Consider the following 1,033,248-nt stretch of genomic DNA (forward strand, 5'->3'; position numbering starts at 1 on the left):
TTTATCTTGGTTTTTAGTCTTGTAAATTTGTACTTTTCTAAGAATTTGTGCATTTCTTCTTGTTGGATGTAGTAGTCTCTTATGATCCTCTGTATTTCAGAGATGTCTGTTGTAACTTCTCATTTTTGTTTCTAATTTTCTTGATTTGAGTCCTCTTTTTTTTCTAGATAAGTCTGGCTAAGGGTTTATCAATTTTGTGGATCTTTTCAAAGAAACAGCTTTTAGTCTCATTGATCTTTTCTATGGTTTTCTTCATTTCTATTTCATTAATTTTTGCTTTGATCTTCATGAATTCTTTCCTTCTGCTAACTTTAGGTCTTGACTGTTCTCTCTCTGGCTGCTTTAGATGTAAAGTTAGGTTGTTTATTTGAGCTTTTTCTTGTTTCCTGAGGTAGTCTTCTTAGAACTGCACTTGCTCCATCGCAAAGGTTTCTGAGTGTCTTATCTTCTTGTCATTTGCTTCTAGGTATTTTTTAAATTTCTTCTTTGATTTCGTCAGTGATCCATTGGTTGTTTAGTAGCATGTTGTTTAGTCTCCACGTGTTTGTGTTTTTTGCAGTTTTTTTTTTATTGTTTTTGATTTCCAGTCATATGGTGGTGTGGTCACAAAAGATGCTTGATATGATTTCAGTTTTCTTAAAGATACTGAGGGTTGATGGTGGCCTAGAATGTGATCAATCCTAGAGAATGTTCCGTGTGCACTTGAGCAGAATGTGTATTCTGCTGCTTTTGGATGGTATGTCCTATAAATATCCATCTGGCCTAATGCTGCATTTAGGGCCTATGTTTCCTTGTTGATTTTCCGTCTCTATGATCTGTCCATTGCTGTAAGTGGGGTGTTAGTAAAGTCCCCTGCTTTTATTGTGTTATTGTCAATTTCTCCCTTTAAGGGTGTTAGGAGTTGCCTTATATATTGTGGTGATCCTATGTTGGGTGCATATATATTTACAATTGTTATATCTTCTTCTTGGATTGAGCCTTTGATCATCATGTAATGTCCTTCCTTGTCTCTTAAAATATTCTTTATTTTAAGGTCTATTTTGTCTGATATGAGTATTGCTACTCCAGCTTTCTTTACATTCCCATTTGCATGGGATATTTTCTTCCATCCTCTTACTTTCAGTTTGTATGTGTCCCTAGAAGTGAAGTGGGTCTCTTGAACGCAGCTTATGTATGGGTCTTGTTTTTGTATCCATTCAGCCAGTCTCTGTCTTTTGGTTGGGGCATTTAGTCCATTTACATTTAAGGTAATTTTGGGTATGTCTGTTGTTATTGCCATTTTATTAACTGTTTTGGATTTGTTTCTGTTGCTCTTTTTTTTTCCCTTCTTCTTGTGTTCTCTGGTCTTGGGGTTTGGTGACTATCTTTAGTGTTGTATTTGAGTTAATTTTTCCTATTTGTTGTGTATCAACTGCAGATTTTTTGTTTGCAGTTGCCCTGAAGTTTTGATAAAGAAGTCTATATATATACCAGATTGTTTTAATTTCTTGGTCTCTTAATTTGTAAGTGCATCTCTCAGGTCCTTCATTTGTATTCTCCTCATGATTTCTGATTTTGGTAGCATAATTGTGCATGGATGACTTCCTACCTTTACTATATATGTGCCTTTACTGGTCAGCCTTGTCATTTGTGGTATTTTTGTTTCTAGTTGTGGCCTTTGCTGTTCTGCCTTGAGAAATTCCTTTAGTATTTGTTGTAAAGCTTATTTAGTGTTGCTGAATTCTCTTAGTTTTTGCTTATCTGTAAAGCTTTTGATTTCTCCTTCAAATCTGAATGCGAGCCTTGTTGGCTAAAGTAATCTTGGTTGGAGGTTTTTTCCTTTCATATATTTAAGTATACAGTTTCACTCCCTTCTGTCCTGCAGAGTTTCTGCTGAAAAATCTGCAGATAACCTTATCAGGGTTCCCTTCTATGTTATTTGTTTCTTTTTCCTAGATGCTTTCAATATTTTCTCTTTGTCATTAATTTTGGTCGTTTGATTAATATGTGTCTTTAGGTGTTCCTCCTTGGGTTTATTTTATATGGTGCTCTTTGTGCTTCCTGGATTTGAATGAGTGATTCCTTTCCCATGTTAGGGAAGTTTTTGGCTATTATTTCTTTGAATATTTTTTATGTCCCTCTCTCTCTCTCTCTTCTTGCACCCTTATAATACGGATGTTGGTGCATTTAACATTGTCCCAGAATTCCCTGAGACTGTCTTCATTTCTTTTCAATCTTTTTTCTCTTTTCTGTTCCACATCAGTGATTTCCACTAGTCTGTCCTCCACCTCACTTTTTTGTTCTTCTGCCTCCTGTATTCTACACTTGGTTGCTTCTAATGAATTTTTTTATTTCAGTTGTTGTATTTTACATCTCTGCTTGCTTAAGTTTTAAATCTTGTGTTTCTTTGCTCAATGTTTGGTATAAATTATCAATATTTGCCTCCAGTTTATTTCCAGTGTCTTGCATCATCTTTAGCATCATCAGTCTAAAGCCTTTTTCCTGGAGGCTGATAATCTCCAGATCACTTAGTTGTTTTTCTGGGTTTTTTTCTTGCTCCTTTATCTCAGTTATACTTCTCTGCCTTTTCATTTTTGTAGGTTTTTGGTATGGTCTCCTTTTATCCAGACAATAGAGTTGGAGCCTATCTACTTCTGATGTCTGCTCCCTTTGTGGCTGAAGTTGGTATGGGGGTTTGCTGTAGTCTTCCTGATGGGATGGACTGGTGTTTTCCCACTGGTAGCTGGGGTTGATTCCTCTCCCTCTGGTGGGTGGGGCTTTGTCTCTTGGTTATATTAGAGATGGCTGTGTGCGTGGGGACATCTTTAGGCAGCCTGTTTCCTGATGGGTGGGGCTGTGAACCCACCTGGACTATTGTTTGGCCTGGGGCTTCTCAGCCTGATGAGTTGGGCCATATTTTCCCAAAATGGCCACCTCAGGAGAAACTCGAACTGATGAATATTCCCAAAAGCCTTGCTTCCAATGTCTGTCCCCCACAATAAGCCACAAATACGCCCCTGTTTTCCCAGGAGATCCTCTGTAAACTGCAGTCAGGTCTGACTTAGATTCCTATGGAGCCTTTGCTTTGCCCTTGGACCCAGTGCACATGAAAGCCTATGTGCGCCTTTCAAGTTGAGGTCTCTGTTTCCCCCAGTCCCCTGGAGCTCCTGCATACAAGCCCCAATGGCCTTCAATGCCAAATGTTCCTGGGGCTCTTTTTCCAAGTGCCAGATCCCCAGGTGTGATGACTTGACATGGGGCTGAGAACTCTCACTCCTGTAGGTAAGTCTCTGTGGTAGTTACTTTCCAGTCTGTGGGGCTTCCCACCTGGGAGATATGGGTTGCTTATATCATGTAATCACCTCTCCTACCTCTTGATGTGGCCTCCGCTTTGACTTCTGGAGTAGGATATCTTTTTGAAAGTTTCTAGTCCATTTGGCTGAAGGTTGTTCAGCATTTGGTTGTAATTTTGTGTTTTTACGAGAGAAGTTGAGCTCAAGTCCTTCTATTCTGCCATCTTAATCTTGTCTTGCCATGTTATAATTTTTAAATTTAGCTCTGCAGCCAGGAAGGCTGGCATCTCACAGGGCAATGCCAGCAGGCAGCCATCGAATGCTGGGGCTTCGTGTGGTAGCCAAATTCACTATTAATTAGTCAGATGGTGATTAAATCCAGTGGATAAATGTCTTACAAGGATGTTGTAATCCTTTCTTTCTTACTTTCCTTGACAATAGAAAAGAACATTTTATAAGGTGTATATAATTTCACCCTAAAATTATAAATGTATAATCTTTATAAACGTACAGTTTTGTTTGTTTTGTTTTGTTTTGTTTTTTGGTTTGTTTATTTGTGTTTTTACAGCTGCACATGCTGCATATGGAAGTTTCCAGGCTCGGGGTCGAATCAGAGCTGCATCTGCTAGCCTACACCACAGCAACAGCAACATGGGATCCAGGCTATATCTGCAGTGAGAGAGGCCAGGGATTGAATACACATCCTGATGGATACACATCCTAGTCAGGTTCATAACCTGCTGAGCCATAAGGAGAACTCCCAATGTAGAGTATTTTATTCCAAATTTTTTTTGGAGTGAGACACTTGAAATTATAAGAAGAAACATTAAATAACATTCAATAACCACGAACTTGAATATCTACTTTTCAACTCTATATTTTAGGGGAAAAGTTCAAGCTTTGAAGGCGTGGCTTAATGTCTTATATTCATCAACACTGACTGAGATCCAAAAATAAATAACATGACTAATAAAGAAAAAAGTTTCCATTTGCTTTTTGGGCACATTTTTTTTTGTTATTTGCTAAATATGTAACAGCACAAAAATGACATTGGAAATGTCCTTTTGAAAATCTTCTCAAACTTGAAAAATTAAGACAATATCATTTTAAATTTAGATTTGTGTGAAGGATTTGAATAGATACTTCTTCACAGATGACAAACACATTAAAAGATGCTCAATTTTATTAGTCATTAGGGAATACAAATGAAAACCACTATGAAATATCATTTTACCACCACTATATTTGCTGTAATAAAATAGATAATAACAAGTGTTGACAAGGATAAGGTGAAATTTGAACATTCATACATTGGTGGTGGGAAGGAAAAATGGGGCAGTCCCTTTGGGAAACATTTTGGCAGTTTCTCTGAATATTATACAAGAACCCTGTCCAGAGAGTTACCGACAGAGGGAACACAGAATGTTTTGTGGATTAAGGTATTTATGATCCTCAACCTAGATCTTCTGACAGGCTAACAAGTGGGGACTTAATAGCCACATTTAACAATACTTCAGTCTTCGTTTTCTCCCTCCTTTCTTATATGAGCACCGGTTTTAGTTAATATTTTAGGGGTCAGACAGGAGTATGATTGGATGACTGTGCTGTGGTCCCTGTTTGTCTCCTGTATTTGGAACATTCTCAGGCCAAGACAATTGTGTATTCTGAGCAACAAAAGGATATACAGTGACATAGATTGTCTATTTGTCTTTTTAGATTCACTTTCTACTCTATTCTCCTTCCTGGAAAGTACACTTGTACTGACCATCTCACTAGGTTCTCTTGACCTCTTCCAGTTGGATGTGGCCAATAAAGAATGTCCAGCAGATGATCAGAGGGAGGGAAGACCGACACACTGGGAATTGAGGGCATTAGCTCTTTCCCTACGGAGTTCTTTAAACAGACATCGTCACACTACTAACTTTTTAAGCTCTCTTTAGTAAAACTGCCTCAATTTATCCTAAATATGCTATCTTAATCCTGCTGAGGCTTTGACTTATACATTAACTATGATATATTTTTGTTTATATGAGCCTCATTCTAAGATTATATACTTATGTGAGTCATAGTACCTCTAACATGATATTCAAAATGAAACTAACTAGAGGAATATTTTTGGCCAAGGAAAGTAATCTGAATCTTGAAAGTTTTATAATTAATTGCTAGCATGGAAAAAAACAAAACAAAACAAAAAACAAAGAGTACGATCTGACCTGGTAAGTTCGGCTTTGACAGAATGTAATGTCATTCCAGTGACAAACAAGTTGTTTTCAGAAGACTGTATGGTAACTCATATGCTATTCTACTGATGGACAAGAACCTGATTGAATTCTCCCCTATATTTGCATTTTTTTCTGCTCATATTCAGGTAAAAATCATGTATTCACTTAATATGTCTTAACTATATTTAGCTTGGTATGTGATTATTTATAAAACTAACAATTCTATTTATAAATTTAGCAACTCAAATATAAAACTAGGTACCAATTCAAATATTCAAAAAATTTAATTATAATGATGTTTCCTTCTGATTAAATGTATCATTGTTACTACTTTGTCCCCAGAGTACAGCACAGTGCATGACCTACTATTCATGAATTACAAAAAAAACTGTCTATATTTATTGAATGAATGAAACCTAGTTTTTAAAAAACTACCAAAAATATTCCATAAGGAATCCAAGAGTTCGTATTACAATCGTATGCAAAAATCTAAGCTGAATTCAAAGTAATGGGAAAATGAATTTAATGTGAAATGGCTGACAATTCTTGAATTTCTTTTATGTATTCTTTCAAAGATATAAAACAGAAAAAAAGTTAGCATTGTTTTTAACAACAAAAATACTGACTATATTCTAGTCAACTGTATTAATTAAAATGATAAACGATCCAGATATTAAAATTAATAATCAAAATTTATAGACTGGAGAATGAATGAACTGCTTCTGTTTTGCTCCCCTTAGTCTAATAAGTTTTATGTCTTGGTATCATAAAGAAACAAAAATCAAATCTCCAATCCCTGTGCTTCAAAAAGCTTCATTCAAATAAAGGAGATAATAACCATCCTTCCCAGTTTCCTCAGGACAGTCTGACTTTATACCTGTATTTCTGGATTAATTAATAAAATCCCCATTTCATTCTCAAAGGTGGCCTAAGTCAAAATAAATCATATGGTCACCTTAGGGACGATGGATATGAATCAATAACTAAAATATTAAGTGTAAATGATTAGTATTAAGAAATAAGATCAACGGACTTCCCATCATGGCGCAGGGGAAACAAATCCGACTAGGAACCATGAGGTTGCGGGTTTGATCCCTGGCCTTGCTCAGTGGGTTAAGGATCTGATGTTGCCATGAGCTGTGGTGTAGGTCACAGATGCATCTTGGATCCCACCTTGCTGTGGCTGTGACGTAGGCTGGCAGCTACTGCTCTGATTAGACCCCTAGCCTGGGAACCTCCATATGCCACAGGAGCAGCCCTCAAAAGACAAAAAAAAAAAAAAAGACAAAAGAAATAAGATACATACAAAGCAGGCACCATTAGAATTGAAAATTGGGTGAATTCAGTTCTCCCTAGTGACCAGGGAAGGCTTCAAAGCAGAGGTGGCAGTTATAGCAGATTTAAAGAGGAATATTTCAGAGAACTAAAATGCAGGGCAGGCATTTTATTCAAAATGTATATATATTTAATGTAAATATTGTTCACAATAGAGTTTGAAGGTAGATTAAAGTTTGAACTTAGCTTTTTTTTTTCCCCATAACAAATCTGTGTTTTTTACTGACCCTGCACCTACTGTCCAGTAGGAGAAATTATACATTTTAGTTCCATTCATTTTTAACCCTTTCCCATTAAGATTATTTAATCAAGAGAAAATAAAACAAAATGCTTAGTCTCTCATCCAGAAGAGTATTTACTGTGAAGTATTTGCAATGTTTTAACATGGTTGATTTTCTACAGGTATTTTAAGAGTAGTGCTATATTTAATTCTAGTTAGTTAAAGACTGCTGTGTTTTCCATTCCAACAATACTTCCATTATACTTTTCCTTATCTTGAGTGAAAGAGGAGTGGCTGCTGGTCTTTGGGGGTTCCAGTGAAAGAAAGAGAATTTGACCCAGGACTATGCTGAGTTTGGGTTAAGTGTCATTTATCTTTGAAGGCCACCCTTACTGCCAGGCAGAGTTCTGTTATTCTAGCTATCTCATGTAGCAGTGGTTTCCCAGAACGACTCCTGCTGTAGTCTACTGTGCTAACTCTACTTCATGACATGAGGATGCAGGGAAAGAGGATTCAACATCATCTGAACATGCTTTATGGCATCACAGACCAAAGCATGTAGGTAGTGATGGAGAAAAAAAGTCTAAAATATATGAAATGTACAGAGCCAGAAACTAATCTGTAAGAAATTCTTCCACTTATCAAATTGTAAAATTCTCCAGGAAGCGTATGTTTCTCAGCCCGTCTCATGCTCTAGCTCTCTGTTTCCATTTCTGTCTCGTTCCCTGTATTATTTCTCTCACTCCATCCTTGCACCCATCTCTCTGTGTCTGACTTTTTGTCTTTGTCTCTGTCTCTCTCTCAATATGAATGATGGGCATTGCTTGACAGAATCCAGTTTTGTAGGACACAGACCTGTAGCAATATTACCAGAAGTTAGGTCTGAAATCTGGGGCAACATTCATAATCTATTTCCTTTCAGTTTGGTTAAAGCATGATGGTATTTCCATGACAGACAGTTTAATCTCAGCACACTCTGAGACTCCCTACGTGGGTGGTTTACTTGCCTAAGTGACCTCGAGACCTCTCTTGGAAACTCGGAAGCCAGTACCATGACTATCTTCTAAGTTCCACCTCAATTTACGCAAGAACCTTGAGGAGTCAAATCCTACCATTACTGCCTAACTGTGTCATATGACCACTTACTCTGGGGACCCCAAGATTGACTCAGGAGAAGATAACACCTGATAGTTTTTATTCCATAATCCAAAAATGGGCTGGGATATTCTCTCTCTCATTTCTTTGATTCTTCCTTCTATGTCAAAGAACAGAAAAGAAAAAACAGCAGAGGAATTTCACTAATTTCATTTTCTTCTCTCTCCCTGCTTCCACACTCCCATGGGACAGAGAAGGACTGGTTTATCCCATCGTCTATATTCTAATCTGTTCTACTAAGAACAGAAAGCCTTAGAGCCTGGCTGTCACAGGAGGAAGGACATACTCTCTTTGATGTGACTGTCCTTTAATACTACTCCGCAACATATTAAATGGGAACTAAACCAGTTTGGTAATTTTTTTCTCCACAGAGCCTGTTCTTCATGTTTAATGTCTTGCTAAAGAGACCAGGGTCCTATCCTTTCCTTCTCAGGAGCTATTCAACTCCCTGGATGCTTCTGGAGCTAAGAGGTGGGTGACACAAACATGATTTACAAGGGAAATTAAAACGCTCTGGCTCATCATTTGCAAAATATTAATCATTGTGTGCAAGCGTGTGTCTTTCAGGAGCTGTTCTTTTTCCCTGATCTTGTCCATAACCCTTCTTTTCAGAATGGAATACTGAAAAATGATGAAAACTAACCATGAGTCTCCTTAAAAGTGTAGAAAATACATATTTTTAACTTAAAAAAGAAAAGTTCTGCCCTACCCATTATTGGCACCCTTGAAACTATGACTTTTATTTTCCTCAGACAAAAGAACTTTCAAGACCAAAGTTCAAAAAGCAATACCTACATAAGAGTACTGAAACTTTCATGCACATGAATAAAAATAACAGAAGGTCACATTTTTATCATCACTCTGTCCTAACTTACAGTCCAACTGTCAAATCACAGTTCTGTTTTATTTTAAATACATGTTTAACAAAAATAAAATAAATTTATTGGTTATATTGCCAAATGATAACACAGAGTCCACATTTATTGCACAGAAAATTCTGTGCCTTCCCTTCCCTATTTACATTCATGATTATTAATTACATTTTTTAAATGTATGTATGTATGTATGTATTTTGCTTTTTAGGGCCACACCCATGGCACATGGAGGCTAGGGGTCAAATCAGAGCTACAACTGCTGGCCTACACCACAGCCACAGCAACGCAGGATCCGAGCTGCATGTGCAACCTACAACACAGCTCACAGCTACACAGGATCTTTAACCCACTGAACGAGTCCAGGGATTGAACCCGCAACCACATGGTTCATGGTTGGATTCATTTCCACTGGACCATGATGGGAACTCCTATAAATTACATTTCTATGATGACGCTTTATTTACTGTAAGTATTTATGACCTTGGGTAATAAGTGCATTAACTAGTGACATGTTATGTAGCATCTAGTATGGTTAAAAACTAATCATGATCTATCATGGCAAATATTTCTTCACGACTGGGACAACAACACTTAGTCAAAACCATAGTGAACTGACAGTATTTTCAGTTATAGTTATAATTCAATTTCAAGGTGTTCAATATAATTTTTTTTCCCTAGGGGAAAGAAAAGCAATTGATTTTCAATTGAAATTCTACTTGAGGCTTGGTGAAAAAATCCTTTGGTCAGCACATCGAAAGGAATAAAAAATAAAAAGGAAAAGGCAAAACTCATGAATGAGGATGAACTTATTCAGGAGGACATAGTTAGCTATTTTATTTTCTTTAAGTCAAGTTCTTTATCATGGCTAGAGATTAATGTATAACATCTGATTACACACTGTAACTATAGCAGGATAAGTTTGAGGAGAAGGGGCAGCTGGCATCTTGCGTTCTTCTTAAATAATTTACTGTCCAATGATAGACACTTGGTATATATTTAATAAATGAGAAATGGAATTCATGTAAGTGGAGGACTATATGTAACTCATATAATTTCTATGGCAGAGAAAGCCTAAAACCAATTTCTGAAACCAACGTATTATAAGAAATATCCTAAAATAAGACTCATGATGGACAGTTTTGCGAACTTTAAGATAAATATGAAGACATTATCCATTCACGAAGTAGTTATAGAGTACCAATACTATGCTAAGGCACAGTTCTAGGTGGTTAGAATATGATAGCAAGTGAGAGATGTAAAGATGTCTGAACCATGCTTTAAACGGTTCTGCCTACAAAACACGATATTACTATGCAAATTTAGTTTAAGGGCCAATAATTAGGGGCCTTCACCTGCTGTAATCAAGAATCATTGTCTTGGGTGGTCAGTCTCCATTGTTTTAGAGAATCAACTTGTTAGTGGTGGCTGCAATAATGGTTTCAGATATCAATATGTTGAAAAACTAGTGGCTTTACAGTTGGTGTTCTGGACTTCAGAAGTGGATTTATTTTAGTGAAAAGAGAGGCCCTTGGCTATTACGATGACTACTAAATTTGGGCATTGGTGGAGAACCTAAAAATATTCAATCAATATCCATTGGTTAAAATGTTTTAGAATCACTCCCTTCTTTGGCACAATAGAGCAAAAAAAATCTAGCAAATCGTGTATCTTGTATCCTACAGTCAGCCTCAAGTAGGGTGATGGTTTGCTTCCTGGAGATGACCATAAAAGTATGACAGAGCATTGTTTTATCTGCTCTTTGTGCAAAGTGTGGTTGGAATCCCTAAAAGACAGAGAGCTGGGAGAAGAAAATGAAGGTTGAGGAGGAGGACCAGGCTACCTCAGACCTCTTTGTCAACTTCTATAATATATAAATATCAAAATAAAAGAATAAAAACTTAACAACTGTCCATGACCACAAAATAACAACTTAACAACTGTCCATGACCACAACTGTCCAAGACAACAAAAATATTCTACCCTATGGAGCTTATATTCTGGTAAGAGAAATTAACAATACACAAATAAATATACCAAAACAGAGCAAGACCCAGTGAGACTTTCCCAGGGCAGACCTCCTTCCCCCAGTGTTCTCAGCCTACCTTTTGTCTGTAGAGAAACTTTACACAAAGGGCAAATTTAATCGGAGAAGTGAGGAAATACAGAAACAAAAGGAATTCAGTCAAACAGGATAAAATAATAATAGTCATTAAGCAAAATCAAGGACCTTTAGCTAATCATCAAGGGCTATGGATAATATTCTGATCTATATCCTCTGGGCTGTTTTGTTGATACTGAAACCTCCACCAAGTGGAAGAAGTTAACTATGTGATGACCAAACTGTAGCCATGACATATGCTGCCACAATTCTGAGACCTGGCCTCAAAGAAATGGGAACAAACAGACTCCTGGAACTGAAGATTAACTGTACTTATAATCAAGATGCCACTAATCTGACCACCACAGGAATAATTCAAGATGATTGTCAGAGTCCACTGTGCTATTCTGCAGGTAGCCTCTCCCTCTCTATACACCTCTGAAACTCCTTTTAAAAGCTCTTGCCCCCTGATAGAGGGCACTGGCCTTTGGACATGAGTCTGCCTTCTTCACAGGTTGCCAGCGTCCTGAGTAAAGCAACTTTTCCTTTCTTCCAACACTTGTCTCTTGAGTTTGGCTTTCGATCAGCAAACAGCCAGTCCTGAGTTTGCTAACAATAGTAAATATTAAGCTACTTTATTGATTATTCACACGCCTTTGAGTATATGATAGTTAAGCCAAGATCTGACTGCGATGGATTAAAATGAAGATTGGAAAAAAAAACCACCTGACAGATTTTTTTCAGCTCTCATCAGGATTTTGGAGCTCTTCTTCTTAACATGTACATAAAGAAGATGGTTGGAACTAAGTATCTGCTAACCATATAAAATCAGTGGGCAGGAGAAAATACTTCTTGATTCTAAAGAATGGTTTGAATATCTAGATACATCATGTGGGGAGAGACAGTGCCTATTTTGTGCTTTATGATAAATAAACTGAGAATCAAATACAAAATATCTCACATCTTTTTCAACTCTAAAATTTAAGTAATTTTAATTTTTTTGACTTTATTTTATTTTTGGGGGGTATTTATTTATTACTCAATGAACTTATCATATCTGTAGTTGTATAATGATCCATCACAATCCAATTTCACAGGATTTTCATCCCACAACCCCAGCATATCCCCCCACCCCTCCAAACTGTCTCCTCCATAGGCCATACGTTTTTCAAAGTCTGTGAGTCAGCATCTGTTCCGCAAAGTTCAGTCTGTCCTTTTTTCAGATTCCACATGTCGGTGAAAGCATTTGATGTTGGTGTCTCATTGTATGGCTGACTTCACTTAGCATGATAATTTCTAGGTCCATCCATATAGGCTTTGATATAAATGAAATTTAAGACATGTGTTTTTTAATAAGAGCTTCGTTGCGATATAATTCACATAACTTACAATTCATGCATTTATAGTTGTACAACTAAATCATTTTTAGTTCAACCATCACCACAATTTTTATCTATGGCCCAAAGACACCTTGTACCTATTAATAGGCTCTTGCTACTTTCCCCCAGACTGTGCCCCTTCCAGTCCGAGGCAATGTTAAGTTTCTATCTCTTTGGATTTGCATACTCTGAATATATGAGAGATGGAATCATACCTATGTGATGTTTGTGACTGGTTTCTTAGACTTAGCATAATGCTTTCAAGGTTCACTCAGGTTATAGCATTTTATAACCTGAATTTTTTCACTCATTGCCGTAAATGCTCACTGTGGAGATATACCACATTTATTTATCCATTCATCAGCTGATATACAGTTTACATGTTTTCATACTTGCCTGCTATAAATCAAATGCTGTCATGAGCATTTATGTTCATGTTTTTGTGTAGACTTATGTTTTATTTTTTTCCTGGGCATGTATCTAGGAGTGGAATTACTGGGTTGTATGCTAACTCTATGTTTATCCTTTTGAAGGACTACAGGCTGTAAGTTGATGTAGCATTTTACATTCGATACATTGTGTATGAGTAGTGTTTTCCACAGGGTAAACATTTAAGGAAAAGCTTTTCAAATTCAAAAGGTAATCTTAGGGATAGAATAGCAGTTCATAACTTGGCAAGTTTGTACTTGGTAACCTCAAACCCTCATGATATTGTGACACTCTGAATGGCTTTTATTGTGAAACTCTTATTTTATTGTGACACTCTGAGCAGTTTTATCACCTATTGTAACCACTAAGTAGCATGCTTTTATTTTGCCTCTCATTCTTTTAGGCTCTTATTTCATTATCTGCTACTTACTGGAAGTTGTGAGCATTTCTCAGGTGTAGCAGGCTGAACAATGAATCCAAAAGATAACTAAGTATTAATCCCTAGGAACTTTGTAATATTGTGGAGCAGAATGGACTTCCCAGATGTGATTAAATTATGATTTTGAGATGGAGAAGTTATCCTAGGTTGTCCAAGTGAGTTCTAAATGAAACCCCAAATTGGGAGGCAAAGGGAGATTTGAGGCAGAAGAAAGCAACATCACATTTCTTTTGGTGTTGCCTGGACGCCATAAACCAGGGGTGAAAATCCCCTATTAGGTGGCCCCTTTATTCAACCCATTTAAGAAGCCCGGTGATAAAGAGGCTTTTGCAATTCTGAAAGCTTTCCTGGGAGCATCATCCTCAGGCCTGCCACTTGTGTGCAAATTTGTTTCTACTTTTGGGAAAGAAGCCTTGCCATGACAACTCCCAGGCAAATAAGTAATGGAGCTCAGTTTATGAAATCTAGGCTCCAAATTCAGGTTAGCTACTGGGGAGAGGCAAAGCACCCTGCACGAGCATACCAGAATCAAAGCAGGGAAAGAACAGACGAAATAATATCCTGAATTTTATGGACGAAGTTTCCTCAGAAATATGCAGACCAGTTCATATAATTTGATTCCCTCAAACACCATTTGGATAATTTTTCTTAAGTACAACATTCTAGTGCCCCATCCTACAGGGGCTTTGATGCACTGTCACATTTAATCTTGGCCAAAATACCTTGGGATAGATAGTTCTTAACTCCACTTTGCGTTTGAAGAAACCAAGGTTAAGATGAATTGGCCAACTCCGAAGAAGACACAGATAAAGGAGAGACTCAGTTTTTAAATCTGTGTCTACCTAATCTTCCAACAGCAGATGATGTGCCAATGTGTTTTTAATCATTTTCCAGATGTTAAATATGCAGGTTGCTTCTAATATCTTGCTATTAAAAGTCATGTCGCAATGAATATATGTGTACATTACTCTTTGTCAAGATTTTTACTGCATCTAGGTGGAATAACAGGAAGGAACACACTAGGTCAAAGGGTATGTAATATTTTTTACAGATTATTTATTTATTTCTGACTGTACGCATGGCATGTGGAAGTACCCAGGCCAGAGACTAGAGCTACGCTATAGCAGTGACCCAAACCGCTACAGCGACAATGCCAGAACCTGAACCCCCTGCGCAAAAGAGCATTCCTCGAGACTATTTTCTCAGAAAAGCTGTCCTGGGCCTTACTCTTAGCAGGTCAGAGTGCTTATTTTGTACACTTCCACCCACAGTATTGTTCTTCATTCTTTGTAAATTTGATAGGTAATATAAAACATAAGTAATTCATGACAAGGATGAAAATTTTTGTATGTTTATTAGCCATTCGTCGTTGGTCTGTGAATTCTCTACTTATATCTATTTTATATGTATATACATATATATAATTCCCTGTGATATACAGTAAATCCTTGTTGCTTATCTCTTTTAAGTATAGTCGCTGTGTCAACTCCCATACTCCTAATTTGCCCCCCCCTTCTCTTCCTTTGGTAAACATAAGTGTGCTTTCTGTGTCGACTAGTCTATTTCTTTTTAAAATAAATTTTATACCATTTTGAAAAGTTACACTCCATTCACCATCATCACAGATCACTGGCTGTATCCCCATGGTGAACACTGCATCCTTGAATCCTATTTTACACCCCAAGTCTGTTTATTGATCGATTCACTTGGATTTTTCCTAGACTCCACATATAAATGACACCATAAACTTTGTCTCTAACTTCTTTCACTAAACATTCTCTAGGTCCCTCTGTATTGCTGCAAATAGGCATATCTTTTAAAAACCTGGCATATTACTGGTATTATAAAATACCATTTTATACTAGTGATTTGTGATAAACATCTCTTTGGCTCTTACATGTTATACCATTCCCCTTAACTGTTCCTTTTAATTTTGTTTATGGCAGTATTGTTGTTTTAATAGGTAATTATATCTACTAATAGCATATTAAAATTTTTCCTTTATGATTTATTTCATGATTTTGTACGTAGAAACCTTTTATTACATCTCTCCCCCAGATCACACACACAGATGTTTCTGCTATATTTCCATCTTATTCCTTTGCAGTTGTATATATATTTCACATACAATTCTTCAAACTGCTTGGCATTATCATGTTACATGCTGTGAGATTAGAATATGAGTCTTTCTCGAATAGCTAAAAATTTGCATCAATGCCATGTATTGATTTATTCTTGGTAGTTCTTATTAAAGTTTTTAATTAAGCCTGTACTAAAGACAATTTCCTGTACTTTTCTTTTTGCATTTGTTGGTACTATCTTTGTAAATTTTTGCATCATGTTAGTTTTCCTTTCTTATTGACTAGGAGGCTTGTGATTCTATAAAGCTAAGTAAGAACTAAAATCACAGGGTTGATAAGTGATGTGGCCTAGCCTGGATTTTTTGTTTGTTGGTTTGTTTCACGGCTGCACTCACAGCATACGGAAGTTCCTGGGCCAGGGATTGAATCTGATCTATGCACAGCTGTGGCATCACTGGATGCTTTAACCCATTGTGCCAGGCCAGGAATCAAACCCACCCACACCTCAGCCCCAGCTGGATTCTTAACCCTCTGTGCCATAGCGGGAACTCCCAAGCCTGGCTGTGAATGCAAAATGTTAAGCTCTAAATGCCATATAGCTATCATCACAGGGATAGCTGTCTCCCATTTCATTTTTCCTCCTTTTTTCCTTCTTATTTCAGACAGCATCTGTTTTTCTTATATTTAGTGATATCACATAATAAATGCAACCTAGCATTTTCTTATATTTCTTGTGCTACTACATTTCAAGAATCGACTTTCTGCTACACTTTTAAGGCAACTCCCCGTCATGCCTTGCAGGGGTCTTTTCATCAGCCTAAGGCCACTTTCTCAATGGGCCTCAACACTTTCTCTAGTTTCCTTTTTCTTGAATAATAAGCACAATATCTTAGTAGTTTGCTGTTCAGCACAGATAAGATGTGCATTTTTCCCTAGGAATCTCCAGGTCCACCTGGATGCTGCTAGAACATTCCTCTCAGATTTTCGGCTTGAGCACAGTTCAATGAACAAATTTCCCATCTGGCAGGCTTTAGCCAGTGTGGTTCTGCAAGATTAAGGAATTATCTTGTCCTCCTCACTTTGCCTATTCTTCCGACTCCGAAAGATGAGATTCCCCTCCCACCCCCCAGATATTTTGAAATAAAGGGTAGTTTTTTTTGCCAGTCTCAGAGTAACTCCCCCAACGTGCAGTGCTGTTCAAATCCCAGGACCGACATGCCAGTCTGAGGTTTGAAAATTTTCTTACTTGGCCAAGCTACGTCATGGCTGCTTAGGCTCCAGTGCAAATGCTTACAGAGAGGGCTGGCAGTGACCAGAAACTGAAGGATGCAGGTTCAGAGTTTTGGTGCAGAACTTGTAGTTCCAAGGGCACCATCCAGATCATTGTACCTGAATCTCAAACGCATGACGTCTCTGTGTGGTGGCCTTTGTTTCACTCACCAACATATAGCTCAGTTCTGAGTATCTGCAAAATCTGCCCCATCTGCTGTAGCAGAGGAAATACCTCCCAGAATGGGGCAAATTAGAATCAGTATTCTCTCCTCTAGGGCCATGGAGACGTGGACATCAGTGATTTCATGGGTAATTTGGGGCAAAAGCAGAGGAGGTAGATGAGTCATCCACTGAGAAGTGCTGGTCGCCAACATAAGACAAAAAGCCATACTTGTGTGAATTCTAATATTACACAAAATACGAAGATTTACCAACTTGTGACACCTCCTTTCAACCCATATCCCTGAGAGCTGTTCTTGCAGTTCATGACTTCAGGAAAGTTCCGGCTGTTTCTTCCCCATGCTTTGTACTTTCTCCTATCGCTTCCTCTTCGTGAAACCCTGCGCAGTGAAGTCATCGTGAAACACATAATAAGTGGTTGTAAGGTGACGCTGATGGGTTTCCTTCTTGCCACTTTGCTCCATTGTTTCCATCCACGCCTACTTAGTTGCTATGCTTTTCGTCACGAAAATCAAGCTACAAGTTACACTGGCTCTGGAAACATCTGGATCATTTTCCATTCCTTTTTCTGCTTCACTTGTCTTTAAGAGGTGCACAGAGGGAAGTCCTCTTCCTGTTCTCTTGGGTCAACAGTTTTTGGTTCTAGAGGATCTCTATTTGTTTCTTCCTCCTTACTCAGTTATCATTTTGTACTTACTTGAAACAATTTTTTTTTTTTTTAATTTATAAGGCAAATTGTTAGGGGTAGTTTCAGTGGCTCGCCCAAAGCTATATACCTGATAAATCGGTGGGAGAGCCTCGAGGGAATGTAAGGCTGTTAATCTTAAGGATTTACAGTTTAAAATTCTTTCTAATATACTCATTACCTCATTGGAGATTATTATTCATATTGTAGGTAATAATTACAAACTAATATGAAATACAGCTTTGATGAAATATTGTATAATACAAATCCTTCATAAGGCTAATAAAATACTGCCTTGATCATATTCAACTTTGTAACATTTGATTAAAGGGAGTAAATGAGCAGATAAATATTAAGTAGTTAGCAGAGGGTCTGGCACATGATGAGTACTCAATAAGTTGTTGCTATCATTATTTATTAAGTGGCTAATAGATGCCAAGTGAACTATTCGTTCTATAGCTAAGGAAGCCTTTAAAGCAAATTATTTAATTATCTGGATTTCTTTTTAGGTTATGGTATTTTCCTTGGGCTTATGATATCTATCCACTATCATTTCCATATAATTTACATCTAAGTGTATCATTAAATGATTCAGAATTTAACTCAGAGAGTGGTATGCATTCTTCATGTCTTGAAGTTCCTAAAGGAACCGAAAGGTGTTATGTTGGAGTGAACCAGCCAGGTCCAGAATTGTGTTTGCTGGAATAAAACGTACGCTCCTAAGTTTAGTTATGACTATTTGTCATAGCTTCTGTTTGAAAAAAAAAAAGTTAAAAACCTTCAGAAAAATGTTATGCTCTAATATTTGTTATATAATGAATGTATAAAATGAAACCCTGTAATCGAAAGGAAGCAATTCCAATGTAATAATAGGGTTTCCGTTAGCATCAGATACACAATAAGGCCCTAGTTGGGTAAGGGTAGCTTCTAAGTCCCCTAGTGTTTAAAATAAAAGAGTATAATGATTCATGTTATAAAAACACAAAGACATTTTTTTATTAAGGATGCCTAACAATTTCTCGGTGGGAAACGGTATCAGGCTGTATTGCCATTAGCAACCTCCGGAGAAAATGACCATCACAGCCAATACTTTCTATTCACAGAAGTTGTATTTATGATTATGATGAGAATTCCAAGCCGCGATCCTTCTCTTTCTGCAGTGTTCACAAGCAAGATGTTTTTATCCACTGTCTGCTGCTTACAGGATGGCAGCAAAAGCTCACCCTTTCGACTGTCTGAAGTTAGCCCTCTGTTGTTCCCTTCTGCCGGCTGTGTCACACTGACCCCATCCTTCCTCTGGTCTGTGTGGATGATTTAGAAACAAGGAGAAATGGAACATATGTGTATTGCTTGCCATCAGTCAGGGCTTTCTGCCTATTCATTATCCTCTTTTGCTCCAACAGAAAATAAACCCCACATCAGCCGTGATACTGGATACGAAGTGAGATAAATCAGAGCAGCATAACATGTAGGATGTGACATCCCTTGGGGGGAAGCAGAGCCCCAGTTTTCTCTGAGATGGAGTGGCTGAACCTGCCAGGAACACACATCCTTTGGCATTGTTTGGTTGCCTGCGCCGAGAAATGCAGATGAAGAAGCTTGATTACCTTCTTCGGAAAGAGGCGCACCTCCCCCGAGTACTGGAGCTTGCCTGGAGTCAATCAGTCTCTTTTCAGTATTCCACCTTTCCACTTTTTGCTCCACCCTGTGTCCCACTCTAAAGAAATTCTCAGGTATCTGTAGCTCATTACCACTAAGGTGTTGATCGGAGGGGTAATTTAAGAGAAGGGTTTTCAGACTAGATGTGTGTATGTGCCAAGAGGTAAAAGAGACAATTGGAAGCTCCAGAACAAACATACTATATTTAGTTGGGCATGCAGTCAGTTGCATGTTAAAGAAACGTGCCTAAATACTTAACTAAATAAAAAAATAGTCTAGCTGTGCTATCCAATAGAGGGGCTCCTAGCCACATGTGGCTCTTTAAATTTTAAAATTCATCACATTAAAAATTCATTCTTGAGCCTCCCTCGCTGCATTTCAGATGTTCTATAACTCCATGAGGATAGAGGCTACTGTACTGGGCAGAACAAAACGCTCTAGAAATTTCCATTGGGCAGAGTTCCCATCATGGCACAGAGGAAACAAATCCGACTAGGAACCAATCTGACTAGGAACCATGAGGTTGCAGGTTCAATCCCTGGCCTTGCTCAGTGGGTTAAGGATCCAGCATTACCGTGAGCTATAGGTTGCAGACGTGGCTCAGATTTGGCGTTGCTGTGGCTCTGGCATAGGCCGGCGGCTACAGCTCTGATTAGACCCCTAGCCTGGGAACCTCCATATGCCGTGGGTATGGCTCTAAAAAGAGAAAAGACAAAAAAAAAAAAATAGGAAAGAAAGAAATTTCCATTGGACAGCAATGGAAAAGTGGGCATTCCCAGCGCTACTGACACTCTAGCTTCTCCTAGAGTCTTACTAGGTTATTTGTTGTGATTACTCATCCACTGAGACCACAGTTCAAAGACACTGTTCCCCCCTCCAGGTCTCATATCAATGATCCAGGCAGGAAAAAGGGAAAGACTAAGAGTCAAAAAGCTGATTACAGCTGATTCTCTTCCTACTTTTTATTCCAAAAAAAAAAAAAATAATAGCTTTTCCAGAATCCCCAACTACTAGACTCTTTATAGCACCTGCAACTGAAATGGGCCACATGGCCTCTCCTGAATGGGAGCAAGTAGTGAATATTTCCAATGGATACATGGCTACTACAAACAGAATCAGAGTTTTCTGTAAGGCAGAAGGAAAGAATCAAAATTAGGCAGCATCAGAGTCTCATGGGATGCCTCTTTTACGGCATCAACTACATTCAATTTTAAGCAATTTTAACATTTCCTTTAAATTGTTGATAAGCAAAGTCTGGATATTAAAGTGCACAGTAAAAGAAGCACATGGATACAATGTATTGTACAGTAGAATGTAAAAATATCATGACTGTTCAGATAGAGCATACAAAGAAATCTTCTCTCACAACCACTTTAATATATACCTTCACATTCTTTGGGGGTCTTTATACTTCTGCTATTCTGCTATTAAGGGAATTTTAATTAATAATATATAATATACATGTAGTGCTTCCTTTACTAGTAGATTGTCCTTTTCATCAGAAGCTGTAAAAACTGATAAATCTTCAGTGTGTCAAGAAATAAGAAGCTCTTCACCATGGGGAAAGTTGGAAAGATTTTGGTTGTTGGAGATCGTGTGGGGACCAAAGCTTTCTGCAGTCTCTCAGATAAGCTTCAATGACAATTAAGCATGCTTGTGATATTAATCATCTCCCTTAAGAGGTCCTTTAAACTTTATATCTTAAAATTAGAAATTAGGTTTTGAATTTCCAAACGACATGATGATGGAGAGAAAGCATCAAGTTACTTCTTCTGCCATTCAATGATTACTCTCAGGATGTAAATATTCATTTACAAGTGAGTGAGTTTTGAAAGTCCTGTAGTATATATTTTCTAGGGCACCATTTGTGGGTGTGTGTTGGGGGAGTGACACTATTCCGTTCTTTCAAAATAAGTGGTCTTATTTATTTTTTTATTTTTTGGCCACCATGGTGGCATGCGGAAGTTCCTGGGCCAGGATTCAAAACCAAGCCACAGCAGTGACAACAGCGGATCCTTAACTCACAGAGCAACTGGAGAACTCCTAAAATAAGTGATTTTAGGAATGCCTTTTCTTTCTTTAGTCCAGTCAAATTAACTTTTAAAAAAATGAAGTACAATTTTATGAACATTGTAGGTCTTCCAGGATTTGAGCCCAATCTGCTTCCTTGAACTTGATCTTAGGGCACCTTGTGTTTTTGCTAAGCTTCTATTTTGAACAAACCTGACAACTCACATGTCCTGAACTGTGTGTTTCCTCTCAGAGTCTTAATAATGCTGCTCCCTTCACCAGCACAGTCACAGGTTTAATGTAAGACGTGGGTGGCCCCACCAAAGGCAGGTCTTAAGTAAAGAAGCACTATGATTGATTTTGTAGAATAAGTGACCAGCAGGGGGTCAATTACTCATAATTTTCCTGAACCCCCCCCAGCCCACTTTCTAATATTTTCAATTAAAAATGAGATTTTTAAGCATCCTCATTTATTGATGCCTTCATTCTAAAGGTTGCATATTAGTCAAATATTAAGGACAGAAATAGTCTTTCAGTTTGTCTTGTGGGTATATGTTTTCAAATTGAATGTAATGATATAAAATATTTTCTATTTAATATCCGTTAAGTTGCAGCATCTGTTTCCACTGTGGTGCAGTGGGTTAAGAACTGCAGCAGCTCGAGTGGCTGCAAAGGCCAAGATTCGATCCCCCGCCCAGTGTATAAAATTAAAGGATCTGGCGTTGCTGCAGCTGTGGCATAGTCTTTGCTGTGGCTCGGATTCGATTCCTGGCCTGGAACATCTATATGCCATGGGTGCAGTCATAAAATTTAAAAAAATATAATTAAAAAAAAATGTACAGCACCTTACTCTGTAACTTGGACAAACTTGTATATACTGTACCTGGCACTCTTCTAGGAAAAGAAAAGAAGGAAACAATTAAAGGTGGGGGGGGGGGTGGGACTTTGCTCTCTCCCTTATAAGAACTTGCGATTTCAAATGGATACTAGAGCATAGAAAACCACAGCCAAGGGGAACAAGCGAAAAAGCTGAAGCATGCACGTCTTGAACATAGGAACACCAAAGAGTACACAAATCATAACTGTGTTGCTCAAATACTAAAATAAGTACCCCTATGTAAGGACCGCTTATATAGACACAGAAGAGAGACCCTCAGGTCCCCCTCCAGTGCTGGCGCACAGAAAACCACTTTCTTGACTTTGAAGTCAAACACCAAAGACTGTTTCAGCTGCTTTTTTGTTTCTTTGTTTGTTTGTTTTTTGTTTGTTTTGTTTTTGCGTTTTACAGGAGAGGAATCATACAGGGTATGTTCCTGTTGGTCTGTATTTTTTGTTTAGTGTAATACATCTGAGCTTTATCCATGTTGTGTAGAGCAGTGATTCTTTGTCCCTTGCTGTACAACACCCCGTTTTAAGAGTGTAGCACTACTCACTTCATCTCCTGCTGATGGTTATTGCGATTGTTTCCAGTTCAGGGTTATTATGAAGAGTGCTGCTATGAATAGGTAGCATTCTGTCCTAGTAATACTACATGTTTTTGTTCACATTTCTACTGTGTGTTGTATGTACCTGGGGGTGGAATGAAGAGATGATTACTGTTTGCTTTGTTAGGAACTAAAAGCAATTTTCCAAGGAGATTGTACCAATTTATATCCAGTTGCAGTATATGAATTAAAACTCTTCCTCATCCTCACTGCCAGCTACGTTTTAAGGCCTTCTCTGGGTGTAGATTGGTTTTCACTTTAATTTTCCTTGATGATTGAGACGATGATTTTCCCTTCATATACCTAAAGGCCATTTAGATTTCATCTTTTGTGAAGAGATTGATCAAGTCATTTGTCTATCTTTTTTAACTTTTTAAATTCTTTTGTCTTTTTTGCCTTTTCTAGGGCTGCTCTTGTGGCATATGGAGGTTCTCAGGCTAGGGGTCTAATCAGAGCTGTAGCTGCCAAGCCTGTGCCAGAGCCACAGCAATTCGGGATCTGAGCCGCGTCTGCAACCTACACCACAGCTCATGGCAACGCCAGATCCTTAACCCACTGAGCAAGGCCAGGGATCGAACCTGCAACCTCATGCTTCCTAGTCGCATTTGTTAACCACTGCGCCACAACGGGAACTGCTCTATCTTTTTTTGAAAGGATCATCTATCTTTTTCTTATTGGATTGTTTTAATTTGAAATATTCTGAATGAAAGTTTTCTTTGGACCTAAGTATTACAAATATCATTTCTCTGAAGCTTGACGATACGTAGTCTTTTGAGAAACAAGTTTTAATAAAAATGTTATTGCACTGAAGAGACAGTTACCATACAGAACTTAATAAAAATTTTTATCGGACCTTTTCTGACTCATTCATCAGTATTCCCCCCCCCCCTTTTTTTGATGGTCTGTTTAACCAACTTCTGCCTATAAGTTCCTATAAATCCATTCTATAAGTTCCTTTTACTCTTTTGTTCAATCCTTAAATATCTTTCATTTTTCAGATATCTATTTTACTTGCAAATAAAAACACATTAGTGACAGGCAAGTATTAAATATTTTAACCCCCCCAAAGCTTTATAAGGAACATGGTTGCTTGCTGAGCTGGGTGATAAGAATGGGGAAATTTGCAAGACTCAGAAGCTGAGAGATAAGTGACTTTGGCTGAAGAAGAACTGTGAAGTAAGGAGACCCTGAGGAAAGAGTCCAAAGGTTGAAAAGCTGGAGCCCTGGAGGATAGAAAGGCCAGGGAGGAAAGACAGAGCTAGCTAGAGGAGGACAATGGAAAAAAGCTGCTTAGAAAGATGTTTTCTGAAATTCTGCTATGAGGTTGCAATAAATCATTTTCTGTAAAAATTTACATTGCAAGTTGTTGCATTCTAAAATTATATCTACTTTGGGGGAGGGGGTGCAAAGAAAAGTTCTTACTCAGGATGGGCACAAATAAATGAGATGCTGATCATGGGAACCCCATCACACCTGGGTTACCTGCTGTTCAAACTTAATATCTGCACAGTGTAAATATGATATTTTTGGATGCACTTTCAATTAACAACAAGGAAATGATTTATAGCCCTACAGAAATGTCTTTATTACAACAAATCAAATTATATCATACTTCCAATCCGCTATGGTTCTCTAAAATGCAGACACATGAGAATTATACTAAGGAAAGCCCAAGTATATTTGATTTGGGCTTACTTCTGAAAAATCAGCCTCTTTTTTTCTACATCATATTCATAGCTTTAGCTAAATTACATCTGCAGTATAGATGGTCACTTGCCATTTTGTATTTACCAAGTAGGTATTGTCTTATTTGACAAATTTTAGCCATGTCCCTGCTTTTTTCTCTTAGTTACATAATTCAAGAGGAATTGTAGTTTTACTGTGAGCATCAAAAAGAATATTGAGAGGAATGAACATCAGTGATAATTGCCTATTTTTGACATTTATTTTTGGAAAAAATGAATGCTGCAGCTTTAGAGGGTACTATCAGTACTGTGGTTAAAAACCACCTTTTACGATGGCGTACCACTAATCTTTTCCCTTCCACTTGATTCTCTAATGTTTTCTCTTCTACAGAATTAGAAATTGATAAAATTCACTGAACTACTCTCCTTGACTGATCGCTCTTGCCCTCCTTCCCACAAAAGAAAGATTTTCACCTAAAATTCCTATCAAAAGAATTTCAAGACATCTACAATTTTGTGTGCACGTAAAATTCTTGTAACATGTACATTCACAGACACCTTCTGTACTGCTAAAATTATTCTTGCTGAAAACTGATCTAATGAGGATAGGCACCATTGCCCTGGCAGGTGAAAAAGGGAGATGATTTCTACAGAGAACCTGAGTGTCAAAACTAGAGTCTTGATGGAATGCTTTGTGTAGTAGACTTTCAACAGATATTTTCAAAGTCATGGACTTTCAATGTTGCTAATTCCAACATTACATCTGTTATAAAATGACAGATAATTCATTTTGCGTGATATTTTCTACCAAGAAAAAAATTAATTTTTGTCTTTGTCTGGTTGTCAAGGGCTGATTAGGTAGCAGAGAAACTGAATAGTACAAGATTTCTTTTTTAAATTAAGAAATTCATGTCTACAAACTTCCAGGATGAGAAAGATTTCTACTCTGCTGCCAGTGGGATGAAGAGATTTTTTTTTTTCTAATGCAGTGCACATGAAATCAGGCAAAACATTCAAAAGACACAAAGGAAGTATTTGTTGAAGTGCCTCCTTTGTAGAGCATAACCCTAGACTCAGGAAAAGTCCTGTATCTGTAGAAACTGCCTTTCACATGTCTATGAGCATGACCTTCAAAAACTCCTAGTGGAACCTCTTAGAAAAGTTGCTCTGCATGCGTTTCAGCACTCAAGGAAGGTGCCTTAAAGGTTCTTTTACTTCTTTCATTCGTCTGGAGGGACCATTAGTGGCAGGTGCCAATTATCTGGGTGTTTTTTTTCTCCTCAATTACCTTATGAACTTGTGTCTAAATAAGGCAGGCATATTACTAGTTCTGTACTTTTTTCTGAATCAGGGAAATATGTCACACTAGAGCCATGTGCAGTGTCCCCAGGGCTGCATGTTTTCCCAGCCATCTGTTTCATGGTTCTTCAGTTTGTTTCTTCTACCTGGTTCTAATAGTCAAGTAAACAGAGAAAGTACCAGCAATCTCAGTCACTTTTCTTTTATCCACCATGTATCACTGTGTTGATAATTTTGTTTTTGTGAGGCAAAATATCATTAAAAACAAACACAAATTACTAGGAGGTAGTATGTTGGGTGTGAAGATAGAGGGTTTTGGAGCCAAGAGTCTTCAGTTTGAATATGGCTTTGTCATTTACTCAGGAGCGTGGACTTAATCAAGTCACACATCTTCTTTGACTTAGATTCCCTAATAGAAGATGGTGATAACAATAGCTAACAAGGGGTGAGGTTTCATTAGAGATACGAGATATGCAACATTTTTTCAAGATAGCAAGCATGATTTAATTGATAGAAGTCAAAAGTAAAATTCAAAGTCTCTGTTCTTAAGCAGTTTGGAATACAGTTGGAGATACATCACACACAGACCCACAGAGACACACACACACATGCACACGTGGCACAATCAGTATTACAATACAGTATATAATTTTGCCAAATGATTGATTAGGTTGAAAGTTACCAGGGAGTTTTAGAAGCCCAAGTAAAAGATTCTGTGACATTCATAAGCTAGTGACCTTTTCTGAGCTAAAACCACCACAGTGAGATTCATTGTCTTAGGCAGGTTCTCTGACAGCAGCTGCCCCAAGACACCAGAAGTGGCTATGGAAAGTTAGAAAGCTATGGCAAAATTTTAACAATGTGTTAAAGGCTGGAATTTTACAGACAGATAATTCTGTTTACATTAGAATTAAAAAGCATTTAAGCACTGAGGGGAGCAAGCAGCACAAGTAGGTAATTTGCTCACCAAATGCTAAACAGAGATAAGCCTAATTTTCTTCCATAGATAGATTGGTAGCATCATTGATTTGAAATGAATTAAATTACACTGAGCTACTTATTAATCCAGAGAAAACCAACTGGGGCTATGAATAAGTATCTTTCCAAAATTTTTCCCTAGCAACTTCACACCCTGGTGCTAGTGTTGAGTTTAATAAAACAGGGCCAAAGAAGATGTGGCAGTTGAACCATGACGCTTAGCTGCTGAGCTGAGGGAGGCCACACAGGGCTTTACTGAGACCGTTTCACAAGGATATGTAATATCCTCAGAGTGCACCTCAGGATTTGATCTCCTCAAAATCTTTAGTCCTCCCTTCACTCTTGACCGCCTACCTACAAATGCAGAAAAGATACACATTCTAGTGCCGAACAGAGCAATAATAATAATTGCATTATTCTCCATTTGCTGGGTACTTTACAGTTGTCAAAGTAAATCAAATATATTTTCAATATTTTTATTTTTTTAGGGCTGCACTTGCAGCATATGGAAGTTCCTAGGCTAGGGGTCGAATCAGAGCAGCAGCTGCCAGCCGGCACCACAGCAATGGCAGTACTGGATCTGAGCTGCGTCTGTGACCTTTCCCACAGCTCACAGCAATGCCGGGTCCTTACCCACTGAACAAGGCCAGGGATTAAACCTGCATCCTCATGGATACGAGTCATGTTTTTAACCCACTGAGCCACAGGAGGAACTCCCCCAGTCATTTTTATTGGTAGTCTCTCCCAAATTTCTAAAGATATTTTAAAGAATATATTTTATTTTTTCAAAAGTTGCATAATATCTACATATTATTGGAGGATTTTTGTGAATTAAAGTTTAAAAAATATTTAAAATATCCCTGTTTTCAAATCACCTTAGAAATATTAGATGAATAGAAATACAATGTTTAGTCAGAATAATTATGTCTCTTGGTAGGAAAGGAAATTGAAGTGTGAAGAATCTAGATTTTATTAAAGAAACCAAAATGAAGTGTTTGCCATAGGGCCATGAAGATTCTAGACAACAGAGAAAACAGTAACATTTTCCCCCTGTATCTCTATCCAGCTTCTGGAATGCGTCAGTATAGCATTAAGTCTTTAGAGAAAGAGATTAGAGTTTCCAGGACTCTAAACTCAGACACTGAGAATAACAAGTATTTTCTGAGTACACAGTGTGCTCAAGGACAAATGCCCAAGTCAAAAAACATATCTTGCTCATCACCAACTCTAATAAAGATGATCTGTGCAAGTCTCAACGTATCTACCAGCATCCCTGAAAAGGAAATGAATATTTTTAAGAAGTATTTCCATAAGTGAATGATTCAGCTCTTCAACTACAGGAAATCAGTGAAAAAGCATAATAAGCCAAAACCAAGCCAAATAGAGAGCTTTTCACTCAGTGGTGTGTGTGTGTGTGTGTAAGGGAAAGAAAAGCAGCTAGTATAGATAAAAAGTTCAGGTCAAAAAAAGTAGGAAATGATATTTTCAAATACTGAAAACCATTAGTGTATTTCAAAGCAATGATTCTGAGGTTTCAGTTAACACTATATTTTCTAAGAGTTTAAATATCCTATTTGGGGAGGTTGCAGAAATATAGACTTAATCATGTCTCTTTGGTCTATTAAAATATGTTCTAAATATAAATTCAATTGACATTGTATATGAGACTATGTCCAGGGATACTTTAATATGACAATATGATGATGATAATGTGTAAAGTATTATTAAAATGAGAAGTCTATGCATTGCCCATGTTTTTCACATGCTAGGCAAGGTCAAAACAGAAGCTGGAGGTTTTCAAATATATCTTGACATACTTAATGGGAGCATTAAGAGTTAGATTTATTAAAAAATGACAAATTTTTGGACCAAAAAAACTGGATATGACACCACCACAACAAGCATAATTCAGGTCTCTCTTGAGAAAACCAAGAAATATCAACATTTTGGTTAGACTGTTAATTGCCTATTTGGTTTAGCAGTGTGATGCCCAAAGTTGATCTTAGCCAGAGAATATTTGTGGAATGAGTAGGAATTAATGAAATACAGATTACAGATGAATGTATCAAGGAGACTGGGTATAAATGGGTAGAGAGCTAGAATAGTAATTGGTAGAGCAGATGGATTCTAGGAGGGATTTAAAAGATGGATGAGACTTGAGCAGGTTTATATGTTTGCAATAATAAAGAGTCAAAAGAAACCAAGAGATTGATAACCAAAAAAAAAAAAAAAGAGAGAGAGAGAGAGAAGATCAATAGAACAAGCATGGAGAGCACTCTAGAGCACAGGCATGTAACTGAAACCAATTTAATTAAATTTGAACATTTTATAATAAGTTCACTTGTACTGATCTGAGGCAAAACTAAAGTGAATGGAAAAAAAAACAGAAATAATAGAAAATATTACTTTTATTAAAAAGGGATAAAATGAAAAGTAATGAAGACAAGACTTCAGTAGTTTGAAATGACTTTCCTTATAAAATACATTAAGTAAATGTGAAAATATTAAGGAGGTTGATCATGACAGTAATGAGTTTTAAGTTTTATGAAATGCTTTGATAATTAGGTCAGAATTTTCAAGTGGAAATTGAGTGATTATGCATAGAGATGCAAAATGTTCCTGGAACTTATAACAAGGATGTGATTAAAGTGCTCAGATAAATATAATTCTGGATCAAAATAATAACTCTTCATTTATCATCCTGAATCTCAATAAAATTTGGTTCCAAATGTTTTTATTGAAACTAAAATTCTGTATAATACTTTTTACAGTTTCCAGGTAAGAACTTCTGAAACTCTTCTAGGATTGAAAAGAATTTTTAAAGAGTTGAAAACTAGTGTGATAGGATTAAGATGGCAGAATAGAAGGACTGGAGATCAATTTTCCCCATAAAAACAACAAAATTACAACCAATGCTGAACAACTTTCAACCAAATGGACTGGAAACTTTCAACAAGATATCCTACTCCAGAAGTCAAAGAGGAGGTCACATCAAGATGGTAGGAGGGGTGATTACACAATATAAGCAACCCCATACCTGCCAAGTGCACAGCCCACAGACATGAAAGTAAGTGTATCACAGAGAATCATCTACAGGAGTGAGAATTCTGATCTCCACACCAGGTCCCCACACCTGGGGATCTGGCATTGGGAAAAAGACTTCAGTAGTTTGGAGCATCTGGCATTGGAGGCCAGTGGGGCCTGTGTGCAGGAACTCCACAGGGCTGGGGGAAACAGAGACAACATTCTTGAAAGGCACACAAAGTCTTTCATGTGAACTGGGTCCCAGGGCAAAGCAGAGTCTCCACAGGAATCTCCTGGGAAAACTGGGTGATTTTGGCTTCTTGTGGAGGAAGGACATTGGAGGCAAAGGTCTTGGGAATATTCATTGGTGTGTGTTCCACAAGAGGTGGCCATTTTGGGAAAATATGGCCCCTTGCATCAGAGATGAGACCCCTGGGCAAAACAATTATCCAGGTGGGATCACAGTCCCATCCATCAGGAAACAGGCTGCCTAAAGATGTCCCCACGCACACAGCCATCTCTAATATAACCAAGAGACAAAGCCCCACCCACCAGAGGGAGAGGAATCAACCCCAGCTACCAGTGGGAAAACACCAGTCCATCCCATCAGGAAGACTACAGCAACCCCCCCCACACCAACATCAGCCACAAGGGGAGCAGACATCAGAAGTAGAAAGGCTCCAACTCTAACTGTCTGCAAAAAGGAGACCATACCAAAAACCTACAAAAATGAAAAGGCAGAGAAGTATAACTCAGATAAGGGAGCAAGAAAAAACAACTAAGTGATCTGGAGATTATCAGCCTCCAGGAAAAAGACTTTAGATTGATGATGCTAAAGATGATGCAAGACACTGGAAATAAACTGGAGGCAAAGATTGATCATTTATAGCAAACACTGAGCAAAGAAATACAAGATTTAAAACTTAAGCAAGCAAAGATGTAAAATACAACAACTGAAATAAAAAAATTCATTAGCAGTAACCAACAGGAGAATACAGGAGGCAGAAGAACGAAAAAGTGAGGTAGAGAACAGACTAGTGGAAATCACTGATGTGGAACAGAAAAGAGAAAAAGGATTGGAAAGAAATGAAGACAGTCCCAGGGAATTGTGGGACAACCTTAAAGGCACCAATATCCATATAATAGGGGTGCCAGAAGGAGAAGAGAGAGAAAGGGACAGAAAAAAATATTTGAAGAGATGATAGCCAAAACCTTCCCTAACATGGGAAAGGAACCACTCACTCAAATCCAGGAAGCACAAAGAGTACTATATAAAATAAACCCAAGAAGGATCACCCCAAGACACACATTAATCAAACTGACAAAAATTAAATACAAAGAGAAAATATTGAAAGCATCTAGAGAAAAGAAACAAATAACATACAAAGGAACCCCAATAAGGTTATCTGCAGAATGTTAAGCAGAAACTCTGCAGGCCAGAAGGGAGTGATATGATTTACTTAACGTGATGAAAGGAAAAAAACCTCCAACCAAGATTACTTTACCTAGCAAAGGTCTCATTCAGATTTGAAGGAGAAATCAAAAGCTTTACAGATAAGGATAAGCTAAGAGAATTCAGCAACACTGAATTAAAACCAGCTTTATAATACTAAAGGAATTTCTCAAGGCAGAAAAGAAAAGGCCACAACTAGAAACAAAAAGACCACAAATGACAAGGCTAACCACCAAGGCATATATACAGTAAAGGTAGGAAGTCATCCACGTACCATTACGCCACCAAAATCAGAAATCATGAGAAGACATTTGAGATGCACTTACAATTAAGAGACCAAGAAATTAAAACAATCTGGTATATATAATACACTCCTATATCAAAGCTACTACCTTTTCAGGGTAACTGCAAGCCACAAATATATAATAGATACATACATGAACAAGAAAAATCAACTCAAATACAACCCTAAAGATAGTCATCAAACCCCAAGAGGAGAGAACACGAGAAGAAGGAAAGAAAAAGAGCAACAGAAACAAATCCAAAACAGTTAATAAAATGGCAATAACAACAGACATACCCAAAATTACCTTAAATGTAAATGGACTAAATGCCCCAACCAAAAGACAGAGACTGGCTGAATGGATACAAAAACAAGACCCATACATATGCTGCATTCAAGAGACCCACTTCACTTCTAGGGACACATACAAACTGAAAGTAAGAGGATGGAAGAAAATATCCCATGCAAATGGGAATGTAAAGAAAGCTGGAGTAGCAATACTCATATCAGACAAAATAGACCTTAAAATAAAGAATATTTTAAGAGACAAGGAAGGACATTACATGATGATCAAAGGCTCAATCCAAGAAGAAGATATAACAATTGTAAATATATATGCACCCAACATAGGATCACCACAATATATAAGGCAACTCCTAACACCCTTAAAAGGAGAAATTGACAAGAACACAATAAAAGCAGGGGACTTTACTAACACCCCACTTACAGCAATGGACAGATCATAGAGACGGAAAATCAACAAGGAAACATAGGCCCTAAATGCAGCATTAGGCCAGATGGATATTTATAGGACATACCATCCAAAAGCAGCAGAATACACATTCTGCTCAAGTGCACACGGAACATTCTCTAGGATTGATCACATTCTAGGCCACCATCAACCCTCAGTATCTTTAAGAAAACTGAAATCATATCAAGCATCTTTTGTGACCACACCACCATATGACTGGAAATCAAAAACAATAAAAAAAAACTGCAAAAAACACAAACACGTGGAGACTAAACAACATGCTACTAAACAACCAATGGATCACTGAAGAAATCAAAGAGAAAATTTTAAAATACCTAGAAAGAAATGAAAACAAATAAACAACACTCTAAAACCTATGAGATGTAGCAAAAGCAGTTCTAAGAGGGAAGTTAAAAACTGAGTTTAAGCTCATCAATTAATTTGCTAAAGTCACAGGACAAAAATTAATGCAAAGAAACCAACTGCATTTCTATATACTAACAATGAAAATATTGGCAAGAGAAATGAGGGAAACAATCTCATTTTCCATCACATCAAAAATAATAAAATACTTAGGAATAAACCTACCTAAAGAGACAAAAGACCTGTCCTCTGAAAAGTATAAGATGTTGGAGAAAGAAATCAAATGTGACACAAACAGATGGAAAGGCATACCATGCTCTTGGATTGGAAGAGTCAATATTTTTGATAATTTTTGATGAATGACTATATTACCCAAGGCAATCTATAGATTCAATGCAATCCCTATCAAATTACCAAGAACATTTTTCACAGAATAAGAGAAAAATATCTTAAAGTTTGTTTGGAAGCACAGAAGACCCAGAACGGCCAAAGACATCCTAAGAAAGAAAAATGGAACTAGAGGAATCAGGCTCCCTGGCTTCAGACTATAGTACAAAATAACAGTCATCAAAACCATATGGTACTGGCACAAAAACAGAAACATATCAGTGGAACAGCATAGAAAGCCCAGAATTAAACCCACGTACCTACAGTCAACTAATCTATGACAAAGGAGACAAGAAAATACAATGGAGAAAAGACAGCCCCTTCAACAAGTGGTGCTGGGAAACCTGGACAGCCACATGGAAAAGAATGAAATTAGAACACTTCCTAACACCATACACAAAAATAAACTCAAAATGGATTAAAGACCTAGATGTAAGACAAGACACTATAAAACTCTTAGAGTAAAACATAGGCCAAACACTCTCCAACATAAACCACAACATCTCAGATCTACCTCCTAGAACAATGATGATAAAAACAAAAATAAACAAATGGGACTTAAACTTAAAAGTTTCTGCACAGCAAAGGAAACCCTAAACAAAATGAAAAGACAACATACAGAATGGGAAAAAATATTTGCAAATGAAGGGACTGACAAGGGATTAATCTCCAAAATTCATAAACACCTCCTACCTCTCAATATCAAAAAAATAAACAACCCCATCAAAAAATGGGCAGAAGATCTAAGCAGACAATTCTCCAAAGAAGACATACAGATGGACAAAAAAACACATGAAAAAATGTTCAACATCACTTATTAGAGAAATGTCAATCAAAACCACTATGAGGTACCACCTTACACTGGCCAGAATGGCCATCATTAAAAAGTCTACAAACAACAATTGCTGGAGAGGATGTGGAGAAAAGGGACCCCTGGGAATGTAAATTGGTGCAACTGTTGTGGAAAACAGTATGGAGATCCTCAGAAAACTAAAAATAGAATGATCATTTGATCCAGCAACCCCACTCCTGGGTATCTACTCAGAGAAAACCATGACTTGAAAAGATACATGTACCCCCGTGTTCATTGCAGTGCTATATAATAGCCAAGACATGGAAACAACCTAAATGTCCATCGACAGAGGAGTGGATAAAGAAAATGTGGTACATATACACAATGGAATATCACTCAGCCATTAAAACGAAAGAAATAATGTCATTTGCAGCAACATAGATGGACCTAGAAATTATCATGCTAAGTGAAGTAAGTCAGATGGTGAGACACCAACATCAAATGCTATCACTTACATGTGGAATCTAAAAAAGGACACAATGAACTTCTTTGCAGAACAGATACGGACTCACAGACTTTGAAAAACTAATGGTTTCCAAATGAGACAGGTTGGGGTGTGGGGGAATGCGCTGTGGGTTTGGGATGGAAATGCTATAAAACTGGGTTGTGATGATCATTGTATAACTGTAAATGTAATAAAATCCATGGAGTAATAAAAAAAAAAGAAAACTAGTGAAACAGCTGCTCTAAGATATAATTAAAGAATTCATCCGTTTAAAAACTTTGGTTCAATTCAGACATTATTTCACTGTTCACATAACAATGTAACTTGATAAAGGTTTAGGTTATTGCCCACTGTGGCTGCGTCATTCCATCCTTTCATTATTTATGCTCCTCCTGGAAAGAAATCAATATCTGTTGATGTGCTATAGCTGATAAAAATAACTTTTCTTCATTATTAAGGTACCTGATAAAGTGACTCTAGTAAAAATCTAATAAGAAACCCATTATATTGTATTACAAGAATGTGCCCTTCTCATTGGGTAACAATACAAACACCAGTCTTTTTTTTTTTTTTTCATATTTTACTGCTGCAAGTGAAAGTGAATGAGATAACAATTTTCTACAAAGACACAGCCATCCTACCCTCTGCAGCATTTTAACAATACTATAATAACTAATTATATATTTTATTACCATTACCATTTATTTTATCCAATGGCTTCAAATTTTTTAATGAAATAGTTTTCACATACCATTAGAAGGCATCAGCGTAATTTAACTGATTTTTATTTTAATTTGTGAAAAACTTATAATGTGAGTTACAAACTAATATTTTTCTCATGCAGTGAAAGAATGTACTTGAAAGACACCATCTCTGCATACACTTAAAAAAAAAGATGGATTTCAAAGTTAAACATGTCTTTTAATAGAAATTATAACAAATTTTTAATGTGTAACTTCAGTTTAATTAGCGAAACAATTCTATGATAAGGCAGAATAATGTAAACTGAAGAAATGTAAGTTTTGTGACAGGATCATTTTTGTTATGATGATTATCCATATGTGAGTGCTCTTTGTAAACTGCGCAGCCATATACAAAAATCTTATTAGTATATTCCTATTCTGGTAACTAGATTGAGTCTTTTTTTATGAAAACTTATGCTATCAAGAGAGTAAACATTCAGGATGGGCTTTATGACTCTGGGAAATTTTATTTCCACTTGCCATAAAGCTTGATAGTTATATACCCATGCACACTGGCCCCAAACCCTTTTGAAGTAGCATATTCTACATATTCATTATTTAATCAATAAATTATTAACTAATTTGATATTTTATTATAGACTAGGTACGACATAAAGTATAAATTGTAGCTTATCATTTCTTACGTCAAGTAAATTTTAATGTTTTGAAATCCTAATTAGAAGATGATTCTTGCAGTGACCTGGCACAAAGTCAAATTTTTCTTGTATTACTGAAACAAGCATCATTTTGTCCTTCACTGTAGAGTTTAGCCACACTATGTAATGGTAAAGAGGAAAAAATAACTTGAAAGATAATTCAGTATGGCAGGTGGGGTGAAGTAATTAGTGATTCCACCTATACCGTATTAAGGGAGATGTCCTCTTTCAGGTGAATTTGGGAGTGAGTAATGCGGGGAAATTAATTTATGTCGAGGAGGGCATTTTTCCCAAAGTGAGGATGAGGAATGAAGGCTGGTTGTGAATAAGAAGTAACTGGGAATGATGATGATGTCCAAAGGACTTGTCAGCATGAACTCCTAGCCTACTGCAACGCTTCAGGCCATGCAGGGTCATGCTCAGCTTCCCAGAGGTCATCTAGGTCCCTTGAGCCCATGAAGAGCAATTGGTATTAGAGAGCAGGAGCCACTCTCAGGAGGGTGGAAATTAGAAGTATCAGGCAGAATGTCACCAGTTATGTGGACAGAGGTTCAAGGGTGGACTCCAACTCTATGAATGGAATTGGAGAGATGCAGGGAATCCTCAGACTGTGCAAATACGACAGGAGCAGGGGGAAGATGCAGCGCAGAGGGCCTCGAGGTACTTGGGAATGTCTTCTAAAGTGTCGCTCCAAAGCACGTCTTGAGGTTGATTCCAGTACCACACTGCTGACTTCCGCATATTTCAATGGAATAAGTAAAATATAATGGAGGCATCAGTGACTGTAGCTGAACCATGAAAAATTTTCAATAACTTAAAAACACTAGACGTTATATGAAGAACAGCCTCTGCCCAGACTCTGTGTATGTGTATTAAAAACATATCAGAAAACAAAATACATACACATATAATCATATAAAGTGAGTTATACAAAATAATCAACAGGATAATTAGTTGAAATGTTGGTTCAGAATGGAAATTAAGTTCAAAATTTCTGAATCTCTAGTACATAATAATAAAAGTCAAAAACCTATGGGTGGACTTCTGCTTTTGGCCACGATGAAGTGACAGAGTCTCTATTTACTCTACCGCCTAAAAACAGTAACCAAAAAAAAAAAAAAACAGACAAAAATCTAAATCAAAGGTGGCCAAAACACTGGATATAAAGCAAGGAAGGAGACTGATCCCTAAGAGACATGACAAAAATGAAGTGAGCCTTTCCCAAGCATTTTGCCTGGAGAGAGCTATAATGATGTGTGGCACAGGAAGAGGAGGTAGAGGCTGCCATACTCCCTGAACTAAGGAGTTGGAGCTGAAGTCTGGAAAAACCAATACAAAAGGAATTCTGCAAATCAAAACACCTGAAAAGAGAGAGATGCCCAGAGATCTATAGTGGATTCTCCTCTGGTGTGGAAGAGAATACTGATCAGTGCATGACTGAAAACTATCCAAGGCCTGGCAAAGAACTGCCCAAAGGATGGGGACGCTGTTTATAACCATCAGATGAAACACGGGAATGCTAAAGTAATAGATTAGCGAATTTTTTTACATAATAGCTGAGATTGCTCTATGTCAAAAAAGTCAAAAGACAAACAATAACAGATTTTAAAAATGTATGCAATATGTGGAACAAATAAAGACCAGTTTCCGCAATATGCAAAACAACTCATAATCAGTTAAAGAATAATAGCACAGTGGAAAATGAAAAACACTGCAAAGTTGCAGAGCATGTGTAAGGGTGATTATTGCGGGGTCATTTATAGTTAAAAATTTTTTCTTCTATATTCTATCCAGGAAAATGTGATTATATATATTTTGGTACATTCTCAAAATGAAATATTAGAAAGAACAAGGGAATTCTCTATACCCTGATATGAACAAGAAAATAGAACAAATTGTTATGGAAATAAAACAAAATTACAGGATATTAATAAACAATCTTGTAATACAAAAATAAAATGGAAAAAACCTATGAAATGAAAACTCAATAATGATATAAGAAAATCACATACCAAAGACGGACAAATGTATGAATATGAATATATTAATAATAATACTCTCAGATTTCTAAAAATGCCAACAGTTGATAAACAGCAGTGTTCCCATCTGCTGTGTAAAACAGAAATTATCAGTTGGCATGAACATAACTGGATTTAACATTTTTGTTAATGAATGTTGAAGGTATTTTTTTAAAAAACAGAAATTCCACTTGTAGATACTTATTGTATTTCTCTAAATGTGGAATACTATATGTATAAAGATAGTCATTGTTTACAATAGGCAAAATCAGAAAACAACTTAACAAGCATGTATCAATTGTATAAATAAAGACTTTAAAATACAAGTAATATTCTGAAAGATTTTAAAAGAATGTGGTATAATGTTCTGGATACTGTTAATTTGCCCTTCCAGGTCCTAAAAAGAAGTTCTAGCCTATCCATCTCTGTTTTTGGTAATATTTGAGGACTGGGAAGATGAGGTGTCATCCTGTTCCTTACTAGTCGTTGCAATTACTGACTTCAGGATTCAGTACTATTTTGTGGTTTTCCTTCACCTTAACCATAACTTTATGAGGATTCCCTTTATTAATCTCTGCTAGAATTATTCTATGTAGCCGGCTAGAACCCTAGGCAATATATATCATTTGGTATAAAAAGAGCGAGCTGCCAAATTCTAAGTTGAGTATTGGAGGCAGTGAATCATGCAGTTTGAACTTCCAGATAGCCTAGTCTAAGCATGAGTCCCAGCTATACTATTGACAAAAATGGCTATGAGGAAACTGCTTAATTTCTTTAAGCCTTAATTCCTCATCTCTAAATAAACAGATATCATTTGCTCCATTGGGCTAGCATGAGAATTAAATGAGAGGACGAATGTAATATTCCAACCAAAAAGTCTTGGGTTACTAGTAATAAAAAGAAACAAGTATTTATTGCCCACCACAGTATGACATTCTAGGAACTCTATATGAACCATTTTAGACTTTTCAATAGCTCTATCAAATGGAGACTATTATAAGTTGATATGGATATATTTATATTTTATGTAGTGTCCAAAACATGAAAAAATGTTATATAGATATTTGTATCATTGTCATTGTAATCCCAATTTCCTAAATTTAAAAATGAGTGAGCGGAGAGTTTAAATATTGAATGCTGGTTTATCTAGCAAGGAATTTACCTTGGATTTGAATTTAGAAATTGTAGCTTTAGAACACAACCTTTATTTAATATGCACTTACTAGGTGAATCATATTGATGATTATTTATTCTGTCATGTAAGTGAATATTTGTATGTTCAAAGATTATGTCAAACAATATGCATGGAGCCATCATTTAAGAGATGGGGAATTTCCATTGTGGTTCGGTGGTAAAGAACCCAGCTTGTATCCATGAGGACACAGGTTGGTCCCTGGCCTTGTTCAGTGGGTCAGGGATCCTGCGTTGCCGTGAGCTGTGGTGTAGGTACAGATGCAGCTTGGATCTGGCATTGCTGTGGCTGTGGTGTAGGCTGACAGCTGCAGCTCTGATTCAGTCCCTCAACTGTGAACTTCCGTATGCCACACGGAAAAAAAAAATTTTTTTAAATACAGTTATATGAATTCAAAGTAAATTATATATCCATATTAATTATGTGTATATCTGCATTCTGTGTACCTCTATACATATGAATATAAGTAACTATAAATGTGTACATATATATCACATTAAGATATAAAGAATATTAATTTATGTACAACAAAAATAAGCATGTGCATTGGATTATTTTTGAATGTGGTTTCTAATATAAGGGAAATAATTTTATCTTTTGGCTAATGAGAAATAGTCAAAAATTTAAAACTTGTTCCACTGAATAAAATCACTAAATAAGCATTATGTGTTAATAATATATAGTTGTAATATTTTAAAGAAAATAGTGTTATTGATATAAAAAAAGAATATCTCTAGCTATGTGAGAGGTGATTTTGCTTTTGTGCTATCACCAACCTTATATGATGATAATTTTTAACTACAGAATTCTATTTCACATATTAAATGAAAGCCTATACTTTGATCATTTCTGTTTTTATTTAGAAGCTTCTGATATTATTTAATATCAGTTGATCTTTTTAAACCCTATCTCTTACTGTATTTACCTAATGAATAGAGGCAGTTTTGAAATACTGAAATATGCCTCAAATGATGGACATAACACAAATTAATAGAACCTCTGACTAATACAGAACTTCTAATGTAACCATGGTTTCATCATTGAACATTTCTATTGTTAGCTCCCTATTCTAGTGAAGAAAGGCAAAACAGCAGGACTTTTTGATATCAGGATAATTTGAATGTAAAAAGACAGAACAGAATACAAATGGAAGATAGCTGAGCTTTATGTGAGTATGGATTTAAATACATGTCTTAATTTCCAAAGGTAATATGGATTCCTATGTTAAAGCATAGGAATGCCTCTAATTTAAACTATGATTTACTGTGAAGAATGAAGTGCATGATGAAACATTAGGGCAAAGTGTCAGTGCTGATGCTTAAATGTTGTGATTACAGTTGCTATTTGAAGGCAGAGATCATTTTGCTTGAATTCCTTGCTGGTAGATTTATTATCCTAACAATACAGTCCCTAAAACATGGTATAAAGCAGATATCTGCAGTCAATAGATTTGTGATTTATATTTGTTATAGATAATGTAATTATTAAGTTTCTTGGCATAAAGAAAATAAAGAGAGCAAACCAGTGGGGAAAATGTTGAAGATGCAAATTAGCAGATTACGCTATTAATTCACTCAGTGGTAGGGAATTTCCAGACATACACCAGGTTGATATGTTAATTGGAAGAGAGCAAGTGTTACAAAAAAGGTGTAAAATAAGAAATATTTGGCTCATTTGGTAAATAATATGGAACAATACTATGTGATAGTGAAGTTAAATTACACATCATTTATATTGATAAATAGATCTGTGGCATAATTGATTAACTTAATATTATAATGGGAAGTTTAAATTTAAAAGCTCTCAGAGCAAAATCTTCAAAGATAATAAATTAACTTTCCTTTGACCTGTCAACCAAGTACTGATGGACATACTGAAAAAGATACTTCTCTTTTGATAATTTTGCCCTTATCCTCATCAAATTATATTCAAATAAACAAAACCCTCCCATCTCATCTTTTTAAACACTATGTCAGAGTTCCAATTAGGTTCTGGCAGATTTTTAAAAACACATGTACATTCTTTGAACTGAGATATTACGATGATCTAATGACCGAGTCAGTTAAACAACTTCTTGAAAAATATCTCAGCATGACATTCTAAAATTTCCATGACATTTTGAGTTACTACAGAATTTCCATATCCATTTTTTATTGTCTACTATTGGAAAACATCTCCTAACTAATCAGGGATGCAGATTATTCAAGAGCAAATATTATTTTTAGTTCTAGCTTTGATTTTAAAGCATTGTACAAAATGAAAAAAAGTAAGAATACTTATGGCCTGATTACCTTATAGTACAGGTTTTATTATTAGTTGTTTTAGCATTACTATCAAATATTGGTTTTCTTTTTAGTTCACCATGGGATCATGAGATGTATCTTACGTCCTGATAGGCATAGAATTGGTCTTACAATGGAAACTATGTATTTTTTCTTAAGTTTATTACATGTGAATAAACTATCTGTACGATGAAGGAGTTAGAAAATTACCAAAGTCGAGACCCACCCACTATATCTATCCTTGACCATTTTATATAATTATACCTGAAGTTCTTTGAATAAATGCAGTATAGTTAGTTTTATTGTATTCTATATATATGAAATATACATATGTGTGTGTATATATACATATGTGAGCATATATACACACAAATATATTACATATAAATATTACCTAGATAAATTTTTTCAATCTATGATACAAAGATAAGGAATTTATTGTATTCTGTGTCTTGTGCATTTTTAAAGTTTTAAGGTGACTTTACTCTTATTTTCCAGGATCTAAATGAAAGTGTAGTAGTAGCAGCACTTTGTTTAAAGGTGTCATATAATATGACTACATTTTAATGTGTTTTCCTTTTACAGTAATTAAATTGTGAATACATGGCCAGAATAGCTCCTGACGTGAAAAATCTGCACCACAAGTGATGTCATTTAAGAATTGATTTATCTTAGAAAACTGACAGTGTAATGAATATAACATCATTAACCTTGAAACTAAGACCTATAATTAGCCAGAGTTGAAAGGAACAAAGGTCGTTATCTGAAGGTTAGCCTCAATATCTTGATCTAATTTCTAAAAGACAAACTACTCCATCTAACACCCACTGTCTAAGTGACCACAAAATAATCATTGCAAATTAGTCTAAACTAAATCTCCTTGTCCATCTGTGGAGTTCCTTTGTCTGATAATAGGTAAAAGACCAAAGAAGAGGATATTGGGTTACTCTTATTGATGTCCAGATGGTACCTGCCCCAGAAACATATATGCAGCCTGCTAAACTAGTGGTGGTGCATTAATCTTAGCCAGATTGGCCAGTCAGTTTAGTCTTTTCCGAAATGTGTCCTTCCTTCATCAAGTACAGGTTTTTCTAAAGTTTTCCAAGAAGATGACATCATTCCAACTCTGGAGTCTTGAATAGTTTTCCCACTTGAGTAAGTTAAACATATCTTGAGGTTACAAATAAGCCATTAATCCAGACTTTTAGGCAGAAATGCAGCATTCGGTTTACACGGTATATACATTATTCCGTAAAAGACAAGAAACTTTTCCAGTATGTAATGTGAGTTTGCAGGATAATAGAAAGCAAGATTTAAATTTAAATGCCTAATATAAGTGTGCATATAGGAAGTAATATCTCATTAATGTAAATAGTAGAGATACAGAAGGACAGAAACATATTGTGTTTAAACAGCACTTGCCTCCATATTGAGACAGTGGGTATAAAACAATTCCTGGAAATATTAACTGATAAATGAAAGATACCATCCTTTAGTTGTAGGCTCATTTTACAATGATATGACAGTATCTATTTTATTAATCATAGCTCCAGTTATTTGGCCAAATTCAAATGTGCATAATGCCTTATGGACAGTTTGAATTTACATTTACAGTACATTCATATGGAATATTATAATTTACTCATTAAAATTGGATCTTCTGAAGTAAGTATGTAATGCCTTTCCTAAAATGAACCAAAACACATTTAAATTCTTCAATGTAATGTTTATGGCAATAAACATAATAGGAAATAAGATATTCTTAAACACTGACTGACAGAAATATTGCGTTTATTCCTGCAGTAAAATAGAGAAATTAAATTACATTTTCCCACATTAGAAAAATAAACTCCCAGTTTTAATCGCAATATAATTTTAATATTCAGTTTGTGACAACATGAATCCAAATATTTAAATTATCTTTGAGCACTTAAGAGATCGTTCCTATAATATGCCTTCTGTTTGGAAATTTCGTAACATTTACCATAAAAAGTAGTATCTCTGAGGTACTTTTAATAGTCCACATTTTATTTAAAATTTTGAAAAATAGTTTCTTCTAAGGAAATTCAAAATCCCAATATTGGAGATGAAAATATTCTCTCGTAATTGTTATCTTTGATGATATCAGAGATTAGTCCAAGACTATTACCATACTCCATCAAATAAATGACGCCTTAAGTAGGATGAATATACAGTTATGAAATGTTAGTCAAGTGAAAAATTTATTTTTGCATATTTCAGTTTAAAATTTTTTAAATCATTTTTTTTCCTTTTCTTGAGTATGTTCAGTTTGTAAGCCACTTTATCCATTACTGGAGTACTATATAAGCACATACAATTATTGCCTTTTTAAAGCAAAAACAAAACAAAACAAAAAACCTTAGAATAATTTAGGTATATATTGCTTGCTTTTTTAAAATTGAAGTATAGTTGATTTATAATGTTATGTTAATTCCAGATTTATAGTACAGTGATTCACTTTTATACATATATGTGTGTGTGTATATGTATAATTTGCAGATTCTTTTCCATTATAGATTATAGATTATTACAAGAATTGAATGTAGTTCCCTCTAGTATACAATAGGTCCTTATTTTTACCTATTTTTATATATAGTAGTGTGTATCTGTTAATCCCAAACTCCTAATTTATCCTTCCCCTGCCCTTTCCCCTTGGTAACTATACATTTGTTTTCTATTGTAGTGAGTCTATTTCTGTTCTGAAAATGTTTCTTAGTATCATTTTCCTAGATTTCGCATATAAGTGATATCATATATTAGCCTATTCTGACTTACTTGATTTAGGATGGTAATCTCTAGGTCCATCTATGTTGTACAAATGGCATTATTTCATTCTTTATGGCTGAATAATATTCCATTCTTTATATGTATGATATCTTCATCCATTCCTTGGTAAATGGACATTTAGATTGCTTCGATATCTTGAGTATTGTAAATAGGGCCACTATTAACATTGGCACGTGTATCTTTTCAACTTAGATTTTTTTTTTGTCATTTCTGGATATACACCATGAGTGAGATTGCTGGATCATAAGATAACTCTATTTCTAGTTTTTTAAGGAAACTCTATACTGTTCTCCATATTGACCGCACAAATTTACATTTCCACTAACAGTGTAGAAGGGTTCCCTTTTCTCTACACCCTCTTTAGCATTTAGTGTTTGTAGACTTTTTGATGATGGCCATTCTGGATGGTGTAAGGTGGTACCTCATAGTAATTTTGATTTAAATTTCCCTAATAATTAGTTATGTTGAGGATATTTTCATGTAACTATTAGCCACATGTATGTTTTCTTTGTAGAAATATCTCTTTAGGTCTTCCGTCCATTTTTGATTTGGTTGTTTTCATTTTTAGGTATTGAGCTGTGTGAGCTGTTTTTGCATTTTGGAAATTAAGCCCTTGTCAATCTCATCATTTACAAATATTTTTTTCCCATTCTGTAGGTTGTCTTTTCATTTTGTTCATAGTTCTAAGTTTAATTATGCTTCATTTGCTTATTTTTGCTTTTATTTCCTTTATTCTATGAGATGGTTTTAAAATATTGCTGTGATTTATGTCAAAAAGTATTCTGTCTGTTTTCCTCTAAGAGTTTTACAGTATCTAGTTTTACACTTAGGTCTTTAATCCATTTTGACTTTATTTTTGTATATGTGGTTGGGGAATGTTTAATTTCATTCTTTTACAGGTAGCTGTCCATTTATCCTAGCATTACTTATTGGAGACTGTCTTTTCTCCATTGTATCTTCTCATCTTCTTTGTCATGGATTAATTGGTCAAAAGTATGTGGTTTTATTTCTGGGTTTTCTGTCCTGTTCCAGCTATCTGCTTATTGGTTTTATGCTAATACCATACTGTTTCGATTACTGTAGTTTCGTGGTATAGCCTTAAATCAAGGAGCATGATTCCTCTAGCTATATTCTTCTTTCTCAAGATTGTTTTGACTATTTGAGGCCTTTTGTATTTCCATGTAAATTTTAAAATTATTTGTTCTAGTTCTGTAATAAATGCTGTTGGTAATTTGATAGGGTTTACATTGAATCTGTAGATTACCTTGGATACTACAGTAATTTTAATCACATTGATTCTTTAAATCCATAACACACAGTATATCTTTCCATCTGTATGTTTATTTTTCATCGTCAATTTCTTTCATCAGTGTCTTGTAGTTTTTGGAGTACATATCTTTTGCATTCTTAGGTAAGTTTATTCCTGGGTATTTTACTTTTTTGAAGTGATATTAAGTGGAATTGTTTCCTTAGTTTCTCTTTCTGGTATTTCATTATGAGTATATAGAAATGCCATAGATCTCTATATATTAATTTTGTATTCTGCAACTTTACCAAAATCATTGATGAGCTCTAATAGTCTTCTAGTGCCATCTTTAGAATTTTCTATGTGCAGCATCATGTCATCTGCAGACAGTGACTATTTTACTTCCTTTTTTTCTAATTTGCATTCCATTTACTTCATTTTCTTCTGTGACTACTGTGGCTAGGGTTTCCAAAACTATGTTGAGTATAAGTAGTGAGACTGGGCATCCTTGTCTTGTTCCTGATCTTAGCAGGAATTCTTTCAGCTTTTCACTGTTGAGTATGACGTTTGCTGTGTGTTTGCCGTATATGACCTTTATTATGTTGATGGAGGTTCCCTCTATGCCCACTGTCTGGAGAGTTTTTATCATAAATGGCTATTGAACTTTATCAAATTTTTTTATCTATCAAGATGATCACATGTTTTTTATTCAATTTGTTAACATGGTATATCATATCGGTTGCTTTGCAGATATGAAAAATCCTTTCATCCCTGCGATAAATCCTATTTGATCATAAGATATGATGCTTTTAATGTATTGTTGGATTCAATTTTCTAGTGTTTTGTTGAGGATTTTTGCATCTATGTTCTTCAGTGATATCGGCTTATAATTTTCTATTTTGTGCTATCTTTGGTTTTGGTATCAGGGTGATGGTGTCTTCATAGAATGAGCTCAGAAGTATTCCTTCTTCTACAATTTTTGAGAATAGTTTCAGAAGGGCAGATGTTAACTCTTCTCTAAATGTTTTATAGAAGTCACCTATGGAGCCAGCTATTGCTTGCTTTTGGTAAGTTGTTCATCTGAATTTAACAATTATTGTGGTAATTGTTCATATATCGTATTCATTGTTGAATCTACTCTGGTACAATAATTATTTGTTGGCTTAATTAATAATCTGCTTTAAACATGGGTATATTAGCTATAGGTCTAAAACATATATAACCATAAAATAATTATATTAATATTTTACCATGTATATGTATGTATGTACATATACATATTTAGTTCTTTAACAAACATTTAGTTTCCATCTATCACTATATAGTTGACCTCCTATATTCCTATCTCCTTACTCTCTTCCCCATTCTCCTTCCCCTTTGGTAGCCACTAATGTGTTATCCATACCTGTGTGGGGTTTTTTGGTTTTATTATTTTTTGTATTCCATATGTGAGTTAAATTATATTGCTTAGTCTTTCTCCATCTGACTTATTTCACTTAGCATAACACCCTCAAGGTCTATTCATGTCGGCACAAGGTTGCACTCCTTTTTTATACCTGAGTAGTATTCTATTGCACATGTGTGTGTGTGCGTGTGTGTGTGTGTGTAAAACACAGCTGCTTTATCCATTCATCCATTTGTGGGTACTTAGGTTGTTTCCATATCTTAGCTATTGCTGAGAGGTATGTCAGAGAATTAATATTATCTGAGGAAAGTATTTCTAGTGCCACCTTATAGGTTATATTAGCTTCATACTATGTGGTTTACAAAAACTTTAAACCACAAACAGGGTAATTTCAATGCATTTCTCCCCAAAAGTGAACATTCAAAGGATTTTCACACTTATTTTAATAATCTAACCTAATCAAGTGCTCATATTCCAATAAAAAGGCAATGATGATAACTATATTAAAAAGCATTATATAAATTCATTAATAAACTAAATGGTATGTTGATGGCTTAAATGTTAACATACATTCTATAAAATTTAGTTATGTATTTTCTAAGCATGTTTATCAAGACCATACCTGACTTTATCTGCTTATGTGAATTTGCTCTACAGTGTGTGACCTCTAATTTTTATGTCAGCTGTAAATATTAGGTTTTGCCTGATTTCTCAGGTCTGGAATTACTGATGCTAATAATAGCTGGCATTTATTTAGCCCTGTATATAAATGATCTCCTTTCTCCTGTGTCGTAGATAGCATTTTATCCCAATTTTATACATAATGAAATGGGAAATACAAAAAAAAATGTTTAAATAATCTGCCTAAGGACAGCTGGCATATACAAGGTTTTGAAACAAGGCAGTCTGCTTTGATGATGCTTTTAGTAGTATATTTTATTTCCTTACTTAGTTCAGATGTCCTCCCGTGCTCTTTCAACCTCTCATGGTCTAAAATTCTGCTTCTATGTCTGAGTAAAGCCCACATACTGCTAGGCATTGTACTTGTCCCTCTCTGACTACTGGATTGTGATCTATTATGTGTGGATGTGATGATTCAGTTGCTCTGCCTGCTGAAATATCTGTCTATAATTTATTATTACACCTCAGTGGTATATCTTCCTGCCTTTTTATTTTTGTCTCAAGATTCTCTTTATATCCTGACTTTGTCCTACACTTGCTGAACTCCTTCAAGATTATTATTATTATTATTATTATTATTTTATTTTTATTTTTTTTTGTCTTTTTGCTATTTCTTGGGCCACTCCCGCGGCATATGGAGGTTCCCAGGCCAGGAGTCAAATGGGAGCCGTAGCCACCGGCCTACGCCAGGGCCACAGCAACGCGGGATCCGAGCCGCGTCTGCAACCTACACCACAGCTCACGGCAACGCCGGATCGTCAACCCACTGAGCAAGGGCAGGGATCGAACCTGCAACCTCATGGTTCCTAGTCGGATTCATTAACCACTGCGCCACGATGGGAACTCCTCCTTCAAGATTATTAAAGCTCAGTAAAATGACTTCTATAGTAAATGTGACGTGGGATGTGAGTCACAAGGGTAAAAACACAACAAATCTTAGTACATGTTAGATACAGCATGACAATTTGGAATTAATTAAATGGAAATTCCAAGATTATGAACCTTAGTTACTACGATGATGGATGTGTCACACAGAACACAGGGACACTGAAAGGAGTTAGGGCTAAAAAAGAAAAGAAAGAAATTTGGTTTTGGCTACATTAATTTTGAAGTAAAGGCAAAACATATGAAGACTAACTTAATATCACCATGCCCACGTGTTTATTTGATCACTTTACCTGATGGCATGATTATTTTTTTTTACTTTTAAAATATCTCATCATGAGATATAGTAGGGTTTCAGTAAGTTGCATTTACATGTACATAAAAGGTTTTCCGGAACTTAACTGTAACTTCAATTGTAATTATTAGACAAAGGCAGAGATTGATATCTAATTTTGCCAGTTTCAAGGCCAATGCATTTCCAATTGAATGTGCTACATTCAATTGATAATAAATTTTAAAATATACCAAATGCTCTAAGGCAGAATCTGCTTTACAGATACATTCAATTAATCTTAAAAACTTTCAGTATTAAATTTGAAAATATTCTTAATTTTCATTTGTGACCTTAATAACTTTAAAGTGAAATTAAAAATCAGTCTAAAAGTTGCTGTCCAACTATGCCTACTTTAATTGCAAATAATTATTTTTGTCTTTTTGGGGGGTCTGCACCTGCGGCATATGGAATTTCCCAGGCTGGAGGTCAAATTGGAGCTGCAGCTGCCGGCCTACGCCACAGCCACAGCCACAGAGGATCCAAGCTGCATCTGTAAACTACACCACAGCTCACAGCAACGTCAGATCCTTAACCCACTGAGCGAGGCCTGGGATCGAACCTGTGTCCTCGTGGATACTAATTGGGTTCATTTCTGCTGAGCCACAATGGGAACTCCTAATTGCAAATAATTTTAAGGAGTTTTAATGAGTATCTTATTACATAATTCTATTTTATAAAAAAACAGAGGCTTGAAGTAAACGATTAGGAGATTTATTTCTGATAGTTTGCTCAGGCAAATTTAGAAAGTCATTGCTTACAATATTTAAAATATGTAATGAGTTAATGCATTTATATTCAGAAGACTATTTTTCTCTTTATTTCCTTTCACTTCTTTTTTGTCTCTTTTTTTGAGTTATTTATTAGAACACTGAAACTCAATTCAACAGAAATTACTTTAAAGGAAAATTATATTCTTTGCTCTACCTTTAAAACCAATTGCCCTTAGGTTCTGAAGAGGTTTAGAAATCACTAATACAATGTTGTGCTTTTGTCAAATTTTCCAGTATCATTCCAAATTATTTTCTTGTCAGATGTAAAAGGTGGACACATCTTAATTGTCATAAAAGCCACACTTGATAATAAACACATGCAATGAGGAAATATAGAACAGTTCTATCGAGAGGTGCATTTTGTACGTAAGCTTCTCCACAACTTAGCAGGAACAAATAGAGAAGTGAAATGTACTTTTAACTGAAATGTGGTTTATTTGCGCTATTATACCAGTTGCACTTGAGCAATATAGTGATTTAGTATGTAGTATACGCCACATGACGTGGTAAAATATTGGCCATACTCCTGTGCTTCCTGTGCCTCCTTGCCTTTTATTTCTCTTATACACGGTGGTATCTGCTAACCCCCACCCCTAACCTGCCCCTTCCCCACTTCGCCCTCTCCACCGTGAACCACGGACTTGTGCTCGGTGTCTCTGAGTCTGTTTCTGTTTTGTTATTTTTGTTTATTTTTTGCACCCCACATATAAATGAAAACATACAACATTTGGCTTTCTCTGTCTGCATTATTTCACCAAGCATAATACCCTCCAGGCCCATCTGTGTTACTGCAAATGGCAAAAGTTCATTCTTTTATTTTTGGTTGAGTAGTATTTCACTGTATGTATGTATACTGCTGCTTCTTTATCCTTTCATCTCTTGATGGACACTTTGGTTGCTCTGCTTCCATATCTTGGTTACTATAAATAATGCTGTAATGAGCACTGGGATTCACATGCCTTTTTGAATTAGCGTTTTGGCTTTTTTCAGATACACACCTATGAGAAGAATTGCTGGATTATCTAGTAGTTCTATTTTTAATTTTTTGAGGAATATTTAGACTGTTTTCTAGAGTGGCTGCATCAATTTACAGTCCCACCAACAGTGCACTAGTGTTCCCTTTTCTCCACATTCTCACCAGCACTTGTTATTTGTTGTATATTGAATGACAGCCATTCAGACAGATGTCTCATTGTGGGTTTGCTATGCGTTTCCCTGGTGATTAGTGATGCTGACCATCTTTCCATGTGCCTATTGGCCATCTATGTAGACTCTTTGGGAAAATGCCAATATAGATCTTTTGCATTTTCAAAGTAAGATAGGTGTGACATGAATTAAAACTTTTTCTTGCAGTTCCTGTGGTGGCGCAGTGGTTCACGAATCTGACTAGGAACCATGAGGTAGCGGGTTCGATCCCTGGCTTTGCTCAGTGGGTTAAGGATCCAGCATTGTCGTGAGCTGTGGTGTAGGTCACAGATGCGGCTCGGATCCCACATTGCTGTGGCTGTGGTGTACGCTGGCAGCTATAGCTCCAAATGGACCCCCAGCCTGGGAACCTCCATATGTCTCGGGTGCAGCCCTAGAAAAGGCAAAAAAAAAAAAAAGACCAAAAAAAAAGTTTTTCTCTCTTTCTCTCTCTATACCCACACACACAAACATCCACTCTATGGGTCCGTGGTTTGAAAAACACCGTGTGATAACTGATATTTCTAACTAGTGTCCCATAATCCTGATGCAGTGTCTGATGAAAGAAAGATCTCTAATAAATATGTTGGAACGAACAAACGAACGAATGGATACTAGAGTGTAAACCCCATGAACACAGGTGTTGTTTTGTTTACTCACTGCTACATTCTATTTTCTGGCATATCATAGATGCTTAATAAAGTATATATAGGATGAAAGAAAATAAATTTATAAATAAAAATTAATAAAAGCAGGGAACAATTATCTGAGCAAAACAAATACATTTACAGCTTCTTGGATTAACACTGCCTCCCCGAGCCCTATGTTCTCAACTTCCAACCAGGTATCACCTTGGGTTTCTAATTTAACTTCTGGTTCTTCCTCTCCATGTTGTTTATTTACATACAAAATTCACACAATGCTGCTTTTGCTATTTCTCCAAACGGCCTCCGCTCGGGTCATCACTGAAATTTTAGAGTCACCTACTCGAGCAGTTTAATAATGTCATGCTTGAGAGTCTGGATGCCTTCCGGAGGCAGGCTGTCTCTCCGTCACATGATCCTGCTCATCGTCCCAGTTAACCCTTTCTCTGCTTCTCGCACGCCCCAAATAAATGATGTATATTGGTTCAAGCCATCTCTTGTACTTTTTCCTCCTAATGTAATTCATAAAGAACATTTAAAGCCAAATTAATATTTACGTAATCTGAGATATTACTGGTTTGATCTGCGTAAAATTTCACTGGCTTATAATTTTACTTATAATTTTTTATAAATTTTATAATTTGTTCACGCTGACATCCATTGTGATTTTTTTCTTATTTCTCCCTTAGGGGCCCATGGAGTGAGGACTCAGTTTTCTTTTTGCATAATTTGTATTAAGTAATCTAATTAAGCAAGTACAAATATTAAGTAAGGATTAGGTAACATTATTCAATAACATTTGTTCTGTGAAAAATAAAATTCTTGATGCAATCCTTCCCTTTCATGGCTCCAATAGAAAGGAAAAGGGGAAAACACTTGAAAATGGCAACAACAGCCAAAGAATAGTGGGACGTGAAAATATCAGTTTTTTTTTTGTCTTTTGTCTTTTCAGGGCTGCACCACGGCACATGGAGGTTCCCAGGCTAGGGGTCTAATTGGAGCTACAGCTGCTGGCCTACTCCAGAGCCACAGCAATGCCAGATCCAAGCCACATCTGTGACCTACACCACAGCTCATGGCAATGCCGGATCCTTAACCCACTGAGCGAGGCCAAGGATCGAACCCGCAACCTCATGGTTCCTAGTTGGATTTGCTTTTGCTGCGCCACAACAGACACTCAAAAGTATGGTTTTTCAGATGTGCGGTTGTTTTTGGCCAAAACCATGACAGGCGGAAGTTCTTGGTCCAGTGATTGTACCTGTACCACAGCAGGGACAATGCCAACTCCTTAACCACTAGGCAACCAGGAAACTCTCTGAAGAGTATTTTTATATACTAGTCTGGCTGAAGGAATAGCAACTTTTCGCATCTGTGGCAGAGGGCAAAAAGTCATAACAAATTGTGATGATTTTTCACATTTCTGTTAGGTCGTGGCATGGCGACCTCTGCTCACGGTCCATGAACAGAGAAGAATTAACATGACCATGTCTGTGTCAATACGGCAGCTACCTATACTTCTTCCAGAAAGGGCAGTAAAACGAGCATGGCAACAAACAAATTCAGACCCGTTCAACTGTAAAGATTATGCCAATAATGTGTAAGCCTAGTGAGTATTTAATATATACAGTACATAAAACTCTGATTACTAATAGTTTGATCTCTGATTGCCTTAAGTCTCTCATACTATAAATATTCATCTCAATGAAACACACTTATACAAATACATACAAGTCTTGTGTACCATTTTAGGGGGATTCTGGAACTTTCTAAGGCCCACCTAATGACCACCTAGAGCTCTACTGACTCCCAAGAGAAGAACTCTCATATCTTTTCAGCTTGCTTCCATCTCTTTTACACCATTAACTGCCACATTTCTTGAACAACCATTATTTCAACTGGTAATCTTAAGCCATTGGGATTTGTTTTCTGCCATTTTTACTTCAGTGAAAATTCTCTTGCAAAAGTCACCAGTCACCCCTTCCTGCAATGCTTGGTCTCTTTGCCTGGAATGCATAACAATACCTCCCAATTTCCTTGCCTTTTGTCTGCCTATTTCTTATTAGAATTATTTCCTAAATATGTGTTCCATTGAGGTTCTGTGGCTCTACCTTCATCCTGACTAATTCCATGCTCTTTTCATCGTCAATATTGTTCACTTCCATCATTTCAAATGTCAGTAATGGTTTCTAAATTTTTATCACTGGTCCAGATTTCTAATTTGATAGATTAGCATTTCCACTTCCTTTCAAACATCTCTAACTGGACAGCTCACAGTCAGATAACAAAATTCAATATTCTGTTTTAACTGCCTATTTAATATCTAATCGAAGGATGGTTCAATCTTCCCATCTTACCTACATTTTGTCCTTACCTCCCATTTTTTATCCTATCCCTTCTTTAGAATATGTTCTTTTATTGATTTAAAACTTTCCTAATGATCATTATACAACTACAGATGTGATAAATTCATTTGAGTAATAAAAAAAGGAAAAAAAAACTTTCCTCGTCTTCCTATTCCCCGTAATACATCTTCAGCTCTTTAATAATATCTACATGTCCTCTCACATATAGTGCCAGCTTAGATTTTCTTTCTCTTCCTTCAGTGTAAGTCTCTTTTATATCTACATAGTAACCAAATCGGCACCTTCTCCTGTTTCTTATGCACAGTATAAAACATTTGCTTCAAGTTACTCCCTTTGCTGTTACATTTTCACAGCACTCATCCACAGGTTCATTTAGTAAAAACCTTCCCATCTGCAGTTCTGATTATCCGTAAGAGAATTAGACGATTCTTTTCTGTGCTCCCGTATCACCTGTAATGTATCTCTTGTCACATCGTGTAAGTCCTGATTTCCTACACAGCTAGTTCCTAGATGATGCCTGTACATCTAAAATTATGAACAAAAACATTATTTACAAATATATAATAATGGCAAAAATAACTTTTAATACCCAAAAACTTATAACACCCAAACTCTAAAGTTAACTGGGAAAGTAAATGAAAATAAAGCACCAATGTATATATGTTGCAACAGATATTTACTAACCATGGTAAAATGATTACTAAAATAAAGTGAATTATACAATATGCCAATATGAATAATTTCAAGATTACTCAAAGTATCCTAATGAGACTTTGTCATCTGCTTGCTAGGAATCCAGGTTTTGCTTTCCTTATACAAATCCAAACCAGACCCAGTTATAGTTCAGCATTGTTTGATGATGGTTGTCTGCCACAACGTACATTTGTGTGAGATGATTTTGGATTCTGTGGCTCAATGGGATTTCAGAGAAGGTAGTAGGCTTGCATTCAGTTAATTTCGTGTTTTTTGTTGTTGTTGCAGGGTTTTGGTTTTTTGTTTGTTTGTTTTTGTTTGTTTTTTTGGGGGCGGTTGTCTTTGTTATGATCACAATTCAAGGAGATATAACTGGAAAAACCTGGGGGTTATGAAGAACCCAGAATTTGCCTTCCCACTTCTCAAGATAAAAAGTGTTACGTGGGACATCACCTTGACGCAAAGGTAGTCTCCAAGTGCATTACCAGCAAGGTTATTTCAGAGGTCATGGAATAGAAAAATTCACAAAACAAGTGAAAATATTCAAATCGCTCATGTTATCAAATCTACTAAAAACACACAGATGCAAGGGGAAAGATGCAAGACAGACTAACCCACACAGGATAAGGCGCAGTGGGGAAGGATCACACTGCATCATCCTGGGATGAGCAATATTTAAATGTGCTGTTCCTCTCTTGCCGCATCAACCTTCCTCACTAGTGTTAGGCTTACAAAGCCCAGAGCTGAAGCTCGAGCTGGGGGTAAAAAGACGGAAGGCGCTCTGGGTAGACGATACACACTTGTTCTACTAGAGAGAGGCAGGGAAAAATACACCTGGCCAGTAGCTCTAGCTCTCCAATTAGCCTAATGAACGGCTATGGATTTTAATTGTGTTACTCGGGCAGAGGACACATAGGGTCACAACCAAAGCCACTAATGGGTGGCTAAATAAAGACTTCATAAATGACGTTTTCACATTATCTTGTGCATTCCTCAATACTTACAGGCTCACGTATATTTTTCTTATAAATATCTGCATATTATATGTTATAATGCCTTAATGTTTCATGAATATTAAGTATCTCTGATCTTTCCATCCCCTTCTGTCTATGTTTAACATACATAAACTCTGCTTTCTTAGGCTCGGCAATTTCCATGAAATCTGCCCGTGTCTAACAAATATTTTATTTACCAGCCACTGATCCATTCCTAAAATATTTTAAGTGTAAAACATTTGTCTATGCTTTGCAAATTGCAAATTGAACAGCATCAGAAATAATATTTTTAATAGCAACTGTGCATTTCACAAAGGTAGTTGGCATGATAGTCTTCCTACCATGTGACTTTTATGCTTTTCCCATTGAGAGGGGCAGGGGAGGGTCTATGTTTCTTGTCCATGAAACCAAGTGGGCTTGTGACTGTTCCCCATAACAGAGTTATGTTGGATCTGACACTACATACATTCAAAGCTAGGTCATAAAAAGTGAAGGAGCTTCTGCCTTGTTCACTATCTCTTTTGACTTTGGCTGTGATGCCTGATCACACTTAGGCTACCATGCTGTGAGGAAGCCCACACCATTCTATTTAGCAGTGTCACAAAGAGGAGCCACATAAGATGAGAGAGAGAGAGAGAGGGGTGGCGGAGGGGAATCCCCCATGTCAACCCAGTCGCTTTAGCTGCCTCCACCTCCCCTTTCCCAGGTCTAGTCACTGTCCACTACAACCACATGAGGAATTCCCAGTCAGAACTACCTCAGTGAGCCCTTCCCAAATTCCTGATCAAGTGATATCACAACAAATAAGAAGATAATTGTCCTTTGAAGTTATTAAGTGTTGGGATGACTTTTCACTCAGTAGTAGATATCAGAACACACGTCATTTCCCCACCTGGTCTTAAACTCTCTTCCAAATCTCACCCCTCCATATTCATGAGATATGAATTTGCGTCCACCCCATTTAACCCTGAGCAGAAGATGAGACTCAACTGCAGAAGACATGCTATATAATTGTCATCGTGAAGAGAGTGTTCCAGATGACTTCAACTTTATAGGACTTATTATTAAATTGTTCTCATTTAGTATTGAAGACACTGTCTTCTATTCAGTCTTTCTAAAAGGTACATTTATAGTCTTCATTGCTGTGTATCTTTAAACTATAATCAAAAATAAAGATTACCCACATCAGTTGTTTTCATGTTTAGTTTACTATCTGTGATGGCTTACATATGACTTTAGATGGTGAACACTGAGGAAAATTCATTTTCACGTTGATAATTATTTTTTTTTCCCCAATGATTTCTCTTCCAAAGAACAGCGGTGATCACTGATCTCAACTTCATCCATTTGATTTGTGTTGCCAATTGACTCAAAAAAATGTTGGATTAGCACCATTGATACCAATGATCAAAGTCACCAGATAATCCTAAATAAGTTTGAGTCAAGTTCTGGAAGATTTTATATTTAGAGGAGAAGTCAAAATATAGACATAAAAAATCAAGGCGTACCTGCCTAGTTTCCTCTGGTACTTGAGGCAGTATTGAAATTAAAATGTCTGTTAGAACGACAAACATTTGCCTTGTTTTGCATCAAAATTATATTTGCGCTTAAAAGACAAGTGTAAATATACTTGCTGCCAGTTACTAAATCTTGGGTATTGTCATGGCCCACACTTAATGACTCATTTTCTTTGGTGCCTGATCATAGCATATTTTATCTTGACATACAGAAATATTCTGAGTTTAAGGAGAAGTGCTTTTTTAGTATTGTGACTATCATTATACTACTAATACACCCTACAATATTCAGAATATCTAAAAAGGTGGAAGACTGGGCACCTCGGTGCAAACAAGAGTAGAGCTGTTTATGACATGCTCCTCTTAAAAGAGCCTATAGACAAAGAAGATCCTATTTGAAATTAAATGTATAAAAGAAGGATTAGTGTGTGTGGCTGTGATACCCTATGCCTCTACGGATTAAATGTTTTCGCTGATGTGAGGCACTCAGACTAATCAAGGAGGTGGCTTCCCCTCCGACTGAACCTAGCTGGCAATTGCGGAGATAAGCGTATTTCATCTTAGTCATTGATCCTTGACTATCAAAAAAAGCATTAGAAGATAACCTCAGCATAATTATTGGTTTTATATTCATTTGGGAGATGTTTTATCTTGACTGCTAAATACTTGTTGTTCTCCCTGTTCTATATTTATATTGTTCTCAAATTTCTTCCAACTTATTTAACGTGTGTTCTCACGTGGGGCTCCTGACCTAAGAGTATTCTACTGCCCGGGAATGTACCAGAAATGCAAATTCTCCGGCCATACCGCAGATCTACTGACTCTGAAACTCTGGGGATGGGGCCCAGAAATCTGTGGTGTAGCCCTCTAGAGATTCTCTGGCGTGCTAAACTTGGGGTCCACTAAACTGTAAGAAGTGGTGTAGGGGGTGAATTGGTTGACCCAATGCCTTCTGCGAAATTCCTTCCTAAAAACGCCTCTCGGTTTTGATGGGAAGCATTACTCACCCTCTTCGCAGTGGTGTTAAGGGTGAGGACATGAGAACACAGGGTTCCAAGCTGGGGATGACCATGAACATGACTTCTTCTTGCTAAAATATTCTTTCCGTTGGGACCTCTGCTGCCATCCACTATCAAAGGGTTCCTCTCTGCAATGTCACCTCTTAGGTAGCCTTTAATTCTGTTTCATCCACTGCACGTGGACAGGACATTTAGAATAAATACTTTTCTTTGCTATGTGGATAAGAGTCAGGCAAATCAAGACTTTTCTTAGAAATTCTAACAACATTTGAAGCTGTACTTGGCAAGTTCATCAAGGTTTAGTAAGGAAAGGATTCATGTGTAAAGAGATAATATTAACCGTTTTTTTAAATATGAAGGTTTCTGAGGTACAAAGAATGTTCTATCTCTTCGGGGGAATTCCAGAGAGTGAACGTTATAAGCACAAATATCTGATTAGTATGATAAGGCTACTCCTAAATTACAACTGAAAATGGACTGAGCTCCCGCAGGACTTGAGTTTTCCCGTGGTTAAGAGGATTTAAGCCAACATCAAATGGTAGGGTGATTGGGTGGTCTAGATCCTTTCCGTTAAAAGTATGGTTTCCTCTGGAGTTGTTACACGTGCAGAATCTCAGGGTCCTCCCAGTCTGGGTGAATCAGAGTCTACAAATGAACAAGATCCAAGAGTGATCTGTAGGCACACTATGTTTGAGAAATAATGCTCCAGATGACACCTAAGGAATCTTTATATTGCTAATATTTCATTCTTACAGGATTAGGTTGTGCTGCAGAATTTGAATAACAGTCTACAAGAGAAGGGGGAGGTAAATACAGGAGCTTGGCTTCACACTCTATTGTGAGGTCATCAACTGAATTAAATGCTCCCTCCCCAAAGGAAATAGTCTCTTTCTTGAGCACTGTATGTAATGTGAGGGAGCTCCTATCTGAATGCTATTTCTGTGGTTAGCTTTGGACTCCTTGCTTTACACAAAAGTAAAACACATCTTCTGGATTTATTGCACTGCATCACCAGGGTATTTGCACCAACTTTCAAATTATAGCCAAAGTTGAACCCTTCTCCTAATTTCCTCCTGCATGCCCTCTCATTTTCTCTAAAACTAGGCTGTCTTAATTTCTCTCAGTGAAACCTTTCCTTTTTGCTTAGAGTAAGAACCAGTTTTGTCTTCAGCCTTCTCCTGATGGGTCTACACGAATGGCCAGCAGAGGCAGAAGGAAGAATTTGCAAAGGGATGTGTAGGTATGGGGGAACTGGAGAAGATCAAGGGACCAGAGTTTGCTCAAAGCAGAAATTTACTCTGGCAGAGAGTATTTAACAAATAATTCTCATCGACAATGCAGTGAATGGAAAAGAACTGGAGAGGTAATGAGAAGTGACAGATGCTGCCACACCCTAGGTGGACTCAGGTCTCTCTAATCACGACTACCATGTTCTGGTCCTGGGCAAAGGAAGCCGCTTTAAGAAATGACAAGCACAGAGGCCAGAGAGCCAGAAGATACCCAAGCCTGTTCCAACACACGCCTTTCTGTAGAGACCATTGTGCGTCGGAAGCTCAGGCAAGGAAGAGTTTACCCCCTTCCCACACCTGCCCATCTCCAGCCCTTGCCTTCCCCGGGGGCACGGGGACCAGCTCGAGCCTCAGCAGCCCGGGAGCGGCTTTGGGGGAGTCGTGTGTATCAGCCAGCGCGTGTGCGTGAGGAGGAGAGCAAAGACGTGATTACTTCAGAATTTATTTAAGGGCCGGTGGAAACCACTGCAGCAGCTTCCAGGGGAAGCCCTTGTTTCAGAGGAAGAGGAGGTGGCGGCTGCCAAGGAGGAGGAGGGGGGAGAGACGGAGGAGGAGGAGCAAGCAGCGGCAGCGGCGAGAGGCAAGTGAGGAGATAAGATGCTATAGCACAGGCACCAGCGCCGAGCAGGTTGGTTCTCCCAGCCAACTGATGCCAGCGAATGGGGCTTACAGAGAGGCTAAGAGGGGAAACTGGGTGTGGAGGGCTGACTGCTTGCCGTTTTGGAGATGAAGCACCTCTTTTAAGTAAAAGGAGACCCCCTATCCTGGAAGTAGTCAGGGAGCCAGAAGGGGACCTGTCCTGTGTCTGGCATCCCCGGGGACCGCTTCCCTTTAGCTCTCCAACTCCCGGCGGTAGCCGTCAACTCCAGAGGGGCTCCGGGTGGCGGTCTGGGTGGAGAAATTCCCTTCCAGATACTTCGCATATATTTTCCCAAAGCTTACATTTGAGGGGCCCCGCTCCGGGTGGCCTGGACGCAGAGGGAGAGCAGCGCCGATTGGTTAAGTTTCTACGAGTCAAACCCAGTTCCTACTTCCCGGCTCCCAGCATCGGGTGTCCAGCTGCACGCGGGCGCCGTTGCTGCTCCGGCAATCGGGCGCTGCTGCTTTAAGAGCCGCCTCCCCCCCTCCTCCTTTTGACAATGGTCTGAACCAGGCTCTGCTTCCCAAAGCAAAATTTGTAATATGCCATTTTTCCGATGGACGCTTCTCCTTTTGGCTGCTGATGGAGCCGCGGGAAGATGCCGAGTTGCTGCCACGCCACCCAGCAGGGGCACGTTCCGGGAGGACGCCGGGGCACGCGGGTGTCTAAGCTGCCTTTCTCCTCCCGTTGCTAGGGAAATGGTCCAGGAGCGCTGGGGGTGAGCCTCCCCTCTCGTCAAGCCGGAGACTGCGGTTGTCATTGATCCATTGAAGAAGCAGACCCCGAAATTACAGACATTAGGTACAGAAACAGCGTTTGAGTTACATGGTTTCCGATGGGCTTTATTTTTAACCCCCCCTCCCCCGCCCCGGCCCCACCCCGCCCCCAGGGAAGATGAGATGCAAATTCCCTCCCTGTCAATTACGGTTCCATACCTTTTGCTTTCTACCCCCATCCGCTCCCCTCTCCTCTGTCTCTACCTTCTCTCTCCTTGGCTTTCTCCTGTTGGGCAGGATGAATTATTTTGGTGTGGAAATTATGAAGTCAACTTCTTGAGGGTGGTGGTGGGGGTGTGGCTGAGAGAGAACTGTCCAGCCCTGTGGGGTGAGGTGGCTCTTCCGCCATAAAGGCACTGGGGTAAAGAAAGTGCAAAATGCTTCCCTTGGAGATGATGATAATATGTCCTGAAGACCAGGGCCTTCAAAGAGTTAAATAGGAGGAGGAATATTCATGTAATGTAATCAGACAATGGCTAGGATTTCTCTCACCAAATGACTCCTTGTGGGTTAAGTGAGGTGGAAATAGGTCAGTTCTTAAGACTAAATCTTTGTAGAAGAAACTAACTACAGATAATACATCTTTTCTTTAGCAGGATCTAAATTCTAATGATCTGTTTGAATAAAGTGATTCACTGACCAAAAAAAAAAAAAAAAAAGCCTTATATAGCTCTGTCATATCTGGACAGGTTCTGTTTGAACAGCACGTATTGCTAAGAAACACACTGGATCTTGACAGCCTTAGGGTAATGACTCCAAGTGGGCATTCAAAACTTTTATTTTGAAATCTGAGAGATTTAGAAGACGGTCAAGGTTATGTGCTAAGAATAAGGGAGTTGGTTCTCCCTTATTCTTCCAACTGGGTTTATTTTTTTTTTTTTCTTTTCCCAATAAAATAAACAAGGTCTCTAACTAGACCTTAAAACCTTCAGTAATTTAATGAACAGGCCATCAAAATCTAGAGGAGTGTAACGTAATTCGTATGTCAGTTGACTTTGGGGAAGGGATGACGGAAGGCAAATTATCAAAGCAAACTGTGAGCATGTCCTTTCTGATTTTTCAGGAATTATTTGATGCAATGCAGTTTTTAATATCGAAAGTGAGTCTAAAAGTTAAAAGTGGTATATGAGGATGAAGTAGACTAGAGGTTGAAGGACCATAGCCTTCTGTACTGTGTAAGTTCCTTTAGAGGTATGTCATCCATTCTCTAAGAGGGTGGTTAACTCTCACACTGCATACAGATAGATATTTCGTTGATTTTAACACCCAACATGTACGTTTGAAATAAGTTATACATATTTTAAGGAATATACAACTATTTTGTAATTTGTATTAGACGGAATCTCAGTTCTATTGCAAGAAACTAAGCTAGCTCATGAAAGTGGCCTTATTTTTTGTGGACAAATTTTCCCATTCTAATTACGGTGAGAAGACTTTAGATTTACTCATTTGAGTTGACTGTCAGGAAAAGAAGCATGTATTCATCTTATTTCCTAAGTAACTTTTGCATAGTTTGATTTCTTCTTTTCAATTGGATTTCAAACGTTTAGAGCACCCACTGGAATTAAGCCTTTAGGCATGGAAGCAGAATGAATTACAAAAGTAAAATATTCTTTCAGCAAATCTGAATGTTGGTCGTTTCCTAATAAAGGTAAATAATGAATTTGTAATAGCCCTTTATAATTTTACTATGTATTCTCAGCCAGGTATCCTATTAGATGGAGCCTTACAGTTAGCCTGTTTGAAGAAAAAAAAAAATGCTTGCATTATTATTCCTACTTTACAGAAGAGAACACTGAAGTTTGGAGGCATGAAGTTTGGAGACTTGTTCTGGTTCACATGCCTCAGGAGTAGAACTGAATCAAATTCTTTTGAGTGTAGATTTAATAGACTTTGTAAATCCCATAGCTGCTTCTCATCACAGCATCTTTCAGCTCAGTCAAAGACTAGCTCTTATACTGACCTAAGAGCCTAAAGTTTGCGAATGTCTAACGTCCCACGGTGGCAATAAACATTTTTTAGAATAAGGGTAGTATATTTAGAAGAAAACTGTAGCTGAGGTAATCACTGAAGCTATGTTTTTCCTTGTCATTTAAAGTTATAAGTAATTCAGAGCAGAAATGGGCCAATAGCTTTCTTTCAGGAAGGATATGATTTCAAATACAGTTTTAAAATGTTTAACCTCAAATTCAAACCTTGCAAGTATTTTGGCTCAGATTGTTACTCTGCTACCATTTCCTCTCCCAGTATTTTGTTTTAACCTTAAATGTCAAAATGAAACACATTGGCTCCTAATAATGATTTCTCAGAATGACATAGCTGTTCAGTGTGTGGATTTCATGCATGGCATGTGAACTAATTGCTTGAAATATTCAAATGTGTTGGAACTTTTTTGTTGTTGTTTTCCAATTTCTTTTTAATTAATGTAAAGAAAATTTGTACCAGTTAGAAAAGAGTTTCCTTTTTTTTTTCTATCTGAGTTTGAATAAATTCAATAATTTTATCTGAGAAGAACACAAAAGTATATTTTTGTACATTAAGTGGTTAAAATTAGCAAATACAAGAGTGAGTGAGTGAGTGTGTGTGAGTGTGTGTGTGTGTGTGTGTGTGTGGTATGTGTAAATACAGCCTGTAAACATGGTATGCTATTTATTTTAGGGTGAATAAGACATTGAACAAGTCTTGCCTTCAGGTAGCCCAGTGTTGTGAATGATGAGCAATAACTCAAAGCATCATCTTGAATTGTCCTAAAATTTACCTCGTCTTAATTTTTTTGTAGAGCCCATCAGTAACAAAGTAACTTTCCTTTATCTTTTTAAAAGTTTCTCCTAGTTTTCAGTGGGTCCTGCCAAATCATTCACAGATAATTGAATTTCTTTAATACCCCGATTTATATGAAGAATAACATAAAAAGTAATTAACTATTGAACTGTTAAGTCTTGACATTTTATTTGAAAATATCACCAGAAATAGTTTTCCCAAGGACAGGAACATGTAGGCAGAAAAATGAATTGACCTTGCATTATAAAACCATAGAATGCTCCAGGATGAACAGCCAAACCAGCCTTTCTCCACATCAGACTTCTGACAAACCAAGCCCTCTAATTAATAGCTTCTGGCCTTAGTACAACTGAAACTGAGATGGATTTGATTTTTTTTTTTAATCATAAGATAGAAAAGAGAAAATGAGATAATTTCTGATTTTTAAAATGCCACACAATAGGTCAATGTTATATCTTAATGTCTGTTGTCTATTTTAAATAATAAACCATTAAAATATTCTGAACAGTTCATTTATTTTATGACTGGCTGATTCTGATTAGCAGCTAGCATGTGAAGTTTCTACATTAGCTAATGTAATTTATGGCATCTGTTTTGTGGAATATTTGAAAGAGTGTTAGTCTGTATTGTTTGGATGGAAACCAGACAAAGCAGCTCACAGGAAACAAAGGAATATTAAGTGTAATTAGTAGTATAATAACCTAAATAAATTTATGCATCTCAGTCTATTTCATAAAGCATATGTCTAATTCAGTCAGATCATTTATCTACTCCATGTGGACTACTGCAGGAATTCAGGAAGAGACTATATACGAGGATTGAAAGTTGTAAAGTCAAGAGGCTTTAAATTAGTATGAAAAAATTTGTTGGTAAAATAGAAAAGAGATGATTACTGTACATAATGAATACTCTATTATTTATGGATTTTCTAAATGAAAGAATGAACATTAATTCATTCAGTTATTTAAGTAATACAGCATCACTCACTTCCTACCTGTTAAATGCCAGACATTGTGCTTACTGCTAACCAAATAACAACGAATATGGTTAAGATGGCAGTATTAGCTATAAGAGATTTGCAAACTTGCAGGGAAAGAAAGGTGATCAATCAATAAGCGTGGAACATGTTACTATATCAATTGAATTAGGTAGATCATGACAAAAAGCTTTTGAAAAGTAGGTGAATTCAAACTCTATTTTGTAGGTCAGTAGAAGTCTAGATTGCAATGAAAAAAGAAAGCATGTTAGTTGAAGGAAGTCAGTGAATCATATTTTATAGAGGTCCCAATTTTTAGTGTATTTGGAGTTGGGACAGTGGGTAGTGGAGAAAATAACTGGGCTGATGAGGTGCAAGGGTCTGGTGAACGGAGGGTCATGACTGGAAGGCATTTCTTGACGGAGACTTCCCTCCCCTTGACTTTCTTTCAGCAATGATGTGTGAAGTGATGCCAACGATTAACGAGGACACCCCCATGAGCCAGAGGGGGTCCCAGAGCAGCGGCTCGGACTCGGACTCCCACTTTGAGCAGCTGATGGTGAACATGCTCGATGAACGGGATCGTCTTCTAGACACCCTTCGGGAGACGCAAGAAAGCCTCTCCCTCGCCCAGCAAAGGCTGCAGGATGTCATCTACGACAGAGACTCCCTGCAGAGGCAGCTCAATGCCGCCTTGCCACAGGTATGCCTCCTGGGAGCTTCTGTCCTCCTTTTTGCAACTGAAAATGGGATGACTTAAATAAGCTTTGCTTTATTGCCCTTCTAATCATGGCTTTTTGCTCTGAGCATGTATTATATTCATATTTTGGGAAGAAAACTTCAAGAAGAGAGAATTAGTTCACTTGAAAACAAAATTGTGCCACTCTGCCAGTGGGGGACGGGAAGCAGGACTTCCTATCTTGTCTTTCTCTTGAAAATTTTATCTGCTTTTTGGCGGAGGTAGAAAATCACCTGTTGATGGGTTTTGAATCATCAGAACCTGGGACTCGATAGTGTTCTCTTTCTTACTTTTTAAACACTATTATGACATGTGAAGATGTGTATTTTACATTTGCAGTTTTGTGGTCATTGGAAATGATAGTACTTTGGAAGTTCGCTGTCCAATATTTTTTGTCTTTCTTTAAAAATCCTTAACACTTGCTCAAATTCTCAAACTCTCAAACTTATAGATGTATCACCCTCTCTCCGGAAAAAAAAAAAAAAGTTTCTACCAGTTTCTTTAAAAAAATATTTTGGAAGTCAGAAAACAGGCAAAAGTTCAGCTTTATTCTCACAAATGTTAGATAAATTGTATATACCCAAACTTAAAAATTTTTAATTTTATATAGTATTTAATTTTTTTATTTTTATATGTACCGTGTAATAACATGTTATATGTATTATGTATATATTATTTATATAGTAATGTTACTATAAAAATAACAATGTTATTTTTAATCGTTTTTTAAAACATAGAAGAAAAAACACTTAAGGGTCTTTAGCTAATTTATATACAAACTTAATAATGAGAGTCAATTATCTTATTTAAGAATATATTATTGTCTTTATTTTAGCCATATAAAAAAGCATGGACTGTGAATGAGATTTTTAATAATCACCCCCCCAGTAAACTATATTTTTCTTTTAAATGCAAATTTGATTGGCCCTCTACTTAAAATTCAATACAGCAAATGTTGAAGATTTGACTCCTCCTCCTGAAATTATGTCTTGTAGGATATGTCTTTTCATAAATATCGAAAATTATATCATCAAATTGATAGACTTCTAAACCCAGCCGTACGCTTAACTTGTAGTATAATGTAGAGATCTTTATGGCTCTCAGAATGGGAAGGATTACCTGGAATGCCTTGTCACATTCCCATTAGGCAGTTCCAGACCCTATGTGGGTAACTCCGGTCGCTGTTCTCTTCATTTTCAGTCTGTTTTGTGTCAAGATGCAGTAATATTTCCAATGACCCTAACTCGGTGCCCTGATTCGTTTAATCACCCCAAATGTGTGGATTCATTTCAAAAGATTACTATCATATCAAGCTAGACATCTCGTTCTCTGCAATTGTTCTTTATTAGGTGATTTCTAGAATGATTAAAGTCATGCTTACCGTCCTCTAGGATGACTTGAGTTGGTTAATGCTGTTTTTACAGTGTAGTCTTAGGACCAGTCACTCTATTGATTATCTTTGGTGATGAGCAGCGAATGGGGCAGGCATTTCTCTTTCCGGACAGAATGTTACATTAAGAAACCGAGGATTGTATTACATTTGGCGGCAAGTTCAACATACTTTTATTATGCATCAGAAGAGCAGTCAACTGAAGCTTATAACTGATTTTCATAAATGCTGTGTTTTCCCAACTTTCTCCACACTCTTCTTGGAAGTTGACTCTTTGGTCTTAAGTGTAGGACTATACATGTATACTTCCTATAGTTATTTTCTTATCTAAGAATGATTTTAATTTTTTCTGTACCTGTAAAAAAAAATGGATGACTATTCTATAAGGACGTTGTCAAAATAATACACTAGAACAAGATATTTGGTAGAAAAATGAGAAAACTGGAAATGTTTTCATATATAACTATAATGTGTAGATAAATCTCTTCTTACAAGTACAGGAAGAAAAATATTTTAAATCTAACATTAAGGAATTTTGAAAATCTAGATTATAATACCATCAAAATTTAAAAATTTTGAATTTTAATTGCACTGGTGCACAATCTCTTATCCAACCTCTTGTGTTTTAAAGTTCAGAGTTACCCCCAATTTTCTGTATGTATACAATGTATCCTATGGAACACTCCTCTAGACAGATTCTGGGCAGCACCCTGGAATTATATACTTTCATATATCTGAGAATAATTCTATGAATATTCCTACTACATAGAAACTTATAAAGACTATAAACAGCCTTATGTTAGTTCAGGTCTGAGTACAGATCTGATTTTTGTGCCAATCAGATTTGTAACAAACTTACAAATTCAAGTGTCAGTTTTCAAAGTGTTTGAGTTTGGGAATTAGAGATTAGACACTATGAGCCTCTACATTTAGATGGATGTAGTTCCAATCTCTTTTATAAACACTTTGACACATTTTTCAATATATATTTGTATTTCAGTATTGGAAATATTTAATGACCCTGGCAATTGACACGTCCATAAAGATAGTGATGGTTCAGCAGTAATGAACCTGACTAGTATACATGAAGATGCAGGTTCAATCCCTGGCCAGCTCAGTGGGTTAAGGATCTGGCATTGTAGTGAGCTGAGGTGGAGGTTCTATGGCGTATCTGTGAATATGCTGTTTCTGTGGTGTAGGCTGGCAGCTGCGGCTCTGCTTCAACCCCTAGCCTGGGGACTTCGTATGCCACCCGTGCAGCCCTAAAATGAAAAAGTAAATAAATAAATAAATAAAATAAAAGCAAGAATAACTTAATCTATAACTTCAGGTCTATAAATTTTATGCAAGTAATATAGGAATGAATATTCTTCTTTAATTGGCATCTTTGAATCATTTAGAATATTTTGTGAGCAATGTACCTACACTATTTGGTGGAATCATGTTTGACATTTACCTGGAAGGAGAGAATGACTACCATAAATGTGGGTTTTGAGACAGAAATAACACATGTAAAATTGAAAACTGCTACAATAACACAAGAATGAAATTTGTTTTAGCAAACATGGGATAGGATTCAAAACAGAGTCAGACTTTCTGACATACCATTTGATTAGTATGTAAGATTTTTTTAGTTGTTGATGATTTAGTGCTTTGCTTCAGTGACTTTCTCAGCTATCATGTTTATGAACAAATACGGCAGGGATTTTAAGTTTTAACCGTGAAAAGTATTTTGTAGCCGTATCGTCTACTTTCCTATTACATGGTCAAGTGTCGCTATTAGTAATGAGTCCCGATAATTGCACATCATTTCATAGCTCTAGGCTGGATGTGTCTAAGCTGCACACTCAGTGTTCTACGTTTCTAAAGTCTAAGTCCATGTTCCTGTTCCACAGAGCCTCAGCGTCCTAAACTCAGGCATCCCCTGCTTCCTACTCCCTGCCCAAAGCTCCCTAACTCCTTAACCAGAGACCCTAGAGTCCTCATGGCTGTTGCTTCCTTCCTCATCTCTCAGTTCAGTCACTTTGTGCCATACTGTTGTAATCTCTTAAATGATTTTCACATATCTCTCTTATTTTCTGTTCTTTGGCACCTGGCTCTCAATTTCCTTTTTGCTCTATGTCCTAACATTTCCATTTTTATAAACGTATCACATTGTGTGCTTGAATAATAGTGTCCTGCTTGCAGTTGCCTGGCAAAACTGTCATGCATTACGTTGAGTCATTCCTGGGAAGTAAATTGACTTCTCCGAAACTCTATTTCCTTAATTGGAAGGAGGGCATGATAACTACCCTAGGAGTGACTGAAAGAAGGAAGGAGTATGGGCTTCAGAAATCCGGAACTTTATAAAATGTCGGCTCATCTTTTTCATGAACAGAGAGTAGCATAAGTCACTTTTATTCTAGAGGCATTCTACCTGGGTATCTTTTTGGCTTGCTACTGGCTTAATAACCTTGGTCAAAGTAGTTAGTTCAAATAATGATAGAACCTGCCTCATAGGATCATTTTGAGAAATAAAGGAGCTAGAACATGTCAAATGATCAACTCCCGGATAGTACATGCGCAGTAAGTGTTTAATGCAACTACTGATGATGTTATCTTACCATGGATATCATCATTATCCTTAGCCAACCTCAACTGCACAATTTTACTGGGCAGTAATGAACACTAACACAAATTGAAAGCACTAAAAATCCTTACTCTCTACAATCTTCATCAAATTTTGGAATTCCTTTGATTGATCTTTAGAAAAAAAATTTTTAACTACACTCTCTTAAAAGGTTTTCCCAAATTCTCCACTTCCTCAATGGCCAGTCTCACATGTCCTTTGATTATTAGAATAATATCCTTCCCGTTGTGCTGAGAAGGTAACATCTGGATTGAGCTTCTTCCTTTTCAATGAAACCTAGTGCCACTACACCACACACACAACCAGGGTTTTATCCCTTGCTCTTGTCAAAGCGAAAGATGCTGCCTCTTTTGCTATCTCTTATTCTAGTTATTCTTTTCTTAGTGTTTTTCTTTCTTCCCATTATTTTCCCCCAGTCTCATGAAATGGTATTCACCTGTAGCCTTTACTGCCTCTTATTTACATCCCTCTGTTCGTCTTTATATGTCTTTTCTTTTTTAACCTTAAAGTTGGGCTTCTATCATCACTATTCTCCTGTGGATACATGTTTTGAAAATCTAGTGATTCTCTTTCATTCTTCACACTCTTGGGCATCTCTGTGTCAAGATATGATATTAGCTATTTTATCTTGAAGTTCCCATCTCCTTAATTCTCCATAACCAATCCCTCCAATACTCATTCTCTCCCCAGATATCCCCATATACTTATTTAATATGTACTTATCTTTATTTACTCCTATTCTCCAATCCTAAGCATTGCATTTCTTATCTAAGACTAGTACTTCCCTCCAGATCCTTGATCCCTCCCCCATCCTGTTCGTCTTCCTCCTTTGACTATTTGTTTTTCTGTCTCTTGTATCTTCAGTTACTCTCTCTTTCTCCCTCTCAACCGGCTTTTTGGTAACATATTCAAATTTATTCCTTAAAAGTGACAGCAATGATAGCATGTACTGTACCAACAAAAGAGTCGCTTTTGTTGCATTTCCACTTACCTACCAATTTTTTATCATTTCTTTTCCCTTATTTCCCAACTTGTCTGTTTGTACTGTCTCAATTTCTTCATCTTCTATTCACTTTTTGAGCAACTGCAATTGGGCTCTTCCTTTAACACCTTGTTAAAAGTTACATCACAAGTAATCAACTGATGAATGCAGTAGGTCTGTTTTACTAAAACTGACTGTAAAATTTGACACTAACTCCAGTCTCAAAGAAACCTTCCGAAAAAAAAACAAAACATTTTACTCTTAAATTTTATGACCACGCTGTCTTCATTTCTACATATTTTTGACTTTTTTCTCCCATTTTTTTTCCTGTGAGTGATTCATCTAGCCACATTTTAAAAATAATAAATATGAAATGAATGATATTCATAGCTAATATTTATGAACGTTATGGTTTCTGGGAATAAGAATATAATGCCTGTAATCCACTGAATATTATACTTATGTGTAAGTTGTTTGGAACTAGTGTTTCTAATTATTTCTTTGCCTTTTATCCTCTACTGCGATGAGCTATCCATTTTGCTGGAATAGGCCAGTCCCTCTTGCATTCTAGGTCTCAACTCTTCCAAGACAAAACGCTTTCCCTCTTTTCCCAGATCAGCAATGTTTCCGTCTCTAATGTATCATAACCAGCAGCATTAAACGCTCTTATATTTCTCCCAATGAAAAACGGCATTAACAACCTTGCCCTACCAAGCTCCCATCCCATTTCTCTCTCTGTTTGCAGCCAAAGTTTAAAAATGTTTTTCCTGCACTTACTCTAAAGTCTCTCCTCTCATTTCTCTTGAAGCCACAACTACTCAGGCATGCACCACATCAGCTTCATCTAAGCTGCTCTTGCGAACATGATCAAAAGCCTCCGTGTTGCTAAACGCCATGGTCCATTCTCAGTCTCCATTCCTGTTCATCGTTAGATACAGGCATCTTTCCTTTCCTGTACCTTTTTCACTTGTCTCTAGGACAGCTCACTTGCCAGGTTTGCCTCCTACCTCCTGACTTATTAATACTTGATTACTCCAGGGCTCCATACCTGTGTCTTTTCTCTTTCTATCACTACTGACTCCGCCACTAATGATCTCCATGTTCTGGCTTTAAGGACCATCTAAATGTTGATGACACTGGAATTTGCATTTCTAATCTAGACCTTTCATCTGACCTTCAGAATCATATTGTCAAATGCAGAAATTTAACATGTCAAAACTGAGCTCAAGATCTTCATTTACCTTCCTGCATCTCAATTAATAGCAGTGTCAATCTTATGCTGGCTTAGGAGGAAAACCTCGGTGTCTTACTTCTTTCACATTCTGTGTGCAGTTTAGCAGTTAAGCCTCTCAGTACTATCTTCAAAGTCTATCTATAATCACCTCTGCAAGTGCATCTTAAGAGTAAGAATTACCATCTTTTCCAAGGAGATCAGGATTTTCCTAACTGGCTGACTGGCTTGCGTTCTTGTACCTTATTAGTCTATTACAAAAAGAACAGCAAGAGAGATCCTGATTATGAAAGAAATGGTAAGCCAGATTTTGTTTCACATTTGCTCACATCTCTGATATGGCTTCTCCACCTCAAAGTAAAAGCCCAGATCTTTAAACTGACTCAGAGGCCTAACGTCTGCCCCCTCCACTCTCTCTCTGATACCTCCTGATATCTTGATTTCCTGCTATTTTCCAGCTCACTCACTCTATTCCTGATGTTCTCCTGTTCAACATGGCAGACATTCAACTGCCTTGGGGACGTTGCCTTAGCTATTCCCGAGGTCTGGGAACGCTGTCCCCCATAACACCACGTGGCTTGTGCTCTCATTTCGGGCATACTCAGATATCACCTTCCCAGGAAGGCCCTGCCTGAGCACCTTATTTAAAATGATAATAGGCCTCCTTAATACTCCCAGTCCTTCTTTTCCGCTTTTACTCCAGAGCCCTTATAACCAACCATCCAATACCCTGCATATTTTATTTCTTTGTCTTGTTTATTATCTCCTTCTCTTTCTGCTAAATTCCATTCTATGAAGCCAGGCAATTCTTTTTTAATGGTTCACAGCTGTGTTTTCTGCCTACAACAGTATCTGGCATTGAGTTCTTCAAAAATACTAAATAATAAAATAAAGTCAAAAATTATTCCTTTGCTTTCTTTCTGTCTTTTTTTTTTGTCTTTTTGCCTTTTCTAGACCTGCTCCCACAGCATACTGAGGCTCCCAGGCTAGGGGTCAGGTCAGAGCTGCAGCTGCCGGCCTACACCACAGCCAGAGCCATGCGGAATCTGAGCCATGTCTGTGACCTTCACCACAGCTCAGGGCAATGCTGGATCCTTAACCCATTGAGCAAGGCCAGGGATTGAACCCTCAACCTCTTGGTTCCTAGTCAGATTCATGACGGGCACTCCCCCAAAATTATTTCTTTGCATTCTGAACACATTCTCTATATACTGTGCTTATTTGGCAGGTCATATATAGTCATAAACGTATTAGACAGCAAATACTTTTTTGTTTTTTTTTCTGCACCCGCAGCATATGGAAGTTCCTGGGCCAGGGATTGAAACTGAGCTGCCGCTGCAACAGGCTGTGGCAATGCCAGATTTTTAATCCCACTGTGCTGGGCCAGGGATCGAACCCATGCCTCAGCGGTGACCTGAACAGCTGCAGAGACAATGCCAGATGCTTAACCTGCTGTATCACAGTGGGAACTCTGACAACAAATACCTTGATAAGAGGACTAATACAATTTGTAAAGCGTTATGGCTAAAGTTTTTAATAATATTAAAATCATAGTATGTACATGTGGCTGGTATACCTTAAAGCCCCTTCCAGAATGAAGGGTTTAATATCCAGGAGTGGTGGCATTTTGAATATTTTCAAAATGAGAGCACTGAAGATCAGAATGTAAATGACTCGCTTTGAAAATATGCAAAAGGGACATTAATCCAAGGTCTTTTGACTTCAGGTTCCATTTATTTTCGCATTTTTCATGTTCTTTTACTAAAGAGTTCATTTCCGAAATTAAGCCAGCTTTCATAGAAGAGATGGTATAAACGCTTTCGCGGTGTTAGACTGTTCCTGTCACTATCTGCTGTCCATACCCGACTTTCATTTTATGGAAAATCAAAGGCAAAGCAGAAGCTTTAGGCTAGTTTTTATTTTTGAAGCACTTTGTTTGTTTCTTTGTTTCTTTTTGCTCTCTCTCATTCTCTCAAAAAGGATATGAAGAAAGAAAGAGTCCCAGAGTTCCCATTGTGGCTCAGTGGGTTGCAAACCCGAATAGTATCCATTGATGATGTGGGTTCAATCCCTGGTGCCACTTAGTGGGTTAAGGATCGCAGTGTTGCCATGAGCTATGGTGTAGGTTGCAGATGCGGCTCAGATCCCATGTGGCTGTGGCTGTGGTTTAGGCCGGCAGCTGCTGCTCCAATTGGACCCCTAGCCTGGGAATTTCCATATGGCACAGGTGTGACCCCTAAAAAAATTTTTTTTTTTAATTTTAAAAAGCCCAATATTCTCAAGATCAATTTCTAACCTCGATTTTCTGCTAAATTTATAGTCTACTTTGGTATAATTAATATTAGCATGAACAAGATTCATTTGTTTTTGTTAATTTCTGAAGAGGTCATCTGGAGTCAATAGATGCAGTAAAGAAAAGAAACAAAGAAATTCACTATTTACTTTTCCTGGATATTTCCTTTTAGAACCTTATGGCTCACAGCTAAGCAGCAACCATAAAAACATTCTAGTTTGAGAGAAGAGATAAGTTTAGAACTACAGTTGTGGAATTCTTTTAAAACATTACTATCACACCCTTGCTAATTATATCATGCATCTTCGTATTGATCTCTGCAATTTAATTACTTTACAAAAATAGTAGCTCTGTATTAGCTTATGTTGCATGGCCCTTAGCAAGCTTTTAGTATTTCCTTGTCTGAGGATTTAACAGTCATAAAGATTATGTGATTTAATCTTAATGAAGATTAGCAGGCCAAAGGTACGTAGGACTTGAATTTTAAATTATTCTTTGCATTGTAATCCAAGTTTTATTTGTGGTTCTAATGATTTTTTTTTTTACACAAAAGTCTACTAATTTCCCCCAAACATGACAGAAGTTATTGAGTGAGGTTCTGAATGATAGCTATTTCTTTCTTGGTCCTTGAATTAGGATACATTTCTCCCCTTGCCAAATTTTAAAATCTTTTTTGCCTCTCATAAAGTGAGGTCTCTTACATTGGAACTTGGAAGGGGTGCTACAGAAACAAAGTAAATCTCTCTCTCTTGGCCTTTATCCCCTCCTCCCATCAAAAGATCTCAGGTTGCTTTCAAAAGCAGGTATATGAATTGAAAGTTATTCATAGTGTATTTGGCAAAAAAGAACATCTGCTTTGAAGTGTGCCTTTGCTTGCAAGTCCCTGTTAATTGTGATGGTAGGGGAAATTGTTCAAAAATGGATAGTAGAAATTGACATGACATTGCTTTACAGTAAACTAATTTCTCTAGATTACATTTACCTAAGATTCTTTTTATGTCCACTTTTAGGGTAATCTGCTTTATTTAAGATATGTAATATTTTGGCTCAAAATTTTATCTATTCCTCTAAGAGTTTAGAAAGTACACATGTTCTGGGGACTTAGAGCAGATTTTTAATTGACTACATTAAAAAAAATACTGGTTATTAATTTGAAAGCTTTTCATTATGATCTTATCTAATGATCAATGAATTCTGAGTTAATAGCGAGGTTATTTTCTATGTTAATTTTGTATATGGGAAACATTATTTAATAATTCTTATTAAAAATGTCATTTAAAATGTTTTATCGTCTGATATACTGTCATCAGAATGTGGTCCTATGAAATATATTCAATCTCTACAAAATACTCCATTTTTACACTGCAGTTTACATTGCTAGAGTTAAAAGAAACTTTTTCATTACTATGTTTTTAGTAGAAAGGGTCTGACCCCTCAACTCACGTTCTTTAAGTAACATTGTTAAGTAAATTTAACTTTGCTTCTAACAATGTAACTTCATTTTACAGTTCCAAGTCTACAGTTCTGTGTTAGTATAATCACAAGTTTTAATGAGTCCATTATGATTATAGATTTCTGATTTCTGTTTACAATTCTATTATTTTTTTGCATATGTTTTGAGTCTGTTATTAGTTTCATTCAGCTGTATCACTGTTATCTCTTCAGAGCCAGATCAACCTTATGTCAACACGAGGTGTCCTAGACAGGCATTTTCTCATAAATTCTACTGTCTCTGATCTTAGGAGTATGATACAGAAGATTTCTTTTTGTTAGTGTTTGCACTGTGTACCTTTTCCTATCCTTTTGCTTTCAGTGTGTCTGTGTCTGTATATGTACCACTCATGAATAGTAAATAGTTTCTGGATTTTATTTTTATGCAGTCTCTAAGTCTTTCTCTTAATTATTTGGTCTCTTTATATGTACTGTAACTTCTTGTGTATTTGTAGTTAATCTACTATCTTACTAAGGGATTTTTATTTTCTCTGTATGTTTTGCATTCCTGTTATTAATATTTCATATCTCTTTTTGCATTGATTGAATATGTTTTTAGTAAGTTTTCCCCCTCTATTAGTCTGGCAGTTTTATACTCTTTTGCTACCCTCTTACAGTTAATCTACAAATTTGCAATGTCCATCTTTGCATACTGAAGTGTAACGTTAACATGTACTTTTCCTGCCTTATATTTCCACATGTATGATGTGAAGATAATATTTTGTAGTTGTCTACAAGCAATATTCCTTTGGATTTATTTGTACAATTACCACTTGTGTTACTTTTCTGGATCTCAAATCTCTCTTTTGAGGTCATTTCTATTCCACCTGATGAAGAGCCTTCAATATTTCCTTTAGCGTAGATCTAAAGATAAGTAATTTCTCAGCTTAGGACTTTCTGAAAATGAGTTTATTTCACCTCTCTTCCTAAGGGATGTTTCCACTTGATATGGAATTTTAGGTTAGTGGTATTTTCTTTTGGCACGCTTAAACTATCCTTTTATTGTGAACTTCATTGTGGCTATTGCAAAGGTAGTCAGCAATTTAATTGGTGTCTCTTGGAGGGTCAGTTTTACCTTTTCATTCCTCCTTTTTGGCTGCTCCAAAGAATTTTCTTGAGAAGTTTTACTGTGATGTGCTTCAAATGTATTTCTTTTTATTTTTCCTGTTTTGTGTTCATGGGATTATCAACATTATAACAATGCCTTTCATTACTTTGGGAAAATTTTTATTCACTACAAAAATATTGCTACTGTCACATTTGGTTTTCTTTTCATTCTGGAATTCTACTTCTCCTATGCTTATTCTCAACACTTTATATTATATGGCTCATATACCCTTTCTGCATTTTCAATGCCTTTATCTCTTTATGATTCATTAGAAATCTTATTTATGCCTCCTTTTGATTCACTGTTTTTCTCTGCTGTATCTAGTTTGTTGTTCAGCTCATTTACTTGGCTCTTTGTAGTATTTATTGTTCTTTCCAATTCTACAATTTCCCTTTGTTTTGTTTTTTAATTTCTGATTTCCTTTTAAAACTTACAGTCTTGTTTATCACCTCAACACTGGAAGCAGAGTTAGCTTATATTTTGACAATGTCAGTATCTGCAACTTCTAGGTCTATTTCTGCTGTTTTCTATTTCTGTTATCGTTCATGCTCACTGTCCTATCATCTCATGTACGTGGTTATTTTTGACTATGTGTCAATCATTTTAGTTGTAAAATTGTCAATGGAAGTTGTTTTAGTCCTAGGATTATATTATCTTGCTCTAAATGGTCACCTCCATGCAAATAATTTCAAGGAAGATCCATCATCCAGGGGTTATTCCTTCTGGAGTACAGTCCTTCAGAGTCTCAACTTGGGTTCACCAGGGCCACTCCATTTTGTCAGGAATTGACTCCAATCCCTGTCCCTCTAGTCCCATGAAGCTGTCAAATGTGCTGAGCCAGACCCTCGAAAATTAGGGAAAAAGCAAATCGAAAAGCCTAAGACCTGAATTTCCCCTGATCCCAAACTCAATTTTTATTTTTATTTTTTGCTTTTTGCTTTATTTTAGGGCTGCACCTGCAACATATGGAGGTTCTCAGGCTATGGGTTGAATTAGAGCTGCAGCTGCTCGCCTATACCACAGCCACAGCCACGCCAGATCTTCAACCCACTGAGCAAGGCCAGGGATCAAACCTGCATCCTCATGGATACCAGCTGGGTTCATAACCCACTGAGCCATAATGAGAACTCCTCAATTCATTACTGTCTTTCTTGTTGCATTAGGTCATAAGTGATATAATTTTTTTTTTTTAAATTATGGCACATTTGTAGTTTTTCTTATCATAAAAGCTGATCCAGTTTGCACTCTTCCATTACTGGAAGCAGAAGTCTATGAGATTTAATGAGCTCAATAAATGCAATTAATTGAAAAGATAGCTTATAGCAACTTTCTTAAAATAAACATTCCTAGTTATATGAAAAAATAAGCAATGATCTTTCTTGATTCATTTTCTGATGTACCCCTCACCTGTTACATATTCCTACTAGGATTCTGGATGTCAGTAACTGTTCCAACAGTGTTGAAAAATAATCTTTTTTTCAGCATTTCCTCCTTCAAATATGTCCTTATCACAGCTGCAAAATCAACTATTTAAAATGCAAATATGACTATGCTATTCCCTTTCGAAATGCACACATGTCCACAAAAAAGAAAGAAAAAATGAACAAAATTCTAAAACTACTAGAATCAATAAACTAGTTTGACAAGGTCACTCAGAAAGATGTATATACAAACCGTGATTATGTTTCTATATAGTATCAAAAAGCAATAAAAAGTAAACAATTATATCCACAATACCATCAACAGTAATAAAATAATTGAGAATATGTTTACCAAGATACATGGATTTTTATCTGTTGAAACTGAAAAAGTGTACTGAAAATTTATAAAATGTTGCTAAGAAAAATTAAAGAGGATCTAAACAGATGGAGAGACATTCCACGTCCATGTTTTGGAAGACTCAAAATTAAGATAACACATACACACAAATGGATTTTGTGCTAAAAGTGCTGTCATCTAGATCGCTTAAGGATAAACATCCTCAAGATGAAGTGTAGACATAAGGATAGAACAATGGGAGACAAGTGATAGTACAAAACAAACTCTTATATTTATGATCAGTTGACTTTTAACAAATATACCAAGACATTTTAATAGGGAAAATATATCTTTCCAACAAAAGATTGAGATAATTGAATAGTCCCATAAAATAGTAATTTGCATCCTGACCTCATGCCATACACAACAATTAACTCAAAATGGCCCAGAGACTTAAATGTAAGAACAAAATAGTACACATTTTAGAAGTTGAAAAATAGGAGAAAATCTTTGAGACCTTGAATTAGGCAAAGATACACAGTACTAAAAATATAATCCATAAAAATTGACAAATTGGACTTCATCAAAACATTCATATGTATACTTTATAAGGCACCATTAAGAAAATGAAAAGGAAAAGACAAATAGGAGAAAATATTCCCAAATAAATTTTCTGTGTTCAGAGCATAATAAGAACTCTTGTAGTTCAATACGAATATCACTAAAATATTTCTACATGGAGAGTGCCCATTGTGGCTCAGCAGTTATGAACCTGGCTAGTATCAATGAGGATGCAAGTTCGATCCCTGGCCTTGCTCAGTGGGTTAAGGATCCCATGTTTCCAAGATCTGTGGTGTAGGTCACAGATGTGGCTCGGATCCTGCATGGCTGTGGCTGTGGTGTGGGCTGGCAGATGCAGCTCCAATTCGACTCCTAGCCTGGGAACCTCTATATGTCACAGGTGCAGCCCTAAAAAGCTATGTGTATATACGTATACAGAAGGTGATATCAACGACATGGCCTAACAATAGTCCCTGACCCTAAAAACAACAATCTGGCATCCATTCATGGGTTATAGTGCCTTTGTGGAAGCTGTGGGATCCAGCACCATACGCCAAGAGACCTGGGGGGAGTCTCACCCACTGTGCATGGGCAAAAAGGCATGTAGATCCTGGTTCCCACTGTGGGCCTGGCAGTCGCCCACAAACTGTCTCCAGCCCCTCTTCTCTGTGGTCCAGGTGCCCCTGGAGAACACTGTCGTAGACAATCACCAACAATAGAGACAGCCTCTGTGGAAGTCCAGTTTTTCAGTGGCCAAGTTGCAGCATTAACAAAATTGGTACAGTCACTATGGAAAAGAGTATGACAGGTCCTCAAAAAAGTAAAAATAGAGCTACCATATATATAATCCAATAATCCACTTCTGGGTATATATCCAAAGGAGATAAAATAAGGATCTTAGATATCCTTGCTCTCATGTTCACTGCAGCATTATTTACAATAGCCAAGACATAGAAATAACCTAAGTGTCTGTAAGCAGATGAATGGATAAAGAAGATGTGACAGGAATTCCCCGGTGGCTCAGCAGGTTAAGGATCTGGCATCGTTACTGCTGTGGTTTGGGTTGCTGTTGTGGTACAGATTCAATCTCTGGTCTGGGAACTTCTGCATGCTGTGGGTGCAGCCAAAAAAAAAAAAAAAAAGATGAGATACGTAGATATAGATATCTATATCTCTATCTTTCTATTTGTCTATCTATCTAAAAGAATATTATCAATTATGAAAAATGAGGAAATCCTGTCATTTGCAACAATGTGGATGGACCTTGAGGGCATTATGGTAAGTGAAATAAGATAGAGAAAGACAAGTAAGTGTGATATCACTTATACGTGGAATATAAAAAAGCTGAAATCATAGAAACAGATTGTAGAATGGTAGTTTCCAGGGACTAGGTGGGATGGGAAGGTAGGATGTATGTGGAGGGAGAATGGGGAGATACTGGTCAAATGGTATGAACTTCAAGTTACAAGACAAATAATTTCCAGGGATCTAACGTACAAGATGGTGACTGTAGTTTATAGTACTGTACGACATATCTGAAAATTGCTGAGAGAATAGAACGTATGTAAACGTTCTCAGCACAAGGACGAAATGGTAATTATTTTAGATGACGAGGTATTAACTAATCCTACCAAGGTAATCACTTTGAGATGTTTAAGTGTATCAAGTCATCATGCTGTATACCTTAAACCTATGCAATGTTATGTTCATTATATCTCGGTAAATTTTGAAAAAATTAGCATGTTAGAACATGAAAAAAGTGAGCAATTTGAATAGATGCTTCACCAGTGTTGATAATTGGATATTAATAAGAACATGTAAATATACTCAATACCTTTAATCATTAAGAATTCCAAACTGAAACCAGAATGAGATTACACTTCACACCTGTGAGACTATTATAATAAAAAAGATAGCCAATACTAAATGTCAGCGGTGTTGTAGAGAACCTAGAACTCCCATCAATTGCCAAAGGGCATCTTACATGGTACGACTGCTGTCTAAAACATTTTTTGAAGCTTCCTAAAAAAGCTCAACATAAATTCCACTCTTAGAAATTTACCCAAGAGAAATGAAAACATATGTTCACATATAGCCTGTTTACAAATGTTCATAACAGCAATATTCATAAGAGTCAAAGAAGGAAGTAGCAAAAGTGTCCCTCAACTGGCAAATATATGAACAAAATATTATATATCCATGTCATGAAATGCTATTCAGCAATACTAATAACACGCTACTGATCCTACAGCATACATGAAACTAAGAAGCATCACACTAAGGGAAACCAGCCAGTCACGAATGATCACCTAGAGTATGATTCCATGTACGTCATCTAGAAAAGGCCAAGTTATAGATATTAATGGTTTCCTAGGATGGATGGGAAAACATGATGTGGCTGCAAGTGAGCACTAGGGGATCTTACTGGGGTAACAGAAATATTCCAAAATTGTGTTGTGGTCGTGATCATGTAATTCCATCCGGTTTATTCAAATCATGGCACTGTACCCTTGAAGCGGATGAATTCCACGGTGTTTAAATTACTTCTCCATGAAGAGGTCAGAAAAATGCCTTTCCGTGGCACTCGGTCGTGGAGGGGAGTTTTCACAAACTTGGCGGGAAAATAAGAATCACAGGGCTTGCTGACAACGCCATCACCGCCTCTAGATACTCCAATTTCATATTTTTAATAATCACCTCAGATAATCCGATAATTACATTCGGAAAACACTAACCTGGAAAATAAATGATTGATCTTACTGTACCTCAAAATCTACTCTCAAGACTGCCTCTCAGAGTATTTCACTGCCTGCCTCATAACTTAAAATACTGGTCTGAACTTATCAATGCTGTCTTGCTCAGTGTTATTTCTTGTGTTTTTTTTCCCTTCCAAATGCAACATAATCTCTGAGAATATAGAGATTTTACCTTATATCTCCGTATCTTCCCAAACTACTAGCACAGTGCTGAGCTTGGTTTTACCTGTGGTTAACAATTGTTAGATGTTTGAAGAGGTTCACCTGGGCTTCAAGAGACTCAAACTGGGAGGGTCTACCATTTTCACCACAGATGTATCCTCAGATTTGAGTGCTGTATGCACCCTCAAGCAAACGAACAAACACAACACTGGTAACATGAGGTCATGATTTTTCTAGGGCAAGTCTTGATCTTGATTTTACATACTATCAGAAGACACCAAATCCCTACTCAAAATGTTATAATAAAATGTGTATGTTATAAAAAGGCAGGTGACTAGTATTAAGGGAACACAAAGGATGGAGGTTTATTTTACTTTGCTTATTTCTTTGCTTTACTCTGCGGTGTATGTAAGAAATACAAATTATTTGTAATTAAATTAGTTGATCCTGTTTTTCTTTGAAAAAAAAATCACCTATTTCTTTATTTAGCAAAATTAGGAGAGTAATTATATCATTTTTCTCACAGCCTATGAAAAGGAAGGATTGAATGTCCATTCTTATTCTTTTCTCACACTCCACTTCCCCATTTGTGTTAACATAAATTCATACTTATTATTTGAAACTTTTATGCAATACTTTACTCCAACACATGTTGTCCATACTTGCATGCAGAGTTGTGCAATTTTGTGTTCAGCAGCTATTTAAATGCCACTAGGTTTAATATACTTGAATGTTTGCATCGTTTCTGTATATGTCATTGATCAATTTTATATTTTTAACCTTTTATTTCATCTTTTGGCCAGATAGAATGTAACCATAAGTAAACTTTCCAGGAAAGGTATTTGAGTGGTGGACTATTTTCCAAATTCTTACATATACAGTAGTCTATTGACTGGTTATATGATCAAATTCCATGTTATTTTTACTTATATTCCTCATGTCAGGTTGTGACATAGTCTCTGTAATTAACTTTCACTTTTCACCATATTTTCTAAAATATTCTAGAATTTGCTCTTCATGCATTCCTGCACCCTAACTCCTCAGAGTAGTGACTAGAATGAGAAACAGAAATGATAGCTCCCGTTGGAGAGCTTGTGATTCCAACCCAGTTCTAAGGACTTTACATGTGTAACAATCAATGTGAACCACTCTTCTGTGGACTATAGGTACTATTATTATTCCTTTTCCCAAGTGAGGAAACTGACATGAAAGAGAATTAATAAAACTTCCTCAGGTTGCAAAGGTAGTTTATGGCAGAGTTCCAATTCTATCTAAGAATGTCTCATTTCTGAACTCACACTGACCATCTGTCTACCTTGGTATGCTCATATACTGATGTACGACTTTTGGTAGTATTTCAAACTTATGTATCTTTTAGTTAACCGACATGTCTTAAAAGGAAAGATAAAGGTGTTTTGTTTTGTTTTGTTTCTCTAAGATACTAGCAAAATAAAGCCTTTTTGTGACGCTTCAAACAGCAGGCTCTACAGAGTCTAGACCTTGATATACAAAGGAAACACACTGCCTGTGAAATCTGAAGTTTAGATTTCAAGTTATACCAACATATCCAACCTCTCTGTGCTGCAGATTCTCCATATGAAGAGTTAATGAGATTCACGTCCATAGCCAAGAAAAATCAGCAAAAAGGACTGAGCTTTCATATTTAAGTATTTCACGCTGTCACATAGAGAAACACAGACATACTGAAAAGTTCTAGTTCCAGTCTTAGTTCTCCCAGACAGACCAGAGATTGTGTTCTTTTAACTGCAGGGTTCAAATAACAGGAGAATGAAAGAGAAGACAGCATTTTTGGGGGGCTGCCAGCCTTGGGCCATCAAGTATCCAGAGCAGGACTTCTGAAGGCAAAGACTGAATTTCAACTCAGTTTTGTATCAGTGGTGGCAGTGACATTAGACAGCGGAAGTGGTAGCAGTTGCAGTCAGAGTTGGCAGTACCAGGATGTCAGATGCTACAGAGATTGTTGACTCTTTTAGGGTTGTTAAAGAGTACCGTATGAGTGTGTAACAATTTCACTGTTTTTTTTTTTTTCCCCACATCCTCAGGATGCAGAAGTTTCTGTACTAGGGATTGACCCTAAGACACAGCTCTAACTAGAACCATAGCACTGACAATGCCAGATCCTTCATCCACTGAGCCACCAGAGAACCCCATTGTGCTTTTTTTTTCTTTAATTTTTTAGTTGATGGTGTCTGTTTTTTATCTTAATTGTTTATAAGTGTAATTAATGATTGTTTTACATGGAATCTTCTCAGAAGCAAAGCCTTATTTAATTCAACTTTGGGTATTCCCAACCATACATTCTCTATCATATTATAACCTTCCTACACATTTCTGATGAATCAGGGTGGGCAGAAGCCAGTTGTAGTGAATTTCAGAGAAAATGAATTGAGTAGAATTAGAGATTTCAAGTACAAAGGTATGTTTCAAGAAATTTTGCTATAAATAGGAAGAGAACAAGAGGTGGTAGCTGATGGGTAAAGGAGAATCAAGAGAAATAAATGTTTTTTCTTCCAGATAGAAAAACAGGATGTTTTTATATTGTTGATATGGATGGGAATGACCTCTATAAATTTGTGATGTATGAAGGGTCGAGGTGGGGGGTTCCTGGAGTTCCATCTTTTGAGGAGGTTGAGAAGGAAGGTAGTGGTAAAGGGAGAATACATAATTTATTTCCTGTGATAGTAAATGAGATACTCAAGCATGCCAGCAGAGGCGCTAGTAGGCGGGCAGACATGGCCAGAGTGTCTGTGAAAGTTCTCTGCTGGTTGCTTCGATTTTCTTAGTGCAATAAGGAGCAAGAGCATCAGTTGAGACTAAATATGGGGGACATGTTTGGGATAGAAGAAAAGATGTGAAATAGCTTTCTAAGAATGTGAAGGAAAAATGAATTAGGATGTCGGGTATACTGCTAAAAAGATTAAGAATTCTCTTAAGGTTTGTTCTAGTACACATTATTTGCCCGTGATTGATTTGTTTTTCACTTTGTGCATTTATGCATTCTCCTCTCCCTTTTTTGATTACTCAAATGATTATCTTTTTTGACCTTACTGTTACTTAGCTTATCAGCTCTGTAGTATTTATGCTTTTTTGTCATCACTTTATTATTTTTTACCACTTTCTTATCTCTTCTGTAAGCTTATCAACTTGCCCTTTTTCTAACTTACTAAGTTAGTGTTTAATTCACTTATTTACAGTTTTTCTTCTTCAGTAATATGGATATTAAGGATTTTTTTTTTTAGAATTTTAGTTTCTTATCAATAGGTCTGATATGTAGTGCTTAAAATATTCTGCGGTTTTAAAAAAATAAATAATTGAATAGTTTTGAACTTTTCAGATGAAGAGATTTTTTGGTTTATGTTCTAATTTCATTATTTCAATTTTTAATACATTTTGATTAGAAAATGTGGTCTCTACCAGGGCCAACTTTCAAATTATTTTTTGATATTTTAATGGGCTAAAATTTGTGAACTTTTTAAGGCAATTCGAGAAAAATTTTATTGTGTTTTGGGGTTTTTTTGTTTGTTTTGTTTTTTGCTTTTTAGGGCCACACCTGTGGCGTACAGAAGTTGCCAGCCTAGAGGTCAAAACAGGGCTGCAGCTGCTGGCCGTGGTCACAGCAACATCAGATCTGAGCTGCATCTGAGAACTACACCATAGCTCTTGGCAATGTCGGATCCTTAGCCCACTGAGTGAGGTGGGGGACTGAACTTGAATCCTCATGGATACTTGTTGGGTTACCACTGAGCTGCAATGGGAACTCTTGTTTTAAATATAGAATTTAATGCATATATCATAAGACTTTTCTTATGCAGTTTTTGAAAATTGGTATTTAATTTTGTTACAGTTTTCTCATATAAACTGAGAAAAAGATGACTTCAGTATATAGGAAAGTAAATATCATTTCATCATTTCTTATAACTATAGAGCTTTCAAGTTATCTGCCAGGTATAACACAATGTCATTTTGAAACACAGTAAGCACACTTAACCATCACTATTAATAATGTCAAACAGTCTTTTAAAAGAAGATATTCTATAAATTTTAGTGTTTTTTTAAGATTATTCTAATTTAAACAGTTGTGGCCACATCAAAAGATAATAGAAGCTCTCTCATACGAAACAGTGATAGATATCTTTGTTCCTAATTTATAGATAGCTCAATTATTTAAAATAAGCAAAGTAATATTAGTTTGAAATTCTCTCAAATGTGCTTCAATCTTAGACATTTGAGTTAATGATTTGGGTAAAATTAACCAAAAATAACATTTATAATTTATCTCATTGAGAAATGTCTCAATTTTTATCCTCTAATTTGTACTTTCAGATATAAAGCACGTTAAGTGGGGGGAATTATCCCATTGTAATATGCAGAATTTTCTCAATGAGCTTGCTTTACAGACAGAAATTTTAGATATTTTTATATTTCATGATTTGCATTACAATTGATTTTTTGTAAGAACTTAATGCACTCAACTGGAAGCTTTGCAGTGTGTATAGCGAATTTTATTCTATTAAGTGATGACATGATTATTTTTATGAAGAAGAGTAATTATTTCCTTGGACACTTGGAGACTATTTTAGAATTAAAATACCAGGGACATTATAGGTGACTGTATTAATAAATAAGCTTGAATTTTATTTCATCAATTCTCAAAGTACCCCAATATAGATAGTTTTCTACTGAGTGATACCCTTTGGTCGTTGTTTTCATGAAATTTTGAAAAAACAAATGACTAACTTTATTAGTATTATTTTAAGTTTATATATTTAAAAAAATTGCAGGTATGCTAAATATCACTTCAATTAATCATCACCATAAACTGAGACCGCTTGTGCTACCTTGGCTTGTATTTTCGGTAGACTGACAATCCACGCCCTTCTTAAGTGTTGAGACTAGTCAGTATTTTGAGGTATTAATTATAGATTTTTAAGAGTTGCATGGAGTTAGTGGAGCAGTGAAACATGAGGCAGCAAAGGAGAGGCACAGCATATTCATAATCTTTATATTCCTGAACGTGTTTACCTGTACACTTTAAGTTGTACATATATGCAACTAAATTTTTAATTGAGGCTAGGTACCGATGATAGAAGGTTATATCCTCAGGTTAGATTCGTTGTTTGGTGTTATATAATGCCAATGGATGTGTGATTCATGTATTTCAGAAACCTGACAAGTTAAAGAGGTAACTAGTATCATTTACGCTTGGCATAAAGCACCTTGTGAACTATCAGAAGAGAAATTTGGAAATAAATTATGTCATGGCAAAGCAGCAAGACCAGTTTAGATAAGTATCAAGTGGGCAGGTTTTAAATCTTCCTTAGGCAAAGTGAAATGAGGTGGTCTATAAAATCAATATCAAGACCTAAATTTTTAATAATAAAAACTTCCTCTGTAGAACAAGAGATTGCCTGAGGTGGAGTACTGATTTGTCTTTGGGAAGTCAGGAAGAAGAAAATAAAATAACTATGCCTCTAGGGATTTTGCTCTGGCAAGCTGACGTTTCATAAAGGGAGTGAAATAGGTGCTCTTTCTGTAATGTTAGACAATCCTTTGTGGATAAATGACGAATTAAAAAAAAAATTGAAGGAAACTGTACGGAAGCACTGTTACCTTATATCTTAAAATATATCAGAAAATGTAACCACAGGTCTGGCAAGTTTAGATTTGGGAATTAGATATATGTTATGTGCTCATTATGAGAATTCTCATAAATATATGACTTGATGGGCAGTGAATATTGTGTAGACAAAAATCTGTATCAGAAGTGGGCTGATATACATGAAATCAAGTTCTCGTTGATTTTCGTATAGTGTATTCTAATATACTTGCAAAGTTCATGATTTTGGGGTCAGATTGAAATTTGCTGGAAAGTGAGAGAGAGGGAGAGAGGGGAGATGTGTCCTATCGTAGAACTGTCTGGGTTATACATATTCTACATAGTGCATCATCCATCTGCATTAAAAACATCATTTTAGAGATAACTTTTTCTATAGGATTTTTCTCTTAAAAAAATGTTTTTTCCCTTCTTGACAGTAGGAACGATTATAAGTCGCAGGTCTTAACTAGTGACCTACATCCATTACTGCAGAAACATTTTTGTTTTACTACATAGTGTTTTAAATACTAAAAAGAGCTACTATGTATTAAGTTCTTATAATGTATCAGACACTCTATTATCTCACTGAGATCCTTACAAAACCTCTATGAAGCTGCTCTTATTATTGTTTTTCCGGATGAGCTGTATAGAGAGTGACCGTCATGTCCATGGAAAAACAACAGGAAATGGTGAAACCAAGGCAGAAGCTCAAGCAGTTGAATCTTAGAGCTCTTTGTTTTTATCTACCAACTATGGATTCATTTCTAAGCTTCAGATTAGGGAGATTTCATATAAAATCTGAAATTCTAGTTTCTCCTAAAACTTGGGTAATCTGGTGACTAGCATTTGCTTTTCTTCATGGAACCAGTAAGTGTGAGATGAGCATCAACTGGCCCTTTAGACACTTTCGGCAGGGCTCTCGCAATTGCTTCCACTCACAGGAGCTGAGACCCTGAATGGTAACAGCGGTCATATTCTCCTCTTTGTTTTGATTATCAGGATATTGAAAATGAGATTTGTGGCTAATAATTTTTTTCCTCTGGTATTGAGGTTTAACCTTCAGAGTTCACTAATTTTGTGTATTAATTTTTAGGCATGTCACTGTCTTTGTGAGATGCTTTATTTGACTATTGTGCTAAAATCTCATCTGTAATTATGTAAAGACCTTGGATTTTAAGAGGTTTTGGTATAAAGAATAGATTGGCATTGAAAAGTATTAGATCTTCTATAGTTCTACTGTGCTATCTTTCAGGATATGAAGTTTATGTAGCTAAAAAAAAAAACATCATACCAGTGCCATATCATCAGAGTATAAAGAAAGGGGTAGAATTGTTTTTAGAAAAGACCTATAATAAAATAATATTTTCTAATGGTAAGATTGGGTAGAGTATGCTTTGTGAGACTCTCAATTCTTTTGAAATTATGTCTCAATAGCAGCTACCTAACTGTTGAGGGCAATCTTAGAGATCAAATTGCCACTAAATGTGTGTGTGTGCGTGTGCGCACACACTTATTATTAGGAATGAAGTCAACGTGTGGTAACAATGAAAATTCTACAGGATTCACTCTGTCAGGTATAGAAGACATAGTAATCACAAGTTCTGCAAAATTCCAGCTAAAAACTGCATTAAAGAATATAAAAAAGGCTTAGAACACATGCAAAACAAAATATATAGTTTTAGGGGCCAACAAGATTGGTCAGGGGAATTTTTCTAGGAATATCTCTAGGATCAATGTGAAAAAATATCCAAACTTGGCCTCATCTACACCTGCTTCCCCATTTCACTCTCTTCTTTGCTGAAGAGCTAATATAATTTCTAGTAGCTGCGGCTAGGCAGTAAAAACTGTCAATTTTTTTTCTTGCTAGGGTATCACAGTTTATTTGTTATTCATCTGCCTGTCTGTCACACTTTCCAGCTTAAGATTTATGGTACATTCTATGTGCCAAGTCTAATTGATTTAGAATTACTTCCACACAAAAATATTTCATTTTTCTCTGAACATATAATATTTTACCATTTTCATGAGCTTTCACTGGCCAAATATTTTTGCTCATGAGTATCAGCAGTTGATTCTGCCTAACTATAGCCAAACAAGAATTCATTAGAGGCATGCAAGGCAGAGTCTCAGGAGGGAAACCCAACAATTAGGTCTCAGAAAGAACAGGGACTAAGGAAAATTCAGAAACTTGAGCAGGAACAAAACAATGAGGGGTCAATGAGGGGTCTGCATATGAGTTGTATCACCTTCAATTCTTTTTCACTGTGTATGGCACTCTGTTCAAATTTCACATACCCTGATAACAGAACTGAAGCAGCACAAGTTGTCACAAGCTCCTATCTTGGCTCCAAGGGGTCAAGTCTAAGTGATGGAGAGACGTAGTATTCCAAAATAGGTTGAAATCTTATTAACAGAAAAAGGGAATAAATGCTGTGCTGGGAAGCCATAGATGACCCTTCTGCTGGAGTCTTAAATTTTGTGCATTTTAGTTCCATTTATATATAGGCAGCTCTTAGCCATGCAAGAATGAAGTCTGGATATGCATCTGACATGCAGATCCAAATGTACTTAGTGTCAGTAATTTCATCTAATTTCCCCCCCCCAAAAAGGCATTTTATAATCACTTAGAGCTTTTTCCAGAACCATTTCTTTTCCTAATTAAAGCATCCTGTTGAGAGCAACTGTCTTCACAGAAGAGAGCAACAATTAGGGATTTGATTCTACTTGAAATTTAAGGCGTGGGCATATGTAGGCCAAGATTTCCCAACAATTATATCACAGGTTAGTTCACAGAATCAGACTTGACTTCTTAAAGAATGCCAGACTCTATTTAAATTCCATTAAATTTTTTGAAGCTTGCTAGCTTTAAATACATCTAGGATGGTTACAATTGGTTAGTAAAACGAAATCACTATTTAACTGTAAGGAAATAAAATAAATGCTCCTTCACACTCAACTATTCTATATATTTAAAATAAGAACATTTATGTTATTTTATTTTATTTTTTACTTTCTGCCTTTACTAGCCCCCCCCCCCCCCCCCCGCCCCCGGCATATGGAGGTTCCCAGGCTAGGGGTCTAATCAGAGCTGTAGCTGCCGACCTACGCCACAGCCACAGAAATGTCTGCCACCTACAGCACAGCTCACAACAATGCTGGATCCTTAACCCACTGAGCGAGGCCAGGGATTGAACCTGCAACCTCATGGTTCCTAGTTGGATTTGTTAACCTCTGAGCCATGACAGGAACTCCCTAAAACAAGAACATTTAAATAAGTTAAGCTAAGAATGTCATGATGTTATTTAACAGAATATTTTACAAGTCAGTAGAAATATACACTATTTTGAAATGACTTTGTCTCCCCAAGATATTAAAATATATATAAATGTAGGAAAGCATGAGTTTTTATTTAATGCTCCTTTTAAGATCTATGGCTGAATGGTGTTTTAAATGTTGATTTAATTACACTTAGATAAGAGGTAAGTAAAAACTGTAACTCCTCCAAATGCATCAATTTGACTTAAATTTCTCTTTGATATCTCAACATGTTTTATAAAAAGGAAGTAGGAGAGGTGTGACACAGAGATGAAAATTAGGCTTCTATTTCCAGCCCAGCTCCTCAGTAAGGGGTAATCACACACTGAGAAGGAAGTTGTTAATGGGTCCATAATCAGGAATCGCTACTAGAATCTGAAATTTGTATATGGGAGAATCGACACAGGAGTAAGATATGGGCTGTTCAAAGTAAAGCCAGAAACTTAAGAAACAGTGTTTCAAGAAAACAAACAAGGTCGGCTTTGCTTTGGGGCATTTAAAGTATTTTGATTTAATAGAGGCATTGGATATAGTTACTCCACCTTAAACCAAAACAACATCAGAAGGCTGAGCCACCAGTAAACATTTCTCTGAAGGACAATACTAATAGGGAACAGAATGTTTCTCTCAAACGAATAGAAGCAACAGGATATCATTAGTGTTGCAGGGGATACATGTGCAGTGTTATTTTCAAATTGCTTTATAACTACTTGCTGATTATCTTTCAAGGATGGTCTGCTGTTCTTCACTCATCAACTCGAACATTAAAAAAAAAAAAATAATAAAACCTTTGCATTGGACCTGGTGGAACTGACAATTTATGGAACTAAAGTCATCCTAGCAGTAGCTAACGGTTGCATGTAAGGAAAACATGGCTTACTGCTCGGAACCATGCTCACTAATTCTCTTTCCCAAGTGATGAAATTATAGCTACAATAAATGCCAAGCTAATGTCAGACTGTGAGCATGCATCTCTGTACATCAGTCAGTTGCTCTCACCCTATCACAGTTTTGCCATTGCTGGGATGACATTAAGATTCAGGACTTAAACAAATGGAACCTAATATATAAAAATTGTTCAAACATTTATAGTAGCATTTCTTTCAAATGCATTAAAGGGGAAGTTTTCATATATTTTAGAACTCTACCCTTGTCTTTTTAGCTTCTTTGAGATTTTTCCACTGTAGAAATTCTCTAAAATTTAAGAGTTAGACCAGATGGCTTCTGAGAGCCCTTCTGGCTCTAAAAGTAGGAGGCAGATATCTCGTGGATCTTGGTGTGCAAGTTCTGTGCAAGAACACAACCCCCCTCCATGATCTACAAGGCTCTATATGATCTGTCACCACTTGTTCCTCTCCAGTCTCAGCCCCTATCTCTCTACCCTTCCGTAACCATTTCCGCCACGTCCACCTTCTCACTCTAAGACTAGCCCTATCTCATTTTAAAGTCTTTCTTCTCTCAGATGACGGCATGGCCATGACTCTTTGCATCCTCGTATCTCCTCACACTGCACGTTGTCATCGAGGCCTCCCTTGACCATCCGACCTAAAAGCAGTCTTTTACCCATGTTACTCTCTGTCCTCCTCCGCCCACACAGCCACGCGCGACTGGACATATTAAATGCTTATGTGTTTTGTGTTTGCTTCCCCCCTGTAAAGCATCATGTTACTTCCCTGGTTACTGGATCCCGCTAGTAACCTCCCCCAGCTGCTCCTGTCTTCCAGTCCTTAGAGCACTGCCCTCAGGAGCTGTCCCTCCAGTGGGCCATACCCACTCTAAGACAGGCATACCTTCCCTCGAGATATAGCCATTTGTGTGCATTCCTATTTCAAATTTTCTCCATGGAATCAATTTGAAACCAGTCTTCGGCCAAGACTACATTCTTGCTTAATTTTTTTTTTTTGTCTTTGCTATTTCTTGGGCCGCTCCCGCGGCATATGGAGATTCCTGGGCTAGGGGTCGAATCGGAGCTGTAGCCACCAGCCTACGCCAGAGCCACAGCAACGTGGGATCCGAGCCGCGTCTGCAACCTACACCACAGCTCACGGCAACGCCGGATCCTTAACCCACTGAGCAAGGGCAGGGACCGAACCTGCAACCTCATGGTTCCTAGTCGGATTCGTTAACCACTGCGCCACGACGGGAACTCCTCTTGCTTAATCTTTACCTTCCTACCAAATTTTTCTTCCTCCATTCCCCTCTTCTTTAGGCTCTCCTTCTAAAGAACTTGCCTCAAGACACCACTCTGGAATGTAAGCTCCCCCTGAGGTCACACAGTTTGTTTCCTTTATTCACTGCCACATTCTCAGCATCCAGCCTGACAATCAGTGTAAGTGCTTAAGAGATTCTGAATGATTTTCTTGGTCTTGAAGATCCTAATTATTTGACACAGAGCAACCCCTAGGTGACTTGAGCACTCACTCTGCGTGGAGTCAAGACAAGCAAACAAATAAATAACAAACAACAATGAAAATGTCCATGTAGCATCTTGCAAGCATCTTAAAATTTAATTAAAAAGTTTTATTAACATAAATCTTTACTATTATTATAAATCAATATTAGATTTTCTGAAGTTCTATGATGATTCAGGCCCAACTATGACTTGTTAGTCAAATCCATCCCTGTTTTGTCCACAAGATAAAAGTATTTTTTACACTTTTAAATGGTTCAAAAAAATCAAAGGAAGAATACTGTTTTGTGATACATGGAAACCCATATGTAATTCAAATTTCAGTGGCCATAAATAAAGTTGCACCAAAATACAACCAGGATCATTTATTTATTTATAGTCTATTTCTACTTTCGTGATATAAAGCCAAAGTTTTTAGTAATTGCAACAGAGGCTACATGGCCTACAAAGCCTAAAATTTTACTATCTGGCTCACTGCAGGAAAAGTCTGCTGATCTTTTTCTTCTTCAGACCTAGACTCTCATAATGCCCCACTATTTTGGAGTCTTCTAAGCATCACTTTGGATCATGAAATGTCTTTAGTCCAAGAAGACGTGTGACATACTTTGTCGTATCATCCTTATATGACTTGTTTAATTTAAGACAACATTCCTTCCTAGCAGGAACTTCATTCTTTTCCTGGTTACCAGCCGCTATTTGTTTAGCTAGTATTCTTTCCTAGTTATACAAAGCTTTCACGATTCTGAGTACATTTGCTGTCTTACCCAGGAAAACATCCCCAGCACAAAGTCTTCCTAGCAGAAACAAGAAAAAATAGAACATAAGAAACACACAGACTCCCACTTGTGGCAGTTTCCTTCTAAGAAGCCTTTATTATTTGTCAGGCACATGTCCCAGAGTCCTTCATTCCAAATAAAACTAATTTCATCTGCATCTCCTCTAGCTTGTATTGCTTAGATGAGAGGTCTTTTTTTTTTTTTCTTTCTATAAATAGTATAGAGAAAAGAGAAATTGTGTGTGTGTGTATGTGTGTGCGTGGGGGGGGTGTTCAGGCTTTCTAACTAAGCTGTAGTTTATTATCTAATTGAAAAACTGTCAGAAATAGAATTGAGAAATAGAATCTCAAACACTAACAATGGATATACTTAATATTAAAAATAAATGTTTTGGCAGTCTTAGCAACTGCTTTATGATTTAACTATCTCAAGTAGTTAAACCATAGCTCGAATAAATTGAAAAGGATGAGCTGATTTTCTTTGGCCACAAAACCTGAATTCAGTGAAGTGTTTTGCTGGTCCATTTCTTTACCAGTATAGGGAATGTCTGTTGAAAAATAAAAGCACAATGTAAGAGCAGTGAGTTTCAGTTGGTACAGGGACCAACTGACTAGCTGTTACTTGGGCTAGTCTCTCAGGTAACCATGAGAAACTGCTCTGAGGAGGTGAGAGAGAAGCCAGTATATATATGATTTTTTTTCAGGGGGGGGTGCTGGGAAATACATGTAGTCAAGCATAAAAATGATTACTGCTAATCATAAAGAACAGATGTCTCAAGTTAATGATTTTAGTGCTTCTTCATGTATGCGAAGATGCAAGAATCTGGGGTCATTGAAATTCTCCCTTCCGTAAGCATCTTAACCATCTAGGAGGCTCCACACCCCAAAGCGCAGAGTGATTCTTGTCTCTTCCATCCTGAATTCCCCGCAGAGCTCACTGTCTGTGTGTCACAACAGTGGGTTATGCCTTACACCTGTATAGAAGGGGATGATGAGTGATACTCTGTTGTTTATAAAAAATCAGGTAGTAGAGTGGATGTCAGTGGTAGAGCCTGATTATATAGCCGGTAATCATATTCAAGAAGAAAATATTTTATACATTTAGATTAAATTGTAATATTTACCAAACTTTTTATTCTAGATGACATATAGATAAACTCAAAGGTACAAGTGAACCATCAGCCATTATTAATAATTAAGGCCATGGTAAGCAACACTAAAACAGAATGTTTTTGGAAATACTATATCAATGTTAAATCAATGTTGACTCAATAAAGCTTTATTAAAGAAAATCTGTGAAAGATGTTTACTGTGGTTCTACCTAAAGTTTTAACTGAACTGTGAGGTGAGTTAAAATTTAAAACTTGTGATTCCATACAAATTTAAGATTTTTTTTTTCTATTTCTGTGGAAAACACCTTTGGAATTTTGATAGAGATTGCACTGAATCTGCAGATCACTTTAGCAAGTGTGAGCATTTTAACAGTACTCATTCTTCTGATGCACGGGCACAAGCTATTTTTCTATTTCTTTGTCTTTTCTTCTTTATTTCATCAATGTTTAACAGTTTTTAGTGTAGAGCTCTTTCCCCATCCTGGTTAAATTTGCCCTTAAGTATTTTATTGTTATCAATGCTACTGTAAGTAGGATTATTTATTTTCAGATCCTTGTTAGTATATAGAAATGCAGTGATTTCTGTATGTTGATTTTTGTATACTGAGACTTAACTGAATTTATTTAAAATGTTCAAATATTTTTTATTGTCTTTAGGGTTTTCCATATACAAACTTCCAGTTATAAGATGATGAGTAAGTTCTGGGGATTTAATGTACAGAACAGTGACTATAGTTACTAATACTGTTTTGTAAACTTAAAGTTGGCTAAGAGAGTAGATCTTAATGGTCTCACCAAACAACAATAACAAAAAGTCACTATGGGAGGTGATATAATCTAACCTCATTGTGTTAATCATTTCACAATATATATAATTATCAATTATCACATTGTACACCTTAGGCTTACACAATGCTATTTGTTAATTATATCTCAATAAAGCTGGAAAAATGTTTTATATATCAAAGTCAGTCATATATATTGAGCTATAATTATGTCGATGATAATATGCTCAATTTTGTTTTAAATTATTTTTATAAAGACATTATTGACATGTAACTTTGTATTCATTTCAGGTCTACAACAAAATGATTCGATATTTGCATATTACATTGAGAAATGATCACCACAAAAAGTCTAGTTAACACCCATCACTACATATAGTTATAATTTTTTTCTTTTGATGAGAACTTTAAGATCTACTCTCTTAGAAACTTTCAAATGTAAAATACAGTATTTTTAACTAATTTGCCATGTTGAACAATATATGGCCATGACATTTATTTTATAACTGTAAGTCTGTACTCTTCAAATTATTTTTAAATGGTAAAATATACACGAGAAAATGAGATTGAGTGTATAAGCCATTAGCTTTTATTAAACTCATGTGAACTACATACTTTTGCCAGTAGTTGTTCATTTGTTTTATATAATGTAGATTTCTTTGCCTAAATTTTGCAGTCGAGTTTGCAAAACATTATATTTAAATTACAAATGTGTTTTCATTATTCACCCTAGCATCGAAGTTTATGTTCAAAAAATCTGAGAGCAAATGATACATCCCACTCATTAATATTAGGGCCCTCACCTTAATGTTATTTAAAAAAAATGCTGAGAAAAAGAACACACTTGATCATTACCTAATCTGCCCATTACCAACAGTTTTTTTTTTCACCTGAGCATTTAATATGAAATCCTCTGAGAAAATGTGTACTTATTTATTTTCCCCTATTTTTTAAAAATTTAAGTGTTCTTTATTTAGAACTTAAGGCACAAACATGAATTTAACACCATGTATCAGATTCAACTATTAGCATGTAGCTATTAACATGGAATAAATTCAGCTTTAATATAATTAAATTCTGTTAATATTAGTAAAAGGGGGAATAGAGGACTGAAGATAAATGAGCAGAGAAAGTATTCCCATGATTAGAGCTCTATGTAAAACCATGTTATTTCTATGGTCTGGTGTGTATTTTAGGAAAATATTCACTTATAGGTACCAGGGTTCTGTGTCATTTGTAATACGAGGGCCAAGGGGCACTTCCATTTCTTCGACAACTTGACTTCCTCTTGCCTGCCAGATTAATAAGAAAAAGAATGACTCAGGGAAATTTGTAAACAGACTTTGCTTTTCATTAACATCCATTGTCCATTTTAAGATATTTATAATAAGTTCTTGAGCAGTACCTGTTGGGAATGATAAGTCTAAGCATGTGCTCCTGGCCCAGTTCCACCCAGGAGTTAATAAATGTATTCTTGTTCATTGCCTTTATTTTCTTAAAATAATATCAACTTTATGTTCTTCTTAGTTCATTGGTAAAGCCAAAAGCTCTTCTCTTAGTCAAGTACCCTATTTCCATGAATTCTACGGTGTATCTTTTATGAAAGTGTAGTTGCAAAACTTAGTATTATCCTAGAATCTTGTCTGAAGACTATTTAGATGTTCTAGTCTTTCCAGATTTTATATTCTAATTCATTTTCTTGATTCAAACCATCTAATTTCTCTTTCATATCCCCCAGCCTCTAGTTGTCAACAGAAAACAAAGTTGGTCCTCTGTTTTCTACTTTCACATGGACTCTTAGGGTGAGCTCATCCAGTCTCATGGCATTAAGTACAATTCAGAATGTGCAAACTCCCAAATTTCATCTTCGGCTAATAACACTTCCTCAAGGAGGACTCACAACTGCAACTGGTTACTCAATAGCTTCAATTTGACACTGCACAGGAATCTCAAATTTAACATATCTATACTTTGACATCGAATTCCCACCACGAACCACCCCAAAATTTGCTCACCCAATTGCCTTCAGCATCTTTGTAGTCGATTCCATTCCTTTAGTTGCTTAGGCCAAACCTCCAAAGTCATAGTTTTCTTTCTCTCATATACACATGAAACCCAGCACTAAAGAGATAGAAATGTGTGCATGACCGTATATATGCATGTACATACACACACACACACTCTTTTCCATGTCATCTGTTCCTCTGCCTCTTTGGCCATACCTCTGTCCTTTCCTCCAATCACAGGATGCTCTAGTCTTCAGAACTCTTCCTGGTGTGGTCTTCTCCCAGCAATGTACACAGAGTGCTTCTTCTTGTTTTTTTTTTTATTATCACTCAACACGGCGTACTTCTTTACTTCATTCCGGTCTTTAATTAAATGTCAGCTTATCGTTGAGGCCTATCCTCATCCTCTTATGTAAAATGACTCATCCCGTATCTGAATTTTCCATTCACAGCACTTACTGCTAACAGAAAAATTATTTACCACAAATCACTGTTTAATCTGGAATACAAGCTTCATAAGAGCAAGGCTTTTGTTTTATTCTCTGCTATTTTCCCAGCAGCTAAAATAGTAACAAATATACATAGTAAGGTCCTAATCTCCAAAATATACAAATGGCTCCTACAACTCAACAGAAGTAACAAGCGACCCAATCGAAAAATGGGCAGTAGACTTAAATTTCTCCAAAGATGACATTCGGTTAGCCAGTAGGCCCATGAAAAAATGCTCAGCATCACTATTTATTAGAGAGAAGGAAATCAAAACTACAATCCAGTACCACCTCACACCAGTCAGAATGGCCATCATTAAGACAACAAATAACAGTGCTGGAGTGGTGTGGAGAAAAGGGAATCCTCCTACATTGTTGGTAGGAATATAAATTGGTACAACCAGTATGGCAAAGAGTATGAAGATACCTCAGAAGACTAAATATAGAACTACCATATGATCCAGCGATCCCACTCCTGGACATATATCCAGACAAAACATTCATGCAAAAAGATCCATCCACCCCTGTGTTCATCACGGCCCTGTTCACAATAGCCAAGACATGGAAACAACTTAAATGTCTATTGACAGATGAATGTATTAAGAAGATGTGGTGTATGTGTACAATGGAATACTACTCAGCCATAAAAAAGACAAAATAATGCCATTTGCAGCAACATGGATGCAAACAGAGATACTCATACTAAGTGAAGTAAGTCAGAAAGAGAAAGAAACATACCACATGATATAACTTATATACAGAATCTAAAGTATGACACAGGAGTTCCTATTGTGTCAGCAGGTTGAGAAACCTACTAGTTTCCATTAGGATGGGGGTTCAATCCCTGACCTCGGTCAGTGGGTTAAGGATCCGGCTTTGCTCCAAGTTGCAGCATAGGTCGCAGACACAGCTTGGATCTGATGTTGCTGTGGCTATGGTGTAGGCTGGCACCTTCAGCTCTGATTGGACCCCTTGCCTGGAAACTTACATATGCTGCTGGTGTGACCCTAAAATATGACACAAGTAATCCTATCTGTAAAACATACATAGTAAGTATTCCATAAATTTTCATGACCAAATGCATTAGGCTGACCTGGGAGTTAAATTAGACAGCAGGAAACTTCATGGCAATGCCATGGGAAATATGTTATAGACGAATTACACTGGCAAGCCCATTATACACCCCTAACGCATTAGGATTTTCAGAACCTGTTAGCAGTAATTGAAATCGGGGAGAGGGGGGGAATGTAACTGTAGAAATTGGCCCTGCTGAATCAGGAAAATGTTGTCTATTTTATTTTAACCTTGTCATAACTTCAGATTATGGAAGCTGGAGCAAAGCTTAAGCTATATGATGCAAGAGAGAATACACTTCCTGAGAGGGGCTACACAGGCAGTTTGCCTGACTTTGTGCTTAGCTCTGCTACTCCTAGCCGTGTGACTTTAGGCAAACATCTTAATTTTCTGGTAGGTCAATTTTCTTGCCTGTCAAATAGGAATACAAATAGTACTACCTCATAAATTTGTTATGAAGATTAAATGAATATACTTAAATCTCTCAGTATACAGTCCGTCCTCACAACAGCTTGGTTATTATTATTTATGATATTTTCTAGTAAATCTGCACTGAAATATTAAAAGGAACCATAGAAATGCTAATCGTGGCCATGTATCCCTTGGGTAGAAATCTGTCTTATTTTTAATTTCTGTTTTGTACAAAAAGAGCAAGAAAATGAAAAAAGTTAATCAAGAGAATGAAAAATTTAGTATTTCAGGCTTCCAGAAATAGGCTTTAGCCCTTGCCTTGAGAAATAATGAGTTTATGATAAAAGCAAACTTTACTTACTCAGTGGGATGCTAGCCATACGATCATGTCTCTTGGAGATGTGGTTGAAAATAACAGAACATTTAAGGAAGTCTCAGGCGCTGGCAGGGTGGGAGCCTCATTATCCCAGTTAAAGACAGCACAATTGGAAGTATAACCCAGTATTTTTGTGTGTGCGGTTGATGTCCTACTAAAAAAAAATCCCTCTATGTTATTGTTAGAGCCAGAGAATAGGGGCTGAGTCACCCAGTAAACCACTTGTTAAATCACGATGTTTCAAACTGTAGCTACCTTTAGCATATAGTAGGCTGTTCATTAGTCATAACTAAAAACATTGCATGGTACTGAAATGCAACCTAGAGACAGGTAATCTCTATAACTGATACTTATTACTAAACTCTTACGCTAAGTATCTAACTCTGTTTAGAAGTTTAGGCAGCACCTTTTAAGGCGAATCCTTAGAACCCAAATTAAAGTCAGCGGGGAAAGACACCCTTGTAATTACAGATTTTAACATACGGTGTTCCTATTCTGGCTCAGCTGCTCAGAACCTGACATAGTATCTAGAGAATGCAGGCTATGCAGGATCAATCCCTCGCCTTGCTCGGTGGGTTAAGGATCTGGCATTGCTGCAATATACAGAGTAGGTTGTAGATGTGGCTTGTGGCTGTGGCTGTGGCGTAGACCAGAACAGTGGACTCCCAGCCCAGGGAACTTCAGGCCTCAGGCATGGCCGTAAAAAGAAAAAAAAAAAAAGATTTTAGCATTTTTAGCATTTTTGTCCTATTCAGGAACAGTATTATTTGTGGGGTTCTCCTCGAGATCAATAGAAAATATTAAACACTTTGTATCAAACTTTTGTAATGGCTCCTTGTTATAAGCCTCAGTATCTCCAAACCTGCAAAGTGATTTCTCTGATATTACTTGTAGATTTTTGTTGAATATTATAGATGAAAGTGAGAGAAGTATATAGTATATACATATTTGATATATTTTATAATGTATGTATACTGGGTGTATGTGTAATTTTCATAGTCTTCAGATAAAGTGGGACCTTTTAAAACTTGATACTAAAAATTAAAATCCTGAAGGAACATCTGATTTGACTATAAAACAGCTAGAGGTAAACATACAAAAAAGATAAAATACATATAAAATTGGAAAAAAATGAAACTGAGTTATTTGACTACATATATTAAAAACTCTTAACATGTGAATAGAACTCAGAAATTATTGAAAACGACTTTCCAAGGTTCCAAAGGCCGTGAACAATTAAGTCAGAAAAATTGGATAGCCTTCCTCTTAATTGGCAAGTATTGATAGTTTCCATATTTCCAAGACTACAGAGAAATAGTCCCTTTTACACAATGCCGATGTGAACAGAAGCTTGTAAAATAATTTTGGAAGATAGTATAGTAATATGCATCAAATTTTAAATGTGTTTCTTTTTTTTTTTCTTCCGCTTTTTAGGGCCACACCCATGGCATATGGAAATTCCCAGGCTAGGGGTCAAATGGGAGCTACAGCTACCAGGCTATGCCACAGCCACAGCAATGTGGGATCCGAGCCACATCTGCAACCTACACCACAGCTCATGGCAACACCAGATCCTTAACCCACTGAGCGAGGCCAGGGATCGAACCCACATCCTCATGAATCCTACTCAGATTTGTTAACCACTGAGCCATGAAGGGAACTCCAAATATATGTTTTACTTAGCAATTTAACTTAGAAGTTATCTGGGGGAAATAATCAGGCAAGTGTTCAAATATCTATCTATGAGGATATGAATCAAAATATTGTTTATAATAGTGGAAAAAATAGTAGGAACTTAAGTATCCAACAATAGGGGATTTGATAATAAAGTCTAGTATATTCAAATGGTGAAACACCCTATAATCATTAAAACATGTGCCACAGAGATACTGCTTATGGACTTTAAAAGCTGTTATAATAAGATTTTCACAGAAAAAAAAAAAAACTGGCTACCAAGTATCATGAGCAATATGACAATAAGTACATATTATATATTTATAAATATATATGAGTCTGTGGGGGGCGTGTGTTATGAGTACATAGGTATACCGTCACTGTGTTAATCAGTTTGTTAGGGAGGTTTTATGAGCCAAACAGTGTTTCTGCTCTCATGTGGTGAATGTTGTACAGAGGAAACTCCAACAGCCAAGTGTGCACAGCAATTTACTAGATTCAAATTCGATGGCTGTTCTCAAGGCAAGGAAGGAATAATTCAAAGAAAGGAAATGATAAGCCCTTAAAACGGGAATTCTGGAAAGATGCCTTTGAGGCAGTAATGTTTGAACTGAGACCTCAATAAAAAGGAGCTGGTTAGGAGAGGACTGAGGAGCAGTGCTTCCTAGGATAGCCTTCTAGGAAGAGGTAACAGCAAGGCCTGTTCTCAGATCAGGATAGGCTTGCAGGGCTGGAGCAGGAGGCAGGCCTGTGTGATGGGAGTACCTGCCTAGCAAGAAGCGTGAGAGACAAAGTCTGAGATGCTGGTAGTCAGAGGGCCCTGGTGGGTCATGAGTATTTAAAAGAAAAAGTGTATTTTAATCTTGGTGCAATGTATAAGTTTTTGATAGTTACAAACATAATGCAAAAAATTATTTTTAAAATAAAATTACCTTGCCTTGGAAAATAAAAATCCACATAGAATCTTCAGCATTGCCTTCCTAAAACAACAGTGTTTCACCTTCCCTAACAGTTTAATTTAACAGGGATTCAAGTTCACTGAATCAGAGCTAATTGTAAAGCTTTCGAAGTTAGCAGAAATCTTCCATGAAGGGCCAGAGATTATGTTTATTAGTATTTCTGGCCTGATTTGTTATTAGGTAAAAGATGCTATTACAGTGTAATCTCATGCATTTTAATGGTTGTGTTATTCCCAATCATGCGGAGAAGGCTGTACACTGAGTCTCTTATATTAGCAGAGATTCGCTAAACACAGTAGACAGTAAGGCACTTCACAGAAATTAGTGCATCTGTGTAATTAGTTTAATGTTATTCAATGTCACTATCGCTTCATGTTAACTCAGCTAAATAAACATGAGTTGTAATTTCTGTACAAGTAATAATTTTATCAAAATAACCTCAGAAAACTTTTTATATGATGAGGTTTATTGACTTACAAGTAATTTCTAAATGGCTTTTCCAGTCATTGGTAGATGGGTCTCTAAATCTCTAGTTTTGACCAATAAATATTAAACATTTTAGGCTATTTTCGATTTGATTCTAATTTATGTTGACATCCTCTATACTTTTATATGTCTCAAAATTAAAAACATTATCTCAATAAATATAATTACTATACATTTCTACCCAATTTTTACTTTTATTTGGTCTTTAGCTTTAGCACATACAAAATGCTATTAAAAATCAAGATTAAAAGGAAGTGTATTACATATGCATCAGAAAAGTATTTTTTAATTTTATTTTTATTAAAGTATAGCTGATTTACAGTTTCGTGTCAATTTCTGCTATATAGCGTAGTGACCCATTCATTCATATATATATTCATATATATATACATTCTTTTCCTCATACTATTCTTCCATCATATTCTATCCCAAGAGACTGGATATGGTTTCCTGTGCTATACAGGAAGACCTCACTGCTTACCTATTCTAAATGTTTGTATCTACCGAATCCAGTGTCCCTGTCCACCCACGTCTTCCTCCTGCCCCTTTGGCAACCATAAATACTTCTCAGACATAAAAAAGAAGAAAATAATGCCACTTGTTGCAACAGTGGGTGCAACTAGAGAGTCTCATACTAAGTGAAGACAGAAAGAGAACAAGAAATACCATATGATATCACTCATATGTGGAATCTGAAACATGGCACCAAAGAACCTAGCTATAAAACAGAAACAGAAAAGTATTTTTATATGTTAATTTTCTCAGGTTGTGGAAATAACAAAAGGAACACAATAAATAGCCTCATTTAAAAAATAAAGGTGGTTGTGCAATTCTCCACTGAAGCAGCAGAATACTGCAGAAGTGTTCAGGTTTAATTAAAATTATAAGATACAGCTTCTCCATGAAGCCACATGTATAAGAGAATTCTTCCCTGTTATAGAATGCTAAACTTTTATGGCTTTCATTTAAAGCACATAAATTTTAGAGAGGATTTTATGGGCTCACTGTTGAATAATTTGTAATCTTCTAAATTGGTGGTGTCCATTCCTAGAGGGTAGTTATTAACTTTTTTATAAACCTTTTGGAACAGCAATCTTTAATAGAAATAGCTGCACATGTAGTTTAAAATTTTCTAGAAGTCACTTTAAAACAGGAAAAATAAATACGGGCATACCTCATTTTATTGCACAGCATTTTTTTGTGCTTTGCAGATACTGTTTTTTATAAATTGAAGGTTTGTGGTAACCCTGCCTGGAGCAAGTCTACTGATGCCATTTTTCCAGCGGCATTTACTCACTTTGTGACCTTGTGTCACATTTTGGTAATTCTCAGTATTTCAAACTTTTTCATTATAATTACGTTTGTTTGCAGTTCTGTGATCAGTGATCTTTGATATTTACCATTGCAAAAAGGACTAAGGCTGCCTGAGGTCTCCAATGATGGTTAGTGTTTTTTAGCAACAAAGTATTTTTAAATTAAGGTATGCACTTTTTTAGATACAATGCTATCCTATACTTAATAGACTACAGTTTAGTGTAAATGTAACTTTTACATGTGCTCAGAAACCAAAATACTTGCTTTACTGTGATATTTGCTTGATTGCAGTGGTCTGGAACCAAACCAGCAATATTTCCACAGTATGCCTGTAGGCAAAATAATATTGATAATGTGTTTTGTTTAAAATATTAACTTTGCAACATGAGGTAAGAGCCATGTTTCTAGTGCTCTGAGGCCACCTGCGGCTTGAGGCTCCACATTGGGCTTTGAAGCTTTAGAATATGCATTGATCTATGTTTTAAAAGAATTCCTGTAGACTATGGTTTCTCCAAAAGGTAAACTAAATTTCATTTTTAAAAAAATGGTGAACACAGTGGAAAGAAGTTAAATGACTGATTAGATGGTTTTTAATCAGGGCAGAATACCCAGCTGTACCACCTTATTTGGTCTGGATTTTTGCATTATCTTTACGTAGGATGTTTTGGCACTGGGTAGACAAAGTCTTGTTTGCTGCAAGAATCTACTGTATTAATTCACTGAGACAGCTTTGCATTCCATCCTCTACAGATACCCCATTTTCTCTCAGGCCTATGACTCTGAACAAATCATTCTGTCTATCTAGAATAAGCTTTGCTCATTTTACGGGTAGGCAAAACTCTACTTCTCCTCAAGCTCTGGCTCAAATGACACACCCTGTGTATATCCACCTCAGACTCCAACAAGCAAATTAGTTGACTCCTCAATAGTGGGGCTTCCATAGCATCTTTGCATATATGTCTTTTCTACCTGTTGAATTGTGTATTGATTTGCATCTATATGCAAGATGCTTCCATAGCATCTTTGCATATATGTCTTTTCTACCTGTTGAATTGTGTATTGATTTGCCATCTATATGATTATTTTACTTCCCTCTCCCTGCACTGGCCTAGGGACGCACTGTGAGTAGGGACTTTACATTATTCTTTTTTGCCAGTCTGACATCAGCCAGAAGGTAGTTACAAGGTAGGTTACTAATAAATGTTTATATATTTTGCTGCCCTGAAGTATTATACACTTTGATTGCTTTAGATAACTTATAAGAAATATACAGAATTACAGTTATTCACGGATAGTAAAAATTCCCAAAGCACATGAACTGTGCGTGTACACACACATATGTAATATGATTCTGAAACTTTAGTGAGACCTGCTATTGTTATTTATTTGATCTCATCTCATAGGCTCTCACTTTTTGGAGGGCTGTGGCTATTCAGAGAAACCCATTCTTTATCATTAATTTTCATTAAATATTTTACAGCTGTTTTTTATTAAATCATGAAATCATTTTATATATCCATTTCATGTTGTTTGTGTATTTAAACATTAGCTGTTTTATATTATAAACCATTTTAACAGTAACAGTGATCTTTATTTTTATTCAACTTTCCCATAACACCATGCAAAAGTAGCATAACATAGGTACTGGGTTCAATAAAAACTTGTTGATGAACTCAAAATATTTCTGCGTAACACTTGTGTGTAATATTTAATGGTTACTAAATAGCAAGAAATATTTTATATTGTATAGCTTATAATAAACCCTACTTATTTAAGCGCACCTCGAATGCCTATTTCATACTTGAATTCATTCATTCAGGATATTGACTGCTACAAGTCCAGCAAAGGCGCAGAATACTGAGCACGCATTAATGAATATAAGGAATAAGATCCTGCCCTTTTGTTTTTACAGCGTAATAAGAAATACAGATAGAAAGTAAATAAGCAACCCATACATAGGAAATATTCTTAATTCAATGAGGCTCAAATGGATGAGAAAGAGAGAATAACAAGGAGAATCCACATAGATGAGGTGGATAGAGCCTCCAGTAGGGGATATTTAAACTGGGATTTGATGATTAATAAAGAATTGCTGCATGGAGATTGGGGAAAAAAGAGCCTTCCCGGAGAATGAACAATGTAAGACAGAGCGTGGCGCATGCTGGGATTTAAGAGACGGCCACTGTAGCTAGAACCCAGTGGCGTGAAATGAAGGTGGATGAGTAGTCAAAGCACAGGATGAGGCTGAGATTTGCAGGCCATAATAGGATTTGAGTTTACTTAAAATACTTGTGAATAATGAAGGACGTCATTTAAATGTACAGGTGAGGGAGTTCCCGTTGTGGCGCAGTGGTTAACGAATCCGACTAGGAACCATGAGGTCGCGGGTTCGGTCCCTGCCCTTGCTCAGTGGGTTAAGGATCCGGCGTTGCCGTGAGCTGTGGTGTAGGTTGCAGACGCGGCTCGGATCCAGCGTTGCTGTGGCTCTGGCGTAGGCCAGTGGCTACAGCTCTGATTGGACCCCTAGCCTGGGAACCTCCATATGCCGCGGGAGCGGCCCAAAGAAATAGCAAAAAGACAAATAAATAAATAAATAAATGTACAGGTGAATCTGCACCAGCATGTGGAGGAGGGCAAGGGGCAAGTGGAATAAGAATATGGGGCACATTTTAGGAGTTCCTTGGATAGGAGATGGTGTTTTGTGCCAGAGCTGTAGCAGTGGTGATGAAGAGAAGAGAAGACATATTTGGAGTGGCTTGGAGAAACGGTTTAGCATGGGAGGACGAAGGAAGGGTGAGAATCAAGAAAGAGCAACAGTTTTCCTGTGTTGCAGTTTATGGGTGTTATTTTTTTTTTAATTTAGGATGGGCAGGACTAAAAGAGAAACACAATTTGAAATAAGGCTCTAAAAACAATTTTTAAACTTAATTTTGAAGCGTCTGTTAGATGCCCAATAAAATATAGGATAAACATATTGTTACAAAAATCTGGAGCTTAGAGGAAAATGAGGGGGAGTACATATGTGAAATTCACTGACACATGTAGATAGTGTTTAAAAGTTATGGAACTGGATGAAAACTCCTGGAGAAAAAGTGTAAAGAAAGAGGGGGTCTCCAAACTGAACCCTGTGTCTGAGCTCAGGCTGCCATAGTATATACAATAGACTGGGTGACTTATTTCTTATAGTTCTGGAGTCTGGGAAGCCCAAGATCAAGGTGCCAGTAGATTTGGTTCTTGTCAAGGGCCCTTTCCCTGGCTTGCAGGCATTCCCCTCTTTTCTCTGTGTTCTCAAATCAAGGAGATAGAGCTTTGGTGTTCCTCCTTGTCCAAGGGCACTAATCCCATCATAAGAACTTCACCCTCCTGCCCTCATCTAAATCTAATACCATCGCTATAGGAATGAAGGTTCAACAAGTGAATTTTGAGGAGACACCAACTGTCTGATTATAACAACTGGCATCCTTTTGTTTGAAGAGGATACACCAGAGAAGTAGAATTAAAACTGAGACGTTATTGGAACCTTCCCTCCACAAGAACTTTTCTGGGGTTTTCTAGACACGTTTAATCAAAACACACAAATCCTTAGTGTGAGCTATAAATCTCAGTACTTTGAAAAAGCATGTAAACAGCTCTAGGAAATGCTCATGACAAACAGAAAAATGGACTTAAATCATTTGGTGACGTCAACAAGACTGATTTCCCTGGAGGGGTGGTATTTGAAAGCCAGACTGGAATGGACTGAGCAATACTTACAGTGGAGGGAACTAGTGGAGACAGTGTTATAAGTTTGGCTGTCTGGATCGAGAGAGAAACAGAGCCAGGGGAAGAAAACGGACTGAGGAAAGACACCTTTCGGCTAGGACAGGCCACAGCACGTTTGTGTATGGAAGGGGTGTGTATGCAGAACCGCATCAGCTTGGTTTGCATGTGGTACCAGATACGACTAATCATGGTGCCATGCGCAGTGGGGGTGGGTCTCAGAAAGAGAAGCTATAGCCGAGGATGCTTGCCAGCTGCCCTATTTTTCTTGTTCCTACCCAGCAACCAGCTGCTAGGAGCAAGTGATAGGAAATCCCAGCTTAGAGCTCATGTTTTCTCTCACTTTCTCCAGTTACCAGTCTGCTGTTCTTTCTCTTTCCTTTCCTTACTTGCCCAGCTCTTGTAAATCTAAACTTTCGGCCACTTTTGGATTTTTTTACCTTCCCATAATATATACGGCTTACTCTTAACGAGGTTAACTGAAACCAGGAAAAGAGTTCAGTTCAGGGTTTATCAGAACAGGTAAGTGGTGACGTGAGGCACAAGTAATGAGCCTCTATTTAGGTAACTTTAATGGACAACCCCTCCACTATTTTACAACACCCTGAATGAGAAATGGTAGATTAGGCAGTGATTGATACTTATTTATTGAGTGCTGACTATATTTTATATGCTGTTGTAACTGCTTTATGTGAAGTGTGTCATTTAACTTTGACCGTAACCCATTTAGTCTTCTATTATTTTCATCCTCGTTTTATAGATAAAGACGTTAAGTGACTTAATTAAGATCATGCATGGCAGAAGGCTTGGAGCCAGGACTTCACTCAGGCAGTCTGACACAAAGCCTAGGCTCTAGTCATTGAATTCTGCTGCCTGAGGCACCAGAAAATGGTATGGATGGATGTTTGAGCAGCGTTCTAGTATCAGGTGGTTCCTCAAGAGATTGTGCCCTCTAAATGCATGGATCAGTTTGAACCAAACTGCAAAAGGAGGGAACCATGGCTCTTTCTCACACTTACAAGCAGTAGTAAGAGCAGCAGCTACTGCAGCCACACTTCGTAAGAGCTGACCTTTGCTGAAGAGTGACAAAGCGCCAGGCACTGTCCCAACCCCCTCCCTTAGGGCATTTTCATTTAATCTTCCCCACAAAGCTGAGCAGGTGCCCCACGATGGTCTTCTCTCACAGATGAGGGGAATGAGATTCACAGGGGCTGAGCCATTTGCAGCTTAGCTGCTAAGTGCAGGATGAGATGATGATACTCCGAAAGTCTAAGCTGTCAATCTCAACATCTTAGATACTTTTACTTGTTCAGATTCCTTCTTGAGGTTAGCCATTTCTCCACAGTCTGTCTGTTTTATCATCTAAACTATTTTATCTCAAGTTGGAAGCAATTTAAGTGATATTTTATCAACTTTTAAAGTATATAAAACATAGGAAGCCCATACTTTGGGCATTCTCAGTGAAGTTTATTCCATTCGAAATGCTCCCTTTTAACTCAAGTTTTATATTCAACTTATCTAATTGGATTTTATGTTTGTTTGTTTTCTTCCCTGTTGCCTTTATTGTTACTTGTCCTCTGAAATATTTCTATAAGTTTTAGTCACCTCTTTACTTTTTATATCATGTTTAATACTGTGTGCATTTGATATATAACGTCAAACATAATGAACAATGCCAAATGTGGAACGAGTAATCCTTTATACAGTATATAAAATTGTTTTGAAACACACTTATTTTAGAACCATATGCTTTGTAATGTGGGAAAAAAAAAAACTTTGGACAGAAAAATTTCAGGTTTCTCATTTTATTCTTATGAAGAATACAAATCTTACTCAAGAATAAACTCATCATTTTTTTCACAACCTATGAAAAATTTTATATTTGGCAGAAGAAAACATCTTTTAAAAGCCTAAGAACATATTAGAGACGTGCAAATCAAAACTACAATGATGTATCCCCTCACACCAGTCAGAAGGGCCATCAAAAAGTCCACAAACAACAAATGCTAGAGGCGGCATGGAGAAAAGGGAACCCTCCCACACTGTTGGTGGGAATGTGAGCTGCTGCAACCACTATGGAGAACAATATGGAAGTTCCTTGAAAAACTAAATATAGAACTACTGTATGATCCAGCAACCCCACTCCTTGGCATATATTCAAAGAAAACCATAACTCGAAAAGATGCATATACCCCAATGTTCATTGTGGCACTGTTTACAACTGCCAGGGCACGGAGGCAACCTAAACGTCCATTAACAGAGGAATGGATAAAGAAGATGTGGTGTATATGTACAATGAAATATTACTCAGCCATAAAAAAGAACAGAATAATGCCATTTGCAGCAACATGGATGGACCGAGAAACTATTATACTAAGTGAAGCCAGACAAATACAAATATCATGTGAGATCACTAAACTGTAGAATCTCATAAACAGGATACAAAAGAACTTACAAAACAAAAACAGACTCAAATACTTCAAAACGAAACTTACAGTCACCAAAGGGGAAACGTGGGGGTAGGGGAAGCATAAATTAGCAGGTTGGGATTAACATATACACACAACTATATATAAAATAGGGAAGTAACAGGACTTACTTAGAGCACAGGGGCATCTACTCAATACTGTGTGTACTACTCTATATGGGAAAAGAATCTGAAAAGGAATGGATATATCTATGTGTGTGTGTGTGTGTGTATAACTGATCTACTTGTCTGTACAAATGAACATAACAGAACTTTGTAAATCAGCTATACTCCAATATAACTTAAAATATTAAAGTACAGAATCATAAAGAATTTTTTGAGATTAGCTTTTTACACTCGGCATGATTCTCTTGAGATTCGTCATTTTCTTTCAATTGCTGAGTGGTATTCCTTGGTATGGATGTACCACGGTTTATTTAATGGTCCACCCTTTGAGGGATATGTGAGAAGTTTTCCAATTTTTGACTGGTCCTAATAAAGCCGCTATGAACATTCACGAAATAAAAAATAAGAAGCCTAAAAACAGGGATTGTAACTTTTAAAAAAATTTGAAAGTAGTAGACAGTAGAATTTGCCTTTGAACTGTAATTTTTGAAACCATTTTCACTTACATATCCTAGGATCTCTGTTGTTACAATTATATAGGCTTACCTTTGCCTTTGTGTGTGTGTGTCTTTTTAGGGCCACACCTGCAGCACATGGAGGTTCCTAGGCTAGGGGTGGAGTGGGAGCTGTAGCTGCTGGCCTATACCACAGCTCACAGCAACACCAGATCCTTAACCCACTGAGCAAGGCCAGAGATCGAACTTGCATTCTCATGGATGCCAGCCAGATTCCTTTCCACTGAGCCATTATAGGAACTCCTATCTTTGCTTTTCACATGAGCTAACTGTGGTCCTCAGAAGCTGGCTTCAGAGTCATAAGATTTTACGTAGCAAGCCCAGAATTAGCTAGATGGCAAAGACAGAAAATCCATTTTTTTTTTTGTCACTGTGGTCATCACTCAGGAACTTCACTGGCACCACTGAACAACCCCACGGACACAGGAGGTGTCCCCAAAGAGAGTGCAAAGGATCCTACCCTCCCAAGACACAATGCCAGTCCCACAGACAACCAAAAGAAAGACCCACCAGTTCAGACACTTCCTCCGAGGGCGCTGCCATCAGTGGGGCCCTAGCAGCAAATGGAGTGCCACCCACATTTCTGTCCAGCTGTATTTTTGCAACCCCCCACCCCCTCCACCCTCGCCTGACTGCTGCCAAGCCAAGATTATAGCACACAAACCAAGACCGTCAAGAAGGAAAGAGCTGTCTCTGGGAAAGAATCAACAACAAATAGATATCCAAAAGCAAGTTCACAAGTCAGATCAAAGCTCTAATCCTTACAAGTGGTTTTTTGCCCGCTCATCTGAGTTTGGGGAAAAGGGACAGCCTGAAATGGCACGTTCCTCTCTCCACCAGGCCCCACAGGTGGAAATCTGAAAGCGGACTTTGATAAGAATTCTTACCTTTTGCCGTCTTCTGCCCGGTTTCCTCCGGGTTTGGCAGGCTCTGGAAGGAGGAGGGTGTCCCAGCAGGTCTCATCACGGTCACGAGAAACTCAGGAAGAGAAGGAAAAATCGTTTTCCCTCTACTCTTGCGCGAATGCTTGGCCGAGACCCCCTTGCCTCGAGGGCGGGCGCCTCGCAAATGGATAAGCTTGGCCAGGGTCGAACTTCTCAGCTGTGGCCACTGTCTTCTAGATTCTTTTGAGTGAGGTTAACCTGTTTTTCAGCCTCAGCACAAAATTTTATTCACCTGATGCCTCACGCCAGCCACGCCTAGCTTCAGTCAGGACCAGCCCCACTCGGAACCGGTCCTGTTTCTAACTCGCCCGCGCTCGGGCCCCACACCCGGTCCCACTTCTACCAGAAGACCCAGTCTGACCCTCAACTCAGTCCTTGAGTCGGTCGTGTGTCAAAGTTGGACCCGGTCTGACTTTGGCAGGTTTCCAGCCTGCGTCTGGAAAAAGACACGTTCCCGTCTGTCTGCAAAAGCTCCCAAGGCCAAAGCCACGGAGAACCCCAGAGGGAAGACGCAGCATCTCTGGAGGCGGTGAGAGGCGGTGGCTCAGGCTCCGCAGGTACCATAGCTGCTGTTCTGTGCTCCTGGGGCTGTCGGGGTCCCCTTCCCTTCCCCCTTCCCGCACTGAGAGCTGTTAAAAGATAAACTGAGGCATATTGTCAAATTTGAGTTTTTATGAGCAAAAGTCAATTAGAATAGCAAATCGAGTCCAGTCCAGCAAATAGAAAGAGCTCCGAGGAGCTATTCAAGATGACTTTTATAGGCAGAAGGCACAAGGAAAATCAACTTGGAGACAAAGCACGTTGGTTACAGCAAAGTTACTTTCCTTTAAGGGCTGGCAAGGTCTATTAGGCGGATGACTGAACTAACGCTGATCTGGCCGCTCCAGACCAGGTTAAGACCTCTTCTGGGAAAGCCGCCACTGTAAGTTAACTTTCGGGCTTAGCATAAGCAACTCTCTTTTGGGCTTCTTGTCTTGTTTAAAACAGTGTGTTTTTTTCCTACGGAAGTATGAAATGAAATAATAAAACTTGAAAAAATCAGAAAAGTACATCTTACTGTCTTATGCAGCCAAGAAAAGGCTGCTTAGGGTGAAAACAAGACCTTTACCGCTATACACGCCCCAGCCTGACCCTATGTGCCAGGTGCTGTGGGTTAGCAGACGCTACAGGGCTGATTTCACAGCCCGGGGCGTGCCCGCCATGCCTCACATTATTATGTTCCTTTTTCCTCCCTGGCGACTCCTTATCCACAGCCTCATGCAGCCTATAAACATGCTCAGATCTGGCCCGTCCTAAAAACCAATCCTCCTGTGCTAGAAATGCAGATTTTCATGCCCAGGCCCTCTGAATCAGAAACTTTTGGGTAAGATGTGGGAATCTGACTTTTAATCAGCTTTGCATTTTATGTGTGCTGAAGTTTGAGACTGACCAATGAGGTAAAATTAGCAGGCCTGTGTGATTGATGAGATGGGGTCAGAGAAAGGAGTCAGCCAGGGTTTCCTCAAAGTTTGATCTGGGTGATGACGAATGGTATGGCTGATTGAAATGTGACCATTGAGAATATGAAGACTTCAGTTCGGATACATTGTATTTGAGATTTCTCGGTGACTGGGAGTGCCGGGACAGGTATTGATATAGGAATCATCAGTATCTATTATGGCTGGTGGTTATGGCTCTATGAATGAAGGAGAATTGTCCAGGGGAAAAATCACAGAGAAGGAACACAGGTGGGTCAGGGATTGGATCCTATGGAATACCTGCTTTAGTGGAGCTCAGATGAAGAGGCATCTGTGAAGCCATCTGAGGAGGAGTGGTCATGAGGGGAGGCGTGGAACTAGAAGAAAGTCCAATATTTTTATGGAAGACACGTTTCATGGATTCATACTTTGAGGAGTGAAGTTTCACCCAGGTTATAGTAGTGTTGACATCTGACAAGAATTTTATGTAGCATTATATTGAGATTATTATACCATTGACAAAATAAGATTCAGTGGCATTGTGGAAGCAGAAAAAGGTTTAGGATCCTAAGATATGGAGAAAGAAAAATGTACACCAGGAGGTGGACTGAAAAAAGAGGGGACAGGGAGACAACTAGGGAATGACTCAGGGCTAAAAAGTGTATATTCAGAGACAATGGTTCATATTGCTTAATGCCTCAAGACTGAGAATCAGCATGGTGACGAAACAAAAGCAAACTTTTATGTTTATAAAACCATTTAGTATCCAAAAATTTGTTTTTCTCTTTCTGACTTCAGTCAGTATGAGAGTCTCTAGTTCCATCCATGTTGCTGCAAACGGCATTATTTTCTTCTTTTTTATGGCTGAGTAGTATTCCATTGTGTATATATACCACATCTTCTTAATCCATTCATCTGTTAATGGACAAATTAAAAATCATTTAAAAAAGGAATATAATAAAGTAAAAACTTCTATCTCAAAAAAAATGGTCCTTTCATTTTGATTGTACTTAACTAAACTACATTTAACTCTTGATTATTAATCAAGGAAGAGAGTTTTAGGGTGTATTGCACAATTTTTAATTTACGTATTCTTGACCAAAGCTTATATTAATATGAATGAACTAATTTAACCGCCATACAATTTTTGTTACATACAATATTCATGATAAATATTGAAAAACTTTAAATCAAAAATAAAATATCTATAAATGTCATCTTCACCCAATTTTAAAATCCTAAAAATTTTAAAATCATTTTATATAGTATTATATTTATTCAAGAAAATAGATAACAGAGTAGGGTCTGCTCATCCCTTTCACATTTTTAAACTGCTATTGAAACAAATCAGATTCAAGTCAGTAGTTAGTTCCATTTTATCTTTGAGAATAAATTTGCCCATTAAAAAGGTTTATACGCTGTATACCACCTTTAATGATAATGATATAATCTTGTAATTTCTTGAAGCCTACAATGTTTTACTTGTGTGGTTTTGATTTTGCATATCCTTTGATAGTAGAATATCTGATCCAAAGGCTTTTCTGAGTTAGAAGAAATAACGCAGCTTCTCAAAGCCACTCAAGGACAGCAAATACCTTAGGTCTACCAATATTTATAAGGAAGTCTTCTGTACTAAATGTATCTGATTACAAGATATAGCGATTGTCATGGAGCATGCCAAAGATAACTTATATTCAGTCTACTCAAAGCCACTACTTTATTTATTTTGTTGTCTTTTGTCTTTTAGGGCTGCACCCACAGCATATGGAGCTTCCCAGACTAGGGGTCTAACCGAAGCTCCAGCTGCTGGCCTCCACCACAGCCCCAGCAATGCCAGATCCTAGCTGCGTCTGCAGCCTACACCCCAGCTCATGGCAACTGTGGGTCCTTAACCCACTGAGTGAGGCCAGGGAGCCAACCTGCAACCTCATGGTTCCCAGTCGGATTTGCCACCACGGGAACGCCCAAAGCCACTACTTTAAAGAAGAAAAGGCATGAATCTGTTTTTAGTAACAGGGTGTGTGTTAAGTGTGTGCATAGAGATAAATATGAAAGGACTAGGTAGATTTAGATTAATAACACCTCTAAACCACACATTCCACACACCACCCCTCCACAGGCACAGGAAATGGGAGAAGTTATTCAAATAATTTGCAGCAAAGGTTTTGCCTTAAATTATAAAGAAAATCTTTTTTTATCAGAGTCCCATATCTTCATATTCCTTCTTCTGACTTTTTATCCACAACAGTCCTACTTAAATCTGTTTTCTTAAAAACAAATATTTTCAACCCTCAGCCTGCTAAATAAGAATTCCTTAGCGTAGGACAAGGAATCTTTATTTTTGTCATCCTTATGTTTCTCTCCTAGAGTAGTGATATCCTTCCTAACATTCATGTAAATCTATTTTATGTGGCTTATTTTATTTATTTAAAGCCATTTTATTTAGTTATTTGTTTATTTAGTTTTTTCAGGGCTGCACCCTCAGCATATGGATGTTCCCAGGTTAGGGGTCGAATCAGAGCTGTAGCCGGCTTACACCACAGCCACAGCAAGACCGGATTCAAGCCGCATCTGTGATCAATACCACAGCTCGCGGCAACGCCAGATCCTTACCTCACTGAGCGAGGTCAGGGATTGAACTTGCATCCTCATGGATACTAGTCAGATTCACTTCTGCTGAGCCATGACAGGAACTCCTTACATGGCTTATGTTAAAATATCCCTCATCAAATTTATCTGAATAGGATTATTCTTAATCACATTGGCTATAGCATTCTGCATTGCAGAGTCCAATCACCTTATATAAATCTGTTAAAAAAATTAATATCAGATACTTCCTTGATTGATCACTCTAGACTTTAATATCAGATACTTCCTTGATTGATTACTCTAGACTGTAATATCAGATACTTCCTTGATTGATTACTCTAGACTGATCTGAACTGAAATAGTATATTCATCCAGTCACTTAATCGTATTTGTTGAGTGCCCATCATATGCAGTCATTGATCCAGGTACTGGAATTCAGGGCTGAATAAAACAGAGTCTTGGCCTTGAGGAAACATGCAGATAGTGAAGGGAGAGGCAACGTGAGAACATTTGCAACATTTTGGAAATTTTTATTGATTGATTTTCATTTTATTAAAGACAACCATGTTCTTTGGCAGTTTCTAGGTTAATCTTATTACTAAAAATGTAAATTGCCCTCTTCTGAATAACGTAAACCCAATTCCAATAATGTGATGTCATTATGTATCGATTTTTCGGCTAAAGTGGCCTAGGAAAGTTCATAATTATAAACATAGCTTACTTAATTTCACTGTTTTTCCTTTCCCTTTCTTTCCCAAACTAATTGAATATATCTCCCTAAGTCTGAGCTGAGAGTTGTTGCAAAGGAAGAGAATTGTAACTAGAATAAATAATGAAATTTCATAAATTAGTTTTAAATAATTTATCACATAGCATAGCAGTTAGTGAATCAGAATAGCCTTAAGGTCTTAAGAATTATTTACTGAGAAATAATAACTTGCCAGTAAGACTGCCCAATTGAGAGGGAGGGGAAAAGACATCTTCCTTTTCATGTTTAATTAGTTACACAATTAAAATGTTCATTAAATAAAATTTAGAAATTCTGAGGAGAATCTACATTTTCTGTGTAAGCCTGCTACTCCTCTTATTAGTTGGTGTCTGCCTATGATTTATTTCCACGACAGAAAGTGATTCTCGGTCATAATAAACCCAGATCTAAGGTGGCAATCATTACTTTCACATCCAATAAAACCTTGCTTCCTGAGAGAAAAAAAAACCAAGGTCAAAAGATAGAACTCTGTTGCCTTTTAAGTGGGTGATGTTTAGGAATACAAGAGCATCTTTTAATCTAGTGGAGAAAAATATAGCATGAGATCAATAGGTCAGCACTAACGCATTTTAATAGGTTAACTTTTTTATTGGGTATTTAAAAAAAAAATACCTGTCTAAAGATCTTTAATTTCCTTTTCTGAGAGAAGAATTCATGGTAGGGCCTGAGAATTCCTTGATCAATAGTGGATTCTGAAGAAATGAAAATACATAATGCATATTGTAAACAAAAAGTTTTGCTGAAGCCGTTATATACAAGACTTCAAGAGACCCTACTTAAGTATAGGTCCCAGTTAAACCTGCAAAAATATTCAGATATTTTTTCACCTTGGTTTATGTCTCTGCTTAGTAAGAGAAGACTCATTGCTTCATGGTTTTATAAGTCAAATATACAAGGTTTAAATGTGCAAATATGCATTTTGAAAGTCTTTCCTTACTCTTCAGTCAGTGACAATGTCTCCTCATGAAGTTATGCTGCCATATTCTTTGTGATTAGATGATGAGAGCGGAGAGGCTAGAGGCCACATACCTGGGGGAGAATTGAAAAGCCAGCTTCTTCCCCTCCCCAACCAATAAATAATTTGAAATAAAATGAAACACATCAAAACAATACTGCAGTGACTGCTATTGTTGCTGCTATTGCTGCTTATGGCTACTATCACCTAACTCTTTATTTGCACTCACTATGTGTAGTCATTTATTCACCCACAATCATATGAGACAGGTACTATTATTGAATAAGTTTCATATGTGAGACCCTAAAATATAGAAATGTTAAGTAACTGACCTAAGTTTACATATCTAATCAGTGGCAAAGTCAAGATTCAAACCTAGGCATCCTCTAAATAAGCTATACGGCCCCATGTATTAATGCTAACATGAAACTACATGACAAAAACCCGCAATATGTTGAAATTGTATTAGCGTCTTTGATGATTTTCTGCTTGCCAAATTCTGGATTTTTTTTTTCCTCATTTTGGGGGGATATACTTGTTCAGAAGATTATATAACAACACTGGGAATTAGGAATGAGGTCAGGGAGATGCCTGAGGAAATTACAGTTGAGAAATATAAAATGTGAAACCATTTAGAAGCAGCAGAAATCAATTGATGTGTAATGGTGATCATCTGAGCAGAAAGATAGGTTTTTCTAAGGAAACCTTATTTTTATTTTTTGGAGTGTGTGTGTGTGTGTGTGTGTGCATTTGTGTGGGCAGAGTGAGGCTGGACCATTCGTAAATGCTCCTTTAGGAGGGATTCTTTACATGGAGTTTTAAGACTATCATATACTTTCTAGTGCCTCCTCAAAAATATGCTTTCAAATTGCTCTATATATTACTAAAGCACTAGATAGAAATAAATCGAATACGTATGTTCATAGTTTTATTGTGTGGTCAGACATTGAATGAGGAGTATTTTTAATCTATGTTGTAAAATATCTCAGGTCAAAAATAAAGTATGAGTCATCTTCTATGATGGTCTATTCAGCAGCTAAAAATCACCGTGCTTTTTAAACATTATTTTGTATCAGTATGACCGAGTCATTCATACATAATTGAAAAGAAATTGCTTTTTTCTTTACAGGATTCCATATCAGAACTGATAGTTACATGGCTTGGAGGTATTAAAACTCAACCTAGTAGTCATCTTGAAAATAAAGTTTTTCTTAGAAATTTAAGAATTCTTAAATTTTTAGAAATGGCCAAGATAACAGAAAGGCGTGCAGCGGACATATTGTGAATTTTGCATACTTTTTATGATCATACTGGTAATTGTTAACAATGCAGACAGTCGGTTGATCACTCGGTGTTTTTTCCCCCGCAGTCCTTTGCTTTAAAATATATAATTAGAATTGTGCAAATACATAAAAACCAGGATAAGGAAAATGCTTAATTTCCTTTATGGATTCATTGGTCTAAATATTAAATTCTGTGCAGTATTTTTATTTTATAATGAACCCTTACATGGCATATATTACTGGAAGAGTATGAATGTTTAGTTGCTGTATTAGTCCTCTCTTACTGTTTAGTGGCTGTATTAATTATCTCTTCCTGTGTAAAAAATTTCACTTTTGTAAAACTCAAAACCAACTGACTTAGAACAATAGCGCTGATTGTCTTACAGTCTCTGTGGGTAGGGACTTGCGGAGGTTTAACTGGGTCCTAAGATTCAAGGTCTCTCACAGGTTGCAGTCAGCATGTCAGCCAGGGCTTTAGTCACCTCAGTCTCAAGCAGGGGAGGAGTGGCTTGTCAGTTCACTCTAGTGAGCTCACAAGCTTTAATCCTGGCTGATTGTCGGCATGAGACATTAGTTTCTTGGCACATGGACTTCCCCACAGGGGTATTTGTAATATGGCAGCTTCCCCAGAGTACTGGGGGGGGGGGCAATTTTTGCCAACAGTTCTCAGAAGTGACATCCCATTACTTTTACCACATTTTCACTAACTCCAGCTCAGACTTAAAGGGAGAATATGACCACAAAGTCATGAAATTGAGGAGATGGGATCATAGCCATTTTAGAGTATTCCTGCCAGTCTTAATATTGCAAAATCAGTAAAATGCATCTTTTTTTCTCTTTCCCTTTTTGATGATTTTCTTCTTTATGGAATTCTCTCCCTGCGTGTTACAACTCTGGTCTGAAAGGATTCATCTTCTTCCCATGACTGATTAAATTTTGCTGTGAGCTATTATCAATAATAGGTACTGGTTGAAGTAATCTTATCTGATATGCAAGGCATTTGGCTAATGCATTGTGGACAATGAAAGAGTGAGTAAACTTAATATACTTCTTCCCATTGAGTTTGAAGATTGGGTAGAATCTGTGGAAGTGATTCACTTAGTGTCAGTGACTAATTCCAATAATGTGTTACCTTTTAATGATGCCTTGGGTTTCAATGCCTTAGAAGAGAAGAATAATGTATAATAGGGGAATATCAGGTACTGGCACCTGAAATGGGTTAGTTTTTGGCAGAGGCTTTACGGAGGCCTTGCTTCTACCATATAGGCAACTGTCTACTCTGAGCCTCCTTCCATGGCTTTGGAGGTTTTTTAAATCAATATATTTATTGAGAACACATGGAACAGAGAGGGGTAGCTATATCTCTGCTAGGGAAGTTAGAATTTATATGGAAAGAAAACAAATGGAATGATGATATGAGGTGATGTATTTCATATATATGAAAATATATATAATGAAAATACAGAGATGGAATTTTTTTAAATTATGTTTGACATTTTTATTTTAGAGCATAAAAACAAGCAAACAAGTTCCTGGCTTGACTGATCAAAAGAGAGTTGTTTGTTTTGAAATTGAGGTATCGTTATACATCCTGTGATGTAGGCCAAGCCTACTCCAATCCTGCATTTTTGATATTCCTTGTGGTAGGTTGAATAATAGTCCTCTAAAAGTGTCCATGTCTTTATTCCTGGAACTTGCAAATATATCACCTAACATGGTAAATGGGACTTTGTAGAGATGTCTGAAGAACTTGAGATGGGTGATTGTTCTGAGTTACTGGGGTGGGTCCAGTGTTCTTGTAAGGATTCTTCTAGGAAGGAGGCAAGAGGGTTAGAGTCGGAAACAAAAAGGACATGTGAAAGTGGAACCAGAAATTAGAGTGATGCTCTTTGAAGATGGAGTGGAACCGTGAATGAAGGAATGTAGGTGGCCTCTAGAAGCTGGAAAAGGCGAGGAAACAGATTGTCTGGGCTCCAAAACTGTAAGATAATCTGTGTAGTGTTAGGTCACTAAATTTGTAGTAATGTATTAAAGTAGCAATAGGAAATTAATACACTCCTTGTGTTAGGATTCCACTCATCCACCCCCAGTCTAGTTTGTTTAACCCTATCAGGTAGTCCTCTTGGATCAACTACATTTCAGGATGCATTCCTTCCTGTGTAGCCCACATCTGGTCCTCAGAAGTGTGTGTGTGTGTATGTTGGAGTTAGAAAGTGAGAAACAGGGACAGGCTTTGGTGCCCATGTCTGAAAATACTAAGCATCCTAAAAACAAAGATACTGTGCTATACACAAAAAGACAACAAATGTTGACTATGTAGAGAAACTGGAACCCTTGTGCACTGATGGTGGGAATGCAAAATGGTGCAGCCTGTGTGAACAACAGTATAGAGAGTCTTCAAAAATTAAAAATAGAAGTACCATATGATCCAGAAATCCCACCTCTGAGTATTTATCTACAAGAATTTAAATCAGGATCTCAAAAAGATTTTTTTTTTTCCTTTTTTGGCCACCCAATAGCATATGGAGTTTCCAGGCTGGGAATTAGTCCTGAGCTGCAGTTGCATCCAATGCCACATCAGCGGCAATGCTGAATCCTTAACTCACTCTGCCAGGCTGGGGATTGAATCTGCACCCCAGGGCCATGGAGACACTATCAATCCCATTGCACCACAGCAGGAACCACTCAAAAAGATTCTTCATTGCAACACTATTCACAGCAGCTCAGATGTGGAAAAGATCTAAATGGAGGATTGGATAAAAAAATATGGTATGTATATGCATACATACATACACAGATGCATATACACACTATGATACAGTTTTAGTAAAAAGGAAATCCTGCCAAAAGCAACAACATGGATGAACCTTGAGTTTATTGTGCTAAGAAAAATAATCCAGTCACAGGACACATTCTGTCTGATTCCACTTAGATGAAGTGTCTAAAAGAGTCAAAGTTATAGAAGCAGAGAGTAGTAGTTTCCAGGGGCTGCGGACAGAGGGAAATGAGTAGCTAACCAACAGGAATAAAGTGTCAGTTATGCCCAATGAGTAAGTTCTAGAAACTTGCTGTACAATACTGCATCTACATTTAATAGCACTGGGTTGTGCACTTGAAATTTTAAGAGGCTTGATCCCACATTAAATGTGCTTATCTATCTATCAATATGTATATGTATATTTTCCTACACAACATGTCATTAATGCACCAATAAGAGAAGATGCTTTTCAATTCTGGCAGAACATTCTTTTACAGTACTTTAGCAAGACCTGGTACAGTTCCCTGCTTGAGGATGTGGGCATGCTTGTCGTCATGGCATTGTTCTTGGCCTTTGGGCAGAGCTAAAATTGAGTAGGATTCCAATGTTAATATTGGGTTTTATATATAGCTATTGCATTATGTATTCAGGATGCACAGTCTAGTTTGGGGGATGCTGGAGGCAAAGGAATAAAGACTAATCTACCATGAAAAAGTAACTGCAGGCAGTTCTTACTTTGCATGCTACTGCGTTAACTGAAACCAGTGCATATCAGAACCAGGGGAGCTGTGCCCTTGCTTTACACAGCAACTGAATTTCCACAGAGCCAAGTAAGACCAGGTTATGTTTCTTATATCCACCAGATTTGGTTAAATTATGTCGTACAAAGTGAGGGCTGTCTGCATTTTCTGTCTGGGTGGCTTCATTTTAGAGAAACTGTCAAATTTCTTGGCTCTGATCTCAAGAAACTTGTATTTCTCTGAACATAGCATTTCTGCCTGGATGTGTGGCTCAGTGGAATACTCCCATTTGCACCTGGGAGGAATAATAAATAAGGAAAAATATGTTCCAGAATCATTAAAGGAGAGATCTTAATATAAAATATTCCATTTTTATTATTATACACACACACACACATATATATATATACATTTTGATTTACTATATCATAAATCAAAGCATATTATTAAACTTCAACTTAATTTTGGTGGTTGTTTTTTCAGAACTTGTTCAGATGAGTTAGAAGAAAACAAGACTCTAGAACACATGCTGCCTATAGAACATTCTGTCATTGACTCTAAATATCTAGGTTGTAAGACTCTCACAGTTACACTATAAACTCAGTTGGTTTAGTTGCATAATAGCAGTGCGTTTTATGCTCTGATTTCAGTCAGTTTTATTTCCTTTACTTAATAGTATTTTGAGACTGTGATAGTGATATTGCAAACAGTGATTCATATCAGAATCCTGGTAATATCTTTTGGAATGGAGCTGCCTGGAAGAAAAACAGAGAAATTATATGTCCTCTCGCTATTTCTGGTTGCCATTACATTCATCGTTCTTTCTTTCAAAAACAGAAATAGGAACAGATTTTAAAATTTTCTTGTTAAGATTAGAACTTGATAAAATTTTTCTTAAAAGAAAATAGCAATGTTGTGGGAAGTTGTCTGCACATCCCCTAGATTCAAATTAGACTCTTCCTGAAAATTTTGCCTATCTGGTTTTAGATAACACTACTAATGGCTATTTTATCTCGCTCACATCTCTCTACCTGATTCCTATTATTTCCAAAATTAAGGAGTTATCATAAAATATTTAATATTTAGCTGAAAATCTCATGCCAGACTTCTCTGAAAGTGTGAACTTAATGAATTTGAAATATTCCATCTTGTTTTTTGCCAATTTCCTCTGATTACCTTAAAAATATATTAATTGGCCCAGTACATGAGAGATAAGTTAGGGATTTATTAGAAATATCTATTTTATATGCATGTGTATTTTTAAATAAACCACTTGCCTGCTTGTTTTCAGTTCACAAACAATTCTTCTCTGCAGTTATTTAGAAATCAAAGTGGTACATGGCTTTAAGGTACTCTAGTCAGTGGATTTGCAGGTAATAGTTGGAAAAGACCAATTTTTTGAAAATTATTTCCCCTAAAAAAACCACCTCAGGATAATCTCCAATTTTTTTTAACCCAAAAAGTTTTAGGCTATTATTTACTGAGTTAAAGATAAAACCAATTTTTGAAAAGGGTAGGGTATTGTATTTTTTCCAGGTTACTTACTTGTGTTTTGTGTCAGGGAAAGGTCAGGCATCATAAGATTAGAGGTTTAATTATAAATTAAGATCACAGTCATTGAGTCTCTGACTCTCAACAAATAAAGGCTGATAAATTCTACAAAGTATGTGTTATCTAAGGTCATAACATTGATATCCTCTTTTAAATGTTGGATCCTTCCCCTCAAGTGCTATAGTACACTGCAGACATTCGTAAAGCCGCACACTGCAGTACGTAAATACCTGATGCCAGATAACACAGCACTGAAAGAGGAATACATTGTGAATACATTCATGAATTTTATCCCCCGATAATTCTTACTCTGCAGCGACTTGCCCCAGTACATAAAATTTAGTAAGAGATATAGTTAGGAATTTATTAGAAATGTCTGTTGATTGATATTTAAAGATTGATCACACTTAAGTAGTGAGAATACAAGTAATGTATTTAAAAAATGAAGTTGGTGAAAGTTTATGACAACCCAAGCCATGGAAACTCATGGATATTATAGGGATGATTGAGGAGGTAAAATATAAAACTTAGGATCTCTTGCCTTTCAGGAAAAATACCTTCTTGAAATTTAATGGAGATTCATACCTAAAATTAATATATATCTGGGTCTTATCTACATGTATGCTAATGCTTATCTGTTTTAATGTATATCATTATATAATCTATGTCCATAGTCTATCTTTATTTTATACAGGCATATCTATTACTCTGTGAATAATGATAGTTACTTTTAACTGATAGTTTACCATAGGTTATCAATATAACTTTTAATGAACTATTATAATTAATAGTCCAATGTCCTTCTAACATAGGTAGTAAGCCATAGATTGACTTATTTTACATGAGGCATATAAAGCAAGTTGCCCAAGGTCATGCAGCTAATAAGCAGTGAGAAGCTAGGCTTGACCTGTTTTCTTGATCACTAAGATATTTCTCTTGTACATGTGTTATATTTTGTAGACTTAAGGTAAAATTAAAGGACTACTGGCTATTCCTCAGCTAGGGTCTCTTGGTTGGTACCTCTGCTGTGTGAACAAAAATATCTGATCATAATTCTTGCCAGAGATTGCAATTCTACAGTAAACTCAAAGATAATCAGCTTCCCAATGGCTGGTATACACTAATATATATATATATATATATATATATATATATACATACATATATATCCAGAATGAAAGTTCTTCAGTGTAGAATGAGGCATATTTCAAAGTGGTCCCCAAATACTACTGTCAGTCAATCAGCTTGTCCTCTCCTTACAAAAGTTCCTGGGAGGCTAAGTTCAACATAAATATATCAAATCCTTTTCACATGTATTGGTCATGCTTTGTGATAATGACTGAAGATGCAGAGATAGCCACGTGCTTCAGTGAGCTCGTTCAGCACTCACATGAGTAAAATGACAATTATAAAATGGTGTGGTAGAGTTGGGAGTTACGTGCAAGTTGCTGCGGAAGTAACAGTAGAACCATTACTCCGAGAAGTCTCCTGAGAGGAGGTGATGCCTGGGCTGGGTCTCAAAGGGAAAGACTAATTCAGAGGAGGCAGAAGTGGCTTTCTAGGCAGAAGGATCTGTGGTGCAGAAGTGCAAAAACAGAACAAAGACTAAAAGCTTGACACAAAAGGGGAGTGCAGTGTTCATTATAATAGAAGTTGAAGGGTTTTTTTGAGCAAGGGGTGAAAATTGAAGTAAGGTAGTCCAGAACTATGTAATGGAAGATGTTTGATATGTTTTTCCTTCTAAGAAGAATGAGACTTTCTTAGGAATTTTGAGTACAGGAGTAACATATGCATGTTTGCATTTGAACTCATTCTAAGGTAGTGGTTCTTAAGCGTCAGCCTGCATCAGACTCATACGGAAGGCTTGTTAAACACAGTGTTTCTGATTCATCAGGACTGGAATAAAGCCCAAGAAAATGCATTTCTAAGTTCTTGGATGACACTCATACTACTGGTCTCCAGGTTACATTTTGAGAACCACTTCTCTGGATAAGAGATTGTATGAAGGTAACAGTAGGAAAAACCACTTACGAAAGACGCTATTTTGGAGAAAGCCGGGAATAGGTGAAAATAAAATGAGACTTTGACCTAAGATGGTAAGTGCAGTAGATAGACATTGAAAGGAGGTAGGAGATGGAGCGAAGCCAGTTATTTAGAAGGAAAAATTGATTGGCTTGGTATTTGAATACCAGAGTGGGGGAAGACTGGGGCCTCCAGAAGTCTCGACTGGGTGATGGCCTGTTTACCAGAATTACCAACAGAGATAAATACTGGGGGAAGAAATTGGATGGAGGCCCTTGGCCAGAGTAATGGCAGAGGAGGAAAGGAGAGGATGTGGGATTTGGCCATACTGAGTTTAAGATGACAAGAAACCGTCAATGTGCGAAAGCTGGCAAAGAGGAGCTGAGTCTGAGTCAGGCTTCAGCAAGAGCTTCCCTTTATCACCTCAGCCACATGGAAGGGACTAGACAAGAAAACAGCCCAAAAACCATCATAGAAGAGAGTGCTTCAAAGAGGGCACTCCACAGAAAAGGCAGAACTTTCTGTCTTCTTGCTACTTTCTTCAGAAAACCCTTTCTAAGCACCACGGACACCATTGTTTTTGATACTTATTAGATTTCCTTTCTAGGTTTGCATTTGAGGAGGATACTTTGAAATCAGAAATATACAGCAAAAATCTTTAGAAGTTTACCTTTTTGCTAAATCTAGTGGCATTAATTTTTATTTACGTTGGTCAGAGAAGGATATTCTTTTTTCCATCAGAGCATATCCACTCACTTTAGAAAAACTCTGCTTGTAGTTGTATTCATTCCTTCTGCAGATATTGACTAAGTATGCTTTCTCCCAAGTCACTACGTGGCGTGCCAGGATGTCCTCCACTTTTCTCTTCCATACCTCCACTTGCTTAAGAAATCACAGTTGTTAAAAACCATTGCCTCTGAAGTTAGCCTGTCTAGATTTGAATACTTACTAGTTATGTAACTTTTGTCACGTCATTTGAACCCTTGAAGATTCAGTTTCATCATCTTAAAAATGGTGAAAATAATAACAGCTGAAAGACCTGGGATGATTTCTCATAAGACAATGGAGCCCTTAGCATGGCATCTGGTACAGTAAATGCTCAATAAATGCTCATTATTAGGTCTTAGGGCCTATTCAGTATTCATTCAAAAACAAAATACAGTTCTTACAACATGCAATACTCAGATTTATTGTCATCGTATAAAATTTACTCCTACACCTCCTATATGTTGTAAATTTAGCACCTTATTTCTCTGAATTCTTTCTCATGCTCTTCTTTGAATTGGCCTACTTTTATACTGAAAGATCCTTGACACCCGAGAGCATGTCGTAGCCTCTGGATTCCATACACCAGATTCACTGTGGTACCCTGTGCTTATTTTGTGTGCAGTATACATTTGTGGACTACACTGTCTTTGTCATTTAACGCCTTACTAATCTCTTGACTCTTTGAAAGCTGAGACATTGCCTTATTTCTCATCATGTTCTCTGTGCCCAGCACAGTGCCTCCGTCATAGCAGATGTTCAGTCATTCTCATTGGAAGGAATTAAATGTGTGGCTCAAGGAAAATTCAGAGTTGGCTCAAAGTGAAAGTGTAGATGTTTTTCTTTTTAAAAACAAATTTAAAGAATTTTTATATTGTGAGCCACACGGGAAGTCCATAAATTTAAATAATTTTTAAAGGGCTTTTTTGGATTCCAAAAGAAAGACAATTTAGAGAATTGCTTGTATGTTTCTTGCTTCATCTCTGCCTCCCAGGAAATTTACCCTGTACAGTTGCCAAGGAAACACTAACAGCTTAAGTCTGGTAAAGGAGAAAGATGCCTCATTAATAAACTCAGCTTCATTATTTTGATGCTTGCCTCAAGCAGCTGGTATTCAGTGATGAAGGATTGTTTCCATTAAGCATTAAGTAAAAAAAAAACTGAATGATTTTTTTAAAAGAAATTTTGCTTTCTGACTGTTAGTCCCAGTGCAAGGTACCTGCACGCTATGAGATGTTATGTAAAAATAAACATGATTGATTTTTAGTTTCATGTATTTGAACTGTTTATTAATGCTCAGAATATATGTTAGATATAAGTTTTCAAGCACTGATTTATCTTCTGCTCAATGATTCGGGTACCAAGTCTTTAATTTGAAGTATTGGCAGTTTTCCATCAGAAGATAAATTTAATGTATTGTTTGTTGTCTATTAAATTATTGTATATATTTTCCTTCTTATGAACTAGAAATCCTGGGATATATGTAAATGTGTTGCTTCAAGATAGGATAACATACTGTTGAGTGGATTTTTAAAGCAGGATATCTCATTAGTGATTTATAATGGAAAAAATGTACACGGTGCTTGGGGTTCTAACACCTGGGATTTCAAAGCTTCTTTCGAGCACTTACCAGCTGTGTGATCTTAGGCAAGTCATTCATTAATTGGTTCATTCAGGCATTCTAAGAAAGTTTAGTGTGCAAACACTCTTGCCTTGAGCCATTCTTTCAAAGTGATGTATCGGTACAACAATGAGCAATACTTGAGTTATATCCTATGAGCCTTAGCATTTATATGAATACAATAATATTGCCTACTTTACTCATTCGTTCAGTCATTCATTCAAAAAGTACCCATTGTGCTCTCACCTTGTGGCAAACTGTTCTAGAGGCTGATGAGGGGTGTTCACCCCTTATTGGATCTTGACGACTCTGTTCTTTTACCTTCTTCCTTTGGGCGTGGGGTGGTTGTGACGTCTCACTGCTGCTAGTAACCATGCTTCATCATTCTCCTCAACCCATTAAACCAACAATACCTCTGTAAAATATCCTCCGATTCAATGCTCTTTTATGTTGTTTTTGAGTTTAGCTTTTGTTTCCTGGATGGAACCTTCATTGATTTAGAGAGTTAGTTATATCTGGCTTGTTTTTGGAACAGTAATGGAATCAGTATGGCTGGGTGACATGAGAGAAAAGGATAATGGCAAATGGCCAGAACAGTGAGACGGCCAAAGCCAGATCATCACGTGGCATTGCAAGGCCTGGGAACAAGTTTGCATTTTATTCTAACATTAATGGTAAACCATCGAGGGGTTTGGGTCAGTGGAGTAATCTGATCTAACCTGCATTATAAATGGGTAGTTCTGCCTGCTGTGTGAGGAGTATATGGAAGAGGGGGGGACAAGGACAGATGCAGGGACAACCTAAGAAGATAAGTCTTTAGTCCAAGGAAGAATATTGTTCGTGTGATCCAAGCATTTAGGTGGGTAGTAATGAAGGTGGTAAGAAAGAGTCCCATTCAAGCCATAGTGTAAAGATAGAGTTGGAAGGATTCGAGGATGAAGTGGATCTGAGTAACTGGGTAAATCGTGATGTCAGAATGGACCGTACTGTGATAGACACCCAATGTGGGGGAGGGGGTGAGGTGAAAATCAAGTTTAACTTTGCATTATTAAGTTTGGGAGGCTATAAAACATCCGCGTGGAGATTAGAATAGGCACTGTGAATCTCAGAGGATAAGAGGGCTTCACTAGCATACCTGGTACTTAAAACCATGGTACTAAATAAAATCATAAAGAAGGTGAACCTCAATGGAATCTAAGAGAGAAAAATATTTTAAGAAGGATGGAGTGGCTAAATGTGTCAAACTGTGTCAAATGTGCCTTAGAGACCAAAAAAAGGATGCGGGAACATTGGCAATTGATTCCGCCAATTGGACGTCGTTGGCAACCTTAACGAGAGTGGGTAGCAGTGATGGAGTGGGGACAAAAGTCTGCATCAAGAAAGAATTGAACCTGAGGGACATTTGGGAAGAATTTCTCTACAAAAGGGATGAGGGAAACTCTTAATTTTGATATTTGAAATGTTTGGATTTTTTCTATAAACATAAACAACCTCATCATATGCTTTTAAAGACCTTGAAACATTTTAAATGTAATCATTCAATAAAAATGGTTGATTTTTGCTATTTTATATTGATTTCACTGAACTTATATATTTTTGATAAATTGTTTACCACATGAAAATGCACCACATATTGAAATATAATCACTTTACTCCAAAGAATTTCTTTTTTTGTATTGAAGTATAGTTGATTTACACAACGCAGAGTACTAACCACTATGCAATCATGGTGCACTGTCTGTGCTTCTGTGTAGATACTAGCAGCCCTTATAAAGGAGGCTATGTATTGCTGACAGTAAGCATCAAGCCATCCCTGGGCAGCAGCATGGGGGCAGGGACCAGTTTGGCTTGCCACACTTGTATAGATTTGGTTAGGAAGGAGACAATAAGTCCAAATGGACTGAAAGAGCACCTTATAAATACAGCTTCAACAATGTCACCATGTTGTCAGCTTTCCACATCCCCAGAACAGCCATATCTAGGGTGAGACAAGTAGAGTGCTTAGGGCTATGGAGGTACCTCAGAAAACTAAATATAGAACTACCATATGACCCAGCAATCTCACTCTTGGGCTTATATCTAGCCAAAACTTTCCTAAAAAATATATGCACAAATATGTTCATTGCAGTACTATTCACAATAGCCAAGACATGGAAGCAACCTAAATGTCCAACGAAAGATGAATGGATTGAGAAGATGTGGTATATGTACACAATGGAATACTACTCAGCCATAAAAAGGAACAAAATAATGCCATTTGCAGCAACATGGATAGAACTAGAGACTCTCATACTAAATTAAGTCAGAAAGAGAAAGACACATGCCGTATGATAACACTTATATCTGAAATCTAATGTATGGCACAAATAAACGTTTTTACAGAAAAGAAACTCATGGATTTGAAGAACAGACTTGTGGTTGCCAAGGGGGAGGGGAGGGAGGGAGATGGACTGGGAATCTGGGGCAAATAGATGCAAACTGTTGGATTTGGAGTGGATAAGCAATGGATCCTGCCGTAGAGCACTGGGAACTGTATCTAATCACTTGTTATGGAGCATGACGGAGGATAATGTGAGAAAAAGAATGTTTGTATGTGTGACTGGGTCACTTTGCTATAGAGTAGAAAGTTGACAGAGCACTGTAAACCAACTATAATGGAAAAAATAAAAATAATTTTAAAAAAAAGAAAAAAAAATGCTTAGGGCACATAAGGAGTCACTCACTTTTAGGATTATACAAGTGCCAGCCTTGCTTTTGTAGGTGTGTAAGAATGAGGTGCCTAGGGCATAAAATTTGAGGAGGCCCTGGCTCTCGGGATCCTGCAAAAGCAAGATGAGCACTTGTATGACCTTCAAAATGAATGCCTACTTAAATTTTGTACCTTAGTTACATCTCTTGTCTTAGTTTCATTCTGGCCCTGGTCCCTGGTCCCTGGTCCCACAGGACAACACTGAATTGGATGAGCCAGATGATAGACAAGGTGGACCTTCCATACTGCACCTTAGCATTTTTATAGCCTGCAGATGGATCTGGGGGTGAGGGGAGAAATGAAGTAGAAAATTTCACTGATGCCGGGGGGGGGGGGGGGAGAAAGAGGAAACAACTGTGCAGAAACTCTGCATAAGACTTGTTTACTTTGTCATGTTCCTGGGAGGCTCACAGGACATTGTGCCAAGACCTGGGCCAGCCCAAGGTTTAGCCTTGCTCTCATGGCCCATGTGGATATGTGCCAGGTCACCAGGATGCCGGGGTGAAGCTGTTCCCCTACAATTAGTATTAAAAACACAGGTTTGGAGTCATACAAATACATTTTTGAAGCCCACTTGCTAATTAATAGCTCCATGATATTAGGTGAGTTATATAAACCTTTTTACATGTCAAGTGAGAAAAGAAATAACTTATGAGGCACTTATGAGACTGTTTATACTATGTATAAAGCATTTAAAGAATGCCTGCATGTAGCAAATATTCAGTAAGTACTAATTATTTTATTAACTATTGTCCAAATACGTTGTACAGCATAGTTGAAAGAATTCCCTAACCTAGTTAAAAAATCAAAGTTCATTTTGAACAAATAATAATATAATAGTAAGTTTAAAAACTTCATAGAAAATCAATGTTCTTACTTTCTAGTGCCTCCCCTCTTTGGTTATCTACATAAAAAGGTATTTAAAGAGCAAGAGAGACATATTTGTCAAATATTTCAGTTATAATTTGTGGATAAAATATTCAAAAACCATTAAAAATTGACTCACTTTTAACTATTTTCAGTTTCTCAAGGGATTTATTTGTTTCACCTATTAATTTTACCACATAAATACATTCGTGCATACCTATGCTCATTCACACCTGAAAATTTTACTTTTGCAACAAGTGATAGATAATCCATGTTTGACTTGGGTGTCGGCCCAAGTAGGACACTCTCAACTTACACTCAAAATAGAACATAAGCTCAGAAGTTTTTTTTTTTTTTTTTTAATTAAAAGCATAAACTGAATAAAGTAACATATCTGTATTTTCTTTAGAGCCGTATGTTGATAATTTGCTTTAATTCAGCACGTTAAAGAGAATAAACAGCAATGTTGGAGTTCCCATCATGGCGCAGCAGAAATGAATCCGACTAGGAACCATGAGGTTGCGGGTTTGATCCCTGGCCTCGCTCAGTGGGTTAAGGATCTGGTATTGCTGTGAGCTGTGGTGTGGTTTGCAAATGTGGCTCGGATCCCACGTTGCTGTGGCTGTGGTGTAGACCAGCAGCTGTAGCTCTGATTAGACCCCTAGTCTGGGAACCTCCATATGCTGCGAGTGTGGCCCTAAAAGGAAAATAAATAAATAAACGAATAAATAAATAGCAATGTCTTTTCCATTCATCTTCCAAAGTCTACTGTTGCTGTGTTTTTCTCAAGAGCATGACTCTCAGGAAAAGCTTAAAATTTTAGAAATTTAAGTATTGGGCCAACTTTTCTACCATGGCAAGAAATTGTCATGGTAGAACTTTCTACAAAGTGATAAAATGTGTCACCTAGATTGCTAAAATGTTTTTATCTAAATTAATTTCTCCATTATCTCTCTGAAAATGCCATCAGAAAGTCTATCGTTAATATAACATATATGCCTTTCTATGTATAATGGAAAGTACAACCCAAAATACAATTAACACATTTTTTTTTTCGTTTAAAACGTATTTGGAAGAAAGCTTTCATATGACTAGAACTTTGTTTTTTTTTGTCAGATAATAACAGAAGTATTATCAAATAGTGCAATGAGCAGTGTGTTTTATTTTCTGTTAATCTAATACTTTAGCCATTTTACTACAAAATCTTGTTAATTTATACTGTGACATTCTAAAATAATTTTTTAAACTAGGAAGTTCCTGTTGTGGCTCAGTGGGAATAGTATCCCGATTAGTATCCATGAGGATGTGGGCTCTATCCTTGACTTCACTCAGTGGTTTAAGGATCAGCATTGCAGTGAGCTGTGGTGTGGGTTGCAGATGTGGCTTGGATCTGGCATTGCTGTGGCTGTGGTGTAGGCCATCAGCTGCAGCTCCAATTCGACCCCTAGCCTGGGAACCTCCGCATGCCACAGATGCAGCCCTAAAAAGCAAAAAATAAATAATTTAAAAAATATATTTTATCTTTGGATTGAAAAAGAATGTTAATTTTGTTTGCCAATTTATATAAATATTTCATGCTTAATTTTATTATATACAGACACAATTTATATAGATAACTTAGTAGAAATGTTAAAGAACATGTAAGATCAAATAATTTAGGTAATTGGATTTTTTATAGCATGCATGATATTGAAATAAAGAATTTCAATGGGATGGAGAGGGAGTGCCTTTTAAAAATAGACTTAAAATGGCAGATGTATTAATTAGGGCCTGTTCGTGTTTGAAAGCCAGAAACTTAAATTTGTAGGCAGGGAGAACATCTAATTTCAAACATTGCTCAAATGATAGTACCAAGATCTTAAAATCTACCATTATATATTACAGAAGCTCTCTTGCCTTAGCTCTTTCGCAGGCTCCCACGACACTGAAGCAATTTTTATGAGCCTCTTTGGAACTAGAATGGGGGAGAGAAGAACCTCCTCAAAGAGATGCTGGATAAGGAAAAATATTATTTATAACATGTGCATTACAGAGAAGAACACGTAGTAATTTCCTTGGCAAGCTTTCCTTGTGGCTACCTTATCATTTATGACCTTAATAAAAACGCATGTAGAAATTCATCACCATTGAGTTCCTGTCCAAAGTCACCTCCTTCAGATGGAAACTTTCAGGACACCATCCCCTCTCTCTTCCTGGCCCTGCCTTTAATATTCCCTTTGCTTATTTCAGCTCCATATTTATTGTTAAGATATCCATTCTGAGACATCAGTGAGATAATGGTGTAATTAAATTTCAAGTGGATTTGTAGCATGTCTTCTTAATGCTATCCAGGTGTTGGCTGATTCTCTGATCATAGGTGTTGAACTTTCTTTTCCTTCTGTCTTTCACCTTTCGTACTGTAATTGTATTTTCCCAGGTTCCTCAACCCCATCCTTTCAACTAGATGCAAACAGATAAGTGACCGGGGTCACAAGAAGGAAACTTTGTAGCAGAAAGTGTAACTTTTCAGTTCAGCCCCAGACTCCTATTCAGCTCCCCATGAGCTGACAGTTTTGGTTTTTCTTTTTTCATTTATGGGGAGTAGGAGGATGGTTTAAAAATTAAAACAGCTGTAAGCATTAAAATCCTGAGAGATTTTACTTAAAAAATTTGAAATTCTAGCTACTTCTGACCAAGTCCTATGAATTAGTGTCCTGGAAACAGAGTGCAATTCCTGGAACCTTATCAGTACAGCTGATAAGGCTGAGTGGCAGCAGTCCCTAAAATAGGGCACTTGCTCTCTAGTTTATCACAGTCTCACCTGTTTCTCCATTCATGATTCCTTTGTCAATTGTGATCCTTACTCAGGCATGGTCTACTGTGGTTACTTATTCAAGATTAGAAATCAGTTCTTGTACAAGCATAGCTCATCTAACCATATCTGTTTATTTGTTCATTTTCTGTGTATAGTAATAGAGTGAACGATAGATAATTAGAATTTTTGTAGGTTAAGCATCTTCAGTGGGTTCAATATGCTTGCAAATAATACGCTAAATTGGCGTTTCATCATTTTTTCTTTTTTTCTGCTCTGCTCTTACTGTAGATCTTTAGAGAACAAAACATCTACTTTCCTACCTGAAGCCATTTTCTTTGCAGATTTCAAGAATAATTAGTCTGTTTGTTTGTTGTTTCTATTGAAAGATGGTACAGAGTTGGAGAAAATATCTAGACTGATACAGCTGCATAACATTACAGTGTGCAAGACTGTCTGAAATCCCAACCAAACCAAACCAATGTAGCTGAGTGCCCTAACTTTCTGGCTAAAGAAAATATTACTCTGTGGGACTGGGAAATGCTCCATGCTGTTGCGTAGCATTTTACAATCAACACCTCTCCCCTTTTCAGGATATCGAATCCCTAACAGGAGGGCTGGCTGGTTCTAAGGGGGCTGATCCACCGGTAAGTTAGATTCTTCATTAAATTTAACTATTGACGAATTGAATGATGCACATACCAGATCATCAGATACTTGTATACAGTTTGTCCATACAGGTAACTTTTTGGAATAGTTTCTTTCAAAACTTTATAGCTGTGTCAGTAACTAATACAAAAATGTGACCTTGCTTTGAGGTGTCATTTGGTATGTTAAAAAGTTTTCATCACTCAAAAACTTCATGTCCATATATTACCTCTAAAAATGAGGAAAGCTTAATTAGAGTGTGTAAACACTTTATGTCCTCCTAATGGGCTGTACCAAAGGTTAAAACTTCTTGGAACATGAGAGTTTACAGGTTCAAATGTGTGTGATTGTGATTGCAATGTACTTTCTAGTTATGGAGGAAAAAAATATTTTATCAGCCCATTTTTTTCACAGTGTTCAGTCTTGATATTGCTGTGCCTTTCTTACTTTAGCCAGGAAGAGTCTAGAAAGTTAGAGAAAATCCTCAAAAGGCTTAAAGGCTTGTCGTTCTTAGGCAGTAGCAAGAGATTGGTAGCGTAGTATTGACCATCATAGTCCTTGCTGTGACGTGATTTCAGAAAACGTGCAATAAACTAACATTCCCACGATTTCCCGCTTGAGGCACAAACGTGAGTTCATGGTGTATATAGAAAGTAATAAGATTCAGTTTATCTCAATGAATAATCACTGCATACATTTTTATCGTTGTTTGCTTTTCACTCTGTGTAGTTTAATGTAGCACACACAGAATCGTATGTTATCAGTTTTTGGCTATACTTTATTGAGGCATTTTGCTAAAGTAAATAATTATATTTTTGGTGTTTTTTTAACACTTCGGACAGCACTGATGTGTTAAAAAGATAACTTTCAATTGTAGCTCTTTTCTGTGTCCCTTGATGCATCTAATGATGTCTACTTTTCATCAAATTGTGCCTAAAGCAGGCTAAACAACATATTTTAGTCCTTTCCTTTTATTTTTATTGTCTGAATTTGTGCAAGAAAAAAAAAAGGATCATCTTCAGGTAACTGCTTATATTTATACCCTGAACCTGCTACACTGGAGCATAAACCAAGATGAAAGGTCAGTCCAGCAAGTATATTGCGACGGGATTTATTGCAGCCCTGTATATATAATTAGTGTAGATGACTGCTGATGTATTGTAATCTCACCCTTGCACCATGTTTGTGCACGGCATTCAACTTTCACTAAAGCAACAAATCCGTTTCCTTTAAAATACCCCTCACTCTTCACTATTCCCAGAAAAATTCTATGGTAAGAAATAAGTTTTAGGAGGACTTGCCCCTCGTTCAAAACAAAACTAAATGCCTCTCTTCTGCATGTGGTGATAATACTCTTAACCTGCTATTTACATGTTAAAATAAATTAGTTTATCGTATCCTCTCAAGAAGGCAAGTTTCTAAACATGGAAGATTGAATCAGCCTAAAGCCTACTTATTGAAAGAAGCCAATTTAATAAGGAGAAAAGGGTTACAGAAAGGAAAGATGGTATCCTGAAGGAAAACTTAATCAAATTCATTCCCAACAGTTAAAAATGAAGTATGTATGTCTGTATTTTTATACTGTGCATATGTATTTTTTCTTCAGACACACTTTACAATTTTGTGAAACTAGAGATTCTCTTTCGGCCATCCCCTTCCATGATGAGGGGTGTTTTATAGTGCTGCCTACATTTTCTGAAATTCAGTGATTGTGCTTATTTTTATAACTTCTTGTAGAGTAGAAAACATTACACAAATGTCAGAGTACACAAGAGCTTAAACAATGTTAACAGTACATAAATTTAGTGTCTACCATTGTTAAGGAGTATCATGAGCATATTACCAGAAACTCTGTAATAAAATCATTTTTAAATCCTCTATAAAGCTTACATAAAGTAGTCTAAGCATAAAGATGAAATGGTAATAGTACCTAGAGTTGCTTCAGTCATTTAAGAATAAGACTTTAAACTATTGTTTTTGTTTCCGAATTAGAAAACTGAATTATATGTAACCTAAGACCATTTGAAGTTTTGTATTGCTCTTCCTTTCCTTAAAAAAAAAGGACTATATAATAGATTATCTTAATACTATTACTTGTTATCCATTTCTAAAGTTATGCCTTTTGTATAACTGTTCACAGTGTATTACTAAACCCATTTTATGATGAAATTTTCATTGGTGAGAAATTCAATGTCCTATAATTTTTGCTCATTGAACAGTATATAAAGTAGTGAAAGAATGGTCTCTCAAGGAGTTCCTGTCGTGGCTCAGTGGTTAACAAATCTGACTAGGAACCATGAAGTTGTAGGTTCGATCCCTGGCTTTGCTAAGTGAATTGAGGATCCGGCGTTGCTGTGAGCTGTGGTGTAGGTTGCAGACACGGCTGGGATCCCGTGTTGCTGTGGCTGTGGTGTAGGCTGGCAGCTACAGCTCCGATTAGACCCCTAGCCTGGGAACCTCCATATGCCTCAGGTGTGGCCCTAAAAAGACAAAAAAAAAAAAAGTCTCTCAAAAGGATGTGTAGCCATGGGGTAATTTCTTTACTATATATTTAACTATAAATGGATTATTTAAATTTTGAAATTTTTTCTGTGGGTACACATAAATATTATTTCTGAAGCATTAGAAAAAAGTAAATTTTGCATTTTTTCAAACAGCCAGCATTTATAAAATGTTGTGTAGGATTTGCAAATGCCATTACAAATAAATTTATATATCTGGTAAGGGTAAATTTGAGTAACTCTGAGAATATAGTTTTCATTTTTTAACAATAAATATTAAGTAGGTTTTTTTTTTTTGAAAATTCAAGTAGTTTCAGCTTTAATGCTAATGGTGAAAGAGAGAGTCATTTTTTTTTTTCAGGGGCAATTCAAGAAGCTTTAAGGTAGCTTTCCTCTGAAAAGAATTTTGAAAAGGATGTTTTTAAATCCATAAACGAGAAATCAGTTGCTGCTGCAAATGGAAGTTGTGGATTTTTCTAAAACAGTAGTTGTCTTAGAAATAAACTCTTCTATCATTGAGAAAATATTGCCTGTTATTTTAAAATTGTCTTTGAGGAGTTCCTGTCGTGGCGCAGTGGAAATGAATCTGACTAGGAACCTTGAGGTTATGGGTTCGATCTCTGGCCTCGATCAGCGGGTTAAGGATGATCCACTGTTGGCTCTGAGCTGTGGTGTAGGTCACAGAGCGGCTCGGATCTGGCATTGCTATGGCTGTGGTGTAGGCTAGCAGCCACAGCTCCGATTAGACCCCTAGCCTGGGAACCTCCATATGCCGCCAGTGTGGCCCCCCAAAAAAGCCAACAAATAAACACATAAATTAAATTGTCTTTGAAAAATTGAACCAAAGATATTCTACACTCTGCATATATTTTTATCACAAAAATTGGATCACAGATTATCCTCTACTGCAAAAACATGGCACATATTTCCATATAAAAATACATAGGTAAAATCTAAAGAGCACAAAGTCCTTAAGTTGAATAGTCCTTTTTTAAATATACCATTTTGCTGTAGTATTTAAAAATTTAAATATATTAACATTATTAAAACATGAAAAACTCGTGAAGCGTAAGGTGTCAGGAGTGTCCCACATTATCAAATCGTTAGGCCCCCAGGCCAACCTTCAAGGAGAGCAGGGCGTAAAGCCTTCCTAAGAAGGGTAAGGGCTGCATAACTCAGCTGCTGATAGCCAAGTAGATTTGAATCCTGAGAAGTAAGCACAAAGTATGAACAATGGCACTGCTCTAGCAGCTGAAGCGGGTGTCTGGAGGGCTGGCATGTGTAGACCCATGTGGAACCAGGCGTGTGACAGATCACTGGCCTGTCTTGTGCCTCTGAGCTTTGCTTCCCACGCTGCTTTGCACTTTAGTTGCTCTGTGTCCTCTTTTCAAATGCTAATGGTTCTCTTAATTTCTGGAGTGTGGTGAGTACGTGAATATCCATCTAATCCATATCCTTGGGCCTCATGTGCACGATGTTCTGAACATTCTCCACCTCTATTAATTTTTTCCCCACCGAGGAGCCAGAATTGTACATTCCATATTTTCGTACTTTCTGTTCTCATTTTCACGGTCTTGCTGATGGTTCCTAGCAATCTGAGTAAACACGCCACAGAATTTGAAACCAATTCAATTTCCTGAGGGTGCCGTTTAGACCAGATTATACATTTCTCAAATTGTAAATAGCATTAAAATTTTAAAGTCTCCAAAACTGACTTGAATTTGATTAATCGGAAAATGCCCACTCAGTCGCTCGTTCCAAAAGACTAAGGGAACAAGAAATGTGGTTCTAAATTGTGATCTAATTTAATCTTTCAACCTGAGCCTTGTATCACTACAGTACTTACTTTTATTCTATTTGTTTAGTCAGAATTCATTGTGTATTTGAGTGTACGCTATGTGCTGTACTTTGATTAGGTGTTGGAAATAGAGTGACAAACAATTCACAGCTTCTTATTTAAGAATCTTACAATATAGTGGAGAAGGCAGGTTGGTAAAAACTAATTAAAATACAATGTAAGCATTAGATGGGATGAAAGGAAGAGGATTTATAATCCATTCAATGGGAATGAAAGGGGGCTGGCGAATCAAGGAAGGGAAATTCAAGAAAATCTTTTTTAGTTAGAGGATGGGTTGACGTCTACCAACTTGGAAAGGTGGGGCATGGTATCTTGAATGAGGAAATACTACATGCTTAAGTTAAAAAAATTAGGAAATAACTTAGAGTGGCTAGAGTATGAGGTAAGCTGGAGAATGGGAGGCAGTGGTGAGATAAAAGGTAAAAGTTGAGCCAGGGCAAAAAATGAGAAATTTCATGAGAAAAAATCATCCTCTATACTAAAGACCCTAAGAACCTTTAAAGTCTTTAAACAGGAGAGTCACTTAATCAACTCTGTCCTTTAGAAATATTTCCCTGGTTCTGCTGGAGAGTGATTTTGAGAAAGGGCTAAACAGGCAAACCTGTGAAAAGGCTCTTGCAGTCACCTAAAGGGAGAGATGATGAAAATGATAATGGCACCTTTGTTTGTTTGTTTGTTTGACCCACTGCATTATAAAACTAATTGAGGCAATATCTCAGGAGAAAGCAAACATTTTATTTTGTTTAAAACACTGAATTTTTAGTATAAGCCTATCAATTGACAGTGAGAATGTCAAGAAGAATGAACTGATTCATGAACTATTAAAGACTTAGTAAATACGTGAGACTAGGTGGTTGTTTAGAGAAAGGAGAATGAAACTTCATTAAAACGTCAGTACTGACTTTTGAACTCTCCTAATTTGGCACTTGAGTGTATAAGAGTACCATACATGGAGACAAGAATTCCATGAGTTAAGAGTGTTTCTGGAGGGGGAATAATGAGTTTGGTTTTGGACACCTTAAATTGAGGTGACACATATGGGAATCCATGAATGACTTTGGAATTTAAAGTCAGATATCATTTATAACCATTGATTTGAACATGTGGAATAGTTAATTCACTGTATTGGAGTTGATGATGTCCAAAAAAAATGGATGCTGAATGGGAAGATAGGTTTCAGAATAAAGCCCTGATGAAGAAAAGCATTTAAATAATGGTCAGAGGAGGAGTTCCCCTCGTGGCTCGGTGGTTAACGAATCCCGACTAGGAACCATGAGGTTGCAGGATCGATCCCTGGCCTCGCTCAGTGGGTTAAGGATCCTGCGTTGCCGTGGGCTGTGGTGTAGGTTGCAGGCGTGGCTCGGATCCCGCGTTGCTGTGGCTCTGGCGGACCCCTAGCCTGGGAACCTCCATATGCCGAGGGAGCAGCCCTAACAGTGGCAAAAAAAACAAACAAACAAACAAAAAAATAAATAAATAATGGTCAGAGAAAAAAAAAGGTAAGAGAAAGGGTATTTCTCAAAAAAGATAAAACCTAGATGGGTACAAGGAAAGAATACCAGGAAAGTGTGCCATCATGAAAGCCAAGGTCAAGAGAGGGTGGTGGAAAGGGTTATTAGCAATTTCATGATGTGGTGAGTTCAAGAACAGGGCAGCCATTGAATTTTAGCTATAAAAAGATAAAAGGCTAAGTAAGAGTAACTTTATTTATTTATTTTTTTGTCTTTTTGATATTTCTTGGGCCGCTCCCGCGGCATATGGAGGTTCTCAGGCTAGGGGTCGAATCGGAGCTGTAGCCACCGGCCTACGCCAGAGCCACAGCAACGCGGGATCCGAGCCGCGTCTGCAACCTACACCACAGCTCACGGCAACGCCGGATCGTTAACCCACTGAGCAAGGGCAGGGACCGAACCCGCAACCTCATGGTTCCTAGTCGGATTCATTAACCACTGCGCCACGACGGGAACTCCAAGAGTAACTTTAGTGTAGTAATTCTGATAGAATCAGGTTTCCAACAGACTAAAAAAATAAATGGAAGAGAAGAACTGGATTCAATGGCTAAAGAAACAATTTGAGAGTTTAATTATGAAGGAAATGAAAAGAAATCATAGCCAATATAAGGGATACAATTGGGAGGCTGGTTTTTTTTTTTTTTTTTTGCGTTTTTCCTATTATAGTTGATTTACAATGTTGTGCCAATCTGCTATACAAACTGCCCTAGTGTGTGTGTGTATGTGTATATATATATATATACACATACATATTTTTTTTCTTTCTTAAAATACTATTTTCCATCATGGTCTATCCCAGGAGATTGAATATAGTTCCCTATGCTATATGTAGGACCTCATTGTCTATCCATTCTATCCATTCTAAATGTAATAGTTTGCATCTTTTAACCCAAAACTCCCAGTCCATCTCTCTCCCTCCTCCCTCCTCCTTGGCAACCACAAGTCTGTGCTCCAATGGAGAGACAGTTATTTTAAGGAGAGACAATTTGAGTGTGTTGAAACATGTGGAAAGCACGTAGAGAGGGAGAAGAATCTCCTGAAGAAAGAGGAGTTGATTAATAGGTCATGGGTGAAGCAGAAAAGGATGGACTCCAAGCCATGTCATACAGAAAGAACAACGTCCTTCAGACGTGAAATGAGGGTAGAAAATAAGAATGGAAACTGATGCAAACAGTTTTGTCCGTGGGGATTTGTGAAGTTGAGGGAGTTTTCATTTAATGGCTTTTCTACTTTGCCCACAAAGTGGAAAAAAAAAAAAAAGCTGACTGGTAGGAGATTAAGGGTTAAGGTATTTCAGGAACATAGAGAAGATTTATCTGGCTATTATGGATGTCAGAGAGCTGTGTACAATGTAGATGGATTAGAGGAAATTGTTGGGGTCCACTCGTCATAGGCAATGATTTTTGATGGTTATAAATAACTCGAAAGTTTGTTTTATTTGCTTCCAATAGGGTTCTGTAGCTGAGGGGTGTGTGTATGTGGCGGGGGGATGCTTACAGCCATTTTGATTTCAGATTGTTTTCAGACAATTCCTATGGAACGCCAGTGGGGCAATATTACTTAGACTATTCGCGAGAATGTCAAAAGGTCTAAGCTGAGTAAGAATTGTGGTGAATATAGGAAGGAGTTGATAAAGCAGAGGATTCAGGAGTCTCAATACATTCGAAGAACAGGTGCAGTGGGTGTAGGAAGAGGGATACAAAATTGTGGTGAGGGAGTAGGATGCTTGATTTAAGCATTTTAGGACCAAAACATTTCCAGGCGCTGATCAGATCCAGGCTGTGGTCATGGAGGTGGGTTAAGGACAGAAGGAGTGAAGCTCACTGGACCTGACAACATCAAGGAACTGAGCGGCCAGTTGGATGGATGGTTTATGTGGACCCTGCAACCTTTCTACTGTATTTACTCCCGTCATACTCCTAACTTGTTTTACAGCTTAAGTGTCATCCAGACAGTGATAGCCGAATAATTTACATCTCTTGATTAAATCACTCCCCTGAACTTCAGACGGGTGTATCCAACTAAATATTGGACGTATCTACTTATATATCCAACAGGAATTTAAAGCATTACCAAGTTAAACACTGAGTTTCTGGTCTTCTTTTTCACTCTCCACAAATCTGCAGTTTTCCCCCATTAGTTAATGGCAATTTCATGCTACTGTTTCCAAAAGTCAAAACCTTGGAGTCCTCCTGTAGGTTCTGTCTCCATAATTTATTCATAATCTAATGCTTTTTCACCACTCATACAAAATTACTACCCTGGTCAGAGCCACCATCCCTTCTCATGTGCCCTTTCTCAGTTAACCGAGCAGGGTAAATTTCTTAAAATGTAAGTCAAATCCTGTCACATCAAGGCTTGAATCATTGCTGGTTTCCCATCAGAATAAAATCCCTGAAGCCCATGGAGTGATTTCTAAGACCCTTCATGACTTCTCTCTTATAGTGCCTCTCACTGTAACTCATCTCATGCTTTTCTTTCCATTGTTCAATCAATTTTCATTGTACTAGCAATTAGTTACCCCTCTCCCCAGGCAAGCTGTTGCTATTGTTACTGCTGCTTACCATACTGTCTCCACAGATAACACAAAAGCTTTGCCTCACCTTCTTTAGATCTCTGTTCAAATGCTACTTTATTGGAGAGGAACAGTATTCTTTCCCCTGCCCTTATGTGTTAATTGTTTGTTTTCTTCTCGAATATAAAGTCCGTATAGTTAGAGGCTTTGTCTCTTTTGTTCATGATTATATTCCAAAAGTCAAGAATGAGTTCCTCAATATATATTTGCTGAATGAATGAATAAGAGCAAATACTCTCAAGCACATGACTTATATGGTCATATCCGTGTGCTTAAAGTAACACTGCATGGAGAAAGAGATTGTGGCTGTTGTAGTAATTCTGGAATGAGATTACCTGGGTGTATTTCATTGTGTGTAATGGTAGCAAGAATTAAGAGAGCAGAGAATAAAAACCTTACAAAGGCAGTATTAATAGAACCTTATGGTGCAAAAAGAAGTAAGACGAAAGGATAATTTCAAGTATTGGCCACTGAGAAAAATAACAGCAATGCAAAATCATAAGGATGTATTTGGATATTGAGTATCATTTATCTTGTTTGATATCACTTGAGTGTAATCCCTTTGAAAGCAGAAATTTCTGTCTGGTTTATAGTTATATTCCAATGAACAAAGGAATGAAGAAGAATTTAATAGGTCTTCAGATGGAATGAATGTGAACCAGATATTGAAAAATTTAGTAAATAAGGGAGTAAAATAGGTGAAGTGGAACTTACCTGTTGACTTAAAATTTTACGGATAGCCTCAAAACATAGTGCCATTATTGATAAGCATTTCCATGTTCTCGGGAGACACGCTAGACCTACCACCACAGATTTATTAATCAGTAACTACTGTAGTATCAGTACCACTGTGACTTAGCACCTTTAGCCTAAGAGAAGGTCCGAAAGGACTCATTAGCAGAATTTCAGCTGGTAGGAAGTGGTACAGGGTTTTTACTCATGAAGAAAAGAAGGGTGTGCTTTCTCCTAAGCCAAATGAAGGTGGACGCAAAGCAGTGACTCCTAGAAGGCAGTGTTATTTCCATGTTTGGATATTTATTCAGCAGCTACATCTGTAGGCAGTTCTATGAAATATGTGTAAGGCAAAGGGGGAAAGAAATTTGTGTATACCCCTTAGAGTTTGGAGATGTACATAACTGAATTAGGTGTTTACTTCCAATATGCCAGTGTGGATAGGCAATAGGGAAAAAAGTGTAAATAACTTCATTTTCATTAATTATTAATATTTTAACTAGTCAGAATAGGTACTTAAAATGTTGGTGCCATGAATATGTAGCCAAAATAATGAAAAAGAGTTCATATGCAGGGATTTTATCATAAGATAAATGAAATGCATAGCATATATAATACCAAAAGATTTCCATGTTAGGTCATTTTCTATATTACTGATTAGGAATATTTAAGCATCTATATTTTAGCATAAGTTACTTAGCACATTCAAATATGATTTCCCATATTCAAAAATTTAAATCATGTTAAATTTGAAAGTCAGCAAAAAGATATGAATTATGCACTAACAACTTAAAGTTAGGTTAGAATAACACTGAATGTGGAAGCATTTTTAAGATCTCTCAGCATATTATTTCACTGATGAGTGATGTGGTAGGAAACATTTTAGAAATGATTTCTTTTTCCAGTATAGGTGAAGGTATTTGGGAAGCTAAGAGGAATAAAATAATTCCTTGTTAGAAATAAGAATCTTGTTACTTACTGGTAATCTTTAAACAATCTATCAGAATAAAGGTACTTTAAAATTTGTTTTGGAAAAGTAATATGTTAATGAAAAAAGGACATAATAAGTAAAATAAATTAGAAACTTGCATTATTGCAAAGATACATTGTTTTTGTTAAAAATAAAACATTGAATATATATATTACTATATACTCATTTGTCTGCTCATATAAAGTTTAATATGAATTATTTTAATTTACCTTTCTTTGCTTCTCAAATCCCTATTATAATTCTGTCCAAAATAGTAATATAATTTTAATTACATACATTATACATACTTGTATTTTGTTCTTTTCCATTTCTATGTATTTTTCTTATACATAAATTTATTTGTATATGTGTATATATTTATACATAGCGTATATAAGCACATTTAAGTATATGTAAAATATGTAATATATATACATACATACTTTTATATATTTATTTTATATATTTTACGTATATTTCATCATACAAAAAACAACACAGATTTGTTTAGCTTCTTAACTAAAAAAGAGGCTCGTTTCTAATTAGACTGTTCTTATCCAACATAATAAATGGAACTATTTTTATTCTTGATCAAAGATGCTTAAAATTTAGGATGTTTATCTGAAAAGACAGATGGATGAATACAGCTTTATACATGTAATTGCTCATTAAAATGTAAAAAATATAAAGTAAGAAAAGTTTATTTGGCAAACATTTATAAGGCCTATTGTGTATGCAGTACTATTCTGGGCACTTTAGAAAAAAAGAAAGATAGCATCTCGGTGCTGTAGTTTTTTCATTGGTTACAATTTTTCCTTTCAAAAACATGATTGATTAATATAAAAATGGTATGTAGATAAATAATTACTTTTGTGCTGTGTGGAAATAATCATGGTAAATGTGTTTGGTGGGATTTTATTTTATCTTTTTTGGAAGACTTGTTTTGAGTGGTGAATGTTGAACCAGATCTTGCAGATCTGACTTGCATTGAGTTAAAACCTTTATTTTGGATGGAAGGAATTAAGGGTCTGTCTTTGCCTTGTATCCAAAAGTAGTTCAATTCTGTAGACTTTAGCAACTCATAAAGCTGGCTGCTGCAACTTATTTATAGTACACCAGTTTCAATGAAAGTTTCAGTTTAATTGCCGAAGTTACTTAGAATAAAAAATTAAACTTAGTCCTGGGGTATATATATTTTTTAAGGTATATATGGGTTGCCTTTTTCTAGGAAGCCCCAGATACCTCCGTGTACAGTTGAATAGCTTCCTACCTGTTCGGCCTCAATGAGATTAGGCTACATCTTCCCCTTCAGAAAAGGGTCATCATTCCCTGGTTGACCCTGTAAGAGGGAGGGTCGATGGGCATTCCTGCATAGCCTGAGGCAATGGGACTTGCCAGAGATTCAAGGCTGCAGCTGATGCTGCTTTTCCAGGGATCCCGGTGGTGATGCTGTACTTCCTTTGGCAGAATGAGAAAGGAGCTCATTTTCTGATGATTTGCTCCTGTTTAGCACTGGTTCTCCTCAAAGCTTGGCTGGTTAAGAAAGTGCTAACTTCTGTGGCTCTCCTTTTACCTCATTGGGCTTCCAGAGGAGGCAGCATTAAGACTCAATTGTCCTCTAGCCCTTACTAGGAACTTGTGTCTCTGTGTGAAGGAACACTTATCTGGAAGGAGAACACCTTTCTCTAGCTACCCCTCACTAGACTTGACTGTCTTTTCCAAATGCATACCCGGGGAGACAGGAGCAAAATGTAAATGCTGGAATTATATGCATTTTCTTCACTTAATGTTAATTACAACCACTACAGGCATTTAAAAAAAAAAAAAGAACCTGATCATATATTCATAATAAATTTGAGATTATGTACAATTCTTACTTTCAATTACAATCTATGTTCTTTAAAGAATATCATATAATAAAGATGTTATAATAGGCTATTATTTTTCAAACCATATTTGAAGCTATTCAAGTATATTTATAAAATTGTAAGTATTAAAAGCAGAAGAATGATAATATTAAAAATTTAGTACTTGGCCAAAAAATGTTCATCAGATTCCAGGAAATTAACTAAAATTTTACATTATAACCAATATCATTATTCTAACTTAAATAAATGCATGTAAGTAATTACATTAAATATAAGTGGAAAAAATAGTCAATTTGAAATAAGGATTATCCGAATGAGCTTTTTAAAACTATATATAGTTTATGAAAGAAATATAAAATATGGAAATGAAAATTGAAACCAAAATGATAGAAAAGATATACCATATAATCCTAGGTAGAAAAAAGAAACATATGTAGCTATATTACTATCAGAAAGTGTAGTCTTTCAGAAAAAATACCAAATATAAGAAGAGAAACACTTGAACATAAGAAGTGGTGTGTCAGGAAGGTAGAAATTTTAAATTCTATGCACCTAATAATAGACATTTAAAATGCAGAAAACAAAATTTAACAGAAATAAAAGGAGAATAAAAATGCCCTGGTTATGGTGGAACATTTTAATACTCCTTTAAATAGCTGACTGAACAAGAAGATAAAATCTGTAAAGATAATGATAATTTGAGCAATGTGATAAATAAACTTGTCCTAGTCTTGCATTTTATTTCCCCAAGTTGACCTAATGTGGGTCATAAGGAAGACTCAGCAAATTTCAAAAAATTGAAATTATATGGAAAACATTCTCTTAGAACAGCAGAATTCAGCTAGAAATTAATACAAAAAATAAAATAAGAAAAATAAATAGAAAGTACTGGAGTTTTTGGACAATATGCCATATATCTCTAATAAACTCAAAGGTCAGATAATTCAAAATAAAAATAAGAAAAATGTTAGATTCAGTTATATTGGAATATTACATATTGAAACATATGGGTGGTAGTTAAAGCCCCAGTGAGAAATTTATGGTATTTATTAGAAAATATATATTGGAAAAATAGAGGCTAAAAATCAGTTATCTAAGCATTGTCTCACAAATCTAGGAAATAAAAGAGCAAATTAAAAAATAGAAAAAAGGCAAAAATGAAGCTAGTAGCAAAAATTAATAAAGTAGAATTTAATGCAGATTATAAAGAAAGCTAAAAGTTGGTTTTAAAAAATTTAACTGCTAATTCTCTGGTGGATTGGCAAAATAAAAAATAATGAGAATATTTTGAACACAATGTATGCTGATAAATTTAAAACGATAGATGGAATGAGAAAATTCCTAGGAAAACACATCTTAATCCTATTAACACAAGAAATAAAAAGTGCAAATACTACTTTACATGAAATAAGTGGAATCTTCAATTAAAAATCTCACAAAGAAAAATCCTGGACCAGACGGCTTCACCAGTGAATTCTACAGTCATTTAAGGAAGGAATTATATCAACTAACACTTAGTTCTAAAAGACAATTAAAAAGAAACACTTCTCAGGTTGGTTGATGAGGTATATTCTGAGGTATATTCGTTTTCTATACTGTGTAGCAAATTACCACAATCCGTGGGGCTTAAAGCAATTCATTTATTATCTCAGTTTCTGTGGGTCAGGAGTCTGAGAATAGCTTACATGAGTCCTCTGGTCTGCATTTTACCTGGCTGTAGTCAGGGTGTGGGCTAGGCAGCATTTGGATCTGGAGCTTGGGGGTCCTCTGCCAAGATCACGTGGTTATTGGCACACATGTCTGTTTACACATGTGTGTGTGTGTGCCTGTGTGTGTGTGTGTGTATGTGTGTACACATATACAAGTCATCCCTAGTGGTGGTTATGACCTCTCACTACCTTTGCCATACTCTATTTAGTTAGAAGCAAATCTCAGGCCCTGCCTTTGCTCAAGGGACGGGTTTCTAGAAGTGATGGCCGTTGAGGCCACTCTTGGGTCTGTCTGCCACATGAGGCAAAAAAATCTTGAAGCAAAGCCTGAAATATTAACCTAAAATCCTAGCTAATTAAATGAAGCAGTGCATAAGGATATGACATCAGGACCTAGGTGGGATCCAGAAATACAAGGTGGTTTTATTTTTTATTTTTTGGGGGTGAAGGAGGAAAAAAAAAGCTTTATTGCTTTGCCAGGCAAAGGAGGGTCACAACAGGGTAATAATGCCCTAAAGACTGTGCCCCTCCAAGACCATTTTAACGTTCACAATTCCATGAATGTAATTTTCCATGTTAATTTAATAGAGAAAAAAATTACTATCATCATCCACATAGATACAAACTAAATGTAGATTTAAAATTCAGCATTTTTATAATAATTATATATCATATAATGATGACATAATTTAATGTCATATAATGATTTAATATCATTGTATATTACTGATATAATGATTACCTACAATGGTAAAATTTCAAAATTCTAGGATAGAAGTAAACTTTCTTATTAATGTCAATGTCATTATTTTATTCAAATTTTTATTGAGCAACTAATATTTGCCCAGAGCTCAACTGTTTTCCCTGTTCACACACACTCATGACAATGTCTTCCTTGAAAATACTGCCCAGAGAAGAATACATCACTGTGCAGCGATGGTACTTATCAAAGTACTTACACATCAAAAGTACACACAAAGTACTCTATATTCATCATAATGTATAGCTGGATTTACTTCTACTTAGTAATAAATATTTTCCCCCAACCCTTCTATCTTTATTTTCTTCCTTTTTATTTAACCATAGTAGATCTTTCAGATTTTTCTATATTTAATAGCTGGAGATGTGTCTAACTTTCAAAATTCATTTAATGTAATTACTCCCTTTTAATGGCTAGAGCACACAGACTTACTTCTTGGCCAACAATACTAAATTAATGAAATAAAAGTCTTAAACGAAATGTGACTTTCACCTCAGTTTGATTTTTTTTAAAGTATAAAGAAGATAGATTATAAAAGTAACTTGCATAACATATACTTCCTAGACAATTTGAAACATGGAAATTTTGCAAACATAGATGTATTTATATGTAAAGTTGTTATGGAAAAATTATTAAAAAATTAGCATTACTCTCATATAGAAAGATAACCAGCACCAAAATAAAGATTTTAAAAGTGATATTTTTTGTTTTACCACTCTGTGCAGAACTTTAATTCTACAAACAAATCACTGAAATACATACATTGTAAATGATAATTAACTAGAGGTTTGTATTAGTATTCTTTTAAAATATTGATAAATGTTTGGAATTACGTTTTCTTTATTTTATGTTTATTAATTTTGAGACAATGTCTCGCAGCCTAAAAAATTTCTGGTGTAAAATAGACTTTACCTGGTGTTGTTTTTAGAGGATATAGCTAGTATTAAGCTAACGAGTACAGTTGATACCTTGGATCATATGGTGAGTCTACCTGCCTTCCTGCCTTCTTTCTTTCCCTCTTTAAAATTTTTGCTTAAGGATCTATTTCTTCTGAAGCAATAATCAACTGTCTCCATTGGATTATATGGCAGTCAGTCTTGATTGGCTTATCTAAACCAAATGATGTTGGTTGGCTTAGCAAACGCAGGAAGAATACTGTGTCCTAGCCCTTAAGAAATGTGATTCAAGGAGTTCCCATTGCGGCTCAATGGTAATGAACCCAACTAGTATCCATGAGGATCCAGGTTTGATCCCTGGCCTTTCTTAATGGGTTAAGGATCGGCATTACCATGAGTTGTGGCGTAGGTCACAGATGTGGCTCGGAGGCTGGCAGCTGCAACTCACATTCGAGCCCTAGCCTGGGAACTTCCATATGCTGCAGATGTGGCCCTATAAAGTAAAAAAAAGAAAAAAGGAAAAGGAAAGGAAAGAAATGTAATTCTAAAGTCTTCCCGGCATTAACTTAAGTTCACATCTCTAATACTATCCAAACAATTTTAAATATTTATTTGGACATAAAGGAATTCCATTTTCAAGATAATTATAGTAAGAAAGATTGCTATAGATGCTCAAAATGAAGTTTCATTTACATTAATATTGAAGATGTGCCAAGAATTCAAATGTATTGCCAAAGTGTAACTATAAAATGCAGGTTTTGCTAAAGCGTATGAAGATTTTATTTAGAGATCACATCAGCCAGAGTTGCCATAGCTCCCCATCTAACTGTCTTACTATTTGCTGTCAAGGTTGGATTTGGTAGGAATGACTGGGAAGGCCACTTTCTTTTACGATACAGTTGCCTTTGGCGAGTTGGTTTTCATCAAAACCAAAAAAAAAAAAAGTTCTCTTTTGCTGATTCATCATCATTCCATAATCCTTACCCTCCAATTAACAGACTGAAAGTTTTATACTTAGATTTTTTTGAACTTTAGATTTTTTTTCTCAACAGCGCATATAATACAAAGCATTGTTGCCATAATTTTCCCTTTTCCTTTTCGTTGTTCTCTCATTTTGTCATTAACACCCAGTTAGATTCACAGGTGTTTCTGTTCCTTTTCTTCTTCACCTGTGCTCTTCATTCATCTGGTAACTGTGTCATTCCTCTCCATTCCTTAAATACTCCAGTTGTTTGTTACTAGCTTCCTTTGGGTACATGCCATGATGAAGTTAAATTAAGAAATACTCCCCCCAGAAAAGAGAACTATTCCATGCTCTTAACTGAGCCAACAGAGCATGTGCACATACACACAGAGATGCATTTTACTATATTTATGTTTAGTATACATTTATGTTTAGTATGTATATGTGTATACATACATGTAATTTATATGCTACATTTAAATACACCATTGAAATTATACATGTTTGTCTGATGTTGTGAAAGAAACAACAGGGAGTTATTATTAAGAATGGAATAACAGGTCAAGGAAGTTCCCTCCTAGGAAGTGACTTTAAAAAGATGAATTACCTGGAGTAGATAATGGGTGATTTGGGAAGGTGTAATAACATGAGGAGTGTAGGGGGTTAAAAAGTATTCCCCCAAAATTCATGTTTACGCAGAACCTTGGAATGGGACCTTATCTGAAAGTGCGGTCTTTACAGACGTAATTAGTTTAGGGTCTTGAGATGAAATCATCCCGGATTGAGGTTAGGCTCTAAGTTCAATGGCTAGTGCCCTAATAAGGAGAGGAGAGGACACAGAATGTCATGGAAAAATGGAGCCAGGTATTGGAATCATGCGCCTTTGCACCAAAGAGTGCCAAGGACTGCTCGCAAGCACCAGAAGTCGGGAGAAAGGCAGGGAGTACAGCATCCCTCAGGGTTTCCAGAAAGAACAAAACCTGCCCAACAGCTTGATTTCAGACTTCTGGCACCCAAAACTATGCATGAATACGTTTGTGTTGTTTTAAGCTACCAAGTTTCTGGTAACTTATGATAGCACCGTAGAAAATGAAGGTAGGGATTAAAGGTGACTGAATTTGTTAAGCTAAAGGCAAAGCACATTTGCTTGGAGTATTTGATTGGAGTTAAGAGGCAATAGCCAGTTCATGTTGGCTCTTACAAGAGTTTGGATTTTATCTCAAGCACTATAGAAAATCATAGGGTTTATGTGAGAAAGTTACATAAGATGAATGTGTTGAAATAATATGCTGGATGCTCTTAACAAATGAGTGCAATAAGATAAGAATTGAAGCGAGAAGAACCTGGCAAGGGGGGGCTCCCACAGATGGCAAGAGGTGGGAAATGGTGGCGGTTTGGTGTAGAGTCACGGCAACAGAGAAGTAAAGCAGGTGGAGATGTCATTTGAAATTAGAATGGATGATATACTGATGGGTTGAAAGTACATATTGAAGAAAAATTTAAAAATGTCTTCGTAAAGTTTGAGCTGAGCTGCTGGGTAGATGTGCATGAAATTTATCAAAACAGAGAACACGGGAAGGGAAAAATTAGGAGGAGTTCCCATTGTGTCTCAGCAGGTTAAGAACCCAAATAGCATCCATGAAGATGCGGGTTCAATTCCTGGTCTGGCTCAGTGGGCTGGGGATCACGGCACCGTGGCAGGGTGCAGCGTATGTCTCAGATAACGGCTCTGATGGGTGTTGCTGTAGCTGTGGGGTAGGCTGGCAGCTGCTGCTCAGATTCAACCCCTAGCCTGGGAACTTCCATGTGCCACATATAAGGCCCTAAAAAGAAAAAAAAAAAAATAGGAGGAGTGAGTAAAGAGAATGTTATTTAGCTTGACATGTGCATTTTTTTTACATGGACTGTGATTTAAATTTCAGGAATCTGGAATGTAAATATTATGTAAAGTCGTGGGAATAGTTAAGATCCTCTAGTGAGAGATCGTAGAAAGAGAGAAGTCCAAGCCAATTAGGGGAAAATATGCATCATAGGACATTAAATAAGAAGCTTCCCACATTGTATGAATGTGATGTTTTAGAAAGAAACAGACCTAAGTGGGGGAACCAGCCTCTATTGCCCCATGGACATGGAAATAACAGATTTATTTGTGTACAAACAAGGGGTTCCCGGGTCAAATGAGTCAGAGTTCAAGATGTTTGCCTATCGTCTTGAGAAATTTTCCTCAGCGATGCATTCAGAGTAAGTCTGTGGCCTTTCTGAGTCTCGATTCCCTTATTTGTGAGGTAAATGTATGCAGCCGTACAGTAAGTAAGGTCAGTTCCAGTTCTACAGTTCTGTGGATGTGGAAATGGACTGGCTCGGAAAGATGAACTGACGAAATGATGATGAAAGCTGAAAGATGGTTGTATATGTTTACTTTACGAATAAGGGAATCAAGAGGCAGAAAGGCAGATAACCTGCCCATGGTCGTATTTTGTTGGTGGCAGAAGTGGAGTTAAGTTCACTTGTCTTCTGTTGGCTATTCAGAACTGCAGCTGGAAACTTCTCTTTGGAATTAATCACAAGGAGATTCTACTTTCCAAAGGCAATAATAGACTCTAGTTTCATTGAGGGGATGAACAAAATGACAATATTTATTAACGATTGTGATTATAAGAGATGGAAAAGTCTTGATAAATGACCCTAGGTTTTAATACCAATTTTATCACTTTAATAAAGTGCTTTAATTTTAGACAAGCTACATGTTCTCACAGACTATCAGTTTTCTCATCTGCAAAATTAAATGTGTACTTCACTGTTATGTGAGGATTTGTGATAATCCTCTGGTAGCTATAATTAAGATGCTGAGCTTCTTATAGCCTTCAGACAAATACAATTGAAATAACACAATTTTGAATCATTGCCTTGGAATCTGGCCTTGAGAGGAAGGATCAAGTAGAGGGAAGTGAGAGAAACTAATAAGAAATGGCAGAAAAGATGGGAGCATTTTAAGTTCCTGTCATGTACACACAATATTGATATATTGACCAACTATTTACTCAGGCATTTTTGAAAAAAAAAAGTTTTAAATTTTCCCTGAGATATAAGAAATAAGTCATATTAGGAAGGAATAAATCTTTTCAACTTTCAATCTTAATAAACTACTTTTTTCCATCCCCCTTGTTTTCTACCTGTTTTGTTGTTCTCCTGTCTCTCTTAGCTCCTTTAACCTTTAATGGCAGAGACATTTAACCTTTGGATATTTTTTTTTTTCCTACAACAAACTCTTCCTTTCCTTTGACTCCCCTTTTCTCTGCTTTCAAATACCACCACCCTCCCCCATGCTTAAAACCTTTCTTTTTTTCCCCTGTATCCTTGGCATGTGGAAGTTCCTGGGCCCAGAGGTTGCACCCGTGCCACAGTCGTGACCCAAGCCAGTACAATGACAGTGCTGGATACTTAACCCACTGAGCCACACAGAAACTTGTAGAACCCTTTTTAAAGGCTATAGTATCTTTTCTAGGTTGGTTCTATAGTGTTTCCATACAACCATAGAATCTAGTGCTTTATATCTCCTGCTACCATTTCTCAGCTCCAGTTCTTTCCTTCATTCTTCATGCAATTATTTCCACTCCCCAAGCATAACAGAATATTTGGAAATTATATATGGAGTTGTGATAATTGAATCCAATGACATAATTTCACTCTCCATTTCCCTTGCTCTCTCTGTTGCATTTGATTCTGCTCTGTCCTTGCCTCAAAAGAGTCCTTTCTCCCATTGTATCCAAGTGAGCATGCCCTAAAATTCAGTCCTTGGCCATATGTTTCTCTCTACATACATTTTTACAATGGTCAAGAACTACCATAGCTTCCACTAGGTGCAACTAAATAAAAAACCTCTGGTTCCAGACCTCAAGTCACTTTTGATCTCCAACCTTCCACTTGAAGTTAAAGAAAAACACTTACTTAAGGAATATTGCAGACAGATCTTAATGTATGCCTTGTACTTCCCCTTATCAGTCATTCCTGATTACAAAATCTAGTCGTTTTCTCTGTAGATGGTCATACTGTGTGAAAATAGACTTTATCTAGTTTTGTCTTCACAAAAAAATGTTGAAAGGAAACAGTAAGGCCAGCCATTCTTTTCTTGTTCCTGTTGTTTAGGGGGAGTCAGATTCACAGTTCTATTAGTTCTGTTCCTCCAGCCTCGGTGTTAAGCTGGCTTTGGGCGTCAAGCCTCAGGACTGAGTGCTCTCGCCACTTTCCTGCCCCTTCCCAAGTGGGTCTAGAGTTTTCCAAAAACCTTCATGGCACCTGACTTCTGTCTTGAATCACTGTTTCTGCAGGTTAGTTGCTTGCCCTTCCACCATGGCAACAGACCTCTTTTTTACATCATTGCAAAGTCCCGGAATTAGGGAGGTTCCTTCCTCCTCTACAGGTGGCAGATTTTTTTTTCTTTCTACTGGACATGATGATTAGAGGAGGTGGATTTCTGTTCTACTCCCGGAGGCAGCTGACCTTGTCCCAGGAACAAGGAGTGAGAGGATTTTCCGTACCCTCCCTACTGGCAGCCAACATTTGCCTGGGACTTACGGCAAGATTTCTTTCCTCTCTCTTGCAGACAGATGACTTTTCTTCACAAAGCAGGACAAGATGTTAGGTGCTAGAAGGGCTCTTGCCCTTTCCTCACTGGCAAACATCTTTTTCTCTGTTTATGCTCTCCAGAAGCGGCAGCTAAGCCCGTAATATAAAAGGGCTGGTGGTGGAGCTGATGCAGCCTACCCTTGGACGTGGGGCTCCCAGGAATTCTGATCTCTCACGACAGGCCCCCTGAGGCCTTTAAAACCTGTCACAATGTGAATTTATTTCTGCTCACCTACTTTTCTGATTGCTTTCACTTACCTCCCATATTCTGCTGATAATTAAACAGTTTGAGTATCCTGTCTTTCCTCACAGGAGCTTGTCAACTTTGGGAATTTGGTTCATCTGGGTGCCTTGCATCCTCCTCTTTCTGACTGTTGAAGAAAAAGCATATGATTTTTTAAAAGAAATGACTCATTGTTAGCATGGGAGCAGTGTCCTCTTAACCCTTTCTATTACCCCAAGTGGAAGTAGAATTTCTCACCCAATTAGTTTTTATTCACTATTGCGATCTGTTGTTCTTCTTTTGGTTGGTTACTAAATAAACCCTGGCTTGTACTGATGAGTGACGTGAACAAATAATATAAAAATTTTAACGCTGTCATGGGCCTTAGGAAGGTGACACGTAACACTCTGAGAGGTTTGAGAGAACTTAGGGCGCTGAAGAAATAGCAGATACAGACTTTGTACCTCATACTCAGGAAATGAAATTTTTGAAAGAAATGGTGGATAAAATCACTCTCATTATTAAACTTCTTCATTTTAGTTCTTCCCTCCTTTATTTTTCTACCTACTTCTTTCTCCCTGTCTGTTTGCTTTCCTCTCTCTTTTCCCAATAGCTGGATTCTATCTAATTCATAAAATATGTGTTTAATATGTGGCTCTTTTGTACTTAGCTTAATAATAGAGATATTCTAGGTCGTGTTTCCGTGCCATATTCTAGCTTCCCTCCGTTTCCAGAGAAGAACTTGAGCACCAGATAAACGTACATTCTTACTATAGTTCCCTCCTTGATTTTGCTTATGAGTAGAATGCATTTTCCAATTCATAACTTAACTCTTAATTTTTGAAACCTCTAATTTTCGGTAGTTAAACTGCTGTAAGCACTTATTTGTACACTTAACATTTTTAAAGTGCAAATCTGACTTTAATCCAATAAATGATCAATAAAAACAAGTCTGAGTTACAAATACATTTTCACGGCTCATCTGAGCATTTACAATATGCTGAAGCTTGTGTCATGTCTTTGAGCACTCTGCAAATATAGAACAAAACTGCTTTCTGTTGCAATTTTAAAATAAAGAGCACCACCTTGTGGGAATATATGCTTATTTGAAGTGCAAGTCAGGAATATTGAAAGAATAATAAATTTTTTTAAAATACAGTGCTTATAATTTGCACTACACTAAATCATTAGCATGGGAATAAAACATCATCCTTTTTCCTAAGGAAAATTAAAAGATCGAAAGGTAAAATTAGAAAAATTTTATTATGCAATCCTACATCAATTTTTTTGTATGTAATGAATCAGTAAAAATCATCTGTACAATTATAATCGCTAATGATTCCTTTGATATGAACAACTTTTAGAACTAATTTTTATCATAAGATAATAAATAGTATTATAGAGAACTATTAAGATGACCTCACTCTCAGAAGTTACTTTAAAAATCAGGAGCTGAAATGGAGGGCGTGAGGTTAGTGTGTCCGCAACTTCTGGATAACCAGTGGAAGGCGGGGTATAGTCATGAAAACATCCTTCCTGTTTGCCTGACTGGTCTTTGGTTAATTCCCAGACTTTAGATACAACAATACTGCATTGACCTGTACTGGGGTATAAATTATTTAACAAAAGTGAATTTTGTTATCATAGTAAAGCAATGCGTAACATACAATGCACGATTGTCTACCTAAAATCATTTTTCCAGAATCATTCTATGGTACATTATCTTTACTTTTTTACAGCAGATAAATAATGCATTTAGTATTTTATGAAACTTAACTCGAAAACATTTGCATTGTTACGGATTACATTATTGCTGTTTCTTTAAAGTTCCCACATTTGACATTTATTTCATTGCTACTTACTTTCAGAGGTTGAAGTCAAAGTTTGGTGACATTCCTCTTAGAATGGGCATTCCAGAGCTGGAAAGTAGCCCTCCTTCCAAATATGAAAAGAACACAGGTTTCATCATCTTGCAAAATCAAATACTACTCGTGCCTTGGGATTCTAAGTTACCTTACTACTTTTCGATATATTACTCGTCTCTGTTGAAATTGCAGAAGAATAAAATCCATTCTGGCTTTTTGGAATGGTTTATTGTTTAAACACAGGATTTTATTAAGCCGGGTTTTCCCCACCCTGTTCTAACATATTTGAATTGGGCAGTTGTTTTTAATGAGTTTAAGCAAACTGGCTTTCATTCTTCCAGTTTGTTAGAATCTTTATGCATCATGATTCTGTTCTTTGCGCCTCTTTCTGTAAGTGATAAACATAATTTGTAAATGTACCTTTTTGTCTTCATATACAACAGCAAATTATAAAGTATCAGTTACCACAACTTGAGTCTTCTGATAACCTGTATTCAAGTGAGTCCCAATATAGTTATTCATTCTGATAAGGAGCCATCTCACCATCACATCTTCCAGCCTGAATGCCCTTATCTTTTTTCTAAGAGCCTCAACTCAGATAATCAGACCCTCCAGCTTACTGGGCGGTAGATATATATATATATATTTAGGGCCACACCCTCAGCATTTGGAACTTCACAGACTAGGGGTTGAATTGGAGCTGCCGTTGCCAGCCTATGCCATGGTCACAACAAGGCAGGATCTGAGCTGCATCCGAGACCTACACTACAGCTCACAGTAATGCCAGATCTTTTAACCCATTGAACAGGGCCAGGGATCAAACCCACATCCTCATGGATCCTATTCAGGTTCATTACCACTGAACCAGAATGGAAACTCCTGGCAATATTTACTCTCTATTCTTATATCCGATTGTAATTTAAATGTTTTACATGTAGCTATTTTCATTCATAATTATGTATAATAAAAATATGACTCCAAAGAACTAGTAATCACAGATTTATTGGACTTTGCTTCATTTCAGACATCATCATACGGAGTAATTCATAGTAGCTTTAGATTAGGAGTCTGTGAAGATACTTTAGTGGTTCAAAGTTCTTTGATGTTCTTCTTTCAGCTTTTAGCCTGATGTCTTTTCTATGCTATATTTATTAGAAACCCATCCTTCAAAGAGAGGACATGTGACAATAGATTATTTAAATACATTTCAAATCATAATTCCTTTATTTAGCTAATGCGAATAGCATGTTGAATGATAGTATATTGTATTTTTATAATGTCATTTTAAAGAATTTGATAGGTACATTGTAATAATCAAATGAATAAGTGAATATAAAGCAGTATAGGCACATAAAAGGACCTAAACATGTTTGCATTTTTTGTTAGCATTTTCCTTATCAGATCCTTAGGAAAGTTTTGTAGCAAATGGAAGGATGAGAGGGTTATAGTATTGAACAGATGTAAAAACTAAGGCCGGAAAGATAAAATAATCTATATGAATTCTACATAATTCTACAGCTAATCTATTTTTCTACCTGCTTTTTGCTATATCTCTATAACTCTTAGTTATATAAGCAAGTTTCATGTTAGTCTTATAATAAGATTTGCAATTATATGTATATGTGTATATATATATGCATATATATATTTATATAAATTATTTCCAATATTTGAAATAACAAGTATAGGCTAATTGCAATAATGTCCTATCAGAAGGTAAAATATATCAATGAATTTAATCAATAAGACATTATTACAAGAAAATGTTATGAAAATGTGAAATACATTGTGCAAGTATTAAAAGGGGAGGGTGGTAAGTAGGCCAGTTTGACTAGAACAGAGTTTTCATAAAGGAATAAGCTTACATTTAATGCATAACAAAACATCTGACATTTAATGGTTTAAAACATCAACTATTTAGCCCATGATTTTAGGGGGTGGCAATTTGTGGTGAGCTGTATAGGGCAGTTCTGCTGATGTGGTCTCTGCTCAAGTGAGCTGGGATAGGTTATTCACGTGACTGTGGTTTGGTGTCAGGTCAAGGGATCTGGCTGGTTTTAGGTGGTGCACTTGGAAAGGCGTATCTTGCACGGTCTCATCATTCAACATGCTGGGCCATGTGTGTTCAGTAGGCAGACGTGACAGAGGTCTCATGATGGACAGCAAGCATGAGAAGCCTCGTGAGACTTTGATTCAGAACTCATCAGCCTCATTTCTGGAGCATTCTGTGGTCCTCAGTAATTACATTCCAGCCCTGGACCAAATCCCAATGGGTGATTGTATATGTGTGTCCAGGGGTGGGGGTGGGGGACATTCTGCGAATTTAACTCAGTTATGACACTGTCTACCCAGAGGTACTATCAGATTTCACAAGTTGAGGGCTCAGCCCCATAAGATTTCCTCCATACCTGGAGTTCCCTTTGTGGCTCAGCAGTAATGAACCTGACTAGAATCCATGAGAATGTGGGTTCAGTCCCTGGCCTTGCTCGGTGGGTTAAGGATCCAGTGTTGCCATGAGCTGTGGTGTAGGCTGCAGATAAGACTCAGATCTGGTGTTGCTGTGGCTGTGGTGTGGGCTGGCAGCTATAGCTCCAGTTTGACCTGTAGACTGGGAACTTCCACATACTGCAGGTGTGGCCCTAAAAAGAGACCAAAAAAAAAAAAAAAAGACCTGCTCCACATGACACACACATATACACCCCCCCACTCACACACATATACACACATACACATTCAGACACTAGTCGTTTGTAAGCCCAAGCCGTTGTTACCTGTGCTTCTGACCAATCGCTGCATATTGGAGGTCCCAACAAGCCCCTCTTTGAGTTTGGTTAATTTGTGAGAGTGGCTCAGCAAACCCATTTACTCACTAGATGACCATTTATCGTAAAGAGCTCTGACTCAGGAACAACCACACAGAGGAGATGCATAGAACGAGGCAAGGAAAGAAGGGTGCAGAGACTCCATGCCCTCTGCGGGTTCACCATTCTTCTTGAGTCTCCACGTGTCTACCAGCTGGGAAGCTCTCCAAACTGTGTCATCTGGGCTTTCCATAGAGGCTTTACTACATAGTCCTGATTGATTAACTCATTGCTATTGGTGACCAGACTCTATCTCCAGCCTCTCACAAAATCCCTGATGTCAGTGATGAAATTGAAAGTTCAAAACCTCTAATTACCTGGTTGCATCCACTGGCAACTAGCCCTGTTTCTTAGGAGCTATCCAAAAGCCTTCTTGTTAACATAACAAAAGACACATTTATTGTTCTCCTACTTAGGGAATGACAAGGGTTTTGGGAGCTGTGATCTAGGAGCACACAAAGACCAAATGTATAGGAGAAAGATATTTTGGCCGTATGAATGACCAAATGCATAAATATATTTCGCAGTATTGAACTACATACTGTGAGGCAATAATCAGTGGGACCTGTAATCAGAGAAATAGTTGAAGAAGAGTGAAAAGTCAAGTTAAATCATTTGACCTAAGGGACTTAGTTAATGAAAAGCAGCCTAGTTTACGTGGTTAATGATTTACAGTAAAGTTGACCTGGATTAAAAATCCATTCAATTTTATCTCCAGTTCCCTTCCCTAAAAACTGACCTTAGGACTTCCTGTCCCAGCACAGTGGAAATGAATCCAGTTAGGAACCATGAGGTTAAGGGTTCAATCCTTGGCTTCGCTCAGTGGGCTGCGGTGTAGGTCGCAGACCCAGCTCGTATCCTGCATTGCTGGGGCTGCAGTGTAGGCTGGCAGCTGTAGCTCTCATTGGACCCCTAGCCTGGGAATCTCCACTTGCCGCAAGTGCAGCCCTAAAAAGCAAAAATGAAAAAAAAAAACAACAACAACAAAACTGACCTTAGACATGCTGTTTATTTTCTGTGAGTTCTCATTTGTTTATTTGCAAAATACTGGAAGTGATAATAGCTACCTCATTAGGTGATTGGTTGTATTAAATGAAATTATGCAAGTAAAATGCATAACCTGATATAGTTATATCAAGCTATGTGCTTGATACAGTAAAGGCTTGGAAATGTCATCAGTATGTTATTTGTAGAATTGATATTTTCTTAGTAGTATTATGAATAGTATCCTGGTTACAGCAAAAATATATACAAAACATAAAATTCATTTGCAAGTAAGTCTGTTTTGGACAAAGTTTGATTGCACTGCCAGTGGAAATAGTTACTGGGGCACTGAAAACTTGAAACCAGAATTTTAGATAGAAATCATGATAGAAATGCCCAGATAGAGATGACAGTTGAAACCTGGGGAATGAAGGAAATTTGAGCAAAAATCTGTACAAGAAAAAGAGCAGCAGCCAAAACTAAATATAGAGGAATTTAGAAGTTTAGATTATGATTACTTCAGCAAGTTTGAGCAAATACGTAGGATACGATGGTATTTCTCATTGTCGTTTGCTTTTCTGGCACTTTGCTCATCATGCTGCTTATCAGTGGCATCGTCACCACCTGCTAGAAGTCTATTCCTCTGTAAAGACTTATTTCATACATCCCTAGCTTTCTATGCTTAATGATCTCAGCCTGAAGCATAGTGGAGATGAATAATAATAACCCCCCCAAATAGTTTAATTTAATAAAAGAGATGACCCAAGGTTCATAATATAAATAAGATTCCAAAATTTTATGATAATCTTTCATATTGCATAAACATTACATTGAAACATTTCTAAGCTGCATATTTATACACATAATCATGTTCATATTTGAAGATTATCAATCACAGCTGAGCTTCTCCTCAAAACTCAGATATTTAAAAAAAAATGAGGAGTTCCCTTGCGACCCAGTGGATTAAGGATCTGGTGTGGTCACTGCCATGACACAGGTTTGATACTTGGCCTGAGAACTTCTACTTGCTCCAGCCGCAGCCAAAAAATAATCAGACAAACAAGTAGTTATTCCTGGTAGCTGAGTGTAAAATTAGCACTATCAGGTACTATGGTAATAACTAATTGTGGCTGGTACTGGAAACCATGGAATCATCTGGTTCCTGCAAAAACAATCTCATATTCATTTCATTAATGGCTCAGCACAGGGCAGAACCATTGTCTAGATTATGAACAATTTTATGTATTATAATCTTAGTGTGACTCTGTTTTTATTGAAGTACAGTTGATTTACAACATTGTGTTACTTTCTGGTGTACACCAACGTGATGCAGATATAGATATATGTGTATATTTGTTTCCGATTCTTTTCCATTATAGCTTATTACAAGTGTGAACTCTTTAGTGAAATACTATGTCATTTTCAGTCCTATTTAATAGATGTTTACTGAGCATATATTCAGTGAAAGATATTCTTGCTGATCAATTAAGAACACATTTATCACTTTGAAACATACTTAAACTTTCTTAGTCTAAATTCAAAAATACTTTCCAGCACTTGTAAAATCTGTTGTGACTGCATAATGTGTTTTATTGCTGACTTTAGGAAAACTAAGTTTTTTGACTGAATGCACATTCTTGGTAGGTGTGGTTCAGGGGAAATTGTGTGTTTGAGTCATGCTTGATGTGGGAGGGGATGTAGGTGGCTGTATTTTATTTTTCTAGGCTGTAGGCAGTATGTTGATACGTTGGGGATATTTCAAGACTCAGGAGTGAACATTTTATTGTAGTTTTTATTTTGTTTTGTCAGAGATGTGCTGAATGCTGGTTTTTGTGCAGGTGGTATTTGGAAATTTGATCCAGAGAAACATGTTTTAGGAGAAAAAAAATGGGAAAAAATTGATACCAGTCAAACCTACTCCTACACGACTCATCTGGTAGTTGTTATTTCTTTTGTAGTTTTATTTTGTTTCCTCATGAGACAGATTCTGAGTGATGAACAAGATTGTTGGCTTTCCTGTTTTATGCACTAAGGGCTGTGACAATTCCCTTGCTAACATGTCCTTCCTTCAAAGGAGAGAAAAGCCACAGGAAACGGGAGAAGAAATATGGGAAGGAGGCTCCAAAGTATATTGAAGTGGGCAAGAAAATGTAAGACAAAAAAAAGAAAAACTGGAATTGCGATTTTCACCTTACCGTATTAAGGATGAAGTTTTAAGAAATCCTTGCACAGAGACTCCAGATAAATAAAACGATTAGCATCCTGCCTAGACAATATCTGGATGAAATCAGTTAGACAAACATTGCTCCAGGATCCATCCCCAGCTCGCTACTTAGCTCTCTCCATAAAATCATCCAAACTTTTGACTCTAAGTATAGCTATAAAAATTATCTATCACTATAAACATAAATTTATCTCTTCACATATGCTATGTATTACTAATTAAACTTACTTATGTTTTTCCTGAGTTCAAGATCCACTTTATAACTTGGATGTCACATAAAGAGCTTAAGTACAAATCCAGTATTTTCCTCATTTTTTTCTCCTGTATTTTATATTTCAGTAAATGGTTCTACTACCAAGTCACATGCTCCAGTTCAACACTTGAATATCATTATTGAATCTTTCTCTTTCCTGAGCTACTCTTTCGTCGCCAGCTTCGGTAAATGTAATCTCCAATTTGCATCAATTAAATCTTCAACCCAAGCATTCCCTTTTCTTTTCGCTGTTAGACCCCCCTGGTCCCAATCACTGCTGTCTCTCAGTTGGACCCTGTAACAGCCTCCTCGTTAGATTGCTTAAACACAGCTCAGACCTCAAATTATTCCCTAACTTCTATGCTAAGTGGCCCTGTGACATGTGAGTGTGATGACAGTATCGCTGCAGTGGAACAGGAGAGGAATGGAGTTGGAGCACAGGAGGTGATAGTCAGTTTCCTAAAGCTGGGCTTTAGAAGATCATGTGGTTACCAGATCAAGCATTACCACGTGATCATGGGTTTTGGAGACAAACTCATGGAGGTGAGGAGACTGAAGCACCTAAAAAAGTAGGTTGTGGAATGAGTTTCTTGCCATTTTTCAAGACATTAAGAATGGCAATAGGAATAGGAAGAGAACCTAGACTTACGCCACTACCTGGAAGTAATGAGGCAGCAACCACTTCACTCACTGGAGTAGTCAAAGGAGGCTTGCTAAAACACAATTTAAATAGGATACAGGATTTGTAAAATAACACCCCGAATGTTCAGGTTTCAATAGGAAATTACTAGCATGTCAAGAACCAGAGAGCTCAAACCCAATGGAAAATGACAGTCAACAGACAGCAATCCTGAGATGGTACAACTGACAAAATTAGCTGTAAAGATTTTAAAGCAACCATCATTAAATGGTTCATTTGGGAGTTCCTGTTGTGCCTAAGTGGGTTAAGCACCCAAGGCTGTCTCTATGAGGATGCAGGTTTGATCCTGGCCTCTCTCACTGGGTTAAGGATTCAGCATTGCCACAAGCCGTGGTGTGGATTAAAGATGCGGTTTGGATTCAGTACTGCCATGGCTGTAGCAGAAGCCTGCAGCTGCAGCTCTGATTTGACCCCAAGCCCAGGAACTTCCATATGCCACAGATGCAGGTGTAGAAAGGAAAATGTATATTTTTAAGTATATTATATATAATACTTCAATGAACAACAGTAAACATGCTTGAAGCAAAAAAAAGTCACAGAGTTCCTGTCATGGCTCAGTGGTTAACAAGCCCTACTCGTATCCATGAGGATGTGGGTTCAATCCCTGGCCTCACTCAGTGGGTTAAGGATCTGGCGTTGCTGTGAGCTGTGGATGTAAGTGGCAGACACAGCTCGGATCCTGTGTTGCTGTGTCTGTGGCATAGACCACCAGCCACAGCTCCAATTCGAACGCTAGCTTGGGAACCTCCATATGCCGTGGGTCCTAAAAAGACAAAAGACGGAAGACAAAATAAAATCTCAGCAAAGAAGTAGAAATATAAAGTGTCAGCAAAGTAATGGAAAATATAAATGGAACCAAATGGAAATGTTAGAGCTCAAATGCACAGTAACAAAGATTTAAAAAATGGCTGGACTTAACAGCAGAATGGAGAAGGCAGAGCAAAGAATCACTGAATCTGGAGATTAAAAAAAAAAGTAGATATCGCCTAATCTGAAATTAAAAAAAGATTAAATAAACTGAAAAACAAAATAAATATTTTCCTACACCTATGGAACTGAAACCAAATCTCTATCATTCATGTCAAAGCAGTCCAAAAAAAGGAAGTAGAAAGAGGGTGGGTTGAAAAATCTAAGAAATGATAGCTGAAATTTCTCATTTCCATTCTATCCAATTTTCTGAAAACACAAAGAAAAAATGTCTTGAAAGCCATCAGAGAAATGACATATCTACAGGAGAAAACCAATTGAAATGACAGTGGAATTTCATTGAAAACCTTAGATGTTGGAAGAAAGTGGTGTAGAAAAAAAAAAAGAGCTGTCAATACAAAATCTTATGTCCAGTGAAAACATCCCTTAAAAATGCAGAGACATTCTCAGATGAGAGCAAAGTAGGAGAATCTGACACCCGGAGACCTACTCTGAAAGAATGTCTGAGCAGAAAGGAAATGATAAAGAAGGAAACTCAGAACATTAGGAAGGAAGAAAAAAACATGGAAAGGGCATAAATATAGACTTTCCTTCTCCTCTTGAGCTTTCATATTTGTGGTTGACGGTTGATATACAGCTTATTACATTGTCTCATGTTCTCAAAACTAATTATGATGACAGGTAATGTCTATGAAAACTGTGTTACGTTCCTTAAAGGAAAAAAATTCCACTTTTCTCCACAAGGGGGCAATGCGAGATCCTCTGGGGGAAGGAACTTGTTTCAACCATGGAGAATTAATGTGTAAGACCTAAAAATGACTCAATTTCAGAAAGTTATTAACAGCCTTCCCTGCTCTGGGGAACAGCAAAGTTACCACTGGACTGGACTGCTTCATCAGGTCACATGAAGAACAGCTATATGGCCTTTGCTCCAAAGAATACAAAATGAAAAGCTTAAACATGTTTTCCTTTCATGAAGTAAGCTTACAGAAATCATTCTGATTATGAAAAATGGGATTAGATAGTTGCAGCAGGGACATTTGAAGGAAAGAATTATCCACAATTTTAAACTCTTAGCTGTAAAATTCATATGGCAAGCATCAAAAGGATGCCAGCCTTCAAGCCAACAATTTATGTAGGGCAGCTCGTGAGAACAGAACTCACTGTTGAAAAGATTACAGACATTTCTAGAAGGGAAAGGAGCTCCAATTTTTATTTGCATTCATACTTGGTGTAGCAGGGCACAAAGACTGCTTTTCTGGGTGGTGGGGAGGAGCAGGGAGGAAGTAACATGTTACTTATATTCCAAGCCATTTCAAAGCGAAGTCCAGCTAAGACAGAGAGGACTTATAAATAGACTTTTTACTTCCAAGCTTTGCCAAAGAGTTCAGCAGAGTTTTAAGTACCTGGTTCTCACATGTGGGGCATATATTTTCCTGCGATCATAATAAAAATAGAAACAATCCCTCTGCTACCCTCCCCAGCACACAATCCAGCAAAACAAAAATAAAATTATCTTAGCATCCTAATAAGGGGTTATGGCTAAATTTCCTATCTTGTTTAATAGTTTCCATTTACTTACATTATCTTTTTGTATTTATACAGTGTTCATATGTATAAATATATGATCTTTAGTTTATTAAGATTTCTCTCCTTTAATTATAAAAAACCTCCTGCCTGGAATCCTCTATTTCTATGCCTATGTCATCCTTATCTCTGTTGGAGAGCTTCTTTTTAGCTTTCAAGAATCAATTTAAAACTTACCTCCTTGGGGAACTCTCTGTAGGTATTTTCTTGCTGTCCTGCAGATAAAAAAAAGACAAAACAAAGAAAAAGGAAAAAAGGCCACCCTAACCTAACCAAAACTACAGCACTAGTTCTCTTAGCTGAATTCCTAGGCCACTTTGTATCACTTTCTATCAGAACTATTTGCATAGCTGCTTCTCCACAAGGTTGTCAGAAACGGAGAGGTGGCAGCAAGAAGAAATGTATCACCAAGTCTCCTTTACCTAACCCAGTCCCTAGCACATAACTCCAGTATCGGGTTTAGTAAATATTTTCTATATTGTCTGTTAATCCATACTTCCAAGAGTTGTATTTTGGTCAGAAGTCTGCTTTAGCACTATGTGAAAACACATGTAAAAAAGACCACTCTAAGAATGCTATTCATGTATGTGAATAAGGACAGTGTCGCATCGGTGGCAATAATGTGCTTATCACACTGTGGAGCGTGGAGTAAGTTACATAATGACACTTGTGCTTTTTAGGGCCACGTGTGTGGCACTTGGACTGTCCCAGGCTAGGAGTCAAATTGGAGCAGCAGCTGCTGGCCTACACTATAGACACAGCAATAAGGGACCTGAGCCGTATCTGTGACCCGCACCACAGCTCACAGCAGACCCGCAACCCACTGAGCAAGGACAAGGATTGAACCCACATCCTCGTGGGTACTAGTCAGGTTCATTCGTGCTGAGCCACAATGGGAACTCCTGAAATACATTTCTAAGAGGAAAAATATATACGTATTTTAAACTAGCTACTGTTTGTACGTTTTAATGGTTCACACATTGGAAACATATGGACTAAATGAACATAGTGTGTCCCTGATAATGGACAGAACTCTTGTTCACTCAATATGTGTTTGACTCATCCTGAGTTACATTCTCAGTATTTATAGTTAACTAACATGTACTCAGTGGTTATCCTGTACCTGTAATATGCCCAGTCACTGAGTCACTGTGTCATGTCACTAAGTTATGTAACTCATCTTGATTCCTACCACTTTTCTTTACATGGGAAGAGGCTTGTTCAGAAATCAGAGCAGGTCAGAGCCAGAACTGGAGAGCAGGTCTGTCGGGGTGAAGTCTTTGCCGTGGAACACAATTTTACACTGAATGTTGAGGAACCGTCGTGATGTAGTTTTGGAATGAAAGTGTTTACAGAAGCATCAACAGAATAGTAGACATTGTGGTTATGATACTGTAACTTGGCTGAGATTACGTCTCTTCCAAATTAAAATGCAACTATTCATGATGTAGCTCTCCTATATTTATCACCAGAAAAAAAATGTTGACAAGGAATGAAAAACTTAATTTCGAATTTTGCCTTTTGCTTCTGTATTTTTGTGTAACAATTTTATGATTTCGTACAAGACTGCCATTTGTTTTCCCATCATTTTACCATCAGACCTCTGGGTCAGGTGACATTAGCCAAAGTAACTACACTAGGAAAGAATCATTTTCACAAGACCATTCATTCAGTAAAAATGGTATTGTAAATATAAGATCTAGAATTTATCCTGACCCTTAAGTCAGCATGTTTTTTTTTCACGAGATGACACTGACAAATTCAATTATATAATCTAAATTTTATATTCAATGCAAAAACTAAAAGTTTGCAAGTATTGCCAGTGGCATTGAAATCAACATCTAATCATATGAATCGGGTTTAAAATTTTTTACAGCCTTTACATAGCAATGTTTATATCAGAATGTCATAGAGCCTGGCAGCGTGATTTTTTCACAAGAAAGCATGGTGCAATCATGAGGACAATATTAATTTTTCCATGTCGTATGTCTGAAATCGCTGTAGTTTTAGCTACAGTAGGAGTTTGTTTTTTCTCTGATGGCTAAAATATAAGGATTAGTTTTTGAGGTTTTATGATTTTGCCTTCAGCTGGTGGAGATGGCGTCTTAGAAAAGAATAGAGACGATTGGTCAGAGGGTTGTCAGGTCTAGAACCCTGGGCTTCCAAAAGCAATTTGATGATGCCAGAGCCTAAATAATAATAGCAATATTTAAATACGATAATAGAATATTCTTGCCCTTTCTTGGGGCTTCCCTGTACCTGAGAATCTGCCATTGAACCCTCAGGTGGTCTCTATGTCTTGGCTGTTGCAAATACGCTCAGTGAACACTGGGGATGCAGATAATCTTTTTGAGATAGTGCCTTCATTTCTGTCAGATAGATACCCAGAAGTAGAATTGCTGAATTGTATGCTCTTTTTTTAAATTTATTTTTAAGGAATTTCCATGCTTTTCACCATAGTGATGCCCCCAATTTCCATTCCCACCAGCAGCTCACAAGGCTTCCCTTTTCTCCACTTTCTCACCAATAATTGTTTCTTGTCTTCTTAGTAGCAGTCATACTAACAGGTGTGAGTTGATGTCTTGTGGTGATTTTGTCTTGCATTTCCCTGATGATTAGTGATGGGAGGTACCTTTTCACATACCTGTTGGCCATTTGAATATATCCTTTGAAAACATGTCTATTCAAGTCATTTGTCCACTTTTTAAATTAGGTTGTTTGGATTTTTTTGCTATTAAGTTGTAAGAGTTTCTTATATGTGTTGGATATTAACCTATTATCAGATAGGTCACTTGCAAATATGTTTCCCATTCCATAGGTCGCCTCTTCATTTTGTTAGCTGTTTCACTTGCTGTATAGAAGCTTTCAGTTTGATGTTGTCCCACTTGCTTATTTTTGTTTTTGATGCTTGTCTCACTGTATGTCTCAGGGGAAAGTGAAGCCATGAGCCCTTAGAAGCCACAAAAATATTGGCCTTTTAGACTCTTGTGTGGTTGGACAATGGCTGCGTTATCTGAAACTGACAAGTCTGATGTATCCAAGCAGGATTGGAATTGAGAGGTATAGATCAAAAAAGCATCTGCTTTGGGGAATTGCATTTGTTTCTTCCTACTGCTGCAATAATTCCTGCAAAATTAATAGGTGAAAATAACACAAATTTATTGTCTTTTCTAGACGTCAGAAGTCTGAAACTGATTTTACTGAGCTAAAATCAAGGTATTAACCAGACCATTCTTTCTAGAGGCTCTGAGAACCTCTTCCTGATCTTTTCCAGCTTCTAGAACCCATGTACGTTCCTTGGCTCATGGTCTCTTCCTTCACCTCCAAGCCAGCAATGTATCATGTTCAAACCACTTTCTCACCCTTGCACGCTGCCTCCCTCTTTGAAGGACTGTGATGACTACATGTGGGGCTACTGAGTGATCCAGGATGAGCCTTCCATCTAAAGATTCCTAGGTTAATTGCACTCGTGAAGTCATTTTGCCATGAAAAGCAACATAATCACAAATTTCAGAGATTAGGATGTGACATCATTGGGGAGCCATTATTCTGCTTCCCACAAGACTTCTTGGTGGCTGACCAGAAGCAGCAATATTTATTTCCTGGGAGTGACGGTGAGCTAGATCCTAGTGGAGTTAGCTGGAGCCCAGTAGAAGCTTTAATGTCAGTGGCACTCAGTGTTTTGTGACGTCGGTGTTTTCATTTGATGGGAGTTGGGTTGGAAGTTTAATGTCTCCTGTGGTTCCTGTTACTCTCAAGCCTCTGGTCATTCTTTGGGTTTTCCCGGCCAGATGCTTTGTTTTTATTTGTTTGGTTTGTTGGTTTTTATGGTGGTTCTACAAGCTATCAAGTACCATTTCCATACATTTCTTTTCTGCTTAAGATAATTAGAACCCTGACTGTATGGGAGAAAAGACAGAGTGAAGACCACACAGGGGGGCTAGAAGAGGTTTTAAGATACAAGGTCCAAGCAAACCCTCCACCCCCCAAAACAAACAAACAAAAAAATAATTAGAAGAATTTCCAGCTGTTAAAAAGGCTACTCATTGACTTATTGAATGAATGCATTATTTAGAGTTTTTAAATTGAAGTATGGTTGATTTACAATACTATATTAGTTTCAGATATAAATCGTAGTGATTCACTGTTTTTATAGATGATACTTCACTTAAAGCTATTACAAAATAATGGCTATATTTCTCTGCGGCATACAATATATCCTTGTTGCTTATTTATTTTATGAGTAAGAGTTTGTATTTCTTAATCCCCTACCCCTATCTTGCCCCTTCTTCCCAACCTCTCCCCCCACTGGTAACCACTAGTTTATTCTCTATATCTGTGAATCTGTCTCTTTTTGGTTATATTCACTATTTTGTTGCATTTTTTAGATTCCACATATAAGTGATAGCATAGTGGCTATGCTATCACTAAGCATAATACTTATTTCACCAAGTATAATACTCTCTAGGTTTATCCAAGCTGTTGTAAAAGTCAGCTAAAATCCAATTAAGAAAAAGAAAAAAAAAAAAAAAAAGAGCCTCCATCAGCCTGAGTCCCTGAGTGGACTCCTGAGAAGAACCCTCTGCTGACACATTCTTGGACATGTAACATTGCTAAGAAATAAACTCTGTATGAAACCTTTCAAAGGGGGGGGGCAGAATTTCACTCTTTTAATTGCTGCATAATATTCTATTGTGCACACACACACACACACACACACGCACCTTCTTATCCATTTATCTGCTGATGGGTTAGGTTGCTTCTGTATCTGTTTTGATATTTAACAGTGTGAGATATTTATATATTTTGGATATTAACCCATTATGGTCATATTATCTGCCAATCTTTTCTCCCATTCAGTAGAATATCTTTTTGTATTGTTGTGGTTTTCTTTGCTATGCAAAAGTTTTAAATTTATATTAGGTCCTATTTGTTTATTTTTGCTTTTATTTCTTTTGCTTTAACAGACAGATCCAAAAAAAATATTGCAAAATTTACATCAAAGATTATTCTGCCTATGTTCTCTTCTAGGTTTTTTTAATGTACTAGAGATGAATCAGTTTTTTTACTCTTAAAGGGTTTTCCTCTAAAAAAAATTTTTTTAGTGATACATAGGTTTTTACGTTGCTGTCTAAATCATGCTGTCAAAGCTCATTCAATGAATACAAATTATATTGATGTAATTGATAAATTGTCAGATCACATATTTGTATTTACATATACCTCTCTTGAGATCTATGATGTGTAAACATTTACAAAGCTTATATGATCTGATTTATGTCCATTTCTTATTGTGATGTTACTCACTGAGGTGGTTTTGCCTTTCTTCTTGGCACATGTCCCTTCTGAAAGAGGTAGAAAGTTCAACTAATTGAGTTTACGCAGGGGAGCCTGCTTGGCCTCTCTCTGCCTGTGGTCCCTTCCCTCCATTCTGTTGGCCCTGGGCCATGCCTTGCTACTGTAGCATCGAAAACAACAGGAGACTGTAAACATTACATGTCTTTGAATCTCTTTGCTCTGAAAAGAACTATCTCTGAAGCCTGAAAATGTGATCAGGAGGCAACCACTTCAAAAAGTGAAAAATCAACATATATTTTGACATATTTTGACTTGCATTCTAGAAATCAAGTGGAATGAGTGAAAAACAAGAACAGAGCTGTGGCTTGCTAGTTAGTTCTTGGTGATGGGATGTAGATGCTTCTAAAATAGATGCAAGTCAAGATCACAGGGTTCAGACTTCTCACTTGACAAATGAGGAAACAGGCTGAGAAAGCTTAAATCATTAGTTCAGGATCATAAACTTTTAACAGCTTGAGTGCCTGATTCTATTGGTATTATTTCTTAAGCCGTCTTTTGAGAAAAAAAGTGCTTTACTAAGGGTGTTAGATAAACAAGAAGAAATTCATTGCTAATACCAATATTAGTATTTTTCTAATACTATCTGGATATTAGTATTACATTCTAAAATTTCTCTTTATCCTAAAAATTATATTAAAGGTACCACTAAAACTTCATTTTATGAAGTTAAACCATTATATTAGTTTTATGGGTCAATGAATGTTCATGTCTTAAAAGTAATAAATAACCACAACAAGGCTTCATTTACTCACTGATTATATCTCTTGAATAATTTAATTGAAACCAATACTGAATTTTTCAGAAATCAAGGTTTTGCTTATAATTCAAATTGAATAATATCAATGGGCATTTCATCATTAAATATTAGAAAGCGAATTTTCAGATATTACTAAAACTTCAAAGCATTTACTGGCGAGCACAAAACAAAACATGCAATAGTTTCCTTTTGTTATTGGTAACATCAGATATGGCCACAAGAGGGCAATCTATGAAAATAATTGAAATTCAAGGAATGCCTCCATAGCATTTATATGGATGTTGTCAGTTATCTTTGATCATGAATTTAGATCATTATCAGAATGTATCAAAGGGGACCATTTTAACTACTATGGTATTTGTTGTTTTTCAAACTTCGAAATGAAGACAAAGTATATACCTTCCTTTAGGTTGTGGTGTTAGCAGCTATTCGATGGATGCAACCCATATGCGACGCCAGAGTAAGATCACATCCTTCTGGTCATGACGTATTGGAAAGAACAGTTGTAATGAACAGTCAGTCTGTCCTAGGAGGGTGACAATCTTTGAATGATCAAAATGACTTTGATATTTAAAGACCATCATGGATTTCAGTGACCTTTGCCTAATCACCGCTGATGTATATAATTTCCTGCTTTCAAGCATGTCATGTAAGACATAAGGCAAATTAAGATTTATAGATTAAGATCTATTTTGATAGTTAAAATCCGATTGATGATTAGTTTTGTCTGTAGCCCTGTGACTCGAGGTAAGGTAACATAAAATGATTACTTTTTATAGGATCAAAGAAGAAAATGTGCTTAGAGGACAAAGAATGGTTGGTATACTGAGTACTTCAAAAATCTCTGCCCATGCTCACCTCCCACTCTATCAAGCTGCCAAATAACATGCACCATCCAAAATGTACGTTTGCTTTTTTTCTCAGGGAAATAATGCAATAGAGTTTTCCAATTGAATTTCTGGAAGCAGGTGTCCTGTGTGATAGCATCACCTTAATTCCTGCCAAGAACATAATGTTCAGCACACAGTTCTCATTTTATTAATTTCATTATTGCTTGCAGTACTCTGCCCATTCTGCCAGACATACTGCAGGGTGACTCAGACAGCTCAAGAGAGAATTTCTATTTATATCCAACATTTGTGTCTATTTGATTACATGCCTTAGGTTTTAAGATTATACAGTATTTGTATTTAATAAGGGTGTAATAATCATCTCAATTAAATGTTTTATGAAATTATATTTTTGATGATCCCTCATATCATGTAACATAGCCTTAAATTTGAGATTTTATAAGTTGAAATAGGTTACATTAGTAGAAAACATCCCTCTGAGGTGCAATGGAAAAAGCATGAAAATAGCTTCTTTTTCAATTTACAGAGAACTTTTCAAGATGCTTTAAAGTCCTGTTTGACCTAGGATAAATCCTCTCCACTGTCTTTAATGTTTCTGTAATAGGCAGGATGTATAAATTACATTTACAAACTTGCTGTAGATGATACCGGCAGAAGTTGGTAAACTTAGAAAAGGAATAACAAAAACTAGCTTTAAGTATTCTGCTATGGGAACTGGATATTTCTGGCAATTAAGCTGGGCCCTATGTTTGGGTTTTTTAATGAAATCTGAGCATAATTGCTATTGAGAATTGGTCTTCCTTCTTTCTGTGATATGTGCATCATAGTTCTGTCACAAACATCTAAGACAGAGCATAAAGGAATTTGGGGGAAGTAAAAATAGTCCAAGCTAGGTGTTTGTGTTTGTGTGTGTTTTGTTTTTGTTTTGTTGTTTTGCTCTTGTGCAAGCTCCTACTGACAATCACTAAATTATCAGAGTACTAGAAATCAACAAGTCTCCCAGCCTAATATAAAGAAGAAAAGAGAGAGAGAGGGTGTTAAAGGAGGAAAAACAGAGTGAAAGCAAAGGCGAGGAAAGTTCGCCCCTATTGCAAATGGAGAAATGTGGGCTCTGTGTCTGAGAGGCATGAGAACATTAACGGAGAGAAAGAAGTCACTTCTCTACACATATGCTCTTACTCACCTGCAACCTATCCCGAACCCTGACCTACACAAGTGCTGTTAGCTCTTGTGGTCTGCACACCCACTTGGCAAAGGTGATAAGGCTGCCTCTCAGGTAGTACGGTAATGTCCGTCAGCTTTGGCTGAATTTCAAAAGCTCTTTTGGGCTTTTTGTTCAGGCTCTTCTTCTTCTTTCTTTTTTTCTTTTCTTTTTTTCTTTAACTGAGAGATTTTTGCTAAGTCTGACCGAGGAACCAAAGAAGATCACGTCGTGACATTACTGTATTGATGACACGAGCCACACAGCTTTCAACTCTTTCCATCATACAGTTTTCATGCCTTCTTGGCATGCCATCTATAGAGAGTTGAAATTTCAATAGTGAATCAGGGCTGTGTATCTGAGGGTATGCATGATTTTTCCTGCTAAATTTCTTGTTTCAGGACATAAATAAAGGCTTTGGTTTCCTCATCCGTAGCTCTTTCCGTGCTTAGGACAGGTCCATGCAAGTTGGACATATTACACACAACCTTGGTGTATCACAGCTATAGAGATTGATAAGGTTCAGTTCCAACCATACCCTAGTTAAAATGTGTAACTACACGGCAGTGGCATGTCCCATGTGGTCATACGTTTTTATTTAAATGGCCATGGTTTTAGCCGGGTTTCTCTCTGGGACAGGTAACTCTTTGCAAGACAGTGGTGAGCATGGAGTAAATTCACGTGACCCTTAAGAGAGTAAAAAAGATTAACTTATTCCAGCAACATCATAGCATCATTACCTCTATGCTTTAGCAGACTCAGTTAATGTCATTCTACATGAAATTTGCCTAGTTATTCACATTTTAACTAAGTGATACTGAAACATTTGTAATAACATCGTTCATTGCAGGATGACTTAACCTTCACTTTTACAAGTTGATATCATATTTAACACATGAAAAGATTGTTAAATATCTATAACATGTGTTACTGCTATCAAAATAGACGTTACTAGTTACTAGTAGAAGTAGTAATTACTTCTATGAAAATTTTGCAGAAGGCTAAAACCAGTAAAGGATATGTCATTGTCTTAATTCTTGTTGCTGTGTCTATAGTAGAATTTGAGGTGCAAATCTTTAACATATCTCATAATCACCCTTATCATGATTAGATATCATATTAAAATTGTGACCTGGGACAATAACTAAGCAAATATACAGATTTTCGGATTGGCCTTCTTCTGAACTTAATAAATTAGTAATTAAGAAATGAGGTATAGGAGTTCCCTGACGGCTCACTGGGTTAAGGATCTGGCATCATCCTCACTGCTGTAGCTCAGGTTATTGCTGTGGCATGAGTCTGATCCCTGCCCTGGGAACTTCAGAATACCATAGGCAAAATGAATAGGGTATAAAGTAATGATCATATGTCTAAACTATACTGTTTGGATTTATAATTTGGCGTACGATTGTCAGAAGAATGTGTTTTGACCTTTAGTGCTTATAGACATGAAGATCCATTTTCCAACCTCCCTGCCTCTTCCGTTGCACCTGCTCCTTCCTGTTCACGGCTTCACACGGAATCTTTTCCTTTGATGAGAAGAAGATCTATTAATCACAATAATCATGGTACACAATAATATGACAGGTGACTCACTGTAAAACGTTCCTGACATAATGTTCTGATTAAGAAAATAGTGAATGTTGTTTTTTGTTGTATGTCTGTATTTATTTATTTTGTTTGTTTTTATGCAGCTATATGAGTAGTGCCCAAAATTTAGATGATTTGTTTACAGGGACTAAAAGAGTACTAAGTAAAATTTGCCTTTTCTAACCCCGATATCACAGTCTTACTTTCATCGCATCTTAGGTGGAAAATGATGTGGTTAACACTTCTCTATTCAAAATAGACTCCAGATTCAAAAACATGGTATCTTTAGCTAGCACGTAATTTCATTTCCACAAAAAATTTCTTAGTGTCCTGATTTATCTAACTTGAATTATACTTAAGCATTCTCGTTTAAGGTTTTTTAACTAACATGTAGCATAACATCACAGGCTATTTAGTCTGATATTCACGGTTCTTCATAACAATATAAAAATTAGAAATCTGTATAATTAATCATTCAATAAATATTGTTTTCAACATCTAAGCATAGAAAATGCAGTGATGAATAAGGATCTTTACTCTCATGAAGCTTATAGTTCCAATTTAAAGATGAAGATAAAAAAATACAGATTTGTATGTCATAGTTTATGATTCAACAGTCCACATATTAGTACTAAAATTTGATAAGCCATTATGCATATTGTTTAAGAGAACTGACAGGGAGTTAAGAGAGATGAATATACAAGTAAGTCTAATGGAAGAAATACAGTGAGTATTTCTAGTAAAAAGTTTAAACAGAATTGTGTGGAAGTATATGAAAGGGACAAATATGCTGTTATGGCAGGAGGTTTGTGTATAAGAATGAATAATTATTATATGAACACTTATATTTTATATCAAATGAATAAATATAATGTAGTAATTGCACAAGGGCTGATTGCAGCTGTGATAAACTGATAAACTTCATTAAACTGTGTGTGTATGTATGTATATATATATACACACAGACACACAGGTCCTACTCATTTCTCTTTTGTATCACTTGCAAGCTGAATTTTAGCTACATTGTAGTTCTTTTTGCTTGTATCCTCTTTGGCTTTGTTTGGCTTTAACTGTGGCCTACTTTTAATCTGAGTGGAAAAACCTTATGCCACCTAAGCATGAAGACTTTCCTCCTTCCCTCATCACCGCTGATGATGATTGGATAAGGTTAAAATTAGAAAAATCAGTTCCTTTACCCCTGTGCTTTGTTTCGATGGCCCAACATTTCTATGTTCACCAAAAACGTAGTGTATTATTTATAAATTGAGAATAACTGATTTTTTTTTTCTAAGGAGTGAACGTATGTTTCAGGGCCTCCTCCCTTTGCACGTCTCCAGTTCTACTACGCAAAGCAGTTTGTTTCAGGTGTACATCTGACGGAGTGCCAGGGAATGGGGTTGTCCCTTTGGTTTGTGTCTGTTAACTTGTCTTCATTTATTCAATAACTCAGTTCAACTCAATTTCATTGAGATGTTCCCTTATGTGAGGCAGTGTCCTAAGCCTTAGGGTTATAGCAGTAGCAAAACAAAATTTCCTCCCAGTTTATAATTCAGTAGGAGGAGAAAATGAGTTAATTTCATTCTTGGTCAGGTTTTTTTGGTATCAAATACATGTAAGGAAAGTCCAGATACATAGCTCGGTCATCAGGACATTTATTCTTTTTTCAAATGTCTGGTTGTAGGAACTGTGCCCACACACCCACAGGGGACATGTGTGGATATACTACATATACAGTCTGAAAACAGGTTGTGGTGAGAGTCTCATACTGATATCTTATACAGTTATTCTGATATCTTTGGCAGATCATTTCACTGCTCGCATTTGTAAACTAGGGATCTTTCAACCTTAGACAAAAAAAAAAAAAAAAAAAGTCCCAGTTTTATATAGTAGATGGATGAAGTTAATGCTGTGTAGTTTTAGGTCATAAAGTTGCCTAACTTCTTCACCATTCTAATGAGCATTTATAAATACCAGTTTGTATTTCTCATGACCCTCCTTTTTATCCACGCTTTTAAATGAGTTCATGCCTTTTTGAACATCTCAATTTTCAGGGTTTTTGAATACCTCTTGAAAGTCTCACATCTCTAAATAACTTGGAAAATTCCTCTTGAGGGACTCCACACGATTCCTTTCCTATTCACACTTCCACTTAGTGCTGGCAGGAAGGCTAATCTCCCATTTGATTAAAATAGATGATATTGGATGCAATTGCAGGTTCATTATCAAGCGTGCTCTTCATTGCAACCTCTGTCTTTCCCAAGCCAGTTGTGGAAGAACGTATTCAAGGTCTTGTTTTTCTTCTGTTTGTAAAAACTTTTACATGTATTTTTTTACCCCCTTATGGTGGAGCGAATATATTCCTGAAATGGATAAACCTCACATGCTTATTCACATCACGTTAATTTTTGTCTGGTCCATAAATTTTCTCTCTTCAAATTATAATTTATTGAACATTGCTGCTACAAGATCCTGGTTATCCCAATATGTTTTCTGTAGTTCTGGAGGTTTTGCAACTGAGAGGTCGTGATTCTGGGGCGGGGGGGGGGACAAAGCATTGACCGACCTGAGCTCAATCTATTCTATCTGACTCATGTTCCTCAGACTTTCCATGACTGCTTCAAATGTAATTATTTTCATCTCTGACCTGCTCTCCTTTTATTTTTGAAGTTTCTGCTGGTATGTTTAAGCCATGCTTACCGTGGTTCTAGGACTATGGCAAGATACCTCAAGGGCATCTAACAAGGACGCTTAACAGGCAGGTCTCTGATTCTGTTACCTCTGCCTCAAAGAACTCCCATTTTTATATATCTTATATCGTGGGCTTAAGCATATAATTTTATTTAATATATATTCTTCTGTTTAACAAAAAGTTTAAATTACCAGTTCCTGGGTTATATCAGTATTTTATGCAATTTCTATTGTACTCCTTAGCACTGATCTTTAGCCCTCTAGAAGAGCATTACTGATGTTGAGCCCTGTATCAAATTGCAAGCACATATTGTTTATTCTTATATTTCCATCCTGACCTTCAATTAAAGTCAGACTAAGATAATAATCATGTGATACTTTGTCACTTCATTGGTCACCGAGGTGGATTCAGGTGACCTGGTGGGCCAGGAAAAGGCCACTTCCTTTTTGAATCCACCTGGATTGTTGTCCAATTTATCAGCTTGGACCAAAGGGCTGCCTGTTCTAGATAGGAGGCTCTTGCTTCAGGCAGGAGCCTAGGAGTGGGCTCCTCCAGGTGAAACATCAATTTTAGTGCCATGTTTGCTAGAACCTCTTTTTAGCTTCTTTTGCTGGTCTTCCCTCATTTCACGGGATTCTGTAATATTGAGATGCTGAACGATTCGCTTGAACTCTCCTCTTTTGTCCATGCATTTACTCCCTAAAGGCCGTACACTGAAGGCTTCCAAAATATAGTTCTTGCCAGAACTCTCCTTTGAAATCCAAGTTCATATGTCCAACTTACTACTTGAAAACTCTGTGTAAATGTCTACTAGGTAATCCAAAACTCAAGGTGTTGGAAACGTGACTCTCTATCTTCCTTCCAAAACTGATCCCACCAATAGTCTTCCCATTTCAGTTTATGCCACCTCTGTCCTTCCATTTGTATAGGTAAAGTCCTTTGAGTTTTGCTTGCCCTCCTATTTCCTGCACATCCAAATCTACCTTCAAAATATTTTTAGAGTCCAACTAGGTCTCCCCAACTTACCCCCTACCACCTTGCTCTGAGCCACCATCAGCTTTCACCTGCTCAGGCTCCTAGCTCGTTTCCTTGTTCCACTCTAACCCCCCTCCCCATGCTTTGTACTCAACTTACCGTTTCTGAAGGGTAACTTAACTCCAAAGAAGCAGTGTGGTGATGTTCACAAGCAAAGTTTGTGTTTTAATTTTTACAAGTGTGTATATAATATTTATAGAGAGAGTTCTTAATAGTTAAAGATGCCTTTTAAAATATAATTATATCCATCTTTTTATTTTTTAATTAAAAAATTTTTATTGGAGTATAGTTGACTTAAAATGTTGTGTTTGTTTCAGGTGCACAGCAAAGAAATCCATTACACATATACATATTTCCACTCCTTTTCAGATTCTTTTCCCATATGGGTTCTTGCACAGTATTGAGTAGATGTCCCTGTGATACCCAGTAGGTCCTCGTTACTTATCTATTTTATCTATAGTATAGTTAATCCCAACATTCTCATTTATGGCTTCCCCCAACATTTCCCCATTGGTGACCTTAAGTTTGGTTTTGAAATCTTTGCGTCTGTTTCTGTTTTGTAAATTCTATTGTGTCATTTCTATTAGATTCACCAAATTAGTGATTTCTTATGATATCCCTCATCTGAATTGTTGTATCGCTAGGCCTTAGGACAAAGGTTAGAATGTCATAAGCATCCGATTAACAATTGTTGAATTAATGAATGGGAGATCTCCTTTAGAGAAGTTTAGTGGGTGATTGTTACCATGGGCGTAAAAGGCAGAATTTTTAAATATAAACTGTTTCCCCAATTATTGAGAAATAATGTACTGTTGATTAATTTTCAGTTTTCTTGGCGCTACTTTTTACATTTAATAAGCATTAGCGGAAACCTATTATTACCTGAATTCATTTATTTAATAAATATTTATTGCAATGTTATGGTGAAACAAAAAATGCTTTAAGTCATAAAATGAATAAATATATAATGCAGTGAATAAAATAAAGCTGATTAAGGGGATAGAGAACAGCAGTGTGGGAACAGGAGCATACTTTTTACACTCTCTTCAGATGAGAACTTCTGGAAGTGTTGACATTTGGGCAAATACTTAAATATCTGATGAAGGGAAGCATGTGAATATTGGGTGGGCTGTGGGAGAGCCAGGGAAATGGAACAGCAGTTGCAAATAGGGGAGAACATGATAAATATGGGATTTAAAATCCCAACCAACTAACCCCTTGTTCTGGTTCCTGCCCCCTCCCCCCTGCTCCTCTTCTTTCTCGTGCACGTATCCCCTATTGACACACACTATCATTTATTTATTATGTTGGTGGTTTCTGAACTTCTTCCCACCAGAAGAGTGACAGGGAAAGGTATTTGTCTATTGTGTTCACAGTGTACCCTAAAGGCCTAGAATAGCATCTACTCAATGTATCTTCACTGGGTCAATTGATATTCTATTCTGGGGCCTGCAAGGCATCCGAGTGGCCAGTGGAGAGTATGTAGAGGTGTAGTGGTGTGAAGTGTACAGAGAAGGCCAGGATCAAATACTCTATGGCTTAGTTGGTGTGGAAAGGACTTTGGATTTTCTCTGAAATGTGATAGCAAAGTGTTAAAGAGTTGAGAGTAGAGGATTGACGGGCCTGATCTACCTATTTAGAGATCTTTTAGGCTGCTTTATAAACACAGTTTGCATTTTCTAGGACTTCCCATTGGGGGGACAGGTACACCAATATGCTGATAGCTCACCTATTGCAGACCTAAGTAAAGGCTACAAGTAACGAACAGACTAGTGGTGTGAAAGCAAAAAAAAGATTCTAGGATGGTAAGACTTCATAGCAGATGGGGCATCAGAGATGGATCTTGAATTTGAGTAAAAAGAGAATGCTGAGCAACAGAAAATAATTAAAGAGATAAAGGAAAAAATCTGTTGGTGGAAAAAAATTTAGAAAGTAGATTTTGATTCTCAGTGACTAACAGTGTAATGGTAAAACGGTAAGTGCTTTACATATATTATCTTACTTAATTTTCACAGCGCCATCAAGGAGTTAAAACCTGTTTTAGTCACCACTTCTCAGAAGGAGAAAACTAAGGCTCTGAGAAGCTAAGTCAATGTTTTATTGACCAGAAAAGAAGCATGGGGATTTGCACTTGGGTCTGTTGACAGAACCCATGTACTGAGTTGATTATTTAATGATAATTTAGTAATAATTCAAAGAAATATACAATATCTTGTCTCTAATCAATTCGGTAAAATTAACGTTTTCTGCATGATTGGGACTACCACTGTATGTAGTGCCATCCAAGGTGTTGCAGTCGTGTCACCGATTATGTGCCCTTTTGATATCACAGCAAGGCATTTATCATAAGAATCTCCGCTTCTGATATGAAATGTTAATATTTATGTTCCTTTCATTTATTTATGTGTGCCGAATGCCAAGTACAAGGCAGATAAATTCAAGATAGTAACTCAGGCCCACAATTTATCATGATGTCATGAAGTCTTAATTCTGTGTCCGCGTGGCCTGCTAATCAACAGGGCGAAAAACTGGGACGCAGTCGTTGAGGTGTCCACCTGCATTTCCAATTAAGAGGCTGTAATTCAAGAAATTTTTAAATATTCGCCATCCGAATGTTCACAATGAAATTTTGCTGAGGTCATTCCCTAAGTGCTATTTAACTTTTCATTCCTTATTTAGCTGTTGGTCTAAAGAATGTACTAATTAACCCAAAACTGGTACGATGACCTGGATTTAAGAGAGGATCAAGACAAAAAGTGGAATTTAATTTGGACAAGATGAAAAGATAAAGCTTCTCAGAGAGGAAATATTAGCCAGTAAGTTTTGAGGAACGTGGTACACTAGATCAGTGTTTCTCAGCCTTATTCATGTAATGGCCCAAGGAGAAATTCCCGGTATTTCTGCATCACACAAATGTGGGCAGAGGATGCTCAAGCCTAGAACTGAGAACCTCAGGAGCTCTGGAAGTCTCAGGCTTTGAGGAGTTACCCTGAAGCTGAGAGACTAGGGTTGCAGCACACTAGTTGAGAAGCTTTGCTCTAGTTGGTTAGGAGTGATTCATGGTATGACGAAGAAAAGCAGGACATTTTTATCTCTTTTTTATTTAGCTTGACTATAAAATAAAAGAATTGCACAATGTCAGTCAGCCCTTAATCTTCTTTGCACATTGAAAACAACAGGAGGAGACCAAGAAAAATACTAATTTGGCATCCTTAAACTAACTAAACTAAGATCACTAGAATTGAAGCCTAAACATTGCTACTTTAAAATCACATTAGAGAAGTTTATTGTTGGAAGATTCTGCTGTGCTGGATGATTACCAGGGTCTTTTGTGTCTCTAACCAGCTGAGGTTTTAAACAATGTTTGGAGATAGTCTGTAGCGACCTAAGTTTGGAGAGGGCAGTGAATATGTGCATGCTTCAAAGGGACAATCAAGGATAATGCATAGAAGTGACAGTCCCAGGAAAGAGACTGCCAGCCGTTGCCAATGATACTTAAGAAGATGCCCTTGTAGACTTGAAATTTCCAGGAAGCTTCTCTTTTTCTTTGTGACAAAATCAAGTGAAAGTACCAGATTCCGACTTTGAGATGAGAGAAAAAGTTAAGCAATGGTGTAAATACATGTAAGAGTATAAAGAAAGGGATTTCACTCTAAAACTTTTGTTAATCTGTGGAGAGTGAGTGAGCAAGCCCTGGGAAGAAGACTTAAGCAAACTGGAGGAAAGTGGATGGTGCCTCTGTGAGAGGAGGAAGTGGGAGATGGTGAGGGCAGCAGGGAACACTGTCCAGTCTGAGGATGACAAGCCTGCAGGTGCATTGGTGTGGAGTGCTCCACCAGCACATGTGCCCTCAGGTGATAGCAGAGAAGATGGGCCGTGGGATTAAAACAATTCTTTACTAAGTGGATCAAATAAAATCATATTAGGAAAATAGGATGAAGACGTAAGCAAGAGAATGGAAGACATAATAAATGGTGGATTCTTGGTTAGATATGGAGAGAGTGGAATTAGGAATTGGCTGAGAAATTAGGAGAAGACTGGGTCAGATGGTGTGTATTTTCATTCATGTCCAAGAAAAAGTATGGTAGAAATATAATACCAGGACAATGAGAGAATAAAGAGCGACTGTTCTGGAAAATACATTTCCCCCTACTCCATGTGGCAGGGACTCCATTAAAGTTCTCACCTAACTTGTACTCTTCCAAGAAGAAATGTTTTCCTGGGTAAGCCAGTCTAAGAGAATGAACTGGGATACCTGGCTTATTTTTTTCATTCCTCCTTTTCTCGGTCTGTGGAACTGCCTGCCTCTAGAGAGCATGCATTGCAAACTGATTTTTGCAATGCTGTAGACTTTGTAGCTGCTCTCAACCCACTCAGCTGTAACCAAAGCCTTCATTTTAGGAGGTAAAAACAACTCATTTACTCACATATCTAAGCTGTGTTCTTTAATATGGATATGTTTTAATATTCTCTCTCTCTCTCTCCTCCGTGGTTAATTCATACCATTCTCTTACTTCTCCAACATTCAAAACACCCTTCCCCAACCTACCCTCAGCTGATGGCCTTGCTTCTTATGTTCCCAAGGACTCGCACAAACTCCTACTCTCAGAGTTACCAGCATAGCAATTCACATGCTCTGCCCTCCACCTGTTATCAGAGTCTCCTTCCTCTCTAAAGCCACTCTCTTTTTGCATAGATTCTGTCCTCTCCTATCGACTCAAGGAAATTGCTCCGTAAATTTGCTTCTTCCCTTTCTACATCATCAATTTTTCACCTTGTACTAGAGCCTTTCCCTCAGCACGTGTTCTTGTTTTTCTCTCCTCTCTTTGCCAGCCACTGTCCCATTCCTTTAATTCCCTTTGTAGCAATACTCCTTCAATTGTGTAAGTAGTTCCCAATATTTCTCCTCTCATTTTATCTTAAAATTACTTTAATCAGCTTTTTTCCCCAACATTCCACTGAAGCCAAACTCCACATTGTTAAATCCAATCTCTTATTCCTGATGCAGTAATTCCGGTGCAGAGTATCTGAGAACATACATGGAACGTGGACAGTAAGTACAGAAGGCAGATTTTTCCAGAGTGGAAGCACTCTGTTTGGTCACAAATGGTTAAGAATTTTACCCATTTGTAAGGAAAAGTGAAAGTTAATGTGAAAACTGTACTGTATATAGTAGAGCATGTAGAGCATATCCAAGTTCAAGTTCAACATAGAGTACTGCGTACAGAGTTCTCATTCTGTAGGCTGGACCCACTACTTCTCAACCAACTCATTTTACATGTATAAAGTTAGAGCTCTGAAACCTTTCCACATATTATAATAAAAACCTGGAGTTCCAGTCATGGCTCAGTGGTTAACGAATCCGACTAGGAACCATGAGGTTGCGGGTTCGATCCCTGGCCTCACTAATTGGGTTAAGAATTTAGCATTGCTGTGAGCTGTGGCATAGATTGCAGATGTGGCTCGGATCCCTCATTGCTGTGGCTCTGGTATAGGCCGGCGGCTACAGCACCAATGTGACCCCTAGCCTGGGAACCTCCATGTGCCGCAGGCGTGGCCCTAGAAAAGGCAAAAAGGCAAAAAACAAACAAAAAAACAAACAAACAAAATGGAGTTATGTGGACATCTGGTACCCGGAGGTGCAGATGAGGAAATAACATCCTGTCATAAAACTTGAATGAATGTGATTTCTGTAAAAGCAGACTGATGACATGTATTTCAGAACATGAAATAAATGTAACATAATACAAGGAAACTATTGACTTGGAGAATTAAGAGTTCTGATCAGCTAACATTTCGTTCTGCTAAAGGGCTAAACAGAACAAACCCAAACCCAATCCTGAATATCCTACAATTAATGTCTGTAATTTAAGCATTAAATAGTAATAATTCATCTGCTGTCATCATAATCCATGTATTTGTGAAAAAATGTAGTTCAAGCAAAGAGAAAACCAAAGTGAAAGAAAAAATATGAAGAGAAAACACCATTTAAAATTTTCTTTTTTGAAGACATTATATACATAGGTATGTACATGTATGTATATACTTTTGTATTCATACACATATGTATATGAATATATATGTCATATAATTCACATAATACATGCATATACATACAGATATATACAGATACATATAAACATTTAAAGTAATGTAAAAAATACAGTCTGTTATGATTAAGATATAGGTTTTTGTTTTGTTATGAATGGAAGCTTGTACATTTCAGTTTCAACATGCTTGATTTTTCTTTTGGTCTACATGGTCAGAAATCTTGAGAGATACCAAGGATTGTCTCGATTTATTTGGGACACCCTCAATGAACAGTTAATTAGCTAAAAAGTATTTTGAACTTGGCAAAAAAGAGTTTGTTTTTTTAGATTGAAATATTTTCGTGCAAGATCTCATTGGTAGATATGATGACACCTGTTGGATTGGACCTCTCCTTGGCTTACTACAAAATTCAGAGTGCTTCACCTCAATTCACCTGTCCCTCATTTCCATTCTAACTTTAATGAGTGTCTGACACATCATCTCTTTTTACTAAAGATTGTTTGAATAAACGAGTGAGTGAATGAATGAATGAACAAACCTTACAAACTTGTGCGCAGCCACCTATGAGTGTCAGAACCTAGGGAACTCAGAAAAAGTCTGTGAAAGTAACGTTAGAGTTTTGACTGTCTGTACATGGTCATCTTGGCTGATCCTGAAGAACTCACGATATAAAGATGAGGATACAGATATAGATAGAGGTGCATAAATGTGAATATATATTTGGATAGATAGGTGATTGATAGGTATAAGATGGATAGAGATAGGTTAGATAGATAGCTGGCAATATATACTTATCTATTTTTCATGTGTCATCCATATGGATTCACTAGGATGCATTTCCCATCTGGACTGTAAATTTCACTCCATCTGGCACGACTTCTAACTGAATGCTTGGCTGGAAAACTCTTTATTATCTTATTATCTTATAATGCTATGATGTAAATTGTATTGATATCTCTTCCTTCCCCTTTCCTCCTCCTCATTTTGCTTTCTCTCTCCTTTTCTTCATCCAGTATGGCATTTCCCCCCTAAGCATTTATTGGAAACTTAACAGTAAATGAACAGTCTTCTTCAGTATAGTCCTTTAATTTCCCAAATTCCTATTCTAGCAAAATTTTGAGCTTATTATCAATACCCATAAATGAATGAAAGAAAAGCTATATTGAATTGCTTGTCTTGAAAGAGATTTTTACCAGTTATTTGTTGAAAAAATTACATTGAAGGGATATAAAAATGTTTGTGCTTAATCTTCCTAAGAGGATATGAAATAGTAGCTCTAAAGCATTTTTTAACTTTTTATAAAACCAAACTAATAATATACATTTTAGAAGGCTTACTAGTAATTATTTCCAGAGGCAGAATGGTGCATTATTTGACTTCTGGAATCTTCTCTGTAAGTCTACTAAAGACAAGTGTCTTTAGTAGAAAGACACAGAATGGTGCATTATTTGACTTCTGGAATCTTCTCTGTAAGTCTACTAAAGACAAGTGTCTGGCTTCAGGACTTATTTTACCCATGTTTTTAAAAAAGTGTAACTTAGTTATCCTTTTACGTTTTCAATTTTTTTCTGTAAAAATCAGGTGATTGAGATAGCTGGCATTAAACCTTCTAGAGTTATTATGGTTAATTTACTTCTTTTGGTAAAAGATACATCTTGCGAGATTTGGCGGCGTGGTCTGTGTGTAGCAGTTCAAGTCGACATATTATTTGCCCATCATGTGATAAACATTGGCTGGAAACCCGTGATAGCTACCATCAGCATATTAAATTTGGCTTTACGTAGTACTATTGAACTTTTTTTTCTTTTAATACCTTAAATAGCCTTATTATAAATCAAAAACAATCAAAATAAGCCTCAGATTTCTTGACAAGCCATAATAATCCTTGGAAAGCTATTTGGAAAACTACGTTTCATATGAGACTATGACTCTACGTTTCATATATTTCTAAATGATTAGTATGTTCTAATTTTACTTAATTTCATAGGAATAGGGTGTTGACTAAATTAAGTCTACTAATTTCTAATTTTACTTAATTTCATAGGAATAGGGTGTTGACTAAATTAAGTCTACTAATTTCACTTGAGCAAATGTTTATACATTGAAAAAAAATGCACCTCAGGCAGTTCTCTGTCAGACTCTGAAATGTTTTCTGCCATATTTTCCTGACTGTTCTATTTCTTCACCTCTTTGCTCCCATGGATCCTTCTCTTTGGAAAGTCTTTAACCTCCTACTTTGGCAAGGGTCACGCTGATATATCCCTTGAATTAGGTCTTTTTCAGATGAACTAACTTAGTCTCCTTTAGGTTAAATCAGTCATCAGTGTGTATTAAGCTACATTTCAGTCGTCTCGTTAGTTAACTACCCTTAACTAGTTGATGTTTCTCCCACCAAATTTAAAATTTCTTGAGGACAGATTGTCTCTTTTATAATTATGCCTCTAACACCTGAAAACAGTACCAGGCCTCTATAAGCTAAATGGACAAGGCAGCAATTTCCAGACCTGGGTACCACCTTCAACATGCTACCAGGTAGAGAGAGAAAGCTGAGCTGTCTCCAAATAGACCCTTAAAACAATGAAATAGTGTCATTATCATAAATGGCCTACATAGAAAAAAAGAGTTTGGGGAAGTATGTATACTTTGGCAACTTCAGGAAAGTTTAGACTAAAAAATGACTTAAAATGATTATGTATTAATACTGTTTCTACTTCCTCCTTCTTTCAACATTAATTCATATTTCTTTCCTCCCCTTTCCACAAAAGAAATATGAAAAAGAAAGAACATGTATTCTTACTGCCTAAAAAGCTCCAGATTTCCCAGCTTATATAGTTTGCTGTGTGAGCCAAAATCAGTAAACACGTGAGATTATGCCAGGACTATGTGATTTTATATAAGAAATATTGGATTTATTGGCTCCTCTACAATAATAGTAAGAAATCTAGTGAGTCATTTAGTCTAAATAATATCAGAAGCAGTTTACAAATAAGCATAAAATACGTGGAAGTTATACCTGCACCATAATTAATTTATTTGGCAAATTTTTCCCTTTAAATCCTGTGTTCCCAAGAAGGTTCATGTTTTTGGGGGACCTTTTTTTCCAATCACAACTCCCAGGGAGCATGAGTTACATGGCCCTATCAACCACAAGAGGAAGTATTTATCTTCAAGGGGGAACAGCTAAAAATGTATATATGCATCAGTAATTACCATAGTTACTATGTATATATAGTTATTTTATTTGAGAACCAATGGGATGAATCCCATGTGGGCTAAGACCTCAGAAAGGGTTTTATCAGATTAATTTGAAAAATGAAGTAATATGGCTACCTAATAATGGAAAGGGAGTGTATGATTTTTCAAGTAAACCTGCAGTGATAATTAGAGCTATAATTAAGGAGGATAATTATCTTACAAATGATACGTGCATCATACAAGTAAAAAACATTTTTAAAAAATAGCAATTTGTGCTCAAAAAAAGAGAGGATGGAATCACAGTAAAGAGAAACAGGATCCAACCTGAAGGATCTCCCAGTGGCCAATGCTTGGACAATGTAAGCATCAAATAAATGGACTCGTTTCATAACCCAAAGTATAAAATAAATATATCTGAGTCCATACCGATATAAATAATCGATTGAAAAAATAATCAGAGATTTTTTTATAGAAGAATTCCATGTAATATATGTAGATACCCCCTCCAAGAGGTAAAGCTTAATCTCCCCCCATCACTTCTTTGAGAGTGCTAGACTTAGTAACTAACTTCCAAAAGATAGAGTATGGGAAGGGAAAAGATAGGAACTTCACAACTGAAAGGCCCGACAAATACTACTTTAACCAAATGAAGGTTAACAAAACTGGGAATATGTGGACACCATGTAGACCCAATATGATGTGATGAGGTCACTTTGCTAGTATGATGTGATGAGAAAGGCACTTCACCTCTGTGGTACTCCCCAACACCCATCACTTTCATCTAATCTTGAGGAAAACATCAGACAAAATAATACAAATATAAAATTGAGAGGTACCCCTGCAGGATATTTGACCAGAAATTCTTGATTGTCTTCTAAAAACTAGAGACTCTCAAGATGATGAAAACCAAGGAAAAGCTGAGAAGCTGTCACAGACCAGAGACACCTAGGAAGATGGAGAAACTAAACACATGTGGTAGCCTGGATGGGCACCTAGAGCAGAAAAGGAACATTACTGAAAAAACTGCTGAAATCCAGGCAAAGTCTAACTTGTAGGTAATAGTAATGTAACATATCCACTTCTTAGATTTAACAAAGGTATCCTAATAATGCAAGAAGTTAACAATGCGAGAAATTGGCCGAGAGAAATATGGGAACTCTTTGTGCTCTTTTCTCTAAATCTAAAATTATCCCCCAATTAAATTAAACAGTGTATCTCCTATCTTATTTAGCTGGTTACTAAGTATATAATTACCTACTTACATAATTTACTAGAGTATAGGAATCCCCTCTAAGGAATTGCAAATCTTTTTTTTTTCTACTCCCTTCCCATTGATATTAGAAATCTAAATCATAAGTAGAAAGTCAAAAGTAAAAATGAACAATAATTTAAGTCTCCAGAGCTCATCACTATCATGTTACTTGTGTAGTATTCGGGCTCCAAGCAAGTGATTCCTGGTTCTTGATTGTGGATGACTATGTCATCTTAGACATATTCGCAAGACACCACTTTAGATTCATTCTAGTCTGAGCCCTTCTGCAGTCTCTGCCTTTTGAACTGTGTGTAAATGGAACACTTATTTTTACCTCTAAAAAGTGTAAAGTCATCTGAATATAATCTTTTATACAGACTAAATAATTTTTGTTAAAAGGCATAGAAAAATGTACATGCTTTGCAACACAGCCTAAATATTTGTAATGAATATTTTTAGATACTGAGTCTAAAATTTTCATGTATCTAAAATGTATTTTATAAATTTTTTTCTATACAGGAGATAAAGTTATAATTATTTAAGGCAGATGTATGGTACGCTTGAAAGCACCGATCGTGAAACAATATTCTTGAGTTAAGGTGGGGGAAAGAAGAAAATAATGATTACATCCAATATATTCCATATATTCCATACATTATTTAAGAGTGCAGAAAAGTAAAAATTTTCAATTCATTCTATTTGATAATATGCCTAGTATATAGCATTACTGAATGATATGGCTTCCCCCTGAATATCCTAGCCAGCCATAATATGATTTGAACAATGCATTAAAAAAGGAACTGTTTGCTTAACAAAAAAGGGCTTTGAAAAAATGTTCACTCTGAAAAGACAGGAAGTAACAAAGAGATTTAGCAACATGCAGAAATAACAGTGACGGAACAGTAAATTGTTACTAAATACAGCTTTAAACAGCAGAGGAAGCAGCTTCAGGTTGGACAGAAGAGGTCCTCTGAATTACACTGTGCATGCTTCCCTGAAATGAAACTGTATGTTATTGGTTAACCAGGATATTTAGCATAATCACTCTGCTAGACTCTGGTGGAGGGAGGTGATTATCACTGAGAACAGATGGGCAGGTCCACAGCACTGCCAGATTCTGCTCAAGCTCCATTTATTGTTGGTTCTTGCTTTTTTCCCTTTGGTGTTTTAATTTTTTTAAAAAACATTGTACGTGTTAAAGAACTAGCTGCGGAAAAGGTCAAGAGCTGACGACCTTTCCGCTTAGATTTCAAACGTAGGAGAAAGATTCAACATGCTATCACTGTGTATCTAAGAAGGATGGGGCAGATTTCATTTTACCCTCTAGACTTCCTCAGTGCATGCACGGATTTGTCTGTACGCTAAGCTCTCTGCTCTGCATCTGTAGCTCCTTGTGGATTATATTGTCTCTCTGATCAGAAATGATTTTTTCGGATATGAACACCGTTTCTGGCTCCCCTAAAGTGCATCCTCCTAATGGGACCCGGTTTTACACTTTTCAAGTAAGTGTGCTTTAAATGGCTTCACTACCTAGGAAGTTAATATATAGTCAAACTTTTAATAAAGAGGAAAATAAGGCAGGAAAAACTGCACAGTGTGAAAGTATTAAAGCGAATGTAAGATATAGACAATGTACATGTTAGTTTAATCTGGTTTTTTTAATGTGAAAAATTAGGATTCTCTGTGAATTCAAGCAAAATAGTAGTAAACCCTTCATTTTCACAAGGATTTTTAGAGTATCTTTTGAGGGTTTATGAGAGATTGTCCTGACAGTGTTATTTATGTATATAATATAAATATAGTGAAAATTAGAGAGTTGCTTCCCTCATATATCATGGAAAGAGTAGAATTAAAAGACATTTTATGCAACTTTGCAAACTATGTTCCCTGAGCTTAAAAAAATGTTTTGTGTTTCATATGCGTAGCTTAACATGAGCCTGCTATTTAATTTTCTTATATGTGCAATATACAAGCAATCAATAATATAGGCACTTAAGTACCATGCTTAGTATGCTTTTCAATTTGTGGTAAAGCAGAAACTCATTAAGATGGAAGATTTTCTGTGTTATCAGAAAGTCAAAATGATTTACAATATAAATGTAAATGTGAGTTACAAAGCTGTTAGCTACTAAATGTATTTCAATTGCCTGTGAATAAATCAGTCATCAATCTAGAAAATGGTTAAGTCTAAAGTAAATCATACTCTACCTCATTTTTATCCTCAGATTGCATTTTTCAGTACTAAGATTTACTTTGATTTACTTTGTAGTGCAGGCATCTCATCACTAGATTAAAAGTGAAAACGACCCTCTTTCCTTTGTGTATTTTACATTACGGGAATCTAAACAGGCTAGCATTTAATTACTTTAACTGTATAGTTGTAATAGACTGAAAAGATAAATGTAAAGATCTAGATAGATTAGTGGAGGAGAGACAGTCTGAATTCTTTTAAAAGAGGGCTCTGAATAAATGCACATCTGACTTATTAAAGGCTCTTGCCTTTGCACACTATGGCGAGAGATATAATTACTCTCTCTCTCCTTCTTATACTTCTATTTTTAATCCTGTCGCCTCTTCTGCTTTACACTGATGTCTCCTGATAGTGCAAGTCTGTGCTGTTACCAAATATATTTGCTTTCCAGTGGCGATCTGCTTATTGTGGCAGTGATTCAAAATGCAACTGCCCTGGGGCTATTCTACAGAATTATTACTTTTTTTTCTTCTCAGTACACTGAGTTATAAACACGCTTTACAATATCCTGTAGCTGCCTCTTAGGGGCAGCTTTTGACATTGGGTATTCTGCTTCAGTCTCTTAAAGTGTAAGGGTCAGTAAATTCCATATGCTCAGTCATAGCACAGGCTTTTCACAATTCTTTCTGTGGATCTTGCTGACACATTTCTTGGCAGGTGACTTTCTTTGAAAACACACTGGAATGATTTTCAACCACTCATTTTATTGTTGATGTTAGAACAATTGCTGCAAACATGCTAGGATTTTAGATAAAATAGAAATCTTGGCAAATATGAACCCTATTATCCTATGTTTTCAATCTCACAAAAATAGTTGATCCTGAAATTTATGCTATAACAGGCAATGTGTGTTTAACTTTTTGTTGCTATTTTTGTATTTGCTTTTGGTGGAAGAAAAGAAATAAAGAAGGATGGCTTTGAAAGCATGAAAGCAAAGGTTTATAAAAGTCAACTCTTTGCTTTTATTTTCAAAGGACTGAATTAAACATGATTATTTTTGTTATGTTTTTGTATATATGTATTTGTATATATATACATATATATATAAACATTAACTTATTTCAAGGCAGTGTACTTTCTTCGGTTAAAATACTGTCATGAGAACTGAGATGCTATAAATGTAACAGGCCATTTGTTTAAAAATGTATCTTGTGGAAATGATTAGTTAAATTTTCAAAAGTGGTTCTCATTATGGGATGGCATAAATGCATTTCTGAAATGATTCTGCATCAAGGAATTGAGATTTTAATGCTTACTCCCTTAAAATTATTCTGGCACAAGAGTTAACATATGCAAAAACATTTAAGATAGCTTAGCATGAGCTATACTGGGTTTCAGTTCCATTTTCTCCTCAAATGTTCAAACTCTCTTGTCATTTTGGCTGAAATTGTACAATACCAAATTTTAAACATATTTGACCTGAAGAGTTCAAAGGTAAAAAGATAAATAAGAAGCTGAAGGATATTTTGATTACATGCCTTTCTTTTCATTGCATTTTAATTTAGCCAAATACATTTACAATTCTACACACACTTGCAAATACAACTTTGTATAGACTAACACTTAGTGTAAATTAATTTCCTTAGGAGTGAGGTATCACGTCTATGTACTATGAATACACTGATGTCTGCATTTTTCTATTCAAAGTTTCCTGGACCCTGCATGATGCCAACACCCAATTTACACTATATATTTAGTGACTAACTTATCATCAAGAATCATGTTCTAGAGTATAGTTGCTTGGAATGATTTTTGATTAAACTAAAATTAATTATAATATACATATGCATTACAATTATCAATTTATAGGGCACAAACGTGTACAAATGGGAAACTTACTTTAAAACAAAATGAAATTATATATTATATATGGGATATATATATATACACACACAAATATATATCTTGTATATGAATGCACCAAATTCTTTTAATTTTATACCATAAATATAATGTCTGAACATTATTTCACATTTGGTTCTATTTTATAAATAAAACTACGTAATATGCTGTACTAAATCTCTGGCTTAGCTAACCGTGGCTTGGTGTGTTCATCCACACACAAGTGTTGATGACCAGCGTGTTACCCCTCATTTCCTAGGGATTCAGTATCTTCACCTAGTGGTTTTCAAACTGTCTGAAGAATCCTAAGGTTTCATGGGAGCTTGTCTGTAATGTCTAGAGGCAGGAGGGAAGAGGAATACACTCTTTTAAGCTTCTTAATGTTTCCTTAGTCTGCATCTCTCTCTTTCAGTCTTTGGAGCTCTGTGCAAGTTTTCATGAACAGCAATAACAAATAATGTGCTACTATCAAAAACAAAGCAAAAGTTGGTTGCAAACCACTTCCTCAAACCAAAGGAATCTCTTGCTGGTGGGAGCAGTTTTGATCTGTTGAGCCCAAAGAGCAATTTCTGCTTAGAATACGTCTCTTTGCCATTTAATCTTAGCATTAATAAAATTAACTGCCAAGAATATGTGTAAAAGTCTTTGACTCTATGGCCTCCTGGGACCCACTGGTAACAAGAGAAGGATACTTTGCCACAAAGTAAGATACATATCAATCTGCTATGTCCATGTTTAAAATACTTTATGTATTCCTTGTCCTTAAAAGATAATTTTTTTTCCCTTAGCTTGTCATAAAAAAGCTCCTTCTGGTCTGGAGTTCATGCAACATACTGCTTTGCCTACTTTCCAGAAATTTTTCTGTGTGCTTCTGTTGTCTTTGCCTTATCACTGAACCTGCCCATTGGAAAATTATTTTTTACTTAACAACTTATCTCAAATGCCACTGCCCCCACGAAGCCTTCACTCATTCACCTGATTCATGCATGTTGTGTTAAGTCCATTTCCTTAGATCATTTGCCTGTTGATATCACTACTGAAGCACTTACTACCTTTGTTTTAATCACAGAGAATATTTTATTAATCTGTGTTCCTAGAATATGGATACTGCCAGTATCTCTGTATAATAAACTGGGAGCACATATTTTTATATGAAAATTCAACACAGCAAACTACAAGTTATTTTTGTTTTAGTATACAAGCAGTTGGTGAGAAACATATATTATCAGAGAAATATCTAGAGATATATAAAGGTAAATGTATACCACAGTTAGATTCTTCAAAATAGTTAACAGTTACCTGAGTGATTCAGAAAAGCTTTCATTTTATTATTTTTAAAATAGATTTCTGTTACAGCTAGACAAAATATTTTTGAGATATTTTTCTTTATACCTCTTTAATATTCCTTATTAATTGAGTGTTTTCACATTTTATCAAGAGAACATTAAAATTGATTAATATATCAATTTTCATTTAGTGGCTACTATTACTTGAAATATATGGAAGACTAATAAGCAAGTTGGAAATCTCACTTGCATGAAGAATTTAACTCATAAGACATTACTGATAATTAAGATGGGACACCATATCTTTGTGATCATATGATGTTTCACGGAAAAAAAAAGCAGGTTTTTATATTCTATTATTTTGGTATTACCTGGGAATCTATCATTATTTTTCTATTATTTGGAGCGTATTATAACTTCTTACTATTGATATATTTAAATGCACTAGAAATATTTATCACAATGCTTGATGTATATTATATATTTAAGAAAGAAAGAAAGAGAAAGAAAGAAAGGAAGAAAGCAAAGTAGCCTGAAAGAGGTAAGACAGACAGACACCTTGGCTCCAGGGTTGCATAGTAATAGAGGCAGACTCCCCAAGCTCAGTGAGAGAACTGAGGCTTTTCTCTGCAGCCCAATTGTATACAGGCCTGATCATGAATTATGAGCAGGAGAGGTAACACAAGAGGTGTTTCAAGCAGCGAACTGGTGAGTTTAAAGGTACTTACTGGTGTGGAAGAAAGGCAGCGTTTGATGCAATTGGAACATAAGCTGGAGTTGGGAAATGGCTAAAAGTCATTGTACAGCATCCAGAAAACAAAGAGAGGTTTGAATGTCAAGTCCAGATCCTCAGGAACTTGAACTTTGGATTCAAGGATTTTGACAGAGGAGTGACAGGTGTTGATCAGCTGTTTAGTTCAAATACTGGATTGTGTTTAGCTGGTTGATAGGAAAGTGAGAATTATTCCTTAGCTTTATAAAAAAAAAATCTAGTTGAATTTTCATGATTTCCCTGCTTTGCAGATGGAAGTAACTGGTTCTTAAAAAATATACTCAAATAGGTGCTAGTAATGCCTTGTGTACATTATGTAGTTTCTATCTTAATCCAGGACTGTGGAAACCCAAATTCCATACTCTTTCCCCTTATATTCTCCTGCCTAAAATATTGATGTTTAAATACAGCAGCAAAAGTGTTCCAAACTATATAATTTCTAATCCTCTTGATCTATTAATCCACAACTTTGTAGAAATAAAACATGGTACTACCTTCTCAGTGGGTTTTTTTAACTTGAGGCTCTCATTTTGTTACATCTCCTCATTTTATCCAATAAGGACACAGTTTTTTAAAATTTTTTATTTTTTGTTATTTCCCCAATACATTATTTTTTTCCTACTGTACAGCATGGTGACCCATGATACACGTATAGATTCTTTTTTCTCACAGTATCATGCTCCATCATAGTTCCCAGTGCTACATAGCAGGATCTCATTGCCAATCCATTCCAAAGGCAATAGTCTGCTGGTGGTTGCCAAGGGGGAGGAGGATGGAGTGGGATGGACTGGGATCTTGGGTTTAACAGATGAGGACACAGTTTTATAGAAATCAAATTGCCAATCAATTTATATCCCAGAAATGCACTGAAAGACAAAAAGGGAAATTGAGGGGAAAACGAATCTTCTCTAAACATACTATTTCTTAATCACTCCAGTGAGATCAACCACAGAAACCAGTGAATAACCTGGGCTTCCCATTGGAAGTCACAACTTCCATCTGTAGAGGGTTCCACTTGCTAGAAGTTGACTAGCCTCTAGATTCTGTGAGGATAGGCACTGTTTCCTTTTTTTTTTTTTTTTTTTCCGTGTTAGATCACTAGCCCCAAGCAGACTGTCCAGAACACAGCCTACATTAGTCAACAGGGGTTGAATTAAATTACAGACTGGAAAGGAGAGTGTATCCTGATCTAGAATGACCTCTGCATAGGAATACACACATGGTTGTAAGATTCTCAGGATGGGGTCCACAAATACATTTTGCTTTTACTTAGCTAAAATAGCTTTATATTTCAGGTGTTGCCTGGAGGGGAAGGAAGTTGAGAAATTAATTAGGATGCTCTTGCGATAAAGCATTTCATGCCCAGGGCACAGTGCCTGGTGGTTAGTAAGAGCTCAGTGGGCAGCAGTCCTAACAGCCCAGCACCAAAGGTGGGGTCTAGAACATACTGGTGGTGGTAAGGATGCGAGCTAAGAGACGTTAAGGACAAGGGAAGGGTCATTACGAGACAGATTTAAAAAATTCATTACCTTACTGAATGGAAGAGATGAGAGAGGAAAATGCAAGCTTACCTCCAAAGTTTCTAATGAGGAAGAAAGAAATATTGAGGAGGAGAAGCTTTGAAAAACAATATATTGAGTTTAGTTTGGACAGATTGAATAGACAGTTGGAAAGAAGGGTTTGGCTCTCAAGAGAGAGCTCTGCCTGAATAGTAGATATAAACGTGGGAAGCATCTGTAGGTAGGGAAAACTATGGAAGTAGATGAAATGACCTTGGCAAAAAAATGAGGAGAATGGGGGAGGGGTGGGACTGGGCATGAAATGCTTGGACACATTGCCTTACCCAGAATTGTTACCATTTGGGCTGTGTGTGTGTGTGCGCGCTTGGTTTATTTTACAAACACATTTTGGAAGCTTTTTCCTAATCCCCTTCTGGGAATATCACCTCTGAACCTAGTTCAGTTTAGACGCTCCTGCCTCTTTGTGTGTGTCTTTGCTTTACTTTCCAAAGTGTAAGTGCACTCTGGAAACTAATTTTTTTCTTTTAACCCCTTCCTTGAATATAACCCCTGAACTTTGGTTCAAGTGAAATCCTCCTGTCTTTGCACGTTCACAAAGTAATTAACATAAGTCTATCATACTATTTATTATACCATATTTAGATTTTTACCTATCCCTCTTCACCACTAGTTTGTGAACTCCCAAAAAGCATTAAGATTTATTTTACTTAGCTATTCACATTTGTTTGTGGACACCCAGCCTAATGCTTGTCATTTCGGTGGTGTCTGTGTTTTTTGAGTGAATTAATTCATGCATAAATTGAAGATGACCTAAAACTGATTCTCTTACACGAATTTGTGAAATCATTTGACACCTTGCTGAGTATCCCGAGTATGCCAGACTTCAACACCAGATTTCTGTGCTCAGAAGTCCTAGAGTTGCCTCCTGAAAAATTATCCAAAAGTCGTCATAGCACATGCTTTGGTTTTCTGGAAATGCTTTGATGTAAATGTTCATATAGGTATTACTTTTACAATTTGTGTAATTCCAATGCAATCTAATTCCAAATATATTTTTAAATCAAGTTCAACATTAACTTTTCCACTATTGGATTTCTTGTTTCCATTTTCAAAATATTTTACAAATAATAAGAACTATTCTCAAAAAATAAAATTGCAAAAAAAAAAAAAAAAATAGGAGTTCCCGTCGTGGCACAGTGGTTAATGAATCCGACTGGGAACCATGAGGTTGCGGGTTCGGTCCCTGCCCTTGCTCAGTGAGTTAACGATCCGGCGTTGCCCTGAGCTGTGGTGTAGGTCGCAGACGCGGCTCGGATCCAGCGTTGCTGTGGCTCTGGTGTAGGCCGGTGGCTACAGCTCCGATTCGACCCCTAGCCTGGGAACCTCCATATGCCGCGGGAGCGGCCCAAAGAAATAGCGAAAAGACTAAATAAATAAATAAAAATAAAATAAAATTGCATTATAGTTTAGAGCATGCACTATTGAATTAAACACATGTTTCAAAACAGGTTTCCGCCATTTACTAGAGTCTGACTGTAAGTGTGTGAAATTATTTCTCTTTTCGCTGTCCTTGTTGGTTGGAAAACAGTAGAGCATGTCAGGAGGATACCATGAATGCTAAATGGATTATTTATTGAATCATATATAAAGTATTTACTTCCAGTAAAGATGGCACTCCAGGAGTTCCTGTTGTGCCTCAGTGGTAACAACCCGACCAGTATGCATGAGGATGTGGGTTTGATCCCTGGCCTCATTCAATGGGTTAAGGATCCAGCGTTGCCATGAGCTGTGGTGTAGGTCACAGGTGTGGCTCAGATCCCATGGTGCTGTGGCTGTGGCATAAGGCTCCAGTGCAGCTCAGATTTGACCCCTAGCCTGTAAACTTTCATATGCCACACTGGCATCCCTTAAAAAAAAAAAAAAAAAGGGAAAAAGAAAAAAAAAGATGTCACGTCATCAAGATTAGCAAGTGTTGTTTTAATGATTAATGTGCCTTTTGGAAATATTATAATTATTCCACAAATGATTTATTTCTTTTTTTAAATATAGAAAAAAATTAATGCTAAGAAAGCATATTCACCACTTTACTTTAAATGTTTTGTATATAAGTTAAGGGATCTTATTAAAATGTATTTAATTAACTTTTTAAGATCTTTTTATACAGAATATTTTTGTGATTATAGATGTTTTCGGAGCATGGATTTAAGTACGCTTTAGAAAATATACTTGGATTCCTGTTATAAATACATTTTTAAATAATGATTTTTATTTTTTCCATTATAGATGATTTACAGTGTTCTGTCAATTTTATACTGTATAGCAAGGTGACCCAGTCACTCATACATGTATACATTCTATTTTCTCACATTATTTATCATGCTCCATCATAAGTGAGTGACTAAATATTTTAAAATTATATTTTGTAAATTCATTTTGAATATCTTTATAATGACTTTTATTATCATCTCAAGTTTTACACAGATACAGATGCAAATTTAAAATCACCAGTTTGAGAAACTGGCTAACTTAGTACATAATTAGAAATATTTACAAATTAAAAGAGAACGGTTCTCTTTATATGCTTGGTGCTTCATACAAAATGTAAAGATTTAGAGTAATTATTAAATTTATTTAGAGTCAATAAGATTTCATTCCATTGTTGGCAACAGAACTGTCAAAAAAATTACTGAGCATCTCAAAAATAGTTAGGCATTTTAACAATGCTAAGGAGTATATAACATTTTTAAAAAATACTAAAAAGTTATACTTTGCTATATCACAAAGCAGAAGTTGGCAAAGTTCCATGGAAAACTGAGCAATATCACCAGGAAGAAATGAATATAATCTAGTTCTTACAGCTTAACTATTCTTATATTTGATTATGTTAGTGAAAAATTACAGAAGATACACAAAAACGGCATACTTATTAGTTGTTTCCTATTGAATAAAACCAGTGCAGAAGTGACAGTTGTGAACTACAATGTCATGCTACACTGTTATATAGCACATGGTTTCCTGCTTTTATTTTTTATTTTTTTGGCTTTTGTCCTTTTAGGGCCACACCCGCAGCATATGGAGGCTCCCAGGCTAGGGGTCCAATCAGAGCTGTGGCTGCTGGCCTATAAGATGCTAAAAAGGAAACATTCTTTGAAATACTAAAAGAAAGAAAATATTATGAATGACATATTATAAATTATGTTTGAAAAATTATACTTTATCATTGCTAAACTATATTATATGTTGTAGTATCATTTTTTTAGATGTTAAAATATTTAATGCACAAAGAACCAAATGTTCTACAGTAATATAAGGCAGTTCAAATATTTGCATACACATTTCTTTCATTCAGGGAACAGTATTAAATAAGATGTTTTTGATGTGGTCTATATTTTCAAGGAGCAATTGTTGCAATATATGGTAAGTCAAATAAATATTGGAATAGAGAATCATGCAAAATAAAGTGATATGCTAAAAGAATCACTTCCCAGTGTGTCACTGAGAAAGAGTTTTAAGAACATTACTTGAAAAGATAGGAATTTCAAAATGAATATAACACAGAAATGAAAGTGAAAAAGACTTTTTTCCACCAGTATATACCAGCCACATTCTATGACTGGCCATGGGGCCATGATCTGTGGCGCCATCCTAGACAGAGTTCTGCCACTGCCAACTTTGCTCAGAGAGTCAGTGTCCTGTATCTTCTTGTAATTCCAAAACATAACTCCAGGCCCCTCTTCAGTCGTGTTTTCCCTGTGCCCATGTTGTGTCATATGCAGGTGTAGACACACTCACTCAGTACAGCCTCCTGATGTGGTCACCGTGAAGAGGAGGTGCTGCTTCTAAGAGTCGTTCGTGAACAGACTCGTTCCTGACCTGGCGTGGTACTTGGAAAACAGCCCTGAGTGATTTGTTTTACTAAATCTTAAACATTCAATATTTACTCTTTTTAAAAGCAAAAGACTCTTTTGCCTAACAAGAAGCCATGTGTTTCCTTTGACGCCAGACATATTTCTTGCTAGAGGGCAGAGAAATCTAGAGAAATCAAGAAGGGTGAGGCTAAAGGAAGAGCTGCAAAATTGACCTTGGAATGAGGAGTGCTTTATCTTCTAAGAAAAACAAGATAGCGGGAAGATGGATCAAGAGATGGAAAGATGGCTGAGTCAAGCAATAATAGATAATCAAGTAGGAATGGGACTTAAGTGAGAATTGGAAGCAGACTTTTAGATTAGACTTAATAAGTGAGCTTCTGTGTTAATCTCCCCAAGTGGAAATTGGAATGAGAATAAATATTGGCAAATGTGGCAAAAAATCAAAAAAGCAAGCAATCAGGGTGCTATCACGATTAAGGTTGGACTGTCTGAACTTGGGTTCATCTTCAGTGCTAACGAACATAGTAAGTTTTTCTTCTTTTTGTGGCCACTCCTACGGCATGTGGAAGTTCCTGGGCCAAGAGCTGAATCACAGTTGCAGCTGCTGACCTACTCCACAACCACAGAAGCACTGAATCTGAGATGCATCTGTGACCTATGCTTCAACTTATGGCAATGCTGGATCCTTGGCCCACCAAGCAAGGCCAGGGATCTAACCTGCATCCTTAAGGATGCTATGTTGGTTCTTAACCCACTGAGCCAAAACAGGAACTACAGGATGTAATATTTTTGACTGAAATTACATTTTGCTTTTTTAAAAGGGAAATAAAGAGAAACTCACTGAAAAATTAAGCTTTGCTCAGTGCTTCTATATGGTATTATAAACATAAATTCCAAAAAAGTGGATTTTACGCTTGGCACATAGGAAGCTCTCAAAAAGTATGTGTAGAATGAATAGATTTTCTTTGATAATATAGATAAAATATTATTTTACCTCATGAAATATGATAACTGAAAGTTAATATCATTTGCACTGTTAGTTAATTAGCAAGACTATTTTTGTATTTGCCTATATGTAATACTAAAAATTAAATGGCAAGGTAAAACATTTATTTAGGGAAATATAAGCAAATAGAACATTGTAAGTAATGATAAGGGTACAGTCATTACTTGTTATAAGCTAAATGAAATGTAGGAGAATTTGTGCCTTTGTCAGGCGAGGTCAACATACGATCATACATATAGAATGTTATAGGATAGTTTATCTGGATAATTGTCCATACTTTTTTTTTAAAGTATGGCTGATATATAACGCTTCTTCAATTTCTGTTGTATAGCAAAGTGACCCAGTCATACATAGTTCCCTGTGCTGTACAGCAGGACACCATTGCCCATCCACGCCAAATATAATAATTTGCATCAACCAACCCCACACTCCCCATGCATCCCACTCCCACCCCCCTACCCCCTGACAACCACAAGTATACTCTCCATGGCCATGATCTGTCTCTGTTTTATAAATAGGATCGCTTTTGCCATCTTTTAGATTCCACATATAAGTGACATCATATATTTGTGTTTCTCTTTCTGACTTACTTCACTTGTATGAGAATCTCTAGTTGCATCCATGTTGCTGAAAATGGCATGATTTTGTCCTTTTATGGCTGAGTAGTATTCCATTGTATATACGTACCACATCTTAATACATTCCTTTGTCACAGGACATTTAAGTTTTTTCCATGTCTGGGCGATTGTGAATAGGGCTGTAATGAACAGAGGGGTGCAGGTATCTTTTTGAATGAATGTTTTGTCCAGATATATGCTTAGGAGTGGGATAGCTGGGTTATATGCTGGTTACGTAATTTTGTTTTCTGAGGTACCACTATTCTGTTTGCTATCGTGGTTGTAGCAATTTATATTCCCACCAACAGCATAGGAGGGTTCCCTTTTCCCCACACCCTCTCCAGCATTTGTTATTTGTTGACTTGTTAATGATGGCTATTATAACCAGTGTGAGCTGGTACCTGATTGTAGGTTTGATTGCATTTATCTAATCATTAGTGATGGTTAGCATTTTTTCATGTGCCTGTTGGCCATCCCTCTGTCTTACTTTTCACATGACGTCAATATAATTTCATTTAATATAGCCTGTTAGGGTACCACATTTTCAAAAAAAATATAGAGATAAATCTTTAATATGGATTGCTGCCAACATAATTTATTAAATGAAAAGTAGATCTTCTGAAGAAAAAACATGGAGAAAAATCATGGACATTTGTAGCCCAGGAAAAAGAATGTGAAAGAAAGACAATCTCTCCCACTCAAAAGAAATGTTCTTTTGATTTGAATACACTTGAGTCTTTTTCAGTTGTATACAGAAAATGAGCCTCTGGGTATTGCTGTGATAAAACACTGAGGTGGGTCGTTATTAAAGACATCTCAATGGAATCTTTATGTTGGGAAATTTCACGAGGAGGCAGAGTATACAGTGCAAGGTGCAGGTGAGATTTGAGTTTCATGTCTATAAATTGAAATGTGCATGTGCAAAGATTACCGAACTTCATTCACTGAGGTTCTATTTCTTCATTTTTGAGTAATGAGAATAATAAATACATTTCTCAGGGTTGATATGAGAAAATACACTTGAAGGCATTTTATACATTTAAAAACACAATTCAGTTAAGGCTCTTTTATAAGCAACAGAAACTGATCACAGATAGGTTAGTGAGAAGAAAAAATATATTTGATATGGGAAACACTGGAGGAAAACCAAACTAATCATGATCTTATAGACTCTAGTAGTCAACTCTATGCCTGGTTTTATTCTATGCTTTGGATAATTAATGAGCAAATAAATCATAGAGTTAGTATTCTGATGAGACAAAACAGGTAATAAATGAAACAAATAGGATAATATTTATTAGTGAGAAAGTAAAACATGAAGCTTGTATTCTCATTGATTGAAACAGATAATAAAGTAAGTAGGACAATGTGTAGTATGTTAGGTGGCAGTAAGTGCTAAGGAGAGATACAGAGCATAGAAAGTGGACAGGGAGTATTGGAGTGTGCGGTTTGTAAATTGCGGGTGGTGAAGGCTTTATGAAGAGGGCCTGGGAGGCCTCTGAACAGCTTGGATCTCTGTACTAGAATGAATTGAAGGGTAGTCTCTTCATGGTGTTCTCACCAGGTAGGTTAACTCTGCCCATATTTCTCTATTTAAGATTTAAATTCAAGAGAGAGAAAGTCTGGTTGGTCCAACCTGAACCTCATCTAATCATAAATGTGCCATCATCTACTTGCTTCTACCTGGATTGCTCAACCCTTGTCCCAACACTTTCCCACTTGCTGTAATGAGGTACAGTACAGACAGACCATGGTGCAAAAACATATTTTAGCCTTCCTTTTAGACAAGAAAGTATTTATTACATCTCTGTAGCCTTTGCTGCCACTGGTATTTCCACTTCCCATATTCTACTTGATTGCCACAAATTCTCATTCATTCTTCAACCCCAGTGCAATATGTAACTTTCATGACGGTATCATAATTCCACCCTCCTTGTTGCTTTTCCATAAAACGTTGTGCTTACCTCTGTCATAATAACTAACACTGACACCATTTAAGTAGGCATGTCTTTTCCCCATAATACTATGAGTTCCTTAAGGACAAATATATATTTGTGAGGTGAGTGAATTATGAGTGCTCGATAAATGTCTGAATATATAAAGGATACATGTAATTATCCCCAAAGTCACAGGTGCCTTTTATACTGAGCTTTATGTTGAGACTGTGTCAACTAAACTTGACATTGTGACTGCAAAATATGAAGTATCCAACAGAAGATGGTTGATTAACCCAGCCATCTTGCCTCTGTGTGTGTGTGTGTGTGCACGCACAAGTGAGTTATTGTTTTGTTTACTTGGTGGAAAGAAGATACAATTAACAATTTTTGTATAAATGTTGAAAGAAAAAATTTAAAACATTCCTAAACTTTAAATAAATACATCCAATCTTATTTAAGGTCCACTAAGTGATACCAGGATATACGGATTTCACTTGAATTCCATATAAGACTGAGATGTTGTATTTCCATCTGTTTGATGTTCTGTATCCTGTGTACAAATCAGCATCAATTTCCTTTCAATATCTAATATTTTCCTAAAATCATCAGTATTGAATATTAAATTCTCATTAAGCTATGGTGACATGATATAGCAGTTAGACAAACCTGAGTATTCATTATTCTCTGCCACCTACTGGACAGGTGACATAAGATAACTTCAGTTTTTCATCTGTAAATGGATAGATAGGAATATAGCCTTCAAGGAATTGTCATTAAGGTCTAGAGAGGTGTTTACCGAGGGGCTTAACAGCACAAATGCAAAACAGAAATACCTAAAGCATACATTTTACGGAGGTTATTTTTAAAATATTTGAACAGAATACTTTGTTTTTCAAGACGATAATTACTTTCAATTATAAAATAATTAAATTAACTATCAATGCAAATTCTCTCTGGGAATTGAAGTCGGGCTTTCAGATTTTATGTTATTGACTATAGTTCATTTTATCCTTCCTCTCTTGTGCATCAGAATAAAAGAGCCTTAGAACTGTTACATGGGTGGTCAGACTTTTTACATAATTATCCGGAAATAATTCGGGATAATTATGTAAAGCTACCATATACCACCCCAGAGATGAAACAGAAAATCCGGTGAGGATAATCATGGAATCTTCATTTTAAAGTAGAATTCCAGGTGATGCCCATGCAGGAATGTCACACATTGTGAAACAGTGGGCAGGAGATGGAGTTGTTTTGTTTTGTTTTGTTTTAGCACAAAAAAAGGTGCTTTGTATTTGAAGGATAAATGGTGGCTAGAAGGTTAAATATCCAACAGGCTTTTTTCTGTTTATAAATAATTATTCTGTTTTAGAAAGACATGATTTTGATTTGTTCTTATTAAAGCATTTAGTTATTTCTTTCATAGGCCAATTTTTAACTCCACTTGATATATGAAATGCAAGGTTTCCAAACCATTTGCTTGCATTACAATAAGCTAATTAAATCAAGAACCAGCCCTCAGGAATGACGACCTTTCGCTTGTCTCTCCTTTAGGGCGTGTTTGTCATGGAATTTCCAAATTCAGACTTAATGTATTGCTGTGTCAAGAATGATCCTCATCCATTGTTAATTAATGACTTATCTGTCACCCAGAAACTGTGTAAAATGAAATAAAACATGTGAATTATCTACTGTAGTGAATGCGACCAGTTCTCTTTTAAAAATTTTGATTTTTTAGTTAGAGTTTGATTAAAGTAATAAGTGTTCATTAGAAAAATGGCATTTTGTGGCTACAATTCCTGCATTGCACAAGTCTGGAACATCAAGAATAATCCCTCTTGTGTGTTTGATCATTAAATTTGTGCCTTCAGCTAAATTTCAATAATAAGGCCTATGGAGTGTCACTTAGCTTTCATAAAATACCTGCCCTTATGTCAAGCTATATTTACAAGTTCAAAATAATAAGTTCATAGGAAAACTACCATGTTAATACAGTCATGAAAAAAGCACTAGTTTTTGAAGTATTGTAAGTTCACAAATAGCTTGTCTCAAGATTTTTTTTTAATTTAGCTTGAACGAGAAGATAGCAGTCTTGTTCTGTATTTCAAAAGAAGCATCAGAGTTATATTTTACTATTACAGAAAAAATGCTTTAGAAATTCCTGAATTATTAGTGTTGATTAGTGTTTCTCTGTCCTGCACTTTGCGCTGTGTTTAGGGAGAGCCAACAGCCATTGTGCAGACATTTTAACGTCCAGCAGGATCTTCCCAGAACAGACAGAATTTTGTGAGACATCATGGCATAGGTGAAGGGGTGTATGTGATTGAAGGCCATGTCTATTTGCCAAGACTGTGCACAAGAAAGGAGCTTTTCAGGCAGAGGGTGTCCAAGTCCAAAGGGAAAATGTGGAAGGAAAATGAGCAACCCCTTATAGGATTTTTTAAGTGGAGTATTTTGCTGTAATTTACAGTTTTCTTCTAAGCAGAGGAATGTTATTTTTAGTAATCTGGATAGTTGCAATAATTACTTTTATTTATTTATTTATTTATTTATTTATTTTTGTCTTTTAGGACCGTACCTGTGGCATATGGAGGTTCCCAGGCTAGGGGCCAAATCAGAGTTAAAGCTGCTAGTCTACACCACAGCCACAGCAACATCAGATCTGAGCTGCATCTGCGACCTACACCACAGCTCAAGGCAACCGTTAAGGCCAGATCCTTAACTCATGGAGCCAGGCCAGGGATTGAACCCACATTCTCATGGCTGCTAGCTGGGTTTGTTAACTGCTGAGCTACAATGAGAACTCCTACAATAATTATTTTACAAAATATAAGATATACTGATGTTTATCTTCCATGACTCAAGTAAATGGGCAGGGATATTTTCAGCATATGTATATATCAGAGGAAAGCATAAGCAATTAAGTTGAGTCTGTAAAAATTATGTTCCCAGAGAAATATTTCCTAAGATTTGAGGTTTTATTATCTGAGCATTTTCAAGATTTTTTGGTTTATCTCAAGTTGTTCTTATAAAATGTATATATATTCTAATGATACTTTTTCATTTTTAAAAATTTTATTGAAGTATAGCTGATTTACAATGTTGTGTTAATTTATGTTCTACAGCAAAATAATTCAGTTATACTTGCACACATACCCATTTTTGTATATTCTAATGATATTTATGTGATATGTATGTAATCTTGATAGGAGAGATTTATTTACTTGTGTGTCTGTGATAAATCATGGGTAAACCTACTATCATAAGAGTACACCTGCTATCATTAACAAACAAAATAAAAATTCATCATGTTCCAGGCTCAATAATAATAGTAATAGAAAGAAGCTAGACCTTATCTAAGGGGTTAGCATAGGCTGCTATATTAGAAAAGATTAGTTAGTATTCAGTTGCATTGTATACATAAAGTTCTCAAAATAGCATTGACTGCGACAAGAGAGAAGTTCTTTTCTCTCCTACATAAAAGAATACTGTGCACAAGTGGTCCATGTCCAGCTGCACTGGAGGCTGGTGCAGTCATGTGGATTGTGCTTCTGCTTGGAATTCCCTTCAGTCTTCCCCTCATCCAACCATTTGGTTAACATTTATTCTTCCTTCAAACCTCAGATCTAAAGCCATTTTCTCAGGCAAGCAATGGTAGATACTTTTAGTTGCTTCCAATTATCTGCTATTTTCTTCTTCTCTATTGAAATTATCTCAGTTGTTAATTAAGCACATTTGATAAGGCTACACCATCTTCCCGCACAGCTAGGCATGGCTATATGACTAAGCTCTTATCCACTAAGTAACAGGACTGGTTGTGTAATACTTCTAGGAAGCTCTTTCAAAGAGATGGAAGACATCATACCCCATTTTACTCCTTCAAAGTTGGAATGCAAAGCCGATGGTTGGTGCTTAAGCAGCCATCTTTGATAATGAGGTAGAAGTGCATGCTCAGTTTGGCAGAAACAAAAGAGAAGGATTATGGACATCTGCCAAATTGGAACTTCCATAAATAGCCTTGGACTACATACATCTATCAGCCTTTTGGATGAGACGGCAGTGAATTTCTCTCTTGTTTCTGTCACTTTTATTTTGTGATTTTCATATGCAACTGAACCTCATCCTAGCTAATATAACAGCTATGGCTGACCCACTAGTAAAGTGCTTCAGTTTTATAGGTTTATAGCACCATACTCTTTTCTCTCATCCTAGTTATCTCAGTATATAATTATACATTTATCTATATTGTGGAGTTTTTTGTCCTATTTTGTTTTCTGTTTGCTTTTTTTTTAGTGGAAACTCCAGATAGCAGGGCATATGTATATTCTTGCTCACTTTTACTCACTTTTATGCAGTTTTATAGCACAGCCTATCATGGTCCAGACCACAGAGTCAATATTTCATAAATATCTCTTCTGTAAGTAATGATTACAAGGTCATATGTATGAACTGAAATTTATAAGCTTAAACTTTGTTTCTTATAAAGTACTGAGGCCCATATTTGTACTAGTTGTCCAGCAGTAGCAGTGGATTTGTAAGTGTCTGCTTTGTCATAATTCTGAGCTGGTGAAAGGAGTGGTGTGAGAAATACTCTCTGTTTTGGTGGGATGATGAAATTCACTGTCCTCATCACTCTGTGATGAAATTCAGAGTTTCCAGATTTCTTAATTACATTTATCTTTCAATAACTATTTCTAGTGTGGAAATGTAAATATAGAAAAGTAATTATTAAGTGTATGTTAACAAATCTACAGTAAAATAGAAATTTAAAAGCTCTTAAGGTGATTTTAAAACCCATTCTCTAACAAATATTAGAGGATATACTTCTAAGGTAATTATTCTTCACCCTCCTACATACTTTGAAAAAATTTAAATATATATATATATTTTGTTTCATTGTAGCATATTCTGCTAGTTTTCAGAATAATAAAAAAAAAACCCAGATTTTTCTTTTGGTTTATTTAGCATTCAAATTAGTTTTTATACAATGCCATGAAAATAGGAGAAAATATCAAAATAATTTGGGTTGCGTGTCATCTAACCTCAGGTAGCACAAAGCAAACAGTTAAACTGGTAAATGTAAGGGCAGTGTGAGGCACAAAAGGCTCAGTTAAATTAGGATTTTGTTTCCGTAAATGGACAGTAATGCAAGTCTTCTTAGGAGACTGGAGGGTTTTTTCCAAGAAAAACAGAAAGTCTATAGGGGCACCGTGTAGTTTTAGTCTGAGATATAGTCTATTTTTCTTTTAAAACTTAGTTGCTATTAAATAGAACCTTATATTGTCTAGATTCTCCATTAATTCCCTGATTAAAACAAAAATATATTAACAAGCAATACATCAACAGATGGGAAGGAGTGGCGTGCAACCTTCTGGCTGCACAGAAGTAGATGATAAAAGAGGAAATGTGAAAGTTATTTTTCCTGGGTGTCTACAGAAAATTGATACGCAGCCCATGATAACTATTTTCATATTACAATATTAGAAAATGTAACATTAAATGTGCAATTGAATACCATCTGTCTAGTTGCAAGCCAAAATCATTATCACAGACCAGACATATTAAGAAAAGCTCTAATGAGAGGGTGAAAGTCAGAGGTACACCTCCTACTGAGGCTGTTTCCAGCCCAGAACTGTGTACAGATTGGATTTATTTTTTCTTTCAGTTGAGATACTGGTGTGCTTTTAAGTTATAAAGAAATATTGATTGCTCTAGGACCTTGGAGTCAACTACAGCGCTTTTAATAGCAAAAGATATTTCAAAAATAATGTAATGTATTTGAGGGATATGGTTAATTGCTATTGCTAGAATAGCAGTTTTGAAGCTTCTAGCACCAGTGATTGAAACCATGCTGCTTTCTTTCTGTCTTTCGTAAGAGGTTTATAAATTCTTAGCTGAAAAAGTAAATAAAGATTTGTGAGTGTGGTTGCCCAACCAGATGAATGATCTGAAATCATAGGCTGAGAATAGGATGTGAGGATTCAATTTATCAGAAAGAATCTGGAGACAGAGACAGTTTATCAAACCTAGGTATTGACTCTACTGTTTCCCCTTGGAGGATGCTAAAGCCAAGTGTGGGTCAAGAATCAGAAGAAAGGATGTGTAAACATCTTTAAATGGATACACGTGATAGTTGGCACCCCAGATTTATGATATAAGCTCTAAGTATAAAACTCTGCTATGTTGTTATCAGAAAGAAATTGACCATTTTCTCACTACTACAGAGACTGTGATAGCAGCTGCGCACATACCCTTTAGGGTGCCATTAGACAAGAAAAAGAGAGGCCAAGATATGCTACCGCTTTGACTGGTACCCATTCTTTTCTTAAGGCCTGTGACCAAGAGCATTTATTTAATTGGGAACTAGCACCTATATACATCTGTTCTATTTCTCCCCGCGAATGTGAAACACAACCTGATAATCTGAAGATTCTCATATCTGACATTTGGAACGTGACATTTAAACTTATTATTAATTAAAATTAACATATCAAACAAATCACACTTCTTATTACCTTCTTATGATATATCAGCCAAGCTATACTAGTTCCTATTATATATTGTATAACCACTTTTGAATTTATGTTATGAATTTTTATTAATTTTCCTTAAGAATTTTCTTTACCAGATAGGTTAATTACTCACCCTTATAATTAAGCAACAAAAAAAGACCTTTCTATAAGATGAACTTTATCAAGCACTGACTTTTTTACATGACTATACTTAGAATTCTAAGAAAATCCTTACTTTATTGTTTTATGTATTAACAAACAATAAAACTGACTTTTTTTTACACAGTTCTGTGAATTTTAACACATATATAGATTTATGTAGCAGCTGCCACTGTTCAGACATGGAACTGTACCATCACCACAGAAAGTTCCCTCCTGCTGTGATTATGTCATCATACTCTTCCCTGTCTCTATCCCCAGGCAATTTGATCTATTCTCCATCATTATAGTTTTACCTTTATCTTTCAGTGTTGTCATATAAGTGGAATCATACATAATTTAACCCGCTTTCACTCAACCTAATACCTTTAGAGACAATAACCCAAGTTGTTGTATTTATTAATAACTTGATGCTTTTAAAATCTTCTTGTATACAGATTCTGGTGGTAATTTTTGTTCCAAAATTCATATATCTTTTCCTTGTAAATATGCCATGGACCAAGTTGTAATTTTAATATATCTGACTAGAAACAGCAAGCCTTAAAACACAAGGTCAAGAAAATTTTATTTGATCTCTGTTCACAATAATTGGAAAAAGACAAGATTTTATTTTAAAACTTTGCTAGAGGCCTTATCATAAAGGAACTTTAAAATTACATATTTAAAAATATTCTGTTTTACATTTCAACCATTTTTTTATCCCCAAGTATTAGAATAGACACATATACTTTGAGTGTATTTAATGGGAAGAGTTGTATTTTAGTAAATGTAGATTATATTAATGATGAATTATTTTTTTATTTTGAAATAGCTGACAATGATCAATTTGGGGGAATGGCCAAAACAAAACAAAAAACAAAATGAAAAAACAAACAAACAAAAACCCTGTAAAGCAGTGCTCCCCCATCGTATGTTTGCTCCCCAAAGGGACCTATAATGTTTGTATACATTTTGGAGGGTTTTGGGGGGGCGGCAGGAAGGACAATACTCTTAGCACCTATTGGGTATAAACTGGAATATTATCAAAAATTCTACAATGTGCAGGACCGTCCTTCACAATGAGTAATTATCCAAAGTGTCATCAGTGCCAAGGTTCAGAAACCTCGAAGGTGGTGTGGTAGTCAAAAAGTGTTAGCAGTTAATTTTCATCAACAGTTTCTGATTCATATACAAAGATTATAGTATTTATTATCATTATGCCAATCTCACAGCATCCAAGTTTTGCCACTTATATTTCAACATTTTATTATGAGAAATTTCAAAATGCAGTGAAATTGAAAGAATTGAATTGAAAGGTTTGAATCACTATACTTCGATTCACAACTGTTAATATTTGGCAATATTTGGTTATATTCTGGCTGTTTTTTATTTTTTCGGAACAGTATCAAGGAAAGTTTCATGTATACATCATTGCAGTTCAGATGAACTCCCAAGAATGAAACATTCTCTTCTATACCTACAGTCACATCACATGTAAGAATATTAACAATAATATCCCAGTACCTATCATCTAATACACAGTCCATGTTCAGATTTTCCCAGTCGCTGAAGATACATTTTATGGCTTTGTTTTTCTTTTGAATAAGAATCAAATCCAAGAGCACTCATGGCACTTGTTTTTCGTCTCATTAGTCTCTTTTATTCTAGAATAGTTACCCAACATGTTCAGCACCCAGGGATCCATGATCCTTGACTATTATATTTTTCTTTGGGAGATGCAAAACAGAAGGTTTATCCCTCTACTCATTAGCTAGGATACTACTGTAAAGAAGAATTTTCTCTTAATAGCTGTGGATGTGCTACAATTAAATCTAAGGTAATAGAACTACCTAAATTACCAAGAGTGTAAAGAATTTATGCTATAGAAAGTTTCTTATTTTGTTTGGATGATGCATAGAGATTTTATAGGAGAAATTTCTCACATGTAAAATAGCACAAGAGTGATTTCAGACACAGTACAATCAATACAATAGGTAGTTGCACTATTGTAATTGATAACAATGAATTGTCTCACAAATCTGTGCCTACATGGTTTATCATTAGGGTTTGTACCTGAGCATGTTTCACAATCTAATATTATTTCTCTTACCCACTGGGTCTCTACCATACCTGGGATTTCTTCATGGCTGTTAACTAATGACTTGTCTTTAAATCAGCTATCACCATTTCTGTTACTACAGTATTTCATCATCCTATGTTCTTTATTCAGGCCTATGAAGATATCAAATGTGGAAATATATCTTTCATAATAATCTGTAAGTTATAACAGTAAATACAGATTTGCCCCCCCCCTCCAAAAAATAAAGGGGAAGAAAAAAATGGTTCCATTTTACCTCTCCTGACTGAAAATCATATAAATCAATTTCTTGATATCAAAATCTTTTCTAAGGTACATTTTCCTCCTTCTTTAAATGAATACTAATATCATTCAACACTTTCTAAAGTGGGTCAGGAGTATTTTATTATTAATTGTTATTAATGTTTCAGGTGAACCGCATTATAATTAGATATCTGTGTACACTGCAGAGTGATCACCACTACAAGTCTAGTTACCATCCATCACCATACGTTGACCCCCTTCACTCATTTTGCCCATCCTCCAAGCTCCCTCTCCACTAATAACCATTAATCTGATCTCCTTATCTTTGTGCTTTTTTTGTATTTTGTGTGTGTGTGTGTGTGTGGCTATTCCATCCACAAGTGAGTGAAATCGTATGGTATTTGTTTTTCACTTAGCATAACACTGTCAAGGTCCATTTATGTTGTCACAGATGGTGGCAGATTTCACTCTTTTTTCTGGTTGGGTAGTATTCCATTGTGTGTGTGAGTGTGTGTGTATCACATCTTCCTTACCCTTTCATCCATCAACAAACACTTAGATTGTATCCATCTCTTGGTTATTGTAAATAATGCTGCAATGAACATAAGAGTGCATATATCTTTTCAAAATAGTGTTTTTGTCTTCTTTGGATGAATACCCATGGGTGAAATAGCTTGGTTATCATGATTATATCTTTAATTTTTTGAGCAATGACGATACTCTTTACCATATTGGGCACCTTAATTTATATTTCCGCCAACAGTGTAGAAGTGTTGCTCCTTCTCCATATCTTCTCCAACATTTGTTATTTTTTGTCTTTTTGATAGGAGCCATTCTAATGTATGCGAAGTGATATCACTGTGGTTTTGTTTTGCATATCCCTAATCATTAGTGATGTTGAACATCTTTTCATGTGCAGGTTGGCCATCAGTATGTCTTCTTTGGAAAAGTCCATTCAGATACTCTTCTCATTTTTTAATCAGATTGTTTTATTGTTGTTGAGTTGTATAGTTTTTTTATACATTTTGGATATTAATACCTATTGGATATATGATTTATAAATATCTTTTCCATTCAGTAAGTTTCCATTTTGTTTTGATGATAGTTTTATTTTATGTGCAGAAGATTTTTAGTTTGATGTCATCCCATGTATTTACTTTTGAATGTGTTTTCCTTGAGGGTCAGGTCCACTAAAACGTCAAGTCCAATGTCAATGAGGGTCCTGTATGTTTTCTTGTAAGAAGCTTAAGTTTTGGGATTACAAGTTTATGGATTTACATTCAGATCTTAAATACATATTTGTGTGTGTGTGTGTGTGTGTGGTCTAGTGTCATTCTTTTGCATGTAGCTGTCCAATTTTTCCAACACCATTTATTGAAAAGACTAGCCTTTCTTCATTGTAGCCATTGTATATTCTTTGCTTCTTTGTCATAGATTAACTGTCCATATACTATATGAATTTATTTTGGGGGCTTCAGTTCTGCTCCACTGACCTGTGAGGGTTTTTGTGCCAGTACCATATTGTTCCGCCTTCTATAGCTTTATACTGCAGTTCGAAATCAGGGAGTGTGATACCTCCAACTTTGGTCTTCTTTTTCAGGATTGCTTTGGCTACTTGAGAGCTTTCGTGTTCTCAAATTCAAGTTTTAGAATTATTTTTTCTCATTCTGTGAGCTATGACACTGGAATTTTTATAGGGATTGCATTGAATCTGTAGATTGCTTGGATTTTAACACTATTCCTTCAATCCATGAGCAAGGAATATCTTTCCTTTACCTGTATTTTCTTCAGTTTCTTATATCAATGTCTTATAGATTCCAATGTTCAGGCCTTTCAGCTCCTTGGTTAAATGTATTCCTAGGTACTTTATTATTCTTTTTTATTTAATTACAAGTGGGATTTTTTTCTTAATTTTTGTTCATGGTAGTTTGTCATTAAACTATATAGATGCCACCAAAGGTCTTTAGAATCCAAGATATAAGCACCATTATATCTCATTAGTGATTTTTAATGCTTACCGGGCACAATTCCAGGTTGTATGATGTATTTAGATTGTACTCAGGAAAACAAAGAGCCCAAGATGAATTCAAAATACAAAAGTAACTACATTTATTTCTCTATTCATTTAATGTTTGAGCATATGCTATGTGGCGTCATTGTTCTGGAGCAAACAAATTGTATCCCCAACATAGTTACTGTCATTGACGGTATAAATAAAGCGACTGTTTTGGTGGAGCTTACACTGTATGGAAAGGAGATTGAAAATAATACATAAGCAAATACACATTTAGTATGTCATATGATGATAAGCGACATGGGGGAAACCAAGCAGAACAAGTTCAGGGGCAGAGTAAAGGAGGCATAGTGAAGGTGTGGTGGCTCTTTTATAAAAGGATCCAAGAGGAGCTTGTTGAGATTGTGATTTTTGAGCAGAGAAGTGAAGGAGTTGAGTGTGTGAGCTAAGCAGGTCGTATGCTGTGGGGTGGGAGGAATGGAAGGGTTTGGAGGAAGGAGAGCGCTCTAAACAGAAGGAGCGGCAAATATAAATCTGAAGTGGAAGATAGCTTGAGGTGTCCTAGGAAAGTAAGGGAATCAATGTGGCTGGAGCCAGAATGATCAGCCATGATCAGACAGAGCTTCGTATTTGGCATCTTCTGAGCGATACCCTAAAACGACGTCTCTCTTTAGTTTCCCCAGCTAGCAAGGTTCATAAGCCAGTATTGAATTTACCGATTCATCTCATGAACAGAATTAGGGAATATTTTACCTGGAAGACCAGTACTACATCTGAAACCAGAGTGAACACATTAGATTTCTCTTCTATTAAGTCCTTACTACTTAAAATGTGTCAAGACATATTGTTTCTTGTCATCTTGGACAGAAGTGGTCTATGCCTAGAAAAGGAAAGAGAAACATTCCAGTATTCTTTAAATATTTTTGGAATCAGTGAATTAAGATTATTAAATAGATATAGTTATCATAACATTATCAAGTACAGGGAACCAGGTTATTTTATTTTACCATTGTGTAGAGTATACACTACATGCTCTGTCCTAAGCATTTTACTCACATTTTTACTAGTTTAACTTTATAATAATTCAGCATAGTAGGTAGTGCTATTATCCCATTTCCAGATGAATGAACTTGTTCAAGTTCACGCAACTAGTAAGTGACAGAGCTGGGATCTCAACGCAAGCAATCTGCTTCAGAGTCTCTGAACTAGTGTACTTGAGCTCCTCTAAATACTCTGTGCTTCCGTGTTGCTGTTAGAAAGATAAAACAGGGAGAAGGAGAGGTGGTAGTATATATGAAATTTGTTCTTCTAAAATTCTGCTTTTATGTCTCTACTAAGTTACGAGAACTTTCTTCCCTTTATTTTTCTCTACCCCCAATGGCCACTTCACTGCTCAGAATAAAGTTCAGAGGTGTTGATAGCAGTGACTGATCATTACATGGAACTTTGGATCTGAGATGATATGGGAAAATATAGTTCTTTTCCCGAGGAATTTTCGACCCTAGCATCATCCTCGACATAGTCAAATTCTAACTAGGTTCTGCAGTTGCAGATATTGTGACTGGTTTGTGTAATCAGAGCATAGTAGCAAAGTGGCAAAAAAATCCTCAATGTGAAAATGTGTTAGTTCTCTGTGAAATACAAAACATATTTTAGAAGAAATTTTTTATTATAGGATGCAATTTAATTAGGCCATGTCAATTAAAAACAAACAAAACCCTATGAATCTAGATTTGTAGACCGGTCAAAAACAGCAGGACAAATTTATCTTCAGTGAGTTTCAAATTGGCTTTCTATGATGGAATATCTTCTTACAGACATTGTGGAACTATTTTTATCATCTGTATTATAGTTTAATATATTGCAATTAACATATAAAATTGCAACCTTAAGTTATAGCAATAGATACAGACTTTTTTAAATGAATGGGACAAAATTCCTTCCCCCTTTAACATATGAATGTTAATGAATGCATCAGTTTTTTAAAATAAAACAAGATGGCATAAAAGATACACAACAGATTATTTTAAGTGAGTCATGCATTCTGTATTTCCTGTCAAAAATAGCAGTGTCCCTTATTGCTCATAATTCAACTCCCATCACCCCGCCTAAACACATTTCACGATTTGACAACAGAGCAGTTGTCTTCCTCTAAATTTAAGTTGGCGAGAGTGAAGGGGAAAAGAATACCAAGCAGCTTTAGTACGAACTTTGTAGAGAATCAGGGGGGCCTATGAGTTTTGAAAGTCTTATTTTAAAATTTTATCAACATTTAGAGAAAGTATACAAACTAATATTAAATGCAATTGTAATGTTAAAATAGAGCATCCCTTGTTCCACTTTTACTGGGTTTAGTCACAACAGTCTCATTCTTTGATAGGTTATTTTTGACTCCTGATGTTAACCATGCAGTAAGTTACCATATATTTGAGAAACAAAAAGTAGTAGCTATGGGCATAGGTTAGAAACAAAGAGGAGTTCCCCTTGTGGTGCAGTGGTTCACGAATCCGACTAGGAACCATGAGGTTGCGGGTTCGGTCCCTGCCCTTGCTCAGTGGGTTGACGACTCGGCGTTGCCGTGAGCTGTGGCCCTGGCGTAGGCTGGTGGCTACGGGTCCGATTCGACCCCTAGCCTGGGAATCTCCATATGCCGCAGGGGCGGCCCAAGAAATAGCAAAAAGACAAAAAAAAAAAAAGAAACAAAGAGAAGGGGAAAGAGAAAGAATATTTGCTTTGCTAAATTTTGAGATAAGTGGGGATTAACTGACTCTTGTGATTTAGAGACTTGGAGAAAGAGCTGGTAGATGTGGCTCATTCCCTCAGGATTATTTTGCAGTAGGGGATGCAATTTAAACTGCAACTTTAGGAGTTCCTGTCGTGGCTCAGTGGTAACAAACCCAACTAGTATCCATGAGGACACAAGGTTTGACCCCTGGTCTTGCTCAGGAGGTTAAGTATCTGGCGTTGCCGTGAGCTATCGTTTAGGTTGCAGTCATTTCTTATACCCCTAGCCTGGGAACTTCCATAAGCCGTGTGTGTGGGCCTAAAAAGACAAAGATAATAAATAATAAGTAAATAAATAAACTATAACTTTAAACTTGCAGTTGCAGATAGATTTGACTTCACACACCTTCACAATTTATTTCCAACTCTGTAATCTCGAGTAGTTGACTTAACCACTTCTAAGCTCTTTAAAAAAATCAATAAGAGGAACGCTAGTGTTCATTTTATAGGTTTCGCATATTAAATAGAATGTATAGTTTTTGCACAATTCATTTTTTCATTAGGGCAGGCAGAAACTATTGATTGATGTTATTATTTAATTACTCCATGATTCCACAGTGACAATATTCTGAACTTTTTTAATAGTCTAATTTTATGTTCATTCTTTTAGGTTAAATTAAAAATATAGGGCACAATGTTCCATGTACAGTGTGATCCTGTTGTTATTAGTGTTTTTGAGTGAATGTACGTTTAAAAAGCTGTAAATATATCTTGAAAGATATTACTACCAGTTTTTTCTTTCCAGAACAATACAATTTTCAGTGATTTTACATATTTCAAAATATTAACGGGTTTTTTTTGTCAGAGTTGCAAGATTTTAAGTTATTTTTTTGTTTTTGCTTATTTGTAGATTCAAATTATTTTAGAATAAATGTACTTTATTGTTTTGCTGGGAGAGATAGAAGTTACATACAATGCTTATCTTAAAATACCATTTTAATTTTTTCCCTTGTACAACGGAACTGATGTATAAGGTATAAAGTTCTTCCAAATAATGAAAAGCCTTCTAGGTATTTGTCATATATTTTATTTGTTAAAGATAAAAGATTATAACAACTCTATTATCACACCAGTGCATACTTTTGGTCTAAACAGAATTACTCTGAGCTTCTTTATTATTTGTCTCTGACCTGGATAAAACTGAAGAACTGAAGCATACAAAGATGCTATGATTTATACAAATCATGATACCATATAGGTAAATTTTCAGCAATATTACTGAAAAAGTATGATTCAAGATAAATGCTTGCTGATGAGTAAATTCCATTGCTTTGTTTTCAGCAATTCTATTGGAAAATCATTAGGAAGAAAAGTAGAAAAATAGCTAATTTAGGTTTATTTTTAAAAAGTTTTTCTTTTTTTTTTTTTGTCTTTTTGCTATTTCTTTGGGCCGCTCCCGTGGCATATGGAGGTTCCCGGGCCAGGGGTCGAATTGGAGCTGTAGCCACCGGCCTACGCCACAGCCACAGCAACACGGGATCCGAGCCGCGTCCGCAACCTACACCACAGCTCACGGCAATGCCGGATCGTCAACCCACTGAGCAAGGGCAGGGACCGAACCCGCAACATCAAGGTTCCTAGTCGGATGCGTTAACCACTGCGCCACGATGGGAACTCCCTAAAAAAGTTTTTCTGTTTTAACCACATATACATACTTTATTATTTTCAATAAATAATAATTCTGTATCCTTAACAAAGAGTAATGCTTTGAAAAAAGATAAACGGATTTAATTTCTCCATCAAGCCACAGTTTCATTTGTAGCTTCTAACTCCTGACTCTGCATAATGATGTAGAGACTGGAGGAAACCCTGACCCTCTATATCAAGAAAGGAAATACAGGGTAGACAGGACAGGAGTAAAGATGGAGTAAGCAAAAGAGAAGCAAATAAGGCAGAGGGATGATTGGAGCATAATGGACCTCTCGTTAGGTACTCTAAGCTCAGATTCCCTCAGCAAGGGGCAGAAAGGAATTTGGTTTCCTTGGCATGCCTATTTCCCCTGTAGGATGTATCTACCTATACATTCCCAGATCAGATCTCCTTGGAAGGACACACCGGAAGGAGCTGATTTGAGAATAGGTGGGCTTGCGATTGGGGTAGCCATGGGAAAAAGCAGCTTAACCCAGCGGTAAAGGTGAGTGTGAGGGTGGGGAGATGGACCACGCATCCAAGGAAGATCAATGGCTCTTGGGCCTTAGGTAAGGATAAGGTGGCTGGCAGTGGCGACGTGCTCCCAGACTACTGACTGACAAGGAACAGAGGAGGTACAGATGGCATGTGTTGAATCCCCGTGACTGTTGTCCTTTTTTTGTGAGGTTGTAGAAGCTTCACCAACTAGAACTGTCATCTCAAAGACTAGAAAAACAGTTCACTCTGGACCTGCAAACTAGTGCCAGTCATATACTGCCACAACAAAGATGGAGACAACCATTTACATGCTACGGAAGATTCCGTGAAATGAGTACATACCCAGGTGAATGCCTTGTGAGAATCCCTGATCATTTCTGAAGCAGCGCCTGTGCTTCTCGTGGTGTGAGCACCTTGTGATGCTGAATGCAACCCCTGTGTTTAAAGACACTTCTCATCCTTTAAAACATACACGTTGTATTTTTCATGCAACAGAGCCCTGCAGCAGGAGGGGTCATCCATCTGGCGCTCTTCCCCAGAGGGAGTGATGCGTCCTAACTTGGGAGGAAAACTGCCTGGAGTGGACTTAGTGCCGTGTAGTATGTTGATCTCCAGTGGGATGCCTCCCTAAGGGATTGTCTAGAGTGGTTTTGAATAAACTAGTTTCTGTCTTTTGAGCTGACTTTAAAACCTAACCCTCTCCACAGAAAAGATGCAGTTTCCCTGTAAACGTGTACATGTGACAGGTTTGAGGATGCTGTATTCAGGTGAGCCTTTGGTAACTGCTATTTTCAAACGAAAATGAGTAGTTGTATGTTTGCCCTAAAATAAAGTGATCAGATGACAGGTAAAGGAGATATTTGTTGCTTCATCTATTTTTTGAGGCAAAACTTGGAATTTTTTATGTGAAAGACATTTTTAGGAATCCAGTTTTCTCATTCTTATTTCTCAAGGCAACGCAGCCTCAGCTATGTTTAGTAACATCCATTTGAACATTCCTGGGAGTTTAATACTGTGTTTAGAATTAGTCTATCATTTGATAATTGGAGTAGATGAAGGGGCAGGAAAACATACGTAATACTTCTTAAAATATTTTTCTTTAGATTGTTATAAATACTTTCAGAAAGAGGTATGTGTATTTCACTTTGTAGACTTACTATTGGATTCAGTTTTTCCTGTTTGCAGAAAGATCATTTGGAATGGAGCATCCTGGGTCTAACTTAATGATGCCCCTATAAATCTGTGTGATTTGGAGCAAGCATCTTCCAGAGAGTCAGTTCCTTCTTTATAAAACAATAGGTTTGGACTAAATGGTTTTTAAGACCCTTTCAGCTTTAAAAGACAATATTTTGTTAATTTTTTTTTCAGTTGAAATACACTACCTCTCTGGTACCATTTGAGTAATGATTAATTTCCTAAGCATTCAATGGAGATGAATGTTTTCTGTTTACAATGTTAAACAAAACTGATATCAGTCAAAATAATTGTTTTCCATACGTAAGTCTGTTTTACAAAATGAATGAGTAATTTTTATGTCACTCACATGGACCTCTTTAGAAGCCATTTTTATTTCCTTTTAAAGATATTTCTAAAGAGTGATTTCTGTTGCTTTTATATACTTGAAAGTGATTTGTATTATTTTTTAAATGACCCCTCTTCTATGATACCATGTGAAATGTAAATATCTCTGTTACATTTTATAATAGTTATTTGCATGTGTTTTTGCCTTCAAAAATTCAAGGACCACATCTTACCGAGGTTTATTCTTTAGCATCTACATTGACGTCTGCCAAATGATAATGGTTTGATATCTGTTAGTGAACAAATTAATGAATAGTGACTGAAGAATGTATCATTATAGAAGCCAAGAGTGGAGACAGTTTTAAAGAAAGGAGCAATAAATTGTGTCAAACAGATTATTAGAAGGGGACAAAAAGAATCATTTGATTCAGTTCATTAGAAAGGAAGCCAGATTGCAGTGAACAAATTAAACCAAATGGAAGCGTCAAGTTAGACCTCTTAAGAAGCATAGTTATGAAAAGGAGACATCTAAGAGAGTAGAGTAGAGGTTGTAAATATATTAAAGACATTGTTTTAACATCTTTAAATATATCAGTGGTATATAACATTCGAAGGCCATGCCGAAGGATCCAGTAGAGATGCTGGGAGAGGAAGATCCCAGGGATAAGTGGTGGAATGACACAGGAGGTAAAAGAAGATCAAAGTAATGTCATAGGCAAATTGATATCTTTGGAATGGAATGGTTGACTGCGTTCTTTGTAAAACATACTTCAAAAAGAGCATGAATACATGTATAGAAAAGCGAGCAAGATAAGGAGATGCACTCCTAAATAAGACAGACTCAAAATGGAAACCCTGGTTCCTCTGTGTAGACAGTGTTCACTATTCCTTGTGATGAATAGTGACTTGGAAGAATATTCCTATTTGCCTGATACTCTGAAGGAATACTCATGTTACCATATTGGAATCCTCCAGAGTTAGTGGTTATCGTACGGTCTACATAAACTCTCTTATAAAATGATCGCACACTTCGAAAGATTCCTCGGTGAACTTTTTCAGGTATTACCTTGGTCCTAACTACACAAGAGTTTTCGATGTTTTTCCTAATGGTATTGTCTCTGTAATTATCTGTAGAATGAAAACAACTTCTCAATGAGCAATAAAACAGTGCATTACATTCTCTGAGTTATTTTCATTTTCTATGCTGGCTTAGTTATAATTTTAAGTCCAGAGAATATCTGCAATTAACTGTCGGTTTAGATTAAGTTTATTCTTCTTACTAACTTCCTACACTTAGGTTCATTCAGTTTTTGCTTCTTCTACTGGGCTTTCACAATTTTCTCCTCCTGTCTCCACCTTATATTTAAGCAATGCTTGGCAACAGATAACTGCTGTTAAACCAGGTCAGAAAAACATGTAGAACCATCTTCTCTATGAGATGAGAAAACTTTAGAATTAAAGACGGTCTGTCAGTATTAACTTACTAAATGATTTTTGTCTTTGTCGATAATCTGTTTCCTGTCACTAGAAAAATAGGTGAACGCAGAATAACTGTTAAGTTAAAAGGAAGTCTGGCCAGAATTCACTGGGCGTAAAGGGCTGTCACTGGACACTGAATATCACTGTCTTCATTTGGTGGGAAGGAACTGGCTCTGTTCATGTTGCTGTCTGTCACATGTCTCAGGGTAAAAACCTCAGACAGAAGAATCCAAAGGTTGAACTGGTGTTCTGCTCCTCAGGGGTCAGGGTAAGCATTTGGCCTTCGGCAGTGAAATGCGGGTCTTTCCTGCCATCAAGACACACCCATTCATCTCTCTACTATTCACTCCCCCAGGTTAGCTACAGTTGGGCCCTCCGTATCCCCAGGTTGTGCAAGTGCAGATCCAAATTTTTTTTTTTTTGTCTTTTTGCTATTTCTTGGGCCGCTCTCGCGGCATATGGAGGTTCCCAGGCTAGGAGTCGAATCAGAGCTGTAGCCACCGGCCTACGCCAGAGCCACAGCAACGCGGGATCCGAGCCGCGTCCGCAACCTACACCACAGCTCCTGGCAACGCCGGATCGTTAACCCACTGAGCAAGGGCAGGGACCGAACCCGCAACCTCATGGTTCCTAGTCGGATTCGTTAACCACTGCGCCACGACGGAAACACCCAGATCCAAATATTTTGGACAGGGAAGCTGCAGAGAGTGAAGGGTGACTGTGCTGTGTCATTTTATATAGGGAGCTTGAGCCTTACCAGATTTGTGTGTCCATTTGTGGTCCTGGAACTAATCTCTTGCAGGTACCAAAGGATTGTGTTTAGTTCCAGTGATGTGACCACCTTATGTAAACGGTCAATGAGATATTTCTAGGGAATTGTAAGAGAAATGAGGAAAAAAAAGGAAGTTTTGTACTTGTACACACAAAGTTTGGGAGCAATATGAAGTCCCATCTCTTCTTCCTAGGGGACCTAAAGAGGGAAAGCAGAATTTCAAAACGTGGAAAAGAAAAGGAAAGGAAGTTTAAAGAGAGGAGTGCAGGTAAAGAGGGTGATTCTGTTGATATTCAAGTACTGTCTTTTCTTGATTCCTGACACTCAGTTCTTTTTCTATCCCTGAATTTTATGAGATACCCATTATCCTTATAATAATGCATCTTTCTTACTTTCATTTGAATTATTTATCTGTTAACTATGGTTGCTATAAATGCATTCTTTATTTGTAGGTCAATTAAAATGTGATAAAACATGGTGAGATTTGATGTGGATGAGACCATCAAATAATTGTTAGTTTGATGTTTATAAATTTTAAAAATTATAAACTAAGTTCTATATAAATAATGCCATGTATGTTAAGTTTAATATAAAAATCCTATTTGAAAAAAGGACAGGAGTTCCTGTCGTGGCTCAGTGGTTAACAAATCTGACTAGGAATCATGAGGTTGCAGGTTCGATCCCTGGCCTTGCTCAGTAGGTTAAGGATCCGGCGTGGCCGTGAGCTGTGCTGTAGGTTGCAGATGTGGCTTGGATCCCGCGTTGCTGTGGCTACAGTGTAGGCCGGTGGCTACAGCTCCGATTCCACCCCTGGCCTGGGAACCTCTATATGCCGTGGGAGCGGCCCTAGAAATGGCAAAAAGAAAAAAAAAAAAAAGACAGAAAACAAAGAAATTATACTGTTGCAAAAGCCTAATTTTTTTGCTTAGAGACTGAATTAGTAATTTGGATGTTTTAACTTACAAACAATAGCTTATTTCCATTTCACAAAATTACCAGCTTACATGAGTGCATTTCTTTTGAAAATACTTTTAGCTTAATGCATCTGTATTCACAGTACAGAGGATCCATAATTCTTCTAGGATTTAAGTAGTAAGGTTTTCTGAGTAGCACATTAAAATTTCTAATTTACCTTGGCACTGTAGCATTCACTGCATTTTAGGAGTATCTTCTTGAAAAGATTTTCAAAGCATTTGTCACAACTTATAAGTATTTACTTAAGAAAAGTTACTGATAATAGAGTTTTAAGTGGGATTTTTTTGATATTAAAATATGTCCATGTTTTTTATATCTTTTTGGTTATAGATATGTAACAACTAGTTTTTGAAAAAGATGCTGAATTATCTTCATAACTCCTAAATTATTATCACAACTTTTTTATTAAATTATTATCACAACTTTTTTATCAAAGTCATCATTTTTTAATTTATATATGTGATTGGAAGAAGAATATCTATTTTTTACATTGTTTTTCTTTGTGCTATACTGTATGCCCAAATTTATTCACTTTTAATCATCAAAAAGTAACCACCTGGAACTTTATTTCTATCACATCGGTGACTTCACGCTGAGCAAAACGAATGCCTCTTCCCAACTCTACAGGTTGCTTCTCTCTCCCCCCGTCTCTCAGGTCCCTCTTACATCCTTCCACCTCCCTGAACTCCACCTCTTCCTCTCGCCTCCCTCATGAATCATCCCTGATGATCTGCCCACCCTCACCCTCCTTTCCCTGAACTCCATGTGTAATCTTCTCATATCTACCTCAAGAGAGTTGAAGCAAACATGAAAGTAGATGGCATCTGAGCAAAGACTGATATATGTTAGGTGCTCAATACATTCGAACTCGCTTTCAGATCAAGTATATAAGACAGAAGTACATATGTATCTAGAGACAGACATTTTGACCTGACATCAACCAAACCATGCACCAAAGGGGTGATGTTTCGTAGTAAATACTTTTTTGGAAAAGACAGTAGAGAAGTTTGTAAAGGGATGGCTTTTCCCTAGAAAACAAAAGTTAATGGCTTGTATTTCATTAGAACTCTGTGTTGTGAATGGGACAAAGTGGTTTGTGAAACTTTCTCAATAAATGATCCAGAGAATATAGCAGTTATTCACCAGGAGAAGACAAACCTTTTATCCACATAGGTTTCAGAACTCCTGGAGTGGCCTGTAGCAGTGTCTGTACACACTGCGGTTTTCTCCTGAACCACACTCCTGAAGCCACGTCTTTCCTACAGATGTCCTCATACTATGGGAAAACCCCCTATCCGGGTTTTAATTAAGTAGGAGTTTAGTTGTACATTTGTAAAGCATAATTAGAAATCAGCAACTGGTTTTTCATTTTAACGTCAAATCTCATTTATTATAATTTGTGCAGCATGTCTTTTGCATGAAAGGTGGTTTGCTCATGTTTTTCCTTCCTGATCAGGACTCTCAATGGATTAAATTTATCAACTGTTTTCAGATAGATATATTTTTGTCACACTTTCTAAATTTAAACCTCTATAGTCTCCCAGAAATCATTCCTATAATGATGGAATCTGAGGTACCTGTACTAGAGCTAAAACTTAACTTCGTCTCTGTGATTGCAAACATGGCCTCTTTCTCCTGTCTTATGGTTTCTCTTGCTTACAGATATGTTTGTATGATGTTGAACACTAGTAAGTGCAAATTGTTGGCACATTTAAGATAAAATATTTAGAACTATAAATTTAAGAGCTGAAAAAGTCTTCAATCAGAGTCTAGTTCTCTCTGACAACTAGTAGGCTCTTACTAGACATTTTTGGATATTTATTAAATGTCAGTTTAGTTTTTATTTGAAACATAAATAAGACACCCTGACAAATCTACTTCTTTTAATAATACATATGATTCTTCACTAATATTTTATAAAGAATCAAATTGTGAGGTCATGTCAATATTTATAACTAATGTTATGAATATATATTACTTTTCACATGTAATTTTATATCCAAAGCTAAAGGATTTTCTTTTTTTCTCTTTCTCTCTTTCATACATATTTGCACAGAGTTATCTTTTTTAAATAGATACCAGTATTTTGGACAATATTTTAAACACTTTACCCACTCTATCTCTATTTCTGTACTATTTCAACCATATTTTACATTTTCTTGCGTTTCAGCCTCTGGTGCCTGTATTCCTCAGGAGCACAGATATAGCCCAATAAATGTCATTTAAAAAAGACAAAGACAAGAAAGAAGGCACACAGGTCTTCTGCCTCTGTTAGCATGAAGCATCATAAGGTATTATATTTGGTTGGAGGAGGCTACATAGGTCAGCCTGCAAATTAGCATTTGAAGTTTTTATTCAAGCTTAAATGAGTCTACTGAGATAGGATGTTAATTAATTTGAGCAGATGTGTGTCAGCATCACTCTGGGGAAATGAATCAGCCAGAAGACTGCAGCAGAACGTAACATCATGAGAGAAAAAAATAAAATGAAAAAACATTTAATAAACATTTTTCCTTTGTAATTTTAAAGAAGTTTATAATATCCCTCTTAAATAGGATACTATTTTCTTTTGCTATTTCTGTGAATTTTTTGATACTCATTTTTAAGTCTAGAATTACTAAACCCTAAGGCAAAGGGTCTCTTAATGGCATTTTGGTTATATTTCATATACTTGTAAAATTTCTTTAACTTCAAGTCATAACTTTGGTCATCCAACAGGAAAACACTAATTTAACTTTGGGATAAAAGTTGTTTTCCTTTCAAATGAATAAAACTGTGGATATCCATAACATATTACAGCATGAAATCACAATCTTGAATCATTTTTTCTTGCCTTTTAATTGTATTACTACCTAAAACACACACGCAAATGTACATACACATACTGCTGTCACCACACTCCTTGTATAAAAGGAAAAAAAAAAGGTCCTTTAACATTTTTTTTGAAATATAGCCAGCTGTTATTATGTGAGTTTTGTAACAGAGTATCCTAGAGCCATTCTCCACTCCTTCAGAGAAATGAAGGATGACATTTTTTCTCCCTGTGATTTAAAATTGTTTCAATTGTTCCATGAAGTATAGCATTTTTTAAAAGGTTCAAAGTTTCTTAATTTTCAGGGCTATTACCTCTGGAATGAATTTAAGAAAAGGGATTAAGCTAGCCAAATAGCCCCAAATTGTAATTCAAAAATGTGGGGAAGCAAGGTCTGTGCTTTTTCTAGTGCAGAAGGCCGAAATTGCAGCCTTTTAAATACCCAACACACTCATCTAGAAATGGCACTAATTACTCCATTGTGTGAAATAGAATGGAAGCACGCGTATGTTCATAGCAGGCGCGGCAGTGTCTGTTTCCCCAGGTAAATCCAGCCAGAGTGTAAGTTGGCCGGTGATAACCCCATATGTCACGAGCTGTGCAGCTGTGCCCTCATTGCCATGGCACAATTCTAAATATTTAGCACAGAGCTAGCAACATCTTCAAGTATATTGTAAAAGGTCTCCAGAGATACCTGAGGAGTCCTCCTAAACAAATTCTTTGAGCTACTGCTCACTTAATTGGCTGACTCTCCAGGACTCTGATATGCACTGATCTACAGTTGTAAGTGATCACACTCAGATGGGCTTGTCTCCACTATGACCAATATGCCAGGGCCATCTGTGTTCCATAAGGGGCATGGGAATACTCCCTCTGGGTTGTTCCGGCATTGGCGATTTATATGTTTTTCTATTTATCTGGACTTCTGATTATTCTTGGTGAGATTATCTCCAATTACAAGTTATTAGAAAATATATTTGGATTATGGTAAAAACATACAGATCATATTAACTATGTATCAGTCCTTCGTTTGTTCTAAATACTGGTTTAAGTCCAACTCCACAAATTGAGATGTGTAGACAACATTTGGAAAACGACAGATAATGTCTCCATTTATTTCAATTCAGTTGTGAGAAGAATCAGGCCTGATACAAGAGTATTTCTTACTTATAAGGCTGAGTGAATCATCTGTATCTCCTTTGAGAAATTAGCCACACAATTTTGGGATCCCAAGAAGCTATACTTGATAAACCTGGTAAAATATCATCTTTTTAGGTGATTTTGTAGAAATGGTATATATTTAGAATAACAGGATAATGACTCAGAAACTTTAAAAATACTATTATTATTCCTACTATAATGACAGATTTTGGATAAGACTACCTAGTTCCAGGGAAAACCCTGTGATTGTGCTGTCCCAAGGCTCTGATTCAAGAAGTTCTTCAGCTTACCAAAATGTATACAGTTCTCCTCAGTGAGAGTAAATTAGCTTCTACAACTTTTTTCCTCCATTCTACAGTATATGTCTATGACATATATATACATATGAAAACTCACATATTATGTTTCTACACTTACAACATTATGTTCTGTTTCCAGAATGCAATAAAAATGGATTTGTATTAAAATATTGTTTATTTGCACTCTGTATCAGATAGCATCAAAGTCTGGTCACTTGTGATGGAACATGATGGAGCATAATGTAAGAAAAAGAATGTATATCATGCGTGTGTATATCTATGTGTGTATATATATATATATATATGACAGTCCCTTTGCTGTGCAGCAGAAATTGACAGAACAATGTAAATAAACTATAATAGAAAAACAAAAACCTAAAAAAATAAAACATGCAACATGATTTTACTGCAATACCAATATTTGCAAATCTAGATACATTTAGATGTCAGATAATTAAATAACTATATTTTCTTGCTCCAGTAAAGATCATTTATTGTGTTATTCAAAAATCAAAGTGTTGTGGTGTTATACGTCTACAATATCAACACATGAATTATAAACACACTAAAGCAACAAATTATTCAATTAAGGGTGAGCTAAGTTAATGGCTGTTATAAAATTTGACCTAAGTACAATCCCTATTTCTATCTTTCAGATTTTAGAAATTAAAGTCAGAAAATTTCTATGGCTAATAAAATAGAAAAGCAAAATGTACATGATATTTTGTTTTTATTAGTTATGTAAAATTCTAAGAAATATACATGAAGCATTTGAACGTAATTTTAAACAGTATCATTAAGATATTTCATCTCTGATAAAGTAAAAAACAATGCTATATTTCACACCCGATCATATTCTAGGTAGGACCAAATAAGTCAAATTAGGAAGCAGTTATGGTACCATTGTAAAATTATGATCCAGGGCCACTGACTCCTAGCATAGTTCTTATAACTGGAAACCCATTATTCTTTGAAGAGCTTGTTGATCTCTTTGTCCATAATAATTCATCTGGCTCTTGAGAAACATAAGATGTTTATCAAATCTCAGTATATGAGACTGGGTGCATTTATAAATTATTCATATAAATATTCATATAAATGAGACCATGGCTTTTCTATAGACACCTTTCCTGAGCCTGTGATAAAATTTGAGACATAATTTATGGCCAGGAACTTTGTAAGTGCATTTTTAGCATAAGTATTCTCTTAAACCATTCATATTTTAAGTAAATTATCCATTTAGTGAATTAAATGCTATTTAATTTGAGAAGGCTCAGTCATGATCTGAAATTATTTAACTCTGAGTAATGGCCTAGATTTTCTGTATTTTCAGGAATTAGCTTAAATAATAGAGAAAGGAAATTACTATAGCTATTCATCTATGCAAAACTAACTTTAATGATAGCTGGTAGAAATCGCTGAAATGATGCTGCTTCCCAGAATAATTGATGTCCTTTGTGATAAAATCTCTGCATAAGAAAGCATTGACTATAGCAATTATATAAGTTTTTAAAATTGATCAATTTTAAAGATCCTTCTCTACTCTAGTATGCTGAAAAGAAAATATGCAAGAATTCTAACTAGAATGAGTTTGATACTGTATACCTTTAGCAGAAAAGATTTTAAATATGCTTTTAAAGTTTGGGGATTTGGGGATGTTGCTATAAATATTTTGTCATTTTTCAATTTTACTTTGTTGTGTGATATTTATTTATTTATTTTGCCTTTTAGGGCCGCACCCACACATATGGAGTTTCCCAGGCTAGGGGTCCAATTGCAACTACAACTGCTGGCCTACAGCACAGCAACTGTCAGATCTGAGCCGCATCTGCAACCTATACCACAGCTCACAGCAAAGCGGGATCCTTAACCCACTGAGCGAGGTCAGGGATCAAACCCACAACCTTGGGTTCCTAGTCGGTTTTGTTTCTGCTGTGCCACAATGGGAACTCCAGGGATTTGGGGATTTTGAAAGTCTATCCTGAGTGAAAAGAAAAAAAAAAAAAAAAGCGCTGATACAGGAATATCCTGAGGAATGAAAGCAGGCCTAGTAGCTCCACTCATGGAGCTTTCTTTCAGTCCATTTGGCAGATAGTAATCACTGATAACTCATACATAGCTGTAGATCAAAGAATGTACAGTTCCATAAGAAAGCACGTAAGAATGTCTCTCCCTTGGATTTGGAGAGGGAACCTAATTGTATTCCTTTTGACCTCAAATCTAGTATCTCATAATTTTCTAGCAGTCTCTGTCATCACAATTTAGTGGTAAGCTGAGTTGATCGACACAGTGATTCAAATCTAAATGTGACTAGACATGGGGACGTTATCAATCAGAAGAACCCAGGTTGCAAGAATACTTGGCAGGATTTACATGGGAATGGTCAGATAATCTTAACTTCGTTTTGTGAAGAAAACTTAGGTGTGTGTGTGTAAGTTTTAGAATCAAAGAGACCTGATAAACCCCTTCTCATTTAATACCTTCTTTGTATTGGAAAGAGTAGGAACCATCAAGATAATTTAGGCCATTTATATAAATATAAAAAATTTTCAGCAGTTTAAGAAATTGAGATCCGCTAGTTCAAAATTTATTGAATACAAAAATTAGATAAGCGTTCTTGCTAATAAATAAAAAGTCCAAATATGCAAGAATCGCAAGATGTACACCTAAGGTACACCTTGCATTTTAGCTTCTCTTAGATCTATCATGAATTCCAGTAATAAGGACCCCAACAGTGGGTGATTCCCAGGTTTCATGCTGTAGGTGGAATTTCTCTCTTAAATGGATTGATAAGGTTTTTGCTTGATGTCTTACCAGCCACAAAAGGTAGTATGGGGGTAAGTTGAATCAAAACAACCTAACAAACATGCGTCAAACACTGGCTCAAATTTCCCCACTTCTGTTTGATGACAAACCCCACTTCACCACCTACTTAATCTCACCTTAAGTAACAAGCTTTCACTCGCAGAATAGCCTATTAAGTCCAGTCAGCACCTTTTGAATTTAATTGGTGAAAAACAGTTCAGAATTTTGCGTCTTTAAAAACCCATGGAAAATTATAAGAAATATTCTGTAAATAATCACAAATCCAAAGTCAATTAAATTTGGCAAGGAGCTGGATTACAATGTTAGAATGTCAGTAAACCCATCCTGTTATTCATAATATGATGAGTTATTCATTTGATATCCCTAGATTCTTGTTGATTCATTGGAATGATTTTGGTAAAATAACTGTCACACAATGAATTATCAATGAATAATGATTGGACTATCTCACCACAAAGTTTGTGGTCTAATCATTGTTTTCATCGTGGTGAGTAAGCAGTGATAACTAGAGAGCATAAACATGTAATGTGCATCGTTTGGCAATGCAGTTGGCATGCTACTGAGGAGCCCAGAGTCCCGTGATGCCCCATATCATGGCTGGTCATAGACCAATGGTGCCAGAATCACCAGGGTTCTTTCTGAACATAAACATTTCTTAGTTCTATGCCAATAACTTCTTTTTCAGTTTGTTTACGGTTAAACCCTGGGGCTCTCTGTTTCTAAAAACTCTTCAAGTATCCTGACGGGCAGCAAGGTTCAGGATCTGCTGGATTTGACTGGGTCCTCTTGTATTTTATTGAGAACAGCATGAAACATCCAGAAGAAGTGTAACTATAGTGTGTACAACTCGGAGCCTCAAGCTCAGACATGGGCTGAGATTCTGGATATATTTTTTCTCATTTTACAATTAAAGAGATATTATTTATTTTGAAAAATAGCTCATTATCAAGTTACTGATTTGCTGATGTGTGCTCTTTGTTCTTGTCCTTTATGAAATTAATTGTAATGTTTTATATTTTGTTGAAGTATCAGTGAAGAGGTCAAATAACAGAAACCCATGACTGTAGAACTATTTTCTCCTAATGAAAGTCTGTTACTCTTTGAAAAATGTACCTGTTAAGATTTATAGATTATCAGCTCAAAGAATCTCAGATTAATGAGGTATAATCCCTTTGGAGAAAAACAGGAAAAGAATTAATGCTTGTGTTATTCCTTAGCTATAGTTATGATACTTAATAAGATTTCATTTAACTAATAACACGTCATTAATAATTTTATACACATTATTGTCATTATAAATACTGTATTATATACCATATGCTTCAGATTGGAATTATAGTACCTTTAGTTTGAATTCATGGAAATAGATTTTAAATTAACATTACCTCATATGCATTTCTCAGAACAGATCCAGAATATTAGAATGGGTATTAATATGTATGGGTGTGTATATCTACTGCTGCTGAACAAAAACTCCAAAACATACTGGCTTGAAACAACAATTTATCACTATTTTTCGTTATCTGGGAGGTGACTGGATGATTCTCCCTTGTAGTCTCTCACGGAGTTACAGTTGGAAAGCAGTTGGGGCTGGAGTCTGTGAAGTCTCACCTAGGCTGAAGGTGAGAGATGCTTTTTCCTCTCCTGTCTAGCAGCTCAGTGCTCCTCTGCATCCTCCCTCTCAGCACTGCCAGAACGTCTTGCATGAAGTCTAAGTTCAGGGCCACAAGAAGCAGGAGGCCGAACTTGTCAGGTCCCTTAAGGGCTGCTTGGGGCTGGCACACTCTCACTGCCACAGTGCTATGGGTCAGAGAATTCACAGGCCCTTTCCAGATTCAAGGGGGTAGAGAAACGAAACCCCATTCACCTTTTGATACTGGGAGGTGACGACCCTGCAGAAGAGCATTCAGGAACAGGATACACCCTATAATATGCGAAGCGTTTACTTGATCAGAGGGTTATCGTCCCCGCCCCTTTCCCCAGTGTGGAGTTTCATGTGTGTACATATTAAACTGTTCACTCTTCCATCTGTAATTTTTGAGATACTGACTAATCTTATTGAGCAACTTACTGTTTAATTATTTTAAAGTTCAATACTAATTTTAGTTACATAGTATTGTTTATATTATTATAGTAATGATAAAAACAGGTGTTTGGGTTCTTTAAAATAAATTTGGCTCTACGGGAATTATTTCTTATAATTTTTGTCCTCAGCATGTTCATCCAGACCTCACAGTGTGGTCATATAGAAAAGGGCATGCGGGATAAGAGGAGGATTAAATTAAATCATCAAGTTATTTTTATTTTAAAAATGGTTTCAAGTCCATGATTCTCTTCTCTGTGGAAAGATTCATTTGTGCCACAGGTTAGATTCCAGATGGAAAAAAGAATATACACAGGTATGTGTAACTGGGGTCACCATGCCGTGCAGTAGAAAATTGACAGAACACTGCAAATCAGCTATAATGGAAAAAAATAAAAATCATTATATAATTAAAAAAAATAGTTTCAGAGTATGATCTTATTCTTCCTGAGGAAGGTTTTGGGGAGATAAAACTGAGACGAATTAAGGATGTGGCAAAAAATACATGAGTACACTTATTTGCAAAGTTATTTATGTATACAATTAAGAAAATTATTTGTAAACTAAGAATTTCATAAAGTAAATAAGAATTTACGCGAGAAGTAAATTTTTACAATACCAAAATAAGTAACTATAAAAACATAACCCTTCAAAAATCAATTACTTTTTTTTGACAGTGTCTTCCTCTGAATATTACCATATTATAATGTAATGAAGTTTACTAAATTTAGCAATGCAGCACCTGATATTTATATTTTAGGAATTTAATTTTGGATATGGATAAATCCAGCATTTTGTCTCTTCATTCAGTTATCCCCACAAGCTTTTATTGACCATCTGCTAAATGCTAAATCTTGTTGTTTTGGCCTTGATATGTTGACATCAAATTCTGAGTGTATATTTCTAGTTTGGTCATATTCTCCTCACTGTAATCTGTGCTCACCCTAATCATGCAAACTAATTTCCTTCACCGTGTTCTTTGTCCTTCTTCTCGCCAAGTTCAGTGAAGATTTTCCACTGATTTCAATGCATCATTTATCTCTGTGGATAAGTCCTGCTTTCTTGAATTCTCTCATTGGTGTTCTGAGACATCTCAATTTTCTGGCGCTATCCAATTCCTTCTCAAACTGTTTCCTAGCTAAGGCTCTTCCTTTCTTTAGCCATTACATGTTGATTTTATTCAGAGTTCACTTTTTGTCCACTGATCTTTTCATTTACATGTTCTTTCTTCATGTTTTTATCCACACATTTTCCTTCACTCCCTCTTATGTACTAACGGCATAGCAAAGTCATCTGTATTTCTGACTTATAGTTGTACTAAAAAAATCTGATGTGCATATCAAGATTAGCTCAACTCAAATGCCGAGTTAAAAACCACCATTCAATAGTACTCTTCCTCTGCTCTGAGGAGCAACCTCACCCAGCATCCTCAGAGTCCGCTGACACCAGGTTCTGAACAGGAAGCTTGTTTCTGTCCAAATCCTCTTAAGCGCAGTTACTTCCGCTATCTGCTTTACTTAGATCCTCAGGGTATATCACTTTAATCCCCTACTTTCTGGTGGATTGTATCCCATCCCTTGGCACATACCCCATCAAAAATATCCCATTACTCCTTTTCCAAACGAACTACTTCCATGATTTTACAAATGATCTTCCCTGGGTCTGAAATGCCTTAATATCCAAAATGCCTAGCAAATTGTTATCCACCCCTGAAGAGTTAGCTCAGAGCAGGAGTTTCCTGTGTGTGAATCTTCCCTTAGGCCATGAGCTGTAATCTCTGGATTTCCCTGCTTCTTAACCACCCCCATACATCTATCTCTATTATAGCACTTTGTGCATTGTAGGTAAGCTATTTCACTTGTCTATCTTCCTGCATTTTGAAAGGGCAAAAAATTGTCACTTAGTCTTTATCTCCTGGGTCTAGTGCTAATTAATTGGCCTAGTTACTTGAGATGAAAGATTAGAAATGTTTTTTTATAAGTATTTGTTTTACCAAGAAGTTCACAAACTTGTCTCAGAAAGAAAACTGTCTTTGCATCAGAATGTATCTTAACAGCTCAGATTTTTATTAAGATAAAATGGTCAGAGGCTGCTTTGGGATAGATAGAAACAAGTAAATTGCTTTTTATAATTAGTTATTTGGGATCTGTGGGTGTGGAGAAAATAATAGAGACCCCAACAGGAAAATGGTCGACTGGACAGCAACAAATTCACAGTGATGTGGGGGAGTAGTGACTAAATACCATTTCAGAATAAAACTGCCTATATTCAGGTTACTATTACTTATTCTGCTGTTACTATGCATTGCAGTTATTTATTCTGAGATTTCTCTTGTTTATTATCTATTAAACATGCAAATGCATAATGCAAATGATGTATTGAGACTACTTAGGGAAAAAGGTTATATTCAAGAATTCCGTGAGGCAAAACATTTGAAGTGAAGAGGTTATGTGAGAAGGAACAATCCTGTGTTTTTAGAAACATCAAGGGGAACACGCTGAACTTCCCATAGAGCATGGTATGGTGAGAATCGTCAATATTACTGAAATCTCAGAACGAAAAAGACCTCCCTTGACATCTGGGTCATGTTTTTAAAGAAGGTAACATGCCTGTCAATTTCTCTAGTGTTTAGTGTATATCATTAAAGATCTTAAAAGTAGATTTTTTTTTCTTAGAAAACATAAATTCTTCACTTGTCAATTCAAATGCTACCTCCGATTATGAATGGTAGTGACTGGAATCTCTCCAATAAAGCTTACTCAGCACATCACTAAAGGAGAGAAGGTTCTAGGAGGATAGAGGCAAAGCTAGAACTGGTAAATGAAAGCAGTAATAAATGTATGTGGCAATGTTCTTTCCAGAGAGGCATGTGTTTTGAAAGGATGCATTTGGGTTGGGACAGATGGAAGAGTATGATTCACTACTTAATGTGGAGGCAAGCTATGGTTCACAGACATTGATTTCTGCTCTTTATTTATCTTGTGGGAAACTAAGCTTCCTTATACTTTTGCTAATAAAAAGCTTACCAACTAAAGCTTAGGAATGACACAAGTATTTTCTTTGCAAATGTAATATTATAGCTCTATAATGAACACATGCAAGTCTTTGTGTAAAAATCATAGTTATCTATTTTAACATTAGTTTAATGACTGCCCTTATAATTCCTAACTGAGGCTACAGGAGTCATGAATTAATATTGTCATTGTTTGAAGGAAAATAAATACTCTAATTCTCATTTTTTTAATGTAATAATAGTCCTTAGCCAGAAGAACAGAACTGGCTGTTCTGTGTATTTCCTTGTCAGATTTTCCCCAGGTACTTGTTGCCATTCCTAAAATTAGAGAACTGTTATTATTCCTATTTTCCTTATTAAAATATTAGTCACATAGAATTTTAATAGTTTGTAAAAGAACATTATAGCAAGCCATGGTGGAATATAGCTCCAATGTGTAATTCTCTCTGATCTTTCCCTAATTCTGTTACCTCTTCAATTAAATACATAGCTGATCCATTTACAAGTTAATCAATAAGTTAACAGTTACCAAAAAGTGAAGAGTATAAAATTTTGCTTTAGGCTGAGGCTCAGAAATAGACTTTTGGCACCTGGATTTGATACATTCAAAACATATGATCGATCAGTATATTTTTGGTAAAAAACAAAATGCAATTGAAACTTATTCAATATGTTAGGTTTATAGTTAATTTAAAGTGAACATAATTCCATAAAGTGAGCACAGTCCCCATAAAAGATAAATGCACTTTGTCATGGACAAATAATTTTATTGCCAACACCAAAATCTAGGTACTGGAAGATATTTTTTTCTTTTCCCTTCCAGCACACCCACCCCCAGCATCTGCCACACTTCTCACTGCCAGGCTTAGGGCATGATTAGGAATCAAGGAGTCACAACCTGCTAACTCTTTCCATCCTGCAGAAGAAAACAATCACAGGAGCAGAATCTCCTGGACCAGTGTTGTTCAAACTTTCTAGACCCTACAACCCTGACGTGTATAAATCCAGTGCTTTCCAATGTGATGCTCTATTTTACTTTCTAAGGTGAAATTCATACAAAATATAATTCATCTAAATATTTTTAATGTCAGTATAAATTCTAACTGAAATATGGAAGAAATATAAAAGAAAGTAATGCATCATAAATGGCCTGTATTTAAATATGTAAATGTCTGAGCATGTCTAGATATGACAACTATGTTAGATGCCTTTCCTTATATACAGGATTTCTGTGAGTGTGACTAATGAGGTAAATTATACTGAGTCATTGGTAGTTAGACTTTTCAATGTTTTCAAATAAAATAGGGTCTAGTCAGCATTCCCTTTGCTACTGGGTGTCATTACTTCTAGGTCCTCTCAACTGAAAGAGCAATTACATATGTGCATATTTATCTATCCACAAAGATATATATCAAGATACCTATTTAGACCAAAGATGATGGGTAGATGGGTAGATACATCTGTAGTAGTTTCCTATGGCTCCATAAAAAATTACCACAGACTGAAGGGCACTAAAAAACAGAAATGTATTCTCTCAAATTCTGGAAGCTAGAAGCCCAAAATCGAAACACAATCCAAAATTGAGGCAGAGCCTCACTTTGTTCCATGGTTCTAGATAATTCCCTTCTTGCCTCTTCAAGCTTTTGGTTGGTCTAGGCATTCGTTGGTCACCCATTGGTTTGGGTCATATCACTCCAATTTCTGTTTCTGTATTCTCATTGCCTCCTCTTGTCTCAAACCTTCCTCTGCTGTCTCTTGCATGTCTAATACGTGTGATTGTAGTTAGGGCCACAGGATGAACTAGAATAAGCACCTCTCAAGCTCCTATTAATCACTTCTTTTGCAAAATAAGGTACTATTCACAGGCTCTAGTAAATAGGACAGACACATCTTTTTAAAGCTCATGAATTATCCCACTACAATATTGATCTATATCTCTCTTATGCTAAGCATGAATTCATACTGGTGTCTCCAACCCTGATGCAAATTATTCTGGTCTTATTTCTTGCTTCTCTATAGCCTCTCACTCCAAGAGAGAGACCTGGTTGTCACCGTCAGACATTCATTTACTTAATTGTTCAGTACCATTATATATCTATAGCAGTTTCAAAATCATTAAGTTGTAGCCTGGAGCAAGTCAACTCAAGAAAAGGTGTCTTTATCCCAGAAGTCCAATCACATATATCCTGAGTATTCAAGACAGTATTAGTCTTTTTGTTTACTGATCATTTTAAAGACATAGTCAATCTGATTAATACTGAAAATGGGAACATTTTTGTTGAGCAATAACATTTTTTTCAAAAGTCCTTTTTTTTTTAACTCCCTATGAAAGAAAATCAAGCCTTTTTCAGATTGTCACAGATACCGTCAAGATCACATGGGAAACCACAAAACCAAATTTATTGTGTTGTGTATTTCTTCTTGGAGTTTATGATTCTTCCTTTGGCACTGGAGTCCCTGCCACAAAAGACAACTCCTTTCAAGGGAACTTCTTATAGAAATGTTAATTTTTACATAAAATTATGTTGCATTAGTGTGGACAGCTGTTGAGGAGGGGCTCAGGGACAGGACTGTCAGATTTGACGGTGCCATGGACAATTTCCTACAGCTGAATTCATTTGAATAGTACTCATTAAAAAAAATGCTTGCCAATGAACTGATTGTAATGCAAGAAGAAAAAAAAAAGTGGAAATGACCTGATTTCTCTGTAACAGAATGTAGAAACTGTTTTGTTCTTATAATAGAAGACTATTTAACAATGAAAACAAATGAACTACAACTATATGTATCTAGACTGATAAATTTCAAAAACTTAATGTTAGGTAAAAAAGTTAAGTTACTTATGCAAATTTTAAACCCAGAATGATACTATATGTTGTTTTTGAATACCTACATATGTGTATAATATGCAAGAATCCTTATGAGAATAACATACTCCAACGTCAGGATACTGTGTATCCTTGGAGAAGGAGATAAAGGAGGACTAGTGAGGAGGTACAGGCTTTAATTGTATCTGGGACATGTAAATTTTTTTTTCCAAATGGGAGATCTAAAATTGATATGGAAATATGAGACATCTCGAAAACCTTGATTGGTTCAGGCCATCTGTCCTATTATTTCTCTACTTTTCTGTGTGTTATTCTCATTGAAATGCACCAAAATATCTTAGAATTCTAAAATGTTATATTTGTTTAATACAAGTATTTGTTGCAGTATAAAATTTTTGTTTTGAATACTCTGTTTTGAACAATAATAACACAAAGGAATGCAGAGATATATGCATTATGACCTTAAAAATATTTTTAAAGCCCTAATTAAAGAGCTCTACTTATTTAATAGTATGGTTGATAAAAATCCCCATTTCAAAGTTTCTTTCTTTAACAAGAAATAATTTCTTCCATCTATTTTAATAGCAACTTAATCTTCACTTAGTTCTTATTTGACAAAGCATTATTTCATACCCATCTCATCCTTCAAGGTGAGTTTGCAGGGAAGGTTTTCTAGTTGTATACATATTTATTGCTGAACGTGGAGAGGTCACTTTCCCCAAAGTGGTTATTGAGCTAATATCAAACAGTTCTTTCCATTTCTAATTGCTAACTCTCATAATAAATCTCTCTTCCTTCTTTAAATATTAAAAAGAACATCAAAGTATCTGTCAGGTGTTTGTGTTTTATTCTCATGCTGTTTGTTATATTGTTTCGTTGTGTGTTTTGGGAAGGCAGGAGAAGTAGTTGATGAGGAATATAGAATCTGCTTAAGGCTGGGAATTTATGCAAACTTCTACTAGCTTGCTCTTCCTCTCTCTGTCTCCACTCTCTCCCTGACTGTGGGAACTCTTTTGGGTAAGCAAGCTTCTCTTTTCGAATGCTAATTATTCCTGGTTGAGTAAAACTCTGGTTAAGTTTTAGCGGCTTACAGCAGATTTCATAGAAAGACACTGAAGTTGGTGAAATCAACTTGGGAAAATAAAACTTGCTCCAAGCAATCAAACCGAAAAGAAATGGAACTTGAGAAAGTAAGGAATATGAAAGCAAGTAAAAGCATTCATCTAAGAGCAGCATCTTGGAGCAGTAGAGTGTAAGTAACTATTTAGTACTGTATTTGGTGAACTGTTGAGTTCTTCACAGAGGCTCAATGATAGTTTTTCAGCCTATAAGGAATCAATGTGGCTTTGTCCATTTTTATCCCAAATCTGGCTGTCCCTTTATAGAGTTGTCTTAAACCTAAGCATGAGTGAGAATCATCTAAAAGAGTTATTAAAATACACATTGCTAGGCAGCTCCTGAAGTTACTGATTGCTTATGGCATGAGTAGAGTCACAGAATTGCATTTCTAGCAAATTCTCTTGTGATGCCATCAATGCTCATTGAGGGAAAACCACACTAAGTTTTTCTCTTCATTGATTCTTCCTTCTCAATCTCCTTTCCTGGCATGGCCCCTTCTCCACACCTCCTGATACTTAAATACTAAAGAGCCCAGTTCCAGGTCACATGGTGATCTCATCAGGTGTGATCCTATCTCATGGCTCTAAATGCCATTTGTAAGCCAAGTGTTCTCAAATATGTATTTCTCTCCTGCACTTCAGACACGTATATCAAAAGGCATACCTAAGCTCTTCACTTCTATTTCTAATAGGCATCTCATGCTTGACATGGCCAAAAACAGAACTTGTGAACTTTGCCTCCAAACTGCGCCCCTGGAGACTTCCCCATCTTAGGTGATGATTATGCAATTCTAATATATTACTGTAGAAAACTTTAAATCATTCTTAATTTCTTTCTTTTACACAATGCAGTTCATCCAGAAATCTGATTTTCTGTATCTTTCATTCCCCCCCCTCCCTGTTTGAGAGAGCATCTCTCATCTGGATTATGCCAGTAAATCTTCTAACTATACACTCCACACCTGCCTCTGCTCTTGTCCTGCTACAATCTATTCTATTTTTAAAAATGATTTTTATATTTTTTTCCATTATAGTTGGTTTACAGTGTTCTATTAAGTTTTTTGTTTTGTTTTGTTTTGTTGTCGTTTCAGGGCCACACCCACAGCATATGGAGGTTCCCAGGCTAGGTGTCCAGTTGGATCTGCAGCTGCCGGCCTACACCACAACCCCTGCCATGCCAGATCCGGGTCACATCTGCCGACCTACACCACAGCTCACAGCAATGCCAGATCCTTAACCCACTGAGCAAGGCCAGGGATCGAACCCTCAACCTCACAGTGTTGAGGATTTGTGTCCACTGCACCAGGACGGGAACTGCAGTGTTCTATTAATTTTCTTCTGTACAGCAAAGTGACCCAGTCACACATACATATATACATTATTTTTCTCACGTTATCCTCCATCATGGTCCATCCCAAGTGACTAGATATAGTTCCCAGTGCTATACAGCAGGATCTCATTGCTTATCCTTCCAAAGGCAATAGTTTGCATCTATTAACCCCAGATTCCCTATCTATCCCTCTTTCTGCCCCTCCCCCTTGGCAAGCTCAAGTCTTTCTCCAAGTTCATGAGTTTCTTTTCTGTGGAAATGTTCATTTGTGCTGTTATATTCCAGATATAAGTGATATCATATGGTATTGGTCTTTCTCTTTCTGACTTATTTCACTCAGTATGAGAGTCTATAGTTCTATTCATGTTGCTGCAAATGGCATTATTTTGTTCTTTTTTATGGCTAAGCAGTATTGCATTGTGTATATATACCACATCTTCTTAATCCATTCTCCAAAGAAGATATGCAGATGGCTAATAAGCACATGAAGAAAAAAGCCCATTATCAATAATTATTAGAGAAATGCAAATCAAAATGTATATGAGGTACCACCTCACACCAGTCAGAATGGCCATCATTAACAAGTCAACAGATAACAAATGCTGGAGAGCATGTGGAGAAAAGGGAACCCTCCTGCATTGTTGGTGGGAATGTAAATTGGTACAACGATTCTGGAGAACAGTATGGAGGTACCTGAGAAAACTAAATAGCACAACAACCTTGTGGCCCAGCATTCCCACTCTTGGGCACATGTCTGGACACAACTTTCCTTGAAAAAGATACTAGCCAAATGGAAACAACCTAAATGCCCATCGACAGATGAATACAATCTATTCTTAACATGGAAGTCAGAGGGATGTTAAAACTGCCAGTTGTCACAATTTTTGCATTCTAAACTTTACAAAACCTCCCTATTTCACTCCAGATAAAACTCAAAATCTTGAGAAACTTGTAAAACCAAACTTATCCTTGACTTCACCTCAGACTATCTTCTGCTTCGCTTACTCCACTCTGGCAAAACGGGCCTCCATCCTCTTCATGAAAACGGCGGGACTTTATACCTTAGGACATTTTCATGTGCTGTTTGCTATGCTTTGCATTTGCAGGTGCTGTTTCCTGTAATTTTCTAGAATGTTTTTTATGCCTGAAATGCACATGCTTACGTCCTTCAAATCTTCATTCAAATTACATCTTCTTAATGAGACCTCCTGGGATTTCCCAACTTAAAATTGAAACCCTTTCCCCTCCCTCATCCTCAGCATTTCCAATCGCACTGTACTTCCTGTTATTTTTTCCCAAAGCACCTATCCGCTTTTCTCTTGTTATGTAAAATAAACATTTAATAAATTTTAAAACTTATCTCTATCTCCACCATAACATAAACCCCATAATGTTTTGTACATGGATATAGCCAAACATTTAGAATATTTCCTGGCACTGAATATATTTAATGAAGGAATTAAATAGTCATTAAAATCCACAACTTCATCTTCTTTGTTTGCCTTGTTATTGTCATGATAATAGCAACATTTCCTGTGACCATGCAATGTTTTGCTATATTTTTTCCTTATTTTTTCCTTAATATTCAAAACAAACCTTTGTGGTAAATACTATTATGCTTATTCTACAAATGAGGAAACAGGCTCCTTGGGCTATAGGAAGTTTCCAACACTAGCAGCTAGTGGGGATGAAAACAATTGACTCAGTAAAAACCTGATCCAAGAGTTCGAACCTTCGTCACACGCTGTGATGCCTGCTATACACTCCTTGGCACTTATGCTTATCATCATATTATGAATATGGATGATGCAAGTCTAAGTTTCAGATGTGGATCCACTCTCAGCATGCTGTCCAAAATCAGATTTTTAATCCTACAAGACTGTGGGGGAGGTGTTGATCTAGGGATGATTTAGTAAGGAAATGTCACATCTTGAGATCCTTCATAGCCAGTCAGCCAGCTCTCTTTCTCCTCAGAGCTCCAGTCATTTGTTCAGAGTGAGTATCTGCACAGGCCACGCACTGTGTCGGAACCTGGAATCACTGGTGAAACAAAGATCTCACTATCGAAGAAGAAGGGATTCTAAAATAGTTTGTGGTCTGTGCGCTAGAAGGTACGTTGACAGTAGAATAAATTGTCTATCAAGACCATCTGCATTTTCCAGGTGGTATAGGCACATATCTCAGACATTGAAGTTATAGGAGTAAATTATCTACAAAATGTTAGCAGGAGAGAGTCTAACTACTGGGTCCTGCTCGGGCAAAGGCACAGGTTGAGAAAGAGCGAGTGTATTCTTGCGTGTCTTCAGTGGTAGGTGCACTTGGTACTTTTCTCTCTTCTCCCTTACCTCCTTTACTTCCTTTTCTCTCTCTTTTTTTCTTAAAAGTTAGGGAGTTAAAGATTTGGAGACAGTGTCTGGATGGGCAATGGGGAGGATGTGTGAAAAAAAAATTGGATGTGTAAGTCAAATGTGTAGATGCTGAATTTCCTCTATTACAGAATTGTCCCAGCAGAGATTTTTTAAAAACCTTAATGCATATCAGATAATCACCTCTGTTGCTGTTTTGTCTGTGACCGTTTAAGACTAAACCCTTTGTTTCATCTATAAAATACATATGTGTTTATTTGAGTGCTTTACTGGGAGCTACTTACTTTTAATTCTTTCTCCTTCTACTTTCCACTTACGTTTTTTGGCTATATTGTACAAACAGTATGTTCTTGATAAATTAATATTTGCTGATCTAAAAACCATAAATTTGCCAGGCACTGGCGGGGAACCATTCATGGCTTTTTAAAAATGTTTCTGTGTTTTATTTAATCTAATAAAGTTATTGGGGGAAACATAAGAAGTCTTTAGCTGGTAGCTAAAAAAAAAAGGTTGCTAGTACTTTTTAGTATAGTACTCAAATAGTTTAGAATATACAATTAATACTATTTATAGAGCATAATAAGAGTCTTAGATCAAAGTTATAAAGTGTATGGAATATTAAATGTCCGTGAGTATGTAAGTGTAAAATTTGGAAATTATACTAAGCCAGTTAGGATTGCTGCGTTGATAGTTCAGAACGGATAATACTTTTATCTTATTTCATGTTTATCTTCAGCTAATCTGATATGGAATTAAATAATAGCTGTCAACTTTGTTGCGATTCTTGATGAATTTTAAGTGCTTGGATAATTAATTCCTATAGAGGATTCTACACATCCTGAGATGCTGACTATATTTCTAGTTCTCATATTTTCACTGAAGACTTAGCTTTGGTGATGTGTGCAAATGAATTTAAGGAGCAAATTTGAAAATCTGCCTTTGCTCATTTTTTTATGACTTGCCTAAGTTAGTGAAGTGACTAAAAGCACTCTTTGCTAATGCTTTTTTCCTAGTTGTTACCTTGTATTTTATTTCTTTTCTACATAAAGTATAGATTTGTTCTGGGCTACAACAAAGGCCACATGAGTGAATTTTTCAAGTTGGAAGTCTTATAATAGAACTTAAATTTTTTGTACAATTCCTAAATATAAAAGTCCTATAAATGCCCTTATTTCCTAACAATGGATGTCTTTTGTTCTTGAGCCTTTATTTCCTCATGTGTAGAAATGGGTGATAGTATCATAGAAAAAGAACAAAGTGAATAACTTGTACATAATTATTCAGTGCTAATGACTGTAGACCTGGCCTTTGCCTATTGTCAAAAGGTCCCCAAATCTGGAATGCTCTTATCTTTAGCCCAGGCCTCTTGACATCCACCAGCATTCCCAGAACTTCTAGATGTCCACTGATTTCCATTGCCTTGAAGATTTCAATTACACAGCACCTATTTTAGGCTGGCGTGTGCCAGATGTGCTGTTCTTGCTGTCATATTTATTCATGTAGACAATTTCTCCTGTCATTACCTTGTTGTATCATGGTGACCATAGCACCTGGTAAAACTGAGGCTTCTCTGAGGGCCTTGTGGCTTGCCAAGACTACGCAAGGAGAAGCAGGAAATTTCCCTAAGATGGTCAGTTTCTCTGGCCAACCTGAATTGATTCATGCCACTTAGATCTGTTGGTATTTATATGCTCTTTCTCCTAACATCATGGCCTATCATCTCAGCTCTGGTTTTTGACAGATATAAACTCTCTTTGGTGGTTCCTAGAAAACGCTGTGCTCTCCCTTGTGAAAGTCTACTGTGAATTTCTTAGTTAAGTTTCAAACTCAAAGTTCACTTACGAATTTTTAGTCCTTGGGGTCCCCGCGTGGATTTCTCTTAAATAATTCTAAAATAATGAAAAGTAACAAGGAAGCAATTTAATTTCCCAGAAGGGAAATACATTGAAAATATTTCAAAAGTTTGGCCTCCTTAATTGTATTCCTTCTTTTATTTGATAAAAAAAATCCAGCAAGTAAGTTATGATTGAAAGATAAATAGGATATGATTCAAGGTCACGAGGAAATAAGACAGGACAATTGAATAGGACAGTGACCTGAAAGAAGACGTGAATTTCAGAACCATTATAACTGAGGAGGATCGTTGTTATAACATTGATAATTTATAATTTTTGTTTCACACATAGTACACATTTATAGGACTCTTCTAATTCAGTGCATTTTTTCATGTAATTTCATTGCCATTCAACCTTTACAAGTTTTGATAATTCATAAGTAGTAGAAAATCACTGTGGAAAGTACAACTGAATATAATATACATGCACTTATATGCTATAGATTTTGAAGTCTTCCTAGTTGCACTTTTGGGTTTGTTTGTTTTTTAATAACCTGAGCATAAAGAATAGTATTGGCGATATACACCATTTAAGGAATATGTGTATAAATTTTATAGACCTAGAATCATAAATGATCTTTGGAGAAATATCCTTTTATATTAAACTGTTGCTGAATTTTTTATAACAGTGCCATACTGAATACCTATAGGCATAAGCACTTTGAACATTTAACCAGTGTCCTTTTCATCATACTTATACACTGTACTTTATTCATCTCTTTCGGCCAAGTAGTTGGTGACATTGAATATGAAACTGAGCCCTATTTTGTTCAGAAGGCTAAGTGCCCCTTCACAGAATTTCATATCAATGTTATGATACAAAGTTGGAATGTCAGCTAAATTTTGGCTAATAACCAGGTACATGAGAAGCATACTATTAATAGAAAACTCTTAAAGGATATTTGATAAATGGAGACAGTGCCTTGGTTGAGATAAAGGGGCTTTTGCTTATATCAGGAAAAAGCTGCTTTGTTTAATATGTTGAGAGAGGGGGAGATGCATATAGAAAACTTAAAAGCATTCCAGGGTATGACACTAAAGAGTAGGTGGTTATGTAGGGATGGGGGGAAAACAAACAACAGGCATAATTCATGCTTTGATAATTTCATCATAATATCAGGAACATGCTAATATGCATAGCTAAAATTCTGAAAATGGAATAAACAGTATCTGAAGGAGGTGTGCTTCAGTTAACTAGATACTCATGAAATTAGGATTTTGTTTGTATATAGAATAAAAGAAAATTCTAACTTCATAGTATCTCATGTGCTTGATTATTGATTTATTGCATTTCTCTCTGAGTGCTCCTTTGGTTGCATGCACCTGATACATGTGAACTAAATCAAGAATAGGAGTGTGATTTGTAAAATTTAAAGGATATCACGAAATCCAAAGGTGGGTGTGAAAGGATTGCCTGGCTTTATGAGAACTGGCAGCTCATAAAGAGAACTGGGAGCTGAGCTGCATGAACAGTCTCTTAGGGACTGCATGATTATTATCTCACTTTCTGTTTTTATGTCTGTTCTATCCTCCTTTTTCTTCAAATTGGCTTAGTCATCAGTTTGCACAGCCTGAAAATATCCAAGCCAGAAGCTCAGGGTACATAACCTTCCATTTGTAAAGTCTACAGCTCACTAGTAACAATCTCTAAATCTCTAATTTGATTGGATTAACTCACGTGTTAAAGCCAGACCACCAAAGTTATAAGTTTCTATCCAGCAAATGTCATGGCTGCTTTTATTTCAGAAGATTATTTTTATCCAACTGTGGCCAAAGGTTGTGGTTGGGAGCCAAGAGTGAATTAAAGATAATGCCAACCTTTTAGGAAACTGAGCAACATAGTTCCCAGGGTATGTGTCCCTTACGTTTATTGTCTTAATTAACGCATATTTATTTAATTCTCAGTTAATTCCAGAAGTGATATGGTAAACCTAGGAGCTGATCTCTGAGTTTCTTTCTATTTTTCAGATTCTGTTTTTCTCTTTATTTCTTTTTTTTAAATGATTTTTATTTTTCCATTATAGTTGGTTTACAGTGTTCTGTCAGTTTTCTACTGTACAGCAAAGTAAACCAGTCACACACACACAAACACGCACACACGCATGCATGCATGCATATATATACACATTCTTTTTCTCACCTTATCCTCCATCATGTTCCATCACAAGTGACTATAGTTCCCTGTGCTATACAGCAGGATCTCATTGCCTATCCACTCCAGATGCAATAGTTTGCATCTACTAATCCCAAATTCCCAATCCATCCCACTCCCCTCCTCCACCTTGGCAACCACAAGTCTATTCTCCATGTCTATGCATTTCTTTTCTGTGGAAAGGTTCATTTGTACCATATATTACATTCCAGATATAAGTGATATCATGTGATATTGGTCTTTCTCTTTCTGACTCACTTCAATTTGTGTGAGAGTCTCTAGTTCCATCCATGTTGCTGCAAATGGCATTATTTTATTCTTTTTTATGGCTGAGTAGTATTCCATTGTGTATATATACATCTTCTGTTCATCTGTCAATGGGCATTGAGATTGTTTCCATGTCTTGGCTCTTGTGAATAGTGCTGCTGTGAACATGCAGGTGCATGTATCTTTTTCAAGCAAAGTTTTGTTAGGATATATGCCCAAGAGTGGGATTGCTGGTCATATGATAGTTATAGATTTAATTTTCTGAGGTACCTCGATACTGTTTTCCATACTGGTTGTACCAATTTATATTCACACCAACAATGTAGGAGGGTTCCCTTTTCTCCACACCCCCTCCAGCATTTGTTATTTGTGGACTTATGAATGATGGCCATTCTGACTGGTGTGAGGTGGTACCTCATAGCAGTTTTGATTTGCAGTTTTCTAATAATTATTGATATTGAGCGTTTTTTCATGTGCTAATTGGCCATCTGTATATATTCTTTGGAAAAATGTCTGTCCAGGTCTTCTGTCCATTTTTTGATTGTTTTTTTGTTTGTTTGTTTTTTGCTGTTGAATTGTATAAGTTTTTGTATAGACAGAGATTAAGCCCTCGTCATTTGCATCATTTGAAACTATTTTCTCCCATTCTGCAGGGTGACTTTTTGGTTTTTTTTTTTTTTTAAGGTTTCCTTTGCTGTGCAAAAGCTTGTCAGTTAGGTCTATTGGTTTATTTTTGCCTTTATTTCTGTTTTCTTGGAGGACTGATCTAAGAAAACATTTGTAAGGTTGATGTCAGAGAATGTTTTGCTTATATTCACTCTACTCTTCTAGGAGTTCGATGGTGTCTTATCTTACTTTTTTTTTTTTTTTGCTTTTTAGGGCCACACCCAAAACATATGGAGGTTCCTAGGCTAGGGGTCCAATCAGAGCTATAGCTGCCACCCCACATCAGAGCCACAGCAACATTAGATCCAAACCACATCTGCAAACTACACCACAGCTCATGGCCACAATGGATCCTTAACCCACTGAGCAACACCAGGGATTGAACCTGAAACCTCATGGTTCCTAATCAGATTTGTTTCTGCTGCACCATATGGGAACTCTTTAGTTCCCATATAGTCTTTAAGCTATTTTGAGTTTATTTTTCTGCGTAGTACAAGACTGTGTTCCAGTTTCATTGATTTACATGTGACTTTCAAGTTTTCCCAGTACCAATTGCTGAAAAGACTGTCTTTTTCCCATTTTATATTTTTGCCTCCTTTGTCAAAGATTAATTGACCGTAGGTGTCTAGGTTTATTTCTTGGTTCTCTGTTCTTTCCCATTGGTCTGTATGTCTGTTTTGGTACCAGTACCACAATGTGTTGTTGACTGTAGCTTTGTAACATTGCCTCAAGGCTGGGAGAGTTATGTCTCCTGCTTGGTTTTTCTTCCTCAGGATTGCATTGGCAATTCTGGGTCTTTTATGGTTCCATATAAATTTTCGGATTGGTTTCTCTAGTTCTGTGAAAAACGTCATGGGTAATTTGATAGGGATTGCATTAAATCTATAGATTACTTCAGGTAGTATGGCCATTTTTACAATGTTAATTTTTCTAACTCAGGAGCATGGAATATCTTTCCATTTCTTTGAATCCACTTTAATTTCCTTGATTAATGTTTTATGGTTATCAGCATAGATGTCTTTCACCTCCTTGGTCAGGTTTATTCCTAGGTATTTAATTTTTGTGGTGTGATTTTAAAAGCTGTCTCAAATCGACAATTTAATCACCACCTAAATGAATTAGAAAAAGTAGAACAAATGAAACCTATAGCCAGCAGAAGGAAGGAAATCATAAAGATCAGAGAGAAAATCAAAAAAATAGAGATTTAAAAAACAGTAGAAAAAAATCAATAAACCAAGAGCTCATTCTTTGAAAACGTAAACAAAATTGACAAACTTCTGGCCAGACTCACCAAGAAGAGGAGAGAAAAAACCCAAATAAACAAAATAGGATTTGAAAAAGGGGAAATCTCAATGGATACTGCAGAAATACAAAAAAATAAATAAATAAAATAAAATAAAATAAGAAAATACTATGAACAATTATATGCCAACAAATTTGACAACCTAGAAAAAATGGACAACTTTCTAGAGACTTATAGCCTGTCAAAAATGAATCAAGAATAAATAGATCAACTGAACAGACCAATCACTAGAAATGAAATTGAATGTATAATAAAAACATTCCGTACAATCAAAAGTCCAGGACCAGATGGCTTCACAGGCAAGTTCTACCAAACATGCAAAGAGGAACTTACACCCATACATTCCCAAAGACATTCTATGAAGCCACCATCACCCTAATATCAAAACCAAAGATACTACCAAAAAAAGAAAATTATAGGCCAGTATCTTTGATGAATATAGATGCAGAAATTCTCAATAAAATTTTAGCCAACCAAATCCAACAACATATAAAAAAGATCGTACACCATGACCAGGTGGGATTCATCCCAGGTTCACAGGATGGGTCAATATATGCAAATCAGTCAACGTCATACACCACATTAACAAAAGAAAAGTCAAACACTACGTGATCATCTCAACAGATGCAGAAAAAGCATTTATTAAAGTCCAACATCCATTTATGATGGAAACTCTTACTAAAGTGGGTATAGAGGGAACATACCTTAACATAATAAAAGCCGTTTATGCACACCCACAGCCAATATAATACTCAGTGGAGAAAAGCTGAAAGCCTTCCTGCTAAAATCTGCAACAGGACAAAGATACCCACTCTCACCACTTTTATTCAATATAGTATTGGAAGTCCTATCCACAGTAATGAGGCAAACAAAAGAAATAAAAGGTATACACATTGGAAGAGAAGAGTTAAAACTGTCACTGTATGCAGATGATATGATACTATATATGGAAAACCCTTAAGACTCTATACAAAAACTACATGAACTGATCAATGAATTCAGCAAAGTAGCAGGATATGAGATTAACATTCAGAAATCGGTTGCATCTCTGTTTTTCTCATTCTTTCCTTACCAATTTTGTTATTATTGTAGACCTTAAATTCACCCCCTTGCCTCTAGTCTTCCTACGTGGTACTTTCTTGTGTCATTCTTCTTTAAAAAAAATCTTCGAAACCTCCCAAGTACCCTTGGGAGGAAATCTTTCCTTCCATGTCCTCCAAGTTCTGTGGGAATGACCTTCTTCCTTTCTATCTCATATCTTGCCATATCCTCACATGCTAATATGCCAATATCTGATCACTTGCTGTTTGCCAGTTATTGTTATCCTCTTCCTTACCATTTGTGCTTTTTTAAAAACATTTTTCTGCAGTTTGACCCAAACTAATCCATTCGTAGCTTAAGAATTCAATGTTCCATCCAAACCTTAACTCATCCTGAAAGTCTCTGCTCCTTTGATATTGTGTTTTGTTTCCCTTTTCTGTGATTTTATGTATACTCTATTTAAAAAATCATTGTATTTCTTCTCTAGTGGTGTTAACTATCTATCTCTTGTTTTACTAAGGTTTTCTGAAGGTCAGAGGAATTATCTTTTATCCTTGAATGTGTAGCGCTTTGTTGAATCCCAGGCACATTGTAGCTAATTACTCAAAAGACATTTAAAAAAATTTTTTTTAATTTTATTTGAACATAGTTGATTGATAAAGCCATGTTAATTTCAGGCATACAGCAGAGTATGTCACCTATACATACCCGTATATCCATTCCTTTTCAGATTCTTTTCCAATATAGATTATTACACAGGATTGAGTAAATTTCCCTGTGCTATACAATATTGTTACCTATCTATTTCATATATGATACAGTGTATATATCAGTCCCAACCCCCCTAATTTATCCTCCCTCCCCCTGACATTTTCCCTTTGATAAACATAAATTTGGTTCTGAAATCTTTGAATCAGTTTCTGTTTTGTAAATTCTATTGTTATCATTTCTATTAGAATCTACATAGTCATGATTTCATATGATATTTGTCTTTGGCTTACTTCACTTCAAGCATTTTTTAATGAATAAATACTATATACTCTTCATGCCAATTTCATTTGCTGGCCTGGCTTAAATTTCCTAAATAAAAGAAAACTGAAAAATTTCCCTTGAGAAAGGTGAGTGATATAGTAGGAAAATAATTCAAGCTATTTCTTTGAAATTAAGTTTTTATTATATCTTTGATGAAAGTATTATAACTTTTTATGCCTTAGATTTTTCACCCATAAAATGAAGAACAAGGAATAAATTACCTCTAATGAGTCCTCAATTTATTAGAGTATTAGTATTATAGAAGAATATTGACTTTTTAGTGTTTAGTACTAATGTCAGTTTTTTATTTTTATCACAAACATTGCTGTGGTAAATCAAAAATATGTAGTGATACTTAGACTCTAGGCTTGTTATGAAACTGATATAAATGAATTTGAAGATTCAGACAAAACAACCAGTTAGACAGTCACAAGTCGCAAATGTATTTCTGCTGCCCTGATTTCCACAGACTTGTATATTCAGCTGCATACTTCACATCTCCACTGGAATGTCTAATAGCTGTCTCAGACATCCTCAAAAGGGTGTTTTCCACACTCAAAATTTATTTCTCTCTAGCCTTCTTAATCTCAATAAGTAAATCACCATCTCCAGATTCTCTCAAAACTCTAGGTTTCACTCTTGATCTCTCCCTTTTCCTTATATCCCCCAATTCTCAGTGGAAATCAGCAAATTCTCTCAATTTATATGTCGTACATGCAAATATCCTGATTTCCTTCCAGTATAACACCCTGCCAACTCTTACTGAAATATAACAATAGCCTTTTCACTGGCCCCCATGCTTCCATTTTTGTCACCCCATCATAGCAGACAGAATGATCTTTTAAAATACATATCAGATCCATATCTTCTATACTTAAACCCTCTAAGGGCTTCCAATGTACTTGGGAAAAAAATTTTCCTTCAAATCTTCACTCTGGCCTTCATAACCTTACCCTACTATGCTCTCACTTGCCTGGAGTGCTGTAACACCAAATCTTTGACTCAAGTCTCAAGTATCAGCTCCTTAGGAATTAATATTCAGTGGTTTAAAGTTATAAGTCCTAAACTTTATCTCATTTATAAGCCTTAAATCATATTTCTACTCATAATTCTAGCGAATTTTAGCATTTACCTTTACAAGGTTTTGTTAAATTTGTATGCTGTCATTTATAAACTTAACATACCTTTTATATCTTGGTATCCATTCATACAGTTAAAAACTTGATTTCCCTTTAATGGTTTAAATTGATAAAGATTTTAAATTGCTTAAATTACACTTTAACAAATATTTATTCAAATTTAAATTTCCTTAATATTTCATGTTGCAAACTTAGTAAGATTGTTATTCACAGTAACAATTCTAAGTAACTGACCCAGAGCAAGAAGTAGGCTTGGTCACTATTGTACCTAAGACAATCTTGATACGTGGATTTTTATTTTTATTTTATTTTTTTATTTTATTTTCCCACTGTACAGCAAGGGGATCAAGTTATCCTTACATGTATACATTTTTTCCCCACCATTTGTTCTGTTGCAATATGAGTATCTAGACATAGTTCTCAATGCTACTCAGCAGGATCTCCTTGTAAATCTATTCTAAATTGTATCTGATAACCCCAAGCTCCCGATCCCTCCCACTCCCTCCCTCTCCCATCGGGCAGCCTCAAGTCTATTTTCCAAGTCCATGATTTTCTTTTCTGTGGAGATGTTCATTTGTGCTGGATATTAGATTCCAGTTATAAGTAATATCATATTGTATTTGTCTTGATACATGGATTTTTAAAATGATTTTGATTTTTTACATTATAGTTGGTGTGCAGTGTTCTGTCAATTTTCTACTGTACAGCAAAGTAAACGAGTCACACGTACATGTATACATTGTTTTTCTCACGTTATCCTCCATCATGCTCCATCGCAAGTGACTAGATACAGTTCCAGTGCTATACAGCTGCATCTCATTGCTTATTCATTCCAAAGGCAGTAATTTGCATCTATTAACCCCAGATTCCCTGTCTATCCCCTCCCCCTCTCCCATGGCAAGCACAAGTCTTTCTCCAAGTCCATGAGTTTCTTTTCTGTAGAAAAGTTCATTTGTGCTGTATATTATATACCAGATATAAGTGATATCACATGGTATTGGTCTTTCTCTTTCTGACTTATTTCACTCAGTATGAGTCTCTAGTTCCATCCTTGTTGCTACAAATGGCATTATTTTGTTCTTTTTTACGGCTAAGTAGTATTCCATGGTGTATATATACCACATCTTCTTAATCTATTTCTCTGTCAATGGACATTTAGATTGTTTCCATACCTTGGCTATTGTGAATAGCAGTCTCCTAAGGCAACAGACATAAAAGCAAAAATAAACCAATGAGATGTAATCAAACTGCACAGCAAAGGAAACCATAAAAAACCCAAAAGACAACCTACAGAATGGAAGAAAATAGTTTCAAATGTTGCAACTGACAAGGGCTTAATCTCTAAAATATGCAAACAATTTATGCAATTCAACAGCAAAAAACCAACAATCCAATTGCAAAATGGGCGCAAGACCTGAATAGACATTTTTGCAAAGACATACAGATGGCCAACAATCACATGAAAAAATGCCCAATATCAATAATTATTAGAGAAATGCAACTCAAAACTGCTGTGAGGTACCACCTCATACCAGTCAGAATGGCCATTATTGACAAGTCCACAAATAACAAATGCTGGAGAGCATGGGGAGAAAAGGAAACTCTCCTTTGGGAATGTAAATTGGTGGGGATGTAAGCTGGTAAAAGCACTATGGAAAACCAGTATTGAGGTACCTCAGAAAACTAAATATGGAACTACCATATGACCCAACAATCCCACTCCTAGGCATATATCCTGACAGAACTTGCCTTGAAAATGATACATGCACCTGTATGTTCATTGATACATAGATTTTTAACTCTGTCTTCCTTCCTCTCTTATCTCCATTTATATATCTATAATTGAAATAAATATAAAGCTTATATTCTCTCTGGAAGTTATTCCTTCATGGTGGACTATTGGATTCAGCTTTAGTTGTCTCATTTGACCTCCCATTTTTTTTCTCTCCCTTTTCCTGCTATTTTGTTTTGTTTTGCTTTGTTTTTATGGCATCACTCATGATTTTACAATAGTGCAATATAAAATAAAATGTTAATATTAGTACATCGAAAATAGGAAAACAATGATGAGAAAATCAAGATATTGCTTCATCATTTGTTGGACACGAAGATGAAATACTAGCGTTAGGTTCAGAAGTCTTCTTTGATTCACTAGAGAAATCTAAGATGACTTCCTTTTTACATTTTGTTCTTAAGTCTTCAATATAGAGAAATGTTTATTTCTTAGTGAACTCCATTAATATAGAAGTAATTCTCATTTTGGCTGCCAGTTTTTATTCCTCTGACATATTGACTCTGTTAATCAATGACTTCCTAGCTTTTGGATGAGTTATTTTCTGTGTTGAGAAGAAAATAGTTTCACTAATGAGGTATAAATGAAGATGTTTAATTTCTTGCATTTTCTCTTTAACAGTGGAACTCTTGCTGCAGTGTGTTAATTTTAGAAAAATAATCCAAATTAGAATATTATATATTTTACTGATTTTGAAAATTATCAAAATTCTTTCTTTTCATAGCTGTTATTATAAAATGCATTTTTGTATTCATTGGTTTATGTATAAGTATAGCATGCGCAATGACTGTTCCATGTGTAAAATATAATTTTCTATTCATGCTGCCGATTTTGTTGTGTGGGTGAGCACTTCAGTCATATGATTCTGAGAAAAATAAAACTTGGCTTTAGCACATCTTCTCTGCTGCTGACTCCAGAGAAAATTATTCTGACGTTGCTATGGAAATACTTTTAAAGATGCTTTTTATAGGCTCTATTGCTGGTGTAATATTTCTGTTTATTTACTTATTTACAAATGTATGAACTTAAATTATATTTTGTGGGCATAGACAGTTATAAGTCACTACTGCTGAGATCTGAATACCTAAGCACCGAGTAATTTGAATGGAATGTAGATCCCCTCTCCTTGTCAAGAACTCATTTTATTTCCCCTCATACCTGGAAGTTATATTTCTCTACTTCCACTTATAAATCAGCTCTATTCAAAACAAGTTCTATCTCTAGAGTATATGATGTATGGATTTTTTTTAGTAGAAAGATAATTCATTATGTAGTTCCATTTTGAAAAGTGAAGTCCTGTGCCTTTTATCTACTCTTTTGTTGAATTTGAATTCCTGTTAGCTGTGTCATTTTCTGAGTTCTTGATCTTTTTCAATCCACCTGTATTCTTTAAGACTGTACTCTGAGATCCTCTATATACTGATGGTGGCTGCCTTAATTTTTGCTAACTTAATCAACAGCCTTCTCTCATTCATTCAGCAAAAATTGCTAGTGGTCTGGCATAAATCTAAGAATCAGGATACTGAAGTGAAAAAAAAAGACTCTCCCTTGTAGAGCCTACATTCTAGTGCATTCTCGTGGGAGTAACTAGTGATGATGATGATAGATAAATGAAATATACAGCATATCAAATGATCCTGAAGCACTGAAGAGAAAAGTAAAGCAGGGGACACCGGAGTTATTAGCAAAGGCTAATCTGAGAGTGCTACATTGGGACAAAAACTCTACGGAGGTGAGGAAGAAGTCGTGCAGAGATTTGAGGGAGTGAGTGTGTGTGTGTGGGGGGGAGGAATTACTGTGCACCTTGTCAAAGTAGGTTTTAGTCAGGGGGAGTCGAGAGAGAATAGGTCAATACCACTAACTTTTTAAAAGACAGCTTTTTAAAGGAATTTTATTAAATGAAATCAGAAAATGGGATGATAGTAAATAGGAAATGGAGAAATTAATAATTCTTTTTTAGGGTAGTTGAAACTGTAGCATGTTTGTGTGCTGATGGGAAGGGTCTCATGAAAAGAGAAAAGTGATGATGTATCAGAGGTCAAATTCTGATTTCTTGGTCTGTTTTCATGTCTTGTTTATGAAGTACTGACAGCTTTTAAAATTAGATGCTTACTAGTTCACTTCATACAGTCAAATAAAATGCTAGGGTTCAAAAAATTAGATCAAGATACAAATATTTTGATTATTTAATTGGCATGGATTTTCCAAAATTAATCATTCTTGACATCACTGTTTTACAGAATTAAAATTTTTCTATTATGTCACAACCTTGGTTCTGATTAATGGCTAATTTAAATTCCTATGGGGAGAAATTTTTATTTTAACTGTTAGGTCATACTCCCACCTAGACACCTTAGTTTGGTTCTGTTATGGGAGTTCCAAAGTGAGGATAACTATATCAATTAAAACATATGTAATATCATATGTAGACTAAAGCTACATAGAATCATTTGGATATGAGGAGCTAGAAATAAATATTACTAAAAAATCAACCATGTTCAGTATTTTAAAATATCTAATATTTGTTACTTATAGCTTTGTAGCTTAACATTAAGCTAAAATGCATTATTTTCTGTTTATCAAATGGGGAATGTGTTTACAACATATCAAAATAATCAATTCAGTTATCTGGTATTCCATAAATAGCTAGTTGAATGACTAATTGTTTACTTTATATCAAGTCCTAGTAATGCCTTAAGAATACAGCTTTAGTAACTCTATCAGTTTTACACATTGTATTTATGGTAAAGGAAAAAAACTCTTAGTTTTAAAATCCAATTAGTTTTAAACCAAGAGGAGATTTGATAATAATTCAGAATTGAAAAATAAGCTAAGATTTGGCACTAGGTGATAGGCTTCCCGTTATGGCACAGCAAACATGAATCCAACTAGTATCTGTGACGATGTGGGTTCAATCCCTGGCCTTGTTCAGTAGGTCAGGGATCCTGAGTTGTTGGTGAGCTGTGGTGTAGGCCACAGATGTGGCTTGGATCTGGCATTGCTGTGGCTATACCGGCAGCTATAGCTCTGATTTGACCCCTAGCCTGGGAAATTACATATGCTGCAGGTGAGGCCCCAGAAGGAAAAAAAAAAAAAAAAGGTTCAGCACTAGATGTTATAGCACTTCAACAGTGTCATCAAGAATGCAGTTTCTTCTGTTTCTCTGCTCTGCCCCCTAGAAATGACACCTCAGTCTCCAAATAGGCAAAACTCACAGTCACGAATAGCTTCCATTAGCAACCAGAACACCATGCATCCTTATTCATGTCTAGTAGAAGACAGAACACTTTCTGTTTCCAGGATTGCAAATAAGAGATTCACAAAGGGTGCATTCCTAGCACAGTGTCTGATGGAATGGCAAATTAATAAAAATGTTGATTATTTCAAGTCAGAAAGGAACTCTGAATTTAGGAGATTAATTAGCTTTTCCCAGACTACCTGGGATATGTGTAAGAAGGGTAAATAACAGTTCTAAAATCTGGATATTTAGAAAGGAGAAAATGAGTCAACAATGTCTATACTGAGATCTAGATTTTATTAGAATTTCTTAATTTTAAAAATTTACCACTTTTATTAATGACTATATTTACTAGTTTAGTGGAGAAAGTTCTATTGTGTAAGTATATTATTCATTTCATAAATAAGATATTTACTGATTTATTAAATTTTACAGATGAGAGGTGCTTCCTGCCTTCAAGGAACTCAAAGTCCCAGCAGGAAGAAAGATGTCAATGAGATGCAGTTATGCATTTTAATTGCTGTAACCAAGTTAGTACACAGCACTAGGAAAATTTATCCGAAAAATCTGTATTCGTTTTCTAGTGCTGAATAATATATTACTATAGTCATAGCACCTTAAAACTGGATATGGATAGAGCACCACTAGGGCCATGGTTTAGCAGTATTTGTGGGTCACTGTGAGTTGAGCAAGGCAAGAGGTTTGGGTGGACAAATTAAGACTAAGGTCTTGCTTAATCTGAATTTATGAGTCAGCATAGCTTAGGAAGGCAAGAGTTTTCAACTCTTCCTAATGTTTGTGGGAGATTTTCATGTTTCAGTATCCTTCAGGTTATAGAGGTAAACTCTAGCTTCTTGGACACCACCAAGTATAGACACCACCCCCAGACTTGAAGGAAAGGCCAAGAAAGAATACCTTGTAAATGGAACGTAGCCAAGACAAATGGCATTTGCAGGAGGCACACAGATGAGAAAAAAGGATGAAATTTTACGAATTGCAGTAGTTCAAATGTTCAAATGACAAGAATGTGTAAAGCAGTGAACACAAGTATCCATGAATATGGGTAATAAGATATGAATGGTAAAGAATATTTATTTATGTTGAAGTAAATTTGAAAACCAAAGCAAAACTGGAAGCTAGGTTTTGGAATATGTCAACCACATGAAGACTAAAATTTCTCGCATCATTTTGAATATAGAAGGTGGTCAGTTCTAAGAAGGTATGATTTCTATATGGAATAAAGAGCTTGTTACTAGCTAGAAAAAATACCAACAACTTTGTGCTTGTTATATATGTAGTATGGGAAACTGGGAGAGACTGGTTAATGCAAAACTGGTTTCCTTTCCTCCAAGGCACTTGGCTACAGTGTATGTCTCTTCTTCCCTTGCTCTTAAGAGCAGCCATCTGACAGATTTATGGCCAATGAATTCGTGGCCACAAAAGCAACCACTAGTTTCTGACCTATAGCTTTCCATTTACTCCTCTGACAAGTGGGTGTTGATCCCCCAAGCAAATTAGAAGCAAGATGTTCAGGATTATCCCAGACTTCAGGCAATATTACAAAGCCATAGTCATCAAGACAGTGTGGTACTGGTACCAAAACAGACAGACCAATGGAACCGAATAGAGAACCCAGAAATAAACCGAGACACCTGTGGTCAATTAATCTTTGAAAAAGGAGGCAAGAATATAAAATGGGAAAAAGACAGTCTTTTCAGTAAGTATTGCTGGGAAAACTGGACAGCTGCATGAAAATCAATGAAACTAGAACACACCCTCACACCATGCACAAAAATAAACTCAAAATGGCTTAAAAACTTAAATATAAGACAAGACACCATCAAACTCCTGGAAGAGAACATAGGCAAAATATTCTCTGACATCCACCTTACAAATGTTTTCTCAGGTCAGTCTCCCAAAGCAACAGAAATAAAAGCAAAAATAGACCAATGGGACATAATCAAACTGACAAGATTTGCACAGCAAAAGAAACCGAAAACAAAACAAAACAAAAAAAAACAGCTTACAGAATGGGATAAAATAGTTTCAAATGATGCAACTGACAGGGGCCTAATCTCTAAAATATACAAACAACTTAACTCAACAGCAAAAAAGCCAACAACCCAAATGGGCAAAGGACCTGAAGAGACAAATCCCAAGGAAGATACACAGATGGCCAACAAACACTTGAAACAATGCTCAGTATCCCTGATTATTAGAGAAATGCAAATTAAAACAACCACGAGATACCACCTCACACCAGTCAGAATGGCCATCATTAAAAAGTCCACAAATAACAAGTGCTGGAGGGGTTGTGGAGAAAAGGGAACCCTCTTGCACTGTTGGTGGGAGTGTAAGCTAGTACAACCACTATGGAGAACAGTATGGAGGTATCTTAGAGATCTATACATAGAACTACTATATGACCAACAATCCCATTCTTGGGCATATATCCAGACAAAACTCTCCTTAAAAAAGACATATGCACCTGCACATTCATTGGAGAACTATTCGCAATAGCCAAGACATGGAATCAGCCCAAATGTCCACTGATAGATGATTGGACTGGGGAGATGTGGTATATATACACAATGGAATACTACTCAGCCATGAAAAAGAACAAAATAATGCCATTTGCAGCAACATGGATGGAACTAGAGACTCTCATACTGAGAAAGAAATACCATATGATATCACTTATATCTGTAATATATGGCACAAAAGAAAATCATGGACTTGGAAAATAGACTTGTGGCTGACAAGGGGGAGGGCGAGGGAGTGGGAGGGACTGGGATGTATTAGCAATGGAATCCTACTGTATAGCACTGGGAACTCTGTCTTGTCACTTACGATGGAACACTTAATGAGAGAAAAAAGAAGGTATACATGTAACTGGAGCAAAGTTCCCAGCCCACTAATCAAAAAAACCTTCTATTGAGATATAAAAGTTCCTCCATTATAGAAGCTAATTTTACTGTAATTAATACAGAATATTGTCCCTATGAGTAAGGGCATAGGAGAGTGACACATCCTAAATAAATCTTCGTTTCAGTCAAAGCAGGCAGATGGAAAAGCATTCTGTGAAGAATTAAGGTAAATGAGAGAGTCATTTATCATGGAGAAGGGCTTCTGAGGAAAAAATTGAAAGGTGGGAAGCAAAGTAGAATGAAATGAAAAAGTGATATAATTTTTGCAATAATACGTAGGATGGACTATAATACTGAACTAGTAGGAGCCTGGAAGCAGAAAGCTTGTGTGATTTCCTACAAGGAAAAATTTCTATTGTGTACGTAGAGAGATGTAGACTGATTGATTCAAATTTTTATACATGAAGTATTCTGTATAAGAACTTTTAAAACATTTTTCAGAAGCTAATTCAGATAGGAATAATAGTCTATTTTAATGTATCCTATCTTCTGAACATAAAGGCACATATTTATATCAGGTTTTGCCTATATTTTATTGCAAGTGTAGAATCCGCACTTGAGTCAATGTATATTCATAAAAAAGAAGGTATATGTTTGAGAATTACTTTTTATTTTTTGCGGAGGTGTAGGATGTAAAAGCAAAGGAAAAATATAACCTGCAACAGATTATTTTGAAGAAATTAAATAGCTAACTTCTTGGAGTTCCTGTTGTGGCTCAGTTGTTAACGAATCAGACTATCATCCATGAGGACGCAGGTTTGATCCCTGGCCTTGCTCAGGTGGTTAAGGATCTAGTATTGCCATGAGCTGTGGTGTAGGTTGCAGATGTTGCTCAGATCCTGCATTGCTGTGGCTGTGGTGTAGGCCTGCAGCTACAGCTCTGATTTGACTCCTAGCCTGGAAACCTCCATGTGTTGCAAGTGAAGGCCTAAAAAGCAAAAAAAGCAAAAAAAAAAAAAAAAAAAACAGCTAATTTCAAATGTCTTGAATAATGAGTGTTTGCAGACCAGTTCACATCTATTACATAGTCAAATCTACAGAGTTAATGTTTTCAAAGTCATTATGGATCAAATATATGTATAGGAAGTATTGCAAAAGTCAGTTCCTGTTCTTACCATTACATAGCAACCTATGGTATAAACTTTACAATACAAAATCAAGCCATCGTGGATGTAACTTAACCTCTTCATCAGATAAAAAAGATTGATTTGTACATAAAAATGTGCAATAGTTTTAACAAAAGTCTGTTAACATTTCAAAATACCTATATTTGAGTGCCCTATCTCTACTCAAAATTATATGTCAGTTCAGAAAATAGACATATTGAGCTCTTACTGATATATAAACTGCTCTTGTTATTGTGGATAATACGTAGCAGAAGTTTGTAAAATATTGTCTCTTTTCCAAAGAATTCATGATTAGTAAAGATTATAATAAATCTTCATCCACTCAGTAAGATGATTAATATGTCAAATTACCACTCGCCAGAGTTACCACATTAAGGAGTATTTACTAAGGACTGTTATCTAGGGTATGCAGCAGGCTCAAAACTCACTTTGATCTTTTGTTAGTGATCATCAGACCGTACTTTCTTTCTCATGACTCCTTAAGTTTGTGTCAAGAATATGTTGTTTTCTGTGAATGCTAATCATTTAATTGTACTCCAGGAATCCTTCCATGAATATTTAGTACCACTCTTTTAAATACGCAACATGGTTTTTGGATTTATGTTATGCTCTAACATTAGATATAAAATAAGACAGCATATAATAAAGTTTCTACTATATCTTTTATCTTTGTAATTTGACAATCCCCATCTTTTCTCCTTCCTAAAGGGCACTGTAATGTCTTCCCATTGTGCTTACAATAGAATGCAGACTCCCTCACTGGGCTACCAATTGCTGCAAGATATGAACCCTGCACACCTACTCTCTCTCTTCCTTTCACACACTTACTATCCTGCATTCGCTTCCTGACACACTGGATCTTAGAATATACTATGCTTTTTCCACCAGAAAAGTTGTGTAGATGCTCTCAGGAAAGCATCCTTACCCCTCCTTTCCAGCTATTCTCTTGACTGTCTGCTTCTTATCCTTCAGATCTCAACACTGTACCTGTTTTTTTTAATTTGTTATTCTGGCAAACATGTCAAAGTACGTAATAGATGACCTAAAAATATTTGTTGACAGAAGGAAAGAAAGGAGGCAAAAAGGAAAAAGGGAAAAAGTAGCAATTATCTTTTGTACTGTTTATTGTGTACTGTGAGAGATTATAAATACATAAATCCATATAATTCATTTTAAAAAATACATCGTAAATAGTATTACGATAAGCTCTAACAGCATTTTGTGTGAGATGCTTCTACAGCTAAAGATTGTGCAGGTTTTAGGAGCATGTAATTACATAGGACTTGAAACATTTCTTTAAATAGACTATTTCATGCAATTTGACATACTGTAGATCTCTGGGTGGTTCATTATAGTAATGAAAGCAACGTCAGTGTAAGCAATCAAGTTACATGCAACTGTACAGATACAGGCTCTCCTACTGCATGCTTATGTAATGTGGGTCTCTCTATAATTAGCTAATCAGTTTAAATACTTTTTACTAATTTAATTTTCTTCTCCATTTCCTATTAATAGACTGTCATGGTTGACTTACCTGATGTAATTAATAGCTTGGGAACTACATTATGACTGTTGAAAGGCATCATTAAAATGAGCCTTTAAATATTTTCAAGCTATTTAATTTCCTTTATTAAAGACAAATTGAAGAGAGTAGAATCAGCTTGAAGAGAATAAAAGTTTCAGTACAACATTAATATAACCTTTAGTTATTTTAATTGACCAATTTAAGAATTTATTCAATTAGGTATCTCATAACTGTATCTTAGGCAATAAATCTTAGGCAATTATATTGCTTCCTTAAGTGAAGTAATTTTATAAGGGAAATTAAAAAAGAAAAATTTCAAATATTTGTATTCAAATTTCATGATGTATAGTAAAAAGAACAGGATAGTTTTGTATTTTTTGTGCATCATTAACTTTACAAAATGAACTTTTGCCGAATGGGGGTGTTTGAGGGAATAGTTAGATATACAGAAGATTATATATAGAAATGCATTTAGAATTAAGATTATGGTAGTTGGGGTATAGCTGTTGATACCAGCAGGATATTGCATGATCTTAAAAATGAGTGGCTAAGATATGACAGGATCAAATCACTGAAAAAGAGAAGGTCAAGATTCTTTTGCATGAATAGTGAATAATCAAGAATTCCGGCTGGAAAAACAAAGTGATTTTGAACCAGATGTTAAAATATTTAACGTATGATGGAAAATGTACATTACATCTTCAAATTACCACAACAAAGAAAGGTAGCAGGCATTATAGCCTGATTTTGTGTTTCAAAAGTGAAAGTTTTCAGAAAGGCAATAGTCTGAAAGTAGCAATAAAGAGTAGGAACTATACTAGAAATTTCACCGGGCACCTAAGGTACTTACATAATGAACCAGCATTGCTAGTTTATCTGCTGGTGTGGTAGGTTGGAGCTCCACACCATCCCACCCCCCTTCTAGCAGGCTGATGAACGCAGAACATGGAAAGCTACACTATTCATTTTCAAGGTTCTCTGCAACCAGAGCTCCTGATGAATTACTTGTATAATTCAGGTTCAGTAAATCCCATGACATCTCAGGAAACTCGCTTTCTGTGGTTTGTGCTCTACCTGCTGAAAACACAACAGAGGGGTATGTAGTGCTTCTGTGGCAGGGTTAGCAGAGGTCTTGGCATCTTGTTGGCTGCTCGGAGGAGGCTGAGAGGCAGGGCACGTGGCACAGATCTCACCGGTGCAGGCTATAGCAGGTGTGCTGGAGCTGCCATTGCTGTGGTTTTCCTGAAGGTGGACTATTTCCTGAATGTTGCCTCTAAGAGAATCCTCTCTAATTGAAAAATTTCTAATAATTAGAAAGAGCTACAAAGAATTCCATGTGGTAGTGGTCCAGAGAGGAATTAAGGAAAAATGAATGATTTTATTTAGCTTCTCTTCTGATCATGAAGCCTACCCTTTGGCTCTGTAGAATATGAGTAACTATTTTAGCATGCTTTCCTCTGAGTTTGATAGAATTTCATATCTAGCATTATAAATATCTTTAGTCACCTGTGTACATTACTAAGTGATTTGACAAGTGATCAGCATATTTCAGATACATCAGATACATCTCTTTTCTTAATTAACCTTCCAAACAGTTAAAACAAGAATGGACACATTTATATCAAACTATAATAGATGCATTGCTTAGCTGAGGCGTCTTTAGCAAAATATTACAAACTGGGTGGCTTAAACAAGAGAAACTTACTATCTTACAATTCTGGATATTCAAAGTCTGAAGTCAAGCTATTGGCACGTTTGATTCCTTCTGAGGGATGGAGGGGAGAATCTAATCCAGGCTTCATCCACTGCCTCTGGGATTCTCTGGCTTTAGATGGTGTTCTTGGATCTCCACACTGTTAGCCCTTTGTAAGCGTCTGTCTCTCTACCCAAATTTCCCCTTATTAAAAGGACACAGTCCTTTTGGGTTAGGACCCAACCAAGTGACCTTATCTTAGTGTAATCATCATCTGCAAAGATGTTACTTTCAAATAAAGTCACGTTCATGGGTACTGAGGGTTAGAACTTTAACATATGAGGGAACACCATTCAACTCAGGACAAAAACCAAATTAAAACATGTCTGGTAACTGAATGGTAAGGATAGAGGAGTTGATAAAGAGGCAAGAGATTTTTATATCATATCTAATTCACTAATTTAATCTCAGTAAGATTATTATTAGGATACGTCTTCATTTTGCTAATGACTAGGCTGTTTCTGGATATTTGTATTTGGCCAAGTTTAAACACACATAAAAATAGTATTTGAACTCTATAAGTTTCTAAAACTAATCTATTTGTAACAAATTCATTACACTCTTCTACTCTTCTACACTAATTTCCCAAAATGGAAAACTACATAAGAATTATAAATCTAGAAATCAACCTTTCCTTGATTTTCACAGCTTGCACGGGAAAATAGAATATTGTAAGAACTAGTTCCAATATGAGGAATAGAAAATTTTGTGTGCTGGACATTTAAGTTCCTTCCAGGTACATGATGCAGTGGGGGAAACTTTAGTAAGAGTTTGGTGGAAGGTAATGAAAACTGCAGGGAAGGAGAGAGGAATAAGATCCCAGAGATGTATTTGGAACAGAATTTATGAGTCTTGATGATTTATTGGATAGGTAGCAATGAGAAAAAAAGGCATTTAGAATGACTCCTAGATTTCAGATTTGAAAAAAAGGAGGTCAGTCCTAAAAGGTTCCACATGTATATAGAAATGTATTCAAAAAGAGAAGATACAGAGAAGGTCGGTTTTGAAAACATTGAGTGTGGGGTGACTTTGAAACATTCAGATGATTTTAACTAAATTCAAATATGAGAGTCTGAGCCAATGAGAGAAGCCAAGGATAGTCTTTAGAGGCCTGGACGGAACACCAGGATAAATATTGAACAGCAGCCAATTCTAAATATGAGTCAGAAATTAGAGAAATAGATGATGAAGTGGGAATAATTATGGCCAATATTTAGAATTTTTCGTTATTTACATTTTTAGTAATTTAATTGCATAAGCATATTACATCGATCAATATAAATAATACGCACTTGGATTTGTGTATTATTTGCATCAATTAGAGTGTGTTTATATACATGGTAGTTAATCCTCAAGATTTCTGAGAAACAGCAGGTTTGGTCCCACAAGTCATGTTCCTGTTTCGCTACCCTTTGCCGGTGGCCCAGTACACCAAGCTGGTAGGAAGGGGGGGTGTAACCTTACTGGAGATTACATTACTGTCGAGTTAGCATTGTCTGCTGTTTTTCACGTGCCCAATACTGCTCGTTACAAACAAAGTGTGACTTTAATTATCAGTCCATTTTGTATAGTCATTTAAAAATACTTAAAAAGCAAACAAGTATTATAAAATTCATGGAGATATCAGTAATAGAAATGTGTTATACTTTCTCTCTCGTTAAATTCCTTTTAGTTTTCATGTATATGCTCTCACAGATTAAAGTTAATAGCAGGAAAGAACAATGAAGGAATGCCAAAAAAAATGCATAAGAAGAAAAACACTGGGGAGCCACAAGTGATTCTTTTTTATAATAAAAGCATAAGTGACAGTTTAAATGGTAAAATGCCATAGAATAACAAGTGAGTTAATTTATATCTACAATCTGTTTTCAAGGGAAGGACACTCGATTACAGAAAGGAAAAGGCTAAACCGTGCAGGATAGTTTAGTATATTTATTATAAGAAATAGAAATCAAATTTATTATTATGTAAAGGTTATTATTTTGAATTTCCAACTTTGTCGATAATGTAGCATTTAGTTGTATCAGAATACCATGGCCCCTCCTTAAAGTTTTCTTTTTCCTGATTTCACTATCTTCATATGGTGTTTACTTATATGGAAATAAGTCGAGAGAATACATCCCTCCAAAAAGATTCTAACTTTGTGTGGATGCTCATTTAGAAAATTAACTGTTAAAATAAGGTATCCTCACTTACAATTATTTCGTTTCCTCAGATGATTGCAAAAGAGAAGTTAGAGGCATTTGTCATTAAGCCATTCAGTATGTGAATACTATCATAGGATGTAAAAGTCAACGCCTTTATTTTGCTTGTTGCATATTACTTAAATTAGTCTGCTCCCAGGGTTAACGTACTATAAATGATAGCATCAGTAAGACGGTACATATGGGCAGGGCTTACAGGAAAGAAGACACTTTCCGAGGAGGTCTGCTTATTGCATTGACTCTGTGTCCTGAGGATGTGTGGAAGGCTTCAGAGAAGGAGTCTGGGCTGGGGTGGAAAAGGGCAGGAGCAATTAATAAATAAAATTTTTACTGAGAGTCTTCTAGGAGTTCTAGCAAAACACTTAAAAAGATTTTCCAACCTTCACTACAATTCCAGTTCAATCGGCTCATGTAGTACTGACTCAGGTGTCTTCAAGAAATAATCATATAAATAAGTGAGAAAATGAAACACAAATCCTTGTGTATCACTTTTGTTTTAATTGTTTCACTCATTTGTTTTTTAGAGCAGCGGAGTTTATTGTGGCAGTGAGGGGAAAAATCATGTGTAAGATAGGCTGCTAATTTATTGCTATTTAAATGTCACGGATTAGAAGTAAATCTAGATTCATTCGATAAATTGCTATTGGTGAACTGATCTTGAGAGGTCATCTACCTATCTGCTTGGTTATTCTACATTGTGTGTTATTTATCTATTTCAAATGATGTAATTTTTAAAAAAATACATAGAATAATTTTTAAAATAAAAATAACTGTTAATTACCTAGTTTAATAATTACAAGGACTATGTAATAATGTCGATACTAAAAAAATCAGGATTAAGGGTATATGGGAACTATGTCTTTATTACTCTTTGAAGAGAAAATAAAACTGTTTTTGTTCAGAGATGACATAATAGTCTCTAGAAAATCCAAAAGAATCATCCAAACAAACAAACAAACCCAGAAAACTCTTAAAACTAATAAGTAAGGTGATAGGCTACAAAGCTGACAATGTGAAATTAAAAACACAATACCATTCACATTAGCACCCCCACCAATGAAGTGTTTAGGTGTTACTCACAATATATGTCTAATATACATATGAGGAAAAGTACAAAAGTGAATGAAATCAAATACCTAAATCAAGGGGAAAATACATCACTGATGGAAAGAAACCTTCTCTAAATCTAAGTATTTTATAATAAACAGCTATGAAAGTAAACATTTTTGAAAAAAGCTAGAATTACAAAAGAAAATTCAATAAAAACTAAAACATACGCATAATCTATTTCTTTTCATGACTGTGTAGTACTCCATTCCTGTGGATGTGCAGTGATGTGTGTAATCATACACTAACTAAAGGGTGTAAGTTGTTTCTGTTTTTTTGCTGGCACAAAATGTGGTGCAGTGAACATACATTTATTTACCTTTTAAGTAATTTTAACGGTATACAGTAGGATAAATTCTTAGATGCGGAATTAAGTCAGAGTACCTGCACCTTCAATTTTGATAAATATTACCAAGTTGCTTTTCAAAGAAATATGTGACTTTACATGTCCCTAATTGAATGTGAGATTCCTCTGCCTAAATCACCTTTTAAATAGCATCCGTGACATTTATGATCTTATGTATGACAACTGTGATACTATGAGGAAATACTGGTTTCCTTTCACAAGTAGAAAAATGTATTTCTAGTCACTTAGGATTTTTTTAATGTTTATTGCCCTATTGTATAACTTAGTAAACTTTTTTCTGCCTTTTACTTAGTTTTACAAAACAAATTTTCTTTAGTTTTTAAAAATACAGTGCATTCATTTTAAAAACTTACTTGCAAATTTTCATTGTTTTGAGTTAATCTTATGAAGACTTTATTTTTCATAGATAGACTCACTGTTTGCCAATAACTATAAAATAGATCTGATGTAGCCATTTAAATATTAACAGTATTCATATACCTCAACAAAAAATGAACCAGAGTATTGACTTTTTGGGTTCTGTAATTTACTTTTTCTGAGTCTTCTCTTTGACGACGTTAAGGAGTTAAGTTGCATATACTCTCAGATATCATTTTCTGTTTTGTTAGAAAGAAAATATTAAGGCCTTCCCATTAGCTGTTAGATTATGTTAGGAAGGGAGTCTTAGTGATATTTGAAATGAGATAAACACCTTTATCACACATAAAGTTATGTTTATGCTAGTGAGGATAAAAAGATGATCAAAGCCTGTTTCAGGAAAGTACTGTATTTAAGCAATGAGATCCTGCTGTATAGCGCTGGGAACTATATGTAGTCACTTACGATGGAACACGATAATGTGAGAAAAAAGAATGTATACATGTATGTGAAACTGGGTCACTTTGCTATACAGTAGAAAATTGACAGAACACTGTATACCAGCTATCATGGAAAAAATAAAAATCATTATAAAAAGAAAAATAGGCATGCTCATGAGATGCCTTTGAACATAAAGTGGTTCGTTTCTAATTTGCATTGTACCTGAGTAAGCTAGGGCCACCTTACATGTGCTTTTATGTTTAATTGACCTCTTTAGTAAACCTGCCTTAAATAATAAAAATCTTCTCTGAAAAATTAAGGCCTCAATAAAATGATTTCCTAAGCTCTGCCACTGTGTCCATAGTAAGCCAACTGAAAACACAGTGATAGGCAATTTACTCCTCCCGTAATTATGTATTGAGCCTCTGTCTTGGCCTAAGCTTTGTGCTGGGCCCTGGAAAAGATGAGTAGATGCAGGACTTGACCTTGATCATGTGCCAGTCTAGGGGGAAGTCCGTCAAGGAAAGCTGCTGTGGCATCAGAGGCCGCTGAGTCCCTTGTGGAAGACTTTTCCCAGGCCCAGCCGGAAGATGGAGGTGACAATTGTGGTAAACTTTGAAGGACAATTAGAAGTTAGATCAAAAGAAAGTTGTATTCCAAGCTGAGGTACAGCATTGCTAAATCCACAAAGTAGAGAATGCAGGGAGTTTAAGTAATGTGGTTTGGTTAAAGGCACATACTCCTGGGAGATGAGGCAGGAGAGGTGAGCTGTGCCAAGCCATCTGCTGTCTCTTGTGTCAGCATGAGGAGTTAAGGTTTTCTGGGGAAGTGTTGCAGGACTGTTAGTGAGGGAAGATAAGGCAGCATCTACCAAGTATTAGACACACTGTTAGCTAACATGCTGACATTGATGGACACTACAGAAAGTAGAACTAAAAGCAGGAAGACAACAAAATATCACATTGTGCATCTCAATAGGTCCTAAGGGATTCAGTTTATAGTCAGCCCTTCATACTCCTAGGTTCTGCTTCTGAGGATTCAACTAAGGGCAGATCAAAACTCTTTGCAAAAAACAGCCCAGAAAGTTCCAAAAAGCAAAACTTGAATTTGCCATAGGCTGGCAGTGAGTTACATAGCATTTACATCATGTTTACAAGGACTTACATAGTATTTACATTTTATTAGGTATTATAAATGATCTAGTATGCTGTACAATATACAGGAGAATGTGCCTAGGTTGTATGCAAATAATATTCCATTTTATATAAAAGACCTCAGATTTTGGTGTATATGGGGGTCGTGGAATCAGTCCCTCTTAGATACCAAGGGAAAACTGTTCTACCATCATTGTAGCTTTTATTGCTTTAGTGCTACAAGTTTATATGTTAAATGCTTTCCATGCCCTTTGTCATTTAAGCTGCAAAAGAATCCTATGAATTATAACTAGGCTATTACCTTTCTTTTTCCGTGGACAAATAAAACAGTCCACTGCTTAATTTTGCAATGCTAAAAGAGAATGCAAGTGACCCTTCTTTTGAATAGAGACTGCTTGTGTTGAAGTGCTTGGTCTATCAAGATCATCAGCTCAGGCGTCTTTAAAGGACTCCTCACCAGGTATCCAACTATAAATATTCATTTGTTAACTTTAATTTTCGCATTGAGCATTAATTTTGTTCCTGATATTGAATCAGGTGCTGGAGACATGAACATGAACAATAGAATGTTTTTGCTCAAGACCCTGCAGTATAGAGAGAGCTTTATGAAACTTGCCGTGTATTTTCATGAATTTGAAATCACGTTTTTTGCTGACACACATACACATTCTTGTCCCGTGCTTTATAAAACAATATTATTTAGTAATGTTTTTCTTACTATTTAAATTTGAATGATTATAAATTATATTTTAGTCTAGTTTTATAGATATCATTGTATATAAATTTTGATCTGCATTTCTGGTTATTTATTTCCTTATGATGATCTTCTAAAGGATGTGTTATTTTTTTCACAAATAACTTTGCAAAAGGTTATACCAGTTAGCACTCCCCCCAGCAAATCCTTCAATTGCAGAGGTTTGTTTTTTTTTCTAAAATGCTTTTTCAAATGTAAATGTTATCTCTTGGCATATTGCTTAGAAAGTGTTCAAAGATGGGTCGCAAGGCTGAAGCAAAATTTTTCAGAATCCTCTTTGTATGTCAAGGAGTTTTCAGCTTTCACTGTTTTGCTTGAAAAAATTTCAGAATTTTCTACTGCTAACAATGTCTACTTTCAGAAAATCTGTCGTTCAGCTTTTCGTTTACCCAGTAGATTGTTGTGGATTTAACAACTACACATCTATCTCACTTCCATTTGAAGATTATGGAAGAGGTGAAGATAGAAAACAAGGAAAAATAAAAGACAGCTAATAGGATATTTTAATAGGTACATGAACCTCCCTAGCTGAGGCTCAGTTAGCTTTGTGCTAGGCGGATATGTGTGCAGACTCGGATTTCTTTTTATTCTTTCTAGTCATGAATATTTTGTTTGCAGTAGCAATTTGTTTGAAGACTTTTCTTTTATGATGACGATGCAAAATTAGGACATCATAAAAATGATTAAAAAAAAACAGAAATAGTTATGAGTAAAGACTTTGGGTTATATCCTGTGTTTAAATCCTTGCTCTGCCACAAATATTTGTGGCTTTCTGTACCTCTTTCATTTTTGCTAAAATTGGTATAATCATGAAATTTATTTTATGGTGGTGTTTTAAGAATTAAACACATTAAAATCTGTAAAGAGCTTGGAAGAGTATCTTGAACTCAGTAGGTGATTAATGAATGTTAGATAGAGGATTATATATTTTTTCTTTTAAAATTCTGTGTTCAGTAATCAACAATTTTATTGTTGCTATGCTAATACATGAAAGTTGCACAAGTATCAAATTCCAACTTGAAAACAAATGTGAATTCATATATGAAAATTGGAAAAATTAACATGTGGATAAGTTCAAGCTTCAAATTACCTGGAGCTCAGTGCATATTTCTGAATGAAATTATTATATATATAATGCAAACACATACATACATATGCATCTACCTTACATATTTGTATATCTATTAAGGAAATATATATATAAATATAATAACTGCTTGAAAAAATATTCAATTCTTGGAGATTCATTTGAGGTTTGGAATGTGTGTGAAGATAATTTGGAATCTGCCAAGTGAAGAAGCCAAAATATAAGGCACTGGCAATTAGACGGTTGGATAGTCAGATTGCTCTTTATCTGTGGAATATATGCCTTTCTTTTTTCCTCTTCTCATCTTCTTTAACATCTAACAGATAGAATATAATGGTTCTGAGCTTTTAAAAATGTTCACATTACTTCTGATGAAGAAAGACAAGGTTAAGTTCTCACAGAAACGATCTTGAGTCCTTTGTTGTCAAGGAAAATGGAGAATATTTTCTTTAAAGGTGGTGTCTGGCTTCCTCTTTTGTTCAAGCTGTTTTCAGAACTCTGACCTGTCCTGGATCCACAGAAGCCACTTTTGATTATGGGAGTGAGTAGAGGTGACCTGGAGCTTTGAGCTTTGGGCAGAGAGAAACCAAAGACTGAATTTCACACATGAAGATTTTACACAGTTTCAAGTTTAAAGAGAACGTCAGGAATCAAGAGCTAAAATGGAAATGAAGGGTCCACAAATGGGGTTGGGCAGAGTGAGTAGGTTCAGAAAGCAAGGTCTGCAAGTCTTCCCGGAAGCAAGAAGACATGGGTCAGGGCGCTATCAAGGACACAGAGATCCTTGGGGCAGGGATGACTGTAATTAAAACTTACTCATTTCAGCTTTATACCTGGGGCTGATCCCTGATGCATGCTCTTTAACCAAAGGTAGGAGAAGAGGTTGATGGAATAGGCACCCTTGGCAATATAATTTGAAGATCTTCTCTCATCAACAGGAGGACTAGTGTTGAAAACCTTCTTTCCCTTACCATTTTCCAATTCCTGTGTAATGTCTGAAGTCTGTGGACCACTGTGCAGGGACATGCCCCACATTTCTACCATCATCAAAACACTTCACTGGGAAATAATGGGCTGATAGATTTACTTTTGTTTGGACCCCAATGAAGTGGTCTTATTTCCATTCTTTAAAATGCCTTATTTATTTATTTATTTTGCATAATCATGGATGAAAAAGAGTGGTTTAGATGAGAGCCCCACCTGTCCTGTTAAATATTTTTGTAGATAAATTTTTATTGGAACTCAGTGAACACCCATTCATTTACGACTCACCTATGCTACTTTTGTGTTGCAACGATAGAGTTGAGTAGTGGGAAAGACATTATATGGTCTGCATATCCGAAAATATTTTCTATCCAGCCCTTTACTATCCAACTGATACTACAGACCAATGAAGGTAATATACAGTAGTTCTTCCTGGTTATATAATATTTTAATAATATGTCACATCTTCCACAAAAGACATTGATCAACTTAGTTTCAAGATGAACAGCACAGTATAGGAATAGAAAACCTTATATATGTGTTTAATTGAATTCATTAAAATATAGTCTCCTTAACGTATTTCAATAGTATCTGGTTTGGAGTAAAGGGTGAGTGCTAATCTGTGTGCTCAACAGACTGACATTCTAACAGAGAAAATATACGTAAACATAATGCTATGTAGCAATGTTGAAGTAGTCATATACAAAGTGTTATCTGAACATAAACTATTTCTGCTGAGGGTGAATTGGGGAAAGTTCTGTCAGAATAGGTGTTTGACCTGGCCTTTAAAACAAAATTGAAAATTCGATAGACAGACCTGACAGAAAAAAGTATTCTAAGAGAGGGGCATCCGTGAGCAAAGAATAAAAATTATAAAAATGTATGGGATCTGTCAGGCTTTGGGGGGCTGCTAAGAGCTGCAGATTGGGTGACTTATAAACACAAGACATTTATTTGTCATCGTTTTGGAGACCCAGAAATCCAAGACCAAGAACCAGCAGAGTCAGGGTCTGGTAATGAGCGCCATAGTCTGCTTCCTGGTGTAGAGAGGATTGTCTTCCCTCAGGGTCCTTACGTGATGGAAGGGGCGAGGTGGCACTTCTTTTATAAAAGTACTAATCCAACACACAAGGGCTTCACCCTCATGACCTGATCATCTTCCAAAGACCCCACCTCCAAACACCATCACATTAGAGATGCTTTCAACTTGAGAATTTGGGGGGAACACAAACATGCGGTGCTTATCAGGGTCTCTGATAAAATGAAGTACAGGAAATATAAGCCCAGTTTAATGGAGCATATAACCTCCAGTTTCCTCAATCTGGTTCCTTACACCTGCAGAGAATTCTCACGACATTAGCAACTGCTGAAAGACTGAGTGGTACCCCATCCTTACTCTTCATCCTCAAAGTCAAGGTGGCTGTATTCTGTGTTCTGGGCCTTAGTGAGTTCTGCTCTGGTCCTCTTTTGATCTCATGTATCCTGACAGAACAAATGAACTTCAAGCCAAGAGGATATACTCAACTGGATTCTCTATCACCACTTTTTAGGTCATCTCTCTGCACCAGGAACCCTGAAATGTCCTAGCGCAATAACCCGAGCCAGCTCCCAAAGCCTGAATGGACCTCTCCCTTTGCCTACAGACCTCATCTCTGGCAGGTGCTCCTGAAGGACCATTGAACCAAAGGGAGCCTGCTTATAGTGGAAGAGCATGAACCCATGTGCACACATGTGTTTGAGTCCATTCATTGTGTTGGACAGAGCTGGTGTTGTTGGAAAAGAAAGGGATGGCGCTGAGCCTCCATTTGCACTCTTGTCATAAGCCATGCAGATGTTATGGGCAAGCCTGTATCCAGATGCCAGAAAAAAAGTAGTTACTGCTGACCGTCACTATAACTCTGGATACAGATCAGGCGTGCCTGCCATCACTGTAGTTCTAGATACAGATCAGACCCATTAGCTTAGCAAGCAAGAGCTCAACGAAAAAACCAAATAGACTATCATGGGGAAAACACCTGCCTGGAGGGAATAGAAAGCCAGATCCTGGTATTTTGATTAATTAATTAAGTCTTTACAAATTTGCCTCATAATAGCTACTCTCATTACTCTCACATATTCAGATGCACCTTCTTTAAAGCACTTAGTCTCTCTCTTCTCTTTCCTTTCCATAGTGAGCCTGCTTCTGCTTATGAGAAAGATCCTATCTTTACTAAGACTTTTAAATACTTGGAAAATACCTAATTTACATGCAATTAGTTTATGATTAAATGATTTATTATGAAACTTCAGACAAACCTCTCACAATAAATAATAGTCATCTGCCTCCAGAATATCACTATCTTTAATCACCTTACTTTAAATATAATATTATTTTGCTCAAATTGCCTTCTTTGTATCTTTTTCTTAAACTACAATCCAAAAGATTTCCGTTTTAGTGAGTTTTAAACCAAGCATTACTTAGCAGTCTGTCTCAGTTTTCGATACATTATAGATTCTGCTTAAAATAACTTTTTTTGTGTGTTTATACATAAGAATTTGCAGGACTATTTAGACTTTGAGGCCAGTTTGAAAAATGTAGTAAATAGGGGGAAATGAACAGTCTATTCAACTTACCAGGGACTTAGGGAAATCAAATTCTGTACAAAGATTGTAGATTTCAGTTCATGTTTTACCAAAAAGTTCTAAAAAACTGCATGAATAACAAAAAAAACCCTGTATGCAACTTTTTTGTTTTATTTTTTCAATTAGTGAAGGTTATTCTTTTTGCAAAACAGCAAGAGTGAATACACCTACATGTCTAGACTTGGCTAGCTAGTGTTGTACCAGAAAATTCGATGAGAGGCAAGTTATGGGAAATTGTATGGTATGCTGAATCACAAGATTGTTGATCTTTATCATGTGGACAATGGGAATTTGTTGGGCTTCTTAAAAAAAAGTATGATAAACATACCTGAGTTCCAGGTTTTTGGTTTTGGTTTTTGTATTTTAATTCTGAAGGGTTGTCTGGAATATAAAGAATCTAGAAAGGAAACCAGTTAGAAGGCTCTTACTGTAGACCTTGCCAGAAGAATGGATCTGGACCAGACCAGGGCTGTGGCAGTGGGAGGGAAAGAATAAGAGAAAGGGAATCATTAGAAAGTGGTTATGGAAGATATGAATGTTTAGTCTGGGGAACCAAAACCACATGCAGGGTTTCAAAATAACTGAAGAGTTCTTGTCTAGTCTCAAAGTGAAATTAAATGTTCTCTCTCCTTCTTTGTCTCTCTGTCTCTGTCTCGCTCCCTTTATTTCCTCTTTTAAAATTTCTGTAGGCAGATGGCTTTTGATGGAGGCTGTACTTTCTCCTAGAGGAGATGTTCCAAGCAAAGGGAAAAGTATAAGCTGTATTAGGTAACGGATGGTGGCCTAGTTTTACTAGATCTTAGATGTTATATAGATAAATGATGAAAAATACATTTATATTAATTGGAATTCAGATTCTCTAAGGCTGAGGCTAAGAAAGATTGAAAGGTTTGCTTATAATGAGAGAAAGTCATTTGATCTGTTTTCTTAAAATGATAAATTAGTCCAAGGCATGGCTTCTGTGAAAATACGGTATTCTACTGGGAAAGCAAAGTGCCCCAAAAACGCACATACGTTTTTCCAAGAGAAAAGTTTCCTTGTTATGTATCTTCCTCTTGATGCCAGGTCTCAGGTCTTCTCCTCTTCAAAGCCACACTAATGTCTCTAGCTCTGGGCATCCCTGGCTTTCTGTTTCTTAGTCTTTGATCTACCTTAGCAACGAATTAACAACGGGAGTGTGAGAAGCACTAAATATACCTAAGAGCCAATCTTCATCATATTACTTGGAAATAACATTTCCTTTAACATATATTTTTAAAAATTTCATTGAGAATAAAAATAGTAATGACTCGTGTGATGATTTAGAAAAAAGAAGACCATATATTAGCTCCTATAAACTGGCTAGGATTATTTAGTAATAATAATCCATGCCTCACACATTTGTAAAATCTGATAATGGCATGTCCATTTATTTTCTCTGTAATTTGATAAATATGTTTTGAGAATCTGTTCTGTGTCAGGTGTTTCTCTAGACTCCCTAATATCACAGTGCTCAAGATAGAGAAATGTGGAGTTCCTGTTGTGGCGCAATGGAAAGGAATCCAACTAGGAACCATGAGGTTACGGGTTTGATCCCTGGCCTTGCTCAGTGGGTTAATGATCCGATGTGGCTGTGAGCTGTGGTGTAGATCACAGACACGGCTCAGATCTGGCATTGCTGTGGTTGTGGTGTAGGTCTCAGAGGCAGCTCGGATCTGCTGTTGCTGTGGCTGTGGTGGAGGCCGGCGGCTGTAGCTCCGATTCGAACCCAAGCCTGGGAACCTTCATGTGCCACAGGTGCAGCCCTAAAAAGACAAAAAAAAATGTGCCTGTATCATGGAGCTTATGTATTGTTCGGGAGGTTACACAACAGATAACAATTTCAGCAACTGTGTAGTGTCTCAGATAGTAGTGAATATTCCGGCTGGAAGGAAAGCAAAGGAAGTTTGCAGGTTTATGCACAGTGGTAGAGGATGCCTTGATGGCACGAGGGAGACCCTCTCTGGGAAAAGGCAAAAAGGGACTAGCAAGTGCAAAGTCCATGAAGTGAAAGTGCTGCTGACATGTTTGAGCAAAAAGCACAGTTCTGCTGTAGGAGAATGGACCAGGGAAAGAACTAATCAGTGACAAAATTTGCGGAGAGGCATGCAGGTAGTGTAGGGCGCTGTGGGCAATAGTGGTGAGTCTGGCTGTTACTGTGAGTGAGGGAAGAGGCCTGGAGGATTGCGAGCAGGGGGTGGTGGTGCTTCTCCGACTTTGGTGTGAAGAGGATCTCCCGGCTACTGTGTTGAAAGTAGACTGAAGTAGGGCAGCTACTATTATTGGCAATGGTTTTGACCTCTTCGCTGAAGCAGCTTTATCAGAATTAAGCTGATTATGAGGAGCAGAAGTCAGGAGGACAGGAGTTAAGTCCACGGGCACATCGAAATAGCAGTTGAGAAATCAGGCTCCAATTAACAGATAAAATTCAGAAAAGCCCACAGTTCAAAGATATGGGTCATATAGCAGGTTGGGATTTGAACATCATTAGCACAAGTGAATGAATGACCATGTGACACCTTAAGTGCTTTTTTGTATAAATAGCATCTTAAATACTATTTCATATATTATCCAAATAAGACAAAAATGGGATTGTGTTCATTTAAGCTATATTTTAACAAATAATTTACTGTATTTTTTTAAAATAGAAATTGAACAGCTTCTATTCTTTATCAGTGGAGACACGTTATTAGATTGAAAGACGTTGGATGCTGTTTGCCAAAATAGTGTTGTGTGTGGATTGTGGATTGTGCTCAGTGATCTGGAAGCTTTCCAATCAGAAATGGCTAAACTTTTGTGTAAAATGTGTAGATGAATTCAAAATAAATAAAAGCTTATGGAAGTTATTTAATTCAATGAAACTTATGGAATTCTCATTTGTTCCAGACACTTTACTACAAGCAGGTTTGGGGCAGGGGTGTTATTGGGGTGCATAGGATAGAGGGTGTATACTGCAGTGGTTATGAGGTCAGGCTTTGGGCTGAAGAGACTAGAATTCCAGCACTGGGACTTGGGAGTTTAGTGAAACTGAGTAAGAAGCAGTCTTTCTGAACCTCCGTTTCCGCAAGCGTAAGTGGTGGTGGCAATATCTGCTGTGTATTTTAGGGCTGATGGAAGATGAAATAATTATGTAAACTAGTAGTATCGAGCATATAAAAATGACTCAGTTAATGGTGCTGCTTGCTCTCTTGGTGCATGTTGTCTGAGTTTGAGTGTTTACAGGTTACAACAGCAAACGCAACGTTTCACAATATTACGTGTTATTATAAAATAGATTGCTGTAGAACGTAGAGGGCTTAATGTTATTGCAAGAAATAAAGTACCAAGGGTATCTGGGGGCATTGAGAAAATGTCATACAGGTAGGTGAGGGAGCCATTAAGCAAAATTTTGAAGAATGCATTCACGTTTCCAGGTGGAGGTCATCATTCATTCATTCATTGTCAGTCATTAGTATGCATTTATTGTGAGGGTGCTATATGCAGGAACTGTGCTAGAACTGCAAGTGCAAACCTTTATAAGAATAACTTTTGCCATCCTTTTCCACTATGGTGAGAAAGAACAATATGTAAAAATCAATTGTTAAACTCTGTGACTCTGTGTTCCCTCAAGCTGCCTTTAAGTTTTACCCCCTCAGAGTGGAGTGGAAAGAAGGTAAAAGTTGATTCTGTTTGCTATAATGAGAAAAGGCAAATGAAAAGAACATCCTACCGGTATCCATTGTAGGTGACTTACAGACTCACTTAACCCTTACAACCACCCTCTGGATTACATATGTGTCCTCATGTTGCAGATGAACCTGAGGTTCAAGGATGTTAACTGTCCTGTCCAGGTCACTAAACTTGCAAAAGGAAGAACTAGGGCATGAACGCGACCACAGCAAACTTCAGGGGGAGACGGGACGCGCGTGTTGCTGGAAGAAAAGAGGACCTGGAATAATTGTGAGCATCTCTAGTGAAAATCATAGGCGGCCCCTGCTTTGAGGGCACTGGTCAGAGTTGTGTTGGTTGAAATAAGGCAGAGCAGGAGGATCAGGGCCGTACGTAGACAGGTTCCTGGTAAGGGCTGGAAGTAGCAACGCACGATGTTGGACGAGCAGTGTTCTGGAGAGATGATCAGTAGACATGGGGAAACATTAGGGACCCAGACACAGAATCTCACAAGAAATGAAAAGTTTCCAGGAAGTGCTTGCACTGCCCATTAGGTCATTAGCTGGACTTCTCATTCTTGGTAGGGAGGCCGAAGGTCTTGGGCAAGAAGACATTTATTCTGTGAATTCAAGATCTTTACTGATGAATGATGTTAATGGCAGGAGGAAAGGTCAGAGTCTGTCTATTCAGTTTCTCATTTTGCAGCATTCCTGCAAGGAGTTCTTAGGTAGAGTTGAGTGTGACCCAGAGAGCCGTCAGAAACAGAGGCTACTATTAAAGTACATGTTCGTACTTCAGGATTCTGTGATCTATCATGATGTGTTTGTATTAGAATAGAAGTAGTCATGTGAAAGGGGAGACACTAAACTCTTTACAGGAGATGAAGAACTTCCTAGGACCTCTGACAGGGTCCTATCTACATGTGACCAAGTAGAACTTAATAGGAATTTTGTGAAGCCCTGGATGCTATTTTTCACATCATCTCTGCCTCTCAAAAGACATCAGAGCCACAGACATAGCCATTCCCAGTGATCTCAGCGTGATTATCAGGGCACTCTCCACCAGGAGAATGGCATCAGGATTGTATTTGATTCATGACATCATGAAGATGTATCTCTTTTAACCAAGGCCTCAGAGAGCCTGCAAGACTGAATATCCCCAGGTGAGAAAGGGAAAGACCTTTGATTTTTACCTCTCACTGCCTTTGAAGAATTTTTTTTTTCTTTTTAGGGCTGCACTTGTGGCATACGGAAGTTCCCAGGCTAGAGGTCAAATCATAGCTACAGCTGCCATTCTACACAGCCATAGCAATGCAGGATCCACACCTTTTCTGCAACCTACACTGCAGCTCACAGTCATGCTGGATGCCTGACCCACTGAGCGAGGCCAGGGATTGAACCTGAATCCTCTTGAACACTAGTCAGATTCATTTCCACTGAGCCACAATGAGAACTCAAGAATTTTTTAAAATCCCGCTGAACTCCACTGTCCTTATCTGTAAAATAGCGAAAATAATATTCACCTCAGGTTTTTTTCAGATTTAAATGGAATCTGATGGAAAGTGCTAGAGCATGGTACACACACGATGACTCCATCTCCCCTTCTTCCCCTTTCCCTGTTCCTCAGCAATGTAATTTTTATTAGCTGAGCTACTGTCTCTAAAATGAGAGTTAACTCAGGGAAATGTGTGGACTTCTGTAGGGTATTGCTTTTGACTGTGCCTCTCTGGTCTGATGTAGATTAAAAGAGAGGAGAGAGAGAATGAAAGTTAATAGCCCTGTTTTTTGATCTATCAGCAATTTTTAGTTGGAACAACAGCAAAAAGTAACAGTCATGGACTCCCGTTCATTGTTACAGTTGTTGACCATAAAAGTTGGAGAGCAGATGTGAATGGCTTGCCCTTGGGAGAGGCATTGCAGAGGCATTGTACAGAGACAGGATATGTGTGCTGGGAGGGGAGAATATTCCACGAATTCACTGCAGGGCTGGGAGGGCTGCAAAGATGAACATGGTAGAAGTACTGGAGTCCTTGCAGCACCCTCCCTGGCAACGTAGAGTGTTGGCTTATGGGCAGCAGGCCAACAATGCCAGCAGATAAAGAATATCATAGTATTTTTTTCTTCTATTGCTTGGTGCACGATGCTTTTCTTTTTCAAAGGGAAACATGCAATTTCCAAAAAAAGGTTTTATTGAAGTATAGTTAATCTACAATGTTGTGATAGTTTCTGCTATAAACAAAATTATTATTATGTTATGCATATACACATATCCAGTCTTTTTCAAATTATTTTCTCATATAGATTGTCATAGGATATTGAGTAGAGTTCCTTGTGCTGTATATGCATCAGGTCCCAGTTGGCCGACCATTCCATGTACCACAGTGTACATATGCCACATTGTCAACACATGCATGTTTAAATCCTATAATTGTATGCCCTGAGAGGATGGAATAATAAGGACGCATCACCTCAGTATTTTTTTTAAAGCATAATCTCCGTGGAATCATGAGAAAAATATCAGATAAACCCAAACTGAGGGTCATTCTACTAGTGTATGGCCAGTGCTTTTCAAAAACATCAAGATCATTGAAGACCTGGAAAGAGAGACTGTCACAGATTAGAGGAGGCTAAGAAAACCTAAGGACTGAATACAACATGGTATCTTGGATCTGATCCTGGGACAGAATATTAACTATAAAAAACTCGGAAATCTGAATTGTTTAGTTAGTTTTGTACCAATGTTAATTTCCTAGCTTTGTTAAATATTCCATAGTTATGTGAGATATTAACAGTACGTGAAGTTGGGCAAAGGATATATGGGGACTCTGTACTATCTTTATAGCTCTTTTGTAAATTCAAATTTATTTCAAACTACATTTACAAAAAAAAAAAAATCCTCTATGGTACATACTACAGTGTGCTTTCTTTAGCTAAGCCAGCTTTATGTAAAGTTGTAAGGAAAGCTTCTTTGTTTATATTATCAGTATTTGGAACACCGTGCCCTCCTTCTTGAAAGCAATTTTATTGAAGAGCCTAGGAAAGGAAAAATTATGGAAAAAGGAAATCGAGCACTTCCCATGAAATGTGAAGGATACTTGAGCACTAGAATATGAGGTCATGTGTAAGAGGTTCAGTGAAGTTCCTGCCTGTGAGTTACGGGGATTTATTTAGACCCCAGACCATCATGACCCCCATGAAGGTACAGAGGAGACCCCTTTATAATATATCCCTATTGTGAATCTTCTCATATGCCAAAAAGATATAGGGACCCTTGTGTTCTAATAAAAAGAAAATTAATATAAAGAAGATTACTTTATAAGTAGTCTTGGAAAGAAAAGATGTCAAGTCATCTGTCTCATCTAAGAATTCAGAGGCATTCATTTTTTTTAAATCCTTAATTTTCAATATTGTTGATCCAAAAACAATCATGAAATGACCTAAAAACATGGCCTTGTACAATGGCTTTTGTTTTCATTTTTATTAACCACAGAGAACAATCTCTAAGGGGATTACTTCTGTGGTCACAACTGTCATTCGTGAATACAGCATTTGGTTGTCTCTAGGGAAGTGGGAGTGCTGCCAAATAGCTCATATGCATGAGGAACCAAGCCTGGGTTAGTATATATATCTTGACCTTTATGATTTGGGACTATTCATTATGACATATTTTTTTGTTACTGATTACTACATTTTTAAAAACAAACATACTTTCCAGGAAGATGGTGCTTCAATACAGATAAAGCCATTTTAAAATCTATTAAGTCAGCTCTCTTTGCTCTGAAGCATGTTTTAGTCTAGAAGAAGAGCAAGCTGTGGTACATTGCATAACATACCACCTTCTCAGGTTTATTTTTATGCCTCAAAGCTGTCTCCTCTTCTATTGTACTAAACCATCCTTCTAGTCTTACTCATTTAAACATAACATCATCAACATCCCACGACACACATATACTCGGCATGCTCCTTCTGTTTCATTTCTGGATATTGAATTATCCCGTATGGGCAGGGTCGAATGTTAGAAACAGCAAACTCTGATCATGTGTATTAAAGCGGACAAAGTGTGTACAGCAAAATTTATTGTGATCAGTTTTCCCATTCGCCTAAATTTATGATTATTTTTCACGTTTGTTTCATCTGTTTCTTTCTCTGACTTTTCAATTGAAAAACTAGAAAGTAGGTGACAGATAACATGGTGCCTCACCCTGGAAGACTTAGCACGTCTTTCTCCTGTTATAACTGCAATGCTGTTATCACACCAAAGGAATTTCATGTGATTCAATGGTTTATCAAACAAGTAATCCATATTCAGTTGTTTCCACTTCTCCCCCAAATATTCTTCTTTTTAATTCAGCCCAGAATTGAATCGAGGACCACACGTTGATCCAGGAACTCCCTTTCCATGGTTCTCCCTTTCCTAAAATTGATTTGCCTATTGGAGAATCAAGCCACTTCTCCTTTCTCACATACCGTTTCACAGATGTCTGTTTCCCTCTACATGTAAGACAGAAAGACGAAATGGAAGGAGTCAAAAAAGAAGGGCAGGGCGGAAGGGAGGGAGGGAAGGAGAGGAGGAGGGAGGGGAAAGGTGAGAAAGGCAATGCATCACTTTCATCCATCCCAAATTTCCCATGGTACTTTGCTCTATGTTCTAAAAACTCCTAGCATATTAAACAATAAGACAGAATATGCATTGGCATTTGTGAACTCTTCCTTAATTAAGCTATGATATTCCTTCCTTTTTTATTATGCTATGCATTGCAAATAAAATTTACTCCCTGAATTTTATACCTAAACATTGTATTATATGTATACTGCTTTTCTTTGAATAGTAATTTGAATAATAATAATTAGCAATTTCACTAAAAATAATCTAATAATTTTGACTAACAATTTATGAGAACTCAAATTTGGAGGAAGATTTAAAACTTGGAGCCTTTATGATGATATGTATTTTTAATGAATTTATTTAAATATATTTATTGCAGAAAATTATGTTCAGTGATCAATAGGTGACTTTAAGCTTAAAAATATATTCCATGTGGTGAAACATAATGGAAATACAATTTAGGAGAAAGAAAAATGCAGTACTTTTGTCTTAGGGAAGAATTTGTGCTTTGTGTTGTGTAGTGGATAACGGGGACATAAAATTGCAAAGGTGTTGTGATTCAGTTTGATACATTTACAAGAATGATGTAACAATTTTATTTTAATAATCCAAACTTTGCACTATATCAAAAACTGCACACTTTGTTTCCAGTTTAACATAGAGTAACAGATTTTATATGTCATTCTAAAGATGTCTAAATGTCTTGTAGGGGATAATTGAACAAATACATTTGAAGACTTGTGTCCTAAACGACAATTTCACACCTTTGCTTTCTCTCAGATTTGCAACACCACCTTCCCCAGTCTCATTCTCAGTTGTTGACTGCTTCTTACTCTGAGAAAAGAGAAGTTCCCATCACCACATCTCCACACCTGCTCGCATCTCATGCCCTGCTGTTACTGTGGAAAAGCCTGCCCTGTTCTTGGCAAAGGCTCATCCCTTCCTCTGCTCCCTCTTGCCTACTTAGAGTTTCTACAATCCCCCTTTCTCTCCTCTCCTCTCCTCTCTGTTTTTCCTTCAATGTTCACAATTCTGTTATTTGCAGTATTAACTACAATATTTTTACAGGACTCTTTATTCCACTTGTGGTTTTAATCACAACCCTCCCCCCATTTCTCTCATTTCCTTTACAGCAAAATGACTCCGAAATTTGTGAATACTCATCATCTCCAGTTTTTTCTCCTTCTCTCAGACTCTTGCCCTCATCTCTCCAGGGACACTGATAATATTAGGGACCTCAGCGATCTATGGGTGACCAAATCCAGAGATTAAATTTTAGACTTTAGGGGTTTTTGGTAGAATTGAGTTTTCTGTCCTTGCAGTATCTTCCAGCCTTCCAATAATAACATTTCTGGTTTTCTCTCCTCCCTCCCAGACTACTTTCTCAGTTTCTTTTACTAGCTTCCTTCTCATCTCCCCAACATCCAAACTTTGAGGAGTGCACCACTCTCAGGCTTTGAACCTCTTCACTTTTTCTTCATTCTATCTCATACCTTTGGTAATCCTTGTCTGAACTGTAGGTTTAAGAATCATTTTATAAGTAATAACATCCATATTAATGTCTCCGACTTGGACTCTGCTCAACCTTAGACTTAAAAAAAAAAAAAATCTTAGTTTTCTAAATGGTGTCTCAATTTAACATGTCAAAAATTCCCGTTGTGGCTCAGTGGTAACAAACCCAGCTAGTATCCTTGAGGACTCAGGTTCAAGTACTCAGGTTTGATCCCTGGCCCCACTCACTGGGTTAAGGATCCGGCATTGCCATGAGCCATGGTGTAGATTTGTGCCTGTGGCCTAAACCAGCAGCTGCAGCTCTGATTCAGTCTCTAGCCTGGGAACTTCTATATGCTGAGGGTGTGGCCCTAAAACAAAAAGAAAAATGTAATTCCTAACATCCTACCCCTTGTACCAAGCTTGCTCTTCTTACAATTTTCAAGAACTCTATTTGGTTTTCCAGGTGCTTTGGCCAAAATTCTCTAAATCATCAGTAACCATCGTTCCTCTTTATCTCACACCAATTTTTATGTTGATATAAATTTTCAACATGTCCCTTACCTTTATCTTCAAAGTATATTCTTTAGACACTGGCTCCTTCAGTCCAGTCCAGGTCACCATTGCCTCTCTCCAGATTCTTGCAGTAGCCCTCTGGTCAGTCTCTCTGCTTCCTCTCTTGATGCTCTTCAGTCTGTCTCTCAATTAGCTACCCATCACCATCTAGTATTCTCTATATTTGCCTGTTCATCCTCTTTATTCTCTGTCTCCCAGCCCCCACCAAAGGATTGCATTAATACAGAAATTAGATCATGTTCTGCCCTGCTCAAAGTCTTCCAACTGCTTCCCCAAAGCCAAGCCCTCACAATGGCCAATAAAGTCCTACATACGTGCGTCCCAAGTTACCTCTGGGACCTGGTCTCCTTCTCGTCTTTGTTCACTCTGCTCAGAATACTTTATGCTTACCCTTCTGGCATACCAGAAACACTACATCCACCCCTTAGATACACACATGTCTTCCTCCCTCATGATCTCTGGCCTTTGATCAATGTCAAACTCTCCCCGAAGGCCTTCTGCCCTCCTTATTCGGACTGCAACCCCGTATCTCCCTGTTTTGTTTTACTCCTTAGCACCCATCACCATCTAGTATTCTCTGTACTTGCCTATTCATCCTCTTTATTATCTGTCTCCCAGCCCCGAGCACCATCCCCACAAGGATATAAGCTCCCGAAAGGCAAGGATTTTTGTCTGCTTTGATAGAATACAGTCTGCTACTGTATTTCCATCTCTGACGAGCGCCGGATCCTCTACTTGAAAGCATGCATGAATGGATGTGACAAATTTTTTTTAAATAATGATAAATTAGAGGTTTTTCTGGATTTTTACTTTGCAACTATCATAGCAACCATAAATATGATAGTACTTACATGATACTTCTTTCCTAAAACAATTTGTAAAGTTTTAAATTGTCTGCATAGTCAGGGATGCAAAACTCTTTCTGCTTGGATCTGGGTAAGTATGAAGTGAAATAAATGATCGTTCAAGTCTGAGACAGTTGGAGAAATGATCATTGAAGTGTTAGAACTTGATCTACACCTTAAAGGACAAAGGATTTTGAAATGTAGAAGAGTGAATGAGAGAATGATACAAGCCAGAGAAACGATTTGAAACTGAACAGGCGGGAATGTATGCAAACATGATTTTTTTTCCCTTGAGGCATAGCATTTCTTTCAAAGGAGTGGTAGGAATTATGGTAGAGGCCTGTAGGTAGAGGCTTCACATGGTAATCTTGAATAAAGTGCTAAGTATTTTTTTTATTTATTTTTTATTGTTATTCCCCCCAACACTTTTTTTCCCCCACTGTACAGCATGGGACCCAGTTACACATACATGTATACATAATTTTTTCTCCCATTGTCATGCTACGTTGTAAGTATCTAGACATAGTTCTCAGGCCTGCACAGCAGGATCTCATTGCTAGTCCATTCTGAAAGCAATAGTTTGCATCTGTTCATCTTCTAGGCATGGGGTATTTATCAAATATTGGGGTAACAAATATTGATAGGAGAATGGGGGAGTGAAAATGGCCAAACAAGGTGTTGGGATGAGTGGCATTCTAGCTGTCAGACAAATTAAACATAAGAAAGATTGGAGAGAGGACAAGATGGCGGAGGAGTAGGGGGACACGCTCGCCCTCTCCCACAAACACAGCAAAAAAAGCACATCTACAGAATAAATGACTCGCACCGAACAGCAACCAATCACTGGCAGAAGAACCTAAACTCCAATAACGGCAAGAAGTTCATGACATTACGGGGCAGAACGGGAGAAAAGAGGAGAGTGAGAGAAGGTGAATCCGAGCGGGACGGGCGCTCCCGAAAGGGAACTGCAGAGGAGAAAGGGATCCCGCACCCTGGGGGTGATCAAACGAACCGGAGGAAAGATCAAACGAACCGGAGGAATCTCCAGATGCAGAGAAGAGTGTAGCAGTAAGCTGGACTACGGAAAAGCCGATCAAGAACCGAACAGACGATCTGAACTACGGACACAGTTACCAAAAATTGAGACGCCTGGGTGGGGGCTGGGCACCGAGACCTCGCCTCCGAAGGTTAGTCCCCGAGAAAGGGATGGGGGACGAGAAAGGGACGGGGGACGCCTGGATGGGGGCTGGGCACCGAGACCTTGGCTCCAGAGGTTAGACTCCAAGAACGGGCTGGAGGCGGGGCAGAGTGGAAACTGGTTGGGAGGTCTAGAAACCATTTGACGGGGCAGAGACTGCCTGGGAGACTAGAAAACAAAGCTGTCACAGAGGAAGGGAACAATACTCTAGGGGCGGGGAAGTGGAAAGCCGCATCAGAGGGAACCTGGGAGAAGAGCCTGGTCTGCGCCCGTGCTGGGGAGGGGAGAGAAGAAGGGGTGGGTCCCCATAGAATACCCCCCACGCCACAGCAAGCTTACAGGCCCGCTAGCCAGCTGAAAGCGGTGCTTCCCAGTGCATCCCCTCCCCCCGCCCCCACCACCCCCTACGCTCTTGCCGAACCTGGGGCTGCCTGCCATCCAGGAGGGCTGGCCTCAACAATTGCCTGAAGCCTACCACCGCAGGGGCTGTCCCTGAACAGGCCTGCTTGCCCTTTGGAGGGGCTACACTTCCGCAGAGGAGCACCAAACACCATCAGCCCCCGAGAAAAGGCCCGCAGCCCAGAAAAGCTAGAACAAGCCTAGCCAGGCCGTGAATAGATCTGCCTAATTCTCAGACGGTTTTTCTGAGTTGGGCTGCCCCGGGGAGGAGCCTCTTCGGTTTCCAACGGCCCTACTACCCGCCCAAGCCCCCGGGGGGGCCCTAGTGGATCAGCTGCATAGGACTGCCAGCTCCAGGCAGGACCCCTGCGGCCCAGAAAAGCTGCAACAAGCCTGGCCAAGCCGGGAAAAGATCTCAGACGGTCTTTCTGAGTCGGGCTGCCCTGGGGAGGAGCCTCTCGGGTTTCCAGTGGCCCTGCTACCCGCCCAAGCCCCTAGGGGGTGCCCCACTCCCACAGAATAGCTGCTCACCACCACCAGCCCCCTAGAAGAGCCCCTGCAGCCCAGAAAAGCTGCAACAAGCTTGGCCAGACTGTGAAAAGATCTGCCTACATTCTCAGGCCAGCCTTCTGAGTTGGGCTGCCCTAGGGAAGAGCCTCTTAGGTTCTCAGTGACCCAGATAGCTGCTCCAGCCCCCAGGGGGTGCTGCACTCCTGAGGAACAGCTGCCCAACACCGCCAACCCCCTGCAAGAACCCCACAGCCTAAAAACACCAGAGCAAGCTCTGCATGACCAAGTGAAATCTGCTACCATCGTCGTGTGGACCTCCCAGTCCTGTCTGCCCTCAGGAAGTCCTCCTTTGCTTCAAAGAAACACTGTTAGTCCCATCAACACTCCAGAAAAGCCACACTGCCTCAAAAAAGATTGACCAACAATGCCAGCCCTCAGGAAATATTCCACGGCAGTGACAAGGCAAACACTGCCTGGTCACAGAGAGTACAACTCCCTCAGGAGAAAGAAAACAACAAGCAAGATGAAGAAGCTGAGAAACCACCCCCAGTCAAACCAACAGGAGAACTCACCTAAAACAGTCAACAATGAAACAGATCTCTGCAGTCTGACAGACCTGGAGTTCAAAAGAGAAATAGTGAAAATACTGAAGGAATTAAGAGAAGATATGAACAGTAATGCAGATACCCTCAGAAAGGAACTAGAAAATATAAGGAGGAGCCAAGAAAAACTAGAACATTCATTTGCAGAGATGCAAACTGAACTAAGGGCAGTAAAAACCAGAATGAATAATGCAGAAGAACCAATCAGTGATATGGAAGATAGAATAACGGAAATCACTCAATCCGGTCAACAGACAGAAAACCGAATCAAAAAACTGGAAAGCAATATAAGAGACCTATGGGATAATATAAAGCAGGCCAATCTATGCACAAAAGGAATTCCAGAAGGAGTAGAAAAAAATAAGGGGATGGAAAATATATTTGAAGAAATTATCTCTGGAAACTTCCCAAATCTAAAGGATACTGGGTTCAAAATACAAGAAGCACAGAGGGACCCAAACAAACTGAACCCAAATAGACCCACAGCAAGACACATCATAATAAAAATGGCAAAAGTTAGTGATAAAGAGAGGATCCTAAAGGCAGCAAGAGAAAAACAGAATGTTACCTACAAGGGAACCCCCATAAGAATATCAGCTGCTTTCTCTACAAAAACACTACAGGCCAGGAGGGAATGGCAAGAGATATTTAAAGTGCTAAAAGGAAAAAATATGCAACCTAGAATACTCTATCCAGCAAGAATATCATTTAAAATAGAAGAGGAAATAAAAATTTTTTCCAACAAACGAAAACTTAAAGAATACTGCAACACAAAACCCAGGTTAAAGGAAATACTGAAAGGGCTTCTCTAAACCAAAAAGAAAGGAAGGAAAGGGAAGAAAAAAAGAAAAGAAAAAAAAAAAAGAAGAGGAGGAAGAACTAGGACTGAGGAAACCGCAATCAGAGAGCAGTCACTCAAATAAGCCAGCATACAGATTTAATCATGAACAGGCCTCAAACAAAATAAAATTAAAAAGAAAAAAATAAAAAAGAGTCATCAAAACATAAAACGTGGGCAAGGGATGTTAGGAAGTAAATAACCCTTTTTGTTTGTATGTTTCTCTTCTTAATTTTAATACAGTAATGAAGTGTTTGAACTTACAGGACCATCAGGCTAAAACACACAATTATGGGAAGGGGTTAGCATACTTAAAAAACAGGGCAACCACAAGCCAAAACCAAATATTGCATTTGCAAAAAATGAAAAAAAAATACACTCAAGCAGATAATAACAGGAGACCATCCAACCAAAAAAATAAATAAATAAATAAAGGAAGAATGGAGAACCATAGAATCAACTGGAACACGAGGTTCAAATGGCAATAAATAATCATCTATCAATTATCACCTTAAATGTCAATGGACTGAACGCCCCAATCAAAAGACGCTGAGTGGATAAAAAGGCAAAAACCTTCAATATGCTGCCTACAAGAAACTCACCTTAGGACAAAAGATACATATAGATTGAAAGTGAAAGGGTGGGGAAAAATATTTCACGCCAATAGACATGACAGAAAAGCAGGAGTCACAACGCTCATATCAGACAAAATAGACTTTAAAACAAAAGACATAAAGACAAAGAAGGACACTACTTAATGATTAAGGGGTCCATCCAAGGAGAGGATGTTACTATCGTCAACATATATGCCCCAAATACAGGAGCACCCAGATACATACAACAAATATTAACAGACATAAAGGGAGATATTGATGAGAATACAATCATCGTAGGAGACCTTAATACCCCCCTCACATCAATGGACAGATCCTCTAGACAGAAAACCAATAAAGCAACAGAGATCCTAAAGGAAACAATAGAAAAGTTAGACTTCATTGATATCTTCAGGACCCTACATCCAAAAAAAGCAGAATACACATTCTTCTCAAATGCTCATGGAACATTCTCAAGAACCGACCACATATTGGGACACAAAGCTAATCTCAATAAATTTAGGAGCATAGAAATTATCTCAAGTATCTTCGCTGACCACAATGCCATGAAATTAGAAATCAACCATGGGAAAAGGAAAGAGAAAAAACCTACTACATGGAGACTAAACAACATGCTACTAAAAAACCAATGGGTCAAGGAGGAAATCAAGAAGGAAATTAAAAACTACCTTGAAACAAATGATAATGAAGACACAACCGCTCAAAATCTATGGGATGCTGCAAAAGCAGTGCTCAGAGGGAAATTTATAGCAATACAGGCCTTTCTCAAAAAAGAAGAAAGATCCCAAATGGACAACTTAACCCTCCACCTAAATGAATTAGAAAAAGAAGAACAAAAAAGTCCTAAAGTCAGCAGAAGGAAGGAAATTATAAAGATCAAAGAAGAAATCAATAAAATAGAGACTCAAAAAACAATAGAGAGAATTAATAAAACCAAGAGCTGGTTCTTTGAAAAGGTGAACAAAATTGACAAACCCCTGGCCAGACTCACTAAAAAGAGGAGAGAAAGAACCCAAATAACCAAAATTATAAATGAAAAAGGAGAAATCACAACGGATACAGCAGAAATACAAAAAACCATAAGAGAATACTATGAACAACTATACAGCAACAAGTTTGACAATCTGGAAGAAATGGACAATTTTCTAGAATCTTACAGCCTGCCAAAACTGAATCAAGTAGAAACAGACCAACTGAACAGACTGATCACTAGAAATGAAATTGAAGAGGTCATAAAATCACTCCCTACAAATAAAAGTCCAGGACCAGATGGCTTCACAGGTGAATTTTATCAAACATATAAAGAGGAATTGGTGCCCATCCTCCTTAAACTCTTTCAAAAGGTTGAAGAAGAAGGAATACTCCCAAAGACATTCTATGATGCCACCATCACCCTCATTCCAAAACCAGACAGAGATACCACCAAAAAAGAAAACTAAAAGACAACTTACAAAATGGGAGAAAATAGTTTCAAATGATGCAACTGACAAGGGTTTAATCTCTAGAATATATAAACAACTTACACAACCCAACAGCAAAAAAGCCAATCAATCAATGGAAAAATGGGCAAAGAAGACATACAGATGGCCAACAAACACATGAAAAAATGCTCAACATCGCTGGTTATTAGAGAAATGCAAATCAAAACTACCATGAGATATCACCTCACACCAGTCAGAATGGCCATCATTAATAAATCCACAAATAACAAGTGCTGGAGGGGGTGTGGAGAAAAGGGAACCCTCCTACCCTATTGGTGGGAATGTAAACTGGTACAGCCACTATGGAGAACAGTTTGGAGATACCTTAGAAATCTATACATAGAACTTCCATATGACCCCGCAATCCCACTCTTGGACATCTATCCGGACAAAACTCTTCTTAAAAGAGACACGTGCACCCGCATGTTCATTGCAGCACTATTCACAATAGCCAAGACATGGAAACAACCCAAATGTCCATCTACAGAGGATTGGATTCGGAAGAGGTGGTATATATACACAACGGAATACTACTCAGCCATAAAAAAGAACGAAATAATGCCATTTGCAGCAACATGGATGGAGCTAGAGAATCTCATCCTGAGTGAAATGAGTCAGAAAGACAAAGACAAATACCATATGATATCACTCATAACTGGAATCTAATATCCAGCACAAATGAACATCTCCTCAGAAAAGAAAATCATGGACTTGGAGAAGAGACTTGTGGCTGCCCGACGGGAGGGGGAGGGAGTGGGAGGGATCGGGAGTTTGGGCTTATCAGACACAACTTAGAATCGATTTACAAGGAGATCCTGCTGAATAGCATTGAGAACTTTGTCTAGTTACTCATGTTGCAACAGAACAAAGGGTGGGGAAAAAATGTAATTGTAATGTATACATGTAAGGATAACCTGACCCCCTTGCTGTACAGTGGGAAAATAAAAAAAAAAAGAAAGATTGAAGGCAGAGAACCCAGATTGGTAACTATCTTAGTAGAGTGAGGATGAAGGAAAAAAAATGCTGAGTTCAGAGAAACTAATCAAAGACAACTTTCCTGAAGCATAATAGAATACGGAACAATAGTAACTGGTAAGAAGGTGTTACAGAAACGTAACTCGGAGTGGTTAATAGGGAGCTGTCTCTCAGAAGATGACATTGAAGGGAGGAGAGTCTCCCAGGCCTAAAGAAAAGCAAAGGTAAAGTCCATTCTTCAGGCAAGAGTTTGATGTAACAGAGGAATGAGTAAAAGTAGCATTATGCTCAAGTGGGCAATGGCCGAAGATAAGGCCAGAAACTGTCAAAGGCCCCGAAGAAGTGAAGTCTGACGGTGGCTTACAGTTGACAAGTTAGGCTCTGTCCTTTCCTGGAAAGGTTCTTAGTATGGGAGGGTGTTAAACGTGAGTAAAATCAATGGAACACGTTTAAGCAAATGTCTAAGGGCCAAAAGCAGCAGCATAAAATGAGACAAAGCAAGAAACAGCTGATGAGACGGAAGGAAAATTCACAGCAGAAAAGTATAGGGGAGTTCTGTGACAAGGAACCTAAGGGTGTGGAAGTCTGCCTGAAGAAATTGTTGTTGCTTTTTCCCTGCACAGAGCTATTTAACATTTACTTCTATCTGAATGTAAGTCTGACACTTAGAATTCCTATAGGATCTAAATATACAAACTTGAGCAAATCTCCAGTTGCACTTAGTACTCTTAACTTTTGTATTTTCTTAAACATAGACATCTAATTTAGAAGAAATAGTACGTTGGTTATTGAGAAACATTAGTAATGCTGAAACGGTGATAGAGCCATGGAAAAGAATGATACTGATCATCTGGATGCATTTCACTCTATAAAGCAATTATGAGCTACCATTGAGGCAGGTGCTTATGTCTATGCTGAGTTTCTAATGCTTGCATTTGCAGTTTTCAGTGGGCTGCACTTCTGGAAATATCCTACTAGCAATATGTCTTGGAAAGAATATTTCTTAACAAAAGAAACAAAAAAAATCAAAATTTTGTAAGGGGTGACCTTATAGCTCCTAAAATTCCCTGGATAGACCCATCTGTGAATCTGCAGATATTATAAATTTGAGTTGTATCTTTCCAAAATAATCAATTAGTTTAATTCAATATGAAGTTATTAAGCATCTACCATGTATTCAACACTTGTAAGGTATTTGTTCATAATATCAAGATGAGTGTTAGGTCTTAAAATGAGGACAATCTTATAATGGGTAACCTCGACATGTGTACAAAAGAAAGACTAATAACCAAGAAAGGCTAAAGAATAATAACCAAGAACAAGTGATGTAATAAGATAGATTAGATAGATAGATAGATAGATAGATAGATAAGAGAGAAAGATAAGGACCATTTATTTTTAACTAGGGGACTATCTGGCCTTTTCTATAGTAGTAGAAGACAAAATGGATCTTGAAAGATGGGTAGTGTATCCATAAGAAATTATGCATAAATAAAATCCATATTTGATTAACGAAAAGGAGGCAAAGATGTACAGTCTTGAGAAAAGACAGTCTCTTCAGTAAGTGGTCCTAGGAAAACTGGACAGCTACATGTAAAACAATGATGCTAGAATACTCCCTCACACCATAACAAAAATCAAATCAAAATAGATTAAAAACTTGAATATAAGACCTGAAACCATAAAAATAGTAAGAGAACATAGGCAGAACACTCTATGACATAAGGTATGGCAGTATTGTTTTGGGTCTGTCTCCTAAAGAAAAAGAAGTTATAGCAAAAATAAACAAATGGGGAGTTCCTGTTGTGGCTCAGCCGGTTAAGAACCTGACATAGTGTCCATGAGAATTCGGATTCAATCCCTGGCCTCGCTCAATGGGTTCAAGATTCTGCTTCGCTACAAGCTATGGTGTAGGTAGCAGATGCAGCTCAGATCCAGTGTTGCTGAGGACTTCCATATGCCTTAGGTGCAGCCATACAAAAAAATAAATAACATAAGTAGAACTAATTAAACTTAAAAGCTTTTACACAGTAGAGAAAATTATGGATAAAACAAAAAGATAACCCGCTGAATGACAGAGAACATTTGCAAAACCCAATAAGGGATTAATATCCAAATTTTATAAATAGTTTATAAAACATATTAAAAAAACCTGATTTTTAAAAATAAAGACCTAAATAGATATTTTTCCAAAGAAAACATATGTATGGCCAATAGACACATGAAAAAACACTCAGCATCGCTACTTATTAGAAAAATGCAAAGAACCAATATGAGGCATCACCTAACTCCTATCAAAATGACTATCATCAAAAAATCACAGATAACAAGTGTTGGTGAAAATGTGGAGAAAAGGAAATGATTGTACACTGCTGATGGAATTGCAATTTAGCACAGCCACTATTGGAAAACATTTTGGAGTTTATGCAGAAAACTAAAACTAGAACTACCGTATAATCCAGAAAATCCACTGATGGGTATAAATCTGAAGAAAACAAAAATAGTAATTTAAAAAAATGCGCATATCCCACTGTTCATAGCAGCACTATTTACAGTTGCCAAGATAAGGAAGCAACCTCAGTGTGCATAAACAGATGAATGGATAAAGAAAATATGGTGTGTATCTATACAATGGAATGTTACTCAGCCGTAAAAAGGAATGAAACATTTACAACAACGTGGACGGACGTATTACAACAACGTGGACGGAGTATTATGCTTAGTAAAATAAGTCAGAAAAGAGAGACAAATATACCGTGTGATCACTTATATGTGGAATACCACACAAAATACAACAAACTAAAGAATATAACAAAAAAGAAACAAATCTACAGATAATAGAGAACAGAAAAATGGTTACTAGTAGGGAATGGGAAGGGGAGAGATAAGGGTATCGGATGAGGCGATGCAAACTGCTATGTATAAAAATAGCCAACAAGGATATATTATACACCACAAAGAAAAATAGCCATTATTTTGTAACAACGTTAAATAGAGTATAATCAATAAAAATATTGAGTTATTATCTTGGACACCTGAAACTAATATAATATTGTAAAACAACTATACCTCAATTAAAAATTTAACAAGTACAAGACAGTAGCAGTGGAGAAAGAGAGGATGGATAGATACATGAGATATAAAAAATGCAGATTGACAAAATGTAAAAATAAGTTGAATGTTATAACAGACAGAAATCTTTGTTATTTGTCTCTGTCTCGTGTGTGTGTGTGTGTGTGTGTGTGTGTGTGTGTGTGTCTGCACGCACACTCATGGTAACTTCAGTCAAATCCCCAGTTGTTAAGGAGCAGGGGGCTATAGCACATGATCTTTAAGAACCAAACCTGCAAAACGACACGTGCTCCCTGTGTTCACTGCAGCATTATGTACACCAGTCAAGATATGGAAACAACCTAAGTGTCCACTGACGAATGATGGATAAAGAAAATGTAGTTTACAAATACCTTGGGCTCTTATTCAGCCATGAGAGGGAAGAAAACCTTGCCATTTGTAACAATACAGATGAAACTTGAAAGGGCTCTTCCTCACGATGGAGGATAATATGAGAAAAAGAATGTATGTGTATGAATGACTCACTCTGCTGTGCAGCAGAAATGGAAACAAGACTGTAAATCAACTACACTCTAATTAAAACAATTAAAAATAACAAAGAAAGAAAGTGCTCTTTACTATGCTAGGTAAAATGAGTCAGACAAAGGCAAATGCTGTATGATCTCACTTATAAATGGAATCTTTAAAAAAAAAAAAGAACTGTCAGATACAGAGAACAGGTTGGTGGTTGCCAGAGAGCCAGGTGAAAGAGGTAAAGGGATAAAAAAGCACACACCTCCAGTTTTATCAAAGAACTAAGTCATGGAGCTGTAATGTACAGCATGGTGATAATAGGTAACCATCCTGTATTGCGTTTTTGAAAGTTGCTGAGACAGTAGACGAGGCTTACTGTGGTGATGATTTCACAGTATATACAAATATTACATCATTGTTTAGTACACCTAAAACTAATATATGTTAATTATACCTTAATTGAAAAACAAACCATCCCGAAATGTCAGAATGGCAGGTGATGAATTAATAGTGCTGGCAGGAGGAAACAGATGACAAAGTAGTACATTTTACTCATTTTGCTAGTAAAATTGGAGTTAGATTCTGGCTTCAACAGGGCCATACTCTCTGTATGTGACAAATGTTTAACATTTGTCTGCTCTTTTTCTCCAAATGCAAATATTTTAAAAAACATAGAAAAATAACAGGAAAAGACAATGAAAGATAAACCATTGAAATGCTCTAATTTATTTTGTATGGTATTGTTATACAAAACAGAACTTTTTATTATTTTTAATAGTTATTTCCCCAATACAATATTTTTCTACTGTACAGCATGGTGACCCAGTTACACATACATGTACACATTCTATTTTTGCACATTATCATGCTCCATCATAAGTGACTAGACGTGGTTCCCAGTGCCACACAGCAGGATCTCATTGCTAATCCATTCCAAAAGCAATAGTTTGTTATCTATTTACCCCAAGCTCCCCAACCACCCCACTTCCTCCCCCCCTCAGCAACCACAAGTCTATTCTCCAAGTCTATAATTTTCTTTTCTGTGGAAAGGTTCACTTGTGCCTTAGATTCCAGATATGTTATATTATATGGTATTTGTCTTTCTCTTTCTGACTTACTTCACTCAATATAAGGGTCTCTATTTCCATCCATGTTGCTGCAAATGGCATTATTTTGTTCTTTTTCATGGCCAAGTAGTATTCCATTGTGTATATATACCACATCTTCCTAATCCAATCATCTGTCAATGGACATTTGGGTTGTTTCCATATCTTGGCTATTGTGAATAGAGCTGCAATAAACATGCAGGTGCATGTGTCTTTTTTAAGGAAAGTTTTGTCCGGATAGATGCCCAAGAGTGGGATTGCTGGGTCATATGGTAGTTCTATGTATAGATTTCTAAGGTATTTCCATACTGATCTCCATAGTGGTTGTACCAGCTTAACATTCCGACCAGCAGTGCAGGAGGGTTCCCTTTTCTCCACACCCCCTCCAGCATTTGTTATTTGTGGACTTGTTAATGATGGCCATTCTGACTGGTGTGAGGTGGTATCTCATGGTTGTTTTGAATTGCATTTCTCTAATAACCAGCGATGTTGAGCATTGTTTCAAGTGTTTGTTGGCCATCTGTACATCTTCCTTGGGAAATGTCTATTCAAGTCCTTTGCCCATTTTTCAGTTGGGTTGTTGGCTTTTTTGCTGTTGAGTTGTATAAGTTGCTTGTATATTCTAGAGATTAAGCCCTTGTCATTTGCGTCATTTGAAACTATTTTCTCCCATTCTGTAAGTCGTCTTTTTGTTTATGAAGGTTCCCAGGTTAAGGGTCTAATCAGAGCTGTAGCCGCTGGCCTATGCCAGAGCCACAACAAGGCCAGATCCGAGCCGCATCTGCGACCTACATATACCACAGCTCACGGCAACGCCGGATACTTAACCCACTGAGCAAGGTCAGGAATTGAACCTGCAACCTTATGATTCATAGTCGAATTCATTAACCACTGTGCCATGATGGGAGCTCCAAAACAGAACTTTTAAGTGCTGGAATTCTCAGCAATGATTAATGTATTCTCAAAGTATTTAACAATGTTGCATGTATTTTAAATCACTAATTTACATGTGAAAATGAATAAAAATATATTTATTTACTTATTTATTGATTTTGCTTTTTAGGACTGCACCCACAGCATATTGAAGTTCCTAGGCTTGGGGTCAAATTGGAGCTACAGCCTATGCCACAGCCACAGCAGTAAGGGATCTGAGCAAAAATTTTAATTAAAATGCAAATGTTAAAGAATTATAGAGCTCATTCCTCTCACACATATTCCAAATTTTTTGTATAATATATTTTTTATCTTTATTGTCTATGACCATTTATATTAATTGCTATTTCTGTTTAGTTACATCCAGATCCTTTGAACGTCAGTCTGGCTGCCAAACAGCTGTCGTTATTATGATATGAGGCCCAAATACCGCTGTTTTTTCTCTCTCTAAAAAAAATAACTGGACTTGACTCTCATAGAATTGTAAGGGGAGACCTGAGAGCAAGGATGTGAAATATCAGCCATGGAAGCTGATAATTAATGTGACAATGCCAATCCCTCTTGATAAGTGGAGCCTGGGGTATACAGCTTATCCCTAGAATCACCTGTGACACAAGCTCCCTATTCTTAAAGATATAATCTATGAGTTTGTTCCAATACTGCTGCTACTACTACTACTAATGTTAATACTCAGTAGGTACTTATACTTGCTAAGCCCTTTGCATGAAAAACTTAGTAAAGTCTCACAGAAACCTAAAGAGGCCATATGATTGGTTCTCTGATTTATCCTATTTTACAGATAAATAATGTGAGATATGAACAGGTAAGGTAAATTTCCCTAGGATACTCAGCTGCTAAAGGATACAGTTGGGATTCTAATAGAAGCAGTTACCTCCAATGTTAAAGTGGACATTTTAACCACTTCCCTAATTTACCTTCTCCCTCATGTAAATAGAGCAACAGCAGACTCACCCCCAGCAGACTTTCTAGATCAGCCCAGACACTGCCGGTCGAGCATTAGAGATGCTTCAAGCTTAACACACTGTGCTGTGCATGTGCACATATTTTTCATCCGAAGGGAATCTCCCTAAGGTCAGCAATCACATTATGTGTTACAGAATACCAATATCCACTGAGTAAAGGAATTGAAATACACAATTTTTAAAAGAAATCTAGCCCCAGGGTTTTACATGATTCATTATTTGACCATAAGGACATGAAGTTGACTGGCATACGTTTTCAAGTTTATTTAAAAAGAAAAATTAATATTTAGCTAAAAGATGACATATTTCTCTCATAGTGTCACTGGCATTTTCTCATCCAAAAGACCAGAATTGACAACTATGTAAAAATAATACATTTTGAAAGATTAAAAATGGCATCCACTATTGTGATGACGATTGTTTGCCAAGAGTGAGTATGAGTGCACGTCTTCCAAAGATGTATGGTCTCCTGTAGTTACTCAAAAGAGCTGTGTGAATTAAGCACAGCGTACTTATATTAGTTTTGATGTAAGTCGTTTGCTGATTTAAGGATGAAGCAACCAAGTTTGAAAATATTTGCGTACATTTATTGAATATAGTTATCATTAGGAATCTGCAATTTGAAATACTGCTATGTGTTTATAATAGATAAAATAGTTCTGAAGTAGTTTGTGCCTGAAAAATGCGTTGGCAGTATCGTTTCTAGAAATACTGTGGTTGTATATCCTTTCTCTGAGCTTGTGTCCTGAAGTTCTCTACTTTGTACTGTGCAATAGATCGTGTTACACCATTCGTGTAGTCATGAATGAGAGTGGCAGTGCAGTACAGGGCTTAAAAATAGGACCTTGACACCAGGTGACTGGCTTCAAGTCCTGATCTTTTCATTCAAAACATTAAGACATATATGACGTTGGGAGAACGACTCAAATTCTCTGGGCCTCCATATTCCCTCATGTAAAATGAGATACTCATAGTAGCAACATCACATGGTTATGATGAATATTAAATAAGTCAACACATAGAAAGTGTCTAGAACAGTGCTTGAAACATAGTGAAAATTATCGCTGGGTGTTATTATTATTTATCCTATGAATTGTACTGTGTGTAAAAACTAATTTCTGACCCTGAAAATGTATGATAATGTAACAGAGATTATGAACAATGCACTAACTGAAATGTGAGGTGTAGAGAAGACATGTTCCTTCAGAATGTTCATTTTTATTCAGTATAATCTTTGTATTGAAAGGTAACTATTTTCCCCAGGAAACCATGATATTGAAAGATAACTAATTCATTGTTGTTTCAATTTGCATAGTTATAAGGGATACAATTTGAATTAGTTTAATATATTTACTACTTTCTGAAAACAAAATGTGTGGTCATATTGAAACCCTTTGGTGGATGTCACAGCTCTAATCTATTACAATTTTGCACAAGCAAACCAGTACTCAAAAACATTTGTGACCCACTGAAAAAGTGATATTTTAAATAGAATTTTCAACTACTAGGTAGTTATTAAAACTTATTCCCTTAAAACAAGTTTAGCACAAAAATTATCAATGCATTTTAATAGAATATATTTAATAGAGAAAAATATTAAATCCTGCCTAAATGGAGATTTAAACCTGCAAAGATTAAATATGGTCATATGCTTTTTTTATTACTCAATGAATTTTATTACATATATAGATGTACAATGATCATCACAACCAAGTCTTAAAGCATTTCCATCCCAAATCCCCAGCGCACCCCCCACTCCCCACCCTGTCTCATTTAGAAACCATAAGTTTTTCAAAGTCTGAGAGTCAGTATTTGTTCGGCAAAGATGTTTATTGTGTCAGTTTTTTAGATTCCACATGTCAGTGAAAGCACTTGATGTTGGTGTCTCATTGTCTGACTTCACTTGGCATGGTAATTTCTGTGTCCACCCATGTTGCTGCAAATGCCGTTATTTCTTTCCTTTTAATGGCTGAGTAATATTCCATTGTGTATATGTACCACATCTTCTTGATCCACTCCTCTGTCAAAGGACATTTAGGTTGTTTCCATGTCTTAGCTATTGTATATGGTGCTGCAATGAACATTGGAATACATGTGTTTTTTGAGTCATGGTTTTCTCTGGATAGATGCCCAGGAGTGGAGTTGCTGGATCAAATGCTAATTCTATTTTTAGTTTTTTGAAGAATCTCCATACTGTTTTCCACAGTGGTTGCACCAGTGTACATTCCCACCAACAGTGTAATAGGGTTCTCTTTTTTCCACACCCTCTCCAGCACTTATTGTTTGTAGACTTTTTGATGATGGCTGTTCTGGCTGGTGTAAGGTGGTACCTCCTAGTGGTTTTAATTTGCATTTCTCTAATGATGAGTGATGTTGAACATCTTTTCATGTGTTTTTTGGCCATCTGTATGTCTTCTTTGGAGAATTGTCTGTTTAGATCTTCTGCCCATTTTTTGATGTGATTTGTTTTTTTTGGTATTGAGTTGCAGAAGGTGTTTATAAATTTTGGAGATTAATACCTTGTCAGTCGCATTATTTGCAAGTATTTTCTTCCATTCTGTGAGTTGTCTTTTCATTTTGTTTAGAGTTTCCTTTGCTGTGCAAAAAACTTTGAAGTTTAATTAAGTCCCATTTGTTTATTTTTGTTTTTATTGTCATTACTCTAGGAGGTGGATCTGAGAAGATGTTACTGTGGTTTATGTCAAAGAGTGTTTGGCCTATGTTGTCCTCTAAGAGTTTTATAGTATCTGGCCTTATATTTAGGTATTTAATCCATTTTGAGTTTATTTTTGTGTATGGTGTTAGAGAGTGTTCTAGTTTCATTCTTTTACATGTGGCTGTTCAATTTTCCCAGCACCATTTCTTGAAAGAACTAAATATGGTCATATGCTTTTCCTGCTAAAATAAGGTCCTGGTCTACTATGAAACGTGTATTCCCAATTCTAACATTTTTTTCAATGTACCATAGGAATATTGCTATTATTTTAATATATAGTCCACAAAACATTAATACTTTTGAAAGCCTTCCTTGGCCCCCATACTCACCATCAACCCTACTCCTCTGGAGTGTTCCTTATAGGACTTTGCATATTTTTGATCATAAGGTCCTGTACCACTGTATGAAACTCTCTGCTTTGGTTTCCCCACCATATACCCAGCGTCGATGTGGTTGAAACTATGTCTCATGCACAGGTGTCTAGCAGAGAACTGGGCTTAAAACAGTGTGAACTTATTTTTTTAATTTATGCAGTAAACCTACCTCAAGAGCTCTTGACTTTTACCCTGGTGGCATGGCATGTTGGCCCATGTATTTGGTCTTACGTAGGGTAGTGAAATGAAAGGAAAATTATGAGAATGTAATGGATTATTAATAAGGAAATGACCTTTGCCCAGGCAATCTGACATTTAGTTTTTTTTTCAGCATCCTTTAAGAATATCAAGGGAGGGGGAGGAAGGGGGATGGACTGGGAGTCTGGGGTTAATAGATGCAACCTATTGCATTTGGTGTGGATAAGCAATGAGATCTTTGTGCACAGCACAGGGAGCTGTATTTAGTTATTTATGATAGAACATGATGGAGGATAATGGTGAGAAAAAGAATGTGTATATCTGTGTGACTGGGTTTCTTTGCTGTACAGTAGACATCGATGGAACGCTGTAAATCAACTACAATGGAAAAAATAAAAATCACTAAAAAATATATTATGCAGATGATGCAGTAAGGCATTTTAAAAGTAATTCCTACCCCAAAGACCTTTCAAGTTTCTGCACAAAGACAAGAACTAGTTTATTTTTATATGTTCACTAAACCAAAAAAGGAGGGGTGTGATTCTGTCAAGTACTTTAAAATTATTATATTTATAATATTACAAATTCCCAAGTGTGCAACAAGGTATTTAATTAAACTTGAAATCTATATCCTATAGGATTAAAAATATTAGATTTCAAGAATGTTAAATATTGGATTTCAAAAATGACGTCTATGAAAGTCATTTTCCATTTTGATTTTTAAATACTTTTTATAACTTTCCCTCATAGCATTGAACTGAAGTATAGCTGATTTACAATATTGCATTAATTTCTGCTGTACACACACACATACACTCTTTTTTATATTCTTTTCCATTGCAGTTTATCATAGGACATTGAATATAGTCTCTATGCTGTACAGTAGGACCTTATTTTTTATTCCCCTTATAGTTTTCATAAAGGCTTTGTTAAGATACAATTTATAAACCATAAAATTCAATTTTAACATGTACACCTCAGTGATTTTTTAGCATATTCACAGAGTCATGCAACCATCACCCCATCTAATTTTAGAACATGTTTATCATACCTGCAAGAAAAAAAAAATTCTTATACCAGTTAGCAATCACTCTCCATTCCCCCTCTCCTCCAAGCTCCTGGCAGCTACCACACCGCTTTTCTTGGTCTATGGATTTGTGTATTCTGGGCATTCATAACTGGAATCACACAAACTGTGGTCTTTTGAAGCCGACTTCTTTCAATGCGCACATTTTCAAGATTCATCCATGTCACTGTATGTATTGGTATACTTCATTTCCTTTTAATGCTGAAAGATAATCCACTGTATGGCTCAGCCATCCAAAGGAAAAAACTTTTGTATCCTTTCCTTAACCGATGGGCATTTGGTTTCCATTTTTTGGCTATTAGGAACAACACTGCTGTGAGCAATCACATACAAGTTTTTGTGTAGAGGTGCATTTTCATTTCTCTTGGGCACGTAACTGGAAATGGAATTTCTGGGTTATGTGGTGACTCTGTGTTTAACATTTTGAGGCAGTGACAAACTGTCTTCCGAAGTGACTGCACCATTTTGCAATCCCACTAGCAATGATGAATGTTCTACGTAACTTTTTATGATGCACAGTTAGGTCGCAGAAATATTGTCTCCACTTTTTAGAATAAATTTCAATTTTTATCACAATATAATATATATCGTAGTATATCTGGAACATATCTGTCACCTCCTTCAATTATAAGCATAACTTTTAGAGCTGAAACTTATTTCATCCATCCTTGTGATGCCAAACAATTCAGATGTGTGACAATCACTGTAAAATTGTTGAGTGAATAAATGGTGACGTGAATTTACAATTTAATAAAAAATGTTTTTCTGACTTCCTTTTAATCATTCTGCCTGTGAAATAATACTTCCAAGTGACGGTCTTTCAAATAACTGAAAGTTGCCTCTTCTCTTAATTCTGAGATTTTTTGTTCTTTTTCAGATCAAAATATTTTAACCAGAAGTATTTTCACTGATGAAATGAAAATGTTTTAGTTGACTGAGTTATTTAAAATATAGTTCATATTTTATGTGATATAAAACTAGATTCCTTGTGGTTTTCTTTTATGAACTCATTAATTTTTTATGTCACATTCAATCATGTGTCTCACAAACTAGCTAAGTGGCAGAGAAAAGAAAAAATTCCAAAGGATAATTCCCTGATGTCTTGAATCATGTTACATGTTAATTCAATATAGAAAATCAACATATATGAATATTTTATATATGTTCTACTTCCACTCTCTTCCAGTGTGGCTAATATGAAAGTCTGAAAGACTGTCACAGTACAGAAGTCTTAATGAAATGCAGCACATAGGCTGTTGAAAAATCAGTACAGTGTTTTCTGAAGACTTGAGCATCCTGATGCCATTTGCTGACCTCAGGAACTAAAAACTTGGTGTTTAATGTCAATGGGGTAAGCTGGGAGCAGGGAGCGCATAAGGCCTTAAAAATACAGGGAGAAAGGAAATAACTAAAATCACTTAAAAATCCAGAACCACTGAAGAAGAGCTACCCCTTCAGAGAGGGCTTGCCTAGAAGAAATCTACCATCAGCAAAAAGAGATCAGAATATCCATGTAAACATGAGTTAACATTTAGGGGGAAAAATGATTATCACACTGCTGCCCTGAAAAGGATGGGAGTTCAAATTTTTATTAATTACAAGACCATGCTTTATAGTGCCTAGCAGAAGGAAAAAAGAAAAATTCTCTCTGAAGGAAGTTCTTTCAGCCAGACCTCACAGAACTCCCACAGCTTAAGATAGCCAAACATGAGTTTGCAATCATTATTTTGTTTTTTTTTTAATTTTTTACTATAGTTGATTTACAATGTTCTGTCAATTCCTGCTGTACAGCAAAGTGACCCAGTCATATATATACACACGTTATCCTTCTCATATCAAGTGATGACTATATTAAATCATAAGAACTAAGTTGGGACTTGTGCTAGAAATAGAAGAAAGAATAAGTAGAAAATTCTGTTCTCAAGGATATCAAATATTAGATTTATATGTAAGCCATGTGGGTTTAAAGTGTTTAAAAGAATAGCACTTTTAAAAGAAAGACTCTGGTGTGGCATGTTTTAAATTCATACTTCAACAGCTTTATTAGGAACAATGTTTTAGTTGTGCTTTTTTCTTAAAAATGCTAATCCGTTTGCATTAACCTTTTCTTTACTAAATGTGAACAGTTTAACATTGGGTTTATTTAACAAATATAATCTCCGTGACAGGCCTAGAGTGAGGAGCTGGCAATATAATAGAGGCAAGAAAGTCTTAGCTCTGGCCCTCACAGAATTTACCATCTAGATGTAGAGATACTTATATTGGATAAGAATGAAAGCTTCTAGTCTTCTGTCTTACTGGGATCTGAAGATTTACTACCCTTGATTAACAAAAATCAAAGGAAGAGTGACATGAGTAATTTAAAATTAGAGATAACTCACCTAAAATATCATTAATTTAAAGGAACATTTTATTTTAATATTTTATGTATCCCTGTGTTCTAAACAATTCATTTTTCAACATCTGTCAAGATTCTTCAACTAGTCAGGGTCCTCCTTTTGTCTGTACCAGTGACTTCAACGTTCAAATGATTCTAACACTGATTTTTTTTTTCAATGCAATACGGCAAAATTAGAAAATCCATTGCTAACTAGAAGACCAAACCTTTAATGCATGAAAAGCCGAGATTTAGAAAAGCTAATTTGATTTTTACTTGTGAAGTTTAGATACAGGGTTTTTAAAGAACACGATTAAACAAAAGTAATTTATTTCAGGAATTCCTGTTGTGGCTTAGTGGTAACAAACCCAACTAGTATCCATGACAATGCAGGGTCAATCCCTGGCCTTGCCTAGTGGGTTAGGGATCTGGCATTGCCATGAGCTGTGATGTAGGTCGCAGACTCAACTCAGATCTGGAATTGCTGTGGCTGTGGCACAGGCTGGCAGCTGCAGCTCCAATTTGACCTCTAGCCTGGGAACTTCCATATACCATGGGTGTGGCCCTAAGAAGGAAAAAAAAAATCATTTCAGAGTAGTTTTTACACAGTGAGACTGGGTGCTAGTAGGTATTTAAAAGTGTAGGGCTGTTAAAAGAAAAAGGAAAAGCTTAGTGTGAAAGAAGTGTTAAAATATTTTATTCCCTGAACAATGACCTCTTTTTACTTTTTCCTGTATAAAATTATTGCTCAAAAAATATGTTCTTCCTCTTGATGTGTATTTTTCAACAAACTGTTTCAATACTGAAAGATAAAATTGGGAAGAAAGAACGTTTGAATATATACTTTGACTCTTAACTATTTTCCATTTTCCCAAACAACACTAGCTTCAGTAAGGAGTGCAGTGGACTCTCGGTCAAATAAAGTGGCTTTCCTGTGTTGGTTTCTCTGCATAATATGAACAAGAGTCAGTCATTATAATGCAATTTATGCATGTAACTAAAGATAATAACCTAAGTCATGGTTCTGAATTTCGAAAAACTTTCTACGGAAGTTTATAACTTGGACTATTTGCCATGTCTTGTTTTTTGAAGAAGGCTGTGAAAGAAATGTACAGTTTCAGAACAGGATGCCAAATAGGGTTCATGTCAGGTGCCAGGTTGTGTTACTAAGCGGTTGCTGCTTAAAGTATAGCACTGAGGAATTAATGAGGCTGCTCCAAGAACAAAGTGATTACTTTATGTTGTCTCAAACAAGAGTGCCAAGACACATGTGACTTACATGATGAAGCTGTAGAAACACAGTATAAGATAGTAAAAATCAAGGTATCAGGTACCTGGTTATATACCTGGTTTACTCTCTGTATGTAATTTTTGCCCATGTATGTTAATGGAGCAATTCAGTATTGAGAATAGTTGTTTTATAAATGAATAAATATCTATACTATAGAGGGAAATCAAGAGTTTTTCCTAACTTTGGCTAAGTCTTTTTTTTAATGGACCGATTTTTATATTTTATTTTAAAATGCATGTCAGGTATAAATTATATCAAGAATATTAGGATAGCAATCTGCATTTGTTTTTTTTAATTATTGAATTTTATTACATTTATAGGTGTACAACAATCATCACAACCAAATTTTATAGCATTTCCATCGCAAACCCTCAGTGCATCCCCCCACCCCCCAACCTGTCTCAATTGGAAACCATGTCTTTCAAAGTCTGTGAGTCCGTATCTGTTCTGCATGGAAGTTCATTGTGTCCTTTTTTAAGATTCCACATGTAAGTGATAGCATTTGATGTTGATGTCTCATTGTCTCACTGACTTCACTTAGCATGATAATTTCTGGGTCCATCCATGTTGCTGCAAATGCTGTTAGTTCTTTCCTTTTAATGGCTGAGTAATATTTCATTGTGTTTTCAGACATTTTATGAGCAGCTGAAAAGATTAAGAATATGTGTGAGGAGTGATTTTCCAGATATTCTCTTCCTTAAAAAATTATCTTAAAAAGTGCTTCCCAAAAAAGTCGTCTTCTGAGATTGTTCCTGATTCTACTGACCAGAAAGAGTCTCAGATGTTAGGGGAAGTTTCTTGGAAAGAGAAGGGAAAATGGAATATTACTTATATGAAGTGGTGTTTTAACATCTTTTGTTGCTAGAGAGGGGCTATCAAGACTGTCATAACAGTGGGAATGGAAAAATTTATAATGGCAACAATAAATGAATGCTATTGAAGTAAAAAAAAAAAAAAACTGGGTGTCGACAAGAAGACTAATGGTCATAAAAGGAGTAGGTCAGGGTGTTATTACCCTGACAAATTTAATAAGGCCCAGAATCCTACCCTTACCTTGGCAAATCCAGAATTTCGGTGTTTTCAATGTCACTGGGTGGTTGCTAAACTCATAAGAAGGAAGATAAAAATCAAAGGTGTCATTCGCCTGCTTAAATCCTTTCCTTGGCTCCCACTGCCTTTTATCAAAGATCAAAATAATTAACAGTGCACACTCCACTGAATCCACACCGAACTGCCTTTTAAAAACAGCTTTATTGGTACATCACTCACAAACCATTTAATGCACCCATTTAAAACACACTTCATTGGCTTCTCAGTAGATGCACAGAACTATGCGTCCATCACTACAACCAACTTTAGAGCATTTTATCATCCCCAAAGAAATCCTGCGCTCCTTAGCCCCCACTTCCTCCAACCTCTCCACCTTCCCTAGCACTAGCAACTACTACTTTCTGTTTCTATATATTTGTCTCTTATGGACAGTTGATGCGAATGGAATTATACAAGGCATGGTCCTTTGGACTGGCTTCTTTAAATTACCATAACATCTTCAAGCTTTATCCATGGTATAGCAAATATCAGAACTTTGTTTCTTTTATTTTGTATAAAATTCCTTTTTGTGTATATACTGGATTTTTTCATCCATTCTTCAATTGTTGGACATTTGTATTATTTCCCTTTTTAGCTGTAAGAATAACGCTGCTATGAACATTCATGTTCAAGTTTCTTTGTGGACATGTGTTCCATATTCTTGGATATATTCCTAGTAGTGGAATTGCTGGGTCGTATGATAACTCTGGGTTACTGTTTGAGACACAGCCAGACTTTTTCAGGACAGTTGTGCCACTAGATTTCCATCAGTAGTGTATGAAGTTGCTCCACATCCTGCTAACACTTACAATGTATCTTTTCGATTGTAGCCATCCTAGTGAATGTGAAGTGGTGTCTCGTGGTTTTGACTTGCATTTCTCTGATGTTGGACATCTTTTCTTTTACTTATTGGCTAGGTACACATCTTTGGAAAACTGTCTATTCAGAATCTTCGCTTATTTCATAATTGAGTTATTTGTCTTTTTATTATTGAGCTGTAATAATTCATATATTCTAGAACTAAGCACTTATAATAAGATACATGATTTTCATAAATGTTTTCTCATTCTATTGGTTGCCTTTTCACCTTCTGGATGATTTTATTTGAAGTGCAAAATTTATTAGTTCTCTTAGTGTATGAGTCGGCTTGGGATGCCATAACAAAATCCCGTAGACTTGCTGGCTTAAACGTTTCTTTCCTCTGAGTTCTGGAAGTTGAAAATCTGAGTTCGGGGTGCCAGCATGGTCATGTCCTCTTCCTCCCTCACATTACTCCTTCTGGCTTTTCCTCAGAGCAGAGGGAGAGAAAGCTCTGCCGTCTCTTTTGTTTTCTTATAAAGGGCAGTAATGACAATGCCATGCCCTCATCTAAATTTAATTATCTTCCCAAAGTCCCCATCTCCAAAATCCATCACAGTGGGGGTCAGGGCTATAACAAAAATTTGGGTGGACACAGTTCTGGCCACAGCAGAGGGTGTCCAGTGTATCTATTTTGTCTTGTGTTCCGTGAGCTTTTCTTGTCATATCCAAGAACCCAATGCCTGATTCAAGATTATGGATTTATCCCCATGGCTTTTTCTAAGAGCCTTCTAATTTTAAGGTATTTTGGCTTTCTTGGACTTTAGGAAGTTGTTCATGCTGTTCCTTTCCTCTGGAAATGTTTTAACTTAATGACTATTTTGCCTGGCTAACTCCCACTCATTTTTCACACGTTGTCTTAGATGCCCCCTCCGTATACACACCCTCTTCAAGGGTCAGAGGAGCTATGCCTGTACATGCTGAATACCTGGGTTACAGCTCCATTATAGCCTTTCCCACATTGTATCGAAATGGCTTCAGTTACCCTTGTTTACTGTATCCTTTCCACCATTGTCCACATTGTAATACCTGAAAAAAATTACAGGAACTCTTACATACTAGACATTGGATAATGTTTTATGGAGTCAATAAGGGAATTACCAAAATGTCAGTTTATTAATTTAAAGTGAAAAACAGAATGGTCAAGTAGCCTGGCATTCGAACTAAGCTGACAAGGGCAACTCTCTTCACTGCAGGAAACCACACAGAAAATTCAATTATTCTAAGAATGTTTGGGAGATAATTAAGAACATCATTGACCATTTAATGGTCCTGTGTCATGCCAGTGTATTCTGACAACTCCAGAACATACATATCTTTGCCTCCCCCCTTCTCTGGATGACTCTACTCCTCGAGCCTTGACTCCTTTTAGAGAGAGTACTTAGAAGAGCCCTGCCAGCTTTTTTTTTTTCCCTAGCTTTTTTTCCTCTGTTATTCAGTGCCACCATTGCTCCTCCTCACTGACAATTTCTGCTTTAATTATATATTAATACAACATAATAGGATGCAATGTGTTATTCTCTGAACACTGTTCCTCTTCTAAATACTGCACACAGAAAAACTCACCAAGCCTGGACAGTGTGTTTCAATACACTTTATAACTTCTATAGCATCCACTATAGCATTTGAACTCAGTGAACAGCAAACAATGTCATAGCCTGAATATTTAGGGTTATATAATTAAAACTCTGTTGAATGCTAGAAAGACATGATTTATCTTTGTTTTATTTAGAGTTAGAGCTTTGTTGGGCTATGTTGGGAGATTTAAATATTCAGCTTGAATGCTATTTTGTGTGCCTGGGAGTGTTTGCCACAGCAGGTGTTACCTAACCAGATGCTAAAGCCTTTTAAATTAATACGCGGCATCTTGTCAAACATGCCTCCTGCTTTACACTGTCAGAGCTGTTGAAAATTGGCTTTTCCTGCCAACAGGGTTTTCGGTTGGCAATGACTCAACCCTGACATGCTTTAGCTACAGTGCTTACTGGGCCAGGTGATTTTACTAATGTATTTAGACTGTTGAGTTTTAATAAATTTCCAAATTTTTCAAGCACCAAATAAGCCTGTATCTTTTGGACATGGGTAGAGATAAAAAGATTCTTTCTGTGTCAAGATCAAGGACACATCATTAATGGGTTATAGAACTAGAAGGCTTGATTCCCCTCGTAGGACTCCCCTCTGGTGGCCTTCCTCTCTTTTTCCACATATCTGATACACTAAGACCAGGCCTAAGGGCTTTTGCTGTTTGGCTAAAAGTACACAGGGAGCTGGAGGAGATTAAATGGAAAGGACACTTAAGGTGTAACTTCAGCCTTGGTTCTAGGCCATTTTGTTTGTCTTATTACCGTAATAGCAGGCGGAGGGCAGGGCCTGGGAATTGAGAAGCTACTCACACTTAGTCTCAGCAGCCAGTGGGCAAGGGCCTTCCTTCCACATGGTCCATTCTAATCACCTGGATGGAGAAATCAATAAAAGACTTTAGACTGTAACCTGGGTTCCTGGCCAGACTTCTTAGAGGTGGCTGGGCTCCTCTCAAACGCATCTCATAGCCGCCAACACAAGGATTCACTGAAAGCGCCTCAAAAATATTTTATCCTGTCATTTCATTTCAGATGCTAGACAACATCTTGAGAGCTGTGTGAGCCTGAGGGTAGTGGTAACAGATGCAGTCAGAGATGTGTGGAGGGAATAATAGTCGAGAAGGTCAGAGGGTGTGTTCTAGGGAACTTGAAACAGTGTATCACGCCCAGAAAATGTCCTCATAGTTTCTGTCTTTATAGACATTACCATGATGGCTTATTTTAATAAAGGAACATAGAGTGTTATTTGATGTGTTTTAGGTAAAAATAACCCAATTATCTGATCAGCAAGACTTTACTAAGTGCAGAGGCACAAAGAGATGCCACAGGCCCTTTTCTCATAAACATGTGCTGCATTTACTCTATTACATTCCTTCCGATGATTCTTTATCGTTCCAGTCTGCTAGTGATACAGTGGGACGCTCTCCTTTATTGCTACTCAAGAGCCATCCTGCTGTCCCTGATTTATTATTGGAAGGAATATTAGGGGCTTCCCAAAAAGGAGGAGATGGATAATTAGCAATGAGCGTAGCAATGAACTATATGTAGCTCAAAAATTACTGAGTGAATATCATTTATGGACATGTATTATAACTAGTACTTAGGCTAGTCACATTTTTACTAATGTCTGAGTATTTTGATTTTTTTATTCTAAAACTTTGCTCTTTTAGAGCAGTTTTAAAACCACAGAGAAATTTAGAAGAAGGTACACAGGTTTTCCATAGAGCCCCTGCAGCCCACACATGCATTGTCTCCTCCATTAAGAATATAGCCCCCATCCGATGGCACAGTTGCTGCAGTTGGTGAGCCTACATGGACACGTTATCACTTAGAAGTCCAGAGAAGACTTAGAAGTTTACATTACAGTTTACTCTTGATATTGTACATTCTATGGGAATGGTGGAGAATGTGTATAATGACATGTATCTGTCATTATAAATCTTAACAGACCATTTTACTGCCCTAAAAATACTCTGTACTTTGTTCATCCCAGTGTCCCCTCCAACTAAACCCCTGGCGAGAACTGACAGTAAAAACTACTGTCTCCATACTGTTTAACTTTTTCAGAATGTCATATAGCTGGAATCATACAGTATATAATCATGCAGTATATAACTTTTTCAGATGTCTTTTTACAGCTTGATAACTCACTTTTTTTATCACTGAGTAATATTCCATTGTATGGTTGTACCACAGTTTATTCTTTTATCTACTGAGGGATGTTATGGTTCTAGCCAAGTCTTGGCAATTGTGAATGAAGGTGCTTTGAACATCTATGTTCAGTGATTTCTGTGGATACAACTTTTCAGTTCCTTTGGGTGAATACCAAGGAACCTGATTATAATTAACCTGGATAATATGAAGTCATGATCTAATTTTTACCCACACTAATCCAAAAAGAAGGCATTGCCACCTACATTTCCCAGATAGACAACTGAGGCTTAAAAAGTTCACTGCCATTGGCCTAGATATTAAGGTATCTCTGTTTCTCTCTAAAACTGGTATTATTTGCTCCAAGCCATTAATGATTCCCATGTAAGCAGAGTATAGGGCCATCCTATCCATTAAGCATATTTGAAAGTACTGCTTAGACCTCACAATACTTTTACTCACACATGAAAATGTTTCAATTACTTTTATAATTAAAATAAAAATGAATATAATTCAGCCTGGATTAATCTTTCTATCAGCACAGCCATAAAATACATATTATTTTTAATGAACAAAGAGGCCCTCAAAGGCAAGATAACTTAGGGCCTACAGAAGTCATAATGCAGTGATATCAGAGTAATCAGTTTGGGAGTTCCGACAAGTTAAGTGCCTCTAAATATGTTCCCTACCCATCTATGATAGTCTCACCTGCTCTCCAGAATTCAACAATAAAGCTGAATCATGTCCAAGAGCTGCTGTTAAAGAGCACCTGATGCCTGGGGCAGCTCTATACCCACATTGACAAATTGACGTAGGATAAGATATAAGACAGGCACATTTCAGTGGGAGTATAGAGGCAAGGCGTGATGGGAACACAGCTTGATGGTCAGATAGCCTCAGGCTGCCTAACAGCACCTATGCTTGTGTCAACAAAGATCTACTCTTCAGATGATGTCAGTTACCTTGACTGGAAAATTTCTGAAAACAAAGTTACCCATTACCTCTGTTCACCTCTACTGTGAAATGTCACTTGTAGCACATTTGGTTTTAAATAGACTTGCGTCTCTTAGGCCACCATTAATGCATTAATAAAATATTCTACTATATAATTTCAGCAAAAAGACAAAACCATTCTCATATGGGAATAAGGAAATGTAAAAATTCAAGGGGACACAAAATATTGTTTGCATGGAGTTGGAATCTCATTTTCTTTTAAATTGGGCAGCCACATTCAACAATTTCTGTGGAGACTCTAAAAGTCCAGTTGTGCCTGTCGAATTGTATTAGTTATGCAGGCGACTCTACCTTCGAGCTGTCTAGCCCAGGGCTGACTATGAGGCAGGGCTGTTTCACACAGTAATTTTAGATGACAGCTTTTCCTGAGCTCCTGCAAGTCTAGGAGGCAGTTATAAGACCAGAGGTCATTAACACTGCATTTGATTACATAATAAAATAAAATAGGAAAAAAAATATATGTAGGGAGGGAACGATAGGGTATTGATTTCTATGAAACAAAAATTTTTTGTTTCCAAATTAAGTTTATAAAGACTCTGGTGAATTTACAACTAATATTCTGACATACGTACAGATATAAAATTTAAAGAATAGAATATATTAAGCCTTTTAGCTGCTTTGTTTATATCTGTCCAATGTAATACTTCTGTTAATTAATTCTAGAAAGTATGTCCTATGAGGTAGGGAAGGAGATGCATATCTTTATACATGTAAATTTATGACCAGTTACATCCAAATAAAGATAAATTTAAAATCCAAAGCTTTCTACCAAGTATGACAAATGCAAGAATTATTGCTAGAAGAATTTTTAATTTTCAATTTTCAAAAGAGGAGACACCAAAATATAGTAAATGGAGAGCACAGCCCAAGGAAGTCATTATAAAAACACGTTGAAGTAGTTAATTTTGTCTAATTTAAATGCTAGATGGTCAAGTCAGCATGCTTGCATGCCATATGCTTTCCTCAGAGCTATTTTGAATTGCACAAATGTTAGATGGTTGGAGAATAAACTTAAAAGATGCTTTTTCGTGGTTGGTGAGGGTGTTAGTGGTGCTTAGGAAAGCTGAGTTCCAGCTCTTCCTTTATTTTTTCCCTTCTCTTTTTGACTATTTGCACTCATGATTCCTCAGCCAGTGCTTACTCAGATACATGGTTACGGAAATAAGGCCATTGTCAGCTCATTAATTAAGTGGCCCACAGAATGCAGGTTTAACCGAAAAATAAAGACTGTTAAAATTGTAATGATGATGAATGGATTGTCATAGATTACTCTGGAGACTGCTGCCTGGTGTCAGTGACTTGAACTAAAAGGTTGACTTCCCCTCCTGTCATTCAGCATCTCCTGACCTGCTTTAATGAGGTGAGGATTCATCTATTAAGTCAAAGCCTTTCAAACATTGAGTCAATGGAGAAAATACATCATTTTTCTTCATGTTAACCTCCTCAAATAAGCATACCATTCTGAAATCAGGCAAGGAAGTGAGCCGTCTCTCCCAGTCCTTCTTTGTTTAGCATTAAATAGCAAGAAATGCATTTAAAGGTGAACATGTGTAAAAATAGAACGTTCTGTGTCTGTGTGAAGATGGGAAGGCTGGTAGGCTGTGGTGATTTGCAAAGTGGAAAGAGGCATGAGGAGAAGACAAGAGGAAGGATGGCCTGAGGAAACACTGCATCTATACCCTCCTCACCTGAGCAGGTTTTCTCGATAGACTGTCAGGAGGCACAGGAACTGAGTCAGTCTGAACTTTGCCCATGTATCTCTCACTTGGAGAATACACCCAGAGACCAAAACAAGAGACGTTTCTTTGCACAAAACCAGTTAAGAATAATCCAGTAACCTAAGGACTATTATTTGAATATTAAAAGGTCACACACTTGAATTACTCAAGTTTGCCATTATCCCACCCGCAAGCATACATGAGTGAAATCACTGTTAAGATGCAAAGGCGGGTTACCCATGTCTTGGGACCTGATAGGCCTGATGTTGTTGGTACCAGCACTGATCTGTTGTATACTAACTACCAAGGGCCTTGCTAGAGTCACGTAAGCTCTTTAATCGAAGTTTTCTTACTTGGTGGTAATAAGGTTATCATCATGAATAAATTATATATCAAATGGAAAGGCCATAAACATGACACTAACCTACAAAAAGTACTCAAGAAGTGACAGTTTAAGAAGAAGATAAGGTGAGCAGGAGAAGAGAGGTGACACCAAGAACTTAGTGTGAAAAACTGACAATAGAGAAACCTTAAATTTTATGCAATTTATGCGACTTGTAACTTGGGCACAGAAATTAAATGAATGGGTTGGTTTGTAAGAAATGATTCAATTTTTTAAAGACACTAATAGGAAGAAATTTATTTTGTTCTTTTTTTTTTTCTTCTTTTTTTGTCTTTTTGTCTTTTCTTGGGCCGCACCTGTGGTATATGGAGGTTCCCAGGCTAGGGGTCCAATCGGAGCACTGGCCTACACCACAGCCACAGCAATGCAGGATCCAAGCTGCACCTGCAACCTACACCACAGCTTATGGCAACACTGGATCCCCAACCCACTAGGCAAGGCCAGGAACCTGCAACCTCATGGTTCCTAGTCGGATTCATTAACCACTGAGCCATGATGGGAACTCCTGCTCTCTTTAAAGGAACAAAAACATTCTATATCATGAGTTGAATTAGTTGAGGGGGATTTATTAGTTAGAAATGATTCAATCTATGTAAAAGTACTTTGAGAAGTTAATGCCTAAATGTATATAAACATGTTGAGGTTAGGGACTTTAAGTTGCTTCTCTTTCACTGTCATCTCCCTGGGATGTAAAGAGTGCTCACATGAACAGGTGAGGGGTGTGTGTCTGTGTGTGTCTGTGTGTGATGTACATGAGTATATGCTAAGAAAGAACAGGATACTCCCCTGTCTGAAGGTATTTCTATGGCACTGTGTGTCCTGACCGCTGTTTAAAATTCCAAGAAAAAAATACAGAGTGGGGAAAGTCATTTTGGTTCTTGTGGAAAGTAAGAATTTTGGCGACTGTGTTTGGGGAACAAAATGGTCTGAAAAGTTGTCGAATACCATGTGTGGTTGTCTGCTGATCTAGTAATTCTGTCTCGGTGATTCAAAGCAGACTCAGCTCTTACAGACTCCTTTGAGTTCAGACATGGGGAAGCATGAATGAAGGTTTTCTCTAACATTAAATTTTCAGCTTCTGATAATATTCTGTGTTAAACATTATGTTCTGTTTCTCACATTTTTCATTAAAAAATACATTTTTGAAGTCTTTCCATACTGCGATATGAAGATCTAGCCAGTTTAGTCTTCCTTTTACACAATAGTCCATCACATGCATGTACTTTATTTAATTCATCCATTTTCCTGGAGAGGGAAATCTAAGTTGTTTCCAATTCTTGGCCATAAAACCAGCTTTCACCAGAGTTTCTTACATTCTGACATCTGTAGTATATTTCCAAGAGCAAAATATATACCATGCATCATTTTACAAATCCATTTGGTTACAATTATTTTTTTTCTGAGAGACTTGTAGAAATACTGTTCTACAGAATGTAGTTTGAAAAACTCTCGATTAGAGAAGTAACATATGGATCAAATTTGCATTTTTACTTTGAGAATGAATAAGACCAAAGTAATATGTCCAATAAACCAATGGTAAAGCTGAATCCATGAATTATGAGAAATAATAGTATTACTTCAAATACATACAACAAAATATAGCAGGCAGTAGTGCCATTGATATGTAGAATACAATATAATGTAATTTAAGATATAGGCAAAAACAGCAGCTCCAAAGCAAAAAAATTCTAGACCTGTTACGTATTGAGCAAATTATAGTCATTCACTGAGAAAAAAGAAATAGCTCTAATTATACCCTTTTAAAATTGTTTTTGGTACTAAAATCAAAGTTTAGGGAGAATGAGCCATTTACTTAGAGTTACAACAAGGATTCATTGAGTATCTATAATTTGTTAGAAACTCTGCTGATTCTTGAGGACATAAAAATAAACAAGGTAACACTGTCTTAAAGGATCTTGCTGTTTATTTGGAGGAGATGAGTACATGATTCAGTTATTATGAGACAAATGACATAAGTGCATTGATCTTGAACAAGGTATTATAGATCATTAACAAGGCAAGCTGGTCCTTTGAAAATAAGTAAGAGAGCTTAGGGAAGAGTACTCCTGGTATAGGAAATAGTGTGTTAAAGAAATAGAAAATAGGAGAGATGAGAAAATGGAAAGGCAGAGTTAGAAACAGGAAGAAGCAATCTATGGTTAGATGACAAGATAGCCTACTAAGAGGTGTTAGAAAGTAAAAGTTACCTGTAAGTCAGCAGTGCCTCTAAGCAGATAAACTAGTGTTACTTTGTGAGTAGCAGTTTGGTGATGAGTTTTGAGTGCTTATTAGTGATGAAGACCCCTGATGTGCCTCAAATGTAAATTCTGAAAAATCTACAAGGTGAAGTACAACAACACTTAAATTTGGAGTCTTTTTAAAAAGTAGGAAGCTCTGACAGTTTTGTGAGCTGGGGGAAAATATAATTTTTCAAAGATGGAGAAAGGACAAATTAGAAGGGGGACAACTGTGGTCAGGAAAGGAAAAAAAAACTGTTATCGTCATCCAGCATGAAACATTGTTTGGCTTCAAACCCCAGCTATACCAATTGTCTAACTTGGGGGTATTTCTTAACTTCTCTAGGCTTCAGTGAGGATTTCTTTTTAAGATTTTGTATTCATAGATCAGTTTTAAGTTCATAGCAAAATATCAGGGGAAGGTACAGAGATTTCCCATATACCCTCTGCCTCCTCATGTGCATAATCTCCACTATTATCTACATGCCCCTTCAGAGTGGTAGGTCTGCTAAAAGTGATGAGCATACACTGATACAATGTTGTCATGAAAAGTCCACAGTTGACATTATGGTTCACTCTGGGTGGTGTTGGACAAATGGTTAATTATGTGTATCTGTCACTATAATAGCACATACAGCATTTTCACTGCCCTAAAAATCCTGTTTTCTGTCTGTTCATCTCTTCCACCCTTCCAACATGCCTGGCAACCACAATTCATCTTATTGCTGTCCTGATAATTTTTATTTTTCAAGTGTGATAATCATTGTACAACTATAAATGTAATGAATTCATTGAGTTAAAAAAAAGAATATCTTATGGTTGGAATCATTCAATATGTACAGTTGATCTTATTGGCTTCTTTCACTTAGTCATATGCATTTAAGTTCTCTCCATGATTTTTAAAAAATTATTTAGTGAATTTTACTACATTTATAGGTGTACAACAATCATCACAACCAAATTTTACAGCATTTCCATCCCAAACCCTTAGTGCATCCCCACCCCACCCCCAACCTGTCTCATTTGGAAACCATATGTTTTTCAAATTCTGTGAGTCAGTATCTGTTCTGCACAAAAGTTCATTGTGTCCTTTTTTTTAGATTCCACGTGTAAGTAATAGCATTTGATGTTGGTGTCTCATTGTCTGACTGACTTCTCTTAGCATGGTAATTTCTAGGTCCATCCATGTTGCTAAAAATGCTGTTATTCCTTTCCCTTTAATGGCCGAGTAATATTCCATTGTGTATATGGACCACATCTTCTTGATCCACTCCTCTGTCGATAGACATTTGGGTGGTTTGCATGTCTTGGCTATTGTATAAAGTGCCACAATGAACATCGGAGTACATGTGTCTTTGTGAGTCATGGATTTCTCTGGATAGATGCCCAGGAGTGGGACTACTGGATCAAATGGGAGTTCTATTTTTAGTTTTCTAAGGAATCTCCATATGTTTTTCCACAGTGGTTGCACCAATTTACAATCTCACCAACAGTGTAATAGGGTTCCTTTTTCTCCACACCCTCTCCAGCACTTATTGTTTGTAGACTTTTTTATGATGGCCATTCTGGCTGGTGTAGGGTGGTGTCTCATAGTGGTTTTGATTTGCATTTCTCTAATGATGAGTGATGTTGAACATCTTTTCATGTGTTTTTTGGCCATCTGTATGTCTTCTTTGGAGAATCGTCTATTTAGATCTTCTGCCCATTTTTTGATGTGGTTGTTTGTTCTTTCGGTACTGAGGTGTTTATAAATTTTGGAGATTAATCCCTTGTCAGTCGATTCATTTGCTGTTATTTTCTTCCATTCTGTGGGTTGTCTTTTCATTTTATCTAGGGTTTCCTTTGCTGTGCAAAAACTTTTAAGATTAATTAAGTCCCATTTGTTTATTTTTGTTTTTATTGTCATTACTCTAAGAGGTGGATCTGGGAAGATGTTGCTGTTGTTTATGTCAGAGAGTGTTTGGCCTGTGTTTTCCTCTAAGAGTTTTATAGTATCTGGCCTTATATTTAGGTATTTAATCCATTTTGAGTTTATTTTTGTGTATGGTGTTCGGGAGTGTTCTAGTTTCATTCTTTTACATGTGGCTGTCCAGTTTTCCCAGTACTGCTCATTGAAGGGGCTGTCTTTTCTCCATTGTATATCCTTGCCTCCTTTGTCATAGATTAGTTGACGGTAGGTACATGGATTTAATTCTGGGCTTTCTATCCTGTTCCACTGATCTGTATTCCTGTCTTTGTGCCAGTACCATACAGTTTTGACGACTGAAGTCAGGGATCCTGATTCCTCTAGCTCCGTTTTTCCTTTTTAAGCTTGTCTTTGGCTGTTCTGGGTCTTTCATGCTTCCAAACAAACTTTCAAATATTTTGTTCGAGTTGTGTGAAAAGTGTCCTTGGTAATTTGATAGGGATTGCACTGAATCTGTAGGTTGCCTTGGGTAGTATAGTCAAACACGTGGAGACTAAACAACATGCTGCTAAACAACCAATGGATCTCTGAAGAAATCAAAGAGGAAATTAAAAAATACCTAGAAACTAATGACAACAAAAATATGACACTCCAAAACCTATGGGCTGTAGCAAAAGCAGTCCTAAGGGAAAAGTTAAAAGCAATACAAGCTTACCTCAGGAAACAAGAAAAAGCTCAAATCAACAACCTAACTTTACATCTAAAGCAGCTAGAAAGAGAAGAACAGACAATACTAAGGTTAGCAGAAAGAAAGAAAGAAATAAAGATCAGAGCAGAAATCAATGAAATAGAAACGAAGAAAACCATAGAAAAGATCAATGAAATGAAAAGCTGGTTCTTTGAAAAGATCAACAAAATTGATAAACCCTTAGCCAGACTTATCAAGAAAATAAGATAGAGGACTCAATAAAATTAGAAATGAAAAAGGAGAAGTAACAATGGACAGCCCAGAAATACAAAGGATCATAAGAGACTGCTACATGCAACTATATGCCAATAAAACAGAAAACCTAGAAGAAATGGAAAAAGTCTTAGAAAAGTACAATCTTCCAAGACTAAACCAAGGTGAAATAGAAAAGACAAATGGACCAATCACAAGTATTGAAATTGAAACTGTAATTAAAAAACTTCCAACAAACAAAAGTCCAGGACCAGATGGCTTCACAGGTGAATTCTATCAAACATTTAGAGAAGAGCTAACACCTATCCTTCTGAAACTATTCCAGAAAATTGCAGAGGAAAGGACACTCCCAACCTCATTCTGAGGCCACCATCACCCTGATACCAAAACCAGACAAAGATACCACAAATAAAAGAAAATTACAGGCCAGTTTCACTGATGAACATTGATGCAAAAATCCTCAACAAAATACTAGCAAAATGAATCCAATAGTACATTAAAAGGACTGTACATCATGATCCAGTGGGATTTATCCCAGGGATGCAGGGATTCTTCAATATCCACAAATCCATCAGTGTGATACACCACATTAACCAACTGAAGAATCAAAACCATATGATCCTCTCAGTAGATGCAGAAACAGCCTTTGACAAAATCCAACACCCATTTCTGATAAAAACCCTTCAGAAAGTGCGCATAGAGGGAACCTACTTCAACATAGTAAAGACCATATATGACAAACTCAGAGCTAACATCATTCTCAATGGTGAAAAGCTGAAAGAATTCCCTCTGAGAACAGGAACAAGACAAGGATGCCTGCTCTCACCACTACCATTCAACATAGTTTTGGAAGTCCTAGCCACAGCAATCAGAGAAGCAAAAGAAATAGCAGGAATCTAAATTGGAAAGGAAGAAGTAAAGTTATCACTATTTGCAGATGACATGATTCTATACCTAGAGAATCCTAAAGACTCTACAAGAAAATGGTTAGAGCTCATCCATGAATTCGGCAAAGTTGCAGGATACAAAATTAATGCAGAGAAATCAACGGCATTTCTATATACTAACAATGAAAGCTCCGAAAGAGAAATTTCCGTTTACCATTGCATCAAAAAGAATAAAATGCTTATAAATAAACCTACCTAAAGAGACAAAAGAGTTGTGCTCTGAAAACTATAAGACAGGAGTTCCCGTCGTGGCGCAGTGGTTAACGAATCCGACTAGGAACCATGAGGTTGCGGGTTCGGTCCCTGCCCTTGCTCAGTGGGTTAAGGATCCGGCGTCGCCGTGAGCTGTGGTGTAGGTTGCAGACGCGGCTCGGATCCCGCGTTGCTGTGGCTCTGGCGTAGGCCGGTGGCTACAGCTCCGATTCGACCCCTAGCCTGGGAACCTCCATATGCTGCGGGAGCGGCCCAAAGAAATAGCAAAAAGACAAAAAAAAAAAAAGAAAAAAAAAAAGAAAACTCTAAGACAATGGTGAAAGAAATCAAAGATGACACAAACAGATGGAAAGACATACCATGCTCTTGCATTGGAAGAGTCAATATTATCAAAATGACTGTACTACCCAAGGCCATCTACAGATTCTCCATGATTTATTCCTGGCATGATAGCTTGTTGCTTTTTAGCACTAGATGATATTCCCTTGTCTGCATATGCTGCAGCTTACTTATTCCTTACTTATTCCTCATAGATTTTTCTCAGTGCCCTCATAGATTTACATTTTTTATTTGCTAAGCATAAAAGGATATTTCGCTATCATAGAGAGTTTTGGTGATAAATACACAGCGGAAAGCCTAAAAACAAAATTCATTCATCATTTTACCACCTGAAGATACGTAATGTTAAAATTCTAAAATTTTTCTTTCTGATCTTTTTTCTGTCTATACATAGCAAGCTGAATCTGTAGAAAGACAAATCAGAGATATGTTTTGTTTAAAAATGGTATGATGTGAAATATATATATATTTGATTTATACTTTGTCTTACAATATTCCTGAGTATGGGATTACTTTTAAATACCCATATGTCAATAATATACAATGCAGAATCTTTGTTACTTTCTTTTCTCCTTCAAACCTATATAGTTTATATGAAGAAAAATTTCATTTTTTTTTTACAGAAGTGTTTATTGTCTTCTAGTTGTTGCTTATTTCCATTCTCCATTTACATAATATACCCAGAGAATATCAACATTTAAACAGGCGGCGATCAGAGGAGAAAACATTTATCTCTAATGCCAGCCAAACATAACAGCGAACTCTTTGATCTTGTTTCTAAACTCCAAGTCTACTGTGAGGTCTTTGAAGTACCCACTTGGTTTGAAGCCACACGGAGCAAGTTAGCAAAATGACTGGTTTGAAGCAAACAAAAATGTAAACCCTAAACCTTTCCCAGCTTTGCATAATCATCACATTCATTTACTTCTTGCTAAATTTGCCTTTGTGAGGATTAGGTTAACCAAACCTGTCCTCCCATTTTTGTTTTTCTTTTTGATCTTCCGACAGTGCTTTCTCAGCCCGGTACCAAGTTTTCCTAACTACTTACATATTTGACAAACAGTTTCATTCCTGAGACTCACTCTGAAGAAATTCATGATGCTACAGATCTCTTTACTATTTTTCAAAATAATTTTAAAATATATGTTTGTGGAGTTCCTTTCGTGGCACAGCGGAAACAAGTCTGACTAGCATCCATCAGGACTCACTCAGCGGGTTAAGGATCCAGTGTTGCCATGAGCTGTGGTGTAAATTGCAGACACGGCTCAGATCTGATGTTGCTGTGCTGTGGTGTAGACCGGCAGCTACAGCTCCGATTCGACCCCTAGCCCGGGTACCTCCATATGCCGTGGGTGTGGCCCTAAAAAGCAAATATATACATACATACATATATATATATATAGAGAGAGAGGAGAGAGAGCAAGAGAGAGAGAGAGAGTAAATTAGAGTAACAGAATAGCTGAATTAAGTGTCTTGTCCATCTTTTTATGCAACTTTTACTGTGTCTAAACAGTGCCTATTGGTAAAAATACCTACATTATATAATCTCTGATCCCTTTGGAGGAAGAAGCTATTTAAGATTATTCCAAAGCACTCTTTGTCACATGGAAAAAGGACTACTTCGGAACACATTACCCATATTCATTTACTGAACAGAAATACTAATTTGAACACCCCCAATGTCTTAGACACTATGAGTATAGGAGTGAGGTCAGATAAAGTCCAGATCACATGGAATTTACATTTCAGAAGGAAAACCTGAGCAATGTATAAGTTAATAAGAGAATCTTAGATAATGCCAACAAGTCCTAGATACAGTTATTGTTTTGCAAGATACAGGTGCATTCTTTCTTCATTCTATTAAACAAGTAAACTTCTTAATCTCTGAATAGCATATTTAAGGATATTTTTTAGTTACTGTTCGTGGCGTTTTTTTCCTTAGGATCTGGAATACTCAATCTAAACACTGCTATGTAAAAATGAAAGCATAAGATCTTTGGAGTTCACAAAATTAGCCAAATTTAAATTATTCTGTATTATCAATATGTTATCATACTGAGTTTGGTATAATATATAATGTATCTGATACATCTTGAAATATATTTTATACACCTATCTAGGCAGCATATTATAATAACCTGTATATATTAAGCATCATGGACTAGCATTTTCTGATCAATTGAAGCAAGTTAATTTAATAAAAGCAATGCATATGTAAATAAAAACAGTATATAGTCAACTAAGCCTTTTTCCATTGTTTACACTCAAAGGTTGATACTTTGAATTTTTTCTTCCTGATGGAATACCTTTTTTATGTCTGGAATATGTCTTGAAATATTTTTATTCCCCTTTCAGGAATTTGCTGCACTGACAAAAGAGTTAAATGCCTGCAGGGAACAACTTCTAGAAAAGGAAGAAGAAATTTCTGAACTTAAAGCTGAAAGAAACAACACAAGAGTAAGTATAAAACCACCTCTGCTTGGAATTAATTCCATATATAGCTTGGTGCCTTATCTCCATTATACTCAAAATATAATCCTTGAAAACCTCAAGGAAGACTTTAAGCAGACACCAACTCATACTCTTGTTACTTAAAGTAATGGAGAATATACTACAAAATTCAAAACAGGAAGACAGGAAACCTAAATTACAGTCTCAGCCACTAAATCACTGTGTTGCCTTACAAAAATGTTAGTCTTCCTTCTGGCTTTTGCTTTACTTGACTTTAAAAAGATGAGCTACATTTCAATACTGAGTTTCAAACTACTGCCATTGGAGTAGGTGGGCAATATTTTGGAGTCAGGGGCTTTGAGAAGGGAGCATGAGTTTTGACGATGGGGCTGTGAGTTCAGATCCTGACATTCATCCTCACCTCATCCTAGAAAAATAATTGTTTGTTTAAAGTGTTAAAAACTTAAAACCACTGGAATGGGGCTCTCCTAATTAAAGGGGACATATGTTTTCTATTTTAGAAAATCACCAAGGAGACTTTCAATTTAATATTCTGATTTCATGAACCTGATGGAATTTACAATGTTTTGCTCTTGGAGACCCATGCATTTTTTTGTTCAGTCTCATGGCATGCCATACAACAATAAAGTTTAAAATTTTTCAAAGATGCTTTATTTTATAGCTCAGAGGAAGAGTCACTCAATTTCATAAGATATATAACTTGTCCTATTGCCTATAAATGAGAGAAGTTTCTCTATTGAAAGAATATAGAGGAACAACCACTTTGGTATGTCTGTAGTTCAACTTCAGTAGAAATTAGGTAAAATATTTTAAGTGTTAGAGTTCTGGCAGGTTAATGCTGAGAAAATAAGGTACAGTTAATGGTGTATTCATTTTATGCTTGATCTTACAGACTGATATAAAAATGACAGCTTCACAAACAGTGAGCTTGTGCCTCTAATGAGAGATACCATTCCATGAATAATAGTTATATGTTCAAACTCAATTTTTATTTTTCAGGGTCTTATTTTATGGTAAAGCGAAGTCACACAGTACACACATAAGGAATTGGTTTTCATTGAAACACTGATGAGCCAGTCACCTAGACTGCCTCAAGCAGGACATAACAAGAACAATTAGATCATGTTATCAGGTGTCAGATTAATTTTTTCTGTTTCCTTCTCTCTTTATATATTTTTCTACCTTGATTTTTAAATTATACTTTTTCCATACAAATTTAATGTTTATTTCTTCCAAGAGACTGATTCTATCCTAACTATATCACTAATTTTTTTTATTTTAATGTTTTAAACTACATTCTCTGTTACAACTCAATACCACCAAATGTAAAGTAGGAACAGGAAGCTGAAAATAGAGGGAAACTCAAACTCTAAAGTAGACTCCCTACCAGTCTTCACATTTTAAATGCACCATAAACAATTTTATTAGCTGCGTATCTATTTCTCCTTTATACAGCCCTTTAATTCTTTCTAGAGCCCTATGAGGGAGGTGTTATAATCATCTGCATTTTACAGATAAGGCAACCGAGCTCCAAAAAGCGTAGATTATTTACCAGAAGTCAGAGTTAAGAAATAGCAGGAAGAGATTTGAAAGCTGAGGACCCCAAGCCCCAGAGCCTCTGCCCTTAGCCATGAGGCCAACAGCACAATTACTCAAGTTAGATCCATGAAGAAACTCAAAGTTTTATTACAGTTAAGGGAAAATATTGCCTACCAGACCCTGTGGTGTGGAGTGTGTTATTCCTTCTTGACTATAACTAATTTCAGAGACTGGGGCATTTATTGACAGCCTCCACACAATTTTTATCACATTATATCCTATGAAGCCCGGAAGACCCGTGGCTACTGCATCTGCAAAGGAGTTTTGGGTAATAAAGCAAGCAAAGCATGCTGTACTTGTAATATACATTCAGCAGTCAAAGTGAGAAAAGTACAAACATTAAGCTCTTTTAGGTTAATAGGAATTGAAGCCATTGATTTGAATCATAATTACTTGAAAACATGAATAAAGCTGGGAAGCATTTTTCAATCTTTCTTAAAGCAATGATGAGGATTTTTGTCATTGATTGCATCAAGGAAAATAGATTTATGAAGCCTTCCTTGTGCAAAATATTGATTATACAACAACAACTGTGTAAGTTACAAAACCACCCCCACCCCACAAAAAATATCTAGGCTGGAAACCAGACAAACTTGTCTCTTCCCCCATAATACTCTCTTAGATGTTGCTAAAGAGAACAGCTTTTTTTTAAAAAAAAAAAAATAGATTTATGCAATAGTTTCTCCTTCTACACACTTAGCATTTCTTATTGCTATTGCACCCACTTATTGGTCATGGAGAGAGAGCTAGAAGTTCCTTCTCACACCAAAGAAAATTTGATTGGTGTTAGATTGTAGGAAAGTTTAATAGAATGAGTGTCTCAATTTACAAGGTTCTGACAAACTCACGACTCTTTACACATTGAATAATTAACATATGCTCATGAATTGAAATAAATAAGAAATAGAAACTATAGTCCACGAAGAGAACTCATGAGTGGGTAGTTACTTGTGTTAATTTTGAGTGCCATCAGAAACAATAGATCGTAAAGGTGTTTGAGTAAATATATCTACTGTCAAATAGAAAAGAGAATTTTCAGAGGGAGATAAGTGAAGTTGCTGTAGTGTGTCAAGCAATGATAATGACAATCATGTAGTAACTTACATTAATTAGACGTAACATGTCTTTCTAAATGTTTTACAGGTGTAATGCCAATTGTCCTTACAGCAGTCTCATTGTCCCCATTTAACTGATGAGAAAACTAACATAGTAACTTCCCCTCAGCCACATGATTTATGGGTGACACACCCAAGGAATTCACTCCGAGGCGTAATCACAGGCTATGTGTTTTAACATATTCCTATGTCACTCACAAGTCGTACGTGGTATAAAGGCTTAGGTAAGAGAAGAGTTTGTTTTCTCTTATTTAGATAAGAGGAGAGTTTGTTCAATTTCTTATAATTCAGTGCCAGTCTATGCAGTAATCTTACAGCAGTTATGTGGAAAATAATGACTATGTATTCATTCTTATGTCCCAGGTAAAAGTTGTGGACATTTATCACTTTGTCACTACAGCTAAACCTGATCTTCACCCCCTCCCCCAAAAAAAGTGGGGAAAAATCAGCATAGTCCCCAGAGTTGCTCTTAAATCCAATTACCGCTAGTAATTACATTGAGGACACTCAAATAAAATCATGCTATTTTATTCATGATTATGCAAAAAATAAAAATTTAAAAAATTGTAGGTATTTACAGAAATATTCAAACAAGCTTTATTGTTTAATGTTTCTGCACTAAGGCAAACATAGAAAAAATTATGAAAGAAAATGTTATTCCTAAAACTTCTGACTATACCTAAGCAAGTTATATTTATAGAAAATAGCATACTCGCCATTCTTTCAACATACTCAAATTGATTACTGAAACGTGTTTTGGCAGAATTATCTGAATTAATAAAAAGGTAAAAAAACCTAGAAATATTAGTATAGTTATCATTTCCTAATATCAGGGTAGAAAAGTTTTGTTGTTGTGTGGTATCGACTTTTTTGTGCCTGAAGATCTCCAAGGATGGTTTATGTCGTTAGCAGTGTTTTAGATGCAACTATTGCATGGCTTTGAAAAAGAAGTTAGGGTTTTAAGAGCTAGTCTGAAAGTCAGTTATGAATAACAACACCGTAATTTCATCTCACGGGTCATAAATTTTAAAAAGAGTTAATTATCTTCAGTTCAGAGACTAATTTGAAACACTCCTTACTATATCCTTACTTCTGTCTTGAGCCAAAGGAATTATGCTAAATAAATGTTCAGACATAGACACCTGACATTGCTAAAGAAAACCTTCCCATTCTTGACAAACCTCCAATAACAATATCCCTCCAAACTTACTTCCTCAGTGAGTAGAAAGTGCAATGCAGTTGAGAAAAGGAAGACCTTAATAGCTGAAAGCAGGCCAAATAACAATATCCCTCCAAACTTACTTCCTCAGTGAGTAGAAAGTGCAATGCAGTTGAGAAAAGGAAGACCTTAATAGCTGAAAGCAGGCCAAGATATTTGTGTGCACGTATGGGTTCATGTGTACATATATATGAAAGAGCTACACTAGGATATGATGGATTACAAAAGTGAATAAGGACATATGCCCTCTCAACAGCTATTTACATACAGCTCTCTAAGATGCACATGATACACACAGGGGATCGAAGCAGTATTTGAGAGTGAAGACTGTTGAGTGGATTGATCATGAAAGCAGTCAGCTTGAAGGTTTTCATTTTAAGATGTTAGTATTATGCGACCACATTACAGCATCCAAATTAGTTTACAGGATAGAATGCAATTCTCCTTGAATGCCTTGTGATTGAAAATAATTGCGTACAAGGTTATGCTGAATTTATATCCAATAGAAAGATGTGTATTTTAGAAATTTAGTTTAAAATTTCTAATTAGGCAATATATGTATATGCATATATGCTATGATATATGTGTGTGTGCATATATGTATGTATGTATGTGTAGATTGTGGTCATTTAAAGTGAATTCCAACATAGATTAAAGGTTATTCAGTCCTTGCAATCCTTTGAATATACCAAAGAAAGTACCTTCTGCAAGATTTATTAAACATTAGCCTAAAGTTTGGCTTCCAGCAAAGATGTACAAATTAGTTAATTATTAGTGACATCTTAGATAAGTTCTTCTTCATTTTCATTTGAAGCTTGAAATTCATAGGTACATGTTAGATTAGAACATTTTAGCATTCTCCAAGAAAGATAATTTACATTCACTATTACTTCAATTCAAAAAGTAAGTAGTAAGCATATATTGTATGGAATATTTTCCTAGGCATTGAGGAATATTCAGAGTAAGTTAAAATTTTAAGTCCTTAATGAGTCTGCTTTAAATAAATAAAAACAACCGATTGTGTCGTTATACGTTTGAGAGTTCTTAATTGCACAAAACAGTACAGTTTGCAGTTTTAATCAAGAAGGCATTAATTGGAGTTCCCGTCGTGGTGTAGTGGTTAATGAATCTGACTAGGAACCATGAGGTTGCAGGTTCAATCCCTGGCCTTGCTCAGTGGGTTAAGGATCCGGTGTTGTCGTGAGCTGTGGTGTGGGTTGCAGACACGGATCAGATCCCTTGTTGCTGTGGCTCTGGTGTAGGCCAGTGGCTACAGCTCTGATTAGACCCCTAGCCTGGGAATCTCCATATGCCTCAGAACCGGCCCTAAAAAAGGCAAAAAGAGAAAGAAAAAAAAAAGAAGGCATTAATTAAGACATATGAGAAATTTCTAAACTGAATTTCCAGGCACAACTTCTAGCACTACATTTCCTAGTCCCAGAAACGTGCAGCCTCTGCTAAGACCTGTGCCATCAAAGTGGATGCCCCATACCTAGAACGTTTGCACATCAGGCTCCCCTCAGAATCTTTCCTGGACAGGGTGCTCTGGTTGGCTAACTCTTAAATCTCATGTCTGCCACCTAGTGGTAAACATGCATGAGAAATGTTTCTTGGATTCTGCATCTGGAAGGAGGCATTCAGGATGTAAGGACCTACCAGTCATGGAAGGTGTACTCAAAAGATTTGGGGCGGCCTGAAATGGCAGTCTGAACTACCGCCCAGATTCGATCATACATTTTTTGTATTAAAACTCTAAACAGGAACAATACCGCTATGTATCTACCCAACAATACAAACAGAGTTCTCATACAAAAGTAAAATCACATTTTCTCAAAAAAGAAGGTTCATAATCTCTAGTTACTGCGTCCAGCTACATATATAGAGTTCTTCAGTGTGGATGGTCTTGTTCTCATTAAATCTCAATTGTGTCTTCATATTCTGTAATGTCTGGGCTACTTCAAATGTTCATCAGAATCAACATACCCAAATAAAACATAGTAACAGGGTAAAGCTATAACAAGAAAATGGGGAAATAGTTTAATATGTACTGTGTATTGATAAAATAAAATAGAAAGATTCATTTACCTCCACCTTGTCACAAAGTCCTACTGGCAATTGTAAATTCCAATTATAAACCTTGATTCCTGGACCTCAGTATACAGACCCATTTATATTCTGAGAGAAACCGAACCGTGCTTCCGTTACTCACCCTGAGTGTATACTCATTCCAGGTGATAGTACCCAACATGGAAATGTTCAATCTCTCAACTTGAGTTAAAACAGATTCCTCTTTGGATTACTTTACAGTTCTATAGGATCACCTGCTTCTGAATTATGTGATAACACGGTGAAACCATGGCTGGAAGTGTCACTCCATTGCATTATTCCTTTTACTTAAGATGAGTGTTTTGGGCAAGAAGCAATATTTTGTATGATAAAAAGACTAAGCAAAAATCTAATAAGATGATATTGCTAGTAGAAGCATAACCATTAGTGAAGGCAAATCCATATCCTGTAAATGTGTTTATTACAGTAAAAAAAAAAAAAAAAAAAGCACCTGCCTCCTCCTTGATGGAAGGAATTTCATGTACTATGCTTGCTTCAAGATGAATAGTTGGTTTCAGGTGTACTGTGTCGTGTCAGGGGTTCAAGGTTGATGGCTGCACTAACTTGGCCATTTGGCCGTGGTGGTAATCATATCAGCCTTAATAATGAAAAGTCCATTTTGTTAGGTCAATAAATAATTCCTATCCTTGAAAGCATGGTCACTAATTCATGCCTACTGAGCAAATATTATGGTGGCCAAAGAAATACCCCAGTATCCAAAAAATGAATCATTTTTCCACCAGATTATTGAAAGCCTTCACACCAGTGGGTACCAAAGATTTAGTCCTAGTTTAGAGTTAATATCCAAGAAATGTTGGTACTCTCTTTTACTTAGCTATTACCATGGTCAATGGTTGCAGGTCCCTTTGGGGAAGATTTTCTGGTTATCTATTGCTTCATAACAAACCACCATAAAATGTAAGGTCACAAACATTAGACAGTTCTATGGGTCAGGAACTCAAAAACTGCACAGTGGTGACAGCCTTTCTCTGCTGAATAAGGTTTGGGCTCTCAGCTGGGATGACTTGATAGCTAGTGACGATTATGCCAGAAAGTGATTTCTTTTTACCAGAAAAAGCAAAAAGCACTGACATACAGTGTTTGCCAATTTCCGTGGTGTAAATATCCCCAGTGTAGTTGATGTCAAGCTACCAACATAATGTTACTGAATGCGGAATTAGGAAAAAGTGCACAGTGGTGAATCATTATTTAGTATTTCTACCATTCATGTACATTTGAAGTAAGTGACCCCACAGGCATAGATAATAGTAAAATATAGTAAAATAATTAGGAAGTGATACATTTTGACTGTTTACTATATTTTTAAAATATTTTAAAATATTTTACCATCAGCTCACAAGATTTCTGAAAATTAATAATTCTTTCCACAAGATGGTACGGGCCAGCTTTAGCATATCATTTCCAGGTAGCGATTCAGATATCTAGAGTCCGAAAGGTCTACGTGTGAGGTGACTTCTTTACTCTCATGTCTGGCACCTGGGCTGGAGTGGCAGAAGGACAGGTGGGTTCAGTTGGGTCTTTGTATCTGAGAACTTCCATGTGACATCTATGGCATAGACGTCTCAGACGAGTGAGTTTTTATGTGTTGGCCCGGGGATCCGAGAGCAAGTGTTTCAGCCAACTAAACGGAGAGTGTGTTGTCTTTTTGGACTGACTCAAAAGTCACAAATTGTTACTTCCAACCTACTATGCTGGTCAAAACACTCACAGGCCCACCCAGATTCAAGAAGAGGGAACAGAGACACCCCACCACCCCCCGCCACCCAAACACACACACTCCTCAATAGAAGAACTACCAAAGAAACTGGACTTTTAAAAAAATCACCACAGTTGGAATATAATAAAGAGTTATGTTTGTGTGGTTTGCTTGTAAAGAATATTTAACCTCCCCTAAATTTAAAGAAAATTCTTACTGTAAAATGACTCTGGGTGTGAGATTTGGAGAAGGCCAAGACACTGTGTCAGGTGAGACAAGTCAGGATTCAGTCCTCTAGATACAGAACTAATACTTTACTATTATTATTATTTTATCAATACAACCTGGTCCTCACTGCCTGTCAGGGACTCTGTGATCAGTTGCCATCACCAAAGATCCCAGTGGATCCAACCATTCTGCCTGGTAGTAACCACGCTCACTTTATCCAAGGTGACTATGTATTTTACTTAGTCTCTGCCACTGAGTAAGTCTGTCATCTGCAGGGGAATCAAAGAGTCCATTTTAGGACCAGCATTTCTAGTGTTTTATCTCATGTTTATAAGGATTTACTCTTGCAGAGATTTCATAGGTCCTGGGTTCTCTTCCTACTAATGTATTTCTCAGTGGCTGGATGAAATTAGTGTCACTCTCATCTCAATGGAAATAGTTAAGTGGTAGGCAGAACTCTCCATTTTTAACTCCATAAAAGTTCAGTTACTTTCTTCTACCTTATACCCAAGTAATTTTTGGATTCTCATCTTCACTGATTCTAATGTGGCCACCTCTGAGTTTCTATTATAGTTATATTATAATAGAAATATAACATCTATTCTATTATAGTTATATTAGTTATAGTTATAATAGTTTATGTATATATTTAAAAACTATAAATAAAAATAAACTATATAATGATATATATTTATATACTTATGCTATATATAAAGATAATTACATATATATTTATATATTATTATAGTGTTATTAGAGTTACCCAATGGAGCAAACAGTTATAGCCACTCCTAGTTGGTCGATAACTAAGTTTTTCCAGATCCTCTAATAAAAATAGTTTTATTGAAGTATAGTTGACTCACAAGGTTGTGATAATTTCTGCCGTACAACTGACTTAATCATACATATACACACATCTCTTTTCTTTCAGATTCTTTTCCAATGTGGATGACCACAGAATATTGGGTGCAGTTCCCTGGGCCACACAGCAGGTCCCTGTTGGCCAGTCATTCCATACACCTCAGTGTGCACGTGCCAGTCCCAAACCCCCAGTCTGTCCCTCCCTGCCACCTGTCCCCTTCTGTGATGATAGGTTTTTCAAAGTCTGTGAGTCTGTTTCACTTCTGCAAATTAGTTCATTTGTATCCTTTTTTAGATTCCACATATAAGTGATATTGTATCTACTATTTTAATGAAGTCAAAAATTTTGGTTTTCCCTTCTTGTTCCAGGAATATTATGGTAGCACGTATTTCTACACATATTCCCAGATTTCAGAGATTACAGATTTGCAAAATTATATATATCTTTTGATTTGGAAGGCTTTTTTCCTCTTAGTTTAAACTTTGTAATTTATCCCTTCATATTCTAGGTAGAAATCTAGAGGCAAGTAGTGATGTTTGGATGGTATATGATGAGCAAAGTCTTTGGTTTGCGAGATAACTTTTAAATGCAATCATTCTATGGCCACCAAGACAAATAAGGTGAAGCTTATCAGTGAAGCAGGGAGACTCATTGGGATTTGGTGGATTAGGGTTAATCACACTCATCTGAATCATTCTAGATGTCCTTTTTTCTAGTTCTTAGAGTACCTATTTATTTTCAGAATAGTGCCAAGATTTCCAAATATGACACCTGCTAAGGCTTTGCTTACCTTTACCATTTTCTGTTATGCCTTTGGGCCTCAATTATGAACAGTCACAGCAACTCTTGGGTTCTCTGATCCTTGACCTAAATTTTAAACCTTACCGTTGTCATATTCTTTCTTTAAACTCTTCAATGCAGTTCAAAGCATCCATCTCACCTCCTTGTCCTTAGATTCTTGCTGCCCTTCAAGATGGTCTACTGTGCCTATGACTCAGTTCATCAAAGTCTTACTTTCAGAAGCACCCCATTTCAGGAGAGCTTAGGTGGTCATTTAAGTACCTCATCTTCATGAATCATGTAAGACAGTGCTCCTTCTTTTGATAGTAATCTAATTATTACTTTGTCAGATCTGTCTGGCTCAGATATACCAGATTCCCATTTGTCTGAGGAGTTGTTACTTAAAGACATAGTTGTTATAAACTGCTATTTTAATCGGGGTTCATTTATTCATTCAACAAAAATTTATGAGAATCTACTATGCACCAATCTTCAAGGCACTGAAAAATACAGCAGTGGACAAAATAGGGGAAAAAAATAAAAACACACTTTTCCTTCTAGGAGTTACTAGGTGGATCAGCAGCTTAAGGATCCTGTGTCATCACTGCTGTTGTGTGGCTTCTATCCCTGGCCCAGGAATTTCCACATAGTGTAGCCACAGCCAAAAAGATTTAAAAAAAAAAAAAAATACAAAAGCAAGCAAACAAAAGTACTTCTTTCCCCATGAGCCTTACAGTCTTTGTGGGGGGGGGGGGATTGTAAACAAGATGAAGATATTAAGAGTGAATTACCTATGGAGAAATGCAAGGAGGAAAACCAAACTGGAATGGAGACCTTTAGTGCAGGAGGTGATGAGGGAAAGCCATGTTGAAAGTTGAGATTTGAGGAATGTCATGAAAGAGATGGTCATGCAAGTATCTGAAAGAGAATGTTTAAGGCAGAAAAGTGCAGAGTACAAAAATCCTCACGTGAGAACATGGGTGTCTGATAATGTTTAAACAAACAAACAAACAAACTGCAAGGAAACTAAATCAGCTAGACTTGGAGTAAGCAAGAGGAAGAGGCGATGAGTTTGGAGAATTTAGGTCTCTTTGGTACTTTTAAGGACTTCGGCTTTCTTTTATTTGAGCCAGAGGATGAGACCTTGATGATTTGAGCAGAGGTATGAATGGCCCAGCTTAGTGTTTTGAGAATTGCCTGATGGAAAGCAGGGGAACCAATTAAGAAGCCATTGTAATGATTTGTGGGAAATAATGGGTGTTGGTCCCCGGTGGTAGCAGTAGATGTAGTGGCACGTGGTCAGATTCTGGAAGTTGTAGGAATGTGGGAAGGATTGATTTTAAAGACTAAAGATTTCAAGATACCTAGGAAGAATGTGAGGGCATGAGTATGATTAGAAGCAATAATAAATTCCTATGAGAAGGAAATTGAAGATGCAAGTATTTTTAGGGTTTGAGCATCTAAAGTAAATGATTCAAATTGTAATGATTTGAGTTATATGATAAAAGTTTAAATTATAGAAGGGTTGCATTTATTGATAACAGTAGAGCCTATAGTAAATCGTGTAATCGAGTAATCGTGAGTTATGAAAATAAATTAGAAATTGTGACCATTGGAGTACACAAGTCTATATATTTAGACACCGGTATGCTGGAGAAATAATCTAAATGAGAGATAAAAATCACCAAGGATTATGCTTGGGGTATCACTGGAAAATTGACATCAGTCTGGTTGCTGATACATTCAGGGATGTCAGGACACGGCAGATGACTAGTACAAGGAAGGGGAAGGGTAACAGTTGGTGTCATCTGTTGCACTGAGTGTTACAGCATTCTTAGTTGCAGATAATGGAATTCAGTCTCTTGCTAGCTTAAGCAGAGTTATTTTTAAGAGATATTAAGAAATTCTTACCCAAAAACAGTCTATAGCCTAACCTTTCAGGACAAAATTTTAGAACTCCATTGCGGTAAGAAGATTGTTTCTCATTTTTTGTATAAAATCACAATTCCTTTGCTACTTTCCACTGAACAAAGTAGATGCCTTCACCAACCACTTTTGGTGGCTTAGAACTTATTTATACCGCTCATTTCTTGCATGTGTGTAATTAAGAGAAGCTCTGTGGCACCAAACACTGCGAATTGTAGTTTTTTTATAATCTATATTGAGAAGGTGGGATTCACATTGTGAGAAAATGCCAAATATAAAGAATGTGATTGAAAGATTTAGGGAATCTCTAATAACAGATGCTTTATAGCTTTAATATAATTATCACATTATATCTCTTTCCTAGAGAGTGCAAATTATATCTTATAAGATTTTGTGTGCTACCCAGTGCCATGCAAAATTAGATGCTCAAATAGTTATTAAATTACTTAGAGATCGGAGTTTCTGTTGTGGCGCAGTCGTTAACAAATCGACTAGGAACCATGAGGTTGCGGGTTTGATCCCTGGCCTCGCTCAGTGGGTTAAGGATCTGGTGTTGCTGTGAGCTGTGGTGTAGGTTGCAGATGTGGCTCAGATCCCACGTTGCTGTGGCTCTGGCGTAGGACAGTGGCTATAGCTCCGATTAGACCCCTAGCCTGAGAACCTCCATATGCTGTGGGAAGGGGTCCTAGAAGAGGCAAAAAGCCAAAAAAAAAAAAAAGTACTTAGAGATCAAGATACCTCTAATTTACAGTTAAGGAAACCAGTTTTCATTGTATTATAAGTCTTGTTTCTCTGTAAGTGTATCATCTACATAAAACATACATACATACATATATGAAGGAATGTATGTATGTATACATATAAAACCATGTTGATTAGTTTAAGCTTTTAGGAAATAATGCCAGTTAACCATGTCTGCAGATTTAGCTCTGATATAGGCTAAAACGTACAGTGGAAAATTTCCTTCATTTGTTATCTTTTCTATTCATTCAACAAATAGTTTTACATATGTAGAATCTACATATATTTACATATGTAGATGCCAGGAACTGCGCCAACACCCAAGATAGAAAGAAGATAAAGATAGATATGGTGCCTATCTTCACATTTCCTCATATTTCAATGAGGAAATAGAATAACATTTAGTAAAAATATTTTTAAGAAATTGCACATCATAATATGAAAATGAACCAAGAGAATGAAATGGAGGATTATGAGGACTTAGATGAGAGCGACCTACTCTACATAGAGTAGTGAGCAAATGCTTTATTGAGAGGGAGATATTTAAACTGAGACCAAAGAACCAGAAAGAGCCGCCCAACTAAGCAGCCAAAGGACCGTATTCAAGGCAGAGGCTAGAGAATGTCCAAAGGCTTAATATGCTAAAAAACTGAAACTATGCTGGTGTGGTTAAAGCAGAGTTGGCCTGAGAAGCTGAACCTACGTTGGTGTGGTTAATAGCAGATAATGTTGGAGAAAGAGTCAAACTCTATAACCTATGTCAAATAGCTTAAATTTAACCAATGCGCACACAATATCTATAGAACTCAGGAGAGCAGAATGCTGTAAATATAATCAGAAATTAGTAAGTAAAAGAAAAGCTCTTTGAAAATGTGAATTGTATTATCTTCATATTGTAGATTAATATTATTTTGATCCTTAAATATGACGCCTATTGACTGATCTATATTCCTTTAGGAGCTCAGATATATGTGGAGTTGTCGTGTTTAAAAAGCACGGCAAAGACTTCTGACACTTTGAACCATAATTAGTGATGAAAGAATATAGAAAAATTAACTTAGGCGCTAAGAAAGGCGATATTAATATGACACTGAAATTAACAGTAGCACTGTGAACACCAAATTTTTTCATTACAGTACACGCTTTAGAAAAGATTTTGGAAGAAAGAAAACTTTTTTTTTTTTTAACTTTTCCTACTTCAGCATCTTATATCTGCTTTTTCCTGTTTTGTTTCAATAACTTCTGCTTATTTTGCCTAGGCACTATTTTTTAGCCTATGTTTTTCACTAACCTTCTGAAAATCTCTTATATAAAACGTACTAGCCATGTATTATTCTTAGTAAAATTTCAATAACTGATAAGTTTTTAAATTTTTCTTTTCATATATATTTTCTTTTAGTTGCAGAACTGCTTTATAAAATAAAACAAAGAGGAAGATCCAATTCACTTTTTAAAAACATTTGAAAGCAAAATTTATCTGAGAAAAATCAGAGCACAGAGTCTGGAACAGAATAAAACTGTTCACTAGACTTTCCCCTAATCTCTGTCATGGCACCAGAGGCAACTCTGGGTGAATGTAGGTTCCAGAGTAGACAGTTTAAAAATTATGTTGGAGTTCCCATGGTGGCGCAGCGGAAATAAATCCGACTAGGAACCATGAGGTTGCAGGTTCGATCCCTGGCCTCACTCAGTGGGTTGGGGATCCAGCGTTGCCGTGAACTGTGGTGTAGGTCACAGACACAGCTGAGATCTGGCATTGCTGTGGCTGTGGTGTAGGCTGGCAGCTACGACTCCAATTAGACCCCTAGCCTGGGAACATCGATATGCCGTGGGTGCAGCCCTAAAAAGACAAAAGACAAAAAAAATTATGTCGTTTAAACCTCTTTTCCCAAAATGACTATTGCTAGTCACAGGTTCTATGCTGCACTTGGTTGCCTATACTTTTATATCTTCTAAGAATTTAATTGGGAATAAAATTGCTAGTGTTACCAGTACTATAATTATTAGTGGGGCATGTGATTATCACTGCAACCACATTTAAAGCAGCATAATGATTATGCTCATGTCCTTCCATTAAAAACAGTTAAATGATCAGATATAAATGAAATTAATTTTGACATTCAATTCTATTCCCTTAACAAAATCATCATGCTTTGTGTGAAGTTCTTCAATAGTTATCTTCTTGGATCCTACATATTATGGTGTGTTCTAGTTCTCCTCAATTTAAAATGAAATTATTAAATCTAAAAGAATGCATATGATTTACATTATATTTTAAATTAAATAAACTGTTCTATCAGAGAAATGCAGTTTACTTCTAATATATTTTATATACCCTAGTTTGTGAACTCAGGTTTGTACTTCACTGATGCTACATATATAATCTGAGGTTATCATTAGTTATTATGTAAACTTGTAATCAACAAAAAATAGAAGTCATCTGCATGTATTAGTCACTTGCATCCATAAAATAATGACATTTTCTGTTAAACCCAACAGCTGTTACTGGAGCATTTGGAGTGCCTTGTGTCACGCCATGAAAGGTCACTAAGAATGACGGTGGTGAAACGACAAGCCCAGTCCCCCTCGGGAGTGTCCAGCGAAGTTGAGGTTCTCAAGGCACTGAAATCTTTATTTGAGCACCACAAGGCCTTGGATGAAAAGGTATAGTATTGGGAAAGGCTTGTTACATCTTCATGTGTTCACTGCTCTTCAATAAAGCAGAAATTTTTTTTAAAAATCCGGAAAGGGACTAGTATTGACAAAAGACTTCAAGCTTAGCTGTGCTTTTGTCATCCGTAAGTTCTTTCTCTTCATCCATGACTCAACTGACTGCTGAAGTCAGTCAGTTCAGAGGACTATTTTAAGTTACCAGAAAAATCATTAAAAAATACAGCTGGATTATTGCATTTTCATGTATGTTGGTAATATGCATAACCATTGTCTTTTGTTTTAATACCACTGAATCTGTGGCTTCTCAAGACTTCTGTTATGGCACATTATATATATGGCCCTAACCTAGGTGGCCATTTGAAATTTAATATTGTCGTTTAGCCTTTCTCTCTTTCTCCTCCTCTGTCTCATCCTCTCACTGTGCCACAGTTTTCCTCTTCCCTACCTCTCTGAAGCACATGGCTATAGATGCCACCATAATAGACTACCAACTGACAATAAAACGTATCTTTAAGTGTAAATAAGTGTGTTTAACCTTTAGAGATTTATATTAGAATCATACAATTTTATTTTGGGGGTTTCTAATATCAGTTCTGAACACCCATGTTTAAGTCTATGCACGTAACAGTATAAGGTTTAGTAGAAAAATCTGGTTTAGGTCTTTTTAAAAGAAACTGTAATTTTCTCTTAGCTGTTACTCAAATAAGTGCCATGGACATAAATAAGCTAATATGATGATAATATTCCTTGGAGATTAGTAAGGCTTATGACATGATTTCAATTTTGTGACATTTCAAAGAATGAGTTTTTTAAAATTAATAAGGCTTTAGGATTTTGTAGAGTGAGAATTGGGACACTTTATTGTAAAGTATCTGACAAGTTCTGAGCATTTATAACCCACTAAGGATTATTACTCAGTTATATATAGGTTTTGAGCATGAAGACACTTTTGCTCTCTTTAGTATTTGTACACATATGTCTTTTATCGCCAGTTTTTCAGATGTTCTTAGGGAATGGGATTATGTGGAGTGTGTGCCTAAGGATAGCTGTAATTCTGTCTTCTAGATTATTAAGAAATTGTGTCTTATTTTTTATTTTAATATGAGAAGCAACAAGTTTATGAGCACTTTTCTTTTTTTAATGGCTGTACCCACAGCATGAAGAAGTTCCTGGCCCAGGGACTGAATCGAGCCACAGCTGTGACCTACACCACAGCCACAGCAATGCTGGAACTTTTAGCCCACAGCACCAGACCAGGGACTGAATCCTCTGCAGTGACCTGAGCACTGCAGTCAGATTCTTCTTCACAGCAGGAACTCCAGTTTATGAATAATTGTAAATAAAACAGAAATAGGTATTGAATAAAAATTCCCAGGGAGTTCCCATCGTGATTCAGCAGTTGACAAACCTGACTAGTATCAGTGAGGATGCAGGTTCAATCCCTGGCCTCGCTCAGTGGGTTAAGGATCCAGCATTGCTGTGAACTATGGTGTAGGTCACAGACAGCACTCGGGTCCTGTGTTCCTGTGGTTGTGGTATAGGCTGGTGGCTACAGCTCCAGTTGGACCCCTAGCCTGGGAACCTCCATATGCCATGGATGTGGCCCTCAAAAGACAAAAAGACAATAACAACAACCAATAATTCCCAATGAATATATCAGTTAATATCAAATATCACATAACTTAATATATTTAATGTTTATTTTCCTGTTATGTTCCATTTCTTATCACCATAGTGCATTATTAAGAGTTTACAAGACTACATGTATAGAATATATATTATGTGTCAGACTCCTCAGGAGATATTTGGCACATAAAGATAAATTAGACATCCTCCTTAACAAATGAATAGTTTATAGTTAGTGTTGGAGTACATAGGTCAATAGCAGGCAGTCTTAAGAAGAGACATATACAATGATGGGAGTTCCTGTCGTGGCACAGTGGTTAACGAATCCAACTAGGAACCTTGAGGTTGTGGGTTCAATCCCTGCCCTTTCAGTGGGTTAACAATCCAGTGTTGCCTTGAGCTGTGGTGTAGGTTGCAGATGTGGCTCAGATCCTACGTTGCTGTGGCTCTGGCATAGGCCGGTAGCTACAGCTCCAATTAGACCCCAAGCCTGGGAACCTCCATATGCTGCAGGAGCGGCCCAAGATATGGCAAAAAGACAAAAAAAAAAAAGGCATATACAATGAGACATGGAATCACAGAAAAAGTTGTTTTTTTTGCTTAAAGAAGTGATTTGAAAGTCAAGAATGTCTTCTCAGAGTGGGTGATACTTCATCCGGGTATAAAAACGTGTAAGGATTTTTTTAAGTGGAGAAATAAATATGTTCTAAGCAGGATAATGAATATTTGAACTAACCCAGAGCTATGAAAATAGTATGGCATGTTCAGAGACAATTCATTAGTTTCGAATAACTTGAATGAGGGACTTGAGAATGGGTGATTTGGGATGTTCTCCAGATGCATTCCCACATCACTTAAGTGAGGGTTGCTTTTATTAAAAAAAAAAAAAAAAAAAAAGAAGAAGGCAATAAAGAACATTCAGGACAAGTAACCTGATGATATGAGTATATTTAAGAAGAAAATGGTTGTAGCACAATTTAGAATCTAAAAGTAATTTACTATTTAGATGTTCAGTGAGCTTAGCAATACTAAATGAAATATTTCATATTGTGACTCTAGGAACTGTAATGGGGCTTAGTAACACACCAGAAGTGCCCTGTACATTGGTGAGTTCAGGGGCAACTGAACTGATTATCTACTGAGTAATACTGAAGGAAAACTATTATGAACTTGGGCTCTGGAATTAGACAGATCCAGACAAGTACATTAATTTCTCTGTTTCCTCTTCTTTTGAATGAGGAGAATAGTAATACCTACCTTATAAAGTTGTCTGATGTGCAAAGCTCCTAGCCAGTCCTTACCATATGGCAAATGCTTAGTAAAAATTAATGAATGTTATTATTAGTATCAATAAATTTTAGCACTTGACAAAAATTTCAAAACTAAAGCTGTTGGTATCACTCGTGATCCACATGCTTATTTAAATTAGCATTTCATTCAGTTATTGAGGAGTTAATTTGTGTCTAAGCACTTCATAAACAAGTCCCTTAACTAAGAATAGCTCACAGCTTCTTGTAGAGATCAGGAGAGTGAGGAGACAGACATATAAACAAGTAATTACAATATTCTACTTTAAGTACCATGAGTATTATGTTAAAACATATATGGAAAATCAGAAGAAGATGGAATTAATCATATTGAGAATAAGAAACTACCAACCTTACCCCAGAAGGTTTAGAACACATGAGGAGCTAAATAAAATGCAAAAGACCGAGCATAGCTGGGAACAATTACAATGACCAGCAGTCTTCATTATGGATGTCGTTACTTACATAGCTACTGAATAAGGTGGAATTTACACAATTAGCTAAGACTAGCAATTATTTTTGACATGCTTCTCCCTTATGTTTATCAATTCTGTGAGCTGGAGGAGATGAGAAGTATACATGTGTTTTGCAATCATTTAGATATCACTGAGTATTTTTTTAAAAGATGTATTGTATATGCATGGGAAATGTAACCAAAAACTTTGTTATAGATATGTACACTTCACATATATTTCTGTGATCTAATGTCACCACACCAAAATTGGATTGGAATGTGTCATCTTAGATTGCTTCATGATATTTTCTGTCACAGGATTGACAAATGCAAAATAAAACCCCACAAATCATTAATTTTAATTTGAAATGTATACATCTTCCACCAAAGTCCCTCTTTATCCTGCAACATATTTGGCATTCTTAGGGACTTCTTTTGATCCTTGTAACATTATTTGTTGGGGGAAAAAAACTTGTCTTTATTTTTTCATGCCACTATGAAGAGAATAAATGTAACAGATGAAATTAGAAATCAAAAATTTTACATGTACCTAAATATACTTGTGGAGTTATATCACTATAAATAAGCAATCAGTATATCTTAGCTTAAAGACTATGTGGACAGCAGATTAATTGAATGTAATTAAATAGTAAAAAATTTGAAAAATAATGTCTAGAGCTAAAGCTATCAACTCTGTACTTATATTTAAGGGAAAATTAAAACTATAATTTTTATGGCATATTAATCATGTCTAGACAGCTTTAAAGAACACCAAATTCAACAATAACAAAAAAATTAGGGTGTTAGGGCATTCTGCTGGTGCTATGCTCAGAGTAGAGCAAAACTCTACAAGTCTGATCAGAAATATTACTTTTTTCCTACCAATGGAATTCCACCTATGTCAACAAGGTAAAATGTTAGGATATTTTAATAGTCTAGTAAGGTTACTCCTTTGGATCCTCTCTTTTTTTCCTTATCGAGTTTAGCAGAGATTAATGCAAGGTGAAGCAAATATGTTTCGTTCATCTAAGTCCTAACCAAGAATTAAATACAAAGAGAATACTTCATTCTCATATAAATGTGAATAAGACATTTGCATCATAAATGAATTGATGTTTGTAGCCTCAGTTTTTATATTTATAACATGAAATCAAAATATACTCCAGAATTGTTTTTCTTTTCTTATGAAGAGTGTTTCAGGTTCATTACTTTGTGCATAAAACAATTTCAAGTTGTAAATGCTATTGTAAATTTATTGAGGGATAATTTTTCATATTGTTTGAAAAGCATGCTAGTAAAAACTTGAAGGATTAATTTAACAAGAATGTACACTCATGTTAAATACATAACAGTTTGAAACAGTTTCTGTGATTTTCAGTTTGGCAAAGAAAGGAAGACATTTAGCCTACAATACAGCCTAGTTTTAACTATTCTGTACATTGCTCGAATGACTCTTTCAGAAACATTCCAGTATATCAGTATGTCTTTTAAATATACCTTAACCTCTTCACTGCAGTAGGAATGTGATCTGATTAGAGTTGTGTATACTGAGATTGATTTCTCTTTAGATTGTTTAATATTGCTTTTCTCATCAACTATCATTCTAAGATTTTTGTCAGAAGACCCATATTTTATAGCTGGCCTTATAGGAAGTGGGCGTAAAACTTTACAATCATTCCTGTTAAATATTAAGCATATCTACTGAGATCTTTGTTGATACCTGCATTCCATATATCAGCAATCTTCCTCATTTTCGTGCCTTTGGGATGTTCGCTCTGTTTGCATCTGTCCAAGCACTCATAAAAAAGTATTCCTCAAGTCACACCAGCAAGGATTTCCTCCTAAGCAGTTCTTGTTCAGCTATTAATCAGCATTAATTTATGCATTTTTAATGAACAATTGGATTTTTGTCTAACAGCGCTGGTACCTGGCAGTCTATCTGGGGTACTTAAATATCAAGAAGAATCGTGTGTGATTATCTTTGAGATCAAATGTCATGTATGTAAATTATGAAAATTATGTCATTAATTTTCAGGGAATTTGAGCAGAACTAAATACAAGTAAATTAAAACTCTACTCCGGAGTTTATTTTTTCTTATTCAAGATGCATTTCAGGAGTCAAGTGCACCGGCTCACCTAAATATATTTTTTACCATTATGCTGTACTAAAGTAATTGAAATTTTTAAAAATTTCTAATTAAAGATTGATTCATAGGACACTACTTTGTCCTAGAAAATAATGTCATAACTTCAACTTTAAAATTATTATGGATCTAGGTTTTTAGCTATTTTGTGTAAACTCATATTCCCAGTTAAATTTTACTAAAAAACAAGAAGTCCATTAATTAAAATATACCATTAATGAATTAATACAAGTTCACGCTAACAATTTATATGATTATATATTAAAATGCATATGATAAAAATATTCCCATGCAAATCCATATTAATTCATAAATAAAACACACCATGAATTCCATCTTAAATTGAAGCTATAAATTTTGTGATTTTTTGAGAAAAGTTCAACTGCTGTAGTCTATTATTTTAATTTACCCCAATTTTTTTCTCTGAGCTTTTCTACTTTTGACAGGTTTAATATGAAGCATATCTATAAATCTGAACATATAACTAAGACAATTTTAGAGGTTCTAAGAAAGGAAGGATCAAAGTAACACTTCTCTCATTTTGGTTTGTGCATGAAACGTTTGGCAATCATGAACTAAATGTGCAGTCTTTGGCTCTATAAAATATAGCGGTTTAACCTTTGGTATCTAGAAAGGACTTGGGAATTCGGGAGTGATTATATACTTTCCGATCCCTCAGTTACAGTGTAGACCTCTAGCTAATACATTGGTGCGCAAGGGACAACATTTTTCAGATTCTAAGAATCCTTTGCTTTGAGACAAATCATTTTTGAAATGAGGCATTAATGATCAAAGGAAAACTTATTATTTTAAAGAATTAGAACATTTTTGCCTATCTTTTATGCTTAAGCAGTAAGTATTTTTCAGATGAATTCCTAAGACATTTTTGAACTTTGCCTCCACTTACTCTAAATCAGAATTCAGAACAAGAAGGATTGAGAATCAGCCCCACTGGAACCTCTGCATTAAAAACCTAGAAGGATTTGCTTATGAGAAAATCCCCGATACATTCATACTGTGAGGTGACAATGTAGTCATAGCATTCCTACCCACTTAAGTCTGTAGATACTTTCGTAATTTGCCAAATGCAACTGTCTCTGATTATGTTAATGGATTCAGCACAGTTTAATATGTATGGGATGTACATTACTGCACGTATTTTGGTTTTTCTTCTAGGTAAGGGAGCGACTGAGGGTTTCTTTAGAAAGAGTCTCTGCCCTGGAAGAAGAACTAGCTGCTGCTAATCAGGAGGTAACACACCAAACTTTCTCCTCTTTTGAGGTGCAATCTCGCTAACATTATATCCCTTGTGTTTCATGTCACTTTTATTAAAACTGTCACCAAAAATAACCTACATTCTGTCTATACCACTGAACAAGGCCTATGGAAACCAGTTGCCAGAGTCCTGTTTTCTGACTTCTGGTGATGCAGATCTGTCACTAAGAGATAAAAGGGAAATTATCAAGAGCTAGTGAGATGAGAGCTAGTGAGATGGGGATTTAGAGAGACTGAAGTCAGAATGCCAGTCCTTTGGAGGAGTGAAACACCACTCCAAAACTGGAAACTGTATCAGATATCTGTTCAATTTAGAAAATGTCACAAATGAAGCGTCATGCCCATGTTTAGTGGCAGCATTGAATCCACTTTTTGCTCTTATTCATGACTCTCAGACAGCATTTTATAATCATCAAAAAAGATTTAAAGAATTGTTTCTTCTTTAGAAGCTTTGCTAAGGTTTTATTTATCTACAAATGAACTTGGGTCATTAGACAAGATATAGATAATAGACAGATAGGTACTTACATACATACATACATGTCAAATAATGTGTGTAGGCCACTAAAATAGCCCCATCTCTCTCTGTCTCTCTCTCTCCCCCACTCTCTGACAATTATTTACAGGGTTACCTTTTTTTGCAGAAGTTTATTCCAGGAATGTAAATACAGATATTATTAGTGGAGGATGTACTGAAACTACTTGGCAAAATTTTCCTACTTTTAAATAATTAAGGATGTGGGAGGCTAATTTCAGTATTTATAGGTCTTAAGGAATTCTTAACAAAATCATATTCACATTTACATTTTACACACAAGCAAATAGACATTTTCAACCCTGCTAAAAGTCTTAATCTTCAAAATAAGTTAGGCCAATGGAATGAATTTATATAGGCTTTTATTTATTCCAGGTTTAACAACTTAAGCTTCAGAAACCATGGACTTTTAAATAGAGGAATGATGAGTTCCATGTGAATTAAAGGCTAGCAGTGGTAAAAATATAAATGGTGGCATAGCAGTTTTTAAAAAAAGGGGGAGAGGGAGTTCCTTTCGTGGCTCAGTGGTTAACGAACCTGACTAGCATCCATGAGGACACAGGTTTGATCCTTGGCCTTGCTTAGTGGGTTAAGGATCTGGCATTGCTCTGAGCTGTGACGTAGGCTGCTGACCTGCCTCGGATCCTGCGTTATGTGGCTGTGGTGTAGGCCAGCGGCTACAACTCCAATTTGACCCCTAGCTTGGGAACCTCCATATGCCGCAGGCGCGACCCTCAAACCAAAAAAAAGAAAAAAAAAGAAAGAAAGCCCTTTGGTAGCCAGTAGCCAGGTCAGTTTAGCAAACTGGATGGTTTAAATTCAGAAAGGGAGAACTCAAAAAACAAATTAAAAAAGGAAATAAGGAATCAAGACATCTCAGTCATCGTAGAAGAAAAGAAGAGATAACGGGTAATGACAAAAAGGACTCAGTCCTTTTTTGAAAGAGAATATTTAAATTACACAGTAGATGTACTTATTCCTGGAGTTTTCAGGAAGAAAACTTTCAACACTTACTCATTTTATGTTTTATGACAGTTAATTTTGATTTTCATGTATGTTCACATTTATTTTGGGGGCCTCCTTCAAAAACACTTTATTCGTAGGGTAAATAATCAAAAGGTTTGGTGACCGCTGGTATGAAAACCTTGTTTAATACACAGTTTCTGTTGGTCAAGAACAAAGGTGTCGGTGAGACTCATTGGCTGAAGTGTTGAAATAAAAATATTCCATAAATTCTAGTGAGGCTCTGAAAATTGGCTCCAGAAATGGCAACCAAATACTTTAATTACATGTAAAATGGGAAAAAAAGCTTGAGAAGAAAAGTGAAGATGTTTGACTGTAGTCTTTAATATAGTTTAGCCCCCAAATACTCTTGTAGTCTCTTGTAATCAGTATGACATGTTTGATTGCTTGTATAAATAGTAAATAAAATTTAAATCATTAACATGACTACAACTACTGCAGCCTTCCTGATGCTTTTGACATCATGACATAAGAGAAAAGTGATTGTATATTAGCTTTACTTTATTGCTGTTGATTATAATTAACTTCCATGTGGCTTAATCTGAATTCCTATTGATAAAGACAAAATACAGCAAAAAATTTAAGACAAAATTACCTTAGTTTTCTAATCAGAAATTATTTCTATATAATCAGTAATATTTTTAAAGAGAGTACAGAGGCAACTTTTACTTCATAATGAAATATATATTTCAAAATGAATACTGAAAAAAAGTTCAGAAGAGACTGCAATTTGAGTTCTTGAGTCTGTGTAATAATAGCAATTGTTATAAGAAATCTCTGTAAGGCATCATGTATTGGTGATAATACATAATTTAGAAACCTGACAAAATAAGTTTAGAAAACTTCATAGTATTGGCAGCTTTAGAAAGGGGAACCAAAGTGTAGATATTAGAAGAAGTAAATAAAGAAAATGTTTTAGATAACAAGTTTTTAGAGAAAAAAAAAATGAGAACTATTTAAGAGCATATTCTTAAGGAACCCCCCCAAAAAATATAGAGAGAGAGACACAGACAAAACAATCAGGTCCAGAACAAAAGTCCTGCCTATAGGTACATGAAAATGGGGTTGGGGAAATAACATTTCATGCTTCAGATTTTAAATTAAAATTAAAATATATTTATAAGTATCCCTTATAATTCAAATCTGTTTCCTGAAGTCATATAGTGAGCTTGGAGAGTGAGAATACCGCATTATCAGAATCTGTTAAATTCTTGAATTTCCAGTGGTGATATGACAGTTCAAGAGAGCAAGAAATCTATTGAAACATTTTTCTGAATTATTTCAGTTCTGAAACTCAGAAAGGAATAATCAGAAAGCAGGGGTTCAGACTGCAAGTAATACCTTGATGTATTCATATGTACATACAGATTTACACACACACGCACACACGCATATATAGAGTGAAAAGACCCAACAGAGTTAATTCTATCACCATTGTATTATTTGATAGCGTTTATTCTATCATCTGTGTCGTGTTTTCTTTTTGTCTCCCTCTTTTTCTCTCTCTCCCTCTCCCCTCGTTCTAGTCTCAGAGAAAGTTTTAGAGTTTTCACTCTTTAACACTTTTCTTTTTAAAATCTTTCTCCTGGAGACTTTGTCCATATCTCATCATCCAAAGGTTCAACCATGACTTCTGTGAAAAAGAAACTACAGCTGTAGCTCAAGGTTCATGCTCTTTTCTGAGCGTCACAAAAGATTTTAAACCTTGGTTCGGCACGTCCACAGGGCTTTGCCAATGACCATATAGACTGTTCTCTGCCACGGGTGTCCAGCAGGGGTTAATCGAGGACTAAATTTCAGCTTAGGGTTTGATAATGAAGACGGGGACCACCTATCGGGACGATTTGTCTAGTTTGCACAAAGGCACCGTGTGTGTTGACGGGCTTGGATTGCCGCCTCGTTTTCCCGAGTGTCCACTTAGGTTCTCTATAGTACATTCGTGCACTGAAATAAGCAGTCTTGTTAAAAAGAATATAAGATAACTCTCTCTTCTGAAAATGGTCTAAGATATTGTACTGTACAAAAAGGAAGTTGCATAGAATGCTCCTAGTTTTGCACAAATATAATTAATAATAATACATTATTATGGGACTAGGAAAAAAATTTTAGATGTAAATAACAAACTGTTTTTATTAGTTTTCTTTGGTGTTTACAAGTATATGTATTCTATATTTCTATAGTGTTTGATTTTTAATGCATTTTAATGCATCTTATAAAGAAATCAAAGATATTTTAGAATCAGATGACATTTTTCATATTAGATTATTCTATTGGTAAATTAATAATAACAATAGCTCATATTTACTGAGTGCTTTAAATCTCTAGGCTAAATACACATGTATAAGCAGAATAATGCTGGAAGCTAGGTAATACTATTATTTCAGAAGTGAGCCCAGAGAGGTTATTTCTCCTAATGAATGTACCGCTATTCTTTCCTACTTGAAACTATGGTTATCTTTTAACTCGGCTTAACCCTATGCATTCATGTGGTTCCAACCTATACATTTAGCTATGTCCATAGGCTACCCTACATCCGTTTACTCTCATCTTTTTCTACATACTATAATACCACTGTAGTTCTGATCTTCATTATTCTCAACTGGGATATTATGGTAGGCTTCAGCTGTATAATTCTTCAAGGTTACCTGCTAAGCAAAGCTCCAATCCTACAGATTATTTTCATGATATTTTCTGATATGTATATTATATACTATATTAATATACTACTAACATTATGATATAATTTATATATATTAATAATATAATGGTGTCTATTGTCATCTACTATTGAGTGGTCCTAATGTAAAAAAAAACCTTTAACTCCCATTACCACTACTGCTCTGAGTAGTCATTCTAAGGTCTTATTAAATTAAAGTATTCATTGTTTTTGAAAGCAGCCAGCATTTCTCCTGACTCTAAACCTTGCTTATGCTAATGTCTCTCTTGGAATGCTTCCACACCCATTAAACGTCATACTTCCCCATTTAAATTCAAGTTCATACATCACCTTTTTAATGAAATCGTTTATGGTTTCTTGCCAATAGTCACTGCTTCTTAGTTTAAGTTGCTTAATCTCATTGCTTCAGCATTTATGTTGACTGTTCAACAAGTATTAGAATTAATTATATACCTGTGTAAGCCTAGGTAGTAGATTCCTGAGAAAGTGGGCTATGTCTTGTTCATTTGTATTGATTTCACTCAGTACAGTGTTAGGAAACTTGTGATCAATACATAGTTGTCAGGTTGTATCATGTAGCGTTCACTCTACCCAGTGTTTTCACATTGTTGGCTATTCCCTTAATAGATAGTTTGAAAAACTTAGGCATGCTCAATAAACAGCAATACATATGTATTAAATTAAGAGGTTTGTTCTTTCAAAATATAATTATTGAGCAACTACTACGTGCAGAACATTATGTGAGTCTCTGAGAGGAAGAAGTAGGAAAAAATAAAAGAGAAATGACATATAATGCAAATGTTTATATAATTTGCCCTCCAGTGACAGAGACAAACATATAAACGTGTAAGTCGTATGTAATTTAATACAAAACTAAATAAATATAAACTAGAGACCTAAACAAAGCGTGAAAGAGCTGAGAGGAGAAGGGTGTCCATTCTGAACCAAAGGATCAGAGAAGGGTTTCAGCGTTGAAGAAAAACTACGATTTGGCTTCCAAACTGTGGAGAAACATTTCAGGCTGAGCAAACGGTATGGTTAGGAAAACCCGAAATTGCCTGTTTTGAGAATAATGAATGAGGTCGTGTTGGTAAAAATCAGGGTGTGAAAAGAGGTGGAAGAGGAGGGTAGAGAGGTTGACAGGACTCAGATGCCAAAGCACCCTGAATGTCATGCTCAGAATTTGGAATTTACACTTTCTGAAATGAGAACACACTGAAGGTATGGTTTTATGTTACTTTTGTTTTATAGTGTTTTGCTTTTTGTTCTGGTAAAGTGAAAACCACGGAAATGATGTTCTTTTTTTTTTTTTTTTTTTGTAAACTGTATGGTTAGGGTGAAATAGAGATGGAAAGCTGACAATCTGATATAGCTAACTGACACAACAACCTGATAGGTGATTTTGGTCATGATACATCAATTCAACCAAGAGTTATTGAGCATTTTCTCTTTGCCAGTCATTGTGTTAAGTACTAGATGTGAAAATACCGATTAACTCGAATATTAATAAAGCAACGATTCTTCTCACAAGTCTGTTACGGGAGATAGACATAGCAAAAGGTAACTATAGGAGGAGTTATTATTTAATGGATCATGAGTTTCAGTTTAGGAAGATGAAAACTTCCTGAAGGTCAGTGGTGGTGATGGTTGCGTAACCACGTGAAGGTACTCATTGCCACTTAACTGTACACTTTAAAATGGTGAAAATGGTAAAGTTTGTTATATCCATTTTACCACAATAAAAATGTAATTATAATACAAGAAGACAAAAGTGAAAATGAAAGTACAATCTTTAGTAGTGTCACAGCAGAGTAATCAGTCACACGGACATGACTGAGGAAAAGCAGGTGGTGTGACACAAAGCTTCCTGGAGAAATCCTGCCCTAACAGCACGGATGACGATGGACCTTGAAGGCATCATGCCAAGTGATGCCTTCAAGGTCCATTAGACGGAGAAAGACAAATGCTGCCAGATCTCATTTACACACAGAATCTAAAAATGTCTGTACACGGCAACAGAGTAGATTTTGGTGGTATCCAGAGCCGGGGGATTGGAGAACATGGGAGATGACGGTCAAAGGATGTAACCTCTCCGTTATAAAATGAGTAAGACTAGGGGATCCGATGTACAGTGTGGAGACTATAGTCAAACTGCATGATGTTCTTTTCTTTCTTTCTTTTTTTTTTTTTTTTTGCGCCTTTTCTTGGGCCATTTCCCACAGCACATGGAGGTTCCCAGGCTAGGGGCGGAATCGGAGCTGTAGCCGCCAGCCTACACCACAGCCACAGCAACGCGGGATCCGAGCCGCGTCTGCAACCTACACCACAGCTCAGGGCAACGCAGGACCCTTAACCCACTGAGCAAGGGCAGGGATCGAACCCGCAACCTCGTGGTTCCTCGTCGGATTCATTAACCACTGCGCCACGACGGGAACTCCAACACTATATGGTATTCTTGAAATTTACTGAGGGAGCAGGTCACAAATGTTCGCATCTCACACACACACACACACACACACACACACACACAAATGGTGACTATGGGAGGGAGGAGATAATGTTAGCCAACCGTATTGTGGTAATCATTTCATGATATATACATATATGTAATATTCACACTGGATACCTTAAACTTACATGTTATTTGCCAGTTATATCTGATTAAACCTGGAAAAAGTTTTAAGTCTTCCTGGAGAAAAAAATTACCGAGAATTTGAGGGGTGATTACAGAGAGCTTATCAGATGAATTTGGAGGAAGAAAAGGGAAGCAGGCAGAAGCAGAGATTAGAATAAGTCTGCAGAGAAAGAGCTGAGTTAGGGATGGCCAGAGCCTGGGCTTCGTCCTGTACACAATTGAGTCAGCAGAGCTTTGAAAAGGGAAAGATATAATCAGTGTTTTAATTTTGCAGACCAGTGTACAAAAGTTAAAGGTAAAAAAAAATGTATCACTGTGTTTGTAGTTCAGACTTGTAAAAATAACTACTGTTTCTTGAAAGAAACGAGACAAGTGTTGAAAACTACAGAACTATGTAGAACTGAGGTATTACTCAGCCTGGCATTTCTTATATTCTTTTAGTGATGGCAAACATAAATATAAATGACAGACTCAAAACAATATTATAAATAAATATATATACATAATGCAAATTTGCTGTCATTTTATGCCTCTTTGAATAACACTGCAAGGACAGATTGTATTATTAACATTGAATACATTTTCCAGGCCGTTTGTCCAGAAAAGTGAGTTCAGATTGTTTGGAGAGAGAAAATACAATCAAGTCTTTATTTCTTGCAGAGTACATTTGTGACTGCTTAAAATTGGAAGGCTGAAAAAAAAAGTACAATAAAAGGAAGTGCAAAAAGAAATAGATTACATTTTAATAATGTGTTCTCCTTTAGCTGAAGCCTGTATACTTTTAAAATAATTTAATTAAACCGAATGAATGGATTATTCAGTAACTACAGTAAAAATTCAATCCACAGACTAATTTTCAGTGAATATACAGGTGTGCTTATTTTTAAATCTTTTCTACATGATTGTATTATATATAAAAAGAACTGGCACATTTAGTTATAGACAGAACTATATTTTTTATGTTGCTTTCATTCTACTTTTTTTTTTATTCCATCCACTGAATTTATCAGCTTTCAATTGGAATTTTCTTAAGGAAAATCTAAAACTGGCCTTATTCCTGAAGTCCAGTTTCCTAAGGAAAATGAAAGAACTTTATGGGCAAACTAGGTATCATTCACATTCAGGAGAAAATTGGATCAGGATGATGAGTGGAGCTAGAGGCAGCAGATGCACATTTGCAAGGTTTATAGGGCAATGGAACATGGCCATTGACTTAAATACATTATGCATTTAAGTATCTTTATAATCCTTTGAGTTAAGAACCAGCACCCTGTTGAATCCATGGAAATGATTGGAATGTGGAAAGGTAAATAAACATAGGAACCTACACCTGAAAAATCAAATCAAGAGGCTGGGAAGGAGCAAGGAGAGATGCGATGTGAGACTCGAGTGACTCAAAAAATGTGAGACAGTAAAATTCGTTTGGAAAGTTCAGCAGTGCAGGAGAGAGGAGGGTAATAGCTAAGTAAGTAGGCGATGTTGAGAATCAGCTTACAGAAAATGCTTACAGGCAATGCAAAGAAAGAAGAAACAAAGGAGAAGCGGTTATTGTTTTTTAGATAAATTTTATTGGAATATAACTGACTTAGAAAGTCATGTTAGTTTTAGGTGTACAGCAAAGTAAATCAATTATATATATATACTATATATAATAAATATATATATTTTTTTCTTTTCGAGATTCCTTTCCATTATAAGGTATTACACAGTATTGAGTAGATTATCCTGTGCTATACAGTACTTCCTTGTTACCTGTCTTTTTTATATACAGTAGTATGTGTATTCCACACACTGATTTATCCCTCCCACCCCACGTTTCCCCTTTGGTAACCATAAATTTGGTTTCAAAGTCTTTGAGTTTGTTTCTGTTTTGTAAATTCTTTTGTATCATTTTTTGTTATATTCCACGTATTCTCATATATTTGTCTTCTCTGTCTGACTTATTTCACTTAGAATGATAATTTCTAGCTCCATCCATGTTGCTGCAAATGGTACTATTTTGTTATTTTTTATGGCTGACTAGTATTCCACTGTACATATGTAACACATCTTCTTTATCCAGTCGTCTGTTGATGTACAGTAAGGTTTCTTCCAGGTCTTGGCTGTTGTAACTGGTGCTGTGATGTTCATTGGGGTGCATGTTTCTTTTTGAATCATGGTTTTCTCTGAATAGATGCCCAGGAGTGGAATTGCTGGATCTTATGGCAGTTGTATATTTAGTGTTTTAATGTACCTGCATACTGTTTTCCATAGTGGTTATACTAGCTTACATTCCCACCAACAGTGCAGGAGGGTTCCCTTGGAGAAAGAATCCTTTCTATTGATGGCAACACAGAAGTGGATAAGCGTGGTTTGATGATCAACCAAACTTCAATAGGAAGAGAAGTTCCTCCTCTGAGAAATGCAGGGAGGAGAACAGAATGTGTAGAGATGAATGCAGATTTTGAGTTGGAGAGAAAAGAAGACATAGGAATTTTATCAGAGAGTCTTCCCAAGGAAACAAGGGTTATCTGAGAAGGGAGGTAGAAACTGAGTTACTTTTTATGAGTTTAAGGAGACTGAGCATATGATAACGTAGAGTATGGCAAAGAGCCAATAAGACTAAGTAGGGACATTTTATTGTGGGATGGTAAACCCAGAGGAAGTTCTCATCAGTTTATCCTGGCAAATTAAATAAAGCTAGTCTCCACAGTACTTATGAACTAAAACAACATGGATTCGCCGAGGTATTTCCTCTCTAAATCTATGAAGTTGTGTTATTCATCATAATTTGAAAGGAAGAGATATAAATACGAAACTAAAGTTGTTTCAGATGACTTTGGTCCAGAGGTAAAATGTTTCCCTAAAACCTGACAGGAGTAAAAATCAGGAAGCTTTTGAAATCCATGAGCAACTTGGTTATATTTAAATAGTTAGAAAGAAATTTAATATTAAAAATGATCCAGAAAAAACATGTGGAAGGTGGAAAAGTTGTTGAGCCTACTTATTAGAAAAATTTGCCTTGGGGGAACTTATAACAATACTTATGTAAATTTATAGGATCACTTATTTGAAGAATTAACGAAATGACCAAGTAATTTTTCTCTTCAAATTAAAAACTGCCATATCTGTGAGTGGAAAACTCCAGATGCAGAAAAAGACAGCACAGAAAAAGTTCTTGAATTAAATTATTTCACAATCCTAAAACTGATAATTACTTGTCTTGGTAGATTCCTTGTCAGTAATTCAGTATTTGGTCCTTTTAACTCTGTCTCTTTCCTAGTTCTGAGATAAAAGCAGATGTAATATGTCTCTCACTGCCTTTATAAAAATAATTAATCTTACAACGTCTTTCCAATTTCCTATGTTTATGTATAGCATATACCTAATTCAACTGATCAGTTTATTTGCATAACTAGTAAATCCATGAAACTATTTTCGCTATTAGTACATTTTATGACTGACTTTGAATTACCATTCTAACATAAAGTCAAATATAAGCTTTGTGTTTTATTAGCATTTGAATCAAGTCACTATGGCTAAATTTACCAGAAAATAGTATTGTTAACATGACAAGTGTTTACATAAGATAATGCATCCTTGCACCTCCAAATCTGTATCCCCTGAAGACAATGAAAAATTCTGACATGATGTTTTTAGCTTGCTTGCAAACTGTTACAAGTTTCCAATAAAGCTGCATCTTGGAAACCTGTTCTTCCTGTTGGAATTACACCGTTTTCAGCTAGAAAATTGTGGCGTTCTTAATTGATTTTATTTAATGGAAGAGTTTATTTGTAGTTGAAGAATGTGCTCTTTTGCTTTATATTGATAAACTCAACGTTTCAACATTGTCAAAGCCACAGTTATTCACAAAGGCCTACGATTCCTTATTGTGCCTCTCAATGTTCTTTTATGATACTGCATTATGAAGTTAAGTGTAGAAAATGTAAATTACCCAAGTAATTATCATCAATAGGAAATGGCATCTTTGGTTCTGATAATTGTACTGTTCCAGTAAAGAAATAATCATTCTCAAATAGAAAGAAATCAAGATGTCTACATTATGTTAAAATCCAACAATAAGAAAGCTAAAGAAATTGCTATTTGCTACCTCCGCTGTTTTTAGTATTTCCGAGACCTGCGTGAAACAACTGTATACAATATAGTTTAAAATTTTCTCCTGTGGTGTATGAAACATTTGAAGTCTGCTTGCAGATTTTTTCAGACTCTCTTTCCTGTTTTGGTTACAATCTTTTCTTTGACAAAAGTATGAGATTTATTTTTTTTGTTATAGCAAACTTGGTTGTTTTATCTTTGCACACGGCAACTATGAACTGTTTTATCTCTTTCTGTTCATAGCAAATCATGCTTGGTATTAATACTTTGATCATAAACATCATAAATTGACTCATAATTTATCCATGTGTTTACGAGAGTGTTCTTATTAATTTTAAAGCTAAAAATTTGAGAAAGATTGCTTATCTTTTAAAAAATGAAAGCGGAAAACTGAAATTTAGTGAGAGTTAAGTACAAAGGAAAAAATAAAAAAAAGATGTTCAATTCAAGCCAAAGGATTTCAGTTGAGTTGATTTTATCACTTACTGATTTGATAACCCCGGGCAATTTATTTAACCTCTTTACACCTCAGCTTTATCATCTGTGAAATGGAATATTAATAAATTTTGGACAGGCCTGTCTTTCAAAGTCATTATACTTAAAAAAATACTATATAAGGAAGCATTTGCAAACTGAAAGAACTGAAGTTGTAGTGCTATGATTATATTCAAAAGGCGAATATCAGCTACTTCTTTGTTAAGTGGATGAAGACTCTCTTTGTTGACAATTTGAACTTGGTGATAAAACAAAGTAACAGTAATTTATTTTACACTCAGAACAAAAATCTCCCTTTATCAGATAGACAAACACCTTGTTTATTCATAGGATGATTCTATAGCATGACATGCATCTTATTATTTATTTATTTATTTATTTATTTATTTTTGCTTAATAAGGCCGCACCTGCAGCACATGGAGATTCCCAGGCTAGGGGTCCAATTGGAGCTGTAGCTGCCAGCCTACGCCACAGCAACGCAGGATCCGAGCCGCGTCTGCAACCATCACCACAGCTCCTGCTGGATCCTTAACCCACTGAGCAAGGCCAGGAATTGAACCCGCAACCTCATGGTTCCTAGTCGGATTTGTTAACCACTGAGCCATGATGGGAACTCCATGACATGCATTTTATAACAGACTTTGCAATTCACTCATTTATGCAGTTTATAAAAATAATAGCATCTATAATTTAGAGGGACGTTATTGTGTGCCTGGCACTATGCTAAGCATTATGCATACAGTCCAACACACACACAACGTTTCAGTCAGTCATCACAATTAACCTGTGAGAATAGTGTAATTATTACTAGCATTTTGCAAATGAGGAACCTGAGGCCTTAAGAACTCAGTGAACTGTTTTGCATGTTCTTACTAGTTGGCAGAAATCCAAAGCCGAGATATCAGACTCCAATTTTGATTATTTAACAGTAGCCACAAGGCGGCCTGGCCTTTCTTTTAATAACAGAATTTCTTTATGTACAAAAACTATTTCTAACTCAACAGTTTACCTTTTACCTGTCATATGAATTCATCATGACATCTTTATATTTGTTATATTTCTATGATTTACTGCAAGGATCACAACTTCATTGTATTAACAGAAATAAAACAGGCATTAATTACTGACATGCATCAAATCAATTTGTTAAATTAGCCTGTCTTTGAAGTGCCAAATACTGGATTGAAATTGAACATTTAACTCTATAGAAAAGATACATGAAAATATCTAGGTGCCATTTGCAGCTGTTTGGATAAAATTGATTACTGGATTTTAAATCGTGTATCTAAATGTTTTCCCTTGATGCAGATTTTGTATCCATGACTCCGCCTAAAGTCCCAAAGTCAATAGCATGCAAACATTGTATTGGTCCCTATGTTTTCAGTGTAGGGAATGGGAGACCTCAAGTTTTACTAAAAAAAGACCAGAGAATTTCTGCATCACTCCTCTATTTCTCATTTCATTTTGGCAGGGAAGAAAAATGGATCTCAAATGTTGAGGAATTTGGAAGTTCCAAATAGGTGAACTGTGGGGATATTATAAGGAAGTGTATGGACCAAAAGGATGCACAAATTGCTTTAATGTTGTGTGTGTGTGTGTGTGTGTGTGTGTGTGATTACTAATTTGGCTGCTCATGAATTTACTTTTTAAAAATTTGGTAGCAGAAAAATCACAAAATTATCAGCTGTTATTTAGCATATACTATTGATTTGTCCTAGTCTTTTGGGGGGCTGCTATAACAAAATACTATAGATTGGGTGGCTCAAAAAACCAACATTTATCTCTCATAGTTCTGGAGGTTGGGTAGTCAAAGATCAAGGAACTGGCAAATTTAGTGTCTGATGAGAACTTTCTTCTTGGTTCATGGATGGTGTCTTCTCCTTGTATCTTCACATGGCAGAATGAGTGAGAGAAACCTTTGGTCTCTCTTTTATAAGGGCGCCAAATCCCACTAATGTGGACTCCACCCTCATGACCTAGTCATCTCCCAGAGGCCTCACCTCCTACAACCATCACGTTGTGGGTTAGAATTCAAGCGAGGAATTCGGGGAGATGTGAACGCTCACTCCATAACACCATTGCCAGCGTTTAGTCAAACTGCAAAGTCCAGGGACGTAGTCCTTCACAAGACTGGCATTGCTTCTGACACCAACTCCACGTTTGTGGGCTTCCCACATTCTCATTCTCTACTTTTTCTTCTCTCTCTCTGTTTTTGGTTGTTGTTGTTTTGTTTTTGTTTCTATTTTGCTTTTTAGGGCTGCACCTGAGGCAGATGGATCCAGGCTAGGGGACGAATCAGAGCTGCAGCTGCCAGCTACATCACAGCCACAGCAATGCCAGATCTGAGCCGCATTTGCGACCTACACCACAGCTCGTGACAACACTGATCCTTAACCCACCGAGCAGGGCCAGGGATTGAACCCACATCCTCATGGACACTAGTCAGGTTTGTAACCCACTGAGCCACAACAGGAATTCCCCATTCTCATTTCACTGATTCCCTAGAAACACTCACAGAAGTCACTGAAAGCTATTAAATTTAGAGTTACGGCTGATGACAGGGAAGCGATACAGATCAAAATTAGCCAAGGCAAGAACCACATAGGGCAGAGGCCTTGAGTTCCAAATGCTAAACTTCCATTGTCATCAGGATGTATTTCTCACCTTCCCAGAACTGATGTGTGATATTTCTCCTCTGGGAAGCTCACTCAAGCTTTGGGAATTTTTATACAATTTTATTACATAAGCATAATTGATTGACTGATTGTCCAGGTGGTTGATCTCTGCCTCCAGGTTGAGACACATCCCGAATCAGATGGTTGGTCTTTCTGGCATAACCAGTCCCCAGTTTAAGACTGTTAAGCATGATCAGCCCCCTCCCAAGATCCAGGGTAGTCAGACCTCATCCGAAACAAACTTTCCCATCAGGTATGACACCGATTACCTCCTAAAAGCCTAAGGCAAATGGCTGATCTCTCTTCAGGCCAAGACAAATTCTTTCCTGAATAGCTACAGCTCATCTTAACTATTCTAACTGAAGTTTTTTTGTTTTTAATAAACCCTTACTGTTGATAATATCTCCTCATTTAATAACATGTTGATAATGTCAGTACATTATTTTCCACTCAGAAAATAATGTATTTGGAAGTTAAGAAAGAAAAAAACCCTTTAAGTGGCATCAGGATATGTTTTGAGGAAGTTTCATAAAATCAGATAACAAGTGTGAGAGCAAGAGTGAGAGAGCAAGTGAGAATGAGAGAATGAGAAAAAGAGAGAAGAGCATGAGAGTGGAAAAAAAAGGAGAAAACAGAGTTTTCTAAAAAAGAGAAAGTTGCAATCCAGATAGATTATGGTGTCAGAAGTATTTGGGGGGGCACCTACTGTTTCGAGGCAGTGAGCTGGGCCAGGCACTGGGTAGAGACTGAGAGGCTTCCAAATGCTAAACTTCCATTGTTTTCAGGAGGCATTACCCTCCTAGAATTGATTGTGACAATTCTCCAGCCTGTGAACCTCATTCATTCTTTGAGAGTTTTTCCTGAGCTTTTCACATACCTGCAGGCAGCCTCAGTCATTTACCACTCTTCGCCTTCAGGATTATGAAACCCTGCAGTGTGAGATACTTGCTCTTATTAACAGTGAGAATTTATGGAGATCCTGCTACTGCCCTTGTAAGGCAGGAAGTAAGTCACTATTTTAAAGATAGAGAAAACATGGTTTTAAGCCTAACGTAACTTACGTGAAATACACAGCTAGTAAATAATTGAGCAGCTGCTCTCTTGCTGAGTCTGTTCATGTATATATATCCATCGTTCTAAAACCTCTTCTTAGGGTCTTGGTTGTTTCCCACCGGTTATACTCCCAGAGGCATATGCTATTTTCTTCCCAAGGTTTTGAATGGATTTCTATCCTCACCGACATTTCTGCTATTATCGAAAGCAAAAGGACTGAGAAAGGAAAATAAGTTAGCATTTCCATATTAGGAAAAGTCCACTGATGTCCTCTTTAAAGAATTATTCTTTCTGATACACAGAAGCCTCTCACAGAGAGGAGAAGTAGAGACGTGGTCCAGCACAGGGCACTGGTTCTCAGCCCTGGCTGTACATCAGCATCGCCTGTAGAGCATTTGAAATCTACAGACGTATCTGGAAATTCTGATTCATGGTTAGCATGAGGCCTGGCTATTTGCACTTTAAAAATTTATATATTTTGATTGATTTGAGTCAATAGTTGAGAACTAGAGTGTGGCTATAGTAGAGAAAAATCATGGGCTTTGAAGCAGACAGGCATAAGTTTGACTCTTTAATCTGCTATTTATAAACTACATGACTTTTACAGACACTCTTTTTTTATAGAAAAGAAAACTAAGGCACAAAGAAGGTAAATAACTTGTCTAAGTTCCCCTTGTCGGAAAGGGGTAGAGCCAGAATTCTTCGTAATTTATGCTCTTAATTAGTACTCTTTTTAATCTGCTGGGCAGCTACAAAGCAATGTTTTGGGACTTGAGGACATACCACTGACCAAAAGTAACTCCCTGACCTCAAAGAGTTCGTGTTAAATTTGTGAATTTAAAAATAATTCCGGAAGTTTCCATTGTGGCTCAGTGGATGCTGGTTTGATCCCTGACCTTGTTCACTGTGTTAGGGATCTGGCATTGCTGTAAGCTATTATGTAGGTCGCAGACACAGCTTAGATCCTGCGTGGCTGTGGCTGTGGCTGTGGCCGACCGCTGCAGCTCCGATTCAACCTCTAGCCTGGGAACTTCCATGTGCTGCAGGGAGTGCCCTAAAAAGCAAATACATAAATAACTATTAAAAATAAAAAATAATTTTAGGTGGTGAAAAAAATTCTACAAAACATGGTACACAGAGGTAGGGATGAAAAGCATTTCAAATAAAAGCCCCACATATTTTTAGGTTTTTTCCTGTGTTCTCTTTTTCTTACTTTTGTAATATTAACCAGTGTCATCCAGTACATTCCTACTTAGACATGAAGACAACAACAAAGAGTACGTAAATACCACTTCATGAAGTCATTGCATTTCAGGGCTAATTTATCCTACATTTCTGTTGGTGTAAATGAAATTAGGAATAATATGTGAAAGTGAATAGAGAGCATGGATCGAAATATCATGGAGTTACAATTCTGACTCTGCATCCATTTGAAGAGTTTTTAAATAAAGAGACAGGCATCAGCCGCTCCTCCAGGGCTTAGCAGACTTTTCTTTAAAGAGCCACTAGTAAATATTTTAGGCTTTATGGGCTAGAAATTCTTTATCACAACTGCTCTACCGTTATAGAGCAAAAGCAGTCAGACAATATAAACAAGCTTTGTCCTGTTCCAGTGGAAATGTGTTTATGGACTCTAGACATTGAATTTCTTCTAATTTTTATGTACCACAAATATCATCCATCTTTTGAGGTTTTTTTTTTTTCCACCATTTAAGAATGTGAAAACCATTTTTGGTTCTCAGGCTAGACAAAAATAGGCATCATGGAGGCTATCATTGGTGACCCCTGGGCTGCATCGTCACTTCCAGATCATGTCCTATAGGTTTACCCTGTCATAAGCCTTCAGCAGCTTTTTACTTGGCTGCTGCCTCTACCTGCAACAGAACAATAAAAAAGGAAAAACAAAAAACAAAAAACAAAAGACTCTGTGCTTGAAGATTTCACATGCATCCGTCCTCAAAGTAAAGCATATAGAACAGTTACTTTGAAGACTATATGAAAATACAGATTCATTAAAATGGAATCTGCATTTTTAAGAAGCATCGTGGATGAGGCATCATGAACCACTGATTAAGACCTTGATCTAAATAGAAGAGAAATACAGGACCGAGACCCCATAAACTTCAGATTACCACACAATAGAAAGAAAGAGACAGAAAATATACAATGTTCTATGAAAAGTGCATCGTAAGGGGCCGTTGGAAGTGAGTGTGGTCAAGAGGAAAGAATGTGGCAAGTGCAAAACCCTTATCCTATGTAGACTATTCAGTTGGGTGCTGGGAATATATTCTTCCCTGGCTGATGGGGGCGCAAGAAGGGTGAGAAAAAGAGTAAGACTCCAAATAGGAGCTGTTATCTCCACCCCAGGGAATTTAGTTTCCCCCTAAGTGGTTCTGCCCTTTGCTAGTTCTGTGACTACAGGCAGTTTCCCCCTGACCCCTTTGCTCAGTTACCTCCGCTCTAGTGGAACTTACCTCATCGGTTTGTGGTGAGGTTTAAATGAGTTAATTCCTGCAGAGTGCTTAAACCTGTGCTTGGCACAAAGAACCTTCCAGTAAATAGTATTGTCACTGATGTTGGCGTTGGTCCTTTAGCCATTTTACTGTTCGGCTCCTTTGGAAGATGACTGACCTGGGATCTGGAGAGATGCGGCTTGTGTCCCACAGGGGACTGATGAGGAAGCAATTTACTGAAGCTGGGAAGAGGTTTATCATTCATTCTCTGTAACTTCATTTTCTTCAGCTAAAAATGTGTCAAGACCACATAAGATCTGGTCCCTTCCCATTCTGGCATTTTATAAACATCACATAAAAATAAAATTGGGATGTGTGCAAACGAATGTAACGCAAGATTATTGCCATTAGAACCCAAGCAAACTGATTATTTTAAAAGGAATTGTTCAGAATAATGGGTTTCGTATGCTGCTTTTGTGATTTCCAAGGAAGAAACTAAGTGGATAAATCCTTTTTATTGCCCACACTTGCTTTTTTATATGCAAGAATGACTAATAGACATTGCTTCTGCCTTCCATATTTTCTCAGGCACTTTTGAAATGCTTTTCTTTTCCTTAAGACTCTTTTCTGTAGCATAACAGAGCTAAAAGGAATTGTTCCAAGATACAGCCTATAATTTTGTTACTTCTGTCTTAATAGGAGGCAAAAAAAAAAAAAACCAAAACCTCAACTATGTACTTACAGTCCTGCTTGACTGAGGAAGTCACATCTCATGGTGCTGATGGATAGAATAATCCATCTCGAAAGAGATTAATTTTTTTCGTATGCTTGTTGGCCATTTTGATTTCTTAAGGTATTATTGAGGTATAATTGATATACAAAAAAATGCACTTATTAAAAGTGTACATTTTGGTGAGTTTGGACATATGCGTGTGCTCATCATGTTATCACCACAATCGAAGTAATAGCCTACCTCCAAAAATGTCCTTGTATTCTTTTATTGGTTTGTTACTGTTTTTATTTTTGTTTTGTCTTAAGAACACTTAGATGAGATCTATTATCCGCTGAGAAATTATTAAAGAGAACAACTTAGCTGATACAAGTCAACTTTTTAAACGCTTCATGACGTGGACAGTGTCTTTTGAGAGAACTGCAAAATGGGGTGGAAGGCAGGGAGGTTTTATAAGATAAAGAATGAAGAAAAGGAAAAGAAAAAGAGAAAATATCTAATTGGCTGGAGCCACATTGTTCACCGTGTTTGAGGTGACAAGGCTCAGAGTTGGCTTGGTGTTTGGAGTTGGCTGACTGGACGTACTGCTTTTCTGGTCAAGCAGAGCATTTATAGGGACACAGAAGTTCCTTAAGTTCTGGTTTGCTGATATGGCTCCATCTTGGGTCTAGAAAGTTATTTCTTTCCCGAAGGTTAGGTTCTTGTTGCAGAAGAAATTCAGAAACGAGATGGAAATTGAGAAAGAAAAGTGAGGATTTATTTAAGTGAAAAATATATACCCCTTAAAGACAGGTGGGCAGAGAGGCAAGCAGCTGCCCAGCGTTTCTCTGGAACCCCCGTTTTAAGGGGCATCCAATTGCGTGGGTGTATATCCACTGGAAAGGTGGGATTTGAGGGTTGCCTTCCTTAATTTTCATTCCATCTCTACCTTCCCAAAGGGAGAAGGAATTTTTTTGTCCTAATTTAACGTTGATTGGAAGGGTTATGACATCAGTGCATGGTGGGTACTTCTTATCTGCATAGCTAATTTTATTATAATTTTATTATATGATGGCATAATGAGCAACATGTTACATTCTGACACTGGAGATTTGTGCCCTTTTCCTCCTTTCTTTATCAACCCAAAATATGTGGCTTCCTGACAGTCTGGAAGTTCCTGCTTTTCTTTGTACCCTGCTGTTTGCATGATGCATGGTTTTCTGCCACCTGGCCCCATGCACCCCTTCTCTGCTCACACCTAACTGTCTGCCTGCCGTAACAATTTCAACACCTCCTAACATATTTTAAAGTGCATAATTCATATCGTTAACTGCAGGCACTGTGTCGCATAGCAAATTTCTAAAATTTATTCATCTCACATAACAAGCTTTATATCCACCAGGCAACAATTCCCCAGTCTCCCCTTCCCCAACCCCCAGAATGTAGCTGATACCGTGTTTGATCACGGAAACTAAGCAGGGTCCAAGACTGGTGAGTATGCAGATCACAAAGATGAATTTTAATGTGGTATTTTAAAAGATTCAAATATTTGTTGATCTAAATATAACATGTTTGGATTACTAAAACAGAATGTTCATTCTAAAACATCCCAAATTTCCTAAGAGCAGATGGGCAACACTTGAATAAACACACGACAGAGATGTGATTAATTTTATGTAGACTCACCTTTATTAATTTAATAATCAGTATTTGCTTGATGAATTTTAATGCTACTTAGTATATATAAAGTACCTAAAGAAGAAACATTTTTCATGTCCTAGCATAATTCATAAAAAATAAATATTGAGACTTTTGAAGATAGAGGCTCATAGTCACAGAGCGTACTTGCTACTCTGTAAACTGACCATGTATGGACCCATTGGACAGGCTGCTGTGACCCTCTTCTCAACATAATGTGGTCTCTTCGTTTTGCCTTGCTTTTTAATTTATTTGGAGAAGGAGGGGTAAGTGCTGCATTCAGTGGTCCCTCTGCCTTGAGCTGAAGCCCAAGCCAAATTGGCCTATTTTGATGCTTCTGACTTTGGAGAGTAAGTGGCAGTGATTGTGGGGGTCGGGAAGAAGGAAGCCTTTCTTCTATGCAAGAAATACTTCATCACAATCAATACCTTTAGTGAGCCCCTTGGCTCCTCTCATTGTGAGATAAGTGTTAAAAGATGAAATGAGGCATGTTAAACATTTTAAGAGTTTATTTGAAAATAAAATCCACTCAAAATGAGCGATGCCAAGCCCTAAGTGCTCAGGAGTATAGGAACCAGGAGAAGGCCTTAGACACAGCACAGACATTAAGCAAAGAACTTATTTGATTGGCAGTAGCATAAAACCTGGTTATCTGTCTGTGATTGATTGTCCATGGCATTTTGGATTCGTAACCTTGAGCCATCACAGGCTTAGCTTTTGGCTTGCCTCTGAGGTCGCCATGGCATTAGAGCCACCTTAATCTAATGGCCTTCTGTTTTAGTTAAACAGACACCTCGTTTGTTTTTTAAAAATAGGATTCTGCTGGCTTCTTCGGGGAGGGAGAAGTTATTAGGAATGGCGTCTTCCTGGGTGGTGGAGATTATGATGTATTTTTTCCATGACATTTAAAACCTTTAACTGATTTGCTGCCACCATCCTCAGCACTCAACACTGAGTCATTACAGTTGTTTTACACCTGCTGGTGTGGCACTGCTCAGTATTATTTGTTTACCTCAGTGAATATTTTCTATCTCATTTATTTACTTGCGTGTTTATATTTTCAACTGAGGCTTGCTTTCTTGCAGTGACAGATAAAATTTGTTCAGTATTTCCTTTAACTGATACTTTTGGAAACCTCTTTAGGACTTTGTTTTTGCTTTTGCTCACTGGACTAATTCTACTTTGTCACACTGACAGCGTCCTTAGTGATTTTTATTACTGTTCCTTCATCTTCTGCTATTCTTGGCTTCTAATCTACGACAATAGCAGTACTGTGCCATAACAATATCCGCTAATTCTGTCCCATTTAATGTGTTTTGTATTTTCTAAAGTCATTTATATGCTTCTAAGGAAAATGCCAGGTGTATTTGATTTTATTGTCATTTAAATATTAAAGAACTATTTGAATAGTGGAAATATATGAAAATAAGGAGTAACCAAGTAGCGAAAGAGGTAATGATTGAAATACCAATTAGATCAACAGAATAGAGATAGTTTGGTAAAATTGTTATTTGTATTAGAATTACTTATCAATAACTTTATTAAAAATATAGCTGTTGTTGAAATTATTATTGTTGAATCCTGTAGTTAATGTCGGAACCATAACCATCCACTGTAAAAATCAGTCTGTTTAAGCAAACATTTGAAATTTTCTTACTCCTGCTACCATCATCCTAAAACTAAAAATCGTATGAGTTCCCACTGTGGTGCAGCAGAAACGAATCAGGCTAGTTTCCACGAGGATGCAGGTTCAATCCCTGTCCTTGCTCAGTGGGTTAACGATCTGGCGTTGCCGTGAGCTGTGGTGTAGGTCGCACACACAATTCAGATCCTGTGTGGCTGTGGTGTAGGCCGGCAGCTATAGCTCCGGTTCGACCCCTAGCCTGGGAAAGTCCATATGCCGTAGGTGCAGCCCTGAAAGAAAAAAAGACCAACAAAAACAAAAAACCCTTTAATATTATTTACATATCATTTTTTTATTCCACTAAGACATTTTTTTTCTACTGTACAGCATGGTAACCCAGTTTCACATACATGTATGCATTCTTTTTTCTCACATTATCACGCGCCATCATAAGTGACTAGACATAGCGCCCAGTGTTACACAGCAGGATCTCATTGCTCATCCATTCCAAAGGCAATAGTCTGCATCTATTTTTTCACCACTAAAAACTAAACAAATTTAGAGACCTTGTCAAATAAGATATTTTTATGTTTTCAGGTATAGGCAAAATCAGTTCAAATGTAAAATTTGGAAATAGCCAAAATTCATGTACTGTTCACATATCATTTTAACCAAGTGTCCCCAGAAACAACTGGTGATGTTCATTTAAATTTTATCACCCAATCAATTCATCTAATGGGAACTGGGAAGGCTGGTCAGCCCAAGCATAGGAAGTTAAAAATAAACATTATTGACTGAATCAAGATAGCAAAGTTGTAAAAATTGTGAACAACCATCAAGTGAACCTGTACTTCTCACCCTCAAGCTATTTGTTCATTCATTAGGATAAATAGATTCATTCATTAAACCATTAATTAAATAACTATTTTTTGAACTTGATAAGAGCTGAATCCTCAAAATGCAAACCTCTGATTCCCATCTCATGACATTTGATCAGTCTTGCAATCAGCTCAACTTCACAAGTTTTCAAAATCTATCCATTCTCACTGAAAAAAAATGTTGAAGAAGGAATGTTACATGTGAGCTGATCGAACTGCATTACACCACATGAAGTTGCTTTACACTTGTTTTAATATGCTTCACTGACGCTTATAAATCTTACATCCAAAAGCCAGAGCTGAAAAGTGAAATTGCTGTTGGCCTAGTGTCCTTAGTTCTATTTAAATAAGTGTCTCAATCTTTTGGGTTCCTGAATTAATATATAATAACACAGATCCAAACTATTGTGCCTGGAGAGTTGCTTAAGTGTAAATTGTAAACCCCTACTAGTTGCTTGTCTTTGTTTCTTCATGTTGCAACCTCAGTGTAATCTAAGTATGGAATTCAGCTAAATTAGAATAAGTATCCGTGTAGAAGCAAATTATGTGTTAGCGTAGTGAGACTTCTGTAAGTCGCACTCTTGGAATTGTTAATTGAGTTTGGGGTAAAAATAGATGAAAAGAATCTTTGTTAATTAGATGTGGGCACTGTCTGGAAGGGGTTGTTAAATAGGTAGAGGCAAATATGAATTTAAAAACATCAGAGGGAAGAACTCTGGAGAATTAGTATGAGGAGAGTACACATGATTTATTTTGAAAAGTAGCTGGGGAAATTTTCAAGGTAAATTGAAATGCCTAGGCCACAAAAGAGTTATAAATAAAAATGATAAATAATGTAAACACCATGATTTTTATTCCTAAAAATAATTGAAGACATCTTCTGTGTTTAGATTGTTTTGCCAAATCAGGCCGGGTAAATTCCCCTGCCATCAGCCTACAGAAAGTCCTGACCTAGATAAACAGTTCGATTTTGCAGTGAATCATTTCATTAATTTTCAAAAGGCACTACAGCATAGTGCTTAAAAACCATGCATTTTGAAGGTATCAGACTTGGACTGGAAACCTGTTTCTGTCTTATCTTTTTCTATATGACCTCAAGTATATTGATTATCCCCTTTATGCTAGTTTCCTCGTTTGTAAAATAAAAATAATATACCCCATTTATAAGATTACTGGGAAGATTAAATGAGATAATGTGTGTAAATTTCTTCACATGTATGTGGCATATAGTTGGTGTTCAGTGTATAGCAGCTAATACTATTGATAGCAGTTCTTAATGGGAAATTTAACTCCTAAACTCTTATTTCTTATTTGTCTTCCTTCTTTTGGTAACTTCATGGAAACATCCTGTACATTAACATTTCTGAAATGACGCAGGATTTCCCATCGTGGCACAGTGGTTAACGAATCCGACTAGGAACCATGAGGTTGCAGGTTCAATCCCTGGCCTTTCTCAGTGGGTTGGGGACCTGGTGTTGCCTGAGCTGTGGTGTGTGTTGAAGACACGGCTCGGACCCCATGTTGCAGTGGCTGTGGTGTAGGCCTGCAGCTACAGCTCTGATTGGACCCTCGGCCTGGGAACCTCCATGTGCCATGGGTGCGGCCCTAGAAAAGACCAAAAGATGATGAAAAGCAAAGAAGGTGAAAATTAAATTAATATACATTGCTTTTATGTTTCCATCTTAAGAATTGTATCGGCAAAAATAAATTTCTAGATACCCTTGCAATTCCACTTTCCATCTGACGTCTAAGTCTATAGCACATAAACACAGTGTACACTTTGGTTTACCAGAATCACGTCACCTAGACTGTGGCATACTTGTGAAATTGTGCCACCTGGGCTGTAATACACTTGTAAGTATTTTTTAATATTTTAAGACACAATGAGACTGCCGAATGCGTTCTATTTACACAGTATCTCTTGGAGATTTTCACCCACCTGCCCTCCCATGATCCTCCTCCTAGCCTTCTTCCCAGTTGCCTGTGCCTCCTACTTCATCTGCCTCTCACACTGAGAGCTGCGAATATCCTACAAGCCTATGTCAGTACTTCTTGTTCTTTTTCCTTATTTCACCCGTGGGCTCTTCCATGCCCAAGGCTCCTTTTAGCCTGGAATCATGGAGTATGAATGTTGGGGAGGACTTCCAGTTCATGCGGTCGTTCATGTGGATAACTAATTTTCTTCTCCGTGCACACTCAAGTACTCTTCCATCCATTTTTTTCAACACTCCCTATAGGTCTTTTCCCTCATACAGTCTGCTGTCCTTCAGCACTCCGTAAACACTCCTGCTACTTGTCAGTGAGTGTACGAAGAACTGGGGATAAGTAATCATATGTAGTTTCTGGCTTCAAGACACTGTCAAAATGGTCAGTCAGAGCACTAACAGCCAGTTGTCCTAAGAGTGGTACTTTGCATGGCCTACGTTATTGGCGAATGCTAAGGATTATGTAACTTCCATCACTGGGAGAGGAATGGTCCCGGATACATCCCAGAGTGAGTGGCATGTAAGTGAAAACCTAAAAGGTGGCTGAGAAGCCATCGCGAAAGAGGAAGGGTGTGTAGGGAGAACTCTAGTCCATCTTCCGGGATCATCCTTTACTCTCACCCTATTATCACACTCAAAACACGTCCAACAAAAGACGTGTGGAGATTTTTCCCCTACCAAGCAATCCACTGCAACGCCAGCAGGGTGTCCCATGGTTTAATTCTGAATTCTGACACCATCCACCTGGCGAGAGCATCAGATCCTACACTTGAAGGGTTCAGTTCCACAGAACCAGTCCTACCCTACTGCAGGTGCCCATGGCAAGTACAAGTTTTCGTCTGTGCTTCTGATTGAATGGGTATCAATCAGACACTCTTACTACCCCTTCTCTGCGTTTGATTCATTTCTTAGAGCAGCTCATAGAACTCAGGAAAACATGTACCTACATTTATCAGTTTATTAAAGGGTATGATAAAGGATACAGGTGAACAACCAGATGAAAAGATGCCTAGAATAAAGTCTGGAAGGGTCTTGAGCTCAGGACCTTCTGTTTCTGTGGAGCTGGGATGTATTAACCTCCTGGTATGTGGATACATTCATTAACCTAGAAGCTCCCCAACCCCTGTACTTTTGAGAATTTTGTAAAGGTTTTATTACATAAGCATGATTAATCGTTAACTTCATTTCTAGCCCCAGTACTCTCTCTGGAGAATGGTGGATGGGGGGAGCAAAAATTCCAAGTTTGTTATCATGGCTTGCTCCTTCTAGTAAGGAGCTGCAGTCCAGGAGTCCACCCAGAGCCCTGCATTAGAACAAAAGATACTATGAGTGCTCTTATCACTTAGGAATTCACAATGATTTTAGGATCTTTCTTCCAGAAACTGGGGGCATAGAGAAATACATATTTTTTCAATTATCTCATAAAGAGCATCCCAAATGAATATAAAAACTCACAGCCAAGATGGCATTTTGGGTGCATGTGACTGCAACTCCTTCAGTAAGCTGGAACATGAAGTGTGAATAAGACAATAAGGTTGATCTTCATTATTGTCATTACACAATAAGTGTGTAATGTATGTCATGTTTGACTAAGTACTTTATAGTACAAACAAAAAAAAAAATAGGTGTACTCATCCCTCATTTGATAAGAGAAGAACACGAACTTGAGTTCAAGAAACATGGACAACATCATAAAACCAGTAACACTTAAATGGACCAGGACTCATACTTGCCTTTTGAGACTTTTTGAGAATGCTATGCTTCTGGGAATCACTTCCCAAATATACTGTTGTCTACAGTTACTTGTCTCAGAGTCTGTTCTCAAGAAATCTTGAACTTGGGAAGAAATGGTAGTATAGATGAAACTATGATATAAAAAAAGTAAATGTATGTAATGTGCTAAGCATAGTTTTTGGCACATTGTAAGAGCTCTCACTAAATGATTATTACCCTGTGTTGTTGTCTTACTGCCTTTTTCTGTGTTTACTTCCTTTACTAAAATGTAAGCTCCTTGAAAGAAGGACTTTATCTGCATTTTCCAGTAGTGTCTCATACTTAGAACAGCTAACAGTGAATATTTAGTGAATAAATGGATTCATACACTTTAAACACTTGAGAAAGCCCCAAATGTGGGAATATAGAGAGATGAAATAGATTCTATTATTTCTTCCTAAATTGCTTTTCTCTTAAGAATCATGTTTCTGGCACTTCTCTGATATCTGGAGTCCCCAAAGCATCAACTTTCATTGATGTTTTAGCTGTCTTTTGAAGAAGACATCTTACATTATATGAATAACTCACTGAAAGATTTTTATTAATCTCAAATTTTGTTTTCAATAATGATGAATCCTCTGCCTGGAAAGTTTTTCTCCCAGAAACTGCTTTTTTCCCCTCTTATCTTCAGGTCTGTACTCAGAAATCACCTAATTCCTCATTAAATTGCACCTCATAGCATCTTTCCCTTGCTTTAATTATCCCTTTGCAATTATCACCATTAAAAATGTACTCCATTTATTTCTGCTGATAGTTTCTCTCCCCGACAAAATGAAAGTTCCATAGTTTCTCTTCCTCAACAAGAATGAATTAAAGAATTTCTGCCTTTTCCTCCTGTTATATTTTCTAGTACCTAAAATATCCTCAGTGAAATAGGAATGAATATGTATAAACTGAATAAATCTCTCCAGACCTCCAAGGGAAACTCTTGTTCAAAGGAAAGATGATAGAAGAATGTCTCTTGGTAGACGTGTTAGGATCCCTGAAATAGTCTGGTAGAAAAAAGGAATGGAGGCTGGGGAATTTTTCTAACTGGAAGACTGGCCACCAAGACCACCAGTCGCTGTGTGAGGTCAGAGCTTGTCAGAGATTGATAAGAACCGGAAACAACCTGAAAGAGGCAACGGTTCACATAACGAACTTGGTAAACTGCCTTGGAAGTGTAATGGGTTTGGGAGTGCCTAGGAGCCCTGAGTCAGGCTGTTAGAAGTTTAGCGAGCTCTCAGGAAACCCCAAGGGTCAAGGCAAAGCAGTAAACCAGAGAGCAGGGGTCACGCAGACGCCAGGGTTTTAGCCGAAGTTCTTTAGCTGTTTAAATCACCTGGCGTTCTTTCATCTTCTTCCGGATGTCTTTTGCCATTGAAATATTAAACATGAAGAGCTCATGCTCTTCTCTCTACCTGAAAAGATGTCTGGTCCCCCTCATGAATTCTGCATCATTTTCCAAATCCCCCCTTAGATGTTACCTGTATTGTGTTGCTTTCCAAGTTCCCTGAGATATTTGCAAAGCCACTTGGTGCCAAGTGACAGAAAACCAATCCAAACAAGTCGAGCACAAAAAGGAAATTTGGGGCTTATTTTAGCAAAATACCAAGGATAGAGTTGATTTACGGATGGCTAAAATCAGGAGCAGGAGTGATTCACCAGACTCCAGCTTTTCAACCCGCTTTTTCCATTCAAGGAACTGGTAGCACCAGCACCCTAACCACATCCCACCAGCTTACCTGCCACAGTGGAAGAATCTTCCCCCGTGCCTCTGCTGGACACATCTCTCGAGGAATGCTCTGATTGACCTGGCTTGGATCAGTTGCCCCCCTCCCCCCATTTGCCACCAGCTCCAGACACCCGACTGACGTTGTCTCTAGGATGACAGTAGAAAAGGAAAATTCTCCAGTGTAAATGTAAGATGTCATCAAAAGGAATATGAATAAACACGGGGCACTTAAAAAACAAAGATCAACAAACACTTGACAAACCGTGGTTGATCAGTTAAAATGATTGTGGAAAATTTCCCCTGATCAGAGGTCCAGTGGACTGATGTGTGTGAGCATGCGTGTAAAATTCTGCCTGCCAGTGAAGCTCTCTAGTGAAGAGACAATGAATTCAGAGCGAGAGGGTCGCAGTACTTGGAAAGGAAGTGCTTCCCACACCCCCGTACCCACCCACCATCCATTTCCCCTGACTTAATAGAGCCCAAGTGCAAAGTTGCCTGAGACAATGTCACAGATAAAATGTATAAAGATAAGGACTTTTATTTGATGTCTTACTTCCATTAAATTCTCTTTATCTCAGTTTAATCATTTATAAAATGTGGGCCATAAGACCTAATTTGCAAACTACAATAGTTTAACACAGTGTTTGGCCTGTAGTGGGTTTCCAGTGCTTTCCTGCAGTTATATAACAACTAGATAAGCAGCAGCGATTCCCAGCAGTGATTCCTCCTACCAGCCGGGGCATCCCTTTTGTAACAGGTCACATTGTCTAACAGTGAGAGATCTAGTCCTACTTTGATTTTCTCAACAAGTCGCTTGAGCCCTGCTTTCGACAGCCTTCTCTGTCAGCCCGGAGGATATTTTAAGGCTAGCAGCCACTTTTCCTTCCACTTGCTGTTTGCAAGCTACTTCTCAAGCTACTTATTGCATTCACTTCTCAGGCTGGCTGGGAGAATTTCCTCCACAGGTCTGTGCTGCCTTCACTCCAGATGTCTTTGTGACCTTCCTGTCCCTTTGAACCCGCTGCAGGGAGGGCCCAACCCCCCAAGCTGCATTCCCAGGAGAGAACCTCTCACTTTCCCCTGTGCGAAAGGAAGAATCAAGCTTATTAACACTTACAATTAAATCAGATGTGGAAGCTTTGCTTTCATAACTACCCAGGCTAATTTGTTATTGGGCAAAAATAGAACAGAATAAAATCATATTAGGATGATAGGAAGTATACGCATCAATTCTCCTGTTTTGATTTTTTTTTTTTCTGAAAGAATGTATTTTACATGTTAGTGGTTGAAAATGTGTCTTTCTGGGAATTAATTGTCATACATATATATTGCGAAAAACTTGGAGTCTAGTTTTTTAACATAGTGGCCCAACCATATTTGCATAAGGTGTTTTCCATATGAATTTGGTGTTTTGACTTTTTTTATTAAGGTCATCAATTCATCCTTTCACTGAATCATTCATTAAACCTTTATAGATAGCCTGCTTTATTTTGGGCACTAGGGTGTTTTCAATATTTATGTGAATTCCTAAACAAATGGTAGTTATTCTGTAAACTGAGAGTTAAATTTGATGTTTAAATATTTTTTAAAATGGTCTGTCTGTACTTCTAAGGTAAATTAAATGATGGAAGAAAATGCAGAGAATTTTTAAATTTATTTTTACCTTTGTCTTAACATATTTGTTAAGTCATGGGTATTTTCTTAGTGGAATGTCAGCATATAAAAGTTGAATTTTTAAAAATTCATAATAAAATTTTATAATGTATTGATAATAATATAATAGTATTGCTTTATGCAAGAGACAAGATGTTAAGAATGTAATATAAAAATGATATATCCAGGGATGATATGAGAGGGGTGTCTCTGAAGATTCTCCAGCACTCTAAATCTTTATCTTTCGTTATTTTTGAATGAATTAGGTTTATATTATCTTTGTTTTTCCACATCCGTTTATTATTTAATGCAACATTTATGGTGAATCCTTGCCCATAATAATGTGAGGTGCTTCCCATGAAAATGATGTTTTCAATAAGGTAGTCCTTTGAAAATGATTTTCCCATGAGATATCATTAGGATTTCTGCTCACTAAAGAAACAAGGACAGTGAGTAAGTAAGTAAAGGAATCACATATTAGATTTTAATGCATAAGATACACACTAAAATAAAAACAGATACATTGTAAGAAGTGCAATGGCAGGGTACCTTCTCCCTGAGGACTGCATTTCTCACCTGCGTGTTGAAAGCTGAGATGGTCCTATCTGCAGTCTGAGCTTCAGGCAGGAAGATAAGCAAGATCCTCAATTCTGGGTGAGAAACAGCCAGGTCCGCCTGTGGGACCGAAGGAGGCCATGTGGCAGAAGGGATCATGCAGGGTGTTATAGACCTTGTTAAGAAGTTTAAAATTCTGCTAAATAAGCTGAGAAAACAGACAGGTCCTTTAGAAAGGTAAGGAGTGACGGGATATCACTTAAGCTTAAAAGATGAATCTGGATGTTGTGTGGGTGATAGATTGCAGCTGGGCGAGAATGGGAGTAACCAAAACAAGGATTTGGTGACTTGGGTACTACAAGGGAGAAGAGCATTTACCTAATGATGTGCCCTTAAGAAATGATAAGTTATCAGCATATGCAAACGGCGGTATGTGGACTGACTGCACAGCACAGGGAACTCTGCCCCCTAGTCTGTGATAATCTGTGCGGGAAAAGAACCTGAAACAGAATGGATGTGTGTCCATGAGCAACCGCATCACTTTGTTGTGGAGCAGAAATGACCACAACACTGTAAATCAGCTACACCTCAATAAAACTTAAAAAAATAAAAAAAGACGTGATAAGTTAGAGAGTCAACTGCTGGAGGTCATATCAAAAGATCACCTTTTCTCATGAGTATGGCCTTGATAACTGGACAGCAGTGGCAGGCAGCAGGACAAATACCCAGTTCCTTGATGTCTTTTGTTTATTTGATAATTATTTGTCTATGTGACATATTGCTCTTATAATTTCAACATACAAATTTTATATGATTCGATATTTCTTGTGTACTAAAAACTATGGACATTGAACCTATATTGACACATTATCCGAGTTGATAATGTAAGAAAGCTTGCCAAGAAACAAGAAACTTATCGATATTAATATAAAGTATTTTTAAAATATTTATAAATAGCAAATATATTTATTTGTTCATTTTGCCTTTTTGTTTTTTTAGGGCTGCACCTGCGGCATGTGGAGTTTCCAGGCCCTGCGGGTCCAGTTGGAGCTATTGCTGCTGGCCTATGCCAGAGCCACAACAAAGGCAGATCCAAGCCGCATCTGCAGTCTACACCGCAGCTCATGGCAACGCTGGATCCTTAACCCACTGAGCAAGGCCAAGGAGAGAACCCACAACCTTCTGGTTCCTAGTCGAATTTGTTTCCGCTGCGCCAAGACGGGGATGCCCTCTTTTTTTTTTTTTTTTTTTTTGCAAATATATTTTAAAACACCATTTTAAAATGCCAGACTGGTGTTTTTGACTCTGTATATTATTAGCTTATTTAAACTACAACTATCTGAGAATTTCTTGGTTCAAATTATCATGTCTATAAAATTGAGCTAAATATTTGCAGGAATTAATTGCCTTCTGAGAATTTTTCAACTATATTTGGACTAGAAATGCTAAGATTATGGCTGTTGAAATAATGACAGTGAGACCAGTTTAGTTCGAAGTGCTCATGATGGCACAAAATTAAGTCCAGTTTACACATTGGCTTGTTTTAAAATTGCAGAGGTGCTGTCTCTTAGGGAAAATTAATGCTCATGATTAGCCTTCAGTCTTCAATCTTTTCATTTATGTTTCTTTTATACTTTAAGAATTCAGACTAATGAAAATTTTACTACATTTCATAAATTGAAAAGTCATTCTGAATTAATAACACATGAATCATGCCATTGATTTAGATACATTTCAAACTAGACAGATACATTTTCTACCAGGAAGATATTTTTAAGTACATTTCACATTGCTCTAAATACTATTCAAAATGCTAACCTAAATTTTTAAATTATTTTTCAAATAATGAGTAAAATTTAATGTTTATTTGCTGATTATTTGTCTGTATTCATTAGTTTGTAGCCACATTCAAGTAAACTATTTTTATACTTCACGCACTATTTTAGATTTTAAAGACACAGTGCTTTTATTTTGCAGATTGTTGCCTTGCGTGAACAAAATGTTCATATACAAAGAAAAATGGCATCAAGTGAGGGATCCACAGAGTCGGAGCATCTTGAAGGGATGGAGCCTGGCCAGAAAGTCCATGAAAAGGTACGCCACATACAACTTGCCCTTACAGAGAAATGTTTTATTCACTCTATCGTGTGACAGGAGTGTGAACTATGAAATTCATCGAATAAACTCCCTTCATTATGTTTTGATTTGTTGGTTAAAAGTACATTATAATTCCCCTTATCATTAATTGTTCCTAATTTGATTCTCTTGGAAATGATACATGTGGGGTTTATGCACATGTATATGTGTGTGAATTTCTCATTGCTTGCTGTTAACGTGAGTCTCTTAAAATAATTTAAGTATATATCTGATTGAACTGATATATAACTAATATATAACTGAATATATATATTAGCATGTTAATAATGTATATCCAGAACTGCTTACAGTACAACAACAATAATATTGATTTATAATCGATGTTATGTCCAACAGGTGACTAATCTGTAGCCAGTCACTCCAAAAATATTTTGATAATCTCTTATTTGATGTAGTATTTTCCATGTGTTGGAGAAGACCCTCGCGGTATTCCTGTTCGTGAGGAATTACATAAAATCGTGGGACTTTTACTGTCTTTTGGAAGGAATTGATTTTCCATTTGGGTAGGGTTAGACCCAGGTCAAGGGCATTAACAGTCTGTCTGGCACTTTTCTGTGCTGAACCGCTTGTTCCCAACACAAGAGACAGAAGGTCATTCGCTGGTAGATGTGGAATCAGATTAAGATTACAAAGGCATTTGCACATCACGTGCATGGGGTCTAGACAGTGACCTGGATATTCGGTCTTAGTATGTTATATCTTGGGATGATTGAGCTTCGTAATGATCAAGACTTCATAAATCAGAGGGCTAAACTGGTGTCATTGTGAATATCAACAGCTTTCAAAACAGAGAGATTAAGAAGCAAGAGACAGGACCACAAAACAAATAGCACTAGACTTCTTACCAGAAAATAAATTGAGCCCCCCTCATTTATCCAGCTGAAACAAATGGAGGGGCTTCTTATGTTTCCTTCCTTGAATGTAGAAGCAAAAGAAGCCCAGCAAACCAGACTCATTTCCTGAGATGGTCCTCAGTTGTGGTGGTGAGAAGCAGACAGCTCTTGTTACAGGCTTTATTATTTTAGCCTTGACCCATGTATTTTATAGAAATCTTAAAGTAGGTATTAAAAATAAACTATGTGGCATTCCCATTGTGGTGCAGCAGAAACGAATCCAACTAGTGACCATGAGGTTGCAGATAACCTGGCCTCACGCAGTGGGTTACGGATCCAGCGTTGCTATGAGCCAGGGGGTAGGCCGGCAGCTGTAGCTCCAATTCGACCTCTAGCCTGGGAATCTCCAAATGCCACGGGTGCAGCCCTAAAAAAGCAAAAACAAAACAAAATGTACAGTCTGACATGAGCTGTATTTAAAATTTGAATAAAATCTAATTCCCTTTTCTTCAGATAAGTAAGCTGACACTGGCTCAGTAAATAAACCACCAAGCTCTTTAGAATAAGCTCTGCACACAATACTCAGTTTAGGAAACCAACTTGTGATTTTTCTATTACTGTTTCATTTTAACTATGTCATCAGTAATACCTTTCCTCAAAGAATTACAGAATCGCACTGGTTTGAGTATGGCTTTATGGTCATCTAGTCTTTTTCTTAGAAGTCTTCAAAATATAATGATATATTTTATTTATCACATTATTCTAATACAGACTGAAATTAAAGAGAGATGCTTTTCAAAGGCGAAAAGAACTTAATGTCTTGTCTCTCCTCTAACAGGCTATTTGGTGCATCCTAGTGCTCCTGGGGGTTGGGGAGTACTCATGGATTTTTTTCAAATATTTTTTCTTTAAGATATAAGCCCTAAATATTCAGGCATTGTAAAATACAAGACAATTGCTGTCAGATTAACTTTCAGAAACTGGTTACAGAATTAGAATGAAGACCTGTAATTGATGTTTATTTCTACTGGACTATGGAGGGTTCCAAGTAATTGAGACCTAAAATACTTGTCTTTAACTTTCTTTGCCTTTCAATTCTGCGTGAAGGCATTTTAGCTAGTGTAGAAGAGAAATTCTGTGTCATTGCTAACGCACTCTTTTTTTTTTTGTCTTTTTGCCACTTCTTGGGCTGCTCCCACGACATATGGAGGTTCCCAGGCTAGGGGTCGAATCGGAGCTGTAGCCGCCAGCCTACACCAGAGCCACAGCAACGCGGGATCAGAGCCGCGTCTGCAACCTACACCCCAGCTCAGGGCAATGCCGGATCATTAACCCACTGAGCAAGGCCAGGGACCGAACCCGCAACCTCATGGTTCCTAGTCGGATTCATTAACCACTGCGCCACGATGGGAACTCCCCTCACTCTTTTTTATTTTTGTTTGGATGAAACTAAAGACTTTTACATGTAATTATCAATGCTATTAGTATTGCTTAAAATATCAGGCCCCTGTCCTGCAATGTAATCCTAAAATATATGTCATATATTTTTTTAATTTTACAAACAAGTAAATTGTGCTTTAATTCCTATTATTCCTGATATAATTCAAGAATGTACTTTAAAAGTTTTGAATCACTTCTCTTTGCCTGACATTTCTTTTGTTTCCAGCTTCACTGCGATATAATTGACATAAGATGATGTAAGTTTTAGGTATGCAGTGTGATGTCTTGGTATACTGATCGTGTAAGCTTAAGGTATGCAACGTGATGATATATATAATACATATATGATATATATGCATATGTTATAAAATGATTACTCTGATAAAAATAGTTAAGGCATTCATCACAGTGTGTTGAGGGCTGGTAAAAATGTTTAAGATTTACTCTCTTCGCAACTTTCGAGTATGCAACATTAACTATAGTCGCAATGCTATACAGCAGATCCCCAGAATTTACTCATCTTCCGCCTGCTGACATTTTTGATAAAAGATGAGTTAGTATCCTGATTGTTATTTTTATCACACTTATGTATATACTACTAAATTATGCACATGAGCATTCTGAAGCATCGTTCCAAAATTACCCCCTCTACGCTGATGATTTAACGCATATCAATACCATTGCATAACAAGTCTATAGGATTGCAATTTAAATCCCAACACTTAGTTTTTTATTACAAACTATTGAAAAGATGCATTCAAACAAAGTAAAAGAGAACAGGATTTGGGGAAGCGTCTATGCAATGAAAGTTAGCAGGGTAAGAGAACGGTGGTATTCGTGTATAAATTGCAAAGTGGTTGTTGGGGAAAAAAAACCCAAAACCATTGTTAAACACTATGGAACCGTCGGAAAGTGACTTGTGCATCCCAGTCACGAGGGTTACCCTTTGTTTAGGGCAGGAACGTTGCTTAAATTACATAGTCAGGGTGGGTTATTAGCCAACAGGAGCTGTTTAATGTCAGCGGCATGAAAACTCTGTGGACAAATAGTCGATAAAAATAGTCTCACACAGCACACTCTGAAACGGGCCTATTACTCATAGGAAAGTTGTGTAATTATTACCAACATTTTAAAAACAAAAATGTGAAGAAAAAATACACTTAACCAAAACAGGTTTGATTCGGTGTGCCGTAGAGTTCATTGGTAGTTCTAGAAGAACATAAAAATTCACAGGATGATAAAAATCTTCAGAACTCTACATTGTCCCTCATTAGAAATTCAGATCTAGGATCAATAACTTTCTTCCCATAGCTTCCTAGAGGGGAGTTAACTTGCGAAAATAAATTTCATAAACATTGCGGCTCTCGTGCAAGAGATGATAACACTTCTGACTCACATATGCTGGACTTCCAACTAGTTTTTCTAGCTGCACATCTTTGCTAAGTGATATGAATAAGTAGAATGCGAAACAGTGGTCGAGGTTCAGAATCAGAAGACATAGTTCCTGCAACAAATGTGCCAAGAAACTGGAGTGAAAATAATCTGCCCAATTGAATATTGCAAAACATGCTGAATAAAGTGGTGTCAGAAATGATACTAGATTTTTTTTTGTTTGGTTCTTTTGGGTTTTTGTTTGTTTGTTTGTTTGTTTGTTTTTTGTCTTTTCTAGGGCTGTACTGTGGCATATGGAGGTTCCCAGCTTAGGGACCTACACCACTGCTCACAGCAACACCGAATCCTTAGCCCACTGAACAAGACCCACAACCTCAAGGTTCCTAGACGGATTCGTTAACCACTGTGCCACAACGGGAACTCCTGATACTAGAGTTTAAAGAAAAGTTTCCTTAATTGTGGTAGGAGCTGTCAGAGAGGCAGTATGGATTAGTGACTGTTTGAAGTCAGTGGAGATGGATTCAAATCCCATCTCTACCAATTACTAGCTGTGTGTCCTTATGCTGTAAACTCCCTGAGCAACATTTATAGATAAATAGTCACGCCTAACTTAAGAGTTTCATTGAAAAGCATAAAAACAATGACTCTGAATGACAAAATTCTTGACACATGGATTGCAAGCAATAAATAATATGGTTAAAACATTTGCTAATACTGCGTTTTCACCACCATTCATTTTTTCAAAAAACGTTTGATGGTGACATTGTCGAAACTGGTACTCTTCTAGGTGGCTGGGATGCTAATGAGTAAGGCAGGCGAAGAGGACACAGGCACTGAGCACAGACACGTAAATGGGAGTGAACCTGGTCCAGGGGCCAGTGAAAGGTGGGTGGGGGGAACATTAAGTTGACAGCTCAGCGGGTTGGCGTCCAGCATTGTCACTGCTGTGGCTCTGGTTACTGCGGTGGCGCAGGTTTGATTCCTGGCCCAGAAACTTCCACATGCCATAGGGCATGGTCAAAAAAAAAAAAAAAAATGTGTATAATTAGACATGGCCCTGAAGGGCTATTCAGGAGGTGGGGTTGGAAGTCAATGGAAAAGCTGAAGGAGTTTATGAAATGAAGGAGAGACTGCACAAGGGGTGGGAGAGAGCTTTGGGGCACGTTCTTGGTAACTGAGCCTCGCTGTCAAGAGAGAGAACCAGGAGAGAGTCGCTGAGGGCAGTGAGCAGTGGCCACATCGTGTAAGTTCTTGTTGGCTGTGGCAGGGAAACTTCCGCGAGCAATGGAAAAAACACAAGTGCTTTAAACATGGAAGCATCTTTTTTATTTAGGGCCACACCTGCTCGGAAGTTGCTGGGCTAGGGTTTGTTTTGGAGCTGCAGCTGCCAGCTCACGGCAGCTCAGGGCAATGCCAGATCCTTTAACCCACTGAGCAAGGCCAGGGATTGAACCCACGTTCTCACAGATACTAGTCAGTTTCTTAACCTGATGAGCCACAACAGGAACTCCTAAACATAGAAGCATCTTGATTAGATACTTTTAAAACAGCATTTGCAGTACGATTTTATGTCCATTTTTCACATTAGACTTCTGCAGCAGGTGGAGATACTGCCTTTTCTTAATGTTATGGTTAATGAAACCGAGGCTTAGTGAGAAGAAGTGTCCAGAGTGGGAGCCATGGAACCCTGGTCTTCTCACCTCCTTTCTGCTCTCACATTCCCTCAAGCCAGGATGTTTTTTCTGGGTGTTATTATTGATTTTTTAAAAAGTCATTCTAACCTATTCTTTTTTTTTTTGGTCTTTCATAACTATGCATATTTGTTTTCTAGAGTAGATTATTTTATTTAAGATTGTGCTCTTTTTTTTTTGTCTTTTTGTCTTTTTGACTTTTTGCCTTTTTGCCATTTCTGGGGCCGCTCCTGCAGCATATGGAGGTTCCCAGGCTAGGGGTGAAATCGGAGCTGTTGCCACCAGCCCACACCACAGCCACAGCAACGTGGATCCGAGTTGTGTCTGCGACCTACACCACAACTCGCGGCAACGCCGGATCCTTAACCCACTGAGCAAGGCCAGGGATCAAACCCGCAACCTCATGGTTCCTAGTTGGATTCGTTAACCACTGATCCTAAGATTATGCTCTTTAAAAGATTCTTTAATTTTTTCTCACAAAGTCTGCCAGTTTTTTTGTTTGTTTGTTTAACTCTGAACAGATGGTCAAAGACAATGGCATTTTAAAAATTCGACTACCAAGCGTATGACTTTTAAACCGGGGTGAGAGGGGCCCACAGTTTCGCAGGTCTTCCTCTGGCCCTCTGTGCTTCTCCCTGCTGAATAAAGAGTCAGTGTGCCCAGGGGAACTTCACAGTGAGCCACACCACCCCTCTTGACCACCTGCCAAGTTCCTGGAAGCCCAGACTTACTGACTGCACAGAGCTTAGCCTCCAGGGCCTTTATGAGCTTCTTTCTAGGAGCAACGTCTATGGCCTGCCCACACTCCAGCCCCCCATTTCTGGATCTAAGTGGAAGCCAAGGGACACCTGTTTTCTGGGTCACATGTCGTGTGAAAGTGCTGGCATAGGTGTCCACCTGTATACAGGTCAAACAGACCAGTATTCAGGAAGGAACTGAGGCTTGGAAGAGGAGGAGAACAGGTTACAGGCGAGAGCCCCATCTAGGTAATAAGGTGTGATGCGGAACTTCAAGGGATCTGAGAATTGTTCATCAGCATCTGGTCTAAAAGCCAGCGTGAGGGCGTCATTTCAAGGAAGATAGCAGGATATGTTTTTATTTGACCGTTTGTTAGCTGATTTATAAGTGTGACTTATTTGGATTTAGGGTACTTAGGTCTCTTTGTCTTTTGCCTTGGGCTTCACAAACAGTAAGGACCCACCTGTATGCCACCCACTGTAAGAAATTACTCTTTAGGACTTCCCGTCATGGCGCAGAGGCTAACGAATCCGACTAGGAACCATGAGGATGCGGGTTCGATCCCTGGTCTTGCTCAGTGGATTAAGGATCTAGCATTGCCATGAGCTGTGGTGTAGGTCGCAGACGCGGCTTGGGTCCAGCATTGCTGTGGCTCTGGCACAGGCTGGCAACTACGGCTCTGATTGGACCCCTAGCCTGGGACCCTCCATGTGCCTTGGGAGCGGCCCCAGAAATGGCAGAAAGAAAGAAAGAAAGAAAGAAAGAAAGAAGGAAGGAAGGAAGGAAGGAAGGAAGGAAGGAAGGAAGGAAGGAAGGAAGGAAGGAAGGAAGGAAGGAAGGAAAGAAAGAAAGAAAGAAAGAAAGAAAGAAAGAAAGAAAGAAATTACCGTTTAGTTTCAACATTTTTCTATGCATGTATATGTACATATATATGTATACATCTGTGTGCCTGTTTGTGTGGAAAACCAAAACTGAAATCTTACAAAACAATGGCTACACTTTACTGTATGCAGTACATTTTGATATTTTTCACTCCTCAAGGATGGAGGAATTACTGTAGGTCTTCCCAGAGCTAAGGGTAAAGTGAGTGGCTGATCTTTCCAAAGACCACGTGAGAAATGCTTCCTTGGCACCTCATGGGAGGTCCTTTCCAAACTGGTCAGCCTCTTCTCTTATTGCAAGCTTCTTTGCTTGTCACCCCACTTTTAACTTGGGTACTCTGAAAGAACAAACCGATGCTTCCCTTTTCTCAAGTGTCGCCCTTATTATTCTCTCCTCTTCGAATTAGACATCAATTTGTGACTGTTCTTTAAATTAAAATGCACCATAATAATCAGGCAACAGTAATATATAAATGTGCAAGCTGAATAAACATAACAGTGTAAATACATTTTTGTTTTTACTTTTTCGTTTCTTCAATTCCTGCTGGAAAGGCAGAAAGATGATGGCCAAAACACGTAACACAACATGAAGAATTGATGGCAAAAATAATTCTCAGATAAGAAAATCTAATTATTAAGTGTCCATTGGTTGCATTCTGTGCATGAAGGACATTGAGATGAAGTGTTATAAAAAATGAAATATGAGTTGTGCTTTTACCAAAATTAAGGCTTTGTGGATTTTTATCAATACAACAGTATGTTTTAGACTGAACTGCCAATGACAAAAATGGGCACTTAGGAAAAGTTACCATAGTTACGTGAGCAGTATGATTATCATGGATGAAAAAACATCTTGATTCCCTCATGCTGCTGTTCTGTATTAAGAAATGTGATGATATGCAGATTGTGCATAATCTCACATCAACCTGTTGGAGGTACATTGACTTATTTGCCTTATGAATACATCGCATGTCTATTTAACATTGTCTGTAAAACATCATTTATCACAAACAGCACTCTTTTAAAGAACTCTACTATGTTCTAGCCGAAAGCCTCCATCTATAGGGATGTGTCCAGTTATTAACTATATTTTGCCCATCTTTATATCCCTTCTTCACTCCATGGCACCTACACCCAGCAATTGTTCACCCAAACATTCAGGCTTTATTCATTGTGGCTTATTTCATGCATTATCCATTAAGCCCCAATTTCTTCTCTGTATGAAATATAATTATCATTTGAATTTACTTACATCTCAGTAGTCCTACCAGAATATTTTCTGTGTCTTGACCTCATATAGAGCGATCTAACTCCTCATAATAACGTGATGATACAGTATACACTTCTCTTCTATTCATTGATTCAGTTTTAAAGCGATGAACCCAAACAGGAGGGTGAAGTTTATGAATTCGCCATCTTGGGTTGGCACGTCTCGCAGGAAAGAGAAGATCCAAGTATAGCCCTCAATATATGAGGCTGGAGTGGCCCAAGGTCTACTGTTGGCTAGAAGAGGGCCCAGAAGAGGCAAGGTTAGACCGTTTCATGATTCATCCATAGGTACATGGAGTTAGCCTTTATCAGTTTTATAGGAATGAGCCGGAGAAGATTATGACCAAAAGGCATCTTCTATATATATATATATATTAGCAAAAATAAGAAATAAAATTATTCTAATGTTATATGGGAACTTAAGTTCAAAACAAGTCTCTCTCTGAATGTGATGACTGGATAATTTTAATGGATGGACATGAAAGTGGAAATGACTCCTCTATCTTTAATAACAGATGTAGTATCACTTATATCATTAGCCCAGATCTGAGGGAAGCAGAATAAACACATCTTTGCTGACATAGGATAGTTTCGTACTTTAAAAGGCTGACTGATTCACAAGAGTTTGACAAAGTTTGTTTATCTCTGACCTATTGTCATACTTTGAATGTCTGTTTTGTACTAAGGATTCTGCTTTCTTATAGGGATATGGAGAACAAGTCATTTTTCTCCCCCTATTGTTTTGTCTGATCTTTAAGCCAATCCAGGAGAATTTTTAAGTCTATCATTCAGATGTTCTGCAAATGAGCTAATTTTGTTTTTCACTTTGGTAGAGTTTGTCCATCTTAGCATTTCTCATAAAGCACTAGTTCCTCAGAAATTTAGCAGGTGTTTGACAGAACCTACTGCCCCCCCAAAATAGATTTTCCAGGAAAATAATATTATGCTTTACAATTTTGAACTGTCCCATTTACTGTATTATTTATTAAAATGTATTAAAATCCTCAAGGGTAAACATAGCATGCGGTTTCCAAAAATGATATGACCAGAAATCCCCTTTATCTGCAGGGGAATTGCCTATGCCAGGATGAGTATTCTGAAGAATATCCCTTAATGCTGGCTCCAGCCTTTTAAAGGTAGGCAGATTGTTCTTCAAAGCTGTCCATAAACCTCATCAGTCAAAGGGCTACACACCAAGAAGAATAAGATGAATAACTTATTTAAATCCCTTGACTGTTTCCCAAAGTACTCTTACCTAGTTGTTTTATTTAATCCCCATAATAACCCGGCGAGGTTTGTAGAGCAAAGGTCACTGGCTCAAAGTCATCTAGCTTGTGAGCAGGAGGAGCCAAGATAAATAGCATAACACGCATACAAATATTAAAAATGAACAGGGGTGAAAAATAGCATGTGAACTACCTGATTTCATGGATTTCAAAATATAAGAGTATTTGCTGTCTACAATCATGAAAGACCTAATTAGACTGAGCATCAGTCTTTTAACAATTCAAAAATAAACCTTGGACCAAGCAAACTTTCTTACCCCTGCGTTGATGTCTCGGCAGTCATCTAGCCAAATCCTTCTCCGGCAATTCTTGCCGTCCTTTCCTTTGTCATCAGTTTTATTTGTTCTTCTACCCCTTTCCTATAATATACAGAGTTCTTCTGATTTAAAGTAAATTCTCTTTTGGTCCTACTTTTCCTTCAGTTACTGCTCTATTTTCTACTCCCCTTTGCAGGACAGCTCTTCAAAAAAGTCATCTCATGCCTCTCCCCAGTTGCTTTCTTTGTAGACCTCTTCCAGTAAGGTCTGGGCTCCACCACTCTGCAGAAACCTCGGCTGTTACCAGCGTCACTAAGTCTCCATTGTTTAATACAGGGGCCAGTTCTCAGCCTTTCCTGAGTTGAGGTCATGTTGTTCCCTCTTCCCTCCTTGATTCACCTTTTCGTTTTGCTCTCATTACAGGCAGTAGCACTGGGTTTGCTCTGGGCTGACCAGTGGCTCAGTCTTAGCCTCCTTTCTTGGATTATACTCTTCTGCCTAACGACTTTTTGAAAGCATCAAGATATTTATGTCCAATGAGATTGTTTTATCCTGAGAGGTACATTAAATTTGTTCCCATCCAGTGGAACTTCCGGTGTACTTTCTAAGACTTCTTTGAATTCTAGCAAGTTTACATTCTCATGGTTAGACCTTGCTCTATTATTTACTTATTTATATTTATTTACATATGTATTTATTCATTTATTATTTGTCATTTGTTCAAGTATAGTTGATTTACAATATTATATATTAGTTTTAGGTATACAACATAGTGATTCTGTATTTTCATAGAAGATACTCTCTTTAGAGTTATTATAAAATATTGGCTATATTCTGTTTTCATCCTGATGGCTTAATGTCACAGTGACCAAGGGCTCAGTCCTTCATTTTTTCTCTCAGTGATTTCAAACAAACTCATAACTTTAAATACTATCCATAAGCTAATGACGCACAAATTTTAACTTCTAGCTCAGAGCTTACAGCCAAGCTCGTATATCTACATGCCTACTGAACGTCTATCTCCATTTGTTTATCCAAAAGACATTAAACCTGAAAATGTCAAAAACCTTACCTCCGGATGTCCCTCTCCCAAACTCTCTGCACTATTCTCCATCTCAGTTGATAGAAATCTCATCTTTCCAGATGCTCAATCTAAAGAATTTGGAGTTATCTGCAAGTTCTCCCCACGTCTCATAACTCACATCAAACTGTAAATAAATTCTATTTGCTCCACCTTCAAAATATATCCAGAATCTGACAATTTCCCACCACCTCAGCTAAGCACTCTGGCCTAACCCACTGTCACCTCCCACTGAGATTAGTGTAATCATTGTCTAACAGTCGCTCTTCTTCTCTCACGGGGCCCTCATTGTCTCTTTTTAACCTGACATGAATCGGAGTGATGTGTTAAAACATAAACCTGAACATGTCAATCATGTGCTCAAAACTTTGCATCCATTTCCCATTTCCACAAGGCTGTGCAGGATTTGGCTTTCCGTATCTCCTGACTCCATCTCCACCTGCATCCTAGCCACACTGGCCTCCAATTGACTTCTGACTTGCTCTTCCCTCTGCCTGGAATGCTATTCTTCCAGATATCTGCATGGCTTCCTCCCTCACTTCCAGCATGTCCTTGTTCAAATGGCATTGACATATTCTGACATAAAGTATCATTCATTTATTTATAATATCTGCAATTTATTGTCTATCACCCTAGCTAAGAATAAACTCCATGAGGGTTAGCATCTCTGTTTTATTCCTAATGAGGCTTAGGTGCCTAAAACAGCTCCAGGCATGTGGTAGGCTTTTAATATGTTAAATAAATAAACAAATAAATACCGCATTGTTTTAACTATTATAACTTTAAATCTCGGTTCTTAGAGCTGAATTATAATTTCAGCTTTTGAAATCCCACTTTAAAACCCTATTGATATTTTCATTGGAATTACTTAAGCAAATTAATTAATTTAGTGAGAATAGTCCCCTGTATGATACGGTGTCTTGCCATCTGTAATGTGGTTTGAGTCTCCACTTATTTATGTACTGTTTTATGTCCTTCAATAAAATTGTTTAATTTTTCACATAGAGATCTTACAGACTGCTAGATTTATTTCTAGGCACTTACATTTTTGTTGCTATTAAGATTATTTCCTTTTCATCTTTTCTAGTACATTAATAATGGCACATAAAGGTATAACTGATTTTTAAGTACCAGTATGGCATCCAGCAAACTTGCTAACTTATGGGTAGTTCCAAGAGTTCTTGAACTTTTCTAAATATTTAAACAAATAAGGAGTTTTGTTCTCTTATCTTCTCCTCCTCCTCAATTTTAGTTTCTTTCTTTTATAGTCAATACAGTGCTGAAAAGCAAAGGTCAGAATGGCATTTTTGAATTTATAGTCTTCACAGTATCACTTCTGAAAATAGGGGGCCCCTCAAAATCAAATGCCATCCATGCATCGTAATAATAACCCACCGACATGAAGCCTAAATGAAACCATTCCGCCAATCACTGGCCTGGTGTTGAAGTTCCACCAACAGTAGTGTCATTCCCTAACAGAGTGGTTCTTCAGAGAGGTTTCTCCAAGTTATTCCAGATTATGGGTTAGTTTCACACTTAAATTCCCAAATGCATCAAGGTGATTGATCCAAAAATGTTTTTCCTGACTCCACACACCAGGCTAGAACTACTGCTGACACTGGCTGGCAGATTCAGGTTTCAGTTCATACCCTTACTTCCCTCTGGGTAAGTTCTCCTTATGAATTTTTTCTGAAACCATCAATCATCTTTGTCTGTAGGAGAATAATTTTGAACTTCACAATTAAATGGAGAGCAATTGAATGTCTCATACGTCCTCTCCCTCCTGAGGTTTCATGGTTCTTATGCAACAACCCCCACCCATGATTTTACATCAAGACACAGTGGAAGAGATAATTTTCCAAGGCTCCATTAAATATTCTTCCTCTGGGACAGGGATAGATCCTTTTCTTTTATTTACATATCTAAAAGAATAGCTTAGTGTTCTTCCGGCTGGAAAGATCCTCTTCAGTGTTGCTTCTTTATTCCATAGCTGAAGAAAGAAACACTTGAAGACCTTCAACTGAAAACAAAAATAATAAACAAAACAAACAAAACCCCTTATACAAACTTCATCTCCTTATATCTTCTAACTACGCAGATCATTTAAGAATTTTACAGATGAATGTTTTGCCACATTAATAATTCAGTCTTTATTTCATGTCGTAATATGGGAAATGGCTACTTTTTACATTTCTGAGTCTTCTTAACATGTCAGTGGAAACACGGACTAGAAATGTCTCATGTTTCATTTAGATTTAAGACACCATAAAATGAAGTCTTTTTCTTTGAAGTCACATACATCAGATATAGTGAATGAATTGTATTCTAGTTTAAACATTATGAGAACATTGGAACTTCAGAGTAACAGAGATTCCTCAGATGAAAAGATTCTTATTTTTTTTAATATACTTGATATAAAATGTGCCAATTTCTGCTGTACAACAAAGTGACTCAGTCTTTCAATCTGAGTTTCTATTTTTATGTTATTTTCCATCATGATCTATCTCAGGAGATTGGATATAGTTCCCTGCGCTATGCAGCAGGCCCTGTTGTTTATCCATGCTAAATGTAATAGTTGGTATCTACTACCGGTAAATTTCCAATCCATCCCACTCCTTCCTCTCTCCCCCTTGGCAACCACAAGTCTGTTCTCTGTGGAAGTGAGCCTGTTTCTCTTTTATTTATAGGTTCATTGTGCCATATGTTAGATTCCACATGTAAGCTTTATCATAGGGTATTTGTCTTTCTCTTTCTGACTTACTTCCCTTAGTATGAGAGTCTCTAGTTCCATCCATGTTGCTGCAAAATGGCATTATTTCATTCTCTTTATGGCTGAGTAGTATTCTATTGTATATATGTACCACGTTGTCTTAATCCATTCATCTGCCAATGGACATTTGCATCGTTTCCATGTCTTTCCTCTCATGAATAGTGCTGCATTGAACATAGGGGTGCATGTATCTTTTTGAATGAAAGTTTTGGCCAGATATATGCCCCGGACTGGGACTGCTGAATTATAGGGTAGTTCTATGTTTAGTTTTCTGAGGTACCTCCATTCTGTTTTCCATAGTGGTTGTACCAGTTGCCATTCCTACCAACAGCGTGGGAGGGTTCCCTTTTCTCCACACCCTCGCCAGTATCTGCAGACCTATTAAAGTTGGCCATTCTGACTTGTACGAGGTGGTACCTGATGGTAGTTTTGATTTTTATTTCTCTAATAATTAGTGATGCTGAGCATCTTTCCATGTGTCTGCTGACCATCCACATGTCTTCTTGAGAGAAATGTTTATTTAGGTCTTCTGCCTATTTTTCAGTTGAGTTGGTTTTTGTTGTTGTTGTTGTTGATTTGTGTGAGTTATCTGTATGATTTGGAGACTAAGCCCTTGTCAGCTGCATCCTTTGCAAATATTTTCTCCCATTCTGAAAGCTGTCATTTTACTTTGTTTACAGCATCTTTTGCTGTGTGAAATTTCCAAGTTCAATTAGGTCCTATTTATTTGTTTTTGTTTTTATTTCTATTTCATTGGGAGACTGATACAATGAAACATTTGTACAATTTATGTCAGAGAATATTTTGCCTGTGTTCTTTTTAGGAGCTTTATGGTGTCATGTTTAAGCCTTTAATCCATTTTGAGTTTATTTTTGTACATGGTTTGGGAATGTGTTCTCATTTGATTGATTTCCATGCAATTTTCCAATTTCTACATTTCTTTAGCATTTCATTTCTCTTTATCTCACAGAATGAAATACATTTTATGACTCCTCTTTTATAGATATTTCCCAGTACTCCGAAGAATTCTTAGTGCTGGACACTTATGTTAATGGTTCCAAATCTTAGTATAACTTCTATGACCAGATAGTAATTGATTCATCTCTAACTGCAATATTTCATAGAACTATTTTCAAAAATGGAATGGAACTGCTCATTGTTTACTCCTTGTATGATGATTAATTTTAAATATATCTGTGCCTCTAATATCTGAATTTAACTAATAGTAAGGTGAATTCCTAATTTCTACTATTTGGCATCTTTTTGCATTTTCTCTAGAAAGATTACTAAACCATGAGAAGTAAAATGTGTAAAAGGAAAAAGATCTTTCTGAAATTCTTTAGAAGAAAATCAAGGTCTTACAGTTTAGTCTTGAATAATGAGATCAGGGAGGTGTCAAAATATACAAGTCGAGTTTAGAAATATATTCACCATAAAGTTTAAATTATCAACTGCTAGTGACTATAATTAACAGTATTATATTGTGTATTTGAAAGTTGCTAAGAAAGGACATTTCAAATGTTCTCACTACAAAATGAAAATGATAGCCAGATGAGAGATGAGGTGATGGATTGTTAACTAGTCTTATTGTGGTAATCATTTCACCATATATATGAAATATATATATCATCATGTTATATACCTTGAACTTACACAATGTTATGTCATTTATATCTCAGCAAATATAGGGAAAAGTTATCAGCTGCCAAGTATGATAGCTCCTGGGGAAAAAGAAAAAGTACAACTAAATATTCATTCCACAAGGGCAGCATCCACCTAACTCTGAAAACTTTTAATTAGCATAGTTCCTAAATACTCTTGAACTGCTTGTCAAGAAATAATCTACCCAAGGAGAAATCAATTAATAAGTTATCTTAATATGGCAATGTAAATGCCTCTGTTCTGTACACACAGGAGGCACTATTTACCACTTAGGAGAAATGTAAAAAATTATTCATATTATTGTTTAATAAACTGCTATTCTTTGGCAGGAGAGCAGTATATGGCCACAGATGTATGCCCAATAAAAGTAATAACCATTCAAGGATTGTAAAAAAAAGAATGAAAATGGTCACACTAGTAATTTAAGTCTACTGCTGATTTTTTTTATTTTGTTTTGTTTTGTTTTACTGTTTAGAATCATCAGATTCTCATCAATCGTTTTTTTCATTTTTTTAAAGTTGTATTGAAGTATTGTCGATTTAAAATGGTGTGATAATTTCTGCTGTACAACAAAGTGATTCACTTATACGTATGCAACATCCATTCTCTTTCAGATTCTTTTCCCACACAGATTTTCACAGAATATTGAATAGAGTTCTCAGTGCTATATAGCAGGTCCCCAGTGGCCAATCATTCCGTATACCTCGGTGTGCATATGCCAATTCCAAACCCTCAGTCCATCCCTCCCCCCACACCTGTCCCCTTTGCTAACTATAAGTTTTTCAAAGTTTGCGAGTCTGTTTCTATACTGCAAATAAGTTCATTTGCATCTTTTTTTAGATTGCACATATGAATGATATTATATGATGTATGTTTTTCATGGTCTGACTAACTGTAGTATGATAATTTCTAGGTCCATCCATTTGCTACAAATATCATTATGTCATTCTTTTCATGGCTGAGTAATATTCCATTGTATACAGGTACCACATATTCTTTATCCTTCGCTCTGTATTGGACATTTAGGCTGCTTCCATGTCTTGGCTAATGTAAATAGTGCTGCATTGAACACTGACGTGCATGTGTCTTTTAGAATTTTTTCTTTCTGGAGTTGGATGCCCAGGAGTGACATTGCCGGCTCGTATGGTAGCCCCATTTTCCATAGTGTTTACACCAATTTACATTCCCACTAACAGTGAAGGAGCATTCCCTTTTTTCTGCATCCTCTCCAGTATTTTTTTATTTGTTGACTTGTTAATGATGGCCATTCTGACTGGTATAAAGTGGTACCTCATTGTAGTTGTGATTTGCATTTCTCTAATAATTAGTGAAGTTGAGCATTTTTTTCATGTGCCAACTGGCCATCTGTATGTCTTCTTTGGAAAAATGTGTATTTAGTCCTTCTTCCCATTTTTTTATTGTGTTTGTTTTTTTTTATATTGAGCTATTGTACCACTGTTTTTTTAAACAATACAGTATTCTTTAATATATGCTAAACTAGAAGAAGAATAAAAATATTAATGGTTAGTTCATTTTGCCAAAGATTATCAAATATAAACAGAGCTATGTTTCCATTCTTTTACCTGGTAAAATATGGAAGAGCACGTCTAAATTCCTGGCTTCATTTCATGAGAAGTCCCTGTGATTATGACGTGGTGAGTCTTCTGGGACCTCATTCAGTCCATTTGTTCTTACATGCAGGCTATATATTGTGACCATGTTATTCATTTTAATGTGCACTTATAACAATGGTTTCTTAAGTTCACTTTAAATTTTTCTACTGTAAAGATAATTCATCTACATAGTGCTTTTCCAACAGGAGGAAAAAAAGACATTTCTCTTTCATATTTGCTTTTCTCAAAAATATTTTTTCATAAACTTTATGCAATGACAGCTAAATATATTGTCTTTATATTTTGTTTCTTCTTGAATCCTTACTACTTTTCCTAAAATCCATCTCATCTATTAACAGAAATATTTATTCACTCACCCACAAATATATCTTAGTGGAAGATGCTGTTCTAGTCACTAGAGACATAAGAGTAATCAAAATATTTATTTAGTCACCAAAGGTCTATTGCACCACATGCCACACATCTTTCTAGGTACTTGTGATACACCAAAGAGTAAACATATAAAGGTTCTTTACCTCCTGAAGCTTACACCCTAACAAGTTGGGAGAGGTTAGCAGACGGTAAACAAGAAATACAAATAAGTAAATTATCTAGTATGTTAGAAGATGATAAATTCTATTGGAGAGAAGAAAAGTTGGAGAAACATGGAGGGATTGGGAGTCCTGCGGAGATGTAGGGGTGGGGACAGTGTGCACTTTTAAATAGGTGGTCAGAATTGGCATCATTGAAACTGTTGAGGTTTTTGGTCATCTTCGAGGAGCAGTGAGTTTGCCAGTGTGGCTGAAGCAAGAGAGCAATTGGGAGAATAGCATGCGAGAGTTCAGAGAGGTGAGCACTTGGGGAGAAGGGGAGGGAGTAGGGAAGGGAAAAGAGTGTAGGAGTCAGTGGTATCGCGCTCGTAAGATTTCACTTTTGTGCTGAGTAGAATGAAAAAACCCTTGCAATGTTTTGAGCAGAGGAATGACTTGATCTGGCTATCATGTAATAAGATCACCATAGAGCACTCTGGATGTTTCAAGAGTGAAGATAAGAGGACAAGATTAGAAAGAAAGAGCCCAGTTAAAAAGTTGTTACAGTAATTCTGGTGAGAATAGATAAAGCAGACACGGGCTGGTGTTGAGCAGGAAGTCCCCCAGCTACCAATCCCAGGTGAGGATTTGCCTGGAGGATTATAAAGAGCACAACAACTACTGTCAACCACCAGAAGTTGGAGCCCAGAGATCTTGGCCTACTGCATCTTCTGGGGGTTCAGAGTCAGCAAAGAGGACTGACAACACAAGGGACTCCTTGATACACAGGAGGCTGTATACATGGGTAAGATTCAGATACATCAAAACCATAGGGCAGCATGATGTTCTAATAGACTCCCGCTGCTCTGTTCATAGAATATTCCTCTGATTCCTATCTACCCAGAAGAAAAGTCCAAGTTCAACAATAATCTCAAGAACCCACATCATCTGCCCATCTATTTCCACTCCCATCCTCTTGGTATAGTTCATTCCATTAGAACCACACTAGGTCCCCTTGAAAACCCTTAACCAACTGTATCTCCCAATCTTTGATCTTTCTGACTAGAACAACACTTTACTCACAGAAAGGAGAAGAGAGGCAGCAGCATCAGCTTCTGTAGCATGTTCAAGTCTCTCATTGGCAGAAAATTGGTCCTTCCTGATATCTGAGGCAGGATAATGAACTACATGCACCCCTTTCATGCTGCAGGGGAAGCCCCATTCCCTTCCCGTGAGGGGAAGATATACTGATGTTGCTGGCCAAGTGACATATGGCACATGCAATACAAGGAAGTTCACTGCATACCTAAAACAGGAGAACATTTCTCCTAATAAGGAAGAAGAATTGGGGGCTAAGTTACACCTTGACACCAGCTTCCAGGTAGGGAAATATTCCAGACTCTGGGCATTGGCTAGGCAATCCTGGAGAGGGTCGGTGATTTGCATGAAGACCACTCTCCAACAGGAGACAACCGTAGAGGGAATGAAAATGGGTCATATTTAGACCTGTTACAAAGGTAAGGCAAACTCATTTTTCTAATAGACTTAATAGGAAATGGGAGAAAACAAGAGGGCTTGATGATGACACCAAAGTTTTCAACCCATAGAAGCACATGGAATGATGGAGTTGTCAACCAACTGAGCTGGTGAAGGTTGAAGGTGAAACAGAGTTGGGGTGGGACCCAGGAATTTTTTTTGAACAATAATGAGTTTAGGTGGAATGTCTATTTGATGTTCAAGTTGGAAAATTGAATAGTAGTTGAATATACAAGAATATACAGGTTAGGACTTAAGCCTGGGATAGAGAGAAAGTTTTAGGAATATATATTTTAGTGGGTGAGATAGACAACAAACATATATTACATAGTAGAAGTAAAAGACCGTTCTGCTAAAGTGACATTTGAAGGGATCCTTAAAGAGACATTCTTAGTCATGTTTGATGCTGCTCCCTCTTTGTCCATAGGTGATCTCTTCCCGGGTTATGATTTTTCACTGTAGACATCCATGCTTTGACTGCTACTGACCGCAGACTCATGGAGCAGCCTACAAGACATTTGACAAATTACCTCAAACTTTGATCCCAAAACCCAATTCTTGAGTTTACCCCCACCCTAATCTCAAATCTGTTTCTCCTGAAGATTCCTACATTTCAATAAATAGCAACACCATTCTTCAAATTAAAGTCCAAAATTCCTGAAGTCATCCTTGAATCCATGCTTTTGGTCACATATCACATCTAATTCATTGAAAGAATATGACCAGTTCTCACAACCTTGACTGCTGACACCCTGGTCCAAGCCAGCATTATCATCCACTAGGTTATTAACAAGGCTCTACAATTAGTTTCTTTGATTTCATTCTTTCACCCCTACAAGTCTGGTTTCTCACTGAAAATGTAAGGTCATGAGACTTCTCTGCTTAGCACTTTCATAAGGTCCCCATGTCACTCAGAGTAGGAGCTGAAGTCCTACCAGGATCTTAAAACTCATAAGTTCCCCATGTCACTCAGAGTAAGAGCCGAAGTCCTACCAGGATCTTAAAACTCATAAGGTCCCCATGTCACTCAGAGTAAGAGTTGAAGTCCTACCATGATCTTAAAACTCATAAGGTCCCCATGCCACTCAGAGTAAGAGCCGAAGTCCTACCATGATCTTAAAACTCACATCATCTCAAGAACCATATCATCCTCCCATCTTCTTGCTGTAGCCCACTCACGTCTAACTACAAGGATCCCTTTAAAAATCCTATACTCAGTTGGGCCTCCCAGCCTTTGATTCTTCTGTTCCCTCTGTCAGATAAAAGCATAATTTATGCTCTCATTCTGGGTGTTGGCTCAGTGTTTTCTTTGGATAATTAATTCCCTCAATGCTCGACCCAGATACTACATGTGACATATCATACTGAACAATTTTTCGTTGTCTATCTGAAATTTAAATTTAAGTGGGCATCCTCTATCCATCTGGCACCTCCGTGGGGAAATGGGAAGGAAAAAATGGGTGTGGGGCTGGCAAGTAAAAATTGTCCACTGCGAGTGGTTAAAGACGTTACAAAGACCCCCAGGATCCTGAGAGGAACAATTTCCCACTGAATGCTTAGGTGACCTCCCTGTTCAGAAACCTTTGATGACTCTCTGCCATTCTGTTTAGTACACAAAGTTCATTCTGTTTCACATGAAGTGCTAAGGATATCTTAATGTATGCCGGCCCTCCCTTGCATGTTTCATATCCTGCCATCTCCCCACTGCACATGTCTTTTGCTCTGAACACCGGGTGACTCATAGTTCCCCTGCAGAGACTGCCTCCTGCCCTGGCTCATATTGTTTCCCCTTTCTGAATAACTATCCCCTCCCTTATTTCACTTGAAGTATAATTACTTTTCTCTAAAGACTCAACCCAAAGAGTATCACAAAAGATAGCTTCTTTCTGCTCACATAACACAAATATATAGGCAGAACATAATTCCGTGATGATGTTTCATTGCAGTGCTTAATAATTGCTTATTTCTGTGTCACTTCTCTGCTTGATAGAAATTTCCTTAATGTCAGGAATATATCATCATATTTAAAAAATCCTAAAAACTAATACCTCCCATTTGGCACAGAGTAGTGCTCAATAAATAATTATTAACTGAATCAAAAGATATATTTAAAATGTTTAACATCTGACCCTTTATTGCATTTCAAAGTGTATATTCTACAGTTTAAAAAAAATCAAATACTTTATGTAATTGTGTTGAGAAATAATTCCTCGGTACAACACCAAAAGCACATGAAGGAAAAAATTGATAAATTGGACATCATTGAAGTTATTTTTTTATTTTTTTTTTGTCTTTGTCTTTTTCTTAGGGCCACACCCATGGCATATGGAGGTTCCCAGGCTAGGAGTCTAATTGGCGCCGTAGCTGCCAGTCTACACCACAGCCACAGCAACGCCAGATCTGACCTACACCACAGCTTACAGCAGCGCAGGATCCTCAACCCACTGACCGAAGCCAGGGATTGAACCCGCAACCTCATGGTTCCTAGGCAGATTCGTTTCTACTGCACCATGATGGGAACTCCAGGACATCATTAAAGTTAAAAAACTTGCATTTCAAACAGCAACATCCAAAAGGTAAAAGGGAACATTGATAGACCGGAAAGAACTCTTTGCCGGTTATACATGTAATAAAGGAACTGTATCCTATGTATATAATGAATTCTTATAACTCAACAGTAGACAATGTGGTAGTAAACAGGCATGTACTTTGAATGGACATTTCCCTAAAGGAAGTGCACAGAAGGCCAATAAGCACATGAAAAACACTCCATATCAGTTGTCATTAAGAATCACAGATGAAATTCGCAAGGAGATATCATTCATACCAATAAGAATAACTGTAATGAAAGGACAGTAGCAAGTTTTGGTGAGGATGGGGACATTGGAACTCTGACGATGGCTGGTGAGTATGTAAAATGCCGCAACCACTTTGGGAAATATTTCTTCAAAATTTTAAACACGGAATTATCATATGATCCAGCAGTTCTGCTTCTGGGAATCTACTCATAAGAATTGAAAACATATTGTCCAAACACTTGTACATAAACGTTCATAGACATATTATGTATAGTAGTCAAAAGGTGGAAACAATTGAATTTCTATTTCCTGATGAATATATAAATTACATATAAAATATTCACATGATAAAAGCACTATTCAGCAACAAAAGATATGAAGTACGAATAACATGCTACAGCATAAATGACACTCAAAAACATTATGTGCAGTGAATAAAAGACTATTCTGTGATTCCATTTATATGACAGGTACGTACTAAGCAAATCTATATTGAAATAAGTATTCGTGGTTGCCTAGGGCTGGGGGTGGGTGTCTGCTGTTAGTGACCATTAATGAGCATGAGGTTTTTATTAGGATGATGAGAATTTTCTCAAATTAGATTATGTTCATAGTTGCACAACTCTTCAGTGTACTAAGTAAACACCATAGACAATTATACTTTAAATGGGTGAACTTTATCATATGTAAATTAGGCCTTGATAAAGCTATTTAAAATAAGCATTGAGTTTTCCTGTAATTTACTCATTTACCATTCAGGTTGAAGTGCCAAAATTTATTTTAAAGGTAGACCAAGGAAATAATTATTTGAAACAAAAGTTATATATTCTTTTTTAAAGATAAAAATCACAGGTCTAACATGACCTTTACACTTCAAAATTATGAAAACATACATTAAGCTCTTCACAAAATATATTTAAGATGATTTGAACAGATGTTGTACTGAACAAATATTTGTGGAATTTACATGTGTGTGTACAAGCATATTTGTGTCTACTGTTGCATGTGTACTTCAGAAAAATATTTTGAGAGAGTTCAGAAATTTTCCATGACTAGCCCTATATTCAAAAATATGCAGAAAGACTATCTATTACTTGAAGAGGTTAACTTCTTGAAAGTGTTTTATTTTAGTTGTTTGATTACTGTTGATATTTATTTAAATTTCTCTTACCTTGAGCCCATTAAAAATTATGCCATTTTTAGAGAAGATTTTAATGGACTTCAGGTGCACAAAATTGGAATAATCACTTTTCCAATTAGAAAATTAACATCATTCAGTTGTACTGAACAAACATTTGTAGAATTTATGTGTGTGTACAAGCATGTGTGTGTGTACTGTTGTATGTATATTCATATATCTACACACACACACTGATTTCTTGGAACTTGGCAATACCGTCCAGCATATGCTATTTTATTCGGTTGATTTATACGTTTGGATTAAATGTAATATAGTAAAGGGAAGATGAACTGAACTAAAAATTCAAAGTTCTTCAGTTTATTTCAAATCTACCTTGTATAATTACCTATGTCTCAGTTTCTCCATTTCTTAAGCATTCAGTGTTTTTTATTGTTTGGTTTTCTTTGTAGAGCTACACCTATGGCATATAAAAGCGCCCAGGCGAGGGGTCTGATTGGAGCTGCCAGCCTATGCCTCAGACATAGAAGTGGGGCACCCAAGCTGTGTCTGTGACCTACACCACAGCTCACGGCAACTCCAGATCCTTAACCCACTGAGTGAGGCCAGGGTTCAAACCCGCATCCTCATGGATACCAGACCAGTTTGTCACCGCTGAGTCACAACAGGAACTCCCAGAACTCAAATCTTAAATGTAATTTTCTAACTACTTAAAATATTTTTCAAAGCAAAACTTTATTTTCTGATAGTTTTTGTAGTTTCTAAAAAATTGCCAGTTTTTCAGTTGACTAGAGGAAATTCTCAATGTGAGAATGTCAAAGTTCTATTAAAGCTTAAGCCGCCTCTTTGCTCGTAAGTGGTGCACCGAGTTAAAGATACTTGCTATTATTACAGAAACCCTGTTAAATCATACCTCAGTTATCCCAAATCCAGGTGTAAGTGACGGGCAGTTGGCTCTATAAACCATTTCTCCATAAACCATTTCTTAGCTGCTGCCTAGTGAGTATAAACTGGCTTTTTTCAGTTCCGTTTACAGAGACTTTGTCCCATATACAGATGACCAGCAGTATTTTTGAGTTTTGTGTCCGTAAAACTGTCTAAAATGCTGTTCTTTTTTATTAGCACCACAATAATAACCCTTTGCATGGTGTGTGGTATTGCACGCCCCAGGGGAAGGCCATCACTTTGGAAAAGCAGTTCTATTTCTCTAAGAGGCATGTTCTCAGCTCTGATCCCTCAGCAAGCAGCAGTCTCAGCAGTCGGGAGAATCAAGGCTCAAGGACAGTCTGGGAGACCAGTCTCTGGATCCTCGCCAGCATTCCTACGTGTTTGTCATATCTCTTCCCCGATTTACTAGATAATTAGAAGTTTTGGCACCCGCAATACGAAAGTTCAGTAGGATCCTAAAAGTATTTGGTCTGCAGAGCCAACTCGTGTCTTAAGATACTATCTGAAGGCCAACTCAATCTTTCTCTGCCCTTTTAATTTTGATTTGCCTACCTGTTCCTCTCTGTATCAGGCAGCTAGACTTACCACCACTTCCTGCCATTTGTTTGCTTTCCCATTCTCTCTCTTTTACCTTCCTCACTGTTTTCATGATGCTTTCTCTTCTCCCCCTTTTCTCCTGTAGTCAGCTTTGTCAATATGACATTTGCATGTCTAAAAATTGTGAGTTATGCAAAACTGAAAATTACAGAACCCAGCGCTTATGGGGGAAAGGGATTTGCAGCTGAACCCTGAAAGCTTTATCAGTGATTTTAAAAAGAGATAGAAAACTTTTAATCAAAATGGTAGCACAGTTTTACACATGCCCAATGTTTATGAATTGCATAAATGCTATGATAAATTTAACTCTTTACCTTGAAAATGACCTGAAGTTTGCCTATGCATGTGGGTGTCAGAAGGTTAGAGCTGTGAGTTGTGAAGTGGTGGAAGGAGGGGTATCTGAAATCAGACAGAAGAGTGTAACACCTGAATGGATGGGTTGACTCAAAGCACTCAAGGAAGGGTGAGGTTGGGGTTAGATGTTTGAGGAATGAGCATAGGTGCATTTTGTATATTCCTACACTGCTCTTTTCAGCGAGGTCTGGTTTTGGTCGTCAGCTAGTGATTCTCAGGAATAAAACTCTACATAAGAAAATACAAAAGTTTTGTCTGGTTTAAGTTGTTTCTTAATGTATCTATCATGCTAGAACAAATTCACATTTTCTAAACAAGCACTCTAGCAGAATTGGCTGTATGTTTTTTTTAACCTTTCCTTTATATTTTCCTACATCCACTTAACTATGAACTTTTTCTCTTAACACTTATTTCTCACCAGTTCCTGCACTTTTGCCGCAAAAGTTCTTCAATGCATCTAAGCTATAGGACATCCTACTAAAACTTTGGTTTCTAGGCAACGCCATCAAAAAAAAGGAAACATCATTCTCAAAGTATTTAAACTTTTGTAGCCTCCTTCCTGTGGATTCTGTGCAGTTGTGACTTTTATGTTGATAAGAATATAGAAACCAAGACTTTTCTATGCTCTCCCTTGTTCCAGCTAGGTCAGATCCACAGCAGGAATAACCTTCTTTAAAAGAAAAATGTTGTATAAGTTCTTTGACCGTCTTTGAAAATAAAACTCAAAGGATCTTGAATAAAAATTGAAAATGTTACATAATTTCTCTGTCCTCACTTATTATTTTACCTATGCTATGCTATATAGATATTATTTATTAACTTTATATATAATTTCTAAAAATAGCTGCCACTTATTGAATATTTAAATACACAAATATTTTATGCTAAGCTGTGTATAATATATATATAATATCTTCCAATCCAAATGTATCTATTAGCCTATTGAAAATTACTGATCTTGGGAGCTCCCGTCGTGGTGCACCGGAAATGAATCCAACTAGGAACCATGAGGTTGCAGGTTCAATCCCTGGCCTCGCTCGGTGGGTTAAGGATATGGTGTTGTCCTGAGCTGTGGTGTAAGTTGTAGACGAGGCTCAGATCTGGCGTTGCTATGGCTATGGCTATGGCTGGCAGCTACAGCTCCAATTAGACCCCTAGTCTAGGAACCTCCATATGCCACGAGTGCAGCCCTTAAAAAAAAAAAAAAAAGGAGAAAAGACAAAGAGAAAATCACTGATATTCCTTTATATTTTCATGTCAATTAAGAGTTTTCTCAGAAACTTGGTTTTCCTCCCAAGCTAGCTCTCTTTCAGTCCCTATCTCTCAATGTGTATCTTCCTCAATCTCGTTTCTTTAAGTTCGTACATTTTAAATTAAAGATGAAGAAAATTCTAAGTGCCATTGCTTTTTCTCTTCTGCAGCGTTTGTCCAATGGTTCTATAGACTCAACTGATGACACAAGTCAAATAGTTGAACTACAAGAACTGCTTGAAAAACAAAACTATGAAATGGCCCAAATGAAAGAACGTTTAGCAGCTCTTTCTTCCCGGGTGGGAGAGGTGGAACAGGAAGCAGAGACAGCAAGAAAGGATCTCATTAAAACAGAAGAAATGAACACCAAATATCAAAGGGACATTAGGGAGGTAAGTGATTCATAACACTTTCAGGCTTTGCTTCCTGAGTGCTACCTCTGAGATGCTTTTTCCGTTAATTTCCCCTGATGGCATATATTCTTTACATTATCTCAGAAGACTGTAATTTGGGAGGCATTATATTAGTTATAAAACTTTTTCACTAAGGCAAAAATAGTTTACTTCGTCAGCTTTTACATATGTATGAAAAGAAAATCAACGTTCCATGTCTCAGATATAATAAAAACCACAGTTTTTAATGAATTTTTAAATGTTTTTAAGCTGTTAATTTTACATAACCCTAGATTCGGGTATGAATAATGAATCACTAAACTTAGCATATGGGAATACCCAAAGATCTTACTTTAAATTTTTCCCTCTTATTTTAGTTGTGTCTATGCATGTTAAAATGTATGTGTGGAAGTGGGGACCTTTCTTTCTCTATATATTCAGTCCTTGCTAAACTTAAAAATCACTTTATCTATTTGAAAAAGAGAGTTCTTTAAACCACAAAAGTTACAAGATTTTTTTTTTTAACCTGCTGACTCATCTTATCAGCTACGATGAACGGTTTGGAATCTTTTCACTTTATAAATCATTCTAGGTTAATTTAAAAGAAAATTATCTATATTTATGAAATTTTTCTTTTGTGAATTTTTTGTCTTTGCTATTTTATATCTTCTTTTAAATCATATTTTTTCATCTCTCGTATGTAATTAAACTATCTGGTCTTGGAATTAACCCTCTGCATCCACTTCTTTCCTTCCCATTCTCCTTTGAGTCCATGCTGTCGTGCTTCTGCCTCCACGGTTCCCTTCAGACTGTTCTCAACCAAATCATTATCGACCTCCGTGTTGCTGAAGCCAGGAGTCACTTGGGTCCTTTGAAATATTTGATCTAATTCCCACTCCCTGGAATGCCTCTTCCCTGGGCCGGTAGCACAGTACACGCTGCCTGGCTTTCCTCCGTTTTTGCTTGCTACCCCCATGTCAGGCTTGTTTACTGGCTCTGCCTCTTTTCTCCAACCACGGAAGACCTTCCCTCCTCAATCTGCCTTACCTCCGCTGGTAAATTCATGCTTTTCCATGGCTCTAAATGCTACCTGTGACCTTATGATTTCCAATTTATATCTCCCGCTTATTCTTCTCTCCTTATTTCCAAATGCCTGCATCTAAATCTCAAAAATAACACCCTCAAGACTCTTTTCCTCAGAGTCCCCCAAGAAGCCAGACTCCCTCGCAGTCTTCCATGCCCCAGGTGATGACAACTCCTTTATCCGTGCTGAGACCAAAAACCTCAGAACTGTCCCTGGTACCGCTCTTTCACTCGCGCACTGCATTCGATTCAGCCACCAAACCCAACTTGAAAATACATTTGTCGTGTGACATCTTCTCACAGCCCTCCCTGCTCTTCCTTATTCCACGCAACCGTCATGTCCCATTGGGTGACTGTAACAGTCTGTACTCAACACAGCAGCCTGACTCAACTGTTACAATGTAAGTCAGCTCAAGTCACTTTCTCAAAGCTCTTGGATGGCTACCTACCCTGTTTGCAGTACAGCATGAGTACTTGCAGGGATCTACAAACATGTGCAACCCCCACTACCACCCTCTGACCTCTTGAACTCATGTACTACGCTTTAATTTTAGCTCTCACTATTCAGTTATTGCGGCCTCTTACACAAGCCATGCTTATTCTCTTGCAGTTTCCTTTCCTTCTGCCTTTTGCTCAAACGTTATCTTCACAGTATTCCCTAATCATGGTATTTACACATATGCCTTGTCCTTCTTTTTCCATTCTTTTTTTAATCTCACAGCAATGACTGCCACCTGACACAAGGTGTACTTTACTGATTTACTTTTTGTCATATACTTCCCTCTTCACTGTACCAGGATATTTTGTTTTGTCTTCTTTTGTTCATTGCTCTATTTAAATCACCTACGCAACTATTGAGCATAAAATAGGCACTCAAAAACTCTTCGTTGAAAGAACAGATATTTGTGGGTATTTGATGAAAACCTCCAAAGGCATGGAGGAAATCAGAATATGTACCCACACAGTAGTACCCTCTATCTCTGAGGAAAATAGGTGTCCACAAAGAGTGTAGAAGTGGCCACTCTGCTACCACATGGATAATGAAAGTGCTGTGTACACCAATCTCAGCAGTAATAGTTCACAGATACGCCTCATATTTCACTCCTCTCACAACCCGAACTCAGAGAATTTTGAAAGTAGATTGAGTTTAATCTCTCTTCTATATCACTATTAAGGTATGTGAGGATTCTTGGCTACTAAACTCTCAGGGCCATTTCTTGAGCTTTGACTGATTTTGTATTTCTTCATCCTCTTAGTTCAGAGATTTCGCTGTGTCTCCAGCTCCCCTTTTCCTATTGCCGATTTAAAAATAACCCTTTGATGCTAATAGTCTTCAGATGTAGGTGACAAAAAGCTAAGTCAGATGGAAAATATCAATTATCTGATGCCAGTGGTTCTTTTGTTAGGAGTTCCTTCTATTAGGTAAGGTGCTCTGCTTTCCCAAGGAGTCCTTTTAAAACATAACTATTCTTATCAGTGCTACAATTTCTATGTAGTGTTATTTTAGAAGTGTTTACTGAGAAAGGAATAATTTTCATCATTCACCTTTGAAGGGAGGTTGCACATAGAAATACTTTCAGAGCCAGGAAGGCAGTATAAATGTGTGAAATGCCAGGTGCACCAGTAGGAAGTGATAGGATTAATGAGACCTGGAGAAAGAGCCCACACTCTGCCCGCCTTCCTAGATACATTGTGTGTGTGTGTGTGTGTGTGTGTGTTAAGGACACTGTGAAGGCCAAATAAAATATTTCCTAAAAGATTCAGGACATAGGGCACAGGACATTGATTTGATGCTTGAACTGTCTTGAGGACCAATCGTGGAAACTATTATAGGTTCATTACATTTAGTTTCCCTTATTTCTGCTGTTCTGTAGGAAAGGTACTTGTAATTATCCCATTTTTCTCAGGTAAAGTGATTTGTCTAAGGTCTATACACTACCATCCTTAACATACCACTTCCCCCACCCCTGGCACCAGGAAGAATACAGGATCACCCCAGCTTCAAAATCTATGCTTCTTCCACCATGAGGAGCTTCCAAAATTAACAAGATGCAATAATGTATTCATTGGTAGCAACTATCATTTTTTAAAATGCAGCCATACTGTAAACCAGGTATAATGGAAAAAAATAAAAATCATTATATATAAAAAAAACTGTCCTTGGACTGAAAAATATATAAAACAGAAGAAGTCAAAATTTAGCATAAACAGCTAAATAACAGCTTTTGTTATTGGCTAAAATCTATAGATGCATATGTAATGTTGAGAAAAAAAAGTCTGAGTAATTTTTGCCACATTGATGTATTATTGTATTTCATACATTTGAACATTAATATTAATATTATTAACCAAGCTTTAGTCTTTAATTCGGCATTAAAATTCAGCAGGATTAAGGTAATCAAAGCAGGTGACAAAATCTCCTTCCAGGTAGAGATGCCACAGAGTATCAGTTCCCTAGGGCTGCCGTATCAAATTACTGCAAACTGGGTGGCTTAAAACAAGAGTATTTTATTCTGTCTTAGTTCTGGAGGCTCTAAATCAGAAATCAAGTTGTCAGCAGGGCCACGTTCCCTGTGAAGCCTCTGGTGAAGGATTCCACGTTGCCTCTTGCAGCTTCTGGTCGTTGCCAGCAGTCCCTGGTGGTCTTGGCTTGTGGCCGAGTGAGGACAATCTCTGTCTCTCTCTTCACATTGCATTTTTCTCTGCATCTCTCCCACATCTTCTTCTTCTGTCACTGAAATTAAGGCCCATCCTATCCTGCATTATCTCATCTGTGAAACCGTATTTACAGGGAAAGTTGCATTCCTAAGTCCTAGGTGAAGTGCAGGTTTTTCAGGGTCACACAGTTCATCCCATCACATAAAGACAGGGAAGTGTCGGTCCATGAAGCTACTTGTTTTCAAGGCTTGGTTACTCAAATTTTATATTGAAGATGGGAGGAAACATGCACAAGTATTTAAGCCAAGAAGCAGGTTGGGAATAAGTAAGCAGGAAAAAAGACTGTTAGCAAGGTGGTAGATTAGGCCATTATGTGAGAATTAGGGTGAAGGCCTTTTTGAGGATCAGCCTAAGTTTCTTTGCAGAGTGGTGTCATTCCCTAGTCAAGTCACGCAAGGCAAGGGCAGGCAGAGAATAAGGTCAACATGAAGAGTTTCAAAGTAGAATATAACTTTAATTAATCTTAGTTTTTATATACACATAATTTTTCAAAATCAAATAACATCAAGAGAGCACAAATCTAAACACATATGTGCACAACACACACACACATACCCAAAGCCATCACCCACCTCCCATCTCATTTCCCTGAGAGTCTCAATTTCAACCGTTTTAGCCATTGCTTCCTGTATTTTCTCTCTTATTTAAACTTAATCTATGTCTTACTATTACATTTTATGAGGACTTTATCTTTCTTATTTTTCTTGCACCTATCTTTCCACTATAATTATTCCCAAATTACATTCAGTGTTATTGTTATTATTCTAGATAGTTTCCACAAATAATCCAAATAGTGGCTCTCAGTGGTAGTATTTCCTTTTGTACAGCTTTCTGTTTTTCCGGGATTGTGTTACTTACCTGATAAATTAATTTGCTTACTTATTTTTGAATCTATGGTAAATCTTCCCACCTACTCCAACAGTTGGATAACATTTCTGAACTTCAGTTCAGGGTAATGGTCAGGCGCATGGATTATCATTCTTATTTTCATTTACTTTGAATCATCTCTTCTTCCTCTACCCTCCGCCTCTGACCTTAGCAAAATTTTATTAGCCTGTTTCATTTTTCCAGCTGTTGTTAGGGAATTTACCTCTACTAACACCTTGAAAATCTAGGAGGACAAGTGAACAAGACCCCTAAAGTAGAAAAAGCTTAAAATGGAGAATACGCATGATGACTAAAATTTGAGAAAAGATAAAATACCTGTTCTAAACTGAAAGATAGGATGTAATAATTTGTGGGCATGCGGTGAAATTTCCAGATGATTGTAAGGGAAGACCAGGAAGCTGAAGGATTCTCCATTTAAAGGCTTCCATTTTATTTGGAAAATTGGAAGAGAATTTATCTGCCCTGTGGGTGTGACAGGATTGGCTCAGAATGGAGAATAACAAAGAGACTCCTTAGGAACAAGTGGTCAAAGAAACCTGGGTAGTAATAGATGGCAGGCACCACCATCTCCTCAGTTTCAGGCTTCGTATGCAAAGGAGCAGCCCACACTGTCAGGAAGCCACACCAGGCTCAAGATGCTCACCTCTGCATCTGAGTTTTCCCAACCTTAAAAAAGTAGGTTGACTGCCTGCTAATAATTTCCCATATATGCTGTTAGGAAGTTAAAACTCATCTCCAAGTTGTCTATCAATTATATGGTTTAAAATTTTTGCTTAATATGTTATTAATGCCATTGTTTTACTCCATTTGCACCAGTAGTTGATTTTCCCTTAGAGATTTGTGTTCATTGAGCTTTCTCAATTCTTTTTAAATTGGAATAGAAAGAAAGCTAGACAGACAGCCAGATAGACAGACATATAGCTAGATATAAAACAAGGGAAAGGATTGCATTCCAAAGTAAATTGGTGAATTTATTTATGAGCAGGTTTCAGTTTTTTTTCATTTTTACTTTTTTTTTAATTTTTATATAAATTTTGTTGGTGTATAGGTGACTTACAATGTGTTAGTTTCAGGTATACAGCAAAGTGAGTCTGCCATACACATACATACATACATACATATCCATTCTTTTTCAAATTTTTTGCCGCATATAGAGTATCACAGATTATTGAATAGATTTTCCCGAGCTATATCATAGATGCTTGTTACTGATCAGCTTTGTATATGACAGTGTGAATATGCCTTTCTCTTTTAACCATTGAGTTGCTCCTACTTATCCATGAAGGTAAGGATACTGATGATATGCGTTGTCCTTATTTGCAGATTGCTTCAAAATTTGGACCTACGGCCACCATTTTATCAATTTTATGGTTTACAACTCTACCCGTAATTGTATTTATCTCTACTGTGTAAGGAGCTAATTTATCTGCCATTTATTTTCTAATACCAGTTCTACCTCAAGCATTTTTAAAAGGCACTCCATTGTATTCTCAGAGAAAGAAAGCTTTTGCCTAATCCAAAATGTAGAAGAATTCTGACAGATAAGTTGAGAAAAAAAACTCACATGAAATCTTGCATCCTTTCCATGAAAAGAAAAGAATGGATATTTACCTCAAGAAAGCAATAGTTTTGTTTTGTTTCATTTTGTTTTGTTTGTCCAAACCTACCAGATGCAGGAGTTCAGGGGCCAGGGACCAAGCTGTCTATCCGTCTATCTGTCTGTCTGTCTTTCTATTCCACACCACATCAGGGACCCAAGCCACAGCAGTGACAACTCCGGATCCTTAACCCGCTGAGCCACCAGGGAACTCCAGCAATAGCTTTTTATATCTTACTATTTCCTTTAAATAACAAGCCAATACATAAACTATCTGAGAATTTGATTTTTTTTTATTTTAATTGTAGGCCATGGCGCAGAAGGAAGATATGGAAGAAAGAATTACGACCCTTGAGAAGCGTTACCTCAGTGCTCAGAGAGAATCTACCTCCATACATGACATGAATGACAAACTAGAAAATGAGTTAGCAAATAAAGAGGCCATCCTACGGCAGGTTCAGTATCTTCATCTTGGTTTTGTTCTGGTCCACGTCTGTTCTCACCATTCTCACAGAACATTAAATAAATAAAATATGGTATTTTTTGGCAATCTACCATTCTCTAAAATTTAGAATTGATCTAACTAAACAGATGTGATTTCCAGCATGCAATCTAGAAATCTGTCTTGAGAACAATAAAAATAATGACTAATATTACTTTGGATCTAGACATGAACCAGAAACTGTGCCCAACAGTTTACATATACCACTTAAATCCAACAACCGCCTGTGAAGTAAGTACAGTTATCTACGGAGGGAACTAAGGCCCAGAGACATGAGCACTTTCCCAGTCACACATTAATAATAGCCAGAGTCAGTAATGGCAGCCCTCGGTCTGTTCAGCTCTAGAGAAGGAGTTGGGCAAAGTATGGCCTGTGTGCCAAAACTATGGCTCTGCTTTATAAATAAAGTTTTATTGAAACATAGCCATACCCATTCATTAAATCATTGTCTGTGACTTCCATTTGTGTTGCCACAGTAGAACTGCATAGTTGGTGCTTTGTGATACACAAAGCCTAACATATTTACTATCTGGCCCTCTGCATAAAAAGTTTGCCAACTTCATCTCTAGAGCCTGCACTCTCAACCCTCATGCGACAGCCCTTCTCCCACTCCAGCCAATAGTCTATTTTCAATATATTGCTATTATGATTCATCTGGTCTTAGTACTAAGTTGTATTCCATTTGTCCAAGTTAATGCTCAGTATTATCTTTTTGCAGCCTTCAGTAGAAGGTTTTCTTTTTTTAATGTGCTGAATTTTATTAAGGAATATGGATAACTCATATATTAAAATATGAGCAGAGTCATCTGTTTGCACAGTAGGTGTGGTAGTAATAGTTGATTTTAAATCTAGAATAATGGCTAAAGCCCATAGCTCCTACTGATTGGTGTTTGCTATCCTGTAACAATTCGAGTGTCTCTTTCCATCCCTCTTTCAGATGGAAGAGAAGAACAGACAGTTACAAGAGCGTCTTGAGCTGGCTGAACAAAAGTTGCAGCAGACCATGAGAAAAGCTGAGACTTTACCTGAAGTAGAGGCTGAACTGGCTCAGAGAATTGCAGCCCTGACAAAGGTATTGCAATAAAACAATTGGTCAACCCAGATATACTTATAGAAATGACTAGAAATTAAAATGAATATATAGATTTCCTTAGCTTTATGAAAATTAAGTTTATTTTATCTCTATTATATTGGTCTGTTATTTAGATGAATTTTTTATATTGCACATGTTTATGTTGAAATGAATGATTGATATATGAATTGACGGTCCCTTTAAATATTTAAATATTAACAAAAACAAACAAAATTTCATTTCCTTTTAGTTAATTTTCCATGATGATATTTGCACATAAGAATAATCACCAAATATAAACACATAATGATGATATTTAATATATATGAGACATAATAATTTAGTAAGCTTAATATAAATTGTTCTGTATTAAAAATATAGGAAATATCATAAGCAGTTGAGTTAGTTATTACTATAATCTGAAAAAATTGTTTATAAATTGGAAGTTAGATTTGTAGAAGTCTAAAGTCTAAAGCCATTAAATTGTCAGAAAGTGGTTTTAATAGTTGCAATTTCTTCTTAACCAATTAAAAGCAATAATAATCTGAAGACTGTTTAAAATTATCTGCTATGTTATGGCCATTAGCTTCTGAAATTCTGTGCATGTTTTAGAACTTTGCAACCATTATGTTAAAAATGACTTTTCTTACCTTTTACAGTCAAATAGAAATGGCATTGCTTCAAAATGTATATCATGTCACTAGAATAAAAGTTCAGATATTGTCACTAAAAGCATGTTTGACTTTCAATGTCAGTGCAAATATGTACAAACATTTTAGATATTCACAAGTCATTACTATGTGCTGCTTTCCATGCCACTGCAGGAAGATATTGGGTACTGCAAGTTATAAATTCTAGCACTAGAAATTATCCAGAATAATCGATGCAGCAAAAGAAAAGTAGGTACACATAAGAGTTTTTTGAAAAAAGTAAATAAAAAGGAAAGGTAAGCCGATGCCTGTTGGTTAAAATAGGGTAATCAGGTAGTGAAAAAACGAACATTTGAGAAAGTAGAAAATATTGGAATTGGAGTTCCCACTGTGGCACAGTGGGTTAAGAATCCAACTTCAGTAGCTTGAGTTGTTGCAGAGGTATGGGTTAGACTTCAGCATAACTCAGCAGGTTAAAGGATCCAACGTTCCTGCAGCTGAGGGGTAGGTCACTGCTGTGGCTCAGATTCAACCCCTGGCCCAAGAACTTCCATGTGCTGCAGGTACAGCCATTAAAAAAAAGAAAGAAAGAAATAGAAAAAGAAAAGGTGATTAGATAATTGGTTGTCTGTAGAGTATTGGAGTAGCTAGTCTGATTAGGGTAATATTACATACACAGATCATCCCATAAACCACTCTGGCAATTTCAGGAATGTGTGACTTCTAACATAAATATTATCTTACTTGATTTGAGAAATATTATTGAAATTATATTAAAAGTAGAAGTGTTTTGCTCACTAACACATTTGAAATTACTGTCATATGGGGTAAGACATTTACACTGAAGCTTTTCATCTGAGGAAAATAAAGAACTTTTATAAAGAGTAATCTCATTGAATTGAACTATTTTAGTGGGAGTTAAGTGGCTAAATAATAAAAGTAACTTTTGCAATATTCTGGGATGAAATAATTACCAGTATTGTCATGAGTAAAATACAAGAAAGTTTGAATCTCTCCCTCAAAAACACAAAATTTAGAAAAAAAACTGCCCCAAAGTAACTTCTGATGGATTGAGAATAAAAACATAATTTAAAATATAATACTTAACTCTGAGTCTTTAAAGTAAACATTCCTAAGACTCCTTAATTTAGAATGTAAAACAAACAAACAAAACATAAAATAGATATTTCATGTTTTTGCTCTCCATTTTCTTCTTTTGTCGTCTTATTTTGGTGTATATATTCACTTATGCACCCAAAATAATTTCTTCAATATACTCCTAATTGCTAAAATTTCACTCCATCTAGAGCCTTTTGATTTCCTCACTTTTCGCTATTTTTTCCCTCTTAATAAAAATGTTTAAAATGCTAGAATTCACTCTCTTGTCCTTTTGACTGCTTCCTCTCCTGACTGGCCATGTATGAGCAACATTATTTCAGATATACAGTTTTTAGAGTATTGCTGTCTTTAATTTGTTATACACACTCCTCTGATCCTGAGATTTTGTTTTCAGTGTACTCCCTCTGCTGATAACATTTTTATAACACTTGGAGATCAGTCTTTGATTTGCTCTCCCAAATTTTATGGCTAAAATGATTTTTGACCATTTTTTTCTCTTTTTAAGACCTTTAGGGACTGTCTCTAGAACCTACTTTAGTTATTTACTGTTTCAATTTCAACTTGTTTTCAATATCTCACTATTATTAATCATCATAGTCTTTTTCTATTTCTTAATATTTTTGACTAACTAGTTTATGATTTATGCTCAGTTTAAACCTAGATTCCCCTCTCCTGTATTTTGAATGGTATCGTTAACAACCCATCATCTATTTTATTTAAGCTGTATGTATTTTTCCTACTTTTATTATCTGCTATTTTTTGGCCCTCTTTTCTTTAATTTTAATTCCTTTTTCATGTTCAAATATATTTGCATCTTTTCAAAGACATTTCTGCCTATAATTTCTTCTAAAACTTTAGCTCATTTGCAAATTGCCTTGTCACATTAAAGAGTGTTCAACCAAGATAAGCCTTATGTTCCATCAAGGAGTTAAAAAAATAGCTGATTGTTCTTGTAAGTCTCCTGTATTTATAACAATTGCTTAAACTGCACACTTCATAAAGTTGAGATGAACATAAATCAATAGTGGTTGCAAATTGAACCCCATGTTTGTTTAGAGATGATGTCTGAATTTATTGTTAGGCTGCTAAGATTGGTCTATTTTTCTACCAGGAGTGAGTGAGTGAGTGTATGTGTGGGTGTGTGTGTGTGTAGACAGGTAGCTAAAGCTCACTTGAGGCTTTTAGAAAGGCAGAACTATTAAATAATGACTAGGGATAAAACTAAAACTTTGGCTTGATGATTGTATACACAATTAACTAAAAAAGTGTTGGGCTCCCAATGTTATGATTTATGATGTTTACTTCTTTAATTAAAATGCATATTCCATCAACAAGGACATAATTCATCTTGAATTCCATAAGGTATTTCATTCATTTTTAGTACCAGTAAAAAGTATCAAACAAGTTAGTGATTTAAACATAAAAATTTTTGTTAAATCACTGAAGAGAATTTTCACAATGTTTAGTGTGTTGCCAATAGTTAAAATAGAAACAGCCAGAAGTTTTAAAGTCTTTTGAAAGATCTACTGACTTTACTTGAACGTTTGAAAAAAAGTTCTGGAAATGCCTTGACTACCTGGAGTCTGTCACCTGATTAGTTTTCATAACATTAACTCTTGTTAAAATGTACTTTTAATAAATTACAAATACATTTTATAAATTTAAAATATAAAATTTCAGCAATATTTTGACCCATTTCCTGAATTATTAATTGAATCCTAAGTTTTAAATAATAACATAAAATGATTGTGTGGCATTTTGGAGACGATGGTAGCATTCTGTGTTGCTTCTGCTTAGAAATTTGGGGAGGGAAATTGGTTATTTGCTATTTCTTCATTATTTTCCCAATTTATGAAATAAGTTTTTCAGAAAGAAAATCTTACAAACTGTAAATGTTGAGTTATAATTTGCATAAGCATACCAATTAAGTGTTAAATGTTTATGTCATAAATTAAAGAATTTGTTGCATAAAACAGTGCATATGCACATGAACCAATACATGAATAGGTTACTATTTCTTTTCAGATACTGCATGACATATTTTTATATAGTCCTATTTTGCATAAAGTAAGTTTCGCTATTTTAGAATAAACTTATAAGATGTCATAGAATACTCTCTGGAGTTAAATGTAGTTATTCTGACATAGGGTACTTTGGCTGTTCTAATTGTTTCCCTTGTAATTATGATTAAAAATGTTGATGTAACTTTACATGTGATCTGTGCATAACATACTAATACAATTCAGCTATCAGCAATGTCACATGTGTTGAACACTCTGCATCTGTGGTAACCTGACATTCACCTCCAAGACATGTAACTAACCTTGGCACTGGACAAACATTAGCTCACAAGGGCACTGGGCTGCCTATTCACTGTAGGGCACTATTTTGTTTCCATAGCAACAAATTAATGCAGAAACTGTTTTGGACTGGTCCCTAGTGTCCTTCAGGAGAATTCACAAATGCATTGTTTTGTCCTCACAGATTACTTGTCACTTGGATAATCTGAGGACTGTTAAGCATTTTCATTTAAAGTTCCAAATTAAGGCTCTGTCTAAGAAGAGACGCTGAGGTTCTGAACTTATAGCCTGAGTGTCTGTTCAGAGACCAGAAGTCATTTTGTAAGTTTGCCACTGTTGCTGAGGAAACTCAATCCTGCTTGAATTGGAGAATACTCATAGTAATTAACCCCATGGCTTAGTGTTTTCTCTGATTTCTACATTTTGTTCCAAATTTATTCACTTGAGTTGTTACCTTAGCCTAGTCCTCAACATTGAGATACATTGTTTCCATTATTTTTAAGTAAGTTGTTAAACAAACAGAATCCAAAACTTTTAACCGTCTATCAGAGACATATTCTAGTGTTTGGTTTCCCATAATCCCAATTATTACATGACTCTCTCAGAGTTGCTTTAATTCATTCTGTAGTAGTCCTTCATTGCCAGCCATCACTAACCTTCCATACCTTAGGTTGGTAGCTTTTTATTTGAGCATATCATTGTTTTCACTTACAACCATCAACTGCATCATGTTCACCAGATATCAGTATAGTTCTCTCCATATAAAATTCTGTCTATTAAAGTATTAAATTTGCTGTCACACTTTTCTTTTAAGCATTCTGTGCTATGTTCTGTTCAGTGTCAGTGTCTTTAGTTCTGATTTTTCAATTTTGTCCCTCTCCTTTTCCTTGACTTGTTAGTCTGATCCAACCTCTTCTACCTCATCTGATGATTATCAATATGTTATGGAAGCTAAACTACAAGAAATGATCTCCATACGTAGGAAGGTAGTCCTACTGGACTTTACTTTCTATTGCTAAATAGAATTCATCTAAGTTTTTCTTTTTGTTTCTAAAAATTATGTTACTTTTATTTATTGATAATCGACCATCTGTGCAGTTCAGTGCTTCAGGAGCTTAAGATTGGACAATGGCAGGTTTGTGTTCAAACCATGCACAGTCTGCATGTTACATTTGGCTGATTTCATTGCTCATAAATAACTCCAATGTTTTGCTGATGCTTGGATGTAACAGGCCTTTGTAGCTGACACATTTCAAGCAATGCTGTTCAGCTGCCTGTTTAAAGAAAATTTATTTTTTGAAAAATACATTTGCAGTTGGTAGTAGCTTGCTTTACATTTTATTTCAATTTATTTGGAGGAAAAGTGTTAACCACATATTACATGTCAGGTGCCTTCTTCGTATTTCTTAACAGGCTGAAGAAAGACATGGAAATATTGAAGAGCGTATGAGACATCTAGAAGGTCAACTTGAAGAGAAAAATCAAGAACTTCAGAGAGTATGTGTATTTACATGAACCGTCCCTCTCAAGCATCAATGTACAGAGTTATATTCTGCATATAAGGAATTCATGTCTTTCTTGATGAGTGGTTATATTTTAAATCATATAGACATGCCATGTGCGCTTCAAAAAGAGTTTCTGCCAATTTAGTAAAAACAGATATACAATTAAGTCTAATTTTTAAAGCTATAAAAATGTAAAACCAAACCCAAATATTTTTAAAGTCATATTTATGTTAAATTTATTTATTCATTTTTTAATGCAAGGCTAGGCAAAGAGAGAAAATGAATGAGGAGCACAACAAGAGATTATCTGATACTGTGGACAGACTTCTGACTGAGTCCAATGAACGCTTACAGCTACACCTGAAGGAACGAATGGCTGCTCTAGAAGAGAAGGTAAAATGACTAAAAGGCAGAAAAACACAATTAGCTGTGTTCTTAGGATCATGTTTGTTTTATACTCTGCTGCCCTCACAGTTTAGGTCAGGCGACTTTACTTTCCTTAATTAAAAAAAAAGCCTGACATATTCTTAAAAGTGAACACATACTGTCTGTAAAATATGTAAAATCAATTTTTAAGTGAAAAAAAAGTTACATGGCATACAGATCTTGCTTATTAGCATGATTATAGAAGACAAATGTGTTGCATGTGATGCACTTTTATGATGAAAATATTTCATTTCTCTCTTCTATGCAAGAAGAAGAATAAGTTTAAAAAAATAGTGTTTTGAGGTATGTGGGGAAGCTTTCTTTGAACCATTCAAATGTTTCAAGTAACTGAATCTACTTCTAGTCTAAAAGCCAAAATGTGCGTTTATATCACCAGCAGAATTAGTGTCAATCCCGACACAGAGTTTATAAATGCAGTAACTTTCAGATGCATTGATACCAAAATAGCGCTTCTGTATAATCTGAAGTTTCATTCACAGTTATACATTTCTCATTGATCATTGGCGGCTGCCAGACCAGCTAGAGTTATATGAGCGGGTTGCCAATTCCAGATTACCAAAAAAAAAAAAAAAAAAAGTCAGAGAGAGAGAGAGGAACTAAAACCCAGGTGGATAAAACCCAGGTGGACAAATCTTTTTGGAAATTTAGATTGAGTGCCAATCACTACTTAAGCTAGATATTTCCCCCTGCTCCATATAATAAACCAAAATAGGAAAAATATTTCCATGAAGTGTTAAAGTAGTTTGTTTAATTTACACATTAAGAAGTCATAAGGCATTCCCTCTTCCAATTCAACTCCAGATGCATGCCAACTATCACACTCTTAGTTTAATTTTATTCTAAAAGTTTGAAAAGAATGAATTATTTAAAATCATACTTCGTAGTACTATGAGAAAAGTATAAAGCTTTTACAAAAGTAAGGATTTTAAAAAATATCTATGATGCAAATTATTTCCATATCATGACAGGTAACATTAGTTTTTTTAAACAGCAAAAATTTTATTTTTATTTGTCTAATAATTTAACATTAGAAATTGTTAATTCTCTATTTGAAATGGAAGTCCAGAAATTAAACTTAAAAATATGATTTTATAATGTCATCTGATAGCTTTGAATAATATTTTGCTTTTTACTTGCTTTTTCTCATTTAAAAAGTAACCTAATTATTTCAAATTTTAAAAACATTGGAAAGAGGGAGTTTCCTAACATGATGCAGTGGGTTAAGGATCCACTGTTGCCGCACCTGTGCTGTAGGTTGCACCTGTGCCTGAGATTAGATCCCTGACCCAGGAACTTCCATATGCTGCAAGCACAGCCAAAAAATAATTTTTTTAAAAAAATTTAAAAAGGGACTAAGAAGAGGCATACTGCGTAGCTTAAAAGTTCATGTTTATTTTATTTGTCAGTCCAAGTGTTACATTTACATTATGTATTTCTCAAATGTTACAGTATCTTGTTTAAAAATTCCATCGAAATTTGGTTTCCATGGAAAACCGAAAAATAAGTGCACCAAGGAAGGAATCAAAAAAAATTTTTGAGTGATAAAAAATTAATCTACACATTTAATAATTTTCTATGTAATTTCTTAATTATGTATTTTTTTCTTCAGAATGTTCTAATTCAAGAATCAGAAACATTCAGAAAGAATCTGGAAGAATCTTTACATGATAAGGTATACGGAGGCTTACATTTTTCCACGTTTCTATTTCACACTGATGAATGTTTTGTTGTAAAATAAACATAATATACAATTTTAGGATGCTATCTTTTAAAGTATCTTTAACTTTCATATTATACATGCAGAAAAATGAACATATATACGGAGAGCTTGATAAATTTTTACAAACCAAACACACAAAATCAACATCCCGGAAGCCCCATTTTGTTAGCATATAATCACTGTTATCCTAAAGGATAACCACTATCTTGATTTTTAACAAAAAAAGAATGGTTTTGACTTCTTTTGTGCTTTATATAAATGGGATAAAAATGTATTTGCTGATCTGTGTCTATTTTGAGATTTTATATTATTTTAGCCAAAATGTATTAAATACCTATTGTGTATGATAATTGGGCTAAGTTAGGAGTTCCCTTATGACACAGCAGGTTAAGAATCCAGTGTTGTCACTGCAGCAGCTCAAATCTCTGCTGTGGCACAGGTTTGATCCCTAGCCCAGGAGCTTCCACATGCCATGGGCATGGCAAAAAAAAAAAAAAAAAAAGTTCTAAGTTATATATTTGCAAACATGATCTTAGTTTTAAAGTATCTGAAAGTCTAGTTGAGGAAAGAAAACACAAAACAATGAGTTGTTGAGTAGCAGATGCCAAGTGTCACATGAATGAAACAGATGGTTAAGAACTACAGGTAGAAGAGCTCACCATACATCGCAGCTGTCAAGAGGCTTCAGAAGGATTTAAGGAAAGGTAGGTGGTGCTGCAAGCCTTTCAGATGCAGTGCATGTGCCCTGATTGCAGGTGCTTAGTGTGGAGATGGGGTGCATAGTAAGTTTGATATCTTAAATGATAATGGGCATAAAGATAAGTAGGAACAATAAATGGAATCATTTATTCTTATTGGAGGATTTGTGAAAGACTAGACAGATAAAGGCCAGATGATGGATGCTAATGATGTTCCCCTTCCTTAGCGTGTAAAATTCCTGTTAGCAATTTTGTCTTATTTCCTTTTGTTCAGCATAGGTTACTAAGATACATAAAATCACTAACTTAAGAAGTGACTTAGAAATGTGTATTGAACGAAGATGGCAGGAATGGAAATAGAGGAGGGAGGGGAGGAAGGGAGAGAGGGAGGAAGGAAGGGAGGAAAGAAAAGAAGGAGGGAAGGGAGATCTAGCAACAGTATGGCATATGGAAGGTATTGGAAAAGATGAGAGAATAAAGTAGAAACAATTGGAGTTTTATCCTTATTGAATGCTACATATTATGATGTTCATTTAAAAAGCCTATTTAGGCCCACAGTCAGGAGGTACACACCCTTACCCCTAAAAGATAGATTAGAGCCATACGGCATGGTGCCTAGAAGATAGCATCCAGTTCTTTCTGAAGTAGTCCAGAAAGTCTACACAAAGATGACATTTCATCAGGCTCTTAAAGGCACATACAATCTTAACAAGTAGCGAAGGGTAGGGAAGAAGATGAAACCCATGCAGTAGCACAGAAAAAAAAACTAACATGGTTGATTTGCTGAATCACCAGAAGTTTTCTCTGACTGGTATGTATTTAAAGAACTAGTATGTGGCCAGATGGTGAATTTTGGACTTGATCCTGCTGTGGAATGTTATGTTATTCAAAGTTCTGTGTGCTTCTGGCAAGATCCCCAGAACCCACTCCCCAACCACCTACCTAAGCCTTGTAGCTCCAGCCATCTGCCTAAGCAACCAGCAGACCATGTCATTCCATGCCTTGCATCAACGTTCATGTCAGCCCCCAGAGAAAGCAAATATCAGGTCATACCTCATTTCTGAATATCATTCCATACAGATGAGCACATTTCCTAACCTAATCACATAGAGCTCCTGTAACTCCTCAAATTTCCACATCATTGTCTGTAACGCACAGTCCATTATTAGCAAGATCCTCGGTATAAGCAAGCTCTTCTTTCCATGCTTTTCTTCATTAGCTTGATCTCTAAAACTTAAAGTTCCTAGGATGATCCTGAGATTTCTTCCCTATGTTCAGTCCCCGGTAATCTCATGGATTTAAATACCATCTATAAATTGAGCACTTGCAAATTTAAATCCCCTACTGGGTCCTCTTCCCTAAGGGGGTTCATGTATTCAAGAGGCAACTCAATATCTGTGTGGACACATGATCACCTCAAATTTAACAAGTCAATCCCCCCAGACCCCTAAACACTACCAATACCTAACTTAATCCCTCCCACTAGCAGTCCTGCCAGTAAATCGGAACTTTCTCTTAGTTCCTCAGGTTAAAAACCTTGGAGTTACTCATGAACCCTTTGTTTATCTCATACCCCAGTCCCAGTCCCACAGCAACTGCCAGTCTCTTTCCAGTGCCGTTGTTATCAAAGCCATAATTCTCTTGCCTATATTTTTGGGAGAACATAATAATTGTATCTTTTCCCAATGCCTCCCAATCCTATTCATCAATCCATTTCACAACCTTTAGGATGATCAGGTCTGATCACGTCTCTGATGAAAAATTCCCAAGTATTTCCTATCTCCCTCATAACAAAAGCCAAAGAATTTAAAATGGTTTACATGGATTTCAGGCATACAATGACCAAACCCTGTAAGCATGATTTTCTAAATCCAGTCCCTTTTGTCTTTCTCCTTAACCTTTCCAATCTAGCCACAACAGCCTCCTTGCCCTCTCCCTCTCCAAATATAGTTTCACTAAGAGGCATTTGTCCCCGCCCTTCTTTCTACTTGATATTCCTTTTCTTAAGGTACTTTTTAACTCCCTCCCTTTCTCTACCTCTTTGCTCAAATATCACCTTGTTGGAGAACTCTTACATTACTCTGTGTGCTCCTTCTTAACAACACATGGTGGACCCAAATTTTTATTAGCTTTTCTACTAGATTGTGAATTATACGAGGGCAGGAAATTTGATAGTTCAATACTATACCTTGGGACCTAGCACACAAGAGGTGCTCAATGTACATTTGTGGAAATAATGAATAAATGAATTAATAAACACAATAAGAAAATAGAAAATGTAAGCAAAGATTTTATTTGATCACGGATGGCTTTTGAAAATGATACATCTAGCAGAAGAATGTGTGGGGAGGAGACTGAGGGAGCAATGCCTTTGTAGAAGCTGGTAAAATAATTCAGGAAAAGGGTAAAATGTGTGTATTGTAGGATGGTGGTAAAAGAATTTAAAAAGCAGATAAGAGAAACATTGCAAAGGTCACACTAACAAAAAGTTGTGGCGAGAAAAAAATATGCGTCCAGTAAAATGTCCAGTATTGGCCATTGGGAAAAATAACAGCAATAGAAAATCCAGAAAGATACTTTAAAACAGTTATCATATCATAAAATTTATGATCACAAAAACAAAATTAAGTGCTCGAATGAGCATTTATTAAGGGCTATGTGATCATCGTCATAAATCTGCAGACTGATAATGCCAATCTGAGAAAATTACTAGATGCATAAATTATTGTGTCAATATCAAGCTAATAACTTTAATTCATATCAGGGGATGATTTTTCCTCATCCCTTTAATCCCCTCGTCCTTCTCTTTCACTCATGGTTCCTTCAGCCCTTGTAGGTTGGTAGAAACCCTTCACTTATTGTGGCAATAATGTCTTGTCTTTACTTTTCAAGTTGCTTGACTTTCTCCTCTGACTTTGAAGTGGTGTGTCTGTGGGCATTCATGGCCTTCGTTCTCATACGCTCAGAAGAGTTTAGGATTAGTGAGTGTTGGGAGAGGTAGATACATTGTTGCTGATTTCTCGTCACATTTTCATTACAAAGGGGAAATCGGGCCTTTTTTACTGGCATGTCTAACAGTGTTTAATAAAAATATACTATTAATCAGTTTTCATTTTTAAAAAATTCATTCATCTTGGTGGTTTGTTTCATCATGATTGAGTGTGGTACTATTGGCATATGCATATCATCTGAGTAATTCTTCTTTGATTTTTAGGAAAGATTAGCAGATGAAATTGAGAAACTGAGATCTGAACTTGACCAGCTGAAAATGAGAACTGGCTCTTTAATCGAACCCACAATATCAAGGTAATACTACATTAAAAGCTGATCTGTAGTTCACCAAAAATCAGCGTGAATTTCCTTATGGTTTCATGCCTCTCAAAAATCATAAAAAGGCATTTCCTGCTGCTCAGCAGACTCTGCACTATTTTGACTCCTTGTTGATTTACAGCTTCTCTGCACAAAATATCTCTCTAATTTGGTAATTCTTCAAATATGCAATAAAATATAAAGTAATACCTTTTGTAGTCTGCATTTAATTACATAGCTAGAAATATATAAGAAGAGTCTTAAATGAAAAAAAATGGAACTGTATATACAGAAATTACATCTCTTTCCAAGAAGAGGCATCATTTTCTCCACATGCAGAAATGTCTTCAAGGTTTAGCGTCACTGAAGAAATATCATTGGTTATGATCACCTAGTATCTATTTTGTCAAAGTAATCACAGTGAAGAGTAAAGGAGAAGTTACATGTTAAAAAAAAAATTCCAGTAGGGGTTCCTATCGTGGCTCAGTGGTTAATGAATCAGACTGGGAACCATGAGGTTGCCAGTTTCATCCCTGGCCTCGCTCTGTGGGTTAAGGATCCGGCGTTGCTGTGAGCTGTGGTGTAGGTTGCAGATCCTGCTTGGATCCCGCGTTGCTGTGGCTCTGGTGTAGGCCGGCGGCTAGAGTTCTGATTCGACCCTTAGCCTGGGAACCTCCACATGCCACCGGTGTGGCCCTAGAAAAGACAAAAAGACAAAAAAAAAAAAAAAGAAAAAAGAAAAAAATCAAGTAAATTTATTTGTACTCATCTGCTATTACTTAATACCCCATCTGAAGAGAAAAAAAGCAATTAGCTGCTCGTTTACTCTCCCGATAGACAGATCAAACTCGATAATTCACATATAATTTTCTTTATGCTTAGGGCCTTCTATTTAAGTTGATAAGTAACCATAGAAGGATCTACTCATTATAGCATTTATTTATTAGACAACGCAATATCAGCTATTTGAAACAGACTGTTCTTATATAAAAAAGTTCATTTTTCTTGGTCTTATGCTTATCCTAAGGATGTTAGCTCCACAAGGGCTGGAATATTTACCTGTTTTCAGTAATGTAATCTCAGTACTTAAAAAAGAAATCTGCAATACAATTTTTTTTTCTACTGTACAGCATGATAACCCAATTACACATACATGTACACATTCTGAAAAATAACAATAATAAACTGACTAGGTTATCTCTCCAAAAAAAAAGGAAATCTTAAATATAAAGTACTCTCAATAGATATTCTTGAATAAATGTATATCTATTAAAGTGTTTATTCAGGTGAGCAATCCAAATTAAAAAAAAAATCCTAGAAGAGCTTATATTCTAGTCAATGTAAGTATTAATAAAAACAAAACAGTATTTTGAATTCAATTTAGTATAAGAAACACAATTCTGCAGGTATAAATACACCCAATGAACTTTTAAATATACAGGTCCTTAATTTTGAAAACAATGTTTATTTTCTAAACATTGTATTATGATTTATACGTCATAAATCTGAACTGAAACTGTTGATTCAGTGACATACACAGTGATGGTAATGATGGTGGGGTAAAGGAGAAAGGAAAAAGCAGTAAAAAACCAACAGATTATTTATAAAACTGGCATTATCCACTTAATAAATTAAATATATTTTAATGGGACCAAATGGCCGCTTCATTGTCTTTTTGACCTTCATTTTGAGAAATACAGAGTTATAAAGATGTTGTCTAAAATTTCATCACTAGGGAGTTCCCATTGTGGTGCAGTGGTTAACGAATCCAACTAGGAACCATGAGGTTGTGAGTTCGATCCCTGGCCTTGCTCAGTGGGTTAAGGATCCGGCGTTGCCCTGAGCTGTGGTGTAGGTTGCAGACGCGGCTCAGATCCCGTGTTGCTGTGGCTGTGGTGTAGGCCAGTGACTACAGCTCTGATTCGACCCTTAGCCTGGGAACCTCCACATGCCACAGAAGCGGTCCAAGAAAACGGCAAAAAGATAAAATTGAAATGAAATGAAATGAAATGAAATGAAATGAAATAAAATAAAATTTCATCACTGGAGTTCCCTGGTGGCTCAGCAGGTTAAGGATTTGGTGGTGCCACTGCTATGGCTTGGGTGGCTGCTGTGGCTCAGGGTTGATCCCTGGCCCTGGAGCTTTCACGTCCCTTGGGCATGGACAAACAAAAATAAAATCGTATCACTGTAGTGAGTTACCGTGGCCTAACAATATGACATTTCTCCCCAGTGAAGGATTATCAGGGCAGCTTGTGATCTGCATGTAGAACGGTTATTCTTTGATACAAAAGATTGTAGCCAAAGCAACACTAGACTAAAAATAAGAAAACTGACGTTCCTAGGTCTTTTTTTGGTAAGTAGGAAATCCCATCACACACATCAAGTATTATAGGAATTATTAAGATAGATAATTTACATAAGTTACAGGATAACTGAATATTTATCAAGTAGCAGTTATTTCTTGAACATTCATATTTCTCAATACGCACAAATGAAAAAGAAACAATAAAAAACAATGTGCATGAAAACTTCATCTTCTAGCGTTTGATCTTATAGGTGGCAAGGCAGGAAGCGATGAGATAAAGTGAGTGAATGCCAGTAACGAATATCCTCCACCAACATCTCATCTGAGAGGAAAGTAAAATGAGGTGCATGGTGGCAGAAGGCCTGATTGGCTCAGCTCTGGGGAAAGGCAGGATCTGGATACTTGGAAAGAACAGTGGAGGATATCCCAGAAAGCGAAAGAGTGAATAACAGGTTTTCTCTAAACTTATACTTGATTTATCTATGGAAGTTCCTTTGTGATATCATATGCAAGAGTGACAGAAAATTCAGGAGGAGAAACTACATGGTTCTTTGTTTAAAGGAACCATTGACTGTATTGTACCTTAGGTCTGCAAGTACCTTTCAAAATAATGTACAGAGGAATAGTTTTTAAATCGAAATATATGGAAACAGTGCCTCTGACAGATCACAGAGCTGAATAAAAGGAGAGAGGTGAGGAGTAACTGCTTTAGAAGGCGCATGGGCGTTCCCATCGTGGCACAGCGGGAGCGAATCCAACTAGGAACCATGAGGTTGGAGGTTCAATCCCTGGCCTCGCTCAGTGGATTAGGAATCCAGAGTTGCCCTGAGCTGTGGTGTAGGTCACAGACGTCGCTCAGATCTGGCATTGCTGTGGCTGTGGTGTAGGCCGGCAGCTGCAGCTCCAATTTGACCCCTAGCCTGGGATCCTCCATATGCCACAGGTGCGGCCCTGAAAAGACAAAAAAAAAAATTAAAAAGAAGGAGCATAAGCAATGAGATCTTCCACAGTTGGTGCTGGTTCAGGTCTTTTGTTTTTTTCAAAACCAATTAGTACTTTCTACTTTGAGACACCGTGACATTGGTGCTACAGTGGTGACAGTAGGGAAGAATACGTGTTCCAGGTGGAAAATGCGGGAATACGAATTTGAGAACGTTTATAACTGAGAGAATACCAGGAGCTGGAACAGTATATGATGATGGGACTTTTGAGCTGAGACTTTAAGAATGTTAATCACACAAATGTATGAAGAGACTATTTAAGGCAGAAAGAAGAGCATGTTCAAAGGCTCAAAGCAGAAGAAATAGGAGTTTGAAGAAAATGAAAGACATTTAGCACAGCTAGACAATGACAGAAGGCAGAGAGTAACTAGAAGTGAAACTAGGAAGTGGGAGGGGCCCAGGTGGAGGACTTTGTAAGGACAGTGAAGAGTTTTGAGCAGTGTTGGTGGGACCAGAGCTGTGTTTTGTTTTCATGTTTTTATGAGTGACCTGGAGTCGAGAGACACAACAGAAAACAGTACTCCTAGGATGATGAGTTACAATTTTAGAAATTCAACCCTGATGCCCACAGAGACATTACCCTAAGCAGCCATGACCTAAAGTAGAATGTTCTGGAATGTTCTGAAATAAACAGCTCAGACTGTATTATAAGCAAATGTATTCATTCATTGTCTTACCGGATATTTATCAAGTCCTTTTTACTTGCTAGGAATACCTCCTTGAGCATACAGTGGGACTAAAATCTGACCTTTGTCTTCTCAAAGCTCATACTCTCCACTATAAATAAAGACTGAGAGGTGTGCCATTTAATGAGTATGGCCCTGTTGGTTAGTTTTTAATATATGACTAATTCATAATAAAGCCATTTTACTTGATTAAGTCTCAGGTTCATTGCTATAAAAACAATAGCTTTCACCTGTTAGGGCGATAATTCCTTAGTTCGTTTGCTTTGATGATCAGTTTGGCAAAACACCAAGCAGGGGTCGGTGTCCCCTACTTTTTCAAAACCCCAAACTTCACCTAACCTTTTATGATCTTGCCAAATATTTGGGGATGTGTGTCTCTGTTCACAAAGATAACTACAGGTGAGAGCAGGAACCCCAAGTTCAAGAGAAAACACAGCTTTAAGCACATTTCCTACTGGTGATGGATCAACCCATAGGACAGGATGCTGCAGCTGATGTTATCATCATTATTACAGCAGTAAACTGAATGTGCTATAAAGCTAGATATAAATAATGTTCCTAGAGAAACCTTTACTTCTCTTGGATTATAATGTACTTAATCATCACGTTTATTGAAAACCAGGCTGATGATATTTTTCCAGTTGGAATTTTCAACTGTTTTGTCTCAGAGTAGATTTCAGAATTAAACATGCTTATCAAAAGATTTTTTTTTCTACCTTTTTGGAACAATGTCTTATCAACAGCTGAAAAACTCTTCTGGTGATGTATCTTATTTAAAAAAAATAAGATTATTAACCTTGGGTCAATCTAATTTTAAGCATTTTGTTGATTTCCTAAACTGAAAAATAGAGTGTTGGAAAATAGATAATTCTGGGACCCAAGAAGTCTACACTTTTTTATTTTGGGTTAATGAGGAATATTTAAAACAAATGCAGTGATAAATAGCATGGTTTGGGATCTCCACTAGATAGCTTAAACTAAATGGAGCTGTCGGAATGTAAGTCAATGGATTTTGGTTGCCAATCTTAACATGTTTCATTCATTGGACTACTGCATTTGAAAATTATAAATAATGAACAGAAAGGCTTTTATGTTCTAAAAAGAGAAAATGAACTTGACCTTTGGAATGAAACCAGTACTGGAATTTCTGATAGAAGCCTCTGAAGAAACCTCTAAGAGTCCTAACTCTTCGTCAGTTTTCTTCCTTGAAGTTTTTTCTTTTGCTCTTGAGGGTTTGGGTTTTATTCTTAGTTAAGCAGTGGATAGTGATTTGCCAGTGAATTTAATTTTTGAGATTGAGCATATTTCACACTTTCCTTTTTTCCAGAACTCATCTAGACACCTCCACTGAGCTTCGGTATTCTGTTGGGTCCCTAGTGGACAGCCAGTCTGATTACAGAACAACGAAAGTGATAAGAAGACCAAGGAGAGGCCGCATGGGAGTGAGGAGAGACGAGCCAAAGGTTACATTTTTTTTTTTTCCCCAAAGGTTAAACTTTTGATTTCAGGTCTTTGATGGTTTTAAGTAACACACTCTTCCAGTTTGTTTAGTATTTTAATACTGAGAGAATTTGTTTTTATTAGGTGTGATATATGACATTTTAAAAATTATAACTAACATAAAACCTCTGCTATGTTCCAAAAGTTTAACTACACATGTCTCAAGTATTTACCTACCTAACATTATAAATTGAATATTACTTTTTAAAAATTTATTTATTTATTTATTACTTTTTAGGGCTGCACCTGTGGCATATGGAGGTTCCCAGCCTAGGGTCGAATTGGAGCTGTAGCTGCTGGCCTACACCACAGCCACAGCAACACAGATCCAAGCCGTGTCTGCGACCTACACCACAGCTCACCGCAATGCCAGATCCTTTACCCACTGAGGGAGGCCGGGAATCCAACCTGCAACCTCATGGTTCCTAGTCCTATTTGTTTCCACTGCGCCATGACGGCAACTCCTGAATATTACTTTTTGTACTAATCTCAGATATGAAAATATTGAAGCTCAGAAATATTGTGTTCAACATTATATTACCAGCAAAGTTGTGGAGTCAAAACTTGAGCCTGTATTTGTGTGATTTCAAATTCCACGCTTTTATCAATTACACCATACCATATTGTTACATAAATGGACTTTTGGTTTGCCTGGATGTATAAGCAATAGCATTCATATTTTTAATTGAAGTTATTTACATATTTTAATAATAATTAGCACTTTAACAACACTTTGAGGGTATGTACATAGATTATTGAAAGTATTTATAGAGAACTGTTCATGATAAACTGTAGTGCATTCCCAGCCTCTCATCTAGCCAATAACTTAAAATCGTATGCTGCGTATGTTAAGAATACAGGTTTTTGTTTGTTTGTTTTTATGGCTGCGCCAGCAGCACATAGAAGTTCCCAGGCCAGGAACTGAATCTGAGCTGCAGCTTCAGCAATGCCGGATCTTTTAACACACCGCACTGACTGGGGATTGGACCTGTACCTTCACAAGCAACCCAAGCTGCTGCAGTCTGATTCTTAAACCACCGTGCCACAGCAGGAACTCCTACGGTTATATTTTATGGAGAAGCTATATAGTCCCTTTGTGCCCTAAGTACAGGTTGTTTTCCTCAAGCTCTCATTTATGTATCCAAAATATGACCTACTTGTCCTGATTAGCACATAGGCTCTTGACATCCTTTGATTTTTAGTTGGCACCTATGTGTCGTGTATGTTAACCCCTTGTCGTAGGCACTTGATATCTCTTGAATGGATAAATAAACAAGTGAACAAATGAAGAGTAAATTAAGTCCATCTCAACTCTGTTCTCATTTTTATGGGACAAATAAATTAGTGCTTCTTGGAACCAAAACAATTTGTAACACAGTTACTTACTCAGTTCCTCAAATCTTAAGTCAATACTCAGGTCAATATCATGTGGTCCCCCCAAAGGTCATTTTACTTTATCACAAAAATGAAAATCAATTTTTTTTAAAGCAGAAAACTCTAGGACCTCTCTTTCGACTATCTCCTACCTTCAGGTCATAGCTTGTAAAGTACCAGTCTATTGGTTACTCAAGACTTTCATTCTTATGGAGGATTTATTATATCACTTTTAAAAAGCCATGTAAATTAGTATGCCTTGGGCTTGAAAAAAAAAATCATTGAGGCATTTAAGGGACCAAATTAGTGGAGATGAAATGAAATCACTTTGCAATATTTTTATTAATACTTTGTTAAAATATTGGGGAGAAAATTCTTGTGTAATTTATTGCATGATAATATTTGTACTCTCAGCCTATAATAAATAGGTAAAACTAACTCATATAAGAGATGGAAATGCTTAAGTACAAGTGAACAGAGATTGTCATATTGGAAACAAGTAAAAATGTTGCAAGCAGAGATGCTTTAAACTACTTGCTACCTTGAATTTGGGTTGAACTCAAAAATCATGCCAAAGTTTGTCATCTTTATTCCTATTAAAATATTTATATTTGTGCTGAAAATTAGTACCTGCCATTACTTAAGTATCAAGGAAGTATTTTATTGAAATGATAAACTAAGATTTTATTAACTGGTTCTGTTCTGGCAAAGTATGCTATAAAATCATATGTGCTTTTAGCTCTTATTTTCAGAATAGTGCTTTGAAAATGAGCAATATGATAAATACTGTAATTGTTCATTTACCATCCAGGTGAAATCTCTTGGGGATCATGAGTGGAATAGAACTCAACAAATTGGAGTGCTAAGCAGCCATCCTTTTGAAAGTGACACAGAAATGTCTGACATTGATGATGACGACAGAGAAACGATTTTTAGCTCAATGGATCTTCTTTCTCCAAGTGGTCATTCTGATGCCCAGACTCTAGCCATGATGCTTCAGGAACAGTTGGATGCCATCAACAAAGAAATCAGGTGAGTCCATTATTCTGCAGCACTGTAAATCAACTATATTTTAATAAAAAATAAAAGATTTCTAAAAATTAATATAAAAAGGAATATATATGCATGAGTAGCTCACTCTGAGAAAATGGTAAAAAACATGAATCAACTATACTGTCAAAAAAAATTTTTTTAATTATTTATGACACTCTCAAGAGATTAGAAGACCTAGATTCTCAAAGGGTGATCATTAGATCAGAAGCATTGGCATCACCAATAAAGTCAGAATCTCAGACTTTACCTTGCACCTGCTGAATCAGAATGTGCATTTCCTCAGATTACCAGGATAAAATTAGGACACGTTTTGTAAGAAGCATACATGAAAAACATATAGATTAATGATACTGCAGCAATATAAAATAATGGGGTAAAGATAAAATCTCTGATGAACTTTAAAACACTTTTCAACAAAAATTTACTATTTAAAAGATATCTGTGGTAATAAAGTACATTTTTTTTGTCTTTTTAGGGTCATACCCACAGCATATGGAGGTTCCCAGGCTAGGGGTGGTATCGGAGCTCTAGCTGCTGGCCTATACCACAGCCAGAGTAATGCAGGATCCGAGCCACGCCTGCAACCTACACCATACCTCTCGGCAATGCCAGATCCTTTAACCCACTGAGCGAGGCCAGGAATTGAACCTGTGTCCTCATGAATACTAGTCAGATTCGTTTCCACCACACCATGACAGGAACTCCGAGGTACAGTCTTAAGGTACATCTAACACTGCAATAAAATAATAAATAGTATGCAGAGTAATGTGCAGCCAGCTCCTTAAAAGTATTTAGACCTCAGAGTGAAATTAACTCTGACTGAATTATTTCATTGTAGATATAAAAAAAATGTACTATCATCACACAGTGGCTAATAGATATTATCCAAGAGTAGCTGACGTTATGGAGTTGAAACTGTACAAGTTAACGTTTCACGCATTGAGCAATGGTGTCGCTATGTCACTGATGGTTTTACTTGGGACGTAATATATACTTTCCTGAATCCCAGTGGAATTCATAGTCCTTTTCTATCATTAACTTCCATAATCCCAGTGAAAAACCCACTGTGTCAAGTAAGTTTACTTTCTTTCAAACTTCAAGAAACCATTTTCTTTTTAAAGGCTGCACTTAATAGCATATGGAGGTTCCCAGGCGAGGGGTCGCATCAGAGCTGTAGCTGCTGGCCTACACCACCGCCACAACATGGGATCCAAGCCATGTCGGCAACCTACACGACAACTCATGGCAATCCCAGATCCTTAACCCACTGAGCGAGGCCAGGGATTGAACCCGCGTCCTCATGGATACTAGTTAGGTTCGTAATATGCTGAGCCACAACAGGAACTCCAAGAAACAATTCTTAACTGACCTTTTAAAAAATGATGAATTTTTTTTTTTAATTTTAACTCTTCTTTTATTGTTTCTCTGGCTTTTGCTGAAACTGTTGGCCTCCTAATATGATTCAGATTACCTAGTTCCCTGCTATCACCATGTGGTTTCTCATTTGGATGACAGTCTTAGTTTCTGTCTGGTTTCTTTGACATCGGTGGTTTCTCCATCTAATCCAAACTACCCCTGCAGTCAGTGCAGTGCAGACTTCTCAAAACCCAAGTGTGCTTGTGTAACTGCCCTTTTTCAAAGACTTCAATTGCCCTTAAGACAAAGAGCAAAATCCTTCCTATGGTCTACAGAGCCCCACCTGCCTCAACATTGTCGTCTCTCTCACACGACTTGAGTCCCATGCGACTGGCTTCAAGTCCTTCAAATATTCCAGACTCTTTCCTTTCTTCTGGAACATTCTCCATAGCCCACACATTCTGCTCTAACGCCCGCTTTACTCTCACTCACCATGAACAGCTCCACCGTAACTTCTTTTGTCCTTAGTTCATTTTGCTGTACTTCGGCCCTTCAGTTCTTGCGCTTCACGAGGTTGTGAGGGCACGAAATCTATCAGGTTTTGCTTACAGTTTTATTTCCAGATCCTAACACTTTGCTTGATAAATTGAAAGGGCTTTATACATATTTGACTGCTATAAATAGGAAAAATAGTATCAAACAATTTGAAACTAAGTAACACTTTTTTTTTTTGTCTTTTCAGGGCCACACCCATGGCATATGGAAGTTCCCAAGCTAGGGGTCAAATCAGAGCTGCAGCTGCCAGCTTGCACCACAGCCACAGCAATGCCAGATCTGAGTGACGTCTGTGACCTACACCACAGCTCCTGGCAACACCAGATCCTTAACCTACTGAACGAGGCCAGGGATCGAACCTACGTCTTCAAGGACACTGGTCAGATTCATTTCTGCTGAGCCATGGAGGGATCTCATAAATAACACTTTATAAGCTGTGCAGCTAATGCTTAAACTCATTAAATACATTTTAAATCAAGTTTGTGTTTTGTTTTCACCGAAAATATATGCACACCCTCAATAACAACCTCACTCTCTCCAGGGGCTCTCGGTTTTATTATATTAGAGTGGCAATTCCTGGTCACAATCTTGGCCTAGACTAGTTACCTAAATAATAGGTTCAAACTAATGCTCTTCAGTGTTTTTTCCCTATCCCTTGTACAGTATTCGTATGTTATTAAAAAATACATGAAATTCAACTACATAGTAACACTCCAAACAAACAAACAAACAAAAAAATAGGCACCTTGTTAAAAAAAGCTATGGTGATCTGCCAACACCAACTGGAATTTATCTCTGGCCAAGATTTTTTTCCATGAATTAATTTGTCCATTAAAGAAAATAATCTCTTCACTGTCTTCTTCAATGTTCGCTCATCTTAAAGGAGAGATCAAATTACTTCAAACTCATTTGCCACTGCAGTGTTTATTTATGTGGTCATCCGTGGTTAGCTACCATTTACCCTGCCCTATGTTTGTAGTCTTATTTATCCTTTCATCCTTCTGTATGATTCCTAAGGAAATTTCTCCTCAACCCAGTGGAACATTCTGAAAGAAATGTATTTTGATGTTATTTACTTTGCTTTCCATACATAGGTCAAGATGCTAAAGATCAATGAATTAGTTATTTTTCCAAATACAATGAACATCTAGGGAGCATTGGATTTTTGTTCGATTAAACTTCAGTCTATTTCTTACCTAACTAGTTCCACTAGGTTTGACTCTCACTGTAGTTAATAGAATACCTAGAGCTAATGACTACAGGGGTTTTTTTGTTCAGCAGAACCGTATTTCCTCTCACCAGATGGTTCTTCTGAAGGAGTCCTTTACCACCAATCATTTTAAAGTACAAACTTCCTTTTCCATTGAGATGCATTTAAAATATTAATGATGTTGTACTACATTCCTTGATTAAACCTCCCTTTGGGATTCTGATCTTTTAGGTGAAATTAAAATGGCCCATGAAAATAAACTTCAAAGTAACAGAATTCGTGTACTGCGTAGGTGTAAAAAATTATCAGTGAGAGTAAATGTACCTTCGTGCATTTTAATGACTTTATTTTTTATAGCAGATTAAGATTGATAACAAAATTGAGGAAAAAGTGCAGGATTTCCCATATACACCCTGGCCCTGAACATGCATAGCCTCCCCCATTATGAACTCCTTAACCCCATTATGAACTCCTTAACCGGAGTTGTGCATTTGTTACAACTGATGAACTTAAATTGACACTATGTATCACCCAAATCTATGGTTTACCTTAAGGTTCACTCTTGGTATTGAACATTCTATGTGTTAAGAAAATGTATGGCGATGTATAGCCGTCATTATGATATCATACAGAGTATTTTCACTGCTGTCAACATTCTCTGTGCTCTGCCTATTCATCCTTCTCCCCTTCCCAACCCCTGGCAATCACTGATCTTTTTACTGTCTCCGTAGTTGCCTTTTCCGGAGAGTCGTATAGTTGGAATCATGCAATATGTAGCCTCCTGTGGTTGACTTATTTCATTTGGTTGTATGAATTTCTTATCCCTCCATGTCTTTTCATGGCTTGATAATTCACTTCTCTTTGGCATTGAATATTATTCCACTGTATAAATGCACCAGTGTATTTATCTTTTAAACTACTGAAGGATATCTTAGTTGTTTCCAAGTTTGGGCAATTATGGATAAAGTTGCTCTAAGTATGTGTGTGCAGGTTTTTGTGTGGACATGGACTTTCAAGTCCTTTGGGTGAATATTAAGGAACACAATTACTGGATCATATGATTTATTTTATATAGTATTTGTTGTTCTTCCTGGATTTGAATGAGTGATTCCTTTTCCATGTTAGGGAATTTTTTGGCTGTTATCTCTTCAATTATTTTCTCCAGCCCTTTCTCTCTCACTTCTCCTTCTGGCTCCCCTATGATGTGACTGTTGGAGTGTTTAAAGTTGTCCCAGAGTTCTCTTACACGGTCCTCATTTCCTTTCATTCTTTGTGCTTTATTCTGTTCTGCGCCAGTCACGTCCACCAGTCTGTCTCCTGCCTCACTTATTCATTCATTCTAGTGAATTTTTTATTTCAGTTATAGTATTTTGCGTCTCTCCTTATTTAATCTTTAAGTTTTCTATTCCATCAATGTTTCTTGTAATTTATTGATCTCTGCCTCCAGTTTGTTTTGTTTTTTCTTTTCTTTTCTTTTTTTTTTTTTTTTTTTGGTCTTTTTGCCAGTTCTTGGGCCACTCCCACGGCATATGGAGGTTCCAAGGCTAGGGGTCTAATTAGAGCTATAGCTCCCAGCCTACGCCAGAGCCACAGCAACATGGGATCCAAGCCGTGTCTGTGACCTACACCACAGCTCACAGCAACACCAGATCCTTAACCCACTGAGAAAGGGCAGGGATCGAACCCGCAACCTCATGATTCCTAGTGGGATTCATTAACCACTGTGCCACGACGGGAACTCCTTGTTTTGTTCTTTCTTTTCTGAGATCTTGGATTATCTTTACTGTCATTACTCTAAAGTCTTTTTCATGCAGGTTGCTTATCTCCAGTTCACTTAGCTGTTTTTCTGGGGTTTTGTCTTGCTCCTTCATTGGGCTCATATTTCTCTGTCTTTTCATTTTGTATGGCTTTTTGTGTAGTCCCCTTTTTAAAGGCTATAGGATTATAGCCTCTCCTGCTTCTGGTGTCTGCCCCCCTGTAACTGAAATGAATACAGGGGCTTGTGGCAGGTTTCCTGATGGGAGGGGCTGGTGGGACCGGTGCCTGCTCACTGGTAGGTGGAGCTGAGTCTTGTCCCTCTGGTGGATGGGGCTTTGTCTTTGGGTGTGAATAGAGACCCCCTGTGTGCCTGGGAGGAATTAAGGCAGCCTGTATACTGATGGGTGGGGCTGTGTCCCTTTGCTCTTCAGGAGACCTCCAAGACCCACAGGCAGACCTGACCCAGATTCTCCCAGAGTTCACTCATTGCCCTGGGACCCAGTGCACATGAAGCCCTATGTGCACCCTTCCAGAGTGGAGTCTCTGTTTCCCCAAGTCCTGTGGAGCTCCTGCACTGAAGCCCTACTGGCCTTCAATGCCAGATGTTTCAGGGGCTCCTCCTCCCAATGCCAGACTCCCCAGGCAGGGGAACCTGATGTAGGGTTTCTAATTCTCATTCCTGAGAGAGAATCTCTGTGATATAGTTATTTTCTAGTCACTGGGTCATCCACTGGTCAGGTATATTATTGCTTATATCACAGAAAGCACCCCTCCTGCCATCTCACTGTGGCTTCTTCTTTGTCTTTCAGTGTAGGATATCTTGTTGGTACCTCCCAGTCTATTTTGGAGATGGTTTTTCAGTAGCTAGTTGTAAGTTTGCTGTTCTCATGAGAGGAGCTGTGCTCGAGCCCTTCTCCGCCACAGTCTTGTCTCTTCCCCAGGCTGAAACACTTATAATCGTGTATGTTTAATTTGGTAAGAAACCAACAAGCTTTTCCAAAATAAATATGTTAAAAAAACTTTGCGGTGATCATAGCCTTAAAGTTAAGGGTTATATCATAGGAAATCCCAATAAGCCATTGGTAGTTAAGAAAAGATATCTCAAGAGAGGTGGTTTTTAACCCACACTTTTCAAACAAACTATGGTCACACAGTTTTATTATAGCAATATCCAAAATATTTATAGATTCAACTTAAATTCTTGAAGTAATCCAGTTAAAGCTCTTTATTCTTTGTGTTTTTAGAATAAATAATTTATGCATACTCTTGAAATGTCTCCCTACTTAAATAAAAATAGTGATAGTTCTTTGTCTTCTCAGAAGCATTTATCGCAATAATAATTAAACCAGTTTTAAACTATCTATAGATAGATAGCCTGATGCTTATTTAAAGTTAATCTGGTTCAATTGGTATTAATGTTAAAAAATACTCAGGATTTTATTTGAATGAGTGGTTGTTATGAATGGCCATTTATTGAGGATTCTACCCGTTACACTTTTCCCTTGTGTAGAAGGTAAGATTCAATGCCTTTATTGAGATTTGAGTTTCTAAAAGTCTCATTTATTGCTTCCTGAGTTAAAATTAAGATTAGGATTCATGACAGAAATCAATTAGACAGTCAAGCTTTTAAAAGAGCTTTAACAGGTTGTAGTAGAAAAAGGGGGTTACATTCAAAGTAGGGAGGAATTATGTGTATATATACACACACATATATATATCATTTGAAAAGAGGATCTTGTAACTTTTGGCCAGGAAGTCTCTGGAATTTACTGAAAGTTAATATTGCCTAGAGAAAAAAAATGAATATGTTATATTTGATATAAAATGTACACAAAGTATTCAATGAATTTCAGATAACATTATAACAACAGAAAATGCATCAAAATTAAATTTCAGGCTAATTCAGGAGGAAAAGGAATCTACAGAGTTACGTGCTGAAGAAATTGAGAACAGAGTGGCTAGCGTGAGTCTGGAAGGCCTGAATTTGGCAAGGGTCCACCCGGGCACCTCCATCACTGCTTCAGTTACAGCGTCTTCACTGGCCAGCTCGTCTCCCCCAAGTGGACACTCAACGCCAAAGCTCACCCCTCGAAGTCCTGCCAGGGAAATGGATCGGATGGGAGTCATGACACTGGTATGATTTGTCCAGAGAACCTTTGCCCCCGTTAGGATTAATGATGCATTAGCTGAAATATTGGAGTTGAGTCTAAAGGCTTTCTGTGTGTCTTATTCTTTTTCTTTGTTTCCCAACAATGCTACGTGGTAGGTACAAAAATGAATCTTATTATGAAATGAGGAAATGTAGCCTATGTCAGTGTAACTATCCCCAAATCACATAATAAGTAAATAAAAGAGCAGAAATCTAAATATCACATCAGAAATCTGAATGACTTAAACCATTAAATACATTTTTTATTGATATCTTGATGAAGTCAATTGAGACCGGGTGTTTTTTTTAATATAATAAATTATTAAAAATATTTATTATGGAGTTCCCGTCGTGGCGCAGTGGTTAACGAATCCGACTAGGAACCATGAGGTTGCGGGTTCGATCCCTGCCCTTGCTCAGTGGGTTAACGATCTGGCGTTGCCGTGAGCTGTGGTGTAGGTTGCAGACGCGGCTCGGATCTTGCGTTGCTGTGGCTCTGGTGTAGGCCGGCGGCTATAGCTCCGATTCGACCCCTAGCCTGGGAACCTCCATATGCCGCTGGAGCGGCCCAAGAAATGGCAAAAAGACCAAAAAAAAAAAAAATTTATTATAATTGCTTCAGTATACCAATGTCAAATATTATAATTTTATAATAAACAAAATATGGTTTTTAAAGAAAAGTTATCAATACTAGCTCAGTAGAGAGCAGAGGTACCTGAAATGTTGAGAATATGAGACAATTGTCCATGTTCAACACAGCGAGTAAAAAGGAGTTGAATTTTCTTCAAATTTGCTAACTCAAAAGCATGTACTATTCTTTTTTTTCTGTGGTTACCTGGGAATATGTTGAAATAACATCAATAATGAAGATTTAAATACTCTGAACTGTTTATGGAGGTTAAAAATGCTATATTTTTGCCATGAATATTAAAAATATACTATTAAAACAAAAAAACTTCCAATTAAAAATAAAAGTTTGGGGATGGAGATTAATTAAAATGCAAATAGGTCAAATAATATTTTATATTTTGCCAAATCTAGCACAAATATAACAAATAGAGGAGAAATTAATGACACTGCAGAATAATATCAAGTGTATGTAGGATTTCTGAGCAGAAGGCTGTGACACTTCTGTAAAGTGTCATGACCTGCGTCTTCGTGTGTGTGTAATATTTGAACAAAAAAGTTTAACTCATTTTCTAAATGGCATCTTTAAATAAATATATTGCAATAATGTGTATTTTGGCTAAAAAACTGTAAAATTTATTTTCATTAGAATTAATTTATGAGAGTTCCCATCGTGGCGCAGTGGTTAACGAATCTGACTAGGAACCATGAGGTTGCAGGTTCGATCCTTGGCCTTGCTCAGTGGGTTAAGGATCCAGCGTTGTCATGAGCTGTGGTGTAAGTCTCAGATGCAGCTCAGATCCTGCGTTGCTGTGGCTGTGGTGTAGGCCGGCAGCTACAGCTCCGATTAGACCCCTAGCCTGGGAATCTCCATATGCCACGGGAGTGGCCCTAGAAAAGGCACAAAGACCAAAAAAAAAAAAAAAAAATTTATGTAAATGCACACATTTGTACATATAAATTTATAAGGAAGGTATTTTTCTGCTTGGGGTTAGTTTATCTCATATATACCTGTGTATGTGTGTATATATATGGGTGTGTGTGTATATATATATATATCTTTTAATTTTATCTTTATAAAATTTCTGTTATGTATATCAGTATAGATATGTTTTTCTTTATTTTTGCAATTGAGAAGTGAAACAGAAAACTATTTATATGGTATTATGCTCTACAGTTTTTGGTAGTTTGGGATGAGGCATCTGTTAGGATGCTGGGAAGGTTGAGATCACACAGCAACAGTATACGTCTCCCCAAAGGAGGCCCAAGACCCTGCATAGATGAGACGAAAGGGAGTGTTTCTGACTCTATACATGTGCATTGGAGCTTCATTTATGCATAATCTTCTTTACCCCCACCTGTATTTCATGGGATGATGTAGTCCCATATTTATTTCTGACTAGCTCACTCCTCATGTGCTTGGTATTCCCTAAGGCCCACTGTCTCATCTCTCACGCATGAACACATGACCCCATCGTGAAGTCCTGCCCCCCACACACACCACCTAGGAAATTTCCTCTCTAAAATAACTCCCTGGATGGGTATTTTTAAATGGTAAAAAGACATTTATCTGTAAAAGAACGGAATGAAAACAACAAAGAAAGATAGTTAAATTATAGACACTGTTTAAACCTGTAACACAGACAAATGATGATCATTAATTAGTTCTCTTTTATGTTGTTTTTATTATTGCCACTCACAGCCAAGTGATCTAAGGAAACATCGGAGAAAGGTACTGTACGTTGCTTTTATATGATTACTAGTTGAATATTGCTGTTTTTTCTATGAAAGCTTTAAAATTATATTTCTTCTAACTGAAACATTTTATTAACATAAAAATAAATATTGAAAGTATTTAAGTGTCTTTGAATTGTTTAAATATGATCATAAGAGCAAATAACTCAAAATAAAATTATGGTTTATAGGGTAATGACTAGACTGTGGGGACTAAAATGTCTGATTTTCCACAGAATTTTTAGACCTCTGATGGTAGAATTAAATAGTTTACTGTCAGTACTAGAACAGTGTTGCTTGTTTTCAAATGTAGGTTTTAGCATTTTTCAGATGTGTGAGACCAACCAATCAAGAAACAGTCGCCAATAAACAAAGCTTGTTGCTCACACTTCCCCAGAGCAGGAGGCATGCCATGCTCTGCCCAGCCAAGGGGAAATACTAGGTCAGGGCAGGAATTTTTATTGTGGTTTTCATTGGAAAGGAAAGACAGGGTAAGTAGGCCTAGGATTGGCTAGTTTGAATAATTTCACTGGGTCTAAGTTATCTCTTGTTGTCTGATATCTGGCCTGGGATGGTAAAGGCAGAGTATAAGAGCCAGATGGAAAAGATGACTTGAGGTACAGTCTAGGCTGGTTGGTTTGCATACGGAAGACACTCCAGGAAAGTAGTTTGTGTCTCTAGGAATTAGCTAGCCCTGTAAGGAGCATTCTCTCCTGGGTCCGCATGGCCCCAGATGTTAATGCATCAAAAATACAAAAATGCAATTAATATACTACTTTCCTGTTTGGAATGAAGTCAAGAGAATATATATTGGATATTGGAGAATATATATTGGACTCTAGTTCTGATTGACAAAATGACATCTTTTTAGGTAATTGAGAATAATAGCAGAGCTCAGACTCGACGAGATATCAATGGGAAAGGTTTCAAAGATTCAATCTACTCTCCAGTGTAGTAATATGTTTTTCAGCATCTTCAAGATGTGGTAGTCAGCCTATGGAACCAGATACTTCTGGAACCACAGAATTTTTTTTTTTTTTGTCTTTTTGCCATTTCTAGGGCCTCTCCCTTGGCATATGGAGGTTCCCAGGCTAGGGGTCGAATTGGAGCTGTAGCTGCCAGCCTATGCCACAGCCACAGCAACGCAGGATCCGAGTGGTGTCTGTAACCTACACCACAGCTCCTGGCAATGCCAGATCCTTAACCCACTGAGCAAGGCCAGGGATCAAACCTTCAACCTCATGGTTCCTCGTCGGATTCGTTAACTACTGAGCCGTGACAAGAACTCCGGGAGAACTTTTTTTTTTTTAACTAAGGGAGTCCTTGTTATACTTATATGGCCTAGATTGATTGAATTTGCTTATTTTCCATCATCTGTCTTCTTTTGCATCTTCTCCCTGGCACTACAAGTTAGTTCTCACCTGTCATATTTACCATGCATAATGTTGTTATTTTCTTTGACTTCCTCCATGACTTAAAAGGGTTATACTGGAAATATAGAAAGAAATCTGAGTAGGTAGTGTAAAAAAATTCAGTGAATAGAAGAAAAAAAAATTATAGAGGACGATCCTGTGCCGAAATATAGCCTCAGGAAAGTCAGGGAGTAAAGAGAGGTCTGGTGAGAAAGGTAGGTCATGGTAAGAAGATCACAAACTAAAATGTATTGAGTTATGTGCATGATTTAATTTGCACTTCAAAGAGCATGCCAAGTACTATCACTTGCATTTTATTGACAAGGACATTTAATCTTAGAGCAGGTAAGTAATTAGCACATATCATTCACCAAATAAGAGAAATCAGGAATGAAATCTGTCTCTGAATATGACTCCTTTCTTTTCCTCTTTGTTTACATCATGTGAGCTCTAAATATTATTCAGACTGCGTGTTGTCTTTAAGAGCTGATATTTTGAAAATTGACCTAGTTTGACTGGCCATGTGGAGAGAGGAAGGCATTTTATTAGAGAGTGTCTCAGGAAAAAAAAAAAAAATCTGGACACAGGAAGTAATCAGGCTCAGCAGAAGCAATTGTGGGAAACAATCATGGTCATATCATGCAAATGTGAAAAAGTAAGTACAAATTAGGAGGAGTTTGAAAACCTGCTTTCTGAGTTCAGATGAGATGTGAGTTTAAAAAGACCTTTCCGCAGTGCGGACATCATGCTGAAAGCAGCTCTTGAAAGAGTCTTCTGGTGGCTCTGTGCTAGTTGAAATGGAAAGAGGAAATCCTATTAAGATGACTACCTAACCTGTTAAAAAGTAGTCTAAACTCAAATGACAAGATCCCAGACAAGCAAATTCATTAATTTCCTCCAATACATGCAGTCTTTATCATACATAAATGCTTTTTATGCATAATGGCTTAATGTAGAAATAAGCAAGACATTGTATAGACATAAGATAGAAACATAGCTTTAATTTTTTTTTTGCTATAGCCATGTTGAGAACTTATTTCATCGGATCTTCTAGAATCGTATATCTTTTAGCTACACGTTCCACAGTCTCTCTCTCTTCTTCTTCCTCTCTCTCTCTCTCTCTCTCTCTCCCCTCACTCTCTCTTCTTGATCTCAGAGAGACTGCAGTGAGTGATGGCTTGAAGTGACATTTTAATTCTCTGCTCAGGAATTGAACCTGGGTGGCCTGGATGAAAACCAGGAATCCAAGCCACTAGACTAGCTAAAGGCTAGAAGCAGAATTACCCTGATTCTGCCCCCCTGTTGAAAGCAAGAATGTTTCCAGGAGGCAAAGACTGCAAAGAGTTTATTGTTAGCATCACAGTACAGCATATGGGCGAGCGCACGGAGAAGTGGTTTATTTATGTAAGTCAGAAACAAAGAAGTAATACACACCCTAAAGAGGGGTGGGGTGCAGGTGTCCCCCTGAGTAAGGAGTGCACCAGAGTGGTGATTTAAATCTGCATAGGACAGTTCTTCCGGGCCTTTGTTTGCTTTGGGCCAATTATTGTATTTCTCTCACATGACTGGACATAGGACCCTCCCCAATATTCATGCACATCTTTTGGTCAAGATGGATTCCAGAGCAGAGGGTTTGGGGGTGGTATCAGGACTTATTACTGTCTGGCACCCCCTCACTTTCTGACCCCTAGGAGTCTTACTGAACATGTGTCATTGGAGAAATCTCCTTGACCCCCGGAGTGATTGAAGTGGCCGTCTTCTCTTTCTCTTCCAGCAGAGCTTAGCTCCTGCCATTAAATTTCTTCTTGAAGTGTCAGAGAGGAAGGAGGCCCAGTGTATTCAGCCTAAAGGTCTCAGCTGTTAGGCTCATCTACCTCCTACCTCATTCTCTCTCTCTCTCTCACTGTCCATTGTTTTAAAGGACAGTGGTGCTGTGAGAAAATGCATTCTTGTTTTTAAAAATATCTTTATTGTACAATTAAGTTGATTGATTAAAAGCCTTATTTTCATGCGGTTCTATATGTCCTTGTCTGACAAAATTTATGGTATCCTGGATTGTTCTGCACCCTGAACTAAACACTTTGAAGGAATTCCTTTCACCTTTTTATATTCTGTATGCCTTTGTCAATTTTCCCATGAGAGGTCGTGAAATGAAATAATTTGAAAGACTTCTGTTCTTATCTTTTATTATTCCCACTCTAAAAAGAAAGTTTTTTTCTTATAAACCGCAGCTTTTTAAAACATCCTGGAACACGTTTAATTAGCCTGATTTAAAACACTATCTCATAAAGTTATATTTTGCCAACTTCTCACTTTAAAAATCTCCCACTTAGAAGATGCCCGTGTTGTGATAACCTGACTATGCATATTTTAGTGAATTAGCTCAAATATAAGTTAAACAACTTTTTATAAAGTGCTTTTTTTTGATGTGTTCAAATGGATCTCAAGATAGCATTTCAGTAGTCCCTGAATATTGATCTATGGTGTTGACTCTTAAATGCTTTTTCTTCAGTGAACCTGTGTGTGTTATATATGTGTTCGTGCTGTGCGTGTTTTAACAGGAGTGTCCTAACTTTTAAATAGTTATGAAATTCACACTCTTTAATAATGTGAACTTATGTATGTAGGAGCTATGTGCCCCAAGTTTCTTGTTTTGTTTTTATATTAAAATTACTCAACTAGCCTTGCTTTGATGATTCTCTGCTTTCCTCAGTTTCAGCTGAAATTTAAAAAGAGTTCATCTGATGTTATTGTTTTTGCTTCTAGATTGCAGTGGTAGAAGAAGATGGTCGGGAGGATAAAGCAACAATTAAATGTGAAACTTCTCCTCCCCCTACCCCTAGAGCCATCAGGATGACTCACACCCTCCCTTCTTCGTACCACAATGACGCCCGGAGGTATGACCTTGCACATTGTGCAGTCTCTTTCCACAAACACTCTTCTTCCTTTGGTGTTATCAAACTCCTGAAAAAGGTCTATAAAACCTTTGATTTGAGCTATAGGTCTCCTGCTCCCTCTACACAGTGTCACTTGTGAAAAAGCCAAATTTTCATTCTGAGATCAAATTTTTACTTTTAAAATTAACTGTATATTTAAGATCTTGTTACTGACCAATACTTATGAGAATAACTTCTATTTTTAGTGGATAGTTCCTGTTAAAATGGACTCAGGCTACAAGGACTTATCAGGAATAATTACAAACAATTAAATGGATTCTAAGACAGGATTATAAAAATATCCTTCTCATGGAAGGATAATTAAGGTCTGAAAAGTCCATGACTGCACCCCACTACCTTTCACAGACAGGCATGGAAATCTCCCTTTGGGAGCTGCTGCTGCCAGCTATAACAGCTCCTCCTTAGAAAAGAAATAAACACGTTTGCTGAAATATTAGAAGAAAAGTTTACGTGGGAAATTATCCCATTTGTCATAGTAACTCTTCATACCGTCCTTTCCATCCACTAAAAATTTAAAGCAGATCTCTATAGTAATTTATGTCATAAATAAATCAAAGCATGCAATTTGTCTTTTTTTTTTTTTTCCTACGGCCGCACCAGCGGCATATGGAAGTTTCCAGGCTAGGGGTCTAGTGGGAACTGTAGCTGCCTACCTCGGCCAGAGCCACAGCAACACAGGATCCAAGCCACTTCTACAACCTACACCACAGCTCATGGCAACGCCGGATCCTTATCCCACTGAGCAAGGCAAGAGATGGAACCTACAACCTCATGGTTCCTAGTTGCATTTGTTAACCACTAAGCCACAACAGGAACCCCACAATTTAAGTCTTAAATGTATGTTGTTTAACTGTCATCAATTACAGCATCTCTGAGGACATAACTTATGTAACTGAATGTAATAACTTAATGATTAATACTTTATTTAAGTAAGAAGTTTCCAAATAGAATGTTTTACTATAAACGTTTTTGAAAACCGAGCTTCCTGTGCCAGCAGACATTTTTTTCTTTCTGTTTTGTTTATTTTTGATTTCTAATTAAATGTTAGGAAAAAAACGTGAAAAAAAAGTTACTCCAGCTTTAAAATATATACTTCATTCTCAAAAAAAATAAAAGAGTGAATTATATTGTAACATATGAAAAGTAGTAGTTTTTGGAGTTTAGAGAATGTGAACTCAGATTCATTAGGATAACTAAATAAAATTAAATAATTCATCATGATATAGTCAAATTTAAGAGCTGTAAAAATAATAATAATTGAATGTATTCTATTAATACAATGTCAAATACATTGACCAGGAGCAGAACCAAGATCAACTGCTTGGGAATCCTTTCAGCTTATCATGAACCTAAAATAATACCTGAGAACTGTAAGAAAAAATATATAGCAATCGCTAGGGTATATGATTGTTACTTCAAAAACCTTACTGAGGTGATTTAAAATGCAGTGAATTAGACTGTAAAACTGAGAGAGAGAGAGAAATGACTAGAGGAAAATCCAGTAAAACCATGGGCTAGAATAAGAGCATAACTTTATTAGTTAAATTTAAATTTCTTGTCACAAGTCATTATGTTTAAAATTTAAAAAACAAACTCTGCAAGAAATGAATAGGTAAAGGGCCAAGGGCTGAATTATAGAAGGTCTTTTAGTATGCACTTAATAATCCAACCTAGGGAGTTCCCCCTGTGGCTCAGCAGTAACAAACCTGACTAGTATCCATGAGGATGCAGGATCCATCCTGGGCCCTGATCAGCGGGTTAAGGATTTGGCATTTTCGTGGGCTGTGGTGTGGGGCACAGATGCAGCTCAGATCCTGAGTTGCTGTGGCTGTGGCATAGGCCGGCAGCTGCAGCTCCAATTCAACCCCTAGCCTGGGAACTTCCATATGCTTTGGGTGCAGCCCTAAAAAGACCAAAAAAAAAATGATAATAATAATAATCCAATCTTTGTTCATTGATTAGGTTGATAGTGTCTGAAAAATAAGGAAAAAATTATTGGAAAAGAATAAAATTTTCTAGAGAAAATTTGGAGGCCCATGTCCCTAAGGCTGAGGAAAGAAACATGGGAAGAAAAAGAGAAAATAACATTCAAAGTCTACTCATTCCTCCTTTTGTACTTTCATCAAGAAATTAAGTATTGCGCGCCTTCTAAATGGGGCATTAAAGCAAGCAGTTTGCCCTCTTTTGTGTTTTGCAGCAGTTTATCTGCCTCCCTAGAGCCCGAAAGCCTTGGGCTTGGCAGTGCCAACAGCAGTCAAGATTCCCTTCACAAAGCCCCCAAGAAGAAAGGAATCAAGTCTTCAATAGGACGTTTGTTTGGTAAAAAAGAAAAAGCTCGACTCGGGCAGCTCCGTAAGTATGCATGTGTTTCCTGTTCCACTGCCATGTCTTTTCCTCACTTCTGAGTATCTGTCTATCTTTCATGTTATTTCTCATCGTTTTATTTTTCCCTGCCTGACAAACTTTCTATTCATCAGCTTTGTAAATCCAATTTGGCTGAAGAGTGTTTGAGCCCTTTTGATTTCTGCAAGAACAATAGCTAGGATTTATGTAATATGAACACTGGGATAGACACAAGGACCTCTTCCCCCCCACCCCCACCCTTTCTCCTACTTTTCAGTTTAGAGCTGGAGTTAAATTGCAGGGAAAAGGACGTAGCTCCTACCTCTAACGGTAAGTGATGAACAAAATGATACACATTTCTTAGCACTACTTTTGGATTCTCAAATAAAGAAATTCACAAGTAGCACCCCCATCCCCAGACTTAGTTTACTGCCCTGACACCACAAGAATTTCTGAGAATAATATCCATATTTGTAGATTTATAACTAGAGTATTATTCAAAAATATCTTTCCCAACTTCCGCATTGTGAAGCCCACACAAAACATCAGAAGTCACAGGAAACCGATGTTTAGAACACGTGGGCAGCCCGTCGTGTGATCAAGTGTTAATCAGCGAGAGAATTAAATCCTCTTCGATTTCCCATTCCCAGGAGAGGAACCCCTTAGTGTTACTGCATAAGGACAGAAGAGAGAAGGTGATTATTTGGGTGATACAAGATGTACATGCCGAGATTTTTTTTTAAATTTGTTTTATTTGGAGTTCCCATTGTGGCTCAGTGGGTGAAGGACCCACCATTGTCTTTGTGAGGATGTAGGTTCGAGCCCTGGCCTCGCTCAGTGAGTGAGGTATCTGGGATTGCCACAAGCTGTGATGTAGGTCACAGATGTAGCTCAGATACTGCATTGCCACAGAGCTGCAGCTCTGATTCCACCCCAAGCCTGGGGACATCCATATGCTGCAGGTGCAGCCTTAAAAAGGAAAAAGAAAAGATGTACATGCCAAGACATTGTTTTAAAATTTGTTTTATTTCATAACTATTCATAGTCATCATCAGGGTATTCAGGATATACTTTAAAGTCTAGAAAAATATAGAGCCTTCTAGAAACAGAGCCTTTTATCCATTCTCAGTGACTGTGTGTCTCTATGTCAGAACAGACGAGAAGGAAATCAATTATAATTACATTCTTATCAATCCATCCAGGTCAGAAAATAGCAATAGTTCTTCAAGACTACACTCTGGAAGATTTATGAGCTTTGAGAACCTTTGTTTTATTCCAAAGAACAGCAGAAGTAGAGTATAACCAGTGCCAAGGTTGGAAGCACAGCCAGGTCTCCGGTGCTTCCTAATGAGGAAGACAAGGACAAAACGGTATACCTCAGGTGCTGTAAAGAAGCTGTATTGAGGGTGAATCAAAGCCCCAGGAGACACCAAGAATAAAAGTCTTTATTGGAAACAGTACTTGAGGAGTTCCCATGGTGGCTCAGCGGTGATGAAGCAAACTAGTATGCATGAGGATGCAGGTTCTATCCCTGGCCCTGCCCAGTGGGTTAGGGATCTGGCATTGTCTTGAGCTGTGGTGTAGGTCACAGATGTTGCTGTGTCTGTGGTGGAGGCCAGCAGCTGCAGCTCCGATTGGACTCCTATCCTGGGAACTTCCATACACCGTGGGTGCGGCCCTAAAAAAAAAAAAAGAGCAAAAAAAATTTAAAAAAGAAGTAACACTTGAGAAAATAAGAAGAAGATACAGGCAAACGTAGGCTCTGGGAATTGTATTTTTACCAGAATACACAGTACAAGGTACCACGGATACTTTGGCTGCGGGACATAAACTTAGGTCTGCTTTTGCCCTGAAACGTGTACATTAAGGTCGTGAAGGGAAGACCCTGAAAACTTATCCAACCCAGGGGCTTCCACGTAGGAGTCACTCATCGGAAGGAATGAGGGAAACATCTAGCATGGGGATGACTTGAGTATCTTGATCTGGAAAATTAGACGTAGAAGCAATGCCAGCGTTCTTTCTTCTGTCAGTGAAAAGAGAAGAGAAGGCGGGAAACGATGGCGTAGAAAGTAACGCGGTCGAAGGATGACACTGTCCAAGAACCACGTGCGAAACTTGGGACCATGTCCTAAGGTTTAAAACTTATCGCTCATACAAGCAAAGCAAAGATAATCTGCGGATAGCTATGCTAGATGCCTTCGAATGAAATGAGGTGTGAAGGAGGAAAACTTTCTAAATAAAACTATGAAAACGTTCCCTCGAATCTATCAGGAATAACAAACAGCCAGGGAGGAATTCTTAGTTATTCATAGGAAAGAATATTTCTAAACAGGGTATTATTTGCCTTATATAACGATCTGAAAAGCTGGGGTAATAAAGTGAACTTCAGATATGACAGATCAGTCAATGTGACTGCACAGATAACCCATAATCATGGAAAATCAAACTCAGTATAGATAGAATCTATTTTTACAAATGTGTTACTAGCAGAGTCAGTATAAATGTGGAAACCCCAAAACTCAAAGGAAGCAACACAGTGAAAAGCATTTGAATAAAGCTAAAAATACTTTAAAGGGAAAGTATTTTAAAAGATAAAACATATATGTGAGCCTCCTTGAAGGTCACAATTGAATCCAGGGAGAGTTTCCTGGCAGAGGAAATATTCCTTCTAGCAGATTTGGGGATCTGGTTTTAGTTTCTTTTTCTTTTTCCTTTAAATTTTCTTTTACTTTCTTTCTATATTAGCCCCAATGTGAAAAGATGCCAAAACAAGTTTAATAATCTAGTTGGAGAGCAGAGAGATAGAGGGCCCATAAATACTCCCAGTTATTTCCTGGAGTATAGGACAGAGTCAGGATGTATTAAGGTCCCTTAAAGACTTAGCAGCCCAGGAGTTCCCATCACAGTTCAGAGGTTAAGGAACTCAACTAGCATCCATGAGGACATGGATTCCATCCCTGGCCTCGCTCAGTGGGTTAAGGATCCAGTGTTGCCCTGAGCTGCGGTGTAGGTCGCAGACGTGGCTTGGATCCCAAGTTGCTGTGGCTCTGGTGTAGATTGGCGGCTACAGCTCCGACTTGACCCCTAGCCTGGGAACCTCCATATGGCGTGGGTGCGGCCCTAGAAAGACACCAAAAAAAAAAAAAAAAGACTTAGCAGCCCAGTGGCCACAACTTTTCTTCCCTGATTTATGCATCAAGATGCATCTCTGATATCTCCACTCATGTTTAAATGTGCTCATACCTAATCTCTATTTTTAAAGTCATTCCTTAATCCTGCCGTCTTCCCCAGATATTGACTTATCTTTTCCCTACCTTATAATCCAAGCTTAAGCAAGTCGTCCACAACTGCTATTTTTACTTCCTCATCTGTCAATGACTTTATAACCTTCTATATCCTGACTTCCACACATAAGATTCTAGAAGCAAGTTTAGTCTTAAGATGGAAGATAGGTTAGGACATCAAAGGCTGGATTATTATTAAAGCAATTTGAGGATGGTAACACACTCAATTATATTTATGATGATTGTAAACTTAAGCAGTATATCTGAACTAAATGACCTATTCCTCAAAGCAGGTTTTTTTTTTTTTTTTTGGTCTTTTTTGCCTTTTCTAGGGCCGTACCCACAGCATATGGAGGTTCTCAGGCTAGGGGTCTAATCGGAGCGGTAGCCACCAGCCTACGCCACAGCCACAGCAATGCCAGATCCTTAACCCACTATTCAAGGCCAGGGATCAAACCTGAAACCTCAGCGTTCCTAGTCAGATTCATTAACCACTGAGCTATGACGGGAACTCCAAAAACAGATTTTTTTTAAATGTTGGTAGATATACAATAAGATCTTACTGTACGGCACAGTAAGATCCAGTCTCCTGAGATGGACCATGTTGGAAAATAATGTTTTAAAAAAAATGTACAGGAGCTCCCATTGTGGCTCAGTGGAAGCAAATCCAACTAGGATCCATAAGGATGCAAGTTCAATCTCTGACCTTGCTCAGTGGGTTAAGGATCTCGTGTTGCCATGATCTGTGGTGTAGATCGCACACTCAGCTCTGATCTGGTGTTGCTGTGGCTATGGCTGTGGCATAGGCCAGCAGCTGTAGCTCTAATTCAACTCCTAGCCCAAGAATCTCCATAAGCCGTGTTGCAGCCCTAAAAAGACAATCAATCAATCAATCAATAAAAAGAATGTATATATATGTATGACTGAGTCATTTGCTATATAGCAGAAATTGGCACAACATTGTAATACAGCAGAAATTGGCACAACATTGTAAATCAACTACTCTTTAATTTTTAAAAATTAAAAAAAAGATTTTGGTACCAAAGCCGTGTCTGTAACAAATGTAGATATAAGTGAATCGCATGGACAAGTAAGAACAATCCAAAAAGCCACCAACCAAAATAAACTGATAATTGGAAAAACTGCCCAGACCCAAACAGGAATTAAAAGTTCTTATTTTTATTATTTTATTTAGTAATTTTAAAATTTTAAAAAAAAGGAATAAAATGATGGTTTATCTTATGTGAACAAAATATACAAATAAGTGGAACTATTCCAAAACTTTCAATTCGACCCTATCTGCAAAACACTATCCAGACAAGAGGCATTAACAAGAGGACACTGAAGCTTCAGAGAGCTGATATTTTGAGGGACAGGGGCAGGGAACTCTGATAATCCAGATCATTTCTTTGATCCTACTTTGAGTGAATAGCATGTGTTGAACCACGATGAAGTCCAGAGTTCCAACTGTGGACTTTAGAAAAATGGTGTTGGCATCCGAGAACATTCAGCTTTGTAACAGGGACAGTACATTAAACACAGACAACCTTTCACTTAAAACAAGAACTTCAGTATGTTTCTGGCCCATAAAAGTTTTACCTGATACATCGTCTGTTGTGTCACGACAACTAGGAACAGGGATTCTGAACCCCAAGATCCATACTTAGGCATCAGTAAGTGGAATTCTGACTGGTTTGACTTCTAGTTTTATCTGAAGGCATCAACCTGTTTTGAAACAAAGCAAATTGTGTTTAAAATAGCCGTGTCAAATGAAGCTTGTTTGTTTCTTCTAGAAAGTTACTCAGAAACAGAACAGGAAAGGCATTTGGGCGAGCTGTGACCCTTGACAGTCCTGAAGACAAGATGTCAAAATGAGGCCTGGGTGGTGAAAAAATTAGGTAGAATTTGCAGCTGGTTGAATGATCCTCTTTTAATAACGATGATGAAGGGAGTGATGCCACCTCAGATCAAGGTTTTTGATGGCATGATTAGGACTCATTCTGTTCTTGATCAACTCATTGGCCAACCACTTGGACATGAACCAAGCACAATAGCACAATGATCTGATTTATGGATCGTTGATAAGAATAAAAATCACAAACAAACAAACAAACAAACAAACGACAGTCTTCTTCCTTAAAGACTACTTCAAAAGTCTGAGATATGGAAGATCCAAAATATCCCACTTGAAGATTATAACTCTCGGAAGCATTTTTTTACAAGAAAAATCTACAAGTTTCACATAACTCTAAAATCAGTATATTAGTCAATGAATTTAGGCCACATTAATAGACAAACAATATTGAGATGAAAGAAGACGTTTCCATTCTGTTCCACTACAGTAAAACAGCAGCCAACGGGTGGTATCCATTTCTGGTCACTGTGCTCTCAGAGACATATTATAAACTTGGAGGGAGTTTGGAGGGGAGGATTAAGCTGATGGGGAGGCTTGAAATTACGTGAGGATTAGGTAAATAGATGGGTGTGTCTGTTCTCCTTATCGACCTGTCTAGGCAGCTGATTATGAATATTTGAAAGGCTGTTATGTGGCGGACACATTGGCCTTTTCATTGTTGAGTGAGGATACGAAACTTAAACCCAAGCATTAAAGTCGTAGAAAGATTAACTTCATCTTATTGTAAGAAAGAACACTAGGGAGTCAGAATTATACACACAAGCTTTATTGTAAAGTAATGAGTTCTTATCACTGGAGACTGTCAAGCAGAAGCGAGGTAAATTCTAGGAAGAACTGCTGTGGAAGGGATCCAGGCATCGGAAGGGAGCTGGACTGGCTGATCTAATAATGCCGAATCTATGCAGCTCTAACATTTAAGCCTTGCAGCCAGCAACACTTCCTTCTACAAAATATATACCTTGAGTTATTTACTATGAAAATGGGGTTTTATTTTTAAAATTACAGACTTTCAGAGTTGAAAATATCTAAAGATTACATAACGACCCACATTCTATACTATACAGAAATTGAGATGATTTTAATCATCGAGGCAAAGCAGCTGCCTGGTACAAGAGTTTGCAGTGGTTCCCAGCTCTCCCTTCCTGGTCTCCTGCTCCAGACAATGTCCTCCTCCTTGAGCTTCTAGTCCTGTGGGACGTATTTGGGAATGTGATGAAATTAAAATCATTATTTATTTCAGAAGGTGTATAACTTCTTGGCATTCCCTCTGTGGCTCAGCAGGTTAAGAACCTAATTCGTATCCGTGAGGATGCGTGTTCGATCCCTGGCCTTGCTCAGGATCTGGCATTGCCACGAACTGCAGTGCAGGTCACAGATGTGGACTAGATCCAGTGGTGCTGAAGCCCTGATTCGACCACTAGTCTGGAAACTTCTATATGCTACAGGTGTGGCCCTAAAAAAAAAAGAAGAAGAAGAAAGAAAAAGAAAAAAAAATCTGTATATAAATTCTTGAGAATATTACACACAAATGCATAAAAAAGTAAAGAAGGCAATAGTAAAAAAGACATCACATAATGCATTACATATTGTCTTTTAAAATATATAGACATGTTAGTAAAGAGTTCGGATAATTTTTTTCTCTCTGGATATGTTTGATTCTACTGGAACATCTAAGTGCAGTTTTCCTACAAAATTGGAAAGGCGTAAAGCTTGAGTTCAAAATAGGACTTGTTTCTGAACAAAGGGTACTGAAGCCCCCGAAGAGAACAGACTCCAAGGGAAACATGATGGAAAAGGACCTGGGTCTTCTTTATAGTTAGTTAGGAAGTGGGTATAGACAGGGGTCAGGAGTGTGAAACCAAATTATCAGACAAAAGGCATGATGAAACTTGAGGGTCAAGTTACCTAGCTGTGGAGAGACTGGAAGTGCAGAGATTAGGAGGCAGCAGTTTGAAGCAGAAGAAACACACAAATGAAATGATCCAGGTTCCAGGGACAGGTATCCAAGCAGAAGCAAGAATGAGGAGTAAGAGCAATCAAGTATCATGTCTGGAGGCAGTTTACCTGTTCAGGAAAATGGTAATAGTGTGTAAAGAGGTAGTGATGTTAAAACTTTCACTGCTTCCGAGGGAGTCATCTGCTCCATCTGACTTTTAACACATTTACTACCTGGGAAACACCAGCTCTCCCGTGTCTTCAGAAAGCCCTAAGAATAATTACTGTAAAGGCAAAAGCATAGGACACATGTAATCACCCTAGCAGATGTTAACAGTGAATGGTAACGTAAAGAAAAGAGGCATTGCAAAGGGGAGACAAAAATCCAACACAAAGAGATTTTTAAGAATGGAGAGTTGATCAAAATGCAGCAAAAGACATATCAATTATACAGGCAGAAAATATATGCAAAACCAGAAAATAAAATGTGTAAGTTATACATGTCGTTTCCCTAATCACAGATGCTACTATATATGCATGTATATCTTGCAAGTTTCCGTTAAAGGTATACGAAAGGAATGCATTTCAAAAAGATTGTTTTGCTTGCTAAATTGCAGTTCTCTTTCCTTTACGGTCCTCTATCCGATTATATTATAATGGTCTAAAATACCTGATCTCCTATAATCAGCGTAATGAAGAAAATGATTTCACGATGACAGAAGTAGCATCCACACTGCACCGACATTATGTAGGAAGCACCTTTCTACACATAAAATTTGGGTGGCTATGCTGGCCTTTACCCCCAAATTCAGATTGTTGCTAGATGTTAGGAAATTAGCAAATGCAGTAGAAATTCCCAGCGTATCAGTCAGAGATGAGTCATGGCTCTGGACAGAGGAAGGGTCTTCTTTTGAAGAAAGCAGTGTTTGGCAGCAGTTACGAATATGCATCTGTTACGTACCGTTTATGAGCCCGGCACAGTGCCTCGACACACCCCCCAGAGAACCAACAGAGTAGTAGACATGAACATTTAAATGATACTTTATAAATCCAAGTGTGTTTAAAATCAAAATGAGTGGTGTGCATTCATACCATAGAGAGGTCAGGTAGAAGAAAGGTGAAATCACTCAGCAGCAGCAGATTGTAGTCTTAATCTTTCTGGAATTAAAGTTCCTTTTTTTAATGCAATAGCAGGAAACTCTGGGGGACAGATGGAGAGAGAGAGACTTTGCAATGTGGGTCTTGGCCAGAAATCCCTACAGACTTGTACCTCAAGGGCCACCATGATATAAATTACCCTGAATGGAATCTAAGGCCCAGGTAATATAGAGATATTTGCCTTCACAATCCAAATGAAGAGATATCTCCAACCAGTACTGTCTCCAGTACAGAACCACTAGTACATAGCACTGTCCATCAGAAATACAATGCAAGTCACAAATATGAGTTACCTATAAAATTTTTAATTTTCTAGTAGCCATATTAAGATAAGTAAAAAGAGACAGTTGAGATTAATTTTAATAATGCATTTTATTTAAACCAATATAGAAAATACTCAAACATATAATCAATATAAAATTTGTAATGAGATATCTTATTTCTTTTTTGCACTAAGTTTGAAATATCTTGTGCATGTTTTATACTCGGAGCACTTAATTTTCACTAGCCACATTTTCAGTGCTCAGTAGCCACATGTGACTGGTGAATAAAACATTGGTAAAGATGAGTAGATATTCCTAAAGTCCACACAGCCATAGGAGCCCACTGATGCCTGGGGAAAAAGATGAAGTAGACTTTCGCTAGACTTAGAGCATTACCCATAGAGTCAAAGAGTGTGTAAGCTGGTTTGGCTGAGGTCACCCTTACCAGGTCAGGTAGTTGGAAAGATCAAGCTGGGATTTATGAGGCAACTGGATCAATTCTATAAAGAATGTTCTTCTCATCTAGAAATATTTTATTTGGGCTTTAAAAATGCACATAAGTAGGAGTTCCCATTGTGGCTCAGTGGGTTAAGAACCCAACATAGTCTCCATGAGGATATGGGTTCAATCCCTAGCCTTACTCAGTGGATTAAGGGTCCAGAGTTGCTGCAAGCTGTGGTGTAGGATGGCAGCTCCTGCTCTGATTTGACCCCTAGCCCAGGAACCTCCATATGCCATAGGGCCAGCTGTAAAAAGAAAAAAAATGCGCATAATAAGACTTCTGCTCCTGCTTAAGGATATAGTTCTACATACACTGCTCAAAAATAATTTGCCTTCCATGGCCTTAAGTGCCATTTTCTATTGATATTTTCAAACAGGATATGGCCAAAATTTTTTTTTTTTTGTCTTTTTAGGGCAGTCCCATGGCATATGGAGGTTCCCAGACTAGGGGTCAAATCGGAACTGTAGCCTCCAGCCTGCACCACAGCCAAAGCAACACAGGATCCAAGCTACGTCTGCGACCTACACCACAGCTCATGGCAACACCAGATCCTTAATCCACTGAGCGAGGCCAGGGATTGAACCCGCGTGCTCATGGATGCTAGTCAGATTCATTTCTGCTGAGCCACGACAGGAACTCCCACAATTCTTTATTAAATACTTTTCAAAGTGTATTAGATTCTTTTTTTTTTTTTTTGTCTTTTGTCTTTTTGCTCTTTCTTTGGGCCACTCCTGCAGCATATGGAGGTTCCCAGGCTAGGGGTCTAATCGGAGCTGTAGCCACCAGCCTATGCCAGAGCCACAGCAACGCAGGATCCGAGCCGCGTCTGCAACCTACACCACAGCTCATGGCAACGCCAGATCGTTAACCCACTGAGCAAGGGCAGGGACCGAACCCGCAACCTCATGGTTCCTAGTCGGATTCGTTAACCACTGAGCTACAACGGGAACTCCAAAAGTGTATTAGATTCTGAAGTAAACAAGAGTATATCTAAGTTCCTGATTCTTTTATTTATGAGAGGAGAAGTCTAATATTATTTTTTCTGAGTCTACTGTTGACTCACAAAATTCTTCTAGAGCTTTCTTTGTTTCCTTTCCAGAGCTTTCAGTTTTTTAAAATGTTCTCTAATTAAAATGTTGGGTTCCTGGGGAAAAAAATGAGTCATAATTTATACGTTCTTGGCTCTGAAGAATAAAATGCCTGATTCATTCAACCACGTGGTGGTTGAAAATGTCTCATTGTTTATGAAATGGGTCTACTTAATCCATCTCCATGTCCCCATCTGGACTGATCAAGAATTTTGTAACTTTTAAGTGAATCATTATTCATTTCCATTTATATTTCAAGAGAAAAATTTTATTGTTAATTTCAGATGGTGACTAATAATTCATGGATGTACAGTAGGGCAAGTATACCAATGAGAGAAATAAAATGAAAATATATACTCACTGTGCGTAATTGAAACATCCTACATTTAAAAATCTTCCCCAAGAGAACTTCAGTCAGCCAGTGGATGACTTTCCTAATATCGACAATGAAAATCATTCACAATAAAAAGTTCTTTAAGTATTAATTGCATATGTATATAATTGAATATAATAAATTTCAGTCCTCAAACTGTGAATCCCTGAATAAGATCTAGACAGCAGTCAATATATTTGCAAACAAGAGGCCTTTCCTATAATTATCCAGTTAAGTAACAGTTACTAGACTGTGAGATTAACTCATATATGTCAGTACTCCAGAATTAATAGTATTTAGTATTTAAATTATTTGCTAAAATAAATTATGAAAAACAATTACAACAAAATCATCTTTAAGAGTACTTATTTACTGACATATTGCTGAATGTTTTTGTGTTGTCTCTTTAAGAGTTAGTATTAGCTTAAATCTTTCTATTTAATCTTGGGCTTAAATGGAATTTAAATCTCTTCCAGTAAAAATATACATATTTTTATATACCTCATATACCTTAACTCACTTAAAAATAGTGAGCAATTTTCATTTAGTTTGACTCCATGTTTTTCACACTGCAAAGGGAAAATAGAGCCCAGAAACGAAGTTCCCATTTTTCAATTACAACATATAAGTTATAAAACAATGATATATTAGAAATACTGAATGAAATAACTGCCTTTTAAAAATTATTTGATGCCCAGCATACTTTGCTTCTTTCTCTTTTTATCCCAAGATTATATATATTGCATATATCTCAAGGTCAATAAAACTGAACATTAAATCAAATAATTTGTGACCTACTAGGTAAAAACAATTCTTTCCAGGGTCTTTTGAAGAAAGATTTAGAATTTTTTCCCGATATTATTATAGAAATTACAAAATAAAACAAAGTCTGCCAGAGCATAAGAAAGTCTAGAAGTCAGATTTGTAGTAAGGGACATAGGAGTCAGCCAGGTGAGCAGAAAGAGTTACAGATCAGGATACAAAAAGTTTTTGTAACTCAGCAGATGCTTCTCCATTCTCTCCACTTGGAGTTGAAGACCTATATCCATGAAAAAATTGTGAATGCTTCAAGTGTTGAGAAAACTCACACCTGCCTTCATTTTTCATGAGAAAAGTAGAAAAATAGACCTCAAGGCTTGCAGACTACATATTCTGGCGTTTGTAATATAACGTGCTGGCCACGTGTAATATGTTGCTACGAGGTGCAGGTGAATGGTAACCAATAGGTAACTTTTTTCCCCCCATTTTCCCAGTGTATGTTTATATGTCCTTGTCATTCATTGTATGTACATTCTGTTGGAAATGCAAAGACAGTCCAAAAAAGAAAAAAAAAAGATACTAAACAGATGCTCAAAAAACTTTTAAGAATTTAATTTCAAAACTGTCACCAGGTATCCAACCTAATTTGAATAGTTACTTCTTCACAGGAGGCTTTATGGAGACGGAAGCTGCAGCTCAGGAGTCCTTGGGGTTAGGCAAACTTGGAACTCAAGCTGAGAAGGATAGAAGACTGAAGAAAAAGTAGGTTTGGAGATTTTTTCCTTCTTTTTCTTTTACTTACTTTTTATCATTGCGGGGAATTAAAAAGAGAATGATTGGTGAGTTCCCTGGTGGCTCAGTAGGTCAAGGATCCATTGTTGCCATTGCTATGGCTCAGGTCACTGCAGTGGCTTGGGTTCCATCCCTGACCCAGGATCTTCCACATGCTAGCAGTGTGGTCCAAAAAAAGAGAGAGAGAGAGAGAGGGAGAGAGAATAATTGGAAACAAAACAATAGACAGAAGCTAATATTGTCCTGGTGTTCCCTAAAACTTCAGTGTTTCAGTTTCATGGTTATAATTTTATTAAAATAAAAACTCTTTGGTCTATAGTAGAAATAAACAGTTTTTTTCTAAGAGATCAAAGTATGTCTTTCAAAACTCATGTGTATTTAGAATATTTAAATGCAGGCTTACAGCTAATGTACTATTCCATTTGATGTTAAATTCAGTATTAATTTGGTATAATGAAATGAGAGATCATACCATCCAACTTCATGTTTTCTCTCACAACAATTAAAGGACCTTCCCTTAAAATGGAGTATTTAAAAAGGAGAGTGTTTCTCTGACTGGTGGAATATACACTTATTTTAGACGCACAGCAGATTGTTTTGCATCTGTCAGGAAACTGATAGTGTATTTTTTCATTCACATGTAATATGGAACATTTAAATGACTTGCGAAACTGGCAGTTTGGGAAAGCTGTAGAAAGCAAGTCCATAAATAACATATTTTTTTAAAGTCAGAGTAACATTTTCAGTGATGAAATAGCACCTTTAGGCTGTGTTCTTTAAAAGACAAAGAATTTCTCCTGATTCCAGAACCTGTTGGTGGGTTACTTCTCACCCTCCCTCTCAAGTCTTTCTTGCAGGGTTCATAGTTTTCCTATTTACCTTCCTTCCTATGCAACAGTGTTCATGGCTATAGTTATCATTACTGCGACAAACATGTGCATGTGATCATGAGTCAGGCTAATTAATTTACCTCATATTTTGCCTTCTCACGTGCTGTGCAGGTATTTACTAATAATGAAGAAATATGTACTTACAAGTTAAGAAGCGTTCACTAGTCTAATTGTGTCATTAATGTTCTACTTACTAAAGCTAGATTTATATCCAAATTTAGTAGACATGCTGTGCAGAAAAAAGAAGTGACCTTGGGAGCATTATTTCTTGAATACAATTAAATGCTCACATTCCATATTAATAAATATTTTCTCTTTCATTACTGATCACTCAAAAATATATTTAAATATTATCACCATCTGTCTCGGAAGATGTTTATCGATGTTTTATATTTTACAGTTATTTATTAAGAAAAAATCTTCTAAAGATATCCTTTGATATTAAAATTTATTTGAAGTCTAAAGAACTTTCACTTTATTTGAAATTACTTTAAATCTAAAGGAATAAGATTAATCAAAACTCAGCCTGGCTAATGTACTTAGTTTATTTCTCTTAAAAGCTAATTTTCATTTTTTCCAAAATGAAATATTTACAAATAATGACAATCTGACCAGTTTTCATATTTCTTATAAGGTAATATTGAGACAATGCCTCACATAGTTCCTTTTAAACAGCTACTAAATATCCTTTTTAACAGCTACTAAAGTTAAAAATTCCAATTATACAATGATTTAACATAATCATATATTTAGAATTAATGTTTAGCAATTGTTATGTTTATACACTGTTGGATTGATTTGATATTAATCTTATTAAGTATTAATTATATTTCTTATATCCTAAGTATCCCCATAGTCAGAAAGTGATTTGAGTTCTGGACTCAGTTTGAAGATCTTACTATGTTTGACTTTATTGTTTTATTTTGCAGTATGTTTTGACAAAATATAATTTTTAAACATCGTAAATAGAATACTTGTTTTGAATATTAAGAACATATATCTATAAGAATAAAGGCTAACATTTCTTAGCACAACTATTTCCTATAAAGTAATAGGATTTGGGTTAAAATGGATCCAACAAGGCAAGATATTGTTAATTAATGATGTACAGGCCTAAGTGTATCTCATATTACTGACTGTCTTACACCAAAGCTCTATGAGCATAAACATGCAACCTATATTTATAAGATATATATATAAGTAAGTGCTAACACTTATTTAGAACTTCCATAGTACCATGGCTTGCTTTCTGGGTTATCAGAGAATGAAGTGTCCCCATGTAATGGATTTTATATAAGCGAGACAAATTATTTTTAAATGACGTAGTTTCAAAATTTATTTCTATCAAAGTTATTACCTACGATTAAACATTGGCCACATGTTCTCAAATTTTCTAAAGTATTTAAAATTCTATTTAAGCGATTCCAATTTTCTTTTTTAAAAGATAGTACCTCCTCTTTAGCATGCTTCAAGTAATCATACTCTCTTCTGTTTACACTTCGTGTTTACTGGTCTGCTTTTAAGATGGAGAAAAATTCAAGTAAATTCCATTGAAAAATATATAAAAATGGAACAAACTATTTCAAAATGTTGAACCCTATGGATTTTTCATGCATAGATAGTCTCAATGATTTGGTTTCCTATTAATTGTTTTTCTATATGCTATCCTTTGACCAAGCAGAATGATGTGTCCAGGACATACTACCTAGACCAATGATGACTGTCCCCAAAGTTCCTATCAGAGATTCATTCATCTCTGTGGGAACAGCAGAACCGGAGAGAAATCTTGTTTTAAACTAGGACACTATTTTACTAGGATACCAGGTATCTACCATTGACAATCTGTGGATGTAAATTTAATTAGGAGAAATCTTCTTTAAATAAGTTACTTATGACACATTTTAAAAAGCCATATGGGGAAGACACTTTCAGAGAGCAGCATTCAAGACATTCCAAATTCTTGCAAAGTTCAAAAATTTGCAGCTTTGGCAGCACCAAACAAAGGTCTAATTTGAGGTACATTTACCACCCAGCTAATTAAACATGCACAGATTAGAACATCTTACTAGAACTGTGTTCCTACTTTGTTCTGCTTTTACTTTGCTGTCTGGTGCAGACATTTGTTTTTCTTATATTTCTGGCTGCTGTCTTGTGATAAGAAGTAGAAAATCATCACTATCAGATCTGCTAAAGCAACCACTGTTCTAAAAATTCTTGAGTATTATCTGCTGGAGTTGTGTGTTATCATGCAGGTGCAATTCTTTCCTCAGAATGACACCTGATTTTAAGGCCTAAAGTCAATCTGCTGTTCTGCCTACCTCGTTTTTTCTACAACTTATCTTGGCTGTACTTTCCCTTAAACTTCAATTCTATAAATTTCTTCAGCAGGCTTATATAGAGTATGATTAATGCCTACAATAATTGTGTCAAACTGAAACATCTTGTAATTCTTTGAATACTTCGCATGAATTTGTCTGGCCTTCCCCTTTAAAATTTGACTAGTTTTTCTTAGCCTATGGCATAGTTCTCCTAATCTCCTATCTCCTAAGGATAGAATCACTTATTTGTCTCAATATATGTCTCTGTGTTAAAATTGTGATTCTCCAGAGTTTTCTCAATGTGTCTGAAATCTTTTCCATCATACTTTGTTTGATTTCATTGGAAGGCAAATATCTTTTTTGTTTTAAACAAACTGAACATCTTTCCCATTTCTGAGGCATGACCTGAAAACTTTGCCACTTCATTTTTATACCTGTCATCCTGATCTTCAAGAACTGTTTCCTTTCTTAGCTCTCCAAAAAATGTTTTAGGCTAAAACCTAAAGCTACTTGCTCAGGATGGCCAATTAAAGTCATCCACCCAACTCCAAAAACTAACTGCACAGCAGAATAGAAGCTACTGCAGTGTCAAAATCTTGTATCATCCAACCTACCAAAAACCTCAATTTCTGAATGTTCTTTAATTGCGCTACTTTCCAAAGTTCACTTAGAATCTAGAAGACCCAGTAAATAGAAATTCTGTTCTTTGCCAAAAGTTTAGAATTTATTTGCTGATAGACCAAAGAGTCAGACAATAAGAGATGAAAATTTCAGCTTTATTACTGATAAAACTGTTAGGACATGGGAGTTCCTATTGTGGCACAGCAGAAATGAATCCAACTAGGAACCATGAGGTTGTGGGTTCGATCCGTGGTCTTGCTTAGTGGGTTAAGGATCCAGCGCTGCCCTGAGCTGTGGTGTAGCTTGCAGACGTGGCTTGGATCTGGTGTTGCTGTGACTGTGGTGTAGGCCAGACCCCTAGCCTGGGAAACTCCATATGTCGTGGATGTGGCCCTGAAAAAAAAAAAAAAGAAAAGAAAAAAAACCCTGTTAGCACGTGATTTAAGTATATGGAAAAAGGGGGGATCCTAAAATGGAACCCTCAAATTAAATAAAGTTACCTGACACAGAAGAGCTGAATAGTCACAGATTCCCAAGATATACAAGTATAAGCCCTGCCTCTCCTTAAAAATATCATCTGCAATATTTTGATTCCATAAATATGTTACTCTAGCATGAAGAACTATGAACTCACAAAGAAGGAATGGAAATTTTATGTCATTAGAATCTTTGCCTAAAAGAGAACTTTACAAATATCAGAGTGTTTATAGTAATATCTCTCTAGATTTCATAACTTTTTTTCTCCTGGAATATATTTCGGAGCCAGTTTCCCATTTCACCATATCTAGAAATGTGTTGATAAAGTTTATGACTAACTTCCTAAATCCTCAGAAATCTGTAAATATATTGTATACCTAAAATTAATTGAAAATTTTAAAACTGTTGTTTTAAGATAGTTTTCCCTCAAAACTTTAAGATACTAATCTCCTGGCTTCCAGTTATATTTGATGTCAATTGATTGTCATTCTTTTGTGTATTACATGTAGGATTTCTTTTTCCTCTCTCTCTCTCTCTCTCTGTCTCCCTCCCTGAAAGTTTAAGAGTTTCCCTTTCTCTTGGAAATTCAGAAATGTCATAAGTACATTTATATTCAAATGACTTTTTTTTTTTTTTGGTACCATACCCTGTGGCATATGGAAGATCTCAGCCCAGGGATCAAATCTGAGTCACAGCTGTGACCTACACCACAGCTGTGGCAGTGCAGGATCCTTAACCCACTGCACGAGGCTGGGGATCAAACTGTACCTCCATAGCGACCTGAGCCACTGCAGTCAGGTACTTAACCTACTGCACCACAAGGAGAACTCCTATCAAGTCTTTAGATTGAAAGTATAAAGTGGAAGAATGAAACATAAAAAATCATTTGCGGAACTCCCGTTGTGGCTCAGCAGGTTAAGAACCTTACATTGTCTCCGTGAAGATAAGGATTCAATCCCTGGCTTCACTCAGTAGGTTAAGGATCTGACATTGCCACAAGCTTCCGCATAGGTTGCAGATGAGGCTCGGATCCAGTGTTGCCTTAGCAGTGGCGTAGGTATCAGCTGCAACTCTGATTCAATCCCAGGCCTGGGAATTCCATATGCCACAGGTGCAGCCATAAAAAGGAAAAAGGAAAGAGTCACTTGGGAGTTTCTGCTGTGGCACAGTGGATTAAGGATCCTGCATTTGCCACAGCTATGGCATAGGTCCCAGATGCAGCTGGGATTCGACCCTTGGCCTGGAAACGTCCATATGCTGTCAGGGCAGCCAGAAAGAAAGAAAGAAAGAGAAAGAAAGAGAGGTGAGAGAAAGAAGGAAAAGACAGGAAGGAAGGAGAGAAAAGAAGAGAAAGAAAGAAAAAGAAAAAGAATAAAGAAGAAAGAAAAAGATAAAGAAAAAGAGAAAGAAAGAAAAAGAAAGAAAGAAAGAAGAAAAAAGAAAATAACAGAAGAAGAAAATGAAAGAAAATAAGAAAGAAAGCAAGAAAGAAAGAACAAAGAAAAACGGAATGAAGAAGGATGGAGAGGAAGAGAAAGAAAGAAAAAAGAAAGAAAGAAAGAAAGAAAGAAAGAAAGAAGAAAGAAGAGAAAGAAAAGAAGAAAGAAAGAAGAAAAGACAGAAAAAGAAAAAAGGAAAGAAGAAAAAAGAGGAGAAAGAAAGAGAGAGAGGAAAGAAAGAAGAGAGAAAGAAAAGAAAGAAGAAAAGAGAGAGAAAAGAAAGAAAGAAAGAGAGTCAAACTTTATTGACCTAAAATATTTTTATCTCTAAACTTAATTTTGATTCTAAGAAGCTTATTTTTACGGAGACTTATGAGAATACAGTTGCCAATTTCAGTAGTAATACACTTCTCATGACAGTTCTTGATAGACAGTGAACATGTTCAAAGTTGACAGAATACCCATGAATGTTACTTAGCTCCAGAAATATAAATCCTGAAATATTTGCATCCATTTTTATCTGCTAATGTTTTCCTCCTATAGTTAACACTGTGTAATTTTTTTATTAAAATATATATGTGAGTTGAAGTCTTCTGCATCTTGAGACTAAACTGAAAGATACCATATGAATATTAATATTCTGACTAATTTATCATTTCCAATCTTTAGTTGTAATATAGGTAATATATTATTATATGTTGGATTTGCTGTGTTCTACTGAATGGATATCACTGCTAAATGAATATGGATTTCATATGTGAAATCAATTTTTCACCATCATTAAAATGAAATTAGCATTCCAACTCAGCTCTCAGCAGCATCCTCCAGAGTAGCAGTTTTATCCTTGGAGCATAACAGTCACAGTTAATCACTACCAATGAATCTTTATGTTAGAACTTCAAAGACATAAAAGCTAGCTCTATAGATTTAGTTAATTTATTTCCATTGCAATCCTAAGGGTCTCCTTCAGAGCATCAACTTTAATGTGTTTTGAGACTTGGCACTTTTAATCTTTGGCATTTGAAAGTTTCAGAGTTTGCATGTCTCTAAGCCAAATAAATGTCACTGAAAATATTCATAATTAAAAGTATTACAGAAATTTCACAACATTCTTTCATTTCGTAAATATTTATTGTCTCTGTGCCAAGTTAAGCTTATAACGAGTTGTATTCCAGAGGTTAATTTTAAGACATGTATTAGAAGCATTGAATACATTTTCCCATCTAAATAATGTCATATGTATGGAAGGTAAATATCTTTGCTTCCGCCACACACACACACAAAAAAAATATTTTTAAGCATGTTACAGGAACTACATTTGACTGGACAAAGCAAGAAAGGGGGATTTACTGGTAGATAGAAAATCTCAGAAATAGCAGAGCCAGAGCAATTCTAAAATCTCCAACTAAAACAGATTATGTAATGTTTCTGTAGAGTGTTGTCAAGAACTTATATTTTCTATTTGACGTTTTAAAATTCCAAGGTGAAAGAATCTGATTGGTCTAATGTGGAAGAGATATTTGTACTTGGATCAGTTCTAGTCCAGGGTTCCTTTAGCACAGACATGGTTAGAGAGGAACCCTCCTGGGCCACCAACTCCAAAAGATCTAATAAAGTAGACTATTTCAGACCCGAAACCCAGGGCTCTCAATATTTATCTGGTAAAATATGTTTCACTTTCCCACTTGGAACTCCAGAAGTTTGTCTTTTCTGCCTGCGCTAGGACTGTCATTGCCTTCCCATTTGACCATAGATAGGCCTGCCAAGACGCAGGCAGAGACAACTCTAAGAATGCCTTGAACCTAAAAAGTAAGAATATCCAAAGGCCAAAGGCCAAAATCCTTTGAAATTTGTTGGGAAAAAATGAAATCTAACGAAAACCAAAGTACTCCATATATACAGGAATGGAAAGAGCATGGAGCCTGCGGTACAATGCTAATAGAGTACAGAGTAGAACCAGAAGCCTTGTATGGGCTCAGTATTTCCTGCCCATGAAAAATGAAAAGAATAAAATAAGGATTAGTAATAGTAAACGAAAACTCAAAGTAGTTACATGTACTGGAAAAATGACCTCCTTTTCGAAATAAACCCATATTATTAGTCATTATAAGAAAATCCTGGATGAATGGAAGATGCAAGTGATAATTTTTCAGTCACTTACTCAGTGCCTATTACGTCCCAAGAATTGTGTTAGAAACTACTGCTATTTGACCTCTACAGCTCCATTCTTCAAAGAGCCTGTAGAGAGACGGTAACAAAAGCAAATTATTTCATTTAAGTGTTTCACTGACGATGATCCTTCCTCTAAGTCTCTGGCCTTCGAGCACAATGAGAAAAGTGTCATGAGCCTAAAGCCACCTAATATTCTTGTTTAAAGGATATTCTTCAAGCCAAAGATGGTCACCTTACCATTAGTCCCCCTTTTAAGTGTAAAACATCTATTAGATTATTTTTGAACAATAAGAAAGGGGACTATTGATCACCAAGAGTAAATGGAGTTCCTTAAGAATAAGCTGTGTCCTTGAACTTATCAAACATTTTCTAGACAGGTAGATGAGGAAAAATGCTATAGAAATACCATACATTGAGTTTAGAGAGGTATTTCAATTACTTTCTAAATGAACGTGAGATTAGAATTACACTAACATGGAAATATAACTGATGGGGCCGTTGTAATCAAAGGAGCCGAGCAAGCAACTTGACGACGGGTGAAATGGAAGCACTTTTTGTATTTGATTTAAATCAGGATATCAGATTTGTAAAGGCATGAAGCTAGAAGACATAGTTAAGTTTTAGATAAAGGATTTTAAGGAAGACCTTACAAAGAGAAGCAAATCTTACAAGATGAAATTTAATAGTTGTTTATATAAACCTGCATCCAACTTCATAATCGTACATATTGATTACTTGTGTATAAAGAGATGCGTAAAGTTTGACTGAAGCTCCTCAGAAAAAAAAGTTCCTGCAAAAAAAAGACAAGTTAGCAATGCCTGTTAAACATCATTGATTTTCAGTATCCAAAAAGCAACTGATAAGGCCAAAATTCTATTCACTGACCAGATCCTAGCTGGATATTGTGTTCTTTCTAAGAAATACGCTTGAAGCAGATGTACGCAAAGCAGCATATTTGCAGAGGAAGATACCAAACTGTACCTTTCTTTGGAAATAATCGGGAATGTGTGGAGTGTGGAAGACAAAGATTCAGGAAAAAAAAAAAAAAAAAAGGCAATAAGATGTCTTCTTTATGGCTATACAGTAAGATCTTGGGCCAAAAGTGAGAGGTTGTTACAGGTAAATTTGCCTGAGTCTAGGCGAGAACTGCTAACAGTCACATATCTGGAAAGAAAGAATTGACCCCTTGAGAGCGTGGCTCCCCATGACTAAGTCCAACACAGACCTGCCGAACACGTGTATGTGCAAGATTATCATAGGAGGGATTCAAATTCCAGTTGAGAGAGTGGATTACATACTCCTTAAATTATCCCTGCCCAGGAGTCTGTGACTCTCTGCGTAATTCAGGGAACCGAATTCAGAGAACTGGACTCAGAACCTCTGCTTTTTTAAACATTTGCAGTGTCTGGCATAGTGTACATACACAAAACAAATGTTCTGAAGAATTGAAGAGAAACTGAGTGGACAAAGAACTCTAGTGTGAAGAAAAAGACCCGGGAGTATTGAAGAGGACCTAGGCCAGTGACTTCCCCCTGAAGACAAACCAGATACCTGGGCTTCATCTTCGCCCCTCTTCTGCCTTGTCCTTACTTTTCCACTCTGCACCTCTGTACGCAATCATTGTCACCTAACCCTAACCCGAACCAGTCTGGACACGAGCTTTTATAAATCTCTCAACTGTGCTGATTTTCTTCCTTTATTTCTGAAGCCATTATTCTAAAATAATCTCTGTACTTTGTCTTGCCTTCTTTACTCCGTTCTTCACAGGTCAGCTGAAGAGATCCATCGAAATCATATCTCTAAACTTGCCTAAAATCTCCCAATCATTCCCTGCCATCCCTAGAATAAGGTCGAAATGCCTCTATATAGCCCCCAAATCCCTATATGATCTGGTCTCTCTTTATCTCACCAACTTAATCTCTCTCTACTTCCCATCTTGCACGTTATGTTCTTAACATACTTAATATCGGTTTCTGGTTTATGATTTCTTTTTTTTTTTGGTCTTTTTGCCATTTCTTGGGCTACTCCCGCAGCATATGGAGGTTCCCAGGCTAGGGGTCCAACCGGAGCTGTAGCCACCAGCCAACGCCAGGGCCACAGCAACGCGGGATCCGAGCCGCGTCTGCAACCTACACCACAGCTCACGGCAACGCCGGATCCTTAACCCACTGAGCAAGGGCAGGGACCGAACCCGCAACCTCATGGTTCCTAGTCGGATTTGTTAACCACTGCGCCACGAAGGGAACTCCTGGTTTATGATTTCTACCTCCTTTTGTGCATAAATCCCGATCCATTTTCCTCCTTATCGTTTGAGTGATAATGATAAGAGCGACCTGCTTTGTATGTAATGTACATTTAATAATCACAATGAGGCGTTGCAGTATGCTCTGCACTGTTCTACACATTTTACTTATATTTTCACTTTTAATTTTCGCAAAGCCTCTGAAGTAGAAACTATTTCCTTCTACTCATGAAGAAACTTAGCTTTCCAAGTAGTGTGCTATGCAGAAGTGCAAATCTCCTGAGCCTCATCTTCTCTGAATTATTTAGGATCTCAGGATAAGGCCACAATTTAGAAAGTATATAGTCCAGTGTTTCGGCTGGACCTTGAGAACCCTATCTCATTTTAAAGAGTCTACATAGGGAGTCCAAAAGAATCTTTCATTTTCCTTATATCCTGAAAAAAGGTAGCATTTTTTTTCCACAGAGAATACTTACTTTCATCCCATCCTTCAAAATGAGCAAAAAATATATTCAAATCGAACACCTTTTTTTTTTTAAAGAATGGGAAGGGGAGGTAATTTCAAAGCAGTGTAGCTGTTTTATAAAGTTGCTTTTTTCTGATATAATTAGCCACACATAATGTCCCAAAGTTGATGTAAGAAAGAATAGAAACGACAACTAATCAATAAGCTGTGTAAGAAACTTAAGTGCGTGCTTGAATCAATCTAACATTATTTGTCCCAGGAAAACGTTCAAAGTTAGAATCTAACAGCAGGGATAATTAAGTTCCTTTATTAAAAGAAAGTCACTAATTAAGATACATTTATACGTAATGATGACTGACCTCTTAATCTGGAAAGTATTCTCCGCATTTATTTCCGCAAATATAGGATCTCATGTGAGCTCTGTGTGATATTTGTACAAGGTTTTTGAAGATGTGCTTTTTTCCCATAGTTACTTAAAATTAGCCTTTCAGGAAGCATGCTTCTCTACCTCGTTTTTACATTTCTAGGGGCAATGAATGTCTATATCCTATTGCCAGGGTTTGTAAAAAAAAAAATTCCATATCAGAAGACTTTTTAATTCAAGCATATATGTGTATATATGTTACATTTTATGTACATATATACAAACATACAATTAAATGTCTTTAAAGATTCTACATAATTGAAATTTTAATTTGGGTCTGAACTGTGATACATTTGCTAAGCAAATGAATAAGAGAATTCTTGGAAGAATAAAGATTTCTTAACCTCTTTTAAAGTCTTCAATACTTTAGCAATTTGAATTCAATATTAACTTTAAAGAAACATTACCTCTGAAAAAGTGGATAATGAACCATACTTGAAACTTCTGAACCATTTTCCTTCATTTGTAAGAATCACTAGATGTGTGCTTGGCTATTTTTATCTGTAGTGCCTCATCTGCCTTTATAGATAAAGCAGTTTCTACCATCACCCCTGAGTGCTTTTATATCCGCATAGATCAACCATTCACAACTTAACCTCCTGGCTTCATTCCTTCCAGTGTCCTTCTCCCTCCACGTCGGACACCTGTCATATTGTATATATCTTGTCATCGCCTTAAATCATTCCTATTAAAGAAGTCCTAATTTGGGCATATCTTTCCTTCCTATCTCCTCCTTTTGGCTGGCTTTATCAACTTCTACTGTCCTCTTTTTTAAAACTTCTATCCTTTCCCAGGGCATCAGCCTCCTCCTGTCCTCTTCTTTCTTGGATTCTGTGTCCATAATTTCAGCACACTCAAAAAATACCATCTCTTCTCTTTCATTTGGTCACATCCACATCATAACTCCAGCTACCAGTGAATTTTCTTTCTCCACGTCTACATTTGGGCCCCTCTGTGCTGCTGGGGAAAGCTAACATAGAGGAATTTGGACCAGCTTCATTTGGAAACTCAACACTGCCAAGTAACCCCCCAATTTTTCTCTCACCAAACTTCTTTCTACTCTGCAGCTTTTGCCAGAGCCCTCCACTGTCCTCAGACCTGCATCTTCTGCGGATGCGTCCACATTCTACTTTAGAGGGAGAAAAAAAAAGACTATATGAGTCCTCTGAATTATTTGCTTCCAAATTCACACTAACATTTGCCCCCACCCTGCTTTGTTACAAAAAACTAGGTTAATCTCTTTTTACCCAAGACTGTCTCTGCCCATTTTCCCAGTCATGTTGTGCCAATTTCCCACGTGTACTTAGAGCTTCAAATTCTGCTCTCTTCTCTCTTGTGGCCAGCAGCATTTAAACATTCTCAAGTTTCACCTATTAAAAGAAATCCTTTCTTCATTCCACTTTTCTGCTTCAGTTACTACCCATTCACTCCTCAAGCTGATGTTAATAATTGATTTTAAAAATTTCTGAGTCATCAACTTGAACCTTAAGAGGCAACTGTATTCTACCTATGAAGTTTGCCTAGTAAAGTGTTTCTCATATGAAGTTTCACATTCAGAGATGACTAGTTTATAAACAGGAGAAGGCCCATTCATTTAGTAGGAGATCTAGAAGGTTAGTGATTCTTAAGCATTTAAGAATCCTCTTTTGGAATGTAAGACATATGTTAGTTGATAATGTCTCCGTGTGTCTGGATGTATGCCGATGTTCCCAAGGAAAATATTGGGCCACTAATTGGATTGATCTTATTCATTAGAGGGCAACTTAAAACCAGTTTTTTTCTATGTTAATGAAAAATTGTTGCTTGCCTATTATTTACAGTGAGCTTTAACTGAAGAACATTAACTCTTGACAAAATCTCTCTTTATATTATCATAACCTTGACAATCTAGAGTAGAAAGAAAAGAAGATGTTATGTATTCCTGTAAATAACTGCATGCAGAAAAGAATATCAATTCTTATAAGAAGAAAAATCAGATGCTTTATCCAGACCAAAAAAAATCTCCAAATATAAATCACCTATGATGTGAACGTATAATATATTATCACAAAATCTCTTAGAGTCACTTAGGACCATAGCTTTTGGTTCTTTGTAGAATATACTTTTCGAAAGTTATGTGCTAAAATATTCTAAAGTTAAATAGCTGCCCAATATTCCTCTTAGATTAAGTGATATGAAGGAGAAGAAAGTTCCCAAAAACTATGAAAAGTCAGATAATGTATACACATTGATAGATATATTAGAACTCTAAGTAATACCTTTTGAATGATACCTTTATATTTGTGTTTGCTGTTTATTTTCATAATTTCTCTTGTTTTAAGTTTCCTATTTTAAAAATGATAAATATGTGAGAAACATTAATATTCCACTGTGTACAGATTTAATCCACTTGTTTTACTGGAGAGCAATTCCTAGGTAGCTGATAGGCTGAGGAAGATTATTTTGTCCAATAACTGGCCCCAAATTCTTCCGGAAATTTTCATGAAGAGCTCAGGAATTGCCCTTTTTCATAACTCATCAAAGGGTTCACAGGTATGTCCACAGGAAAGCCATTTTAACCACCTAGAATTTATCTCTTTTGGATTCTAATTGTCTTTCTGTTTCATGTATGATGTAAGAAATCTGCCTTAAATTTCTTAGGATACTGTGATGCCGACTTGCATGGACAATTATGTTTTTGTTTATTTGAAAATTTAAAGAGCTTGCCACAGCTGTTCTGTAGCTAAGGTCAAAGAACATGCATTTCTTCAAAATGCCCGTTTAATAAAAGAATACACAGTTTCTCTGAATGAATGCGTTTGGAGGAGGCACGTGCAGGGTGTTCCATTGCACGTCCAGCTTTTCTTTATAATGATTGTGTAATAAAAAAGGGAACTCTCTAACTTGCCTAATTTCTTTTTTGTTATACTGAATATAGTTTATGAGCTGTAGTGAGAATTTTATTTTTCTAAGAATTGGTCTATTATGCTTGTAAGGAATATTTTAAATAATATTCTCATGGATTTTTTTTTGAATTATTTAAATTCCACATTTTCCCAGTGCCTCTACTCTATCCAGGGAACAAGTGGGCGCCTTCAAACACAACATTTAAATCGATGTTTCTGTGATGATTTCCAGTAACATTCGTGAACCATTCTAGTTCATTTTCTCCCTCAGAGCAACATTTGTAAACATCCGTCCAAATAAACAAATGTTTTTATTGAAAGACACCCTGTTGGTACAAGCTCAGCATTTATCTTGCCAATTCCGATAGAGGAGGGAGAATTAGTGTGTCAAGGGGAGAAGATAGAATTTGTTATACCTCTCATGATGTGATTACTGGCATGGAATTATGATTGTTACAGCACTTGTTAGAATAATAAAATTATGGATGTGGAATGTGCAAATTTTGCCTGAAATTAAGTTCAGGAAATTGAACACCAAAACCGGCTAGTGATTTTTTTTTTTTTTCCTTTTTAGGGCCACGCAGTGGCATATGGAGCTTCCCAGGCTAGAGGTCAAATCAGAGCTACAGCTGCCAGCCTACACCACAGCCACAGCAATGCCAGATCCAAGCCACGTCTGTGACCTACACCACAGCTCATGCCAAGCCAGATTCTTAACCCACTGAGCGAGGCTGGGGATCAAACCCGCAACCTCATGGTTTCTAGTCAGATTCATTTCTGCTGCGCCACAACGGGAACTCCCCTGCTCGTAATTTTGACCAAACCATATATGTGAATTAGAATCCAGATATTTTGACCCTCGAACCAGTGCTTTCTTCAAGTTGCTGCCTCTCCAGGAGTCAGCTATATTTTTCTTGAGCTCTAACAGTAAGCTTATAAATCCGTGTGAGAATCTGAGCACCGCTTATTTGAGGTCCTGCTTCTATTTGTAAATTAACCCAAGTGGCCTGAGGTAAGGAATGTTTTTAACAAGCTGCCTGACTTCCTCCTGGGATATACTAGAGGCTGGGAAAACACAGTCATGCGTGTTTCAGAGTGGCTCATTTTCAAGAGACAGACTTACTGGTCAACTGTTAGAACTGCCCTCAGACTTGATGCTTTTGGACGCAGTGAGTATGTGTGTCGTGGTGAAATTTAAAAAAAAAAAAAAAGACACCATGTCTTCCTCGTATCTGAGCTTCCGCACATCTGAAATGACGCTCGTGTTTTGGTCCATGGCTTTCTCTGGATGGAAATGTATATCCATTAACGTTTGTGTGCTTTTTTTTTTCCATCCATCCTTCTCCATCTCATGAAAAGCACGTCAGGGTAAGTTGACTCACAGTGGCTGCTGAACGTGTTTATTTTCAGCACCATCCTCTTTTCTTTTATCTTTAGTATGTTTCTTTTCGGTTGTAACACAAGCTGCACTGCCTCTGACCTAAAATGAAAATGGTGAAGTGTATTTATTTCCTTACCATAAAAGGAATCATTGGTTCAGAGAACTGTTCATATTCAAATTAATCACGTTGGCTTTTCAGGCGTTTCCGTGCTGTTCAATTTCAACCCTTATCAAAAGGCCATCCAGATGTCATTCCCCTGGGTTCCCCAGGGACTCTCTGGGTGTGAGTGTGCCACTCAGTGAGGCTTAATAGCTTGCGGGTCCCTGAGTTACTTTTGACGGTGCCGCCTGGCTGCGACTGCCTGTGTATTTCCTAGTGCTCTGTGGCCTCCACCATCGTTACAGTTAAGAGACAAACTTATTCGTCAATTACTAGAACTGCACTTAGACGAAGAGGGCTAAAAGCTAGGTCTTTCCCAGTAGAATTGCTACTCTTAGGTACCCAAGTAATCCTTGATATTGCCTGAACCCTGTGGTTTTATGTGTTCTTGTCATTGTTTCCTGTATTACTAGTTAATTTTTAAGGCTTTAAAAAGATACATTACTCAGATTACTGTTTCAAGTTTCAAATCCTGCTTTTCGAACGGAACTTAGAATATGTTATTTATTTCTAAATCCAATGTGGCTTCAAAATACAATGAGGTATGCATAATATTATGAAATATTACCTTGATGTAAATGCTTGCATTGGTAACATGGTGAGTTATACAGCACTTTAGGTGGGGAGAGGTACTGATTTTACATTTAAAGCAAAACATTTTGAGAGGTAAATGAAGTGACTCCAATGAGATGCATGATTCAGGAAGCTATGGAGAGGGTCACCAATTTTCTATATGGATATTTTATATACTAACACAAGGTCATGTGCTTTGTTCATTAGTATGGTTTTTATTTTTTTATATTTTATAATGTAACTTTAAGTTATAATTATTTAACTACTACTCGTTATTTAGCAATGCAATATTTACTTCAGTTGGGATAATTTATGATACTAAGGAAAGTTCTAGTAAGGGTTATTGAAAATGCAAAGCGAGCTGTGGTTGGAATACTTTGCAACTCTGCTGACGAAATACAAGTTGGAAGATCTTAACTTTTTAAAAATAACCAATATTGAGACATTGGATTTTTAAGGCATTATTTTCATGTCATCATGTAATATTGGCCTCCTGCTTTCTAACAGTTTTTCAGTTTCATGAGGAAAATAATGCCAAGAAATAAAACTTCATGCCCCTATCCCTTTTGAATGAAATACTGAAAAATAATCATTTCATAATGCATCAGTATTTATAAACTTTAAGAAACTGATATAATTACCTTAATTCTAAAATTCACTTTCTCGTCTTGCACATGCTCCTGGAATTTAAACATCTTAAAACCTCAAAATCTTAATGGCAAAAAAAGGAAGCTTAGGAGGTTAAAATGTCAGGAGAATTAGTACAAACATAGTAAAGATATGGGAAGATTTGGTGGCACGAATATTGGATTAGGAATCAGCAGACACAGCATTTAAGCCCAACTTTCCTAGGAGTTTGCCGCATATCGTTGCATGACAGGCTTCTATTCTCTGTCCTTTGTCATCTTAATACTCACAAGAGTATGCGAAAATACAGCATGAGAGGCACAGAAACTGTAAACTTTCTCAAACCTGAGTTAAAGAGGGCTTAATATTACATGAAGCCCTTAAAGCAATCTAGTCTAAATGACATCCAAATAAACCTGAAAAATTACCATTGTTCCTCCATTAAGTCCCCACTTTACTATCAGGTGGGGACTGGGAGGAATAGATCACCGTGTCCTGCAAAAGTGAAGTTGTTTATTGGGAAGTTATACGAGCCCCTCTAGTTTTCAGTAATGGCATGACTAATTGTATTGTGTTGCTCCATCACATTTGTGTGTGCATGTGTATGTTTACACCTTTTTAATGGCTTTGAAGCGGATTAAATTCTAAATAAAGTGAGGAGTGAAATTACGTAAATGCCAATTCAAATTCACAAATAAATTAAATTGCTTTCCTGAGTCTGTGCATTCCATTTCAAGTAGCTTGTGGGGGGCGGGGGGGGGGGGGAGGTTTCAACATGAACCACCTTTGGGTTTATATAATCAAATAATTTCAATTCTAAGCAACCTAGAGTATGTTCTGATAATCTAAGTAAAACACTACTTAAATGCTCAGTGGACATTTATATGCACTGCATGTGAAAATGTGCCATAACAAGATACATAGACACACACAACCAAACACACACACTTGCAGACTCACAGTATGCTATGCTTTCAAAATCCAGTTGATTTTGTTAATGTCAGATTTGAAACTCTTAATTTTATGGAGCTAAAGGAGCTAAATATGTATATTAGGTAATCAATGTCTGAAGCAGTTGATTGGGACTTGTAATATATTTCTGTTTTGAATAATTATGTGAATTAAGATATACATTTTCAGCTTACAGATGTTTAAAAAAATTGATGTGGCACTATATTTTGTTCACATTTGCTGACCAGAATTTCAGTTTCTTGAATATGCAATTTTGATTTTCATAGAATTGATCAACAGATAGGGACTTCCAAATGATGGCACTATAGCCCATTGTCTGGTTGAAATTTGAGGAAATCATGTACTTTTTACCCTCCTGACATTGATGTTTATTGCTACCAGATACACTTTACAATTAATAATAGCGTGAAATCTAGTAAATTTGCCATTAGTATTATGTAGGGAATATTTATTCTTAGAGCTATATCGTTCAAAAGTAGATTCAGTTGTCAAATTATTTTGACATATTTCACTCTTGGTTCTTACAGAGCCGTATATTTATTTCTTCTGGTTATGTCAGTAAGTACTTGTATGTCATGGTACATAAATTAGCCCTAAGTATACATTTTTCCACCAGAGCATTTCTTTCTTTTCTTTTCTTTTCTTTTTTTTTTTCTTTTTGTCTTTTTGCCATTTCTTGGGCCACTCCCGTGGCATATGGAGGTTCCCAGACTAGGGGTCGAATGGGAGCTGTAGCCACCGGCCTACACCAGAGCCACAGCAATGCAGGATCTGAGCCACGTCTGCAACCTATACCACAGCTCACGGCAATGCCAGATCCTTAACCCACTGAGCAAGACCAGGGTTCGAACCCGCCACCTCATGGTTCCTAATCGGATTCATTAACCACTGAGCCACAGTGGGAACTCCCGAGAATCAATTGAACTGAAGCAAATTACAACCAATTCAGTTTTTCCATCCTGATTATATAAATGGGGCTAACCCCCTTCCTCTGTTCAAGATGCAGAACCTCTGTTAAGTAGGGAATAGCAAGACAAGAACACTCATACCTCCTTTTTTTCCTCTTAAAAACTCATAGCTCCTTTTTTTCAACAAGACCTCTTGTTGAAGTCTGAAATGTGTGATTAGTGAGAGGGTAGAGACTCTATCAGCCAGGAAGTCAAGTACCTGTATGCCATAATATAAATGACCAACAAGAAGAGAAATAAAGGTGAGAGACTATCCATGCATTTACTTCTCACAAAGATGTGATTACTACTCTTCTCCTTTTACAGTTAGGAAAAGTTCAAAGAGGTTAACTATAGGATCATTAAAGGGAAGTATGGGGCTTAAGAGAGCTGACTCTGTGACTAGGTTCTTGGAGCTCAAATTCTGGCTCTGCACTCACTGACTCTGTGCTCCAAGTGGCCCCTTTGTTCCCCAGTGTCCTCATCTGCAAATATGTATCAAAATGTATCTTATGGGGTTGTTGTGAAGATTAAATGAATCATACATATAAAGCCTTAAGGATACTGTGTCACCCATAGCAAGTGACGAATTCTTGCCACCTATTATTATCTGGGATCCAGACCTTAATTTGCCTATAGAAACGTTGATCTTTCAAGCCATGATATTATAATCTCAGAAGAATATGAAGTAGCTCAGATGTATAAGAGAGCACATTAGATAAAGTTCTACTGTAATACTCGCTGCATTCGAGTGTAATAATTGTTTAATTATATTTAAATACAATTTTAAATTTTAAATGGTAAATATAGTTAGTCCTATAACTAGAGTATACAGTAGTTATATATTTGCATGAAGAGAAAATTAGTTCTGCCTGTGAAATTTCTTGGCGTCTTAATAGGAAGGTTAAAGCATGACCTGTGTCAGAAAGATAAGTGTGTGTTTACCACAATTACGATGCAAGAAGAATGATCCAGGCAGAATAAAAAGCCATATACCAAGTAGTGGAGGGTAGAATAGAATGAGGTATTTGGAAAATGCCAAGTATTTCAGTCCTGATTGAGCAGAAGAAGCTTGGAGATAGCCAGGGGCCAGATCACCTAAGGTCTTTTTAGTTATCAAAGTTGATGTTTGTTTTCAGGGTAAGGCGGAGATTTTTAAGCAGGCAGCTCTTACAAAAACATCACTTGTGATGGAACAAGATGGAAGATAATACATGAAAAAAATGTGTGTGTGTGTGTGTGTATAATATATATGATCTGTGTCACTTTGTTGTATCGCAGAAATTGACAGGACAGTGGAAATCAGCTATAATTGTGTGTGTGTGTGTTTAGAAAGATCTTTCTGTAAGTTGGAACAAGAATGGGAGGTGAAGAATACCAAAGGAGAGGCAGACTCTGGGAGATCACTGCCATAATTTACAAACGAAGGTTTGAGGAAAAGCTTTGGTGATAGTTGAACAATTTACAAAATATTTTGTTAAAGAGGGCACTTTTATCCCTTTCTGTAGCCAATCTGTGAAACTGCTAAAAACAAAACTCTTGCTTCTTTTTAAGATGCAATAAGTATTTGGATCTTAACAAAAACATAGACTACTTAAAAGTTGCCCTTGGATCAAGGATCCTGGATGGTTGTCAACGCTGAGAGTTTCATGGGTTACAAGATAGCAGTCTTTCAATATTCTTGGCTAGATAATGCAAAGAAAAATGCGTGGTGCAGTAGAAGAGCAAACTCTCATCTCCAGGACTTTGAAGTCTTGGGTGGAAGATGAGGCCCATTCATTTGGTGTTCCTCAGACGTTTTTATGAGTGATGCTGACACTATGATTTTCCAGAATTTGAATAATAAGTCACTGTGGACTGGGATAATCACAAAATGAAAGGAAGTGTTATGATTTAAGCAAACAGAAAAATTTCGATAGGAAGAAGAGAAAGAACTTACCAACTCTGGAAAATGATCCTTTCAAAGGTGAATTCCTTAGGTTCACATTATTTGCCAAAGTTAGTCTTCAGTTCTAGTTAGAAGTAAGGGAAAATGGTTAGAAAGGATAATCACAACTAATCTGAGATTAGTCTTTGTAATCCGGGTTGAGAAGTATGCTTTAAGCAGTCGAGGAAACACTGGAGTGTTTTCAGAGGACAGTGCAATGATAAATAGCTCACGTTTATTGGTTGTCGCCTTTGTACACGTCATTGTTATAGTCACATTTCTTACCCAACTCTTAAACCAATCCTCTGAGGTAGGTACCATTATCGACTTCATATTACAGACGAGGAAACTAAGGCACAAAAAAATAAAGTGGCTTGTCTGTGGGTGCACAGCTAAGAAGGGAGGGCACCAGGAATCCAGCTCAAGCATTCCGACCTCAGAGCCCAGTGTATTACCTGCTCTGCAGGTTTTGGTTTTGGTTTTTGTTTTCTTGGAAGTGTATTACAAGGGTAAGAAAGTTGGACAGTGGGTTCAATTAAAAGACTGAGGAAGAAGAATGGTGGTGGTGAACATAGAAAGTAAAAGAAGATAAAATAGGAAATATGAGTGGGAAATTGACAGGCATTAAAAGCAAAGTGACTGAAATAACCATCCTGAGTGACAGAGGAAATGGTACCATATGGTATTTAAACAGTCAAATCACAAACGTGCAGTTCCAGAATAGCGTCCTAGGCTAAGTGGTCTGAGAATAACGTCTCTTTTTATTGCCAGCAGTGAATCATCCACATTGGGGGAAATATGGAAAAGGAGACTTTATAACCCCAATTGTTTGTGAATTTTTGAGTTACGAATGAATTTCATTTCCCAGAGTTTTACATCTTATTGAATTTTTAACTCACAAGTTGTTCTCCCAAACTATAAAGGCACCAGCATAGGAACTTTGTATACCCTGAGACAAAGCAGTCATTAATTGGACTTTTTATAGACCACCTGTGTGTCAGATTTTTGTCCTTATAATAAAAAATAAAGCTGACCAAATCTCTGACTCAATAAAATGTTAAATGTATTCTAGCGAAAATTGCTTAGGACTAAGAGGCTTATAAAAATAAGCAGTAAATATTGCCCCTGGGTCCAGATTAGGATGGCTTCAGAGAAGACTTATTTTTGTTGTTTCTTGAAAATCAACATAAAATGAATGGGATGACGAGGCAGGAAGCCATGTGGATGTTGTTAATGTCTGTCTATAGGTTAGAAGTGTGAACATACTCCATCGATGAGGTCAAACTGAAATAGTTGAAGAAAGACGTAAAACCTGAAAGTGAGGAGCCAGACCTATCCATCCAGATTGAATCTTTTAAGCAAAGTCAGACTTGCTTAAATTAGTTTAGATTGGGACTTAGAAACTATAAGCCTGGCATACGCTCTTGATTTATTTATATTTTTTACGTACGCTCCATCTTTTATCTATAAGTTCTTGGGTCTGGACATTACTAGGGTTCCACATTTTGTCCCTGTCTTCAGACCAGGCACAATAAACGCCAGCTGCCCTCCGCACATGTCTCTTTGAACTTAGAAATTACTCATATCTGAGTGTTCCTGTGTGTTGGGCTTTCTTAATGTGTCACGTTACATGGGGAGTAACCCAGTGACACCCCTATCAAGGGAGCCTAAAGCCTTTGGGGAAATCTCATGGCATTCCTTCCTGCAGACAGGAATGTGTTTGCTGAAAATATTCAATGACATGAACGTTTTTTTTTTTCCTCTGATTCAATACAACCTTCCCTTGCCATTAGTATTTTTCTTTCTCCCTCTCTCTCTCTCTCTCTCTTTTTCTTTCTTTTTTTTTTTTTTTTTGAGTTTCCACAGAGGTAATGATAATCCTGTAGCTGAAACTTCTTCAAGAAGGAAGTGCAACTGAGGTCCTCTAAAAGCTGGTCTAAACCTTGAAATCAAAACAGGTGCCCATAACTACAGAAATGTGTGAATGATTTTAACCATAAGGATGGTGAAGGAAGGAAGGAAGGGAGGGAGGGAGGAAGGAAGGAAAGAAAGAGAGAGAAGAAAGAAGAAAGAAAAGAAAGAAAGAAAGAAAAAGAAAGAAAGAAAGAAAGAAAGAAAGAAAGAAAGAAAGAAAGAAAGAAAGAAAGAAAGAAAGAAAGAAAGAAAGAAAGAAAGAAAAGAAAGAAATATTTCTTCAGGTCTGAATAGAAAAACAGTAATTTAAGACTAAAGTTTGTACTGGGGAGAGTGATCACAGGATTTCTCTGTCACTTAAGCTTTGAAAAGTTTGAATCTAGGGTACAGAGAGAATGCATAAATTTCCACACATGCACTGGACAAACAGGTAACACCAGTATATCCAAAACACCTGTTTGTGCCAAATCAGTATTTTATTTAGTATTTCCTAAATGGTTCAGGTCACTGTATCTCTGACAGTGACTTCAAACTATCTGATGAGAACAAGTATGCTTCCGTACAATCAGTGCTTTGCTTACTGTTAATAGTCTGTTAGGAAGTCATCGTGTATTAAACTTAGGGACTTTCAGCAACCATTGCATTACACCTATTGCTCTGTTTTACTAACACTGTCTCTCTCCCAAGCCAGTATGTCAGATATATGTCTCATAAATTGTGTGATGCAGCTTTTTTAGTAATCAAGAAGAATTAAGTGTAATATTGCTTTGAATATTTCAGGACATTTGATACCGCCCTGGGGTTAAGGAGAAGTGGGTCTGGCGTTAACATCATATGGCACGCAGGTGTAGCGTAAAATCCAGCCATTACTCCTAATCTGGCCTGTTTTTTCACCATTTCAAGCCTATCAACTCAAAGCCTTGCCAGCTGAGGACCGAGAGGGTGCAATCCACTGGTCTTGAGCTGTCTTGTCTTACTGTCTTTGCATACTCTCTCTCGAATGATTGTGCTCTGAATGTTTGTGATTTAAACATAACAAAGAAAGCAAAAACAAAACATTTCCAGGGGCCAAATTGTCCAGTGATTTCCCAAACCATTGCATGATAAATTTCTGTTCTGAAAAGGAATAGAACTATTTGAGCACACTAGATCACCTCTCGACCAGATTCCCCCCAGGAATCCCAAACCAGATCAGACTCTTGGCATCATCTGGAATGGGGGCTCTTCTGACAAAGCGACTTTTTAAAAAAGACTAAAAAATGCATTATAGGATGTATTCACTGAAATAGGAAGCAGCTAAAAAAGACTAAAAAATGCATTATAGGATGTATTCACTGAAATAGGAAGCAGCTAAAAAACACTAAAAAATACATTATAGGATGTACTTCCTGAAATAAGCAGCAGCTAAATGTACATGTTCCACTTTCATGACTATTTACTGAGCACCTACCTCTTCCACGCCTGATCTCGTTCTGGATGCTCCAAATGCACCTCTGAACAGAGTATGTGTGTAAAACAGTGGTCCTCCCCAGGCTTACTTCCCATTGTGAGATGACAGACTGAGGAATAAATGACACCATGTGTTAGAAGATAAGGGCCATTGAAGAAATAAGGCAAGGAGTGGGAATAAGGATTGTCTGCCTGGGGAGAAGGGAAAGAGCCCGTCAGAGAGAAGATGGCATTTGAGTAAATATTTAAGATAGGTGTCGGGGTAAGGCATGTGAAGATAGAGAGGACAAGCATTCAAATAGGAGGAACAGCAGATGCAAAGTTTTATGACAGAAAAGGCCTGGGCTGTTTCCAGGTAACAGCAAGGAAACTAGTGTTGCTGGTTGAGATGGGAGTTGAGTCAGAGAGGTGAGGAGGTAGGGTGGATCCCAACAGCTGCTTTAGTTTTTATTTTCAGGGGGACAGGGATTAGTTGGAAATTTATGAGCAGAAAAGTTTTATTACCTGACTTAAGTTTTAACAGGATCACTCCAGCTTATATGGCACATTTTTTTTTTAATTTGGAAACTAATCAGAATTTTCACAATTAAAATATTTCAACAACAGCTTCTGTACAACTCATGTAATTCACTTGTAAAAATTTTAAGTGCTTCCTAGGTGTTAATGCATCTTGACCTGCCTTTCTGCCAAATGTAGCAAAAACCCCTTGTCCTTGTGTATTTGTTTCTTCCCCTGTAATGCTGTTCACCTGTCACCTGCGGAACCCTCCTTTCCCTACCGGATATAAAGTTAGAACTCTGAATGATGCTGCTCCTTTGGCTCTGTGGGGGCCAGCTCTACATTTTCTTGCACATATTCTGTGTTCAGCCCTGCTTCTACCCCTGCACCCTTAGTGTGTATCCTGCTTGGAATGTCATCCTTGTCTCCTTCCCACCAGCCTTTCAAGCCCCGTTGCTACAAAGGCTTCACTGATGTTTCCATTGCACTGCCCCTTTCAAAAGCCTCACACTCAGAATCTGCATCATTGTGTTTTAGTATCTATTTGCGCATTGTACGATGTTTTTAGACAGTCCCATATGTTTGCTTTTCCTAACCAGAGATCTCCTAGAAAATTGGGTGCATGTCTATATTTTCACAGGTCTCGGCTCATAATAGGTGCTCAATAAGTGCCTGATACGTGGTTGTTTAACCCTTCAGTCCACGTCTGTCAAGATATCTGTCACAATGAGAGTAGGCTATATGAATCTGGTTTTCAGTGAAAGAATGTCATTGGGAAGCCTGAGGGAATGGGTGAGAGTAGAGCAAGCCAGATGAGGGAGCCTCCTCTAGTTTTCAATTCAGATTCCAGTGTCACTGTTCACTTTTCCGGGTGCTTAATAGCTTACATGTGGAATTTACAAATGCTTCCTTACTATCCCGTTAAGTGAAACAGCAGTTGATTTTTGTGTCTCTTTAGCTGCTATAACTTTAAGTTTTATTTTGCCTCCCTGTTTCTTTTTCACACTGCATTTTTTTGGTAGCCATTGCAAATACTGACTTTTGTGTTAAAAGACATTTTTATTATATGTTTCACTGTAATAATGCATCACAGTAAGAAATTAATTGAGTAGAAGATAAATGCTTCATTTTGAAGTTCATGTATAATGTTAATTATGGATTCCTAAGCATTAATATAGATAGATAGATAGATAGAATGTGTGTAAGATCAGTGCATCTGAGAGACAGAATATACTTTCCAGTATGTTCCTAACCAGATATATATCAATTTGAGTTTCAAAGAAAACACATACTTGTTATTTCAATAATGAATGATCTGAAATGGGTTTTGTAAATGGATGTCCAAGGTCAAAGGACAAGGACTAAAGACGGATTTGTCCAGGCTCTTTATTTACGTCTTCCTTTTATCAGATGTTCTGCTTTCATTAAAGCCAGTCATGACTATAAATGAAAATGTGTACATCACCTGAATGGGGCTAAAATGACCAGCTTGATCTTCTGCTTCTATATACAGGCATTTTATCTGCTATTGAAATAACAAGGGAAAGCAGGCAAGGCAGATGGAAGAAACCTCATTTAGATCCTATAATACGTGCTTGAATATGCATATGTGGGCTATTCTCTTGTTTAAGGGATGCGGCATTTGCTGATAATAAAATTCAGTTTCTTAGTCCATTAGCATTTAATGTTTGAATTTTAGTGAGTAAGTGTTGGGGAAAATTATTTTTAGATGTCAGTGTTTCATTTCTAATGAAAATCAGTGAATGACTTGCATGTATTATTCAAAGGAAGAAGGAATTCTGTTATTTTGTGTTAACTCATAGAAAAGCTTATAAAGGATTATTGGGTTTTTAAAAAACATTGTTATTGAAAGTAATTACAGCCATCTTTTCCTGTATTACCTGACGAGTAATCTTTGCTATATACTTCAGGCATGAACTTCTAGAAGAAGCTCGGAGAAAGGGGTTACCTTTCGCCCAGTGGGATGGGCCCACTGTGGTCGCATGGCTAGAGGTAAGAGAGTGAAACCAGAAGGCTCTTAACACACTAACTGCTAACTTGATAGTATTTTTAGAGACAGGTGAAGACAGGTTCCTGACATTCTGGTTTTCCAATAGTCTGGAACAGCTCATGTAAGGATTATTTAGGGGCCCATGGGCGTGTTGTAATTTCACTCTGATGCTTTCATGTGATTGTGGTAGAAGGAAACAGGCAATAGGATAAAAGGAACTTTCAGTCAATTCCATCCTCTTCATGTCTAGAGTAAATCAGAAGAGACAATTTTTGAGTGACACTCCCACTGTTGCCAGAAAGCATCTGTCCCAGCCCATCAGTCCAGGGACCTTCCTTATCAGCAGGTTAACAGAGAAGAGCCATCTCCATGTGTTTAATATGTCTGTGTTATTTAAGAGGCCACGGCCATCTAATTGTAAGAGAACAAGTCCTCTTCTCGTGGGATAATTCCTGACCTTAAACCTCTAAAGACCAGGGGCCAGTTAGAGTTAGACATTTGGGGTCACGCAGGAGACTGAATCCCTTGCTCCCTTCTGTGTTTAGACAGAATGTTTTCATGACACAAGAACTGTATTCAGCATTTGCTGTACAACACAAGGGTCTGGAAAAGGGAAATAGTCCCTGAGCAGCGCAGAGGGCAGCAGGAGCAGACCGGGAGAGTGAAAGGAAAGACAGAGCTGACCACAAAGGCTCCTTCACACCACTTATCAGTAGTTTTCACTGCCCCTTCCACTCAGTTCTCTAACGCGGACTGTTGGCAGCTGCTGGAATACGCCGACGTCAAGGCAAAGAACAGGGCAGTCGTGCTCCGTATCCACGAGCGCCCCATTCGTGGATGCCCCAGCCACATTCGGTCTGAGAAGAGACGGAATCTGAGGCTGAGGAGCTTGCTGATACGGAGGCCAACTGTAAGGGCCTTGCGCATCGGCAGCTTTGGGCATCAGGGCATTATGGAACCGATGCCCCAAAGATACCAAGGCGCTGACTTATGGACTTTTCTAATTACCTGGCAGAGGCACTTAGACCCTATTGTTTTAAAAGGTTTAAGATTATAAAATCATCCATCTTCATTGTCAATCATATCTCATCCAGAGTTGATGAATTAATCAAAGAGGAAAAATCAAAACCCATTTAAGTTTAAAAAAAAATAGTCTTCTACAGATAAATATATAAATATGGTTTGATTGTTTTCTTGGACTGAGTGAAAGAAACCCCTGTCTTGCTTTATGTATTTTCTCATATCAGTCAGGGAATGTTTAGCTTATTAGTGATCAGAGCTGCTGCTTCCAAATAGGTCTTTAAAATTACTATATTTTAAAAATCAATTATAAGTCAAAATGCTTAAGAAAACCCACCTCAAAGTAGAGAGCAGTTCTTTGTCCAGTTTGACCCTAATAAAATGAGCTGCAGCTTGACAGAGAAGGTCGCTACTCTTTTGGCAAGTGATGAACAAATCCCTAATGTAACAATACAGATTTACTGTCATTAAGGTGCTAGAAAATGACAGGCAGTGGAGTTCATGCTGATTAAAACTATCCTGAGCGCACAGAAATTGCTCATCATGTGCTCCCTAAAGTGACTCGAATTAGAAGATGGAATAAACCAGACGAATGAGCTGGGTGACCCAGTGAATGAGGGCTCCTCGCTCTCACCTCCTCGCCTGCACCGCCCACGAAGGCGGCTATGTGGAAATGTCTGATGCTTCACATGCCATTTATCAACCCCAAAGTCTTTTAAAAAGTCTTATCGCAATGTAATGGCGACAAGAATTTGGGGACCATTAACCCATGGGGAAATCCAAATATCTGAGCAGAGAGGAAGGGGGAACAGGTGAAACTCATGAGGAGCCAGTGAAGGTATGTCGAGATGTTTCGTGTCTGTGAGCAACTTGAGTTTATAACCTGTGAAGCCAAGTCCCATCTGCTGTCATATCGAGTCCTGTCTGTCCGCAAGGTCACTTCCTCGTGCCTGACCTATGGAAGACACCACATGCAGTCATTCACTCCGCCTACCCTCTCTCCTTTCTCTTAGTCACAGACCAGGCCCCATCGATTAAAAGGTGTGACTTTTGGTTTGCTTCCTCTGCATAGCCAAGCGGCTTTTAAATGTGGCAGAATTTTTTAAATGACAAAAAAACTTGGGAGTTCCTGCTGTGGCACAGTGGATTAAGAATATGACTGCAGGGGCTCAGGTTGCTGTGGGGGCACGTGTTTGATCCCTGGCCTGGCACAGTGTTCAAGACTCCGGCTTTGCTGCAGCTGCAGCTCCAGTTGGATCCCTGGCCCAGGAACTTTCATACGCCATGAGTGTGGCCATTAAAAAAAAAAAAAAAAAAAAATTCGGTGTTAGCTATCTATTACCAATCTTGATTTTCCTCATGGTTTCTGTGGGTCAGGAATCCAGACATGGCTTAGCTCCTCCCTCTGTGCAGAGTCTCCCATGACTCTTCAAACAAGGCGTCAGCCAGGGAAGCAGTCAACCCCAGGCTTGACTTGGGGAAAATCCACTTTCAGGCTGACTCAGTTGCTTCCTAGATGTGGTCCAGAGACATCTGTTCCCTTCCACGTGGGCATCTCACAGGACGACTCCCACCATGCTGCTGGCTTTCCCCACAGCAAGAGCTCAGAGGAGACAGACGGGAAGCAGACTAGCAGGAAGGGAGCCCCTGTCTTTCTGTGACCTACTCTGGACAGTCATACCCCATCCCTTTGACCAAAGTCTTTCCATTAAAATAAGCCGCTGGGTCCAGCCCAAGCCCAGAGGAAGAGGCTGAAACAAGGGCAGGAATATCAGGAAGTGAGGTCCTTGGGAGCCACCTTCCAGGCAGCCTAGAGCCATAGAAATAGAGATGCTGAGTCCTTTTCCGTTTTTACAAATGAGGAAGCGGAGGCTGAGGTTGAAGTGCTTGTGTGACTCACCAGCGACAGTGAGGGAGTTAGAGCCCAGGCCTTGTGATCCGCGGTCCAAAGCTCTTGGCCCTGCGTGCTGCGGATTACAGTTCTTCTTTCTCTTACTCTCACTTTTCATGCTCTCTTTCCTTTTGTTCAGTCTGCTCATATCAATACATGACATAACCAAAAGACATAAAAATCGGTAGTTTGGACATTTCAAGACCAAGATTTAAACTGCTCACTCGCATGTGCCCTGCTTCTTACTCATAGCTAATGATAGGGCAGGTCGGGGGGAAAGGAAAGAATATTCCTCACTTTCGTGTTTGTGATTGAGGTGCTACAACCCGGTGCGTGTGAGTTGGCATTCACCCACTGCTCCAGATGTGTGGCGGGCTTTATCTTATGCTCATTGCACTGCTAATTCAATGGTCTTTCCAGAGCCTCACAGCAACGTTGAAAAATCAGAATCCCTAGTTGCTAATGCATTATTCACTTTGTTACTCTCTTTAGCTAACATTTTCCAGACATGTTAGTCTCTCCCATTAGCCCATCATTTCATTCTTCAAAAAGCATTTTCCTATTTGATACCTAATTGAGCTCATGCACCTCTCACATAGTACAGGTAGGTAGATTGGAAGTGGGGATTCGCCACGCTACAGCCTCTGCTCAAAATCGCAAAGTCTTTCTGCGACAGAATTTCTGTCTGCCCTCAGAAGTCCAAAGGAGAGCTACACATGGAAGTCCTTCACTAAGCAGATATTGATTGAGGCTTTACCAGGGTAAATCTCTTCTTCTTACCCTTAAACTCAAGAAAGGATTTGGTGTGGGACAGCTGTGATTTTAATCCCTAATCATATAAACTAGTTGTTAAATTGCAGACCCTGAAGACTGAGTGTCCAATCTTCATTCCCACTACTGCCTAACGGATATTTGTAAATAAATGATTTAATGTCACTGTGCATCAGGCTCCTCTGGGGGAGAGAGTCATAGCATCACTTACGTGGGGTCGTGGTGAATAAATGAGTCCATGCAAGGGAGGTACTGGGAGTCGTGGCTCGTAGGGAAGAGACACCGCATCATTTCATTCTCCAAAAAGTATTTTCCTGTTTGTCAACTCTTAGCGCCATCTGCCTATGTCTTTTTCCCCCCTTCCTCAGCTCTGGCTGGGGATGCCTGCTTGGTATGTGGCAGCCTGCCGAGCCAACGTGAAGAGCGGTGCCATTATGTCTGCTTTATCAGATACCGAGATCCAGAGAGAGATCGGCATCAGCAATCCCCTGCATCGCCTAAAGCTCCGGCTCGCCATCCAGGAGATGGTCTCCCTCACCAGCCCTTCCGCGCCTCCGACCTCCCGAACTGTGAGTCTGTGCGTCCTGCCTCTCCCAGTGCTGCGCGGACCGCCCCGTCTCCGAGGCCGCAGAGCAGACCTGCGGCGGCACGCGCTTCAGTGTCAGCATCAGTCCTTCTGAGGAGACCTGGCTTGCTCGTCCTTAACCTTGCTGCTCCCTTCAATAGATGTGCAGTTGAGGAGCTGTCCTATCAGACTTGAAGGCAGCAGCAAAGACAGACGTGCGAGCTCGCCTTTAGACTAAAGTTGAGATTTTTTCTTTCAAGCCACGGGACCATGAGTTTTCTTTTCAGGATATTTTTTTTCTTTTTAACACAGTCCAGTAGCTCAGCTGAGCTGCGGGCGTTAGTGTTTTCTGAAGATGGAATGCTAAACTCGCCACTTCTTAAGCAGTTTTTGTAATTATGCAAGTTCCCCAATTTTTAATGTTTGATAAATAGCAAGTTGCAATATTTTCCTTCAAAACCTGTTTGTTTCATATGTACACCCCTATTCCTCTCATAATTTTGTCCCTATCTTAATATTAGGAAAGAAAAAATGTCTAAAAAAGGCAAGCTAGATGACAAATTTAGACACTGAGAAAAACTCCCAAATAATATTCGTTCTTTCTTCAGTCCTTTCCAAAATGATATCTTTTTATAATTATATATAATTATATACATAATTATATCTTTTATCTTTGCTGATACAGATATGGTTTCTGATATTAACTGGACTTTTCTGGTCTCATGTCTTATACAAAATAATAAAATGTGGAAGGAGGCAAATTTGAATAGGGGGTAGAAGATAGAAAAGTGAGTGATATTACTTTACTGTAGTTTTCAGGCACAAAACAAAGGTGAATTTTTAATATATAGTCTTAAACATAGACCATAAATTAGAAGATTTGCTTCATTTTTATCACATATATCCTTGTATTCTTTCACAATTTACCAGATTCTAATGCTAGATATGCAAGTTCAAATTTCTTGTATATTTCCATTTTAACTTCTTTCTAAGTAACATGTAAGGGACAAAAATTTAACAAATTCTTATGTATAACTTGTTGTGTAACATTTTTAAATGAATATAAATGTTGTATATGATAGCCGAATAATTCTCGAAGCTGAGAAATAATTCAGAATACATTTAAAATAAAAACTGAGCAGGTCATTAAAATAGTTACTAGAAATTGAATTCAGATCTGATGATGAGTTTCAGGAACAGCTTCCAACTGAGAGAGAAGTATGATGGCTGGTTTATATCAACACTCTCCTCCCAAGAGCAAACTTGAACAAAAATAATTAAAATTCCTAATCTTTGAAAAGTAAGAGGAATAGAAGTCCCAACTCAAGATGAAAAATTGAATACAGTTTATCATTTCTATTTAGCATCCTAACCTATTTCTTAATGGAAAATAGAACAATTAAGCACTATTTTTCTGAAACTACCGAAAGCAACTAAAGGAACTTACATCCCAGACTATTAAAGGGAAAAGAGTGCACTCAGTTGTTCAACAGTCAGATGTGAAGAGAGCTTTCAAGACGCTGCCTGATCTCATCTCAGTTCACCTCCGAGGCTTTATTTCCTCCAGGCAGGATCCCAGCCGTTCAGAACGACTTTCAGTTTCCTAAACTTCTGTGATGTCGGCTGTGTGAGCTTTTTCGATTACCTCTCCCCCTGCCGGGAACGTTCTTTCCACTCCAAGATGACCATCCTGCTTCATCTAGTGATTCCTGAATGTCCTTCCTCTAAAAAGTTCACTAAAGCCCCACAGTCTGGGTTTGCTTCCTTTCCTGAGAGATCCCTCTGCATATTTTTAAAAGCTACTTTATAGTTTTCTATTCTTGATTCATCCCGCACCAGGCCAAGCACGTACAGGATCAGGTCTTCCCTGTCCCTAGGCCTTCGCTGGGTGCACAGCAAGTTGTAGATAACTAGTAAACACGCATCCTTAAGCGATGGTTGTACAGATTGCTCTGTACCCACCATGACAGAGGACATGAAGGATGTACAGCCCTGACCTCAGGGCAGCCCCTCTAAGAAAAGGAAGACAAGGTCACCAGTAGGTTGAGTAGAAGGTGACATAGGTTAACTCCTCAGTGTGAGATAGGAGCAGAGGGCTGCGGAATCCCAAAGAAGGAAGGAGAAACCACTCTGGCTGAATAAGGCTTCAAAGAGGAATTAGCATTTGAAAGACAGGTAATATATTGTTAATTAATTATTAAAATGATTAATATTTTCACTAGTAACTTTTGATAGCGACTTTTCCATTCTATCTTTTTTGGTATGTTATAAAGATGAATTCTTTTCACATATTATTTTATACTTTCCTTTTAAATTTTAATAATATAGCATGAACGTTTTCCTCATTTATTAAGTATGCAATTCTAGTATCATTTTTACCTCCTTAATAGAAATACCATAATGTATTTAATCAAGTCCTTAATATTGGAGAGTTTGCATATTTAACAATTTTCATCATATTTACAACAGCATAGTGGATATACACGTAGTTATACTGTTGCATTAACTGAGATTACTTCCATAGAAATATCTATATATAGGGCAATTGTAATTTATTACCTTTTTTTTTTTTTTTTAAATCTGGCCGCACCACGGCATATGGAGGTTCCCAGGCTAGGGGTTGAATTGGAGCTGTAACTGCTGGCCTACACCACAGCCACAGCAACTCAGGATCCAAGCCGTGTCTGAGACCTACACCACAGCTCACGGCAATGCTGGATCCTTAACTCACTGAGCGAGGGCAGGGATCCAACCCACATCCTCATAGATGCTGGTCAGGTTGGTTAACCACTGAGCCACGACAGGAACTCCTGTATTCTTATTATTTTAACCCTTAATTGCCAAATTGTATTGTATAGTCTTTTTTTCCTCCCTTTGTCAATGTTAATATAATGCTTATGTTTACATTTTTTAAATTACTGGTAAAAAGTTTTTCATGTGCATATTTATTTTAGCATTTAAATGAAATACCTTTTCCATTTTTCTATAGGATTATAGGAATATGCAACTTCTTACTAATGTGTAAAAGCTCTTTATTCACAGAAGACATATGCCCTTTGCCAAATACTCATGCAAGTTACATAAGAGATAAGTTGTCTCTGTTTGCTTTAAAAATACTCTACTGAGTGCTTTTTGTTTCTTTTACTCCATGTACATGGAAGTATTTCCTTATTTCCAATATATTTAAAATATGATTTGCTTTGCAAAAAAATGCATATGAAATTTCTAGTAATTAATACACCGTGTAAGGTGAAGACGAAAACATTTTTAAGTCATCACCTAAAATTATATATTGGGATTCACACTTTTTTTTTAAACACGTGGCTGCACCTATGGTGCATGGAAGTTTCCTGCTCAGGGATCGAACCAGAGCCACTGCAGAGACACCACCAAGTAGTTATGATGTGAGCCACAGGGCAAGTCCAAGATTCACACTTTGAAAATACAAGTGGAGTTTTGTTTTTTAAGAAATGTTATCTTGTCTCCTAGAACCCTGCAAATAGTTCCGATCATAGAAGATTTTCTCTATGTGTAGGTTTGGGTTTGGGTTTGGTGTCCTAGGCCAGGTGTGTCTGGTTCATTCATTCAAGTTTTAAAAAGAAAAAAGAAAAAAAAAAAAAGCTTGAAACCTTTTTTGAAAAAAATAAATAACTGAAGCCTTAGCAGAACTCTGTTTGATTCTGCCCCCTTTTCATCCTGTCTAGATGAAATGGGTTGGACCAGGGAAAAAGCTGGAGTTTACCTTTATGTTTCTTTGGGCCTATAGCCCTAATCTTCCAGGCTACTGTTACTGCAGAAGGCCTCTTGCATAATAGCACAGAGATGGGAATTTCAGGGAATTGAAATATTGGGTTAAAGAGGCATGTCATAAAAATAAATATATTCTTTAAATACTTAGAGGAAAATATGTAAGTGTTTTAGATGAAATAACCACAACTTGGAATTCCTGTCGTGGCGCAGTGGTTAACGAATCCGACTAGGAACCATGAGGTCGCGGGTTCGGTCCCTGCCCTTGCTCAGTGGGTTAAGGATCCTGCGTTGCCGTGAGCTGGGGGTGTAGGTTGCAGACGCGGCTCGGATCCCGCGTTGCTGTGGCTCTGGCGTAGGCCGGTGGCTACAGCTCCGATTCGACCCCTAGCCTGGGAACCTCCATATGCCGCAGGAGCAGCCCAAGAAATAGCAAAAAGACAAAAAAAAAAAAAAAAGAAATACTACATCATCATTTTCAATTATCAGTATGTGTTCTAGTAGGAGTATGGTGTTCTTGCCTATTTAACAGATATATAATCTAAAATTTAGAGAGGTTTAGGAAATGCCCCTGAGGAGTTGCAAGAAGTGGCGCTACTGGAACTCAAGCCTCTGGGTTATAATTTGGTAGATTTCCAGATAATTGAAATTTTAGACATCATCTGCTAGGCTCAGGTGATACTAGCCACAAAACCCATGAGCACTGATTTGCACTCTCCAGCTCAAATACTGAGGGTTGCAGCATGCACTGCCAAAGGCAGTGAGTAAATGACTTTCAGTGACTCTCAGAGAACCACAGCTAAATCACATGATACTTGCCCTTTATGCTTTTCCAGTCTACTTTTTGAACTCTGTATTCTTGGACCCAAGGCATCAGTGTCCTCTGTCCTTTTGTTGCTCAAAGTCTCCCACTGAGCTAGTCTCCGTGATGTGCTCTTTGCTGAAACACTCATGCTCTAAAGCACCCCTTTTGACTTACTCAGATGAAAGTTCCATCCTTTAAACTGAAAGTGGAAGGCAAGAAATCTGAATATTGACTTATTACACATGGGCTTCTTTATGAAATAAACTTACTAAATCAAACCTCAACTCAGGCCTAATTGATTGGTTGGTGTAGAAGTTATTTTATGGGCTACTTTACTAGGCTCTAGAGCCAGCGTGCTCCTCATAAGTAAAACTGCAAAGCAAAAGAGAACAATTTCCAACATCAGAAAGTTTGCCAACTGTACTTTAGACGATTGCCCTGAAAATATACTCATGTGGAATGTAAAGATACAGAGAAAAACACAGCTTCCAGCCTCCTGCCCACCCCCGAATATCATGATGGATGGGCAAACAGAGACTTTAAAATAACCTGTGTAAGAGGGGATGCATGTATGGTTCCCCTCTTAGCTAATACCGGTCAAGTTTCCCAGGGAAGTTCATTATTTGGATTCACAATCAAGATCGAATCCACAGAAATCATTGTAAAATAAGTGGCTTAAATGAATTTCCTCTCGGGTAGCTGTCACTGAAGCTCACTTTCAACAAACAGTACAGCGTCTCAGGCAAAACAGGGTTGTCACTGGGTGTAAAGGGACTGTGACAGATGAGCATGAAGTTCTTTTTAGCATAGTACCCTCCTCACCAAGTCAGTGAAGGTGACTGCTGCCAAATAATTTAATGATTCATATATTCATATGCAACCTTCTATTTATAATGAGCCCCATTTCCAGAATCTAGGAATAGAAGGCAGGAGATTCTAATGACATGGATGGCTGCTGTATCCTAAATATATTTTACAGGTGTGCACAGTTTTGTCTTATCTATACTCAGATTTCCAAAATGGCAGGAGCGGGTGAACCCTTTGAGGTTTTCATGCCTCTACAGTTTATTTATAATCATGACTATTCCCTGCTCAATTCCCTTTTGTTTCTCCACTATATACCTAAGTAATTCTCTTATACATGAGATTTACCTTATATCAAATCATACTCATCAGTTTACATGTGGTTATCTTCCTATTAAATCACATCATGTACAATAGAATAGAAGTCAGTGTGTACTGCGCATTGGTCGCAAAGGCCGGATAGAATTAGAGTGGTGACTTATGTTAGGGCATCCGCTTTGCTCCTTCCAAATCTCTTAAAACTAGACCCCTTATAAAATAAGTATCAAGACATAAATAGGATATAAATTCCACCATAACGACACAATTGATGTACGTGGACCACATTGCAGTGTGTATCAAGATTTCCCAAGACACGGGGGAATTTTATGGGAAGCGGTTCCAAGTGGTCTCAGTGCTACTAAGTGGACCTTGGTTTAGAAATTGCGTGTGACTCCATGTGTAAAGCAAATAGCTTGGGTCATTTTATTTAGAAAGCAAACAGTAACAGAGTAGTGCCTGCTAGAGGGAAAATGTCCCTTTACCTTGTATTCTTCTCTGTAACGGTGTAGGTGCTGCTGAAAAATTAGGAAACCTAGATTTTGTGATTTCTGACAATATTTAGTGGAAAATATATTTTATTAAATCAAAAATAACATTTCCCTCCTTTTTTCTCTATAAAAATAGAGGAGAACAACATACTTAGTGAACTGTTCAGGGAAGAGATCATTTGGGAAGGGCTGATACTGGCCTCCAGACAGGTTATGAGAGCTTTTAGCTTCATACTGAAGACCAGTTTTCTCTTTCTAAGGACATGGAAGCATCAAAACTTTGTAAATGAAATAGTGGCAATAACACAACAAGATCCATGTGCCTTTGTTTACTGAAGAAAAAATAAATACTCTTCTGTAGACCAAATTTATTCATTTCTCCATGATTACAAAAAGTTGGATCCAATAGCCACACACCTTTGAAATGCAAATTTTGATTAAGCCTTTTTCCTGATTAATATTACAAAGTATCATTTTAAATCTATCCCACATGAGCTTCACAGCATGCCTTTTCCTTTTTTTTTTTTTGGTCTTATTGCCTTTTCTAGGGCCGCACCCGCAGTACACAGAGGTTTCCAGGCTAGGGGTCCAGTCAGAGCTGTAGCTGCGGGCCTACACCAGAGCCACAGCAATGCGGGATCTGAGTCCTGTCCAGACCTACACTACAGCGCACGGCAACGCTGGATCCTTAACCCACTGAGGGAGGCCGGGGATGGCTCAAGGCCGGGGAGGGATCGAACCCCACAACCTCATGGTTCCTAGTCGGATTCGTTAACCACTGAGCCACGACGGGAACGCCTATTTTTGGCCTCTTTCAATTTAACCTCTTTACGTAGATAAAGAAAGGGAGCTCTGAGAAACCAGCAATGCTGTCTCTTGTGCGTGCTGTAGAGCAAGAGCTCTAGCCTGTTCCGTGGTACCATTCGCTTACCGTGCTGCTGCCTTTCTTCTTTACCTCTGCTTCCCTTCCGTGGACCCACGGCTTCCCCTCGGCCTCCTCACTAGCCTTCCGGCAACGTTTGGGTGACCCATGAAGAAATGGAGAATCTTGCAGCTCCAGCAAAAACGGTTAGTTTTTATGACTTTGTTGAACATGAAGAAAAGTTATTTTGCTGCTATTTGGACGGAAAAGCAATTTTGTTTGTGATAGAGCAGAGTAATGGAGTATGTTGACCCTGCGATTGGCAATGATAACTAACACTTTTCATCACGGTTTTATTTCACTCCACTTAGACATTTTTAAATGAGGCAATACCAGGTTGTCATATGTGGTTAAGGTAAGAGTAATATGCAAACAATAGCCAAGAATTTAATAACATTTATTGATCCATTTGCAACACTGGAAATTTTTGATAACACGTATCACTTAACATTGAGGATATTCACAAGTAATGCATGTTTCCAAAGCCAATTGAACTTGTTTCTCATACTTGACCATCTCAGATACAGAGCTTCCTCCCCATACCCCAAGGCAAAGTGTTCTGTTTATATTTTATTCAAAGCCCAGGCTTAAAGAAATTCACGGTGACTCTGTAATTGTCAGCTTTTAAAAATGATATATTAAAAAATATAATATTACACTCATATTTATAGTCATTTCTCATTTAAAGTAGCAAATATAATATTACATTTATATTTATAGTCATTTCTCATTTAAAGTAGCAAAGTTGGGCATGCCATGTATTTTATTCTTAGCAACTTTTTAATTTAATATCCTTTCAATTTTGTCCCTGTTTGAAAGATTATCTAGTTTATGATGAATAAAAATGCCAGTGTCATGTACTGATTACATTTCTAGTTAGTTTGTTGTGCTCTGTCTTTTCTTGTTTAGTTTTGTTGTTAGAAGGATGCAGTTACTTTGTCCACTCCATTAATTTATGTTATGTAAGATTTCTCCACCATAGGTATATATACCCACTGGCATATTGTCTATGTGTATGAGTATCATCAGAAATTTTTACTGTAACATCACATTTGGAAAATTTCACACTTTTAAGACTTAAAAAAGGTTTAGAGTGACCAGGTCAAGTGTATCATGAAAATTCCATGAGTCATATGTGTGTTTTCAGTTACAATCAGTCAGAGACTGTGTGGGTGTCCTCCTAGTCATCCTTGAATTGCTAAAACGTAGACCTGAAGTGTCCCTGAATTGCTCCAGTGTAGATCTGAATAAGGATCCATATACTTATTTGCCTATGTCTTACTTAACGTTTTTAATCACAATTTTACTTCTACTAGTAAAAACTGACTGACCGTATTCGTTTGAGATTAATTTATATTTATCTGCTTTATTAATCATTTCCTGCTGCTAACACAGAAAGAATCTGAGGAAGGAAGCTGGGCCCAGGTAGGAATTTCTTATGCTTTAAACCAATATCATGTTGTAGGCTATGGGGATATAAAGCAAGAAGATAGTATGTCATAATATTATAAATCTTCGCTTAGGTTAAGATTAGGCTAATTGTATGTTTGACTTTATTATGTTTAATACAGTGTAGGTCTTTTAAAATCACCATGTTTTGCAAAGATAATTATCATTTCATATCTGGCCTCTTCTGAAAGGAAAATTTCCTTTCTCTTTTAAAAGGATGAACTGTAACTTAAATTTCTTGGAAATCACCCCTGAATATAGTTAATCAGGAGTCATTTATGTTGGATGTAAGTAGGAGGTCAGGGGAGATTTTAAAAAAAGACTTATTTGAAATCACATATGTTCTAAAGTATAATGGAGAGTGTGTGAGAAATGAAGTTGGAGGGACATGAGTTAGGCTGCAACTTCAGTTCCATAGCCACTCCCATTTATTGAGATGGCATTATGAGCCGAGCATTTGTACCCTGAACACACATGTATGTTTGCAAGGAAGCTGCTCCTTTTTCAACATTTTTACATGTTGTATAACTAAAAGAATTAACGGGTTCAAGGTAATATGATTCAAACTTTATAGGAAAATTTTTGACAGTTATTACTAGGACTTACACCTAAACATTTAATAAATTAAATGTGGTTTTTATGTTGGTAAGGATTTCATTTTTTTTTGAGAACGTACAAAACATGAGGTTGCATGAGATTTTTACGTTGGTAAGGATTTCATTTTTTTGAGAACGTACAAAACAAGGGAAACACCTAGGTTTTCATTAGAAATATATTAGTTATAATTGTGAAATTTTTGGCTAAGGAGCTAGATAGAAAACATTGTCAAATTAAGAGAGAGTGATATTCCTTTTAAAAAATTGCTTTAGAGGTGATGATGGATTTTGGGTTTTCCTTTTGGTTTGTATGAACCGTGTTTGGTAAGATCAGTTCATATGATTATATTAAAGAATTAGATTATATCTTATTTTTTGATTATGCCCTGCTTCAAGTACAGAGCATATTCTGATTGATTCCTAAAAAAGAACGCTTACATCGACTTTTATGGAATACTGGCTGCATGTGTCCCTACAAAAATTGCCCACAGAAAGCTTCAGCATTCTGCCTCTCTAGCCTCGTGGCTCCTTTCTCTATTCGCTTACTGCGGTTTCTTTGTTCATATCAAGATTTGCCATCACATCATAGCAACGGCACTAGGAGCACCAAAGAGAAGGAACTGATGGAGTACTGGCTGACAGATAAAAATAAAACAAATTAAATGAGTTTCTCCATACAAAGGAAGGATCTTGAAGCTCAGTATTTGTATTTTACCATTCACTTTAACTTTATGATGAAAAGTGCATAGTTGAACACCATGCAGTTCCTTTTGAGAAAACAAAGTGAAAACAATTCTCTTTAGGCCAGTACTTGACACACGTGAAGAGCTCCATTTTGCACCAAAGTACACCAAATAGGCAGAGGCAAGATAGTGTTGCCACTTTGTTTCAATACATGGTAGCAATTAAACATGGGTTGCAATGGTAGACAATATCCTCCAATTACCATCTCATTTTATTGGCTAAGAAACTTGACTGCTATAAAACAATTCTAGTGTCCTGTCTTTCTGCAGACCCTGGCGTATGGAGATATGAACCACGAGTGGATTGGAAACGAATGGCTTCCCAGCCTGGGGTTACCCCAGTACAGGAGTTATTTTATGGAATGCTTGGTAGATGCAAGAATGTTAGATCACCTCACAAAAAAAGATCTCCGCGTCCATTTAAAAATGGTGGATAGTTTCCATCGGTAGGTTCTTCCAAAGCGTGATTAAAGTGACGCGATAAATAACGTATGTATTACTAGAACATAAAGAGTTATTTAAGAAATACAGAATACATGCTCTTTGAAACATCTGTGTACATCTACCTGGCAAAATATTTGTATGCAGCAAATTGCCGGAGCGGTCTTATGTAGAGCTGGATGCATGTTCTAGGCCCAAAGTTCATGGAACTCTTTAGGACAAATTTCTCATACAGCATAAATCATTTTCCCCCCACACACACATCTTTAGGAAATTTCATGTTTATGATTTGTATTTCTGTGTTTTGTATTAGAAAATTATTTATTAAGAATAAAATTAATTTCAACTCTATAGGTAGATGTGATTATAAATTATATAGTTTAGGGATATACTATAACAAATTTTGAGAAGGGATTCTTCTCTGAATAACATTCTTTTTTTGTATAAACCTTTTACTGATTTTGCTTATTTGTACACTAGTTTTCAGGAAAAAAAATACTGCATGGTCTATGAGACAGTAGGAAAAACAGATAATTAAAAAGCAAATAAAAATTCTTTTTTCAAATTATTTACTTGGGGGTAAAAAAAGACTTGTTATAACACCATGTCATAAATGTTATGTTGTAGCCTGATATCTTTGTAGCTTATATGCAGAATTGACAGTTGGAGTATAATTATTTCACATATAGTTAGTTACGATAATAAAGTAATAAATATAAATATAGACAAATTTGGCTTAGCAAACTATTTGCACACATCCCGGCCAACATTTAATTAGGGGCTGAAATGAAAATAGTATAAAAATCATGACAAAGTTAAGATAAAGAGACAATAATTGAGAGTTTTCAGTCAAATTTATCAAAATGTTTTGAACCTTAATACAGTTGTTGGCTCTGCTGGTTTAAATTTAGTAGAGATACATACAAAAAATCATTTTTAGAAACCATTAAAATGCTGAATAGAGAATCCATGAGTTAAAAGCAGTTCAAGTGAAAAATATGTGTGTTATAGTTGAAACAAACATCTCAGTTCTGGTTAATGGCTTGACAGGGCATATTTAGATTGTGTTTATTGGCAGGCACAATAAACATCCCACCATATGGTGAGATGACAATAAGAAACGACTAAATTTATGGACATTAACTTGTTATTGATGAAGTTAGAAAGTCTGGGGAAAGGAAGGAATTAAAGGTAGCGTGGATAAGGGAAGACTTGAGGTAAGTTTTCTTATGTTTTAATATCATGTGATAGAAGAAGAATATTTACTCTCTTGAACATGTACTTTTTCTATAGGTTTAGAGAAAAGGCTGAGGGTTTTATGTTCAGTACACAAAGCGATTTTGTATTGCTCTTAATTGCTCTGTGGCACACACATGGTGAGGTAGTGAATCCCCTGTTACTGACCATTTAGGCCCTCGAATTTGGTGTGGTTGCAGTAGATTTTTCAATGCTAAAATTAAAAAAGAAAATGCATTATAGTTCTTTTACAACGTTCTGTCAATTTCTGCTGTACCTCAAAGTGACATTATCCTCCGTCAGGCTCCATCCCAAGTGACTAGATAGAGTTCCCAGGGCTACACAGCAGGATCTCATTGCTGGTCCACTCCAAAGGTAATAGTTGGCATCTACGAACTCCAAACACCCCGTCCCTTCCCCTCCCTCCCCCTCGACAACTACAAGTCTGCTCTCCAAGTCCATGAGTTGCTTTCTTTTCTGTAGATAGGTTCATATGTGCTGCATATTAGAGTCCGGATAGAAGTGATTTGAATACTAAAATTTTGGTAACACTTGTGCCTATGTTTCTTCATCACTATAAGAAGCACAACCTTTCACTGCTTTTTCAGTATAGGACAGACGGTTAAGCCAGTGACCAAGTGTTCTTTTAAAAACAAAAATGTTACTCACCTGGCAGAGTTCTTGTTTGTTCTGGGAAATACACAGCCTTCATCTTTATAGAATGCTTAGCTCTGACGTGAAGCAGGTAATACTTTACTGCATACTATACATTCCATTGTCTTCACAGCCCAGTGTTCCCTCTGACCAGACATTGCTCAAACAAAATAGATCCTCTTTGTAGCACAATTTTACCTTACTTACAAAAACTCGACAGAAATTAAGCAAGAGCCAGTGGTCTAGACGCAACCTGGCTCGTCTGTGATGGTGAGGCCACAGAACTATCTGGTGTGCCACTGAATTAGTTTGCTCAGGCTAGCGTAAAAAATCTCACGGATGGCTTAAACCACAGAAATTTATTTTCTCGCAGATTGGCAATCTAGAAAACAGAGGTTACAGGGCCGTGTTTTTGGTTTCTGCTCCTTGGCTTGCAGACGGCTGCCTGCTCACCGTGTCCGCACGTTCTTTCCTGTGTGTGCCCTTCCCAGGTTTCCCTGCGCGTCCAAATTTCCTCTTCTTAGAAGGACACCAGTCCTACTGGATGAAGGCCTACCCTGATGACCTTATTTTAACCTAATGACCTCTTTTAAGACCCAATCTCCAATTAAAGTCACATTCTGGAAGACTGAGGGCGGAGGGCTGCGACGTAAAAATGGTCGGGAACACAATTCATCCAGTAACATCAATTAATGTGAATTTCACTGCATTTTCCTTTGTCTCTGAAATGTCTGGGCTCTGCATTGTTCTTACTAAAATACAGAGCTGGAGTTCCGTGGCAGGCAGTCGGAGGTTAAGGATTCAGTGTTGTCACTGCTGTGGCACAGGTTCTATCTCTGGCCTGGGAACTTCTGTGTGCTGTGGGCATGGAAAAAAAATAAATTGATTAATGAAATAAAATGCAGGGCTTAGAAATGCAGGCAGCACTTAAGAATAGCCTGAGCAGTGTGTATGTCTAAATTTGACTGTAATTCTAAGCGTTAATGATATCTATAAAAATCAATACTCTTTAATTCTTGAGGCTTAGCGATTATATATAAATGACGTGGCATACTAAGCCTAGTATTCCGCATCTTTTATATATTTATATCACTAAGTCGTCTTCTTTCTTCTCTCTGAACATCTCTGGTTGCTTTTCCCCCACACTTTCCATGTCCTTATTTTGACATTTATTTGAACAGCACTGCTTCCTTAACTGATTTCCCTGCCCCCAGAATTATCTCTTTTCCCCCACCTCCTGTTTTGCTACCCGATTACACCTTCTTAAACCAAAACCTCTTATTGCTATTTTTTTCTCCTGTGAAAACCAGCCCATCCATAACTTTCTGTCACGTTGACGTGTTCCACGCGTCCTCTGAAGGCAAAGGTTTCTGAAGGGGACCCCGTTTTCCTTGTGAAATCATCTTCCCCCGTACTTCCCAGCCTGGGTTTTCAACTCTGGACCGCGCAGCGCACCATCACCACACAGCTGACGTTGCCTCAGCAATCCGAAGTTCATGTGCTTCACACCCTTTAATAACCCGTCCTCTGTCTTGTCCCTTACGGGTCAGTCAATTTCCTGCCCTTCCACAGTATCCTCTCAACACGGAGTTTCAGTGTCTGCTGACCTACTGCTCCCTTCACGTCACTTGGAATCACATAGAGTTGGCGGCTCTTCATTTTGGTATTTGGTTCTATGTGTTATTACTTAACGGATTCATGTTTTTATATTATTTTTTCTCTTCAGCTTAAAAGGAGAGTATCTGTTTCTTATAAATTCCTTCTTGTCTCCATAAGAGTGATTCTTTCAATTCTTTTCAAATGAGCAAAATGTTCATTTATTTTCAATAATGTTGAAATCGCCTAATGTGAAACAAAGGTATATGGATGGACCAGCATAATCCAGGATTATTTTTAAGACTGTGGTTTTCTTATTTAAAAAAAAAAAAACAAAAAAACTTTTTACTCTTTAGAAACACTCTGTGCTTAAAATAATTTTATTTCCTTCCCATTCTAAAGTATTTAACTACAAATGTAATTTACTAACCTGTTGCCCACAGCAGTAGTGCATAGTGTTGACTGTGCTTAATCATCTACCGAGTAAACGCAATGTGGTCTCTTCTTTTTTAAATAAAAAACAGAACAAGTTTACAGTATGGAATCATGTGCTTAAAAAGGCTGAATTATGACAGAAAAGAACTAGAAAGAAGACGAGAAGCAAGCCAACATGAAATAAAAGGTAAATTTCTTCATATCAAATGCCTTTTTATTTCTGGGGTTTTAAGGTTTCACTTTTATGAACCTACAATTCTGATGTGTCACAGTTGTCATTAAATAACATAAGTATTCAGCTAGAAGAGTATTGTAATTATTATTTTTTTTTGTCTTTTGTCTTTTTTGTTGTTGTTGTTGTTGCTATTTCTTGGGCTGCTCCCGTGGCATATGGAGGTTCCCAGGCTAGGGGTCCGATCGGAGCTGTAGCCACCAGCCTACGCCAGAGCCACAGCAACGCGGGATCCGAGCCGCGTCTGCAACCTACACCACAGCTCACGGCAACGCGGGATCGTTAACCCACTGAGCAAGGGCAGGGACCGAACCCGCAACCTCATGGTTCCTAGTCAGATTCGTGAACCACTGCGCCATGACGGGAACTCCTGTAATTATTTTTTTGTATAACTTTTCTGATTAAAATTCAGAAAAGGACAGTATCACTTTATGAGATGGATATCCCATTTGGGGAATATTCCTGGTTTTCTGAATTGAGATTTATTCCTCTGAACCTATTAATTATACATTCTGTTGCTTCTAAAGATGTCTCCATGTAGATATTTTTTGGTCAAACTTGAATAGAACATTCTCATTATGATTCAGAGAAATATGGTATATAATTTATTTATAGCAGTTCGTTTTGATTTATTCCATTTGAATTTTATTCTGGTGCCTAGAAATTTTATTTTTATAATGTAGTTATTGAAATTAAATAGGGATCTTTGTGCAGAAGTTACTCAGGGATTTTTTTCCTATATAAGTGAGACTAGTCAATTAATAAATTCAGCTAGGAATGATTTTAGACACACTACTAACTGCTGCAACTATTGTCTGATTCGAATTATAGGAAAAGACATTCCCTCTTTTCTAATAACAGGTTTATTAGGAAGTACTTCACTTAACAATTAACCCTTTAAACGTTGAAGGGTACATGAGTATACAAGGGAAAGAACTGTTTGGAAATAACATGCTAGATCCTCTACTTTTTAGAGACCACTTCTTAGAGACCAAGTACTTTCTAGAGACGAACATTTTCATTCTGCTGTTGCTGAAGGAAATTTTAATGGTTCAGTATAAAATATAAGTATCTACAGGACTTTTTTGGTAAAAAAATCACAAGTCCTTTTATGTCCATTTATACTTTTTAAAGGAAAAAAGTCTCAAATTTTTTGAAAAAAATTCTGGGTACCAGAAAAAATTACTCGTTATAAGTTATATTTCTGTTTACCATTACCTAGGAGTTGATACATGGAAGCATTTTATCAAATTCAATTAGTATTTGTACATTAATTATTCAAAGTACAGCATGGCTCTCTTTTCCTTTTTACTGCCTTTAGGGCTTTCTTTAGATAAGAAGTATAGAGCATATTACATTTTACTCTTCCTTCCCATATTAAAGTTGAACATTGCTTTATTCTTTACATCATATGTTTTAGACTTCCGTAATGTTCCTTTGCGATAAACAATGTCAGAAATTTTACCTTCGGCAGTTCTTGGACAGCCCATTAGTTACAGGGGAATGGGTCTGAATGCCCGTGAAGGGATTGATGACAAATATTTTTCTGTATGTGGCTCATGGGGGAGGACGCAGACGGACAGTGGACTTCTGATGACACTTCATCTGAGTCATTGCTTGGGAACAAGAACGTGTTTTTCCATCATCAAAACTGAGTTGTTAGATTTTGGAGAGTTGTTTACAGAACACTGCTGTCCAGCTGCAGTGAAATTTTCGAATGACTTTGCCAAAGAAAGGGCCCAAAAGGAAGTCTGTGCTTGAGCTGAGATAAGATGTTTCAGCACACAAATGATTTTTATCCATGGGTTACCCTTTATGGGTTTTCCTTTTGAGTTCGTTTTTCCAACTAGATTGTATTATGCTTGGTCTCACTACATGGAATGCTTCCTATATAGACAGATGAAACAGAGAGGAACCACCCATTTGGCACCACATCAGGTATCGTATCATTATGTCACAATTGCTAGTTAGAGCAGAGCTCTGAGAAAAACGGCAGTGATTCACCACGGTGATACACAGACAAATCCAAGTGTTACAGAGCTGTGAGTGAGCATCTCATAAGCAGCCTGTTTCCTATAACTGATCTGATGACATTTACAGGAATAACTCTTAACTGTGACGAGGGGTCTCTGTTATTACCTGAAGTGTTCATTAACCTTGACCTTAATAAACAGCTTTCTGAAGTGAGGAGACCATGTGAGTATCAAGAATCTACAAGCACTTAACTTGCTGCTAGGAAACAGTCAACACGGATCTCCAGCCATTTGCTGTTTAGGTCAAGAGGAACCTTACAAAGCTTTAATGGCAGAGCATACATTTTGCTTGGAAATAGAGAAAGGGATCTTGTTTATAAAGTGATCAAACACTATTGTTCTGAAGACTAAAATTTGGGATTAGTATCTTATTCACCTTCATCCTGTAAATAAATTATATTTGTTATTTCATAAATAACTACAGGTATGGCAATGGAATATGTGATAGAAATAGATTTACGAAATATGGTGACTACAGAATAATGGCATAGACTATACAAATATATACCCAGCTCTAGAAAAGAACTGCACCTCCTATTTACAGATTCATTCAGCTAAGAAAAATTGGCATTTTTGTTGAACTACCATTCCATTAGTTTTTTAAAAATATTACATTTAGTAAAAGTAATTGGAAAACTGTCACTGTCAGCCATACATACCTGCCCCACTTTTGAAGTTCACGTGCGGTATATAACCAGTCCTCAGAACTAATCAGTTGCTATCAATAGCAGCTGCTTATCCTAACCAAGATGTGACACCAACCAACTTACATCATGTTTTCTGAGGTCTAACACCCCAGTGGAACAAGCTCATGAAAACTCAGAGGGAAACATATTTTAGGACTGACCCAGGGAGACCCATTGAATATACATGTAATTTAAAATTTCCGTAGATAGTAAAGATTATTACCAAAGTCGTTATTCTCTGTCTTCATCTTCTCATGGTGCTCTCCCTGTGCACATAACTTATTTCCAAATTTCCCAGTTTAAGAAGAAAACCACTCAGGCAGAATTAGGACTTGTCCTAATAACCTCATTTTAACTCGAGAGCTTCTGTAGAAACCGTAAGTCCAATTAAGGTTACTTTCTGAAGTACCAGGGATTAGGACTTCAACATATGAATTGGAGGGTTGGGGGGAGGGCAATTCAAGTCATAACAACATAAGATTACCATAATGGCTATAAACGAGCAAATAAAAACACCGAACAAATGAAAAATACGAAATTGTTGGTGAAAATGCAGATTTCCCTGCATATGCTACTGGGGGTTTTAAATGGTGAAAATGGAATTTATTTAGCAATATCTACTAACATTAAATGAATTATACAACATGACTTACCAGTTCTATTCCTTGCTATTTACTCAACAGCAGTATATATAGCAAAATACACAAGTAAGAATGTTCAAAGCAGCACTATTCTTAGTAACTCACAATGGAACTGACCCAAATTTCCAGCAGCAGAAGAATAGATAAATTGTGGCATCATCAGACAATGGAATACTAAATAGCACTGAAAATAAACAAGCTACTGCCATTTGCCATAGCATGGATAAGCCCTATAAAGAGTGAAAGATATAAACACCAAAGTATATATTGTATGAATTCATTTATAAAAAGCTTAAAAATCAAGCAGAACTGGAGTTTCCATCGTGCTACAGTGGAAAGGAATCCAACTAGGAACCATGAGGTTGCGGGTTCAATCCCTGGCCTCGCTCAGTGGGTTAAGGATCCGGCGTTGGCGTGAGCTGTGGTGTACACTGCAGACGCGGCTCGGATCTGGCACTGCTGTAGCTGTGGGCAGGCTGGCAGCTGCAGCTCCAACTCGATGCTAGCCTGGAACCTCCATATGCCATGGGTGCGGACCTAAAAAGCAAAAAAAAAAAAAAAGCAGAACTAATCTGTGGTGGGACTGTTCAGAATATTGGTTACTAGTGGGGTTAGGAGAGTGACTGAAAAAGGATGTGAGGGGACTTGGTGGTGCTGAGATATCACTCTATTGCTTTACACACAAGAAAACCTACAGTGGTTACAAATTAATGCAGTAGGGAAAATTAGGAATGCTTTTGAAAATTATATACATACTCTGCTCCCCCCCAAACGCACACACCCAATGAAATACTCAAGATTTTTGCATATAATTTAACTGGGGGAAATAAACAATTAAGTTGAAGACTATTTCCCACAGCATTTTTTATACTTTTTCTGGAAAAGGTATAAATGTCATTCTGAGAGAAAAATAACAAGAAAGCTTACTTTTCCTGTACTAGTGAATTATGAGTTTCACTTTCCTTTCTATAGAATTAGAAAAAAGTTTTTTTTTTTCCCCTCACTTCCTAAGTTCCTTAAAATTCTTTCTTTTCAATGGAACATTTTAGTCCTTCTGGCTATTTTGCTGGTGTTTATGTAGTAATCTGTTGACTCATAATGGGAAGAAATGGGGAAAAAAGATAAAATATATTTTTGATTTGTTTTGGTCTAAAAAAATGTGTTTACAGTATTTTTCTCTAAAGGTTTTAGTTTCAGAAAATAAAATTCCAAGTGCTTTTGTACCTCCATAAAATGCTGCTTTTCAGCCTAATAGGGTAAAGCACCTTATAACTTGAGCATTGTTGAGTTTTGAATTAGTATGTGATTGAGAAATAATGGCTTGAAAAGATATCAGGGTAAGTATCAAACTGTAGCGTGTCATCTGTCTTAATGTTCTGTTCTCTGACTTATTGCTTCGGATGAAAAAAGTTTCTTCGAGTCTGTAAGCAATATTTAGGTAGTAGTTTTAAAACCATGTTCCTTGCTCATCTTGCTCTCTTAACTGAAGAACTGTGTATGGACACAAGAGGAAATGTCCCCACCTGGTGGTAACAACACTGAACTTCAGGCAGACTCCTAGAGTTCTAGAATGAAAACAAGAAACGCTTTGACTCATCATGTTCCAGGTGATGGAAATGTTCTCTTTTCAGGGATAATAAACAATCTTAAAATGACAACATTTTCCTGGGTTAAAAGTAGAAAAGGTTAGTTATTAGAACAGTAATCACACGTGACACAAGGGGCCAGGTGCCTTAGGAAGTGGATAAGGAAGTCAGCATCTATCTGGTCAGACACCTCTGGCTGCTTCCAGCCAGTAGTAGTGTTTATTATGCCCAATAACCACAGCCTAGAATGACGTGACTCTTTTCCTAGATGTGCTGGTGTGGAGCAACGATCGAGTTATCCGCTGGACACAAGCAATTGGACTTCGAGAGTACGCAAACAACATCCTCGAAAGTGGTGTGCATGGCTCTCTCATAGCCCTGGATGAAAACTTTGACTACAGCAGCCTCGCTTTATTGCTACAGATTCCAACGCAGAATACCCAGGCAAGCCTCTTTGTGTCGTAGTTGTGTCATGTCCTAGTTTATGTAAGGACAAAGTAAACTTTTAGGAAAAAAAAAAAAAGTTGGCTGTGTATTCATGATACCTAATGGGAGTTAGCTCAACCTTTGAAATATGTCACTGGGGCTTTAATTTTAAGCTACTGGATTTATAGCCAAAGCAACATCATAAAGTTAAGCAGGAAGAGATTTAGAAGTTAGGTGGTCCAACCTTCCACCTGAATGCCAGACACTGTCCCTGCCAGATGGCTTTTAGTCTCTGCCTCTCTCAGGGGCAGTCATTTCTATTTACATGTTTGAATTATACAGACACAGTTTGGGGAATGCCATGGATTCCCCAGGCTGGATAATTATCTGAATCACTGAAGTTCCCTAAAATTTTGAAATAAAACCTGCAACCTACATCCCAGGACTAAGAAGGTAGATATTCAGTTAATAAGAAATAGGGCACAGGAATCCTAATTCTCTAATGTTTCCCCAAATGATAATCATTGGCCAAGTTTGAGAACTGCTTGCAGAGACTTGATATAAACGCGAGTCCAGCTTTACTTTTATACATTGTAAAGTTTATATAAACCATTTAATTAAAATGAAGTTCTTGGCCTCAGATATTTATGTAAGGCTATCTCTCTAGGGTACACAGACAGAGAAAACTGCCCTGCTTTGTATCTATAGCTAAAATTTACAATGGCTTAGAGATGCGGGAAACTAAACATATAAGACCCCTCTAAACGAAACAAGGTATGGGAATGTTTTCTCAGGGAAATATACTCTCTGTGATTTTTTCAATGAGATGTAATTTGATGTCAACAGGCAAGGCAGATTCTTGAAAGGGAATACAATAACCTCCTGGCTCTGGGGACTGAACGGAGACTGGATGAAGTAAGTCCTTATCTGTCATTCCACAGGGATCCCAGTCCTGGTAAAACGGCTTGCAAGGAATAGTGCACAAACATTAATCAGATGCTTGCTCTATGGATAAGATCTAGAATGTTCCCCAGCATTGTTCTCAACTATTTATTACTTGTTTGATTTGGGAAAGTTTATGAATTCATAAATATTACCATATCCGCGGTTATAAACACTAAGACGTAATTTAAAATCAGACTTTTTCATGAGCTGTGACAGCAAAATGTTAAGCAACATTTTTTTTTAATTATAGGCCATGATAACAGTAGTCCTGACAAATGTAGCTCTTTAATAAGGAATGTGCTTATTTCTTACATATCAGTATATCTTCACAGGAAATTGTAATATATTAAAATGAAGAGAAAACTTGCTTTCAGTGAATGTGAAGGTTTTCATTATTTTAGATATCGATATGAGTTTTCCTTAAAAACATATTAATAACATTTTAGCAGCCACAGGATTTGAAAGCTATAGTGAGCGTTAAGAATATCTAAACATAATAGATGCATGTTTAAATGATTCAGAACATAGTAAACATGTAAGTAGCCTCCTGAGATGAAGCAATACAAGGGACAGTGATACACAGCGTGGATTTGCATAGTCCTTCTGAGATATTCGAGGGTCTTCTGGAAGAAATGGGACGAAAACCTGAATACGAAATGAAAATACAGAGATGCATAGTTTTGTGTTGCAAAATGCAGGTGTTTCCTGGCTATAAAGAAAAACTGATTAACATAGTTTTGTGAGTGACTCCGGCAAATGGTAAAATGATTCGGTCCTAAAAATCCTAAAATAATTCCACATTCAAATGGGGAGGACAGGTGATCTTGGTTTTCTGAAAGCCAAGCTGTCCTTTGTGGAGAGGGTGGTAGACAGATAAGCTGTACAGTCTGGACCTCAGGTAACTGCCTATAAATTCAAACTCCTCTCCAATCAGGATAATGATTAACATTTTCAAATATATTGATAATAAGGATTCTAAAAGAACACTGGATAAGTGCAATAACATAAATGATGTTATTTTTCCCAGACTGACCTTGCATGTTACCTAATTAAATACCGTATTTGTAACAATGATAATTCAGGCTGAGTATCTATCTATATACTATATGCCAGAATGAAGTCACCTGAGCTAGTAGGGTCCACCACACACACACACACACACACACACACACACACACACACACACGCATGCACGCTGTAACTTCAGAGAGCACACAGTCCTTCCCTAGATGAGAAACTTAGTGATATAAGGAGATAAGACCTAGGTAACATTATTATCTTCCTTAGATTAGATAAAAAGAACAATGTCAGTGAAATGCTACATTACACAGTGTTGCTCACCCATTCAGAGGAAATAACTGTCTGTGTGCAGGTATTTTATGCACAGAGAGAAAAGAGCTTGTGTCATGAAGACAGAATCAGCAACCAGAACTACACTGTAAACCAGCAACAAGTTACATGATGCTTTTAGGGGCATCTCATGAGCACATGTATTTACTAAAAGGAAGATGTCCAGGCTACAGTGGCTTCTTCAACAAATTACATGTTAATTCTGTATCAGCTGAAATCTAACAAATGACAGATTTAGTTTCTCACATAGAAAATAAATTATAATATCTCAAATGAGCCAGGCTGTATCAAATATAGATTTCCCATAAGATGTATCTTTTGTATATCTACATAAAGGTGAAAATCATGAAACAGTTATTCAAGTATGTGGATCAAACAGAATTTACCCAACACTAAGTCAACGAAGTGTCTCATCTCACTCATACCATAAAACCTTTCGGCATAAAGTGCAACACAGTATATCCAGTGTTCTTTTTGGAAAAACTTGGTGGTTTTATTTTAGATTTTCAAAGATTTTACTTTGATTTTAGACTTTCAAAGATTTTACTTTTTATATATGTCTTAGATTCGAAATCATATGAATTTTTAATAGAAGTATTTCCATTTCACATCTCCTGCATTCTCCTTTTGGAATCAACAGAACTCTCAACATAAAGCATACTATTCCATATGTATACTTTACAGACAGTATAAATAATCAGAGTTACGTATTTCTAAGCACACAGTTTTAAGCACCTGGCCTAGTTTACCTGCTTTCATTACATCAAATTATAACTCTGTACTGGCAGAGTGATGACAAGAATTTCAGGCGTGGGTCCACCTGGAGAAGGCAGTTTCCTCCGCGAGAAGTACACGGAATCAGCATGATGCCTGGGTCCTCAGAAACATTACCGGCTGGATTTAGGTTAACCACAACATCTGGGCAGTCGAGGAAAATGACAACGGATGGTACAGTAGTTTTGCATTTCTGCTTCTAAAGTCGAAAGCTTGTTTAGCCAATGCTATCATTCTCTGATCTTGCACAGCTTTCTGGAAGCGGTTCTTTCCTTGAGTTGGTTTGCTCTGCTTGAAGTTTACTTTGCTTTCATCAGACCATGCTCTTTTGTAAAACGCTAATGCATGAACTCATGGCACTTTACTCACGTTTTTAAAATAGTTGACAATATCCTAAAAAGGCCAATTTGGGCTAATGTCCACATCTAGGAAGAAAACCAAACATCTGCATGATTTGTGTTTCTTTACTCTTCGATTTGTCAAGTACACGAATTTTTTAGAGGTTGGATTTGGACCAAAGGTCCTTAGTAAATGGAAAATAACTCCACTGTCACCTACATGTTTGACTCTTACAAGTTTTAGATTTCATCGTAGAAACTCAGACTCATCAGATAAATGTTCACCTCTGACCAAGGCAGAAGGCCTTAAATAAACAAGCACAACTGTGAGAAGAGAGCTAAACAAACACAAAAAACAACAGTCATTTCCCCATTAGTATTTCCTTCTGTGGACATTAGACTTGTGTTGTACACTTCACAAAGGAAAACAGACACTGTGGAGGAGAGACAACTTTGGAATGGTGGTCACAAAGTTATGTCTGTCTGGTAGGCCTTCGACAAAAAGTCCCTCTGTCTCTATTGAGACAGTCATCTAGAATCTTCATTTCTTTTCAAGATGGCAGCTGTCAGGACCCTTAAAATTAGTTCCAACATCAAGCATGATCTTTGATGTACCTACATTTCCTCTAACTTGTGACTCTTATGGAACACACTCGCAACATTCATGAGGAATTTAACATGATTCAAAGGAGTGTAGAAACGTTTCCATGTTGGAGGGGGAAAAAAAAAATCCATCACACTGATGTTTCTAAGAGCAATCTTTGCCTCAAAAACAGGAGCACCCAGGGGAGCTGTTCTTGTTGCAGACTCATCTAAGGAGGAATACACGACTTGAAAGCTCCGTTGAATCACACCGGAGTAAACTTTCATTAGTTACTTGACCTAGAGAAAAGGAATGTGAGTGGCTTCGATCGGAGAGAAAGAAGGTCTATTCGTAGGCTCAGACCCCTTTATGCAGGGGAAAGAAATCTTTCTCATCTGAGATTTTGCATATTCAATCATCACAATCCCTCTAAAGCCCTTTTCTCCATTTGCAGTTGCTTCATCAAGACTGCAGAGGTTAGACAGCTCCTCTGTTCGCACATACTCATGTTGACAAGCCACTCAAAGGAGGCAGCACTGACTTGCTGTGAGTAGTCTTCCTTGGCTGACAAAAATCAAACCGCCAAAAAAAGAGAAAAAAAAAAAGGAACCTCCATAGGCTAGTCCAACTACATGATACGCTCTGGTACGGCCTGGCAGTACAGCAGTGAGAGAACCCCTGTGACGTTCTAGAGGGTGGAAAGGAATCTTTCCTTGTAACTCGCAACCCAGGATTTCCTATCACCGTCTGTCTGCTATGGTTTAAGGCCCATATGTGGACGGCCTGTCACTAACAACATGTCAATGGGTGGTTACACACTGGCTTCCACTTTGCAGTAGCATTTTATATTCCTGCACATAGCATTTTATTGATGAGAGTTTGGCGCTTACAGAATAATATACTTTTAAGTGAGTATTTTATATAGAGGAAGCTGAACTAGGCAAATAATATTCGAGGAGGTACACAGAAGCAAATGGTGACAGAGACAGGAAAATGATTTGGATGTGACTTGCCATTAAAAAGAAAAGTATAACTGAAACAAATCTGAACTTTGGGTATGTTGTTTTTCATCAATGTGATTTATAGTTGTTGGAAACAAATAGGAATTTTAAGTATCTGAGGCTTACAGCATAGGAACAGAGTGAAATTACTTCTAAGACTGGCAGACAACACTAACAGAAGACCTCGCTATATGATCATAAGATAGAAGGCATTTTTATGTAGAGAAGTCCTAGTTGATGGAATCTATTTCCAGATGCATATGAAAATGGAGTTTTACTGAAAAATAGTCTCAGTAAAACTGCTTTCCTCTATTATAAATGTCAAGAACTCATAAATTTTTTAACCTAGAACTCTCCCATTGGTAAATATTCTACCATTTATGATGAATTCGTATTTTGGAAAAACGTTTTTTAGGGCAGTATTTGGAATCAAATCTGTGTGCAGGGACGGGGAGAGGCACAGCTCATCTTGTGCTGTTTATTCATTGCCTTGAACTAAAAGCTCCACGCAATTTACTGATGGTCTTTGGGGCCTCATATAGGAGCTGATACGCTGCCTTATTTGGGTCACTATTTGAAGCTGCTACTGATAAAACAAAAAGCTTTCAGATAAGAGACTTAATTTCAGAATGTAAAACCCTAACATTAAAATTTTAATTACAGTATACAACTTGGCATCTCATTAGGCATGTTCTAAAGTATGTAATAATTTGGCTAAATAAGAGGCTTTCCAAAATACTGTCTGTAATGGCTTCAACACATAACATGATAATTTCCCAGGAACTGAATACTTCACTAATTCACAAATGACTATTTAATATATTGAGTAATGCTTGCTTCTTAGCTCTTGACTGATGGGTAGAACTCCACTTTAACTCTTTGCAATCTGTATTTTGTGCACGGCATTCTAGTTAATATTTCCTAGTTCTTAACCATTAAATGGGACAAAGGTATTTATTTCCAGTAAGTTAATCTGGGACAACCCATTTCTATTCTGAGGATTCACTGGCACTTTTGTTATTAAAATAATCCAGAACAGATTATTATTTCTCTTGCGTTAGGATAGTAACTGCGATCTTTTTCTAAGTATATTATGACCAGACAGAATCAGTGCTGCTACATCCCTGACCAGATTCTTTACGTTAATGAGTATCATTTTGTTTTTGTCAAAATTGAACAAAAGTGCATCTCTTGAAGAGCTCTAAAAAAAATGAGTTAGAAAACAAACCTATTCCATGAGAGTAGATCAACTCAACTCAACTGATTAATGCGCATGCAGTCCTTTTTTCAAAAGGACTGCTCACATTTTCTGTGAATACCTTTGTTTGCATCCCTGCCACCCTTTCCACAAAGGTGAGCCAGTCTTATCTCTGAAGCTTGCCTGCACAAAATGAGAGCGGAGCAGCTCTCACATACAGCTGTCGGTTAGACTGGAAATACGATGCTACTCATTAGCTGTTAGGAGAGACATTAAGCAGGATGCATGAAGGTGCACCGAGAGCAGCAGAGGGAGATTTTTCCAGTCTGGGACTTTTCAGTAAACTAATGCTCTGCGTTAACTATTTTAGATGTCGTCTTTTCAGTCTACTCTACCTAAAGTGCACTACCATCCAAGAAGACAAGCAGTGAAAACCTTTGTCAAGACTCAAGTCTACAGGAATAACCACAACTAACGGTTTAGTAAGCCGACAATGTGATTTGGGGTGGGGTGGGGGGAGTGGATATTAAGTTTGATGAGTTTACTACAATTGTAAGAAAATGCTTCAGTCATTTGAATAATAAGCATCATCCACATCATAAATTCTGTACAACAGATGCTTTTATGAAATGGAGCCACTTGTTTTTTCATGTTTTACTGTAATATACTAGGCATTTATGTATTACTGTGTATGTATTTCTTTTTAAATGTGTAAGTCTTATGTAAATGGATATAAATATGATTTTTTAAAAAAATAAAATATATGGTTCATGGAGTCCTGAGTGCAAACACTTGACAATTCCAAGTACTGTTTGTATTTTACCATGCCACCATTTTTACAGTTTTTGAATTGTAACAGTCAAATGGATATGTTTCCTGGAAGCATGCTTCATGCTTCCATGTGTTTCTCCTTCAAGTCTGTCGATCCTTAAAGCTGAAAACCTGCCTCTGATCATGTAAAAAGGGATGATTTAACCTGGAACTGGAGCCAAAAACAGACCTGTAAAGGCAATCAGGGATGTCCTATAACTTTAGAAATAGCACTGTGATGGCTCGATCTCCTTTTCAAGACAAAACAAAGCCAAACTGTTTACAAGAGTCAAAAGCAATTCTTTAAAAAAAAATTTATAAAGAAAAAAGCATTCTCTTCTCTTATTATTACCTATGGGCCAAGGGAAAAAGAAAAAAAAAAAAAAAAAAAACTTCTTTACTGAGCACCCCATGTTCATCCAAATACCTTGAACCGCCCGCCAGCGCTGTTCAGCGCACGTCAACCACGGCAGAGCCTGAGGTCATTTCCACTGGAAAAAAACACAAAACCCCAGAAACCCTTCCCTTTGATCAACATAACAGGGCATTAGCCAGACTCATGTCTAATCTTGTATGCTTTTAGCCGAGTGGGCCTTGCTGCGACTTCCCTGAAGTCAGTCTTATCAGAGGAAATAAATGAAAGACAGAAAGATAAACAAACATACATAGTGTATAAAAGTATAGAAGAGTGATCTCTTCCCTGTGGCTTTACTTGGTGGTGTGACTGGTGTTTCTTCTTTGTTTATATGGGAGATTTCAAAGTACAATCTGTTAACAATACCATTTATCGAACTGCTGATTTCCTGCTGCTTGATCTTATTAAGCGCAAGACCTGTCATGAGTAATTTACTTTTTGTATTTAATTTGCTATGTTTGCACGTACATTCCATTTGTTTTGATGTCCATTTTCGTTTAACAGATTCAGTCAACAGGTAATGGTTACAGAAACCCTCTCCATTGTCAATAAAAAAAAAAAAATACTTCCAGGTCTCTGTTTAAGCTTTGTTTTCTAGTCACGTTGAGTTTAAACTTTCACTTCAACTCTAAGGAAAATCATTCTTAGTGATGCTCAAGCTGTTACTCATCGTCAAAGGTGAGTCTGCCACAAGAGGGAGCACGAAACTTGCTTATGAGTGTGATTTTGTTTTCTAGAAAAAAAAACGTCGCCTGACTAGGAACAGCGGGGAAGAGCTTTTTAAGTAAGTCCACCTGAATGTGGGGATCTTGCCTTACAGAAATAAAATAGAGCACAGAAGTATCATACTAATATAACCTAGATTTATATCTACCATTCATGATTTAAACAGTTTTTCTCTTTAGAGATAACCTATTAAGAGAGTTTAATCATTTATAGTGGACTCTCATCTATAGGGAATTAAAATATCCAGTTATTTGTCTCAAAAACCATAAAATATTCTTCAACGTATCAGTTCATTCCTGCCAGATTCTAAAACCCATTTAATGGATTAAGCTTCGAACCTTGGTTTTCTTCCCTCTGACCATCTACTATGAATTTTCACATTTTTAATAAAGCCTCTACACATATCATTTTCTATAGATAAAACAGCTTTTAAATGTAAATATCTCACCCGTACGTATTTAATACACTTTCACAAGCAAAATAACTCATTGGCAAACACTGCTACAGATTTTAAAACAAGATATTTACATTTTAATTTTTCAAGAATTTATTTTAGTGACATTTTTAGTAACATTGTTATTTTTGAAGACATTTAATTCAAAATGTACTACTGAGTACTTTACTACTGAGTGAAAATACTTAATGGTTAAGTATTAATAGAAAATTTGTTTTTCCTTCAAAAATTTAAGCCGTCTGGTAACTTGACTGTATCTCTATTGCCCCATATTTAGACAGTACTTTGTCTGACCGTGCAAAGGAGATTAATTTCCTCAACCAGATAAAAGAAAACGTCCCTTCCACAGTCTTACGCACTGTTTTCCAATCCCACACAACAGGAAAATAACTCAAGCCGGCTTGCCAAAGTGTCCCTTCAGATTTGATTACCAGGAAAAATGTGCAAGAGACTCAAAGACGTCACCTTTTCACAATTCTTGGATCTGCCTGAGTTTATACCTAACAAACCATGATACACATTCAGCTAAAGAATTTGCCATTTCAAATTAACTGAATTTTATACAAAAAAATAAGGTAACATATTTTAATGCTAAAACACAGAAAAGAGGTATGATTTGTTAAGATTGCAGTTGTGGTAATGGATACAATGTACCTAAGAGAAGAGACAGTTTAAGGAACCCGAGAGCTTCAGATTATACGTTGACTGTCTCACGGGTTTAACTTGGGCTACTACAATAATTAACAGGAACCATGAAGGGGATATAGTTTTCAGATCTAACAATCTAAAAGCCACCTTTAGCAAATAACCATTCACTCTGAGGAGCCATACATTTTACAGTCTCAAGTCCAACCAAAAAAACTAACGTTTTCAGAATGTCTTTATACAAGTTGTAAGCAATCTTAGGAAAAAACAGTAGGCTCTTTTATCTATCTCTCGGATATATTTCATATTCAGATTAGTATGATAAGACAATTGCTTTTAAAAATGACGTTCCCAATGGACTGAAAGATTGAAGGATAATTTGAAAATTATCAAAGACTCAAATGGATATGGTATATTTTGGGGTTTCAATGTAGTCTTTGATAATTGATCTCATGTGGAACCCTAAGCAAACCAGATATTTAATTTTCTATCTCTATCTACTCTCTGGCTAATTGGCATATTATCCTAAGCTTAATAACAGAGACTCATCGTCAGTTATTTTTTTTAAATGCTCAACAGTTTACCTAAGTTGAAATAGAAAGATGTGCTTTGGACGTGATATTTTTGGGGGTTTTTTTTTTGTCTTCTTAGGGCCGCACTCACAGCACATGGAGGTTCCCAGGCTAGGGGTGAATTAGAACTACAGTCACCAGCCTACACCACAGCCACAGCAATGCCAGATCCGAGCCGCGTCTGCAACCTACGCCACAGCTCGAGGCAACACCATATCCTCAACCGACTGAGCAAGGCCAGGGATGGAACCCGCATCCTCATGGGTACCAGTCGGGTTTGTTAACCACTGAGCCATGACGGGAACTCCTTTACTTTACTTTCTTTTTCTTTTTGGATGTGAGTTTTTTAGTGAGTTAGTTATTTAAAAATGAGAGACCTCACATAACATATGGATTTGGCGTTTCTCTTAAAACTCCTCCTGGTTGTGAACATAATGTAAAAAATGTTTACATTTCTTCCTAAGCGCTTTCCCTGCCAGTTTACCCATTGCTACATCATTTCCTTTTCTCCAAAAGAAGCTGAATCACTCAGAAGTACACAGACAACTAAGAACCCGATAGGAGGAGGGGCTCCAAAGAGCCTTCATCTCCATGACGAAGAAAGAGGATGAACCCGCCTCTGGGTCTCTTTCCCTTGACTGAGCACCAGGCACTATACCCGCTACCCAGCCCTCCCCTCAGGAAGGGGACTGATAACCAGACGGATTCTCCTACCAAGAAAAGCATGTCCAGATGATAACCTAAAACTCTGTATCACAGCTCTTTCATTTAAAATAACCAAGCATGTGGGCATCTCAAGAATATTAGAAAATACTCAGAATTTCTACAAGAAAGGGGTAACTATTTTCTGATGTCAACTTGGGTTTTAGGTTTGGGGTCAAAGCTGCAGAGCCCTCCTTTAAGGAAGTGGCTTGATATTAGTGTCACTTTCAGTCAAAGTGGTTTTGTTTTTTCTTTTTTAGTGGGTACCAGTTTGAAAAATCATGCCTTAGATATATTTTTCTTAAATTGAAGTGCTGGCAAACCCATAATGAGATACCCTAGCAGCAACGGGTAAGAGTGCTAATTGGGCTGATGAAGCAGAAGGCACAGGTCTCTACGATTCACATTTCAGTCTGCATGTCAATTATCTCTGGGAAAGAATTCCAAAACTTGGCTCCAATTAGAAACGGGATTCAAAAAAAGGAGAAACAAAAGGTCACAATGCCTGTTTCAGCACTTCTTCTATGTGCCCAAAAATGCTGGGGTCTTCGATCGTAGGGGTCACCTGGAAAGAAAATTTGAGTTAGACCAAAGCTCTCCCTTGAAACGCTTCCACCCGACATACACTGAACAGTTCTGTGCCACCCGGTATTTCCCATTCTCTTGTATTCACATGGAAACATTCAAAAATAAGAAGCTTTGAACTTAATATTTTAAAATGTAGCCAATAGTAAAATAAACAGTTCCATTAGGAAAACCATGGGTCCCCGCTGGTACTTTCTCCTATGGGCCTTTCAATGAGTCTCTATAAAGAAAAAAAAAAAAATTCTTTTTTTTCTTTCAGCCATACAACCACACTACAGCTGCATCACTGTTTATTAGCTCTTGATGACTAAAAATATGAATACCTATGTATATTTAATGTGCACAAAAATTTAAAAATGCGTATGCTTGAATCAGCCTCTATTTGCAAAAATAATTTTCACAACAGGAAAAATGACAAGCATATAAATCAATCATGACTTGTAAAATATCTATAGCCAGACTCAACTGTTTGCTTTCTCACTCACTAAGAGTCAGGTCTAACTTCAGGGAAAGAAAAATTTCCCTTAATTTAACAAGATGGAGTTTCCGTAAGTTTGTTTGAATTTTAACTTGCATATCCACTCACAGTAGAATACTTCTCCATACTGGTTCTTATAATCAAAGCACATGGTCTTAATTAATCGGTGTCTCTGCAAAATCCTCATTCCTACAGAGAGAACGGCTATGCAAGTCTCCCTTATCATTACAAAAAGGGACTATTAGGTGTTTTTTAGGGATGTCCTTCATGCCTGAGAACCCTTTAAAAAGCTCTGTGGAGGCCACAGAAATGGAGGCAAATATTTGAGGACGGAGCCCTCAGCATCCTGGATGACGTACCTTGTACGGCTTGCCGTTGACGAGGGCGGACAGGGCGGCGCGGGGAATTTTGCCAGATCGGGTTTTGGGTAACTGTTGAACAAACACAGCTTTCCGAAAAGCAGCCACGGGGCCAATGCTCTGTCTGACGTGTTGCACAATTTCTTCTAAAACTTGTCCCTCCGTTATGTTTATGTCTGGGGAGAAAGTTCAGGTGGTGAGCTCGGAGGGCACCTCCATCACGCGTGGCCCAAACAGTCGGGGGGACAAAGATCGGCTCACCTTTTCTCAACACGCAGAGGGCTAGTGGCACATGGCCTTTCAGAGGATCCTCCTTGCCCACGACAGCACAGTCCGCCACGGTGCCATGGGAAAGGAGAGACTGCAATTTTAAAAGAGCATTCCTTGAGAATATCCATACACACACACAAGATACGTGCACTTTCAACGGGGAACCAAAGCGCACGTCAGAAAACTCGGAAACCCACTGCCGCCTCTGTGCCAGTTACTGCCAAGTCGCCGTGCACACCACCGGACCCGAGGGGAATGGTCAGAAGCCCCCTGGTAGTCACTGGCTCGAGGCTGACAGTAATTAAGACAAATTGCTGAGCTTACCTGGAAAGTAAGGCAATTATTTCGTCATCTCAATGGTTTATTAATGAAGCCAGGGAAACTGCCGTGGAGACCACTTGGGAACAAACGGCAACAGGCCTCAGAAACAGATGGCCTCAGGGTGACTTGGCTTCAGTGCTGGCTGCCATAAAGACACCTTCCAGAGAACTCAAGGCAGCCCCATCCATAAACAGTGATTTTATTTCTGCCTCTGTCACTGAGCAATAAACAGCACACCTCTTTTTTTGCTTTTTTGTTTTCTTTTTGAGTGACTACCCATCCACAGAGGATTTTCCAAAACTTGGAGAAGCAGCTAGACGTAGAGTGAAGACCTGACATCAGACAATCACCACTGTTGAGAAACTATTTTCATACTGTTCACTCTAAGCTCTAAATGCCTCAAAGGGAGAAACAGATATGGAATCACAAGAACCCACAGAATGGAGTGACCCCATGAAATACGGAAGCTTAGGGTTAAAATTTTTGTTTTTTGTCCTGTGATGGGACTTTTAACAATGGTGAGGGAGTTCCTGCTGTGGCTTAGCTGGCTAAGAACCTGACTAGTTTCCACGATGATGTGGGTTCAATCCCCGGCCTCTCTCAGTGGGTTAAGCATCCAGTGTTGCCGCAAGCTGCAGCTCACGTCAAAGATGCGGCTCGGATCTGGCGTGGCTGTGGCTGTGGCTGTGGCTGTGGTGTAGACCAGCAGCTGTAGTTCTGATTTGACTCCTAGCCTGGGAACTTCCACATGCCACAGGTGCAGCCACCCAAAAAGGTCCAAAGTCCTTTTCTGAGCGATTAATATATATTTTGGTGACTCCAAACCCCGATGGCTGGAGAAGAGAGTGAACGCACGTCACCAGCAGCTCGTCTGCCAATCCTCCTTCTTTCTCCTCCCATTCACTAATCCAGCAAACATTTCCTAAATACCTCTGATTTTCCAACCTCCGGTGTGACACTAGGCTGCATGGCGAGCAAAGACAGGCTGACTCTTGTCTTGTGGTGCTTATAGCCGGGGAGGGGAGGAGGGCATTAATAAATAACCATGAATGATTATTCTAAATACCTCAATATAACAGTGGTAGAGGCTCTGGGGAAATAACTTGGGTTTTTAACGCAAGAGCAAAAGCCATCAACTTGGCAGAAGAACGTGATTCTCAGGGCAGCCTTCCCGCACGAACTGACAACGCACTCGGGTCTAAAGGGTCTGGAGACAGGGGTGAGGCACGGAGGAGGGGCGCAGGCCCCTTGGCAAGACCGGGGCCTGTAGTGTTCACATTTAAATGAGAGCAGCAGAGAGCCAGAGAGCCAAGGGTGCGAGAGGACATGAAGCGGCAGAGGTGGAGAAGGACTCTCTATGCCAAGGTGGCACTGGGAAGCTCATAAAGCCCTTTCGAGAGGAAAGGAGGGGAGGCAAGAGTAGAACGGATGTTTTTAGAGTAGTTTTAGAGTCACAGAAAAACTGAGCAGCAAGGAAGGGGTTCCCACGTATCTCTCTCCCCCACTTACACACAGCCTCCCCCAAACGAGAATTCCTCGCCTTAGAGGTACAGTCATGACAACGATGGCCGCTGGGACACATCATTACCACCCCATCATCCATAGGTGGCATGACACGTCCCTCTCGGTGTTGCATACTCTCTGGGTTTCATGCCACGTGTCCATGAAGACAGAATTTCACAGAATAGTTGCACTGCCCTAAAAATCCCCCGTGCTCTGCCTATTCACCCCTGCCCTCCTGGGAACTTCTGGCAACCACTGCGGTTTTCTACTATCCCCAAAGTCCTCTGCTGCTAATCTAGCCGGAGTCACACAGTCTGTGGTCTTCACAGATGGCCTCTCTCACTTCAGAATGGATGCGAAACACACAGACGGACTTCGGCTTCACGGTGAAGAATAAACAGAGGATCAACGCGGGTGAGTGTCACGGTTTATGCAAGGAAACCGCCGCCGAGGCTGCCCACGGGGCACTGAGGTCACGGTCGCGGGTACAAAAAGATCACAGTGTTTATTTAGAGACACACTAAGGAAAACTGGTTAAGCTGGATATGAAGCAAGAAGTCAGAGGGGTTCCATGTGACTCTGTGGTTTTTGGCTTGAGCAGCTGGTTGGATGGCGGTGTCATTTTCTAAGCCAGAGACCGAGAGTGAGGGCGAGGCTTGCAAGGAACGAGCCTGTATTGCGTCTTGGAGATACTCCAGGGACGTCTCTCTCAGACAACCATCCAGGTAGAGGCAACTGGATGTGAGAAGAGCCTTAATCTGGAGATCGGAATGCCATTAATGTAGAGAGAGTAATGGACCTATAGCACGGATGAAATTATTTGAGGAGAAAGTTGTAAAAAGAAAAGATCAAAGTCAAAGAACGACCACATCCAATGACGATATAAGAAAAGAAACGCTAACAGACTCAACTGAAAAGGCACAGTCCTCAGAGAGGGAGGAGAAAAACCAACAAAATCAGGGACCTGCTACCAAAAAGCCCGAACTTTCCACCACAGATGAAAAACTTATTTATTTTTTTTAGATGAAGCCAAGCTGAAAATGAGCTTTCTTTTCTCTGACCTCCTAGAAGACTCAGTGACCTGCCAGAACATTGGGGTCAAACCCAGTGTCCTACCCCCCAATGCCCCTAACTCAGCATCGCCCCTAATTCTCTAGTCAGCATCAGCCGCAAAGCAGTCATTTAAAGCTGCCCTCTGTGCAGCTTTTGACTCCTACCGCGCTAGGTATAGTGCATGTCCAATAAATGGATGCATCTGGTCCTGTATGAGCCACTGGCTTCATTGCCGAAAAGAGGTGTCCACGCCCTCTTTGCTGTAGTTGGGCCTGACTCAAAACCTTCTGCGAAACGCACCCTAAGCAGACCATAAACCACCACCTTCCCTCCCTGCTTCAGTGTCAGCTCTCGGTATGGAGTCCACCGCTCTCCCCTTTGTTAAGGTCTTCTTTACGTTTCAGCCCATGTGTGGAGGATGGAGACACACTTTCTTGCCAGAGCTGGGCTTCTGGCAGGGAGGGCCGTCTGTCCATCACAAGCCCACGGCAGAGAACCTGGTCTGCGGCAGGGAGGTCACAGACTCGGTCAGTCCAATCTTTTAATCCCAACTCAGTCTCCCCTTAGAGTAGAGAAAAAAGCACGTGTACACAGCTAACCAGAGGATTAACGGTCAAAGCCCACTCACTAAAGTGTTGTTCACTCGTGCTGTGAGCCGCTATACCTCAGTTTTTAAACTGCCAAGGTAGGCGTTCAATATTTATATATCAGAATTCTGTGTGACCTAACCAATGTGACCATAATTTTAACTAACGAAACTGAACATCAGAACTTCTGGTGTGCCGTTCTTTCACCTTGCTATTTCAATTTCACCATGTTTGCATCTTGAGCCTTAGTGTTTTTAGAATTTGGTGGGAAAATGCTGGCTGGTTTTCCCTAAGGGCAGAGAGGATTTTAAAATCACAAGTAAAATACACAACACAATTCCTTATGATGTCAAAGTTTCAGGAGTTCCCGTCGTGGAGCAGCGGTTAACAAATCCGACTAGGAACCATGAGATTGCGGGTTCGATCCCTGGCCTCGCACAGTGGGTTAAGGATCCGGCGTTGCCGTGAGCTGTGGTGTAGGTCACAGATGCGGCTCGGATCCCGTGTTGCTGTGGCTCTGGTGTAGGCCAGGGGCTACAGCTCCAATTTGACCCCTAGCCTGGGAACCTCCATGTGCTACAGGCGCAGCTAGAAAAGACAAAAAAAAAATCAAAGTTTCCCATTTTTTGCCAACTGAAAATAAATTCTTAAAAAACTTTGAGACACATCAGTTTTCAGAATGTGCCATCTGTAAATTAGGTTCATTATTATAGTGGATAAAACATTATATTAATCTATCAGTGTTAAAAAGATGCCATAAAGGAAGGGAGGCAGTTTTCCATGTTGGCTCCACAACCAATATTTGCATGCCAAGTAATGATTTCAACAACGGAATCGTTGAAAGGAAAGCATCAAAATATGTCTTGGCAACATAAGAGGGGCAGAAGCCAAGTGAATGTCCTACGAGGGGGAAAAAAAAATCAAAAGCCACATTCGTATGTCCCCTCCATATGCCATCCATGAAGCATCTGTGGCTAACTGCCATTCAAGCACCCCAAAAAGTGATACCACATAAGACGTAACTGCGTCACCAGAAGTGAGCATATAAACTTTAGGGAAACAGGCCTGGCAAATATCTGTCATTCATTGTTGCTGCTATTTTTGTGCAAACTGTGGTACATTTAAAAGGTTTCATGGTTTGCGTGGGCTAAATTACACAGGTTTCTTAGTTACATTTTAAGTATTTTAGTTTTAGAAAAATTAGTACAGGGAGTTCCCATCGTGGCCCAGTGGAAACGAATCCAACTAGGAACCATGACATTGCGGGCTCAAGCCCTGGCCTTGCTCAGTGGGTGAAGGATCTGGCGCGGCTGTGGCTGTGGTGTAGGCCGACGGCTACAGCTCTGATGTGACCCCTAGCCTGGGACCCTCCATATGCTGTGGGTGCAGCCCTAAAAAGCAAAAAAAAAAAAAAAAAAAGTATAAATCAAGCCCCCTCGTTAAGATGCAAGGAACTACACTCGCAATGGAAAGAGGAGGAATAGTGTTTTATTTCCTCTGACGTTGGCGTCATCTAGGCAACTGTCAGATCACACATCTTCATTACTATTCATATCAGGGCCCAGAAAAATCTTGAGCAATTTTACAACCATTTAAATCCAGTAGTCGTTTAATGCTGGGTAGAAATGAAATTGCATGGCGACTTTGTGGAATGTGCACTTTATGGAAAAATATCCCATCTTGAAGAAATCATTCCTAAAATAGTCAACTTGGAAAACAAACAGTGACGCTTTGGTCAAAGGAGGCTTCGAAAGGGCAAATTGTGCATGAACACTGCCCTAGGCTTTAAACCCAGTATTTTAACACCAGATCTCCAAGTTCCCAAGGATACCAGGAGGATCACTGAACAAACTAAACCTTAAGCTACAAGTGAAAGAATGAAATCAGGAGCCCAATTTGTTCCCTGGAGATCTTTGTGAGAAAATATCTGCCAACCACAGTCAAAGAGAACTAAGCAAAGGCTCACATGGACGCCAAGGAATTTTGGCTCAAGACCAAAAGTCGCCGATGTGGGACACGATTTTCTTAAGAATATCTTGACCTTCCACCAAAGTTTTGCAAGTAGCCTAACCAGATGCTAGGCTTTCAAATATTAATCGACTGTTCAAAAAGGTTTGCTTGTTCCTTAGTATTTACAGAACACCTCATGATGTATGTTGGAATCCGCAAGGATAAGGTCCTCTTGAATTTATAAAAGCGATTCTAGGATTCTGTTTTCTTAGGTCAAGAACAGAAAAGAACAGAGTTTCCTGAACTGTTTTTGATGTAGTAATTTTAATAGAATTTCTGCTTGATTTCGTCTTATGTGAGGTAATAACTGTCAAATCTTACTTTGGGAAATTGCATATGCCCAGATATTTTCACCATTTATAAAAGCAACAGTCTATTTCCGTTTTCTACAAATAAAAACTCTATGGATCAAGGCCCTCAGGTCCTACTTCAGAAAGTCAGAGGGGAATCCAGCACTCATTATTAAGAACCCTGGGAATCTGAGGTTAACAGATGCCAACTATTGCCTTTGGAATGGATAAGCAATGGCATCCCGCTGGACAGCACTGGGAACCAGGTCTAGTCACTTGGGATGGAAGAAGATGGGGGGTAATGTGAGAAAAAGAATGTACATGTGTGTGTGTGACTGGGTCACTTTGCTGAACAGGAGAAAATTGACAGAACACTGTCAACCAGCTATAAAGGACAAAATGAAAATCATTAAAAAAAAAAAAAAAGAATCCTGGAAAAGCATTTAACGACAAAATGAGGTCTGGTCACTTGAGTAAAAGTTAGTCATATCGTCAATATAAACATTTCATGTACATATGAATTACCCATTTGTGAAGCCATTTGTTAGGAGTTAGGAAAGAGCCAGTAAAAATGTTGGCTCACAACCCTCTAGTATATTCCAAAATAGCAAACACAAACTTGATATGAATTAAGATATTCATTTTCTTATTAGACATAATCGTACAATCAAAAGTTAATTATTTAATTTATATAAAGGGAGACATTCATTTCAAGAAGGCTTGAAGGCTGAGACAAAATTCCTATTAGATGCCAGGAATTCTGGCCCATTTTTTTCAGTGTTGACATTTTAACTGCCCATCTCCTGCCTGCCTCAGTCTGCTGCTACACAGAGGGAGAGGGATGTCAGTGGGACCACAGCCAAGGACCACGAACCTCTGACCAGGCTGTCACCTTTACTTCTAAAAACAAGAGAGAGCCCTAAGAATTCTGACTGGTAGTGAGAGCTGTGCATATGTAACCTCTGCATTTTGATTAGCTGAGTCTGCCAGAAATGCAGCGGAATATTGGACGTAATCTCCTACAAGCAAGAAATTAGAAGTGTATGCACTCGGAACCATCTTTTGTCAACACACCAAAACTCACGAAGCATCAATTTCAATTTCGGGTTCTCGCAAAATTCACAGTCAGTTAAAAACAATATTATAAAAGCATGTGACAGTCACATGTTCCAAAACATTTTATTTATAAAATCCTTTCCTTTTACTCAAACAATATCATCCTGACTGTCACTAAGAAAAAAAAAAAAAAAAAAGCCTACATGACAAAAAATGTTAAGTCATTAAGTTAGGGCTGACGATAAGGACAACCTTTAGAGAAAGTGACCATTTTTAATTAGAAAAAAGGGAACTAAACCAAGATTCTGCATACTGCAATCCCACTGCATTGTCAATCATGCTACCTAAAGCATTTTCTTTCATTTAAACTGCAGTTTGCCTCATTCCGTTTGAAAACGATTTGGGGTTTGGTTCTGGAGAAGAGGGAATATATACATTCCACCTCATCACTTGCATTAATTGCAAAGAAAATTCCAGCTCAAATGCACACCAGACACTGTCAGCACTTGAGAGGCAAGCTGATGGCAAGTCCCCTGGTTTTTGGTGGTTTGCTTGTTTGGAGGTTTTCGGCTTTTGTTGTTGTTATATCGTTTGTTGTCGGTTTCTTTTGCCTCCTCTATATTCTGGCCTGGGTGTTAGAGCAGTCCACAATGTGGGAGCGGCAATAAAAGAAGAGAGAAAAAGCCTCAAGAAATGCCTACTGCTTCTACTAAGGTCCAAGAAAAGGAGCAGGGGTGCTGATGAACACAATCATTTTGATGTAATCCTCCCTCCCTCCAGATGAGCCCCAACAAAGAAGCTGCGCCCCCTTTTCTGCTGAACTGGAGTGACCTTCCCGACTGTCCACACCGCACACCAGGTGAAGGCCAGCTCAAGAGCTGTGTCCTCTCCCTTCTCCACCATCTCCGTGCAGCAGGGTCCTGGGGATGGCGCCCTGGAGCTACCCGACATCTAGAGAACATGGAAGGATTCGCTGCCACTTGCCCTCCCCATCAGCAGCCATCCAGTCCCTGCTGACGACTTGCTCTGCCCTCTACCAGGCAAACACTAGCAAAGCGACAGAGTCCCATCCTCTCTGCAGAGACACTACGCAGGTAGACCTTGCAGGAATGGACCCCAGCAGGAGTAGGGAAGGCTAAAGCCCTATTTTATACCAAGAAGAGCAGTAAGGGGGAGCCCCTGGAATCAAAAAGTGAAGGGTAGATGGTGGGGAAGGAGCTGGAGAAAGCGATTTATTTATTTATTTATTTTTTCTACGGCCGCATCCATGGCATATGGAGGTTCCCAGGCTAAGGGTCTAATTGGAGCTATAGCTGCCGGCCTACAGCTCACGGCAACGCCAGATCCTTAACCCACTGAGCGAGCCAGGGATCGAACCCACAACCTCATGGTTCCTAGTCAGATTCGTTTCTGCTGCGCCACAATGGGAACTCCTGAAAGCAATACTTTGAACCTGAGTATGAAGTTCTGAGCCTACCCCGCAAGTTGTGCATCCATGAATCCAAACAGAATCAGCACAGCACAGATTTCGAGCACTTAACCTGAGTTTCAGATGGGCCTCTGGCAAAGAAACAAGTGAGATGCCCCAGAAAAGCACTGTAAAGGCTTTGAAGGTGAAACTGACGTTGGAACGTAGTCCACACAAAACTGGTAAGGATGGGCCATCATCCAAAAGTCGACAAACAATCAGTGCTGGAGAGGGTGTGGAGAAAAAGGAACCCTAGTACACTGAGGGTGGGATTGTAAATTGGTGCAACCCCTGTGGAAAGCAGTATGGAGATTCCTCAGAAAACTAAACATAGAACTACCATTTGATCCAGCAATCCCACTCCTGAGCATCTACCCAGAGAAAACCAGGACTCCCAAAGACACATGTACTCCAATGTTCACTGCAGCACTATTTTCAATAGCCAAGACATGGAAACAACCTAAATGTCCATCGACAGAGGAGTGGATCAAAAAGATGTGGTGTATATATATATATATATATATATATACACACAATGGAATATTACTCAGCCATTAAAAAGAATGAAATATCGCCATTTTTTGCAACATGGATGGACCTAGAAACTATCATGCTAAGTGAAGTCAGCCATACAATGAGACACCAACATCAAATGCTTTCACTGACATGTGGAATCTGAAAAAAGGACAGACTGAACTTTGCTGACTCACAGACAGTGAAAAACTTACGGTCTCCAGAGGAGACAGTGCTTGGGCTGTGGGATGGAAATCCTGTGAAATCAGATTGTTATGATCATTATACAACCACAGATGTGATAAATTCATTTGAGTAATAAAAAAAAATTTTTAAAAAAAACTGCTAAGGATTTGTGATCTGATCTTAACTGGGCTGACCACCTGCTAAAACAAACAATCATAAGAACATAACCCCAGATGATTTTAAAAGGATCCAGAATCTGCTAACGTAACAGTTAAAATATCCAGGAGAAAATGTAAGACTACTGGACATAAAAACAATCAGGAAAACCTAAATACCTCTTAAGAAAAAAGCTAATCAGCAGATGCCAAATCCGAGATGATCCAAATATTACAACTATCAGACAAAGATTTTAATGCAGCTATTACATCTGCAGGGGAATAAAACTTTTCTCATTGCTCCTGTAGAAACCCTAGCCTCCTGACACTCTTCAAACACCGTGAGAATTTGATCTATAGCAGCTATTTGTTTAGTTAATTGCTCTGATAGGAGAGGATTATAAAAAGGTCTAATTTCCCTGAGAGGTCAAATGAGTACAACCTAAACCAGACGCCTAGAATAAACTCTCCAGGTTTTGAGGAGACTGGCTCACTGTCTCCCTAGGTATGTACACGTCAGAAACGACGAAGCCTTAGAACCTGGAAACATTTCTAGGTTGTCCAAGTTGAGACACACAGGACTATCTGCCTCCTGGAGAGATGTAATGTACACATCAAAGAGCTGGAGTTTGGATTCAGGCCATTATGTTCCCAAGGAGACCTGTTTCGGAGGGGTGCAAGATAGCTGCCCCCTTCCTCCTTACAAGCAGAGAAAAAGAATTTTCCCTCTCTCTCCTCTACGGCATGTCTGTCGACTCCTGTAGGAAAATTTCCAGCATCATCAGTCACTACCGACTAGCAGACTACAAGCACAATGAGGTACCATTACGCATCTCTCAGAGTGGTTTAAATAAAGAACTACGACACAGCCGAGTGCTGATGAGGATGAGAACAGCAACCTTCAGACACTGCTGGTGGGAATGCAAAATGGCACAGCCACTCTAGAAAACAGTTTGGCAGTTTTTTATAAATGGAGATGTATATTGGCCATGGAACCAGGCAAACTCACTATACGTATTTATTCTAGAGAAATGAAAACTATTCTTTTGCACAACACCCTGTACTTGAATGCATATAACAGCATTAGATGCAACTGCCTCAAACTAGAAGCAACCCCAATATCCTTGCATGGGTGAAAGAAGCATACATGGCTTAGTACATTCGCACCATGAACTGTTGCACAGCAATATAAAAGTATGAATTATTGATACATACGACAACTTGAATGGACTGCAAATGCATTTTCCTAAATGAAATAACTCACTCTCTAGAAGTTCCATACTGTATTATTCCTTTTCTACGACATTCTAGAGGAGACAAAACCATAGAAACAGAAAAAAAATTAATGCTTCCCAGGGGTTAGGGATGGGAGAGTCAGAATAAAAAGGGGACATTATGAAGAAATGTTTTGGCGATGCTGACATTTTTCTGCATCCTATCTGTTGGTGATGGTTACAAGAATCTACACGACAAGTAAAAATCTCATCGTATTATACAATAAAAATCGATTTTAGTCTGTTTTAAGGTAAACAACCGAAAACATTTTAAACACTCTTCTGGGGACTTGGTGTAACTTCTATTGGCAGAAAAGTCTCAGGACTTAAGAGTACAATGAAGTGTTTCCATCTCACACCAAGTAAAGACTATACGCAAAAAGGAGCAAATCAAGAAGCTGGGAGCAATTATGTAGCAAGGATCAAGAAGCAAATGTATGCAGACTCTCCCAAAAATTACAAGGAGATGGAAATACTCGAAACGCCACACCTCCACGCAGGCACGAATGGGAGAATGTGAGGAACAGGGAACAGGACAACCCACACGAGGGAAAGTGAGGTGACAAAGACACCAGAGGAACCCACCAAGCCTAGGCTTCAGGAAGGATCCAGTCATTTTCCAGGTGGGATGACTTAACCGCAATATCAACTTTAGCTCCGATCCATCCCTAAACACTACCTTGAATAAAAGACCAGTATTCAGCCATACCTCTTCAATGGCACCTGCAGAAATCCTGTGACCCGCAACATTTATCACGTCGTCAACACGAGACATAACATACACATAGCCTTCTTCATCCATGTAACCAGCATCCATGGTGTCATAGTACCCCTGAAAACCAGAATAAACAACGTCTGACTAGCATGCGGCATTAGGTGACGTAATCAGTTTTAAGTTTGGTAAAACATAAAATGTGACACGAATAGATTTACTGTATGATTTGATTTTTTTCCCATAACCAGCCTATAGAATTAAACTACTTCTGATTTTGAAGGCTTTACTAGAATCTCTGCTCCCCTAACACCAGAATAAATTAAAAGGTGGATGTATATGTTCAAGCTAAGTTGTGTTTGAACTTAGAGTTGTAAAGTTTATGAACCCAATTTCTTCTTTTTAATGCAGAAGTAAAAGTTCAGTATTTCCAATATACTTTGATAGATTTCTTCTTTAATTGTGTTAATATTTAAAAGCTTTAAAGCTCTGAGTAACACAAAATAGACCACTAGTTTGTTAATGTGGATTTGGACTGGACTTGAACTTCCGTGAAATATAAATAGTAAGTATAATATTTAATTTTTAATCATCTCAGAGTAGCAGCATATTGTCATTGACCCAGATGTCACAAGAGAATGAAGAATCAAGCATAACAGAGTTCCTGTTGTGGCCTGGCAGGTTAGAACCCAACTAGTACCCACAAGGACACAGGTTCAATCCCTGGCCTTACTCAGTGGGTTAAGGATCTGGCAATGCCAAAAGCTGTGGTCACAGATGTGGCTCAGATATGGCGTTGCTGTGTCTGTAGGGTAGGCTGGCAGCTGCGGCTCCGATTCATCCCCTAGCCCAGGAACTCCCATATGCTGCAGGTGCAGCCTTAAAAAGAGAGCGAGAAGAAAAAGAAGCACTACTTCCCCTCATTCTCCTAAGTTACATTAATACCTATATCATGACCATGGGCTTCAGGGCAAATTCAAGGGAGTCACTATTTGTATTTCTTCATCTCCCCCTAAGACTCCCTATGCTCATCTATTAAATGGGGTAATGCCTACATAAAAGGCAGTGAGAAGCTTCAACGAGATGGAGCATGTGAAAAAGGGCAGACCCTAGCACATCATAAGCCCTCAAGAACTGGCAGCTCTTATGGCAATTACTGTCAGAGAGACCACCTAAGCTTGAGAACAAGGGTCTGGAGCCCATCTCTAGGAGTCCACACGTCAGCTCTGTTATTTCCAAGCTCTGCGCAGGTTACTCAACCCTTCTGTGCTGTAATGAAGCCTTCGGATGAGAGGCCTGAGGTCGGGGTAACGAGACAGAGTAAAGAGTCACGACATTCAGTTTCATCACAAACTGTGGCTTATGAGGCTTTGAAGGAGGGGCAGGGGTGGCCGTGCTGGACACCACACGCACATCCTGTTTGCGCCAGCAGGTTGTAATTCACCCTATCAGTACTGTCTGGATTTGACAGTGGCCCGCAGACAGATTCAGCTGATTGGAAGTTTCCCTGCCACAGTCCTTGGGGGTGTGTTTAACCTCGGTTACCAAGGCCATTGCACCCTGAGATCTCTTTCTACAAGAAGCTATTTTAATTCTTGTCATTTGTCCAGTTGGTTAGGTTAGCTGTCCTTCACTCACAAATAAGAAAGACAGAATGCTAAACACTCAGGCTCCCTTTTTTCAACACATTCCTTTTTACCTAGTGCATAATGGGGACCAGGCCTCTCTCTCAGGGAAAGAAAGAGAGGTAGAAAGCCAGCAGAAAGATGATGGCGGGACCCCGATAACGTGCTGTTACAAACACAAACCACATGACCGTGGCTTGGAGGAACAGGTAAGTGACCAAACAGAACACAGGAAGATGCCCTTTGTCACCCAGAGCCCTGGAGGCTGGACGCCGACCACACTGCCTCTCTCCTGTATAGGTAACTTAAAATGGGACTTTAAAATCAAGAGCTCGGGAGTTCCCGTCTTGGCTCAACGGTAATGAGCCCAACTAGGATCCATGAGGACACGGGTTCGATCCCTGGCCTCGTTCAGTAGATTGAGGATCCGGCGTTGCCATGAGCTGTGGTGTAGGTCACAGACATGGCTGGGATCTGGCGTTGCTGTGGCGGTGGGGTAGGCCAGAGGCTACAGCTCCAACTGGACCCCTAGCCTGCGAAGCTCCATAATGCCGCAAGTGCAGCCCTAAAAAAAATTAAATTAAAAAAATTTTTAAATAAATAATAAATACAGAGAACACTTAGGAAAGAAAGACAAAAACAGATAAAGGGATTTAAAAAGTACAAAGACAAAAACAGATAAAGGGATTTAAAAAGTACAGCCGAGGAGGTGAAGAGGTTCCAACGACAGTGTCCAGCCCTCATCAGCATCCTCCATATGCGAAGGGGAAGCCAATGCAAGAAATCACATAAAAAGCCTCCCAAAGTTTTAACTTAACAAAACCTTTCCTGATGTGACAGGTTATTCAACTTCTCTCAGCAAAGCTGAGAAATGTGGGCCTTCTTATCTCTGAGATCTGGAAACTGCTCCAGATAACCTTTAAAAGTTGCTTTGTGATGTATGATTCTAAGAGCAAGCTGTTCAGTTTCATAGGCAAGAACTGCAGAGGAGTGCATAAGATGATTTTTCAAAAAAATACCACGAAGTGCTTACAGGAAATTTTTCAAAGTATAAATGCTTGAATGCTTCCTGATTCTTCCAGAGTCCTGAAAACGCTCCAGGTGGTAATGGCAACCTTATATAAAAACAGAACAGTGAGAATCATGATGAAAGTATCAATAAAGACAGATTGATTAGAGCTAATAACTTTCCACCACTATAGATAATTACAGTTCAAAGCACACATTGAGTTGTAACCCCTGAATCTGCTGGACAGCTCATGTCTAATGAAGCTGAGTGGCCGACCATGACACAGCCAATCACAGAGGGATGACTTAGTTTCTGGGTAGGGCACAAAAGACACCCAAATTTGGCATTCCAATTTGGCAGCAATTATTGTTTTGGTAAGAAGCAAGACATGTGCAAAAAGGAACCAAAAATGCATCCCTGAATTACTTTTTAAGGGAAATATCCTTTCATCGTCGGCAAATATATTCATTTTCATCGGAAGGATCAAGGGACCCACTGCCAGCTTTGCCAGTCTGTGTCATGTTCCAGTTAACCATCGCATGCACAGTCTAATGAACGAGGCTCCCATTCTGGCGAGTCCCTCACTGTGCCTTCTGTTCTTCGTTTTCATGATCATCCAGACCATGTGACTTCTCCCCATGAACACGTGATGAGACACGAGCGTATTAAAGAGAAGGTAACGTGTATCTCTTTTTAGCAATGCATTTCCTCTTGCATGTCCTTCTTTCCTCTCTACTATGAAACAGGGGGTACATACATGACAAAGGCTTAGTCATTACCCACCTCTCTCTCTCCGCAGGAAGTTCCACATGACAAAAACAACCACTCAATGTATGTTCTGGACACAGAAACTTTTTAGGTGCTTTATCATTTGGAAATTTAGCTATTGTAAAACTTAAGAATTTTCAGGAGTTTCCACTGGGGCCCAGATGGTTAAGGACCCAGATTGTCTCTGTGAGGATGTGGATTCAATCCCTGGCTTTGCTCAGTGGGTTAAGGATACAGCATGGCCACAAGCTGTGGCATAAGGTGCAGATGCAGTTTGGATCCAGCGTTGCTGTGGCTGTGGTGTAGGCCTGCAACTGCAACTCCAATTCAACCCCGAGCCTGGGAACTTCCAGGTGCGGCCGTAAAAAGAAAAAAAAGAATTTTTTTTCCAAAACGCTACCTTCCCATACTCACAAAAAAAAAAAAAAAGCGAGGTGAAGTAATGACTTCGCAGTGCTGCTGTGAGAAAATGGAAAATGCAGTAGACATGGCTACTGCCAACATGAGGCAGCATCACACATCTTCCATCCAAGGATTAGACTCTGAGGCACAGAAGAGTATTCTCACATTCTGTCCGCAGAAAATGCTGTTCCCAGTGGGATCAGCCACCCAGCTGGGGTTGCCTGTTTCCACAACATCTAGCCTGCCCATAGGTCCTCCTTTGCTGGACTGACTTTTTGCAATATTTTAAGATAGAAGAGTAAGGCTACATCACCATTTGTGGACCTTGTGTAATGACCTAAGTGCATGGAAACTGAAAGAAAGAAAAAAAAGACCAGAGATGCTGCTACACTGTTGTTCCCGCTGTTGTTACTGTTACTATTCATCACTAAACCTAAGCAAGGCTGAAGCAGATATTCCATCACACTGTTTTGGTTTTTTTATTTTTGTTTTTTTTATTTTGTCTTTTCTGTCCTTTTAGGGCTGCACCCACGGCATATGGAGGTTCCCAGGCTAGGGGTTGAATCAGAGCTGTGGCCACCAGCCTACACCACAGCCACAGCCACGCCAGGTCTGTGCTGAGTCTGCGACCTACACCACAGCTCACGGCAGCACCGGATCCTTAACCCACTGAGGGAGGCCAGGCATCGAACCCGGCTTTTGTGTTATTTTAAACCAACTTTTCTGCGTTAAAGTTTTGAAATGATCATGAATATAATTTCACCTTATCCGTTTGTTTTGTTAATATTTTAAAAGCAGGTATAAAAATCATTATTAAACATTGAAATCTGACAGGAATACGGCAACCACTAAAAATCATTTATTTAGCAGCATTTTCAGGATGCTGAGGATAAACAAGCAAGGAGAACACAAAGAAGAAATGACACATCGAAAGCCTCCAAGGGCCAGAAGAGAAAGTACTAATGAGTGAAACCAACTGGACTTAAAATCTACACTAGAACAATAAGCCCGACAGAGATGCATTGTGCGTGCATGTTATATAAGAAAGAAATTTCGGTTGTTCCCAAGAAATATATCAGAACATATAGCCTTTCTGTCCTTCACAACTACATGAACAGACACTTGGACATATAAAAATCTCTGTCTACAATAAGAAAAGAAAAAGGTGGGAGTTCCCGTCGTGGCACAGTGGTTAACAAATCCCACTAGGAACCATGAGGTTGCGGGTTCGGTCCCTGCCCTTGCTCAGTGGGCACGGCATTGCCGTGAGCTGTGGTGTAGGTTGCAGACGCGGCTCGGATCCCGCGTTGCTGTGGCTCTGGCGTGGGCCGGTGGCTACAGCTCCGATTCAACCCCTGGCCTGGGAACCCCCATATGCCGAGGGAGCAGCCCAAGAAATGGCGACGACAACAACAACAACAACAACAACAACAAAAGACAAAAGACAAAAAAAAAAAAAAGAAAAGAAAAAGGTAACTGGCAATTACCATTCAGGCTGTGTTGGGGACAACAGAGAGTAGAGGGGTCTGAGGTCAAGCTGAATGTACACATCAGGTCAAATGGGAGCCGCTGTCTATGTCTACCCGATGTACAGGTACACAGAAATGCTGACCCAAAGCCTTAAACACACAGCACTGCCCATACAAGGCACTATGCATACAGACGGGCATATGGGTAGAGAAGGGTCTCTCGCATTTCAGCTACCTCCAATCTAAGACTCTAGGTCACCAGCAACCAGACACTGCTTCTTCCCAGTACATGGAGACGCCTGAGCATCTGCAATAATCATCCAAATGCATCAGAACTCGGTGTTTAAGAATGTGGGCTGAGTCTCCTGGTGGCCCACAAGGTACCCAATGTGTACAATTCAATGTGTGCACATGGGGTCCGGCCTTTAGCATCTTCTGGTAAGAGGGATACTGGAGAGAAATGGAAATCTTACACTTCCCAGAAGCTGGTTAAATCTGCAGTCTCCACTCTTAAAGGATAATCTGTGTTTTCTCTTACTTCCTGAAAAGCATATGGTACTAGCCATTAGTAATACATAGAGTATATTCTCATAATTAATTAAAGCCTAGAAGATTACAAGTATAAGTAGCTATCCTCCAGAAAGAAATAAGCTTTAAGGATACCGGTTTTCTCAGTGGTTGCATCAAACTTTATATACCTGCATACATTTTCTAAAGAACAGGACGAGTACAGATTTTTATACCATCTTTCATCCCTGTGAGAAAAGTCTACATAAGTTTGGATATACCTAGAGCTCTCTGGAATTACGAATAGCATAGCAAGAGTATGATCCAGGGAGAAATAAAGAATAGGAAAGAAAAATCCAAGGCCAAACACCAGTATTACAGAGGAGCCAAAGAAAAAAAAAGCCCATGAACAAAAATAAGAAGACAATCAGAGCTTTAAGAGAACTAGGAGAAAGCAGAAGCCTCCATGGAAGAGTTTTAATGCTGACTGAGTATCCAGCAAGGTCGAGTGAAGTAAGGGCACGTTGTGTTTGAAACTGGATGCAACAGAGAGCATGGAACTTCGTGATTAAGATGTTGTGAGAATCCCCAGTATCGCCACTGCTGCAGAGCGGAGCCTCTACCTGACGGCAGTGATCAAGGAGTAAGCAGGAAAGGAGGGGACGGCAGGAAGGTTAGACCATTCTTTTCAAAAGTCTGTGGGTGACTAGAAGGAGAGGTGGAAGCTGGGGTTTCATGCAGAGAGGCAGGCTGATTTAAGACGGGGAAGACTGGAGCAGAAGTAGCCAGTGGAGACAGAATCAAGATTTGACAGAGAAGAAAACACCAGAAGAATGATTTGCTTGTTTTATTTATATATTCACGCATGCATGTATACATTAACTCATATATTTATCTTCCTCATTCCATCGGTATTGGTTGGGCATGGTGTGCCTCAGTTACTGTAGTGAAAGACGTAAGCTACTGTGTGAAATGCATGGAGATTCTGGCTTATGTGCACTACAAGAAATGCAGTATTTTTAGGAGCTCCCTTGGGGTGCAGCAGGTTAACAATCTGGGTTGTCGCTGGAGTGGCTCAGGTGGCTGCTATGGTGCTGGCTAGATCTCTGGCCTGGGAAGGTCCACATGTGGCCGGCACAGCCGAAAAAATAAATAAATAAGCTTGTTTTTTGGGTTTTTTTTTCTTTTTAGGGCCGTACCCGCAGCACATGGAAGTTTCCAGGCTAGGAGCTGAATCGGAGCTACAGCTGCCAGCCTACACCACATCCACAGCAACACAGGATCTGAGCCGCATCTGCGACCTACACTACAGCTCACGGCAACTGCGGATCCTAAACCCACTGAGCGAGGCCAGGGATTGAACTCGCATCCTCATGGATACGAGTTGGGTTCATTAACCGCTGAGCCACAAAGGGAACTCCAAAACTTGCTATTTTAAAAAAATATAGATAAGGAGAAAGGCATAACAAATGGTGTTTATTTCATCAAATTAATGACATATTGTCAAAATGCAAACATTTAAGATGTTTGTCAGACAAGTTTTACGGCAGGTAGTTAAACCCTTTACTGCCGGGAACGCTTGGAAGGGATGTTTTTATTACCAGCCAAGGTATAATGGACCTGCTGCAAATGGCATCCTTGTCTGGTTCCACCTTTTTTGAGGTGCCTCCAGAAAACTACTTCATTATCCCCAAGTCTAACTGAGGAACAGGATGGAACGCAAGATACAAAAGTGCAATTACAATTCGTAGGATAAAATAAGAGAGTGCGATCTGTTCTTCACTAATAAAGTCTAGTATCTAAAATTCAGCCGTCCTTTGAATACTGAAAAGGGACGCTCCATAAGAAACCTTGGAACATGCAATGTAATGGTCTGAAAAGCAGATGAGAAGACAGGGTTCCAGAACTGGAAGAAGCTGTGAATTCGTGAGTGTGTATAAAGTGTGTGAGAAGAGAAGCAATCATCTCCATCTCCAGCCAGAAGGTAGGTGTGCAGGAGCAAGAGCAGGACTTTTTTTTTTTTTTTTTTTTGACAGTATTCCAAATGAACATTTTTCTTGTTGCGCTCCTAATGATTATTCTCTATTAAATGAAGGTGTTCGTTCTGGAACAGTAACTGCACTGGGCCTCTTTTTCTGAAGTTATAGAAAAAGAATACCTTTTTTGCAGTTGCAATAATATAAAAATTGATTGGACTGGCAGAAGGAAGGACATTTGCTAAAAATACTAAAAGATGCACTGGCTAACGTTTATCCTCATCCTTCATATACACAAGATCAAATGTTACCACCCGAGATTCCGTCCCCAAGTCTTCCCAAAGTGAGAAGGGGAGTTTTGTTACCATCCATCCGCCTCTGAATGAGGAGTTCCTCAGAGAATATGCTTTTCGAAGGAACATTCTTCAGGGGGAAGAGGCATACCTGAGGCAGCAGGTGGGTGTGTGGTGGGGGGGGGGGGGGCGTTGAGGGAGAAGCATCATAGCGCTGAGAAATCCCTAAACAACTCATGAAGGAAGAGAATGCCCAGCACTGTTGAGGGTAAACACTCCTGACCAGTCTGGAACAGTAAGACCCCTAGACACCTCCAGTCCCGGATACAGGACAGTCTGTATTCACTGCTCCATCAAGAATCCTCACAGGAAACACAAATATATTGAAGGCCTAAGTCCTGTTCCCCAGGGAATTCTGAGGTCAGATCCCAACTTTGCACTCCCAGTACTTCCTATGAGGTCTTTAGGCTTTATTTGAGACTTCCACATGAAGCCGTGTTTAATCTCCTCAGAAGAAACTGATTAGGCCATAATTTCTTTCTCTCTGGGCAGACAAAAGACTGGGTAAGAAATGTGAGTTCTAGCTGTGGCACTTCTAACAAGGTTAAGATTCCCATGTCGAAAGGTTCATTTGTGCCGTATCTTAGATTCCAGATATAAGTGCTATCATATGGTATTTGTCTTTCTCTTTCTGACTTACATCGCTCAGTGTAAGAGTCTCTAATAGAGAAGTTCCCATCGCAGCGCAGTGGTTAACGAATACGACTGGGAACCATGGGGTTGCGAGTTCGATCCCTGGCCTTGCTCAGTGGGTGGAGGAGCCGGCGTTGCTGTGAGCTGTGGTGTAGGTTGCAGACGTGGCTCGGATCCTGAGTTGCTGTGGCTCTGGCGTAGGCCGGTGGCTACAGATCCAATTCAACCCCTAGCCTGGGAACCTCCATATGCCACGGGAGCGGCCCTAGAAAAAGGCAAAAAGCCAAAAAGCCAAAAAAAAAAAAAAAAGAGAGGGAGTCTCTAATAGATACAAACTATTGCCTTTGGAATGGATTAGCAATGAGATCCTGCGTGTAGCACTAAGAACTACGTCTAGTCACTTATGATGGAGCCTGATCATGTGCGAAAATAGAATGTGTGTGTGTGTGCGTGACTGGGTCACCATGCTGGACAGTGGAAAAAAAATGCATTGGGGAAATAAGTATTAAAAATAATTATAACAATAAATAATAGTTGGAAGAAGAAAAAGGAAAAAAAAAAAGATTCCCATGTTGAAAATGAGATCGTATCTGTCCCACTGCCTACGTCACAGTGCTGGTGGGACATCAACAGAGAACATACTGAAATCTGTACGAGGGATTCAGAAAGAAATGGGATTGCAATTATACGACATCCTCGGCTTATTCAAAGAATACACTGGTGGAGGAAGGCGGTTCTGCTCCTCACCCAAGATGGCACAATGAGGGACTAAATCATTCCTGCAAAACTATGAAGATGGGAACAAACATGCTTAAGGACCAAGTGTTCAATTTCTGATTGAAGAGCCAGAGACCTATGGCTTTAATAGCAGGGAGTCCTGTGGTGTAGTTGCAGTTAAACTTTTCTCTTATGCCTGGCACAGAGTTGCCTCAAAATTACTGACTCATCATTTTATTTCTACAGGCTGCAGCTCCGGATGACACAATTACCTTCCTAAATTCACGATCATTTTGTATTCAGAGTAATTCAAACACCATAACTTGCCCGCAACATTAACTGCCTGGAGTAAGTTTCAAAATCAAAAGAATTTTCTACTGCCATGCAGGCAGGTAGTTTCTCTTCTACCAGAAAGATACATCCTTTGAAAGCAAGAAATCTATGTGAACTGCAGGATTCATGTTTCTTACATCCTAGAGTCTATAGGAGCTGAAGAATCACCAAAATGTCTACTTTCTAGTTATGGGACCTCCAGAAGAGCAAAGCGGGGGTTTCTAGAAAGCCTTACTAAAGGAGTGAAAAGAGCCAAAGTGACTCAAGATGTTCTTTTCAAAACCACCACACATCACTGCTTCTGATCTGGCGCTGAGTCATCTTAATATGATACAATGAATCATTATACGCAGTATCTTGACAAAAATGATTATAGCTTCAGGTTTTAAAGAAACTGTCAGAGAAAGAGCGTTTTCAATGTTATTTACACTATTCCTAAGAAATTTTATAGTGACAGAAGAAGCTATAGCTGTATTTATAAAAAGCAAACAAATTTGGGATTAAAACCATGAGACAAAATTTTTTATTGACTGACTTTAAGGTAGCCTGAGCCCTGTGCATTTCAATAGCACATGCAGATTTTCCCCTCCTCTTTCTAAGCGCTGCAAGTATAGTAAGTGCGAACATAAACAGAATTAGGGAATATTGTTCTTTCAAGGAATAGTCCACTTAATTATTGTATGCGTCATGAAGAAAGGCATGAGTATGAATAATCTAAGAGCATGGACATGTACCTCTTTGGCTGGTGGTCTCTCCCAGCAGTAACTTTTGATGTCATCTTAGTTTTTAGCCACTCGTGGGCCAAGCGAGTCTTGGTATTGGTGGCCTCATCTCATATCCTTGCAAAGACAATAAATGACTACAGCAATAGGGAGGTCCCATGGTAGCACAGCGGTAACGAACCCAACCAGCATCCATGAAGATTTGACCCCTGGCCTTGCTGAGTGGGTTAAGGATACGGCCTGGATCTGGTGCGGCTGTGGCTGCGGCACAGGCCGGCAGCGACAGCTCTGCTTCTACAGCTTCAGGTCATAGTCTTGGAACTTTTATATGCTGTGGGTACAGTCTTCAAATGAATAAATACATAAATGAATAAAGATAAACTACAGCAGTATACCACACAAACTAGAACTTTTTCCAAAAAAGAAAAGGTTGTAATATCCTTTTGAAATCATATAGCAAGGAGCCACACCTATAGTTTACCAGGGGTTCTTATTTCTCAGCAACCATTATACATATTTAGGCATCATGGGAATTAAGAAAATACAACCTAAAAATTGTTTGCAAATAAAGTGAAAAGTGTACGGAGATTAAATGGACAATGAAGTTATGATGATGTTAAATTTTACAAATATTCCATTAAATATACATATATTTTTATTATAAGTTTCTCAAAATTTGGGATCAATATGTTTCTTAAATTTTGGAATCTAGAATATGTTATAAACCCTGGACACCCCATATAATCCCTAATCAACAGCTTTTCCAGGCCACCAAGTAGTTCTAGGGTCCAGGGAGCTGGTCTCTGGAAAGAACCTTGTTTTTTTTCAGATCACAGACTCTCTTTAGAACACAGTCCACGGAAAAAAAAAAAATGATTTTTTTCCTCGAAATTGCACACTTTTGTTTGGCCATGCTTTTACTGTTAAGGAAGTGTGCTTTTCCCTTTCCATTCATTCAATTAAATATATATTTATTATGTGCTCTTAAAAAGCATTCGTCAGCCATTTTCCATTCTGGATGAATGAGGTGTCCCCTCAAAGCACACACACACAAGAGCTATAGACTAACACAAACAAGTCTTCTTGACAGATACTGAATAAAAAAATATCCTGTGCATACTGCAAGCCGCTACTGGGAGGCATACAAAATTTTCAGGTCAATAAGTTAGAGTGCAATGGCCACTGGACATGAGAGTTTCAAAAGAAAATCCTTGCTCTCACAGGTAAAAACAAGTTCCTAAAATAAGGTTTCGATACTGTTCCATTTTTAAAAAATTGAAAAATTAAAAAATAAAATGAGAGAGATCTTGCTGGTAATTCTTTTCATGATTATTTCCACTTTACCTTTTGAATATAATTTTGTATATATATATAATGCTTTCAAATACCTAGTCTTACTCTTGACTTAAGGGAAGAATTAATGTCCACTGCACATCGTAATATATTTTATCATCAAATAATTTATAATGAAATCTCATCATCCCAGACCTGCACAATAAAATCCTCTCTTTAGGAACAGAGAGCGAAGAGAATCATTCTGAACTGGTGAGAATCTAACCCACAGAATACTCGAAGGCAATAGTTGTGTTACTTTCAAGTACGTGAAGTAACACTAATAGCTGTAAAAAAAATTATAGTTTATGTGCTTTATTATTTTTGCATGGATGTAGGATGAAGCCACCAATAATCAGAGTGACAGGATGGATGAGGGGTTGAAAACTGTGCTGGCATCAAATGCCACCTCTGGGATCTTGCAAACCTTGCTTTATGAAAGAGATGACTCACTTAGAGTTAGGGTTTACATAAAAAAGGAAGCTGTTAGAAGGCTGCTCTCACAAACCATGTGCTTCCCTAGCTAAACATCCACCCACAATCTTGTTCAGATTAATTCTTCAGCAACCACTCCCTTGTCCCCAGCACTTCCCACCTCGCAAGTTAAGATTTTACTCTGCTCTATGATAATACGGATTCAGATTCAGAAAAATATGGATACAAATGGTATAGTCAACATGAATTTTTCCATTTGCCACCACGACGTCTTACAATTTGAATTTAAAAATAAAGTATGTTTGCTGATGACAATAAGAATCTGGGAAGAACTCTGTCATTAAGTGCATCTCCTCTATCAGATTGTTGTAAGGTACCTCTACCTGAAGAAAAGAACTTCTTAAAAAATTACTATTCCTCATTTCATTTTCACAGAACTTAACATCTTTCATTAACCAGAAAAAAATCTTATCTCAACCTGAGAATGACCAGTAATAAGAATTATTTTAAATAAATGGGAAACTAAAACTTTTAATGACCGCATGCAATGCTCTTTATTCGTAACGGCTTTTTCTGGACAATCCTACCACTTAAAACATATCAGTAAAGATACCAACATCAGGCTCATCAGCGGCACTAAAACTACCTATGTCAATTACTAAAAGGTCACATACTGTGTATCTCCAACGTAACTTCCATTTCAGCTTCTACTAGCTTAATAATTTTAACGTATTAATTTAATCAAAGTAAATTTGAATATTTGACCTCAAATTTCAGCATCTGATAGTACTTTCTTTATCGAATGAACAATGATGAAAACTGTTAGCAAAGAATTGAGGTCGTTGGTAAGTCGGGGATAATATATTACACTGCTCTTTGACCCAGTAATTATACTTTTAGAAATTTACTCAGTATCATTGTAGTTATCAGAAAAGACAACAGAAAAGGATGTTCGATACAGCATTATTTATAATTATAAATATTCAAAAAAGACTAAGAGGCTTAGAAAGGGAATAAACATTTTTTAAAAGGCAGAGTAAAATTTAAAATGTTCATGAGACAAGGTTAAGGAAAAAAGGAATACATGAAAATAAACCAAATTGTTTCAACAATCTAAAATGCTTGTCAAGTGGAAAGTCATATATATTACAAAATTAACACTGTACTGCTGAAGGTAGGAGTACAGAAACTTTATTTCTTTATATTTTTTGTACTGAAGTTAATTTTATCATCCATGCATTATTTGTATAATCAGAATTTTTTTTTAAAGGTGCAAGATTTATCTTTTTAAAAAATCATATCTAAATGGACTCCATTTTAAGGGGATGCAGCATTAAAATTACAAGAGCTAGTACTGAGTGTTCTCAATACACAAGCCTCTCCTGCAACCTCCTCACTAGTAATATCGTTGCAGCCACTCTATGTTTTTTAATATCATATACCAATACTTGTTTTCTTAAGTAGTAGCATTGCAAATTTTGCTTACTTTACCACGATATTTCCTAAACACCGCGCCTTCAGTTTTTGCATGTTGTCATCCAAAATCATAACTGCAAAGTAAAATATACATAAATAAATAAATACATTTTAAATGCATAATCTTAAGGCTTAAATGTTTCCCTATTTTCTATATTCAGCACCCCCCCCCAAAACTCCAGCTTAAAAGGGCATCCTTTAATTCCTGTGTCCATAAACATACATTAATAAGCTAAAATATCTCACAGAAAATAGATGACATTCTTTTGATTTCTGATGAGATGTTGAATTTTCTGTCAGAACCTCCCTTACATATGGGTTTCCATTATTGCTCAGCAGTAACGAACCCAACCAGTACATTGAGGATGTGGGTTCAAACCCTGACCCAGCTCAGTGGGTTGAGGATCTGGTGCTGTAGCGAGCTCTGGTGTAGGTCGTAGAAGGGTTCAGATGACCGCTGTAGCGATGGCACAGGCCAGCCACTGCAGCTCCGATTCGACCCGTAGCCTGGAAACCTCTTATGCTGCAGGTGCAGCCCCTCGCCAAAAAAAAAAAAAAAAACAGAACCTCCCTTAAATAAAGACACAATATTTCAAACATGCTGGTAATTTTAAAATCGACGTTTATATCTATTCAAATATACCCTTCCATTCTGCGAAATATTTAAAAAATATGTTCAGCTTTTCAAAAATGAAAGAAAACAAAATTTTAAAATATACCAAAAATACTTCAAGCAATAAAAAATGAAGTAAAATCTCTTTTTCTGATACAAGGCTTAATATGCACTTATTAGCCTTAAAGCTCAACATAACCTTCCCAAATGCTACCCCAATGTCTTCTGTGCTACACTGCGAGAATCCTGAAAGAATTTAGGAGACCAAAGTCTGTATTCACATGCAGTGACCTGTAGAACAAACCAGAAAAGAGGATATAGCATCAGGTTTTAAGCTTTACTCTATTCTTTATGGGGCTTCATCTATCCAGGTTATTCCACTGAAAGAAGCTTTGAGAAAAGAAGAGCAATAGCCCTAGAAAAAAAAATTAATCACTCCCATCTTTGTGTTTCCAGAGCATTTTGTTTTAAAATTCTATTCTGACAATTATTAACAGTGCAGATATCTGTCTCCCATTGGACTGTGAGTTCATTAAGGTTGGAGGCCATGATAATTCATCGTTTTTTCCCCCAAATCCCAGGACAGTGGCTAATTTACCATGTGCCTCCGAACACGTTCTAGTCTTATTACCCCTTCAATTTCCCTATCGGAAAAGTGGAAATAATTCCCTTCTCATCGTGTTGTACAATAATTACTTGAAAAAAAAAAAAAAAGTACAGTGACAACCTTGCATGAGGTACTCAGTGAATAATGTGAAATTGTCACATTACGCCGAAGGCTTTCCACACAAAAATAGTCTTCTTTCCTTGCCCTAAAGGATATGGCTTTTTTATTATAATGTTAAATGTCACATTATACTTCTGAATCTCTGAATAGCCACAAAACAAATAACAATCATGAGTCATAAAGTCATTATTTCCTTGGTTATAAATACTTTGGTTCCAGGGTTTAAGCTGTGCCGTCTGTAAGCCAACGGCTTTCTGACACTGAGAAACGTCTGTACTGAAATTCCACGAGGCTTCAAAGCTTTAACTCTTTCTTACAACTGGTATAAAAATGATCCTGAAATACTTAAAGGGAAATGCATTTACCATCTCCCACCGTCATCAGCCCCTAAAAATGGCTCCGCACAAAAGCAATTGTTCCGACAAAAGGAGGAGAGATGACAGAACAACGGTTCAAAGGGAGGATTTCACCAAAGCTGGGTTCACCCTTCCACACCTAGAGAAGTCACTGACTTCACAGAACATCTATTTTTGCCCTTAAACAAAGTGTCTTTTTCCAAATCTGTCTGGTAGGCTAAACTAAACGAGCCTTAACCAGCCACTGTCCTAGAAGGAATATAATATTCTCATGTTAGAGAAACAAAACATAAATCTCTCATTTTTGATTTTCTGTTACATGCAAATGTGAACTATAGGCGGGAATCACATTCTCTCCTCCAATGCTGGCTTTTCAGCTAAACGGTGGGACCTCCCGCATGTAACGTAACTTCTGTTCCTCATTTTCCTCGTCTGTAAAATGAATGTGTGTGTCTAAATAAAGCCAGTCCCTCCAGCTTCTCTGAACTATTTCTCACGCTACTAGCTAAGACTTAGTTCAGTCTTTCTACAAGCAGGCACTGAGTTAATGCCTCATTGTGTTCCATCACAACACAGCAACCCTGGCAAGCATACAGAATTCTTCCTCCTATTTAGAAATAAGGAACGAGAAAGTTCAACTTGTATAAAAACATAGAGCTTACTTACACTAGTCCCCCTGCAGAAGATTTAACAACTAGGGAGTGAAATCCAGGGGAAATTATTGAACTATTATAATTACTAGCAATCACGTGAAAACAAATATGGACAAGATATTGTATTTCACTGCTACATCCTGCCACCATGGGTGAAATTATTTTTCTCTTGAGAGTCCTTACTCTCAATATTCATTTTGTAGCCAACGAGATTCAAAAGCTTTATCATCACTCCTAAATCAAAAGATAGCATATATAATGGGGAGGAAAAAAAAAAACCAGCTTTTGTAACAGAAATGAACCATATAAAACCCAATGGTCTTCACTGCCATGCATCTGTGCTACCTCAGGAAAGTTATTTCGTCTTTCTGCACACCAACCAACGCATCTCTTGAAGAAGAAGGGTATCTCCAATTAAATAGACTTCAGCACGGATTGAAATACTGTGTGCAAACTACGTGTCATCAAGTCTGAATTCCATCCGTGCTAACCTCACACCCACATACGTAGCCTGTCTTCCACTGTGACAGTCATTTAGGCCACGTCCTTGGACGCCTACACTCTTCCATCTGAACAGACTGGCTTAGAGCAAACGGTATCACAAAAAAGGGATACATCTGAATACAAGGTATTCACTCAATCGAATATTTATTCAACACCTAGCATGTTTCAAGCAAGATGATTCACACGAAACACAGGAAAAAACACCAAATTTACTAACACGACACATTTCAAGGAATCGGGGTCATTTCTCACCGTTGTATCCTGGAACACTTTTTCCTGCTTGCCCTGGAGGAGGCGTTTTAGAGTTACCTAATCCAATGCAGGATGCTGTAATTGGGGATCCAGTCTCTGGAGAAATAAATATGATTCATCATTTCATGTTTCAACTCGAGATCATGACCTTTCTTCGGGGCCTGCACTGCCCCCTGCCCTCCACAGAATTTCACCGCACAAGGAACAGACAAACAGTGCAAATGTGCTATTCAAAAAGAAACAATTTCAGTAATTTAGATGATACTGCCATGTTTAAAACTTAAGGACACAAATTTAGAATAATACACGTAGTAATATTCTTTTTTTTTTTGTCTTTTTCTTTTTTGTTGTTGTTGTTGTTGTTGCTATTTCTTGGGCCGCTCCCGCGGCATATGGAGGTTCCCAGGCTAGGGGTCGAATCGGAGCTGTAGCCACCGGCCTACGCCAGAGCCACAGCAACGCGGGATCCGAGCCGCGTCTGCAACCTACACCACAGCTCACAGCAACGCCGGATCCTTAACCCACTGAGCAAGGGCAGGGACCGAACCCGCAACCTCATGGTTCCTAGTCGGATTCGTGAACCACTGCGCCACGACGGGAACTCCAGTAATGGTTCTTTTAAAGAAAAGAAAGGCCTCTCTCATGTTCTCAGTTGTAGATCAGCAGGCCTGAAGAGTGGAGAATTATGTGACTGAGAATTTTACAAGCCACGTTCAAGTTAAAAACTCTCTAGGAAAGATGCTTTCTTTTAACTCACCTCATGTTACTTGGTCAGGGTAAAGAACAAAGACAGGCAAGCTATTTGTTATTTACGGCTTCCTCTCTGGAACAGGTAACACAAATTTTTTTAAAATATATGAACAGTATCATACTCTTATGTTTTAAGAACTACATTTGCCTAGAGACTTTGCATCTACCACTGAATTTCTGAATACTTTATCAAATTGCTCTTAATCTGTTGCTCCTGGATTTCTGAAGGCCCAAAACCTAGAAGAAAGCTACTTAGGCTATGCTGATTATTTCCTCAAGACCAGAGACTTAACCACAATTAGCCTGCATCGATTAACAAAAACGTTAAATATGTCTTCTCTGTCTCAAGTCATAAAAGTCAGATAACCATAAATTATGTAAGTGATGCATTTTTTGGTAAAAAAAAATACATTTGTTATTACTGGCAAATACAAGTTTGGAGGTACCAGAATTTTTTTTTTTTTTTTTTTTAGCTGCACCTGCAGCATATGGAAGTTCCCGTGCCAGGGACAGAATCAGAGCTGCAGCTAAGATCTACACCATAGCAACGCCAAATCCTTAACCCACTGATCTGGGCTGGGGATCAAACCTGTGCCACCATGGACACAATGCAGGATCCTTAACCTACCTGCCACAGTGGGAACTCCAACAGAAGATTTTAAATATGAGATCTGTATCTGTGGAGCGGCAGGATAGGAAGGTACTGATAGAAAACTGTTTCAGAACCACTGGCTTAATATTACGTACATAAAGGTACACCGCCACACTCAAGGAATTAATTGCCAGGCCAATCAGATCCAAAGTCATCGAAAATATTCAAAACATCTATCTTTCTAAGGACTCAGAATATATTTCTTCCACTCTGGTCTCCACCATAACTTATCACATATTTATATCACTTCAGAATGATGGGAAGGATTTATGACTGTTCTCTACATTCCAGAGCAGTTCCGCTTATTATTCACACGTCATGGATGGTGGCTCAGCTGGCATCCATGACAGAAGCGGGGCTCCTAGACATTAAAACAACAGTTCCTAAGTCCCAGTCCATTGCTTAAGGTCCTAAGCCAGATGGTCACCTCTGAGGCGCAGCAGCAAGTCATCCGAACAGATGACGCTCCTGTTTAACAAAGAACGATCAGATATTTTCCTACCACGACAGAAAAGGTAGAAGTTCATTCACGACATGGCATTCTATCAGCCACGAGCTTTCTCCCTGCAGCGCCATCAAAGCCTAGGAAGAAACCCACAGGTTTGGGAATTTCACGGCATTTTTCCCTTTGCTTTTTGGAAAATGTCTAAGTCCTTCCTCATCTCAGCTACCCTTCAAAACCGGCAGGAGAGACAAGAGCAGTGATGATGACAGGAAATAACCCTGGAGAGTGAGGTGCCTGAAAGAAGATCTCAGACGGAATAAGCTGACAATACCGGAAGCTGCCAGGACACACCAGGGAGGGCGTTTTCCCCTTCAGGATGCTGCTGTCCCCCCTCCCGCCCTGGGGAGAAGCAGCTGCTGAAGTCAATCTGCTATTTTTAACATCTATCTTGTCAAGATTCATTGACCAGAAGGGACACTCTCATCTGAAGTTCAAACCCTCCGCATTTCTTAACACAAAAGGCCTCTCAACAATGCGGCATCTGATGGTTCTAGAATCTACGAGTGTACTTTCCGGTGGCTCTAGTACCTTTCAATGGTTCTCGCATCTGCTGCTTAAAAGAAAAACAGCAAAAAACCCACCACCACAAAACTCGAACTTCACCTTGCTTCATCTTGCCTCCGTACGGAGTCTTCTTTTTAATTTTTTTGTTGAAATATAGTTGATTCACGATGTTCTGTTCGTTTCACATGTACAGCAGAGTGATTCAGTTGTACTTATTTTTTATGTTCTCTTCCATTAGATACTGAGCATAGTTTCCTATGCTATCTAGTAGGTTCTTGTTGGTTGTCCATTTTACGTAGAGTTGGGTGTAGGGTTTAATCCCAGACCCATGGTTTGCCACACCCACCTTTGGTAACCGTAAGTTTGTTTTCTGTGTCTGTGAGCTTATTCGTGTTTTGCTAAAAAAAAAAAGTTCATCTGTATCATGTTTTTAGAATGCACACATAAGTGCTATCGTGTGATGTCTTTCTCTGTCTGGCTTACTTCACTCAGCATGACAATCTCTAGGTTCATCCATGTTCTTGCAGACGGTATTATCTCATTCTTTTTATGGCTGAGTAATATTCCATTGTATACGGATGCTTATAAAAGATGTTGGCACCCCTGTTCTTATTATACGACTGGGAGGAGGGGAAGTAAGAATGGCACCCGGTCTCAAATGAAGACACAAGAAAGCGAAGCGCTGTCATTACACATTGCCTAAATGACACGTACCTGCTTCCTGAGATTCTTAAGTACCTTTGCATAGTGATTACCTATTTATAATCTTCCAGCCTTCAGCTCTTTTGTTATAGTTTATAACTGTAAGACAGCTCTGGACAGCATATTCGTCTATACGATTATCTTGACTGAATTTTAAGGGCAGTGAAAAGGATGGTCCATTCCGTTAGCGTCGAGAATAAACGTTTATACTTTGACCATTAGTAATGTGAGCATCTTGTTGACTTGACTTTGATATTCATTTGGGGGATTAAAAAAGAACTGATGGTAGCAACATGCTAAGGACACAGTCAGAAAAAAACTAATTCCTCAGACTCCATAGTAAGTAGCCGCAGTTAGGACAAAAGTGGAATGAGAGAGACTGTAGCAGTTTCTCTCTTTCTACCTCTGACCATCCTGAGACCCGAGAACAGATCCGCCTGTGCTGAATGCACACAGACGCGTATTCAGATGTTTACACACACACACACACACACACACACAAACACGGCCACCTTGGCTCTCCAGTGGGTCCATGTGCCCAACAGGCTTCTGGTTAGAGAAAGCCCCCAGGAATGCCGCAGTGCTTAATCATACTCCAAAGGACTCCAGAGCCCCATTTCAAAGATGTTCTAAAAATATTCACTTCACACTGCCCAGGCTATAATTAACTGGCTAGCAGTCATCTCAGCAGACAGGAAATCCAGATGTCACGTTCTGGCTGGGAAATAACTGCAATGAATAAACCAGAACGTTTTCTTTGAAGAAGAGAACTGGACATCTCATTTGGAGAAATCGTGACAAAGACGTCCTACCTTAGAAAGACATTGCTCAGCACTTCACCAGAAAAATTTCCTTAGATAAGAGAGAACCAGGTAGAAGACGGAAAGAAATTGGAGGCTGTGAAGAATGTTACCCTGGTATGTTTATATTCCCACTGCATTATAAGATAGTACAGACACTTAACTATTTTTTTACTAACTTATTGCATTAGTGAGAAACGCATGAGCAACCTAATGAATTTTCCTTAAAATTTCTAACTTTAAAGGAAGAAAAGGAAAGCGATTATGCCTGTTTTTTTTTTTTTTTCAAATGTGAATTATGCCATGTACCATGTGCTAAGTGCTTTTCATTTATACTACTGCATTTAATCCAACGATAAGCCAATAGGGAAAAAAATAAATATTATTTTTGGGGGTGAAAAATACTGAGGCCTAACATAGAGAATTTAAACCATCACCCCTGGTGTGCATAATTCCTTCAGAGGAGAAGAATGGTGTAGACAAGGGTGCCACCCATGAGGTTATCATGTAGAATACAGTGGATCCGAAGGAAATAAAACGCACCCAGACTGCATCCCTTGTGACCTGGGACAAGCCCAGTCTCTCATACTTGCAAGTGGAAGCAACAGTGATACATATCACTTATGAGCAAATATTTGTTGAGCAGCTATTATGTGCTAGATGCTGTCATGAGAACTAGGGCTAAAGCAATAAATGAAAGCAATAATTCCTGCCCTCACAGATCTCACATTTTAACTGGGAAAACAACATACAAAAGTACAACAGCATGCTCAAGAGTAACAACCACTCAGAAAATAAAGAAAAGAGAGAGGAAATGAGATGTAATGAGAAAGGGTTGCAATGCAAAGTTATGTGGCCATAAAAATCCTCCCTGAGAAGAGCCCTTTGAGTAACTATCGGAAAGAAGGGAGGACGTGTGCCGCATACATATCCAGGAATGAAGAAGCTAGGAGAAAGTGACCGCACATGCAAAGGTCCTGAGGTAGGTTTATTCCTGGAGTATCTGAGGAACAGTGAGGCGGCCAATGTGACTGAAGCAGAACAAATAAGAAAAGTATTCATAGGAGATGAGGTTGGAGAGGCAGTGAGGAGACGGAACACGTCAGGCTACTTCAAAGCCCTCGGAAGACCTTCAGTTTTTAGCTCGAGGGATGTTGCAAACTAGTGAGGGCTTCTGAACAAAGAGGTTAATGAATCACAATGCAAAGGGAATTTACTTAGATTTTTAAGCATCGGAGTTTCCACTGTGGCTCAGTGATAATGAACACGACTAGTAACCATGAGGACTCAGGTTTGATCCCTGGCCCAACTCGGTGGACTAAGAATCTGGTTGCCATGAGCTGTGGTGTAGGCTGCAGACATGGCTCAGATCCTGTATTGCTGAGGCTGTGGCGGAGGCCAGCGGCTACAGCTGTGATTGGACCCCAGCCTGGGAACTTCCATGTGCCATGGGCGTGGCCCCCAAAAAAAGACAAAAAAAATGTAAGCACCATTCAGGTTCCATGATCAGGTTTATTTTATTTGGGATTTTGAGAGACACGTGGGAGAAAATGACGGCCAGGCAGACCCTATTTTAGAATGGGTGCTTAACAATAGGGTCCTGTGGCTTCCTGGACATCAGGAGCCAATTCACCTGAGAATTCACCAGCCTGACAGACAGACTGGAGCCTGGTGTTGATTATATTACTGAATAAAAGTCTGCATGTGGTAGATGGGAGACAGACTGTCCATGCAAACAAAAGGCAATCATTTTGTCATGTAAGTGACAATGTGCCTATAAATCGATACAGTATTTCTGAAAGGCGATTCGGCAGTTCTTATAAAAAAGCCTTAAAGATGGCAATTCTTATGAAAACTCTTAAAGGTTGTGTATAAACTTTAATTGTTGTTGCAGTTGAAGGGATATATACAAGGAGATATCTGTGAAAGCTCACAAATATTATGCATCAAAGATGTTTATCACAGTATTGTTTACATTACAGTTTAAAAGGATGTCCAAAAAACAGGAATGATTCCATATTAAGGAGTAAAGAAAAGCCATGCAAACACCACAGAAGGGAGTTCCCGCTGGGGCACAGTGGAAACAAATCCAATGAGTATCCATGAGAATGCAGGTTCAATCCCTGGCCTCGCACAGTGGGTCAGGGGCTGGGTGTTGCCATGAGCTGTGGTACAGGTTACAGACATGGCTCAGATATCACATTGCTGTGACTGTGGCGTGGGCCAGCAGCTACAGCTCCGATTCGACTCCTAGCCTGGGAGCTTCCATGTGCTGCCAGTGAGACCCTAAAAAGCCAAAAGAAACAAACTAATGAAAAAAAGCAAATCAACACCACAGAAAAATGTCCAGTGCTAGGAAATATTTCTCACAAAATACTGTTTAGATAAAAGTAAAACAAAATGCACAGTGGGATTAAATTTTTAATTAATAATAAGCATTGGGCAAAAATACATCTTGGGAAGATACGTATCAAACCATTTCTGAATGGTGAGCAAAGGGAATATTACAATGAAGAGTTCAAAGGCTACATCCACACCCTTGAAAGCCCTCCAAGGTGGTGGATTAAAGGTGGTGCCAGCTGTCTGATACTCCTTCAACTAACAGGTGGGTTCTGTGTCCACTCTACTTGAATTTGGGTTGCCTTCTTATTAGCACTCCATGAATTTATTACACGTATAGTTGTACAGGGATCGTCACAATCCAAGCTTATAGGATTTGCCTTTTGATGCCTGTGAGTTACAGCAAAGAGTGGAAGTGACGCCTTGTCAGTGTCCAGGCAGAGGCCTTAAGAAACCCTGAGCACTGTCTCAGGAACCGACGAACGTCCACGTAAGATGGTCCACCCCTCCGAGCCCCCCAAGCTAGAAACACCACCGGCAACGGCATCCAGACAAGAGTCCTGGCCGAGTCCCGCCTTGTCGCCAGACCCAGGCACGAGCCTGAAACCATCGTGGATCCTTCAGGCCAACTGCTTCGCCACACATCACTGCCTGAGTTGTCTCGGTCAGCAGGACTCAGAGCATAAGATCCCTGGCAGGTGATCTCTGTTCACGACTGTAAAATCATGAGATGTGGTTGTTTTAAGCCACTGGGTTTTGGAATGTTGTTCTTCACAGCCAGAGACAGATACTCAAAGCACTTACCACGGGACCAGACACAGTCCACTCGCTGACATTTCTCTCAGGAAAGGTCCACTGAGTGGTACATATATCCTTACGTAATTTTAGGCTCTGGTTCCCATTATTAAGGTCAGGGTTCTTAAAACGGAGGAAGCAAATGACACAGTGCAATCCCAGAATGAACCAGGGAGCAAGAGACACAGGGGACTCGAGACAGGGGAAAACAACGTTACTGCTTTAATTCTGTTAACAATCTTTTCTTAATTCCAAGAAGGATATTCAAAGGTCAGCCTTTCAGTAAATATTTACTGAATGCATGACTTTTGGGAAAAGGGGAAGTGTTCAGTATGAAAAGATACACTCAACAGAAAAGGCAGCATATGCAAAGGTGAGAAATTAGACCGCCAAGGGACTGAATGCTGTTTATTTAGCAGAGCAAAGCTTGGAAGGGGTGGCTGGCCTAAGAGCAGTAATAAGGACCAAAATGAGAGCGGTTAGCAGAGACCGATCATGAAGTGTCTTCCATGCCATATTAAGTAATCTGAATATGATGCGGGGAATGTCAGGGGACTCGGGGTTGTGGCAGAGGCAACTGTTCAGAACTGTGTTTTATAAAAACCTCTTGAGTTGCAAAATGGAGCCCTAACCTGCGGATCCCAGCCCAGGGAAAGAAATCCGTTCAGTGCAGGGGACCTGATGCTGCACATGAGACCAAGTTGGAGTTATACTCCGAATCAAAAGGGTTTGCTAACTGTTTGGACGTGGGGACAGGGCAAGAGGGAGAAATCCAGGACAACCCCCAGGGCTTTGACTCACAGATGAAAGACACACAGAAAGAAGAGGATTTGTGAGGAAGGGTTACAAGGAAGAACAGGATGGCAGGTTCGGTTCCATAAATAAGAGCTCTTACTGGGTCTGGAAATCTGCCAGCGTGCTCCCACTGTGGTTCTAGAAACACTGCATTTAAGCGATAGGCATTTAGAAGTTGGTGGCCCATGCAGAGAGCTAAAGTCCTGGAAAGAAATCAATTCAGTGGCCCAGCCATATTAATCACAGCCTCATGATGGGCACAGAAGCAATTTGTAAAGAAACCATTCTCTACGTCCCTAAATCTATGCTGTGAGCTATAAATAACTTGAATGGTGGTAGCGGAAAGAAAGCAGAAACAGTGAGATGTACGCCAGTGAAAGAAAATCAATTTAATCTCGGCGTTCACGGGATGGTACGATTACAGTTTAAAATACTTCATTCAAAGCAGCCGAACTTTTGGTACTAGAAGCAGACGAGGAATTCGAGCTGTGGGACTGGTCTTACCCTATTCTCCTACCAGCACACTGCTTCTAACCTTGGAGAAATTCATCAATAACCTGCAGTGGAATTAGATAAGAAACGCTGAATTAATAAAGGCACAACATGTGTGAAGAAAAGGGCTCTGATCGACACAGAAGAGTGAGAGGACTGGTTCCAATCTTAACGAGCTAGTTGACTCGGAGAAATTGAATTCTCTTGTGATCACTATTTCCAGTTATAAATTGAGCTCTTAGGTTCTAAGTTCTCTTGACTGTGGACTATCTACAGACCAGGATGCTAAAGATGACCTCTATATTCAAGAAGGGTTATTCGTGGAGAGGAGTGGAACGGGAAGGAAAGGAAAAGCATTTATTGAGTGCTACCATAGGCCAGGAATTTGCTGTATTGTCCATGCACGTTTCACTTCCTTGCAAGCTTTCTACAAGCCTCTGAGAAATGCACGTGCACTAGACTAAGGATGTGCCAGTAGCCACAACATAGCCAAACCAGGATTTAAACAGTCTTATTGGGTTTCGGCGTCATTTTTTTACTACCCGCATTGCTTTTTCAAGGAGAATAGTCAACCGTTGTTTTCCAGTCTGAACTGACAGCAAAAGAGGAATTGGGAACCACTATTTTATGGGGTCAATGGGCGGACAGTGCAGAGAATTACATACAACAGGGGAAAATCAAATTTCCAGACAATAAGGTTTGTCAAGGGAGGGTCTAGGAACTCTCTTTTTTTTTTTCTTGTAATGATCTACAAAAACATGGCATATTTTCACCTTTCTAGAGTGAATTAAATATGATTCTTGTCAAGGGCAGGAGAATTAGAATGGATGATATTTCAAAGACCAAATCTACTTTATATTATGAATCAATTTCTTAGTATTTAGTCTCTTATCGAAATATTACCACTAATATAATAATGAGCAAAATATAGATTCTAAAAAGCAATTATACACATCTGAACTACTTCCCGTACAGTAATCATATTTGGAAAAAACAAAACACCTTGGTGTTCTTCCCACATGCTAATGCTGCAAAGATGAAAATGTCTGATTCAATGCCGGCTGCTTGACTTGGGGTATTCACTTTCAGATGGGTTAACAATTTGTTAACACTCATTCATTTCAAAAAGAGAAAGCCTTATCAAGCCCGGCTAACATTTGACAACAGATTATTCCTTCCACAAACCAAATTCATGAAATTTACCTTTAAGCTCCTGCTCCTCAAATTTTCAATAAAAACTACCCACTTTAAACTGATGAAGACTTGCTCTCAATGAGAAAGAAGTGCTTCTGTTGCCAGGCAACAAAGACGCCATCAAGACTTCCTTTCCTCTCTCACCCACGAATGCCATCCGCATCACAAGAGGAACCCTGCGGAGATGACACCGAGTCCAGGTAACTCTTTTTCCCAATCACAACCTCTCGCCAAACTGTCCAACATTTCTTTCCCATGAATTATAAAAAGAGAAGAATTTACTTCTGACCTTTCTGTTGGGAAGAACAAAAAAGCCTCTGACAGCAGGGATTCATTCATATGACTAAAGACTCTGCATTCTACTATTGGAATTAAAGCAGCATAGAGTATACATATCCTGAGAATCCAGTTCCTGGAGCAATGGCACTGCCACTGCTGGTTCAGTCCAACCCAGGCCTCTGAGTTCCACTGGTGTATTCTGAAGTCAAGTTCAACCCTTGTCTTTGAAAATGCAGGCCTGTACTTTCACCAAATTCTACCAGCACAGCCCAAACGTGATGGGCTCAGGAAATATTAAGTAAAACCCAGGAATCAGAGAATGACAGACAGTCAAAACATAAAAGCTAGGAAGACAGCATCTGTTCCTCCACAGAAATACTCTACTACAAGATCTGAAACCAAAGGACTGTCTACGAGCGGCTACTGGCACCCAAACCACAGAGAACAGTTTTTTAGTCACTAAAGACAGTCCTCAAGATAAAGTCACCGAGGAGATCCTTTCCTCACTTTGTCGTCGGCCTTTATCCCTGAACCCTAGGAAGCCGTTTTGCAGGAAAACATGCAGGATTTGGCATGGGGCATAAAAGCTAGGTATGTTTAAGCTGGAAGAGCGAAGCCCATCTAGCACACAGTGGTACCATAGTTCAAAAAAAAAAAAGGAGAAATAACAAAAGTCATAAAACCCCCTAGTGAGGGATTCCAGGGATGAAGAAATTCCCTGTAAGAGACTAAATTCAGAACTACAGACTGGCAGACTGGAGCCCCTCTGCAATAAGTCAGCTCAGATGCCTGAAAGCAGAATGCATGTAAACGCAAAGGGAACCAAGGAAGAGACGATCAAGAAAAAAAAAAAAAAAAAGTGGCTTAAACTTTGACGCTGTAACTATCAGGTTTCAAACCCTGGTTAAGTGTGTCACAACTGGTCTACGTAGGAGGAATGAGACAGTACTGGATTTGCGACTGTATCATTTCCCATAAACAACTCTGGGTAGGAAAACTGTTATTAAACTACAATGAACTATTCCATTTTAGGGGTTTGATTCTTGTAAATAAAATGGATTGTGGCCTTTAAAAAATCCTAGGCGATGAGTTACCTTGTGGTGCAGTGGGTTAAGGATCTGGCATTGTCACTGCACCGACTCAGTCACTGCTGTGGCAAGGGTTCTATTCCTGGTCCAGGAGCTTCCCCATGCCGTCGGGGTGGCCAAAACAACCAACCACCACAGAATTCTAGGCTAACAGATCTTCTCCAGATACACCTAAAGATAAGGACTGCATGTGGTCAGCCTAAGCAATTTTTGCGGCTAAAAACTCTTGTCCCAGTTGTATATCCTCAGGAAGTACATCCTGCCAAACAGGGCAAAAATAAGGATTATCAGGTCAAGTAGCCTTGACACATTTTAATAATATGGTATTAGGGCTGTGTGCCTTCAGAGTCAATGATTTTGATTTAAGAACCAGCATGATTGAAGTTTACTGGAGCCTGTGGGTCCACTTTAATAAATCCAGAATTATCAGATTCCCCCTCAAAGGAGGAGGATTTAGGCTATATATAGAATACAGCTACTTCAGAACTGAAAATTGCAATTAAAACTGCAGCAGTTCAATCAAGCAGGGAGAGGAATGCTGTGCTTACTCCTAGATATAAGAACTCAGCAAAGATGGCTCAAGGCAGATAAAGTAAGATCAATAACTTCAAGTGCCACCAATGTCTCAAACCATCAGGAGGCTACCATTTTCTCATTGAAATTCCTCCTTTAGGGATTTGGAAAGTCTATGAAGAATTTCACTCCTCCGTTAAAGTTATGGAAACCAAACACACAACAAAATCACCCAAGGCCACTGAAGCCGGTGGTCAGTACCTCATTTCCATTACTTATCACTCCTGGGGCAACATTTGAAACATTTCAAGAGAAGCTCTGCATCTGCGGATAGGAACCACACAGATTTATTCTGCCAGGAGGTGGAAAGAATCATGCATCCTTTTGATCAAAACCCTTCCTCAAGCTGTCCCTTATGAAAACTACAGTGGAGTTTGAGCCCCCTGACTTTGCTGTCATTATCTTTATTTAACTGACAGACAGCACGTAAAAGAGTAAGGTGTTTATACTTAGAATTAAATGACATTACGAAGCAGGATGCCAAGCTTTTCTGTTATAATCATTTCTAAACCAATACCACTGCTTATAGTAAACAGGAGAGAGAGGAAGAGGGAAGGGCAAAGAAAGGAGAGGAAGGGAAAAGCAAAGTGGAAACTTCCAAAGGAAGAAGGTCTGCTATTTTACTGTACTTAGTTTCCCAATTTTATTTTATTTTTTTTTTGTACTAGGTAATTCACTCATAAGGAAAACATATTAAATCAGAAAAGTAAAATGCTTACGAAGGACACCATGACAGTTCTTTCTTTGCGCCGTCTGCTTTCTAGAAAAGCTCATCTTCGTGCGGAAAACGGTCTCTAACAGCCCAGTGTTTCATCTGGTGACTGCACAACGGAGGACAATGAACTCTTCTGGCGTGTTTTGCGCATGATCATGTCCTAAGGGGAAACTTACCGTTCCCGTGGTTTCCCCTTTTGAAATTATGATTATATTATAGCACCTCTGTTTCTCAAAATTCAGTCAGTAATCCAGACATTTTCAATCATCCTATGGAGAAGTTACAGTGAGGATAAAGCATCTTGGTAAACGACAATTCATCTATTACCCAGCATCAGGCATCAAAGAGATACAACGCTCCTAAACTAAACTTAGCCAGACCCATTTCCTTCATGAGTGACTCAATGTTTATATTACTCCAATCGAAAACAAGGGTTTCATGCTTCAGGGGTGCTGATGATTCTTTAGCAAAACGCCCCTAACAAGGAGTTGATCTGTTCTTGCATTTCCCACAGATTAGTTCTTAATTTAGAGTATCAGGTACTATTGAAGTCGCACATCGAAGAGTGTTAAATATTAATGCATTAAGAGAGGACGTCAGTCAGGAGAAATCTGCTGCTGCCAATACACATTTCACTTGGGTAACCAAAGACCAAGGTAATACAAATGGATGGACTGCAGAGCACCTTCTCATAACCTAAGCCACGGGAACTAATCACTCTCCACATACATTTAGGTCACTTCGCGTCTCCCTTACTAATTCCAACTTACACATCACAGTTTCTTACCAGCTCATGTGTGCACCTACGCTTCCGTAAGCAGGGAGCAAATTCGTAAATCATGCACTGCGCAGAAGGCTCATAAAAATGTGTGACTGTATAAAATGGTATCAATTTCTAAATCAATATGTAAGAGTGACTCTGCAGAAAACCTGAAATTCTAAATAAAGGAAAATATTCATGTGGGCAAAGACGAACTTTCCCTCAAAAGTTTTCAGGTTTTTACGGACAGAGCTCTCGGGGAAGCACACCACCATCGATTTGATTCGAAAAAATAGTAAGGAATACACAAACATGCTTGAAGAGCAAAGTTTTCTTACTTTTTCTGAAAGTTAATAACATCCATAAGGTACTTGCCTTTTTTCCCATTATAAAGGGGAACCGTTGGAAATATTAAATGTCATTGTAAACGTTTATGTTTATATTTATAGACATCTTATAAATAATCATTTTGTGATCATTTACAACATACAACTTTGAAAATAGTGAACTGATCTCCTCCCTGCAAATGAACAAAGACTCTAAATTTTCTGTTAGTAGTAGAGAGATTTATACCACCGAGGATGAATTTCTTTCATAAAGCACAAAACCACAAGCATATCTAGCTAGTGAGCTACCTACCTACCTACCCATATAACATAGATATCATATCTACATATACACACACAGACACATATATGTGTGTATGTGTATATATGTATACATATATACACACACACACAGGTATTTCTGTACTTTAGTTGGGCTCCATATCAAATGCTATATAATTAAATGTGGGGCAACAATCAGTCGCTATTAATAGAAATCCACTGTGTCTTCCACAGTAACGAGCATCCATTCAAAGGCGATTACGGGGACAGCATACTGACATCATGAGGCTGTTAATTCCCCCTGAACAACCCATTACAGGACAACTGCAAATTCGCATGGAACTAAGTACTCACCAGAGACCTCAAATGCTTGTTTCGCAGGCTTCGGTGAGCTTTTCTGTAAGCCTGGATGCATTAACTACGTACATGTGCACAGGTTATTATGTGCAAAGATATCGATGAGAAGAACTAAAAGAATCATCATTTTATGTGTTAACGTATTGCTTTCCTTCAACAAGCTTTCGCAGTCACCCTTAGGGGAATGGGGAGGGAACAAGACTTCGGGAGCCTTTGTGTAAGGCCATGGCTCTGTTAGAAACAACCTTCCATTTTGACCAGCAAAGGAAACCCAGCTTGGAAAACCATCTAGAAGGCGATGAGGCATTTTCCTCTTTATGCTCGAGAAAATAACTGTTAGAACTTTCCTGAAGAACGGGGGGAGGGGTGCATCAATTCTATAATTCGTGACTTGTTTTTATGTATTTTACATACGGCATTGCTCTTTCTCCAAATTCAGGCTTACCTTTTTAATTTATCAAATAGTCACAAACCCGAATGGAGCTAAGAAATTTCTCCCTTAGCAAATCAGAGAGCACAAACTCTCTTACTGATTCTCATCTTGTTTTAGGCATATGTATTCTGTTCTGATGATTCATTTTTTATTTCACGTGAGAAAGAATACAGAAAACAGGTTTTTCGCAAAAGAGAAATATCCACAAAGACAAGAAGTATAATTTATCAGAAAGAATCAAAGAGTGCTAAATGAGGAAACACTGAACTTCAGTTTTAGTCACTCATTTGATCTCCTAGAGCTAATCATTTTTAAAATCAAACCTAATTTTGGCTAGGAAACTTTATTAACTGTTTTCAGCCAAATTGGACACCCTGCCTCAACTGAAATTCTGAAAACACTAATATTCATGTATTAATCTAATTAGCTGAACTAAGTAGGATTATTGAACTGAAATATGTACATAGAAAGGCTACAAGACTATCCTAACTCCAGCAGGCCAACGGGAAAAGCTGAGACGATCACCATGAGACTCGGGGACGAGGAAACTGCGTTCCAGACGGACTGCTCACCTTCACGAGTGAGCATCATCCGACACAGCAGCACAAAGGCTGGTTTTAAATTTGTACCAAAGTGTTATTCTATGCACTGAACGTGGCAAGTTGTTTCCTAAGGATCATTTAGTGGAAGAAAAAACAGAAGGATTAAGTAGAAAAATACATCATGTATATAAGTATTTGGGGGGAAAAATACATTTCTGTGTTGCGTGTTAGAAGACATTTGATTTTTATTGAACATAGAAGGGAGCCAGAGAACTACAGGAAATCCTACCAGAGAAACAGTCCTGGAAACACACACACACACCCCCTCTTGGAGCAGTGTGTGGGGTGTTCAGGAAGACCCCCGCGAGGGCGGAGGTCAGGGGAGGACAGCGTCAAGCAGGGCAGATACAGTGTGGCTGCTGCAGCCCAAAGGCAACGGGAGAGCGAAAGGTGGGATGAGGCCAACAGATACTTCCAGGAAGATCTGAGACTCAGTAACTCGCTGGATGAACGAAACAAAGAAGAGGGGCAGCAAAAGAAGTCTCCAGGGCTTGAGAGCCAGGGACAAGAGAATGGTAGCATTGATGTCATTTAAGAAGAATTTTTTTTTTTTGGTCTTTTTGTCTTTTCTAGGGCCGTGCCTATGGCACATGGAGGTTCCCAGGCTAGGAGTCTAATCAGAGCTATAGCCACTGGCCTACGCCACAGCCACAGCCAGGCGGGATCCAAGCTGCATCTGTGACCTACACCACAGCTCACAGCAACACCGGATCCGTAACCCACTGAGCAAGGCCAGGGATCGAACCTGCAACCTCATGGTTCCCAGTCAGATTCATTAACTCCAAGAAGACTCTTTAACAGAAGGATATCAAAGAATTGGCTATTTCCATTGAAACCAGAACCACCTGCGTTCTGAGTTTGTGCCTGCTGGTCCTAATTCAGGATTTCCTCCAATCCCTGCAGTGTTTCTGAGCATTTCTGCATAGTTACGTGCATGTTCGTAAAATGCTCACCAGTTTGCCACCAGTGGTCTAGGACAGGGACTCGGAAGACCTTTTTGGACCACTCCAGGGTCTCCACGTCACATCGTTCTCCGGCCACAAATAATGTTTTGAACCTGAAGATTAGAGGGAGAGTGAATTCAAGTTATCCCTTGAACATCCATTAAAATAATTTCATCCACCATCCTTCCAACAGTGTGCATCTAACCACATTAGCGCCCAGAGGAAACCCGTCGTATTACCAGCATATCACAGGGCAGGATGGCTGGAGGCATTATTTGTTTTGACCCAAACATAACTAAATGCATATCACAGCATTAGAGAGAAACGTGTCACAAGTATAATTCTCAGCTATAGCTTCTCAGTTTTGAGAAGAGCAAATGAGTTCATCTTTGTAATATACCTGTCATACTCATCTAATAATCAAACATTTAAAAAGCCTTTTTCCTCCTTGACATTATCTCTGCTAATTTTAGCTCCAGATTTGATTGCTGTATTCTGCTTAAGTCTATACACAAAAATACACTCTCAAGTATTAGCTAAGGCAATAAATATGCTTACAAGTATGATTCATTTACTCCTTCTCCTGAGTTACTCTGGTAAAGATTACTCCGATTTCAACAAGTCTTTCCCCTATTCCAAGGCCATACAAAGGAAAGATGGGTGATTAAGAAAAGGAAAGGTCACTGTGGGCTTCCAGGTAAAAAAGGCTCCTATCAAAAGGAAGACACAAGGAGTTCCCATTGTGGCTCAGTGGGTTCAGAACCCAGTGCTGTCTCTGTAAGGATGCAGGTTCGGTCCCTGGCCTCGCTCTGTGGGTTAAGGATCCGGCGTGGCTGCAAGCTGTGGTGTAGGTCGCAGGTGTGGCCTCAGTGTGAGCCCTAACCCGAGAACTTCCATATGCCACAGGTGTGGCCGGGGGTGAGGGGGTGGAGCAGGGAGAAGGAGGCATCAGGCACCCTTAACAAGAAATGAAGACTCTTTGGCAGGGAGCACCCACCATCCCACAGAATAGGAAGGATGAAATAGACAAAAGAGAAGTGGGATGACACTCCTGGTGGTTCATCAAGAGAACGTCCAGTTTCCTTCCATTCTCAAGGCCCGCGTGGCCTCGCTGTCCAAACAAAGAATGTGTGTATGAAGAATCCATCATCATCACAACAAAACCAACCAAGACCTGCCTACCCGTCCGAAACAAGGCAACAAACACAGCCACCGAAGATCTCTTAGCATTCCCTGAACTGACTTCATGACGATGTCTCGAAGATTCAAATATTCTCACTCTAGCTTGCATCTCCTGTCTCTGCTATAAACATGCATGTCATTCTGCCACTGTCTGTGTCTCGCCCATTTCCCACAGTGGACTGTGTGCTCCTTAGAGTCATTCATTTTTAAGACCTCAATACCAACCAAAATACCTGGGGTTCTTAGCTACACATTAAACAGACTACACGTCTATCTGCAATTCAACATAAAATTTATGTTATCAAATGTGTATTCATCTATAACTTGCTTGAAATTAAAATCTGGATGATCAATTATCACCTCATTGAACAGAAACATCATAGCAGGATGAAATAAATATTAACAGATTAAGTTATTAAAAGTAGGTTAAAGTGTAACAAAGATTAGTGCAAACGTCTAAAGTTTAAAATGAGGTTGATACATCTAAAGTTTTAGATACTATGTAAAAATGAGACAAAATAAAAATATTAACTCCATATAGTTGATAATCCTATGACTAAAAAAATATGAACTTTTTTAATTTTAGTGAAGTAAAATTGATTTACAATGTGGTATTAATTTCTGCTATACAGCCAAGTGACTGAATTATATATATATAATATATATTTCCAGAATGCTCTGTCACAGGATATTGCATATAGTTCCCTGTGCTATTCAGTAGGTCCTGTTGTTTATACATCTTATAATAATTGTTTGCATTTGCTAATCCCAACCTCCCAATCTTTCCCTCCCCCCATTCCCTCCCTGTCAACCACCATCTATAAAAATATGAACATATTTTAATTGGATCTTATTTAAACAATTAGCTTCTAGATATTTTTAAGCTTCCTTGATTAAGAATATCATGCATTTCTAGGGTAACTAATGATGCCATCCGGGGAGGCAGGCCTGGGCCTGCTCACGAGGGGCTTGTGGAGTTTTCTAAGGAATCTGGATTTCATCATGAAGGCAGTGAGAAGTGAAGAAAAGCCAATTGAAGATATTTTTAAGCAGGACAGCAGCACAGTGAGACTTCTGCTTCAGGGAAGAGGCCCTGGCAGAAGTGGGGAGGATGGAAGGAAGGGGGGCAGAAGCCAGGGCGCCCGGCTTTGTGAGGCTGTTGCCATCATGGAGAAGTAGTGAGACCCAAACCCACACAGCCCCAGAAAAAAACGTGGACGTGCAGATGGGGGGCTATCCAGGAGGTCTGAGCAACAGGACTTATGACCACCTGACAATTCCCATGTCCTTGAAAAGTCTTTTAGAAATATGTTGTATGTCACTGGAAGAAGAAAGCTCAAACTCTCAAATACCTAATCATAAAGAAAAGTCAAAATCAAGAAAACATGCTTAGGAAGAAAACACTGGTACCTGTGACAAACTGCAGAGGCAGAAAAGGGAGTTCCTGTCATGGCACGGTGGAAACGAATCCAACTAGGAACCATGAGGCTGCGGGTTCGACCCATGGCCTCGCTCAGCAGGTCAAGGATCTGATGTTGCCATGAGCTGTGGTGTAGGTTGCAGACATGGCTCAAATCTGGCATTGCTGTGGCTCCTGCACAGGCCGGTAGCTACAGCTCCAATTCAGCCCCTCGTCTGTGAACCTCCATATGCTGCGGGTGTGGCCCTAAAAAGACAAAACAAAACAAAAAAAAAAACAAAAAAAAGAAGCAGGAAAGACTAAATAAAAATGTTCATCACTCATTGTTTCTGCTCTGCCTCAAATGATACTTAACAGACACTTTTAATAGTCCGTAATTGATACATGGTTCACAATTTAAATTAACTTTAAAATATTGTATTGCTGTTATCTAAAATATCATATTGTCACAGGTACTTTGAAGAAAATAAACAATACAAATATGCATATGTACATTTTTGTTGTATTTTTGCCATGTATGACTTCAAGGGGCCCCAAACATGGTTTTCTTACGGATCAACAGAGGAGCTATTCTTTGCATTCACTGGAGGTGTAATCATTTTCTAGAGCATATTGTAAATTTCTACCTCCTTTCACTATGACAGTACACATATGATAGAATTTATTGGTCCCCAATATTTTTAAGAGCAGAAGTAAATTTCCAGTAGCCTGCTGTCTAAAGAAAATATTGTGCACTCATGTCATTTGTATTAAAATGTATAAAACCATAGGTTTGGCTAATTCCAACAGTACAGGCAAAGAGCAAGCAAAAGGAAGTGTTTTATAAATATCAGAGGCTACTTTCCCATCCTCTGTCAAGCCAGAGATTACGTCAAAGAGCTCTAGATGGTGCAAATAGTCTTTAGTTTATATATGAAACTGAAGATCTAGAATTTCAAAAGAATTAACATATGATGTAAAATATTGTTAATTAAAAAGTGCACACAATAGAAAAAAATTTTTCTACAATCAAGGGACAACTAATAACTTGATACTACCAGCAATTCTAAAATTTTAATTTTTTGTCTTTTTTCTTCCAGCTATGTAAACTTCAATCAATTTAATTAAATGATTACAACCATGCATTAGGATTGATTTCTTATTTGAAGATATATTTCATCATATCTTTCAACTTTGTATTTATTATTATGGTTCCGAATGACAATCTACTGCCTTTTTTCTTACATTTTAATTACCAATCTTCATAATGGTACAAATAAGCAAAACAGAATGCCCAATAGCCAATAAATAGTAAAAGCAGTATCTGCTCTCTCTCCAAGTCAGAAAAATCTCTTCCTTTTCCATTAAAATCACTTTATAATTTACCAAAAGCAGAGAAAAATTTTGAGCTCATTGGTGATTTAGAAAAACATCCAGTAGTACAGATGATTCCTTTTCCTTAAATACACTAGAAGCTATCAATTTTTGTATTAAAATTCCTAAAACTTACCCCAAATTATTATTTTTATCAATTGCAGACTTCAAAATATATGACATTAATGAATATAAACATATTATAAACAAAGATAAAATACAGGAATAAGACATGGCTAATGACACAATTTAAAATCTTTTAATAAATATTTAATCAAATATTATTTAACTCCTAATTCCTCATGAAAAATAAAACCATGCTATTGTAATTTTGTTTTTATAACCAAATGATTACTACAAAAATCTTAGTATGAATCCATAATTGAAAGATAAATTATAAGATAATTTAAAAAGAAACTCATGCCTAAGGGCAAGACTTTGTATTCCTATGTTTAAAGGACATTTAGTCCTTAAGGCTTGCAAAAAAAGGAATAGAAACATTCTGGATTTCTCCTTGACCTTGCCATTGTTTTATTAATAATACAAATAGAGAAATGCCCTCTATTAAAAATTCAAAAATAAATTTTTGTTTAAAAATACTTTCATTAAGGTGAAAATCAGCCATTTTTTCATAGTAATTTGGGCTCTCTGGAGAATAAATTTACCCATATTAATTACATATGTCTTGTATCGGCACTGTACGATATGGCGGCTACTAGCCATCTGTGGTTATTTAAAATTTAAATCAGTGAGAACTTTAAAAAGTTAAAAATGTCAATTTCTTCATATTACTAACTCTCTGTCAGGAGTTCAGTACTGCTAAGTGGCTACTGCCTACTACATTTTAGAGACCAATTTCATTGGATAGTGCTGCCCAAGATTATTATAGACTAATTCAGTACATGGGAGATATTCTGACGATGGCTAACACATGGAAAGATGAATCTACTTCCAAGTGTATAATGCTGAAAGGGCAAGCAAAATGGCAAGATGCAATATTCAGAGTAGAAAAGAAGGAGGGAGAGATTAATAGGAATGAGACCTACATATCTTTCCTCCATTTTTTATAAAATTGAGTAAAATTCAAGACTGAAATGAAGTTGAAGATAAAGCAAAAGGGGAAAGAGAAAAATGACTGTGTCATTAAATGAACTGTATTCCAAAATACACAGGAAGCTTTACAGTAATGGATAAAAAGCCAAAGATAGATTATGGTGAAGGGTCTTCAGGTAATAAAGTAGGGGCAGAAGAAAACTAAAATGAACATTTCTTCCAAGGTCCATATATCTACCAAACAAGGCAAAATTACTCTTCAGTTGTGCCAACAGAAGCTAAATAAAAATAGATTATTTCAGTGATGCCTCATCAACTTCCAGTTCACATGACAGAACATTATTATTCTTTGCCATCAATGCTTCTGTAGTTATCTCTAAACTTCCTTTATTCTATTTTCTCTACTGCTCTCCACTATAAAATTCCAATTACGTTTTCTCTCTTTCTTTTTTTTTTGGTTGTACCTGTAACACTGTGAAAGTTCAGGGGATCGAACCCACACCACAGCAATGACTCAAGCCACAGCAGTGACAAAGCTGATCCTTAACCTGCTGCATCACAAGGGAACTCCCATCAAATAACCTTCGGAAAAAATTCTCCACTATTTTCCTACTTTTATTGCATTAATTTTGGCTGCGTTTAAACACAATCTCTGATGATCATTATTATAGTAACAAACTATACAAACTCAACAACATATTTCATCAATTTTTGCTACTGATTTTTTTGGATCCCATACCATCCTTCTCTGTGAACTTTTCCTGTCAAGAAAGTGTCTGGATTTTATGTTCCCTTTGCTTTGTCCATATGCAGGTTTTTCTGTTTTGCTCTCACATTTCAATAAAAAACTTTCATTTGCCAATTCACCCAAAGAACTCTGAAGACCTTTACTGCCGTCTAGTATATCTATTGGCATCACTACGGATTTTCCTCTTTGGTGCTCTGTTGATTCCTTCTGGTAGGTTTTTTCTATTATTATTATTTCACTTAATCTATAGCCTCAATTCATGTTCTGCAATTTTCAAATGATGTATCCAAAGAGAATTTACTGATATTTAACCTGCTTAGTACCTGGATGGCACTTTCCCTATGGGATCCACATCTTTCTTCAATTTAGTAATGTATTATATCTATTGATTCTTATACTGTCATTTCTCAGGCAATTCTTCCATTTTCTTCTTCTGAAACTCTTACCAGATACACTTATAGTTTCCTATACTTTCCTCCAAGTCTCTTAATTGTTCTTTCATATTTTTTACTTTGTCTCTGTTTTCCATTCTGGGTAATTTCCTCAATAATATCCTATAATTTTTAAGAGTCTTTGATTGAGCCCATCTACTTGTTTTATTTACTGATTAAATTTACATTATCGATTGCACTTTATTTTTTCATACCCACCATATGTTTAATATTACATAAATTTTTTACGTAATTAAAATAATGTTATGTTATCCTTAACATACTTATTTTCACGTTTGATTTGACCATATTACAAAAATAATCTCAACTGGAATGAATCCACGTTCTGTTGATTTTATTAGCATTAGAATTCTTCATGCGTTTGGAATTTTGTTTCTCCTGCTCTTTTCAAAATAGAAATTCCTTGGTTTTATTTTATCTCTCTCTCTCCCTCTCCTATGACCTTCTTCTCAGTCCAATACGTTTGTGGGTGACGTAACTAGCCTCTAGAAGTCCCATGCCATAATAATGGTTCAGAATTATTAATCCACAGTGATACTCAGGATATCATAGATCTTATTCCAGGATGACAGATGGGCAGTTGCTTCCGTCTCTGGTTGCTCTGCTGTTCTTTGTCTCATTCAGATCCCCAACCAAAGCTTGCTATGAGTCATAGTCCCAGAAAACAAGTGACAGCCAATATTATCAGTCTCCTTTCTGAGGAGGGAGTAACATCCCAGGCCCATCTTCAATAACTGAGTAAGCTCTGACTCCATGGTCTAAGCAGGGCAACACTGAGTCCCAATTACTCTGCCAGTGCCTGACTGTAGAACTAGTGAGCCTCTGGCTTCAGCCACATCACCACTTTGCAAATCTAATCCATTTCCAGTCCAGAGAAATGTTCCTTTTTCAGCTCAGCTCTGATGCTCTGTTTTTTCTTTGTTGTATTACTCTCATTGCTATGAAACTAAAAAAGAAAGGCTAGCATGAAAAAAATTCCCCACTGGGGAGTTCCTGTTGGGGCTCAGCAGTAACGAACCCAACTAGGGTCCATAATGATGCAGGTTTGATCCTCGGCTTTGCTCAGGGGGCTACGGATCCAGCACTGCCATGAGTTGTGGTGTAGGTGGCAGATACAGCTCAGATCCTGAGTTGCTATGGCTGTGGTGTAGGCCGGCAGCTGCAGCTCTGATTCGACCCTTAGCCTAGGACCTTCCCTACGCAGTGGGTGCGGCCCTAAAGAAGCAGGAAAACAACAACAAAAAAGCTGTGCAAAAGAATGACCTACAGTATGGGGCAGGGAAATCTACTCAATACTGTAGAATGACCTATATGGGTAAAGAATCTAAAAAGAAATTAATATGTGTGTGTATATATATAGAGAGAACTGATTCATGTTTCTGTACACATGAAACTAACACAACACTATAAGTCAACTACACTCCAATAAAATTTTTTTAAAAAAGAATGAGACACTTTGCTATCTTGAATGGAAATTCCAGAATGGATTTTTTTTTCTAATTTTATTAAAATTGAACTAGAAGATCATGGGAAAATAAACCACTATGATGTGATGAAAAAGAGCAGTGAATTAGAAAGAAGATGATAAGAGCTAAGACTTAGTTTATGTTAAGAACAGTTCCAAGCGCTTTACATGGATTATGTAACTTTTATTTTCATTATACTTTTAGGGTGTTATTGTTCTTACAGTAGGAAGGAAGGAAAGAAAAGAAAAGAAAGAAAAGGAAAAAAAAGAAATAAAAAGAAAGAGGAGGAGGGGAGAGGAAAGGAAAAAGAAAAGAATGGAGAGATATAGAACTTTCCCAAGGTCACACAGCCAGGAAGCGGTAGATCTGAACCCAGGGAGGCTAACTCCAGAATCAGGATCTAAACTACCCTGTAACACTGCCTCATCTCCGTTTTGCCCCATCATAGCTTTGCGATCCTGCAAAGGTTATTGCACTTCTCAGTGGCAAAATTTTGTCTACTGTAAAATGAAATGATTACACTAGACGATTTCCAATCCATTTTTCCAAACTCTACTTACCTGATAAAATGAACTTATAGTTCTGGTTAGTTCCCTATTTCAGAGTAGCCTCATGAATTTTGGGGACATCTTAAACACATTTACTTTAAAACAATCTCTAAAGAGCTGTGTAACGCATTTCAAAATTAAAACTTCACCACTGAAAATATTCTATGAAAGGAGACAGAAGCAAACTGCAAGTCAGTCATGAACAATTATTTTATCTGGTGAATGTTCCTTAGTAAGTTAGTGTGAAACGTCTTGAATGTGAACGTAAACGAAGTATATTCACAGGGGAAGCCTTGGGTTCTGGTTTTTATTCTCTCTCTAATCCAAACTAGCCTTTTTTTTTTTTTGGTCTTTTGTCCTTTTTAGGGCCTCACCCTTGGCATGTGGATGTTCCAGGCCAGGGGTCTAATCGGAGCTGTAGCCACCGGCCGATGCCACAGCCCCAGCAACGCCAGATCCAAGCCGAGTCTGTGACCTACACCACAGCTCACGGCAACACCGGATCCTTAACCCACTGAGCGAGGCCAGGGATCAAACCTGCAACCTCATGGTTCCTAGTCCGATTCGCCTCCGCTGCGCCACCACAGGAACTCCCAAACCAGCTTTTTCTGAGCCTCAGTTTCCTAATGAGTTACTTGGATTTTTGAGTTTCCTTCTGTTTCTAACATCTTTTTAGTCCACACGTAAGAATCTATTAAAGTAGATCAGTAAAGGTATTACCTGTACAGACTAAAAATAAAGGAAAAGCAGAGTTCCCACCCTAGTGCAGCAGAAACAAAGCCGACTAGGAACCCTGAGGTTACAGGTTCAATTTCTGACCTCGCTCAGCGGGTTAAGGATCTGGTGTTGCCATGAGCTGTGGCGCAGGTCGCAGACGTGGCTTGGGTCCTGCACTGCTGTGGCTGTGGCGTAGGCTGGCAGCTGTAGCTCCGACTGGACCCTTGGCCTGGGAACCTCCATATGCTGTGGGTGAGGCCCTAAAGCAGAAGTTGCCTTTACCCCATGGATGATTTAAAAAACCCCTGGGTCAAGTTATTTTTCTAATTTACTTATCACAGGAAGAGTATGTCTGTGATATTAAGAGCATAGGCTCTAGTCAGACTGCCTGAGTTAATTTCTTCCTAAAGAGTTACTTAAACTCTCTGGCCTTAACTTTATCCATCTGTAAAAAGAGAATAATCACAATTCCTACTTACTGTAATGACTAAATGAGATAACAAACTTTAACTGCTTATGCCTGGCATATAGCTGGTGATCAGCCAGTATTTGCATTTATTAATAGCAGTCATTTGAATAACTGAGGTTGTTTTTAGAGCCTGCATTCCTAAATATCTATTTAAAACACAAGTTCACATCATCAGGAATAACTTACAATGTCTAAAGTCAGAGGGGCACCATCAGGGGAACTTACTGCAATTTCTCTTACCCTAAGATCTCATACTCCATGCCCATACCTATTCGTTTGAAACAGGGATAATTTAATAAGCTTTCATCCGCTATTGTTTCATCCTTCATACTTCAGGCTAATTAGAAACAGCTCTGCCTTTACCGTAAGGATAACATCTAAATCTCACGTACAAACAAACTGGAAAAGACGATGTAGCAAACAAGAGGTCTTAGCTTGCTGGTCACACAGCTCCAGGCCCTGTCATCAGAATGTGTTCTCAGCAAAGAGACACTGCGAGGGAGAATGCTAACCACGGTGTCTTCAAAACCCCGGGAACTGTCTGAAGATACGGAGACTACACGTAGCCTCAGATGTTTTACTCAAAGCTATGTTTCTATCCTTTCACCTGCGATGGATAAAACTCAATTGAAATGTTAAATAAAGGATCAAGGAGAGGGTGAATAGAAATACAATAGGAGACGCATTTTATCAACACGTTGTATGTTCATTTTATGAACATTTCATGGAAATCCAGATTTTTTTTTTCCACAAAACAAACGGAGGAAAAAGAAACAAACAAAACCAGCGACCATGTCCAAACTGAAAGCTTCTTGCTTGTATCTGCAATTGCTGTGTAGTATCTATTTTAACTCCTTCTTTGGACCACAGCAGCATAAAATTCCTAAGTTCTGGCATTTAATTTAAAAAATTCAAACTGACAATTCAAACCCACTTGTGACTTGAAAAAAACTATAAAATTCGGAGTTCCCGTCGTGGCGCAGTGGTTAACGAATCCGACTAGGAACCATGAGGTTGCAGGTACGATCCCTGCCCTTGCTCAGTGGGTTAAGGATCTGGTGTTGCCATGAGCTGTGGCGTAGGTTGCAGACATGGCTCGGATCCCACGTTGCTGTGGCTCTGGTGTAGGCCGGTGGCTACAGCTCCGATTAGACCCCTAGCCTGGGAACCTCCATATGTCTCGGGAGCGGCCCTAGAAAAGGCAAAAAGACAAAAACAAAAAAAGACTATAAAATTCTTTTAGTTTATGATAACAGAGACCTACCTCAAAGAGATTCAATACGAACTGATGCTGGAAACTGCCTTGAAGACACAAATTGCTATAATTATCTCTGAATATAGATCATCAGTAAACTAAAATGAATGGCAATAAACTAGCACAAAAGTATCTAAACTATTCAGTGCAAAAATTACAAAACAACAGAAAAATAATTTCCTTCACCCTTTCAACAAAGGTAGTTTGGCCTCTCATTTCCATATTTTACCTTTACATATGAAATCAAATAATGTTTTCTCTCTGTTTAGACCATTAGCCTATTTTCAAAGGACATGCTATTACAGGTATGTATAATACATGTAATTTACATATTCTTGTACAGACATGCACACATACCCATTTTAAGTCACAGTTAGCATTTTACTTTAAGAAAAATAGAAGCAGAGTGGTTTTTTGTTTGTTTGGGAGTTTTTTTTAGGCCCACACCCATGGCATCTAGGGGTGCAATCAGAGCTGCAGCTGCCGGCCTACACCACAGCCACAGCAATGTGGGATCCAAGCCACATCCATGACCTACACTGCAGCTCGCAGCAGTGTCAGATCCTTCACCCACTGAGCAAGGCCAGGGATCGAACACACATCCTCATGGATCCCAGTCGGGTTCCTAACCCGCTGAGCCACGACGGGAATTCTGAGCAGGGTAGTTTAAAAAAGAGAACTGTTTTGAGAAAAATCTAAATGGAAATAAACAGGATATGGTATTTAAAAATATTCACAGTATAGTTAAATTTCCAACTATTGCAAAGATACGTTTACAACATCTTTTTTTTTTTTTGTCTTTTGTCTTTTTAAGGCCGTACCCACGGCATATGGAGGTTCCCAGGCTAGGGGTCTAATCAGAGCTACAGCTGCTGGGCTACACCACAGCCACAGCAACACCAGATCCAAGCTGCGTCTGTGACCTACACCACAGCTCATGGCAACACCGGATCCTTAACCCACCGAGCGAGACCAGGGATCGAACCTGCAACCTCATGGTTCCTAGTCGGATTTGTTTCCGCTATGCCACGAGGGGAACTCCTACCACACTAATTCTTAACATTTACAACTTTGGTTCTTTCCATAGAGGTATAACAGTGCCAAAAATACACACATAATCTGCAGTTATTCACTCTGATTGCAGGTTTTACTGTCATGTGCCCCATGCATCCCGAGTTCACCTTGTCAAAGAGTACTGCTTCCCCAAGGCGGCCCCGGGGTCCTGTTGACGGATTGCTCTAATTGCGGTCGGCGCTGTAAACAAGGCAGCCACTCCGTGCTCTGCGAGCACTCGGAAATAAGCACCAGCATCCGGTGTCCCCACAGGCTTCCCCTACGATGAGAGTCATTTACAATGTCACTGGCTAAAAGGTCTCATATTTCATCGACAGGTCAATACTTACTCATTTAACTCAGCAATGTTAACAAAATAAGGTTCCCGACGTATCTTAGTTTTAAAATACTCCCATCATAATAAAACAAACTGAACGCCTAGGCATCAGAGAGGCCGTTTGCTCCAATATTGCATCCTCAAAGCTTTTCAAATTGCAGCTTTTCCTTTCCTACGATTTGAGAGATAAAGGACTGGAAATACACACACACACACACACACACACACACACACACACAAAGTAATAATGTAAAAGAGTCTACTATTTCCCAGGAAATTAAATACAGCATTTTGTATGGCAGACTAAATGAGAAATGTGGTTACTATGGATTTCTAACATTAAACTTTTTTTTCATGGTCACTATTAAAAGTGACAAAGCAATTCACAAAATATACAAGAAGACAGAAAATCTGGAATCACAATGATTTCTCTTTTCAATTAAAGTCTCACACCAAGAAAAGCGACTTCTAGGAATAAAAAAAAAAAAAAAAGTAAGAACTCTCAAAATACAGGTTTTACACAGCCTTAAAATGACATTCAATGGACAATCCATTCATAAATCCTAACAATTTTTACAGACTATACAATTCAAAAGGATACAAAGCATTTTAAACTGATGTTTCTGCAAAATGGAAAATGAGCACAGCATAAATAAATCACTAATTCTGCAAAAAATATGACATGTCCCATAAAATTTATGTTGGCCAGCATATCCCCTCATTCCTCTCATCACTGGTACTTCTTTCTTTGCTCTCAAGTTCGGTGTCTGAAATGTTCCTATATGTTACTATATATGAAAATACATATTTCACAGTCAAACCATTTTGGAAGGGGTTGGGGTAACAGGTTTCTTATTTTAAGCCATTTCTTGAAGACTAGAAAGTGTTAAGAGTATACCAGGAATTTCCAAGAGATTATGATGTACTTAATATTTCTTAAATTTCTCTGCCCACATTTCCCATCTGAGCATCCTACAGACCTTATATTCCCATGGAAAACACACTTGGGGAAAACTGAGCTGTGGGCGAGAAGGGGAGGGAAGGGAAGGGAGGGGAAAAGAGAAAGGAACAAAAGAGGGAGAGAGGCGGGAAGAGGAGGGAGGGAGGAAGGAAGGAAAGAATTTGCTGGTAGCAAACTTAAGAGCTCTGCCAAACGGAGAATAATAAAGGAGTGGGTGACCATATGAGGAAGACCACAGTTTAATCATTTCAATTCAGTATCCACTTCTTTTTTTTATTGTTATTTCCCCAATACATTTTTTATTATTTCCCCGATACAATTTTTTTTCCTACTGTACAGCATAGTGACCCAGTTACACATACATGTATACATTCTTTTTTCTCTCCTTATCATGCTCCATCGTAAGCATCTAGACATAGTTCTCAGTGCTTAACAGCAGGATCTCATTGCTAATCCATTCCAAAGGCAATAGTTTGCATCCATTAACCCCAAGCTCCCCATCCCTCCCACTCCCTCCCCCTCCCCCTAGGCAACCACAAGTCTATTCTCCAAGTCCATGATTTTCTTTTCTGGGGAAAGGTTCATTTGTGCCATATATTAGATTCCAGATATAAATGATATCATATAGTTTTTGTCTTTCTCTTTCTTTCTTCGCTCAGTATGAGAGTCTCTAGGTCCCATCCATGTTGTTGCAAATGGCATCATTTTTTTCTTTTTTCTGGCTGAGTAGTATTCCATTGTGTATATATAACACATCTTCCTAATCCGATCATTTGTCAATAGACATTTGGGTTGTTTCCATGTCTTGGCTATTGTGAATAGAGCTGCAATGAACATACGGATGCATGTGTCTTTTTTAAGGAAAGTTTTCATACATTCTATGATGCCACCATCACCCTAATTCCAAAACCAGACAAAGATACCACCACCAAAAAAGAAAACTATTGGCCAGTATCTTTGATGAATATAGAAGCAAAAATTCTCAACAAAGTTTTAGCCGACCAAATCCAGCAACATATAAAAAAAATCAAATACCACGACCAGGTGGGATTCATCCCAGGTTCACAAGGATGATTCGACATATGCAAATCAATCAACATCATACACCACATTAACAAAAGAAAAGTCAAAAGCCACCTGATCATCTCAATAGATGCAGAGAAAGCATTTGACAAAGTCCAACATCCATTAATGATCAAAACTCTTACTAAAGTGGGTATAGAGGGAACATACCATTTGCGACAAACCCACAGCAAATATAATATTCAATGGAGAAAAGCTGAAAGCCTTCCCACTAAAATCTGGAACAAGACAAGGATGTCCACTCTCACCACTGTTATTCAACATATACTGGAAGTCCTAGCCACGGCAATCAGACAAACAAAAGAAATAAAAGACATCCAAATAGGAAGAGAAGAGGTAAAACTGTCACTACATGCAGATGACATGATACTATATATAGAAAACCCTAAGGACTCAACCCAAAAACTACTTGAACTGATCAACAAATTTAGCAAAGTAGCAGGATATAAGATTAACATTCAGTATAATTTCTGTATACTAACAATGAAATATTAGAAAAAAGAATATAAAAATACAATACCCTTTAAAATTGCAACCCAAAAAGTCAAGTACCTGGTTATACACCTGACCAAGGAGCTGAAAGACTTACATGCTGAGAACTATAAAACAATCAAATAACACATGACCAAGGAGGTGAAAGACTTATATGCTGAGAACTATAAAACAATCAGATAAAGATGATGTAAAGAAATAGAAAGATATTCCATGCTCCTGATTTGAAAAAATTAATATTGTAAAAATGGCCATACTACCCAAAGCAATCTACAGATTCAACGCAATCCCTATCAAATTACCCATGACATTTTTCACAGAATTAGAACAAACAATCCAAAAATTTATATGAAACCACAAAAGACCCAGAGTTGCCAAGGCAATCTTGAGGAACAAAAACCAAGCAGGAGGCATAACTCTCCCAGACTTCAGGCAATATTACAAAGCTACAGTTATCAAGACAGTGTGGTACTGGTACCAAAACAGACAGACAGACCAATGGAACAGAATAGAGAACCCAGAAATAAACCCAGATACCTATGGTCAATTAATCTGTGACAAAGGAGGCAAGAACATAAAATGGGGAAAAGACAGTCTTTTCAGCAAGAATTGCTGGGAAACCTGGGCAGCTACATGCAAATCAATGAAACTAGAACACACCCTCACACCATGCATGAAAATACACTCAAAATGGCTTAACGACTTAAATATAAAACAAGACACCATCAAACACCTGGAAGAGAATATAAGCAAAACACTCTCTGACATCCACCTTACAAATGTTTTCTCAGGTCAGTCTCCCAAAGCAACAGAAATAAAGGTGAAAATAAACCAATGGGACCTAATCAAACTGACAAGCTTCTGCACAGCAAAGGAAACCAAAAAGAAAACAGAAAGACAACTTACAGAATGGGAGAAAATAGTTTCAAATGATGCAACCAACAAGGGCTTAATCTCTAGAATATACAAGCAACTTACACAATTCAACGGCAAAAAAGCCAACAACACAAAGGAAAAATGGGCAAAGGACCCGAATAGACATTTCTCCAAGGAAGATATACAGATGGCCAACGAGGACATGAAAAATGCTCAACATCCCTGATTATCAGAGAAATGCAAATCAAAACTACCATAAGATAACCACCTCACACCAGTCAGACTGGCCATCATTAATAAGTCCACAAATAACAAGTGCTGGAGGGGTTGTGGAGAAAAGGGAACCCTCCAGCACTGTTGGTGGGAATGCGAGCTGGTAGAGCCACTATGGAGAACAGTATGGAGGTACCTTAGAAAACCATACATAGAACTGCCATATGACCCAGCAACCCCACTCTTGGACATATATATACAGACAAAACTTTCCTTAGAAAAGTATCCATTTCTAATTGAATCTTTGCTGGGGCATTCATTTTTACATTATGTTTTCACAGTGGCCCTTAACATTCTTTAATATAATTATTTTTTAACTACCTCCTTATCTTATTTCTTCTCTCGCTCTTTTAAAACAAACAAACAAACAAAAAACATATTTATGCTAACTAGAAATTCACTTTTATTATCACAACTATCCCAACAGATTGGGATAGATTTCAGCTTATTTCATTACCATCTCATACAGGTCAACACACTGACCTAATACAAAAGCTGCAGATGCAGAGTCTGGCACTCATGTGTATGATCTGACTCACACATTTTGAAGCCTTGAGCACATCAGCACCAACTTTATTATTTCTAGCCAAGAGAGGTAAACATTTGACTTTGACTTCTTCAATCTGTCTTAGGCACCTTGCAAACTAGACTGTGACTTTGGAAACTTGATCTCACTCCACAAAAATGATTTCTCACCGACCTTATGGAACTGACTTGCTCTGTCTATGCTGCCATTTTTTCACCAGCTAAATAAGAATAAATCACTTTTCCAATATCTCTTTAATAGGCTAAAAGCACTGAGATAATATTTTAAAGTGGCCTGACCTTCACGGAAGAAAGAGGTCTTATAGCCAGTTGGAACTGAATTCCACTACAATGCCAGTGTCGTGGGACAGTGGTAATACACTCACTAAAGAGTGACATTAGCGTCATAATGAAAATGCCATCTCATCATGACTACCTACACAGAGGACACAATTTGATATATTTTACAGCGCCTTCAAATTAACGACAGTTAATGATAACAACAAAAGCTTCTTAGAAATATTAGTTAAAAACCATACCATGCTTTTATAGAGAATATAAAACTATAACTACCGTTGCAGTAGGAACAACACGAAATATATTTCCTCCAATACTACATTAAGCATAAAAAATCAGATACCATGTGGTTAAATCAGGATACCCGTGGAAGTGCTGCATAAAAACTCACAGTGTTTTCTGTAAGTTGGCTGAACTGAGAAAGGTTCCGTTACTGTGCATTTTATTGTTCAGTCCCCAGAAGATCATTTGAAGCAATGAATGGTACTTTCCAACGTTAGGATTACTTCAATATTAAGATATTTTACAAGTCTTTTTGTTTTTTATCATTTTTATTGAAGCATAGTTGATTTATAACGTCGTGGTAGTTTCAGGTGTAGAGAGCACTGACTCTGTTTTACATTCTTTTCCTTGGAGTTCCCGTCGTGGCGCAGTGGTTAACGAATCCGACTAGGAACCACGAGGTTGCGGGTTCGATCCCTGCCCTTGCTCAGTGGGTTAAGGATCCAGCGTTGCCGTGAGCTGGGGTGTAGGTCACAGACGCAGCTCGGATCCTGTGTTGCTGTGGCTCTGGTGTAGGCTGGCAGCTACAGCTCCGTTAGATCCCTAGCCTGGGAACCTCCATATGGCCCAAGAAATGGCAAAAAGACAAAAAATAAATAAATAAATACATTCTTTTCCTTTATAGGCTATTACAAAATATTGAGTATGGTTCCCTGTGCTATACAGTAGGTCGTTTTTGGTCATCTGTTTTATACATAGGAGTTTATATATGTATCTTCAACTTTTTATTTTCTTAAAACTTCTATTTGATCTTAAATCTTAATTAAAATGTTATTAGCAAAGAAATATCACCCCCCAAAAAGCCTAATAATAATTAATACAAACATTAGGTTCCGAATGATATAAATACTTCAGCAAATAATACAGTAGAGTAAGATCTTTAATCAGAAACCACTGTTAGCACAGAATCACAATCCATTAGATAGTGTTAATATATTCACTAATTTAATAAATATTTATTGGACATCTACTACAGGCTACACGTTGCTCTAGATTCTGACAACAGTTTTTTTTGAACAAGCCATGCCATGTCCTGCTCTAAGGAAGCTTATAGTCAAGTAATTACGGAGGTGTGTACAGTAACATTACTAAAAATGACATAGCAGATGCAATAAGCTATTTTGTGTCTAATAAAGGGAAAGACTATAATAAGAAACATAGAACGCCTGTCCGCAGCACCCATCACCACCAGTGGCTTCAGAAAACTGAAGCGAAGCTGGTTAGCCTCTTTCATTAAGCAGTCTAAATGAAAATGACTCAATGGCTTATTGATTTGACTGAACCTTCTTCTCTCCTGCCCTTCTGCATATCACTGGCTCATGGGCACACGGAGACCTGCAGGCACACACAGGCAATACACCTCCTTTAAAAATGCTGTTTAAAAGTAACCAGTAACACAGAGTGAGCTGAGCTGCTGGGTAAAAGATGACAATGACGCCAGGACTTGCACGTTTAGTAGGGGGCAGTAACTCCAAACCTATTCAATTTTAAAATAGGAAGATTCTAATATTATAGGGTTTTTAACAAACAACAGACACACCCAAAGCAGTAATCCAGCTACAAGATAACAATCACTTGAAATCTCTTTAAAACTCAATCCATGTCTTTACCATTTGTTTTGATTCCCTTTCTCTAAACTAAAGAGATTTGGTTGGTTGCTGCCTAGAAAACAAAGGCAGAAAGCAATCTTTAAATAGCAAAGCAGAGGTTATGACCTTTCAGCTATTATAAATCATGAATTTTTAACATGAGAGATACACAAACTATCGACAGCTAATATTTAGACTGCGGTCAGTGATGGTACAAAGCACAGAGAACATTACAGCTCTCTTTTGCTGTTTTTACCAAATACCATAAAAACAACGTGCACTTCTAACTGGGTACCACTCAATGCTTCAATGCATTACTATTAGTGGACTACAAATGTTAAACTCAGTTAGAACACTAGGTCATGTCTCAATTTCTCACTCAATTTCCACTGAGATAGTCTTCAACACAGAAAGCAAGGAAACGCAGCAACTTAAAGATACACTTAACTTTTAGAGTTAAATCGTTGAGAAAAAAAGACTGGCTTCATTATGAACCCTGTGATTTTAGTTTATTCAAGGCTTAGGGTCAAGGGCATCCGTCATTTTTCTAATTGTGACCTAAAATTTTGAGTCAACTGGAATTTTTGCTTCTTTTTGTGGCAGGATTCAGAATACATTTAGCCTCTTTTTGAACACTACTTCTGAGAGTGTCACCAAAGCGGGTTTCTACTGCAGTTCTAAGGTGAAGGCAACAAAATCCCTTAGAGACTCGTCCTGAATCTCATTTCAGCAGACAGGTGCAGTGTCGGCTTATTTACTTTGGAAGAGTGATGACACTGGCATTAGAGCATGTGCTGAGCTCCCACTAAATGCCAGGCGCCTGTATCAAGGGATGCAACATCTGAACTTGAGACTTGTTAAAATATAAGCAACTCTCCAGGGTGTAGCATTTGGTGGAAAAAGCAAAATGTAGAAGCGTGTGCATACCCTTTGTACAATGCTGTTTGTATAGGAAAAAAGACACTGCTTATGCATGAATAAGTCATTGTACCCAAGAGACTGATTGCTTTCAAGTGAAAGAAATTGGACAGCTGGGAACAGGGGACAGTGAAATTTGCACTTTTTACCCTTTGGTGAGTTTTGAAATAGGCACTGAGTGCCTAACTGCTTTTTACAAAGGGGCTTTTTCTTCCCTAATGTTCTTCTCTTGATAACTTACATTATCTGGTGTCAATTTTGAAAACAGTACTGCTGGCTTAAAGTCCGATGGAATAACTGCCCTATTAAGAACCTCAGCCCTGGTCTTACGGGTCTCGCCATCATCCTGCTTTCCTTCATCTCGTCCCTATCACCACCTAATTGTACTCTCAACCAGTGACTGTCAAACCTAAATGTTCACTAGGATTTCTTGGAACGCTTTAGAAAGTACCAATGCCAATGCCTGGCCTCCACTCCCCGAGGGTCTGATCTAACCAGCCTCATGGCGGGGCTGGGCATTGCTATGTTTCACATGTCCCCAGAGTAACTCTGACCCACAGCCAATGTCTAGACCTTAGAGAGTAAGCAGTACTCAGAATGAAGCTATTTTCTAATATCCACCTGCCTGGTTACCCTGGTGGAAAAGCCTAGAATTTAACACTAAACTCTGCGGCTTTTTTCTATATGTTTTAAATAAATGAGGCACTCCAAGTTCTGGTAAAAAGAATATACTGATTACCAAAAGCTGATTACAGGAGCCCATTTACTGAGAAAACAACTAGGAAGAAATGCCTCATTGCTCCAGATTCTTTATGCCTTGATCTATACACTAGTCTCCAGACTGGAGATATCTATCTACCTATCTATCTATACATACACACCTTGATTTGTAAGAACTAGCACCTTGAGTACAACTGCCTTCTCTCCAAAGATGGAAGAATTAGCCCCAGCCCAGCAGCCCTTTCTCTGCAGACCAGAGGCCTCTGAAAATTAAGTTTTAGTTTGAATTTTTTTCTCTGGGAGTTCTGGCTGCGGCACAGTGGGTAACGAGTCTGACTGCAGTGGCTTGGGTCACTGCAGAGGCATGGGTTCAAGCCCCAGCTGGGCGCAGTTGGTTAAAAGGATCCAGCGTTGTCACAGCTGCATTTTGGATTCAGTCCCTGGCCCAGGAATTGCCATTTGCCACAGGAGCAGCCATTAAAAACAAAACAAAAAAAAATGTTTAAGAAATTTTACTGTGATTGTATCCCTGCTTAAAAGGATTTTATCTTTGTCTTTTACATTACCAGTTACTGACTGCCGGGCTTTCAGGGCAGGGCTTCATAAATATTCCAAATTTTTAAATGTGTGTATGTCTATTTTCCTAGGAAGGGAAGTCAATTGTTTTTATCAGATGCGGAAGTCCCTTTCATAACCAGAAGGTTTCTACATATATACCTGGGTTTCCAGGTAAAATCTCTTCACAGAGTTCCTGTTTTCTCTGCGAAAGAACTTGAATGGAACGAGAGGGCAGGTGGACAGGTCCCATCCTAACATCTCATTTTCTCCTCCACGGGCTTAAGTCTCCCCGAAAGTGGCTGCCTTTTCACCCACTTCGACCCAAGGGCTACAAAGAGTTTCAAAAACCAAACTTGGTGGCCGGAGATCCCCAACCAACCTGGCTTCTTTCCTCTTCTATTATAAGAATTTGCCCTTCTTCTAAGTCCGAACCCGTCACGCACCAGCAATCTCACAGGGCTCAAATGGAGGCTTTCCACACACTTGTCGTTTTGACAATCCCTCTTTGCTCCCTCCTGCGGTAGATGCCACAGAGCTGCGATTCCCTCGGGCTTGAGTCCCTTCCTCTCTTCAGCTCAGAAAGACAGGCCCTGGCCTCCGGCCTGAAAAGGGAAGCCTTCTCCCGGGTTATAGTAAGGTGTGTCTGTTCATCTCTAACTCCATCGAGACCTGTGCCTTCTGTGCAGGTGTTCAGCTACGTGATGAGTAAGTGCAACGTAGGGACTGCACGTGGAAACACTGTATTACATCCTTGAAATGCGCTGAAGGAGTACGACTTAAACATTCCCACGGAAAAAAGGTTAATATGGGAGGTGACGCACGTGCTCATTAACATGGGAGGCAGCCCTTCGTAATGTACATACGTATCAAGTGAGGTACACTTCAAACATCAATTTTTTTCGTCAATTACACCTCAACAGAGTTGAAAAAAACTTAAAAACAGACCGATCACGTTTGGTTTGGTTCTTCCCCTGCCTCCTCCCAGCTCTGAGAGCCGACCCTATTGGGACCTGGGATGATCCGAGCCCAGTGAACAAACCATTGCTTGCAACGAGGTCATAGAAGTGCCAGAAAGATGCTTCCCTCCAAAGGTATTCCTGCCAAGTAGATGAAGCAGAGCACTGGAACTGGTAATTCTGCAGACCCAGGGCTGAGCCAATGAGGGGCTCTAACGTATTTACCATTCTCAGCAGCCAGAAAGAGGGTAGTTGATAACTGCCATTATTTCAGTTGTCCTAGCTGAAGACATCAAAGTTTCTAAGCTTCAAACCTGACTTCCCGATATTATACCTTAAAACTCAACATTACCCAAACTAAAAGTACGGTTTCCTCCCCCACAATAGCTCTTCCACCTACTGTAGTAACGCAGTTGATAACTGCCATTATTTCAGTTGTCCTAGCTGAAGACATCAAATTTTCAACTTTCTTTTTGTAACCTCCTCTGTCATACAAAATCCACCTGACACCTTACATCCTGCCTTCTCCTTAATGTTCGGATCACTGATACCCTGGTTCTAGCCATTTAGTTTGTGAGAACCTCAACAGTTTCTCAACTGTTTGTGTCAAAATTATGAGGAGAGAACACTGCCTTTGGAGCCAGAACACCTTGTTTCAAATCCTTGCTCCATCACTTGTGTGCCACTGGGAAAGTTATTCAATGACACTATGTTTCTACAGCTGTAAATAAGGATACAAAATATTTACCCCACGGGTTTATGGAGAGAATTAATTACAACCTTACACATAAACAGCTTAAGAGAGTTCCTATCACTCAACACTCAATTCATGGTAGCTTTTATTATTACTTGTACTGTCTGATCCACAAAGCTTTTACCGTCTACTCTGGTCCTAAACTTCCCTTAAGGGACTGGTAGACAGTTTTGAGCCAGAGTGGAATCCAAACTCTGTCATTTACAAGCTATGTGACCTAAGGCAACTTAATTTCTTTGATCCTCATTTAGTTTCATTATCAGAAAACTGGTGCGAGAATTTAATGCAGAGTATTCACAACTCAATGTGGCTTCCGGAACTTTTTTCGTATCTTCTACACATTATAAGAAATGTCTTGGGTAGGGCCTTCCACTTGTTTGCCTCCTGTCCTTTACATCAATCTTAATTCTCTGACTACATTGTTACTGTTTTCAGTTCAAGGAGTGCATCTGATACTTTCTCGGTTTCCCTATCAACCCTAAGCAAGATGCCGAGCTCACCAGAAGCACTGATAAATACTGGCGACGGAGCCATGGCAGTAGCTGCACTTGCTTGCTCTAAAGTAAAACACAGGCACACACAGAGAAAAATAAACTCTGAAATTAAAATCTGTGAACAACTAGTCATGTGATAAACCTAAAAGATGCTGGCATCAGCTTTACAATCTTTTCCAACTGAGAAGATAAAATTCTACAGCCTGAATCAGAATAATAACTGAGTCATCATTTTTCTCATTCCATACATACACAAAGGTACACTGCTGTTATACTAGGTTTAGAAAAAGGAAATAACTTGCCATCTTATGAGGAAAAAGAGAACTAAGTCTCTGATCTGTGCCTACGGGGTGTATTGGTTAGCACCATTGCAGCTACTAGTCTTAAAAGAAGTCACATACTCTGCTTGAAAGAAGCAAAGCTCTGTCCCTGCAAAGGGGATAATCAATAAAGAAAACGGGTGAACATGGGTGAACGTGCAAATTTCTTGCAAAGAGAAGAAAACTCTACGTATGCAAGTAAGTGATAATTCCATTGTCAAAAAGAGGCCCAGGAGGGGCGAAGAATTCAGAACATCCGTGGGTGGAAAACACATTACAGGAGGTCTTCGTGGAGACAACAGAGCCAGGGCTGCAAAGAGATGACACGGGCACTGAGGAAACCCTGGGGATGATTCGCCGGGAGTATTCAGGGCAAAACCAATGAGAGTAGTTCAAGGAGGCTCAGCTTCTCAGTCTCAAACCCGAGACTTTCACACCGGAAAATGGCTTAACGTTTTGCTGCACATATGTAGAGTGACAGCAATGTCTCATATTTGACACAGATCTATAATGTATAGCCCATCATTTTATATATATTATACATACATATATGCATAATATTTCTTTGAAGCCTTCACACTAATTTCACATACATTACCTTACTTGACTTTTACACAAATAAAGGAGAGCATGAGCTCATTTCCCCACGAATCATGCTGCAGAGAAAGAACAACAGGGGTATCTAAACCTTTCCTCTTATGAATTCAGGAAAAGAGCATGCAGTAAGAGATCATCAAGCTGAAGACTCCGAAGTCTTCAAAGACACCCATGCATTTAAAAGCTAGTCATGCTAAAGCCCATCAAAACACAGAAGCTGAGGGGTTATAAGTGTTTGGATGATGATGAGCCACCGAATGTGCTACATTATTTGCAGATGAAAGACTTTAAGGCCACCTAGTTGCACTCACAGGTTCTACTCTGAAAGGACATGTCCTTGGGGGGAGAGACCACTGGCTTATTTTCCACACGGGCTGCTCCTTCTTCAAAGGTGGGGGAGCAGCCTCCACACATCCCTGCGTGCTGCTGCCTCGGCCTGGTGCTTAGAAGAGAATTAATGGGCTCCAAAGGGAGCCACCTCTCGTGTTCTGATGACTGCTTCAGAGTTGTGAGGACAAACCGATTTTGAAAGAAGACGTGCAGAGTATCTGGAACCTCAAGCATTACAATAACTGGATTGCATGAGAATGAATGGTTGCTGTTTATACTGTAAAACTTTATCCTAGGAAAGAATAAATTCATAGTTTTGAATGCTAACAGTAGCTTATAATATCCAGCACTTATTTTACTGTTATACCACGGCAACCATCCTAAGGGCTTTTAATGGATTAACCAATTTAATGCCATGTAAGCAAAGGACATCAATAGTGATATTTATAGATGAGAAAACTGAAGCCGAGAACAGTTAAGCAACTTGTCTGACTCCGAACAATACATGGAAGTTTCAGGAATCACACCATAGGAGTCTTAACTGCTACTCTTCCTCTCAAACACAAATTTTTTCACTATTTTAGAATAAAACCTTTCTTTGGTAAGTGCATTTGGAAGGTCAGGATTCCACTGCACTATGCAAATAAAATGTGTACACAAGATACACATTTGTACATGAGCACTCACGCCAAGGAAAGAAGAAAGGCCCAGGGAGGATTTGCTTGCCCTTCAGACGAAAAGTTGGGTTGGGCTGTTTAAAAAATGGGGCAAACAGCAAACAGAAGAAAGAGACCAGAAAACATATGAGTACAACCACCAGTTATACACACACACACACACACACACACACAGACACACACCCCTCCCCCCCATCTGCCTGCGTACATGTGCCAGGCTGCTAAAATCATTTATACACTAAAGTTCCTATATTAAAGTCTTTGGCAAAACTACTTTATCAAATATATCCCTGTCCACAGCCTGTTGAGAATGGGTCTGTTTTAATCAGCACACCATTAAGAAAATAAATTTCTCAAAGGCACTATTTGCTTTCTTCCTCTCAAAAATAAGGACTAAATTATTCAAAACTGGTTTGCATATTTTAATGGGTCAGTCTGATTTGGTTTCCAGAATTGCATACATTAAATATGTCCTGGTCGATGAACAAAAATGCACTGCCTATGAAAAAATGCAGTGTATCCCTTAAGTTGTTCATGAAGTAATCTGGGAAGAAAGAAAATTAGAATTACTTTTTCCTCTCTTAGGGAAACTTTTTTTACTTGTAAATAAACGGTTTTTCCTGGTATCTTCATTCAGGCATTATTTAACAAATACCTGTTGAGCAACAAGTCTGTGTCAAGAATGAGGCCATGAGCTGAGACTTGATGGTGAGCAAACACTAACATGATTCCTGCCCTCTCAGCGTTTAGAGCAGAGAGGGGCCAAGAAACCAAAGGAACCTGTAAACTAATGGAAAATGGCAACAGTGACACAAGCCACCTTGGGAAGGAAAAACCCAAGGTGCTTTGGAAAGACTTCAAAGAGTTGACCTTGACAGATCAAGCAGGACTTTCCTGAGCACTTGTCTGTGCTCTCAAGAAGAGGAATATGATTCAGACACCTCAGAGGCAAATTTCTGGAGCACACGTGGGCAGAGACTAACTTTGGAACAACAGGAACATGCTGTACCTGAGAAAGAAAGACACAGGTACAGGTAATGATTAAGACAGAGTCAACCGGCAACACTTTCTCATGTTGAAAAGCCACGTACAACCAAGACTAACAATGTGCTTTCGGCATTTGAAAAAAGAGCCATCGTCAAAAGCTGTTATTGTGAAAAGATGATGACAGCAGCTGACTGGTGAGGGAGGAGAGCCGAGTAAGTTCTAGGTTAGAAAACGGAGGGACCAGGTGCAGGCAAACCTCAAAGACAGAGAGTGTAGCAACTGCCAAGGGATAAGGGAATCAAGAGCGTTTACAGGGTTTTGTTTTGTTTTGTTGGTTGTTGTTTATTTTAGTGAGAGAAACAAGAAAGTGTTAACAATTTGGTAATTATCAGGAAGTTACAACTAAAGCAGACAACCAGGATTTGCAGGTTTTTATCCTGCAGACAGAGGCTCTCTGTCCTCTAAGGCGGAAAATGAAACCTTATTTAAATACTCATTATAGGAGTTCCCACTGTGGCTCAGTGGAAAGGAATCTGACTAGTATCCACGAGGATGCAGGTTTGATCCCTGGCCTCGCTCAGTGGGTTAAGGCTCTGGGGTTGCCGTGAGCCGTGGTGTAGGTCGCAGACAAGGCCCAGATCCCACGTTGCTGTGGCTGTGGCTGTAGGCCAGCAGCTACAGCTCTGATTCAGTCCCTAGCCTGGGAACTTCCATATGCCTCAGGTGCAGCCTTAAAAATTAAAAAATAAAATAAATAAAATATACATATATATATATATATGAAACATGATAAGCAGGTAACACTTACGTACCTCAAAGTTAAACTGAATATCCAGCTTAGTTATAACCATTTTCAAGGTCTTTTTTTTTTTCCCCCAACCGGTGTAATTAAGATGTGTCTTAAATCCCAGAATATAACTTTTTTATCTTGGCTGAGAAAAAAGGGATTCACTCATAAGATATCATGAGCCATTTGCATTCAGTAAAAAGAGAAATGTTTAAGGAACTGGTGATTGCCCTCTAGAAAATCTGCGTACACGATGCACTACAAACTCCTAATCCTTCAGAACATCGGTTTTTGTTCAAATGTGTCATTAAGGAAAAGTATCATCACAGACACCAATTCACTGTCTACTTCATGAAACAGCTTTGAAATGTTATAATTCATTGGGAATGAAAATAAAACTGATCAACTAAACTGTATATGATTTTATTTCTCTTTAGAAAAGGTAATCCTATGAGAAGTATACGAATGATTTGCTAAATAATTCTGTTCACTATGTAAAGAATGTACTTTTGAATAATTCAACAGGAGATTTTAGTTTCCTAAATAAAAAAATTCTAACAACACTAAAATAAAATAATACTGTATGGTAACTTGGTAAGTCAACTAAAATTGGGACACAAGAAGGACAATTATTTTGTGGAGGTTAATACAGATTTTTTCACTTGCTGACCTCGTGGTCAGGACTCTTTCATACTTTAGTTTTAATTAATCAATCAAGCAAGCAAGTTTTTCCCCTGCATTGTGCATGTTCAGATTGTCAACTAATCCTCTTAGAAAAGGTTCGTTTACATAAAAAGCATTTACCTACTTTCTGGAAGGCACTGTGCTGGGCCCTGAGGGTACGGAAATAATAAACATGCCCCGGCTTCAGAGTTTACAGCATCACAGCCCTGTGCTGACAACATCGAAGAGCTCTAGATGGTGTAATGAAAGTAAAAAGAACTTCGATCAGCTGGGGAAGGCGAAGAAAATACTAGGAGACAAAATTTAAGTTGATCCCTTAAGAAAAAAAAAAAAAAACCCACTTTGCTACACGATCAGAACAACAATGGAATTTGAGTAGAGGACACAACTGAAGCAGCAGCAGCTCTCTTCATGTAAGCACCCATCCGACTGGAGTGTTTGTTGGGTAGGAAGCTGAAGCAGAGGCCAGGAGGAAGAGACAAGACTTTAGAGGCAGGAAAAGGGCCGGTGACTCCGGGTCATTTGTATCGTGGAAATGAGTCTGAATTACGTTCTTTGAGAGAAGTTCTTTAAAGCCTTCTTGTGTTCCTTTTTAATTAAAACTTGGTATGACCTAACTGTAGATTCACAGGGAAGTGTAAGAAATGAGACAGATGATCCAGGAATCATAAGCAGAATGAGAAAAGTAGGCTAAGAACAAGACGCTACTAATCCCCACTGTTGAGAACCAAAAAGAAAGGGACCAAGAAAGGAAGAAGGAAGACAAGCTGCCAGGGAGGGAGGAGAACAGAAGCCGCCCACGGGCACTGGGGAGGGCTGAGCGCGGCCCGTCGCTGTGCTGAGGCTGGTTTTTGAGGCACTCCCACTTTCCTGGGCACGATTTCAGGACCGTGGGCTCAGCTCCCCGCCGGACACACGCTCGGGAAGCAGTGGAGCCACAGAGAGGGGAACCGAGCACAGCCCGAGACGGTGAGGAACGGTCCCCGCGATGCTTTCACCTCCTCCGTCTGCAAAGACAGGTGGCAGGAAGCAGACAAGGAAGGACAGAGGGGAAGGCAGGCCAGGCAAGAGACACCGCTGAACAAGAGCCGGAGGACAGGGAAGGCCAGAGCAGCATTTTCTTCAAGGAACCCTCAGCAGGGCGGATGCCACTGAGAGAGACACGAGAATCCAACTGAAGGAGGCCCTCTGACGCTGGCACTTCCGCCGTCCCTGCTGGCCTCCACACAGCAGCTGTACGAAGCGATGTGCAGAGAAACTGGCCTTCGGTGGAACGAAGAGCAATGGGAAGAATATAGCGATCAGACAGTGTGGGGAGGGCATTCTTCTTTGCAAGGAGTTTAGTGGAGAAGAAAATACAGACGGCATAGCTAGGAATGTGCAAAAGTCTGGAAGGTTCCGTTCTGTGAGTAGAGAGACTTGAGAATGCTTACAACCCGGACGAGCGAAACCAGAGTACAACAGTTAAAAGGCGAAAAACCAAAATCTTCCGCACACTGAATGTGCATCAGGTATTCATGTTGTTCTTGAGCACCTCATCCCGAGATAAAGGAAAACAACGGAGCCACTTTCACGGTGTTAAAATCATCTTTGCTTTGTGGTCTTTTTTAGGGCGGCACCCGCGGCATATGCACGTTCCCAAGCCAGGGGTCCAATCAGAGCTGTAGCTGCCGGCCTACACCACAGCTAGAGCAACTCGGGATCGGAGCCGCGCCTGTGACCCACACAGAGCTCACAGCAACACCAGAGCCTCAACCCACTGAGCGAGGCCAGGCATCAAACCTGGGTCCTCATGGATGCTGGTCAGATTCACTTCCACTGAGCCACCATGGGAACAACTAAAATCATCTTTTAAATCAACTTAAGAAATAATAAAAGGCCAAAGGGATATACATAAAACTTATATACACTTCAGTTCTAAAGGCAGATGGATACTCATCAGTGTATTAGCACCTGGGGCTTTGTCACATTATGTCAGCAACATCACAACTCAGTATAGGAATTCAGCGCTGAGGCTTATTTTGTTTACCTCAAGGGGAATTTTTTTTTCCCTACAGCTGCACCCATGGCACATGGAAATTCTTGGGCCAGGGACTGAATCTGAGTGGAAGCTGCAACCTACATCACAGCTGAGGCAACACCAGATCCTTCAACCTACTGTGCCAGGGCAGGGATCAACCCAGCATCTCTGTAGCGAGCTGCGTCACTGCAATCGGATTCTTAACCCACTGCATGACAGCAGGAACTCAGGGAATTATTATTTTAATAAAAACATTTATTCTATTGCAAAGACTTTGATATGAAACAAACCTGTCAAGATTATTTTATGTTCTAATTATTACAAACACCACAATGCATGTTAAGTCTACAAAGGACAAAGGCATAGTGTAAAAAAAAAAAAATGTGGAGTACTGCATGATGGTTTAATACTTGTTCCAAAAACTACCTTATCATCTCTGAGTATGCAGGGACAGAAAACCAGCCTGCTAAAAATGAAGGGACACTAATGTCTTTAAATGGTGACTGGAACTAGGAAACTTCCACAAAGATTCAAAAATAGTCCCTGTTTTCAGAATCACTGAGTTGCAGATATTTAAGACGGTAAAGAATTGTGAAATTATATACTAGCCACACTCCACATATAAAATTCCTGTCTTCAGAATCCTTGCTTGATATCAAGAAGACTTTACGTGAAAGAGCCTTACATTTGAGAAGCTGTCTATTCTTTTTTTTAACTTTATTTTTTTTTTACTATTTTTTTATTGTTATTTCACCAACACAATTTTTGTTTCCACTGTACAGCATGGGGACCCAGTTACACATACATATATACATTTTTTTTCTCACATTATCCTCCATCATGCTCCATCATAAATGAGTAGATACAGTTCCCAGTGCTACACAGCAGGATCTCATTGCTCATCCATTCCAAAGGCAATAGTCTGCATCCATTAACCCCAAGCTCCCCGTCCACCCCACCTCTCGCCCTCCCCCCAGGGAAGCTGCCTATTCTACTAATGGACAGTTAAATTTTCCCTGATTACTCCCAAAATATAAGTCTCTGGATTCCGCATTATTACACTACTCCCTTTATATGTGGCAACTCCGTAAATATCAAAAGATATTTATCAAAATATATTTCGCACACTAAATACATTATTTAGACTAACCATGCACAATGCCTTCATCTCTTTGTGTGACATTTTCATCCTCCTCCCTTTCATCCAGATTCTTTCTAATAAACTAATGTTTTTTGTCCTCCTTATTAAACTGAACAAAAATTTCCAAATGTGAAAAAATAAAATGAGATCATACTATTTCATATGGTGAGTAATTTTTTAAGGTAATCCTACTAACCATTCATGTTTGAACTATGGACAATAATAATGCACAGGGATTCAACCACATAAACTGCAACCACCTCAAGTGCCCTTTACTTCATTTCTGCAGTTATTTTTAACATAAATGTAAGACGGTAAAGATTTACATAGTTTCTCAACTTGTATTGTCTTGCCCCAAAAGTCCAAGATTATTTTGTGTGATTTAACAAACTACTGTCGTGTTGTCCCCCTCAAAGTCTGATGTCCTATAAATCTGAAAGGTATGTGTTTTAAATATTCTTCCAAGGCATTTGCTAAAATTAAACAGAATAGGCATAAGAGCAGAATTTTCTAATACATACACCCAAAATATTATTGCTGGGCAACATTAATCCATGCAACAGAATCTTAAGGGAGTTATTTATTCAGCTATGAATCTCATCACTCTGATTCTCTCTTTTTATAGATATAACAATTATCAGAAACTACCAAAAATACCTAAAAATCAAGAAACCATATATTTGAAATCCATTAATCCTGTAAGAACACAAACGGATGATTCTCTGTTGTTGGTCTTATCATGACTGTTTTCTAAGATTCTAAATCAGTTTCAGTCCAATAACATTTTCTGGAAAGGGACAGACATCAAGCTTATTAGTGGGTACTGTGAGAATATAATGTGATGGCTCTGTTCAATATAATTCAAATAGTTGTTTATTTTTTCTCTCTCTTCTCTTATGAAATCGTATTTTTAATCAGAAGAACATATTAAAATGTCCCCTGCCCTCATCCAAATTTTTCTGATCCTACTTAAGAAGGCTTTTCAAAAACTTTCGGTAAAATAAATATTATGTATATGTGGTATTAATTTTATTACCTCATATAAAACCGTTGTGTTCCCATGTATAAGAGGTCCATAACAGATATAGGAATGTCCGACAACCCAGCCTAAGTCAGAAGCTGCCCACCACACCTAGAGGATGAAAAAACATAATAAAACGCATAATCCTAATCAGAGAGCTGTCAGGTAATGTGAATGGAAGACCATGCTTACCTCTCCAGGTTTGAGCCCATAGATAGAAGACATTGTCCAGTTCAGCATCACAGCATATCCCCCAGTGGGCCGCACCACACCCTAAAGGGGGAAAAGGTGAAGTCACTATCAATACACAACGTGTTGGAAGATTCTCTGTTGAGAGTTCCCACTGAGGCTCAGCGGGTTATAAATCCGAATAGGATCCATGAGTAGGCAGGTTTGACCCCTGGGCTCGCTCAGTGGGTTGGGGATACAGCCCTGCCGTGCCTGTGGCGTAGGCCGGCAGCTGTAGCTCCAATTAGACCTCTAGCCTGGGAACCTCCACAAGCCATGAGTGCAGCCCTAAAGAGACCAAAAAAAAAAAAGACATTCTCTTGTTTTCATACTATCCGCTTAAGAAAAGTTCCTATTTAGAGTATTTCATATTGTATAAGCTATAATTTTATCTGAAGCATTATTTCTTTGGATCCTCCAGTAATAATTTGTCCATATCACTCTATTTATAGGACCGACCTTCTAAAGAAAGACCTTCTAAAGAAAACTTGATTTCAGAGACGCACATGCAAGAGACAATCCTTCCAGTGGTAACATAAATTATCAACATCACATTTTGCCAGAACATCTATCAACATTACATATATTTCTAGAACAAAATGAAAACTCTCAAAATTAAGTGCACAGAAAGATCAAAGGTAGCTGTGTGCCTAAGATACAGACTACCATAAGGATGCTTACTCCTTAATATTATTAAATAATCACAGGATTCTTAAGGAAACCAGTCATATTTTAACTGGATTCTAATCACGATACTCCCCTGGGGGGGGGGGGGTCATGCTACCCCAGTATCAGAGCTGAGCAATTCCTGTCTACAGCCGTACCACCCTGACTGCACCCGATCTTGTCTCAGCACCTCTTTCGTGATGAACCCTGGAACTCTGAAGAACCAGTCGTGAGGAGGTGGATTTAAGGCTGCCAGAGTTCCTTTACACTGCATTTGGGGCACAAGCAGGGATTGCTATACCACTGCACACAGCTTCCGGGAATCAGTTTCTAGCAGCTACCCTTGCCAGGGAACACACGCAATGCTAACACAAGACTAGTATTTGAAACTGAGCGTAAGAGTCATCGTAAAAAAGAACTGATGGTAAATGTAATAATTAATTTAATTCACTGCTTCACTATAAAAATCAATCACCATTGGCTCAAAAAGACAATGATATGAATATTCAGAGGTAGACCGTGAATGCTTGCTAGGAAATATGTTACATTTCACTCAGGTATTTTCAAGCATCTCTTAGTAGAGCAACTATAATTGCTCTGCGAAGAAAATAATTATTTTACCTAAAAGGGCACACGTGGTCCTAATTAATGAATGTGCAACTAGTTGCACCCCTTGGGCACACGTCCGCGACTGTAACACACATATATGAACCAGGAGAATGAAAAAGACACTGACTTTCTCTTTGTCCCTAAAATTGCTGCTCCCCTCAGGTAACACTAATAAAACATAGACATCAAGCTGCGAAATACATTTTATCTACCAGCAGCAACACCTGGTCTCCTGGCAAACATCACACACACATCCTGGCATTTCATAGCTAATTTCTAGGCTGTGTGACATGGTTAGCGTGCAGCTGGCTCTTTTGATCACCTTGGGAGTATTAAAAATCCTAAGCCCCTGCCAGGAAATCTCACACAGGCATCCTCCCTTGTAAACGGAGCAGCTCTTTATCCGGTATACGCTATACTGTCTCCCGCGTATTTTGCTAATTCATTTGTCCTATTGAGAAGGTATTTTCCTGTAGTTCAATACCCTGATGAACTTGCTATTAATCAACTGGCTCTTTTCTAAAAAATTCTTATTCAATTGCTAGAGGATAAAATGTCGTTTTTTTTTTTTTTAAATAGACAATACACTCCGTATACTACGGTAGACTGTGGTAATGCTATCCATGGTTTCACTTGATATTTTAGAATTTCTCTCCACCTGCCTGTCCCTGCATTTAGAGCTCATTGTTATCAATAATTCTAAATATCATCAGGACTGGGTAAACTTTTAGATTAAATGGTACAGAGGGTAAAATTAATCAAGTGGAAGTGAAAAAAAAATGAATAAAAGGCCAAGGAGAACATAACTGGGTAGAAATTCACTTGTGAAACGTAGAAGATAATTTAAAGGCCAGGGTATCAAATTCCTGTTTACTTCTCACGTGTTGCTTTGTTTGTAAAATGGAGAATACTTAAATCCATCTGACTCCCCCCCAAAATTATTAGCCTTAAAAATGAGATCATGAATGAAAAGGGGTTTAAAATTATACAGGCTAAAACTCAACATCTTATTAACAAAATTACGTCCTTAATTCTAGCAATTATGTTTTATCTTCCTTGTGCTAATATCACACAAAAGACAAAAAGTCAAATTTATTACAGGTTCTTGTCAAATAGTCTCACTAAAAACAACCAAAATGGAACTAAAAGAAACACAAAAGCCATGTCTGTTTTTCACTGACCTTTGATATCTACTTACTTTTATGTTTTTAAGAATGAGTATAAAAATCTTTCTCAGCCATCATTTTTCTATTAATCTAGACTTGATATGAATTGGGTCTTGCCTCCAAAATATTCAGATGACAGTTTTCAGTTTTCTAGATATTTGGTCATGAAGTAGAAAAAACTGCTTAATTTCATAACCTCCATGCAGATCTTTTACAAGAAGTTCAAGAGTAAAAAAAATGTAAAAATTAGTTTTAAAAAGTTTCTTTATTATATTATTAATATATGGCTAAAATTATGATGATAAAGCATTTTTGAACTTATTTATAATCATATATTCCAGAAATGCAAAAGATAAATCCTATTCGGCCTCTGAAAACACATAAACCATGCTTGGAAAAAAAAAAGATCAATATGTTCCAGGTCTAGAAAATTAATCAGAAAGAAATGGTTTTTTAAGGTGTATGTGAAAGATTATGAGGTAAAAATACTTATTGAACATCAGTGCTTATCCCTAAAACGCAAGCATCTGCATTTTACTCTTGAACCTGTTACTTTATGTCCTTAAATCCTATATACCTTAAAAGTAGAGACATTAGATGACCTAATATATTTCCAGAGAAGTCCTCTAACCTGGCAGTATGCTCTTCCGGTTTTTTGTAGGAGCAGCCATAATACTTACAAGTCTTCTAGAGAAACTGAAAGACATCCAGGTGGGAATCGTACTCAGTGCCCCAAACAAAGACATGAAAGCAAAACATTGTCTCGGAAATAAGAAAGAAAATGTGATGGACACGCTGCAAAGTGTGGCTGTGATGACTGCTGTACATCTATAAATGTAGTAAAATTCATTAAGTAATAAAAAAACCACTTTTAGTGTATATGGATATTTAAAACATTCAATCCATACAAGTGAAACGAAAGGCTAATTATTCATCACCCAGGAATGGAAGGCTAGTTTTCGCAGATGGTTCTTTATGATTTCCAGTTTAATGAGCTGCCTCTGAAGACAAGGAAAGCCACGGAATATTATAAATGGAGCCATTCGTGTAAAACAGCAAACATGCCAGTGTGAAGTCGATAGTTTGGCTGCCAAACTTTAAGAAAAACACAGTTGGAAAAGCACGAGGTATAGGAAAAGGGGAAGAAGACTGAGGTGTGTGGCAAGATCAAATGTTTGGGAGTCTTATCTGAAATTTTTAAAATCGATCTATTAAAAGTCAGAACGGCAAATCTCCAAATACACAGGTGAGTTTTAGCCTGTATAATTTTAAACCCCTTTTCATTCATGATCTCATTTTTAAGGCTAATAATTTTGGGGGGGAGTCAGATGGATTTTAAGATCTATTAAAAGTCAGAACGGCAAATCTCCAAATACACAGGTGAGAAAGTCAAGATAGAGTCGCTGACAAAACATACTTCCTGAGTTGAGCCCCTCAATCACCCAACTCTGTAATGAAGACGTATGTAAACATGCCTATTAACATACATAAAATCTATATTAACACATAACGTAAATATAAACGTGCACGTGTCTGTGTACATGTGGACACACACGCCTGTGCTTTGTGTGTATCTGCCTTTCTACTTACTTTGAGTCTGACAAACTAAGAAAAAGCATAACAGGAAGAAAGGGGAAATAAAGTGTTTATCTAAAGAGAAGAAACCCATCACCAAACGACAAGTGGGAGCCAGTGGGTTGAAGATATAAGGCATATGGGTCTTCTTACTTAAACGTCCAACACATCAGTAACGTTCTTGCTCTCAGAGGACGTCCCCTCTTCCCAGGATAAACCTCCACCCCTTTTCTGGACCTGGTTGACCCACTGTGTCACCAAGTGCTGAGCAACACTGTGCACGTGCCTCCTCTTCAGGACGCTGCCCAAGGCGTGTCTGCACCTCGCCCCTCACGCAGCCCCAGGCCCCGCAAACCTCCTCTGAGCACCAACAATACCCACGGCTGCTGCGTCGCCTCCACCACCCTGCATGCCCTCAGAATGCCTTTGGGTCCTAGGCATGGAATAGGCATTTCATACATTTGTTGATTGATTAAATAAGTAAACATGTGAGTGAATAAGCCCATGTATGAAAACAGTAAATTTTTAAAATATTCCTCTTGGAGTTCCTGTGGTGGCGCGGTGGTTAACGAATCTGACTGGGAACCATGAGGTTGCGGGTTCGATCCCTGGCCTTGCTCAGTGGGTTAGGGATTCGGCCTTGCCGTGAGCTGTGGTGTAGGTCACAGACGCGGCTCGGATCCCGCGTTGCTGTGGCTCTAGTGTAGGCCGGTGGCTACAGCTCCCATTAGACCCCTAGCCTGGGAACCTCCATATGCCACGGGAGCGGCCCTAGAAAAGGCAAAAAGACAAAAAATAAAATAAAATAAAATATTCCTCTTTGTTCAAGAGAAACCCTTGAAATGCAGAAGTGACTGTATCATATTAGTAGGAATGGAATGAGTCCATTTCGGGTATTTCATCAAACATAGAATCTCTTGCTGCAGGCTTTCCATTGACTCCGAAGCTGCCTCTCTGTAGGATACTTGAGCTGAAGTATAATTTTTTATTGATCTGAACAACTGTGGGATAAGGGGCAAAGGTGCAGCAAGGTCAGCATTTTAATAGCAAGAATTGTGGCAGAGATTAAAAAAAAAAGTCCTCAGATTTTTGTTTTGTTTTTTTTCACTTCCTGTAATTTTTTCTAGGGTATGGAATATGAATAAGTCACCTGACATGTAGGAATAAAAGTTCATGTAAGTTACATAAACTCGCATGAAGACAAAAGGCCTGTATCTACCACCTCTTGTCATGCCTTCCTTTCCAACTCTTTGCTTTGGGTTTTTTTTTTTTTTTTTTCCCCGTGAATGATAGCAAATTGGAAGAAGATAAATAGGACCAACACTCCATCTCCCACACCCAAAAGAGCACCCTATCCAGATGAGGGATTCTTCTATTGTGTAGGTCACTGAACTTCTTGAAAACAAGCACCCAAACCAAACAGGGTATGAGCCCACAAGACAGAAATATATGCAAAGCAGCTCAGACGTGGTGGCTGGAATATTTGCAGCAGTGAACAGATTAACCTGTCATATAGAAATCTGACAAATCCAGAGCTGGCAGATGCAAAGATGCAAATATGCCCTAAATACATCTCCAAATTCCAACCAGAGAACAGACTACACTGTGTGTCTTATATGTACCTTTGGGAAATAAGCATTTTTAACCACAATATCTGCATAAGTTCACAATATTATTTTTCCTCCTGAAGATCAGAGATCAAGAAAACAAACTATATGATGACAAGAAATTTGTATTTAAATGCTTCGTAAATGCACGTGGGCTCATCTGTCTTGTACTTCTACTCTGGGATTCCCAGAGTTAAAATTTGAACCATATTAATCCTGATTATACTGACCAAAAATGACATGAGAATATCATGAATAAAGAGGCATCTGGGAGCTAACGGGAAAAGGAGGAGGTTATTTAACAAATATTCTGAGGCTCCACCGTGACGCAATTGTAAGGTTAGTGCCACCGTGGATTCAGAGACATATGAAATATATTCTAAGACCTCAGAGAACATGCAATGTAGTGAAGAGAAGTAAGTAAAAAATAACAAACATAAAGGTAGAACAAAATGAGGGACATAAAGATTTGCTGGCAATGTGTAATTTCAGTGCAATTAAAGTTCTAAAGTCCACTGGAGGACTAAGGGAGATATTGCTGAAAGACCTTGAGAAATGACTACTTGTCATGCCGTTTGGCACATCTGCCTTTGCAAAATGTACTTGCTCCCATGATTTAAACACGGTATCTACACGTGATGACCTTCGTGCCCCAAGATCTACCTCAACACTCAGATGTACTCTTGAATCCAGATTTTCACTTCCACCTACTGGCCGGGCATCCCCATGTTAAGGCCCCAAAGGCACATCACACTCACTAGGTCCAAAAACGCCCCCTTTTCCCAGCTCCAAGCCATTCTCCTGTGTTTCTGGTTCAGTATCTATTCGTAACCACTCTCCTATGTTCTCAGGTTCAAAATCTGGACTTCTCCTCTGCCTTGCTCCCATCCTTGAACCAAATCTGAGTGCTCCCTAATAAGTCAGCTGTCCTAAGTCCTAAATGAAACGCAGCTTGAAAACTAATCTCCTTGCATCCACTGTGTATAGCTGCCTACCTTCCCAATTTTGCAAGGGTTACTGTCCTTCATATGTTGCTCTCTTTCTTAAGAAGCATTCATGTTTTCCATGCCTTACATACCAAATATATCCTAAATTTCATGGCTCAATTTTAAGCAACTGGCCCTTGCCTATATATCTGGCCATTTCTTTATTTGCAGCAAATGCACTAGCCATCCTAGAACCGTCCTTACACACTCCTGCTTTCCTGCAGTTGACCCAATCTGCCCAGAATGCCTTCTTTCCCAAAATGTCACTCTGTGAAGTTCTGGTCATCCTTCACATGTCACCCTGTCAAGAGCTTTCCCCGCTATCACCCTGAGAAAACAGCCCTCGCACTCTTTCCATCACCTTGACCTTGCTTCACTTTTCTTCCTCATACATTTCATATTACAGGGCTCTTTAGTGGTTTGGCGCCTGTGTCCAGCCATAGAATATAAAACTTCTAAAAAGGAAGCCAAACACATATTTGGCTGCTCAGTAATATTTGTTGAATTACTGGAATTTCATCCTTCAGACATCATTCAATCTTATCTTTTCAGGAGAAGAGAAGTCGCATTGACCTTTTTAGGCAAGGATCCCAGTCTACCTTGCCCTACCTGTGTTCACATATATTTCAACTTTACTTCACTGAAGGGACTGCAGTTGATTCATATTTTTAATCTCTTTGAACACCTCATGAACACTTAGAAATACATACTGAATTAAGCTCAGTCGATTGTGAATAGAACTCTTGGAACAAGTAAAGCCTTCTCCAATCTACAGAAACAGCTCATCTTCAGGATGGTCTCTTAGAAGGAAAATGAGGATGACTGAAATGTCGAATGATCTTCGATTTGGGCATCTAGGAATCTTGAAAAGAACGTCTGGACCCAGAGAAAACCTGGAATAGCTAAGACGTTTCCTTATTTGGAACCACCCCTTTTTATATTAAATGTTCTGGATATTACTTTCATTTTGTCTCTACCACACTGGCTGAATCAGTTTTGAGTTGATGATGCTTTCTTCCTCTGCCCTCTCAAATGCATCTCCGTCGAGGCCACAGTGAATTTGAGAGTGATTTAAAGTTACAAAGGTTTTTATAAAATCCTTTTGGGCTTTTAAGGATCTAAAGCGATTTTTTTTTTTTTTTTTAGTTTGGTTAGGTTATACTATGTTTTCAGGGTCAGTGGTTTGCTCTCATATTGATACTTTTATATTGGATTATAACTTGCTGAGTCCCCCTTTATTTTACCAAAACATTCCACTGGACTCTATGTGGCTGATGCATAATGCACAACTGCAAAAAATGGAAGGTAAGGATTGCATCCAGAAGGTCACCTGGACTGCTTAAACAAATATTAGAATCCTAAGTAGAAGAAATACTTATTTTTCAGATGACCAGAGTTGTTAAAAAAAAAATCATGGGGCTTTGATTCTACAATGACACAAATAACTTCATGTATAGGCATTAATTTATTTATGCACGCAACAAAAATGTGAGTACCAACTACATACAAGACACAGTGGTAGACCAAAATGTAATAAAACATGGTCTATGGACTCAGTGTGAATATAATCCCCCACCACATGTTTTCTTTTTCATAAGCAGGTGAATTTCATATGAAACATTTTAATTTTCCTCTGTAAAAATCTAAACTAATAGAATCACAACTATAAAAATAGTGGTTATGTTTCAGAATTCTGACGCTACAAAGATCTAAGAATGATAGAGAGCAATGCTCTATAGGAGTCTAGTGACTGTGAAAGTCCCTTTGCTCACTAACCTTCCATCATTTATAAAATATTGAACTCCTTAATAAAGATGGATAGGAAGAGGATATCATAAGCCTTTATGAAGTTATACAGAGAAACACTAGTGTTTGAACATACCAGGCAAATGGTATGTTTCTGGTACCTGACCCATTCAGGAGTACTGACTTTTAACTCTGCTTTGTGAAAATACCTTTCATGGTAAGAAGACTTAAAAATCTTGAGCGTCTTCAGTGCTTCAAATCAAATGGGTCAATACTCTGGATAAACTGCCTGTTGTTCGAACTGTCTAGGCCACTTCTCACACTTGCATTGATAACAATGAACTGAATTCCCCTAAATCAGAAATCAGTTTCACATGGTATGAAAGTTATACCTCAATTCAAAAAATGAAAATATTTCATTTAAAATACATTTCATAAAATGTTATTAAACCAACTCCTATTCACTCAAATATATATGAATTTTAAAGGCTCACTAAAGTAATTGAATACTGCTGATATCTGTGAAGATTTTGAAAGAAACAGGAGCAAAGTGTTTCACATTAAATATAATGATCTTTTCTACATTTAGACACAACATTTCTTAAGATACGAACGACCTAAGTTTAAAACTCAAGGTAAGGTCTGCAAATATTTCCAGTCAGTAATCAAATATTCTTGGGGCAAAAAAAAATCTGCCAATACGATTATCCCTAAAAGAGTGCATACCTTTGGCAACCCTGTCGTTCCAGATGTGTACAGAATATACAGTGGATGTTCAGAAAGAACAGGAACACAATCTTGAGACTGTGCTTTTGCCATCTCTTCATCCCAATCAAGGTCACGCCCTGAAGCCAAGGGAACCGGCTCCTACAGAGCAAAAATACAGGAATATGCAATGAACATAAGCCAGAAAAACACTGGAGAGCAGCTACATCTGTATTAGTTGGAGCATGTGACTGAAATCTAGGCCTATGTATCACTAAACATCAGACTTAGAACTCAGTATCTCAAAGTCCTAAGTTGAAACTTCATAAAAAAAAAAAAAAATCCAAAGTTTGACACTGGCTTCAACTGAACTTACAAAAGAAAACATTTTATTCATATCCAGGGTGAGCCTTAAGAGATTCAATGTGGAGTTCCCTGGTGGCTCAGCAGGTTAAGGACCTGGTGGTGTCACTGCTGCAGCTCTGGTTACTATGGTGGCACTGGTTCAATCCCTGGCCCAGGAACTTCTACATGCCATGGGCATGGCCAAAAAAAAATTTTTTTTTAATTAAAAAAAAAAAAATTCAATGTGATGCAGGCATGTTTTCATCGATAGTCAGAGCTTAACTAACAGACGTTTTTGTTTCTGTAAATGTATGTTCACTATTAACCTGATAAGCCACTATTTTTGATCATCCAATGTACTTTGGAACAACTGTCATCACAATGAAATCTCAACTAACTCATTAAAATTTCTCTTTATACAAGGGCCATTTAGGAGCCATACTGTGGCCATTTTTTCCAAATGAGAGACTATTAAATCAGTTTCAGGGGTGAAGCAGTAATGTACTTTTGCTTTTTTCAAGAACAAAACCAGTTTTGAAATTAATAAGCAAATGCGACATACATAAAAAGCTACTCGTTTTCCTCCACCTATGTCATTGACTAATATGGGAGAAATGTTTGCTCACTTCCTGTTCCTTAAAAGGCAGTCTTGGGGGGAGCACCAGGGGTGACTGATGGACCTGCCCCTGCTGGTGATGCAGTCACTGCTTGCGTGAGGCTTAGGCATGGCAGCCAGGTTTTTATCTGCTCTGGCAAAAATGCAATCCTGCTTAATGAGATGCAACACTGAGCCTCATAATTTGTGTCTCTATAAACCCAAAGCAAAGCCAATCCACTGGGCTTAATTACCTCCTCAACAGCAGGTTGAGGACAAGAGATAGCATTTAAAATAAAGATAAGTCAGGACAGAGGGAAGGGTTTCAAGCAAAACCAAGAGGGACAGAAGGGCAGCTAGACATGGGAGGGGAAAACGGAGCATGGATCTCCTCCTATTAAGAAGAGAAAGAAGGTTCTTTGCTTGGAAAGATCTGAATAGGAAACATTCGTATCCATACCCAGTGGGCGTATAAAGGAAAAGAAAATAACATACAGCTTGTTGGTGAAAAGTCTTAAACTGAGTTCAAATCTTGGCTCCCCCGCTCATTAGCTGTGTCTTTGGGCTGTGACCTGGCCAGGACTCAGTTTATCTGTAAGGTGGACCCATAACAGCAACTTCATTGGTTCACAAGACTGTCTCAGTTAAATGAGGAGGACGTGAACGGACTTAACACTGGGCCCAGCGTAAGTTCTTGATAAATTCTCTGTGCATTCTTCTGTGCGTGAACAGCACACACATGCTCGCATAAAAGCTCGTGTGTCTGTGCGTTCCTACCCTTCCTCTAATCATCCCTTACGGAAGCCTTCCTGATTGCTGACTTTGAAGTCCCTGATTGGACTGCAACAAACCTTTTTTAAAAATATGCTAGAGGTCATCTGAAAGAAACTTAAAATTCTTCTTCAAGACAGTAAAAACATTAAAATCATTGAGTGCTGCAGCTCATGACCCACAGACCACTGCAACTCTACACAGGGATTTAATGGCAATTGCTGGGTGGCAATCAAAATGACACAGCTTTAATGCTCTCTGCTCTTATACCTTGTCATTTAAACATCTTCAACGGCCAACCTCTCAAGAGCTCCACAAAATGATACACGATTCTTTGCACACTCGCAATTTTCCCTCTGCAAAAAACTCGTCTGCTAGAAACCCAAGTTGGTCCCACTATAAATAACGGCATGGATGTAAAAATCAGGTGCGCAATCGGGCACATTTACCAGAAAAGCATCATACGATAGAGTCAGTGATAGAGAACATCGCTTGCTCTTCATTCATGGATCACGGAATAATTTACCTGTTTAGAACATTCCTATTTTGTTTTCCTGAACATAGTATTTATTTCCTAGAATTTTTAAAAGACATTTTACATGCAAATGCGCCACATCTTGCCATGAGGCTGGGCAGCTGAGAGAGAAGGGATACAGTCAGAGTGTGGGCATTCAGGTCATGACCTGACACTAGCGAGACAGCTGCTTTATCTCTCTTTTTACTGGATTCCTCTTCCTTAAAATGGGAGTAATGCCTCACTCATAAAATCATTAGGAAGACTTCGAAAATCACCCATGAATAAGGTGTCTTAAAAATCACACCGACATGCTTTTTAGGACAGCTCACCCTTGAACAATAGGGGTTTGAAGGGCAAGAGTTCATTTATACACAGATTTTTTTCAATAAATGTACTGGAAACATTTTTGGAGATTTGTGGCAATTTGAAAAACTCAAAAATGAACCACACTGCCTAGAAATATCAAAAAAATTAGAATAAGTTATGTTATGAATGCACACATGTAGATACCAGTGTATCTTTACATAGACATAAGGTGAATGATAATGAATATTAAATTAATAATGCGTTAGTTAATGGCTAGTGTTAGTAAAACACAGAACCTCTGCAGTGTTTGCATCGTGTGAGGCAATACTGATGGAAGGACTGATAGATGATTCATCTTGTAAACAGATGCCGTAGACTTACGAGATGAATAAATACGGTTCAGTCCTGTAAACGTATTTTCTCCTCCTCATGATTTTAATAACATTTTCTTTTTTCTAGCTTACTTCACTGTAGGAATACAATCTATAATACACCGACCACACAAAACATGTGATAATCGGCTGGTTATGTTATGGATAAGGCTTCCAGTCAACAACAGGCCATCGGTTAAGTTTATGGGGGAATAAAAAGTTTTAAGATGTCTGACTTCCCAGGTGGCAAGTGTCCCTAACCCCTGCATTTGGTCAACTGTATTATTATTATTACATAAATTAATAAAGGACACAATAGATTTTACACTGAATCCAATGTATAATCCAACTCATTATACGTTGAATCCACTGAATCCAATTCATGAATATTACAGATAGTTCTATGTTTCAATCTTTTGTTTCAAGTTATTTTTTGTAAAGATAGAAAATATTCCTTTGCCAAAAATAGCGACATTCAGGAAGTATATTTAATAGTTGATAAATCAAGTGTTCCTGCCAAATAGTCAGCAAGAGTCACCCTTACCACATCAGCATAAGCAAGACCCAAACTCAGTATTCAGATTACCATATTTGGACGATTATAAATGAGAACTTTGTCTGGCTTGTGTTGTCCTATTCTCATCGCTTCTTCTAGAAGTGGCATGTATTCTACCTTCCTTCCAGGTTCAATGCCAAATGACGCTGTAACAACCAACTTGGGCTACAATGAAAAATAAGTAAGTAAATCATTGAGAAATCTTAATCATCCTAATTAATCACACTACGTCAGGTGCAGGCCGCCAATGTGACATATCTAAAGAAATGTTTGAGGGAGTTCCCATCATGGAGCAGTGGAAACGAATCCGACTAGGAACCATGAGGTTGCAGGTTTGACCCCTGGCCTCACTCAGTGGGTTAAGGATCTGGTGTTGCCCTGAGCTGTGGTGTAGGTCACAGACATGGCTGGGACCTGGCATTGCTGTGGCTGTGGCAAAGGCTGGCAGCTGTAGCTCTGATTGGACCCCTAGCCTGGAAACCTCCATATGCCACGGGTGTAGCCCTTAAAAAAAAAAAAAAAAAAAGTTTGAATGATCTGTTCTCTACTGAATAATTGGCCTAAAAACCAAAAAACTATTTTTGGGTGGTGCGGGGCACACCTGTGGCACATGAAAGTTCCCAGGCTAGGAGTCGAATTGGAGCTACAGATGCCAGCCACAGCCACGCAGGATCCCCAACCCACTGAGCAAGACCAGGAATCAAACCCCCATCCCCATGAATACTAGTCAGATTTGTTTCCACTACACCACAATGGGACCTCCGAAAAAACTAGTTTTAAATGTTATAGACCTCGCAACTTCCTCACAAATCTCACTTACCTGTTTGGAATTACACAATGATATTTTTGGATAATAAATGAGCTGTTTAAAAATTACTTTCCAAAGAATTTCATTAAGCCGGTAGATGTGCATTTGCCAGGAACCAGTGAAAAGGAAGCCTAGGGCCCCCTCACTTGCAGAGGCCTGAGTAACATCTAGTGTTGCTGAAGCTGTAGCATCTTTTAGGGGGTAAGACCCAGCCTGGTTGCTATCAGGAAGGATTTCCAAGGCTTTCCATGTAAGCATCTCTGCTTAAAGGTCTAAAGACCTCAGAAGGAAGAGACCTGAATCTCTAATAACAACAAGTCTATGATTCTTCTCTTGTTCTAAATGCCTGCTCATTTCCACCAAATGTGTATTTGCAATTTTGTCACATTTTTCTTAAAAGGGCCTGCAGAACACTTAAGTTTCAGGCCTCCGAGAGGCTGAACCTGCCCCTTTTGTTAAGACACACCTGGCACTCTTCTTTACCTAACAACTTGCTAGTCATTCTTCAAGATATGCGCAGGTGCTGTATTCAAAAGACTCCTTGGTAGATCCTGGGCAGGCCTCAGATGCCCAACTAGAGTCAAAGTGTTCCTTCATCCCCTTCACTGCACAGAAAGCTCTCCAGGGCTAAATCTGGACCCAGGACCTCCCTGTCTCCATTGGCTGGTACAGCGCTTGCCATACCATAAGCTCTCAATAAACATTTGTGGCACTGAAGTAGAACTCTCATTAATTTGCAAAACAAGCATGTCTTTACTCTTTTAAGCACACTGTTTCTTCATGGAGAAATCCAAAGCAAAGGAGACAGATAGTAAATTATTCAGGAGACAGATAATCAATCCAAGATAGTGCGTCTGTGCCTGAGCTTTGGTTTCTGATTACAACATGTCTCATCGGGGAAGGCTTATATTATGCCAAATATATGCATATATAGCACTTTCTGCTTTTTAATATCATTTAACATTCATGGAGCTGAGGCTCAGTGCAGCTGCATAGCATGCCCAGGTTACGAGTGGAGGAAACAGAAGGAGGGCCAGTTCTGAATGATTTCAGACCCTGTCTCTTTCCACTGTATCAAGCTGCCTTCTAAAAAGAGAAAAAAAAAAAAAAAGAAAAGGAAAGAATTGAAAAAGTAAGTCTTGGAATCTTTTTATTACATTTTTAAAGGTCAGACATTTGAATATAATTCACATTTTAACACCTGTAATACTTACAACAATAACTCTAGATAACATTCCCCAAGATTAGAATTCTGCATCAATGAAAGTTACACATCAAATTAAAAACACACATTGAATACATCAAAAGTTGAATAATTTAATAAAGTCAAAACTAGACTCTTCCTCGAGAAAATAACCCCTTTCACATTTCTATTAACAACCTTCTATTGAAGGTTTCATTCCACCTCAACTGATTTGTTAGAATACATTTTTCCCAGTTTCATCTGTTAAAATAAAACCTTTCCTTCACCTATTTAGTTGAAAATCATGACATCAAAATCATCCATTTTCAACTATTACTTCTGTCCAAATATCTCAACTATATACCTCAATCTCCATCTTCTCACCTTCAATTTGACCTGCTCAATGGTTCTGCCCAGAAGGATGTACATTTATTGTCGAAATCCTTAGCAAGGCGTGGCATGTCTGTGTATCTGCAGACACATGTGCCTGTGGCTGTGTGTGTGATGAGTGAAAACTCCAATGGTACAGCATTAGATTTCTAAATTCTTCATATAAATGTATATATGTTTATAACTTTCTCCACACTGCAGAAAATATTTTTTAAACGAAACAATACATACCATACCTTTGCCCAAACAGAGTTGATGTCTGTAGCTAAAAAACTGACATCTACAGCTTTCTCAGAGAAGTCCCCAACCACCCACTGATGTACAGATCAGTGGCTGATATTTCCCCCGAGATTTCCCTTCATAAGCACCAACACAACATGTTTTTCAAAAGAGAGAAAGAGAGAGAAAAGAAAAAAAAAGAAAAAAGAATCCAGCCAGTTGGTGCACAAAGCAGCTTCCTTGTTCTAATAACTGATCTATTACCAGATGACGTCAGATATGCAAGACCTCACTCTACACCTGGCACTCAGGGGACGCTCGGTGTCTATCAGTTCCCTTCCTTGTGAAGAATATCTCATCCTGGGCTTGTACAGCTCTAAAGGTCAATCCTCTATATGCCAGGCCCTGTGTTAAGTGTCATTTATTAACCAGTTCCAAGGACAAGACCAGACATAGAGTGGAAGCTTAATAAATATATGTTGAATGAATACATGGTTATTCATGTATTATTTTTCCTAAATGTCTTTATACACACAAAGCTAACTTGAAAGGCATGCACCTTGTATGTCATGTGCCTCACAGCATCTAGGAAGATGTCTTTCACATATAGGACAAACTCAAAAAAATAAAATTTTGGTTAACAGAGTATGCCAAACACAAAGTCACCTTTAACCCCTTCAACAGCAGGATCTCCTAAGTACAGACCACTCTTGGATACACATGGCTGTACTTTACGCAGCTGCTACTTACGCCTTCAAACAGAGCGCTTTCTTACCTTTGCATGATCAATGCGGCTGCTTAGTTCTTTGGACGCGAATCCCCCAAATATGAGGCTGTGGATGGCGCCTATCCTGGCACACGCCAGCATGGTGTACATTGCCTGAGGGATCATGGGCATGTAGATGACCACAGTGTCCCCCTTGCTGACACCATGCTTGACCAGAACGCCAGCCAGCCTGGAGACCTAGAAAGAGATCACAGATCCGCTCAGTGTCTCCTGTGTGAGTTCACTGGACTTCTACGCAGGGCCAGAAGATGGTCAGCCCCTTGGCAGTAAATTAAAAGAGTCTGAGTGACAGATATTGGACAATGACGATAAGAGGTCAGATGGTGACAGCAACGACAGACATCCGTCCTATAACAACTGCTTACAAACCAACTTGCTTTTATGCCGTGTGAACTTCATGGCTTACATGTGCTGAATTAATCACTCAATGACACATGTACTGGGCAACCACCATGCGCCATTGTGTTTAGAGTTGGGAATACAACATCCAAACACAAAGATACAGCGAGTTCCTACTGTGGCTCAGTGGGAACAACCCAACTAGTGTCCATGAGGCTGGGGGAGTTCAATCCCGGGCCTCGCTCAGTCGGTTAAGGATCTTGGTGTTGCCATGAGCTGCCATGTAGGCTGCAAATGTGGCTCAGATAGGGCACGGCTGTAGCTGTGGCTGTGGCCAGCAGCTGCAATGCTGATTCAACCCCTAGCCTGGGAATTTCCAGATGCCACAGGTGTGGCCCTAAAAAAAGCAAAACCTGTACACACACACACACACACACACATACACACACACAACACAGGCTTTGATGCTAAAGGGAGAATCTATCAAGTGAGCAGAAAAATAAAACAATTGCAAATTTAGATATATATGCTGGGTTAACTGTTGGAGGAAAAAGTATGGATTAAGAAGGAAAGCATATCATTATGTGATCCTAAGTTAACGAAGACAGATTCTATTACTATTTCTATTTTTAAGATAAGGTAAATGAGACATACTAAATAGCTAAACTGAGGTCACTGAGCTAGCAAATGGCGCAACCAGGATCCATCGCAGGCCTTTTGCCTCATAGTCTTCGCCATTCCACTGCTTTAAACCAATTACCTTTGCTTTATCATTGTTTTCAATACGAATTATCCATACAAAGTGACTGCCCACTATACGGAGAGCATGCACATCAACTTTTTACTTTTAACGTGTTCTGGGGACCAAACATACAAATGTCTCTTTCCTTTTCACATGTATTTTTTGTAATTTCTAGTAACCAAAAAATAGGTCATAAGCCTATACATTATGTAATCTGTTGCAAGAAACCTTTCTGTGGGCAATTACAGCAGCGTGGGAAATATGCCCAGACCTACAGAAGAAATTTAACATTCAGAGTGCCACTCGTGGCATTATCACTGCTAAGGCTTGGGTTGGCGCCCTGGTCTGGGAACTTTTGCATGCTGCAGGCCTGGCCAAAAAAAAAAAAAAAAAAAAAAGAGAGAGAGAAAGAAGTTCAATATTCTTTCATTTAAAAATATATAAAGGGTTTCTATACATCACACACAGTTTTCTGAGACATCAGTAAACAAAACAAGACAAAAATCTCTATTCTCCACGTACTTATAGTTTAGCAGAGAATAGGTTACAAACATAATACGCAAATTATGTATTACAGTGAAATGTATTCACTGCTATTTGATGAGGAGTAGAGCAAAACAGAGGGGATTGGGAGGGCAAGGGACATAATTCTCAATGAGACGAGCAAGCTGGACCTCACGAAGAAAGGGAGACTTTAGGAATGACAAGTGCGACGTCGAAACTAAGCGAGTATCTGCGAGTTACTATTTCAGGCAGAAAGAACACCAGCCTGGTGGCATAAGGGCGATCACGTGTGACGTGACTGAGGAACAGAACAGAGACCAGGGAAGCAGAAACAGAAAGAACAAGTGAGAAAGTGGCCGTGGATCAGGTCGGACAGCTAAAGGGCCTGGAGGAAGCCAGCGGGCAAATGGGCGGGGCATGGCCGGCCTCCGAAAGGGATGATGAACGGAGGAGGCCTGAGAGAAGGAACGAGGCCACACCGCTATTTGTGGCTCCTTTCATTCCCCTCGGCCTCTCCCACTTTGTGAACAAGTTCAAAGGAGTCTGAATCCTGGCCCTTCTTCCTTTTTCTCTCTATTCACGTCCTCTGTGCAGATGCAGAAAGATGCGGTCAAGGTTAAGGGCTCTGGGGAAAGACAGAAAGTAACAAACAACCTCCTCTGTGTTTTATCCTGCCCTAAATTGCCAGGCCTGATTTAGTGGTACCTTTTTAAGAACCCCAAGTTGCCCAGCAGAAAGCTACAAGAAAAATAAATCAACGCAACATAAATCATCAACTTAAATTCTACACAGAGCTCAAGAACCAAGACAAACACTGAAGGTCACATATCCAAACATCTCCGTGTGTGTAATCCCTGCAGAAAGTGGCCACGCTCTGTGATCACATTACCAGGTGTCCCATTTAAGACACAGCACTGGGAGAGACCAGTGAGAAGAGTCTGTCCTATTTACAGCTACAGTCTTGGCATCTTACATAGTGGGCAATGAAAAGAATCTTCCACCAAGACTCAATCTAGCAAGGATGCAGCCACTTGATAATGCAGAATGACTTCACAATGCTGCTAGAAGACATCCAAATTGTTTTGTCCTCTGAAAGAAACGAAATCAATAAATTCAAGATGTTTTTTGAAAGAAAGAGCTCACAAGGGCTCAAAGTGGCCCCAAGATGGGGCCACACCTGTGTCATATGGAAGTTCCCAGGCCAGGGGTAGACTTGGAACTGCAGCTGCTGGCCTGCGCCATAGGCACAGCAACACCAGATCCGAACCGCAAATGCAACCTACACTGCAGCTTGAGGCCATGCTAGATCCTTAACCTTAACCCACTGAGCCAGGCCGGGGATCGAACCTGAATCCTCACAGAGAAGTTGGACCCTTAACCTACTGATCCACAAAGGGAACTCCCCCTAAGATGCATTTAAGTTGGGGTGCTACTGCTCCTTAATTTAAAAATGAGTCCGCATACTAAAATTAGAAGGTTTCAGATTTCCAGGTTCTCTTGAAAAACTGGAAGGTCTGGGAACACTAGGGCTGTGTTCTTGAATGACAGCAATCAATTGAACCTGATGATAAGCTGCTGAGTTTGCCATGAATTGGCCATTCCTTAGGGCTATTATAGAGCTTGCATTTTTCTTTCCTTTCTGTGTTTAAAATACCTTCTTCTACATCCTGTTTATTTTGTCAAGTGCTCATACCATTGTTCCATTATCACAGAGATGTGATATATGCCAATAATTGATTTTTTTCCTCCCACGGACTTCCATTTGTATTATCTGCCCGGCTCCTATAGGCATCTGAGCTGTTACCCACTAAGACAATTTTCTTTTCAAATTAGGCTGCACTATGTCTACATCACCACTAGATGGTGCCCATTTGGCCTTGTTAATCGGTTAGTACAGTTACTCCTCAATGTTTCAACATGCTAATCACAACCAGAGCTGTTCTGAAGACAAAAGTTTCACCTAATCAACCGGGAAAATACTTTTCAGTACTTTGGGGGTTAAATGTTACCCCAGTAAAAATTTCCATGGTAACTTTTGAAGTAAAAATACATAATATGAGAAATATATATGAATGGGAAAATGGGAATATATGTTTCGGGTAAGACTCTTAATAAATATGCTTATGAAAAACACAACATTAGCTCATAGCAAAAAATGGACATTGATTTCATGTGAAAATATTTGAGAATGTTTCATTAAAAATATTCCTCGTTAATATTAAATCTAGAGTTGGTTAATATGGAAACCCCAGAACAGAATACTCAATAGTCTTACCTCAGATGCAAAAATAATCATTTTGAAAATAAGTGTAAGCAACAGTGAGCAATCAGAGGAAAGATCTAGAAATTCCAGTCACCTAAGCGTTCATCATTACTCCAAGTTCTACGGATCCAATGAAAAGGACGATTTGATTATTGCTACATCAGGGTTCACCCTGTTTTCACTGGGTTTCAGATGGAAATTTATCAAAGGGAAGGAGGATGGATCCTATTTTACTCAATTGCATTCTTATCCTATCATCGCTGTGTGAGTGTAGATGTGTAATTTCTATTATCATCCAAAGGAAAAATATTTTCACATGACATTTTGTAAAACCTAGTGTTTTTCAACTGAAGAAAAAGTTAAATCACCCAATCCATATTCACCTTTGTGCCTTTTTGAGATTATCTTAACTATAGTTTATGTAACTGTGTTAACTTGTCAATGATGTAATGGTTTTCTGACTGGCACCCACCACTAAAACCGGTTTTCGTTTTGATTTCAAGGGCAATATACACCCCATACAATTAAGGTCAGTCGGTGCTACTCCACCCATACGAGGATAACCGAGCCAGGAAGGAGGCCTGAAGACACAAAACAAACGCATGTATTCATTTCCATACCAAGGGGTTTGCTTCTTCCAACCTGATACATGAATTAATCATTATTTTAGTACTAATTTCAAGTTAACTTTAATATCTAAGTATCCTCCATGGATTCAATTTATACAGTATCTGCTATGTGTCCATTCTGCAGCTGCAAAAATGAGGACGATATAGGCTTCAAGGAGATTCAGGGTCCAAGAAATCATAACATACAAAGGACATGATAAAAGAAGAAAATACAACAACAGATATATATATATATAAAATGTAAAATGGTATATACTATGTTTGTTTTATATGTATATATACATATATATAAAACACACCTTATATAACTGCTATATAAACCAAATATAGCATATACAAAGAAAAACTTTAAATTTTAGAATTGTAAAATAAAAATGTACAAGCATAAATAATTTTAAAATTTTAAATAAAATATGTACTCATTTGGGAAAAATCTTCAAAAACAGTCTGGGGAGTTCCCGTCATGGCGCAGTGGTTAACGAATCCGACTAGGAACCATGAGGTTGCGGGTTCGGTCCCTGCCCTTGCTCAGTGGGTTAAGGATCCGGCGTTGCCGTGAGCTGTGGTGTAGGTTGCAGATGCGGCTCGGATCCCGCGTGGCTGTGGCTCTGGCGTAGGCCGGTGGCTACAGCTCCGATTCGACCCCTAGCCTGGGAACCTCCATATGCCGCGGGAGCGGCCCAAGAAATGGCAAAAAAGGCAAGGGAAAAAGAAAAAAAAAAAAAAAAGGCAGTCTGTGAGTAGAATTTCATGACCAAAAGCCGGCAACACAAAATATACACATGCGTCAAAATGGATCAAACACTGTCTTCTGTGGAGTTCGTCAGCTCTTGCTTCCCAAATCGCCAGTATGTCCATCTCAAGACTATCACGTTGCATGACAAAGACAGCGCCGGTGCCCAAATCAGAGTGAAAAGGTAACATCAGAGGCAACCTCAGGGCCGTATGAAAGGAGACTGTATCAAAGAGAAGGTAAGAGAAAGCATGTTTTTAAGCTGCAATTACGTTACCGTGCAAACCCTGGTCAAAGCAGTCACAGAAAATTTAATTTAAAAACCAACTGTATCTGAGGAAAGAGTTGACTAAAACTGCGGATGAATGACTAGTCTTTAGAATATACAGAATTCCCCATAGAATAAGATAATTACCTGAAATATCTGCACTTTATTTTCAAACATGTAAGTTAATCACACACACATCACACACACAAATGGTTTGGGGTTTTCTGAACTTTTTTTTCACTTATATATACATAGAGAGTCACCAAATAATAAAAATTTATCTCTAAGAAATTGTTTATTCTTTTGGCCATGTGCCAACTATGCATCCAGGTAAATAAACACCTATGAAAAGAATCAGCTATACTAAAATTGCTTAAGATCTGAAATAATACTAAAACCATGTTTTTGAAAGGAAATCTCTTAGGAATGCAAATATGTTCATCTAATGCAAACAACTTCTAGAAATGTAACGTTTTTGGCCAGATATGCTGCCTGTGGCATACAGACTGAACCCATGCCATAGCAGTAACCTGAGCCACAGTAGTGACGATTCCAGATCCTTAAGTGCTGGGCCACCAGAGAGCGCTCTAGAAACGTAACTTTTTTTTTTTTTTTTTAAGGGCAGGCCATATGAAAGTTCCCAAGCTAGAAGCTGAATTGGAGCTGCAGCTGCTAGCCTCTGCCACAGTGATAGCAACACCGGATCAGAGCCACATCTGCGAACCAAACCACAGCTTATAGCAACGCCAGATTCTTCACCCACTGGGCTATGCCAGGGATCAAATCCATAGTGTCCATGCTGGGTTCTTAACCCACTGAGCCACAGTGGGAACTCCAAAATGTAACTTTGTTAAGACAGTGACTATTTATTGGATAACACATTGAGATAATTCTCATTTAAATATGATGCTGTAAGCCCATTCAACTGTGAGAGAAATCTTCCAATAGCAGGGAGTGGGGATGAAGCTATCAAAAGAAGAGAAATCTTTCCGCCAAAGACAAAAGTGTTCCATTCATATTCAAAAGTACAATGTATTATTACTATCTAAAACAAAGAAGAATATATATTCCATACTTTAAAATGGAATTCTGTTAAGAGTTATCTGACAGTGGGCTAGCGCTAACTCATTCACTAACACATTTCTTCTCAATCATTTTCTCCAAATGAAGGAGTAAATGTCACTTAGAATAATCATTTTTCTCATTCCCATTCTCTTCACAACTGGGTTTCAATCAATATTTGGTCATTTTAAGACTACGTATTTACAAGCGAAATGAAATGAGAATTGTTTAATCCGTTTAGTTCAGGCTCAAAATAACCACAGCCTCAATGATCCGCTGCTTTTGAGACCAACGTGATTTTCAGCCTATACTTCACAGAAAATCAGTTCAAACCTACACTGCTCCGTGCATATGTGCCCAGAGCCTTGATAAGGAATCTGTTCTTCCATTTCTTTAATACCCACATACTGTGATTTACAAGTAGATCATCAGAATTTACCACATCTTGAATGCCTTGTTCATTGTAAAATAGTGCTTCTATTTAACAGTCAGGCCTCTGCCGCCAGAAAACAATCCTTCACCAAGGAGAAGCGCAAGGCCTAAAAGAAGAGAAAACGGAACTGATGCCTACCTACCTTTTTACTCACGAAGTGACTAGAGTGTGTGTAAGGAAAAGGAGAGAAAAGAATAATAAATGACTGCTTCCACTTTTCACCCTCTCTTAACGTCTTTCCACTGCAGCTGTTCATGAGCAAGCAATAATGAGTTCCTCCTGCTTTTACTCATTCGACAGTTTCTGCCAGAGGTCCTAAACCTCATGGCATTTGTCTGAGAAAGCAGAGGCCTGAAGCAAGTTTATTACATTTTTAAAAATATAACCCACTAAGATAAAACAAAACAGAAATTTACCAGAGAAGCCCCTTTTCACAATTTTGCATTGATATATCTTGATACAGAATTTTTTTTAATCCACATACTGTGGCGAATATACACATTTTTCCAAATTTATGTTCGAAAAGGTAGAGAATTTACCATGCTCTATGCTCTACTAATGAACATTCGATTCAATACAAATGTATGTCGGTCAGCTAGATCTGGCTGTTTTCTTTCAATGAACATAAAGGCCACAACAGTAAGTACGGCCCCTCATACTTGTTTATGTAGTAATCAGCATGCAAAATGTGAAACAAAGTTACCACTTTAAAACCATTATGTGGATGCTATAAACACCACACTAAAGGACTCATGGAGAACATTTTTTTAAGCTTTAGGAATCACATGCTGCCACACTCAAAGGACCCGGGGACAGAGCCCTCAAATAAATCATAAGCACTCTGCAGTCATTCAGTTTTAGCTCAACACCACTCAATATATAAAATTAGTATTGTCGATTTAAGCTCGATTGACTTTGTAGACTTGTTTTTATCCTGTAAAGAGAGAATATTAAAACCTAGCTTTACCTGCACAATAAAGATACTTTTAAGTCAATACAAAGAGTATGTAAGAATACTTTTTCTTTACGAAGTGTTTGTATGTCTCACAATTTTGAGAAGAATAAAAATGGTTTCTTTGGGTTTTTTCTCATAGAGAAAGACAAATACGAAAGAAGCAGAAGACATCAGCAGGAACCTTGCATCACTTAGACCAATTCTGCACTGATTACTTCATCAAAGCTTAAATTAAACAAACACTCCCAGCGTTTTTACGGACAGTGCATAAACCACGACGACGCCTCCGGGTACACCAACCACACTTCCCAGAACTCGCCTGTGTTGCCGTTAACGTTTATGGTTGTGTGGGTCCATGCATCCTAAAAGTCAATCAATATATACAAATGGCTCACAGCGGAGTTGCTAAATACGCCAGGAGTGGCACAAGGACACGAGATCATTGTCACAGGTGGGTCTGTTCCCAACAGCATCAACATCCTCAACAACAAAAGCCATACCTACCTTTAAAAAAACGAAAAAGTCACAAATATAACGCATACACTAGGAACTAAGAAACAAAGCAATGCAGATCATCACATGTGCCATGAAGACATCATAAATATCCATAAGCAGATCAAAGTTCTCATAAAAACCACACATTCAGCTTTGTAATGGAAACAAAATCATCTTCAATCAAGTACAGCACGAAAAAAGGAACAATTTCCCCAAGATCTCCAATCTTCACAACAATTCTACTGAACGCAACATGCATTGATTTATTAAAATTTACTTTATTTAACCAGTACAAATGGCACAAAAAGGGAGCATAAAACTCTCAAACACATTAAGCTAATGTTAACGGCATCACTTCCCTGGTCTAACTTACGGATTCCAAGAAGTTTTATATGAACACTATCTCATTTCGTAAACGTGAAATATGATTCTACCCTCATATCTTTATTTGCATCACTTAAGCCAATCAATACCTTCAATTTATGTTAATTAGCTTTTCCTCTACTTGCTATGAAAATTATGTCAGGTCAAATACTCTCAGGGTTTCACACATTTATTATTAAAGGTCAGAAACTGAAAGTTGATTATGTACTCAGCTGTCCTCAAGTTCCTGACTACACAGCAGGTGCAGCTGCTGGTCAACAGACAAAAGAATAATGGTTACCAATTCTTTTTCGACTCTGTCCCTCCTTTAACAACTGTTTGCCTACCTCCTTTATTCTTCAGCCATCTTTCGATTTGGTTTCCCATTTAATTCATCTTGGCCTAACTTAGGCATCAAAGACCAGTCAGTTTTGTCTTCAGAGTGCCTACCTTCATCGTTAACTGCGTCAGGTCCAGCTCTGAATCCTGCCATACACCAGGGACACCTACGGGGAGGCCACCTGTGTTGTCTGAGGCATATATTTCTTTCTTTCATGACCCAAATGATGCATTACTTCCACAGTAAAGGGATGCATTATTTGTCTTCCTGAGCAATAATTATTATTATTAATTATAATTGCATAGTAATCACTAACTGTAATATAATTACAGTACTTATATAATTCCTGAACTATTATTATTATTATTTGTCTCCCTGAGCAATTATTTTCTATCAAATAAAATGTCAATTATTTATTGACATTAATAGGTCACAATTACGTACATAATAAAATCTGCTATCTATTTTGCCCCTGAAATGAAAAAGCATTTGTGGTAGAAGCTCCTAATTGCCCATAAAAATCCATCCCGTTACACTACATTTTCCAGGCTTCCTTGCAACGGATCACCAAACAGGATCTACAGGAAAGTCATGGATGACATTCTCAGTTCAGGCTTAAATCCCAGCACGTCTGATCCCCTGCATCCTCTTCCGCCGTCCTAAGAGCCGGGACACACGCGCCTTTGCCTGAGCCTCAACAACACAGACGAAGGTACAACAAAACGTCATCGGGATCATGCCACACTGAACTTCCTCTTTTTTTTTTTAATGGTCCCACCTGCAGTGTAAGGAAGTTCCGGAGCCAGGAACTAAATCTAAGCTGCTGCAGGGAGCTCCGCTAAAGCAACATGGGACCCTTTAACCCACCCTGTCGGATTGGGACTTAGCCGTGACCAGAGCCACGGCTGTGGGAGTCTTAACCCATGGCGCCACAGTGGGAACTCCTGAACCTTCTCATCTTTGGATAGTCAATGCATTTTTTAATTTTTAAGTCACTGTATCACTTGGTACATTTGTTTTAGCAGCTTATCCTTCAACCTCAAATTTAAAAATTTTTGTTTAGTATTGTATCAATTAGTAGGCAAAGTTTTAATGATGGTAATTATTTAAGTAGATTTTTACGGAACACACTTTAAGGAAAACCAAAGCACCTCCTCTAACAAACAGTCTTGTTTTCCGACGATCCTGCTGGAAAATTATACAGAAACCTTCCCTTGGTGCATTACACAAAAACACCTCAAGGCATAGATAAGAGGCTGTTCCATAATAGGCTGAATTAGACCTTTTTCAAACCCAGTAGGTGCAGCCATAAGGCCAAGATAACACACACATGTGGAACGGCTTCCAGGATCCCAGGCCGCAAACCACATCCTATGTTTTGACTGCCCACATTTACACACAGGCTGCTGTTTTTTAAGGGGATTTAAGCTAAGTGGTGCCCATTCATTTCTCCCCAGGATCACTTGTCATCTCCTGGTTTCCTTCCAATCTTGCCCACTATGTTCTCTTCTTCTTCAGAGATGCCCAAGTGACTCCTTTAATAATACGGAGCTTCCCAGCATCCTTAGAACAGTCTCCACTGTGGCCTGCAAGGTCCTACATGACGGGACCCCCACTCTCCCAAGCTCAGCTCCTACCACTCTCCTCTCATCACCAGCCTTCTGGCTCTCCAAGTCTATTCTCGTTCCAAGCCTCTGCCTGATATAATTTTTTTTTTGTCTTTTTGTCTTTTCTAGGGCTGCACCTGCGCGCAGCATATGGAAGTTCCCAGGCTAGGGGTCGAATCGGAGCTGTAGCCACCGGCCTACACCACAGCCACAGCAACACGGGATCCAAGCCACATCTGTGACCTACACCACAGCTCACGGCAACGCCAGATCCTTAACCCACTGAGCAAGGGCAGGGACCGAACCCGCAACCTCATGGTTCCTAGTCGGATTCGTTAACCACTGGGCCACGACGGGAACTCCTGTCTTATACAATTTCCATCCTAATGTTCACATAAAGGGTTTCTCCCATTCTGAGCCTCTATCACTGGGTCATCTCCTCGGGGATAAGTAATCATCCCTAATAAATCCATATAAAAGCGCAGCTCAAATCACACTCCAGCCTTATGGGATTCTTATCATACATTGTGTTATCTTTTCACTTACATCGTATTATCTTTTTTTTTGTTGGTAACATAGCTCTTCAATTAGAATGCAATTTTCCTGTGGACAAAGACTACTTCCTTCCCTGCTATAATCCATGGGGTCCACAGTAGTGCCAAGTATATACTAGGTACTCTAAAGGGATGAATTGAAAAAATTTGGCTTTGGCATCATTCCAGCCCAAGAAAATAAATTCAAAGTAGTTCATCTATTGCTTTTATTGAGCTAACTTTCCAACGAATCAGAGTTTAACTACCCTGAAGCCAGAACAAATCATCTAATAAAAACCTATTTATGAAGGATAAAGACAAATTCATTAAGCAAATGTAAGAATAAAAACTACTACAGACCAGACTTCCAAAATGGCCAAGTAAGGTAAATGTTTTAAGTAGAGCTTTGGATGCAGAAAGCATAAACTTTCACCATCAGGTGATGTGTTGAAGAAGATTTTCACCCTATTAAAAAAATTTAAATTTCCCAAGGTAAAAGAAAATTGTGATGTGGAAAAGACAAGTGAAATATTTGCAAATAATTACCTCTTGGAAAAGGATTAAATTTTTCTTCACTTTTTTTGTCTTTTTAGGGCAGTGGCACCGGCACTGCTGACCTATGCCACAGCCACAGCAATGCCAGATCTGAGCCACATCCATGACCCATGGCCACAGCTCACAGCAACACCGGCTCCTTAACCCACTGAACAAGGCCAAGGATTGAACGCACATCCTCATGGATACGAGTCGGGTTCTTAACCCACTGAGACACAACAGAAACTCTGAGTTTTTCTTTACATTTTAATGAAAGGGTTATCGAATGTCCGATTCATGAACTCATTCCGTGTGTAACATGGGCTTATGCTCTGAGGCCTGTACTAGGCACTGGATGGGTAAAATAAGTAAATACAATATTACCTCCGTCGGCAAGCAGCTTTTACTCTAGTCAGGAGGCACATTACTAAGTAAGCAGGTACATCAAGAAGGTAGGTACAACGCCAAGTGATGTAAAGAGCAAAAATGAACCAGCACTTGAAGAAAAGTACAAGCAACGTGGTCTGGGCCTCAAAAGATGGTGAGATCACTTCTGCCGTAACAGGACGTGAAAAGAAGTGAGTTTATCCTTCAAGACCGGGATCTCGACTTCAGAAGCACCACGACCTCTTTCGAACTTGGCTGAGAAAATTCAAAGGGGCTGCCCGTATTGTGGCTATTTGGGGTTGACAGAAACATTATCTTTAGACATTTTTAGTTTTGAGTGCATGGCTCTAGACAGGGAGAAAAAAAGCCAGGAAATACCAAAATGTTATTTTCTCCTATAATTTACTCCTTCCTATCTTATCTATTAAAGGAGTGTAATACTTATCTTCTTGATAGGGAGTGTGCATAGACTCTAACTTAAATTTCATTAAGTGGAAAAGTTACTCAAAGTTCCATTTACAATTCTGATGAAAATTTAGGTCAGTCGTCACGACATAATCACCTTCAATTTCAAATGAAACACAAGTGCGTCTGCGAAACCACGTTACACAACCTTGCATCTGACAACTTACCTCATATAAATAACGAGGCTCGTGGGGAAATCCGATGAAGCCAGACCACAAAAAAATCAATGTACCTAGAGCCTTTTAACATCCATAAAGATATTCACACGGCATCATCGTCAGTAAATCCTTTACAGCCTTAACACTGGGACTCATACTTCCTGCTTTAAGATAGTCCACTGTAAGGCACTGGCTTCCAAATTTCCTCCCTTGGCCAGTCAAGACTAGCAGAGTGTAGACTCTGCCATTATTTTTAACACAGGGGACAACGTCCGCATCTTTAGATTCTCAACTACTTAGTCATAAACATTGCACCCAAGGACCTTCATCCTTTTTTTCTTAAAGTTTTCAGTTATTGATAAGGTATTTCCTTCAAGTGTGAGAAACTTGCTAAAATGGTTAACAATCCTGCAGAAAAACAAATAAGCAAAAGATCTGCATGGGCATTTCAGAAAAGGTGAACGACAGTGGAGAGGAGCGCCACTGCAGCGGCACCTGGGGATAGAGAAATTAAAGCCACAATGACCATCGCTGCACATTCACCTGGAAACAATCAAATTAAAAAGACTTCATGCTGTCAGTGCCAAGTGTTGGCAACCGGCCTTCTCCTACACCACCAGAGGGAATATAAGTTGATGCAACCTCTGCAAAACTGTTTGGCCCTTTCTACAAAAGCCAAGCATGTGCCTGTTCCCTCCATCACTCCCCTCATTCCAAAGTATGTCCCTGAAACAAATGTACACATAGTGTCATCACATTTTGTGTACAAACACATTCATAGCAGCGGTACGTGTTAACAGCCCCCAAATAGTCATTATCCACGCGCTCAAACGACAACCTCCTGCAATGAAAAGAATCTCATAAACAAAAAGTTAAATGAAAAAACCCAAACACAAATGAGTACACTGCATGATTCAGCTTATACAAAGTTCAAAAAAGCATGTACATTTCCTCACAGACGGTGCTTCTACGTCTATGTAATAATCGCACCGCGTGCTGAGAGAGAAATGACTCAAGGGAGGCAAAGTAACTGCTTCTGGAGGCTGGGAATAGTCTGTCTCCTGATCTGGTGACATGGGTGTGTTCTGCTAGTGAAAATCTAACCAGTTTATACTTACGACCCATGCACTAATCTGAATGTATATTACATTTAAATCTAAGTTTAAAAACCTTTATGCTAGGAGAATATATGAACCATTGTAAATTCAATTTCATACTAACCTCATTCACTGATGTACCAAGCAAGGAAAAGGTAATTTACCTTACAGAGATATACTTCTCGGTGGCACAGACTGTAATACAACGGATGCCTTTACTGCTTATGTAGGAAGTTTAGGGAAAGAAAACTAATGATATGCACGTTGCATATTTTCTCCTCAACAAAGCAACTTCTCACAGGGCTGAATTTCAGCATGTTCTGGCTTTGACGTTTTAGGCTTTTGCTTAGGGAAATGTGGATGCTGTGCCCGACAAAGAAATAGCAGATTATCTTACCCTGACATACTGCTGAGAAGATGGAATTCCTGTCTTGAAGAGAGTTCCCTAAAGGGCGGAGGTTGCAAGGAGGATGTCTCACGGAACACAGCCCTTGATTTCAGAGTAATTTTCTCCTCTAAATCATTCCACCTTCATAATTACAGCCAGGGCCTTAATAATATTTCAAAAACTACCTTTAGTCAAGATAACAGACACTTTCAGTTTGAATTAAGTCAGGAAAATTCAGTACACACTGGGTTCCATCAATTTTCCGTATATACATATATTCATGAATATTTTTCAAATGCCCTTTAGGGGTCACATTTGGTGAATAAATACATAACAATCCATAATTGTTTGAATATCAAAAAAAAGGAAACTTACTACCCACAGAGGTAAATCTAAAATGAAATGAGATACAGAGCAAATAAACTTGAAGTAGAAATTTCTAAAAATGATAAATACTATATACGATACATACATACACATACACGCATTAACGCACACACTCCTTTATTTCACTGAGGTTTGCTATAACTACTAATTTGAAAAGAGCTATGAGAAAGAAACAGGACGACTGCAGAGCTCAGCTGCTAGTGCAGGCAATTCCGAGAAACATTCACCTTCCACCACCAAGTCAAAGGTAAATACGCTGCATTTCGTTCATGGATACTAAGAAGTTGGAATTTACTTGTAAAGAAGATCAATTTCCACCACTGATGAGATTCAAAGATAAAAGGTTCCTGCCACAAAGGAAAGGAGCGTCCCTTAGAAATTCTCTTTCACCCGCCCCTTCCCTGTTCAACAAGTGTTTCCTCTGTGACAGACACTATTCTGCGAACAAAAAAAATGCCTTCCCTCACGGAGCTGACGTTCTAGAAGAGTAAACACCACCAGAGCGACAGATCAACAAAACAGAAAGAACAGTACTGGAGTTCCTTTTGTGGCAAAGCAGAAACGAATCCCACTAGCATCCCTGAGGATGCAGGTTTGATCCCTGGCCTCGCTCAGTGGGTTGGGGATCCGGCACTGCCGTGAGCTGCGGGGTGGGTCACACATGCAGCTCAGATCCTGCGTTGCTGTGGCCACCGTGGCGAGGACCAGCAGCTGTAGCTCCAATGCACCCCTAGCCTGGGACCTCCATATGCCACAGGTGCAACCCTAAAAAGCAGCAAAACAAAACAAAAACCAACAAACAAACCAAAAAAACACCAGTACTGAGTAGTAGTAAGTGGCTAAATTTTAGGAAGAAAGCAGGAAGGGAAAGGAGGAAGTGGCATGCCTGGGAGCAGTGGCGTTTAACGTGGCCAAGGAAGATCTCACTGAGACAATACTATCCGGGTACCACGAACCACAAGATACCCGCAAGAAAAACTCCCAAGCAGAAGGGAGGCAAGTACGAAGGCTCGAAGATGGGAGCAGAGCAGGAAGGAGAGTTGACTGCAGGAGGCAGCGTGGGCTGGGGTGCAGGTCACAGGAGCCAGATCACAGAGAACCACAGCTCGCAGGGGAGCACTGGCTTTTGTTCTTTTCCTTCTACTGATTAAGTACAAACCCACCGCACTGCGGCACGGAGTCCTCCAAGTCGCCTGACCGGAACCTCATCTCCCTACCCCCTGAGGCTGCATTTTCTGCCAAAGCAACTGGGATGCTCTCTTCCCAGGACCTTTGCATGTGCCACTCCTTCCGTCTCCAGGACCAGCCTTCTCCTACCCTTTCTCTTATCGCTTTTGGTCGTTTGGGCTACCTTGAGATGCTGACTCTGCTCAAAGCCTTCCTGTGCCCTGTCAACCCCTGGCTGAGTTGGGTGCCTTCCCGTGTGTTTCCAGAAACACAACACTACCCACATAACCTTTGTTATGTTTACATGGTTTTCTAGCTCCTTAAAAATAGGCAGCACATCCATTTGCCTGTGTGCCTTGCTCCTAACAGGGTTTGACACACAAAATGTGTTGCAACATGATGGATCTTGAACCAGGGCCGCATCTCTCTACAAAAAAAAGTTGTTTTCATGATCAGCTCTCCATAAAAGATGACCGTTTGGGAAAAACTCCACTTCTAAATCATTCTGTAAAATCTTCAGCTCCTCCATGTCACTGCCACACTCCAGCCTCACATTTGTTGGCTCACTAATTAAGAAATGCTAACGCACGTTTCTACCGGGGCAGAAACTCCCCGTAGAAAGAAGACAGGGGAGATTAAAACAAGTCAAGTACAAAGACACTTCTTTTTGTTTGTTCTCGATGGCATTGCCCATTAAATCTTTCTTCTGTCTTCTCTACTTAATAAAGCAAAAGCCACAGGGAACCCGGAGCAGGTAATCAAAGTGAAGCCGAAAGCCTCTCTCTTTCCTAACACTCCTTCCTTTAGTACTTTAGAGAAGAAAGGTCTGGGGAATCCGAAGCTGTCAGCAGGTGAGAGAAACAGGCCTTTTAAGTACTTTGATGTCAGGCTAAACTGGAACCAATGAAGCAGTGCAAACCTCAAAAGGGTCTAAGAGTCTAGACTCCATATTAGAAAACCAAGATGAGTTAGCGGAATGGCTTCTCAGGAAAACGTGTGGTAGACTCGTACCATACACACTTGCTGATGAAAAATACACAGAGAGAAGAGCAACCACCATTATTTGACTCTTCCTACTTTACGCTTCTCAAGTGTTTTCTGACTCTGATGTATCCAATTCAATATGCCGATAATGATGTTTTTATAACACATACTAATCAGTATACCAGTGAAGACTAAACAGGATCTTAATATTACCCTGTCTTAATTATTAATGAAGTGAAACTACGGCAATACCTGCCTAAATCATACCATTAGGTTTTGAACATAGGCTAAACGTTATCTAAAAGTTGAAAATGCAAACCTAACATAAAACACACGGAGTATAACATGTTTTCAGGAAGTTTGTTCTCTCTTATAATAAAAGATGGCCTCAGATGCATACCGCGGTCATTTGGTCACAGAGGGCCTTTCTTCCCGAGCCCAGCGTGAGCTCTTTCTCGGTGTAATTCATCCTGAAAACACACAGCGCCCACTTAAGGACCAGTTCTAGGCGCCCAACAATGGATGTGAAGCATTACCTTCTCTGGCTCTCTATGGGCTGCCGGGCACTTGAACTCCCTTCTAACTCGATGGGAATTCCTCTAGCATGAGTCCTAGAGAAACTGGGCCCCATGCCGACGATGAAATCAGAATACAGTAAGAAGACATTTCCACCCAACTGCCCACTGCTGAAGGCATGCAGCCTAAATGTGGTCAACCAGAGGTTCCGACTTGCTCCATCTAGAAGTCAGATCGGCAAGTCTAGTTACTAGACAGGTTGTGAGTTCGTAACTCTTCACGGCTGCCCCTTCTCCCTCGGAGGGTGCCACTTTTCTGGGCCTGGTTCTTAAGTCTTCCCTCTTCCTAAATTCCTCTTATGTTCAAATCAGTGGAAGGCAGAATTTGTTGCTGCTGCCAGGCTAATACCCAGCCTTTGCAAAATCACCTTGTTTTCTCTCTTGATTGCCTGCAGCAACTCAGGACTGGGGCCGTCATAGTTTTGTCTCCACTGTCTTTCTTGTAATCTCTTAGAAGGCTAAACAGGAATACTGCTTATGCAAAAGGATGTCATTTTAGAGAACCAGGGAGAGTTGACAGAATGCTCTAAAATTGAATGAAAATGCTAAAGGAGTTTTTTGAAAAGCAAAATACGAGAACGTGATCTACAAAGTCTCCATTTAAAAAGCAAAGGCTTCCAAACCCCAGCATCATAAGCTCTACTCAACCAGTGGTCTTCAACTAGCAGTGAAATACCACATTTCAGCCATCATCACACCTTAGGCAGCGATGCCTCGGATGGTAAAGACTGAACGTTGCTGAATATCCTACAGTGTACACGACAGCACCTACAGCAAAAAACTGCCTGGCCTAGAATGTCCAACAGTGTCAAGGCTGAGAAACCCTGCCTCCCCTTAATCTCCCTTCAAATCATATAAATGAATGAATGTCCATCCTCAGAGCCATAGATTAACTCTCCCACAGTCCATAATAAACCAAATACTTTTATAATTACCTAGGAAATCTCATTTCCAGCCTAAGAAGAAAAGAAAAAAATCTCATAACTCATCCATCAATATTATAATTCACCTGAGAACCACCCAGATGGGAAAAAACCTTAAAAAAGCAAATAAGGGAAAGGAAGCAGCCTGTGCCAAGAGCTTTAAAGGGTCCGGACTGCTTAAGGCAGTGACAGGATGCTCCAGGGTGAAAAGGAGTTGTATTTGTGGCGAAGAACAAGGAAGGATGCTCTGATCTGATTCCGAAGTGTCTTACACATCCCAGGAATCCAGACGTTGCCCCCTGAATACCAGTTATTGTTAAAGAAAAGATTTCTTTTCAGTAGGGTAGAGATACATGCAGTTTCTTAGGAAGAAATCCCTCGTGTCACTTTAGGTGATGACCTGACAGGAACAGAGCCTGGTCATGGGGGCATTAGGAGATGGCTTCAGTGCTACCAGAGCCGAGGAACGTGGCTGCACAGAGGTGGTGGCAACATGGATGGAAAACAAAGGCCAGAGCGAACATATGTGTGTTGGTGGAAAGTGTCAATGTCTCCCTCGACGATGAGAATGTTCCAGCAGCGTCCAATACACAGTTGAGGGATCCAAACACCTGAAATGCGTTCACACACCTCTGTGCATCTCTAGCGTACACCCAAAGCACAGGAACACGTCCAAGACTAAGAGAACTGAGGTGAGGCAATGAGACTGCACGCTACTTAAATAATTCCTTCACCATCTCCAAGTCACGCACAGAAAGCGGAGGCCGTTACCTGCTCCAGGACTTCTTTATAGGTAATGGTGGCTTTGGTGTCTGTGACGGGACTGTCGTAAATGATGGCGACCTTGTCTCCCTTCCCACCTTCGATATGACGGTCGATGGCATTGTAGCACATGTTCAGCATCCCTTCCACAAACCTGAAAACGAAGCGGAAAGGCGAAGTGAAGGACTCTTTCCCAGAGACACACGGCGACTCAACTACCGTCTGCGATACGAGTTCGGCAGAGCTTCCCTGAAAAGCGTGGTCCCGTCCATGTTATGTGGGGACACACAGGAGGGTACGGGACTGATATTTTTATTTTAATACGTGTGCATTTATTTTCACGTGTACTGGAAGAAAAGAGAACTCGCACTTCAGGTGACCATTTGGTGGATTTTTTGCTTAGGATGAAACTAGAGTATGTAACACCAAAATAATCTCCTTCGCAGGGATGAAATGAACTGCATACAAGTACAGCACAGAGGCATTACGCTGAGATAGCAAATGGTAGATGCATGACTGAAGTTTGGGTACCAGCTGTAAAAAGACAGGCCTGCCGGAAAAATCTCTTCTTCTTTGAAAGGTGTGTGTGTGTGTGTGTGTGTGTGTGTGTGTGTGTTTCAATTAAATGTGATGCCTTCAATATTACGAATAAGTTGAAATACTTCATAATTTGAATAAAGAATCAACATGCACATAAAATACTTTAAACTTTTTTTAAACTTTTCAATTCAGTACTCATCTCTTAATTCTAGAGTACATTCCTTTGACAATAAAGATATCAAGTAGATAGATGGAGATACCTTTTAAACAAATACAGCTTGTTTTCCTGAAAGGAAAGCTTTGAATTTTGCCACTCTTTAAAGAAGGAGGGCAAGATCCGCCTTACCTCTTTATCTTAGACGGAATGAAAGTTCGAACTCCCAATACAAACGTACCACCACCACCAGAGGAGGTGGACATGGTCGGGCCACCTCGTGCCAGCCAGACAAGAGGAGAAGTCTGGGGTCCCCACCCTCTGCTGACTGCTGAGGATGACACTGGGGGACATGGAGTTTTCTGTGGCATCTGACTTAACTAGAGTGGCTACTGTCCAAAGATGTCCCATTTCGGCAGGCTGCCCCTTCCCTCCACTTTTTCTCTTTTTTTTTTTTTTTTTGAGAGTAAGGGTGTCCAAAGAGAAGTTTTTGTTAGGATTCTTTTTTCTGCACGTATTGGTGTTTATCACTTGCCAGCTTCTTTGGCACTCAGTCTAGGATACATAGGGCAAGAAAGAAAACTCAAGGGACTCAGTGCCATGTCAGTTTTCATATTCCAAAGTTCCTAGCTGATTGCTTTCTTCTCTCTTCCTTTCTAATTCTTCTTACGTGTATTTTAAACATAATGTCTTAGGTTTGGGGCTGTCCTTAGCAGGAAGAATAAGGAAAGAGCATTTTATCCATCTAGTCCTGAAACCAGAAGTTTCTAAGTAGCATTTCTTGATCCCTTATTCTAGATCAATATTTCATGTGTATGACCTCGTCGAATCAGCAACTCTGGGAACCCTTGTGCACTGTTGCCAAGAATATAAATCACCACGGTCACTTTGGAAAATAGTACGCAAGGCCCTCAAAAGATTAAAAACAGAGCTACCACAAATCCAGCAATTCCACTTCTAAGAGTTTAAAGAAAATAAAAACACTAAGTCGAAAAGATACATGCGGGGGAAGGGATCAAGAGGGCAGAGGAGTAAGAAGTGATGCCTACCTTCTCCCACAAACACAATAAAAAAAAAAATCTCTACGCAGAACATTTTGCACAGAATATCTACTGAACGCTGGCAGAAGACCTGAAACCTCCAAGAAGGGCAGAAAACCCTCCCCATAACTGAGTAGAACAAAAGGGGGAAGAAAAGAGAGAGAGAGAGGGAGAAAGAGAAAGAATCAGGATGGGACCAGAACTCCTGACAGGGAGCTGTGAAAGAAGAAAGGAACCCACACCCTGCGAAGCCAGCCAAGAAGATCAGGCGAGATGGAGGGACCTCAAAGTCTCGGAGAAAAGCTCAGCAGCTGCACTGAGGAGGGCAAAGCAGAGAGAGAGCCACACAGACCACTGGTACCACCACCCCTGACCCCGCAGCCTGAGATGCATGGGTGGGAGCTGGGAACTGAGATTCAGGCTCCAGGGGGGCAGTTCTGGGGAGAGGACTGGGGTTGGCTGGGTGGAGGGGTTAGGAAGTGGAACAGCAAAAGGATAAACATGAAGATGTTAAAAAAAGGACATCTAAATCATCAAAAGTGGGTAAGAGAAGCAAAAAATGTAAACCGTTTTTTCTAGAATGTGTTTGAGCCTATACGATCATCAGGCTAAAGCAAGCAAATATAGGAAGGGATTAACATACTTGAAAAACAGGGAAACCGCAAATCGAAACCAAACAATGCATGTACAAGAAGTAAAAAGAGGACACCTGCATAAAATAAAAGGATATCAGCCACCTGAAAAGAACAAAGAAACAAAGGAGAAACAGAATCAGCTGGAAAACCAGGTTTAGGCAATAAATACATATTTATCAATAATTACTTTAAATGTCAATGGACTGAATGCCAGAATCAAAAGAAATAGAGTGGCAGTCTGGATCAAAAAAAAAAAAACAAAAAAAAAACAAAAAAACAAACAAAGAAACAAAAAAAGCATACAATGTGCTGTCTAGAGAAGACTCACCTTGGGGCAAAGGACACATATAAATTGAAAGTGAGGGGATGGAAAAAGATATTTCATGCCAGTGGACAAGACAGGAAAGCGGGTGTTGAGACACTCATACAGACAAAGCACACTTTAAAACAAAGGCTTATTCTCCACACCCCCTCCAGCATTTGCTATCTGTGGACTTATGAATGATGGCCATTCTGACTGGTGTGAGGTGGTATCTCATAGTAGTTTTGACTTGCATTTCTCTAATAATCAGGGATGTTGAGCATTTTTTCATGTGCTTGTTGGCCATCTGTATGCCTTCCTTGGAGAAATGTCTATTCAGCTTTTTGCCCATTTTTCAGTTGGATTGATGGCTTTTCGCTGTTGAGTTGTATAAGCTGTTTGTACATTTTAGAGATTAAGCCCTTGTCAGTTGCATAGTTTGAAACTATTTTCTCTCATTATGTACGTTGTCTTTTTGTGTTGTTTTTGTTTTGTTTTGTTTTTATGGAGTGTTGGTGGGAATGTAAATTGGCACAAGCATATGGAAAACAGTATGGAGGTACCTCAGAAAACTAAATATAGAACTACCTTATGACCGAGCAATCCCACATCTGGGCATATATCCAGACAAAACTTTCCTTGAAAAAGACACATTGCAGCACTATTCACAATAGCCAAGACAAAGAAACAACCTAAATGTCCATCGACAGATGAATGGATTAGGAAGATGTGGTATATAGACACACTGGAATACTACTCCGCCTTAAAAAAAATGTCATTTGCAGCAACATGGATGGAACTAGAGACTCTCATACTAAGTGAAGTAAGTCAGAAAGAGAAAGACAGGGAATTCCCACCATGGCACAGTGGTTAACGAATCCGACTAGGAACCATGAGGTGGCGGGTTCGATCCCTGGCCTTGCTCAGTGGATTAACGATCCGGCATTGCTGTGAGCTGTGGTGTAGGTTGCAGACGCGGCTCGGATCCTGCATTGCTGTGACTCTGGTGTAGGCCGGTGGCTACAGCTCTGATTTGACCCCTGGCCTGGGAACCTCCATATGCCACGGGAGTGGCCCAAGAAATGCCAAAAAGGCAAAAAAAAAAAAGAAAGAAAGAAAGACAAATAGCATATATCACTTTTATGTGGACTCTAATATATGACACAAATAAACCTTTCCATATAAAAGAAACTCATGGACTTGGAGAATGGACTTACAGTTTCCAAGAGGGAGGTAGTAGGATCACTGGGGATCTGGAGTAAACAGATGCAAACTATTGCATTTGGAGTAGATAAGCAATGAGATCCTGCTGTACATCACTGGCAGCTATATGTAGTCACTTGTGATGGAGCATGATGAAGGATAATGTGAGAAAAAGAATGTGTATATATATATACATATAAATATATATACACACATATATATATACACATATACTGACCACATATATGTGCGTGTGTATGTGTGTGTGAGAAAGAGAGAGAGAGACTTTGCTGTATAGTAGAAAATTGACAGAATACTATAAACCAACTATAATGGAAAAAATAATCATTAAAAAAAATAAAAGGCCATAAATAAGGACAAAAGATACTACTTAATAATAAAATGATCAATTCAAGAAGGGATATTACACTCATCAATATATATGCCCCTAATATAGGAGCACCCAAATACATACAACAAATACTAACAGACATAAAAGGAGAAATTGATGGGAACACAGTAATAGCAGGAGACTTAACACCCCACACATCAATGGACAGATATTCTAGACAGAAAATCAATAAGCCAACAGAGATCCTAAATGAAACAATAGAAAAATTAGACTTAATTGATATTTTTGGGACATTAAGTACCCAAAAAAACAGAATATACATTTTTTTCAAGTGCACATGGAACATTCTCAAGGACTGGCCACATCCTGGGGCATAAAACTAACCTCAACAAATTTAAGAGTATAGAAATCATTTCAAGTATCTTATCTGACCACAATGGCATGAAACTAGAAATTAACAGCAGGAAAAGAAATGAGAAACATCCGACTACATGTATACTAAACAACATGCTACTAAAAAACCAATGGGTCAATGAGGAAATCAAAAGGGAAATTTAAAAATACTTTGAGACATATGATAATGAAAACACAACCATTCAAAAATTTATGGGATGCCAGCCACAAAAGCACTTCTTAGAGGAAAGTTCACTGAGATATAGGCCTTCTTCAGAAAAGAAGGAAAACCTCGAATCGAAAACTTAACCTAGCACCTTAAAGAATTATAAAAAGAACAAACAAAACCTAAGTTCAGCAGGAGGAAGGAAATCATAAAGATCAGAGAAGAAATCAATAAAAGTAGAGATTCAAAAAACAATAGAAAAACATCGATAAAACGAAGATCTGGTTCTTTGAAAGGGTAAACAAAATGGACAAATCTCTGGCCAGACTCACCACGAAGAAGAGAGAAAGAACTCAAATGAAATATGAAAGGAAAAAGGAGACATCTCAACAGATACTGCAGAAACACAAAGAGAATACTATGAACAATTATACGCCAACAAATTTGACAACCTAGAAGAAATGGACAACTTTCTAGAGACTTAAAGCCCACCAAAACTGAATCAAGAAGAAATAGATCAAATGAATGGACCAATCACTATAAATGAAACTGAATATGTAATAAAAACACTTACTACATACAAACAAAAGCCCAGGACCAGATGGCTTCACAGGCAAATTCTACCAAATATACAAAGAAGAACTTATACCCATTCTTCCTAAACTTCTCCAAAAGGCTGAAGAATAAGGAATAATTCCAAAGATAATCTATGAAGCAATCATCACCCTAATATCAAAACCAGACAAAGATACTATGAAAAAGGAATATTACAGGCCAATATCTCTGATGAATATAGACACAAAAACTCTCAACAAAATTTTAGCACATAAAAAAGATCATACACCATGACCAAGTGGTGTATGATCATACACCATCCCAAGTTCACAAGATTGGTTCAATGTATGCAAAAAAATCAACATCATACACCACATTAACAAAAAAAAAGTCTAAAACCACATGATCATCTCAATTAACGCAGAAAAAGCATTTGACAAAATGCAACATCCTCTCATGATAAAAACTCTTACCAAAGCAGACATAGAGGGAACACACCATAACATCATAAAAGTCATTTTGACAAACCCACATCCAATATAATACTCAACAGAGAAAAGCTGAAAGCCTTCCTGCTAAAATGTGGAGCAAGAAAGGGATGCACACTCTCACCACCTTTATCCAACATAGTATTGGAAGCCCTAGCCACAGCATTCAGACGAATAAAAGAAATAAAATGTAAAACCCACTCTATGCCAATGACATGACACTATATATAGAAAATCCTAAGGACTCCACACAAAAATGACTCAAACTGATCAATGAATTCAGCAAAGTAGCAGTATACAAGATTAACATTCAGAAATCAGTTGCATTTCTATATACTGACAATGAAATATTAGAAAAGGAATACAAAAATACAATATTAAAATCACCCCCCCCAAAAAAAAAACCTAGGAATTAAGCTGACTAAGGAGAAAACAGACTTATATACTGAGAACTATAAAACATTAATCAAGGAAATTAAAGATGATTCAAAGAAATGGAAAGATACTCCATGTTCCTGGACTGGAAGAATTAATATCATTAAAATGGCCATACTACCTAAAGTAATCTACAGATTCAATGCAATCCCTGTCAAATCACCCGTGACATTTTTCACAGAATGAAAATAAACCATCCAAAAATTGATAGTTGTCAAAGCAATCCTGAGGGAAAAAAAAAAAAAAAAAAAAAAAGCAGGAGGCATAACTCTCCCAGACTTCAGACAATATTACAAAGCTACAGTAATCAAGACAGTGTGGTGCTGGTACAAAAACAGGCATACAAACAAAAGGAACAGAATAGAGAACCCAGAAATAAACTCAGACACCTACAGTCTATTAATCTTCAACAATTTAGGCAAAAATATAAAATGGGAAAAAGAAAGTCTCTTTAGCAAGTGGTGCTGGGAAAACTGGACAGCTGCATGTAAATCAATTAAACTAGAACACACTCTCATACCATGTAGAAAAATAAACTCAAAAGGGCTTAAAGATTTAAAATAAGACAAGATACCATCTAACTCCTAGAAGAGACCATAGGCAAAACATTCTCTGACATCAATCATGCAAACGTTTTCTTAGGTCAATCTCCCAAGGCAATAGAAATAAAAACAGAAATTAACCAATGGGACCTAGTCAAACTTAAAAGCTTTTCCACAGCAAAGGAATCCATTAAAAAAAAAAAAAAAGACAACTTATACAATGGGAGAAAATAGTTTCAAAGGACACAAATGACAGGGCCTAATCTCCAAAACATACAGACAACTTACATAACTCAACAGCAAGAAAGCCAATAACCCAATTGAAAAATGGGCAGAAGACCTGAATTAGACATTTCTCCAAAGAAGATACACAGATGGCCAATGGGCACATGAAAAAAAATGCTCAATATCACTAATTATTTGAGAAATGCAAATCAAAATTACAATGAATTACCACCTCACACCAGTCAGAATGGCCATCATTCATAAGTCCACAAATAACAAATGCTGGAGAGGGTGTGCAGCAAAGGGAACCCTCCTTCACTGTTGTTGGTAATGTAAATTGGTACAACCATTATGGAAAACAGTATGGAGATGCCTCTGAAAACTAAAAACAGAACTACCACATGATCCAGCAATCCCACTCTTGGGCATATATCCAGACAAAATTTTCACTGAAAAAAATACATGAACCCCTATGTTCACTGATGCACTATTCACAATAGCCAAGACATGGAAACAACCTAAATGTCCATCGAGAGATGAATGGATTAAGAAGATGTGGTATATAGACACAATGGACTACTACTGAGCCATGAAAAAAAAAAAAAAAAAAACAAAATAATGGCATTTGCAGCAACACAGATAGAACCAGAGACTCTCAAACAAAGTGAAGTAAGTCAGAAAGAGAAAGACAAATACCATATGGTGTCACTTATAACTGGAATCTCATACTTGGCACAAAGGAACCCATCTACAGAAAAGAAACAAACTCATGGACTTGGAGAACAGCCTCATAACCGGTTGCCAAGGGGGAGGGAGTGGGATGGACTGGGAATTTGGGGTTAGTAGTTGCAAACTATTGCATTTGGAGCAGACAAGCAATGAGAGCCCGCTGTATAGCACAAGGAACTATACCTACTCACTTGTGATGGAACATGATGGAGGATATTGTGAGAAAAACAATGTATATGTATGTATAACTGGGTCACTTTGCTGTACAGCAGAAATTGACAGAATACTGTAAATCAACTATAATAGAAAAATTGTTTTTAAATGATACATGCACTCCGATGTTCACTGAAGCATTATTTACAATAGCCAGAATGTGGAAGCAACCTAAATGTCCATCAGTAGATGAGTGGATAAAGGAGATACACATACACACACACACACACACACACACACACACACACACACAAATATTAGTCAACAATAAAAAAGAATGAGATGAAATTGTGCCATTTGGGACAATATGGATGGACCTACAGGGTATCATGCTAAGTAACATACGTCAGACAGAGTCAAACAAATACCATATATTCTTACTTCTATGTGGAATCTGGAAAAAAACAAACAAAGAAAACAAAACAGAAACAAGATATACAGACAGAGAGAACAAATTGGTAGTTTGCCAGAGGGCAGGGGACTGGGGGATTAAGCGAAATTATGAGATAAAGAGAGAAAATCTTCTAGTAATAAAATAAATGAGTCACGGAGATGTGGTTTACAGCATAAGGATGTAACACAGTCATTAACACTGTAGCAATTTTGTTCGGTGCCAATTACTAGACTTATGATGATCCTTTCCTAAGGGATTTGATTGTGGGATCACTATGCTCTGTACCTAAAAATAACACAGTATTTCACATCAACACTTCAATTCTAACAAAAACCCTAGCTATGAAAGAGGTACGAGTGTAAGTCCCATCTTACAGATGAAGATACTCATCTGATACGAACATGCTCCAGCCAGCCTCTCCTAGGACCAATCCCGTGAACACCTAAGAGCGCCACCTCTACAGGCAATCAAAAGAACTCTAGATCTTTTTTCAACTGTGTGCAAATTTGCAGTGGTTTACTCTTTAAATGACTAGCACCTGGCATTTTCTTAAGATGCCCTTCAAGACATTTAAAGAATTTTAAGGGTACTCTTTGGGACTGGCAGGAAGGAAATTCAGAAGCAAAGGCCCGCAAGCAATTTGAAGCAAGAACTGCAGTAGGAAGCAACACGCTGGCATGGCTCCAGAGATGGTTCCAGGTAATGAATATCCTGCTATAAATTGGCTAAACTTCAGGACTGTTTTACTGTGGATGCCTGGACCAAGTGACCTGCACAGGGCCTCCCAGCTCGAAGATTTGATTATTCTACTTTGACAAGATTCTTATTGCATTTTAATCAAATCATTTCAGTAAAGGTCAATTGAATGCCTTGCTGTCTCTTCACTGCCCCGTCTAAATTTATGAACAGGTTTTAAATGGTTTGTCTTCCCAATTAAAATAACTAATGATCACTGTAGAAAACTGAGAAAATATGCCTTGTAGTATTTTTTCTATATGGAAATATTTTGCCTCTAAAGTTAAGAGTACATTATGAAATGTACTTTCAGTCCAAGGACCTGAAAATTTTTCAAAAAACACAATGATGACATAATATTACATTCAATGGCGATTCAATAATAGCTTGCACAGAACTCTTTAAGCGTAAAGTTATCCTACATTGTTGCAAATTGTTTTTCACAATATTGTCATTATCTCAAATGACCCTGGGATGATGTCTCTTGTGGAGAAATATCAGTCACATTTACGAGCAAGATTCCTAAAATCAAATGCACGCGCACACACGCATGCGCACGCACACACACACACCCCTCACATCGAATAATCAAATTGCTTTCTGGAAATACTGAATCAATTTACCATCAGCATTACGTGAAAGTCCATTTATCACATTCCTCTAAACACAGATGTTTTCATTCTTCTTCAATTTTGGAGTTGAAAAATAGTATTAATTTTGGCTTATTTGATTGCTAGTATTAAAAAAGATGTCTTACCAATTTTTATAAATTCTTTATATAGGACATTGACTTTAAGTCTGACAACATTACAAATTATTTTCTCAGTTTATTCACTAATTTTAATTCATGATGCTTCCTGATATAGAGATATTTTAAATTTGTACACGGTCAAAATAAACTTAACACTTTCCTTTGCAATTTTTTTCTCTAAGATAATTCCTACTATTCTCTTCTGAATTTGCTTTTATGTTGATGCCTTAAATGTACCAATAATTTATTCACATGTATGTCTATAATCTGTATGTAATACCTGTAATATATATTACAAACATGTATGATATGATATGTGTGTGTGTGTGTGTGTGTATGGTGATGTGGCAGTACAATCATATGTATTATCAGTAGTCAACATTCCAGGATTCCAAGTACCATTTTCTAACTCATCTTTACTTTCCTTATTTATCTGTGATGCTCTATTCTTCCCATATGTATTAGTATTGTGTGTGTGTGTTGGATGTGTATATACGGATATAGACATTTATCAGCATCTTTGTCAGGGCTATATAGCTTCCAGATACAACTACAGGAATGTTCTGCCAGTAGCATCTTTGATCAGCTCTCTTTTTAAATTCAGTCTGCTTTTAGTTCTGTTAAGGAAAGAAAGAAAAACCTTTATATTCTTTATTCCACTGTATCAGTGCCCCCAATTCCTTCTGCAGAAAATTGCAAGCAACCTGAATGTACCCAATAGCATACCTGAATAACAGAACAAAATATAAAACAGAAATAACAATAAAAAACAATATGGAACCATGAGAAAGGGTGCTACCACCAGATCAGAACAGTGTAAAAAACTTTTTACTATATAAAACAGACAGGAGCAGGGTATCTCCTAAATCCAGAAATCATGAGAAACATGGTAGATCCAAGGGTACTGATACTGAAAATTTCTGTGACATTTTATATACTGTTACGTTAAAAGAAAATAAAGATGTAGAAAAATTTATAGAACCACACCACAAAATACTGTACACTCATGAGGAACCTATAAACTCTAAGCAGAAAATACAAAGGTTCACTAAAAACCTCTCTCAGTAGAACTCTGACATAACCCCCAGATCAGAGCAAAGTATGAATAAAGAATAGGCCATGGGTGTTTAAATGCATAATTAAAACAAGCAAACACACACACACACACACACACACACACACACTCACAAAAACTTTTAGCTGCCTAGAGTCTAACTTTCTGAAAGAAGTAGAAGTTCTGCATGAGTAATCATCCTAAAGATTTAAGAGCTGCGGAATAGGAACAAGGCTTTATAAAACGGCCAGGGGGCCTAGAAACACGACAAACGATTGCCCCATGGAAAGCCCCTCTTCTCCTTTAAACAACCCCAGGAAGGAGTCAAAATCTGCACTCACTGACAAGAGAACAAGGATCCTTGCTTGGATTCTGAAATGGACTCCGCCAGTCCAAGTCTGTGTGTGTATATATGCATGTGTGTGTTTTATATTAAATAGAAGACAAAATAAAGCTGAGGTGTGGGGAGGGTACATTCTCAACATAATAACATAAATAACAAGAGGAAAGTTGTATTTGCAACATCAAACACATTTAAAGTGTTCCTACAAGTCAATAAGAAAAAATTAAAAATCCACTAGGCAAAGAATTTCAGCACACTATCCAGAGAAGAAAAGCTGAGAACGGCCAATGAGAAAAAAAAATGTCAGCCTTAACTAACATCAGGAAAATGAACATTAAAACAACGAGATGCCATTTTTCCTACAATGGATTGGTATGAATATGTAACACACGGTGGCAGTGAGAGTAAAGAGAAACTGGCAGTCTCACATAACGCAGGAGAGCAAATCCATAAAATGTACTCTTTTTAACTTAGCCAAAGCAAGCTGCTTATGTGTTTCTCTCTGTGATGTATAAAAGTACAAGAAGGAGTTCAGAAAACAGACAAGACGATATCGTAGTGGTAAACTCTGGGGAAGATAAATGTTCTGGGTTAAGAAAAACATTGAGAGACAGAATGGAAAAGGGAGAGTCTACATTTTCATATGGTGACTATTTCCATTTTTATATGGTAAACATTTCCATGAGCATGTATTTATACACTGATGGATGATTTAAGTTTTACCGGTCTAGATGGCTTGGCTCATGATCTGAATCAATCATCAACTCCATGATCAGTCTAACTACTACTAATGAAAAATAATTTAATAAAAACATCTTTTTGGCGTTCCTGTTGTGCCTCAGTGGTTAACGAACCCGACTAGCATCCGTGAGGCTGCGGGTTCGATCCCTGGCCTTGCTCAGTGGGTCAAGGATCTGGCATTGCCATGAGCCGTGGTTACAGGTCGCAGAGGCAGCTCAGATCCCGCATTGCTGTGGCTCTGGGGTAGGCAGGCGATTACAGCTCCTATTCGACGCCTAAAGTAGGAACCTCCATATGCCTCTGGTGTAGCCCTAAAAGACAAAAAAAAAAAAGCTCCACATCTTTTTGAATAGCCTTCTGGTAAAAAGAAGCACTTCTTACACTTATGCTAACACCTAAACTTGTTTTTTTTTTTTAATTTTGTACATTTTAGTGAAGTATAGTTAATTTACGAGGTTGTGCTCACTTCTGCTGTACAATACAGGGACCCAGCCAAACACACACATGTCCCATCTCTCTCAGATTCTTTTCCCATGCAGATGATTACAGAATACTGAGTTAATGCAGTTATTTTTTAAGAAATAACTGAGTATTTAAGTTTTAAGAATCTAAAATCTGTGCCATAAAAATGTTGTTCTTTTTACATCTCTAACAGGAAGCAACCTCAAGCAACTGAACCGTCAACAATAAATAGCTGTACTAGAACCTTCAAATCACATGGAGAGATGGGCTCTCACTTCGCACCACCATCCCTGCTGTCCACGGGGGTTCTGGCTGTCCTCATTCCAGGCACTTGTAAGACAGCACGTCCACAGTGTTGGAAACGAAGGTCACGCTGGCTCGGGTGGTCAGTGTCCGAAAGTGAGACACGTGGACAAGGAGAAATCTCGACAAGGCGCCTTTCCGCAGAAGGGCGCGGGGCCTCCGAAAAGCGTGCACGTCCAACAAAGGACCCTCCCCTGTTTATCCCTCACGCAGGTGCCGGACTGATGGACCTGTCCCCTTCCCATGGCTCGGGTCTGGGCGCACACTCTTCCCGGTTGGCTCATGGAAACAAACTGCTGCCGGGAAAAGCAGGAAAGAGGAAGGGGGTCGCAGGGGCGTTTCAGCTGAAAGCGGAGCCAAGTGGAGTCACCAAGCTCTCCTTCCATAGAAGAGAGATGATGTTACTTTCCACGATACCCACCTGAAATGAGGCAGGGCCTGGTCTCTGCTGTGGCCCATGACAGGGCCACAGAAGTGATACAAGCTGCCTTCAAGAGCACATGCACCTCCACAACCTCCTCTCCCTGCCACAAGGACACTGCAAATGGCACCTGCGCTATCAGCCAATATCCTTGAGTGGGGATGGATGACATGGAACAAATCTGGGCAACCCAAGATAAATCTGCAGAATGAGTGAGATACACCTTGCTATTTTAAAATTAAAACGGGGATGGGGACTTCCCGCCATGGCTCAGTGGAAATGAATCTGACTAGTATCCATGAGGATGCAGGTTCGATCCCTAGCTTCACTCAGTGGGTTAAGGATCTTGCATTGCTGTGAGCAGTGTATAGGTCGCAGACATAGCTCAGATCTGACGTGGCTATGGCTGTGGCATAGGCCAGAGGCTACAGCTCCGATTCTACCCCTAGCCTAGGAACCTTTATAGGTCAGGAATGCGGCCCTAAAGAGATCAAAAAAAAAAAAAATTAAAACAGGGAGATTTGGGGGTCGTTTATTCCTGCAGTACAACTTAATCTATCCTCATACAAAAGACTTAAGATACATAAATTTCCACAAATTCAAACCAACAAAAATTATCGCATTTCGCAATTTAAGAGGCAAGTGGGTGCATTCCAGGGCAATGGAAATTGGAGCAATCTCAGCGAGGGTAATTCTACAGTCACTGCAGGAATGTCAGATGCCTTGAAAAAGAGTCAGATGAGCCAGCAGCAGTGTCTGAGCTCACAGAAGCCAGGGTAAGAGTCTTCAAAAGGGGCTCGGAAAAGAAGAAAGGTCTTGAAATTCCTTCTAGATTTCTTTTTTTTTTTTCTTGATTTCTTTTTGTCTTTTCTAGGGCCACTCCTGCATCATATTCCATATTCCCAGGCTAGGGGTCTAATAGCTGTAGCCAATGACCTTCGCCACAGCCGCAGCCACACCAGATCCGAGCTGCATCGTGACCTACACCACAGCTCACAGCAATGCCGGATCCTTAACCCACTGAGCAAGGACAGGGACTGAACCTGAGTCCTCATGGATACTGGTCAGATTTGCTGCTGCTGAGCCAGGATGGGAACTCCTTTACTGGGTCTTATTGAAGCAAATCCTAGACATTACATCACTGCACCCATAAATACTTCGGTATATATCTCAGGAAAAAGAAAACTCCTTAAAAACAGTATTATAGTACAATTATTATACCTAAAAATTCACAATCGTTATTGTGGATCTTTATAAAAGATCCCAGGCCTTCTGCTTGCTTTCTTTTTAGGGCTGCACCTGCAGCATATGGAGGTTCCCAGGCTAGGGGTCGAATCAGAGCTACAGCTGCAACACCAAATCCTTAAGCCACTGAGCGAGGCAAGGGATCGAACCCGCAACCTCATGGTTCCTAGTCAGATTGGTTAACCACTGAGCCGCAACTGGAACTCCTCCTTCTAGATTTCTTAAACATAATTTTCTATTTTCCTTTGCCTTTTCCTCATCAACTCCTGCTAGCTTAGAGTTAGCATAACACCTTGGACTCAGCTGTTTAGAAAAAAACCTGCCTTGAGTTGTATTTTTTGTTCTTCACGTTAACTTGTCCTGGACAAGAGGAAAGACTCTTGTCCAGGACAAGGACAGAGGAAAGACTCCTCTGTCTTTCCTAACATCTGATTCTAGCCTGTCCTCTTTGGGCGTTTGACTTTCTTCATCAAATCAGGCAAAATGAAGTGTGTACTTGGCCCACATGTTGGGCTAAGTCAATGAATCTGGGTAGATGTATAAAAAGATTGTTTAAGGGAGTTCCTGTCGTGGCGCAGTGGTTAACGAATCCGACTAGGAGCCATGGGGTTGTGGGTTGGATCCCTGGCCTTGCTCAGTGGGTTAAGGATCCGGGGTTGCCATGAGCTGTGGTGTAGGTTGCAGACGCGGCTCGGATCCCGAGTTGCTGTGGCTCTGGCGTAGGCCGGTGGCTACAGCTCCGATTCGACCCCTAGCCTGGGAACCTCCATATGCCCCAGGAGCAGCTCAAGAAAAGGCAAAAAGACCAAAAAAAAAAAAAATTTTTTAAGAAGTAGGGAGCCTGACAAGCCCCAGGGTCTTGACCTCTGGATGCCAGAAAAAAAAAAAGCAGTGGCCAATGTTCACAGGATTCTTCTGTTCCCACCACCACAGACTTCCCCTTGCTTGAGAGCTAAATCTTCTCTTTTAAGGAAGCATTTATTAAAGTCAATTAAAAAAAAAAAAAAAAAAGCCTTGTTTCAGAGGGGAAAACTGATAGCATGTACTCTGTGAATTTGATTATTGAAAGGTGAATGGGTAAAGTGTAAAATGCTCCTCTCAATTCCACCACTGTCTCCTAGGCCAAGAATAAAATTTATTTAATGTATTTCCAACAGTGTGGCCTATGAAACTTTCACCAACTGCCATATTTCAATGTACATGAAATAACTGTTGAAAGCTTCCTCCAGCACAACCACACTTAGTGGTCATGATGTTGAAAGCCTCTCTGTCTGCTCACCGAACTCTGAATATCTGCAGTATTAAATAACTGGAAAGTCTAACTTGCAATTTACCTTCTGATATGAGTTTACTTCCTTGCATCAGCCAACTTCCTTTTCACTTTATATATATATTTTTTTAATTTTATGGCAGAACCTGTGGCATATGGAAGTTGCCAGGCCAGGGACTTAACCTGAACTACAGTTGAGTCACCACCAGATCCTTTCACCCACTGCCCCCTCTGCAGCAACCCGATCTGCTACAGTCAGCTATGTAACCCACTGCACCACTGCGGCAACTCCATAACTTCCTTCCTCGATGACCTCCCATGTGGGTCTTTGATGCATCACAATTTCAGGAGGAAAAAAAAAAAAACAAACCAAAACTCCAAGCTCTTTTTCAGAAGTTAAATAAACCGCAAGCCAACATACTAAAAATAATTCAAATATGATGACTACATTTGATTATTTGTATACTAACACACTAAATCCGTAAACTAAGAGAGGGATGAACATACAATGTTTATAAGAAATAATTCGTTATTTTATATGCAGAACCTGGCAGATGACAACTCCCACTATTAAGTGCCATTAATACTTTTTAACACTTTTCCAGTCAACACACTTAACGAAGGATACTTTGTTGCTGATTGGACCTGAGACGAGAAGGGAAAGGAGGAAAGGGGAACTGGGTCCATGGTTTCCACCGTGCAGAGCGCTGTGAATCGGGAGTAACTACAGTAAGATGCAAAATGTGCCTGATTTCCCAACAGAAGCACAAACTAAGGATGATGAAAGCACAGCAGAAAAGAGATTAGCTACAGATATGTGGTAAGGAGCCCGTGGACACTGAAGGGTATGTTGACAGGCCTGGGCTTTCAAGTCGAAAAACCAGAGTTCAAATCTCAGACGTGTTGCTGCTAGCCACATGACTGCAGACAAAGGAACACATTCTAGACCATTCTCCCTCATCTACAAAACCAAGAAAATAAAATAAAAACCACCCACGGAACACGTACTCTGTACCAAGACAGCACTGCGTGCATTTGATACAAATTAATTCATGTAATTCTCATAACAACTCTACGTGTATGCTAATTCCACCCTCATTTTACAGAGCAGGCAGCTCAAGTACAGAGAGGTGAGGAGGCCTAGCTGCGGTCCCCACTGGGCCGTGCCAAGCTGGGACCGGATGTCCGGCAGCCGGGCTCTGAATCGCGTGGACACTTCCCTGTAGATGCGTGAATGGGAAAGAACTCTACCCTGCAAGAGCACAGCTGTATAGACATTTCACTGACGCCTTCGATAAGCCCATCAGGTGACTGATGACTAGCACTCTATACATTTACAAAAGAGGACCTGGCTTAGATGAATTACCAAGGCACATGTTTGTGGCACCGGGGACAACAAGCAAGAGCAGGACCCAAGGAGAGGGTAACTGATAGGGATCTTTTGCAAGAATAACATAGTGTGGTGACAAAGATGGAAAGGAGGGAAGGACCTGAGAAATACACAAGAATGAAAAAGAAAAATTTTAGGGTAAAGACAGGAAGAGAATGAAAGAAGGGTCTAACAAAGAAACGAGGGCGCTAGAAGGATCCGCAAACCAGTGGCACGAGCCACGGCGGGCGTGAATCTGTGTAGATCAGGCGGCACTGAAAGGCAGCCACGCTCAATGAGTTATGCATTCTCTGTGGCTGCATTTGCTCGACAACAGCAGAATTGAGGGGTTGCAACAACACGTATTTGGCCTGCAAAGCCAAACACTGTTCCCAATTTGCCCCCCCCCTGCAGAAAACCTCTGCCAAGCCTTGTTCAGAGAAGCCCCGGGCAGTAGACACGTCTGAGGATGGAAATGTTCTCTTACCCCCTGCTCAGCAGCGTCGCCACGGGGCACAGGCGGCTGGCTAAACTTGAGCTCTACCTAAACTTCATAGAAAGCAAATGAAATTGAGTTCCTCAATCGTACCAGCCACCTTTCGAATGCTCAATGGCCATACTGGCTCATGTAGATTAAATGTTGCTTCATTATAATTACATGAACTTTAAACAACCACACAGGGCTCCTGGCTACCATACTGGACAGCACCGTCATGGGGAATTTCAAAGAGGTAGCGGTGGTTCCCAGAGTCAAATATTAAAGAGAGAAGAAACAAGGCAAGGGCCTCAGATCTATCCATACAATTAAGCAACAAACAGGCACGGATGATCTTTGGGAGAAGACGCTGAGCAGCGATGAGGCAAGAGGCCCCCTTTGGTTGGACACAGGAGGGCAAGGAAGAGGCGGACTTGGGGCATCGACAACATGGCCAAGAAGCCAGGATGGACAGCGAAGGGGAAGTTCTGGCTTCTCTTCAATTGTGTAAATCTTTCAACTGCATTTTATCGAAAGAGAAAGGTGAGAAGTGAAGGCAGCTGTGGGGAGAGGGGTGGAAAACCAATGGAAATACTGTCTGTTTTTTCATGGCTCTGGCACGTGGGAAAGTACAAGGCAGGGCAAAAGTTCACGCTCTGCTTTGGAAGCGCCAGTGCATCGGTGCTGCTGAAAGAAGAGCTGTGGGATTGGGGTGGGAGCCTCCCAAGAGCCAAGGCAAGAAAGACCCGTGCAAGCCTTCCCTTAAAAGCCTTGAATGCCTGTTAAGGAAGCAGAGTCCGTTAAACAGGGGGACGCGTGGTTCAGAAAGGGATTTCAGGTCACACTTGAGAGCCCAAGTAGAAGACAGAATCAGTCAGGATTCACGGACGAGCCGAGAAGTCACAAGCAATCAAGAAACCGTGGAGGAGGCGCAGACACAAATCAAAGGAGACACAGGTAGGAGGAAGGGGGGCGTCAAAGAAAACAGATGTTTTGATCATCTCTGGGGGTCAAGTTTCTGTTCTCTTTAAGGACGACCTGAAACAAGAAAGAAAAGTCAACACCTCTGAAGGAAGAAGGGGAGGAGCCATCTGTCAATTACCACTAAGGAGCCAGGTTCGGAGGCTGGTAAATCGTTTAATCCACACCCTAGCCCTGAAGGAAGACAATATTCTTCCCCAGTTACTGATGAAAAAAAGGAAGCTTAGACAGGTCAAGTGTCTTCCCAGATCCATCAAACCAACATGCGACAGGCTGGAGCCCAGTGCTTTCCTCAGCCAAAGAAAATACAGTGAATTTCCCAATGTCCGTGTCTGTGTGCCAGTGGGCAATTCTTGCACCCTCACTAGAAACCACTTCCTGTGGGCAGAGACCATGTGCTGCCTCATTAATGGCACAGAGCAAATCCTCAACAACTATTATTTTTTTTAAAATGCTGCAAGCGTGAATGAATGTGAACGGAGGTAGTATTCTTCCGACACATAACACAAATAAGTCAGAGTCTCATGATGTCAACACTCAGCAAAAACAACGACTGGCTCAAAAGACGACTGCTGCCCACAAACAGAGGTCGGAAGCATTTTTAAGGGGACATCACACTGCTTTATTCACAATCTGCCCTTCTACCTCAATTACAGGTACGTGGCCTTGGGCAGTATCAACTCACTGTTCCAGGAAACCCTCCGAATTGGGTAATTGCCTACTTGGGGCAGCATAGTAACCTTATGTTAATTTAACCACAAGGGATATTGTTTTTGTAACAGTAGTTGCAAAACACAGCTCTCTAGAGGGCAATTTTTTAACAGAGACACCTAACACGAGCAGAGAGAAGTTCTTTAACCCTCCTAGGAGTTTATGCACGGGTACATATGCCCAGCTTTCGGCACAGACTGTCCCACAGCAGCAAGAAAGGACATAAAAGGATCATCTGCACCCCTGCCAGATCATCTCGGATTAAAACCGAGTGAATTGCCAGGAGCGAGAAATGCAGCCAACAGGAAACAGAATAAAAAGAAGAGGCTTTCAGGAAATCCATACCTGTTACCTGAACTGGATCCACTGTCAATGGAGAGAAAGGCATAGACAGTGAGAGCCTAAAGACCCTCAGGTGGTGAGTCAGGCCTGACAGCTAAATTCAAAGCAGAAGCTGAGGACACTGTGTCATCTTGCTTTGTTTTCTTTCTATTCTGGAGGAAATGCAGGGAAAAGAACTGAAACCAAAGGAAATAGGAGTCTGCTTCCTATCAAGAGGAAGAGATCAAATTATACTTGATCAAAATTCAAGGTCAAATGTAAAAGAGGAGATCAAAACATTTAAATTTCAAAGCATGTACTTATTACAATTGAAATACGCCCCAAGATCCTTGAAAAGTGTGTTCTAAAGGCAAGTAAACTGCATCAGTCCACTCTCTTCCAGAGAGCTACTCAGGACACTCTCAGGAGACAAACAGCCGATCACAAGGAGCCAAACGGCCAATCTAGAGCAGGTTCTAGAAAACCAGACCTACAGCCCAGGATGCCCATGGGGACCCTAAGCAGCTAAGTCTGAAACCTTAGAACGATCCAAAGAATCAGGAAGGGGCAGAAGAGGTGGCATCCTCTCCGAGCCAACCAGTATTTGTTGGCGGGCAAAGAAGATGTCTCAGCATTTAATTCTGATGACAGCAGTGACGACGTCATGAAAAAGGAACAAAAGGGAACGGGGGAGAGAGAGAAGGAGAAGGAAGGGCAGCACCAGCACCAGGCAGGACAGGAGCAAGCCAATTTGTCGACATGGTGTTGCTTCGCTCTGGCTAAGGAGACACCGGAAGAAAAGGGGGGACAAAGAGGTAAGGGTTGGAACCAACGTGCTCTAAACCTGGGGACTTTGTGACTGCATGATTTTCTGCATTCACATTACAGCGTCATCGTAACGCCCCATTTCTTTAAGTCAGTAACTCGGGCCTTCAGTGCAGGCTGACACACTGCGACGTCCTGAAGAAAGCATCCTCTGCAATGGAGGAGCCCGGAACGCAGGCTCCACGTTCATCAACTCATTCTGCGCAACACGCGGCTCGTGTCCACGGAGCGATGGGCTGAGCAAGCCCTTATCAGAGAGGAGGACTGCCTTCAGTCATTTCAGAATGTGCAGAAAGAACTCTGTCTTCCCACTGAGCCTTACAAATGGTTCTGAGATTGTTTCTACAAAGACTGTGTAACTGGGGGAGGGACACAGGGAGCATCAATTATCTCACTGTTTAAAATGATCTGAAGCCAATGGGACACAGCGTTAAGATTTTACACAGCCCAGTGTTCAGTGTCCACTAAATTATTACCTTGATTTAGTCTCTAAATATTTCCTAAGGAACAAAGCTGTGGGGCCTTATTCACAACATTTATTAATATTTTTGGAGAAAAAAAATGGACAATATACTAATTCCTCTTTGATCCAGAAAACTTCTAAGAATTCATCAGCGAGAAGGAGGAAAGAGAGAGAAAGAGGGAGGGAGAAAGGGAGAGAAAGAAGAGATGGACAATCAGACACAGAGAAAGAAATCTTTGTAATGCCATATCCAAAGAAGCAAGCCTTCTATAAATAAAAACCACCTAGGTATCAACCTGAAGGGACCGTGAAACAAACCACTTTACATGCATCCAATAATCTGAGATTCACCCAATATGTTTAAACATTCTGCACACATCAAAAATCATGGAATAGGAGTTCCCGTCGTGGCCCAACGGGAACGAACCCAACTAGGATCCAAGAGGATGCGGATCCGATCCTCAGTGGCTAAAGGATCCAGCAATGCCATCAGCTGGGGTGTAGTCCGCAGACGTGGCTCGGACCCCATGTTGCTGTGGCTGTGGCCTAGGCCGGCAGCTACAGCTCCAAGTCAACCCCTAGCCTGGGAATCTCCACATGCCGCGGATGCAGCCCTAAAAAGACACACACACAAAAAAAATTATCGTGGAATAGAGAAACTTATTCTCAGTGGGAAAATGAGCTATCAAACCATATGGACTGTATAATTCCATTTTTCTATAAGAACAAGAGAGACCTAGAGAGTCAAACGGACTTACAGACACGGATTACAGATTTCTAAAAGGCAAAACACATATGAACGTGTTCAAGAACTAGTGAATCTGAATAAGGTTTATAGTCTACTTAACTGCACTGTGACAATGTCAATTGTGGTTTTGATAATTTATCACAGTCATGTAAGAATTTACTCTATACCAAGATATATACTGAGAGTTATTTAGATATTGAACTATAATTGACATTCCACGTATTTTGGCTTTCCTAGTTTAATTATTACAATACTACTGCTTCTTTGTGGGGGAAAAGGAGGCACAAACCTAAATTTCAACCACAATTACTTCTGAATAAGAAGTATCAATGACAAGAAATCAAAACCTAGGTCTCAAACCTAAGTCTTGTGATCATAAAAACTCTGCTCTTTTTTTTTTATTTATTATTATTTTTTTTCTTTTTAGGGCCACACCCGCAGCATTTGGAAGTTCTCAGTCTAGGGATCAAATTGAAGCTATAGCTGCCGGCCTACACCACAGCCACAGCAATGCAGGATCCAAGCTCTGCTTGTGACCTACACCACAGCTCACAACAATGCTGGATCCTTAACCCACTGAGCAAGACCAGGGATCGAACCCACATCCTCATGGATCCTAGTCAGGTTCATTAACCACTGAGCCAAGAAAGGAACTCCAACCTGTGCTCTTTTAATTAAAATACACTGTATCTCCTTCAATTTCCCACCTCCGTTCTCAACAAAAGAGCCTCACACACAGAGAGAAACTAAAGCCAACTAAACTAACCAGATACCACTGAGCATAAGTTAAAACATTAAAAAAAGTAGACAAAATTTTTAGTCTTTTTTCCCCTAGTCTTATCCTAAAAATAATCTTAAGAACAATGTCAAAAACTACAGCTTTGCTCTATCCTCGCCAACTCCCACACTCTCTCCATATCACATCCTAGGAAAAAACTTTCCATTAACGTTTCAGTAATTTGAAACTTGAATACAGTGAAGCCGACTCACTTGTCCAAAGAGTTCACTATCTAGCTGGTGCTAACCGAGCCCACTATTCCTCTTTAATCTCTTTTTTGTAACTTGCCTTTTCCTAACCTTCCCATGTGTAAGCACCTCAAGAAGAAAATGAGACACTACTCAAAGGGATAAAATTAAAATTGGTTGATTCTTTCATCTATTAAAGGATTCATTCATTAGAAAATGAACACTGTTAACCAAAATGGGAGCCTGTAGGTTCTAGTTACAACTCAACAGTCAAAAGTAATGCAGAGGCGAGTTGACTATAAAATAAAGCCACTTTTTAATCCATATTTTCAGAAAACAGTACCTAGGCAGTCCGTATCACTCATGATTACTCTCCTTTTGTTACACAGGAAAAGGAAAGCTATCTTATGAGAAGCAACAACACTTTTTTCCTTGGATGCACGAAACCATACCTCAAAGTTACACTCTACCTGGACTCTCATTTAGCACCTGGAATAGAGCCTGGTATGCAGGAGACATTCAATAAGCATTTGATGAATGAACCAGAGAGAGAAGGAAAGAATGAATGAAGGAACAAATAAGTTAGGAATGAATAACTTCTAGAGCCCTCCCCCCCAAAAAAAATCCACTTTTATAAACAGAACAGGTCAATAAACACTTGTGTGTGTATATATGTGTATGTACATATATATGTGTCCCTGATTTTAACAGTGAAATAATGAGGTTAAACTAGGATTAACTGGAGAGGAAATGACACAATGAGAAGCTGATACACTCTGAGGTCTAACAGATCTGGTTTTTCATCCCAGATCTGCCACCTGCATGCTAAGTGAACATGAGCAGGTTACTTGACTCTCCCTAAAATCTTCTTTAAGAATGTATGCTCTTGAGAAGTGAAGAAAACTATGGTAAGGAGGATTACGGGTGCTATTCTTCCTGTAAAAATGTATTTTGAAATCTGTAACACTTTTTACACACACTCACTAACACACTCACCTATGTGCATGCACAAGACACTCACACAAAGATAGGTCGAGTAAAATCGTCTTTTAGGATTTCAGAGATTTGGATTTGAGTAGTAGTATTTCTACCATATACAATCTTTGGGATAATAAAAATTAATCTTTTTATAAATTAATTAAACTAAGGAAAGCAAAATTTTCATCAAATTGGATCTACCAAGCCTGTAACAACAGATTACATTTCAAACAGCTCTTGAAATATTGAGGTAAAATGAGATGTCTGAAGTAGACATATATAGAAGATCTTGAGCAGTCAGATTCAACATTTTAAAATAATAATAAAATCAGTTTTGCATTTTTCTGAAATTCAAGCTTTTAACACATTAAGGCCAGCTTTTACTTCCAATCATGTAAATATTAACATTTTTATCATTTCTGCCAATACCATCAAAGTGTCCTAGAAAAATAATACTTTAGATTATCTCAGAGCTATTAATTTTCTTTTTAAAAATGTTTACATTTATGTATACTTGATATGTAATATATTAATTTCAATGTACAACATAATGATTTGATATTTGAATACACTGAAAAATGATAGCCACGACAGGTCAAGCACCATCTGCCACCATACATAGTTGCAATTTTTTTTTATTTTCTTGTGATAAGGACTTTTAAAATTTACTCTTAGCAGCTTTCAGCTATGTAATAGAGCATGAATAACTCTAGCCACCGTGCTGAGCATGACTCCCCAAGGGCTTATTTTTCTCATAACTGGAAGTTTGTACCTTTTGATCCCCTAAACTTATTTCACCTCCCCCCGATCCCTCCCCTCTGGAATCCACCAATCTGTTGTCTACATCTATAAGCTTTGCATTTTGTTTTGTTTTGTTGTTTGCTTTGATTTTTAGTATTCACATATAAGTGAGATCATTGTCTTTCATTCCTTTTAACCAGTGAGTTTCCTTTGGTACATAAAACTCACTTACCCAGTTAACATATTTTCTAAAACAATGACTAAAAAATGATAATCTAATAACATGATATTGATATAACACTCAAATCTGAAATTCTTAGAACCTCACATATGCAGAGACAACTTTTCCAGTTCATACGCCCATGACTGGGTCTGTCCCACAAGTATTTCCCTCCTTGCAGTATGAAGGCTTTGGCTTCAGGACCACCTAAGGCATTGGAAGGATTCAAAGAATACATACAATCTTAGCACAGGGTCTGATGCAGGTTAAGTGTTGCCTAAGAGTGACTACTGCTGTATCACCGCGGTTGTTATTCTGTATCACTACTGAGAGGCAATGCATCAGTTTTAAAGAAAGTAATAGCTCAGTCATGAGCTAGAGAATAACCGCATTGGAGCTTCTTTCTCCATCTATTATAGACTCTCCAAATACTATGGTGGCTTACCCACTAAACACCCAAGGAACCATCTAACATTTTTAGATCATTTGTTCCCAAAAGTTTGGCAACACCCATGGAATAACACAGGTAAATGAAATGAGAGCGCCCACAACTCAGGGTCCTTATACTGAATTTCAAAAGTAAATTATTTATATCAGAACTAAGCTAGATGCAATAGGATTCCTAAGAAACTCATCTCTGCACTTAACATATGCCATTTATCGAGGTCTTTCCCCCCTGCACAGGGATCAAGATGAAAAGCAATGAAAGCAAAACAGCAAAGAATACTATACATGAATACATTTTAATAGTCGTCAAAATTGGGAGTTCCTGTCGTGGCGCAGCGGTTAACGAATCCGACTAGGAACCATGAGGTTGAGGGTTCGATCCCTGGCCTTGCTCAGTGGGTCAAGGATCCGGCGTTGCTGAGAGCTGTGGTGTAGGTTGTGGATGCAGCTCGAATCCCGAGTTGCTGTGGCTCTGGTGTAGGCCGGCGGCTACAGCTCCGATTAGACCCCTAGCCTGGGAACCTCCATATGCCGAGGGAGCAGCTCAAGACAAGGCAAAATGATAAAAAAAAAAAAAGAATGGTCAAAGTTGGAGTTCCCATTTTGGCTCAGCAGTTTAAGAACCCGACTAGTATCCATGAGGATGCACGTTCGATTCTTGGTCTGGCTCAGTGGGTTCAGGATCCAATGTTGCTGCAAGCTGCAGCATAGGTCGCAGATGTGGCTTAGAGCCTACATTGCTGTGGCTGTAGCACAGGCCAGCAGCTGCAGCTCTGATTTGATCCCTGGCCTGGGAATTTCCATATACCACAGGTGCAGCCCTAAAAAGAAAAATTAAAGCAATTAAAATAATCAAAATCTACAACGTCCATAATTATAAACATACAAGTCCTAGTATTTTCTTTTACTGAGAGGTTGGAGGAAATGAAAATTTTCAAATATTCCTAACTAGATGAATTAGGCTATTTATCACCACGTTCTCATAAAAATACTATTATAAGTAATGAATAACGTGGCCATTGTAGATTTTCCTGAAGTCAGAAAACCAACAGAGCATTTTAAAGGAAGGTGTTAATATTGCTTTCTACTGTCCATGAAACACTTAAGTAGGTAACACTTAATATAAGGCCCCTCTTACCCTACATTTGGGACTGTTGTACACATTCTAAATATTTTATACATAAAAACAATATATTTTTTCAAAGAGCATCAGTCTACTACTCCAGATCTGATATGTACATTTTCCAAATATTCTAAGATACAGATCCATATTTTAAAAATTACTTTTAGTGGATTTCAGTGGAAAAGGGCTAAGAAGAGAAATTAAAATTAAGACAATTAATATAGAAACAAGATAATGTAGTATACACTTAGCCTATTCAGACTGCCTGGGTTCAAACTAGAGGTCTGCTACTCCCTAATTTTATATGTTTAGACAAGTTTTTCTTTTCTTTTCTTTTTTTTATCTTTTTTGGACTGCACCCACAGCATATGGAGGTTCCCAGGCTAGGGGTCAAATCGGAGCTGTAGATGCTGGCCTGCACCACAGCCACAGCAACATGGAAGCTGCATGTGCAACCTACACCACAGCTCATGGCAATGCTGCATCCTTAACCCCCAGAGCAAGGCCAGGGATTGAACCAGCGTCCTCAGGGATGCGAGTCGGGTTCGTTAACCACCGAGCCACTCTCTGAATCTCCATTTCCACACCTGCTAAATGAGAATACTAGTTGACCCTACCTCACAGGTTGTTACTATTAAATAAATACTAAATAAACTCAAGCACTTAGTTTCGTACCTGGTTCATAGCCTGGATGCTACAGAACTTGGCTGTTTGCGCCACATGGTAGACACTGTTGACAGGCACCAGCGCAGTCAACCACTCAACAGTCCTGTGAGTAGTTACAGTATTTTACCATCAATAGAGACAGCTTGGATTACATTCACCAACAACGGCAAACTCTCAACACCGTGCAAAAAATAACATTTCCCACTCATGCAACTTTGCTGGGGCATCAAGGGGGCTCCCCCAAGGACTGTGCAGCAACCCAGGCCGCACGTGCCTCCCACATGGCTCCGACAGATGAGAGAGGAGTAAAGATTGAAGCACCAGCAACAACAAATCGTTTCCTCTGGATGGTGAAACCAGATCCTCCTGTGTGCTCTGAAGCAGAGCTGTTGCATAATCATTCCCATCAGTCGCCCTTTGACAATTATGTGGAACACGGAACTGTTCAAAGAGTGCAATTTAAATGTTAACCCAAAAATCATTTTGTTTTCTCTCCTAATAATGATCCGCAACACTTCTTCCCCTCCCCACCAAAAGAGAGTATCACACAAATTCCCGTTCGTCGTACCAGCAAACTTCTTTAGGCCTTGATTAAGCAGGGAGAGTTGAGAGGAAGGCAGTGTCAGGGCATTTGTGGTTTAGAAAAGCACTTAACTCTCAACTGAGAATCAATGAAACTCTATGAAAATTTAAAAAAAGAAAAAGTGTGGGGAGAAAGCAAAGTGGGATTTGTGCAAAAGCAGACTTTTCTAAACTCCATGCTGTTGCTTACGGTTATTTTAGCAAAGAGTCAATAATAATGATTTTATGTCCCTCTGGCTACTACATTTTTTTGCAGTTTATTGTACTAATTCTTTTTGCACAAGCACCTCTATTGATCATGTCTACATCAGATACTGAGCATTCTTTTTTCTTGGTCTTCTCCAATTTCTTTTCCTTAACTGATATATCTACTTAGGAGAGACATCTTAAAATATATATATATACTTGGGAAATCTTATTCCAACATCAAAACCTAAGGAGAAGGTATTCCTATTGTCCAGAGTTATGTCAAGTCAAAGACCTAGAATTTATTTTTTTTTCCATTTTTTAAAGCTTTATTGAAATACAGTTTTATAATATTGTGCCATTTTTTGCTGTACAGCAAAGTGACCAAGTCATACATATATATATATATACATATGTTACCTTTCTTATCTTTTTTTTTTTTTTTTGCTTTTTGCTTTTCAGGGCTGCACCTGCAGCATATGGAAGTTCACACCCTAGGGGCTGAATCAGAGCTACAGCTGCCGGCCTACACCACAGCGACAGGAACACGCGATCTGAGCCACGTCTGCGACCTACACCACAGCTCACAGCAACATCGGATCCTCGACCCACGGAGCCAGGACAGGGATCGAACCCGAATTCTCATGGATGCTAGTTGGATTCGTTTCTGCTGCACCACAGCAGGAACCCCTCCTGTATTATCTTCTATCATGGAAAAAGACTAGACTTCGGATACCTTCCTCCCACTTCAGGGCAGCTCATCTTTTAGATCAGTAAAATGTACTACTTACCTAAAAGCCATAAATCAAAATCTACCCTTCTCTGACATTTTAAAAATCTTTTTTCACCTTTTCTAAAATTTCAACTGGACTCATCAAACTCGAAATTCTTAAAACTTCAACTGTCCTAGACACCCAAAGAATCCTATGCCATGTTCCTTACCTCACTTGGTCGTAATTACAGCAAAAGCAAATATCACTAATACCTTTTATAACAGGTTCTCTAACCCCATGGTTAAAGGTTAAATAAAGATTTGAGTGCTACATGTACATGTGTGTCCTAAAACTATAATTTAAAGAGGTTATGACATTTATATATATGATCACAAACATTCATTAGCCTCCCTCTTGCAAATGTCCTTTCACAACGGAAAGCAATGACCTCCCTTGTGGAGGTGCTGCTTGAAAGTGGGAATTCTTGAAAAAAGAAGAAAATGAAAAAGCAGCAAATAACTGCAACCACTAGATTCTTTCTCTCAACTAACAGTGTAGGGCCTGGACAACGGCAAAGCAAGCTGCCTTCCTGGAGGTGCTAAGAATTTGGACTTTCCCCCCCACTCCCTAGTTGAGTGGTCACAGCTGATTGAATTTCCATCGTTTATTGACTGGGCCCTTTGTCAGGCAATCCATCCTCGCTTGTGTAATCACAGCATTCCCGGAGTTCAACTCTCTTCTGTCCTGATGGTTCAGCAGCACGACAGACTGAGAAAATGAGATACAGCACAGCACCAAGCCACTGACCTTGAGAATATCCAATAAGGACCATCTTTTAAAATGGGTCTCTCTTGACAAGGTTATCTGAGAGAAGAGACTGCTAACAGGCCATTGTGCATGCTGACCATGTACCTTCTTAAAACACGTTTTGCATTTATAAAAAAAAATGACAATTTAAATGTGAAACATACAGCACTGCGTAAAATACGAGGAATAAATTCATTTCATTGAGAGTTTGCCAAAACAGGACAAATGTTTCACCTTTAGATAACACAGTCACCTTCCAACCAGATTAAATATGACTTTATTAATATCTGATAATTCTGAAGGAAATTTCACAGAATCCAGACAGAAAGAAGCGGGAAAAGAAAAAGAAAGGACTGAATTTACCCAACAGTTTAATGTAGCTGATCCATCCGTTGCCAAAGAATCAACATTCAGTGGAGGCATGAAATTACTTTTTGGTTACGTAAAATCCACATTAGTTCCCTTATCTGTTTTCCTTTAAAAGAACGTCAACCTCACAGAAAAGCTGCACATACAAGGACTTGTCTTCCCTTCTAAACCCCTGACATGATGTCTGCAACCTCAGAATAAGGTACCACATGAACAAGTACTAGTTATCTTTTTTTCCAGCTATCTGGTCTCCCTGCCAAACTCACAATCGCATGCTTTGCAGTACACAACGCAACAAAAAAGATCTACTGAGCAGCTTTGCATTCCACCTTCTACCCGTTCCCGCTTCGTTTCTTCCATTAACTTCTGGTATCTAAAGAAAAGAAAAGATAAGCAACCACACAAAGTTCAGCTTGTTAAAAAAGAAGAGGAATCAGAAGGAGGAGGAGGCCTGTTGATGGGAAATAGGTTTCGCCACCAGCAAAAGTCCCTTCATTTCCATTCCACAGGTTTTTTTCACTTCGGCCTCATGGTTCCCAGTCGGATTGTTAACCACTGCGCCACGACGGGAACTCCCTTTCTGTGTATTTTAACAATCATTTTTTCCCTTCCATTTGTCTCCAAAGTTCAGTCCTTGGTGTTAGGTCCCCCCTGCCCCCTCCCTCTATCTTCGCCCTTCCCCGCCTCAATATTGCTCTCTCCACTCAACCTTCACCCAGCTCTAGCTTTCACCTCGTTACAAATTTCAGCCAAATCTGTATGTCTCCATCAAGCCCTTGCTTGCCCAGTTTTCAACCCATTTGACTTAAGCTCATAATTCCTCCCCTTGGATATTTGAGTCAAATTCTCATGGTTACCCTAACTTCTTTCCTTCCCTGGACCCCACTGTCAGGCTGTCACTGTGACTCATTTAGCCCAGACTGCAGCTACTGGGTTCCAGCCAAGTGCTGTCATGTGAAAATGCGGACCTACTGCTGACAGAGAGTCTCCCTCTTTTAAGAGAAGCCCCCAAAACTGTATTGTTAAAGGACATTTGTTTTAGATGAAATCTTCCAATGTTGAAAACACTGACAACTACTTTAAAGAAATAAACAAACAAACAAACAAACAAAAAAAAAAAAACCCAGCACCCACGTCAAGCAAAACCTCTCTGCAGACCTAAGAGTCAGGTTATGTCTTGTAGCCTAAAAGTGATGACATATGCCTTAGCTTGCCATGCTCAGCCATCTAAAATCACCCTGAAACTACCTTCTGATTTCAAGGAGCACTAACTCCAAAAAACCACCCCAAGCCCACGGGTCTCCCATTCTCTCCTACAAGCTTACTTGGTTCCTTCTCATCTCTCTGCCTCTGTCATGCTTGTTCTCCACACGAACGTGTTTTGCTTCCTCTCTCAATCTTACTTTAAGATTGAGTTCAAATGCTGCCACTTCTCTGAAAACTTCCTGGACCGTATGAGCTTATGGGAATACCTCGTCCCTATTTCAGAGACATTAATACCTAGTACTGTGGGTCAGGCACTGTCCTAGACACTGCGCATGCTCCGGAGCCCTCTCACTATAATCCTAAGAAATTGACACCAACGTTATCCCCAATTTACCAGTGAGGGTACTGAAACCTGTCCAAGGTAAGAGGCAGAGGCTGTTTCTTGTTTCAGTGCAGAAGAGAAAATTCAAGTTCTGATCATCCATTGTGTGACATGTGTTTTGTGCCAGAAAAACGTAATTTAAATCCCACATGACTCACCAGACCCTTCACGATACGGCCCTCTCTATTCCCTGACCACAGCAGCCTAGCCACACTAGCCTCTTTCTTTTTTTTTTTTTTTATAATTTTTTTTTATTTTCCCACTGTACAGCAAGGGGGTCAGGTTATCCTTACATGTATACATTACAATTACATTTTTTCCCCCACCCTTTCTTCTGTTGCAACATGAGTATCTAGACAAAGTTCTCAATGCTATTCAGCAGGATCTCCTTGTAAATCTATTCTAAGTTGTGTCTTTCTTTCTAGAATTTACTGAGCTACTTCATACATGGCCTTTGCACGTGCTGTTTTCTTTGTTTGGAGTGTTCCTCCCTGCTTCTGACTTCTAATTCCCACTCATTGTGATCTCAATTAAACCATTATTTTCTTTTTCTTTTCTTTTTTTTTTTTTTGGCTTTTTGCCTTTTCTAGGGCTGCTCCCACGGGCATATGGAGGTTCCCAGGCTAGGGGTCGAAACGGAGCTGTAGCCGCGCCTACACCACAGCCACAGCAACACGGGACTGGAGCCATGTGTGCAACATTCACCACAGCTTACGGCAACACCCGATCCTTAACCCACTGAGCCACGATGGGAACTGCAAACCATTATTTTTTTAAGACTCCTACACGATCCTTCCAAAAACAATTATGTTAAATCCCCCATTAACCACTGTATTTCATAGCATCCACTGCAACTCAAAATAAACAGTTTTAGAGGACTTTATTTAATGTATACCTCTGCTACTGCTGCGTAGTGAGTTTCTTTACTATATCTTTCATCATTTTCTGTGTACTGCATCCTCAGTGAGTGAGTGATTTGTCTCTAGCACTTTATGAGGCATTTTAAGACTTGGAGAGATGGAGCCACCTTTATCTGCACGTCAAAGCTAGTAAGAAACTGAGATCTTGCATGTTAAAAACCCTACACAACTTTTACTACAGAGATGTTAACCCAACCAAAATCATTTTCTAGTATTCTCATTAGTCTGAGACTTTCTTTTTTAGCTTAGATTCACTACTAATACATACTAAATTCTAAATCATATAGTATATGAGAATCTGATGACTGAATGCTGTTTAAATAAAAAGAAACTAAAATAGGATTACAATAGTTCCAGAGAAAAACTGATGACCCAGTGAACTGCCTAATTCTTGAGAGTGGCAGCTGGATTTCAATTTCAGGATAGGCAGCAGAATGTCTAATTCCCTGGGAGAAAATAAGCAAAACATCCATTCCGTTGGTCTAGGATTAGAGGAATGTCTAGGAGTTCCAACTGCTTCACCTTAGATTGCAGTTTTCCACTGAAGTCTCCATAACAAACTTTATTTCCTCCAAAGCCAGGTGTCAGGAAGGGGAATTAACCAATAGACTATGAGGCATGGTAGTTCTTCACATTCCTAAAGCACCTGCATGTCATTTGGTTTTTAAAGGTTGCGGTGATTGCAGCGCCACAAAGGCACTTTACAGCCCTATTCGGTGCAATGGAAAGTCTCTTCAGTATGACACCCTTAAAGATTTCTATTCCATGCTCATGTTACTGCACCTGTAACCTGCTGTTGGGGAGTTTATGCCATTATGCAAGCTAAGAAGCATTACTATTTAAGTGCTGGGCTTTTCATAGCCCTGTGGACCCAGAGGGGCGTTTAATGAAAAATAAAGAGATGAGCTTAGAGCAGGGAAGGAGAACTCCTGTTGCCTCTGAGGAGCCAAAGAACATCAGAGACCTCGAGCACGTGTTTGTCACCTCCACTTAGGAGGAAACAATCAGCTGTCGAACCAGAGGGCAGCTTCAAAAGTAAGCCAAGCACCTTCACGTGGAACTGTGCCTGTAAACACTTAGGATCGCCCAAAGTCATACATAATTAAAAACCATCAAATCCATTTATCCTGTTATCTATCACGTTTTAAACTCATAGGTCTGTTCTGCCCTAGAATCTAGGGCTATAAAGATAAAAAAAAAAAAAAAAAAAAAAAAAGAAAAGAAAAGAAAGGCCTCCCCCATGAGTTCACCTTTGTAGGAGAAAAAAATGTTCACCAATGAGGAGTACCTGCAAAGCGGATTCAAATGGAAATCTGGTATTGACTGACATTTCAGATGAGATGTAAGGCCTCCCACCTCTACTTGCCTCTCCAACTCTGCCAACTCAACTTCTTCCGAAGATTGAATCGCACTGCCAAAATAAACAGAAACTCAAGGACTTATCTCTTATTCACATTGATCTTTTTGGCCGCAATAAAACAGGTACGGCCACAGGATTCCCAGAGTACAAAGAAGAAGAATTCAGAGTCGGCGCTGTCAGCTGTCAGTGATCTACAATGTATTAAATTTTTAAAATACGTACAAGGGTCCTTTGGCAAAAATCCTCACGGAAAACAACGTTTTTTGGCACAATTTTAGAACATTTAGGCAAGCAACTAAAAATTAAGAAAGAATAACTTAGAAAATCTCCAGGTCTTAACTGTCCGTTTTGATGGACGCCTTGGCTTCCACATTCTCTGCAATTCCTTGAGCCCTTACCGATTTCAACTAATCCTCTAGAAACCTGTCCTTTCCTTTTCATTGCCACTGCCACTGCCACAGGTCCGACCCTCCCTGGTTTCTACTTGGAACATCCCAGTGACTTTTTTTTGCTTTTTAGGGCTGCATCGCAGCATATGGAGGTTCCCGGGCTAAGGCGGGTCCAATCGGAGCTGCGGCCGGCTGACGCCAGAGCCACAGCAACATCAGATCTGAGCGGTGTCTGCAGCCTACACCACAGCTCACAGCAACCTGGGATCCTTCACCCACTGAGCCAGGCCAGGGATGGAACCCGCAACCTCATGGTTCCTAGTGGGATTCATTTCCACTGCACCACCATGGCAACTTCCCCAGTGACTTCTTGAGTTCTCTGCACACAGTTTTATGGGAAGGATAGTACCATACTTTACGACAGATACGTGGGCACATAATTTGGAGAACACATTCGTAGACAAGACAATAATGTGTTTTTTGATCTGAGAAACACTAGGCAGATTTCCTCCATGAAACTAGAAGAGCTATTCTTGCTCTAACCTGTACAGGGTCTGTATCATTTGAGACGGTGGTCTTAATCCTTCACCAAGTTAACTGACTTACTAGTTCCACATTTATTTATGAGAAAACTGAAGTACAGAGAGGTTAAGTAACCCGCCTATGAACACACAGCTAGTACCTCCAAGAGTCAAACCTCGAACCCAGAATTCTGGCACCAGAGATCATTCTCTGAACCATTAAGAGTCTCCCCACGTAGGAACTATGTAGTATTCTCTGGTGCATATCCAGTGTCTGGCTCCCCGCCACACAGGTAAGAGAGGATCAGTTAAACAGTACTGAAAAAACTGAACGGGATGGGGAAATGTGCTTGGGTTCTGAAGGTAAAACCATGTAAACAGCTCCAACCACTCAGGAGAAGACAAGACAAGGTGGTGACACAGGACAGGCTCTGGTGGCGACGCTCTTCTCCAAGTTCCCTGTTCCCAACACTTGTTGAATGCAAGCCTGACCGTGTCATTCCCCCAGCTGGGAACTTGGAAACGGTTCTGGGAAAGCCCATGTGCTCTTCTGAAAACTTGTACAGGAAACACTGTTCCCTAATGGCTGGCATTTGAGAGTTACCAAACTCTTAGGGGCTAGGCACGCCACCCAAAGGGCAGCCACAACTCCTGAGTTCTAGCCTGAGTGACCCAACCTTAACATACTGGCAAATATGGCATGTATTCTACAATGTATCTCCGTTTGCGGTAATACAGAAAGAATGTTTTTAACGACTTATGATTGCAATTCTAGAATTAAAAAAAAAAAGTTATTCTGACCACCTGCCTCCATGTGCATTCCTTCTGGGTGCCCCACACTGCAGCTTCATATATGGGACAGGGCTATGGATCTAACCTGTCCCACAGTGATTCACAAACCACATCGACAGTCAAATTTCAACCTGAGTTCCACCTCCTGGACTTCAATAATTCGGACCTTGTCGACTTTGAGAAAACATGCATCCTTCCAAACCCGACTTAGGGGCGAGCTTAGTGAAGTCTCTGCTCAACTCTCTTCCTTCCCAACACGCCCCTAAAGTATCAGTCTGCTTGCGGTTGTTTACGTGGCCGCCTCCCCCCCCCCCCCTCGCGAGGCTGTGCTGTCCCGGTAACCGGCTCTCCGGCTCTGGCTTTAGGCCACTTCACAGCGCAGAGCCCAGCGGGGCAGGTAGATCGAGGGTCTACAGGAAGCTGGGCTCCCAACACGTAACCGCGTCCCTCAAGACAAGGCAAGAAAGCTGACTATGGAATTGAAATGAAACCCAAATTAAAAGTTCTCAACACATCTCCGGTCTTTCGTTCCCCAAAGAACTCCAGGTTCACGCGCAGGGGACGCCGAGCCTGGGCGCCCAAAAGAAACAGCGGCGGAGGCGGAGGAACCACTCACCAACTGGTGGAAGACGAATGTCTGTTCTCCAGCGTTTTGGTCCACGGCTTGTACCAGCTAATCTGCTCCGCGGCTTTGCCCCAGAACCTCTCGGGGTCGGCCACCGAGGCCGCGAAGTGGCGCTTGTACTCGCCGCAGCTCGAGGACAGCACCCGGCAGCCCCGGCCCGCGAGAGCTCCCCGCGGGCCGGGGGCCACGAACGCTCTGCGGGCCAGGCCGGCTCCCCGAGCTGGAGAGGACGCGGGCAGGGGCCCCCCGAGTCCCCCGGCGCTGGTGACTTTGCGACACTGCAGCCACGACGGCTTCATCGTCGCTGCCGCCGGCGTCCCCCTGCTTGCAGGCTGCGCTGCCCGCGGTCCCGAGCGCCCTCCTGGGGCGACCCCTGGGGCGCTCGCGACGCTCCGGGGCCCGAGGGGAGCGAGCGGGAAGCGGGGGCAAATTCCGAGGTGTCCCCGGAGCCCGGGAGTTTGAAAGTCACCCTAGAGTCGCCGGGAAAAACCGACCTGGAGCGACGGGGGAAGAGGCCACAGGCTGCCGCGGGCGGGGCGGGGCGGGCGGGGGGTCCCGACGTCCCGGGGGCGGGGCCTGGGGCGGGGCGGGCGGGGGTCCCGACGCCCCGGGGGCGGGGGCGGGGGCGGGCGGGGGTCCCGACGCCCCGGGAGCGGGGCCGGGGGCGGGGCGGGCGGGGGTCCCGACGTCCCGGGGGCGGGGCCGGGGGCGGGGCGCCGAGCGCGGCGCCGCGGGAAACCCAGCCTCCTGCGGCGCCCACGCCGCCCCGCAGCGGGGAACAAACGCCTTCCAATCGAAAGACCGTCTCCCGGGTACCCCTAAAGGTGAGGCCGGCGGACCCACCTCACTCTCAGTTTTACAACAAACAAGTTTCGTGCAGTGCCTCCGGCGGGATCTTTGGAGCGCGAGCGGGTGCCCGCGGCCCGGCCTCTGGCCTGCCGCCGGGAACCACCGAGCTGGGCGCCGCGGCCCGGGCCCCTGCAGTGTCACCTTTTATTTATTATTTTTTACACAATGCTCCATTTAAAAAAACGAGTGGTTCCAGGGCAGGGACTGCTCCAGGATTTCCTGACAGCTGAGAGAGGAGGAGGCGTGAAGGGAGGTTGCCCAACGTTATAGTGAAGAGCCGGGTGGGAGTGATTGAGAAGTCGCAGGGGGGAGGGAACCCGGTGGGGATGCGAATGCACCTGCGGACTAGACCCCCCACAGGCTCCAGGCAGAAAGCTGAAGACTTGTTGCTTTTCCCTCCCTTCCCATTTGCCTCTTTGGAGTTTTTTTGGCTGTTTTTTGATGGGGGTGGGGGGTGGGGAATGAAGCCAAAAGCAAGAGCAAAGTCAAGATGAAATGAATCACAAGAGAAAAAAAGGAACCTGAGGAAAATTAAAAGAGATACTGAGTTTAATTACTGTCGCGGTTTAATCTTCTTCAAACTCCTTCACTGGTTTTTTTACCCCCGTGAGATTCCGATAGGATCTCGTTTGCCTTCTGTTACGCCAAACACACTCTTTTTTTGTGTGATAGTATTTGCACCTGTAAATAAATATGTGCTTTCGAAACTCCGAAGTGAGAAATAATGAACGAGCAGATCCTAGGAAGAGTGTAAACCTGAGAAGCTGTAAACAGATTGTTTTCTGCAGGAAAGAATAATGTGGAGATAAAGGTTAAACAGAACAGAGATAAATCTATTGCAAAACAGAGACTGTTTCTTCAAATAACCACGCCAGCTATTGTCTTTCAACTAAGAAACAAGGCCCTAGAGGCTTCCGTAACACCTGCAGCCTACTCTCTTCCAAAGGCTTCCTGGCAAGTGATTTTCATTAGCAAAAGGCCCTTGTCCCTATTTAAATGCAGAGAAAATTACCAAGGGCAGTAATGGCCTAGCCCCCTCCTTTCCTCTGCCCAGGTGTGTACTGCTACTGCCAGGAGGACTAGATCCTCTGACCCCCCCAAACCATCCGCTATTGTGTTACAGTGAAGTCCATCGGAGTCATCCGCTTAGCAAATAGGTGAGCCCCTGCATTGTGTAAAGGCTGATTTGTGGTGGGGGGAGTGGCTGGGGGAACCGAAAGAAGCTAGCAGATCACTACGGGCTCCTACTGGGTCTCTCTACACGGTGCTGGCACTTTGAAATATGTTAGGTCCGGTGTTTCGCCAGAGGAGTACTAAGAAGCAGCTGCGATCCCCATGTTTTCCACGTTGAGGCAGTGGGATGGCGCTCCTGGCACACCTGTAAGCCACCGGGCACAGGCTTCTCCCCCTGGAAAGTTCTGCCACTTCGCCAGAGCAGACTGTTGAAGTATGATCCTTTTATCTCTGTGTCCCAAAGTAAGTAAGGTGGGGAATCTAAGTCCATGGTTCTCAGACTAGGCTGATCATCTCCCTATTTAAAAGAAGAAAGATTTTAGACTTCAGATAAAATATGACAAAGCGAAATACCCACACCCATTCCTCTTCTTCTGTAAACCTCAGTGAAAAAGTTCAGTGGTGCTGGTGGTGCCGGTAAAACCCTAGGAAACAAAGACAATAGGAGAGGACAAGAAACCAAGTGAGGGAATGGAAAGAAGATGAATTCGTGGTATATGACTTAAGGGGTAGAGGGGGAAGCTGAGTGTCACTACTGTTGCAGGAGAAAATGGATGTCGTCTTGGGGAAGCTGAAGGATTTGAAGAGCCCATGTTGTGCTGAAGGTTCAGGATGAAGATGAAGGCCTTAAAAAGAAAAGGACTAATTAAATGATTGTGTGAAATGAAGGTCGACAACCCTCCCTCCCCAGCACCCATGGCTGAAACCATTTTCTCTGGGTCAACAAAACACTGTCTTATTTTCAGGAATTTTACAAAACGGATTGTGAGCATAGGTTCTTCCTTTTCAAGCCAAGGGAAGAGAATGAGTGAAGGCCAGTCCAGAGGGGAGTGTGCAGGTAGAACAGGCGTGGGCTGTAAGACTAGAAACTTCTGCTGGAACCAGAGCAGGAGCTGCAAAGTAGTGTCCCACGCAGGCCTGGACTTGAGGGTAGACCTCAAAGCCTGTTGACTAGTTCCTACACGTATGAAAAGCTTGAAAGCATTAGTCTCAGTTTGAATCCTAGTATTGTCCCTGTATTAGGTGGGAAAACTAGGAAAATGTACTCCTTTCCTTGCATTTTAATTTCGGTATCTTTAGTTTGAGGCTGATCATCCTCACCTCACAGGATCGTTCAAAGATTTAAATATGTGCAAATTGCACAGCAAACCAAGGTGATTTAAAGCCTATGAGCAAACAGCCAGTCCAAAAAAAATCAACCCCCCAAACCTCCAGCTTCATTCACATCCTTAAAATGTTATAGTCAGAAATTTTTGAAATTATTTTCATTGAAACATGCATGTACATTCTGTACTGCTTTAAAAAATAAAATTATGTTTTTAACTGATGTGGGGACAGGATACTCAATTTTTTCAGTATTCAAACCTCCAAAATTCCTGCTTTTTATAATACATGCAGTATTTATTCCATAATATGTCTACAAATGATGCATTTAATATGCTATTCAAGGTGACTCTTTAAACACCTTAAGCAATGAGTAATTGATCAAATTGTCCCGGAGAACCTTTCTAGAAAATAGAAAAAGCATAATGATAAAGAAAGATGCAGGAAAAGAATATAGAGAATGAAAAAGTGTGGAAGACTGCTCAGAAAAGAGTGAGGGGAAGGGAGAATATTGGTACCATAACACTTAATGCCTAAGAAAAAAATGCTGAAAATTAGGAGGAAAACAAAGAGAAAAAAGATACAGGAATCATACAACTTGATTTTTTCCCACTTTACAATTGTTGCCTAAGATCAGTCATTCTTAGTACAGGCGGAACTTTTTAGCAGAGAGAATAAAAATGATTAAAGAGTATATGATTTAAAAACAAGGGTAGACCACCCCGGCAATATATTCTGCCGGCCACATAATTCATATTTTCACATACATTTGTTAAGAGTCAAATGTCTAACTTTGTCATATTTTTACTTATGACAAAAGCAAAAATGTTCTCATGTATCGAATTTCCTGGATATTAGAAAAACTGCAAGTATATGTGGAAGTAGTTGCAAAAATTATTTTATCTCTGCAGCATGTAGATGCTGAGCTGAAATTGGAGCCTACAGAAATGTGCAGAGTTATTCTGATTTAGCAAAGAGTTTCTGGAAAATATGCTGATTTTCATGGCTTAGTAAATATTTTTTTAAAACTTCTAAAGTGATATAGCTCATAGTAATGTAATTATGAACTCCTGTTTTGAAAACGTTCTTCTTTTTGCCCACATAGTAATTGCAATAAAAGCAAGGAGAAAAAGCGAGATGGAAGAATTGTTTTAAAACAAGTAACCCACCAGTGGATGAGAAGACACTACAACTTCAGTTAATTCTAGCAACCAAATATAAGGTATGGGATTCATCTACCAGCGTTATTTTTATTTCTTAAAAAAAAAAATCCTAAAATTTCAGTCAGTAAGAGTTAATTTAAAATGTTATTGCTTTTATTTGAGAAAAATCTAGGCAAATATTTCCAATGATTTTTTTTTCAAGTTGTGGGTTTTTTGGTTTTGTGGCTCTTGTTCCTTTTCCTCAGTATAATAATATACATTTGGGGAGTTCCCTTCGTGGCTCAGCGTGGCTCAGTGGTTAATTAACCTGACTAGGATCCATAAGGATGCGAGTTCTGTCCCTGCCCTTTCTCAGTGGGTTAAGGATCGGGCGTTGCCCTGAGCTGTGGTTTAGGCTGCCCACTTGGCTTGGATCCTGCGTCACTGCCAGCACCTGTAGCTCCTGTTTGACCCCTATCCTGGGAACTACCATATGCCGCGGGTGCTGCCCTAAAATAGCAAATATATATAAATACATATATAGTTGAGGGGGGAAATCCAATAAAAATGGATATTTTAATCAGATCACCAAAACCCTTGAGCGAGCATTTTAATTCTTCTTCACAGATAATTTCTAAGATAGTATTGTTTCTCTTCTATATTCCTAAGCCAAAAGTACTGGTTGTTATTCAATTTTTTCTAATAATAGTTTAAATATATAAGAAATGATCCCATCAGGAAATGAATATGAAAAAGAAAAGAAATATCCCTTATAATTAAAATTTTCACAAAGTGACGTTTTTAGAGGTAGATGGAAAAGCCATAGTGGAGGACCAAAACGTGGAATGGAAAACCTCTAGATTTAAGGCAGGAATAGTCATTGTACCATGCAAATCAGTTGTATCACTCTCTTGCCTAAATTCTGTCAATGGCTTCCCACAAGCTACAGTGAAAAGGCCAAAGCTCTTAGCACAGTCCCGTCATTTTCACTGGGGAGCTATTCTGCTGCCCTAGAAGGCATTCGGGAATTAGTAATGTCTGAGAGTTTATTGCTATCTAATACATTATTTATTCCCTAACTCAGCAGCTTAAAACAACATGTTTATTACCTCGTATGAGCCTTTGTGGATCAGGAATCAGGATGTTCTGGGTAGTTCTGGCTCTGAGGAAGTGGTCGCCAGTTGGACTCTTGGTCAGAACTCTGATCGTCTCAATGGGCAGGGCAGTCTGGTTCATGTGCAGTCACAGGAGGCTTCATTTCCTGGGGCTGTTTAGAGGATACGGCAGCTGGCTTTTCCCTGAGCAAGATGAGTGGGTGAGTGACGTGTGTGTGTGTGTGTGTGTGTGTGTGTGTGAAGCCAAGACATACTCCATAATCTTTTATAACCTAATCTCCTCTTGCAAGGACAACCTATCACTTCCACCTCATGCTACTGAGCATAGACAGTGGTGAGCATAGGAAGAACTTGGATGATCGGAGACCATCCTGGAGACTGGCTAGCTGCCGAAAGTAAAAACACTCGTGCTTTGTCATAATGACTAGAGATTCCCATTAACATGGACAAAAACCAAGGGTATTAAAATCTTGTTCAAGAAGGAATCCATCAGGAAGCTGCCAGCAGTGCTGCCAAATAGCTCTCCTGCGCTATGGTCTCTGCAGACACACTCCTGGCTCCATTACACGTGGCTTCTTAAAGTTCCCTGTAAAATCCTCCACCTTCGAAGTCCACAAATCTTCCTTCTTTTTTTTTTTTTTTTTTTTTTGTCTTTTTGTCTTTTGTCTGTTGTTGTTGTTGCTATTTCTTGGGCCGCTCCCGCGGCACATGGAGGTTCCCAGGCTAGGGGTCGAATCGGAGCTGTAGCCACCGGCCTACGCCAGAGCCACAGCAACGCGGGATCCGAGCCGCGTCTGCAACCTACACCCCAGCTCACGGCAACGCCGGATCGTTAACCCACTGAGCAAGGGCAGGGACCGAACCCGCAACCTCATGGTTCCTAGTCGGGTTCGTGAACCACTGCGCCAGGACGAGAACTCCAAATCTTCCTTCTGACTTCAGTGCCTCTTCACCTTAGCAACCTTTCCAACTCCCTTTTTGGGAGTTAGTACAAATTCCTTCATCTGCTGGATGCATTCCCTGTTACATTAAGCCAATGAGCCCTTGCTTTTCTCGGCCCTATTTTCATTCTTGTGATGGCACTCATGACACTGCTGTTATTACCTCTAACAACCCTTCTCCCCCAGAAGACTGTGAGCCCCTGCAGGAATATGTTTTATAATCTTAACCTCAGGGTCCCCAAACCTTACACAGCTCCCGCACATAGGAAACACTTCTTAATACAAGTTAGTTGAATGACTGAGCAAATGCATGGTGTGTTGTCTGTGTTTGCGTACGTGTGTGTGCAAGGATGGTGCCAGTTAAGAGAGAACTGCAGAATGCAAAAGCTTGAGAACCACTGATCTGCTCTGTTCCCACCCAGACTCTGTGCCACTTGTTTCCTACTAAAGTGTAAATTCGCCTTCACATCGCACAACTGCTTTTTAAATTAACATTTTATATCTCCCCCAAAAGGATAATTGAAAGTTATATTTGTAGAGAGCATGTCTGTACGTTGTAGAGGGCACTACCTGATTATTACTTGTATTTTTCAGAAAATACCCATGTTAAAGTGTTTTAAGATCCTATATCTAAATCAAGAAAGAATAATCCTGCTTCAGTGCCTTGAATGATGTTCAACTGTTGAGCTCAAAGAGTTAACACAAATTCCAAAAGTGCTGTGTTACAGCCAATGGCATTTAGTAAGTTGAATCTGTAGTAATAGGATAAAAAGTTACTATCTAAAAGAGTTATTACAGGCACCAAATGGGCTCCATTATGGAGAGGAGTCATCTGAGCAAGGAAGATTGAAGCTTGCATCTGTAAGAGCTGATGCAATTTCCAAAGGCATTAACCTAAGGAGCAGTTTATTAATTGAGCACCTAGGCTATTTAGGAATAATGTAGTGCCCCCCTAGGGATTGGAGTTTTGCTGCTGCTGTTAAATTCCACAATTGTCCATTTTTGTCAGTTTCTATTTAGGAAAGATTCAGCCTGCCCGTCGTGACTGTGCCCTGCCTAACTGAAAGCTGAACCTTTCAGTTGCTGGGTGACTTCCTGGATCTGCACCTGCTCCAGAACTCCTCTGATACTGCCTAGGGATGGGAGTAGTTCAGTACACGCTCATTCATTCAAGTAGCCTGTTTAGCAAAAAGCCGTGGAATATCACCCGTATGCCAGGCATATATGGATACGGAGGCCAAGAAGACAGACATTTTTTGCTAGATTGTGTGGTGTTTACATTCTGGTGGGCAGGTGTGAAAAATAATAACCAACACACCATAATGCAACAAATATTATTTGAGATAAGGATGTGGGATATGATTTTATATATATACATATATATAAAACAAAGTAGAGGGCCAGGGAGTGAATTGCCTTAGGAGGTGTTATTTAAATGAAGACCTGACCTACAGGAGGGAATTGCCAGTGTAAATACTTAGGGAAGACAACTTTAGATGGAGGGACAGAAGGAAAGTCCCTGCAAGGTCTCTGTGACTAGAACAAGCTTGGCATACGTGGGAGTTAGAAAGTTAGCATATGATGTGGGAACCTGTTAAAAGGTTGAGAGGTGCTGTATAAAAGATCACAGGACCTTATAGGCCATAGAAAGGAATTTAGATGTGGACTCTAAATGCAGTTGAGAGCTATTGCATGGATTTCAAAATTCGAACGTGTCTCTGATGTTTTGGGGGTTTGAGCCTCCTCTTCTGCTCCTTACCATGGCCATTGGCCCCTGAATCTGACATGGACAATAAAAGGCCTTCACAGAGGTGGCCTAGAGTTTGCTAATGGCAGATGGGCTTTTATCCATGATGTTTATATTTTACTGAACTTCAGTATTGACTCTCACCTTGACTCACGTTCAGGAAGCCCTCTCTCCTAGACTCTACATTCCAGTTTTACCTCTTGCATCAACAGACACTTAATTCTTCAGTCATTCCCATCCTTGGCTAATTCCCTTGTCAGATCTATATCAGAGAGCTATGAAGAAATTTCACCCCTCTCCCCTTCCAAAAAAAAAAAAACCCCCAAATTTCCACATCTCAAACCCCATTCTGGACTTCATATGACACAAGAAAAGTTGAGTGAATTAGTAATTAGTACACCCCCCTAAAAGAATATATAATTTTAACATTGCTGAATAATCCCAAATACCTGTATCAACTCACTGTCATAACTGATAACCATTTCCCAAACTGCAGTATGCTCAATGCCTATTCTAGACCCAAGACATCCCGTCTGTTTAGCAAAAGTCTTATCCTATGAACCTTAGAAAAATGATCAATCATTTTAGATGCATCCCTTACCCTTTTCCTCACAAAACATCCTCCTCACACTATCAAGACTGTGTTTTTTCCGTGTAAGTTCTCTGTGACAGGAAAACATTAGAAACAAGTAAGAGTCCCCTTGTACAAACAAGTGCAGAAGAGGCAGAAGCTCAATTAAGTAGATGCCTCCTTTATAATTTATCATTTGTTTTCCTGGGGTCAGATGCTTTAGGAACTGAACTAAGTCTTTCCTTTTGTCTTTGAGCAGCCCTGTTTTGACTGACACTTAGACTACAATCAATATTTGAATTAAAGTTTTAGCTTAAGAAACATACAGCCTTAAGTTGACAGAATATTGTAAATCAACTATAATAAAAAAATTAAAAAATAAATAACACACATGAGCATTCATTTTCAGGGTTAGATAACCAATAGTAGGAAAGCGACAGACTTTTGTCCAGATACTTCTTTGTTCCTTGCCACGTGTGCAGTGCCCATTGATTGTGACAATACCGCATGTAGCAGTACTTAGGAGACTCTATACAGAGTTCCCACTGTGGCTCAGTGGGTCAAGGATGCAACGTATTCTCCATGAGGATGCAATTCGATCCCTAGCCTCCTTCAGTGGGTTAAGAATCCTGCATTGCACCGGTCACAGATGCAGCTGAGATCTGGTGTTGCCATGGCTGTGGCATAGGCCAGCAGCTGCAGCTCTGATTCAACCCTTAGCCCGAGAATGTCCATATGCCACAGGTGCGCCGTGAAAAGGAAAAAAAAAAAAAAAAAAAAAAAGAAAAGAAATTTGAGCTTAACAGTGTAAATGCATGTGTGGTAATTAAAAAGACAAAAATATTATAATTAAGACGTAATTAATACATGTAACAAAATTATATATATATATTTTTTTTTTTTTTTTGGTCTTTTTGCCATTTCTTGGGCCGCTCCCAAGGCATATGGAGGTTTCCAGGCTAGGGGTTGAATTGGAGCTGTAGCCACCGGCCTACACCACAGCCACAGCAACGCGGGATCCGAGCCACATCTGCAACCTACACTATAGCTCACGGCAACGCCAGATCCTTAACCCACTGAACGGAGGCCAGGGATCGAACCCGCAACCTCATGGTTCCTAATCAGATTCGTTAACCATTGCGCCACGACAGGAACTCCTATAACAAAATTCTTAAAGTATTATGAAAGCCGAAAAAAGTATGTAGAGAAAAAGGAAGATTTTTATTGTAAAAACTGAATTAAATGTCTCTTAGGGACTTCGTTATGTTGTAGCTAACTGAATGGTAGTCAGATTTTTTGGTGTGATTGTTATGCTAACCCCAAGGTTGACTTGTTTCTCCACAGATGCTATTAGAAAGTAACTTTAAGTGAGTTATTTTAATATACATTTAAAAGTAAAGAATCCTATGAATGTGTAACTGAACGGCTGCAATTTTGGTTTTGGTAATTTGGTCAAGATTTTGTGCAAGATCTACATCTAAGAGGCTTGGAATTTGTAGGCAATATTGTTCTCTATCTCAAAAATAACACGTAATCGGCTTAAGTTAGAAAGATCAGGAGTTCCCGTCGTGGCGCAGCGGTTAACGAATCCGACTAGGAACCATGAGGTTGCGGGTTCGGTCCCTGCCCTTGCTCAGTGGGTTAACGATCCAGCGTTGCCGTGAGCTGGGGTGTAGGTTGCAGACGCGGCTCGGATCCTGCGTTGCTGTGGCTCTGGCAAAGGCCAGTGGCTACAGCTCCGATTCGACCCCTAGCCTGGGAACCTCCATATGCTGCGGGAGCGGCCCAAGAAATAGCAACAACAACAACAACAAAAGACAAAAAGACAAAAAAAAAAAAAAAAAAAGAAAGATCACAACCCTAAGCTTGCAAAGCAAAGAACATAACCCACTTGACGTTTCTCTTTGGAGAAGTGGAACATAGGTTGAAAACATTTAAAAAATAACAGCAATACCACTGTCATGCAGTCAGAACAGATTTATTAAGAACAAAAGAGACTGTTTTAAATCTACGTTAAACGTATCGGTAGCCTCCGCTCTTAATAAGAAAAAAGAATCGCGTGGCCTTTTAACCACTAACGTTGAAGAGGGAAATGAACCAAATTTGAGGACACATTTTGAAAATACGTCACATCAAAACACTTGTGGAAACACTGTAATGAACATCTGTAGCTAAGATTTATTCAAAAAGAGAGGCAAGTGGAGGACTTGGAAACATTTAAAAACTGTGTGATTTTTGCTCCACTCGCTGGAACAACCTTTGAGACACAGGCCAAACAAGTTGTATATCCCAGTTCAACCGAAGCAAAGGAGTACATATAACCAGCAAGGCCCAGGGATGAACTGTTAGAACAGAGAGGTTAGGAGTTCAGGCTCCAAAAGCAGGTCGTCCTTGATGTTCGCCCTTGCTCTGTCTCTTACTAATTGTGTGATTTGAGGCAATTCTCTTATTCTCAGACTCAGTTTCCCAATGTTTAAAATGGGAGTGATGTGGGGGCGCTTAAGCGAGATGATGCATGTGAAGCACTTGGTGCGGAGCTTAGTTCGCAGTTAGTGCGAAAACGGCGGGTTATTTCCTTTCATTCATCCACATTGTGTTATTACATGCCAGGCATTTCGTTGGCTAGTTTGGAATCTAACAGGAGCAAGATTCTTGTTGCCATGAGATTTATCGTTTTGCAGGGAGAGAAAATTAAATAATCAAAAGAAAGTGCCGTGGGAATATGGGCACATGATCATTCTGGAAGAAAGTGGGGGAAAGAGGTAAACCGGAGAAATCTGCTTAAAGGAGATGCTTCTCTCTCTCTCTCTCTCTCTCTTTTAACACTTGCACCTGCAGCATATGAAAGTTCCTGGGCTAGGGGTTGAATCTGAGCTGCTGCTGCCCACCTACACCACAGCCACATCCATGCACCTGCGGCTGAAACCACAGCTTGTGGCAAATGCTGGGTCCTTAACTCAGTGAGGCCAGGGATGGAGCCCGCATCCTCATGGATACTTGCTGGGTTCTTAATGCACTGAGACACAATGGGAATTCTAGGAGATGACTTTTTAAGTGTAGAAATGCAGGGATAGGCAGGGGATGAGGAAAAAGTCCAAAAATGTTCTAGACCGAAGACAAAGCTCATGAAAATGGCCATAATTCTTTTTTTGGAGATTCAGATAGACCTGCTTTTCTCACCTTCCTCTCTGGCCGTTTTCTTGTGCCGGGACCTCTGTCTGGAACAGTCTCGAACCTCCTTGCTCTCTCCCGGCCCCGTCCCACCTCAGCCACACACTGTGGTTACTAATGGTCACATGGAGACATGCCGGGACTTGTAAGGTCTTCTTAGTGCCTTTTCAGCCACATAAAATCACAGGGAATTTATCTTCATGGTTACAGGAATTTGGAGCTTTTTAAATGCCTGTGCATGAGCATAAGTGTGTGTGTGTGTGTGTGTGTGTGTGTGTGTGTGAGAGAGAGAGAGAGAGAGAGAGAGAGAGAGAGAGAGAGAGAGAGAGAGACAGAGGGAGGGAGGGACAGTGTTGTTTCCCGGAGGGTTACAGACCCCTTGACACTTTTCTAGGACAGCATTAACTTGCCTTGAGCATCTTCCTGGATCTTACTGGTGCTGAGATGACAGACCCATACATGGAATAGCCCAGAAGCTTCAAGGATTAAGTTTCAAACTGCCCCCATGGTCAGTGTGAAAATAGTATCTTCTGTGGTCCTGGATTATCTGATAGGCAGTTTACAAAGGAAAACTGTCTCCGGCAGAGGGTAGATGTTACCCTGTGCAGAATATACCGTGCACAATGTCTAGTGATGGCAGTGATGGCAAAAGCAGCACGACTGCACCCTGCGAAAACTCACAGAGGCCTTTATGCCAACTTGTGACTCAAGAAATGGACCGTTTGGCTCAGAGACAGGAGAGTAATTTGGGAAATCATTTGATTTGCCTATCGCAGTCCAAATACACTCCGGGTTCTTCAACCGAACTTACAAAACCCTCCCTGACCTCCCCTCTCTCTGCCTCCTCTTCCTCGTCTCTTTCCACAACTCTACGTTGCTCCCCGGACTTTGGGTTTCCTTGCGACTGGTTCTTGCCCTCCTCCGTTAATAGAGCATTGCATTTTGCTAGACCAGGCTTGCTTTCTTTCTGGGATGATTCTTCCTCAGCCCTAAGGAATTACCTCTTCCAGGAAGCCTTTTCCAAGTATAGCAGGTGCCTTTGCTTCCACGTCATAGTTCTCATCACACTCCGCTCTCTGCCACCGTCACTTCTACTTGAGGAAGTAAGGGTCTGGCTTCCCTTGGTAGCCATGTGACCTAGCATGGGACTGTTACATCGTAGGCCTTTGAGAAATGTTTTGGAAGCCGTATTTGATTTGCCAGTTCACTTACTAAGTGAGTGGATAAGGCAAAACACATACACACGAAGAAAAAAGTCAAAATGACAAAAACACCTCAAGAGGAGCTCCTGTTGCGCCTCAGGGGAGTGAGAACCCAGCTAGTACTCATGAGGATGCGGGTTCCATCCCTGACCTCCCTCCGTAGGTTAAGGACCCAGCGAGCTGCGGCATAGGTTGCAGATGCAACTCGAACCTGGCGTTGCTGAGTCTGTTGCATAGGCCAGCAGCTGCAGCTCTGACCTAGCCTGAGAACTCCCGTATGCTGCAGGTGTGGCCCTAAAAAGAGAATAAAGCAGGATAGGATAGGATAGGATAAGATAGGATAGGATAGGAAAAGACAGGAAATAAAATGCAATACTTAACACCTCAGGAGCATGGATAAAATGAAAAAGGAATAGTGGGTCACTGCTTCAGTGTTTAAGCCATAGATTTACAGAATCTACCTCTCATTATTATTATTACCTTATTTAAATCTTACAAAACCTGGCTAAATTGACAGAATTATTCCTGTTTTATAGGCAAGGAGTTCAAACCTCAGGAAAATTCATGTCTTGCTGAAGACTAAACTAGTACTATGTAGAAGAGTTGGGATTAGATTCAAATAAGCGATTTTAAGATTTGAGTTGGAGAGTAAAGTGTAAATACAAAAATAGTTTTAAAGAATTGTAGAAAAAAATGGATTACTGGGTAGATGCACTTGTATTATATTTACAGTGAAACAAATACGTTCACTTTTGATATCCGTATAAAACGTGAGGTTCCACAGTTTTGTGGGCATAATGTAATAACTGCATTTGTTTCAAGCTTGAAAATATGTGGGGAAAAGTGCTGTAGCCGAACTAGGATTTGAATCTTGGGTAAAGCAGACGCTTTTCTGCTTGAGTCATGTGATCGTGATTTTTTTCGTTTTAGGAAAGCGGAGTGTCGGCAAATCAGCTCCAGACATCCTAGGCCTTCTGATAAACAAATAGCATTTTTGACGAGCAGCATTTGCCCAGTTTTTCTCCAAGTAAGCATATTATAAGGAGTGGAAATTTTTAGAAGTCTAAATCTCAACTATCTTTAATCAGTTAAAGTAAATTACAGGTGACAGCTTTCAAGCTGAGTAACTAGAATATGGAGAGAATAATAAACTCGAAGTTCTTGATATGAATATTTTGAATATACAAAGCAATGAGCCAGGCTTTAGCATCTAGTAAATAGTAGAATCAAAGGCCGAAGACTATTTATAAGTCAAACACCTCTAAAGACCATTGTCAAAGTTTGGGCGATGTTCCTTTCTTGTTAGATTTTGTCATCCATCATAAGATTTATACCTTATCCTTAAAACTGGTAATTTATTTGCAAGATATCCTATGAGATTTTAGTTTTATGATTGTTAATTTTCTTTATTAACCTTGAGATTTTGATTCTTGTTTACTTGGGTGTTACGGAAAATTGTACTTAATCTTTGTGGACTTTCCTTAGGAAATTAAATTTTAAATCATTCATATTTAATCTGCTGACAATTACTTAATTGATCTCATTATAACTGTTGCAACTTCTTTACAATAGAATTAAATCAATATCTATACAGGACTGTTCAGAATCTCACAGAATTAGAAATCAATGAATTAATATCAATTATGATATAATAATAATAAATAAACAATATAATAATATATAATAAATATAATACAATAATAATTATGGTATAATAATAAAAGTAGCATGTGAATGTAACAGAAACATCTGTAAAAAATGATGTCATTACCATATCAGCAAGAATCTATAAATTTACCCCAAATCTTCTCAATTTCTGTAGAGGGTTGGCAGAGCCCAGCCAGTTGGGACCAATACTTATGTTCTCTGTCTTCTTTTTTTGTCTTTTTTTTTTTTTAGGGCAGCACTTGTGGCACATGGAGGTTCCCAGGCTAGGGGTCTAATCTGAGCTGTAGCCACCGGTCTACACCAGAACCACAGCAACGCGGGATCCGAGCCGCATCCGCAACCTACACCACAGCTCACGGCAACACCGGATCCTTAACCCACTGAGCAAGGCCAGGGATCGAACCCACATCCTCATGGATGCTGGTCGGGTTCTTTAACCATTGAGCCACGTCAGGAACTCCTTTTTCTTTGTTTTGTTTTGTTTTGGTTTTGTTTGTTTGTTTGTTTGTTTGTTTGTTTTTTGAATGTTGTACACTCTCTGAGCTGGGCCTCAAACCCTTGGATGAGATATTCCAGATACTTTTTCCTACCTCTGCTGTCTGGCTGCGAAAAATTCCGTGGAAGACTCCCAGACCTTAGAGAATGGTAGAGCTACCATACGGAGCCTGTGTACCTGATAACTGGCAAAGGACAGAGTCTACCACTTCCTCGCGTAGATGCGATATGAGTAGCAATAACCTCTCTTGCATTCAGCCGTTGGGGTTTCGGGATATAGTCCGTTACAGGAGACAGTCTGGCCTGGATGGTAGAAAGGGTGTGAGGAAAACCCCCGACTTGTCTCAGGCTTTCCTCTCAACGTCTTCAAGCCTGCTGTATAGTAAATCATCATTGAAAAAAAAAAAGTCTGGGAGCTCCTGTCGTGGCTCAGTGGTTAACGAGTCCGACTAGGAACCATGAGGTTGTGGGTTCGATCCCTGGCCTTGCTCAGTGGGTTAGGGACCCAGCGTTTCCGTGAGCTGTGGTGTAGGTCGCAGACACAGCTGGATCCCGCCTTGCTGTGCCTGTGGTGTAGGCCGGCAGCTTCAGCTCTGATTGGACCCCTAGCCTGGGAGCCTCCATATGCTGTGGGTGTGGCCCTAAAAAAAAAAAAAATTATCATTAATTGTGTACCAGTGGGTACAAACACAAATTTACATAGAACATACAATGCAGCTGCATGGTGATTAAAATCCATCAGATGGTCTAATACATGTATATACATGCATGCAAATCTGCCCATCTGTTTGGTTGTTGAAGAGTCTGGACTTGGTTCTGTACCAATAGAGTTTTCATTTTCTCTGAATCACTGCCTTTGCAATACTCTTTGGAGCAGTTTTTGAACCTAGGTACGCAAACCACTGTAAGACCAAGACTTTAAGAGGAGCAGTGGAGCAAGGATGTGTTCTTTCCTGCAACTGATCTAGCTGGTGAATCTGCAGAAAAGACTTCAAAGCAGGCTCCTCCCTTCCACCTTCTTCCCCCTGTCTCTTTTCTACTGCACACATCTCAAAAATCTCCCCAGACCTCAAAGAAAGTGACTTCCAAATATGGGGGTGAGAAAAGAAATCAGCGTCCGTGGGTAACCAAGGAAATATAAACCACCTCAGGACGTGTGTCTTTCTCTGTTTTATAGATACTCCTCTTAAAAGTGGAAAATGGCACGGAAATGGGTTGGCATTGATGACTAACTGTTGTTGGCAGACATCACCTCTCACAGCTTTTCGCCTTGTCAAAGGATGCCTCGATTCCGAGGGAGTTCTGTAAGAGCAAAGCAAACGACCTATAGGTAAGAAAGATTGACTATGGAAAATAGCTTTTATTCATGTGTTGAAATATGAGCCCTTCTTTTCAGCTGTTCTCAAGACTCATCCTTGGGACACCTCATTAGCTAAAAAGAAAAGCTTTGAATAGTTGAAGCAGGATAGGGTAATGAAGTAGATCTTTTTAATGTAATTGGAATATTCTATGAGATTACCAAAGTTTTCAAGATACACTGGGTAAAACTCAGGGGTAAAATTTTTATGCTTTCTTTCAGATTTGGTATGTATTATTCAACAAAGTAGTTAAGACCTATTCTATCAAGTCCTATTTTGAAGTGTTTAATTATTTAATCATCTACTTATTTTATGAACTGACTGTATTTTCTACCTTTTATGAACAAAAAATAACAGCATACGCTAGCCAGACTGCTTGGTTTTGGCAATAGATAAGTTTTTCTTTACTTAGATGTAAGAAAAATTTGATCATTGGAGCTAGTAAAATTATTAGAGTTTGATACATGTATGTACACACATTTAATAAGGAAATACTTCTGGATAAATAAATGATTTATGATCTGAGCTGTATGTTACATTATATTATTAAAAAATAAGTAATGAGAAATAGCACATGGATTTATCATTTTGTTTTATAAATTATAAAATATATGAATTAATCTTTTGGGGGGGCACACGTGTGGCATATGGAGGTTCCCAGGCTAGGGGTCGAATCTGAGCTGCAGCTGCCGGCCTACACCACAGCCACAGCAACGCAGGATCCACGCTGTGTCTGCAACCTACACCACAGCTCACAGGAACAGCAGATCCTTAACCCACTGAGCGAGGCTATGGATTGAACCTACATCCTCATGGATACTAGTTGGATTCATTACAGCTGAGCCACAGTGGCAACTCCTAATCTTGTCTTAAGAGGATGCTGTTTTACATATTCTGTTTTTCTCACTGTTTTTTAATAATACTTTTCAAAATGAGTATTAACATGCTTGAGTAGAAAAATGAAGTTAGACCATTCTTGTCAGAAAATATTTTTTATGATGGCTTTTCAGTTTAACCATGAGAACTGACTTTACCAATTAAATTGTGTGGTGATTAAATTTAGCTAAATCTGCCCCTCCAAAGTTTTTATAAAGTCTGCAGGCACATGGCAAGATAAAAAACATATTATCAAAAATATGATATTGGTAACCAAGTCTTGAAATTGAGAATATTTTTATTTCCCAAACCTTTCGGAGTATATTGAGAAGTTTTAAATTTAGTAGGTAAGAGAACAGACTAGAGCAAGATGACCTGAATTCACATCCTGATAACAGCACTTTTTATCCGAGAGCTATTAGGCAGCAACTTGCCCTCTCTGTGCTTCAGCGTTCATCTTGAAAATGGGGTATCAATAGCAGGCCTAGTCAAAAGGCTGGGATGAAGATTGGAAGGTTAACACTTGGGTTAAACTGTATGAAATTTCTGTGTTCAACCACGTTTGACCTATAAAGATAGCAATTTCCTATGGTTCCTGATATAGTTAGGAATATAATTAGTATTCCCAACATGCTTCCCAGAAATGAAGAAATTAAAGGATTTTGACCACAAAGTAGCAAACCCTTTCGCAAGTCAGTGACTTTCAAATTCTTTGCTTTTGACATGATTGAAAGAGGGTCTAATTAATCTATGAACAAATATGTTATTAATCATTTTTGATGCTAGATTTCTGTTATTTTTTACTTATAAAAAGAATTCAAATAATTGAGTGCTACTTTTATCAAATACTACTATCATTCCTATCAAAAATTTATGAAAGCATAGTTTTGACCCATACAAATATAAAAATTAAAACTAGCAATAGAATTGATTTGGAACTCATTGCTTCCTAAGGAAAAGAAATGTAAGAAAGAGTCTAACACTAAGAAATATTAAGATATATTCATCTCTGTATACAGTAACATTTTAAAGTAATTTCATGTCATTAAAAACTCATTTCTAATGAATTATTATATACTTGTAATAAAAGTTTACTTGTAGTTATTGTGTTTTGATGAATTGCAGATCATATTAAAACAACTGGGTCCAGAAAAAATTTATGGTAAATCTATGTTATAGGAAATTCATAATAAAAAATAGGATATTTTTAATAAATTGCGTTGAATTTATGTCCATAATCCAGTTTTCTTACCTCTGAACACACAGGCATAAATCAGTGAGTTTGCTGCACGAGAGGACCTTCATCTGGGACGTCAGACACCCCTGTCGACTTCCAGTTTCTGGAGGTGGCATTTCTTGAGGCCCTCCCTCGTGGACTGGTAAGCGCCACTTCTTCACTCTTAAGGGAGGGAAGTGAAAACCCAGGGTTTCCTCCCTGTGTCAATAATCCACAACTTGAACACGTGCCGACGTTTCTGATTTCCTGGGATTCTGCTTAAGTGGCCTTGGGGTTAGGATACTCTAGGACAGTGATCAGAATGAGACCCCACTCTCAGGGAGCTCCCAGCCTCAGTTATTTTCAGCATTCTTTATAGTGCAGAGACTCCGTGCTCCTTTTCTCCCAGCCTTGGATTTTCATTGTTGAACTTAAGACATCGTAAGAAAATGGCTGCTCGGCACACATACACAGACTGAAGCACACACTTTAAAAACTATCGTGAAATGATTATAAAACCCACAAAAGACATCCTCAGATCCAGGGGGCTGCTGACCCCCAATTCAGGCTCTGTAATCAGTATGCTTTCCAACTTTTAGACAAGTGCCGTCTAAATCCAAGATCGCCTGTGAACTGGAGATTACATCAGTCTGCGCAGAAGACGCCTGTAACACTGTTCATAAAACAAATTCACTGAGATGAAATGGGAAATTTTTGAATTTAAGAAAATCAAAGTAGATATGGCCATTTATAAATTATCTGCCATTTTATTTAGAAATTTTAGGGCAAATCATGATGAAAATTAAGTTTATTTCAATCAGCTTTGTAGGTTACAATTCAGAACAACTTTAAGTACTTTAATATCAATCAATTCTTTGAAATTTTATTACAGAATAAACTTGCCAAAACTGAAAGGGAAGAAAAAGAATATATATAGAAATATAATTGTCCCAATTAAGTTATATTCTTATAGGGAATTCAACAATATGGATGGAAAGACTATTGCCTCAGTATCCGGATATTTTCCAAAAATAATTATCTAACAACATTGCTTTTTTTTTTTCTTTCTGCTTGTTTTTGGTCACATTCTCCAATTTATCACTGACCTAATTAACATCACTACAGGTCTGATAATAGACTTCAGGTATATGAAAACAAATGAGTTTTAGCAATACATTGAAGTCCTCCATAATGCAGATGTAACAGAGTATCAGTGTATTCAGCCCAGGAGGGATTCTTAAGAATGAAAACCTAGAGAACAGTTTAGGAATACATAAAGAAACCTAGAGAACTCCCAAGGGAATGCTCACTAATCTTGCAGTTTTCAGTTTATACCACATTAACCTCTCCGGGTGCCATGATGTAAAACTGATTCTGGTCCTACACATGGAAAGACAGCAAATTCTGGAGTTGATGTGTGACTTTTCCTCCATATCTAGACCAATAACTAAATATAGAAACCATCCAAGGCAAGGCATCTATTTCTTAATTAGTTCTACATGTCATGTTCTCAATGATAACACCATCTGACTTTTTCAGCGGTCAATCTTTAGGTAAATTCAACATCGGTTAACAAATCTGAGAACCTGGTAGTAAACAGAGAAATGTCTGCTCCAATTACATACCCGGTAGTCTAAGAGCTATACATCTTGTCTACTGGCTGGACCCTTGAGTCAACATTAGATATGACGAATGCACATTCTTAACACTTGGGTATCTTACTTCTCCAAAGCAAATTAGAAAGAGAACTGAAAGCTTCATCTGAGAACTTGTGCATTCATTCCACAATTTTTTTTTAAACTTCCCATGTACTCAGCACTACACTGATAAGTTAAATTGTTTTCTCATAACTGAATAACAGTAAGAGAAGAAGTAGAAAAGCAACCATAATAAAGCCACGCATGAAACTGACAGTCATAAAAATGATGCTGAAGTGTTCAAAGAAGGGTTGAATAATGCTTGATACTTTATGTTAAGGAAAGCAAGCAGGTAAGTGTGTTTATTTTAGTAAAAGGTTTTTCATTTTAATAGGATTGTAACTTGAAATACATGCTATTATTATTAAAGGTTATTCTTGATACTTAAATATTCTTATCTGAAATTCATTTATGGACTATAATTCATAACAGCAGCAGGTGTATGACAATAATAACAGGCAGTGCCTTACTGTCTCTTTAGAAACTTTTAGAATGTATTCTTATAAAATTAGTCATCTCCAAAGGCCAGTGTAGCAATTCAATAGAGTCGAGATTAATTATGATTACATTATGTCTCAGAAAATGGACACTGTGAAATAAGGCACAGCTAGGTTCCCTGGAGAGACCACAGTGGTTATTTTCAATTGGCGATTTCTATTAGATAGAGAAATAGCACAGAGAAGCTTTGAAAATTTAATAGTCTCTGTCCTCCCTAGAGGACTGAAAGGGTAGATTGAAATGAAATGTTATGACGGATTTCAAAATAGAGTATCGTGAATTATGTACACAAATGAGTATTAGTGGTCATTCAGAAAAACAATCAAGCATTGCTCATGTTAAACCTACTGTTTAGAATAGCATGGGTTCATAAGTTCAAGCGCTTCATAAAATACTGCTGTGGATGAGGAAACATCTGAATCAGAATTGAAAATACATACCTCAGGTCTACAGCGTTGTATATTTTTCAATCTGAGTTGCATACGCATTCGTCTATTTTGTGATCATATGAAATTACAGGTTCCCAAAATACACATGCTCACCTCCCATCAAATTATTAATAGCCCAGTGAAATTCACTTTGGCTAAAAACCAAAACTGGCCATCTCCTGTCTGATCTTTTTGTTCTTTCTTCGCTGTATAATAATATATCCATCGTTGTAACCTAACCACACACGACAGTACGAATCATTAACAAAAGCAGCTATGCATGAGCATCCATGTATTTTGAAATGTAATGCTGACAATTGCTTGTGAGCAAATGTGTCATATTGTACTGGCCCCTTACTGATTTCCAGGCTTTTCCCAGAAATGGCAGTTTTGACTTAATAATCCTACATTGTCGCTGTTGTGTTTCTATAAAAGCATTCTCTTAACTGTTCTTAGCACTCTATTATATGTAATTCAAGTTATAAGCACAAATGAAACCAAAATAGAAATTATACTGGATGTTTGATTCATCCATTTGTAAAGCAATTGAATAAAATCAAACCTGCCATCTGTTCTATATATTCAAAACCCATGTGTTTGTAACATGGCCCTTTGTGGCCTTTTGATAGCTGTGATTTCCAGAGGAAATATATTAAGATAAAATTTTTAACTTTACTTCTCAAAATATTTTGGGTCCTCAGCAATTGTATGAATTTACATTTCTTGATCTGTGTCAGTTTTTCTTTCCACTCCTTATTTTGTCTTATGAATCATAGAGGTGTAAGGAAAATAGCTTTTAGCTTACTTTCTTGAATGCTGAAAAGAAGTTAAAGAAAAATCTGTTTTTCTGGGCACTATCACCAAAATCTAAAAAGAATGAGTTTTTAGGTCTATTACAATTAGGGAAAATAGAGCTTTTTTTAGCATTAACGTTGTGTAAAATCACCAGATGGCATCTCCTAGTCCCTGTGGAAGATTTCTGTTCTCTTGGTAGACAAAACATTTAAAAGAACAAAAAAAATTTTTTTCCATACCAAAAAGGAAGTGTTTTCAAGTACTCACTGCTTATTTTTGTACTGTACTTCTTTCACTTAGTCTCTTGCTTCCCTTCTTTGCTGATTTAAAAAAATATTTATCGCCTATGTAAATTGTAAGGCTTACAGGCAAGAAAATCTCTCGAATCAACCACTGACATTCTTTTCTTGGTATCTTTCTCCGAGGACATCGAGTCCAGGGTGAATGTCAAGTGTCTTACTAAAGCTCATAATATGCTAACGGTATTTCTGATACAAAGCTGAGCTTGGCTACAAGAGGCAGGGCCCAAAAAGCCAAATGAACTGGGCAGTGTCTAAACCGAGCTCTCTGATCATTCTCCTTTCCCTCTGAGGACCTCAAGCTGTGGTTTACACACAGTTTTCTTGTGGGATGTGCTGTGACATAGCAAGTGGAATTTAACATATCGCTTGCCTTGGGGCTTTGTTGACTCTCCTAAATGGAGGAGCAGCAGGACATAAAGAAAGAATTTTGGAAAAGCAAACCATCTAGGGCTGTTTTCCAAGCCCTCTTCTGAAGAAAAATACTGTTATGGTCAAATATATTGTAGCACTAACTGATTAAACCAAGATAATCGGTTCTGTTTGTCTTCTTATTCGAGAGGGCTCAGGACGCCTCTTCTTCTAATGTGTGGTCAATATCTCAAAAGGAAATATGGGTAAAAGCAGTATAAACAATTATTCCCCCCCCCCCGCGTGTATTTTATTGATTTCTTATCAAGATTTCTCGTCTAACAAATATACTTTGGGAAAAGCCGGCCAGGAGGAAGGTAATATTAATGTGATAAGGGAGCAAAGTCAATGTAAAAATTTCAGCAGTGCTATTAATGATGCCATTTTTGTGTGAAGTTTGATGTTAATGAATGAACAAATTTGGAATATTTTTCTCTTCCAACTTCTGTTGGAGTAAAGATTTCCCCTGTACCCTGAAAGTAGTGTGTTCCTTTGAACACTTTGGTAAGCAGAAATGGAGTAGAGAAGCAATTATTGTAGGGCACCCAAAATAAATTGAGAAAAAGCACAGATGCTCACAGATGCAAGTCAAAGCTACGGGGACTTGATGCTAAGATGCTGAGTGTAGTTGCCCAGGAAAGAGCTTGGAGGGGCCCTCTCGCTGCTGAGGGGTGCGCGCTGCCTCTGTAAATGGCTCCCTGCAAAACAAATGCCAAATACTGTTGTTGCTTTCTGCCTTTTCCTCCTAAAAGGAAACATCCTCTTAAGATTTCTTTCAGTTAACAAAATAGGTACAAATATAAGGCCTTTTGTAAAAGCACAGTGGTATAAAGAACTTTAAAAAACCCAGGGAGGGGCTCCCCATGTGGCTCAGCATTAACAAACTGGACTAGTATCCAGGGGGATGCGGGTTCGATCCCTGGCCTCACTCAGTGGGTCAAGGATCTGGCCTTGCGCTGAGCTGTGGTGTAGGTTACAGAGGCAGCTCGGATCCTGCGTTGCTGTGGCTGTTGTGTAGGCCGGCGGCTACAGCTCCAGTTAGACCCCTAGCCTGGGAACCTCCGTAAGCCCTGGGTGGGGTGGCCTTAAAAAGACCAAAAAGAAAGAAAGAAAAAAAGATATGGAAACAAAAAAGTGAAAAATACAGTTGAAGTCACCTGGCTTCCTCTTCCCCAATCTTAATCAGATCTATCTCTTTCCAGAAATAACTGTTAGCCTAAATTTGGAATTTATTATTACCATGCATATTTTAAAGTTATTATTACATAAGAAAGTATCAATAAATTATGTATTATTTATTTTCCTCCTGTAGAAAACTTATACATACATTGCATGGGATGCAACTTTTTTTTTTTAAGTTTATGTTTTGGTTTTTAAAAAAAGGGAAGTGCATTTCTGTTAAATGTTTTACTTATTTTTTTTCTTTAAGCATGTAAAGAGTTAATTGATTTGTGGAACAGCTAATTCATTTACATGGCTCCAAAGTCAATAATCGTAAAAACCTATAGAGTTGAAAATCTCCCTCCCACCTCTGTACCTATAGCTACTCAGTTTCCACCCACCTCAGTCCCCTAAAATAGGTACCCATGGTTACTGGGTTTTTATGTATCTTTTGAGAAGTGTTTTATAGGCATAAATACATGTTATCATGCTATGCATTATTTTGTACATTGCTTCTTAACTTAATAATATATTGATTATCTTTTCATATCAGTGCATAAAGAGCACCCTTATCCTTTCTGAGTGTAGCATCATGTTTTAGTTTATAAAGGAACCTCCAGTTATTTAACTACTGTTCTATTGATGTATTTAGATTGTCTCTATTTTTAGCAATTACAAATAATGCAGCAAAAAATATGCAGCAATACATAATACAGTATATTGCACATGTGAATTATATCAGTTATTTATTTCAACAGGATAAATTAGCAGCCTACCTTGAGAAATACTTATTATCTCACATTTTCTGTGGGCCCAGAATACAGACAGAGCTTATGTAGATTCTCCTGCCTCAATGAGTCTCACAAGACTGTAATCAGAGATTGGCCAGGTCTGTGTCCTCATCTGAATGCTTGACTGGGGAAAGATCTACTTTCAAAGTTGCTTACCTGGCTTTTGTCCAGATTCAGTTCCTTAGAGACTTTTGGCTGGAGGCCTTCCTTTATTTGGCAGTTGAGCCTCTCCATAGGGCAGCAAACAGCAGGGCAGTTTGCTTCTTGCAGAGCAAGGGCTCTAGGAGAGAGCGAATGCAGTCTAAGTAAAGAGCCACAAAGAAAAGTAAAATAATGGGTGAACGTGTATGTGTGTGCACATGCGTGTGCATGTGTGTGTGTGCGTGTGTGCTCATGGAGACAGAGGCTGCCAGGGGAGGGGAAAGTAGGAGAAAGCAGTTGAGCCACAGATGTATGAAAGAGGCGAACACTCAAACGGCCAATACATGTCTTCTAGAAAACATTGCAAGACAATAACAACCAGAACTGACCCTGGGAAGAATTTTGGCATCCCCAAATATAGGTAAATGCAGGGGCTTACAGTAAGGAAGTATGGAAAAGTGGGGACCGTCTAGCCCTAATAAGGCTTGAAATTGACCTGCCAAAGCCAACCTCCAAGGCAAGGCCCCAACCACTAACTCTTGGGAGTGGACTTCAATCCAGGTTTAGGTAACAGAGGGAAGGAAAGGAGGTGTCCAGGTAAAAGTTACTAGAGCAAACAACAGAAGAGAGGTCTCTATGGAATTAGAGAACCAACCTAAATCAAAGCTTATTCAAAAGTTCAGGAAAACTGGGAGTTCCTGCTGTGGCACAGTGGGTTAAGGAACCAGTATTGCTGCAGCTGTGGCATAGGTCACAGGTGCAAATCAGATTCTGCCCCTGACCCAGGAACCTCCATATGCCACAGATGCAGCTATAAAGGAAGAGAAAAATTCAGGAAAACTAATTTCACACAAAAATGAGATGGAGAACTAATAAATTTGAATCCCATACGTAAAAAGAAAATAAGGAGCATAAAAACATACATACAATCCAAAGACCCCAGCAAAGACATGATAGATCAATTGATAGAGAAGAGAGAAATATCAAAACCGTATCTATTTCAAAATAAGCTAAATATATCAAGAAAAATCATAAAAATAAACTAATAAAAATACAGCATAAAATCACAGTTACGGTACAGTGGGATGTGGTGCAGTGAGATCCACGGCATCTCTGGAGCCTTGGGATGCAGGTTCGATTCCTGGCTTGCAAAGTGGGTTAGGGATCTGGCTATGCAGCAACAATATGATCGAACAAAAACAAAAAACAAAAAACCACCCGAATGATTTTAGTTTGTAAATGCTCTTATAACTATTTTGCTCCTTTAGCTGCTAGATTTCCATTGAGGCATGTGCCTAGATGTGGAGGCTCCACGAAGGTGTGTGCACATCCTCAAATTTGCTAATATCGCCAAGTTGCTGTCTCACATCGTTGTGCTAGTTGACATTCACACCAATGTCTTAGGAGAATCAACGACTCTGTTTATGTTACATTTCTATTGTCAGCCTATTTCAGTTTTTCTAATCGATTGGGTGTGAAATTGCATCGAAACATTATTTAAAATTTTATCTCTATGATTACTAATGAGGTTTGGCATTTTTAATGTAATTTTTATCAAATTTTCTCTGAATCACCTGCTCACATCCTCTAGTATCTTCTGGGTTAGTTTTGTTTTTTATTTTTATTGATGCCTAACAATTCTTCTATCTATTCTGAAAAACAGTACTCTATTATATTCATTTAAAGTAACTTTTTTTTTTAAGTTTAAGATGTCTTTCTAGTTTTCAATGTCTCTTTTGTAATTTTCACATAGTCTATATTTCAGTAAGTTTTCATACATGGTTTCTGGTATAATGTTTTTGTCCCTTTTTTCTCTCCTACCCCAGTGGGGAAAAAAAATCCTATATATTCTTTAGCATTTTATAAAGTTTAGCTTTTCCGTTAGAGCCTTTCATCCACGTGGAACAGATTTTAGGGGTGATGTAAGATATAGTTCTAATGATTTATGTCTGTCTTATCAATAACCACACTGAAACCAGTTTTCGCCAATACAAACAGAGTTGCAGCTGGCCCCCTGTGCACATGAGCACAGACTTCTCAGTGATAGCACCCAGAAGTGCAGGGACTGGGGTACAGAGGATGCATATTTTCGTATCCACTCACTGGTGCAAAATTATTCTCCTAATGGGATTTTCAGATGGACGCTATCGCTAATAAGGTATGAACTCTACTTCCCTGTGGGCGGCATCAAACATTAATTTGGACCATTCTGATGAATGTTCGTTGTTCTATCAGGAGTCATGTGACAAGGATTTATTTTTGTTCGCTTCAGTTTGTTTACTTGAAATATATTCCACAATTATGTGCTCCAAATGGATGGTCTGTTTTCCGAGTTTGCCTGATTTGTGAATCCCCGCTTATTTTTTCAGAGTGATAAGTAAATATTCCCAAACAATGTAAGAAACAGTGATGGCTTCCCCACATTGTTGCCTTGCACGTCAGACACTGTTTTAAAGATGGTCAAGGAAAATGAATATACAATTATTTGTTTGAATGTTCTTATCCCTATGCTTTCAATATTCGTACTGCTACTATCAGCGTATATCTACATGAGCACTTGACAATTTTAAAGAATTCTAACATGCGTTTCAACGAGAATTTAAAACTCAGAGTGTATCAACCTTAATGTTAGCATGAATAAAAGTGGGAACGTGTTCTTTTGTGTGCCAATGAGTCACTTCCAGTTTTTTAGCTACCTATTATGTTTCATCGGAAATGTTTGCATATTTATATCAACTTTCTGTTTACCCCTTAGATTATTCATGCCTGAGTGGAGTGTCAGCTGCAGAAATAGGAGGTTTAATGAGTTTCAAGGGGATACCTCATTCCAAGAACAAAAACTGGGAAAGAAATAAAACACAAGTGCCTGCATACTAATGTGGCCCCTCGTTAGAACCAGTCTCAGAGCACAAGATGATAGATGGTCCCTGCACGACATACATCTCTTTTCGGGAGGCTTTTACTTCCAATTCGACTTTGTATAAATTAATCTCCTACAGACACCACACTAATTCTAAATATATAAGCGACACATACCCAGAGGTCAAGGTTACTGTGACTCTACCCCGAAGACTGTATTTCTCTGCATCTGCACAGGTTTTATTTTTACAGACTACTGCTTTGTTTTGCTGCCTTTTTTTCCTTTTTTTTTTTTAATGAACCATTGTTTATAATGGAAATGATTGCCATAAAAATAAACATTTAACTTATTAGCATTCTACATGTTCTTTTTCTTTGAAAGAGAGCCTTAATTTACGTTGGCAAAGATAATGCATCATAAAGCACCTTTTTTTTTTTTTTTACATATTTAACATACACTATGCAGTGCTAGTCTATTGGGACAGCAAGCCAAGTTAATTTAAAAGAGTGAAAGTTAAGGTTGATCTATGAAGCACATAAAAAATGGAGAACTAAGACAATTGTTCGTACTCTTCAGGTTAAAGATCCCAACATACATAAGTAAAAAGAGAAAGATTTTGGCTCTATGTAATTTAGATGCATTATTTTATGTGTATTTTATATTCTCTGTGTCTGTGCATGCGCATGTGCAAACACAGCAAAATACATGAAATTATAATCTTGGTATTCTAATGTTCATGAAAAATTTGATCTTAAATTGTACAGTGAAAATTAAACAAAAAAACTTCCGGGGAGTTCCCTGGAATCCAACTAGTATCCACGAGAATACAGATTCGATCCCTGGCTTCCCTCAGTGGGTTAAGGGTCTGGCATTGCTATGAGCTGTGGTGTAGGTCACAGACACAGCTTGGGTCTGGCATTGCAGTGGCTGAGGTGTAGACCTACAGCTACAGCTCTGATTGGGCCTCTAGCCTGGGAACCTCCATGTGCCTCAGGTGCAGCCCTGAAAAAAAAATTAAAAAGACTTCCAAAGATCCCTACTTTCTTAAGCCAGGTGAAAATTTTGAAGCAATATTATCCAGTGGTACTTAGAAGGAATTCATTAACCTATCCTAAACATAGAGGGAAATATTATTTGATTTAGTTTGATTGCTTTGAACTGTTTTCAGCACTTTAAGTTAGATATCTCTAAATTTCCCAGTTTCCTATGATTTCAGAGAGAATAAATTTCACTCATTAAAGCAGGAAGGTACTGATTCCTGCACACATTAAAAAAAAATTCTGAATTGTTGCTTAGGTGAAAATAAGGAAGAAGATCGGTAACAAGAAGAAATAGAAATGAACATTAGTGACTAATCTGTGTAAAACGCTTTAAACATGTATCGGTGTTTCATGACCATCGATGCTGTCGCTTGTAATTCACTCATTTATTTCATTAAAAAGGAAAAAAAAAAAACTATTCTCCCTTTTAGGCAAATGACCTGAGGAAAGTTAGTGATTACTGAGTTTGCATGGTTGGTGTCCAGGTCAGGATAAAAATTGGATTTGAACTTTATAGTCTGTATGACTATAAAGTCAATATCCTATCCAGCACACCCTGTAACAAGGAGAAGTAAGCAGGGAATATTTCCTAAGGGTGGCAAGATGTGCAAATATGTCCAGTAAGAGGACATGTGTGCTCTTAGTGCTCTTCTGTGTTGTGGAGAAGGGATGAATGTGGGCCAATGCTATTTGCCTAAGGAACACAACTGCTTGGAGAATGCAAAAGCATTAGGTACTACTACTAATGATCCCTGTCGTGATATAGAATTTGCAAAGATATGCTATATTTTAAATGATTTAGATACCATTTATTGAGGACTAATTTCTGCCAGTCATAGTTCTGTCATCACATTTCATCTCTTCAACAACCAGTGAAGGGAATATTATTAACCAATCTTTTTTTAAAATAAGTCGTATTGGCAAATAGCTGACTTAGAAAGTTGTATTGGTTTCAGGTGTACAGCAAAGTAGATCAGTTATCCATATACATATATCCATTCCTTTACGGATTATTTTCCCATATAGATTACTACACAGTGTCGAGTAGATTTCCCTGTGCCATACCGTAGGTCCTTGTTACCTGTCTATTTTATATATACTAGTGTATATGTGTCAATTCCAACCCTCAAACTTATGCCTCTGCCTCCATATTTCCTCTTGGGTAACCGTAAGGTTGGTTTCAGAATCTTTGAGTCCATTTCTATTTTGTGCATTCTTTTGTATCATTTTTATTAGAGTCCACATATTAGGGTTCTCATGATATTTTTCTTTCTCTGACTTACTTTGCTAAGTATGAGAATTTCTAGGTCCATCCATATTGCTACCAGTGATATCAGTTCATTCTTTTTCATGAATAAGCAATATTCCATTGTTCCTCTGTTGACGGACATTTATGTTGCTTCCATGTCTTGGCTGTTGTAAATAGTGTGGTAATGAAATTGGTGTGCATGTGTCACTTCAAAATATGGTTTTCTCTAGATATAAGCTCAGGAATGAGATTGCTAGATCCCATGGTAGTTCTATATACAGTTTTTTAAGGAAGCTCCATACTGTTCTCTGTAGTTAGTTGCACCAGCTTACATTCCCAACAACAACAGATTAGGAGAAGATCAGGAACAAGGATGTCCACTCTTACCACTTTTATTCCACATAGTTTTGGAAGTCCTAGCCATAGTAATCAGAGAAGGAAAGGAAATCATATTGGAAAGAAAGAAGTATAGCTGTCATTGTTTGCAGAGAGCATGATACTATACATACAAACTCCTAAATATACTACCAGAAAACTACTAGAGCTCATCAATACATTTGATAAAGTTGCAGGATACAAAACTAATACACAGAAATCTCTTGCATTCCTACACACTAGCAATGAAAGATCAGAAAGAGAAATTAAGGAACAATCCCATCACATCAAAGAGGACAAAATACCTAGGAATAAAGCCACCTAAAGAGGCCAAAGACCTGTACTCTGAGAACTGTAAGACACTGATGAAGGAGATTGATGACACAAACCGATGGAAAGATATACCATGCTCTTGGATTGGAAGAATCAACTTTGTAAAAATGGCTATACTGCCCAAGGCAATCTCAACACAATCCCTATCAAACCACCAATGGCATTTTTCACAGAAGTAGAACACAAATTTTTAAAATTTATATGGAAACACGAAAGACCTCAGATAGCTGAAGCAATCTTGAGAAAGAAAAACAGAGCTGGAGGAATCAGGCTCCCTGGCTTCAGGATATACTACAAAGCTGCAGTCATCAAGAACAGAAATGGCACAAAAACAGAAAAACGGATCACTGAAACAGGATAGAAAGCCCACATACCTACTGTCAACTAATCTAAAAAGAAGGCAAGAATATGCAATGGAGAAAAGACAACCCCTTCAATAAGTGGTGCTGGGAAAACTGGACAGCTCCATGTAAAAGAATGAAATTAGAACACTCTTTCACACCACACTCAAAAATAAAATGGATTGAAGACCTAAATGTAAGATCAGAGACTCTAAAACTCTTTGAGGAAAACAGAGGCAAAACATTCTTTGACATAAATCACAGTATCTTTTTTGGATCCACCCCTAGAGTACTGAAAATAAAAACAAATATAAACAAATGAGACCAAATTATTAATCTTCATACAAGAGGATACTGAGCTTCAAAGACTGATCAATATCATAGAGCCCTTCAGGGATTTATCAGAATTGAATCTAAGGTCTCCAAACTTCTATTCATCTAAACTCATACTCTTTCCACTACTCCAAACCACCTGCTCAGTGCACCAAATAGAGCCCGACAGTGATTCCAAGTTAGAGAAATGGAACAATCGTTGTGGTTGTTCATACTTTCAAAATTCCCTTTGTATGCAGAGTAACCCAACTACTTGGATTCCCAAGCATCCCCATCATTATCTCCATCCTTTTTTCACTTCGCGCAAAGAAATAAGTAAAAAACAAAACAAAACAAACCATCTCACCATCAAAATTTTTCCACTTAGATGAGGAAGTAATGAAGAACACTTCTTAAACTTCCTTAAATGTGAGGGCAGTAAATGCTGCAGTGCTTGCCGTCATCACTTAGGAAGGTCGTCTGTCCTTAGGGTTGAACACTGTTGCTCCAGAGTTCTAAACTCCAGAAGGTCAGTTCTAGTCCTAGAAATTATTTTCTTCAGTGATGGCATCAGAAATCTGATTTTCCATGAGTCATTTAGGATGACTGATTATGCTTCAAAAAAAGTGCCCAAAACAAATTTAGATAACGAAAATGCATTAGTTCATGTAAATTAAGAGTTTGATCACAGTTCTGGCTCCATTTTTCCAAGGTTTTGTGCCAATGTTGGCTTGCTTTGGGTTAGCCAACTTTCTGCAGCCACTGTGAGCCTCCCATCTCACACTGTCCCCTCCACAGTAAGAGAGCCCTACTCTTTCCACAAATGTCAAATACAAGCCCCTCAAGCTTTTAGATTTGGTCACCTAGAGGTTCATGCCTACCATTTAAAATGGTTTTTATACCAGGAAAAATGGTAAAAAGTGCCCCCACTGATTTAGTCCAATTTGATGATCTGGGACTGGGTTCAGTCTTCAACAGTCTGCATGGCAGCTTCAGAGTGAGAAAAGAGAATGAATTGGCAGCTGGAGATGACAAAATCAGTGTCTCCTGCAGCCTGCCTTATAGGGTGGCTGAAGAGTGACAAATTATATGTGTAATGCACCCAGCAAACCTTCAGATACATAGTAAAAGATATGTAAATGCTAGATCATATTATTCTTCTAATGCTTTTACTTAATTTTTATTTGTCGGCAATCAAAAATATGGAAAGCAAAATTACATATAGTATCTTAGAGATAATCGCTCTAGGATATAGTTCTATATAGCTGAATTAGACTGTTATTTTTTGTGTTAAATTTGACCTTAAAAGAGGACCAAATCATATGTTTTGATTTAAACAATGCTTTGCTCTCATCCTCTCTCATTTGTTTTCATGAAAAATATTTATAAATTAAATTAATCATTAAGTGACAGCTGATTTGGCAATAAAAAGCACAGTTGAGTAATTTCATTAACTAGTCTGTTGGTTCTCATGCTGCATGTGTTCGTGATACACTTTAAAATGCAGCAATTTTGGCTGAATACTTAAAGGGATTAAAAGAAAATGGGTGATTTTTTAAAAGTGCACTTTTGAAAATTGAAGGGAAGAAAAACCCCTCGTTTCAGTTATTCAGCTATGCTCTTCAGAGCCGAGCCACCATGCAGTTTTATTTTCTGCTCTGACCACACTCTCATGAACTTGCAAGACAAAGTTTTCAATGTTCTAATAAAAAATGTCATTTCCCTTTTCTTCTCCTTCCCTTTCCTTTCACCTTTTTTTTTTTTTTTTTGCTGTAAGGTTCACCAAACCCAGCATTTCATAACGATAATAATAGTTCAGAATTATTGAGTGCCCACTATTTCCCAGAGACTAAGTTTTTTATGTGTGTTAATTCTTTTAATCCTTAAAATGGCAACGTTTCTCAGGAAGAGGTGTTATGGTCCTTTATGCAGTAGCACATATTATTCTTGCAAACCCTTGAGTATGTCTTTTATAGCAATACATGTTTTAAGGAGTTATCTTCATAGTTTGAATAAATCCCTATAAGAAAGAATGCTTATCTAGTCATCCCCAATACTCACACACAGGTACACGAACCCCTGCTATGTGCTCAGTCTAGAGCTCTTTACACTAGCATGAGTCTCCATGAACAGGGGCCCCACAGTTCCTGAGTTCACAGCTTTGGATTCATGTACACACAAAGACTGCCTACTTGTCTTTGAATCACAGTTTCAAGTTCCTGGAAGAATCAAGTGTCCATTAATGATTTACTCAGCTATATCCAGGAGGAAGCATCTTATAGGGTGAAAGGAGAAGGAGGAGCAGGGGGAGGAGGGAATGGAGGTAGAGGGGTAGATGAGGAGGAAGAAGAAAGGGAGAAGAATAAAATATGTCATAAGACTCATCAGTTTTTGCTCTTAGTGAGAATGTCCCTGATAAAAGGAAGCAATTTTGTATCAGTGTTTAGTGGGATTTGAAGAAATTAGGACATACAGAGAACAGCAGAGGCCAGACGAAGGACAAGGAAAGACAGCTTATAGAGAATTCCTTCATTTTTCTTGTCTAAGGGTCTGAGCAAGTGCCTTAGTAATGAACTTGGGAAATGTATGAGTTATTTATACTTATTTGTTTAACTGCACAGCACCCTTGGTTTTCTCTGTAGTGTGAGTTGAATCATTCTCACTCAATTTCTCATAATTTGAGTCATAGAAATCTTCCTAATATCATTATAAAGTTATATTGGAATAGAGACTTCCATCAGAAATTTTAATTAAGACGCTTATACTTAGGGCAGATCACGTAAGTAGCAAAATTTATAGAATACTGCAATAATAAGACTTGGCTGTCTGCACGTATTCTGCCATTACAATTATTATTTCTAAAATGTTATTTCTAGAAGAAAAGAAATGAAGGAGACTATAAAGACAAAACAAAAATAGAAGTGCAGTACTCAGTGCCTGAATATGTCTTTAGAAGTCTCTTCACATGATTTCATAGAGTAATTTGTGCTATAACTAAATTTTAGTTGTAAGCTTTTTATGAGCCCTTCTCTTCTAGACATATTCCATCTTTCTCCCCACTTTATTGAAGAACACCATGGTTTTTTTCTTTGTTAACATGAAGAATCATAGATTTTCTTCCAGGAAGCTTGCTAATTAATATCTGTACCATCCCCTATGGATGTTAACACACAGAGTGAAAGAAAGAATAAGACCCTGAATTATCCATTTAAAGTTAATCTCATGTCAGTAATCTGAGTTTTACCTCATATCCAAGTTTTTTTTTTTAAGAATACAGCATTTGGTATTATCAGTCCTTTAATTTTAGCAACTCCAGTTTCTAGCAGTGATACTTCATTATGGTTTTAATTTGCATTTCCCTGATGAAAAATGATGCTAATAATATTTTCAAGTTTTTTGGCCACTTGAATCTCTCTTTTGCATGTCTTTACCTTTGCTCCATTTATAAAACTGAGATTTATATTTTTCTTATTGATTGATTTTCTTAATCTTACTGATTTCCACTGAACAAATATATACATATTCTGAAGACAAGCTCTCTAATGGATGCATGTGAGGCAGTTATCTTGTCCCAGGCAGTGGCTTATCTTTCGCCTCTCCTAATAGTGTCCTTTGTGGAGTAGGTATTTTTAATTTCATAAAAACCAGCTTATTATTATTTTCTTTCATCATTTGCTTTTTGCAGACTGTTTCAGGGGTCTCTGCATGCCTCAAGTCTTGAAGACTTCCTCCTATATTTTATTCGGGAAGCTTTATTATTTTACCTTTTATATTTATATCTATGACCCATCTCAAATTAAACTTTTTGGTCAAGTTTTATCCATATTATTTATGACTCTTCAACTGACCCAACACCACTTATTGAAAAAACTATTTTTGTACAACAAACACAGTGATATTCTTCTCACAGAACTGATGAACACACGTGTGTGAGTCTGTCTCTGGCCTCTCTGTTGTGTTTCCTTAATCTATATGTCCATCCTTGCACCAATGTCAAATATTCACAATTACTGTTACTTTATATCTTGATATTTAGAAATATAAACAATTCGGCTTTATTCTTCTATAAGATTTCTTTGACTCATAAAATTATTTACATTTTCTTATAAACTTTTAGAATTAGGTTGCTAATTTTAATTTTTAAAAAAGCTACTAAAGTTTTTTATTGGAATTTGGTTGAATTTATAGATTAATTAGGGTAAGATTTTAAATCTTTTGTGTTTTGGTTTTCTATGGCTGCATAGCAAATCACCACAAATTTAGGGAATTAAAACAACACTCATTAATTGTCTCATTTCCCATAGTCCAAAGTTTATGCAAGGTTTGTTTGGGTTCTCTACCCAGGGCCAGGGCTCACATCCAGACTATTGACTGGGTCTGGTATCTGGTCTTAAACTCAGGCCCTCTTTCAAGACTGTCTGTCTTTCTATCTGTCTGTCTTTCTTTTTTATTACTCAAATGAATTTATCACATCTGTAGTTGTATAATGATCATAACAATCTGATTTCACAGAATTTCCATCCCACAGCCCAAGCACATCTCCCCACCCCCCAAACTGTCTCCTTCAGAGACCATAAGTTTTTCAATGTCTGTGAGTCAGCATCTGTTCTGCAAAGATGCTGACTTTTCTTCCTTCCTGTACCTTAATTACTGCTTACTTACCTTACTTCATTCCTTCCTTACCTATTAATTCCTTCCTTTCTTCTTCTTTCTTTCTTTCTTTCTTTCTTTCTTCTTTCTTCTCTTTCTTTTCTTTCTCTCTCTCTCTCTCTCTCTCTCTCTCTCTCTCTTTCTTTCTTTCTTTCTTTCTTTCTTTCCTGCATAGATCACTTTATTTGACTGTTGTGACAATTACAGTAGCATTACAGTGTGACTAAATCCTGCGCAGATGTAAAATAAATTGGAAGGTAGGGGACACGATAGGAATCGGAAAAGGAGAGACAAAGAGACAGCTAAATAATCCAAGAAGAGAGGAGGACAAAAGAAGAAAGGAACTTACAGCAAGAAGGAATAGATAAGCCCTAGACAAAGTAGCCCAGCAAGAGCACCCTAAATTAAGCACTTCCGGCAGGTAAAACCTGGTTGAGATTTTTCACATCTACATTTGGTAAATCAGGCCTGGAGGATGGAGTAGTTAAATAACCAACATAAAACAGAGAAGCCAGATATCTTCTAAGATGGGGGGTACCAGGAAGCCACTCAGTCAAGGGATGGAGAAGTTTGGGATGGAGAAGTTGGGTGGAGGGAGCACCAGATTCCAGCTCAATCTCCCTCATTCCCCTGGCCTTGCTCCCAGGTGAGTTTAGTGGTGAGCACGTGGGCAATACATCACACTGTGGTTTTGACCAAAACTTTCATCAACATTGGCTTTCCCCTTTGGTTAGTCCTGGCCCAAGGTCAGATACCCCAATCCGACTGGCTCTTCAACCTCACAGCTTATGCAGGTGAGAATTCAGCCGCGGAGCTATGTCAGTATTCTGGATCAACTCAACGATAAATTTCACCTGGGTCTCATAGGTTTGGTTAAGATTTTACATTCATTTCTTGTATGCTTCTGAATCCCTGAGGCTGGAAGTGAACTGGGTTGAAGGACTCGATGCTGATGGGGAGGTTCGTATAATGTCAGCTGTCCTGTTACCAGTACACATGCTTGGGGGCCAGTATGGACTTCCAGGAAGATGGACCGCATGATCAGGTGCAGCAGCTGATAGCCCACAGCTTAATCATCAACAGGGCCGATGGGCAGGGGTCAAAGGCACTTAGCATGTGGTACTGGGCACAGTCATCGGCCACAGTGCTATTAATGCGCTTTAGGCTCTCCTGGACTGTCTAGGCAGGGTGAATCTGGGAGCTGATTGTAGCCTGAATCACTGGGAGGATAGCATTTACTTGGTCCCTGCAATAAGCATGGCTAATGCCATGAAGAACCTTACCAACTCATGCGTTCTGAGATTTCTCTCCATCGACCTGAGGCCTGGGTCTCTCTCTGCTTTAGATCTGCCCAGGGGCCCTCAGAGGTCAGGAGTCATAATCTGTTCCCCAGCCACCCTGAACTCATGGCGGTTTCTTCAAGACCAGGAGAAAAGAGTCTCTGAATTCTTCCTTTTTAGATGGCTCATGCGATTTGTCAGGCCCCCCCAGGATAACTGCCCCTTTCCTTAACTTTGACTAATTAGGGACCTTAATTATACCTATAAAATCTCTTCACTTTGGCCGCATTCTTTGGGTCAGAGGCAAGGTAAATGTCCTGCCCACAGTCAAGAGGAAGAGACTGTATAATAGTGTGAATGGCCAGGACCCTTTTTAAGAGTCTGCCTGGCACAAAGCAGGGAGTCTTCCAATGCAGGACCATGGCATTCTTCCTACTTTATTTACTGATGTTATTTTAAACTTGTATCAGCCATACTTTGTAGTGGTAGCAGTCTACTGGAAGATGTCTTTCTAGGAGCTAGATTTTAGATTTTTTTGTGCTGTTATAAATGATATTGTTATTTTCTGATTCCTGTCTTCAACATACGGAAATAAAAGTTACTTTTGTATATTAGTTTTGAATCTTACTAAATGTTTATAGTAATTTCTACTAGTTTACCAGTAAATATTACTAGATTTTATATATGTATACAGTGAAGTCATCTGTTTCCCTCTCCCCTACCCACCCCACCCCTACAATCTATGTACTTTTTTTTACACTTTTTGCACTGGACAGAACCTGTAATACAACATATAATAGAAGTGGTAACAGTGGCTTTCTTGCCTTCTTCCTAACCTAAGGAAAAAATGTTAAATATTTCATTATTAAGTATAATGTTACTGTGGGTTTTTATAAATATCCTTTACCCAATAGAGGAAGCTTACTTCCACTGTAATTTGTGGAAGTTTTTTTTTTTTTATCATTAGTGAGTGTTGAATATTGTCAAAAGATTTTTCTGCATCTATTAATATGAATTATTTTAATTTGTATTCTCTTAATGTGATTACATATGTTGATGACTTCTCCAATATTAAACTAAACCAGCTTTCCTAAAGCAAATTACTCTTCATCGTGATAACACATTATGTATTTTGTATATTATTTTATTTCACTTCCTAATGTTTATTTAAGAGTTTTGCTTACACGTCATGAGAGATACTGACCCGTAATTTTTCTTTCTTATATTGTCCTTGTCATGTTTTAGTATCAGATTTATTCTGACCTCATAAAATAATTGGAGAATAGTTCCTCTCTTCATATACCAAGGAAGTTTTTGTTCTGTTTTGCTTTGATTACTATTATGTATTTTTGATATGTTTAGAAAAACTGAAAAGTAATGGCTGGCTTTTTTTTTTTTTTGAAGATTTTAAGTTATAGATTCATTTTCTTCCACAGATGTAGAACTATTCATACACTTTTTTTTATTATGTAACTTTTGGTAAATTGTCTTTCTTCCGGAATTTATCCTGTCTTCCTTCTGTGGTAGTCTCTGTCCAAGCTTCAGAATCTCCACCCTCACCAAACTACCAAAGGATAGTGAGTTAATTAGTAACGTAAATTCCTTTGAAGTTGTTAGGTAAGTTTACCAACTATTACTGATTGATATATTTGACAATTTTCCATATCTTTCTCATAGCCAATCAACTGTAACCAGCAATCCAGTAAAGAAATTAAAAAAAAAAATTGCTTGTATTTTGTGTCTTTTAAATATATTTTTTTCTAAAAGTTTTGTTTTCCATAAATTTTGGTGGTGAAATCTCAGGGGCTGAAGTGAGAGAGCTGGTAAATGTTTGAAAGGACTGCCAGCTCTTTTTTGCATATTACCCCATCCACTGCAGTATGTCACCAACTGGTCGTCTATGCATCCCCTCAATAAATCACAGGAGTGGCATAGTATGGATGTGCTTTGTAATAAAAAGGAGTTTTTTCATGTCTTCATAATGTTAAGACATCATAATATAATGTGAAAAATGAATATAACCACCTGAATATTGATAGCTTGCACCTAAGATACATGATTTTTGGCTCTGTCATCCTTTATGGATGTATATTTTCAAGTATTCTGGAAAAACTTCAATACATGGGTACTAAGGTATTAGCAAATATGTCTGAATTTGGGGAGATATGGAGTTTGTTACACTATAAGGCTTATATAAAAGTACTATTTAAGTATTTTTAAAAGATAATGGGGATGGAGTTCCCGTCATGGCGCAGTGGTTAACAAATCCGACTAGGAACCATGAGGCTGCGTGTTCGATCCCTGGCCTTGCTCAGTGGGTTAAGGATCTAGCGTTGCCGGGAGCTGTGGTGTAGGTCACAGACGCGGCTCGAATCCTGTGTTGCTGTGACTGTGGCGTAGGCCGGCGGCTACAGCTCCGATTCGACCCCTAGCCTGGGAACCTCCATATGTGGTGGGAGCTGCCCTAGAAAAGGCAAAAAGACAAAAAAAAAAAAAAAGATAATAGGGATAATTCATGAATGTATGAAATGACAGTACTAGACTAAACGTTTGAGAATTTGACTTCTTTTTCTTTATTATGTCTTAGCTTTTACCTATTACCAACACTTATAATGGTACCAAAATTTTACTTACTTGAAATTAACCTTAGCACACTGGGTCATCATCTTCTTGACTAACCAAAGAGATGTTTATTTTTATCAAATATAAAGAAATAAGGGGAGTTCCCGTCTGGCACAGCGGAAAAGAATCCAACTAGGAACCATGAGGTTGCGGGTTCGATCCCTGGCCTCTCTCAGTAGGTTAACGATCTGGCATTGCAGTGGGCTGTGGTGTAGATTGAAGATGCGGCTCAGATCTGGTGGTGTTGTGGCTGTGGTGTAGGCCGGCAGCTACAGCTCCGATTAGACCCCTAGCCTGGCAACCTCCATATGCCGTGGGTATAGCTATAAAAGGACAAAAAGACAAAAAAAAAGAAATAAAGTTTTCAATTTATACCATTCTATAAAGTCAAGGAAAAGTCAAACAAATAAAAACTGCTTGACTTTTTTTTCATTGATTGATTGGTGTTTTCACTCCCTTGCTTTGTTTTAGCTACTCTTGGGAGGGTGTAGCAAGTTACTGCAGGGTTTGGTGAATGGTCAAATGGAGGGCATGCTTGCTCAGACAAGGACCCTGTTCCACAAGTATGAGCTGAGTATTCTGAGCAGTGTGCTAAGTAAGCATCATTAGTGTTTCACATACCAAATATACAGTGTTTGCTCTGACGCCCAACAGACATCTGCCCTCTTGTGCATTTTGATGCTGAAATGACATTTTCAGTATTAAAGGCATACAAATGAATATGAAATCTAGCCAAAATTCTCCCTTGCTAGGTGGAGTTATCATAAACAACACAAAAGTCATTTGAAATTTCCATTTTAAAAAAGCATAAACCCAAGCCTTCAAGTGAGAAATATTAACAGTCTATTTTTAATTAGAGTTCAGATTACTTGCACTTTAAAGCAGGAAACTTTCCTGAAAATCCTTCTTTTAAATTCACTCAGTGTTTTTAATTGTACGCAGTACTTTAAGTATTGAGTATCCTGCAGCTCTGTTGAAGGTCTATTCATTAAATGAATTATTCTGAACAAAGAGCTGACTCCTTCAAATGTATGTTGTTGCATTTCACGAAATGAATGTCTAAGTAAATTTAAATTCTTCTGACTTAACAGAGAATCTTTTAGTGGTACACAATTGAGAACTGAAAACAAGTTTAGTCACTTAGAATTTTAGAAGTTATATTAAGAATTGCTGGGGTGAAATATTATCATAAAGTACATAGACATAGATGTTTAAAATTATTAGATTTATAAAATGACTAGATCTATACATTGTTACTAATTATGAGAATGTTTACTTCATTAGTTAGAGAAATTCTCTCTTGAGCAATTTTTCTCTCCTCCTTCCAACTTTAGAAAGTGGAGTACTGTGGAAAAAATAAAGTAAATGAAATAAAATACCTAATTAACAAAATACCTGACCACTGCTCTTTCAGTGCTTTAGTTGTATTTGGGATGACTTCCTATGTTCATCTAAAATCATGGAATTGCATTTTAAGAATCATTGCTTAGAATCTCTTGACCCTTATCTGCTTTTTCTTCAACTCTATTCCAAACGCCTCTTTTTCTAAAGCTTTATTTGGTCATCCAGGTTGAAAGTTTTCCCTTCTTCTGATTAGCATATTATTCTGACACTTGAAATGTATTTTTATTATCTGCTGTTATTTTGCATCATGTAGTATTGCCATCTGAATAGTCAAACGATTAAAATGTTGCAATTTCATGTAATTCAAATTAATATATACCAAGCAGTTCATGCATGCTTTCAATTGATTCATTTCTTTCCCTCACATATTCATTGTATACATTTTATTTTATTATAAGTAATTAAATGCATACCAATTTCCCATCTAGCTTATGAACTCCCAAAGAAAAGAAGAGTCACGTTTTTCATCTTTAATGAAGAAGAGCACAAAAAATTTCTGTTGAATGCACAAGAGGAAGTAGCAGTAGGGAAAAAACAAATACAGTTACTGCGTTAACAAATCCACTTTTAACTTTTCTTAGCCAGAGCTTCTTGCATAACTTCTTGGTTAAAAAAAAAAAAGATAAGAACTATAAAATTTCTTCAATATGTATCTTTTTAAATTTAGAAGCATAGATATTCCTTCAGTCATTCATTCAACAATATGTTGCCTGCACCTGCTATATTTTGGCCATTGTGCTATAGGCATGAGAGACAAAAATTATATCAAATATTTCTTGAATTCTTGTATGCCAGGAACCATTCTAATGTCTTACATAATTTAACATATTTTATGCTCACAAGAAACTCATGAAATACTATCTTCAGTTAACAAATGGTGAAAATGAGACCGAGGGAAGTAACTTGTTCAAGGCTATATGGCTCATAAATATTAGAGGTGGGCTTCACACAGTGCAGTGTGTTTCCAAAGTCTGGTCCCTTATCCACTGTCTAGCACTGCTTCTCAAAACAAAATCTGAATACAACACCCACTACACTCTGAGGTAAAAAGTATTTGTATTGTTTGCATCATTGTATCCTGAGCCCCTGAACCAGTGCCTTGTAGATCTTACATACAGTGTAGCTGTTGTTGAATAAATGAATAAATGTTTAAGAAGAATTCCTCTGGAGATCTGAGATGGTGAGACAAAGTTTGTTGTGGAGACATGAAAAAGAAAAGTATTGCAGAAGGTCTCAGGATGTACAATCTAACCTTGTCGGACACAATTAGGATAGGTTTTATGAGTAGCGTGTGAGCAGTAATGAAAAGAAATTAGGCATAAGACTGCTTGATGTAGATAACAGCATTTGCAAAAGTTTTGAGTCTTGGACTGAGTTAGGTTCTACTGCTGGATGATAGCAGAAGACAGCAGAGATGAGAAAAGGGGACAGTTGCTCTGGGATGGGAATATGAAGGGTGATTATCTGAATCTCAGGAGTTTAAATTTATCTTATGGGCAATGGGAAGGCAGCAGCCTTGTTTTCTTTCTCTTCTCACTTTTTGTTTGAATACCTTTTAAAAATGATTCAATTCATTGGTGTTTTGGTTGTTAAAATTTCAACTATACCTCAGCTAGATTTAGTGAAATATCAGTCATTAAAGTGGTAAGTTTCAGATTTTAGAACAAAGTAGAGGGAGTCCTGTTGTGGCTTAGTGGGTTAAGAACTCGACATAGTGTCTGTGAGGAGGACACAGGTTCAGTCCCTGGCCTCGCTCAGTGGGTTAAGGACTCTGTGTTACCACAAGCTGCAGTGTAGGTTGCAGATGTGGCTTGGATCCATGTTGCTATGGCTGTGGCAGAGCCAGCAGCTGCAGCTCCAATACGACCCCTAGCCCAAGACCTTCCCTATGCCACAGGTGTGGCTGTAAAAAAAAAAAAAAAAAAAAAGTATTAAAAGAAATTAAGCCTTCACAAGGTCAAGGAGAATGACCAGTAATTTAACTGTCTATTAGAACAAAAATAAACACACTCAAAGGAAGATAACAGAATTCACAGTTTTTACAACTGTCTACCACAATGTCTAACATGTAATAAAAATTACTAGACTGCTAAGAAACATGAAAAGATAATTCATTGTCAAGAAATTTTTTTAAAGTATTAATTAGAAAAAACTCTGAGATGGCTGAGATATTGGAAATTGGAGACAAAGGCTTTAAGGGAGTTTGTTTATTTATTTATTTATTTATTTATTTTTGTCTTTTTGCTATTTCTTTGGGCCGCTCCCGCGGCATGTGGAGATTCCCAGGCTAGGGGTCGAATCAGAGCTGTAGCCTCCGGCCTACGCCAGAGCCACAGCAACGCAGGATCCGAGCCGTGTCTGCAACCTACAGCACAGCTCACGGTAACGCCGGATCATTAACCCACTGAGCAAGGGCAGGGACCGAACCCGCAACCTCATGGTTCCTAGTCGGATTCGTTAACCACTGTGCCACGACGGGAACTCCTAAGGGAGTTATTTAAATATGTTCAGTGGGTTTAAGAGTAGATTGGATACAACAGAAGAAAATGTCAATGAAATTGAACAAAGGTCTGCTGAAATTCTCCAATCTAAAAATGGAAGAAATGATTGTAAAACAAACAAACAAAAAAAATAGAGTCTCCCTGGATTGTGGTAAATACTCATTGGTCCCAATAGATGTAAATGAAGTTCTAGAAAGAGAAGAGGAGGAGGAGAGGGCAGGAAATATTTGGAGAAATTTTTCACACATTTGCTGACTAACAAGAAGCTCAGCTAACTCCACACAGGATAAATACAAAGAATACTCGGAGGGACACCATACTCAAATGACAAATGAATATCAAAGAAAAAGAAAGTATCTTCAGTAGCAAGAGGGGGAAAAGATACTCCATTCAAGGGAATAGCCATATGAATTAAGTGGACAGATTGCTCATTAGGAAAAAAATGAAGAAAATGGAATGCGCCTTATATGCTGAAAGAATCAGAATTTGATGTTCAGAAAAAAAAAATTCTTTTAACAATAAGAATAAAAGAGGTATTTTCAGATAAGTCAAAACTGAGATAAGTCATTTTAGAAATCTGCACTACTGGAGATGCCGAAGACATTAAACTAGAAAATGTGACTGGGCAGACCCTTCCTGCTCCTTTATGTGTTCTTCCTATTGCATGTCACAGTACCTTACACAAGACAGGTGCTCAGTAAAAATTTTTTCCTCAGAATGCATATTTGTAATTAATTAACAAGTAAAAAGTAATGTTGAACAAGTTATCCGAAGAATCAGTACTTCATTCTCCAACTTGTGCAGTTTTTGTTTCCCTGGCATTTGAAGATTTTGATTTACCTGTACTCTTCAAAAATCTTTACTAAAATTAAAGCGGAAATAAGATTTGTGGTATCCAAACAAATTCTGAACAATCAACAGTTTTCCTTGGAAGACTCATGACTTCACTTTATTCATTTATTATGCCTGAAGCATCCAAGTAATTTGCTTTAGTTTATAAATTTACATTTTATCATAATATAATATATTTAAATCTCTACCTTTATTTTCTAAACTCAATATGATTTAAAAAGTATTAGTATAGTTCACCGGCATAGATTTTAAACTATGGCCTGCAAGAAATAATTATGGGAAATATTCTACGGCTGTGTGTTTTTTGTTTAGGGGGTGGGTTGCCTGGACAACATTTATTTAGGCCTAACCCTTCTATTCTGTATTTTAAATATCTTACTTTCTAAATCTAGAATATAAATTCCTCATGAATAAAACTTGGAATCCTTTGGTACAGTGTTGTCTACTAGGAGCTGCTCAGCTATTGGTGAATGAGGAAAGAATGAATGCATTTTATAGATCGTGGAATATCTAGTTAAGTATCCGATCTTCTAAATTCTAGTTATTCCAAAGTTGATAGTAAAGAAGTTGGATTGTTTGCCATACAATCCCATTATTTATATGTCGTTGACCTCTTAGCCAAACACCATGGACTTATCTGTATTTCCTCTCTGTATTCTTACCGTATCCTCCCTTCTGCTCCCTGCCTTACACTGAAACTCCACTGACCAAGGTCATAATAATTTCCATCTTACTCAGTGCAATGGCTTTCTACCTTCCTCATTTTCCAACTCTTAGAACCAGCACTCAATTTTGTATTGCAACTTTTTCTCTGGATAATACAGTTTTATCCTCATTTTCCTCTTGGTTCATCACCTTCTAGAATGTAATTCTACTCTACTCCTCTATGCAGTTTTGGTCATTTATTGAAACAGTTGTCTTTTTTCTGTAATATACCAATGGTTAATATCAATATATTTCCTAATATTCATATATTCTTAACTTCCTGTAAATCTGTGTGGTTGTAAGAGGTTATTAGTGTGTCATGATTTTTTTAAAAATTAAAGTGCTGTTGATTTACAGGATTGTATTAGTTTCTGGTACACAGCAAAGCGATTCATTTATGCATATATGTATATATTCTTTTTCCTATTCTTTTCCATTATTCTTTATTACAGGATATTGAATATGATTCTCTGTGCTATACAGGACCTTATTGTTTATCCATTCTGTATATAAGAGTTTGCATCTGCTAATCTCGAACTCCCCATCCAACCCTCCTTAGTACCCGCTCTTGGCAACCACAAGTCTCTTCTCTATGTCTGTCTGTTTCCGTTTCTGTTGTGATTTTTAATCAAACCCAAAGTTTTTGGTTTTTTTTTAATTCTACATGTGCATAGAAGGTTAGCCTAAAGTGAGGGAGAGAGAACTTTACTATGTTTTGACTCAGAAGTATGTTCACTTCAAAACTGACAGAAAAAAACTTTTCATTTTTCTACCCTGTGGTCGTTTGTCTAGAATCAGTTGCATGTATAATTAGGCCATTAATGGAATAATTTTTAATAAATTTGATAAGGTAGTTAATAAATGTAATAATGTATTTTTATTTCTCCATGGTTATTATTCAGTTTTGTCTTCTGGTTTTTTTCATTTTTAGAGTCAGTATTGGTAATTTTTCAGAAAATTATCTATTTTGTTTTTTTCTGTTTTTGCTTTTTTTAGGGCCACACCTGTGGCATATCAAGGTTCCCACACTAGGGGTCAAACTGGATGCACCACAACCACAGCAACACAGAATCTAGCCACATCTGTGACATACATTGCTCATGGCAATGCCAGATCCTTAACGCACTGAGTGGGGCCAGGGATCGAACCCACATCCTCATGAATACTGGTTAGGTTGATTACCACTGAGCCACAACAGGAACTCTTATTTCTTTCTTTTTTTTTTTTCTGTCTTTTTGCCTTTTCTAGGGCCACTTCCCGTGGCATATGGAGGTTCCCAGGCTAGGGGTCTAAACGGAGCTGTAGCCGCCGGCCTACACCACAGCCACAGCAACTTGGGATCCGAGCCGCGTCTGTGACCTACACCACAGCTCATGGCAACACCAGATCCCTAACCCATTGAGCAAGGCCAGGGATTGAACCTGCAACCTCATGGTTCCTAGTCAGATTCGATAACCACTGCACCATGATGGGAACTCCAGAACTCTTTATTTCAGTGTTTTCAAGTTTATTAGTGCGTCTATGAAAGGTAGTCTCTCTCTTTTATTTTTGGCCGCCCCACGTGGCATGTGGAGTTCCCAGGCCAGGGATCAGACCTGAGCTGCAGTTGCAACCTACACCACAGTTCCAGCAACTCCTTTAATCACTGGGTCAGGCCAGGAATTGGCACTGCAGAGACACCACCAATCCCATTGTACCACAGTGGGAACTCCTGAAAGGTAGTCTCTTAAACCTCCTATCTCTCATTTTAACTCTTGTTTTATGTCTAAAATTATTTTTTCTTTTATCACATTTGTTAGAGTTTATGCTCTATTTTATCACACACTCTCTTCATCCCTACTCTGCGCGCGTGCACACACACACACACACACACACACACACACACACACACGCAAAAACGAAAATAAGTACAACAGAGATCACAAATTTTGGATTTATTTATGAATTCTCTCCTAATTTTAAAAAGATTATCATTTTTTTGCCTTTGATCCCATTTATTTTCATTCTCCTATTTCTGTAAACTATTTTTACTCCTTCTGTATTCTTTACTTGAATAATTTATTAATATCTTCTTTTTTAAACATTGTACCCTCTTTGAAGCATGTTACTTTATTTCTGAGTATACATCTGTCTATATCCTCCAAAATCTAATTTTTCTTTTCTTTTTATCTTAGAAATTTATTAATGCAGGTTTTATTTGCTATTTGAACGAATAATTACTTTGGGGATTGTTTTGTTTTTTTTAGGGCTGCCCCCGCAGCATGTGGAGGTTCCCAGGCCAGGGGTCAAATCAGAGCTGTAGCCACTGACCTACACCAAGCAATCTCAGATCGAAGCCGTGTCTGCAACCTACACCACAGCTCATGGCAATGCCGGATCCTTAACCCACTGAGCAAGGCCAGGGATTGAACCCGCAACTTCATGGTTCCTAGCCGGATTCATTAACCACTGCGCCACGACGGGAACTCCTGGTAATGTTTTAATTAAAGTTTTAAAATTCTTACTCTGTGTAGGGCTCTCTCCTGGAAGAGAGAATTTCCTATTAATGTCTGATACTTACCAACTCCCTTTTCTTCCCTGAATCCCTGTGCCCAGCAGTTTCTCCTGCAGAAGCCACAGGTGTCATATGCTTTTGTTATATGTACATATAGTTTCCAGAATTTGCATGCTTCCTAGTTTTGCAGAAAATACAGTTTGTGAATTCCTCCTTTTCCCTCTCGATTCTTCATGGTGCTGTATGTGGTTTCTGGGAGAGCAGTGGGAAGATACGTAACTCAGCCATTGCTGCTTTTTTTTGGAGACAGAATTTGTAAAATATTTATAGTGACTTAATAAATCTGCTGTGACAGAAAGGATCTTTTCTCTCCCCTAAAGTCGCTGCTCATTGACTATATGAATATACTTTTTATAGCATCTCATTACTATTAAAGTTAATGCTAAACTTTCTCATCAATGAATCTAACCTTAATTAATGTTGAGGCACCCTGTGTTTATTCAAAGCATGTGTGATTAACATTTTAAAAGCTAAGTTGAGTTTATACCTAGGGAATAATACCAACAGTGGTAGCTGGATTACAAGGTATTTTGTAGGATAATGATAAAAATAAAATGAATCCAAGGAAAAACCATGAGCTGCCTGTTTGAATGTCTTCAATACTTAGAAAACTAAATAAGTGGCTAAACAAATCTGTTTTTATTATGGGCTTATTAGTTATATGACTTAGTGAACTAGTCTGTGACTTTTTTATAAGGTTTTTTTTTTTTTTTTTGCTTCTTAGGGCCACACCCATGGCACATGGAGGTTCCCAGACTAGGGGTCTAATCAGAACTGTAGCCAGCGGCCTACGCCAGAGCCACAGCAACACCAGATCCGAGCCACGTCTGCGACCTACACTACAGCTCACAGCAATGCCGGATTCCCTAACCCACTGAGTGAGGCCGGGGATCAAACCCACAACCTCATGGTTCCTAGTCAGATTCGTTCACCACTGAGCCATGACGGGAACTCCCAAGTTTGATTTGATTAATTTGTATGTATGATGTGATCAAGTCAATTTGTGTCTTGGACTCCTAGCTTTTAAATATAAAATGAAAGGCCATCCAGATTATTTTTAATTGAGGAAGGAAACTAATATTTATTAATATGTTTTAAAAATCTCCTTATGAAAAAGTGATATTAAGATCTTAATTTTCTTTGCTTTCCTTCGGTAAGACTCTAAGTGGTGATCTAGGCACACAGTCTGCTCTTACCCAAGCTACATGTAAGCCTCCTATATGTCAGTTTATCATTCACAGTTACAGCCTCTCCTCTAGCTAACAAAATTGCCTCTGAACATTCTAGTGGCATATTTATATTAATGAAAACTAACTTGTCTCATATATTAAACTGCATGCACTTTTCAAACAATCGTATATCATTACCTTTCAAAGTTACTGCCTTCTCCTTGGTTAATTTCCAACACTATATTTTGGTTACAATTTTGAACACAACGTATTGTAATTTTTTTTCACTCATTTTACAATTTTAATTCAATTTTTCTCTTGTTTCTTGATTAATAGTTTACAGGTGCTCTATGGAATCTGCTCCTAAGAGGAAACTGGATCCTTCTGCCAAAAGTATTGCAACAGCTATGCAGTTATTTTATCAATAATTTCTGTGAAACTTACATTAATGCATCTTTATGTGGCTCACCTCCCTTGTGCTTGTGTTTGCGTAGTTCAGCTACACAAACCCATTTCCTTATTAATGACACAATTGTGATAGCTACAAAGTTGGATCCTTCTCTTCTTTCACATCTTAAATGTTGTCTTCTTGGCCCCGACCTTCTCTAGCCATTTCATTGGAAAACATACCTCCGATATCTCCTCCTCTGTCCTGAGTCATTTTGTTCCATAGTGTTTATCATCCACTGATAATTTATATCTTACGTATCTGTTTATGGTCAGCCTCTCCTCTTTAGAATTTAAGCTTTCTGATGTCGGGAATGTTATGTGCCCTGTTCATGCTCCTGTCGCTGCTACCAGAACAGTTCCTGGAAGGTAGTAGGTTCTCAACATTTGGTGAATGAACAAAAAACAAAACTCAGAAGAATATGGACATTAGAAGAGAGGAGACAGTAAGAGTCAGAGGGGTTAACGAAAATAATGTTTGGCATAAACTTGAGGTAGACAATAGGAATGATGCCTCAGTACCCTGGAATCATGTGTAATGAAGATGAAATGATGAGCTGAGCTTGTACTATGAGGGGCGGGAATATAGTAGAAGCTAGAAAGCTGAATCAGGCGTAGTCCTGCTGGGTTCCTTCTCCCTTTCCCTTCAGACAGTGGGTGTGCAGTCCTCTTCATTATGACTTGGCTCTACCATAAAGAAGACCCTGCTTGGAAAATATAAGACAGCTCTGTCTCTACTCATTTTTTTTTTTTCCTGTCTTCTGGCATGCATGGTACTCTGGGAAATTAAGACCCCCCAATGGAGTTGGTTCCTCCACTATTTAAGGCACTCCTCAGTGTCTCATGAAAAAAAAATGTTCTCTCACGGAGTAGGTAGGAGCATCAGTACCAAAGCAGCTGGAATCACAGCTCATTTTGGCACTAGTGCCTGATGCAGGTTGAAGAAAGTAGCAGTGTGCCAGGTGGAGATAAGTACTTAGCTGGCTGATTACATCAAATTATTCCCAAAATAATTAGCCGGGACATATTTTCCAAATTGGCATTTTAAATCATCATAAGAAAGTTGAATTCATTTCCCAGTTATATGGTTTAATATTATGCGTTCCATTAAGTGCTTATAGCAGGCACTTAATAAAAGTGTTAACCATTATATACAGAGGGGAAAAATAGAACAAATAAAATCATAGCTGATTTCTTGGTAGTGCTGGACTTATCTTTACATTATGACTCTGGAATATTGTCATAATGTAACTGGACATTATGTCTGTAACTAATCATAAACTGTTATCAACGAATGTTTTTCGATGACTCTAAAATCTGTGCTGAGGCATCAGCTGAGAAAATTAGGAAAAACCTAAAACCTATGAACACTCAGCACCTGAATTTCCTTGTGTCATTTGTCTTTTGGAGGCCATCAAAATTAGATCACCGCTCATTTTTCAACTTTCCCTGGTTCTTTGTTGCTCTCTGTGTCTGCCAGCCCCTGAATCACAGTTCGGCTGTGCTGGGTCCTGCATACCTTCCTCTTGATTAAGAGGCTTTATGGGTTGGTTGCAATGAGGCTTTACGCGGTCCCTTCATCCCACGGAGCTTGCGGTCCTGCCGATTTCACATTTCACTACATAGAGAAAATGGAACACGGGAAAGATCGGGCCGTAGTATGCCTCGTTTCTCTACCCTTTGAAACGGATGACATGACAAATGGCAACACAAAGTAATTTTAACTCCTGGTAGAGTGACGTTGTAACTGGTCTGAGTGGTGAGTTCGGAGGCTGTCTTCCTCGGAGCAAATACATATAAAATAAATTTTGAAAACCACAAACTTCATACCACAACACATTTTTTTATGCTCTTTAGAGCTATTTTCAGAACTAAATTACTTTTCCCTTAAGGACTCTAAAATTCTAACATAAAAATTGTAATCATGAAGAGTTGATGAAGGCTTTTCTTTATCACATCAAAATAATTCAATCAGAGAGCCTCTAAAATTTTACTCCTGGCACAGAAAAAAAGCCCACCAAACTTCCTGGTTACCTCAGGGAGGATTACCACTTTTCAAAAAGTTTGACTTGTGAAAATCAGAAATATTATTTTTAATTAAAAATATTTCATCACATACATTGATCACAAAAAATAATATACTTTCATTTCAAAAAAGTTAATACGCCCTTAATTTTTATTGAGGGCATTTATGAGAGTCCATAAATTCAGTTGCCATAAACAAGAAAATGTACTTACTTCCACTATATTTATTTCGCTGGTGTTTTTGTAGGGGACAGTTGACTTCTGTATCCTACTGCCCATCCTAAAACTCTGGTGAAGAAATGGGTATTTGAGCATAGATGGTAGACAGCAGATGCTTAGAGAAAGGAGAATTTGGGGGTTGGATATGGCCTAACTAGTGCCGAAGGGGAATGCAGGTCAGCTGTGCTTACAGACAGATGAAACCTAACAACGAAGGTATGCAGGGTGTGAAGGACTCAAGACTATGTGAGGGGGTAAGTGCTGGAAAATTTAGAGAGAAGACAATAAACCCTGTGCTGTCTGTATGACTAAATAAACTCTGGGTACTTGCAGACTTACTGCTTAAGGACTACAGAATGTAAACTATCTCATTATTAATTTGTATACTACCTCTATGTTGACGTGATAATATTTTAGGTATATTGGTTTAAATGATAAAAATAGCATATGTTTAGTTTTGCTTTTTGAAATGTGGCTTGCTCGAAAATTTAAAGTGACCTACGTCTCATATTTCCGACTCAGAAGTTATGTCACTGGTTGAGAAAGAGTGGAGACACAACAGGGATGGTTATCTGGGTGAGATTCTTAGGGCTTGAAAACATACCCTCATTATCTACCTCCACTCACTAGATAAAGAAACTCCTTTCCCTTTGCTTAAAACACTGTAACTCCCTTCCACGGGAGTGTCATGGACACAATGAAGCCACTTTCTTTCCTAGCCAATGGCTCATCCTTCCCAGTCTCCAGGCTTCCAACTTAAGCCATTATCAGCACGTTTCCCACAGGCTCAGAGTTTTCTCAGAACTGTGATGTTTGCGTAAGCTTGTGGGAACCTGAGCAAAAATGGATTCTAAGGGTGCACCACAAGAGGGAGAGATACAGTTTGAAAGTGGGTGGAAGGTATCACCATGAGCACAGCTTTCAGAGAGTCCTGCTTCCCTGTGTTACCTCAGTCAGCTGACATGGGTCTAATTATTTGCCGCCCTAAAATGACTTGTGACTAGTCATCCATAGAACTTGCTCAAACACTTCAGGGACTTGGGACCCTGAGCCAAGTTACGTTCCAGGAGCCCCCACCGCCCTTACCCTCTGCCACCAGGAAGGAGAGTTTACTGCAGTCAGCTGTTTGGTGGAGTTCTGACCAAAGTCTGACTCTTGGCTGACCCGACCAAAGCCAAATTCATAGTGATTTTATTTCCCAATGCCTGACGTTATTCTGCAAGTTTCATTTCTGCTGAAGTTACGTGGAATTTCATTTCTATTGCTTGCAACAGAGTGTAGTCACTGACTGACAAGGATGCATGGAACTTAATAATAATGTCTTCCATTGATTGGATTGGGTACCGATGTTGCTAGGAACACACCTTTTTTTTTTTTTTTTTGTCTTTTTGCCATTTCTTGGGCCGCTTCCGCGGCGTATGGAGGTTCCCAGGCTAGGGGTCGAATTGGAGCTGTAGCCACCGGCCTATGCCAGAGCCACAGCAACGCGGGGATCCAAGCTGCATCTCACGGCAACACCAGATCCTTAACCCACTGAGCAAGGCCAGGGATGGAACCCGCAACCTCATGGTTCCTAGTAGGATTCATTAACCACTGTGCTACGATGGGAACTCCGGAACACACCTATTTTTAATTTCAGTTTTGAACTACGTCTGGGCCTCTGAGCACCTACCTTCTTCACTTGTAAATTTAGAATATTTTGACTATCATTTGGTGTGCTTCCAAGCCTAAAATCCTTGGTTCTTTATACCATAACCGAATCTACATGTAATAAGTGTCTGAAAACTATATTTATTTTTAACCTAGTGGTTGGACAGCTTCCACCCCAGATAGTCATGGAATAGAATTAGAATTATTGACAAAGTCTGCTCCAAATCCAAGGTTTTTTCTTTTCCTGCTCGGTGACATATTCACCAAAGTTCTAAAACATAAAACTGCGTTTGCTAGGTTATCTTCTGGAAAAGTGTTCCACCCTATTTATTTTTAATCATGTGGCTACAGTCTTTGGTTGTTAATTTACAACAGGTACAACTGAATTAATGTCCTTAGTCTGCAGTAGAACATAATAATCTCTAGGCCAAAGAGGAAGACAAATAAAAAAAAGAATAATTTTACAAATATATGACAAGAAGTGTGAGAAGTGCCACCAAGTTTAATAGGAAGCCACGAGGTCACATAATGAGGCCCCTGGCAGATGACTGCCTCTGAAAGAAGGCATGTAGTTTTCAGAGGAAAGCTACAGATGAAATCTGGATCCCTTGAAGGCTGGCAGCTGAGGGCTACGGGATCCTCCAGCTGCTTTGTTTAATGCAGATCAAACTGAAGCACAGGACAGGGTGTGGTGTGGCCGTCTGCTAACACTGAAATGCTTGATTAATCCTGCTTCTTCTTGTAGTTCTGGAGCCTGAAACCTCAAAGAGCTTAGATCCACGTCGCTTCCCTCACCAGCCCCAAACAGGTGTTCCCATCACTTGAGAAAGAGAGTAGTGAAAAGGCAAACAAATGCTTTCTGCTTGCTTTAAACATCAAGATACCTGCAAAATTCTGCCTTATGTGTATGCAGCCTCTTCTTCAGGTTAGTTCCACCTTTTTCTTTTTTTTTAGGGCTGAACTTGTGGCATATGGAGGTTCCCAGGCTAGGGGTCTGATCAGAGCTGTTGCTGCCAGGCTACGCCAGAGCCACAGCTACACCAGATCCAAGCCGCGTCTCCGACCTACACCACAGTTCACGACAACACCAGATCCTTAACCCACTGAGTGAGGCCAGGGATCGAACCCGCAACCTCATGGTTCCTAGTCAGATTCGTTTCCACTGCGCCCTGACAGGAACTTCTAGTTCCACTTTCTTTTAAACTAAGAGAATGTGTAGTTCCTGTTGTGGCTCAGAGGAAAAGAATCTGACTATTGTCCATGAGGACGAAGGTTCGATCCGTGGCCTCTTTCCGTGGGTTAAGTATCCAGCGTTGCTATGAACTGTGGTGTAGGTCAGCATCTACAGCCCCGATTCAACCCCTAGCCTGGGAACCTCCAGATGCTGCAGATGTGGCCCTAAAAAGACAAAAAAAAAAAAAACCTAAGAGAATGAAGGTTCCTAATATAGGGAATAAATGCAGGATTGTCCTTAAGAAGCAGAGTCTCATAAAAATCCACTATCCACAAAGCAGAAAATAGATTTTCTTTTAGGATAGTGTCCTCGTTTTCTTTGCCACTTTAGTTTAATTTGGGTTTTGAGCACGAGTTTATTTTCACAGAGGTATTTATAGAGAGAGGAAGAAAAGAGAGAGACCTTTAAATCTGAATTTTTCCAATGCCTTCAAGATCAAGGGGCTCTTCTAAGGGATGTAAATGTATTTCTTTCATTGAGACCGCTTCTTGAACATGATAGCCTGGTTAAGTGCCAGCCTCTGGAAAGAGTAGGCTAGGATATTACTGATACTGTCATCAACATTCAAAAAATCACTCCATCACTTAGGGCTCAACTTTCCAGTCTGTGAAATGTGAGCCATAATAAGACTGGATAAAACATACTTCTGAAGTGTTTGACATGGTGCCTGGCCAACATCTTCTCTATAAACTTTAGCTATTAACACAGCTATCATCATTGTTTTCAACAACAAAGAGCCAACACCAGAATAGTGGGGGAAGGAGGGGAAGGAGGCACAGAAAGATAGAGAAGGAGCAGAGTCCTGTTGCATCAGTAGTCTCTGAAAGCATTTTGATTTATAGAAAATCTATGCTCAGCTACAGTTTAAAGTTTAACCACTGCTATTGACTATGTATCTTTGGATTGACCTTTATTTATTGCATTTCAAAGCAGCACATTGCAATGTTTAGAAGTAAGGTCTCTAGAGTCACAAAACCTGGATACAAATGTTGTCTCTACCCTTGCAAGCTCTGCAAGCTCAAGCAAATTACCTCTCTGAGCTTCTGTTACTGTATCCTTAAAATAGAGGTAGAAATAGTGCCTGCCTCATAGGATAGGTATGAGGAATGAACAGACACTATATGTAAAGTTCTCAGAACATAGCCTAATACAAGGTAAGCATTCAAGAAATGTTAACTCAATATAATTATGTTATAGAATATCATAGATTTTTATGTTCTTCCCCAAGAATCAGTATTCCCTTATTTCTTATCCTGTGAAGACTGTTTAAGATTTTGCAGGAGTTCCCATTGTGGCTCAGCGGAAATGAATCCGACGAGTATCCATGAGAATGTGGGTTCAATCCCTGGCCTTGCTCAGTGGGTTGGGGATCCGGTGTTGCCATGAGCTGTGGTGTAGGTCACAGACAGGGTTCGGAACCCGTGTTGCTGTGGCTGTGGCGTAGGCTGGCAGCTGTGGCTGCAGTTCGACCCCTAGCCTGGGAACTCCCATATGCCCTGGGTGCGGGCCTAAAAAGCAAATAAATAAATAAATAAATAATTTTAAAAAGATTTTGCTCAATAGCTGATCTATTAAATTTCCATTGAAAAGTTTAGGTTAAAACAAGCAGGGTTGCCAAATCTCAAAATTTTAGGATTGATTTAAGCCATGTCATGTTTGTTCAAGATTCAATCATAAAAATAAAGAAACCACTCTGGCATTTCAAGCAGGAAGAAATTTAATACCGTGAACTAGTGATTTGAAAATACACAGGGATGGTTGGAGAGGCAGTGACTGTGGAAAGCATTCATTATTACTCACTATTACCCAGTTTTATCACCAGCCATGAGAGAAGTAGGGAGTTCCACCACTACACCGGATGAGCAGCTACTGTGGAAACCAAAGGAGCTGCAGAGCATCTTAACTGTGGAAGCCCATGAGGTCTCCTTACTGAACAATGGTTCTGCTTCTCTGGACATTTCTAACTTTGTGGCTCCTATTTGGTTGACTCTAAACCAGAAGCTTGTTGGCGAGAGATTGTGGGAAATGTATTCCCTAGATTTCCAATCACTGTGTTAAGCAGTCAGCAAGGAAAAGAAATGAGGGTGCAGGCTAGTTGGTTTAAAAAAAAAAAAAAAAGACAACGGTCATTTCTTTAGCCACTGAGCATTCATATAGAACTTTCTACCTATATTCAAACTTCAAAGTAACATTCTAGAATCTAACTTCTTGTAATAATTTCCAGTAAGTGTGTACTCACTCTCCCAAATTCCATCAGTTATTTTATCCAGATCAGGGTGATATACTTATCCTTCTAGATTGGTGGCCATCCTTTTTGAGTAAATTTTAAACTAAACAGTAAATTATTAACTCCCACCAAAAGACTTTATATAAAATAGGAGATAGAGCAAAAAAAAAAAATAAGACCTAAGTACATAAATATATTCATAGCAAATTAAGTAAGAAAGTAAGCCTGGGCATTGTAGTGATTTGAATCAGTGGTTGTTATTAATTACTTCCTTTTTCTGATAATTATTCTATGTCCCTTTGTCCTCAGCTGCTTGTGGTTCTTTACCTGGTGGAGTGCCCTAAATTTCAGTGGTTCCACCTGCATTTGGTGACTAGAGGGCTCCATTAACTTCTCCCATTACAGAGGGAAGCAGTAAGAGTTTCAGAGAATCCCTCCTATTTCACAGTCCACCTCACTGTGGAGCAGAGATTTTATTTTTCCTTAATAATCAGGACTGTTCACCCCCCAAACTCTTCACATTTTACTACTTCTTTGCCTGGTGGTTCATTGGCAATCTCAACTTCTATTTTTATAGAAATTTTGTTTTGTCCTGTGATAGAAGTATTCTTCCTTGGGCATCAGAGAGCCTGAAGTTGTTAGGACAGGAGTTGAGACCATAGGCATGAGATGAGCCACTGCCACTTAGCCCCTTAGCTCCATACCTGCATGTTCTTCTCATTGTTCTTTTGCTTGAATGGGTAGCTGCTGAGGCCAGTGAATCCCTTAGATATTTGTTTATTGCCCGCACTGCAAGGTAAATGAGTTTTTTGATGAGAAACAATGTTTGGGATCCTGTGACAGTGAGTAAGGTATTCAGGAGTCCAAGGTTGCTGCTGCTGGGAAAAGACTATGGGACTGGGAAAGAATATCCCTATACACAATATCTGTTCCATGGAGCACAAATTGCTACCCTTAATAAGATATAAAAATTCTGTTTATAGTTTGCACCAGGTAACTGGCTGGTCCTAGGGACTCAGCTTTCATGTCAAGTCTTGGCAGACCAGGTATTAAGCAACAGGGTTCACTGGCCAGAATAGCCTTGGAGAAAGCACATCCATATGGCTTCACTTTTGTACAAGTTCCATCTGAATGGCCTTGAACACTTATTCTTGAATTCATTGAGCAAACACTTGAGTGGCTGTTAAAGGAGACAGATTAATGTCCATAGGTCAGGTCATTTTATTTGCTGAATTTGAGAGTGTCTGTAGTGTATGCCCTTTGGTGAGGCAGTGTGTCTATAGGATACGGATATCCTTACACTTAGTAGTTACCTGAAAAGTTCTCTTCGTCGCTCTCCCATTTGCCTCTTCCTCTGCATTTACTTATGATCCAGTTATGTTCCTTCCATGTTCATCACTACTCAGTAAATCCAATGAGACCATCTATTAATCCATACATACAGACTTAAGATAGTTCAACTTATGATTTTTCAGCTTCATGATGGTGCAAAAGCAATACACATTCAGTAAAAACTGTACTTCAGTTTTTGAATTTTGGTCTTTTCCTGAGGTAGTGATGTGCAGTGTGGTACTCTCTTATGATACCGGGCAGTGGAAATGAGCCTTAGCACCTAGTCAGCCAAGCAAGGGTCAATTGTTGGTACATTTACAATTATTTTGTACCCTTGCAGTCATTCTGTTTCTCACTTTCACTGCAATATTCAATAAATCACATGAGATAGTCAATTATCTCTTGTAATTACATTCTATTGTGCTTTATTACACTCTGTTATAAAACTGGCTTTGTGTTAGATGATTTTGCCCGACGGTGGGATAATATAAGTGTTCTGAGCCCGTTGAAGATAGGCTAGGCCAAAATATTCCAGAGGTTAGGTGTATTAAAGGCATTTTGGTCTTGCAATATTTTCAACTTCTAATAGGTTTATCAGGACATATCCTCATTGAGTTGAGGAAGGTCTGTCTCCATATATCTTGTGACCTCCATTCCCAGCAAAGTGAAACACTAAATCTGCTGCTTAAGCTTCTGCCCGCTGGGAAGGTTTCCCATTGTCTTCCAGGACCTTCATTGAGTGGATTTGTTGTGTATTATTGTGTAGTTCTGACTGGTTGCAAGTCTGTTTTCATGTATAAACCACCTCTGGAACCACCCTTGAAAGTCTCCTTTCTTATACAATTGGCTGTAAGAAATTCCCACTGGAGTTGCAGTGCATGATGGGAGGTGGCAACATATGTTTACTGCAAAATTTAAAGCAGCCTTGTTCTCAGTAGTAGGGGGTGGGGTACAAGCTGTATCAATTTATCTTCTACTCTGGAGGAAATATGTCACCTTGACATAGGCCACTGGCACCTTAGAAACTTTGCCAACATAGCAGGCCCAAGAATAATCCAGAGATTACTTTCCAACTTCAGGCACTTTTGTATCATGCCGAAGTATCTAAGATATTTCTTAATTCTTGTGAAACAAATCGAAAAATGATGGCATCACTGTAGTAAACCCCAAACTCTATGGCTTGAAGCAACGATTAATTCTTACAAAGAATTCCTGGGTGAAGTAGAAAATTAAAATAATCCTGGTAAGTGAAAGAAAATTTCTACTAATACTTTTTACGGGTTTACCTTCAAAGACAGGTGATGGGTGTTTCATTTCTGTGAATTACTCCTTTTAGAAAGATTCAAAGTTAGGTGAAAATAAAAATATTTTCATACTGGATAGGCAGATGTATAAAATGAAGCTGATGAATAAAAGCGATATTTAAGAATAGGATAGGAGTATTATGTAAAAAGAATAAGTAATCATGACAAATGGCAAGAGGTAGCAAATCAGAGCCTAGGCTAGAATTTAGAAACTTAAAATGAATTTTAGAGAGAGACTAAATATGAGGAAAAAGTACAGATAAGGCAAAGAAAAAAAAAGTGATCATTATAAAGAATGCTAGAATAACCTACCCATGAGTTATTCTGGCTACAGTTATTTTTCTTTTTAAAGTAACAACTATGAAAGGGAAAATGTCACCAGTGGTGAAGCATGTATGGCTAGTATAGAAGAAGAATAATATTTTGCTGCAGAAAGATCACAGATTGTATTTGGAAATTTTAATGGGCCCAGTGTTCATCTTTATGTAGATATCTGAAACTCAAATATGCCGATTCACTATTTTCATTTTCTTAGTTGCCATTGTTCTGAAAAAATTTAAATATTTCTCTTGAATAATTCAATGTCATTCTCCCCTCGTAAAGTTAGTCATCTCCATGCTACTGTTATAAATTAGAAAGATCTTGCTGATTCTAAAAATAACTTTCCTTGCTTCAGCTGAAACGTAATAAATACAAAACACATATTTTCCCCGTTTCTTCCAAGAATTCTTAGTATTTTAACTTTCACATTTTATTTTCTGTATTTTACAGTGATGCATACATATAACAATTTTTTTTTCTTTTTAGGGCTGCACCCCCGGCATATGGAAGTTCCCAAGCTAGGGGTCAAATCAGAGCTAGAACTGCCGGCTTAAGCCACAGCCACAGCAACACGGTGTCCAAGCTGCATCTACGACCTACATCACAGCTTGCAGCAATGCCCGATCCATAACCCACAGAGCAAGGCCAGAGGATTGAACCTGCATTCTCATGGATGCTAGTTGGGTTTGTTAACTGCTGAGCCATGAAGGGAACTCTGATAATTTTTTAAAAATTGAAATATATGTCTAGAGTATTTAACTTACTAAGTCTGAAAGGGTCAGTATTCCACACTCTTAATATTGCAGTGCTAAAAGTGATTGAGAGAAGCATCATTTAAAATCTGTATTAGACATCGTTGCTGGGGCTGTGGTGTTGGCGAGCAGCTATAGCTCTGATTTGACCCCTGGCCAGGGAACTTCCACATGCCCTGGGGTTTGGCCCTAAAAAGCAAAAGAAAAAAGAAAAAAAAAGTTTGTATTAGGCGTCCACGGGGTAGGATTGACACCATGTTAACTACAGGAAGAAGGGGTCGTTGTTATCTGGTGGCCTATGATCTAAGTATAAACCGCTCCAAATCCCTCCTCGTTTTAGACACCTGTGAATCAAACATTTTAATCTCATTTCATTGTTTTATAATTTGTTTTATATTTTATAATTTACAATTCTAAGTGTTTTTCAATCTAGGAGGTTAAATGGTTTACCTTCTGTTCTTTATTTTCAGATTTCAGCTCTGCTATTTTTTCAATTACGGTTTTGTTGAGATATAATTTACATGCCATAAAAATCAACTATTTAAAATGTACAATTCAGTCGTTTTTAGTACATTCGCCACCATCTAATTTTAGAACTTTTGGTCACTCCCAAAAGAAATCCCACAGCAATCACTACTCCTTCCTCCATAACCTCAGTCCCTCGAAATCACTATCTGCCTTTTGTCCCTATGGATTTGCCTCGTCTATGGAGTTCATAGAAATGCAATCACATATGTGGCCTTTTTAATTTAGTTTCACTCACTCACAATGATATTTCCAATATTCATCATGTTGTGGCGTCTCTCAGAACTTTATTTTTTCATGGACAAATAGGAATATATGAGTCCACGTTTTGTTTATGCATTCCTCAGTTGATTGACATTGAGGTTGTTTCTACAATTTGATTACAATGACTAATGCTGCAATGGATATTCACATGCAAGTTTTTGTGTGGACTTGTGTGTTTCAATTGATGTGTGTGTGTGTGTGTATGTGTATGCACGTATATACGTGTGTGTGTGTGTGTGTGTAAACATGCCTAGGTAGAAGTAGAAATGAGGCATCACATAGTTAACTTGATATTTAACATTTTGGGAAAATGTGAAACTGTTTTCCAAAGTGCTTGTCGCATTTTACAATTTCATCAGCAGTGTATGAGGGTTCCTATTTCTCTGTACCCTAATCAGTGTGTCTGTTTTGTTTTAGCCATCTCAGTGTGTGTGCAGTGGTCCTTCATTGCAGTTTTAATTTGCATTTTCCTGATAATTGATAATGCTGTACCTCTTCATATGTATATTGTTTCCCATTGGTTTATTGTCTTTGGAGACAGGTCTGTTAAAATCTTTTGCCTATTTTATTTTATTTTACTATTTTTGCTTTTGGGGGGCTGCACCTGTGGCATGTGGAAGTTCCCAGGCTAGGGTTTGAATCAGAGCTACAGCTGCCAGCCTCCACCACAGCCACACACAGCAACGCAGAATCCAAGCCGCGTCTGTGACCTACACCACAGCTCATGGCAATGCTGGATTCCCAACATACTGAGCAAGGCTAGAGACTGAACCCGCATCCTCACGGATACTAGTCAGATTTGTTTCTGCTGTGCCACAATGGGACTTTGATTTGATGATGCATTTATCTGTTTTTTCCTTTGTGGCTTGTGTTGTTGGTATCATATTTAAGAAACCATTTCCCAATCCAAGATCACAAAGATTTACTCTTATGTTTTCATCTGAAAGATTTATAGTTTTAGCTATTACATTTAGGTCTCTGATCCATTTTGAGTTGATTTTTGTATATGGTTTGAGGTACGGGTTCAACTTCATTCCTTTGCATGTGGATATCCAGTTTTCCCAGTATTATTTATCAAAATGGTTACCCCAGTTGTCGATGTCTACAACTAGCATTTCTATTGGCTTGTTACTCATCTATGAACCTGATGTAGTCTCCGTGAGGATGTGGGCTCAATCTCTGGCCTTGCTCAGTGGGTTAAGGGTCCGGTGTTGCTCTGAGCTGTAGTGTAGGTCTCAGACACATCTCGGATCCCGTGTTGCTGTGGCTGTGTTGTAGGCCAGCAGCTGTAGCTCTGATTTGACCCCTATCCTGGGAACTTACATATGCTGTGGGTGTGGCCCTAAAAAAGCAAAGTAAATAAATAAGTAGCTAATATTTTTAGCGCATGCAGTGTTCAAGGCACAATGCTAAGGAATTTATAATCATTTTTTACTTATTTCTATGAGGCAGGTACTGTTATCATTTCCATTTTACTGCCACATCTGCAGCATATGAAAGTTACCAGGCTGGGTGTCGACACTGCAGCCACAGCCACAGGAACAATAGATCTGAGCCACATCTTCAGTCTACGCTGCTGCTCACAGCAATGCCAGATCTTCAAACCACTGAGCGAGGGCAGGGTTTGAGCCCAAATCCTCCCAGAGACAATGTCGACTGTTTTGCCTGCTAAGCCACAACAGGAACTTTAAAGAATTTATTTTTCTTTTTATAGCTGCACCCATGGCATGTGGAGGTTCCTAGGGTGGAGTCAAATCGGAGCTTCAGCTGAAGCCTAGCCACAGTCACAGCAACACCAGATCCAAGCCACATCTGTGACCTATGCTGCAGTTTGGGGCAATGCCAGATCCTTAACCCACTGAGTGGGGCCAAGGATTAAACCCACATCCTCACGGGAGACGACATTGGGTCCTTAACCCTCTGAACCACAATGGAAACTCCAGGTTTTTTAAAAAGGGTCAAATAATATCTCCACAAGTACAGAGTTACCACTGTGTAGTAGAACTAGATTTCAAATCCAGGTCTCCGTGGCCCTGAAGCCCATATTTGTGCATGCATTAAAGAAGTTTATACTTCCTTCTGGATGATTCCAATCCACCCTCCATTACCACGGCATGCTTGTTTTTTTCATAAGCAACTAATACAGTCACTTCTTTTTTTTTTTTAATTTTTTTTGTCTTTTGTCTTTTTTGTTGTTGTTGTTGTTGCTATTTCTTGGGCCGCTCCCGCGGCATATGGAGGTTCCCAGGCTAGGGGTTGAATCGGAGCTGTAGCCACCGGCCTACGTCAGAGCCACAGCAACGCGGGATCCGCGTCCCCACTGAGCAAGGGCAGGGACCGAACCCGCAACCTCATGGTTCCTAGTCGGATTCATTAATCACTGCGCCACGACGGGAACTCAAAATAATACAGTCACTTCTTATTCGTCAGTTTTCAGTGATTCCCTATGTCCTATGCTCTTTAGTATGACTCAAAAGCCACTTGATGATTTGACACCTTTCGTCTAATGAATCTCAGTTCCCTTTACTCCCTCCAAACTGTATCTTATTCTAACATCTTTTCCCTCTGTCTGGATGCTCAATGATTGGGCAATTCCTAATCATTCTTCAGGTCCTGCCTCCAAATATCACCTTCCCTGTGAAGGGTCTATTGATTTGATTTCTTCAGGAAAACGTGAATGGAATTTCACTCTCATTGCTTCTTGTGTATTTTTGGGAGCAAAGTATGCCTCTATCATAGGTTTGATGTGAAGATTAAATAAGATTATCCATGTAAAAGACTCAACAGCATGCCCAGCACACAGTAAATGCTCAACAAAATGCATCATCCAGGTAGTTCCCTTGTAGTGCAGCAGGTTGAGCATCTGGCACTGCCACAGCTGTGACGCAGGCCGCGATTGCAGCACAGGTTCAGTCCCTGGCCCAGGAACTTACACAGCTGTGGCCAAAATAATTGCATTATCCACAAATATAAAATTAGTACATTGAAATTTTATTTAGTTTTTATTAGAGTTTTCCATGTTTTATTGGTCTGCCATTTATACTATAAATTCTTTTACATAGTGTTTGTGTTTCTGACCAGAGAAAATCCTGGGACTGTTCTATGCATGGCTGAATGTTCTGTGCATGGCTCATCGACTAATAATTACCTGACTGTCTCTCACTGGTTGCCAAACTGAAGTTGGAGAAGTTTTCAGGTCTCTAAGTGAAAATAGCTAGTTATGATAATGTACGTGTTAGTTTGTATTTAAATAGTGTGACAGGCTGGGAAGAATTGCGGTGAACCAGCTGAGCATCTCTGGTGGTGGCAGAGAACAAGCATAGTTTCAATTGCTTCGCTCTTTGAAAGGAGGTGCTGCTGAGCCTGCCTTCAAGGACAGCTCGGTGGAGCCACACAAGCTTTTTGCCTGCTCTGTTGCCGGCCACCAGGACATGCTGATAAAGGTATCATCCCTTGACGGAGAGGAAGAAGAGAATATGCTATAAAGGGGACTCACCGACTGTTAAGATCTGCCTACTCCTTCTATTAGGGGAGCTCTTGCAGTGCACCCAGAGAGAGCTGTCAGACCAGTGGCCTCACATTCCTAAATTGAAAGGAAGTAGGTATCGGTGAACGTATCATGTCATTGTCACATCCTAAAGCATAAAGGAACTTGACACAGACATGGAGTCAGGTCTGTGATCTGAGTAAAATCCTCAAGCATTTACTACTAACGCATTATCTTTTAAGTCTCTATAGCCACAAGTCTTAGCTATATTTTTGTCCCACATTAAGACATTGGGTGGAAGATTAAAGGAAAGCAGGGAGAAAAAGAGACAAAGGAAGAAGGAAGGAAGGAAGGAAGGGAAGGAGGAAAGAAAGGGAAGGAGGGGCGTTCTCTTGCGGTTAAGGATCCTGGGTTGTCACTGCAGTGGCTTGGGTCACTGCTGTGACACGTGTTTGATCCCTGGCGCAGGAACTTCCACATGCAGCAAGTTCAGGAAAAGAAAAAAGAAAAACAAAAGAGAAACAGAAAGAAAGGGAAGGAAGAAGGAAAAGGAAGAGGGAAAGGAAGCAAAAGGAAGAGATGGTTGGAGGTGACATTTTTCCCTTTTACTGTCTGCACTATACCCTTCCTTGTTCATTTGCCTGCTGCCTGTACTTCTGGACTGTTTTCTGCTCTAAAGTTTCACTTTTTTTTAACACAGAATTTGACTTTGATTAATATTTCCTATTAGCCCTTGATTTGAAAGCTTTCTCTAAGGTTCTAGTAGACAGTAACTTATATATTCTCTTTATTTGTTGAGAAATAAAAACGTTCCAACACTCCAGCTTTATTCTAATTTATTGTACCATTTACTACACATTCGAAACTAAGCAGGACCCTGTGGGGCTCTTGGGCACCAAAGCCTTTCTGCCTGTGTCTTGTCGTTCTTGTTTGTAGGAAATAGGTTTCAGTCAAACTCCATGACCTTCCCTGAATTCCAAAGGGCAGGTTCAAACAGTTGCTAATCAGGGGTCAGGGAAGGGAGGGGATGCAGAGACCAGGGGGGAGAAGTCAAGAAATAAGGGTGCAGCCTTGGTCAGGGTCCTGGTTCCTGCTCAAGGGATACACATAAGAGCATCTTTGAGCTCTTCTGCAGAACTAAGGCCCTCAACAGGTGGAAAGGTGTTAACTACTTGATGAAGGCTTCTTCTTTCCAGAGAGAAGGTCACCCATCACGATCAAGTTCGCCCATCACCCCTGTGGTGCCCGTCGATTGTAGGCAGGCAGGCCCTGCACACCCCCTCGTCCTCATCAGCAGTCCGTCCTTGATAAGACTTCTCATAACCCCTCCCCAGGTCTGAGGGATTACTTTGGGGAGGGAGAAGAATCACATCTGGGACATGGCCGCACCTCAGCCAGCATCTTGGCAAGTCCTCTGGCAAGCACTACGAGGCTCCTTTGACTTTTTCTGTCTGGGGAACTCTGGGCTCCTATCTGGGGAACATCTGTTTGGGGATTCAGCTAAAATCACAGGCCTAGTGGAGCTGGGAAGCCATTCTGAGCTTTGTGCCGTCTCCCCTTTTTCTGGTTTGAGGCTTCTCTTTGCTGGCTAGGAATCTGGTTTGCTTTTGGTTTGTGCAAGAGCATTTTTTGGTCAAATATGGGGAGCACTTCTTCATGGATTACATCTGAGAGCCCCCTGGAGAAAACTCTAGCAGACTGGTAGACCTATAGCCAGGCATTGGTTTGCTGTTTGGCCAAAAATGATAACGTATGGGTGCCCAGAGCTCTATTCCGGCTTGCAGTCCTCCCAGTGGATTTTTACAAAACTGGAAGATCTTCAGTTCTGCTCCCTTGAAAGGAACTGGTTACCTTGGATGTAAATGTTTACCTGGGCCCTCAGGACCGCTTTTCTCATCTAGGCCATCTCTAGGTCCTGACATGGAAGGAAAAGGCAAGGGGAGAAGAGGGCTTTTTTAAATTCAAGGGGAAAAACTGTGAGATATGATTGTTACAGAAACCTGGCCTCTTTGCACGCTGCATTGAATCTTGGAGACAGAGTTTTGGGTGAAGGGAGAAAAGAATAGCTGTATTGCTTTGCCCGGCAAAGGGGGACACATCTGGCTCATGCTTTCAAAAATGGTGTGTCTCCCAAAGTTTTTTTTTTTTTTTTTTGTCCACCTCCGTTTGCATTATGCTCCTCTGCTATAGCCAGTTTCTATTGTACTTCTTTTGTACTCAGAGCTGTTATGCCAGACATAACTAGGGCTTCCCCGGATAGACAAGAAGAAAACATAGCCTCTTAAAGTGAGGGATGCTCACGTGACTTGCTAGTTCCATTAAAGGTGAGCAGCAGTAATGAGAGTCTCTTGGTCTTCTTTTTGATAGAAGCGTTTCAGAGTGGAGAGCAAACACTTGGGCTCTCCTTCCCTGCCAAGGCAAATGTGGAGGCATCGTGTTGAAAGAGCAGCTTTAGTTGCTCACGAGCAGATCCTGTGTCCCCACGCTACGCACAGCTTTCCGGCTAAGCCGAGTTCATATAACACAAATAAACAGTAGGCGTTATTTTGCTTCTGGTGGTATTCACTCCTGCAACGTAACTTGGATGCTGTTCACTGCTGAATAATACAAATACCCATTGTCACCATGCACATGGATCTGAAACAGACATCATTCTTCTCCGTCCAATAAAAGGTTCCATTATATCAATTTGTCCACAGCTAAAGGGAACTTTCTAGACATCTATTTCTTTCCCATAAGGTTGATCACTTGGGCTGTACAAGTCATTAGCTACACCGAGGTTCAGCCTGACCTCACAGTATTACTGGTCAGTATCTCAGTATCTTGGCAGAAATTCTTTATCAACCTCTACACTTGTGAGTGAAAAGGAAGGTTGCATGCCCCATTTAAAGCAATAACAGAGAAAAATTTCTGGCTTACAATGGGTGACTCTCACAAGTAGAATAACCACTATTTCCACCTATTTTAACTTTTATTCTGATAAAAAGCAGATCCTAATGACTAAAAGAATTCTCTCCTAGCCCAGCACCTTTCTTGCAGGTAAGTTCTACCTCCTTGAAAAAATTTCTATTAATCAAATTTTTTTTGGTTCATTGTATTCCTCATTATACTCAGTTCCAACTTAAGATATGATATAGTCCAGTCTTCCTTTGGTTTTTATTTCATGTATTGAACGTTAGCTGGAATTACTCACAGATTTTTAAGAAATGTAGGTGGCTGGGTCGTCATGGGTTTCCTTTTTCTCGTTTCGGGAAAATCAAGCGTGTGATAAGAGCAGAATTGTTCTGTTGTTTCCTAGGCTTGTGTCTCCAGTTCTCAACTAAATTAAACACATCAGCCTGACAACAATAATTACTTCCTGGAGAGGAAACTCTTAAAAATCTTAGCATTCTTCATGTTTGTTCATTGAACAAATATTTACTTTATTTTTTTTTTTTGTCTTTTTGCTATTTCTTTGGGCCGCTCCCGCGCGGCATATGGAGGTTCCCAGGCTAGGGGTCGAATCGGAGCTGTAAGCCACCGGCCTACGCCAGAGCCACAGCAACGCGGGATCCGAGCCGCGTCTGCAACCTACACCCCAGCTCAAGGGCAACGCCGGATCGTTAACCCACTGAGCAAGGGCAGGGACCGAACCCACAACCTCATGGTTCCTAGTCGGATTCGTTAACCACTGCGCCACGACGGGAACTCCCAAATATTTACTTTATAATGACAGTAGTTCAGGCAGCTTTCCACATACTGGGACCCTGCCCTCATGGGGACGCCAGATGATATACAGGAAACCAAATGAACTAGAAAGGGTTGGATAGTGATAAGGGCTACACATAAAATTAATTAGGTATTGGAGTAGGTAGTGCCTGGGGTGGGTCCCTTTAGGTTGGGTGGGCAGGAAAGACTCCTGACTTTCTTAGTGTGATTTAGCACCTGTTAGTGGGCTCTTCCAGGTGAGTGCCCACCTGGAAGCAAAACAAAACCAAAAAATAGGAGGAGACAGAAAACTGCCTTCCAGGATATTGTGAATTAGGGAAGAACAATGAGCCGATTAACTCCGGGGAACCTGTTCAGCTCGCTTTCTATTTATTACTCACACCATTGTCCCTTCCAACAGCCAGGCCTGACCCAAATCCCGTCAAACAATTTCCATCAGAACAAAATGGGGGGGGGGGGGCGGTTTATGAATGTGAATCACGCTGCCGTCTGACTCCTGACTCCGCATTTGGCTCTGAGCGATGCTGCAGGCATGGAGACATGTAAAGCCAATTCATTTCATATCTGAAAATATCATCAGTAATATATTCACTAAACATTCTCATTTTTATCACAGTGCTTTTATTGACAGATAGGAAAAGGCAAATTATTCTCATCAAAATGAAATTTTTAAAAGAGTCGATGAATAAAGGGTCAAGCGCCTCAGAATACCAAAGATCCTTTGTTCTGGGTTGATAGCCAATGAAAGTCATTTAGAAAAACTAACAGTGTGTGGATTAAGTGGTCAGCAAGACAATGCATAGTGGATTGGAGTTTTTCATTGGCCTCCAGGAGGGCAATTATTGAGCCTCAGTGCCTGGAAAGCTACAGATTCTCCCCCTGGGCTTTTCACTCAAGCTAATGCAGAGACCGACTCTCCATAAGCTGGAGGGCCCATCATTCCTGAAGGAGAGAAGGACAGGCCACCCATGTTTTATGTAGTGCTCTTGGCAACTACTCCTCCCCGCTGCCGTCCGTGTCTGCTTGTCCTGTTTCACCAGGGCATCCACCTTGGCCCCGGCATGCAGTCTTCAGTGATTTATGTCCACATCTTTTTGCTGGGTTGTAGACGTGGAGCCTCCACGGCTGCAGTTGCAGTTTTTCAGGACGGAAGAGTCGTGTGTCTATCCCCGTAAGACACGTAGACACGAACTCATGAAAGCTTAAAAGTGCCGATGCACAGGCTCTGACCCCTTCTGCAGATTATATTTAGGAGATGGAGACTTGGGTGCCGTAAACACATTCGGATTATACATGCACAACCTCCTGGATAAGGAAAAAAAAAAAAAAAGGAATACAAAAGAAAGAAAACAAAGAATTCTATCATTTTGCCTCTGATTGTTTTAAAAGAGCATTTTATGTGGAAAGAACCAAACGCTGGAATGCAGGTTGAGAGCCTCTGCGGCACTCCCCCTTAGGCTAGGACATAAATTAATCCATTCCCTATGGGTTGCCTCACAAGAACAGACTGTCTATGAAGGCGAGGCTGAGAGACTGTCTTATTTATTGTCTGGGGTTTTGTTGTCTGTTTTTGTAACTAAAGCATAATGGGCTCCCTCCCCCCCCCCTCGCATTTTCATTTGAACCAAGGTTCTAAGAGTAATCTGCATTGTTTATGAACTATTTTAATATACAATATGAAATCTCTCAACATGACGCATTTGAAAGTGAATGATTATGTGAGGTATGTTTAGAAAGGTACCAGGAAATGTGAATTGCATTTTGACATTTATCTGAAAATTAACTATTCAAGAATTCATGCATTAGGAGAAATTGTTGAATTTTCTTCCATATGTTAATTATTGACCAAGATCTTTTTAATATTTAGATACACATCACTCAAGTATTATCTTCTTAGGTGGAGTGTATCTCCAGAAATAAAATATGAGCCTCTAGGGTAATTGAAATGCCACTACATTACAATTATCAGAAGAAGTCTAAGGTGATAAATATTGCCTTTAAAACACCCAGGAAACTAAGATTTCTAAAAATAAGTTATGAACTAAGTGTGATTTTATTTTGCAGAGTTTTGAAGCTATGAGTCAGTTCATGCTTGCCACTCTTCATTTAGCCTAGCACCCCCTCACTGCTCTATGTCCAAGGAGGGATCATAATAACCCCTCTGTAGCTCATAGGAGCTATTATGAAGATAAATGGAATAATACATGGGAGCATGCTTTGGAGTAGTTGAAAGAGTATATACATATATATGTATTTGAAAGCATATATATAAATTAAAATGTGGGTACTGTTGTTGTTGAGGAAATATATAATGTTTAAAAGATTTTTCTACTTTAATTCAATCACATTTCACAAATATATTCAACATATTTCAATAAGGGAATCCATGATTTACCACATCCTCTGATTTAGGTTATTCAGAATAAATGCTATTGATTTGCTATTGACTTTGTAATTTCTTACCACTCTAGAAAGTCCTCATGGGCCAGCCACTCCCCAGCACATTTTCTGGTCTGTTGAGCCTAGGTTCAGAAACACACCCATCCTCTCCGACCTTGTATTATTTACCGCTATCAACAGTTAAGTCAATGGCTATCGAGAATTAGCAAATTATATTCTTCTATTCTTCCCATAAATTTCTAAGAGCCATTATGTTGCTCTCTCCAATCTTAACTGTGCTATTTTTAATGTACCATTTCAATCATAAATAGAGAGGAATAATGATGTAACTTATCAGAAACTACAAATAATCCATTGATCCTTTTCCCGCGGAGTAAGTAGTTATGTGCTATGGAGACAGTTGTGGGGATTATAAAGTAGCTGTAACTGGGTTGAATTTATTCTTCATATGGCTTTAGTATATTATGGGAGGGGAGTCCCAGCTGGGCTCCCCAAGCCCTCCACTTAAATTGTGGCTATTCATGGTTTCAAGGTCATAAACAGAAAATGAATACAGATTAATATAGGGAATTGAATTTAATTCTCATTACTCTGGAGAAATAGCAGTGGGAATGGATGCTATGCCTGCTTGCCTAATGGATCCTTCTGCTGTGTTCCCAAGGCACCTTACCTACAGAAATATTTTCACTTGGACAAATGAATAAGCCAGACCATGGCATATAGCCTTTAAAAGACTGAAAGCATGGATCACGTGCTTTAACCCCAGCAACTTGAATAGTGGCTGGGATGGAATGAATGTAATATAAAACATGAATATGAATGAGTGTCTTAAAAAAATACTCATTAACCATTTTTATCTCAGTTTGGAAAAAAAAAAGAGTTACTCTTTTATTTGACATCAGATAAAATTAGAAAAAGAGGCTTGGCAAGGAACTTGGGGCACAGTGACGGAATTCAAATAGTCCTTTAAAACGGATTGCTTTGTTAAGGAAGGGAAAACACCTTACTAGGCTATTCAGTTCTATGTAAACAAAGCAAGTACTTTGCTTCTTGTTCTTTGTCCCCAAAGAAAACTGAGGAAATTATTTGGATCTTTTAAAATCCGAGCTCTGCTAGTTGTTTCTTCTATCCAAAGTATCTCTCTCTGTGTTTTGTTTTGTTTTGTTTTGAATATGTTTATAGCAGGATGCCCTGCAATGGCAAAGTGTTTGCCTTTCTAGAGATTGTGTATTTTTCAGAGTTCCCGTCGTGGCTCAGTGGTTAACGAATCCGACTAGGAACCATGAGGTGGCGGGTTCGATCCCTGGCCTTGCTCAGTGGGTTAAGGGTCTGGCCGGCGTTGCCTTGAGCTGTGGTGTAGGCTGCAGATGTGGCCATGAGCTGTGGCGTAGGTTGCAGATCCGGCTAGGATCTCACGTTGCTGTGGCTGCCAGCCACAGCGCCAATTGGACCCTTGGCCTGGGAACTTCCATATGCTGCAGGAGCAGCACTAGAAAAGGCAAAAAGACAAAAGACAAAAAAAAAAAAAAGATTGCATATTTTTCTTTGGGAAGTTACTCATGAAATAAAATAGAGCTGAGTCTGGGTCGCTTAAGGTGATGACTGTCTGAACTCTAACCGGGAATTGAATGATGAGCCATTTGTAGGATCTATATTTTACCAACACTGGTCAGGCCCTGGGAAGAATCTCCTCCGCATCTCTTGCCCTGTGTCTTCAAAACAAAGGCACCTGCTGTTAGTCAACGCGGAGGTTTATGTGTTACGTTGCTGCTGAAGTTTGAGGCAGACTATTTTTCCAAGAATAGGGATGAATTGAGTGGTTAAGAGTGGCAAAAGCTAGAAGACAACCGACCTGTCAGATTCATTCTCTTAGGTGTGCAAGAGTCTTGCCTAACAAAGTTCTGTTTCCCGGGTGTACCGAGTTCCATTGTCTTGCTTCCTGTTCCAATTCATAGTTTCAGAGGTACTTTCAAAGTGACGTAATTGTGATAGTCTCTAATGGAGGCTAAAAAAATTTTACAATATAAAATAATTCAGGAGTTCCCGTCATGGCGCAGTGGTTGGCGAATCCGACTAGGAACCATGAGGTTGCGGGTTCGGTCCCTGCCCTTGCTCAGTGGGTTAAGGATCCGGCGTTGCCGTGAGCTGTGGTGTAGGTTGCAGACGCGGCTCGGATCCCGCGTTGCTGTGGCTCTGGCGTAGGCCGGTGGCTACAGCTCCGATTTGACCCCTAGCCCGGGAATCTCCATATGCCGAGGGAGCGGCCCAAGAAATAGCAAAAAAAGACAAAAATAAATAAATAAATAAATTCATATTTCTCTCCAATTTGAATATAGGCTGGTCTATACCTACACCGTCCAATATGGTAGCCACTAGCCAAAGTAGCCATTGAACATGACATGAGGCTGTTCCCGAGTGCTATAGGTATAAACATTAGATTTCAAAGATTTAACAAAAGAAAGTAACAGATCTTAATCTTTTATATTGATGATTTGTTGAAATAAACATTGCTTTGGGATATGTTGTGTAAAACAAAATATATTATTAAAATTAAAATCACTTTTTATTTTTACTTTTTAAATTGTGACAAGTAAAAAATTTGTGATGACATATGTAACTTCCATTACATTTCTGTTGGACAGAGCTGGTCTAGACCTACTATGTGTGAAGTGTAATACTAAACCCTCACAGAGGCATATGTAGAAGGACACTAAACACTAGAAAGCAGAATAGTAGTATTTACTACAAGTGGTAGTATAAAAATGCTTACTAAGATTTAATGGAAATTTCAAAAGGTGGTTAAATTTTTCTATTTAAATTAGAAGACTGGAGAAGGTCTATATTAGTTAGAAGACTAATATAATGTAACACATTATTGAAATTCATATGAAGGGCAAGCTCATGAAATAGCCCTAAATGTATTGCTAAAGAAGAAATATGTACATTCAACAATTATGGCCAAACAATTATGGCCAGAATAATTCGTTAGGCAATATGTAATTCTGATTTCAACTGCTGCACAAACAAACAAACAAATGAACAAACCCATGACTTCAACTATGCCAACAGTGGAAAAATTTTCAAAGTATTTAGTGGAATAAATACCAAATCAACCTTATAACCATTTTCAGACTCAATATGGAAATGTCTACGACATGATCCACTGCAAGATACACCAGCGGAGTTAAGGAAAACAACAAAGTTTTCAAGTAAAACTTGAATGATGAAACCATACTCTAAACTCAAGGAATGCTGAGTAAAGGCAAATGAAGCTCTGGCTCTGTTTGGGAAAGGTTTGTGGAATTTCTGTATTTCATGTTATCCAAATATTACCGCAGATTGTCACTTGTCACATAGAGTTGATTAGTCCATGCATTGTCCCAGAAAGCCCAAATTCTTAAGAATTTGTCTTAATCCCAGAATTCTTCTATCTTCTTTGACCAGTTCCATAATGAGAAGCTCACAGGATGGGTATGAGTATAGAATTGTATCTTGGAAATATATAAAATCTTCATGCTGTTATGATGGAAATTTGAGATTTCAAAGTTTAATAATTTTTTTTTGTCTTTTTGTCTTTTTTTTTTTCTTTTTAGGGACACACCCGCGGCATATGGATATTCCCAGGCTAGGGCTCTAATCAGAGCTATAGCTGCTGGCCTACACCACAGCCACAGCAACACCAGATCCGAACCACATCTGTGACCTACACCACAGGTCACGGCAATGCTGGATTCTTAACCCACTGAGTGAGGCCAGGAATTGAACCTGCAGCCTCATGGTTCCTAGTCGGATTCGTTTCTGCTGCGCCACGGCGGGAACTCCTAATGATATTTTTAAAATCTGCCTGTAGTTTCATACAAGTGATGCTCAAAATTTGTTGTATATATTACACAAAATTAATTGCAAAAAATATTCATCATATATTAAAATTTTCCAATAGGCTTGGTACAAATGATTGGATAACATATCAAAAATATTAAAATAGGTTACCTTGAGGTGCAGCAGGTTAAGGAACCAGTGTTGCCATACCTGTGGTGCAGGCTGCAACTGCACAGATCCCTGACCCCAGAATTTCTGCATGCCATAGGTGTGGCCAAAAACCAAAAAAACAATAAAAATTAAAAAAATAAAAAGTAAATCAAAAAAGAAGTTGCAAAATGTTTATTAAAAATATTAAATTAATCAGAATTCCCATTGTGGCTCAGCAGTTAACATCCATGAGGACTCGGGTTCAATCCCTGGCCTCGCTCAGTGGGTTACGGATCTGGTGTTGCTGTGAGCTGTGGTGTAAGTCACAGATGCGGCTCAGATCCCACGTTGCTGTGACTCTGGTGTAGGCCGGCAGCTGCAGCTCTGGTTAGACCCCTAGCCTGGGAACCTCCATGTGGTCCTAAAAAGACAAAAAAAAAAAATTGAAATAATCTTTAAATGTCAACAGTAAAAGAGCAAAATGTGGTCTCTGACAGCAAATTAAATCACTTTCGAATTTCTGCCGTCTACCATTGTTTGGCTTAAATTTTTGCTTGGCATTGACAGTGTTAATGAACACTTATAACAGGGACCAAACCAATGTGGATACTTTAATTTTAGACAGTTTAAAGTAACACTATCTCAAAATGCAGAGAAAATTATTTTTCTAATTTAAGAAAGCTGCATGTAAAATATGCAACAAAATTGAATTTCTAATAAAATGTAAAAAAACAAAATTAAAATATTTGCAAAACAATAAAGGAGAAGATTCACATACAAATCATACCGAAACTAATTTCCACACATACTGTTGTCTGGCTATTATAAATTCAAAGTATAGTCTTGATGGACTAGAGTGAATGAAACAAGGCATTTATTACTCCTTTAAAATGTCTTTATAATATCCTAGCAATGAAACCAGTCAAAGAAACATGTATTGTTCTAGCTGTTACATTATGAAATGGTAAAAATTTGATATAAATAATAAAAATATATATAATTAAATTAAATATTTTGAAATAGTTTCTGTGAATTGTTAGTTTTTCAAGCGTTATCCTCATTATAACATTATAACACCATAAAAATTTAGAAAATAATTCCAAGTATTGCATTATAACTTTATTAACAATTCCAGACAAACTTTTCCAAATTGAGTTGTTAAAGGAAGTAAACATATTTAAGCACTGTGATAGATTAGCCAAGATTTAATTTAGCATTACTATCAAGTAGAATACAAATTATATGAAAACTTTGATTATAACAATGTAATGAGTAATTTTGCTCACATGAGGATTAAAATATTAAATTCCATGAAATAAATATATAGTTTATAATTGATTTGGCTTTATTACTCATCCAAATACTTTTCTTAAGACTAAGTATGTTTCATAATTTTTTTTTCTTTTTAGGGCCTCACCTGCAGCAGACGGAAGTTCCCAGGCTAGGGATCAAATCGGATCTGTAGACACTGGCCTACACCACAGCCACAGCAGCACCAGATCTGAGCCACATCTGCGACCTACACGACAGCTCACGGGGCAATGCCGGATCCTTAACCCACCAAGTGAGGCCAGGGATCAAACTTGCGTCCCCATGGATCCTACAGATTCGTTTTCTGCTGAGTCATGACGGGAACTCCCTATATCATAATATTTACATCTGTTCACTTTTGCTATTTTTCTGACCTTTGGTAATAAAATTACCAAAGCCTAATGTGTAATTTTCCACGTGTTCTTACTAAAGAATACTTGTCAAGGTAGAGGGAAGAATGTATTTCATTAAACAGCCTACAACCATAATTTATAACTTTTTTTACATATTTAGTCTTGCTGTGTATGGCTTATATTTGTAATGTGTTCCAAGTCCCACAAATATTAGGTGCAAACCTGGGGTGAGCCTTTGCTTTGAAGGAAGAAGACCTTTCTATCTTCACTAATCTTATAAAGAAGCCAGCTGGGGCATCAGAGTATAATTTCCTAAAAGTTGAAAATACAACTTTCAGAAACATAAAGTAAGCTCAAATCAGGAACATTAGGAAGGGATGAACCAAAGATTAAACTGGTTCAATGGAGTATAAGAAAGACAAAAATATCCATTAAAGTCAGAGAAAGAAGAGAAAAATGCTGACATGACATTGCTAAATTAAATACAAAGCTGTTTGCAAGCCTCCAGGACTACAAAATGTAACCTTTGGGTTATCTTTTCTATCAGACAGAAATCATTTGTATCTCAAGTGGACAAAAATCATTTACAATTTAACACTTTTCTAAAGGTTAACATCTGACTGCATAGAGTCTGGAACTTTGTTCATCTAAAATCGTCAATCACCAAAAAGGAGTCCTCTTGGAGAATTAGATAAGCCTTGAGCAGCTCTATGCATCATCAGTAATTTATGTCCAGGTAAGGATGTAGAGTCCTCCTTTTGCATGCCCAGTTTTGGATACTTTTTCTTAGTAAGGGAAAAGAAGCAAAAGCCGGCAAATTCAGTCTTGACAGGGGCTTCTTTAACTCAAGTGTGGGCGGCGGGCCAGGACTCTGATGAATAGAGATAGACTCAGAAACATGTCATGTGGTAAGGGGAAGTTGTCCTCGGCCAGGTGAGACAGGTCTGAAACCAGACCAGGAGGCACTCTGTGACCGGAAGGCTTCAGGATTGGGCCTGGACCCGCACACTCCAAAAGCAACCTTGTTGTGTTGTAATTATAATTGATTCTGTGAGTTCGAATCCCTTCTTTATCTCCAGCCTTCAGTAACATCCAGCCAAGTGGCAGCCTCGTATTTAACTGTGTCATGGAAACTTAAAGAGAGGGTCTCTCTTCTGTTTGGGGGAGTCATTCGCGTTAGGCATGGAGAAAGAGGGGAGGGGCAGCGTTTTTCCTCATCTAAAGCCAGAAGAGTGGCGGCATCAGTGGCTCGAGGGAAGGTAACCAGAAAGAGAGATTACCTATCAGTGAAATGGTTGGTTATAAAAAAAACAAGGAGGAAGCATGTCAATCAAATGTGGTCAGTACCCGAGGGAGGCAAAGATCAGATCATATGAAATACCTGGGCAGGTGTGTATCCGAAATACTTGGAAAGGAATCCTGGAAAAGACTAGCCTTTTCCCTTCAACAAATGAAGCAGAGTCCAGATCACCTGTGCTTGTTGAATTGTAGTACAATAGTTGCAGGTATGAACTCTAGAGTTATAATGCCTGGGTTCAAGTTCTAATCCTACCTTTTAATAGCTATACGAATTTGATATTACCTAGCTTCTTTTTGTCTCAGTTTCCTTATCAGTATATATATATATCTGAAAACAGGTAAAATGGTGCCCATTATATTGTATGTTTTTAGAAATTTTTCTCTTGTCATAAGCTTTATTCTTGCCTTCATTCATTCACTTTTGAATTGTAGAAGTGGTAGCCTGTGAACTACATTTGCCTTTCTTGTTGGGTTCAGAATTTTGGAAATAAAGAATAAGAGAGACGCCATCTTTCCTTCGCTATGGAGATGCCTTCAGTAGAAGCGGTAGTGGCTCCTTCGGTGGGAGTGTGGCTCCTGGGTATCCACTCAGCTGCAATAATAGCAGGGACATAGCCTTCATCAGGGTAGTGGCCAGACAAAGCTTCAGCCCAGGAATAGTGCCAGCTTTGGATCAAAGGATAAAGCACTGTACCCTCGGGTTCACCAGCTTTTCTAATAATTTTTTAAACTAATTCCATGCATCAAATTTCTTTACACTTGAAATATCTGGAGTGGTTTCTCTGTTTTTTTTTTCCTGACTGATGGGCACAGTTATTAATATTTTATTTATTATTTCCATTATTAATATCAATATAGTATCAACATTATTATTAACATCATTTGAAACATTATCTACAAACCAAAAAGTCTGACAGTACAAGCTTTTTAACCAACTTTTCCGAACGACTACTGTAGCCCCTTTTTCTACAGACTTCATTCTTGACCCAGAAGCAGATGTAATGAATAATCAATAGTTACAGGAACCGGTATATATGTTAAATACACCACTGTAGGTTTATGCTTATCACTGATCAACAGCCTAGTGGATGGAGAGATGTATTTCCTTTGGCACCAGTCTAAGAAAGATCATATTACTTTGGAGAAACAGATTTTGAATAATTAGAAAAATCTGTAATCAATAATAGAGCTCTTATGTCTGGTATCAAACATATCCAGAAATATTGTGTGATTAACCTTTAATATAGCTGGAAGGAGAGAACATGTACCACACAGATAACTTTCTTTCATAGCTGAAGAAAATGAAGTTTATTTCCAATAGCTGAACTGCCTTGGTAAGGGAAACTTTGATCAATGGATTATAGAATCATAGAAGGAATTGTGAATATGAGGGCTTAAAACTGGGAAATAACTGGAAAAAAGTAGTCCAGAAAACAAAATTGGTATAGAGGGAAATGAACTTAAAATATTCTAAGAAACCAGCCTGGCTCACCCTTTTCCTTGGTTCTACTGCTTCCCTTACTTTAAGGGCTTAATTCTGCCTCGAAATTGTCATACTGCGCTTTCCTCATTATATTCCTCTGTTAGTCTCTGGGGAAGACCGTTGCTGAATTTGTCATCTCTGTACTCTGGTGTTTGCTGGCAAACAAGAGACTCATTACACAGTTGCGCAACATAGCTGGCCATGAACCCTGTTAGCTGGGAAAATGTCTTTACTTTGAATGACTCTTTCCAACAGCATATTTCAACCTTGGCTAGGTTGATCTCTTTATTAATAACCTAATTTATAACTATATAACAAGTGACTAAAAGTAAGTAAGATTGATATCCAGGACAGGATATAAACCAGCAACATTGTTACAGTGACACCACTTGAGATGGAGGATTAGTCTAGACATGAGACTTTCTGGAAGCTGAAAAAAACAAAAACAAAAATCAAAGAACAGCTGGAGTAGAATTTGAAAAAGTATTGACCAGAGCCAGTGGGGCAAAAGGAAAATAACATTGTCTTTGTAACCAGACCACTTGAGCTCAGTCCCGGACTCTTTCACTCTAGGGATGAATTCATATCCTATTTATCAGCCTCTCCTTTTCCCGCTCCCTCTGCTTGTCATAAACAGACAGCACACAAGCCACACCTACAGTTTATATCGGAAGTCAGCCCACGATGACCTGCAGGCCAAATTCAGCTGTCAGATAAAGTTTTATTGGAAAGCAGGCACATCCATTTGTTTACGTAGTTTCTATGGCTGCTTTTTCACGTGAAAGGCAGTGTAGTAGTAGTGAGAGGTGATGTGGTTGCAAATCCTAAAATACATACTTTCTGGCCCACAGCACAAAATGTGTGCTAATTTCTGGCCTTAGATAATAGAAGCTCAAGAATTTTAGTCCCATTTCTTTAGCTAGAAAAATATGACAGAACTTTCTGGCCCACAGCACAAAATGTGTGCTAATTTCTGGCCTTAGATAATAGTAGAAGCTCAAGAATTTTAGTCCCATTTCTTTAGCTAGAAAAATATGACAGAACGTCTAGTGCCTAGATCTTGGTTTCTAATAAAAGGAGCCAGGGCTCCTTGGAGAAATGTCTGATACTAGGGCTGAGGCAAGAAATATACAGGATGAGCCTGGAACGTCTTATGCAGCCACAAAGGAAAGAAATGCAAAAAATAAAAAAACTAAACAAAAATAGGAGGATATCGACAGGACATAGGAGACAAATGAAGGCGCTCTCAATGCCCAAAGGTGGAAATTCTGAGTAAATACATGCATATTTGCATACCTATATATTCTATTCGAGTATAGCTCAAAATCTAGAATAAATCTCCATGAATCCATACTAAAACCAAAGGTACCTTGTAAAAGAGAATTACAGGCCAGTATCACTGATGAACAGAGACACAAAAATTCTCAACAAAATCCTAGCAAACCAAATCCAAAATATTTTCTAGGCAAAGCCAGAGTGATTCTAAATGTTCTTTGCGATTATATCAGAGGAAACAATTAAAGTCACTGATTTGTGCTTAACTACATCCCTAACAATAATAATAATAATAATATGTCTTGTGAAGGGACTGTCTTAGGTCTTCTAAATGATTGCATAGCTTCCTTATCTTCAAACAGATTGAAAACGATATTTCCCAAGGATTAAATCAGGATCTGTCGTTTTGCTCGTAGCATCAGAGGCCCAAGGTACCAGTGATACTTCATTCCAACATGACTTGACATAGCCCTTGTGAAATATCAGTTTCTCTTTCAGTAAGATTTCCAGGATGGCTTAATTTGGTGTAACAACCATCATTTTATAAGTAAGCATGTTGTCACAGATTTAAAATGCTTCAGATGACAGCTTTGGATTTCTTGGCTTACATTTTTAAAGCATTCAAAGTTTAGCAATCTCTGCAATGAACTGTGTGTCAATTTTAGATGTATTCTTGACATAGACTTGTCCTTGCATTTCAGGCATCACATTATAAGCTGCAGGTTTTCAACCTGGGAGATAGGTATTTATTTGGTAAACATGTTTACAGTGTAGACTTTTTTTTTTTTCCTTTAAATGTAGGAAAAACTTGTTTTCTTTCTTATTTTGCTGATTCCTTTCCTCCAAATGTACAAATGAACTGCCAATCTATTGTATTGCTCACTCTGATTCCTCAGACATTGTACTAACTCTTTACTGCTTTGGGGTAGTTTCCAAAACACAATATTTGAGTGAAATATGTCCCCAGTAGATTTTACCCTTTAACTGTGTCCTCTATTTTTTTTTTGTACTGCTATTATATAGAAACTCTGAATGTCTTTATTATATTTCAGAGTATGACTGTTATTTCCTGCTATTTTTGTTTTTTCTACTTGAAATAGAGCTTATTTTTCTAGCATTTTTAGAATTGAAACCCATTAGTTACATATGCAAAAGCTGCATAAATTTTCAAGTAAAATATTTTAGCATAGTATATTACCGTGAGAGAAAAAAAAAACATATTTGGAACTCTTTCTTCATTTTATTCTGCTTTGTTGGATCTGTGTGGTGAAATAATTCCTGGATCTAAATGTATAAGATAAGGTTATCCAAATACAATAACTGTTCAAGAGTTTTCTGCCAAATATTTAAATAGACATTTTGTTTTAGAATACATTTAGATTTATAGGACAATTACAAAAGAGAACACAGAGTTCAAGTATATCCCGGACTGAGTTTCCTCTATTGTTTATAGTTTATTTTAGTATGATGCATTTGTTACAGTTAATGCGGCAATAAAATTAAAACATTATCACTAACTTAAGTCTATCGTTTAGGAGTTCCTTAGTTTTTACCTAATGTCCTTTTTCTGTTCTAGAATTCCATCCAGGATACCACAATGCATTTAGTAATTATGTCTTCATAACCTACTCTTGGCTGTGACAGTTTCTCAGATTTTCCTTATTTTTGATGACGTTGGCAGTTTTGAGGCCTCCTAGTCAGATATTTTGTAAAATGTCCCTCAGTTGTCTGGTGTTTTTCTCATGATCAAACCTGGGTTATATCTTTGTAGAGAAATACCACAAAGGCAAAATATCATTCTTGTGGCATCATATCCAGGGTACATACCATCAACCTGACTCATCACTGTTGTTGACCTTGGTAATCGGGCTAAGGGGGTGTTTCCTGTGTTTCTCCACGGTAAAGTTACTCTATTTTCCCCCTTTCTGTATGAGACTCTTTGAAGGCAGTCACTATGCACAGACCAGTTCAAGGAGTAAATGATTTAAGTTTCACCTTCTTGAGTTGAGGATATCTACATACAGTATTTAGAAGTCTTCTATACTAAAGCTTTGTCCATTCTGCCATTATTTATTTATTTAGTCAGTTAGATAAGTATGGATTCATGGAGATTTATTTTAGACTTTAAGCTACAATCCAATAAAAATCTACTTGTTTGTTTACTGTCCCAGCTTTGGGCATCCAGAGCGGCTTCATTTATCTCCTATATCCTGTTACTCATATTTTTGTTTGTTTTGGCCTCATGTTCCTAGCTTGAACTTTTTTTGTTTGTTTGTTTCTTTAGGGCCGCTCCCATGGCACATGGAGGTTCCCGGGCCAGGGGTCACATAGGAGCTACAGCTGCTGGCCCACGCCACAGCCACAGCAACACAGGATCCAAGCCACATCTGTGACCTACACGACAGCTCACGGCAACACCAGATCCTTAACCCACAGAGCAAGGCCAGGGATCGAACGTGCGTCCTCATGGATGCCAGTCAGATTCGTTTCCACTGAGCCATGACAGGAACTTAAATAGTTTGAACATTTTTTAAAGCAACTAATATTTCTTTCAATGAAGAGTAAAATAGTAAAGGCAAAACAGGCAGACTGATTCCTTTGATTGCTTGATAGTTGTTGTTTAACTTCTTGGCTAAGGGGTAAGGAATTAATTTTGCTTATTCTCTTACGGCCTTAGTGCAGATCATTTAGTAAGATTAATTGATCACAAAATTAAAAAAACAAAGTTGGCATTAGGCATTGTTCTAAAACTCAGCAGATACAACTGTAGACAAAATCAGAGTCTCTGTCCTCATGGAGCTAATCGTCTAACAAAGAAGGCAGATGTTAATTAAATGTGAAATTGTTCTTGTAATAATTGCCATGAAGGACAAGTGCATGGTGCTACATGATTTTGTCAGCCTTGGACAAAAGCTCTTCTGTGAGTCACACTTGGGCTCAGATATAAAAGTGAGTTAAAGTCCACCAGACCAAGAGAGGAAGGAAAATTTCCCAGGTGGAGGGTAGAAAGTATGTAAAATGTATGGCTACTGCCTTATGCTGGAAGGTGGTTTAGACCGTGAATGAGCTTTGGAGATCATAGGAGGAATGTTTGCCTTTATTTTAAGAGCGTAGGGGAGCAGTTAAAAATTTAACGGCAAGCGACATAACTATTTTTGTATTTAAAAATATCATGCAGTCTATTTTGTCGGTAAATGGTGAGATGAGGCTGGCCCGGATGCTGGTGGATTAGTCAAAGGGTTATTACAGCACTCAGGAGTCAGTATTTTGAGAAGCTGAGCTATGATGCTTTTCCTGGAAATGCTAAAAAGTGGAGACATTTGAGAGACATTTCGGAAATAATATACACTGGACTTGATGATGGGTTGAATGTGGGGGTAGAAGATAAAAAATATTTCTGGCTAGTGCAGCCTAATGGTCATTGGAGCTTGGCACTAAGACAGAGTGTAAAAGAAGATTAATAGAACGTGGGCAACTATGTGTAATTGATGATTCCAGTTTGGGATGTTGACTTTAAGATACTACCAAGATATACAAGAAGGGACGACTCCAGTACCACTTCCAGAATGACAGAGTAAGGATCTTCAAATATCTGCTCCCCATAAAAACAATGAGAGCACCAGCAATAACTGTCAAAATCAGCTCATTTAAAATTCTAAAAACCAAAGGCTTGCAACAATTACAGAAGCCTTTATGCGGTAGAAAAACGGCTGGATCTTAATAAGAAGCATGAGCATCGTGGCATTTTAACTTTCCTTACTCCCATCGCCCTCTGTCCAGGTCCATAGTAGCATTGAAAACCCATGCTCACAACTAGACAGCTGTAGCTACCAGCAATCTAGCAACCACTGCAGGGACAGAGTGGGTTTGGATTTTCTTAAAGTCTCAACTCCAGAGGAACATTATTATTTGACCTTTCTTAGATTTCCTAGGTGAAGCTTCCTTCTTAGAACTTGCCTTTATTTGACCTAACTCAGAATTGCCTGTGTAGGTTTTATCTACAGGGTGTTTGTGGAAAATTGTTAGTGATAATTGTTTAATATTGCAGCTGTCTGAGGCAGTAATACCATTTGTAACTAACAAGAGGTTGAGCAAAAATCTCAAAAAGTGAAATGGGGGAATGAGATGTCCATTCGGGAATTGGAAGAGGTCCAACGTGTTCCTGAAAATCTGGAAGGTGATGCTCATATGCAGGGCTGGGCATCTTCCCGGGAATGACGTGGGAATGCCCTCATCTCTCTCTTACCTTTGGCTGATGTTAATGCTTTGTTAGGTAGGAAGTAAAGACTAAGGCAGAGCTTCAACTGTGTGCTTGAGCGTCAAAGGCATCCCCTAACATACAAACAGATGGTCTCAGCAAGAAAAGGAGACGTACTGGTCCAGCGCCTTTATGGAAATATCTTTCTCATCATTAGCTGATTGCGAATGTGAAGTCTGAGAAGAGACTTCATTGGCTGCACATGAAGAACACAGATGGATTTAGTCCAAAAAAGTCACTCAACAAACAACTTTGCTGGTGGGGTTGTCAATTGCTGCAGCTACTTTGGAAAACTGGTTGATGTTGCCTAAAATTGTTAAACATAGGTTTACCATAAGATCCAGAAATTCTAGGTATATGCTCACTAGAAATGAAAACCTATGTCCACACAAAAATTCATACATGAATGTTCGTAGCTGTATTGTTTATAATAGCAGAAAAGTGGGAGAAGACCAAATATCCATCAAATGAAGAGTGAATAAAGACTATGGTGTATACACACATGGGAATACAGTTTTGTCAGTAAAAAGGAATTGAGTACTTATGCTAAGACATCGGTGAACCTCAAAATATCATGCTAAAGGAACGAAATCAGATGCAGGAGGCATATATTGTATGATTCCACCTATATTAAATGTTCAGAATAGGGTATCTAGAGAGAGAAAAGATTAGTGGTTCCTAGGGGCTGGGGGACGTAGGAATGGGACATGACTGCTACTGGGTATGGGGTTTCCTTTTGGGGTGATTAAAATGTTCTAAAGTTATATAGCAGTGATGACTGTACAATTTTGTGAATATACATAACTGAATACTTTAAATGGGTAAATTTTGTGGCGTGTGAATGATATCTCAATAAAACTGTTGCCAAAAAAGAAAGGATGAAATTATAAACTTGAATGTTTGGTGTTTATAGGAAAGATAATAACTTTGGATGCAAGTTAGAAGGTTTTCTGTTAACTGTTTTTGATATGTTGATAAATATAAAGTTTCATAATTGTCTTAGTTCCTTCAGGCTGCTGCAACAGAATCGACTGGGTGACGTATAAACAACAAATCTTTATTTCCCACAGTTCTGGAGTCTGGGCGGGCCAAGATCAAAGTGCTCCAGATTCTCTGGGTGGCGAGGGCCCACTTCTTGGTTCTCAGATGGCCAGCTTCTCTCTGTGTCCTTGCATGGTGGAAGGGAAGAGGGAGATTTGCAGGATCTCTTTTATAAGGGGCACTAGTCTCATTCATGAGGGCTCCCGTCTCAGGACCTCATCACTTCCTAAAGGTCCCACACTGAAACGCCGTGAGAGGGTTAGGATTTCAATACATGAATTTGGGTGGGGGGCCCATTCAGTGCATTCATAACATGAAGTTATAGGGAGTTCCCTTGTGGCGCAGTGGGTTAAGGAGTCAGGGTTGTCACTGCTGTGACACAGATTCGATCCCTGGCTTGGGAACTTCTGAATGCCATGCGCCTGGCTGAGACAATAACATAATGAAGTTACAGAGTACAATTTTTAACAATAATATAAAAAATAAAGTAGGAGAGACAGGAACTCAGCGATTCGATGTGGAAATGATTTCAGAGAAAATCTTGTAGATATTTCATACATGTCCCTGCTTTATACTAAAGCTGTCCTTTATGTTTAGAGCTATCATGTTAGAGAACATAAACATGACAAAAGTTACTATGAAATGAGGCAAGAAATATTAAGATAAAAGGAGCCAGCTAAGAAGATTAAAGCATCTAGTCCTTGCTGTTTTACAAACTTTTAAACTTTTTGAAGGCATTTGGATAACAGAATAAAGCATAAAGACAGAGCAAAAAGTAAAGGGAGTCATTCACAGTAATTGAAATAGCCAAATGTAAAATGCAAATAGTGTTTTTTATAATAATTTGTATTTTTTCCATTATAGCTCATTTACAGTGTTCTGCCAATTTTCTGCTGCACAGCAAGGTGACCCAGTCACACATACATGTATACATTCTTTTTTCTTACATCATCATGCTCTATCATAAATGACGAGGCATAGTTCCCAGTGCTACACAGCAGGATCCTTTTGCTTATCCATTCCAAAGGCAATGGTTTGCATCTATTAACCCCAAATTTCCAGTCCCTCCCAGTCCCTCCCCCTCCCTTTTGGCAACCACAAGTCTGCTCTCCATGTCCATGATTTTCTTTTCTGTGGAAAGGTTCATTTGTGCTCTATTTTAGATTCTAGATATAAGTGATATCATGTGGTGTTTGTCTTTTTCTGACTTACTTCACTCAGAATGAGAGTCTCTAGTTCCATCCATGTTGCTGCAAATGGCATTATTTTGTTCTTTTTTATGGCTGAGTAGTATTCCACTGTGTATTTATACCACATCCTCCTAATCCAGTCATCTGCCAATGGACATTTAGGTTGTTTCCATGACTTGGCTATTGTGAATAGTGCTGCAGTGAACATGCAAGTGCATGTGTCTTTTTCAAGGAAAGTTTTGTCCAGATATATGCCCAAGAGTGGGATTGCCCGGTCATATGGTAGTTCTGTGTATAGTTTTCTGAAGGTACCTCCACACTGTTTTCCAATTTACATTCCCACCAGCAGCGCATGAGGGTTCCCTTTTCTCCACACCCCCTCCAGCATTTGCTATTTGTGAACTTATGAACGATGGCCCTTCTGACTGCTGTGAGGTGGTAACTCACAGGAGTTTTGACTGGCATTTCTCTAATAATCAGTGATGTTGAGCATTGCAAATAGTTTTTAAGGCATTGGTTCTGTGCTTTGAGAATGCTTAAAGATTTTTCAAGAGAAGTTAGAGATGGACACAGTTTAAATGAGGAAAGAAAAGGGATCCAGATGTAAAAGAAAGGACATTTTCCTCTGTCCATGTGGTGCGTTCAAACCACCACACAATTCGTAGGGCCAGTTGTGTACATCTGTAAGAAAAGCTAAAGGAAATATTTTGAGTATATTAGTTTTTTACAAGAAATACACTGTAGCATCAAATAAATCCATCTCCTAATTGATCCTCATGGATTTAATCAATTATTGTGTCTCTCTCTGCTTTGTTCACACTAGAGCTAATTCAAAAAAGTGTTCATATTAGTTCAGATCCTCTTGACCAAGCAACCTGCTAGCATTTACGTAATTGCCAATCTTGAATATCAAAACTGTCAACAAGAAACAGACTGGAAGGATGATAGGTGAATTCGTTTTTGAACAGTGGATGAAAAGTTGATATCGTCCATTGTCGGTCTTTAACTGCAGATTTTTGAGAAGTGGAGATAGGACAGAGTGAAAAAAGGTGTACTTCAAAATTAGACTCATGGGGGAGAGTGGTTATATTCCTTAGTTTCTTTGTGTATTGATTTTCTTATCTGCGAATAAAGAATAATTTCTTCCTCGAGATTCAGGAAAGATTAAATTAAAAATGTTAATTAATACTTTCCGTGTCCCTGCCGCATAATGGGCCCTTAATCACTGTAGCTACCATTATAGCTGTTATTATGAAATCTTACTTTACATTATAACTGAAAAAATCAGAAAAAAGGTACTGTTGTAACATTGTGAAATGTCTGGATATTTATAAAGCATTGGGATCAGCTTTGGCCAATCATTTCATATCTTAGGAACTTGACTCCTATTTGCAGGAGAAAGAGTGATGAAAAATAATAATCTCTGCTTAAATATGATACAGAGGTATAGGGTCTAAGAAACAGCATTTTCCTCATTTTCCAAGTTAAAACCAAAAGGAAATATTTACCTCAAATTACATCATATAACAGCTGGTAGAATCAGAAAAATGTTGAAATTTTTGGACATTCTTTCCTTCACAGATGAAGACTAGAACAGGGAAAATGATTCTCTTTCATATGACCATGCCAGTCGTTCAAATGTGAGTCGTGCATACGTCGGAATGCTCACAAGTATTTCATGCCTACGTAGGGTGTATTCCGACCTTGCTATTCTATGAAAGAAAGAAACATATGCACACAACAGCTTTGCTTTGGTGCATATGTTACAGCAAGTGTTCATTCATGTCACTTTCGTTCTTCCTTCCCCTCAGAGGCGCCATGAGATCAGCATATCTTCTGCACCCACTAGTCACTGGCATTCTACACAACTGAATACTGGGTGAATGAAATATTCCGACTAGGTGCATAAGGGAAACATCTGCCACCGTGTTTCAGCAGGAAAGGATAGGAGTTGCTCTTATATGTGCAGAGGCAAAGACGCCCCTGAATCTGATGGCTCTACCAGGCGAAAGCTCAGTGGAGGTTGATGGTGACAAAGGGGTAGAAATCTAAGGAACAACAGTTGCAGAAAGTGTGGTGTGTGTGTGTGTGTGTGTGTGTGTGTGTGTGTGTGTGTGAAGCAAGGAGGTGCAGCGTAGATAATGGAACCAGAGGTTTTAAAGGCAGAGCACCCAGAGAAAACATTACTTTGGAAGTCTAACTGGAGTTGGATATGTGATTGAACCCTGGCCAGGTATAATGGTAGGGGAGGCTTTTTGGGCAAAAAGTCAAAAAAAATTTTTTTTTGATGCAGGAGAAGTGAATTGGTAGGTCTTAGTGCAGTGGAGTTACATTATAGGCACACAACTTTTGAGTGGGATTTGGAACCTAACCCTGATTTAATTTGCATTTAGTGGCTAAGAGCATGAGGCTGCTTCCTGTTTATTGGGGTCTCAGTAGGTACTGACAGTCTGGAAAGATAGATGTAAGCAGTCAAGGTCATGTCCATATCTTTTCTAAGAATAGTATGTATATCCATCTGCTCACATAAGATTTAGATTAAAATCCAGTAAGCGTTGCCTACTGTGTGCCAGTGAAACTTATCTTGTTACCTCCTCCTAGGAAACGATTTATTTATTTTCATTAAGTTTACAGAGGCTGATTTATTAAAACAAAATGGAGTAAATCCTTCAGGCAAACAAACATTTTATAATTCTCATCCATCATTTGTTCTCCATTAGGAATTTTATAGCTGTCGTAAACTCGGAAAGAATAGCAAACACACTTACTGCATGCCAGACGTTGTTTCAAACAAACAGTATACACAGATTATTTCATTTGACCTTCACGACAAAAATTCTGTGGGTAGTATTATAATCCAGTTTTACAGATGTGGAAACAGAGCAAGAGATATGGTCGTTTGGCCAAGGTCACACACTTCAAGTCATCGGATGCAGGATTCACAATCAGCAGGCTGGGTTTCGAAGCGAAGCAGAGACTCTTAACCTCCGAGCCACACTCCCATTGAGCGCTGGTCACTCACTCCTGAGGGTTTCAATTTTGTTTTGTCTTAAGTTTAGCGCAGTAAACCTAAATTTTTTATGCATTTCAAAATCACCGTATATGGATATAGACCCCCAAATCAAACTTTATGGATGATAGAAGGGATTTTTCAAGGGCAATTTTTGCCTTACTGGTTGACTTTTAGAACTTCACCCCAGGAAAAAGCAATCTCGCTGTAATTTGCAAAAATCACAGCCAGCCTGTGAAGTAAATGTCATGTAAGTAGAAGTTGGCCCTTCCTAAGAGGGTGCTGGGTTATGTCAATTACAGATAACTTATCCATTCATTAGGGCTCAAAACCTTTAGGTAACACTAGTCTGCTTGCTGTATTGCAATGAACATATGAAGTTTAATATGTAAAATGAATACTTAGAAATATATTTTTATTACTGGTGTTGCCTTTTAATCACTCTCCATTCATTTACTCATTCATTTGTCCTTTTCCTCTTTCCCTTCATTCTTTCCATCTATTCATTATTCATTCACCACTATATTTTAGGTGTATGGGCAAAACAAAATAAAATGAAATTCAAACATGGTCTTGTCCACATTCAGCTCATGCCTTTAAAAGTATGAGGAGCTTCCACATTTTTTGGTATTGGTTTAAGTCTTAGAAATATGCCCATCATTGATCAATGGACCTGGATCTCTTGCCTAAAATTCCAGAAACTTTTTAAATGCATGGAATTTTTTTCATATTTATATGTTAAAACTCCAATGGATAAAATTCTGGTACAAGACTCTCATTTGAATTTGCTCAATGCATTTGTTTGTCATCACAATATTTTCTTTTACTGCTGGATAGTAGAAATAATATGTTTAGCTCTAAAAATGCCCATCTGTTATCAAGCTAGGGGATTAATTGCAGTTGTCTATATTCTATTTTTATGTTTCTACATTAAAATTTTTCTTAATGAAAATTCCTGGATTTTAACGCTAAAAACATTCCAATGATACAGGTAGAATTGGACGTGTTTGTTGCCCAAGTGCTATTATGCCCAAATAAAAACTTCTGTCATGAGTTATACCAGAATATTATTAAGTGAATCTTCTTGGAAGTTGAAATTCCAGGCCAACATTATGAGGAAGTTCAACCTACCTCTCGTTCTAGAGGAAACATAGTTATAATCCCTCAGCGCAGTGCAGTAAATGCTCAGCTGAGAGTATCTCAGAGGATGGAGGTGCTGCCAAGTTTTAAAAGATATCTTAATATGTTTAATTTCTTCAAATTTTATAATGAGCTTGTACTTCATATATCCAGGAAAATGAATGTATGACATATGATTTCTATATAGTGAAGAGAAAAATAAAAGTCACTAATATGCCTGTGAAACAAATATAATTATATAAGCTCTTCTTCCATAGAATGCACTCAGGTTGGTAAAAATTAAAAGACAATTTTAAGTGATTTTTTTAAAATCAAGATAGGCCTTTTATGTCAAAAAACTTAAGTTGTGGTGTAAGCACAGTAACAATAATTTTGTATGTAGGTATATGATAACCCTAGCTTACCAATTTAGTTTGAGTAGTTGTTTCACTAACTTGTGGAAAAAAATTTGTAACCTGACAGGAAGTTGTTTTCCAGAGCTCTCTTTGAAAGGTGAAGACTCAAAAGAAAAGTAAGTTTTGTTTATTCCTCTTTTAAAAGGATTTTTACATTTAATAAGCCTAACAACTTACAGTCCACCAAAGGTTGTTTTCTATTTCTGCTAACTTCAGTTCCCTCAGGACTTGTTTCAATGCTTTCCAAATCTAGCACTGGAATGTCTCAAAAAACAAAAATTTTGTAAAGCAATATTAATACTGGTAAAAAGCATGAGCATAAAAGGAAACACAGAGGTGGAAAATTTAGAGAGAGATGAGGAATAGAAGAATATTTAAGAAGACAAGAAGCAAAATACAAACATTCTTTACATGAATATTAACTTTTTAAATCAACAAAGTAGTAAAAAAAACATGGAAAGTAATTTAAAGTCTCAGATTTAAAGAGACTTTCTACGTGGAATTGGTGATGGTTAACGGTTGTAGTAGCCTGGACACATTATTATACTATAACCCAGACCTAAATCCCATTGTAAACATGAGGACTCAGAGAATATGAAAGCCAAATTATTGAAGCTGCCTGTTTGAAATAAGAGGTTCTTTCCTTATGTGAAAGAAACTAATAGTCATTGAGTAGGTGGATCCCAAAGGACTAGAAAACTACTAAAAAAGAAAAATGACCTGTCAGATGATAATTAAAATTACCTGCGGGCTTGGCATTGGTGGGGTACCACAAGCCTGAGCATGCCGGGAGACAGAGAGTAAAATACCTCTTTCCTCACAAAATCTATCTTTCGATGCGATTACTTGGTAATATTTTCCAAGGAACTATATTTCCAACTTGATATTGAAAACGAATGGATGAAAGTCATTTTCTTTATTTTTCAAATGCCTTGAAAGTCAACTTTATGGACTCTATCTCTTTAATAACCCAAGGAGTCAAAGGAGGAAAAAAATCAGACAAGGGATATAAATAACAGCAAGTGAAGAAAATACAAGTATCGAGATGAAGGAAAATTGGAGGGCAAAATACACATGCTGCAATTTTATCTCCACTTTTTCTCCTGAATGATGCTGAATGCAACAATTAACCTGGCTCTAACCTCCACCCACACCTCCCGTCGACTCAGTGGGAGCTCTTCACAGAGCTACAATTATGAGCTGCACATAACACAAAATTGTTAACTTGCTCATGTACCATCTCTCCTATTGCCTAAATATTTTACCTCATCTCCTAATATGAAAGTTCCACCGACATCGAATGCAGATATTTTACATCTGAAGAGCTCTAACACTTATATACACCTCGTGTGAAAATGAAAGAGAAAAATGTCATGGTCATGCTTAGAATATATCTTATACACATGGGAATCTTTGTCTTCTATGACTATTAGTTTGAATAAAAAATGTCAACCCTGATGTCCTAACACATTATGTTGCTGAAAATCTAGGGTGAGAATGTGGCCCTCGTAAAGACTTGGGGTAAGGGGAGGAAGAGATCTCTCACTGGATTACATAATTTCCACAGGTTCCATTCTTCTTCAGGCTCTGCGTCTAAGTTAAAAACTGGTGTTAACAGTAACTACAACTGACAAATGACCCAGAATAGGCACCACCATTTAAATCTCTGTAGCCGCCATATGTCCTCATCTAGTTTATTTGCTTCAAAACATTTCAACTGAGTGAACATAGTATCATTATTTCAAAATTTACTTGGGATGAAGGGTTCCCTCACAAATCCCCTTAACCTTCCCGTCTTAACTGTTGACGTAATAGCAGTGTTTTTGTGGTGTCCTATCCACAACATAATTTCTCATCTTTTTTCCCCTATTATTTCACTGTTGTTCTTTTTATACTACCTGGAGATAAGACAACCTACTGCAGTTAGTAGGTGTTCACAAAAGAGCAGAGAGTTCTACGGGGGTGTACACAGTGGTGTGTTAGGAAAGATGTGAGGTGTTAAGGAATTTTGAGTCCTCAGCATTTCAGACTTGGGCCACTGCTTACTTTTCCTTGGTATACTAGCAATACTTCTAGAGCCAGAGTCAAAAGCCCCCCCAAACGTAATATGCTTTTTCATAGATGCCATGATGGACAATGAAGAAAATGGCATTGGATGCCAGCCACCCAATCACCCAAGCTATAGACTGGTGTGAAGGTCTGTCTGTGTGACCTCAGAATGGTTTTATGTGGCTAGAACCTCATCAGTTGATATGGATTAATTTTGATTTTCTGCTACTCTATTTAGAACTTTAATATTTTTTTCTAGAATAAATTTAGTATACTATTCAAGAAGAACCTCATATCACCTGTCTGCTCAAAAAGCTTTAATGGTCTTCTGAATAAATTTTAAATTCCTTAGCTTGACAGTGTCTTCCAAACCCCCCACAATACCTGCCATTTCCCTTCCCTACCAGCTTCTTTCCAATCTTACTATTTTGTTACCTCCTTCATGTCTTCCATGTTCCAGTCAGGCAGAGTGTTTCAATAATAACATGCATGCAATTCTTCCTGACTTCATACACTTACACGTTCTGTTTGGTTCAACTGAAATGTCTGTTCAGTTCTACCTCCACCTAAAAAATCTGTTTTTAAAGACCCAGCAGAAATAACCATCTCTTTTATGATGCCTTCCATGTTCCATGTAATTCTTTGTTTATATTTTTTTCATTTTTCCCTCAAGTTTATTATTATTTTGTTGTTGTTGTTGTTGTCGTATAATGATCATAACCATCTGATTTCATGGGATTTCCATCCCACAGCCCAAGCACATCCCCCCACCCCCCAAACTGTCTCCTCCGGAGACCGTAAGTTTTTCACTGTCTGTGAGTCAGCACCTGTTCTGCAAAGAAGTTCCGTCTGTCCTTTTTTCAGATTCCACATGTCAGTGAAAGCATTTGATGTTGGTGTCTCATTGTATGGCTGACTTCACTTAGCATGATAGTTTCTAGGTCCATTCATGTTGCTAAAAATGCTGGTATTTCGTTCTTTTTTGATGGCTGAGTAATATTCCATTGTGTATATGGACCACATCTTCTTGATCCACTCCTCTGTCAATGGACATTTAGGTTGTTTCCATGTCTTGGCTATTGTAAATAGTGTTGCAATGAACATTGGAGTACATGTGTCTTTGTGAGTCGTGGTTTTCTCTGGATAGATGCCCAGGAGTGGGATTGCTGGATCAAATGGTAGTTCTATGTTTAGTTTTCTGAGGAATCTCCATACTGCTTTCCACAGGGGTTGCACCAATTTACAATCCCACCCTCAGTGTACTAGGGTTCCTTTTTCTTCACATCTCTCCAGCACTATTGTTTGTCGACTTTTGGATGATGGCCATTCTGACTGGTGTAAGGTGGTACCTCATCGTGGTTTTGATTTGCATTTCTCTAATAATGAGTGATGCTGAACATCTTTTCATGTGTTTCTCGGCCATCTGTATGTCTTTTTTGGAGAACTGTCTGTTTAGATTTTCCGCCCATTTTTTGATGGGGTTGTTTGTTTTTTTGGTATGGAGCTGCAGAAGTTGTTTATAAATGTTGGAGATTAATCCCTTGTCAGTCGATTCACTTCCAAAGATTTTCTCCCATTCTGTGGGTTGTCTTTTTGTGTTATTTAGGGTTTCCTTTGCTGTGCAGAAACTTTTAAGTTTGATTAGGTCCCATTTGTTTATTTTTGTTTTTGTTGACATTACTCTAAGAGGTAGATCTGAGAAGATGTTGCTGTCGTTTATGTCAGCGAGTGTTTGGCCTATGTTTTCCTCTAAGAGTTTTATAGAGTCTGGTCTTATATCTAGGTCTTTAATCCATTTGAAGTTTATTTTTGTGTATGGTGTAGGGAGTGTTCTAATTTCATTCTTTTCCATATGGCTGTCCAGTTTTCCCAGCACCACTTATTGAACAAGCTGTCCTTTCTCCATTGTATAATCTTGCTTCCTTTGTCATAGATGAGTTGGCTGTAAGTGCGTGGGTTTAATTCTGGGCTTTCTATCCTGTTCCACTGATCTATATGTCTGTCTTTGTGCCAGTATCATGCAGTTTTGATGACTGTTGCTTTGTAGTATAGTCTGAAGTCTGGGAGCCTTATTCCTCCAGCTCCATTTTTCTTTTTCAGGATGTCTTTGGCTACTCTGAGTCTTTTGTACTTCCAAACAAACTTTAAAATATTTTGTTTAAGTTCTGTGAAAAATGTCCTTGGTAATTTGATAGGGATTGCATTGAATCTGTAGATTGCCTTGGGTAGTATAGTCATTTTGATAATATTAACTCTTCTAATCCACGAGCATGGTATATCTTTCCATCTATTTGTGTCATCTTTGATTTCTTTCATCAGTGGCTTGTAGTTTTCAGAGTACAGGTCTTTTGTTTCTTTAGGTAGGTTTACTCCTAGGTATTTTATTCTTTTGGATGCGATGGTAAATGGAATTGCTTCCCTAATTTCTTTTTCTGCTTTTTCATTGTTAGTATATAGAAATGCTATCGATTTCTGTGTATTGATTTTGTATCCTGCAACTTTGCCAAATTCGTGGATAAGCTCTAGCAGTTTTCTGGTAGAGTCTTTAGGATTCTCTAGGTATAGTATCATGTCATGTGCAAATAGCAATAGTTTTACTTCTTCCTTTCCAATTTGGAATCCTTTTATTTCTTTTACTTCTCTGATTGCTGTGGCTAGGACTTCCAGAACTATTTTGAAGAGTAGTGGTGAGAGCGGACATCCTTGAAGCGGGATTTATCCCAGGGATGCAAGCGTTCTTCAATATCTGCAAATCTATCAGTGTGATACACCACATTAACAAACTGAAGAATAAAAACCATATGATCCTCTCAATAGACGTGGAAAAAGCCTTTGACAAAATCCAACACTCATTTCTGATAAAAACCCTTCAGAAAGTGGGCATAACGGGAACCTACCTCAACATGATAAAGGCCATATATGACAAACCCACAGCGAACGTCATTCTCAATGGTGAAAAGCTGAAAAGAATTCCCGCTGAGATCAGGAACAAGACAAGTATGTTCATATATTTTAATGTTGTGGCATTTACCAAGCCCTACCTTATTCTGGAGATAATTATGACAGCTCTATGGGTTGGTAGGGCAGGAGCCATATTTTATTTATCCTTTTCTTATAAATCCCCATAGAACATAGTAGAGCGAATATCTTGTACAAATTAAGCAATCAATAAATATACTTGAACAAATATTTCACATTAAAATGCATTTGAAATGAAGTTTATCTTCTAGGAAAAAGGATTCTTTTATTCACTAATGCTTACTGAGCATTGGTTTTATGCCAAGCAATGAATATACAGTAGCAAACCAACATTGCATCTCTGCTCATGAAATTTACAATCTAGTGTTATAACTTAGTGTAATATAAAAAGCACTGAACTGATTGTCACTTGGGTTTGAGTCTGGGCTCTGTTCCTCATTAGCTGGGAAAAGTTGGGCAGCGGATGTAATCTCTCTGGATCTCATTTTCAACTGTTGCTTGGATTTGATGGTCTTTAACATCCTTTATGGTGCAAAGATATCTTTATATTTTGACTCTGGGGGAACACATTTGGATGGATGCAACTTTTTCAATAATATTTATGTCAATATCAATCCTATCTTTTTTTAAGTGGCTTTCTCTTTATTCAGACAAAATATAGAAATAGCACATGTATAAGTAACATCAAAAAGTCATAAAAGTAGAAATCTGCCTCAAATACATATTTTAGTGAGCCTAATATATTTTACTAAAAATTAATAATAAATATAGGATTCGAATGTATTTCTTTAGACAAATGATGACCATCTTGAAAAACCTTAGCCAGGAAGTACCTCAGAGTAATGAGGCTTCCGTCCTCATTACGTTCACTCAGAGAGTTATGTTGAAAAAGATAACTTTCCCAGGTCAGTTCTGTGCTCTAAAGAGGAACTGAGGCCACTAAACAATGGCTAAATTATAGAGGGTTAGGGTTTAATTTAAGGAACATTAAAGAGAGTCATTCACAGCACCCACATTTAGGCATTTAGAGGCATTTGAGAGCAGAAGCGTTTATGTGACTTGAGGCATTGTCGATCAACTCGGTAGAAACCCCGTCAAAGACTGACCTTGATCCACTTTGATCAAGTCTATGCAGGAGTTCTCATCTTCTGGTTTCAGGAAAAGAAGTATCCTCCTCTCACCAAGGCCTGGGCTGTCACCTGTCCCGAGGGTCCCTTTTGTTCCCCCTTCCCTTCTTGTAACCAGGTGCCGTCTGTCATTGCTTCTCCTGTGTCTCCAGTCCTCCATCTCTGCTAACATTGAAATGTGCTCCAGCGTCTCCTTAAGCATACCATTACTGCTCATTTTTGGAGAAGTCATTTCTAAATCCCCCAGATTGATTTAGGCTATTGAACAAAGACTTTTTTAAAAAACATATACGGTTTTATTTTTTTTTTCCATTATAGCTGGCTTATAGAGTTCTGACAATTTTCCACTGTACAGCATGGTGACCCAGTTACACATACATGTACACATACTATTTTCTCCCATTATCATGCTCCATCATGAGTGACCAGACATAGTTCCCAGTGCTACACAGCAAGATCTCATTGCTAATCCATTCCAAAGGCAATAGTTTGTATCTATTAACCCCAAGCATCCCATCTATCCCACTCCTTCCCCCTCTCCCTTGGCAACCACAAGTCTGTTCTCCATGTCCATGATTTTCTTTTCTGTGGAAAGGTTCATTTGTACTGTATATTAGATTCCAGATATGAGTAATATCATGTGGTATTTGTCTTTCTCTTTCTGATTTACTTCACTCAGAATGAGAGTCTCTAGTTCCATCCATGTTGCTGCAAATGGCATTATTTTGTTCTTTTTTATGGCTGAGTAGTATTCCATTGTGTATATATACCACATCCTCCTAATCCAATCATCTGCCAATGGACATTTAGGTTGTTTCCATGTCTTGGCTATTGTGAATAGTGCTGCAGTGAACATGCAGGTGCATGTTATCTTTTTCAAGGAAAGTTTTGTCTGGATATATTCCCAAGAGTGGGATTGCCTGGTCATATGGTAGTTCTGTGTATAGTTTTCTGAAGGTACCTCCACACTGTTTTCCATAGTGGTTGTACCAATTTACATTCCCACCAGCAGCGCATGAGGGTTCTCTTTTCTCCACACCCCCTCCAGCTTTTGTTATTTGTGAACTTATGAATGATGGCCATTCTGACTGCGGTGAGGTGGTACTTATGGTAGTTTTGATTGGCATTTCTCTAATAATCAGTGATGTTGAACATTTTTTCATGTGTTTGTTGGCCATCTCTATATCTTCCTTGGAGAAATGTCTATTCAGGCCTTTTGCTCATTTTTCACTTGGGTTGTTGGCTTTTTTGCTGTTGAGTTGTATAAGTTGTTTGCATATTTTAGGATGATTTTTAAAAATTTAATATTATTGAAATATAGTTTCTTTACAAATGTTGTGTTAGTTTCAGGTATACAGCTAAGTAAATCCGTCATACATATAAATACATCCATTCTTTTTTTCCGCATAGGTTATTACAAACTATTGAGTAGATTTTCTGTGCCACACAGTAGATTCTTGTTAATCATCTATTTTATATAATAGTGTGTATATGTTATTCCAACCTTCCCAATTCTTCCCTCCCCCCATGATGTTGCCATAAGGCTGATTTTGAAATCTGAGTTCTTTTCTGTTTTTTTTTTTCTTTTTGCTTTTTTTAGGGGCACATCTGTGGCATATAGAGCTACCCAGGCTGGGGGTCCAGTCGGAGCTATAGCTGCCAGCCAACCCACAGCCACAGCAATGCTAGATCCAAGCCGCATCTGCATCCTACACCACAGCTCGTGGCTAAGCCAGATCCTTAACCCACTGAGGGAGGCCAGGGATCGAACCCGAAACCACATGGTTCCTAGTTGGATTCGTTTCCACTGTGCCACGACAAGAACTCCTCTTTCTGTTTTTTTAAATGAGTTCTTTTACATCATTTTTATTAGATTCCACATATGGTATTTTTCTTTCTCTGTCTGACTTTTCTTAATAGTATTTATAACTACTTTAATTGAGAAATAATGCCACAGAAAACAGTAACTCCAGTAGGATACTGGTGGTCTTGAATACTGCTTTACTTCTAGTGCTTGGCACAGTGCTTGGTAGTCACTTGACATGAAATATAGAATAAATGAATGAATGAATATATTCTCTTTCTCGGCCTCCTTCTCTCTCTCTCTCTCTCTCTCTCTCTCACACACACACACACACACACACACACACACACACAACTTCTGAAGCAAATGGCTTTCATAACTAGTGGTAATGAAATTTTCTCCTAAGCTTTAAAAAAAGTACCGCTATGGGAGTTCTCGTAGTGGCTCTGCAGTAACAAACCCAACTAGTATCCATGAGGACACAGGTTTGATCCCTGGCCTTGTTCAGTGGGTTAAGGATCCAACGTTACCGTCAGCTGTGGTGTAGGTTGCAGATGCTGCTTGGACCCCTCATTGCTGTGGCTGTGGTGTAGGCTGGCAGCTGCAGCTCCAATTCAACCTGGGAGCTTCGCTTGCCCTGGCTGTCGCCCTAAAAAGACAAAAAATAGAAATAAAAAAAGAAAGCACCGCTAAGTTGATTTTTTAAATATTTGAGGACTGGTACAGGAAGGAATAGTAGAGAAGAGCTCATGGTGGCGGTCACTGTCCCTAGGAATTGCTGAATCCACACAGCCACTCATTCTTCTCCTGCGAGGCCGTCACTTGTCTTCTCCAGGGACTGGGAAAAGCAAGCACCTTAGATGCTGCCACTGCCTATTAACTGTACTGAAAAACATGCCTTGCATTAAAATTATGTATCCATCATTTGTACTATATCTGTGCTACTTGTGATCGTGAATGCCAACAATTCGTTTGCAGAGTTCAAAACCGAGTTCACTGTGAAACATCCGAGGTGAATATTTGTGTATTTGTACAAGCAAATGTGCATGTGCACTCACCCCTCGCCCCCGCCAAAGTAGAAACCACATAGAAATTAGAATAAAAATACTAGTAGTCTTTTAGGGTAGAGATGATTTTCGTGCCCTTATGTAAATACAACTTCGACAGTGAGTGTAAGGTGCAATAAAGATAAGACCAGCAGAGAGCAGTACACGCATTAACATTTAAATATTCTTTTGAATACTAACTAGGAACAACATTTAATGAAAGAGTGGTATTTCTCATTTTAAATGTTTCTTACAGTTTTCTCCAGTTAGGGAATCAATGTGTTACTTTATTTGAAAACTAAGGCACTTAAGTATCTCCTTGTGTTTTCAGTGTGTTCCTATCTCATTTTGTTTGTTGGAAATAAAATCTTCAATAAAACAAATATTCAAAGTGGATTTGTTAGGCTCAGTTTTTTGTTTGCTTTGGACACATGTGCTGCTCCCTTCTTCGGTGACAATTGTGGTGATGGTACACCATGCCACATGTTTTCAAGACAAATACAGTCATCAGTCTGCGGCAAACATTTTTTTTTAATCACTTTGACACTTTAGGTTTTAGGAGTTCGATTAAATATGAGATTTCTATAGATAAGAGGTATCAGTTGGCATGGAACAGAATGCATACAATGAAACAGGAATAAAACGGCTGCAGTTACTATAATTTGAGAGCATAGTGTTGAAAAGGGCCCATTAGCCCTGGAATTTGCCGAAGTACACAGCTATAACTGAGTGGACTTCATGCTCATAAATATGATAAAAAGAAGAAAGAATTTCATTCTTTACACTGTTTGAGATAACAAAAACCTAGAAACAACCTGAAAGTTCAGCTATAACGGAAGATTTCAATGAATTTTTTTGTAGTTAAGAGGATATATATATATATATATATAATATATATAATGTATTGATATGAAAATATCATTAGATAAAATAATCAAGGTATAAAATACGACACATCATATAATCCATTTGAGTTTTTTAAAAGATATTTGAACACATATGTATGTGTGTGTGTGTATATATATATATACACATATATAATTTCTGAAAGAAAACACTAAAAAAATCAGTTAACATTGGTTTTTTGGAGTGAAGAAGCCTTAGTCATACCCATTGAGAATTATTTTCCATGTGCATTGTCTGACCATTAAAATTTTAAAACAAAATTCCTCATTTAAAAGAAAATATGTAGACTATATAAAAGACTTCATCGAATAGTTTACTTGCTTGTCCTAGATTTAAAGTGGCAAAAATTTGCTTTACTTTCTCCATTTATTTGAGGTTGCTTTGCTTTGGGATCGAGACAAAAATATTAGTTTAGCTTGCTTTGCCACACTGATCTATGGAAAATTCCAGCTGACAGGAATCTGAAGACACTTAGAGTTAAAACCTTTTTCATTTGCCTTGCTTTAAAATTTTTTTTTTATTCTAGTTAAATCCTCAAGAAACCAAAATAAAGTCATAAGTGTATTTACTATATAAGTAAATGCTTTGTGCAACAGGTCAAATTAAGGAGTTCCCAATGTGGCACAGTGGAAATGAATCCGACTAGTGGCCATGAGGATGCGGGTTTGATCCCTGGCCTCACTCAGTGGGTCAGGGATCAGGGGATCAGGCACTGCTGTGAGCTGTGCTGTAGGTCACAGACGTGTCTCAGATCCTGAATTGCTGTGACTGTGGCATAGGCAGGCAGCTGTAGCTCTGTTTCGACCCCTAGCCTAGGAACTTCCATATGCCGCAGGTGTAGCCCTAAAAACAAACAAACAAACAAAAAAAAGTAAAATTAGAGGAAATTTCTCAGAGACACTGTATTTCAGAAAGCAGATGCACTTTGTATAGATGCCAACTCAGAGAATGGCACAAGAAAATTGTAAGCATCAGAAATATCCACCTACGTGGGCAAGGGGATAAGGGTTCATTGAGGACCAGAGAAGCAGAGTGAGGCACTTAGTTTAGAAACCCATAATCCGATCCCACTAAGAAGTTTTAGGAAAGAAATACTTTTTTTTTGAGTATTGAGCTCAGAAAGACCATATTTAAATGCAAACCAGGGAGTTCCCATCGTGGCGCAGTGGTTAACGAATCCGACTAGGAACCATGAGGTTGCAGGTTCGGTCCCTGCCCTTGCTCAGTGGGTTAACGATCTGGCGTTGCTGTGAGCTGTGGTGTACGTTGCAGATGCGGCTCGGATCCCGCGTTGCTGTGGCTCTGGCGTAGGCCGGTGGCTGTGGCTCCGATTCGACCCCTAGCCTGGGAACCTCCATATGCCACGGGGGCGGCCTAAGAAATAGCAAAAAGGCAAAAATAAATAAATAAATAAAAATAAAAATAAATGCAAACCAATTAAAATTGCAGAAGGTTTTTTTTTTTTTTGCTTTAAATTAGAGCATTGGAGGATTAAAAACAAGAGTTTATAACTCTCTCCTGAACATGCTGCCCCTGATAATGTTGCATTTTACTCTCAGACTCGCTAATTACTGGCCATATGGCCCTTAGCACACGTACAGTAAATTCTGTTACTGCCTCAATTATTGTACCGTGTCACAATTTGGGAAGAAGTTGAAAATGCCCTTTATTCTCCCTACTATTCTTAATTAATTCCATAGTACCAGAATTGGAGAGAAATAAGTAAGTTGGGCAAGATTAAGTAAAACATGAAAGTCAGGAATTGAGGTGCTTTTCAAGAAAAACCCATTTAAGCCATATTTTAAATGAAGCTAAAGCTAAAACAAGTAAATCCTGACTATCATTAGTGTTCTTTTTAAGGATCAAGGCCACAGAGTTCTTTCAGCACCTTAAGATTCTCTACCAACATAGGCACCCAGTTATACCGATCATGTCCATCCTTTTCCGTAGTTCTCAGGAAGTCTCCACCCACTTGGTTAGCAATCATTTGATTCAAAATTGCAAGGAGCAGCTTTCTGCTCAAAGGGGTGAAACTTTATTATCCACATGCAGGAAAGAAAATATCTCCAAGATTCCTCTAAAAGTGCATGTAAGCTGCCTCCACGCAGTATTCAAAGAATCCAGACTTCCTTTTATGTTACATGCCCTTATCATATAGAGATTTATACTATCACATATTCTTGTTGCTACATCATGGTGTAATTAATTCTATGCCTTTCGATTGATGCTTCTGTTTCCTTTCCAAACATTTTGTAATCTCCTCAAAAATAGCATGAATGTCTCCTACTTCTTCTAACTCCATCCGCAGCATCCTAGGCAGTGGTCCATCAAATACGAAGTCAACTTGTTATTTTACAAAAGTTTCTGTCAAATGCGTGACTTATTTTCCAACCATTCTAATGAATGTTGCTAGCTCCCTGCTGTATATTTCGTCACCGCTTTGTATTTTATTTTCTTTGTGGACTTTATGGTATGCTGGTACATGTTTAGCAATTAGCTTTCCAGAGGGGGAAAAAAAAAAAAGAAAATTTCCGTACGTAGTATTTGCCAATACCCATGGTGTAGATACTGCTATCCTGGCCAATCTAAACCTACCAGGGTGATGCCACTAAAACTGACGTTGGGGCAAGAGGCACATAACTGGGTCGAGCCTAACAGTGTAAACAGCTTCAGCATGTCTGTGGTTCTTACCACTACCTAAGGTTCTCTGATTTATTGTTTGTGTTTTATCTGTCTCCCTTCATAAAAAACTAAGCTCCATATGTAAAGGTGCCCTCTCCATGTTTTCCACTGAACCTAGAGCAGGGTCTAGCATATAGCAGGTTCACCATGAACATTTGTTGGATAAAAGTATAATTGTAGACTCAAAGCTGGATATATTAAAAATGTTTTGAGATGCAATAGTAATTAAAAGGTTTTTAAAAACCAGTAAAGTTTGTGGGGTCTAAAATTTCGGAAATACCTCCTGAGTAGATATGAGAAAGAGATGAATCCGGTAACACTTTTAAAAATCATTTTATCTTGCCTCCCTTGTGTCTATGAGGCGTTCCCAATGGTGTAAGTATGAGGGGATGTGTAAGGAAAAAGAAGAAAATTGTAAGGTTTGAATTTAAATTTTATTATAAAAGATCAATCATAACAGAAAAATGTTTATTTCAAAATGAAACAAAAACATCATTTTATATTCTATGAGTTAAAATGGGCATAAATAAAGCATACTAGTGCACTTATATGTGCCATGGCCTATGGCAGAACCAGAGCAAACGTTAATTATTATGCTTATTTTTTGAAGATAATTGGTAATGTAAAATAATGCAAAAAGACCCTACAAGCAAAGATTAGTTATTCATATATCAGATTTATCTCTCTCAAAGTTTGACAAAATTTCTTTTGAAAGAAATGAAAAAAATTGAAATCGACATTTTATATTTGTATTTCATCTTCAGTTCTCTAACATCCAACTCTGAATCAGTAAGTCATTTCTTTCTGATATTGGTAATTTTTAATGTAGATTCCACAACACAGTTTTTTTCTTAGCCTGGATCGTCTTTGGCGTATTCCATTGTATGATGAGCACAAAACAGTTCTTGAAGGATTCATTACATTTCCGTTGATTACATTATCTATCTTTCATAACCTGACTCTCAATGGCCGTCTTTAGTCTTCCTTTTCTTATGCTCCCAATTGAACTGCCTGCTTTGCCCTTAAGACCCACCATGTCTGTTCTCCCACCCCCGCTTTACTCTCCTGCTTCTCAGAATGCCCTTTTCCCTTGTCTCTGTCTTTTGTAAACCTGATATTATTCTAGACTCACTTCAGTCCTCAATTTTCCATTCTTTGCACAGCACTTAGACACTAATTGATATTTTTCTTGTTTGCTTCTTATGGATTTCTCTCCCGTGAGAATACACACCACGTGAGAGCAGGGGCATTTCTTGGTCACTGCAATATCCTAGTGCCTAGAACAGCATCTGGGATAGAGTTACGTACAGTATTTGTTGAATGAGCAGACAAATGTTATCAAGACAAATGTTATCAAGTCTAAGATTCAGACATTTTACCATGAACAAATTTGCCACTCAGCTTTTTAAAAATCTAAGGATAAAATAAATATAGTAAGGTGCTCTGTGATGATTCAAAAAACCCACAAACATTTAGATTCCACAATATAGGTTGGCACTTCATTTTAATCCAGTGCTGTTTTGACAAAACTGTGAGAATTACGGGAGAGAATATGGTATCTTAAATTAGTCAAAAATAATTTCTAACACCCAAGGCTGAAAGAATTCCAGTTTGAAGGTGCTCTTTTCCTCATATGAAACTGTGCTTATTATACTCCATTTATAATCTAACTAAACACATTTTCTTGGTATGCTAATGCTTTATGCAAACCTTCTCTTGATTTTGTCATATAATTCACAAGGATTCAATTAAGTGAAACAGACCTTAACGTAACTTTGAATTTTTTAACAAGAAAAGATTTTATATTCAAAGTATGTAGTCATTTTAATATTAACCTGTATTTATATAAAATGGAACCAGCATCATAGTTCTTTTTTCTTTGACCTAAATTTCCTCCATGCATTTTTCTCTTTGAGTTTATCTCAAGCGTAAAAGGATAGCTAACTAGCTAGCTAGATAACTAGCTAGCTAGCTAGATATAGATATAGTATACTATATGGAACTCTGAGAGCTTACTATGTTTCTCAGTGCAAAGCACAGGAGCTTTCGAATACAGGTGCTACTCTTTTTAAGCAAGTCATTGAACCTCTAAGACTCAGTTTACTGAATCTCTAAAATGGAGTGACAATACCTACTTTTCTGGGCTGAGAAGGAAAGAAAAATCAACCTGGCACATGTTAAGTGCTCAATAAGTATTTATTGAATGAATTTGATTGACTCATTCATGAATTTGATAAAGACTCATTGAAGTAAATTACTATATATCATTTAATGAAAAATTGCTTTGATTGTATAACCAGGGTGTTTTAACAATTCCCTGATTAATACACAATCAGCAAAACAACATACATATGAATGGATCAAGTATATTGATCTTGATGAAACACGTGCTTGGTACCAGAGTGGTCCAGGCGCTTATTCAAGAGACCTAAGTATGGTAACATCTACTAAAGCAACAGAAGTGATTAAGGACCTTTTGTTGTGTTTCTACATGTCTCAAAAATTCACAAACATTTTAGAGAGATAGTAGTTATGCATACTTTATTAAAAAACAAAATCTAACAGATAATAAATTATTATTCATTTTCTGCACCTGTGTAGACATAAGCTAAAGGCACTGAACTTACCACTACTAGAAATAATAACTGATGAATATATGGTGATTTGTACTTTCTCTTACATTTTCTTTCAAATCTTACAAAAACCCTACAGAGTCAACACAGAGAGAGAATGGTAGAATAAATTTTCAATTAGGGAGCTCAAACCATAAGTCCAGAAACATGCTATGAAATGTTTGGTGCTGGGGATACATCAAGAAACAAAAAGACAAAAAGGCTACCTTCATGGACTTCACAATCTAGGATTTATGTTAAAAATACGGCTTTTAGATTTATGAATCAAGCCACTCAAATACATATTCATAATAGAATATGTTAAGAACTACGTTAATGGCCAAGGGATTTGTATGTTCTTTTCATCCTCTGTTATTGCATGAGGTTTGATATTTTGTGCAAAACCTTGGAATATATTCTATTGTTATTGTGCCCAATTGTACTTCTTTTTGTGGTTTGGTTTTGGGGATGTGAATAATGATAATCAACTGAAACTGTTGCTTCTTCCTCTTTCCCACAGGACTTAACTTTCAGCGGTGCTCCCATTCTTGCTCAGAGCTTGCTCATATTCTCACAGCTTGCTCATTATTTGTCTCCCAACTTGTACTGAGTATTATCTAGAAAAAGGGCCATGTCTCGTTAATCTTTGCATGGCCAGCATCTCGCAGCATGCTTGCCACAGAGTTCGGGTGGAATGTATGTTTGCTGTACGAATCCATTTGTACACACTTTCCTGTTTTCGAAGCACATACATGTGCATGATCTCATCAGACCCTCACACAACTCAGTGAGACTGCAGGGAAGAATTACTTTGCTCACATTAAAAAAATCTCAATAAGATTGAAGATTACGAATGCCCTTGTTTATCAGATGAAGAAACTGGGGATCAGTGAGAGATTATGTGATTTCTGCAGAGCACATGAGGAAGACTTGAATTTCAAGATCAAGGTTCTTTCTAAACATTAAATGAAAATCTAGGTATGCTGAAATGCTATTTTAGCTGTGTCTTTAAGGTCTGTTAGGTGTTTGGGCAAAATCATCTTGGACTTTCTCAAATCACTGGTGAAATACTGTTTTTTTCAAACGTAAACCATGAGATGGGAAGGCTCTTCAGAAACTATCCATATTCGAATCAGAAGATGATGACGTAGATTAGAGAGAAGTATTTTACTGTAAAACAGTGTCTGTCTTGAGTAGTATATTGCTAGCCAAAACAATTCTGCTCTGTCATAGGGAAGGTGATGGGGTTGCTTGGTCATTTCCAGTCCTGAACCCAGAGTCATCACTATTGTGCTTATACAAGATTTGCATATGCCTCTTAATTTCTTGATCAAAAAATGAGAGTCCTTGCAGTGGGAAATGCCACAGTGAGCAGTGGCAAGACAGGGAAAGCAGTCTGTTCGAGTGAAGGGGTCACAGCCAACATTTGAAGGATCTAGTAATTGAATCTTGATCAACTGACTCTAAAGTCACCCTCTGAATAACATCACCTCCCACTAGATTACAGGCTACTGGAAGGCAGGACTGTATGGAAACCAGTAAGTCAGGCCATGACCGAGTGCAACTCCTGAAACATACGTCAATTAATCAGTAGTGGCAACTCTGAGTAACCACTGGCTGTGTAGATCAACCTGGAAAATTGCTAGGGATGTGTTTTTCAAACTTAGTGATGGAAACCTCTGGGTTTTTTATTTCCTGTTTTCTCTCTGTGATTTTTCATTTAAAACCATTTTCAAGAAGTTGGCTTCTAAGGTAAGTTATTTTCTAGGCAGGACACAGGTCCTTGATGGAGACCTAGGGATGGAACCTTGGCCTTAAGTCAGTTATCTTGTATGCTGTTGTAAGTCAACATTCCAAAATAAACTTTAACGGAAATTAACAGCAACTGCAATGAAATCCCCCCACATTTCTGAACTAGAAACCTTTTCTCTCTAGGGGATGGGGAGGACTCCATGGACAAATTCTCTTGATCCGAAGAAAAAAAATCATCTCTCTACCTCCCACCCCTTCCCTGCAGCCCCCTTCCTCCTTCTCCCTCCCCCAGACGCACAGACACGCTGACCATTTTATTTGAGTGGAAAGTTGAGCGAAAGCGACACCCCAGCTGCACCCCTCCAGCGCTCCTTGGGGTGGAAGAGCAAAGTTCTGGGGCAGAGGCTGCCTTCCCGGAGCCGGCGATGCGTTCCCTCTCCGATACCTGCCCCGCTTCACGCGGCGTCTGAAGGGCTGCCCGCCGCGGCACCGTTGCGTCTCCATCTGGCTGCCAACCCACCCGAGCTTTCTTTTCCTTCGCCGTCACCACCTTCCCCCCCTTCCCTCCGCCTCCCCCTCCGCGCCGTCTTCCCTCTCCGCCCCCGCCCCCAGTCTCCTCCTCTTTTTCTCACTACCAGCGGCTGCTGATGCTGAAGCCGAGCGTCCCTCCGGCTCCCACGGCAGACATGGCGACATTGACAGTGGTCCAGCCGCTCACTCTGGACAGAGGTAAGGGAGCAGCCCGCCCGCCAGGCCCCTGCGTCCGCCCTGCCAGCCCCTCTGTCCCCGCCGCCTCCACCCAGACCGCCCGCCGCGCTCAGGCCGGGGGAGCCGGGCGGTGAGGACAAGCAGAGGAGGCTTTCGCGCCGAGAGCAGGACACTTTCCTCCCCTTTCTCTGCCCGCCACGTCCCCGCTGCCCCTTGGCGCTGCCCTCGCCCGGCCCAGGGGTGCCTTCCCCGGGCTCCGGCGCCCCGCCGCCACTCCCGGCCCCTCGCCGGGTCTCCGCCCGGCCGCCGGCTTTGTTGGAGCGGAGGCGCGGGGACCGCGAGGCGCCCGCTCGGGGCTCGGGGTTGGTGAGGGCAGGGAGGAACCTCGCCACGCCGGGCGAGGGCGCCGGCCGCCGGAGACCAAGGCAGCCTGGCGAGGGAGCTGCCTGCCAGCCGGCGCGGCCGGGGGGCCCCGGAGGAAGGAAGTTTGTCCCCGCTCGGGGGGACGAGGGTCCGGCGGCTGGTGCTCGGACAGCCGCTCCGTGGCGGACAAGGCGTCCCCCGGGGTGGGGGGGGGGGCGCTGTGCCCGGGCGCACGGCTGCTGGGCTGCCGCGGCGGGGAGCTGCCCACAGCCGAAAAGGCAACGCGGAGCGCGGGCAGTAGTGCCCGGGCCGGGGCGCAGCGTCGCTGCAGCGGTGCCCGGCTCTCCTTGGGAGTCGCGCTCCGGAGGCGGCGGGCGTCGCGTCTGTCCCCGCTGCCAGGAGCTCTCTGTCAGTGGCAACTCACAGTGTCTCCTGCCCCAGCCAGCCTTGGTCTTTCTCAGCCCGGTGCCGCCCTGGTGCCCGGGCCACCCAAGCCGCTGGGACGTGGCGCAGGCTGGGTTGAAATTCACCTTCTGACCTGCGAGCCTGTGGGTCCCGCTCTCTGACTTCTTAGGGAAGCAGTGTTTGCTTCCTCCCCAGGACCTCCCCAAGCGTACGGGTGGAAGCCTCCGCTGTGATCGCGGCCTCTCTGGTGCACGGGTTCGCGGGTTTCGCTGTCCTTGCGTGGAGTTTCCTTTCTGGCTCTCGAGGTGCGGGCATGGATGCGCCGGCGTCCCAGGACTCTGCAGCGGAGGACACCTGCCTGTCCTGGTCTGCGGCGGCCGGATTTAGGACCCTGGGCGGCCATGTGAAAATGGTGTGCTCAGATGAAAATGATTTAGTCCGATGTGCCTCTAAAAATATTCTTTCTAGCGGATTAAAGGTGACTGTGGGCAAGGCAAAGGAACATCCTGCTGCGAGTACAGTGAAAAATCCAGTGAATACTCAGTGAGATGTTGCATTTGGAGAGGTTGTGTGTGACTTTCACGCAGTCTGTGGGTGCCAGAGCAGATGTTGTGTGGTGCCCATAGCAACCTTACTTGGGGTAAGAGTTGAAAAAAAAAAATTGATTGTTGGGAAATGTTGGTTTGCAAGCTAGTAAATTCCTAACAGTAGTTGAAGAGGTCAGAAATCCGTTGCATAATCCATGATTTCACCCCAATATCATCATCTGCACTAAGCAGGATAAATCCATTGCCTCTAGGAACCGAACAGATGGCAAGCTATTGGAAATTACAGATTTTCCAGGTATTTCCGTTTTACTGTAATGAACTCTGTTGTCTTCTTTCTAAATAATGGTTTTTAAACATCCCAAGTGAAACCACTGCATAAGGAGAGAAACAAACCAACCAACCCCAAGAAAATTGCCTTCCTGACCAATTTTACGGACTACCTCTACTGCCAACATTTTACTTAGGGGGGGTTTACTTTAAATGCTTGGCTCAGGTATGGAGAGGAAATGCAGTCAGACTAAGATCTAGTCTTAAAGCTGGTTCTTAGTCACAGCCAGACTGTACCCTTCCTTTCCTGGGGTGATTAGGTTCCTGGAATGAGTAGCTCAAGAAACAAGTTGAGTGAGACAGTGAACGTATCTGAATAAATTCACCAGCAGCTGACTTCTAGGTCTGTACTTTACAGACGGTGGGTTATTGGCGTCATCACTGTCCATGAAGCCAATACCTAAGTAATTTTCTCTCTGCCTTATTAAGATATGTTCAACTGATTAATCACAAGTTGATGAAATAATCCTTTGAAAGATTTCCTACAAAAAATAATCCTTCTTATTTTATAAACATATAAATTGTATATTTTATAAAAAATACTTACCTGACGCCTACTTCTAACTCTGATTTTCCTTTCTTTGGGCATCTGTTTTCCTCCATGCCACATAAGAAGTTTGTATTAAATGATTTTGATACGGTGCAGCTTTAACGGTCTAGAATTCAGTGAATTAAAATGAGGACTCAGTGTCTGGTCACCTCTTTTCCAGATCACCTCCTCTCCTGCCTCTTCCAGGGGTCCTTTACTGTGCTCTGATATCATCCCCTGCTTTAGCCCCATCAAAGCATTCCTTGAACTCTGTTGTGTTATCTCCTCATTGCCCGGAGCTTCTTGGGGGAGGAGATCATTTCTAAATTCATCTTTGTATTCTCCCTGCTTGCCATAGGCCCTAATCACCGTAGAAGGTCAAAAATTAATGTAAATGAATGTAAGTGAACTAAAGGCTAAACTAACTCCAGCACTGTTAAAATATAGGAGTCTCATAGTGCACTGAGGTATGGCTCGTAGACTCATACCATTTTGACTCTGGGAAGAATGGCAGGGCCAGCATAGGCCAATGGGTCTTAACCTCTTTTCCCCCCATGCACTTGAAGGATTCCCATGGGCAACCATAGCTCACTAAGCTGTGATTAGTAACCAGGGGGGAGTGTGGCAGGTGGGCAAAGGAGAAAGGAAAGAAGATGCTGAATAAAGCCTCTCAAGGGCTTCTCATCAAGCAAACCTGAATACATAATCCATCTGCATTCCGCTGGTTCTTTTCTAGCATCTGCATTTTTCAAATGAAAAACAGGAAAGAAGCAATGATAAGAGTTGTTTTCAGAGTTACTCTACTAGTTAGTGGGGAGTGTTATGCTAAAATCGAATTTTTCTTGTTTGAGGCCCTTTGGCATTATGAAATGTTTCATCTGGAATCTTCAGGGCAGAGGTTTTAAGCAAATTCATGAAAGATATAGGTTGAAATTAAGATTGACCCCTCCCAGAACTCAAAAGATATTACCTGAAAATATTAAGCTCAGAAGTCTGTGCTGCCTTCTTGGGTCTCGTCTGAGAAGCAAGTGTTTGCCAGAACCGGGCCAGACCCCGAAAGGGAAGACAGGGTGACTTCAACGTTCACTGCTCTGGGAATGTCTTAAGCTCTTTTCCATCTGCCAGCAAGACCTCATGTTAACTCTGTGGGGCCTCTACGTGGCTATGGTAGGGCGAGGTTCCTGTTGACTCTGGTCACAAGCCTTGGGATTCCTCATTTACTTCCCGAGCGCTGACTGCAAGTCAGACCCTGCCGTGGGATCGGTACATACTCATGAGCGGAACAGACTACCACGTAGTCTTCATGGTAATTAGAGCCTAAGAGAGAAATGAGACACAGGTGCACGCGCACACACGCGCGCACACACACACACACACTCATGCAAACCATTCATTCAGTCAATAAGTATTCATTTCTCATCTACTATATACAAGATGCTAAGAGTCTAGTGGGGCAAAATAATAAGTATGAAATTGATTCATTCGACAAATGAGTATTGAGTGTCCGCCTTATAACAAGCACTGTTTTAAGGCATGTGACAGTCCTAATGAGCCAAGTAGATAAAGTCTCGTGGGGTTTACATGCTAATGAGGGAATCACACACGGAGCATGTACATAGATAACTGTAAGTGCTAGTCAGTAAAACTAAGACTGGATCAGGGAGAGGATGGCTGCTGATGGAAACATGGTAGTCAAGGAAGGCCCCTTACTCTGCGTTGGTGACAAGGAGAAAAGACCTGATGACAGCGAGGAAGCAAACTTTGCAGATACCTGGAAGCAGGTGCTCTGGAGAAGGACCACAGGTGTGCATCTTGGGAGCATCTAGAAAGTCAGTGTGAAAAATGGGAGCAGAAGGAAGAGTGATGGAAAACAAGATTTGTGAATTGGTGGCCAGGGGCCCGATGATAGAATTTATAATTAGGATTGTGGGTTAGTTGAAAATACGAAATGCTCTGAACACAATAAATATGACACGAGGGTTGAGAATAACAGGGAAGGACCTGTTTAGATGGTGTTGATCAAGGAAGGCTTGCTCTGAAAGTAAAATTTAAACTGAGTTCTGATGTGTTAATATGATCCTTTGGAAAAGCTTTCCGGAGAGGGATGACTACTCAAGAGCAGCTCCGCATGTACAGCCTGGCTGCCATCCTGTTAATGCCTCCATGACCAAGCAAAAGACTGAAACAAAGTCACTCTAAGGATGCATCTGAGGTAGAAACTTGGTTATAAGAAAATCTGTATATCAGCTTTTTGCATCTTACTGCTTTACTAAAACACCATATATTATTAGATTTTCAAAGATATACTGATCATTATCATTATAACTGACATATCACTATGCATCGATCTACTTATTGAACCCAAATGGTCATAATATGAGATATATTCATTTTCAGTCTCATACAGAATGTTAGACTGTGATGTGGGAAGTAGTACTTGTAATTTACCGGTAATTTACCCTTGTGGTAAAGAGAAGATGCTGCTAAGGAGATTAGTGTGGAATCATCTCTTCCACAATTTATAATGTCCAGAGCAATTCTTCCCGACGCCTTTGCCCAGATTTAATCTCTAAAACCAGGAATGACCTTCAACTAAAATCAAGGAACAGAATAGGTGCAAGCCATGATACGTAACACAGTGTCACAACAAAGACCATAGGGATACTTCACTGAATTAAATGCTGCGTGGATTCAGCTGTTGTCCTTTAGTCCAATAGCTCCAGCCCTCCTTCACTTTCCATCTCAAGGCCAGAAAGGATAATACGATAGATTTAAAAATTTACTTCTGCTTACCTTTCCCCCTAGTTTTAAGCAGAATGGCTTTTTTAAAAATCATGACTTATAGCGACGTCTTCATATGACTTACAGAGAAGATTTACAAAATCAACGTTGAGAGAAAAGTGAATAATTAAAACAATTTCTAGGAGTAATTGAGTTGTATAACTTCAGATACTTAGAATTTGCTTATTACATGATCAATAGCTAACAATCTGCATTTAGGCCCCTATATAAAATAAAATGCTGGTGTCACCATCTCTGAAATTTTCTGTGAGTTAAATTCAGCTTGGATATATTGCAGAAATGTAAATTTAAATATTTATTTCTTGGATTCTGAAATAATTTGTAACCTAAAATATTGATTAAACAAGTCTTGATGTGCTTTCTCTTTTAAAAATGAAAACCTTTGTCCTTTAAAAATTCTAATTGGAGCTGGTAGATGCAACATGTTGCATTTGGAGTGGATGAGCAATGAAATCCTGCCGTAGAGCACAGGGAACTACGTCCAACCACTTGTGATAGAACGTGGTGGAGGATAGTGTAAGAAAAAGAATATGCGTACACACACACACACACACATACCCAAAATGTGTGTGTGTGTGTGTGTGTATAAAACTGGGTCACTTTGCTGTACAGCAAGACGTTGTAAATTAACTATAATAAGTTTTTTTTTGTCTTTTTTCTATTTCTTTGGGCCGCTCCCGGGGCATATGGAGGTTCCCGGGCTAGGGGTCGAATCGGAGCTGTAGCCACCGGCCTACACCAGAGCCACAGCAACGCGGGATCCGAGCCGCGTCTGCAACCTACACCACAGCTCACGGCAACGCCGGATCCTTAACCCACTGAGCAAGGGCAGGGACGGAACCCGCAATCTCATGGTTCCTAGTCGGATTCGTTAACCACTGCGCCACGATGGGAACTCCAGATTTTTTTTAAAAAATTAAAAATAAAAATTCTAATATAAAACCAAGAGGCTTTATTTTGTGGATTTCAATGTTTTGAAAAAACAAAACAAAACAAAACATGAGAGCAGAGGCTGAATGGTGCCACAATTTTCATAGAATTTGTGATACATTGCATTTTTTCTCACTTCTCTTTTCAAAGCAAGCAGTGCTTATTACTTCATGTATTTCCCAATTCAAGCCTTGGGCAGCCTATAGCTTTTCTAATCAGCTATATTCACCAGTTTTTATAAAATCTGTATTTGCCTGAAAATTGCTCTTTTTCATAGTGCAAAGGGGTTTTCCTCTTCTGTCTCTCTCTTTGCTATTATTAATTAATTAATTAATTAATTTATTAGCATGAGGAGAAATTAAGGAGGAAGAAAAGTAAAAATTAGTTTTATGTTGTTTTAAAATTTTATTCCTTGGAGTTCCCGTTGTGGAGCAGTGGAAACGAATCTGACTAGTAACCATGAGGTTGCAGGGTGAATCCCTGGCCTCACTCAGTGGGTTAAGGATCCAGTGTTGCTGTGAGCTGTGGTGTAGGTCGCAGATGTGGTTCGGATCCTGCTTGGCTGTGGCTGTGGCGTAGGCCAGTAGCTGTAGTTCCAATCAGACTCCTAGCCTGGGAACCGCCACATGCCTCGGGTATGGCTTTAAAAAGCAAAAATAAAATAAAGTAAAATAAAATAAAATAAAATAAAATTGTATACCTTTATGATTGGGGGGTAGAGGAAAGAGAGAGGGGCTGACTGTATTTTATGGCTCTTGTCCTAAAGCCTTTTCACATAAGCAGCCAGATATGATTTTGCCTGCAAACATTATTTGCTTACTTTCTCATATTTTCTGTAAGCTTCACTGAACATTTTAAAAATACATTTTATTGAATATTTTTCTTTTCTTCATTCTTTTTCTTTTTCTTTTTTTTGCTAATTGGCCTTTGAGTTTCTTTTTGCACCATATAGTTACAGAATATTTCCCATGAGTCATGTCACGTTAACCTTTTCTTTTTCTTTGATAATGAAAAGTTGCAAAGAAAAGGAATCAAATTTCTGGAGTCTTAATAATTGAAAAATATATTTGCCAGGAGTTCCCATGGTGACTCAGCAGTTTATGAACCCGACTGGGATCCATGAGGACGTGGGTTCAATACCTGGACTTGCTCAGTGGGTTAAGGATCCAGCATTGCCTTGAGCTGTGGTGACAGACCGGGCTTGGACCCCACATTGCTGTGGCTGTGGTGTAGACTGGCAGCTGCAGCTCCGATTAGATACCTAGCCTGGGAACTTCCATATGCAGCAGGTGCAGCCCTCAAGAGCCAAAAATAATTTTTTTCCCACTTAATGAGAGTTTTATACACAGTTTTACAATTAAAATTAAGAAGTTAATAATCTAGCTTTCTGAAGAGAAACAGAAATCTGGTGAATACCATCTAGTTTGGTGTATCAGCTGTTCTATCTCTGAGATTTATTTCGTGTCCTGTGGTCATTTATGAAACTAATGCTTTTGCTTTTGAGGGGCTTTTTCAGGATCACAGCTAGGGCATGGCGATTTAATAGGGAAAAGAAAACATTCAGAGAGTCATAGCAAATGGGAAGATATGTATACTTATATTGGGTATTTGGGATGCTATTAAGGGCACAAAGCCATTACCTCTTGGAAAGAGTTCTTTTCTTAGTCCTGACGTCTGTCTGTTAGGATATAGTCTTCATCAAGTCAGAGTCGATGCTGGATTTGTTTATATAGAGCCCAGCATACTGTCTGGCACATAGTTGGCACACTTTTTAGTATCGGTTGATTTATTAGATAAACGAACGAATGAAACTGACGTAGCTGGACTAGCTATAATGAAGTCATTCTTAAGGATTAAAAAAAAAAAAAAAGCATCTTCTAGCCTACGGTAATGTAAGAATGGTGGCTACCTTACTTTACCTCTTTGCTTTGTGTGTGTGTGTGTGTGTGTGTGTGTGTGTGTGTAGCAGACCTAAAAGTGGAATGATCTCCAGGGCCAAGAGAGGATGTGAGGTGCTGGTGTTAATATTTGTAGCCTACTTCCATTGCTTGCGTCCGCCTCCTATCTTAACTTGTTAACTGAACCAGGCAAGTGAATGCCAGAATACAACTACAAAGTTAAAAAAGAAATTAAAAAAAAAAAAAAAGAATCCTCCACACAGGTAAACTAAATTTCCTTACTTTTTTATTTTTTTTAATTTTTTTATTTTTTTGTCTCTTTGCTATTTCTTGGGCCGCTCCCGCAGCATTTGGAGGTTCCCAGGCTAGGGGTTGAATCGGATCTGTAGCCGCCGGCCTACGCCAGAGCCACAGCAACGCGGGATCCGAGCCGCGTCTGCAACCTACACCGCAGCTCACGGCAACGCCAGATCGTTAACCCACTGAGCAAGGGCAGGGACCGAACCCGCAACCTCATGGTTCCTAGTCGGGTTCGTGAACCACTGCGCCACGACGGGAACTCCTCCTTACTTTTTTTTAAAAAAAGCCATAGATGGATGAATGATAGAGCTGTGTCCTGATAAACAAATTTAAATGAATTTAATTTGAGGGAATCTGTGTTAGAAAATATAAAGGCAACGTTAAAAAGTCATGTTGGTCACACCGGTGCTTTACTTGTGGTATAGGTGATGAGTTTTTTTTTTCCCGTGACTTGAGTTTCACTAAGTAATGTGCTCGCTGAATTTGAAGACTTGCTTAATACGAGTAAATATGCCCAAAGACTATTTGATAAAGTTTATGTTTCTTTCCCCATTTTTGAAAGTTTTATTGAAGTATAGTTGATTTACTACGTTGTGATAATTTCTGCTGCTCAACAGTCTGACCCAGTTATATGTGTACACACGTCAGATTCTTTTCCCGCATAGATTATCGTGGAAAACCGGGTAGAGTTCTCTGTGCTACTCAGCAGGTCCCTGTTGGCCAGTCATTCCACATACCTCAGTGAGCGTGTGCCGGTCCCCAAACCCAAGTCACACCCCCCGTCCACCCCCCGCCAAATGTCCCTTTTGGTGACGGTAAGTTTGTTTTCAAAGTCTATGAGTTTGTTTCGGTCATGAAAATTGGTCCATTTGTATTATTTTTTGGATTCCCATATAAGTGATATCATATGTTTGTCTTTCACCGTCTGACCAACTTTACTTAGCATGATTATCTCTAGACCCATCCATGCTTCTGCAAATGGCATTATTTTGTTCTTCTTTATGGTTGAGTCATATCCCATTGTATATGTATCTCACATCTTCTTTTTTTTATTTTATTTTTTTTTAATTATTTATTATTATTTTTTTCCCCACTGTACAGCAAGGGGGTCAGGTTATCTTTACATGTATACATTACAATTACATTTTTCCCCCAGCCTTTCTTCTGTTGCAACATGAGTATCTAGACAAAGTTATCAATGCTATTCAGCAGGATCTCCTTGTAAATCTATTCTAAGTTGTGTCTGATAAGTCCAAGTTCCCGATCCCTCCCACTCCCTCCCCCTCCCGTCAGGCAGCCACAAGTCTCTTCTCCAAGTCCATGATTTTCTTTTCTGAGGAGATGTTCATTTGTGCTGGATATTAGATTCCAGTTATAAGTGATATCATATGGGATTTGTCTTTGTCTTTCTGGCTCATTTCACTCAGTATGAGGTTCTCTAGCTCCATCCACGTTGCTGCAAATGGCATTATGTCATTCTTTCTTATGACTGAGTAGTATTCCATTGTGTATATATACCACATCTTTCGAATCCAATCATCTGTTGTGTATCTCACATCTTCTTTATCCATTTCCTCTATCAATGGACATTTAGGTTGCTTCCATGTCTTGGCTATTGTGAATAGTGCTGCAATGAACTTTGGGGTGCATGTCTTTTTGAAATATGCTTTTCTCCAGATAGATGCCCCAGGAGTTGGATTGCTGGATCGTATGGTAGTTCTGTTTTTAGTTTCGTGAGGAACTTCCCTACTGGTTTTACCTGTTTACATTTTTCCTTGGTGGTTTTACCAATTAACATTGCCACCAACAGTGTAAGAGGGTTCCCTTTTCTCTGCACCCTCTCCAACATGTACTGTTGGTAAACTTTTTGATGATGGCCACCGCTAATTACTAAGGAAATGCAAATCACAACTACCATGAAGTATCACCTTACACCAGCCAGAAAAATTTACGTTGAATTAAAACTTATACTGAAGTTATACTCAAATCACATCTGTCTTAGAAAAAGAGAGCTTCTAATTTAGACTAGGAGTAATTTGCCCTAGAAACACCATAGCTATTCCAAGTCTAACGAGTTCTGATATTTTTATTTACTTGCCTAGAGCAGTGATGGTTATGGTATTTCAGCATAAAATCTTTTGTTTTTAATCAAAGAATCGTCTTTCATCCGAAAAGGAAAAAAGGATAGGATAATGGGAATCACAGAATGGCAATAAAATTTAGACCCCCAAGTTAGATGGGGAGAAAACTCCATCAAAACGCGGCTGAGTTTGGGAGTATGGCTGAGAGAGGCTGAAAGTGCTTTTTGAGGAAAGTCGTCAAAGAGCCATGATTGCTGATGGACACATGTCCTGGCTTCCAGGAAGGTGCTGACGATGGTTTGGCAACAAGTAGACCAATCTACTTGTTGCCGCCTGGAAGAACAATCGCATGTACTAATAAGAAGGATGTGATACTGGCACTTGAGAAAGAACGTGGTGATCCCGCAGAGCCTACGTGGGATCTTTCAGGACAGGTCTTTGCAAATTTCAGGGGTGTGCTCTAGCAGTCCTGTATACTCATGACATCACACCTTTCGTAGAAGCCTTGTGCAAAGTGTAAGGGATGTGACGTGCTTGATTGCACTCTGGGACTTCTCCTGGTTAGAACCCAATTCCAAGGCAGCTTGGTTCTCTCTCCTGTTTAACATGGTTCCAATATTTTGGATGTGTGCCATGGAGGATTTTTTTATTGGCGACATAGAGCTAGGAAGAATAGCAACGAATTTGGCCAACGAAATCAGTTTCTAAAACTATACCTAGCTTAGAGGTTGGGATTAACAGACACAAACTACTGTATATAAGACAGATAAACAACCTGGTCCTACTGCATCGCACAGGGAACTGTATTCAATGTCCTATAATAAACTATAATGGAAAAGAATCTGAAAAGGAGTATATATAAACTAACACGACATTGTAAATTAACTATGTCTCAATTAAATATAAATAACAAATCTATAGAGAAAATTTAAAGATCATATCCGTTATTCACTGGTCTTAAGTCAATTTCTTATACCAAATAGAGAAAAAAACCATGATATGATAGCAACACCTCGAAGTTAAACACATATAATGTTTAAGTTTAATAGCCAGTTAAGCTCACAAGTTTAGATATTTTTTAACGTATAATAAGAGTGTAATGCTGTTTTTCAATAAAAGACATCTGCCAAAGTCTCTTAAAGATATTATTTTTAAAAAATTATACCTAGGAGTTGCCATTGTGGCGCAGCGGAAATGAATCTGACTAGGAACCGTGAGGTTTCGGGTTTGATCCCTGGCCTCGCTCAGTGGGTTAAGGATCTGGCATTGCTGTGGCTGTGGTGTGGGCCGACAGCTGTAGCTCCAATTAGACCCCTAGTCTTGGAACCTCCATATGCTGTGGGTACGGCCGTAAAAACAACAACAACAACAACAAAAAAAAAAAAACCAAAAAAACAAAACAAACAAACAAACAGCTTATACCTAGCTTGGATAGGTTACAATACAGGAGATAAATTTTAGTGAAAATGAATGCACTCTTCCCTCATTGATTCATGCATTCATCAGGAAAAGGGAGCCACACTGCCCCCCTGAACCCCACTCAACCACCTTGAAAACCTCAAACAGGCCCTCTGCCTCTGTCAGGTCATGGTGATTCCGTGCTGGGCTGAGGCGGGGATGATTTGGTGTGGCAGGTAACACATGCACGCGAGAGAGCCAGCCTGCCTGGGTTGGAAGCTGAGCTTGTCCAATTCCTAGCTCTGTAATTTCCAGTGTTCCCAGACTATTGACTCTGTTTTCTTGTCTGTGAAAGGGCAAATGATAAAAATAGCAATGCCCTCATAGAACAGTTGACTTTAAAGGCGTTAATATGGATAAAATACTTAGAACAGGCCTGACCCATATAGCCATTCAACATGAATTATTTCTCCCCTGAGTCCTTACAGTCCTGCAGTCTTCGTTCCAACATCCATGGGGAGTTAGTTCCGGGATCCCCGCGGTTACCAAAACCTGAGGATGCTCAAGTCCCTTATATACAACGTGTGGCACTATTAGCCGTTATATCCTTGGGTTCTGCGTCTGCAGAGTCAAAAGCAACCATCTATTTGCAGTTGGTTAAATCCATACATGTAGGACCTAAGGATATGGAGAGCCAGCTGTATTCTCATCCTATTGCCAGGGGGCAGGGACAGATACCAGGTCTTTGAGCTCTACAGGACAGAGATTGTATTTATTTTGGTGTTCTCTAGCAGCAGGAAGCCTTTGGAGATGCCTAGAGGTCAAAGCAAAAAGTTCTTGTATAAACACCACATCCATCAGCTCCCTCTTTCCGTCAAATCACTTTTTTCTTGGTGCTCCTATAATATTGTTTTTCCTAATTATACTAGAGCACTTACTTACCGCATGATACGAACTTTTTTTTTCTGCTGTCGCCCTAACAGTAGTAAGTTATTTATTTTCATGCTTCTATACTCTTGCCTATCATAGGGTCTGGAGGCGAGTGTGCAAATGTATGCCGAATAAGTTAGTGGGGCTTTTCTTCAAATACTGCATAGCTTCAGGGGGTAAACTAGGTAAGTTCGCCAAGGGTGTAAGATGACAGATTTTTTCTTCAAAAAAACCTTCCCTACATTTATTCTGTTCAAAATTAGAATGGATGCCTTCCGGGAATTCGTGAACATCCTATTACCATATTCCTGGAAAAAGTACGGGTGAAACTTGAATGACAAATTGGAAAAGTTGTTTCTCATGGACTTTTAGATTCAGTCATTTTAAGGACAGGGACTAGAGTTTTCGTCGACATTCAGGGTTTAATTTCCTCTTTATCTGCAGATATCCAGCGCGTACTAGGCAATTGGCTGCGGAAAATATAACCAAGAGGGACTTTCTGACTCCTGTTTGGTGCTGTTTTAACTGTGAAGCGTCCCACGAGGCTGACAGAGGCACACACATGCCAGGCGTGGGTGTGGGTGCTGGAGCCAGATGTCTGGGTTCAGTCTTACCTATGCCTGCCTCTTGCTTAGCTCTGTGACCTTGGCCTGTTAGTATCTTCTCCTGCACTTTGCTTCTCATGTATGACATGGAAAATAAGCGGAGTCTCTCCCTCTTAAGATTACTATAAAAATCGCCTGAGAAAACGTATGCAAGGGCTTAGAACACTGCCAGGTCCATAGTAAGCACTCAGTTCTTACTGATTTTTCTCATGTCTTCTCCCCAGGGCCTGAGTTTTTCCCAGCGCAATGAATGAAGAGAGTACCAGCTTCAGATCTAGACAGATAGGGATTTGAATGGCAATGCTGCCGCTTACTCTCTATGGAAGCTTCGAATACTGCTTCCTCTTTCCATAGTCTATTTCTTTCCTTCTCAGTGGAGGAGTAATGACGCCTTCTGTGTATGGTGCTACCGGCCTTGGGCCCTTCCCTCGCTTAGCCTTGCCAGGAAGAGTGAATGAGACTCGGCCATGGGCGGATGCCAAATCAAAGACTAGGGGTAGAGGCTTCATCGCAGGGAAGACAGATAGGGAACAGAGAAGTTATGATAATAAAGTTTGAGTATTATAATAACAGCTCAAATATATTGAGCTGTTATTATACTACTACATGCCAGGCGCTGTGCTCAGAGCTTTCCACGTTTCCCTTCCATTGTGCTGGCAATCTTCGCAGCAAATGCTGTTAGTGTTTTGAAGACGTGGGAACCGAGGCAGAAAGAAGCTAAATAAAGGGACTGGGGCTCCGGCTGGTTGATATTTGAGGCCTTGAGCTTAATCATTATGTTACACTGTGGAGACCCAGTACGTAGGCCTGTAACAGGGTCTATAACAAGGCTTGAGGAGCTTGAACTTGTAAGGGAGGGCAGACACAGAGGTGCTTGCAGAGGCTTCAAAGAACAGACAGACCAGGAGAGCACGGTGCCCAGAAGAAAGGGAAAGAACTTTATGCCGCTCTTACAAAAGGGATGTATACTCATGTTGGTAGAGACGAATTGAAGTGATGTATTTTAAAAGTCTAGCAGCGTCATTTGAAAATAGCAGGTGTTTCATAAATGATCGTGCTTATTAATCATGGTTATTAGCTGCTTAGTACAAAAGATCAAAATACCCATGTACGGACTTATAAGGAAGCGCGAGCGTCATTCGGTTCCTTCTCCTGCGAACCGAGAGATAATGACTGTGACATTCACGTTACCTTTCAGTGCTCTGTCGGGAGCACATAAAACTTCTTTATAGACCTGAAATTTTGACAGGCTCACAGAAAGGAGTGGAAAAAGTGATCAGGCCTCCTGGGCCCCTTTCCCTCCAATCTTTGCCTTTAAGCGGACAAGTACAGCAGAACCTGAGTTTCAGGCACGCAGAGAAAATTGTGGCTTCTCTTTTTCCTCCAGGGTTGACTCCAGCTGTCCCGAAGGGCACAAACACACACTGTGTGCCATGATCATTAAAATAAATGCCTTGAAGTTTTCATACATGTTTCAGGAATTCCTGTCGTGGCTTAGTGGTTAACCACTCCAACTAGGAACCACGAGGTGGCGGGTTCCATCCCTGGCCTCACTCAGTGGGTTGAGGATCCGGCGCTGCCGTGAGCTGTGGTGTAAGGTCACAGACTGGGCTTGGATCCCGAGTGGCTGTGGCTCTGGTGTAGGCCAGTGGCTACAGCTCCGATTAGATCCCTAGCCTGGGAACCTCCATGTGCCGTGGTTGCGGCCTTAGAAAAGAGAAAAAAGACAAAAAAAAAATGTTTCACTGGCCCCAGCAATGCCGTATTTGCCTAGCATTAACTGTGAGGAGATGATCCACCTGCATAAACCTTACAGATAACTGAAAATTACTCCTGTAGGCCCAAATGATTCATTTTTAACCATTTTAACCTGAACATGCAGGATCCATTTCCTTTCCTTCTTTGGTACAGCGTATGTTCCCTAGAAAATGGGGGTTTTGTAAAGGAACAGCGAAGGACAAACAAGAAAGGCAGTAAAACAATGCATAGTCCTAAAAGGATGATGTGGTATTGACTTGCATGGCTCAAAGGGAAATTCTGCATCCCCTCCAGCTTTTCGGACCTGGTTTAGTGAATTGAGGTCGACAGATACACGCCTCCAGATACATAAGGTATCCGGATCAGGTAGACACTCACTTCTGATGTCACACATTTTCCGAGTATGGACAGTTTGGCACCCAAAGGATAACTTCGAGTAGCAAAGTATTAAGACCGTGTTTGCTGGAGACTGAAGCGTCTCTCCCTTCCCCGTTCCTGTGTTTAATCCCAAGCCCCCGGTGAGACAGGATTGGGAGGTGGGCCCTCGGGACGTAGAGGGTGTAGATGAGGTCCTAGTGCTCTTTCTTGGCCAAGTGGGCGCACCTCCGAAAGGCGGACGGCCACAAGCCAGGCAGGGACTCTCCTCAGAAGCTGGCGCCTGCTCGCCCCTTGAGCTTGAACTTCCCACCCTCTTGAACTGTGAGAAATGAAAGTCTGTTTTTGTAAGCCATCTAGGCTATGTGTGTGATAGCAGTTGGGGCTAAGACAGTGTAGCAGTCATCGCATGATCTTGGCCTCAGCAATCCCCTATTCTAAGTAGTGGCACAAATTAGCCATAGGCAAGGTGAGCTGAACACAGATGCACATTCAGGTATACCTAACATCCTGGTCCTGTTTCTTTCATTTTTCCCCCTTTGTTTTATGTGTACTAACAAGATTTCGAAGCTGCTTCTCTTGATGGTTCTCCATTATTTTCAAATACATGGAATTATTTAAATATATTTAATTTTTTTTTTCTTAGAAGTTTTCTCCTGGATTTTTTTTTTTTTGACCCTCAGCATAGACATATGGAGGTTCCCAGGCTAGGGGTTGAATCAGAGCTGTAGCAATGCCAACACCAGATCCGAGACACGTCTACAACCTGCACCACAGTTCACGGCAACGCCGGATCCTCAGCCCACTGATCGAGGCCAAGGATTGAACCCGCAACCTCATGGTTGCCAGTTGGGTTTGTTAATGACCGAGCCATGACGGGAACTCCTGGATGATTTTTAAAATGGGATTTTCTTTTTTTAATTTGTAAATTGCACATCTTCCAAATGTAAAGGAGCTATGGCGAGTCAGGTTTCTTCTATTCAAATAGTGTTTTCCTGATCTAATACTGATGTAGCCCTTTGCGTAGTTTGCTGTCTTTCTTTTATTGTTTGTAGCGGGAGGCCTGGGGTTGACAGTGTGTGTCTTTAATAATTTATCACTGCCTTCCTTCAGGCAGCATCCTTCCAATTGCTCCCGCATGCCATTTGTGCGATTTTATATCTGTGCTGCGAATCCATAATTTATTGCTGCTAATTATGAGTTCCATCAGGGCTCCCACGTTAGAGCCCCCATACCACATCTAGCCTGTGAGCTAAAAGTGGCTTTTCCTTGTTTGCAATGGTTGGAAAACTCAAAGAAAAATATTTTGTGATGCGCGAACATTGTATTAGATTCGATGTTCCATGTTTATAAGTAAAGTTTTATTGGCACACAGTCACGCTCATGCACTGACACAGTGGCTCTGGCTGCTTTCAGGCTGCAGTGGCAGAGGAGTTGTGACGGGAATCCCTCGGTCTGCAAAGCTTCGACTATTTACTCTCAGACTCTACAGAAAATGCCTGCCAACCTCTGCTTTTGGGCACTAAAACGTAGAAAAGAGAGACTGGCTTTTATATTCACATTCAAGGAAACCATTTAAGTTGCTTCCCCTTTTAAGCAGCTTCCAGCCTTCCTTGTACACTGGTGGCCCGAGTGGGCGTCCCTCCTTGATCCTACATGCCCTGAGGGGTAGGTGGCTGTTTGGTTCTTGGGTGACTCTGGGGTGAGAGTGCTGAACCCCAACCACTTGATGTAAGTCCCCAGAGTTTTTCCCTTTGGAGACAGAAATCTGCAAAGAGACTGAGAGCAGGGAGGCAAATCAAGTGTTTATTGGGAGAGAAGAGAGAAGGTGGGTGTGGAGAAAGCACAGGCGGGCTTTGGGTGGGGGTGGGGGTGGGGGGTAGGGGGAGACACAGAGACAGACCCGCAAGAGCAAGAGAGGAAGAGAGCTCTACACGCTTTGGCCAGGCCTCCTCTGGCCAGTCATCTTGCCTCGTCTCGCCCTGAGCCCACGTTTGGTCTGACTCAGGGCCCTTCCCCCGTGCATGCACATCTTTTAGCCAGTTCCACTGTCAGGGTTTCTGGGAAGTTGGCAGGATGTACGATGGTGTGGTGCCCCTCCTGCTTCTGACTCCTGAGGGACCTTCCTGCCGGCATGTAGCTCTGGAGGTCTCCTTGGCCTGAGAGGGAGAAAGAGGTGGCCTCTTTTATCCAAGCAGCAAGGATGCAGCTCCTCCTTGCTCCTGCCATAATCATTATCTTGCAGGTTTCTGCCCACAGGGGACAGAGGAAGGTTGCTGGGCCTGGGACCCATCTACCTCCTTGTTTCAGTTTCTTGTACTCACGAGCCTGGTGGTGGGGTCCGAGGAGCCTCTCTGCTGTGCTGGCCCAGCCTTGGTCTCTGGAAGACACTGTGCCTGAGTCTCAGGGATGGGGCTTTCATAGTGATCCTGCCTCTCCCACATCTTCCAGACTAAACTCTGCCTTTGTCGTTGGAGGCTCTTGTGCTGGGAGAGCTTCCTGCCCCTTACCCAGGGGTAGGGACCTCTAGGAGCATGGGTGTAGGATGCTGGAACTGGCATTGTCTCCTGCCTCCCTCTCCTTCCTCCTGGGATAGAGAGCTTTTTCTTTTATCCATCTCCAAGTCATAGTGGGTCTTCCTCTACTCTCAACTGTGATCTGGTCTTTCTCATGAGCTCCCTGTAAAAGTTTGTGGGGAAAAAAAATGTCTATGAGTATTTGCCACTCCCGTAAGTTTTATATTGTCATGGGCGCTCACATTGGGACTTTCCCCTCTCTGTTAAACATTTTAGCTGAATTCTCCTTCCCCACTTATATGGCACCCAGTGTCTCTTCTGCCACAGATGAACGAGCCTGTGCTGGGTGTGAGCCTGGCTCACCACTGTCTGCTGGAATGGGTTTCTATTCCTGTTAGATATTCTATTAGTTATTCGCTTACTGTTTTGCAGAGTTAACTCATGCTTTGTGGGTTATAATTTACACTAACCTACGTAAATGAGTAAGAAATTGTGTCAGTTGGGAAGATAGACGTGGAAAGCATTTCTGCAGCCAGGTTAACTTTTGGTATTTGTTTGCACATCTGAGCAACTGTTTCGTTAGGTGGACTGTCTTTATGTTGTTGCACACATTTCACACTGAAATCCAATCTAAAGACGAATTTGAGTGAATCTGTAATAGGGCAGACAGAGCCTAACACAGAACCTTTCCTATTATAAACATCGAGATGTTCTAGATAAAATCTAACAATTAAAAAACTACCTGTAGGAGTTCCCGCTGCACCACAGGTTAAGGATCCAGAGTTGTCTCTGAGGCAGCTCAAGTTACAGCAGAGGTACAAGTTCCAGCCCTGTCCTGATGCAGTGGGTTCAAGATCCAGCATTACCGTAGCTGTGGTGTAGGTTTCAGCTCAGCTCAGATTTGATCCCTTGTCCGGGAACCTTCCTGGGCCCTGGGTGCAGCCAAAAGACCCAACCCAACCCAACCCAACCCAATCTATACTTTAGACTGCAAGTTGAGAAAGGATAATCTCATCAGGGGCAGGAATGAAAGAGGAAATGCAGGCTGGAAGGCCAGAGGTGTCAAGCTGACATCTTGGTAGACATGGCTGGGGTGAGATGAAAGGGATGCCAAGTGCTCTCAGCCCCGTGGCTGATGGCACAGCAGGACCTGGGGTGACATGTCAGGTCTTCGCTGTATGTATGCCCCCGACTGCATCACTCAGCTTGGAGTCTGCATGTAACACACAGTTGGTTCAGGAAACTTTCTCTCAAGAAACTTAACATAAAACGAGTCCTAGCCCAGGACAGACCAGAGGAAGTAAAGTGAAAGCACTCTGAAGAAACATCCAGCTGCGTTGGTTTCTCAGAGAACAAGTAATCCCTGCCAAAGTGAGCTCACAATTCAACATTAGAAGCGAGCGAGCTAGAAGGAGAAAGAACCCCGGAATGAGTCCATGCTGCCAACAAACCAGCAGGTGAGTGAGCCCTTGTTTTGGGCAGAAAGGACAGAAATTCGTAGAGCAGAAGGTATGTCTGAAAACCTTGATATAGAAGAAATCGGGAGACTGTAAAATAAGTATATTTACAGTGATTTAAAAATCTCCTTTAAGGAATTCCCCCTGTGGCTCAATGGGAGTCCTAGGATGCAGAATCGATCCCTGGCCTGGCACAGTGGGTTAAGTAAGGATCTGGTGTTGCCGCAGCTGGGGCTTAGGTTGCAAATTTGACTTGGATCTGATCCTTGGCCTGGGAGCTCCACTTGCTGCAGGGCAGCCAAAACATAAAATAAAATTTTTAAAAATGCACTTTAAAAATAGAAACTATAAGGACGGAGTTCCTATTGTGGCTCCGCAGTAATGAACTGGACCCGTAACCATAAGGATGCAGGTTCTGTCCCTGGCCTGGCTCAGTGGTTTAAGTATCTGGCACTGTTGTGAGCTGTGGTGTAGGTTGCAGATGCGGCTCGGATCGCACATTGCTGTGGCTGTGGCACAGGCTGGCAGCTCTAGTTGCCATTCGACCCCTAGCTTGGGAACTTTACACATGCAGCCGTAAAATAAATAAATGAATAAATAAAGTCAATAAATATATACATAAATAAAATAAAAAATAGAAACCATGAAGAAAGAATATAACACTGAAATAATAGGAGAATTTGAAAAAGTTTGAAAAATATGAAAAAATGCAAAAAGGAGATTTTTAAAAATAAAATGACACGAAATTATATTACAATTTTGAAAAACGTGAAAACTTCAATTTATAAGACCATTTTTGGGTATTCACACACAGGAAAAAAATTAGTACCACTTTTGCTTTATCTGATGCTGCAGGCTTGTCTTAAAAATGACTGGGGAACTGGAAGGGGAGCTGTTGTTGGTTGTATTCAAACAGCAAGGAACTGGGGCGTTAGGATTATGGTTTTGATTTTCTGAGCTTTTTGTCTGATCATGTCCTTCCTTGCATTGAACGCTTCAGTGTTTCTTGTTTTCCAGTAGTCTTAGTGTATCTTACCATGCTCTTAATTTTATTAACGGATCATATGCCACGCCTATTTACACAGAGCCGTTCCCCTTGGCTCCTTATGTCCCATATGCCTAGAACACAGCCTGGTACCTTGCAGATATTTCATGAAAACTTGTTGAACGAACAGATCAACGCAGGGTCTTGGCAGTGTCGTTCTTTTTGTGGGAAACCTCTTCCCATCCTCATTCTCCCTTTTCCTGGCACACTCCAATGGTCTTTTTATTTTATTTTATTGTCTTTTTGCCTTTTTTTAGGGCCGCTCCTGAGGCATTTGGAGGTTCCCAGGCTAGGGGTCGAAACGGAGCTGTAGCCGCCGGCCTATACCACAGCCACAGCAATGCAGGATCCAAGCAGCATCTGCGACCTACACCAAAGCTCATGGCAACACCGGATCCTTAACACCGGATCCTTAACCCACTGAGCGAGGCCAGGGATCGAACCCGCCACCTCATGGTTCCTAGTTGGATTCGTTAACCATTGAGCCACGACGGGAACTCCTCCAATGGTATTTTTAGCATTTGGGTTTCAAGGTCTTCCTTTTTTGTTTCCTCAGCTTAGTTTGGATCCTCTTTTTATGCTCCTATAGCATTATAATGAAATGCCCTTTTGTAAATTCACTCCATTATTCATTCAACAAATATTTTTTGAGTGCCTATGTCCCAACTCCTGCCCTAGGCCCTAGGGATACAGTAGTGAATAAAACAGACACACTCTTAAGTCTTACGAGGCTGTGTTCTTGTGAGATGGGGGTGGGTGGCAGACAAGACCTAAACAGGTGAGCAGGTAGTGCTTCCTCGGAGGAACCGTGAAGAAACATAAAGAACTCGAGGCAATAATGTTCTGAAAGCACTGCAGACACAGCAGTGAGTCCCGTGTGGCTGAGGCGGAGTGAGCCAGGGAAAGGGTAGAAAAAGAGATGAAGAGAGACGGGTGGGGGGGCCCCAGTGAGGTCTTTTTAGTCGTTACCCCTCCCTCTGGATGGCCAGGGCCCAGGTGGGAGGTGCCCCGGCGGGTCCCTGGAGGACCCCGTCTGGAAGGGGCAGCCCCGGAAGCAGCCGCCAGGTGGCGCCAGGCCGCCCCCGGGATTCCTGGGGACGCCAGGCCTTGCCTTCCGCACCCTTCCTCCAACCTCAGAGGCGTTTCGGTCCAGGGATCCCAGCCCCGGGGTCCGGGCCCTGGCCTCGTGGTGAGCATCCGTGCGAGGGGCAGTTCGGTTGTCACAGCCTGGGGGCTGGGTCCAGTGCAGCCACCGTGGCATCCCCTTCCGTGTTCCGTGGGCGGTCGGGGAAGCCAAGGCCTGGAGCATCAGGTCGTCATGCAAAAACTCTGGGGAATCCACGGCCGGACACCGTGGCTGCGGCTGCCAAGGGCCGCCCCGCTGCCTCCGGGAAGACCGCGACGTGAACGTTTGGGGGAGCCGAACCCGGCCCTCGAGGTAGGTGGGTCCTGCGCCCCTGGACTGGCTAAGGCAGCGAGGCGCGCTGTTTGCAGGACTTTGGCTTTAGCTGCAAGACGCTGAAGCTGCAGGTGGGCTGCTTAGCTTGAACGGGCTCCCTCTGCTTTATTGACGGGGAGGGTACATGGTGGGCAGGGAGGTTAGTTAGAAAGTGATTGAAAGAACCCAGGTCAGGTTCTTGGGGTCTGGGTAGTAACAGGAAAGGTCGTGCTCAATAGTCAAATTCTGGACACGCTTGGAAGACTTAGCAGCAAGATTTGATGAAGGGAGGAGAATAAGGTGTAGGAGAAACGAAGCAGTGGATAACGCCTCAGGTGTTTGCCCTGAGAATCTGAAAAGATGAAGTTTCACCTGAGAGTGGAAAGACCTCGGAAGGGCCTCGTGGGGAGGGGTTTGTGTCCAGGAGAAATACGGTTTGGGACATGCTGAGATATCTAGGAGACACTGGAGTGAAGAGTTGGAGCTGGCGGCTGTCTGTAAAAGTCTGGAGCTCAAGGGACAAGTCCAGGATGGAGACATAAATCTGTGGCTTGTCAACACAGAGATGGCGTTTAAAGCCGTCTGGAGGACGGAACCATTGATGTTTGATGACTCAGCTCTGGGCAATTACGACACTTCGAAGGGGAGGAGGTGAGGAGCATCAGGCAGGGAGGAGACCCAAAGGCCAGTGGTGATCAAGCCAGTGAAAGGAAGCCGGGGGAGAGGACTGGGGCTCACAGGGTAAGCATCCGGCGTTGGTGGCCTGTTGTGATAAGCAGTGCGAAGCCCATTGCTGGCCCTGACCCTCCTGTTGAAATAGCAGATAAAGGTTTCCTTGTGTGGGCTCAAGAGAGGATGAGAACAGATATTTTAAGGACAGTAAGACAGCACGAACACCTTTTTGGAAGACGTCTGCTTTCCAAGGGAGCAGAGAATTAGTACAGTAGCTGGAGGGAGTTCTCATGCTCAGCACCGTTTGGAACTCCTGTGTCTGTAAGAACGGTAAGAACTAGACTGTGGCAACAGCTGTGCCAATCCTGACTGCCTTTTGCCTGGTACCACTGCTTGATGCAGATGCACAACGAAATATTTCTTGACCAATAAGTACCATTTCAATTAAATTATACCCTGCAATTTTTTAATGTTTAGGAATATTTTAAAAAGATGTTACTTTTTTTTTTAATTGAGCAAGAATATGTATTTTGACACTGGTGGAAAAAGATTACAGATAAGATCATTCCACAGTGACTCACCAGATTCCCATCAGGTTCAGTTATGCTCGGTGCCACTTGATGCTAATACCTTTATTTCAGGAGAATCACGCAGGAATGACAAATGAATTTGCTAAAAATATTCAGTGCAGGTAGCTTTAATTGTCTACAGCAGTTTTTCAAATTGTGGCGAGAGAGGAAAGTAAATATATTTTTCTTCAGCAAAGTAGATTTTGATTTAGGGTTGGAGAGCATCAGGAAACCGTCGTCTTGAAAGAGATGTTCGCAGCACCAGGCTGGGGTGCGCAAGGCAGATTCATTGCTAAATGGTGGTGTGCATATATTTGATGAAACAGATTTATTTGGTCTGAGAATGAGCGGTTGCAGTACACTAGATCCTGGGCTTGACATCTGGTGAACTGCAGAGATGAACGGAGTCATGAAAGATAAGAGTAAACATACAGGTTGTAGACAGATAGAGGCGCTTCGCTTTGTTTGATGGGTAATGGAGAGGATTTAGAAATTTTCAGCAGGGAAGAAAAATCATCTGAGCTGTGTGCTTAGTAGCTGCCATGAAAATTGGCTGTAGGATTGAGGGTATGGGGAAGACGAGTGGCTCTGGGAGACACTTATTTTTTCAAGGGTCCACCTTGAAAAAGCTTCCATGGTAAATGGATTAGGACATCCTTGGGTTCCCCAAATTGCGGGTTAAACAAACTTGAAGATATTTCTTCACCCTTTGTGAATCTCCAAGTCGTGTGGAATATGCAGGTCATGGAACTCGTTATTTCAGGAACCCTCCTAGTCTCTGGGACAGTTTGACACTTGGGGACTGTGTTCTTGGTGTAATCTGGACGACCCGGCCTGAGTCTGAGGAGGAGTTACGGGAATGGAAAGGAAGGGTGAGATAATAGTGGACGTGCCTTATTGACAAACAGACGGTGAGAACGGGGAGAGGAAAAGGTCAAAGTGGGAACATGTGGGTTCACAAACTTGATGAGCTGAGCTTAACATTTAATGAACTTTAAGATGCTGGGGGGCAGAGGGGAGGAGTTCCCATCATGGCTCAGTGGTTAATGAACCCAACTAAGATCCATGAGGATGAGGGTTCGATCCCTGGCCTCACTCAGTGGGTTAAGGACCCAGTGTTGCCCTGAGCTGTGGTGTAGGTCGCAGATGCAGCTCAGATCCTGCGTTGCTGTGGCTGTGGTGTAGGCCGGCAGCTATAGCTCTGATTAGACCCCTAGCCTGGGAACCTCCATATGCCGCAAGTTCGGCCCTAAAGAGACAAAAAAAAAAAAAAAAAAAAGACTCTGGGGAACAACAAAGTGTAAATTCGGGCTTTCACCTGGAAAGCATTCAAGGCTGGACACAAATTTCAGAAGCATAGACATTATAGGTAGTGTAGGAGAATAATCTCGAAACGATTAGAGCCTGAATTACAGATTTTGAGGTAGTAATAGCTGCAAATTCCACCCCTCCAAAAAAAAAAAAAAAGAAAGAAAGAAAGTGGAACAGAGCAAAAGACTAGTTTTAGAAAAGGTAGGGCGACACGTATTTGCAAGAAGTACTTGAAAGGAAGTACTTGCAAATGAGCATCATTTTTAGAATTCAGACTGAGATAGATAAGTATATATATCCCCACTGGAAAAGCTGTTTTTATGCTCCGCGTGTTAATTCCCCAGGTCAGTAAGGTGCATCCCGACGTCCTCGGCATACGTGGGCAATGTGTGCTGTGACACGCCAGGAGTTGCTCACGGTTTTAGCCTTGTCGTCCTTCCCGTGACGATCCGTTTTGTCCACATCAGGATTCCTAGGTTTCCACGTCTCTTCCTCGACCTTCTCGGAGGTCTGCCTTCGGGGCCTTCTGGAACGGCTCTCAAAGCAGCACTTGTTTCTCAGAGCTGTCCTTGTCACCATGCGCAGGTGTATCATGGAAAGTGTAGGAATTAAAAGAATGGCTGAAGAAGCATCACCATGAGAAATAAAACCTTTAAAAAGTAGAAAACTGAGATGAAATAAAAGACAACACAATATGTCCTCTGTTGTCTTAATATCCTTTGCATAATGAAATCTGCCTGCATTTAGGTTTAGAAGGAAACACATGTATCAAAAAATGTAGCTGCATTTTCAAGGTCAGAATGTAGAGTTTGGAAGAAAATGATGGAGCAGACGGTGAGCTCCTAGGAAAATTAAGTCAGCCAGCTCTCCCCAGATGGTCACCTTTCTATTGTTTTTTGTAGTTTGGGAATTAGGCACCTGTGTTTTCTTCAACTCAGTGCCTGTCATGTGAATTCTTTCATTTGATATTTTAATTGCAAATAAAACTAATTAGTTCTGATTTTTTTCACCACAAACCCCTCATTTTTAATTCTTATTTTTTCTTGGAATGAAATAATACTTATATGTTGGAGTTCTTAAAATGCTTATTTGAATTTTCCAACTTATTGCCTGGTATAATAGTGGTTGAACTCATATAAAGGGTTTCTTTTTGCCCTTCTCAGGAAACTGGCTTGGGTAACTTTTAAGAACTAGTCAATAACATACATACACATATCTAATACATACATATATATTCCTATAGCATGCATTTTTAAAGAAGATCTCTGAGTCATGGTAAAAATAACCATGTTGATTTCATATTGCATTTAGTTTAAAATGTTCCTGGAATGTGACAGCCATCTACCCCCTGTACAAAAGAAGGATATAATTTCGTTCAATACACAATGATTTTCAGGTAAACAGTGTGCTTTTCTCAGTCACTGCTTTCAAACGTCCATGGCCTTTGAGCTGCCATTCTGTCATTGAAACGTCAGGTAAAAATAGGCTCCATGTCCTGGCCATTGTGAATAGGGCTGCAGTGAACATGCGGGTGCACGTGCCTCTTTTAAGTAGAGTTTTGTCCGGATAGATGCCCAAGAGTGGGATTGCGGGGTCAATGTAAGGATAACCTGACCCCCTTGCTGTACTGTGGGAAAATAAAAAAAATTATTAAAAAAATAGGCTCCATCTATCAGTGCTTATAAACCAGCGCAATTTCCTCTGTTGCATTGTTTATGTGCATCAGTTAAGGGTTGACATTGAGATGCAGATAGAAGACAAGGGATCCCTAAGAGAGACATGGTCATCCTTTTGCTCACCTGTCAGAGATGCCCTTGATAAGTGTAGCAAAAATAAATGTGTTAAAAGCATTATCATAATGTGATGAAGTTCTTGCACCTGAATTAGGATATTCAGTGTAGGTGTCATTAAAATAAGATAAAACGACTCGGTAAATTATGACAGGAGCAGCTTATATTAATACCACTTGAAAAATAATGCCTTTCAAATGAAACTTGTTTATGTATGAGTAATTTGTTTTGCATTTTAAAATGTGAATCATACTCAGATTTAAGGATTGGGATATTATCTTATTCAAAAGATAAAACAAAGCTAAGCTTATTTTATTTAATCTTCTCTCACATGGAACAAAACCCTGCTTTTTACCATACATTTAAGACTGTTGAACAAGTTGTGTCAGGTTTATTGCATTTGCCTGTTTAGTTTGAATCATTTAGATCCTAATGACTCACGAACAAGAAAAGGGACAAGTATAATTTTAAGGACATCTAGTGGTCTATGGGATTAAATCTTTTCATCTGACAGGAAAATATTGTTATTTTAATTTAATATGAAGTTGTAGCATCTGTTTTTACCCAAGTAAATGATTTGTTTGTGAATTTTAAAATGAACTCCTCGTCTGTAGTCTATAACCCAGCCTGCAGACTTCATCTCCCAGAACTTCTAAATCCTAAAGTTAAATATTAAGTAAAAACAAACAAACAAAAATCACTCTTTGAGAATGACCGTTTTTATAAAAGTACCTGTCTCAAAAAAAATGACTTCAGAGAAAGAATTAAGAGAATAAACAGAATACATGCTTTAACAAATAAAAATCAGAGAAAATCAACAAAATACTAAGCTGATATGAAAGAGAGACAATCAAAAAGAGAAAGTTTGAAAAAAGAGGTGGGAGATGCAAAACCAGGGGAAAGTTCGAATGAAAATATTAAATCGTATTAAAATATCCATTAAAGTGGAATTCAAGCCAAAATAAGCGTGACGAAGCATGATATTCGTAGAGTAACATTCCTAAGAATCTCGTAGGATCCTAAACCTTTCCATACCTAGGAAGAGTTCAGCAGTACAAGTGCATGGGGCAGAAACTGTTAGTGGGGAGCAATTAGCAATTAATCCAACTTCCTCAGAAATTGACTGCTGAAAAATAGGCAGTGAGAAGTAAGACTATTTGAACTTTCAGTAAATCGCTTAAGCTGGAGCCACACATTTTACATATGTCAGTATCTGTATTAGCTATTATTTTCAACCATCTGTGGCATATTTGCCATGTATGGCTCCAAAAATGTTGAAATCCAAAATGAGAATTTACACAAGCAATTTTCTCTGATCAATATATGACAGGATCAGAAAGTAAAGTATAATCCTCTTAAAAACTTTCTCTTGGAAAACATTTTGCTCTAAGCAGTAATTACCTTCACAAATCAAAATTCATTGGCCGACTACAAAGAAATGATCTATCAAAAGAAGCAAAATGTTGCTGCAGTGGTAGTCTGAGAAAAAAGTAGGGTCATTAAAACACACACACGCATAAATCTAAGTAACTGATAAAGAAGGAAATAGTATGGGTAAAAGCAGGTATTACTAAATAAATGACAATGAAACAAAATATGTTTTATTAAATCAAATGCTATATCTTTGAAAAGACCAATAAAATGAATATATTTTCAAAGTTGGTCAATGGAAAGAGCAGTGATATTTATGTTGAAATGAGAACTAGAACATAGCTATGGATACTGAAATTTTTAAAAGATGAAGTACTATACAAATTTTAAGCAAAAAAATGAAAGTTAAGAGGAAATGTACATTGTAGGACCATAGACATGCTTAAAATTGACCATGAGGTGGTGGAAAATCAGAAAAACCCAATAACAAGAAATCGAAAAGCTAAAACTTTTATCTTTGATAAGAAAGATCCAGGTTTTGGTGAATGTACAAAGATGTGTTCTTCAAATAACAGATACTCCTAAAATATTTTAACTATGCCAGAGCATGTTAAAATTAATGGAAAAATACTTGGTAAGTCAGTAAGTAAAATACGAGATAGAATTCAGTTAATCATAATGTAAAGGCTGATCTGATGACAAAATGATTATCATAAAATTAAAATTTTAGGAGTTCCCATCGTGGCTCAGTGGTTAACAAATCCGACTAGGAATCAGGAGGTTGCGGGTTTGATCCCTGGTCTCGCTCAGTGGGTTAAGGATCTGGCGTTGCCATGAGCTGTAGTGCAGGTCACAGAAGCAGCTCAGATCTGGCGTACAGCTCCGATTGGACCCCTAGCCTGGAAACCTCCATATGCCTCGGGTGTGGCCCTAGAAAAGGCAAGACAAAGAAACAAACAAACAAATGATAAAACTAAGATTTTAAAAGAAATGAAATCGCCATTATACTCCTGATTAAAATCTTAGTAAAAGAATGAATTTTAGGATTTAGAGAAAATTAAATAGCTCCTGAAGTCTTATGCTAAAGTTAGATTATTTTGAATCATCTTTGAAAGTTTTAGTTTTAATTTTAGAAGGCGTGATTAGTGATAGTCTTGATTACATAAATAAAAATGTTTTTTCAACAAAGAAAAATATCTAGAGCATAGGCCTGAATTTAGTATTTACTCTATAAACCTCTCTAAGGAGTGAATTTATTTTATAATTAGGTGAAAAAAGTATTCAGGTTTGTTTTTTGTAATCTTTAAATTTATCAATACATCGTATAGCTGTACTTACGGCCAAGTAACACCTCTGTTAGTTACTATTAGTTTGCTATACAAATGAAATAATTTACTAGACAATTCTTTTTCCTCCTTCTCTGTTCCAGAAATTTGGTTTATGAAAGGAACATCAATGGAAAGCAGCCCCAGGGAATCTCATGTAATGAGCAGAAACTCAGTATCTCATGATTTTTACTGGGAATTTTAAGTCATCTTTTGTACAGCTCGATAGTAGTCGTGTTTTCAACAACCACTCACCGCAAGTTTCTGCAAACACAGAGCTTCGCTTTGTCCTCTAATCATCTTTTAAAGACGTAGATAGCACTGCACTAACCTCACCTTGCAATTCTCAGAGTAACTAAGAAACCAAATGACAGGATGATACAGTAGTGATGAGGTAACAGAGGAAACATATTATTAAGTAGCTTGATAGCAGAATAATATATCAAAGTGTCAGTTTAGATAAAAACATTCCTCCATTCTCTAGTATAGGAGATATTTGAAACACAAAATGTTCAATTTGTAAGGTTTCTTTATAATGAGCTCTTTGAAAACATCCAACTTGATTGGGTGTCTCTTCAGCAATTTCTTGATAAAATCTTCTCCTTCCAATTTCCTGAGCACCATGAAAAAGGGAATTAGGATGTGTTAGTAATAATTACCAGGAAAAAAAAAAAAAAAAAAACTCCAGTTTGACGTTAGGCACAGGTGGAATCACGAACCAATGTACAATAAAAGTTTGGTTATTTTTAATGCACTGTCAGGGAAATACAGACCCTTACAATCCCTATCATTTTGTGTCTAGTATTTTAAAATACCAGACAGCAATTACTTAACTAACTTTTATTGAGAAAACATTGGACAGATAAGGAGTTATGGCAGGAAAGGCAAAATACATAGATTTCAATTTAACATTAAATTAAAGCTCTGTGAAAGGTGTGTTTGTTCTTTCAGCCAACGGCATCTAAAATCAGCTGAGGCTGTAGGTGAAGTGCCTGGAAGGGGGAGTGTGAATGGACAGGCGGTAGCTGGTGATGCACTTTGGAGGTATTGCATTTTGAATCTGTATGGCAGTAGTATTCCTGCAACTATCCCAGTACTTAATTGGCTAATGAAGAAGCGCCCATTAATTTTCTAAGAAATCCCAGAAACAATTTGCATACACATGTAGTTTGGACAGTGTACTTTAAAACACCTCCCAGAGAATGTAAAATAATCGTTTTCCTGAATGCTAAAATAAACCCTGATCCACTTTCCAAGTCATACCCATGGTTCTTCGTCCACTCACTTGTAGAAGACTAAATTTGATCATTACAAAAATATGGAGTCCAATCCCTTAAATCCTCATTTTCTCAGAGTTCACATTTTATAAGAAATTTAAATCTTCTCAAATCAGACTTAATATAATATTGTAACTAGTGAAGACAAATACTTGTATAAATATAACATTTAATTTCATATAGTCAGTTTTATTCAACAGTTAGTTTTTAAGTACCTACAGTTGTCATGATTCTGTTTTGATACAGTGGAGTATACAAAATTAATAGGACACAGATGTTTTAGTATTTAGCATAAAAGAGGGCAAGTAGATTGTTCAGTTTCTTTCAGACATGCAAAAACAAATCACATTTCGGCCAGGTCTGATTCCTTGTAGATTCCCCAAACATGATCAAGTCAGGTGTTTATTTGCATGGATGCCAAGAAGGCTGGAAATAAAAAAATGAGATGAGCTAATGTTGTTCTCATTAGGAATAAGGTTACAGTTGGCTGTCATTATGTGAAGACATGGGTGCAAGATTAAAAAGAAAAGTGAGGTGAAAATATAGAAGGGAAAGACATCAAATATAATAGCTAGAACAGAAAGATGAAACAAAAAGGAAGTTGAAACTTGATTTTCTGAGGTCTCAGGTGATGGTAAGCAAATCCAGCTTCAGTTCTAGCTGCTTGGGAAAATTAGATGAGTTTAAAAAAAAAGGAAGGAAAGAAGAAAAGAAAAAGAAGAAAATGCTGAATATAGTTCCTAGAAAAACTGGGGACACATTATTCATTCCAGCCACATAACAGGGATTGTTTAACAGAGCAAGCCACGGCCTAAGCTTTGTATACCTCAAGATTTGTTTATTGTGTGAGTAATCAGATGAAACAGGCACCTACCACTGCAGAGAATCTCTTAGCAACTACACCTTTTCATTTTGTAGCTTAAAGTGTTCTGGGAGTTCCCATCGTGCCTCAGTGGTTAAGGAACCTGACTAGGAACCATGAGGTTGCGGGTTCAATCCCTGGCCTTGCTCCGTGGGTTAAGGATCTGGCATTGCTGTGAGCTGTGGCGTAGGCCGGTGGCTACAGCTCTGATTTGACCCCTAGCCTGGGAACCTCCATATGCCACAGGATCGGCCCTAAAAAAGGCAAAAAGAGACATACACACACATACACACACACACACACACACACACACACACACACACACACACAAGTGTTCTTCTGATTGCAGTAGGTTTTGACAAACCCTTGGAGCAGAGTCTGGGCTAAGATTTTTTGTTCTATGAATTCACTATTTAAAAATTCTAATATTGTCAAACTTCATTTTTGTAGTATACTTCAATGTCATCCCAAATCCCAGGAAGAAAAGTCAGTCAACTTTTGAAAATAAGCATAAAGTGGAATTGTATTTAACAGCATCGGAAGTAAAGCTTTTAATTCGAGCATATTTAAATTGAGGTGCTTTTTCCTAGGCTTTACTTATCAGTCTGCATCTAAGACGCATGGCAGGTTGTGGGTGGATCCAAGTAGAGATGAGTATCAGATGAGAAGGACACGTGGCTTATCATGTCTCGTCAGTAACTTGGAAATTGACAGTTTCTTCTCCTTTTACGGCTGCACCTGCGGCACATGGACGTTCCCAGGCTGGGGGCTGAATCTAGCTGCTGCAGCTGCTGGCCGACACCACAGCCACAGCAATGCTGGGGATCGGACTCACAATTGTCATGGATGCTAGTTGGGTTCATTACTGCTGAACCACAGTGGGAACTCTGACAGTTTCCTTTCGTTTCACAGCAATGCAGTGGAAAGCACTATTGGCCATTTATTTTTGTTTGTTGGTGCACATGCTGTGTTGTACAGCATTAGATTTTTAAACCGAGCATTCTTTGGTGCAATTTTTGGACATATTGTGAGGCGAAAGTAAGTCAATATTTCACGTACACTATTTAAAATGTAGTCTTCTTCCAACACTGTGCGTGAAATCCTGACTTGTGGCTGGGTTTAGCTGTCCAGAGCAATTTTACTTACACTTTGTTGCTCAGGTATTAGTATGTCTTTAAAAAGAGGGCATCCGGTCACCGTATCAAATTTGAGTAGTAATTCCATTCCTCTAATTTCACATTTCCTCTTCAAACGTCGTTACTAATAGAACAGGAAGTCAGGACTCACGGAAAGAACGGGTTAGAAGAAAAGATGGTGTAGATGGCACATGGGGCACGTGTGCCTGGCACTCCTTATGAAGATCTCATCGTAATTATATTCGCATTGAGATCCCCTGGCAACTGTATAAAATCAGTATTTCCACACTGTTGCAGTTCCCAGGTCTCTGACCTTGAGGTTTTTGTCCATATCCTCTAGCCGCTCGGTGTGGTGGTAAAACGCTTTATGGAGTCACTTGTGGACCCAGAATGGACAGGTGCTGTGTGCACAGGAAGAGAGTAACAGGAGAAAGGGTCTCTTCCTCTTTCCTTTTAAAACAGTTTTGTCTTCAGGGTGAGGCTTTGCCTCTTATTCTTTTTTTGTCTTTTTAGGGTTGCACCCATGGCCTGTGAAACGTTCCCAGGCCAGGGCTTGAGTGGGAGCCTATGCCACAGCCTCAGCAACACCCGATCTGAGCCGCATCTGCGACCCACACGGCAGCTCACGGCAACGCTGAATCCTTCACCCACTGAGTGAGGCCAGGGATCAAACCCGCGTCCTCATGGATACCTGTCGGGGTGGTTACCACTGATCCACGACAGGAACTCTTGTCCTACCTTTATTCTTAGTGCTTATTAAATTTGTTGACACCATTTGGTTTTATGAGTAAAAGTAGCGGCCACAGTTACTGATGACACAGGCTGGGGCAGATGACTGTGTTCACAAACCCTTCCTTTTCTGCTGGAGATGTTCCGTAGAGACCTCATCACACAGCTGAACCCCCCGCCCGCCAGGGTACCGACTCTTCTCCCCACCTGTGCTGCCCACGTTGTGCCAGCCCCACTGCTGCTGTTTAGCCTAAACTTCCACCATTTCCTACCAAGGCCACTGGAACAGCCTTCTTCTTAATTGGTTTCCTGTGTGTACCTGTGGTTCACAATCATATTTCACACAGCAGTCATGGTGCTGTTTAGTAAATGTGAAACAAAGCATGTCATTCTGCTGAAACCTCTCCAATGGCTTTTTTTTCTGCGGTAAGTACCCTGAAGTCTAATATAACCTTCCTGTGAAAATCTTTGCCCAAGTCTTGTCCCCCTTCTCAAACTTTGTTTCCTCCGCAGGGTGGATTGGAGTTAGTCCTTTCTGCCTTGGGAGATTGGACTGTTTGTAGTTGAGAATTTTGCAAGTCAGTGGCGTCCCCTTGGTAGCTTGAAACTGGTCATGGTGGGAGTATTTACACTGTGGAAATTAGAAAATGTGACAAAGACAGGCTTTTTCTGTTTTGTCCCTGCGTTTTGGAGGCCTGACTGTTAATCGTTTACCAGCCACACCATTGTTGCTCTTTGTCTCTGCCTCACACTCTGGGTTCCACTGACCCAGGTTTTGCCTGTTTTCCTCTCCGTAGGCCTGCTGCCCTCAGCCCAGGGCCTCTGCCCTTGCTTTTCTTTGTGTCTGGCTGTTCCTCCTTTGGATTTATGTAGAGCTCCTTGTCAGTACTCAGGTCTTAGTCCATTGTGGCCTTCGCAGGGAGGCTTTCTGTGACTGTCTTAATCAAAGGACTGTAGTTCCTCAATCACGTTAACTCCTTATCCCTGCAACCCAGAATAATGCCTTTATTTATTTATTTTTATTATTATTATTTTTTTTATTTTCCCACTGTACAGCAAGGGGGTCTTTAAAGCCATGTCCTCTTACGTCAGTTTGTTTGTACTTAGCAGTAAGTCATAGAGAACCGAGTAGTAGAGCATAGGTTTGCCACGTAGACAAGAATCATGGGGTTGCACAGTTCAAGGCCAGGGCACAGCTCAGAGATGACATCAAGGGCGAGGCCCCATCCTTCTTCTCACCCCACCTACTTTAGCCCATGACAAAATGGCTGATTCACCTCCAGGCACATGTAAGGCTGGTGGGAGAACGAGGAAAGGGGAGGGGCGCAGGGACCAAAATGCTGACGCAGAGGCCAGCAGTTTGGTCACTTAAAAAGCCTTCCTGGAATCCGTACCCAATGACTTTACCCTTAAACAACTTGGCCAAATGACACAGGAGTCTGGAAATAGAAGTATATTCGCTTCTCAGCTTCTGTAGTAGAAGAATGCAAGGAACAAGAGGCTTTTAGATGATGTTGGGGCAGTAATTCATATTGTTTGCCCCAGTACTCAATAAATTCTTGTGGAATTAGTGCCTTAAATGACCCAGCTCCATCCTCATCCACGTTCCAGATGCAGATGAGTCATGGGTCAAATTCGGCAGTCTAAATGTTAACTGAGTTAATAAGAAATCATCAGTATGGAAAGAGAAGCTGTTAATTGATCACTGGAAGCTCATCCTACTTATGTTCCAGTATTTGGTTGTTTTGGTTGTGACATTCAGTTTATTTTAAAGGAAATCTTTCCAAAGTGTGTAATTTCATGATCATGAGGCCATTGGTGATGATTTGATCATTCCAGTGAAGAAGATGTTATCAACATGAACGCATTTGTTAAAATTACCTGGAAGGAGAGATACCTGGTCATGAAGGTGGTCTTCCCAGGGCAAGGTTCATCCACTGCTCTCGGATGTGCTCACCCCTGTGGTTTCCCAGAATGTGAGAAACTCCACTGATCATATGGTATTGTATCGTCTGGGACTTTGGTCAGTGTTATATCTGTTTGCCTCAGCTTGTAGTGGTCCATGATGCTCTATTTAAGTAATAAGATTTCCATTCCTTTATTATTTTATTTCTAATCCCTTTTCCACGGCAAGATAGAGAAATAAATAAGAGCATGGGCACTGGAGTCAGACACATCTGGTTTGGAATCCTTGTCCTACCATTTACTAGTTGTATAGCCTTAAGCCAGATAATTCATCTATCTGATCTTCAGGGTTTTTTTTTTTTTTTTTCTTTTAACTGTATAATGGAAACAGTAATCTTTTTATATATTTGTGAGAATTTTATAAGATGATCTAAGTAAGGCAAGTAAACACGGAATAAATGATGGACTTTGTTCTGGCTCACATATTAAACTATCAGTAACCTGTAAAGTGCATTTGTGAACCACTTCCTGCATCAGCACCATCCGAGATGACTACTAAAAGAGTAGCTTTCAAAGCTTCACCCTCAGCTTCTTTTTTTTTAATCTCAATTTTTAATAAATGGTCCAAGGTTAAATTTTTTTTGTTGACCAAAATTTAAGAACCACTGCTTTCAGCAAGCATTTGTTGATCAGATTAGCTTAATCTCTGTTCCCAGCCTTGGAGAGGAAGTGCTGATGGATCCCATGTGTCAAATGTCATCCAGACTCTAGAGTCATGTTGCCAGGATTCAAATCCTAACTCTGCATCTTACTAGCTTTTTCCCTGGAGAAGTAATTTTACCTTCATGGGTTTCAGTTTCCTTTTCTGTAAAATGCTAAGTGCGTCATGCTAAGAGAGGTAAAATGTGTAGAAATCGTGCCATACTAAACACCATATGGGACAGCAATTAGTGTTACAGATAACATTGTTATTAGAATCCCCGCGGGTGTACCTCGAGAGGCCATATCAGTGGTGCTCAACATGGCCACACATTGTATCACTGAGGAGCTCTGAAGATCTTGATGCCCAGGCCACATCCTAGAACATTTATATCAGAAATATATGCTGGTAGGATGACGGTATCTGGTTAGGGTTTTTGTTTTTTGTTCTTTTCAGTTCACCTGTGTGATTCCAGTGGGTGACCAAGGCTGAGAAACACTCTTCCCTATCATTTAAATATCATATCATATATTATCTACTGATAAATGATGATCACCAACTAGTACCTGAGAGAGGTATACTGGTAAATGGAATACAGGTTAATCTACTGAGAAAGGGAAGATTAAGAGCTCAGCCTCTGCCCAAGAAAGCCTGCAGAGCACAGGGCTATTATAAAAGCACTGAATGTTGAGGGAGAAAGCTACTAAAAGGAAAACTTTTATTGGAAGAAAAATAAAAGGTGCAGGGTTTAGGATCACTTAGATCCAGACTCCAAACCCAGATCTCCTGCTTGTTAATGTGATACTTGTGTCAGGGTAAGCCTCAGTGTTTTCATTGTAAAATGTGGAGATGTAGCAACACATGAGGTTGTTACAGGATAAAATGGGTTCAGAGGTGTAGAGCTCCTGGCACACGGTGACACCTGCTTCATAGATATTAAACAAAGACATTTATTGTGAGGGTGGCCTTTAGAAGGGAAGATTCACAGGATGCAGAGGGTGTGAGGGCCAAAGGGAATTCCCAGGTGTTTTGCTTAGATAATGGGATAGATGGTAGAGGCATGAACTTGAGAGCTGGCAGGCAAGCGGAAGAGGCCACTTCAGGAAAACATTCTAGATCTTCTTCCTTTCATTGCATTTGTCCAGCAGCCGCCTCAGTCCTTCTCTAAGACGCCTTCTAACCTGAGTTTTCCTGGTAAATCCAGACTTCTGTATTAGTCACCAAATTTTATAGCATGGTTTCATAAAATAAGTGTAAGGAGGTTCTCAGTAAAAACCTCAAGGGGATTCATAAATAAGGTACTCACACTCTATTGCAGTCCTTTTTTCTTTTCTTTTTAGGGCTGCACCCTTGGTATATGGAAGTTCCCAGGCTAGGGGTCAAATTGGAGTTAAAGCTGCCGGCTTATGCCACAGCCACAGCCGTGCAGGATCTGAGCCACATCTGCGACCTGCACCACAGCCCATGGCAACACTGGATCCTTAAGACACTGAGTGAGTCCAGGGATCGAACCCATAGCCTCATGGATGCCAGTCGGTTTGTTACTGCTGAGTCACAACGGGAACTCCTGTTGCAGTCATTTTAAGAACAAGTAGTTCCCACACTCAGAGGCTTCTTTGGCTTCCTTCCAGATCTCGCCCTTGCAGATTTCTGGTACTTTTATAGAGCTGAAAGGAATCACAATTTCATTTTAAACCCCAATCTGACATCCAAGTTATCGCTTATCACATCTTTGTTGCACCAACCAGGCCTGGGATGGAGGGAGCTGATCTCTCCCAGTCTTGGTTCTTAGACTTCTTTTGGCTTCTGTCGGCTGCTATACAGCTGATGACCTTGTGCTGCTAGATCCCTGCAGGTAGGGACCAGCAAAGTGGTTCCTGCTCTAGTGCCCCTGCTCTTCAGTCCTTTCTCTCTGATCAGATGGGCGCAGAGGGCGGCCAGGTCACCATGTCCACTGCCTATGTGACCGGGAGAGGGATTCTGGTCTGCCTCTGCAGGCAGCCTCCCAGTGGCTCCAGTTGGTTCTATTTGGAACACTTCTCACCCAGTTCACGGAAGACGAGCGAAAGACCTAGCGTTCTGTCCAAAGTTAATGACCTGACAGTTCCCCGTGAATTTTCTTTCCTCTCACAATCACCTCTTAATAAAGACTGGAAAAGGCCTGTGGTATAATGTAACAGGGCTGACCCAGCCTTTTGTGTCTTAATAGGGTGGAGCGTGTCTAGTTTCTTAGACAGCTCTTTTTTTAAAAAATTATTTCTCGGAGTTCCCGTTGTGGCGCAGTGCTTAACGAATCCGACTAGGAACCATGAGGTTGCGGGTTCGGTCCCTGCCCTTGCTCAGTGGGTTAAGGATCCGGCGTTGCCGTGAGCTGTGGTGTAGGTTGCAGACGCGGCTCGGATCCCGCGTTGCTGTGGCTCTGATTCGACCCCTAGCCTGGGAACCTCCATATGCCGCAGGGGCGGCCCAAGAAATAGCAAAAAAAAAAGACAAAAAAAAATTATTTCTCAACTTTGGATGGTCATAGGAATCATCTGGAGGCTTAAAAACAAACTGAAAGCCTGGTGACAGGTTCTCGTGTTTAGAATTTATTATTATTATTAATAGTTATTCCCCCAATATGTTTTTTTTTCCTACTGTACAGCAGGGTGACCCAGTTACACACACATGTACACATTCTATTTTCTCCCATTATCATGCTCCATCATAAGTGACTGGACATAGTTCCCAGTGCTACACAGCAGGATCTCATGGCTAATCCATTCCAAAGGCAATAGTTTGTATCTATTAACCCCGAGCTCCCAGTCCACCCCACTCCCTCCCCTTCCCCCTTGGCAGCCACAAATCTGCTTTGATTTAATTGGTCTGAGGAATCAGGGTGGTTTTAAAAATCCACAGGGGGTTCAGGTGAGCAGCCTTTGCTAGGGGTAGTGATTGAGGATGGGGCTGGTACTTAGCACTGATTACTTTCAGTCATGGACTTTGAGCAGTAATTTCTGAGACTCTGAGGAGAACCCCATTCCATATCCTGTTACACAAGGCATCGGAGAAGGATGGAAGACAGGCAGACGTTTCTGGAATGCTGGGGCCGAAAGAAATCTGCACTGTCATTTTGTTTACCATGGGAACTGTGAAACAGCTGGAATCACTTGATTCAAATCATTCAGTTATTTAAAGGGAAAATGCCTGGACCTTACTCTCAGAACTCCTGAACCCATGTCCCTCACATGGGGGTAGAGGGGGTCAGGAGCCTACATGTTAATGCATTTCCCCCGGTGGTTCTGAGATACACGCATGCTTTAGAACCATTCATTTCTAGCAGCGGCTCTCAACCCTCCATGCACCTGTGAGTCACACAGGGCTCTAAAACCCTGTCACATAGGCCAGTGCTCCTCAGCCATGGCTGTACTTCAGGCTCACCTCGAGGGCGTCCAGAAGCCCCATGCTCGGGCCCCAGCTTACACCAGTCACACTGGCGTCTCTGGGGTGAGACCCAGATATCCACGGTTGTTAAAGCTCCCGAGGTAATTGCAGTTTGCAGCTGAGGTCAAGAACCACTGTTCCATATATTCAATAGATTTGGGTGAATCTCAGGCATGAATAACTTATCCTAGCAATCATTTTGCCACATGCATGTATCATTGCGTTATACACCTTAAATCAATATAGCGTTACATGTCAATTATATCTCAATAAAATGTGGAGGATGAATAAATAAATAAATTTTAAATGTACCCCAGGTAATTTTAAAGTGCACCCCAGAATGGGAACTCCTGAATAGTCATTTTCAGCTTTTCTGAACTTCTTTCAGTACAGTCACATGATACCCTTTAGCCTACAGATTCAGGCTTGCATCCTTCCCCCAACACCAAACCCAAGCCAGTCTTGACCAAGGCTGATGGTGATCTGGAGTTTAGTCTCATGAGAAGTTATTTTTCCACCTAGACATAGACCTCTAACTCCTGCCTTTCTATCGGGTCTCATTAATTAATCCATCATTCATTCAACAAATACGAACACCTGATATTTTCCAAATACTCTTCATTGAACTGCGGATACAGTGACAGGTAAGATACTGTTCCTGACATCTCAGGAAGCTTATTGACTTGCAGAGAAGGAGGGAGACATGTATCTGCAATAAGAAGTGTAACGGAGAGTAGTGATTAACAAAGGATGAGTAAACGAAGGACTGTGGGAATAAGGATGTGTTAGCAACCAGATCTGCCTCGGAGAGTCAGGGAAGACGTGGAGATGCTGTTTCAGCCAAATCTTCCCAACACCACCTAACATACCCCCAAGAGGGGATCTTGCCTCTCCTGCTACTCTTGCCCTGGTTTCAACTTCAACGATACTGAACTGTCACACACGCTCTTGACTTCGGTAAGCATTTCCTTGCCTGGAACATTTTTCTGCTTTTCCTCATCTGACCTTCTCCCTAGGGCTCCACTTAGCTGTCACTTTCACAAAGATATGCTCCCTGACCTCCTGGATAATGATAAATGTCTTAGATATTCATGTACGAGTCTGTATTGCTGCGTATATAGCTTTTGCTTACTTTCCTGGATATCTGTGACCCTTCAGACCTGGAATAGCTGTGGGAGCAAGAGCAATGGGCTGTCTCCCATGCCTGGGTCTGCTGGATCAGCGAATGAGTTGCATTCTAGGAACAGCAGATCATGTGTACAAAGTCAGACAGACACGGTACTCTCGGTGTTCTGTGGCAGGTTCCAGAACAGCAAAGACTTTGGATGGCCGACACATAGGATAGGCAGGAGGAGGTTTCCGAGTCAAAAGAGTTCGGTTGTTAAGGGCCTTGGATGTACCCCTAAGGGGTCTGAACTTCACCCTGTAGGCAGTAGAAAGCCAGAGAAGGTGTTATGCAGAGAAATATATATAATAATGAAGTTTATCACTCTGGGAGCAGTGTGAGGGGTGGACCAAAAAAGAAAAACTCTTTAAAGAACAGATAGGAGATATTCCAGTACTCCAGGTAAGAAATAATAAAGGTTTCCATGAGGTAACTAAGCAAAAGGGCTTCCATTCAAAAGGCATCTTGAGATAGAATCTTGCTAATTTCCATGTGGAAGTGAATGTGAAAGATGCCATGGTCTAGCTTGGAAGACAGGCTACGTGGCCATGCTGTTAGTGGAAACACAGCTATAGGAATAGAAGAACCGGAGGACCTGTCATGGATCAGCAGAAACAAATCTGACTAGGAACCATGAGGTTGCAGGTTCAATCCCCGGCCTTGCTCAGTGGGTTAAGGATCCGGCGTTGCCATGAGCTGTGGTGTAGGTCGCAGACATAGCTCAGATCTGGCATTGCTGTGGCTGTGGTGTAGGCCAGCAGCTGTAGCTCCAATTCGACCCCTAGCCTGGGAACCTCTATATGCTGTGGGTGTGGCCCTAAAAAGCAAAAAAAAGCGACTAGAAGAACTAGTTTTAAGATAAAATATAATGTACAGTTTTAAACATGTTAAGACTTACAAGTTACCTGTGGGCATCCAGATAGTCTTTTAAGCAGTTAAAAATGCACAGTGTCCCCATTGTGGCTCAGTGCTAACAAACCCAACTAGTACCCACGAGGCCATGGCTTGGATCCCTGGCCTTTCTTGGTGAGTTGGGGATCAGGCATTGCCGTGAGCTGCGGTGTCAAGTTGCAGACGTGGCTCGGATCTGGCATTGTTCTGGCTGTGCTGTAGGCCGGCAGCTGCAGTTCTGATTTGACCCCTGGCCTGGGAAGTTCCTTAATCTGTGGGTATGGCCCTAAGAAGACTCAATAAATAAATAAAATGACCTTCAACACATTTTCTCCAAGCAATACAAAACCATTCCTGAGAATTTAAAAGCTCTGGTTAAAAAAGACTATGTTTCTTGATACATTAACCTTTGATGTTGTCAAATGAAAGAGGCATTTAAATTAATTGTTAATGAAACTTTTGTTTTGGCACTATCCTAGAAACTGGTAGGTGGGTACATGATGGAATTCTTTTTTTTTTTTTTTTTTTTTTTGCTTTTTTAAGGGCCACACTCCTGGCATATGGAGATCCCCAGGGTTTGAATTGGAAGTGTAGCCTCTGACCTACACCACGGCCACAGCAACGCCGGATCTGAGCCGCATCTGCGACCTATACCACAGCTCACGGCAATGCTGGATCCTTAACCCACTGAGTAAGGCCAGGGATTGAACCCGCAGCCTCATGGTTCCTAGTTGGAGTCATTAACCACTGAGCCACGACAGGAACTCCGTGAAATTCTTCTTTTAGGAAGATAACTTTATTGGTCATATGAAGAGGCCGGAGGAGAAGTGATTGCGGTTGGACAGAGGAGGGATGATGATGACAGTCGGAAATACTGGTGCGGCAGAGACGTGGAGAGAGCCCGCTCACGCTTTCCCTCGTCCGTCAAGTGCTTATTCCCTGTACCCCACCAAACTCTGCGGTTGCGCTGTTGTTACCCCCAAGGAGTTTGTGGGCAGGTGGAGGAGGTGCACATTAATCAAATCATCATGCTAATTAATGTAAAGATGCAGATGTGATTTTAAAAATGGAATGAAAGAAGTCAAACTGAAAAAAACATCCAAGAGGTAAAATCGATCGGTCTCATTTGCTTATGGGGGTGTCGGTATACAGAAGATATGTTTCCTACTCTCCTTTCCTGAAATAACATGCAAACTAATTTGTGTGACAGAAACAAAGATGAGAAATGCCATCAAAGAAGATGTGTTTAGTGACACATTACGTGGAATAGATCTAAATGACCTTTGACCAAAAGATGAGATCAATAAGCTATGAATTATAAATTCTGATTTTGCAATTCAAGTTCACTTATCACTGTCACTATTCAATTGGAGTAATGGTACTTTGGTGATAAGATACAGTTTATTCCATGTCTTTCCATTTTTTTTTGTTTTGTTTTTATTCAGATGTTGCCAGAGCAATTGAATTACTGGAAAAACTACAGGAATCTGGAGAAGTACCAGTGCACAAGCTACAATCCCTCAAAAAAGTGCTTCAGAGTGAGTTTTGTACTGCTATTCGAGAGGTATGACACTAAGATTTTAATAACTATATCCTGCCATATGTCCTGAGTAGAAAAGTCTCTTCCACACAAACAGTTGAAATTGTTGCGATTGTAGTTACATCTTATCTTTCTGTTTTTAACTGCTTGGATGGATGATAAAATATAGTTTAGTCTGCTAAATTCAAAAATTAGAACCAGTTAGGATTTATGGATTCATATAAAACCAAATGTTGATCTTATGGTCCCAATGAGTGAAGTGACGGCCTCAGCAGGTGACTTTAACCTGTAGTCTAAACTGTTCAGTGTCACATGAAGTCATCTGGAGATTCAGGTAGAAATAGTCATAATTAACAGGGACTGAGCTTTTCTTAAAAGACCTAAGTCTTCCACAGGTAATCTGGAAGAGTAACCTCCTACCGACTGGGTTATCCAAACATTTCTGTCCAGGGCAATAACGGCAAATTGAACAGGCTGATATGCCCTTCAACAAATCGCTATAATCCTTTCCTGGTTAATGGTTTCCAGAAGCCTGATGTGAAACAAGTGTCTTTAAAATGACTATTTGAAAATTTTTATTGACTGCTGGTGGAACTGACTATGCAATTAACGAATTTTACTGGTTATAAGATAGTTCACTTGAAATATATATATTGTTTTATTTAGTAATCCCATCCCCTCTTCCCTATCAGGTACTAAATAATAATTCATTAATTAGAACCTCAAGTCCATATATCCAGCCTACTAGAAGTCCCCAGTAATGAATTACCTACCAGCATCGTCTCCAAAGCCAGCTGAACATAATGGCTTCTGGGAGTTTGTTCTAACGGAGGGCATATACCTCTCAAGGAAAGTTTATATCAACCTCCCTTCCTCTTTGAAACTCTGCTGTGGTTAGTACATAGTCTAATGCCTCAGCAGTGCTAGTTTGTGAATTATCACTAAGCGAAAAAAACTCAGGGAACTAAAGTAGAGACACGCAAAGCCTCTCTCACTACATGCTTAAACCGTAGCTTCCCCTGGCGGTTAATATTTGGATTTTGCTGGTACTTGACTTAGACTTAGACTCTGCTTAAGCTAAATCTTTATCAGATGAAGTTGTTTGCTGCTTAGTTTTTGTTACCAATGAATATGCAGCTTAGGGACATAACCATAATTCTGTCTCTAAGTTTTAATCTGTGAATTTGGCCAAAGACTGAAAGGAAATTTCTCAAAGTGTGTAAGTTCTCAGCCATCACCTGCTCAGGGGGAAGGTATAAGATGTGTGGAAATGCCAGGGGCCTCCTGTCGTCACACTACAGACTAAGGCTGATCCTCTGTACATTCTGTTCTTCCTTCACTGAGTGCTGCTTCCCTGAGATTTGGTGGCTGGTTTTTTATCTTAGGTATATCACCTTTCTACCTTGACAGAACTGACTAAAGAATGGAACCATCAAATAGATCTCTCTGCTCCCTGGGAATCTGGCTTGTGATCCGTGCCGAGCCTCTTCTTTTATGGAACTTACATTCCATTGAGAGAAAAAAATGATGATAAGTAAATATATAACACACTGTCAGAAAGTGACAAGACTAGGAGGAGAAACAGAGCAGGATTAGGGAGTCCAGGTGAGGCTCTGTTCAGTTAGGGTGGTCAGAAAATAACCTGATTGAAATCATGGAGCAAGTCATGTGGATTTATCAGGCGGGTATAGTGTTCCAGGCAGAGGAAACCACAAGCGAAAAAGCCCAGAGGCAAGAGTGACCTTAATTCATGGAAGAAACAGCACCAAAGCCAGTTATGCCTGCGCTGAATAAGGAAGGTGGGCTTCTTAGAGGCGGCTGGAGAGCAAATCACACAGGGCCTCACTGGCTGTGCTAAGAACACGAGACTCTATCCTAAGGATGATAGGAAGCCCTTGGAGAATTTTGACCAGACATGATTAGCTTTTCAAAGATGTTTCTCTGACTGCTGGGAGAGTGCAAGCATCTGTGCAAGAGGAGAGCTAAGAGAGACCAGTAATGAGGTAATGAGGTGGGACCTGTAAGACAGGAGATGATGACAGCCTGGACCAAAGTGGCAGCAGTGCAGGTAGTGGGACGTTGTCAGACTCAGTGTATATGTTTTTGAGAGTTAAGACAATAGGAATTGCAATATCAGCTTATATGGATGAGAGAGAAGAGTCTCCCAGGCTTCTGCAGGCTGGGCTTTGAAACAGTCAGCTGAGTGGTGATATGATGAGATGGGATCTTTGAGGGTAGACCCGATTTGGAGAGGACTGTCCTAGGAACTTCTCGGTGCCTTTCAGCATCCAAGTAGAGAGGTCTGGTAGGCATCTAAGCTTAGGAGAGAAGCTGGTGCCAGATTTGTAAATGTGGTGTACTTATCTGTTCAAATAAATACACACGCCCTTTGATTTAAAGAGTTGGCTAAGGAAAATGAGAATGAGAGTTTTTTAAAAAAGAAAAAATAGGGAGACATTATACAGGTATTATAAGTATATCTTACAAATCTCTTCGTTGGTCAAGCGTGCTCTATGATTCATTAGTGGCTCACGGAAACCTGTGATTTATAAGCAGTTCAGAAATTTCAGAGGGAAAAAAAGATGATATAATCTATCTACCTTATATTTTATACATTTGGAATAAGATCAGTTCTTATGTTCACAGTAATGTCTTAGTAATAATTTTGTTCTTAATAAGGCAATACAGAGAGTTCCCATTGTGGTGCAGTGAGTTAAGAACCCATCCAGTATCTGTGAGGATGCGGGTTCAATCCCTGGCCTCGCTCAGTGGGTTGGGGATTGGCCTTGCTGTGAGCTGTGGTGTAGGTCACACACATGGCTCAGATCCTGAGTTGCTGTGGCTGTGGTGTAGGCTGGTGGCTGTAGCTCCGATTCTACCCCTGTAGCTCCGGAATGTCCCCATATGCTGCGAGTTTGGCTCTAAAAAGGAAAAAGAAAAGACAAGACAAGAAAAGAGGCAATACGTGTTACACAGAAATTGATTTGATCCCTTCCTCTGGGCTAATGTTTTATACTAGTTGCCTGGTATTGTTTATATTTGTTAAGTTTGAGATTTTTATTATTCCTACAATGTTTTATATTAACCATGGGAAGTAACGATAAAGGTAGCCAACATGTATAACAGTTCTAAGTCGTAGAATAATATTGTGAATCCATCTAAGTGAAAAGTTCTGCAGTAAAAATATAAAATAGGAATACGTATTGACAGGTAAACCCACAAGCCTGGAGAGAAAAGTACAACCAGGAAGTATGATGATGTAAGAAGGTGAATACATGAAAATTAAATTTTATTTTACTCCTGTTCTCTTGGGTACTGACTGTTAGCTGGCTTGAAACCTTTGAAGTTTTGGGGTTTTTTTTGTCTTTTTTTTTTTGCTATTTCTTTGGGCCGCTCCCGCAGCACATGGAGATTCCCAGGCTAGGGGTCGAATCGGAGCTGCAGCCCCCGGCCTACACCAGAGCCACAGCAACGCGGGATCCGAGCCGCGTCTGCAACCTACACCACAGCTCACGGCAACGCCGGATCGTCAACCCACTGAGCAAGGGCAGGGACCGAACCCGCAACCTCATGGTTCCTAGTCGGATTCGTTAACCACTGCGCCACAACGGGAACTCCTGAAGTTTTGGTTTTTTATCTAGATAATGTTCAGAATCTTCTGGTTAAATTATTTGGATTTTTCAGTAACACTTGCTAGTTAATAAATACTTTCTAGTATGAAAGCTGTAAATGTTGTTATGACAGTTGGATAAAAGAAGAACTAGAGAGGTAGCACTCTTTGTTGCATTCAGAACAAACTCAGATCCAGGTCACAGCACTGCCAACAAGACTGGAAAGCCCAAGTCATGCTTATGAAGAAAGCAGAACAAGCTATTGCCACGTTTGGTTGTTGTCATGTACACATGTAACAGTAGTTACTGTTTCCGGCTGAGGGAATCCCGTATTTTGCTTTACAATTGGGTGAAACCACTGAATTAGCTCTGAGCGTTATGTGTAGCAATTATATGGGGAGAATAGTTTAATGAAATTGTGTCTTTTAGTGATAATATATGACTAAAAGAGATAAAGTGTTAACTAGTTTTTTGTAATTTGTAACAAAGGCTGACAAAGGTTTTGCTGAGATCAGTGCAGAAATAAGACCCAACTGATACAACTAAGAAAGGCATTGATTTATGAATAAGTTGCACATGCGCATGAATGACAATCCACACACAGTCTTATTCACAGAATACAGATAGTAGTTGGAAATACCTCTCTCTCTCTCTCTTTTTTTTTTTTTTTGGCTGCACTTGTGGCATGTGGAGGTTCCCAGGCCAGAGATTGAACCTGCACCACAGCAGCGACCCCAGCTACTGCAGTGACAACACTGGATCCTTAACCCACTGCACCACAAGAGAATTCTGGCAGTACTTACTTGATTGTATTATTTTTGCTCACTGATCGTACAGGGGCCTGATTAATAATTAAATTCCACCTATCTGTGCAAGTAATTTTGAAATAAATGGCAGAGAAATGGGATGATGTGTGATGCTGTTTTCCACAATGAGAGGTACTGGCTGACAAAAGAATGTTCGCATAAATTCTTGAATGAGAGACGAAATTTAAAAATTTTGTGGTACTGCTACTCGCAGTAAAAATCATTTCTGCCATTTTAAGTGGCTTCCTCAAATTTTAGTTGGTCACTATATTAATTAGCTTGAATGACCCAAACTTATAAAGTAAAATATAAGGAAAAATAAGGGTTGAAAGAAAAGGATATTAATTTTTATTTTATAAACGTTGACTTTAGAATAAGGGTTTTTCCTAAGAGGATTGAATTACAGTTCAAATCGCTCAAGTTCAAATTGCCGAGAGATGGACTTTTTCCCAGCCCTTCCTGTTCTTCGTGCCTCGGTGAAAGAAATCAATAGTACATGAATGGTCATATTTTAAAGAGGACATCTAATTTCCACCACAGAGTATCAAAACATTCTTTCTGAAACTAAAATAATAGAAGAACACAACGTTCGCCATCTCTTTACTGTGACTATCTTCCAGGTTTTAAAGCACTCGAGCTTCCCGCTTTCCAGAGCGAGGTGCTCCCTGGTCTGGGGTGCTCTCTGGGGCTGAGAGAGGACGGTGGGGAAGACTCGCTCCTGCATCTGTTTATGCCTGCGATTTGCGTGTTTGAGCCAAATATGCAGAATGACATAGTTACTAAAAACTGCCTTCCGTGGCTGATCACCAGATAGTATGTGTTGGTATTTTCTAATATACCAACTACAGAGTTAGAAAATAAAACCAACTCTGTATAGAAGCTCTCATTCTGTGATAACGGATGTTGAAAAATACCCCAGTTCGTCTCTCCTTCTTAGCACGTGTTACAGTTGGGTGTCCCCATCCTCCTCCCAGCTACGTGTGGTTGTGACAACTGCCTTGGCTAAGGAAGTGTGCGTAGAAGCCATGGGTGCCACTTCCTTGTGGAAGCCTTTGAGTCAGTGCATTATTTGCCATGTTCCCTTCCATTTTTGTCTGACGAGTGATGTTTTGTAAGATAAATGATCCATCGGCCTGGATTGCAGAGTGAGAAAATGAGACATGTAGGTTTTAGCCAATTCTTAATGAACATGTAGGCTCAGCAGGAAATCTTTGGTACTCTAAGCCCCCAAGATGTTGGGGTTCTTGAACCGCAGCAAAACCCAAGCTATCCTGACTGATGCTGAAACAGTCACGAAACCAGACTTACCTTGGAAAGATGTTATAAGCAGTATCAAACCCTTTTACTGCTGTAAAACAAATTTTTTTTTGAAAAAAAACTGTGTATTTATGGTAGGCTGTGATAATTTTATTTTATTTTATTTTTTGGCTGTAGCATGCTTAATGTGCAATCTCAGCTCCCAGACCAGGAATTGAATTCTGGGGCTCAGCTGTGAAAGTGCTGAGTCCTAAACCACTAGGCCACTAGGGAACTCTCTCTGCTCCCTTTTTTCTTTTTAAATCTTTTTAAAACTTTGTAAAATTGGTAACCAGTGTAAGTACCAGCGCTTGTTCGGTGGTTCACCAATTTTTAAATTCCGAGACCCTTCGCTTGTAGATTTTGTATGCTTCTAGGTTATCTCCCATTTGCTCCTACTCTTTTTTTTTTCCCTTCCTGAAGATAGAGCTCATTCACTTTACAGCGTCACCCCCCCCATCTAAGTCTCATGCTATTTTTCATAAAGGGGTTTCTTTGTCTTATAGACTTAAAAGTATAATCAACAAAGAAGAAATAGTTGGAATGTGTTAGTCTGCTATTAAGAGCTCTCAGTCTCCAATGAGATTCTTTATTTTTTCCCCCTAGAGGCATGTAAAGGTTGGGAATTATCACCCCAATGCCTCCCACCAGTTACATGTGTGAAGTGTCATCGTGAGACGTTTTTTCGGATCAGAGGGAGCAGCAGAGTCATGAGAGCAGTATTGTAGTCAAGTCCACCATTGCTCAAATCCCCACATAGTTACTTGTTTTTGACCTTTCTCAAATGTCATTTTTCAGTTTTTAATAGTGGGAGTACCATCAGTGTTGAATCTGGTAGCCAGTCATTACAAAATCAATGAATGCTGTTATTATTAAAGAGTAGTGGAGTCCAAAATATCACTCAAGATGGTATTTTGGTAAATCAGGAAATGGATAGCAGATGGGAAGAGAAGGTAGTTTTCTTTCGACCAGATCTAGGAAACCCCCTAAGACTGAAAGGCATAGGCATCGCCACAGCCCATTCAGTGCTCCTCCGTCCTCAGTCACGTGGGTCACAGCGTTACGGCCCCAGTGCTTGTGCTTGGTGATGTCCTGAGCATCACCTTAATTTACCACGTGGGTGAAAACACAGCAAATGTAATCGGCTTTATGAGAAAGCTAATGGTTTGGTTGTATGATAGCATATAGATTTGTAGTTACCTTCAGGAAACATACGCTTGGATTAGTAGTGTCAAGGTGAGATGAACAAGGTTACAGAGAAGGAAAAAGAAGAGTTGGAGGAGGGGAGAGTGAGAGGGAATGAAGGTAAAAATGGAGAGAGGGAAGGAAGAACGGAAAAAGGAAAGGAAAGAAGAGAAAGGAAGACAGCGAGGCACAGGAAGGAAAGAAGAAGGAAAGAAGGCAGGCTGGTTGATGCTGACTTACAGTGTAATGTCCTGCAATGGAAATAGACGGAACATTACATGGCGTCAGAAAGAGAACTGACAGTGGAGCCAGACAGCCTGGGTTCAAATCCGCGCTTGGCCACTTAATTATGTGATCTCTTGCAGGTTACTTAATCTCTGTGATCTTGGTTATGTTTAACTTTTATTTTTTAAACATAACTTCCTGGTACTGGGGGAAGATTAGATCAAATGAGATATAAAGCATAAAGTCCCTTGACTGATGGAGTACATTAGCTAGGAGAGTCAGTAGTTAAGAAATGGTACCTATTCTGGTGACTTTAGTGACAACACAAAATTTTAATATGTTCTAATAGAAATATCAGTTACATGGAGTTCCCATTGTGGCACAACGGAACGAATCTGACTAGTATCCATGAGGATGTGGGTTCTTTCTCTGGCCTCTCAGTGGCCCAGGGATCTGGTGTTGCTGCGAGCTGTGGCGTAGGTCTCAAACATGGCTTGGATCTCGCACTGCTGTGGTTGTGGCGTAAGCCGGCAGCTGTAGTTCCATTTCTACCCCTAGCCTGGGAATTCCCATATGTTGTGGGTGCAGCCCTAAAATGCAAAAAAAAAAAAAAAGGGAAGAGGAAAAAGAAAGAAATATTAGTTACAAATGTGGAAAAAATAGTAGTTCTATAGTTATCAATCATCCAGGCAAATGTAGGAATTTTTTTTTTGATAGGAAGACCTACATTTTAAGAAAGATGTAGATAATCTGCATTGGTTTTAGAATAATTCAACACAGTAAGGAATCTGGAAACCTGTCATTTGAGACATTAATAACAACAGAGGCTATTTGGTCATATTTTAGATTACTTTAGAACAAGAGTTTTTAACCTAAGGTCATATGTAGGCTTCATGTTGTAGGCGAAGTAAGAGCAACTACGTATATGATTTTTTTTGTTTCCTTTATATGAAAATTTTTTCATGGCAAAATATGATTTGAATGTTTTACTTTAAAAATGGATTGAGTGGCATGAATTCATTGTGTAAAATTTTTTGTTTCCTTTATATGAAATTTTTTTCATGGCAAAATATGATTTTAATGTTTTACTTCAAAAATGGATTGAGTGGCATGGGTTCATTGTGTAAAATTATCATCCTTATCATATAATGGCATCTAGAGTGGCATTACATACACCAGAATGAACAAAAATGTATCTGGCCTTATGCTTATGCATATCTTTCTCTGTTCATATTCAGTTTAGCTTAAGTTAGCAGATGACAAAGAAAAGAAAGCTTGGTGGCTCTTACATTTCCTTGATTTAATTTGCATTGCTAAATGGGACGGGGCACAAAAGCCAGACTGTTTCTTCTGTGATAAGTTTCCTGCCAACAAGGGCATGAAGTCAAGAAAGCTTATTTTTGAGCATCTTGACAATACGTCACACAATACAGAATTTTTGTTTTCTACAGAAAAAGCTCAATTTTTTTAAAAGTGAAAATTTACTAAAACTTATATTTGCCCCAGTATGTCTTGACGCATTTGCAAGCAAAAGGAACCATAAAGATTGGAGAAAGCAAGAGCAAATCCTGTACTCTAGAAATGTTTAAACTAGTGGGTTGCTCAGAGCAACAACAGCAACGAAATGAAGAGTGCCTCTTTCACTTGCTCTAACCTTCTTCTGAACTTTGACATTTTGCTAGTATTTTGGAGCCAGTTATGGTGAAAATAATAGCTGCGCCGTTCCCACTGGCTTACAACTGGGTGAAGACTGAGATTGTTTCAGTAAAGCTCTGATTTTTATCTATCGCATGAATGCCGATATCCATGCGTGTGTACACGCGTGTGCGAGAGCAAGGGAGAGGGAGAGAGGGCAAGAGAGAGAAGGAGGGAGAGAGAGAGGGGGAGGGAGGGAGGGAGAAAAAGGAAGATACCCCTTGGACATTTTAAAGACCAGGTTGTTCCAACAGTGGAACGTTTCTTTGTCAAGCAAAATTCTTACTGGAAGAAAAGCCTTGACACTGTGTGTGCATGTGGAGTATGTATGGAGTTTCTGGATCCAGCATCCTGCGTGATTGCTCTGGTGAAGAAGACAGATGTTCTACTTTTCAAAGAGACTTATTTTCAACATCAGAGTGCGTTAGTGTCAAAGACTCACGGTTATCTTTAAAAGATGCCTTACCTGCTCTGTAAAAAGTGGTCCAATAATTCCACAGTGATAGCCTGGAACCCATATTTTCAAGTTTTTATTTAGAAAGGGAGCAAAATGTGTTCTTTTATTGAAAAATTTTTCTTGGCTTTCCAGAGGGTGTTAATGTGCTTAGTTGAACTTGGGTCAGAAATTTCACTATATTTATTTAAGTAAAAAATGGATGTATCTTAGAAAAAATTGACCAAAGAGGTTCGTTCATGGCTAGATTTTCTTGTAGCAATGTTAGGCCATAACAAGGAGGCTAGTCCTTAGAGTTCAGATTTGCTGATCTTGTAAGGTTGCTGTTGGAAACACCTGCCATTTTGGAGGGAGAGGTGGAAATTTCTGACATTTCCAATGCTGAAAGAAGGCTATCTGTGAGGGAGAGGGAGCTGAAAAGGAGAAAGCCTTGTCACTTTATCCGGGGAGAAGATCTCCAACAACTGGAAAGCCTGCAAGACTCTCTTAAAGGTTACTTCTGCTTAGATGACTTAAATGGAAAAAGGATTCAATCGTCATTCCCTGCTGACAGAGGCTGCATTGTTGATGCCAACCTTTCCAGAAATAACTTCATTTGACTTGAGGATAAAGGGTTTGGTAGAACCTGAATTCAACTTGCAGAGTGTTAGAAAAAGCTCAGGGGTCAGCCTAAGTCTACTCTGCTCTGATAAAGAATTTGACTGCTATTAAAAGTGAGGTGGGCTGCATCTTTGAGCACTTACTGCTGTTAAAATAATAGATGCAGGTTGATTGGTTACCAAACATGACATAAAAATTTCCATGTAAAAGTTCACTCCAAATTTTTAGTTTTTCCAAACCAAATAAAACAGCCTCTTTTTTTTTTTCTTTTTATAGCCACAGCTGTAGCATATGGAAGTTGAGGAGAAGCTGCAGCTTCTGGCCTACGCCACAGCCACAGCCATGCAGAATCCGAGCCATGTCTGCAGCATACACCGCAGCTCACGGCAATGCTGAATCTTTAACCCACTGAGTGAGAACAGGGATTGAACCCAAGCCCTCATGGATACTATTTGGGTTTGTTACCACTGAGCCACAGCAGCAACTCCAAAACAGCCTTCTTACTGAAATACATTTTAAGCAGACACAAAGTTTTCTTTTTTAAAAAAAAAATATGATTTAATTTATAATTATTATGTTTTTCCAGAAACAGCCATTAATTTTTACCAAAAATATGAGTCACATAATCTTTTGCAATAGGTGAAATAACTCAATGTCAAAGGCAAAAAAAAAATGGCATGAACATTTATACACGAGTTTATTTTTCTTGGGATAACACCATAACTTCATTAGAGTCTCAGGATTCCAAGATAATGCCTCTTGCTCCTACCCCTCAAAAAATGAAGGAAACTTCTTAATAAAGGATGATGGTATCATTGAGAAAAACTCCATGATTAGTGCATCTCTACCTCTAAGGTACTTTCAGTTCTATGCATCTGTACAGAGTAGTGAACATTTTTCCTTACATAGATTACATGGAATTATGTAAGGCTGAGCTTGTGTGCATAGTGGAAATATGTGACTCTGAGTGGGGTGGGGAAGATAGATACTATAGGGATTTTTCAACTGATAAAAATAATAACACAAGAAGGTATATTCATTTTTATTGAGGTGTTTTGAGAAAATATAATTTTATCACAGGAAATGACGAAAACAGAATGGCCACATACCTCATTGGAAATAGAATTTGTCAACTATATAGTTCTGTTCCCGCAGTGTTTTCAGAAAGAAGACGCACTTTTTAACAGTGTGAGGAGTGTTTGTAACGTTGACATGTCACTCTGTGGTAGCAAGAACAGGTTTGTGTGGCAGGAACCGTCCTGGCCTGTAATTGCACTAATGGGTCATTGATCATAAAGATACCTAAGCAGACCGTTACAAATAGTCTGTAATCACTCTGAAGGCTGATAACATGACTGTTGGGTAAATACTCAGCTCCAGCCTTTCTGTTGGCTACTGCAAATGATGAAATAAACAGTACATATTTCCAGAAGCTTGTAATTACACATAGTTCACCATAATAGAGACCGCAGAGTAGGTGTATTTTATATCAGTCTGATAAAGTGAACATTCTGTCTTCTGTTGAGATCATAGGACTGGAAATCAGAACTTCTATTTTTGGCCCCATGGATGACGTTTTCCCCTTGGTGAACAAGTCATTTAACCTTTTCTTGCTTCGGTATTGCCAACACATGTGGAGACAAGTCCATTTGTACAAGCCAGTATAAAATGGATGTAAAGTTACACATCAGCAGTGCTAACCAACTTGCTGTTATCCCCGAGTGTGATTTGCACATAGAAAAGGAAGTGAAATTAGTATCTCCTAAAGTAAAAATATATGCAAGGCAATATTTTAATTTCCTCCTGCCTTCATTTTTTTCCCCCTTTCTTCCCTCCTTCTTTTCTTCTTTTTCTTTCATATAAGATTTAGGGCTGAAAACAGACCTCTACGTCTTATATTCATCATTTCCTTGATTTTTATGTAGTCTGAGTGCTTGTGTATTTTCCTCAAGCATTTATTTTAATTGTGTGTTTAAAATGTTATAAAAGGGTATACTGATGAACTCTTTGGGGATCTTCTTTTTCTCTTAATATCATAGTGCTAAGATTCCATCATATTTTGCGTGTGTGTGTGTGTTACCGTGGTTCACTTGTTTTGACTGTTGTGGTATTCCATTGTGGAAATATACCACAGTGTATTAATTCACTCTCCTATTGGTGAGCATTTGAGTTGCTTCCAGATTTTCACTGTGATCATTGCTGCTAACATACATGCATTTTTATTAGATGACTTAAGATGTCCCTTGCATGTGTATGTAAATGTGTAAGTTCGGAATCCTAAGATAAGAATGTTCAACTCTTACCAAACTGGCTGCTCACCACTCAGAAGTCCAGACTTGAGAGGCAGGTGTTGGTAGAAAGGGAAGGTTGCTTTATTCAGGGTGCCAGCACCTGGAGAGAAGGCAGACTCAGGTCCCAGACCAACTCCAAAAGTTCTGATCAGCCATGACATTTTTTTTTTAATTTTATTGAAGTATAGCTGACTTAAATGTTGTGTTAATATTCAGGTCTACAGCAAAGTCAATCAAGTTATACATATATCCATTCCTTTTCAGATTCTTTTTCCGCATAAGTCACCACAGAGTACTGGGTGATTTTCCTGGGCTGTAGAGTTACTCATCCATTCCACCTTTAGTAGTGTGTGTATGTCAGCACTAACCTCCTGATTAATCCTTCCCCACAACCTTTCCCCTTTAATGACCTGAAGTTTGCTTTTGAAATCTTTGAGTCTGTTTCTATTCTGTGAAGAAGTTCTTTTGTATCATTTTTATTAGATTCCACGTATTAGTTAGATTCCATATATTGGTGATCTCGTATGATACTTGTCTTTATCTGACTTACTTTACTTAGTATGATAATCTATAGGTCTATTCGTGTTGGTGCAAATGGCATTCTTTCATTCTTTTTTATGGATGAGTAATATTCCATTGCATATATGTACCACATCTTTTTTATCCACTCCTTTGTTGATAGACATATAGGTCACTTCATGCCTTAGCTATTGTAAATAGTGCTGCAGTTAACACTGGAGTTGGGGGAGATACATGCATCTTTTTGAATTACGATTTTCTCTAGATAGATGCTCAAGAGTGGGATTGCTGGATCGTATGGTAGTTCTATATTTGGTTTTTAAAGGAATCTCTATACTGTTCTCTATAGTAGCTGTACCAATTTACATTCCCACCAACAGTGTAGGAGGGTTCCCTTTTCTCCATGCCCTCCCCAGCATTTATTGTTAGTAGACTTTTTGGTGATGGCCATTCTGAATAGTGTGAGGTGATACCTCCTTTTAGTTTTGATTTGCATTTTTTTAATAATTACTGAGGTTGAGCATTTCTCTAATAATTACTGAGGTTGAGCATCTTTTCATGTGTTTTTTGGGGCCATCTGTCTGTCTTCTTTGGAGAAATGCCACGACAGTTTTTAAAGGAAGAAAGGGGAAGGAAACTCAGTGAATCACTGAGGTAGGAGGTTGGATTCTGCATCACGCTCCATTACATACACACTGGTTGACTCCTCATTATCTTTATTTAGATTATCATTATCTTATTTGCCCGCTTTGTCTGCCTAAGGATTGGTAGGAGGGCTACTTAATTTTCATTCTTCTTTAAATCTAGGAAAAAAAGTAACATGTAAGGCAAGACATGGTGTGTATTCAGGAGAGCATATGTCAGGAGTTAGGTTAAATTGCCTACTGATATCATTTCTATGGTTTGATTTAAGAGGAACAGGAATGGGCAAGCAAAAAAAGGGGCAGAAAAGCTGCTTACATAACTTTAAGAGATAATGCCAGTTTTTAAACTTGTTTGCTCTAATTTATACCCTAAAAGGGGGAGGGGGAGGGAGTGGGATGGATTGGGAGCTTGGGTTTAATAGATGCAAACTATTGCCTTTGGAATGGATTAGCAATGAGATCCTGCTGTGTAGCACTGGGAACTATGTCTGGTCACTTATGATAAAGCATGATAATGTGAGAAAAAGGAATGTATACCTGTGCTTATAAATGGGTCACCATGCTGTACAGCAGCAAAAAAAAAAAAATGTATTGGGGAAATGAAAAGAAAAAGAAATAGTGCATCTACATTACTTCCAACACGTGGCATGAGACATTTAAACTTTTACCAATTGAATATACTAAAATTGTATCTTGTTTCAGTCATTATTTGCAATTAATTGATCATTAAATTCTTGAATATCCCTGCTTGTGATTTTCAGCCATATATGATTGTTTTTCTGTGATACACCCATTCATGTATTTTTCTATTAGTTTTTGTTTACATATATGTGTTTCTATGATCTTATTATCCATTCTTTATTATTTTATATATAGTGAATATAGTCTTCTACTTTATAATTTGTCTTTAAGATGTCTTATAATTGTTAATTTTTAGATATTCACATGGATCTTCTTTAAAAATAAGCAATGCTTTTTTGGTATCTCACTTCAGAAATAGTTTCCTTCCCCAATCTCTAAAAGATAATTACCTATATTTTCTACTAAAAGTACAAATTTTGTTTTTCAAATTTATGTCCTTCATCTGTCTAGAGTTGATTTTGTATGTAGTGTGAGGTAGGGATCCAATTTTTGTTTTTTATACACACACACACACTCATATACATATTTCCAGCTCTATTTATTAAATAATCCATAGTTTCCTCCTTGATCTGTCACATTAGTGCACACGACAGACTATGCACATGGATCTGTTTCTGGGTTTTCAGATTAACTGGAAAATTTATCTATCCTTTCCCATTAATTCCTTCCTTATCTCCTTTGGGAAATCCAAGGCAATGAATATTGGAAGAGGAGGAGCAGGGCATAGTTTTAATTCTAGCTAGTTGTGATCCTAGCTTTTATTTCGTTAGGAGGTTTGTGTTTACTGTGCTTGTAAAAGTAAATTAATAAGAGCAAGACATTCATGGATCAGTGGACAGTGATGAGTATGTGCCATAAATGAAAAATGATGATAATTCCTTTTCTGTTCTTTGCACCTGAGGTCTAAGGAGGGAAGAAAAAAAATAGCCCAATGTTCTTAAACAGAGAATAGTTCACATTCACTGTCTGTAGGTCTCTTTCTATTTCTTTCATCAAGGTTAATTAAGGTTTAAAGTCATCTATCTTACTAGGCTGAAAGCAGAGAATGTCTGTTTCAGTCATCACAGTAAAATTAGCACCTAGCACTGTGTTTGCCAAATAATGAGCATTTAATAAATATTTGTTGGATGCGTGAAGAAATTCATTAAACGACTCATTTGCATTAGTAGACAAACATATTTGATTTTCATAAGTCTTGAATTTCAAATGGAACTCTGAATTCATACAGATCCTGGACAAAACAATAACACCTCTAGTTCAGAATAAGATCTTACAGTAAAATGGCTTTCAACTTCAAAGGTGATTGTAATTAGAGCCAAAATCTTATTTACATTTAAAAATTGCTTCCAGCTTTGATAACTGACCTGTAATTAGAATCAAATTTGCAAGGCTCTTTATTTGCATAAATAATATATGTTGGTATGAATGTGCAGATGTGTAACCCATGGGTTCTCATTTAGTAGATATATTTGATCCAAAATTAAATCATATGTATAGGGTGTAAAAGGAACCTTAGGAAGTGCCTAGTCCTGTGCTTCTTACCTTTGGAGAGTTATAAACTTCTGTGGGATTCTGGTGATTGTGAATCTGGTGAAATTACGGCGCATTTTTCACAAACTATGTATATATGCAAATATTTATTTTAAAATTCAGGGGCTGGTAAATCCTTTGAAATGGATCTATTTGGCATCTTTATATAAGTATCACCTCTTAATTTTACAGATGAGAAAATAAGATCTGAAACATTTTTACATGGTCTTTCAAGCTACTTAGTGCCTGAATTAATACAGAATCAAAATCTCCTGAATCCTAGTCTAGTTCTGGTTCCACTTGTTAAGGACAGTGGCGAAAACAGAACATTCTAAAATGTGGAGACAGGGAAACATTATTTCACTATTTATTGGTAATGAGTTAAGATAATTGGAAAATTGCATCTTTGTTCTATTTCCATAATTCCTATTCATATCAGTGTTCCATGTATACCAAGATCATTATTTAAAATTTCTGCTTCTAGTTCTTTCTTAGCCTCATTTAACACAAGACAGTGTATTGTGTTTTCATCTTGTATTGTATCATATATTTGTTTTCAAGATTTCCAGAAGGCAGCATAAAAAATTAAGTTACTAATTATTGTATCGTTGGCATTCTATCACCAAAACAATTATGACATTTACAGACAATTTCAACCCCTTCTACAATAGTTTAGGGTCTTGGGTTGATGTACAATATTGTATTAGTTTCAGGTGCACCACATAGCAATTTAATACTTTTTCTACTCCATACAAGGTTATAAAATAGGCTCTCCTCGCTGCCTTACACATTGCATTCTTGGAACTTAGGTCTTTTACGGCCAGTGCTCTCCACCTCCACCCCTCTCTACCTGCGTTGTCCATCACCCCACCGCTCCTCCCTCTGGTCGCCACTGCTTGGTTTTCTAGATCTGTGAGTCTGTTTCAGTTTTAATGTGGAATTTTAAGACCAAGCTTTATTTAGCAAATGTGTTTCAGAATCTACCACAAATGTGCATGTCTCTTCACACGTGTCCATAGTTCTTTTCTTAGTAAGTTAGCTCTGGAGCCAGGGGAAGCATTTCAAGCAATAGCTTCAACTTGAGGGAAAAGGCCTGCTCTCCTAGATTACAGGCAGTCATCTTCCAAAACTGCTTTGTCTTTCTCCTGTCTACCTGTTGGCCATATTATGAGAGACTGCACTTTTTTTTTTTTTTTTCTCATTTGAGGGCCACACCTTTGACATATGGAAGCTCCCAGGCTAGGGGTCAAATCAGAGCCTCCACCACAGCTGCAGAAACACCAGATCCCAGCCACATCCACGACCTATACCTCAGCTTGCAGCAATGCCGGACCCTTAACTCACTAAGCGAGACCAGGGATCCAACCGAATCCTCATGGATACTAGCGGTTCCGCATACTCAGTGGTTCTTAACTTGCCGAGCCACAGTAGGAACTCCCTGAGACAGCAAGTTTTTATTAAGCCTCACAGTTGGAAACTTGCAGACTGCGTTTCCTCCAGGCTGCTCTTTCTCACACTGTACCACTTTCAGCAGTAGTGCATCCCAGACTCGGCCTATTGGTTAAAGTCCAGCTAAAGTTACTGTGCTTTCCATCCCCGAATTGCTAGCAGCTGGAGGTGCAGTCATCGAATCCAGCCCTACCAGTTCACAGGCAAGAGACGGCAGTCATTTTTTAAAGGTATCGTTCTCAGTTTCTCAGGGGTTACTCAAAGACTTAAGTAAATATAAAAATCAAATAAACAAAGAATCAATCAAGCAACAACAAAAACAGCACAACAAACCACTTACCTTAGAGTCACTGAGGGAGGAATTAGGGCCCGGCAGACACACCTACTATTCTTCCCCTCAGTCTTGCTTCTGGAAGAGTGAGGCCAATTGCCAAGGACATCAGTGACAGAGAAATCATGGAGGTTAGGAGAGCCCACAAAGTGTCACCTGGATGACGATGGATGATGTGTACATTTCTGTGTGAAATGAAATGATGTCCCTCTTTTTTTTTTCTTTTTTTTTTTTTAATTGGTGTTTTTTCTTTGGGCCACACTCAGGGCATACAGAAGTTCCCAGGCTGAGAGTTGCATCTGAGCTGCAGCTGCTGGTCAGTGTCAGATCTGAGCCGCGTCTGCAACCTACACTGTGCAGCCCATGGCAACGCAGGGTCCTTAACCCACCGAGCAAGGCCAGGGATTGAACCTGTGTCCTCGTGGTTACTAGTTTGGTTCTTTACCACTGAGCCACAATGGGAACTCCGATGTTCCGCTTTCTTTAAGGTCGAGAAAGGAAAAGGGAATTAGCCCGTCTGGGATACCCAATAGAATAAATTCTCTCTCACTGATTTCCTTGAGAGCATTTTCTTTACACACCTTGGTACATAAGTTCTAGGTCCTATCCACTTGGAAATATCAATAGGCATGCAATCATACAAAGATGACCGCGTTATGACACATCCTTCTAAAGAATACTCAGCGACTACTCAGTTCCCTATTCTGAGAACTGTAAACCCATGTGGAGTCAATATGGGATCGAGTACTGGCTGTGCAGAGAAATTGAATGCTACCTCCTGGAGTGTCTGATTAGAAGAATATTCGTTGAATTTTCTCTATGACCACCTGCTTAATTGCCAGATACTTTTTGACTCCAGAAAGTAAATTATAGTTGGATTCTATTAAAATTTCTTTGAGAATCATTCAATTTCCTCACAGATGGACAGCAATTACTTCTCTGTCCAGGTAGAGATGAACCAACTACCACGGCACATTGAAAGAACTGAGATTTCCAGACATTAGCTAAGTAAATTAGACTTTCCTAAACAGGCTATGAAACAGGTCCTTCCTCCAGAAATGACAAGGATGTGTATCACTTATATTTTACTAAATAATATAGCCAAATAATAAGATTAGAGAAAATTCAAGGACTTAGAAAATTATAAAGGCACTATAACAGTACACCAGAACCTCTTGATAATGAAATAATAAACACTTAAATGTTTGAAGATAGTCCCGTGAGAGGACAGTAATTTATTAATTACTGTGGGTGAAGTGTTTGTCATTATGAGTTACTCAAATCACATTGTTGATATTTTATGCAAAATACTTTATCAAGCATAGGCAGTAGCTCAAACAATAGTTAAGAAGAAGAAATTCATTTAGGATGTTCATTTGCCTTATTAATTGTGTCAGATGATTACAGCTGACGAGGGAATTTTAAGATGTCTATGACTTAAGGACTGAAAGTTACAGAATCACTGAATCATACTTGATATTCAGATTTTCATCTTAAAATAAGTTTGGGTAATAAAGAGTCGGTTTAAAATATGATTCAGTCATCATGTTATAAAAATAAAAACAAAAGATTTACTGATATTGTAATAATGGCTTTATACATTTCCAAATACAAAGATAGATTGAAAAGTCCACATATTTGAACATGTGACCACATATATGAATTTTTCCCAGTTTGATTTCTAAGCGATGATAATTGGACCCTATTAGGCTATAGCTTAAAAAAAAAAAAAACTCAGACATTTATTCTATCTTTATTTAGCTGGTTTAATGACCTAATAGTGAGAAAAATAAATATTGACTAATGTGATTATACTTCATAAAATATTTGTATCTACAGAAGATAAAATAATGTTTTCCTCTTATTGAATTCCCACTGATACAAAGGTTTACATTTGTTCCTTTATTAAAGGATTCCAGAACATTTTTGACCACCAACTTGGAGGGATGTTTTACAAGGGATGCTTAATTAAATATGAGTTTCCAAGAAGATTATCATAAGTTAATTATCTGCTTATTTTATTTAATACCAAATGTTCAGATGTTTATAAATATCGATTTCCTTTGAGTAAAACAGCATTTAAAATTGTTAAAGACAAACATATACTTATTAAAGTATATTTCAGTGTCTTCGGTATGGATATACATACTAGCAACTAAAAAAACATGTAGCAGGAGAGTTTTCCTCAATGCAGTGGCTAATTTGAATATATAAAATAATTTAACTGGACCTAAAAGCTGTTGCATTGGAGGTAAGCTTGTTGACGTGCTCTTTACTAATAGAGAAATAACCTTTTAGAGATGTCATTTCAGACACTGCAATTCAATATACATAATTTTATTTTAATGTAGCCAGTTATATAGAAAATAAACAGGCTCTCGGGGCCATTTCCTGTTTCCTATGCTCCATCACCTTTCCTTTCCTTTGGCCTCTAAAGATCAAGTAACCAGTAACCACATATATATATATATATTTTTTTTTACATTCTCCTCTCTCATTGCCTCTACCTTTTAGTGTGTGGAAGAGGAAAAGAAGCTGAATAGGTAGATGTATTCTCACCTTACACACATACACAGTTTTCAGCCTAAGGTTTCTTAATTCCGTATGTGACAATGGCTCTTTTTTTTTCTTTTTCTTTGATGTAGTGGTTATTCGTTTTACCACCTCGAGGCTTAGCTCATTCGATGGGAATGCTTTTGTCATCTAGAGTAGAATTTTCCATTGACGTTTCCTAAGGTACACAAATAATTTCTTAGAATCTCTTTTTTTGCTGCTAAAAATGCTACAAACACATCTCACCTACGGTTTTCGTGGATAACGGTAAATTAGGCCAGAACTCGTGAATCTGAATGTACCTATGATAATGCAGCAACCATGTTTTCCCCCATGCAAAGAAGTACCAGTTTCAATAGGCCACTCGTACCTGGAGCTCTTGGTGAAGTCCTGGCTCAGCTACGCACAGTCGGCCATCGCTTTGGTCCAGCTGAAAGTTGGAGCATTTCCTCCTCTTCATGATGTCTAGTCGCAAAGACGTTGTCTTTCTTCGGGGCCTCCCAGTGAGCCGCAGGTGCTGGGGCCAGTGTCTTTGATGACAGTGATCATTTATTACTTCGGTCCTCTTTCTGTGCGCCCCACTTCTTTTTCTTTCACAGCAGCTGCTTGTTCTCCATCCTCTGTGCAGGACTTGTGCAGTTTTTTCATCAGGGGAATGGCAGCATTGATTCATCTTTCTTTCCTTTGGAGAGGAGAATCTATTTACACTGCTAATTCCTCTCAACTCCTCAGCTGTACCAAGTAAGACTGTGCGCTGAACCTTTTAAAAACACTATTCAGGGAGTTCCCCCCATAGCACAGTGGGTTAAGAATATACCCATAGCAGCTGGGAGTTGCTGCGAAGGTGTGAGTTCAGTCCCTGGCCAGATGCACTGGGTTAAAGGATCCGGCATTGCAGCATCTTTGGCTCCAATTCCATCCCTGCCCTGTCCTGGAGACTTCCATACGCAACAGGTGCAGCCATAAAAAACAAACAAAAACCCCACCATTTTTGTGGTCATCCTGAATTGGAATATTTATTATTACAGTTTCCTGGCAGACGGCTCTGTCTTGAGGAAGGACCAGCTTTTTCTAGTAGGCACAGAAGCACCAATTGTGCTGAGTATAGGACTGGCTTTCTCTTTACATATTCTTTATCATGTTGTGTATTTATCGCAGAAGGGCAATGCATGGACCTTGACATGCTAAGAGAGACGTCAGACCTATTAGAATTTAGTGCTTCTTGGAGCCTTACAACCAGCAAACTGCCTCTCCCTGATGTAAATATCCTCATATCTTTTAACTTTCCTTATACAGCATGGTATCCCTTCCTTTCAGTCATCTGGTTACCTTCCTCTCCATGAAAGAACTCCAGATTTGTGAGACATGCTTACTGGAAGTAGTTGAGTCTCTTAATTTTATATTTCATATGATTGGTTTATATGCAACCCTGTCATATAACTCATGTCCACTTACTCTTGGGACCCTATGGGCCAGATACAAGAGCATTAAAGGATAACCTTCTCTTAGACCGAAAAGAAGAAAAATTGCAAAAAAAAAAAAAAGTATTACTTGAGGGATAACTTAGCTGAGTTATGCTCTTAGTAGCTATATCGTCATTTAAATTTCTAACAAAACACATGCTATTGTATGGCCATCTACTTCTTGGAATCTTCCGAAACATGTTTATTCAGTGAAGTGATTTCCAACAGTTTTCAAATTAAGGATACGTCTATTCTAAGGACACCTGAGAGATGAATTTTAAAAAAATTCAGAAGGTGCCAGCAGACATGGTTTTCAGCCTAAACGTCTGGGAGTATTTACCAGGCTCATCCCGTGGTGCTTTGGTGGAGTGCTGTGCCCTCTGCCTGAAGATGACTCCACCCACAGCCAGGTGAACCGTCTGACCACACAGTCTGAGTTGAGGAGAAGGGCTGACACTTCCAGGTATCCACAGAGCTGCCTCCCACCAAGGCGTCCTCTCGTTCAGATTGAACGCTCTCTTTATTTAGGTGTAACCAGAAAACATACACATCTTAAATACCAAAGGGAGTTCCCATGACGCCTTCACTTCAGCTTTGTAGGCTTCTGCTCATGTGTCTTGTGAGCTAGAGACGTTTTTTAGGGGGGGAGGTCATGATTAAAATACCTTGGTTTAAATTGCAGAATGCTGTTTTCCTGTCTCTTCCCAAGCAAAAACGTAGGCCACCTTGAGTTCACTTTGTGCTCCGCCTTGCAGCCTCTTGCTGGCAATTGTGTCATTGTTTAGGTGGGTGTCGCATACTTACCTGTCTTCGTTATGTGTCAGGTGTAGAGCAGTTGAGATGCCGTGGACACTGGAGGACACTCTCTGCTCTGGGATTGCCTCAAGGGTGTGCCTCTTCTGCTACCTGACAGTGACTATGGGTGATAGGAGCTCCGTGTGAAACCAGCCCAGAGGCAGGTACTCATCTCCAATAATCTTACCCAATAGGGTGTATGTGCCCACTTAGCTCATTAAAGCGGAGCAGTAGGTATGCTGAGCAGTGTGGCGGGTTGGCATTTGCTGTTGGAGGACAGTTAAATGAGATACTAGCCACTTCTTGATTTCTGAATTCATTAGTTCCTGGGAACGTTGACCCAAATGCTACCAAAAGACAAATAATACACTGCTGCGAAGAAAGGCATAACTCCTTTCAGCTTCTTTCCTCTCTTAGCAGCAGGGCTCGTGTCTCTTTATCCTTGAGTAGACAAACACTGACATGTTGGAAAAACTTTGTGAATGCTTACCTTGCTCCTAGGCAGATGGCTTCCCATAATTACTGGGACCCTCTGGTGGGAGGCAGCTTCAGTTTTATCGGAGAGAAGAAAGGCTACCAAGGTGCCATCAAGTTGCTAACTATCTATTATTTCACTACAGGGACTTCAAATAGCTGTTTCCATCCTTCCCTTGCTCTGCTGTCAGTGTAGTAGCACTTTGGAGATAAGTATTTTCCTGCAGACTGTAAATCTGAAATATACTTAAACAAAAATTGAAATGCTGCTAATATGTTAAATTGGCAGTAGAGAACACACAGCGAAAATTATCTTACACATTTCTGGGTGTGAAGGGAAGAGGTTACAAATACTAGAAAAGTGGAAATGGAAAAGAACTGAAATTCACTAAGTAATACCTTACCTCCAAGGAAGCAGGCTCTGAGAATGGGGTTTTTTTTTCCAGTCGCTATTTCTCTGCGCCCTGCCATCTTCATGCTTTCTCATTTTTATGGAGCATGATGTTCACATAAAGAGAGGAAGGTATAAAAGAATGCGCAGAAGTTTTTCCTAAGAGGAATCCTACCCAGTTATCCAAATAGGCTGTGGAGTAGCATATGGACAAAAGGAACAGAGAAGATACTCCAGCTTTCTGACCAAACAGCTTCCCTTACTTGGAACCAGAAGAAATATGATTTCATCCAGATGCTTTGACCCCCACCATGATTCGGGGAAGTGCCTCTAGGCTCAGCTGGAAGGGTAAACCTGATGGATGGACTATAAGGCAGGTGCCACAGTGTCATCCCCCTTGTGAGTGTTTTAGTTTAGCAGGGTTGGGAGGTGACCCTAATCTAGCCAAGGTGGCATGAGTTAAAGTCTAACAACAGGCTTCTGAGAAAGATTTGATGCTATTAAAAAGAGACATCAAGGAGTTCCCATTGTGACTCAGTGGTAACAAACCCAACTAGTATCCATGAGAACATGGATTCCATCACTGGCCTCTCTCAGAGGGTTAAGGATCTGGCATTGTCTGGCATTATATAAAGATAATTCTCTCTTTTCTATTGGATGTTGTCCTGTCTGGATATAATTTTTGGAGCTCTAGCAGCCATTTGAGGACTACAAAAGGAACAAGCCTCCAAAGACAAAGCTGACATTCTGACCACCCCAGAGTGAAAAGCTGAGTCCTTAACAGCACGATGCAGTCTCTGAACTGTCTAGATTTGCCTTACCTTGAAATTTCTTACTAGCTTTTCTCAGTGCTTGGCCCCATGGTTCCCAAGCTTTGCTGCACAAGAGAATTATCTGGAGCACTTTTAAAAATCCTAATGCCCAGCTCTCCCCCCACTGCAGTTTGATCAGAATGTTGGGCTAGGAAGCCGGGCATCAGTATATTTTAAGGCTCTCCAGGTGACTCCATTCTGCAGCACCGTTTGGAACCATCTGGGCTGAGCCATTTTGAATTATGTCTTTTGTTATTTCCATCTGAGTGCTCCCTAACTGAAACAGCAGAATTTAAATTAAAAAAAAAAATTGAAGCTAAAAACCTTATGTGTATGGGTAACTACACTGGAACAGAATAATAGTAGGAAAAGCATAATAAAAAGTCAGAAAAATGCTTTAATAGTTTTCAAAAGGAACTTTAAGTCAGTTACTGAGTAATCTAATTGAACCATATTCAAATGTAATCAAGTACCTACTACTCTTGATAGAGTCGCCTTACTGATTATTTCCGTTTATAAAGCTTTGCATTTAATAGCCTGAAGTTTAATTTATGTAAAATAATTAAAGTGAGAGAACCCTTTCATCTGTGTTAAATTTAATCTTTGAAGACTATGTCTACATACAAATATTGGCTCTTATTATATATAATTTCAAGAAAGGAAGATGCATTATTTGTGTTCGCTATTACAGTTCCTCTCAACCACACACACATACGCACACACACTTTTTAAAAAAATCCCTGGCAGACTAGATTAAGGCCTTCGGATACCTTAACTCCTTCCTTGGCCCGTGGTTATAATGACATTGGACTTGGGATACCGTCTAAGAAATGGCCATAGTGACTTATACTCCACATGGGCAGGCATAGGCAACCATCCTAACAGCTTATGGCGAATTGTGACTCACCCACTTTACAGAAGAAGCATTTTCTACTCTCTAGAAGGCTGCACGTCCTTTTGAGAAGGGGAACTTCTTGGCATCTGCCTTTTCAGGGTAGAGATCACAGAGCAACAACTCTTCAGTTTATTTCCTTATCTAAGAGCAGAGGGTAGTGGCCTCTTTCTCTTCTCACACTTTCATAGAATATGCGGTAGACTGCAAATTTTTTTTTTCTTTTTAGGGCCACATCCGTGGTACATGGAAGTTCCCAGGCTAGGGGTCGAATTGGAGCTGCAGCTGTTGGCCTACACCACCGCCACAGCAACACCGGATCTGAGCTGCACCTGCAGCCTACACCACAGCTCATGGTATCGCCAGATCCTTAACCCACCTATCAAGGCCAGGGTTTGAACCTACATCCTCACGGACGCTTATGTTGGTTTCTTAACCCACTGAGCCACAGTGGGACCTCTTGGACTCCACATCTTGCTGAGAATCTCAGGGTCACCTTGCTGTGCGAGAGCAGGTATTTTGGCCTCTCCATCCTGCCATGTACGTAATCACAGACATCGTGATCTAATATGACAGCTGCCAGAGGAAACTTCCAGTTTCTTTGGAGATGTTCTTAATGTTGCACAGCTGTTACTGACCCCATCCCTCCTCTCTGCTGCTCAGTCACTGGACTAGGGTTTTTGTTTCTTTCTTTGTCTTCAAGTAAGATCATAAATGCTGGGCAGATATTATATAATAGATAGGCATGCCTAGCCTCATTAGACAGCAGGATAGGCTACTCAGTTTAAAAAAAAAAAAAAAAAAAGACAAGGCTGGTAAATTGACAGGTAAATGGGCTTTTCATGTCACTGGTCCTATCAAATTAGAATTTCTTTAATTTTATAGTGCAAAGGGATAACTTGCTTAACAAATGAGAAAAGTAACTACCCAATCTTATTCTTTAGATAAAGACTTTTGAAAATATGCATTTACATAGGTAGTAAGAAAATAAAGAGGGTGCTATAGATTTTGAAACAAGCATGGAATCAGAAGGTTGTTGTCCTTTAATGGTGAGTTATGCTGACAATTATCTCTGATAAAAATGAACGGGCAATGTCGTAGGAATAATCAGTGGCGAGAGAGGAAGATTCTTTGCATCAGCCTGAATTGATAGCAGCTACCTGATTGAGGGTAGGTAGTAATGAAGTATTTCAACCTAATTAAAACTTTCTAAGCCTTTTTCCCCCTTTTAAAACTTAGATTTTTATAGGAGTTAATTTGAAGGATGCGGGAATGCAAAGGCAGATTTTTGTCATGCCTAAGGACAGGTTAATAATGCATTCAGATTCAAATCATCTTCCGCATTGATAAAACTGACCTACTTTTTCAAAGAGAAAATGTCTTATGAAATATTTTCACGTAAAAATGTGGCATTTAGGTGTCTTTCTTACATTCTGTAATTAAACCTGGCATATCACTCCCAAAAGTTAAAAGAAGTTTAGTTCATTTTCAGGTCTGGGCTTCTTAATGAGTTAGCATCTCTGCTGCCTGAGACAAGTGGCATTCACTGCTTTGCATGCCAGTGAATTTTTCTGACAGTAGTGATAATGATGCAGATGTTTTTCTTTGTGGGAATCTTCCAACAATATCTCTAATGAAAACACATGCCAACTTCCTGGCAAAGTAAAACAAAAATCATTTTTAAAGATAGAGCATTTTAAATGCCTTCATCCTAAGATGGCAAATGTCAACAGTCCATAATTTTCTCCATATCATTTTGGCTGTGCTCTGTTGTCGTGATAAAGTAATTTTTTTAAAACTTTTCTTTCTGGTCTTGATATGGAATCAGGTCTTACGAAATCTTATGTAGATTCCAAATGGAATGGGGATATTTAGAGCAGTAAGCCTAAAATTAGGGCACAGGGGTTAAGCCTTTTGAATTGGCTCTTGAAATTGATTTGCCATGCCATATTGAACCTTATGTCTAGGTAAGCTCATTTGATTTCAACAAAGAAATAAATACAGTCACTCTTAGTAGTAAGCCCTTAAACTTGCAAATATAACTTTAGAGATTTACAGAGATGAAAATAATGAAATATCTGTGTAAATAATCTTACATCATTTGTTTTAAAAATTAAGGTAAAATTGACATAATTTAACAATTTTTTTTTGTTTCAACAATGTGAAATTTTGCAAAAATGCAGCTGAGATCTTTCTAAACTAAACTCTGGATGTATTTTGGGGTTTTAAGCGAATGTTTGCTGCTGCCCTTTCCTCAAAGGAACATTTTAATGTGTTCCAAAAAAAGAGCCTTTCATCAGTTAGCTTTTAAAAAAGAATTTCCAGTTCAATGCGTAAGAGATGTCTTTACCCTGTTCTTTTAAATTTTTTTATTTTGTTGTATTAAGAAAACTGAAGTGAGATCTATCCCCTTAACAGAATTTTACGTGTGCAATACAGTGTCATTGGCACAGTGTTGTACTGCAGAACTCTAGAATTTATTCGCCTTTTGCTTAATTGAAATTTTCTGCCTGTTGTTTAGTAATTTCCCAATTTCCCATCCCCTGGCACCCTTGGCAGTTACCTTTCTGCTCACTGATTCTTCTCATTTGATTATTTTAGATACCTCGTGTAAATGAAATCATACAGTATTTGTCTTTCTCTGACTGGCTGATTTCACTTAGCATAAGCAAGAGACAGCAAATATTAGTTAGGATATGGAGAAATTGGAATCCTTACACACTCTTGGTGGGTTGTTGGGAATGCAAGATGGTGCACCTGCTTCGGAAAGCAGTGTGGCAGTTCCTCAAAAAATCACAACTGGAATTCCCATATGATCCAGCAGCCCCATTTCTGGGTATTTATCAAAAAGAATTGAAATGAGGATCTTGAAGCAGTTTTACCACTTACCCTATTCTTAAGCATCATGCCTGCTCTGAAAGTCATGACAGGCTTACACCTGAGCCTAACCACAAGCCTGACCCACACCTCCAGGTGGGTTATAGGATGGGAGAAGGACCAGAGAGGTCTGTTGTACCCATCGCTTGGTCATGAAAAAATGGTGTTTTAAATGTACTTGTCTGTGTTAGGAGGACTGTGTCAAAATGCCACTCTAGAGGGACCACATCAGAATTTTCTCATTGTTAAGGTTTATTTACCGTGGGGGTAAGGGGAGAGTATCATGAGCTGCCTTTCTCTCCTTTGGGTGACTGAGCCATCACAGTCATGAGGGCATATAAGTAAGCAATTTTTCAATCTGGATAATGCAGGGCAAATGAAATCTGTCATTAGTAGCAGCTTGGTTAAGTTTGTGTGCATCTATGGGTAGGTGCTGTCACTGTTCCAGAGGGCAAGAAGGCTGTGATGTACTTTTCAGAGAGAATGCCTTTGCTAGAGTAACTTTGCTCAGGCATACGTTATAGTGAGGCTGGCCTTAGGTTCAGTGTTAATGATCAACGGTATGTATGAAATAAGATGTCTTTAAGCAAAAACACTTATATAAGACAAGCTAATAAATTGATGAGTTGATGCAAATGTAACTAGAGACTTATAGGAAATCAATTCTGAATTCCATAAAAGCAGTGGTTCAGTATTTGCTAATTCAGTGTTTTCAGAGACTTTATGGACCATAACTACGGCAACTAAAAAGAATCAATAGTAGTACTCATTTTCAATATAGTCAATTCAAAAAGAGAGATCAGGGAGTTCCCCTTGCGGTTCAGCGGGTTAAGAATCCCACTAGTAGCCAAGAAGATGCAGCTTTGATCCCTGGCCTCACTCAGTCGCTGCGGTGTAAGTCGCAGACGTGGCTGGGATCTTGCATTGCCATGGCTGTGGCACAGGCCAGCAGCTGTAGCTCCGACTTGACCCCAGCTTCAGAACTTTCATATGATGCAGGTGCAGCACCCCCCCCCCAAAAAAAAAAGACAGAAAGAAAAAGAGAAATCAGGCCTAGTTGTGTAATACAAAGAATCATAATTCATAATTTCCCAGGATACCTAGACATTGTGGAACATGATGAAACTATTTTTCTAAGTTTCACAAAGCTTACCAAAATGTGCCTTACGGTAGGATTAGTGGAAACTGTAGGATTTGGTCACAGGTGAGGCAGTTATAACTTCTGCCATCTGATAAAATTTTGGAAAAAGACCAAGTCTTCTGCTTCTCTCTTTTGAAGATCTACTTTGAAGGTTGCCCAACTACTATCTAAAAAGATCTTTAAGTGGTAAGTTAGTTAGCATATGTTTTAAAAACACTTTCTAAGTAGTAGGAGGACCTGTGGAACTTTTAGAAAATTGAAGTGATGATGCAACCATTTGGTATTAAAACCCAAACCACAAGTCCGGATTCTTTTTTACACATTTTCAGCATGTGTCTGCAACCTCTTCCATTCTGAAGCTTCATTTATTAAACAGTCTTTCTTGGTAATAACCTAATTTCAGAAATACATGTTTTAGAAATTTTCACTATTTAATTATTAACGGAAAGATTTATGTACAGCAAGAATTGCTTCCTGTAGTAAGTATAAAAGAATTTTATTTCTGTGTATCACACAAATTGGCAGAAGACCAGATAGGAAATTATCAGAACTATAATTTGTTAATATCTTCTCTTCTTAGTCAACTGTCCATAACTCAATTTTATCTTCGTTTAACTTTCAAGTAATTGAAATACAAAGAAAACAAAGCAAAGCAAAAACAATTAGTAGATTATAAAATGTCACAAAATCTGATTCCACTTTTTAAACATTTATTCTGCATTAGAAATGGAATTCTGTGGTTTAAAAATCCTGTCTTTCTCCAGTACAATTTTTTCAGATTCACATTTTAGGAAAATCAGGATCCAGTTCTTGCCACCATGGCTGTGCTGCTAGGATCCTGATGAGTAAATGTTTATATATACAAACCTTTTTTGTGTGTTTGTTATTTGGCTCTGATCTCATTGGGAACATATTGGGTTAAATTGTGAATACTTTTATATTCAGGAGTTAAATAAAATCAGGACAAGTCTAATGTGCATTTGGCACTGACTATCCTGAAGTCAATTAGGTCATAATTATGAATAGTCTATTTCTTTTTTCTGTCCACCCCATCCTGCTTCTTTCATGTTTTAACAGACTCTTAGTTAACCAGTAAATGAGCCTGTGTTCTCTTGAGTCTATCTGAAGCATGAAGAGGTGGGAATAACCAAGTATAAAGTATATAAGCTACAGTAAAAAAGGGTAACTGATGAACTCTTTCACACAGACAAATAATAAAATCTACACATAGAGCACCTTTCATTTGTGAATCATCTTTTCATAAATACATTTGGCACGTGTACAGGATTAAATATTACGGCACCATTAAAACAGCATACAAGAGTATTTGATAGTACATGGGGAAAATATTCCCAATATGGTAAGTGAAAAATCAGATTATAAACAGTAAGTGATAACTGACTTGATAATTGATTTCTTAAACAAATAAATAAAACAGACTAGAAATAAATCCCCCAAAATGTTAATGGTGGTTTTATCCTGGTATAAGGTCATAAATGCCTTTAATTTCTTGCTTGTACACATTTTCTCTAGCATATGTCAATTTTCCTGTCAAGTCACTTTTTAAAATTTTCTTTGCACTCCCTCTCCCCTGAATGTATTTCATTTGAAAAGGAGTATATGTGAGCTCTTTAAAGTCAGAAGAGATGCTTTGACTCTCTGGGTTAGGTAGAGGCTCGGCTATAAATTGTATCAATATCATATAAGTAGATGTTGGAACCCCTCAAGACCCTACCACATCTCACTCTCCGTTTTTCCCAGAGGATGACATACACACAGAGGACTTCCACTTGCCAACTGATACTTTGTAAATTACGTCTTACAGCCCGTATACTTTCCTCTGATCTTCAGACCTACATATCTAGCTGTCTGCTGAACATGCCTTGGAGATCACACCATGACCTAAACTCACCATCCTGCATGCATCCCTGCCCACACCACCAAACGAGACCTCTTTCCATCGTTTCTCACCCAGAGACGACCAACACCAAATTCTGTCCTGTTTAGTCCTTAATCGTATTCACCATTCTGATCTGAATTACATCCAACATCTCTTGCCTGCCAAACTATAATAGTCTCCTTTTCAACCATAATCCACCTATGAACTCTTAAATATTGCCCAAGACATACTCAATCTAAAAATTTATTCATTGTTTATCTGAAATTCCAATTTATTTGGGCATCCTGTATTTTTACTGTTACCTCTGGCAGCTTTATTATTAGCTATAATAATTTTAATTCAGTCAACTGAATAATCAGGTTGGTTCATGCCGAGTTAAATTTTTTCTTTACTGTTCATTTGATGAGCTGCTATGATTCATATGACAATAACAATGTGCATTTAATTGATCCCAAATGGTTAGTTCATTTTCCTGATAAATACCAATTTTAGGAAGTAGAAATTGATTTTACAACTCTTGCAAACATTTAAGCACACTGGAAAATTTCAGCCCTACTGAGACAGTATCCTAGAACTTGGGCTCCTTCGTGAAATTTCAGAGTCTTAATTCAGTCATAAAAAGAAACAGATTTTAAGCCCCAAACCTTGTTTGAATTTTCAAAATAAGTGAATAGAGATAATCTAGCCCGTTTGAATGGTGCTGTACTAATTGCAAATGACATCTTCCCAAAATTTGCTCAGGCAGTTCCTGTTACAGGGGACTCTGGCTGTGTAAAAATGACAGGATGGGGACAGCTGCCTTCAGGGAGTTCTTTTTTTGACAACCGTAAGGAAAGAGATTTCTCCCTGGTGGCTTGGCCACCTGCCATGTGGATCCTGTGGAAAAATGCGCCACTACCTGTGATCTCATTTTTTTCCTTGCAGTTATTAAGTAATTTGTGAATAGTACCTAATCTGTACTACCTTATGAAAGTTATACGTGTTACGAACCCACTAGGAAATGTAAACCAACTATAAAAATAAGGAGAGAAATTAATGGTTAATGGCACAGTTTTAAAAATTATAGTCATTCTTTAGTTTTGTAGTTTCACAGCTGATAGTTCTGCTTTTTTATAACAGAATAATTATAAGTGTTTGTGAGAGTAGAAAACTGAACAGAGTGTTTCCTCTTCCCTTTGGAAAATTTAAGGACATGGCAGAATCACTTTAACTCACTTGAAAAGTGAGATAACCAACTTCCAGACATGGTTACATTGCTGGAGTTTCTGAAGACTGTGGTGGGTAACATGCCCGTCGTTCTGATGCCTCCCGATTGCGTTTCTGCAGAAGTGGGGGAGAAAAAAAAGACAGAGAAAGGAAAAGAAAGGATGTGCCATCTACCATCAGACATGAGGGGCGTTTAATCCTCTTTGGGAAGTGATCCCAGATTAACCTCCTGAGGGTCCTCTCATCCCTGCCACCTCGTTTGGGGGGTGGAGTGCTGGGGAGCTTTTCCTAATGGGCCTTCTCATTAGAATTAACCCATGAACAGCATTTTAGAAAAAGTTCTCCCCCCTTGTTCCTTTGTTACTAGGCTAGGTAGGTGGATATATATTTCAAGACATCAGTTTGTTCAAAATATTCCCCATCTTCGTCTTTACCTAAGCATTGGTAATCACTTGCCACTTGAGACTCTACCTTCCTTCAGTCTAGTAATGCCCTTTTGATAAATTCACCTCAAGACACAAGTTAGGTCACAAATTATGGACCATTTCAACTCAGCTTTTCTCTTCTTTTTTTTTTTTGTCTTTTTAGGGCCACACCCACAGCCTATGGAAATTCCCAGGCTAGGGGTTGAAGTAGAGCTACCATTTCCAGCCTGCATCACAGCCACAGCAATGTAGGATCTGAGCTGTATCTGCGACCTACACCGCAGCTCATGGCAATGCAGGATCCCCAACCCACTAAGCAAGGCCAGGGATCAAACCTGTATTCTCACGGATACTAGCTGGATTTGTTTCCACTGTGCCACAATGGGAACTCTCTCAACTCAGCTTTTCTACTGCTGTGGTCTACTTAAGGTCCTTTAAGGTGCAAGTGGCTTGTGTCACATTGCAGCAAAAAATCTGTGTTAGGGAGGTGAGCTTGGAAATGCATGTGTGGCTGTGAGAGTAATTAAGATGGCATCACAGCCAGTGGTCCAGGAGCACCACTCAGATCCCCTCCTGCATTCCATCCTTCGTCTCGGGAGGTTACCAAGGTGAATGGCTGATACCTCAATAGGAAGCAAACGAGCACTGTTAGCATGGAAAGCACCCAGCTCCTCTCTAATGCAGTTTTGTTCTGGTCAAATACAGATTGGAGAGTGAAGCTTGGGCTCAGATATCTAAGTGAACCCCCCTTTTCCTCAAGTCTGAATCTGAGCTGTCAGTCTTGATTCAAGAAGGTAGAGTAGAGAACCAGAAGACCAGCTACATCTCCAGACAGGTAACCGCTGCCTGAGTTTCTGTGACATGTGCTGAAAGAGTAGATGTGTCTCATTGCCCCTAGCCTTTCAGAGACAGTCAGTAACCCTGGTAAAAGCATGGCCTAATGCACTTCCTGGGTGCTCACCAAGCCATGAGCAGATGGGTCTTTCTTCCCTGGAGATACTGAGGCAATAAGTGGAGCCGGTGAGCAGAGGCTAACATGTGTGAGGGTGGGCCAGAGTGTTTAATCCCCTCAAATGTCCCATTTGTTTTCAATCTTCAAATTCAGTGGGGTTTTTTTTATCACTTTAATTTTTAATATAGTTTAGTTTGTTGCAAGCTTTCATAATTTAAATTTCAGTGGTGGGTATATATAATAATTAGCTCACAAAATTTCTGCAAGCTTAACAGTTGGTTCTTGTGAGCCAGGGTGAGCTGGCTTCAGCACATCACTGCCAAGGCGATTTAAAAAAAATTATTGGCATATAGTTGACTTATGAAGTTGTGTTAGTTTTGGGTGTACTGCAAAGTAAATCAGTTATACATATACACATATCCATTCCTTTTCAGATTCTTTTTCCATATAGGTTATTACACAGTATTGAGTAGATTATCCTGTGCTATAGTGCAGGTCCTTGTCAGCTATCTGTTTTATATATAGTTGTGTGTATATGTCAATCCCAACCCCGTAATTTATTCCTCTTGTCTCACATTGCCCCTTTGGTAACCATGAATTTGGTTTCAAAATCTTTGAGTTTGTTTCTGTTTTGTAAGTTCTTTTGTATCATTTTTTGTTGGACGCCATAAATTCAGTTTTGCTTTTGTTTTTAATTGTACGTAATGATGACTTGTTTGTCAGATGCATCTTCTTAGGATACAATTGAAGTAGAAGGTTCTGCATTAAGGTTCACTTTGTTTCTTGAGGACAATGGTAATATTGTCACAATTGTCACTGAAACCACAGAGGAATGCTTCCTATTCAACTCCATGGCCCATTTCTGGCAAGAATGTCAGTCCACATATAGAATTTACCAGCAGTACTGTCCAGCATCTGCTTTAATGATGGAACCCTCTTTTGTAAATCATTTCAACCTAGTAGAGATGTATTGTCCTTTGCTTCTCTATACCTGTCACTATTTTTCTTGTCCAGTGGGTGGCATGTTTTCATCAAAGTTGATGACCATAGAGAAATGCAGGAAAGAACATTACTCAAGAAATGTTATTCTTGGTTTTTCACAGGATTGATTTGACTCTTGATGATCTTACTGTAGTATGATCAGTAACCAGTATGTGCCATTTTTTTCTTTTCTTTTTTTTAAATAAATGGTTGGTTGTAGACCTTACATTTCATACCCTAAAATTTTGTAGTTTATAGGAATTCTACACTGATTTTAAATGGGATATTTCCACAGTTAGGAAAGCACATGGGAACTCTATAGCTACAGATTAAAATGTGTAAAATTTATTTATGGCTGCCATTTTTCCAAAATGGGAGGTAAAATTCAAGTCAAAAATAAGATATTTTTTGAATATCTCTTCTTTAATAGATGAGCCACTTTTCAATTGTTCTGGAATTATTTCTCCAAACCCTTCTAAAATGAGTAGACCATGTATTTGGTGATATAAGCTCTATTTCTGTTCTATTACAGACAGATCAAGTACAGTATGAACAATAGGGCGCTATATTTTTGCGTGCATGGACTCCACTAAGTGCAGTCCGGTTTAGAGCCACACATTGTAGTTACCTCCCTTGGCCTAAAATCTCCTTTCAAAAAAATGCCAAGTTTTTTTTATATTATGAGAAAAAACACGGTGGCTTCGTATTGTGAAAGTTGTCCACCTACCCAGGTGGCCTATAATTATGAAGGATTATGAGGGGGCGCAACCTTCACTTTTCATGCTATGAAAATATTTAAATATTTTAAGGTCAGCGTCCACCTCAAATAACTTTTCTTTATTCAACTCTTACCTGAGTTTTCAAATTTGAAAAATCGAATCCGTTTAAAAGTTACAGGTATAAATATCAGTCTTAATACGTATAGGTATAAATAGCAGCTATAGGTATAAATATCAGTCGTAACACCTATATTGCCGCCTTATTAAAGAAAGTACCTTCTTGCTTGCTTTGTAATAAAAGCCTACATTTAAAAAACTTTAATGAACATTATAATGTGGTAGGATTTGGACCATGTAATTTTCCCATTTAGGCTTTGTTTCTCATTCACTTGTCTCTAGTAATTTTGGTCTTGTGTCTCTCGGCCTTTCTCCCTCTTGGGGAACTTGGTTTAATGTCCTTTTCATTCTCCACAATGTTGCTGAAAGGCTTATTTCTTTTTTGCCAGTCACTGTTACAGAGGGGTTTATTTAATCTAAATTATAATTCTATTGACATTTTAGTAGCTAGCCTGTCCATACTAAGGCACCAGAGCATCCTATGTTTAAAAGAGGTGTTACCACCCATTAAAGTATATATATTGCCTCCCACATTTATAAACTTTGAGGAACGAGGGCTAGCGTCATCTTTTTTATTATATTAAATACCTTCTTAAATATATATAGGTTTTTGTGTTTCAAAGTCTGTTTTTAGTGTCCAAAATAACAATGAAGTTTCCAAATATATTCATTTCTTTAAAATATGTTTCTGCTTTTGTAAAACTCAAATGTATTGAAATATGATTACCATAGAGTCATATCTTCCCTTTTTAGTGTACAGTTTTTAGAGTTTTAATAATCTTAGGTATGCATGTATTAGTAATAATAGAAATATAGCAGCTGTTACAATCAAACTATAAGAATACCAGTTATGGTTCATGAAGCTACATACTTTTTCTTCTTGGGTGGACTCTTGAATATAGGGTTTTACAGAGTAGAAGATTCAGATGCATAAATAATGCTCCCCTTAAATCACATAGAAAATGGACCACGGACAAGAAACACATGATGTAGGTTGGTCATCCCTTTCCTGCCTCTCTGTACCCATCAGGGTTTTCAAGATCCAGGAGAATGATTCAATGTAAATATTGTGGTGTGCTATTGTCTACATAATCTATGGTAAATGAAAGCTCAGAAGCAAAAACCCTCTTGCACTTGAATTTTAGCTGTTTAACTCGATCTAAATGGGAATTCTGATGTAAACTTGGTAAGAAAGAGAAGCTTTTACTATATTTGTACTTGATATTCTCTCAGTGACAAAACTTCCATCCAGAAAAAGTAGGCTATCTGCTTTTTAGTATTAAGAAAATTGAAATTTAAAATAGTTTAAAACATCCCTTCTCTAGCGAACGTTACTATTCAGAGTTTTAGAAATAGCCATTTTTTTTTCGTATTTTTGCCCCAATGCCTAACGTACTGATGAGAATAGCTTTTAAGTGAATATTAGCTGAATCTATGTGTAAATATTTTTGAACCAACTCTCTTCAGTTCCACTGCCTTTATTGAATTAATCTGTATTTGTAAATTTTCAATAGCTTGGAATAGGTTCTAAATATACAAAATACTGTTGAATTTGTGAGATTTAGTCAAGGTTAGGAAATTACTAAAATGTAAACTAAAACTCTATACAAGCGTTTTTATAAATTATTTGACTTTTACTAGGAATTAAACCCATCATATCCATTAGAACGTGCTTGGTAATACTGTAGCTTGGGAGTTCCCATTGTGGCTCAGTGGTAACGAACCTGACTAGTATCCATGAGGACATGGGTTTGATCCCTGGCCTCACTCAGTGGGTTAAGGATCCAGCGTTGCCGTGAGCTGTGGTATAGGCCGCAGATGCGGCTGGGATCTGGCATTGCTATGGCTGTGACATAGGTCTCAGATGCAGCTCTGATTTTACCCCTAGCCTGAAAACTTCCATATGCCCTGGGTAAAACAAAACAAAACAAAACAACAAAAAAAGAAGTGCTGTAGCTGAAGTCTGCAAGACATTTGGGGACCCAAAAGATTCAGAAGAGTGTAAGTCCCCTGAAGAAGTGTAAGTTCCCTTCAGAAACTTTCTCAGAGCATGTGGTAAAAATATTTTGGCTTTCTATAACAACTTTCTTCAAAATTTTACACTTTTACAGTTGTCCTTGAAAAGTAAGATAGGCAGGGGTAGGTTTTGCCCCTTAAGAAATAAAAAGCAAAGCAATATTCATATGATGACACCGTTAATGGAAATTGAATTAATATCACCAAGCTTTGACTTGATTCTGTAACTAGACCATGACCTTTTTTGCTCACTTTTGAAAACCAACTAATCAGAAACGATTGCATTTAATAGGAAAAAAAGACTGGCAATAATACTGGATTTATTTCACTTAATCTTAGTGTATTATAACCATACAAGAAGATCAAAATGCTATTTTACTTTTATTTGGAGTGATGCATTTGTTGGTTTCAGAATCTTATTGTGTGTTTGCAGCCACCACTTGTATAATGTAGGCAGCATATAAACCCAGAAACTTTTATTTAAAATATACATACTTGTGACATCTGCATATCAACACATCTGTTTGAACACATGCTGCCAAAAGAGCAGCCTGATGTTGTCTCAATATAAGAAAACCTGATGTGGTTAAAAAAGGAAAGATTTTGGAGGCAATTCGATATGAATCTCAGTACCAAATCGGCCACTAACTGGCTATGTGATTGGGGACGCATTATCATCCCCCTGGCTGTTTCCTTGTGTGTAGAATGCCTGAATCAGAAGTTATGAGATGTGAATAAACCCATAAATATACAATGCTTAGCACTACTCTTGGCTACACTAAGGCCTCATTAAGTACACACTAGAACCATGATAATTGACTCCAAAAATTATTTATTGATCATTTATAGGACACTTTACTTAGTGCTACACAAGTGTTGTTTTATAGCTCACTAATTACTGCATATAAGAAGAAAGTATAGAGTCTGATTCCTGAGTTCAGGGATTTACAATCTCAATACCACTGACATTTTGGCAGATAATTCATTATCATGGGGGGCTGCTGTGAGCATCATAGGATGTTAAGCAGCATCCCGGGCCTCGACATGCCAGATGCCAGGACCGTCCCTCTCCCCATTTGTGAGGAGCCAAAATGCCTCCAGACATTGCCCAAGGTCTCCTGGAGGTGGGGGTGGGCAGAGATTGCCCCCTCGGTGAGAACTGCAGTCTTAGGTCCCTTCTTCCTGGAAGTGTTCGGGCTGCTGGTTCTAGGAGATTCTTCCCCAAAGAACCCTTAAGAAATAATAATAGTAATAGTAATAATAACTAATTTTTTATTTACACTTAATAACTAATTTTTTATTTACACTTACTATGTCCTATAAAGTATTCTTATGCCAGTGAGTCTTCGTAACAGACCTAGAAATTAGTTGCTGGTTTAGGCACATTTTTCAGATGCAGAAATTGAGCTCCAGAGAAATCAAATAACTGAACAGGGTCATACAATTAATAAGCGGCCTAAGGTTTGTTTGCAAGCCATCTCCAGATGAGCAATTATCTACACATAGTGCTACTTCTTTTTATTTATTTAATTTTGAGTTTTATTCAAGTATAGTTAATTTACAAGGCTGTCATAATTTCTGCTGTACAATAAAGTGACCCAGCCATACATACACACACACAGTACTACTTGTTGCATGACTCATTTTTAAATTCACCGTTCACATTGGGGTGTTAAGGAAAATTATTCCTAATTTGTATTTACTTTAATCTCACCCTCTTAGAAAATTAGTTTTTGGTTTTGTGCTTCAGTTTTCTTCATTTTTTAATGGAAGTGTAATTGACATGTATCAGTTTCAGATGTATGGCACTGTGATTTAGAATGTGTATGCTATTGTGAAATAGTCACCACAGTAAGCCTAGTTGACATCCATGGCCGTGAATAGTGACGAATTTTTCTTCTTTCCTTGTGATGAGGAATTTTATGATCTACTCCCCTCACGATTTTCAAGTAGGTAACACGGTATTATCCACTTGTCACCATGCTGTCCATTATATTCCCATGAATTATTTTCTAACTGAATTGTATATCTTTTTTGACCACTGCCAACTTCCTCTCTGGCAGCCACCAGTATGTTCTCTGTATCTGTCGCTTGGTTTTATTTGTTTGGATCTCGTGGTGTTTGTCTTTATCTGAGTTACGTCACTTAGCATGATGCCTTCAAGGTCCATCTGTGTTGTTGCAAAGGGCAAGATGTAACTCTTTTTTGTCTGACTAGTATTCCATTGTATGTATATGCCACATCCTCTTTATCTGTTTATCCACTGATGCACACTAGCTTGTTGCCGTATCTTGGCTACCATAAATAATGCTGCAGTGAACACGGGTTGCATATATCTTTTCAAATTAGTGTCATTTTCTTTGGATGAATACCCAGAAATGGAATTACTTGATCACATGGTAGTTCTATGTTTAAGTTTTTGAGGAACCTCCATAATGTTTTTCATAGTGGTTGCACTAATTTACAACCCCACCAGTGGTGCGCAAGGGTTTCCTTTTCTCCACATCCTCTCTAACACATGTTATTTCTTGTCTTTTTGGCCATATACGTGTTTTAACAGGTGCGAGATGATGTCTTGTTACGGCTTTTGATTTGCATTCCCCTGATGATTAGGGATGCCGAGCGTCTTTTCACGTGCCTGATGGCCACCTGTATGTCTTCTCTGGGAAAATGTCTGTGCACATCTCAGCCCGTTTTTAAGTTACATTGTTCTGTTTTTGCTGTTGAGTTGTATGAGTTCTTCGTATATTTTGAATATTAACCCCTTATGAGATATGTGATTTGTAGATATTTTTTGCCATTCAGTAGGTTGTTTTTCATTTTGATGATTTCCTTTGCTGTGCTTTTTTTTACTTTGATGTACTCCCATTTGTTTATTTTTGCCTTTGTTGCCTTTGCTTTTAGAGTCTAGATCCAAGAAATCATTCTAAGATTAATATCTAGGAGCTTACCCGTGTTTTCTTCTAAGAGTTTTATGGTTCCAGGTCTAACATTCAAGTGTTTAATCCATTTTGAATTAACTTTTGTGTATGGTCTAAGATAATAGTTTAGTCTCAGTCTTTTGTATGTAGCTGTCCAGTTTTCTCAATAAATACCATTTATTGAAGAAACTGTCCTTTGACTCTTGTCTATTCTTGTGTCCTTTGTCATAAATTAATTATCCATATTTATATGGGTTTATTTCTGGGCCCTCTTTTCTGATCTTTGTGTCTCTTCTTATACCAATACCATATGGGTTTGATTACTACAGCTTTGTAACATTGTTTGAAAACAGGGAGTGTAATGACTCTAGTTTTGTTCTCCTTTTTCAAAACTGCTTGGTCTCTTTAGGATCTTTTGTGGTTGCATATACATTTTAGGATTGTGTCCTATTTCTGTGAAAAATGCCATTGGAACTTTGACAAGAAATGCATTAAATCTGTAGATTGTTCTAGGTGGTGTGGTCATTTTAACAATATTATTTTTTAAAAGTTTTTTTGAATTTTAGTTGATTTACAATGCTATGACAATTTCTGCTGTACCGCAAAGTGATTCAGTTACACATGTACACACATTCATTCTCTTAGATTCTTTTCTCACATAGACTATCACCAGCATAGTGGGTAAAGTTTTCTGTGCTATACAGCAGGTCCCCATTGGCCAATCATTCCATATACCTCAGTGTACATATGCCAAATCCAAACCCATGGTCCATCCCTCCCCTACCCTGCAACTCTCCCCACTGGTAACCATAAGTTTTTCAAAGTCTGCTTTTTGCTAATCCAGGAGCATTCAATATCTTTTCACTTATTTCTGTGAATTTCTTTATCAGTGTCTTATTATTCTTCAGCGTACAAGTCTTTCACCTCCTTGGTTTTAAAAAAAGTAGTTTTTGTTTTAATAAATTGATGATAACCTCCCCCACCCAATTATTTGCAACATGATTGTCCTCATAAGCATCCTTGGATGCAGATGGACATGTCACTTCTACTGGAAAAGATGACCATAATGACCCTAGACAAACTCGGCTGGCCAGGAACCAAAGAGGGAGAGACTTACTCTGCTTGGGGAAGGCGGAGAAGGTGTAACAGAGAAGAGAGTATTTGACTTAAGCCTTTAATGACTGTGTTAAATTTAGGTAACTAAGAGTCTTCCCAGTAGAAGGGTATTCCAAACAGAACATAGGGCATGTGCAAGGGCCTGGGTGTGATATATTTGGGGAATGGTCAGGGAGGAGGAAAGGAAGTAGGGAAATAAGATTAATAGAAGGGTGGGGTCTGCATACTTTTCATTAGCTTGACTTCTGTAAGCATTTGACTTTGTAACCCTTACTCTAAGGGCAACAGGCAGCCAAGAGCACAGCAGCACTGTGGTCTGGTAGGCACTTGACGATGATAAGTCTGTGGTATTTGGTGGTGGAGATATACCCAGTTAAGGCGCTGAGGCAGTGCTCTGAGCAACAGCTAATGAGTTAGGGTCAGATTTGAGAGGGTCTATTAACAAGAGAAATAGGCTAGAGAAAATCCGCCTCTTAAAGGGGCTGTAAGAACAAATAAATAGCACTCATTTGTGGAATAGCTATTTCTATGAAAAGAGATGATGCGCTTTCAAGGAAATAACAGCGAAACATATTTAGCAATTATTTTTGTGACCTGATGAATTTGCATTAACAGACCCCCCCCCCCCAGTTCCACAAAATGCTCTTCTGCAATCTTGTTCTCTTTCCCATTCAGATTTCTCATAGAAATCAAATACTGCTGCTGTTTGTTGGAAGTATAAGGATAAAAGGTAGCTTCTGAGCAGCTCCTGCTTTTCTAGTCCAGACCACTTTGTCTCTCTCCTTCCAAATATGCTATCTGATAAAGATTAATCAGCATTAGTGGAGCTTCAACCAATTGTATTTGAGAAATGAGCCAAGAAAAGACTTTGGGAAATTAGTCCCAGACACAATGAATGGTTGTTGAATGGATGAATTAATCAAATTTTGAGTTCACTTTAATAACTTTTGACTTACACATGTAAAGTAACATTAATAGAAAGGAAAAAAATCTCCAATTAACATTTTCCCATTTCATCCTTTTACAAGAATAGCTAATAGGTCACTCCTGAAATATACTCCAGTATAAGACTTTTAACCCTGTGCAGCATGCAGTAGATATTTAACACTTTATTATTTAAATCTTCAAATGAGCTTATAATCAAGCATGTTTTATCTTGTTTTTTCAAAATATCTTCTTCAAACTATCCTTTAAAAGTCATTCTCTACACTTATTTTATTTTCAATTAAGCTATTTATTTTACCACTGATTTCCTAATTCCATCCCTGGTAGTTTAGTGAAAAAACAGGTTTTTTTTTTTAATTGTTGCAACAATTTCTCTAGTTGTGTCTAAAATCATAATTAGTAATAATATCTGCTGTCTAAGCAGTGCCTGTTAGGGGATGGTGTTTTGAAAGTATTATTTCAAATTAAAACTGGGAATTCCCATTGTGGTTCAGTGGGTTAATAATCAGACTAGTATCCAGGAGAATTTGGGTCTTATCCCTGGGCCTACCTCAGTGGGTTAAGGATCCGGCATTGCTGCAAGCTGTGACATAGGTTGCAGATGTGGCTCAGATCTGGCATGGCTGTGGCTGTGACATAGGCTGGCATCTCCCATTAGACCCCTAGCCTGGGGAAATTCCCTATGCTGCAGGTGCAGTCCTGAGAAAAAGGAAAAGCAAAAAAAAAAAAAAAAAAAACAAAACCAAAAAAACCCCAAAAAACCCCCACCGTACTAAATAAATATTTTCTACCCATTTTTCAGATGAGCAAAAAAGGGTCAAAGTGGGGAAGTGGTTCAACCAAGACCTCATAGTTACTTGATTATATTATAGGGCTCAGATGTAGATCCATTAGTCAGCAAAATCTGGATGCTTTTTATATCATTCCTTTTTTTGTTTTGTTTTGTTTTGTTTTTAGGGCCATGCCCGTGGCATATGGAAATTCCCAGGCTAGGGGTCGAATCAGAGCTATAACTGTGGGCCTATACCACAGCCATAGCAATGCGGGATCCAAGCCTCATCTGCAACCTACACTACAGCTCATGGCAACACCGGATCCTTAGCCCATTGAGCGAGGCCAGGGATCGAACACGCATCCTCAAGAATACTAGTCGGGTTTGTTTCCACTGAACCACAGTGGGGACTCCCTATAATATCATTCTGGCTCCAGATTTTACCCCCCATTCTTCGTATTTCATCTAAATGTTAACATGAACCCACGGTTGATATGTTATTTCGTATCACTCATTTAAGAATCTCTTACTTTTACTTGTGTTTGTTCCTGAATCTCTCTAGTTATGAATTATCAATGTGTATCAGTAACACATTCTAACCTGTAGACTTTCCAACATGCAAGGGAAAGATATTTTTATCCCAGCTTTATGGAGTATAATGTTATTTAGATTCAGGAAATAACTGTATACATCATTTTACCATGTATTTGTGAGAACTATAAATACGAGTAAATTTTTTGCCAATGGTGTTTTTTATAAAAACAAATATAAAATGGTTTTAACACTTGATAACCATGGATAGCCAAATTAAAAAATTCTGAATAGAGTGACTGCCTTCTCTTCTCCCCTAACTTCTTTCCCCACCTCCACAACAATTGGAGGGATTTGTGCTCCATATCATCAGGATAACTGATTCAGACCTATTTTACTTTGTGATAGGGAACTTCTGTCTTACACTGAAAATGTATTGTCCTGTCTGCAGGGAAAGAATTCATATTCTTAATGTTCTTACATCCTCTTTTTTTTTATGTGAACATTTTAGGTGTATCAATATATGCATGAAACGATAACTGTTAATGGCTGTCCCGAATTCCGTGCCAGGGCCACAGCAAAGGTAAGACTTGAGTAACTTTAAAAAGACACACAACCCCAGTGATCTAGTAATTGACTGTGCGCGTGTGTGTTTCAGGTATTCTCGTGTGTACACTGTAAGAGAATTTAGACATCAGTGGCAGCCCAGAGTCTAGAACCAGTACTACTTCCCAGGTAAAAAATCCTAATGGAAAATTGAACGTTTCTGCTGCTTCTGTAGCTTAAGAAAGGAGAATGATCTCATTCAACGCACTAAATGTTCATTTGGCACAAGCAAATCTACTGGTTCACTCACTGTACGAAACACCTCTTGGTTTTCTGACATAGTCCTCTGATCCAAAAGAACCTGTTCCCTATTCAGTGCCGGGAGATTTATTTGCACCAGTCTAAAGGTTTGACTTAAGCTAGACATGGCGAGAACTTACCTGACACCCACTGATGTAGAATTCTTCCACGTGGTCAGCAGAGCAGTGGTTGCTGGTGGAACGAGGATGATGTTGACCTGAAGGAAAGGCCCGTCGCCAACCCCTTTTGCTCTTGAAAAATTCAAATCCAGAGATTGAAGAGACCCCCCCCCCCCCGAATGAACATGTTGCAGCAGTAGGATCATGAAATTATCTGCAAAAGAGAACATTAGGAAATAACTGTTTTAAATTAAAATTACGGATGCAGTTCTTATTTTACGAGTACGGAAATGTTATACGAGATGCACATTGCTTTTAAAAAGCTTTTCTCTTTATAATAATGCATAAGAAATAAGAACTGTTGAAAATAATCAGAATTTTCCATTTAATTATTTTGTGTTACATCACCTCTCGTTTGGTTTCTCTCCTGGGTTTTTTAGTTTTCATTCTGTAACTGAACACTGTAGATTTGTGAGTTTTTGTTTTGTTTGGTTTTAACTCAGCAAGGGGGGGGGTATTTTTATCATTACATCATGCTTTGCTTGTACTGAAGTGGAACACCCACAGAACAATGATCCCTATGTGGTTTAATTAAGGGGAAGTGAATTATGTAGTGTTTTACCATTCTCATTTCTTATTCATGTAGAACAGCAGGATAGCAGCATAATGTTGCAATAGCACAATATTTTCTGGTTGTTTCTGGGCTGTCTGCATTGCATCCATGTCAGCCATTAAAATCTATGCATGACAACAAGGTTTGCATGAGCCAGTGCATGTAGCTAAAAACAAGCCATTATTTCCATATCATTCACTACCTTTCACTAAATGCAGACAGTAGCATAATGCTAAATTGATGTGATAATGCTGTGTGTGGAAAAGAATGTGCGGTCGTTGGGAATCAATATTTTCACTGTGTGGAGTAAACACTATGTCATGTTATAGGAGCCATCTAGTCAACTGTGGTCGAGGCAGGTTCCTGGAGGTGGATCATTAGAAGCAAGCAGAGGATCTTTTCTCGATAGAAACTATCTAAATGCTTTTCTTTTATTTCCGTGGTGGGGAAGTTGGGGGGGGGGAGATGAAAATGAATGGTAAGTTGTTTCCTTCAACTTATTTTTAAAAATTAGTACATATAAATTTTAAAGTTGTGTCCATATTAAATGATATTTTGTACATCTAGATATAAAATAAAGGACTGCTCATTGTGCCTACATTGCTAGAGTAGGTGAAATATTAATGTGAAATGTAGGAGGAAAAAAACCTATGCCAGATAAGAAGCCCCTCATAATAATATGGACTATTGATGTGAAATCATTATAGTCTGTTTGAATCTGCTGCTTTATTATAGCTTTTTTCTTTTAGGCATTTTCAATTTAAAAAAGAACAAAATTTGCTACGCCAGTGGTTGGGCAATAGCAAAATTATAAATGTATTCGCCAGTATATATAAATATAAATATACTGAGGTCCTCAGTGCACTGAATAACTATTTGTGGACGTTTATGTGCAAGCCTTGAGTTAGACTGTGTGTCACTCAAAGAAGTGGAAGCCACAGTCTCGGCCCTTCAGAGGTACATGGTCAACAAAGACACAAGATCTACAATAATTACGGTGTCTGTGCCATGTATAGGTATCATATGTACCAAAGCTGTTTGGGGTCCCAAGAATGGGAGGAACTGCATCTAACCAAGGTCAGTGGGAAAGATGGTCACGGAGAAGGGAAGTTTTTCTCAGAATGGTTAAGGTCTAGAAAGGTGAACATAGGTGGGTGAGTTTTACCAAAGAAAGGAGTTTTCAAGGACGTCTCAATGACGAAAGCCCCCTCCCTTCTGTGTTCTTTCTTTCGCAGGCCAATGCTCTCACTTAGGAGGAGCTGCGTGATCTACCCCCTGCAAATCGCATGCTTGGCCTTTTTTCCCTCGTCTTATCACCGAATGACCATCTTTTCTTTCAGGCAACAGTTGCAGCTTTTGCAGCTAGTGAAGGCCACTCCCACCCTCGGGTGGTCGAACTGCCCAAGACGGATGAAGGCCTTGGCTTTAACGTGATGGGAGGAAAGGAGCAGAATTCCCCTATCTATATCTCTCGCATCATCCCCGGGGGCGTGGCTGAAAGACACGGAGGCCTCAAGCGAGGAGACCAGCTGCTGTCAGTGAACGGAGTGGTATGTGCAGCACACAACCAGAGGCTTCTCTCCCCGAGCACACCCTCACCCCCACCCCTGCCGTTGCTGAAGTCGGTGTCTTTGGAAACCGGGTAGCGAGTCTTAGCTTTGGTGTCCGATAGCTTCCCAAGCATTGATGGATGTGAAACCCACCAAAGTAGTCGCACCTTTATAGCTTTGATGTCTTATTTGGTCTTATTCTAGGAGCCGGTGGGAAAATCATCCCAAGGTGTTATCCCAACTAGAATTTCCCCCATGTAAGACTCTAGTTGAATGAATGCATAAAAGAGCATACTTTCAAGGCACTTTTACCCAAAGTTAATATAAGCAAAGATACACATTTTTAAAATAAAGCTAAGTCTTCTCACTCTATATATTTTTCGTTTTAATTAAAGAGGAAAGGTAATTTACTGTGTCAGATAGCACACATGGAAAAGGCTAATCCACAGATAATCCTTTAAGCCAGGTACATAGCTATAGCATAAAAAAAAAAAAAGACATATTAACCTCTGTCCTGAAAAAAGTTTATCTGCTCATCATATATTTATTTTAGTTTTCTCATGCAGTTCAAGTTTGAACGTACATTTTTTTCATAACCTCACATTCTTTGGATGCCATTCCTGACACATGTAACAAGTTGTTAATGAAATGGCTTCCTGTGAAATGAATAATTTTTCTCATAACTTCTATTTAAATCAAAAATAACCTAAAGAAATAAATTTCACAAGAATAAATAGGAATGCATCACTGCTTACTTTTCTGTTCCTCTAGGATCTTTCTTCTAAGGAAGTACTTTAGACTTTAAACAAACAAACTAGATTTGGGTTATCTGTGTCCACACTGATTTTTGCTAAGGACACAATATCCAAGAATTTACTGTGGATTTACATTCTTGCACATTTATAGCTTGCATTTCGTTTATTTCTTTCTTATTTTTAGCCTGACTAGTAGTTTTATAGAACGCAAAACTGTTCATTCAACTCTGCTGATCTCTGATATACATGAAAATCATCAATCCATGAATATTTTATATCCCTTCAGCATTCCAGTTCTAAAATTACCACTTCATTTACTTTTTCTATGCAACAATGCTTTGAGGTGAGCTTTTTATTGACCTTTAAATAGCTAAGACTTTTTCAAAGCATGTCTCAACTGATAATTTCATTGTCAAGCTTTCTAGGAGAGGGCTGTAGAGCTGGGTCATGCAATTATGTTACAAAGTAATCTGTACTTCAGTGTATAAATTTATGATTTATCGGAATATATTGGGGAGGTCAGAAGACAGTATAAATTTTAAAACATGAAAAATACAAAAAGAACCCAAAATTATATTAATAGTAATTTTAATTATATAAAACAAGAGTAAATACATATGAAATCAATTTCACATGTAGTTGACTTTAAGCTATCTGTCAAGAAGTCTAAAGAACCTTTTCACCCATACCATACATCTGCAGGGCACAAGGCTGTTGGTGCTTCGTAATCACTCATCCATTCCTTTTAGTGGCCGTATGACCCTGAGAGGCTGCAGGAGGAATGGGAATGGACACATGAGTCTCTACCACTCAATATCCATATGATTGTGCATTCCTTTCCCCTAACCTGAGTCTCCTAATCTGAATAAAGGGAGTAATGACTAATTTAAAAGGTTCCAATGAAAATTAAAGTGGGGCAAAAAGTCTGTTGAGAACTTTGGTCCTACATACCTTTGATAGGTAAGTGTGGTTACTGAAGAAGGTTGAAGAGGGTTAGCATTCCCCTATGATACTGCTCATGCTAGTTATGTTAAAGGTAAGTTTTAAAGCAAATCTGCTGAACATATAGCTATATTTTAGCGAACATTTATTAGCATAAAGGCATTAAAAAAGCTCATACATCCTTTTCTGTAAATTTGATGACATCTTAGTTCTCTGTCCATTCAGGTAGTCCAGTCATTACCTTGGAAAAAAACGTGTACCTGAGCCAGATTAAATAACATTCCAGAGCCAGGATTTTGTTATCTTTATATTCAGGATTAGACAGCTAGAGTGGCAATTGGAAACAAGACGCTTTAGTGGTCCAACTTGGGCCTTTAATCCTGTGGTGTAGGCTGTGGGCCTCCGTAATATTGTTGTAACCGGGTCATGGTGGGAAATGCCTCCAAAGTCTTTGGTGTCCCGCATATATTTAAAAATCTTTAGTTCTGTCCACTAAGTTCCATTTATCATGGTAGGTAAGTCACTAACTGTGCGAGTGAGGATGCATTTCTTCCATACTGTTGCTAATAAACCGCATCATTGCGATGGGCATGACAAATGCTTTTGCTGCGACCACCCTCTAGAGGGTTGCCTTTCTGATGCAATGTTTGCTGACCACCTCGACCAGAGTTGGAGTTTAAAATATTATACATCTGTATAATCAAACTATACTTTGTAAACTACCAATTTTACTTAAAGGTAAGTCATACATTTTAACAGTGTCTTAAATTTATCAGATATTCATCAAGAAGTAGTTCTCCTTCTGTAAATGAGAAATATCATGACCCAGTGGCTTTCAAGTCGTCACACAAAGTAGCTAATCCAAGGCAAGAACCCTGGGTTTCTACGACCAAATCCATAAGTCTTTTTGGTGTGAATAATTCCAGGAAGATAGCAGTATCGAATAAAAAAAAAATTACTTTGTAATGGAAGGGCCTGAAAACAATAAATGTTAGCAAATGATCAAGTTTATATTAAAGTACCATTTTGGGAAATTAGTATGGAAGATTCTCAGAACACGCCATTCTAAACTGAGAACAAATTTTGGAAGGAAGTGTTTTGAAGGTCTGAAGCAAACCTTACTACCTGAATACAAGTACTCTGGAGAAAATTTCCTAATGTCCTACTTAAAAAGTAAAGGCATTGTTACATGGACCTTTAAACATCTGAAAATACACCTGAAAAGACATCTTAATTATGCATTTTTTAACGCCATGCCTGCTTTTTAGAGAGGATATGTCATGATGTCTGATAAAAAGTAAAATATGTTAATACAGAATTATTCCCATGACATGTTAAGTAATGAATTGAGATAGAAGGGGAGAAAATCAATAATAGAAATAAAAGATACAGCAATTGAGCAAGTGGATTTTTTTGTCTTAGCATCTTAGAAATCAAAACAGAAGGAAACTCATACCAGCTCAATTAGCATTGAGAGGGATTTTTTTTTCTATCTTTGAGTTCCAGGAGAAATTTCCCAAGGGATTTTTACAAATGAGATATTGAATCACATAATACAATTTTATAGAAAATGCAGAGGCCTTTTGCACATGGCTACTTCTTATCGCAACCCTCAGTAAAGACTTAGAGCTGAATGCTCAATTAAAGTTTAATGTTAACAGGAGGTCAGAAAGTCCATGGTTAGAATTTATAGCTTTCTAATGATCTCCTTTTCACCCTTTTATGCCCAAGTGTTTTATCAGCAATTTTGGGAAAGAACTAAAGGACTGTTTATAAGGGATGCAGCCAATGTGGAGCCAAGCAGGAACAGTAAACACATTTAGTCATAGAGTCTGGATATTAGAAAAACCTCAATAGAATGATAAAAGGAGCCTAATTTAATAAATATCTACATGAAGTCCTGCTTGTTTGCCCAGAAAACTAGCTACGTATGTGTAGAATGGCTAAAGGAAAGGATGGCTAAATATTAAAACCAGAAGAAAAAAAAAAAAAGCCTGAACAAAAAAGAAAAACACACAAATATGTAAATGTGATTATAGGGGCCATTAATAAAAATATCATGTACAGACAAGGGAGGAAGAGGAGACTGATCCAACTCTTGAATATGCTGTTCAGCTCACACCCCACTGTGCTCTAATCCTGGTTCCATCCTTGCAAAGAACAATAAGCTCACCTAGCATCAAGCAGTCCTGTATAGGAAGAAGCACTTGCGTTGTTCAGGACAGGGAAGTGACTCAGGAATGCTGGTTGCCTTCAGTTGTCCTCCACTGTATGAGACACCAGATGGCAGAACCAAGACCAGAAGGGTAAAAGCCACAGGGAGGGCAGATTATAGTTTATTATGAGCCTTCAAACACATAGGGAAAGACTGAGTCATAAGTCAGTATGTGTCCATCATTTGAAGTTTTAATCAAAGATTAGAAGACCAACTGCCAAGAGTATTTCAAAATACATGTAGAGGGCTGGAACAGTTGACCCCACGTTCCCTTCTAACTCCGCGACTCTATGTTTCCAGATGGGATTTTGCTGAGACTCCTCAGTATCCATGCACACACACACACACCCCCCTTTCTTATACAGGTAAGTAGGTTCTCCCTCCTGTGTTCCCTACTAATGAGACATTTTTTTCCTGAACAGAAGGATTAGACATCTGCTACAATGGAATGCTTTTTTTTAGTACTTTGCAGTTCATGAACAATATTTATGTGAGATTCTCCCATTTCTTCCTCAGGAACATCTCAATGTGTAGGGCCAGAATTTGCCCCCCGCCCCCCGCCCATATGCACACCCAAATACCCACAAATGAAGTGAATTTTAGCCTTTACTGTGCTCATAAATGATGCTTACCAAATGTGATCATTGGTTATTTCAAGAGTCAGTGCCAGGGAAATCTGAATAAGGTGCATGAACTGTGTCTTTGTCATTTGCCCTGGTTTTAATGTTATGCAGTATGTGATCCAGGAGTTTGAAGAAGTCTTAATATCGAGGGAAGCTGGGTAAAAGGTGCCTGGGGGAGGTCCCATCGTGGCTCAGTGACAGCGAACCTGACTAGGATCCATGAGGATGCGGGTTCGATCCCTGGCCTCCCTCAGTGGGTTAAGGATCCAGCATTGCCGTGAGCTGTGGTATAAACTGGTAGCTATAGCTCCGATTCAGCCCCATGGAGAAGGCCCTAAAAAGATGAAAAAAAAAGGTGCCTAGGACCTCCCTGTACATTTCTTTTCAACTTCATGTGACTCAGTAAATACTTCCTAATAATTTTTTAAAGAGATAAAGTCCAAAAGAATCAACCTGAAATATATCATCCCAGTACTAATGGGAAGAGGGCAGAGAGAGAAAATGACACAAGAACTTAAAAAATATATCATAGTGAAAAGAGGCCTTTATTACCTCCTGAAATCCAGGCATTGTTTCAGAACAGCATTGGTGGGAAAATTGCAGTTAAATTTGCCCAGTTCTGTAGTTAATCCTAAATAAAGCTGTCGATACAGTGTATGCACAGTGCTAATTGATTTTTAAGCATAACAGATGAATGAGCAAAAGTTTAGGGATGGAATAAATTGCTTTCCTGGAATCTGGCTTCTCTCCCATTTCATAAATACCTATGCCAAGTTAAGGGTGAGTCCTCACAGCCCAAATTATTTATTCAGAAAGGCTGTCAGATGCAGAATGAGGGTGAAACAAAAAATTAGAACTCTCCAGATTTGATCTCTCTGAAGCTATAGCATCCCAGATGGGAAATCTGTATTAAATCTTATTTGCCTATTATCGGAACAAAGAGAAAACATAAATGAGATTTTAAAGCTTACTGTGATATACCACTAAGATGAAATTTTAAGCCCTTCATTAAGATGTGTGCCCCACTGACAGCATTAATTTTTGTTCCCTGCCTTCTCTTCCGTCTTAGAACAGTTCCATGTCCATAGTCAGAGCTCCGTGTATAATTGTTTAACTCCAGGCACCACTGTCAGCATTTGACATGATGAATTTACTGTTTCCTCATAATGGTGTTTTGTGGTGGGTGCTCTCATTATCACTCTCATTTTACAAATGAGGAAACGGAGGAAGAGAGAGATCAGTAACTTGCCCAAGGTCACACAATTACTGAATGACAGAGGGGGGAGGGTCTAACCTGGGCATTCTGGCCCTATTCATCTTAATTTAAGGTTAAATAAGTGTCACACAATTACTGAATGACAGAGGGGGGAGGGTCTAACCTGGGCAGTCTGGCCCTATTCATCTTAATTTAAGGTTAAATAAGTATCTTAGTCCTTAAAAGATGAGTATTTTCCTGTAGGGTGTATAAAGGTCAGTGTTTCTTAACCTTTATGGGCTTGGGTAAACATTTTTGATTGGGAAAGTGTCTTGTTTTTCTTCTTTTTGTAAAGTGTTTTGACTTTTAAAAGTTAAGAACCGGAGTTCCCGTCGTGGCGCAGTGGTTGACGAATCCGACTGGGAACCATGAGGTTGCAGGTTCGGTCCCTGCCCTTGCTCAGTGGGTTAACGATCCGGCGTTGCCATGAGCTGTGGTGTAGGTTGCAGACGCGGCTCGGATCCCGCGTTGCTGTGGCTCTGGCGCAGGCCGGTGGCTACAGCTCCGATTCCACCCCTAGCCTGGGAACCTCCATATGCCGCAGAAGTGGCCCAAAGAAATAGCAAAAAGACAAAAAAAAAAAAAAGTTAAGATCCATTCCTAAAAATTGTAATATTTTGAAAAGGGGGGCATTTTCTTGAATTCAAATGGCTCAGAATGCTGAGGGGTTGCACAGAGTTGGGTTTGAGTGTGTTTGATGACTCCATGCGTGGCTAACCCATCACTCCACTTTGTGTCAGACACGGAAACAGGGTCAGAGTGTGGCCTTCACAACCCATTACAGCCCTGACCCACCCTCACTCTTGGGGTCCACGCGGGAGTGAAAGGAGAGCCATGCAGGCATAGAGAGGGGGGAAACGATGCAGAGCCTCAGCCTTCGGTTCCCCCACAGGCCTGTCGTAAGCGTCCCCAACTCAAGTAAAGCTATCGTCAAATTCTCTCTTTGCCTAGGAGTTGTTGGCAGATTCTTTACCTTTCTGGGCAGCTCAGTGGGAGATTGTGTTATCATTAAAAAGGAGTGCAGGCTGAAAACCTTTCTCTGAATGGCCTCCTGTGACACTCCACTCACAAGTGCGAAGGCGTCAGGAGAAGTACAGTTATGTTGCTTTATGCCAGCCACCTTAGGAATGGCACAGACAAGGCAGCAAACATAGCGTATTTTGCAACATTAAACAGGCAGTGTTCTAGTCCCCTCCATTTGGAATTGGCTCATGATAGATGTTCCCACTTTAAAAGCAGAGAAAAGGACTGTTGAGTATTCCAGCTGAACAGGTAACAATAGCTGACAGGCTAGAACTGCTACATTCCCCTCCAGCAATTTCCGCCACAGAAATGAGCACCAGGTCCATTAGCTCTCAGGCGTTAATAGACCCGCTTGAGCTTTGAACAGACCCTGAGACTCTACGGATAAAACTGACCGAAAGTGCATCAGCCCCGGAACACACTCACAAGTGCTAAAGTACAAGTCTCCAGATGCTGGAGAGCATTCCCACACATGGGGTCGGACTGACCTGAATCTCTTTTTAGACAGCCACTAATGGGCATCTGACTATTCGGTTACTTTCTGGTATGGTCTTTTTCACATTTATTTTTACCGTTTGTGTTTTTCTCATTTGGTGCTATTATTTGAGCACTGGTTTTCACTCATTCCACAATTATTTGTAAAGCACTTATGTGCCACCTGCTGAGCTGAGACCTAGGTATACAGATGGTGAACAAAACAGAAAGGGTTATAACCTTCGTCGAACTTTTTGCCTGGTAAAGGGTAAGAAAATAAGAATGGTGATGATAGTAAAAATATAGGAATACTTTGTTTTATTGTGCCTTTTGGATATTGAGGGTTTTTTTTTTATTTTTTTTTTTTTACACAAAGTGAAGGTTTGTAGCAACCCTGCCTTGGCAGATGGTGGTTAACATTTTTAGGAAGATATTTTAAGATTTTTATTTTTTCTGTTATAGTTGATTTACAATGTTCTGTCAATTACTGCTGTACAGCAAAGTGACCCAGTCATATATATATATATATATATATATATATATATATATATAAAATTAATATATGTATATACACACACACACATATATATATTCTTTTCCTCACATTGTCCTCCATCATGTTCCATCACAAGTGACTAGAAATTGTTCCCTGTGCTGTAGAGCAGGATCTCAAGCAATAAGATATTTTAAAATTAAGGTATGTACATTGTTTTTTTATGATAGAATTCTGTTGCATACTTCATAGATTTACAGTGTAGTTTAAACATAACTTTTACATGCACTAGGATATCAAAAAATATGTGCAACTCACTTTCCTTCGGTATCTGCTTCATTGTGGTGGCCTGGAACCAAACCCTCACGTCTCTCCCAGGTGTACGAATGTATATATAACTGGTCATACAGCCATCTCTTCTCCCAGCATAAAGGAAATCCCTCCAGAGATTGGGTTCAGTTCCGCACTGGCCAGAGTGTGTGAGTTTCATGTGGCTACTGTAAAACATTAGCACATGCTTGACAGTTAAAACAGTAGAAAGATTATGCTTCTGAAGGCTGGGAGTCAGAAATCAGTTTGAAGGACCTCCAGCCAGGTGTCAGCAGGGCTGTGCTCCCTCCAGAGGCTCTGGGGGAGGGGGGGGATTCTCCCGCAGCTCCTGGCGGCTGCCAGCACCCCTTGACTTGTGGCCTCACTCAGATCTCTGCCTCCGTTGTACCTTTTCCTCCTCTGTGTCAGATCTCCCTCTGCTTCTCTCTTACAAGGACACTTCAAATTGCATTTAGGGTTTGTTTGTGTTTTGTTTTGTTTTGTCTTTTTAGGTCTGCACCTGCGGCCTATGGAAGTTCCCAAGCTAGGGGTGGAATCAGAGCTCCAGCTGCGGGCCTATACCGCGGCCACAGCAGCACGGTAGCTGAGCCCCATCTGCGACCTATACCACAGCTCATGGCAACACCGGCTCCTTAACCCACCGAGCGAGGCAAGGGATCGAACCCCAGTCCTCGTGGGTATTAGTCGTGTTCATTACCGCCAAGCCACAAGGGACCTCCGCATTTAGAGTATTTAGATGATGCAGGACACTGTTCTCATCTCAGTATTTTTAAGTTGATCACTTCTGCAAAGACCTTTTTTTCCATGTAAGGCAATATTTACAGGTTACACTGAGTAAGGCCTGCTGTCTTTGAAAACCATTGTTCTCAACTTGGAGGGCTCACAAACTTCCAGGACTAGGGAATGGGATCAGTTGTTCAAAGGCCTTGAGCACACTCGTTTTCCACCCTTGGGCCAGAATGTGCTGAGTATCTTCCACCCTATTTTGGTTCTGACCGTTCAAGGTCCTTTTTCCCCTTCCCCTTCAGGTACTCGTCTCCTTTTGCTTCTGCCTGCGTCGTCAGTCACGTGTCTCAGCCATCTCTTCCTCCTTCCCCCGCCCCCATCTTCATCTCTGGTCGTGCCACGCTCTCTTTCTGCCTTAGAGTCAAAGGCTGTCACCATTTCTGCTCCCTAGGTGTGGCTGAAGGAAGCAGAGGGGGAGGGGAACTAAAAAAGGACAGATTTATACTTCAGAATAGAACACCGCCTCATAATCAGTTACTGTTGTGAGCATTAAAGGGAAAAGGGAGAAGAAAACAAGGTACCATAGAAAAAAATAAGAGGAGCCACTTTTAACAGGGCTGGAGGTGGCTTCTCCAAGGGTGTCATTTAAGCTGAGACTAAGGGCAAGGAAGAGTCAGTCGTCATCACAGGGCAACTTGTAGGAAGGTATCCAGGCAAGAAAGTCTGCGACTTGTCCTGCAGGACTGTGGCTGAAAGAAGAGCAGAGGGACTGGGTCATGGAGACTCAGACAAGATGAGCCGAAGTGTTGATTGGGAACCAGATGGAGCAGATTCTTGTCGGCGCTCCCAAAAGGTTTTTTTTTTTTATTTTTGGGGGTTCTTTTTGCTATTTTTGGGGGCCGCTCCCGCAGCATATGGAGGTTCCCAGGCTAGGGGTGGAATCGGAGCTGTAGCCACCGGCCTGCGCCAGAGCCACAGCAACGCGGGATCCGAGCCGTGTCTGCAACCTACAGCACAGTTCACGGCAACGCCGGATTGTTAACCCACTGAGCAAGGGCAGGGACCGAACCCACAACCTCATGGTTCCTAGTCGGATTCGTTAACCACTGCGCCACGACGGGAACTCCAAAAGGTTTTATTTTAAGTGTAGTAGGAATCTTGATGTTGGCCACCAATTCTGAAATCTGATATGCTAAGAATTTCTGATACCTACTGTGGCTAGTCACTAAAAAATTAACAGTATTATGTTTTTTCTGTTTTAGTATAGTATTGTTTTTTCTATATTGAGTTTTTCTTTCTATCCCCTTAAACCACTTGACTAAGATCTGGCACCTGATAACAGCCTTAGAAATCATTTTCTGTCTTTCTGTTGCTATTTTCAATGGAAATAGAGAGCTTTTTTCTGTTGTCAATTGATAGTTTCAGTATTTCACATAAGTCACTACATGTCAAGTTCTTATAGTTTCTGAGGAGTTTAAGGATAGTCTAATATCCATAATATGACCATTTACAACTGGGACTATTTCATCTTCTGTAAAACCAATAATAACACGTTTATCACATAGCCTATCTGAAATTTAAAAAAGAGAAAGTATGTGAAAGTATCTGCCACTATGGCAGATGGCTTTTAAGAACCAAATAATGGCTAATTATTATTAACTATTAATGCAGGTAATTGTATCCTTCCTGTCTTACACTTTTGCCTGCATGTAGATTTAAACTTTAAGCTCACACTAAGATGTTTCCTCTGCTCTCTATTTATTTTCAAGAGACAATAATAAAAGTCACCCATTAAATATTCTAATTTCAGAGGCAGGTGGCTCCCAGTCATGCACTGTTTGATTATTGGCAAGTCATTGGGTTTTTGGATGTCCTTACATCTGCAAAATTTATGTAGTGACACCTGTCCTATCTACCTTTCCTAATGAAGGTAAAAGAGAATATTGATGAATATAGCACTGGAAAAAGATATGTCTTTATCTTTTCACAAAAATACAGCATTATTGCTATTTATTACTATTATTAAACTGCCTCTTCATCAAACCCCAGATGGGTGTCTTCATACTCTTATCATAGCAAAGTCTTCATTTACAAATCAGAAAATGTCAACAGAGTAAGGCTCCTTCTTCTCTTGGCTGAGAAATAAGTGGTTCGTCTTGAAGGAATGCAGGGTTTGTCTTCAAATCCTGGGCTAGGTCGCATTCTGTCATCATTTATGCTTTGTGGAACTCACCAAACCCAATTACAAGTTCTTGTTTTAACCATTAGTGGAGCAGACAGTATATTGCCTAAAGGCTCTGCTTCATGATTCTATTTAAGCCTGACATGCTTGAGAAGGACCATTCTTCTAACTTACTAACTGTTGGCCTGGAGACGACCGGTACCAGGCTAAAGCAAAGTTGAAATGTGGTTAATATACCACAGCTCCATTGGTATAGCTAATGAAATGCAAATCAGGAATGGATTTTGATCTTGTCTTGTTCTTAATTATATACTCAAAGAAAGAAGACACTGATACAGATGGGAATCAGATAATACTTCACGAGCTACATGTGATCACTGGGAGGGTCGTGTGAGTTGTCTAAACTTTAACTCAAATATTAGTTGCTGAGCTGTGGGTATGGGAAGTTCAGGGGGAGAGTCTTGGCAGTTGAACCAAACCTTTCTAGTTCAGTCATGGACTGTGGACAGTTTTAACGGTGTTGCAGGGTGTGTCATACTGACCCATAAACTCTCCCTTCTTGGTCTGATTTCTCTTCTCTCATGGATGCAGAACCATTAGTTGGTAATTTTATCACTGCTCATTTTACTCTGAAATGTAAATTACACTGTAGCCCTTGAGTGGCACTTTAACACTGCTCGGGAGAAGTCATGTTTCAGTTCATAGGTGTGGCTGCTATCACCAACAACTATGCAAAAATAGCGTAGTCTAAAACTAAAGAATGTAACTTTGAATAAAAGCAAAGCATCAGACTTTACATCCTGGAGTTATATTGCAATTACGTTTTTGATGGAACATGAATGTAAATCTTTGCAGGGCTGATAGGTACAAGATTTGATCTAGCTTCAGGTGGCCTGAGCCTAGCTTATCACCTAGCACCTGCATCTCAACTCAGCTTTTTCATTCTGAACTCATCACCACATATGCAGGAGTCAGTACATATTCAGAAATCTAACAAAATGCGACACTAGAAAACGTGGGGACTTTAGACCTTCTCGAGGTTCTACCTCTGCAACCCAAAGCAGCATGATGCTGTCGTAAGTTTGGTTTTGTAAAGGGCTCACCTTGAATTAGGAGTGATAAATTTGACCACCGCCTAAGAGGAGAGTATATAAATGAATGGAGGTGACCAAGGGGGAATTGTGGCAGTCTAGAGGGGACATGCCCCATCGCAGGTGCAACCAGTTATTACCAATGGGCAAGGTGGACCGTGTTCGCAGATCTGAATTTTTAAAAACAAAAGCAAAACAAAAAACCACCTTCTGGCTTTGTAGAGGTGTTGCTGTGTAACATCTTGAAAGAATAAATAGTTATCTGTAGAAATGTCAGAGTGAATAGGTTGATGGCAGGTTACTCCAGGCAGGGGGACAACATATGAACAAACACATAAGAAACAGGATGATGCTTGTAGCTAAAGAATAAGGCAAAATGTGATGGGGTTGGGGTTGGAGGGATGGGCAAGGGCCACGTCAGAGTGTGCCCCATGTACCAGTATAGGGACACCGGACTTATCTGAAGATGGTAGGAAATGGCCAGCATAACCTGGGTTTATTTGCACTTAGATAACTTTTTCTGACAACTACCAGCATGTTGGAGTGGGAGAATGTAAAAGAGCAGAGAAAAAAAAAAAACTGGATGTGAGGAGACCAACTAGGAAACTGAGGAGTTTGGGACAGAGACACGATGAAGGTCTTGCCTGCTAGAAAAGAATTAGGATGAAGAGAAAGGAAGAGATTTGAAGACTCTTTTGGAGGTAATGGTACAATAAGCAAGACCTGGCTGTTGATTGCATGTGACGAGAGGAAGGAGAGGGAATGACCAAGGAAGTCCCAATACCTCTCTCCTGTTGATAGAGGAGAAAAGATCTTTGGGACTGAGCTCTCAGAGAACTCAGCAGCCTGGGTCAGAGTGGGGAGCCCACAGGCATTATGGACAAATGTAAGGAAAACTGTATTTTGGGGCATAAGACTGCAGTTCTATGGTGATGGTCCAGACTCTGTCCTGGTGACTCAGCAATTAAAAAAAAATGTTTCAGGCAAGAAAATGAGGTGCCCAGTACTCCGTAGATTGTGGTATCTTCAGGTCATCCTTGTAATAGTGTACAAAATAGAACAATTGCATCTGATTTTGAAGCAGGACACAGGTGTAGTCTGTGGGTAATTTTAAGTGAATTAACAGAGTTCTAGTGAGCTGACATTTTAAAGTAGAAAACTCTATTCTGCTACTGCGTTTCTCACTAGATTTTCCACTAGATTAATTTATTTCGACCAAAGTTTCTTAACCTTCGAACAGTTGCTGTCTTACACTGGATAAGTCCGTGCTGGAGAGGCTCTTCTGTGCATTGCAGGGTGTTTGGTAGCTTCCCTGGCCCAGCACACTTGCCACGCCATTGATGACCATCAAAAATGTCTCCAGACATTGCCAGCTGTCCTCTGAAGGGTGAAAGCATGCCTGGTTGAGACCCATTTTCTTAAACCACACCAGTCCGATTTCACGGAGGCTGATACAAACCAAATATTAGCTGCACCATTAAAATCTAAATTGCATCATTATGCGCTGTCCGGTGTATGCGAATAGAATGCACTTCCACCCCATCATAGCATGCAGGGAATCCCACACGTGAGGCCACTTCTTGAAAAGAGACTTCGGTCCAAGGCTTGTCTTTGGATTGAGGACCTGTGAGGGGAGCCCTGCAGCTGACCCTGATCACCGTGGGTGACAAAGACACGGAGGCTGCCCGCTCACTGCTACTGAACCTGTCTCTACAGGCAAACAGTATTTTCAGAATATCACTTTAAAGGCTTCCATCAGACTGCCAAAAAAAGAATTATTCACCATGTGCCTGGCCCTGGGAGAGGGGCAGTTTGAACAAATCATAGATTATACCCTAAAGGAGCTGACTTTGATTTAATTCTCCCAGAAACATCAAGTTGAAGTTTTCATGAATAGAGATGACTACGTCACTCATTATTGGCCTGAGCCGTAGCTTTGGGTGATCTGTAGAAACTCTGTGTTAATATGTCATGAACAGAAATATGCTAGGGCCTTACCACGTGTCTCTTCTGCCTGTGTCTAGACAGCACAGTATCTATTGAGAAGCCGCTCATAAAGTCTGATAGTGAAGTCTACGGGGACCCTGAGAGCTGTCTGAGTTTTTCAGTGGATCTGAAATAAGGCTAATCCTGAAATTCTCTTTATTTTTGTGCCCATGATCTGTTTAAGTTTTTTAAAAGTTTATATTAAATGATCGTTCTTCTGATGCTGCTCACTCTAACACAGTGTGAGAAGCAACTTAAAATACTGCTGACCAGGCGGTTGCGATCTCCAGCCAACGACCAGGGGAACCCACTGCACGCGCCATTTCACGTGGGCCCTGTCTTGTCGGATGAAATTGGCAGGAGGGAGAATGCAAAGCTGTCTGATGCTAGTTATGAGAGCATACATCATTTGTGGTGTCCACATCTGCAGGTGTTAAAATATGATTTCCTCCAGGTGTATTCAGTATCATTCTGCACATGTTTTGAGCGTTCCACAAAGAAGCCCTTCACTTTAATCCACTTGGCTTCTAATAAATGTATTTAATTTTTAAGGACACCATCGAAAGGTAATTATGTGCAGTTTTTAGTAAGCATGTCTGTGACATTATTCTGTGAAGAAAAAAAGTCAAATATAGTCATTAAAATGCCCTCTGTTGCACTTTCAGTTGTGTGTGGGAGTGTGGGACCTGAGCAAACGTTTAGCTTTAACTCTCTTGGTTGTGTTACTCCACCCAGATAGAGTAACACCTGATCATCTGCTCAGCTCTTCACCAAACCTTCAGTTTGAGAAATAGTAAATAGGGCAATACGTTGACAAAATATACCTAAATGCCCTGTTATCTGGAGCACATATGTAGCCAAACAAGATTATACAACATGGCCTGGACATATTCTTAATACTCATTCTTTCTTTCCTTCGAAAAGTATTTATTAATCATTTACAGTGTGCCAGGTATTATTTGGGGAAGTCTGGATTCTTTTGTGAAAAACAAAAATAGAGAAAAATCCTTAATACTCATTCTTTCTTTCCTTCGAAAAGTATTTATTAATCATTTACAGTGTGCCAGGTATTATTTGGGGAAGTCTGGATTCTTTTGTGAAAAACAAAAATAGAGAAAAATCCTTTTCTTCATGGAGGTTATATTTCAGTAGGGCAGATAAGCAATGAACAAATAAGTGAATATATATAATGTTAGATGGCAAGTATGAAGGAGAAAAAGAGAAATCAGTTCAGTGTAAGGAGGCTATGGAGTGTCAGGTTAGAGGGAGGGTGTGCTGCCCGGCAGAGCAGCCTCAGTGAGATGGTGATACCTTAGAAGAGGCATCCAGGAGGCGAGGGAGTGAGCCGCATGAATGAGTGTCTAGGGAAGGACAGTCCACGCAGAGGAGAGAAGCAGTGCAAAGACCCTAAGACGGATGAGCACTGGCATGTTGGAGAAGCAACAAGGATGCTAGAGAGGAATTTGGTGGTTGTAGCTTGTATTAAAAAAATTTTTTAAGTTTTTGCTACTTAAACAAATGCAACTTTTCAAATGGTAATTTGAAAATCCCCAAACGCTAGGTTTAGAAATAAAGCAGGCAGCTCCCCCAAGTGTAGTGAAAAAAAAAAATTGATAACAAAAGTAACAGAAAAGACTTCCTTTGAGAGCTTGCAGGCCAGGCATTTCCTAAGCGCTCTAAATGCCCTGAATCATTTAATTGTCGTAAAACCAACGCAATGTAGTGCATGGAGTTTGAGCAGCAATCTGGTAACTTATCTGAACCTTAGTTTCCTCATTGCTAAGAGAGGATAATAACAGAGGCTACCTCTTTTTTTATGGTTTGATGTTTAAGTGGCATAATGTAGTTCCTGACACACAGTAGGTACCACAGAAGTTAGCTATGCCAATTATTACTAGTTCATAAATAAGGCAGCAGCCTTTGGCTTAAATAAGAAATCAGTATGTTTTCTCAGAAAAGTGGCAACATAGCTATGTTACAAGTTTATTGATGAACATTAACCAATCTATAAAACTTAGATTTTTTTTTGTCTTTTTGGGGCTGCACCCACGGCATATGGAAATTCCCAGGCTAGGGGTAGAGTTGGAGCTGTAGCCTCTGGCCTCTGCCACAGCCACATCAGATCTGAGCTGTGTCTGCAACCTACACCACAGCTCACTGCCATGCCAGATCCTTCACCCACTGAGTGAGGCCAGGGATTGAACCTCCGTCCTCATGGATGCTAGTCAAGTTTGTTTCCACTGAGCCATGATGGGAACTCCCCAAAACTTAGACATTTATTCATTCATTCACTTGGTATTGTCTCAGTCACTCGTGAAATAAAAATAAATAAATAAATACCCCTGATCTCATGCTTACAGGTATGGGGAGGAAATAGGTAGAGAAGAAGTCTTTGCAACATAAATTATTTTATAAATAAGGATGAGGATGGGGTTCCATGGGAGATCATAAAAAGGGCCTCTAACCCAGGCATGGAAGGGCCCAGAGGTGATCTCTTCTGCAAAGAAAACTCATAGGCAAGAAGGTGTTGGGTAGGTGAGTGGAGGCAGCAAAGAAGGCGAAAGAGCCACCTTGGAGTCAACAATACCAGAGTCTAGACACTAGAGAAACTTCTTGGTTCTTCTGTTTGGACCCTGAAGGGCTGGAAATGAGAATGAAAGTATAAGCTGGGGCCAGATCATAAGCAGGTACGCTGGACTGCAAGTTCAGGGCTGTGTCTGGGGGTTCAGAAGGATTTTAAGCATGAGAGTGCCATGATCAGGCTTGCATTTCAGAAGGATGACTGTGATTGCAATATGAAGAGGGGTCTAGAAGGGCCTGGGATTTGAGGCAGGGCAGCCAGGGGTAGACATAATTTTCTGTTTAATGAGAGAAGCAGCAGATCTCATTATGAATCATTTATGCATGGAATGGCTGTTTTTGTTGGTTACAGCACATTCTTACTTGGGGGAAATGGGAAGAGAGAATCAGTAATAACCATGCCAAAGAAAAAAGACACAACCAGCTCATTTCATTTTCAGAAGAATTTCTAGGTCGACTGATTGGTAACTCTCCCTGGGACCTCATATCCATCAAACTCGGAATCACCGCAGTTTTTCATCTCAGAAGCCATTAGTGAAAAACAAAAATTTGAACATGCCGTATTTCTAATTCTTCCTCACCGTTTCTCAGTCAAACATCGTCCTGGATTTATAGCATCCACACTTAAACTCGAGTGATCTAGCAGGCCGTATAACTGAAATGGTCAAATAAACAACTAAGAGGGAGTTAGTGGAGGGAAGGAAAATTTCAGTTTCAGCAAATTAACGAGGCCCAGAGAAAAGCGTTCAGTCACGACTGTTCAAATGAAATCTTGGGGCATCCCCTTAGAACTGGGTTCTGAAGCTGCCACAATCCACACTTCTACATCCATAATTTCTGAGGTAATGTAGCTAAAACCCCTTCATTTCATCTAAATTACACAGGCCATTGCAGTTGTAATTTATTTTTGGCTCAAATTACTTCAAAGCTGTGACTCAAAGCATTTTTTAAACAAAATTATCTTTTGTCCCACCTTCTTCAATTTGTTCTAGAATGCCTTTCCCTCTCACTTTCCTCAGGATGCTTCTGGTCTACTCTCTTAGGACAAATTACACAAGAAATATGTGAATGCATTCTGACAAAATTTCCAAAGAAGGTAATGTCAGAAGCCTGAAATCAGATTTTTTTAAAAAGCTGTTTAATCATTTTCATTTTTCCCACTCCGTTCCTGTTCCCTTCTCTCCCCACCCCCTGAGGGACTGCTGTGGTGGCCCGTATTTATCTGGACATTTTCCTTTGGACTCAGGTAGACACACACACATTGACTCAGTTAGTTATTTCCAAATATAAGATGTATGAGACAATACAGAGCCGGGATTAAGAGGACAGGCTTAGAGACAAATTTGTTACCCATTGATGGTGCTCCCATGGGAGCTGACTCTGCTTCAGTTTCCTCATACATAACATTGGGATGAGATGATAACATGACATAGCTCATCAGCTTGTTTGGAAGAGTAACTATTTTAATAAATTTAAAGTGCTAGAACAGTAACTAGTAGTAAACACTCAATGAATATTAGTTCTTACTCAGTTTTTAAAATATGCTAATATTTTCATATATACTTTTTTCATGAGTTTTTTTATTACTCAATGAATTTATTACATTTATAGTTGTACAATGATATCACAATCCAATTTTACAGGATTTTCATCCCACAACCCCAGCATATCCCCCACGCCTCAATCTGTCTCCTTTGGAAAACAGTAAGTTTTTCAAAGACTGTGAGTCAGTATCTGTTCTACAAAGAAGTCAGTATCTGTCCTTTTTTCAGATTCCACATGTCACTGAAAGCATTTGATGTTGGAGTCTCATTGTATAACTTACTTCACTTAGCATGATAATTTCTAGGTCCATCCATGCTGCTAAAAATGCTGGTATTTCCTTCCTTTTAATGGCTGAGTAATATTCCATTGTGTATATTGACCACATCTTCTTGATCCACTCCTCTGTCAATGGACATTTAGGTTGTTTCCATGTCGTGGCTCTTGAAAATAGTGCTGCAATGAACATCGGAGTACATGTGTCTTTGCGAGTCATGGATTTCTCTGGATAGATGCCTAGGAGTTGGATTGCTGGATCAAATGGTAGTTCTATGTGTAGTTTTCTGAGGAATCTCCATACTGCTTTCCACAGGGGTTGCACCAATTTACAATCCCACCAACAGTGTCATAGGGTTCCTTTTTCTCCACACCCTCTCCAGCACTTACTGTTTGTAGACTTTTGGATGATGGCCATTCTGGCTGGTGTAAGGTGGTACCTCATAGTGGTTTTGATTTGCATTTCTCTAAGAATGAGTGATGTTGAACATCTTTTCATGTGTTTTTTGGCCATCTGCATATCTTCTTTGGAGAACTGCCTGTTTAGATCTTATGCCCATTTTTTGATGGGGTTGTTCTTTTGGTATTGAGCTGTAGAAGGTTTGTTTATAAATTTTGGAGATTAATCCCTTGTCAGTCGATTCATTTCCAAAGATTTTCTCCCATTCTGTGGCTTGTCTTTTCATTTTGTTTAGGGTTTCCTTTGCTGTGCAGCAGCTTTTAAGTTTAATTAGGTACCATTTGTTTATTTTTGTTTTTACTGTCATTACTCTAAGAGGTGGATCTGAGAAGACATTGCTGTCATTTATGTCAGAGAGTGTTTGGCCTGTGTCTTCCTCTAAGAGTTTTATAGTGTCTGGTCTTATATCTAGGTCTTTAATCCATTTTGAGTTTATTTTTGTGTATGGTATTAGGGAGTGTTCTAATTTCATTTTGTTTCATGTGGTTGTCCAGTGTTCCCAGCACCACTTATTGAAGAGCCTGTCTTTTCTCCATTATATATCCTTGCCTCCTTTGTCATAGATTAGTTGGCTGTAGGTGCGTGGGTTTAATTCTGGGCTTTCTCTCCTGTTCCACTGATCTATATTTCTGCCTTTGTGCCAGTACCGTACGGTTTTGATGATTGTTGCTTTGTAGTATAGTCTTAAGCCAGGGAGCCTGATCCCTCCGGCTCCATCTTCATCTTTCTTTTTCAGGACATCTTTGGCTATTCTGGGTCTTTTGTGCTTCCAAAGACACTTTAAAATATTTTCTTTGAGTTCTGTGAAAAATGTCCTTGGTAATTTGATAGGGATTGCATTGAATCTGTAGATTGCCTTGGGTAGTATAGTCATTTTGATAACATTGACTCTTACAATCCACGAGCATGGTGTGTCTTTCCATCTGTTTGTGTCATCTTTGATTTCTTTCATCAGTGTCTTAATAGTTTTCAGAATACAGGTCTTTTGTCTCTTTAGGTAGGTTTACTCCTAGGTATTTTATTCTTCTGGATGCGACGGTAAACGGGATTGCTTCTCTAATTTCTCTTTCTGATCTTTCATTGTTGGTATATAGAAATGCTGTCAATTTCTGTGTATAAATTTTGTATCCTGCAACTTTGCCAAATTCATGGATGAGCTCTAACAGTTTTCTGGTAGAGTCTTTAGGATTCTCTAGGTATAGTATCATGTCATCTGCAAATAGTGAGAGTTCTACTTCTTCCTTTCCAATTTGGTTTCCTTTTATCTCTTTTACCTCTCTGATTGCTGTGGCTAGGACTTCCAAAACTATGTTGAAGAGTAGTGGCAAGAGCGGGCATCCTTGTCTTGTTCCTGTTCTCAGAGGGAATTCTTTCAGCTTTTCACCATTGAGAATGATGTTGGATGTGGATTTGTCATCCATGGCCTTTATGATGTTGAGGTAGGTTCCCTCTATGCCCACGTTTTGAAGGGTTTTTATCAGAAATGGGTGTTGGATTTTGTCAGAGGCTTTTTCCACATCTATTGAGAGGACCATGTGATTTTTCTTCTTTGGTTTGTTAATGTGGTGTATCACACTGATGGATTTGTGGATATTGAAGAACTCTTGCATCCCTGGGATAAATCCCACTGGATCATGATGTACAATCCTTTTAATGTATTGTTGGATGTGGTTTGATAGTATTTTGTTGAGGATTTTTGCATTGATGTTCATCAGTGAAATTAGCCTATAGTTTTCTCTTTTTTGTGTGTGGTATCTTTGTCTAGCTTTGGTATCAGGGTAATGGTGGCCTCATAGAATGACTTTGGGAATATCCCTTCCTCTGCAATTTTTTGGAATAGTTTCAGAAGGATAGGTTTTAGCTCTTCTCAAATGTTTGATAGAATTTGCCTGTGAAGCCATCTGGTCCTGGACTTTTGTGTGTTGGAATTTTTTTAATCATAGTTTCAATTTCAGTTCTTGTGATTGGTCTGTTCATCTTTTCTATGTCATCTTGGTTTAGTCTTAAAAGATTGTACCTTTCTAAGAATTTGTCCATTTCTTCTAGGTTTTCCGTTTTATTGGGGTATAGTTGCATATGGTAGTCTCTTATGATCCTTTGTATTTCTGTGATGTCTGTTGTTACTTCTCCTTTTTCATGTCTAACTTTATTGATTTGAGTCTTCTATCTTTTTTGTTGGATAAGTCTGGCTAAGGGTTTATCAGTTTTGTTGATTTTTTCAAAGAACCAGCTTTTCGTTTTGTTGATCTTTTCTATGGTTTTCTTTGTTTCTATTTCATTGATTTCTTTCCTTCTACTAACTTTAGGTCTTGTCTGTTCTTCTCTCTTGAGCTGCTTTAGATGTAAAGTTAGCTTGTTTATTTGAAGTGGGCTTGTTTCCTGAGGTGGGCTTGTATTGCTATAAACTTTCCTCTTACAACAGCTTTCGCTGCATCCCATACGTTTTGGAGTGTTGTATCTTCATTGTCATTTGCTTCTAGGTATTTTTTAATTTCCCCTTTGATTTCTTCAGTGATCCATTGGTTGTTTAGTAGCATGTTGTTTTGTCTCCACGTGTTTGTGGTTTTTTGCAGTTTTTTTCTTGGGATTGATTTCCAGTCATATAGCATTGTGGTCAGGAAAGATGCTTGCTATGATTTCAATTTTCTTACTGAGGTTTGATTTGTAGCCCAGGATGTGATCAATCTTAGAGAATGTTCCATGTGCCTTTGAGAAGAATGTGCATTCTGTTGGCTTTGGATGGAATGTCCTATAAATATCTATTAAGTCCATCTGGTCTAATGCTTCTTTCAGGGCCTGTGTTTCCTTATTCATTTTCTGTCTGGATGATCTGTCCATTGCTGTAAGTGGGGTGTTAATGTCCGCCACTTTAATTGTGTTATTGTCAATTTCTCCTTTTAAGGTTGTTAGCAGTTGCCTTATATATTCTGGTGAACCAATGTTGGGTGCATAGATATTTAAAATTGTCATATCTTCTTCTTGGATTGATGCTTTGGTTACTACATAGTGACCTTCCTTGTCACTTAAAATATTCTTCATTATAAGGTTTATTTTGTCTCTTATGAGTATTGCTGCTTCATTTTTCTTTTGATTCCCATTTGCATGGAATATTTTCTTCCACCCTCTCACTTTCAATTTGTATGTGTCCCTAGAAGTGAAGTGGGTCTCTTGAAGACAGCATATATATGGGTCTTGTTTTTGTATCCACTCAACCAATCTGTGTCTTTTGGTTGGGATGTTTAGTACATTAACATTTAAGGTAAATATTGATATATATGTTCTTGTTGCCATTTTATTAATTGCTTTGGATTTGTTTTTGTTGCTCTTTTTTCTTTCCTTCTTCTCTTGTTCTCTCCTCTTCTGGTTTGGTGACTATCTTTAGTGTTGTATTTGCATTGATATTTCTTATTTGTTTGTGTATCAGTTGTAGATCTTCAGCTTACAGTTATTCTGAAGTTTTGATATAAGAATCTATATAGATATGAGAATATTTTAAGTTGTTGGTCTCTTAATTGCAAGTGCATCTCTAATGTCCTGCATTTGTACCCTCCTCTTCTCATGATTTCTGATTTTGGTGGCATAATTGTGCGTGGATGATTTCTTACCTTTGCTGTATATATACTTTTACTAGTGAGTCTTGTCATTTGTGGTATTTTGGTTTCCTGTTGTGGCCTTTTCTTTTCTGCCTAGAGAAGTTCTTTTAGCATTTGTTGTAAGGATGGTTTAGCGCTGCTGAATTCCCTTAGCTTTTGCTTATCTGTGAAGGTTTTTATTTCTCCTTAAAATCTGAATGAGAGCCTTGCTGAGTAAAGTAATCTTCTTTTTTTTTTTTCCCCACTGTACAGCAAGGGGATCAAGTTATCCTTACATGTATACATTACAATTACATTTTTTTCCCCATGCTTTGTTCTGTTGCAACATGAGTATCTAGACATAGTTCTCAATGCTACTCAGCAGGATCTCCTTGTACATCTATTCTAAGCTGTGTCTGATAAGCCCAAGATCCCGATCCCTCCCACTCCCTCCCTCTCCCGTCAGGCAGCTCCAAGTCTGTTTTCCAAGTCCATGAGTTTCTTTTTTGTGGAGATGTTCATTTGCGCTGGATATTAGATTCCAGTTATAAGTGATATCATATGGTATTTGTCTTTGTCTTTCTGGCTCATTTCACTCAGTATGAGATTCTCTAGCTCCATCCATGTTGCTGCAAATGGCATTATGTCATTCTTTTTTATGGCTGAGTAGTATTCCATTGTGTGTATATACCACCTCTTCCGAATCCAATCATCTGTTGATGGACATTTGGGTTGTTTCCATGTCCTGGCTATTGTGAATAGTGCTGCAATGAACATGCGGGTGCACGTGTCTCTTTTAAGTAGAGTTTTGTCCGGATAGATGCCCAAGAGTGGGATTGCGGGGTCATATGGAAGTTCTATGGATAGATTTCTAAGGTATCTCCACACTGTTCTCCATCGTGGCTGTACCAGTTTACATTCCCACCAGCAGTGCAGGAGGGTTCCCTTTTCTCCACAGCCCCTCCAGCACTTGTTATTTGTGGATTTATTAATGATGGCCATTCTGACTGGTGTGAGGTGGTATCTCACGGTAGTTTTGATTTGCATTTCTCTTATAATCAGTGATGTTGAGCATTTTCTCATGTCTTTGCTGGCCATCTGTATATTTTCTTTGGAGAAATGTCTATTCAGGTCTTTTGCCCATTTTTCCATTGATTGATTGGCTTTTTTGCTGTTAGGTTGTAAAAGTTGTTTATATATTCTAGAGATTTAGCCCTTGTCAGTTGCATCATTTGAAACTATTTTCTCCCATTCTGAAAGTTGTCTTTTTGTTTTCTTTTGGGTTTCCTTTGCTGTGCAAAAGCTTTTCAGTTTGATGAGGTCCCATGGGTTTATTTTTGCCTTTATTTCTGTTGCTTTGGGAGCCTGACCTGAGAAAATATTCATGATGTTGATGTCAGAGAGTGTTTTGCCTATGTTTTCTTCCAGGAGTTTGATGGTGTCCTATCGTATATTTAAGTCTTTCAGCCATTTTGAGTTTATTGTTGTGCATGGTGTAAGGGTGTGTTCTAGTGTCATTGCTTTGCATGCAGCTGTCCAGGTTTCCCAGCAATGCTTGCTGAATAGACTTTCTTTTTCCCATTTGATGTTCTTGCCTCCCTTGTCAAAGATTAATTGACCATAGGTGTCAGGGTTTATTTCCAGATTCTCTATTCTGTTCCATTGGTCTGTCCGTCTGTTTTGATACCAGTCCCACACTGTTTTGATGACTGTGGCTTTGTAGTATTTCTTGAAGTCTGGGAGAGGTATGCCTCCTGCTTGGTTTTTGTTTCTCAGGATTGCTTTGGCGATTCTGGGTCTTTTGTGGTTCCATATAAATGTTTGGATGGTTTGTTCTAGTTCTGTGAAAAATGTCATGGGTCATTTGATAGGGATTGCATTGAATCTGTAGATTGCTTTGGGTAGTATGGCCGTTTTTACAATATTGATTTTTCCCAATCCAGGAACATGGAATATCTTTCTATTTCTGTACATCTTCTTTGATTTCTTTGATTAAAGTTTTATAGTTCTCGGCATATAGGTCCTTTACCTCCTTGGTCAGGTGGATTCCGAGGTATTGGATTTTGTGAGGTGCAATTTTAAAAGGTATCGTATTTTTGTATTCCTTTTCTAATATTTCATTGCTGGTATACAGAAATGCGACTGACTTCTGCATGTTCATCTTATATCCTGCTACTTTGCTGAATTTATGAATCAGTTCAAGTAGTTTTGGGGTTGAGTCCTTAGGGTTTTCTATGTATAGTATCATGTCATCTGCATACAGTGACAGTTTGATCTCTTCTCCTCCTGTATGGATGCCTTTTATTTCTTTTGTTTGTCGAATTGCTGTGGCTAGGACTTCCAAAACGATGTTGAAGAGCAGTGGTGAGAGTGGGCATCCCTGTCTTGTTCCAGATTTGAGTGCGAAGGCTTTCAGTTTTTCCCCATTGAGTATTCTATTTGCTGTGGGTTTCTCATAAATGGCTTTGATTCTATTCAGGAATGTTCCCTCTATGCCCAGTTTGGCGAGGGTCTTGATCATGAATGGATGTTGGACTTTGTCAAATGCTTTTTCTGCGTCTATTGAGATGATCATATGATTTTTGACCTTTTTTTTGTTAATGTGGTGTATGATGCTGATTGATTTGCGTATGTTGAACCATCCTTGTGAACCTGGGATGAACCCAACCTGGTCATGGTGTATAATTTTTTTGGTATGTTGTTGGATTCGGTTGGCTAAGATTTTGTTGAGAATTTTTGCATCTATATTCATCAATGATACTGGGCGATAGTTTTCTTTTTTGGTGGTATCTCTGTCTGGTTTTGGAATGAGGGTGATGGTGGCATCATAGAATGTCTTTGGGAGTATTCCTTCTTCTTCAACCTTTTGAAAGAGTTTCAGGAGGATGGGCACCAATTCCTCTTTATATGTTTGATAGAATTCACCTGTGAAGCCATCTTTGGTCCTGGACTTTTATTTGTAGGGAATGATTTTATGACCTCTTCAATTTCATTTCTAGTGATTGGTCTGTTCAGTTGGTCTGTTTCTTCTTGATTCAGTTTTGGCAGGCTGTAAGATTCTAGAAAATTGTCCATTTCTCCCAGATTGTCAAACTTGTTGCCGTAGAGTTGTTCATAGTATTCTCTTATGGTTTTTTGTATTTCTGCTGTATCCATTGTGATTTCTCCTTTTTCATTTATAATTTGGGTTATTTGGGTTCTTTCTCTCCTCTTTTTAGTGAGTCTGGCCAGGGGTTTGTCAATTTTGTTCACCTTTTCAAAGAACCAGCTCTTGGTTTTATTAATTTTCTCTATTGTTTTTTGAGTCTCTATTTTATTGATTTCTTCTTTGATCTTTATAATTTCCTTCCTTCTGCTGACTTTAGGTATTTTTTGTTCTTCTTTTTCTAATTCATTTAGGTGGAGGGTTAAGTTGTCCACTTGGGATCTTTCTTCTTTTTTGAGAAAGGCCTGTATTGCTATAAATTTCCCTCTGAGCACTGCTTTCGCAGCATCCCATAGATTTTGAGCGGTTGTGTCTTCATTATCATTTGTTTCAAGGTAGTTTTTAATTTCCTTCTTGATTTCCTCATTGACCCATTGGTTTTTTAGTAGCATGTTGTTTAGTCTCCATGTGGTAGGTTTTTTCTCTTTCCTTTTCCCATGGTTGATTTCTAATTTCATGGCATTGTGGTCAGAGAAGATACTTGAGATAATTTCTATGCTCCTAAATTTATTGAGATTAGCTTTGTGTCCCAAGATGTGGTGGATTCTTGAGAATGTTCCATGAGCATTTGAGAAGAATGTGTATTCTGCTTTTTTTGGATGTAGTGTCCTGAAGATATCAATGAAGTCTAACGTTTCTATTGTTTCCTTTAGGATCTCTGTTGCTTTATTGATTTTCTGTCTAGAGGACCTGTCCATTGATGTGAGGGGGGTATTAAGGTCTCCTACTATGATTGTATTCTCATCATTATCTCCCTTTATGCCTGTTAATGATTGTTGTATGTATCTGGGTGCTCCTATATTTGGGGCATATATGTTGACTATAGTAACATCCTCTCCTTGGATGGATCCCTTAATCATTAAGTAGTGTCCTTCTTTGTCTTTCTTTATGTCTTTTGTTTTAAAGTCTATTTTGTCTGATATGAGCGTTGCGACTCCTGCTTTTCTGTCATGTCTATTGGCGTGAAATATTTTTCCCCACCCTTTCACTTTCAATCTATATGTATCTTTTGTCCTAAGGTGAGTTTCTTGTAGGCAGCATATTGAAGGTTTTTGCCTTTTTATCCACTCAGCCACTCTGTGTCTTTTGATTGGGGCGTTCAGTCCATTGACATTTAAGGTGATAATTGATAGATGATTATTTATTGCCATTTTGAACCTCATGTTCCAGTTGATTCTATGGTTCTCCATTCTTCCTTTCTTTTTTCTTTTTTTTTTTTTTTGGTTGGATGGTCTCCTGTTATTATCTGCTTGAGTGTATTTTTTTTTCATTTTTTGCAAATGCAATATTTGGTTTTGGCTTGTGGTTGCCCTGTTTTTTAAGTATGCTAACCCCTTCCCATAATTGTGTGTTTTAGCCTGATGGTCCTGTAAGTTCAAACACTTCATTACTGTATTAAAATTAAGAAGAGAAACATACAAACAACCAAAAAGGGTTATTTACTTCCTAACATCCCTTGCCCACATTTTATGGTTTTGATGACTCTTTTTTATTTTTTTCTTTTTAATTTTATTTTGTTTGAAGCATGTTCATGATTAAATCTGTATGCTGGCTTATTTGAGTGACTGCTCTCTGATTGCGGTTTCCTCAGTCCTAGTTCTTCCTCCTCTTCTTCTTTTTTTTCTTTTCTTTTTTCTTCCCTTTCCTTCCTTTCTTTTTGGTTTAGAGAAGCCCTTTCAATATTTCCTTTAACCGGGGTTTTGTGTTGCAGTATTCTTTAAGTTTTTGTTTGTTGGGAAAAATTTTTATTTCCCCTTCTATTTGAAATGATATTCTTGCTGGATAGAGTATTCTAGGTTGCATATTTTTTCCTTTGAGCACTTTAAATATCTCTTGCCATTCCCTCCTGGCCTGTAGTGTTTCTGTAGAGAAGTCAGCTGATATTCTTATGGGGGTTCCTTTGTAGGTAACATTCTGTTTTTCTCTTGCTGCCTTTAGGATCCTCTCTTTATCACTAACTTTTGCCATTTTTATTATTATGATGTGTCTTGGTGTGGGTCTATTTGGGTTCAGTTTGTTTGGGGCCCTCTGTGCTTCTTGTATCTTGAACCCAGCATCCTTTAGATTTGGGAAGTTTCCATCGATAATTTCTTCAAATATATTTTCCATCCCCTTATCTTTTTCTACTCCTTCTGGAATTCCTATTATGCGTAGATTGGCCCGCTTTATATTATCCCATAGGTCTCTTATATTGCTTTCCAGTTTTTTGATTCGGTTTTCTGTCTGTTGACTGGATTGAGTGATTTCCATTATTCTATCTTCCATATCACTGATTCGTTCTTCTGCATTATTCATTCTGGTTTTTACTGTCCTTAGTTCCGTTTGCATCTCTGCAAATGAATGTTCTAGTTTTTCTTGGCTCCTCCTTATATTTTCTAGTTCCTTTCTGAGGGTATCTGCATTACTGTTCATATCTTCTCTTAATTCCTTCAGTATTTTCACTATTTATCTTTTGAACTCCAGGTCTGTCCGACTGCAGAGATCTGTTTCATTGTTGACTGTTTTAGGTGAGTTCTCCTGTTGGTTTGACTGGGGGTGGTTTCTCAGCTTCTTCATCTTGCTTGTTGTTTTCTTTCTCCTGAGGGAGTTGTACTCTCCGTTATCGGGCAGTGTTTGCCTTGTCACTGCCGTGGAATATTTCCTGAGGGCTGGCGTTGTTGGTGAATCTTTTTTGAGGCAGTGTGGCTTTTCTGGAGTGTTGATGGGGCTAACAGTGTTTCTTTGAAGCAAGGGAGGACTTCCTGAGGGCAGACAGGACTGGGAGGTCCACACCACGATGGTAGCAGATTTCACTTGGTCATGCAGAGCTTGCTCTGGTGTTTTTAGGCTGTGGGGTTCTTGCAGGGGGTTGGCGGTGTTGGGCAGCTGTTCCTCAGGAGTGCAGCACCCCCTGGGGGCTGGAGCCGCTATCTGGGTCACTGAGAACCTAAGAGGCTCTTCCCTAGGGCCGCCCAACTCAGAAGGACGGCCTGAGAATGTAGGCGGATCTTTTCACAGTCTGGCCAAGCTTGTAGCAGCTTTTCTGGGCTGCAGGGGCTCTTCTAGGGGGCTGGTGGTGCTGAGCAGCTATTCTGCAGGAGTGGAGCACCCCCTGAGGGCTTGGGTGGCTAGCAGGGTCGCTGAAAACCCAAGAGGCTCCTCCCCAGGGCAGCCCGACTCAGAAAGACCGTCTGAGATCTTTTCATGGCTCGGCCAGGCTTGTTGCAGCTTTTCTGGGCTGCAGGGGGTCCTTCCTGGAGCTGGCAGTCCTATGCAGCTGATCTGCTAGGGCTCGGCACCCCCTGGGGTCTTGGGCAGGTAGCAGGGCCGCTGAAAACCCAAGAGGCTCCTCCCCGGGGCAGCCCGACTCAGAAAAAAACTTCTGAGAATTAGGCAGATCTATTCACAGCCTGGCTAGGCTTGTTCTAGCTTTTCTGGGCTGCAGGCCTTTTTTTCTGGCTGGTGGTGTTTGGTGCTCCTCTGCGGAAGTGTAGCCCCTCCAAAGGGCAAGCAGGCCTGTGCAGGGACAGCCCCTGTGGTGGTAGGCTTCAGGCAATTGTTGAGGCCAGCCTTCCTGGATGGCAGGCAGCCCCAGGTCTGACGAGAGCGTAGGGGGTGGCAGGGGTGGGGGGAGGGGATGCACTTGGAAACACAGCTTTCTGCTATCTAGCGGGCCTGTAAGCTTGCTGTGGCGTGGCGAGTATTCTATGGGGACCCACCCCTTCTTCTCTCCCCTCCCCAGCACAGGCGCAGACCAGGCTCTTCTCCCAGGTTCCCTCTGATGCGGCTTTCCACTTCCCCACTCCTAGAGTATTGCTCCCTTCCTCTGCAACAGCTTTGTTTTCTAGTCTCCCAGGCAGTCTCTTCCCCATCAAACTTGACAGACCGGTTTCTAGACCTCCCAAGCAGTCTCCGCTCCACCCCACCCCCCCAGCCCTTTCTCAGGGACTAACCTCCGGAGCCGAGGACTCAGTGCCCAGCCCCCACCCAGGCGTCTCAATTTTTGGTGACTGTGCCCATAGTTCAGATGGTCCGTTTGTTTCTTGATCGGCTTTTCAGTACTCCAACTTACTGCTACACTCTTTTCTACATCTGGAGATTCCTCCGGTTTGTTTGATCTTTCCCCCAAGTAGGTGACTTTCCAGGGTGCGGGATCCCTTTCTCCTCCTCAGTTCCCTTTCAGGAGCGCCCGTCCCGCTCGGATTCACCTTCTCTCACTCTCCTCTTTTCTCCCGTTCTGCCCAGTAATGTCACGAACTTCTTGCCTATTGGAGTTTAGGTTCCTCAGCCAGCGATTGGTTGCTATTCTGTGCGAGTCATTTATTCTGTAGATGTGCTTTTTTTGTTGTGTTTGTGGGAGAGGGTGAGCATGTCCCCCTACTCCTCCGCCATCTTGTCTCTCCTCTCTCTGAGTAAAGTAATCTTTGTTGGAGGTTTTTCCTTTCATCACATTAAGTATATCATGCCACTCCCTTCTGGCCTGCAGAGTTTCTGCTGAAAAATCTGCCAATAACCCTATCAGGGTTCTCTTGTATGTTATTTGTTTCTTTTCCCTAGCTGCTTTCAATATTTTCTCTTTGTCTTTAATTTTGGTCAATTTGATTAATATGTGTCTCAGAGTGTTCCTCCTTGGGTTTATTTTATATGGTACTCGTTGCACTTCCTGGATTTGAGAGAGTGGTTCCTTTCCCATGTTAGGGAAGTTTTCAGCTATTATCTCTTGGAATATTTTTTCTGTCCCCTTCTCTCTCCTCCTTCTGGCACCCCTATAATATGGATGTTGGTGCTTTTAACATTGTCCCAGAGTTCTCTGAGACTCTCTTCATTTGTTTTCAATCTTATTTTTCTTTTCTGTTCCACATCTGTAATTTCCACTAATCTGTCCTCCATCTTGCTTATTCATTCTTCTGCCTCCTGTATTCTGCTGTTAGCTGCTTCTAATGAATTTTTTTATTTCAGTTATTGTATTTTGCATCTCTTCTTGTTTAAGCTTTATATCTTGTATCTCTTTGCTCAGTGTTTCCTGTAAGTTATCCATCTTTGCCTCCAGTTTATTTCCAGTGTCTTGCATCATCTTCAGCATCATCAGTCTAAAGCATTTTTCCTGGAGGCTGATAATCTCCTGATCACTTAGCTGATTTTCTGGGGTTTTTCCTTTCTCCCTCATCTGAGTTATAGTTCTCTGTCATTTCATGTTTATAGGTTTTTGGTGTGGTGACCTTTTTACAGATAATAGAGTTGTAGTCTCTCTTACTTCTGGTGTCTGCCACCCTTGTGGCTGAAGTTGGTACAGGGGGCTTGCTGTAGGCTTCCTGATGGGAGGGACTGATGCCTGCCCACTGGTAGGTGGAGCTGATTCCTATCCCTCTGGTGGGTGGGGCTTTGTCTCTGGATGGGATTAGAGATGCCATGTGCCTGGGTGACTTTAGGCAGCCTGTTTACTGATAGGCGGGGCTACAACCCCACCTGTTTGTTGTTTGGCTTGGGGCTTCTCAGTGCTGATGGGTTGGGCCAGATTTACCCCAAATGGCCACCTACAGAGAAAGGTATGCTGATGAAGGTTCCCAAAAGCTTTGCTTCCAATGTCCTTACCCCACAACAAGCCACATTCACCCCTGTTTTCCCAAGAGGTCTTCCAAGAACTGCAGTCAGGTTTGATGCAGATTCCTATGGAGACTTTGCTTTGCCCTGGGACCCATTGCACGTGAAAGTCTGTGTGCGCCTTTTAAGAATGGGGTCTCCATTTCCCCCAGTCCCATGGAGCTCCTGTGCATAAGCCCCACTGGCCTTCAGTGCCAGATGCTCCAGGGGCTCTTTCTCCTAGTGCCAGATCCCCACATGTGGGAGTTTGATGTGAGGCTCAGAACTCTCACTTCTGTGAGTCTCTGTGAACCAGTTACTTTCCAGTCTGTGGGGCTTCCCACCTGGGAGGTATGGGGTTGCTTATATCATGTAATCACCTCTCCTGTCTCTTGATGTGGCCTCCTCTTTGTCTTCTGGAGTAGGATACCTTTTTGAAGGTTTCTGGTCCATTTGGTTGAAGATTGCTCAGCATGTAGTTGTGAATTTTGTTGTTTTTAGGAGAGAAATTGAGCTCCAGACCTTCTATTCCACCATCTTAATCCCAATTCTTCTTATATACTTCTTTTTTTTTTGTCTTTTTGTCTTTTTTGTTGTTGTTGTTGCTATTTCTTGGGCTGCTCCCACGGCATATGGAGGTTCCCAGGCTAGGGGTCCAATCGGAGCTGTAGCCACCGGCCTACGCCAGAGCCACAGCAACACGGGATCCGAGCCGCATCTGCAACCTACACCACAGCTCACGGCAATGCCGGATTGTTAACCCACTGAGCAAGGGCAGGGACCGAACCCGCAACCTCATGGTTCCTAGTCGGATTCGTTAACCACTGCGCCACGACGGGAACTCCTCTTCTTATATACTTCTTTATCTATGGCTTGCTCTCTCGATAGGAACTATGTCTTGGATATCTTGCTTTCTCAGTACATACTTAATGGTTTTAATCTGCTATATAGTGCTCCATGGTATGTGAATGCCATAGTTAATTCAATCAAGCCCCATTGATGGGCATTTAGCTTGTTACCCAGTTGTTTTTGTTGTTGTTCTGTCTCATTTTATTTCACTGCTTCAATGAAAATCTTTATGAATGTGAGTGGCTATTTTTTTAGGGCGGATACTGATATGGGCAAACCAGGTTAGGTGGATATGGGAACACTTCCATAGATACTGCCAAATTGACCTCCAATTTATTTTTCCAATTGTATAAGAATAAAAATTTCAGCAAATCATTGGCAATGCATTATCAGTTTTCCAAAATAAGTGAAGAGGTTTTTTTTTTTTGTTTGTTTGTTGTTTTGCCATTTCTTGGGCTGCTCCCATGGCATATGGAGGTTCCCAGGCCAGGGGTCTAATTGGAGCTGTAGCTGCCGGCCTATGCCAGAGCCACAGCAATGTGGGATCCAAGCCGCATCTGCAGCCTACACCACAGCTCACGGCAATGCCAGATCCATAACCCACTGAACGAGGCCAGGGATTGAACCCACAACCTCATGGTTCCCAGTTGGATTCGTTAACCGCTGAGCCACGACGGGAACTCCATGAACAGCTTTTGTTCTATTCTGGATTTAATCTGCATCTCCCTAATTAATAGTAAAGTTGAACGTCTTTTACCTAAGAACTTCATGAGAGGGAGCTAGTCATACAGAATCTTGGTAGGCATGAAGCAGGCATGTACAATACAAAAAAAGAACTCCAGTGTAATTCTGGGTTGAAATGAGGGAAGGAGTCTTTGAAGGTGGAGCTGGAGAGGCAGCTGGAAGTAGAAAGTGAAAGCCCTTGCAGGCCAGCGTAAGGTGCTGACACTTATTTTGAGCAAGCAAATACTAGCGAATAAGTGCTGTTTGGAATGGGCTTTGAATGAAGGGTGGAGGTTTACTAAGACAGGAGAAGGTGAAAAGACAACCTAGGCTGAGGGAATAGAACAGATCCTGGAAGCACGAATATATGTGGTAAAACCAAAGGCACAGTGCTGCTCATATATCAAAGCTGAATACAGGGAAATAGAGTTGGACCCGCCCACGTGGCGGAAGTGCTCTGCATGCCACAGGATGTTGGTTTTCATTTCTACAAAATGCAGAGGCATTCATGGGGCAAGGGGGCCTGCATGTATTGGGTGCATTCCGTGGGCCCGTTTAGCACCTGGCACTTTCCATGGGTGGTTCATGAAATCTTAAATGACGTCTTGAAAGGAAACGTTATTCACATTGTTCGGCATGTTGGGAGCTGGGGCTCAGGAAATGAAATAACAGGCCCTAAGTTACACAAGTGGTGATCCTTGACCCTCAGCTGCAAAGCCCATTCTCCCCTGTTAAGTAACGTTGCATGGATACTGTGCACTATGCTGGGTCCTGGAGAGAAACAATCGATGTAGCAAGTCCCTGGTTCAAGGACAGTGTCCACCAGAGCTGTGTTCTTTCTGCCCTTCACTGGATTGTCAGCAAGGGCATGAAAAGAACACATGACTCAAGCGAGAATCTAGAGAATAATTTAGACAAGAAAGAAGCTAGAGGATACTTTAAAATTATAAGAAATAAAAAGAAGGAGAAGATGGGATAAAATGGTAAGTGGGGAGTGAATATCAACCAGTATCCATGGTTAACTGGATGTGGGTTGAGGGGAGAGCTGACATTCCCAGGATGCCTAGTTTGGCTGGCTTCTTGGCTAGTGATAGCAGGAACCAGAGGGAAGGGGTGAAAAGAATTTTTGGAGGTTAGAACCAGTTAGGGCATTTAAAATGAGTCAAGCCGTATTTTGTGGAATGACTTGAAAAATCTGAGTGTAAGTCACTGGTGACAAATCCAAAGAATTTTCTGTGGGTGTGCTTTTAATTGGAAAAGACATTTATAAGAAGAGCCAGAGCGATTGGACATAAACCTGAAATAGTCCTTATATTTCCACTCCTTCTCCTATAAGAAGGCATCTGTAATGTTGTCTCTGTAATTAAATTAAGCATTAGTGCTATTATTAATGTTTATTATTCATGGTACAGCAACATAAAAGTCCCTGCTGCTTTCTTCTTCATAATAAACACATTTGACAGCTCTGGACTCAGAGAACTTTTGCCTAGATTTATTGTGTTTCTCCTTTATGCTTTATATTAATTGGTAGGGCTCCTAGAGTCTAAAACAGGTTAAATAATAAAAGTGTACCCTTTTAAAGGTTTAGTTGAATAATTATAGGGACGTATTGTTGTGTCCATGACCTCCCCTAGAAAACAGTGGTCTCTGTGAGATCACTAGAGTAAGACACTGAAGGAAAAAAGAAAACCATTCTGGTTCGCAGAATCCTGATGGTCTCACAGCATAATACAAGCTGGCATCTAGGGAGAGGAGGTAGGACAATGCAAGCCATGCTTTGTGAAAGAAGATTTCTCCCAAACTTCCAATAGGCTAAGCCTTTTTCTAGGTTGCAGTCTTTCAGACAACTTTCCAGCGTTAGTCCTGTCCCCACCACATCAGAACCTGCCTGCCATAAAAAAAATCACTGGAGACTCTTTGAAGGATGGGCTTTGGTATTTGTCTCCGGGGATCTCAGCCAGTGTCCAGGTATGCATCCCTGATTCATCAACATTTAAGCCACACTTTAATCTGGGAACTCCTTCTAACCTAGCTTTGCCCTTTAGGCCAGGCTCCATCATTCTTGGGATTCTGCAGTACCAGGAGGAAATAATGCTCCGTGGTACCTAAGTCTGTCTCCAGGGTGTTGGCAGAATTTCCAGAGTGAGCAAAAATGACTCACGTGCCCTTGAACCTGCTCTTCCAGACCTCACTCTTAACCCCGATCTCTCCTTCCCTCCCGCTTCCTCATGCTGCCCTTTGGTGTTCAACAGACCCTTCCTTCTTTGATAAAATTCCCCCCCCCCCCTCATGTCCACTGAAAATTCAAATTCCACAAGGGCTACTACTGCAAAAACAAACATTGATTGAAGGAACATCACGTATCAGGCATAACATTTTCCTGAGTCTTCATCGGTGACCCACTGTGTAGGTTTGCCCAAGACTGAGGCATTTTCTGGGACTTCCAGTGCTAAAACCAGGAGAGTATCCATCTGGGAACTGAGACACAGAGGAGAGGTCATTCTCTAAAGGTCACAGTCTTCACAGCAATTTGTTACAACTCAACCCCGGATCCTCCTTATCCCAATCCCTAGCTTTTCTGCCCTGTCACCATCTCTGTACTGAGTTGGTTGGATGATTTGATTAAGGAAGCACACCAGATTTTAGTGTCTTGGGGTTTTGCATGTTTAAATGGAGCTGCGAGTGAGTTTAGGCAGTGAGTATGGGGGTGTGTTCATCACCCCCTCCACAACCCACTCCTCCCTTGTACCAAACCAGACCTGGAAGCAATACCAAGAACCAGCAATGTCAACATTCCTCCTTCTGAACATTTGCAAGAGGCTCTGTTCCTGGGGGTTCAGTGTCACCGAGTGGCGTGGCTTGGGAGGGTGTGGGCGAGTAGAACATGCATTTTAGAAGCACAAATCCGTGTGAATCATGACTGGAAAGAGTTCCCTGTAATCTCAACTTCCTGGGTAAAACCTACCACTCAAAATGTAACAGACCGATGTGAAGATCTCATTTTCTAGGAGTATTTTTCCACACAGCTTTGTTCTGATTTCAGATCTTTGCTGTTCACATTTATACCTTCAAAGACAGCTGTATGTATGTGTGCAAGTGTGTGTGCACATATGTGTATATGTGTGTGTATGTGTATGTTTATTGAATGTATACGTATGGGTATGTATGTATGTGTTGGGTGTGTGTTAATCTTTATCCCAGCAACCACCAGGAATTTTTCGTCTCTCCTTTTTGTTCCAGAATGTCAAAGATTAAGCAGAGGAACTATAAAGCATTACAACTGAGATGTAGTAGCTGCATTTGATTCCAATTTTAGTCTCTGGATCTGAAAGGTGGGCTCAGATCAACCAAATGATAGATCTGTGATTTCTAGCACTGATTTTTTTTTTCCTAAAGCTCTTGCTGACTTTAATTTTTCTGCCCCCTGGGCTGACTGCTAGTGCTCTTCATTCTCTACTTTCATGGGTCAAAAAATGTTATGTGTATAACTACTCTCAAAGGATAAAAATGTGTGTAATTATATATGCCCCCCCCCCCCCCCAGTAACGTCTTTGCTCTCTTGTAGTGTTTGGTTATTTGATGACTTTCCCATTCAAGTTTGCTCACATTATGCATGCTCCTATCAAGTGAATCTCCTGCACACTCTTCCTTCCTGTAACAATGCATGAGACTGTGGAGGGACTGAGAGCAGTTTTTCATGAATAAATAATGATCATTTGTAATTAGCATATCAATTGTATGTATGGAAATGATGCTTCTAAATTACTTGACTGTGATTAGAAGCAGTTGATTTACCTAAGTAGTTTTAAACCTTCTTCCAACAAACACCATACACTTTTAATTTACTTAGAAAATAATTTTCTTCCACTTCCTAGATGACGCAGAAGAAACTTCTACCTGTTCCAAAAGCAAATTATATTTTGTTGCTCTGTTATCCTGAAGCACCTGAAGCCCTACAGTAACGTGATCATACAGGAAACAATTCAACAAAGAGCTAACATTTGTTGGACCCTTTTATTTAAGTATTTTTATTTCATAATGCTTTTTATTTTTTCCATTACAGCTGGTTTACAGTGTGTTCTGTCCATTTTCTGCAGTATAGCATGGTGACCCAGTTACACATACATGTATACTTTCTTTTTTCTCTCATTATCATGCTCCATCATAAGTGACTAGATATAGTTCCCAGTGCTTTACAGCAGGATCTCATTACTTACCCATTCCAAAGGCTATAGTTTGCATCTATTAATCCCAAATTCCCAACCCATCCCACTCCCTTCCCCTCCCCCTTGGAAACCACGAGTCTGTTCTCCATGTGTTGGACCCTTTGAAACTGTCAGGTGCTCTTCCAAGTGCTTTGCATGTGTTAAGTGTAATGACAATGCCCACAATGATTCTATAAAGTAGCTACTCTATGATACCCTTTGTAGAAATAAGAAAATATGAGGCTTGGGGATGCTAAGCAGCTTGTCTGAGCTCACAAAGCTGCTAAGTTCAAGTTCAAACTCGGCAATACTGGCTCCTTATCCTAATAGAAAATGTGTGTGTGTGTGTGTGTCTTATTTGCTAAGTATTTATTGAGCACACAATAGACTCTGGGCACAGAGAGAAAAAAGACGTATCCTGCCCTTGGACAGGCTAGTGACAGAAGAATGATTTCAAACTGATAAATTACAGTGCGGTGAAATAGATATTAGCATTTAGGCAGGAACAAAGTGCTATGGAGAACATTAACATATTTCTTCTAAAGGAGAAGTGTAATACTTTTTATACTTGCCACTTTTCTTCAGCAAAAGGGAATACACTTAGAACAGGAAATTAACATATTTGAGAAAAGGAAAGGATCAAATAGTCAAAGTTTTTTCTGAACTTGTGCAGAAATATTCCATTATTTTTTTTTTGTCTTTTTAGGGCCAGACTCACGGCATACAGAGGTTCCCAGGCTAGGGGTCGAATCAGAGCCCTAGCCACAGGCCTACGCCAGAGCCACAGCAATACCAGATCCGAGCCACATATGCAACCCAGACCACAGCTCTCAGCAACGCTGGATCCTTAACCCACTAAGTGAGGCCAGGGACTGAACCCACATCCTCGTGAATACTAGTCGGGTTCTTAACTGCTGATAACACTGAGGTATCCCATTCTTAGAGACTCAGTCAATATAGTTGTTTTTAATGACCAGAAATGCTGACTACAGAGCTATACCACGCCAAGATTTTAAGATTTCCTTCCCCTATGCAACCTTCTTTCCTGAAGTAATATAGGAAAAAAAACTCTTAAGATAGCATTTTCAACTGGGGATGGTTTTAGTCTATCGAGCACTATATCAAAGCACTAATCTGCACTTCACTGATTGGCTGACTGTATCAGAGTGTCATGATGTCACATATTCCTTGCTCATATTGCTGTGGATCTTGATATGGCAATCTGGAACAAAGCCTAGGTCTCTATATTTTAAAAGTGCTTAGGTTGATTTCTCTGTACATCCAGAACGGGTCTAAAAACACCCATAAACAGGAGAGCCACTTATATTTACTTAATTATTTTGTTTAAGGCTACGATTGGTAGGTAAGAGCCTAGTCTCTGGAAACAGATTTCAGTTAAGTTCTATCTGTTCCACCAACAAGCTAGGGACCTGGGACAAATTTCCTAAGCTCTCAACAAGCTTTCTTACAGAGTTGTTATGATGATTAGATGTAATATGCCCAAAGCAGCTAGCAGTGTCTGATGCTGAGTAAGTGCTCAATAAATGTTAGAGTATACATACACACACATAAATACCCACATTTATTATGTATAGACACACGCACTTAAAATAGTACCAAACCCCGTATTGGATTAAAAGCAAAACTATCATAAAACCAAAATGATAAATCACAGTTACCCTTGTGGGAATGGAGGAGGTCTGTCTTTGGCTACATTGGGCTTTTCAAAGTTGAGAATGATAAGCCACTGAGAGTAAGCATGTAGTCTCAGGTTGCTTCTTCAGTGGCCAACTCGTGTGCTTTAGAGCTAGGAGCTCCTACATCTTACCCTTGTCAATAATTCCGATCCTTTCACATCATGTAAAACCTGACCCTCCGTGGTCTCAATTAGTTAATCTAGAAAGGCAGAATTAGGTTGCTGAAGGAGCAGTCGTCAAAAACAAGGAGTTCTAATCCAGCCCGGCAACTCACACATCCAGCCACTCTTGGTCTTTATTTCCTATGTATGTAGTAAGATACAAAGAGATAAACAAGGTTGTTTCTTGAGAGGCTTTACAGGTATAATGCTCTGAGTTTCTGAGCTACTTAATTGTGCAAAAGATGTCACAACCCATTACCCTTGGTATCACTTATTTCCTGGTAACGCAATTTGGTCCTTAATCCAGAAGAATGAATGATGTCATTTAGGAACCTATGCTCTAAAGCTGGCTCTGTATAGTCCTACTATAACAAGAGGTATAGCCAACTCTGGGTCATCCAACAAAGCGTTGAAGCAACTTAGCAGCAAGCCAGGTCCATGTAATCCTCAGAAAGAAAGAGCTACAATTTTACCTGGGCACAGGCCAGGTGACAATTGATTGTGCACAGAAAACAGGAGCCCTTTCCAGAGCAGGCACTGCTTCCATCTCAAGCCTAGCCAAGGTCAAATTTAACGGTTGGCTTCTCTATTGCAGGAGTAGCACATATCCTGCGCAAATCCACGTACGCAGTGCTATCCAAAACTCTCTTATTAGAGAGGATTCTTAATGAACCAGGATATTGAGTGTACCAAGAAATAGCAGCCATTTGTGAGATGACTTCACAATGTATGGAAGTTAAGAAAAAAAAAAAGCTATTGAAAAATCAGAAAGCAACCAAGTTTTAAAGTTGCTTCACTTACCAGCCACTGATTGGCTAAACTTCCATCAAATTAACTAACTTTAAAGCTTCCTGGAGCTTACTACTAACTGCATGAGATTGCTAATGAAACAAGTATGTATCTGGTCATTTACTGATAATTTTTCCCAGCTTCCTGAATGAAACTATATTACTTTATGTATTAACATTGTAGAAGATCCAGTTCTTAGGTTGTTTCCTCAGTTTAGCATTTTATTAGTTGGTATTTATGCATTTGGAAATAGTAATAAGACCATTTGAACTATCTCATGTTGATTTCCATACGTATTTTTCTAATTAAGCAGAGGAAAGAAATATTTTCAGGATGGGAATGTCCATTGTTCCTTGTGCATTTTAATTCATTTCAGTGAAGGCTTACGGCCAGATGAGGCACACCTGTGGGATAGGCAGTGTTTCTTTTGAGGGGCTTTTCTCTTTTCGGACCACTTCTCTTTGGTCTAAAGATTTCCTGGATGCCTAGTTTACCCTCTGCCTTCCTTACCGCTCTTCACCTTCTTAATGACATCCAACTTTACAAGATGTCTGTGGGAAAGCCTTTTTAAATTAATCCATGCTCACGACTTCGTCAAATTGCAATTGGTACAACAAAACTCTTAAAGATGAAACCTAGACATATAGAATTTCTTTCAGAAAGTATAGAAAGCTCTTATGGAAAGTATACAAGTTCAGTTTTTTGGGTTTTTTTGTTGTTGTTTTTTTTTTGAAATGGAAGAGAAGATTTCACTTTAAAATTAGAAGTCTTTGGGAGCTCCTGTTGTGGCTCAGCAGTAACGAACCTGACTAGTGTCATGAGGATGAGGGTTCGATCCCTGGCCTTGCTCAGTGGGTTAAGGATCTGGTGTGGCCGTGAGCTGTGGTGCAGGTTGCAGACATGCCTTGGATCCCACATTGCTGTGGCTGTGGCATAGGCCAGCAGCTACAACTCCGATTCGACCCCTAGCCTGGGAACTTCCATATGCCACAGGTGCAGCCCTAAAAAAGACAAAAAAAAAAATTAGAAGTCTTCTTAGGTCTCCTCACATCATGTAAGGGCCACATTTTCATCCTGGTGCTACAAGTTTTTGTAGCTTAACTGTTTAAATAAGCTATTGTATTTCAAAACATGCTTTACGTATTCAGCTTGAAATAAAGCATATTTTCATTAAGAGTGAGCAACAGACTAAGTCAAAAGAATTCCTATTGACAGGTGTTTGTACATCACCATATATACCCTAACTGAGCAGATATCTTGACCTTTTTTTAGTTCTTGGAACAAGAACTGCATAGAACAGCTGTCTTCTTTTTGTTCTTACCTTAAAATGGAAAGAAAGAGAAGACTGCCTTATTTTTATTAAAAAGTTATACTGAAAGACTAAAAGCACTTCAGAGATAAACGATAGTTTAAGAAGAGAAACATATGCCCTCAAAAGTATTAATAAAGTAGGCAAAGCCAGAAAGAAATCCACCCAGGACAATCCTGGAGATGAGAAGATATTTTTCTGAAAATAATTAAAAATCAAAGAATGTTTGAAATGATATATTCTATAAACATGCTTATGTTTCTTCAAATCTCTGAGTTCTCTCAGTTTCTGTTATACTGCTTAATCATGTAACTTGTATGATTTTTCACATAGCACTTTTTGTTGTTGTTGTTTTGGTCTTTTTGTCTTTTCTAGGGCCATACCCACGGCATATGGAGGTTCCCAGGCTAGGGGTCCAGTCGGAGCTGTTGCCACTGGCCTGCGCCACAGCCACAGCTACAGCCACAGCAGTACCAGATCCGAGCTGTGTCTGCGACCTACACCACAGCTCACGGCAACACCGGATCCTTAACCCACTGAGCGAGGCCAGGGACCGAACTCACAACCTCATGGTTCCTAGTCAGATTCATTAACCCCTGCGCCACGATGGGAACTCCTCACACAGCCTTTTTAGTAGTAAAAATGAAAGCATGACACTCTGCCAGGTCCCATGTGGGTTCTATGCCCTGATGGGGAAGACACAGTGAAAGGCTGAGTCAGACCAGGGCACCTGTTAACTCTGCAGAGCCCAAAAGAATGTGAGTCACTGTCTAAGCCAAAGATAGAGCATTGAGCCAAAAAATTCTGGATTTAGAGACCGAGGAGTCTGTTTTCTATAAGTCGCTAACGCTATCAGGGAGAGAAGAGCTGGAGGGGGGAGAGGTAACTGTGCCAGTTCTTCAGGGCTGACTCTGGCACATCAGCCATTTATCTCTCAGCCTTGCACTGTGGTGAGAGCCTGATGGTTCCCTGTATCAGTACCCCAGCCCCCCTGTGGTGACCCAAGTTTGTAGGCAGAGGGCCTAAACTGGGATAATGGGCCTCTAAAGGTCTGGCCCAGAATTTCTAACACTATTAAATAAAAGCAAATAGAACAAAAGCCAAAAAGAAGCCAGTCTAATCATCTAGCCTAGAAAAAAGGGTGAACTACTGTTATTAAAACATAAACATCTAAGTTTTAATATTGAAAAGGAAATCAGAAGGTATGCACAAGCAAATTGCCCAGTTTTCCTTTGAAAGAAGAATTCCATACATTAACTGTTCACCTTGGGGCAAATTACAAAGAAATTACAAGCACGCTGTAAACACACTTTAAATTGTACAAAGTTGTCAAAGCCGTCCCCTGTCCATGCTCTTCCAAAGAATGGAATAGAATAATGCATGCTTAAGTGACCACTCTGTTGAGTGACCAAGTCAGCGATTGAGTGAATCAAGGAATAAATTAATCAATGAATACGCCTATTTTCCTGGGCTTAAAAATTCACAGATAAAAATTCACTCTGCTCAACAGCTATTTATAAACCTTTGCCTCTCTATTTAGACCAGACGTGGCGAAGGAGTGGTTATATAAGTTGCCTCCAGGGCTCTCCACAGTCATTTCTTAAACCCTGACTGTCTGCCTGGTTCTCGGACAGATGACTCAAGGCCCCCGATGACTGGCTCCTTGCTAAATTCAAAGCTTTCTGTTTTCTCAGACCACATCCACCTTGCGAAGCACATGGCAGAACGGAATACAATTTCTTAAGTCTCCAAACCTCTGTAACAGTCATAATTATGAATCTCAAGATACAATTTAAGTGTGATTGAAATGCCAGGTATTTTTTTGTCACTCAATGTAATACTCATTTTAGGCCCCCTTCTGCGGGGGTGGTGAGAAGGTAATCTGAACCCGTGTCAGGCGGCCTTCTCTGCCGCTCCAGTGCCCCTCTTCGGTGTCCTGGCAGTGTCTAAGCCCATCTCAGTCCCTGTCTGCCACATCACACAGCTGTTTCTCCCCTGAGCTTTCCCAGGAAGCACCTGAGGTTATGTCTTCCGCCCTGGGCATCAGCTGAGAGGGAAGGACTGTCTCTTCTCCGGGTCCTGATTACAACTTTCTTCTGTTTTTCTTCTTCCTAATTCCAACCCAGAGAAACTTTAGAAGGTTTAAGAGAAGCCTCTTTTTTCTTTTTTTTTTCCTTTCTTTTTTCTTTTCTGGCTGCCCCAAGGTACATGGAGTTCCCAGGTCAGGGATCAGATCCAAGCCATAGCTGCAGCAACGCCAGATCCTTAACCAACAGTCCCAGGCTGGGCATCAAACCTGCACCCGAGTGCTCCCAAGATGCCCCTAATCCTGCTGCACCACTCTTTGAGTTTACTTATAGTAAACATTGTTTGCCCAACTACTGCCTATGCCATGACGGTCAAAAGAGTATTTTGCAACTCAAAAGCCAAGAACTGATTTTTTTTTCTGTCACATGTCTTATAGGTACATATGTATATCTAAATACTTCCATAGTAAATTTCCCTGAAAGAGTCTTCCTTTTTAAAGGGGTTATCCAATGAGTAACAATAGTGCCCTCCAGGAAAACTGTACTAGCTTTTGTTATCTTTTTCACAGTAAGAGAGAATACCTTTTTTCTCTATCCTTCTCGGTACACCATATTTAAAAATATATCTTTACCATTTTAAAATCAAACTTATGGCTACTAAAGAGGAAACTGTGGGTGGGAGAAGGAATAAATTGGGAGGATGGGATTAACACATACAAACGACTCTACATAAAACAGACAGCAAACCAGGACCTACCGTATAGCATAAGGAGGTCTACTCTGTAATAACCTATATGGGAAAAAAGAATGCATATATTTATATGTATAACTGATTCACTTTGCTATAACTTGAAACTATTACAATATTGTAAATAAACTATACTCCAAAACATTTTAAAAATAGGAAAAAAATTAGGTCTACACTTCAGTGTTAAAAATTTTTTTTTCATCTATATTTCTTTATCAGGGAGCTTGGACTTTCTTCATAGGTTTATTGACCTTTTTTTTTTTCCATTTTTTGCTCACACACTTGGCGCATGGAAGTTCCCAGGCCAGGGATTGAATCCCAGCCACAGCTGCTACCTACGCTACAGCTGCAGCAATGCTGGATCCTTTAATGTACCTCGCCAAGCCAGGAATCGAACCTGCACGCTGCAGGGACCCAAAGGCACTACAATTGGATTCCTAACCCACTGTGACACAGCAGCAACTCTGGCCATTTTTTGAAATTGTTATTAACTTGCCCATTTTGCTTAATCTTTATTGACTTGTAAGAGCACTTCGTTTGAAGAGTATTCGTAACAAATGGACTCCTGTGTTGAAAATATTTTTTTCAGTTTGCTACTTGACTTTTTTAATGGTGTGTGAGACTGAAATGTACCGTTGTTAAATATGACTTTGTGGGGGGTTTCTTGCCGTTTTTACTTAAGAATTCCTTGTGCATCACCAGATGATAACATTGACCTGTGCTTCAGTTGTTTCATGGTTTTATTTTGACATGTGAATGTTTAATCTTTCTGTTATCTTTCACATAGACTGTGAGATTGGAGTCCACACTATTTTTGATCATTTCATTATTATCTGTCCCAGCATCAAGATTTAACAGTCCTTTTCCCGTTTGGTCTAAACCCTACATTTATCACAGAATAAAATTGTATGTGATGGATCTACTTCTAGACTCCGTTTCGTTCTACTGTCTCTTACTACACCAATGAGACATTGCTTTCAGCACTGTAGATTCTTAATAAATGTTAAAATCAGACAGGCAAAGTCCCCCTTCCTTACTCTTTTCAATTTTTTTCCACGTTTCCGGAATAACTCATTTCCTTCCCCGGAAATTTAGAAAGCGCATTCTCAGTGTTAGTGTTATCTCTGAGGTCTTCATTGCCTCTCACCCTCCTAGCTTGAACCTCTGTCCTGTACCCCGGTGCAGCCTGATGGTTGGTTCAGCTACAAATGTAGTAACTAATAATGATGGCAGCGAATCCCCTTTGCCATCTGGAAATTTCAAACCAGGACTCTACTTTTGATACGAATTTTAAATTTGGCTCTAGAGCAAAGAATGTGGCAACTCTCCCCTTTAAGAAATGTCACTGTCTTTTCAGAGTGTGGAAGGGGAACACCATGAGAAAGCCGTGGAACTCCTCAAGGCTGCTAAGGACAGTGTCAAGCTGGTGGTCCGATACACCCCAAAAGTCTTGGAAGAAATGGAGGCTCGATTTGAAAAGCTCCGGACAGCCCGGCGTCGGCAGCAGCAGCAATTGCTAATTCAGCAGCAGCAACAGCAGCAGCAGCAACAAACACAGCAAAACCATATGTCATAGGTGAGAGGTGCCTTTTTCCATACAAGGAAAGTCCCTTACACATACAACTTCGGGTTTTTTTTTTTTTTTAACATAATTTCTTAGACAGCTGGAACATAATCATTAGATTTAATACTAATATAAAAAATCAAACAAATAAAAAACAATGACGTCAGAAAGTGTAAACCCCACAGTTGCTTCCTTTATGTGTTATTCAGCCACAGTCTCAGCAAATTGAAGATATTTGAAAAATGATATACTTTGGGAGGGCTAGGTATAGACTACAGTGCCTACATGCAGAGTAAAGAAATGCGGCCTCTATGCAAACCCATCCCCAGGCACGTGGCTGGACGACGGTGTGGGCTAGATTCTAGCCCCCCCTCACCACCGTAGCTAGTTGCTTTTGCACGTTGTACAAACTTAACAACCATGTAGAGCAGATCCTAGGAAGCTCTCCTTTAGAATACTGAAGCACGGTTTACTAGCAAACTGCTGCACTGAAAAGAATGAAGTAGAGACCTGCTAGTGCTTATGCTGTGAAATAATATGTGTGTGTGTGTGTATATATATATATATATATATATATATATATATATTTTTTTTTTTTTTTAAAAGCCACACTCATGGCATATGAGGTTCCCAGACTAGCGGTTGAATGGGAGCTACAGCTACTGGCCTACACCACAGTCATAGCAATTCAGGATCCAGGCCTTGTCTGCGACCTACCCCATAGTTCATGGCAACGTCAGATCCTCAACCCGCTGGGCGGAGGCCAGGGATCAAACCCCCAGCCTCATGGTTCCTAGTCGGATTCATTTCCGTGGCGCCACAACGGGAACTCCCTGCTGTGAGATATTTTGAAATTCTCTTTGGGTGCTCACTTAAAATGTGTCTGAGATGTACCTGCCCTTCTCTAAATTCTACTTTGGGACAAAGGACACCAAATTAGGTTTTGCTGCATGGGTTTAAGACAAAATTTTTTTTTTAAAAAAAGGAAAACGCAGGAAGAAATGTTAAGAGTAAGAATCACCATTTTCGAGTGCCTTTTCTGTGCTAGACCCTTCCACATGTTATACCTAATCCTCAAAATACTCTTTACAGTATCACTAAAACACCATTTTCCAGATGGATGATATGAAGCTGCAGTAGCTTCAGTGGATTCTCTACCACCACACTTAGAAGTAGCATTGAATTATTTTTCCTTCTCCTACCAAGTATTTCATCTGCCAACATGAGAAATTCTGGATTTCCATAAATTTTTCTTGCTGTCCTTTGGAAGAGACCCTGCATATCATTAGATACGGCTACACTGTAACATCTACAAATGTGTATTTTAAATGAGGTTCAAATGTTCTTGGGAAGATGACAATGAGTAATGGTAGTTTTAACTCATTCAATACAGATTAGTATTTGCACAACCAGAAACACTGAATATGAGAAGATATTTGCAATTATTTGTGATGCTCATGAAAAGGAGAATCTACATGGGGAAGGAAAAAGAATATGAGACTCGTCCTCAGAGTCCTGGAAATTCAGCTCTCTGTCTTCTTTTCATAGCTTCCTAGTTTTACTCTACATACCCTATATCTAAAATTACATTTCATTCTGAAAACTACATTTTTTTCAACAGTAAATATGTATTGTTCCTATGCTGTTCCAGGCACAGGTCAATGGGCTGTAGAAACATCGTGAGCAAAGCCAAGTCCTTTGCTCTCCTGATGTTTACACTCTGGTTGGCGGAGAGAGCCAATTAACAAGTAGATTAAAAACATCTTACTGAGACTAGTACTTTGTCTCGTTAGAATAGTGTGCTTCGGAGTTCTCCTGTGATGCAGTGGGTTAAGGATCCGGCATTGTCACTGTGGCAGCTTGGGTCACTGCTGTGGCTCGGAGGGATCCCTGGCCCAGGAACTTCCACGTGCTGTGGGCACGGCCAAAAAAAAAAAAAAAAAAAAAACCTTAAAATAGTGTGCTTTTATAGAGACTGGCGAGGTGATGGCTTTTTGTGAAGATGAGAGAAGACCTCTCTAAGGAGGTGACATTTCAGCTGAGGTTGAGTGACAAGGAGAAGCCAAGAGATGAGCGCAAAGAGGAGGAGGAGGGAGAAGCCGGGGCAGGAAGCCCTGAGGCTGATGGGAGCCTGCTTGATGTGTGAGGAACAGAAAGACAGCTGAGGCAGCTCGGGGATAAGGCGTGAGACGGAGAGTGCGATAGACGGGGCAGGACACAGGGAGCCTTTGAAGATACTGAAGGAAGTTAGATTTTATTGCACTGGAAACCTCGGAAGGGTTTTAAGCAAAGGAGTGACATGATATGATTCGTATGTTAAAAAGAACACTCTGGCTGCTGTGGGGAAAAGAGCTTATTGCAGGGTAAGAGTGAAAACAGACAGGAATTAGGAGGCTGTCACATAGCAGTCCAGCCAAGAAATACAGCGATTTGGACTGGACGATGGAATGATTTGGATGCACCTTTTATCTCTTATCCATTTCAAACATAAAGGTACTTCACCTTTGTGCTTGGAGAATCCTTTCAAGGGTCTTTCGTTGATAGTAGCAATCCGTTAGTCTTTAGTCAGACATCAATACTTTTCACAAACTCATTTTTTCCCTTCCATTCTCGATAAAGCAGACTTGTACCAATTCTCCTAACTGCTTTACCACAGTAACCCCTAGAAAAACGTTTTTCACTCTTTTGAAAGAAGTACGTTGCCACTCAGATTTCTGAGGTCTTACTAAAAGCTTCCAGCACTCCGTTCACGCAGTCCACTTTGGAAGTCTGTGCCTTGGCTGTAAATATTTCCTGGGCCACGTACTCCATTCCATTTCTCTGTTCTATCAGTCTTCATTACATCTCCTGAGAGTTTCCTACTGTCTCATTACCAAAGACAATTTTTTTTGCTTTTTAGGGCCTCACCTGCTGCATAGAGAAGTTCCCAGGCTAGGGGGTGAATTGGAGCTGTCGCTGCCAGCCTACACCACAGCCACAGCAACATCAGATCTGAGCCACATCTGCAACCTTCACCACAGCTCACAGCAACGCTGATTCCTTAACCACTGAGCGAGGCCAGGGATTGAACACGCATCCTTATGCCTATTAGTTGGGTTCGTTTCCGCAGAGCCACAAGGGGAACTCCCCAAAGATGAATTTTTTTTTTGTATTAAAACTGTGTTTTTTCTTGTGTAGGATATAGCAAAGCTCTGTTTAAGGGACTATGAAATTTGTATTTATGCCTGCCAAGACGGTACTTGCAATACACAGAATCATGGCCCCTTGAGAGGAAACTGCAGTGACCATTTCAAGAACAAGCGAAGTACAACCAACTCATGTCCCCCATGGATTTTATGGTGGATTCAGTCAGAGACCTCCATTAGTTCTTGTTCAGCATTTAATTAATTAGATTTTTAAGGATTAAATTGGATTTGTTACACTTGGTTACTCGCTATTGTTGCTTTTGAGGAGAGATTTGACGCTATGTACTTTGAGCAAATCTCTGATTTTTTTTTAACTTTATCATAGTTGACTTACACTGTTGTATTACTTTCAGGTGTATAGATAGGTAAATCACTTATACGTATGCATGTGTCCATTCTTTCTTCCTGTGTAGATTATCACAGAACACTGAGCAGATGTCCCCCTGCTACACAGCGGGTCCCGGTTAATTACCCACCCCCCATCTACAGTAGTGTGTATGTGTCATTTCCATCCTCCAATTTTACCCCCTCCCTCTGGTAACCGTAAGGCTGATCTCGAAATCTATGTTATATTCTGTAAAGAAGTTCCCTGTATCCCCTTTTATTAGATTCCACATATAAGCGACACCCTATGATGTTTGTCTTTCCCTGACTGACTGTACTTAGGATGTTATTTAAGTCGGACAAGCCAAGAAAAGACCAGGTAAAGCAAAAATACTTCCAGATAGGTTCTTATTGTTTATTCTGTGGAGTGGAATTACTCTTCTCTAAATTAGAAATAATAACTTTTGGAGTTCCCGTCGTGGCGCAGTGGTTCACGAATCCGACTAGGAACCATGAGGTTGCGGGTTCGGTCCCCGCCCTCGCTCAGTGGGTTAAGGATCCGGCGTTGCCGTGAGCTGGGGTGTAGGTTGCAGAATTGGCTCGGATCCCGCGTTGCTGTGGCTCTGGCGGAGGCCGGTGGCTACAGCTCCGATTCGACCCCTAGCCTGGGAACCTCCATATGCCGCAGGAGCGGCCCAAGAAATAGCAAAAAGACAAAAAAAAAGAAAAAGAAAGAATAACTTTTAAATCTCCGGGGAGAAGTTAGGAAGCCACTCGTGTAGTGGTCAGTGGCGCGTGCAGACGGAAAATAGTTTGAATGCGAGTCGTGAGTGGAAAATGCGTCTCACGTCTGCTTTTCATTTTAAACTCTCCTGGAGTACATCTCAGCTGTCTTTTCCCCTCATTTCCACATTTGTGCACCAGGAAGAACAGATTGCATTTTCTAAAATGTAGTAAACATGATCACTATGTAATTATATTACAGAAACATAACGGAATATGAATATAGGCTTTTTTTTTAATACTGTACTCACTTTTTTTGAGGAGCAGTGTTGCATTTATTCAGCTTCAAGCATTTCTCCTTTTTCCTTTTTTTAAACTGAAGTGTAGTGACTTTATTAGTTTAAAGCATAACTGTCATTTAACATTTGTGTACATTGCAAATTGATCATCCCCATAAATCTAGTTACCAGGCCCATCATCATATAAAGTTATTACAGTACTATTGACTGTATTCCCTATGCTGCAAATTGCATCCTCATGATTTATTTGTTTTTTAACTGAAAGTTTGTACCTTCTGATTCTCTTCACTTTTTCTTAAAATTTTTGAACACTTTTTTAAAGTGGGACTTTATATAGATCCATATTTCATCCAGATTCCCAAGGAATAAAAGAGGAAGAATACTTTCTGAGATGTCAGCATTCTGAAGAAGCCAAGACCTAAAGGTTATTTCATTTCACTGATCTCCTATTGGCAGATCCAGGGTGAAGAATTCATTTGCATTCAAAGACAGCCAGGATTGGGAGTTCCTGTCGTGGCTCAGTGGTTAACGAATCTGACTAGGAACCATGAGGTTGCAGGTTCGATCCCTGGTCTTGCTCAGTGGGTTAAGGATCCGGTGTTGCCATGAGCTGTGGTGTAGGTTGCAGACACGACCCAGATCCCGCGTTGTGGTGGCTGTGGTGTAGGCTGGCAGCTACAGCTCTGATTAGACCCCTAGGCTGGAAACCTCCATGTGCCACGGGAGCGGCCCAAGAAATGGCAAAAGGACAGGCAGGATCTTAGCCGATTTACAAAGCAGCTGGCCTTTGCCATTAGCTTCACCGACTTTCCTCTTCTTCCTGCTCTTCAGGCCCCTACTTCATTTTGTCCACTACTTACTGTTCTGTATCTTCCACTAATGTCACCACAGCCACAGGCCTGATGATCTGACCCAGGGAACCACTGCCAGAACTGCCAGCCCAGTTGCTGAGAGGTCCCAAAGGGTGACTCTGAAAAGCCAAAGTGAAACCCCAGAGTTATCAAGCAGAAAACTGAACCAGAAATACTGATCATAATGTGGATAAAATTTATTAAGGAATTAGGGCATGCCCCGAACTCTTAATAACTCAGTCTTCACGGTAATCCTGTGAGTATCAGTACTATTTCAAACTCATTTTAAAGAAGGGAATTGAGTCGGGTAAGATTTTCTAAAGTCTGCTTATTTCACAGCCAGGAAGTCATAGGGCCATCATGCAAACTCAGAGATAGCGGCTTCAGAGCCCCCTTCTCTTACCCACTGAGCTGCTCTACCTGTGTCTTCGGTTCCACCTGCCCTTGTATTTCCCATCCCTCCTCACGTACGCACTTACATGAGCTTTCCTGGCATTCAATCTCACTTCTGCTTCAAGTTGGCAACTAACCCTTCCCGCTTCCACCCGAAACAGTGTCCCATGCTTCAAGGGACTTTATCATCACAGCTCTGTGGTTTTCCTATTGCTGCCTTAAAAAGGACCACAAATTCAGTGGCTTTTCTTAAAAGAATACAAATTAACTTTCCTGTAATATTGTAGGACAGAAGCCCGGATAGCCTCACTGGGCCTTCAGAGGCTGTCGAGGAAGATCCATTTCCTTGCCTTCTCTCGCTTCCAGGGGCTCCTGCCTCCCTTGCCTCCTGGTGCCGTTCCCCCGGCTCAGAACCAGCAAGGACGGTCTGGTCCTCTTTGCATTACTCTGACCTCTGCTTCCACTGCCACCTCACCTTCCCAGCCTCTTTCTCCTCGCACTTTCTTCCACTTCTAATTACATTGCACCCACCTGGACAACTCAGGCGAGGCGTCCTATCTTCACATCAGCTGTTTAGCCATCTTAGTTCGATCTACAATGTGAATTTCCCTTGACCTTGGAATCTAACATATTCACAGGTTTTGGGGGTTGGAATGGGAGCATATTTTGGAGGCCATTATTCTGCCTTCCACAGTGGCTCCCTCGAAAATTAACAAAGCAATCTAAACAACACAATTTAAAGTAATGTTGAAAAGAGGCTTTTATTTAAAAAAAAAGAATCATTAATCTGTTGAATCATAACTCATGGGAATGAGGGAAATACTGAGAACGCTTGGTGCAGGTGATGCTTGCCAGTAGGTATTTCAGTGGTGCACACTGGGGATGCCCAGTGCCCTCCCAGCTGGTGGCACACCCCTCAGGCCACTCTCTCTCTGGGTAGATGAAGAGGCCCAAGGCTCTTACTAAAATTCACCTGGTCTGAGTCCCATTTCCTTGAGACATGTAACTGTATGATAAGTTAATTAAAAATTCAATCACTTGGTAGCTCTGTCACCTGGTAGCTAAGGGACTTGAAAGTTATTCAATATAAGACTCAGGAAAGGGAGTTCCTGTCGGTTACGCATAGGTTAACGAATCCGACTAGGAACCATGAGGTTGCGGGTTCGATCCCTGGGCTTGCTCAGTGGGTTAAGGATCCGGTGTCGCCATGATCTGTGGTGTAGGTCACAGACGTGGCTCAGATCCCGCGTTGCTCTGGCTCTGGTGCAGGCCAGTGGCTACAGCTCCGATTGGACCCCTAGCCTGGGAAGCTCCATATGCCGCGGGAAGTGGCCCTAGAAAATGCAAAAAGACCAAAAAAAAAAAAAAAAGACTCGGGAAAATGGTCTGTTGTTCAGATTAAATAAGAAAAAATATGTAAAACTCTTAAAATATGTGGCAGTTCGTGAGCCCTCAATAGTAACAGTAGTGGTGGAAGTACAGCAGTTAGAATGCTAGTGGCGGATGTTTGTAGGCAGTGTCCTGTCAGGTGACTCCCAGAGAAGTGCAAGGGCTCAGGCATGACGTTCAGGTCCACTCAGGCTCGAGGAGCTTCTAGGCGTATCTCTAGAAGGCTTGGCCACCAGAGAGTGTGGATGCAGAGGGAGCCGACCGCAAACCTTCCCCTCCCACGCACGCGCTTTCACGTCAACCAGAATAATTTGTTAAAACATTTTTTTTTGTATATGGTGCTCTGCATTCATTGAAATTAAAATATCTGCAGCTTTAAAAGCAAAGATTGAAAACCACTGTTCCTTCTGAAAGAGATGACTCCACCATGGTGGAAAAGGGACAGGTCTGAGGGAGTGTCTGGGGAGGCTGCCCCCCTAAATCTGACTACGCAGGGCAGCTGCCTAGTCTGTTCTACTCTGCGTCAGGCTGACCTGATGGGAGAAAAAGCAGGACTCTGTGCCTCACGGAAGGGCTGCAGGTGCCCCCAGCCTGTTAAAGAGAGACTCTGCTTGTCTGTAACTCAATGGGAGCCCCACTCCCGCCCTCAGGTGCAGTATATAAAGGTTATCTCTTGCTTGCCTTCGTGGAGAGAAGTAGATTCATCTGGAGAAATGGTTTACATTTGATATGTTTCCAAACTGGTGTTTTTTTTTATTGAATTCTAAGGACTACGCATCCTCATTTGATAATTACTTTGTGAACATCAAACATGTAGACGTCTGTGCGTGAAGGACAGCACCCAGAGTAATCCCCACTGTTCTCCCAGGGCACATGCTCCTTTGATAAAGAGGACAATAAAGCTTATTGTCACTGGCAGATGAATACTAATCACTGACGTCTCTTCACTCTTTTCCCCCTTTCAGGTCCTTGAAGCAAAGCTCTTTGATGCAACACCCTATAGTCACCACTTTGCAACCGTGCTTCAGAATCCCAGCACATAGAAAAAGAGACAACACTGATAATTATACCCGTCGGCAAACTGTGAACACGTGGTGTGTAAATTCTTTACCAAGGCAACTCGACACCTTCTCTCTCTGGGGCTCAAGCCCCGCTGCTCATGTGCTCTTTACACACACAGACCTTCCATTCACTGCAGTGGGACTTCTCAGTGTGTAAAGGGAGTGGTTTTCCAGTCTGCAGACTGAAACAGTATACGAATAAAGTCCATGACTTTCCGATAAATCACCAGGGCCAGGGTTAAGGGCAGCTTGGGTCTTACAGCTTTTCCAGAGATGAACACATCCCTCTTTAGACTCGTCCAAACTGCATCAGTTCAAGGCCGTCGCCACTTAATGGAAACCTACACACTGCTCCCCATCCTGACCTGCTCCACATCTGTATTGCTGGGTAGTCTAAATGAGAATTCCAGTTACGTGCAAATTCAGCCTCTGTTCTCCTCTTAAAAATGGCAAGTTATTATACCACATTCATACTCTCTTCAGGTTCTAGAAGCAACCGGCTTTTTATTTCCTGTTTCCATGCATTTTATTATGCATTAATGGAGTGGGGCAACTTCAGCACAACTTTTAGTTGGTTGGAAGCAAGGATAGCGAACTCTAGTACCGTATTTTTTCTTTAAGTCTTGCTGTGTCTAATTCTAACGGAATATAATACCTGTTTATTCCACACAATATATATTATCAAAGTGTATTTGCTACAACCCTAGGTCTTTTCTTACCAAGTACTATGAATCTGGGAAGAGACTACTAGCAAAGGACCTGGCTTCATGAACTGGTCCTCATATGATATTTATATGTAACCCTGCTCTCAGTACTTTTTGTTAAGTTTTATATTTCTGATTGATAAACTCCGGAGAAATCTAAATGCTTTTTACCTACAGTAATGTGCTATCATAGAAGTCTATTTGATACTTTAAAGCTTAGGGCTTACAAAACTAAATTATATATATGTGTGTATATATAGAGATCACACAAAAATATACGTGATAAAATTTAGATCAGTTTCCCCTAATATAAACTGGATATTTTTGGCAATCAAAGATCCAAAATTAGGCATATGGAAACCAGTGATATTAATATTGTGAATGAAAAGATGCTGCTGCTCCTAGGGTAAAAGTGTACATACTTCATCATACACATTCATGAAGGTAAATGGACAATGATATACCATCTTTCAGCAAGTATCATTCACTGGGATACGATTGGTTAGAGTCACCGATACTGATCATAACTTTTGACATGGTGAATCTAGGCATATAAATCTGATTTTACATTATGGAATTAACAGGAAGCAGTAATTATTTGGGCACATAAACACCTTAGCCACACAAATGCACCTGAAAAAAAGAATAAATATCCAGTTGAAACATTCTAGATAGATCATTAAAACTGAGGCAAATATTTCCATATTCTCTTTGATTCTCCAAGAGACAATAAGTTTCACATTTTAGAAAGTCCCTCAAATTAGAAATTCACAAAGCTCAGTTTAGGAACTGCTTTCTTGAAAATACAACCAACTGGAACATTCTGCCCTGTCAGGTGGTATTATTGTCAATGCCAGGCTCTGCCTACTCTTCCTAGTCTATCACTCTGCAGAGGACAAACAGCCAGGAAAGCAGGAGGTATACCATTTTCAGCAGTGCCCTGCTGTGGCAACAGATTCCCATCCTTGAATACATATCATTTTTTACTAGAGAGAACCGGGGGGGAGGGCAAGGGTAAAGACCCTGAATGTTATGTAAAATAGGTTTACAAAAAAAAAAAAAGATAAGCATGACTAAAGGGAATGAATGGAGAATACATGAGTATTATTCAGTTTGAAAGAGTCCTCATTTTTATAAGAAAATTTTAAGAAAACATATATTTTAGTTATCATTTAACAGAAACTATTAAAGCTATTCAGACTATGCCACAGATTCTCATAAAGGGAAGTCACTGCACCCTCTAATGAGAAAATGGTCATTTCAACACATCTCAGTACATTGTATAAATTTGGAGCTTAAGATATGTTTCCATTAATACTAAGTTATCATGTTTTCACGTCAATATAAATTCTGTCATGGCATTACAGAAGCAATTATCAAGTGAGCAGATAATTTATATTTGTGTTTTCTAGAAGTCTTTGTATTTAATGCTTCATTTACATCACTTTCAAGTGCCAATAAATGTATGCCAAGTCCTTCGTCCAAGTGAAGGGGCACTCCATCACACCTAAGGCATCTCAGGACACTTTACACGTCACACTTGTCCTATATACAAATGACCAGCCAAATGGCCAATTTTCTTCAGTAACTAGTTGTTGAAACATAAGCCTGCCCTTAAAGTTTTAATCGAAAGTAGTCATCCCCAAGTTTTAGGCACCTTGTGGTTCTCTAAAGGTTCACTGAAGCCAGAGGGAAGGAAAAGAAAAAAGCAATGACCACAACTTACATTGATGCTTTTTATTATTAATGATCAGATCAGAACCCCTGACAGGTCCTAAATCATCCTAAAATGAGGACATATCAGGTTGCTCTCAATCTTTAATGTCAGAAACAAATGAGATAGTGAAAGAGGAAAAATCTGTTGTGACTCTTCATCAGTGATCCTGGTGAATTTTAGGTCTTCCCCTTGGTCAGGTTGGTGGCCAGACTTTTCTAAGCTCTTTCCTACTGTGATTTTAAAGGCAAATACACAGAGCAAAATTCAGTAGAAGAATACCCGAACCTTTTCATTGAGGCATTTACATTTCGATTCTGTTGCCATTTGAAATAGAACATCCACAGGGAGATAATGAGCTTAAATTACAATTGACTTTGGAAAGAATAACAGATTTTGTGCTTCCTCAATCATGTAATCAATAGGGAATTCTCTAGTTGTGTGAACTACCACTATCTCTTAAGACAATGCTAAGATCTAAATGCAAAATCTATCATTCAGGAGGGTTTTAAAGAATTCAGGGCTATCTCTGAAGAACTTGGCTCCAGATGGATTACCCCAACTTACAACTGCGGGTTTCAGCCGTGACAAACTGATCTGATCTCAGTTCATTTGACTCGGCTGTGCCCATAGGACTCTGAGACATTGGAGTACTTTGTCTGCATTATTTTTTAACATCAGTAGATATTTGTGAATGTGTGAATAATGCCTGAACATCTCATCTTTTTGCTAGTTTATGTTTATCACCACAAACAGCCTATTAGTAAGACCAGCTTTAGCAGCAGCATGAAGTAGAGATCAAAGGTCTGACGATTCAGGGAGGCCAATGTAAAGCAAAATCTCCCAAAATATGGGGTAGTCCTACCCATCTCATCCCTCTCTAGAGCATAAAATCCATCAGAAAGCGCTGCAACTGCCTTGGGGACTGAAGTGTCCCTGGCAACTGGGATAATACCAGCACAATGGAAGCACTCAGTCAGTATTTGTTGAATGAATGAACAATAGGATAGGTGGATAGACAGATAACTGAATTCTGCCTTTTGATAACTGGAAAAAATTCAGCAATTTATGTTATACTAATTGGCACTACAGTTTCTGAATTACACAGAACCAGAATTGACTCTTCATAAATATTTCTTAGAGAAGTGAATCAATGACTTTGAAGTCTTTAAGGGTTTGGGAAAATTTAGACAGGAGTAAAGTTTGAGGATTCAGACAATGAATAAACAAATGAATGAATGAATAAAACTCAACCTTTCTAGTTATTTCTGAATTATGTGACAAGGATGGACTAAACAGGCAACTCCATTTTTAAATTTAGTAAAATATAATGTTTTCACTTAAAAGAACATTCACATCATCCAGCGTATTATTCATGCCCTTTTCAGTATTAACAACTTTTCTTTAAGGCATTCATTATCATTGGAAACACCATCTCTAAATCTTTTCCTGCTTTCAAAAGATCACTTCTACCTTTTTTTTTTTTTTGCCTTTTCTAGGGCCGCACCCATGGCATATGGAGGTTCCCAGGCTAGGGGTCTCATCGGAGCTGTAGCCACCCGCCTACGCTAGAGACACAGCAACGCAGGATCCAAGCCTTGTCTGCGACCTACACCACAGCTCACGGCAACACTGGATCCTTAACCCACTAAGCAAGGCCAAGGATCGAATCCACCACCTCATGGTTCCTAGTCGGATTTGTTAGCCACTGAGCCACGACAGGACCTCCCACTTCTCCTTTCTTATTTGATTCCTAGAATGTACCTGAGCTAATGATTAATCATGTTGCAATTAAGAATTTTCCATGTGTTCATTCATCAAACAAATATTTAATGCACATACTAGGTTATGGAAATACAATGGCAAAAAAAGACAGATACGGTGCCCCATGGGGATTGCTGTGAGGAACTCCTCAAAGCTGATTCTAGCAATAACTGCAGTTTACTGTCTATTGGGTCCCTTTTCAGAGCCGACAGAAGAAATGAAATCCCTTACCCCATGGAAATCATGAAAGGCTCTCTGCACATATTTATGTGAGCTTGCTTTTCTAAATACACCACTCAAAAATGCTGCTCAGTTTATCCATACACAATAGTTACACACCAGTGAGGTACGTACTAATTTATTCCTAACCAACACTTATTTAGCTATTACTAGGTTCTACTGTGCTCAGCACATTCATAGACTATCTCACTGAATCCTTTCAACAACTCTAGTAGGTTCTATTTTATAGACAAGAAAACTGAAGCACAGATATGTGACTTGCCCATGGTCACACAGCAGACGGAACTGGGATTTGAACCCATGCAGTATAACAGGAGTTCGTGTGTCTTATCATTATCTGTGGCTTGGGGGGACACCATTACATTAAAATAAATGTCATTAAAATGGGTCACTGTATATAAAAGTACTTTGAAATTGTAAAGTAGTATACAATAAGATATTAGTAAAATATTACAATCAACAGAACACATCAGTGGAAGAAAGAGAGTGAAAACTCAATTTTATGTTACAGCTAACTCTGATGAGGATGTTTCAAGCCAGAGAAATGGATAAAGGATAGATCCAGAAAGTTTATGGCATGTGATAAATATTGCAATGACTTTTCAGAAGTATCAATTGTTAGACACTGTGTCTATTTGGTGCTACAAAAAAAAAATGAACAAAACAAAATCCCTTGCTATAAGGGCTTATAATAAACACACAGTGTGGAGATGAATCAAGGATATTTCACATTTGGGGGAAGGACTGGGTGGTAGTACTATTTTCTCACCATTGCATGTGATCTTGTCTTTCTAATTGTTTTTCATTATTTTTCTGAAAGAGCTGCAAAATTGTGCAGTGGTTCAACCTGACCAAAGTGGTATTATGCTGCTGGGAAGTAAAAGTACTAGATACCAGACTGGAAGTATTGTCTTCATTATCAAATTATGTTTAAGTTCTTTTAAAGTATGAGTATAGAGGGACTTCTGGATACTGGAGACACCTGAATATTTGGCTTTTTAAGTTCCTTGTGTTTTTCCATTCAAACCCACATGGTGAGGCCATGTTATTGATGGGTTAGGTTCTAAAACCAATATGAAAGGCAAAAACTGAGATTGGCCTAACACTGCTATCATGGTCAGGGAAGACCGGCATCCACACTTCTAGACGCCAGCAAGAACTGACGCCTGTGGGGACCGTAAACTCATGCCTCCATCTCCTTCACTAACAAAGAGGAATCACACTGCTTATTGAGAAATTGTCTCTCTCTGCCTCAGCCCAGCTCGATGGGTGTGTGATGCAACGTGCATGCTGGTTCACACTTGTGGAAACAAGGAGTCTTCTTAAGAAAACTCTTTATTGCCTCATCATACTTTCCCACTAAGGGGATATGAACCCTTCAGAGAATTAACATAGTTTGGAAAGGTTAGCTTTATCTGTAATACAACAGTAAGGAAACTCATAAGCCTTTTGTTCAAAGTCATACTTAACTTCAGCTTCCCTTTTGACACCTTTATTTTCACTGATAATAGTACCTTTCTCTGCACAAATACACTGGTCTTTCTAATTTGTCATTCACATCAATTCGTAGCCACTTTAGGTTTTCCTTTTGACAAAGTCTCTTGGAAAGCATCTTCTCTTATGCATTGTTGTTAATCCTACCTGTGAATAGAACCTTAGTACTTCTTCTGCTAGGACTTTCGTCAGCTTTTAAAAACTGTTTTCCCAATTAGTATGTCTCCCCATATGTATCTCCCTATATACTGATGCTTGATAACTCCCCCAAAGCTATTAATTTGATCAAAATCATCCGTGGGGTTCCCCATCAAAAAAATTTTTAAATTTCGAGTCAAGACCCTGAACCAAAACACTAAAATGATTTTGGAGAAGAAACATTATCTGGCCCTCCCATCAACAAGAGCAAAACAGGTACCATGAAACGTGATGGTATTGAAATTTGGTACATGGACTGTGAAACGGAAGTCATGGGGTTCCACGACATTGAAAAATGTTGCAAGTTTTTCTTCAAGATGAGACTAGCAGTGTTCTTTGGTGAAGATATTGGACTGTATCAGATAATGACCCATAAATTCCAAAATATTTTGCTTGAGGTGGGGGGGGGTGTGTTTGTGTGTGTGTGAGAGAGAAAGAGAGAGAGTGTTCAGGGCTAGGCTAATAAGCTTACATTAGGCACAAGTATGATTTGAGATGTGTATTTCTGGACTATATAGCACTGCTTTTTTAGCCTTGCTCTATCTTGCCATCCAAGTTGACTACTATCTATTCCTGAAAACTCCCAAACTTTTCTTCCCCTGAGCTTTTGGTTATTTCTGAAATGGCTCTTTCCTTCCCCTGAAAACAACAACAACACAACAACACAAACCAAAAACACAAAACCCTCATCTTTTAAGCCCCATTTCAGATAGTCCTTCCTCCAAGAAGTTTTTCTCTAATTTTTACAGGCCTGATGTTGTCTACTCCATCATCAGATCCCATTGTGCCATTGGTACCCTCCTTAGCTCTTTTTTAGCTGGTAACAGTATACCCATTTGAGTCTTCATCGTATTAATTTCCCCTGTGGTTAGTAATTACATATGGAGTGGGTACTTAATATTTCTTAACATTTCTGACCTTTCATTTGTCAACTTCACTGAATAGTTTCTGGATTATTTTGAGATCTATCTCAATTCTCAGTGCTCACCCACGGAATTGAAAACTCAACCACCAGATCCTTTTAAAGGGAAAAAATTCCTTAATTTCACAGTATTTTGATTTTAAAAAAGAACATAGAGATGAAAGTGGTAATCTTTATCACTGATTCCTGGGCTTTTATGCCCTGAATTTTCTACCCGGGATGAATGCGGGGCTTGATGGAAACCTTTTAGATGACGGCCGCAACCACCACCCCCACGCGCATCTGACAATGACTTACTGCTGGTTTGTCCCCGCATATTTGGTCGCCTGTTCCTAGGAGAGATGGTGAAGGTTCAAACTGGACTTCAAGTCAGCAGCCAGACAAGCGAGATGGACACCGTAACACTACATTCGGCTGGACTCCAGTCCTATCTTAGCGGCCCTGGCTATGACTGCTCTCCAACAGAACACAGAAAGCCTACTCTTCCTAAGTCCTCCTCCACCCTCAGCCTCCCAAACCACTGCATCAGGCATCAGAAGACTAATTACAACTCTCCCAAGTACTTAACTTTTTTTCTTTTTAGGGCAACACCCACGGTATGTGGAGGTTCCCAGGCTAGGGGCTAACCGGAACTACAGCTGCCGGCCTACACCACAGCCATAGCAACATCAGATCCAAGCTGCATATGCGACCTACACCCCAGCTCAGGGCAACGCCAGATCCTTAACCCACTGAGGGAGGCCAGGGATTGAACCCACAGTCTCATGGTTCCTAGTCGGATTCGTTTCCACTGTGCCAAATGCTTTAGCTTATACAGAAAAATAAAAGTTAATTGAAATCAAAACATTTCACTAGCTTTAGTCACATATTGTATTCCTTGTGTTGCCAACATGAAGTTGTATCTGAATATGACATTTATATAGCAAACATGTTGCGCATTTAATTTAAACATCATATTAATTTTGTTCTTCCTACCCCAGCCTAGAGATAAAAAACACAACATCCTAAAGGCAAAGTCCCACATATAGACTAAGAACTGCACCTTCTTTTTTCATTCTTTAAGTCAGAATGATTACAAGCAGAATTTCAAGAAATATCCCCCATGAATACAACAGAGTTTCAAAGAGTTTAATTGCGACCTATCCAATAAATCTTGCTTCCTGTGGGCTCCTGTTCATTAACTGCATGGTTCTGTCTAAAGGAGCTGTAAGAGCGAGAATCTGGCTGGCTGGCTGCCACCGGAGACCCACACAGCCTCTATACCTGAATTTTTGTAACACAATTTTCCAGCATCTGGTCTTCGCCTTTGCAGACCCAGGCTCATTTGCTTTTTTTCCTAGGAACCCAGGGATAGTCATAGCGAGCACCTGTTTTTCTCAGAATAATTACTAACAGCACGCTCGCTGACTCAGAAGCGGCCCAATTTAGAATTACGTTGTTAACTTACCTGGAAATGATAAAGCAGCAGAATGATGGTTCTTATTATCCTTCAATTCCCAGGATGATTGGGAGGGTTCCAGTCTGCTGCAAGGAACCAAAACGAGACCCAGCAGAGCTTGAGTGAAAAAGAGAATTCACTGCTGCCAAAGCGGGCCAGATCCAGGGTCTCTGTGTCGATAGACGCCTCGCCTCTTCTTACGTCTTGGTCATCCTCAACTCTACTTGTGTCTTCCCTTTGTGTTTGGGGCCTCTGTTCTCCCTGCCAGTCAGTCTCTCTCCCTTGTCTGTTCCTCTTCTAGTCCTTGCAGTACTAGGAATATACCCTTATAGCCTTTTAATCGCAAAGGAAAACTAGATTCTTATAGTCTATAGCATGCAGGCAGACTCTGAATGGCCCTGTTTGGCTCTGGTGCTCACCTCCTGAGGCAAGTCACTATGGGAAAAGATGGCAGAGCTGACTGGCCTGGGTCATACCCTCATGCCTACTGAGTGCCATTTGTTGGCTCCAGGGAATCCAGGAAGAGTCGTCACTGACTGTTCTACTACAAGGCAAGCTAGGAAAAGAACCACAAAATGGGCACAGATATCAAAAGGGGGTTCAATTTCAGGTGAAATAACACAGTACACAAAGAAATTAGAAAAATCTTCTTCAAAGAGACACTAGTTCAAATGGATGGAATAATGTGAGTGGGATTTGATAGGTCTGGAAGGAGCCTGGAATAGCTTTGAGACAGACATTGACTGCAGGAGCACTACCCCGAATCTTGGCTTAAGACAAAAATCATGTGTTAGTCCTTAAGTCTGGAGCCCACCAATTTAGGCTGGGTTCAGACAGGCAATTCTTGTGGGTTTGGCTGGCTGGGCTTCCCTGTGTCTTCATGATCCCTTGCAGAGCCACTCAGCAGCATAGCTTCTAGGTTGGCTGACTCCCAGCTGAGGTGTCATGGTGTCTTTTCCTCCAGCAGGATAGTCTGGGCTTGTTCCCATGCAAAGGGAAGGAATTCAAGAGAGAGCGAAAGTCCACAAAGCCTTTTGAGAGTTAGATTCGAACTGACACAGCGTCACCTCCACCACGTTCTATTGACTAAAGCAAGTCACAAGGCCAGCCCAAGTTCAAGGATTGGGAGTAAAGTTTCTATCTTTTGAAAGGACAAGTTCATTGCACAGGGCATGTATACACAGAGGGAAAGAAAAATGACGCATTTTTGCAGTCAATCCACAAAAGTTCTTTTACTGAAATAAGGTGATTGGGAAAGCATCTTAGGTGAGCACTCCCCACGTTCCAAGCATTGTTCTAAGAGCTCCACACGTGTTCCCACATTTTAATCCCTGCAACAGCTTTCATTTCAGAGAAATAATACTGCCTGCATATGGAAGTCTAGATGTGGGTGATTATTAGAAAAGGAAAGATCTGAGTCCAAAGTCAGGCATCCCCTGAAATCTGGGCTGCTGTCCCTCCTCAGAAGCCAGACTACTCTGCATAGTTGCTGCTTGGCTTCCCAGGGGCCTGTGTAGAATGTGACAGCTAATAGGATGATGTACTAGCTACAGAGTTCTCCAGAGAAACAGAATCAACTGTATATATAGAGAGATGTAAGCAAGAGGAGCTTTATTATAGGAATTGCCTCCTGTGACTATGGCGTCCGGGAAGTCCCGTGACGGCCACATCTGCAAGCTGGAGAACCAGGAGTGCCTGCGTCAGACGGCAGGAGATGCATGTCCCAACTCAAGCAGTGAGAAACTCACCCCTCCTCTGCCTCCGTGTTCTACTACGGTCCTTAAAGCATTGGAGGAATGCCCACTTGCACAGGTGAGGGTGATTTTTACTCAGTCTTCTGATTCAAATGCTAATCCCTTCCAGAAACACGCTCACAGACACACAGGTCTCTGGGCATTTCTGAGCACAGGCGAGTTGACACATAAAATTAGCCATCACAGGGGTTCCAACCTTTTCCTCTCAACAGGATGCCATCTACTGAGGCAGTTATAATAGGATGGTGAGAGAATTTGTTTTTCTATTGGCTGGAATTATGGCTAAGGCCCAAAGCCGAAATCAGAATTTACCATATATTCCCATAATCTAAAGAAAGCCTTGGCCTTTCTAAGAGGTAGGATAATTAGCCCACTTACTTCAAGCCCTGTGGTGCCACCAAACATCACAGCAGAAGAGGAGCGGGTAGTGCGGGGGATGCAGTTTTTGGAGAAAAAGCTTTTCATCTCCACGTCCACTCCCACCCAGGCCAAGCCATGTGAGCGAGGGGAGCTGCAAGACAATCTCATAAAGGTGTAGAGGTGACGTTAAGAAAAAAAAAAATCACTAGAAACTCACTCCCCAGCTGAAAGATTGCTGCAGAAATCTTGTTTTCCCCCATGTTGCCATTGCTTCTGGAGCTGAGTGCCGTGAGAGGGTTCTCAGGAGAACTTTGAGTGTGGCCCTTGAGCTGTGGGAACAGACATGAACAGAGAGACTGAAAAAAGGAGGCCCCCCCAGCAAGGTTTGTGCCATTGGGGCTTGAAGGGAACAAGAGAACATGACGCTTGGGACGAAGATGGGCCATGTCCACCTCATTCCAGTTCCCTGTGGCCCTCAGGGTTCCCAGATGAGGGCCTCGCAAGGCCACCGTGTCCACGTGATGACACAGAGAACTTCGAGGAAGGGGCTTGGATGGCTTGGATGTTACATCAATGTCCAGTTACCTCACAAGCTTCTAAATGCTTCTTCTCACTGAGTTTGCCTCTGACCCACAGCAAACGTCATGGGCCAGAAAGCATCTACCACACTTACGGCAACACAGCTTATGTACATACACTCTGGAGAAGAACTGGATCAAACAAAAAGATGGACGTTTTCAATAGAATCAGATTGAATTTCAATAAAATGAGCTACCACAAAGTTGTGGAATCTGTCCATGATGTTGCCACAAGGGATTGCAAGAGGGGTGGGTATTCAGCCTAACGCGGTTGGCGTGGGGGTGGGGAAGATTCCAACCAAAAAACCCCTCAAGGTGGAGAGATGTTCAATAAACCAATTAACCTACCATAGTCCCGTTCCATCCTAATTTTAAACTTATTTCTTTTGTGAGCACTTCCATTTGAATCAAGTCCAAGCCTGACAAAAGACTGGTTTGAAAGCTGAATCAATCAGGGAACAATGTGACCGAACAAGGGGCTCCCTGCGCAGAAGCTCACAGACCCCAATACTATGGCATCGCTGCTTGACGAGGTCAACCTGTCCGAAGGCAACAGGTGCGGCTCTAACCTGTCTTCCGGCTCAGGGATGCGGCCGAGCGTGCTGTGCGTGAGCGGAGGAAGCGCTGGAGGCACGTTTCAATTGGCGGACTTGAGAACGGGGCGTGGTCTTCCGAGGGTTCCTGCCTTCAAGTTCCGGCCACGGCCTGGCTTCGAGCTCCCGCAAGCAAGCGTCGGTTCGGGTCCGGTGTGAAGTCCGTGTGTTTTCCTCCGCTCACCCTCGGGCCGCGTGACTGGCAGGTTTGTTCCGTTCTTGCTGAAACACCTGTCCGTACCGTGTCAGAAACAGGACAGGGCCCGTCTGGTGCTGGTTCTGCAGTTACACCTGCCAGCTGTGATGCAACTTCTTTTGCGCCGAGAGTTCTGCTCGCCGTGGGTGAAACGCATCGGATTTAAGCGAACTAGGTCAAAATGGAGTCAGAGCGGCCGAAGCCAACTGAGTTATTTTGAAACGTCCGATACAGGTTACGTGAGCTAAAGAATTGCAAAGGGCCATGGAAAGACGTCTCTGAACGGAAGGAAATCCCGTGGAGACAAGACCTTCTGGGGCATCCCTGTTCCCCCCGCCCGAAGACTCCTTCGAAGGAGACTTGGAGTGACTGGGCCAGACTCTAAGCCGTCGAGAGTGTGTCCAGAGGGATGCTGCCGAAGGCTCTGCCAGGATAGGAGGAGCCTAAGACCCGTTGCTGGACTGCAGACCACGTCTCATGCTGAGATGCCTCCTTCCAGAGCTCTCATCAAAGGGTACGTTACCTCCTTTTCTCTTTCTTTGCGTGATGGACCTATCCTGTGGGGTGTGTCCTAAAGGGAGGGATTCGTGAATTGAATATTCGCTGCTCTTTGTGTATCTCCAATCTCGTGATTCTTACCTAGGCTTACTGCTGGGTCCAGTGATACAGCCCTGGATCATATCGTTGTTTATAACAAAAAATACAGGCAGCTCTCCGTATCCTCTGGTTCGGCATCCGGGTAGTCAAGCACCTTTCGACAGAAAATATTGAGGGGGGGAATTTCATAAAGTTCCAAAAGGCAAAACATAAGTTTGCCGCATGCCTGCAACTATTGACATAATATTTAAATTGTAATGGGTATTAAAAGTAGTCTATAGATGATTTAAAGTATTTAGAAGGACGTGCTGCATAGATTATATGCAAATACTACACCACTGTATATGATACTTGAGCATCCTTGGGTTTTGGTATCCCTGGGCGTCCTGGCATAAAGGAAAGACTGTCTTTGGTTTTTCACCCCTTTCCTGGCACAAAGATCCTAAAACTCTTGGAATTTCTATGATAAGAACAATAAAAGTGCCCTTAGTTTTGTTAATGAAATGACTTTTGGGAAGTCTCCAGGTCTTAACTTTTTGTTTAATTGAGGTATATAGTTGATTTCCAATATTTCTTTTCCATTGTAGGTTATTACAAGATATTGTCCTTGTTGTTTATTTTATATATAGTGGAGTGTATTAATACCATATTCCTGGTTTATCCCTCTCTCCACTTTCCCCTTTGGTTTCTATGTTCATGGTCTGTTTCTGTTTTGTAAAAGAGTTTATTTGTGTCTTTTTTAGATTCCAGATATAAGTGATATCACATGATATTTGTCTTTTCTGACTTACTTCACTTGGTGTGATAGTCTCTAGGCCCATTCATGTTGCTTCAAATGGCATTCTTTCATCCTTTTTCATGGCTGGGTAATATTCCATCACCCCCCACACACACACACATCTTCTTCATCCACTCACCTGTCAATGGATATTCAGGTTGCTTCCATGTCTTAGCTATTGTAAATGGTGTGCTGTGAACAGTGTGGTGCATGTAGCTTTTTTAATTAGAGTTTTCATCTTTTCTGGATATATTCCCAAGAGTGGGATTGCTGGATCAGATGGTAACTCTATTTTTTAGGTTTCTGAAGAACCCCATATTATTCTCCATAGTGGCTGCACAAATTTCCATTTCCACCAACAGTGTAGGAGGGTTCCCTTTTCTCCACACCCTCTCCAGCATTTATTGTTTGTAGACTTTTTGATGGTGGCCATTCTGGATGATAGAAGGTGGTACCTCATTGTGGTTTGGATTTGCATTTTTCTCATAATTGGTGATGGAAGCCCCCAGGTCTTTATGCTTAAAGGAAATTGAATCATAGTTGACTGTGTGTGTGTGTGTGAGAGTGTGTGTGTGTGTGAGAGAGAGAGAGAAGCCTTGCTTTATAAGAATTGAGAAAGGATCCACAATTGTAACAGTTACAGTGAAGTTGTATATAGGGGTAGATTCTGCTTTTGAGGAGCTTGAAGCTTGTACTGAGGGGAGATGCAAAATGAAGCTTTAAAAAATACAAAGAAAAATAGGTTAAAAACTGAATATTTATTTAGAATAAGTATAGAAATCACAAGAAATTATAAATTTTCACAACTTGAGAGATACTACAAAATCCAGATGTTATGTAAATTTATTAATGCCCTGAAAATGTCCTATTATTTATAACTTTCTCTGTCCTTTTTCTTCTCTCTCTTTTTTCTTTTTGCGCTCGAGTCTTTGAATTGCCTCTTGATGCCACATTGATTTTAAAATATTTTCCATGAGAAGAACAGAACGATAACTCAGCAGTTTCCTCCAAACTGGTTGATTGATTAAACTTTTCTTTTAATTCTTGGTCATTTAGGAGAGTGTCTTACAACTTCATAACTTGATATTTGGAGCACCAAATTAATTTTTTAGGAGCATGGTTACATTTAGAAAACCTTCTGTCATTAATAAGTCATAAATTCTTAGAATGGTTTTTTTTCTCAGTGAATCTTAATATTCCATTTGAAATGACAGTAGTCTTTTTAAAAAATTAATAGAAAGCTATCTCAGTTAAATAGTCTGGACACCAGCACTGAGAGGTCTCATGCTTCCCGAGGAGGCAGCAGAGTGCAAAGGGAGAGACGACACACCCCTCTTTGTTCCTGGCAAGAATGCAGCCAATGGAGTGAGTGTCCGCCAGGGACTCTCTTGACCACAGTCCCCCAGCTTCCTTTCCCCCCAGGAGTGTTCTCCTTCCCTGGCCGTGGAGGGACTTGCACATGGCTTTCCATGGCCCTGGACCTCGAATTGCCGTTCTCGGCGAATCTCAAATAAACCTGTCCTTGAGAGAGACCTACCTACCTGGCAGTCTGTTTCCTTTAGGTCAACACTGTCCTACCACTGTTCCTGACGCTTTGGTACTGATGTCGTCACGGTGTGGTAGCACCTGATGAGTTTTTAACATTTGCTTCTTCTGTCAGTCTTTCTTATCAAATCGGCCAGAAATTTTTATCTTTTCCCACTCTGTTCACCTGGAATCCTTCTTTTTGACTGGATTATCTTTTAAGCCAAGAGCCTGCTCTTTACTTCCATTCAGGCTTATCTTTTCCTTTGAATGAATTATTCCTTTGGATAGGATCTGATTTTTGTTGTTATAATTTACTCTTCAATATCAGATTTGTTTTATTGAGCATATCACTCATTTTTGTGACCTTTTCATGTTTCACATTCATAAGAATTTGAATGTTCTTTCAGTTCATTATTAAATGCGTTTGTCAATGGCAAAATAATATCCGTATATATCCATATCAAGAGTTTATAATTTCTCACTTGTTTCCTTGAAACACTGCAAATGGTCTCTACAAATTACAATCCAAATAGAGTATCTACAACTTAGTGTGCCCCTGCCCTAAAGCCAAATTGCCCCAGGCCACGCAGAGGAAATAGAAGGAGGGGCCAGTCATAGTGAAAAAATGATGTTGAAAGATTGCATTAAAATGCTTTATCTTTTGAAAATCGTATAGAGACATATGATGATGTGAAAACATTCCCTAGGGCTTCTCACAGGGCTGGCTGCTGCTGGTAAGGAGCCCAAAGCTTAAGCCTCGTTAGTTTCACAGTCATCCTGCTCTGCTCACGGGTTTTCAGAATTCCTTGCAGATGCGCAGGATAAACCTACCTCCTGTTGGGCTTGCCTGTGTTTTAGGGGATTTGGAGACTTAACTTATAGGAGAGAAAACCTAGAGAGCAGAAGCTGAAGCAGTTGTCTTCCAGGAATACTGGCTTAGACTGAACAGTTGCCACACTGCTTTGGGCCTGGATATCAAACTGGAAAATCACACAAAGTGAGTAGTCACTGCCAAGAAAAGCCCATCCTCTTCGAGTGTGTATGTGTTGTTAAGAAGACAACAAGAGGAATGCCTAGGTCTTCACCTATCATTCCAACAGTTGGGAAGCATCTTGTGCGATACCAGTCTCCCTCTCAGCTCCAGCAGTGACTTTTAGTCTTGCTTTTTCCTCCCCCCACCCCCAATAACTGATGTCTCAGACTATAGCTCTGTATACTCAAAATTAAGCAAATAAAAATTTCTCTGTTTGTGTTAGGATATTGTAAATATAAAAGGGATAGTTGAAGCCCCAGTGAAATTAAGAAAACAGTAGTTTAACTTAATGCAAGATCCACCTGCTGATAAAATGAGAGACAATAGGCTTGTGAATGCCAATGTGAAACATTATTATCCTTTAATATGGTTCAAAAATACACATATGGTTTGTCAGTGCTTAAAAGTGCAGTTTTCTAGCTGACCACCAGGTAGCAGACAAATGCCTTGTAAGAAAGGCTCTTCAATCACTTGAAAATGTCAAAAATGTAACCACGAAAGGAAGGTAAATAAAGCCAAAGAAATAAAGTGATTGATAAATGCAATGGTTCTTTCATTTAAAAATAGAGGATGCCAGAAGGCATAAACTAAAACAAAAAATCTCAGCCATTTTCCATTGCAATACACTGAAAGGGTTTATCAACTGTCAGTTACTTAGTGGGTTTGGATCCAAGAGGCAGGCAGGGTCTTCTCTCCCTGGAGGTGAGCAAGTACTAATACTGGGAAAGTTGTCCACGTGTACCCTGCTTGCTTTCTGGAATTATCTGACACACGTAAAGAAGAGGAACATTGTAAGATGTCACCATAGTTAATCTACTGGCAGGGACTTCCCTGGAAGTTCTCTTTAGTCCTAGCAAAGCTAGCTGCAAAAAAGAGAAAAATCAAGATGTCACCCTAGCGTGTAAAGAGTTTAGTCTAGTCATTGGCACATTTTAAATTAAACTCCAATATCAACTATAAAATCAATAAAATCGCAGTACAAAATGCTTGGGGGTGGGCCTTTTTAGGGCCACACCCGCACCACACGGAGGTTCCCAGGCTGGGGGTCGAATCGGAGCTACAGCTGCCGGCCTACGCCACAGCCACAGCAATGCCAGATCCGAGCCTCGTCTGCAACCTACACCACAGCGCACGGCAACGCTGGCTCCTTAACCCGCTGAGTGGGGTCAGGGATTAAACCCATATCCTCATGAATGCTAGTTGGGTTCTCTAACTGTTGAACCACGGCGGGAACTCCTGTAGGCGACTTTAAACAAACTGTTGTTCAGTGTACAAGAGCCTCATGATGTGCCCGTCTTTCCATTTAAAGTACAGGAATACCTCCTTTGATTGTGTTTGTTTTATTGTGCTTTGCAGATACTGCTTTCTTTACAAATCGAAAGTTTGAGACAACCTGGAGAGGAGCAAGTCTCTTGGCATGATTGTTCCAACAACATTTGCTCACTTTGTGTCTCTGTGTCACGTTTTGGTCGTTCTCACAATTTCAAGCTTTTCCATTATTATTTTATTTGTGATGATCTGTGATCAGTGAGCTTTGAGTTACTTTTGCAAAAAGCTTATGACTCGCTAAAGGCGGAGATGATGGTTAGTAGTTTTTAGCAATGAAATATTTTTTGATTAAGGTATGTACATTTTTTAGACAATGCTATTGCACACTCAGGGACTTTAGTATGGTGTAAACATAACTTTTATGTGCACTGGAAAATCAAGAAAATGCTGACGCGCTTTATTGCAGCGGTCTGGAGCTGAACCTGCAGTATCTCCAAAGTACGCCTATAATCATGTTATAAAATCCTGCGCTGCGTTTTATTTAAACATGGCTTCTCCAAAGGATATTCAGGCTTAGTAGAATTAAGCTGGAAAACTTTCTTTGAAATCCGAGGGTGCTAATCTTACCCCAACTGAGTCTTTAACTTAGACGCTCTGTCCCCCTCTCCTCCATCTTCCCCGAGTGCCCGCCTGTTACCCATGAGATTGCTCCTCCCTCCCTCTCTCAATGCCTGTTGTCACAACCTCATTCGCCGTAAAAGACATGGTGACCAGCTTTGAAAGCTACCCTTCGGAGCACTGACTACATCTTTATAGGGCTTGAATACTTAAGCCGAAGGGAGAAGGACGAGGGTACAGGACTTGAGGCTCAGAAGGCAGAATCCTGGATTTAAATCTCAGCTCTGCCCCCTTGCTAATTGCAAATTGCTTCACCTCTGCGTGATTTCTTTTCCTTTTATGTAAGGTGGGGCACACCGTTATAGGACCTGGCTCATGGGGCTGCTCTGAGCCTTACGTGAGATCCTGGCACAGTGTGTCTGGCATGGTGCAGACGTTTAATGAGCGGTGGTTGTATGTCTTCACTACAAGGGAGGTTCTTTATAAGCCCCTTCCCGGGTGACTGGAATCATTACCCTGACAGGTTTCCCTTTAAATAGGCCAGAGGGTTCTGAGCGTGGCTGTGATGTAATAATGCCTAGATTACAATGGGAAAGAGCAACTGTTCATGACAGTTGTCAGGCTGCGTAGCGCTGTGCACACCATCCAGTCCTTTCCACAGAGGAGCCTCTTCATTCATACAGACATGTTATTGATTAGACACACAAAGGTTGTATTTACTGTAGGCTCAAAGCTCTTTTTCAATTAAGAAGTTCAAAGATCACATCTCCGATGACTAGTAGGCATCTCAAATCCAGTACCTCCCAACCTCACCTTCTGACCGCCTGATACCCTCCCCGCCCCATTCAGCACCTTCCCCTCTTAACTTATGGTAGCTCCAATCTGCCTAGTTTTTAAGCCATATATGCACTGGAGTGACCTCCAATTCCACTATTTCTCCCACATCCTACATCCAGTTTGTCAGATAATTCTGTCAACCTTCAGAATAGATCCGTGAGTTCAACACTTTTTGCTAATTCCACTGTCGTCATCCTGGTCCCAGCCATCATCTCGCACTTGAGTCATTGTAATAACTTCATAACTGGTCTCCTGCCTCCACATCTCCACCCTGCAGCAGCCAGATCCCTTAAAAATACAGGTGAGATTGCGTTCCGCCTCTGCTTCGGAGGCTGTAACGGCTCTTTATTTAGAGTAGAAGCCAAGGTTCTTACAGTGCTCTTCAAGGCTCCCTGTTACCCAGCTGTCGCGTCTCTGCCTCAAGTCCTACCATTAGCTTACTCCCCTCCGGGCACACTGGCCTCATTGCCGGTCCTCAGAAATACCAGGCTGTCCACCTCAGGCCTTTGAGCTACCTGTTCTCTCTGCCCCGAAGACTGTGCTCTACACAGCTGTTTTGACTACTTCCTGCAGAGTATTACGCACTAAGCAATGTGTGAGTGGCGTGTAGGGTACAAAAGAAACGAGGCCTTGTCTTTTTCCAGTAAGAGGTTATAATTGGGTGGGAGGCACAAGACGTGTGACACCAATACTTATAATAAGCTGCGGAGTGTGATAAGTGCTATCACAAAGGTACAGAGCACAACAGAAAGATAGGAATAGGAATGAGTAATTCCAGCACTTAGAGATAGTCACTTTTAAATTTGAGTTTAAATTTGTATGTGTGTTTATCTCTCACGAGATGCTTCAACTAAATTGACCTCAGCCAACTGCAAATAATTGCTCTGGGTTTTGTTTTATCAGACTCTATGCTCTTCGTCACTACCTCAATTTGACTAATGCTTTGCAAAGTGCAAAGCCCTGAATCCTGGAGCTTTAAGTATTATTTTTAAAATCTACTAACTTCCCATAATCTAAAGTGCTTACTGGACTCAATTCATCATTTTATCTGAAGTTGAAATGAATCACAAAGTATGAAGTACAGGAATTCCCATCGTGTCTCAGCGGAAACGAATCTGGCTAGCATCTATGAGGACGAATGTTCGATCCCTGGCCTCACTCAGTGGGTTAAGGATCCAGCATTGCCATGAGCAATGGTGTAGGTCACAGACAAGGCTTGCATCTGGCATTGTTGTGGCGCAGGCTGGCGGCTACAGCTCTGATTCAACCCCTAGCCTGGGAATCTCTATGTGCCTCCGGTATGGCCCTAAAAAAAAAAAAAAAAAAAAAAAAGACAAAAGAAAGTATCAAGTATGAATTCCATAAAACGTTACCGAAAATCAAGAAGATGGTGCCCACTACTGTGGTGAACACTGCTATCTGAACATATTCTATGTAGATGATCAAAATAATAAATATATAACCAAATCAAAAATGATGTGGGCATTCCTATGCTAGTATTTGGGGTTTTTCGGTGAATGATAATTTCAGAATCAGAAACCTAAGGATTATCTTTGAAATCGCTCTCTCTTTCCTCATCCAGCGGCCAATCCATCATCAGATCCTAAAGGTACTTACATCTCCAGCATCTTTTAAAGGAACCCACATCTGTCCAGCTCCACCGGTACCCTAGACCAGTCTACCAACCACCGTATCTTTCACCTGGACAGTCTCAGTGGATTCAGATCTGTATATTTCGCACCAGCCCTTGCCCCCTACTCTTTCCCCCTCCCTTCTATGGTAAGAGTGACTCATGTTTGGTTGGTTGGCTATTTATGACCCCAGGTGTGGAGAGTTGAGTGACTCATATTTTTCAGCTCGTGGTGCACTGTCAGTGTCAGTCCATGCAGTGTTCTTCTATTATTTTTATTTTATCATTTTCCCCCATACTTCCCACTACCATTCTTTTCTCCCGTCATTCTGCTTTTTCATGTAGGTAGATATACTTGTTAATAAATGTGATATTATTTCAGCATATGGGTTTAAAAACTATAAATGTCACTATGCAGAAGATTCAACTCTCAATCTTACTTTTTTCTTCATTCCACACTATGCTCTTAAGATTCTTCCATGATATGATTTGTGTATCTAATTAAGTACCTTTGCCTGCTTCCTAGTACTTGATTGGATGCATTCACTACAATTTGACTCATCATACTATGAGCCTGAATTCTTTTGTTCTGTGTGGATTTACTGAGCAGCAATTAAGAGTCAGACAATTTGCTAGGCCATTGGAGAGAATAAGAGGAAATACAATGGACAGAAAAACAAAAACAAAAACAAATGAAAAAATAACAAAACATGTCCTCAGGAGCTTGTATTCCAGTGGTGGAAACAGATAGTACATAAGTATAGATTGTGTTGGATGGTAATAATTAAAGGAGAAAGATGAAAGCAGGAAAGGAGATGTAAGGCCTGTGCGAGGATTGGAGATGTCAGGGAACCCTTGTGTGTTTAGAGAAGGTGACGTTTGAGTGAAGACCAAAAGGAAGGGAGGGTGTGAGCCACGTGGGTGTTGGAGGAAGCGCATTCCAGGTACAGAGAGAGTAAGTTCAAGTCGGATGTTAGCAGCGAATGACTGTGTGCAATCAACAGCAAGGATGGGAAGGAAAGTCCAGGTGAGGTTAGAAGAAAAAGGTGGAAACACCTCTTTAAGGACTTTTTAGCTCACTTTAAGGAACTTAGCTTTTGTGCTGAATTATATGAGAAACCACTGAAGAATTTGAGCACAGGAATAACCTGATTAGATGTATGTTTCATCGGGAACTTTCTGATTACCATGTTGAGAATAGACTGAAAAGGGCAAGGCAGGAGCAGAGAGTGAATCATGAAATAATCTTATGCAAGAAAATGGTAATTTAAACCAATAGAATAGCAATAGAGGTAGTAAGAAGTTCTTTGGTTTTTGGTATATTTAGAGTGTGGAGCCAACAGAATTTTTTGATACATAATTATAGTGCATTAAATAAAGAGAGATGTAATACCAAGAGTTTTTTGTTTGTTTGTTTTGCCTGAGTAACGGAAATGATGAATTGTCATTTATTGCATGGAGAAGATTAAAAGATTCAGTTTTGTCATGATTAGTTTGAGATGCCTTCTAAACATCTGAGTGGGTGGTTGATCAGTTAGATTTATGACTTTATAGTTCAGAGGGGAAAAGCTAGACTAGAAATATAAATTTCGGAGTCTTCACCGTTCAATAATATGTAAAGCCATGAGATTGAATGATTTCACTAAGGAAACACGTGTAGCAAGATAAGACACTGATGCCTAAGTCACATTAACATTTTTATTTACTTATTTATTTCAATTTTTTATTTACTTTTATTTATTTTTTCCCACTGTACAGCAAGGGGGTCAAGTTATTCTTACACGTATACATTTTTCCCCCACCCATTGTTCTGTTGCAACTTGAGTATCTAGACATAGTTCTCAATGCTACTCAGCAGGATCTCCTTGTAAATCTATTCTAAATTGTGTCTGATAAGCCCAAGTTCCTGATCCCTCTCACTCCCTCCCTCTCCTGTCAGGCAGCTCCAAGTCTGTTTTCCAAGTCCATGATTTTCTTTTCTGTGGAGATGTTCATCTGTGCTGGATATTAGATTCCAGTTATAAGTGATATCATATGGTATTTGTCTTTGTCTTTTTGGCTCATTTCACTCAGTATGAGATTCTCTAGTTCCATCCATGTTGCTGCAAATGGCATGATGTCATTCTTTTTTATGGCTGAGTAGTATTCCATTGTGTGTATATACCACCTCTTCCGAATCCAATCATCTGTTGATGGACATTTGGGTTGTTTCCATGTCCTGGCTATTGTGAATAGTGCTGCAATGAACATGCGGGTGCATGTGTCTCTTTTAAGTAGAGTTTTGTCTGGATGTATGCCCAAGAGTGGGATTGCAGGGTCATGTGGAAATTCTATGTATAGATTTCTAAGGTATCTCCACACTGTTCTCCATAGTGGCTGTACCAGTTTACATTCCCACCAACAGTGCAGGAGGGTTCCCTTTTCACCACAGCCCCTCCAGCACTTGTTATTTGTGGATTTATTAATGATGGCCATTCTGACTGGTGTGAGGTGGTATCTCATGGTAGTTTTGATTTGCATTTCTCTTATAATCAGTGATGTTGAGCATTTTTTCATGTGTTTGCTGGCCATCTGTATATCTTCCTTGGAGAAATGTCTCTTCAGGTCTTTTGCCCATTTTTCCATTGATTGATTGGCTTTTTTGCTGTTGGGTTGTATAAGTTGTTTATATATTCTAGAGATTTAGCCCTTGTCAGTTGCATCATTTGAAACTGTTTTCTCCCATTCTGAAAGTTGTCTTTTTGTTTTCTTTTGGGTTTCCTTTGCTGTGCAAAAGCTTTTCAGTTTGATGAGGTCCCATGGGTTTATTTTTGCCTTTATTTCTGTTGCTTTGGGAGCCTGACCTGAGAAAACATTTGTAAGGTGGATGTCAGAGAGTGTTTTGCCTATGTTTTCTTCTAGGAGTTTGATGGTGTCCTGTCGTATATTTAAGTCTTTCAGCCATTTGGAGTTTATTTTTGTGCATGGTGTGAGGGTGTGTTCTAGTCTCATTGCTTTGCATGCAGCTGTCCAGGTTTCCCAGCAATGCTTGCTGAATAGACTTTCTTTTTCCCATTTTATGTTCTTGCCTCCCTTGTCAAAGATTAATTGACCATAGGTATCAGGGTTGATTTCCGGGTTCTCTATCCTGTTCCATTGGTCTGTTTTGATACCAGTCCCACACTGTTTTGATGACTGTGGCTTTGTAGTATTTCTTGAAGTCTGGGAGAGTTATGCCTCCTGCTTGGTTTTTGTTTCTCAGGATTGCTTTGGCGATTCTGGGTCTTTTGTGGTTCCATATAAATGTTTGGATGGTTTGTTCTAGTTCTGTGAAAAATGTCATGGGTCATTTGATAGGGATTGCATTGAATCTGTCGATTGCTTTGGGTAGTATGGCCGTTTTTACAATATTGATTTTCCCAATCCAGGAACATGGAATATCTTTCTATTTCTGTACATCTTCTTTGATTTCTTTGATTAAAGTTTTATAGTTCTCGGCATATAGGTGCTTTACCTCCTTGGTCAGGTGGATTCCGAGGCATTGGATTTTGTGAGATGCAATTTTAAAAGGTATTGTATTTTTGTATTCCTTTTCTAATATTTCATTGCTGGTTATACAGAAATGCAACTGACTTCTGAATGTTCATCTTATATCCTGCTACTTTGCTGAATTTATGAATCAGTTCAAGTAGTTTTGGGGTTGAGTCCTTCGGGTTTTCTATGTATAGTATCATGTCATCTGCATACAGTGACAGTTTGATCTCTTCTCCTCCTGTATGGATGCCTTTTATTTCTTTTGTTTGTCGAATTGCTGTGGCTAGGACTTCCAAAACGATGTTGAAGAGCAGTGGTGAGAGTGGGCATCCCTGTCTTGTTCCAGATTTGAGTGCGAAGGCTTTCAGTTTTTCCCCATTGAGTATTCTATTTGCTGTGGGTTTCTCATAAATGGCTTTGATTCTATTCTGGAATGTTCCCTCTATACCCAGTTTGGCGAGGGTCTTGATCATGATTGGATGTTGGACTTTGTCAAATGCTTTTTCTGCGTCTATTGAGATGATCATATGATTTTTGACTTTTTTTTTGTTAATGTGGTGTATGATGCTGATTGATTTGCGTATGTTGAACCATCCTTGTGAACCTGGGATGAACCCAACCTGGTCATGGTGTATAATTTTTTTGGTATGTTGTTGGATTCGGTTGGCTAAGATTTTGTTGAGAATTTTTGCATCTATATTCATCAATGATATTGGGCGATAGTTTTCTTTTTTGGTGGTATCTCTGTCTGGTTTTGGAATGAGGGTGATGGTGGCATCATAGAATGTCTTTGGGAGTATTCCTTCTTCTTCAACCTTTTGAAAGAGTTTCAGGAGGATGGGCACCAGTTCCTCTTTATATGTTTGATAGAATTCACCTGTGAAGCCATCTTTGGTCCTGGACTTTTATTTGTAGGGAGTGATTTTATGTCATCTTCAATTTCATTTCTAGTGATCGATCTGTTCAGTTGGTCTGTTTCTTCTTGATTCAGTTTTGGCAGGCTGTAAGATTCTAGAAAATTGTCCATTTCTTCCAGATTGTCAAATTCGTTGGCATATAGTTGTTCATAGTACATTAACATTTTTAGATCAGGGAGATGAGGAGCAGAAACGAATCTGACTAGGGACCATGAGGTTGCAGGTTTAATCTCTGGCCTCACTCAGTGGGTTAAGGATCTGGCATTGCTGTGAACTGTGGTGTAGGTCGCAGACATGGCTCGGATCTGGCATTGCTGTGGCTATGGTGTAGGCCAGCAACTGTAGCTCCGATTCGACCCCTAGCCTGGAAACTTCCATGTGCCTCGGGTGGGGCCCTAAAAGGCAAAAACAACAAAAATAGATCAGGGAGATGATGAAAAACTAGCAAAAAAAAAAAAAAAAAAAAAGCAATTGGTGTCCAGGGAGGCAGTTCATCTCGTCTAAAACAGATTTCTAGAAGCATGCCCTTTTCAACCTGTGGTCACCCCTCAGGTCAAAACAAGGACCTAGCTTTCAGGACTTCATGAGTGGACAAAACCAGGAGAAACTGCAGATCAACAGCACTTAGCTCAGAAAGCTTTCACTCTTTTTTTTGTTTTGTAAAGAAGCTTAGAGACATCTGCAAGCAAGCAGAATGGAACGGGGATAGAGGGCACACACTTCATGTCCCGTGATTGGCAGTCTTTTTCAGTAGCTCAGCCATTGCTCACTACCAACAGGTGTGTCTCTTGGTCTCCCTTGCAAGGCTCACCAGTGGTCCTCATGTGGCAGTTGGCAGGCAGCTGTGCACACTCTCGAGGACTCTCGGGAGTCAGTGTGCTTCATAGTTGGGCCAGGAGTCCTATATGCTAATTGAGGAATCTGGGCACTCTGGAAGGGCCTCACATTTTATGTGTTTGCAGTAGTATCCAACCTCATTTTGATTGGTTAGACCCAAAGTTACATAAGCCATCACATCATTGATTATATGACATTTTGCAATATATTCCAGAACTTTCTTGACTTTTCAAAATACGTTTACGTCTTTGAGGCACAGCAGATATTTAACTCCTTTGACTGAGGTGCTCTGTCCTTATCCAGAATGGAGCAAATATTTTTATAGCATTAAAGACTAGTGAGAAAAACATGTTTACAAGCAAAAAGAATGCTTTTGGTGGGAAAGTTCATTTACCACTTCAAGCACCACAAAACAGGTTTTTATTCATTCTGCTAAAATGTAGAATGAGGCTTACTTAACAGAAAATTATCTCAGACATGACCCATCACTGACCATATTATCAGTCTTCTTCAGATTCTTCAAGAGCTGCCTGTTTTTCTTAAGACAAAGACCAAAACACCTAAAGTGGGAGGTCCCTTCCTGGCTCAGCAGTTAACGAATCTGACTCGTATCCATGAGGCATCACTCAGTGGGTTAAGGATCTGGTGTTGCCATGAGCTGTGGTGTAGGCTGCAGATGAAGCTCAGATCTGGCGTTGCTGTGGCTGTGGCTTAGGCTGGTGGCTACAGCTCTGATTTGACCCCTAACCTGGGAACTTCCATATATCTGGTGGGTGCAGTCCTAAAAAGCAAAAAAAAAAAAAAAATCAACCAATAACAACAACAACAAACCACATAAAGTGTCTACCAGGATCCTACAAGGTCTGGCTTCAACGTAACTTCTCTAGTTTCGTCTTAAAATGGTCCTTTTCATCTACCCTGGCCCTTTTCACGGAACCCCTGTTTGGCGCAGAGACTTTGTATGCAGTTCCTCCTGCTTGGAACTCTCTTCCCTAACTCCACTCCCTAGCTCCCTCTCATTCACCCAGTTAACTCCCTTAGGTCTCGCATTATTTCTGTCTTTCTCAGGGAGGCCTTCCCTGACTCTCCAGACTATGTCGGGGTTCCTGTCACTTGCTCGTAAAGTACCATCTGTCTTACCTTTGGGACTGCCATCTCCTTTGCACTTTGACTTTTATCTGAGTAACTGTTTGATTAGTATTTTCCTAATTAGCAAGCATGTTCCATTGCATTCCAGCAATTGGCACAACACCAGGTTACATGGTATGTTTTTATGAATATCTGTCCAGTGGGTAAGTAGGTAGACAGTACTTGTCATTGTGAGCGGAATAGCACAGCTTTCATCTCCTCTCCCTCTTGCATTTTTTCTTTTCTTCCTTTTTCATTGAGGTATAAGTGATATGTAACATTATATTAGTTTCAGGGGTGCAACGTAATGATTCAGTGTTTGTGTACATTGCAAAATCATCACCACAGTAAGTCTAACATCTGTCTCCAGACATGGTTACACTTTCTTTTCTAGTAGTGAGAACTTTTCAGATCTAATCGCTTAGCACAGCCTTTTTAAAGTGCTTATTTTTTCACTTAAAATCCAAGTTGGAAGCAGCACGTTATATTGAAGAATTCTGTGTGGAATATGGGCATCTTAAATTTACCATGAAACTGAATTTTTGCCTTAGTGGTGCAGAAGCTAGAATAATAGATATTATAATTCATGCTCAGTGATGTTTCAGACAACAAATATGACCTGTTGTTGGTCTGAGAATCTAAAATCTGTGTATTACTTTTTGGAAGAGCACAGCTTACAGAGAAATCAATGTGAGTGGGATTTGACTCATCCACAGTTCTTACCATGAATCTGGGGATTTTTATAGAACATAGTCACAATGCCTGTGGGTGTGAATCATAAAATGTCTCGAATATGTTCACATTCAATCAAAGAGGGAATTTTGACAACTCTGTTGACACTTCAGTGCTTCTACTAGATATTTTTAAATTATAATAAGTATTTTGGGTTGACCGGCATCCAAATTCCTTGATTATTGTTAAATAGGTTTTCAGAAGAATTTTGGATTCCACCCATCTCATGTCATCCAAAGATTTATTATAAATCAGCAAGGAAATCAACAGTGTCTTTTTTCCCATGTAAGAGGAAGATGCTTTGTGCTAGTCCCTGCTGACTACCTACCCCCACCACCCATTTTTTTTAACTCTAAGCCCAAACATAATGCATTTCTTCCTTCATTTCCATGCCTTCTCCTTGGATCATTTGGCTAGGGAGACAAAAAGGGGTATAGCTTATATGCTAAGAGCTTTGGAGTTTGATTTTAGGCTTAAAAGATAGGAGGAAGGGACTTGGTAAGTGTGGAGAAGAAAAGGGCAGAAAGTTTGAAGTAGGCAGAGGAAAGAGCAGCAAAGAGGTCTTGGGTTGAAGATCTTACCCAGCGAGAAGATCTTACCCTTCCAGAAGACAGCTTTGACACCTGGAGTAAGCTGCAAGCTTGAAAGTTGCCCAGAATCTGTAACAAAATTATCAGGAGTTTTGATTAAACTAAACTCTGGAAAAACTGTACTCATTTTTGCCCTTATTCATGTCCTTTCACATAATTCTGTTTTATTTTCATCATAGCATTTATCATTACCTAGATTGTTCTTGTTTACTTACTTATTTATCTTTTTCGTTTATTAGTTCATTGTGTATGGTGTCTTTAGCCCTACCCTGTAGCTCTGACAGTGGGGACCTTGATGATTTTGTGGGCTGTATTCCCAGTACCTAGAAAAGCATATATCACTGAGTAGACTCTCAGTAAAACTTTGCTAAATGAATTAAAGAATGCTTAAAGTCACAACAAATATTTCTATCTTCTCTGTATAGTCTTTCCTGACTCTTTTAGATGAAGTCATTCCTTCTGATATTTTGGAGTATATCCATCCATCCATTCATACGTTTGTTCATTTCTCCATTCACTCATTTGTTCATTCATGCAGCAATCATTCACTGAGTGTGGGGGGTAAACTAAGCACTCTGGGAAATATTAAGGCTATACTGTTGACTAAAACTGCCTGTACTTACAGTCTAGAGAGGAGACAGGAAGTCCAGGCCTGAAATAGAGATGTGTATAGGTTTTTATGAGAGTTCATGGGAAAGAGCTGTCAATCCAGCCTTGCAGGGGGAGGAAAGACTATTGAGAGAAGGGATCCTTTAAGCTGAGAGTGAGTAGAAGGGAATCACATTTCAGAGAGAAGAAACAGCATCTCCAAGGCTGAGAGGCTAAAATAGAGCATGGCATATGTTGAGAACTACCTAGTCGATCTGACACACCTCAGCAAAGAGACAATACCCTATGTGTAGTAGCTACTCAATGAATATTTACCACAGAGGTTATATGTTTTCTTCATTGAAAACAGAATAACTGCGGAAACTAAAAAATCATCTATAACAAGTTTCTCTGTGCTTTCCTCACATTGATTTAAGATCAGCATAATTTCTTTCTTCCACTACATCAGCTCATGGCTGAAATGGCATTCATTTCTACACATATTCTGTTATGAATGTCTTTTGCCACACCCGCAGCAAATGGAGGTTCCCAGGCTAGGGGTCTAATCAGAGCTCTAGTTGGCGCTATGGCACAGCCACACCAGATCCAAGCCGCATCTGCAACCTACACCACAGTTCACAGCAACGCCAGATCGTTAACCCACTGAGCGAGGCCAGGGATTGAACCCGCAACCTCATGGTTGCTAGTCGGATTCACTTCCACTGCGCCACGACGGGAACTCCTATTTTAAGTGTCTTGAAGGGCAGAATCTATGTCCTCCGTGTGGTGCCATTGCTGCACCACACTTCATGCTTTAGTGGAACAGCACCTCCTAGTGTGGGTGCTAAGAAAGACCCATCTTGTACCCTAACTACTCCACGTCTAAAAGGAAATCACCGTCCACCTTGGTCTTAGGAGAAAGGGAGCAGGTGCTTAAAGTCTATCCAAAAGCTTTCACAACTCTTCAGCAAAAACAAAAAACTCGGTTATTTTTTCAGTATTCCGGGTCTTCGGTATATTCCATGCTAGTTAATGCAGAATAACTTTGGAGGATTTCTCTCTGGTTTCTCTCTGTTTTTTATGATTTCTAGCCAACTCCCATCTGTTTTGTAGTCTCAGTAGGAACTTGTCACAAAAGAGATTCATTGCCCACCTCAGGTTCGAAGGAGTAGCGTGAAAGCTGCAGAGATGTTTCACATCTCAGTGTGTATGAAAAATGCAAATGCTAGCACCTAAGGTACCGAGGAAGCCTGTTAGAGTCAGAAGATGTGCCAGTTATTATTGAGATGATAAAGAGACCTGTAAAATGGATAGTTCAATAATTACGTCACTCTAAAACAAAGCCACGAAAGTCGTGTGGAATATACGGGATCCTAAGGAGAAGGGTTGCTGGGCCAGGTCAGCTGTGAACCTTAGCGTCTAGCATCCCACCCGATGGCCATCTCAACCCCACGGCTGCTCGTCACTTCTAGTCGATCCCTTCTCTCTCTTTTCCTCGTCACCCCTCCCTCCTCACACTGTGCAGACATCAGCAGAGACTTTAACACAATGTCGTTTAGTCGACACCTTCTGAAAATACGACTTTTGTACAAAAATTGAGACTCTTGGTTTCTCTTGAGAAAGAATAAAGTGTTCCTGCATTCCTTTTTGGTGATAATTAGAGCTGACGATGTAAACTCCTTCCCTTCTCTGTTTGACCCAGTCTTCACTAGACCCTCTAATGACGCACAGATTCTTTCACACATGTCCCTTATCTGTCTAGTTTCTATAGGAGTTTGAGTTTCATTCCCTTGATCTCCTCTTTTGGTGCCTGTATCTCTCGTAGGGCACATAGCACTGAGTGTCTGCTCTTGTACCCATTCGTACTCAGCGGTTGGCTCTGTAAGAGGTCTCCCCTTCATTTTTGGATGTACAAAGGGCCTGTAACAGTGTTTGATGACTAGCTGATGAAAAGATCATTCAGTAGGTGAGGCAGCGTCCCAGGGTAGGGAAGGACGGGTTAGGATACTTGGCTTTTCTGTTCAGGTGCTCTGTGATCGTCAGCAAAACACACCTCCATCCGGAGGTCTCAGCTTCTGTGTGTTTAAAAATAAACCAGTCCATTTGGATGATGGTAATTTTCCCTTCCCTTTAGAATTTTATGATTCTGGAGTCCTTTGATGTGGACGTTCCTCAATTTCTATAAATTGGCCAGCTGGGTCATGAAATCTCCACCCCTTTCCCCACTGAATATGAGTGGGAAATTATTCTGATTATAGTTTTGCAAAGGCAGGCAAAAGAGCATGTCAAGGAAAATAATGCATGGCACATTGTGAATGAGATTTTAAACCAAATATTTTTAGACTGCAGTTATTCTTCGATATGCCGTTATCCACATCGTCCTTGCAGCGCGCTTTTTTCAGATGGGATTTAGAGTTAATGATATGGTAGGAATCACGCAACTCTGTGTTCCCAGTTGTGCCACACAAAAGGGGGAAATACAGGCACCAGAGGAGGCATGAGGAAGAGTTTGCCGAGTCGTGTGTTCCTTTGTATTCCGCAGAACAGAGAGAATTCTGTTGCCACTTGAAAGATAAATAATAATAATCGTAATAAGTTCTTCTTTATTCCCAGCAGGGCTGTAAGAATCTGAAGAGTACTTTTTTTGCAATCTTGCAACGGGGGATGCAGGCTCCCTGGTGTCGTTGCGAGGCTCAGAATCATATCTGGATTTATTCTATTTCCCCTGACTTGGCCTCAGCCTGGATGTCTCAAGTAGAGGAAATGACTTCCTTCTTAAAATGTACCAGTATAGAAATGTCAATGAACCATTGTAGAAGAATTTTAATATAGGTAAGCATTTATAGGTTTATAAATTTAGAAAAGTTAGCATTAAAATCACCGAAAGTATTGCCATGTAGACACGTTTAATAACTCCATGTACAAACATGCACACAAAATTTTGAAAAGGATATTTGTCATTTTATCCTCTACTGTCTTTCCGCTTCTTACCAGCAGTCTGCTATCTGTGGAGTATCAGGTCTACCTCTCTTGTGTATAGTGTTAGATTTGATGTTAGAAATATTATTTCCCAACTGTTGTATTTCTGTAAGGAGCAGTCTTTCTCAGCCTCAGCACCACTGACATTCTTTGTTGTAGGAACCGTCCTGGGCTTTGTAGGATCCTTAGCAGCAGCCATGGCCTTTGCCCACTAGATGCCAGTAACACCCCTCCAATTTGTACAACCACAGGTTTCTCCAGATATTGCTGCAGGGGCAAAATTGCCCTCAGTTGAGAGCTGAAGATACCGTGTCACTGTCCTACAGTAAATTCCAGGCCTTTATGAGGGAGGAGTGACTGCTGTTTGCAGACTTTGAGAGAAGAAACTAGGTGTGCATGGTCTGGCACGTTCTGATTGCCTTTGGGATCTGTTTGCCTCCAGAGAACATATCATGGTCTGCTCCGAGGCGTCTGGGAATACGACTGGGGGCTTAAGTCATGGTAGTGGTCTGCTTAATCCAGTGTTCATTTGTTTTTATAAAAACAACCTCGCTAATCATCGGATTTGTGCTCTTGTGGCTTGCTTTAAAGGTTGCATAATTGACTTTAAACTGGCATGATTTAGGTGAGTGGCTTTAAGACTTGGGATTTTGTGAGCGCAAGCTAGTTATTTTGACCTTGACAGGTCATCACTGCTTCAAGTAGCTTTATCCTCAGGCAATTGACTGTGTCTCAGCAAAAATGGGCCACAATGGCCTTGGCAGATGTTGGCTGCTTGGGCTCTAGAATGCAAACTGCTGTAGCTTGACTCTAAACTGTATTCTGTCGTGGCACTGCAAAAGGGACAAAAAAGTGGATTTATTATTTTTGCACATTGATAGGGAGAAAAATGCTTGCTGCTTATGCTGTTTTTTTCAGGCAGGTCTTCAGATTGGGACTTTTTTTTTTTTTTTTTTTGCTTTTTAGGGCTGTATGCATGGCATATGGAAATTCCCAGGGGTTGAATTGGAGTGGCAGCTGCCAGCTTACGCCACAACCACAGCAACTTGGGATCCGAGCCATGTCTGTGACCTACACCAAGGGCAGGGATCGAACCCACGTCCTCATGGATCCTCGTCGGATTCATTTCCCCTGCACCACAACGGGAACTCCCACATTGGGACTTGGAACAGCGGAAGCTGTTGTGAATTTCAAACTTTAATGTATTAATGCCCGGCCTGAACAGACAGTGCTAGATCAGCTGCCTGAAATGCCATCCTTTTTCTGTTGTTTCTAAAGCCGCATTCGTGGCAAAGTAAGAACTAGTATCTTTGATGAGCGCTCTTTACCCACGTGACCTCGCAGGGGCACCTTCCACTGTTGTCACCACAGGGTTTTAACGTGGCTGTGGCTTTGTTCATTACAGACGTTGTAGCCTTAGTTGTTATTTTGTTTTTTGTGTTTTTTTTTTTTTATTTTTTACGGCAGGAAATAGATTTGTCAAGACAGGATGCTTATGAGAGATGCAGGTGGGCAGGCAAGGAGGCTCTGCCTAACCTTAGTTTTAAATTCCAGAGGCCCAGACTTGGATTTTATTTGTATTAGTTTGGTCAGTTTTGGTAATTATGAAAAACTAAAATCATGTATTTCCTTACCGTAATGGGAATAGTCCTTCTTCTTGGTCGGAACTAGAAAACAACCCAAAGAGACTGCAAAACTAAAGGTTATGACAGTAACTGAAGAGGCCTGTACCTGGAACAACATATTTTTTGGAATCACATTTCCAGAGAAATCAAGAAGTGGTTTGGAAAAATAGGTTGCAGCTATACACTCCAAAAGGAATGAGAGAAGAATAAAAATGAAGGAAAGCACGTAAGTACACGTGATGAAGATAAAGCATTGTTTCGGATTGTAGGTGATATTCTAGGCAGATGTGAAGAAGAAAAAAGCATTATATCATCAAGGCTACAATAAAGAGATTTTTTTAAAAAAGAAAATGCTCTAGATTTCGTTTCTTTTAAAGAGAACATGTAAAATAGAGAAATTATTTCTGTTATTCATAGCGACAAACTAGGATCCAATAATTTCTTGGAGAAGTTATAGAGGAACTAATAGAGGAAGAGAAGCAAGGTCTTTAAGAGCAGGTTGAAGTGCTGCACAGAGTGGGATTCAGGGAGTTCCCATGTGGCACAGTGGAAACAAATTTGACTGGTGTCCATGAGGATGCGGGTTCAATCCTTGATCATCTGGCTGTTGCCATGAGCTGTGGTGTAGGTAGCAGAAGTCGCTCAGATCCCACATGGCTGTGGCTGTGGTATAGACCAGCAGCTGCAACTCCAATTCGACCCCTAGCCTGGGAACTTCCACATGCTGTGGGTGAGGCCCTAAAAAGCCAAAAAAAAAAAAAAAAAAAAGAGAGAGTAGCGTTCAGGAAATTACTGACCTTGAACCACAGAGTTAGTTCAAGTAAAGCTACACAGAGTGAGCACACCTGGAAACCCCTCTTGAATAGCAGTATCAAGCAATTTTAATGGAGAGGATTTGGGCCTATGGAGAAAAGAACCTGGGGACGTTGATGTAGAAGCTCAAGAATTGATTGGTGCACTTTCAAGGAAGGCGACAGGTGTCATCAACAGGAGGGCATATCTTATCTGTGCCTTGAAGGGCCGTGCTCCAGAAAGTTCTGACATATCGTGAATCCAAGAGAAGGCACAGACGAGACGAGAGGTACTAAAGGAGGCTGGGAAGAACAGCAGCGGAGTTTAAGCCTCATTGGAATGTTTGTCCGAAGACGATCTCCCAGGTGAAATTACTTGACCTGGAGAGAATAAAGGTAGAAATAATTTGTTTAAATTACAGAAGCTTTTGGCAGCCCCCTAAACTTCATATTTCTGTCTATGGCAGATACCAATGAGACAAAATCTAGAGGAATACATAAGACAAACAAAGACTGAGTCAGAAAACGAAAGGAAAGACCAAGATATTAAAATTTGGCCAACAGTGCTGGTTCTACCTATCTAAACTGGGAAAGGAAGCGATTTAAGAATCAGGTAAACTGTAAAAGCTGGACTGAACTCTCCTAAGAGGACTAGGAGAATATTAAGGGGAAATAAAATATAACAGCTCTGTAAAAATACAAAAACAACAACAACAAAAAAAACCCACAAACAAACAAACACACGAGAAAGATGTGGAACATTCAAAAGCTTCAGGAAGACAATATCTTAGGGAGCATGTGGCAGAGGTATTGGTCTTTATTGGACCCTGGAACACAACCTTCAAAATTTCAACAGCAGCATCAATTTGGGAGTCAGCTGAACAAATGTGGAGATCAGGTGAAAACCTTCCCAAGCATGCTGCCTTCAAAAGCCTGCAAAATAATAAAACAAATGAAGTGGGAAGAGCTACTATGCTTACGCCCAGGAGAAAGTGAAGGCTTCGTCGTTTTCTGTAGAATCACAACATAGAGGCACAGACTCTAGCGGGAGATGAAAATAAATAAGTTTTAAATATGTTGAGTGAAAACAAATTAGACCTGGTCACTAGGGATCCCACATTGCAAATTTTTAAACTTTGCAAGAAATATTAGTATTACCATGTGTCTTGGTAAGCATTTACCAGGCTGATTGGGAAGAAAGATAATTCCAGAGAGAGAGAATGGTGTCTTAAAGATGAAGAGGCATTTGATGAGATTTAGTGTCAAGATTAGAGATTTGCAACTGTGTCAAATGATGGGATGAGGTAATGGCCAGAAATGAAGTCAGAGGCTAGATCTCACATTAAAAGAAAAAAAAGGAGGAGGAGGAGGAGAAAGAGAAGAAGGAGAAGAAAAGGAGCCTGATCCACAGTGGGTACTGAGTGTTTGTTAGAAGGGAGTATGAAACTAAACAATAAACAATTTTTTAACCCAAGTGTATAGGAAATACTTCCATCATTAGGTGTTATCTTAGGAAAAGCAGCAGCTAGCAATATTCCTGGTAAGGTTGATAAAACTGAGCTGAACAGGGAAGAGGGGCTACTGGAAGTAGCAAGAAAATACAGTATACTATACCTTTTGTCTATTGCTTCAGAGCAATGTGTCCGAAATTTAGTAACTTAAAACCACAAAAGTTTATTACTTCCATGATTCTGTGAGTTGGTTGAGTATCTCTTCTGCTTGTCTCACTTAGGCTTCCTCGTGGGACTATGTTCAGTTGGTATATTGCTTGAGGATTCCACTCAGCTGGGCAGCTGGAATGACAGGGTCTTTCTCTCTATAGACTTTTCTTTTCCTTTCTTTTTATTCAATGGTCACACCTGCAGAATATGGAAGTTTCTGGGCCAGGATCCAATCCTTGCTACAGCTGCAAACTGCACCACAGCTGCAGTAAAGTTGGATCCTTAACCCACTGCACAGGGCTGGGAATTGAACCCATGCTGCCATAGCAACCTGGAGCCACCGCAGTCAGATTCTTAATCCACCGTGCCACAGCAGGAACTCCTCTGTGCACTCTTTTATCTCAAGAAGGCTTGACTGATTTTCTTTACAGAGTCTCAGAGTTCCAAGAGTGGGAAGGCGACAGCTACAAGGCTTCACGCACCCTAGGTTCAAGAACCTGTACCATATCACTTACACAGTATTGTATCTGCCACAGCAAGCCACAAGATCAGCTCATGGTTGATAGGCAGCAAAATATTGTGGCCATATTTTTTTCAGCCCACCCAGTCGACTACAAGGCCTTTGACATCTTGTGGTCAAAATCAATTGAGAACTGACCTCTCAAGTATTTGAATTCAAATCCACCTGCCAGCCTATGACATCATGCTCCTTCCAGATCACTCCTAAATGCTGTGCACAGAGGGGCCATGTATTTTATGGGTTATTCTTCCCCTCATGCACAACTTTTTCTTTTTCCAAGGAATTCATTTTTGTTTTCTTTTGTTGTTGTGTGAGTTTTTAGTACCTTTATATTAAGTGTACTCCTTCTCTCCCATGTTATCACTTCCTGATACATGTAAAAACAGAAAGTATTCTTCAGTTTTCTTCCCGAAGATATTCTGGTGAATTCTGTCTTGCTCCAGTCTGATTGGCTGGGTGAACAGCTGTCCCCTTGAAATCTCTCATTAAGCCATTCCTGTGTTTACTTTCCTGCTTCATGGATTTTCTGTTTCCTTTGTTCTTTGTAAATTCCCTCCTGTTAATGAAGTACATCCTTTAGAAACTTTCTGAAAGAAAGTAAAATTTTTGAAACCATGCATGTCCACTAAAAATGCTCTTCTTGTACATTCATACTTAACTGAAAAAAATGTAGAACAAAACTATTTTTTGTGCAGAGTCGTAAAGGTATTGTTCCACTGTCTCCTGTCTGTCAGTATTGCTCCTGAGAGATTTATTGCCTTTCGAATCTTGATCATGTGTATCAGTCTCTGTTCTCTTGGAAGATTTTAGAATCTTTGTCCTTGATTTTCTGAAATTGCATACTGATATTGTTTGATTGGGGCCAATATTCACTCACTTGTGCACCAGTGGACTCACTGAACCTGACAGACCCTGTTCATTATTTCTGGAGAGTTTTTTTTCATTATTACACTCCACTGCTGTCTTCATTCTTTTTTTTTAATTATAATTCTTCCTCTTTGCATGTTAAACTGCTTGGCATCATCCAATAAGAAGTCTAATCACTTCTCTCTTTGCTTTCTCTTTTCTAATTTCTGGAGGTCCTATAACTTTATTGTTCAGTCCTTCTCCTGAATATTTCATTGTTATGTTTTATGTTTCCATGGTTTCTTCTGCCCTCCGAATATTTCCGTTTTATAAGATTCTTCTTTATGCTATGATAATTTTTAAGCATCAAAATTGTTGAGCCTTTCGTCTGTTCGACTTACTATTGAATCCCTAGTGCCTGGCACACAGTAGGCCTTTAAATGTTTCTTTAATGATTCTCTGTGGGGGGTATTTTTATAGGCTTGGGGAGGTTTCATTTTCCTCTCTGCGTAGCATCTGTTTCCTCCAAAATTTTATTTTCTATTTATTTTGGCTTCTTTCATTGTACAGCTGCTTATTCGTAGTTGTCTGCTGACAGAAGCTCAGCTCTGAAAAGCTCATCAGAAGCTCTGTATACACAAGAAGAACTTGTTGACAGTGGATTTCCTTATAAGATTAGTCAGATAGAACTTAAAATATTTAGTCCCAGATTTTAGCACACATTTACTTGGATTTAACTACAGAATGCTCTGAATCATGATGGATATATTTAAATTTCTAGTTTTAATGTGTTATATCATTTTTCTCCTCTTCCCGAATTCCTTTTAATCCTTAGAATAACAGTCTACACAGAGTAGGTCACATCGAATGCTTTCTCTCTTAATATTACCATCCAAATATATTCCTATAAGTAACCAAAGATACGTATGCAAGGATACATTGCAGTGTTGTTTGTCAACAAGCCAGAAGCGCCTCGGTTCGGAAAGGGTGGTGGTCATATGATGGAATCCTTTACTCATTTTGAAGAGTACGCGGGAGACGTATGTGTGCTTGTGTGGAAAAATGTTTGAAGTTTGTTGGAAGCAAGGTGTAAAACAAACAAACAAAAAAAATTAGGTGGTGTCCCACTTGCAAAAAAAAAAAAAAAGAACAGGCACAGAATTTATTATCGCATTCCTATTAAGAAAGCCTTGGTTGCTGCAGGGGGAGAGGGGACATAGTCTCTGCCTCCTTTGGTAACTTATTCTAGGGATTAATAAAAATACGTAACAATAAAACAGTCTCCATTGTTTTACTTATGTAACCTCAAGGCAAATTTGTTATTTATTTATATGTTACCATATTTCGGGTGCCTTTTATGTACACACTTCAGATACTTTACATGCATAGCCTTTAGTTCTCATAACTAAATATAAAGTAAACACTGTAATTTTCCCATTTTTAGATGAGGCTGACGAAGCACAAATTAGGTGATTTGCTTTATGAATCTATAACATTCATCTCTAGAATGTATTCTTTGGCCACTATATCGTCCTCCTTATTAAACCACTTTAAGTCGAGTCTTTTGTTACATTCAGCCCAAAGCATATCTAGCTGATACATGATTGGAAGGGCCTAAAATTATTGTGGATTATTCCAAAGAAAATGAGTTTTTAAACTTTTCACCAAACTGCTGTTTGCTCTAATGTGGGCCATTATTCCCATCTTCCTCTTTTTTGGATTATAACTCCCATTGGTATTTTATTGTTATATCTGCATCCATTTAAAAATATCAATTCCACTGGCATGTCTCTTGCCTGGTGCTAAAAGTAGCCAAGAGATACTGTGACCTTGAAATCTAAGAGGTAGATTTTCACCACAGAAAAATGAAAGTGGTAGCTATGTGAGGTGATGAAATAACACAAATGGTACTTGATTATGTGGTCACTTCTCAATGTATACATGTATCAAAACATCAAGCAGTGTGCTCTAAAAACAAACAATTTCTGTTGTCCATTTTACCTCAGTAAACCCCCAAAATCCCACATGTGTACGTGTATACCTTCCCTAGACGTCTTCTTTTCTTGTAGCTAGAAATGCAGTCAGTGAACTGGCAGATGCATCATAGCATGAGCTCAGGCTGGATTCATAAAATATATTCTCCCCCATAACCTCCCCTTGTGCTCTGAATTGTGCCCGTTGGTTCTTTCATAAAGCTTATAAAGTGCGTTGTAATTAAATCATATTTACAATCATGATTGGGATGCCAAGGTTATTTCATTCCTACAACATTAAAGAAAATATAGAGAATAGAATAATATATCCATAAACACTCCAGCCCAAGTACAGTTCTTATAGCTTTAAAAATTATTCTCTCGGGAGGACAGGCAAGGGGTTGATTCTGTTTTCAAATGTCCTGAGAGTCCCCAGAACCTTCTTTCTATGGCCCACTTTGTCCTTCTGATAGCCCCTAGCTGGCCCTTTCTCTGGCATTGTCTCCTGCGGAGAGAAAACCATTTCAAAGGGTAGTGGACACGATTACCATTGCTCCGACCAGGCTCCTTTTCACCCCTTTGGTCCAGTCTGTGTATCCATCTCCAGGTTCTGTGTGCCTTCCTTCTACACAAAGTGCTGACTGTGGCTACAGACACTTGGCCTGCAAGTGCAGAGAGTGGGAAGTTGCTAGGAGGTCAGCAGAGGGACCCTTATACAGCAGCTGATGTGATACTCAAATATGCAAGCCCAGATCCTTTGCCTAGAGTGAGGACAAATTCTGACTTAGAATTTACATTCCAGAGATCTTGATGGGATCAGGCTAGTGCCGCAGCTTTGTGTCAAATCACATCCTTTCTTGGCTTCTTCCCTTTCCCTGTTCTGATTCACTTCCTCGCTTACCACATTTTTCTGGGAATACTTCTTTAGTAAACTGCTTGCACCTGGATCCCCATTTTGAGGTCACCTCCTAGGGATGCCAGCTTCCTAACCTAAGACATGAAGAAATAGGTCTTTATCCGTTTGTTGGTAGTGTAAGTCTCCTCAGACTCAACTCACACCCATGTGTCTCTGTTTTGTGTGGGCTAGATCTGTTTGCTTCAGTAGGTTTTTTTTCTCCCCACCAACCTAATTCGTACTACCACAGTATTTTATGTTTGTTTCTTTTTCTTGAAATTTCTCTCTCAGGTTCAGGGTTCTTTTGGCTACTGTATATGGCCTGATTACAATACAGCTTCTGCAAACTATATTCTTTGCTATGAATTCTTTCTCAAGAGTTCAGGTCTGATTCCCTATTATGTGTTTAGAGATCTTAAATAATTTTACGTGTACATACACATACAAATGCATAAACATTGAAATATCTGTTTGGTAAGACAAAAATCTTAAACCTTTTCTCTTTCACCCTTACTGCTCCTAAGTTATTATTTCTGATTTTGTGGATTGCTACATCACGATGACCTGGATCAGAGTAAGTTTTGCTGTTAGGCTCATGAAAATTATTTTTACAATTCATTATGCACATAGATAGTTGCACGTTCCTACACACAAGTATATATGCACCTATATAACTGAAATAACATCTTTAAGAAATAGTACTCTTATTATGTGATCTGATAGTTGGCATTCTTCTTTATATTTTGATTCCACTTAAAATACATTAACATTAAAATATATCCCTTTTTCTCAAACTCGGGCTTCTATTCATGCCAATCATAATACATGTCATCTTAATGCATTATCATTTTTATGACTCAGTGTCTTTTATTGATCTCACTATTAAAATTTCCTGCAACAAAGGTACATATGCAATTTAAATTTTAAAAATATTGGAATTCCCACTGCGGCTCAGTGGTAACAAAACTGACTAGTAACCACGAGGATGCCGGTTTGATCCCTGACCTCCCTCGGTGGGTTAAGTGAGGATCCAGTGTTGTTGCAAGCTGCAATGTAGTTTGCAGGCTCAGATCTTGCATTGCCATGGCTGTGGCGTAGGCCAGCAGCTGAGCCTCTGATTCAACCCCTGGCCTAGGAACTTCCACATTCTGCAAGTGTGGCCCTAAAAAAATAAATGAAATAAATAAATAAATTTAAAAAATAGAAATTTCCTCTGAGTATTAAGTCCTCAAAGTTAAAAAAAGTCTCAGATTATGATTTTACAGTTAGTAGTAATGCATAATTGATCAAAATAACTAATGTTTACACATTTGATAATTCTTAAACATAAAAAGTAAAATTAAATTGGAAATATCCATAATGAAATACATACTTTTTTTGAGGCAGTCCTCCTTGTCCACTCATGTGTCCAAGCATAACTATTACTTATTGCTAAAGTAGGAGCTCCCATTATGGCTCAGCTGGTTAAGAATCTGATGTTGTCTCTGTGAGGATGCTGGCCTCGATCAGTGGGTTAAGGATTCCCATGTTACCACAAACTGTGGTGGTGGCATGGGTGGCAGATGTGGCACTGACCTGGTGTTGCTGTAGCTGGGTCATAGGCCTTAGCTGCAGCTCTGATTTATTCCCTAGCCTGGGAACTTGCCTATGCTGCAAGTACAGCCTTAAAAAAAAAAAATCTGTCTATAACTTATTGCTAAAGTAAAACAGGTTCAGATACATTTTTTACATAAAAACAAGCACTAAGAAATCTTATTCACATAAGTAAGTATGAATGGAAAAAAGATAATAACTCGTGTCATATAGTTCATTGAATTGCTTCGGAGTTACATGTTAAAATCACACAACGATTAGAGTAAAACATTATTTTTAATGACCTATTAGTCAGTGCCTTGATTGGGTCCTCTGTTAAGTGTAAAGGGGTGATTAGAAACCAGCCATCCTGAGGCTGGTAGTCACTCATTACGGTCATTCACTTTCTTAATACATAAACCAATATTTTTATTTGTTTCACTTCTTGGCATCCTGGTGACGTTTACTCCTGGGGTTAATGTACCTAGTAAGGTTCTTTGACTCGTAAAATGGAAGAAAGATTATCGTGAGGGGGGAGATGGAGAAGAACACATAAGAAACTTGCCGGGGTGTGGTCTCATGCACACTAGTTTTAAGCCAGTATGAGAACTGCGCATCTGAAAATCTATTCCTTTGAAGTTATCTTGGGAAGTCTTTGTACCCTTTGAAATATATGAGTGATATCATATGGTATTATCACTCATATCTGGTATCTAACGTACAGCACAAACGAACCTTTCCACAGAAAAGAAAATCATGGACTTGGAGAAGAGACTTGTGGTTGCCCAGGGGGAGGGGGAGAGAGTGGGAGGGAGGGGGAGCTTGGGGTTAACGGATGCAAACTGTTGCTTTTGGAATGGATTAGCAATGAGATCCTGCTGGGCGGCACTGGGAACTATGTCTAGGTACTTACAACGGAGCACGACAATGGGAGAGAAAAGTATGTACACCTGCATGTGTAACTGGGTCCCCGCGCTGTACAGTGGGGAAAAAAAACTGTGTTGGGGAAATAACAATTAAAAAAAATTAAAAAATAAAAAAAGAGAAATATATGAGTGATGCAGTCTGAAGGCTTCTGCCCTAGGGTTTATATATTTAGGAATGAAATTGTTTTGTCATAGCTCTGTGCATAATCAAAATTATTAGTTAAGGGACAAGTGATTCTCAAATAGTTGTTCTAACTTACACTCCCACTGTCAGTGTGTAAGATCGTCCATTAATCCCCATCTTTAGCAAACCTGGGATTGTCAGAGTTTTCGGCATTTGCCAATCCAGTATGCCCAAAATGAGAGCCAGGTATAGCTCCATCTTGTATTCCCTCTATTACCGGTTAAATTTGCAACCTTCTATGTTTCTTAGCCATTCAGGTTTCCAATTTCCCTTTTTATGATTTTCTGGGTTATGTATTTTGCAATGTTTTCAATGGTATTTTTCATTATTTACTTGAAACATCTTAATATACATATGTACACACACATATATACTAGATACAATATTTTGTTGGTTGATGCATTATAAAACCTTTCTCTTTCACTTTTTTTACTTTTTTGATGAACATCACTTAAAATTTTAATGTAGAAGAATATATCGCTATTTGTACTTTGTGCTATATGTCTTATGTAAGAAATCCATCACGATCTAAACATCACAAAGAGGAGTTCCCGCCATGGCCCAGTGGTTACCGAATCCAACTAGGAACCATGAGGTTGCGGGTTCGATCCCTGGCCTTGCTCAGTGGGTTAAGGATCCGGCGTTGCCGTGAGCTGTGGTGTAGGTCGCAGACGAGGCTCGGATCCCATGTTGCTGTGGCTGTGGTGTGGCCAGTGGCTACAGCTCCAATAAGACCCCTAGCCTGGGAACCTCCATATGCCGCCAGAGCAGCCCTAGAAAAGACAAAAAGACAAATAATAAACAAACAAACAAACAAACATCACAAAGATATTCTACATTTTCTTCTACAAGTTTGTCTTTCCACATTTGCATACTACCTACAAGTCTTCCTCCTTCCTTTTCTCCCTCCCTCCCTCTCTCCCTTCCTTCTTCTCTCTCCCTTTTTTCTTAGAATAATAAAATGTTCTGGCGCAATTTGTTAAGAGCCATAATTTTACCAGTGAATTTCCAATACCACCACTGTCAGACATAAGTGTCCGCTTCCTGTAGCTTTCGTAGTAAATATTGATATCAGGTGGATCAAGGAACCCTACCTTTGGCTTCTTCAGCTGTATCCTGGTTATTCAACTTAAATACTAGTGTTAGCTCATCGTATTCCCAATGAAATTGTACTGAATTTAGAGATTAAATTTGATAAAATTGACGTCATTAAAATAGCACATCCCTCAATTTATAGATATGGTATAACTTTATTTTTATTCAGATACTTCGGAATGTCTTTCAGTAAGGTTTTGTAAGTCTCTCCCAAGAAGTAAAAAATTTTCAGGTATTGATCAGCCACCTGCTTGTACTCTAGTAATTTGTATAATATTTAAGTTTTATATATAGCCACTATATTTATGCAAACAAGACAGCTGGATGACTTCTGGGTTTTTCCATGTCAGAGTTTAAACCAGAAGTCCAACTCTTTTTCTTAGAACTTCTATGCTGCTCACTCCCCTGCTAATCACCTTATAATAGGAATCAGTTCCTGAATACTATCTATCTAGAGGCGTTATGGAGCACATGGTTTGGCAATAAATAACCCCAAATTCACTCCCCCATCAAATCAAGATCAGCTGATACTGTTACTTGCCACAAAACCCAACAATGAGTAGAAACCTCATGCATCGTAATTGGACCCTTGGCTTCCAAACAGAACTTTCCTAATTTTTTCAGACTCCTCTTTCCTCCTCCTGTACCAATTTTTCTTTCTTTTCCCGATTATTGAATATTGGCAGTCTTCAAATATCCTTCTTCTGTGTTTGTTTTGTTTATGCTTTTTAAAATTAATTCATTCATTTTTTGTCTTTTGTTTTTTTAGGGCCGCACCCTCGGCATATGTAGGTTCCCAGGCTAGGGGTCTAATTGGAACTACAGCTGCTGACCTACACCACAGCCACAGCAACACAGGATCTGCAACCTCATGGTTCTGAGTCGGGTTCGTTAACCACTGAGCCACTACGGGAACTCCTGTTTTGTTTATGTTTTTAATTTAAGTTTTATGTTGATGTACAGGTGATTTACAAGGTTGTGATAGTTTGAGGTGTAACAGAAAAATGGTTCACTTATACATATACACATATCCATTACTTTTCAGATTCTTTTCCCATGTAAGTTCTTACAGAATATTGAGTAGAGTTAAACAGTAAGTCCTTGTTTGTTATTTTATTTACTTATTTATTATTATTATTGTTTGTCTTTTTAGGGCCACACCCACCACACGTGGAGGTTCCCAAGCTAGGGGTCTAATCGGAGCTACAGCTGCTGGCCTGCACCACAGCCACAGTAATGCCAGATCCAAGCCGAGTCTGCGACCTATATCACAGCTCAGGGCAACCCAGATCCTTAACCCACTGACCAAGGCCAGGGATCGAACCCGAAACCTCATAGTTCCTAGTCGGATTCATTTCCACTGCTCCAAAATGGGAACTCCGATTATTTTATATACAGTAGTGTGTATATGTTAATAGCAAACTCCTAATTTAGCCCTCTCCCTCCCACCTTTCCCATGTGGTAACCATAAGTTCTGTCTTTGAAGTCTGTGAGTCTGTTTCTTTTTTGTAAGTAAGTTCACTTATATCATTTTTTAAGATTCTACATGTAAGTGATATCATATGATATTTGTCTTTCACTGTCTAACAAACTCCACTTAGTATGATAATCTCAGGTCCATTCATGTTGCTGCAAATGGCATTATTTCATTCTTTTATATGGCTGAATAATATTCTGTTATATATATGCGTAGCATTTTCTTTATCCATTCCTTTGTTGATGGCCGTTCATGTTGCTTCCATGTCTTGGCTATTGTAAATAGGGCTGCAATGAAAATTGAGGGTGTGTGTATCTTTTTGAAATATGGCTTTCTCCAAATACATGCCCAGGAGTGGGATTGTAGGATCATATGGTAGTTCTATTTTTTTAAAGTTTTTATTGGAGTATAGTTGATCTATAAAGTTGTATTAGTTTCACGTATACAGCAGAATAAATCAGTTATACATGTCCATATATCTATTCCTTTTCAGATTATTTTCCCATGAAATTTATTACACAGTATTGAGTAGATTTCCCTGCACTATTCAGTAAGTCCTTGTTACCTGTCTATTCTGCATACAATAGTGTGCATGTGTCAATCCCAGCCTCCTAGTTTATCTCTCACCCCTTCCACATTTCCCCTTTGGTAGCCGTAAGTTCGTTTTCAAAATCTTTGAGTCTGTTTCTCCTCTGTAAGTTCTTTTGTATCATTTTTATTAGATTCCACATATTAGTGACTTCAGATGATATTTGTCTTTCTCTAACTTTACTTTGAATGATAATTTCTAGGTTCAACCATGTTGCTGCAAATGGCTGTATTTCATGCTTTTTAAGGCTAGTATTCCACTGTGTATATGTACCACATCTTCTTTATCCAGTCCTCTGCTGGTGTGTGTTTAGGTTGCTTCCATGTCTTGGCTATTTTAAATAAAGCCACAGTGAACATTGGGGTGCGTGTATCTTTTTTTTTTTTGATTGTTATTTCCCCAATATGATTTTTTTTTTCTACTGTACAATTATGACTTACCTGGATAGATGCCCAGGAACGGGATTGCTAGTCACATGGTAGTTCGATATTTAGTTCTTTAAGGAACTTGCATACTGTTTTCCATAGTGGTTGCTTCAGTGTTTATTCCCAACAGCAGTTTAGCAGAGTTTCCTTTCCTCTCAAGCCTCTCTAGCGTTTATTGTTTGTAGATTTTTTTTTTTTTTTTTGGCCACACCTGCTGCATGTGGAGTTCCCAAGGGAGGGATCAAATATGAGCTGCATTTGTGACTTATACCACCACTGCAGCAACTCCTAGACCTTTAACCCACTGCACTGGGCCAGGGATGAAACCAGCAACACCACAGAGACAAGCCAGGTCATTAACCCACTGTGCCACAGCAGGAGCCCCTTTCGTAGACTTTTCCATGATGGCCTTTCTGACTGGTATGAGGTGATGCCTCATTGTAGTTTTGATTTGCCTTTCTCTAGTAATTCATGATGTTGAGCATCTTTTCAGTAAGTGTTGCTGGGAACACTGGACAGCTCCATGTAAAAGAATGAAGTTTGAACCCTTTCTAACACCATGTACAAAAATAAACTCAAAATAGATTAAAGACCTGAACATAAGGCTAGATACTGTAAAACTCTTCGTGGAAAACAGGCAGAACACTCTGACATAAACTGCAGCCTATCTTTTTGAATCCACCTCCCAGACTAATGAAAATAAAAACAAAAATAAACAAACGGGACCTAATTACCCTTAAAAGCTTTTGCACAGCAAAGGAAACCATAAAGAGAAACAAAAAGACAATGCACAGAATGGGAGAAAGTCTTTGCAAACAGAGCGATGGACAAGGGATTGATCTCCAAATTATAAAAACATCTTAAAAGCTTTATATCACAAAAACAACCCAGTTAAGAAGTGGTCAGAAGATCGAAACAGACACGTCTCCAAAGACGACACACAGGGTCCTGAAAGGGTGCGTCTTAGTCATCTTTCTTCCGCACGCACCGCTTCAGTGACTATTTAGCTAATTGAAAAGCTCAAAATTTTGCTTCCATCCCAGTCCTTTTTTAAAAAAAAGTTTCAAGCATAGATTTCCGATTGCCTTTCATCATGTACATTTGAGTTTTTAAAAAACATCTCAGAACATTTCTTTTGATTGACGGAATGATCAAAGGATCTTACGTGCCTCCTTCTTCTACAGTGTTATTAGTCAGTGAGCTCAGTAACTAGGGCTTGAAGATCATTGTCAGAATCAGGTTGAAACTCCAAGGCAAAAAAATGTCTGTTTCTTCCCTCCACATGTGAGTGTAAACCTCTTGAAAATAGGTACCACAATTTGTTCATTCTGGAAGGCATCATGAAAGATGTTTTTAACATGTGAATAGTGTTAATCTGTTAGACAAAAAAAGTGCCTGGGAGAGCTAATTTTTCCTTTGCATTTATTTTACATGGTTTTTTTTGATGATGTGCACAGCTTGAGTAGTGCTGACATATCATTTATGTTGACATATAATTAAGAATTGGTGAGATGGAATGGAAATAATGAAGAGAAAGCCAGAAGTCAAAAGAGTAAGAAGGAAAAAAAGGACAAAATATAGATTATTTAGTTAAGACATAATCAGATTGTTATGATCATTATACAACTACAGCTGTGGTAAATTCGAGTAATTAAAAATACAAAAATAAATTTACATAAGTTAAAAAAAGACATAATTAGGTTTCTCTCATTTCTTTTATTTCTTTTATTTTTTTTAAATGCAGATTAAAGTTCATTTATCCTGGAGTTTCTGTTGTGGCACAGTGGTTAATGAATCCGACTAGGAACCATGAGGTTGCGGGTTCGATCCCTGGCCTCGCTCAGTGAGTTAAGGATCCGGCATTGCCGTGAGCTGTGGTGTAGGTCGCAGACGTGGCTTGGATCCGGCGTTGCTGTGACTGTGGCGTAGGCCAGTGGCTACAGCTCCGATTCGACCCCTAGCCTGGGAACCTCCATATGCTACAGGAAGCAGCCCTAGAAAAGGCAAAAACAAAAACAACAACAAAAAAGAGTCATTTATCGTGAGTTCCCAAAAGATGCAAACAGTGCTGCTCTGTAAGCCGTGTGTCGAATTAGCAAAGCATTCCAGAAGCAAGGAAACCAGCAGCACAGTGTCTCCTATCTAGCAGGTCCTCAGCAAATGTCTGTTGCTCAGTCAGAATCTAGCTAGGTGCATTGACATAAAACGTCTCCTTTTCTTCTTCGTTTTGCCTTGTCTTAACTCAGCCCTCTGCATGAAACTGTTTTATTTTATCATGGTAAATTGAGCACTTACGCTTGTTCTGATGGAGTTACGCCCTTTCTCTTAGGTATCCTTCTAGTGGTCTGATTCATACTTTTGACAGTATTTACTGGAATTTTATGATTTTTATTTCTTCCATTATAGTTGATTTACCATATTCTGTCAATTTCTACTGTACAGCAAGGTGACCCAGTCATACATCATACATGTATATATACATACATGTGTGTATATATGTGTGTGTGTGTGTATATATATATATATTCTTTTCTTTACATTATCCTCCATCATGTTCCTTCACAGTGACTAGATATAATTCCCTGTGCTATACAGGAGGATCTCATTGCTTATCCATTCCAAAGGCAAAAGTTTGCATCTATTAACCCCAGATTCCCAGTCCATTCCACTCCTTCCCCCTCCCCCTTAGCAACCACAAGTCTATTCTCCAAGTCCATGGTTTTCCTTTCTGTGGAAAGGTTAATTTGTGCTATATATTAGATTCCAGATGTAAATGATATCACATGGTATTTGTCTTTCTCTTTCTGACTTACTTCACTTAGTATGAGAACCTCAAGTTAGTTCTATCCATGTTGCTGCAAATGGCATTATTTTGTTCTTTTTTATGACTGAGTAGTATTCCATTGTGTGTGTGTGTGTGTGTGTGTGTGTGTGTGTGTGTTTTCTTTTCTTTTTTTTTTAGGGCTGCACCCACAGCATATGGAGGTTCCTAGGCTAGGGGTCGAGTCAGAGCTATAGCTGCCAGCCTATACCACAGCCACAGCAATTCAGGATCTGAGCTGTGTCTGTGATCTACACCACAGCTCACAGCAGTGCCGGATCCTCAGTCCACTGAACAAGGCCAGGGACTGAACTTTTGTCCTCATGGATGCTAGTCAGGTTCGTTAACGCTGAGCCACGATGGAAACTTCCATTGTGTATATGTTCTTAATCCAGTCCTCTGTCGGTGGACATTTAGGTTGTTTCCCTGTCTTGGCTCTTGTGAGTAGCGCTGCAATGAACACATGGGTGCATGTGTCTTTTTCAAGGGAAGTTTTGTCTGGATATATGCCCAAGAGTTGGATTTCTTGGTCATATGGTAGTTTATATTTAGTTTTCTGAGGTATCTCCATGTTGCTTTCCATAGGGGCTGTAACAGTTTACATTCCCACCAGCAGTGTAGGAGGGTACCGTTTTTTCCACACTCTCTCTAGCATTTGTTATTTGTGGACTTCTTAATGATGGCCATTCTGACTGGTGTGAGGTGATACCTCATTGTAGTTTTGATTTGCATTTCTCTAATAATTAGTGATGTTGAGCGTTTTTTCACATGCTTGTTGGCCATCTATAAATCTTCTTTGAAGAAATTTCTATTCAGGCCTCTTGCTCATTTTTCAGTTGGGTTTTTTGGGGGTTTTTTAGTGTTGAATTGTGTAAGTTCTTTGTATATTTTAGAGATTAAGCCCTTGTTAGTTGCATCTTTTGAAACTATTTTCTCCCATTGGAATATAAGTTGTCTTTTTGGTTTTTTGTTTGTTTGTTTTTATGGTTTCCTTTGTTGTGTGAAAGCTTGTCCGTTTGATTAGGTCCCATTGGTTTATTTTTGCTTTTATTTCTGTTACCTTGGGAGACTGACCTAAGAAAATATTTGCACTGTTGATGTCAGAAAATGTTTTGCCTATGTTCTCTTCTAGGAGTTTTATGGTATCTTATCTTACGTTTAAGCCTTTAAGCCATTTTGAGTTTGTTTTTCTGTGTGGTATAAGGATGTTTCCAATGTCATTGATTTACATGCGGCTGTCCATTTTCCCAGCACCATTTGCTGAAAAGACTGTCTTTTTCTTATTTTATATTCTTGACTCCTTTCTCGAAGATTAATTGACTGTAGGCATCCGGGTTTATTTCTGGGTTCTCTATTCTGTTCCTTGGTCTGTAGGTCTGTTTTGGTTTACCACACTGTCTTGATTACAGTGGCTTTGTAATATTGCCTTAAGTCTGGGAGAGTTATGCCTCCTGCTTGGTTTTTGTTTCTCAGGATTGCTTTAGCAATTCTGGGTCTTTTATGGTTCCACATAAATTTTTGGATTGTTTGTTCTAGTTCTGTGAAAACTGTCATGGGTAATTTGATAGCAATTGTATTGAATCTGTAGACTGCTTTGGGCAGTATGGCCATTTTTATGATATTAATTCTTCCAACCCAGGAGTGTGGAATATATTTCCATTTCTTTGACTCCTCTTTAATTTCTTTGATTATGTTTTATAGTTTTCAGTCTGTATGTCTTTTCGGCTCCTTGGTCAGGTTTATTCCTAGGTATGTAATTTTGGGGGGTGCAATTTTGACAGGTATTGTATTTTTATATTCCTTTTCTCACATTTCATTTTTAGTATACAGAAGTGCAGCCTATTGATGAACCTTAATCTTGAATCCTGCTACATTGCTGAATTCGTTGATCAGTTTGAGTTGTTTTTGTGTGGAGTCCTTAGGGTTTTTTATATATAGTATCATGTCATCTGCATAGAGTGTCACTTTTACCTCTTCTCTTCCTATGTGGATATGTTATGTTTCTTTTGTTTCTCTGATTGCTGAGGCTAGGACTTCCAATACTATGTTGAATAAAAGTGGTGAGAGTGAGCATGCTTGTCTTGTTCCAGATTTTACCAGGAAGGCTTTCACCTTTTCTCCATTGAGTATTTGTCATAAATGGCTTTTATTATGGGTTTGTCATAAATGGCTTTTATTATGCTAAGGTATGTTCCCTCTATACCCACTTTGGTAAGAGTTTTTATCATGAGTGGATGCTGGACTTTGTCAGATGATTTTTCTGCATCTATTTAGATGATCATGTGGTTTTTGACTTTTGTTAACATGTTATGTGATGTTGATTGACTTGTGTATGTTGACCCATCCTCGTGAACCTGGGATGAATCCTACTTGGTCGTGGTATATGATCTTTTTTATATGTTGTTGGATTCAGTTAGCTAAAATTTTGTTGAGAATTTCTGCATCTATATTCATTAAAGGTAGTGGCCTACAATTTTCTTTTTTGGTAGTATCTTTTTCTGGTTTTGGTATTAGGGTGATGGTGGCTTCATAGAATACCTTTGGGAGTGTTCCTTCTTCAACATTTTGGAAAAATTTAAAAAGGATTGGGTGTAAGTTCCTCTTTGTATTGTTTGGTAGAATTCACCTGTGAAGCCGTCTGGTCCTGGACTTTTGTTTGTAGGGAGTGTTTTTATTACACGTTCAGTTTCATTTCTAGTGATCAGTCTGGTCAATTGATCTCTTTCTTCTTGATTCAGTTTAGGCAGGCTGTAAGTCTCCAGAAAGTTCTCCATTTCTTCTAGATTGTAAAATTTGTTGGCATATAATTGTTCATAGTATTCGCTTATGTTTTCTTTGTATTTCTGCAGTATCTGTTGAGATTTCTCCTTTTTTATTTCACATTTTGTTTATTTGATTTCTTTCTCTCTTCTTCGTGGTGAGTCTGGCCAGAGCTTTGTCAATTTTGTTTACCTTTTCAAAGAACCAGGTCTTGGTTTTATTGATTTTTTTCTATTGTTTTTTATATCTTGACTTTATTGCTTTCCTCTCTGATCTTCATGATTTCCTTCCTTCTGCTGATGTTAGGTTTTGTTTGTTCTTTTTCTCATTGGTTTAGGTGTTGGGTTAAGTTATCGATTTGAGATTTTTCTACTTTTTTGAGGAAAGCCTGTATTGCTATGAACTTCCTTCTAAGCACTGCTTTTGCAGCATCCCATAGATTTTGAACAGTTGTGTCTTTATTATCATTTGTCTCATGGTATCTTTTAATTTCCTTTTTGATTTACTCATTGACCAGTTTGTTTTTTAGTAGCATGTTGTTTAGACTCCATGTAGTCATTTTTTTCTGATTTCTTTTCCTGTGGTTGATTTCTAGTTTCATGCTGTTGTGGTCAGAGAATATACTTGAAATAATCTCTATACTCGTAAATTTTTTGAGGTTAGTTTTGTGCCCCCGTATGTGATCAATCCTTGAGAATGTTCCATGTGCTCTTGAAAAGAATGTGTATTCTGATTCTTTTGGATGTTATGTCCTAAAAATGTCAATTAAGTAACTTTTCTTTTGTATCATTTAGGATCTCTGTTGCCTTATTGATTTTCTGTCTAGAAGATCTGTCCATTGATGTGAGTGGGGTTTTAAGTCTCCTGGTATTATTGTATTCCCATCAATTTCTCCTTTTATGTCTGCTAGTATTTGTTATATGTATCTGGGTTCTCCTATATTAGGGGCATGTGTATTGAAGAGTATAATATCCTCTTCTTGAATGGATCCTTTTATCATTAAATAGTGTCCTTCTTTGTCTTTCTTTATGCCCTTCATTTTAAATCTATTTTGTCTGATATTAGTATTGCAACTCCTGTTTTCCTGTCTTGTCCATTGGCATGAAATATCTTTTCCCATCCCCTCACTTTCAGTCTCTATGTGTCTTTTGCCCTAAGGTGAGTCTCTTGTAGACAGCAGATCATAGATCCTTTTTATCCAGTCTGCCACTCTGTGTCTTTCGATTGGAGCATTCAGTCCATTGACATTTAAGATAATTACTGATAAATAGGTATTTATTGCCATTTTAAATCTTGGTTTCCAGTTGATTCTCTTTTTCCTTCGTTCCTTTCTTTCTTTGGTTTGATGATTTCCTTTTATTTTATGCCTCTTTGCTTTTCTTTTTAGTTTTTGTGAATGTAATGTTTGGCTCTTATTTGTGGTTGCCCTGTTTTTCAAGTATGTTAACCCATTCCTATATCTGGTTTCTTTAGCCTGATAGTCATAGGCTCAAACACATTATTTAAAAAAGAGTCTAGATGTCTTTATTCTCCTTCCTCACTTTCTATGATTTTGTAGCCTTTTTTTTAACATCTTCATGTTTGTACTTTTGCTGTTCCTTGTGTTTACTGTCACTTTACACTAGTTTTTTTTTTTTTCTCCCTTTTAGATCTGTATACTGGCTTATTTAAGTGATTGCTTTCCAATTGTGATTTCCTCCATCCTATTTCTTTTTACTTTTTTATTTAGAGAAGCCCTTTCAGTATTTCTTTAGAATGGTGTTAGTATTGCTGTACTCTTTTAGTTTTTGTTTGTTGGAGAAATTCTTCATTTCTCTTTCTATTTTAAATGATATTCTTGCTGGGTGGAGTATCCTAGGCTGCAAACTTTTCCCTTTTAGAATTTGAATGTATCTTGCCACTCTCTTCTGGCCTGTAGTGTTTCTTTAGAGAAATCAGATGATAGCCTTATGGGGGTTCTTTTATAATTAATGCTTTGCTTTTCTCTTGTTGCCTTTTGAATCTTCTCTTTAACTTTTGCTATTTTTTATTATACCTTGTCTTGCTGTGGGCCTGTTTGGGTTCAACTTATTTGGAGCTCTCTGTGACTCCTGTATTTTGGTAACTGTTTCCTTTAGATTCGAGAAGTTTTCAGGCATAATTTCTTCACATATATTTTCAACCCCCTTTTCTTTTTCTTCTCCTCCTGGAATCCCTATTATGTGTAGATTGGCCTGCTTTATAGTGTCCCATAAATCTCTCATATTGCTTTCATGTTTTTTCATTTGGTTTTCTCTCTGCTGTCCTGATTGGGTGATTTCCATTAATCTATCTTCCAAGTCATTAATTTGTTCCTCTGCATTATCCATTCTGTTCTTTAGTGCCTTTAACTCAGTTTGTGTCTCCGCAAGTGAATTTTCTAATTTTTCTTTGTTCCTCCTTATATTTTCTAGTACTTTTCTAAAGTAAACCATATTACTGTCTGTATTCGTTCTTAATTCCTTCATATCCACCATTAATTCCTTCAGTATTTTCACTATCTCCCTTTTGAACTCAGGGTCTATTAGACTGAAGAAGTCTGTTTTATTGTTTGCTGCTTCAGGTGAATTCTTCTATTCTTTTAACTGGGAATTGTTCCTGAGCTTCTTCATTTTGTTTATATTTCTTTTCCTGCGAATTTAGAGAAACCAACTACTGTATTCTTGGAGGGCTCTTTCTATGCAACAGCACCTCTTTATGTTTTGTGCAGGAGTTGTTACTATTTATTTTTGGTGTGGGAGTTTGGATATTTGCTGTCTCTTTCTTCGGTGTGAGCTCTTATCCCCAGGGTGCTGAGTGTGTTTCCTGGGAGAAGGAGGCAATGGGTAGGGCTAGTAGTCAGTGCCCGGTTGTTGAACTCTTGATAGTAGCAAGGACCTGCCAGAAGGTCACGCGGGCTGCTCCTAGTTGCAGAGTCCTGGGAAGGGGTCATGAGCATCAGGCAGATTTAGGCGATGCCTAGACTACTTGGGAGTGTCATTGGCAGGGTGTGTGAGTTCCCAGGGGAGTGAGAGCAACAACGGGTGGTGTTGGGTGGCTGTGCCCTCCTGTGTGGTATCCTCTGAGTTGATTGGAGCCCCAAGTGGTGCCTGTTCACGGATCCCTAGTGGTGGTGGGCCACGCCCCACCTGGTTTCTGAGATGACTGCTGTGGTTTGTTCCTACCACCTGCAGGTCACCCAAGAGGCACTGTGTCCCACTTAGCCCCCCACTTCCCTTATCCCGCACAAGAGGCACCCGGTCTCCCATAGCCCAAGCAAGTTGCCTCTAGCCACCCACCACCCGTAGCCTGCACCGGAGGTGCCCCCCCCCCCTCAGGGCCTGCGCATGTGCAGGGAAAGAGATTCCTATGGCAGTCCGCCCCTCCTCCCCTCGCCCTCCCCAGCAGTGGTGACTTGCTTCTCCTGTGGGTCCAGATCTCCTCCCAGGTTCCCTTGGCTGTTGTGTTCTGCTCCCCATCCCATGACACACCACTCCCTAGCCCCTCAGGCTGTCTCCACACAGCCAACCCCGGTCCTCTGCCCAGAACTGACCTCCAGACCCTGAATCTCAGTGCCCAGCGCTCGCCTCTGCGTGTCGGGCTGTAGATCATCCCCACTCTTGCTCTGCTTTGCCCTCCTCAGTCCAGCTGCTGCGCTTTTCTTGGTGACCTCAAGGTCCCTCGTCTCAGCTGACCTCGTCAGTTAGGTGGCTTCCCAGGGCGTGGGTTCCTTTTCTCTTTCACAGCTCCCTCTCAGGAATGCTAGTCCCGTCCTGATATCTTTTCTCTCTCTCCTTTTTTTACTTTTGTTCTACCAAGAAGAAGGGCTTCTTGCCCTTTTGGTGGTTTGTGTTTTTTCTGCCAGCGTTCAGTAGATGTTCTGTGTGAATTGTTCTCCATGTAGATGTGCTTTTTGATGTGTTTGTGGAACAAGGTGAGTGTGACGTCCTACTCCTCCACCGTCTTGACGCTTCTGCTTTCTTTTAAATGTGAACAATCTAGCTATAGGAAAAAAGGAACTGATTCTGTCTTGGGCTTGAATGCTAGTCTTACATTTGAATTAATTTCTTAATGTAACCTCTCATGGTTTCATAATCTATAAAACTATGTAAATGAATGATTGCAGTGACTAGCCTTAGGTAAATTCTCAATAAATACTTGTTATTAAAACAAGGCAGTGCATGAAAGTCCCTTTGGATGTAGGCATTGAGGGACTCCAATCAGCCTCCCATTATTTAAACTAATTGGACATGAATTTAGAATTTTTCCATCATACTTTCGCCTTCAGGTAAATGGCTTTTAACATTTCCATACCAGCTTCTTTAGTGCTTACCCGGCGTACAAAATCCGAAGATAGATTAAAGAGATAATAGTTTTCTTTGACAGCACCTAAGTTTTGTCATCAGATTTTACATCCTGAGCTTCAGATTTATGTACACTCCACTGAATTAATCTGAACAGTTGGGAAAGAAAGGACATCTTCCAAAGACAAACAAGAAAACTACCTTTAAAATTCTCTCTCCTCTGCATATCAATTGTGGAATCAATTTAATATTCCAAATGATGTGCTATTCAACAAGATGTCTTCCCAACATTTAAACCTTAATTTACTCTGGTTTCCCTGAGAACATTTTTTCACTGCAAAATGTATAATGAGGGCCCGAAGTGGCTAATACCTGAAATTAGCTTCACATGTTATCTGTTGCCTGATTCATCATGGTAGGGTTACTTCTCATTCTACAGAAGCCTAAACTCCTCAAGGGGAGCCCTGTACTGCCTGATTCTTTTAGGCCTCCACATAAATTCTCTGCATACTGATGACTCAATAAGGGCCTGACAACTGGCTATTAAGTCCATATATTCCAAACAGATGTAAAAGAGGATAAATTCTGACTGGACCTTATAGCCTTCTAAAGAAGGAATGTTTGGGAAATATATTTTTGTTAAGAAGCACTGAAATGTACCTCCTCCTAAAAGGGCGAAAGAAAAACCCAGAAGCCAGTTGCATATCTGAAATGGCATGCATTAATCTCTTTGCCAAGCAGCATAAAGTAAAGAGGCCTTTGAAAGCATGGATGGAGTCATGGTTTAATGTATTTGGTTTGGAGCATCTTACTTTTAGAAGCCAGCACCTGCAGCAGACTGACAGAGTCACTGCTTCTGGGAGCAGGTTGGGTAATGATGCTGATGACATTAAAGGTCCAACATCTCAGGAATTAATTTACAATGGAAATAGTTCTTAGTGCAGTGAATACATCATGGCAGTGAAAGATTGACTCCCAGTTTATCAGCAGCCCAGCTTAAGTCCTTTAGAAGGCAAGCCTTACAGACGTTACTCCCAGCTGTTTGGGGGTCATAACTCACTGAGAGAATATTTGAGTTATGAAGGTATATGCCGCTGTAGAAAATCAAGAGCAAAAACCTAGAAGGGGATTTGGAGGGGACGAGATGAACAGTGAAGAAATGTGTGCCAGGTGCATCTGGCTCTGCTCTCCTCTGGTCAGGTTATCTGCAGAAGCCATGCGATTTCATCCCTGAAATTCTACTTCAGCGCATTCCCACGGAAGCATTTTCTTCTGTCAGCTTCTCTTCTTTATCACCAATTTAGAGCCTATCATTTTTATTAGAAAATTTCCTGTAAATCTATTAGGAAAAGTAACATAAAATGTGTATTTTTGTGTCATTTTGTGGATTTTATTAAAGAATTACAAGTCCCTTGTAAAAATCAATAAAAATCATGCACAAGAATTATCCTAAACAATGCTGCTACAGTAAGCTAAAACTAATAATTACACTTAAAGGCTAATTAGTAAGAAGCAGATATACGGGAGCTGCATTTATTAGCACCAGTTCTTGCCCCTGATCTAGAGTTGGGATGAGCTCTTGGATTGAAATCTATTTTTCTGCATGTTTAAATTATTAGGGTCTTTCTCAAAGATGTCTTGTCTATAAGTAATATGTGGGGAGATACAGTTCTGTACAGGGTGGTCTGAACGATGGCTGAGGAAGTAGGAAAAGATGTACATTTCACAAAACCTTTCTCAGGGTTGGGTATGAGCTTAATGGGTTTACTGGTAAGTACCTTTCATGTATACCTTCCTTCTCTCCCAACCATCCTTCCTTCTTATGGTCAAATGTATCTTCTTATGGTAGTGGATGTAGCCATGTGCAGACAGCACAATGAAACATTAGGTCTGCTTTCCAAAGTCGAGTCCCTTTCTAAAAAGGAAATTACAAACTGGGTAATGTTGATTTAAGAAGAGTTTATGTAAGTTGTTGCACACTGTTTTGTTTCCTTTATTAACGCGTCCATTTAGAAAACCTGGGAAAAACTGAAAAGGAAAAAATAATGAAGTAATTAAATTTGTATTTCCCTCATCCAAGCACACTGTCATTCTTTGCTCATTAATACATGGGAATATGTCACACAAATACTGTGTGGAAAAGTTTGTAACATTTTATTAAATGTCATTACTTTTGATGGAACATTTACTATGAGCCAGTATGTGAAGTTACTGTTGGAGCGCCCCTTGTGGCTCAGCGGTAGAGAACCTGACTAGCGTCCGTGAGAATGTGGGGTGGATCCCTGGCTTTGCTCAGTGGATTGGGGATCCGGCATTGCCATGGATTGTGGTGTAGGTCGCAGACACGGCTGGGATTCCATGTCACTGTGGCTGTGGCATAGGCTGGCAGCTATAGCTCCAATTCTGCCCCTAGCCTGGACACTTTAGCCACAGGTGCAGCCCTAAAAAGCAAAAAAAAAAAAAAAAAAATGAAAAAAATACCACCCATAAATATAGAAGCCTTTTATATTATTTACCAGCAAGTGATATGGCTCAGTGAGTAAAGCTCAAATGGACATCCCATAGACACTCAGTGCTTTTCGGTGCTCCCAAGTGCCCCAGTAAATATAACACATGAAACTCAATAGCCATGGTTTCAAGAATTAACCTCCGGAGAGGATTAGACTAATAATTAGAATCCTGTATATTTTAATTTTAGTGAGCTATACGTCTTGCTGCCTGTTTTGTTATACGTTGATTTTAAAGGGGATGATTTTGCCTGCCACACTCAAGTAAGAATTAAAAATGATCTTCTCACATAGGCTGAAATAGCCCTGTTGACCTAGACAGGTTGAAGAGCACAGTGGTTATAATTGTAGGTCACTCATGCCAATAACTGGTATATGAGTTCAGTGTATAAACTCAGAGGCTTTTCTTTAAAGATTATTAGGAAATAGTTTTTGTAGCAATTTTGTATTTCATGCTCACATACAATTTGTTCATATTTCAGAATTTAATTTATATTGTGACAACATTTTAAAGTTGTATCTTCAGTTATTCATTCAAAGAATGAAGACAGAAGTTTCGTTTGTTTGTTGGTTTGTTTGTTTTGTCTTTCAGGGCCGCACCAGCAGCACATGGAGGTTTGCAGGCTAGGAGTCCAGTCGGGGCTGTAGCCGCCGGCCTACACCACAGCCACAGCAACACTAGATCCGAGCCACGTCTGTGACCTGCACCACAGCTCACAACAAAGCCGGATCCTTCACCCATTGAGTGAGGCCAGGGATTGAAGCCACGTTCCTAGTTGGATTTGTTCCCGCTGAGCCACGATGGGAACTCCTACTTTTTTTTTTTGTCTTGAAGACAAAAGTTTTGAAAGAAGTTGGAATTGAGAAGGTATATCCTCTGGAGTTGAAAGTAAGATTTTATTAGCACTTGTAAATTAACCAAAATAAAAGGGACAGTGATTTTAGGTAATTTATTTAAATAACTTTAATATTATAGCATTATATAACTTTATATTCAAACATTCATATCTGCTTGAAAATTCTAGAGTTTTTCAAACTAACCATGAACCAATTCATCTTGGAATTTCGATTATTTATTACTAGGTAGAAACATAAAAGGAAAAAAAATAGTATGGCTATGTTTTCTCTAGTTCCACATAAACATAACTTCTGGCTATAATATTTAATCTATTGCTGTAATGTCTTAAGTTAAACCAAACTACCTCTTAGGTCAAAAACTTGTTAGATCTCTAGGTTAAGAATAATTTAGTATATTAGGAAATTATCCTCTCTATGGCATTTTGTATGAATTTTGCTGACCATTAATAGGTAAATAATTTTCTCCGTGTATGGTATGTGTTCTGTGTACTAGGAATTGATTTCAGAGCCACACATACACACACACCTAAAAATAGCTTGTGGAGGTGTGTGCTGAGAACTCTGTTATGACTTAAGGAAATAAAGCACAGAAAGGGAAAGTAGTTTGATCCAGTTATAAGCTGGGAACTTGTGACCTGACCAGGGTTACTCTTACTTCACAAGTCATTCCTTTAACTACCATGTACACATGGGCATCTACATTCTTTTTTTTTTTTTTTTTTGCTTTTTAATGTTGCACGTGTGGCATATGAAAGTTCCCAGGCTAGGGTCCAACTGGAGCGTCATCTTCCAGCCTGTTCCACAGCCATAGCCACGCAGGATCCAAGCCCTATCTGCAACCTATACCACAGCTCATGGCAACACCAATTCCTTACCCCACTGAGTGAGGCCAGGGATTAAACACGCATCCTCATGGACACTAGTCGAGTTTATTACCACTGAGCCACAAGAGGGGCTCCCGATTTCTGCATTCTTTACGTTTGATCAGAAAAATCACAAAGCCCGCCATGTGATAGCACCGAAGAACTCTTGAGCTGCCGAATCCCATCTTGAACTCAATCGATTACACGAACATGGGATTTTCGAGGTCCTCAGGGATACTAGGGACTTTGTGCCAGTGCAGAGCCTTTATCCTTTTTGTCCTGGCCAGAAGTCTCATTTGAGCAGTTTTACTTTGATGCTCTATTTTTGATTGGTTAAGCCATCCATCCTGTTTGACATTGTTGTGTGGTGTTGCTATGCGTGCTTTAGCCAGCTGTCGCATTCCAGCGCAGAGGTGGGTGAAAGGATTCGTGTTTATGTGTAATTCTGAAAGGGCTTTTAGATGCTTTGAGTTGGCAGTATGTCAGCATAGCAAGTCCAAAAGACTTCCAAAGTTCTTCATGTAATTTTACAAAAATTTCTTTCTTCCATTCACATGTTGGCGGACTGTCCTTATGCAGTTATTTCTAGCTCTGTTATTAAGCCTGTGATTGTAAAGAGATGTTTTTGTAGCGGATACTCATTTCTTCATGTTGAATTGATTCTAAATTTGTATGCGACTATTCATATCACGTATCCTGTCTTTCTGAAAGAGATTATAGCACTCAAAGCTGGATGGATGTTCTGATCTACAATTAGATATGGAAAAAAGTTTGAATTCCTCTGATAGAGGTTCTGCGCAAGTATACAGAGAGATGTGCGAATATAGAATTTTAATGAGTAGTTAGACCCTTGATATGCCTGAAGCAAGTCCAGGTGCTAGAGATACACAGACTAGTTCTACTTTGAGGGAACTCATGACCTAGCAGCAAAACCCCCCACAGAACCCATATACTTTTAGTATTCTTTAACCACAAACTCACATTCCTTCCAAAAAGTACTGACAGCTTAAATCAGTGGAGTTGTGGGTTTAGTTATTCAGGAAATTATCTCATTTCTTGTTGTCACTTTCCTGTGTAGAAAGCTTATATTCTATGATAGTATTATCTTTATTCACAAAATGTAAAGCCGACCAGGTGATCCAGGGGGAAAAAAAAACAAACCCAAACTTTAAAAATCAGTAATTTCTTTAAGAAAGAAAACAGGGTCAACCTCATAACAGTCATTCACACAAAACCCCCGGTTAACCAGTTGTTTCGCTCAAACCTTCCCTCATCAACAGTCAGACTAGCATTTGGACATAGAATAAATATGATTAAGAGGCATTATCTTCGGTGATAAGTTAATACCCTGACTTTCAAGTTATATTTACTTTGGAGACAGTTTTTTCAAAGAACAAAAGTATGTTTGTATTACCATCATCACTTAATTGGAGCAGTATTATTTTATCAAAATTGCGTCTTAAAAATACATTATTCTTATAGATATAGTTATTTAGGAGGATCACATTTACTTTTAGTGAACTGAATATGGTGCTACAGTGCTTTATGTTTATATTACATTTTAACTGTGCGCAGAAGGAAAGTGTTAACATTTAATTGTCTGTGAAATATTTTCAAGGAGTTAGCTTTGATGTCAAAAAAATAATAGTTACTCAGAGGACTGTAATGCTGTAAGGTTGAGACACTCAACCCAATGAAAATTCTCTGAATAAAAAGAGGGAGGCCACAACAGACAGTGTTTAAAAAGGCATCTCTGGTCATTTAAAGCTTTCACTTTCTTACTTATTTACTAGTTGTCATTTATTTCAGTGTTTACCCATCTGCTCTACCCCTGTTCCTAGTTTAGTGGTTCATCAGCATTGGCAACCTGATTAATCATTCCATCCAAAAAGCAGGAAATAACGATTGGAAAATACTCAAGCTGAGTTATCTCAGTGCTGTTCTGTCCGGTGAAAAGTGAAGAAGGCAGAGGATCAGTTGAAGGTTGTAAATGCTTGGGGGTGTGTCACGGAACCACCTGGGTTTAGTCTTTGCATCCACATGTCTGGCATCATGCAGACACAACCTCAGTGGTTCAGGCAGCCAGCCACTTTCATTGGGAAGCCCCCTTGTGCTGGCCAACTCAGCAAGGGCTGAAGGAGGGGTCACCTTATGCATATGAGCCATCACAATATCCTCTTAATTAGGTCTCTCAACTGTACCCTCTCTCCGTTCCAAATACCCGGAATACGAGGACACCCTTTTCAAGATCTCACTTACTTGCTCAGGAACCTTGCCTTGCCTTGGGTCTTCACTAAACTTTCTCACTGCTTCACAGGTCTGTAATAGGAGAGTCTACAAAAACTCCGCGTATAATTTGATCAGGTTATCTCCCTCTCTGGAAGCTCTTTCTCGTCTGTAACGTAGAGTAGGTAATCCTCAACTACTTGATCTATTTTTGTGCTTAGCTGTATTTTGCACATATCAGACTTTGAACTCTTTTAGGAACATAGTAGCCATTCCATGAATGGAGGTCGTTGCTTTTATCTCTTCATGATGGTCATCAGTAATACATATAAACTCAGTTTCTAGCGTAAAAGAAGTGATTAAGAAGTTCATCTAGGGTCAACCTTTTCTTTACCCTAAAATCTCAAAAACGATTCTGAATATTTTGGCACGCTTGCTTATGCATCTAGTGCCACAAAGTGAAATAGAATATATAGGAGTAAAGGGTAAGTTAGGCTGTGCCCATGTTGATACTGCCATCAAGGTGGAAGGAGTCCGTGGGTCACTGAATATATGAATGGCCTTCTGCAGAAAAATCTTCAAATTCATATTTGGAGAATGTTTTTTGTATAATGATTTTTATTTATTTTTTCCATTATAGCTGGTTTACAGTGTTCTGTCAGTTTTTTAATGTACAGCAAGGTGACCCAGTTACACACACATGTACACATTCTATTTTCTCCCATTCTCATGCACCATCATAAGTGACCAGACATAGTTCCCAGTGCCACACAGCAGGATCTCATTGCTCATCCATTCCAAAGGCAACAGTCTGCATCTATTAACCCCAAGCTCCCAGTCCACCCCACCCCCTCTCCCTCCCCCTGGGCAACCACAAGTCTCCTCTCCAAGTCCATGATTGTCTTTTCTGTGGAAAGGAGAATGTTTTAATGGGATTCTTTTAGTTACATATTCCCTCAGGCTAGCACATACATAGGACTTATGAAAAGTAATAAGAGAATCACTTGAGCCAATGGTCACTAAAGCAGGAAGATATTTCTGGAACAAAAATAATTCCAAAGAGTCCCACATCAAGCATTTAAAAGTCATCCTAAGACTCAAACATCGTGATTTCTTTTATTATGGTATTTTGAGTATTTGTTTTGTACCAGGCACTGAGCTAAGCATTTTATATGCCTTTTGTCATGCAGTTCTCATAAAAGTCTTGTGATTTATTCTATTAGTATCCAAATTTATAAGTGAGAAAGTAGCTTTCGAGGATCTAAGTAACTTATCCAGGTACGCTTAGCTACTTGGTGGTAATTTAGTGGGGCCTAACTTCAACTCTTGTCCAAACCCCATGCTTACTACGCACAGAGCAGGGACACAGTGAGCGGTGTGCTCCTTTCTGTCTCTGAATCCACTCTGTCCCACTACCAAGTGGCTCATTTGGCTTACTCAACTCACGTCCTCCCGTGATTTCAGCCTGCGAATGGCTTATCATAAACTCTCTAGTCCCATCAACCCCCTGACCTTTCAATTTAGTTCTTCTGTTTCTTCATCTGAACTCATGATAATAAGAATCAGTGTATCTCAATGCAATATTGAAATCAAACTATGGAATTCATAAATTTTGGTCAGTTGATTGGTTGCCCTCACATCAGACACTCATCCCTAACTGATTTACGGTTACTAAAAAAGGCCAACCAGGCCAATCAGAGGGTACATGTAGGGTAGCTTACCTTAGGAGAGATATGACTCAAACAATGGGAGAAACGTCTCTACCATAGGACATGGGCAGAAGTGGAAGCTGTGGAGGTGGGAAAGGTCCACAGTAGATACGTAACAGAACCCTAAAAAATAAACATGTAAAAATTGTCCAGAATAAGAGAGATCAGTACAAGAAATTAACAGAAAACAGAAAATTAAGAGAGCAGTAGGAAAGCAGAAAATAATGTCAAGGAATTGTATGAATAAGAGTTTGAAAATTTAGGGTACATTCCACAGCAACCAAAGTTTTAGCAATATCAATTCCCATGCAGTCCAGGGTTTGAGCAAGAGCATGTCCTTGTTCTCAAGGTAGAGGAAACAAATATTAATAATCACACAGACTGAGCAACAATAGACTTCCTCCCCCCAAAAAAATCTTTCAGGAGGAAAAAAAAAAAAAAGGCTTCTTGTCAGGATGGCAGCTGATCAGTTCATTTGCAAAGATTTTTTCTCATTCTGTGGGATTTTTCATTTTTAAAAAATGGTTTCCTTTGCTATGCAAAAGCTTTTAGGTTTAATTAGGTCACATTTGTTTATTTTTGTTTTTATTTTCATTACTCTGGGTGGTGGATGAAAAAAGATACTGCTGATATTTATTTCAAAGGGTGTTCTGCCTGTGTTTTCCTCTAGGAGTTTTATAGTATCAGGCCTTATATTTAGGTCTTTAATCCATTTTGAGTTCATTTTTGTGTATGGTGTTAGAGAATGTCCTAATTTCATTTTTTACATGTAGTTATCCAGTTTTCCCAGCAACACTTACTGAAGAGACTTTTTTCATTGTATATTCTTGCTTCCTTTGTCATAGATTAGTTGACCATAGGTGCATAGGTTTATCTGTTTATCTGGGGTCTGTATCTTGGGCCACTGATCGATAGCCAAGACGTGGAAACAACCTAATGTCCATTGACAGATGATTGGATAAAGATGTGGTATATATATATATATATATATATATATATATATATATATACATATATATACATACATACACACAATGGAATATTTACTCAGCCGTAAAAAGAATGAAATAATGCCATTAGCAGCAGCATGGATACTAGAGATGATCAATTAAGTGAAGTAGGCCAGGCAAAGAAAGACAAATATATGATATCACTTACATATAGAATCTGATACAAAATGATAAAAAATAACCTGTTTGTAGGACAGAAATAGATTCAAAGATGTCAAGGTCAAATTTAGGATTACCAGGGGGAAGCTGTCAGGGGGAGGGATAAACTTGGAGGATAGGGTTGGCAGATGCACACACTATATTTAGGGTAGGTAACGAACAGGGACCTACTATGGAGCACAAGGAAGTCTACTCAATGTTTCATAATAACCTGTATGGGAAAAAAGCATAGATAGATGTATATATATATAACTGATTCACTTTTCTGTAAACCTAAAGCTAATGCAACATTGTAGATACAGTATACCCCAATACAATTTAAAGAGTATATATATGTATAAATTAATTTTTTTAAAAGATGGCAGCTGAGTGCAAGAATGACCAGATTAATCATTTGGGTTTGGTGGTTGTTTTGATGTTCTGTAGAAGGAGAAGTGATTACTCCGTGATGGTGTTAAGCAGTCCTGCAGGAAGTAGAGTGAGCCTGCCCACCACGCCTCACAGCCTCCCCCAACCCAGCATAAAATGGGCCTATCCCGGGGAGAAGACAGATAATGAATTCTTTATGTTGTGTTAGGGTTTTTAATTCTAGAACTATTGGTCATTTTTATCTGCTGCTGTTTTACTTCTTCGTATAAAATGCGAGGAAATTGTTTTATAATTTAGACCCTCGACTGAGACTTTATAAACTGATTTATGGTCACAATGATCACAGAAATGAATGTGCCATTGCAGTTAAGACGTTAAGTGGTGTTTTGAGATCTTAGAGTAAGAGGGCTTGATACCGTGAAAGAGTTCGAGAAAATCTTGTCTTAGAACGGATGCCTGAGCAGAGACCTAAAAGGAGGGGGAATGGCCTAGAAATGGAGGAGGGAAGAGCGTGCAGACGGAGGGAGTGTGTAAAGCTCCTTTGCCAAGAGGGAATGTGGTGACTGATAAGTTCCCTCGCGTGGCAGGAGTGGGGTGAGCAAGGACTTGACCAGAAAGCGGTGATGCAAGAGTGGTAGGTAAGAGATGAAGCAGCAGCAGCCAGGGGGTCTTTCATGAGCTTGTTCTGCAGATGCGCTGCATGCAGTGAGCCGGGAGGGAACTGGGGTGATTGGCGTGATCGGATGACTTCCGCGATGATGGTTCTGCCTGCATTGTGTAGAAAAGATCAAAGCATGGAGCTGTGCGAGCTTCTTCCTGTTTCATTTAGCGACGTTCCCACTCATACTGGTTTAAGAAAAAAGGTCTTTATTGGCACCAAACACTTATGGCATGGCCAGGAACAGATACCCAGGCGTTTGGGGATCCAGACATTTAGTGATCTTCAAAGGACTACATCACGCTGTGTCATGGATCTGATTTCTACTGTGTTGGCTGGATTTTTAGGCAGGATCTCTTCTCTTGGAATGACATGGCAGCTGGCAGCCTAGAGTTAAAAACCCTCTTATATTATTGCCCCAGAAGAAAGAGAATTTCTTGTTTCCTATAGTTCCAAATACCTCAGGACTGACACCCGTTGAACAACGTGTCACATGTACATCCAGGACCCAATCACATGGCCAAGGAAGGGACACACTCATAGTCAGGCTCATTTCTGGAGGTACAGGCAGTCCCAACTGAACCCTGCGACCTGAGGAAAGAAAAGGGACAGTCCCCAAAGAAAAACTTGGATACTGTCTCCAGAAATGGGAGACACCGAGAAGTTATTGGTGGTGGGGCGGGGGGGAGTTAAGAAGGTTTTAGGGTGTTCTTGGATAGAGATAACCATGGTTTGGCTAGAGATATGAGAGGACTTTAAGGTGGATACATTTTTAGAGTTTTGAAATGCATTAGACAAGAGGTAAGGGAGACTGAAGTATCAGGAGTGTGTCCTAAATTTCATGGTTACATAACTGGCGATAGCCTTCACCGAGAGAGTCAAGATCGAGGCGGTGCCAGGGCCGGGATAGGCAGAACAGTATGAGCTTACTTTGGAACATGTTTCCTTGGAGGTACTGTTGAGACCTTCAAGAGATGTTAAGAACCTAGGGGTCCTTGGGGTGTATAGTGTGATACACAGGTCTAAGGATCGGGACAGATATCCGGGTAGAGGTCTCAGCTTGCCCAGGGCTGGAACAGTCTACTGTGCTGAAGCTTGTAGTGGCCATGGATAGTGATAGAGGCAGGGCCAGGGTACAGTTACAGTTAGCGAAAGGGGTGAAAGGTAAAGAAATGGAGACTACAAGTATGTACTAGTCATTACGGCAGATCAAATGATTAAATATGGCTTCAAATTCTTTACCGTTTTTACCACTGAAAAGTGGAATTTCATTTAATTCCCTCATTCTAGGCTGACTTATGTAATTTGCTTGACTAGAAGACTGCCATAGACATAATGTTTTGGGGCTTTTCATGCTAAGTCTTAGGGAACCTTGTGATCTCATCCTGAGCTTCCTGGTGGCTGTGCTGTGAAGAGACCCAAAGAGCTGGCCCACATAGCGTACTCTTGGGAAAAGTATTAACCTCCTTAATTCTCTATTTCCTTATTTGCACAATAATGTACACTCAATAATCTGTAGTTGTTCGTTTTAACATTAGTGTTCACTTAATCTGTGATGACGTGAATGAAGCAGCATAAAAGGAGATAAGATTTGGTTAGTTTTTCCCTTTACAAAGGATTATTTTCTTAAAATTTTAGCATAATTTTAGTGGTAACTATCATTTTGTTATAAGCTGTCATGTGTCCCATTTTATAGTGAGGCAAGTAAAATTGAAAAGAGAGCAATACATGAATAAATTAGACCCCATTTAGACTTTGGATTAAATTCTAGATTCTTTGCTTAGCAAGTGCACCATGTTAAACATCATAAGTCAACTAAAATCACATCAGAATTCTTAAATAAATTTGATGTTCTGTGTTTTTGTGTGGCAATGTGGGAACATTCAGTGGTGACACTTTCAGGGGTACTTTGCCATATAAATAGGGGCTATTTTTTTTTCTTTTCTTTCTTTCCTTTTTTTTTAAGTTTTTGGCACTTTGAAGATCCAAAGTTTGATCCAGGGATCAAACCCCTGACACAGCAGCAACCTGAGCCACTGCAGTGACACCACCAGATACTTAACCCAATGAGGCATTTGGGAAGTCCCAGTGGGGACTTTCTGAACTTACAAATATCTGTACTGTAATATCAGCCCCAGAAATACCACCTCTCAAAGTCAGAGAATTAAATTACTTCTTTAATCAAGTAACTGTTGTAACCTCAAAGAGAGAATTTCAGGAAATGCTATGCTCAGATGAAGCATTTGTAGGAATGCCATCTTAAAGAAAAATGTAGGGCTATAATATAGCCAATAGTTTTATTTGAGTTGCATTTTTCAAATGAGAGAGAAAAATAGGGGCAATCAAGAGACTGTGATTTATATAGCAGCTTGCTTCCAAACACTCCTTCCCAATTCCCATAACCTCACTGGATGCAGTTTTCCTATGTAATCCAGTGATCTTGCATTTTTCAAGCAAAGAGGAGAAAGGAGTCTCTTTCGACTCATTTCCTGAGAACCTTCTCCCCATTAGGTTGTAGGTGGGAAAGGGAATATTTTCCTTGTTTTTCCTGTTAATTTGACTGTTGATGGCATATTTTTCACCAGCTAAAGTAAATGTGATATAAACTTAGTGTCAGCCCAGTTGTTCGCTCCAGGGGATTTATAGATGGCAGAATCCTGTCCTTGTTTGAATATTTCTTTTTTTTAACATTTTTAATGATTTTTATTTTTTCCATTATGGTTGGTTTACAGTGTTCTGTCAATTTCTACTGTCCAGCAAAATGACCCAGTCACACATATATGTGCATTTTTTCTCACATATATGTACATTTTTTTCTCTTTTTAGTCACTCATCATAAGTGACTAGATATAGTTCCTTGTGCTATACAGCAGCTTTCTTGAGTATTTTGCCAGTATCATGCCTCTCTTCCTCCTCTCCCCTGCTTTCCTGGAGATTTTTTTGGATCTGAACAATTGTAAACAATTCCTACAGGCCCTTATCAAAAAAGTATATATGACTGCATGTGAGGTGTTGTGCTGAGCTGTTTACTGAGTAGAGACACCAGGCATTATGTATTTATTTATTTACTTTTGTCTTTTTGTCTTTTTAAGGCCGCTCCCACAGCACATGGAGGTTCCCAGGCTAGGGCTCTAATCGGAGATGTAGCCGCCGGCCGACACCCCAGCCACGGCAACGCGGAATGCAGTCCGCATCTGCAACCTGCACCACAGAGCTCACGGCAGCACCGGATCCTCAATCCACTGAGCAAGGCCAGGAATTGAACCCTCAACCTCATGGTTCCTAGTTGTTTCCATTTCTGCTACTCCGCAGTGGGAACTCCTGAGACACCAGGCTTGAATGTTAGTCCGTGGGAAATGGGACGAATGGAGCAAGCGCTCGTGGAGAATATTGTCTTGAATCATACCTTGATCACCATCTGTATTAAATCCAGAGCACTGAAAAACTCGAATGTTTTGAGGCATTAGAGTATTAACTGGGAATTTAAAACACATTTGCAGCTATAGAATTTATTTTCATTCTCTCGACTTAAAAATTACATTACATTCTCTGCTTACTTTTATTAAATGGAACAGAGTATTGTTCAGTTTTAAAACTGAACTTTAAAAAACAGTCTTTGCATAGGTCCTTTTATTCTAATTCTACTGAGAACTACAACCCATTTCGAACTTCTTCGTAGACGTAGAAGGAGGAGACATTGTCCAACAGACGTGAACCACTCAAACTGAAGTCAAAATTAAATATGAATCTTTATAACGCCCTCTTTTTTTTTTTTTTTGGTGTTTTGCTTTTTCTAGGGTCGCTTCTGCAGCATATGGAGGTTCCCAGGCTAGGGGTCTAATTGGAGCTGTAGCCACCGGCCCACGCCAGAGCCACAGCAACACGGAATCAGAGCCGCGTCTGTGACCTACGCCACAGCTCACGGCAACGCCGGATCCTTCACCCACTGAGCGAGGCCAGGGATCGAACCCGCAACCTCATGGTTCCTAGTTGGGTTCGTTAACCACTGCGCCACGACGGGAACTCCTATAATGCCCTCTTAAATTTTTTTTTTTTTTTTTTTTCATTTCAAATCCTCACAGTGTCAAATCCTGGATAAAGAAAGATTCATCTGTGTGCTGCAAGTCAGTATCCCATTTCAGGGAATGGTGCTAACAGGGTGATAGTGGCTATGATATTTTTGGTATACTGCCCCTCTTCTCCCTTTCCTTTATGGAATAATTTCTTTTCTTTAAGCCTGATGATTGGACATGCAAAAGAAAAATCACATCAAAAAGAAGGGCAAACTTTCCTGAGAACAGTAGATTGCCAAGCTCTAGTTAAGAGTCCATATGGTTCGCTAAGTATACGTGATACCCTTAGAAATTTCGAGGTAATGTACAAATTATAGGATAAGATAATTATCTTTATTTGCTCTCTATGAAGAGCTAATTTAGATGCTTCAAGGATATTTCCTTTTTATCTCTTTCAGTGGTATCCCTGTGAGAATTATCCCAAGGATGGACTTCCTAATTTTCCACTTCATTGTTCTGTTTTCATTTCAAGTCATTCTAAAGGAGATTTAAATGATGAATGAGAAAAGATACACATGTTTGTCATACAGTACACACACATTAAAATATGATTAATAAAATCAAAAAGACTGTGAAAAGTAGGCAGGCAATTGCAGTCTGCTTCACTTTACTAGTTTGTGTAAATTTCCTTATGCCAGCACTTTAGTAACACAAAAAAATCAGCTCAATACCTTGAAGTATTTGATTGACAATGGTCATGATTTAATATATCATGATGTTTTCAGGCACGTAGATAAATATGACCTAACTCATGATTTCTAATGTACTGTAGGTATTAAGGTGATGTAATGTACATTCTTTTTGTTTAAAAATATTGTCCTGAATAATTATCTTTCCTTTACATACGCACACAACTTGACTTTATATGATACAACATTAAGCTAAAGGAAAAACTCTTAGTTAACAAGCACCCTTGAAATATGCTTAACATAGAAATGTGGTGTATTTATCTGGGGTACCAACAAGAGCTAATCTGAGTCTATAAGATGATAAATATTCAGATTTATCTACCAAACCAACTCTTTCAGTATTGTTAGCCCCAGCTCAAAGATAACGTATCAATCACTGCCAATTCTATTAGGGGTTCTTTTAACAAAATCATAAATCAAAATGATTCTTCATTTAAACAATTTTATTTATGGTGGAATTTCCAAAATCTCTTACATCTTGAAATCATCCACAAAGTACTATTTTGTGCTTACATTAAAAAGATGCATTTCTTATAAGATCAAAATATATACCATTAGGCAGTATGTTATATTTTTACTTAACACAATATAACCAAAGGATTAAAGAGAAGCAAAAAGTTAAATATATTTAAAACTCCCTATAACTGATTTCCAGTTCTAGTATTTGTTCTAATATTTTAAAGGGAAAAAAATAAAGCTCTAAACATCAGAGGTAATATTTTGATAAGCAATATTTATAAAAAGTATAAGTTAAGCATTGCAATGAGCTACCTTGGATGAATTGCCCCTATAAGAAATAATATCATTGGAACTATATATTTAATGCCAAGACAAAGAAAAAGAAAAAGAAATAAAGAATTAATTGCAATAGTGACTTTTTAGTTAAATACACTTTCTTATAAAGTGGCAAGATAGTATTTACAAATTTACAACTGAAAGAAAATGTTTATATACAGGTTGTCTTGCTTTTGGGCCTTTTGGGCCTCCTTCCTCCTGTGTAATAGGCACTCCTGGCAGAAATGGTCTAGACTAGATTTTTAGTTCATAGCACATGGTAGATGAGCCTGGAACTAGAGGCCCCTGGAGTTGCAGGCTGAGAATCGGTGCTGGCAACTGGAGAGAGAGAGGCTGGGTCCTGGAGAGGCAGTCCAGGTTGCTCTGAGTTGCTGATCCGATCCACTATGCTGGATAAGCAATCCAGGCTGGATAAGGAGCTTTTATCCGTGGCATATACTAAAGATACAAGGGGAAAAAAAAAAAAAAAACATTAAAAAAAAATAAAACCCAATAGGTAGACTTGCTTATGTTGCCCTTTGAACTGCAGGTCAGCTCCTTTGAAACCCAGAGGTCAGGTGGTCACAGAAACCCCAGTGTAGAAATTTGCAACATATATATCTAGCAATTCATGGGGGTGCAGGTGGGGAGTGGAGAAGCACCCTCGGTAATGTTTTAAGCAAAAGCTCATGTGCCTGTGTGTGTGCATGGGAGTATCTCTGAGGGGAATTTTGAGCAGATGTTTATTTTGCTCCACCAAAAAGTCCCTGTAAAAACCATTCTCTTTTCTTCCAGATAACTGCCTGGAAGAACAGACTGATTTGATGGGCTGAACTGTGAAGTTGAACTGGTCTTTAGCCTCCTCTAAAGGCGTTCATTCTTACCATTTGGGACATCCGGACAGTAGATACTGTCAAAACTGCTGCTCTTTCTGGACCAGACAGGGCTGTTACATTCAGGCTATAATAAAAGACACAAAAGAAGGCATTTGTTTTCAGGTCTTGGCAGAAGGTGCTCTGATGGAGGGTGAGGCAGTGCTTGCCCTCCAGCTTCGAAAGTTGACCCACTCTCAGTCACCTTCACTGCCTTGATTTAGAAGGGCTCGCCTCCCCAAATTGCAAGGGCGCTGAGGTCAGTCACTGTACTGGGAGAAAAGGAGAGGGGCGGGGTGGAATTCGGCAGCAACGTGCACTGGGTTAACCATGCAAAATGGATTGGGGTGGAAGGAAGCCACACTAATTCGGAGAGAGAATACTTTCCCAGGGCAAAAACACATTAAAACCTGGCAGCGTCAGAGCAGACACCCTCTGAAAAGAATGCATCAACATCTTCCAGCCAGGCCTCAGCAGAGCAGCAACCGGGACCATGCGGGTGTTTCATCCCATTTCTGCCTAGAGTTAGAAACCATGCACTATGGGGAGCCTCCGTCAGTTGCCTTTAAACGTTAGTGTACGGTGGGGTCCACGGGGGGCATATATCGGAAGTAAAGTGAGTAATGGAGAAAACCTCTGATCATTCACAGCCACCCGTCTCACATGAGAACCTCCCCCGGCAACGTTCACCTAGAACTTGGGAGGCAATCAAAGTATTATGCTCTTCAGCAGCGGTTTCCTGGCGTCTGTCTAAATGTGGCATCTCTCTTCTCTTAGGGCAACTGCCTCCTCACCCCCACAGCCAACTATCAGAATATTCGGTTGCTACACCTGGCTTAAAGGAGAGGTAAAGATTTTTGGAAAAGGTTGTAAGGGCCTAGGAGGTCCCGAGCTTTCTCTTACCATGCCGTCGGAGCAGCTGGAGGTGGGGCTGGTGGGCTCAGAGCAGCTCTGCCTGGGCAGGCTGTAGTAGTTTTCCACCTGCTCCCTCAGCAGCTCCTGCAGGCTCTCAATGTAGCGGATGGCATTCCTGAGGATCTCCACCTTGGGCAGCCTCTGGTTGGGGTTCGTCGTGGTGCACCTCTTGAGCGTCTCAAACGCCTGGTTGACCTTCTTCAGGCGTCTCCGCTCGCGCATGGTGGCCGCCTTCCGCCGATCCATGGTGGTGGATTTCCTCTTGCACGCTTTGCAGGCCCACATGAGGCAGTGGCCGGCCTGGTGGTGGCCCGTAGGTGCTCGCACGTGCTCTTCCTCGTCTGAGCCGGGCAGGTCTGCTTTGTGCGCCCGGAAAGCAGCCACTCGTGGCTCAAACTCGTCCCCGAACTCGCCCTCGGGGGATGGGATGCAGGAGCCATCGTAGAAGTACTCAGAAGGCGAGAACTGGCAGCCGTCCATCAGGTCCATCTTCTGCGGACAGGCGGGCGGTGCACCTGGGCAGCTGCGAGATAGATCAGATCGGGGAGAAGCCCAGGGCCTGGCGCCTCCGCGGGCGGGCACGTCGCGGGCGGAACTCCCTGCTCGGTTGCTCTGCTAATTAACAGGGGCAGACGCCTGGCGGCCTGGGTCGGCCGCGCTGGGGTTGGGGCCCTTTATATGTTCTTGGGGGAAGGAGGCCGGCCCCAGTGGCCCGGCACTATTAGCATATCCCACCGCAACCCCCGCCGGGGCTGTCTGGGCAAACCTCCGCCTTTCCTCTAGAGACAGTGGGCTGTTTACCGGCCCTTCGACGCTAATGGTTTTACTGCCTTTCTGCTGGGGCGGGGTGACGGCTCCCCCACCCCGCTTACTTGCAGTGTCTAGAGCAAATCAAGGGACGCTTAAAGGGTGTCACAGGCCAAAGGAACGAAGGAAATCCAACGTTTTACCATTGCTCCCACATTAAAAAAAAAAAAAAAGTAGTGAATAGAACTCCCTACTTTCAGCTGACACAAGCTGACCAGCCTCTCAATCCGGGACAGGAGAGATGGCTTTACTTTTAGATGTTTCTCTTTTTCATGCACTTCAGTTGTGGGAAGAATTTGTTTTTTCACCCAGTGGGCCTAATAACGGCCCACTAAAATTGTGAAATGGCACTTTCAGTAATGGAGTGGATCTAGATTTTTTTTTTTTTTTTTTTTAAGTCTTCTGTTCTCATCAGCCTGCCGTTTTGTAGGCTCTGTGTTATTGGGGGGAGCGGAGAGGCACCTTTCCCCCAAGGCCGGGCTCGCTCCGAAGCTCCGACTTCTCCCTCTGCTCCTCCGAGGGGCCTGGGCACGGGCGGGCCGGGCGACCGCGAACACGCCGGCCCCTCGCGTTCCCGCTCTGCACGTGTTTACCGAGCGCCAGGCCTTGGATGGTCCCGGATCGGGCGGACGAGCCCCACTGACTGCACCTCTAAGCTTTGTGTTCTAAGAAACCCCGTTTTAGAAGGCGAGCTCCCTTTTCGGGGGCGCGTCTCCTTTCTCCCTCTCTGCTCCGCCCTGTCATTTCCACAGACTAAACAGCCGAACTGGGCTTTGGGGTCGCTAATTTTCTGCTTTCAGGCAAACTAACACCGTTACAGATGCGTCCCAGCTGCCGGCGCAGCAATCCTTCTTGACTCGTGTAAAATTTCCTACTTGTCCAAACCGAGTAACTTCACACACTTTGGCGACAAAAGCCTTCACAGCAGGGTCTTTGAAACTTTGCTGGCTGGAAGGCGAGAGGGGAGGGCTGCATTTAAGTGACAATGAACCTATTAATCCGCTTTTGTCAGTCTTCCTCCAGCCTTACTTAACTCACTACCGAATCTCGGAGTGGGGAGGTGCTCTTTATATGTGGAAAATTCACATATTACTTCCCATCTGCACAAATAGACCTAAGTATTCTGAGGTTTTGAACCGGGGCTTGCGTCCTCATTAAAAGAGGAGGGGGAGTTCTCACCTTGATCTTTGGTCATCAGAGTCCAGTATCTGTTGTGACTCTGAACTTACTGAAGGCTGGGGGAGATGGCTTTTTTATTACTTTTTCCTAAACTTATTCTCTGAAAACAACCCTGGCAGGCAGATTTCCAGTCTACAGAGACCAGGGAACTATTCTCATTATCAGGGTGAAATCGGTCCAAAGTGAAGGCCCCAGGAACCAGAGGTGGGAGGGTGTGTCACGGAGGTTTGCTGCAAACAAGTGCACTGTCCCTTCTCCCAAGTTCTGTCACCCCTGAGACAAAGACACTACCACCACCACCCAGCGGTCACAAATCCGTTTCTCTTTCAAATCAATGGGCTACGTAATTGGCCAGTGGGAAATTCATCGGCAGCTTTTTAACAAAGACTGTTACCAAGTGGATGCTTCTGAAATGAGTATGTACCCAGGGCTACGCCAGATAAAAGCGTTAAGTTCCTGTCGGACCCATCCAGACAGGTGGCAGCATTCCAAAGCCTGCTCATTGCTCCCTCTGAAACACAGTAGAGGGTAGGTGTTCACATCCAGGAACTCTCAGCCCAAGTCCCACAGGTTCTGGTCAGCAGCCATAGTACCCTTTCCTTTGGCTGTGGAGTCCAGACATTTCACACGCTGGCTGAAGCTAAAACAGAGTCCTGTGCAGATTTGAGACTTGGGCCCAAATAACCTAACCGTGCTTTTTCACGTTGCAGTGGAAGATGCAAGTTTTGCTTCTGCTTGCCTTTCAGCTAATTCTTTCCACCAGGCCCCTAATGTGCTTTGTCCCCAGACTGCTCCGCATGGGATATTTCTGGCAAACAGTCGGGAGTTTTCCATTTGCCAAGCCCTGTGCTCAGCCCTTTCCATATATTCCCTCGTGCATGACTTCCAACAATTCTATGGCAACTGGACCCATCATTAAAAGAAGGTAACCAAGGCCAAGGAGTAAGTCTTTGCCCCAGGCCACACAGAATTGGGAACTAGGCATCCCCCTCTGGAGAGCTTGTGCTCCTGGAGGTGGAATTTCCTTTGCTTTCTTCTTCAGTCAGTTTGGGCTCAGTGCGCGGTCCTCCGCGCTCCGGAGCAGCAGCTCCGGTTCCCCGACAGCGACAGCGGTCCCTCTGCTCCGCTCCCGGGCTGGGAAGCCGCTGTCACTCAGGAGGCTCCGTCCGGAACGGTGGTTCTCAGAGGTTAGGGCTGTCTTTGGTAAGGTGATCTCCAAACAAATTTACTAAAGTGCCGCGGAGGAGGGGAACTAACGAAGCCGAGACAACACCAGCACCCGGCGGCTTAATGGGACTTGCCAGGGGGCCGCAGGGTCCCACGAGGAGGGCCCTTGGGACCCAAGTGCTGAAAATGGGATCTCAGAGCCCCGAAGTTTGAAAACAAGACAAAACTTTTAAACCTCTATCAGAGGCAAGAGGAGAAAGACATAAACACACTGGGAGGTGGAACACAAAGAAGGAAGCCCGCGGCTCACGGCTGGGCTGCCCTAATTCAGCAGAGTCCCTGCTCTTTTCTCAGGTGAGGGGGGGGAAGGAAAAAGGGGAAACTGAATGAGTGAGATAGAGAAAAAACTCCCCCCCCCCCGAGCGAGAAGCATGAACAGAGAAATGTGAAAAAAAAGTGAAAAATCACTTTTTCAGAAAAGGTCTTTTACAATCAAGGCCTCTTTTACTCAGAATCAGACTAGAATGGCTTTTAGCCCTCATGGAAAAGGATGCAAATACAGTGTTTTCCACTATTTCTCTGGAGAAGTTGATTTCTTCCATGCAGAGAAAACTCACACCTGTTTAATATGTAAACACGTTGTTAGAAATGCTGCCCCAACATTGACTACCAGGGAAGTGTGGCAGCAGGCTGATGAGAAGAAGACTCAGCCCAGCTGGGTGTTATAAGTGCCTGCACCCCAAGGTTCTGGTGGAGTAGATAGTGTTCTAAAGGAAACTTCTTTGGGGCAGTTTACGTTCTGAGGAAAACTAAACACATGCTTAATATTCTTACAATTTAGATTTATAAGCAGGTTGTAATCGCAAAGATCTTTTAAGCTCTTCTAAGCAATCATCAACCTTTTTTTTTTTTTAAGTAGAATGTATTTTAGTTTAAGCATTTTGGCAACTATCCTAGCGTTGATGGACAGACCACACCCGCAAAATGATGCTCAGAGCTTCCTTTTCTAGTAAAGTTTGCCCACCCTAGGAACTCTGCATTACTGAAAATTTTTCATGCCTCTCTTAGCAAGAGAAACCAAATATACCTAGGAAGATAAATTCATTTCAGTTCATTTCTTCCTCTACCTGAGGCTCATATTAACTCCTGGACGAAGGGAGTTCTTAAACCTTTAGCTTATTATATTTGACTTAATAAGGTGCCACACAATTTCAAACTGCTGTGAGCTCTGGAAACCAGGCACACCTAAGTAAACACATCAGTACCTGCCAAAGCTGCTGGAAGAATGTGTGGAGAAGACAGCTGAGGAAGACATTGGCCTCTGCCTGAATTCGAAGACTCCCGGGAGAGATCAAAGGCCTAAGTTAGGATGTTTAGCAGCCTTGAGAGTAGAGAAAGTAGCCAGTCCTTGCAGCATTATCTTTGTTCCAGCACATGGTGTAGGCATTCCATCTCTCAGGCTGACTCTGAACTAGGCCTGTGAAAAAATTGCTGTGTCCACATGACCCCTCTAGGAAGGAGGGTGGTCTTTCGTAACACTTCTTTTGGCTTCAGGGGGTGAGGAGAGGAGTCTTTTGGAGCAATGTCTTGATGGCTGGGCCCTTTGAGGAAATCCCATGTTATTGCTAATGTACTAATGCATTAGATTAGGAAACGAGAGCTTCAAAGTTTAAACTAATTTTTTTAAAAAAAATATTCTTCCAGATATAGTATTGTAAGGTTTCGAGATGAATAAAAGGGATAAAATATTACTAAAAGAAAAGCATAGATGGGTAAATTCGAACTTGGAATTTTAAAAGTGTCTTTAACAGGGACAGAGGCCACTTTAGCAAGCCAAGACTTCTTTCTCTGCTGGCCTCAAGCGTAGCTGGGAACACTGCTTTTAGCACCACACCTCCGCCCCCCCCACCCCCCCCAAACATAGGAAAGAGTCTGAAAAAAAAACGAGTCCATTAGACATGAGTGGATTTCTACTACATACAGGTTAGAAATCCCATGATCCAGGTATGCTGATTAGAGAAAGCTGCCTTTGACATTCTACAAATTAGTTCTATAATAACATAAAAGAGAAAATCACTCAGTATTTTCTGCATTATGCCTGTCTCTGGAAAGAGGCTGTTTAAATCTCAAAAAACAAAAACAAAAAATTGCTTATTTTTACCAAGTCATTAGCATCTTGATTTTCTGTTTCCATAGCCCTGTTTGTTTTGGCTTTGGCCTTAGACAAGATTATCATCATTAGTATCAAATAAAAACATTTTAATTGCAAACACACCAAGGATTTCATTGGAAAGCCGGACATGTCAGTTCCAGCAGTGGAGGTCACATGAAGTCTTTGGGAAATATTTGCTCTATTTAGTGAAGAGACGTCTATAGGCAAACTTATTCCAAACAATTTCTCAAGTTACTCAGCTAAGAGAGATAGGGAGGTTTTGGTTTGCAAAGACTGAATAAAATCTATCAGCAAGTAAAGTCCATGAATTGATAAAAGCATTCTGCTGCTGAGCAATTTATAACACAAATCTTATTATAAGTACACACGAGTTATAAAGTAAATGAGGTCACCTTGTCAGTTATGCTATCTGATTTCAGTTGTGGCATGAATGTGATTTTTTTAAGGTGGGGGGGGTGTGTGTCTGTACATTTTAGGGAAAATCATTCTTGTTTTTAAGGAAGAAATAGAGATCTGTAATAAGCATGATGAGTAGGTATACACATCACCGAGACCTCTTTATTCACATGTGTTCTGATTGGATAATTTGAAATGCTTGGCCACATATCTTTTATTAACTAAATGACTGCTCTAATTTGGAGTTTACTGGCTAATCACGCTTGAAAAAGATCTTTTAGAAAACAGTTGTCGGAGAGAGTCAAGTTATTCTGCAGACTTTCTCTTTCCCAAGGCTTCTCTTTCAGGAGGCGTAAGCCATTCAGAGAGCAAGCTTGAAGGCATTGATGCTGACTGGCTTCCAATCCTGGGTGTATACTTAGAAATGCAAGAACCTCTCTGTTCCAAAATATACTTTTCTCCCAAGAACCGTACTTCTCTCACAGGTCTTTGTAGGATTACAGGAATTAATAGGTAAAGCGTTAAGAATGGCTTGTCTGTATTGCTGCTTAGCACACTGTTATTAACACTTTCCCAGCCAGAGCCCACAGAAAAAAGCTAAAAAACTACATCTGAAGGATCTGTGGCTTTTGGTGGAAGGAAAAAATCTCCTGATGGTCAGTTTAAATTTACTAATGAAAAATAAAAACAGCTGACATGTAATGTTTATTTCGTGTCCCGTCTTGGGTAAGCACTTCATCTCCGTGAATCTTCTTCACCTCAGGAATTAGGCTCCATTTTTGTCATCCCATTATTTTATAAATTAGGACACGGGACACAGAGGGGAAGGTGGTAGCCCCAGGTTTAGGCGGGAGCAGCCAAGATTCACTCCGGCCAGAGGCACAGAACTTCGGCAGGTTGGCTTCCAGGAACACTCCCCCCACTGACGCTCCCGGCTGCTTCTCTCACCCTCTTGAGAGGCAATGTATGCCAATATCTGTTTCCTCTGTGACGCCTTCTGCTTGTTAAAGTCATTTTAGGAGGCCCTGTCGTTATCCACACGCTCAGAAAATTGAGGCCCTACTGTCCCCTGGAAGAGGCCTCCTGAAAGGCTCGAGGGGCAACGCCCTGCGCCACGCCTGCAGGGGGCGCCGTCTGCGGCGCATCTGGAATTTCTGTGGTGGCAGCAAGGCCCAGACCTGAGCGCTTGGAAGCAAAGTTGGGCCAGGAGATGCTGAATAGGTTTGATGTTCACGTTTCTGCACTAAGGACTCGCTGTGGGGAGAAAGAGTGAAGTAAGCAGTGAAGGGCAGGGGCAGTGCCAGTGCCAGAGCCAGAATGTCAGAGAGAAGCAGCAGTTGTAAAGAAATGATTTGTCCCTCTCCTCTCCTTCCCTTCCCACTGTGATTCTTGGTGGTCGTTTCTTCCTGACGCGACAGGATAAACAAACCTGGCACACGTTGTAAAATCCTCACCGCGAGGCGCTCTGGGGCTTCAAGGCCCTCTGGGGCCTCGCTCTTTGGTCCAGCTAAGAGGTTTCATGTGTGGTGTTGTCTTTTGCCCTCAGCCATTTAACCCTCACCTCTCCCGAAGCAGCCTTCCTCCAGCGTCGCCCACCCCACCTCCCCAGACCAACCGTGGCTTTCTTTTATCTTGCTATTTGGAAAACAAGCCCGAACCACAAGGGGCCTTGGGGATATTCGTCTTCCAGCCACCAGTCTCCTTCAAGAAAACCAGGGGAGGACTGCAGACGAGGCTCAGAGGCCCCTGTGGCCCCTGGTGCTCCATGTGACAGCTTCTTCAGGAAGGGCTGGGCCTGTAACGTCAGAGAGGGACAGTAATTCGGGCTAAATTAGTTGACGCTTTTCAAGGCAAGTAAACAGAATTTTGGGGTGGTAATCTGGCGCAGCAGTGAGATTTTCCTGGATTGCGCATTCCCTTGTTGGCTTTGGGAATGTAAACCTTGCCCAGATGGCCAGGTACAGGACAGTTAGAACAGAAGGGAAAGGGATGCTGATGAAAGGAAAATGGACAGATTCCTGCTGGGGAGTCCTCCCTTCTAACCACAAGTCTGAGGTCTACGTGAGACAGAAAAGTGAACGGTGTAATTCAGACACAGAACCGTTTTTCCTCCCTTTAAATTAGCCCTAAGTAAACACCCAGACTAAGTGGGCTTGGTCGGTGTCTAAATTAACGTGTGGCTCACCTTTGTTTATGCCCTCAAACACATTTTTTTTTTCAGCCGAATTAAATTAGGACCTTTGTTCATATAGAAACTTATTTTTTTAATATAACGATACCAGGATCCTTGCACGCTATGTATACAATACGTCACTCCACGTTTAAAATATATTTCTTAGGTTGACATAAAAAAATGAAAGTACTAAGATTATTTACAAAAATACATTCAATCCCACCAACAGTTGCGACGTTCCCACTTTGCTTTAGACAGGAATGAACTTCTTTTGCACAGGGCACAAAAGGATCACCATAGGAAACGTAAATATATTACAGAACCCACCCAGCAAAAACCAAGGCTGCTATAGATCTAAGCCACTCGCAGTTCGCCAAAGAAAAGCCCAAGGCTGCGAGGCTTCTCCTCCGAGCGTGCGCAACAGTTTCCGAGAAATTTCTTTGCGAAGATGTCCCCTTCCCTTTCGTGAGCTCCTGAGTCAGGGTTCCTAAATATTCACGTAACGTGACCTCATCTACAGGATTAGGCGGAGGAGGAGGAGGAGGAGGAGGGTGGGCTTTTTCTGCTGCGTGGAGACCGTCTCCGGCCGCGAGTTATTTCTCCCCCACTTCCTCGACGCAGGGGAGCGTGTGTTCCTCCGAGGAAATGCTGTCCACGATGGAAGAAAGGCACCGAAGGCTGCTCGAGGCTGACGAATCAATGTTTGTCCCTCCTGAGCGCAGAAAAACACACACACGCACACAAACATAACCCCCACGGAAGGGAGCAGCCCGCGGTGCCGCGCCCCGCAGGGCCGCTGGGCGCGGGAGCCGGTGCCCGCGGCGGGAGCGCCCGGCTCGAGGGCGCCTCCGCTCTCGGCTCGCGCGGGGCGGGACTGGCTCCCGCAGGCGCCCAGGCCGTTCCGCCCCCGACGAGCACCCAGCCCCCTCCCGGGATGGTCTCCCGCGGGGCCCAGTGCCCTTTTGCTTTACCTTCCTTGGCAGTTATCACGAGCCCCCTGGAATGATCCGAAACACTTGGCCACTGGGAGCTGCAGGTGCGCAGGAAATCCGCACCCTCAAGCTGGAGGAAAAGAGAGGCAGCAGATTAGGCAAAAGCAACGGTTCCGGGGGCTGGGGGGTGTCTCCCCTGGTTCCTCAGGCCAAGTACAGATTTCCTGCCTATTGCAGGCACCCCGTGTTCACGGGTCAATGGGGGTTCATTAGAGGGGGAGCGGGGTGGGAGAGGGTGGGGTTGAGGAAGGGGGACGGGAACCAAGACGAGCAGCTGGAAGTAAAGGCCCCAAGGAAGGCGTCTAATCAGCCTTTGCACTCCCCTGCCCCGGTGGCGGCTGGGCTTACATTCTCTTGCTTGGGTCTGTAGCTGAAGGGGTCCACCCCTAGCTCCTGCATTTTGTCCTGCTGATCCAGCCGGTGCAGCAGGTCCTGCAACCTCTCGATGTAGTTGATGGCGCTCCGCAGGATCTCCACCTTGGGCAGCCTTTGGTTGGGGTTGGCCACAGTCCGCCGCTTCAGTGCCTCGAAGGCCTCGTTGATTTTCTTCAGCCGCCTCCTCTCGCGCAGAGTGGCGGCCTTCCTGCGGTCGGTTGGGGCAGATTTTCTCTTGCAGGTCTTGCAAGCCCAGATCAGACATTGGCCGGGGCAGTGGGGAGGCTGCAGGCCTGGGGGCGCCAGGACGTGTTCCTCTCCACTGCTGTCGCTCCCAGCTTCCGGGGGCATTTGGTCCTGGCAGGGGGACAGGGTACCATCACTCCCTGGATACAAAGGAGAGCCTTCTGCCACTTCTAGGGGCTGCAGGGTAACATTTTCCCCGTCCAAATAGAAGAAATAGGAGCCAGTTTCAAAAAGGTCCATCATCATGTTCTCCGCCTTGGCCTCTGACTCGGTCTGAACTGGGTGATGGGCTCAAAAACCCAGAGGAGCCACCCAGATGGCATTTAATTAGTGCGGTGACATAAGTCGCCCCAGCTTTATATATAGTAGCTCCTGAAACTCAATCCAACTTTTAGCTGTCATGGACCATCAGTCTCTCAGTGTGATTACAGCCAGTGCTCTCTAGAACGTCTAGTTTGAAAGGAAACTGAGAAGTGTCACCCCCAGAATGATGTGACAGCCCCCCGTGCAGAACAGGTTAAAACAAAATACGCAGAATCCTATGATTTCCACACAGCATCGAATGCTTCGGTTTGGGACTGTTTAGATGCTAACCTGCTTACATGGACAACTTCAAAACAACCGGGGATTAACACTGCCCCCTTCCCCTCCCCAAGGCTCATCTGAATTCTAAGTATAGACCCATGATGAAAGATTTCAAAGGCAGTAGCCATTGCTCCAAAATAGCTTGGTTCGTATTTGCAGAGTGGCTCAGCTCTTTTCTCTCTCCTGCCTGTCACAAAGATGCTATTCCTGTGATTAAAACCATTACAGTCCTTCAAAGGTTATACATGACTTTCAGGCTTCAGCCTCAATAGCAGCAGGTAAATCTGTTTCCTCTCTTTAACTAAGGCTGTGTGGTGCTTTCGGAGCTGAGCTGGAAGGGGTGGCTGGAGGGTGCTCAGATTCCTTCCTTGGCTATCTTTTTTGGGAGGGTGGCAGAGAAGATCTGAGTTCTGTACCCACCTTGGTGGAGCCATAGTGCCCAGAAGGTAAGGGGTGGGACTGAAAATGGGGATGTAAGACGGGTAACAGCGCCTCTTTGAACATAGTTTTAGTGGAAACAAGACTCACACTGTAGCTATTTGATGATCCAAGATTCAGTGCGTCACGCCACGGTGCCTCTGCACGCTGTGGGCTCAGAGATTTTTCACCTGCGTTCTCACCATCCACGGACTCTAAATAAGGGGCTGCATAGGATTCAGCTGGGAAAAGCGGCAACCAAGGCGTAGAATGTTTCCCTGCAAGCTTGCCCCTTACCCACAAGTCTGATGGCTGGGGAGACGGTCCAGATGAGGATGAGGCGCGGGACCCCGGAATTCCAAAGATGGCCCTTGGAGTTGCGGCTGAGTTAATGTCTGTCTCTGTGCGCCTGGGCGATTTTAGGTCTGGAATTCTTCAAGCTCACAATGGTTGCCTTATAGAATTGTGGTGAGAATTTGATCACATGGCACCATCCATCTGAAGCATATCACCTTAGAGTAGCTGCTTGATGAACATTAGTTATCATTTCATTCATGAAGTTACGTCAAGGCTAAGACCATTTCTTATGAAGGAAATAAAGCACAGCTGTGGCAGATTTATTTTTTCTCTTTAAAAAATTGTATTATTTCCCTTCCCTTCCTCTCCCAGCGCTCTAGAAGGAGTCCTTCTAAACTATAACTGCCTTTGGGGATCAGTCAACTTTGACTTTGGCCTTCACAGTCAGTGCCTGAAACACTCTACGTAAAATAGTCTTCTTCTACCCTAAGCAGTGATAATTATCGGCTGTGTGTAATATGATTTAATTTTTTAAATGAATAGACTGAAGACAACATCCTTGACTCACTAGTTAGACAATGTAGGAACTAGTTACATTTTAAAGTCACATATTCCAGAAGCGAATGCATCATAGTCTCTTTCTGTTAAACCACCACCTTGGATGTTAAGTTTTGACATTTTATGCCGTTTTTATGTTTTTGTTATTGTGCAGCTGAATAATTTCTTATCACATGCTGAGAACCATTTTGAGGTTTTTGGAAAAGTAGGAGGCACAGGGAATCATAGGAAGCCAATGCTTTTGTGACATTTTTCTCCTATTTCTGCCAGTCCCTTTGTTGCTAATATCAGCAGTTAAGATTGCAGGTTGGAGGCTCCAAGAATGTAGGGAATAGTCTAATGTCTGTTATGGAAAATTACCCTGTGCTCTTAACCTCACTCTCTCTTATAATGTAAACGCAATTAGAAACGTCATTTTTAACAAGTAAAATTATACAGCAGTGTCGCTAAGATTAAGATAACAGTTCCTGAAATTCATTTATTCAATATTTTTGGGTACCTACTAAGAGCCAGACGGTGTCCAGGGTGCTAAGAATAAAGTGGTTAAAAAGTGATCTCTTTTCTTACGGAGTGTGAACCTGGAAGGGTGAGCAGAATTAACTAAACAATGAAAAGTGGGAGAAAGAGCACTGGGATCGGGGTGTGGGAGGCCTAGACCACAATCACCTGGGGTCTGTGGGCATTTCACCAACCTTCATAGCTCAGATTTTCACCCGTAAAGTATGTAGTAGCAAAGACATCACGTTCTCAAAGGTCATGATAATTTTTTTAATGTGAAATCACTTCAAAAAGATCACATACTCCATAAAAGTATTTTTATTACTGCAATTAGGTATAGGAAAAAAATGAAATCACAAAAACAGCACTTCTCAGGAATGTTGTATCTTGGGTGAGAAACGTAATCGTTAAGGTGGAACCATTCTTAGACTCCCCAGTGATTTTAAGAGGCAGTGGTGAGATATGAGAGTCTGCACATCACGAACCTGCTGAGGAATATCAAAGTGTGCTTTTTCTCCTTTATTTTTCCCTTATTTAAGTGTTGCCAGTTGAAAATGTAGAGAGGGAAGATTCTAGAAAGAGGTAGAATGAGCTTTGGGGTGCTGATCAAGAGCAACCTCTCAGACAGGGGTGGTGTTTCTTTGTGTGAATTCGGCATCACTAGTGAATGGTCACTTCTTATTAAATTACAAAGCCCCTTACACAACATTCTTTAGAACTCAGCCCAATAAAATTAGTGTTGTCATGACTCTTGTTCAAATAGAGTTTTTCCCCTCTTTTGTTGTTTTGGGGGTTGGGAAAGGGATGGGAAGAAAGAAAAAAGGAAATGCCAGCTTGGGAAATAACCATTTTTTTAATTAGATTAGGTAATGGGAAAATACACAATGATTCCAAACAACTAACTAGTGAACTCTTGGAACTCAGAACTGTTTACAAAATATGAGATGCCTGTAATTGCAATTACATTATTTCTCAGTACAACTTGGGAGACACAGATCTTGACAAGTGCTCAAAATAGGTTTATCTTCCAAGCTTTAAACAGTTCAAAATACATTTTTTTAAGTATAGAAAAAGTAAATCATAATAAGAGAAGAGTAATATTAAGTAGCAATAATCACTTCAGGGGCCTGGAGTTCATTCATAACAACATGTGAAAATAAGTTATTGATAGAATTGCTGGTTTTCAAATAGTTCACCACTCATTATTCGTAGTTCCTGCTGAGTTACTTGTAAACACATTTTCTGCCTATCCTCTCCGCAAAAGCTTGAACATGTCCAGCTCTTCTTCTCTGTGAGAAGGAGTGGGAGGAAAAGGATTATAGCCAGCTCAGCCAATGGTGGATTTTATCTCTGAGCCTTTGGGAACGTGCTGAAGGTGGTAGAAAAACGGTTTTGGATTAAGCTACAATCTAAGTTCTAGCCATTCTTAATTATACATTCAAGCCTCACTTTTCTAAGATATCAAATGGCATAATCATACATATATCACAGATTTTTTTTTGTTAGTGCAAAAGAGAAAAATGTATGTTGAATCCATGGTTATGGCATATGCACTCAACAAATTTTAATTTCCTTCCTTCCCCTACTCAATTCATAAGGCCTCTAAATTGAAGGGAATTAATTGAAATACCTAGATTTGTTAATACGGATGTTTAGGACAAGTTTAGGGATGTGTATTTGTTAACGGTGTAATGGAAGTAGAAGCATTAAAACCAGTGACTCCATAACAGTGTTTCATGTATTTATGTACTCAACAAATTTCCACTTTATTAGGGCAGACACTAGTTTAAAAATCACACAAATGACCCCCTGAACTAGGAACTTGGGAGGAAAAGAATGGGGTTCTTCATGAATGTATAGCAGTGAGCCGTCTCTCATGACCAGGAAGCTTGAACAAGGATGGTCTGGGGACAGAAGTTCCTGAGATAGTGGGTTGGTGTTTCCAAGGAGCAGATGTGAAGCTGTTAAGCAAACCTGTGGATGGGGTGGTGTTGACAGTAGGAGGAAGCTCAGGGAAGAAGCAGACACAGGGTTAGTCAGAAACTGGGGAAGAGATTTTTGAGGGTTGTGTCTAAGGAATTTGGCTATATTGTTGGATAGTGGGGTTATGACTGAGAAGGGAGAACTGAGGGCCAGACCTGAAATAATTATACTTGGTTGGCAGTGAAAAGAAAAGAGGAGAAGATGGGGGTAAAAGAAAGAGGGGGTGGAGGAGGAGGGGAGGGAGAGAAAGAAACTGAGCAGCAGGGAAGTCCAGCCTTCAGGGGAAGGATCAGCCAGCAAGGCAGTCGGTGGCCCTGCTGAACAGAAGGGGAAGGGGGGTCCGCTGACCGAAAGGGAAGATGCAGAAGAGGCAGCTTAATGCTTTAAACTCGCGCCCGCTCAGCGAGTAACATGAATCCCTGCACCTGTAATTTACCTAATCTGCAGACAGTTTGTGCCCAGAGATTCCCGAACACTGGGGTAAAAATAGTTTGCACTTAAACGGACAGAACATTCGAGTTCCTTCAGAGGACATGGGGGAGGGGCACACACCAAGCCCCAAGCCGAGGAGGAGGAGAGATTGTAAAGGCGAATCCTCTGCACCTTCCAGAGGGTGGCCATGAGAAGTTGTGCAGAGACATGGGGCTGGATCTGGACCCCCGAGGCTGCTGTGCAGCTGCCTTTTTTCATACAGCTTTGAAGAACTGTGTCTGAGCCAAGCAAAGGAGGAACCAGAGAGGCTGCTCTTCCGATTTTTCAAGAAATATATATTTTCACTCTTTGCTTTCGCCCTTCGGTCTCTCCCATTTGGGAAGAGAACACAACTTCCACGAAAACCTGGGTTCAGTTCACATGCTAGATACAAAATGCTTCTGCAAGAAGCTGCTGCTCATTTATTTTCTAGGCACAGTTTCCAGGGAAAGAGACACCAAAAGCTACCTGAGAAACCCCCTTTCCTTGGTGCTTAAAAAATTTCTCCTTGTAATTCTGCACTTTCCCTATTTTCATTCTGATTTATCAATTTGAGAGCAAAATTAGTGAACTATTGGAACGTTTCCAGGTTACGTATTCCTTCCCTGTGGGTCACCAACTGGCAAAGGTTTGCTTATGACAAATACTCAGGAGGTTCCACTTTTCAGAACTAAAACTGGGAAATTCCCAGGCAAATCAGACCAGTTTGGTCACCCTCCTTCCCAGAAAAATAGATGCTTAGTCTCTATTCACAGATAAGAACAGTGAAGAGACTGCAGGGTATGTCAAGTAGCCTTTTTCCTTTAAAGATAATTATAGTTGTTACAAATACGGGGTTTACTGCTAGATCTCAGCTCTGCACTTGCTAATATTTGACCTTGGGCAAGTTACTTAACTTCTCTAAGTCTTAGCCAGTCCATAAAATGGAATTAGTATTAGCTTATAAGGTGGTTTTAATGATGAAAACAATGTTAATGCCCACTTAACATACAGTGTCTAGCACATAATAAACCCGCAATACAAGTTGGCATTGTATTACTTAACTTTTGATTGAAGACAAGAAAACAATCATCCATCTACATGCCGTCTGAATAAATCATCCTTTGCTATTTTGTTTTTTATATGGCTAAAATTTTTATATAATGTCACCTAATATAAATTTCGTATTATATTATTGTAAGAGCATAAATATAAAGCAATATGTATCTATTGCCTTTTTCGTTTAAAATATGACATAAACATTTTTCCATGATAGTACATGAAACTAAGTTTAAAACGCCTAAGACACGTAGGATGCTGTTTCAGTGTTGTTTACATCTGTCAGAAACCAAGTGGATTGTGATATTCAGATGATCCAAATTACAGTAGGATCTGGTGTTACCAGCTTGCTAAGCTAAACAGATGTCTCTCGTGTAGAATGGTTAGCCGAGTATTTTGTTACTGCTCTCCAACTGGCTGGCTATGACATATTGTCCAAAATAGTTGGTGCCTTAATGCCTATGTCAGAGCCTCCTGTGACAAATAGCCACCACTGTACAAACACATTTAGTCCATAGAGTGTTTCCACCAGTTTAGGAAAAAAGTTGTTTAATCAGATGTACACATACATTTCACACTTTTTCAGCAGCTCAGACATTCTGTCTTAAGATAATATATGTTAGCTTTTAGGATAGTCAGGATAAAAACACACCAAAAGTTATAGAAAGTTCAAATTGTATTCATCGGTGCTTTTGAAGCACAAGAATTATGACTTCGGGGTATTGTTAGTCACATAAAAATCAGTCATGTTAAGTTTTATCTTCCTTCATTTTGAGGTCCGAGCTAGATATTGTGATTGGAAAAGCCATGCTATGTAATTTCACCGCGTAAGTATAATCTTTTTATTAAGTCGTTTAAGTTATTTTTTTATTTTCTTGTGTTTAACTATAAACTCTCATGAGACTTAAAGCTATTTGACACTATAATATTCTAGAATTGAATAAAATTCTAGAATATAGAATAAAAAGTTGTTATATGTATTTTGTAACGTAGCCACTATTCAATTCTGGGGCGGGGGGGGGAAGTGGCAGGCACTGTGCCGGAGCACTTTACATAAACGATTGCATGACATCTTCACGTGTCTTAACCAAGTACGATGTGTCACCATTTTAAAGAGAGAATAAAGCAAAAGCAAGGAGAAATTAATCTACTTGCCCAAGATCACATGCTTATCAACTGAATTCTGGCTGTTAGTGCCATGATTTATATCATCAAAAAGTTCTTATTCTGAACCTTCTTGCAGTGACCAATGGAAATGAAGTTTTCAGTGGGAAAAAAAAGTCTAGGGGCCAACTAACTCAGAGGACCTTTGAGTATTCATTTGGCAACCTGTAGGGTAAGGTCCATTTTTCTAGCAGAGCCACCAAAAGAGGCACTGGTGATAATAGCTGTTCGCAGAGATTTGGACATGTGTTGTCCCCTGGGGAACGAATGATGCAATGGTATTTTCCGTGTGCAGTGCCATGTACAGGCAGCCTGTCCCAGAGGTCACGCAATTGATGATCAGGTTCAAATGCTTGAAACCCATGCTCTCTTCGATTGTTTAAGACTATGCAGTAGGAAGGAAAGAGCAAAACGGAGTAGTTTAGCACACTTAAGATAAGGTTGAAGTGGGATGGGGAGACCATGCTATCCAAGTCTTTAGTTAAGCAGCGCGTGGGAAGTCCTATCTTTCTCCCTCCCGCCTTCGATCTGCCCAACTTGCAGTAGTTACAAGGACTAGAATTGAGGGTGAGCAGGGATTCCAGCACATGTAAGGTGGCTGGGCCAATATACAGATGTTCTATACACCTAGTCAGAACTAGGTGTAGCTCACCTACAGTCTGCTGGGGATGGCTTTAATGTAGGTGGAGCAAACTGGATTTCACCAGTGACTGGTCAGTTGAAAACTTCTTGTGTATTGGATATCTCAGGCGTATTTGGTTATTTGATGCTTAATTGGCCTTCTGTCCTTTTCAATGTTGACAAGCATAGGCTGTACTTTATCTATTTCTAAACTGTTTTCCCAGCCATTTGCTTTTATATTTAGCTTCATCCACTCGTCTTGTTCTCTTCTCTTGTACTCTGTGGTAGAATTGAATACTCTTATATAACAGTAAAAGGTGTATCATATCTGCTTTCAGAGTAGCTCTTTGCATGTTTTCAAAAAGAACTACTATTGTGTGATATTTTCTAGTTTTTCATCTACTGTGTTTGATTATTTAACATAAATCTATCCTTATAAAAGTTTAAAAATATCTAATTTCCGTTTGCTACTGCCTATCCTTTGTTCTTAAAGTTGCAAAAAAAAAAAAAAAAGATAGTTTGGGCTTAAAAGCATCTTTGCTGTCTCAAAGTGTTGAATACATTTCATTCCACGAATTACCACATTAGCTGAGTATAGAATTTCTTTCTAAATTTGTTTCCAAGAAAACAGTCATATATTTTTGGAGATCACCAAACTAAGATGCTTACAGAGTCCATAATAAAGCATTCTTTTCTACTAAACACAGACTAATGCGGGTTGTGACAAGCATGACTCCTGTGATGGATATTTGGTGAAGTATGATTTTCTCTTCATACAAACCCAGGCTCTACTAACATGGTTTCCTCAGGTCCACTTCTCACTTCCAAATCCTCTAGGAATTGACACCAACTGTCCATTTTGACACTTGTTCATTAATTTCCTTTCAGTAGAACTGTTCTCTTCTCTCAGCTGTTGTAGCAATTTAAGGTTTTACAAACTTCTGGTAGGCTCTTCGTTGAACAGTCTTTCTGTGTTCAGAAGGCTGTGTGACTCCAGACCCTGAAAGTATGTCACACATTCATTAGTGCAGTTGGCCGCTCGTTTCGTTACCCACTCCCCCAGAGCGGGGCTTTAGCTTGACCCCTTGCCAAGGGAAAAGAGCAAAATCAATTAGTTCTCCCCAGCAAGACGTAATGGTCTTGATAGCAGTAGATCCGTGCCAGCGCTTCCTTTCCTAGCCTGCGTTGCTCCACACACCTGACCTGACGGGATCCAGTCGACCTCTGGTTATAAACGTCTTACAGAAAAAAAAAATTTTTTTTCTGATTAGGGGGCGTGTGTACACAAGCAGTGTGAGGAAGGTCGTTCCACAGCCATGTCTGGAAGCACTGACAGATCCCAGGAAACAGAGAAGGATTGTTTTATCTCTTTGGGAAATAGGAACAACCTTGCTGATTTTTATTCGATTGGGAAACCCCAGCATTTTGAGGATGAAGGAGCATACATGTGTATAATAAAAGGAATGACTGTAGAAGAGTATAGTATTTGTTTTGTAATAAAATGAAATGGGAATGTATGACTTTTCCGTGGCACAAGTTTTTTCTTGTGCGTCACGCTTTGTGTTGGGGCAGTGAGAAACATCCTATCATGAAGGAAGAATGCAAGAATCAAGGGTTGCTTCGCTTTACACTGTACCAGACTGTTGTGCTGTTCCTGGAAATTTTTGTATTTGAAGTTTTCCAAAAGGTAGCACATTTTTTTTTTTTTTTGTGAGTGGTTGCTATGCTTAAAAATAATATGTGTGATAAGCGATATTAGATTGTTTTATATTATTGTATCATTTTATTCAAATCAGTGAACACGATTTAGCCTTTTAGATTTTGTTTCATCTTATGATGTAATAGCACTGAGAACATATGCTGCTTTTTGAGTAATTTCAAATTACCCTTTCATGTTCCTGATCTGATTCGAAGACAGCTAGACTTCTTATGTTTCAAACTTTATTTTTACTTCCTTGAGTGTTTGGTATTTTATACAGCTTGCTAAAACTCCCATAGTAGAATTTTTTTTCTTTAATCTTATCCATTTCAATTTACCAAAAAGCTTATTTTTTTCTGACTTTGAAGAAAATCCCAGTCTTCTCTATGGAATAAGTTATCTTTTGAAGATTAAAGTGATGATTAAAATCAGCTTTTGGACATATGATAATACTATAACACTATTTTTGGCAGTGGTGTGTTACTTAAATAGTTTTATAAATACATTATCTTAGCAATAACTTCAGCCACAGGAAAAAATGAAGCATGATCTTATAAGATTTCATAAGATTAGTGTGAGATTTCCTGAGGGTGCCGTAATTTAGCTCTACCTTCAGAAGTGGGCAGAAAGACTTTTCTGGGGGCTCTGGGGCTTTTAATAGCCTATCTAGAATAAAGGCAAATAATGGAGACAGAGGAGGAAGGAGAGGGGGAGAGGCAGGGAGGAAAAGAGATAAAGGAGAGAGGAACAAGAAAAACTAGGGCTGTGACCTCATTGGGAGATCAGAAATGACCACTAGACTTCTAGCAAAATCCACTCTTTTAAAACATCACAAATATTTTGAAAATCAAAGCATAATTTGGAATTACTCAAAATGCTTAGCATTACTGGATTGACACAAAGGCCGTGGGATAAAGCACATTTTTTTAATGTATGCTGCTTTGGTTATTTGGTGAGGAAGCACAGAGTCACAGGAAGCTTGGAAGCACTTAATAGTGTCTTGTGTGTTCCTGTCTCAAAGGTTAAGACTGGAAGAGAATACTCACAGGAGACTGTGGAGTGTGGGTAATCAGACGATTCCTATTTTTCACAACTGTCTCTTTTCACATGTCCCCTATTGATTATAATACTTGCTTCTGTGATTATTCATACCTGAGTGCTTATCCCATTGCCCTCTCATGCTTATTGGGCCACATCATCCACTCTCTAGGGCAGGAACTATGTAATCGTCCGTGCTTAAAAACTACCTAGTGGAAGACAGGTGCCAGGTAATCTTTACTGAGCGATAATTGTCAAAACCCTCATTCATCGTCTCAGAGATAAGGCAGCATTTTATTTCTATTATTTCTGTTTCTATTTGGGATTTGTTTAAATTTTTTAGTGCTTTCCCCAAAACATTGTGTATCCAAATCAGTGCAAGATATAATGCTCATTTTATTTTTGTAGAAGTTTCTGGAAAGTTTATGGGACAAGAGGCTCCCTACTCAAAAAAAAAAAAAAACATTTTATAGCAAGATTTATCTTTGAAGCTGTACTTGCTAAGCCTTAGATACTAAGTCTAAGTAATGAATTGCTAAGTCTGGCTGTCCCAACCAAATTAGAGTACATCCATTTGAGTTCAGGCCCTCATGCTATGTCTATTAAAAGAGAGTCTGATAGTTTATTGGCTGCTCATTTTAAAAGTATTGGTGAGTAACTTGTTCCTGGTCAGGTGGCCCCTGAATACCTGGTCATCCTTGTTGTGAGAGCATTTCATAGAGCTGGACCTCAGAAGGAAAGCCTTGGGACATATTATCTTACCCTTCGTCACTCTTCTGGACACTCTCCAGAAGCTGCTCTGTGTTGCTCCTTTTTCGCTTCCTGAATCCTGCTGGTTTAGGGTTTCTTGGGAACCTGAAGGTGGCCGGAATAGTTTGGATCCCAGCACTGGAACTGGGTCATCCTAGACTCCCCTCTTGGTATCCTTCAGCTGTCTTCTGCATGAAGTCTTGGCTTTATAGTGACAGATATTTTGACTTACCTTAAGATAAGTTGATTTTTACCCCATTTTTAGCCCAGCGAACACTCATTTTAACAGATGGGGTCTTAAATGTACGGAGTGTGTACGAGGACTTGGAAATGGTCATGGTCGTCTCTAAGCCGTTTTGAGTTTTGAGTGTGTGTTCTTGTTTCTTCATAGTGTGAGGAGTGTTGAACTTCACTGCTTTACACGCGGCGGCCCAGCTTCCCCAGCACCACTTGCTCAATAGACTCTCTTCTCCACGGTAGATTCCTGCCTCCTTTGTTGTAAATTAATTGACCGTAGGGGCATGTGTGTTGACTTCTGGGCTCTGTGTTTTATTCCGTTGATCCATATATCTGTTTTTGTGCCAATACCACTCTTTTGGTTACTATAGCTTTGTAGGATTGTCTGAAATCTGAGAGGGTTATGCTTTCAGCTTTGTTTTTTCTCAGGATTGCTTTGGCAATTATGGGTCTTTTGTGGTCTCACATAGAGTTTAGGATTATTTGTTCTAGGTCTGTGAAAAAATGTCATGGGTCATTTGAGAGAGCTCACATTAGGATCTATGGATTGCTTTTGGTAGTGTGGCCGTCTTAACATTATAAATTCTTTCAGCCGGGGACTTCCCGTCGTGGCTCAGTGGTTAACGGATCCGACCAGGAACCTTGAGGTGGCGGGTTCGATCCCTGGCCTCACTCAGTGGGTTGAGGATCCAGTGTTGCCGTGAGCTGTGGTGTAGGTCACAGACATGGCTCGGACCGTGCATTGCTGTGGCTGTGGTGTAGGCCGGCGGCTTCAGCTGCAATTAGACCCCTAGGCTGGAAACCTCCATATGCCACGGGTGCAGCCCTAGAAAAGACAAAAAGCCAAATAAATAAATATATAAATAAAATAAAATAAATTCTTTCAGCTCAAGCGTGTAGCATATCTTTCCATGTCTTTGAATAATCTTCAATTTCCTTTATCTAATGTTTTATAGTTCTCGGCTGGTAAATCTTTTACCTCCTTGGTCAGATTTATTCCTAAGTATTTTTTGATGCAATTTTAAAAGGGATTTTTTTTTAACTTCCTTTTCTGATATTTTATTGTTAGTGTAAATAAAACTGATTTCTGTATATTAATCTTTTATCTTGCCACTTTGCTGAATTCATTTATTCTAGTAGTTTTGTGTGGAGAAACTTCAGGGTTTTCTATATATAGTATCATGTAAACTGCGTATAGTGACAATTTGGCCTCTTCCCTTCCACTTTGGATGCATTTTATTTCTTTAAATCTCAGGTTTTGTTTCTGGGACATAACTTTGAATTCTTATAATAAATTTGGAGAAAATGTAAATGTCTCACATTGGGGTGCTGTGATCCATGGGGCTTTAGAAGTTGTGTGAGTGATTATCCTGAGAAGGTAAAATTATTTATGATCTTTAAAGGGAAATAAGACCATGGGACATACTAAAATTTATTCGCTCCAAAATTAATGATGGTTTATAGTAGGGGGTTAAATTTAACATGATTTCATTTTTTTCCCTTGCAGCCAATTTCTCTACATTATTTGCTGAAAAGCAGCATATTACTTTGTCCTTGGGTGGTGGTATTTCCTTACTGAGGTACTGACATCCTCCACTGTGGCTTATGCTTGAAAACTTGTTGGCTTCATTGGGTTTTGCTTCTTCTCATGTCAGTTATACACTGACTTTATTTAGATGACAACGTACTTTAATATGTGGAAGGGAAGTTGCTCTCTTCATCACTCTTACTACCGGAACAAGTTTAGCCTATTTCTCAGTTATTTATTCTTCCAGGTGAACTTACAATGTTTTCATAAATATGAAATCTAATTCTATTTAAGACTTTAAATTGGCGTATTAAACTTATGAAGTGATTGAGAACAGCTATGCTCTTTACAACAGGTTTCCCTTACCTAAAATTTAATCATATTTTAGATTTCCCTGTTTTAAAGATTGCTTCAGAAATGACCTATATGTTTAGCCTCTTGGCATCTTATATTTTGGACGTTGTCAGTGCACTAGTTTTTACCATGTCTTCTTACTCGTTGATTTGTTGTTTATCATTTTTGAATATTTATTTTATGGTCATTTACGTTAGAGAATATGTGATTACATATAAAGTTTTTCCATCTACTTACTCATATCTTCTAGGCATGCAATATTTTTGTTACTGAATAATGGCAATTTTGACTTCTGTTACTTTTGTTTTCCTTAATATGGCCTTGGTTAGATTCGTTGTAAATGTTTTTGGTACCTACTTTTGATGAAACCTTTAGCTCTAAAAATCTCTCTACCACCATAGTTACTTAAAGCATGTATTTACATATGCATGTATTTAGTTTTAATGCAGCTACCATGTATATATCAGGAAACGAGGGGTCATTGAACTTTGCCTGAGTTTTCCTACTTGGTGTCTGCCCCTGGGGAAGTGAGATGCCTCTGAATCCAGCCAGCCAGTAGGACCCTGCTCCCTGATGGCCCACTTCCTCCCGCTGGCTTTTCTTGGATCTGCCCAGCGCCAGTGGCTGGATTCTGTTTAGCCTTGCTCCACCTGCCTGTTATGATATGCTGCCTCTTACTAGTCCACCCTGGTGTGTCCTGCTAGCCTGGTTTGCCACCTGTTGCTCGTTACTGTCCTCTCTGGCCCTGGTGTCTGCCTCTGTGAGTGTACACATTGGCAGCTGAATCTAGACCTGCCTCTGCATCTCAAGCAACTGTCTCACCTCGTGGAATGTGTTCCAAGTTTCTTCTGAAACGGACGCTCCCTGCTTTTTCAGTCAGTTAGGTTTTTGAAAAGTATTAAACTCATCCCTGTCTCTTAAAGGGGTAAAGATGATGTAATTTTAAAAGATAGCATTAGAAAACTATGTTTTCTTAAAGAGGACGTTAGTTATAATATTCCAGAGGCTATTGTTGGATTTCTATAACTGGTTTTAAAACTTTGTTTTGCAGGCCTTTGTACCATAAGCAGGGGTGTGTGTGTGTGTTTTCATGTACACTTGTACACACAATGTACACACAATATAAGGATATAAGCCATTAGTTTTGCTGTTCACAATCTGCTGTGAACTGGAAAATCACATTTGTTGATGTGTCTATAACGTAAGACAAAGAAGACTGTCAGTGTGCCATTTTTTAGTAAAAGTTGGCCCATTGTATAGAATTCTTCTTTGTCACTTGCACTTGTAAGTTTTTTCACATACTCAGGATCTTAGTTTCATTCTGAATAACTCATCCTGAACAAATGACAAAGAACAGTATGCCCCCTGATCCCCCACCTTCTTTCATCTTTGATCCAATGTTTGTTTGCTCCTTGATTAAAAAAATATCTTAGCAAGTGTGGATTGGCGGGGAAATATACTGTCATATAGGCAATCTTATTTTGTTAGTTCAAGTTTATCTCTGTAGAAGATGTTTCGCTGAATGGATCCAGGCTAAAATCAGGAGAAAATTTTAGTTCTGATTCACAAGCAGCTGACGATTTAGGAAGTGGGGAACTCCAGCAAAGGATAAGAACTATTACGGAGAATGTAGGAGCCAAAGCGCGGTGTTGGGAGTGGATGGGGTTGGTTTCAATAGGCTGCAACAGCAAGTGCTCCGGTTTGGCCTGGGTCTTGAAAATTAGAGTAAGGCTATGTGAAAGGCCTTGTCCTGTGTTTGATTTGATAGTCATTGAAGGGCTAACAGACAGATCAGTAAAGTGATCAAAGCTGAGAGCTAGGGAGATAAATCTGGCAACAAGTTCTAAAAGAATTGGAAAAGCAAATAATACAGTTTGGTTTGGGTGAAATATGTATTGGAGGAAGCAGCAAATTACGGATGAAATATCCAACCAGGTACTTGAATTCAAAGGCTAGCTTTACCACTGGCTATGCAACATGAATAATTTGCATAAAAGGGTCTATTTTAGATGAAGTCAGGAAACTTGTTTTTGAGAATGGGAGTAATAAGAATTCACAGGTCTGTTCCATTCCAAGCAGGCAAGATCAAAAACATCATATATCTGATGGTCTCTAGGTAATACAGAGGTGTATGGTAGCTAATACTGCGGATCCTAAAGTCATATTTCCGGCTTCAGTAATAGGCTCTTTTACCTACTTCATATGTAACCTTGGGCAGGTTATCGAACTGTTTTTGTTTCCTCATCTATAAAAGGCAGATCGTAGCACCTAATTCCAAGAATTGTCAGGAGATTAGTATTTGTAAAATCCTCAGAAGAGGGCATGTCACATAGAAATAATTCATTAAAGAAAGCTATTGTCAATTACAATAAATAAAATTATGAGTGTCCTTCATGAAAGTTATTCATATCACAACTGCGAATGTGTTCTTTAAAACACAAATAAGCGAAAACTCTGATGTAGCAGCCCAGGGACTAGATGTTGATCTGTTGATCCTGTTGGCACGCATCAGCCGTATGAATGTGGTGCCTTCGGATTGACGAAGCTCTGTTTTCCACTGTAAGAGTCCAGCATGTGAAGTCGTCATATCTTCCATGGCAGTTCAGCTGGTTATAAATACTGAATGAATAACAGCTTAGTGAATTCTGTGGAAAGCACTTGATGCATGTCAAGTTTTATTTTTAATGTTTAAGATGCTGATTGTAATAAATTATTAAAGATAAATTATAGTCATGCTTTTAAAATTATGAAAATTTCAAACACAAAGACAACTTTGAGGAATAATATAATGAATATTTTTACACATCAGTTAATTTTAACAAATCTGTGTTGCCATATATGCTTAAAAATTTAAAACAAATTTTACAAATGCATTTGAAACTCTTGTGGATTCCCCTGATTTCATGGCAATCCATCTTCTTCCCTGCATTCCTCGCATGTCAGAGGAAACCATGATTTTGATGGCAAGGCTGACATTCCCATTCATGATATTGAATATTTACTATAATGAATGAATCTGTAAAAATATGTACCACTTGCTTTATTTTAAATACATTAGATGAATAGCATGTCGTACATATTGTAACTATTTTTCATTATTTTAAATCAACTTTATTGAATTAAAATGAAATTTTCACTTAAAGTGTATGTATGCAGTTGAAAGCATTTTGACAAGTGAATACACCTGTGTAAGTACCGCTCCACTCAAGATGCAGAACGCTTTCCTCACCCAGCGGAAGTGCCCTTGAGTCAGTTTGCACATGCGCCACACTCCAGGCAGTACTGACCTGGTCTTCATCACTGCATTCTAGAGTGGCCTGTCCCAGAACTACCTGAAATGTATTCTATTTCTAGTTCTGTTTTATTGCCAAGTTGTATTTTATAGTCAAAGAATACAGCTTCTTTAGTCATTTCTGTCGATGGATATTGGGACTCTTTCCATTTCGTTGGCCATTATGAATAAAACTGCTAAAACCACACAAGTCCTTTTCTGAAATTTTATTTTATTCATTTTATTTTGGTCTTTTTGCCTTTTCTTGGGCCACTCCTGCAGCATATGGAGGTTCCCAGGCTAGGGGTCTCATCGGAGCTGTAGCCGCCAGCCTACGCCAGAGCCACAGCAACACGGGATCCGAGCCGCGTCTGCGACCTACACCACAGCTCAGGGCAACACCGGATCCTTAACCCACTGAGCAAGGGCAGGGACCGAACCCACAACCTCATGGTTCCTAGTCGGATTCATTAACCTCTGTGCCACGATGGGAACTCCTGAAAATTTATTTTAATTTCTCTTGGATGAATGATGAGGAGTGGTAATGCTGGGTAATATGGCAATAGGATATTATCTTTTTTTAAACTTTTTATATAATGTTTTTTTTTGTAATAGCTAGTGTACAGTGTTCTGTCATTTTTCTGCTGTACAGCGTGGTGACCCAGTCACACATACACGTATACATTCTTTGTTCTCTGATTATTATGCTCCATCATAACTGACTAGACAGAGTTCCCAGTGCTACGCAGCAGGATCTCATTGCTTATCCATTCCAAAGGCAATAGTCTGCATCTATTAACCCCAAGCTCCCAATATCCATCCCACTTCCTCCTCCTTGGCAACCACATCTATTCTCCAAGTCTATGATATTATTAACTTTATAAGAATCTACCAAATTGTTAAGAGATTGTACTAAATCCGAGCTGGGAGGACTTGATATTATTGAGATTACCAGTCACTTTGACTTTATTCAGTCTAGTAGTATGGTTATTCCGTCCTGATTTTCACTTGCATTTCCTTGATGACTAATGGAACTTTTCAAGTATCGGCCGTGTGTGTGTGTGTGAGGGGGGATTCTGTAAATATACATGAAAGCTGGATACCAGTCCCAGAAACACTTATCGTGAATGCTTTCTCCATTCTCCCATCCTGTGGTTTGACTTTTCATTTTTTTCCTCATCGTATCTTTTGAAGAGCAGAATGTTATCATTTTGATGAAGCACAATACATCCATTTTTTCTTTTATGTTTCATTTCTTTGTACTCTAAGAAATCTCTTCCTATTCAAAGTAAAGATAATTTTTTTTCTGCAAGCTCTATAGCTTTAGCTTTTACATTTAGATCTGTGTTGCATTTCAGATTAATTTTTATTTGTGTTAGATGGAGTAGAAATGAGGTTCCAGTTTTTCAAACTGGACATTCAGTTGTTCTAAAACCATTCATTGGAAAGACTCTCTTTTTCCCATTGAATTACCTTGTCACCTTTGTTAAAATCGAATTGACCAGCTTTGTGAGAATTTGTGTTTTGACTTTATATTTTTTCTTCCAATGAGAATTACTATAGATGTGTGGTATATAAATCATTAAACTCTGTTCTATTTAAAAATTGTTTTGCCTAATGATCTTTGGCATCATTTCTATATAATCTGTAAAACCAGTTTATTGAGTTGTAGAAAAAAAAGCTTTATAGGGCTAAGGTAGATATTCCATTTATTCCATAGATAAATATGAGGAGAATTGGCTTCTCAATATTACTGTATTTTCGAGTTCATGGACATGCATTTTAAAAATTTTGCCACCTTTAATTCTTATTTATTGTTTTTAGTGTATAGATATTGAAGATATTTTGTTAAAATTCAAGCATGTCATGTTTGTGGATGCTCTTGTTAATGGTATTTTTAATTCCAATTTTCCATTGATTAGTATGCAGAGATAAAGTTGATTTTTGTATCTCGATCTTATAGCCTATAACCTTTTTAAAGCTACTTATTATATCTAGCAGCTCTTTTTCTCTTTTGTGTAGATTTCTCAGGAATTTCCTCATACACAATTATGTTTCTTCTTTTACAAACCTTTTTCTTTTTCTTGCCTTATTGTAATGGCTAGAAATACCAGTGCAATTTTGAATTGACATTGCAAAAGTGATATTGTTGCCTTTTTCCTTGATCTTAGGGTGAAGGTCTTTAATATTTCACCATGACAGTAGCTATACCTTTTGTTGTATTTGCCCTAAATCAAGTTTAGGAGGTACTTTGAGCACTTTGAATGTGTCATGACACTGTCAGTTGGCTTGCATTGTGTCTGAATAGAAACCAGCATATTTTCTTACCTTCGAACCCCTCAATAGATCTCTATTTTCTCTATTGCTTTTAAAAATTATTTTTATCATTGGCTTTCAGTAACTTGATTATGATATGCAGCTTCCATATTTACTAAATGTGGTCTTGGGCATATCTGTTGAGCTTTCATTGTATTTTTTTCTAATACGGCACACTGCAGGTCTTAGAGGGTTTTGTAAGGATTAATCGGGATGATGTATAAAAGTATTCTAAAAGGTATGTAATTTACTTAAGCTACTTCTCAATCTAATATTTTCAGTAAAAATTAAAATAACATGTGATTCTAAAAGTAGAATCTTAACAAGGGAGAATAATGCTTTTCATTAGCTTATATTATAGTTTTATTTTTCAAATGACTATATTGCAGACACTGATTTAGTATGGTGCTTTGAAACACCTGATATGGAAATTTTCTTGATTTGTTTCCCAAATCACATTTTTTAACTTGTGTACATATTTATCTATTCATTTTAGTCCAAACTTTCCTTGAGAATGCTCCTAATCATTCATGAAGAAAAAAGTATCAGTGGTCTTATTTAGCAGAAGTCAGTATATGCGCCATAATTTTCTCTTCAATGTGTGAAACTGACATACAGACATGACACTAATATCACAAAGTACAATACAGTCTTTTTTTTTTTGTCTTTTTGCTATTTCTTGGGCCGATCCCGCGGCATATGGAGGTTCCCAGGCTAGGGGTCTAATCGGAGCTGTAGCCACCGGCCTACGCCAGAGCCACAGCAACGCGGGATCCGAGCCGCATCTGCAACCTACACCGCAGCTCATGGCAACGCCGGATCGTTAACCCACTGAGCAAGGGCAGGGACCGAACCCGCAACCTCATGGTTCCCAGTCGGATTTGTTAACCACTGCGCAATACAGCCTTAAAATAGGATGTATTATCTTCCTGATCAATGCTTATACACTGTTCATCACGGATAAAAAATTAACTTTGTAGAGTTCATTGAAGTTTAGATCACATGTGGGAAAGTGTTTCAAAATCTATTTCTCTGAACATCCTCATGAACTGATGGGCACATAAGTCCAGATTCCAAATGGAAACTCTATGCATATTTATAATGTCATTTGCCATGAAATATCACTTGTCCTAAGGCAAGCTGTTTTGCCAAGATTATGCTTTATAAACTTTTTACCCACATTTTTCATTTTTGAATATCATTCAATTGAGAATTTTGTGTTATAGGCAAAAAAAAAATTTCACTGATTTTTTTTTTTCTAAAAGTTGGCCTATATAAATGGACCTATAGCAATAATGTCAGGGACATATAGAGTATTTTGCTGAATTGAAATTTCATTTTTAAATCTTGTGTTTGGTACCAGAAGTGAAGAGTGAAAAGTTTAATTTTAAGAAGAGGGCAAAGTTTAATTAGCTTTTTCAAAAGACTTATTATACATTTCACCTATAAAGTAAAAGAAGAAAATTACACGTTTTAAAGCAGGATGAAAGTAGAGGGGATACACACAGCTGCTCTGGTCTCTGGCAAACCATTCTGAGAGGCTCCAGTTTCATTTGGTTCAGATGAAACACATGTTGCTCATTTATTGTACATGTGCTCCCATGTATTTTGACAAATCTGATCTAAAAAAGTTACAGATGTTCCTCACTACTTTAATTTGCACGTAGTAGCTGCCTATAAAACTTGGCTGTAAACCAGCCTTTTCACAATATAATTAAGAGAAAATGTAGCTATCATTAATACGTGTTTCAGTTCCGTTTCAGTTATAATGTTGGGATATATGCTAGTGAGCTATACACATTTAACAGGTGCTCAGTTACAATTTTTTTCTGATAATGAAGACCAATCTCTTTTAATGTGTTTCAAATAATTGCAAGTGGAAATAAAATTATTCTGATCCTCTCTTTTAGAGATTTGCTATTGAATGTATGGCCTGCGATAAGGCAGCAGTATTACAACTTGAGTGCTTTTTAGAAACGAAGAACCTGACTTGAGCAGAATCTGCATTTTAATACAGTTTCCAGGTGATCTGTATACACATTAAAGTTTGAAAAGCACTCTTTTAGGGGAGGCCTTATATTAAACCTTTGTTTTATATGCACACACGTGCATATTAGTGATTACAGTCAACTCTACGCTGCACTGTTTTATATCGATATTTTAGAAAATAGACTGGCCTGTGGAGAGAACTATTTATTTTCTTATTTAATACACTTAACACTCCCCAATACTTTCCATAGGTTGTTAGCTGTCTTTCATGAATATAAAAATCAACATTCAGGAGTTCCCATCGTGGCGCAGTGGTTAACGAATCCAACTAGGAACCATGAGGTTGTGGGTTCTATCCCTGGCCTTGCCCAGTGGGTTAAGGATCCGGCATTGCCGTGAGCTGTGGTGTAGGTCACAGACGCGGCTCAGACCCTACCCGGTGTTGCTGTGGCTGTGGTGTAGGTTGGCGGCTACAGCTCCGATTCGACCCCTGGCCTGGGAACTTCCATATGCCGCAGGAGCAGCCCTAGAAAAGGCAAAAAGGCAAAAACAAAAACAAAAACAAACAAAAAACCCCAACATTTATAAGTCCTAGCTTAGCAAACATTTTAATGACTGATACATGAAACAAACTGAAGAACCTCTAACTGCAACTTGAATCTTTTAGGGTTCTCATCATTTCTTACTGTTTCTGTAACTTTCTGTAGAGTAAGCGCTTGGGATGGAACATTAACGAATTGTATTTATTTGCACACCCTCGCCATAAAAATCATTAAGCAAGATTGCTTATAAGATGAAAGGATTTAATTTCTTGGATAATACCTTAGATTTTAAAATTATTTATGGATGCCTTGGGAAATTATTACATTTTAATTATTTATACTATATTGTATTATGATTTATAAATATATTTCATTAAGTTATATTAAGAAAATTATCAATTATACAAAATCAAGTTTATGGAAGTTCTCTTGTGACTCAGGTGGTAAAGGATACAGCATTGTCACTGCAGTGGCTTTCGTTGCTGCTGTTGTTTGGGTTCGATCCCTGACCCAGGAACCTCCACAGGCCATGGGTTAGGTCAAAAACGAAAAAAAATCAAGTTTATAAGGACCTCTGAAATCATGGTGCAAAGTAACTCAATTCCTTAAAATTCAATTTTATTGGCCATCATATTTTTTATATATTCCAGCAAAAATAAGCAGAAGCTAAAATTCAGCATAAAAGAAATAGATTAATACTATCTTATAACCTTTAATTGAAATCTATGCCAAAATAATTTCATTGCAGTTCAAAACTCAGTACATTCTTAGTATCTAACAAAAAGGAGAGTGAATTTATTTTCTTTTAAAAAAATCACTAAGTTGCTACAATCTGGTTAATTTCTTTGTTCTCGGTTCCACCAAATACACCCCTTAAAAATCAATCTTGGGAAAT

General features: G+C 38.7%; 5 protein-coding genes, 1 long non-coding RNA gene and 1 other non-coding gene across 14 annotated transcripts; 4 read left to right on the forward strand and 3 right to left on the reverse strand.

Moving 5' to 3' along the window:
* The first annotated feature begins 60,335 nt into the window (after window positions 1–60,335).
* Window positions 60,336–524,648, forward strand: PPFIA2 (PTPRF interacting protein alpha 2). Its single transcript, XM_047788357.1, has 32 exons — window positions 60,336–60,482; window positions 64,667–64,917; window positions 135,438–135,491; window positions 330,819–330,920; window positions 345,728–345,892; window positions 352,609–352,683; window positions 384,916–385,032; window positions 411,331–411,552; window positions 418,147–418,293; window positions 419,278–419,412; window positions 424,895–424,978; window positions 425,248–425,379; window positions 427,043–427,105; window positions 431,066–431,157; window positions 436,483–436,618; window positions 438,841–439,061; window positions 445,858–446,095; window positions 448,440–448,469; window positions 452,650–452,780; window positions 455,038–455,192; window positions 467,129–467,222; window positions 493,566–493,647; window positions 497,696–497,896; window positions 505,063–505,125; window positions 506,375–506,404; window positions 508,020–508,213; window positions 512,219–512,316; window positions 517,576–517,751; window positions 518,580–518,648; window positions 520,817–520,976; window positions 522,178–522,269; window positions 524,293–524,648. The coding sequence occupies exons 2-31, from the start codon at window positions 64,669–64,671 to the stop codon at window positions 522,234–522,236; spliced, it is 3,774 nt and encodes a 1,257-aa protein (XP_047644313.1). The 5' UTR covers window positions 60,336–60,482; window positions 64,667–64,668; the 3' UTR covers window positions 522,237–522,269; window positions 524,293–524,648.
* A 2,916-nt stretch (window positions 524,649–527,564) lies between these two features.
* Window positions 527,565–676,551, reverse strand: ACSS3 (acyl-CoA synthetase short chain family member 3). Of its 2 annotated transcripts, XM_047788355.1 has the most exons (16): window positions 676,008–676,551; window positions 640,450–640,594; window positions 621,336–621,524; window positions 617,991–618,125; window positions 614,521–614,661; window positions 605,404–605,484; window positions 605,227–605,322; window positions 585,661–585,812; window positions 573,826–573,929; window positions 557,929–558,024; window positions 554,834–554,897; window positions 543,725–543,806; window positions 541,064–541,186; window positions 529,930–530,029; window positions 529,669–529,844; window positions 527,565–528,811 (listed from the first exon to the last, which is right to left on the reverse strand). In XM_047788355.1, exons 1-16 carry the CDS (start codon window positions 676,313–676,315, stop codon window positions 528,743–528,745), a joined length of 2,061 nt encoding a protein of 686 aa, XP_047644311.1. In that variant the 5' UTR covers window positions 676,316–676,551; the 3' UTR covers window positions 527,565–528,742. The 2 variants fall into 2 exon arrangements, with proteins under 2 accessions (XP_047644311.1, XP_047644312.1); XM_047788356.1 differs by lacking the exon at window positions 605,227–605,322.
* Window positions 676,552–676,739: 188 nt separating this feature from the next.
* On the forward strand, window positions 676,740–753,430 carry LOC125131580 (uncharacterized). Of its 5 annotated transcripts, none has more exons than XR_007135980.1 (7): window positions 676,740–676,840; window positions 680,308–680,424; window positions 690,022–690,118; window positions 692,432–692,584; window positions 694,755–694,867; window positions 750,199–750,360; window positions 753,309–753,430. It is a non-coding gene; the product is annotated as an uncharacterized LOC125131580 (long non-coding RNA). The 5 variants fall into 5 exon arrangements; XR_007135977.1 differs by lacking the exons at window positions 750,199–750,360; window positions 753,309–753,430 and adding exons at window positions 702,924–703,083; window positions 703,681–704,053; XR_007135978.1 differs by lacking the exons at window positions 750,199–750,360; window positions 753,309–753,430 and adding an exon at window positions 702,924–704,053.
* Window positions 753,431–785,183: 31,753 nt separating this feature from the next.
* On the forward strand, window positions 785,184–929,590 carry LIN7A (lin-7 homolog A, crumbs cell polarity complex component). Of its 3 annotated transcripts, none has more exons than XM_047788358.1 (6): window positions 785,184–785,477; window positions 827,733–827,851; window positions 871,616–871,687; window positions 874,023–874,232; window positions 919,387–919,605; window positions 927,723–929,590. In XM_047788358.1, exons 1-5 carry the CDS (start codon window positions 785,396–785,398, stop codon window positions 919,603–919,605), a joined length of 702 nt encoding a protein of 233 aa, XP_047644314.1. In that variant the 5' UTR covers window positions 785,184–785,395; the 3' UTR covers window positions 927,723–929,590. The 3 variants fall into 3 exon arrangements, with proteins under 3 accessions (XP_047644314.1, XP_047644315.1, XP_047644316.1); XM_047788359.1 differs by lacking the exon at window positions 927,723–929,590 and adding an exon at window positions 920,987–923,158 and having other exon boundaries at window positions 785,349–785,477; XM_047788360.1 differs by lacking the exons at window positions 919,387–919,605; window positions 927,723–929,590 and adding an exon at window positions 877,352–877,788 and having other exon boundaries at window positions 785,349–785,477.
* On the forward strand, window positions 820,077–820,238 carry LOC125131874 (U1 spliceosomal RNA). The gene has a single exon (XR_007136054.1). It is a non-coding gene; the product is annotated as a U1 spliceosomal RNA (small nuclear RNA).
* Window positions 929,591–999,357: 69,767 nt separating the features above from the next.
* Window positions 999,358–1,002,142, reverse strand: MYF5 (myogenic factor 5). Its single transcript, XM_047785694.1, has 3 exons — window positions 1,001,478–1,002,142; window positions 1,000,587–1,000,662; window positions 999,358–1,000,161 (listed from the first exon to the last, which is right to left on the reverse strand). The coding sequence occupies exons 1-3, from the start codon at window positions 1,001,976–1,001,978 to the stop codon at window positions 999,971–999,973; spliced, it is 768 nt and encodes a 255-aa protein (XP_047641650.1). The 5' UTR covers window positions 1,001,979–1,002,142; the 3' UTR covers window positions 999,358–999,970.
* A 7,312-nt stretch (window positions 1,002,143–1,009,454) lies between these two features.
* Window positions 1,009,455–1,011,337, reverse strand: MYF6 (myogenic factor 6). Its single transcript, XM_047788362.1, has 3 exons — window positions 1,010,725–1,011,337; window positions 1,010,356–1,010,446; window positions 1,009,455–1,010,096 (listed from the first exon to the last, which is right to left on the reverse strand). Exons 1-3 carry the CDS (start codon window positions 1,011,241–1,011,243, stop codon window positions 1,009,978–1,009,980), a joined length of 729 nt encoding a protein of 242 aa, XP_047644318.1. The 5' UTR covers window positions 1,011,244–1,011,337; the 3' UTR covers window positions 1,009,455–1,009,977.
* Window positions 1,011,338–1,033,248: the final 21,911 nt, after the last annotated feature.

The sequence above is a fragment of the Phacochoerus africanus genome, chromosome 7, assembly GCF_016906955.1.
Source record: "Phacochoerus africanus isolate WHEZ1 chromosome 7, ROS_Pafr_v1, whole genome shotgun sequence".
Classification (NCBI taxonomy): Eukaryota; Metazoa; Chordata; class Mammalia; order Artiodactyla; family Suidae; genus Phacochoerus; species Phacochoerus africanus.

Excerpts from the sequence above, each read along its gene's own strand:
- PPFIA2 (XM_047788357.1), top strand. The coding sequence starts at position 64,669 with ATGATGTGTGAAGTGATGCCAACGATTAACGAGGACACCCCCATGAGC. Across the intron at positions 467,223-493,565 it reads GATAGAAGACTGAAGAAAAA|GCATGAACTTCTAGAAGAAG; the intron begins GTAGGTTTGGAG and ends TATATACTTCAG. Across the intron at positions 517,752-518,579 it reads TTCCAACGCAGAATACCCAG|GCAAGGCAGATTCTTGAAAG; the intron begins GCAAGCCTCTTT and ends TGATGTCAACAG.
- ACSS3 (XM_047788355.1), bottom strand. The coding sequence starts at position 676,315 with ATGAAGCCGTCGTGGCTGCAGTGTCGCAAAGTCACCAGCGCCGGGGGA. Across the intron at positions 640,595-676,007 it reads CATTCGTCTTCCACCAGTTG|GTTTGTGGAAGGGATGCTGA; the intron begins GTGAGTGGTTCC and ends CTTCGTTTTCAG. Across the intron at positions 530,030-541,063 it reads CTGCAGGTGCCATTGAAGAG|TCTCTCCTTTCCCATGGCAC; the intron begins GTATGGCTGAAT and ends TTAAAATTGCAG.
- LIN7A (XM_047788358.1), top strand. The coding sequence starts at position 785,396 with ATGCTGAAGCCGAGCGTCCCTCCGGCTCCCACGGCAGACATGGCGACA. Across the intron at positions 827,852-871,615 it reads TTTGTACTGCTATTCGAGAG|GTGTATCAATATATGCATGA; the intron begins GTATGACACTAA and ends TGAACATTTTAG. Across the intron at positions 874,233-919,386 it reads TGCTGTCAGTGAACGGAGTG|AGTGTGGAAGGGGAACACCA; the intron begins GTATGTGCAGCA and ends CTGTCTTTTCAG.
- MYF5 (XM_047785694.1), bottom strand. The coding sequence starts at position 1,001,978 with ATGGACCTGATGGACGGCTGCCAGTTCTCGCCTTCTGAGTACTTCTAC. Across the intron at positions 1,000,663-1,001,477 it reads CCAGCTGCTCCGACGGCATG|CCTGAATGTAACAGCCCTGT; the intron begins GTAAGAGAAAGC and ends CTTTTATTATAG. Across the intron at positions 1,000,162-1,000,586 it reads CTGTCCGGATGTCCCAAATG|TATATGCCACGGATAAAAGC; the intron begins GTAAGAATGAAC and ends TTGTATCTTTAG.
- MYF6 (XM_047788362.1), bottom strand. The coding sequence starts at position 1,011,243 with ATGATGATGGACCTTTTTGAAACTGGCTCCTATTTCTTCTATTTGGAC. Across the intron at positions 1,010,447-1,010,724 it reads ACAGACCCAAGCAAGAGAAT|CTTGAGGGTGCGGATTTCCT; the intron begins GTAAGCCCAGCC and ends CTTTTCCTCCAG. Across the intron at positions 1,010,097-1,010,355 it reads CGTGATAACTGCCAAGGAAG|GAGGGACAAACATTGATTCG; the intron begins GTAAAGCAAAAG and ends TTCTGCGCTCAG.